Source organism: Calliopsis andreniformis, chromosome 2 (assembly GCF_051401765.1).
Source record: "Calliopsis andreniformis isolate RMS-2024a chromosome 2, iyCalAndr_principal, whole genome shotgun sequence".
NCBI classification, from domain to species: Eukaryota; Metazoa; Arthropoda; class Insecta; order Hymenoptera; family Andrenidae; genus Calliopsis; species Calliopsis andreniformis.
Genome location: NC_135063.1, coordinates 12,876,111 through 14,010,617, shown reverse-complemented (window position 1 = coordinate 14,010,617; position 1,134,507 = coordinate 12,876,111). Strand labels below are relative to the sequence as shown.

Genomic DNA, 1,134,507 nt, shown 5'->3' with positions numbered 1-1,134,507 from the left:
CTTCGCGTGCTCCTTTCTCACGCCCCCTAACGGTGCTTGCGAAATTTTGTTATCCAAAATCTATTTTCGTCTCTCACCTTTTTGCTTACAGGTGAAAGTAGAGATCTAAATAGTAGAAAAGCGATAAAAAAATTAAATCGAGACTCGTACATAATTTCCATCACTCCTGATGATAAATCGAAGGAGAACGCTTCAGTTTCTGTTCTGTTTCGTGCGACAGCGTGGAGGGGGATGAGATGAAGTCGTTACGAAAACATCCCCCGAAACGGCTGTCGCTTTGATTCACCGTTTCCTGCGGCTCGACGACCGATTTCGTTGTATTTTCGTCCGCGCTCTTCCACCGTTTCGCCGCCCCCTCCGTCGCACTTTTCCTCTCGACCCCCCGATATCTGCGGGCCTGTCTTACTTTCTTACGACTCCGTGTCGTTTCTCTCCCTTTTTTCTCAGCCCTGGCTTCCACTCTTCGAACGACGTCCACGCGCCCGAGAAAAAACATTTCGGATGTCGCAGAGTGTAAAGTCGGGTACACAGTCGAACGAGCGCGACACGAGATACATATTTCACCGTTGCTCGATGCATTAGGGATTTGCTGGAGTCGTGGAACATTTGTAACATGGCGCAGACACGTTCATTTTTGCTCGAGGGAGAGCTTCTCGCGTTCTCGTTTCTTTTGAGTGGAAGATGGAAGAGGAAATACATGTAGCTGACTTTGATAGGGGTTGTTGAGTCAATTAGTAGGGGCAGTGGGTGGAGATATATTCTAGTAGGCTTTTAGAAAACGTAAAATACAATTATTTTAGTGAAAGTTTGTCTGTCTTACGAATGCCATGCTATATACGCGCTTATTCTACTGTAATTATGAATGAAGTAGAAACAGACACTCATGGTTCAGGCACGAGCAACTTCTAGCGCACTAAGTCAGGCTCAAGAAGTTGCAAATTCACCGTCCATTCTGGAATAGTGTTCGTGTCGACACAGCACCGCCCAGGTGTGTACCCGCCCTAAGTTGCACGTGCGTCGCCGCGCGCTGATTTATGCATCGAATGGAGGTGAGAGCACGTAGGTTTAACGAGTGCTACTATGACCTAGTTACGCTCCGCGCTTGCATGTGTCTTGCTGATGTATCAAACTTCCTTTGAGAATTTGGCATTACGTAGAAAGAAGCCAGAAAAATTTATTTAAGATTATTATATTTATCTTGGGTTGTCGCTGAATAAAATTAAAGATTGCATCAATTGTTTGCATTAATATTGAGGTAAAGAGCAATCACGATAGAAGCAGGCACACGCTAATTATTTTTCTATTGTCAATTAGAGTCCCTCTGTAACACTACCTCATTTCTTCGAGGTGTAGTCGCGCGAAGAGGTAAGAAGGGAAAAAGCAGGGACAGAAGGAAAATAAATCCCCAGGAGAGCGGAGTGGCTCTCCTCGCGCCTTTATCTCTCGTCATCACTTTCTCCTCGGCGCGTGATTTACGCTGGTCTTGTCTTCCTTAATTAGGTTAAGGCTGTCTCGGTCCAGCCTCGCGATCGAGAAAGAGAGCCCTCCACTTCCGATCCAGCCGCGAAATTCGCTCGGACAAACGCTTGTTAAACATTAATCGAGACGCTTGCTGGTATTGTACCTCGTATTATACGATTTATACCTTAAGCGTACGTCACGCTTTCGGGGAACCACTTTTTCGACTAAATTTATCGCATATTTACATCGTTCCTTCTTCACGGTGTTGTCGTAACAATGTTGTTCTCTCCTGGAACATGTTCGTGGACTGCCTTCGTACAGGGCGTCTCAAAAAGGGCATTGTGGTCGTGAGAGCTCTCTCTGTGCTCCAAAACATGGGAAATGTTCTAAAAGACACGGGTCAGTTTCCATGTAGACTTCAGTATATTCAGATGCACAGTAGAAATTTGATAATTGCAGATATTCTAGTTCTATTTTCTTTATAAATTCAACCTTTAGAATAGGAAATATCAGTGTCACCATTTTTGAGACGTCCTGTAGAATATCTTGAAGATTTCAAAAGATTCGCGCAAGCAACTCAACAATGTCGTGAAAAGTAGTAAATCTTTCAGCGATCTCCTCTCAGAGCATTTTTCTCACAGCGTCCACAGTGGCCAATAAAAAATATAGCAGGAGGATTGGCAACGTTTTAAGTAGTAACCGCCTTCTACGTCGCGGTTGGTCGGCCATTGCGTAGTTGCAGCCAGCGAAGGCCGTTCTAGGTCGTTCGGTAGTTGCCATTAGGCAATGCCTCTCGCGCTGGTTACCTTACGCAGCTAATTCGACGCGACTTTTGTCCTTGTCGGGATTGAGAACGCGTTGGTTTTCTCGAATCGCCGCAAAACTGCTTAGAAGCTTCTTATCTGGAGGCGTTTTATTGACAGCGCGTTTGAAAAGAAAAATGAGCGATACTGTACCATGGCATCGGCAAGAAAACTGGTTACTTTTTCAGCCAGAGGTTATAAAAGCTAATTGATAATTTTCAATAGAAACCATCGTTCTCTGTCCAACGAAATGCTGCTTAAAAACTCCCTCGTTCTAAGTCCCCCAATCACGTGCCAAATATTTCACCCTACCAGCCGAGGGTGGAGCCTCGATTTTGCCAGACAATTTACTACAACGACACGTGGTATTTTTAGCGCCATACTGAAATCCTGGTCACGTGTTACAGGAGAAACCTCCACCTCGTCGCTGCTCCGAGGCAGGGATTGTTTTGGATAGCCGCGGACCACGGCGACGTTCACGAGGAAAACTTGGGAATTTATGAACTTGTAAGGTACGTTCCTGCACAGCCAGCCGACTCTCGGCAAAATGTACTTTCGTTACTTTCTCGTCGGTCTCTTTTTCCCTGCCCCCTTCACCCCGCCTACGACGCCTCGTTTATTTGTTAGCCGTGCGATAAAACTCCAGCTCGCGTCCCCCCTCATCGTTCCCCTTCGAACCGTCTTCCCGTTCCGAAGAAATAATGCTGGAAAAAGCCAGAGCCGCGACATACACCCCCGCCTTTTTAACGATCGCACTTAACCGTACGCGTTTCCGCGCTGACACACGATGTCCGCAGGATTTGCGATCGCGACAGTCGGCTGACGATGTTCGGTATAAATACCGAATAACCTTTAGCAGCCGGTACGCTCTTACGGGTTCATCAACAGGAAATGCCCCGCGTGCTCCCGATGAAACTTTGAAGTTCCGCAAAGTACCGCCATAAATTGTCCACCGTTACTTACGACTTCTTTTCCCGCGGACTTTTGCGCCGCAATAGCGGTAATAATAATAACTCATTTGAACTGAGCTAGTAGTCGAGGTTTTTAGACGCTGAGACATTAGACGTTAAGTACCCTTGTGTTACGTAGCCTTTGGAGTCCTAGGGAAGGAAGACTATGAATCACAAAGATAGCGGGAGATTTAAAATTAGGGATCTTCTAATGGCTGGCTGTTCCATGAGATTGAGTTGACAATTGTAGGCTGTAGGAATAATCTTGAACCAGGTTCTACAGGTCGTTTCAAAATAAAAGTTTTTATCGCGTCACGAGAAGCCTTAGTTTTCGTTTACGTCTCGGTTACGTAACTCCATTTGACGCAGAAGGTCGACGATGGGTCAGACGCGACGGGGTGCTCGGTTTTTCTTTCTCGCAGAGCAATGGCGCCTGATTTCCGCGACTCCTAGATGAGCGAGGATCAGCACGGTCTATGGTCAAACTATAAAGGCCATCTGTTCGCTTTTAGAGTCTCCTTTATGCCGCACGGTGACGTCACACCGCGCTGAGATAAACGTAGATGAACGCCCACTCGTCGGATATCGTGCCACCTTGTTCTCCTCTTTCTCGCGTTCGTCGTCTTCCTCGTCGACCCAGTCGCGCGTTCTCCACCTTGTTCTCTATATAGGCGTCGAATTCCTCACCCTCCTCTCGCCCTCTGCCATCCCCCGACCGCATTGAGTGACGCGTCCGCATTATACTAGCGGACTTTAACGATCGTTCGACTATTCGTCGGAGATCCTTCTTTGAGGAAAGGGTTTCGGGTGACTGGAAACGCTTTTGGCAACAGCGACACAAGGATGGGCATCATTGTCATCTGTAAATCAATTGAACTTTCGTTTACTCGAGCTTTCAGAAACGGGTCTGCATTTCTTTCTGCCCCGAAAGCTCTGCTTTGTATCGACTTTTCACTCATCTTTGTCGGCGACACTTTGGAGGATGTGGGTCCCATTCTATTTTGCGAGTCTAGTGACTCATGGGAGACACTTGGTTCTTAAAGGATGTCAATGATAAGTGGATGCTATCGTATACTCTGTGACCACTTGAGGGTAGCTTTGAAGTCCTTCGAGTTTAAAAAAGAAATTATTGTTCACTTTCAATTGTTCCAAGCACTATCCACTTCATTATAAAAAAAAAAGGAAATAAAATTGGAGCTTATCGCGCTAATCCAGTGACAAAAGTCGTCGCGTTATCGAGAGCGCCGCGTGACGGCACTCGGCCGAGGCAGGGCTGGTCGCACGTTGGCCCGCAGCCAGGCGTCCCGACGCTTGCCGAGAGGGTGGACCGAGTCCGGCCGAAGACGGCGTCCCGGCGTCGAGCGTCCGTCAGTGCGTGTGCGACATGGCTGCGAGGCGCTACGGCGACCTAGACGCCCTCCACTTCGCGATGTGAACACACCCGCAGAGCGTCCTCGAACCGAGATCGCTGAACGATCCTCAACGTAGCCCAAAGGTTCCCGCGGTTCTGTGCTCTCGCGTCCGAAACGAGTAATCACGAGCGGGTCGTCGCGTCAACGACCTTCAAAGGTACCTCGAAGAACGTGCCACTAAGGACTCTAGTCGATCGTCGCTGGGGGTTGCTTTGACACGTTTCTAAACCGAATAATCGAACTTGCTTCTGCGAATTCTGTTTACACTTTGACGTGGATTTGAAGAAAATTCACTTTTTGGAGATTACTCTTCGACTTAGTCCACTGTGACGTGGCTGACACGGAAGTCGTTTGAGGGAGAGTAGGATGATCAGTGGTACATCGCAAGGCATTTGGTCAGTGAAAGAAGGTTGAGTTTGTGTGAACTGTTGAGGGACTTTAGAAGCTAGGCTCCAGGTTTCTTAGCTTTGGGACGATGGAACAAATTGTTCAGGATTGTTGAGTTCCACTTGGAGCACATGGAATAAAAGAAACTTTAGAATAGAGAATACGAAAGACTGTTGCATTGGACTGACAGTGATGCTGGATACTGCTTCGTGCCGCTACTGAAGCATTCACTGGAAAAAATGTAGAAAACGTGGAGAACAATATGCCAAGCAATATGGCGAGATAGACGCAGGGAATCGAATACCCATTGCGTCGCCAGAGAAGGATCTTAGACGATCTTGTCTCGTAGAAACGAAGCTAAACGTACCATTCCTACGGCGAGACAGAGTTGCATTCCTTCTAAAGAAGCTGTCAGGGAACCGAGGGAGGTGGTTCCTTTCGACAAATTGTACATAAACGCTCACTGATCGTGGACCACAAGTATACCTACGGACTTAGCAAATAGAATAAGTTTCATTGAACAGAAACTGTACAAACGCACCCTCTCCTGAAACAAACACTACACAGACTCTAGTGGAAATAAAAAGTGCAAACAGTGCAAGGTTTTCGTCAAGTACCTACCTCTCCAAGCGCAAGGACATTCAGAGGTGACCTTTAGGGAACGTACGTACCCTCAAAGTCGTTGCACCCTAAGCTGCCATCGATGCGACCCGGTCGTGGTCTTCATGGTATCGCACAGAGAAACTGGCGAATCGAATGGCACGTCTCCTGCGAGATAAACATGTCAGTGGAGGGATCCCTTGTGTGTTGGCGGATCGCTGGTGATCGACGTTATCCAGGATTCTCGTTGATCCCTGGACCGCGCCAATGATCAGACTGAACAGTGCGTGTAATCCGCTAGGCCGCGTGTCAAGATCGTTTCGGCTGTCGTAGCTTGACAACCGACTGGACAAGTTATGTCGGGCCAGTGACGCGGCCAGGCAGAAGTTTGGGGGAGAGGCCGATGTGTCTGTCGACGAAACGGTGGCTTCTACTCCGCCCGTGCGAAGGGGACGAAGAAGAGGAGGAGGAAGGGGGTCGTGGTTGAAGGGGAGCGCGTGCATACCGTCGTCGTCGTCGTCGTTGTTTGCACGCGTGCAGCTCCCTGCGGTGTGCACGTGCGTCGTTGCGTACGTGCGTGCCCGTGTCTTTCTGTGTGTACATGTGTGTATAGTGCAGGAACCGACGATGGAATATCGGTGAGGTCACGAGGTCACCGCAGAATGCCTGAGCCCAGGGCGAAGCGCTGTAAACACTGTGACGGTACGGGCACACCGCTTGCCTGCGTGTGTGTTTGCGCTCGACTGCACAGGAGAACTCTTGTCTAGCTCTAACCTGCTGACTAACCACGATTAATAAAATTTCTTGCTGTCCCTGTTTTTATTGTGTTGTCTTAACTTCATTAACCTTCACCCTTGCCAAGTGACTGGAGCAAGGAGGTTTGATTGATGCGTGTGTCCTGTATGATTTGTTGCGAAGTACTGGGGGGATGGTTCTTGCATGGTCTTGAGTTGTTTTTGTTGGGAGGATCACCTTCGCCCATAGGATGGAGGAGTTTAGGGGAAGGGAGAGAAGTGCAACTTCCGAGGGAAATATCGATGTTAATGAGGTCCGAGTAGGAGGCCATTTTATCTGTGGGTCATTTATTCCGCGGCTACGGCCGGACACTTGGACCAGGCTTGAGGCAGACCAAGGCGAGTGCGCACAGCGCATTCCAATCGGATGGCAACCACGTCCAACTACCTTCCCCGCTGCCTCACCCTCGTCCCGCCTTCCTTCTTTCGCCTCTCGCGCTCCACACCGACAGTATTTTTATCCCCGGTTATTCACCCTCTTATCTGCGAATAGAGGCGCCCCTTATCCACCTGGATTCATGCCTTCTTTCCGTCTCGACTGTCCGCTGCTCTCTCTTCCGTTCGGCAACCACGCGTTTACCAATCGACTTGTTGACGCTGGTCGACGATTACACTTTTAATTCCCTTTAAAACCCTTAAGAATTGATGAATACGACACCTATTCATCCACATTTACCACTGATATTCTTCACTATTACTTGCTTCCTTAATGGCTAGAATTTTTACTCTATTTATTTACCCCATTGTACCATGAAATAAAGAAATAACGAGTTCTGCCGAAGTGTTTTTCTGCGAAAGAAAGAGAAGTTCCATAGGGAATATTCGCGAGATCAAGTTTAGTGTCAAGATTAGTCAGCGTGGACCAGTTTATTTGAATTTCCATCCCCGATCGATCGCCTATGCAAACAGTGAAAACATTCCAGGATGGTAACGATCACTTCGGGTATTGGCCTACATTTATCCCCGGGCGATCTTATTCGCCCAGTCGTTTCGCAGGCGTATCTCTTTTTGTTTTTCGAAACGTCGAACCCGGGGTTCGGCCAGATGGCTGCGATTAAAAAAAGGATTTACTCTTTCTCTGCTATGGGCGTCTTACGTTTCCGTTCTCCCGTTTGCATCAGGCATTCTTAAACAGAATTTATAAATACAGAGCTGGACTTTTTACGTTCTTTGTTATAGCGAATTGCTAGGTCTACGTATTGTCTGGAACCTTGGAAGAACAAGTTCTAGATTTAAATGATACTCTGGGTTATTTGCTACGTCTAGATGTACGATTGTCTACTGACTTATGTATGAGTGCCTACTGATAGTGTTTCTGTATAAACTTCTGCAAGACTAATTACACGTATCCAGCGTCCACCAAGTCCTGGTGATAAAGGAGATCTAGTAGAAAAGGACCCCGAAACGCATCGTGGACAGACAGTCAGACGGTGATGTATGGTGTTGAGACGGGTCGATGATTACGAGGAATCTGTTCCCTCGTTCTTCGAGGAGCACGTCGTTAACGAACGTCCGCCCCTTTTAATTACTTTGTTCATTAATCAGCAAGGTGGCCTCGGCGCTAGGGGTTACTGCCCTTACGAGGGAAGCAAACACTCTGTCATGAGTTAATTAACCGGCTCGTCTGGGACTTTGTCGAACAGGTCGAGTCAACTTTGAACCCTTCCTGTGTGCCAGCTTATTTTTCCTTTGGCGTCTGTAGACAGACCGTGTCTTTTATCTCAAGTATAGCGTTCTAGTTGACGTCTCAGTTATTATCTGGTATTTGAAAATTGTTAAGGTAGAAGTTAGATCAGTTACTCACGAGTTACGTAATATTCGTAAGAGTTTTTTCAGAGTACAATGACCAAACCGAGCGAGGGTGATGCTTACGCATCGAATTCTTGGTGGATGTATCAACGCTTAATAATACAAAGTCGTCTCGGATTTAAGAAAGCGCGAGGGCACCAACGTCGCGATCATTCGATTTAATGCAACATATATTACGGATTTCTAAAATACAGGAAACTAAAAAATGTCATCACCAGATGGTCGAGGCTTGATCGTGACGGGCGGGGGGAACGCTCGAAAAATATCGTCCATTCCGAACCTTTTCTTTTTTACGAGATCACGCGCGTGTTCTTCAAAGAGGAACGTTTACCGAGAGACAGTGAAATATCGTTTTCTGCCTGTACGCCGTAGATTCTCTTTATTTCCGCGCCTTTCTATTCCTGCTGTTACGTAAGATTCCGAATTATTTCTGGCTTTATTTCTTTTTCCTCTTTCACTTCTTTTCGCCGTTTCACGATACTCCTCAAGGCCACGATCGTTATAAGATCGCGGGCTATGTGGGCGATGACAATCGTACGATCGTGAAAGGTGCCCGAACAACTCGGACCACCTATAAATTTCACTCTAAAATTGTTCTCTTTTGATGTGTACTATTCCTTTGATTTTTTTATTTATTTATTAGTATGTATTCTGTAATTTTCCCTTCGTGATTGTAAGACATTGGTAAGTTCAGTTCAAGGGATCAGGATTAACTCGCCACTTACGATCCTTCAATGGAGCCTCGAAACATGAACCAAAGTAGTGTTAATTAATTTCTCAGAGACACTTTTCTATTCTTCTCTTCCCTATCCAGACAGAAGCTCAGAAGGAATCTATTCCCAATCACATTTTCAATCCTCGTACAACATTAATATTAACATAAATTCGTAGACTAGCAAATGGCTCATAAACCTGGAGTCCAGCAGCTGTCGATGAGGAACAGTCTAAATTTAAGCCTGATCACTTCGATAAGCTACATAATCTGTCCAACAATACGAGTACCACCCCAAGCCTCGCACCTCTGGAATCGCTATCAAAGAGGCGGCTGTACCATAAAAAATCCTCGATGAAACACAACTTCTCGACATTTCCTCGAATCCGTACGTCCTGCGGCGCGACCTTCAAAGGACCAGCCAGGCGAGAATTTGGCAGCTCGCGGTTCTCGAGACGCCTAGTTTGATTATTTATCAGGACGGTATGCGAGATGCGTGGGCAGCCCTATCCCCCGTGTTCCCGCTCGTTTTCGCTGGCTGGCCGGTTTCCAACGCGGCGACACCCTCACACCTACGGATTCCTTTAGCACAGCGATCGTGTACGTGCGTGGACGCCGGCGTTCTACAAGCACTACTCTCTCGCGAGGCCCTCTTACGTCTGCACCTCGTCGTGTACGCGTTACGTCGTCGTGATTACGTGCGAGCCTCGCGCCTCTGGCTTTTGCACGTTTCCTCCTTTCCACCTGACAGAATGGCCATCGTGCTTTTGTTCTTCCCTGGAACTGATGCGCCAGTTTATTATTCGAGGATATTGAATCAGTAGAATCACGATTTTATGCTATATCGGTGTAGGGGGCAGAGGAATATTTAGCTGTTGGAATTCGATGTGATCCACTTTTGGATCCAGCCTTGGGAAATTCCATCCATAGGAAATTCTAGGAATTTTTATAAAGATTGAATATCTGGAAGGTTTGCCTCACCTTATCTCTGTGACAGTTTTCTTGTCGATTAGGGAGGCTGTATTCTAGTGGTCAGTCTGAGTAAACCGCAGACGGTGACTAATAGTTAGTCGAAATACGCGAATGATTAAGCCGAGACTAGAATAAGGCGCGTTCTTTAATCTACAAGGGGTCAACGCTTGACGACAGATCGGTATTCTTGGACCCGAATATTACGTCGAAGAACTAAAATCGTCAAACAGGAAAATGCAGGACGTATTAATAGTTTTCTCGTAAAAATAGAATTGTGATGCATTGCGCGCGCGCGCGCACGTTGCTGCAAACGGAATCGTAAAACCACACTCTTTTCTAGAACTCATCAGTCTTTCAATTACTCCGCGGAAGTACGGAATTCAATTACTCCTCTTCTACGCCTTTTTTGTTTTCCCAGGGAGACTATAACCTCGTCAGGATGTAAATTCGTTAATAGCGAAGAAGAAGGATGTGTATTCTACAGACTATGGGACTAGATGGACGAGAAAAAGATGGTGAACGATGTACGAGACTTCTATTTCCGACGACGCGATTAGGCTTATTTATGGGTGGCGCCGGAAGGAAGGAAAATCGACAGAAGTGTCTTTTCCTGCTTTCGAAAAACGTAGGGCATGCCAAATTCAAGATTCTGATTCAATCACCTCTTTACTCTTCCGGTACAGTAAGTGCAGGCTGTTGCAAAAAGCCTCGATGAAAAGTTCCTCAATCTCTCGATGTTGCAGAGAAGAAGGACCCAGATCGTGAACAATCCAGCTATAAATTTATTCGTGTTCAATCAAACGATCTCCACGACAAAGATCAAGGGCAGAAAGAGATCGAGGGGAAAGAGAGTTGTTGACGATCAAGACAGGTGCTGGTTGCCGCATGGTCGCGCGACGATGGTCACCTTTATCGGACGAGATCGAAGATAATCTCGCCATCTTTCCCCCCCCGTGGTTTTTTTCTCCTGTACCCCTCACCCTTTGGCGCGCATACGAGGCGACCGATCTCCTGTTGCTCTTGGCACCGGTGCGCATGGTTTACGCGGCAACAGCTGTGCTCGCACGCACTTTGCTCGCGCAAAACATCGCTAATGGACCGACAACCTCAGCCGAGTCTGCCTCGCTTACGCGTAAATATAGTGAACTGACCGATTCTCTTCCTCCCTTTCTTTCCCTGACTCTGTCTTTCCCTTTCTGGGACTCTGGCTAGCTCGATTTTCTGCAGAGGACGATACCTCTGCCTGGGTGAAATTTTGTAAGGAATATTGGAGTTGTTGGAGCTGTTTCGTCAGAAATAATGATTCTGATGCAGAGATGCTGAGTTGGATTGATTTCAAATAGAGATTTTTATTTCTTTTATACTGTCTGTATTACCGTCTGGAGTGAAAGGGTAGGTCATAGCATGTATCACGCACGCCAGTGGACTAGAGGTGGCCTCTGATACCGATAGACGCAGTGGCGTGTGTATATGCAGGCGAGATGTGTGCTGAAGCTAAACATTCCGCGGTGCATTCACCCTGGCATTGCTGTAAAAATAAACGGATCGCCAACGGTGTGTATCCACCTCGTCCCCGAGGTCTCCGTTTCATTTACGATACCACTGAACCGAACCCTGCGTTGCATCTCTTCCTTGATCTCCCTCCTACGCCAGAGACCTTGCACCTGGCCCCATCACGAGATAAAAGTGGATCACGATCGAAAGAATTTGGGAAGACTCGCTGGGGGTCTTGGCCACAACCTTTGTTCACTTCGTTTCGAAGGAGACTAGAGGAACTTAAGATGGGCTTCATTCTATTTATCTAGTATCACTCTAGGGTTTTTCATGATATACCTCAGGTCGAAACTGATTTCCCAACTCCAAGTAGTCAGTGGGCATTAATCGTTTTGTTGGTATGTAAATGTTTTACGCAACAGAACGGCGTACTTCTGATCCACATGGTTAGTATCTCGTAACGTCGAGCATTAAGAGAGCATGTAGAACCGCTTTTTCCTTTTTTTATGGTTCCCTGACCTTGATGTTCGGCTGCAAACAAGCTTAGGACGTCCCGGAACGGGCCTTGCTGTCACTCGTAAAAGTGATTTAAAAGTGCAGCGTAAACGATGCTGAATAGTGGATGATGTAAACGCAGGCTGCTAGTATAGAACTGGACCATCGTGCCTGACCAGACTCCAAGATCTCTTGACCGATGGAAGGACAAAGTGATATTCCAAAATGTTCCTCAAACTCGTATATCTGCTACTATTTAGACATTCTTGAATATTTTGGACAAACAGTGCCTTCAATAGGACATCTACTCTTTTAATGAAAAACGCTTAACCTTTTCCCTTTTCGATCGCGAATTAGTTACGTCTCTTGACCTTCCTCGATGTCTCGCGATCGGGTAATTCTCTCACGAAACGACAGTATGTCGCGGAGGAAAGAATATGCAGCTGAGACGTGCCAAGTGAGTCAGTGAGTTGGATGGTTCACGAAATTAGATCGCGCGGATGTTGCTGCATCGCTGTAACCGGCATTGATTCATCGGGTCCATCGTTTGCGAGCAGATGTTGCTGATATACAATGAACCGTGTACTTCGGCCGAACGACGTAGACTAAATTCTGGAAAAATTTCTATAGCTTCGAATTTAAGAATTGCCTCACGCCAGACGTTTTTCTTTTAGATTTAGAAGCATTAAGAGAATGTCTCGTAAAGATAAATCAGGGGATTACAGTAGTCTTCCAGATTTAAAATATAATATTTTGTCTCTAGGAAAGCTGTTCTATTGATATCATCGCTTCTATGAAAAAAACGTTCTCAATGAAGTCTCTTAAACCCACCCCATCCGCTACAGCAATACTTTCTATTTATTTCTATCCGCTGTTCAGCTCTGCCATTTAATCGTCCGACTCCCTACATCTGTCTTCCTAATCCTAACTTCGAAACAACAGCCCAGCGCCTCCTCCGTAGAGCAAAAAGCTCGAACAGCCAGTTTATTCTAAGGCTTTGTACTCGGTTCTCGTGACGAATTTCCCCGTGCTCGAGGATGACCGTAATTCATGCGTCGACGGAATATCAGGTGGCACCGTGACGCGCTTAAGTAACAGGGATTTAGAGTACGCGGCTGAAACAAGGGAGTACCAGATGAAAAACGATGATCGGACAAGATATGACGACGCCTGGCATGGACTTGGCGTCGGGTCTAGGAAGCGAGTCTCTTCCACCGTTGTAGCCCTTAATGAGCCCAACACGAGACTAGTCCAACCTCTTTAACTCTGTTTCTTCTGTCAACCGCTTCTGTCTGCTTCGCGGTCCCGCTGTCTTCTTCGTCCTCTTCTTCTCCTTCATCTGCTTCTCTGCCTCTCCACCCTCATCCACGTCGGGAGCATGACCTGGATGGCACCCAAACGAAATACCATCATCCTGTTTGTTTCCTTTTTCGCGCGCCATTTTGGAGAACCGTTCGTCGCGTTGCTCCAGTTCGCCCAGCCACTGTGCAGCGCGCGTAAACAGCTCTCCGCTTGTCACCAGGGATTAATGAACGACCGTTGCTGGCATTTCCTAAATTTGGCGGATTCGTTGCTCCCTTCTAGGCCCTTTTCGTCCTGTTAACACTTGCGTCAAGGTAGGGTCAGTGTTTGCATTCAAATATTTGAATATTTGAAAATTTTAATATTTGAATATTTGAAAATTTGAAAATTTGAAAATTTGAAAATTTGAAAATTTGAAAATTTGAAAATTTAGAAATTTATGACAGTTTAAAAGGCTTTTAAAATATATTCAATGATGGTCCAAGACGACACAGAATAGCGTTTATTCAGACAGAGATGTCATAGAGAAGACATAAGAGCTAGTCTCACGTGTTAAAACATTAATCTTCCCGAAGTTCATAATCAAAATCAAAGAATAGACGAAATGGTCTGCAAACAGAAGGTCTGACAACCAAACTTGTTGATTCTGGCCCGTTCTCGATATTTGCCAACCCTCTATACATCTGAAACAGAAGCAAACCGTGGAGTGGCGGGTCGAAGGATCGATAACGGTGCTGGTGCACCGGGAAACGCTTCAATGCCAATGTTAAACCGGCATTCTTGAGTGCAGGGACGAAATTAACCCGAGCCTCGCGAGCTACGCGAACGCGTGAACGCACCCCGCGTCGTCGAACCTTGCCAAAAGCGTTTCCATTATCTGCTTCCTGTCGCACCTTTATGAATGCCCATCGCTACTGACCAATTGGCTGTCTTTCGCTCCCGACCTAGCCCCCTCACGTCTCGAGCTCGTTTCTGGCCAATTTCGTCGTTAAATATACGCTTATTTATTTTTAAATGATGAATGTCGAAGCGTGTCGCCGCATCCGAGAGTATTTGTAGGCTGTTTGTCAGGGGTATTGCATTAATGGAGGGAACAAATGGAACGCTATTCGAGGAAAGTTGTACACTCGGTGTTGTTACGACACTGCTTCTGATTGCCTCGTAAAACCATTTACTGTTCTTCGTCAAGTAACTCTTTTAAACTGTTTTACAAAATAAAGTTTTGATCCCACCCAGCTCATATAACTGCCCATTCAATATGTAAAAGAATTAGCTCCCCGAGATTTCACGTAGCAGTTACAGAACACTCGAGATTCTACTTTACATTTCCATTCCCCTTGACAGACTCCGTGGATCTAAATTTCTATCGCGATGGTTGGTGGTATTCGAGATGAAGCGTTAATTTGCCTGCTGACTATGCTGAACTATGCGGTTGTTAGAACAACAGCTTAACGTCGTTCCCCGTTCGTTCGTCCGCCAGTGTCGCGCGGAAACAAGTGAGTTTATCGAGTCATAACTGTTGCGCGTCGCCTGAGAAAATTGGAAGCTGCGCGGCCGCGAGGATATTATCGCTGCGATGACAGCCGTTCTACGATTCGTATCCGCCAGGGTACTCGCTTTAATGACTCCATAACTCTGCGCATCAGATCGTGGAACGACCGCGCTTGGATTATTGCACGTTCTCAACGTATTTGTTCATATCCTATTTCACCGTTACTCTTTGCAGTTGAACATTCAAACAACCTGATCTAAATTTAAATCAAGTTTTAATTCCTGAAACACGAATAAACTGTATAGACTCCGTAGGAGGTTATTCAGGAAGCTTTTATCGCCATGTGGAGGTTAAGGTGGAACTCCAAATGGGTGAGGTGCCCTCGTTGAGGAAATGATTTGAAGATTGATTGGCCAAGGAACGTGAGTGCCACGAACTACAAATACCAGCAGCCGTACCGACATGGAACAAATCGGAATTGGCTATTTTTGCACATCAGAAGCGTGGATTGTCGCGTCGTGAAGTGGCCGATGCTGATATTTGCGTAGCGCCGCTAACTGGTTCGCCGGATTTATCCGCAACCTTGAGAATAACGGGCGTGATTTGTCCCGGTCGTAATACGTGCTTGATTCCGTTAAAAGTCTTGCGTGTCTTGGGAGTTGGCTCCCGACAACATTGTTGCTGTAAATTGCCCGATTTCGCAAAGCCCCACCGAGTGAACTGGCTCCGTTCGCGAGGCCTCGTTAACTCGTCCACCGCGTGCGTTCCAAAAGCGTGAAAAAGGAAACGGTTCTCCGCTCCGATCGATTTCTCTTATCTCTTTCGAATATCGAAGGACAGCTGCTTTGATTAACTGGAACTAAAGGACGTGGAATAGTGCAGAGGATCTTGGTAGATTTATTTTACAGTTCATTTTAAACATACTGCTCGAGTTTCAATTGGACAACAATTTCACTTAATTATTAGCTCAGCAGTAAATCGCTCTCAATTGAGTAGCAGCTCCAGAACTCGTCAATTCTTATCCCAGGCTGGCTCCAATTCAGCAAACAGTTCCTATGCCTTTTTTCCTTTAATACTGTACATATATTTAATAATTACTCTACTACAAGTACCTAGGTCTACTCTTGCATCAATTCTCAAAGAGTAACACTCACAGACGAGTCACAACAGATTACAACGTTGTAGAAAATAGGAAATTCGCAATTTGTTTCGACAACCTGAGCAGCCACGATTATAAAGAGGAAAACCTTAACATTGGCGCGAATTTATAATACTTGTTCAGTCATAAACGTCAACCAGCACGTCATTCCCGCTCGAAATATGTCCGACGCGTCAGACGTGGTTCTTCCAATAGCTCCACCTTCCGCTACCATCGGCTCGCGATACGAGGTTTGCCTCGAAACAACGAGCGGTTAAGCGATTGAGAATCTTCGTCGATAAGCAAGGTTGTTAGTGTCGCAATTCGGGGGCGTCCTCGCGCGCGGTCCAGCTGGGAGCCACCTACGAGCGATGCGTCGTGGTTGAGATCCCATGAAAAATGGCAAATTGTTTCGGAGCCAGTAATTCGGACGCGACCGCTGGTGATTAATGCACGCTCGCTTATTCAATTTCACGCACCAGACAGCGGATTATTAATCAACGAGGAATGTAAACTGTGGCGGTGGGTGCATAGGTACGAGACCCTGCTCGCGGAGGAGCCTTTGTTGAGCTACTAAAATTACGAACGGCGACAGCTTAATGCCCAGAATTTGTCAGAATCCCGCCGTGTACTGGCGGTTTAATCAGATGGCTTACACTTACGTCAGGAGGGTAACAGTTTTTGCTGGCGCCTTTATTACTAGGCATTGTGCATCCAGCGGCGATTCATCTCAATATGTCCGCAGTAGTCGCTGAGGCTTCAGCTTCAGTGAAATTTCCATGAATTTCAGTCGAGATTAGTTTATTGTGACTATAACAGTAACTCCTTACTGTCACTTTTAGATCTTGCATATTTTTCATTTAACGAAATATAGTATATTTTACGACCTGAGTATTTTATCTTCTCCTTGAGTGAGCGGAGAAAACAGTAGAAATTGGCAAGAGTAAAAAGTTGAAGTTCGGTTCCGTAAATGTTAAAGACACAGTTTATTGTAGAATAGAATGAATCGAAGCTGGTGCTCGAGGCTAACTTGGCAGTGGCGATAAACAGCAGAGTGCATTTACGGTTCCCTCAGACGTCACGGAGCAGTTTCGAGTAATCGCGGGAGGAGCGCGACCGTTCGACATTTCACCCACGCGGCGCCATTTATCGAATGTGCCAGAATGGATTTTTGCGCGAAAATGCCGCAAACGATATTGTAATCGAGCAGCTGCCTAGCTCGAAAACTCCACCAGGATATTTCCGACGCGATTTCCTCGCCTACGAGCGCTGCCACTGCGCGACCGTGTAGGCTGAAAGTCCGCGGTCTTCTGCTAACGAAGCGCTCCCATGTTCAAGAGCGACATTTCAAACGCGCCCACTGATCTTCGGAAAATGCATTCGAACTTGTGCAATGTTGCGATTCGGAGAAGCCAAGATTCGAACACCGTTCTGCTCGTTTCATTCAGCTGTGACTTAACTCGACCTGATTTATCGCTGTCAGATTTATCTCTCGAGTTTTTTCGTTCGGGGTTCACCGACTGGGAGACATTCTTCAAGGATTCTACGATCGAAAGAAAATCAGGTGACTCAGTCTACTAAAAATCCCCCACTATCGTGACTATAATCGCATTCGTGATGACCCAATAAATTCCAGCGAAATGTGCCAGTAGTTCAAACAGATGAATTCTTCCGCAATCGTCGTTCGTAGAACTCCAAGTTCGTGGCTGAGCAGCAGATTGCAGCTCAGCCCTCTAGCCTCAGTTAACTTCTAAAACCGTCCTCTACTAAAACATAACTCATCGGTAGAACATTGATGAAATAAACGGGCCCCTTCATTGCCTCGGGCTTTATTGTTGCAGAACGTGTGCGCGTTCGCTGACGCGACATAAATTCGCGGATTTATCCAGCGGTTTACAAAGTGACGGTCATTTCCGAGTTTTAGTTGGTTTCAGCCGGAGCGGGAGATCGCGGGGCGAGGAAGAGCTCGAAATTTTCTACGACTATGAAGATTCATGGGCCACGAGCCCGAGATGTTCGCGTTCGAGGGCTCGGCTAGACTGGCCCGTCCTTGCATTACGGATATTTCCGTCCGAAGTATTAGACGGTATAAAGGCAGAACGTGTCTCCCCTCTGCCATTCCCGGCATGGCCAGACGTTGGCAAACGCTATGTAAAGCGCTCGGGCGAACCTTTCTGCCCCTTTTTTGCCTTTAAACGACCACGGGTACCGCCTCGCTTTCGTCACCCGTCGCATATGCCTGCGTTCGAGCGCCAAATCGACCTTCGCTCATATGGCAACCTTTCTTCGCGCTTTCTCGCGACGACGGGAGGCTGTGGGGGACCGAAGAATGGGCGGTGAACTTTGACTCGTTGACAGTGGGTAGAAGGTCCTGTGATCAGCGGTAACTGTTCAGTTTTTATTCTTATACATTTCTGGCGCGATGGAAATCGCTTTAGAGGTACTGCTCTAGTTACTTACGCAGTAGGGACGCCTAGAAATATGCGCTGATTGAAAGCAGTAATATAGAACGACATTGAAATACCAAATCTATATTAAGCTTATCTTCCACGCGAATAACAAGTTGTTTATATTACTCGTCAAACGTTGATACAATCTGTGCCTGGAGGCCTTCAAGATACATTAAGCCTCGGATTCTGATTATCCTCGGGTCCTAAGTTTAAATAACTGGGAGCGATTCAGCGAGTTTCCAGTCCATCAGACTCTCGTGAAATTGGTATCCTTCGAATTTCGTAGCGATTTATAAAATCGCGTCGCTCCTAACGCGCGCGCGATATCGATTCTTTCCCGCCGTGTTGGCCACATTTTCTTGGTAGCATCGATGCCGATGGCTGATAAGGAAATCAATTGGTGCAGCCGGCCAGTGCACTTGTCTCGGCTACCTCGACATCGTCGTTATCGAGGCTAGAATTATTTACGACTCCATTTCGCTGCAGAGGAATTCTGTTAGCGTTCGATATCGTCGTGGCTTGGACGTCGATAGTAGCCTACCGCGCGATCATACGGCGATCGTTTTGTCGAATGCCTTCGTGGAAGGTGCGAACCGAACGGTGCCCGATCCTAAACCTGTTTCAGCTCGCGGTTAAGACGTTAAAGGTCCGTTTCTTGCCGCGAACATATTCGAACATGCTCGTGAAGCCTATAATGTCCGCCTATATTTACTCGACTTTGTACATAGAATGAACTAGCTAGCATTTAACGAGAACAGGCGTCGACTTTGACCACTATTTTCTTCTCTGCTACTGCTTCATTTCTTCTCGAATATTTGTGTCTAACTTTCCTGTATATTAGAGGCCCCCGAGTCCTCCAAGCGTCTCTTAAGCTACCTTTTTCTCGATTTTTTAGCTTTTAGAGTTTCTCAGCTTTCACCCCGCATGCTCTTCTGTACCTCTTCTGTTCTACCTTGTCCAGAAATAATACTTCCCCGATTCGTTTCGAATTTCTTCACGAGCTGGTCCCACGTTTATCGGGAACTTCATGTCACTCGACCATCGACGTGAGCCTTTGTCTCCCCGTCGATTCAAGGTAAAAGGAACGATTGATCGATCTCTGAGCGAACACCCGTCGCCACGGTGTTCCTCAAGAATTCAGCACACTTTCGTTCCGGGGGACACGGCACCCATAAAATTAACGATCGCGTTCATCGATACACCTGACGTTTACAATTGCACTTTTTCGACCGATCGACCGGTGTAAAGCGGCCCAACAGCGATAAAGCGCATTATCGAGCGTCGTCGAGGGAACATCGGGCAGAACGAGCTGGAAACCGAGCGAGAAAGCGTGTTCGAGCGAAGGAAAGGGCCGTCGGGTGCTACGGAGGCGCCGTAATGGCTTCTTTCGACGTTTCTTCTGCTCCGCGAGTCATTTTCGCCTGGGACGTAACCGGCCGTGAATTTTAACGAATCGATACTGCAGCGTTTATCGCAATTACCGTGAGGCATTCTTTCGAAAGGCTGGAGGGATGTGTGTTTTTGGGAAATTAATATTTACTCTGACGAGCGTTTTTGTCGATTATAAGCCACTCGGTGCTGCTGGGTATCCCGGTTACTGCCTTAAGTTCGGTTCACACGACGTCTAGAGATCTCTGATATCTGGTGACCTCGAAATTTAATTAGCTAAAGAAATATTGCAGTATATAATAGAAGATCACGTGAATTAAATCCTCATTTTACTAAAAAAAAATTGCTCATATAGTGGAACGAATTGGAGTACACAGCTTGCATAATATATGGTAAGCAAAATTAATAATCTCGAATACAGAATTAATTTCACTCAGCTCCTTAATCGATTGAATTAATGTTGTGAGCAAGGCCTTACTTTTGCCGAAAGGGCTGGGAGAAAAAAGAATCGGGGAAAGATCGCTCTTTAAATATTTAAATGTAACATGTATAAGAAGAGGCGGTGCCCCGTAATCAGTGCAAGCCCTCGAGACAGACGGCTTTTTGGCGGAAGGTGTAAACGGCTTTGCTGGCTGCTTAAACTCGTTCCAGATCGATGTGCAAACGACTCGAGCAGCGGCCAGTTAAGACATTATCTTGACGGGGCCTTGCAAAAAAGTCGCCGTTACGAAACGTATCGCCACGCGGGGCCTCGTCGCTCGTCTCTCGCGTGTTTCGTCGACGACCGCCGCGCGGCTTTCTTATCGTGTACTCTTGGCGAATTCAATTTTGCGCCCGTAATTTAAGCCCCGAGTCGGTTGTTGCCGAAATTGACAGCCTGCAGGGAGGCGTGATCTACCTTGCTCTTTATCTTCTCTTATTTCTTGATGTCACCTCGCTGTCTTTCCTCTTTCTCTCGCGTATCTTGCCCCGAGACAGTCTGCTTTTTCTCCCGCGTTTATCTCTTGCCTGGCTATTCTTGACAGCGTTAAATCGACCGCGGGACCGACCTTAGGCGCCTCTGAATGCTATCTTGAAAAGCGTCTCGACTGGATTAGTCAAAACATTAAATTGTTTCGTATTTGAAGAGAAAAAGAAAAGGGGACAATGTTACAAGCAGCGACAGGGTTTAAAAAGAATTCCTACAGCGTTTGACAAATAGTACCTGAGCTATCTTTGGAATGTCTCTCATTTCTCTAAGTAGATCTGTTGCAACTGCATCCTCTATCTCTTCTTACGTACAAGAATAAGCTATTACGCAAGGGCACCCAAAAAGCAAAAGAAATAAAATTTGCAGCTTTGACGTCAGCGGCAGTCTGGTCAGTGAAAGCCACCAGAAAGAGGCGTAAATTCAGCCGAAACATCCGCGAGACAAAACGAAGTCGCTTTCACTGCATTCCAAATTACCTAATCGATTCTTCTCTCGAATGTAACATTGACTTTGAACTATCCATCGTCATCCCCAATCGAGACAGCTTTTCGATTATCATTCCCCTCTTATTCGTCAGCCTACCAACGTTGCACCGTCGAATTATTTCCACTGATGTCACGAGAGAAAAGAAGACAACGGGAAAGGGGAGCAAATTGTAGATGTTTCTTCGAGCGAGAGAAGCTTTTGAAATAGATCGAACAAATCGAATGTCCCATTCTATATATACGCGAGCACGATGTCGGTCGGCATAAATTCGTGACTTTATGTTTTCGAACGTGACGCTGGCGCATCCCGTGTTTCCCGCCATTCTCGAGTGCAAGGAAAAACAAGGCGAGTAGCTTTACGAACACGTCCAAGTTTACGTAAGAAGAAACCGCCGAGAGTTTCTGTCGCGGACTCCTCGCCTGCTTCCGGGGTGCATCCTCGACTTCTGCTCACAGAAAAACCGTTTGGGCTGTCATTGAAACGTCAGTCGATCGGCTGCGCGATGATCTACTCGATCCTTTGATCCCTCGATCCTAGGGAAAGTCGACGTATACGAAGCGGCGCAAAAAGATCACCTGTGTGCGATCGATGGCGATTCTGGTCGCTTGCTGTCGTGGAAACGTCGCGTGGTTTTATTTGAAATTTCACATGATACGCTTCTAACGATGCAGTTACATTCTCTAGATGTGCAGACACAGACCCTTTTATTTCTCATTTGACATGCCACAAAGTAGCAGAAGGTAGATCCACGCATACATGGCTCCGCTATTTGTGATTCTGAATCTGTGTATATAGGATGACTGATCAATCTTTTCTAAAACGGAGCTGTCTACAGGGCACATTAACTTTCACGACTGCAGAACTTCTGTAAATCATAGACGCTGATTTTCTTTCTGAAAACAAAGGGAAGTGGTAGGAGGCTATAACCTTTCGTTTCCTGGTTACGTAATCACGGTTGCAATGCGTGATGCTGGTAAGGATTATTGTGGGCAAAGCGACTGCTAAATATACACGAACGACGAACCAAGAAGCAGGCGCGGTGGGTACGTCAGTAAAACGCGAAATAGATATTAAAACTAGAAACCAGACATCGAATGATGTATTACCGAGAGGGTCGAAGTGCCAACCGACCTCATCCGCCCTCTTGTCGGCTGGCACCACTCCACATTTTCGAGAATGACTCACGATAAGCAGGTCGGGTATTCGACTAGTCTGTCCCACTGTCTGTCAATGCTTGTTATACACGCGCTGCGATCTTTTTCCTCCCCGCGGAAAATTCGCGAGTGAATGGTCAAGGAGATGCTCTACCTCACCACCGAGCATCTTGCTAAATCCGATTGCACCCTGTCGCTGATACTGCTTTCAAATTCCATCGAGATTCTAGACAAGATTAGGATTTGGTGCATTGAAACGATGATGAATGGAAGATGGTGAATGGAAGATGGTGCATTGGAAAGACGGTGAATGGAAGATGGTGAAATTTCTAGAAGACATTGAAATAGTAGTGGCCAAGAATTTCACACCAGACACCATTTTTCAAACTTATTTTACCACGCGAACACCAACTTACACTGCATAACAGTTATCATTAATCCCTCCTTCGAATGATCCTCAACCTCTTCGCACCACAGTTATAATTGGTTCCAGTAATCTCTGAACAGATCATTGATCATACAATAAAGATGTCGGCCAGGGGTTCGTTAAACGCCTTCCCTTGCGAGTCTTTTTTCGCGAGGGTTCGCGGAGACATCGGAGAGGGAGTTTCCTCGAAGCCGTAACTTGTGTCGCGGCCCGCAAATCGGAGAATAAAGAAATCGTCGAATCGGAACTCTTCCATTTCTTTCGCGGCACCTGTCTTCCATAATTCCTCGGGGGCGATTCCGAGCTCCGGTTGCCCTGTTGCTCCCTATTAATCACAGCCCTCCCCCTTGCCCCTGTCGTGGCGGTAATTTCGCGTAATCACCGACAGACAGACAGTAAAGCACACTAACGAGAGAGAGCCTTGCTAGGCCGAACGAAAGACTGTTGGGAGAGTTATTGCACCAGAAACAGCCACCCCCTCTCTGCATCGCGAATAACCTCAGCTCGCGTGGGTGTGAAATTCCCCCCTGTCAGCTCTCGCGACACATTTTAGCAACGCTGCTCGTTCTACTGCGTTGTTTGCCGTATAAAAATCCTGGATCCCAGCTGACGACGGAAAATGAGGGAGCGTGTCGAGAGAGCGGGTTGCGAACATATCGCGACAAAATGTCGACGGTTGAAAATGCGCCACGATTAAATTGGGCGCGGGATTAAATGTGGAGTGTCGATGAGACTTCCTGCATCACTCATGGGAACTTGAGACCCCCAGGAATTCTGTTAATGAAAGAATATGGTAGTGGAATATTATTGTCGCGGAAGAATGAAAGAAAAGTTCAAGGAAAAGGGAATTTTCATGCGTTTAGTTTGAGGTAGAATTATGTAGGTCACAGTAGAAGTACAAAAATATTAATTATATTCACCTGGCGGTATAAATTCCAGAGGTTTCACCAGAAGATGCTCGTTAAGGAGCAAGCAAGCGCGTTATTTCTCGCCCAGCCACGTGGTAGGGGGAAATGATTGTGTCAGCGGGTCGACGTGCTTGGTCGCGCGATATAAAAATATATAAAGTGCAGATGTAAAGATCGCGGGTGTACTGGTTCGCGAACTGAAATGTTTGCGCGAGTTCCTGCTTGCCTTTTTCCCCCTCACCCTCATTTTCCTTTTTCATCGCAGCAGACACGCGCGAGCGTAATCCTCGAACACGCGCGAATTCCTACGGGGCCGACGCATCCGCCCGCGAAGATGAGATCACGTTTCAGGATCACTCGTGATATCCTTGGCTGCGCTTCAAACTTTAACAAAGGCTCCGAATGGAATCGCAGGGTCCATGCATACCAAATTGATAGGTACTAGGAATCACTTTGCTCTGAACCTATCATCCTGACACTTTAATTCTCCCCTGCTATTCCACAGGGAAAAGAATTGCCACACAGACCTTGCAGAAGTTTCTCAAGTAGATTTAGACAGGGTAGACTTTTGCAAAATTAACAAAGGTAGCTTGACTATTGTAAGAGCAGTCAAGTCGACTCTGACTGATTCTATAAAACTCAAGCTTGTTAGATTGCCTCAATAAATTCTACCTCATCATTTTGCCGTGCAAATGGCTCCAGCTGAAAGTGTCCTCGGGAACACCTGAGGTTTCCGAAATATCAAGGCATTCGAGGCATTTCCCGAGCAATCGACTCGAGCTCGTGGTCCAGATGGATTCTGCAGGGAAGGGAAAGGGGAGACGGTCATTCCTCCTTGCCGAGGCGAAACGGTATCATTAGTTATCGCGACTCGAACCGGAAAACAGAGGCAGAAAGTTCGGGAATCCTTCCAAGCTCTCCACTCGGCAGCATCGGTAATTCAGATTAGGTCTGACCGCGTTGCTGACCGGCCAGCCGTTGCTAGATAGACGCCTGCCTCCCGGGGGGATGCTGAAGAGGGAAACTGTGCGCACCACGGTGGCGGGAAGGGACAGGGAGGAGGGGTAGGGGCAAGACGTAAGAAGTCAAGACGCAAATAGAACTCCCAAGTTAGCCTAACGGGCTTGCCAGAGGCTAAGGATCGGGGAAAGGTGGAGAAAGGGGGAAGTTGGACCAAGCACATGCTTACCAACCGTCTCTTCGTTTGCTCATAGCTTTCATCCTCTTTCTCTGGACCCTCTCGACACCTTTTACGTCCGCCTCGTGCCCGTTTCCAACTCGTCTTCCGCCCGTTATCTCGCGACGCTTCGTTTCGCCGATAAAGCGAACGGATAGCCGCAGCTCGGCCGTTTAGAGGTGACACGTTCGTCATGGGACGTTTCGCTGAGGAACGACGGCTCCGTAAAGTGGAAGAACTCGTTCCGCGTCCTACCGTTCTGTTATCGTTCCAGCCTCCATTTATCTCGCGCTACTTGTTACGCCTATACGAGATTCATCAATTTTTCTAGCGTCACCGAGGCTGATGGGACCTGACTTTGTTTCGTGTTCTCGCTTGTCGTGAAATATTAGGACGATTGGGAGAAAGGAAGGCACGACTGTTATGATAGCGATTCTTTTTGGTATAGATGGGTTACATCGAAACCCTCTTTAGGGTTGATATTCACGCATGTTCATTCGTCTCGTATGAGTGGTAGGACTGAAAGATTGAACTGTTTATTAACATGCGTCTGCAGATTAAATTTTTTAAGTCCAGTAGAGGTTGTAGATATTAAATTAACAAACCAAGATCCATTAAGTGTCATTTACTTCGCGATGTATCAATATAGAAATCACTCGAGCAGGCCTGAGTCTGTCAAGCGGTAAGACGGATCGCGCGAATGTTAAAAAAGAAAATGAGCGAATCAGCACGTCGTCGCGTCGTGGAAGCACGGTTTCCTCTCGCCACTTTCCTTAATTCAATATTTGTTCTCGGTGCAGAGGGAGTCCACGTCCCCATGGGCTTCCGTTAGGGAGGATTCGGCAGCCCGACGACAGCTTTATGAAATCACCACCGCGAACTTTTTCTCGCCGACCCTCGACCCGCGGAAAAATTATAGGCGCGACGAAACTTTCGTTGCGTTCGCCAGAGATACGGATAATGAGAACAGTTGAACTGTAACAATCTCAGATTGTACAAGCTTCTGCATTGGTTATAGCATCTGTCTCCCTATTTTGTGTTTGTTGATGTTCTTGCACATCTAAACGAATATCTTTAGCACCTATCTTTATTCTGGGGGTATTTTTGCCGTTACCTTTAACATTTTCTTTGGAGCATTACTACTATGTTAGTCATGAAGGAAGCTTTCCAACTTCCTACGCTTTTGAAAGATCAGAGTACTATAACCTTGCATCTTGGCTTATTGATGAATGCTACCTGTCCATCAAACTTTCTCAAGTTTATTTGGAACAGAACAAATAATGGTAAATCAGTGAAAATTGCTCGGGTTATTATTAGCAAATAATAGAACAGTTTGCTGTGTAGTAGCTCGAGCTGCAATAGGATTAAGAATCGCTGATGTTGATCGTTCTGCAGAGAATATGCACCTACGCGGACCGTAGCTGCGTACCTGCCGACGTCGTTACGCATTGCGCAATTGCTCGTCCATGGGTGGATTAAAAATTGCTCTCGACCCAACCGTCCTCCGACGTCCTCCTCCCCCTGCTGCCCCCTTCCCCAGGAGATACGGGCTGCATGCGTAAAGCGACGGTTCGCGTAGGATTATTTACGCGGGATGATAACGAGCCTCGGTTAACGAGGTTCCGTATCGTGCGATCGAACGAGAAATTTCGTAGTAATTTACGCAACGAGTCGTGCTCGCATTATGCAAAGGATCTCGACCTGGTATCGGACAGCCGAGCTTCTTTTTCTCGTTCGAGAAAGTCCTTGGCAGCAGTCCTCGCGCGCTTTAAAACGTTCTCCCGCTGAAATTGTCAGCGAATAAATTTCGCAGATTATTCGAGCGGGTCGAACGCGGGTGGACGATGCTGAATTCCGGGTATAGGGAAAGGATGGAATAACCGTTTACTTTAATGAGCTTTTTGGTAGAATCTTCCTCGCGTGATGGAGTGTAATGAGAATGAGACTTGGAATGAATTGGATTTGTCAGGTATTCAAATATTTTCAAAGTTATATGGTCCTCGACTGAACTGAATAGGGCACACTGAAATATACATATTTATATAGAACAGATACTCCACGTTGCATCTTGTAGTTATCTTTTACATACCACGTATTGAAGTTTCTCAGTAGATGTGATGTCGTCTTGTTTGATGTAGAAGGAAAGGGGTGGGTAGCTAACCAGTGGTAGGACTAGTCATAGGTAAGGGTTAGACCTGAGGGAGAACAGGACATAGGTAAAGGATGACCAGTGATAGGGCTAGTCATGGGTAAGGGATGGACTATATGGAGAGCAGGTCATATGTAAAATATGATCAGTGGTAGGGCTGGTCATAGGTAAGGGATGACCTAGGGGAGAGCATAGATAAAGGATAACCAGAGGGAAGGGGGGAGGGAAGGAAGGTCCGCACCCATCGACCCCAGGGAAGCGACTGCCGAATTGAGCGGTCACGGGGGTATTTATACCAGTGACCCCGGAACAGAAATCGCGGGAACATTATCGATGACGGCAGTAGTAGGGGGAAACGCGGGGTTTTCGAAACATTAAATTCCCATAATTCGATGTTTCCAATAAAATAATGAATACAGCAGCAATTTACATAACACATATTGTTAACAACAAATTCAATTATCGCTTCCTATAAATTATTCACAATTATAATTGTTAATCAACGAGATATCAATTAATTTACTAAGTTTTGACTTTTGAATAATTCCCCAATTGGAAAATATTTTATTTTCGTGTCAGTGCTTAATAATTTCTTAAATTTTAATGCTAATTTTTTCTGTACAAATTCTTCTTCTAGATCCTAATTCTAAGATCGATAAATCGAAGTCCTCCTAGCGTTAAACGCTCTTACAAGCACTAAACGAAATAACAAGCAAATTTCTGTCGGCCAGTCTCGTTCTCGGGGACATTGGCAGCCGCTGCGTTATTATTTTAACGTGAACATTCTGGCGATCTTCACCAAGATAAATAACAATGCTTACGTAACCGGGCATGTAACGTTCGTGTTCCAAGGATACTTGCATACGTCCCGCCCCCGAAATTCCCGTACCCGCATGTTTTGTACTCGCTCGGTTCTCGAGCGATACAAACTTTCATCCATCGATTTTCATTGGCAAAGTCGCGTCCACTAAATCCCCGATTTTCTTTCTTCTGTTTCAGGTAAGAGAACGTCCAGCACCATTATTCTACTCTGATTCGATGAAGCACACTAATTGGTAAAGTAATAGTTTATTATTATTTCTCGCGAAAAACATTAAAGTCTGGAATGTATAAAGTCTCTTTGAGATTTAGAATCCACGCACGTCACTCCAATATGCAGATCATTTCAGAAACTAGATGGTACGTCGTCGAGGCAATCTCCAAAGTTTGTCCAATAGAGTTTCTCGTCTTCACTTTTGATTAGCTCGTTGAAAGTTCGCGTGCTCTGCAATATCCACGCTGACGACACCGATGGTGGCGTGGTGCATTAGAGAAAGGCGCATCCTTGGATGCGGTTGCCGGGCGCGGTGGAAAACCGCAAACCAGCCGAGGGAGGAATTTCTTGAAGATTGAGATGATCCTGCCGAAGATCCTTGAGCGTGGAATAGAGAAAAACCGCGACGATCCTATAATCGTTCCGCTAGGAATGTTGATTCAGCAATATTTCGCTGATGAACGCAGTGTCCCCCTAATTACGGAGGAAGAAAATAATTGAGAGCAATTGGAGAATATCTCTGGGGGTCGTTTTGACCTCTAACTCTTAGTTCACTTGCTGGATGGTTCGTTTCTTGCGTCCTACTTTGAGCTAATCGCTTTCTACATGTTGCTTCTTGATCAGTGCTCTATGAGATCCCTTGACGAACGAGGACAAACTTTCTTTATATTAAAAAAGACAGGCAGATGGACGTGCACCTGAATAGCATCTCAACAGTAGAGAAACTTGTTCACTTTTATTTGAATAAATGTTCCAAATCATTCTCCATTATGTCTCAACCATCTATTACCACAAAAATAATTTTATCACCCAAGATGGAATCCCCTATGCCGCCATAAGTATCGCGTTCATCTCTCAGAGTCGGACAGGCGCGTTAAGAATCGTTTTTAGTTTTCCTGTCACGCGACTCGTCTCGCGGAGAGGGTTCTCGAGAGACTTCCTAGACGAGGGCCACTCCAGCAGCTATTAACCAGTACCTAGCGCTCCTAAACTCGAGTGACACTTTCTATTTTCGGTTGTGTGCACCGGGTTAGCTGACGAACCACCACGAACGACTTTTTATTGGAGCGTAGGCACGTGTACGGAAGAGCTTTCGCGTCTAGCCTCGTAAAAGTGTCTTCCACGAGGACAGACACGGGGATGAAGGGTGGCAGACGTGTCTTTCCTCCTACGGACGTGGTTGGAAGGGAATCCGCCGACCCAATTCCTTCGCGATCGTCAACAACGCCGTCGAACCAGCTCTATTTCCGATCCAAGCTATTTTTGGACGAAAAAACACATTTATTTTCGATCGAATGCACTTTCGATACTCATTGTTGTTCAGGAGAGCACACGACCAGTGATCTATGCAAGAGAGCTGGCGAAAAACGGGGCAATATTCGTATAAGTGAATCCATATGCATGTACAAAATTTATTAACACATGTATTGCGTCATTATTTTGTTTGAGATTTATGGTACTGTGTGCAAGAGAGGTTTTCGCAGAGTGATCCAAGGAAAGTGATTTTTGACGGATCTGCATCTAGTGCTGGCACAAATCTCTTCCCTTCCTTTCTATTCACGTTTCTGTCGGCTGTTATGCAACCAATCCCCAAACGGGGTTTGCACTACCAAACATCCGAGGCATGTTGCGGCTCGTACATTCCTAACACCCGGTATGGCGTCTGGCTTTTAGGCTCGCGACTCGCAAGCCCGTACCCGCGCGAATACGCTTCGCCGAAATTCGAACGGAATACTCCCGCGATCGTCCCAATTGTTCGCCTAAAATTACACTCTCTTTCTATAATTAAATCGCTCTGTGTACCTACTAGAAAGGTCTTCTTATCTGTTTAACGTGCCTTCTGCTTGGGATCCCTAGACTCTTAGCGTCTGATCACGAAATTGTCTATCGGTTTCACAGGGGCACGTCTTCTGAAAGACGTATAAATACGTCGAGATGTCCCTGGACATCGTTTAATCACGCACGGTTGGTTGTTGGCAGAACTGAGCTTATTAAGCCCAGGCCGAGCCACGCCTGAACGTTACGGATCAAACTCGGGAACACGGTTTAATAAGGATGGTATTAATACACAGCCCATTTTCTGGCGCGAAATACCATTCTGATGCCTCTGACGCGGCCCTCGGCCACGATGACTGTATCACAGGCTTCTCGGTCATTTGTGTCACCTCTCGAAAAATCTTATGAATGAAATTTGAAAGAGAATTCTCCTCAGAAAAATGAGGTCAGCCATTTTCATTCAGCTACATCTTCTAAGCATGAAAAAGGGGCAACGAAACTCTCCTCTTTAATAATTAATAACATCGAGGCTGTAAAAAGTCCTAGAGCATTGTTCTCCAAGTGTCTCGAGCAGATTGCAAGAACCTGACTACTTACATCGGGCGGAACTCCCACCGAAAAAAAAGGGATCGCCCGAAGCATGGCGTGGTGGCAGCAATTCGATTCTAATTTCGCCTCTTAAGCTTTCGACGCGTTCACGCCCGCGCAATCAACTCTTCCCCCGTGGCAAATAAGTAAAAACGAAGTTCTTCCATGTCGAAGAAGATGAAAGAGAAAGAACAGCGAGGGAGCTGGAGGATGGAGAAGGATAAAGAGGGGTCGTTTAATTCTCGATGAGGAAAGCGGGGCTGAGGGCGGTGTATTACGAGGCTTGCTTGAAATAATGAGCCGCGAGGAGTCAGCGAATTTTCGAGAGAGCTCAATCAGCCGGCATAATGCCGCTACATGCACGCCATTAGCTCGACGCTGGAATATTAATTACTCGGCCGGGTAGCGCGCCCTTATCTCGTCATTTCGTCGGCCATTATCTTTCTCCTGTTAGACGCGATTGACATAATTATTAAAGGGATATGACGCGGCTGACCCGCTGATTGAATTTCGATCACTTTTTCACCGTGTAATAACCTGTAGCGAGGAAAGGAGTGGCTGGTCAATTTTTTCTTTTTTTTTCTTTTTTTCATTAAATTGCACAGGAATTGAATTTTGAATTAAAAAGACAGCGGACTGAATATCCAACGATTTTTACGAGTCGTGTCTTTTACAGTAAGGCTGAAACGAGTGTTCGACTCGTGTTGGTACAACTTTGAGAAAAATGTGGCCCCACGCAGTACCGGTTTTCGGGAGGCTCATAACGCGCGCACTTTTGCTCCACTTCTCCTTCGTTCTCGGGGACGAACGACCAGCCGATGGTGTATCGCCGCGATAATTATAACGGGAGGTCGTTTATTTCGGTTATTTACTTTGGGCTTACACGACCGACTCTTGTCGTTACCTCCCACGATTTTGTTTACTCCCCGAAACCATTGTTGGGATTATATCGGTGACAAACGAGCCCAGCCGCCTCTAGCCGTGTCCTCGTATTTATTCTGTGATTCGAAGAAGTTAAAATTACGTTTAGCGCGCTTTTAGCATTCCTGTACGTGCTCTTTGAAGATTAGTCAGCGAGGAGAATGCTACCATAGATCGTGGGCGACAGTAAAATAAAAATTAAGCAATTATTATTACTCTCATCAACCACCCCTGTCCAAAATTGACTTCCAAACACACCATACAAAATTACACTCCCCAATATCCTCCTTTTCAAGGTTCTCTAAAGGTAACCAATAAAAACATTTCGAAGTTCACCATAACCCCTACCCCAATTCCCCACCACTCTGTATATATACACTCGCCCCAGGGTGTCCAAGGACTCAGTGACCCCGCGGGACAGGGTGACGTTCCCTGACTCGGTCGTCAAACATTTCCGCGCGTCCTTTCATCGCGTCGATCTCACGGGACGAGCGTGGATAAATAAACGATACGAGGCTCTGGCCAGCGTGTCCGCGGCTTCCTTTCGATCGATCTGCGTGGGGCAGGATCGGTCAAAGCCGCAGCGAGCAGAAGACGAGGCGAGTTTACATCGCGGCCAGGCAGAAAGGCAGCCGAACAAGAGGGACAGAGTTTGCCTCGGATACAACAATGCGCTTAATGAACCCCGCCCGGCTTATTACCAGCGTATCTCACGGTCCGATGCTCGTCTCTTTCTTATTCATTGTTCGATCCCCGACGCGATCGCGAACCCCACCCCGCCTCTGGTCGCTCGGCCACCAAACTTCCTTAGGCTGATTCAGCCGCGCTCATAATAATCGCTAACGAGCGCACCGTAGCTCGTCCCTCTCCTCGCCTCCTGTGCTTTCGGCAAATTCGCCGGCGAATATCGACGACTTTCGTCAATCCTGCGGCCACTACCAGCTTGTGTTGCAAGGAGATGGGAATTACAGGTACGGTTGCTTTTCGATTTTTTGGGGTCACTGTATTTTTGTGGTGTTGGGATAGTGTTGTATGGTGTAGGTAGTTGTTTAGTTTGAAATTTCAAGTGATGGGTTAAGCGACGGGGCATTGACCTGATATCAGGGTCCATCGACGAAAAGCAGACATTGCAAGGTGTTTCTTGAATCGCTGGATTAATGGACCCGAATTTCACGGCAGTGTGAGACACTGTCGTTTATAATTAATCTCGCAGTAAATTTCGCGGAATCGCCACAGGAAATTAAATTACTGAGATCGACACGGCGAGTGGGCTACGGAGTCCGTAAAACGTCGAAATTTGAGTTAGCAACTCGTCGGTTGATTGGACTCGCTCCTTGAAGCCGCACGTGCAACGACACCGTTCAGTATACTTAAATCATAATTAAAGAATTTATTATCGAGAGTGTCTGGATCGATCGTTAATCGACGTTTCGTGCGTGCAACGGTAAAATCTCTCAATTAACCAGCATCGACTCTTATCGACCTCGGAACGAGTTCCTTCGCGCGAGGTGTTCCCTTCTTGTTCGCGTTTGCGCTAAACTGTGCGAATTTTCATCGACAAAATTTCTCAAACTGAATTCCTACCTCCTCGATTAAACTACTCTCGCTCCACCTGAATTAAGATAAATCATATCATACAGAGTGATTTAAAAATTCCCCATTGACAAAGTATTAGAGAAGAGACTAAATCTTCTAAACTCTAAACGAACCAGCGTTACCTAGTATCATCACCTATGATGCAGACGTCTCTTTTGCTTTCTCCTCGCGGAAGTCTACCTCGAAAGCGGAAGCAGGAAGAAAGCTCGAGCAAAGATCGCGGCGCGAGGAGGGCAGACGCGCATATCGAACTGTGTCAACTAGCCAGAGACTTTCGCCAAGCGAAGTTGAGGCGGATACGTTTTATTTCGTCATGGATGAGGATCGATTCGAGGGCTGGGGACTCACAGAATCGCGCGCGCGCGCGCGGCCTAGTGCCAAGAAACCGAGATCGCCAGGCTGCAGCATGTAGTTATTTTACTTATGCGATCGCGGCCCTCTCGCTCGCTCGCCCAAGAGGATTCCGGCTTGAACTCGCCGACAGATGCGAGACGGTGTCTGTCGGCCCCGTCGCGCTCCTCTCGATCAGCATTTTAACGGCCGAATTATTGAAATAAACCGCGCTCGCCGCGCCGTTTATCGCGCCTATTTGTAGCAGGAAGTCCGATCAGCTGGCCCCGAATATTTTCGTCAGCCCCTCGACTTCGGTCTGTCACGTTTTTTCTCCTCCCCGTGAACCTGTCTTGGATCGCTGATTGGTGCCGTTCGATCGAGATCCTGCGCACGTTTTGCAAGGTACCCCGATAAATTCGTCTTTTCACTTACATCGTTTCGTTCACGTGTATTGTAGGGAGCAGTACAGGTAATAGAAGATAGATAACAAAGATGGAGAGAAAATCTGACGAGCTTCATCGTGTTCTATTTCTCTTCTAAGTAGAATAGGAATTTTCATACACAGACAGGACTGATAATTTTCTGTTTGTACTCCTGTCGCTTCCTTCACGTGCCTTAGAGAGAGCACCACAAACAGTAGTAAAGAGAATAATAAAGATACAACGATAATTTGATCAATTTCGGGTCCCGTTCCTCTCCTAAGTAGAATAGGAACTATCATGTGCAGACAGCGGCCGAGTTAGCCCCCAGGATTGCCTGGAACGAGGCAAATCTCGGCTCCTCTTTGACTCCCGGCGCGCGTACGCGGAACTCCTCGTTCTCCTAGCAAAACGAGCATGTATCAGACAGGAGGATATGCTGTGAAGTTACGGCTGGGCTAGAAGAATAATCGTAAAACGCTCCGTGGCCGCGCGAACGCGCATTCGTTTTGTGCCTGAGGAGAAACACGCGTGCATCGGTCAGGGCCGGTGCACTTGGCAGAAAATTCAATTCTGAGCTGCTTTACGTGCACGCTACTCTAGATTGCCTTCCACGTGCAGCCACTCCTCCCCTCCAGCCCCTTGTTACTTTCTAATACGAATTTTTCCGTCGTCGAAGACACACCCTCTCTTAATTAACATTTCTATTCCTTTTGTAGCCCTTCCCTTCTATCAGTAATATAATTTGATATTACACGTGGCAGACAGCATTAAATTAGTCTCAGTACCAACACCATAAACACTCGCCTTCCAGTTTCAAACACAAGCCCCTAATATTATGCCAGCAATATCCATCGAGTGCTACTGCCATTGGCGACACGCGATCGTCGCGAGACAGGTCCATACACCAGTAACGGTAGAGTCCCATCGTGGCCCCAGCGATTTCACCCACGAGCTCCACGCGATCGAGGCCGCCTCTACAAATTTGCACGGCGTAGAAACGAGAGGATAAAGAAGACACGGAGGCTGGTCTCGTTGCGAGATAAAGTCGGTCGAGGCGGCCCTGACGCGGCTCCGTTTCACTCGGCCGCATTACGCATGCAGCTTACGCGTTATTATGCACGGTGCGGGCTAATAAAGTTTTTTCTCCGAGCACACGGGCCGCTGGTGCGCTCTCGTAACGCTAACATGAACGTTAACGTTCGCGGTGCACAGGTACGCCCCCTTTTCGTCAGCGCGCGCCAATTTTTCCCGAGCAAGCCTTCGCGTGGGCTCGTTTATTCTCCATCATATCCCCTTATTATTCCCGCGCGCGTTCGCGTTTTTCGTCGGACCTTGGCGGGCACTTTTAGAAACGAGTTTCTTCGGGATCCGGTACTGCGCGCGTTCCCGAGCCTTGACCAGGCGAAAAACCGATCGTTACGCGGGCGAAACTCGCGTCAAGTGCTCGCGAAGGGACACCGAGGATGGGTGATTACGTATGCGAACGCTGGTTTGCATATTTGGGAAATTGTGCAAGCTAGTTTATTGGTCGTTGAGGGTGGGGTTCAATCGAGGTGGTTGCAATTGAAGTGGCGAAATGAGGCTTTGTGTTCGGGTCCTGACAAGCGTCTGAATTTATCTTTCGCGAGATAAGGTTTTGTTGCTTTAGGACTGGGAATTTTAAGCGTCTTCTGTTGCTTTCCTATTTTGTCCCTGTCTTAGCGCATTTTTGCATCCATCGTTCTTCAATTTCGCAAGCAGAGAATTCTCAAGTCTACTGTTTATCAATGCGTTTGCTTCTCAAAGCAACATATTCATCGCTGAAACGCGTATCCATCAGCATCGAGGTGTTTAGAACATTTGTCATGATTCATCCAAAGAGCTCGCAGCAGAATTCTACACGCGCATCTGTTCGTCGACGACGGACGAGCACGAGTCGTCGACGATGTTTACTTCGCCTTGCTCCACCTGCGCCGTCATAGATCTTCCCAAGCGGTGTCAATTTTCCATCCAATCGAGCCACCACATACTTTCATTTATCACCTGTCCTTTTCTTTCAATCGAGTTAATCAGGACCTACTGTCAGTCAGACCTGGAACGAAAGCTGTAACCAATTAAACCTATGCATTTCCGATTAATCAAATTAGCGATGCGTTTGTGGCATATTTTTTGGTCCACCACGCCATCGCGATTCAGGTGATTGGACGGTGCCCGTTGCGTCATCGGCTTCGATTCAGCCCTGCAAGGCGTTTTATGCGAAAAGTCTGAGGGCACAATGGTGTTCGACTGGTTTAAAGGCTCCCTGGCCGAAGGATGCTATTTTTTTTTTTCTCTCGTTCGACCGCCTCCGTCTCAGGCACAATGGAGCAATTATAACGAGCAGACGAATACCGGGTAAACGAGGCGTAGTAATGAATTCGGTGTAGTAGCAATAAAAGCGCTCGATGGCCTCTCCGTGAACCATCGGTCCAGGCTCCGCTGTTGCATAAATCTGCCGCCCCTGTCGTCGTAAACGCGAAATAATTCTACGTTAACCGAGATTCCGTAGCCTCGTCTCCACGATGGGCTGTTTACGCGTCCAGCAGCGTCGATCCCGACTCCCCGACAGCGGAACGAGAGCAATGGGGCTCGTTTCACGGTTTGATGGGGTTTATTAAGAGCCAGAAACGGGATCACAGAGATAAATGCGGATTGTTTGCTTGGTCGTTGCTGTTCCTCTGTCGGGAAGCTTCTGGACACCGTGACTATAAAGTTGATTGTTGGGCGCATTAGCTTCGTTCGAATTTAGCATTGGAAATGGAAACAGTCTCCTTATCCTATTTAATTTAATGGATCGATGGAAGAGATATAGTGATCAGATTTTTAATCCTTTCTTCGTGTGTGGAAAGGAGTGAATTAGAAGTATTGAAATTAATGGAGTCTGAGAAGCGTATTAATGATTATTTAGCTTTTTTAGCGAGCCTCCAGCTGTTACCAACTTTTGTGTCACAAATGACTAAGTATCTTCTACATATGAGAGCTTCCGATAACTCTTTCAAAGAACCATTAAATCCGATGCTTCTTGGCGATGATGTATGGTATTACGAACACGTATGTGATAGAAAAACGGTCATTTAATATTACGCATCGCGTGTCTCGAAACTTGCAGCGCCGGGAATACTTTCATTAAAATCACCAGCGATTCGAGGGAAAAGAAAAGGAAACGACGCGCGCGAAACGAGTTTTCATCGCTTCCTCGTTATAAATAGGGTAATTTAGAACGTGAAAAACCGCGCATTCTTTCGACATTTTCTCATCGCGTTTTATTGCACCGTTTAAGAGTTAAAGGCGTACGTGCTTGCAAAACGAACGCAGCGAAACGATTCGTTCACGTTCGTTTAATTTATGCGGGAATCATTCGCGTGATCGCTGAAAGGCGTTTCCTTCCCGAGTGGTTTTTCTTCTTCCTGACGCTAACTTTCTAAACAGTCGGGAAAACAATGGTGCCTGCTTAGAGAGTACGTGTTTAGAACGAAATAAAAGAGTACTTAAACTGTTTATTAACTTACAAAGTAATACTCTTACCGTAATTTACAATTACGATCGTTTAAGTGTCATTTACGAGTCTCACTTCGCCAGTTCTTTAGAGCCACGCACGGTTGCCTGCATTTATTAATACTATTTGAATGATTTGCGCGAAGCAGAAGCTCTGCGCACCAGATGTTCCCAGCTCGCCACGCAGACACAGAAATCGTAATCCATCATGCTAGCTCGAGCTGACTCTGTTTCATTAATTTTGGGCAGACAGTAGGTGACGACTGGCCTGGTCAGTTAATTAAATTTTTCGATGCTTCCAACGCTTGCAAGATTCAATCATCCTCCCTACTTATCTCTTCTAAATTTGTCTATTTTTAGTAAACGATCAGACCCCAAATACTATTGCAGAATACTTTTCCTCCCGCGATAACGATTGCTATCTCGCGATATCTTCATAAAGGAAAGTGGTCAGAACGATCCACAGATCGGCGTTATGATTCACGGCGGCGGTAAATCAGCAGTCGCGATCTCAGCTCGATCACTGGCCGCAGATAACGCAGCCGCCGTCGGTGGATGCGATTTCACGCGCGAGTTCGGTACACCTCACGCGGAATCCCGCGCGGAATGCTGCTTTTCTTTTTGTCGGCGCGAGAGCGCGCGCGAGCCTCGCCCAGAAACGGGCCCAGTTTACGGGGCCAGGTCTATTTCGCGAACAGGCCGCGGATAAATGCCGATTTGTAACGCGCGATAACCCTTTTTTGATTTCGCGGGAAGCCTGATTGAACACCGGTTCCCGAGGTATTTGAGAAACGAGCTTGCGGGCAAAAAGGGAACGCTCGAGCGTCGCGCTGACTGGTTCCGCGCCTTCGCGATCTGCCTCTGTCGGCCTCTAGCTGTTCGTTTGTTTCTAGGCTTGAATGGCGACGGGTTTGCATAATGGAAAAGTGCCGACGATATTTCTACTCTGCACACTCGCCAGGATTAATGTGTTGAATGAAATTGCTACCTTTGCGAGTGTCTGCATCCATTTCTTTTCGATTTATCTCGAGCTCTTGTCTAAATTTATCGATAGTTTTGCAAGCTCTCTGTATTGATCGTTTTTCAGGTATGCAGTTTCTTCTGTATTGCGCTCTGAACTTTGGAAGTGGTCTCGCCAGGAATACTAAATTGAACAACTTTTTATTAGTTCTGTTAGCCTAAGGGGTTGTCTCGATAATCAATCCTGTGACACCTGGTATCTGGGACCTGAAAGGAATGCAGACTCTATTGGCCAGGATGCAAGATGCGTTATCTCGTGTCGTGTATAGGAATGATTAATAACGATTTGTTGTGGGGAAGCATATTCTGTAGACAGTAGTCGAAATGTGTCTCCTTTAAACTTCGTATCTCTTGAATCACAGTCTACTTGTTCTCAATACTACGTGATTTCGAAACACTAGACACCTGAACTATTTAACCTCATCTCGAGTTCTATCTTTAAACGAATTTCCTCTCAGTTTGATATTCAACGCTGCAGTTCAGGGATGAAACTCATTTGCATCTAGCTCTGGGATTCCAAGTAAATTGAAATCAGTGAAATACATATTTCATGGCTTTCCAAAACCCTGCAAACTTGCACTTGGCATTACGAATTCCACGGGGAAAAGTGCATTAACCGCTAGAATATTTAATTAACGTGTGATATGCTATTGCGGTCTTCAGCTGCGTTCGATGGACGCGCACGTGTATGGTCGAAGCTCGTTGCGTGGGCGTAGTGCCGTAACATCAGGCTGCACGTGACGGTGTTAGAGAGACAGGAGGTCGAAGCTCGCGCAGTAACCGGTGGAAACGGCATTAACTCCGAGAGGTCGTTTCCCATGGCCCCTTCAGCAGCTACGTGCTACCGCGAGGCTGCAACTCCCAGTTAATTCGTAGCGCAATTACGTGCCACCAGGGAAATCCAGAGCGTGCTAAGTTGCCACTTGCAGCGGTACCTTCGCGAATGCCTCTGGTCGAGGGACTCTGACGCTTTGCGAAAAAGTTCGTTCGTTGAGGAGTTAAACACACCACGACATCCCAGGGAATGTGGATTGTTTCGGTGTGTTGAGTTATCCGAGTCACTCTGTTGCCTGTATTTTGTAATAGATCGAGAATTCAGTGTGCAGTGCGTTGTACATCTTGAAATTCTTCGTCCTCGATAGATATGATTGCCTGTCTGACCACATATTGGTCAATTCTACTTCGGCTCTTCCCCCTGCGCTGAACAAAGTTTCTATCAACGAAACATCAATTTCGCTGATCACAAACTAACAATCTAATTGCTACTGTACTATAATCGACTTCCGCCATTCACATTCCTCAAACTATCAACGCGTCTGAGTTCATCGGCGAGGCACCATCAAAAGAACCATTTAATCGTCCCGTGATTGCACCGCTGGCGTAAATCACGCTTAACTCATTTTCGATCGCGTTTTTTGCCCATTTCGATGCGCCTCGATTAAGTCGAGTTTATGGCGCTAGTCCGTCGGCGCGCGCCGTTATGCAAATGCAAAGTAAAGGATGCGCGGCTAATGCGCCGCAGAGAGAATGCCAGTTGCCTCTTATCGAGAAACGCATAAAATTACGTAATTGGTAATCATTACGTCGATGTTTATAAACGCGGCGATTCGGCAAATTACATATTCCGCGTGAAGCTTCCGTGTGTCGCGCTCGAACCTGCCAATCACTTTAATGAAATGTCACGCGCGAGCGTAATTATGGTCCAGGGGACGATTCTTATCGGACCTGGCAATTTTTCGTAAACACCCGCGGTCTTTTTTACGCTTCCTCGTTAATCAGTCGGTACGTGTTCGATCGGCGGACAATCGACGGCATCGATGCGATCGCTGAATCGATTACCAGCCAGGGCATGCCTCGACAAGCCATCGAGACACTTTGGCCTGTCGAGTATACGGTGCAATTTTCTCCAGTGAAGGTCCTGTTTACGAGGAATCAAGATGGTCTTTTAAACAAGAATATTTCGTCCTCTTTTCTTCGACACTACTAATAGAGATAATTATAGAGTGCCTGAAATGGGTCACGGATGACTCAGCCACCATTCACAGCAATTTCACAAATATCTTCATTAGATCTTCCTCGGTTTACCTTCTCGCTAGGATGCCTCAGAGCATCCAGGGGATCCGTGTCTTCCGCTGAACAGGTTCGAACTCGAGCAACCTGTACTCCAGATAAGAGTACCTGCTTCACAGCAGGGTTGGACATTAAGCAAAATCTCTAAGGGAAAAGCGGCGCGAGCTGTTCTCCCGTAAATAACGTTCGATCGTCGGATCGTTCATCAAATCGACGGCCTCCGCGGCGGATTCATGAAACGTGGAAACCTGAAAAACCAGAAACGGACTAGCTCCCGAGCAGAGGCTGGCTGGACGAACGTCCTGGCCCCATTAATTGAACGTTCCTCTCGTTCCTGGAACAGACTGCTCGTTAATTTGCGCGAGATAAACACCTGGGGATCCGCGGAAGTGTTCGTCGTCGGATACGTGTTTACAGAAGCACGGTCACGAAGAATGGGGTGTGTTAATGATAGCTACGTGGGCTGCCTTTGCGATGCAGAGACCTCCTCGATTTTCACTGCGATTATTTCACACGCTGCTTCTCTTTAGAATATTATTCCTTATTTATTCACCACATTTCTCGACCTACGTGTTTTATGGTGCGTTCAAGGGAGAAGACACACTCAACCATCACCACCTATCGTCAGCCACAGACCAAATTTCAAATATAGAAATTACAGGTTCAGTATAGATAGTAAGTGTATCTAAGAAATAGTAATATTACTTGCAAATTATCTATTAGGAGTTATTTCTTAGATATAATTACTGTATTGAATCTGTGATTTCTGCATTTGGAATCTGGTTAGTGGCTGACGATCGGTGATAAGATTTTAGCAGAGGAATCAAGTAGACTCAATCTTTTTCGCGCCCTAATTTAACTAAAAGATCTTCCAAGTGTCAAGAGGTCTAGAAACCTCCTCGTGGTAACCAAGGAAGCGTCAGCCCATCGAATCGTGTTTACTTTGTAAACTTGTCTGCCGACAGTCCAGGGTCTCGTGATTGGCGACGGGCCGACTGTATCGATCCGTTCCGCGGAATCGATTGTTCGCGGATTTTCTTGCCTCGACGCGGTACGAGGAAACGATCAGAAGAGGCCACGGTATCCGTGGCACAGCTTTTTTCCACGCTTTCCAATTGCCTGTTCGAAGAAATTATCCCAGCTGGAAATGGGTCAAAGCCGTGTGACCATGCAGTTTTGCAGCAATGCGACTTCCTCCGATCCTGCTCATTATTGTTTCATCTCGCGTGTTCCTACATAAAATGGGAGCTGTTTTTGCTGGAAACGTCGTTACTCATAAAATCGATCAGATCGTAAGATCGACCAGCCAGTGGAATCGTTCGCCATGGGCTCGGGGAGGTTTCGCTGACAGAGAAACGGCTGGAGAAAGAATTGTGTCGTTCAGGCCGATTTAGAGTGGGAGATTCCTCGATCCCTGTCGCAAGAAGCGGAAGAATTGAGGTGGGATGGATTTATTGTGTCGACTGCTGCGATATTTAATAGCCTGATCGCTGAGTTATGGAGGGGAGGTTCGGAGAGATGAGGATTGATGGATGTGACGGGAGTGCTGTTTGTGGTGATTGGATATTTGTAGCATAGCAGTTTCTTTCTGCTCTCTTTTTATCTGAATCTTGAAATAGAATTCCTCTATCGAATATAGAACTCGATCCTCGTTGCACTCCCACGTTTGTCGTCCTGCTTCGTAAATCTCCTAGAGGGACAACACTCTGATGCTATTTTCTCCTCGTTTTTCTTATTTCTCTCTAATTCTTTACGAAATGTCCTCTTAAAAGCGCCATTATCCCCAACCTGGCGCAAAATACTCTCAGTAATCCCGCGTACCGAGAAAATCACAGCATCAGGCGTTCCCAGCCATGCGTTATCGTATCGCGTAACAGCAATTATGTCGGTCGGTTTGTTGAAACACAGTTAGCATAGTTTGGCTGCCAGACAGGAATCGGCAACAATCGCGTGAAAGCGCGAACATTGCTTTTTATTATCGTCAAACGATATTGCAAGGCGCGTAGAGAGTATTGTGCGTGCACGGGACCAGAGGAGCTATTAAAATACCAGGTTAATATCGCGAAGACCGGTAACCGGTACTGGTACCGCTACTGGCAGTGATCTGCGTACAGCAAGGTGTGCCGCGATATCACTCCCCCACCCTTGCCCTCTTGGATCACGAAATCGTCGTAAGAATCGTAGGCTTGTAATAGCCTCGCTGAATACCAGTTACGTAACTGTGCAGCAAATGTGAACTGTCTAGGGAGAATTGGATGAGAAAGATCTGGTCTGAAAAAGGAAATTTTCCACTTTTTCTAGATACCCCAAGCATTGTCCATTCATACATACTTGATTATCTATATGTATTTGGTATTTAATATTTAGTTAACAGTCCATTACTATGAAATGTGATTCTTTGAACGCAGGAGCTCAGCAGAGATCGAATATATTTCTCCAATTCGCAAACGTCGAGACGCTTTCACGAAACAGTTTGGCCTTGCTATCAGTTCTTACGTAATCTCGTAAACAGGATAACACACCGGGAAGACATGGCGATCATTGACAGGAACCCGATAACGTTCGCAGGCATCTCGTAATCGACGAAATTACACGGTCATCGAGCGTGGGCGTCCAGCTAGTGGTCTCCAAACAAACCGTACACGCCACCTATGGCGAATCCTCGTGGTTATTTTTTCAAACGATCCGCGATCCCGCAAAATATCGGGGCGTATCAACGCCTGGCAAGTGTCAACAGCTTCTGGTGGATGACGTTATCCTCTTATCTCCGCGATCGACGTCGATTGTTTTCGCAACGAGCTACTTTGTTCCATTGGCCTAGCCAGAATGAATTGAAATCCATTTCCTGCCTTTCAGTCGTGACTACATGGGGCAGGTTTGCGTGGGAGGTACAGTTGGATGCTAGACTTCGAAGAATTCGTTCACATTATCATTTATCATGAGAACAATATGACTGGATTTATCCTTTCTGGTTCTTACCATAATGTTTGCTGTACTACTCTTGAGTTAAACCTAGTCAATCTGTTCCAGTGCGTTTAATTTCGTTGGAAATGCGAGGATTGCTTTAAATGAAGTTGTTCAGCAGCCGGCAGTAAGAGACGCTCGAGTTTCTTTCAATGTTCGTTGGCTTATTAACGACCGCGCTCGCGACTTGTAAGCGACGACGTCTTAACGAGCTTACGACTGAAATCGCCGATATTTAACACCTCGTTCGATTTAACGTGCAGACGCGCGGAAACGATCTTATCGATCCTGTGGAAACGCCGGCTCGACTGTGACGGTTTCTGGTTCGTCGATTAAAGAAACATCGGAATTAATTTGGTCCTGTTGCCGCGTGACGACGCGCGCCAGCCAGATCGTAGATAAACGCGCGCCGATCCTTGAAGTCCAACACTCATGATGTATCGCTATGTATCGCTAACGTTGACTACCCTTCGCTGTTTTCTCGTTTATGCGCGAAGTTGCTTCTTTGATGGCTGCTGAGTGGGAAGTGAAGTGCTTGACTAGATTGCTTAGATTAATCGATGTTATATTTATTGCACTTGTAATGCACCAATTTGTGCCACGTGAAGATAAATAGTTTCGTGCTGGAAACTTTTTCTATGTTCTCTGAATACAGCATTTATTACTGTAATGTTTCTAGTGAGATTGTAGATTCCTTGACTGGTACCATTAACAGTTTCGTTGCGGATAAGTGTGACAGATGCATCAGAAGTGTAGTATCGGAATAATATAGTACTGGTGGCTAAACTCAGGCATGACGGGAGCTATATTTTGCTTATTAACAATATTCGAAAACCACATCCTCTGTTAGAACAGTATTTTATATCATTCATTTTAAGCCGAAAGATTGCCGATTTTTGAGTTGCTGTAACTTTGTAAAAAAAAATCGTATGGTAGCGAGCCTGGTCTCATCTTAAAGGGCAGAGCCTCTATTTTATTATTCATGAATTGAATTTGCTGAGAAAAATTTTCATACTCACCTGTGATTGGCGAAGGAGAAGGTTGTTTTTCTGAAAATATCTTGAAAATTCAATGGACTCTCCGGAGTTGGAAGAATTTTTTTCGAAACTTATTGTGTGGTAGATTTCAAGTATGAAGCCTCCTCTGTCCAATGAGACTTTGCTGAGTGTCCTGCGATTTTTTTTGACCGAGTTATCGCAGTTTGAGTGAAAAGTGGCACTTTGGCCAAAAAATGACGAGATGATCCAGAGGTTCAAAAAATTGCCAATATTTGAGCTTCTGCCATTTTGCGAAAAAAAATCGTATGGCAGTCAGCTTGGTCTCATTTTAAAGTGCAAAGCCTCTACTTTCTTATCCCTGAATTGAATTTTGTCAGAAAAATTTTTGTAGTCGGCTGCTGGCTGAGAAGCAAAAGGTTGTTTTTCGTAAAATATTTTCCGAATTTAATGGACTCTCCAGAAGGGAATAAATTTTTTCTGCGACTCATTCTACAGTAAATTTCAAGTCTGAAGCCTCCCCTTTCGAATGAGACCTTAACGAGTGCTCTGCGATTTTTTTTCGCCGAGTTATCGCGTTTTGAATGAAAAGTGACACTTTGGTATCAGAATAGCGCAATGATCCAGAAATAGAAAACCTAGTCTATCTTTGAGCTGCTGTAACTTTGCGAAAAAAAATCGTACAGCAGTCAGCCTGGTCTCATTTTAAAGGCTAATGTCTCTACTTTATCGCCCCTGAATTAAATTTTCTGAGAAAAATTTTCGTACTTTCCTATAGGCCGAAAAAGAGAAGGTTGTTTTTCCCCCTAAAAATTTTCGTAGAAAAATTCCAAAAACCTAGAAACCAGGGTAGGCATATAAAATATAACAAAATCTAATACCTCAAAAGATACATAATTCATTATTCATCAGCACAGTACAAGGCAGCTGAAATTTGCAACTTTTCCTTCAAGCAGCTTGTCGAAGATAATTGCTGGGGGCATAAATTAACCGAGGCGCGAAGGATCGCTCGATGCCCGTGTTCCACTGGCGAAATTGCCCGAGGCCGTGCTGTAATAACCCGCGAGGGTTATATTTTAATTTTTGATGCCTCCTTTAAATTATTGTCCGGCAATTAAAAATCCCGTGTCGCTTGGCGACACAGGGCGACGGTGTTGGCCGATCCAGGCGAGCCTCGCCGCGACTTTGTGTATATTCAAATTCCAGCTCGGCCCAAGACACGGCAGGTGGTAGGGGGACCCTTTTAATTTCCCGCCACACCTTCCCGTGGGTCCCCGCGATCCGGATCTCCCGTGTGAGCTTGCGAAATCGAAAATCACCGTCGGTGCCTGTCGCCTGGCTGCTCGATCGAACACTCCAGGCCAAGGGCCTCCTCTTCTCTTTTAATAACTATACTTTGCGATTCGTTAAGCTGCTTCGTTACAGTGCGCGTTTAAAAGAGCCATCCCCGGCTCGAAGGAGATGGAGAGCACGCTAACGAACGAAGGAACAAGGAGAATCGACGTGGATCGAAAAGGGCCGAGTGGAAGATCGTTCGTAACGGCGCGGAAGCTAGTTATCTCTCCCGAAATATTCCCGCGGGCCTGTGGGAAGACGACCGATCGATCGGCCACGCTCTCGCGCGATTCATCGATCGACCGATCCGGCAATTTCGACCAGCTCCATTCACCCCTCCTCGCTGTCGCCCAGCTAGCGGCGTTGCGAGCGACAAACGCGATTTACGATCATATCCCCGGTTAATTATAGCGATTGCCGATTCGTTACGACCCTTCGAGGTTCTGAAGCCTTTGGAACCAAGCCACGTTGGAGACAAACGCCTTCTTGGGCGGCGTGATGAGTCTTTTCCTCTCGTAGGTGCACGAAGGAGAACCAGATGAGCTATGTGGAAGCGAAATTGAGATTCAGCCAATTTTCATATTCTCCTGGAGGATACCAAGAGGTCATGAGTTCAGTGTCCTCGATCAGTGCGATCTTCGAAGCACTTATCCTACAAGGAAAATTTCCTCGTCTACGAAAGTTAAATTGACCTACATGCGATCAGTTAGCAAGAAGAAATCACCCGCTCAAGCCCCATCCATAGACGATATCGTCTCTCGCTCAGTCGCTCCTCTCGTTCTCTCCTCCTCCCTAAATTAACGATCACGTCTGAATCGAGGGGAGGCTCTGGCTGGCCCCGTACGTGTATATTTATTCCCGTGTAGGGCGATCGTCGCTCATTGGCTCCAAGCCCCGTCGATATCGGCATCGGTGTGTGCCACGGTTGCCACGGGTGTCCAGTATACTTCTTTCTCGCGCACAATAAGATATTTATCGTCCGCGTGGATGGAAGTCGAGGCCGTGGCCCGAGTCCCCCGAAGTCACCATTGTATCTACCACGAGTGATGTATGGCCGTGGAATTGGTAGGAATTGAAACTTGTTACCGCCACGAGGAGGAGATACCGGCGAGATTTAAGCCCTGTCCTTATGCCGCCGCCGTCCAGATAACAGACCCCTTTCGCGGCCCTGCAATTGCTGCACCGGGAGCACCGGCCGCGCCGATTCTACCTTCGCCGCTCGTTTCAGCTGTTTCGTCGCGAAAACTCCAACAGTTCCGCCAGCTAGCCCCCTCTTCTGAGCCTCACCTTCCAGGAAGTCTCTTCTGAGCGGATGGCTCTTTGCAAACGTCATTAGCCTGCTGCTGGAGACTCAATTCGGTGGATCTGAAGCAGGGTTTCTCAATGGGGGTGACTTCGTCGCGTAGAGGTCCTGGCGTCGAATTTTCGGGGAGGTGGGAAGTAGAGACAGATGAGAAGAAAATGAGAGTAGGAGAAAGAGAAAGAGAGATGGGGGTCATGAGACGAGAGAGGTTGAAGAACCTAGGTCCAGCGTGAAACTTTGAGCTACTCAACTATGGAGAAAAGTAGGATCTATTAAAATTATTTTATTATTCGTGCCTTATGAGAAGTCCTTTGGAAAGCATTGCCTCTAATGCTTTCCAAGGTTTCCATGCTGGATAGTACTCTAGTGACAAACTATCTCCAGCACCCTCGAAAGCAGAGTACCCCTTTCAAACCAATTATCAGGCCCCCGAAGTGAGCATCAGTTTATCGCAGCCCCTCCAAAAACCTTCAGCTCGCAAAAACACTCGAACAAGCGGCTGCTTAGGGTTGGCGAATAACCTGAAGGGGCCCAGATCACCGCCACCGATCTGCATTCGAGGTGAATCCGTTCTCGAGCGTTATGTCCATGTAGAACTGCTCGGGACGAGGTAAAAACGTTCCAGGCGGAAGTGGCGAGCGATTATCGTCGAATCGATAGGCCGCGTGCGCAGGGGTAGCGATATCGCGGCGGCAGGATAGATCGGGCCTGGCAAAAGTCGCCGATAAAAGGGGAAACGTGACCGGTTGACAGGGATAATTGCAACGTAAGCTGGTTGATCCCTATCCAAAATCGTTTCTCTCTCCGCGGCGGAAATAAAGTCCCGATTGTGGTGCACGGCGAGCGGAGGGTGGAAAGGGAATCCTGACAATTTATTAAGACGATCAGCCAGCGATAAGACCGCCCCATTCAATGGGCCACGGAGATCCTGCTCGATTTTTTCTTTTCGTCCACTTCGATTCCAAGGATTCGATAACGATCCCCGCCCTCTCTCTTTCTCTTCGTCGCTCTCTGTTGCTCTTCCTCCTCGGCTGGCCCGAATCGTTCGCGGCAGTAAGGTCGAATCGAAGGAAATTTGTACGACCGGTCGTCGTTATAGATTCGGAGCGAGATCCTTCTCCCCTCCAGGCCTCTCTATCGCTCGGCTTTTTTCCTTTCGTCGTCCTTCGATGACTCAGGAACGCGGTTCTCGGATAAAGATGACCATTTCTTATCGAAGATCTGGATCACCAAGGGGAAATTAAGATCGTAATTCGTCGCGAGTTTCGGTGGAGTAACAGGTTAATAAAAACGTGTTAAGATTTAAGATCTTGGAAGGCTGTTCGTAGAACTCAGTGAAAACGAAGGTCTCAAGAAGACTAGGCTTGATCTTCCCGAAAGACAGAGAGAGTGGGCGTAACAGGTTCATAAAAATTCACTTCGCTAATCCGATTAAAGACCTCGAAATTCGATTTGAAAAAGAACCGAATCACCTGGGTAGTGAATCCAAGGGGAAAAAGATATCCATAAGAAATCGACCCAATTTCACCTCCTGTCGCTTCGCTTTATCATCGTGCCGCTATCGAGCCATCCCATTTCACTTCGCACGCACAGTCTTCCCCGACTAGTAACAGTATATTAACATTAAGTTCATCTGTAAATTATTCATATAAACGCGCAAATTATTCTTCCCCGCGGGCAGCACAGGAGCAGGGGAAATTAATTTCAGCACGCAAGGGGTTAATTACCCCTGAGTTAAGCTCACTGCTTGGCAGCGATACGTTTACCAGCACTCACACCATGCCCCTTATTAATTGCGCGCGGTAATGCCGCCCTGTATCTCTCTTATTTGTTTACTCGCTGAATAATTAGCCTTGTCGCTGGTCGGTAGCATTGGATGGCTGCGGGGTCGGCTGCGAGGCGGCTTAAAAGGACGGCTAATGTGATCGCGCGTAGGCAGGAGGCGTGGGTTTGGTTCGCGAAGCGAGTCGAGGCGAGTCGAGGCGAGTCGAGGCGAGTCGAGGCGCCAGAACAACCCCCGAGGCGGCGGCTACCGCGATTCACCCATCGGCCTCCGAGGCGGTCCGCTTAATTAGTAATAATTAGTAATTACGCGGCATTGGTCGCCGGGTGATCGGTGAGAGCAATTATCGCCGCTAGGCCACCGAACTAATCGACCGTGTTCTCTTTCTCTCCCTCTCATTCTGCCTCGCCTTCTCTGCCCCACTCCCTCGTCGCGAGCACCGTTTCAGCTACTGACTAATTAATTAGAACCCTTTGGTCGGCAATTAGCAGGGCGCGATTAGTCATCGCTGCGATCAATTTGTCAGGGGCTGGGTTAAAACCTTCCTAGGCATTTTTAGCGATGCCTGCGCATTTCTCGATCGGAGAATGTGTCACTGTTCTTTACTGCAAATGCCTACGTGACAAAAGTCTCGTCGAGGTCTTGTGACCCCGATTCCATGTCTTCTAAATATTTAGCGTATCGAATTTCTTGGAGAACGAAATTTAATCGTATGAAACAGCGAAGAGGAGCTTAGTTTAAAGAAGCAATCATCTTCAGTCTACATTATTCTGTTAACAACTCGATAATTTTTAGGTAGAAGGAAATTGTACGAGGCTAAGTTTTGCACAGGTTTCTGGCAAAGAGCGGCAGAGAATTTTGTATCATCTTCGTTTCGAGATTTATCAGAAGTTTTCTAAGGACGAGAAAGTAAGCTATTCTCGTCCTGAAATTTACATTTGCTCGGACGATTGTAAATAGGTGGAATTTATTTCGCGATCCCGAAATCGACCGTGGAATATAATATAGACACGGTCGGATATCTTCGGCGTGGGTGGTGACATTTGTCACGGTTTAAGTGTCCCGACGCGCGATAGGTGCGTTATTGTCGATCTCGCGTCGGACCCGGGAACTTTTAAGGCTCGTAAAACGACGATAAAAAAGACTTCACGGTGATATTTTACTATTTTACTAGACGCCAGTTGTCGGATGGAATCTCCACGTGGCGGATCGAAAGATCCTGCGGGAATACGGACTTATCGTGGAAACTTATCGCACTGAGTTCTTCAAAATTCACATCTTGAAGATCTCGAGAACAAAAAGCAATGAATTGAATATCTGTCTTAAGCAAATCCTAAAGCACTCCAAGATTTCTTAACTTTTTAGTGCTTCTTAGTTTTTATCAAACCAGTCCACAAATATTTTCTTCGTCATTTACAATTCCTTAATCTCAGAAATGTAAAACAGTTACGCTTCATTGACAATCACCTGAGCCGATCGTGATCCACTTGAATATATATTGTTCCACTTCTCAGAATATATCTCCATGGAGAAATAACAGCGATCACGCGACGATTGCGTCGAGAATTGCACGTGGCAATATAACGTAACATCTGCGAAACCAAAATAGCTGAAAAATGATTTCCTTGCGTCCATTCCTCCGTCAAGACGATGGACGTTTGTCTCTAACAGGGAATCGATAAATTACCTACCTCGCTTCTCTTTTATCCGCTCAGTTGGCGTCATCCTTAAAAAAAGAAGAGCGAGAGAAAAATCCGAGGCGTCGTAACGTGAAATAATCCTGAAATTAAAGTACCTCACACTTGTTAACGCGCTTTGCATCGCCGTGAATATCATTACGGATTAATGCGTATCCGTTGAAACCCTGCAGAATTACGATAGAGGTGTCCGTGAGAGTTTGTCGAGATCCGATCTCGATCCTATCTCGATCTTATCTCGATCCACGGTGTCCTTCTCGAACCGAGCTCGCTTTCGGCACTTCGAATCGCAGGGAACCCTCGCTTTCTCTCTGTTTCGCGAGCCGCGGAGAGTGTTAATAACGTGCAAATTTTTTCGGAGCCTCGACAGGACAAATTGGCAGTCGATGGACGCTGGTCTGATCTCGATTAATCAAAACTCGATCGGCTCGTCGTTCATTATTGCTCTTAATTCACCGCCAGGAGGGGCCACCGATAGAAATCCCGTTTAATTCACCACTCGATCAATGTATCGACACTTGAGGACGCATTTTACATACAAAGTTTTTCTTGGTAGGAAAAGATATGCTAGTCAGCAGTCTAGTTACCAATAGCTTCAAATGAAAATGAAGAATTCTAAAGATACAATGGCAGGTGTGATACCTAAGGCAACCAGTTCGAAATTTAATACCGATTTACTACTTCTGCAAGGGTCTACTAAGATTTTCATAGTTACAATTACAAGGAGAACACGGTTGCGCAAACGGCGGCGTCTCGGACGAGCAACCGTGTGCGATGTAATCTACCCCCGCTGGTACATCGATACAGGAGCGTACAACAGCGATGTTATCTCCCGCTGTTGCTACTTTATGGATCCATAGAGACACGTGGTAATAACGCGGTACCTAACCGAGCCTATTAACACATTTGTTCTGCGCGTTATCAGATTTCTCCCTGGCAACTACGAATGCACCGTGGCCGAGAGGACGATGCACAGGGGAGAGGGGACGAGAATAAAAGGGAAAAGAGAGAAGGCACGGTTCGTGGGTGGAAGAGATGCCGCTTGGACAACGATGGATCTCGATCTACGATGCTGGAAAGACGATCCTTCGTTTACGAGCGAATCGCGGAGATAATTCTCCTTCCTCGCGGCGAGATACTCGGAGGAATCATTGCTTGAATTTCTGGACGTTTAACGTATCGTTGACGTTTAAACGGCATAAAATAGAATCTTTATTAAGATATGAATAGAAGGTGTTGCTTGCTCGACACCTCCACTGAAGCCTCGAGTCCTCACGGCGAAAAGCATTTCACTGCCTCGGATGAACCTTTGCAGACCTGTGTAAATTATTGCACACAAAGTACTCGAGGCTGAAATTTTGATATTTCCCGACCATTGAGTATAAGCAAAGATTAGCGAAAAATTATGCAAAGTTCGTCGTCTCAGTTTTAGATGCACCCATAGTCTCATTTGCTTCGTATCAATTATTCATGTCACGAAAGTGAAAGTACGCTCAATATTGCGAACTTGCAAGCCATATTCATTCAGAAAGAAGCCTTCCCACGTTCCTCATTCTCGGTACTTCACATACTTCGTTTCTGCCAGAGTGTTCCTAAAGAGTTCAATAAATATTCAACAGCTTCTTCAGGTAGAAATTCCTCGTCAGTCGTACGTCTCGTCTTGCCTGGTTAATTGAACGCACCGCTCGGAACAATTACGGAGGAGATTTCATCTGCGCGTACGTCTTCGCTTTTACGCGCGTAAACGCGTCTCGCGAGCGGATGCCCGCCTCCTGGACGATCACGCTTATTTACAAGCTTCGGGTCCCTGGCTTATCCGCTCGGATCATCTCGTACCTAAACGACTCCTCTCGAAGTTTGCCTGTAAACGTCCGTACCTGCAACTCAATTATCCTTCGAGGACCCCCTTTCCTCGTTATCCGCATTGTTCTACACTCGAACCGCTCGCGCGGAGTAATTTTACGTCTAGCCGCGCGGAGATACTGGCTGATTTACGCAGACTCGACTCCCCCAGCAAATAATTGAGCCTGGTACGCATCTGCTGCCGCTACCTTCGGTTCCTGTTTTCGCTGGATCAACGGTATAGGGTGATTAGGGTGATTAGCTTCCTCGCCGAGGCTGGGGATTATGTAATCAGCGAGTTAACACTATGCTGATCTTCGTGATATAAGTTGCCGTGTTTAGAATAGGAATTTGATCTGATAGCAAAGTTGAATATTAGTCTAGACAAGGGTTTCTCAATGGAGGCGATGTGAACTCTGTAGGTACTGACGTCGAACCTTTGGGGCGACATGAACAGTGAACAGGCAATGTGGTCAAATATTATGTGATTCTCTTATTCTCCTATTCTATGACGTCATTGGGAAATGTTTAGTCTCAGGATCTGACAAGACTGCACGTGAAGAAAAGGAAGTAGAGGATAAGATAAAATAAGAGGTGGGAGGCTACAGAGGTGACCGATGTTCGGAAGAGTCACAAACCAGAGAAGGTTGAGAAACCCTGATCTAGATGTGAGAGTGGGTTTGTGACCTAGGATTCAGGCAGTGTAAGATATTAAGAGAGGAATTAAATTCCACTTGAATGATCCAGGGACAATTAGCATTGGGTTCCATGTACCGATCCGCAATTAAAGCTACCGCAAGCTGATTGGTCTGAACGAGTTACTTCTCCCTTTCACAGCAGACGAAAATCGTCCAGTTCAGCTGGGACACGCGACGAAGCCGTTGCGAAAGAGCGTCATAAATCACGCCGCTCCACTCGTTGCTAATATCCTTAATGCGGGGCTTTAGAAGATCGGGGGAAACAGGTAGTCATTACCTGCGAAGAAAATACACGTTCATTTTATAATACGTCGAGCAAGAGAAAAACGATGCTCCCCCTCGATCGAAATTTCTGCGTGGAAGGGGCGTCGTCGATTAATCGAGGAGAGGGACGTGGTCGTGTAAAATCCAGCGACGAAAAGCCATCGGCGGAGGCATATCACGGTTTTCGAAAGTCCCGCGCGGCTGGCCTTCGCGCAACTCGTAAACAGCAATCGATAAAGCCGGTAGCTAATTGCACGCAAGTTACATCAGCTTTATATCTCGAATTAAACTAATAACCGGCGAAAGCGGCCTCGCCAAAAATGGCGCGAAAATGAAAGCGTGCCGACAAAAGAGCAGTGGATTTCGGGCCCGCTGACTCGCCACTCGACCGACCGCCGTTTACATCGCGTTGGAAAAAGAGCAGACCATGGGCAAGTTGGAAAAAGCGCGCCCTCGATAGATCAGAGATAAATCTTACGTGCATGGATTTGTTCAAGATCTGTGGCGATTGAAAATCGATTCGATTTTCGCGAGGAACTATTTCTTACAGATCAAAAAAATTTCATTTTCAATTTGAGATAAAGTCTGCCACGCGGAGCAGTCTTTACAAGTACCAGAATGCCCAGCACTTTATTTATTTAATTATTCACTGGTGATAAAGCCTTGATGCATTTTTAGAACAGGCATAATTCATCGTATGAAACAACATAGGATTGTAAAAGTTTGAAAAGGCTATATCACGTTCCTTCTTCCTGTTCCCCAAGAGATCTAAGGGGTAAAGGGTTCCCAGAAAATTCGAGGATCGTTTAACCCAGGGTTCTCACGTTTCCTGTGAGATTTCGAGGCAAACTTTCCCTCGCGTAGAACGCACTCGTATCTGGTGACGCGCGGGGGTGGGATGGGAGACGATGGCTTAAAACTTGATAAAAGACGATGCAACGGAGCCGTGAAATCGAACGTAGACTATCGTCCGCGCGTAATCGTTATTCACGCGTTGTTTATCTACGTCAAAGCGGACGTTTATTTCCATGAGACCGGGATCCCGCGATTTCCTAGCGCTTAACGGCTATTTCGCTTCTCGAGGGTTGCATAACGCGGCCAGCAAGCGCCGTCTATCGCGAAATAATGCTGCGGATGATCGTTATCGACCAGCTTGACCGATTCGTTTCGACAACCTACGAAGGAGCGGTGATTACGCTTGGAACACACCTAACCAGCTCGCTGCTTGATTTGTTGCGCCTCGGATTACACGAGACAGGCTTTTGACTTCTATTTCCCTTTCCCGTTATTTTTATGAGCGTATTAAGAGAGGAAGATGATGTGGGATAATGATGGAATGGATACGACTTGATGGCAGACTGGAAGAGTTACCCATACAGAGGCTTCCAAAGCATGTGATCGTAAGGGTGAATGGGTGGGACGAGAGCAGTGAAAAACGAACTTGCTTCTTAATTAGTCGTAGCTCAATTATTTACTGAATATTTCAATCCCTCGCCGCCAAAGTGGCAAGTGTCAGCCACCGTCAGGTGACCCAATTTTTTCAAGAATACACTTAAGATTATTCAAGATCGTCTGAAGCATCAACGCGCCGCCGAAGGAGGCAGTCTCGCGCTCTCGCCTCGTAAAAAAGGCAATTTGGCCGGGCAGCAGGGACAAAGTGTAAAGCGAGACTCATTCAGCGACAAATTTCCCTCTCTTATTTGCATACGCAATTTGCAAACTTGCTCGAGCGGAGAAGAAAGCGGCCCTAACGTTCCTCTCCTTCGTTTTTCTCTTCATCGGTTGTTATCGGTTTACCCCGCATTAATCTGTCCAGGGTACCGGAAGCGAGGGCTCGATTATCTGTATTACCGTTATTAAGAGGCGGTTATTAATGAAACGCCGGCACGATCGGAACCAGCTGACGTAATGGCGGGCTTTCAAGATAATCGCGCCGCGGCGTGTCGCGGCGTGTCGCGGCGTGTCGCGGCGTGTCGCGGCTTCGGCCCTGCTCTAAGCGTCCTGTCGCGGGGGGAGACGATGGCGAAGGTGTCGCCGCTGGAATGCAGTATTACCATATCCAAACCTGACGTAACTTTCGTTGGCCAGTGACCTAGAGACGATCCTTTCGCGTGCAACCGCGTCTCATTTACCGACAACACTCCCTCCCTCCACTTCGCCACCGCGCCGAGCCGTTCTCCCCTTCAGCCTGCGAGCAGCCGCCGTCATTTACACCTCGCGCGATCGTCCTGCTCCGAACCGGATCATTCACGGACCCGTCTGCCGATTTTTTGCCCCCGACGCGTTATGCCACGGAGAAATTTATGCGCACTCGGTCTTTCTCGATTACTGCGCAGCGGAGAGGGAAGCTGTGAGAAAGACTCGCGGGTTAGGTGATGGGAACTCTTCAGTGGTAGCAATTTGAGGAAATTCGATTTTTTGGTAACAGTTTTTCGAATCCTGTATCAATTTTTCCACTTGGGATACACTGTTTTTTATAGACGATAGAAATTGGGAGGGAGAGAATAGGAATAAGGATGTTCGCTATTGTTCTCAATGACAACAAGGCTTGCCTCCGTCCTCGATGGTTTCAGTCGATCAACAATTGCGAGGTTTTATTCGTTCGTTACGCGACTCGTTTATTATGCTGATGCGTGTCGTAAAGCGGTAATGAAAGCATACATATAATAACCTGTGGCCGTTGGCTACGCTACGCCAGAGTAAATCCTTGCCTCATCGAATTGCAGACCTTGTTGTCACTAATAATATCAGCCCGCAGCCTATCGCAACGTGGACGTTGCTTTTTATCCAGCTCGCTAACGAAACAGCTGGTTAGGTGACGTCACTCAACTCCTACGTAAACAGGAAAGTAGCGGTGGATTCGAGCACACGCGCGAGAACTCGCTAAAGCTGTCTAATTCTAAAGCGTGCAAATGTGGAGCAGAGGAACGTGGTTTCGTTTCAATTGACTAGGATTTCAAATTAGGCGAGATCTCTGGTTGAAAATTAGTATGAAGTCGATTCATACTAGTAATGATAAGTGTTCTTGAGTATAGTAGATTTGTAACTTTCTAGCTAGCTAATAGAACCGCTATGGTACTTGTTCCTCGCCGTCACTATCGCCCTCGGGCAGCCGCGTAAGAATTAACATTCGTTTGTTGTTAGGGAACATGAGTGTTTGTCAGGCATCTTGGCAGCGAAACGAGTGTTTGCGCTGCGTCGAGTGCGCTGGTTAATGCACATCCACCTAGCAGCTTCGAGTAATTCTCGTGCCTCTCGAACACGTCCTCTTCCGATTCCCTCTGCTTCGCGGATAACGTTGTAACGTTTAAGCGGCGACGCTGATTTATGAGGGAATCGACGATACTCCATGTTACGCGCTCGCATCTCGTGATATCTTTTTCTCAGATCGCGATCGGAGGAATGCTCAGAGCCGTCATTACAGAAATGATTCTGGCGTGGTCGATCATTTTCTCGTGAGCCTGGAAGCCTTACTGACGCGACGACAAATCTGTAATGGATTCTACAATAGGTACCTTCGATTAAAATTCAAATAGTTAATTTTGTCTTATCTTTGTAATGGTAGAAATATACCGTGGCTCGTAAATATCGAATCGAGGGTACCATTCTGGTATATCGGGTTCGGTCGCGCGTGCCATTTCTTCCAGGCGACCCTTTCTTCCCTCAAATAATAATTCGCGAGATCCTAATCGCTGCCCACTCGACGCGCCACCGCCTCGGGCTTCCTCTTCGTCTTCTTTATCATCTCATTGTTGTACCTTATCCACGACCATCTTGGGCGTTCGGAGGGCCCCTGGGTGAAGACGATCGAAAACACTGGCCGCGAGATAAATCCTCGATTGACTCTCGAATTATGAAACAAGTGTAATCTCTCTACGAGATCTCTGGAACCTCGACGATAGAGATCTCGATCCATGGAGATTACCATCTGCCCGTAAAGATGATCGTCAACGAGTACCTTACAGAGTACGAGTACTTTGATTTCATCATTCATATAATCAGTGTAATCTCTCTGTAATCTCTAGAAGGATTAATCCACTGTTACTGTTAGCTCTCAACCTATTCTCCAACTCCACTTTCAAAAGTCTGATTTTTGAAGCCAATACAACGCGCCAGTAATCCCTCTGAAGCTCAATTGATCAAGCTTCCAGAGACCCTTCTATCCTGACCGTCTATCACCCAGCAGAGGATCGTGTGCAGTCGATCTGAAAGATCTCAGGACGCTGGCAGGGTTCGCGGGTCGCGTCGGTGGTGGTGGCGGAAGGGCAAAAAGGAACTCGAAGAAACTTCCTCCCTTTCGCGCGTTCCGCTCACAAAGGCATCAGAGGAGCGATCAGATAGAGCGCCTCGGCCTCGCGGCCGGACTACAAAGTGATATCCGACGCAGATATTGTGTGTGCACACGGTGTTCGCCCGATTACGTAACCCCGCGGCAACCCAGCGGGCTGATTCATCGCAGGACCGACGCTCCTGCATCACCGACCAGCTCTGACCAACTTCCCCGCCGAAGTCCTACTCTGCTTGATCGGCCACACGTAATTCGTGCCCCTCGATACCCATTACCACACTGACTCTCACCCTAGCCATGCTGAATGAAAAACTGCAACACTGCGAAAATCCAATTTGCACTTGATAGAAAGAATACGTAGCATTATGTGTCTCCGTCTATCCAGAGCGAAACTGAACTCTTTTAACATGAGACACTTTTAGGGACAGCTGACGCTGTGCAAAGTATGTTTGGAGAAATTTAGAAATTTTAGAATTTTTGTCAGACTGTGTTCTCTTTATGACCACACTTTTTATACTCTGCTTTAATCAAAGTATTAAGCCGCACGGACTCAGAATATTTGAAAGTCGTATAGAAGCTTACGCACATGTGGTGAACACTATTTTCGTAGTGGTTGCTCAAACGAATCGCGTCATCTCTCATGCAGAATGTGGCCCCGTGCGCGAGAGAACATCGTCGTAAGTCAACGTTCCGCATCGGGAACATTTGAATAATAACTTCTGTACGACACGCTCGCGGCCACGGAGGGCGATATTTTATCGAGATCGTAAATCGATACCGCGGAGTTGCGGTAGCGTCGCGACACGTGGGCATCTTGTACGTTATAACGACCCCCGTTGTCGTCTGTCATCTTTCCTGGCCACCGTTCCATTGAGGCGCGTGCACCTCGGCCCACGGTTCCTCGTTTCGCTTCTCTTTCGATTCTTTGTCCCCTGCGTCGTTATGCGACGAAATGTAGTCGTTTCTGACAGTGTATCATGTAATATCCCCCCTATGTTATTGGACGTCTGTATTATAGAAGGGAAACTGAAAGTAACACGTAATGATAGTTGATGCTTGATGATGTACACCATATATGTGTGGAAAAGTAGACAAATTTAGAATAAGATGTAGGGGACGCACAAATTTCAGTCACTTCTGTTGTTGCGTTGCTTGGAAGAGCGTGAAAACAAATGGCATAAAGGGTACGATTGGAGTTGGACCTTTCATCCCCACCTTGCTTACCTACCTGCCCCACATGTTTTGCGTACTCTGGAAGGGCGTCATTATCATAAGGTCGAACTTGACTTTGGGCGCCTTAGTTTTATTTTGACCGCGGCGCGCTTGACACTGCTCTGAGTTTACGTTGCGCGAGTGCTATCCTGTGGGATCCTGTATCGGAATCGGAGTGAATAGTGTTTCAGCTGTGAAATGGTGCTTGTTTAATACCCTACAGCTTCAGATCATAATGAGGTAAAGTAGTTTTCACTTTCTCTTACACTCGCGATTTGTAGTCGTTAATTTATTTAATAACAGGGGTTGTGAAATAATTCCAAGAAGTACTGACCATTAAGTTCTTCCAAATGGAGTCAGTTATTGAAATGAATTATTTTCTGTCGAATATTCCAACCATCCCGCGGCAAGGAAATATTGCGCGTATTCTCTTTAAATATTCTCTCGTGTACCATACATTTCCGCCTCTTCTCCGCGAGTGACTCAAACGTACTCTGAAAACAATTTCCACCCTCCTTCCCCTCGACCCTCCTCTTTCCACCCGGGACCAGTCATCGCGATTCCAACGATCCTCGCGAGCTGCACGCAAGAGATTTCACTCTTCAATCATCGCGTAGATCGCCTAGAGAGAAGCGCCGCGCGTGGGAGTGAAAAAGTCGAAGCAAGCGAGCGGACGCCTCGCGCCCGAGCACTCTCTCGTCCAGTTCGGCCTCCCTCGAATCTCGAAGCTCGAACCGCGATCTTATCTCAGCCACGTACATATATACGTATGCATGTGCGTACGAGCCGAGGGTACACGCGATATCTCGATTCTGCGCCTCATCTGCATGCCGCGGTAATAATTCGGCTCCGATGCATTTTATATACCAGTCCTCCTCGCGCTTAACAGAAAATCAGGCCAGAGACGGATCGTTTCCTCCTCGTCCCTCTGTCTGGCATCACCTTCGATCTTCCTTTCTTTTTCTTCGTTTCAGCGAGCTGACGAATCAGCGCGTATTCAATTACTCCGACAAAATCAGTCGGGCACCGCGCTGGCGCTCGCTCATTTTAATTCGTATCGCTGATCTGGCGCGTTAATAATGAAAAGCTGCTCCTCGCAGGCTGACGTCCAGAGGGAATTAGCTTGCTTGGAATCCTGACGATCCTTATTACATTTCGATGGTAACTCCTATATAATCAACACTTGACCACCACGTTGGTCACATGTGACCGCAGATTGTTTTGTCTATGACGCGACGGTGGTCATCAGTGACCGCAGTGCCTGATTATTAAAAGACTTTCGTGGCGCTCTGAGTAAGAGATGTGAATTTGACATGGCGTGAATTTTTTACAATAGCAGTGTACTCTAGTATCCTCATCAGGTGAAATTCTTAGTGTTGGAGTCTTCGATAAAAAGTTCCTCGGACAAAACCGTGTCGTGCGTTTCGGAAGCAGTGTCGTAAAGCTAGTAACAGGGGAAATAAAAGGGGAAGAAAGAGAAAGCGGCAGTCGTAATGAATAACCGAGGCCTGAGAAGAGAATACGCTGCTGGTCGGGCCAAACGCTTGGTCATCCATCAAACGCCATGGTTTCTTTTAATACCCCGGCGTTAATGATCCTCGTATATTTGAAGAGGGGAAGAAAGAGCACTCTGAAACATAACTGTCCGAGATGGTGTACCGATGTGGCGCCTACTTGTCATCAACGGTCGCGAAAAGGTCAGGGACTTTTGGTGGCGTAGGTGCAGAGACTGAAGGAGTGCAGGATTAATTATTTCTTGGGACATTGACATTCACATGGGATTTGCGATATTTTGTGGGAAATAGAAGTCTCTTCGAGTTTGATTATTTTTGTATAGAGAGAAATGTTTGGTTAATATCGTGAGAGTTATATAAAAGTCGAATAGGTGCATCTAATATTAGTTATGGGCGCAATTATAGAACTTATTAGAAACTTTCTCGTAGTCGTCGATTTTCACGTTGATTTATTAGCACTGCGAATAAATTCAATTTTCAGCGAATAAACGTATCAGCGCGTGGGAAATTCGCGTAATTTTCCCCATGTAAATACGTCGACTGGTCGTTCGAGACGCGCGACTTAATGTTTCAGCGTGTGGGAGAGCGATTCCCGAAGCTCAAAGCTCTCACACTTTCGCTCTGACTTTCTGTCTTTCGCCTTCAATCGACGCTCATGTTGCTGGCCATAAAACGACCGAGACTTACGTAAATCGTGGTAAAATGTGCACTGCTCGTTTTTCCTTGTAAAACCGTTGCTCAATCTGCTATCGAGGTTCAGATTCCACTAAAACCCATAACATATTTTTACTCCCTTTGGTGACAAATAAAAATAGAATAAACCTCTTGAAAAACATCGATCAAGCAATAATCTTCCCATAAATTAAACAGTGTAACCATCGTATCAAAGTCAAACCTACAAATATCTTGCGCCACAGACTGCAGTTAGACGATTAGGAATAGCGGTAAGAGGGAAGTTTGTGATAGTCAATATTAACGAAGCATTCAGACTCGAAAGAAGGAACTCTGAGATGACTTGCTTGGAAAAAACTCGATCCTCGATCCTCTCTTAACGAGATATGCGTTCCCCCCTGTCGTCCGTTTCCTGTAACCCGCTCGGCGTGAATCCTCGCGGCGGTTTCCACGCGTGGGCGAGCGGAAGAGGCTTTCCCAGCTGTTTCTTCATTGCGCTTTTACGATCAGCCGCCGCCGAGAGGCTGGTAATTGCGAGCGGATCGGCTGCGCCCCGCCGCTTCGAAAGGACTCTGTAAATGAGCCGCGAGAGGGATAATGAGAGACGCGGAGCGACGGGGAACGGAGTGAGCGTGAGTTATCGATCCTATGCACGTGGGCGCGTTCATTGATAATCCGTTGGCTGACGGCTAAAGCGTAACTAAAACGCAGCCTCGCGTAGCGGCCTGCCGACATTACAGATCCGACGCGGATTATAGCTGCTCCTGTGATAACGCGTATTCATGCCTTCCCGTCCACACTGGCGCTAACGAATTATTTTTATTGCTCGAACTAGTTGAACATAAAGTGGATTCCAAATTAACATGTAACCACGTTGCTACTAGATGAACTGATAAGGTCTGAGGATGTTCTGCGTGTCATGGAAAGCCTGAAATATTCATAGTATAATACTTATACCTCTGTTTTATAATGACTAGTGAAATCTATATTGTAGCTTGTAACCAACTACACTCGCTCAGAATAAAAACGCGTAAGAGTATTCCAGACACCGTCATTCAAGGTTCTATCGATAAAGCGTTGGCTGAGGTATTTACCCAAACAAATACCTATTCCACTACCACTGTTTTCTCGCCCAGTATTTCCTCGACAGTAAAATCTGCCGATGACGAATGGACAAGGGAACGCGGGTGCACTGGAAGTGCAACGAATCCCGCGAGCGCCGTTCACTTTCGCTCCGCCGTGATTTGCATTCGTGAAATCTATTTTCTGGAGGCGTGCAGGAATTAAACGACCTTGCGCGCCACCGTAGGGAGCGCAGATCGCGAGGGAAACGGGAGGGTGAGAGAGGGGCTGTCGATCTCGGGCGCGTGGGCGCGTTCATTGATAGCCCGGTAGCCGATGCGTAACTGAGCGCAGCCAAGCGGCACACGACCCTGCCTGCCTTCGCTCTGCCTACCGTCCAAACACTCGCCAACGTGAAACCCGCTGCTTGAATTCCTCCTCTCTCACCGGGTCGCCTTGATTCGATATCCGGCCTCGCGATTAATGGCATCTGGCTAGCACAACGCCGACGATTGTTCCGACTCTAGCGATGCTTTGCCTCGATAAGGCCACCAGAAGAATATCTGAGGTTGGAGATCGTTGATAGGATCGGGGAAGATTGAAGGAGGAGGGATTGGTTAGAGGTGGATGCAGAGCATAGTCTTCTTGATGGACGGTCACTCAGAAAGTTTACTACTTTGATAGGGATTGGAGATTGAGAGAAGTTACCCTTGAAAACTGGAAAGAAGAGATTGTAATTAGGTTGAAGTAGATGTCCCCCTTCGTGGACAGACATCGTTGAGTTGAGCTTGAAGTAGATGTCCCCTATCATGGCCAGACAGAGCCGAGTTTAGGTTAAAGTAGATATTGCTGTTCATGGACAGACATGCTTTAGTTTAGGTTTAAGTAGTATTACTGTTCATGGAGAGACAGATACAATCAGATAGTGTGCTAGCAACGAGCTAGCTTAAATCCTACTCGATATATTAACTCCTTATCTGATATTCTTCTTCCCAGATTCCCACAAAATTCCACCTCCAGATTTATTTCTAGCCTCTATGGCTACAAGGGGTCTACAGTGTTTCCACCTAGAGCTTCCATAGAACGTAGCAGCGACGCGTGCGTGATCGGCGTGCCTGATTTCGTATTTTAAACGGTCTTAAGTAGCCAGATAAGAGGAACTGGTTCGTAAATCGCGGACGAGCTTCGACCCGAGATAATGCTTATTAATCTACATTAACGCGAGCAGCGGCCGACATTGTCGAGCCGCAGCGCCGACGCTAAAGCAATGTAACATTTTACGCGTTCCCGAGCACGAAGATGAGGGGTTAAGTGGCGAGATAAGGGGAATACCATTGCGAGGTGTTCTCGGTCGGCCCTCAGCCGAAGATAATGCCTGTAAATTAAGTCTTAATTCCGCGTACACGCGCATCGAGCGCCGAGTAAATAGCACATTAAATATAGCTGCATTATCCATTAACAGAAACGGAGATAGGGGTCTGTCTGGGAAATAAATATCCCGAGGTTTTAAAACTTTCTTCTCTTTTTATATACTCCTCCCTTGTCACTTTTATTTACGATCTCCATGGATATTTTTCTTCCTTAACTTCTCCCTTATCCTCAAGAGAGAGCCGCAAGTGTGCTACGATTTACTTACAGCAATTTTCCATGCTCTGTTTCTCCAATAACACGTGATTATAACAAGTTGTTCTGGAGGAAATATTTGATAAATTTACATAGTGTTGGTGACCTGCTCCTAAAACTTGCCTTTGGTGTCGTAAATTTTGAAAGTTCCAGCATTCTACATTTCCACTAGTTGCAAGAATAGTATGTTTGTGATGGGAAATAAAATAGAGTAAAATTGATAAGAAAAAAGGATTAAAGGGGAACAGGGTGGGGCGTGGACAGACGTAGAAGGGAAGGAAAAAGGGAGAAGCAAGGCGAGACGAAGGATGACGGAGACAGAAGGGAGCCGAGGACAGGTGGTTTGCATACGCGTGCTCCGCGCGACGTGCTCGGACGCGCGCGGGCTGAATTTTAATTTTCACTCGGTCAGCATGATTAAGGGGGGCCGCGGGTTGCGTTTTATCCGCGATCGTTCCGTTTTCGTGCATCCTCGGGCCTCTTTGAGATACGTACCTGGAATCGCGTGTACGCGCAATAAGCCGCGAAACGAGGCCCGTTATGAGCACGCGACTTCGCCACGGGCCCCCTCGTCAGAATACCAAAGAACCGGAAAGGTCGACCCTCGGGCCACGCTTGCTTTGTGTGCTCACTCATTTTCGACGAACCTCCTTGCCATGTCTGCAGACAGTGAATGATATAAAGAAGATTCGCTAATTCGACGCGAGACCTTTGAATGCAAATCACTCCTCTTCTCAAATTTCTTTTCTCCTTTATCCTCTTCGACTTATACAGTAGAAGGTTCTCGCAAGGGTCCAGCCTGCAGGACTAAAAATAGTAAAGTAGTAATGCGTCGTTTCGAAACAGCGATAATTCATTCCGCATATTTCTTCCGCGCCGCTGCGCAGTGAAGTCAGCTCCGTACCCCACTTCGTTTCGTATAAATTGATTATCCTCGTGGGAGACGGAGGGGTGGGCACCGCTTTGTAGTCGACTTTCCCTGGACTTGTTCTCTGGAGGTTAAGTCCTACGCGAGACGAGCGTTCGTTGAAGAGAAAGGAGGGAGGAGGATCGAGGAGCGAGTCGAGTCGAAAGGATTAAGGGAAGCTCGGGAGGCGATCTTGAAAAAATAATTACGAAAGCACGCGGCCCCCGAGGGAGAGACACGAGGATTAATCTGACAGCAGTATCTCGGGAGGCCCGACCAAGGGAAATTAATTTCGCTGGAGCAATTAAGATGTCTGATCTGCTGGCTCGTCTGTCGCGATCGATCGGACGCGTTTCAGGGAAAAGCTGAGTATGTGCCCTGTTGCTTCGCTGGGACTCGAGATTCAATCTCGAGAGTTTGTGGCTTGGGAGATGCCACTGCGGTGTACCTCCATTACTGCCAACAAATTGTGGATCCAGATTCCTCTAGTGTCAGCCACGTTATGGGTCCTTCGGACTGAATTCAATTTCCATTTGACCTCCATTAGAAAACTAAGAATTTCTATTCCGATAAGGACCTGTTGCAAGAATTCTCGTAAGATCCTAAGTCAATAGCTCAGCTCCTCTTAACACAGCCTCTTGCCACAGTAGACACAAGTGTCCCATCGCGGTACAAGACAAACAGAGGTACCCGTGCGACGAGCATAGACGATCGTTGCGAAAATGATCCATTAACAGCCTGTGGTCGTTGCAGCGTGTCGAAACGCGTGCATCTCTCCGCGAGGAATCCTCAGAAAGTTAACGCATCGAAGCCTTTCGCAGCTTCCTATCTTTCTTTTTTCACCGTCACCAGTCGCTCATAAAAAGCGATCGTCGATCGGTGCCTTTCGAATTATAATTAGCCAGCGGCGTGCATGAATGAAACGACACGCTTCACTCCGCTCCGCTGGCTTGCGCAATGCCGCCGGTTGCTACAAATGATTTACCGCCGAGTTCGCGTCGGAGATCGCGAGGAGATTATCGCGGCGTTCTACCAGGGCTTAATGGCCGAGGACAAGAGCGTTTTGCCGCGATTTTTAACGCCAATTATTGCGATTGTTCTTCATTCTCGAGCGTTTCTCGTAGCCACTTGCTGTCCACCATGGAACTTGAAGAACAAGTGTATGGTACGTGTAGGCGTTGAGAAATGAATCGCTTAACTCGATCAATTTATTATTTGCTTCAACAGTAGATTATAGTGCATACACCCACGATTCTAATTACCGAAAACTACTTACTCAAAAGGGATTCATAAATATTAAGCAGAAGCATTTGGCTAGCAACCGTGTGCGTGGCAAGTTAATTGCATAAGTTTCGTCACGGAGATCGAAGTCGCGCCGTTGTCGGCGAAAGCGTCGATTCTCGATTGCAATAAAGACTTCCATGGCTGGCTTGCTCGTAATCGCGATTTCCATAATGAACTGTTTCGTAGCGCGCGCCGATAGCGTAATGGAAAGCTGGCCGAGGCCGTGGACCGCGCAAAGGTCCACGAGGGGGTGAGCGAAAAGCGCCGACAGACAGCCTCGTGAATCATTTAGTGTCGGGAACAATGGCTTCATTACGTAGTAAGAGTCCTTCTGGTTTTATGTACTACTATACGAACAGCCATCGATGAATGGCTGTTAATTGCGTGTGTACAGGAGGGTCTTGGAAGTAGTTTATGAAGTTGGATCGAGGATGGACTTCCTTCGAGTCTAAGTAATAGAGCTTCTGGATATCGTAGAATGCTTTGATCGCGTCCAAGTGTCAGGCATGTAAATAAGCAAAGCGAGCTGATGGCAAAGGGAAAATTCAAGACCTCTCGGTCCACGTTTCGCCGGCTCGTTAGTTCGAATTAATTACGAACCATTCCACTAACGACTGCCGTTTTCAACGCCTCTTTTTCTCGCGTCGTTCGCCTGGTCTCCCCTTATCCCAGCCCGCTCGTATTCGCTTCTTTTTCCCTCTCGCGTCGTCTACGTTGACAGCAGAGACTCTCGTGGCGAGGCAGTGTTGTTGGCCTCGATTTGTCAATCCACCCGACAAATCCTAAGTAGGAACACACCGAGTGTCGGCTGCGTCAGATCGAAGGGACGCTGGTTGACCAACGTTTCGCCTAACTCTCGCGTTCCATGATCTCTGCGACCGCTATAAAAACATTCTACGCGCTGGAATTGATGCATGGGTGGCTTCTAGGTCGGCTCGTATTAACACTTTGGCCACTAGCTGCCGAAATCATTCCTGTTCTCAGTTTTAGTAAGTAGGTGTAAATTGGGTAGATTTACGTATTTTATATAATATCGAATTGCTGTGTTGTTCGTGTCCTCCGTACTTAAAACGCTCACAAAGAGCTGTACTAAAGATTAATTAAGAGAGCAGGAAACCTGTAAAACTATATTACTTTTTTACGGACGAAATCTCGTCATCCTCGACGTCTGACATCCCCTCTTTTTAATTTTGCAATTTTAGCGATTTTAGCGTCTCCCCAGAGTGCACATATCGCGATAGAAGGCAATAAAGCCAGCTCCGTTCGCGCGCCTAACAGTCGCAGGAAAAAGAAGATCAATCGCTGGAAGGTGAGCCCGAAGGTTACGCCTTTCGTTTTTCGCCATAGCGGGACAGACGGTGTTGGCTATTTAAGGTGGAAAATTCACTTGGATAGTTGCTATGTGCGTCGTGGCGAGATACTAGATCCGTGGATCGAGGCGTGCGTACGCCGCCATGCAACTGTGCGTTGCGCAACCACCTCGAGCTTCAAAGATCGTAACAGTTACATTTAACGATGGCTGGGGGAGCTACTCGTTATATCGGACGCGAACAGACCCCGATCTCCAGGGCTGATTAATTATTATCATCTTTTTACACGCGTACTACATACGCGTTACACGCCAGCCTCGTTCCACCATGGAATTTTTCACTCTTCTCGCCTGTATTCCAATCCACGTCTGTTCTCTCGACGATCTGTAGCTCCTATCTTCATTCCGAAACGCTCCCAATTCACCACTAAGGTATTTTAATTACGGAAAAATTGTTGCTCTTCTTGGAAGCTGTGCTTGAAGGTAGCAAGAATGTTTAGGGTGACCTGGAAATTGTCCCACAAATTCTGAGTCGCTAGCAGGTTCTCCAAAAAGAACCTCACGGGTCTAGGAGGCGATGTAAATTACCGTGAACTTTGTAGACACGTTAAGAGCACTTTACAGCGAAAGCCAGCGTGTCGAGCAACTCGGCTGGAAATAGTATGGGGCGCATTAGAGACCTCCTGGCACTGTTCAACCAGCTCTTCGATTTCGCGAGCCACGTACACCCTGTCTAATAAATATAATTACCATGGTTGCGTAAGCACCAGCAGATCCAGGTATTTACACCTATTTCTTGCTCGACTGAGCCTTAGGCTGTGCTTTATGACCTAATCCCGACTGGCTAGCGAACCAACCGTAAACAATCGCGCATTTCTGTCGCCTGAGAGGAATCTTGTCCTTCGAATTATCCGTGGGAAACAGTAATTTTCATGTGCCAAGGATAGCCACGCAGGGTCACAGGATATTTTCGTTGATGCTTCCATTCAGGCTTCGTGTTTCTCACGCGACACCTGAGACAGTGGAATAATCTGTGGAATATTTCTCATTCGATTATGTCACGAGATCCAGTCAAGTCTTTCAGCGCTGCTCAGTGAAATAAGTGTACCTTCAATCTCGGAGTTAATCATGAAAAATGGTCCAGAAAAGAGTGGACCCAGGGTCCACTTAACAAACTCAATCTCGCTAAAGATCGATCGCAGGTTTTCAGGCTTCGGTGACAGTCGTCGAAAGAAAGGAACTCGAGGAGCGATCTTTCTTCTCCCGCGACTCGTCGTCGTGACGTGTCTTTTGTCTGGACTTCTTTCTTTCGCGAGGAAATCATTTGTACCCGGGGGTCGATCGAGACCGAACAGCGAGTTAAAACGGTGGAACACGGAGGAAGAAAGGGGATAGGTACGTCGCCCTTACAAAGGCTGGACAGCAATGTTGCCGTGAGCAGAGGACAGCCATTTCGTTTGTGACGGGCGGATCAGCCTGTTTTTCTAACGTAATTGAATTTCGCCTTGCGAGCCGCGCCGTTCCCCTTGTAATTGACCCCCGTGTGCCTCTCTCCGTTCGCCGTTCCGCGATGTAACCGGGCTTACGTGCAGGCATCGGCCGCCAAGAAAAACTTGCTCGTCGAACTTTCCTCCAAAACTTTACTTTTAAGCCTCGACGCGGCGTGGTTCCGCCCGAGCCGTGCAAGAAATCTCGCTCGAGGGGATCGCTATCTGGGAGGTCTAAATACATTTCAAAAGAAAAAGAGATGGAAAAACGTACCCTCGAATCCTACCAACTTTGGTATTACATTGTATCTTCGAGAAATAGCTGTAGCTTCGATCCTCAGGGAACCTGAAAATTCCTATTCGTTTTCAAGAGGGATCTAAGATCCAAGTAATCGCGTTTCTGGATCTGAAGACTCTCGCGGCGAGAGGAAAGGAGGGAGAAGGATTAATTCTGATGAACCACGAACTGCGGGTAGAAGAAGCAACCGTCGATGGGTCGAAATTTTTACATTGTGCAGCAGGTTCGAGTCTTTGATGTAACGCGGCCGTATCATAAAGTGATTCGCATTCTGCAAGTGTGAGATCAGATAAGATACCGATCCGGTAGGGGAGGCCCCTGGGGCTGCCTTTTTTCCATCGTATCGGCATCGCGAACCCTGTAATCTCGTGCAGATGATGAAGGTTACCTGTGCTCGTCCGCGTCCTTCTCCCTTTCTCCCATCCCAGGTTCCGCGGAGTGCACGATGATTGTTTGCAGAAAGAATACGCGGCTTAAGTAGGTGCTACGTTACGTTCCGCGGTCCAACGTCCACCGTAATGCCCGTGTCGAATCCGATTTATTGGCAAGCGTACTCGAAATATCGGCAACGTTTTTATCCAGCCGATTTATGGGCCGGCGATCCGTGGGCATCGATAACTGCCAGCGATTACGCGCGACGCGAGCGGTTTTGCGCACGATTCTGTCTCGCTCTCGCGGGATTTCGAGAGTGGTAGCTGTGACGAACGTGGAACGATGGGAGGTGGTATAGGAGATTCCTCTATCTCCTGGTTATTTACCTATGAAACTAAAATTGATTCTGACTTCCGCTTGCCGATGCAAAATATCGATTCAGCCAGCATTCGAATGCATTTCAGTGAAATTGCTGCATGCTTGCAATATTGTGCTGAGTAATTCTGAGGTGTTATTAGAGGGGAAATATGTATGGATTTTTGATCAATCTTGTTCTACCAGATGCTTCCTCATTTTCGTGTCTACTGTTTTTTGTTCTGGCGATGCCATAAACTGATCATTTAATCGATGTTTTTCTTTTGTTGCAGGTAAGTCTGACACTTTCATCCGCACCTACTTAGCCGCCAGATCTCGGGAAGCAGTAAGTGATTCACGCGATGCAGTACGTGTCATTGCGCGCGTAGTTTTCGAGAAACGGCGCCCTTGTTTTCTATTGAAGGAACCTTGGTCGATCTCGTTTGACTCCAGCTGACTTCGTGACGCAACTTCTACCATGTCTTGACAATTATTACGCGTGACTCTTGGTCCACTCCACGTGGTATCTTGCATATTTGTCACGAGCTCTTGCGTGGAGACCCATTGGCATTCCTGAGATGCTCGACGCTTCAGATTAGAGTCTGTAAAAAGGTGAACGCGACGCAGATTCAGAACTGGAGACTCAAGATTTTTTAAGTTAGTAGGATTAGCAGATCACTGAATATTGAAAATGAATTTTTTTAAGCCATGCTCGAGAGCCTCCAGCGGGAATCTCGTTGGGAATCTCGTTGGGAATATTTAGGTCAAAACGGGTCTTGTAACGCAGGCATACTTAATTACGCGGTTTAAAGGGCCTGGCCATTTTTTAACGCCCCTCGTAAACCTGTCCCCCAGTCCTCATCCCCGCGGTTGCATAATGCCCTCGACCCTCCACATTTATTCTCGCTTATCCTCGCGGACGTTCCTCTTTCCAGCTGAGTAGCCAACACTGATTGCGATTTATAATATCCACCGCTGCCACTGGTAACCCACTGTCAAACCGATCGGTTTCGGTTTGTGCCCTATCTTTCACCCTCTATCTTTCGATCAAATTTCGCCTGCATTTGATTCATACGACTGGGTCAACAAAATATATTTACGCTCTGAAAATCGCGAAAAATCTCAGAATAGGTATCACAAGTTTAAATTCTATTCTATTTCTATATGAAAGTGCAAATAATAGAGTAACAAAATGAGGGAGGGAATACAGAGACCAACGAAAAGGCAATCGCGAAACCAGGAAAAAAATATAGACTGCATAGAGAACAGAGGATAAGGAACAGCGTAACGAGGGAGGAGAATGTGTGGGGAGAAAAAGAGAGCGACGGAGTGCGGTCGCAGGGGACGAAGAGGTGGGGGAGGGGAATAAATTAAAGAACGGGTTCTCCCTCACCGCGGGACCTCATTACGTCCAACTTCATTTGTTTCCATTTTAATCGGGCCCTGTCCGACGGCGGCGGACCAGAATCCAGTACCAGAAACCGGGACCGCAACAGATGCCTTGTGCCACCGCCGAATGCTACAGCCGGATTCTCCTTGCGGATGAACGAGGATACCCCTGGGTGCTGTGATGTATAGTGGGTGGAAGAAACACAGTGGCATACTTGGGATACACCCAAATATTTCTAGAACACATTGACCCCATTACATCCAAATCCTTAGTATTTTCCACTCGATGCAACATATTTTGGACTTTTCAGGATTTTTCTCTTGACTAAAAGTCATAGAAGAGGCTCTCTTTTGGTCTTCCAAGGATACTAAAAAATAATATTCCAAGAAAAGTGGACAAGGTTTCCAGTTCATATCCTAAGTATCTCTGTACTAGTTCCCTAGATTTTCCACCCACTATTTTCTTTCCTGAGAGCTTACGAGGCATCGAGCCTTAAAGTTTGTAAGAAATTTCCCCAAAGAATATCGTTTTTATGATCTTGGAGCACCTCAGGGGTCATTTCGCGGATGATCGAGCGAGCAAGGTCCCAAAATGACCCTTAACAGTGTCGGTAAAGTTTTCCTGCGTGGCACAAGACACGGGAACACGGGTGGAGAGCAGAAGCAAGGGGGAATCGAGGCGGAACGACGGGCTAACGAGTCACGGAGAAGCAGAATAGAGGTGAAAGGGGAGGAGGAGGAGGTGGAGGCAAGACAATGGGGCAGAGAGGCAAACGTGGAAGCCGCCTTTATTACAGAGCAGGGCCACGATGGACAGTCAAACGGACACCTCCTGCCTCTCCTTTATCTGCCCGTTTCGTTTTATTACCATGGTGAAATCGCGAGCCAAATTAAAGCGAGGTTCGCGGATTTTCGGCCCCGTAAATCGCGAGCGCGCTTAATTAGACCGCGGTCCAGGTTCTGCCACTTTCGCAATGGACCTGATCGAGTTGCAAGCTGCGATCACTGTGCAAGTATTCTTTAATCTCGAAAGCTGAGAGATCATTAAAAAATAAGAGGAAGAAAACGACTGATGCTAAAAAATATTGCAGAAGAAAATAGTAGATATCGATCAACTCTCCAAAGGCTGAGAAAATGGCAGCAAAGTGAACGAATTCAAGGAACAAGTGCTTATCATAAGCTGTCTCAACAAAGGGTAACCAGAGCCAACGCAGATGCTCGTTTTTCCGTCTAAGCCTCCTCGGTTCCAATTACCCGCGTCTGGTTCGGTAAACAAGCGAGAAGTGCACTTAATTCGACGCACGTACAGCCTCTCCGTGGCGATTTCCAGGTACAAGCGTCGCGCAATCGAGCGGAGGCGCACTTTCGTCGCGCGGAATTAATCGCTGATTAAGGGCAGGCAAGGTCATTCGCCGGATGATTCAGCCGTGAGTAAGGTATCCTCTGAACGCTCAGACGGCCTGGGACACGCGAAGACATACGAGCTGGGAAAGAAAAACGGGACCGAATTTATCTTGTTGATCGATCGCGCATTCGAGCCGTGGATCGCGAGGGCTGGACCCTCGACGCTTATCGGGACCATCTTTCCTTTTGTATTCGAGAATTCCCCTCGCGACAAATTTTTGCGCGATCGCTGATTGAGCCCCTGGGCATAGGGCAGACTTTAAAAATATCGCAATATTTCTTTCTGCTCGAGGGATGGATAGCTGTTTCGTGGAAGAAGATGTTTTGAGGGATTACGATCTTGGTTGACCAGAATATCTGAAAAGAAACGGGGAGTATCGGAATACAGTTACCCCTTTCCATGACTCCCTTAATCCAGCCAATACCTCGACCACCGAAATTCACTGCCGCATCCTCGCGTTCCACACCAACTGCCGATAAATCCCCTGTCATTCTGAGGGTCCCTAGAGGGTAGAGGTAGAGTGTTTTCGGAATCGCGACGAATGGTCCGTAAATATCGCGCATTTTATTGCAGCCAAGGGTCGGGAGGGGCCAAGGGAAGATGTCTCTCGCGGGTCCAGAGATACTGATATCGTAAAAAGGCAGAGGCATCCTTGAAGGCCGTCGCTCGTGCGAATTCGTGGCGTCTCGCGGTATTTTATCGAACGCGCGGCGCGGCTCGCGACAGGCGGTAAAATCAAGTGCTCCAGTTTTATAGCTGTCGGATACACCGAGCGAACACGTGTTTACGCTCGCGTTACTCGCTCCACGGTCTGCTGGCCACGTGACCGTGGCCCGCGATAAATCTCGCGGGCCCTGCAACCCTTTCGACTTTTCGCACGATAACGTCGTAACACGATTCGGGATTCCTCTCGCTGGCTCGACACGCGTTCTCGCGCGATACGCCTCGAGCCTCCTCTTGCCTGCATCCTCTATGGATTACTACACCTTAGAGATTCCGATGGCTCTTCCTCGTCATTACGTGTGCTCGAATATATAGCTGGCACGCTTTATGAAACTGTTATCGAAGCGACGCGAGGATTCCTCGTATTCCTCCGCGTTATCTCTGCCCATCCTTCGTCCTCGAGGGAGGATAAATCATTACTCGAGACTGGGAATTAGTATCGAAGATAGTCGACCGTTGGATCGGTTTTCTGGATGGTGTTCGATTTCACTCGAATGTCTCCTCTGAGTTAAGACCATTTTTCAGAGATACGAGCAAGATCTCGGTACGAGATCGTTTACCTGTCTTGAGATTAATTTACAGTGCAGGTAGTTAATCATAGCGCAGTTCAAGGAAAATCTATTTAGCGTTCGGTTGACTAACAGTGCAACAATCGTTCCGAAATATGTATTCCCAGAACTCATGCTCGGCTCGCCGACACGCGCGTTGCGTAAGCGTGCACCAAGACGGATCGCATTAAGGAAACTCGCGCGATCCTCGAATCTCACGGTTGTCGGTGTATTCCGGTGCAGTTGGGAAATTAGCTGGAAAAACGGAAAGGCTCGTGCTCGATGACAAAACTTTCTTAGAAACTGCTTTCGCGCTCGCTGGTTCTCTCGGTCGCTTGCGCGAACACCTGCTGCCGTTTCGAGCGAAACAACCTCGCTCGCGGGTCGATTCGACCAGAGGCTTTTTCTCTCTCGACGGTCGTGGACTGGAAACAATGTCCGATGGGACCGTAACAAGGCCCGTCCATAACGTGACGAAGTTTGATAAGTCGATCAAACGGTGGACGCTCGATTGGAAAAACTGGTCGATCGATTGACAATGTTGTTTCTCGAAAAGGACGTGTTTGGAATCACCGAGACTCCGTCCCAGCGGGAAGTTCGGCTATTTCTAGCGCTTGGAATAAAATGAAAATGGTCATCCTGGTCAGCACTCCGAGGCTGGCCAAGATCGATTTTCTAAACTTTTTATAAATCGTTATGACTCGATCAACAGATTTAAATAGTTGAATCAAACCTGGAACTGGTCAAACGCATTCCCAAGTGCAGGCTGACGCAATAAATGTTATTTCTGAGTTCCGTGTACCGTTTATGGGCTCTCAGTCACTGAAATATGACTACATTTAAGCATCGGTAGCCGCTCGAGCCAGAGATCGAAGCTGCAAAAGAGGGAAGGGCCGAGAAAGAGGATCGAAAGCGTATTCGGACGGAGAAGTGTTTGGTGTACCACGTCATCAACTAGTTTTACACGAGCGGGCCCGATTTTTTCCACGGCGCCTTTCCTCCTCCGCGGATCTCGATCCTCGCCCACGACTGCTAATCGCCAGCTCTAGAGGCCTCTCCGATCCTATCCGATCCGGTGGACTACGTCATACAGGTGAATGCGTCGGCGTGCAGTCAACAACTGTGGCCGCGGTTTGCCGCCTTATAAACAGGTATCCTTGCGTCGAGCCACCGCGGGAAAATATTGCTCTCTAACGGGTGATCGGCGAATAATGTGACTTAGAAATCACTTGTTTCATAGGATGAAACGTGAGAGGTGAAAGGGATGTAATTTCCATGTAAAATTTCCAGATTTTCAAAATTTCAAATATTCAAATTTTCAAATTTTCAAATTTTTAAATATTCAAATATTCGAATTTTCAAATATTCAAATATTCGAATTTTGAAATATTGAAATATTGAATATTAAATGTATTTCTCCTGGCCACAGAGCATTCCCAAAGCCTGCTTTCATAAATCGCGGACATCCGTTAGAGACGGATTGCGGAGGCAGCGCGGAGGCAGCTATCCGCGTCGCGTGGGTCGAGCTAGATGTTGCCCGCGCCCTTCCCAGCCTCGGAAGAATCGAGTCGCGATCCCTCTGGGGAGGTGCCACGCGATCGACAGTTCTTAACTGCCGTTCTTCGGTCCGTCGGAAAGAGAGAGAGCCGCCTGCTCGAGTGTCGCGACTTAGCGCGCGTCCGTCGCGTTTCTCGCGCGGTCTACCTGTCGACGCGCTGCCATTTTTCTCGCGATTTTTCCCCGCGAAAATCACCGCGACCCGGGGGCGTTCTGACCGAGCGATCACCAGAGGGAAGGAGAACCAGGGGAGAGAGAAGAATACGAGGTGGTTCGCGAAGGAGCATCCAATCGAAGGATCGGAGCACGGGACCTGGAGGGGATCGTCGGCTACCTACACCCAACCTACTACCGATCGATTCAAGGTGACAAGGTACCCTACCCGATAGCCACCGTGAACGCACCTTTCGATCATCGATAGGTCGACTGCTTTTTTCCTTGCTTTACTGTGCTTGTCTAACTCTTTGTCTATGTCTGTGGGTTCGACCTGTCTTCTGATCTTCATTTTGTCGATTATTTGATTTTATTAAAGAGACAGAGAATATTAATTCGAGGGTTCGGAGAGAGGATATATTAAGCTACCTAATTTTTGCATCTCTCGATACAATCTCCATCGTCGATCTTCGATTTCCTGTTAGTCGTGCAACTGGATCGACCGCCTGCCCACGAGTCGTCTCAAGGTCTTAGAATCTTTCCTCCGCAGTTTGTCTCTCGTCCCTAATCAATTCATGATTTCTCACCGCCACTCCCCATCTTAATTCTTCTCTTAGTCTGTCTTTGTCGTTCCAGTCACGTTCCTAAGACAGAACCCCTTTCGCCAGGGTTAGGTGCCCGAAACTTGTTCTTTTCGCGATTAATCGATGCAAGGTGGATTTAGGATCGAAAGGGAGACGGTTTGCTGGAACACGTTTCAAGCAGAACGGAGTTACGCGGTCGGCGTGAATAAGTTTGGGTCTGGGGGCCACGTGGCCGCGGTCGCTAATGATTTAACGAGCGAGTGGCACGCGATGGGCGTGGATTCCGGCAGGAGATTTGGAAATTGAGATGTAACCCGCCAGCAGCCTCGCACGAACGCTCTATCTTCCGCGGAATCTCGCTTAATGAGTATCTTGATTGATTCTCGATCCTGGGATAACGCCTAACTCGTTCCCTCATGCGATCTTTGTCCTAAAGGGACTCTAAATGCGATCCAGCACGGAAACCTCAAGCAGCTGGCATTCCTTCGCGACCAGATATAAAAAAAGAGATTCTACAAGCTCTTCCACTGTTTCTATATCAATATCTACGCGATAGAGATTAATTAAACTGCTTACTGGAGCATATCCTCAACTCTCAACCTTCAGAACTGAATAGATCCATCGACACCCAACGCTAACACCCTGGGGTACGAATTACCCAACGAACGATACTAATCACAGCTCATTAGCAATTCCCCGCCAGTTAAACGGGCCCCATTGAATAACTGCAAGAAATTCCAAGGCAATTTGAGCAATTTCTGCCTTTCCTCGCGGTCACGGTTCGTTCCCGTCTCTCTCGCAGCGGAAATCGTTTCCGCGGGCCGCGTCGGGCAAAAACCGATTCTGGTCCCATTCATTTCTTTGACGAATGATCCCGAAACGTTCGCGCTGCCTAGCGTGGAGGGGCTGGGGAGGAAGGAAGGGGGCAGTTACGAATTCAATTACGATTTGCTGAATTACCCGTGCAAATGAGAGGAGGTCGCCTTTGGTTGGCAATTTTATGGCGCGCCGCGTTTCGTTCGCCACGTTCTTAATTAATTTCGCCCGAGATTTACGATCCCATTCGTTACGTTCAATTGCACCGTATCAATATTCATGCGGCTCCGAATAGGAGAACCCGAAACGATCGCCGATCGATAACGCGCCGAGCGAAAAGCGTGTGGCAGGTCTCTCGGCTCGAGCGTCGTGAATCGCCACGCGGATACGAGCGCGTTACGCGAGCCCGCCAGATTAATCTCGGCGCCGCTGAATGTGTCCTTTAAGGGGACGAGAGCCTGCGTAGCGGGAAATCGACGGAGTCGGCTTAACGAGTCGATTAGAATTCGATTTCAGCGAAGAATTTCATATGAGCCGCTTAGCGACGTATGGTTTAGGAATCAAGCGGAATTCCACTGGCCAGCGGTAGCCGCTTCCGTCTCGTTTCATCGGCTACTGTTGCCTTCTACGAGCCAGGCGGCATTCGAGGAATCGATATCAATTAGCATCGCCTGTTGGACCGTGAAAATCTGATGGAGAACTTTGGTAACCTGGCACATACTATTACTTTGGAAACCTTGTTACTTTTATGTGGGAGGGTGTAGTTGTAAAGAAGTATAAAGATTTGGAAGGCTGTGTACGAGTAGCATGAAAATTCAATGGTTTAGCGATTCTCCGCGCGCGCTAGTTGCCCGATAAATTTGCAAGGAACAAATTTTCTTGACGACCCTACCATATCCACTGAACTTGCTCGGTTACACGAGCAGGTTGCCTAATCGAGGAACGTCTAACGGGTGTCTAAATAATTCTCGCATAAACGCGTCGTCGTGGGCCGCGCAATAAATTTGCACACAAAGTGCTCTTTGTGTTCCGCGCCCGGGACCCCTTTCCCTTTTGCACCTTTCCGCGTCGCAGCTAGCCTCGCGCTTCTTCCTTCTAGTTGCTAGCGACCTTTTAGCTGTCACGAATTTTATTCTCCTGCCCCTGTGACAACCAGCTACCGTTCTACGCATTCTCGTTGTCTTTCAAGGGGTTCACGAAGCGCTGCTCAGTCTATGACTTCTGGAACCTCAGAGAAATGAAGTATTTGCAATTTTCTGCAGCTGTGTATCTACTAGGACCTAGGTGCTAGTGAGTGTCTAGAATTCCCATAAATTCTTCCCTGCATTTTATTAAATAGAGTCTTGTTCTTCTTGTCATGTCCAAATCGTGATCCTATCTGACCCAGAAGCAGATCCTCAGCCTCAACTGCAGCAATCTTCCATCTCCCTGCCGATCACCGTGCGTGGCGTACAGAGGCTCAGCGATCGCGAATATCGATCGTGAATCAATCGATGGTACAGCGAGATCTGCAGGAACGACAAATTCGCGGACGGGCCATTAATACCGTCGGTGAATTCGATTATTCGATCGCGAGGTACTAGCGGGTCGGCTGTCACAGGGGCAGGCTGCGCGCGAAACGATTCCTGGCGGCGGACAGTCGCTGTCAGGCGTCGGCCGTGGCCGAAAGTTTCATTTGCATCGTCCGAATTTTAATGGGGCTCGACATATTGTACCTTCGTTGGTAATTCCTGTCGGATTTAAGGGGAGCCCCGTCGCGGAACGAGAAGGTCCATTGGATAGCTCCACCACAGCATCGGTCTACCATGAGATAAAGTCAATCTTCCTGGCACCGTGGCCGCTCTTCCCGAACGATACGTCTGATCTGATCTCGAAATAAGGCGAAATCGAGGCCCGCCTTCTTTATCCGCTCGCGCATTCGCTCCTCGCCTGGGTCCTTTTTCAAATGGTAGATTCTTTAATCTTTCCTGGCCACTGGCCTATTTGGGATGACGAGGTTTCTGGTATTCTCTGATCTCTGTTAACCTTGGAATTGTGTCTGACGCTAAGATATAGTAACACTAGAAATCCATCGAAGCCTCTTTCCGTTCGGTGCATGAGCACGCATTTGAGAGTCATCTCGAGGTGGAGCAACCGAGAGCCACGTTGCTGGACCATCGGACCGGTTGCATCAGCACCGCCGAGGGAATCTATTAATCATCATTACCCAGGGTACCCGGGGAGCCGTTTAAAACTAAATCCCGCCGCCATAATTTCGCGCTTTTGCCCGTGGCCCGTGGGCTTCGACGTGTTCAAATACAAGATTCGACAAGAGTCGGCTGGCGTGTTACCTCCGCCGCGCGGCCTCCGATATATATCGAACGTGTCGTAAATTCGCCGAAGTAACGAGGAGACTGTCGAAAGTGACTCGAAATAAACGGCAGGATCTTTCCCCTTTTCTCTCTCCCTCTCTCGCTTCACTGGTTCCCCTCCATTTCCTCTGGAGAGCCTTGCTCTTTCCGTTCCGCTGCCTCGAGCGTTCCCGCACGACGCGAGCCCGCGCTGCGTCGTAAATCAAAAAGCCGCGACTCTCCCGAAAACTCTGGCCCGTAAAACGAGAGGAAAAAGAGCGAAGAGGTGGTCGAGGGATGAGAGGGGTGGAGGGGGAGGAGCGCGAATCCGGAGACGGAAGTGACGGTGCCGCGGGATAAATCATGGACGGTGTAAATTAAACCGAGCTGCCGCCTTCGCAACCCTTCCTCTCCCTCTTTCGCTCGCTCTCTCGTCCTGCTTCTTTTTACCGTGACTTATCGAGCCCAGCCGGCTTCTCGGAAGCGTCCGTCGCGATAAATAAAGCCGGCCCCGCGGACAAATTGTATCGGGTAATAAAGCAAAGAAGCTTGGAACACAGTGCTACAAGTTGGAGAAACGCCGCCACCGTTGTGCTGAGCACGGGATTACCGCAGGGAAATAACGAGCCAAGGTGATTCAATTAGCTGATGAAGCGGTGAGGGTGGGAGTGGAAGATGAAGGGGATAGAGGAAATTCAAGGAGCTTCGCGATTTTGAGACCAGTTTCTGTGTATGTAATACCTTCACTAAAAACGAAGGATTTTTTCGTTAGTTGAGGGAGATCAGAGATAGTTGATTAATACCCTGATGATGATGTTCTTATATACGACAGTGAAGCAAATGAATGTCTAGCTCGTAATGATAGTGTACTATTTAAAGGAGATTACTTAGCTTACCCCATTAGTCAACTAGCCTCATCCCCTAGCTTCTTTCTTACCCTCTCCCCTACATATTTCAACATATAAACATTTCCACTGTTATGCATCGATAATTTGGTCCATGACCAGAGTCAAACCAGCTCCTCCCAGAATCTTGAACCGTTCGACGTGCACCAAATTCACATTACCATCAATTTCACGCGCAGCACGATTTCAGGATCCCGTAAGATCATGTTAACGGGACACTATAGCATACTCGGACCCAAAGATTCGAAATTCCAGTGGCCTCCACGGCCCACTCATCGAGATCGATCGGTCCACGATGATCGATCCCGCTGACGTCGCATAACGACCACGATTTCGCATGAATAGGGAAAAGTTGGTTCGCCATGGCCGACGGGGAATGGGAGCGCGATCTTCCCACGCGGCCAGATGCGTCTCTGCATCGCGGCGTGTTGCACCGCGATGAACACAAGCAACGATCCTTGTACAACTGTGACGCGAGTCCCTTAGTTCCCTGTCCGTTCGTTCGGTTTGTCCTCCTTGCCCCGAGTGGTCGAGATCGTACGAGCCAACTCGTCGTTGTTCTCCTCGCGCGTCGCTTTTTGTTCGATCTCCTTGTCGGGCGAGCCACCGTCGAACGACGGATGGACAGTTTGTGATTGAAATTTGCTGGCTCCGCTTCTGATTGGAATCGAGATTTTCTATCCACTAGGCTGCGAGTCGATGCTAGATCGCTGTTCGATTGTTTTTAGTACGCTGCCATGGGAGAGCTCGAACGTTCAGTGTTACTCTATTTTTAGCGGTAATTATGAGGGAAACTAGTTTCTTGGACTCTGGTTCACTGGAAATCTTTTTTAGAGAAAACTAAGGCTGTCTTCAAAGTTCACTGACACAAACTAAGAAATATCTATTTAATCTCCTCGCCAGGACAGATTTCAGAGACCTAGAAGCCCCTAGGATTCCTCGAATATTCAAGAAGACTATCTGCGGAGGTGTGCCTCTCGAGGATCTCGGAGCAGCCTCGCGAGGCAGAGCCTCCTGCCTTCACCTATTAATCAGCATCTCGATTTTTCCAAAGGCTGGGCCTACAAATGCCAGTCGGTGTATGCCTGTCGATACAAAGGACAGCGATCGCGCAAACAGTCGAAGGAACATACACGAAGATCAAAGCGTAGTCGCGCATCTGCATTCCGTCGGGATAAGGTCGATTCTGGCGCGTCTCGGCGCAGCGTGGCGGTGCGCGTACGCAGGTGTCTCTAATTGGTTATTTATAAGCGGATCCTTAACCCGTCGCTGATTTACTGCGTTTAGCGTTGCGCCGCGCACGCGATAGGTTTTGCGCGAGCCAATTACAATCGACCGATGGCACGTAATCTTAGTCATCGGTCAGCTGGACGAGCTCTCAGACGATCGAGGGATCGAGCACACGCTGCCGTGAGGAGAAACGCGGCGTCCTCGTCGACAAGGTCGCGCCTGGGATTTTGAAACACGCCTCTTGCACGGCCCGCTCCTCTTCACCCTCTGCTTCGGGGACCTCTCGCCTGGGTAGAGCAGTTGCAAATTTCGGGAGACTTCGATGCGTGGTTGATCAGCTGTTCTTGCTATCCAGATCCAGAGTAGCTTCTCAATAGTAATTATTTCTCCGAAATTTGACGTTGCATGAAAGTTTCTTCCCAAGGGAATCGCTGAAATATTTCTAGCTTAATAGTATCGCGATACGACCGATTCATCCATTTTCTGTCCACTTCCCAGCAACATTATCATCGTCGACGTTAGTCATCGGCTAATGAATATTTGACCCCGCGGCCACGTCGATAAATCTCGCGGTCGAGGCACGATTCACGCGCGACAGTATGATCAGCAGCAGCGTGTCACCGCGCAGTCCTTTTATTAAATCAACATCGAGCGCCGACTTTCGACACACGAGTCCGCTGGAGAGATCCCGAGAAAAATATGTATTCATAAATCAAGCTCGCGACGCCTTCCGTGTCACCGTTCGGCCAGACGGAAAAGATCGATGATCGAACGGACAAGCGAGGCATCCTAGAAAGTCCACGACATCCTGACCGAGAATCGTTACCCGTGCTTTATGTTCGATTTCGACGCGGCGACCGACGTGCTCGCAAGAAATCGGCTGATTTAATGGAAACGCATTCCCACGCACACGCGTGTCCTCTCTGTCCTCTCTGTCCTCTCCTCCCTTCCACAGCTCGCCCGTTTTCTCGCCCCCTTTCTCGATCCACCGTATACACAATGCGCGGTTTTTTTACTCGACCTACGATCCGCGCCGTGATAATTATCGTGCCTATGAGAAAACGCATTTTTCTCAGCAACGATCGGCTGCAAAGCGTTTTCAAGACCGGGACTTATTCAAATCAAGCGTTATCCGCGAGAGAATACCACGTATATGGCGATACAGTGTGCTCGGTGTTTCCAGTGTAAACAGTTTCTAAACGGTGATCGGTGTAGGCTGCTGCTAGGAACACGTCAATGGAGGCTCTTAAATGATTAGGCTTTCATTAAGGGCTGCTTATTGTCGAGTCGTTTTTATTATGGTTTAGAAATAGTACAAGGGCTTGCCCAAGAGCTGGTCCAAAATCTAATCCAAGGACTAGCCCAACTTTATGATTCAAAAATACACTGAATTATAGGTCTACTCTCTACTTCAGTGGTCGTAGGTCAGAGCAGGTGGCAATAGGCGCACTCAACCGGCTCGTTTGTTATCCTGGACGTTGTTCTGCATCATTTACCGCCGACAACTGGCTCGATTACTGTCCGAAGGATCGCTGACTTCAAGGTGGGTCTGTCCACAGACTGCAGTCATTCCCGCGTTCCCTGCGACGATGCTTTGACGTTCGAGGAATTCTCATGTTCTCGTGGCCGCGTGAATGCTCCTCGTACCATCACCGTGGCTTCAGTTCGCGGATATTTCTGTCTCCAATTGGAGGTGATGTAAGAAGAATCGTCAGAATTCGATGCCACAGAACGATGAACCTGGATCGATCGAAAGAAACTCTTCCTGCAGGATTTATGATTTCCTCCATCACACAAAACGACTCCTTTATCGTTCTCAGGCTTATTAGGCTTCGTCTCAATCGCCAAACTAACAGGACATAATCATGAGAACAGGTCTCAATCACTGACTATATTATTTGATTGTGGGTTCGGGTTAACGCATCTTTAATTGTTACTGCAGTCATGCGTTGCACGCATGTACTTATTTGAAGCTTTTCATGGGCGAATTATTTTGATGAGCGAGGAAGAATGGATGGGTGTGTGACTGTTTTGTATCACTTATCGTCTCCTATCGCCCTCAAAGAATCCCATCTTCATACCCCCTTCTAAAATATCGAGCAGCGTGGGATCGCGACGGAGCGTCTGCTTATCCATCGCGGAATAAATTGCGAGCAGCTGAAGGAAGCAATAGTCCTCCTGGAGTCTCTCGAATTGCGCCTCGAGGATCTCTCGCGCGGTTTCCAGAGCCGTCGGGCACAGGCCAGCACAAGAGAGCCGCTGATCAATAGCTATTGGTCGGCGGGGAGCCGTCGTGTCGCCGGCGCGGTGGCGATGTCGTCAATTTTTTTATTACGGAACCCGGACACGCACGCAGCCCAGCCACGCACACGCACGCACACCCCGAGCCATCTCGAAGAGCAGAGACCGCTTCGAGCGGCTCGAGCAACCACCGACGGTCTCGCTTGCATTAGATTTCACGGGGTCGCGAGGGGACGATCCTTCCTGGCCTTTAATTGGTCCTCGGCATGTCGATGCTGAAGCAATTGCCGCGGTATTTTAGCTTCGCCGTTCTTTTCTTTGGACTATTGCTTCGCGACGTGATGACTCCGCGCTAGCTTCACTTTCTTTGGCGAGGGGTGCGTGGTTCTGTGGGTAATTGGGTTGGTAGCAAGAACAATATTCCATTGCTCTGAGATTTTTACTAAAATCTGTTGGATTTTAAATCAGGGAATATCCCTGAAAATTCTGATCCTCTTAGTTTTATCGAATCAAGTAATTTAGATGGAATTTCGAGAAGGTAGTACATTCTCCAAGGAAGACGAATCGTTATCAGGTCCCCGTCATATCCAGCGAGTAGTAGCGAGCACGCTCCACGTGTTCTCCTCATCACCGGCATCTTTCTGTTCCGGCCAGCTCACCTTTTAACGAGCGGGCGTATACCTGTGGAGATACGCCGAGCCCCCGTCTCTTCCTCGCCTCTTTCTTCGGGGAACAATAGGCCCCGGCAGGGGAGTTAATCTACATACGCAAATTCCAACGATAGATCTTGAGAGCGGCGAGAGAGAAGGCGGACCGCGTATTGCCCGGACGTACACGCGTACGTCTTCAACAATGGGCTACCCCTCCGTGGCCTGAGCATCCCTGAAGGAAGGACAATAAGCCCCGGTTGATAGTTATTGTGGCTAGTCGAGCTCGCGTCTCTCCCACCGCGAAAGACAGAAGGACTCCCCGGGAATAAAAGTCGAGGAGGACGCCCCAAAGGGAGCCTGAGTACGCGTTACTGTTTCAGAAAATAATTGCTTCGATGTACGTGCAATTTAACCGGGGTTTTAACTAGCTAACCATAGGGAGAATGATTCCCCTTAAACGTAATGCTCGCACGCCGATATTTATTGCCCCTCGCGGGTAGCGCCTGCTGGAGCGTAAAACGAAAGCGAGGGTAGTGGCCTGAGGAAGTACAGGGTGCTCAGAATATCCTTCCATAGCGTCGTGGTGCACGAAAACAGAAAGGAGTCTCCTTCCCTCATCAGAGGCCTGTTCTCCAGGTGTCCATGACCGACGTAACACTTCTCAGGCCTGTCCCGCTACCGAAAGCTCCCAGTCCCACAGGTGGTTCTACGACTCGTTCCCAGAGCAGCGGCAGATGTTGGCATACGTTGGCGGAAGATGGATTTTTTGCTCCGCGGGTCTGGCGCGAGGCGTAACGGAAGCGGAGGAGCGGGTCGCGCTCGCGGCTTTCCCGTCTCGGCGAAGATGGCACGACGACCTTTGAGGTCGATGCACCTCAGTCGGCTCGGCGTCAAAACAAGACCGACCGATAGGACGTGTCGGGTTCTCTGCCGGGAAAGGTTCCCACCGTCTAGTCACCCCGCGACTCTTTCCCTCCGCTCCACGCCAGCTTTTCTCCGCTCGTCGCGTCTCGCTCGATCCCGCGGCGGTGCCACGGAACGCTCGCGATTCTCGGAAGCTCGCGAAGGCGCAGCGCTGTCTGGCCGAGCCGGGACTGCTCGTCTGCGGCCGGGCACAAATACCTATAAAGCTGGCGCAACGGGTGGAATGAGAACCAGCGCGAGGAAGAAGAAGCAGAGGAGGAGGAGGAATACGAATCAGAGGGAAAGAAGAAAGGAGGAGGACGGTGCAGTAGCTGAAGCAGCAGGGACGAACGAGTAAAACCAGGCTGGCTACCTTGCCTGGCAGAAATGCCTACGGTATAAAAGCCACGGTCGGAGAGAGAGAGAGAAAGAGAGAGAGAGGCAGAGGGAGAGTGAGAGAGGAGCCGCTTCTAAGTAGCTACGTGATCAGCGATAATAACGCGACTTGGAAACGTGGAAGATCGTTCCTCTTCGCATCCCCCTTTTTCTATCGGCGACGCGTACAGGCTATATTGTCGGTCGTTTGGGTTACTGCCGCTGATCCTGCCGCTCTGCCGCCTTCGGTTTAGGTGACTATCCTAGCTGGCTGCAGCCTCTTGCTTTTCTCTCTCCGAGCTTCCCGGAAACCGGGGAGGTAACGGCCACCTGTTCTTCTTCTTCGACGTCGATCCCCTCGCGAGCCACGATTCGTTTACAATATCGTACCACGGCTCGACCGATGCACCTTGTCTCAGAGTCTATGACTTCTTGCCGACTAACCCCTCGGGGACGTTCACAGTCTTCGGGGACTCGGGGGAGAGCGAGCACCTGCTCTTTGCGATATAGCTCGTGAGATAAGCAATTAGTAGCAGAATCCTCTGATAAGCCGTGGTAACCGTTATCACCGTGAAGATTTAGAACCTGGTCTTCCCTGGGATCTGATCTTGAGCAAACGATGAAAAACAGTAATCTATGTAGAGTGAATCTATTGCTTCCTAGGGAAAATGAATAGGAAGACACTTCGTTAGCGTTTGACTGCACCGTGTTACAAGAACCAGCGAGGTCAGCAAAGTTAGACCAGTCACGCTCAGCCGTCGATCCTAACAATGCCTTCTTCGATGGATTCTAATTCTAATTGCCCAGGAAAACAACGACTTCCAAACCGAATTCAGGTAGAAACCTGCCAGAGAATGTGCAGAGATCTGTGGAGGAGCTGACGAGTGGAGTATGCGCTGCGTTGGTGGATCGATAGCTGCGGGTCAGAAGGTTACGACTCGAGTTCACTGGCACGCGAGGCCGTGCAACGACAATGCTGGTGCATAGTCGTGAAAGGAGCATCCCTTTGGATGACTCGTACGCCTGAATTATTTACGACAGATTTATTCGCGTCATTCGTTTTCGTCGCTCGTCTTTAATAGACGCGCACCTGCGCGCATCCCCACCAGCTAATGTTCCGTTTTGAAGCAGTGACAGATGAATTATTCCCAGATCGGGTTAGGCAATTTTTCTTGGCTACCGCCGTTAATGATAACGACGCGAGCACGGACGCTTTTAATATTACCGCGGACAGCGGGCACGGATGAGAGATACGGGATCGCATATTAATTCGGACGCGACTCCCTAGAGTTGAAACGCTTTTAGACAAATCTGTCCCTCTCTCGGCTTCTCCTGGCCGCCTTAATGGACCAACTCGGAGCCTTCACTAATCTCTCAACAGGGGTCCATGGCTTCGATGCGCAGCAATCGCGTGCAGGTTCACCAATGCCTGCTCCCCTTTCTGGACCAACTTCGATCTTTCGTGAGTTCTGATTTAACAGAATTCTAGAATTTACAGGAATTTTCCTCTAACGAGATTAGACCAAATCTAATGAACCTTCCCTCCAGAATCACAAATCTACTTGACCCTGTATCTTCAACCGCATCGTGCTTCAGTTCCTCTTTACACGCTGTCCATTTCCGGGACACAAAAGTGATTTACGAGAGCCACAAATCACCCAGGGGATCCCACCCCCGCAGACCACTCGCAAGGCACACTCAACGGGTCCGAAAAGATTCCGCGTAAGAAAGCGTTTAATTAAGACGCGAGGTGACACAGCGTGCTACAGTTACGAATCGTACATTTGTTGCGAATACATGGGAAGATAAAAGGTTTCGGGGAAGCAAATTAGCGTGACGTTCGGTCCAATTATTGCACGCTTTGAGGAAGTACGAAACGAACCATAGTGACATCAGTTCCCGCGCAACCGCCGCCTTTCTATTCTCGTCCCATTCGTTTCGGTGCGCGGCCACGGGATGAGGAATGAGGCCAATTAAGCAGTATATCATTAGCGACGACGCGACTGCGACAAAGTTCGTTTTCCTGTGGAGTAAATCATCTGCGGCTTCTGGCCGAACTGCCCAGCTAAAATCGCCCTGGACTAGTCGCTTTAAGGTTGTCCCTATGAAGCAGCTCTAAGTACCTCCGAGAGCGAACCTATGGATGATAACACAGAGTCTTCTATATCTATTCTTCAAGGTGTTTGTGACTTCTGTGACACTCTCCAGGTCCTGAATTTGCTAATTCTTAACTGTACTCGCGAGGGATTTTAGAAAGATCAACCTCTCTGAAGTTATGGAGTCCAATCCTGACAGCTCCTCATCAAAATTGGTAGATTCGATTTAAGTATAGGAAGAGGAAAGACTTTTTCATGGAAATATTAGTGAATTTGAAAGATAGGCTCAGGTCGAGCAGCTTCCTCGAGGCAAGGCGAGCAGCGGCAACATTCCCCGCGCGCAGGAACCAGTCCCAGCAGGAATCCAGGTCCTGCTGGACCAACGACGAGTGATATCGTCTCGCTGGCCGGTATTTCCAGCTATATCCAAACGGTTAGGTGTATCCGATACACACAATAGGGGCGGCGATCGTTTGTATCGGGGCCTGACCGGTCCCGGGAATATCTAACCGCGCGTGTTGCCGATTTAAACCGCGATTTTGCTCGTTGGCCGCGCGGTCGCGTCCGAGCGGAGTCCCGGGATTCCAGGGGCATCCATCAGGCCTCGTCAAACCAGCCGACGCATCAGTGGATCGGCATTCATTGGCCACGGGCAGAAGAGAAAGGACAGGCCGAGAGAGGACGTTGGGGAGAAAAGGGGCGAACAGGAGCGAACACCGCGCGGTCCTTCTCGTCTCCTGAGCAAAACCTCTCTCGGCTTCGGCTCTGACCGCGTTGCGTTTACCTACACACGCCTCCGTGGTGCAACCAGCGGCTCCCGCTCGACAAGAACTGCTCGGTAAAAATATACACCGCCGCAATCAGCTGACAGATCAGCCGACTCGGTAAATATTCTCGACGAGTTGCCGCGCCTTGTCAAAACCGACGACATTTTCGAGCTTGCGGCCTAGGGGTCTGATCCTCTGCTTAGAATTCCCCCAGGGTGGGTTCGTATTGAAAACTGAGTCTTCTGTGGGGCCTGATTTTCGCTTGACTTCAGAATACTTGAAAATTGGTTACAAATCAAAATCCCTCCTCTGAAGTATCTTCATTTTGGACAAAACTCCAGTTAGGTACACGAAGGCCTGTCTTTAACGCTAAGATCAGAGTCGCGTAGACCTCTGAGATCTCCAGTGGATCAATTATCCTGTTCCCCTTGCGTCAGCAGGTCGCCTAGGTCCCAGCAACAGCGTGACATTTGAAAACCGACATTGGAGCACCGCGTCCCAGATCGCAGGTCCGTTTCGTAAGGGCAGTTTCACTGGAGACTCGACGAGCGATCGCTGGTTGATCAGGGAACGGATACGCGGCATTAGGGCGCCTTGATGCGATGATAATGGGTCTGCTTCGCTGGGAGCGGTTCGGATCTACGATGACAGGTAGATCCGCTAATCGTTTGATGGGTCTGTGTCGCCATTACCTGGGGGACCGTCTGTCACCCTCGTTTGCCACGGCGTCGCTGACGAAACCACCTATGATAGCCGTAATCGCTCCTAACTGCTTGATGGCCGGTAAATGGATGATAATTGTGGTCGAGTGGAGTGGCTCGGACGGAGACAACCTTACAGGTGCTTCGTCATTCGACCGCGTCACTCACGAGGCTCTACTTCTGCCCTGGATGCCTCGGGGGAAGAGAGAGATCGGATGAGGAAGCGGAAGAAGGATCGCGTGGCTGCTTTCACACGGTGTGATTCTCCTTCGTGGCGCCTGTTGGTCCTCCCAAGGAGCCATCGTTCAACAATTGTATATCCTGCACTGCTACCATACGTATATCGTCAATTAGACTAATTATGCGCAGTCAGTCCAGTTGCAAATTCTACTATTTTGCTATGAGCATTTATGTTGCATTTATAATAGCAGTAGAGTTGCAGTAGGAATGTAACAGTAGATGATACAACGCACAAAAGTCGCGGAGCCATTCAAGAAGCTCATGAATTAGGATTCTCAGATAGCAACCAGCCAAAGCTAGAAATTGTCTGCATTTAAAGCTGATGTAGTACCAAAGATCTCTGCCCAAATTAAAAGTGTCCATTCCTTATCGTACCAGGACCGTAATCCCGATCGCGAGGCTCGAACGCCACGGCGAGGATTTTACAATAGCCTCGGAGTGGAAGGATCCTCCGATACCGTCGAGGCAAGGCTGCCGTGATTTGCTATCTGCACGTGCAACGGAGAATCATCTTTTTCTGACAGCGCGTAGCTGCCTGCCAGTCTACTGCGAGCGCAGCGACTCCGACGCTCCCGAGGACTAGAGGGAGAAGGAGGAGGCAAGGAGGCAAGGAGGAAAAGAAAGAGGGACGGGACACGGTGGAGGCACAAAGCGTCATATCGAGGAGGAGCTGGTCCAGACGGCATAGCACTGCTGGTTAGTTGTCTCTCGAGGCACGTCGCGGTCGGCCCTACCAGGAATCGGTTGGACTGCCTCGATGACTCGTTCCTCGTCCTCGTACCGATACACGAGGTGGCTCCTGGCCTCGGTTGCCCTCGCCGCCACCAGGTCTCCAGGGAGCCAATGTCGTTAGTTTTGACATGCCGTCTCCTTCTCTCTTGCCCCCTGCCTGCTATCTTCTCTCCTCCCTCGCGTTCTGCTCGGCTCCTACCCGCCAGAGGTACTCTCGTCCTCCGCTCCGCCGGCTCCACTTGCGCCTCGACTTCGCGAAAAATCGCCAGAGGATTCCAAGCGGTCTTCTTGCGCAACGCGTTATACAATCGAATGTTTGATGACAGATACGGGACGGCTGAGCGCATAATGCCACGCGTGTGCAAGATAACTTGCAGCGTCATCGGCGACGCGGGAACAACTGCCCCCGATGTCGTTGCACTTTCTGCTGCAGCGTCTTCACTATGCCTTGCCCCAGAACGAGAAGACTTTATTGGTATAAAGGTGAGGTCTGTGATCATTATTTCACGCCATTAGCACATTAGAAGGCATGACAGGGGATGAAATGTTCAGGTGATACCAATCCTGTGACACTCAATCTCTAGATGAAAGTGTGTGTCTATTATCAGTTAGTAGGACAGTCCAGTTGTTCTCTATCCTAAAACTAAGGAATGCTATGCAAGCCTCGATGTCCCCAATATCCAACATCTAACCCTCATCGCTGAAGTCTCTTGAAGAATTCCTCCGATCGAGAAGTCATTCTGAAAGTCACTTCCGCGTACGACACCCGTTAGATGGGATCTGGACGTGTATCGGTCGTCGATCCTCGCTGTCTCCCAGATCGTAAATTCAGAGGGGGTACGGCGGAAGGGGCGCCGGTCGGGCAGCAGCAAGCAGTAAAGGGGAGTAGGTCTTTTTCTGCGAGCCGTAGCTCGCGCATAACGACGAACAACGACGAACAACGACGAACAACGACGAACAACGACCGCTGGGCCGCCTCTGTTCTATCGAGTTTCCCTTGCAAATCGATGCCTAAACTCCAGCCCCCGTTCCTCTGCTCGCCTCTAGCCGTGGTTGCGCGCTCCTGCGTCCACGGCTCCTCGAGAGTATCGCGTGTCCCGAGGATCCTCATGTTTTACCAGGACGTTCGTTATGCCGCTGCCTGTGGCTTCGTTCGCGTCACGGCTCGATACTTTACGGTCCCTCGAACGGTCGTCCTGCCATTTGACGTGTCCCCCGCCTCGTGCACCCCGTGGACGCTTTTTTCCAGCCGGCGAGACCGGCGCTTTCGTCGCGTTCTCGATTTACTGCGCGACTCGCGGCCAGCCAGAAGAAACGGGAATGCGGGAAGAATACGCGGACCGAGGATGCCGATTGATTGATTCGTTTCTGGATGGTCGTGGGAGACCCTGCTGAACTCGGGGACGAGGCACCGTGAGCTTTGACGGGATCGTTGCGACTGGATTGCGTGCGAGGGATTTTTAGTGGATCAAGAGACTTCTAGTGGATTCGACCAGGTCCTGTTGTATGCTGCCCGTTAGTGAAAGGAAATATTATAATGGGAGAAAGTCTTGGATGCCAAGAATAATTTATTCATCTATTTATGGAGCAGTGCAAGAGTTAACTCATTAATTCAATAAAGTTGTGCAGAGTCAATTCAGGAACAGACAGCCAAAGCGTGTTCCGCAGGCAACCTGCTAAATCACCTAACAATACTCATAATTTCGACCAATTTCCATTGAACGCTCATAACAGTTCAGAGTCACTTAACTGTGACACAGGTCCCCTGGATAAAATCTCTTTCAATACGAACGAGTTTCACTTACCGTACACCTTATCACTGGGATTTATACCAGTAGACCACGGTCCGTCTGATTTAGTGGCCCCATTGACCGCGCTACTGACTATAACGTTTAAAACTCCGATGTATAGATATCAGCCGAGTAACAAGGTGGCTGAGTTATTGACCAAAATACCAGAAACGCTATCGTTTAATGGATCTAGCGAACTGGACTTTCCATTAGATACCAGCACCTCCGCAGCCGCCATCGAGATAGCGTCTGAGTCTCAGGAATTATGAAAACGTATGAAACCCTGTTGGGAACTATAAAAGACCTAGAGGCAAGGTGATAAACTGTTGCCAAAAGTATTACCATAGACTCCAGTTATCTCTTCGTGTTATTAGAAATTGAAAACCTACCTCGACCACCATAACCCTATATCACATCTGCCAAATCAGCAAACTCGCCTGAACCTAACAGTTCGCAAGGAAGAGCCAGCAAAAAGCAGAGCCAGGGGTGAAGTAGTCGATCGATTTTGTCGCGTGACGAACGAGATCGTGTTGGCACACATTCCATCGGGACTCGTGATCCAGCGGATCTGCTCTGGCGGCTCACGGTGGCAGAGATCGTTATCGGTCCGCGGATCGTCGCAGAAGCCCGGAAGACGAGGGCCTCGGTGCACGGTGGGAAGGTCGAGCGAAACGAGTTCCCCGTATCGACGCTGCCTCGCAAGCGCAGCGTATTTTCGAGGCGTTCCTGCCGGCGGCTGCTCACAGCCGCTACGAGGATCGCTTACGAATCGCTGGTTCCAAGCGATTCCAGCTCTCGAACAGGCGGAGGCGATCGAGGAACAGTGTACCAGCGGGGAACTCGTTTGTTGGTTTTTACTCGGCTGCCACGGCGAACGATCACCGTGGTCGCCTCGATGAGCTCGTCCCTCGCCAATCATCGATTTTTGTAATTTTCCGTGTCGGTTTGCCCCGCTGTCGCGCTGCTGCTCTTTCCTCTCGCGCTGATACTCTCACGAGGGAACGCACGAGCGAGCAGCCAGTCACGCCACGTGAGCCGCCTATTATACGCTAATTAAAGGGGACGCTTCTTGCGGAGGTCTGAGCACAGTGTTCTCCAGGCTCTCCTACGCGACTACTCAATCGCCTATCGATCACCTTTCCGCGGCGCGCGTTGCTTATGCTTCTGTGATTTTCCTCAATCATCGACGACCTTTGGTAGCCTCTTGCACGTCACGTAGGTGTCGCAGCGAAATGCTGCCGTGGTGAAAAGGTAATCACATAGTGCAGGGTCCTTGGGTGCTAATCAAATTTATGTTCGCGGGTACTTGAGGAAGTTGAGAAAGCGAAGTTTCGGAGCGCCTTGGACTGAATTTTCCTCGATGCAGCTGGAATAAGCGGTTCATTCAGTGCTCCAACTTCCATTGAATGAGGTCGCTGGCGAATCTCAGGAACACTTGGAACTTTTTAATGAACGAGAAGCTCTCCGATACACCTTTGCAATCAGCTACAAAGTAACCATGCTAACGACTTCCGGTGGAGATAACCGCAGGATTTCTGACACATCCAAACGATGGCAATTAGATATCAGAAGTGTGAGCGCCAATTATGCAAATCGTAATTGAAGCAGTGTAACGCAGTATTTTTGTAATCTATGAGACAGAACCAGATCTGCGGCTGACTGATCCCAAAATTGAAAACCCATTAAATGAGGCAACATTTCCCCTCGTTTCCCAGGTTAATCGAACCAATCTCGCTAACTCTCGCGTCCCGAATCGTCGCTGGAAGTGGGTCCCACGTGTTACGAAACACTTTCCACATCCATCTGGTGTGATGGTCGGCGCGAGTGACGATATCAGCTCGTTATGTTAATTATAAACCCGATGTAACTTCGATATTCGCGTCTGATCGGCAAGAAAACGGCCGCGTTACACGGATTTTACGTCCAATAAATTATGCAAATCGCGGCCGAGAAATTGGAAATTCGAGCGTGCAAATTCGATTCGCGATGGAAACTCGCCGGGGCCTTTGCGCAGCGCTCGCTCGGCCGACGCTCACGGGAATATCCTCTAATTACACGAGGGTCCGGGTGTAATGGGTCGAGCCGCGAATTCCGATTTTTATTCGACGGGAGTGCGCTTGATCTTCCGGCTGTCCCCCGAAGCGGACCGAGGATCCCTCGCGATCCCTCGCGATCCCTCGGGGCGACGGTTAATTACAATTGGCAAGCGTAGTACTCGGTCACTCTGGCAATTAGTCATGCTCGACAATGGCATTACGGGGCGGCGGAGGATGATCGATAGCGGTTCCATCGGCGCTCGTGCATCGGCCCACTAGTAGATTGCTCCTCCACGTCGTAATAATCCTTCGTTCCGCGAGAAGGAACCGTGATTAATATTATCGCGTATTCCTGTTGCTCTTGCCGCGCCCTTCGAGAACAACCTCCATTATCCTGCGCCATGTTACTTTCAATTTCTCTGGCTGGATTTCTGGCACCGCCAGGCGAGGATCTATGAAAATATAGCCGACGTCTCTAAGACGGAAGGCTCGTACTGTTGCATATTTTGTTAAATGATCTGCATCGTCTATTTAATAACCAGCAGAGGAGATAAAGTGCTCGGCGGAGGAGCGTAGAGCGCGGAGCGTGGTAAACACGACGATAAAACCGTAGCCCGAACGAGCATTCGGCGATCATTTAGGTCAGCCAGCTCGTGATGCCGCGCAGCCACAGAGGCTGAGAAAGAAAGTACCTGGTCGACGGGATCGCGAACCCGGTGGACCGGCTCTGTTCAAGCTGCCTTGCGCGCGAGCGCGCGAGCGCGCAGCCTTGTAAGCCACAGTTTTATATCCTGGCCAGGCGTAATAAAGCCCCACGCCGAGCGTTTTCGGCTTCTGTACGCAAGAAGAGGACCTGATCCTGCCGCCCTTTTATGACCCACCTCGATTTTCTTCGCTCGTTATCGATCACGCGATCCACTGCGGATATGGAAAATCTGAAGAAAAATTTACAGCATTAATTAGGTAAGAGAATTTATTTTCTGAGCTTCTTGGAAACATCTGAAAAGCATTAACCCAAGTGCAAGAGGTCAAGAATTCTGGCTCCAAGGTCGCTTCGCGAACTTTCCCCAGAAACCATGCAACCAGATCGCGATGTCAGGTTACATTCTCGTCGAAAATGAATCGATTGTCCTCGAGGGACTTTCTTAGGATACTAAGAGAAATTTGAAGAAGAGTTGGGTCAGTGTAAAGAGAATGAGAAATGGGTCGTGTCGTCCTGACGAACGAGTCGCTATCACGAAGTGTCTTCGAGGCACCTTGGACGGGTCCTCGGTTGCGCGATAGGTGGGTCAGCCTCGGCCAGTGTTCTTCGTCTCCTCGGTGAGTCATTCCTGGGCCCCGCGGCATTGCGGCCTGGCGCCAGTATTACGCAACACGGGCAGCGGCACCCTCGAACGCGCGAGCGCACGATCCAGCGATCTGGAGATTCTGCCCACAAGTGGTCCTCGTTCTACTCTATTTTTCTTCTGCTCGAGAGATTAACTATTTCCCCATTTCCGAGCACAGATATTTTCGTGTCTCATTTTTTCAAACTTCTGAACCCATCTAGCAAAAGAGAAAACCTGAACTCACTTAAAATTCGAGGTAAAGGTGAACGAAAGAAGGAATTTCGTATCCATTTCTCCCTATATTTAGCGTCAGAATAGTTTGCTCGCGCGATCGCGCGAATTGAGGTACTTTTAGGCGTAAAGGATCGCCGTCTCGGCGGAGCCAAGGAAGATGGTGATTTGCAGATTGCCGGAACAAACGCTGCCCTGGTAATGGATGGTGGGATTACAACCGTTGTTTGGCTTCTCTCGGAAGATCGATACCTATCGATGCATAATTCCACGGTTGAATGGTATTGTGCCTGGAATCGTAATCATCGCAGGAATCGCGGCCCTCGTATTTTTTCCTGTCGCCCCGCAACGAGCCAGCAAATTCTCGGTTTCGCAACGCGATCGTCGGCCGATCCAGTCAAGGTTTCCGTCTTCTCGATACCAGGGGACTTTTACTCGGACCCTCCAACCTTATCGTTCTCTCAGCGCGATAAGAAGTGTCCTTTGGCTCGCTAATTTTGTCTCGGAGCGTAATCGCCTTGCAATTTTCGCGTTTTCGTGAAACCTTGCGGTTCGGCGAGCGATAGCAAGAGGGAACGTAAATCTCCACGAAGGACGGATAAAGTTGATCAAGCCTGGGACGCCTTAATCGGCTCAGGGAACTGTCCCAGCTTCGAGGGAGAGCTGGAATTAATTCGAATGCCGATAAATGTTACGATCCAGCGCTTTACGATCGAACTCCCCCGACGTTCTGATAATATTCTCGGGAATAAATCTCTGTTCTTGGAGTTTAAAGGCGTGCTGCACACGTGCAAGGGCCAGCGGGAGATCCAGCTCTCACGCCTCCGCTCGGGCCCGTGAGATTTCGAGAGCCACGCGAACGTATCGATAAGACAGAATGAGAGAGGTCTTTGTTGAATCGTAGGATAGATTTATGAAGCGTCTGTGTTTTAAAACAGGTTTCTCTTTCTGTTCCAGGTAAGACAGCTTCTACTTTGAGCGATTTGGTCATCTGGTTCTTGGGCCGTGGTACATGTGAGTCATGGACAATTCATTTTTCGGAGATTTAGTAGGGGTCTACATTGTAAATTCGAGAGAGACTCTGTGTTTCCTCGGATGAGATTTGGGACACCTTGATCCACTTTGCATTTCCGCTTGTGCACCTGAATTCTCATTAATCGTGTTTCATACACTCGCGTAAGCATCAGATTAAGAGCATCAATACATAAAGAGTCAGGCGATCTAATAGCCTTCGAAAGAGTAGCGCTCGTAGAAAGGAAGAAAAGGGAACAGGACATGTTCCCAGCCGTTTATCAGTATTTCGAGACTTGGACCTGATCGCGACCACCCAAGGGCTCGACACTTCCTGGTGGTAATCGGCAGGCTACATATGCGCCTCACGTTTCCCGAAGCATCGCCATTCATCGCCGCGTAAATACGTACATTTGGGACTGGCCGTTTCGAGGCGAACGCGTAAGTGTTCCGCGGAGGTAAAAGGAAATAACTAAATTGGCCACGGAGTCCGACTGTAATCACCACACCGTAATTCTGACTGTCACGAAATAATGTCCACTTGTAACTATATTCCTCCTCTTCGAAATTTGTCGCCCAGCATCTGCGATCCATTGCAATTAATTCGTGACAGAGTTACGAGAGAGAAATTGATGACAGTCTTTTCCATGAAAATCCTCAACAAAAGTCCCGATTGCCCAATTAATTTGCATGGGCAAAAAATAACACTTGACCCAGAGTCTGACTGGATAATTTTTACTTAAATTTTGGCGAAATGTGTAATTTCCAGGGCGACTGATCACAGTGATTTCCGTCGATCAGCTGACAAAGATATCATCCGCGATCGCTGCCTACCGTCCAGCCCCACTTGCACCATAATTTGAATAAAACATATTCCTGGTCTCGTTTACGATCTCGTAGCCCGCGGCCCCTCTCCGGCAGCTGATTAATTCGCACTTGATTCGCTGCACGCCAGTTTATCGGTAAACGCGTCAATTTACAACGTCGTTCCGCGCGCACGACTCACTCTTTGGGCCAAGGAGCATTGCTGACCACCCAGGCAACTTCCCCAGGATTCTTTGGCTACCCGCCGATATTCGCCTCGTGTACAACCCGACGAAATTGTTATTAACGTTGTAAATAAGCACCGAGACGCGTAAAATGTGAGTAGCTTCGCGCTGTCCCTCGTTCGCATAAGTAAATAGTCGAAGTTGGGTTAACGGTGGAAGTCACCGTTCACTTTACGATCGCCAGCGTGCCTGGGCCTTGGAAGACGAAGGTAGATGGTCTACTGTCTTCAGATTTATTCTTCGTCGCGCTGCTGGTGGTAGATTCTTAATTAAAACCAAGCGTCAGAGAACTTTGTTACTTCGTCGTTCGCCAGACGAGTCTGACCACCTGCAGCAGTTATCTCCTGCTGCTCATTCCCAAAAATCAGGAAACATGAGACCTCCAGCGAGCTCTCCTTACGACAATTTATCGGTTCTCCATTCACTAACGAATAAGAGGAAGCCAAGCTGCTGGTACAGCGCGGCTTCCTCAGCCGCGATAACGCGTGTCGAGCATATCGCCGGGAGCCTAGGCGTCCCAAAGAATAATCTTTATCAGCGGGCGGCTTTATACGCCCTCGACCCTGAGAACAACCGTGAGATAAACTAATGACGAATCCGTGCAATGTCGCGTAAAAGTGCGCGAGAATCGGCTTCTCTCGGAGACTCCCTTGATACGATAAACGAATGATACATTGCTCGGTGCCTTGGATTTCCAGGGACTCGATCGTTCTGTCGTTGATCTCGGTAGGAGCAGACATCAGTTCTAAAGATAATATCCTCCATTTTAGGTAAAATAATCAATTATAAATATTCTATATCTGACTGAAAATTGAACTTCTTAGCTTGTACTTTTTCAAAAATCAAGCTCACTGAACTGGAGCAATGAGTAGAAGAGGCCTTGCATCCAACGATTCGAGTCCTCTTCGGTCAAAGGCGTCAGAGGGCCGGTTCGACCACGAGCAGCAAAAGGAAGAATAGGGTCCAGGCCCCAGGGTGGCGATCAGGGACTATAGGTGCTTGGAGATGCTCATAAATCTTGTCCTAACGCTCGGTTTATTACTTGTAATCAAGCAACCATGAATTCTGCTGAAATCACCTACGTTATAGTCAGCAACGCGCCTTCTACTTATCCTCCCTTATGCTTGCGTCCACCCCTGCCCGGCTAAGAGGTCGCTACCGACCTGATTTTATTTCTCTCCCCATTTTTGCACCTCAAAATACCTCGTCCTTACTGGGGCAGTAATTCTTCCCCCCCAGGGCCGTTCGAGATTGAGATAACGAGTTCTTGACGATTGATTAAGTTTGTCGGGAATGGCTCCCGTGAAATAGGAGCATTATTACTCGAAAAATACGATCTGTTATTTCCCTCGGTCGTTTTCATCGTCTTACGGCTTTCACCAGCTGAAAATTAATCGATTGATTAAATCATTTTTAGTAGTCCTGAGATGACAGTTAATTTAGGGAGTGAGTCCTAGGAAAAGAAGGTTCGTAAAATTTGTGAGAATGAAAATGACATTTACTGTAAAACTATTTCAGTGAAGGACATCTTCCCTCCATTCGCAAAAAGAAGAGTGGAACTCAGAGCATTAATAGCGATTAGCGTTCCTCGAGCTGCCTCCGATCTCTATCTCCGTTCCAGTTCGATCAGTCTTGCGTAACACCGGGTATTTAATATTCCACCTTCCAATAAATAACGCCCGTTAACCAGAGCCGAGGATGTTCGATCGGGGACGGCCAGTCCAGCTCGTTTATTCGTCTAATCGACGTTGCCTTCGATCGCGAGCCTCTGTCCTGTGAACGTTCCTGCCTTACCCGGTCATTATCGACACTTTAGCGTCGTAACTGCTTCGGAATGACGCTCAACCCGCCGGCAATGATTCTGCCTATTCATTAGGAGGAATGGTTTTTTAGTGAAACTTGGATCAGAGAGTTCTCTGAACGAGTGAACCTTGTCCACGTTCTAATTACATGGAATGTTGAAAGAAGGCGGGGAAAAAGTGTTATATAAACATGGGTGTAAAAAGTAGCTTATTAAATGGTCGTGATGAAAGTGGGAATCAAGGAGGCAGTAAATTCGATGATTTGCTATAATCGTGTGCGGTGATTGGCAAAGTGTCGCGCGATAAGGATCTGTGGATGGGTCGAAGCTAGACATTGAGAGTGTGCTCCATACGTGAATGGTCTGACTTTGAAAGTTCATTCCACTTATGAATCTCTGGAAGGAGATGATGCCATTGTTTTCGTGGTTCATCTGTGAGTAGAATAGTTAAACAATTAAGAAGAAATATTTAGACTGACCTTCCGAACTCTTGCTGCTCTCAAAGTAGAATCGACCTTCATAGTCAGACCACCCGAGAGGCCAACCATCGATGCCTACACCGTCTCTATTATCGTGCCACCAGAACAGTTCACTCTTCTCACAACTGTTTTGAAATTTCAATCCACTGGAAAGTTGAGAAGAAAAAGGTTGAGCTCCACCGTCTCCTAATTCAATTCCCCTCGCAGCTTTCTTTCGTCCTCTTCAACCGTAACCATATCTTCCAGGATAATTGCCCACGTCCCTCGTTAAGGCCTGTTAAATATTACGCAGCCGCCCTCGCTACGAATTCCAGCGGGGTGAACGACGGCCAACCAGGATATAAACAATGTCCCTTCCCCGCGGTTTTTATCGTCGTCCGCTGGTTTCCTGGCGATTCGAAGCCGAGTAACGGGAGCACCTCCCGCGGAGTTTTGGAAATCGCCGCTGCTCCAGTCGAGTTTTTTCCCCGTGGACCGTCGATGGGGCCCGCTGAGCTTCGATGGTCATTACCTTTACGATCAATCACACCGCTCATTATCTTTAAGAGCAGCGTTACGCCGCGGCCGTTACTCGTTACAGAGGATCGGTTGCGCGGCAACCGAAGCGTCTCGCGCTGCTCCATAACACGCGGGGCCATTTCTTCGTTGCTTTGTAATTGCGACCGTGTTGTCTACGATCACCATCGCAAATCGTTGTCTAAATTCTAAAACCTGTTCAGTATTGAGATAAATACCCCTAAAAGACAAATTTTAAAACACACAGTAGTCTCAGCTTTTGAAGAAATTCTTATTTTATTCAGAGTACTGTGAAATGAGTTCTTCCCTTATTACGCAGAATATTTTTAATTAAATGAGTGTCCACGGTGTAGGGGGCTTGTCTAATCGACGAGACGCTTCACATGTCACTCGCAATTAAGCGTGGATATTGAGGGAAAGATACGAGTCGGCGAGCGTCAGCAGAATCAGTTGGTGGAACCGCGGTTGCATGTATAAATCACCGAAAACGCGCGTGCACGGATCGCTTTCAGCCGCGATAGGTCGACAATTAGTACCTGTCCGTGATCAATTAATAACATCACCGAGCGGGTCGCCGCACAGTCCTCTGTCCTCTTTGGCACTCGACGAGCTGTCGCTCATCGGATCCACCAATTAATCCTCGGATACCCTTGAGCAATTAATCACGCGGCTGGCTATATTGGCTTGGAAATTTGTCTATCCATCGATCGGGCGAGGCAACTTCTCGTTATTACGATTCGAAGATTGGCTCGCGATTAAAGGGGAAAGGAGGTGATTTGTGCTGATTCTTCTTGTCTAGATCCCTGGCTCAGTCAGTATCTTAAGAGACTTAAATTACGTGATTGCAACATGTTCTTGTTTTTTACAGGACGCGCCTTTTTCTTCTTCCTTGAAAATCTGTGTTAGAAATAATTGGTGGTTGCCACGGGGCTCCATTCAGTCGTATATTTCTCTCGATGATAATTCATTTTACTTGACACTTGAGTAGTCATATGAATAGGTACTTTTCATGATAATTGCTAGTAATTTTCTCGAAATATCAGCTGGGTGGTCACCTCCGTGGAATTTTCTGAATATTCCACCGAGGTAAATGGAAATAGATTGAAGTTCCTGAATTTGTCGTAAAGTCAGAGATACGAAGGTATGATTAACCTTCGTTATTTTATTGGTATACGCAGAACGCAGAACACCTCGCAAAAGGAACGAGTCATCATTCCTTCACGTGGTAAGAACCGATTTGTATTGCGGAACGATTTCGATCGCTCCCGCTAGCTCTGGGCATCGATTCAACCACGCACTGCTTGCGAATATATATTTATTTGCTCGTATAAATTGTATATTCACTGTGCTGAGGCAATATTCCCCATGATTTGATTACCATTCTTTCGCAAGTTAGCATTTATTAAAAGCTTTCTACTCTTCGAAATAACTCTCCACAATTATTCAATATATTTCCTCCTAAACACTCACGGTATCACCTTTCCTTAAAAAAGCATCAGAGTTCATCTGCAACTGTCCAGGTCCCAACACTCGAGACTCCTTCCTAAGTATCAATCTTGTCGCATCTCCCTCACTTTCCTTCGCAATTACAATACTATCGTCAGTGGACATCTGATCGAAGGGAAAAGCCGTGTCGGGGTAATTGAAAGGAGTGGATATTGTCTGTCGGCAGCGAGGAGAAGGCGAAAGGGAAATACAATCGCGGATGGATCGAGGCGAGGCACGGTACCGCGGCACGTGATGACCAGCGAGTCACGAGCTGGCATTTCCGCAGCGGTTCCGCAGACGTGACGCGTTCTCTTCCACCTTCTTACGTGCCTCGCCGCGCATCGGCCTCCGTCCTCCTCCGTCCCTCGCTGTTTTTCGTCGTCCCTCCTCGTCGGTCGCGAACCTGGGCCCACGTGATATTCGGCATTGGAAATGCGCCGCGCGATACGCTCTCTGCAGGCGACTCACGCTCCATCGGCGACGATTTATAAACGTTAATGGGTTAATATCGCCGGTTCCTGGCGGATCCCATCCACCGAACGTCCGATCACGTAGGCCCCGTCGGACAGAGGCCCAGCCCTGCCGCGAAAAAAGGTGCAGATTGATGAGCGCACAGACGAATAATCTATGGCTTCATATTCATCCGAGGCCGTCCAACCTCGACCTCTTCGTCCTCCCTCGAGATCGACCGATTGTTCGCTTACCCTCCCACAGCAAAACACGAATTCTTAGGTGGCCACCATGTATAAAAGATCACGGGCTTCGTTACGCTGCGAGTCTTCTCTCTTCTATACTGAAGAGAAGCTTCACTTGCTCTGATTTAATTGAAATAATGAGAATAAGGCGTGTGGTCAGGAAAGCACTCCTTCAAATCATAACTAACAGAATTATTGGAAGGAACTATTTAACAAAATCACAGAGAGTTTCTATCGAAAATCATTATTCGTCTCTCGTTCAAGGCTGTCTGATTGCCCTTTTCGTTAGCATGCACTCTTTTCCCCCACTCTCGCTCTGTATTTAGAAAAACTCTGGACCCATTTCACTCACCACACCCTCTATTAGTGAAACAGTCCAAGACTCTCAAACTCCACCGAAGAATCTCTTACAAAAGGTAACTTAAAACTGGGTATAAAGTATAACGAGTCTATATCGAATCTCGTTCTTATAGATTCTGAAAAGTGCTTAGTCTCACTGTCGGCGGTCTGACGAGCCAGCAGTAGGAGATCTACGATCAAGATAGTCGGAGGCAGGAATCCCATCGTCCGTCGTCAGGTTGTCTAGGAAAAAGCTCGAGCGCGAAAAACCCGTGGGAAAGTATCTGGCGCGTAATCCGGATGACCCGGTGCTCGCGCTCTTCGGCTCGCGCTCGTCTCGCGAGAAAGAACGACGGGAATCGCGTCCGGTGGTCGAGAGCTCGAAGACAGGAATCTCGATACTTTCGTCGAGCTGCGCGTACCTACGCGCCTCGACAAGCCGCGATCGATACGATCGAGGACGCAGGTCGTGCCTCGTATCCGCGACTCCACTCGACTCGATTGATGGATCCGCTCGAACCTTCCACATTTTAACCCTTTGTGATCCGAGAATCCTGCTTTCCAGAAGCCTTCTCTTTAATGCTTCGTTTACATTGAGCAACTTTCGATCAGGCAGCCGAGTTGTTTAATCTGAAATTGACCAGACATGCCCCTGTAAATCTCAGTTCAACATATAAACGTAGCGTAAGTGAATTATTCTGACTTCGTCCTGATGCACATTGTAGAATATAAAATTGTGATTTACTTTTTAGATTTGTCGGATAATCTCTAGAGCTTGGAATTCCACTTGCCTTCTCTAACAGGATCGATTCCCATAGGTTTCGCGCGAGGAACTGCGGCTGGGAAAACGATCTCAGAAGTTAACCCACTTCGTCCCGACATTTTGTTGGCCGAAGAACGTCTCTGATTGCGGTTGCGCGACCGGTTAGTGAGAGATTACCGTTGGAGCCCCCGTTCGACCGTCGACCAACGGGGGTAGAGGGTCTGATCGCGAACGAAAAACCATGGAACGTGACCCGTTCGAATTTTACGACCGTCATATTTATGGCATGCGAGCGGGGGCTGCGCGCGCCAGACCGAAAAACCCACCACCATGGAATTAATAACCTTCGGTGACGAAATTCGTTTTGTTGCGAGATTCCTGTGCTCGTCTTCGATTAACTTCGGTGCCCCCTTAGTTTTATTGGTTGATTAACTCCGATGGGCGGCCCCCAGGACACAGTGTATTCACGCTGCCGCTTCTTCTGCCCTCCCCGTTGTCTCTGCGCCCTGCGACAGGAATTTGATCGTCGCCGATGAAGAAGAAGACACCGCGTGCTTGACTTATGGCGCACTGAAGTTTTTGAAGACAAAATTTTTGTGGCCTCGAAGTTTTTGGTTATTCATGGAGACGTTCAGGACACAGGATGCAGGAATTAGCATTCTGTTCGCTTGGTCGAGTCTGTCATATAGAGTTCTTCATAATTAATAATAATTTACTTCTTGTACAAGCTTTTGAAGTCGTGTAAAAATGACGAAAAAAGGCGAAAGTTAGAGGCGCGATCGACACTCGCCTCTGTCGTCGCGATTTGCCACAAAGGAGCGAACGCGAGAGGCGGACAGAGAGAGAAAGGGGAGCTACAGTGGAGCGAACGTGCACGCACCGATCGACAGATCGGAGATAAACGCTCGATCCGACAGGAACATCTCCTCGTTTGCGCCGATCACGTCGGACAAACGCGACTGAGAGAGCGTAATACGCAACCGCGCGAGCCCCTTCGGTTGCGTGTAATCCTTCGGTGCTGGATACGCTAACGACCACATTAGCGATGCAACGGGTGTCGCGTTTATACGAACCTCGTAAAATTTCGTCCTCAAGAGCTGCCCAAGCTCATTTCATTTTCCCTTTAAAGCGACTCCAATTGGAACTCCTTATACTGGTAGCCTGTAAGTAGCCTGGATCTCGACGTGGATCTGTGAATTTAGATTATTCTGCATAGTACCAAAGAATAGTCAAGAGTTTCGTCCTATTTCATATAGTATTGAAATACTTGGAAGCGTTTCGATCCACGCGTCAGGTTCGATTAACTCGGTTGGGAAAGGATTGGCGAAAGATTGCCCATTTAACGTCCTTACTGTCGAATCAAATGCCATCCCCCACGAGTCAGCAATGATCATTGCTCTCCAAGCGTCGAAGTCTCCTGTGGAAGGCAGCTGCGAGGGGGAACGAGTCGACTGATCGATCGGTCCGTGTAGTTACAACACGCGACTACGCAGCCCTGATCCTTAACTTGTTAGCCGCGATTGCCGACCTGTGATTAAGGTAACGGTAGTCATCAATTCGGCCACGTGATCGTTAACCTGTCAGTTGACGACCGACATTTAAGAGGTGGCCGCCGTGAAATCGGCCGACGTAATTTGCCACCGTGTGTGACGGCCCCTCGACGCGAAAACGACCTCCGAAGCGTTTAATTCGACATTTTCCTTGATCGATCCCGTCGATTTCGATCGCGGGTAAATACCTCTGGCGCGCGTACTTTCAGACGGTGGCATCGTTATTTAAGCGGAATTAAAATAACCCGCTCCCGGTTATCCTACTCGCTTATCCGCAAAGTAGAATCTTCCGTGCCCGCGAGATAGTGCTATCGCTGCCCCTAACGAGCCGCTAACGAGACTTGACTTCTCCTCGGTTGGTCCCTCTTCTCCTGTGATATCTCCTTTAGGTTCTTTTTCGCTTCCATCGCAATAGTCAATAGGAATCTGCGAAAAAGTAGTAACCACTGAATTTTCCCTCGGTAAAAAACCAAATCTCGTTTATTCCTTGACTGAAACAATACCATCGCGCGCAAAATCGTTTCTCAACGCTTAGTTGCTCTGGAAACCCAATTACGGGTAACAAGACTCGTCGTTAATATTCAATTAATCACCGACTGGGCGTTACGCGTTCTCCCGATGATTATCGGCCTGGACAAGAGCGAGCACAGCGTTCGAAGCATCGTTCTTTTCTCTCCTTTCGTCCGTGATCGATCCACTTGCGCTGATTCGTGATTCTTATCGTGAGCAGTGCCATGCCCTCGCCCCTCGTCCGCGAGAATGTCACCCGTTCACGCTCGCATAATCGTGGAATCCGCGGACGCCGTCAATTCTCGTCGAGTTTTGCAACTCGACTCGCCTCTGACTCCCTTTCTGCGTCGTTTTCCCGCCGATGGTTGTTTATTTTCATCGATAACTTCATCGAGAGACGCGCCGATTCAGGGATACTCTTCTCGCGGTGATTTATGAACGAGATTCGCGGCGAGGTATTCGACGAGCGGAGGCCTCGCGTAATGGGACGACTGAAAGAATTCCAGGATCTTGTTTTTTCGAATTGCGCGGTTTAGAACGCTGCTAATGAGAAGCTTTTCGATCGTTGGCGTGGGACGAGCAGAGTAAGTGGCTTAATTAGTACTTGAGGAGAAATAATAGATAGGTATAACTTTATGACAGATGTAATCGGTGCACTGTCGTATTATTATGTGATCTTTCATTTTGCATTATTGGAAAATGTATCGTATTAAGGTGTATAAACTGATGATTTGCTTCTGAGTCGACTGATAGCGCAAGACGGGACTTGATCGATTATTCATCGATTGATCGACGAAGAATATCGGGTTCGCGACTCGGGGTCATTAATCATCAGTCACGATTAATAGCAGTTTGCGGAAGTAGGAAGGGTACAATGTCGCGAGCCTGATTAAGATATCGTATGCTTCATCTTCGACGGGTGAACAAGTTGCGCGAGGGGATTGCAATCGAAATCGATATACATAAGGAATATTCAATAATTTTAGCAGCTGCATTATGTAGAAGTTGACGTACCATTTTTCAAGTTACATGAAACTCGTACTTCGCTATAAATAATACGTAAAATAAATTTGGTCAGCTATATATCTCATAAAAAACGATTCGCTGAAAGTGAAGAACGACTCGATTGCATGGACCAGGACAACTCTGCTTCGGAGGACCCTATCCTGCAAGATCTATGTTCCTAAATTAACATCTAGATACGAGAACGATCGCGTGATCTTCTTGGCACACGGAGAACGCGTTTAGATGTCACCGTATAATAAGTGTATTTGCAACCGGCCAGAAAGTATGCGCTTGCAACAGATCTCTTCTCGTTGATTCAGTGACTCACTGGAACTTAGAATACGTACATAAATTTTAATAAAAAAGTACCTAGAAGTTCTTCTCTTAAAAGAAAAAAATCAGTGAATTCAAATTTTTTAAATTTGAAGATTTAAATATTTAAAGTTTTGAATTTTTAAATATTTGAAATTTTGAATTTTTGAATTTTTGAATATTTAAATTTTTAAATGGTTAAAATTTTGAATTTTTGAATATTTAAATTTTTAAATATTTGAAAATTTAAAACTTTAAACTATTGTCAGGCATGCCTGAATCAAGAACCTGTCAATTCGATTTATTCGAAACACTTGATCGTAGATTGGAACAAGAAAGAACAGTTGTCTTATGACAAATGTAATCTCCACAGTGACAGCTCAATCTACAGCTGTTCCTGTCTTCATGAAGGACTAGCAGTGCCCGAGTTTCTTCGAAGCGCCTTTTCAATCGCCTGTAATCTATATGGGTTATCCGGTGTTGAATTCATGGCACTTCAATTTGTCATATCTATCAGTGGACACTAATTTCTCGTTCCAGAATAAATGTCTTCATCGAATATGAGCGAGATTCGGTAGAAGGTGTGCCCCTGTATCGTTGGTATGGTTAGCGATCAGAGGTAGCGAGGAGCCCGCCTTCGCTTGTCACACAGGATGGGTTCACCGATGAAGATAACGAAGGTTAAGTCCGTAAGTGGTGACTGCTCCTACCGTGTGAACCAATTTAAGTCCACCAAGCTGCTACCGCTTATGATCGAGATCGAACAACTGGGAATTGATTCTAGACATTTATTTAGCTCTGCTTCACACGTAGACATCTCTTCTCCTCTTGTTCATTAAAAAAGTTTCACTCACAATGAAAAAGAATTCTATCTATTTCTCTAGTTAATATCAGATCCACGTCACGAAAGATTTTCTCTCGAAATTACCTTAACCTGGCAACTCTATCAGACTCTACTATGCAAACACGCCGAGACCCTCGTTTGCGGTTTCCTCTTCCCCTTTGCTCCAATTGCACTTCGCGTTTTCACACGTACCAGGCTTGCCTTACACTCTATGCTATTACACATTATCAAATTACCATCATTCACCCTCTTCCTTCGGACTTCCTATCGTCCTTAATTACTTTTCTGGACTTGCGTGCACGCTGGCAGAAGAGGCGCCCCCGAAAAAGCGGAGAAGAAGGAGGCTTAAAAGGGCCGTCAGTGGGGAAACGAGCTAATTATGCGTCGTACGAAGGAAGATTTATCGCGTTTGCGTTTTCCACGGTGCGTGTGGTTCACCTACGTGAATACGCCTGCCCCCTTTATCTCCTCCTCTCCCAGGAAGCGTAGGTGTACCCTGACGACTTAATATTACGACCACGAGAGATGGCCGCTTTCGTGGAAGCCGAGGTTCGCTGGTTGAACCTGTACCATCGGTGTCCTTACAAGAGAATACTAATTTTTTAAGACTAAGGTGAACCCATATCTCTGTCAAACTTCATTCAAGTATCCTTAAGAGGTTTAGGTAAATTCTAGAGAGACTGCAAAATAGCTGGCTTATTCATTTCCACTTTCCTATTCAATTTACAAATGCAATTTATCTGAACTACTTAGACCTCCAGCTTACATCCTCAGCTTACAGCTTTATTAATTCCTGAATGATCACTGATCGAATCTATCACTGACTCAAAGCCAAGAAATCGTAGTGCCTGCGAAAGACCAGACCTCACCCAAAAAGGGTGGATCCTCCTGGCGAATCTCGTGTTCAACTCTAGGAGAAAGCGCGTCGAAAAGAATCGGAGAGGTTGGCGTCGGTGCCAGTCGAGTACCTTAACCTCCGCGAAGCAATAACATCGAAGACGCGGCTCGAGATTCAGGAATATCGCGGCAAGATAAACAATCTCTCCCACGCCGAGATCGCCGATCAATGCTAATGAAGGACCAGCTCTCGAGCTGGTTTCTCTCTTGGCGAGCGCACAGTGGTTTCCTTCTCTCCTGGGCAGCGACTCGCGTGCGAGAGAGACTCGAGTCCAGGATGCTGGAGTTTTGACGGGGAACGTGGGCGTCAGGTAATAGCGAGACCCTTATTAATGGGCCTAGACAGACGTCTCTGTAACGCCCCGCGAAACTCCTGTATTTTATGGCTCGTGATTGGACACGGAAGCAGAGGCCCTCGAGTTTGATGGGAACTCGGAAGAACTTAATTTACTCAATTATTCTTCAGACTGTCCAATTTTAAACAGCAATTATCTCCGACTTCGCTCGCTCGATTTTATAACTTTGAATCTAATTCCACGCGTGAAGTTTCTCTCGTCTTCTCGCTTTCAAAGATCAAAGGCTCGAGGCCTCCGCCGTCCACCTCCACATTTTTTCCAATCAATTATTCCAGTCCCCTTCACATCCTGTGTTTGCACATCGTTTCGCGCCTGAGAGGCTCGAGAGTCGCGTGCCCATTCGTTCGAGACTTGCAAATTGACTGGCGCCGTGTTAGTCACGTTTAAACTAATCGATGAGCGACAGTCGATCCTCGGATTCCCGCGACCGTGAGAAATCGTCCGTAGACCCTCAGCTTCCCTGTCGTACATTCTGTAGATATTTTCCAGGGAATCGCTGGGATTCTCGAACCTCGAGTGCCATATTTTTCCCGCAGAACAGCATCCTAGCAATTCCGCGTAACGCGCAGCCTGATATTACGTTCTTGCCAGAAGGCGACCGTCGCCACTGCTGCGGGATGATACATTTCGTCCGCCACGTTATACCTACTTGCTTTAATACCAGCAGCAGCTTCTTCTGCAAAACTGGGGAATTCTGGATAAGATCGATAATAAGACGCTGAACATTTATCGCGAGTTTGGTATTTCGTTTTAGTCAAAGGTAGACAGATATCCTTGAGATATTGATATAAGAAGGGAGAATGTCGATCGAGTCCTTCTGAGAACTTGCCTCCAGAGTTTTACAGTACTTCTGAAATAAGGTATCTCAAGATTCCTCCCATTTTCCAGCCACAAAACGTGATACCCCTCTCCTCTGGCGGGGTATCGCAGATAAGATACAGAAGAGGCGAGCGTAGCATTTCCCATGTACATTTTAATATAATTTGAGTCGGAGCACGGCCAAGGGAATAATCGGGACAGGATAAGACGCATGCCTCCTCATTGTATTGTACCAGAGGAATCTGGCATGAGCCAGCGGGGCAGGGGGTCGGCAGGGGGCAGAAGAAGAAGGGCTCCTTTGTGAAAGCAGCCTCAGGAAATCAGGATTGATATAGGGCTGCGGTAGGTTCGCTCGTAACTTTGTCCCGCGGTACCCGTAGACGCGGCCTCCGATCCATTAATCACCCTCGGTACGAGGCCTGAACCCTGGGTGATTAGCAGGCGTGAACACTGGCTCACCACGGATATATACGCGATTGGTCGCCATTGTCGACCACCGTGGACGTTCGCCGCGGACGATTGAGACGTCCGTCTTCTTCGCCGACTCGAAAATCCTGAACACGGAATCGCGAGCCGCCTCTTCTTCTTTCACCCCACGTTTCTTACAGCGGAACTGTCACCATCGCCATCCTGTCGAGACCCTGCCAATCGATTTCCTTCTCCTGGGAATTCTTCTTTGAAGAGATTCGTCAGTTTCGACTGAGAGAAATCTGCTGTGCTACGTTTAGATTAGGCACCTTTGGATGAGCAACCGAGTTATTTAACCTGAAGTTGATTAAAGATGTCCAAATGTTGCTTAGTGTAAAGGTAGCATAAGTGGTCGCTGTGCAGTTTGGTGCAGAAGTGGTTCGAGATGTTTTGGAGTTAGAATCTTAGGGGATCATGTAGAGATTTTTGGCGGTCAGGAGAGTTACATTTTCGATAATTTATCTCGTGTTCGGTAGGTAGTAGAGACTCAGGTTCTCGGAATAAGCACCTAATTGTTGTACAATTTATCAGGACTGCCACCCATCAAGTGCTGCGGCGATTCGTGGGTGTAACTTACGACGCAATCAAGGTGGCTGTAAATTACGAGCACTAGAAGATTGACGGTGCGTCTTTGAATACCGAGCACCTTTCCAAAGACTTTCAGCGTAGCTTTTCCGTGACACTTTTACGGGCAATAAATAATTAGCGCACGTAATAAAATAAAGCCCCTTCTAGGTGATTCATTCCTCCTTGAGAATTTTCAGTATTCAATTTCACGTGAGATAATCCGTGAGAACAAGGTCTGCTCCGTAGTAACTTGGCCACAGGAATCGTCCAGCCTCTCATCTCCATGAGAACGCATCAAGTCAGTCATTCTCGAGCAAAGCCAGCACGGGAAGGCGGTAAATCAACGACAGCCGAACTGGATCCATAGAGCCGTGAATTCGGTAGTTAGAGGCCATTTTCCCATTGCTCGAGGGGCCTCGATAGCACGTTGGGAATGATAAACGGCGGGATAGCCGGCGAAGTAGTAAAAGACGTGTGCTCGTGGTGTGGCATCCAGTAATAATTTGCTACTGGGGCTCGCGTTGCCACGTCCTTTTCATTAAACTTCCGAAACGCCGCTAATACTCACAATTATTATCTCGTATTCCTGGCTGGAGATAATTGACCGGCGGAGTCGAGTTGGAGAAATGGAGCTGCTGGCCAGCAGCGGAGGAGAACGAAGAGGCGAAGGGGGTGAAGCAGAGCAAAAGAGGCCGAGGATGGTTAGAGGAGGAGAAGATACGCGGCAGGAACGCACGGACGGCGCCGTGGCGCGCGATGATGAAGAGCCCTACGACGATTCGCTAATAACCTGCTATCAGTGCCGTAAAACGCTTTTTGCTCCTCTCCTGGCAGCGATACGACGAGGATATTCGCACGATTTCCGCGCATTCCAGCCTGGTTGTGGCAATTACACGGAAAGCACGCGGGGAGAGCGTCGCGAGCGCGACCGAGCGGGGTTTTCGCGTAATCAGCAGCCGCGGCTGGCTGCCTGCGAAGAAGAACTCGCTGTCGATTCTCTAATGGCTCGCGACGGGGTAACCTCGACTGTTCTCACGGCCTCGAACAGTGCGGAGGGTTCCACCGACGACTTGTAAATTGCTTAGCGATATTTTCGTGTCAACTCGGTGGTAAGCGTTGAGGCTGAGATACTGGAATTAGGAGGGAGTGGCTTGGATACATGCTAGGCTAATTAGTTAAGTACTGGTTTGTCTTGTGGCGTTTAATGGGTCCTATGCTTTGACTCATTTGCAAAGGGATGGGAGAATAATTTGTCGAATTTGTTTGGTTAGTCTTACAAGTGATAAATTCATTTTTCAGTTTCTGAAGATCGTAAAATACTTAAGGATAACTGGTTCAGAACCTCGATGGTGACGTAAGAAGTAACAGCATCCTAACTCTTCCTCGGAAGCTTCCCATCGAATTCACCTATAAATCTTTGGAAGACAAGAAGAACCAAGTTTAAGCACCGTGCCATTCTGGAAGATAAGATTCAGGGGATCAATAAAGACCAAGATTGATTTCAATAGCGTCCCAGGATCGCGATAAGTCTTACACCTTCCAAGATTACTGGAATTGCTGAAGACTGATAATGTGAATTCAGCCTGGAGATAAGGATGAAAGAGTACGAACAGCTGTTCTGGAAAATGAAGATGCTTCCGATTCTCCAGACTGGCCGACAGTTTCGCCTGGATGAATAAACTGTTATGCGATTCGTTATCAAAGGAACGGCCACATTGGTCTTTCTGATTGTCGCAAGGGGAAATTATGTCGCATGGAAATCGGCGTAGTTAGCGGAAGGCAAAGTGGCCGCGGTCGAGGCTAGCAGCTTGTAATTGGAATCATTGATATCGAGATACTCGTTCCCATCAAGAATTATTCAAATTAAAATGCAAATTGGATTATCAGCTGCCGCCGGTTAATGCTTCCAGTAGTCCTCTGTGCTATGCTTGTGAGTCACTGTATATTATATGACCATTACCTTCGTGGCAATCGTTTTTATCGTTTGGCTTCACCAGGATCTGATTAAGAAATCGAAGCAGGAGAGGTAAAGGAGCTCGAATTTACACCTTGTTGTCTTCGCTGTGTAATAGTCATTGATCTCTGTATTACTGGATACCGTATGCGATTTCTGAGAGTAGAAAATCTCTCCGACTACTTGAGCCGTGCCATATTTTAACATAACGATGATTATTTTATGAGCAATATCGATTCTTTGCAAATTATGTTTGATTCGAGTAATCTCGCAATTTCAATCATTGCTTCCCCCTCTTTTGGTCGAGAGGGTATAAATATCCTTGAAGGACAAACAATTTCTCACTCGTTCCGGAGCCTCCGGAGGGTGCGGATCGTCCTGACGATCCTCTGGGGGACTTCTTGGACTGGCAAGGGCTACCCCCCTCTGGACTATCCACTGGACTACTCCATGGCCATCTTGGACCTAGGACTGGACCTTGGACTATCGAGTGCACCTTCTCGCGCAAGTAGAAAGTGGTTCACGGATGTCCCAGATATTTTTGAGAAACACCCGTTAGATGCGCGTCAGGCAGATGCACAACAGGGCCTATGGGGGTGGCGTGTGTGTGCTGTTGACCCGGCATGGACCGGTTCGGGTCACTCCTTTTTTCCCTGCTTCATCGAGGCCTTTTTTCATCCCCTCCCTACGGGCACAGTTGGGATATAGCCAGGTGTGACGTCACGCGAGGAGGCGTGATAGGTTATACATTCGTGTGTGCGTGTGGGGCCCACGCGTGGACCAGGTGTGTATCCGCGGGCATCTTCGATCCCTTTGAACACTTTCCCTCGATTTCGATTCTTCAGTACAGTTCCTTTACCTGAATATAAGGAGTTGGATTCATTTTTAACACGAATTCGATTTCTTAATTTATCAATCGAACTTAATATATAAAATTAATAATAGAGTAGGAAGTAAACAACATTGAGATGGTTTAGTTTCCTCTCTCAATAGTAATTTTGAACTGCATCCTAAGTTTCTTATCGAACAAGCTCGATTCGATGATTCAACAGAGACCGCCTTTCGCTCCTCGATCTCTCGAGGCTAATTAAATAGGATCGAGGCAAAACATCGATCCCCGCGGCCGATATGAAAGCGTCCGATGGCCAGGGAAGAAGTTCGTTAAATAATCGATATCGATGCGAATCCTGGAAGCGCGAGGAATGAAATTGCTAATGTTATATCCCCCGAGGAGTTCGGTCGTTTCACTGCCAGTGTTCGGGTAAGAACTGGCTAATTAATAATTCCAGCGTATCCATCGGTTTCGTCGTTAAAATCGAACGTGACAGTTCTTTCTGCGCCTGTTTCCGCGAAACCGAGGCCTCGTCTAGATACTCGAAACACGGGGATCGTGTCGCGAAAGAAAGGATATCCTCCTCTATTCGGTCGTCCCTTAGGGATAGAAGAAAGTTAGGAATGCACGGAGAACGAGCGTTTCGGTTTCCTGGAAACCAGACGAAAACGGACCCAACTCGGGAGACATCTTCGGGGACCAAAGTGTGATTCAGGGCAGTTGATTTAATTGAATTTTACCCTCTGGATCCTTGGATCTCTCCCTACCGATTAAAAGAAGGATTCGGTGAAGCATTTCAAGAGTCATTATAGAATTCTCAAAGTAGAATATGCTGTCTGACTACCACGGAATATTCTACTGAAAGTTTCTCCTCTCGACAAATTCCTTCTATCCAATCCACAGGATCACAGAGTCAACTAGAACCGACAATGTTTCCACGGTCGAAGGGAAGAAAGTGACAAGGGTACGGCCGGTAGCGCGCTATTAGCGATTCGCTGCGAGGTTGTTCGTCATCTCACGGTTGGCTAGTCGCGGTCAGGCGCGAGCCCGCTTCACCGACACGCGACCCACACGCGGCCCACTCTCTCTCCTTTTCCCTTCTTTTCCCAACGCCTAGCTCCGTCTCGTCCTTTTCTCGCCCCGTCCCTCCGCAGCCCCGTTTTTCCTCGCGCACACGCGCAGAGGCCGCGACACCGTCGCGGGGACAAGACGGAAATAAGATACGACACAGCTGATACGCCTTCGTCCGGCGATTACGCGCTAGGTGTACACCGTGGATCGGCGATGATGTCATTTCCAACTATAAACCGCCGCCAAGTGCAGGCCAGGCCCGCGCGCGTTTTATTGAGGATACCTGGAGGATGATAACGCCACGTCGATTATCGGTTTTCGGCCGATAAACCACTCGCTGCTTTTCTTTCCTTCGACCAGCCGAGAAAGTAACGCGTCGTGGGACGTGGACGCCCATTTTTCCCTCGCTGCTCGTATTTTTCCAGGGAGCCTTTATGCTCGAGGCCCGTTTACGCACTCGGCCAGCCTCGAGTGAATACGTGGGAATTATTTATTTCTACGGCGCAATAAATACTTATTTTGGCCGCGACAGAGTAATGGTGCGAATACGGATCCACCGGCGCGCGTTGGGTGTTCGCCTCGCGGAACATAAAACGCGAACGTTCCCACGTAATTGACTTTTATACTCGTCGACCAGGACGCAGAGGAGCGTCGTTATTCTACGTTGTATATTAGAAGCTGACACTCTGTATTGTAAAATAACTGGTTAGCCATCACGGAGGTACAAAGAGATTTTCGTCGGAGGCTGCGGACAGCACAGAGGGGAATAAATTGAGTGGCATTGGGAGTAGCTCCGAAAGAAACCACGCGAAGTGGGTATTGTCGTGCACGACAACACTCAGCCTGGTTGCAAGGCTTCAATTGAAAAAGAATAATAATAATCGGTAGCTCGAGGTATGTAGGCTTTCGTGAATAGGCTTTCTTTCGACAAAACGACATTCCTCCAGTGAAAAACCACCCACGAGTTTGCAACTTCTCATCCCGTGGCAGCCGAGCAAATATTCGATCGCACGCGATCGACCAGCGCGTCGATTTTTCCGACAGCCGATTATTAATATCCTGGAGGCAGCCGCGGATCAGCATTCCCAACGACATTTCTCACGAACCGATCCGCCCGAGTCAAAAATGCCCCGCTATCGGCCGATAAAACAAGGAATTCGAAGGAACGATGAAGTGAAGGGAGGTTTGTCCAGCCTGAGCGAGCTGCGCCCGCGACATCAATCATCCTGGCCGAGTCGGGCTCGACTTTCACCGGCTGTTACGACGACGTGCGCGTACCTGCACGAAAGCGCAACGCGAGCCATTCCATCGACATTTGCAGTTGCATCTCTCCGAGCCTCCATGAATTCTCTGCCCTTGGTGCCGCTAGATCCCCAGAGCTCGGTGTCAAGCTAAAGTCGGTGCAAGCTGAGGGGATTTTTCTGAGGCGGCTTCATGCCTGAATAACTCGGTTCTACGTTGTCAGAGGCAGGAATAAAAGGAAGCGAGACAGAATCCAAGAAATAAAGGAGATCGCAACGGGTTTATTATCGTAAATCTGTTGGAGGGATAATTATAGCTCGATTCTTTTGGATATTCAGGTTTCCCTTGGCGAAAGATTAAGAAATTAAGGTTTAACGAGAGTTTCGGTAAAATTGCAGAAGTTATAGATTCTCGAGGAGAGAGTAGCAGTGGAGTTACGATTTGCACGATGGAGAGGTATAAATATGGATGATCCTCCCGCGAAGAAACTCGTCGCGATAAATTGCGGATGCTCCGCAAGTCGATTTGCAGCCCCATTACTTCGGCCAAAGTTGCACGGAGGATTTATCGCCTGGAATCTTTCGGGACGGTGAAATCGGTGCTTCGTCTTCCAAAGTTCGATCGGCTTGCCTCTGTTTGCCAACAGATCGCAAAATCGATCGGAGGATTAAGCGAGTGAAAATAAAGAATCGATCTGCTGTCTCGGATCATCTTGTATCACCGTCGATTGTGAAGTCACTGAAACCAATTGCAATTTCGAATCTCTGAAAGCTGGGAACCTTGGAGTGTTTCGAGAAAGGAACACGTTTGGAGGAAGAACCGGTAATATATATTTTACACCAGAGCACTGTGGCTTACTTACTTACTCAGTATATAAGAAGGGATCTACTATTTATCTGTAGATAAAGTGGCTTAGCAGTTACAAGTCGAGCATAATGTGGGCTGTTGGCAAAGTATTAAATCGAAAGCAATGTTGATCTTCTGGCCAGTAGCGTCAAGCGACCGAGGATGATTCAATCGGAATCGATTCGCGTTCTTTCGTCGGCTTCACGACGTTCCGCCCACGGTGGATCGCGATCCACCTGGAAGAACGGGAGGCGAACAAAACGAGTCAATGATCCAACTGTACACTGGTAGGATCAACTGTTCGACGATGATTCAGGCAAATCGATCCGCAACGGACTCTCTTTCGTCAGCTACATAACGTTCCGCCCACGGACGATCCTCGCGATCCCATCGAACCGAAAAAAAATAGAAGCACAGTATGAGCAGAGGTGCACCGACATCGGTAGCGTCGATCGTTCCCTACATGCTTTTCTTTAATAACGATCCCTCGAACGGCATGTCGTCGATATGCCGAACAAGCTCCTCGATTCGATCGGGCCCAGTCGAATCTTGATTCCTGGGCGAAATGAGTATCGATAAGGCTGCAACGTGCTGCAGGGGTACACGTTTTGCATTCTGAGATAGCCGTACCAGTTACATTCCTCGGCCGCGCTTCCTGGGCAGAGGGGAAATCAGCTTGGAATGGTGTCACGCTTTTACTGACACAGTCTTCTTGCCGTGACAATGAGAATTTTTAACGACACTATTGCTACCGTATTAAAACACTCAAATCTCTAACCCAAGCAAGTAGAATCGCCCTGTTCATGTCAGACACCCTGTTCCCTTCAACTCTTCGAACCAGCAGAGCACCTCGGTACAGTCAACTCAGAGTTAAAATATAACACATGTAAGATTCTTACGAGAGTCTGTACCTACCCGACCCACCCGCGAACACGAGGAGTCAGCGTCCGCGCGGCAGCGTCTGGCAAAAAATAGGGCCCGTTGAAAAGTACCATTGATCCAGCGCCATATTTCTCTTGCTGGACTTTATTGAGGAAGCGAGGGGGGAGGGTGGGTAGAGGCGGGAAGTATTGAATTCATCGGTACGCATTGTCGACAAGATATACGAAGCTGAGGGTTACGGGTTAAGTGGAGCCTGTACCCACCGGTAAATAAGTCTCCCCGTTGCGCTGTAACCCGTGTAGATGTGTGTTGTCTCGGCCCTTTACGTGTCTGGAAAGTGCACGCTGCCGGCCAGCATAGGCCAGCCACGCTTTCACGGGGCAATTTATAATCGTACGGGTTCAATGGAACCCGTGTGGGACGGGCAGAGAACAAAGGGACACCCCGTTGGAAGCTAGGTGGTTATACCCGACGACCGAGGCACCACCTCCGCGCGGAGCTTGGTTAATCGATGATTAGCCGCCTGGGAGTCCCTTTGACTTCTCAGACTGACGTGTCTGACCGCTGCCAGGAGGCACTGATCCCCGGCTGTGTTAGGTATTGAAGCGGCAGGTCTGACTAGGAAGCCTCTTTCTACTTGAAATTCCAATGGGAGCGCTACTGCGAGCTCTGCCTAGGCCTAGTGGAAGTCTGTGTCTTTCTAAGCCTCGCTATCTTCGAGCTTCCTGAGTCCAACGCTGGAGAAATCATTCAGAATTCTCTTCCACTTTTGACCTTGCTCTTCATTGTAAAGGAAAGTAAGAAATAGAGGGAAGATTTCCTAACCCAGATCTATTTTTTTGGGAATAGTTTGTGCAAGATCAGTTCTACTAACTTTACTACAATTAAATCTGTACAATGTTAGTATGTTCATGAATCAGCATACTGATTTCATCAGGTCTGCTAATTTAATCAGACAATTTCCTGACAGGTATCTTGGTTTCTTGCACAAATTTTCTTCAAGAAAAATTGCAGATGCTCCTTCTGCATCTTGCTTTCCTCGAAGCTCTTCACCGACTAGGATAGAAGAAAGCGTTTCAAAAAAAGGGATTAAAGACGTCGAAGGTGCAGGGGCTCGTGAATCATCACGGATTACGTTCCACGAGAACACGGAAGTGAATTTATTACAGCCGTCGATCCCGTTGCATGCTTTGCTCTACGTTTGGACTGTTGGCTACGCCCACAGCGAGCAACGAGCTCAATAAAAGTTCGTTCATTAACGCCGCTGATTTTTGGACAAAGGATCGAACACGGTCGGGGCAAGGTTGCCTCGACAGCGGGTAGAGAAGGGCGTCTCCGTGCGTGGACATTGTTTGTACGTAAGGTTACAAGAACGAAGCACAAAGCGCCGGTTCCAGTTGACCTATGACCCTGCCTCTAATGAGCGGCAAAGCACGGCTATTGTGAACGTGCCTCTTTTACCGTGCCTCTCCTCTGCTCTCTCCTCTGCTCCCTTCTGCACCGAGGAGCTTCAATTATTTCGACGGTGGTTAGTGGATACTCTGTATGCATCCTGCATAACTAGTTGCATGGGAAACTGCAGCGAATGGGGAATATTGCGATTTCCCTAGAGTATGAAAGTTCTGACAGTGAATTGGAGAACAATAGAGAAGTTCGTGAAACTGAAACTTCGCAGTGTTGTCGGGTATAAATACCAATCGGCCTGAAGCGCAGATTACATAGAGTAGAAGCGTCGATCACTGCCAAGTAGAAGCATGCCAGGTAGAATCGCCCCGCATCCCTGAATAAACAATCAGCAGGAGTCCTCTATCCGCATAAACGCCAAGTTTCGCTCGGCACAAAGGCCGTTTATAATTAAATAAAACGGTCAATCAAGCCAGACCAAACAACACCATGCCGACGCCGCGGAACTTTGTTTCACCTACACGAAGGAGCGTGAAAATAACAGCGTATGCACTTAATGCAGCGTGCACCGAGCCGAGCGTGCGCTCACGCAGACGAGAGGAGGAAGAAGGACACCGTGGCGAGAGAAGGAGAGGGAGGAAACGCGTCGGTCTCAACTGGGTCGATCTCTCGATGCTCTATAATCCAGCAATGCCGCCGACAAATGGAGTGCTAAATAATCTCTCGACGAGAGCGGAAAAAGGAGCAAGAGAACGAGAAGGAGTCCCGGAGCAGAGCGTCGCTGGGGTAATAAGTCATCGAAGAGCAGCGTCGAAGACGATGCTGAGACACGTATCTCTCTGGCGAGATCCGGTTCCCCTCGGGGCAATTTCGGAAATTGCCACGATTAATTCTGGAAATTGCAAGCATTCCCTCTTATGAACCTCATCGACTGAGATTCGTGAATATCCTGACGGGCATTCGAGACGAGTCCACAAGTAGCCGAGTTTAAATGCCATGAAAACGGCTCTGAACTCAGCCTGCGGATGCTAGAAAAAATATTAAGATGCTACCCTTATGGAGGCACTTAATTAAATCCCAAGGGCAATTGAAAATGAAAAATGATCCCTCGAGATGGTATTACAGCTTGCATAATCGCGAGGGGCGGCTTTTCCACGAAAGACTGTCCGCCGCGGCGTCCTCGGCGAGCGTCCACGTCGATAGTAGGAAGAGTCAAAGGCTCGGCGGTTCTCCGAAAGGGCCGCGAACAACGGGAAAAAAGGAGAGAAGAAAGGGGGAAGAGAAATCCCGAGGCGAACCGTCGCCGTTCTTGTCGGCCAGCCAGACGGCAGCAAAGGGGAACACCCTGTACATGCCAACGACATTCCCGAAGTGCAGCGTGCAGTTTTTCGCGGCTACCAGCGCGGACCCTGACGAGAGAGTGACTCAGAGGCTCCGGTCGAACCGCAAGGGCGAACACGCACGTGCTCCACTGTGCCGGCGCATGCGTGAGCACGCACACGTGCCCCGAGACCTACCTGTCCACGTGTACGTTCCGCGAGTGTACAGGGTGTTTATCGCGAACCAGTCGCGAGACGTCGATTCTCTACGATGACCTTTCACGCAGCGAGGGTGGCCGACGAAGGGAATTCGAAAGAAAGAGGAAACTGTTCTCTAGCGATTTCGCCTTTGTCGCCTCTTCGTGGCGGCATGTTCCCTATAGAAATATAGCTTTGCTGAACCATAGAATCCCATAAAGTGGAACGGGATAGGTCCCCTCTATGTTCAGAGAAACTGTACAGGCAAAGACTTCTCTCGACGAGAATCCTTCAAAGCGAATTTAGATAAACCAGCAATGCTCTCGTAGCCTTTCTCCACCATAGAAATCTAAAATAAAATCTAAAATCCTCTGCTTCTCATAGACCACAGAAAAATCCCCAGAAATCCCTAGCCACGCGAAGGGCGTCCAGATGAAAACCGAGCCACCCAGTATAGGGCCCTGTCGGATGCGTGTGGACTTGTACACGTGTACACGTATACTCGCGGGCATGTTCCGCGGACGGCCGCGTCAGTGTGCAAGTGGATCGAAGATCGAAGGATCACGAGCGAGGAGAAGAAGAGTAGGACGTGGCGCAGAGGAGGCCCGAGAGGGACAAGGAGAAAGAGAGAAGCGCGAGATTTATTTGCCCGAATTTCGACGGGCAGTCGATGCCGTGGCCGCTTCCAAGGAATGCATTTCGCATTCGGGATCTTCCACGGAATATGTTCCGCCAGGGGGGCGTCCTGGGCCCCCGATCAGCGAAACCAGTCACCGAGGTTTGTTATTGTTTTCGTGGGTCCAGGGACCGTTCTTGCGACTCGCTGGCTTTCCGTAGGTCTTCTCGAAAGCTGAGCTCCCAGGGCTCGCTGGTTTTTCTGCTCGGGGAAACTAGTCCCAGGTTCCCGCGTGAAACCAGTAGTGGCAGCTTATTGGTATGATGTATAGGGCGTGATACGGAAGGCAATTAGTATCCAATGGTGTAGCCCCGAGCCGTGTATCTCTATATTATCGTAATTATGCCGGGAGGACTTTGGTGGAGGCTCGCGTGGAACCAGTCGGGGATATTACCGCCGTTTACGTTCTGTCATTAATATAGGTGCGTTTCATGTTCGTGCTGAGAGCAATTTCGACTTGCTGCTCGATTAATAAGGTAGCTCCTGTGCCTTTCCTCCTCGAAGCAGGAAATTCAGGGTGGGCGATGTCCTGAAGAGCCCACTCGATGTGGAGCCCGCAGTTCTGCCAAGAACTCTTAATAATCAGCGTCAGCTTCTGAGAATTGTCATGGAGGTTGAGTGAATAGAGGCCCCTCGCGTCCACTGTGAAAGGTGTCGTCTGATCAGAGAGCAGGCAGCCCACGACAAGGCTGCTGCAGCGTTATCCGATCGAGGCATCGCGGATCAGCCGTGATGTATCGTTTCCGATCGTCCCCCCCTCGAATCGGTGCTATTAGGGCGTTGGCATCGGCGACGGTTTTTATCCTCCGAACCGAGGGATTCTGAGGCGCTAGGCGGGACGTGCCCCGTAAACCACCGCGCTGTACAGCGTTTAACTAATGTGTCGGACCGGTTGGGATCGCATTGATCAGCCCCGAGAGGCTAGATTTATGTCGACGAATGATTCACGGCGTGATTTACAGCGGATTGTTCGGCGCGCGCATACTGATTGACCATTTATTCCGTTCTCCAGCACCGCGGCTCACTAATCACTTATTGGGTTAAGGTGAAATCTGCCCCGTCGCCCGTTCTCCCTTCCCTTTAGTCCTGCTTCGAGCTGACCCGTTTCTCTGACCCACCCTGAAGGCTGCAGGAAGCTCCCGCTGAGAGGACTTCAAGATATCCAAAGAAAAACCAAATCCGCATTTTCTGTTGCATAAAAGAGTCCATCGAAGAACATCGCATCCCCCAATCCCTGAATCATCACCCATCACCTTATAAATCGCCATCTCTCGACGGGGATCCTCATCAGGAAGAAAAGAGCACCCAGAAAATAGAGTTTTTCCTCGACTATTTAAGAGTCGCGAGCAAAGACTGCGACGAACCCGTGTCTTCTGTCGGGTAAGGAGTCCGAAAGTCCCGCGGGAGCCCTCTTCCTCCTTTTTCCGATCCGCCGTCTGCCTCCGGTTCTCGGTGGCTCGATCACGAAGGCAGGGCACGCGTCTCGACCGTAGAATGTCGTCGTAACGAGGTGTACCCACCCCCCAGCCCCCGTCCCCTCGCGCGGAGAGAGAGATTTCTCGTCCTTCGTCTGCTCCGTGTCCAGAGGTGATCCCTTCCAGCCAGGGACGAACGTTTAAATTAGGCAGGGAATCCCGCGGAATCCACGAAAGAAACGGGCGGCCAGCATTCCGCGAGGTTTTGATACGCCTTCGAGCTATTGGTCGTCGGGGTACCATTAGCCCTTATGCGGTGGGAATGACTACTCGAGGGCCCAACCGGTCAGCCTTCGCGCGGTGGGTCGTACGCTTGCACACTCTAAATCCTATATTTAATCGCGACGAATTCACCCCGTGATCGATGGGGTCGCCGATCCAGGAGGGCACGGATGCACTCGTGGACAGAAAAACCCTTTCCTTCTGTTGGTGGCTCTGGCCCGTTTAAGTGCCGCCTCTGCCTTTTTGCTCGGTGGTCGTTTGGAATACGAAACGTGGTGGGAGGGTATTATTTAGCGATTGTCGAGTTCCGATGAGAGGTTATTAAAGACTCGACTTCTGGTGTGTTGCAGAGTCTGGCCACAGGTTGGACAGCGGCTCCCCGTTCTGGAGGATTCAGCTCGATCAGGATCTTCTGGACACCATCAGCGCGATATACCCGGAGTGGTTTAAGGTAAGCTGCTTGTCCTTTCCCCGTGGCCCCCTCGTACCGATCGGAGGCCTTGCCAGCGTCCTTGAACGAATCCCGGATAACGAGGTGCACTCCTCGTGCAGGACTATACTAACAGCCGTGCCTCGACTTCCTCTTCGTCGAGCACTTCCGGCGGTCAGTTGAACAGTGAGGGCACCGTGGTTGCCGACTCCAGCACCGTCCTTGAGCATAAGGTCACCAAGGGTGATTCCAAGTCGAAGTCAAAGGCGAAGAAGGCGGACAGCCTCAAGGACAAGGAGAGGGACAGGAAGGAAGCCAGGCGCGAATCTAAGGACGAGAGGTGACTACCTTTTCGCCATTTTGCTAGCTTTCGGCTGATTCTGGTCAATGACTGACCCTTTCAAGCACTTTACATTGATCCATGTTGACTATTACCATATTAGCATATAATCTTCCTCGATAACACTAATAAACCTAACACTTCACCTAAACGTCCAAGGAATGTCTCCTTTTTATTAAACGCTCATATTTTCAACGATAAACGCGTCAAGACAAAAAGACAGGGGTTTCACAGCTAGGCTACGTTCCCCCGACCGATCAACCCATAATTTGGTATCGTAATCGGCCCGCGAGAATATAAACGCTCTTAACGACTAGCCTCTATCTCGCCTCGTGACGAGCGATCTCTTCTCGGTACATACTTTTGTGGTTACGAGCTACTAACTCAGTATTAAAATATTTAATCGCCCACTTGTAATTTTCTCTGAACTTTCCGCTTATCTTCCTCGCGATATTTTATTCGCCTCTCTCCCTCGAGTGACCCGGTTCAGAGAGAGAGGGCACAGAGGGTGCTGGTCGCCAAATAAATTGTCCGCCCTCGTTCGGACGAGAATATCATACCAGGATATTTAAGGTGCAGGAATGTCGCGAGATAAATCGTATCGATATTATATCGCGGGTTATCGCGCATCGTAACTCATCTCGCGAAATACGCGATGAACCAAGCGAGATACGACGAGCGTCTACTGAGGAACGCTGGCAACGCGAGTAGCACTTAATAAAGAACGCGATATCTCGGCGTGGCCACGGTAGTAACGGAGTTTCGAAATTACTGCCGAGTACCTGTTTCTTGATAAACTTTAATTGGATACTTTTGTCTCGTCGCGAAGGAGATTCCTTGCTGAAATTGTGTTATCGGTATAACGTAGTAAACTGGTATGAGCGTGGAGGATAAACGGGCGTGCTAATTATGGTAATAGTGATTAGTAATTGGGTAACTGGCGCCGTGTAATTGAACTGGATCTAAAGATTTGCTAATGATCTAGATTAGAGTCATTGCGTCAGTAATAAGACACTTGATATGAAAAATAGAAGAACAGCTATAATTTGCATCATGATCTCCCTTGTAAAATTAAAGTTCTTTTCCTCAGACCCCAGTACCTCATCTGCTTATCCTCGTAGAAGCTCCTACACCCTGAAGACAATTCATTCTTCACGCCTAATTAAAAGAAACATCTGCCTACCACGCATGAGGCACGCCTCGGCAATCAACGGGCCATAAACCTGAAGAATCCCATAAATCATATACCCCAACCGCAGAATATAAAGAAAGCTCGAGCAACCCTTGCGGTCTTCTGCAAAAACTCTCGCCCCTTCCTCCATGCACCATCCACCGAATGAAATCTCCTGTATCCCCAAAAGCAAATTGAAAAGAACCTTCATAACCATAACACTGCCGGGTTCGTTTCTTGCCTCGAGCAGAAGGGTCAGTCATGGACGAGCCGCGGGCCGAGGAGGAGAGGCGACCGTTTCCGACGCTTTCTGATGAAAACGTTCGCCATGGCTCGATCGAGTGTCGATTGATCCGTCATTCCTCGATCGTCGGCAAAAACGCGATTCGGGAGGAGGCCGATCCCAGGATCGATTGACACTCGTTTTGCCGTCGCATTCTCCTGGTCTCGCGGTCGGTCGGCCGATTCCGAGGGCGCTCGTCGGGACGTATGAAAGATTAATTCACCAAAACGCGGAACGTTTTGCTCGTTTCGGTCCTCGTATCGGACCCGCAGGGACGCTGGAAACGGTAAGAAAGGGACGAAGCCGTCGCCGCAGCAGGATAAAGCGGCGGACGTGGCAGGAAGGAAGACCGCGGGTGTTCCAGGATCAACGGGAGGAGCGGAGATGGCCGAGGGTAATCAGTCGCCGCCGAAGGCGGAGGTCGACGACTCGCCCCTTCAACACGCCATGGATCGCAACAAGGAATGTGAGTGCATTTACATTTTATTGCTCCCTTTTTGCCCGCCACCGCTGCCCTTGTCGTCCCGGCGCTTTACGACCCTCCGTCGCCGCGGCGGAGGACGCGCTGCGCGATCGACCCGTTCTTGCCGCCGATCCAACCACCGATTCCCGCGTGTTTTCGTCAACCCTCCGCGATTTTCGCTCGCACGATCGAGGCCCGTTTTTACCGCCACCTCGAGGCCGGATACTCGACGCGACGACAGTGTAACGATCGCGGAATACGGAGTATCGAGCAATTACCCGCCGATGTCGCGGCCTTTTGGTATTTGCGCGCACGGTGGCGCACTCGACGAGATGGCTCGATACGCCGCGGGAATTTTTAGCTGTCTGGCTTGCTGGACGTACGTGTCCCTGCGTTAACTGTGATACGTACTTTGTGTACTGCGCTTTTTATCTGAATCACTTTTCAGTGGTTCTTATATGAATGAGCATAGGTGTCTCGGAAAAGGAATACCGTAAAGGCGACTACTAGTAATTACTATTTAAATAGAATTTACTGTCAGAGCAGGACTTCTCTAAGATTCTTTAGTCGAGAAACCCTGACCTGAACTTACGTACCAACTCACCCCATTTTTACAGTGTTCTTTAAAATATCAAAGCCATAATAAGTGAAGAAGTAAAATATTCTCTTTTCTTCTTCCTCCCGCTCTAAAGAACTGATATCCTAGAGCGACGAAGGGGTTAATCCCGGTCACGGCCGCGAGTAAATATAAATCGAAGCTTCCCGTTGCATCGCGGGCACGTCCACGCCCCCGATCGATCGCGACATTGGCTTCCAGCGCGCGCGGAGAAGGAAGTGTCGGTCTTCGACGTCCGGAATAAACGATGAAAACGGCTAACGGTTCCACCTGCGACGACGATCGCTTCCGATCGGTGCCGCGGGCCTCGGTTATTATGCGAGACGCTTGCGAGCGTGTGCGTGAAACAGTGTTGCGTGCACCTCCGATGTTGCAGTTATTCATGCAGTTACAGGCCAGGCCGCCTGTAATCGGGAAGAAGCACGGCCCTTTTAACGTGCTCGGCTCTCGCCATTACGCGAGCGTCGGCCATGTAATCGCTCGCTCGTTACTCGTTCCCTTGGTCGATTCGGTACCCGCCGATTTCTTTTGCTCGCCGAACTGCCAAGCCACAGCTTTCTCTCCTCTCGTCACTTCCTGTTATTGGATGCCTCGACCAAATTGCGGATAGACTGCGCGATGAAGGTCGTTTAGAGCCTTTATGGACTTTATAAAAGACACAAGGTTGTAATTTCTGAGATCAGAAGTACAGAGGGTGTATGAATAATTTGAGAAAAATAGCTCGAGAATACATAGACCATTGTGGTAGCAGAAGCCCATGGCTCTTCCATCTGCAGAAGTTATATCGACCACCTCGGCGCGTAGTGGACGCAACATGGTACATCGGTCCCAGCAACACTACGGAACAACAATACAGCGCAGGCGGGCAATAACTCATCGCGGTCTCACGCAACGAGGGGCAACAAAATACAGCCAACCGAAAATTCGTTTCACCTTGTGGCAAAAGGGCCGCGGTTACTTTTTATCGGTTCCGTAGGACGTTATCCCCCGCAGCACGCGAGCGTCGCGCTGCTCTAAACTACCTCGGGAGCGATCGAACGTATAAATTCGTCGAGCGGCCGCGATACGTTGTCCCCCGCGGCTCCAGACGTTTTCGTCCATCGTCGAATTCGGAGTCGCGTAACCGCGGCCACGTCGACCCGCGGCCCTCGTTAAAGCTGCCCAGGACCACCGGCTGCAACCTTTAGAGGGGACATTTTGTCGCGTTTATTGCTCGTCTTTTTCTGCAATCACTTTTTGCCTAAGGGACTCGGGCCCGCTCACGCACACGAGGCCTTCTGCGACCTCCTTTGACCATCGAGGATCGATGCAGTGGCGTCGAAGTTGCTTTGAAGCGATTGACAGTGGAGGATGAAGGGCTCTCGCGTGGGGAATGGGATTTCGAGAGAGAAGGTAGCATATGGAGTTCGTGTGGGCGGCGCACGCGTAGCGTTGCACAAACTAGCTCGCGTGCATAATGGAGACAAAGTAGGAGAAATTAGACTTGCGAACGCGGCCTGCGCAGCTCTAATGAGACTGATTAATAAGCGTAATTGTAGGATCTTTATTATGGAAATGAAGTATAGAAAAGCTCGCGATGGGAGTGTAGAGTTCATTGCAGGCACTCTTGAAACGTCGAACAGGTTTGTGAAACCCATTCGTAAGAATGAATGAATGAGAGCTAGCGAAAAGCTACGCGTATCCTCTCTTCTATACATCTGTACCTCGGTGCTCTAGGCTCCTCGACTGTAAAAACCACATCTCTGATTTTCTGCTTCGAGTGGAGTACTGCACCATTAGAAAAAAGCAGATCTCGAATTAGACAGCTGCCAGAGAAAGACAGAACACATTTCTTTTTTACCGATTGAAGCCTCATCTGAGATAAACTCACATCTTTCGTGGCCTAGCACTTTTTTCCTCCAATCAACTGTACAATCGATGCAGAATCCTTCCATCGACCTAGCACGCTCCATCGGCCGGAACACGGCTGTGGTCGCAGCTGTTTCGAGAGGCCGCGAACTAGAATGCTTCGAACGCTCTCGGAGGTTCCCGCGTGCTTTTCCCTCGTGGAAATCCACTCGTGGGCCGACATCTCGCATTTCTGCCCCCGTAATCCTGACGTCACTGTCAGGGGACAAGTCGCGCTCGGTGGCTCGGACGACCACCTGTACGTGTGCGTGCACACACGCGGCCACGCGCGAGATTGCGCTCTCTTGAAGAGTAATAGTCGCGAAAGAGAGGGAATATTCGCGCGGACAGGTAGGTGCAGGCCGCGCGCGGCTGTGCTGGTATAAATATACGAGAGACAGGAGGCGTGCCTATTTATAACGGTGATATCATCGACGATTACCTACGCTTTCGCGTGGACAATCGTAAATTCTGCTGGAAGAAGGGTGCGGGCCGATTTGAGACTTTACCGAGTATCCCTCGCTCCTCTCTCTCCCCCTACAGCTCGCTCGGTCCTCTCGCGTTCGTCTTTCTCCTCGTCTAAGTTATCTCTTTCTTCCTCCGTCCATCGCCATTATCCGCATGCGAGTGGACGGCAGGTCGGGTGTGACTCAAAAGTTCGAGACGACTTCGACTCGGGGATCGCGAGTAATTTAAGGTCGATTCGAGCCTCGGTCGGCTTCGTGTGGGCACGGAATCCTTCGATAAAATTTACTCGACCGTTCTCGAACCTATCGGGTCCAGTGTTCCTCTACTCCTGGAGTCGCCATGATGCTGCAACTTCATCGAGGCACAAAAGCTTCAGTGATGGGCAAATATTATTTGTATCTTTTCAGAAGTCCGTTTCCATTGCATATAATACCTAGATCATTCATTTCTAAGACATGGAGAGATGCCTAGAGTAGATAAATGTAAAGAATTTTCATTTTGCTATTCTCTTCTTCTTCTTCACTTAGAATCGACAATGTAAAGAAGCGGCGCTCGGTCCAAGGGGGACAAGAAATTGCGAGGCCACGAGTATGGGCCTTCTTCTCCGCCCTCTTCCGCGTGATCCCATTAGCGCGACCTTTGCACGTGAGCCAGTAGACGGCACGTTCCGCGCATTCGCGCTTTTTCCCCTAAGCGCTAAAAGTCGCTCGATCCCAGCCCTGTTCGCGGTCCCCTCGGTATGTCCTTACCTGATTCGATTATGTGGCGAGACCCGCCTCGAAAAATCTCATTGGCGTCCAATTACAGTCGCGACGACACGAAAAGGAGCGTTTTTCTACGCGACTCGCCTCGCTATTAGACCAACAACGCGCCTGCCAGTGAAATTAATTAAATGAAAAGCAGGATCGTAACTTTCGGCTTTCTTAGCCGTAAAAGCGACCGATACCGGCTTTTACGACCTTGTTCCTGCGCGCACGCCCGCGGAGGACGTCCGCGAGACGGCCCTGAACGCAGCGTGGCAACTTCCAGCAGAGTTAACCCACTTTGCGACGCGTTCGAGCCCTTTGAAGCAGTTAGACTGACTGGAAGTACATGGGCACAGTATGCAGACCCTTTACACGTTCGAATATTCCCGCCAAGGAGTACACTTGTCAAAGAAAATGTCCAGGTGTTTTAGGGTACAACCTCGAAGCACGCTGAGTGACTCGGTAGGAGAGAGTGGAAGGTTTTGGAGGCAAGCAGGCTGAGTGTTTCGTTAGGAGAGCCGAGATACCTGGTTCTTTTAATCGGAGCCCGACCAATTAGTCGGCCATTACGAAATTCGTTTCCCTCCCGCCACGAGCCAGTGAAAATGTCGAGTTTCCTCGTGGAGAGCGGGCAGACAGGCAACCCGAGTCGGCAAAAACAGGCTCGGCTGTAGTTGTCGAGTTTTATAATGGAAAACGGGCCGGTCGCGTGGGACGTTTCATTAATGAAGATGTCTCATTAAGCGTTCGGCCGAGGTTATCGGCTCTCCTCTGGAAACGAGGCCTTCATGGACCGCGTCGCATAATTCCGACATAATTTTCCATTACGAAACGGCTGAGCTCCCTGCTCGCCGTCGTAATGAGCGTATTTTCGGGGAGTCGTTGCGCCTCTTGTACTCGCGGCCGATAATTACCTCCCTAACGACGTTACCTGGTTATTAAGCGACGACTGGTTCGCGGACGCGTGTGCTACGCGAAGAACGACCGTGCAGTACCGTGTTTCAAGCCTCCAACGATTCTACCCGACGTTTAAGGTAATTTTAGAATACCGACGACCACGATTCGTGTTTGTCTCGACTTGCAGGGGCGTCGGGAATTTTCGGAGCACGAGAGACGCTTGGTGCTCGCGAGAGTCGGTGGAATTTTGTTTTTTAGCGGGATGGGGCGCTGGAACGTGGCACGGGCTGTGGAATGTCGAAATTGTGGCATAATTTAGGACAGCATTAAGAGGAGTGCGACATTTTTGCGAAAATAGCTCGACGGAGCAGGGAAAGAGCGTTTCTGTACTCGCGTCGCTCTTATCCACTCGTTAAAGTCTCCACGACGCAAGTGATAAGCATAGACATAGGGCTTCCTCGACATTCACTCTTTTCTCAAACATTTCTACGCATTCGATGATTTATAATTCCCCTCGTAAAGTGCTTTGCGCATTTTTCTTTTAACCCAGAAGCACATTAAATTTTAACGAGTCCGATAACTTCCAAAGAGCATCTCTCTTAACTTATCGCGACTCGTTTCAAATATAGCAGAGTTTCTTCTGTATCGAACAGAATCGACTAAAAAATGCATCGATTTTTCTGTTGCAAGGATCATCGATCCTCTCTGTAAAGATCGCCAGAAATAGCAACATGCTGGCAGGGCGATAAGCTCTCGCGCAGCGCCGAGAGAGACTTCGCTCATAATCCCACACGTGTCGGGCATAAATTACGCGGCGATCGAATTCGCGGATCGAGAATAGTTCCGACAATCTCGTTTACGTTCTATCTAATTTATCGCGTGTCGCGCGCGTGTACTCTCGAATTAACTCGGAACGCAGCTCGGACGGTACGTAACGGCGCGAGCGAGCGAGCTCGCCTGCTTGCCAGATAACCAATCGCTGGGACTGGTCCACAATTCATACGATAGTGTGTAACCGTGGCAAAAATCTCGGCGGGGAAAGAAAAATCGCAGGGGGACACACGACGCCAGCGTTCCACGCGCTGCGCTACAGGGTGAACCAGCTTCAACGAGCGCTTTTTATTGTTCGCCGCTTCAAAGTTGCGTGGCGGACAGTCGTTTAGATTCAAACAGGAAAGAAGAGATTAAATCTCATTTAGTAATAGACCAGGATTTTTGTATACCCTGTGTCTTGCATACAGACACGTGTCATTAGGAACATATGTACATACTCAAGTAATACAGTTTATCTTTTTACTTATTCCCAATGAAATGAATTAATAAATTGTAAATTTCCTCCCAGGAGTCTATGAAGTCGTTCGAAACGCTAACGTTAAGTTCACCCAGTAGAGCAGTGACAGCACGTGTCCGCGTGGAGGCAGGAGCGCTGGAAGGCTGGAGCGCGCGCAATTTCGAGATATCGGGCGCGGGGCGCGATCGCTCGGCGCTTTCCATCGTTTCGTAACGTCGCGTTTTGATAATATTATATCGATTTTTCACGCCTGCCTCTCCTCGAGGGATCGATCTCCGGCGTCATACTTATAAATAAATCGCGCACGTTATCGTTGCATATTCATACACATCGACGTGGCCCCGGGTTCTCGTGGGCGAACCGGATCGAGATATGTCGAATCGGAGCCGCGGCTGAAAGTATCGCATTGAAATCGCGGCGCGTATGTACGCTCGCGCGCTTCGCCGGCGTAAAAATCCGCGGCACGGCGCGGCCGTGTGCGAGCGTGCTGCGGTGCATTCTCGTGAGCACGCGCGCGACCGAGCCGAGCGCGAAAAAAAAAGGGACGCACAGCTAGCGATGCTTACGTGCCCGACCCACGCACGTAACACGGTGTTTTATAATGGCCCGACGACGAGCCACGTGCCGATCCACCGACAATCGCGACCGGCTATTTTCTCTCCGACAACTTTCCTGCCCCCTTCCATCCTTTTCGACAGCGCTGCCATTCGCCGCTGCACGCGATTTACTCCAAGCGAATTTTCGAGGCTTCTATAATGTAGACTGTAGACCCTGATAAGAGGGAATATGCGAGGGTGAAATTGGGGTCAGCTTAAAATGACTGAATAGCTGCGTATGTAAAGTGAAAGATATTTGAGGGAGTAATAAAAGTACTTTCGAGGAGTTACAGAGATATTGATTTTCAAGAAAATGCTTAATATGGGAGTAAAGTGTGTCTGACTTGGGACGTATTCTACTGACATTACTGAGCTTGGCTCGGAGCCTATTCTACTGAAATCGCTGTGTCTGACTAGGAACTTATTCTACTGATTTCCCTGTGTCGGATGTATCACTTGCACGGTGGCAGTAGAATAAGTCCAAAGACAGACATATTTTATTCGCATTTTAGGCATTTTCTTGACCTAATTAATAACTTCAAAACGTAGCCAGAAACACAATTTCATCTATCCTCGTTTTCCTCTCATTTTGGCTTATAGAGTCACCCTTTAAAATTTCTGACACCTGTCGTCGAACAGCCTGTATATTCGAAAGTCTTCGATAGTCATTTATTACTATGATCGCGTTCGAACAACCAGCAGGAATTCGTGCATCAGAACGAGGCGGCGAATTGAAATTCAGTAGCCAGTGCGTTGGAAAACATTGACGAGAGGAAGGAAGTGACGATCGTTGGTATTCAAGGCTGTCCGACCGGGTCGTCGAGGGGCAGAGAGGAGGGGGATCGCAGGAGAGGGGAAAGGGGCGAGAGCGAGGGATCTGTGAGCCAAGGAACTCCGGTGACCGAGTGGCTAACGCTAACTGACGCTTAGGATCGTTTCTTGTTCGACGCCCACGCGCGGCGAATTAAACGGGACAGAGGATCTTCCTTCCGCGACTGTGCTCAGAGACGCCCAATTCGATACGAAATTGAACACTTTTACCTTTCAGGCGTCGTCTTTCCCCTCGACGAATGCCTCCTTACTATTCTATCAAGGCGAGGAATTTATCATAGGCTAGATTGGTTCTTGGACCCCGGTTGACGTGGCAAATGAAGCTATTAATCTCGCTAGAAATTCATTTCAACGAGGCTTCGGTTCGAGGACCGTATCAATGGCCACCTATTTCTCTTCCATCTGAGCCGCGATAAATCTTGTATACCACCTAGAATATCGTCACATCGTCGACTTCATAGAGGTCCCTGCTTGAGGAGCTGCTTGGCATTCTTGCTCCGATTTCAGGGTCCCATTTGTAGCCTCTGCAAGAGAATCTCTCTTGGCAGTATTTTAGCAGCATGTTCTTCATAGCTATCAAACTGGGAAGGCATTCTAATACTAAGGGCTTCATTTTCACTAGTGGTAGATCCACCCCGTCTCATCTTCAAAATCTCTCTGCTGCAAAGTCCTTCTCTCCATCTCTTCTGAAACCTCTGGCACTCGAGGCTCGCAACACCTGGTCTAGGTGAGCAGCGATAAATCACAAAGCGTTCCCGCTTGCAGAGACGCGAAAGAGGTCGCGGAGCAGACCCAGCGTGGCAATTTCCCGCGAGTGAGCGAGGCGTCGGCGATCGTCTGAGCGCTCTCACGGCTCGTTTCGTCATCGCGACGATAGGACGCGGAGGCAAAAAGGCCGAACGGACGGACGCAGGACAATTCCACGGCCCACGCGTCATTGTGGTCGCGGCAAATCGGTCGGCCACCTGGCCCGACATCCAAGCGAGTCGCGCGCTGCCTGGCCTTCTCTTCCTCGCCTTTTCCTCTCCCTGTCTCTCTCCCGCCGCTCTGAGACAGCCTTCCACCGACGTCGTCGTTATTAGACGTTATCGTAACTCCGAACACCTGACGACCGCTGGCCTGGCTACCTGGAAATATTGTCATTCCCATCGGCTGACCAGTAACGAGCCTCCTCTCCTTCTGGTGTCGCGCAGTCATTGCAAGGATCTCTTTTATGTTCTTATCTATCAGCATTCCTGCTTTGCTCGTTCTGTCTTGGATTCTTGAACGCCTGTGGTATTCTTCTAAAAATATTGAAATTTCGTTAGTAGAAAATATCACAGACTGAATACTCGTAATAGAATATTCGATAGTCAAGACCATTTTCTAATCTAAGAAGTTCCTGTTTCGAAGCACAAGCTAATGAATTACCGAAGCCACGTTATCTCGCCGACTAACATTACCCAGAAGCTTAATAATTGCTTATTTATACGGTTCTTCCTTTAATAGTCCACAACTCCGCGCGACTCAAGGACCCCAGACGCGTGTCGTTCGTCGATCCATAATCATGAATTCTCTTTTTCTGGATGAACAGCACACGGAAGTAAAGATCGTGTTCCAATTATGGGCAGAGTTCTCGGGAAAAAACAAAAGCTGTCGATATTCCGCTAACCACCTCGAGTTTCAATCTTTAGTCGACAATTATAGATCCTCCAGATAAAATCAGTTGCAGTGGCTTGCATCCTGGAATGCATACCATTCCTCCCCAGGTTCCAGATAATCTGACGACACTCGTTTCTGGATTGCCTGCTATTTAGTATCCCATCGACTTTGTCTGACCCCCAACCGTCCCAATCCCCTTCGGCCAGCAGAAACCGCGGCAGGTCCAGGAACGCGTTGGGCATGATCGGGTGGTCGAAGCAGGCGGGCCTCCCTCTCCCTGGGGGCCACAATTTCCCACATTAGTGGCGTAATGATGGCGGCCCGAGGCTCGTCCCCGAATCAGAACGTTGTTATTACCATTTCATTACCTCGCGGCGAAAAGGCGGCGAACGACGCGTAAATTACGCCGCGTGACATAAAGTACGCCCAATTTGCCTGGACGCGGACACACGCGCGGATTTTTCTCGTTGCTCCAGGGGGACTTTAATGGAGCGTCTTCCGCGCCGAACTCGTCGACGCATCGACGACGCCAGCGGGAGCCTCGTCGCGACAAAAAGCCACCGAAAGTAATTACCGTCCCTCTGTCTCTCGTATGTAATCGCGCTGGTAATTGCTCCCTGCGAACGGGTCCGTCGCTCGCAGCGTGCCAACGAACCGATCTCCCGACGATTTTCTTCCTCCCTTCTCGTCGCTCGTCGCCACTTTCACGAGTTCCGCGATCGAGGACCACGGGGCCGATGGGAGATCCTCGATTTCCCTCGAGCGCAATCTCGAGAACGCACGGATCATTGCGCAACGGAGGGGCCTTGATTGAGGCGAGATACAAATTGCTAATTGCCTAATTAGAGGCAGCGAGTCGGCACCAACGACCACCCGGTTATACGCCCTGCATGCCAGGTAGCCTTTCGACCACGATCGAGCAATTTTCGTTCGTTAATGCTGCCATTTCGTCTCGGGAATGCTTGCTTTTGCTCTGTCGAGGTATGCTCAGGTACGAATGATAAAATAACAAATGGTAATCGACGTTTAATGGTGATGAGAAACGGTGCTCTTCTTTGGAAAAAAACGCTGGTAGCATGAAGGGTATTTGGAGAGGCCTGTACATCGGCTCGGAGTGGTAGATTATTCGAGAGTTAGATAGAGAAGAAATAAGTAAACTTAATACGGTCCCCTGGTTTTATTATCGAGCTACAGAAGTCCTCATCAGCAACACCTGGAAACCGAGAACTATCCTCTCAATATGCGTATATTATCCATAATATCAGCCTTTAGTCTGCAGCTTAAACCGATCATGAATTATCATTAATTCCAATCGTTTAATTTCACGGTGCAGGATTCGGCTCGATTCATACTGTCAGAGAAGAGAGAATCCTCGTACGCGAAAGTCGCGTTAATTATGTCGAACGACTATAATCGCTGGTACGTGCCCGAAACGTCGTCGAGGTATGGTCATTTCGCGATCGTTGTCGGTTTTATTAAAACTGCTTGGCGCCGTTTTCGAGAGGAGTTCGGGGAAACTTTTCTCAACGAGACAAACAACTTCCTACGCGATGTAGCTCAGCCGTAATAGCCTGATCGCGTGTCGCAACGAGGCGATCGTTTCGCTGAAGAGGATTCGAGAGTGGATCTTTGGTAAAGTGATCCCGTCGATAACGCCTCTTCAATGATCTCTGTCAGTGACTCTATAGATCTCCTAGAAACGATTAGATAATTCTAAGTCATTTATAAGAAAGTTTTGTAAACTCTACACACGTTCTCCTAAGAAGAACTTACGCACCTCAAATTCTCTACGTTTCTATGCTTCTGTTTCACTAGATTTTCAGTCCTACTCGACCAGCGTGGCCAGCTTTTCGACTAACACGGGACAACAAAACCCCGTCGTTCCACCTTTCACTCTCGTCAGCGCAATTACAATTCCGGTGCCAGCAGTGATAGGTGTGCGCGACACCGGCGCAGATTGCATTGCTCCGCGCCGCAATCGCGTGTCCGCGGCCGAGATAATAACGAGCCAGGCGAGGAGGGGCGCCCCGAAGAAAAAAGTCCCCTCGAAATTTTCCCGACCGCGATCCGCTGCTTCGGGGACGTCAGGCCTCCTGCACGTGGGCCGGCAGCCAGCTTGGCAGCGCTGCGTGGGCTAAGACAATTCTCAGTTAATTAAGATAATCGCTTGTTTATGACGCCACGCTTCGGCTTTATCTGTCGCCACACGGTGAAATTTGTTCGCAATGAGAAAGCGACCGATGGTCGGCTTTCGGGAGCCTGCGTTTTCTTTCGCAACGTCGACTGTATTCATTCAATGCACGAAATGATAATCTCGTCGCGGGGAGGGAGCTGTGATGAAATTGGAAAATGGTCGTGGAGACACTGAGGGAGATCGAGAAGATTGTCTTGAGCATGTGGGAGGTGAACAGCAGGCTTGATTACTTTGCGAATTTCACTGACCTCCTCGTAAAAAAAAAGAAATTGAAAATAGTCAGAATTATTCCATCAGAAAGTATATTCGAGTGATCATCACAATTGTAACTTGGAAATCTCTAGTAGTGTTGTCCAAGTATCCAATTACAAGCATCAACGAAACGCCAAGAGACTCAAAGAGACTCAAACGGACTCCAAGAGGCTCCAAGATGAAGGGAAGCTGAGGGGTGAGGGAAGAGGAGCCGGTTCCCGGCGTGGGAGTGCTTCCCGAAAACCGGAAAGTTCGCGCGGAGAATTCTGGATTCGACGAGACCGCTGTCCTCCGAGAAAGAAGCGAAGTACCGTTTCTGTTTCGGTCAGTGGAAGGCTCTAGCGGCTTGTTGATCGCGAGTCGAAACGGGGACGAGCGGAGGAGGATGTTGTTTAGCCGAGGAAAGGTTTACGGTTCGTCAGCGTGTCCACGCGTGCACGGCGATGGGGCTCGGGTCGGCCTTGAAGAGGTGAGGCCCGCGTGTAGGTGTACGGGACGCGGAAGATGGAAAAGCCGCTCACCGATGCCGCGTGGGCGAAATGTATCAAGGCTGACTTAGGTGAAGCAGTTCTGTCGACACTTGTCGCCGATCCTGACGTTTAAATAGGCGAACCAGAGTGACAAACGACCGCGACGCCGACGAACGAACTTCAAAAGCGAGACGGCCATGCAGCCGTGTCCTTCCAGGCTGGCGCAGCGGTCCTGAGCCGCTGACACTGCCGCTACTAATTGTCTGCACGTGATCGGGAGACACTTAACGTGGAGGAAGCTTAGGTGAACCATCCGAGGGAATTCTCGATGCTAAACAAAAATCGATTCGAGAGGAAAATAGAATCTGCTACAACTTGTTAGTCATTGTGACTAAAATAAAAATCGTCAGAGCATGGTTGACAGAGAGGATTCGTAGAAGTGATCGAGAGAAGAACGCGAGGATGCCTCTTTCTTCGTAAGGCAGCAGGTATCCCCCTGTCTAATTGAGATAAATGAAGATCGTGTACAATTATCCAGGAACTGTCGCACGTCGTAAACAATCATTCCGGCAATTTCGGGCGTGGACGAGCGAGCGCAGGCGTTTAAGAAGAAACGAGCTACGAATCGGGGGCTCGTCAGCTCGTAAACCACGAACGACGACGGTTTTTACCCTACTAATGAAACATCATTGGACAAAATGTCCTTTAACTCGCGGACGCCTCGTAACTCCGCGCCTGGGCATCTTTAAAGGCTAACAATTTACGTCGGCGGATCGATTTCGTGCTTTAAGAATGATGGCTCGTGCCCGACACTTCGCTCGACCGGAATTGCAAAAGAGCATTCTTTCATCTTTCTTCCTCCACTCTTCTCCGCTCTCGGATCGGCTGCTGGCCAGAGACGCGGCGAGGGGGATGGAGACGACGCATAAAGGGGGGCAGCGTAATGACTGGACGGCGCAAAAATTTGCAATTAACTTGGGCCCAGGCACGGTGCCGATGTCGCGTCGGCGTAATTGGTTTTGCAGAAAACTTTTACGTGTTTTCACGGCATTTGCATAATGTGCGAGGTGAACACGGCCGATCGATCGGTTAATTTGAATACCGAACGCGCCGCCGCCGTTGCGATCGAGCCGCCGAACGCGCATGCGTCCGCGCCACCGAGCATGCGCGTTCGACACGACCGCCGCCGCGATCGGCGTCGTTGCCTTGTAATTGCCGTTACTTATTGCCCTCTGCCGACGCGACGACCTCGTAAACCAACTTCGCGCGTAGATCCTCCTAATTCGGAATCCCTCTCGCAGCTCTGTGAATCATTCGACCGACTTTTCCCCGGCTTTTCTTCTGACCGATGCACCTGTCGGTAGATGACCGATCTCAGAGGAAAATGGGACCATATACGTATAAGACTATAGGGGACATCGGAACTGCGGGCTGAAGCCAGGATGAAAGGATGAAGATGCATGGGAAGTATATAGCTCCATCTCTTTTATGTCTGCTTGAACATAATTTACATGAGGAAGTGTATAGATCTATCTTTTTTACATACCCTGAAGTGTTACGTGCATGCGTCAGAGAGGTGGCGAAAAAAGACAGAGAGATACACATCTGTACTTCGGTGCTGACTTCATGGGCCCCTCATTGAAAGTATACCCAATGCCCCATATAGTGTTATACATATATGAGTGGGACACGCCGTAAACGCCTCTCTGAACACTCTGAGCGCTGTTCTCTGAACAGACGTCGATACGTGGACCAGCGAGGCGGTCGAGGAAAGAAGCGCAGAGGGGGCACAGAGGCGAAATGGTAGTTGGTGGCCCAGAACGGTGAATATCGTGTTTCACGTCCGAAGTTCAGGACGTACCGCGGCACCGTGAGTTTCGTGAGAGGCCCTCGGGGGTTACCGGTACCGTGTCGGCATGTTTCGCAGTTTGGGACCAGGACCCAAAGGTCCGACTCGACAGGCACCGGCACAAAAACAGCGGGGGTCAGCGGGGTCAGCAGCGGGGCCCTGTGTTCCCCGGGGCCACTCTTGTCATGCGATATGTTGCTCGTACGTTATGATAGTGGCGTCAGTATACCAGCTTTCTGTTTTGTCACTGACAATGCTCGCGATGCCTTTGTGGCCACTTCGCGAAACCTTCCTTTTCTTTGGCCTGCTTTATCCCCCGCCCCCTCCATCGAGGTCCTAGCTGGATCTTATTCAACCAGGCGAAAAGGATAACTACACAAATGACTGTCCATATTAGAAATCGCTGGACGATTTGTATTTGTAATCAATACGATTGTGATTTCCTACCAGCCTAGCAAGGAGAACGTTCCTTTATGGTCAGACAGACACTGCTAGGGGCAGTCTTGTTAGATGTGGGACTAGATAAAAATTCTGCAAGGAATATGTGCTGAAGTATGGTCAACTGAATCTCCCGAGAGTCTCGATTGACTTCCGTTTCCAAAGGAGCTCATGTCTGTAGAGCTAAACCTAGAGAGAGGGGACACCGAAGAAGAATGCTGCATATCCATAAATTCTTACATTTCTACAAGAACCCTGCTGTGCTCAGGTACATTCGAACCAAGTGTTCTACTCAATCTACTGAATCAAGTTGTTCCTCGTGCCAAGAGGCTTCTAGACAACGCGTCTCGCGTGACAGGGAAGGTGGAAAACAGAGGAGGACGAAGGTTGATGTAACCCAAGAAACACTGGGACAAATTTATCTTTGTTCCGAACTTTCACGCTCTGACAGCCTCGAGTCTCTGGGTCTCCACGGAGCAGCCTGGACCTGACAAACCAGCGAAACCCAGACGATATTTTTCTTACTTTCTTTCTTCTCCGTTGTTCATATCCCCCCTCCACGCATCTTATTTTATCCCCGTGTACCAGATATATCCTAGTCGCGAGAGATCGAGGTGAGTCATGCGTCTTTAAAAGCGCGAGCTCGTTTCTTTTCGTTCCTCCTTCTTCCTTCCACGCTAAAGTCCCTCGCGTTTCGGGGGCGAACGGGCGTGAAAAATTACAGCGCTACCTCAAGAATCCGCAGGAAGAATCGACGACGCGGCAGCGAATCGCGAGAGAGGTCCCAAGCGCGCTGACCTTCGATTTATAATCCCTGTCCTCCCTGCTGGCCGATTCCATTTCTTTTCCCTGGCACGCGGCTGGATCGCTTTCGTAACTTTAAGGGACTCTTTATGGTGGGGTTTTAATTGTTGCGAGGAAAGTGGGAGCTTAGAAAAAACAATGAAGTAACGTTCTCTGTTATATTTCCCATCTGATCTCAAAATTATTTAGGGAAAGGTACAGAAAGAATAAGGGAACAGGAAGCGTCGCAGGGAGTATCGTAGCCATACACCTTCGGCATCCATATAAAGGGTATATACGATATTAACGACACCCTGTAGCAGCAAATAGAGGACGATTCGACGACGTGGCGGAACAATGGACGAACAGACAAAAAGATTCCCTCGAACCGCGTCGTAGCTACGACTTTATGAGGCGAGGTATGTACACGGGAACGGCAGTTTGCCCGCGCGATTATGTATCGTTTCTCGTATAATGCGATTTGACGCAGGTGGTCCCTTCCTCGTAACTCGTGGCCATTTTGAGCACAAGCGCGTGCGCGTTATATATTGGGCCCCGGTAGGACCCACCGGCGTAGGCGAAAAAGGATTCAGGCTGGGTCCCCTTTCCCTTTCTCCCTGCCTTTGTTACCCCGTCCACTTTCCCATTCGCTTTTTCTTCGTTGCGAAAACGGTCGACAGAGCTTGTAACCGAGCGTCTCTTAGCCAGGTGGAAAAACGGGGCGGTGAAAATAGTGCGGTCGTAATCGGTATTGTATAATCGGTATTGTATAGTCGAGGCTTTGTCGAGCGAAAGGAGGAGAGAAGTATCCTGGAGAAATCCTGCGCGCTGTGTCTCGAGATGCAAACGGTATGGCATCAAGATACTCTAGCAGTCGCGGAGCAAAAGGACAGCGAGGAGGAGGAAAAGTAATAGCGCTGGAGAGAGGAAGAAAAAGGAGGAGGAGCAGAAGCCAAGATCAAGGAACAGCGGGAAAGGACGAGGAAGGGAAGGAGCAGCGTCGCGGTGGAGGGGCGGAGGGGAGGAGGGAAAGGGCAGAGAGCGGACAGAGGGATAATAATAAAACGAGATATCTCGTACGTGGGCGGTCGTATTGTTAGCGCAACAAGGCATGCGCGGCGCTTCTGTGTCCCCGTGGTGCGCGCTCGTGCGCTGCGCCCTTAATAAAGGGAACGCGTGTGCGTGAGAGGCTCTCTCGCGCGCGGTCGCGTTCGCTTAATAAGAAGAGGCCACCGAATGGCAGTGTGAGTGGACAGGCGAAGAGAGAAGGAGAGACCGCGGCCTTATGTAAATCGGACGGGCCCATCTGCGCGAGGGAGCCTCTTGCGACGGCCACGAAGCGGGAACCAGCCGAGAGAACAGCCACGGGGGAGAGAGAGAAAGGGAGGAAGAGAAGTAGAAGCGAGCACGAGCTGCTGTCGGCTTCAAAAGCAGTGCCGCCACCGCCACCGCCGCGATAAACACGCATTTATTCCAGCCAGCGCTGTGTGCGCGCCCGACCGTAGGCGTGGGCGCATGCGCTCGAGCGGTAGCCCCCTGTAGCAATAGCGCATGCGCACGTGCTCTATGGGGACCGTGTTTCCCCTGCTTCGACTTCGACGCGGCAATTACTCATCAATTAATCCTCCTTTTCTCTATTCAAAATCGACCTCGGTCCAATTTATCAACCACACGATCTTCCGTTTTTTCGACCCACTGAGAGCAGCTACCTTTGCTTTAAAAGGGTCGAGGAAAAAAGTACCTCCGTTTGAGAGGCCGATACCCACAGCGAATTATATCACGACCGCAAACTCGCTTAACATGCGCAGTCTGAACGCGCGTTAAGGAACACGAGACACTAGGACCGCGTAACACGAGCGCTATCGCGACGTTACATTGTGTTTGCACGCATCCTAACCGCTGTAGAAACGCATGCCGATGATTCTTCCACAGTCGGCAGATAAACAGATAGGCGGATGGGTGTACACGTAGGTGCGCTCAGATAAGAGCCCGCCGAGACCTGGGATGAAAGTTAAAGCGGGTACTTGAACCGCCCCGAGGAACGGTACACGGTTTTGATTTCGATCGCTCGTATTTCGAGCAAATAGCCGATCCATACAGTAGCATGCTTCCTTCAGCGTGCAGTCTGCCTAGGGACTGCAATTTCCTCGAATGTAATGTAATCGGGAAAAAATGTGTGCATCCTGCATATTGCTTGCGCTGTTTAATGGGAATTTATTGTCCTCGGCTGATTCGCGCGACCACCTCTCCTCTTTCGCAGCCGCGATGCAAATCGAGGACAAGCAGGCTGTACTCGCCGCTGCGTGAAAGATGAATAGGTCAGTTTCCTTGAGCCGAAGTGTGACTAACGAAAAGCCCGCGGTGACTTCCTTCGACAGTAGGTGCAGTCATGGAGCCTTGACCCAAATCCAGGCACAGGAATTCCGTGAGAATTTGGCACTTATTCCACTATCTCCTTCTGAAATTCTTTCGGTGCATTGAATACCCCATTCAACCAAATCACAGCATTCTTTCAGATCATACGCCACGGAAGCTGCGCTCTCCAAGCGTTAATTTAAAGAATCGCCTTGAATCGAGCATGAAATTGCATATTATCGTTAAACGTGGAGAATTTCCAAATCGTTAAAATTGTCCGTATATTCAACGCAGCGGTTTCGGCGCTTCCTGTGTAGAGGATGTTGCGGTCGGCGTGGCAGAGTCGAAAGAGAGGCGCGTAATTGACATTGCCAGTTTATCGCGCGTCGTACGCAAGGACGGTGCTCCTATAAGGAAGTTAACAACAGAGATAGCATCGCGTCGGGTGAAAGTGCGGAGTTCTGCCGGATTTTTTCCAATATTATTTCGAGAGTGCCGCGATAAATCTTCCACCAGTCGCGAAGGTAACTTCCCTGGTACTGTAATTAAGTTCCGCTATACGCGCGCGTGTCGACCTCTTCCATTTCCCTCTTTCTCTCCTTCTCTTCTCCCTTCTCCTCTCCCTTCTCCTCTCCCTTCTCTTCTTTTCTTCTCTTATTATTAATACGATCCTCGTGGGACCCGGAGGACAGTTCAATTTTTCATAATAGATCGCCGACAATCGGCCGAGCCATCGAAACATCCAGCTGTAAATACGGCAAAAGCGGGGAAAACGCATAAGACACGTAAGGCGCATTAAGAGCGGCATTAATTTAAATTGCTTACCGCCCGCGCCCGCGTGCACCTTGTCCCCCACGAATATGCACTCTGTGTCGCAGCGCGCTTCTGAGTTCAGGAATAACCGTTTGTAATGCCCGACTTCGATATTCGATAGCTTTGAGTGGTCGAGAAGGAAGTGTTAAATCAGATATACAGGTTTTAGTTATGAACAGTGCTTAGAAATTCTTGGACCACCTGGCTGTAGACACATGCACTATTAATGGAACAGCTGATTTTTATGAAGATTGAATATAATGTGCCAGGAATATCTCAGATGACAGGAAATTTTTGTAATCAGAGTTGCCCAGGGATCATATTACTCATAGCTCGTTCATCTTAATGTCGGCTGTGTAGCGTGCGTAAAAATATGAAGTTTCATGTAAAGGAATTTCTATGACCTCGAGGTCTTCGTTGAGAAACACTCTCGAGGAAATATAACGTTGTTGCGTCTACGTGCAACTTTATCCTGACTTCCTCTACTCTCGAGAATCCTCTTTGAATCGTAATCCTCTAATGTTGACGAAGGCAGCATCGCTGACCACTCTGTTGGCGATTTCCCTCGATCCCTCCGAGAAACGAGGACAAAAGCTTCGACGAGGGTCGACTGCGTGTTCTCGGATTGGAGAGCGAGATAGGCAGGTTCGAGGAGTTCGACAGCGTATCGCGGGTAGCCGAGTCGATTGGCAGCTGGCCAATTGCTCCAATGCCAGCCGCGCGTTTCGGCGAGTTATCGCGATAGCGAAGAATTAATGCCGCGACTGGGCGACCCACGGTAAATAACCTCTTCGTTAACGTCCGCCGACGAGCGGAATGAACACGTTCCTTCTTCTTTCTCCTCCTTCTTCTTTCTCGTCGCTGGTCCGCGTAAAAAAATCCGAGGTATCCAGGGTGATCAATTAGATTTACGTTGACCAGCTGTCGCGAACGTCTTGCCGAGTGATCGCGAGACACTTATCAAGATAATTGCCGAATAACGAAGTGACTGAGGTACACGCGAGCTCTCGTCGATGCACGATAAAGGGGTAATTAACGAGCAATTAACGCGGAGCGCCGCGGGTCTCCTGAATAATTTCTCTGTCGGCCTTCAGGGAATTTTTAATCCTTGTCTTCCAGAAAAGCAAATTTGCTGAAGATTCCAGCGATGTTTCTTAACGTGCCAGGAGAAAGTATCGGAGAAGCTTGTGGAGGGCGGGAAATTGATTCAGCAGTTTATTTTAATCGCTTGAACAAGTATTTCTCCATAATTATCTGCTAATGATTGTGCAAGAAGCAGAGATTATCCTATTTTTATATCATGCGAAGTTTTCATCCATTATTGGAAAAGGATCGAAGCGTTTCTCCTTCCATCACAGGAAATAGTATTCCAAGCGCGTCTGGGATTGACTTATCCGATCTTAATGGGATCGAGTATGAAATGAAACGTCATATTCCGCATACCCGCGCCTAACGATCGGCGTAACTCTCGGAATGTCGACTTGGAGGCTTTATTTAATCGTCATCGAGATATCGATCGCGACGCTCCACTGGAATTCTCTCTATGGATGAAGAAATCCAACGTCCACTCCGAGAAAAGCCCGTTAAATGGATGGTAAATCGCGCGCTAATGCGTTTCGGAAGTGCGGACAGTGCCGGGAGCTTTGAGTTACGCTGCCACTTCATTTGCATCGAATAAATGAGCACCGACTGGCTGTAATTACTGGACCAGTCGCTAAACTTCTGCACGGGTTCTTGGAATTTGTGCACGCTTGTTCCCCTTGGTTGCAACATGTTCTTAATGGGGGAATTTTCAGAAACAGGATGTGAGTATTTTCACATTAAGGACGCATAATTAATATTCCACTTTACTGTTCAGTTCAATCCTCTAAACAGCGAACAACCTTCTAGTCCACTGTCTAACACAGCAAAGAGGTCAAAAAAGGAACCAAAGAGCATGCCTTGGGACCCCTGTAGTTACAATCCTAAATATCCTCTCCTAGGATCATCAGTTACTGCTTCAAGATGAGTCACGAAACAATGTCTCAAGAGTTTGCTTCAAATTAGCCAAGCGCAAGAGCAAATTTCCGGGGTTCTCTATCCCAGGGCAGCCTCCAGGTCGCAGCTGTTGGCCGCTGCTCGGCGCAGAAGTCGTCGAGACCGCGGAAGGAGGAGCAGGGGCATTAATAAGACGGCAAACGCGGACGGACTTAGAATAGTTCTCGGAATACTTGTTCGAGCGCAGTGGACCGCGTAATCCATCGGGGCCAGGTGGTGGAGGAGGGTGTGGAGGAGACTTTTTGGACTTGATCGGTGCAGTTTTCAGACAGGGCGACACTCAACCCAGAATTCGGTGTTGATTTAGACGAGCCACCGAATTATCGCAACCATTGTACCATGCGCGCTTTGATATTCTCGCGCGATGTTCTCACTCGTACGCGAGTCGAGATATTGCTTCTCGTAATTCAACGTTGTTTGTGCATCTACTGCTCTGAGAGTGTTTGTCTGTGTCACACTTCGCAGAGTTTCCACGCGCGAATTGTCTATTTTGTTGAAGGGGGGAGGTTCAGTTTGTAGAGAAAATTAATTCCAGGTAATGGTAATGTTTTTGGAAAATTATTCAGTGTCTTCATATTTCTCGTTTCATGGAGATGCTGTGTGGTTCTCTGAGTCACCAAGTACACTACATGCTTTTAGAAAATCTCTTTCGAAGATTTCCCTTAAGAATTCTTCGCCTCTCTTCTCCAGCCTTAGCATAGCTATCCCGCGAGCCTCGAGCAGTAAAAAGCGCGAGGCCGTATCGACGAACGTTTTTCTTTTTCTCCGTCCCGGAATCCCTGGCGTCTCGTTCGCTCCATTAAATTCGAAAAAATCGGCCTTTCAGCGTGGCCCAGTTCGCTCCTGGACCCTACCGCGCGAACGAGTCAGAATCAGCAGTTCAAAAGGGACCCGTGAAAAGAATTACTCAACTTTCGCCACGTGGTCGGTGCCTTTGACGCTTACTAATGAGAAGCCAGTGATTAAGGGCACGCAGGGGAAGTCGATCGCAATAAGGAGCCTGATGATACAATGGACAGATGGATAACAGTTTTTCATTGCTCCCACTTCTTAACATTCTTCAACGCAGCGATGCAAGAGGGATTTAAATATTTCAAAGATCATTCGATTGCATTAAAAAAAAGAAAAACTAAAAGAAGGAAGGCCCTTTCACTAGTCAACTAATACACGCAGTTTTCAAGAATTTCCTACGCTGGCACAAAGCCTCGTAATTTCCATTTTACTAGTCCTTCGAGTCACCACAGGTAAATACGCAGCAAAGCGTGAATTAGACGGTCCTTGGCGCGATCAATCGCGAGACAATACGCATACGCGATTCACGATATCTCGGAGGATGTTCGAGCGCGTTTGTACGCGCGAGCGTCGGCATGCGGGTAAGTACAGATTCGTGTTCGACCGTCAGCGTTGCGCAAGCAGCCGCGTTTCTCGCGATAGAGACGAGAAAGAAGAAAAAGAGCGAGATTAAAGATCGACTGGATGATCGGTGTTGATCCTTTTAATTACGATTTAGCGGCTGCTCGCATTTGCAACCTCTCCCCGTCTCGTTTTCCATCGAGCTAACGATGTAACTGAAGTAGCCGCCTGTGTTGTAGCACTTTGTAGCGATAATCGGGCTGAAAAAGGAGGACTTTTGACGGATGTAAGAGATCAGGAAGATAAAATGGCAAGACAGAGAGGAAGACGAAGAATGAGAGGAATGTGGCATTAGGGTTGCTGATGAACTCGTCAGCGAGGATGCTTCGTAATCTTTGCATTACGAAGCTCCTGCGCATCATTTCAATTTGAAACTCGTTTCGACGAAACCTGAGGGCTACTCAAAGATAGAATCAGGAAGCTTAATTCACGCTTACGAGCCATGGAAAGCAGAAGCTCTAGAATCGACACTCACTTTCGTCACCACGCAATTAAGCGAAGACTCTTGCTCTGCAGAGAGAGCCAAGAACCAAGGCCAACGGCGATAATTAGGAAGATCCGCGAGACGGAAACGGAATCGGTCGAGATCGCGGGGAAAAGAGAGATCGAAGGGAACGTCCGCGATCCGATCAGGGTCCCCGTGGAAGGGGTGGGGATCGCAAAAGGGAGAAAGAGAAAATCGGCTTTTGTAGCGGCGCGCAAACAAATCCGACGTGGACTCGGGCCGAGAACGAGTCTGCGAGGGAAAAGAAGGACGAGGAAGGAGCGAGCGAGAGGGTAGGATAGCGGAGACAAGGGGTAGCCGGTAACAAACGACTCGCAAATCCTTCCTGTCAATTTAATCTCGCCTCGAATCCCGGAGAAATGTTAATAAGGGCCTCGCTACCATTCCTTCCCTTTTTCCCTCCCCCCTCTCGTCCCCCTCTCTCGCGTCCACCCGTTTTCAGCCTCTCTTTCCCGTTTCGCGGACTACGCGTCGCGCATGCGCGAACGCGAGCGCGCGAGCGCGCGAGCCGGCAACGACACTTTATTTTCGCGCAAAGATACCGCCGCGGCGGCGACGACCACGTGGAAATTGTGTGCAAAGCGAGCTGCACCCGTCGTTCCACCTTCTCGATCCCCCCCCTGCCTCCCTTCGTTCTCCCTCTCGCTTCCTCCCCCGCCATCGCCCTCGACGTCCACCCCTCCCTCGCCCTCCAGCTCGTTCAGCGGTCCCTTTCGGCCTTCCACCCTCGTAATTTATCGCGGTTATGCCGGGACTCGCGGTGGAATCTGTACCAGCGGATAAAGGGACACAGGGAGGAAAAATACTCCCACTCTTGGCCTGGTGTACTCTCTCGCAATGCTATCGTCCCGATTCGATCACCCGCTCCGTGCGCAGCGGGTCTTAGCTATACGCGTCGCTGCTGGCGCAGGAAACGCGAGAACGGCGACGACCACGCGGCTGATGCGATGAAGAGATCGCGCCGCGAGATGCAAAGGAGCGCACCGCTCGCAACTGCGAAACGACCAGCCGCTCTCGACGATTTTCGGTCGCTGGGGAAGAAGCGTTCCTTGGACGAAGAAGAGGAGACAGTGGTAGGAGAGGCTGGGCGTGGTTGTGGTCCTTTCAGATGGGATTCGAGGGTTTTGGTGATGACGACGTGTAACAGGTTTCTGGGGAATTAGCGGATGCCGTGAATGCTGTTCAGAGTTCTTGAGGACTACTCTAGATCGTTCAAGCTCAGGTTCAAGAGTATTGAAGTCGAGTCGTTTAGGAGCGACTCGAAGATGCAAATTCGCAGCCATGAATTCCTCCAAAGTAGATTCCGCTTCTCCTTTTTCCTGGTTTCCTTAACGAGCGCGATTGAACGAGTTATAACTCATTCTAGGCGACTGGCTCATTTGGAAGTCGCGCGCATAGCTTGAAATTACACGTTACCGGGATTCTCCATCCCCTTTCCTAATCGGTTTGACAGGCGTTTAAATAGACCTCAGTTTAATTGGACGCCTGTGATGCAATTGCGACGCCTGGCGTCAGGCTTAACGACGTGTGCACACAGACACGTCAAGCAGGTATTAATTTCTTATTTGCCTCTCGAAGCGTGTAACAAATTCGACGTTCTAATGATTTCTAATAGTCCTGCGCCAGTGGCAATTAACATCTGTCGTCTTTTTCTCCTGACCATGTAGGCTTGCTGTTAATTCACTTAAGATGCAAAAGGAAATTCTGCTTATCTACAAATTCTCCTTGCGTTAAGGTGGAAGTGACTCGAAAGACCATCTAGAGCTGAGAGTCAGAAAAAAGGTACTTCTCAGAAGTCGATCGATTGAAATTGATTTATGCTCCATAGCTAAGCAATTAACAGGCAAATTACATGTGCGACAGACAGCAGCATAGCGCACCGATGATCGGTACACAGCAATCATGCACCACGAAAGCGAGCGTCGAAAGGAATTCAGGTCTCGAGAGTGGCAGCGTCGCTGGCAGCCAGTCTGCGAAGAGTCTGGAAGCCGGCTGATCTTCCTCCTCTCGTTGTCGTCGGTGTTTCGTCGTCGTTTGGCCAGCCGTATTTCGGCCAGCCACGACTCGCAAATCGCCTGCCAGAACAAATAAACCAATGACTACCGATCGTGCGTCGCGTGCAAAGATAAAATCACATTTCTATCGTGTCTCGTGTATGAAATGATTTATTGGATACGTCGTAATGTCACGTCAGATGGCTTCATTCTTAATTAATTTACTACCATGTCAAGTATTACCGTGCTGCCAACTTAGTTGATCCTGGCAAGTTGAATTTTATGTGGGAGTGAAAATCTTTGGGATTTATTCTTGATCACTTCTTTCCTTATGTGGATGTTTGGGTATTAAACAATTTTTTTTCTATCGTAGTTTTGAAAATTTCGTGTGCCAGACAATGTGAAATAAACCTTCTTCCATCAACAGCAAAGTGGATTAACTCGAAGAGCCGTGCACTTGCGTATACGCGAGCTTCTAGCGTGTAAACGCGCCATCGAGAGGATCTATTGTTAGCCTAGCCGAAGCGTAAAGCCAAACATTCTTTCATACCGTATGTGGGTCGCCATCTACGCGATTTACGCGCGATCCTCGCCTTCGCCAAGAAACGACAGATGCAATTTTCCTCTGCTTCCAGGAAAATCGCCCCTGATAGGCTCATTATTTCTTCCAATGCAGCATAAAACGTATGTAAATAAGCTCATTGCCAGAATCCCTGAAATCCACGAAGCCTCGTCGCAGAAAGCACGCTCCGTCAATTCGTGGCATCCGACAATCTTCATTCCCCGACGGATTCGATCGGTTTCGGTTCAATTTCCATAAATCACGCGAGTACCCTCGATAAATCTCGCGATCCCTCGAAGCCTCGTCTCCCGCAAATTGAAATCTCAATTTGTCCAGGCGTAATTTTCTCGAGGCGAGGTCGTAATTGGTCGTCGGAGCGGCGCCGATAACGCCGCGGTGCATTAAGCGGGGAGGGCCGAGGGAATCTGCGGAATTTATGAACTGTCCAGCAGCATTGTCGCGAGGAGTGTTCTTTTTCAATAATGAAGAGCTTCATAACGCGAGCAGCAGAGGCAGCGTGGGCATAATTGGGCCCGTGGCGCGTTACGCGGTCAGCTTTTTATGTCGTAACAACTCTTTGAAACGCGCTCGCGCAGCCGCGAGGGAGTGTTATAATATCGCGACGCGCGTGCAACACGGCCGAACTTTAATTGGCCAATAAAGAAAAAAGGAGGGAACGACACCGACACGGTTTATCGGAGGCTTCGTACGGCAGCTTTTATTGCACTACCGTTGCTCTCTCTCGAACGCCAAAATATATTGCCGATAAATACGGTTTTATCATCGGAGAATTTTAAGTGGTGCCGCGTACAGTCGGTCACAGACGGCACCCGTACACCGAGAGTACTGGAAGAGCCATGTGACTCGGGGCCTTATAATAATAATAATATAGCGTATGATTTTATTGCGTAAATATGTTTATCGCGTGTAGTCGATTACGGGAACTGATGTGATATAGTGTACATTTACTAGTTTTTTTGTGACATAGTTAGTGAATGAAGGTTACAAGTCCCTGCCCGCTTTATCAATGAGGTACGATCATTTCTTCTTCGCAGAAATCTAAATAATCTGTTTTTAGCTCTCAGCAATCAACAGTTATACCCAGTTAAGTACCCAGCTGTCTTATTAACATTCTCGCGGTTTAATTTGTACAATTCATGGTCAGCAAGGAGAATATATGTGTAGCCCATAATGTACAAATGAACCTCATTAAGAATTACATCAGAGAACGTGGAGTAAAATACGTTCCTCTTAATTCCTCGTAATCAATGCGGATAATTTAGACAATCGATACAGTAGACACGTCGATGTCGTCACTCGGTGCGTTTGGGCATTAAAAACCGAGATGGTTAACAAGCATCGATGAAATCGGTACACCCTGGCTCGAGACCTATAATGTCTCTCATCCGAAGCGCTAACAACGTCGATAAGTGCCGATTATCTCAGTTCGAGCTGTCTCCTAGCGATCATTTATATCGCTCGTAAACCGTGCTCGATCGTCGCCGCAGCGACTGGCGAAAATTGCGTCCAGTCACGGGGCAAAACCTCACGCGAAACATTCGTTAACATTCCCAACACGCGGTAATGATCGTCGAGTAAGAAGCGACACGACAGCATTCACCAGGCCAACCTCCGATCTCTCCTCCCTCCCGGTCCACTAACAGCGTTAGAAAATTAATAGAACGGCCACGGCCGAAGGAACGTGGAACGCTGAGCCCAGGGCGTCGGTGGATCGCTTTTCAACTTTGTCTTCCACTTCGGTTTCGTTATTTTTTTAATTACGCTTAATTCGCTCAGCCTGGACTTTTCAAGAGACCCGTAAGACAGTGGAAGGTGAACGTCTGGGATATTTCTGACGGTACGGAGCAATAATTCAGCGTACCGTTGGAAAACGAGGAGGGAAAAAGCGTTGCAGCGTCGCCGAGTGAACGTGTCCACCGATCCTGGACATTTCTCTTTTCGCCTTCGACCGTGCAATCTTTTAATCGACGTTCTCGCAGCGATTAGAGGGCAACTCGATTCACGATCGTTTCTCCGAACGCGTTGTCGGGGATCGTAAATCTCTTTTTCTATTTGGCCGCGAAATTAATGGTTATGGCAGATCAAAGTGATCGACACGTGGGCACAGTAGTAAATTCGTGTCGAAGAGGAATCGTGTTTCGGGGCCACCGAGCAGGGCCGTTTCTCACGGATCGACGACGAAATTTTCTCAACGAACACTTGACCGATTTTTCGGTGGCAGGTTTTCTCACAAGCGGCGGACTTGGATTTTTCCGTGCCGCGATAAGCGTGGATAGCTTCAAGTGGCCTGCAAACAGACCCGCTTCTACTGTACAGATGATCGGGGCTGTTCTACGCAGACGAGTGGAAGTATAAGAGACTCGTTAAATGCTTGTCGAAAAGCTATTAGCCTGCCCTACCATTCCTCTATATTTTTCAAGTGCCTTACTTCACATTCACACTGTGGCGAAAAGAACTTTACCCAGGACTTAAAAATTCTGCTTCAAAATGATTATACGTCTTCTAAATTGCAGCTCCCTCCAAGTACGTATAATTACAATTACTTTATAATTAGCATCATCCCTGACACATAAGATGTCACTAGACTTTCAACAACTCGGATTTAGCATTCGATTCGTGAAGGGATTAGCGTTCAGCCTGGGGCAGGGGAATCGGTCGGTATGTCGTCAGACATTAATCGGTGGCGTTGCATCGATCAGTCCCACGGTGCCTAGCCTGTAAAATAAGCGGATAAGGGGAGCGATACGACAATCGGAACGATTTGTCAACGAAAGGCTAAGTCCTATTTCCTTAATCCACCGCAGCGAAGAGTCTGGCTGTCAGTGATGTCGGTCGACGAGTCGACTTACGATTCCGCGAACCACGTTCCGATTCTTTACACATGTATTTCCCTTCTGAAACGTCAAAATACGCCTTTTTGTGGATCAGGCTGGTTCAGGCTTCTTCAGGCTTGGCCTCGACATTAGGAGAAATGATAAGAACAAAGTAAATCTTCGATGGGAGTGACGTATAATTTGTCAGTGTTTCCAAAATTAGCGAATAGAAATACGAAGGTGACTTCGATGCATCATGTTTTTAACAAAAGACGAGCGAAAATTGTGATATAAAAATGTCGGGCTTATTTTTCTCAGAATTTTAATGTCATCTGGGTTTCTCCTACACGAAATTCCGGTGCTGTTTTTTCACATTCTTGTAAGAGATATGTTTTGATTCTGTTCCATGACACGTTTAGAAACATTCATCTTTCGTGCCTGACAGAATGTCATTTTCAGCCAGACAGTCTTCCCTCGGACTTTCCCTGTTTCAAGAAGGAAGGCAATCGAAAAATCCTCTTAAATGTAGCAGATAGAAACAGTGTCAAATTTATTTTAAAAAACAGACTCGAGATATTTTTCCACGTTACGTAACACTCTCTGGCACAGTTCAAGACAGCCAAATTCATTCCCACGCGAACACTTCGCAAGATTGCAGTTTTCTCCGTATCACGCGACTGACACACCTCTCTTGGCTGGCTCTAATGACGCTAACTGCAATGAACGTCGATGTACAAACATTGTTGAACTGACACTCTGAAGTTTGAGATAATGTCAATGCTAATAAAGTCTTCAACTTCGACCCTGGCAAGATTTTCACACCTCCAGAAGCAACAGGTTGCTTTTTAAGCCTTTCCAGTGATCCAGTCATTTTCCACAGGAAGGGAATACTTAATTGCAATACCAAATACAAAACACAATCCCTGTAGGTCCTCTCCTAAACAAAATGTCGCGAGGTCAGAGGTCAGAGATCCTCAGAAGGCACTCAAGAGAATCACAAAGGTCTCCTCGTGCCTCAGATAAAAAATAAACGCTATTTAAGTCACCTCCCAAACAAAGTATCGTAAGATCAGGGTTCAGAAGCTCCGATGACGCCCTTCTGGTCGATGGGTGACCAGAACGTAGGCGAAGCCGGACGTAGTTTCGGCACCGTCGAAATCTGGCCGCGTAGGCGGTAGCGAGCAATTCCGAAATCGACTTTTCGATTTACAAAACACACTGGTGGGCGAGTTGGGCCTGATCGTCGACGAGCACGCCACGTCCGATCGCCAACACGCGTGTAACCGAGTCCCCCACCCCGGCGCCAACTTATCACGGACGAATCGGTCGCGTGGGCGACCGTTTCCGGTCAAACGATCTTGCCCGATCGTATCGCGAAGGATACGCGATGTTAGATTGAGGTGTTTCGACGCAATCTGTGGCTGAAGACTCGCTCCAGCGACGGCCACCTATTTTAGCAACACACGATAACCAACTTCTCCTTTTACTTATTCTACTTCAGTAATTCATCTCTAAAATAGTCCCTCTTCTTACGACTCGTGGTACGATTACTCTGAGAATTCGTAATACCGTCTATATCCTCAGGCCTATCGCATTTTCCTCTGGAACCTGTTCGCGCAGAGTCGCGAACGCAAAAAGGGTAGGCGAGGTATCTCGGTGCAGGTTCGACGCGGAGCATGACAGGTCTCGGGCTGTCTCGGATGCAAACGGAACAGATGATCGTTTAAGATTCCGTCGGCGTTTCGCGGAAGTCCGAACTTCCTCGAGGGCTGTTCGGGCCTGGCTTGTTCATCGGGTAATCCTATCACGCGCCGTGTTCTCTTCGCTTTCGTGTACTTTTTACAGCTCGTGTTCAACGCCGGATAATCGTTCCTCCGCGACACTCGGCCAGGGCACGTTCAACGAGCCCTGGATTTACGATTCCTCGTTTACGACACGCTTTTAAAGCGAGCCTCGCCGGGTGAAAGAGACGGAGCTTTCCTTCCGGTTAAAAAGTCACGCGACCGCGATGGACTATTTATACGACCATTAGCTTACGATCTTCTTCGTTCGACTTCTATAAATACTGGTTGCGATGCAGTAGTCCCGTTTCGTCATCTTCCCGGCCGACTCGTAAAGCCCGCGCGTCGCTAAAGCCTGGCTCTCGTCTCGACGTTGTCTCATTTATTCTAGAGGCAGAAGCTACGGCGTTACGACTGTCTAAGCGAGTACCTTTATAGCGTATATTGTTGCTGGCTTGGTGTTTTGTGTGACCAGGTTGGGGCCAAGTATTCTGTGAACTGAACTCTTCTTTGGAGAATTATTTTCTAGCCTAGGAGAATGTATTTTTTTATTTTGACTTAGAAAGGAGATATGACTCGGCCCAGTTCCCAAAATTGTCCTACGTTTTATAACGAAAAGATCTGTTGTACGTATAGTGAGAAACAGTATGGCTCGCCAAAGTGACATGGTACTGACAATTCGTTACAAATAATAGGCACAAATAGGCTTAAGAAGATGAACGAATCTCCGACGGTGGACGTTCCAAATGTGTCGTTTACTAGTTTAAAATATTCGACGCTTGAACGGTCAGAATTGTCACACCCCAGACGCATATATCGCGTTAGATCATTCTGAAAATAATACACGTGTTCTTGGTTTGTTTTCAAGGCACAGACTTGCAGCATTACTGCTTCTTACACTGTCTATAAAGAGAACAGACATTTCAATCTTAACTAGAATTTAAAAGCCATTTCCTGTCCAAGACGCTACACGTTCTCCAGTTCCTTCGCGTGGGGTGAATTAAAGGTCACATGGTTCGAAGATTAGACAAAAAATTCACGGTAGTAAAGCATCGATGGCACGACCACAGCTCGTTATCAATCGTGGCGCGGTAGAGCATACGAGCTGACTTGGGGCACGCGCCTGGCGGGGTCGTAGCCCGCCCCACCCCTATTCTTCGCGCTCCCCCCTCCGTGAAGAAAGAGAGAGAGACCTCGACAGAGAGAGAGAAGCCTATCCCCTCCACAGAGAACCGTGGAACGGGGCCCGCGGGCCTAGTCCTCCCACTCGACTGTGCCCTGTCTCCCCTCCACCCGCGCCGTCCCCCACCTCACGACCTCGCAGTCCTCGACGATTCCCCGCGACCCGCCTCTGCACTCTTTTGCACTCGGTGCACGAGATACTGTGGCAGTGGCTCTCTCCTCTTTTCTCCGTCTCCCTTCCTTCAATTTCACTGCTTTTTAAATCCCTCTTCCCTTTAATACCAAGATACTTCATTATGGCGGAGAGAGTGGGTGATTATATTCAGGATGTATATAAGATAAGGTGTCCCAATTAATTACGTATTAAATAAAAAGTTGTTGGATTTGGACAAGTGAGATATCAGAGTTAGTATACTAAGCTCGAATGGCTAGCAAAAAAGTAGACGACATCTTCAGTTACAAATCTCCCACCGCTGGATACAGGGTTTTAAAATATTGGTCAGGTTTCTATTCAGGCCCCAAAACGAGCCAGCCGAAGCCTCCCAAGAACTGCTAGCCGTGTCCCTCGTGTCACCCCCACGTTTCGCCACGCTACCGCGTTCACCCCCTGCTGCTGGTACGAGCTCTATCCTCGTTCCACCCACGAGACGTCTTTACAGAGGGATCGTTTGCATCCACGCGGCGGGCGTTTCGTCAGGTCCCCGTCGGTAATGCTCGGCGAAGGTTTTCGCGTTCCCCCTCCAGGTCGGCGCGCGAGTAAGCGGCCTCTCCCTCCGCCGTGGGCTCGGTGTCACGGGCCAGCGGTCGTAATGCGGCCCACACGCGCGCTCCACACTGCCGCGCAAATCGCATAAACACGCGCGCCGACGCATACACGCACGCGGTGGGGCAGAGGGACGCGTAAGCGACGAGAAGCGGTCCTACCTCCTGCAGGGGACCGTGTCACGTGGCCCCCAGGCCGTGTAGCAGCACGCAGCGCGCACGGGCTGTGCTCTCTTGTGAGCGGCGCACACAACACCAGTCAGAGACGAGCCGAGAGACCGGGCGCAGATCGCACTCTCTCTCCCAGGAACCGCGTGTGCTTTTTCTCCCTCCCTCTCTCCACCTCAACCCATTTCTCTCTCTCTCTCTCTCTCTCTCTCTCTCTCTCTCTCTCTCTTTCTTTCGCTCTCTCTCCCTGTGTCTCCCTGTCTCTGTGTCCCTTCTGTCCCTCTCCGTCCGTCCTCCTCTCGCTCCCCTTTTTTTCCCCGTTTTCTATCGCCGTTCGCGCCGCGACGCGAGACAGTCGAAGCGACAGCGCGGTCCGCTTCCCAACCACCCCCGCGGACGTTTTTCGCCGGCGCGCGCCAGATTCGGGGCCGCATCCTGAGCCACGTGCGCTCGCGCCCTCCGTGTTTCGGTGTGTATTTATAGTGCGGGCACGGCCACCCCGCGTCACGCGACGCTCTTGTGAGATCTGACAGAAGAAAGTTTTGGTGCGTGAGGGAGGATAGTAAGCGGGTCACCGAGGCACAAGTGTCGGTTCTGTTGTGCTCGCGTCGGCCCGCCGCCGGCCAAGTGTCCTGGAACGATTTGTCTACTGTGGAGTTGTGGATTGTGCGTCGATGGTGTGTGTCAACGTGGTGATCCTGCCGACGCTGTCGCCGCCACGTCCTCGGTGAACGAGGAACATGCTCCTGCTCGACCGCCGACGCTCCGGATGCTCTTCGCGGATGAAACTGAATGGTGTGCTTAGATTCTTCTTATCTCCGACGTCTGGTCCGCTCTTGGATGCTTCTGGACGAGTGTGCCTCTGCTGAAGGCTGTGACGTTGAGGCAATCGGCCTCTGGTTGTTCAGTTGACGGAGCAGTTCATGAGACTGTTCAGAGGTCTATTGTTTTGGATGGATTCCAAATTATGGAGACAGTGATAGTAGATGGGAGCTTGGAGATGGAGAGATTTGTGGTATGGGTCCACTTTGGTGACTTCAGGGTCTGTGCAGATTGTACAGTGTACTTGTTGGGAGAAGAGATTTTGATAATTGACAAGCGTCGGCCCTTGTGAAACACTGTTCGCTTAAAAGAAAGATCAGGCCTGTTGAAAAGCGTCTTTTTTATTGTGCTCGCGATGAAAACTTGGCATGACAGATGAATCGTGAAGAATTTTGTAACTTCGTAATTTTCTCAAAAGCGAAGTTTACACGTTCGTTAATGACTGTAGTGGTGTTTCCGGAAAGATTGATAGCCGTCAGTGTTTAGCAGTTCGAACACGACGATAAACTCGAGCCGCGGGGACAACAGGCACCGAGTGTCTGTACAGTGGGTAAACATTTTTACGATGTTGCCGTTGTTGAGCCTCGTCGGCAGTAAAAAACGCGTATTAAAGTCTCTGGACCCACGTAAAATCGTTAAAAAGCACGAGGGGTACGTGTCGAGCGTGTCCTGGTGTGTTCGAGCTGTCACGTATCGAAATTCGTGAGTCCCTCCTCCAAGGATCCTCTTCTGGATCCGTAGGCTGGCTAAAGTTGCGAAATATGTCACTACCCCTTCTGTAACACTATCATCCCCTTCTTTTTATTCGAAATTTCATGTCTAGACCTCATTAAATCGAGCTGCTGACAGTTCTAACCATACGAATAGTGGAGACATAACAGAGGATGCTGTCAGACACTTTTCTCTGGGCTTTAATCTTCTGTGTTATTTATAAATATTTCTTGGATCCACGTTGAAGCGTCGTGAATATTTTTCCCTTGAATTACAAGAATGTTTTTCCTTACGTGGGAGTTTGTTATGCAATGTTGAACTAAAGTCGTAAAATTCGCTTTCTTGAAATGTAAAATTACCTATATCGACGCGATGCCCCCAGCGAGTTCTCGCGCAAAAATTTACGACCCTACGTGACGGAGGATGGCACGATAAATAAGACAGGGGGGCAACGATGACGAGGACTGAGTGGCCACGAAGACGAAGACCGAACACGTGGCCCAGCTTCAGCTTAATGAAGCGATCCCTATCAGCCTGGCCAGAATCTGATAATTAAATCAGGCACCGGTCCCGCGGCGTCGGATATTAATTGAATCGCGATCGTATTCGATCTACCTCGTTTCGCAAACACGTTCAGCCGCGCGCTGACGACGGCTTATGACGTCGATGCTCGCCGTTAACTTTCTGATCGACAAGTAATCGATGAACCAGATCCCTTTCAGAAGCTTTTAAACCCTTTAGCCGAAATACCCCGAGAATTGGGCGTCCTCGCTCGTTTAATTGACCAGACCTCGTTAGCGGTGCACTTCCTGATGGAATCGAATACTTATTCCCTTATCTCCGAGTGCAGCTTCAAAATTTCAGTGATGAGGACAGAGTCCTTATCAGACTGCTTGCCGAAAGTTACTTATTATTACATTATCTGAGAATAAGTCAGTTGTACGAAAACGTCCCTCGTAAAATAAGAAAAGTTGTGGAGAATTATTTACTTTCCCAAAAGAGTCTTCTTGCGATTTTAAAGTACCGACAGTTTATTATCATTTGAGGCGATACATTTTGGTTAAGTCATAAAACTCATCGGCTCCACGATCCGAAAAGTCACGCCGCATATTAAGTTTTCGATTTTGCAACCTCGCTCCTCGCTTTATTGAGTCGTAAGGGCCAGCATTTCCCCCGAAAACGATCGTTCAGCGAGTTTCGTGAAACCGTGAATTCGTGATTGTCAGTTGTCCGACGATAAGATCGAGAACGTACGTCGCATAGGAATGGGTACGTGAAGGCTGATACAGCGGCGCGTATATCGGGGTATAATCGGTGCGAGTCGTTCGGAGCACTGGTCGAGCAACGTGTTCGGGCCCGCGAATAAATTCGTACGCGAGAGCCGTAGTGAAAGATCACGAGAAGATCGGCACGATCAGATAAGAATCGACGGTACTCGGGGGCTGATGGGCCCGTGACGACGAAAAGAGCGTTTGGAAATGCGTGTCGAGGCCGAGGCAGCCGCCAGGGAGCCTCGTGGGAGGGGCCCAGGCAATGCCTCTCAGGACCATCCGGTCCCCGCTGTCCGATTTCTCTTTCGCAACCCTCCTTTACTTTTTCTCGCGAAATCCGACTGTGACGCGCGTCTTTTATCAGCCCCGACCGCGAATAAAGCGTCACCTTCTAACTACCACCAATCTCTTGGTCCATTTCTCTTCTGTCTTCAATAGAAAACAATCTGAAGATAAGCTTCCTCTTCAAAAATCCCCAAGACTCGACCAGGTGATTTCTGAGTCTATGGAACGTATTTAAAAAACCATAAAAAAATTCACTTAACATTACTTCCGACTACCCACCGCGAAGGACAAGCCCCTAGACCACCATCGACTTGCCGATCGCGTTAATTTCGTAACCCGATAACTCATTAAGGTAACAAATTGCGCCATTAACCCAGCCACGGTTAATTAAGCAGGCGTCGTAAATGACAGAAAAGCGTCGCGGATTAATGGACGGCGTATCGAATGGCCACTGGCCGTCGGTTAATAACGACGTCCGCGGAGTAAGTAGGTTGAAAATCAGGTCGGGATCGATTCCCCCCGCGATCGAGAGCTGGACGCGACGGCAGCGCGTTAACGAACACGCCCCTGCCCCCGTTCTCGCCGCGACCAGTGATTGCCTGGATAATCGCGTACGGCACGCTCGATCACGGGGTGGAAATAATCCAGCGGAACCGATCGCGATTGCGTAAGCGCGCGATAACGCGATAATGCGGGCTAATAACAGCGTACAGCACGTATTACCGCGCTAAGTGATACTTAAGGGAACGCTAATGGGACCCTTCGCGGTCGGTGGATTGGGAGAAACTGGGAATCGGATTTCCGCTAAGTATACGTTGGGAAATTGCGCTGCGGAGAAGGCAGTGAGAACGGAGGAATAAAATGTCGGAGGATTGATGGGCAGGGTGGACGTGACGTGTGGGTACGGCAAGGTGATATTTTCGGTGGAGGAATTGGGTCGAGAATGTGAAATAAAGTCCGCTTGGAGGGACTCCGTTTTGAGAAAATTGCTTTTCGAAAGTGTCTCAACGTTGCAGGGTACTTCAGTTTGATTTTTTTCAATTTTTCATTTTTTTTTTTGATGATTTCCAAAATACGCGTGTCCTTTCTGGCTGCAAACTTTCGAAATTATTAACATAGAAATTGCACAAAGTCTAGTCTCGTTTCGTAGGCGTCAGACTTATTCTCAGTTAATCCCCAAATGAGCAAGCAATAATTTATAGAACAGGATTAAAAAAAGCGATGACTGTCAGGCACGCAAGACGATTAAACATCTTGCAACAACTTGCGAAATTTGTACAGTGTGTTCACTTAAAGATGACAAACAAATAATCTGCGCGTAAACGCGAAAATATGCGGTTTAGTGGGCGATCGGGATAATTAAAAATGTACATAATAATCAGACGAACAAGCGAGAAAATCGCGCGATTACGTGGGCGCTTATTTAGTGCGCATCGAGCCTCTCCAATGCCTGTGAGATATCAGGGGCTTAATAATTTTCGGTGTTAATTAAACGCGCCGTGCGTGGGTGCGTCGAGAATATTCGAATGTGTTTCATCAACTTTCACTGTCGCTGCCAACCGTCTCCTCGAGCGTCGAGTTTTAATGCTCCTCCAACGATGGTTATTAAGACGCGTTGACGAAAGGCAACATCCGGTGGCGATGCTCCTGCTGCTTCTTCTTCTTCGCCACGGTTGTCGATGCCACGTTTGCGCGTCGCGCGAGGCATCGCCTTTGCGGGCGTCGAAGTCTCTGGCTGAGACTGAGAGATTCGTTGAAATCACTGGCGAAACAAAGCGCTGGTTTCACTCCTTTTCGTTTCCATCTCTATACGTCGTTGCTTTACGAAACCCTGGCTCGTTTTGAGACTTTATATGCCCTTCTAAGATGCGAGGGAAACTGTAGTTTCATCACTAGGAATTCAGTCCTGTTTCCAAATTGGTGGCAGAAGCATGTGAGATGAGGCTAATTGTTGACAGTGGAGAAATTTTCTCTAATCAAGAGATCTCGATTTAATTTATAGTCTGCAATTGTGAGGGTCCTCAGGAATTAATAAGCTACTCATAAAATTGAAATACGCTAATGGCAAGCGTGGGCTCGTTCCAGAACGCGCGATAACGCATCAAGGTCCCTGCAGAAACGATCGCGAAGCTTTTCCATCCGGAGGCGAGGATTTTTTCGCCTTGCTTTCACTCGAGATGATTTTTCTGAATGGCCAGCCTTTGGTCATGCGCGCCTCTCACGTTTTCGAAAGTTCCACGAAGCGCGCTCGTCCGGCTGTTTCCCGACTCGTCGATAATTCACCGTAATTTCGAGGCGTGCATCGGCGAACGCCGCCCACGCGTCCAAAAGCGAAGAAACGAAAGGTCGTAGAGAAGAGAGGAAAAAAGTGGCGGTGAATAAGAAATACACGACAGAAAAAAACAGAGAGGAGTCCCCGCGACGCTGCTACCCCGAGCTCTATTAATTTGAGACGATTAGGCGGACCGATTCTTGCCGCTAATTGCCCGCGGGCCTGCGAGGCCAGAGATCGAAGATTAATTAAATTGAATTAAGCTTAATTAGCCGTGATCACTCGGTCTGTGATACCAGAGTCGAGAATCTGCTACTGGGGAGGCTGAGGAAAGCAGACGAGACGAAATATTCGATGACTCGAAGCCACATCCAGCTACTAGTTGCTCCTCACTCTTTTCACAATCTTTTTCTATTGATTTTCTTTAGGTTTTCGCTATTTCAAACAGTGTTTTCTTCGTAACCAATACACCTTAGCATTGCATTTCTGCAGCGCCAGGGTGGGGTTCACTCAATAGCGTAATACTATTATTACTCATCCCCGCGGACATCTATACGCAAATCAGTCGCGCGAAGTCGTCACCTCGCGATCGATCAGTCAGCAATTACCCCCTGGATCGTTCAGTCAGAGGATAGACGGCGGACGCGACGGTCGCGTTAGCGAGATAAAGGTGAAATCAATTGCCAGGCGTACGAACCGAAGAGAAAACGCGCATGAAATTCAAACGGAACCACCGCGCAATTAAGGGGGACCCGAGTGAAAGTGTTATATCACAACGGGCGATTGTTTAAATGTTGACGATTAATTAAGTGGACCCAGTGCTCAAAAATGTAACTGTGTGCGCGCGGCCTTCGTAAGAGTGTCGCTGAACAAGCTCCAGCAGAGGCCTAACGACCAGAGGAGTCCAAGAGCGGAACTCGATCGAGTACTGCGAATTCCAAAAGGAATCAAGTACGAAATAGTTGCAGTACTCGACAGCCGAACGTCGATCGTCCTGGAAACACATTTTCCACCGAGACGATCGATCCAGAATCGGTAAAAAATCGTGGACTTACAGGGACCGCCGATCCTTGGAGCATCGATCAACGCGACGAGCTGTGGAGCAAGAGAAGCCAGTTTTCGACGACGACATCGTTACCGTGACAAAACGATTTCATCTAGTCAGTGCCCGTGGAGAACAAGATCAGTTGTGATAATCAGCAGGGTGCGAAAATTCCTCCAACTTGATTTCAGGGGAGGTTCGCGGTGCTTCCGCGACAGTGTTAAACTCGAAGAATCGCGGACGCAGAATATGCTCGCGATGATCAGAACTTCACGGTGAAAGAACCTGTGGCGATATATTACGAGTGTTTAAATACAGTACTGAGATTATTTATTAATCGAATTGTGAACCATGGTTACCTTGGACACCGAGCAGAAGCCCGAGAGGCAGCACTGCGGGCGTCGCATGTGCGCCATTTGCAGACGCATCAAACGCGATAAAGGTAACACTCAATTCATTTATTTTTCCCCTTTATAGGCCTAAGAATGAAGTGAGTAGAATCACTGAAGGGTATTACTCCTCCCAGAACAGGCGAGTACATTTTTCAAATCGAATAAAACCAGCAGAACTAATTGTTATGCTGTAATTATTTTCTCATACATGCTGGCCAGAGTTCTTGAAGAAGCCAGCAGGCAAAGACGTGAGAGAGTCATGTGTTTCCGGAACTCTCGAACCATTCATCGCCTCGTACAAGTTCGACGTTCCGCGAAGGGTAGCAACTGGCTTTCGCGAGGAATGTCTACGTGGCATCGTTAAAGCAGGCTAATTATTTTTCCCTGACACGGTTGTAGCAGCATGAAGGGGCAACATAGGTAGCAAAAGAATTAAACGCGTGACAGAACGTTTTCATTCCCCCTTTTCCGCCGTGCGCGTTTTCGCGTAGAAACCCACCTGTTGGTGGCTGCGATAATTGCTCGCGATAGATGCATTCCATGAAACACGCTCGTCGACGAGAGCCTCGCGCGGGAAACGAAGAAAAATCAGCGCAACACTTAATTATCTGACAGGGTGTCGACAAAAAGTCGCGGGAGCGTTGTGCTCCACGTCGCTACGATTTAATCTCTTTTCAAAGTGAAGAAAATTTAATAAAATTAGAGAAAGAGGAATGGTGATGAGAATAGACTACAGAACTAATAAAAAACTAGCGATTCTATTCCTAACAAAAAATGATTAACATTTCTTCGACCTCCCAGAATTATCTCAAATCACCCCACCCAGCAAAGGGTGTTCAGAAGTCCATAGATCCCCCTGTCTGCGATAAACCTGAGCCCTGAATTCCCCTAGACGTGGAACTCCATAGGCCCCACCGCATAGTGAGTTCAACCGAGAGATGTTATCGACCTCGCTGATCACTGTAATTACGGAAATGCCTCTAAACGTTTCAAGCTACTCGCGATGACTGGCGAAGTCGTAACGCAGAAGCTGTTGACCGTAATTAGCGTATTTTCGCCCAGCCATGTCGGGAATGAGGAACGAGGAGAAAGGGTGGGCCAAGCTGTGGGTCTGTCGGGTTACGCGTTTAAAGAGTTACGAATGTACAGCAGGCCCGAATCGAAACTGGTTCGTCCTGGTTCCCCGTGGCTGGACCCATCCTCGTTGTTCCATGCAAATCGCTCGTTAGTCGAAACACCTGAAATTCCTGTGTGGGACGCGTACATTGTCTTCGAGCCGCGCTCCATGGATTATTCATCCCCGCGGCTCTCTGCTCGCGTCGGCCTGACAGGGCTGACTTGAGCGACGAGGCGAGGACAGGGAACAGGATTTCTCCTCTCATCGGCTAGGACTCTCGCTTAATGATCGTACCTTTAGCGTTTAGGGGCCTGGCGCGATTCTGCAAGGGTACGGTTTCGTTCGATGCGTTTATTGGATGCACCTGACGGCCGATTTCGCGAGATAATGCAATCGAACGACTCCCCAGCGGAATTGAAACGCGACCTTCGACGTAACATTAGACTCGTTAGCGTCGTAAATCGAGGGACACCCACGCGGGATATTCAAATGCGCCGTTTTCATGCGGTTTCGGATTGATCGAGCGTGATGCAACTTGTCGCGTACTGTGTTTACGCCTTCGGTGCCCGCTGTTCACTCCGATGATGACAATAATGATCGCGATAGGAATAACAGCTTTATTGCACCACGCGAAAATTACATGGTTGAGGTGGCGCGCGGCTGAGCTTCGCTGCTAGGACTCACTCCGCTGAGACAGTGTAAATCAAGTGGACGTGGTATAAAGGAGAGAAGAACACGTTGAATAATAGAATAATAATAGAATAGAGTGGTGTTTAATTCGAGTGATTTATGGCGAACATCGCGGCTCGAGGAAATCATTCAGAGGCCCCAGGGTCTGCATTCTTCGGAGAGGACCTTTCACAAACAACTAGCATCAAAATATGAATGGCCGACGATTTCATTCAGCCGACGCAAATTCCACGAAGCAGTGTTGTCACACGGTCGGATCGGTAGCTTCGATTTCAACAGCAACGATGCTCGTAGGTTGCCAGGGCCCACGCGTGCCCTTCGTTCATTCACGAACGCAGACTCTACGCCTATCGCAATCGTCGCGCGCCAGTCCAGGAAGACCTGGGACAGCTTCCTCTGTCGGCTGGATGAAAACACCGAGGCTCGTTTACATAAGGCGTATCGCGCGACGATCTCGAGCTATTAGAGCCCAGACGAGAAGGGCGCTCGAAATTTCGAATAAATTAGAATAGCAAACACGTCCCTTGAGGACAGCGAAGGGTGGTTTCGCAATCGCATAATCACGGTGAATGGGCCCCGCGGTTTCATTCATCCGCGACTGCTCCGCAGCCGAGGGCACGCTTCACGGGCAACCTTGCACTATGCCTAGGCAGTTATGGCAGGCGTGACTAGGCTGGAGGTCCCGATTATGATAAAACGCGTGGGCGAGCCCACGCTCGCCCTTCGCTCGTTCATTCATAAATTCAACTCTCACCGCGTGCCGCGAGAGCGCGACCGAGCTGAGAGAAAGCCGAGCGAGCGAGAGAGAAGGATCGGATCGCGTACACGACACGCGCGCGTCTTTCGTTGACTCGCGCGTTACGCCTTCCCGTCGCGATCGATCCTCGCCACCTTTCCACGCCTGACACCATGGGGAACGCTTCTGGATGCTTTCCAATAAGAGGATTCGTTTTGAGGAGAACTCACCGAGATTGAAATGCATTAGAATTATCTTGTTTTTACTCGTCTAGCTCATAAAATGTTTAATGCCGGCGTTTGAATGCACAAGTGCGGCACATAAATATTATCATTACCACTATCGAAGCGTTTACCAGCTCGACACCTTGAGCATGATATTACTCTGTGAAACACCTGTACAACCAGACTGTCAAGCAAAGTTAAGAAAACATCGCTCCAAAAGGGGTAATTTACTGCTTCCATAATCGAGAAGCTCGCTGTTTGCAGCTATTCGTTTATACCTGCTTGATAATGAGGTCTGATTAAATTCTGATCAGAATCGCTCGCTAATAAACATTATCCTATCATCGCGTAACCGGAGCAGCATGATTTAACAACTACTTCGGATTATGCCTTCGCTGTTGGTCTATTACCGACACTCCTCGCCGCTGTTCGTCTTCTGATCTTCTATCAGTATTATGGAGTCTATTATTACGAATTCCCTCGTCGACGCAAGCGGCACAGGCGCGCGCTTGCGGTAACACATCGTGGAGAGCAGCGAGTGGTATCACCTCAAGCTTCTCGCAAAGCCGCCGGCAGGTTTCCAAAGCGGTCGCGGAATCGGCGGATGATTATGCGGACCGGTCTATTTCTAGAAGCACCGAGTCGACGGACATACTAATTATTTTTTATCGACTCGTTACCACTCGTCTTTGGCAACGCAGCGACGACGGGGGCGAGGAGCCGGGGGAGGGAGGATAATAGAAGGGGTAAAGGACGTAGAGGAGGCAGGAGAGAGAGAAAGAGGCCAGGGAACAGTGGACTCACGACATCCACGACATACCACAATCGAAAAGGAAGGGAAAAAATCCACGATAATTCAGCCTATAAGACTAGGACTACGAATCTTCAAAAATTTTAATATACTAGATACAAGGAGGCGAATAACAATCAAATTCTCCTGAATCTTAAACCGCACATACCTCACCGCCCTAGGGCTGGACATCCTCGCAGTAGAATCATCCCGAATTACCCAGACCCCCGAGGACCCCTCTTCCAAATCGTATCGAGTCCCGTCGAGACACGTCGAATCCAGATCCCGTCGCCGCGACTCGTCAGGGAAAAGGGAAAGACATTGAAGGGGGAGGGGTGGGGCTAGAGGGGGGAAAGACGCGAAGAAAAGAGGCGGCTGGGGGCGTAGGGGGTAGGAGACAGGAGGGTGGGGGGGGCTAGAAAGAGAGAGGGCAGAGAGAAACAATTGACATTCTACGCGCACGTTCGATCGACTGGAGAACGAAGGGGGGGCGAGGAGGAAGGTTCTGCTCCGTGGAAGGGATTCTGGGCGAGGGGTGAGGCGGGACGGGGGGAGGGTAGATGCACGGTGGCATGCACCTGTGCATTGCCGCCATATACGACTCGAAGTTATGGCGTTTTTCTCAACGCGCCACGGCCGGGGATGTGTGCCCGTACGTACACGATCGTATCTTAACCGGCGAAACCAACTCCATTTCTGGAGGGCCGCGGCCGCAAACTACGTCTGTTGGCTCGCGACTCCGGGCTACGCCGTGAGGTAAATTAATTGTCCGCGAAGGTGTACGGAGCGCTCGGCCGCGGTGGCTCGATGGGCGAGGGACGGGGCGGCGGTCGAAGGGGGATGGGGCAGAGAGGTGGGGCTCGAGAGAAAAAGGGTAACGCGGGTAGGAACGACGGAGGTCTGCCTTCTTTATGTTTATTAGACACGCTGGCCTGTCGATCAGCGCCGTTTTTCTGCGACACGAACGCGCAACACCGTGGCAGGGTGTCGATCTATCCTGCCCACCCGATCGCGAGCCACCGTCCAGGGTGAACGGTAGCGCGCTGCCTTCACGTACGCGAGATCCTGCTAATTGCCTTATTTATTGGCCGAGAGTAGCGCTGGAATGAATGCCAGAGAGAGAATCCTCGGGCGTATGGTGATGGAGCCTCTGCTGGGAACAATGGGGCAGTAATGTATGATAGACTCGCGCGATCGAAGGTTGATGGCTATCTGTGCATGTCTGAGCCTACGTGTTTAGGATTCTGCTTTCGGTGTTTTAGCTGAGGGGGTAATCGAGCGACGTGGAATTGTGGAGATGGGAATCGTTGGTCTAGGATTTCGAGGGAACCTGGGGTTTCATAAAACGATGATGGCCTATGAGATGCGAGCTTGTTAGAAGCGGTCACGTGGCGCGAGCACAGATGCCACGTGTCCCATCGAGGGAAGATCGGTCGCGTCATCGGCGACGGAGCTCGCGCGCCTACCTGGCGTGTGCCTCTTCCCGACGCAGCTCGCGCTTGTGGGTGTAACCAGTTTCCGTGGGCTTAGCTGTCAAACCCACGTGGGCCGCCCACGCTGGCCAGATATATTACCGCGCCGCGAGAGAAAGAAGACGCCGTGTTTCGAGGACGAGGCGAGACGGGCGAAGGAGGGGAGCGCGGCAGGCGAGAGAAATCGTTTCTCCGCGCGTGTGTCGCAAGGGAAACGGAACGAGCTCGATAAAGCGACGTAATTAACCGTCCTGATGCTCTCGATGCTTGCTGCGTGTGGAAGGATCGCGGCCAGGTTTATCGATCCTGGCTCTTCAAGGCGTTCCATAGACAGTAGGTGTCTTATACAAGGATCCTCGTGAAAATGTATTTTCATTTCCAACTTTTCAATTCTGAGAAGCTCGTTCTTGGGATTGCAACAAAGTGATGGACACGGAACCAAGTGATGAAGAAGAAACGATTACGCAATGGCTGGAGAAAGGCGAAAGGTGGAACTGTTGGTGCAGGAAAAGAGCAACAATTTACTGCAACGCGGCTTGGAGCAACGGGACACAATATATATAAATTATGTATTCGAAGACGAACGAAAATGCAGGAGGGCGGAGAGAAGAAGGAGAGAGCGAGAGCAGGAAAGTGAGGAGAGACGCTTCTGAAGCGAAACAAACTCGCGCGGCTTACGACACAGGAAACAGTTTCACCTGGAGGGATATGAGCCAGCATCCACGTTGCTCTCCGCAGGGAGGTAGAACGAGTTAAGTAGGCACGTGGGTGTACGCGCTGCATACAAAGGCGCTTTTATGAATCGTGTTTTCCCTACCACGGTGGAAGCCTCTCTCGTATAATTAGGGGAACCGCTCTCCTCGAGTTTGACGTAACAGCAAAATATATAAATTCGTGGCTTCTCCTGTTTCTTTACGGCGATGATTCAGACGTGCAGTCGTCGCAGGGTCCACCAGCGTCTTTGACAACTGAAATCGCGCTGAAGTAAACAAGATTGTCCCCATTTCAACGAGGGGCTGATTCACTCATTTATGAAGAACGATGGAACTGTAATTCCCATTTTTCTTCTCTCGGGGAGAGTAAAGACAGAGTTTCTCCTTCAACTCTGAAAGTAATTCCTGGAACCAGTCAAATTGATAAAGAAAAACAACTGGCAGCTGTTGCGCCATCGATGCTATCTATATCACCAGGTACAAACTGTCGATTTCAATTGCCCAGAAATGAAGATTCATTTACGTCCCATCAGAATTCCGAACCACTTAATATCCTCGAACACTATAATTCGCTGGACAGATGGCCAGCAAGGTAAATACGTATACTATGTAAAACGGTGGAGACACAACGAATGGTTCGGTCTGGAGCAACAAACGAGCTCGATTAACAGCAACGATTCGGCGATTATCAAAAAATCGAAGGCGGAAGCAAGGCTGGCGAGCTATAATCGGCTAATTGCCCGAGTGAAAACGGCTGGCCATGCTCTGACTGGCCACCATTTGTTCGCGTCTCGCTAACGTATAGGTACACACGAGGCTTTCCGTCGATTCGTTTCGCGTGGCTCGTCGATTAATATGCGTTCGGGCCAACTTTCGCCCGTGAGGAGCGAGATGGAGGGTAATGGCAGGTGCGCGGCGCGTAAAAACGTTGATTTACCGACACGATAGTCGAAACGACAATAATGTTTTGAAACAATGCCAATGAGAGCCGGACCGAGAGACGTCGAGGGCAGCTTACACGTGTAGTAATTACCATAACACAAGTAACCAGAGTTAGGCCTCACAACCGGCGATTATTCCGCTTCGTTTAGGCGATGCAATGCTCTTCCACTTGGTTATTGGCTGAATGATACTTGTAATTATGCTGGGATTGCGAGTGACGCAAAGTCAATGGTGCAATGCCTTGGGTCTGAGAAATACGTAGTTTGGAAATTGGAATCTAGAAATAAAAATGAATTGTCGAAAATTGAAAATTTGAAAATTTGAAAATTTGAATATTTGAAAATTTGAATATTTGAATATTTGAATATTTAAAAATTTGAAAAGTTGGATATTTGAAATTCTGAAAATTAATAATTGCCCATTACTATTAATTTTCCTATTATTGAGCAATCAAGTAAAATAGACAGTGGCCACCATTTCAATAAAATAGTTAATAGCCATCGTAACATCGAAATGTGGTGTTCCTAGGGTTGTGTATTCTTAGAGCAGTCATTCAGTTGGACTGTTCTATCTCTACGGGGGATCTCCTATGGTTTACTCACACATTTGGTCTATTAAAAAAATATTGTGATCATAGGTCATAAATAAACTCATCTCCTGCGTATACCCGCGTCTTTATCTTTGGCCCCACGTCGATCACTTTATGATACATTCAAAAGCATGCTACATTCAATGCATCTGCATATAAATCCACTAAAAAAAGCTTTCCCCGAACAAAACGTTTTAACCTACTTCGACTAGAATTTCACCTTTCATCCTGCTCGATGAAGTAGCAATAAACCCTGAAAGAAACGACTACAAAGCAGCCAATTACCAGCAATCATTTGTAAACAAACGCATAAACGTCAGGTCAGCATCAGACGAGCTCACGGGCGAGGCGAGGATCTGAAAAAAGCCGCGGCTTAATCCGTTGTTTCTCGCCGGGGCAATTAAGACTGTCAAATGATCCCGATGGGGGAGGGTGGCGCGCCATTTTCGAGGGTCCGCGCCGTTAAGAGTCATCGCCGTGGCGTTTGCCGCTCGTAAATTCTCCCCGAAATTCTGAAATATCACGATCCACCGTGCGTGGAGCTTTTTTATTTCGTCTCGCCCCTCTTTCTCCGTTAACTGGCTTCGTTTTTTTCCTCGGAGCGCGTGGGTTCGCTCGTGTCGCGAGCTTTTTCCTCGTCCACGCGAGCGAACAAGCGGGGGAACGAGCACCGTCAGCCTCTCCAGTATTTTTAATCCCTCGCTGGTTTCTTTCCGCTCCTCCTACGACCCACAGGACGTTGCACCACACGCGTGCGTGCACGCACGGATCGGCCGCGGTGGCTGCACGCCGCGCAGAGATACGCGCGCGCGTGTCCCTCGCCCTGCCCCCTGTCCCTTGCCCCTGCCCCTCGAAACGGGGTTAACAACACCGAAATCTATTTATTTACTGGGATAAATCACTAGGAGCTTTACGAGTGAGCGTACATTACGCAAATCGTAGCGTTATATCAATCGGCGGGTGTCCTCCTTCTCTTTCGCTCCCTCATCCCCTCCTAAAAGCCTCCTCTGGACCACTCGTTGCTTTCCACTCCACTGCTGCCACACGGAATCTTCTTCTTCTTCTTCTTTCTACCCTCTTTCGCTCTGCTTTTGTATCTTCTCGGCTGACGAAGTTGGAACATAGGTAATTGCTCGATATTTTCAGAGGGAGGAACATGGCTCCTCACGAGTCAAAGTATAGTTAAGTGATTTCTGGAAAGTACAATATTATAACTCGAATTTGATCACGCATGCATCAAACGCTACTTAGGTAAAGCGTCGAACCGAAGACTCCAAGATAAGCTTCCAGGAACTCCCAACTAAATCAGAAAAAAAGACCCAAGCAGCGAAACTCCCCTGTGGTTCCTCGCTCCGTTTGCGTAAACGTCCTCCACTTACCATTCGACCTGGGAACCGGGGTGGAACGTCGTCGGGAAAAAAGCCTAGCGGAACGGTACGACTTTCCCGACGCGCAGGGGAGCACGCTGAACGCTGCGGTGGCCGAGCAACCGAGCAGAAGGAGAAGCGTTGCGAAAGACAAGTGCGTGCATCGATTAGAAGGCGTAGCCAGTAGGCGGAGCGTGCTAACACTGCGTCGAAACTCGTACCACGCTAATTTACACAAAGGTGTATACAAGAATGCTCCAACTCTGTTACACAAGTAACTCGCGCAACAACATGTACCTGGAAGTTTGGACACGGCTCCTAGGATTCTTTTTCTGCTCCAAATTACTTAAATCTCGTGGTGGCCTTATTGTGAAACTTTCTGTACAGAATTCTGTAGTCTTCAGTCATTTCCTTAAGAATATGATTAATTGTTACTGCTTTCTTCTGTTATCTAAAGCCCTGAACCCCGCGATAAGGAAACGCCAGGGATTCCCCAGAGGACTAATGCTTTCGACAGTGAACATTTGTCCTTGTGGAGGCTGAGCAGTGACCGTGTGTTTTTCAAAGAGCCCGTGATAAGATTCTGCTTTGACAGAGGGTGATTTATCATTCAGCTATTTTCTGAGCCTGATTGTTTATACAGAGGATACGTTTTCTTGATAACCTGGATAGTGAAGAATGATTCTCGGGGTTTGGGATGATAATCATCTGATACTCAAGAGTTATTTATTACAGCTAATTCTCCCCCTTAGAAACAATTCTTCAGAAAAACAACCGGATGACCGAATGGAATGAATATCGATTCCCAGAGAGGGTCACTCGCTTTGACGCAAGTGCAGGCAGTCGTCCAACCAGCTGCGCACGCGACAGACTGTGAACAATGGCGGGAAATGCGCCTCTAAAAAATTCAGCTGGCTGGTGATAAATTCGCGACGAGCTGCTATGAATTCTAAGTAGCCTACCCATGACGTGGGACCATCTATGTCATCGATTTTCGATGGAAAGGCTGGAGACGACTGAGGAACCTTTTCACTGAACATTTCATCCCAGAAGAGTAGCCACAAATTTTTAGATAGATAGCTATTAAATGAAACTGCTAAACCTTGGTGTCGGTGTTCCCCGATATTGAAACGCTCCAATATTTATTTTACGCGTTACTGATTACCACCTATTAGGAAGATATGTTGCCATGGCTGGGGCAAGCACGATTAATCGCAGCTTAGAAAAACAAGGGATGTTCGGGCTGCTTTGAAAGCATTCACCTGTTCTGACACGCGTCCAGGATTCCATTCGGGTCAGAAACGAGCCCGATTATTTTCTAAACAAACGCCGCTCGTTCTTATTCCCATTTTTCATTGCCGCATAAATCATATTACGTCCGCGATGGACGGAGAGGGAAGCAGCTAGGAGAGTAGTCAATTTTCTCGAGCCTCGAGTACGCGTCTCGTTCCAGGAGCTCGTAACTCGCTGATGACTCTTCAGAGACGGCGCACGTGCGTCGACATCATTCTGTTTTTCTTTTTCGTTTTTTTATTTCTATGGGGCTCATGGAATTTGTCGATTAAAGCAAATGCTCTCGTTAGTGTCTGTGTCTTTTTTATGAACCACTTGCTTTTGTTTCTTCATTAAATATTGCAGACACTGTTGCGTTGTAAATGAGCGAATCCCCTCGGAGAAAAATATTTCTTCCTCAAGCTGAATTTTGAAACCTCAGAATTGTTCTAGCACTCTACAAAAACATTGGAGTTATTTTTCCGTGACACAGTGTGGCAATAAGTCACTGAAGCTCGCGTGCTTCGTGAGTTCTTCGTGGGGGTTATTTTCGTTTTGCAATTTGGCCGAGTTATGGTTGATTTTGACGAATGTCTCTCGACATAGTGCGCAATTTTTCGAATTTATTTTCTCGAAAAGAAGGTCGAAATCTCCCTGCTTCCTCTTTATTTTCTGTTGAAGTCACCTTTAACGACTGCTCGGATTGTCTTCGCTGACTTATTTATAGCTAAAAAATAATTCCAGGAAAAAACGGTACGAGATCTGACCGATCGTAGAGAAACGCGTCCTGCTGTCTCACGATGATGAATTAGATCGCTAGGATGTGGAACGTCGCTGGCACGACCTTTACGTGGGTATTCGCGGGTCGCCATCAGCTCCTTTGAATAAGAAATGATTCTATTTTGGCAATGCTCTTATTCCTCTGGCATTCCAAGCTCCACAGTTTTCAAGCGCTTTCCTAGAATGCGACAAGATTACAAAATTCAATATCCAGTGCATCGTTGAATGGAGGAAATTGTAAAGAATCAGTGTGAAAGTTTCGAGGGAAATGAAAAATCAAAGATGCGAGGAGGCATCCTGGAACAAACGAGGTCTATTTCGCGACGAGCAGCCGCGCGAATAACCAGAAGCGGCGGAGAAGGAAGAGCCGCGAAGCGTGAAACGACGGAAAGCGTTAAATAGAAGAAACTATGAGGACGCTAGGGACAAGACTTCTCCCGCTATCTCCGGGGCCTAGAGGCTTTATTTATACCCAAAGCTGCCGTATTATTGGATCACCCCCGCGATTCTGGCCGACTTAAGTGTGTCTAGTGCCGCTCGCGTGCTCCTCTTTTCTGTTACCGCGGCTGTTCGACTTCCGTCACGCTGTCCAGGAAATGCCTGGCCTCTTTCGATCCTTCACTGTGCTCCGAAGAAATATTGAGCCATCCATACTCTCTCTAAGTTTAGTATTTCTCACTTTGAAGCGACGATTCAAAACTTGAACTCACTTTTTCTTCATCTACTGTAAAATATATTGCGACTCGATAAAATGTACGAAGCTAGTAGAAGGAAATTACGCTTAAGGAAATATTCAGAAATTTGTCACTCGCTTGGAGTACAAATGACAAGAATAGCAAATCTCACGGTCGACTTCCGTGCGTGAAATATTCCTCCTCGACAGTTTAAGAATCTGCTGGAGGAGATGAACGGATGCAAGGGAATGCGTTCTCCGCGTTCCGTTTCCGTCACGGCATTCCGTGTCGTTTCGATGACCCGTAAAACTGTCGCTGGTCGAGCCGCTTTTTCACGGTTCCCGCGAAAACCATCGCGGACCGATTTGTAAGATTAATCGTCGGGTCGGGGTCGTGGAGGGGGCTGAAAATTGGGGTCAAAACGGGAGCGAAGCGGGCGTAAAAGCGGCCATTTCACGAACCACGATATTTATGGGATCGCCAACGAAATCCGGCCTCTTCCGGAACTCCTTAACACTTTAACGCCGCGCTTAGGATTCCAAGCTGTTTGATTTATTCGCCGCTGTCCCCGTCGTAAAACAGGCGTGTAAGGACCGAGAGGAAGATCGTAAAACGAACGACAACTTCGTGGACTGTCCTCCCCCGAGGACCACAGAGTACTGGCCTCTTTGAGAAAGCGTCTTAGAGAAGGGTCACGTGTTTGTGTATTTAATAACGCTGGACTGCTGTTGAATGCTAGATTTAATTAGGGTCTGTATATTTTATATCCAAAGCTATTCAGATTTTAGTAGTCTAGATTTCTGTGGGTTTTGTACGGGAACTGTAACATACATGAACACACTTTCGCTAGAATTATTGTGATTCTATAGGTATAATTAACGATATAAAAATGTAATAGTTTCTCAATTGAGATTCCTTTAATAAACGCAGGTGGAAGGCATCCCCTTTCACTTTTATTCCAAAGAATTCTATAGACTTCTGTAGTTTGTGTAATCTCGCAAAAGAAGAGAATTAATTTCCCGTGGCAGAAGGTTTGACTCCGATCGACAGCTGTGTCAGCGTTCTCTTCGACTCTCGCGCGCGTAATTGCTCTTAACCGCTCTAATTTACGTCTGGTAATGACGCGCTTAATGATTGTAATCTTTTCCCTTCCCTCTGCTGTCTTGTACGACTTATTTGGACGTTGTCGTTTCAACTCTCTGCGACTCTCATGGACGATTTTGAGGTTTTCAATTTCTGAAGCGGTGATTGTCGATCATTTCTCGCGGAAATTATCTAATCAACGTCGTCGATGTAGATGGCAAACGAATAATGTTATCGGAATGTTAATCAGTCGCTGGAATATCGCAATCCACCTTCGAAGATCTTTGGAGCAGAGACTTCAAACTTGAGTCTCAGAAACTGGAGGAAAATAACTTGATTCCAGTTATTCTCAAAATATGTAAATATACTTAATATAAGTTACATTCAGATTGCTTTGTGTTTAATAAAAAATAATAAGAAGTAATAGCATTGGTGTCGTATTCGTTTCTCAAAGAATACTAGTACCTAGTCGAACCAGTGCGATAGGATCAGCAGCTCCCTAGGTGATTCGAGCGGATAGCCCAACGCGAACGCTAAATACACATCCAGGAGTTTATTTACAACGTCCGGCGGAACGATCGCCATCGACGCAGCCAGGGGGATTCACTTGGCAGGAATGCACCGCGCGAATTTGCATTCTATGCGTTGCGTAAATGCTTATGGAGTGTAACTCCCCGTAACTCGGCCCATCCTCGAACCCCCGTGAACCGTGCAATTAACACGACCAGGTGTCGTCCGCTGCCACTCGCGGCATTCTTGCCGTGATGCTCTGGCCGAACCAGAGATGCCTCTGTCAAGAAATTCATTTAAATCTCTTGAAATCTGTGGCTACTCGAGGCAGCAACCCTACGGAGTGATAAAGTGGCACCCCAGGGGCCAGCCTTTGGAAGTCTATTAGCGCCACGCCGAATGAAACGAAAGGAGGGCGTTTTTATTAGGGAAATAAGCGTGAAAAGAGTGGTGGCAGCTGGTCACGCGTAGCGCCACTGGCCAGCCATTCTTCCTCGCGGCGAACAACGACGAGGTCTCCCAGAAATGCGAAACATCGCAGGAATCCGCGTGCCACCCTGACGCGCGGCCACGAGCCACCGACTCAAGAGCTGTCGACCCACCGGGTACATGGGACAGCTATGCACGTGCACCGTGACACCGAGGAGAGCTGTCCTGCCGTTTCGTCCAGTGCACTGAATGTCCACCTCCGCTTCGTCCGTCTGCTCGTTAACGTCCGTCTTCTCGGTGGCATTGCGTATCCTCTGCTTTCTGACTTCCCCTGACCTCCCGTGGTATATCATCGATCTCTGGTTGGAGCTTCAGGGCACAGTGTCAGAGAGGCTGTATGCTCTTAGATGTGGATCTAACCAATTTGTGTTGGTATTTTTGGTCTCTGCTTCTGATTTCATTTTATTTCAAAGAAATTATGCGACAGCTCTGTCAAGATCTTTGACAGCTCTGGTTGATTCTCTCTGAGAGCATCAGGTTCGCTAGGGATCGCTTCGCATTTTTGGCAGATGTCTATCCTCCCGTTCTTGCTCCTCTTGTTCTACGTAAGTTAATTAAGAGGTGGGCAAAAATATGCGGCCCTCTGGCTTTCTCATCGCGCACCTACGGAGTCGAGATGAAACGCGATACCGAATTAGAAACAACTGTGTCCATATAACGATACAAGAAATGTTGGCTCAGTATTTGGCGCTGTGTATTTTGGCACTTGCGTCTAGTAGCCATTTTGGTCGATACCATTTGTCTTCTGTGGACCATGATACTTTCGGGTCCCCGTCCCAGTTCCTCCTCTCGTGTACATCTTTTTTCCTCTGTCTCTCTTCTACCAATCGGGCCAATTATTTATAATAACCCTCGTCTCACGGCGCCCAAAGCTTCGAGCGCAACAATAATTTTCAGACCTCTGAATTTCCTCTTTCATTATGCCCTTCTCGACTAAAATTAAATGCACTCACGGGCAACTCGGTTTTATTTATAATATGCAGGCGAATATCTTCACCGAGAGAAGAAACGAAGATCTGCAAATGTACATGGTTCGAGGCTAATTGAATTTCACTTTCTGAAATTTATATCTTTCCTTGTAGCCACTCAGGCCTCCTCTCTTCGCGAAGGAGAGCATTCCTAGACTGCCATGGATGACTGCCCCATAAACACGCAGCTCTTCGAGCGAATAGCGACAATAGAATTCGCCCGAAATTCGTCGTCCCAGGATCGACCGAGTCTCCCCGATGGAGAGAAGAGGAAACGAGACGCTCCAGCGAATTTCTCGGCCACCAAGAGAAATATGCAATCGCGCGCATAGTTACGCGCGTGCCGCGCGTGATTGTCAGGATCGATAGCGAGGATACGATCAAGAATGCTCGTTAGCCGATAGGATTATCGCGATTCGAGCGGTTATTCCTCGATGCATTTTTCCCTCGGATGCTACACGTTGTTCGTTGCACCGTAATTACCAGCATTCCGCGACCATAAATTCGTGCACGCCGCGTGGATGCTGCTGGCGATTGGTTAATAAGTGGCTCCACGATTTTGTGGTCTCATGGGTCGAGGTAATATTTATTACAAACTTTTCAGAAGTGTGCTTTTGATATACAGGGAGATTCAAATTGCTTGATAATAAAAGAAAGACTCTAAAATTCCTGGTATAAGTACAGGGTAACCAGTTTATCTGGAAACTTAACTCTGTGTTGGCAGCATTTATCGTAATTGCACTTAGAATTGTAAGTGCTGGCAACATTCATTAGAAGGTTTCCAGATAAACTGATCACCCTGTATAGATACACAGTCTACCACCCCCTGCCTAACAGAGTCTCGCACTCAGAAGGCAAACAACGATTCCCCGCGTATTTCGTCCTAGCGCTTCTGAAAGGAAAAAGCGAAGGAGAGGCCGTAAACGGTCGATTATTCCAGCAAGTACATCGAAGTCACATTCGCTCTCGATCGACGAAAAAACTGGCTGCGAAGGGATCCCTGGACAGTAGGAGCATCGGCAGCAGCGAGAGCCCAAGTCGCGGCCAATAAACCGAAAGGGGTGGACATTTTTCTCCGGGACACGGCTGCTTTGAATTCAGATTGCGCGGCCAATGCGGCCCCGCGGTTTTGTTCCCTCTTACGCCGGCAATTTATGCAATCTGCCCCGCGCGTCCTCCGCGTATTTATAACCAGTGGCCCTTTGTGTGTTAATTTGTACCCGGAGGCCCGCGATCCGCTGGACGCGGGGGCCTCCTCGTGCTCCTCGGCGACCTCTGATCTGAACCCCGCTCCTCCGCGAATCACGATTCCTTGGGCCTTAATTAGGGATCCCAGTAAAACTGGAACACGCCCTGGATTCGTGAAAATCCTGCATTTGACGTGCTGATCATTAGACTGCAGTTTCTGGACAGAATATTAGGAAAACGGAACCTAGTTTCAGCAGTTTAGCGCAGTTTTTATATAGAAAATTAGGAAATGGAACCTAGTTAAATTAAAACTTGTTTCGTTCTTCAAATATTATACAATATATCTTTCGATAATTCCTACATTTTCCTACATTCGGTACATGAATTCTATCCCCAAAATTGCCTAAAAATCAGAAGTCTAGTGCTCATCGACTGTGAAATATTTCCACGCAGAACATTTGAGGACTACTCAACTCAAAAACAGGCCTACTCAAACAGAAGATTATTTGCTGATTACCCAAACATCTCGAATATTCAAAAGCTTCCGCAAACACTCGTCCCCGCTTCCCACGCCACTCGAGGGTCCAGGAACGCGACACGTACCAAGTGAAATTTCCAGCTACCTGTCCGGCGGCCGTGAAATACAGGTAGCAGCAAAAGAAGAAACGAGGTAGCGTCGACAATACGGTACGCAAATCCCGTTACAGCTGGTATTTGTCCCGACTCGTCCGGCCGCGGCTATCGCGCAACAAGAATTCACTTGTATCAGGGAGGATGATAAAACGGAGTCGGGCGTAATTTATGTGGTCCCGCGTGGCGTGGCACTCTTTAATTATCGGGCCCAAAATTGCCGTCGCGCAGAAGGAGCAGGAGGGACGACTAGCGCGTGCGGTGGTCCAATTAACGAGGGAAAGAAGGGATGCCCTCGCTCGCAAGGTCCACGTTTCTTTTTCTCTACTCCCTCGCCCCGCGTCTCCCCTGTCCGTGCCTTTTTTTCGCTCGCTTTTCCACGTCCCTCCCCCTGGCCTGGACCCCCAGACTCGCGCCATATGGAACAGCTTATTCGGCATGCGGAAAGAAAATACCGAGGGGCTAGCGAGAAAGTCCTCTCCGGGTGGGGCCACCCGATCGACTTTGATCGTCGCCTCGTGGCGATTTTTATAGAACACCGAGTGAGATTCCGCGGCTGTCGACGGCCCCCCTCCGCGGAAATCGTCCTGGGGTGTGGAGCGACTCGCTTCTCCGAAAGTGCAACGAACCGGTTCGAAAGGCTTGCTTTCGAGGCGTTCGAGGCCGTCCCCCGATCCGTAGACCTATTTTCTATATTTGAAGCTACCAGCGGAATAGAGACATTAGACGAGATCGAATGGGATGGCTTTGGCTTGGTACTGCGATGCAAATGGGAGGCCTTCCCTTCGTGTGGTCTCTGCGGAGATAATGAATGGTGACTGGGACAATGATGCGTAGTGTTTAGAAAGAAGGCGGAATATTTGTTTAATATGCGAGAAACCTACTTAATGGAGGTGGGAGGGGCGACCACGCACGGTGGCGCAAGCAGTGAACGAATCACTCAACGATGATTAGGTGATGAGATTTACTCGAGTGAAGAAATTTATGTATGCTATATAATACTTTGCGAAGGTTTCTGTTCTAGATTTTTGTTACCGAATATCAGTTTAAAGATGAAATTATAAGGGGTGTATTGCTTTTTCTGTTGCAGCGTTGAAGGTGAAGCTTATGCTGAGGCGACCCATCAATCAGCTGGTTGCGCAAGGCATCATGCCACGTAAGTATCCTTATCTCCCTATTTCTGTAATACTGCATCCCGAAGAATTTTCGAATATTCACAGCCCTGAGATCCGTTTACTCAAAGCTTAACGAATAACAAGAGCCATTCAGAATTAGAAAGTCGACTCCACTCATAGACTGTTTTTTCGACCACCATTATGGCCTACACATCCAGGTGACTTTATCGCTCTCATCGCCTAGACAAAAACTAGTTATCGCACCAGCAAGAATTTTGATGAGATGCAAAGCTTAATAGAAGATATCAAAAAGTGTCTTCCTACGAACGTTCCAGCGGTTCCTCCACTCCTCAACGAAATGACGACACGTTGGTCATAAAGATCTCGAGTTTCGAAACAGGGGCGCGACGAGCTCGTTAAACGGCGCCCGACGTAAATTCAATTAAGTCTCCCTTTGTAAAACCACCGTCTACGATGGTGTTTAGAGAGTGTCTTGTAATAAGACCTGACAAAAACAGGCCGATGTGAGTTCTGTGCTATCGGTCGTACAGAGTGAAGTCAAAGGGAACGATCCTTGCTGAAGTCATAACAGTTGCATCCAATTTACTCGCTAGAATTATTGAAAGGGTCACGTTAGATGCGTCTTCGTTGGCCAGTTGCTGGTTTTTTCCACGCTGGCGGTCGATTAATCCACTTATGACTTGATGAGCTCGCGATTAACTGCGCAGAAGGAGTCTACTTCCTAAAGTACCCTAAATTGTGCTGGTGACGATCAAGGTTAATTGCCCGACAATAGAGGGCTACTTTTTTCAATGGAAGACTGGTGGTTTTCTATCTTCTGAATTTCCCGACGAAATCACAGTGGCAGCTAGAAAATCAGAGAGCCTCGATTCTCGAGCAGCGCAGAAACAGAGGAACGGTGAACGTAGCCGGTATCGCGTAGGAAATTCTAAAATTAACCCAGTGATTCGATTCAATTAGGCTCCCTTTCCAACATCCGCGGAGTGGCTCGCGCGGCTTTTGTCTCACCCACGCGCGTTCGTTAGCGAAACCGCCGGTGTATCGATTGTGTTGCTGGTGCGTGTGTCTCGAATCGAGCCAGCTGCGACCCAATTGTCTAGTTTTCCATCGAGACGCGCATAAATCTCCCACTAGAAGTCTTCTGGTACACACGCTCCAGCCGGCGAACGATCATAAAAACAAATGATGCCTATATCCAGCTTGGAAATTGCCGATTTCGTGCGATCGACTTCGCGAACTTGTTTGCGTTCGATTTTATCGTATCCATCTCGATATTCCAGTTTCTCGGGCTCGGAACCATTACAGTCTCCGCGAAAATAAAATTCCCTCGGTTTCGGTGAAAGCGAGCTCGGCCAAACAAATGAGTTTAGACTCGAAGGGAATTTTCCCCATACGAGGAATATCACGAGCAACGCTCGTACACCAAAAAAGTGTTAACGGTACCATATGTGACACGATGAAACGTGCCAATCTCCCCGCACTCGATCACTGAAATCACAGCTCCCAAAAGATCGCGTTTCCACTCGAACCAGCCGTCTGGAATATCGAGGCTCATTACTCGCCCTGGAACGTCATTCCTTCTCCGCGACTCGGCCAATCAAACAGGAGAGACCAGTTAATCTTTCGATCGCAATGACAGCGTGCATAAAAAACACTCGTATTTTACGGCAACTCGTTGCATTCCAATTGTCTCGGGGAGTCGACGATGTGCATCGCTCGGGTGGACGAGATAGAGGCGAGCCTGGACTGTCCTCTAAATCATTCGCAATTGGACGAAGCAGAAGGAGCAGGGCGATCCCAGCGCTCGCGATTTCGGATTTACGAGCTATCGAATCCCGCTGGTTGTCCCTACGCGGAACCGCGGGGATCGTCGTCAGCTCGGAGCAGTAAACGTCGTGGCTCGTTGGAATACGATCAAGTTTTCGCGAATGGACCGACCCGGCTCGCGACGATTCACAAGCGGCGATTGACAAGCCGCAGGGAAAAGAACGACTGACTATTTATACGGAGGACATCGGGCGGCTTGTTACGCGACCGATTTAGACCGCTTTATCCTCATAGTGTCTCTTTGTGTACGCGGCTCGGCTGCTTCTTTGCCGATATTCACGCGGAATCCGCGTGGGCGCGTCGCATTGTATAATAAGGCGGCGACAAGCACGGAAAACTTCGGTTATGCAATCTCTTCCGACAGTGAAACAGGGAACCAGCTGCTGGCTGTTCAATTTACCGTTGTTTGATGTACCGAGAAACTTTTGGGTGAAGTTCCTTTTCCATCGAAGCACGTGAACAGGACCATCTGCAGTGCATTTCGATCACTGGTGCATCTGGATGGAGATCGGAAATTAGGAACTTCGTGGTAAATTTTAGTAATGGAATTCTAGTCTGAGCTTCTTCTTTGTGAAGGGGAGTGAAAAGGGTCTAAGGGGAGAGTTTTTAGAAAGATTGGTCCTTTCTTTCTCTTGCATATACAAAAAGGAAGGAGACGGTTCGTTAAAATTCGGCGCGAGCTTTCTACGCGAAATTAATCGCGCGCCGTAAACAGATTTACAGCGTCATTGCGAGGTTCCTCGAAAAAACCATTACGCGATATCCCCGCGTCCGGGAAGCTGTAAATGAATGAATCTCCTGGGATGAAAGCATAAACGCGGGGGAGCGCGCCTGGCATTTCTATCAGGGCTGCGTACCGTGTTGCTTGCGAGATAATGGAGCATAACTTTACAGTTGCGTGCTCAGCTTACGTTAGGGAAATGGTCGCGAGAATGTTTGCTCCATTTCCTATCTCGCTTTTGAGCCGCTGACGTTTACGGACTGACACCCCATTAGAGCAGTTTATAGAGCAGTTTATAGAGCACTCTTTTTCCATTGTAATTCTGCTCGTCCATAGTCGTGTAAATTAATATTTCTCGCAATGTCGACCTCTTATCGCGAGAAGGGAACGTAAGTGAAAATGTAACAAACATGTCCCGCTGTATGGTAACCTCCTCGTAAAGTGGAGGAAGACGTGTCTCAGTGGAACGCGTTACGTGGTAGCACCATAAACCCGCTCGAAATTAAAGCACGCAGGAATTTATTGGCGACGTCGGGGTTTCCACATTTCCGTTGCCACGTCGCTGTGCCGTAGGTGGTGGCGAGCCTTTTATTCCGTGTAATGAAGCCTGCCGCCGTCTGCGCGGCACGTACGGAAATAGTGGCGCGCGTACACAGAACGCTTCGGGGATCATTTATCCGGGGACTTAATGGCACCGTGGAATGCGAGAGGAGACTGTTTGACGTTCAGGCCAAAATGGCGCCGCGCGGGGGAGACCTTTGAGGGCCATCATCCCGGAAATTGATGCGTGCAGCATGCGCCAGCGGACGCCCTAAAAGCTTCTGAAGCGTTTTTCTCTTTCGCTTGGCCGTTCTTTTATTAGATGTCGCGCCCTTTGCCGTTTTTAACGATACTGTTATTGACGCGCGGAAAAAACTTCGCTGAAATAATGTGCATTCTGCCGCGCGCGATTTAAATAGCGCGCCTTCTTCGCGAAGAATTTCCTCTTTCTTAAAGACGTCAGCGAGCAGTCGAAGTTAAACTTCCGGATAACGTTGCCTGCTAGAATAACAAATCTATGGGATCAGAAACAAATTCCATTGTATCACCCAAATATCGAATATTTGCGATACATGGCGCCTGGAAGGACAGGAATATTCCATTTCTGATCTACACCATCATTCCATCACGTCAATGATATATTTAAACCATTCGCGTGAAATGGAGTCGCTTCGGATTCTAGACCATGAATCACAGCTCCTGATTTAGAAATTAACGAGTCTACGATTATTCCAGCTTTGAAGACACCGCCGGCGTTCCATGAGCAACGCAAGCAACTGGAGCGAGCGAAGACTGGGGATCTGCTGAAAGCGAAGATCCAGCAGAGACCGGGCAGGGAGGAGCTGGTCAGGCAGCACATCCTCGAGGATGTGGGTCACGTGGACCCAAGCTTGGCCGAGAGGCAGCGTATGCTGAAGAAGGCCAGGCTGGCCGACCAGCTTAACGATCAGCTCAGTCATCGACCTGGACCGCTCGAGCTTATCCAGAAGAATATTCTCCACACGGAGGAGCCCATTGAGAGGGCGGTCAAAGGTGAGTCCATGCATCAGCCGCCCCCGTGATTGATAGACGTCTGTAGGAACGCTGTTCACACCTTTCAAGCAGGGTGATACAAGCTGTAATAAAACAGCCTTCCTCCACTAGATATATTCGTAAACACTGACTCGAGTACAATGCATTTCTTATTCTAAGCAATTGCGAGCATATTTTACGCTACTTCTACTTTGAAGTTTGAGATTCTCTTCGCACCGATGCAACAGATCTCTGAAATTTTGTTATTGCTTCATTCCAGAGGGCCACATTCCCTTCAAGGCCACCTGCGAGGGCCAGGTAACAAAGCCCCAGCACCCAGACCACTACATCACCTTCGAAGATGACTCGCAGAGTTCCGAAGGTGCGCCCTCGCCGCAGTTGGAGTCCAGATCGGACGTTCTGGAGACAGCGGCAGCCTCCGCGGGGATCGTTACCGTTTCTCTTAGTATTCCAACGACTGGCGGTGCCGTGGTCGTCTCGTCCACGTCGCCAGTTTTCCAGCAAGCCTCGAGCGAGTCGACGATACAGACGTTCGCCGAGCTGTGCAACACAGTAGTTGGCTCGCAGCAGCAGCCGCAACAGCAGTCCCAGCAGCAAGTCCAGCATAGTCAGCAGCATGCGTCCACCCAGGTGAGCCTCTCGTAAATCCAGATTTCCTGATTTATCGACTCGCTGAAAGTGTCCCATCGAAAAAACTGGGATAATCGAAAGCAATAACGCGGGAACGCGAATACGCGGATGATACGAGGGGAAAAAGCTCGCGAATTCGAGGCAAAAATAGATTTACGTCGGACATTGTACTGGCCCATAAATTGGCGGGGATGTGGGCTGATTAATCGAGAGTCCTGCGGTGAAAAAAGCAACGATCTCTGTTAACAGGCGAGTCAGACGAACGGTCCGTCGACGACCCTCCTTCCACTGGCGCCGGCGCCGAGTCCGATGTCCTTGGGCTCGACGACGTCCAGCCTGAGCCCCCTTTCCAATATCTCGATAGCGTCGCCCCCGGCACCACCGCCAGCCGCCATCACCCCGAGGCCCCAGCCGAGCCCGATAGCCGCGTCCACGTGTCAGAGGAGCGACGCGCCTGGCAAGGATAAGAACAGGAAGAAGTCCAAGACCAAGAGCCAGCCTAAGACGCGTACCATCAAGTTCCACGAGTACAAGGTGAGTACTGCGCTTGTGCTACCATTTGCGTGGGAGTTGGCTTCAATTTAGTGTAGACTGTAGAGTATAGAACATTGCATTACGGCTCTGAAGATCTAGGAATTCTTGCCTACTTCGTAGTGCTTGTAGAGTGTCACATTAGAAACAGGATCGAGGTAGAAACTCTGCCAGTAGTCTTGTTGATGAAGGAATCTTATTACTCTTTTTATTAATTGTGAATATACATTTTTCAAATATTCTTTTCGCGAGTTCTGAAGTCTGTACCACTGTACCGCGACAGATAAATTCCGATTGAATAAGAGTCAAGCTTACCACTTTCACTCTTGATTCCGTTAGTACAGAGTGTTTCAGTGAAACCGGTCGAAACGCCTATAAATGTATAATAATTACTTCTTACATGCTAATATTTTTAAGTTTAACTCTAAAAAGAAGCATTTCCCTGACACGCGATCTCGTAAACTTTCTCCTCGTTTCGACAGTGGTATCTCATTTACATCAACGACCAGTCTCCCTGAGACACCCTGTACCCCACACGGTTTTTACATCCTCGGCCAGTAATTATGTTACCATCGGTATGCGCCAGAATACGTCGAGATATAAAAATGCGCGTTACGTTTTACGACAGCCATCGCGTAAAGAACTCTCGTTGGGAATAAAAATCGGGACGGCGTCGATACGGCCGTGACGCAAGGTAATTATCGTGCGCCGTCTGCTAGCGAGTTACAAAGTTTCAAAAACGGAGGTCGGGCTTTCGCAAGAGTCAAAGAAACACGAGAAAAAAAGGGGGATGGGTATAAAAAACGTACGCTAAATCAAATGAAAAGGGGGAGAGGAAACGGAGTTGGAGGGAACGGGAGCAGGGACAAAGAGGAAACAAGAGCAACGGGCAGGGTCTGAGGGGAAAAAAGGGACAAAGGGGAGAGAAGAAAGCGGCCGAGAAGGGCTGAAGAAAAAACGAAGGAACCGAGGGGGATAAGGCCGCGCGGGTGAAAGAGGAAGCAGCAGAGGAGGCGAAGTAAAAAGCAAGAGCAAAATAAGAACGGGCACGGCTGGTAAATCTCGGCTCCCGTAGCCCGCGAATCCTCTCCCTCTCTCTGTCTCTCTATCGAACGGAGGGAGACGCTCCAAAGATCGTATCGGGTGATTAACTCTCGCGATCTCCCGAAGGGCCCGGGGCCCACCTCGTTAGCTCTGAGTAATTCGAGCGCTAATTGCATCTAAGAGCGAGAAAGCCAGGCAGCGTCGGAGAAGCGGATCCAAGAGGGTCCAGAAGGGCCCAGAGGAGGCCAAGGTGGGAGGAGGGGCGGCGAGGCCCGCGATAGGTGCCAGGCCCTGGGCCACGCTCCCGAAACATTCGGGATATGGCGTGGCTGGCGTGAAAGCGAGCCGGGAATGGGCGTGCAAATGAGGGCGCAGAAAACATCTTGATGTATCATTTATCACCGCTGCCCTCGCCCTCTCTCACCTCGTCTGCCCGCTAACTCGATTTTCGCGTCAGTTTTTTCACCTACCCCCTGGCCATGTTACTGCATAGCGTGCTCCGAATTTTTCTTCTTCGAAGAATGACCGAAACTCTCGGTATAATTATTGTAAATCACGTTCTTCCTTACTGACGCTGCATTGGAGGAACGATTCAGTAGGAAACACATTTTTCATAGGAGAAATGGAATTTGTCGATAAAGAGTAGATACTTTGACTAATCAGAGTAGGATCGATGAACCTCTAATTTTGGAACGCTCTGTATACATGGTGTTTGCGTCTAAACGCTGTCAAGAAAGAGTTTAACATATGGAACAATCGCGTTGATCTGCAAGCAGAGGAAGCCAAGCCCCCTCGCTCGTTACCAGCGATGAACATTGACTAATGTCCGACGATAATTGTTGCCAGGGCCCGCCAAACGCGCAGAAGACATCGGTGTCGTCCTCGACATCCGGTGTCGGGTCAGCACCGCCTGGCGAGACCAGCTACGAGCTGCTCCTTCAGCAGCAGCAGCTCTTCCTCCAATGGCAGCTCGAGTGGCAGCACAAGGTACGTTCACTTCGATTCGAGCGATTACCGCGAGGAAAGTGACCGTTAGGCAAATAGACATGTTATATCAGGACAAGTTGCCCTAGTTATTAGCGAATCTTTTGCCGGATGTGACTCGTTAGCGCGTTACTTTCTCCCGATATTTGCATAGCGATTATGTTATTGCGTGTATATTCGCGATTGAAGAGTTCGTGTCAGGAGAGCATGATCAGGGATGCAACAGGCTTATTTTATGTCACTAATGTACTTGGAAGAAGCTTACGAAGTGTGTAAGAGGTGTTAACTTGGACATTGTTGCGCAGTATCCTCAAATCATCCTACCAGCGGCGCAGAAGCCCTTGTCCCTCAACAGCAGTGGTGCCAGTGATGCTGGAAGCGTTAGTGGAAGCAGCGCAAATGCGCCAAGTCCTGCGCCCTCGAATTCCTCGAGTAATCCCTCGGAGCAGCCTCCATTGAGGCCCCTTGGCAAACTGGAGGAGATGAAAGGTAATTTTCAAACACGAAGTAGGATAAATTATTAAATTGCTGTAAGTTTGTTAAGGTAGCGTAGAGTTGGTGTTGAGAATAGAGCCTATAAATTAGGTGTGACCCAAATAAATATCCTTTTAGTAAGCGATCTCAAAGTGGAGCTGAAACGTCGAAACTTGCCAGTGTCTGGCTCCAAGCCGCAGCTGATCGAGAGATTAAAACCGTTCACGGAGTTATCGAGCAATAACTCGACGTCCAGCTCGAATGGGCCACATGTGACGCATATGGGTCACATATTGATGGACACCCCGGGGCCGGTGACGTCTGACGAATCTAGCTCTCATGCCAAGAGCCCCGGTTCGGCTGTCAAAGACGAGCCCAACAGCCCACGAACTGACTCTCCACATGGCAGTGAACACGACGATCCGTCGAGCCCTCCAGGTACTTCTATTTGCACGCTTACTTAGCTAAATGAGATTTCATACATGCTGACTCTGAAGTAATAGCTTCCAAGCGAAACTCTGAAACAGAAGTTTGCAAAGCACAACACACGTCGGTGTTTTCACGATGTAGTCCGTGTTTCAGGAGACGACATTATTAAAGAGCAGAGAAAGCGGATAGAGGAGTTGCAGCGTGAATTGTACAAGTCCCAGCAGCAGCTCCAACAAATTCGCCAAACTCAGCCAACTACTGTGCACGCTGAGAAACTGGTGCTCCAGCAGCATATACAGAACAAGATGCAGCAACAGCAGTTGGCGCTGCATCTGCAACAGCTGCAGCACCTGCAGCAGCAACAGCAACAACAGCAGCAGCAGCAGCAGCAGCAGCAGCAGCAACAACAACAACAGCAGAGCCAACAACAAAGCCAGCAACAACAATTCCAGCAGTTGAACGCGAAAGCTAGCCTCGCTGCGTTCTTGCAGGCTCAGCCAAACAACGCTACTGCCATTCTCGATTCCTCCACACTAACTGCGATCAATAATAAGAAAAATCAGGCAAAGAACAGTGCTACTGTGCAAATACCCACTGCTATCGTCCTGAACTTGGCCAAACCCGCAAAGCTAAATGGCTCGTTGCTTGGTGCCCTAGTGGCGCAGGCCCAGGCTCAGCAGCAACAACAGCAGCAGCAACAGACTGCTGTGTCTGAGGATGGCAAGCCGCCGCCACCTCAATATGACGAAGCTGCGAAGCTACTTAAAGTGAGAACACTCTTTTATTCTTTCTCCATGTATTTCTACTCTAATTATTACCGCTATACAATTAATTCTTCATGCCCAGGTCAAGATCGAGCCAGTCCAGAAGAGTCACATCAAGAGCCAAGTCGTGGACGACGTGCTGGAGATCTTGATCAAGAATGGCGAGCTACCTCCAAGCGCTGCGCAGGATCCAGCGACCCCGACGACTCCAAACAGACAGCTCCAGCAGAATCTGGTGTTCACGGCCCCAGCGGATAGTCAGACGCACTCCCTGGTCTTCACCGCCGCTAGTCCGATCAGCCCGATCAGCCCGATTGCGATGGAGGTCTCCCAAAGCGATTGTGTGAGTTCTCCGGCACCAGCGCCGCCACCACCGCCCCCGTTGCCTCTGGCGACGTTCTCCATTCAATTGCCGACCGCGTTACAACAATTACAGCAGCAGCAGCAGGAGGAGATCTCGTCGTTCGACACGGATCTGCTCACCTCCGAGGCAGAACTGGACACGGCGATGCTGCTCAGCCCACAGTCAGCCCAGCAGACGTCGCCTGACCCTCAACCTCCGCAGGAAGTGACGTCCTCGGATAACGCGAACTTAGATCTTAAGGTGAGTATAATGAAGCTCAAATCGTATCAGGATATTTAGTATAATTATACACTCTATTCTTTGTCATTCTAGGAACTTGAACTAGACCTAGAGACCCTAGACACCATGGACTTCAGCCAACTGGAGTGCGATCTAGGCGTAAAGATGGAAGCACAACAGGAGCTGATGGACATCGGGGACATGCCCATGGACATGGACGACCCAGACTGGTTGGACTCTCTGATGTCACAATCCCCGCCAACCGCTTCCACGACGATGACCAATCACCAGCCAGCGCCACCCACGAGTCTATCATCTGGAACGGACATCTACGACCCGCTGCTCGCCAGCAGTCAGGACCCGTTCGATCTTTTCAACATGGAGGACACTGACTTCAAGATGTCCTCTGACCTTTCCCTGGCTTGGGACAAAGTCGACTTCGCAACCTAGCCCGGGATTCCCGCTCGGTGCTCGGCATTGTGTACTTAACTACCATCGACGGGAAACGAAGGACCTTGCGATAAGCGAGACGACTCGGAAGAGCTGGGTAGAAGAAGAAGAGAAAGTGCTACGTGCGAATCGGAGTCTGTGACTGTTTGGTGCATTTCGAACGAACCGTTTCGCAGTGGACACTTGGATCGCGCGACTCTTCCCGTGTGGACGCTGAACGTGTACTTACTTTAAACGCAGAGCTTACGCTTCTCGGACGAATCGAGCGAAGGGCTTTCGTACGACTTAGGGGTATAGGTAGCTGTACAATTCTCACGAACGAGACTTTCCTAGGTGAGTAATTGAAACCATGTCGTAAGACGGGCGCACAATGCATGAACAGGTTCTGCAGCGAGCAGGACAGAGTTAGCCACACTCACTGGAGCGGTCGTTTCTAATGGGGTTTAAGTAGAATATAATTGTCGCGAGTGCGCGTACACTTCGGTCTTCCTCGGTCAGTACATTAACCAATGCACGGGAGCGTCACTTTTTCGTTTTTAACGAGGTTGATCGCGTCATCGCGAGAATCGTTTCGAAGTGCACAACGTATACTCGAAACCTGGAAGGACGATATGTTTCGCGATCGATCCCTTATTCAGAAAGAATGAACGATAGAAAAAAAGGTGCTGCGAGGACGGGCCGAACAGAGCAGCGCCGTCCCGCGACCGGAAACAACGACAGATATGTCTTCAAAATTCTCCAAAGAATTTCCTTACGAGCGTTTCTAGCTAGTTTTTACTATCCAGTCTACAGTCGTGTGTTGCTTGAGTTTTAATAACTGCGAATAGCGTGTGTGTTCAACAGGAAAAACGGGAAAGCTGCGTGTATCTGTTTTTCGAGTATGCTCTCCCTTCCACTTTCCCTGCCCACCCCTTCTGACCCTTTTAAAACGAGAAAATGGAACCACATCGAACAATCGTAACGCGCTATGAGAAATTTAAGGCAACGTGGAGCTGCATACGTATCTTTACATGTATACGTATAGGTGCATATACATATGGATATATGTACTATAGAATACACGCTGCATTCGAAAGCCAGGGTGCGTTTACAGAAGCGAGAGAACGTTTCTTTGGAAAAAGAAAAGGAAATGGAAAATGGAAAACGAGAATAACCGAATTCGTCGGCTTTCCCACACAGCTAGTGTACTTTTCTAAGCAAGAGCATGTGATGTTAGAGGATACATACTACGTACTTTTTAATGTCAGTAATCGCATAGAGATTTTGGAATGGGTGCGGACAAGTGGTCTACCAGTGTTAGGGTATCGTGCGGTTCTCCTGTTTCTTTTTAGTTTCCCTATCTGTGAGTTTCATTTTTCGTTGTTTTGTGACATTCCATGTTTCTTCAAACTCGCACGAGCAAGAGATCGAAGCTACGCGTACCGCGAACCGCGGCTTTTTGCACAGAGTGTAACGAAAATGGTAATCACAAATTAATAGCGGACCTCTGCTTTAGAATTGATATTAATCGACGAGATTCAAACTGTTACTTTTCCTTTTTCTAAAAGATAATATTTAACTTTCTCAAGTTGTTTTTAATGAATCTCTGCTGATAGAACTTCTTTACACTCTGTACATTCCTCAAAGCAAATTGGAAAGATTCGTCTCAGAATTTTCTCTCAAAGTGTCTCTTTCTTAGCGTGAGCTAATATGTTTAAATTGTATCGTATGTAATGTGACTACCCCTGAAATTTATGAAGAGTTAGCATGTCGAAATCGTAAGAGGAACTGATGTGCCAAACGTGAATAGGATTGTCAGTATTCCTAATGTTCCCTTCAATTATATTTATAATTATTGACTGCCAAGTATCTTAAGCAAGTGCTTTCGGGAGAATTTGGACCATTTCCAAGAAGAATTCCTACCTTGTTGTCACACTAATCGTACCAAATGCATTGGTACAATAAGAAATTTTTGATAAATCTGGAACGCCTCCAATTTTTCTGAGACATTCTTCGCAGAACCAAGTAGCTTCGTACGTAACGATAAAGGATCGCACTGCCCAAGTCGGTAATAAGGAGAAAAAGTTGCGAATGCATATTGTATTACCGAGCGTGGATATGTGAAAATGTATCTGAGTGCATGGAAACGGTACCAACGTACGTGATCAGTGATGGTGCTAATTAAAACCCCTAGCTAGAGCTATCAATTATCTTCAGTATCGCCGCGATCGAATCATGAAACATCCTTGCATCGTCAAGTCCCACAGACCTAAATTAATTCATGTCACATCGATAACAGTATCATCTTTATGCAGCCATGCATATTTCTCTTCCTTCGCAAACGAATCACAGCAATTTCGCAGTGAAGACTTAACGATGCAAGGAGTACTTTCGCGATTCGTATAGATTAGGCGTGATCCCTTGCTTTCTATCGAAAGTGGCGCTTTGGCAAGCGAAACCGTACCATCGTTCACCCCATATCGCACAACGAACAAGCAGCAAAAGTATGCAACATTCCAAACGTTCACGCGCAACAGAGAAACGTCTCGTGGACCTTAAAACAGTATGTTCCTCGCTAGAAACAGACCAAACGTGCCCCCAATTTCCGATAATACTCCTGCCAAACGATACTAACTATATCTCTTCGCTACGGCTCGCTTTCGGAAAAGATCGATTCCGAGTGATCATGTTTGAACGCCCCGCGTATTTTGTTAGACCATGTAAGTAGATAGGACTAACGTATTTTCTTTTAAATTGATTGAAATTAGCGCACTGCTTTCGCGCCTTTCAGCATCCCGCCATTTTCCCTTCGGAATCCGTGCATTTAAATCGAAACCGATTCCCTTCGATTCGATCTTCAAAGTCGCTTCGTAACCACGCTACTAACTCTGCATTTACGTCCCTTAATCGCGCGATTAAGTTAAGCGCGACGCTTTCGCGGAAAGAAATAAAGGAGGGAATATTGTGCGTGATCGGGGTGATGAAGAATCGTGCCAAAACTCCCCTTGCCACCGCGTGTCGCTTCGTCATACGAAACGTACCATCCGTTGCCATGACAATAAGAGTTTTTAGCATGTTGTAAAATATCATTGTATCATACCTGAGCTGGAGTCGAGAGTGTCGTCGATGCGTCGTTGATGAGAGGATCTCCTTGTCTCCTAAGGGCGCTGCTATTCAGAAACTCAGGAGAACTAGGTCAGGAGTTCGTTCGTGCTAAATATGAACAAGTGTGGATCTACCATCGAACGACACATCGGCGCACGATCCCTCAATTTCTTCTTTTCTTTCTCTTTCTTTATTAACTCGTATCGCAGCAGATATCGTTGCTTGTCATTGCAAACCTGCAATTATTTCACTTTCTTCGTATCATGAAATCTATCGATGATTGATTGATCGATTTGTCAGGCTGTGCGAATCTGGTAGTCTGTCGTGAGACGCGTGAAAGTGTCTTCTGTTTGTATAATCGAATGTGTGTGAGAGTGTGTCGGAGGGTTGCGCGATGATGTTATGGAGAGCAGCGTAAAAGAAAGAAGCGGTTAGATGAAATTTTACATCGAGACGCGTCTTGTCGTCCGTGTATAGAGTTTTGCGAGATATATACCGTGTATAATAAATATTCTACGTGCGTTCGCACCGAAAACGACAAAAAAAAATGAAGAACGTTACGCGACAAATGCGCACGCGCGTATACAACACACACATATACACACCCCCATACAATCACACGAACATATTTTGTATGAGCATGCGATAAAAAAAGAAAAGGTATAAGTTTTGTTAAGTATCTATGAATTTATTGTAATGATATGTACGTTTAAGTAACGATCACGTAATTATTGCTAGAGAGAGTGTTATTTATTTTTATTTGTTGCAAATTTATCGATTGCCTTCCATTTGAGTAAATAAATAAATCTAAAGTTATTCGCTAAGCTGTGCGTTTTTCTTCCCTTCCAAATAACCATTCCTACCATACTACACTACACTTTATAATACACTACACATTATATATTATACACTTCACATTAGGGATAAAAAGTATGTAAAGATCTTAGGTAATATATTCCAATAAACAGGAACTATTCAAAATTGTTTATCCTATATCCCTCGTCGATTGCCATACGGAAGAATTCCCTCGTAAATTTAAACTTTCGATTAATCGAAACGTGCCTTCGATGGCTACCTGCGCAGGCGCATAGGTACGTGACACAAACGGTAGAAATGTCAACTGATTGACATTCTTTAGTTGCGTTAGTTTAAAATTTCGTAAAATTAATAAGTAAAAATATAATGAAAGCTGTAGAAAATGTGTAACATTAATCAGTTCACTGTAGTGCAATTTTGTGTATACGTTGACCGATCCAGCTACACTTGTAGAAGCTTTACAACTATCAATACTCATCGAGCGAACATAACCTCAGATATGTGTATACAATAATCTGGATTAGCATAAAATTTCTAGGACTTCAAGTAAGTACCTTCGATTATTAATTCAGCTTATTCTGTATCCTCCGCTAAAGAGGGAAATATAATATCCAAAATCAATGCTGGAAGAATATGAAATTCTGCGCGTTTAGTAGTTTAGTGTTTGCCTATAGTGTTGCATTGTTCTATTTATAACATAAAAGGATTGCCAAAACTTCCTTCCACTACATAAGTTATTTATGATAACAGAAATTATTACTTTGTAATCTTGCAAAGCAAAACTCACAATGAAACGCAAACCAAAATTCCCATCAAATGATGCAACAGCTCCGAAAAAGCATCATTGGGCAACAGGTTTGCTTGTTTCTATGGAGGACCCTGAACTTAGGGTAAAAGAAGATGATAAAGTAGTTGTAATCAAAGATAAATATCCCAAAGCCCAGTTTCATTACTTAGTTCTACCAAAAGCAAATATTCCCTCTCTGTGGCACGTTAAGAAAGAAGATGAGAGTTTGCTACTTCACATGGCAAAAGTTGCAGAAGATCTAACTAAAGAACACAAAGATTCTGAATTTCTGTAAGTACCTGTATTTTATTTATAATACCTTATAGGTCAACCAATATGTTGATATATGAACTTATGCCATACATCTTTAGTATCGGGTATCATGCAGTACCTAGTATGCAAAGGTTACACCTACACGTGATAAGTACAGACTTCAATAGTCCATGTCTGAAAACTAAGTATCACTGGAACTCATTCACTACTCCCTTTTTCTTACACTCAACAGGTAAATCTACATTAAAAATAATCCTGAAATGATCAAGGTCAAACCTTGATGTTTTATCATTTACAGATATCTGCAACCAATTACGTGAAAGAGGTGAACTGAAAAAACTGAAGTCCGAGGATAGCGCCGAGTATTTGAACACTACTTTGAAGTGTCACAAATGTTCCGCCACTCCGAAAAATATGCCTGACTTGAAGAGGCACTTGCTGGTACACCTGTCTGATCGACGAAGTTCCAATACCTCTGATTAATCCAGCGATGACAATGACCGTGATATAATTTGTTTGAAATAATAATTTATTTAAATGGTTAGCTGTGGTTTTCTATTCTGTGATCCCTTATATTGTAATAAATATTAGTGCAACAGAGATTTTAGCATTAATAGAAGAATAGATTTACGATGTAAAAAAACATTTTAGAACACTCAGTGATTTTACGATGTATCTAGATAATGTATAATAAGATAGTAGATTAAATGAAAACACGTTTCTTTACATACTTACCATCATTTATTCCAACTACCACTCGCATTGTTTAAAGTTCGCAAAAATAGAACAATGTTCATTTTTTAAGACAGGAAGGGTTTTGATTAATTGATAACATAATGTACGATATTTCGGAAAATTTACTATAAATAAATTTACTGTTAATAGATCTTGTCGCCTATAATATCAATTACGTGCTAACTATTTACAAGAGTCTTCTTATCCAGTGTGAAGTATTTTAGTGTGGTACAAGTGAGCGGCTGTGTAAGTGGTGTGTGGTGTGTAAGTGTACTTTTAGTCTGTATACATTTAGTAATACTGCAATTAATAGTTGAACCGTCCTTATCACGTCGCAACGGTAGGCAATCGAATAATCGCAAGGCCTTTGCTGTTATTGCTTGCGTAAGTTGCGCTGGTGCATCACGAACGTTTTACTGTTTTCTTTCATATTCCACGTATATCCTCGCATTTTAAGTATTCGCACATCAATCTCGCGCGAGCGTATAAATTAAATTAGCTATCCCCGTTTCGCCTTCGCGCGAAACGATATAAACAGCATATATCGTTCCTCTTTCAACAAATACGGCTAGAGATTTTAAGTTTTCCCGGCTAGAGTAAGTGGATCTATGGTACAAAAGGAAGTGGGGCGCCGTCTCTCTCTCCCCGAGAGCCAAGAATCTCGATATAGACCAGTCTGCAAAAACGACGGAGACACCTATGTAATACGATAAAAGCGACCACCTTGCTCCGGTCGAGGAGAGAGCGAGCGCCCAGGAAAACGCGTTTCCACCTGAAAGTTTGCAACGCCTACATAAAACGTAGAACCTGCAAAGTTCACGACAGTGGAGACGCGGCAGGGACGCGCGCCGTGGTCACAAACCCGATACGATTAACAAGTCCAGGGTGGTCTGATCACGGCGACACGCCAAGCGAGACGCGCTCTTTCTGCGAGAGTCGAGAGGCACAACACCACGATTCGTCGACAGGAGCGAGGAACTTTGTTGATCGGACTTTGCCGCGAGCGATCGAGGCGCCGTGTGTCTCTAACACCAAAAAAAAAATCACGGACTGCCTCTGAAATTTTGTAAACGCTTGCCGACGTGCGCCCCCCTTCGACAGAAAGATCGCGTTCGCTTCTTCTTTCTTTACCTAACGCACATCGTCGAGACGCTACTCGCCGTGAAACATCGACGAGGAGGACGGACAAGGGAAGGGAGAGCAGGGAGTAAACGGCAACAACTATCGGAGCATCCCTCCCCGCGATCGATTCTCACTATAGTTGAAGGAGGAAGGAACCGGAAGAGGAAGCGCGACGGATGGACTCCCGTCGTGCCCGCGCGCCCCGCTTTCGCCCGCAAGCACCGTACGTGGCACGCCAAAAGCGGTCATTTTGGAAAACCACTGGGCGCAAGGACAATGCCGACCCGCGAACGAGCCACCATTATTTCGAGCATACTCGCGCGACGGCGCGGGCACGACGATCACCCGCCCCGCCCCCGCTGTCGGAGCTTCCCCCGAAATACCCTGTTTAAGTCGCCTAAGTATCGCGGGGAGGGTCGTGCAGGACGCTTTCATACATATATACACGGAGCAGGATGTGTCACGACTGACGACGCGCGCGCGCGACGAAGTTGTGGGCCATCGGTAACGCATCAACAAATTTAAACCTAATCGCGTGTGTCTCTTCCGGCCTAATCCTATGAAAACGAATCGTTTCCTCTTTTATACACAATTTTCCTAACTATTATTCACAGTTCATAAATATTTCTCTATATCTGTATACACATATATGCTGTATATATATACTTTTTTATATATATAATATATTGTTGCGAGCACCCGGTACACAGCCACGGCCAACTGGTGCTCGCGAGAAGAAGAATCGAAAATCGAAAGAGATCGATTAGAATGACAGCTGTCAAGCTGTCAGTTGAGACCGCGATCGCGAGTGAACTGGTTGTACGCGAAACTATCGGCCAACTAACTGTATACTCAAGTGTAAATAAAGTGTATTATAAAGTAAAAAAAAAACCCTAAGTTGTATTCATTATTGATACAATCGTTATAATGGCTGCGCAGATGGATAAGACGTTCTATTCGACAGTGTACTGTTGGCGCGAGTCCGATCGTCAGGTTGTCAAAGCTAACTTTTTTAGCGTCGCTAGTATGAATGAAAAGTTTCTATATAATATAGATACTAATGTTACTGAAGTGGGAGATGATTTATCCCGCGGTTTCAATTTTATTGGAGCAGGAGAATTCGCAATATTAACCGAAACGCGATTAAAAATAGACGTCAATGCCTTTTTTGAAGGCAAACTGAAGGCTTTCGCTCTTAAGAGACCAGAGACTGTCGTGCGTATGAATGTAGTCAACGCCAAAGATGGAGACAAAGACATTAGACTATGCAGCGTCCTTACTTTCGATGAGAGCGCAAAGGTTGTGAACTTTGGAGGGCAAGAGTATGACGTCAAGCCGAGGCTGCAGAAGCCCAAGAAAACTAGTAAAACCGATGTGAAAGTTAAGAGTAAAGAACAATCAGCGGAAAAGCGTAATGACTGGAAGAGCGCGAGCAAGTCGATGAAAGCAAAAATCAAACCAGAGTCGGTATCTCAGGCCGTCAAACAGAACGGTCCAAAGGCAGCGACGAGCAGCGAGCCCGTTGCCAACCCTAGCTTAGAGGAGTTAAATTTCAAAGCCAAAGGAGTAGATTCGAATAATGACAAAAGTGATTCGGGCGAGGATGAAGCGATTTCTAAACTATCCGATTTGATGGCGTCAAGCAAAATTGTAGAAACTCCCAGTAGTGAAGCGAATAGTGATGATGACGTCCTCCACATAGTAAATAAAGTGTATTATAAAATAAAATGCCCCGTGGAGTTCCTCGAGCGGCGGTGGGCCGTCGCCGGCAGACCTACCGTCGCAACAATACATATAGAATATGTATAGGTAATATACAGGTATCATACAGAGTTCAGGCCACAACTAGGTCGCACGCGCGCGCCAGCGTTTTGAATAGCGTCTCGACGAGTGAACGATGAACACGGCAGTATTATTTACAGAATGCCTAGAGTATTAACGCCTAAAGTGACAAATAGTAAATATATAGTGTAGAACGAGTGCGCGCCAGACACGTACGCGTAAACACGCGACGTACGCGTACGCGGCGTGCGCGCACCTTTAGGACGCAACAAATAGCGCTGTAATAGTAATGTAATAGTAAATATATAGTAATAGCAATAGTAGTACTAGTAATAATAATCGCAGTGGTGGTAGCGGTAATGGTACCTAAGTCTACGCTTTAACTCCTACGTCAACGACGCGCGCATGTGTACGTGTGTATTGTGTTCTGTGTATGTGTGCGTGTGTGTGCATGAATCTTAACGTCGGCAACGACAATAAATAAATAACGCGAAACGAAGTCGTAATAAAATGAAAGAGAGGACGAAAAAAAAATATGTAGAACAAAATAATCGCTTAAATAACGTCGACAGTTACGAGAGAGAAAAAAAAATACTTATATCGGTAATAGTTGAAAAAACGATAACGTTGAACGATATAACCGCGGCATAACGTTGCTAAATACTAGAAGAAAAAAAAGTAGAGAAATAATATGAATAATTAACGATAATAGTTTAAACGTGATGAAACGTTTCTGTGTGTAAGTGTCCATGTTTCTGTGGTCGAATCTAATCGGGGCTACTACTTCCCTTAAAGCTATCCTTTTTAAACGGTTCTCTAATCATCTATCTACTTAATCAATAGGGTCACGTTCAAGTGTGTCAAGTCTTTCACGAGAGAACTTTCGGTTCCCCTGCAATCTCCACCGCTTCTCACTATGTACAACGAACGTTTTTGTTACACCTTCTTCCTTCTATTCCGTTCAAAGGACTACCCATTGAACTCTTACTCGCGACAGAGGTACGCAACACGCTCGTCCTCCTAGTTCCCGACTACATAATGCAACACAACACACCATTGTTCGATCGAGTGTCCGCGAGGGCCAGATCGAGGACGACAAAGAAGAAACACGCGGATACTAAGAAGAAAACGACGAACAAGAGAAAAACGCCGCGGGTCGGACAACGATATTTTGTACTTACGACGTATTTATATATAATATACGTATATAGAACACTATACAATTAGTTAGAGACGTTTTACGAAGCCTGCTCTTCAGGAAATCGCGCTACTATTTACAACGTACGAAGGAGGAAAAGGGGCAACGAACAACGAGAAGAATACTGTATACGGTGAAGAGAGCGAAGAGGTTCCGACGGGATCGTGGCGCTGAGATCCCGAGAACCCCTTCTTCCAGGCAACGTAAACGGTTCATTAAAGCTGCGAAGCGACACGTTGTCCCCCCACTGTGTCTTTCGTTTTTTGGTTGACTTTGACTATACGATAAATTGACGCCTAGATTCGCGAGACCGACAAGAGTCTCTCTAACAACTCGTCTGCGACTTTCTATAGAATTTTGGCTATATTTGGAACGAATTCGCTACACGCTGTTGGACACGATCGTGATCGACGCTCGCCGAGCTGTTCGAGCTCTAGGATCCCTTCCTCGTCAGCATCGCCCTTCCGCCGCGGTTCCGAAGCGAATAAAGTTACTACTTTGAAATTTTGACCATGTTGTCCGGGATTACGTATCACGAATTGCGAGCGGAGAAATTCGTGGGCGAGGCGACTCCGTTTTTCCTTTCTCCTGTAACGAGGAAAGAGGTGTGTGGTCGGCCAGGCGACCTCGATCACGAACGTTACGTCAGACAGCGCGAGCACGCGCTTCCCTCAATGCACACGCAATAGCTAAAAACCTTGGTTAAAAATTTTCGCTATTATCCGTGTGCATGTGTGTCTGTACGTGCGTGTGTGTTTTGCGTGCTAGAAACGACGTGCAGCCTCTCTTTTCGAGGTCTCTCGAGGACGATAATAAATATGCTATATTAAAAACGTAACCGTGGCGTGAAAAATAGTAAACTGCACGATGATTTCGATACGCCTCTGCCTATAACCCGTCCGTGATTCGTCAGAGGGACACGTAACAATATGCTCTCAAATTTGTATCTAGAAAATTTTCACCTAAACTGTACAACAACGCCCCGAACGCGCTAGAACACTAAGCTTATACCCTAGAAAACGTATCATTCCTAAAGACGAGTCACGTTATATTATTATACGCTAGCAAACCGTATTTTTCTTTACTTTAATCGCCTCCTCTGGCCACGAACCAATATGGTAATTTCGGTGTGTGATCGTGCGCCTCGCGGACAGATTCCCTAGACAGTCATCGGACGAATCTCCATTCTTTTCTTCCGTGTTGCAAGTATCTAATATTCAGTCTTCTTTTTGTTTAAGCGGTGGTGTCCTGAAGGCCGTAGTAGTGGACTCGCATGTTCTCGATCGCTCTACACCACTTCAATGCGAATCCCTCAGGATCTTCGAGATAGTAAGTTCTTTTTGGCTGTAACCAGACAAGAAAACAAGTTAGCGAAGAGGTAGGTACTGCTCCTCTGCTATCGCCGAGAGAGACACATAATTGGTTCAGGTCAAGGCCTGTTTGTCGCTATCTCCGCGTGACTTATTTTGAATTGCGGTAAACATCGCCGAGCCATTTCGACATGGTACTACTTAGACTAATCGATAGCTTCGAATAAACATTCCCGAACAAACAATCCATTTTCATCGTAAATGTTAGTCGATGCAATATTTCTCATCTCTCGAATAAAAGTATCGCGAAAGGTATTCGGGAGCATATTCCAAAACGCTCGAATGCTCGTCAAAGACCACTCACCGTGTGTACGAAGAAGATCTTGAAGCTCTTCGGCTCGACCCTAAGCTCTGGGCTCCATGGAATCTCGCCCTTGAGCACCATGTTGACAGGGTCGACATAGTAGAGGTGTGGTCCAGTGGTGAGCAGGAGCATCCTCCGCTTGGCGAAGTGGCCTTTCCTCTTGTTCACGAATCCCTGCTTCAGTATCAGGTTCCCCTTGACGAATGGGTCCCACTGGTTGGTCGCGCGCTGCTTCTCCAGCCGTCTCTTGACCTCGTCGGGCATCAGGTCAGCGATGTTCTCCTCGTCGACGTACGTCGTCCGCCTCTTTTGCTGCTTCTTCTCGTCGACCGGGCTGGTCGTCTGCGCGGCGGTTTTCTGCGCGGAGGCGTCCTCGTCTTCGTCGTCCTCGTTCGTGACGATGCTCAGGCCGAGCAGCCTGGTCAGCTGTTTGTCGTCGAGACCAGGCTCGAGGTGGTCTGGTACCCTGTACTGGGACCTCAGTTCCTCATGCTCCGACGTGCCAGGCAGGTAGGGGTAGATCGGTGGTGGTGTCTGCTCGTGAAGGGTCTCGAAGTCGACACCCTCGAAGAATGGGTGCGCTCTGATACTGGGGTAACCGGCGCCATGCTCGTCCTGGGCGCCCAGTCTCTCCGTCGGCTCGAGCACGAGCAGCTGACTGACCAAGGACTTGGCCAGCTCGCAGAACCCGTCGGGTATCTCGTAGTCGAGCTTCAGGATCTTCTGGAAAATCATGTACTCGCTTCGGGAACGGAATGGCGGCAGGCCAGCGACCATCTGGTAGACTATGCAGCCGAGGGCCCAGAGGTCCGAGGCTCTGCTCGCCGTCTTGTCGGTTAGGAGTTCAGGTGACACGTATTGGGCGGTACCGACGAACGAGACTCTGCGGTCTCTTCGGTACTGCTGCTGCTGCTGTTGTTGCTGCTGCTGCTGATCGTCCGTCCGTGTCTCCGTGTTCGGGTCCTTCAGGATTTTCGCACTGCCGAAGTCGGTGATGAGCACGTGCATCTTCTCGTCCAGCAGGATGTTCTCTGGCTTCAGATCGCGATGGATGATGCCGAGGCCGTGGAGGTACTCGAGACCGCGCAGGATCTCCGCTGAGTAGAATTTCGTGCACTCGATGTCGAACGAGCCGACCTTGTTGATGTAAGGCAGGAGCTCACCGTTCTTCGCGTACGAAAGGACGAAGTAGAGCCTCTCCACGTCCTGGAACGTGCAGAACAGGCGTACGAACGAGTGCTTCGCGCCCGCGAGCATGTTCAGCACCTCCTTCTCGCGCTTCACGTACTCGGTCTTCTTCTCCTTGATGATGTGACGCTTGTCGCACACCTTGATCGCGTACTCCTTGCTGGTGTGGATGTCCATGGCGAGGTAAACCTGGAATCAGAAAGGAATAACGTTAAACTACGGGTCTCCTTAGAACCTGATGACCGGAGGAACTTGGCCATCGAGGGATTAAAACTTCTATCCACCCCCGAGGAAGACACGACCAAACAACCAGCTTCTAAACCTAATCTAGAGTAGAGGCCTAGCGTCAGATCGATACGCCTAGCTAAGGGTCAGGGGAGGGAAAAAGTTTCAGGGCCTAATAACTTACCTCCCAGCAACTTCCCCAACGAGGGAAGAAAAAGTTTCAGAATCGCTAAAGGATTAAGGTCAGCCCTATCCTGCCCATGATCCCTTCCGTTTCCACCGTGTTAATTTCGAGCTTCCCAATGATTTAATCGAGTTAATGGGATAATACACTTACGGTGGAGAAGCTTCCCTCGCCGATCACCTTGCCAAAGATGAAATCCTTGGGAGAGCGCTTGTGCGTCGGTGGGTTCATGGGGGTAAGAGTCGGGTTCACGGTCGGCGAAACCCGTGGCGCCAGGGTGTTGGTCGGCGCAACCACACCATTGGTCACGTCGTTCGTTGGTGGAGACATTTTAGACACCGGCCCCTCCACCGTTACTGCCGGCTGTGGCGAAACGGTAAGCGCCTGATTCGCCACACGCTGCAACAAAAAAAACGAGAAGCGTTTAATTCACAAGTTGCTGAATAATTTTCCCTTTTCGTATATACAAAAAAAAGTGTCCTACGAATGAATTAGAAAACAGTCGATTAATCGTAGGACAAAGAGAGAGGCACTAATTCGCGCGCGTCCGGACGTTTAACTCCTCTCATCCGCCAACGATCGTCCGGATATCAGGCGCCGGAAGTGACGTCATCTGAGGCCGATACGCGGCCATGTCGTGCAGGTCAGGATGACCTGCAGTCCTCGGTCATTCGACCGCCGAGCGATTTCGTTCGAAACTGAACGAGTCAACGAAACGCGCGTTTTTATATCCCATGCAAGCGGAGACAAACCCTGCTGCACAATGGAAAACACGTTACAAAGAAGTAAACACTCTGGACAGCTACAAAGGAAACAGAATCAGCATTCCACGAAGATCTAGATCGACGAAAAACAGGAGGAACCTCCCTGTGCAAACACGGGAATCGCAGACAGCTTATGAATGGTCAGCGCAACGTAAGAAGATAACACTGAACAAAGGAATTAGAAGATTCTGTCCTCGGGAGCCGAAAAAGAAACGGTTCCTGGAATTTGGGCCCGAACAAATATTTGCCGCCGAGGCTTCCCGCTGACACGGACCTTCGAGGACGGCAAACAATTGACCCCTGATTTGTAATTGGAAATTGTTTTTCCTTCGTTGGGAACGCAAAGAATTTTCCGTTTCTACGATTTTCCTTCAGTGGGAGAAACTTCCACGCGAAGAGTCTTCGCACAGCAGCCTTGTAGGCATGTCGCAACAGATGTCGTCTCTCTACCTGCGAGGACAATGGGTCAACGAATCTCAGGTACCCCATTGCACTCGTTCCTGCGGTCATCAATGAAACCTGCAGGGTGCGACGCAAGCGAGAGAAGGATGCGGCAGGCTGCACGCACGCAAGCGTGCTCCTTGTGCGGCGATCGCTCCGTTTCCGGCCCCGGAAAGACGATCGCGACCCTTTCGCCTGCTGCTTCCTTCCTCCCATTACCATTGTGTACTTCCGCCGAGAGAAAGAGAGAGAGAAAGAGAGAGTGGAGGGGGACAGAGGCGAGTTATGTACAGTGGCCCTCGTACAAAAGAAAGGAACGAGTTCCCGTCCTCGATCCGTGGAATCCGGATGATCCTCCGCCGAAATACGCTCTTTCTCTGGCGCAGTCTTTCCTCCCCATCGCTCGGGAACGGTCGAAGACCGTTTCGAGCCAGCCTGCTCGCCCTTGAACTCTCCAAACAGACTTTAAACGACGTTTCGTCGAGGAAACACGCGTTTTCGGTTAATGGGAGCACTGGTAGGGGAGCTGTCGCTACCGAAAACCAACAAAAGAGAAGAGGCCGATGGCACAAGGTGGATTCGCGACAGGGAACTGGGCTACGATAAATAACGTCGGGAGATGGAAGCGATAAATACGCAAAGGGCCAATTTCGTGCCGCACGGACGCTGCCGACGTTGATCATCGATCACGTTTCGGGAACGAAAGGGAAACGGTGACAGCAGGAGTCTTGGAGACGACGAGGCTTGTAGAAGTTAGGGGTGTGGGAGTCCTAAGAAATCTAGTACCCAGGCAGTCTTGGGCGATAAGAAAGTTTGTAGTCACGACATGGCCTTGAACTCTGTGGGAAAAATTGCTTCACTCTGACATTGCGTGAGACAGTGGCTAGTCTCTGGAGCAGGAGTCTAGTCGATTTCGATGAATCGAGGGAAAAAGTGCAAGCGAGCAGAGGGGGAACTGGATGAAGACACGACGCAGCAGACGAGCTGGGGGGGATGGAGGGACTTATATTTAGAACGATGAAAACGCAAGTCGGCAAGGCCCTTTCTTTCACCCTCTTTATCTGCCTTTCCACGTTCTTCTTCCCAGGCCGGTTACGAGGCGGGCCCCACGGCGTCAACCATCCGTGTCAGGCCGTCGACCTCGTCGAGCATTTGCCCGAGAGCCACCCAGCGGCCCTACTACTCCTGGCTGCTGCTGTTGCTTGGCTGGCTTTCGCTTTGCCCCGCTGCTTTATTTATTTGCTTATCTATTCCTTGGTCCCCTGACTCTCGGCTCCCTCCGTCCCTCTCTCTCTCGAGAGAGAGAGAGATAACCACCGACGAAGACCGCAGGACAGAGACCAGAGCGTTGATCGCTAGATATCAACGACAAGTCTCGGTCGGGGCAAAGGGGACACGGGATAATCGATATACCCGACTAACGTCCCACCAGACGACCTCACAATTTGCTTAGATCGAAGATAGAAGGGGGCGAGGCACTTGAAATCGCCACCTCGATTTGCATCGATATTATTCTGAAGGAAAAATGTGTCAGCCCAATATTGTGCTCTTCCGAGAACAGAGATAAAGAACAGGGGGATACTTTTCAAGCTTTTTCCAAGCTTCACTATGTAGACTCTAGTTTGAAGTGTCTAATATCTTGCACACCACTCGGCAGTGTCACAGAAGGCTTGCGTTTAAAATAACCCGCCCGCCCGACGCCGCAGTCCCCAGAGACAATTCGCAAGGCTGGCTTTCTCTGACGTTCAAATTGAAACGACCCTGCGACACTTTCGCGCCCCGTCGAGGCCGCGATGAATTCGTCGCGAAACCGCGAGCGGAAATGCAACGACCGCGAGAAGGCGACAAGGAGAACGCCCCCCGTGGTATCTCGAGCGAATTTGGCCGGAAGCAGAGGCTCGCAACGGTCATTCAATCTTCCGAGAGGGGAAAAAAAAGGAAACGAATAGCTTCGAGCCGCGCGTCCGTTAAACTCTCGCCTCTTTCTCGCTCCCACCCATGCGCAAGATTCTACGTTTCTTTTCTTCTCCCGCGATGACTGAATCACCCTGTACATACACAATCCAGCGGCATTCCAACGGACATTCTAATTTTAGCCTTGCTCGTCTCGTCTCCTTCTCTCGCGCCGTACGCGTGCGTCCCTCTCCGCCTCTCTCGGCTCGCGAGCTTGTGTTCATCGGTGCAGGCAAGCCGGTGCTGCCCTCTGCCGATGGTACGCGACACTTTCTTTCCCTCCTCTTCCTTCGCGGTACGCGCCACGCGAGGCCAGGAAGACGAGGACCACGGGGACCCAGGGGACGGGACAGAGACGGGGAGCTATGATCGTACGCTCCCCTCCTCTAGCCAGTCGCATCGGGCTTTTTGCCGACTACCAGAAGGGACTACGCCTATTGGCGCAGGCGGCCAGCACTTTTGCCCGTGAATGAGATGTTTTGCATTCGCAGACGCTGAGAAACGTGTCGCGCTCGAGCCTGTGCGCGCGCCCCTACGGGCTAAATTGGAACGCGCCACGGTGAGCTGCTGCCCGCTCCCAGAGAGACTAATAAAAGGGCTCGCGAGGACGGCGTCGATTTTCTTCGGGGATCGATACGCGACCCGCGACACCGACAATTTCTACCTCTTATGTCGCCCTCGTGCACATCCGACGCGCCTTGCTCGCTGCAAGTCGGATCTCAAAGCAGGGGTATTAGTTACGTACACTATTCTAAGAGTTTAGTGTCACTAGAGCTACGTCATTCCAAAACGAGGCAGAGGGTGAACCAGGAGACAGTACTCTATCGCTGTCTCTTCGAGTGTCTGCCAGAGTACACACTCGCACCCATGAAAAATTCTCAGCATGAATTTGTCTGGCATAATAGGGACTTGTCTGGTCACGATAGTTCAGGCTGCATATTGAATGCACTCGTTTGGAGATGGGTTGGATGAATGTGGTTGGAAGAAGGCAACAGTCGTACTCAAATATTGTATTCCGACTGTGTAACAGCCCTGGCTGCATCTAGCGAGGGCTGAGAGAGAATCTAAATGAGGATGCGAGACAATAACGTTTCTAATGTTTTCATGTATTTCCGTTACTGTCGCCGCTGGTCACGGGCCTGAGATGAGGATACGGTAGCGTGCAACGGGGTGCAAATAAATATTCTATGTATACTGCATATATAGGTGACTACTACTATAGTGCATCGATTAGAAGCTATTTACAAGTCGCAATAAAGATTAGTGTTACTACAGATTGCATAAACTTACGGAAAAACAGCAAGCGAGAAATTGTAAACAGAGTCAATGGGGCATTCGCTTATTGTGCTATGTGGACACGCAAAATTACGAAACATTGCTCCCGCCTCGAGACGGTCTCATCACCCGATCTCGCGGAGTTATCGAGTTCCATCAATAAATTCGAACGTTCCCATTGCAACCAGGGATGAAATGCATTCAGAAGGAACACACACGTAGCCCGAAGTCCAGAGTCATTAACCGACCGATGAAGTCGTCGAGTACGGTCGCCTAAGCCTTTTTTTCCTATCCTTCGAGTGTTGCCGAGATAAGCGAGCGTATCTCGAGACAAAGATCGAACTACGCCGCGGCCAAGGCAGCCGCAGAACTGTTTGCTTTCACATCGTATCGTATAAACAAGCGGTCGATCCAAACATGTTTTTTCGGTCGCGGCCGTCGATAGCCGTTATAACGATGCTTTCCCTCTCCCTCTCTCGTTCTCTTTCTCTCGCGCTCGACAGTCTCGAGTGGAACGAAATTTTGCGATCATTCGAGGTTCACGTGTACCGCGCGCGCGAGTGCTTCGACCTCACACGGTCGATTCGCTCTTCTCGTTGCTTTCCACGGTTCCCCGTCAATTTGCTCGCCTTGCCGAAACCAGGGAGCGTCAATACGCGTTATTATCCTGTCGTAACACTGTTTAGTCGATAAGTAACCTTTCGACGCGCCCTTAGACTCCTGCAATATTGCACGATAAGAGCTTCGGTTGACTTTGTTTTCGAATGCATTCACTGAGAAGATGAAACATGTTTCAGCACTGTAAGCTTGTTTACGTGGAACTAGAGATTCCTCCAACGTTTTTTTGGGACGTGTGGAGTACCACACTTGACAGGCGGCAATATTTGAATTTTTAAACGAGTTTTTTCCTCATTACAAGTAACAAATATCTTCAGTCTACCTTTTGCACTGATAGAAGAAGTTTCCTTTTCAAGGGTCGTCATAAACATCGAATAGCGTCGGATTGCCTAGCAGTTTCGGAACCGAAAGCTTCGAGGAAATATATTTAAATTCGAGAGTAAATTATTCATGCTAGTAACACTGTCCTGATCTGTTTCTGTCTCTTTTTCGGCGCACCGAGTGTATTTACCGTCTTTCGTCGGGGACATCGCCCGAAGAATCTATTATCATTCAATTATTTTGGACTCGAGAATATCTTCCGAAGCTGTCTCTACTTATTCACGAAACGACTGTTTTCGAAAACCGCGAAAACTTCACTGAAAGATAGATTTCTAAACATTTCCCGCCAAAGTGAAAATATTGGCAACAGAATTGCAACGACTCGAGCTGCAGCTCGGGAGGAACATAACAAAACAAACATCGATCCCAGCGAAGTCGCGCCTTTTTCGTACAATGTTACCAGAGTTACCACACGCTTCCTCCGTCCTTCGACTGTTTCACGATTCGTGGGAACGCCGCTCGGGAGGATTCTCAGATCGTTGACGGATTTTCTTACGCGAACGAAGAGTACTAGATTTGGCGCGCAACCGAGGAGTGAACGTTGTTCCGTTGTCAGGACGACGAGTTTCCCTACGCGTCGCGTCGGTTCCCGCGAACGGGAACAAGCCGCCCCTGAAATTTCCCTCCGTCCTTTTCGCGGGAACGAGCACTCGAGTCCCTATTATCGCGGCAAGCTGCGCGGTGTCACACACTCGGCGGATCGCACCTTTTCCCGAACTGCTTCTCTATTCTGTTAGACCCGAGCCTAGAGCTATCTCACGGCACGATGGGAGAAGTCGACATAGGGTGTGCTTTCTTTTTCCTCTTACCTTGAATAATTTCTTAAGCCTCCGGTAGCCGCGATGTAATCGCGACACGTACTGCTTGTTGGAATCCAGTTTGAATGATTAAAGCCACAGTTGCGGAAACGAAATCGAAGAACCAAAGTGACGAAAAACCAAAGAACTTTATTAATGTTTTTTTTTTTGCTTTGTTTTCGAAGGGTTTTTGCTTGCTTTTCCGTTAGTAAACTTTCGAGAAACCGGGTATGTGTCGCGGCGTCCGTTCGTTGTCACGGTTACGTTGCGAATTTCCGACAACGTCTCGATTATGTTTCTTTCGGATCAGTCTCGGGTACATATATACACGTACAATATATATATGCATATACGCGGGAACCGAAGAACGAAAAACACGTTCGTGGCCGTTGAGAGCCGTTCGCTTACTGAATTCTACGCCTGCCGTGTCCCGGCTGCTAACCCGCGCTTTCCCCCCACCATCGACCCACTCGTTGGCGGCAACCCTCCCCACCGTTTCGACGCGCCCCACCATCGGCCCGTTCCACCACCATCGCCCACGGAGACCCGCATCCGGGAACGGTGGTAGGGAGCTCGAGGGGTAGTCGACCCCCTCCAAGCGCGGCGTCGATGGTAATCTTACCGCAGATCGTGAAGCACGCTTACCCCTGCGGTCAAGTGCGAAAATTGCAATGAAAGCATCGAGACACCACCTCGAGTCTTTCTCTTCTTTTCTCTTCTTTTCTCTTCTTTTCTCTTCTTTTCTCTTCTCTCCTCGGTCCTATCGATACCACCGTTTTTCCTTTTTCCTTTGACGCTATGGCACAGAGGACAATGCCTGCGAGCGATATAGGCTTCCCTTTGCTCTGGATTCCACCGAGCACCTTCGGACGAGGGTTCAAGCCAGAATTTGTCAGATATTCATGCCTCTGCGGCGCGATACGACGCGCACGGCGCGAAAGCGATTCGAAGGAAAGCGTTACGGGCGTTCCAGTGAACGCGAGTTCTTAGAAAGCTCTGTTTTCCCTTTCGTATCGCGAGGCAAACATCTCGGAATTATTGACTCAGCGACGGTCGAAGAATTCGATCCTTCTCGCTAAAATCAGGATACTACATCGACAGTAAACATCGTGGATGCTTTGTCATCGTCGGCAAACGTCCAGAGCAACTTTACGGTGCGAATTTGACCGTCGCTGGAGATCGGGTGGGGGAGAGTGGGGTAACGGACAGTTGGTAAAATTGGTGGGGAAAGCCTGGGGAATCCCGTGCAGCACGCATGCGCGACGCTCTTGGTGGGGTTACTCAACCGACGGCGCCAGTATTCTCTTTCCCTCTCCCCTGCGCCGTACGTGGAACTGTTGGCTGGTCGTTGTGTGTTGCGTTGCCTTGGAAGGGAGGGCACGGATCACACGCGCGCACTGCCCCGTCTCTCTCTCTTGCTGTGTTTGTTTGTTTATAGTCGCGTTCTGGGAAATACCCGACGCGAGTAACGGACTCTCGCGCGCGCGGACGCCTGCATTCCCATTCTGGCGTTGCATCCGGTCGGTTCTCCGCAGCCTAGCCGACCAAGAACGCCTTCCACAGTCTTCTTCTTTGCCCTGCCACTTAGCGTCTCTCCACTTCCCGCGATCCATTCGAGAGCGCGCCCTTTTAAAGCCATCTTCGCGTTTATTCATCCCATTTCGGACGCGGAAGATCGACTTCGCGTGTTTTTGTCGCTAATTTGGACCCACGTGAGGTTTCCTTTCCAGTTTAACAGCCGACTCTGAGCTCGAATTTTGACCAAACAATTGGGTACCCAATCACGCTCCGACTTCACCAGAATCTCTTCCCCTAATTGACCCGATCGTTGCTGCACGCGTACATAGGGAACTGTTTTCTTCTATGGAGTGTTTTATGAGGATGCGTCTCTCGATTGTTTTCGCCTTTATCGATCGTATCTCTCGATTATTGGCCTATCTAGGATAGCGAATTTCGAGAACATTGAACAACTACCTAATCACGGTATGCTCGATCGTATCGAGTACATAGTGATCCGATAAAAACTTTATCGCTTCTCCCTCGAGAAGTAGTTCACGCGTAATCTCAAGAATGCAGTACATCAGAGACGCGTATCTGCAAATCGCAGGACAAACATTGTACAATGGAATTGTGTAACGGTGCTGCGTGGCGCCGTGCAGCGGAAGACGCATCGCAGAAATAAATAGAAAATCGACGTTGGTGTCCTGCTCCAAATGAAAGCGAAACCGACGACGTCATTGCGATCAACATCGACGACGTAACATGCTCGGCTGAAATAAGGGGGCGTTGAAGTATCCCACGCCTGGAAAATGTAACCCCAGACATCCATAGGAGAGGCCCCTTAGAAAAAAACACTCGAAGAGTGACTTGGACCAAAAATCGAGGTTTCCATGAAATACTTGGAGCCTCGAGGGTCATAAATTTCCTGCCCTGGGTACCTAGGCCGACTCCTCCTCAAAACAGGGGAATAGTTTTTTACAAGCTGGCCTTCTGTTCCCTCGAATCCAGGCCTAAATGATTCAAAAACCAGCGACCTGTGTGCCTTCATTTATCAATCTTCCTCTCTCAAATAAAAATTCCATTCCAATATATAAAAAAAAGGGAATAAAAACACCGATTACGTAGTGTAATACATATAGAGGTCGGTTAAAAGTTCTGGTTCCTCTTGGAATCCCGCGTCTCGTTCAGCCAGAAGTCGTGACGAATGTAGTCGAGTCCTGTTGACGACGGTCATCCGTTTCGCAAATCTCGCCCCATTTATTCCCACGTCCAAACATTACGTCGCCTGTGCACGCAAATGCGTGGTCGGGCAGCGTTCGACGACAGCACAGCTCGACCGTGCCGATTAATATCCGCGACTGGTCCATTTAACAATATTGTTGTTCAACGTTCGATCGTTGATATCTTGTTTACACGTCGAACGCGAGCGGTCTTACACACCGAACGACAAAGTCCAGCGTGCCGAGAGCGGTTTCGCAGTTGTTGACTCTTCCGCGAATCGGTGGCATTATCGTTTCTTTCAATGAATAATTGCCTAGTCGTTAAATATAGCTCTGGCGGCGGCTTCAGTTGTTTGTAGCTAGAAATATTTTTAACGAGGAGTCAGACGCGCCGATGAATTTGAAACTCTTCGGCTGGGGACCTGTTCGGGGATGTGACTGCAAAATTGGAGTACACGAGGAGTGGTGAAGAATATTCCACTCCTGTGGGAGAGCTTCACTTTGAAGTGGTGTTAGTGGATATTACGTACCCAAATTTTATGGAAGCGCGAAAAAAATTCCAAGATGAGAAGTGGAGCGATCGCGAGTAAACAAAAGGAAGGGGGGAAAACGGTCGTGGCGCAAGCTCCAGCTCGTGCCCCGAAGAATGACCTAAAAAACCCTTTATCCCCTCTGGGAGGTTTCCATTGGAGTATGTCGCGCAGTCATCGAACTTGGAGCGTGTTATTATCGTGATCGTTTGCCTCCAGCCAGCGCCTCGTCCCAGTGTAAACAATCGTCCGTCTCGGAGCGAGCGAACGAGTGGCTCTGCGTGCTCCGGCTCAGAGGCGAAGAAGCGAGCGCGAAGGCTCGTGCGACGACGCGTTCCCGCCGCTACATAATTAGTGCGCGAAAATAGATTTTTGCGAAACGAGCCGAGCTCCGCTCTGGTATGTCAATGAAAACAAATCCTTGTTCCCCTTTTTTCCCCTCTCCTGCTCCCTTTCTCTTTGCCGAGGCCTGGTAGCTCCGCTGAAGGCCGCCGAATACTGAAATATATTCAAGCCCGCGAGGAATAGTCGACTCATTGTTTGCTCGATCGAGAGTTCGCTAGGGAGTTTCGACCTGACCGCTCTAGGGAATTTGGAAATGCTAGAAAACTAATCACGTGTTCAGGATAACGGACGATGTCTGCATTTAAATGATTTCGGCTACGAATCCAAAGAGCTCGCTACCAAAAGCATAGCGTGCATAAGTGACAGGTTGACACTTCAATTAATGAAACTAGTCTAATATAATAGCATGCACGATGACGCGCGAGAGCATATGGCGACTAACGTCACGCCTCCATAATATTTAATTTTAGCTAATATACCCAGTTTATATTTATCATCGGCGACAAAGCAACCAGTGGCAACAAAAGCAATAAACGCGCGCATTTGTGCAAACACACAAGCGTAATTGGAAAAGTTGCGACACGTGCGGCCTTGTTTATGAAGCGTGGAAAATTTGCATCGATATCCGGGAAATCTGGAGGTCGCGAGGGAAAAAAATCTCCCCCACAATTTTTGCCGTTTCATAGGGGAAATAATCGCTTCATAACGCTCTGGTAACGTCAAGCCAGCAATATTTCCCGCAGGCGGCATCAAAGAGACCGATATTTGTACACTTTTCGCTGCAATTTTAAAATTGCCACTTGCGGTCGCCGTTATAAACGACGAATCCGGGTCGAAAGGCATTTTTTACGCCACCTACGTGCTGCCTAGGGAGCCTAATTTTTCTCGCTGGAGAAAGCGACTTTTCTGCGTGAAAAATTTGAATAAAACCGTCCTTTTTACGTTCCCTCTGCAGAATTAATGGTCACGGAATGCGGATCGCACACGGGTGGTGAATAGAAACGAGGCCTTGACTCGATTACCTCAGTGGAGAGTAACAGAGCAACTGAATGCGGAAGAACTCATATTTGGCACACCCGGTATATAAACCAGTGGGCATCTTGTGCCATGATTTCGCTGATGGTACCAGAAAACCGCTGGGAAATCGATCACGAGTGACTAATCGCCGAAGAACGGCTGTGGTTCTTGCGTCGCTCGTGCCTTTCAGAAAAAACATCAAAGCTAACTGTTGACGTGAAAAATTCGTTCGTTGTCCCTCCCACGCGTTGCAAATTTTCCTTCCCTTAATTTTTTGAACGTTGCTCTCTCCCTCAGCTGACAGCTCGCCTGTAGTTCTCGAGAAACTTCAATTCAAGAGAGCATTTTTCTCCCAAAACCAGTTCTACACGTTCCAAGATAGGAACAGAGTAGTAATGCACGTTTCTTTGTCTCCGAGTGGTCTCGATAGTGCGCATGCAGATCGAGCTGCTCGGTGATTAATCGTTTATTGAATGCGCGATTATTATGCAAGTCTTCGCGAAGAAATGATGCGTCGCGACTTTCCTGAGCGTAACACGGCCCAGATGGAAAACGAGCAGGGCGTACTTGTCGCGTCGTTATTCGATGCGCGCGTCATAACGATACGGTGAAACGATTGCGACGATAACCACCTCGCCTTTGTTGGATCGAAGGACAGGAAAACAGCCGGGTTGAGCTAAATAAATGATCCGACTAATTAATGAACGCGCCGTATGGACACCCCGCAAATAAGGGAGTGACCATGGAGACGCCTATGGGACGACGATTTCAATCGCTTCAGGCCCTAATGGGGAACGATTATTTATCATCGTGGCTGAAAGGAAATTTAGAATTAGTGTTCTAAATTTCTGTAAAGAAATTCTCGCTAAATTCTCCTCTATAAAAGCCATAGTCTCCCCAGAAGTGGTATCCCAAAAAGGAAGAAAGTTGCGAAGGATTAGGGGACTCTTACAATTAATAGCAAAGAAATACAAAGTATCGGTTGAGGATTCCAAAGAAAAGAGATACTGTATCGTTGCGATAAAAAAGTCACGAAAGAACGGTAAATAGCTATTATTAACAGTCGTTTGGGTAGTTGTTACGATCGCCACTATGCTCAAAATTATTCTAATTTCCATGAATCCGCCCTACTCGATGAGATGCAAATTCCCCTATTTATTTCTCGTCAGACTCGCTCTTAATAAGGCAGCACAATGTTGCACGCCGGTTTCTAGGCTCGAGCCTTGTAATTTCCCCTTTGATATCGAGGTTCAGAAGGCAACGACCAGTTCCCGGCGCTGGCAAATTTCAATATACTCGATACCCATTACCTATGAATGGCAGGACGCAATTAACACGTTTGCAGTTACAGTTTTTTTTATGTCTATTAAAAAGAACAGCAAGTAAGTAGGTATATCCTAGGCGCTATGCTCAAGAAATAATCAAGGACTACTATAATTACTACTCACTCACTCCTAGAGATAATGAAACAAATTATTACCGCTTTCATACACACTTTTTTATCCCCCAAAGGAAGGCTCCCTCAAGCTCACGATTTCCCACGAATCCTTCCTAACAAGAATTCACTAAGAACAATGCCACTTTCGATCCAATCCGAATAAAGAGAATGCTCTCATTAAAAACAACCTTATACAGCGTTCCCCTTGCCATAAGCTCGTTGCTCTTTCAATCACTCCGAAGCAAATGGGTTTTTCTTCCATCGAGAAACGCGTCATGCCAGCGGGAACCAACCTTTAGTCCTGGAACCGTGTCCGCGTTAATTCCTTTCTCGCCTGCCGATCGAAAACCTGTGTCCTTTTCAGCTTGTCGATCGCGATCTGTCGGCGCGAGAACAGCCCCGAGTTCGGCACGGATCGCGAGGCTCGTGGCGCGCGATCGCGTCTAAATCTGATCGGCGAATTCCAGGGCGATCGCCGATTGCAGGATCCGGCGCGTTACGTGACTAATTAGTCGGGAATTCGAGCGAAATCGACCGCGCACTCGACGGTGCGTTACGAAGTCGATCGGCTAGCGAGACGTTTTATCGATCGCATCGCGCGGGAGCAGGTCGAGGAAGGGGGAGGGAGACAGGGCGAGAAACGCGAAACGAAGTGGCGAGAAGAAAGAGAGGGCACGCGCGAGCCCCGCTTTGTATCTATTCGCCGACGAGCGATTACTCGTGGATAAATCGCCCCCGCCGATTAATATATAAATATTAATTTATAAGTCCGCCACGCTCCAAACGCGCTTTTAATTCCTCCGCTCGAAAATCGTGCCCACGGGTTAATTGGCGCCACTTATTGTCCCTGGGACGCGACCAACCCCCTCCAGCTCCACTGTTTTACGCTTCGAGCGTTTTCGCACGTGTCCATGGAAGAATTCACGTCAATGGCTGTTTTAATGTTTGACGTAGAGAATATTGCGAAATAAGTGGGAGTAGGTGATTAAAGCGCACGGGGCTGCGTAATGGTTCCTGTGTGGGATGAAACTGATGACTCGCTTGTTGGTTGGAACTTGCGATTCTACTTTGAGGCTTCAATGAAATTATATCTCTTCTATATCGCGGTATTAGTCTGTATTCTATGCACTTTCAAAGCGTTTCACTGTGATCTAACGTGAAATACATGTACAGCCGATTTTCCAAACGACTCTCACCTTTTGGGTAATTAAGCATTTTCTTAACACACTGAGAACCGACCCCATAATTTCACGAAAGTTTCATTCCATCGCTTTGACTGCCAGTCACGCGATAGTGCGGGATTCCAGCCAGCAATGCGATAACAATCTAATCCACTCTTTTCCCCAAAAAATACGCAACTTCTCTCGTGATGAACTTCCTCTCCATTTCTTCCATTCGATCTAAAGCAAGAAAAAGAAGCAACGCGCCAAGCTCAACAGCGCATTAGCCTCTGTGGTATGGTAATTTTCCAACTCCCCGCGAAAACCCACGGCGGCGGCGTCTCGTTTCGCTTCCTCTCGCATGAATGGAAAAAACAGGGGAGGGCAGGGGGATCGATCGAGGGCGAAACCGGACCGTGGACGCGCGGAAGAAATGCGATTAGAAAAAGAGAGCAGCAGGGAGGAACGTGGGAGAGAGTGCACAATGCGGATAAAGCTGGCGACGGGAAAGGCAGGAAAAAGAGGAGACCGTGTGTATGGACGTGCATGTATCGGCTCCAGTGACCGATAACGAGGGGCATGCCCGTCTGGCAATAAATAAAAAAGTATTTGTACCGTTTATCGACTGTTTACGACGGACGGCCTGGTCACTTACGGCAATATAGTAAATCGCGTAGGCTGCGTGAATCATTCCGGTCGGGGTGGGAAAGAGTCGGGGCCGATCTTCGAACCTTATTCACCGAGGCGACGCTTGGGTCGTGCTCGACGCGGCTCGACTGACGATTATGCCAGCGGAATTTCAGACATCACGCTGGTTAATTGATCCGGCGAGCTCGGGGCCCCAAACTTCGGCCACGCGATCGTCCGATAAGGTGCACGTGAACGACGCCAAGGGGCAACGACGGCGGCGCAGAAATATGTATGCGAACGTCTGCGAACCGTCTGACCGTGTTTCGATACCTAAGGCGAGCGTGTCCTTATCTGGGACGACGGGGAAGGAGGTTACCACGGCTCCGAGCGACCGATTACTCTTTATTTCATGCTGATAACGGGCCAGCCACGCAACAGACACGGGCTGGACAAAGTTTAATCGACCAGCTCGATCCTTCAGCGTTACTGACTTTACGAGGCTATGGATCTGTGAGTCTATGGATCTGTGATTTTATGGATCTATGAGTCTATGGGTCTATAAATCTCTCTAGAGCACGTCCGATTTCACCATTAACCAAGGCATCAACTCTATTCAAAGGCAAAAGAAGATCGTTAAATTCTTTGTATTTTTTTATTCAATTGACCTCCCACTTGCTAAAAAGAGCTATACAATTCTAAAATACTCCGATTAAGTTCAAGGAATATGATGTTTGAGTATCCTTGTCTTGCATTGCAATATCCTCAAGGAAAGTACCTATCGGTTAGTTTCTTAGAGTGAGGTATTTTGCTCCAAAAAGTCCCTGTTTGTAGAACGTGCGTGTATTTGATTGGCGAGGTGGTGAGATCAGTTTGTTAGCCTCCCTCATGCAACGGTCAACCCAGGTACAAACCTGATACTTAGGGTGGTTTGCACGGAAACCTCGCATGCTTCTTACAAGCAATCTCGCAAGTTGTAAACCCGTAAGTCGTGTGACAGATAAAGTGAGAAGACATTGTCATGTTATTCACTGAAGCGTCTTTGAAGCTGTAGAGGAACAATCTAATCCCTAAGTGAATTGCTCCAACGGTGGTCTAACAAAGTAGGGGTTCGAGGTGTCCTTCAATTTCAGATTGCCTCTGCAGGGTTAGGTGATAGTGACAGTGATAGCACAGAAGGTCTCGTTGGAGTGTACAAACATTTCCAGAATATCAGAATCAGAATTCCACAACGCTAGAACGGCTCCCTCGCTTGTGAACGATGGCCCGCGGAAAGAAAGAGAAGGACGATGCCTGATGTAGATTCGTTAATCTGGCATTTAGAAACGACCGACGAAAATACGCGGCTGTTTATCGGTCGACTAATCGCGCGTCGATTTACAGTGTTTATGAAACCCGTGCCGCCGTGAGAGGAAAGATACCAGCGATGTAAAGGCGCAGCGCGTTATGTTGTTCTTAATTAAGAAACAAACAATCTCGCGCGGCTGTGGCCGAGCGTGTGAGCGCTCGCGAGTAAACAGCCGTCTAGGGAAAAAATGTGCACGCGCGCAAAGTCCGCTTATAACAGCGTTCCAGCCTCGATATCGCCGGTACTCGATAGAAACGGTCGCGGTAAATAAGTTTACGAGCTAGGTGCCGTTGCACCGATTCATCATTGAATTAACGTGGCATTTTTACCTTCGAAGAAGTTACGCTTCCTCCTAGATTACTCTTCGGTGGTATACATATAGGTACGACCGCGAGCAGAGGCTTGTTTCCAGGAAAAGAGGAAGAAGAAACTTTGAAGAACTTCAGTCGGAAATAAATTCCCGCTGTTTGGTTTCTTATTTTAGCTACACCTGCAGCATTATCAAAAAACAGACAAAAATGCTTAGTCAACGTAGGTCCGTAAATCAACCTTGGAGATAATGCAAGGTAAATATAGGTGCTCGTTTTGTGTCGCACTTCTGTTTCAAGTTTCTATGGAATGTTTTTTACCTATCAGTTTTTCGTTTCAATGTTTCGGCTGTTTACAGTAGAGAATTCAGACGGTGCAAGAATTACCCTTATCTAGACTAGATAGGAGACAGATTAGTGGAATTAGGCGAAGAATTCGCGACTTATTTCTGTTATCACTAGCAACTGCGATATTCAACGATCCACAATATCGTCCAGATCTCGGCGAACAAACGAACCGGTGTTACTTGATGCTAATAATAGTGCTAGAGCGCGCGCCGATTATTTATGATACCGCTGCGCAATGGACCGAACGGCGCCATCACCTCTAGGGACTTTTGAAACTCGTGGGGGCGTGTTTGGTCTTTCGAATTAATGTCAGGGTCGCTGTGAGAATAGATCGTTGCAACTTTGTGCCTCAATAACTGCTGAAAATCCTAGGAAAACGGTACAATATTCCCTAGATCGAAAGAGCTGAAAATGGTCATGCCTAAGCAAAGAAAAGACCTCTAGAAGCGAAAAGCTCCGAAGCTTTTTTTTATCACAGCGATAAGGATTGTAATTAAGATCAAGGGGAGGAATTCTCGTCGATTTGTAACACGCAAATTCGGTCTAACCATTCGTGGTCCGAGGATTAAGGAGACGGTTGTAATCCACTGAAATTCGGTCGGCTCGCCGAAGCCATTGATCGATCACTGTGCACCTTAGTCGGACGTGGTTGGTTCTCGCTCAAGAACCAAGGCGTTCGCCAAAAATCACGCGCACGCGGAACTTTCGCGGTTCGGAGAACAAGAAACAAAGACAAGAAGAACGAAGAAGCGCGACGCACGCGCGACCAGACTGTCGCGCCTTCGACTGTCGGCCAGATTCGATCCTCGATTCGACCACCGCCCTCTGATCCTCGTTTCAATGGCACTTGTTCATTGTCGATCTGCCAACCGAATATTGGCAGTGTTATAGTGGGCCACCGAGCCTTGCGTGCTCGCGTGTCGCCAAACCTCTTTGCGCGCCACTTAATAATCGCGCCGACGATTAGCGGGACCAGATTAGGGGTAATTAGCTAATGAAGCTTGTATCTTCATACGTTTATCGCCCGCTGTGACCTCGTTAGTTCTCGAGAACTCGCGATTACGTGGAGCCCATCCAGTCACTTTTCGCAAACACTTTCCATTCAAGGAAGAGATTAAAGGGTGTCGTGTGTTAACGAGTTCCAGCGATTCGTGCTGCTCGGGTTTTGGGAACCGAGTGAAGTTCGGTACGCTCTTTCACTGGACGTGAAAGACTGAATGTGCTCGGACTTCTGATTAACGCGATGTCGCCAAGATATGCTGAATTCTGGGTCAATGATTAAGCCTTCGCCAACTTGGAAACCACGTTCTGTAACTTTTATTATCTACAGTTTAATTTTGCGTAAGAGTAACTGCAATCGACTTCACCCCAAGTTTTTAATCAGAGAAAAGGGGATGTTTGCCAAATATATAAAATGAATCCGAGGGGCAAATTCCGACCTCGTTTCTCGTTCGAGGATTTCAAGCATATTTGATGTTTGCACGTCCGACGAAATTCACGCGCGCCGTGCCGTGGCTAACGCATTGTGTCAATACAGAGACTTATTGTTCCAGAGGCGGAATCTTTGATCGATCGTGGGTGGCCGGTCGTTCGTTGAGACGACTTCCGGTACGTGGCACGGTGGACAGGTAGGAGGGTTCGTGGGCGAGTGTTGGTGCGCTTGCACACGGGTCTGACCTGATTTGTATTCGCTGACGTTCCGTCGTTTGCTAACTCGATGAAAACCCACATCTTCCGAGTTCGGCTGCTTCTATTGGCCACGCTTTGAATGCGAACGCAGCCGAATTGTCTTAGCGCGGGACAAAGGAACGTGTAATTTTCCCGGAGTTCCCTGCTCGCCTCGTGAAACGTCGCAAACAAAGTTCAGACTTTGCTCGTCGACGGAAGAGGGAAAAAGTGGGAACAGCTATCTCCTGAAGCACTCCATTAAATCGCAAATGGGTCTCTCATCGAATATAAACGTCGAGGATATTGATTTCCTTTTAATATTTCAACGAAATTTTTTTAATGAATAATGAAACTACTCCGCGTTACGTTCAGAGACTGCTCCACTTCATGTTTGAATTTCTCCCCAAAATTCACAAAATATATCGATGTTTTATTCCGAAGATATTTCGCGCCTCATCAACACTCGAGGCACTCGCGACACGAGACGTTGCCAAAACGCAAACACCTTTGGCGCAGCCTCGAATCGCGAAGTAATCCCCGCGATAAAAACAATATAAAATGTTTGTTTATCTGTCCGATGACGACAGCGGGATCCAACAACGGAGGGTTTAGATTCGCGTCCTGGGGCCGAGGAACAAAAATATTTTTCTTCTTTTCGCGGTCTGTTTTCCCTCGCGGGGCGACGCTGTCGCACGTGCAGCTACGTGGCTCGTGCGTCACTGGTTGCGCCGATAATGAGCCACCGAATCGGCCAAACGATACGATACTATTCGCGGCCTACGTCACAAAGATTAATACATGATCGAGCCACCTGCGGAACGCGGCTGATTAGTAATCGAGGCACGATCCTCGACTTGGTCGACACGTTCGAGGTGATCGAGCGTTATCGACCAACAAGCAATCGTGCTTGACTTCTTTTCGCTCCCCCCGCTGTTTATTGTCGTAAACAGTCCAAGTCGGAAGGCATCGCGTCGGTGGCTTTGGAAAAGTTTCGAGAGCTTGGAGTCAAAGGGTATCGACGGTGAAGCGATCGCAATCCCCAGGGTTGTTGCTTCTGGGTTAATGGCTAGAGAGTGATGACATTTTTTCGATGGGACCCAAATCTCTGAACCTGAGGGTCTAGGTTTAATCTATTCTTCTTTCTGTTTGTTGCTTTCCTGGTGGGTGAGAACTAACAGTATTTGAGAAGAACTGAACGCGTGTAGGTATTCTTCCATGGCAAGTAGCAACTGTAATCTTTGCTCTTGCAAATATTGCATCAGCCTTTAATCAATTATTATCAAATTTGATGTAAATTTGCTCTCTCATTGCTGACCCCTAAAATGTGTCAGGATTAAATACAGAAGGCACGATTGAGTAATCGTGTCAACTTTTTTACTGAATCTTTATTGAAACCTTGTGAAGGGTCACCGAACCCTAAACCAAAACAAAGAAGAGACTCCATTGTTCTCCACACTCTTGTTACCCACAACATTCACCTTTTGAAAAAGGTGACCTTTAGCGTCACGATGAACAGTGGAAATATTCTAATTACCCAAGACTCCAAAAGTTAAACCCAAGCTTCTCCTGCGAGGTCACGGAATTACCTCGAACTCGACTCTCGCGAGCCCAGTGTACACATCGCTGCTTGATAAAAGAAATGCTACTAGATGGTTTTATCTGGTTTATAGAATTCGGTTGTATTGGCGCGAGTCGCTATGCGATTCGACATGGATGCAGGGCTTAACCAATATGCACTAAATATGGCGAGAAATAACACTGGGTTGACCGCGAAATACACGTAATTGTCTTGAGCAACGTGAAAATGTTAATTAAAATCGAAGAAATTTACTCTTGGGCGACAACAAATCCCTGGTATAGAAATGTTATTGAAAGAAAACGTGTTCTCAACGCAATGTTAATAATGTTTTTCTTTTCTGCCACCAGACGTTGTGGCGTTTATGTCGAATCCCAATACGCCACTCGTAAAAACGGCCATAAAAGACAGCTAGAAATGAGGTCGCACGGCACGCAATGGTCGTAGCATAGATTAGTTAAAGGAAAAATAGGAACACGTGTTTACATTCACAGAAATCGCGTCATGCTCGTAGCACGACGTCGGTGCACGAGACATTGACTCTCGCAAAATTATTCACCCGCCCCCAACTAATCATCCCTTCGTCCCCCGATGCATCGAGATGCATTTCCACGAAGCTGTCTCCTCTCATCTCGCGCCAATATCAGTCAACACCGCGGCAAAAACCGCGATGTAACACACGCGCGCGATAACGACTAATTGGACGTACAAGCGACAAATTGGTGTTTACCGCCGCGACTATAATGACGTGCAATTACGATAATGCCACATAATTGCACATTTCAGATCGGTGTATGGCTGGAACAAGGAAGTCTCGCGCGCAAATTTCATCTTTGCTGAATTCAATGAAATTTCTATGGAGAACATTTTTTGGAATATTGCTAGGGGAGTAAGTGCTTCAGGCGATAAAGGTAGGTGGTACACGCTATATTTGTAAAAGAAAATGTTGACGCATCGCGTGTGCTAGTAAGGGCACGACGCCGCGCAATCATAGTGGCAATAATGATATTGGCTTTCCTATTCCGACGACTCAAGGTGAGTCGCAGATAATAACGCGCGACTGCACGACGGCGATTCGATTTAAACTTGAATTCGTTGGGCTCGCGATTTCCAGAGCCTTAACCTATCCCACGCGTTCCTGGACTGCCTGGTCACCGAGCTTTTAACTGTCCCACACGTACCTCAGTCTTCTTCGCGTGGCACAGGTTCGTCGCGATCCATGTCCTAAAGCGCTTAAAATGCCCTCGCGGCTGATACTTGCTACCGTTCGAAGTCATTGCAGGATAAAACACCAGTTAGTCAAAATCGGGCGAGGATTAAACGAGGTAAGCGATGAGACCTACGAACTCGATTAAAGGCACGCGTCAACTGACGCCTTTAACACTTCCTCTCTCGAAGGACGGGCGGTGTTTATTTGCCTACGAGTCCTGCGCGATTCCAGGCAAACAAATTGGGACGTATTTGTCAACAGGACGTCTCGACTCGCGGAATTTTGAATAGCACGTGAACAGAATTCGCGCGATAGATTGGCAGGGGGATAACAGCCCACCAGAACCTTCTATCTCTGGTAAAACGTAAACACGTCAATTATAAACATGAACTATGACACCGATCGGTCCAGAAGTGGAGGGTTCGAGAATCGAAATCTTGGAACCATAATTAGAATGCCAGGTCACAATCTAGGGTCCAGTTTGAAACATAGAACTCGATAATCAGCTTCTGATAGACGTAAAAAGTGACAAGATATCAAATTTACAAGCCAGCGATAGATTTCGTTACGATTTAAGTGGTTTCTGAATAACCCACTCGATTATAGGGTCAAGCTCAGTACCACTGGACTTAGGATAACGTTCCATTTGAATCCTTGGGAAGAATCCACGAGCTGAGTTCCAAACGCGACGTTAAACGTTCCCACCAGAGGAAAGGGTTCGTTTAACAGCAATAAACATGTTACACGCATCGCGCCGCGAATCGAACAATTTCGCGCTCTAAATTCGCTTCATCGAGCCACTTCCGGTCCCAGGAGTGACTTCACTCTCGCGAACCATCTCACGGAGGATCTCCTGAAGCAACAGGAAAGCTCGAGCCGAAACAGCCTCGGGATTTCGCTTCGCCGCGACTTCTAGGAAATCGTCGAGGCATCCAAGAAATATTTTCGCGTTTCAGCGGAGCGAGCCGAGGAGGACGCCACCGTTTGGCGAACAAAGGAGCATCGTAAAGCCGCAAGACGTAAATATTTTGTGGGATCGCGGGAGGCGACTGCGATTCGATTAAAGAGACGAGACGAAAGCGAGTTCAGTCTGTTCCCCTCGCGCTCTTATCTCCTGGCCTTAAACGAGCAGATCGACAGTCCTTGTTGTCGATCCTCCGCCAAGGCTCGCGTGGTTCCTTCGAAAAGTTTGCGAACGAAAACAAGATTAAGGTAAATGTCCCAATACTGAAATGCTTAAGATGTCAAATATCCCAGTAAGTAAACAACATAAAACTGTATATCCCGATATTTTGACTATGAGGTTCCAGAAACTGTGGATACCACTTTATGACACCAGTTTTTATTTTTAATTAGGCTACCTAATACATTAGAATTTAAGCCTAAAATTGGATAAAAGTAACGCTAGTGTTCAAGTATTTGGACGTGGTTAATTACTGAGATATTTACCTTACGCGAAAATATTGCAAACCACTGGGCGATCGCAGGTACGATTACGAGTGGCTAATGAAAAAACAATCCTCTCTGAGGGAAAGTATCGCTGACGTACGTACTTGAGGCCCGTAAGCCGATCTTCGATCTTATCTGTCCTCGATCCACGCGTTTCGAGGGAAGATTACGCGCGTGCCTATAATTGAACCACGCGATGACGTAACCGCGTTCCATGTCTTCTTTCGTCCCTCGCCGAGGATCTTGTATTATTTTCTATTTTCCGTGGCAGCGCGCGATGGATCGCTGTGACTTTCCCTTTACGTCATCCGCGTCATGTCTGTGTCAGAAATCTATCGTTACTTGCGGCTTGCTGAGGCTTCTCGATAGAAGAAGAGAAAAGTTGCAGAGTGTTTACTGATGTGCTTTATGAGAAATGGATAGGGTCCATATAGTGCAATATTACGTTTCTTTTATATCCTTCAGGCTTTAATTAATCTTCTGCTAAAGTGGTCGAGACATTATGGCTCGAAAAAAATTTAATAGTGAAGATGGTATCTTTTTTCGGGCTTTTCCTTATAGCTTCGTGGAAGGATGAAGCATTGGCAATTAAAAGCCTATAAAGTTGAGAGACATGGCTCACTTTCGAAGCTTCAAAGGCTGGTTTCACAAATGTCTTTTTCCTCGTGCAAAAGCACGGGACCCAGAGTAGATTATTCAGGAGAAAAGAACTGGAGTCATCAATAATTTGTTTGCGCCGAGTAATGTTAACGGACAATAATAAGATATTCCTGGAACGTCGGTTTCCACGTTAGCCCCGCGCTGTTTACTCTCACGCGTTGGATAAAGCGTCCTTCTCATGTTTGTCGGTTCATCTGTTATTTTCAGCCGCCTGAGATTGAAATAACAATTAGGATCGTACCTTTTTTGTCACTCGGTTGTTTACGCTACGAGTGCGATCGAATCACTCCACATTTCTGTTCCTGTCCATTCTTCTCCCTCCGTTTACTTCTTTCGCCCCTCTTTTCTTCGTTCCATGCATTTTAATAACGCCCACGGTCGCGGTCGGCGAAATTATGCGAGCGGAAATGTAAAAAAAGAAATGGGATTGCAACGTTCCCCCGAGTTCGGGTGCTTTCCGTACTGGCGCGAATTCAATCCGTTTTCTAACGTTATATTATGCCATAAAGACGGGGAGCGCATTATGCACACGCACACGACGCGCATGCAACCCGACCTAGGCGTAAAAGGATCGTAATGACAATCGTAAACAATGGCTCCTGGAAAGACTGTTAGCGAGAGTAGTGATCGAGTCGAGGGAAATTACGTTTCTGGAATGCTTTTGCAACTCCATCGGGCTGTCGCGAATCGGGACCGGATGGATCCGTCATTTACGACAAAGAACTTGGCGAATGGGATTTCGATCGAACGCGGTCGCATCGCTGCGTGTGACAATGCTGGAGAACCGTTCGTGTTCACCTTAGACATAGGTCTAGGTGGTCTATAGAGGTTCGAGTTCAGACCATTATGCATTGCTATTTGTATGTGTGTACGTAGTGAGCTGTGTTACCTACAATGTAGAATATTTCTATTACGATAGAGGAATTCTGAATTTTCATATATTCAAACCGTCAAATTTTCAAATTTTCAAATATTCAAATTTTCAAACCGTCAAATTTTCAAATATTCAAATTTTCAAATATTCAAATTTTCAAATATTTAAATATTCAAATATTTAAATATTCAAATATTCCAATTTTCAAATATTCAAATGTTCTTTAAGCACGCAGCAACCAAATAATTTGTATTTGGGTCTCCCCAAGATGATCAGGACTCGTCGAAGACCATTAAGGAGTTCCCGTATCAACGGCTACTTTCAAACCCATGCGACCCAGTTACCCAAATGTTACTAGATTTGCTCGATAGCCAAGCTGCAATGAAAGCCATAAGAAACGTCATCTCCTTACACCGAAAAACTTCACGTTTTATTGACGCGCTCGTGTCCATTAATTTCTCTGGGATGGCGTGAGACTTGACATCGAGCCCCGTATCGTTAACCCCTTGAAAAAAGAGTGGCAGAAAAAGTGAGTGAACGTCGCGACTTCTAAAAACATGCAGGTTTTCCAGTCTAGGGCAGATTAAGCGCGACAGAATTTAAACATACTGTCGAATCTCTGCACGTTTTTCGAAACGATAAAGCGGCTCCAGCTTTATCGGTAATCGTTATCAGCCCTCCCCGTCCCCATCTCCCGAGTATCATCCAAAAACGCTGCACGTTTTCGAACATTGTTCCCCAACGACTTGAAAGTAGGCTCGTTGCGGAAATCAGTTCGGTTCGATTTTTTTGCGCAAATAAACATGGGTTTGAAGAACTATTTACGTTTTGGGAATCTGAACGTCACTGACGATTGATAAAGATCGTTTCCGTGTGTCATTATGACTGTACAACTCTGACATAAAATTCTCTCAGGTTCGATTACGCTACTTAATTTATGACGACGTTGATAATCGTGCTGCATCGCTCATCTCTCCTGAGAGTGCGCGCAGACCGACGGACGTCGTCGCCAAATGTTTCCATTTCGTAATTGCGGCGACTCAGGCTGGAAGCCTGTCAAAAACTACTATCGGATTTCAACGTAACATTTTGCATTAACCTCCTTCGCAATGGATTTGGTGTACGTCTGAGCGAGGATCAGAACGCAGACGTTATCGCGTTAATCGCGGCACAGGTGAAACCTCGATGACTTCGACGATTTTCAACGTCAACCGTGCTCAAGTTTGACCTTTGACGAACGCCTTTCCCTTTCCGAGGTAAAACGCGAAAATATGGTATTTCAGAGTTGGCCTCCGTGCTGACAGTGCAAGTAGAATTGTGGAAAATCTGATAGAAACTCCAACAATTGTATCACGGCAACGAACACGTTAAAGACAAGAGAGCTTGCAAAAAGTAGGTCCATTCTGTCTTCAGCAGCTATTAAAGACATCAACCTACTATCTCGGCTTCAGCACCACCGTCTGCAGCAATTGAAGTAAAAATCAGCGTACAGTAAAACCGCTGAATCACCAGCAGCTTCAGAAGAAATCCAGATTCTTCGCAATATTTTACCAGAACGCACCGTCACGGTTAAAGGCCGATTCCTCTTCGCTGCTATCGTTCCTGGCCAGTCCGTGACCAAAGATTATTCGTTGCTTTGTGTAGCAACAATGTCGGATACAAGAAGAAGAAGGTGCCAAGGGATATCCACTGACACTCTCTGGGCGACTAATGCATTCGCCGCGGCGAACATCCATCATTTCTAGCTTTCTGCTACTTTTCCAAGTAATTAATCACAAGACCATTGTTTGGAGGGCAGTACCCCCTGCTAGACCTGATAACGCGTTATCGTAATCCAAGGGTGAGCCCGTCGAACGCGGCCGCGTATAAATACACGCTAGGGCCGATAGTATCGCGGAAGTTCTCGCGATCGATCGACCTCTCGTTCCTGGAACTTGTTCCCTCTATGGCGAGCACACCTCCCCCCTATAAATTTGTTTCGATGTGAAACAAGCGGTTCCCATTGCCTCGACTAAATGCCCCCTGGATAACGAACGCTTTAAACGCTCCCATCGCGAAACCTCCACGCGATAGGGAAATCTTTCGTGACGATCGAGTCCACTTGAATGATGATCTAGATCGCGCTTCTGCTATTTCGGCGATAGTAACATATGCGATACGGCTAGGGGATTATAATAATTCATCGTGAGATTAATTGAGGGCGCTCTATTTTCTTGTTATGAGCTCCCAGCTGTCTTTACTGCTTCTAGGAATCGCTCGAGTAAAGCTGTTACATCGGGTAGTTCATGTAAGCTTTAGCATCAACGTAGTTCTTGAAACAGTGATAGTATGCAATTGTTCGCTGGAAACGAGGGAAAAGAGAATGAGGAAATGAGGAATTGATTTTCGAAAAGAAATATTCATCGCACGTGATTCACGTGTGATGAACTTTCAACGATGCATTCAGCTCATTAGTGGAATTAACATGTGCATACGTTATATTCTATCGTTCATCGAACTAATCCTACGTCAGAGTTTCATTTTAGATTCGCTTCACCTTCTGTCAGCTATTTCGAATCGTAGATAGAGACGTGTCTTAGCCATCGGTATCCAAACACTCTTATCTCCCGAAATGCAGATAGAAGTCTGGCTAAAAATAGCCACCGCTCCCGAAATATCAATGCTCTATCTTCTGTTAAGGCTAGACGTACGAGCAACACCATCGATCCTAACCAAATTATCCCGAGATTATTCCCACAGAGAGAAGATGACCGAGCGGTGCATGAGGGTTCTATTAACAGCGTCGGGCCGACGAAAATTAATCTCGATGCACGAAAACGTCGGCGGGACGGCTATATTTAGGTCGTCAAATCGAAGCTGTTGGAAATAGAACAAAAGCGAAGGCGCTTCGTCATCCTCTAGCGATCGTGTGCAGCCGAGGCGTACTTCGACTCGTCTCTCGCTCGAAGCTTGACCGTTCGGAACAGATTCGCGTATCTCGACGTTACGTCGTTACGATCGAGTCTTTTTTCGGCGCTCGCACGCGCCGTCTTGTTACGTTCGCGATGGAAATAGCGCGCTTCGACGCTCTTTCTGCACTCGACGCGTCACTCGAGCCGATCGTGAAAATAGAGACTCGTTCACCAGGATGGTTTACGCGACGACGAATTCGTTTGAAATCGAACGCCCGATCGGCTGGCTAAGTGGACGCGAACGTTTGCCATACTAAACCAATTACGCGACCCAAACGAGCCGATTGTTCGCCGGAGCTTTCGAGGAGGCAGGGTGCAGCGTTGCAAGGGGGCTGTTGACACTGCTATAGATGGCTGTATCGAGTTTTTCCCGTGTGCCACTGTGCGATTGTTTCGATGATTTAAATATTCCACGAATGCAGTCCCGCCTTGTTATAAAGTCGTAGACGAGTTGCGAGCAATTACAACTTTCGAGCACTCTAGATCCTAGGCTTAGTAAAATCAGAATAGCAAAGACTTACAGTCAGTACACGATAACTTGATGATCATTGATCTGCTATACATACCTGTCTGCTAATAATTAACGAGAATTTATGCCTTACTCTGACGACTCTAGAAAAGTTATAAATTATGGGTCCGAGTGACATTACGTTTTCCTAGAAGAATGTCAGTGATTCCACTCGCCTGTATACCACAGAATTTACTATTCATCGCTGGAAGTACAAAGTTCGACTATAACACTGCGCCTTTGACGCAAAGACTAGAGAACAGTTCGAGTGTCATTAGACTCGGTTACGATTACGAGGATACACGTGTGCGCTTTCATTCGGAAATTAACAAAAAGCCAAGACACCGTGCAGGTGTATTACGCGCGCAGCTGTGTTCTCAGGTGGCTTCAGGTGCCCATCCGACGCGAGTAGGATCGAGTAAACTTTCCATGGCGCCTTTTCGTGCATCAAATGACTAGCCTAACTTTTCATATAGTTTTTCGTTAGGGTGACGTCGAGCCACGGAGCCCTTTAGACCTTTCACTTCATTTATTTCTTACGATTAAATGTCGTGATTTGACGATCTTAGAACTGAATCGAATAATGTGAACGACACTGCATCCCGAATGCACCTTGAAAATTACGCAATCGCCACGCGCGCGAATGTTGGACTTTAAAAAGCACGTGCACGCGCATGAATCAATGTCGAACAACAGCACAAGTGTACTTGCTACTTGACTCCTCTAGCTCGCTAATTTCCATAGAAAAAGCGATCGCTGTTGATCTCTTCCCGATTCGCTGGCACAGTTAGCGGCTGTATAATGGAATTTTCATAGAGCTCCATTACCCAAGGTTTACACTCTACCCACGTTAATCTAAATAAACACGTAGTAAGTCCAAGAATATCGCTCGACTCGAACGAAGTTATGACTGCAACCTTGATGAGATAATTGGGATTATCAATGGCGCTGTTTTCTTCTAATTTCGGTACCATGCAGCGGTTAAAAATATCGCTCGCGAAAACGCGTGCTCCGAGGGACATAAATCATCATTGAGTGACACTTGGAGTAGATAGCGACCTAATTCGTCTGTTTGGCGGGTGATTCGGAAAAAACAACGCGTTGTGCTGTTTCGCGCCTCCGCTGAACCTTGAGGAGATGTTTACCGCGTGGCAGCGCAACTAAACGTCGGGGTTATCGACTGCCATTACATAATCCACCATCCGAGTGTCGCGATTAAAAGTCTTCCTCGTGGAGCGTCGAGTTGGCGTGTATTTTTTTCCTTCGATCGCGGAACGATTGGCACGGTATCAGTATCTCCTACGTAATCGCCGATCGATCGTAGATACCGCATACACTGAAGTTCACGATGACGAGCGACGTCGTGTAGTATGCTGGCATCGAAAGAAACGCGATTGTTCGTTTAACAATCCCACTTTGTGGTCACAGCGATCCTTTCCTTTTCCCTCTATTCACGGGACATCGAGCACTATTCCAGTGTTGCAACGTGAACACTTTATCAATAGCCAAGGCGGCTTCATTCTGACGTAAGAAGTATCCAAGTTTCTTGTTAGCTCGCTAACCCTCGCCTCACTTTGCGCCGAGGTACGAAATCGAATCGAAGACACACAATGCGGGTACCCACAAGCGAGCCTCGACGAGCAGACGCAGCCGAGGCACCTAGTCATTAAACGCTCGCTATCATCGCGTAATCCCAACAATCACCATCTGGTTGGCCATCCGCAACACCGATCGCCGTTATTACCCTGCTCACTGTTGCGTTTAATGGAGTCCCATCGACGATCACCGCGAAAATAACTCTGCCGTCTAATAAAATTCGCGTCGCTGGCGGGACAGTTCGTGCCGTAGGTTTCGTTCGAGCGCGAAACAGCGCGATCGCGGGACGGTTAATCACCGCGGACAACCGCGGATCGATCGGTCCGAATAACCGAGTAACGCGCGGCTGTCACGGGACCGAAGTTCGCGAGCAGTGCAAGGGATGGCGGCGTTCACCATCGTTTCACGGGATACATGTCCCCGGTGACGTCACGCGGCGATGCGTCGTCGTCACGCGAAGAAACGACACGCGGTTGATTTATTCGACTACGTACATTAGCGGTCGGGACCAGTGCCAAGAACATGGGGAAGGTGGTCGTATCTTGGTGCTCTTCAGGGTCCCTGAACCGGCGCCTCGAACATCGCCTGGGGATCGATTAAACGTTCCCGCGAAACGAACGAGTTTCCACGAATAACGGGAAACGTCACGGTATCGCTAATATTTGCATGGAAATAGTGTCTTGGCGGAGCAGGCCGAGGGTAGGGAACCTGGGTTGTTGAACCGTGGAATGTTCGCCACGCTAACAGTTTCTGTGGCTGATCGAACACTGGATCCCTTCCCTAAACGTTCTCGGCCCTTCTAGACGAAACGCAATCGCGAGGAACTTATTCCTTCATGCTTTATGGTACTTTTATTTACAGCGCACCCCGTGTAATAAATCTTGGCTCTTTGTAAAGGCGACTGTAACCATGTACAAATTTTTTATGGTTTCCAAAAGGAAACACACTAATCATCTTCGGGGGTGGATTGATAGGAATGGTGAACGTCGCTGGGTATTCAGATAGTCGAAGTACCACACGATAAATTGTCGGGAATCGATGAAAGAGAACTTGAATTAAAGAGAAACTACAAATAAATAAAACTGGAGAATAGCCATTTCAGTTTGGCCAAGAATTTTCTTCGAAAGACAAAGTTTCACGTTTGTGATTCGACTAGCGGGTTTTATGGCTCGAAGAATCGGTCCATGGGCAAGCACACGTTAAAGTTTTCGTTGTTAACGACATGGTCGGTTGTTTTAGATCAGTTTGCATCAGTCTCTCTCATTGTTTCGTGCGTAACAGTTATATGGGAGAGTTGCGTCACCGCGAAGAAAAAGACACGCGTCATTCGTTCGCGGATCCACATTAGTAACTGGGCCAATTGCCAACGGTGAAAGAGATATATTTGCGTTTCTTCGCTATGTCATGCCAAGGAAACGCGAGCGGCTGGGGAAAAATGTCTGGAGGGGACAATAAAAGGGAATCAATTGTCCGTTTCGAAGTTGGCTCGATCCCCGCGAGCAAACGGACGGATCCCCTCGAAAAATCTACAAAAGACCCCGAAATTATTCGAAGGAATCGCTCGAAGATTTAATCCCCTCTAGGAGACGTCAATAACGCGACTCACCCGAATCAGCTTTCTGGTTGTCCTTAGAAGACGCGAAGTTACGCTGTTGGCAGGCTCTTTGCAGGACATCGTGCACCCAAGTGTGTTCACTCAGCTCGTATGTAAAAATCTTCGCGTGTATTTATTATTTGTCGCACAGATATCAATCTTCACTCTCACTTTATTTCACCACTGAGGCTCCTTCCTTCGAGAAGACTATAGCGCAATGAAGAGGGTCACTGGTATCGTAGATCGCTCTACGTCAGCCATTAGGGTCCACGCAGAATCCTAAAGCTGGCCCGTGCCCAACGTTCAGCTCAGAAAATTAAGAAAACTTCGCTCCCGTGACAAACTGCCAGCAGAAATTTGCCAAAAATCGTTTCCGCGGTCGTACGAAGGAGGAAACGAGACTGACGGAGCACGAGGTCTTGCGAATTAAATATACCTCCGTTATTTCGGCAAAAGGTCTCTACGTCATGGAGCTACGTCGTCACGGTCGGCCGTAAACGTCATTCGTCTCTGGCCTGTACCTTTTATCGGGGTCGTAATTCATCGGCGATTCGATACGCGGTCAGGAATTATTTTCCCTGGACGCGGGTTGCGCACATGTCGTTGGACAAGGTCTGTCGCAAAAGCAGCCTCGGAAAATGGAGCAGAAAATTTAATTACGATGGAAGGGGGATAATGCCTTTCCCCATAGACCGACGAAACTCCAAACCTGAAGTTTCCTAACGGTAGATACCAAAAAGCATATCTGTACCTTAGAGCTAAACTAACTCAAGTCCATTTTTTTCCAAATTAAGTTTTTTACAGGATCTTACTTACTTCTTCTTCATTTGATCAAAATAAGAAAACTAAGAAAACAGGACTTGATAATGAAAATACTTGAGGACCAACAAGGACCTCCGTGTACTGAAACAAAAGGCTGAAGGAACGATCGGAGTCAGCGCGTTCCAGTACCTCCTTCATGAAACAATGAAAGCGTCGGCTATTAAACCGAGGGACAGGAAGGAAATAAAGAAAGCGGCTCTATAAATGTTTACGAGCGTGCGATAGGAGAGGCTCGTGGGCGAGCGGTTGTCTCGGCCCGTTGCCGTCGACCGGTTCGAGCGCAATTTCTGACGACATCTCGCCCGTCACGACGTCCCCGTGACGAGCGCCGATACGTCAGCGTGCCTTGTCGCAGCCAAGCACCGAGATCCACCCGTGGAAATTATTATCGGCTCCTCGGACAGACGTCAGGTTTTCCCGTGGGCGGACGACGCCTCCGATTACATACGTGCTGCCAGCCGTGGAACCACTAATAGCCACGCACCAGCGTTCGTGTACTTTTCCACGGGCGACGTTCACGGTCCAGAGCCTCTGGAATGAATTCGGGTGGTGACGTCGATCGGTCTAGGGCTCGATCGGTGCCTGGCACCGAGATGAGTGGCAGCAGTCGTGATGGCTGGTGACTACGCTCGTGCTAGCGCTCGTTTCGCGCGTTTCTCAGCATCAACGGACCGAGGAGAACGCGGAAACCACGCGGGAAACAACGGCGTTTCGGTCGGCGCGCGCCAGACGCTGCTGGATGCTCGCGGAGTCGCGACAAACGCGTCACATGGCCGAGGCAGAGTGTACGTCCAACGGACGAGAACGGGGCGGGAGGGAGAAAGAGGGATGCGTGTTAACTGTGAGGACGGCACTTTAGCTGGCTCTTACGGGAACTCGGGATTTTGCTGAAATATTCGTTTGCAAAAGTTGCTAGACACTACCCGCGAAATATGGTTGACCACGGCTTCGGTCCAGGACGGAATTGGAGCAGGCGGTGGGTCCAATTTGCGATGATAAATATCGATAATGGTATTCAGGAACATTGCTGGCAATCAACACTGTTCATTTATCCTTTCTGTCTTCCTATAACTTGCTGTGCCCACAAGGGGATTGGCCTCAGAACACTGACCCATTCCTCAGAGAACTTCTGTTGTCCCTTCTGCTTCTTCCCCTTTCATACCTGCGTTTACCACCAAAGGGTGCACCTACTTCTGTCCTTTCTTCTCCCAGTGAAAGAGGAGAGGGGAGAGAGGAGAGAGGAGAGAGCCCTAAGGGTTCAGAAGGTAGGGTAGAAGGTAGAGGGAGTAGCGGTGGAGGGTAGGGTGAAACCGGAGGCACCCCTGAGGGCCTAGGCAAATCCTTCTTCCCCGAAGACAGGGAAGGATCTGAGGAATTGACGCTCGCGGACTACTATAAATACCCTTCCAAGGGTCTAATACCCCCACCAATTACTATTATTCCCGTAATTTCTACATTCAGCGGTTGTACCTTATTTCCCTCTACATATTACTGTATATAATGATCAATATCCATTAATCCTCACTACTAAACTAACACTATTACTTAAAAACAATTTCGCTTACTGTTTACTGCAAATTATTAACATCTATTGCTTTCCCAGGCTATAATTTAATATGTATCAAACACTACATCGAGTTGCCTATCCCTTACTCATTGACAGACATCTAGTCGCTCCTTTGGTCTCTCAGCAATCGTTCCGCCACTCAGCTGGCATCCACTTGACGACATTTAAACCCAATCGTACAGATAAGTCGCAGATGAATCAAGGGCTTATAGGGCTTTAATACTAGCGAGGAACGTATGCCATGCGTCTGTCGAATAACTGTATAGACTACTTATAGAGGAAGAATTTCAGTGTTGCTCTGACATCGTTATCGCTGGCATCGATTCGTTGATAGATGTCTAATCGCTAATTCGAGTCCTCGATTTCATCCAGGCCCCAATCACCATCGCTACGTTTGCTCGCGAGCATTCTCCGTCACACGAGCGTGAGCATCGGCAACAAAACAACAACTTAGTTTAATCAACATTCTGCATTATCCACGGCGGCACGTTTAATTCGGCCTGAAATTGCCGCGTTACACTGCAAAATCGATTCTTTTCGGGCGCAACAGAGTCGAGGATGGCCGACGGTGCTCAGGGCTCTTAATTAGCAATTTCGCAGCGAATTCAGCCGGGACCAAAGAACTGAGCCGCCATTAAAAAATCCATGCAACCGTTACGACGAATCATGTCACGTTGCAGTTTGCAACTTTGTGGCGGTGCAATTCAATTTTACGTTCCACGATCGAGTTTAAAGCGGAACAACAGGGGGATAGGGGTGACCCAACAAAATATTCGGTCGCGAAAGCTTGAAATGCATTCTGTTCGAGAAAGGGCTGCGTCGGACTTAACGCGCCGAGACGCCTTGTGTCACCGTACAGGAATGCAGACTGCGCTCCCACTGCACCACGAAACGACACTGCGCCGATCTTTCAGATAAATACTTCACCATTAAATATCTCAATGTATCGATAGTGCACTTTGCTAATTCACCACATAATTAGGTACAATCGTCATAGTAGGTACTTGATCACTCAGCAAGAAGAGTATTTAACTCATTTGCCCAGAATATCGAACTAGAATCGTGCACGACTTTTTAATTTAGTTTGAAAGTTAGGAACCCTCTGAAGCCCATCGTCAAGACATCCTAATAAGTTAATTTGTTTTTAAGTATTTATTGATTCACTCCCAGAGCCCAGCGTCTCAATATCGCAGAAAATTTCTGAACACATCCTATCTATAGTGGATAGAGAACACATGCCTCGCGAGTGTGTTAAGAGCCAATCGATGCTTTTGAAACTCATATGGCCCTCTCGGTATTTGAAAAAACTGCTCCCATCTCCTTCCTAAACGATGTCGAACGTCGTGGTCCGTCGCGAAGCTGGCATCGGCTGCCGAACAGCGTGAGTGTACCGAGCGCGGCCGCTATATTTACCTTCGGAAAAGTCGCTTTGCCAAGTCGAGTAAGGTGTCGCGAGTATAGTGGCCGGTGCACCAGGAGCGCCGGATAAATCCGGTTCCACGCGCCAGAAGACGACACTGCATAAACATAGATGAGACAAATGCCGAAAAGCGTTGCTCACACCGGCCGAATGACCGACATCGATCTCGTCCACGCGCCATCAAGCTTCTCCTGAGCCTTCGCTCTCTTGGAGCCTCTGGACGAACCGTGCCACTCGAAATGAGGCATGAACGCGTAACGAGGCACCTTAAAGCGCCTCTAGGTTCCACGTGTCGTCCTTGGTATTAACCTTCCTGGTGAAATCCTCATCGTGGGAAAGAGAAACGTCGCGGGAAAGCCCGTTTTCGCGGCACTTAAGGTCTACGACTTCGTAACACCTTTGGGGACAGGCACACCTCTCCTGCGGTATATCCTTCGTAGCAAGTACTGTTGAGGTCTCAGGAAATGTAAGATGCGAGTGAAGTTTCAAGTTCCATGGCTCTGCAGAGGGCGAACGTTCCAGCGGAATGTGTTGAGGGTATGGAGGAGAATCAGGAAACTTATTTTTGGAAACGATGGAGTGTCTGATTTTCTAGATGCAGAGGATTTTTTCTTCCTGGTTTGGTCCGTGTGAATGGGACTTAAAGTGTCCGCCATCCTGCCAGCCAGTGGGGGAAAAAGAGTAAAGATAGTATCACGGGTACATCTCTCGAGTTAGTCTCGCGGTGCTAAGAGAGTCAGGTCGGTTATTTCCGTCATCTCTCGCGGGGTTCACGACCTGCGGCCCGAACGCCGCGTCCTGACGTAACACGCCAGGTGAACCCGCGCGAGCTGGAGGAGCGGAAGCGCTCTTGGGCGGCAGAAGGCCACGGGTCCTGCGTCTGGCTGAAAATATTCCTGCCTCTGTTGAAAGGTCAGACGCGCGAATCTACTGAAAGATGATGCCCGCTGTCCCAGGAGTGTAACTCAGCCTCTTTTTATGGAGGACAGATCCATTTCACTTGCAAATTCCAGCGGATCGACAGCTTTTTCCGAACGTTTTTATAAAACTTCACGTAGATTCTTAATAAACAGTGATTTGGTCGCCAAATCTTCTGAAAAATAAACGGCGTTTCAACTGCTGTGTGCTGGAACCAAATTCGTAATTTAGTGTCTAATATAACCTAATGGTTTATCCCGTTGATATATAAATAAATAGACACATCGATGATTGTGGAATGTCTGTGACGTCGTTAGAAGATTATTCTTACAGGTCATGCAGCAGAGAAGAGTAACAAGAAATGTTCTTCGCGAAAGGAGAAAAACGAGGCGTAAGACCGCGAAGGAGAGTGGCAGATCGATGAACTCGCGGCGCTCGTGGCGAGGAGGAGCGCTAATCGCTGGAATACCGTTCGCAATTTCGAGAGCGACGAAATCGGTTTAAACAATGAGGACGCGGCCGCGGCCGTGAGCTGGGCCGCGCGCGCGCGATAATTAACTGAGAAACCGGGCGAAAGTCGGGAAAGCGCGTGGCGATCCATCTTGCATGTTCAACAGGTATCCAGATAAATTCCGACGCGGGGAATCGAGCACCCTCGAGGTATGTTTGCTCGCTCGCCGCGCTAACCCGGCCAGCAGGAAACACGTTCGGATGCCTGATGTGTCGTTACACGTTCTCCTGGTCCCGCCAGCCCGAGCGTTACGTATCGCGATTGTTATGCCACTTACATCGGGACGCGAATTCCATCGCCGCTAATATCCCTGCCTCCCTCCCCCGCCACGAACAAATTCCTGAGTAATAAGGATTATCTTGGCGAGCCGTAAATTGCAGCGAGTTGCATCGGACGTATTAATTACTCGAAGCTTTCGTGGACGTCCGGCGAGCCCACGCTTCGCTTCTCGCTGCCATTAGCGCCTTCGACCGAGTTATCGTGCACGGAAGCATACTCGTGCTTCCTTTTATTTTCCTTGGGTAATCGTTAATCCCCCGTTCCAGCTCGTCCAGATACTTTTTTAATTGGCAGGGATGATAATCGAGGAATTTTTAGCGGCGTCGTAACTGATGGGGCTGACGCGATATCGAGCATTTCGAGAAGCTAGCTCAATTGATCTGTCCATTCCCGCGATAGATTATGCTCCCCTCCTCATATAGGGGATAGTGCGGAAGCAGCGCCATAAAACTGACAGACATATTTTATATGGTCGACATCCAATAAAACACGCTCTTCCCGCATTTCTCTTTCAACTTTCCTCGCGGAGCATCTTATAGAGAATCTCCCCCCACAATTTCGCGGGCGTCTACGTTGTTTCGTGGAACACCGGGGTATCGATAAGACGCTGGCGACGCTACGTCCTCGACGTCGCAGCCCCGTAAGCACGTACGATATTACTTCTGCCACCGTCAGAGAGATAACAACGCGGTGACGTTTCCCTTCTTACCTATGCATCGACGAAAGAACAGCGGCCGCTGCGGCCGTCCCTGGGATCTCTGCTCCGCAAATTCCCTGGATTCCACAGTCCGCTGCGGGTGTGTCCTCGACAGGAATTCGAAGGTTCGCCGATACCCGAGACGCAAGTGGCAGCTAAGTGGTTAAATTAAAGCCGCCAATCTGTCGTCGAGACAGAAAGTGAAAATCGTCCTAGAGGATTTTTCTCCTGAGAACTAGTGGGGAAAAGTTCTCAGGTGACTCTGAAATTTCTTCTTGCCTGGTTAGTGGAATTGCAAAGCTCATAGACCTGATTCCTGTCTTCCTCTAGTACTCTATCTATTATATTCTCTCAGTGTTTTGGAATATTGTCCATATAGTTTCTTTCTGAAAACTCAGCAAATCTTGCACAGCCATCGTCCTCAGTTACAGCATCGAGCGTGTCCCGATTCGTCCACGGGATCCCTCATTGGCTGCATAGTCGCGAATCGTTAACGATCGCTTCGTATGGACTCTGAATGATTGACCGTGCGCATTTTATGGCATTCCTGTGTCGCGCAATTACCCGCGCAGAGAGAGTTAATTAACGTCCCGTATGGACTTGCTTCTTTGACTGGAGCTTTTCAGAAAAATTCTCTGGCTGTCGCGACGACGCAATTACCAGCGTCATTGTTGCTGGCGTCAACGATATCGACCGCGTTATTGTTATTGTTTCGAGTAGGAGCGCGCTCGAGGCCGCACGGACACGCTTCTGGGTTCCATTTCGCGATGATAATCGTTCAGACGTGTGTTTTGATAAAAAAGAGAGGGGATAAAAAGAGAGAAAGCCTCGAACACTTAGCCACGAGGATCGTCAGTTTAATGCTCCTTATCTTTCGTATTTTATAAAAGGCGGTCGGTTGTTCGAGTCTCGAAGGAAACAAGAAGACCACGATTCGGAGCAAGAAAACGAGGGCCTAGGAAATGGCGTTCCTCTCTTTTAACCGCTGATCCATTATGCCTAATTGCGCTTCGATTTCGCGATCCACGGAGTGATGCAACCTTAAACCGTAAAGTGCACGTGCGCTCGCGTGTAATTAGTGACGTAAAATGTGGCCAGATAGCTGCGCATACATCTGGGCCAGATAAGACAAGGTGTACAAGGTACAATCTCGAGACGCATAAATCAATTCTCACAGATAGCGATACTATTCCTCGTTGCGACCTGGAGCCACGCTTTTTCTGACATCCTTGGCCTATGTGCAATAGGAACGTGGACGATTTAGGGACGATATCCATACCTTATAGACTTTAAAGAGTCGTGCATTGTTTTTGATTGTAGAATTTTTGCTTTATCGTGAAACATGTCTTCTTAGAGAAAAGTTTGCGAAGTTCTTTGCGCTTCAGAGTTCAGTTTTAGTAAAAAAGTCCCGAGGCAGTAAGACATTTGTCGGGGCACGAGTGCGACAGGTGTCTGCGTCGCGCTCATTTGCGATAATTTATCGACGGCGTAAAAAGATCGTCACTCTATAACGCCGCAAAACCCATGGAACTCTGCGCTCAGGATACGAACAGTGTTATAAACACATTTGCCTGTTTTCTGCGGAATCGTACGTTTCAGAGTTACATCGAGGTTTTTTCAGGAAACCAGAGATGGAAATTATAGTAGTAAAATCTATGATTTTGTCTCCCTCGATACATGGATCAGGCGGTCTGACTAGGGCTTTCCCTTTCTACTGAACTTTTTCAGTGGAGGTGGTCCACGAGTAACTTCGACGCATGGAAAGTTTCTTTCTGATGATTTGCTATTTGAAACATACGAGGATATTAAGAAGCGTGTGACAAAAATTGGATAACGATTTCGAGGTGTTAGGTTCCACCCGATGTCAGCGAAATCATCACGCAAATGTCTCAGCTTTCCTGGGATATCACTAAAGCTAAATCGTGTTAGGAACGGTTAGTACTTAAACGGATGACTGCTTGTATGTATCGAATTCTGTCGACGAAAAATTTTTAGTCGGTGGACTTTGTCTCCAATGAAGACGCATGTTCTATTCCACACCCCAGACACCCACGCTTTCCTGAAACACTTCAATTACTTATATTCTTAAAACTCATCGCATTAAATGAGCTATCTGCAATATTCGCCTGTTTCTCCTCTATTTCCCTGATACCCACCAGCCAGTCGAGCTATCATGCCCATTCTCAGATTCCCGATGTTTCATCTCATTCGCTTAATATTTACTCCAAACCTCAAACCAATTAAATTACCCAGATTGATCCGCGCTTTTTTATCTTCTACTATCTCAATCTCTATCTCAGTCGATGAAATTATTCAGGCTATCCATGGATGGGACTCCATGAGTCCCCCATCGAGATATCACCGTCCCACGTGAACTGTCGAGTTTCCCAACCAAGAAAGACGCATTTTCCAGCCCTGTCCGCTCGCATAGGCGGCAAAGGTGTCCAGGGAACCGGTACGCAGCGACAGTTTGAGCCTGGTCAAGCCACATCCGGTATACGAGAGCGCATTTCTGTTGCAGCCTCGTCACAGATAAGCAACACCAAGAGTACACGCGGTCACGGCGGTTTCTCATACTTCGACAAATCAGCCTCTTTGCCATAGAAAACTCTTCTATTGAAACCTAACACGCTGGCAGACGGTCGTACACGATCCTGCCCCGCTCATCCTGGTTTTTCCTGTCCCACGATGAGCCTGCGCCGAGGAATCGCGCGTCTCCACGGTCGAGGTGACGTTAAACGTGGCAGAATGAAATGTTGCCATTTGACGCCACTCTTCCCCGCTGGTTTACCGCTTTTTATTACATATTCCCTTCTTCCTCTTCGCTTTGCTTTTCGATCCCCGCCTCGGCTTGGTCGGTGTACAGTTAGGCCGATAGCGCGCGTGCCGTTGCTCTTTTTATGGGGGCTCTCCCATTCGACAGGATGAACCTCGAGTGGGGTGAATTGCAAGGTGTTGCTTCGTGGAAGTCGCGGGGAGTATCAAGAAATCAATCCTTCTTGGTGTTGTTTTGGAAGAGTCGAGGACAATCTTTGTGGACAAAATTGTTCGATTAATATCATCATGGTGGTCATTGAATTTTTGGCTTCGTTTCACATGGAAACTCTTCACAGTAGTTTCCCAAGCGCAGTGTCGCTGCCAAGGTCTAATTCAGCGTGGAATTCGCCACCGAAGCCTTTAAGTCGCCTCTTTTCTTTTATTGAAACCTTACCTGCGGTATCGCGCGCGGCAAATATCTTGCCGCGAAAGAGATTCCGCTGGCTTCTTCTGGATTTGTCCCGTTCGATGATACGGTCGGGGTATATTACACGCGACACAGTCGATACCCTGCTCTTACGATATGTTTCTTTCCACGTTCGATCTTAGGAGCTCGCGTTCTCATCGAGATCTGCAGCTGTGCAAGTCATCCGGAATGAGGAATTAAACCAAGGACAACATTCTGAAGTGTTTCATATCTCGACGTTTACGATAATAATGGTTATCAACAATGTGTGGATAAAGCTAGTAACCCACATTTTAGGAGGAAAAACTGTAGATGATAGTAATACTTTGATACGATTTCTGGAATCGTGTCACCAATCTGTAGCCAAAGCTCTAAATATAGTATTCAGTGAGCAATGTTTATTCATCCCGACGTCTTCTGGCTTTCTCTATTGCGTATCGTGTTATAGAGCCAGCTCTCGATACGTCGAGCATTATGAGGATATATAGAAGACTTTTAACGACTATTACCAATACTGGTAGCAGAAGTATGCAATGATTCTGGTGCTTTCATGCGCCAGAGTACATATTCCCAATGAGTGTCTGGTGCTCGCTATCTGGAAACTGGTTTCGACCATGAATCCTCGTGAAACGATCCGTGAAAGATGACAGATTCTCGAACAGATTCGATGAAAGTCTTATCTCGAAGAAAGTCCTGTGGAACTCTAAGTTTTCCTTTTGAAAAATTTTCAGTATCACTGCACTTTTTCTCTTAATGGCAATTCCTCGACACATTAATTATCTCTCCGCAGTAATTTCGAAGATAAGTGTTTCTACCCAAGTTTCTACCTTCGTCAGAAGATTAAATAGAGCACATCAAGTGCCTCAAAATTCCTCATCCTCGTTCGCGTGCCCAGCGTCCTTGTCAATGATAACCAGGTCTGCGGTTTCGTGGTCGAAAATTTGCCATGGAAGTTTCCTGAAAGCATCCCTCGCTCCCAAACCACAGCCCCTTGAAACGGATTTATACTTTACCATCGATTGACGTTTACGCTCCTCGTTATTCACTCGATGACTGTTCGCGAGAAAATCTCCTTCAAGCTAGAGTACAGGTGGAAATCGAGCAAGAGAGGGGAAAGGGCAATCTGGAGGAAACGCGACGTCCATGGACTCACTCTGCGGCTGGTGGATCGTTGGCCTCGAATAACTGTCCGAGAATGCCGCAAAAGGCCCGCGGGGCATTGCGAGCAAGGTAGAACAGACGGGGCCCTGTTCACTGATAATTATTCCTTGCTTCGATTAAAGTCGCCCTTTTGGTTCAATCGACCCATCCAGAGGAATTGAAATAAAATCGTACACCACAAGAATCCCAGTTTGATTCCTCTTACCCTGACTAACTCTATTCATCGAGCGCTGTATCAAGCATCTTCTCCGAACTCCCACTTAAACAACCCCATCAAACTCGAGCAAGTATCAGCCTCGAATCCTAAGACCGTCAGTTCCCACAGCAAAACTTCAGCTGTCAATACCGCCCCAGTTCCTCCTGAATGCAATCGAGTCCCGAAGATCCGCTCTGGCGCGTCAAAAGTGTCGGCGGCGGTCCAGGGGAGACGCGAAAGCGATCGAGTGAAACTCGATTAGGGCTCGATAAGAGAACTGGCGAGGCAGCGCGCGGCGCAGCAGCTTCTATCGCTTCCGCGTTCCAGCAATTACAATATTGCATTGCACGAAGTGCCGCGGAGTAGCTGGGATCAGCGGAAAAGTAGAAACCGACGGGGGATCTTGTTACGTATATCGCGTGGCGTCGCACTGGATCCGCTGTTTTGCCTCGCGCAACCGAGGGGCCCTCGCGACCTCGTTTCCCTCGAAAAACGTTGAACCAAAGCGACGCGACGGTTGCGCTAGCCGACACGGCGCGCAATTAGCGCGAGCCGCTCGCGCTGGGCCGCGGGCACGCGGGTGCGCTTGCACCTGCCCGCCCGCCCGCTAATTGACACGAATAGCGAGGATTGTTCTTCGAGGACGGCGTTCCGAGGAGGGCTAAGGTTATCTGATGATAAACAGCTGCTATGTGGAACGCTCCTTCCATAATATGCCAAGGGGACATCAGCTTTTACTGGTTTTAGGAAGTGGGTAGCACTTGAACTAGAAGTAGACTGTGGTTGGAAAGATAATCGAAAGGTGAAATGAATATATTAGGAGTATTCTTGGCAAGTGGAGTGACAGAGGTATTGGAAGATGAAGGCTCCAGCTTACTATGAATCTACGATTTCTGTTCTAATTTTTAGTCCAACTGTACTGGAGTGGTAGCAATGAGATTTTAATAAATAGCCCTGCTAGTCATCCTAGGTATGAAACTATTAGAAGTAAAGACCTTCAATGTTGTCTCCGAGGCACCCAAGCTAATTGAATTCGTGAAAAGCATCCTCGGGAAGAAAGAGACGAGCAAAGATTGCGTTAGAAGTGGGACGGTCAGAGAAAACGGAGTGAGCTGGGAAGGTCTTAGGTCGGCAATGGCAGATCTTTCGTGGGAAAGGAACTGCGAGCGCCGATTCGATGGGACCATTTTGAAAGATAGTATTTGTGATCCCTGTACTGTAAAAGGGTCGTTATGGAGGTGGGGAGCCTATTCGGATGCTGCTCGCGCAGCAATACTCTGCTGAAGCAGCGATGTTTCGTTAGGAGACTCCCATACCTTGTTACAGCAGCCGATATTATTTTTCTGGTTCGCTTACACGCTCTTTTTCTCCTCACGTCCTCTGCAACAGAATATACCTTTGCATTCTGATACTTCCTTCTTCCTGGTGTCTCTTGATCCTATGATGCACTGGCAGATTGAATAGCGAGATTTCAAATAAAAGTCAGATTGGTTCTAATCCCCGGGGTGTGGTGAATTTGATATCTGAAGTTTACTATTTAAGAGCGTCTGATCCCCTCGTTTCCTCGAGGCGTGTCACTTGATGGGCAGCGTTTATTTCACGGTCACGAGGATCCTACGCACGCGGAGAATAGTTCGATCCCTCCTTCCATCGTACCTCAGCTTCGAAATGTCGTTTTCGCTGGGTACGCCGCGAGCCAGAAGTCACTCGACACCGTGCGCGTGGCGGACATTCGATCCGCCATATTGGATTCGCGCGACGCGATTCGTCCCCCGTTTCTTCCATTCGCGCTGTTCGACGCAGATAGAACACGTTCCACTTACAACAGGGGAATTCGAATATCCACGAGTAAGGCTTCCAAGATCGGATCTAATTGGAAGCATCGTGTCCCCTATCGTTCCCCGGAAGCGAATCGTTTCGTTGAAATCACCGCGACCAGTTGCACCCTGAATCGGGTAATCCGTTTGTAAGCCCCCTTCGACTTCTTGCACATGGATTTACGTCTGTCTGTGCTGTAGGCGACGTGCTGCTCCGTCAAGAATGTCACCATAGGCAGGAGTCGTACAAGCTTTTTCACGATAAATTAGAGGCAAAACTATTTTGTAATTACAAGTTTACATATTTTCCTTGATTGAGATTTGTGGATGGTTATCTGTAGTTTCTGCTTGTAATCACGCCCCGGTTCTATAGATTTCCCTGTCCTGATAACAGGGTATTTATCTGAAACTCAACACAGCAATGCCAGCAATTCTGCTTCTGTGTATACTTCAGCTCCTCGCCACTGAACTCTTCGATGACTCGACTTCCCGACTGCATCATAACTTCTCTGCCGAGTGACCATGAAGACTGCATTCTCGCACCATCTCTCCTTCTCCCAAGTTCTTACATACTTACATCCGCGTTACCATCATCTTCGAACAAAGAAAACAGGGCTCCCATATCCAACGTTCAATTTAGCAAAAATTCAAGGCCCGCCTAACTCTGACCACCCTTTATCGAATCACCCCTCAGTTCTCTGCACTCTGTCCTCAATTTAAAGTTTCATAGAAAGAGGGCAGGGGAGGGAAACGTCTGAAAAGAGAGCAAGAGGAGGGGAGAGGCGCAACTGCAGCGCGGTTGCGTATCTCGCGTGCACTTTCGTCATCGACGCGGTCCCACACGCGAGAGCCACGGTTTTGCTCGAAGCAAAAGCGAAGAAAACGTTTGGTATCCGGGGAATGCTGGCTAGCTAGGAGCGGCCGTTGCCTGCCAGGACACGCGAGGATCCTCTCGAACGAAGAGACCCATTCCTCCTCTGCTGAACAAGGACGGCACGCCTCGGCAGAAACGGATTCGACCTCTTCGCTGAAACAGCCTCGAAGATAAACAATCTTCGCGGTCCGAAGATCCCAGCCGAGATCTTCAACGAAGTACCGAGCCGAGTATGCGAGAAGTTCATCGGGTTTGCTCGGCTCACGGCTCGGCTGCATTCTTCGCCGCCTGAGTCAACGAAATTCCGAGTTATCCAGTTGGATCGGCCGAGTCGTCTTCGCCAAATGGGATTCCTTCTTCCATCGTAGGAAGAATAACGCCGCCAAGGCTGCACGGATCGACGCGACGCCACTTCGCGGTTACGAGCTGTGCTTCGCGCACTTCGAAATGAGAGCCCACCGCCAACTTATGACGGACTTCGCGGCGAAGGAGCGCTCGAAACTGGGGAGCGAAGTTTATGCAAATGTTGGTTTACTCACTCTTGCCTTTTGAGACAAGCGGAGGTATTCGCGGTCTTTCACGTGGGCTGACCGAACACCGAGGCGCGAGGAGTAATCGTGGGTTTCTGGAGATGAAATAAGGATTCTTCGAGTGGTCGACAGGTCGACAGATTAGGCGAGCGAATCGGTACTGAACAAACGTCTATTTTCGCTAGAGATGAATAGCCAGAGCCAATTTGCGCTGCAGCCTCGACGTAGCTGATGGTTCCCCAAGGGGAACGCTGTAAATCGTTCATTTGACCGAAGCTGCCAGTGCCAGGAACTACGCGAGCCTCGTCCAACGGTAAAGTCGACGCTATTTAATAACCAACGAAGCTAGCGAGCATCGATTCAGTAACGTTATTACCATCATTACCGATTAATGACTCAATTGGCGGAAACTATGTGTTTACTATGTTTCCGCGCGTCAATTTTAGAACTCTGGCTGTTGTTGGAGGAGTTTCGCTGGTTTTATAACCATAATTACCGATTGGCGACTCGAGTCTTTGAGCAGCGATCTCCCTGCGGCAGTTTGCTCAGAGGATGGGAAAAGAGTGTTGGTTTTCTTAGGAAGACCTCGATCCCTCGTTCGACTTCCTTATGCTTTTTCACGATTTTTCCATTTGCTTGAGAAACTTCTCTCAATTGTTCTGGGAAAATTGTTAATACTGCATTTCCTTATGAGAGATTGATGAAATATGCAATCAATAGAATCTTCATGCTAGGTTTCTCTAAAGAACGTCCGATTTCGTGACAGGATCACAGTCACCAGGCCACCCTTTCGGCGTTCACCAAAGAGAAAGCACCTATCCACGAGAGAAACTCGAGTATGCACACTCCAGACGTTCTCCAAGAAAATCTTCCGATCGTTCGTGGTGTTCAGTTAATAAGCGCTTTTACAGTCGTTTTATGTCGTATTATCAGAGTCTGTTCGGAAACTCGCGAGATAAATTTCATTCACTAATTCCAACTTGTCAATATTTATATTTCTTTATCGTCGATAACGCTAACTTATATAATTATTAATGAAGGAGCTCCATTTTTAGCGGGTTGATAGGAGGAATCAATTCGATCGGAAATGATAGCCAATAAAGATTAATGTGTCTGGATAATGAAATCCTATTTGGACGATGACCCAAATAAAGTTCTTACGAGTCGTTTCCAAATCTACGTCCATCGCATCGTCGCCCCTGACGTTTCTCGATGAAACGAAATAAAGACGCGTTAATGGGACCATTTTTCGACCGTATCACAATTTAAGTGCCCCTCATTCGAGCTGTCTGTAAGTATATCTCGCGATACGAGATTCGACTATGATCGATGGGAAGCTAGCGTGTAGGGAATGCAATAGCTTGCTGACATTTGAGTCTTTAATATTCGAATCCTCGAGTAATTAAGATTTTAAGTATAAACGACTGGTCTATCAAGATCAAAGAGAACATTTTTCATTTCCTTGCAATTCCACAGAACGTTCAAACTCTTGCCTAGTATTAACTGGAAGGTATTAAGATTAACTGGAGGCTAGGTTTAGTCAGAGGGCGCGTTCGCCAATCAATAGACTGATGGATAACGGTAATAACGCTGCTACTTCTGTTAAGCGAATTTCCCAGCGGTCTGATACAGACCTAACGTCCTCAAGGAACTTCGATGGATCTTGAAACGACCGTCCAGAGGTTATCCCCATCCGGTTATTGATGGACAGCTATGAATACAGGGGCTGACATTGACGGCGACATAACCGCCGCGTCACCGTAGTAAATCTTCCGCGAATATGCTTAAACCCGACTTATGACTGGCTATTCTGGCTTTTCATTACGATTCGTAATAGTTGTTCCAGGATTTTCCCTTCGTAGGTGTTCCCACTGAGAATCGCGACGAATACCTCTATCGAGCGATTATAAAACGCTCCTGGATCGATACATCGCTCCATAAAAGTCCTCCAGGGTGTCCAGCCGCAGTGGGGGCGATAGAACGATAGTCAAGGTTCGTCAAATCAAGGCTCGACTGGCAGACGACAGATAAGGCTCGACCATCGCCGCGAATCTGAAATTTCGCTCAGGTTCTCCGTTAAACGTGGACACGTTTTGCTCGAGAGCCGCTTGAAACGGATAAAAATGCATCCGCGTTGCAATCACCTTTCACACTGGTTCACCTTGTACGTCCAACGTAACGGAATATTATTAATCGATCATTCCTGGAATGCTCGGCGGCGAGTCGACGGCTAATCTTTGCCGATAAAGGCGCGTTAATTCTAATTCGTCCAAGCAATTCGTTGCATTCGCTCACTTTCACTTTCGAACTTTTCTGCGTGGACCGCACGCGGGCGTATTGTGGCACGACCTGGTTCGATCCATGAAAACGCTGCCAGATGGATTTAGAACAATTGGGGCGGAAGGAGCACTTGCCTGCAGCAGCAATCATCGAGATTCTCCTCGTAGGTATCGAAGAGCTCAGAAATTCATTTTCTACTTACCAGATGATTAAGAAGCTCTAAATCGAGAAACCCTTGGCGCCAATATTTGGCCCCCTTCGAAGATCGAAGCATCAGGCCCCATTGGAAGCTGAGACCCGCTGGGTCGCTTTCCGCGTTTCCATCGTTCGCGGCCGATGTGCTCGATGCCTTTCATCGTCGACGAAGTAAGAAATGTCTGGCCGAGGAGAGTGGGCGACGGAGAGGAGAGGAGACCAGGGATGGCGTGCGGGCAGGGAAGGAGAGAAAAAAGCCGAAGAGAGTGGCGAGCAGTCGGTCGACGCGGCCTTAGAAGGTCGCTAGCTCGGGCTAGCCTTCTTTAGCATCCTGCATCCACGTTTCCTCCGTCTCCCGTTCGTTTTGCTCGCCGTCTCCCCTCCTCTTCGTCGCTTTTTCACGGTGCAGCCTCGATCTCGCGACGCCTTGTATCCGTATCGCGGTGCATCGCATCGAGCAACCTGGCCGCGATGCGCGGCTGCCAGCGAAACGACCTCGACGCTCTCCGCTCTGAACCCGACTCCTGTCTCGTCTTCGTTCTCCTCCTCCTTCTTCGCCGTACCCCTGGTCCTATGCACGAGCCACGAGGCAGAAGATGCACCTGCGTCCAGAGGAATTCTATATCGCGAGCCACGCTCCGCGAGCTCCTTCGGCTCCCCTGTTCTGCGCTTCGATCGCTGGGGACGCTTGCATCGCTGATACCTCGGGACCAGGGAAACTGGATTTACATTTCTTCAGGCTTTGGAATTTGTATTTATGTGTGCAGTGAGAGAGGCAAAGGGTTCTAGATTGAAGAATGGAGTAAATTTAGTGGAGCCTCGAAATTGGTTCACAGATTAGGCTAATGATAGACTTCTTTCGAGGTTCTTCAAAACTCTTTCGTTATTTTTCATAACTTGATTCTAAAAAAGCGAGTCAAGACATGATTCAGAGCTTCTTGATTTCTTCTGACTTCCAAATGTTTCCCAGTTCGAATAATGTGCGAGGCGGTTCGAATCTCTGCGTAACTGAATTGCCTGACGACGTGACACACAAGGGAGCGAATATGCCTCACTATCTGCGGCTTTTCAGTCCCTCTATTCACACGTTATTGTCCGCGATCGCGAATGGACACGCTGGCTTGTGTTGAAAGAAGCTGGAAAGAGGATAAGGAGCCAGTAAATAAGAAACAGGATAAAAGGGGAGTACGTGGTGAAAAGGAAGAAAAACAGGTCGGTGAATACTAGAAGAAAAACGAAAGAGAGACCTGGGAGAAGAGGGGTGAATCGAGGGGAAGGAGATACGGTTCTGGGCCATCCCTCTAACGAGGGTGTCGAAACTATTTCTTGCTCTACTCTTTTTAAACTATCTGATATATTCTTCGTCATAGAGACTATTTTTCCTTATTCCTTCGTACCAAATCCACGTTGAGAAGAAAGCTTGAGAATTGAGGAATATTAAAATTTAGATTAACTTCAAGTTCAGACTCTCCAGAAAGGCAATAGCGCGTGAGAACTCGGAAGTTCCATGGATGATGAAAGGATACACGAGACGAGGCTTCTTTCTCGTGGACTTGCAGTTTTCACCCTCTTCCCCTGACAAACTGACGCGGATTGACACACCGGCTGCACGAATTCCGTGGAACCAGGTACGTGGATGTGTAGGAGGACGCAAGGCGCATTGTATCGCCTCCGATGGACCATGGAATAACCACCCCCACGAATATGATGGGCGTATCGTGATTCTCCCCTTTTTACCGGGCCAGACTGCAATCAGAAGCCGCTTTCACGAAAGATCGCAATCTTTCGGGGTTCCCATAGGATCTATAGAAGTTTCGAGGCAGACGAATCAGGGAACGGGACAATTTATGTGTCGTGTGCAGGCGTGGGGTGTCCTATTGCATGACGTGGATCGTTAATTTGCTATCTTGTCGATGTTGGAAAATCTTTCCTTCTTCACTCTGCGTACTTTTCAAGAATCCTATTCGCCCAATTATTACTTGTTCCCATTTTCATTCAGTGCTTCGTCATCAGTTCATTCTAATCCCGTCAACCCTTCTCTTGAGTACACATTATCCTTAGGTCTCAAAGAAACCCTTAATCATCACCAATAACATTCGAATCAACTCCATCCCTATTTCCTCCCTGACGAACGCCAAATTCCCTACCCCAAACTTTGCACGCGCTTTCGCCGAGGGATAATCCCCTGAATCGCGTCGTGTATATACAAGCTATGCGTCACCGGTTATTAACCAAGGAACAGGGATGACTTTCAGGAATGATTTCTCCCGATCGCTTCCAAGAGGATTTTCTCGGATCTAATCCGACCGAGCGAATTAAGTCGAGAGGGGGGTGGTTGACGTGCTTGCCTCAGCTCCTTCGTCCTAGGGACGCAACTGTGAGTCAGGTTGTGTTTGATCTGGACTCGTAATTAAAAGGGGCCGAATGGCCACAAGATTTATCGATATTCTCCGCAACATTTATGAGACCCACGGGGTGGAAGCAAAATTTTGACGATAGTAATTAAGGGACTTTCCTGTTAAGTCACTTCATTTCTCTCAAAACACTAGAACAGTCGTTTCTATTCTTGATAGGTAAGAAAAGGGAGAATTCTCCATAATTTGTCCCACAATTCATCGGTAATTGTAGGTGGGCTAGGAGTTCAGCACACGAGATCATCGTTCACTTTCTCCAGCAAATACTCAGTGCTGTCCAATTATCTAACGATCAATAGGAATCCGCGATCCGTATCGATCCGATAAGATCACTCACCCCTCTGCTCTCTGCCTCTTCTGCGTATCCGTGAATGTTCAGTCAGTAACGGTGGCCCCGCGCCTCGATATACATCCGATCCAGTTTCGTGGATCGTGCGAACCGTTCGCGATCGAGTTTCGCACAAATCGAGGGCCAACTTCACGCTCGATCACGGAACCACTGATGCTTCAAGCGTAGGTACTTATTTTTTGTCATTTCTGGTGTCGTGCAGTCTGTCTTTCGATTACGTTAATGAGTCGTTTTGCGAATTGGAAAGATTCCATTGCGTAAAGGAACAAACATGGAACAGAAGAGAAGGTAGTTTATTAAGAATAAAAATTTGAATATTTAAAATTTTGAAAATTTGAGTGCTCAAATATTTGCATATTCTTATTGTAATTCTCTGGACCTGAAAGCTTTGATCGACCCCCCTTAAACCGAGCCAGCCAAGCTGGTTCGCCACAGCGATCCTGAAGGAATTCTGAAGTCCGCGTTCCAGGTCGTAGACGCTGATAGATCAAAGTCTACCAGAGAAGATTTCACGACGATTTTTCGCCAGCTCGGACAGAAGAGTTATCGCGAACAATGTTTTCTCCAGCGGAGTATGCGCTGCGAGGAAAGATAGCTCGCGCGGAGGCGCGACTAGGAAACGGCCCTGTCGCGACGGCCCGCCGAGAGGAGCTTTCGTCGCGTGAGAGCTTCGTGAAAGTGACCGTTCACTTCGAGGGGACGAAAAGATCCCGAAGTTACAGAGGACGGTGCGTGTTCCTCATCTTTCTTGATGACCTCGGCCGCTACTTTCCACCGTGGCAATCTTTTCCTGCCACGAGCGATCGGCACCGAGAAAGCTTCGCGAGAAAGTCCGACCATTGGGGAGAGAGGACCGTCCTCGATCACTTGTCCAGGGAAACAGATCAAATCTCCTCTCAGAGCAGACGTTTACACCTATCCTTTGCGTTCCCTAGTCACTTATTCACAGGGCCACTTTTCTACATCGTCAAGTACCTACGCATTTTTCCAGAGATTGAAATTTGATTCTTCAGCCACAGATTCCGCTAAGGCGATGATAAGACTGGGATTAAAGGGAGGGCTCTCTTGAAAGTCGCCGAGAATCCACGGTGAAAGGAAGCTCTGAAGACGCGCCTGACACGTTCCCAGTCTACAGACCATCCAACAACTTCCTGCTTTTATTCCGTCCGCAATGATTACGTTTTCGTGTAGCTTCTTGCTCCCAGATAAGATACCCCACGAGGTGTGGGCGCGAATAAATCGATCACTCAGTTCGTTTCTCACTCTCTGGCATGCAGGGGAGAGCTGAGACCGCGCGAGGGCCAGGATTCTCGCGTCTTGTACCTGTTCCCTTAGCACCGAGGCGCTTCGTTCGTGGAACCAGGAACATCTCTCCAATCTATCCTGTCTCCTTTAAATTATTATATAACACTGCTCACAATTTCTCCACCCACCAGTCGCTAGCATGAAGTACCTTGCATAAACGAACGCAAGTCGACAGGAACAAAAGGCCGTGATCCGAGAGCAGAGACTGCTCGTAAGAGGACGTAGAAAGGATCCTGGACGGCCGACTTTCCCAGCGCGCTCGCCGATTGGGTTTTAACGCTTCGGGAGTGCTAAATGCGCCGTCGAACGTCGTGTATCGGCGATCCAGCGCGCGGAGCGCGGTTATCTGCCGCGTCGATCGCCGATTCCAGGTATCGCTGACCGTCGCGGCGATAAAGGGGCGCAGAGAGAGGAGACAAGGGAGCGGCAGTGGGCCTGGACGCGTTTCGCGGTCCAACAACCGGATAGAGGGACAGCCAATGCGTAGGATCTCGCCTCGTGATCGTATCTGCTCGGTATTTAGATCAACCAGCCTCCAGACTCGGTCCGCCGCCGCGGATGGTGTCAAAGACCGCTTCTTCCTCTTCCTCCATCGGAATCCAATCAGAGGGCACCGACGAAGGCGTTCGCGCTCATTCAACCGCCCTCCCCTCGCCGAGCCCCACGTCCACAATGCTCTAATGTCCCCCGCCTGACTTACGACCAGGTCTCGATTCGAGCCTGATAATAAACCGCCCACATTCGACGCGCTAAGTGCCTCTGATTCTGGTAGTCGAACGTGAAAGTTACGGGCCCCGATAGCGGCGGCCAGGATCGGCGCGACTCTGTCCGCCTGGTAGGCTCGCGGAGCCGAGCGCGACGGTTTTCATCAATTCGCAAGCGATTTTTCGCTGGACCCGCGAGCGTGCTGACGATAAACGCTCCAAGGAGATGTACGGGGACCGCTCGTGGAACGATAAATAAATTGACGATAAATAAATTGGTTACTCTCCGGGTGTCTCGGGCCCAGATAGCCCCAGCGAGAAAGTTACGACCGGTTCTCGCGGGCTGTTGCTCGGTTTACGGGCGAACCGCGTATCGCGAGCGGAGAGCTCCGCGGATAGGGTGAACGTCTAGGTGTTTCCGATGGGGGAACAACGAGATTGTCGGCCGATGATTTTTCAATGATTTTTCAGAACGTCTGGCCGCGCGCTGGGTATGGAAAAGTCCTATCGCTGCAACGGTAGAAATCGTTCTCGCCTGATTTACGATCGGAGAAGTGGCCTTCGCATCGATTAATTTCGATCTGGCTAGAATATTCGTCGGATCTTTAGACTTTCACGCGGCAGACTCATCGCGGTTGCTTTCCGATAGAGAGCTCGGTTCTGTCACCCGCGAACAAGTGTAACGGAGTCACTCTGCCCGATCAAATGGCCCGGTTGAAGGGACCACTGGGTTTGCTAAAGTCGCGAGGGTCAGCGTTCAGGGTTCATTCAGCGGATCAACGAGCTCTCGCGTCCGCTCGAATTCCCATTATCTCGAGGGGGTAAATAATCCGTTACGCTTCCACGCGGTCTCTTTTGTTTCGTCCACGGTAGGAGGCGAGCACCACGAAAACTGGTCGACCTGGTTCGCCAGTCAGTCGGCTAACTGCAGTGGGCGACTCGGCCATTGACCGTGCCTGGGCATTATTTAACTAATGAATCGGGCCACGGGCCACGACAGTCGCCCCTGCAGGCAGCTGACGTTGCTTAATGCTTTCACGATCGACAAGAAATCGCTCTCCTTCCGCCCCCGAGCCCCACACCCCCGACCACCGCCAGCTATTTTGGATTACCTATTATTTCCCTGGCGACTGCCTCCCCCTGTCTTCTCGACCTTTTCCACCCCATTCGTGGCATGCGCCCACGCGTGAAGGCGAATGGTAACTATTCAGTTGTTCTCGTCCTTGACCCATGATGGTTCATGGTTGCTGTAAAGTTGTCGTTTGGATTGAGTCAATTTTGGTAATAGATCTCTGGGTTGGAAGCCTAAATATTAAACTATGGACCTAGGGACCTAGGGGATACTGTTAAGGTAACTGGCTCAGTAGTTACCTTATAACCATATCGTGCTATCTGAACATAAAATAGTACCTACATTTAGCTAGTAAAACGAAATTCAAGTGTGGAAAGTACATTTTTAGATTGTCCACGTATTAAGACGTTTGATGTATCCAGGTATTGGAACATGTACGTATCTCACAACACTTGAATCGCGATGGCCAAAACCGTGCCACGAACACGTCGGGGAAATTCTTCAAGGTCCGCTAACTGTTTGCTCGAGAGGAATGCTCGACCCCAGGCTACGGTGTCGCGGTTCGATTGAATCGTTAGAAGCAGCGTATAACAATCGATAGAACATCGATGCAGCGTTCAAGGACCAGTAACTGTTTCTCGGCGGGCGGCGGGAATGGACGGTCACGCGCGCCATTCCGATGAAAATGCTGGGATCGTTAATTAATGGGTCGCTGGAATCCGACCCAGGGACTCCGACAGTCATTATTGCAACGATATAATTTATTTCGGTAACAGATGTTACTTTATCGCGGGGGCTCACGAGTGCTCGCGATGCATCATCTGGATGCACCTGTTTGAATCCGCTGACGCGAAACCGCGGGAGAAGAGCGAGTAGCCCTGGCAACCCTCTCGTATTCTTATCGCGAGACAGTGCGGGGGGCTCCAGACGTCGAAATGGAATTTTAATGAACATACCATCATTAAATCCCCGCATACTTGCGATCCTCCCTTCGCTTAGTCAGCTCGCGGAGATCTTACACTGGTGATGCAGCCCGAAACTTGTAAATTACTCGGTGACCCAGCGATTTTTGCCATCGATTCCTTCTTTGAGTCACCCTTGAGTCAGCCTGCTCGAAAATTAGTATTCTCCATAATTAAAGTCGAACTTCTCATTCCTCAAAGTCAAAAGGAACGAAAAGAAATAAATGAGCGAAAATAAGAAGTATCAGCTCTGACTCGCAACCACTGCAAACCATCGTTCTATATATTTCTACCCTAAGATTATAACTCGAAAATCAGGGGTACATCACATCCCACCCTCCAAAACCTCCCTGCAGTCCCCCAAGCACCCTCTGCTCCACTTGCACGTGTCTCGCGTCGCCATGAATGAAGCTCCCAGCCCGCTGCTCTAAAAATTCCATCGAATTAAGGTTGGCGCTGGGAATCCGCGTGTCTCGGCGACAAGTGGTCGTAAAACGCGATCGGGCGGCTGGTGCAAGCGAGTTGGCACTTTCCTCGTCGCGGAGTTCTCGGAACGTCGGGGACCAGGGTCCACGGGAGGGCAGGTTCGGCGTTCTATCGTATCGCGGTGCACGTGCAGGGTCGTTAGCACGCACACACGCGACCACGAGGAAGCCAGGGGTCCGAGGAGGGGGCCCAGAGCCTTGGCTCGGCGCGGGACGGTGAGGAGAGGCCCACGGAGGCGAGACAGGCCTTATACGAGCTCGGTGGCCGTCGGGGTTCCCTCTAATGTTTGATAGTTGTGTGTGGGCCGGCTCCGGCCGCCGCAGCGTGAGAGAGGAATGCGAGGATGCATAGCCGACTCGTGTTGCTGTTCTTTGGCGCAGCAGTGACGTCCACTTCGGACAATCGACAGCGTTCGAACGCCGTTCCAGAACCGGACCGACGCTCTCACAGCTCCTCCGCGGAGACAGATGCATGAATCATCCTGTCCGTTGACCCGACCCTCTCCTCCCCCCCTCGCCCCTGTCCGCGGATCAACAGGCTTCGATTGCATGTTTTATAAGGATTTGATAAGCGTCCTTTTGAGCGGCGGTTCACGCTTCTGATCGACTGGTCGACGAGTTCGTGGACCCCGCGAGGAACTCGGGACACTCACGAGCCGAGGAGGAGATTGGATGACTGTTGGTTACCGCGGCTCAACCTGTCCGATGACTGTCGATAGAGGCTCCCGAGCGTTCATTGAAAAGACACAGGATCGTCTAGGGCTCTGGGTTTTAAACCGAGGCACGCCTCTTCTTCCCCACGGGTGCCTCTGCGAGAGGTGGGGGATTTTCTTTCTAGAATAGCTCCCCCTGCCACTGTGTCGAACAGTTTTCCCTGGAAGTCGTGAAGAATTAGGGTCAATCAAGGCCAGGATGTGGGTGACGCGACAAATCACCGAGAAGGCATCGTTTCCAGCGATTTCTGTCGGATAATCGAGTACGACAGGGAGAGGGAATGTGGGTCGGGGTTTTCGGTCGGTGGCCGACATTTGCAAAGGGTGCGCCCGAGCATCGATCCGGCCGTTTAAGGGCAGTAGAGCAGCGGAGGGGGATGATTACTTCCTTACGATGTCGATGCTTGTTTCCCGATGACCGGTTAGCTTCCTTCCCATTCAGGTAATGACCGATGAAGTTGCTACCATTGCCAGTCGAATATCATTGCAACCCCAGGCAGGGATAAATTCAGCGCGAAATGAGGAAAGTGGGAGGGAAAGAAGTACTAATTCGACAGGAAATCAATAGAGAATATTAATGTGATAATCTAGATGACCAGAGAAGACTACTAATCGACTCACTTGAAGCTAAGAAACAATCACAGACTATTATAATAATAATTAGGTACTGATTACTTATACCTTATGTAAGGTTACATACTAGCTTCGTTTTTCTGGCACGGCAGAATTGATCGAATGGTCTCAATTCCCAGCAGCTCGCTTGGCCGATGCATCGTTTGGAATAGCCTCCATCGGCGGAAATCGAATAGATCCGCGGCGCCGCAATAAAGCGTACGTATTTAGTAATAATAGAATTGGCAACGGCACAATCAATTACATAAGGGAGCAGAAAAAGGTGGAAAGGCGGGCAAGGAAGGATTTATGGGCGTTGGAAGGCCGCACAAAGGTGTCATTTCGGTGTAGCAAAAAGGTGGCCGCCGATAAGGCAGCTTGACAGTGTCGAGTCGCGATTTTAAGCGGGAGGCCTCCACCGAGACTCCTCATCCCTCGGTCCATCCCTAGGATTTTACTTCACTGCTCTCTCACCGCTTCAAGCAGGGGCGCAATAATACATTCTGGATAAAAAGCGAGCCTCTTGGCAACGGGACTATCCGATATTTCTCGTTTGGACTCGAGCGTCTCGGATCCGCCTCCAACTAAACCGATTTCGCCTTGAGATATCTCAGAACCCACTAAGTAGATTGAACGCTGCCCCTTTTCGATCATTAGGACACGAAAGGTTGCTCCAATGGTCCTCCAAAGTATTTACCAACTCAAATCGAGTGACGACGTTCTTGCCAGGATTTCTAATTCCTTTACAGCCTGAGATATCCTCTTCTAAGTTCTCCAAAATGGCCACATGCGTTCTTAATATTTCCATATCCACCAGCTCACTCTTTATGAAACTCCCAGCTCAGAGATTGATCAGGTTTCCTTCATATTTCTCCGATCATCGTGCATCTTAATAGGCCCCCGTGAAATTATCCCAAAAAGTAGAAGCATCACGATCAGACCGAGGGGACAGTAGTATCTACCTGATCAGCGATTCAAGTAGAACCGCTTTCGACGGTCGAACAGTTGGCCATCGATGCTGGCTTATCCGATGGCTATTTTAAAGAAGCCTCCGGACGCGATTCTCACGCAGGTGCTACCTGGTAACAGCTGATTATTCATTGACCTTGCAGGGCCGGTGAGCCAGACTAATAGCCCGTTCGGTCATTAACAGCGTTATCGAAGCGGCCGACGATCGTCGAAGCCCATTTACACCAAATCTCAACCGATACGTGATCGTCAGCCAGATTAGGCCTCGAACCGCATACAAATTAACCCTGACGAGAGTTACATTCCCGAGCGATTCGTTTCGTTCCTCTGTGAAGACTTTTCAGGCTTGCTGGCCACCTCGCCTCGAGCTTCTGATGCGCTCGACGGTAAAAAGAATGAATTTATGTGAACAAATTACGCGGGACTATCTTTAGATAAAACCATGGGACAGTTTTCTTTAATCAAGAAAGCCCATGGAGAAGAGGAAACAAGAAACTCCATTTAAGAAACTAATACACTGTGATAGTCTTCTTGACTTTCTCTTAGTTTTCAAATAAAACACACCACTATATATTTTCTAATTCTACTTTCTTCTTTCATTAAAAATCGTGGAGGGTTAAGAGGAAGAAACGAAATTTAGTTGAAAAGAATAGAATACTCTGTGACTGTTTCTTAGGTAAGCTATCCTGTCATGAAAAGGGAGTTTTCTTGTGTCCATGACACAGGAATGAAAGAAAGCTGAAATAATTCAACTCCCCTGTAAAAGCCTTCACAATTTATCATCCCCCTCATTTTTAAATCAACAAAAAATAGGAAGAGAGCTCGCAAGCAGGGATTGCCATCCTTCAACAGCGAGTTTCGACAAAGCTCACGACCGATTATCGATTTCGAGCGTTGCCCGGTTTCGAAAGCCTCCGCTTCCTGCCGCGGTACCGCTGGCAGAAAATTATGGCCGATTCGATGGTGTGTCGCAACCGATCCGTTTCGCCGGCTATTAATATTAACGTAATCTTTCGTACTATAATTCTGTCCCCCGCGGCTATAAATACACCGTGAATGACCATAAAATTTCAGCCCGTGTCGCATCGTCCGGCTCGGAATCGCGTCTAAGATCACGCGGGCAATAAATCCCTGAATTCTAGCGGAGCCTCCGCGAATTCATCGCGACACCCGAACGTTGCCTGCGCGCCACGGCTCGCCACGGCTCGCCAGGCTACCTAATCCGTTTCGAACGAGCGCGATCGTCCGTTCACGGAACGGTGAATAAATTGTGCGAGTCAACCGGCTGATTACTGGCGCGATTCTCGGGGCTCCTTGGGTCGAAAGTCCTCGCACGATAAATCTCTGCACGCTGAATTCCACCCGTTAGTATCCTACCCTACCAGCGGGTTATTCGACGATCGAGACGGGGGTGAGCTCGGGCGGCCACTGTTCCCCACCCTAAAAAAGCTATCCAGAGTATTACGATGTGTCGCTAGCGCCTCGGTAAACAACGCTGTTAGTTCTTGAACGATGACACTTTGAAGTTTAACACGCCTTCGACCTGTCTATAGCAAGTTGCTAGTGCCGTTTTTATTGCCTCGACGTTTTGCTTCAGCGGGGAGATTGCACGTAACGATTCTATTTAGATATTTTTATCATTCCAAAGTTTTCGGTTTTTGTAGACCTTGCGGTATTAAAATTGATATATGGGACTTTTCAAGCAGTTATGGCGAAGATAGTGCTTTAGATGGTCTTTCTTTCGAATACAACTTGATACATTTTTCGGCTATGGTAATAGAGTAAGACTGTGATGGTTTTATTCAGGGAGGTACGAGACACAGGAGCTGCTCGAAAATAGCCAAGCCATCAAATGACACGTGATTGACCTCGGTCCTTGGCGAAAACCGTGATACCTCGATATTGATAAATCCCCTTAATGTACAATAAATTAAAGAAAGTAAGTGAAGCTGTGACACAATACAAGCAAGTAGTTATAAATAATACTTGACAATAGCAAAAGTAAAGAGCGTCTAAATATTCCATAAGAGATAAGAAAATCAATCGAACCTGAAAGACTATTGACATCTGTAATAATTCTATTAATGCAATTTAATTGATCATATAATGTGCGATGAAGCTCAGATGCAAAGAGGATATGGTTCCTTAAAGACGCGACTAATAACCTCTGTAGCCATTAGCACAGCTAACGAATCGCTCACCGAGATCAAGGCTGTCTTCCGAGGCAAGGTTAAGGCGCGCGATTCCTGCAGCGGTTGCATTTGCCAGCGTTCCGACACGTGGACGAAACCCAATGACGTCTCCTTCGAACGATAACAGCGGAGGTCGCAGAACGATTACCTTACCGACTTCGGTTTCAGTCGAGCAACTTACGCGCGCGTGTACGAGCCCAGTGGACAGCGACGAGACTAATTGCGGCGGTGAACGGCTGTTGGCCGCGCATCGATTACCATTTCGAACGAAGATTTATATGCAAAGCGTCGAGACAATGACAGGCCGACGGTTCTCGAAAAGTGTTCGCGGTTGTTTCGCGTCCGAGCGAAAATTTATGCTCGACGATTAGGGCGGCAGCGGTCGCACGCGCCGCGAGAAATTCCGCCAAGGCCGCGAGCCGAGCGTTTCGACAGGTGGTCGGCTCGTCAATGACTCCTGCTCGATTCGTCCCGGTGTTGTTGACATTTCTGGTATTTTTACACCTTCCCATGCCCCCTCTATTCGCAGCCCCCTTCATCTGTTGCTTCTTCACTCTCGCGCCCCTTATCTCAGTCGTATTTCTCCTATTTACGCGGTGAAACAAGTGCAACCGACGAGATAAAGTGTTTGCTGTTCAGCGATACAGTCAAACAAGGCAGACCGAACTCCGTTACGTAATCCTTATCCATATTTTATCGCCTCAGAGCAACCAGTTTTCTCTGTAAACAGCCAGGTTTACGAAGAATAGCGGTGACTGCTCTTTATTGCCTTTTCGATACACTTTTATCGTTATCCTTTACACGCGTTCCCTGCTGCGGTTTCCGCCGTCTGCTTTCGTAGTCGGGTATTGATGGCGATCGCTCGCGATCCGTCTTCGCGATTGCGAAGCTGGGAAGAAATCGAGGTGTGAATTAAGCTGTGAAGGCTAGATAACGATGAGCCTCCTTCAGAGGTAGAGACAGACATTCTTTTCAGAGACCAGGTTGTTACATGGGCACAATTAGCGAAACTTTCTCTGAAGAGAGAAACTAAACAAGAAACGCTTCCTAGACGAGTCGACACCTGTATTATGTACACACAACCTGGGAGTTCCCCAATTTCACTGTTTTTAATCAGAAGAGGGAAACCAACTTTTACCTTAAATTCAAATTTAAAGTTTCAATTTTCCAGCGCCTCTACTGCTACGTTTACATTAGGCAACCCTTGGTCGAGCAACCAAAATCGACCAGCCCAAAATCGATTAAAATTGTCCTCTCAACTCGGTCGAAATTAGGTTTATATAGACAATTTTGATTAACTTTTGACCAACTCAGTTGCCCGGACCAAAAGTTGCCTAAACGTAGCTAAACCGAACACAAGGGACCATAAGTCGCAAGATGCACTGAACCTTGACCATTCTCTTCCACGCGATTACGTGTATCAAAACACAAGCGTTTCATTCGTCCAGACGGATCTCTTATCTCGAGGACCTCACATTTCATCCGAGCGTTGGTCCCCCACGTCTCGAGAAGATTCCACGCGGCTCCCTCAGCCTCCCTCGGCGGATCGTCTGTTGTCAGAGAGGCAGGCACGCAGTGTGACGTTTCGTCTAGCCGCGACGGAATGTCCCGTCTTTATCGCGGGTGTTTGGTCCGCGCTGCTGACACCAGCGACCACGGAACACACGTGGAGATACACGGCGTGGTACGATCCGCGACGCTGGTAACAATATCCCCTGGCGGGAGATAAGCTGGGCCCCCCGTGCACGCGGGACGAATAAAGCGTGCGTGTGCCTGGTGACACGTGTTGCAGACGATAATACCGCGATTTCCTCTTGGAAAGGACCGATCGTCACGGGGAAACTCGGTGCCAGGCGATTTCATGGGCGTCGACTGTACGACGTCTGCTGTCTGATTAAACACTTTTGATTAGCGCTGGTTCCGAACGTCGATCACGCGTGAATACGTAATTGTCGATGAGAGATTTCGGAGGAATGTTTCAATGAATTAGGAGATATTCGATGCTTTAACTACTGTCAAGAGTTAAGTCTAGATTGAGTTGCTCTTTTAAGTAGAATAAGAGATATCATGCACAGACAAGGTTTCTATACGAAGCAGTAGACTAAGTCACATGTTTTCATAAATTGACTTAGTAGTAGAAGTAATAACTTATCACAAAGAAACTCTATATTTTAAATTCCCTATTTTTAAGACTTCTCAGAGTAGCGTGGTTAGTCTGTTGTTACTCACAAAGCTTCATATTGTAATTTCAGCCGCTGTAGTAGAAGTAGGTTCAAGCTGTTTCTCTCATGCTTTGTCAGAGCCTCTAATTTAAGTAATTTAGTTAGCCTCATGCATGTGTATCCTCGAAATCTCTCTAGCCAAGGCAAACAAGCAAGTCGTCCAAAAAATACCCGACTAAATATTAACATCGACGTTGATGAACCCTCGTGTATACGTAACGTTAACATTAATTGCAACTAAAAGTCCATTCGTTTGTATCATAAAAGTTTTTTCTAAACTGGCGCGCGTAAAATGTCAAGCTTAACGTCCCCGTCTCCAATTACCGTCAGTGTTTGCTCGATAGGCGGCCCAGCCTTCTCCGCGGTAATACAGATCGGAATTTCGATGCCGGTTCGGACGCTATTTTCGCATTGCCATTACACCGTTGCGCGTATATTTAGAATCTACGATGCTCGGCATTAACGCCGATACGCTGGCCGCGTATCCGAGATTTTTCCGATCGCGAGGAACGGCAGTAGAAGCGGCGGCAAAGGTCAGCCACGGAGAGACCAGCCGCGCTTCCATCCGAACGCGCATGAGAGTAAAACATCGCGAATAACTCGGACGACATTTCGCCGAGCGTTTATGGCGGACGACGAGGAAGCCTTTACGCCTCGAATCAGCGCGTAAAGTTGTAATTTATCGGGAGTTAGCGGCGGACAAGGCGAGGGAAACGAGTGTTTTGATCAGGGTTACCGCAGGAATTCCCTCCTCGAGTATAGTGGAGGAAATTGTGAGGTGGGGGGAGAAATAACAGGTGTCTTAATAGTATAGGTCTAGGCCCTAGACTCGAGCGAGACTAACGACACGATACTTTAGGGCACCTGTTATTTTTTCCCTCGCCTTCCAATTTCCCAGATTATACCAACGAGAGAATCCGTGGGGCGACCCTGGTTTCGATGCTCTCCAGTGTTCCAACTCTTTATCTTCTTCCTTTTCGGTGTCTAAATCACGGATAAAAATGATCGTGGATCCCCCAAGTCGCGAGGCTGGCGATTCGCGCGGGTGATCGGGTTCGAAATGTTTTCGTCCCAGGGACAGCGAGGTGGCTGGAGGAGCGATAGGTGGGCCCCGGGACCGAGGTAGCCCGAAGGATTAATGGGCGAGGATCAGCGTGCTCTAGGTGAAAGATGCTGCGTGTCTTCCTCGGAGGATCGCAGCGAGAGTTCGCGGGAAAAGAGAGGAGCGGAGAAGGAACGGCTTAAGGCCGATGGAACGGAAAACGAAGGGGGAAGGAGAGAGAAGGAGAGAGAAGGTGGTGGCGGAGGCGAAGAGGATGGTTGGAGTGGGCAAGACAGGAGAGCGAACGGAGGACATCGAACTGAAATGGCCTCTGGGAGCGCATTCCAGTATTCCACTCTCGCTACCTCAGGCCATCCTCTCCCTCCCTCTCCCCAGCAACCCCTATCCCTCTCCTTTCTTCTCCTCTCTCGATCCTCCTCCTTCCTCGGCGTCGTTGTCGACGTCGTCGTTATCCCTTTCTCTCTTTCCCCTTTTGTCCTTCGCGCTTCCCCGATTCTTTCATCCGAGTCGTCCTGCTCCCACCCCCTGCCCTTCTCGGCCTACCTCCTTCCTCGCGAGTCTCATCCCTCTCGCCGGTGCTCAGCATCCTCCTTTGGACTTAGAATCCTTTTATTACGCTCTCCGCATTCTTGAGTTTCCGCTCGGCCGCCAGCGCGACGGACTTTCCTCCGAGGCCCGACTACGCCGCGGATGAATCTATCTCGCGGACTCCTCGCCTCCTTCCCTCGCGACCGATCGATCCTCCGCTCCTCTCGATTATTCCCTTTCTCGATCTTGCTTCACGATTGTAACTTTGTTCGTTAAATAGCGAGACAACCTGGCGGACGATTATTCCTGTTTCACTTAACGTCGATTTAAGCTTCCATTGCTGCGATAACTAATTGGTGAGTGGAAGAAAATCAGGAAGGACTTTCTTTTGGACTTTTCAATCGCTTTTACTTGGAGCTCATCTGGCAAGGTGTGACAGGGACGAAGAGGAATTTATATGTGCAATGATGATCAGTTTTATTATCATCATTTCCATAGGTATTTATTGATTATTGAGTCTCAGTGTATTCTCTTGCCGAAATCTCTCACGTGTTACGCTGTGGAAGGATTAGAACAGGGAGATCTATAAATCTTGCAGGAAAATTAGCGCGACCGTGGTCAAGGCACCTCCAGCTTACGTAACAATTCTCGAATTCCATTCCGTTTATTAGTACGTCGGCGCTTACTTTATTACGAACCATTCGCGCACGCCATTTACATGCATATTTGCGGACAGAATCCTGGCACCTGTCCGCGGCACGGACTCCTTTTATTCCACCCTCGCCTCTCCCACCGCATTCCTCTGTTGCCGTTGGCCGTTGCAACAGGGATTTCCTTTGTCCCGATACGAGCACGAATTTCTTTCGACACACTTCGTTTAACGCGATCCTCCCTTTCGTCTTGGAATTTGCAATTCCCCGACCTTCGATTTTCGCGTGCACCCCCACGATATCTGCCGTCGAAACTTCGACATTCGTGGAATACATTACTGGGAGAATTCTCAGAATTCTTCCTCTATCTTAATTTTTATCTGCCTCTTTTTTTGGTTTTTGAATCATTCTGCCTTTAAAATTTGGATATTTTAGCGCTCAGAGAAATGATTAGATTTCTGGATCTGCTAAGATTTTACTGAATAGTATTTTAGTAAATTCATCGATTTAAGGGTGAACTGATTGCTCGAGATCTCGAGGAGAACCTCGAAAGGGTCTAGTAAATTTCGGAAGACCCTCTGGAGACTTCGCCAGAGAGCCAGGCGCACTTTTCAGGGTCATTGAATCCGATTCCGCGGGATGCGAGCATTGTTAGACGTCGGTTCACGTGCCAAGGTTGCCGGTAATTCAGCGTGCAAAGTCGATGCAATAAAAAAGAATTTACGTACGTCTTCTCGGGTTCGAGTGAGGTTCGTTCCCCAGCCGAGCATTTTCGTAACAGCGTTGCGTTCTATGGGTGAGCGCGCTTGGAAAAGTGGCGAATGACGGCAAGCAACAATGGCATATAATTCAAGAGGATCCCCTTCACCCTCTCCGAATAGAGAAACTCAACTCCGCGATTCTCTTTCCACCTCCTCCTTATTGGAAAATGAAATACCAAGAACACTGCGATAATTGCATCTAATGAATACCATAGCTCGACAGAGTGGAACGTGAGTTCTCAGAAGCATCTAAAGACTACAGATTATTACCTCACAAACCTCTGATTCTGGTAGGCAAGAAAACTCCCCTAACCGATTCTCCTTTGCACAATCGGGGGTTCCCCTTATCCAGAGTCAAGAATCTCAGCGTAACTTTGTGTCACAGTCGCCTCAGGAAATAAACGGCACCGAGTCCAGCCCTTGACGTCGTCCTCGTTAACGCGCAGCGATCCAAAGTCCAATTTGCGAGCGGCGCAAAGAAAACAGAACGGGCCTGCTCGCCGAGCGGCGCAGATAAGGTGGCGGCGAGGATCGCAGATAAGGAGGAGCCAAACGAGGGAACTTCTCGAGGACTTAATAGGGAAAAGCGGAAACATATTCGGGGAACGAAGGCTGTTCGATAATCGGCTGCGAGATGAAGAGGACAGCGACACGGGGGGGACACGTTTTCGCGGCCGAAAGGGGCAGCGCGTTTTATAGAACGCCTCGGTGCTCGCGGCGTTATTTCTGAAAGTACGACAGCGTTTCCAGGAATTCCACCGTTAGTTCGGCCATTACCATTCGCTACATGTCGGGAGCCACTACGCGCGGCCACATTTCACCGTGTTTACGGCACTTTTCGAGGAAACTGTTACCTCAAGCTGTCCTCGAGCGAGCAAATACACCCGGACTACCCGCGGCGGCGGCTCGCTTTCATTATCTGCTCGGCTCTCTTTACAGGATCGGGCAAAAAGGCCGGACCCTCGGCGATCCTCGTGACCGTCGGGTCCTTTCGTCCGCGTCGCGAAGGGGCGGCCTCGATCGAGTACGTGTTTCCAAAGGGAAAGGAAAAGCACGGTGAAAGGTACGAATTGGAGCTTGCTCACCCTTTCAGCGAAAGGAGACTCGAGTGCCGCGAGGACTGTTTGCTGTGCTCTACAGCGACGATGCTCGCCTTTGAGCTGTACACTGGGTGTCCCAAAATAATGGAATCGGATCAAATGCGGGAGGCTCTGGCGAGAAATTCGAAAGCTGCTTACCTCGGTTCTAGAGGAGCTTCTTTTTTCAAGTGTCAGTGGGTCTGCGGCTTCTCAGGCAATTGTCTTCTATGGTAGATTAGGAAGTAACTAATGCTTTCTATCACTGAGACACAATGCACTTCACGAAAATAAAAGGAGAGGTTCCTTCCCCTTTCGCTGCCGAAGGAAAACTGACCTCTCGAGGCTGGGTACATTTTCTGTAATACAGAGGGGATGGATAAACATTAGAGGGCAGGTCAACGTACCTGACCCCAATTTCGTTTGGAATACCTGTTTTTCTGACCGTCGCTATTATTATATTCTACCTGGGACATTTTCTCGATGACGAGGAGAAGGTGGGACAAGAGAGTGTGATAGTTTTACGACCTAAACGTGATTATCCTTTTACTTTAGCCATCGCATGAAAGATGAATGCTTTCAAAATCCTCTGGCAAGTGAATACATTAGAAAATTAAACGGTTCTTTGATGAATCTATCTACTCAAAATCAACACTCTAACAACCTTTCGTTAATTCTACGATATGTATTAATAAAATACCGATTTTTCTCTGACACCAAAGAGACCTAATCCGTCGACCGCTAAAGACACCTGGCAGATGAGTAATGCGAAGATTAAATGGTTTCCTGAAGGGCCTATTTATCAAAATCTACTTTCTATCCGAGTTTCTGAACCTACTAAAAATACCTATTGGTTAGATTACCAAAGAATCAAAGTCCACTACTTTGAACAAGACAAGCTCTCTTCAACATCGCAAAATTGCATTCCTCAATCCACTGGAAACATAAAAATCTACCGTCTGCAAGCAAAGTGGCCCGATCACAGGCTGTAGATTAACAGAAAATAATCTTCTTTACGGCGCTGCAGGTAGCTCGATAGCCTTGCTCGTTGAATATTCCGCGATGGTAAGTCGAGCGGCGGGAGATGAGGTTTAAACATAACGCGGCGGAGATCAGCGATGGAATGTGAACCTATTCTCGTTGATCAGTAGATGATCGGGGATGTCGTGACACCAGGCAACTCGGCGTAGCTGTGATCAGGTGCTCTCGACCGAGGAGGAAACGTTGGCGCTCCACTTTAATCCCGTCGGTTCACGAAGATGCAGATATGGGGGGCAATCCAGAGCTCGTTAAAAACTTCCCAGCTACGTCGTTTTCTCACGGTTCAACCGAGTGTCGTCCACGATCGCCCGAAAAGGGGAAAAATGAGCGCGCGGATTTGCGTATCTACACGGCAATTCTGACTGCTCGTTAAATTTCTCTTTCCCCCCTTATCCTCGTTTGTTCGCTATACGTCGCAATTAACCCTGACACGCGTCCCCGAATGAAAACTTCTGCGTTTCGTTTTTTCTTTCTAATAACCAGCACGTATCTAGGCACTCTGGGTGCACTGCTACCTTTTTCACCTCCTGCTTCGCTACCAAGGTTTTACTGTCATGCAGGAAGATCGAGGAGTTGTTCGAGGGAGGTCGTAAATTTCAATGGCGAAACGCCACGCGCCGCGAACAGGGGAGATTATTCGCGGTAAGTGAATTACGCAGGCTGATGTTATCTGTCGGTATAAATATCGAGCGATTTTATTGCCGTCAGCCGCGGTGCTTCGACAGTGCGCGTCGGCCAATTAGCGGGAGCGTTTCAGCGTTTAGCGTCGGCTAATCGTCGATAATAATTCATCGTTTATCGTCGATCAATTAGCGAGGGTGACGCGTGCTGGCTTTTCTTTCGCCTCGATTTCACGCGGATGTCCATCGCGATGGCGCAAGGACGCAGGGCTCGCTGTGTCACCGACGCAAATCCGATGCAAGTCGAAAGCACTTCCGTGTTCCCCTCGGCGGGACATTCGCCCCTGAACGCTTTGGCATTTTCCCCAAATCCTCGACTAAGCAGCTCCTTCGACATCCTTCGCCATCCTTCGCGTACTCGGAATTTCAATTCGTATAATCTTTAGTCCAGCTAGCCGAGCGCATGGCGTCTCGAAGCGTCAAAGACAAACGAAGGGTAGAGTTAGAATAATGTGCTCGGTGAATTCCAGGCGAAGTTTGATGGATGATCGCGCATTTGGCAAAGAAATTTGTCAGACAACTTGATCACAGGGCGTTTCACGCGGCTATTCATCACTGACCGCTGGCTATTTGTAGCAGTCGCGATTTTTACAGTCTCTGGTAATAATTACTGTACTGCGAGGTAGTGTTTGAAAAGCATTACAGACCTTCCCTTATCTGGCATCGCAGGTAAACTGAACCCGAACGCAAACTTTCGACCGAGCCATTTGAAACCCTCTGTACAAACTCATTTAAACGAAACGAGGCGTAGCGCATGGAATATTCGATGAGTCTGCGTTAAATAATCCTTAATTAATTTCATTAACAAAGCAAACAGTTGCTTCGAAACAATACGAAGTGCATCCCAACTTCATACATAATTAATAACAATGGCAAGTAACTTCAATTGCAGAGGCGAGTGTGCCTCGAAGTGAGTGTGCCGGTTCTGGAACAGGATCCCGCGGCGCGAAGTAAAAGGGAGGGAAACCTTGTAGAAAAAGCGGAAATGGTAGCATCCTCCGTTCGGAACGTTAATGAACGAATCCTGTAGAAGCTGGAGCGTCGAAGGAAACGGAAGAGTTCGGGTCGTTGCCGCGAAAAAGGCCCTGGACAGCGCGCGACGAGCCTGGCGAAAGAGCGCGAGGCGATCGCGCGCAATAAGGCCCCGCGTTTCGCGGCAGACACCGTGGCTAACGGATGTGCCGTTACGGGGCCGCATTCCACAGAGCCACGCATGCGCGACGCGACACATTCCATTGTCTTTTACGTTCCTCGCGGTCGTTTCTCTCCTCCTCGGTATTCTTAGCACGCTCGCCCGCCAACAACCGCCCCTGGCGCACCAGGCGCAGGGCACCGAGGGGCCCTGTCCCTCCACGTTCTTCGCCCTTTCCCCCTCCACTCTTCCTGCACGGTCCCAATCCCCCCTCCGTGTCCCTCCGCCGCTGGCGTTCCTCGTCCACTCGCCAGTTTTCAACCTTCCCTTTTCTTCCCTTTGCATTCCATGCTTCCTTCCTCTGTAACTTTGTACTCCTTATGTTCTTCATCTTCGTACCGATCTTCATCTTCTTCGTTTTTTCCCTCCATCGTCGTGCTTCGCTTCTCTTCCCTCGACTTCTCCTCTCGTACTTCTCCACTTCCCACCCCGCTTTATCAAGATCATCTGCCCATTGTTTGCGTCAACTTCGCGGCATTTTCGTAATGGTCGTTTTAATTTATGGCGCGGTACGCTTTTTTATTAATCCCCGACTTCGACTTCCCTTCACTTCACTTCACTTCACTTCACTTTCCCAGACGGTGCCGAACCCCGTCGGGGGGCCGAGCCTCGGCCCTCTTCCTCGACTTCGTCCCAGCCTTTTACCTTTCGTCGTAATCTCGCTCTACCTTCTCTGTCCCTACTCCTCTTAATATCTCGCGGCCCTGTCCGTTTCTCTTCACCGATTCTCATTTTATTCTCACGATTCGTTCCTACCAGCACTCGCCTCTCGCTCTTCATCTTCCGTTCGGCGATACACCGCCGATGCCACCCAGGCTCTGCCTCTCGATCCGCCAGGAAAAGAAACGAGTCTGAAACCCCGCTGGAATCGTTAATGCCTCACCCTCTGCCTCTCCCCCAGCTTCCCTAAATCCCCCCCCTTCGCTGCCCCGATCCCCCGTGAACTTTATGTTACCCAATTAACCGCCTAATTTTGCCAGCGGAATTGATGGTTCAATTAATATCTCGTTTCTGGGGACCACCGCGGAACGCAGCTCTAGCCGCGCGACACGCGCTTATTTCCTCGCTGCTTATATCCGACAGGTTCATTAAAACGTTTTATCGGATTACGCTGTTCCTCCACTGTGAATTTTATAGAGAACTATCCAGCGCAGTTTAGTAAAACGTGTGAAGATTATTCCAGGGGCGAATATCGACATTCCAGAATTTAATTTATTTATTTGACGTGACATAAATGCACGTCACAGCGTATAGAAATGATGGTAAAACGTTATACAGGCCGCTTCAAGTGTTCTACTCTTCTTTTTGTGTCTGAATACTTCTCGCTACTTCAGAATTCTGGAACCTCACGTACCAGAGTTCTATCGTCTTCTAAACACCTTCTAGTCAAATCTTCCCCAGCTTCCCAAGTTCCAGGTGTTACTTCGGTCTGCAATCGCGAAATTTTCCTCGAGACAGCGAGTCTGGCGCAGAATCCGCGCTCCGGGGAGTGGAAGAACCGAAGCGTTCCGCGATTCCAGACGCGGAATTCCGTTCGGGTTGGTTTACGATCTGCGCAACGGCGCGTACGCTCCTCGTGGCTCGTCCTCGCGATCACTCTACACAGCTACGAGATAAATGCTCGCTGCGCGCATTAGCGCCCGCGCAGGCGTGCCTGCTCGCTGGCATTCGTCGGTAATGTCCCGAGAAATTACGAGTAATGCGATATTCTATTAATTCGAAGGTTTTTCAGACAACCCTCCGTCTATTTTCGTTCCCAGGATGGCGGAAAAAACTCGTCTGAGGGTTCCCCCTTGCACGCTTTCAGGGAAGATTTCCTCCCTCGAGATCCGTCAAACGCAGGATTTTCTGGGTGTCTACCTTCTTGAATGGATAGACCGTCTATGGATAGAGGAGTTTCACGTGTCTTCTTTTTCCTCGCAACAGGAGTGGGAGATTCGAAAGAAGCATGCGAGTATAGAAATTGAAGGGGTAGCTTCAGGCATTTCTTAAGCACTCAAATATTCTAATTGACGTGACAGGCTTCGTCCAAGAGGCGGACAAAAAAGGGCAACGAGTTTCGTGTAAGCGATCGAGGTGGCGATTCAGACACCGACGCGGCCATCGAAGTCGCAAATCAAACGTGCCTTGAGAACGCGTCGAACATGATCAGCGACAAGCGACAAGCTGTTCCCACTATCGCCGCCATAAGAATATTCCTCTCCGCCAGTGTCGGAGGAGTCACACTGGTTTCGGCTGTTTCGTGTCCTTTTATGGCCATCAGCTGGCCAGACCGTCGCGCGAGGATTCTGGTGACCCCAGGCAGGCGCCTCGCGATCAACCCCGCGAGTTTCACCTCCGCATGACTCATCCTGCCTCTCGATTAGGGAAAGGATGCAGCGCGCCAATTACGCAACTGTCTCGCGCCACTATCGACGAAACTCTGCCGTGGGCTCAGGGAAGCTCATATTGCGAACAAATTACTATTATTACTGCGTCGTACTAAATATCTCCTCCATCGAAAGATAGCGGGGAACGAGCCGAGCGAAGGAAACGAAAAGAAATCGCAGACTTCCTTTACCTTAAAGAAAACAACAGTCGCCTCCTCGTCGAGCGCACATAAACACGCCCATGCGTTATACGTATTAATTCCTGCGGCAGGCTCGCCTCGGAGGCTGGTACGCGCGCGTAAAGGCCATTGTGCCACTCCAGGATTCCGACGTGAGTCACACTCGGTGCCCCCGGACCTGGACTGTCCGCGGCGAGCCGCGGCCGCTCGCCTAATCGAGATCAAGCTGACTCAGACAGCCAGCGAGCCTTTTCCGACCGCCTAATAAAGTGGGTTTAGGCCGAGCGCGTACGCGTCGGGGTCAGAGGATCCTTGTCAAGCGTCGACGGGAACGTGGCCGTAAAAGGGACAGCAACCTGTCAAAACCTCCAGGCACCCACGAATCTCCCAAGGCGATCGTGGGTGAAAAGATTCGCGCGGGGCTCCCTCGAGGCGCAGCGGCGCGGCGCGACGCAGCGCGGCGCTCTTTCACACGAATGTCTTGTGGGAAGAAGGATGGAAACAGGTCAATGTGATCAGCGTGGAAGGTCCTCGAAGACACTTGTTCTCAGCCGATCGATGGGGACGCGCAGATCGAGATATCAGTGAGAAACGCATTGTTCCACGGGGTCGCCGTGGAAAATTTCGCACGAGAGGCGCGCGTCACTGATTCAATGCGAGGAAGTGGATGAGGGTCAGGCTTGTTTGTCAGCAATGTCGTTGCTTCGGGCGGGATTCGAGAAAAGTGGGGGTACTTGGAAGAACTGTGGGAGAAAAGTATGAGGAAGTCTGGAAGCTTGGAAACCTGTGATCAGCTGGTCAGTTTTAAAGATCCAGAAAAATTGAAAACCTAAACCACTGAAATCAAGACCAGAAGCTTAAGAAACACTAAAAATTGAAGAGTCTTCACAGATTCTACTTTCTGTCTACTCTTAACCAACTCGAGTAGCAAATTAAAGCACAAAGGGTGAGAGATTCTCAACTAAAACTCCGCGCGACCGTACTTCGCAGTCCTCTTCACCAGTATCAGAGCCACGTCACTTGGAATCAATTTTCGCTCGCAATGACCCTCTCTACTCTTCCGTCTGGATGACGAATCCAGGAAGGTTTTCCCTGAAGACCTTTCCCTGAAGCAACCTCGATCGAGCGGCCAAGCGGATCGTGTAGAGTCCGCTTTCGAATTTCTTCTCGGTGAATTCTTCCGCGTCGCGAGTCTCGGATCAAACCGATTGAGTGGGCGCGGAATTCGCGCGAAAAACAAACATCGTTGGGAGGCGAGGGGGAATGGTCGGGGCATTTATTTTGCGCTGGCGCGCGTTCGCGTCGCGAACGGCGTGCTCCTTTCTAGAGAAACGACTGGCCCGAATTCCAGCGTTAAAACGGCCTTGCGGGACTCGCGGTAACTGCCTCGGCAAGGCTCCGCGGATTTCCGCAAACGTGGCCGTCGATGTTGCTGCGCAAATTTCGAGCTCGAACGACGGCCGCGAATGACTTCCCCCTTTCCTTTTATCGCCTCTGCACCGAATGGTTTCTCGATTCGCTGCTTTATCGATGTTTCCCTGGGATTAGAGAAATTTCATCGAAATACCTGGAATCGACTTTGCAGCGAGTTCTAGTTTTCCGATTAAGTTGTTGTCGAAGTACGAGTAATGCGATAATCGTGTTACTGGGTTTCCCTTTAGCGATGATCGCTGATAGAAGCTATCCCATAGGGCCTCTATCGATTTAATTAAGCTACTACTTTGTTATCAGCGCGAAACTTTCGGATTCATTAACAAATCACCCACCGAGGAGGCGCGATAACGTGTCGATGGTCTAAACAAAATCGTAGCTCCTCTGCGCGATTTCTAGATAATCTATGACGCCTCGATTCCCAGCCAAATTCCCCGTACCCTCGAGAGCCGAGCTCTTTATCGCGCCGCTCTCGAACGTCGATGGAGTTCCCGTATTTTATGGCGACGAGGAAAACTCTGCAGGGTGCTCGACGCTAATCTTCAAAAATGAAATGGAGGGAAAGGGGTAGAGGAGAAACGGAAAACAAATATTTCGATAAATCACGCCCTTCGTAATCGACGCGACACAGGGAACTGGATTCTCATGGAAATCCGTGGAGCAATGGATCGAGGGCCCCTCGATCCCCAGCGATCGAACCATTGGCAAATAGTCGCGCGCTTTTATAAAGGGAACAGAGAGCACGGTCTCACAGACACGGGCAAGATATTTATCTTGCCACGGGAGAAAGTGTACCACATACAGCCGCCGCGTGGCGGCGAATAGATTCCTGCAGTTTCATAACTTACTGACCGACATTCCGCGGAATTGCACCACTAATAACGGCTATGACATCACTGGCCTCTAATTGACTCCGTGGATTGGAAACGGCCGATTTCCACGACTGCTTGCCCCGATAATCGGGCCAACTGTTAACCCGATGCCTCGATCCTCGAGAAAAGAAAAGAAGCGCGGTCGCATCGTTTCTGCTCCTTTCGCTCTGATTTTCTTTCGATCCGTTTCGGTAAAGGGGAAGTGGAACGAGTAGCGAACGAACCTCTGCTGTTGTATTTTGGTGACTGTGGCCCAGATTCGGGGGAACCGAGGGTTGGGGCTGAGAAATGATTGTTAATGAATCCTGTACCGAATTAAGGTTGCTCGATGTATCAGAAGTTAAATATAGATATTCGAGCGAGTCGGTGCGTCAAAGACTTGTCAGCTATCAGCGAGGCCATCGGGCGTCATTAATCGTAGCAGAAACTAGTTATTTTTTTCCTAAACTACATATCTTCTCTGTTATAATATGCTCATGTTCGCAGCGGTAACGATGGAGCACCGTTAGATTTTCGAGAGCTGACGAGCAGTTCCTGGAGATTCGAATCTTGACAGGAAGGGCCAATTCGTGTATACTATTAACGCAAACCTAATAGCCTTTTTAGTGCCTCTGACCACTCCTGAACTAGGAGGGGAAAAAAACGGGTTGAGAAGGCTTTTAATGGGGCCTGGGTAATTGCTTTTCGACAATGGAGCGCGAGGCGAAACGCACGTGCGTGGAACAGAAGGCGAAACATTGTTTTGAAAGTCGAACCGCCGTGGCGGAATTCACTTTCGCCGCGTTGGTTCGCACGCTCGCCGCCCTCTTTTTGTCAATCGTTTCTCGATCTCGATCCCCTCCTGCCTACACGAATCTCGAACCAGGCATAGATTCGTCGAGACATTTCTTTAAGAGACGATAAATACTTAATAATCTTTTCTTCTTGAAGGGAAGAAAATATGAAGAATAGATATTAAATGACTTCTTCGCTGCATTTGGATAGAATCGAACTGGGGACAAGCTTCAAGTTGGGAAAGAAAATCGTGTGGGAAGTGGGAACTACTGATCCCAATTCCCCCTCAAAATATCATTTAAAGGTGTATACGAATGACAGCTAGATAATAAGAATTAGGTCGATTCTCGAATCAGAGCTGCTCTCAAAGTACCAGTTTTTCGTAATTACCTCAAGTAACTGTTTCGAAATAATAGCTCGTAATTAATCAGGAAGACGTCGACAGAGAATCAGGTGCCTACTGTGCAAAAAAGGAAGCACTCATTCACGATTCTTCCTTTAACCAATTTGTTCAAGAGCGGTTCATCGTATCATTCCTCCAGGGGACGATCGTGACCCATCCTTCGACGATTTTCAAAGGCGACACCGCCTCTCCTGGTAATAACTGGCTATCGGCCAATTAAGCAAATCGGAGCTTAATTTGCGGTCGCGAAAGGATGAGCCACGTCAATTCATCTTTTCCCGATTTAATCGCTGTTCGGTAATCATTTTAATTACGCCGATACGTTCGCTCGATTGGTTTTAATGAACTGTATGAATAGGACTCGACGGGCTTCATTAATATTTTTGCGTCCACTGGCTGGGAATAGAAAGCGAGCGTAATTGATCAGCCAGCTGCCACGTTTCTGCCTTGATACGGTATGCAATGATCGCGAATCGAACAAAAGCCTTCGGGTCTACGCTTGCAGTCACGTTGTGACTAGAGAGTGCACTTGGCGCAAGAGTTTCGATTTCCATTCACACCCTCGGTATCAGAGACACAGAAACGCTGAAAGCTAGATCTAGATAGATTAATCAGAACAGGTACATAAATTGAAGAAAAATGGAGCGACTCTAAGAGAAAGATTCAAGATGAAGGCTCACAGCTGTCTTCCGAGGCGCGATAAAAACGCAGCCTCGGAAGTCCCAGCAGCAGTTCCAGCACCGACGATAAAACATTATTAGCCAATATCGGCGAGAGTGGGCGATGTCTGAAGAAAGCTGTGTCCCTGTTACAGCAACCAGCCGTATCAGCCCCGAATCGCATAAATTCCGCGGAATTCGCCAGATTCTCGCGACGACGATCGATCTTTCGCGCGGCAACGTATGCGACAGGGTGTTCCGACCGGAAGCGAGCTCGCCCGGAAATTTCCGTCGGTGGTACCGATGTTTTTCCTCCCCTTCCCCTTTTCCCCAGTCAACGACAGTCAGATTTATTCCCTCTCGATCCTGTCGCCCTGTCGCGAGCGAGAGCGCGATAGAAGGAGAGAATTCCGCGGTGTTCCTCTCTCGACTCGGGGGTGGGGGGAAAGGGAAAAAAGCATTCAAGGGCGTCGTAAATAAGAGAGCCGAGAAAGGATCCCGAGGCGGGAGATTTCGTTATTATTTACGAGCCTGTCCGAGAGCATTAAATAACCTCCTCGTCATTTCGCCGCTCGAACCGAACCGACGATATTTACAGCCCGCCCTCTCGCGCGTAAAACCCCTGTCCTTCCGAATAATATGTATTTAGTGGCCGCAAATGCTGGCGTTTATCTCGCTGGATAATGAACGGTCTATCTGCTCGCGCTTTATTGACGCTTTGTCGGCGCCGTTTCCGCGCTTCGCGCGCCTCCTGCGTGGTAGGTGATCTATTAAACCAGGTGTACCTTCTTCAGGAACAGTAGCACCCTCACTCTTCCCAGGCCCAGACGCTTCTTTTCAAACGTTCCAGAGATGAATTTCCAGAATTTTATTTCGAAAGTTGAAGCATCTTTCCGCTGGCTCTAAGCAGCGACGCGAGATCGTGTTATTAATATTTTCAAAGGAGCCAGCGCGCCGCTTAATCCCATTGTGCTGTGGCTGTTGTTCCTCGCCGTGCTATTTTCAACCCCTTTTTTCGCTCCGCGCGCTCCTCCATTTTCCACTCCTCGTTTTTTTTCATGAATGATCCGCGCGAGCTTGCAGAGCTGAAAACTGGGACGGGCGAAACTGTGTCATGCACCGTGGCTAGCTGAATAGCGCGTGCTTCACGCTGGAATCCTGAATTCCGTCGCGAGCTTTCCACCCCCGCCCCTATCGAAAGGTATTAATGCTCGCCGCGACTGTTGACTCGTTTTTAGGCCGACGTAAACGTAACCTTAATTGCTGACCTGTGAACTCGACTGGTTCGGGCAAACTATCGTGTTTCCTTCCGATTGTGCAGAGTTGTGGAGCTGGGATTGAAACATCAAAGGCTTCGTGACATCGTTGCAATATTATTGCACAAATGTATGAGCTCTTTAGACACATGACGCTATAGTTTTTTACGACGCTCAATCAGTCGACGGTTTTTTCAAGAGCATAGTTAGACACGTGTCGCGAATATTTGAATTAATGTCAGTAGCCTAGACAATCAGTATCGCTGCCGAGAGTTTATTGCGCAAAGTTCACTGTTGGTCGTCGATTACCAAGATGGCGACGGAGGTGCTAATAAAGTGTCTCGTTTCGACGGCGATACCAGTAAAACATTGCGAAACGACCAGTTTTTGCCACCTGATCTACGGAGAATCGATGTTTTGCGCCCATTGTGTCTACTCCAGCTATAGCATGTACATCCATTAGCCCATGAACCGAGTCAACCGAGCTCAGCCTTGCCATTCGGTGGCAGGGACTCGCGACAGTGTCTGTCAAGCCAGAAGCTACAGTCTACTATTTTACGCAGTCTTCCCAGATGATCGTCCGACACTAGGGAAGAAGCAGAATCGACAATGAGGCACGTGGAACGCGTCGACGATGGAAACTGCAGGCAGCTTGATGTTTACCAGCCGGATGGCGCGTGTCGACGACCAAAAACAGCAAGACGCTCGCGCAGAGGGGAGGCCCGACGAAATTCCGTGCGTGTAAAAACGTCCCTCGCGAGACGGGGCACGAAGCCCCAGAGTGGTTCTAGAGCTCGTAAACAAGCGACTCGCGGCGCGTCGCAGCCAATGTAAGCGGGGGCTTACAATGTCAGCATCCCCTTAACGCGCCGCGTGCTTCTAACGCGTTTCTAAATCCGTCTTCGCGACTTCTTCGCTGCGCAAGCGATCTCACCGCAGCCGGAAGAGGGTATCCGCCCTCGCCGAGCGATTTGGATCTCGAGCGGGGCAAAGGTCGAGTTTTGAAAATAGAAGCACTTTGAGGGAGGATCGTCTATCGTGGAGGATCTTCCAAGTGTCAGAAGCTATTTCGTCTCCTTTCTCTCTGCGCCCAGTGTGAAGACACAAGCTGTTGAAGATAGGTACAGCAAGTATTCTAATGGAGGTATTAAGAGTTTGTGATTGAAATTATTAATAATAGATGCTGAAGAACCGGCGGCTGTTGGCGGCAGACAAAAACTGGTCGTTTCGCAATGTTTTATCGATATCGCCGTCGAAACGAGACACTTCATTAACACTCGGCCGCCATCTTAGTAATGGGCGGCCGACACTGAACTTTGCGCAATAAACTGTTAGCGGCGTTATTGATGACCGACCCCGACGACACTAATTAAAATATTCACAACGCGTGTTCAATTACGCTATGATTGGCATGCAGATTCGGTCGTTAAAGTCCTACAAAATTATCTTATCGGTAACAAACTGCAGGCAAAAAATATAATTTAGATTTCAATTATTTCACGCCAGGGAAGACTCAAGCAGGCGCCACATTCGAAACACGCTGTATATGTCTTCAGGAACTTGAAATTTCAGTATGTATTATTATTGATACATGCTGAGGTAAATGCTCCAATATCTGGATGTTTAAAATATACAGGGCGTTCGACAACTAATACCAGAAAATTTAGGAGGTGATTCTAGTTGTAAAAATAAAACAAAAATAAAAAATGACGGAATTGCGTTTGTTATTAAATGTCTAAGGTTCTCTTGGGACTTATTCAAGAATTAGAATAATTTCGCGCAAACGTTGAAGCAATCAAGAATCCCCATTAATCGGCGAGCGTCGCCTGAAAAAGAGGAACCCAAGGTTCGACGTTTGATTGAGAAAAATGTCGGTTCCTGCGCGGCAAGGCGATATTTATTGGGTTCGTTTGCAGGGTTCACGAGGGGCGTCCGCTTTCAGAAAACCGGCTCCCGCGAATGCAAGCGGCATTCCACGGTGCCGAGGCAACAAATCACTTAGATCGTCATTCCCGCGGATCCACGGCGACCGCGGATCACGATGAATCTCCGTGGGCCAGCCGCGAGGCCCCAGCGCGATCCTCGGGGCAGCGAGGGGGTTACACAAGCAGCAGCAGCGTCGCTCGCTGGCTCGTTCGCCAGAGCTCGTGGTCTACGTTTGTCGTTCGTTGCATAATACCGACGGCTATTTATGTAGATCGACGTACACGCGCGTTATATAAATAGAACGCCGCGTACTCGCGGCTCTTTTCTTTTTCGCGCTTACCAACCAGTCGATTGTCTGGTTCACTGGCTGGCTTACTCTCCTGCTTCTACTCGCGCGGAGATTGCTTTATAGCCTCGACGCTGGCCTACCTGTCGCTTTGGCTGCCGCGGACACAATGTGCTTATGCCTGCTGAGTGGTTCCTTTGAAACAATCGTTTCTTGGCACTGCCACGATCTTTTCCTAGGCTGCCAGAATATTGCGCCATTTGAAGACTGCCTTAGCATGGTGTCGGCTTAGACACTGTATCATGAAGGGGGGCTTGTTCTTTGATCTCTGTGGCCTGAACGTTGAATGCTAAGCTTGGATACAGGTCTTGTTCTAATGCCGATCTGGGTCAGGAGTTCGTGAATTTTTCAATTGATAGGATTTATAGTTTCTTATGGTTTGGGAGATGAGATTATCGTGAAAGAATTCTATGAAGAAAATGGCCTTCTCGGTGATGAGAAGCACTGCCTAGAAACGTCAACCTCCACCTAGTAACACGCATCAAGCACGCCTCAACTTATTCGTCAACGATTGAATCATCGAGAAATCATCGTATGACTCACTCGCCGCGTTATTCATTGTTTACGTCGTGCAGCCTACTTCCGCTGGCGTCCAGGAAACAAACAATTTTTAGATTGATGATTCTACGTTGGATTATCTTATCCCATGTCCCTCGTCGCCCAAACTTTCCTTTCACTTTGTGAAGATTTGGGGCGTCGCTACCGACAATAACATATGCTATCTCTCGTCTTCCTCGAAACAGTAACTTCTTTTGAAACACGAAATCGCTCCGAGAAATGTTTTGATTGACGCTGTGGACGCCACGTCACGCGAAACGTGGAAATTTGTATTTTGAGGACTTGCGTGAACGCTGAAGAACGAAAAAACAGGAAAACTAATTATATTCCACATGACAAAATCGCTACAAATACTTCTGAATTTTTGTAAGTTTCTCCTGGAATAAAAATCATAAAAAGTCGCAGACTAATTCGGCAGAATATTGCGCAAAGGAATTCGCGAGGTGGCTCGAGCAGAATTTCAAGCTGGACAAACGGACCGTTCATTAGCAACCGTCCGCCATATTGATAACGGAGGTGACACACAGTGACTCCCTTGAGATCCTGTCGCATCCGGTGTACTCTTCGAATCTAGGAAATCCGCGGAGATACGCCTCGAAAAAGACTTTGACAGCAGCCGTACTATTCGAGTAATGTTTGCTGAATAAACGTTTGATCGTTTGACCGATGCCATTGGCGTAAGCGACCGTTCACGAAATGTTGACTTTCGTCCTACAGCGACGAACACTCTTCCAGAGTAGGCGATGCCTGAATTAGTCAAATTTTTCAATTATCCTTTCAGTCACTCACTCTGCAAATATTCCGAATAATTTATACAGAAATGGTCGAATTCATTTCTACCGAGGAAAATAAATCATAGGAGGAAACTAAAAATGAGAATCCCCGTCGTTAAAAATAAACGTGAGTGAAAAAATAATACAGCAGGTTCACGCAAGTGTGTTATTACCTGGCCCGATTATCGCGCCCAGCGATACCAGTCTTCCGCTGGAAATAAAAACGTTGATCCCACGCCCTGGGGGCAACGTTTCCATGAATGAAACGCGACGAGCACGCAGTTTACACGATCGCGAATCTTTTATCAGGCCCAATGAACTCCGTTGAATGGCGACGACAACGACGCCTCGGCCTCGGCCGATAACACGGACGACGTTATCTCTCGACGCGCCTCGAAAGCCAGCTGGCTCGGATTTTACAATTTCCGGTCACCACTGTTCGACCACGTCGCTCAGAAACCGACTACTCCTTTTATTCCCTTGAAGGATCCTTGGCAAACTTAAGCAACGTGAGAAGATCTGATTACGGGGTATTCTAGTCTAGAAACTTAAAACAGTCGGTTTTCTTTTAATCTCATTTTCTGAAAGCATATGCCTTTGACGATATTTCTGTCAATGGAAATTACTGGATTCGCAAAATTAATGAAGCTAGAAATGGTTTCCATGAAATCTCACGTTCTAATTGTTCAATTGGCACCAAACTAGAAGAGAATCCTCAACACACCTGTGTTTAAAAATCTGATACAAAATCTGATACAAAAATCTGTTAGCGTGGATAAGGGACACTTGAAACCTATTTCAGGCTAGAATACCCCCTTAAATAACTGTTCTGAAGAACCTTGGCTCAGTCCCCAAAAATCGGTCACACAGTCGGAACTAAACAGCGGCTCAGGAAGTGTCTGACTCCATGCGGAAGCGTTCACTTTGGCGATGGGGACAGGCGATCTCTTCGGCACGGAAGTGTTCAGTTTGATGGGGGGAGAGAATTGGTTCCGCGCGGAAGCGTTCAGTTCGAAAGATTCATTGGATCCAACGATGCCGAGACAATCGCGAAACCAGCGGGATCAGCCTTTTCGATGCGAGAGCCAGCGGTTCCGTTTCAACTTCTTCCCGCGAACGAGGTTGCGCAATTGTGTCTCGGACACGTCAATTTTCCGATGACTCGCGACTATCCGCTGGGCTCAGACTTATTTTCTACGCGGCGTTACTCATGCCAGTGGGCGTCGAGGCACGCGCTCGCGCGACATCATCCTCGAGCATCCAGAGTAATCGCCTCTAATAACCGATCACGCGTCCTGCTCGCGTTCTACGACACGTGGAAGCGAAACTGGAGGCCGCGGTCTTGACCTAGACGAAAGGAGCACGCAAAAACCACGCAACAGTTATGTCCATCGATCTGCACCGTACCGCCATGAACGAGTACACAAATGTTACGTCGTTCTAAGGCTCCTCAAACTTAGTAAACATGCTGGACCTTTTAATTTCAACGTCTGTGTTGGTGGCTCTATCTAACACGAATCGCTTTTAGAAAGTATTCTTTGCTCTACTGGATTAGCTACGTTTCCGAGAACCGAGCTTCATGGGTTCGCTAAATCCACGACAGGATGTGTTACGTCATCGCAAGAAGTTTGCTCGTTCAATATTTACAACGTTGGGATCGTAGCCGGTTTATCGAGCTTTTTCCCGAATTCGAGGGCCGAGGTCGAACCTCTTTTTCCCGCGCTCTCTCGGAAGGCACTCTGACATTTCGTCTGAAGCTGATACGTCATTGCGCAAACAGACATCGGGCACCGTACCAAGTCGCGTGATTAAAGCCCCGCGAGTCAATGGATCGCCCCGAAATATAGATCCATTTAAGCGATCTACTGCTTCTAATGGGAGGAATGCGAAACTCCAGCTAGAGATGAGATTTGTGGTTGAACTTCCTCAATGGGACCTGGATTTTCGACTGCTCTGAGGTATCTGCATTATCGTACATTATATTTTTGCGAATTCTGACTTGATGGAGTATTCTGCACATGGCAGCAAAATTAAAGGATCGCTAATTTTGGACCGAAAAATTGTTGATCTTTGAGCTGCTGTAATTCTGTGAAAAAAAATCGCCTAGAGGTGAGCCTAGTCTCATTTGGAAGGGTAAAGTCTCTACTTTTACACTCTTGAATTGAACTGGTCTGAAAAAAATTTTCTGCTCCACGAAACACAGAGAGAGAAGGTGGTTTTTCCCTTGAATGTTTTCCAACTTCACACGACTCTCAGGAACTTGATGAATTTTTTTCGGGACTAATTTTGCAGTAAATTTCAAGTTTGAAGCCTCCCCTTTGCGATGAGACCATAAAAATTGACGTATGATTTTTTTTCGCCGAGATATCGCACTTTGAATGAAAAGTCTACTTTAGGTCCCACTTCATTCAAGTGTACCTTATGTACTCCTGCATTCAAAGTGTAATAACTCAGCGAAAAAAAATCGTAGATCGCTCACTAAGGTCTCGTTGCAAAGGGGATACTTCCAGCTTTAATTTCATCCCAAAAAGAATCGCGAAAAAAATTTATCAAGCTCGGTACAGATGTCTGAACTTGGAAGATATTCGAGGAGAAACCACCCTCTATTTCGTGCTCTGCAGCCGGCTACACAGGGGTATCCTGAAAAATTCAATTCAGGGGTGTGAAAGTAGAAGCTCTGCTCTTTAAAATAAGCTAATGCTTACCTCTCCACTATTTTTTGTTCACAAAGTTACAGCACTTCGAATATCGACAATTTTGTTTTTTATTTTGCTGTGAAGTGTAGGCGAGTAGAAGCAAATAATACAGAATTGAAAAGGTCGAAACACTTGTAACGATTGTTCCCTTAGCGAAAATAGTATCTAACCCAACGTGACCTAAATCCATTGAATTGTACCATTTTCCCAGTTCCCCATCCCTGCTCTACACTCATCCGAAACAAACTAACGCAACTCTGTTCCTGCTTCGAGCTCGCAACTGGGCAAAGCTTCGCGTGAATGAAACTTAGAATACGGTCACGAGGAGTTGGCTATTCCTGACGAAGGCATTAACTGCTTCCGAAAAGCACTCGTCAGATTCTAGGGCAACCTCTTAGCCATACATAAATAGGACTCCAGGGTCTATCAGGAATATTTATATACCAGCCGATACGTTATCGTTCGCTGAGAATTCTCTACCACATTTCTGCCCGATAGTCATCAATTTATTTGTAAACAATCGGTTCAGATATCGCGGAATTCTTAATCTTCATGACACGTGCTAAAGCAAAGAAAAGCGCCGTTCCTTGAGTGGACTTTGCGTTCTCTGTGCACGATCGATTACCTGGAATTCTCCGCCGAAAGAATCGCCCGTCAAAGGTGCGAACTCGTTTCGCACGTAGCGCACGTTCGAGTGCCCGCCAATCGTCGTCAACCAGATAAGCTTCCGGGAACAACGGGAGGACACCGATGGTACATGTATTTACCCTGGCCAGTCGATACGGTATTTTTTCCTGCTTTCCCCTCGGCGCGTCAATATTTTTAACCAGCCTTTATCAGCGCCTGGACTTTCACGCGAAATCAATGTTGTAGTACCGTCGTCGGCTTGGCTTAATCGTAAGTGTCGCGACTTTATTTAATTGCCCTATTTCGAAACCTAGAAATCGCAATTAACAGTAATCAGTATTTAAAACGCTGGGTGAATTACAGGTTTCGCTTCGAACCTAGCACGTGAGGAACGAAAGGAAACAAGTGGCGCTAAATATCAGCCAGTTTTCATCGTTCATTTTTTCTGGCTCATGAATATCCTTCGAGGACGTTGCGTAACGATCGTCCTGCTGAATCTGAAATGACTAGGCTCGTGTGTGCTACCTTGTAGAATCGACATTTTTTAGCCTTGTGGAGAAAAGAGAACGAGGAACTGTGAAAGCAAGTGTCAGTCTTTTCAGGTCCTACCACTCCTCTTAAATTAGGTCACTGACCATGACAATGAGGCTTCTTACACCTGGAATCCATGTCAAACCGACGATAAAACAGAGGGACTAGATAGATACCAGTTAAATTTCTCATCGGTCGTGTCACTTCGAAGTAACTTTTCCGCAAAAACGCGGGAAACGTCGAGGCGGGAGACGCGCAGAAGAACGCCAGGCAATAAAGCGATTTTGAACCGAGATTCTCAAGCGTGCATACTAAATCTCGTGTCGAAACGCTCGTAAATACCGCGCATCGTCGAATCTTCTGGATAAAAACGTGACGTCCACGCGTCCATAAAGTTCCAGGAAGCTCCTCCTTGCGAACATTCTTTCTCGATGCAATTCCTGGTATCGTTGACCGCGAAACGCCAAGATGCGCCATTTGCCTGGCTGCCAGCCTGTTACGTGCAACGGGCTCTGGGACGCCTGGCGCAACGGTTAAGACAATTAAATGGTTAAGGCTTGCGCGTTGTCACGCATAGCACCACGTGACGTGACCATCTCGTCCGTAAACTCTTATCGACGCTGACTTGCGAATACCTCGAACTGGACACGCCTGAATTTGGAACTCCCACCTTCACGTCAAGCTAACGTCTATGAATTACCTTTTCGTTTAGCGGGTTTCGCTCGATTCTCTCGCGGAGACGCTTCAGAAGGCGATCTTTAGCTCGCCATAGAGATAACGCTGGCGCTATTGCGGTAACTTTTATATCGCTGCGACGTATAAACAGCTCGTCGACGGAATTTTCGTTTTCCTCCTCGATTTTACAACGCTTTTTTCGTTCGATGCCCTTTTAGCCCCTCGAGAGCCCTGGGTAATAAAGTTCCTTGACGATTTTTTATCTCGTAGCGCGAGTTATGTTTCTTGAACCGAGTCGTAACTATCGTCCCGTCGATCTTCAGTCTCGAATACAATTTTTTCCCTTGTTCGGGGAAGAAATTGCTGGGAAGAAACGTCCGCGACTCCCTGGAAGTTTGGAGCGTGAATACGCGGAGATTCTATCGCGGCGAGAACACGCACAGATGCGTCCCGAGACCAAAACAAGGTTACATAACGCGGAGATGGTCTAGCGATTGATCTATTCTCGCGTATCAAGGATAGGTGACGATCCAACGCGTCGTTTATGAAAGGTGTATCGAAGATTCTTGTGGTAAACGTTCTTCAAAAATTTCATTCAAGATATCGATAAACTTTTTATAAACTCTACAAACACGCAATTCTTAAACAAAGTCCCATCATAAGTAGAAGACAAATAGATATAGTAGATTCAAGAAAATTGCGCAGTTTGCTCAGGAAGATTCGAAGAACGCAGCTAATATTGTTATCGTAGACAAATATATATCAAACATGACGAACCAATAGAATGTTGTCTAGTGTTAGCATCGGATAGTGCTAACTCCACTTTGTTCCCAGAAATCGGTCTAAAGCTCACAGTTGCCGCGCGCGGTAGGAAAAACAAATATTGGCCGTCGATAATCGATGCTGTTCAATCGTTTCGCGGAAGTGGCGAAACGGCTGGCTTCACTCGTCAGATTTGCCAGAAATCGGGAACAGCCGCGAGCCCGAACTTTCGACCTCTCGGTGGACGCGTCACGAGGAAGTTGCTCCCGTTATATTATTGTTGTCATTGTGATTTCCATCGGCCACGACACTTCTGGCTGCGTGCTCGCGTGCACGCCACGTGATCGTGACTCCTTTTCCGCGACGCTGCTCGACGTTCTACGCATCGTTCTGAGATCGAACGCGTGTCGCGTGCTTTCCTGTGAATTCTGTTTAGGGAAAACCGTGAACCATGGCTATGCAATTTCTCGACACTTTCACTTTGATTCGAAGAGAAAGTCGAGGGGAAAGAGGAAGAAAAAACTCAGTTTTGAGTCGCAGAGAGTTTCGATAAAATTTCTGTGGAATTTTTGGCCCAGAAGGCAAACATATTTACTCGGGGTTTGTTATTCCAGGCGATAGTACGAAGCAACAAATAAGAAAGTTCGCAATTATCTTGAAAGAATGCAGATACTAGCGATAAGGCTTGGATAACAGGATCATTTTAACGCAAATCACCCACAGTGATTTGTGTTCATTATACTTTCAATAATTAAAATTGTAAATACTCTTGCCGATAAGCGGCCGCAACACGGGAAAACTTTCCCAGCCTTGCTCGAACGTATCTCCACAAAAATCTTTCATCTACCGTTGCAGTCCGGTAACGCATATTTTGCACGCGAAGACAAAGTCCTTTCAAATGCAATGCCATATTGTTGCGGCACAATGGTAAAACTGCATTCACCGTTCTACGATACGGTATCTATCACGGTTGCGAACGGGTGCGAAAAATCTCGCGAGCGGGTCAAAGGTCAAGGCCCTCGACGTGTGTCTCGAAGGAAAAAACGACAATGCTTTGTGCAGAATCAAAGATCACTCGGTTGCGCGTTCCTTGTCCCAAATGCCATCGTTGTTACACGTCGTTGAGTTCCTCTCGAAATCGCCTGTCATTCAGAGGTGCAAACAACGTGCGCCACTCGACTGAAAGATACAAAGTTCGCCACGAAATCCCTCGCGTACAGCCGAGGAGCAATCGTTCGGGCAGCTTTTTTTCCAGCTTCGTTCCAGGGAACCATAGATAAACAGATCGATCGTCGCTGTAACAAGTCACACCGCGCACACGTGTCCGATGTGTTACATTGTTGCAACACTCGGTGGTTAGATTAGGCGTTTTTACGAGCGTCCAAGAGCGTGGGCTTTGATATCGCGCCGATTTGCTATCGAGCCACGCGGTATCATGTGCTAACAGTGACATGCAGTTATATTCGCGCAATTACGGTTTATCGAGCGACGAACGCGTGCTCGTTCTCGCCTATTGCGCGTCTACGCGTCGTTACGATAATAAAAGCGTCAAGTGTCAACCCGTACGTCCCATCCCTTTTTCACGGCGAGTCACGCGAAGCTCGTGTTACGTTTCAACCTTTACACAATCGCTTGAAACATCGTGATTTTCAGCTGCAACGCGGGATTAGTCCACTAGCCACGAGACAAATCGTGCGTTGGGTGATTTCGAACAGGCAGAGGGAAAGAATGTTTTTTGGGGCTGTAAAAGGCCAGCTACTAAAGACTTCAAATTCAAAATATTGATAAGCATACCTGTATTTTTTAAGTAAGGCAGGTAGCACCAATTTCGTAATACTAAGAATGTTGTAGAATATTTCTACTATAATCGAATGTTTTATGAAAAGCTTAGGGTCTTATTTGATGCCTATAATAGATTATTATTCATCAGAGGAATATGTCAACTTGGTCTAAGAAAATTCTGGGAGTTTACCTCTCAAACTAGGATTACTAGGATTCCTATCCCTATTAACATCGATCTATGTATTAATATCGGTAAGATTAATCGTGCCGTGTTTTACAAAAATGTTTACTAAAAACCTTGCTGTTCAGTCAACATAACAGTTAATTGGAATCGAAATATGAAGAACCCATAACAGTATTTATATAATATATTGTCGCATGGTATCTCGACGGCGGAACCTGATGTGAAACTTCGTACGTGTTGCGTCAGGAATGAAAGTAGACCCGCGAAATGTCATACTCCGGGTAACGAGCATTAACGGTAGTTGAGAAGCTGAGAGGACAGTTGCCGAGGAGGTCGAACCTCGCTTCCACCTCGCTTACCATCGCGAAGCGTGACTAATCCCCCGAGAACTTATTTCCATCCCATTTTCCCAAGCTGCCCCACTTTCGTTCCCTTCACCCTTGCATAAATTCGAAAGCGAGACAAATATTTGTAGCACACTTTGGAATTACTCACCTCACATTCCCCGTCCCATTCACCTTGGATGTCACTCGCCGTTTGGCACAAATACGCGACGCTGCTCGTGACGAAAACAAAACGCTGCGACAGAGGATGGAGATAATTTCCCTGTAATCCGTCTTCCGGTCGGCGTGCAGCGTTGTACAGCGTAATCGACGAGGAACGTCGGTCTGGGGAACTGAACGGAACGGAAGCCACCTTCCTGGGAAGTCACGTGCTCGACTGGTCCTACGGCCTCGCTTCGATACTTCTCACGATCCCACGGAAATCCTCTGCTCGCGGAACCGACAATGTCCGCAGGTCCTTGGAATGATCGCGATTACACAACGGGTCCTTCGGTTACCTTGACCCAGGTCACAGTGATCGAACGGTCCCCTGGTCCCCCTTGGTCCCCAATGGTCCTCGTTTCCGCGTTTCTGGATCGATCGCGCACGTGCGCTGCGCACCACCAGCGCACCTCGTGTGATTAGACGCTCGAGCGCGTTCACACGTCCTCTGACGCGATCGCTGCTCTTCGTTTACCACGTTACTTTTTCCTCTGGAAAGCGAATGTTAACGATGCTCTACTAAACTGACTGTGAACGCTCGGGGGGAGGGGTTCAGTTCGCGAGGGCTTCATGGAATTTCGATGCCTCTTTCGGGGGTATGCCTCAGGTCAGCGGAGGATAAGGGTGGGAATGGGGAGCCTGCAGTTGGTGGAAAACAAAGGTCGCGGTGGGTTTCTATGGAGTTCGAAGAAATTCGTACCGCGAGTCTGGAATACCAGGAATCTTGAAATAATCCACGCTGGTGGGAATGAACGAAAGCTGCTAGCCAGGGAACGCGTCAACTCGAGGATATAATACATCAGAGACGTAATCCGCGACGCTGGTAGAAAATCGTCCGTGAGAATAGAAATCTAACGAATATTCCCCCGCTATTGTGTCTGTGTGTCTGCACTGTGCTTCCTTAACGAGTCGTGAAAAACAAGTTCGGCGGCTCGACCTTTGTACAGCGCGCCTTTGAAGGTACGTACCCATCCATTCTCTTCATTTCCAATCAGTATTAATTATAAAACAGTATCAACGCAATTCAGGATTATGACACAAAGCCACAAAGCCTCGTTCCTCGACTAATATATTCAGGGAAGCGAATCACGTTCGAGGTAGAGATTGACAAAGAATTTTCTGTGTACACAACGTGCGCGACGGTATCCAGCGCGAGGCCAGTGGATTCCCCGTTGGCCGCGGTGGGAAACGGTGCCTCTAATCGCGAACGTGTCGCTATTCGCAGTCAGCTCGCGCGCCTTTGTCGCGCGCGTCGCCAGCATGACTTCATTCACGCCTATTCGAGGAAACGGGGAAGCACGCTGGAGAGAAGTTGACGAGCAAAGGAGAGGCGCGAGACGCGCATGCTTATGCCCCGTCGCCTCTATTTAGCGAACGGATTTATTTATAAAGCTGCAGCGCGTAGGAGGCTCGCCTATTTCCTCGCGACGCGTCGGCGTGAATAGAAACGCGAACAGCCGTCAATGTCGTGGATTCCGCTGGAAGTTTCTTCTCGATGACACACAGGCAGGAATAACAGCAGCCGATTTAAAAGCAGCGCGTTAATCGCTGCTCCACCTCCCCGCCCCGTAATTGCATCTCCCCTCGTTAATAATAGAACATCTTTCGCTGGCAAAGACTCGACGAGGCTCGCCGATGAATCATCGGGATTTTTGTTTACTGTTTACACCGCGAATTGTGCCCCTCGTCATGTTCGACGTTTCGCTGGCGACAGCCACGACGGCTGTACCCCCTTCGTACCCTCGGGGGATGATTGTTGCTGACGATACCCTGTCGCTCGTTACCGCGCAACCAGGAATCTGACCTTTCGCTAGCCCGCGCTAAGCAAACCCTCGCTGACGTCAGTCGTGCCATTCAATCCAAATTCGCAATTTTCCTCGTCCTACTGTCGATAATTTGCGCGACGATTAGGCGACGATCGTGCGACGCAGAACGAACAAAGAGGATAATCGAGGCTGGCTAGCCATCGCTAATTATTGACCGCGATTCTTTCTTGGATTCGTGAGCTGGTATTGTGCGCTATTCATCGATACGTTTTTATCAGGGACCATTGTGAGCGATCGTAAACACAGTTTCCATGTTTACCGCGGCGGCCTCGCGTCGCATGCCTGTGGCACCTGAGCGTAAAGGCGCGTGCACACGACGCAGAGAGCGCCGTGGGAGCCGCGAGCGCGACTGATTCGCATTCGTCGCGCGAACGGATCCTCCTGGTCGTCGAGCCAGATTTTATGGAACAGCGATAAAGCTCCCTTCGGTCGCGGAAATTAATGAAACGGAAGCTGGATTCCGTCGGGGAGGGCGGAAGGGGGTGGGAACGTCGTTTGTATGCCTCCTGGGACACTCTTTCCGAGGAGCGATTAAAAGGAAGGACGAGCTGGGGGGATTTACGATGTCGTTCGTCGTGCACGCAATACAGGAGCGTGGAAGTGGACGCGAGGTTACGATGAATTGAGTGAACCTGCGCGGCAGAACGAACGCTTGAATTAGTGGGTCGCTTTCTGTTGACGTTGCGAAGTTGCCTTTTGGGCATGGGCCAGCTGGGCCTTGGACGTGGGACCTAGGTTTTAATATTGTCACGGTGTGCAAGCTTGACGTCATGCGTGGACACGTTTAGAGAGTGACAGGCTAAGTGTGGGTTCTCACGTAAAAGTGATCAAAAGATTAGATACAAAAAAGTGGACTCATGTTAGTATACAGGGTGTCCACTTAAATAAGGCCACCTGCATATCTACTCTAATTGCGATGATGGAAAAAATATTTTATTTGAGACACTGAAAGAAACATTCCTTGCAGTATATTGGTCCGTCGGGTTAAATACTTTCTGTGTCATCACGATTAGAGAAAGAGATATTTAGATGGCTTTACTTAAGTGGATCACGCTATATTTCGATCAATCCATCAGACGCTATATGTTTCAATCACTTTTTATCCCTTCTCCATAAAAGTTACGCAACACATTACCATGACAAAGTGACACGAGAGCTGCTATTGAAAGTCTCGCGTGTGTTTATTTATTTCGTGGATCGCTGGATCACGCGATCGATCTTGAGCTGCTGGCGAGTGCGCTTAAGGGCAGTAGGTCATTCCCGAAATGATCAGACAGACGCTGTCCGCGTCTGCCGGACGCTGCTACTATTCCTGGCAGATTATACCAGCCGCTCGCGAATAAATTAACTTGGACGACACTAACAGCGGTAATTATCGCTCGCATGGAAAACATGATATTAATTTGACGAACCCTATCTTCTATTGCTCCTTGTGTACAATATCTGGCCGTGGTAGGAGAGCTTATTTAAAGACGATTGGACGAAGAGAATCGTTTACTTCGCTTTATAATAGTTTAGCGAAAGAGGGGTTTGTCGAGGGTAGATTCGGGTGGGAAGAATTACGACGTTATTTGGACGACGTGGAAGGCGATTTCTGAAGCGAATCGTCCACGGAACTTGGGTCGCGATATACCCCTACGAATTTGGCAATGCACCGCGTCTATTTTCGCGGATTTACTGTTTGAAATGGGTCGCTGGTGGCTGCTCCCCTCGGTGGAAGAGCAGATACTTTTCGCTTCTGTTGCCTCCTATTCGACCCGACCAGAAGCCAAGAAATTTCCATCGAGATCCGTTGTGGATGTACTTTCACCGACAAATTAAACAGCAATATCACTCTTTAAAAGCAAGGAGGATGATATTGAAGACGATGGGAAACCGTGGCAATAAAAAGGAAGATGCTTCTTTCTACGCATACATTACATTTTTCCTCTTCCTCTCAAGTTTCGTTATGAATTTCTGATATCTTTCCTTGGCGAGAGGAAAGAAAACTTCTGCTTCTCTTGTCGCGATAATCTTGTCATTAAAAATTCCTCTAAATTCTACGATCTAAACTATCACCTAAATGCAAGTCTATTAGAAGAGCCTGTTCGAGCAGTGGATTAGGCTTCTAGCCTCGTGACGCAATCAAAAACAGGGTCGTAATTCATAGAGGGCAATAATTACTATCCAAAATTATTTTCGTTCCCTGTTACCGTCGCGACTCCGTCTATAATCCAGCACTGCCAGTTTGGCAACGACCTCCGTCTATTTACGGATTACTAACATCGAGAACGGACGCGACTCGTTCCGGTCTCTCTCGAGTGGGTCGAGTGCAGTAGTCGCTCGTGGCGACCCGCTTCCAACGAGGAATGCGCTCACGCGTTCATGGATGAAATGAGTCACGCCGAAATTCGTGAATTCTGCGCTCCTCCGCCTGGCCGATCCGGCAAGGTGCTCCCGTTACGCGGAAGTAGACTGGAAAAATTCGCAGACCGAAATTAATTGATCGTACTCGCGAGAGACTTCCTTCCCCTATGCAAGCTGAAACATATAATCTCGGGAACGTAATTGCATTCGTTCGATAAATAAGAGGAAAGTTATGCCCCGGGATCAAAGAGCCTCAAACTACAGCGTGTACAGATTGCAAAACAAATACTCAAGGTTCCCTGCGAAGAACTTCCCATCCACAGCGTCGTGAGATCTGGGTAGGCTTTACTCGTGTTCCAGGAGAAGTCCCCTGCAAGGCCTTAAAAGCAACGCTATCCAGGGGACTTCTCATGGGACACGAATAGTACATAGCGCAAACAGCATCTAGCGCAACTTTGGTACGGACGGCCATTAAATCAGAAGCTATCGTCGATTAAAAAGTTTGCTCCTGGGTCCGACGTCAGGGATCTAGAAACCACTAAGTGTCCCGCGGAACAAAGCCGTCGTACGTGAGGCGGTTGCAAAGAGAGAAACTTTTCTGAATAAACGGCCACTTTGGTCCGCCCTAACGCGCTCTACGTGTCAAAATCCGGCATGGAGTTGAACCGTGGACTGAAACCTTCCAACGCGTCTCCGCGAGGCGCAAGGTAACCCGTGAACAATGACACGGTTCGGTTTATGTAATCCTTCCTCGCCAGCCTGCTGCGCAGTTCTTGCGCCCTCGCGATGGGGCCTTCGTGACGGCGCGAGATCGCGTTCTATTCGTTCGACCAGGCAGGAAAAATTAGAGAACGCGTTCGAGTGTGACCTATTTCGCCTATTTTATCGGACCGCGCTTATTCGGGTCGCCACGGTCGACCACTGTGATCGAGCCACTCGACGACCGAACGAGCCGCTTCCGGTATCGCGAATTCTTGAATAAACTACTTGTGAGCGAACCCTGTAGAAGTGATAGACTCCCTTTTTTTAATACTTTGCAAGTGCTGATTGAAAATAGATAGGTATATTAATATACGATCGATGGTAGATGTACCCATTTCAGTAAAACAGTAGGATTATCGGTCCTTGAGGCTTGTAACCAGGGCTGGGGTGAAACCAGCTGTTCACTGACGTCAGGAACTAGAGAGGGAACTTTTCGTCGAGAGAGAACGTATTAGCATCTATAAATCCTAATGGGAATTACATTTGACACGAGCTGGTATAAGGGAAGAAGTGTATTTCATGCATTTCCAATAACCAGAAAGTCTCGCAATTGCATCACTTGAATATTCCTTAAACTATTCGTTGCATGAAAGAACGTTTGAAACGAAAGTTGTTTGGTATCAAGAGAAACATACCCTCGACAGCAAACAACTTTCCTTCCAACCATTTTCTCACGCGACGTATACTTTCCGAGAAAATGTAGGCGATACAATGGCGAGACTCACCCTGTGTAGACGACACGACCCTTTGACGGGTTAAATAACCTACTCTCGTTTGAATAAAAAAAATGAGCAAATCGTTGGAGGGTTTTTTGGCGAGAGAGTGAATGGAGCAGGCAGCAAGAGAGGCGTGACAGTATCGAGGCGTACGTGACGGTGTCGAGCGGACGACCCTCGTCGCGTTCCGGTCTCGCGGCAGTGGGTCGAGTGCAGCGTTGGTCGCGACCCGATCCCCCGGATCTCCGATCCCCGATGCACGGATCCGCGAGGCCGCGAGCGCATGGCGCATAGGGACAGTGGGTCAAGTAGGTCGTTCCCGCAACGCTCAGACGGCCGACAGCCGCGCGCTCAGGTTACGTAACCCTCGGAGGGAGAAAGTCTCCCCTCCTGTCCCCGTCCCAGCGTCCTTCCAGCTCTCCCAGTCGAAGGCGGTCGCCACCTCTCTCTCTCCCCCTCTCTCTCCCCCTCTCCCTCAGCCTCGTCCCCTGTAGCTCCGTCGCTCTCCGCGAGATCCGCCGCCACTCGATTTGCCACCAACTGTTTACAAACAAATCCTCCTCCCACCTATGCCAGCGAGAGCCAGACACGAGCGTCAGCGCCGCCTGGATCCCCTGAATCGACGCGACCTGGCCGACGGACGTGAGAGGAGCTCATCCAGACTGCATTGCGCAAAATTGCAGCACCGGAAGCAGCCCGTGACTCGTCTCTGGCTTCTGGACCCGAAATTACCTCTGACCCCCTGCAACCTCCCCTGAATCTCTTTCTTCCTCCCCAGCGACTTCCTGCCCCCTCTTCTTCGAGCACTCTTGTTTCATTACCCCTTCCCTGCTCGACCTCCTCCCCTCTCGGCTTCCCTCTCGACAGCGTCCTCGCGGAGTTCCTTGGACGATTTTTCTTCCCGTCCAGGTATCCTTCGTTTCCTCTTTCTCGAAGCCTTCCCTCTCCTTCCGTCCTTCCCTCTTCTTCCTCCTCTCGGGCGCATCGCCGTCACGAGCGTTACGTTCGCAACCTGGAATCGACTGCGGAACTCCCGTCGTCGGTTGGCGGGGGAAGGAGAAAGGAGAGGATCGAGAACGGAGACGCGACGGGACTGGGCCGAGGAGAGAGAAACACACCGCTTACTTTGCTTTTTACAGTCGCGTTCCAGATTCCTCGGAATCCAGCGCGCTGGTAACTGTAGTTTAATTGTTGTTTAGGTCCCGGCCGAGCAGCGAACAAAGGAACACCAGAACGCGATCGGAACGACTACGACTTCCTGACAGCGGGGTTTCTTCGAAAATTCGACCCTTTGCTAGGCTTCTTTCTTGCCTCGTGCATCTGCAGCCTACGTGGCTAACCAAACGACCGACGTGTAATCGCTCGCAAGCAGGTTATCGTGTTTTCGCGGGGAACCAGGTCACCAGGTTCTCGTGCGACGCCGTTTGGCGTGACAATTAATCGGGATAAGATTCTGAGCGTGGAGGGACGGTAGCAGGTACAGGGAGGGTGGCAGTCGACGAGGCAGGATGCTTAGGCGCAATTTCATTTCAAAACAGCAAGTGGACCGTCACGACGACGTCCATTGGGTCGAGGTTTTCTCACGACCTCTTGTATTCTTCTTTACTAGGCTACGTAAACCTTCTGTACTATTGGTACGCATAAATCTCTCGCCTCTTAGACTTCAGAATCCAAGGATCTTTAAATCCAACACCGACAAATTTGACGCTGGTCTCGGTGCCTCTAAAGTTCAAGGCCTAGTGGTCCAAAGGCTATTATTTCACACGTCCGCGTTAACTCATTAAATCCCAGCGCCTTGAGAATCTATCAGGCTTACTCGATGAAAATATGCAGTTTTATTATTATTAAGTCGACGAACGTCCCTGAGGAGTTACGTAGCTGTCGATTACGTGGCAAGAGTGTATCCGTTTCGTCGAGGACCGACGATTCGGCGGAATCCGCGAAGAAAGTCTGAGAGGCGTCGGTTCGGGAGCCAGGCGATTCCGCATCGCGCGTTGGCCGACGTGAATTTCACAGAAAACATAAGGCTGCATATAGAAACGCAGACACAGTGGCCTAGACAAGTAGGTCGCGGCGCAGTTCTCGCGGCTCGGGCTCGCGTGCGCGAGACCGCGACGCTCGTGTCCGTGTGCGCAGCTAGGCGAGCGCGGACGCGGAGCGGAGCGTGTCGGTGCGCGTGTGACCGCGCTCACACATCGCCGCACGTGGACAGGTATACCTATGGTATTACATAAACTGGGTGCCTACCTCTCTGCGACGTACTTGTTACAGGCTGCTCCAAAATTGGAGCACGAATGCGCTTTCCGAGGTGCTGACTTCTGACCTCCGCGAACACGAAAATGAAATCTTGAGTTTGGTGTATTAAATCCAGGGTACTTAAGAAATAATAAATAGTATATATATATAAATGCTCTGCAGAGCAGATTCTTGATTACTCTGAAGGACTGTGCCTGTGAAAATTGAACCAAACATCGAGATCCCTAGAAGGAAATTTGAGTTCGTATATTGAAGTCCAATATGCAGTTCCTATATTCCTACATTTCTGTATGCAATAGGTTGTTGCAGATTCCAAGGTATTCTGTAATAGCTCCCAGCGCCAATAACATCACAATTACAGCCCCATCTTCGGGATTTAATTAATTGGCCTTGCAATCAATTTGAATGCTCCTCCGAGTACCTTCGTGGCGACATAAAAGGAATTGCGCAGAACGGTAATTAGCACTGGTACGACACAGTACGACATAGCTACTCGTCGGGGAATTCGACGAGCTGTGCTTCATTGCAAACTTTGAACGCGAGCCGCTGTTTACACGTGTCAATTGCTCTCTGCTGCTTTTCAGAGAATCGTTCGCGCCATTAGCGTGGCAATCGGATCCGCGAATTACGTCGATGCTAATGCGCGGCTAAGGACGCATAAACTCGCCTAGGGTCGTTTATGATCGATGGAATCTATTTTAGCTCAGAATTATTCTGCTCTTCCTGCCGTGATGACGTTCTCCGCTAATTATGCAGGCCAGCCAAGTAGCCAGTGAATCATCGCAAAGCGATTCATGGGAAATGGTATAAATTTGTTCTGAGGCTTCTGCCTTACATTCTCCTAACGATAGGATGGATAGAGGAAAGATTGTGATTGTCCTGTTGTCCTCTGGCTGCTTGTACGTGGACGAAAATCGATCCACCCCGTTGGTGGAGTAACGTTGAGAGAAACTAGGTTAAACCATCGCCCGGATAAACAAAGCCTTGAATAATTTTCGCCAGTCTAGTCGCGATCCTCGGCTAATTTTCCGCCGCGCGTGCAATTTCGCGACTCGCGTTGCATAATTCCACCGATACCGATACGTGGTTTTTCAGCGCGTGTCGGTTCCCTCGTATATTTTCGCCCTCGATTTTGCATTTCTACTTGCATATCTGCGCCCGCAGTTTGAATACGAAATAAACGAATCCGTTTCGCGCGACACGGTGGCATTTTCACGCGACGAGCTACGCCTTTTTTTCCACGGTTAACGTGCTAAGGTTAGAAGCTCGTAAACTTCGACGGTTTAAATGGCCATTAGACGTAATTGCTGGCCGAGTTTGACACGACAGAGGGGACAGGTGAAGCCTAGGGAATCCTGGCCAGTCACGGTATATTAATTCTTCAACATCGAAAGGTCGAGTTAGTCTCTTGTCTATCTCCAGCGTTTCAAAATCAGTGCTCGATTGATGTTATCATCGCGGAACGTGGATTTATCGATATCACGTATACGTGACGCGAGTCTATCGCGAGAAATCAGGACATGAGAAATATATGACGCGTGGTAAAGCTCCCTAGACTCCGACAGGCACAATCCATCTTGGAGGGCCCTCGTTCCGAGGCACGACTTTGATTTCCCTCGGATCGCGTCCCCGTTGGAAAAATTTATAGATCTGCTGTCGCCAAGGCATTCTTACGCGGCCAGAGAATAGATTAACGACGCGCGTTGGCACGGCTCGGCTCCCTTTGACACGCAGGAATGCCGGTGCCTCGGTGGCGCCAAAGCGATGCTCAATTAAATTTAATTAATACGAACGACCCCGCTGATTTCGCGATGACAAAGGCCCGCGGAAATTTTCCGCGCCCCTTTCCTTTCCCACGTCGCCTCACCGAGTAATTGCCCGTCTTTACGCAACCGAATCATTTCCGAGATCCTTTGAAAGCGCAGCCGAAGACCCTGGGTGAAACGCTACAGGGGGGGAATGCAGATTCGGTATTTGTTTGCGATCGAGTCGTGACTGCTGAGCCGTCGCATCGACAACGATCTCGTTCAATTTCCCTCCCACGCGCGAGAAAGAAACGCGCGCCAAAAATCCCCGCCGACTTTCTCTTGCCCAGTCGAGCGTGCACGCTCACAATGGAACGCTCGTTCCTAACCCTTGGAATATTAAAACCGCCTCGTGCAATCGGGCGGGAGCAGAGTCTAGACTCCGTGGCTAATTGTCGCTTTCTCAGGACTTCCTCACTCCGTAGGAATATTCTCTCGATATGAGCTCGCGTATGCACCATCCTGGAAGCCAGAGTTGCTACAGGAATCCCCCACCTTGGGTATACTAGGAAAGATTGAGAGACAAGGGAAAAAATAATGGGTGCCTGTTGGCTGATCTAAGCCCTAGATTCGAGTAACATCATAAGGATGCAATACTATAAGTCCCAACTATGGAGAAGAGTAGGGTTTAATAAAAATATGCTACTGCTACTTTGCACTAAAACAAGAGGCAGCTTTCAAAATTATCCAAAGATGAAGGAAACTTAGTTACACATTTTTTTGTAGTTACTTCCTTTCTCCATAGTCGAGCAGTATGGGACAGAGCTGTCCAAGCCAGAAGACACGTGCACTCGGTGGTTCTCCCCCTGTCATTCGCATAGTCATCGAGACCAATAGAGACACTACATGGTCTGTCACATATACTGTCATGTATAGGCTATCTTTATAGCATCGTGCATCTCCATAACGACATAAGTCCGCTGCGTGGGCAGTACTCATAAGAAAGGGAAGCATGGGCCTGAGGGGCCCATTATTCCTTCCCCCACTACACCCAAGGAGGGAATTCGTGTGGCAACTCTAAGAGCCAGAGGACCAAGTGGCCGTTGTTCGCGTCAGGGACCAGCACGAAGCCTTCGGTAGCATCGCGACGTCGTTGAAGAGTGTTCTCCAGGTGGAGGATCCGCGGGAGGAAAGACAATCTCAAAGAGGTCGTCAGAGGAGAGGGGGAGAGAGAGGAGAGGTCGCGGTAACAAAGAGGCGGGAGAACGGAGGAACCGAAGCGGTGTCTCGTCGGCTCCGCTCCGCTCGGCGCAAATTGTCCCCGCGTGTCGAAAGTTTACGGTGAATTATTGCGTCGCAATATCTAGACGGGGGGCGAGGGGAGGGTGGGAGGGCCTGGTTCGCCGACTATCTGGCCTACTTCCATGTTTTTGCCCGGCCGATTCGGAGCGGAGCGCGGACACGGCCGCCTCTCGTCAGCCTAGAGGTCGCGTTCGCGCTGGTCTCGCCCGCGTACCTACACGTAAATAACCGGGATTCCCGCGCCGACAGACAGGTACCACGTACGAACGGTTACGTATTGAAATGCGCGTTAGGCCTTAGCGAGGCGGCCGTTTTCTTGGCGGCGATCCCGCTCGATCCACGAATGCCGCGCACGGGTTAAAAATAGACGCTTGGGAAGCCGTTTTCCTCTTATCGAGCCTATTTTCTATTTTATCGGAGGCCCAGCACCGCGCGCCGACGCGGCGAGACACGAGGAGCCATGATTAGACTAGCGGAACTGGCGCTCTGTGCGTTTGCAATCCCCTAAGCTGAGTTTCTGTACCTGGGGTGGGATGCATTGGAGGTGGCTAAGTCTCTGCTGAAACATGATTGCGAGACTGGTCGACAGAAGTACCTATTTAGGTTACTGATTATCTCCACCTTTTGACATTTTTGAAGTTTTAGTGTCAAAGTACCTATTATTCGTGTCGCATGAGAAGTCCCCTGGAAAGCGTTCAGGTCACAGGTCACGGTGAATATCTCCGGTTTCTGAATTTTCTATAATTTTAGTGCCAGAGTACGTATTATTCGTGTCCCATGAGAGGTCCCCTGGAAATCCGTGTCTTTAATGCTTTTCAGTAGTTTTCTCGTGGACCACGAATAGAACCAGATAGATGCTTAAAATACCTAAATATTTTTGTCTCGTAGACTCGATCAATTTGGCGAATGAGTTGCTCGATTTACGTGCTTCTTACCGCGGCGTTGATCCGTGTCATGAAAATTGTACTGTGTTCACAGGAAGAACAGCGACAAGAAAAACCGCAGTAGGAAATGTTCCAAAGGAAACCCCCATGGAGTGGAATGCAACTGCGTAGCATCGCGTCTGGTGGAAAAGCACAGTTCGACCCGCTTTATTTTCCTGCGGAGGAAATGGAACAAAAGGTGACACGATCGAGCGGTGACAGGTCGTTTAACGGGCATCGCGAAGTTCCTTACTTTTTCAAGGGAATACGAAATTACGCGGCCATCGTATAATTCTCGGCCCCCGACGATCAAAGTGCAGCGGAGCGATCGCTCAAGAATGGCCCCAAGAACGGGACGAGATGACGTAACGTCGCGTACATGCGTCTTATTGCCGCGACCTGTTGTCTTTAATCGATTGTTTACCTTCGATCGACGTTTAACAAAGACTCATTAACAAAACTCCAATTCGATATTAAAAATCGGTACCGTCTCTACTGATCTTACGAAGCAGATAAATCGCCTTAAAATAATCGCTAAAACACACTAGATTCAATAAAAAACAATAATTCAGTAATTAGTTAGACAACAGGTAATTAGTCATTAAGAGACACGGAAATACTTGTAAGCCTGATTTTCCGCGGTACGACAGTCTCGCTACAAGCCTCGGGCATTTCTCAGAACTACACGGCTCGCCAGCGATTTTGCTGAGGCTGAGAGAAAAAAAGAGTGCGAGTCAGCAAGAAACGATCGACGCTGTCCACGCGACGAGCCGTCAGTCAATGGAAGAGGAAGTGCGCTTCTCCGTCTCGCTTATTCTTCCCTGCGTCTGTGCTCTGTCCCCCTCCGCGAGGCTCCGAAGACAGGACCTGTTTTTTTCTGCTGGCGCTGCACTTTACGCGAAGTAGAAAAACGCTGGGTCTGTTTCTTGGAATCGATACGTAGAGAGGGACAGCTGGGAAGGAAGAACGAGACGAAGGATCTCGCTTCGTCTGGCGCTTATGAATGATTGTTCTTTTTCTGAGTATCTCCTCTCTTAGACTTTCGCTTCTTCAGGTACTCTGACATATAGGTTCTTCTTCTTCCGTCTAACCACGTTTCAAAATCATTCAAAACACTGACTACGAACAGGAGGATTTGTAAGAAAGACATTTAAAGAAAGTTTATCAATGAGTTCGAGTGTCCTCGTATATAAAAATTTTCCTGAATTCTCTAGCCACGATCTTTGCATGGGAAACATCGAATATCGATGGTCCTCATTATCCTGGCGATAGGTAAAATATCCCATGCCGCTGATGCTCGCTATTCGGTAGTTGGAAAAGAATGCGAAACGTGGACAAGAATTTCTCATTTAAGGCGACGCCGCGGGCTAGTACAGTTGCACTGTATTGCGTAATATTGGTCAAATTGCGAGCGTTCCAGCGATGATTGCGGCGGGTGGCAGAAGTGTTGGACCCTCGATGAACGAAGCGAATACCCATCGACGTTCCGCCCTCTATATCGGTCGTTTTTTCCAGCCGTGTAGAACGACAGGTTGCATCCAGGAATCTTATCCGATGATCCGCGTAACGCTTGTTACGGCAATCGATAGTAATAACCGGACGGCTGTCTTATGAAATACGTTCACGTTCATCTAACCCGATAATTTATCGATAGTGGTGAGGAGTTGATCTCGATCGTTAATTGCCGCGATTTCAGCTCGGCCGAGAAGAGATACAGTATTAGATTTCCAGGTTACAGGATTGATTTCTAGGATAATTATAGAATCGCTCCGCCAGGTTCTTAATTAACTTCCAATGAAACGCTTTTCAACATAGCAAACACTTATTCCAACGCAGCCGCACGTTTGAACAGCGATAACCCTAGACTGAGGATACTGTGCAATAACTAATTTTAGCTGACGCATCTTCTTTTCATCTAATACCATATCGATGCTTACTACGGTTATTAATAGCCACGTCTGCATTGGAAATAAAGGGTTCTTTTGGATGCGAAGGAACGATGGCTACAAGCTTTAAAGACTGCTATGGCTCATTGAAGAGAAGGAAAAATCGCGAAGAAACGTACGGCTGGAGTTTTCGTGATCCTCGACGCTTGAATTTGTAAGTCAATGGGCCTTTGTGTGTTTACACACGTTGCAGGATGATTGATGCCTCGTGAGTTCAGGATGTCAACAGCTGCATAATAGATGACCTCGGAATGGATATGCCTTGTTATGGATTGTTTCGATTTACGTGTACAGTAATACCATAGTTCGAGTTTCATGTGAATTAGATCCACGCTTTAGCTCTGTCCTCGATTACGATCCAATAACTATCGTCAATCGACTTCCCTCTGAATCTGTTGACACTCGCGATATTTCTGAGAAGTCGCACTCATATCGAGGCTAGTGTACATACGAGAAAGGGTTAAAGACCATCGTCGTCGCGGTAAATATTTACGCAGCTCGCCCAGGCATGTCTCATCGACGATTTAATCGGTGTTTTCACCCCGGACGATTGATTTCCGCGGTGCAACGCCATCGAGAGATGCAAAACAGTCCTCCAACGAGAGGCGCGCACTGTAATCGCGCGATTACACGTTTCCCCCATCGCAGCAACGAAGAAAAAGAATCGATTCGGATGGCAGACGGGCTCGCGTAGTCGGCGGAAGAGATATAGCGCAGTCGTAAATTTGGCAGTCACGTGTTGGCACCTTTTAATGCCCCGTCACTCACACACGGTTTCAGACTTACTTATGTCATTACGACTGACAGCTGATTGGTAAAGAACGGCGTTAACGAACGTAGAATCGCGCTCGGATATCTGTGCCCAAAAATAAATGCACCGCGGACGCAGTGATAACACTGGCAATAAATACAGTGTGGCAGGTAACACGTTTAAGTTGACGAAATTATGCATGCGCATTGTTTAGAAAAACGCTAAATTATTCATTTCTGAAATGCAGTCCACGTTAGCGCGTTCAATGTCATGGCAGAACATTTGCCTCGAGTGTCAACATATTACAAATTTTCTGCCTTGATAACCAGCCGCCCACGTGCCACGGAATGGCACAGAACCGAATCAATTCGCTGTGGCCTCCAGCGAGGTCCACGCCTCATTCTTCTTCGAAACTGTGCACAGCTCTAAAACAAGTGCATGCTCGATTCTCCTATCTCGTTGCATCTCTGTGCCTCTGCCAGGGCCCAGTGAAACGCAGTTGTCAATCGTTCGCGCGCGGTAAGCTCGCTAGGCGGCTCGATACTCGGCGTTGCGCAACCTCGCGTACCCCCGATGCATCCTGATGCAACTGCATCGATTCCCAGCGGTCGTCGCGCCGCTATCGTCCGTTGCACGAGGGATTATCGTGAGCGGTGCGACGATATTGCATGGGATTGTTGTCGAAACGGAGCAGCAACGACGCGAATGTCAACAGCTACGCTGCTCCTCAGCGGAAAGAAACAACCAGCCGATCGGTCGAAGTTCACGCGGCCATCGATTCAGACGCGGAGTTCGTTTTTCAATGATACGACGGAGCAGTCTCGAAGTCTCGAAGTTCACCGAGCGATGCGCAGATCGATTCTTGTTTGCAGAGGATCCCAGAGCTGTTTACCAGCCCGTATTATGCGCCGAGCGTGTGTTCGTCGTCTTGGAGCGAGGGCACCTTGCGATTTCGCGATTTTATCGGCTGAGATAGTGGTACTAGACGCGGATCAATCAGTGGAATGTCTAATGCCCTGCTTCATTCATGATAGAAGCGAAACGCTGATGTTGGTAAACATGAGAATGGGTCAGAGCGTAGCGTAACGGGTCGGTGCCGCGCATTCCTCGTTAACTAGTCATAACTCTGTGCTCGTGTAGTATTTTTGCTGCTTTCCTGTTCTAAATTTAGATTCAGATTTCCTATTACGGAATTTAGAACCGATTTCTGCAATATATTTAGTTTCTGAATCAAGGGACAGCGGATTAATAGGAACTACAGTTTTTTCGACAACTGTGGTTGATGAATAATTCACAGAAAGAAACTGGGGGAACTGAGAAAGCTATAGAACGTGAACTTTCGCCACTGGTGACTTGACTTTGTTATGAATTTAATATAGTTAGAGACATAATGTTGAAGTTCAAGGTACCTTTAGTGTCACATCGTTACTACGCTTAATCGAATCAATATTACTTCAGTTTACTACTAGTTTTCGAGGCAGTGCTATTAAAACAGCCATAGTTTCTGCGACTTGAACCATCCAGGGTGTCGATCTCGGCGCAGCGCGCTGTTACACAAGCTCATGTAACGCGGGCCGATATCGTCGTTGTTATCAGCACGGTTCTCAAAGTCGGCTCGATAATCGTGTTGTCGTGGCTGCCACCGTGAATAGTCACGGCACACCTCGATAGGCGTCGCGCGTGAAATATGGGCGAAAGTATTATCCTCGGGCACAGATCGCGTAATAGTCTGCTCGCAGAGGCCCAATTTTGTCGCGTCCAAACCTACGCGAATTTCCTGTCTATAAATACCATACGTAAGAAATAAGGTAATAGTCCCAGTACCTGAATACTCGCGCCAATTTTGTTTTAAAATTGGAAATATAGTGTTATAAAATAGTAGAAGTATATTCAACTCCTGAAGAGCTATTCAAATGCCTTTTTAATACTTACCTAAAAAGGTTGTCCACTTCCTAGCACAATTGACACCTCAAGCATTCGGGTATTAGGACATTTACCTTGGTTTCCATGCAAGTAAAATTGTATTCGTCAAATATTTGACCATAGCGAGGAAGAATGGGAACCCCTACCTGCTGCCACAGCGAATATCTCACGCTCATTGAATAAACGCGCCAGCTCGTACATATCCGCTAATAATAAAGCGTACACGCATTCATTCCTCGCCGTCGAGCAGGTTGGCGAGTAATGGCGCAGACTTCTTGGAAGAAAGGCGCTTGCATCTTGCATCGGCGCCGACGTAAATAACTAACTCTAACGCATAGGAAATTCCATATGACTGGCTATTTATAGACGAGTGACATTGTAGGTATCCTGCACGCAGGTGCGGGTCACGTTGAAGTTACAAGGTCAAAGACAATCTTCTCGAGGCACAGGTAGATACTTTCTTCGATGATCTTCAGGCACTTCCAAGGAGATTGCAAATCCTTCTATTTGTAGCATCGATGTCGTTCACTGCTCCTTCCGAGAACTTCGAATCTTGGAGATTACAATCTCCTCGGCAGAGGTTCGTGCTACATTTTCGGAATCGAAAACGAAAGAAAAAAACTGTTCGGAAGGATGACCTTTTGAATAGCAAATGACTGCGCAAAAATAAACCGAGTAGCTAAAAATACAGAAAAGACTCGTTCGTTTTGCAATTCCAATCGCCTTTGGATCGGGGCAGGTGCGAAGATTTGGATGTAGAACGCAGAATAATTCCAGTGTCCATCGAGGTGGTCTTCTGCGCGGCGTACTTGGCTCGCGCAAACAATAACAATGTTACCTGGTAAATCCTAATTACGTAACGGTGTCACGTAACTGTTTTGCCTTGTCAGTCGGTATATACTTTCGAGGAGGACGTCGAGGGGCTTTCTTTCTACGTCGCCAGCTGGAAACGCGAACGAGTCGCCGAAGGAGCACCCTTCGATCGATCGAATCGCGTAATTACAATATCTCTCTGGCACGTGATACAGGATGGATCGGCATTGTCGCCTCGAACGATCGTTCAAATTACGCGTATCATCGTCCCGTGTAATTACCAGCGCGGCCATTAAATGATTACGTAAAATTCGAATTCGCGGCTGGCGCCAAGTGTACGCGGTATTATTTAAGCATTAATTACTAGCAAAACTCGACGGGAGTGCGTCGTTTGCCGTGTCGCGGTTATTACAGCAAATTGCGCTCGAGGAAGCAAAAAGTGGGAGCTGTTGGAGGGCGATCCATCGATGGTTTGCACGACGAAAACAAAATTGTCGGAGGATAATGACGAAACGCCGCAGAATGGAGATCCTTGAGCGATCAGGGAAACAATAAGCATCGAATTTTCCTGTGTCCCCGATTTCGTCATTCACAGTTGACAAACAGTACTCGGAAAACGATTTCTCTTTATGCCAGGCGTAAAAATTCCTCCTGATGAAAATATTGTTCATTCCGTATAATTCTGCGCCAGTTTCTTTCGTCGTCTCGCGTTACACAACCATCAAAATATTTTCCTGTCTGGGAGGGCTTACAATGTTCGTGTTTATTTGACGTGTTTCAATTTGCTTGCTCGCTACTTTCAAAATCGAATGCACAGTCCTGAGAAGGCTGCTCCATAAACTCAGGGGATTCAAAATAAAAAAAGTGGATATTGTAACACACTTTTTCTACCTCGACCAAAGATTGTTTATTTACTCAGCTGACTAGAGGCTAGTCGCGTGGACCATTCAATCGCTTTTCAATAACTTCACACGTTTTCTTCCCACGGTCGTCAGCAAAATCGCGAGTAGCTAGCGCTAGAGATATGCTTCGAGACTTGTATTTGCAGAAACGTGTACTTATATCTACTATTGTGTGCCTAAGTAGGTATTGTACAGCTGAATAAGACGAGGCAACGAAGACGGTTTTCGTTCATTCTTGATCTTCTTCCACCTTCTGTACCCACTTAATAATTGCATAAAGAAAAAGTACGATACGACACAGGCTACAAAAAATCTACAATATCACTGTTATCGTCAAAGGAATTCCAAGTGACCCTGGAGAGAGCAAGAAAGGTCACCTTGAAAGTTTCAAAACAATCCACCGCCAGTAAACAATGGAGAGGCGATTAACCTCGTAGCTCCTCTTAACTTCGTTCAAGGAATCAGTGCCGACTTGCTGGGACTTAGCAGAGAGTTATAAAAATGATTCCCGGAGTCACCTCGTTCATTACATTCCTTTTTTCACGCTTTATCAGTGGCAGCGCGACAAGACAGCTATAAATAGGCGGGCAACGTTACACGGGAAACCGAAAAAAGGTCGACGACTCGTTTCGACGTCTGCCGGTGTTCATTCATATTTATAGCCATGAATGAAAACTCTGTGGCGAGCAGTTTCAGCCGACAGGAAGGTCCGTCGACTCGCGCGTGCACTCGACCCTCCGACGACCGAATAAAAATATTGTTCGCGGCGGCCCGCTGGAAAACATTCCGTCGAATGCAGTTACTCAATTCCCCTGGTCTTCCTGCATCCGCAGAGAAAACACGAGCAAATTAGAGCTGTTAACAGTTACACAGGAAATAAAAATCGAAGTGCAGGATATTGCCCGCATGCCCATATTACTTTGAATTTTATTGCACTGGAAAATGGAAGACAGATAACCGAGGAAAGTAGGAAGCCGATGATCGGGAAACGGTAACTTTGCATCCATTAACGATAACCTAATATAAGAAGTACATGTATAAGCAGTACTGTGTACAAGTATTTGGATACTTTTATATTACTCACATACCTGAGATACAAGTAAGATTCTATAGTATAGTTTTGCCTACAGATCTCAGACGATTATATGAGGCTTACAAGTACTGATAAGAATAATATTTGCTACTCCCTGGAATATAAAACATATGGGAATGTTAGATGAGTATAGCGAGGTAGTATTTTACATTTCCAAAAATCATAGTATTTTTAAATAACTTTGTATGGTTGCGTTTGGTCAAAAACTTTTTAGCAGAGGTGGTACCTAACGCCTATCAGTTAGCATAAATTAGATAGTGTGTTTCATGCATTCCCAGTAATGTGAAAATGCACAAATACTTGTGTACAGTAGCGTATACGTCTACTACTACAAGTAGTCGAGATAAAAATCCAACAGAAGCAGAAAATTAGCGACTCAGCTGACCTCTTCAAGCCTGAATTCCTCTGAATAGTGGGTCCATCGAATACAAATGTGAGATCGTCGAAGGAAGGAGCCAGGGGGTAAGAAGAATCAAATAATTAAGACACTCTGAAAGAAACAAAGGCTTTCCTCGAGTGAAGCCAATTACCCAGACCACCGTGTTCGTCAATATTTCCCGAGGGGCACGTACACTCCTGGAGGAGTCCTGATGGCAGACACCACGCGCGGGACGTTCCCCGAAACAGGAAGCAGGATTTCACGAGGCGGTGGATCGCGTTTAATCAGCCTTCGACCAGTCGGCCCGAGACCACATCTTTTCCCTCACTTCCCGACTCTCTTTCCCGCAGCTAGCATCCCCGATTGACGTATTTCCGCAGCCTTCCTTTCCTCTCGGATGTGTACACCGTCGCGTCGAAAATAAGATTACCCGTGAGCGACGATCAATGCGGTCGAATACGTGACCGAGGTCGACGTGTTTTCGTCTCCGATACTAACATCCCTCCTGTACCATTCGTATCCTAGGAGAAGTCTCCTGGAAAGCATTGCCCCCAATGGATTCCAGGTGACATCTCGTGGGACAGGAATAATATGCTTAGAGAACACTGCGTGTGTCCGCGGCGTAGAAACCTCGTTAAAACAGTAAATAAGCAATTGCTGTTGCTTTTCTGCTAATAGAAACTCGGTTCAGGAGGAGCCTTTTTCCCTGACGCTTTTCTCGTCACGATTTTTTCCTCGTTTTTCGTCTGGACGCTTCGGCCAGCGGTGCTTCTCCTTCGTTTCCGCTCTTTGTCTGGGACAAAAGGTGGAATCGCGTCGAAGATCGGAAGCGGAATCGTTGGAGAGCGCCTCGCGAGGAGATAATGTTTCTTTGAAGGGAGACAATACTGTCTATGGAAGCTGCTCGTTGTTTAATTTTTCTTTTGATCGTTGCGACTGGGGACGCGAGACAGCTTCTTTGGGATTGAATGGATGCCTTTTTATACAGCAATTTTACTAGATATATTAATTAAATGGCTGCTCCAAAGGTAATTGAACGAAAAGGGTAGCTTTAATTCTCGAGGATCGCGGAATTTAATTGTGAAGGATTAATGGTACGCTAACACACTTCCCCAGTCATTGGAAGTCGTTCTTCGACGATCCTGTGGCTGGAATAAGAACTGTTGGCGGTGAAAAGCGGCGACGGATCACCGATACGGTTATCTAGCCCTTCCAGTTCGCAAATCCAGGGAAAAGCAGCGGCGTATGGCTCACTTCCGGCAGATAATGCACGCACCGCGGTGAAATAAGATCGATTGTTCGCACGCGAGACCATACGCGAGCGGAAGTCGCATTTCGAGTCGCCTTGGTCAACCGCCTGACCCGATGCGTGCCTCCGCGCCGCCTATCAGCCTCAGCTCGCGTGTTGCCCTCCGAAAATGTCCACCGTTTACCGCTGCCTGAAGCCTCGCCAAAGGTGGACAATAGAGCGACAGGATGGGAGATAAGTACACTCCTCCTTATCGTAATTTCCTTTAATCGCTCGGTACGTCTTGAAATTTTAATTGACCCACTTTAGGAGCAGATATGACTTTCGGTGTAAGGAAGAGTAGATTACTTCGATTAGGGGCAGAGATTTAATCGAAAGGGATATTATGAATCATTTGGGTTTCCTGTGGATTTGGGGGAAAGTAAAGAAATATGTGGAATAAATAAAATTAAAGAAAAAAGAGAATTGAGGATGATTCGAGAGATTTTCAAGGATTTAGAGAAATGTGAGAGCACGGTTTACTTCCTGAAGATAATGTACGCGCATAAGCGTCCAGGGAATCGGTGTCAACTGTTTTGCGCGTAATACTCGATGGAAACGAGCACGCGGCCGACTGAATGGCAGGTGGCGCGTGGTCAAGGCTCTCGTGCGCCGTTTGCACGCCCGCGTTCGCCAAGTTAATTAAACCTCCCCCTGGTAATGTGTAACGTTACATATAATCGACCCTGTATACAACGGTCGTCTACGATCTATCGAGTGGGCGACACGACTGGTTCAATTCAATTATTTGAGTACTGCGTCCTACGTTGTTGCACCGAGTGCCTCTTTCTTTAATCAATGTGCACAAATATTACAGAACTAGTAATTATTCCTACGTTCATCGGAGAATATGGCTAAATTGAGTTGCCTTTTAATCTCCTATGCATTATGCATGATCGTTAACCAACTTCAATTAAACGCTTCGTTATCAAAGGCAGGATATCTACCGAAAAAATAGTCTCTCCCACCTATAATGCTTTGACACTAATAAAGACGCTAATTTAAAAGCCTCTTCGAGGAATATTCTTCTAATATTTATGAAAAGTATGCATAGGATATCAACGAGACTCTCTACTCTGTTATTTCAACGTTCAAACAGCATCATTTAATTTGCTCGTTACTTTGCATAAATCGTGATATTGCATATCGATCGGTGAACACTGTTCTTATAGTCAGTCTGTTCTGGGGGAACGAAGTTATGTAATAATTATTACGTTCCAAAGACTCGTTGCAAATTCGACCCCAACTTAACAGAAACAAGACTAATTGTAAAAGAAAATAGAAAGAATTCCAAAGAATTTCCAAGTATATACGCTACCCATAAAGACTTCGAAACCACTTCATGAAATATTAAAAATTGGCAAGTGAAACTCCTGTCTAAACACTAGTATTACTTCATCTACGACTTCGCCTACGACTTAAAACTGTTAGAAGTTATTTTAGAACTACCATGCATGCTAAATAACCTTTCGTGTACAGAAGTTTGACGCAAATCCAAAGTCAAACAAGCATTACTTCGCAAAAATACCGCTCACCACCTGGAGTAACGATGAATGAAAACCGCGATCGCCACTGTCCATAAAACTCTAAAACCTCAAAAAATAATTAGGTATTCAAATCGTACAGATGGACATAGAGTACCAAGCGATTGCACTACGAAATAAGTCAGCAAGGACAGGCCTCGAAGCGGAAATTCTCTTACGAAACAGAATTTCTTGCGGTGGAACGCAAGAATGTTACGCGATTCGGCGCGATGCTGCGTAGTACGCTTCGAATCGGAAACATTCATTTCCGTAATGATGTAATCGCCTCGGTGAACGCATAACGTTTGCAATGAAATAAACATCGGCGTCTGCGGGCATGCCTGACAGTCGGCAAGATGCGGGCTCCAATTTTTTTTCCTCCTCGCTTCCGCCTTTTTGTCTGCGACCGAGATCGACCAGATTCCAGATAACGTAATGTCGCGTCCTTGTTATTCAACGACGATATTCAACATGTCGACATAATGGTAACATGCATTGTTTCCGATAGTTTGTCGCGTGGGACAGTTTGCAAACGTGCAGAGTCACTAAATGGTACCCTCTGACAATGGCAACTGAGTATATTTTTCGTAAAATTGTCTGTACACACGAAAGCAGTAAACTCCATAGGTTTTCACTGAAAGAGAAAAAGAAGAAGTTAGAACCTAGTTCCTAATTTTTAATTCTTCATCGAAGGAAACAGGAAGAATAAATATTCCCTGCGTGTTACTTCGTCTACAGAATATCCATACAGAGTCTGTGCTTAATCTCGAAGCAACAAAGACATTCTACCTCGCTATCTTTATCACGTAGAATCACTTGAAGTAGATCCTCGCGCTTTCCTGAAATCAGTAGCGCTAAATCCCTAGCTACAGTAGATCCCAACAGTAATCCTCTACCGTTGAGTCTTAACGAAAACAAATTTCGCAGCTACTTCCGGCCTCGGCTAACAGGAATCGTTCACTCACCATCGCGCGAAACATTCTTCTTCCTTTATCTGCACCCCTTCCTCGACAGGGTCTCGTTATCAGCCGAGTGGCACGATTTTCTCGGTCAATTTACGTTCGCAAGTTTTTGTTATCGACCATTCGCTACGCTCCACCCCATAAATTATCGTCCGCGGAAAAACAAGTGGATCGGGAAGGGGTTTCCCTTTCGTCTGGCGCGGAATTTCGTTAGAGGCTGGACAGGCTCTGATCCGAGGAGGGTCCCCCTCTGGGTCAGCAATAGTCTCTTGGTCGCGATGCCCCTCGGGGACACCAGGTCTCGTCCAGTCTCGGTAATTACACAGACGCCCCCTCCTTTTTGAAGTTGGCACGCCCGCAGAATAAGTTTACTGCCTGGAGAGTCAGCTCTGCCCGCCATCTCGACCTTCGTCACTGATTAACCCTCCTGAGATTAGCTTCCTGATGGAGCTGGAATTATTTTATCCTGGGTTACCGAGGCCGCGTCGACGCTTCCTCCATTATTCTTTGCCCCCACGCTCGGGGACCATCGCATCCGGCCGAAGGGAATTTTTGTTTACGCGTCTACCCTGATATTCTTCTCCCCTTTTCGCACTCCCTCGCTGCAATATTGATTCCATCACGTTCTTGCTTTTTTTTTCACGCTAGCGATGATGAGAGAACGCTATCGAGCGTGACATAGTGGCGGAGGATCCTTATTCTGGGGGATTTGAAAGAGATTAGGTGGTAATTAAGGATGAAATGGACCAGACTATTTATGTACTTATATTATGCGATGGATCGAGAGGAAAAAGTGTATCAACTCTAGCTGCTATCAAAATTACCATTCTCCATCTCGGCGGAGAATGATGAGGGGTTCGTCAGGGGATGAATAAAGATCAACAAGCTTATAGTTACGCAGATCGACTCGCGTTCCAGACAGCCACCTCCGAACTATCAGTTTTCCCTGCGTAAAATCCATCGGGACGTGCTAATATTGGCGGGCAGCGATTTTAATTTTCCGCTTAAGGGAATCGACGTTATCGAGTTTGTTCAAGGGGTGCAAGATTTCAGTCGGCACGCCTCGCTCTCCCCAGCCACTTTCCCTTCCCTCGCTTTCCCTCGTGCGAAAAGTCACCTCGCGGAAGCGTTCGCGTAATCAATCGTGTCTCACGATAACGTCTCGCTGAATGGCGAGGGGGAGAAGAGGGAGGTGGATCGAGGAAGCAATTATAATCGGTTCTCCTTGAAACTGGCGGCGGTCGATTAACATTTGCTTGCTCCAACACCGTGGATTCTTTTACAGCGCTCCTTTTACTTGGGAAACTCGCGTGGGACATGGCCTCCGCCGAAGCTGAATTTATTATAATTAGGGTTATTGGAAACTGGAGAGCACTCTTGCTGAGAAAACAGTGCTGCTGCTAATTGGGAAGCTCCATCGATTGGAAATCGATAACACTTGACTGAATTTGAGACACGAGACTGCGGGCAATGTTAAATTCTCTATGGCTCAGACTTATCGGGATGGCAAGAGGAATAGAAATAAACAGGCATTGAATAATAATTTATGGGTAAGGCAGAATGATTCGGCTTCCCCCAGGTGTGCGTCGGTGATAGTAAAGAGAGGATCGCGAAGCAAGGAAAGCGAGCTGAAATTCCTTCTGCTCGATGAAAACGGGTCGACCATCGAAAATTTACGTTATCCGGCATCGATGATACGCGGAAAGAGTGGATCGACCGAGCACGACAAACATCGGGGGCCATTTGCATAACTTAATAGCCCTCGTAAAACTCGACCGCAGCGGACGTCTCTACGATCTTCTCCAGGATTGTTATGCCCCTCAATTTCCTCCGATGAAAACTGATAGATGCTCCTCCGCCGCCGTCCCGCACACTTTTCACCGGAAAAAGATCCCCGCTACCAAACAGGAAGTCGTTCACAGTCATTCCAGCGATCATTGGTTGTCGACCGACTCGAAAGAGATTTCAGGGAGTACTGCTTCCGTGCTATTTTCCCAGCTTTATGGTGGAAGATGTTTTGGGAAATGAGAAGCTCGTGAATCGGAGGAGAAAGATTTGGGACTTGAGTAATCGAGAAAATGGATGCAGATTAACGAGAATGAGTGAATAGAGGAAAAGTAGATACTGACCGAGAATTTTTATTATCTCACATATTTCTTTTCTAAGGAAAGGTTACCGAACGGCGTAGAAACGGCTGTTAAATTTACGATAAACAACGAGAGCCAATTTCTGACGTTTACAAGCTCCACGAATTATGTGCAATGGCGTCATCGGAGTTTTTTCATGGGATGACGAGGCACGGTCGTTTCCACGAATGATTCCGCGACTGTCACGGTAAACAAATCCACCCAAGGCTTCACCAGTTAATAAGTCCATTTCACGAAGTACCATTTTCTTTTCTCCCAAAGTGTTTCCATTCCCTAACTCCATAAGCTCTTTTTCCTCGTAACGAAACATCGTATCGTTGAAAAGTTTCGCTAGAGATGTACCGTCTGCCCGACACAGGTCCCAGTTGATCGTGTATACGTAGGGAACGGGGCATTAGCATAATCCAATGACTCGAGGATACGTGATTCGTGATTTCCTTCGCGACTCTTCGATCGCGGAAACGATCGACATGCCGAGCGACATATTCGAGAAACGATGAATATTGAAAAATACAATATTGACAGCGTACACGAGCCGTTTAACTATTCAAACTTAGCCTCTTCTGCAGATCCCCATTCGATTTATTATTTAATAAACGCCATCAAGGTCTGCGGCGAAACAATCGCTAGGAGAAAAAAAACTGCTCTGCATTATTCATCGTCGACGAACTGCGTACAATTCAATTATACAAATCCTTTATTCTCTTCCCGAAACGTACGCTTAACACTTTGACTACCATAATATATTCAATAAAAATTGTACTAAGATGATGGCTTCTTCCGACAAGTATGCATATTTGAACGATATCGAGACAATATTAATAGCGCGAAGCTTTCATATTTGATACTTTGTTTCGTTATTTTTTAATGAATTGATTTTCTTAATGCTCTGTATACCTGTTTCGAAAAAAAGGTTCGTAAGAAAGCCATGGCGGTTTCGTAAGCTGTCGCCATATTGCGTCGTTCGTGGAGCGTCTTCGTCGAATTTTCGTATCCCCATTTCTATTTTCATCGCGAAGGTTGGAGAGGTCGAGATCAGCTTTCCGTCGCAGAAATCGAACGCGTTCTGCGCGCGACTCTATTAAAACGTTACACAATTGTCCTCGTGTCCCAGAACCGTTTGTTTACGTCGTATTTCAACCCCCAGATCGGAGTACGGTGTCTTCGGGCCAGGGATGATACGTTTTCCTTGGAAATCCACCGGGTCGATCGGTGCGCACAGCCAAGGTCGCCGCTCTCCTTCCGCTCATCGATCCTCGACGCATTAACGTCTATTTATAGCGGTAATAAGCAGAAATCTTTATGTAACGACGCTAACGGAACTTTCTGCACGGCGACTCGACCCACTTTCCGCTTCACGTTGCCAGCCTAGAGCCGATTTCGGCCGATTAATCGACACGCTCGCGGAATTCCACGCGTGCCCCGCGACTCTTGCATATCATTGCGTTGCAAAACACGAGCTGAAGGCTCGGAAGTGAAGCAACGACTTTCTTATATTATACTAGAAATAAAAATCAATTTTCCGCGGATAGTATTTCAATCTAGAACATCATCCCAGATAGCATATGACGTCTTGAAGGTATCTATTTTATGATGACGTTTTTTGCACATTTTAAGGCTTCACTGGATGTGTTCAAAGCTTTTTTGAGGCGCCCCTGTGTTGTATGGGATACAAGATCAGCAAAAAAGGAACACAAAAAAGTGAATCAATATCCCCAGAAGAAGTTGATATCGTTTACAGCTGCGTGGAAAAGTCTGTGACCCACATTCGACGTTATATTCGAAGCATAGAGGACGAAGAATATCGGGGATGGAATTTTCGAAGGAAAGAGCAACAAGTCAAGCCTGCCCAGCGAGTTCCTGAAGCGCGAAAAGGAGGAGGGGTGTTATGGTTTCTCTCTTGGTGCACTTACGTCACGTATCTTTGTTTGCACGTACCCCTTCGCCGCGCCTCGACGCCACTGGCCGTCAGAAAAGAAGACGAAGTAACGGAGGAAAAGGTAAACCAGACGATTTACACGAGTAAACGAACGCGTGCCGCCTGCATGTTGCAGATAAGTTACACTCGTAGTCGTTACCCGCCGCTTCGCTCAGCTCCGCCTCTTTCGCCGCTTCTTCGCGCCCTCTCCATCCCCCGACCACCCTCCGTGCACTCCACGCAAACCCCTTAATGCCTCGACTAAATTTACTTTGGAAGATTTGTTTCCAACGACTCCTTTGTCAACCTCGTCTCTTCAGAGGAAGCAGGTTTTTTCAGAAGGGTTGGATTCGGGTAACTGTATACATTAAATTAGACAGACTATAATCTACCACCGTAATTAAAAACATAACTTCATCTGTCACCTGAAAATCAAATCCCTCAAGAATTCAACTCACCCTTCCAGTCATGCAGTCCTAAAAATCCGCCGTTTTGGGCGGCTGAAAACAACAAAGCCTCGATCAGAGCGTCGAAGCCCTCTGCCAACGAGCAAACATTCAAACGGGGGTTAATAAAAGCCGATTTGCCTTTCTCCATGAGAACAGTCACATTGGCAGACCGTTTGAAAGCCAATCGGCCACAATCGACGCAGAGACGCCCCTAGCCTGGCTCCAACCCCGAAGCCACAGTTCAGCGTCGCTGGGAGGCCTGAGCCAGGAGAGTGTTCACGCGGACAAGCCTTTTCGGGCAATAGCAGCGAGCGTTGGATAGCTGGGGTCCCATTTTCGAGCTTTTCATCCCATTTTCAACCGTTTCGTCCCAGCCCCTGTTTGCCACAGAGCGTCGACGATCGGGGGTGCGAGGGCTGGTCGCGAAGGGGTTGAAACGCGAGGAACGATTATCGCGACGCGGTTACGCGCGGGTGAAACGAGAAGTCGCGAGTCTAGGTGTGCAAGGAGCGTGAAGGGAGTCAGTGCAACAAGTACGCAATTCAGGAAAGTTGCGCCGCGTTGATAAGGCAATTATTCGGTTGCGCCTCCTCGCGAGAACAATGCCTTTTGTAGGATGAGGCAACAACACGGGTTATGGAAGACGGTGTCGGCGTAGGAGGACTCTTTGTGAGAGACACACCTGTATCGAGGGCCTACTTCGATAGGAGGAACATTGCTCGTCGGAATAGACAGCATACGGGAAAGATTTTTCTTTCGTAATACTTGGAAATTCAATTTAGTTCTATTATGGTACTTGCTTCAGACAAGACTAGAGGGAGGCGTCTTGTACCCTGAAGCAACTTGTTGTACGCTGATCTAGTCTTTTGTTTACTGTGAAGTCCATGTTTGATAACGGGAAGAGAGTTAGGCGCCAATGACGCTTGGTTGCTGGAAGCTTGTAATTTTTAAATAAGGAATCCATAAATTTTCTTGGTTAATATAAGTTTTCTAACGGAAAATTTGAAAATTTGAATATTTGAATATTTGAATATTTGAAAATTTGAAAATTTGAAAATTTGAATATTTGAATATTTGAATATTTGAATATTTGAATATTTGAATATTTGAATATTTGAATATTTGAATATTTGAATATTTGAATATTTGAATATTTGAAAATTTGAAAATTATATCTCTCCCGATTCTAAAAAAATATTTCAACACCTATTTCCTAAGTTAACTTCCGCGTAGTTATGTCATGCTCAAGAATTTCTTCGCGGCTAGATAAAGCGGAAGGAAAAGAGAGAAGGGGGCAATCTTTAACTTCTCATAATTGCTAGCCTGGACCTCGAGTACAACGGGTTATCGATGGGTCTAACTTTCCACCACGCGCTCGTTATCATTAAGCGAGAAAACAAGAGGAAGTGTCACGATCTGACGAATATTTTAAAATAGCCCGTGTAATATGATATCACGCTTGAGAAACAACAAATTCAATTTTTCACATTCTACAAGATAAAAAGTAACAAACATTCTCAATCTTTTCAGACCTGTTGCACATCACAACGTACACTTTACTACTTCAATATCTGACTTAAAACATTAAAACAGTGACTGCTATCATGTATATGTACGCCTTCCCTCTATTTTGGCGTGTTTTCAATCAATTTATATATTTTGAGTTTATTCTTCTACTTTGACTGCATTCCCACTCTCGAGTAACCCCACAAAAAATGCCTCGACACCTCTGGAAAAGCTACGCGAGGGAACAAGATAAAATACAATAACCTGCTGGAGGTTTTAGAAGAGTCTAAGAACAGGGTGTCGACAGAAGACTGTTTCCCTATCCCTCCGCGAATCACTGGGAATCCGTCTTCGCCCCAGCACGTATGCTTATTTCACGGTCTTTCCAGCAGTCGCGTTTTTCAACATCGACGTTGGTCGTCGACGCAAATATGGACGCTCTCGGAGTCGGGCAAACGTGACCGTCAACGTGCTTTCGCCCCTTTGTCTACTTCACTCCTCTGACGCTCGTCTCGGAGAAAGAAATATTCTGGGATCTACTTACAATCATGGAATTGCATGCAACGTTATCGTTATCCGTGTCGGCGTCCTGAAACGAACAACAGAAAACAGGTGGTGAGTCAGGTGTTGCTTTAGGGTGCCTGGGAAGTCGTGTCTAAGCTAGACACACCATCCCATGTTGATTTATTTGCTCATTCAGGAATCGATATTCATTGGTAATTGGACGAAGGCTTAAAGTGGCTTGAGAAAAGTTTGAAAGAAAAGCTGCAGATTGGAGAGGGAGATATGAAAACGATCTGAAGTATGAGACAGTAGCAAAGCTGCCAAGCGAGCGAAACGCTGGTACTTTCTTCAAACGCGACCTGGACACCGATTTCTAAGTGTTCCACGGTGTTGTCTTTCGTAAGTCGTTTCTCTTATGCAAATAATTGCCCGAGAGGAACGGCCCCGTTGATGTGTCGGCGATCCGATTACAACGAAGTTAATTATTGCTTCGCTTTATCTGATCGCTGACCTGACCGATGGATTTATTCACCCTCTGCTGGAGAAAGCGTCCTCTTCGATTGTTGCGATTTGTCACCTATCGGATGAAACAAATGAGACTCCCTTTGGTGGAAATGAATAGCTCTAGGTACTTCTTTGAATATTAAATTAATTAAAAATACACCCACCTACCGAACTAAAAAGAGAAGCTATTTCAAATTTCAAGTTAATTCCTAAGTGCATCGTTTTTGATGAATATTAGCGAATAGCAAGAGTCAGGGCTCGAAGAGTCTAAAGTCACTCAGAACAAAGTCGTGGTAAATTGCATTAGCGTTAAGGCTGAGGAAACAACGCGAGGAGAACGAATTGGCCGCAGGGGTTAATAATGAGGCGCGAGAAAGCGGCGGTCGAAATAAAGAGCGGGGCCCACGGATCAGGATAATCGGATGAAGCCGTCTGAGGCCGCACGTTCGAGACGTGATGGATGAAAGGCGTTCCAGTTATGTGGATTCCGCTGCGCGGGATGATGAATGAACCACTGTGGCTTGAGGTGCTCGAATTTCAACGTGGAGTCACGAGCAAAGAAGCCTGGACCGCGTGATCCTCCGAGGCAACAGTCTTCGTGTTCGCGAGCAGTTACGCTGGATGGTCCATTCGTTCTATGCGCGCTTGACAGAGGCGATGATTCGTGACGGGCCTCGGGACACCTTCTGACGTGTGCCCCTGGGGAGCTCGCTGACCTCTGGGGTGCCATCCCGAATTCATCACAACACTCCACTTTAATCTCATCTAATTCCATCATTAATCGTAATCCTGTCACAATAATAATAACAACAGATTCCTTCCAATTTCCAGCCTAAGTTAAGTCCCACAAGGGAATATAGAAGCCTCCCGCAGGGTTGCCATAAGAATTCTCTCCTTGGCTATAGTGAGGGAACTTGGAAGGTGAGGATAGAAATAAAGAATATCTTCTCGATACAAGTCTAGTGCCTTAGAACCAAGCGAGACCCTGCTAACGTTAACATAACATTAACATAAACCCACTATTTCCTATATCCCAATTTCCCCCACTATACCCAAGGAACTCGCGTAGCGACCCTGGGCTCACGAAATCTCTGGCCTGAGGGGTAGCTCAAGAGCGACATTGTCACCTCGGTTTTTCTCATCCACGAAGAAAGACGATGGAAGAGACACGCTTGCGGGAGTTGGCTATCGATCACACGACACGTACCAGTCTAGACAGATTGACACGGTAACCTATCGGTTAGCCAATAATAGGGAAACCTTAGCGGGACTCGGCGACGTATCCCCGCAAGCCTGTACAACACCTCAGCTATGCTAAGTCCACCGAGTCGCCGATCTGTCAAGCCGACCCCGAATTTCCGGCAATAACCAGGGAAGCCTTAGCTGCTTCTTACCTCCCTTCGATGGGTCTGTTGAACGTCAGTGGCCAGAGGGGCCGTGGGGTCGTTCACTGTCGCGAAATATTTGACAGATCGGCCGAGGACCTTGAAACGTTCCTTCCGACGAAGGATCTCGCCGAAGGATCTCATCCAAGGATTTTACTGAAGGATTCGTCAGCGAAAATGGATTTAACGCGGACAAGTATATTGCTGGTTTCGTGATCGATGTGATAGGCCCTTTGTCATTCAAGCTGAGAATTTAATAACAAGTGGAAGACCAGGGGGCGAAAAATGGGACATGGAAATATGAAATTTTTAGGGGAGCCTGACACTGGAGAGTTTGAGTTTGAGATACTCTTGACTCGACAAAGGTTTCTAGTGGTACTGAATAGTATTAAGCCTAACGAAGCTCCAGCAGATAAAGTCGAAAAAGAATTTATCAGCTGGTCGTCCGGAATATTGAAAAATATTTAACCATCGAGATAACTTGAAATACCAACGGTGTACAACGCTATTCAAAGAGGACGACGCGTCGGAGGCGCAAATGCCTCGTTAAACATTTCCGACAGGGTCGATATCGGCCGTTTAGAGTGGCCAAATATTTTAAGCACACTCTCGAACGCAACCAGAATACCTAGAAACGGCTGTACACGCGTGTATATCGAAATCGATATCGGAATATTCTAAAAATAGTCGAAGAGAAACGGAGCGGCGACGTGAAAGCGCGGGCCTGTCGAGCCTCGAAAGTCCCCGAAATAGAAAACGATCGAGATCCGTTCCGTCGCGAAAACAAATCACGAAGGACGCACAGCCATAAGGAAAAAGACGAGAACCCGCTGGAGGAGGAAAAATATTCGTCGAGGGGCAATCGAAGTTCAATGAACGTGTTTTCTCGTCTCAGAAACGCTGGGAACCAGTCGATGGAACAAAGCGGCTGGCGTTCGCCGAAAAATAATTTCCAAGTGTGCCGCGGGGTCCTTGGCGGGGTCGTGAGCCCGCGAGGGTCGCCGAAACCGCGCATTGTTCCAGTCTGGATGACGTAATTCATAAATATTCTACGCCGATTGGCCTCTACTGGATCCTCCTGCTCGCCCCTCGGCCCCACCATCCCAGAGATTAAACCGGACGGTTCAAAGTTCTTGTCTCTCGTGTAAACACTTTAATGGAGGCCAGGCGCGGGCGTGCACCTGTTGCTCCAGCCGCGACCGAAAAATATTTCGAGCTCTCGAGCAGGATAGTCTGCCGCTGCTGCCCTTGTCCTACCGCCGTGGAAACTTTGCTTTTTGTGCCGCTCCTTGTTCGGGCCATTAATAAATTTCGTGTCCCGCAGCTACGGGTGTTCGTTCCGCGGGAAATTGCTGGACCAAGGTCCTCGGACTTTGTTACTTCGTTAGGTAGAAGAATCACTGCCGGAGCTAATACAAATGTGCTGGATGAGACTTTAATTCTGTTACAAAGTAGTTTCGACCTCGTCGAGGCAGGAAACTTAATTCTATCATTATGTCTTCAGCCGCAGATTCAATTCTGCGGAATTTAATTACATTCGAGAAAGCCCGCGCGAAAGGAATTTTTATCGATTTTCGTCGCCAGCGTATCGTAAATTTCTTCGTTATTAGGCTCGGATTCGCTCGGCGAGATCTTCGACGAGCACTTCGAATTATTTAAAGAACGATAAAAAAAAAAAGAGACATTCGTATTTTTAGCCATCGACGGGAGTGCAGATGAAACGCGGAGGCAATCGTGCAGTGGCTATTTATTATTGGACGCAATTACGCGTCAGTTTCTTGCTTGGACAATTGCAAAATAATTTACGGTGATTTTTGCTGGCTCGTCGACTCGTAAATTCCCAGCCGAGGGCCTTTTGTTGTGTGGAATCCGTGAGCCACCGCCGCTGGTTGACCCATTAACGCGGGACTTTTTGTTTCAACGACAATGCGGATTATGCAATAATAACCGCGCGTTTATCATCGGCATCTTGCTTATGAATAATTACGCGTTTCATTAGCCACAATGTGAGGGAGGTAATGGCGCGTCGTGGACCGGAAGTCGCGCGGTACCGTGCCGTCTCGCGGAAGTGCCGTCGTTTTTCTCTGCGAAATTAATCACGCAAATGACGAAAAAATAAGAAATAAAAATCAAAGGCTCGTTCCAAGAAGAATAAAAAGACGTTGCAAGAGAAGCTTTTCCGTTAAATTGAATAATTCATTTATTATTCTCGCAATAAACTTAACTATTAAAACGTTCGGCTGACGCCACTTGCCAGTCAAGTGATTCAATTAAGGATGATGTAACAAAACACGATAGTAGATAACCACCTCTAATTTCTGATATAAAATCAGAAAGACCCGATAAAACAGTCGATAAGTATTGGCATAAAAAAGAAACATGACGAACGCAATTCGTTTATGATTGTCGACAGGAAAAGCTCGTGGATATGGTCACGAAATCCCAACTAAATTCCTTCTGATAATTGCGTTGTAGCTGAAAGATACCTGCTGGCCTATCAGTGGCTCGATGGATCGATCACTTGCATGGGACAAGGAGAGAGCAATAGATATGGGGAACGAAGGGGGGGAGATTGAGGGAGATCTAACGATTGTTTCGAAACCATAAGTCATCCTGTATCGAAACCGGTTCCAGCTAATTCACTGACGATCAATGAATTCCGGGATACCGTAAATCGCAGCCAATGGACAAATCGTCCCCCTTCTGAACTTAAATCCCAGAGACTCAAGCTGCCTCTCCTCGCCCAGACTTTTTCCTGGACACAGATTAGCGGCGACCTTGCGTGATCTTTTATAAATGCTGATAGGAAAATTGAAAAAAGAAATCGAGGCATTAGAGCGCCAACGATCCCACCTCTTATCGTATTTGCACGCGGAAGAGTCTGAAGATAAAGCGTAAAACTTTTCTCAACTTATGCAGAAACTCTACGCCCCGAGGCATCCCACGAGGAACATCCTCGAGCCATGACGCGGCTCTTCACGAAACTTCATACATTTGCGAAGTAAACGTAATTAAAGAACACGTGTACACTGCGAGCGTAAATACACTTAACTTCTGAAGTCCAAGTTTCGTCTTCCGTACCGCTGTTCAAATTTAACGTCCCGCGATTTCCCCGAACGCCATCTTCCCTCGCGAGCCACGATCGTCCTCTAATTCTAATTGAGCGGTACTAAGCGCCGCGTGTATTAACACTCTAGCCAGCAATTAAGGAAAAATTGCCGCGAGAAATGAATATCGTCACGCTAGCGGCGTTCGGGTCGCCAGCGATAATGCATCGGCTAATAGAACAACAAAGGCCCGCTATCGGCGCGATCGTCACGGAAAGGTGACGTGTCGGGATTGACGCGATAAAATCTTTATTGTTCGCCGATCACCTGTACACTTTGCCCCCGAAACGCGACGCGCGAGATTAAAGTGTTTTGATCGTCGACGAGGTGGGCAAACACTCTTGCGCGTCGATCGATTGCTCGTGGCTTCGCCACGGTTTCCCTGTCCCTGCGTTTCGGTATTTTGTTTTGCCTCCTCCCCATTAGGTCTCACCCTAGTATCGATGACGTTCCATCGTAAATTCCGCTTATCATTACGTCGTTTATTGGACGGCGTTATCGGTGTAATTAGTGTTACGCTCTTCAAGCGTTTGTTTGAACGAGTTTATCGGTCACAGCTGTTGATCTCTATCGGACAAGGTGAAACCTGCTTTGTTTCTGCGCGTAAAATGCCTATCCAAGGTCGAGATTACTTGCTGTTGCGCAGAATAGGCGAATCTGTAAATGAGGAGGGAAGTTTGAAAACATTGCTGTGGTTCTTGGGGGAAGATCGAGAAATCTGAAGCCTTCTTTCGTGGAGACTCAAAGGTAGTCCACGTGTGTAGCTTGAGAGAAAAGCTAACATGACCCAATGACATTCGTGCTTAACTACCAAGGATATTGGAACATGGATACTTGAACTGTGGTACGAATATGCGAAGTTGGTTCAGGTAACGTTTATTCCTGAACAGTCATCCCTTTTTCTTGCACTGAAGAAGTTACCAGGAATAATTTCTCCGAGGCGTCGAGTCAGGTGACGTAGAAAATCCGCGGGAATCGATGCAGATTTATGCAAGCGCACAACCGATGAATGCAATTAATGGACACCCGACCCACGTGTCGTTCAACGATCGAAATAATTGTTCGTGTCGTTGTTCCCGCGTCAACTGCCCAAGGATGAGAGGTCTGTGACGCATCAGAGACCAGCGTCAATGGATTTTAATTATTTATTATGGTCACTGTATCGCTGCATCACCGTCTCGGTCGTCATGGAAAAATCCACGATGAAAACTCTCTCTGATCCGGTTTTTACTTCGCGGATTAAACTGTGTGACGCTAAGGCGAGTCCCTTGGCAGCCATAAACGACCAACAAGTTCGCAGATGTTAGTAGGTACACGTTTTAATATTATTGAGTGGTAAACACATCCTTGGCGCGGCGCTCAAAATGCCACACTGCTTTCTAAATATAGAGAAACCTGACGGATAGATTAGATCATTGATCGCCGAAGGATATTTTCAATTTGCATAATTTAGTTCAGGTATTTTCGCATCTCCCGTGCATACATCAGTGTGAATCGATGCGATTGCTCGAAAAGCAAGATGCCTACTGTGAAAGCTGGGAACATTCTCCAGAATATATTACAAGTTAATATTAATTTGCTGCCATTTTGTCGTTAAAAAAAACCTACAGCTATTTACGAATCGCCTTAATGAACTAATTGGAAACGAATTCCCCCATAATATATGCAAACGTATTCGCAGTCGAAGTTGGCCATACTTCCAGCGCGCGGCATTCCAGCGTAATGGAATTCAGAAATTCAGAACTGATTGGCATCTATTACATAACAGCTGGAATTCCGATGGAGTAGCGTTGAAAGTTGCTAACGATGCCGATATTAATGCAGATTATGAAAACTCGGTGTTTCTATTTTAAAAATCGTCGTACTTGAATCGTTTAAGCGAACGTTGCTCGCTGGAAAGACAAGCCCCTCGATGGTTCTCATTCATGGCTTTTTGGCAGATCGACGGGTCAATTGTTCACACGATCGAACTCGTTTCCTCTGAGTCATTCGTGGATTCGATTCAATTGCCCCTGGTTCAAGCTCGTCACACGTTAGCATGACGAAAAAGTTTCAGAAATAATTGTGCACCGGAAGTTTCCAGGAACCACAGTACATTCGCGGACCGACTCTCTTCCTCCTCGATTTTTCCACGATTTTTGCGGCACATCGATACCATTCACAACGAAAATTCGCGATAATTTGAATTAGACGAGTAGATGGATATCTGTTCACTCGGAATTCTAGTGATTGAATTTAATTTCTGCGAAGATCGATGAAGGAGCGTTGTCGAACGAGTCTTGTTATCGGCGATGAGGCAGCGATGGCAGTGGAATGTTGATGGATTCGCTTGTCAATCGAAATTCGTCACGGTGATATTTCTGATACCAGTACTCGATGCTGTTATTGTGAAATATTCTTAATATCGTAACATCCTTAATTAAAAGACAAAATTGAAGACACTTCGTGTCCCTGGCAACCAGCACCCTAATTTCCCAGAGAAAAATTTCCCACTTCTTCACGTTTCCCCATTTTTCATTCCCACTCATCCCACAGATTTTCAGGACTACCCAGTCATCGAAGCAGCTTCGTCCGCTATAAAATAATCCAGTAGGCGGTGTCGCGTAATTCTGGTTCTAAATGCCATGAAAAATAAGCTACGGCAAGGAAATTGTGCAAGCCCGCGGTTATGTAAATGGACGAGCGTTGGGATGGAAATATACGCGCCCTCCTTCGTTTGCACGCGTTCTCCTATCGCTCTGCCTCCGCGAGTGTCCCTCTCGTTTCCTGTTGCATCTGCGCCGCGTGGCTGTGCTTGCATTGTCCGCAGGAATGCGCACGGATCTAGCTTGAAGGGAGACACGGCAAGAGAGGGAAAAAGAGGGAGAGAGAGGTCACGGGGGCGTAGAAGCAATAACCGAGAGAGCCAGCTCGTAGACCGTAGAAGGCTGAAAGACTGTTGCGTGTAGGTGGCCATGCAGGAACACGTTGGCGACCGTTAAGGCAAGGACGTTGCTAACTGTCGCGATTTCATTACTGGATAGTTCACTGGGGACGTACATATACGTCCAACTCGTTGCTCCTATTTGGCGACTGACAAGGGGACCTCGCGACGATAAACGCCGCGCAATGATTTCAGCGAAAGGTCGTGGCTGGAGGGGGGCTTGAAAAGTGTAATAAGTGACCCAGGTTCGATTATCTCGGTGCAGCTTGGGGAAACTTTCTGGATTCTCTGTATCCCTTGTTTACTTCTCGCAATGGATATCCTCGGGACCTGTCTGTTGATTTTGGATTTGATGTGTTGTCTTGTTTCTTGATCCCATGTATGATGTATCCTACCCTCATTCAGGAGTGATGATACTGCATGTAACCGAGGGCACATCCTGTTCCAATCGAATGATACCGATATTTTCTGTTATTTCAGCCTGGAAATAGAGACTTCCTGCGATGCCTCACACTGTTCCGGCTTCGTAAGGGTGTTTCCTGTTACCTCGACTCCCCAGGGACGATATTCTCTGTTGTTCCAGTTCCATGCCGCGAGTATCCTCTGCTTCTTATGGGAATGATATTCTCTGACGATGGTATCGCACGGTGTTCCAGTTTAGAGCCAGTTTCTGTTGTTAAAATCGAATGACACTAATACCCTTCTTACGGCATAGTGGGCTTTGTTATCTAGCTTCGAAAACAGGCTTGTCCTGTAACATTCTCTACAGCCCTAATTTTATGCCAGGGATGTCTTTTGGTTTCCCAACTTCTTTCCAATAGTGGCCCTTATTACCACAACCCTGCAGTAAAAATATCTTATCTATTCTAAAGCCAATAATTGGAAAGATCCTGCTTTCCTGACGTCCCCTATTCTGACTCCCCTCTGACCCACGGATTTCGAGCAGGTTTCCAAAGAGGATCCAAGCAGCGCCGTTTCTGGCCACTCGTCATCGTTTCTGGAGCTCGTCCAGCGTTCGAAGGCCCAGCTGCGCGATTCGTAATGCATGCGTCGATACAGTCTGGGATCGTGTGGGTGAGTCGTGAAAAGCTGGGCCGGAGTTTCCATAACGATAAGTCGGATATCGCGTGACAGGTCGACGGCTGCGGCCGACATCCGGTTCCAAGTTCGTTCGGCGATCGGATCGTAGGGAATCCGATCGGGCGTCGCTGTCAGAATCCGATCGCATTTGCATACAATTGGGCGTTATCCGGCCGCGGGACGGCTAATTTCCATCTGCACCGTCGCGCTATCGTCCGCCTGGCGTGTTGATGACCGACACTCTCACGGAAACGACGCCTCGCCCACGTTTATATTAGACCGCGTGTCTGACGGGCCGACCTTATCGCCTCTGTGCTCTCTCTGCCCTCGGAGAAAGGCCAGAGAAGCGGTTCTCGCAAGGGTGATAAGTGATAACTGAGATTAGGAGGTGCAAGGTGAGAATCACACCCCAGAAATATCATGAGTCCTAAATTTGAATTTTATTTAACCCTCGTATGACGAATTCAGGATCGCTTGGACTCTGAATACTATTGGCTATAAATATGTAAGTTGAAGTAATAGGTTTGTTATTTTAGGTACACTGAGAGTAGCAAATTTGGGACCTGTCTAGCTGCAATTTTAATGAGACAGGAAACAATTTTCCATCACCAAACGATCTTACATTAACTATTCATATTATTTCGTTTGGACCCCTGATGTCACACGGGTCACGAGTCTCCTTAGGAGTGTCTTCTCGCATTTGCTTTCTCCATTGTGCACCGATGACCTCAACAGCATCGTCTTCCTGAAACTTTTATGAGGAAGACGCGAGAGACTAAGCTTGCTACGCTTTCAAATCCAACACTGTGCCCCTTCTCTTACTAGTACACGACAGCAATTATTGACCTCTAATTATCGACCATTGAAGACAATCATCAAGGTCATCAAGGTCATCAAGGTCGCCAGATCTTCGTGCGCCTTCTCTATGCTCGACGAGACTTTCAGATCGTGAGTCTCTTATTGTTTAATTATGAAACGAAGGCTGGTGAAACTTCTCAGTGTCTCGGTGTTTAATCGACGGTGAATAGCAACGATTAAGAGCGATTTCGTTTGAGTCGCGAGCGATTGGAGGCCGGTGAAATTCTTAACGAAACTGGAGTAGCGGAGCGTAAACACGCAGACGAGCCAGTGAAAGTAGAAATGCGCGATCCTATAGAAAGTGACATTACGCAGTTGCCGAACGCGGGAACGAATACACAAATTGTAAAAGCGACCGCGGTTTTCCCATTATATAAACAAAACACGAAACTCACGGGTGTCGGCCGCCTTATCGCTGGAACGTTTCGGTGCTCTCGGTTCGTGCACGTAGATAACGTATCGCTGCCTGGAGATACACGTTTTGTTCGCTGCCCTCTCGTGAAAACTTGTTTCCCTTATTTTTCATTCAATTTCAGAGGCGTGGCTTACTACATTTTCTACCTGTTTGAATATTTAATCACCTGATCTAGCAATGTATTAGATTAGCTTGGAATTAGACTAACACCAAATTAATAGGATATCAGTTAATTAATCGACTTCCTTATTTCACTATTGTAGGGAAGTCGTGCTTCAGAAGGGTCTCCTTCGGCAAATGAATACTGTAGGTACGCTATGCCTATCGAAAGTTAGAAGAATATACGATGGAACGAAATGGAATAATTCTTGCATACATAAATGAAGCGTAGATAGACCGCCGCGGCCTTCGAAACACTTTAGGTGAATTAATTAAAATTTTCCCGTGACTGATAATTCGAAACGTCACTGACGACATCGGAAGTTTTCAAAGGTGTTCGCTTCAATTACTACCAGAGACATGGTGGTAAAAAATTCATAAAAATTCAATTATAATATTCCACATATTTAATATCTAAGCTTGCCAATCGAGAATACATCTCAATATGCACCCTTCTTCCAGCTTTCCCATCCTCATTCTACTTCCTCATCGTTTCTCTTCCAAAATCACCCGCCTGGCGCTCATTTCTTTCATCTTCGCGAGTCGTTCGAGGCTTCTTCCTACTTCCACGCACCTAGGTCACGCGATTCTCCAATTTTTCCACCAATCATCTCCCTCTGCTCGACACGCAACCAGTGTAGGGTCGATCCAGGCGGGACATCTTTCCACGAAATTATTTCCACAGACAGTGGAAGGACGTGGACGCTGTCCCTGGAACTTGACCGAATTTGCCCTTTCGAGGAAGCGGCAGCAACCGTAGGAAATCCGATCCCAAAGGGCGATCGATGGGTCGGTCGGCTGGGCCACGAAAATTCCATCCAGGAATCGGGCGAACAAGGTTAGACCTCCGAGGGAGGAATCTCCACTAGCCGAGAAATCGGGTTTGCGTCGCGATACTGGATATGCATAGACCTTTCTCCCGATATGTCATTTCGTTTATCGCTTCCGTGGGTGCGAGAATTGTGTTTGCTGGCGAAGGGCGACGCGTTTAACGTCAATCTTCTTGACCACGTCGAAGGGGATGGTAACAGATGGCCTCGCCCTGCGGGTCCCTTTCGCCGACGCGCGAAATTCTGGTCCTCGTTTGTTTGACAGGTTCACTGCTCTTCAAACTGCAGGACTTTTTTTTATTTCTGCGTAGATTGTTGGTAAACATATACGAGATCTCTTGCAAGGGCAGAGGTCTTAGATAACAGGCCCAAATATTTATCACACGAGCAGGCGAAGTTCGTTCAGCTCTGGAATACCTTTTCTCTATTCCCCCGCGACCCACATCGCTGATAAGAATTGATAAAAAGAGTAGCGTGGGGTCTAGGCGAAGACCTTTTGATTATTTCTTCAGTTTTAAGAGGAACGATGCCTTCTTTCGAGGAGAATATTGGGTATTGGCTTGAATCTGGATTAATCTTTTATTTAAGAGATCTCAACTCCTGGAATATCTTGTATACTTGTAATGGCATACCAGTGGGTCGTGGAATGGTCGTAATAAGTCGGAAAACCGTTTTGCCGTGAAAGTTCCGCGCCTTATTTTCAGTCTTTAAATTGGAGAACACAAGACTTATCGAGTTTCTACCTGTTCGGACAGGTAAGGTCGTTTCGAGGCACATTAATCAATCTTGAATGTAATTCTCTGCGCGCACGTCGACGGAATTACTTAAAAGCTGTCGAGGACAGTTCGGTTTAACAATGCAACTGAGTGGTCTCTGAATTCAAAGAGGCGTACACAATTGAGACCAGTTTTTACCATTACATCTTCAGGGTATTAGTATGATAGTGTACTATTTAATTAAATAAATTTACGAGTACTCGAAATAGCGTCTGAGACTGTTATTCATTTTAGTTATATATTTATGTCTGTTTATTTAGAATCTAGGACATGGTTACCTGTATGCACGCAGCTGTAGGCCCGCAAAGTCCAGACAGCCAGACAAATGCTGACGTCGTATTTCTCTTATCAATACAATATGCGTGATCGAGGAAAATCGCTATCGAGGTATTAATATTTATTACTCCCCAGACTCATTAGCAGTGTTGATGGTGATTTGAATTCGAAGGTTCTTCGATGTCCGCCATTACCATTCGTGGTCACTGTCTTCTGCATATCACGGAGAATAAATGAAATAGAAATAAGCCTCGTCTATTTTGCCACAGGTTTCTTGTGTTTTCCTGTTTATTAAGATATCTCTTGAATGCTCTTTTTCAAAGTGACGTCTTTATTGAAACATATTCCGACGTAAAGTGGGAACGAGGAAAACAATAACATTTATTCTGATATACTCATATGGAACGGGAAATAACAAAACGTTCCAGGAAAAATTTCTGTCGCGACCAAACAGCGTCTACAGACACTCATTAAGCAATCAGGAAACAACAGTGCTTACAAATTTCCCAGAATACTCAGTCACTTTGGAAATATCTTGGGACTGAAATCGAAACTCCCAACAGTATGGAAACTTTAAAGACGTTCAATCGAGACCTCCTGAAACGTTTCCATATTCCTAGAGGTTCGCTCTTGACCAAGAAACTCATCGCCATTGGATTCCTCCACCGATTTCTGCCCGTTTCAAAGTCAAACGCAATGGATGTCCAGCGCCAACCGAAGACCATCTCGAGCAATTTTCCTGCAGACCTGCGTCTCGGGAAAGCCTTCCACGATGGCAATTACGGACGAGTTTATCGCGAAGCACGCTAAAGCGACGGCCAGACGCGGGGGATTTTCGCTCGCTCCCAACCCCTTCTCCTCGGGGCGGTTTCTCTTCAAAGGGGAACGCGTCGGGCTGGGAAAGGGTGAAAAAAGGAGGATAAGAAATGGACGTTTCCTTTGTTTACCAAAGAACGCTTTGTTCTTGCCAGAGGCGGGAGGAAAGCAGGGGTAGATGGTTGTATAACTTTTAGCACGTAAGCTTGCTCCCGATTGACGCGCTCGGGGTGAGCTCGAAAGCCACGATTCTTCGTGCGTTTCTAGTTGAGCAGTCTGAATGATTGCAGAGGAAATATTGCTGTGTGGACCAATTAGAAGGAAGAAAGAGATCTTTTAACTGTTTTATCAAAGGGAGGTTCGAAGAAAAATTCGCTATTTTTATCGATTTGATATAAAATGTCAGCTGGGCGAATTGTAGGAGGAAATGATTGGCTCAGGGGTTGAGCGTGACTGTATTTGAGGAAAACGAATCATTCAGGAATAACGACTAAGTTTTTCGACTCTACACGTTGAAGGCTGACTGAATTCGTGTCTCAGACCTAGGTAACCAACTGCTCCGACTTTTCAAGCTCGACAATCGTCGCCTGATTTGCGGTCGAGCCACGGGTTTTCTTACCCCCTGCAATTAAGTCGCGGCGAAATTGCCAGCTGTGGTGCCGGATTGTCGCACGAACACGGGAATAATGTGGGTCGGGTCGACTTTTAAGCTGAATTTCACTGGTGGTTTAAGGGATTTCACGAAACTTTCATGCTTTTTCGCTCGATACACACTCCTTCGATTCGTGACCACAGGGTAATTAAACCTTGGCGAACTAATTTGTTTGCTTCTAAACATTTAGAGCGTAAAGTGTGAATTACTTCAATCTCTTCTTAGCCCTCCGTGGGCACACTGAGTCCCTTTTGTCCGATTTTTCTGTGATCTTCCTCCAAATATTAATTTTTTTTAGTTAATCCTACAAGCATTTGTCTCAAGTAACGATGGTACATTAAAATAGAAACTCCCATAAGTATCCCAGAATTTTCTCACATTTTTTGAAAGTATAGAACAGTAAAAAAGTAGTCGCGAACAAACTGGCCCCATTGTGCCCACGAAAGCTACGAAAATCAAGCGTGTCCATAGAGAGTTAATTTAAGAAAGAAGAAGCAATTTGCCCACAGACGACCTGTGAAACGCCTCCAAGGAAAAAGAAGTTTCGCTTCCACACGTTCCCTTCTATATTACCATATTCATGGAACTCTGCGCATCCCCCATCGTCCCTCCGCATCGTCTTCGATTGCTTTCGATTTCAGGACAATTTTCGGCGCGGCGGAGGGTGCAGGGCAGCAGCAGTCACGAGCACCGTCGAGGCATTTCGGGAATTTTGCCAATTAAAATCGACGAACGAAGACGGGGATAGGGCGATCGGTGGCCCCAGGCCATCTCGACGTAAACGGGCACTTGGAGGAATGTTCTTGGACGCGGCAGTTTCGCTAATTGAAATCGATTACTCGGGTGCCCGGGGAGCATCGTTTTTCCGCGACGACGACGACGCCGAGGACGTTTCCCCCATGGCCAAGGAGGAAACCGCCTCACAATTACCGGGGCCACTCGCTCCGCTGCTCCCCGGATATTCCCATTTTCCGCGGAGAGTGCTCGCCTCTGTCGTACGTCCGATCCACGTCGACGGATCAACGTCTCCGCCACCATCCCTCTTCCTGTTCGTGTTTTTCCCCAGTCGCGAGACGCCTGCCGCGACCATCGCCGATCGGCCCACCCTCGATCCCCCTCGACGCCCTGCTTCGATTAAATTTCATGTAAATGGAGAGGGCTCGCTTCGTCGAGGGCTAATCTCGCGGAGGAAACTGGGACAGGCTGCAGAGATTTTTTCTGTTGAGGAGGAGGAGGAGGTAGTTGGAAGCTTAATGGATTATGCAGTTTCCTGGAGCATAATTGCTAACAATGATCAGTGGTTAATAGGGCCAGCTTGTTCGTGGGGGATGTCCTTTACGGAGAGCGCCTCTCTAATGGACTTTAACGAGAATTTAAGTGGGCTGCCCCCGCGTCATCCTCATGCAACATTCCACATTATCCGGGCAAATTGAGCAATTTGGACGCCACCTAATCGCATCCTATTCTAGCACCCTCTACTGAGAGACTGTACGAGAATTATCCTTATGATGGGAATTTGTCTCTTAAGTACTTTCTTGCGGAGACTTGGGTTAGAGTACCGTGGACATTGGGAATGTCGATGAAAATTAAGTAACGAGATTTAGCTGTTCGGTAATGCGTTCAGATGTGTATCAATGCTTGGATAGGTGCTACTAACTAAGCAAGATAACAGCATCGGTCGAACAATCGACAGAGAGGAGTCTCGTCGCCAGCAGGCTTCGCAGCGGCGGCAAACTGGGGTAACCAGAGGCAATTATGTGAAGATGGGTAGCGGGGTGGCATCCCCGAACCGTGTGCCGCTTTCTACCGCGATCTTAGCCCCACGGTGGGGCTTTGGGAGCGTGGTTGACGCTCGAGCCCCAAAGCAACTGGTGTCCAATGACGGGGCGAAAAGGCAAGGACCTCTTGAATGCACTTACATTCTGAACCTTACATATGCTCACCTTCTCGAGCAACCCATCGTCTCGGTAAGCTCTCTCTCCGCTTCTCCCGCTTCCTGTACACCGATAGCGAGCCAGCCCCCGTGTGCCTGACAAATAGACGAACGCACCAGTGTCCGTGCGCACGTACGAGCGTGACCGTGCACGAGTACGCGTGAACCAGGGATGGAGAAAGAGAGAAAGAGAGGGAGAGAGGAAGTGGTTAATCCGCACATGTGTGATGACAATCGTGAACCACCTGTTGAACCGCACCAATACCCCTCGTCACTCTACCAGGCGTCTGCTATAAAAGGAAGCCCCGAATTTCGATTAGACACGATCCTGTAGTTTGTTAAGCCACCTCGATCCTTGGCTCGGCCCCCTGCCACACTGAGATCAATTAATTCCTCGTTGGCGGGGACACATTGTTATTGTCTCACGATAGACCCTGGACTCGATCTGCCTGAACTTATGGCTATCTTGGGTCTATGCTTCGCTAGGTGCTGTTGAGAGCTCAGAAGCTGTCAGAAAGCAAGAGGCCTGCGCCGTTTGCTACGAGTGTTACAAGTACTCTTGCTCCAGAAGAAGTTCTCTTGAGATATGAATAATAGTAGTAACAGGTGTGAACAATTTTAATGTGTTTTTGCGCAGAGCCTATCAGATCAGCTGACAATTTTTGAGCTCCCAACAGTACAAGAGACAGTAGACCCTGATCTGTCTTAGAACACAGAACCATTAACAGTTTTGAGTATGGTATATCTGCTGGGATCCTCGACTCCCGATTCATATTTCTGATGGATATAAATTACTAGGTCGTTTAGAGAGCTCTAAGGAGGTTAAAGTCTTGAAGCTTGAACTTTCAGCACACATTACATCGTAAACTGTGATTAGGGAATAGTGAATGATTTACGCAGACTGCCTTAACCTCGACGGCTCGCGCCGCGGAGGGATTAAGAACGTGTTTTGTTTGAACGTCAGTGTAAACTACGAGTGAAATAGAGTGTAGACTTCGGAGTTACGACTTAATCCTCGAGCGAGATGGTACGTACGAAATTATATGCAGTCTGACAGGGAGTCCAGCAGAAGTAGCTCCAATAATTTCTGTACAATAAAGCGCTGGCTTTTAACTGAAGACCGTATTCGGAAACCAAAAAATTGAGACAGAACAGAGAAAATACGGTTCCCTCAATTAAAGAACAATGATTTATGCATGAAAGAGCGAATGGTTTCCTCTCGGGTGTTCCTTTTCGAGAACCAAGGAACACGATTCCACGGCAGTCACGTGCTGGTTCTGCGAGTGCGATTTCCCGACAGCCACGAAATCGCGATTAAAATGTCAAATTGGCCACGCATGCATATACATAAGACATAACAGGCTGGCTAAATTCACAGAGAATTGACGCACGTACACGGTTGAACAAACGTCACGGCGACAATAGTCGTGAGCCAGACAACAGGTCGTGGAAATTTTCGAAGAATCTCAGAGAACAGTATTCATTCCTTCTACAGAAGGGGAGCGATGAAATCTGATGCTCGAATACAGACGACTAACAGCAATGACTTTCATCTTCCAAACGACTTTATCTTCCAGTAGTAAGATAAGTGTTTGAAACGTTTCTAAAATACCTCTTTCGCTTCTATAATTGGTACACTGACCCATGTATCCATCATACCATATTCTGTTTACTCCCAAGCTACTCGCATTAAAGACATACAGATTCTTTGATATCTAGATTTCTCCAAGACTCTGCTCCAGAAGAAACCCCAAGCCACCTCGAAATTCCAAAAGCTCGTGTTTTCTCTGAAGTCTGCGCTGGCTGGGCCACGGAAAAATCACGCGGGAACCGGTTCGCATCGAGTAAAACCAGCTTATCGGCGCCGCTCGGTATCGCGGCGTATTATAATATCGTAGAGTGACAAGGGACAAAAACGATGCGCGACGGTGGTGTCCTCGCGTGTATCAACGGCCCTCGGTATCTGCGCGCATATGTTCCGCGTGTATGCACGCACAGGTTGCATCACGGCCGTAGCGAAGCACGTGCAACCGTTATCAGCGGCTTCCCACGGCGTGTACGCGCGCGATCCGTTATCGAGCGCGCGACGCGGACTGGCGCCTTTTATATCAGCAGAATGAAGCGGCACATTTTCGCGCGACGACCACCGCGGCTGACACTGCACGCGCTCGAGCACCGTTCCTTCTTATCGTCCACTGTTCTGCTGCTTCCAGCTTTCCATGCTCTTGAGTCTTGGTCAGATTAGTCAAGTTACTTCAATTCGAGTGCTTTGGGGCAATTTGATCAATACGAACATGTTATAATTAGTTGACTTGAAACATCCTTTGAAGCTTCAAGCGAAGTTGACGTTTTTCCAACTTTTCCTTGCCTTGAAATATAGATTGATTGATGTATGCTATGGTATATACTGTGCTATACGACGAACATGTAAACGTCAAGGAAGCTGTTAAGAGTGCATGTCTTGTTCCAAAAGTACATAAGCAAATGGCCATAATGGTTTTTATTATTTTTGCCTGACAGGTTGAATTCAAGTTACCTTTCAATTCGAGCCACTTGAATTGAAGTAAGTCGGCTAACCTGAACAAGGCTTTACGTCGACTAGTCGGAACCCTCGATAATAACACGCTCGCGAAGTCGAGGACTTAAAGGAAGATATGTAAATAATTTCCTTTTCGTGGAAACCTCGTTTGAAGTGTCTGCAATGTCCTCGTAACCTATGCCATGTTCAGGTTCCACCCTTTCCCGAGTGCTTGGCGTAGCAAGCGCCGCAGGGTTGAAAGGCCCCTGGTCGATCGCAGGTGAGGCAGAAATTGCCGGTTCGTTTAACTGCGAAGTAACACGTTGACGGCATAATAGAAACGAAATTGGTGAAAACGAGTTACACGACACCGCGAGGAGGGGCAGCCGTATGGAAGTTGCGGACACGCGAGCCGGAAGTTTCGGGGAAGCTCGAGCTTCCGTTTGGTGGGCGCAAATTACAGGTGCTCCGAGAGTCTCGCGACAGGCGCCAGGAAAATGAGGCTTTCGGGTGTTCGCTGCGTGGGAGGGACAGAATGGAATCTCTGTCGATGATAGAGCTCCACTATTGCGTTCTCTGTTCCGAGCCAAGGGGGAAATAAAAAGGGAAAAGAAATTCTTCGGAGTGACGCAGAGGAGCGATAATCCAGATAAAGCTAGCATTCGCGTCAGAGCGATATCGATCTCATTAATTCTACTGGTACTCGACAGAGCGTTATCGGCACGGCAGATTAAACGTGATGATCGGGACAAAACAGAAAGGCGCAGTATCAAAACAATCCACTGGCTCGAGAAAATTCAGCAGAGATGCAATCTGAGAGATGGGGCGGAAAAACGCGCGATTCAGGAGACTCTTCCGGCTGCTCCGCGAGCACAAGGGCGTGGAGAATTCGATCGACCAGTGCATCTCCCCTTCTCGAGTCGGTGCATCGCGGGAAACGAACCGCATTCCAGGAACTACCTCGCCATTCGATCACTTTGTATCGTGCCGCGCGGCCCCTTACAAGCTCACAACCTCCGCGCCAGTTCCTTACTGAAACACGATGTTACGATCAGGGTAATGGCGCGAAATTACTGTATCGCGCTGTAAATTACGCGGCTGCCTGAAATCTGGCAATCTCGGCTCGACTGGGAAGCTGAAACATCAGTTTCACCATCGATTCAGCCTTTCGAATACGGGACACGAAAGTGTTGAAACTTTCTTACCTCCCTTGGGAGCGGAAAAAAGAAGGAAACAGGGTTATTGAGTCAGATTTTTGGGAATTGCTGATTTCATTTTGAAAGGGTCTCGAAATTTTAGGTTCTAAATTTGAAATTTCAAATTTCAAATTTCAAATTCAAATTTCAAAGGAACACGAGAAGAGGCTCAAAGACATGCGTCTTCATTCATTGACCAGCGCAGCTCTATCGAAACGATAAATTCTCGAGGGACTCCCATTAAGTGCACCCCAAATATTACGACATCGGACGAAGTGTAAACACGGTCGATTCCAGCAGCGTCGAATTAAGAGTCTAGCCCATGACCAGCCAGCTGGGGATCATGGCGTTGGCATTCCTAAGGAACCGAGGTGCGTGTGTGTGCACAGGCTAGAGCGATAGAACGTGCGAGTGGCGTAATCAGTCCCTTAAGGGGGGCCCAAACGTGGCGAGTCAATATTGGAGCAGCCTCGTTCTGCAGCCCCACTCTATTCGGCTGCTCCATGTGTTTAATCAGACCGAGCGTGACTTAATCGTCGCAGGAAGACGCGAGCACACGTTTTCGTTTGTTTTTCGTTTGTTTTTCGTTTAAGCAACACGCGATGCGCTGCTTGACTTCAGATCTGGGTACTTCCGCTGGGGAATGACCAGCTCGTAAGGAATCGTTTATCTCCTCTGCGATATAATACTGTGACAGAGTTTTTTTTTATTAAAAATTTGGATTAATGGAGTGTATAGTATTGGTCATCCTCTAGGGAAGAATTTTTAGCAAGTTCCTCGTTTTATGGGGATTTACTAACAGTCGTAAAGTCCCACTTCAACTGCGTAGTAGTTGCATGCAAAGTTCACGGAAGAGCCAGCTCGTTGTCACTCGTATTTAATTCCCAGGGAAAATGTCCCGAGGTAGACTTAAAGTGGCGTAGATGCCTGGCGTTTGTTAAGCGCAGACGAAAGTGTGTGTCCTCTTTCTGGCGCGCGTCGCGGCGTGTTACGCAAATGAAGAGGAAAAAGAAGCAGAAATCCGCGATAACGAATGCGGCGTAACGCAACACACCCGGTAAATCTTAGCCGCGCGCAGATTATTCAAACTTTCCTTAATGGCCTCTCACGAAACGCCGCGACCTTAATCACCGCCATATAATTACGGGACCTCTGCTCGACGCGAACACCTTGCCATCTACGTGGGTACGTTTCAAAAAGCACTTTTACCCTTGTCTTCCGCGCCCCCTGCTCTCCTCGACCATCCCCTCGCCAGCTCTCCGCATCCCTCCTGCATTCGTTAACCGACGCGTTTACTCCCGAACTTTTCTCATTCGTTCTACTACCACAACCGTCTTGAGTGGCCAGAGAATCCTGATGCGGTTCGGTGTCATAGCAGCTTTGGACATTTTTAGAGATTTTGGAAAGTGGTTCAAGCGGTTACTTTTTTCAGATTTCTTTTTCTCAATATAGTGTGCATTTGATTTAAATTTCTTTCAACACTTCTGTATATGTACATATATTTCAGTGCACTTGCACTTGGGTCTGGAATTTTATTACACTTTTTGTTTATTTTTTTTTCAGCGATCGCGAATTGAGAAACTGTTGGGATTAAGTCGAAATCGAGGTCTTTTCATAAGATTTCGAAAGGCGAGACACTTTTGGTTTGTAGTGCCTGCGTAAAAGAGCACGAAAAGCTGAATCATCGAAGCCATCAGGGAATGCTTGATAAGGTGATATTCGTTGGCGGCGATGGAACTTTGCGTAACGGCAAACAATCGAATGTTTGCTGCAAATCGTCATCCACGTGCTTACGTACGTTTCGATTTGCGCTGAAGGCGTATAAAACGTGTTGTTTGTTTGTAGAAGCTCTCGAGAGATTAAGAGATCTCCGTCATCGGCGACGACTTTCAAGAATCCTCGAGCGTCATCGCGCAGAAACTATAAAAACTAAATCCTCTGGTATGTTGATTGAGAAATTCACTGTTTCTTTGAATTGCTGCTAAAAAACCTGTCGATTTTGAGTGCCTTTATAGATACTTTCTATCGAGGGAACGCGAAGCTATTTAATCTGAGGATTTTTCCAAGAAACTCGAAATCTCATATTTCGAGAAATCTAAACGGAGGAAAATTCCAGCCGATGAAAATTGTAATTGCGAGTACCTGCTTATCAGGTCGCGCATTTATCCGATAAAAATACATGGTCCGCTTTTGCTAGCCAACCGAAGCGATAACGAGCATTCCAGGTAGACGTGGCTGCCAGATTGCCTGTCAATCAACCTCGACGAAAATTCAACGCGATAATCGGTCACTTATCGTCAGACGTCCAATGAACTTCACCTTCGGAATGGTAACGTAAGCGTGCAAAGCAAGTTCCTATCCAGTTCGATCGAGGCTCGCAATTACGAGGAGCGCATCGTCGAGGACGTATCCGAGGGGATTTTAAATAACAAACAGTACACCAGCGAGTATTTCTGTTTTGCGTATCGCGCGCTAATGACGCCCTAATGACGCGCTAATGGCACCTCGACACGCCCACCACTCCTGCTTCTTGATAGCCTCTCTCTATCAACCCCATCGCGCTTTCCTTATTCCCCAGCTTTCTATTTCCCTGGGTAAATCAGTCGCTGACTAATAGAATATCGCTGTCATCCCTCTCCTGCACCCTCTTCCTTCCCTGCTTTCCACGATTGCCTCCTCGCCAGCCTTTGAACACAGTAATTATGCACTTTCTTTAATCGAAGCCTCTCTTGCTCCTGCCTTCTTTACGCTCTTCGACATTTTTCAAGTTGGACAGGCATTTTGTCTTTAAGAACGATGACGTTTTCCTTGTTAATCCCTCATTTTCTTGAGACCAGGATAAGGGTTTTCTTTAAAACAAGAGCTACTTTTTTGCTTGTCTTTGGTGTCTGCTTTTTAAAACTTTGCTCAGACTGCTTAAGTAACTACCCGGATGGCAAGTCTTCGTATCCTTTTTTGATACCCTGAATTCCTTTTTTCGAACCTGAGTCATCCTTCTTAGCAAAACTTCTTTTTCCTGAATAAATATGTGCTCCTATCTTAGCTTCTTCCTTCTTCGTTTCTCCAATCAGCTGGAAATAATAATTCGTACCGACGCTACAACCATTTCTCCCTGTCTACTCTACATCCTTTTTCTCCTGCATAGTTTCCTGACGTTCTACGATTAGCGTGACTACAGCGGAACTGTCATGGATTCGTAGGACAACGTAATTAGGGACACCGATGGATATAAATCTCTTGCCTCGCGTCCCCAACCCTCATTCGCGACAGATGCACGAGGCGAGGACAATTCCAACTTCCCGTGCTATCGATTCTTTTATTACAATTTGCCGTGGCGTGGACTGTCATCCTTGGATTATGTCTAGGCCACGTTTTCCTCCTCGTTAACTCGACGATCGTTGCTATAATTCTAGCCCTAGGTATTCCACCAGGGACATAAATCTGCCTCGCGAAACGGGGTCGAAATGATAGTTCACGAACAATATTAGAGACGTCTGGCATTATTTATTTACGCAGAGTATCGACATACAGGTAAACCTATGTCACTGAATCCATTAGATTTCCATACGTAGACTGTTGCAAAATTAACACCGCAGCTGGAGAAAGTAACAAGCATTAGTGATAAAATATGCAATAGCATAAACGAGATAAGCACGAAAATATTTTCTGTGCATCTCTGACTAACATTCCTTTGAATACTCGACAGACTGCAATTTGCTAAGTCCTGTACTCGTCGCATCTGGGATCCACGTATCAGTAAGATCGCATCTGTCGCGCTGATAAGATGCATCGGATGGCGGATTGATTCCCCTAGTGGATGATAGGGAGAGTTGGAAAAACGCTGCTTTACGACGTTTCCTCGGCTCTTGAATGAAACAGCGAACAGTCGGCGTCGCGACGCGCCTGCTGCCTTTCATCTTCCTCTCGTCATCAGCCATGGGCCGCGCTCTGCCGCAGCGCGATAAGCGCGCCCGATAACGACCAGAGAATACACTGACCGGATTTCTCGTCCCGTTGGAATTTCCGTCCCTTTGCCAGCGATCAGATCCGCGGATACGCGTGTTTCCTCTCGGGGAAAATTTACATTGTGTTCTTCCCGAGTTTATCTCACGTGCCACCGATAATTCTCGATGCAAATATCAGGCATGCCCTCGTAGAGACGGAGGTATTGTAGAAATATTATATTTGCTCGAGCAGAAATTTTCGAATACGTGCCCCCGAATTTTGATTTCGTTTTACCGCGGGGCAATCAAGGCTCGGGGTACTAAAATTTGTTGAATTTTATATTTCAATTTTGAGGTAAGAACGAGGGGAACCACGACGGCAGCTGAAGTGGTCCTGTTTATTGGCAGTAGTCTATCAAGCTTCCAAGTGTCACTTCGCAACTTTATATTACTTTCGTTATAAGGAGTATTAAGAACGCGAATGCTCAGTGAGGCAAGCGTTCGAATAAATTCCTGCAATGAAATATCTTCACTGACTTCACCGCCGTTTCACGGGAAACGATAATAAACGGCGCCAGCGGCTCGAGGCGCGAGTCCAGCGTGTAATCGTCTTCGTGGAAATCCGCGGGAGCGAATCAACGCTCGCCGACCGCAACTTAACGTCCTTCTATTGTTGCCAACTGAAATAATCCGTTTCCACAGTCTTTTAATAGCGATAAATGCATTGTGTCCTGGAATCCCGTCGAACGCCTGTAAATTACGTCGAGTTTTCTCGTTAAGCCTAGGATATACGCTCGAGCTTCGAGAAACCGTTCGACAGGCGATGCAAAACGCGTTACGAAACGATCGATATTATCGAAAGCGCGGTGCAAGGGGACGACGAAGCTTTCTCGAGAGCTGGTACCTGGAAACGTCGTCTATTATAATTTCAGATAGGTACGAAGGCTTTTGCAAAGCGGATCGCGCCTTTTTTCCTGCGCGCGTCGCGTTGCGTCACCGCCGCGTCACGATTCTCGATTTTGTTGTCGCTCGCTGTTGTGAAACTGTTCGGCTCGAAGTAAACTCTGCCTCTGACTCCATTAATCCTAAGATAAGCGGACGTTCTAGGTAAACAAATTAATTGTATTTCTATAGGAGGATTTTTTCTCCTATTATACGTATTATGTAATTGCGATTTGCACAGGTTATTCCATAATACGTGGTCATATTTTTCGCAGTGTAATCTTACGCTCTCAGCTGCGTAGAAGTAGGCAGCACGCCTGCGCGGCGGGCACAGTGTCCCGCGCAATACGATTCATGTTTAATTTATGCGCTCAGATATCCTGTTGGTCAGCAAGGAATAATATATATTGAATACTTATAGTATGAATAATATTTTCACTGGCCTTCCTTTGCAAGTTCCACCTCTACAATTACATGAATTTCACCTTTTTCTCAGATTGTCTTTGCTCGACATATTAATATTAATATTCCCAAGGCAGATGCGAGCGACGATAACAGGTGTCCTTTTCCCGCGTCACGTGAATGGGAGTGTTTCCCGAAGTTCGAGCACGTTGACGAGGAAAAACGACCATCTGCATATTCATGGTTTCGCCGAGGCGAGGAAAAAAGTCCAGCCGCTTTTGTGATTCCCAGAAAGCATTCAGCGTCCTGGTTTATCGTATCCTTCGCCGTTATCAGGAGTCCGCTCGCCGGATTGCTTCTTCTGTTCGAACGCATTATGCTCTTCCCGTCTGCTAACTGCGCTTGACACGGATGATTTCGAGGTAATTAACAGGCTCGTGAGAGTATGGAACAGAGGAGAGAAAAAGAGGAACGAGCGCCACGTTTAAAGCAAACGGTAAATGAAAATTTACGAGAAAGGAGAGGTAAATAGCACGCCACTCGGTGGGCTTTTTGCCTATAAATGAAGCAGCGGTTCTGTTTTATAAAATCATCTGTTCGATTGTTACTAGGCGAGGTGAAGGAGCTGATCGTATCCGAGCATAATTCGCAGGGTTCAACGTGTTACTTTGGGACTAATCTTCTATAGACTCATGAACCAGGAAAAGATATCAGGGATCTCCAAAATTAATAAGCATTCCAGCGGTTATGATTCTGCGAAGGAAATGCGGTTTCGTCAAATCCATTCTCCAGGATGTCGATTCCGGGGACATTCCCCATGTTGAGGTCTCTTGGAAAGTCCTTGGACTTGCGTGGATTGTTCCAGAACTCGCGATTATGAGACCACAATTTAAATCTCGCATTTCTGAGTTTTAAAACGATCGTTTTGTTACTACCATTTAAGAGAGAGTCGTTTAAAACGTAATTGAATACTTTCAGCCACTTTGAACTCGCCGTACATCTTGAATGCCGAGTGAAGGGATTGGGAAATCGAGTTATGTCCATATTCTTGCTCCTTTAATTAAGTATTACATTCTAGACGTTCATTTCTTCGAGTGAAATCAAATTCAATTATTCTACTCCTGTTCTCGGGCCACCATTCACTTCCAAGGGCGCGATAACACTTTCAGGAGGAACCTTGTGCTTCACAATTCGTTCGGGAGATAATTAAATTTTTTGTTTGGGCGTAGCTCCAAAAAAGAATCTATTGGAAAAGGTACGTCTTTAAATTTCCCATTTTCAAATTTTTTAAATATTTGAAATTTCAAATTTTCAAATTTTTAAATATTTGAAATTTCAAATTTTCAAATTTCTAAATATTTGAAATTTCAAATTTTCGAATTTTCTAATATTTGAAATTTCACATTTTCAGCAGGCTTCTGAAGCCTGATTTCTTGGTTTACCTCGGCGTGGGTCGTTGCATAATCATACTACGCACAGGAATCTCCGTGTTATTTCGAGCGCAAGCGAGACTTTAACGAGCGGTTAATTTGAAACGGCGGTTGGTTGCGAACGGGCCCGCGGACCCAGCCTCTAGATAGTTTCACGAGAGCAGGAAATGCGCGGTGCAGCCAGATTCCTCGCGTGCCATTCAAGGTCCCCCGCGAGCGGAGTCCTCGATACGTTGCCAGACAGGAAACGGTCTCTAGGCGTTCGTCTCTCTATATTTCCTTTTTATTCGATGGAACTAGTTCGTATCCGCGTCTCTGCATTCGCGAACGAGGTAAACGATCTTTCTGATGCTTTCAACTGAGCGTCTCCCTCTTCTCTGCTTCGTTCTCATGCAGAAGACTGAGATACAATACTCCTTTGATAAGAGATCACGTTTGTAGACCGTTTACGAAGAGCAAGATTTTAATCAAACTGTGCATAGTGTTCTGAATATTTGAAAATAACCGTCAGAGGCTTTCCTGATACCAAGGCCGATTGATTATCACCTCGGTCATTTTTTTCCCTGCACTGGCCTTAGAACAAAGTGCGATCGGTACCAGCGCGCTCAGCCGAGTGAATGGTAAATAGAAGAGAATGTTTATTACGGATTCGAGGGGGAACCGGCTCGACAACACCTGTTGAACAAAATTGTTCCGTTTTATCAGCCACCTTAAGAAGGGGAATGGTTAAGTGGCAGGACTCGCGTATCGTGTTGCTTTTTATCAGCGTCATTTAAAATAGCGCAAAAAGCCGAAGGCGTAACCGAGATTGTCGGAAACGCGTTGCTATGTGGGCACCTATCGATAGAATTCGTAAGTGAGCGGGAACTTGGAAAAATCTCGAGGCCATCAGTCTAATAATCACCTTTATCATACTGTACATCGACAGTTGCCATTTCCTTGGAAAGAAGGAAACAATATTGCCTCCATGACAGCCCGATTGCATTGATCCATGGAGCAGCAGCGCTTCCCTTCGTTAATACTGACAAGCGGATCGAGAAGTAATTGGAGGGAAGACAAACACATGGGTACTTTCATAGAAAATCATTATCAATACTCTGTCGCTAGAAGACACAAAAGAATATCCGACTCCGAGTCGATACCTTCGTCGATAATTGACAGCAGTGCCAGAGGGTGTCAGTCAGAGGCCAGGTATTGTGTCCTTGGTTTATACAGCTAGGATGATAATTCTGAAGGAACCTTTATAAAAGAGGAACCAACTCTGGCAACCGCGTCGGACACAATTCTCATTCAAATCTTCGCCCCAACCCAAGGAAGCTCACTTCTGAAAGAAGGCGATCCTTTGGGACGATCCTTCCCGCATAAAGGCCCTAACAGAAGCTCTAACGAGAGGGCATCCGTTATCGTCCGAGGGTGGAAACGAGAATTCGAGCCTAAAACAACAACTCATTTTCGGCCGATAATTTACAGCCCCGTTTCGGCGGAGGTCCGACAGCGTGGGGCACGTTCTGAATTTCGAAAGCGCGGCAGAGCTTCCTGGAAGGTCGCGCCATTAGCGGATCCCGTTGTGTCAATAGATTAGAAAAGGGCACCGCCTCGAGTCCTCTCGGCTGGCTGCTTTTCAAGCCATTTTCCTCGCCACCCCCGTCTTTCCAGGCTTTTCTCTCCTTCGTCCCATCTCCCCACCGCCACCCTCGTGTCTGCTTTTTCTCACAGTCTTCTCGTGCCAGGATTATCCTACCGGCATGTTTTTCCCCGGCTGCCACCCGGAATTCCCATTGTCCTTGCAGCGGGAAAGCGTTCTTGGAAGTGGAGAAGAAGGCGACGATCCTCGAGAACGGATCCTGAGGATTAACGGCGCCGCTGCTTGCATGATGTTAATCGCGCGGATCCACTTGCCTACCAGGGATCCTTCTTTCGGAAAATTAATATTGACGTACTGTTTAGCGAATGGAATCTGCGGACAGTTGATTATTCTTTTCTTTGGTTGAAGATAGAGGATTTGAAGTTCGACATAGAGCAGTGATTTCACTGGACATAGACACGTCATAGATCGACTATAATTCACAATATAATATATTTCGGTAACGTTTCTATTTGCGAATGTTGCTTGCAAGAGGGAAAATGGCGCGGGTCGGGAAAGAAAGGAACCTGTTAAGGCTGTTCATTCTTCGTTCAGCAACGGTGGACAGCTCTGTTCGTAGTACACGTTTCAGCACTTAATTATCGCTCATCGCTTAATTATTTTCCTTTCATCGTGGGCTCCGTGCCGCGTTAGGAATGATAATCAGCCGCGATTCCGACGCGGAAATTGCGGGAAGAAACAGGAAACGGCAGCCCTCCGCCTCCTCCTTACCTTCCAGTTGCAACGGCTTGCGCTTCGTACCGTTAGTCGTTGACAAGCCAATGCATCCTCGCCAGGAAGAAGGAAAACGGAAGAAGAAACAAGGCGGCTGAAAAAATAGGGGGGCCGAGGCGTGTGGGAGGCGAAGGTAACTGCTAATATCGTTCAGAAAATAATGCCACTTGTTTTATGTCACATCCTGTGAGCAGCGTTTACGATTTGATGATCAGCTGGAAGCTCGCGATGGGAATCATCGTAATTTGCAGTGGTTACGCTTCAGCGAGGAGTTTTCCGACATCCTGCTGCTCGAGCTTCTTCGACGATAGACGCGAAGAAAACGAAGAAATAATAGCGATGAGATTGGGTATCCCTCTACTCTATCATGACGCTAGACAAATATCTCATGTCAATTTCTGCCTATTTACTCCACAGAGACAGCATCGTAGATATTTGTCAGTCAGAGGGTGGTGGTAGTCTCCCGTCTGCGTCACTCCAGTCCCAGCCTCAATCGCAATTTAATCTATTATCAATTCTCCCTGCCCTCCACGTAAAATACTGAGATCCTATGGGAGAGCCGATAGCAATCGACCTCCTCGATCCAACAGCAAGGCAAACAAAATTTTCGCGAGAGGAGCTCGAAAGGGTCGTGGGGACCCTCTGGTCGTAGAGACCAACGTGACTCTTGCAGGTTCACGGCTAACGCCATTACTCGCCGACGAGGTTAAGTAGAATCGTTGTTTACACCGTCGAACAAAGGCTAAGCGGCGGCACGGTGGTTTACGCACGTAGACGGTTCCCCGAGACTGCCGAGGACCACCTTTCACGCGTACTTTGTCTGGGGAGCTGCCTCGAGATCCTTCTCGCCCGACAATCGATCGCTTTCTGAGAACGAATTTCGAGAGAACTCTATCGAACGAATCCAAGCATTGGACACTCGAACTTTCATCCCCCGAGACATTCCCCGAGCTGCAAAAAGTGAAGGAAGGCCAGTGGCAGGGCAGTGGCAGGCCACAGTGCTCGAAAAGCTCCCTCCTAGGCGGTCCGTGAGAAATTTACGAGTGGTTTATGCAGTCGTTTCAGGAAATATTGTTTCTTGCATCGGTGACACGCTCGACCGCCACGGAAAACGTGAAAAATTGCCCCGAAACTTCGCTCCTCATCCCCGACGACGAATCCTCGCCGCGTGGGACCAGCCTGGCGCTCGTCGTCGCGGAAAAAGTGGCGCACGAGCCAGCGGTGGTCTCTCTATAGGGCTCTGAAATTGTTCCGCCAGAGGGAATGAACGTTTTACCCGCTCGTGCGTGAACTGGCCCGCTCGAATCATTTGTCACGAAATGGACGCGTGCTCGAATTATCCTTTTCCTTCGGCCGCCGCGACGTGCCTCGCGAGGGACTTTGAATTCGGAATGGGACTCTGAGAGGAGGGATCCTTCTTCCCTCTGGAAACGACAGGCTAACCGGAGATTGAAAGAGGGGACACGCTGCTGTTGGCTTTGGGAAATCTCGATAACGCGACGTCTCGGCGTTTTCTGAGGGAAAGTCGATTTGTTGGGCACACTGGGGGAGGCCTCATATCTACTTGTGACAAGTAGATTATTTTCAGTATTTTCAGTGTGCCTACAATTTTCGAGATTCCTTTTCAGTTCCATGTCAGTTTCCTCGAGAAACTTACACCTATTAGCGCGCGACACAATTAATCCTGTAGGGGGAAATACAAATGCATTCACGTACAGGTATAGGTACAGAGGCATTCTTCTAAAATGGACCTTTAATCATAGCAAACATTTCCCTGGAATTTGATAGATACTAGCAAGGATTACCCTCGTACCATTTCCTCCTCCAAGCCCAGCGACAGGATCCAGAAGACACCCGACACAAAAGGTGTCGAACAGGGTGAATACTGTTTGAGGACGGACAATGGCGGGCAGAGGAGCAACGGGTGGAAGGGGAGGCAAAATGGCGCAAGTAATTCGAAGACGAAGTCCACGAACGCGGTAGCAATTATCGGGAATTAAACGTCCGCAGTTCCGTTCGACTTTGTGTCCTGGTCTCGGCTGTTTCCCCGGGAGCGGCGTCGACGAAGAAATTTTAATAAGACTCCTCGAGCTCGCTTAATAAGATCCCTGAGTTCTCGGAAGATCGTTAAAATGCCGCGAAGGAAACTTTTCACTGACGACCGGCTGGACGGCGATATTGATTAACATCGTCGGATTCCGGATGAAATCTTGCCGCGACGGCCGCCAATTATCGAAAATAGAAAACGTCTTGCGCGGATACGCGACCAGATACCTGCGCGTCAGGTTCCCTGTTACGTGAATCCCCTTAGAGCGTCTTATAGAAGAGGAGGAGGGCTTCAAGGAATATATCTAATATTCTTATTGAGAGTGGGATGCTTAACGCTGGAAATTATTTTAATGGACGACAGGAATAGCCTTGGTTTCGTGTTCTTTATACGGGAATTTTTCATAGAGGAAGGGATACCTCGAAGACTCTTATTCAGTGAAGTTTAGAAAAATGATTGGAGAGGTTCTAACACCTAATCATGACAGAGGAGGAAGTTTCTCACAGAATTCTCGCTGTCCTCTTAAATTGAACGATACGTTTTATCCTCTCACAAGTCATGCCTACCACCAACAAGTGTCCACTGATGTAGAAGATAAATCCTCCGAAACCTTGGTATTAAATATATACTTCTATAACCGTTATCCGTGTGCCCCTAGAATCATATATCACTTCAGTATTCGAAACCGAAGTTTCAATCTGAGTTTCACTTGAGAATCTCTCACTCATAAGCAGCTTACGATCAGATCTGTGCTGACACTTTCCTCCAGTCATCATCTACTATTCAACATTTGCATCAGCGTTCGATGCACCTATTCTCTCGCCAGATCCCATCCACGGGCCCCTGAAGGTGTCATCGAGAAAAGAATTAAGGATCCAGGAATTTCCACGCTCCCTTTAGCTCGTTTTGCGCAGATATTATGAGCCAGTAGACGCATAATCGGTCAGGTTCGTGCACGTGCAGCGTCGTTTGCATTTCAAGTCGGACCCCGATCCCTTTCCAGCGTGGAAAAACAACCGGTCACGGGAAGGAACGTGACCGTTTGTTTGCGCGACGCGAACTGAGACGCGGGCCGACGAGAAAAATGCAAATCGAGGGACGGCAGGGAAGGGAAGACGTAGGTTTTCCTTTCGTTTTTCATGGAAACAGCGTTTGGCAACTGCGTTCTCGCGATCCTCTCTTTTTCCTCTTCTCTTTTCTCCCTCTCCCCCCCTGTCTCCACCCCTTTCTTCCACGTTCCGACGAACCTCGATCCGATCTCCATTTTCCAGCATCACGCCGGCGTGTCCTTTCCAAGATCGTGAATTATGGACCGGCTATACGAAAAGCTGGTACATACACACCGGCGGACCTAACTAAATGGTAATCGACGACGATTTATCTTCGTGCTCGATCGCGCCAACCCCCGTCTCGCCGTCCCGAACCCCTGCACCGCCGTTTCCACGTCGCTGTTCGATCCGTGTAAGAGGCACCTGCCACTTGTTGAACCAGGGAAAAACTGGAAAGTCCCTGGCCCGCGGTGAAACGTCACTGTGGAGCCAGAGATGGGTAAACACTAATCGAAATCGCGCTGAGACGAGGATTTGCGATGCTGAGTTCTGAGGCTGAGCTTGCAACGTATACTTTTTGGAGTTTGGTATGACGAAGGTTTAACGGAGTCTTGATTTCCTTATTTTTTATTTTCGCTAATGATACAACAGCAGCTGTTGATTCTGATAAGAATTGGAGGCTAAAATTAATCACAGTAATCCAGGAAATTATTTTTGTCACAGTACAGGGTAAACAGATTCGATTCATGGTAAAAGCACGTACACAAAGAGGAGCTGCTGGAAAATTTGTTAGGGCTCTAAAAATAATCCCGCATAAATCACGAAACGGTACAATAACAGTTCCTGAGAACTCTTCATCACGGAAGATTTACGAGGAAGCAGGACAGACACCAACAGGTGTCTTGTGTAATCTATGCGTGGCTCCATTCGCGCGTTCCCACCGATTCCGCCCACGCAGTCTCTTTGAAGAGGCCTGCTCCCGCTCCTCATCGCTTGCGTTTCCGATTTGTCGAACAATAAGGGGCCAGTAGAGTATGGGACGCAAAAAATTGCCTCCTGAATCTTCAGCTACACACCTAAGCCTCTTCAGGTGGTCTCAAAAACCTTCGATGGAATACCAATCCATGTCAAACATCGTCGAATTTGATCCACACGAAGTCTAAACTGAAACATCACTGTAATTGTTCCTATATAATTACTAAAATTCCTGGAGCTGATTTACTCGCTAAAAGAAACGAGTCGATGCAGCGTCTGTTTCTCCGGAAAGCAAAGAATGCCGAAGAGCGAAGCTGGTGGGCGCAGTTTCGTCCGCGTTCACACGTTCTGCCCACGCAATCTCTCTCTCCCGGGGGCCCATATTCGCTTTCGATCATCCTTACGACGGAATTCCACGAAGTCCAAGCGCCTGAGAAACGCCGCGCGGAGAGACAGTCGGTAAAGGGAGAAAGAGGACCAGCAGCGAGAGAAAGCACGCACAGAGAGACGAAACGGGAAAGGGCGAGAGCGGGGCAGAGGGGGAGGAGGTAGGAAAGGTAGGGAAAAAGGGAAGAAAGAGAATTCCAGTTTGAAATCGGAGTGCAGACCAAAAGCGCCGCCGAGAGGAAGGGAGAGGGGCAGGTAGATTCATTCACAAGACCCCCACGGTTTTACGCCCCCCTGGCCCCACTACTGGCGGTCAGAATGGGAAGCGTTCGGGCTCCGTGGGCCCTTCCACCTGACCCGTTTATGGCCCACGCTTCAGCCCCCGTCCCCCTCCGCGACCTGATCGACCGCTGGCTCTCGCATTCCATTCGTCTCTTCGCGAAGGGACCACCAACCGACGCAGAGTCGAGGAACTGTCGGCCAGCTAGCACGTCGTTTCTTATCCGTCTGATGCAGCGGAGCGTAGACCAAACAAAGGAATTCGAGTGCCTAGCCGACGGGCCCACGAGTTTCACGACCATTCTCTCCCTCCCTGCCCCTTCGCCGTGTTTCTACTCTCTCCTCTCTGTTTACGTTCCTCTCCCTGCTTTCTCGATCGTTCCCTGCTCCCTTCCAACCGCCTTTCGGTAATGGAACGCGTTCCAACCGTGACTGGATTTTTCTGACATTCTTTCCTCTAACGAATCTGACGTGGGAATGTGGGCTGGCGCTGGTATTTCGGCCCGAACAGGTGCAATTGTTGCTCAATTTGCGACCTGCGCCCCCTCTGCTTTCCAAGGAGCGATGGAAAGCTTAAATATTATTTATTATGCCCGACGCCGATTCTCACACAGCCACGCGCGGCTCGCCAGGTCATTCGGAACCGTTAACAAATCTTTCCAAGAAGGAGCTGGCGAAACGGAGGACAATGGCGGGGGCCCCGAAGGTCTGGCTCGGGTTCGTTATTCGAGCAGGCAGACCGATTGAAAAGGAACTCCCGACTCTTCCCGAAAGATCATGCGATAGCGATATCCCTGGGCGGCTCGCAGGATGATTTAGGATCCTATTTTCGAGCTCCACAGATCGCGGGACCTGTTTACCGAACGTTAGAGGAAAGCTAGGGCTCGCGCTCCTCATTAAGCCAGCAAAGTGAACCGACACGGTCGCAGGGAAGCCTTCCTCCATTCAGCTCCTCGAGCCTCGAGTCTCGCCTCTTTTCTTCACCGTTTAATTTACAATTTGACGGCGGTCCAACACTGCGGCGACAAACGTCAGAGGGAACTTGGAAAGCGTACAAACAGGGGTGGTAAACAAACTGACTTGCGCAGGCGTTGCTGGGGAAAATTAGCTGTGTTTCGAGAAACCTGGCTATATAAAAGTTTCGCAGAAACCACATTTAAAGACTATACTACCTAAAAGTTCATACCTGCCACGCGAAAGGATTGGAGCTCGAAGTCCTCTGAAAGGGGAAAAACATCTAAGCCAGTTGATATGATTCAGCAGCAGACAGGAACCGCAAGGACCACGAATCTTTTCACTCATCTACGAAGTCCCTTTCGAAGCGGCTCGTAAAAAGGTCCAAAGGGAATGAAAGACATCGGGACGGTGTTGTGCGCGAAGTTTCGAAAAATCCGCGCGCCTTTGAAACTCTGGCAAAAAGAGAAAAGCACGCTTCACGCGCATCAACCTAATGGAACATCAAACCGAGGCCAGTTTTTCCCGCGAAGCGAGAAATTACATTCAACCGCAGCGCCGTCGAAGCCGTGGCCATTTTATGGCCGATGAGGTGGTATTAAACGCGGTACGTGCTCGAGGACACGCGCCCCGCCAAGTGAACAGCGATACGTGACCTAGGTTCACGCAGGGGGAGGGGGTCAGGCCCATTTCCAAGAGGACGCGTTACCGTTTCGTCCTGGCCGCGGGTCTACTTGCGCGCTGAAACGTGGCCGAGCCAATGGGCCAGCGTCTACGCGCGGGAGCACTTTCTTTACGGTCTTCTAAGCGCCGCGTCGAAGGGACCCTTTCAGAAATTTTGGCGCCGACGTCATGATTCACTGCCTCCACCACGAAGGCCTCGAATTACGAGCTAGACACCGAGCGGGCCCTCTGGCCAGTCATCCAGCTTTTTCAGAATGATCCCTGGACCCTGGCCCGCCTCTTTCTTCGCCAGAATTTTGGGTATTTTGACGCTGCTTCGAAGTGGGAACAAGATTCCACGAGATAGAGAGAACGAATGCAGTTTCAGCGTCGTTTCCACGATTCCATCGGCTGTTTCGAGGAACCCTCGTGGCTCGAACACGAAGAGCCGTGGCATTCAGCGGCCGAGGACGATCTCCCACGTTATTGGGAGAAAAATGCCTAGTCCCCTGGAGAGAGTCACGGCGGATGTTGCGACACGAATCGCGTCGGTACCACGAGAACGAAACGGGCTCTCGTGTTACAGGGTGGCAATGATGCCCGACAGACGTCGTTGTCATCCGAGCCAGAGGCGCGGGGGCGGCGGGGCCAGTCGAGGTAGGCGGAAAGCGCGGTCCCTGAGGTGCGGAGCGAACGCGACGGAGGCGAATTCAACCTCAAGCGTGACCACAGCCTTCTTGCAATCTTGTCTAGACAGAACACATGGTGTCTATGACTGCTCTTGCTCTTTCCTGCTGTCGTTGCACTGTCGTCGCTTCTTTGCTGACTCTCTGTGCCCCTTGCCGTCATTGATGGTCCAGGGGATTAGAGAGAAATCGCTGCCTCGACTTCTGACGAGAGACAGTCTTCGAGACAGACATTTGCTTCTACCGCCACGTGTGTTGTGTGTTATATGGTGACTCCTGTGAGTATGGGAGACTGAGGATGCTAGATTAATAAGAATAACTGGGATAGAAGAATCTTCTAAATTAGAATTTTGAATATAGGAAAGGTCGGTTTAGAATTAAGGGCCGTTTAGAAATTTCATGGATATGAGTTATTTAGATAGTAACTCTTTTTTATCTCCCAATTTATTGACCACGTTCCGGTAATACCCTGCCCCTTCGGTACCCAAATGTGTTTCATCATACAAATCCTTCAAGACGGTCATGCGCCTCGAGCAAAGGTTTATTCCGTCGAAAAAAATCCGCGAAGCGATTCAGGAACACGTGGCGAGCGAGCTACGCAGAAGGTACGGGAAAAAGTTGGTATACGGGTTATCGTTCCCGTTAGAACGACGCAGTAGATGAGTTACGTGACGCGAGTCATACGACCAGGCAAAATCGGGAATGCGTATTACACGCGCGTGGCCTACGTTCCACGTAAACAAGCGGAAGTTACGACTTTCCGTGTGGAATATGTAATAACACCTCGTACGCCAACGTGCCACGGTTTCGTGGAATTCTACAAAAGCTTCGAAATCTTTCTCGCAGAAGATTTTCTCCCGCACAAATGAAAATATTGCGGTGTTACTTTCATTCGAAAGTATTCCGAACTTTTCACCAGCAACGCCGAGTTTCATTTTCGAGCTCGAACTCCCTCGCAAATTCCCTCCGAATTTTTCACATTTTTCTCCAGAACCAGGTCCCGAGGATTCCCCCAAATCTGAGAGATTCCTGTACGAATTCCACCTTCAATTAGAGTCAACAAATCGCCAGGAAATCGATCCCCAAGTCATGATCGTAAAGTTCCTATAAATCCCTCCTCCGTCAAACTTCTCTAAAGATCTGGAAACCGAAATGCGCGAACTTCTTCTTCTTGTTCTCTTCTAAGGCAACCTGTCCCTGTCGCATTCGTGCAGCGTTTCAAATTCCTCGTTTTCGCGGTGGAACGTTTCCAAGCTGCCTCTGTAAACTTTTTAACTCGATCCCGCGAAGGTAAACGGCTATCGAGGATCGTGGGTGGGCGGCGGACGTTCGTCGATTCTGTTTTCCAGCGGATCCGCGAACTTTCGAAACTATCCGCGCAGATATCGCGCTGGCAAAACTCAATTTCTCGCGGCGCTATTAGAAAACCAGACGGTTATTAATGTACCGTAATTAGAAGCCGCTGGAAAGTTTTACTTTGTCCGTTGCTGTTAACCGCGTCCGCGTCGTTACGTCGACATAATTAAATTTTTCAGGCCACACGAACAGCAATTACACGAACGCGATTCCGCGGGAGCTTTAGGGTCTTCCTCCGCAGGGAGAATCGAAATTTTTTGGCAAAGCTAATGTTTAGTTGGGAAAACCTGCGTCCACAGGTCAGACAAGAGGTTCAAAAATTGGAAACAAATCTGTACCTCAGAGCCAGAGTAACTCGAGTCCTTTTTTGTTATTTTTCAGTAGTTTATACTACTAAATTTCCTTCAATTATAACGTAACTTAACTAAATTCCTCTTATTCTAATAAAATGAAGAGAAAGCAATAAGATCCTGTGAAATACTTAACTCTGGAAGAAATGGACTTCGATTAGTCTGGCTCTGCGGTACAGACCTATAAGCAGCGTTCTAGTTTCTAGAATTTTACCTTCTTCCCAAAAATGAAATTTCGACGTGGCCTGTTAGTGTTGCTTAGAGAGAACAGAAGGGTGATTCTTGGCGTCCAATTAAAAGTGATGAATCGTCCTCGTGGCTTTCGAAAGTTGAAGAATAAGAAAAGACGAAAATATGTCAGAGGGAAGATGGGGGAAGAAGGTGGTCGCGTCGATGGCTGACCTAACGCTGGGCTCATTAATCTTGCTCTGAACAGTGGGCAACAATGAACCGCGTGCATTATGATCGCGATCAACACGCGTTACTTTATAACAACGATCGCGGTGTTAATAAATCACGATTAAGTCTGTCGCGGAATGCCTCCACGTAGGTCACGTTACGTCCCGCGATGTATCTCGATGCTAATTAATATAGCAGCGTGGAAATGAGCGGCAATTACGCGTCCACGCTGCAAATTAAGTTTATTATCGAAGCGATGTTGAACGATCACCTATTTCCCGATGTTTCGATGGCTTCTCGATTCTGATTGCCCTCGCGTTTCCTTATTTCAAGGCAATGTATGGAGCCATTCGATTTCTCAGGTGCAAGTTGCTTCTGCGGAGAAAGTTATGCAGTTCAAGAATTTCATCAAGCTGGTATTCAACTGACCTATGACAGCCGATTCGTCAATTTTCGGTAAAGGTAGGATGAACCACAGAGGGAAGGAGAGATGGTGAGAGATTAGAGCCAGGTCTAGATTAAAGCCAGCTGAGCCACCTCAGTCACAGCGCCAAAGAAACCAAGCACTTGGTAACAATACCAAAGCGATGAAAGGAAGGGTCGAAGAGGGGACCAAGAGTATCGAGCGGTAAGAGGAATCGAAGGAAATTGTGGAGAAAGTTATCGTGATCTTCTTATTGAACGATATAGGATAATCTCCACATTAAATGTCAATTAATTTGATCCACGATACCCCTTTCAATCCAGTGAGATATGCAGATAGGTACTCATGCACGAGAAGTATTGGCCACGCTGAGAAACTAACGATGACCGGACGAGGCTGGGACAGGGTGGCAGGAAGGAAGGTCGAGGTGCCACGAATTAATTAAAGGCAGAATTTATCAGAAACGATATATGTACAGAGGCGAGCGTGACCCAGGGTGCAATTAATGTTCAGACTCCTTTACGAGCATGGTAAGTCACCAGTTGCAAATGTGTATACCTACCTAAGTGCAAGACTTGTGAAATGACGCGTAATTGCAATTAGGACGAATTAGTAAACTGTTATTGTACTTCCCCGAAGTGGATCCCTTTGATTTCCTCCAAAAATCAGATTCGTCTAAAAACTCACAAGCATGGGTAATTAAGTTCTACAGTATTACAAATTATAATCGATGCAATTCCTAAGATCATGAAAAGAATGATTGTCCATAATCCAGTGGAATGTCAGTTCGATCTGATTAAAACCGACAGCAAAGTGGCGGCTGTCGCCTCGAGCGCGTGACGCGACGAGGAATGCGACGCATGACGCTCGTCCTAAGGAATTCTAAACGTTTTGACGACACGACCGCGGCCTGCTTTCATTCGAACAGGTGTGAATCGCATAATATTTCTCTCCACGGGGACTCGACACTTGGTACGCTTAAATTACGTCCGATCGCCTTAGCTGTCTCCTGATCACGGCGCGGAATGTGCTCATAAGATTCGCGAAGCTGTTTGCAAGTAGAGTTCAATTTTATAAAGATAAAATATGCTTCCTCCCTTCTAGAAACAGAACTGAGCTCATTCCGAGTCTCTAGAATATGAAACAAGTCCTAATTCAACTGGTTCCCTAGGAGTATCGCCATACAAATCCCCTCCTTGAATATAATAAAAGAAACTGAGAGATGAGGGAAGGAATATCAGCTGTCCCTTTGGTATAGATCCAAGCCTTAGACACAAGCTACACTTTACCAACACAACAGGACACTCCTTATTTCTTCCTCCACCTCCTAATTTCCCTCGCTACCCTCAAAGAGGGAATTTCTGGCAACCTAGGGCCTCCCTAGGTACCCCAAATCTCCTAGACGACTCTAATCCCTAGATAGCATCGCTTCTGTGCTCCTCGCACAATTCAATCCCGAATCGCGATACCCGAGCCATTCTGCAGAGGCCAGCAGTTCCCCCAAAGCAGATACCTCAAAGCAGAATCGAGGCAGAGTTTCGCGGCGTTGCCCAATCAAATGTCAATTCGCTTGGGAAACTGGCGCGAGTTTTATTCCACGTTTCCAAGTATTACGGTCCCGAGATGTTAATCACGGGCCGGGATTCCGCACAGTTCACCGAGCGCGGCTTCATTAATAATTACCTGCGCGTAGATAGGATCGGGCAGCGCGCGAAACGGAAGAATCAGGCGCGAAACGGGCGTACGTACGGCCGTGATCCGGAGCCGATTACAATGCGCCTCGATTCTTACGTCAGTGTTCCCGGGCGAGCGAAACTGATCGCCTGACGTCGAGCGCGAAGGAATGCGAGGCAATCGCGAGCGTAGCACGATCGGAATTCTCGTGGAAGCTAGACGCACTGACCGAATCTATTGTTTGAATAGAAAGCACGGACCAAGCCCTGGAATCTATTAAAATACTCCGTCGGTTCGCTAACAGGATCACGCGTCGACGATCTCTTTGGCTTCTCGTGGCGATTGCTTTTGCGTGTCTGAGGCTCGATGCACACGAGCGATATTTTCACGCGCGATCTCGTTGCGATCATATGGCTATCTTCATTGCTTGTAATTGAGAAACAAAGAAAAATATATGATCGCAATCTGTGTTATATCTATGTTAATCTGTGTTCAAAATCGGCGATCATATTTGTTTCTCCGCTCTCCTGAAAAATAGTGAAAAAGAGAGTGGCTTATATTGGCGCTCAGTTACAGGAGTTTCGATGCGCTGAGATTTTCAATTTCATTTCTAACAGATTGGAGCTTGTTTCTGAGTATTAGTTATCTGTTTGCAAAGAGTCAGAATTTGTACCGACGTTCGCGACTTCAATTCCGATTGCAGATACCTCGGAGAAGCTCCAGGGAAGCCCACGAAACGGTGCTCAGAGGAATGTCAAGATTAATGGCCTCTTTGTCCCGGTCAGACCATCGCTGTCCCATCGTTCCCGCCGCAGAGCGCCGCGCGAGCCGTGAGAGACAAAAACAGAGAAAGAAAGACGAAATCCTTGGGTAAGTCCGGATAACGGTTTTCGCGCGGCTAAACCGACGTCGAATTACGAACTAACCGACGCTCGTTACTTGTATTAGCGTTAATTAACGGCCGCGGTCTAACATCTTCGCTTTCGCGCAAAAATGTCCATGCAACGCTGCGCTGGTTGGGAACTTTCAGTACGACACTATGTAGCTAATATACTGTGAATCGACACGGTTGTATTTGTGCGCTGGTCCATACACTCTAAATGAAAGTCGCTATTGCATTGTATTCCTTTGAAACGAGTAGATCTGATACTTTCTCTGACAATGAGCGCTAAGTGCTTGAGAAGGACCGAATTATTAAAAGAAAGCAGAGAAATGTATTTGAAATTGATGATCATATGCGGGCATCTTGTTGTTTTTTGGAATGCAACAGGGGAAAATGAGAGAAAGCGTGAACACTTGAGCGTCTAAATTAAATGTACGCGGGGCACTGTGCCTACTGCGCGAGCGTACTACGATTGCTGCGCGTCGTACAACTGCGCAGCTCGGAGGGAATATTGAGTAGAACCACTACAGCTTCGCTTCTGCTTTTTTCTAGTGCCTCTATATATCAAAATTAAACATAGGGCGCGTAACATTTGACTATAGCCTTCGATAATAGTTCCCACAGAATATATATCTATCACAGAAATAATAAAAAAAAGATATATTAAAATTAAAGACTGTTTCACGAAGTTTGTAATCATGCCAGTTCCACTACAGTCGTAAACAATGAAAACAGGGATCGTGGATACGTGTATGCGTTTAGTCTAAAGGCGTGTACTCGATTCACAGTCATTAGGTCCAGTAACCAATTCAGCAGCGTGAGAAAGCAATTGCGGGTCAGCGACGGTTTAGATTGAATGGGTGGGGCGTCGGACAACGGGACCATTTCGATACACTCGAATCTCGCGGCTGGGACGCCGTCGATTAACCTCTTAATTGCCGCATTAATTTATCGCCTATACGGCTTTGCTGCGGTCGGTTTGAGTAACGCGAAGCCCGACTGTAATCGAGCGTCGGGACGCTTAGATTGAAAGTTAAAACTGCTCTCCGTGACGGTCAATCCCTGGGATTCAGACCCACGAAACGTTACTCTGTTCTACTTTGCTCAAATTGTAGCCAGAATTTCTTCTCGCGTCCCATTAAACAAAGTCTGAAAATTCGAAAAGCAATTTCAAGACCATTATTTCTAGATTACCCTGTACAGTGACGTCAATATGAACGTGACAAGTCAAACAATTTTAATACAAGCAATCGCCTAAGCTCTGACCCTGAGTAAAGTACCCAAAGGCCTTCTGACAAGATTGCTCGTGTCCCCTTGACAAATTGCATCGTCAGAGCGCGACGAAATTCCGCCAGAAATGGGCATATTCGTAAAAAGCGTAAAGAAGAGCGCACAACGTGTGCAAGCTCGCGACGTCTCGAGGCTGTGGAAGGGAACCGGGCCAAGAGCGGCGTGTGACATCAATCTTTATCATAGCGTAGCCGTGGCGGTGCATCCAGCGCGTATGCAGCGATTGCATCACGTGCCGCAACGAAAAGCGCGTGGAAGGGAGAGAAGGAAAGCGGCGCGTCGCCTACTGACTTTTCGCTGGCGGATTTTCGCAACATCGCGAAACGCGACCAGCCCCTGCCCTCTAATCTCGCCGCTTCGTTTTAGAACTGTTCAGAGCCGCTGCTCGAACCGTGTCAAGGCGAACTTTTAATACTCGCTATCGGTGGCACCTTTTTTTTTCGCCTTTTTATATATACGGAACGCGGTGGTCGGTATCGATTGCTCGAAGGACAGGCAAGGCCGTGTACGCCGCGACGTTACGTGGCTGGTAAAATGGGATACTTCTGTCTCGCCAGCGACGATGAAAATCCACTTTGCGTAACAGTTTCGGTCGAGGATCGAAATTCAGGACGGAAATTGAGGCGAATATCTCTGGAATTCGCAAATGCTGTTTCTGACGTTTCGTGGCGTCTTCTCGATCACGGTTGTGTGTACCTAGACACTTGGAAATTATATTTATATTTATTGGAACCTCGAGTTCTAGAGATTTCATATTTTCTCAAGGGTAGGTAAGTGTAGCTAACACTAGATATTAGCTATACCTCATTTTCAAAGATACAGCTAATATCCAGCATTAAGTGCACTTGCCCTGCACGAGTGGATCTGTTTACAGAATTCACTCTACTCCGATTTCTAATTTCTCTCTACTGTGGCGCCAGTTTTTGCACAGCGGTGCAGATTGTACCACAGTTTCTTCCATCACGTAACGCGAGTTAACTCTCGCGGGCCACGATTGGCAGGCCGATCGTCCACAACGTTTAATTACGTTTTTGCGGGTTCAGGGATTTGTTGACAATCCTCGCGCGTAATGCCCACGCGCTGGCGATTTCCTGCCGCGATTGCGGAACGCCAGCGGGCTCGACTAATTGCTTCAGACTTCAGCGAGTCATTGTCTCTTTTTTTCCTCGATGCAAACGCGATATCGATATAGGTACTGGATGTTTCCTAATAATTGGCAAGCGTTGCGCCGATGGATTTATGACACGAAAACAAGGGAAAAGCGTTGCGCGTAGTGGACAGGGAAATATGGGCGATGATAGAGGAAGAGCGCAGACGAGGGCGGGGAGAAATTGGGGTAGGAGGGGGTCGATTAAGCAAAGAATTTCAGAAGTTGTTGCGCAAGGCTGCGGCAGCCCGTAAAAACTGGGCGCAATCGCAATAACTGGCGCCTGGTAATTGGCATGCCTATGCCGAGTTATGGCGCGGCAATAATTGTTTCTTCGAGTTTCGTAAGCAGCTCTGTCTTTTCCTTCTTCGCTCGCCTCCCCCTTCCCCCTTTGTCATCCACGGGGGGCGGCACGCCGCGAAACGACGTTCCACGGTAATTTGCGTTCCATTAAACTTTACGATTGCGCGCGACGACGTTTCGCCATGTTGCGAAGGAGCTTCGAGAAGATCCTGATGCTACAACGCAGTATGTTGGGTACACCGATTAATTCCAAGTGTTGATTCAGTTTAATGAATCTTGAAGTTCTACACAGCTCCTGTATTATCGAAGCTCTACTCCGTGAACGAAACAATTTATCGTTAGGCTTCTCTTCTAAATCAAGTTTTGTGGAAATTAAGGGAAATTTTCGAGTTTCCTGGACAGATTTGTACGAGACATTCTGTACATTCTTCGTAGAATGATTTTTCATACTTTCGTGAAATTTCAGATATCTTCCTGCACCTTCAGCGCTTAATGGCCATTCAGATATTCATTTTCCTTCGCTGACGAATGGAAAAATGTAAACAGCTGCGAGCTTTCCGAGCTCCAGGGGCGCAGCTGCACAGCTGCCTGGAAATTCATCGAATTCCCTTCCGATTGCGCTCTCTTATCGGGCCCGTCCCGGGATCTATCGTCGCAGTTATCGACCAGAGATAAGAACATTGTCCCCCTAAAAGCTGGAAAGCCGACTAGCTGCACTTTACCGATTCGTTCGCCCCATCGGTTCCGATTACTCCGTAAACGCCATGAAAAATTGTTCTGTTGATCGGATGGAACCGAAGTTCACTAAGTATCGATCTTATCGGCACGATTATCGGGCTGGCTCGAGGACTACGACTTCACTTTCTAGCGAGCAGTTCTCCCCGAATGGCTTCCAACATACGTTCCCCACAAAAATCGAGATTTTCCCTCGCAGATGTCAATGACGAGCTTTCACGTATCTGACACTCGATCTCTTCCTTTTTTTCTGTAAGTAGAAGAGTGAACGATTGAAGGATAAAAAAAGGAAAGATTTACTTTCCTCCGTGGGCCAGAAAAGCCTGCTGCAAATCAGTTGCCCTGCGAGCCCATCAGGAAGCGCTTTGAAATGCTTGTAGCGGCGTCGTTATTTATACCACCGAGCCACTTTAACCCCAAGGAAGATTGCAGGGCACAAAATCTTGCTCGCAGAGGCCGAGCGCGCGTGAATCTTATATTTTTACCCCGTATAGCGGAGCAGCGCCATAAAAATAGAGAGAAAAAGCCTTTCTCCCCGGCCATTCGTGCGGGATTAATGATTCCTTCCCTTTTTTTTTTTTTATAAATATAATCCTTCGACCGGGAGGGTAGAAGGATCATCTACATAAAAAGTGCGCGCCACCCTCTCGTCGGGGGAGGAAGATTCCCTTCCTCGATTAATCACACTCGAGTGGTTCCCGCGCCTCGATTGTCCCGTTTCGAGCGTCGAAGGATTATCGGCGCTAGTCAGCCTTCCCGCGTTTTTCGCCGCGATGTGACGTCCTTGAAAAGAAGAAAAAAGCCGAGGGGATGGAGAACGGGGAGAGAAAATGGAATGCAACGCTTTGGCTTGCGTAACCCAAATGTCCCTCCATCCGTTCGATCGGTCGATTATATTCGCCCCGATGGGCCGTGCGATAAACAGAGCCTCTGGTACACATAGGAGCGGAGCCCGAAGCGTTCCTCGGCCTGCACACGTGGCTAAGCTAATCAGCTTCACGCGCGTCTCATCGTCGTCTCTTCTGGGACACGCGCGGCCTGGCGGAAACTGCACGCGCCGCGAGCTGCGCGACGTGGGTGGCGCTCCTCCGAAGGGAAATGCGTTTCAGGGTGCTCGAGTGAAAGCACTTTGTGAGACGCAGTGGGGCCTGACTTTCAAATCGGGACGAGAAAAGTTCTGGATTATGTGTGGGTGTTCTGATTATGGAGCACGGAGGACTAATTTTTTGTTGTGCTTTGGATGAAAATTGTTTGGGTTTTGGAGTGAGTTGGTAGGTAGAGATTTGTGAGCATGAAGTGGACACAGTGTCTTGGTCTTTCGAGAACTTCTTCAGGGTGGTATTTGAAAAGCTTGGATATGGATCCCTTCGACCTCCCCTGATACACACTCGAGGTGTACGGAGCAAGTGCAAGGGTGAATTCATAAGAGGTATATTTTTAGCAGAAGGCTCATGGACCCCAATTACTCGAGATATCCATGGACTATTCATGAAATTGAAATAATTATTCCACAGCTGCTCGACGAGAGTCTCATCCGATACGATCTTCAATTTGACGGTAATTTTAATTTCGTCACAGGCCAGTTGGCTCGTTAATTACTAGAAGTCTGCACGTGCATCCCACCTGAGATGAGACACGTATCTATTCAGCGACAATGCATAGGAATTGCACAGTTTTCCCAAATACCCTCGTTCCTATTTGTTATTTACGCGAATTGTGAGAATGAAGGCGAAACAGGATCCCCTGCGTTCGATTCTGCAGGCTTGAGAGAAGAAGAAACTGAATCCTCTTTCACGCAGCAGCAGCTGCCGAATCAAGGTTTGCACCTGCCTTGCCAGCGACGCTTGTGCCTCGGATACGCAAGAATATCTGACAATGTTCATTGTTTATTGAACGTGCAACGAGGGCCACCAGATGCGAGGGGCTCTGAATGGATTGGGATGACCCGAGGATAAGGTATGATTTTCCTGTACAGGTAGACACACCCTGCCACAGAAAAAGAACTGTTTCTTATTCAATACCCACAGCACCTTGCCACGAAAATAGAATCCAAGCAGTCGATAATTTTGATTTAAAAACAGGGCTTAAAGAAACATTACTAAATTCATTATCTCTCATTCTCGAGAAGCGCAAATTAGCGAAGGATACAAAGTAAGCTCACCAATTATAATAACGATAATAATGAGAAGCAAAGTGTAGCCTGCTCCATCCAGTAGAACGACGCGCGTCCAATTTCCACGGGCCAAAAGCGTCGCGAGTCCGCGGCGTTTCGCTCGTCGGCTAATCGAGTAAACGTGGACGAAGGAACGCGAACGACGAGCGAAACGCGCGACGAGAGAATTGCTTTCGGAGGGAACGAGGACGACACTGTACGCAGACAACCGTGCCTTTTATGTTGTCCTGGGGTGGTGTCTCGCGTGTGAGCTCGGCTCAGCCAGAGAATCGCTCAACTCCTCCTGCTCCTTTTTCATTTTGAACGGCCGCCCGTGGATTAAGACCGAGCTCGAGCGCGCAATTAAGCGGAGACGGGCAGGTGGCGTATCCCTGGCCTCCTATCCGAGTCGTTGCCCCTCCACGAGGGTTGAGAGGAACCTGGGCCAGTTGCAGACCTGGGGGATGCCGAAGAGTTTGGAGAAATTCTAACAAGGCGATACAGCAGGAGCTGTAGGATCGCTAGTGCATAGTAAATTGAGTAATTTATATAAATTAGTCTACATAGAATAGTTGACCTTTGAATCCCTTCAAATGTAGATACATATTTTTCTACTTGAAGAATAATAATGTATAAAGCAGAGACAGCCAATAGTACCTGAAGCTATCAGGAGTTCTTCTACCCTATCACTGGTCCGCCCTCGTCAACATTCACGTGGAAAGTATCGAGTTAATCGCAGTGGAAACTGAGGCGAAGTGCCGCCAGTGGTGGTTGGTAATCGATGCGCAACTCATCGAGGGCTAATTGTCGAAGAGCAGGCTAGACAGGTGCGCGGATTGATCGATGGTGGATCTTGACGCTAACGAGAACGACGGTATGGATTTGGCCCGTATGGGCAAGGGCCAGCTGCGCTGATAATAGTCCGAGCCACGAATCGAGCAGATCTCCTTCGTCGAGGACCGCTAATTGCTCTGAGGTAATTACCAGCAGCCTACGAAACGGTGACAGTTTACAAGATAATTAAGTCCTCGTAGAAGTATAAAAGCAGCGATATCTCAATCTGACGACGGCAGGTGCGGCCTGGGGCACACGATGGCGCGATTATAGCGTTCCTCGAGTGTTTGACAACGAGAATTTTCGAGATCTGTTCTCCTGAAAAAAATGATGCAATTTGTTTCGAGAAATTTCCTGTAAACTCTGAGACTGCAGGCATACAGAAGTTCGACGTAAATACAGGGACTCGTGGCAGAATGGTTGAAAACATTACAAAGCCCTGTCGACTTGTCCACGCTGTAGTGTTATCTCGACAGAGTCAAAGAACCTGAGAAACCCCGAAAAATCAGCACGCGCACCTGTCTGTGGCACGATCCACGGGCAGCCGCGGTTGCACGAGGCCAGCCTCTTATGCAGGTAAACGCTGAGCGTCAGGATGCACAAAGGTTGGAAAGTGCCACCTGCCGAAAGTGGCCCGGTGCTCCGATCCGCTGCAGGAAGCCAGCAGGCGGTCGGTAAACCTGCACCTTTTCCTTTCTCCTTTCTCCTTTCGTCCTTCTTTCGCTTCATCCTGTTTGTTACCATCTAACTGTGACCACTCGTTGTGCTCGTATTTTTACCATTATTTCTTATGATTCGTGACCTCTGAATAGAGGGAACGCAGGAAAGGAAAATCTGAAGCTACGAAAATAATAGAAAAATGAGTAAAGTCCACGAATAAGAATCTGTCAAAATCTCTGGCTTTTTCTTGTAATCGCTGCTTTTAGGGCCACTAACATCTGTACCTATAGAGTTGACTCTCACTTCCTGTATAGGCAGTCGTTCCCCAGGCAGCAAAGAATTCTCGAGCAAGAAGCTTCTTCGCCACAGACCACTTTACAACTCTGTAACTGCAGCTCAACCTTCTGCTTTCCAAATTGGGCACAGCCGAGTCCCTCGAACCGCGGGTTAACGATTCCCCCGTGGTGTTCCTAGCGCACGCCTTGCACCTGTTCACCCGAGTCGAACCGATTGGCCCGCTGATACACTTTTTAGCGTCTGGTAATCGCGGCTCGCCTCGTGCCAGGGATCACCACCTGCCCCGATGGATTAAAACACCTCGGTGTCTACGTCGGGACCCGTGCAGATCGCGTTCGATTTGTCTTCGTTTCGCTTCTAATTACGAAGGTCGTGCCAGACGACAGGTGCTCCCGCGTCCAATCCCCGGGTTCTTTGACACGGCCAGAAAAACATCGGAGCCTCTAGCTGCGGACACCGCTGCGATTCGTGACGTCGAGGACTTCTACAGCTTTTTTACTCGTCCCGAGCGAACGGGACCAGGAGGGACAGAGAAGCCCTGCACCTGCCTAGCCCCCTCTACCTTTCGCCACTGCGGCCTGCAATCGAGCCAGTGATATTTTTCTAATGGCGATGGTCGAGGCTGGTCGCGTGCCTCAGCACCTGGCGCGTACGGGGACACCTTTGCGTCCCTCTTTGTGGAAATAAAATACCTGGAGTACTCGGAAGGGTCCCTTGTAAAGTGACACGAAGAGGAATGAAATTTTGTCGCGTGAACTTCTGGGGATGGTAACTTGGAACTGCAATGTACAGAGACATCTGTTACGGGAAATATCATGGAACTAAAATATACAAGGACACTTATAATGAAGAATATCCTCTATCGTGTAAAATTACCAACTTCATCTTTTCTCTCAGACCCTCCAAAAGAGACTACTTTATCATCGAAGAACTCTTTAAAGTGTGATCAAAAGTTGCACCGCGACAATGTTGGCAATAAACCAACAGTAGCTCCACAAGATCCATCGCCTTCGCCTTCGAGAAAATTGATTTATGGGAGATAATTGCACGATCTTGATGCCGATCCAGCGATAACGAGAAACATCTCGGATTTCGTGAATACCGTGAGACGCTCTTTAATCAAGAGGGAGTTAAACGTGGCTTGGTTCGCGCGAGAGACGAGCGAAGATCGATCGAACCGAGAGAATTCTGCTCCGAAGGAAAATTATAATTCACAGGGCGGCGGCGAGGAGACAAATGATCCGTCACGCGGCGGATGGCCGCGCTAAATAAAAATAATCGTGCTCGTCCCCGCGATGATAAATATTTATGAACGCCCTTGCGCCTTGCGAGAGAAATATCGCGCGTCGATCGGTCTGATCGATCGCGGTGACCGTATGCGCGTTCGCGCTTCGCTTTTCCTTTACGAGCAGCCTTTACGACCGATTCACTTCATCTAATGCATGCTCTGACTACAGTCACACTGTTACAACGAATATTTTATGAAGGACACTTCACCTACGATTATCAGACACGATAAAATGGACTATAAGACACTACGAGTGTTTGTAAGTGACTATAAGTGATGAAAACGTAATTTTGTTTCTTGTCAGCAGGCCATTAAAGAGACTTGCAATTTTTCTTTGGCGAAGTTTGCTGAAGTTTGCTGAAGTTTGCTGAAGTTTGCTTCGAGAACTGTATTTAGATTGATGTAGTGTCGTTAGTATTGAAGTAGAAAGTTCAGTGAACTAAAAGCTTCAAGGGTACCGAAGAATACCTTAAATTGGCGAATTATTTACCAGGCCGATGGCGTTCGAGGATCCTCTCGATAAGATATATTTAGCGCGCGTTAAAGTCTCCGCCCTAAACGCCGGCATCGAGAGCGATTTAGGTGGAGGCATCGATCTTCGAGGTCCGAAGATCACCATCCCCGTTCGAGCTTGAACGAGACGTTAATTCCTCGTTTGCGGAAGTTTATCAGGTGATCAGCAATAAACCCCGCTCTCTATCGCCTCGTATAGAGCCCTCTGTACACCATCTATCGTTCTCTCCATTTTGCGGCCGATGTTCGCTCAACCCTCCCGATGTCCCATTAATTTTTTACCAACGAACTGCAGGGGAAAGTGAATGCTCACGGTTCATTCGTTTTTATCGAGTGAAACTCCCGACCTGCAGCATCGTGCATCGAACACGTCGCAAAAAGATCCTTTTAGGCCCTAGGGTCAGAGGATAGACTTTCGTTTATGCAACGCACCGCTACCCATATGAAAACCTGAAAGCCAGAGGGTATGGAAACAATCCTCAGAGACACAACACTTCATCTCTAAAGCAGGGAGAAACTCGCGCGAAAATCACTCCCGCAGATCCTCTATCAGGTATCGGGATCTCGAAGCCTGGAACACGTGTAATTTCCCCAACAGATATAATGTCCATTAATAAAAGAGCGTGGTTTCGGGCGAGAAAGGAGCGATCCACGATCGCGGCGAGATCTATGCTCGCGCGGGATCCTCATTGGGAAGTCCCCGAGGGTCTAATCGACCAGGATCAGGGGTGGGGGGGTCGATCGACGCGTGGATCGCGGCACCCAACGAGCGGAATGCGTTTTCGCGCGGTAATAATCAATGTCCAGAGGATCCTGGTAATAAACGGGGCAAAGTGGATAATGCCAGGCTGCGGCGGTTAACCAGAGCCGCAATATGCAAGTTAGCGTCTCTGGTAAACGCGCTCGCAGAGGGCGGCGATATTAGAGGCAGCCTGGCCGAGGCGCTGGCCCCGTTTCAGATATTAAGGCGGCCCCCGGGTTTCGTGCATTCGCTAATAATTGTCTTCATTCGGGTGCCGGCTGCTCGCCGCGCGTCCAACCGCTTTGCTGCAGAATGCACGTAAATTCTTGGACCTGCGGCCCCTCTCACACGGTATTACCGCGGGAGCCTTTGGTTTGCAAGCAAGGCAGCCTTGGGCAACGCTCTGCACGGGCTGCTGCGTACGAGGGATTCCAAATGCATAATAATAAGAGCGGACCAACAGACGGACCATCTTCTCGAGTGTCTGGGATTTTACAGTAGTGGAAATACGAATATAGTCGACGACGAGGTATAGCGACTTTAGTAAGACAATAGGATTCGGTCGTTCACCCTACTATCAATTGGCGTTGCGATAATCATGGGGGGCTTTTATGGTACGTTTATATTAGACAACTTTTGGTTGGACAACTGAGCTGCTCGACTTGAAATGGATGAAAGTTGTTAGAAGTCTGAAGGCTGGCCTGCTGTTTTAACGCAATCGCTGTATGCCACAGTAGACTATGCACACCTTCAGTCGTTGAATACCAGAAAGTAATAGAATTTAGTTGAGACTGGACCACCCCAGAAACCTACTAATTCCCAAGGAACGCTTTCGAGCGAGACCTTTCCCCTGGCGCAATTGAAAAAGGAAGGAAACGTAGGTTACTCAAAGCGAGCGGCGAGCGACGTAACACTTTCGAAGCCCATCTCGCTAGATTGCACGTCGATCAACCTACAAAACGACCGCGGTCGCTCACCGAGCAGGACCGCTTTCACGGCGCTCGTCGCGGGCACAAAGAGGCATCCTCTCGGTCCCGATTCGATCGCCTCTCACCGCGACTCGCATTTCGAGCGAGTTCTCGGTAAAACGGCGGCACCTCGTCTTCCTGGTGGGAGGGAACGTCTGGAGGACACAGGGAACGAGATCTTTTCCTCTTGCCGTTACACTTTCACTTTCACCTCGCTGTCGGCAGCCTCCTTCGCTCCGTGTTTTCTCTATCTTACGTCTTCCTCCCACCTCCACCCCTTTCCCTTGCCTCCCCTCTCTCTCACTCTCTCACTCTCTCACTCTCTCTCTCCCCCTCTCTCCATCCATCTATCTCTTTGTCTCTCTCTTCCTATCTCCTTTCCCCCGCGCTCCCTGCGCCCCCCACCTGCCCTCGCACCTGTAAGATTCACCACGACGCAGTCTCTGCGGCGTCTAGCCTCGAGAAGCCAGGTATTATCTCTAGACTTTCACCGACCGGAAATGCCCTCCTTCTCTTCGCCGTTGTTTGTTGTTCGTCCGTCTTCGTTCTACCTGGCGAGACGCCTCGCTGCTCGGCCTTTATTCCATGTGAATCGGCCAGGGAAAAAGGAAAGCAGCGGCGATCGCGTCGACGGCTGTGCGCTGCAGCGCCGGTGAATGAATGAAAAGCCATGCGGAGAGATTTTTTCGAGAGAAACTGATTTTTCAGCGAGATCGCTCGACCATCCCCCTGGCGCATCCACGCCAAGTCTGGGGATGCTTTTGTTAAGGAGCAGTTTTTAATTCTTCACGCTGCGACGAGGAGAGAAAGCGGTTGCAGCTGCTCGTGTTCCTCAGTATCATGGTTTCGTGGAGGAAGTTTGATGTATTTAGAAAAATGAGTAGAGTGTTGCTCTCTGTGGAAAATTAAAAGCGGAGGAGCTTTTAATTGTGATCATTTTCTGTAGGCTAGGAGATGTAAAGTATTTTTAAGGGAAGCGTGTGATCGAAATGCAAGACCTGCCCAGAATAGGAGGCCTGTCCATCATTTAGGCACCATAATGTCCCCCGTGGACAATAAGAAACTGGTCAGAAGGAAAAGCAGGGGGTTATTTAATTGAATCGCAGCGAGGCGAATAATGCAGGGTCGAGGGGCCCAGGGCCACGCACTAAAATCGACAAGGTTTCCCGTGCGAAGGAAACCCGAGATACGTCTTCTTTCGGCGACAGCCCGATGGACACCTGTCGCAAACGGAAATTGCGACATCTTGCAAACGACTCGCGATGGCCGGGAAAGAGAGGCACGTTTATCGCGTGACTCGACTTATTTTCCACCGAGCTCCTTTCAGTGACCCCTCTTGGTTTTCTTCCCCCCTGGCAGCTTGGACCTTGGGAGTAGCCACAAAGTGCGTTTCCCGTCGGAACGTAGCTTTCCTCGCTGGAATTAGCCTCTCGTTGCGTCAGCGCTGTTGGCATCGACCACTTATTTTCTCTGGGACCATCTTCCTTCTCTTCGTCCAGCAGAATGGAGGACGAGACTCGCTCTCACCCTGAGGGAGGAAAGTTTTTGCGTCGCCACTTTGTCCCTTCATCGCTCCCGCTTTCTTGGTTAATTAGAAGTTCATTAATTAGGAGTTCCTGAATTGTTGCTGCTCTCAGGCAACTGCTAGTTTATAAACAATTACTGCAAACTGAGAGAGAGTGAATTTTATAAAGGGTGTACTGTACAGGATGTCGATAAATTGTAACGCTGTGTTCCAACTTTCAGAAACTTGTAGGGTTTGGAAATTCATGCTAGGCAGAGCCTTTTGTGCGATAAATAGCGACAATTTAATGAGACATCAGCGAACTTGTTGAAACGCGGAAAAAGTGAGAGAACGCGGGCCTATAAATTCCTGGGAGCACCTGCAAAACACGACTTCTGTCTCTGGCTCGTCCACGGTTAAGTATTATTAGCCGCAAGAAGTTAACAGTGCTCTCTGCGCCTTCTTCGCAGCACGCGATAGTCGGCTGAAGATAAGATCGCTGAATGACATCTTGCAAACGACTGCCTCGGTCAAAGGAACAGAGCGTCAGGATATACAGAGGTGGTCGCGTGACTCGAGCTATTTCCCTTTGGCCTCCTCGCTGGTGTCGATGATCCTCCTTCTTCATGGTGTTCTTCGAGGGTGTCCTATTCAGCTGCTCGTGCTGTATTCACGGGAAAAGCATTTTCAAAAGGACAATACTATTGTGGCCAGTATATTAATGCTGCCTTTGTCCTCTTGCAAACAGGGAAAAGTCCCTGAGTCAGTCAGACAAACACCTTGACATACGCTGTACACGAGGAATTTGTGAGTCCAGGTACCTAATATATTCCATAACAAACCACCACTCCCAGGCTCCCATCACTCCCCAAAATACACTGTCGCTTCAAAACAGACTTTCCCCGTAAAGATCGACGAAACAGCTTCCAGAGCAGACCACAAATCGCCTCTTCCAAAGCTAAGGAGGCCGAAACCGATCGATCAGGTGTCACGGCGATCGTGGCACGAGTCGCTGCTATTAACGTCAGCTCCGTCGGAGCGAGTAGCGCGACAGCCTGGCCCATTATCTCGTGTCAGGGTCAATAGATCCGAGGCGATCCGGAGGAGGTCGTGCATCTGGGCAGGTGGAGGGTCCTGCGCGTCGCGACTTTCGTCGAAGAAAGAACGGACAAAGGTCTGCAGCCGAATCAGGCCCCTGGAGGGGGCAAGGGCCCTGCAGGAGAATAATGTAGTCTCGGATCCTGGGCCGCTAGACTCAACATCTGTCGGCAGGTGGCTCGTCTCGGACATGCTCCGTGGCTTGGGCCCTTTGTGCATCCGCGTGCATCGACCTAGCCCAGTTGGCGCGCACGCAATGCACGTGACTCCGTGGCGAGTGCAGCCGCCACTCGACGCCGGCTGCTGCTCCTTGCTCTTTGCTCCTTGCTCCCGCCGCAACGATCCTCCTGTCGGCTGGTTCTTAACCCTCAGATCCCCGGATAAAAAGGACTGTCAGGGCCGCCACGCTGCTCCCCCGAGTGGGCCCAGGGTCCTTGGCCCCGTCGCGGGACCAAACCAGCGCTACCCGCCGCGACCAGTTCGCCCCCTTTTTTTTTTTTTTTTCAAATTCGTCGCGAGAACGGTTGGATCGCTGGTGAATTATCGGAGACGTTGCTTGGGGAGGCATGTTTATAGAGGGTAGATCTTGTATTCTAGAGACTCGGTAGTGAAAGCTGACTGGATTGGTAGGGAGATTATAGGGGTTCACTTGGGAATTCGACTGAATAAGAAGCTTCAGACTGGAGTGTCTTTTGTGGACGAGTTACTTGGGGAACATTTGCCACTCTGGGAGAGATGTAGATCGTGTCCTCATTGAGAAAAGCTAGTAGTTAATAACGTGTGATCTAATCTTGACTGTGTATAACGTGTCTGTCTATAACTTGCCACTTCTACTTGCCGTTCTACTTAATTCATAGATCTGTTCTTTTCCTCTGCATAATAATATGCAATCTACACTTGGCTGGGTATGAATTATCTGTCTATACTCGCCACTTCCACTTGCTGTTCTACTTAATTCAATGATTTATTCTTTCCCTCTGAATAATAATGCGCGACCTACACTTGACTATTTATTAACTGTCTGCCAATAACTGGTCACTTCTACTTATCCTTCTACTTCATTCAAAGACCTCAACTTTTCCTACCCTCCCATCATTCTCTATAATTTATTTGCACCTTTATCTCTTCACCTCATCCACTCCTAAAATCTCAGGTATTTCCCACGATATTTACCGCCCATCCAAATTTCTCTCGTGGCCGTACGTCAAGTCCCCCACGTAAGGGTAAGTACATCGTTCTCGCGGAGAGCACGATCGAAGGAGAGGAAACCGCGCGACAAAGTGTCTTTAAAGTCTCCCAGAAGATCCCGAGTGTAGGTCGTCGAATCGTCTCCCTCTCTCCCTCAGCCCCCCATTTTCCGAAATAAAACGCGGAAAAGTTTCCGCCGGAATCGCCTGTTAACTCCTTCGCGGCGTCGTCCAACTTTTACAAGGCGCGTAGCGTCGCTCGGCCGGGGAAATGCCCGTAAGAATGATATTATTGCTCATTTATGCGGAGCCGTTACGCTCGTGGTAAATATGTCAATAGCCGTGCCCGAGCATATTTCTCTTTTTGAACGACAATAATGGAATTTTTACGAGCGCGCGTTACTCGACCAGATACAGCGGAAAGGGGGCGGTCGAGATGGGAGGGGAAGAGCGCGAACGCACGTACGAATTGCCCATAAAGACACGCTCCTCTTAATGCGGCTTCTTATACGTTAGCGATTCGTTTTTAACTTCCGTCATTGAATGGATGGGAGCGCGCCGCGCAACGAGCACGCGTGAAGCTTTACGACCGTTGCGAAGATAATGCGTCATCCCAGAACGTTTTCTTTTCTCCCTGGCCAGGGCGGCCCTGTACTTCTCTGACAGCCACCTCGACTTCTTTCGACCTTCGCGAAACTGCTCAATACTCGTGAATTCGAGACGCTCCACAGGGCGCTGGCGACTCTTCGAAATTGCTTTGAAAACCCCTAGATGATGGACGGAATTGGTCAAAAAAGAGAGTCCATTTTGGATAATAAATCTGGGACAGGACTCCAACTGCAGCGAGATGAAAGTACGCAAGTGCAGGCTGCAGCAGAATCTCTCCATGAAAGAAACTCTCGTATTCTTCAAATTTAGGGAATGGAACGAGTCTCTGATTGACAGTATGCTAACGAATTCCCTTGTGTACATAATTTCCTCACAGAAACGACTCAATCCTCGAAGGTAGGGGCCTTCTTTGGCGAACCGTTGGAACGTGGACTGGCCGACCGTTGGCCCCTCAGAAGATAGACGCAGTTCGCTTCTAAGAAGCCCAGCATTGGTCCGTCTTAGTGGCATAAAAGAATCAAATAGAAGCCCCTCGTTCGTTAGCGAGCCCCAGGTCGGCCCTCTCCCGAAAAGGGCCCGCAATAGGATCCTCCTAGTCTTTGATAGACACGCCGAATCCGGCTCGTTAATTTTCTTTCAGCCCCGAAAGGAGCCGCCGTTATTTGTCTAGCTTCTTTCTCCGCGCGATGGCACAAGGGGCCAGGAGGGCCAAGGAAGAAAAGCAGAGAAAATAAACGCGTGGCCGTGTTCAGGAAAGCTTCGTCGCACCTGCCTGGCGCGTGGCCTGCGTTCGTGTGCGCGACCCTCGGACAACACTCTCTCCTCACCCCTCTGACCATCTCCTGCCAAACCACCGATGGTCGGTGTCCCTCGGAGAGTTCCCTTTTTACGCAGTTTCTCCAAGTTGAGCTTCAGATTTTAACGATTCTCCGCTGCAGCCTTTCACTTCTTCAGATCTCACACGGAATGCTCGATCGAACCGCGAGGCAATTAATTAGCGATGGCTGTGATTTCCTGGTCCCTCATCGCCTCATTGTAAATAGCAGCTCATTTCGCGTGATTCGAAGAGGATTTGAAGGTAGTTGATCGATAGGGGATTTTATACGAATATTGCCATTTGGGGTCTCTGTATCGATACGTTTTGTAACAAATCTTAAGCAATAGGTAATTGCATTTGTTTTTTGACTGTCCTCAAAAATAACAAAAATGGACTTGGATTAGTCTGTCTTTGAGGCACAGAACTGAGATCAATGCTGGAAGCACAGAGTCTCCATACGATCTCGCATTGTCTGACCTCTCCAGACGAAGATGAACGTCTCTGATCGATCCTCGGATCCCTTCCTTCGACCACGCTCTATTAATCCCGAGAGCGGACGGCCTTTCTCGGGTGCAGATTAGAAAGTGCTTCCGCGATCTCGAAATATTTTCTGGCCAGGTGAGCGGGGCGCTAATGCGACAGGGACGCTCACGGCGTCCTTGCCTCTCCTTGTTTCTTTTCCCTTGTTCTTCAGACCTCGTAAAGCGGCTGTTACTCTAAATCAAGCTGGAATTACCTCCTAGCATCTCTCCTCTTCCGACAAGCTCCCTTACAACTGCTTCTCCATCTTACTCACAGCGGCTCGCGCGAGAAAAACAACGAAGCGGCTGGCCATCGGAGGGGAAGATCCGCGAAAGTGCAGCGCGTCTGGGGAAAGGAAAGAGGTGGATCGAAATGACTCTTTCGCGGCAGCAGGTCCAACGAGGCGCAGCATCCAGAGGGGACGGCACGAGGCAGTCGCAAATTTCCTCTCCTCTGTCCCACGAGGACCGTTGCTCCGCGCGAAGAAGGGACCAGGGTCGAGAGAAAAAAGAGGGAGCGACACCGGGTGGCTGGCCTCGGGAGGAAGAGGACCGAGACAGGCGGGGGGAGGGCGAGGAAGAAGGTTAGGACGGCGGGGCAACATCTGCCGGGTGCAACAATCTTGAACACCTGCCGTCTGGTAGTCGCGTGCTCTCGCACCCCGAGGAACAGGGTGGAAGAATAAGACGGTCGGTCGGTGCCCCCGTAACTTACGGGAACGAGCAACGTCCGTCCAGGAAACGAGGGGGCCGAGGCGCGGGATACAATGGATCCACCAGGGGGATCGATTTTTCGCCGAATAGCAGCGCCTATTCGCTCAAAGAAACCGCGAATCTCTCGGTGCGCACATGTCTGGAGATCCAGACGCTACGCAATTTATGGGGACGGGGATGAATTCATCCATGGGAGCGCGGACAAATTGGGAAACGTTGCGATATGGTTCAGGGGAGACGGCAGATGGCTTCACGGTGCCCTTGGAGAAAAGGAACGAGACCAATCGAAAAAGGCCAATCGAGATTTTCGAGAATGAGGATAGAGAAGGTGGCCAAGGTAATTAGGTTTCTCTAAATTATCGAACCTGTTCGGCCTCCAGTCCCTCCAGCATCGCGAAGCTGGATACGACGCGTGGTAGACTCGTGCTTCGTAGACATCTTTTAATACTCATGTATGGGCGTGTCGCGGCAAGAATTCAGTCGTACCGTGGAAATCTATAAACTTCGCGAGTTTACTGCCCGCTGTAAATCCTCCGTGGAACATATTATGAGCCCGCGGTCGTAAATGTTCCGACCAGTTAATAGCATTTGCATGGCACTCGTATTACCGTCCCAATCAATTAACGTCTTAACCTTTGTATACACGATGTTAAGGAGCTCGTAGAGTTTATGCGCTTGGTTTTATTTTGCCCTAAACGAGCACTTCGCTAGCGATCGTTTTCGATGCAAATTCGTTCCTGCATGCTCCGCTGGATGGTTGCGAAAGGGACTTCAGGGCGTAGGAAATCATCGATAGTCGATTTCATTTCGTTGATATTACCTTGCCAGTCTCTCTTATGCTAATAACTCGACAACGCTGATCTCTGACCTCGAAATTCGCATGAGGAGCAACGATAACAATGCCTTCGACACGTAGTTCGTTCTAACCCAAGGAATATGTTCTCGTGCTGTTTACGTGCACGCACTGTTATGACGGATATCGAAGAGAAAGCGCGACGGAGCCAGACTGCTTCGACAGGTAACCGCGGGATGAAATTTATGGCTGAATTTTATATCCTGTGGGTCTGGGGTTCTTGTCAGCGTGCATGAAAAAAGGAACGAATTTGTGATTTTCCTTTCCATCGATTTCCTTACTTTCTTCTACGCGATAATTATATCCAATTCGTTTAGAGTTTAAATTCACAAGTGGCCAGGTGTATCCATAGTGTAGCTGGTAAACAGTGTAGTCTTGTTGCGATGTTGGTCACCTAGGGGAAGATCAAGAAGCGAGAAATAGCGTTAGAGAGCTGAACACCACCCGCCAAAGTTTTCTGTCCGCTTAACTCGATCTACAACTCGACTGAAACTGGACCAAGTGGAGAATCGATCGTTCCACTTTTCCGATAGCGGCGAACTGCGTAATAACTGCGGCGAGGCGTGTTTAGATAACGTGCTCTAGTCGCGGCAAAGGTTATTAGTCTATTACCGAGCGTCTTGGAAGCGTCGTTGCTGTCGGACACTCCAAGGCCGGGTAAAAGCGTTTTATTCGTCGATTAATCGGCCTGATTATCGAGAGGTCGTTGGGCACTCGTTCTTGACACGATTCGAACGTTTTGACCTGGATAAGTGTGCCAGCACCTCTCGAAGACTCTCTCCGCAGACAGAATCGTTTAAATATCAACCTTCTATCCCTAATAGAGCGGTTCAGAATGAGAGACTTGATTCTGAGAACCTGAAATCTTGAGACGTTAAAGTATCAGCATTCTGGAATTGAAGATTCCAAATTATTAAGGCTTCCAGATCCCAACAGTCATAATTTTCGATCTTTCCAGTTCTAAGATTCTATAATCGTTTAGTCTTCTCCAGACAATCGTCTCTTGAAACATAGACGATCTATCCAAGTGGTAATTGGGTCTGCTATGTCTCTCTGATATTGGACGTAATGCAGCCATTGCTAACGATGTCAAACGCTAGCTTTCGTTCGGTCTGTGTTTTCTATGCAAGCCGATGATAGCTAGAATCAGCGCAATAATCACAAGCCTTCGTCCTCGCTGACAGGGGCGGCATAAAATTAAAGCTCGCCGTTGTAAAAGCTGGTCTAGCTGAAAGGAACGTTGCTGATATGTATAGTGCCTCCCGATGGAACAATGGCAACAGGGAAATCGATATCGCATGTTCTTACACCGTTTCGACGGAGTTTCTTTCGCGTTAAACCACGGCCCGACGACACCGCAGACGCATCGAAATGCAGCGGCGCAACAGCATCGAAAGCGTGGGCGTTCCAGACGACGCTGAGTCGCGAACACTTTGCGTCGCGACGAAATCGGTAATTACGGTAGGTCGATAGGGTTCGTAAATGCGTCGTGACTCTCGAATCGAGTCGGCAGCTCCTCCTGATTCTTCGACAAACAATCTCGATCCGCGGGAATGCGCTCTTTGTTCCCTATTATATGAGAATATCGATTAATCGATTAAGCAACAATACGTGGAGGAACTGGAATATGAATAATTCAAGGGCTCGAGTAATTCCAGCTAGATCGTGAATGCGCCCCCTGCTCCTCTTGGTCTTTTATTCTCCCTCCTCTTCATTTATATTATTTTTCATGTTCTCTTTCGGATGGTCTCGTCAATTCCTAAAATACCACGCAACATTCTCTTCGACAGTGTTCTCCTTCTCGAAAGCTTCCCCCAATTAGCAACGTCTACGAGGAATTCCTCGCGACGCCTCCGTTATTAAAACGTCAACGCGTCTAGCATCTACCGAATCGTTTGGAATCGTTCCACGCCTCTTGAAATTTCTTTCACGACTCCCTCGTCTAGGACCAGCCGTTGTTTAGCATTCCAAAGAGCAGGACGGCCGAGAATCCATCCAAAGTGTTTCCCCAGCGGGAAGCCTTAATTCCCAGTCGACTTTGGGGACGTGTTCGCTCAGAATTGGTAGCGTCGCCGTCGACGAAACGGTCGACACCGTCGGTATGCGTCCACCAAGACTGTTCGCTGCTTCCTGCTCGTCCTGGGTTCATGTATTTTTAGAGGCATTATTCGGGCCAGGTAGCACCGATTTAGCCGACGGCGATGTATTATTGGTGGGCGCCGTCGACGACGCCGACGAGGGCCTGCATGTGAACGACGTTCACTCGTCGCGCTAATTTCACTCGTGTCGCACCCTCTTAATATTTCCGAGCCTGGAATTACGATACTGCGATCGTGACTCCCCCGTTTCTGTGTTCCACAATTCACCGAGGCAATCTCCTAAATTTTGGAAAGCCTGGAGAACACGATGTTCCCTCGATCCTCGGTACATCGGTTCAAGATTGCTTGAACCTCTACAGTGTCGCCACGTCTATGAACTCTCGCTTTGTTAATATTAAAAAAAAGAAGTAGTAGTACGCATGAGAATCGAGAAGTACTGTACTTGAACCGTAGCTCACAGTGCTCCACCTGCCATTCTTGTCCACTTGAACTCAGCGTACTACGTTCACTCCTCTTTTTCAATTTATAAAAACCGTAGTACTACGCCCATAACCTCCAGCCGTTTTAATTAAAAAAGCTCGCGGTACTGCGCCAAGGGCTCTGCAGACGAGCCCTCGAAAGAGCGTATTAGCGTGTCTGTCGCGAAAGCGGCGCGATTTTTCAAAGGAACGCGCGCGGTTGCCGGGCCGCGGCTTCACCGCACTCTGTTTACGCGCGTGTTCGGTATGTGTGTCATATCCTTGCACCACTCGCGGTGGAAAACTAGTTCAGTGAAACCTCGAGCGTGGCTGCGCCGCCGTAAATATCGTCGGAATCAAAGGCTGCGTTCGTTGCTTAATACCCCCTTTCGGGTTAAACGATTTCGCGTTGCGCGCCGGGCTTCTCGTGCCATTTCGCAAGAGAAAACAAATCGAGCGCGTGCCTCAGTCGTGTTGCTCGCATCTTTCCTTCGCCTTTGTGTCGGAGCTGCATGCACATGGGGAATCTTCGAAACCCGGAAGCGCGAGAGATTGGATGGTAAAAGGGACTTAAAGTGAAAGAAAAGAAGGCGAGTGTTCAATCCTCTATAGATACTGTTCCAGATGCAATCTTCTATTGTCGGATCGTGACGAACCGATTCTACTTGAATTCCTTTCCCCGATGAACACATTGGTATGTTAATAATTCATCGAAGTCTAGCAGATGTATGCCCCTCCTTCTGTAGATACTGTTCTAGTATCAATTTTTTGTGGTCTGACTATGGCGGTATGATTCTACTTAATATTTTTCAACTTACATCTTGGTATATTAAGGCTTGATGAAGGTTTATGAAGTGTATGTCTCCTTCTCTCTGTAGGTATTGCTCCAGCCTCAAGTTTCTATGGTCTGACCATGACAGTCCGAATCTACTTAACCTTGTGTACGGCGTATGCCTTGGTATATTAAGAGTTAATCAAGGACTAGAAAGTGTATGTCTTTTTCTCTGTAGATACTGTTCGAGCTGCGATGTTCTATTGTCTGATCATGAGGGTCTTATTCTACTTCGACTCTTATCAACTTACACTTTGGTATATTAAGGATTGATCGAAGTTTCAGAGGTACATATCCTCTCCTCTGTACATACTATTTCAGCTGCAATCTTCCATGGTCTGACAATGACTGGCTTCTCCTACTTTGACTCTATTTCGACGAAAATCTTCACATATCAAGGCCTGATCGACGTTTCATCGCATTTAGATTTAAGCAACGCACAGAGACGCTCCAAAAAGGATCGTAAGGGCCATTAGTCGAGGGACAGAAGAGGTCTCTTCGTTATCCGCGAGTCGTTGGTCGTTGGTTGTCGCGCAAGGACCAGTGGGAGCGTGCTTGAGGGTCCTCCGGGGTCGTTCGTTTCCGCGAGCACTTTCAGGTCGGCGTACAACGTCCGAAAATTAAGTTCCGGACCGCCTGTGGCCAGGCAGCGAGCACTAATGCAGTCTCGGCGCCGTCCTCCTCGTAAAAATAACGGTCGCGTCGTGGAAATCCGGCGACAAATTGAAAAATGATGCTCCCGTCGAGTCCCCTCGGGAGATTCGGGGCTTAGCGAGCAGCCAGCGACGCGTGTGGCTCGCGCGAGTCGCTGAACCTCGGCTTCAAATCAGGAAACATGACGCTGCTGGATTTCGTGCCTGTGTCGTGTCCATTGGTTCGTGTGTTCCTTTTAATCGTCTGCCCCTTGTTTTTCGAGCAGAGTCGAATGACTCGACCAGTCGAGCGTCTTCATTCATACATTGGTGAATCAATCGTGGGAGGATTGCGGCTTGTCCCTCACATCCAAGTAACAGGCACGAACGAAAACATTAGTCCACGAGCCTCCCCATATTTCGAGTTCCACGCAACAGTGGAAATTACGTCAGTAATTAGTTTAGAGTTCTCCAGGCCGAGAAGACAAACTCTCAAGCTGCTCGCGCTGTCTCGCGGGCTCGGGCCTTGTCATGGCGAGTCATTAAACAAACGTCGCCGCCTCGTTTAGGAACGAGAATCCTCTCGACGCCTTCTGTCGGCCCCCTCTTCGGCTCGTTCTGTTTAACGAGCATTTATTGTGGCGGTCGTGCGACGTCCAGCCGTTTCTATAAATACATGTCGCCGTCGGGAACGGTGGTTTCTGGCGGCACCATCATCGGTGACGTCGCGCGAGGAAACACGCGACTTCGCGAGGGAATGCTGAGAAAGGGACCTAGGCGACCGAGGCGAACCGTGGGACGTAAAACGGTCTGGAGCTGTGATAATTGCGCGGGAATTTCACGCCGAGCGGGCAAATACCTTGACATACCCTGGATATCTTGACAGAAGCAGAAAATTGTATTCCTTGGTGAAAGAGGAGCCTCTGTCCAAAAATGTCGAGCTCCAGAGGTCTCGACATTGCTCGCTAGTACCTGTTCAAAAATTACCATAGTGCCGGTCGACAGATAGCCTAGCCGAGATACATAATTCATGGGGACAGCAGGGAGCATCCCACCAGCGCAATAATCGTCAATCCTTTATTATGTTGAACACCCATATGCGGAAATCAGTCGGCTCGAATGGCCCTCTAATAATGCAACCATTAACTATTCTTAATTGCAGCCATGTCAAACAGGTGAATAATCAGTAACACGTTCCAACGCGAGCGTCAGTGGGAAATTCAGGGGGAGCCACTTTAATGCTACTGCTCTCATAAAACATGAATTAAAATTCTTTTCGATTGAAACATCTGCATAGCCAGGTGTCTCCTTTCCTTTTAGAAGAAAACTTTCCTCTGTCGTCTCAAGGAGCATAGTTCAGAACTTTGCTTGGTTTTATTATCTCTAAAAAATTCTCATCGCCAGAAGCCAACTGTTCCCTGATCAGCATTCAGGTGATTGTTGACTTGTACTCAGGTTTTCAGGCCACCCATGCAGCGTCAAAGCCAACTGAAAATTTCGACAAATTGAAGGAGAAGATTGAAATTAATTTACTTCACAGTTTGAAGGAGATAAGGGAGCTGGGCTCTTCCTATTGCCATTCCTTCTAATTACCTCGTCTCCATTCCTCTCAATATTTCATCCAGCCCCTTAACCCACCCCATCCCCCCATTGAAACGCAGCGAATTTACAGTTTTCTCCAATTCCTCCGGCGCTTAAATCACCTTTACGATCCCCCGTTAAATTGGAATACCTCGAGCCGATTGGAAAACTCTCGATAACCGCCGAATTACTTTTCCAGGGGAAGCTGTGTTTCTTAAGGTACAGGAGAGCAGCTCGCTGCTGCTGTAATTGGCCAACACCGCTGGATCGGGTGCATAAAAAGGACTCGTTTCACGCGATTGTCGCATCAGTCTGTGACGCAACCGAAAAGCTGACGGCGGCTGGCGAGCTGATCTCTTTCCACCGTGTCGAACGAGCGAGCTAGAAAGGTATTAACGACGTTTGCACGAACGGTTGAGTCATGCCCCCATCGTCGTGGATAAACCACTTTCTAAATGCATCGACGACGGCACCGTAAACGGCCTACAATAGCTCTATCGAGTCGCGATGGGAACTCGGGCGACGATTCGATTTCCAGCGGCAGAATTTTCAGCGTTCCATCGTGGACTGCTTTCTTCCATTTTGGTGGAGGTCCTGTTAGAGAAAAGTGTAATTTATAGATTCCCTGGACGAGCGCGGTTTGGATTAAGGCCACACTTATCTAGCTATTTCAAGCGTGCATTCGGTCTGTCTTTAATCTTGAACTACTCCAACTCCCGCGTAAAAGGAAAGCGGTTATGCGCTGCATGCGACGCGTAAGCGATCGTTAAAGAGAAACTTGCACTGGCTGATTCGTAAATAAGTTCGCAAATAACCGTGGTGTTTATGTTTTCAATTTAACACTGAATTTTCCCCATGCTTCAGTCGATATTTCAGACTGCCACCGAGACCCCGTCTCGCAGAAAATACGCGTATACTTTATGTCGGGAATCCAAGTGTATTGCAGTAATAAAATCCAGCGACATAACACAGAAACCTCTTGGTAAAATCGTCGTGGTAATTATTTATTCTCATTTTAAAAGCACTCCGCTACGAGTCGCGCAAAAATTCACAGCAAGCATTCCCTGTAGTTGCAAAACGATTCGGACCTAACATCGCCTGGATGCAGTTCAACCAGACTCGCTGCAGTCATTTCAATTCAGTATATAATACCCATGGAAACCTTTAGGATTACCATTCCCTCAGATTAATCTAATTGTGGCCCTGAATGAACAGCAGGGTTGCCATACGAATTCCCCTTTCCAGTATAGCAAAGAAAATTGTAGGTGAAGAAAGAAATAACGAGTGCCCTATTGGCACAGATCTACTACTTAAACCCAAGCAGGACTTTAATAACAGAATACGATAGAATACTCATTATTTCTTCCCCAATCTCTCAATTTCCTCCTCTATACGCAAGAAGGGAATTCGTATGGCAACCCTGACGAGCAGATACCCAATTCTCAATGGTAACCAAGCTTCTCTAAGGACTGCCCACAGATTCGTAAACACATGGCTATTGTAAATAGAGGATCGAATAAATTTCGCGCGTGACACCGCCCACGCAGGCGCGAGGCGCTCCGAAAAGTCGTCGCGCTCGCGTACTCGTGAACCGTACACAGAAGAACGATTGTACGCGCGCGGGCACGCACACACACGGGCTGCGTGAGTCACTCATTCATGCCTGGCCGAGCTGCCGACCGCAGGCGTCGCGCGATTGCGTAACGCGCGCGCGTGTACGTACGACAGCGCGAGCGAGGAGGAGGAGCGAGCCTGTTCCTTCTCTCGAGGCTGCCGCGGCGGCTTTAAATAACCAACCGCGAACGACGACTTTTAAATACCAGCTGAGCGAAACTCCATGAAAAATATCATTTGATGGGTGGTATGCCAGATGCGTGTGCAGGCCTCTGCGAGGCTGAGCATGTGTACGTGGTCCCACGTTTGCGCCTTCGTGCCGTGGGTCGGTGTAGTTGGAGGTGGGTGGATCGGAGAGCTCGTTATTGGCGAGTCTATGGGTCTAGGCATTTTTCAGGTTATCGAGGATCCTTTATTGGACCTCGTAAACAATGCCCCGTTTCGTTAGTGTAGTAGGACCTCGATTGCTTCAAGTACCGCGGGATTCAAATCTGAAGCATCCTTTTAATAGCCAGCCTTATTTTCCTCGGCAAATGATTATTACTTCACTGCTTAAGTCTTATTAAACTCTCACTGTTTATTAAAATCATTCTCGTTCTTTATTAAACTCTTATTAAACTCTTAACTCTTATTACTATTACTCGAAATACGCGCACCGTTGAATACCAGGAATTTTTAACATTCGAGGTTCGACTGATCAAGGTTTTATTGTATCACCAAGTGGTAATAGAGCTCTGTTATTATTCCCTCACGATCTCGCTTCCCTGTTACATGGAACCATAACGAATCAGGGAGAATTAAGATCGAATCGAGGAGGGTACGGAGAACCCGGGTGGCTCTCGAGATGAGTGGATTAAGGCGTCATCACGGCAGCCAATCGGCTGCGCTTTCATTCCCTTGCAATTTTATGCGAACGGTCCAGGACTAAGCATCGCCGGTGAACCAATAACGTGCAATCACGGCTGGTCGCCGATTATAACAGTAAAAGTGGCCGCACAGAAAGCTGGCTAAGCTCTCTGCACGCGATGAAACATGCGATCGTTCGAGAGCGACATTTATACGAGAGATCGTGGTGCCGTTTTATAATGTTCCCAGCGGTGATACAGATGTTATTCGGAGAGCCGTAATGCCGCGATAAATTGCCCCCGACTGGGGAACGTAAGGGGCCAGCGCGATTTCGAACGCGATGATTAATCGACTAAGTGATTAGACTTAACGTCGTTCGGTTGTTTCCTGGTGGAGAGGGCCGAGTAAACGGGATCGAGACACGGTCCAGACGAGGCTCACTTCGCGACTCTCGCTGCGCACATGGAGCACTTGCTTTTGGATTTTTATCCCCGCAATCTCAACCTCTGAGAACTATTGTAATTCGAGTATTTTCAGTGCCGCGATATCGTGAAGAATGCTCGCGATTTTCTTGAATTCAAGGTGCCGTGTAGAACAATCGATACCTTTATTTTAATACTTGGACGACCTGGAACGGCAGAGAGAATTGGTTCCCGTAGAAAGGAATAGAATTCCAGATGTAGAACGTAGAAGGAAATTGAATTTCAGATGTAATCTCGAGGAACACTAAAAGAAAAGTATAGACAGTAACACCAATGAATTGTGCTCGTTCCAAGCTATCTCTATAATCAATTACAAATTGTCTCTGACTAGGAATCGTTTCCCAATGCTCAAGTCTCGCTTTTTTGCTCGTCACTGTCCGCGCAAGTGGCACAAGCTGGCTCAGACGAGTGTCGAGGTGGAAAATAAACGGTGACGGCGTAAAACGCGAGCGAAATATGGAATGCGGCTGGGAGCAGCGACGAGTCGTGGAATAACGCGATGACAACGCAACTGTGACCTCGCACGAGCGTTCCCGCGTTTATTAGGTAAGAACGCGGTTATCTCGACCCTCTCGCGAAACCGAGCCGAGAGCCTTGGAGGACAGAAGCCATGAACGAGCGTCCAGACCGTTTCCCTGAGTCGGCCGCCTTTAATTGCTCCTAATTTACCAGTCGGATTCCATTGGATTTATTCTCGGCCCAGCGCGCTCCAAAAATAACCAGCCCGAACTGGCGCGCGCGATTGTTTCAATTTAGACTGGCTGACTTTTTCAGTGGCGTTGCCTTTTTGCTGCTCTTTGAGCCAGTTTGCTACGTGTCTTCGTCAATTTTCCTGCTTCTGAATTAAGCTACGAACACACTATTATCTCATTTAAAAACCAGATCCGTAGTTCACGACTAAATTATACATTAATATCCATTTTGATTATATTACACACGACCCTACTATAATTCATGACCTTTTCTCATAAGTTCTGTTCTCCATCTTACTGAAAACATGCCTTTCTATATCCCGTGAATATATTTGTACACTAATAGATCTTTTACCCGTATAATAAATAAATAAATAATTCCAGACCCCTGGAATAAATCTTTCTCAGACGACATCAATAAAGGTCTATTTAATAGAGTAAGCGAGATTCGAATTCCAGGCGGGAATCTCTGCGAATGGGTCGAGTCTCCGTAACCAGGGAACCGTGGACGGCTCGTAAATTTCTTAAACCCGATATCGGGCCCGTTATTTACCCAGCGATCCAGGTGTCGAAAGCAGGAGACCACTTGCCGCTATCGCGGAGCCAATTAATGCAGTTCGCCGCGGAGGAAAACCGTGGCCAATCGGTTGCTCTATCCCGACCTCGATCCGTCTCTCGTCGACGTTAAAATAACATCTGTTGCCGTCACCTATCCCCCCCGTCGATGACGACCCTCGTCCCCTTTCGATTTCGTTCGATTGCGCTCGAAGGGCGGACAGGTGCCCTGGATACGCGTCTCCGTCGCCCTTCGTCTGAATTTTCCCTCGGCTGCCTAACGAGCCGAGGCCACCGACTGACTTACAGGGGGCATGAAGTCGTTAGAATTAGGGGGCTGCCGAGGAAAATCGTTCCCAGATCCTTTGTGGTCTTCTGTCTGCGCAGAGGGTTGCTCTTTAGAGAGGGTCAGCCTTTTGCAGAAAACTGGGGAGACGCGGGCGCGTCGATCGGTTTTATTGCCATTCGATATTAGGAGTCCTCGATTGCTCGCTTGGTTGGTCATCGCTCAACTTTCTGGGTTTTCTACTGTGAGGCTAGCCTGACAGGGGAGGACGTAGTCGACGGGGGTTACGGAGACTGGAACGGATGTGACAAACTTTGGGACAGATTGGGGGTCTTTGGGTGGCTTAATTGAGAGTTAACTGTGGGTGAGATTGACTGGATAATTTTTTGGAAAGGAAGAATGGAAACAGTAGTTGCCTACATGTGTTTCGTTTTAGTTCTAGGAGAGAGAGAGGATCTGTTCAGGAAGTCTGGAAGAAATTCGTATGGAGCGAATGCTAATCAACGTTCCAGAGCACGGTTCACGGTGCATGTGACTTCGGTGAAAATCGATATGCAAGATAATATCAAGATAGGTTGAGTCTGTTCATTATCGTCCTCCTCTCCTACTAGTTGACCCACAAGTTATTTCCCAGTAACCCTAGACCAGTTCCGAGTTCGTTTAAGTAAATCGAGGGAATGGTTATAAAGGATTTTATGCCGACATTTCATTCGATCGAGGATTACGGTGAACAATAAACCACAAACGACAATAATTCTATTACCGATTCAATTTAAACGAAAACGAGTGAACCGGCTGTCGATTACGATGGGAAGAAAAACATAACATTAGTCTGGAAACAATTAGCAATCGATTTGGATTTATCAAAGTTCACTTTGTCGGTTGAAGCTCGCAATGATTGAATATTTTCGCGCGTGCTTTTGATACTAGAGGCCGACAGAGTTCAGTAACGATGTGATTAATGCGCGTTACGATTAATTATCAACTTTGTTGCAGTTTATTCGCCGCTGACAAGCGCACAGTTGCTCGAGTCGCCGTGTTATTGATCTTCATAGCTTGTGACCTCGCATCGAACTTCCTCGGTGCGCTTATCAGCCGTGATAAATATTAGCGGACAAGGTTGCATTGCCATCCATTTTTTCGCAGCTGCTTGCGACTCGGCTGCATCGCAGTTATCGAGCCTCTCGCCCTTGAACCTTTGATCTTTGTTTTCTTCGTAATAAATGTTCCTACTGATGACCTTTCACCTCCCTTTATAGAACAATTATTTTCTTCCTATTTCGTCGAGTGCTGCGAGGCATAATAAAAGGGAAATAAAATCGTGTTTCCTCTTATTTCATTAAATGATAATATTGAGTGGAAAAATTAAATAGTCTGACCCAATCAATAGTAAACTACTAAACGTTATCCTATTATCCACTTTTCTACAGAATATCTTCTTTTCCCCGAGGCGAAGGATCAGCGTTTCAAACCAAGAGGATTTTCACGTGTGCTCAATGCAGAGAGACGGATGAAAGAAAGTAAAACGAAAGCACTGAATGGAGTTGTAGCGTGCGTGGAATTCTGGCACGTGATGCAACCTCGATGCATGAATATTCACGTGAAAAAGAACAAAGACACTCCCCGTGAAGCAGAGAGAAAGTAGGCGCGGCCGTGCCCTCCAAAGGAAGTTGGACCAACGAAGATGAGCTTCCCGTAAATGAAGGTACTCCTGACACAATGGCGTCGAGTATACGCACACTTGGGCGAGGAAGTTGAAGAATAGAAAGCACGAGCATTCAAAGTCTCTCTGTGGCCTGAAAAAAAATCCCCCATTCTCCGCTGCGCTGGTTGCAACTGTTCACTTGAAACTTTTTTCCCTTCAAATTTATTAACCCTCGCCTAGCGCAGAAGCGTCATTTGCTGCTTCACCTAAGGGTAAAGAAATTAGCTCCCTTCACGCCCAAGGACTCGCAGTTCTCGAGGAATAAAGTTAATGTGAAAATACGAGATCTCGTAAAAGTTGACTTTGACAATGTCCCCCATGGTTAACGCAGTAAATTCATAAGCCTGAAGGGTAAAACGTCGGTGCAATTGTGTCCATAGGAACGTACGACATTGAAGAAGCAAGGCGAAGAAACAGAGGATTCTTTTTTTCTTTTTTTTCTGTGGAGGCGAATTTATTAGCGCGCTGTGGCACCCTTCTCGCCACCAGAATATCCTTGCGCTACCCTCTTCAACCTCCTGTCCGTTTGTGTATACGGGACGTCCGGATTAAAACATCGCGATTTTCATCCCCTCAAATAAAACTCCCGCACATGTGCCTCGCCACGTCTCTCTGTCAGCCGAAGGATATATTCAGCAGTCCTTTCCGGGACTTTCTTCTCGCAGTACGTTCCCATACATTCTTATTCCCCTAGCTGGCAGTGCGTGTGTCAGACCAAGTCTCATAAACCGTACTTGCGTCGTAAAATGTTCAGCATATTTGATTCAATAAACCACGCGCCTGGACAGAAATTTGTAGAATAATATTTTCGAACAATTCCAATCCAAACATGCAATATTTATAAACAAGCTCGCTTATGTAAACTTGATAACAGCAGAAACGATAACCGACTCCAGTGACAACTTCTAAAATAAAAACATTTACAATTATAATTCCGGAAATTCCTTTCTGCATTACATTGTAAACCAACGTCCTTCACGCTATCTAATAATTGTAAATAAGGATCGTACGTAAATGGAAATAAAGATGTGCATAGTAATTAGAAATGTATATCTAACAACTAATATGTTGACATTTTCACGCGAATTATTGCCTTTCTTAGTGCCTGAGGAAGAGCTCGTGGATTAGCATTCGTTACCATTAAGCCTTCATAGGGAAACTTCACACTACACCGCTGCTGATTATACACAAGTTTGTTAAAAGGCATCCCTTGTTCTTATAAGTTTACTACCAGCCCCGTTTAGGATTCAATAGCGAAAATAAAAAAAAAAAAGGCATCGTTCATCCCCCCATTCAATTCCTCTCGTTTCAAGGGTGAAAACACCCTTATAGTACAAGGAGGAAGTTGCTAAGATTCCTAGAGCTTTCCCGGGAAGACTGTTCGCAAATTATTCCGGCAGTTACGTCAGTGGCCGCGCGTGAAACAGGGCACAACTCGGGCGGCGAACAAGTCGGAAGCGCGTGGGCAATATCCGGCGCGGCCGAGCGTCGAGGAAAGTTGTCCACTACTTTAGTTACTTGAGTTACCATCTCACGGAACGCTTTAACTTCATGACTATGCAGCGAGAATATTAAATTAAGTGGCTTATAATGGAGTTTCGACTGCGGTAAAAAGTCCTCTGGGCCCTCCCCGCCTTTCGAACGGCGCATTTTATTAGCCGACTGCCACTTTCAGCGCGGCCACTTCCCTTCAAACGTTTTTCGAACGCCCAGCCGAGAGGGAACGCGAAACTTCGGCATTATCGCGCGACGCTCCGTCGCTTTTGTTATGTCACTATTATACTTTATGATAGGCGGACCAGTTTTAATACCTCGTGCGTAGAGTCTCCCAAGAATTGTAAATCTCCGACTTTAGCGAATTCGACGTTGTCGAATAGCGATTTCTCTGCTTTCGCGGCGTAATTCCAGCTGGGGCCTCCGCTCACCACCCACGAGCCACCTACCGTCGACTTAAATCATCGAAATCCCACTCTGTTTTCATGCTTCCATGCGATTTCACTATCTTAGACTGTATAGAATATTTCTAATATAGTGTCACGAAATTTATGAACCAGATACACAATGGAGGCTCCTTGCGACACCTTTAGTAGCCATTCAGCTGCGAAAAGGAAGCGAGACACTTTCGATCTTAAGAGTAAAAAATTAAACATGGGTTCCGCTAGCAAAACCCCCAGCAAATCTTCAGGTTATAGTAAGATACTAATCGTGTTCCATGAGAAGTCTACTCAAACGAATGCAAACACCTCTAACGTGTTTCAGGAGACTTCTCATGGGACACGAATATATGAGACATGTAGCTTTCGAGTATTTCTAATATTCTAATAGACAAAAATATATTCCTAAGCCAGGACTTGACCTCTCACGCAAGGTTTGGCGCCAGCTTACGAAGGATCCCTAATTGTAATCAGTGAAACGTCATCCATCCCCCGCACCACCTACGGTCCACCGCCAAGGACGCTGGGTTTCTCTCGTGGCCCACGAATGAGCAGGGATTCTGGTTCTCGTGTAGTGTCAACCGGAAACGCGAAAAAACGTGTGCTTCGGTACAAATAAGGCCGCGCGTACGTACACCTACACGCTCCCACACGCGCTCGCGCGAACACGCTTGTCCACGGAACACTGCACACAGACGTCGGCTTCCTCTCACGATCCGCGGATCCATGAATGGTCCGTGGGCTATCAATGAGCTTACGCGCTACCCACACACGCGCCAGCCCGCCTCGGTCACGTGTACGCGCGCGATGCAGTGGTCTCAGGCGAGTGAACGCTGCATCGATGTGAGCACAAAATACTATCTTCCTCTGTGTTTTATTTTCTCGAGGAAGAGGCTGTCTTGACAGGCAGGCAAAAGTAGATACCTTGCGTAATCAGCTAGGGCGTAAAATCTGCTTCACCCTCGGTTCGATTCTGTGGCTGAAATAATATTCAGCGATCACCACTTGGGTATTTTTGTGCTTGGTCTGTGGGGAACAATGTGTGGAGGGTTAATAAGGAGCTCCCAAATTGTGTCTTTCAAGCTGTTTCGTGGTGGCAGGAACCTTGTAGCTTTTCTTGGACACGGATTTACGTGTTCAGTCTCCTGCGCATAAGCCCCGATCTCTTTGAAATGCATCGACCAGAGGGTCAGCGAAAGCTTGACAATGAGCGTTTTCAAAAATAGCACAATGTGTACCATAAATATAAATCCCTGGTCTGAGCTGTATGGGGCGAAGTTGCTTTCGGATTTGCATTAAGTAGAAATGGAACGAGCACAATCGGGAGTGCGGAGTTGGTGTATCGCCTTCGAGGAGGCGTATTGAAATAGACAGATATTTTCGTCGATCGTGCGTTGCATCGTCGAGCTAGGAACGCCAAAGATGGAAATGACAGAAGTTGAACGTCTGTCGTTTCACCTCGATCCCAATAGAGATTATGTATCACCTTTACGTTTCCTCTCAGACGTAGATTAAAGTGAACCAGAATAACGTGTCATAGGATAGTAAATCCTGACAGACAACCACTCTGCAAAAGTGCATCAAAATTAAAGAATGAGTTCAATTGTCCCAAAACTGTAACGTGTTCATGATTCTGTATCTAAAGTTTGTTCAGTAATATCCCACGACAATTGGTAACGTTATCCAAGGATTCCTCCACAGCTCGCGTCATCTGGGGCACAGTGTAAAGCAGACGATCAGAGCGGAAGCAACACAAGATTCAGTCGTAAATTATCGAGAAGCATCGCGTCGATACAATCGTTCGATCCCCATATGGCGCAAGGCGGACCAGCGAGGGGTCAAACCCGCACTTGCTTTCCAATTTTCATGCAGTCTGCCTGCTCCTATCCCACTACGATCTGTCCCACAACGAAGGCTTCGAGGGCTCGTTCCCCAGGATTCGTCATCGGCGGAAAGCGAGAAAAATCGTCGGACAGGGGGAGAAAGGGAAAATCCAGGCGGAAAAAAGGAAATTACGGTGAAGATATCGGCGGCAGCTGTCGATGCGCGTGTCCCCAATATCGATCGAGCGTTTTGATGCGTAAGAAAGTTTGAAGGGAGATTGGGGAACTTTGGAGCACGTATTGAAGTACGACATGCTGGTCCAGGAAGTACTTCTTAACTCTTCGTCGCTGAACTGAGAAATATACTGCTTCAAAAAATTACAGCATAGACAAATTTTGAGCAGAAGTTGGCCAACTTTGACTGACGATAACTCTGCGAAAAATCATCGTAGGACAATGATCTTTTTTTTAAAATAAAGCCTGAAATGTTTCATTTAAGATAGTGCACCTCGATTTTAAGTTTAGTGCATAACTAATATTGTAAACCCTTAGATCTGAAGGTATGTTTGGCGTATTAAAAATTGCTAAGTTTGACGAAAGGCATGGACCTGTCAAAATTTTTTTCGGGAATATGGTTTGCAGGAGCACATAGCCTGAACCTTCCTCTTTATTTTACAAAAAAAATTAAGTCGCTTCGATTTTTTTTCGCGAAGTTACAGTACTTTGAAGTAAACCTTTCACTTGCACCCGATATGCTGCAAAAATGCAAGGGTTACTTTCAAATCCTGTAACTTTGCGAAAAAAAATCGTAGCGGCTCGATCTTTTTTTTATCTTAAAGGGGAAGGTTCAAGCTATATGCTCCTGTAAACCGTATCCCCGGAAAAAATTTTTGCAAGTCTATACATTCCGTCAAACTTTGCAATTTTTAAGACCGTAAACATACCCTCATATTTAAGAACTTACTGCAGTAGACGTGCATCAAACTTAAAACTAAAATACACTACCTTAAACTAAAGATTTCAGGCTTTCATTTAAAAAAAAGATCATAGTTCTACGACAATTTTTCGCCGAGTTATCGCCAGTCAAAGTTGACCAATTTTCCCTCAAAGCTTTTCCATGCCACAATTTCCTTTGCAATGTATTCTGCTCGTCCTCAAGATTTCTATGCTACAGTAGTAATTCTACTCCGACAAAACCCAATCCTCACGGCTACAGCAGCTGAAGCAATCCAAGCCACGTGCACGCACGTCAGTGCATCGTTCAAGCATCCCGAGAAGATCCATGACAAGTCGAAAGACGAAACGCGGAAAACAGCTGCGTAAACAGCGCCAACGAGGGGTAATATTCGAAGAGGGATCAGCTTCGCAGGATTTCGTCCCGAAGGAGTCCTACGCAAACAGCTGGCCTCGTTGACGAAAGGTGGACCGATCAGTAGGCCCGATAATGTCTGGCGGTTGAACGCCGTGCCACGGGGGCGGCTCGGCCGCCATTATCATCGTCTCTGGCCGCGGTGTCGGTGAATATGGCGGCAGGCCTCTGCCTGTCCACGAATGCACCCGGCCCCGGGTGCACAATGCATCGCGCCGGGGACAAGATGCCGACTTCGAGATAGGCAAATGTAAGGTGCCGGTGCAACGAACCAAGGGACGCCGCGGACGCCAATCGATTTTTGCGACAGAACTGCGTGGCCGAGCCGCGGAGAAATCGCGCGAGCACGGGAGACGCGCGCTCCACGACGGGTTTCGGCTCGTGCAATTAAAGCCAGCCGATTTTCGAAGCATTTCAGCGATGGGAGATAGCTGGGTTTGTCGGGGGAACAATTTAACGGGACTCGGTGGTACGAGCCTCTCGGTCTCTCTGAACTGCAGCTCGATCGGTTCGAGGATCGAGGAATACAGCGATGCTGGATTAAGGCGCCTTTTCGCCGCCGCGGAAATTTCGTTGCACGTTGTAGCAGAGGGACAATTGTTAGGTTTCAATTGTGGGGAAGAAGGAAGGACGCACACGCGGGGCACCTTGGGGCACGTTTGTAGCAAGTTAGCACTGAGGCTCGTTATGAGGTCGACGTGGTTTGTCGCGGGTCACTCGAGGATGCCAGTTCCAAGAATTGGTGGGGATGGGAATGGACCATAAAACGGGGAGAATCTCGAACTAATCCAGCACCACTGTTCTTTGAGAATGAGTTTCCGCGCGAAAGCTCGCGAGCCGCCGCGCGACGCGCAGCTCGCCGCGAGTGGGAGGTATAGAAAGAGAGAAACGGATCGCCGCGACAATGCCACCGGAAATTGACGTTTCCATTGCATAATGGCGGACTTCCGCTTCCTCGCGAGGAATTACTCCGTCCGGCTTGTCACTTTTATAATGGCCTTTAAAAACCGTGAATGGAGCCGCTGGACGCGAGTACGCGCGTTTGCTTGGACGTGGGCACGGGTATTCTGTGTCATGATGATGTTTCGTCGGTGGGAATCGATCACGTTGGCTATGGAGGATGATCGATCGTGGGCGATTGAGAGATCGATAGGTCCAGCGCTGGTGTGGTTGCTTCTGAGATACATTTTGACATAGTCATTTTTCGTGTATGAGGGATATGTCGATTCAATTACTAGTTATGATGGTTCTATCAGGTCTTTCTATTAGTATCTATAAATTCAGAGGTTCTATCTACTGTGTCCATATAGATCCTCTTTTCCTCCAGATGCAACCTCATCAGCTCTGAACAGTCCTCGACAGAGACATATGATTACTCTCAAAATTTATTTCTCTATATTTTAATTATTAAGCGTGTTTCTAAGGATCTTAAATAAACGTTTCGTCAAGGAAGCAAATTGGTCCATTTCCCTTGCGCGCATCTCGCAGGATTTGGCGCGCGAAATTTTCGCGTGTGCGCTCTATTCCTCATTATCCCCTCCAGGTGGCTGTGTACACGGCATTCTTAATGCATCCGGGTACCAGTACACGTGCGGCAATTACGTATCTACCGTTCGACCCGAACCGTCCACCGAACCGAGACGCTTCGTCCAGGACTTCCGCGTGGGCGATCGATTCACTCGGCCAGGCGTGGGAAACGTGCCGCGTTTTTCGAGGAAACTGTACCTCGAGTTACCAAAGGAAAGTGGCCCTGTTCTGACGAAACGTTGACGAAAAAATATTTGAGGAGACCTGCAGATGCAGGATGGCAAAAACATGCTTGAAGACTCTACTGCAAGAGCAACGTAGAAGCAATTAACACGTTTCTTGCCACTTGTACCGTTTTTGGTACACGTCTGAAGCTCCTCAGGTCACTGATGTCCGCTCACGCGGCATCGCGTGAGACACCTGTGTTCACTTAACGGCGAGCTGCATAGCTGGCAGTTTTCAGATGATGCATCAGGTTCATCTCGGCAGGGAACGTGGTAACAAACGAATTGCCAGTGATTTTTGCTACCTAAATCAGTGGAAAGAGTGTATTCTGTCTTGACAGAAGGACTGTCTGAGTCGAAAGGAACGCTTTCCCTTGAATTTCGCCTGAATTAAAATGTCAGTGTTCCGTGTCACAATCCTCGATGGCAGGGTCGTGAAAGTCGTACCCACGGCTTCTATCAGACGATCTAACAGATCCACTTGGTGTAGCATGCGGGCGAGAGGCGAGCAAACAGAAGTGACCCAGCGGCTTTGTCGCAGGCATGTAAAGGACCCACACAACGTCAATTATTTTTGGTAAGCCACCCATCTTCAGATAGGATCGGTTGGCGTAGGCCGTCGACCCCGATCCATCAGGGACGTTCAGGCGATCGGACAATGGGTGATTCACGCGGTGTACGCAACAGGAAGAATAGTTCACGCGAAAGCAGACACTCGAAACCTAGGAGTCTGTGACGTTTGGATAGAAGCTGGGGCGACGGTAGAATTGGTCGAGGTAAATGGCCGCGTGGAAGGCTAAATAAGAGCAGTTTAAGCGATTGGTTTCAGCCTGGAGCGGACTAAATTGACAGCAGAGAGTCAGGAGACAAGATTCCTTGCAGACTGGGTGGCGTGACGCTTTCCAGGGTATTACCGAGCCATTCAGGGGCCGTCGTGCCGCCTCAAGTGATACACAAAAGCAGCCGCCGCGACTCTACTCCAGAGTCGACTACCGGTCACTCATAATAAGGAAGTACTAACAATGCTAGCAACTTTTTTTTCGTCACCACTGGCCAGCGGTTCTCATCCAGCGCGAGCTGCTCTCAGCGCTGCTCTTATAACCGAGCTGCCCTGGTGAAATGGCTTGGAGAAAGCTGGCGGGGAGTTTTTACAGACTGAGGAGATCGCCAGCCACTGTGCGTAGGAAGACGGAACTATCGATGAATGGAACGAGTTCGTGGAACAATTAAGCCTCCGTGGTTAGGAGCGCTCGATACGGTTTCGGGGGAAAGGAGGCTGCAAGTGGCGTGGGAAGGATCGAGATGAATAACAGATAGATATAGACTTATTGGTCCAGATGCTAGCCTTGAAGCTACCTACAGCATGCGGGCACGGACCAGAATTGAATCCAGAAGACAAAAGTGGCGCAAGAAGTACACGCGGTCGTGTAACCAAGATAATTTCAACAGGATCGATGGACCCAGACACAGAACGATCCCATTACCAAAGTGCTTCACACGCTCCTTAATGCTGAGTAAATTAGATTACGCTCGACCGTGAACCTTGACATGCTAACCCTCTGCAAAACTCTCCTTCAAAAACCGATCATCGCCCACAAAAGCTTCCCCTCGCAGCAAAGATTCGCGCGATTTACCTCGCCCTTCACCTTCCAATCGGTCCCGCCGCTGAACCGCAGCGCCCATTTCTCTCCGTGTAAAGGAAATAAAACTCGATACATTGTGGCCCATTTCTGACTAATTTACCCGCAAGTACACGCGATGATTACTCTTAAACGAGCGTCTAACCGAGAAGTCGAGTCCCAGGGTCCAGGGGTCTCGAGTTTCGGCTGCAATTACTTACGACGAGCCCCCGTGCGATCCAAAACGACTGGTTGTGAATGGGGCTTTATGAGAACCGGCGTAGAGCGCCGTGTGTGGTGCGACGCATTCCACGGCCGCGTTCTCCGTCTTCTCTTTCTCCTTCCGCTCTTTTTCGCCGTTTTTCGCCCGGGACTCGGACCCACCAACGACCCGATCCCTTTTCCCGGGACGATCGAGAGGGACGAGCAGAGAGGGAGAAGAGGACAGACGGAGAGGGAGGGGGAGAGAAAGAGAGAGAGAGAGAAAGAGAGAGGAGAGGGGGCGAGAGGAGCCGAGGGCCTGGCCGTGTAGCCAGCAATTTCTTTTTTTCGACGGCGATTACTGGAACAGGCCGCTTCGCGCTGGACCCCACCGGGTTTGGGCAATGTTTCAATTAGGGATTCCAACGGCCACGGTTCAAGGGAGAGGGAGAGCGAAAGAGGGGAGACAGAGAGAGGGCTCGTTCCGTGAAGCAGGCCCTTAAGGATGCTGCCTTTAACCGTCCGCCGTGGACGGTTAACCGACGCGGGCTCGGATTTAAAACCGATTCCGCCGAGATTCCAGGCCCCTGGCACCGTTCGTTATACTTGAAAGCGCCTTTGCACTGGCCCCTGAGAATCTCTGGAATCCGTCTCCTCGGGGACCTTTGCATCCGTGGGTCCCGCGAGCCATCGCGTTTCTACGCGCTTCGAACTGCTTCTATTTTAATGGGTGAACGGTGATTAGTAATATTATGATTAGTGGTAATGTGCTGGAGCCGTTCCGTGGGAGGTAAAGGGAATTCTCCTGGGGAATTTATGAGGAATGTTCTACGAATATTCGATACTTTCAATGTGAATTAAATCGACTCGATATTAGGAGATTAATCAGTTGATTAAACTAACTGAAATCAAGTTCAATTGGTGAGATTAAATATCAATATTTGAATCTGTCTCCCTCTGTATGCAGTGTCACCAGCAAGGCCAGCCATACTGATAAATGTGTACCTGAGAGCCAACGCGACCCAAGTACTTCTTTTGTTAATCTTCAGGAAAGCTAAGAAATAAAAGCAATTACCCAGTTAAACAATGAGGTAATACAGTGTTTGAAGTAGTATATAGTATTAAAATTCCTTCACTTCGCCTATTAGTCCAACCTGTGCAAGGTTGCCAGCAAGATTATAATCATTATCGAATACTGAATTATAATCACTTCCACCCCCAACGATAGCACCTAGAAACACTGCAGTTTTAATCTGACTCAGAAAACAATATCAATCCCAATTTCGCGTTCTCGACATTTCAACCATCGCCACGAAATATCCCCCTGCACGTCTGTTCAGCCGTCGTCGACGGTGGCGCTTCTGTCGAGGGACGGAAGTATCGTCAAAGGGGCAATTTACGCGGCCATCGACGGCACGCCCCTTGTCCGCCGCGTCAAAGTTTTTCGTCTCCAAACAGCGATCGTGTAAACAGGGTTCTTGGCTTCGTTCTCGTGGCGTTTACCGTGGCCTCTGTAGTGTTTGCGCGGCTCGCAGAGGCCGATGCTGGTACACAAAGGTGTTGAGTAACCGATAGAGGCCACCGCGAGATCAAAGCTCGTTACGACGTGGCCCGGAATGCTGGCCGCGGAGGGAAGGGGGCTGGTACAAGTGGGCTCGAAGGGAGATTGCGCTGCAGGCCGAGGGAAACGCCGCGTATCTGGCTCGTCCAGTCCTGGGAAGGCTCGCCAGGCCCCGACGAGCGCAATCTTCGATCGTACATCGACGCCTCCGAGCTCTCGAGAGAGTCTTCGCATTGTTTCCGGTCTCGCGCCTGCCGCGAGATAATGTTCACGAACGACGAGGACCTATGTGCCTCCCTATGTGCCTGGGAGTAATGTTACCGAAGGGATAAAAGGTACAATGACCTGCGTAAATAGTCCAGAAGTGGGGCTGCATAGAGTGCATGCGGAGTTTAAGAGGGTTGGGACAGAGCTGTCCTGTTGGTGGAGGGTGATAGTGGTGGGATTAATTGAGATCGTCTTCTACAGGGGAAAAATGTCGCACAGATTTTGCAGAAGTCTCATAAGTAGATTTAAGGAGAGTAGATTTTTGTAGGATTTGTAGTGGACCTTTGTAAAATTGATAAAAGTAGCTTGCTGTTGTAACACTTTTGTGTGTTCTATAAGAGACTTTAATAACTTCAGCTTAACATTTTTTTCCTCGTAGTGTTTCTTAGGGTTATACTAGGTTGTAGAGGTTCAGGAGCAAGTAATTCTGAATATCAGAATCCCTGATCAGGGAATGTAGAACTTAGAACCTGTGCAGAGACGGACACGCTCATTTCCGTCGGATTACCGACACGATTCCCAGCAGTTTCCATTAACGCGTGGATTTTGCGCTGCTCTCGGCTCGGAGGGTTACCAGGGCGAAAAATCAAGGGGAAAAAGGCGAAAGACCATCCCCCAGGCGGCAGAGGTCCCTCTAGCGTGAAGACCAGTCGATTCAATTCAGATCAGAATCGCGGAACGTTGATACAAGAGGGTCAACGCGCTGCATCACGTCGAATGGGCCATTATTCTGAAGGGAATCGAGGGATCTTTCGGGCTTAGGGCCAGATGAACACCGATGCCACCGTGATCCCGGTCGAATCTGCGGCTACGCTTACGACGGTGATAAGGGAGCGGGAATCTTGGCTAAGACACGCTTCTCACCGCGCGAGGGGCTTGACGAGCCTCGAACACCCACCACTTCTGTTTCTCCAAGCCCACGTAGGTGGAAAAAGCTGACGGGCGGGTTAACTCGAAATCTTCCATCTTCGAACTTTCCTAATTAGGCAATCGCATCTTCCAAGAACATCTATTCCATTGCAAACACCCAGATCACCGAGAAGCACTCAACAAAGAAGCCCAGCGATTTTCACGCGAACCCTTGGAAGCATCTCCAAAGAAAGGGTCACGTGGAATCCTAAAAGTCACTTTGTACACAGCGACTCGTGGAAAATCTCTACCCACTCGCAGCACAATTCCCCTTTTCCCTTCCGTCTGTATCGCGAGGTCCACTGAATGGAGATGGTTCCTTCGATGCAGCCCGCTTCAAAAGCCCTGAGCCAGAGACGGAGCAGATGGACGAGGATAAGAGGCAGGTCTGCCTGGAGATATCCTCGATTCGAGACTACGGTATCTCGGTCGATCGGTGACCAGTCACGTTTCAATCCGACTAAAACACAGAAGGTGTCCTTCTCCTCGACTCTGACGCCTGCGACTGGGGCTAGGGAAATTCGACGAAATAATCCGGAAGCTTTCTTCCCCTGGCAATAGAAAACGTATTATCGGGCGGCTTATCGTGCTACGTACGAGCTGGGTAATCCATTGGTACGTCGGAAGACTTCCTTTCTGGAGCGAGATACAATGGACCACTTGGGGGATATTGAGACGAGGGACTCTGTAAGGTGCTTAACGTAATAACGGAGTATAAATTCGGTGTTCGCGATGCGATATCGATGGGAATCCGTGTCCCGAATTTTAATCTCGCGCGTATGACCGCTGAGTTTGTTCGGTTCTCCGCTGGATGCACATATTGCGTGCGGAAGATGGAGGGATTCCAGGAAATCGTAACCCTCAGTCAGTGTACTGGGGTTATAATGACCCTACTCAGGGTTGCCATACGAATTCCCTCTTTAGATATAGCGAGAGAAATTGGGGAGTGAGGGAAGAAGTAACAGATGCTCTATTGGTATAATAGAACATAGTAGACCTGTATAGTTAGTATAGATAGGACAGCTGTTATTTCTTCCTCCACCTTTCAATTTCCTCTACTTTTCCCAAGGAAGGAACTCGTATGACAACCCTGACCTTACTCATTCTATTCCCCATATAAATAATATCCTAACATAGATATGATATAATGACCTACTCGTGACATGCTCTTTTAATCTTCACGCAAACACAGCTACGCTAAATTTCCACTGTGCTTTTTAAAGCTCAACCCAAAGAAATGCAATCGCCAGTCGCCGAGCACTGCCACTATCATCCCCCTTCCTTCGCCGCAGGAAGCATTAATAAGAAAGGGAAAGATAAGACTGCAATCTCATTTCAGCAATGCAATATTCAAATCCACCTTCCCCCGGCCATGGCACACTTAAATCTACCGCGAACAAAGGCAGTCTACCCGTAGTGCTAAAAAGAAATACCCCCGCGGCTCCCTGCATCTACAGGTCACATCTACCCATAGAGCGTCTAATTATGCCAGAAAATATGGAGTCGACGAGCAGCACGGCGAGTAACATTTCAACCGGCACGTCTGGAGAAACGTGTGCCCGCTATCGTTTCCAGCTTATCGCGGCACAGTTCTTACAGTCGTGTTCTATTCACAAGCCCGAGGGAAACCCAGTGAAAGACAGACTTCAATTTCCACGTAACCGATAAGGCTTATCGGCCGCGAGTTATCAGCCACGGTTGACCTACTTAAAGATGCCCAATATTTTACATCAATAATAGCAACGAGGACGACTTCTCGCAATGCTGGTCGCTTTCATTCTGCAATACCTCTGTTTACTTTCGGGACGAAGGTAGACCGAGCTGGAAAATTCTGGATTTTAATTTTAATGGTTATTACCAGCGCGGCAGGTTGCAGCCGAGCCATATCAACGATAAGAACGAATTCGTGACGTTGGCGGTGGCTGGCGGAGCTGGGGCGTGTTTGAAACCGTATCTACGAAGGTTAATGCAACATTGTAGCCGCGACGTAGATAGTTTTCCTCGGGGAAAAGCATGCATGTTTGCTATTATTTTCGGCTTATCGCGGCGTGCTCGTTTTCCGCGTATACCGTCATCTCTCTGTTGTTTGACGTTCTAGATAAATATTATCTTCGCGCCACCGTTGCTTCCCGCTCGCAAGGAACCATCCCCCGAGACGGAACTTGCCCTGACGTTTTTCCAAACGGGGAAACGCTTGCAGAGTAGCGGGAACACTAATTTGGGGATTATCTTTGGACCTGAGGAGCAGAAGATTCATTCCTGTGTCTCTGGTCTTATACAATGCCCCCTCTAAAAATAACTAATTGAAACATTCGTAGAATAATTGTAGAAGTTGGCGTCTTACATGTCGAATTATTTGGAACAGAGATATATTGTTAGAGAAAAGTTATTTGTAGAAAAAGTGAGCTTTAAAGATTCCACAGCAAGCACAATTGTGCATTGAAAAATAATATAATTAAATGTACCAGAAAAACGCTTCGTTTATCGCAGAAAGATTTCTCGTTTCGCTGGAAGTCGAGGAGAGGATCGATTCCGCGAACCGCTGACTATTTCTGCGCCTGGTTTTTCCCCTCCTGATAAAGCAGTGCAGTCGAGGACTCCGACTTTCGCGTGACACCGATGCATGACTGACATAAAAGCGATCGTTCCATTTCCAAACGATTATGCAACGTTTGTTGTGCCGCAATCCGATCGCTGTTTATCTGTCTCTGAAGGAGGAGAGACTGCGGGTCCACGAACTTGCTCAGCCAGCGTCATTTTTCCTCGACGACACGCCATCGACCTTGGCTGCCATTGGGAAACTAAGCGCGTCCTATTGCTGCTCGACAAAAGGAAAACACCGTCTTCGTTTTCGCAACGACAAATATTTACTCGGTTTCTGAGGGCAGCGTAACGAAGAAACGGAGAAAAATCGTTATCGAGGCGAACGATTCCTCGTAAACAAGAAACGATGATGCAGAGCTCATTGAGAGGGCAGCAGAAATTAGACATCTCTAAATATTAACCAGAATACGTTCGATCGAATAAGGATTAGCGACTGGGGAGGAAAACAAAGAAGGAAATCTTTAATCAAAGTTTCACACGTTGCCCTGAGATGCACGTCGTCGGGAACACATGCGTCTGTGCACAATAATAACAATTAAACGCGTGCAAGCTCGTTACTGCGCGGCAAAGGAGATTAAACTAAATCTCGACTCCTCGGCTGCCAGAGGAGGCAATATCAACAGGCAACTTGCACCCAGCCCTCTGTTTCCTCTCTCTTCCACTCGTCCTCCCGTCCAATCAGCCCTCTCCTTCCCCCCAGCGCATGTCTGCTCGTTACCTAAGCACTAACAAATGGCTCTTCCTTCCTTTCGACCCGAGGCTGCTCCAGGTCGACAGCCGTGTTTGCACGCCGCGAACCGGCGACGCGTGTTCTTCGTTTACACGGCTCTAGTTCCTTGGGAACAATGACCATCCAGGAGCGCGGGAAAGAGCGCGACAGAACGGTCCCTCGCGTGAATATTTCGCGACGTACCTTTCCACGCATCGTTCTGGTGCACCAAGGTCAAGAACGGGTTCCCTTTTCAGATGGGTCGGGACCCTCGGCGTCCTTGATGTAAATGGAACTTCAAAGGGCAGAGGGTTACGTTGTCTCCGAGTGGTGACCTTAAACTTCACGCTGAGGAAAAGGAGCAAGGGAATAGTATATACTTAAGGGTATACTCTGAGAGGTTATTGTGCTATTTAACTTGGAAATAATCTTTAGATTATCAGTAAAAAATTCGCTGCTAGAAGTGTGTTCATATTCGACTAGTGACTAGATTATATTGGGTAGCTCTGTGAGTACTTTTCGTGATTCACCCGCTCGGCTTAGCAAGAAAACGAAAAGGACTTATGGGACAGTCTTATACATATGCATCGAGGTACTCTATTTATACCTCTACTTTACTACTCGGTCTTTTTCCTGTTTCTTCTCTTGTTTTTTTTTTTTTTTTTTTTTTTAAATGCAGGAGAAACAAGGAGCAAAAGGAAAAGCTCCACATCGCTGAAATATTCAAAATTGGAGCGCATCGATTGAAGTTCCCCTCGTTTAACCTTCCCGCTCAGGGAAATCGTGCGATTAATTTTTCAGCGTCAGCCGCGTCGACCGCGCGATTACTTAACGCGTCGACGGGAGCTCGTCGTCACGCGAGGAAAATGATTTTTCGTTTTGTCGCGAGATCGAACGCCGGTCGGGGCCCTCCCCAGCGTCGACGATCCATTATCGTCTGTCCGCTCGCGAACGCATATTTGTTTTGCCCGCTTATCTACAAGCCGCGCGACCTTTTCCGCTCTCGTTCTATCCTCGCGGCTAGAACGTACTTCCATCTCCGCGCAGATGGCAGGAAGGAAAAGCCTAGACCCCGAGCGTGAGATTCTGCGCGATAACCGAAATTGATTCGATTCGAGGTCGTTAAGGAGCGTAATTAGATGAAAAAGTTTTTCAATCTCATCGCTGGCCGAGGCAACCAGGCGAGATGATTATTCAGTGGTAATACGGAAGTTGCTTTATCTCAGTTGATCAAGGAAAATATTTTCTACGTCTTTGGCGGAGTTGGGAATCGGACCACGATGTAATGAGGCGTCAACAAGGAAAAGTATTCTTACGTGCTTCAAGCTTATCGTGTCCTAGACGATATACAGAGTGTTCGATTACAAGTGGCAGAAATTTTGGGAGGTGATTCTACATCTCGAAATAGGACGAACAGCAAGAATGTCGAAATTGCGTTTAAAGCTTCCTTTCAGAGTTATTAGAGACACAAGTAAAATGTGTCTGGCTTGGGACTTATTCTACTGATTCTAGTGCCCCTCACTTGGGACTTATTCTAATGACTTCTTTCGTGTCTGACTCGGGTCTTATTCTACTGAGTTCACTGCATCTGATTCGAGACTTATTTTACTGATTCATGTCTGTGTCTGATAGGGCTTATTCTACTGACTTATTTCGTGCCTGGTTCAAAGCTTATTCTATTGACTCTTGTCTGTATCTGACAAGACTCATTCTACTGACGTTGCTGTATCCGACTTGGGTTTTATTCTACTAAGTTTTAGTAATTTATTTGATCATTTTTATCATTCTGTATTTTCGTCTCATTTTAGCGTGTAGAAACGCCTCTTCGAATTTCTAACAGTTGCCTCGAAACACCCTGCATGCCATGTTCTAAGCAATTATAATACTACCGTGTAGTACGCAAGAATTAGACTAGAGCAGTAGAGGAAGCCGTGAGTGGAGGCGAAAGATGTCGAGTATAACGAACGACGAAGACGATGCACGGTCCTGGACTGACTAACGAGCCGGAAACCGGAAGCGGCGGGCAAGAATCGCGTAGGAATCGCGTTTAACGGACGGTCCCGAACTTGTCCAAGCGGTTCAACTTCCGTTCGGCCCGCGACGCGACTGACGCGAGACGCTCGACTTCGTCTTTTCCTTCCACCTCTCTGCCTCCTTCCTCGGCGCCATCTCGTTGGCTCCTTCTTCGCCACCGGAAACCGGAAGCCCGTGTATACGCATTCGCGATTACCGCCTCCGCGTGCACCGTGCTAAATTAATACTTTGCGCGCTTTCGTGCATCGAGATCGAGCGGCTGCCTTCCCTTCGATCAACAACCGTGCTGTTCCTCTTCCTTCCGATTCTACCAGCCAGCTTCTGGGGTAACTAACACCTTGACCATGGACTTTCACCCCAGCTGAGACTTCAGCTGAGTCGGGAAGCTTCAGGAGTTTATAATGAATCGTTTGTTTGTCTAGCGAGAGATGGAACTTGGGATTTGTTTCGATGATATATTTTCGTCACTAGGTTAGTTTGTATTTTCGGCTTTGGAAGATTCCAAAGTGGCTCTGGGTTAAAGATTTAGGGCAAAACAGAGGCGTTTCTCGCAATGCAGGTTAAATTCTGCTGTCCACTGTGACATTTTCATGCGTGTCAAGTTTGTTTACGGCCTTCGAGAATTGCGGTGTCGAGTGATTCCGCTGCACCTCGTTCACCTAGTTCCCGACGAGAATTACCTTGTGTCAAGGACGAAAAACACGATTTTCTATAATAAAACAGGCGAAAACAGAGCGGAGTATTTTTGGAGCCAAGAATCAGAATAATTTCACGTGATCTATGCCCCTCAGGACCGAAGAGGAACCCGATGTTTTTCCAAGGATAGATCTAAAAATAATTCTATTCTAATTTAAGAACCCTACTTTTATTTTCATACACTAAAGTAACGGGAGAATAGAAAACAGGACACGTTTTCGTTTATCGTGTCGTATTTCGAGTCCCCTGAACAATCTATACCCGTTTGAGATCGCAGAAGAAAACCATCGAGCCATCGAAAGTCCAATATCATTAACAAAAGACCAAGATACTAGATAACGAAATCTGGTAGACAGAATTCGACAACGAGCACAATGGAAACTCGCGGAACCGTTCGAGTCTCGATTGGCTGCTGTATCCATGTTCAAGACCGCCGATCGGGGTGAAAGGACCAAACAACGCGGGTAGGAAAATACAGAAACACTCGACACGATTGGAGGGAGGGTGGAGCGCAATCGAATTCAGTAGCTACTCATGAATCTGAATCGGTTCGATAGCTGCGTATCATTCCGCTGGAATCGAGCAGCACCGAGGAAGATTGGCGTTTGATGCAGTTGCGGAGCGCGACGCGAGCAACAACGAACCCTGTATCGAAATTTAAAAGCTTTCCGATCACGTACGAAAGCTTGGGAACCCGAGTACTTCGTAGAGGATCATCGAATCTGCGAAAGTCGTCACATTTGGACGAATGGGGAATCGAGGTAGCCTAGAAACCTCTGATATCCCTATTTCCCCCGCGATCTAGATACCTCTAGATCGAACATAAAAATAATATCCCCCGTTTCCTCGAGCATTAAGAAGAAGAAAGACACTCCAAATTACCTAAGACATCGGGCTCGCTTTTCCAGGCAAAGAGTAAGCATAGGTCGGGGGTTCCCTCAAGTGCAGCGGCTGACAATGTTATTATTCCACCTAGTTCCTTATCGAGTAGGTCATCTCGTCATTCTCCCTTTGGATGAGTTTATTCCATTCATGTCACTCTCTATTATGTCCCCTTCCCTCCCCTGTCCCCGTGGTCCCGCGCGCGGATCCGCTCCCCGTAGAGCGGCGCCATTACACACCGGGAATTTCAACGCTCTGTCTACTTCAATTTCCATTGAATCGAATTTCTTTCACGTACGAGGACGTCGTTTCTCGCCGATGACGCGATCGCGCGGCAGCGTACGGGACGTCTTACGCCGCGGGAAGTATTTGATCGTCCCCGCTGTGATTGCCTCGCCCCTTGCCCCGAGACCAGCCCCCCCTCGTCACCCCTTATGCGGCAGGCCCAGCGGAGAGCAGTCGGTGCACGTTCCACGGCGCGGAGAGTAAACTTGTTTGTCCGTCGAAAGGTGTGCCTCGTTGTTTCACTCGTTGGACCGGGGCCAAACGCGCGGGCGTCTCTGCGTCGATGATTAACCGGACGCGATCGTAAACAAGGTGGCAGCAACCCTTAACGATCAGGGGAATTTTGGGTCACACAGATCCTCGAGAGGTTCTGGAGTAGACGAGCTCTGCCTTTGATGGAATCGACGTACAATCGCTTCCTTTTACACCGAACCGAGCGGAAGTGACTCGGAACACGAGGGATCGATGGATGAAGAGGCGACGCTGACCCAGGTCGAGGTGCAGCAAAGTCAAAGGCAGGCTGAGACCCGATTCGCAGCGCCTTCGAGTTCCGTGAAGTTCGCTGCAATTCCCTCGCGAAACTTCCAAGAACGGCTGATCTACACCTTGACCCGGTTGCGGATGCATTTCAGCCGGACGCGAGCGTGCGTCATAGGCTTTAAACCGATTTGCACTTTCACGACGAGGTCGTTTCGCAACGGAGAGCTCGCGTTCTGGACCAAACAAACATCGATCGAGCCCGTGGAATGCGGGGGCCCTTGATCGACGTTTTTCTCCGCGGCCACGGGGCGAGGGGAAGGCATCGTCGGAACGGAATGCCGCTCACGAACCCGTTTACCCATAACGGCGAAGCTTTCGTGATTTTCGTGGGACTCGGGGAAACCGGCTCGAAAAATGTTAATGAAGAAGCGAGACCGAGGAAACTCGACGAGGGGTTGGTTTGCTTACTCTCGATGGACGGAGAAAGCTGAAACGAAAGGGGCAACGGTGAACGAGATTCGTGGAAGTTTCGCTCAGCCTCCGTGCTGTTAGAGCTCGTTCGTATTTAAGGGCTTTGGGATTGTAAATTGTGCCGTTACGATTGCACGGTGCAGTTGTAAATCGAGGGAAACAGTTTTCCTTCGTTTACTGAGTACCGATAGGATTAAAGGAAATTCCTGATGGTTAACGAGGGACTTGTTAAGTCGATAAGGAAAGTACTAGTACGTGGTGAAGGAATGTTAATAGATTGTAAAGGGATCGTTACACATTTTTTGGAAAGCCTAGACCAAGAATCTCGTCGAATAACGATAGCTGAAGTAGAAGAAGACCATGGTCAGACAGCTCATTCTACTGAATATTATTTTTTTTCCTAGAACATACTTTCTCAGCTGAAAAAGATTCCCAAACACGATCCAACGCCTTCTAGATCCCATTAACCGGCTGACTTATTTGACCACAAGTCGCGTTGACATTTTGTCGCATCACAATCAGCGCGGCTGACATTTGTCGCGTGTACCGACGACCTACGCGCGAGCAATCTCTAGCGGAGTTCCTCTATGTCTGGCGTTGAAATGGAAAGAGGGCCCCGTAGGTGTCTAGTTTCCACGTCAGGCGACGTAACCTCATTAATCTCCCTTTCCACCGCCCTACCTCCCTACTCCCTTCGCCTCACGCTCTCTCTCTCTTTCTCTCTCTCTTTCTCCCTCACCCGATTTCCTCCTCCTCCTCCTCCTGACGTGTCAGCCTGACAGAAGCGTAAAAGGCGCGATCGCGACAAAACTTACGACACGACACGGGCCAACACGGAATAGAAATAGTTCGACGACCGAGTAAAGCGATTTAAGCGCTATTCTCATCGCATTCCGCCTCTGTCTCGATCCGACGTTCCTTTCGTCGCGTTCAGAACGTCCCCGCGATTGTTTCGGAGCGGTGTGCTCCCATGGCGAACGCGCAGAACGCGTGTCTGCGCTTTGAACGTCCCTCTGAGGCGTTTGATCACTCGACGGCCAGGGAACGGGATATCCGGCTACCGTGCGCGCTGGAATTAAACGAGAAAATGAAACGGTAAAAGTCAACAACCCCTGTGCTGGGGATTCGAGGAAAGGATCTGGCTCGCTGAGAACCCTGGTATGCCTCTTGAATTGTTAAAGGCGCGTGGTTAATGAAGACTCGATATTTGAGCTGGGAAGATTCAAGAGGATTTTTCTTACTGATCTCTAACTAGAAAAGAATAAGTTTCGTTTTATAGAGCTTCTCAAGTATACTCTGGAAAATCTTTGTGGCATTTAGAGAATATTCTCCCTTGAATATTAGTTAGTATTTATAAAATCTAACCAATTTTGTGATCAAAACAAGAAAAAGAGTGCAGCTCTTCCATTAAAAAAGCATAAGTAAAGATGTCTGACACGAACAGTCTCATTCTACTTACACACAAAATAGCAGTTTTCTTTTTCTCTGAAGATTCAAGCTGATATCTGTATTTTTTTACAGACCTACAAAACTCTGCTAATATTCAGTTCTATTCCTTTTTTATTCAAGTAAATTTTATTCAAGCGAATAAAATAGCAGGACTAGTCAACTGTTTCCCTCCTAGACACAGAATTTCCAGTAGCCAGCCGACCAGTCTTCCCTTTCCGCTTCCAAACTGTTGTATCGGTCGCCGCCACGTGGTACCATTTTCACGGATGGTTCCCCTGAATTTGCATTTATCGCGTGTCGCCAGAGTCACGCACCGTTAATGTGTACACACTTGTCGGTGCACCCCGCCCCCGTCCTTCCTCTTTCGCCTGCCGCCTCGCCAAGGGTTCTCCACGCAATAAAAGCTCGGCATATTTATTGTAGGAGGATCGCGGGGGTGGCGGCATAAATCTGGCGAGACGGGGGGAAAAAGGAGCAGACGAAGGGAGGGGGTGGATGACGAGGAAACGGAGATACGCTGGTTCCTCGGGGGGCGAGAACGAGTCACCTATCTGCCGCGGAACACGCGAGCTCATTTATTTCCCGAGGAACGTCCCGAGTTCGAGAGGCGAACAAACTGCTGGAGAAAGTGAAGTCACTGGGGGGCGTTATCTTGTCCACCCTTCTGTTGGTCGATTATTATAAGATCATTTAACCAGGGACAGGTATAGTCGACGCAGACTTCCACCCCTGTTTAACAGCCTGCTCTGGAAGATCGAGCTCGGCGAAAAAAGCTTCGACGAAGTTATCTAACCAGAGCAAGGGGGTACGGCGGTCGAATCCTCTAACTCGATCACACGAGACCATGAATCAGCCGCGAGCCAGTCACCGGACGATCGAAATTAATTCCATTTCCAGGGGAGGCAGGGAGGCGAGAGGGTGTGATGGCGCCAGGGAACAGATAGAGAAGCCAGAAGCAGATAGCGTTTCAGTGCCAGGAGGTGCTAGGCAGAATAACGACTGTGTCTGCCTTTTCGCCAGTGCTCGTTCTCTCATCGCTGACCTCGCTGCCTCTCTCCTTCTCTCTCCTTCCCGCCCCCTTGCACGTTCCCTCTCGTTCGCGTCCAACCGAGTCGAACGATGCGTGGAGTCAAACCGAGTCGCGACACGAGCTAATGAATTGAGTGCTTGAGTGGCGTTCTAATGATGAAATCACGAGAAACATAACAACATCCTCCGTGGACCCTAAGTGACGACGATTTGCCTCGTGACTGGCTCCTTGGCTACCGCCTCGCGACTTCTCCTCGTGGTCTGCGCCACGTGATCTGATTCGTGGAACGAATTGTTTCTGGAGAACGATGGAGACCCTATGGTAGCTACATTGGCTTCTCGACAACTCGTACTGACACGAGGATAGAATTTTATTGCTAAGAGCTTTGGTGATCCAGAGGAAACGATTTGAAAGAATAGCGGTATATACCTTGTTATAGAATTTAGTTTATAAAATGCTGCTTGCAGAATTAAATTAGGGGATTGAGGAAAGCTTCACAGATCCCTTGGATTAATATGGGAGCAAAGGGGACCCGGGTGCGTTTGGCAGAAGAAACTTCCGCGTCCCTGCCGATCGTTTCCGTATTCCGAGCAGAAATGCAAGTTGTCTGGTGGTCGAAGTTTTGGCGGGTTTCGAGCCGCGAGTCGTTCAAAGAAATTCAAATCGAGTTAAAATTAGCAAGGCAAAGTTTGCCGAGGGGAAGTCCCTTCTGATCTTCGATAAATATTCCGTTCGTAATGTCGGTTTCTGTTCGGCGTTCGCCCGATGGCAATGGCAAACCGTGGGCGTTTCGACGCTAACCATACGAAGACATAAATTGCCTCCAATCGATAATCGAAAAAATCCTTCGATTAAGATTAATCGATGGACATTCCAATGACCTACTAACGGAACGAAACCAGTGTCGAACGAAACTCTATCCTGACTTTTACGATGCGAAGTGCCACTCTCGCGTCAACTGATAGCTAGATAAAGCGATAAAGGGTCGCGAAACGTCGAGCGTGTGCGTGATGGAAACCGCGTTACCAATGCTTTGATTATCACCCTTTGAACCGCGTCCATCAGCGTTGACTACAGTCTCGATTCAATCGCGAATCCACGTATCAAGTGGTACACACACGACATCACGTGTTTAGCAGTGGCACTGTGGGTCAAATAGGGTCAATATTTCGCTACCTAGACTCGCATTGTGATTACCACGAGATCCTATACTCAAGCTAGATCAATATAGGTATGTACATACCAAACTTTACATCCCTCAAGTCTCCCCTTCCCTTCCCCAAAAACCTCCCCTAACCCCTCTATATCGAAATTCCACTCGTTTGATAAGAACCCAGCGCACCAATGCCTCCCCCAAATACCAAACACGCAATCTCTGCATTACGCGATAACAGCCGCTAAAGGGACAGGGGTCATCGAGTGTGCGCGCAATGGCAGCGGCAGTTAGCGATGCTTCGATCAACCGCCCTTTGACCCACGTCCACAACGGGCATAGATCGAATTCGCTTGGATCGCGGTGACGTCAGGGCTCGCTTCAGGGCGCGCTTTCACGTGCACGCGGCTCACGACGCGTAGGGCGGTCGGGCACGCGTGCCTGGGCGCATTGCGCGCGTGATTCCCGGGGAAAACAGGCCTATTTATAGCAGTGTGCCGCACGTAGGAGTGCGCGGGGCTTCAATTAGCGAGAGTAACCGCAATTTGCTCTTAGTAGCCGAGGCCAGCGGCGGCTGGTTGCTCCGCGATACAGCCCCGATCACGGCCAATTTGTTGATGAATTTTCGTATAATGGCCCGCTGTTAATTACATAATGCCACGCGCTAGAAAAGTTTACGGTCGGAGAACCTCGAACCTGTTTTCATGGGCTACAGTTCACCGTTTAATTACCCACTCACGACTGGCAATAATGACGACTGAACCATGGGCACATTACAATGATTAAAATTGATTTTCGGAGGGGCCATTCGATGGCCCTCGATGCGCTTTTGATCGAGGTTACGGCCAGAGGGAGTACCGATGCCACTCTTGGGAGGGCAGTCACGAATGTCTAGTGAATTAGGGGAACACTGTTCTTTTCTGGGCGCAATTTTAATCGGTTCTTAGAGTCGTGGAGAGCGAAGATAATTATTTCTTAGCATGCTAGCAGTTGAGTCATGGAATTATTGAATTAGTATCTAGAAAGTCAATCTAATCCAAACGACGCAGATCCATGCCGAATCGAATGGACAGCGAAACAGTGTCGCACGCCAGTCGCCCCTGTCTATTAATATGCCAGAAACGCGTGCTATAAATTCTATTCTAACCCACCCCCAGCTAGGAGAGGCAAGGACAATCGATCGGTCGGTGCACGAAACGGAGAACACGTGTGCTCGTCGCGGCTCTTTCTGAAACATTTATCCTTCGTCCAGCAACGAACAAATTGGTCTCTCGTTTAATCCCGCCCCTTCTGACACGGTCACAGATTGGAATTTTAACTTTTATAGAGCATCGACACCCGACGAATAGGACCCAGCCGCTGGAAATTGCTGATAGAGATCCCGTCGAAACTTTAAAGACGATATGGCCAAAGCGAGCTAGAATTATAGCGAATTGAATAAAAATTTACAGTGAACGGGAGTTCTGCGACTTTGCGCTCTTTTAAGAGTCGAGGGAGCACAGTCAAGCAAAAAGAGACGCGAGACGAGCATAAGCTTGTACTCGGCATTAGGCGAGCTCTATTAAGAATTTTATTTTACGAGCCTGTTTTACGGGATAACAAAAATTACCGTATAAAATTGTTATTCCCAGGCTCGGGGATAAAGGCGGTCGGTGCACGAGATGGCTGGTTAGCTGGATCGCAAAGTGTTGCGACTGGGAGTAATGAGAAATTTGAGAGTTCATGGTGGAACCAGGCGCTTCAGATAATGGAAACACTGATTATGACGAGTTCTTGCGGAAGGGATTTTCGGTGACGTCGAAATCAATTTTATTGTCTAGCCTTGCTTGGGGCAGACAAGCGTGGCAGAGTCCCAATTGTCAGAGTTTCGAAAATATCTTAGCATTTCGTGGGCGCACAGTGGGAACCAATCTTCGGGTGATTCCTATATCAAGCACGAGCTTCTTGCTCCAAAGGAATCTCTAACTGTTTCTTCGATACTGTACCACATGAATTTTCTCTACAGTATGATTATTCCTCTGCGATCCATTTGCAGCGCTCAGAGGAACTCATAAAGGTTGCAACGCGTGTCCTCGATCTGAAAACTTCCGGGATGACAGACGACGGGTGCCGTTTCACGGTATTACCCTCTCGTCTGCCAGGAAACTTGTCTAGCGTCAAAGCATCATAGACGTGAATATTGTACAGGGTGATCTAAACATGCTGCAACCGAGGCACTTTCCACATCCAACTATTTTCTCTTAATGCACAGAATCTGAGCTTGTCTAATTCGTCGAAAGTTCTTCTTCTCAGTCTTACTTTCATAATTAGATTAATAGCTTATTCCAGGGCTAATTAAAGCATCGGTCTACTGTGAGAACAGGGTCTCACAACTAGGTAGATAAAATGCCACACTGTCGAGAAGGTTCTCTATTCTCGGTAAAATTGCACGAGAACCCTCACGACAGCCTCGCGTTAACACCTCAAAAGCAGGAATTTTAGTATCTCAACTGGACCATCGTATCTTCCTCCACTTCGCCAGACCCTGGACGGTGTTTTTCTACTGTTCACCCCTTGCAAGGTGTTAACGCTGACAAGGAGTGGGAAATTGTACTGTGCCATGAATTTTAGTACAGTAAGGAAAACTTCCATTCACAGCCATTTTGTACATGTTAGGGGACTGTTTTTTCTCTACGACACTGTGCGCCCGTTAACGCTCGCGTTTCCTGATTGCATCTCGTGGACAATGTCCATCCTGTTTCGCGGTACGCTTTGCCCCGTGCAAGGAGCTATTTCACAAATTTCATTATCTTGTTCGAAAAGTAAGGGAAGCTTCTACTTAGCGAGGATTCTTGGGGACCCCTTTAACACGATGATCACCACGTTTCCTTGGTCAGAAGTTCCATTAAGCATTCAGCGAAACGTGACAATCAAGATGATCAGGGTGGAGTCAGGGCACGAAGAAAAATAATTCCACAGATCTCTCCTGGTCGTTCTATTTCTGCTACAGTATTATTCAGGAGTCACAGAGTTCCCAACAAAGAAACTAAACCAACGATCTGTATCAGTTGACGTAATCTCGGCAAACGGTGTCTGCCAATGTACCAGTGCACTCAGCGAAGTCGTGAATGAAACACGAGGCGTTGTTTGCAAACAGTTTCCACTATTCAATATTGTAATTTCGTGGGAGTATTTGATCGCCGCGGGGGTGCAGTTTAAACGCCCCCTGCACGCCGTTCCGTACGTTTAAATTATTCTAAGCTATTTGTCGTAGCCAGGAGAAAGCTCGATACCCTTTCTCGTCGCGGCTCGCTATAATCTGGACGACTCGAATTACCATATTTTACGGCAACTTTCCCGCGTATTAGCATGCTTCATGACTAACGACGCCCCTGTTGTTCCGCGGAACGGAAGAGCAGCGTTTGTGCATTGCAAATCTCCCATTCTATTCGCGACAGATCTGGCCCTGCAGGCAACAAAGCGCGGTTCGCTCGGTAAAGAACGTTGCGAATCAAAATTCTCCGCTTCTTGCGCTAATAAAATGGTGGTCGCGACTGAGGAGATGAAACGAGGATAAAAATTAGTTCTTACCACGTTTCGAGGGTGTTCTTCTAGCACAGCTGGCCCGCCGCTGGCGTCAAACTTCTTGGATGGTGGTAGATCGCCAAGGAAAGCGATTACACGCGTGCACGGAGGCTCCGCTGTCTTGTTTCGTTCTAATAATGGCCATTAAACCGACATATCGCGCGGTTCGTCGGGACCTTTTCGCGCTGGCAATAATTGCGCGAGCAGCCCGCGAAATTAGATTACGACCGCGGCAGTGGTGCCAGCAGGAAATCACGGCGCGTTTAATGGCCGACGATGAAATGAAGAAAAGCACTCCGCGGGGACCAGGACCATTTTACGCGCATTACGCGCCCCTCCCCGCAACCTGTCCTGCATTATTATACATTATGACGCATTACGACGCGTTATGCTGCGGTTATGTCAACCGATGTCGCGAGTCTTTCCAGGGGAATTATGCACCTCGAGGCTCGATTCAGAAGAAACTGAACGAGACAGACGAGAGTATTATTTCTGGGGGTGATTTGAAAAAGGCACTGAAGAAACCTGAATAAATAGGACCTTTCCTTCACAAATGAAACTGAGAAGCAAGGTTTGCCTTCGAGCGTTGAAGTTCTACTCTCAAAAATGGGAGATTCGAAGTGAAACAAGATGAAGATGACTGTTTTCCATGTATTGAAACTTTATGTAAGTCTTTGTAAAAGATGTCTGTATATTTTTCTTCCATTTCAGTGCATATATGAGATCTTTATGAAAGAAAATTAGGTAGATCAGGAAAACTGCGAAGTAGATATTGAATCTACTTTATAAATGCTTAATGGACCAATTGCTCAAAGAAAGTTTTTTCTAGGCCTACATCATAAAGAAAATAAGTTAAGTCGTGCAAGCATCAACACAAAGTTAAGGCACACGAGAAAGACTAGTGCAGAGCAGCGCCGTGGGGCTTACCCATGCATGTATACAGGAAAAGGGGGACAAGATCAAGCATAGGAGAAGGGAAGTCGGTGCCTTCCCTCCGGAAACACCGTCTGAAGGCTGGCTATAGCTCAGACTTGCGTGCCTAACCTCGAGGAAGTGTCTCGAGGTGGACGCACTGCCCGTTTCCAGTTCCTCTCACCCCTGCGCATCGCTGAATACATCTTTGTCGATGCTACGTAATCGTTTTACGGCGTCTGACGTTATTTACAAGCTTCGCGAGGCCTCGCCTCGGCTTAATTAAACGAACTCTCCTTTGAAAGTAGCTCGGCCCGACCTCGATGGTGCTAATCGAGCAACGTTCCGCGTTTTTAAGACCCGCCTTCTTGTTCTCACGACTGGAACGAAACCCTGCTGGACTTTTGTTGATGAAAACATTTTACAGTGGAGTAAACAGCAAGTGCCACGAAAGGAGAGTAGAAGGTGGAGCGTCAGGAAGCAACCCCTGCTGTTACATTATTACGAACTTAACGAGTATTCAATGACGAATCTCGACGACTGCTCGTAGGTACAATATTAGATTGTCGAACAGATCACTTGATAATCCAGGGCAATCGATATAAACAGAAGCCTTACATGGCGAAGGGAATATCGTCACGGTGTTGTGGCCAGCGTGTCACGGGACTTCGTGGCTCACGGGCCCCGTCACGGTCTGCGCGAGGATCGTTATATTAATTTAGGGCTAGCGCTCATTATAACTTAACGATAGCACTCGTTATCTGTGCCTGATAATGACGCGCGTCGGCGGATTATTATTCGTCGATTATGTCGTGCAGCCTGCTCTCCTTCGCCTCGCTTACTCGAGACCCTAACCTGCTCAATTACAGACCTTCGACAAAACGGTCGAAAAAAATACAGAACATTTTGGAAGAACATTAAAGAAGCTCGATGGTCCCAAAGGATTTGGTATCTATTGAGAGAGACTCGCCACTCGATGAAGCCCCGCAATAGCCACAGTTTCGACCAGCGTTTCAAGAAGAATACAGAAGAACCTAACCCAATCCTAAAAATCAAGGTAGGTACAAAGAGATTCCAAAGTCCCGAGGAGCAAACGCTAGAGCCACGGTGCACGATAAAAAGAAAGAAGAAGAAAAGTCTCGCAGAGGGACGAAAGACAACTGTGCCCAGCAGAACGACAGCGGCTGGTCTATTATTTGAAAGTAGACCGAGAGAGGCGAAGGTCTCCGAGGGAAGTTACCGAATACGACTCGCTTCAGAGATTATCACGTCCTCTCTCACCTTTTCCTCTCACCGTTCCGCTCCTTCCCCGTCCCGTTTCCGCCTCGGCTCATCCTGCATTCTACGAGGATTAAGGCTGACGGCATTCCCGGGTTTAATAAGTGTCGCTCGAATGACGTGAATTAGTCCAATATGTCTGAAGCTCCCGGTAGCAACAATTCAGGCCTGCTGCATCGCGTAATTAAAATTACTCCGTGCGTCATACTTTACGTCAGGCCCGACGCCGGTTCCGCCGGAAGGGGCGAGCCGAGGGGCGAGGGGAGGCGAGGGGAGGCGAGGGCTGGCGAGCGTCGCGTCGTCCTTGCAGTAATTGAAGGCCTCGAGGGGTGGTAAGAACCGTCGTCGAGCTCCGTTTCCGTCGGAGGACGCCCGAAATCGGCCGAGATGCAACCCCTCCAAGGACGATAACTCCCTTCGATGTCTATCTTCGCGACTGCATCGAGTTTCGCCGTAAGGTAAATGTCCCAGTAGCAGGCTAACGCTAATTCTATTCAATTTTAAGCTTAAATTCTTGTGTATCTAATGAAAAAAATATACCTAGAGAACGAGAAAAAGGGGATCATAAAATAGAATATTTAGTTACTGGAATGCAATTGAAATAGATGTTCAGACATGCATTTTTAGGTTCTTTAGTTACTAGGATCTTAAGCGTCTGGATATTTCGACATTTACCTTATTACCCTGCGCTTTATACTTCCTTTAAGTGGCCAGCCATGAGTAAAGAAGAGAAAATTGCATAAAGAATAACCTTATTTAAATTTGAAATCACCGTGCATGTCCTAACAAAATTTTTCATTCAATTAAAGTTTGAAGCTCCTTTAAAACTAGTATAACATGCTTTACCCCAAAGATATATCAATTATCGTCAGCGCAGGAAATCTCTTTTAGGAGCTGTCTGTCCATCATTCCCACGGTATGACATGCCTAAACAGCCTTCATCCCCTTTCCTGAGCTACGCCCGCCATCGCGGAAATACCTGACCACGATCGCGAGCACCAGCCCCTGTCGTCTCGGTTCCTTGGCAAGCCTCCACCCCCGCAACTCTGCGGAGAGCTCGGCGCTCTCGGGGTTTGGCCCAGTTTCGATGCGCTTGTAATTGCATTCGCTGGTCGAGCCCTCGCCCATCGAGATCGAGCACAGTCGGATATTCAATATAAATCGGACAGACGACGATATTGCGGAAGAGGAAAGGACGTGGGTGTCGGAACGACGGGGGTGGCGTGCATTCTCGCGAGCAGCGGATGCACTGCAATTTCGACGTGTCAACGATGGAAAAGTGGGTCGCTGAGGATACTCTTAAAGGGCCCACGTTCTGCGATAGGGTGTACCATAAATTTCAGTGATAATTCTGGATCCCTGAGCCAAAATGTATCGAGTCACACAGAAGACAAGTGGACTTAATATACTCTGACTCTGAGGTCCAGAAATGCATGAATACCTAAGTGACACGAAGTGTAGGGTGAGCGGAGAGTGAGAAATGATTCCTCAGGAAGATTAGTATAACCAATAACTGGTACCTATCTTTATCTTCCCTAGTAATGAAGCCTTCTTTAAATAAATCAGGATAGAAATTGCCAGAAAGTTGATCGTCTCCTACCTTTACCGGTGAGCCCTCAGTCGTCTCGCATTCCTCCAGCTGAAACAGAAAGAAAGGAGAGGATATCAGATTAATTGCTCGTTTTTTCCTTTCGTAGGTAGAGATACGCGTTAAATTTAGCGACACGCGCCGAAATATCGCGGTCCGTATCCGGTTACGAAAACTTTCCGCCACGCGATGCGCTGCTCGCGATCAGCAGTTTTTATTTTGGAACCGCGAAAAGAATCATCGAGTGGGCGATCGACCTCCGCGAGACGAGCGAGTCGCCTGACGATAGATTGAATGTCGAGGACGGGGATGCGTGCGTCTTTCCGCGCAGAACTGCGACGAAACGTGAGCCCCCTGCACCGAATAACCTCTGGATCAAAGGACGTCTCTGCCAGTTAATCGAATTACGAGTACCTTTGATGCCTTGGGGATCAGAAACATGGCTGCATGTTTGCTTGAATTGATACGTTTTTCAGGTCTACATGAGAAACTATTCCTGAAGAAATAGGGAACTTTGTTCCAAGGAAAGAAACTCAAATAAAAATACTAAAAAGGAAAAGAAAATGCCTGGATATATAATCACTCTTTTTTAAGATAAACTCTGTGCCTGAGAACCAACCTGACACAAATCCTTTTTTATTATTTCTCAGGGCAGCAGAAAATGAAATGAGATTGCCCATTTCTTAACATAGTATTTGAAGTAGCTTATACCATTAAATCTGTTTCACTTATAACATAACTTCTAATAAAATAAAGAGAAAGCAGCAGGATGCTGTATAAAACTAAATTTTCGAAAAAGTGTGCTTGAATTAGCCTGGCTCTCAGATTCAGAACTGTTTCATTTGATCCCAAAAAAGAGGAGGCAGAGTAGCAAAGAAAAGGCAGAAGGAACGGAGAGAAAAGTGATCACAGCGTAATATTTCCCGACGAAAGAATTTGATGAGCGTGAATTCCCGTCAAGGCGGTCACGTGCAAGCGCCGTAAAGAATTCTTTCTTGCACGGTCTCGGATCCAGCCGGCGTCTCCTCACTCAGGCCGCGACGGTTGTTCGCTCGTTCGGCGCCAGCGTGCAACGGCCCTGGCCATTGGCGCGTGGCGGTGCTAATGAACTTCAGGCTCACGTTTTCCGCAAAGCACGTGGCACTTTTGCATACACCGGACCTCGTGGACGGGGGGTCCTTGCCTTGGAGTTCCTTGACTCCGTAGGAAATGCGACACCTTCGCGATTCTTCGCTCCACCATGTCAACACGCTTGGCTGTGGCTCGAAATTAGCCTAAATTCAATACTCGAAAGGGAAACTAACGAGAGAGAAGCCGCGTGTATTGGTAACTCGAGGTTCATAAGTGGTACAGAAGTAGAAGGGTACTCTACTCAACGAGACCAAGTGGCCATGACGAGGGCAAGGTCGAAAACTCAGATCGCAGACAAGCGCAAGGTGAATTTCGCGCGAAGGGTGCATTCACGATCGACGGATCTCCCTTTTTTATCTTAATGAAAACACAGACATCCGCGAACGAAAGAGGCACAGAGTCGAAGCAGCAACGCCCAGCGTTGGAACGTTAATTTCGATCGGTATCTCTGGGCAGCGCTTTTATTACAATTTAGATGTAAATGCTCGGCCTGAAGGAGCCCCAACTGCGTCAGATTCGTCGGTTATTATTAATCGTCGGTTCCGCGTCGCTTTGCCGAGGCAGATTGTTCCGGCTGTTGCTCCCAGACCGTTGAATAGTTGATGCGAAATTTTCGAGTTAAGGACAGCCGTAACGATATCGTTAATTAAATTCCGTGTAACAGCGAGTCCTTGACGATGTTGCCCCGATGCGCTCCCTGTCGTTAAATACCAAATTACCTGTAAATGGGTAATCCGCACGACAGGAGAGCCGAGGTTCCAGGTGAACGTGAAATCGCTTTAAATTGAAGGATCTTCGGGGCAATATCTGCTGTACATTATCTTGGAGTATATCCAGCAACTCAGTATCGAGACCGAGTATCGACTCCACTTCGCGGGAAGATTTCTCTCGCGACAATAAGTAAAACTTCTCAAATATCTGGACAATCATCTCCACCATTCTCTCATATCCTCTGCTGGTCCTGCCAAATTCGCGAAATGAAATGCTCCCGAACAGGGGCATGGAAATTTCATGGGGTTTCGGGGGAAAACCGTCGAGCAGCATGCTGAGCTTTAAGACGACTCGAGCAATCCAAACAACCTATCCACGGGGAGTAGCAGCGAGGGGAAACACGATAGTAATGGAATTATCTTTGGCCAGTAGTTCTCCGGTTGCAACCACGAGGCCAAGTTTATGGCAGCGGCGCAGATTCCCGTGCAGCACGTGGCTGGATGCTAATGAACTGTGCCGTGAGTCACGTTCGAGACGCAGAAGAGCACGAAGAAAGGACACGACCGCGCACGCGGACAATCTTCAGATTCGAACCGACGATTTCGCAAATCGAGGACATTTCGGTGCGCTCGCATTTTCTCTCGAGACCACGCGTGCCCCCATTTCTTCCCCCTCTCTATCTCTCTCTCTAGCCTCGATTCCATTTTTCCACTGATTCGGCGTAATATCAACCGACCTCTGGATGTCGTCCACGTTCAACGATTGCACGCGCGCGGTCAGCACGATGACGTTGGGGAGGGTTTCACAATGTTACGAAATCTGCGACTGATTCATCGATTTATAATAGAAACTACGAGTTCAATAATAATGACGCAAAAGGGAGTTATCCACTGAACCACGTTGAAAGAAAACACGATCGAAGGGATAGCCTGAGGATGTCACCGTGTCTTTTTACCTTCTTTTCGTCAGCGCGAGGAATAACGGGAGAAAGGGGAGAAACGACAGAGGACGAGAGCACGAACACACGTGGGAACGCGTACAGAATGAAAAATAATCACTCGATCGACTCGAATTAAAGAGAATACCGCAGCCGAACATCGATCTCACTTTGGTTACCACCCGTGGTCAGCCAACGGTAATTAATCAGCGCGCGCGCGGTGCACACCGGTAATTAGAGGTACCGATCGACGGGCAATTAATACGCCTCTTAACCGCGATCGTCGATCGATCATCGAAATGTTATTCCCCATAGCCACTGAGGGTATGGAGCGAGGGAAGAATGCTGAGGATGTAACGGTATCGGATTAGCGTGAGTCCAGCGAGTGTACTTTCTCTAAGGAGCTGCGAATCGAGTGCTTCCGATCTAGATGAGTGAATGGGTGAAGCCATTCGACAGTGAGTTGAAAAAAAAAATCATGGGCTGCGTGTGCCTGAGCACAGAATAATAAAAAAGATGGAACATTCATATCTGGACCTTAGAACCAGAGAATATCGAGTTCACTTGTTTTCCATGTGAGTTAGTACACTCTGGCTCTGAGGTTCAGATATCAACCCTTGTTGGTCGTTTGAAGAAACTTGAGGCTAGATATCTTCCACGCAGGGATATTAAATCAAAGCAAGCCCTAAGAGCAGATTTTCTCGCCACAGTAATCTCCTTCAGGAGCTGAAATCATTGCACCCTAGCACCTGGCGTTTCCCAGGCAACCTCTAGTCACGTATCGTCGCAGCATCCTCGTGAAATAATTAATTTCAATCTTAGAATGGCCCGTCGGGACGAGTAGAAGCTCTTAACTCGACTTCTCGCCAAGTTTAGTCGCCACTTCCGGGACGAACGGTCGGCAGACAGGGAACGAGAGACAAAGGAAAAAGTTCCTTGGCTCGACCAGCGATTTCCGGGATGCTTCCGTCCTTCCCCCCACCCCAACCACCCTCGACGCCCTTCGTCCTCCCTCTCGTTCGTTTTCGGTGGAAATTCGATGGACGTTCGCGAAATTATAGGGAACGAGAGGTCCGTAATTGTCGGAGGGCGATGTCGCGACGCGGCAGCGCTAAGTGAATACTTAACGCGGTCGCTTTTACTGCGATTAATTCGGGCAAACTCATTTTTCGAGTTCCAAGGGTGGGAGTTTACGACAGTTAACGAACGACCGCCCCTACCCCGCCGCCCTTCACCTTTTTCAGCTGTAACTTTTAATGGCGCCAGGCTGATTCCATCGACGCTGCATTCCGGAAGTCCAGGGCAACGATTGCCACATCGACCTTCGACCCCTCCGCTTTTCAGCGCTGCGAGGAGCGTCGAGGAATTCGACGCTGGGCGGAAGGGCCGAAGAAAAGCGCGGGAAAAGAATGCATCGGTCGCAGATCGGCGGAGCCGCGCTTCCGCTTCGGGAATTAAACGCTTCCTTCGGAACGCGCGACAAAAATATCTCCGTGGTCTGTGGGGCCACGCGACGGTATCATCCCGATAATTCCTCGAGCGACAGGGCGGGCAATAAATTTCTTCGCCACAAAAGACCATTGTACCGCGTATTTTCAGGTCTTTCAGGTGATCCTGCGAGAGTCGAAGGGAATCGACGTGGGGTTTCAGTTGGGTGTATTTTTTTTCTTTCTTTTTTTTTAAATAGCGGACGTCAGGCTCCTGGACCGCGAGAGGAAGTCGTCGAAACGTCTTTATCATTCCTTCTTCCCTTATCTCCGCGCCTCCCCGTATCTCGTTTCATCCTCTCGCCTGTCGCTGTTCCCCTCGATTCCTCTCGGCGAGCGTGCACCTCTCGCGTCCTCTCGTTCTGGCGCGTGCATAACGCGTCCAGCGCGAATTCTTTCGGACTCGAGTTCAAAAACCTCGAGGCGCGCGTGCGGCTTCTTCGGGAACGGCCGTGAACTACCAATTAAGGAGGGAGAGATGGAACGTTACCGCGGTCTCGTTACGCCAATTTCCGTGCAATAAGTCCGCTGGAGCGCGGCCTGGACTCAGAATGTATGGAAATGGGTGCATTCTCAGAAGGTACCACGTGTGATGCGTTTTTTCTTCGGATTTTGATAATAAAGTAACGATATACTGTTGCTGGAAAGTAGCAATCTTAAGAAGCATCACACTGCATCGTTAGCGGATGTCTTAGCAATTTTAATTTCATCCTAGACAGAAAAAGGAGAAAATAGGGGCTACAATGTGCCTCCTTCACCCTTCGTTTCCTCTGATTCCAATTCAGATGCTGCTACTTGATACACAGTTACGACTCATAGTTGTTAAGAATTTATTTCAAGTTCTGCTTCCTCAATCCACATAGTTACAGAAGAAAAGATAATTTCCTGATCAATCTAAGTTGCTTTTTTAAGAAAAAATTAAGTAAGCATCTGTGCGCCAGAAGCTACATATTATTCCTTGATTTTTAAAGTATGCTGTTAAGCTTCAACTTCCTTCCAAGCTTAAACACAGAAATACTAGGCTCAAAATTAAAATCCTCCCTTTATAATGAAAAGCATGCTTCAAGATTGAAATCATCTCACTAATAATCGGTCTCTAATTTAGAGACAAATGTATCCACCGATCGCGAGGATCCTTTCGCGTCAAAATTGATTCTCTCCTCCTCGGTGAAGTCGCAGGAGGATCGTGTCGAATAAATCACAGGCGTGAGGTTCAATAAATAGGATTCTCTAATTTACTCCGCGGAGTGGCCAGGTCAGAGGGGAGCGTGAAAAATTACGCCGCCATTTGGCGAGGTCGCTTTCAAGGGATATTAAAAGAAACACGCTCGGATCATCCGGATTTATCAATCACGTCTAAATCTGGCGTGGCTCCGTGGCCCGTAGTAAGATATTCCATTTCGAAGGCTGCCCTGATAAAATATAACCACCTGATTCCGTTGCCCCGATCCGTTATCTCTCGGTTATTCCTGCACCGACGTGTCACGTATTTCTATCCGAGCGAAATGTCAATCGGGCTATTCCATTGAAGGGGACTGGTCCAAGCTTGTCGCTGCTACGCGCATCAATCGACAGACACCGAAATAAAACCGTAAAAATGCCCCCCGCAGACTCCGAGTCGCGATTGATTGATGCATTGAATTATTTATCGGCCTTTTCGCCGTCTACAATCTGTTTTTTATCGGGAAATATTCTTGGGGAATCGATAACACTGATAGAACCGCTTTTAATTAAATTTCAAGGTACGGTGAAGTGTTGACGCTGGAGAGTCAGCTTCGATTTCTTTCCTGAAAGGTTGTGATTTTGACGTGAGTAATTAGCTGGCCTATTCTCAACAAAAATAGTTCACAATCCCAGGAACATGAAGATAATTAAAGCACAAGTTACAGTGAAGCATTATTCCAACGATATTTTGTACCGAAAGCTTGTCTGACCACGGACGATCCAATTCCCCTTGTTATCTCCAGCCGTATCTAGCCTTACCTACCTTATGCAAACAAAATTATATTTTTCTACCCTCAATGTCAGACATTCTGCTTAGTCAAAACTAAAATTCAGCTTCACTTTTCCCGACACTCTGAATTTCTTTCATTATCTCCCCCGTCAGTCAAGAGAAACGAATTACCTCCTTATTAGAGCTATAATTCATTCAAGCCCCTCTGGACTGTTTTTTTTTTGCCTGGTGCTCGAACATGGGAAACACCAAATTAATTTGCGAATTAATTCGTAGTTGGCAGTCCAGGAAACAGGCGACGTCCGACAGAGGGCCAGAAAGATTTATTGGATCATTAGGTGGAGCGGCTAGGTGTTAATCGCGTATCTACGTCGGGAGTTTCGCGATTCTTCTTAGGCGGCTGCAGCGTTTCTGCGCTGGTAACGGTAAACGTACAATTAGAAAAGACCGCGAGCCGTTCCAGCGAAGATTTATGAATTACTTGATTGCTCGTTCCTCACCGTGGCACGTGCGAGCGATTACCCCTCAAATGGCTTGTAAATAATCAATTTTCTCGAGCGTCGTTCCTTTAAACCCCGTTACTCTTTAAGCGCGCACACAGCCAGGGTGAGTGAACCTCCTCTCGTGCTCCCTTTCGTTTCATAATTCCAAGTCACACTGTATGTACAGGTCGAGCAATTAATCCGGAACAGTAATTGGCTACGACAAAGGCTCGCCGCTAATACGTTCCTTCCAGGAACGGTAAATAAAGCGTCGAACAGAATAGTTTGGCGTATCGTGCTCGCTGGATTCCTCGACGGCGACGCGGAGATTGGACGAGGGAAAAGAAGGGAAAAAGGCGGACGAGAAAAGAGTCGCAGACACAGGGGAGCAGAGGCTCAAAAGCACGTGTACGGTATCGTAAGGGAAACGTCGTTCTATTGGAAACATATCTCCAGACGTCGTGACCGTATCTCGGGGACGCTGATAAGAAACTGAGCCCCGAGCGGAGAAAATAGGTGTGTTTAATTGGAAATTGAAGAATGGCGGGGTTGGCAATGATCAGGGTGGGAAAAAACAGGGGACTCGACTGGTTACTGGCTCTTCGTAAACTACTGATTTCTGAAATAAAAATTCTACTTATAAAAAAGTTACTTTAGTCCTGATTTTTTATCTTAATTCTTACTTACACTTTTCCCACTTTTAACGTCTCTAAAACTTCTAACACGAATAGTTTTTGCTTGAAACAAAAATGGAGTATTAGAGAAGAGGAATTTCTTTCCCCCTCTGCGAGACTAGTTGGAGAGAAAATAAATCCTCTGATATAAAAACTAGATATTGGTGAAAAGATGCTACGGGACAGGGTACTGATAGGGGGGAAAGAGGGCGCGTAAGACGATAAGTAACGTTTAAAAGTCGGGAAGGGAGATTTATTCGGAGCATCGACGTCGTCTCCGACGAGCAGAAAATCCACTTCTGCCCGTGCACACGAAATCCCTGTATCGTTGGGAATCATCTCGACGAATATATGTGTGTCCCGCCGTAAGCCCTCGCACGGTGTACGGAACGCTGACGGAAATAAGAAGCAGACGCAAGTAGAAAATAAAGGAGGAACTCGGAGAAAGAAGAACCTGCGAATATATACCCCTCGAATACAAGGACATGTTTGAAAGCAATCGAACGTTTCCTCGATGTCTCGAGGAATGGCACGTCAAAGGAATAACCTGCCCGAGGAAGGAGTGGACTCGCGATTAATACCGACGGAATAAATAAAAATGAAAGCTCTCGTAGCTCGAAGGAGTGGGCCTATTTCAAGGAATCCACTGATCTTTCTACTTCTCCCATGCCATTGAAAGCACACTCCCTTCTTACCTACGTCATATTAAATACATACCCGATCAAATCAAGCGAAACGATAAATCAGTCTCACTAATGCTGCAATCTCTGCATCGTCCCCAAAAAGAGGGGAGGATCTCCACTTATGTCAATCCCTAGTAAGGTGTAAACATCAATCCTCGGGGTTGTCCGATCTCCGCAGGCCACGTCTTCGGGACTGCTCGAACCCCGAGCATGTAAGATCGCCGACAGGAGACACGAATTAGACGCAAGTGGGAAACGAAGAAAATAAAGGAAGAAGTCGAAAGAGAATGGGGAGGGAAGGGAGGGCGGGGATTAGACGAAGGCAGTGGATGCACCCACACAAAGAGGGTCGGTCCATTCGAAAGCAGTCTGCGAACGTGTCTCCAGACCCAGGGTGGACGTATCTCGAGGAGCTGGGCCGAAGGGTGGCCACCACCGAGAGGAAGAAAGGGGTCGTAGAGATGAGGGTCGAGGAGGGAATGATAGACTCGCTTCTCGAAGCAGTTACCGATACGATGGCCGATGCGCCGAGGCCAGGGGGGCGACAGGTTTTTTTTTCTCCATTTTTATCGGAAGAAAAGAGTGGTTCCAGGCTGTAATGGAGTCCAGGCACGTATCCGTCGTGCACACGCCAGCAGAGCCCGCGGCTTTTCCAGCCAGTCACCCTCTGACTACCCCCTGCGTCCCTTGGTCTTTCGAACCCCCCCGCAGGTTGACAGATCCGACGTTAGATCCTTTTAGATCGAAGCCTTCCCAGCTGCCCACACGTGGGCCAGGGCTCACGTATGCGTCGCCCGCGAGACGGAAGATGCACAGTGTCGATTCGATTATTCTACTTCGAGACGCCAGGTGATTGCGTTTCGAGCTCGAGATCTGCTGGAGAAAACAGGCTTGAAAATCTAGGCAACTTCTCTTGGAGACTAACACAGAGATTTGTGATAATATTTCTAAGATGGGCTTGCAACGTCTTGTCGCTGATGGAGTTTGATAAATGGGAAAGTTTCATGCTATGAACTACCAAGAATCATACGAGTCGCTTGCTTGTCTTGATCAACTCTGCTTTAATTAATTAATGCCATTCCTCGAGCTTGGATTATTACTCTTGCGAGAACTTTGCTTGAAGGAACGCAAAAAAGATCGAAACACGCTTCCGTCCGTTAATTAGACGACATTACTTTTATACTAAGCAAGTTACAATGTAAAAGGCAACAAAAATTCTGATGTTTAAAGCAATTACGTTGCTTCTTGAAGCGACTCGTGAACTGAAGAAAATCTTTAAGCCAAATCGAGAACTCTTTATTCGCTTCATGTTGCAATTACCGGATGGTATTAGCATCGCCTACTACCAAATAAGATTGTAGAACACACCTCTTTAGGAAGCGAATTGAACAATTTACTACTTTGATAGTAACCATTCTCTGCGTACACTTTGATAGCCAAAATGAGGCCGTTGCTCCACCACCAAGCAAACGTGTCAATGAACGTTAAGTGACTTATAGTGTTCTGAAGTGGTACAGACCAAAAGGTCATTTCTCCCAATTCCTTGCTACCATTGCAACATTCTTAATACCAATCGCAGGAATACTCAATTGCCTCTTCGTTATCCCATAACTCTCTTAATTTTCCCAACAAATTCTAATAGCCAACAATCACTGAATCCTCCTCGCCAACTTAAAATCACATTGCAGCTATCAAAAACCATATCAACGAAACTCGATCGACCCTCGTTTGCAAAAGAAGCAATCACAATGGATCTAGGTCTATCCCATCCTTTTCGTCGATGCTACAAGAGCGGTTTGTAGGTCGTTAAAAAGGCAATCCCCAAGTCCTGAAACGGCACACTGGCCCTAAGCTCGCGGGGGAGGGAGTCGTGCGAGGAGAGTACATAATGGTGCGTTAACTCGGCACCAGGGGTAGATGGATCGGTGGTACGCGTCGCAACTTTAATTTTTTCCTCGACAGTCAGGGACGGTTCCCTTCGTGCCACCCTCTCCTTTCGCTCCGCCTGTACCCCTTTTCAACCCCCTTCTCTCTCGAGTCCTGCTCGTTGAACAGAAGGGGTGAAGTTCAGGGGGCGGAGGAAAAAAAAACAGAGAGAAGAGTGGACTGTAAGTTTTTAAAACGCAAGGTCGGTGATGCCTGGTTGCACCAGCAAGAAGGTGGAGGAAGCGAAGCAGCAAGGAAGCAGAAGAAGAAGAAACAGGGTTCGGCTGGTGGAACGGCACGAGACGAACGACCGAGCCAGAACGGCGTCGGGAGGGTGAGGACGATACGTGCGCGACATCGTGAAGCTCGTTATAATGCTCTTCGAGCTCACTTCATTTCTTATTGCCGGGAACGCCGGCGCGGGACTGCGGACCTTGACGAACGGGGCTGCAGAGCAAGCACCAGAACCTAATGGTCGTCGGCGAAAATTGGACGACGATGGCTGTTCACTCTCGGGATACTCCTCGGAAGGGTGGATCACGATAGGGGGACGAGGAGAACGTGGTCCGTGCCTCTAAGACGATTCGGTGATTAAAGTAACGAAGAAACGATAGCCTTCCACGTCGACGATCCTCCCTGACGTTCTTCGATCAGATCACGGAAATAATATTCCACGGTAGTTTGGATCCTCTTGCCACTGACTTTGTGCCCCGATCGCGTTGTTATCTCGGAGAAATGTAATTCTCCGGCTTTGCTGGATGTAATCGAAGGGTAAAGGAGGGTGAACCCTGGCTTCTGCTTCGGCGAACGTTGGATTAATTCAACAGTCTAGGAACTCGAATTATCCTTCGCTTAATATCGCGAGTTCAACTATTTCATCGAAACTTCAACAGTTTTTTCGAAAGAAGTAGACGACATTCCCGAATGCTCCCTTTTGAAGGGATCGCAAAAATGCCTGAAGAATCTGCACCGGCAGTTTTCGAAAGCTGAATCAAAGGCAGGAAAGACAGACGGAGAAGCCGAAGTACCATCAGCGGTGTTTTACAGGCGCAGAAAAACGAACCGAAAAGGGATGCCGAAGTGAAGTTCGAAGCATTATAGCGCGCCTAATTAAAATTCCTCGAGTCGGGCGAAATAATTTGGCATAATGCAACGGCGAAGTCGGCGGGAAGAGAAGAAGAAAGAAGTTAAAAAGAGTTGGACCGGACGGGGTCGTTAGTCGGTGCATTCCGCAGGTTTATAGGTAAAGGGACTCGGTCGCGTTTGGCCTTGAAACGAATGGGGAGGAGGTAGATCTTCTCGTTTAGCCGGTGAATGAAACGGCCCTTTGACTAAACACCGCCATCGATATTAGGGATCTTCCGTCCCTAACCTCCTGTTAACCCTTTTGTGCTTCTTCTCCGCGTCGGCCCGCTTCTAGCCCCGTCTCGCTATTCCCGCTACGCAGTTCGCACGCACGGCTTTCTTCTTATCCTCTCCTCTCTTTCCGCTTATTATTCGTCCCTTTTTTTTTCTGCCCCTCACCTTCGCTCACCCAGAGCTTTCTCACACGGTTCGTGCACGCGTACTCAGAACACGAACTCATTCAAAAGGGAGCTGCGCTCGGGCAAGCGTTTCATCATCAACGGGGTCGTCGTGCTTCATGAATCACACAGTCGATCGCTTTAATTACTCCGATATTAAATTACACCGTCATACTTGACAGTAGAACGGAAATTTTTAATTTATCGACCCGATGGTCCTCGCGGCACGCCGCTGTCGCTTGTTTACATGATAACAAGTGTCGTTAATTAAGGGACGGCTTAATGAAGACCTCGCGACGGGAAACAAAGTCTCGACTGAGGCCCGTTTCCATTCGGACCGATCCAGACCGCGCGGGAAGTCGTAGCTTCGGGAAGTAGACCTGTTCTACCCACAATCCCCCATAACTTCACGCGATGTAGAACTTCGAGGACTTCTCGGCTTTCATCGTTATTTATGAAAATGACTTTACAGATCTCCCAGCCACGCTGATTGCAAAAGAGACAAAGAAGTTGAAGAACTCGACTGCCTTTGAAAATAGCAGGGGTTTCAGGAATGATGAGCGCTACAGTCGGAGCAAAATATGGGGATCACTTGAGTTCAATTGGTTCTACTGTCACGAGTCTGACTATTGCTTGCTCGTCCTACTCACTGTGTCAGAGAACTGGGAAATACGATCTGCACCACTCAAGTGTTAGGCAAAGACAAAGATAGTTTCTGGGAATTTCGTAGGGCCAATGAATCTTGTTCTAACCCTAATAATATTGACGTCTAGAAGGGCGCAGTAATGATGTTTGGGTGTCTAAACCACCACTCGTCCCACAGGCAACCCTAATTTCCCTCATCCGTCTTCCTCGATCCTCCGTCCCCTTCGACTCCTATTTTATAAAAAAAAATATACTCGTAGCACGCAGCTTGTCCCTTTGTCCATCAATCATAGTCAGTCAATAGATCCATTAACGAGAATTCTTAGTGACGGGGAAGTCTTTATGGCCGACGCAATTAAGGACACTTTTGGGTAACTGCGTGAGTGTGTCCCTGTACCACTACTATCAGTATTCTATAGAACACGTCTGTCATCAGAAAAACCTAACAAACTTGAAACCAATCTGCGACTAGCTGAGTTTCGAAGAGTTCAATAGATGAAAGGAGGTAACACCTTTCATAATCAGCCCAGCATGGCAGGTACAGAAACAGTAAAAAAGGATTTTTCAAATCGCTGGATCCTCGGATTCCCGCGTCGGCCCACGCCCACGTAAATTTTCAACCGTTACACCTGCGGCTGTCTGCGTGCAGGCAAAGGGATACGCACACGCGATCGAGTCCAAGGTCCTCGATGAACGCCCTACGCGCGGTCGAAAGCTTGTTGCCCTCTTGGACGGTGGTGGGGCAAAGCCCCAGGGGAAGGGACACGCTGTGGAAAAGAGGCGAGGGGCAAGAAGGGTGGCGGCAGTTACGATAACGTGGTGGGGGTTGGCGAGGAATGGTACGCAGATGCGCGCGCAGCGTGGCGGGAAACAATGAGGGCCAACAACCGCCGAGACGAATCTCCTTGGCGGGAAGCTGCAAGCTGGTACTCAACCTTCGTTTCGCGAGCAGCCTATGAATACATTAAACGATACAATGACGATCATCGAAAGGGAAAAATGAAATGTAAATACCGAAGGGTTGATGGAGCTCCTGAACGGATCGCTCTAAAGCGATGGTACGATGAGACTCGACACCTTTCGCGACGCCTGAAACTGTCTGATAATCAAATCTTCTTTAGAGAGACTTCAAAACGATTGAAATCTCTGTTAAATGAGCTATCTTCTGGTCTCTTGCATAAACGTCACAATTTTCGAGGAAGATACTACAGACACCGTGGGATTTAAAGAAATATGTCAGCAGCTCGCAACAGGCGGCGCTGCGAACGACAGTTTCGTAATAATCTCGTATTCGTCGGAGCTCCAGGACGCGTTCCTTTGTGTTTCATAACCCATTACTTGATGGGAGCGGTGGTGGGTAGAATTTCGGGTAAAAAAACAGCGGCGGTATATCGCGTGTTCGACGGGGCGACGAAAAAACGGCATTCCGCGAAGAACGATAAAGCCAGTCGGCTGGGCCAGGCCGAGCGTGTTGGTAAACCGGCAAGAATGTAGTTGCCATTCACTGACTGTACATTGGCACGAAACAGAGCAGACGGTCGGTCCCCGGTGCTCGACGGATCAGGATAAACCCCGAACGATCCGTGCACCGCGAGCCCGCCTGGTCTAGACGCGTTTTTTCACCGGCCAGGCCGAGGGCAAACAAAGACTCGGAAAAGTTTGATCGTTCCTGGTTCGCTTTCAAGCTAATCCGACTCGACGTCCTCCTTCAGGCTCGTGCCGTGTTCCGTCGTCGTTCATCTTTCGCGCCTTTGTTCGAAATTCTGTTTCCCCCGTGCCGCGCCCCAAAGGCTGTTTTTCTCGGCGAGCTGGGTGCTACCGCTGATGCCCTTACAAATCAGTAGAACGTGGTCGTGTGTGGTCGGCCCTTTGAAATCTACGGCTCTTTGACTCGAATCGAGTGATCTAGGGACAGGCAGGGACATTCGTAACACTTTGGGACACATTTTCGCAGACTCGGTCTATTTCTAGACACATGGAGGAGACAACATCGGAGAGTGCTTTGCACTTGGCAGTCGGGGGACGACTTACGTGACCGCGGTAGACGCACTATAAGCATTTCGACAGTTCCACAGGATTGCAATACGTGAAATACATCGAGTAAAATTGTGGACTGTAGTTGTGATTACAAACCTTGTCTCAACAGATTATACAAGGATTACAAATACTGATGAGAGTAATATTTGATAGTAGTATAAATAAAAGAGTGTAGGAATTTCATGAATTTTCAACAACGTGGAAGGGTCTAAATACTTCTGCACGATAGCGTACACAGAGAAGGGTGCTAATGTTGTTCTTCTCTATTCACCATGTACTTTTGAGTCGCAGAGTATCGTGGGAAGAGAGTAGGCTTCTCAATTTTCCTGCACAAGCTATTTACCGACTCCGCGAAGCTAAGAACAGGTGACTTGCATCAGTCCCTCTCGACTCAGACACCATCCACTGTTATTGTCCGATTCAATGGTTGTTAGAGCAACGCCAGGACCCTGGGTAGCCTCCCCACCCATGGTCACCGAGGTTGCCATCAGTCCTCCGTCGATTATCGCGCTTAGCTGTCGCTAGAACGAAACGAGAACGACCTTTGGCATCGGTGTCGCAGCGTTGGCACGAGGTCATCCGGGCCGGTAGTTTTCCAGGTTAACCCGTAGGAATCCAGGAGCGGCGCGGCCCCTCGGAGGTATTTGAACCCGGAGCGTCGTCCCTCCGTCCGCCGTCTGTAATGGCCCCCTCCCCCTGCCGCCCTGTTCCCCTTCCTCGGCCCCAGCACGCAGACAGAAACCGCTCGAAAGGGGAGGCAGCGGCGGGGAATCGAGGGCTCCGTGTATCGCGAACTTCGCCCCTCCACGTCGTCGGACTTTCGATGTAGATGAAGTCCGTGCAGATTCCAGGCCAAGGGAAGGGGGTAGAAGTACAAAGCACGAACCTGGGACCCTCTGTCTCTCTCGCTCACGATGCTAGGTCGCTCAAAAATGCACGGAGGGAAACGAGCTTTCGAGATTGCTGCCCGCGACCCCGACGCCGAAGCACGACGTCCAAAGATTATTAAGATTACGCCACGGCGAAGTCGACTTCGGCGTTATCGCGAGAGGGGCTCCCTTGTTTTTCGTGACTCGAAAATTGATCGGTCGTTTAATGCATACAATATTATGGAAATTCTTCCCCTCCCTCCTCCCCGCCACGGTTCCACCGCACGAGCTGCCCCGACGGCTTTTGATGGCGCCGAACGAATCCTGCTGCCTCCTTTATCGACGCAGGAATACTCCAGCTCGCCGAAAAAAGGAAAGCAGGCGAGGGAATGTTTCGGAACTGGACGATCAAAATTGCTCTCTATTTTGCACGGCAGAGGCGAAGCACAATGGAGGCTGGCTTCCTTCGTGGAGCGAACGAAGCGAGATGTTTGGCGAGGATGCATTCCACATGGAAGATCGAGTAGACTGTAGAAGAGGCACCGTTAGGATGCTTCTATTTAGCTACAGTGTCTGCGCATGGTTAATCGAATCTACTGAGGAGGCATTACCTCAGCTTCTATTCTCGCGAAATCTGAGGGAAGCAGGAGAATGGTAAAAATTCCTCGGCAGCAGGAGGCAGCAGGAGCCAGCAGAGGCTCGCTGGCCCATGGAAAGCCCGCGCGAGTAATTTTCCCCGCTTGTGATTTCGGAGGCATCAGCCGACTGTACGATATACCCGGCACAGAAGCGTCTTATTATGGGCAGGAGGAAGAGGGAACGAGAGGGCAGACGAGGGCAGGGGCTCTCGGTAGACGGCGAACTCGTTTCGAATCCGACGGCACACGGCCCGTCTCCGTCCCTTCTGGCTCGGCCGTTCTACGGCGTCGCAGACGAGGAGGCTCGAGTACATTGTACCAGGTCGGAGGGAACGGAAGAAGGGAAGTCACGCGGTCAGGCACGCCGGTTAGACGCCCCCTCAGCCCCTTGCCATCTCGTCCATTTAGTACTCTCGCTCCCTCGTCGTTCCTCACTCTCCGTCTCTCCCTTACGTCTCATTCTGCCTCTCGCCCCCGCCTCTCTCCCTCCCTCATCTTCCATCTTACGCTTCCCTTGCCTCGCCGCCGTCGCTCCCCTCCTCCCACATCTCCGCCAACCCCCTCCCGGCCGCCCTCCTTTCCCGCTCTTTTTCTCATTCATCGTCCTTCTTTCCACGTCGTATCTCCTTCCTTCCACCTCCGCCCACCCTCTCGGCGGCGTCTCACGTTTCCCCGGGCCGCCGTGGGCGGGCGTGCTCGAGCCGACAACTTGGCGGGAAATCGGACACGTGGTTCTTGCCAGCGTCTATTCTCGAACAAAGGACTCTCACCCGCGGCGTAGTAGTACTACTACGCTGTCCCACGCTGCCGAAGGCCGAGCGATTCGCGCCTCGAGGCTCCATGAGGGACCACGACCTCCAGCCGGGGCGGAACCGCGCGGATAACGGTCGTCCCGAGCCGAGAGACGCGGCTAGCCGACACCGCGGCAACCAGCCACGCTTGTCCCAGCTCTATCTCGCACTGTTCGCGGTTATCGATCCGACGGGATGACGGATACCAGCGCGATTCGAGGCGTGGTACGATGGTTTTACTATGAATCACCGCGGGATTCGCCGATAATCTCGGGGAAACTTCGAGACTGGTTTAATGGTTCGTAGTTTGAGGTAGGGCCTAGTTGGGCTTGGATCGGTTATTGGATTAATTCATAGGTTCGAGTTACTGTCTTCGGCTAAGGGACTTTCTTGTTTTACATGGGACAACGCGACGCTGCTGTTAGTCCTGCGTTATCGATAAGGGTTGCGAGTCACTTGTGGTTTCACTTTGTCAAAAGACAAATTCGTCAGGCTTAGTCGTAGTTATGGACTCTGGTCATCCTCTCCCCATCATACTTAATAGTTTATACAACAGCGTATCCTTAGATATTCTTAGACATTAGAAAAGGCTACTACACTCTAACTCTCAGATCAAAATCAGGCTCATCCAAACCACAGTTTCGTACTCCAGCTAATAACCAGTGTTACCGAAATATATTACATTGTACAGTGTAATCAATCTATTTCCATTCTCACCCGAGAATCCACCACTTCTGCCAACCCTGCGCATCTACTGCATCAGAGATTCGACTATGACCCCAGGATCCAAAATCTGAGTTAAGATTCCAGAGCACCTCGAGCCCTCCCTGGCTCCCACCGCGGCCACTTTAGAGTTCACAGAAGCACCCAGCAAATCGACGAAAAAGGGACATCGCGTGGCCGTTCTCCCACCGGCGAAGATCAAAAAGAGGGTCCGAGGGCGAAGATTAAGAGTCGTGGCAAAACGTCGAAGAGGGTTCCGTCGTTCCTCCGTTCCGTCGGTCGCGGCGTTTTCAACGGAAATTCAATTAAGGTATAAATAGCAGCCGCGGGTAGGATAGGGAGCAGCTAGCCATTAAAATGGCCGGCGCTCGGGCAATAAGAAGGCATATCTGGCGCTTTGTCTGGCCTCGATCGCCGGCTCTCTCGCGCATATCCGTCCGTGCGAGCTGCACGCCCGCCACCGAGTGTTGCATTACGTTCCCGTAGGTTCCAGACCTACCGCAATTCCGAACCTTTGGTCTGGACTCGTCCGCCGAGCCGGCGGTCACACGTCGGTCATTCACACGCGCGCCGCTCGTCGCCGCGCCGCGCCGTTCGGCTGTTACGGATGGAACACGACAGACCAGCCACCACCCGTGCACACGATCCCCGAGATCGTGGGATTAGCGGGCTTTTAGTGCCATCGATTGCCCCGATTCGCCATACCCCGACGATGGACGCCGCCGCGCCGTTAACACCTCGCGGTTCTGCGTCTGACTCGACTGCAACGTTTTGCTTTCGATCCATTCGTGCCGCATTCGCGGGCACAGGGAATTCTCCCTAGGAGCAGGAAGATAAATGTCCTAGTAGTTGACCGTGTGGCGGTACTTAAACAGTGGCGTTAGTTTTATTCAGATTTAGGATTAAATTCGAATGTATTGGGTACACGTAATTGAGAGTAGAAACTAGTGTGATAAAATAGTAGCTTCTGTTTTTGAATAGCGACGACAGAGGAGGGTTTAGGTGCCATTCCAACTATTAAGCTAGTGTTTTGTTGTACACAGTAGTTTAGGAAATATTGTGTTTTTAGAAAGTATCCCAAAACCGATGGAAAAGTTAGCCTGCAATAGGGAATAAAAGTTCCACTGCTGGGGAAGCTAATATCGACGATGAAATTATGCCGCTAATGAACGCGTCAGTTTATTTAGTCCAGTGTCAGATTACAGGCTGGGGAATCCGATGAATGTCGATATCGATTAACTTTGCGGAGAGAAAAGAACTGGTGGAACTCTGATTAACCAGGGAAATATTATGATACAGAGAGAGGCATGTCCAAGACGATATCTTTGCGAATAGCTGCAGCAAAAATGAATTATCACAAATATTATACTCTGCATAAAATAAGCAATCAAGACAGGCTTCTTTCAAGCCACCATTTACCTAAACCAATTTTTCCAAAGACCAAAATTCACCGAAATCCTCCGACTTGCGTGCTCCATTATAATGGAGTCTGTGGGGAACGCAATTTTAGCGTCGCCACGCGTTAGTCGATCGGCCTAGCAAATTTTGTGAAAAAAAGCGAGCGGAAGAGGCGACTCCCCATACTAAGGAGTCGCTGGCGTGCCTAGAGCGTCTTGTTTCCCTGCTTCCACGAAAGAATTCCGATGACGGAGCGTCTCGATTACCGCGCACTGGCGTTGATCTAATCCAAAAGAGGCCTTGAACTCTGAGCTCGATGATCGCGCTCGTATAATGCGTTCGACGGATGCACGAGGTATCGGTTCTTGGAAAGGCCCTCGAAAACGGCGTCTCCTCGATGGTGGGCGTGCCCGTGGCTGCGTTTCGAAGGTCGAAGCCTTTACGTGGAAGAGGACCTCTCCTCGAACCGTCGACCCTGACACCGGCGGACTAGGTCAAGCCGGAACGCGTGCTCTGCACGAAAATGGGTGACGTGTTCTTATGAAGGCAAATATTATGAACGTGTACATGTATGTGTCATCCACTGGAAAAATACTCTTCATGACTATGCTTAATCACAGTAGCCCTGATAAAACGTGTCATATGCACACTCTATTACGAAGGATTGCGAACGAAATCGTTACATGAAGATACTTATGTAAGACATCAGTATGGATGGGGACCTGAGCAATAATCTCCCACGCTCCCCATCCTCCAACCATCCACCCCCAAAAAGAAGTGTATAATTACAGCCATTCCCAGCGTTTGTACAAGGTGTCAATGCAAAAGGAGCGAATAAATGAACGCGAACCGGACGAAGAAGAAGTCCTGGAAGCCGATACACGCAGGAAGCTGGATGGCCGTGGGTCCCAGGAGGGGGACAGGGAGGAGGCCACACGAGCCAGGTTCCTCTCCTCTCGAAAAACCGGATTCTGGTTTCACGATCCTCGTCACCTGCGACCTTCTGTCACCGTCAGGCCAACGACACTGCACCGGTTCAAAGGAAGTCTGGTGCCACTTTAGCGACCCGCGGCTTTTACCGAGAAGGCTCAGGGTCAGAGGCCAGACAGGGCCGCCAATACGCATGCGAAACAACCCGAACGACAACGAAACACAGGATGAGGACACGCACACGGCCACCGATGGGATACGTGTGCATCGACCAGCCTCGGAACAAAAACACCAGCCAGGAGGCTACTGCGTCTCGATTTTCACTTGAATAGCGCGGGCGAGGCGAGCGACCGCGCGCGCATGTTTTGTTCTCCGGTCCCACCGAAACGTATTTTCCCTCGGTGTTCGTGCGTTCTATGAATTAATCGAGTCGCCGTGGTAATGAATACGAGGCGATCCGTATAGCGTTGTTTAAGCCCGCTGATAAAGTATGCGAGAGTTATTTGCTCCGCTCCTTTTTCGTCTTTCCCGCCACTTTCTCACACCCCCTCAGCCCTTCACATTTTAATGCGGCGTTAATAACTCGCTGCCCTGACATCGATTATTTCCACGATGCCAAGGCAGAGTAGACTTCTCTAGTGGAAATTTGGTTACCATTGGGAGAGAGATAAATTGAATAGAAATTAATATTCTCATCTTCGTAGTAGACTCGATCTACTTACATCGCTATTCATTCGTTTTGTAAACGTCGTTCCCCTGCTTCGAGGTCTACGAGCAAGAAAAAACAGAGTACGAGCGATTGACGCGAGAGCAAAGGCCCGATAAAATCCAAGGGGACACGTAAGTGGCCTAGTTACGGCCCTGAACGACAACTACGAATACGAATGAGTACGTTGGCCCGGTGGCACAGGGAGCAACGCGTTCTCGATCGCCAATGGGAAAGATTTTCGGCGCATAAAAGGGGCTCCGTCATGTCTCTTCCACGGCCTGCAGGAGGGGGCTTTATTGCGATTTAGGGCGCGCGGGAACTCGACCGGTCACAATGGATCCGCGAATGTCTGTCTGGCCTTGCGACCGAGAGTTCAACGAAACCGAGAAGCCCTCGGTCAGATGGCTTATTCATGCCGAGGGAAACGTTGCGCTAAAGAATTTTCCGCTAAACTGGTTTGATGCCTCGTCTCCCATTTGCGTCGAAGACAACTGTGCCCTGATCTGAGAACACCCTACTGGTACAGACACCTGCGATCGTGTTTTCGTTGGAGACGCAATTCAATGTCGTTTAATGGACCTGTCAGTCAAGTCACCGTGGGATGGCTGAACGAAGATTTTACGATATTTTTTCGGCAATCTGGAATACTGATACTGGATTTGATTTGAGTAGGAGGATAGGTTGAGTTTCAGAGGAGAAAGAAATTTGGAAAGAAAGCAGCAAAAAGCGAAAGATTATAGTGCAGCGGAGAGGTGCATTCCTGCACGATCTTCATTTGAACTTCTTGCGTAATAACGTGACGCTGGAGGAATCCGAAAGAGAAGTCTCATAGGACAAGGGGGACACCAAGATTTGCATGAAAATAATAAATGTTCTTCTTCTTGTATTATTCAACGGGAAAGGAGAAAAAAGATTTTAATTCCATGTGCACAGGTAGGACCCGTGACTTGAAAAACAGCCGAGCTTGAAAAAGAGAATGAAAGATTAAAAAGAATTTTTGCGATGGAGCCTGGGGACGACGAATCCAATTGTTAAACCAAGGGAGGGCTTTGATAATACTTTCGAAAAAATTCTGATTATGAGAACTAAGTCACTACTAAAAGAAACCAGGTCCGCTTTTTTGGAGCGTCCAAATTGAAATACTTAAGAGACATCCTCTACTACTGCAAGTATTTGAGTCCCTGGCCAAACCTATTCTACAGGCGAATCAAGGAGAATTCATCAGAATTCCATCAGACCCATACTAATCTACTCCCAAATAGCAAACTCATCGATGACCCCAACACATTCAGAGTCCTACAAGCCACATAAAGCCAGGATAAGTTACAATTCTAAATACGTCCTCCTGATACGTACTCCAATCGCCAAGTGGCAAGGGCAGGAAACAATAGCTATTCCAGAAGCGACAGGTTCTCGATGCGTCACGTGTACAGGCTCCACTGCGACGCAGTCGAGTAATAAATAGAGCGAAATCGAAGGTTTCGGCTCGTCATAGGCCGTCGCTATTTATTTCCGTGGTCGGCGCTGCGTGGCGAGCCAGCGGGGCAGAGACCTTCGAGGAACACGCGTCTGGTCCGCTCCGACCGTCCTTCTCTGTGTTGCAACGGCGAAAGAGCGGCGCTGTTTGCCGCTAGAAATAGATAGCCTAGTTAGGTAGTGTACGTTCCCGCTCCTATTCTCGGTGCAGGCCAACTCTTTCTCCCCCCGGCTGGGCCCCAGCTTCGCTCGGTTTACCTGAGCGCCTCCTCGCGCCTCCTGCCTCTCGTTGTCTGCGTCTCTGGCGTAACTGCTACCACTCGCGCCACACCGCGATTGCCTCACTTCGTTCGCGGTGGTTTGTTCCATTATACGCGGCGCTACGCTGTTCTAATTTCCTCTTGATGCCTGGTTTGCGTTGAATAGCAATCGAGCCGGGGAAACTCGAGGAAAATTCATGCCTGCACGCGCCGAGCCGCCTTCATTCATTCTTTTGTTGTTCACAGCATCGCCCTGCCCGCTACTATCTTCCATTCCGTTCCGTTCGAGTAAGCCGCAGCGGAACCGACACGTCTTGGGTATTATGAACTTCTGAACCATACCTCTGATTCCTGGGTAGAAGATAGAAGAACAAATTGGATGTATTCGATAGACGGCTGTGTTCTTGGTAAGCGAGATACTGCTGTTCTAATTTAGAATCTGTTCGGGTTGATCTGGAGTACGAGGAATTCGGTGTGAAGACTCGTAGTGTTTTAATCTAGTTTATTTAGAATTGGTAACTTCTGTTAGCAGATTCATTTCTATGGCAATTTCTGTTCTATTTCCAGCGGCAGTGACACCAGGTCTCTTCTCTTGGGAGCTGGTGCTGGAAGGGACACGTACTTGATAATATTTTCTACGTGACCATGGTAATTACGCCTGGTGAAACGAGAGAGGCTGCTTTCCAGGAAAGTCCGCCGATAGGGAGCACGGTCCTTTATTTCACCGAGGAACCCCCTCGCTTCATGAACGACCACGCTTCTTCTTCTTTATTTCCATAGAACGAGGACCTTGGTCACCGGACAAGAAGAAACGGGTATTCCCCGCCTTTCTTTGCCTCCCTTCTTCTCGTGGCCCGCTCTCGGATTCCACTAGTAGCGCCAGACCAATAAATATCCTTAATTTCGGACGATGCGAAGCGTATTCTCGGAATTCGTGACCGAGGCCCCCGGTTCGGTCGGACAAAGAACGCAATCTGCGGGCCCGTGGCTTCTACCACGGAAAAAAAGAGGACGCCTCATGGTCACGGGCCTAGGCGGTCGAATCCGAAAACGAGAGTCGTTGTACTTACGATCGACCCAGGGACACGTGGCACCCGCGTGAAGACCCTCCGCCTTTTGCCTGCCATTGACTCGCCAGAATACAATAATATAGTGGAGAGGCACGAATAGGAGGGAATACTTTCCACGAAATATTTCGTCGCTTCCGAATCCCTCGCCAAAGAACCAATTTCTGAGAAAAGTCTTAACACAGAGATCCTTTGTGCAAGACTTACGCCTGTTTTCCGAAGCGAGGTCCAAAGACGGGAGCAGCAGGAAATTGATTTAATCAATTAAGTTGTTCGTCGGTGACGTGGGACCAGACACCTTTGAGGTGTAACGCGCGTCTGATGGTGTGTCGCCAAAGAGACACTCGTCGACAGAGAGCGTTTCCTAAAAGGCGCCTAAATATACCTAAGGAGCGTGTCAAAGGAGGAGAACGCGAACATATATCGTCAGCGAAGAAGAGGAAGGAATCAAAGTGGGAAAGCCATCTAACTAAGTGGTAGGCATGGATATGCCGTCGGGACAGTTCATTTGACGCGTGGACAAAAGGCACCATCAGGAACGGCCCTACTATTGACGAGTATTGTGATTCTAGAGCGCATCTTGATCCTTCCCATTCTTTCTTTCGCTCACCGCTGACGAGCGTGAAATCGACGGCCGCCTCTTCTCATCTGCGATCTAGTCTGATGACTGAACTGGCGCACGTGAGATTGCCAATATCGCCATTTGAAATCAAGACATTCTTAATAACAGAGTTATTCATTTTCTGCATTTTATCGAGTGCACTTTCTTCGCCTCATTCCTTCACCTCTCTCTCAGGAAAGGATTTCTGTTTAGGTATTCCAAGCAAATTGATGATGCACGAGTGGTATCTTAGACATAACCGTTCTGTTTGGCTGGACCAGTAACGATTGGCATCGAGACGAAGTGGCGATACGACGTCTAGGGATTGCAATTTTTGCGTCTTAAGGACGCTGCGAACTTCGAAGACGCTTCAAGATTCATCGAGAAGCCAGTGACGAGGCGAAAAGAAAAATGGAAGAGCCGGTCGACGGAGGGGAGCAAGCTTCTAGGGAAATATGCACGAACTTCGCAGTCTTCCTTGTAGCACGGGGAGTTACGGCGGTGGTGAGAGGAGAAAGGAAGGGGTTCCAGCCCTTGGTAGTCAGACGCAGGCGTCTGCCGTTCCCAAAGGCTGATGCGTAGTAATGGGAGCGATGGCCTCGCAAGCACGACCTCAAGGGCAACCTTATTCGCCAGCAAAAGGATATTTTATTCATCTTGACTTATCTAACGCATCTATACACACAGAAATATATTATATCGAAATTGACTATACTATCTTCCTCCAATTACTCCTTATTTTGAATATGAAATACTAGTCGAAACCTACACTTTTTAGATCCCTTCCTCTGAACCATCCTCTTGTCCATCCTTCCTTTCTTTCTTCTCCCACTTACGCTTTAACTTGTCTTGTATTCAGTCGCGACAATTGGTACGCGCCTGCTGAATTTTGAAGCCTCCCCCTGTCCGTTAACAAAGATAAAGAAAGCGCAAGACAAAGAATTCCACTTCAGCTCCGACCGATTCCCGAAGACGTATTATTCTTCAAAGCTTTCGCGTCGGTCGCTGAAGGGGAAGGGGACAGGGCCTGGGGGGAAGTTTTCAGTGCAAGCAGAGAACGATTTCCATTTCGTTTAACAGCTCCTGTGCTTCCAGGACCAACCGTGGTTTTTCATTCCGTCGCGGATCCTGAAAGGCTGGCCCTAGTCTGCTTTCACCTCTCTGTTTATTTACTCGACGTGCCGATAAATAAATGAAGAAGGCCAGTGGTATAATGAGCTTTCAGGAAGAAGCTTTTTTGAAGAGAATCTTTCCCAACTTTCACCGTAAACATAGTAGCAGCGAATTCTGTGGGGAATCGCTAATGATACTGTGCGATAAACTCAAGCCTGAACTCGTTAGGTAGATCTAAGTAAATTTACATGGGAACCAATTAGGAACACCTAGGTGAAAACGGTTTAGGTGTATCTGAGTAGCCACAAACAAGAACTATGTAGAACACAATAGTCCACCTATTAAGCGGTAGTCACAGCATCCTGTGCAGATCAAGGATAAAGCTAAGAGTCTACACAGACTTAGGTCAAAGCTAATTATCTACCTGGACCCGTATCACGACTAGCGATCTCGGTAGACCTAGATGAAGGACTAACTTTCTAAGCAGACGTATGTAGATCAGACCCAGCCGTGCAGATCTACTTAGCCCAGAGTTAATTACCAGACCCCACTGTACGTCAAAGACCGAACCGAAGCATGGGGATTGAATGACAACATCCGTCATCTGACGAACACGCGATTGCTCGGCGTAAGACGGGAAAAGACACACTCGTTGAAGCCAGTATGTAAATCACAACGTTAAGGATCACGGAAGAGCGACCAAAGGGCAAGAGAATGGGGTTGTGTAATAGGGGCCTAAACCGATTTGTACGAGGCCAGGGGTCGAAGCGTGAAAAGGTCCTAAATCAGAGTTTATACTGGCTCTCTGTAGGTTTTCTGAATTTATGGCTGTAAGAGCTTGCGGTCACAGGGGATCCGCTGGGCAACAGGTATAATCTACCATGTTTATCTCGGCCCTAAGTTTCCTCGTTCTTTCTCCCGATATCGCGCCGGCTGCGCGCCTAAATTAATCTCTCCGTGCGACTGGCCGACGAAACTGTGGGAATTGCCGCCCCTCGGCTGCCTCGCGAGCTCCGCGCTTTCACGTCTGGCTACGTACACCCAGAATCTACTGTGCCGTGTTTGCTGCTTCCACAGCTTCCACTTGCTCGACTCTGTAATTATTTACACCCAACGAAACCTATCACTCGATCATAGCGAGGACTAGCGACCTCCAAACACCGCTCTCTCCAGTTTTTGCAATCAATTACCGAGTACGCGTTCGGTTTCCGTGTCTCGGTGGGGACTCGTTCGCGTCCCACGCAGCAGACGCGAGTGGAAAGCGGGTAATTAGATAGTACGATTATTGTACCTGGGTACACGGAGAAATTCATCTTCGCTCGATCGCGCGTGAACAGACACAGCGACGGAGGCCATGGCCAAAGCCGATTTTCTCTCACGTAGCTGGGAATTAGAGTTGAGAGTCAGACGATTGCCGCGGCGCTAATGCCATCAGTGACGGAGTTCGGGTGATTAACTCGGCGGAATCTGGGGATCAGAGGGTGTCTCGTTACTCGCGCGAAAACGGAGTAACAACTCGCGCTCGTCGTCTCGGTCCACCCGCGACACAGTACTGTGTTCGGGAGATTATATCGGGAGAGACGTCTTTGGTCGCGCGGAGATCGCTTTTAGCCGCGGAAGTTTCGCAGGAGTGCGTGGTAAAGCGATTGTTCAGCTTCGATTGAGCAACGATACTATTGCTGAAAGATATTAAATGTCCTATTATCTTATATGAGCTTAGAGCAGACTACATATAGAACTCATTTTTAGAGTAATTATTGTGCACAGGACACGAGATACTTCTGCTTGAAATATACGTATGAACGTTTTAGTTGCATCGTCCTGAATCTTTTTAAGTGGAAACCCATTCCCTCGGTAAAATAAACGCATACAAGATATCAAACGAGAAATACAGTTGGAATAGAAGCAAAGGACAAAAGGGAAAGCATTGAGAAAGCGGGACACGACAGCAGTAACAAATGAAATAAGAATTTCCATGGGACTGTATAATTTGTTTTCCAGAATTACTGTACGACGCAAGAGAAAAACAAACGCTCTTGACTTCTCTTGCTTATCCTGGAATTGGATATTAAAAAATGAAAGGGTAGAGGGGGATCGGTTATTGTGTAACCAAGAACATTCATAAGTCAAATGTCCTTTGTCCCCGCCTTTGTCTCGCAAGACAGGATGCATAATGAAAGACATAATACCGCGTCGAAGGGTTTCGAACTTTGTGAACAAAAGATACCAGGCTTTTCAACGTTTTCATTTATGCAACATCAAATTATTTGGAAGTCAATTATTTATGAATCACGAGGAAAATTGCAATTCGGAACCGAGGAATAATTCAGCAATAACACAGAAAGGGAGACAGAAATTGAAAATCTAAAGTAACCTTAAGAATCAGATTCAGCTGAAAGAATGTTCACGGATACATGAATAAAAGTCACCCAAGATGAATGGTATCAAAGCCTACAGAACCACAGAAGCACAATGCTCCGCACAATCCTAAGAAAACTGCCATTAAACGACGTTAAAGAGATCAACGGAGTCCTAACTCCACTCTATTTGAAAACACCCTTCATTCAGCTTGCCCTGTACTTGAAAGGGGTAGAAAAATCCCACGGAAATTTCCCATTCTTTCCCCCATTTTTAATCTTCTTAGCCGTATCAGCGGTGTAACAGGGGGCGGCTGAAGTAGGCCCATCCGGAAGGTGGTGGTTTTCGGGAGGGCAGAGGAAAAGGTTGCGGAAAGGGGTGGAGGGGATGAGTTCGTCGAGAGGCATTTATAAAGCGCGAGCGACAAACGTTGCAATTAAAACAAAGCCCACGGCATTTGAACAGCTCCCCGCCACGATTCCGACCACTGGCAACCCCCACGGGACCAGCGCCATCCCTTCGCCGACTACGAGGGTGGTTTACGCGCGGAGAGAGAACGATACGAACGGACGGGTGAACAGAGACGCAGTGGACGGGGAAGGAAAAAAAATGGCAACTTTTTTTCGGGGGTAACGACGATTATTCCGAGTCGCGTTGGGACGCGGTAAACTCAGCCGCGAGGGTGACAACCCCAACGAAGCGTGAACGACCGCTTTCTTCCTTTATCGCCCTTGCCAATCGAGTAATTAGTCGACGAGCGTGAAACGTCGAGAAGTCGCGAACTGATGGTAGAGACACCTCTGCATTTGTTAACGTGTCTTCTGCGAGGGATGATCCTACCAATAATACCCCTGGGGACAGGTTTCTTCAAGATAAAAAGAATTGATTAATAAATGGAAACGTTCGAACTGAAACTGAAGAGAAGCATTCCCTCAAAATTACATCGAAATTTATCGAGCCCCATCTATTAATTGCAATATTAATCTGGATAAATTACTTGATATTCCGATGAATAATTTAAACGTATGTTCATATTTTACTAAAATCTGTCAGCTTTCGTGTAAATGAATAACCTGGAACCCTATATTCATAGCAATTATTAATAAATTTAATAATACATTATAAATCACGCATATATTAATGAGTGAAATATTCTCGGTATAAATTATTAACGATTCCAATCCAATACTTTCATGTAAACCGATTCATTATTGACACCGAAAACCTCAATCCCCCGAAATGAAAAGGGTCAGCGTACACTATACCTACGATCCATATCCCCCAATCATAATCTCCCAGTGCGTGTAGGCATTCGACGCACACTCTCCGCCGATAATACAAACGCGTACACGTACGCAGCTCAAAGGATTAATTGATAGATTTCTTCGAGCACAGAAAAAGGAGCAAGAAGCATCGCGACGCGGATACGATACGCCGCCGTGACAAAAAGAGGCTTCTGAAGCTGGCAGAAAGGCTCTTTCACGAACCGCCGCCGTTTCCTGTGCACCACTGAGGGCCGAAGAATGGTCCCCGGTCGGCCATTCAAAAATTTTCACACTCTCGCCCCACCCTCTCCCTCGCGCGTTTCATTCAGACGCAACCAGCGAAAAGGTTAACGCCTCACAAAGAGGCGTCGGGTGTGAAGTGAAACCGCGAACGGAAACCCGCCACGAGACCAGGGAGAAAAATAACATTTATTACCGTTCGTTAGGCAAGGACAATGCCGGTGGAAGAGAGGCGCGCGCGCGCGAAACGTCTTTCAGAAGCGTTGATCGTTAACGAGGTGGCTCGCTCGCGCGACTATGCGCGAGTTACAGTCGAATTCAGGCGAGCTTACAGTCCTATTCTCCCTGTAACTGTTATTAATCACTCCCAGACGATCCTTAGTTCGCGCCATGGGCTCGGGAGCCATCAATTAAAACGCTCGTTGCTTTGACTATTAAACGAAACTACCTTATATCCCTCCACGAAGGGGTGGTGGGGAGGATTCGAAGGGGTGTTGCACAGTTTCTGGTAAAAATTGACTCATCGAGCGACGAAACGCGAGATAGAAGGGGGGATGGAACTGGATGGGGTGTCGCGCGACGTTGACCACCCCGAGCCACCCTCTTAGTCATCCACCGGTGAAATTAAACCGACGCGATTAATTACCTTCCACGAAACGAGCAGCCTGACCGTTCGCGATTTAGAGCCGCAATATCGTACGGAGACAACGACAAACATTATCCAGTCAGGGTGTACGTATATCGAGGGCACAATCAGCGTAATGAAATTATTATGTCGGCCACGAACGAGCCCCGGGAACAGGACAAAACCACTGAACGCTTTGTAATAATAGCGTTCTTGATGGGACACTGGTGATTGCGCCCGCGTCACAGGTCGTCTATTTGCTGATCGCGAATGGAAGAAAGCGTGCACGTTGCCGCCGACACGCGACAATTTTCCGCTTACTGCAATTGTTTGGCGTTCAATAATTATAATAATACAGGTTACGAGGATGGAGGGAGGACTGGCCCCTCCCCTGATCCCTGTCTCCAGTAATTTAATCGTTATTTATCCCTCGCAGCGAAACTATGCAGGAAGTTCCGCGTTCATCCATATGAACCGTCCATAGAAATCACTCCAGCCCCTACGAGATATCGCTACCCCGAACTTAGCCATCTTCGAAACTCGTCGTAGTTCCATGCAAGTTCCTCAAAATCTCATGCCTTCGAGCGAACGCGAACACTCGCTCCCCGAACTCCGTAATGAAGCAAGTCAGTAGTCAGTCAGTCAGCCAGAGTAGATTAATACGAATTCCAGGCATGTTAGAAGCACGCATCGTCTGACTTTCCTCGGGAAGCTCTGGCACGGAACGGGACAGAAGTCCGATCAAGTTAGCGCCGCGGAGTTAATTTCAGGTTAAATTACCTTTGTGCGACTGCCTCACCCTCCTCGACCACCCCGAACAACACCTTCCCCGAGCCAGGGAGCCCACCCTCGTGCATGCACGTACGCAGGGTCGTTAGTATTACCATTTCCATTGTGTTCTAAAATGGACGAAATAAATGAGCTTCGTTTCCCTGAATCAGTTCGCTTTATCTACGGTTTTCGGGTGTTTGCTCTTTCGATTTTAAACGGAGGTCAAGCTGGAGGTCTCGTGTGTTCGATGCGAGTTTGACTGGTTGCTTCTCCGACAGTGAAGCCAGGGAACAGGGGATGGGGAATCGATAGGGCGCGATACACCTCAGAAAACGACCACCGTCATCTTAACGTTCGCTGAGCGGGATTTATGAACGGCAGCGCACGATTTACGCACGCCCCCGCGTTTAGAACAGGTAAATTATAACCAGGCCACAAAGAGAGAGCGGGAGAACGAAGAGACGAGGCCTGTCAAGGTTCCACGGGAGGGTGGTTGCGCGCGGATGAAACTGCGGGGAGCGTTAATCCGGTTGCTTTATTGCTAAGAGAATCCCTCCGGAGCGCCACCTCGCTGCCTTAATGTTTCCCCTTCTAGGGGAACGCATCACGGCCGCAGAGGGGGCGGGGGTTAAGTTCGTTTCCGCATAGTTCGACGACCGAGCGAGTCCAGGGCCGACGGGCTCCCTCAGGAACGGCCACCCCTCGGACCCGTGGACCGACGCATACGGGGTGGCGCGGAAACAAGTGGACAGACTGTGGAAAGTTATTCCAGCCGTTGCGGGAGATGGAAAAGGATCGTATCGTCTACAGGGTGTTCCATAATTCCTGGTCAAGTGTCTGAGGTGATAGACGTGGGAAATGAAGCAATGTAAAGTTAGAATAAAATAGTTTGATAAGAGTCGGTGAATACTACAGACGAGTTGCCTGCACGAACTCGATTTACTTCGTTTTTTCGCGAAGACACTCTAGTCGTTCTGAACCCAAAACTCAATCTTTGTCCCTGGTATTGGGACCTTAGTTTTCCTGAGGGAAAGTGTGACGCAACGGAGAGAAAAGCCAGAGGCCTGCAACTTTTATTGCGTGGCCTGCTCAAAGGTTTGAAGATCGAGTCGATGTTGCCACCAGACTCTGTTCTCTCTGCACACCTCAAAGGCGTCGCCACATTTCAATACATATCAATTATTGAAGCACGTCTACTCATTCGTAACTGAGTCAGTGAACCAATGAATTTTTTTTTACGTTCACACTTGCATCACACATCTCATTCCATGAGATTACACCGAAACATGTGACTCTTTATTCTAGGTATGTACACATTTGAACGTATCACTGATATAAGACCTCTTTTTCATTTTCTCAAAGTTCTGAAGATAAAAAGATTTTATCCCCATTCGAGCACTTGTTTCTGGAACACCCTGTACGAGAATATAGATTCAACCCTCAAGCTATGGACGACCAGGTTCAGCTTATTACAGCGCTGGCATTATTACCGTGCCAGGGCGCATTTCTCGAATGGAAATTCCGCGAATCGTCGAGGACACGGTCTGGCCGACGACGATTTGGATATCAGTCCGAGCTGCCTACGATCGGATCGCTCCTGGACCGCAATGTACAGGGACACGTCCTAGGGACGTCGATGTCCGCGAGTTCTTGGAACGCTTGGGGTGAAACCTTTAATCGATAGCCTTCGATCTTCGAGTGTTTGCGTTCGGGTCGTGACAAATGATGTCGATTAAAACTTGATATTAGAATTCGTGGAAATTTGTCGACGTTGTTTCATTTCTATCTAATATTGTGAAATTATTGGAGAGATAATTATTCCATATAGACCTTATTTATTACACCACGATTTTTAACATTCCTTGGATGTTCTTTTTTGTTTGTGTATAAAGGAAGAAATTCCAGATTATCTCCCATAATACAATGAATTAACGGGACGCTCCGGGTTATTACCTGTTTTTTTTCTTTTAATATTCTATTGTGTTTTCTCCGCGGAGACGCATCAACCCGTGAAAAAACTCTTGGGAAAAGAATCTTATTTAGAGAGAAGGATTGATGGTGGATAGTATTCTACTTTCCCTCCATTCTCCGCAAGCTTTTTCTGGTATCCTGGAAGATACGTACAAGGCGAGATAATACCTCTGCTCGCTTCAGCTTTTTTGTTCTTTCCAAGTACATGAAAACATGTACCCTGCGAAAATTGTATGAAGTCGAGGAAGACTTCCACCAGACAAGGTATTTTCTTTTACAATTACAGTTAACTTCAGGACCATCGGAAAATACACTAACATCACGAGGTGAAAACATTTACTTTGGAATCTACTGTGTGAAGTATGGTGGAGTCTGTCTCAAGAACCCCCATGGCAGTAACAGAGACTTCAGTGGTCAGGGTCTGGCCACCAATGTCTATTCAATTCACCAAAAAATTAATTCCATAATTTCCCGACTAGATAACAGCCACATCACGAAGTGATTAAAGCAACTGGACCATAACTCTACAACGAAGACCATGTAGGGGGCGTAATGAACCAACAGTTTCCTCCCCTTTTCCATCTGGACGATGGTCATCGCGAAAATTCAGGTCCAAAGCGAACGTCACGCGATGGACAGCGGGATAATGATTTTGGAAACTCGTTGCATTTTGCTTACAGCTCGTTACGGTTCAGTACATTTTCGTGTTGTTCCACGGATAGACACGGGTTCCTGGGCAAGTTCCGATTCGCCCCACCCCCTAAGCACCATCTGTCGTCGTCCTAATTAGGCAGCTTATCGTGTCCCTGCAAATTACCGCCGCCCTACGAGGCGTTTCCACTCCACAGACGTGAAAAACAAGCAGGCCAACCGGCGACCACGTAAATTCTGTGAAAAGTAACCAGGAATCGCTTCAGTCGGAAAATTTGATGACGTTCCCATCCTGCTATCCCCGCGAATTTTGGGATGAACTACGCGCTTGGTGGACACTTCGCGACAGCTGTGCTTTATTCAGTACGAAATACTATTGCAATACTGCTAAACGTACGAAATTTTTTACATTTATACTTCGGAAAAATTGCGAGAAACGTATTCCTCATTTGTCAGATTAATTTTTGCTCTAGCATTATTTAGAGACACAATCCAATCTTCACAACGTTTCACAAAACTCATGAATATTCGAGACTTTTAATTTATTGTTAGTATAATCTTTCATACGTGTGATTTATTTTTTTTCAACGCCCCCTCGTACATACGCGAGCCTCAATTAATCACAAATTCCGCTCTCGAAAATATTTGCAAGCTTACAATTAAAAGCCCCGTTCCAATTATCATATAAGCGGCATTGCGGATCACAGGGGGATGAAAGGGGTGGGCCGTTTAATCCAGAAACGCGACGCCAGCACCGGAAACGGGGACAAGCAGCAACGACGCGCAAACGACCCAGGCAGTTTTAGTCGGTAATATTTTTTTATAAGACTTAATGCACACACGCGGTCTCTCGCGGGAGGCTTACGCGCGGGGATCAGTTTTATTCCTCGCGACGACACGCGCGCGCATCTCTGCTTATGAATATACATTACTTTTCAGTAACATTTTTGCAGCAACATTAACGCACCTTCGGGCGCCCACGCACCGTCCTGCTAATTTTTTCTCATCTCGTAATTAGGAAACGAATACCTCGACCCCCGAACGCCCACCCTTCAGTGGGGCGCGTGAATTATGAGAGGGTTGAATTTTAAACAGAACAGAAAGAGAGACAGCAGCGCGTGGGCGTGACAAAAACGAAAAATTAGTAGATGTAGGATAAGGTGATTCTATGGAAAACACGTTTCAGGGGATTAGGTCTCGTCGGAGGCTAGACACGTCGAACACCGAGCTAGGAATTACGTTTAGATCGAAGACTCTCAAAGAGTAACGACGAGCTCGTCACTGATAGTATTGGCTCCCTAGATAGGTTCGCGTATCCTGTCGATTTTATGTCAACGTGTCGCAAACATTATGACGTGTGTCAGCGAAACAGTAGTAGCCGATATCGGTCGTCTCTGCTCGCGCAGACCTTCGAGGAAACGTCGACGAGAAATCGACGCGAGAATTCGTCGGACGAGTTGGAGATTATTGATATTCGCCAGAGAATGGTTAATATGAAGATGAAATAACTGAACAAGTACAGAGACTGTGTTTCGAATGTTTAATTTCGATTAAAACGCAACGCTAAGAAATATCAGAAGCATCAGATACTAAAAGAAACATAATAAAGTCGCTCCTTCTAATCATCTCGAATTTCAAGATACCCACTTCATCGTCCCAAGTGTAAACGTACCTCGCAGCTCGAGAAAAGCGAGATTAGTATGTTAATAAGACAATGGAAGTCAGGTAGGACGGTCTCAGCGCAACGAAGTCACGATTACAGTCGCACCTTGCCTCCTACGCCCCCAAGGCAAGGGTTACCACCCTCGTTCGTGCTTGAATACAGTAGGAACGAATTCGAAGAATTGCTCGGCGTTCCCCAGGGGCGACGTGAGTTCCAAACTTTTCTTTACTTAATTTTTATCGAAGCGAACGTGCACGCGCGCAGGTGAAGGGGGTGGCAGGCTTCGCTGCAAGTCTATGGCGTTCCATTGTTCCACTCTCAGTCGAGAATTAGGAGAAGTGGAAGACAGAAGAAAGCCACTTTCGAATACAGGAACAGATCTCTCGATACAGAGCGCAAATGGTCCGTTGCCGTATCTAAAATCGTTTCCCCTTCATATTATAACAAATACGATTCAGTGTAATAAAATTCCAAGTAGACGATGTACGAGGCAATCGCGAGGATCGACCGCGGGATATACTGTTTCTCGTTTCACCTCGTTTCCCGCGAACCCGACTTCTATCTCGCGTAAGAGCGCCGTAACGTGTTCCACCGAATCAGCGAATTCGCTGGAAAAACTCGTTCGCGAGTAGATAAGGTGGCGATTCGACGAGGAGGTGAGGGCGACCTGTGTCGGCACGCGTGTAATAAAGACGAATGGAAAGCGGTAAGAGACGCGGACGGTTGAGAACCCCTGTAATTAAACACCGACAAATCCAAAGCGGCGGCCCATTAAAATATCCCCCTAACGAGGACAGGGACCACCCTATAGCCACCCTGTCTGGCGCAACAATGACTCACACGCACCCCCGTGACTTTTGCGTACCTACCGATCGCCGATCGCTACATGTCTACCTTCTGAACCCCTATCAGAGGACATTGACGTGAATTCATCGAAAATCGGAGGTACTTGATAACAAATTCATCCAAGTATACCTGAATATCTATAAGAACACTTAGATATAAGTACACTTGAATACACCTAACTACTTCAGTATACTTAAATGGTCATCCATTGTCATGGCGAAGAGTTTCAATGATTAATGTAAATACTTCTTTCCTCGACTCTGAGGCAGCACTGTGCAACCGAAACTCGCGCCACACCTCGTGGGAAAGGTTTGCGTCGTTAGACACGACGGATCAGGAAGAATGACTGGCATAGATAGGAAGCGAAGGAGAAGGAGGGTGCGAGGGGAGGAGGGCTGGAGACGGCGGCGGACAAAAAGGGCATCTCGCAGGACGAAGCGAGACGGGTGGAAGGCGCACGCTTTTGTGCGTGTGCCACGCAACGAAACGAAATAACGCACGGCGCAACGTAAACGCACGCCACTCCACCCTCCTCCGCGCGCTTCCCCTCCGCGGAAGGAGCGAGGAGGGGTGAGAGCCGTACGGGAGCAGAGCCGCGCAGGAGAGCAAGGAGAAAGGAGAGAGCGAGAGCAAGGAGAGAGGGGCACTTTACCACCCCATAAAAAGGGGGGTGTGAGTGTTGTGTCTGGAGCTGGACCCACCCTTGGGTGAACGCCCTGGAACCCCAGCGCGCAGACGATTTTCATCTCGCTCCCTCTCGCGCTCCCTCTCGCGCTCCCTCGCTCTCTGCTCCCTTCGTCCCTTGCCCTTGCTCACCCCTCCTCCCAACCCTCGACCCTCCTCGCCACCCCTGCCCTTCCCTTTCTCGTATTCTAGCTGTCTCTGTCCTGGCCACGGTTCTCAGCCCTCCTCGCTGCTCCTGGAGCAGACTCCACAAGGTGTCTACCCTCCTGGACCTAAATGGAACGCCGCCACGACGGGGTGTGTAGGCCCGTTTCTACGGGGATTTTCTATTCCCACAGGCACGTCTGCGATGTGGCTTAGAGAACCTCTGCCTTCCTCTGCCTTCCTCTGCCTTCCTCTGCCACCTGTCCCTCCCTCCCACCGCCCCGCTGCTCGCCCTTTGTTCCTGCCTCGGTGCAATACGTTTAGATTTATTCGCACTCTCTTTCCCTCCGTGGAGCCAATGGCCTCTGTTAGGGCCGTCGCGCCACCGACGACCTTAAGAGGGCAAATGGACAGGAAAGGACCGCGAGGAACGCGTAAAAACTCCGAACCTGAGAGACTCGCGAGAGCTCGGGGTTCGCCGAATCACACGCGGGATTAATTTACTTTTCCATCTATATTCATGCCTCTTTTCAACCCCTCCCCCGACCTCTCGGCTTCACGAGTACGCGTGTTCTCTCGTGAATTCGGACGATCTCTGGCAAGAAGCTAGGATACGTGTCCTCCATGTTGAATGCGCGCCTTGTTTTCCTCGACTGGTCGGGGAAACATGCGTCGTAACGATATTTCGCGGGAAAGTTCGCTCGGAACCGGTTCAAGTCACCGTCCTTTGTCGACGACGTTAAACACGGTCTTGAGCATCCTTTTGCACTCATAAAATGCACGAAGTACACCAGCAGGGGTATGAACTTGTTTTTCTGGCTAGCTTTTTATCCGAGCAGGTACGTCTGCCCCGAAACCAGGCCCTTTTGTATATCCTCGCCCTGTTCCAGTCGACCTTCATCCCTAGTGCGCTTCAATCTATTTGCGATTTCGAATCTGCAACGCATTCGAGGATTGCATTCGCCGAGGATTAAAATTTAGTTTATGGATCCATCCCTTTTACGATCAAATTTTTGTCGATTCTTCCATACTTGACTTCTCAACTTACCTCGAATTCCAATCAGAGTCCATCCTAAGAAGGAAAGCGATCCCTCTCGCAGAAAATTCCTCTTACGATGCAGATAATCTATAAGTATCGCGAGACACGAGCAGAGAGTAGCGAGAAAGAGTTCGAAGAAGGGGTGAGCAGCGAAGGAAAGTTTCGAACACGTCGAAGTGTCCTTCCGTGTTGCAGAAACCAGATCTGGAAAGAGTTTCCCGTGGTGGAAACGGGAGGAAGATGCGAACGGGAGGTGTGTAACGTAAGAACCTGTAACAGTGATCCAAGGAAAAGTCTCAAGAACCGCTAATTAACGGCGGACACGGGCAACGACCAGGGTAAATCCACGCGGCGGAACAAAGTTTTCCTTTGCACTCTCTCTTCCCTTGTCCCTCGTCGCGTTTCGTGGTAAACGACGCGCGATTTATGAAAACGCTGCTAATAACCTAAACGCGAAGTAACGTGAACCGCTGGGCCAACTTTCACAGCCAGGGCACGCGTAAGCCGAACGAATAACCGGCATAAATATCGCGGAATTCCAAGCGACCCCTCGCTGAACCCTTCGATTTATTGTCTCACCTTGTCCACTCGCTTTTACCGCTGGTTTTAATCGTTATCCTCTAGCAAATTAATAAATCTAGCCAGCGCGAACTGTTTACACGCGCGGAAAGAAAGGAATGCACAACTTTTTGGATGACCTATCCTTCAACAAATTGCGCGATTTTTGTCGCTGGTTTCCAATCTTAACACATTCAAATTTTCAAATTTTCAAATATTCAAATATTCAAATATTCAAATTTTCAAATATTAAAATTTTCAAATTTTCAAATTTTTGAATATTCAAACTCCTGAATTTTCAATTTTTCATCATCTATGCACTTAATATTACTTTCAAAGAAGTCTTGAAGAAGGCACTATTCTATGACTATCAAACTATAAAACACTTATTCTACAAGGAGTCCTGAAGGTTAGCTTATGTCTATTACATTACAGAAATGCGTCAGACGACTCTGTCCGTTTTAACAGCATTAGAGCAATACAGGGGAATGTACGCGCAGTATGACGAGAGGTCAGGAATCGGGTACACCTAGGACACAATATAGAACATGAAAGGGCAGACAGATAGATAGTCGAGGAGGGGTTGACAGAAAGGGTCCACGGGCAGTCACCCCTGCCTGCAACAATGTGTGTAAACGGAAAGCGACCGCGTAGCCGCGCAAACGACGGCTTCGAGTATCGATTGCGCTGTAATGAAATAAAGAACAAATCGAATTGTAGAAAATACGACGTTAACCTGCTGACGTCCTGAATCCAGCATAACCGTCGATCAGATTCGAGCGAGTCTATCAATTCGACGAAATTCGAGAAGGTGGCTGAAGGTCGTCCAAAATCAACAATTTCTCTTTATCGCGCCAGTTGGAGCGAAACGAATGAAGAAACTTTTATCGTTTCTATTTAAACTTCTTGTATCAGGAGAATGTTCGGAGAAGAAATTTCAGAAGAGACAGATGTTTCGTCGTCCTGCCAGCGCGAGATTTCGCGCCAAGTGAAATACGTCGATTTTTGTCAGACACATCGGACGCTGGAGCCCGAAGGATAAGTAATAGGAACGCGTTAGTCTTGGCACGAAATTAAAATTCAACCATCCGAGCGGTCCTCCTTCTTCGTTCTTAATCCCAAGTGAATAAGCGTCAAACGGGGAGAAAAGTGCGCTTTATCTTCCTTCCCGCCTCGCCTCTGCTCTCTTCTATCAGTTACAAAGTAACCCGAAGCACAGGTGCGTCGCGGGCATCGGTAACAAATCGCTAGATTAGCCTGCCGGGCGAGACTGGTTTTCCGCGTGCATCTAAGCCGAACGAAGCATCGCCATAAGTCGATTTAATAATTCAAACACGCTGTTAAGAGGGTGCATAGCACAAGCCGCGTTAAAGCGAAAGGTCAACGATACGTTGTGGACACATGGCGTAAACTATCGATTTTATGGTGAATTGCTCCGCGGCCACAGTACCCGAACCCCATCGCGTAAAAATTGCATTTTACGCGACCACTGTTCTAACTTCCTCGAATCGGGGCATAAACTGCACGCTAAGTAGCTTATTTGATAAGAACAACGCGTGGAATAACCTCAATACGACGATAAAGAAAACCTTTAAGACAGATGCGCGTATGCGCGATTAAATTACACTTGTAATACAATTAACTTTATTCAAAAGATAACACTTAACCCAGACTCCTATTCGAAACACAAAACCAACGCGACAGCTAGAGATCTGTTCTCTAGTACACCCAGGACACTTCTGGCGTTCCTTCCTGCCACTCAACAAGCAGTCCTCTCGTAAAACAACACGTGTTGATTATTCCCTGAACGTTGCAAGGAAAAAGAGAAAATTTCCCTCGCAACGCTCAGGACGACGTATTGCTACGCTAGATCTTCAGGTCTACATCTGGCTCACATTATCAGTATCGCCAGCGAAAACGACACTCAACTAAAACTCGCTCGAGTCCACTTGAAAGTCCACGAGGGATTCGTCTGAATTTTGATTTTTGCTGAATTAGAGACGAGCCCCTGGAACGCTGCAATTTAGAGCGGCGAGCAGGAAATTCTCCAGAGGGGTAGAGCGAAACTCCCGCCGCTGGACGAGACAGATAGTCGGTGGAAAGGGTTTTCGGCGTGGCGCATCGACGAAGAACGGGAGAGTAAGCGATACCGGCTGCGAGCGTAGGGCATAGAACCCGCCAGGCTTTTGCACCCCTCTGCTCTCCCCCTTCCGTCGCCCCTCGTCCAGCTCTTTACTGTTTGTAAACACAGGCCGTGCTACTTTCCAATGCGGCTCCTTTTCACTGCACACAGGCTGCGTGCGCGATGCGTACGGATATGATGCACGTATGCACGCGCGGGGCGTGTCAGGAAATGCATGTGACGCGACGGCTGGAAACAACGGGGACCGCTTTTCGCGTGAAAATTGAAATTCGAGGAATGGATCGATATACCGACGAGCTAAGCTTCCACCCACGCGCATCGACGAAACGAGCTTTCGTTATTATTCCTTTTCGTTTCTGAGTAATGAATTCTTCTTATTAAGAGGTTGAATTAGTCTCAGACGCTTCTGCGTGGATTCTGCGTTTATCGATTCCAATCTCTGGCTTCTTTTTCTAATCGCAGGGGAGACAGGAAAGGGGATAATTAACAGGTTCCAACATTGGAGCTAACAGAGCTGCAAGCCTTGATAAAGATACTGTTTCAAGACCCAGCAGTAGTGAGTCTTCTAATTTATACCTTCCTTAATGGGAACAAGTCATCGCGATTCGAGGCAAAAACGTCAACCGCGTTTCTGTTCCTCTGTTCGTTCTTACTGCAGAGCATCAAGATAGCGACTACGCATCGGAAAAACGTTAAGGCAATTAAGCACAGCTTCATCGTGACAATTAATTCAGAGGGACGATTGTAATTTCGCGTTGGCAAATAATATCTGTAATGTTTGATACGCACACACGGCGGATATTTTCACAGCGGGATCAAACACGACGCAGCGGATACGTTCGCTAGTTGTCGTCGGGGTTATTCATTTTTCATGCTCCATCCCGCGTCATCGTATGCCAGCTACGTCCAAAGAATTCAATTATTCTCTGTAACGAGGAAAAAGTCTACTTTCTCGCTGGAATAACGACGAGGTGTGCGAAGAAAGGGAAATCAGAGAGCAATCTCTAATCGATGCTTCCGACAACATACTCCATCGCTTTACTCTCCATAATAAATTCATTGGCTGACTATGGACAGGCTGTACTCACTGCGCCCACTTGTCAACGATGCGCCCAGAAACTGAACGTATATTTGCCCTTAACTCGCCTTGAACTTTACGACGAACCGCGCCTCGAACCCCGCCCCAGAGCAATCAAAAGGTTCGACGACGGCGGCGTTGAGGCGGACGCGTTGTCACACCGCCATCGATTCGAAAATTTCCATTGTGCTATCGGTCGGAAAAGTCGAGCCAACGCGTCACTATGAATTAATGAGCTAATCTTGTCTGTACTTGGCTCGCTCGCGAGGGAACATTACACTCGTATCTCGTAGCAACGAACGAGCGTGAACCAAGTTCGCTGCGCGGATGACGCTCGAGCCGCGGATACGTTCAACTTGTTATGTATACAACAGCAGGCGACTCATGAGGGAAACAGATTGCCCAGAGGCGTGAATATTTTTCGCAATTTTTCGGATCAATATTAGAGATATGTTTTGATATCTTTTTTTGGCTATTCAGGTGAAAATGTGTGTACTGGCCAGAGCTGGTAAAGTTGGAATTTTCTAATACTAAATTTTAGTTATATATTTAAAAAATGAAACGAAAAGAAGCGGCGAAACTGTAAAAGTAAAAAAAGGATTCCCTGTTGCAATTTTTTCGTGTAGCTGCTTTGCTGTGTTTCATTTTTGAAAGATATAGCTAATATCTAGTATTAGGTACGCTTACCCTATATCAATTCAATTAATAGTTACGACCACTTCAGCCAATAACACGCTACGTCTGAAAGTGCATATGAATCAGACAGCCCTATCTACTGTAACCATATAGAGCTGCATTTTTTTCAAGTGCAACCTTACCAGCCCCCTACAATAGATAAACTGTGACTAACTCTAGGGTTAGGATCTGCATTTACAGTGGCCATATTTACAGCCACTGGTCTCCTTTAAAAAACCTCCCATCTCTTCATTCTAATAACACAGACATAACAAGCAGGATATTATTCAAATAAGGCTAGATAGAGCCCAAGGTTTCCAATTAAAATCGAATCCCCGAAGATCAACGTCCCCAGCGAAGAAAGCCACAGGGAGGAGCAAGAAGGAACCTCACGGAACCCCCAGCGATCCGTCGGTGTTACATCGCATCCCGGCCGCGTCGAAAATCTCCCGCAAATAAGCTCGAACAGTCGCGGCGCTCGCGTTATCAGCTCGGATTACAAAACACTCCGAGGATATCGAGAAACTCGCAGGCTCGGCTGGATCCTCGCGAGTAAGCTCCCCGTCTGCGCTCGGCCGTCTCCGTTTTCTTTCCATTCCCAGCGGGGCGAGAGCGCGCGCGCGCGCGCGTCTTTGATCTCTATTCCACAGGATTTCCATCGGATCGAATAGCGGGGATCCGCGAAAGTTCGTCGGATCCGGCTGACTCGGCGTGATTCGAGCTTGAGGCATCGGCCTCTATCGAACCGCGAGGGGGTGACGCGAAGGGGTGACGCCAGGGGCGGCAGGCGAGGGGCTGGCGAGGGGCAGGCGAGGGGTAGGCGACGTCGGGGCAGAGAGGAGAGCCGAGAGTGGAAGCGGGAGAGGAAAAACGGGAAGAGGACGCGAGGCGACGCGAGGGGGCTCTCGGCGGGGGAGGAACAGCGCGCGCGGATACGGACGGAAACGGAACGGCTGGTGAACGAGGCGGAGAGGCTCTCGCGCGGCGGAGAGGAACGGCGAGACCCTTGGACCGAGAGAGAATTACGCGTAAACGGAGGAACCGAGAAAGAGAGAGAGGGGAGCGGCAGAGAGGCACGCGGGCGAACGAGGAGAAGAAAGAAACCGAGCCACGGGCATAAATGGAAGAAGAGCCCGTTGAAGCGAGGGAAGGAGATTGAGGCTGGCGCGCGGCTGGAGGAATAGGGATGGAGAGACGGAGGGAAAGCCGCGAACCGAGGCGAGAAGGACGGAGGCAGCGAGAGGTAACGAGGGAGGGGAGCAGACGGAGCGAGACGAAGGACGAGGGAGAGAGAACGGCCGCGAGCAGAGAGAGAGAAGCTCCGGGGGATCAATGGACGCAACCCCGCGGGGCGCTACACTCTCTCGGATACTACGTAGTATCTCGCCGCTGCGTAGTAATACTATGCCCGCGCCTACGTACTACGCCCGCCACTATCGCGCCCGCCACGCTTCCCCTTCGGCTCTCCCCTTAGCGAGACCTCAACGACTCCCCTGTCGCCCCTCCCGCGGGCCCCCTACCCGACAGGATCCCCTCCACGAGGCGTCTGCTCGCCCCTACGACCGGACCTGTCGCCCCTCCACGAGCACGAGGGCTAACGGCCTCCCGCGCTAACTTCGATCCGCCAATCGCGCCGCTACGCCGGTTGCCGCGCGCGGGAAAACTCTGCTGCACGCATACACGCACCCGAGACATCTCGTAAGATACGGGAGACGCGAACTCCGCGTGTGTATACAGGGTGTGTCCGATGCACGCTGGGAAATGCTGCCTGCGTGGGAAAACCGGGATGACGCTTGCGGGGAGCCTCTTTCGGAGGCTACGACCCCAGGATTTTTCGATTTTCAACCTGGGTTTTTTAAAACGTTTTCATTTCTAGTGAGATTCTAATTTTTTAGCACAAGATGTCTGTCTGAAGAGGAGAAAAGGGGGTTGGTTTTTGTTGGGGGTGGAAATCGTGAAGATCTGATGCATAGATGCACTTGAGGCTGCAAGTGCATAGATTAAGCTTAGCAGAGCTCGATTGTTACTAATGATAGTATATGTTAAGGACGTCTGATGGTAGTAGGGTGTCTTTTATTACCCTCAATGAAATCTCTGAATAGACGTTACTGTGCATTTGAAAGATACTGGTATTCGTGCACGAAGAATATCGCACAAGAACGAAATTGTTTTTGCAGGACAGCGGCTGTTTAGGGAGCTCCTCATCGCAGAGTATATCGCAGCAAAGGAGAGCGATCGTGAATCGCGGCGACCCGTTCCGCGGGAAGAGCTAAGCAGGGCGTGGTTCGCATAATTTTCCAACGCGTTTCCTATTTACTCGCGTTCCCCTACTTGTTTGCAGTTCTCCGTATTTCCGACCGTTGTCTAACCGTTAATAATCGAACGGAACGTCGGTGGCGCAGCCTATTAACGATAATTAAAATACGAAAAACACACGTTACATCCGCAAACAGAAATCATAATATTGCCTTTGGCCGGAAGTCCTTCAGTGTTATAATTCATTTATCGATTTGACAAAAGCACAAACGCAAATGAAATTTAATCAGCCCGCAATGTAAACAGTATCAAGTCGCTGCGTACAATGCAGCCTGTGCAGATTGCAAAAATTTATTACCGCTTTTGGCACAGTATATCGAGTCGTACTACTTGCGAATAAATTGAACCTGCGAAATTTGCCTAGATAATGAATACTCGTGGAACGGTCGTCAGAGAAAAATATCTAAACGTGTCGAAGTGGAGAGGAAAAGAACAACGATTGCTATCGCGAGACTTGTGTGCCCACTCTAATTTCCTACAACTTGGACAGAGATCGATACCGCTAATTAACGCGAATAATTTACCATGTTCCCGTGTTAGACGGTAATGTATGAATTTCGCGCAAGCTTGCCAGTTATCTCGATTACTGGTAAGTACTTGAGAAGCGTTATGGGGATGTATATAGGCTTCCATAGATACATAACGGTGCACATTGGTAGTTTCGAGCCCAAGACAAATGATACGTTCCTCGAGCGTGCTCGTGTAACAGGTCGTTAATCGGATTATCGTATTACCGCCGCTGCCGACATTCTTTTCGTGAAATGTAATTTCATCGATCGAGTCGCGCGTTTAATAATAACTTCTGTTTTATCGGAAAGATTATCCTCCCAGGGGGCGGTGGATTTTTGCGACATATTACTCTGATGGTGACATCGGTAACGCGAGCACTGGATAATTTGTTTTTCTTGGAACGTATCACGGCCTGGAGACAGAATCAAGCATTATAAAGAGTGTGTGCAGTGTACCGAGCATCGAATATTATCTGATGTGATTTTGCACGCCCTGTACGCGCCAGAATTTTATCCAAAATGTTTGACAGATCAAGAGGTCGAGTTAAAAGATTTAACGGCTCCAAAATTTGAAAATTCAAAAATTGAACGGTCAAGATATTTAAAAATTCAAAAATTTAACGGTTAAACAATTTGAAATTCAAAAATTTGAAAATTCAAAAATTCGAAAATTCAAAAATTTGAAAATTCAAAATTTCAAAACATTAACGGCCCAAAAATACAAAAATTTAACGGTTTAAAAATTCAGAAATTTATCCCCACGAATAAAATACAACCGACAGTACATTACTTGACTATTTGAATAAATGAATTCGACGCACAGTGCATCCCCATCGCTTTCTGCCGGCAGAGGTCAGTAAAAGCCAGTGCGGCGCATCTTTTCCCGCCTTTCGCCCATCCGAACCACGCCTAGAGTGCAGTCTTGCACTTGTGGATCGAACACGCGAAAATGCATGCATTTTTTCCATCTCGAAACGAAAACGCGCAACCATAGACGGAGGGTGGTGAAGTAGTAAAGAAAAACATAAAAAGCGCGGGGCAGATGGCGTATAATGACATTTTCAGTGCGGTTCGCGCTTTTGTCGGCACGCACGCACAGAGCAAAAGAAAGAACGCGAGGGAGAAGAAATCGAGGGAGGTGCACATAGAGAAAGAGGGAGAGAGAGTCGAGTGCTCCAGGTTTTATGTCCTTCGGCTCTTAATTCCGTAAAGCGACACCCCCTCTTCCTCCTGGCATCCTTTCCCCTCTGACTTTCAGTTGCTTCCTCTTTGTCCACTCTTCACCCCTCGATCGTCTTCCCCTACCGTTCACCTTCGCTTCGCAAAGTTTTTTTTTTTTTAAACGTCTACGCCCACGCGAGCTCCAGTTAAATCTTTGGGAGTTTCTCCTCGGGCGACAAGGGTCTCGATAAGAGGGCGTAATTAGTCGAAACCGTATATCTACGCTTCTCTCGTTATGCAAAATGGTCAGGAAGAGCAACTCGAACTCTTTTTCCTTTTCCTCTTCCTAGGCGCTATCAGTTCTTTATATCTGACATTAAGTCTGTGAAAAAGTTTAAACGATCTTGGAAAGGCTGACTAAATTGCGTTACTTTTCCTCTCTAATTTTTTGTTATATGGAAAATTGGAGAGCAGTACCCTTGGGTACTACAGAAAATTTGTATTCCTAATTTTTTGTTCTACGTGCAAGAGTTTGCAAGCGAGTAGCTTGCGCAGCGAATCTACTATGTTTCAAAGGCTGTGTAAATGCTAATAATTACAAGCGCGGTTCCTTTCACGGACGGTGAACAGGTGGAGAGATAAACTGGAGCAGAGAAAGAAAAGAACACACGCACGGTGAATATGCTGCCGCTAAATGGCGAACGAAACGGAACGCTTCGAGATAAGCACGTAAATCCTACAGAGCTTCCTTTTCTCGCTCCAGTCGAAATCTTGCATGATCTAGTGACTTATGCTCGCTCATGCTCGAGCACAACCCCATGGGAGGAATCACACTTTATCTCTCGATACGCTCTTCGCAGAATTTTACTTTGTGAGCTATCTCAGGCACACAGGATATTCCAGAAATAATATTTTAAAGTAGTATTTCGCTAACAAGCTACGTTTGCAACCCAATGCGAACGAAAATATTATCTCCATCTAAGCCACATTCCCCCTTTTTAAATGGACAGTCTGTCTCGTAAGTCCAATAAAAATATGCTGGACCATGACCCACGAGTCACGCCAGCGCATGACTCAAGTGCAACAGCGCAAAAAAAAGAAAACGCACCTCGAAAGAATTCTCGGGTCTCGTTGCATTTCGCAAAGCAGACGGGCCCCGAAACGAGAGGTTTATTGCTGCAACCCCTCCGACGTTCCTCGACCCCTAATTCCGGAAAGCGTGGCCATCCACTTTCTGTCGGTCTCATTCTTCTCCGCGTCCGCGACTCCTTCGCGAACCGTTTTTGCGGGCTGGCTCCTTCTTCAGGGTCGAACAAGCTACGACCTCGGCGTAGAAATTAACGAAGCGACGATAATTAAGGAACGAAAGTTTATGTCCGCCGCGCGTCCCACGAAATTTTATTACGCGGATAGAGCGGAGCGAGCGGAACGAAATAAAGCCGGACGTTCCATCCTCTGGCTGAGTTTTTCCATTCGTTTTCGGCTTCTCTTGGCACCGAGAACCTTGCATAGTCCACGAACAGGAGAATATAAGGAGAAAAAGGTCGCGGGCTGGGGGAGCCGAGTCTTCGCGAAATAAAACGTTTATCTTTTATTCAAGGAAACTTACGATCGCGGGTCTTCCCTTCCTCAGACTTCTGTATCGCGACAGCGCGGTTATAAAGTCGACGGAAGATGCTTTTCGAATGAGTGTTTCAGGTCGCCTCTTGTACCAGACATTTTACTAGCCAATCGGTTTTTAGGACTATCTGTTATTGTTTCTCGATAGTAAAACAGAATGATCTGTTCTCTTAACAAATAATATGGAACTATCCTGCGGTGGGAGGATTCAGATGCTCTCCCCTCGATGCAGATCGCGCGAAAGACAAGGGGAATACGCAAGGCGATAACGAACGATCCTAGACGGCTCAAAAGGCCTCGTAATCGTCCCAGACGCCGCAGGTCCGACCAAATTGTGGGCAATCGCGATCGAAATCCAGCGGGGAGCCGTCCAATCGGCCTGTGGATCGGGAAGCTTTTATCCAACATCGATTTCCTGCGAAAAGGCAATCAGGAACAAATCCTCGTCCCCTCGTAACCCCACCCACCCCCCAGGCCCCGTCCCAGATCCTCTTCAGCGGCATTTACCCTCTCAACAAGCACTTATCGAAACCAAACGCGAGCCACTTCCGGCCGAGTGACTGTGTCTCGAGCATCGATGAAATTTCTTTGACGGTCTCTCTTATCTGCGGTTCCTTTCTAGTCGGATTCCTCCCCCGTTCGCTGTGGAAAGCCTCGCCGGGGGTTCAACGCCGCAGATATATCAGCCTCGCCAACCACTTCGTGCTCGTTTTAATTAATTTCGTTACGGATGAAAAGCAAGGTGGGGAGGACACTTCCATCGTGAAGCTGAGCGGAGAAGGGTTACCGAGGGACCATCTGTGATAATCGAGATTCGATTCAGGAGATTCTTGTATCGGAACGCAGAACGATGGTTCAGGGAATTCTAAAGTATGTCATTTATTTATTTTTTATTTATACGGGCTGAGAAATCCTCTAGTAGCTATGAGAATAACGTAGACTTGATGGTTTAGTATTTTACATAAAATTCGTCTAATTATTCAGTTAATGCTGCTTTGTTGGCCATAGTGAGTTCGATGAAATTCGTGCTTGGGAAGGCAAGGCTGTCTTAGAGATGAACGAGGAACATAGAAATTAAAATAAGATAGAACTTTGGGAGCATTAATAACAGCATTCAGTATCTCATGTGCAATTTATGTAAAACAAGGTTTAATTACACCATTGTCGCGTGGCCAGCAATAATTAGATACACGGACCCATTTCCCTTATTCACATTTCATCCCCCTGAAATTTGAGATTGCGTGGCATTTGCGTGGAGAACGTTTACACCCATAAACTATAAAATTTGATGTGCATAAATTTCATTTCCATGCTGTTAAAATTCTCAGATAAAACGAGCAGGTCGAATGGGCGATCGGTGTTATGATAATGAGTAGCTTCTTTACCGAAGCCATTTCTTCGGCGCTCCTGAGAAGAGCAGAGGTTCTGAGCACTCCAACCCCTGTTATATATCCACCACCTTCTGTTTGTCAGCGTGATAGGTCCTCCGCGTGGTCTCGAGCTCACAAGAGCCTCCTCGTTTGGGGGAACGAAAACGATTCGGATGGCGAAGAATTCGAAGGCGATCTCCATCCAGCGTTCACAGACGCATCGATTAAAAGGGGAGACAGGGTCAGGGCGCTGCTCGCGCGTCGCTTCTCCTCAGGATCGTGAGAAAATGGTGTTCGAGGATGAGACGGAACCACGAAGAGAAGTGGAGCGACGACGAGCGAGGAAGAAAAGGCACAAATTGTCTAGAGATAGGAATCAGGTCGACCTCTTAGAAAATAAGTGAGAGAAGGGCGGACTCGGGGGGCGAGGGAAACGATGGGGGGTGGGTCGAGGGGGTTTCGGGCGAGACCTCGACTTCCTCTATTACCAATTCATGCCCCTCCACGGGGCTGTCGATATATTCAAACCTCGCCGAGAAAAGGCCAGTCATTGTGTCGGCCTCTTTGTCGTCCTCTTGCCTTTCCTACTCCTCTCGTTATCCTCTCCCTCGAGTTCCTCGCCCCCTGCCACCCATCGCCGCCGTTGCGTCTCTTCCTTTACACCGCCTCGGCTCCTTGGTCTCGTTTCTCTTCCGTGGAAATGGGGGGGGGGGGTGAGCCGCATACCTTTGTCAATAGGAGGCCGAGTCAGGAGTGGAGGACGAGGAGAGAAGAAGCTCGCTGGACGAGGAGGAAAAGGTGGAAAAAGGAGATGGGGTGGAAGCGAAAGTCAGAATGAACGAGGACTTTGTTATGAGGTCTTTGAATACCAACGCAGCGACGGGCGCGAGGGGGAGGTGTCGAAGGGAGATCGAGCGAGGCGAAATAAGGGAGGAGAAGCGAGACGAGGAGGAATAGAAGCGAAGAGACGAGACGAAGGAGCCACGCGGAGATGACGAGAGGTTCAATGGATCCGAGGGGGTGAGGAGTTCCCGACTCGGAAGGAATTAGCGATCGGACCGTCCCATCGACGATTCGTTTCCTGCCACGCGAGAATCTTGGAATTTCCAACCCTCCTTTCCCGACCCCTGCTCCCAGGGAAACTCATGAACAGGTCATTAGCCGAGCGCGACGGAGTACGTTCGCGAACTTGTTTATTCCCCGCTTCCCCCTTCCCAACCTGTTCTCCATGGAATCGTTTTGCCTCGTCAAATTTCGTTCATTATACGCGAGAACAGCCGTCCTGCTTAAAGGCAGATTCTCCACCGACCTCCCCAATTAAACAATTTTACACAACGTGGAATTAGATTCCATTCCCCTTTGCGTCAGCCAACATGGATTAGCCGAGGGTCTGCGGCCAGAATGCAAAACAAATTCACCAACAGCGCAGTGCTTAGATAATCATCCATCTAAACATACCCATTACAGTTTAACTTCGGTGATACAACAGGAATCAGCGCTTTCTGCCTGGCAATAGCCCTTGGCAATTCGGTTTTGCCAGCCCCGCTGACTCGTCCCACGCATAATTCGATAAAAGCGAGAGACTTGCGTGAATAATTTCGTGCAGAGAGTAAATCGTCCAACGAAAATGTGGCTCGGTTAGGTCGAGGAAAACCATCTGCCGCGAGTTTGCCAGCGCGTTTCTCGAATCTCTGACAAAGCCTGAGAGCAGTCGAGGGCAGACGGCAACAAAGGATTACTCCCGCCGCCTCGGCGGTTCAGATTCGAACTTATTAACCGTCACGCCGCGACAGCCGCGGGAAATTTATCTAGAGCAGGGAACAACAATTGGGATGCCGCGATTGCACGTGTCCTCGTCGAATGGAAACCCGCCAGGCGCTCTCCTAGCCCCGTCTGTCTCGTTCGCGAATTCCGTCGGCAATATTCCCTGCTCGTCGCGGGAAGACGCGGATGATCCAGCCGTGTGAAATCATCGTCTGGCCTCTCGAAACGCGTGGCACGCCTGACAAAAGGAAACACAGGGAGGCGAGAGGCCACGGAGTGAATCAGTGGCTGTAGACGCGTCGGGTCATGAACTCGACGCAATGCAGCCAGCCGAACGCGCCCGCGACTCCGCTCGAGCGAGCGTTTTTTTCCTCGAACGCGTCGACGGCGGCGGATACGGAGCCGTCGGTGAAAAAGAGGAACGGCCGAACGGTCCGGAAGGAGGCGGCAGAGAGCAGGCCGAGGAATGTCCGAGGGACGTTCCATTCTGCGAATTCCGTGGCCCCCGCCACGCTCGAGGGGGAGCCTTCTTTCTTCGCGCTACGAATATTTCGAGTCGACTGTCTGCTGCTGATAGCTGGGTAACTAAGGTAAATGTCCTAATACCTACGTGCTTAAGATGTCAGATGTGCTAGTAAGTAAGCAAACTAAAACTATATGTCCTGATATTGTAATGATGAGGTTCCAGAAACTGAGGATATTATTTTATGATACTAGTTTTTATTTTTAACTAGAATACCTAATGTATTAGAATTGAGGCCTAAATGAAATAAAATTAACGCTAGTGTTTAAGTACTGGGACATTTACCATTTAAATGATTATACATTTAAGCGAGTTGGGTAGATATTCACAGACGACTGAATAAATAACGGAATATCTATGAAGGTACAGGTAGACAATTAGATAAGTATTCAGTGAGCTAGTCGAATGAGTAGTTAGATATATAAACAGTTCGATTATTGAGTAGCGGTAAAACAGGGAAAGAACTCTAGCTACTGGTTGAAGCAGTAATCTCAGTTTCCAGACTACGTCCCCGGAATCGTCAATTACGTCACGGAATAAATCTACCCTAACTGCCTTTACTGCTTATGCTCGAAGCAGCTCGCGCAAACGCCCCGTGACCAGTGGGGGAAAAAAGGGGGAGAATTACGGGCTCGCTAATTAAATCTCTCCTCGACAAGACAAAAGTCTAGGCGAGCCTGTTCCTTGGCCGCGGTTCCCTTGAGGGACGAGTCGAAAAAGCGAGCCTCGACATAAGGACGCGCTTGGGTGAACGAGATACAAGAGTGAAAAAGGGGATGGCTGGAGAGGGTGGTGGGAGCCTGGCTGAGTGGGTGGACGATGGCGGAGGGAATTTATCGTCAAAGAATTCGCAGTCATAACACGGGATTTAAGTCGCGAGTGACGCGAGTCGACGGGAGCCGCGGAACGACGCCGAGCGTCTAAAGTTAGACCCTAACTGGTCCCGACGCCGAGGCATCTCGACGAGGAAACCCTCCCGCCTGGCCGTCTTCCGCGGCTGAGGACCCAGGAGGCCAGCAACAACAACAAACCCGACTGGCAGGTTTTAATCGAGGCAATTCATCTCGCCGTGTCGACTAATTAAGTGGAATACGTGGCCATAACGTAAGCAAATGTTGCCGCTACAACTGGACGGCTGCTTGATCGATCGCGCCTAATGCACAACATTCCTTCCGACGCGGAACAAGGGACTTCTCGAGGCGGACGGTGATTATTCGAACAGTTTCGTCATGCGTTACACAGGGGAGACCCATCATCCTCTTTGTTAGATTAAGAGGGAAATTTTGTTGGAGCCTAGAATAGGGAGGGGAATAATTAGCCTCAATTCTCGGGTCGATGAATCAGTCGAGAACTTTTTTAGAGGATTGTAGAATAGACCTACTTGTTAACAATTTCGTTGCAAGATTTCTATGGCTTAATGTATAAACATTGTATTCTATGTTCATTTTTTACTATAAAATATTAAATGTTTGTGCATAGAAAAATTTTGGGCAAAAATTGACTAACTTTGACTGACGATAATTCCGCGAAAAATCATCGTAGAATCATGATCTTTTTTGTAAATTGCAGCTTGAAGTCTTGACTGTAAGATACTATGCCTTAATTTTAGATTTAGTGTAACTTTATTACTGTAGCGCCTTAAATCTGAAAACATGTTTATCGTATGGAAAATTTCTAAGTTTGATGAAATGCACAGACCTGGAAAAATTTTTTTCGAAGATGCCCTTTGCTGGAGCATAATGCTGGAATCTTCCCCTTTAATCTAAAAAAAAGATCAAGTCGCTGCGATTTTTTTTCGCAAAGTTACATCACTTTAAAGTAACTCTTGCATTTTAGCCATATACCAGTACTATCCTTTCTGCTGTAAAAATACAAGGGTTACTTTAAAGTGATGTAACTTTGCGAAAAAAAATCGCAGCGACTTGATCTTTTTTTTAGATTAAAGGGGGAGGTTCCAGCTGTATGATCCTGCAAATGGCATCCTCGAAAAAAATTTTTTCAGGTCTGTGCATTTCGTCAAACTTAGGAATTTTTAATACGATAAACATGCCTTCAGATTTAAGGCGCTATAATAGTAGAGGTGCGCTAAATCTAAAATTAAGGCATAATATCTTACAGTCAAGACTTCAAGCTGTAATTTAAAAAAAAGATCATGATCCTACGATGATTTTTCGCGGAATTGTCGTCAGTCAAAGTTAGTCAATTTTTGCCCAAAATTTTTCTACGCCACAATTTTTTTCAGTAGTATACATGACGATAAAGCAGTGAAGACTAAAACAACTGCACTCATAATGACACAGAAAGGGTGCATAATTTTAATTGCATATAAAGAACCCCAGTATGAAAATTCTGAATTCTAAATAATCCCTGCTTGAGAAGCTCGCATACAAAGCAAAGTATCCATCGACTAATCGACGATAACCATAATATACCCCGTTCGCAAAGAATCATTAGCAATGAACGGAACAAATGGCACAAAAGGAGGAGAAACGATTTCCAGGAGAGGAGTAAACGCTTCGTGGGAGCCGCGTACAATGTTGACAATTAATGGCCCTTATCTGCACTTCTACCCCTCTACATGACAATTTAGGGCGATTAATCGCGAACAGGGCGCAACACTGCTGTCGACGCGTGGAGATCGCGAGCCAACGATTGTCTGTCCTGTCGACTTGATATCAATCTACGACTTTCCAGCTTCGACTACGCGCGGCCCTCGATGAATGCGCTTTCCACCCACCGCTCGTAAACATCTGCCCCCGGTGCATTAGAGACTCGTGAAAAATTTAGAGGATCCCTCGGGTCGTGCCGCCAACGTATCCCTGGTCGACGGTCTGCGTCGTATTCGTGAAATTTTCGTACAGTCAGTCATAAGACCGTAAACCATCAATATCAATCATTTATATCGCGATACGCAGAGACTTATGGTTTCTCCTATCTTTAACCTCGTGTGCTCGCCCTGGAATAATATCGCTTTCCAATGAGGAAATTCATGAAACGCACCTTCTCCCTCCCATCGATACGCTCGCGAGGCGTCTCTCTGTTTCTTCCATTTTTTTTTTATTTTACAAGCGACGCACCATGAATAGGATGGACGTGACTCGTGTCGAAGATATACGGGAAGAAGCTTCGATAATACTTCTTTCCAAGGGTTCGACTGAAGCGGAAGTGGCACGCCTGGATCGTACGTTCGATTAATGAGAACGTTAATGCGACTATTTTTAAGTCCTCGACCTCGTGACTCTTTTGAGAAAAGTCACGGCGAGCTAATTGGACTTAAGCTGAAGTCCTACATCTAAATTTAAGCCATCGAAAATATATTGTGAGAGAAAATCAATGTACGTAGATCTGGAGAAAATGGAAGGAGCTCCAATATCTCAGAGGAGTTCGTAAATAAATGATACAAGTCGAGTACCCGAAGCCATTGTGGTCAGAAATAGCAACACCAGAAAAACATCTGTCGATCACTGAACTACAGAGATGCACTTTTCGAAGAGTAAGTAGCTATGCTTGGATATCTGACACGTTCAGGATGGTTGGATGTAGACTTGCACCGAATTCACGCTGCATTAGTAAAGGTGCACGAGAAGTGCAAGAAGTCCAAGAATAAAAGAATAAAAATACACCTATCAATTTGCAAGCACTGTACACGAAAAAGTAGGAAAGATAGTGATCTAATCAAACACCTTGTTTCCCTAACGAACCCCCATTTCCCTCCATCAAACGAAACCAAAGAGCAGGACCGAAGCACAATGATTTGCCGAGCTAATAGGAAGGATAACCACGCAGGCTCCAATTCGGCGAACATAAATTCATCGCTGAGAAGCGCGAATGAATCACGCGAGCCAGCGTGAAGACGAAATCGTAGCACGCGACGACGGAGGCCTCGTCTCGCGAGCGTGGGAATCCGTATCGGGCTTTTTCATCCTCCCAGAAGGAGAATTAGATTCGACCGTGGCCAGCTCGAGAGGGCAGACCCCATAATTGAAACGCTCCGACCGTGTTAATTCGTTCCTTCTTATTCAGCCCTTTAGAATCCCCGCCCAGCGGAGACGAAACCCTTCTCGACGTGTTACCGTGAATTAAAGGAGCTTCCACCAGCTCCTTCGGGCACGGGATGCAAAGGGGACCCTGCAAATCCATTATTTGGCCTAAGTGAGTTATCATTGCCATCCGTCGACTGAGCTCTACCAACCCAGCGACGGAAAGTCGTAGCGTGGGATTCGTCACGTGCCGACAGGACTGGTAATTCCCTGATCTTCGTCTTTTCCTCCCGCGCCATTTCGCTGCCACCCTCGCGACCCTGGACAGTGCACTTCCACTGCAAGTAATTTACAGTTTATCGAAGCACTGCAAGTGGAGGCGCAGTCCGAGGAAATTATCGGTATTAAAGGAGATTGAATTCAAAGATCCTGGACGCTGAATCATTTGAGCACACTTAGCATCCACTTTCGGAGTCACGAGGCACGACCTAATGAGGCCAAGAATAGACCCAGGGAATCTCCATATTTTTGTGGCGTCCTTCCCAGAACAAATCTGTGTCGTTCGTGATAAGTTGTTTCGAGCTGCGGCACCGTTTTCCGTGTTATCGGATCTGGAGCACGTCAAGCCTTGGTCTAAGCTAGCAGTCGGCTCGGTCCTTAGAGCGCATTAATCGCCAAGTCGAAACGGAATTCTTCATGCATATTGTATAAGCGAGTCGAACACATTTTTGCCCCGCGACCTGCCGATCGAACATTTTTACATAACTCCGCATCGCAAATGGACCAGTCGCCGATCCGAAGATGTATGCCCGTTCCGAAGGGAATGATTTACAGCTGGTGTCAGTTTTGGTAGACGAGGCGGAACCCTCCATAAAAATTGCGCGCAACAGGTTGCCCGTATGTACCTGCCCTCTATGGACATACGTGCACGTGTACCTACACACCCAGGGATCCTCTGCACATGCAAAGAATCTAGAGTGTTCGCCGCGAAATATGTACTTCGCGGAGCGTAATGTTTACATAACTGCGAGGATACTATCGCTCTGCTAGATGATTTAATTCCTACGGAGTTTCATCAGTGCTCCCTTTGATTAATTCGACGAACGCCGAGTGGGGAACGCTCAGTGGAGATCGCGGGGATAAATAACTGGTTTCGTTAAGAGAGCTGTGATATGTATTAAGCAAATGATGTTTAAGGATTTTCCAGGGATTTTCAGCTGGTATTACTACTGATTATATGTTCATATTATCCCTTTAGAAGCTTGACTAAAATTCAATTAAAAATCATTTGTATTTGGAATTATTTTGCAATACAGTGACACAAAATCAGAATAGTGCTGGGGTTATGAAAGACCCCAGTGTGCCATTCCAGGACCAATCGAAATTAAAATCTAATAAGAAGCCTGATTTGAACCAACTTATATTCCAGCTCATACCTCGTTGAATGTGACTCGACGTTCTAAAATAGCCACGATAACTACTTTTTAATATTCGTCGATATCGCAGGGAATGACGTCACATGCCCAAAGACGTTCGAGGCGGACACAAACTCGAACGGTTGTTCGCGTTCAGCAACGTAATAACGTTGAGAGCGAGCTCATTCATGACAAGCTTGCGTTCATTCACGACGTGCGTGCATTCATTCAGAAATGAATGACACACATAGTCCAAGCGGATATCAACTTCCTCGTGGCGTCATAGGAAAGATAAAATTAATCGCGGGAACGGAGAAAAATCGTAGAGGCGCCGCGTGACGCCGTGACCCTGGTGAGATCGGCGCGATTACGTATTTTCCGGCTGCATGTTGCGAGGACTATTACTATTCATTGAAAGCAAACAAATTTAATACAGTATTTTCGGGCTCCCTGTCAGCGAAGGTTGCAACGATTCCTCTTAAGTTCACTTCCAAGATTATCTCAAAATGACCACACAATAATACCTACATACCTACACTTCAATTTCATCGCGGTAAGACTGCAGTCAACCTCGAACCACGCGCAAAATATATCCAGCATAATTTGGAAAGATGGAAAGGAAAATAGAAATATTTCTACCACATCTGTGCCTCCCCCAAACAAGATGGATGCAGGAGAATCGAGCGCTAAGAAAGTCCAGAATTCTATCAGATTCGTCGCGCTCGAGGATCGCGCATTCTCGTTCCTCTCGATCGGGCTCGACTGGCAGAATGTGGTTCAAGGGTTACGACTCGATCCCCCGCAAGGGCACTCGTGAATGAGATTACGACAGCGAGATTTCTGGGCCGCTGGCATCGCTCGAGGTGGAGACGCGTCGGATACGAGGGGTGCAAGAATGTCACGTGGCGAGCATTCTGCTCGTCCGTCCGTGCACTTCGTCGTCGACTTCAGTCATAAAGCGTTCCCTGCTCCAGGAACCTCGGCCCTGCCCCCCCTTTTTCTCACACTTTTTCCTCCCAGCGACCTTCGACTCCTCCGCCTCTCGCCAGCTCCTTCGCGGCCCCTCGGCCTTTCCAACCCTGGACACGCTCTTGCTCTTCGACGCACGAACACAAAGCAAGGTGGGACGCGTGGTCCTTCGAATACACCCTTCGACCCTGTCTAGATTGAATCGAGGGTGCCAGAGGCGAAGAACGTGAATCGCATGTCTGATAAAAAAGAAAGAGGAAGGAAGGAAAAACGGGCACCTCGTGTGCCTTTGTTCCTCTCTGTCTTTCGTCCCCTTGGACTCTGCCACGGTCGCTCCCTTCCGCCGCGAACTTCGACTTACGCGACCCTGCGTCGGCGAATCGAACGACACAGCAGTTACCACCATCCCCAGCCGAGGGTCTTTGGTCCCTTCTCGACTGGACACTCGACGAAACGCGTCTGAAGAGCTTCTGTGGACTCCTTCGACAACTACTCTCGGACCTGGCAGTCTTGTCTATTGTAGGAGGAATTAGTTGACTTGAAATTTCCTTAAGACTCTCTAATAACTGATTTTTGCTACTTGAAGCTATCGAGATTGGAAAAGTTGCAAATTTCAAAGCTTGATTGTTTGAATATTTGAAAAATTGACAGTTAAAAAATTTGAAAATTCGAAAATTTGAAACCTTGACTATTTGAATATTTGAAAATTTGAAAATTCAAAAATTTGAAAGTTTGACTGTTTGAATATTTGAAAATTTGATCGTTAAAAAATTTGAAACCTTAACTGTTTGAATATTTAAAATTTTGATCGTTAGAAAATTTGAAAATTTGAAACCTTGACTATTTAAATATTTGAAAATTTGGTCGTTAAAAAATCGTTCAACTTAATAATTTAACCGTTCGAGAATTTAAAAATTGAATCTCACCGAAGTGTAAACAACTGCATACCCCGACGCAAGAATTTACGAAGTCTCCCGAATTAAACACGATCTACATTCCCATAGGCGATTACTCCCTCCTTTCTTCTACCTCTATTTCCAGTAGATGCAGTCTCCCACAGTCTGGCTATTCGAAGACCGTACAAAAGTAGAATTGCGTCTGAGCCACGAAGCCTTCCACTTATCAGGCTGCTATTCCCGATCTCGTTTCTATTATTTCGATCGCAGCCAAGGGAACCGATAGGTTTACGTTATCATGGCGAGCACAGTATGCTCTTAGAGCATGCGATGCCTCTATATTACCATCTAGCTTGAGGCTCGACTCGAAATGGAAATTAAAATCGATCCCGTCTCGCTGCAGAATGAAGGAGGGGCTCTGATACAAGAATCCCCGACGCTCGGTATCTTTTGCCGCGCTTTTCCGCGTTCCCGAGAGCACCACGTCGATCGGAAACGACTAATAAGCGTCCGATAGAATCGTTCCACTTGGAGCAATTAGATACAGGAGGAACGCAGGCTCCACGTTTCAAAGTCGAGCATTAGGAAAACGAGGGGCGATCGATCGAGAAATTGCCAGTGCTTAATGAAGAATTGATTACGCCAAGTGGCTGTTCTGGCTTTCCACTCGCGTGAAAACTTTCACGATGCAAATAAGGGGCTGGCTGATTCTCCACTTTGTCATCTTTTCCTGTAGCTTAACTTGCCCTCCTACACTCTTACTACATACACGATTCAGGAAGATACTTGTGTCTCTAGTTAAGCACTTCTTTATCGATTTCTGTCTCCTTAAGGAGCTCGATTGTTTAAACAGTAGAAATTGAAATGAGAGTAAAAGTTGAAAAGTTAGAATGAATTTGGACTCTGTAGTTCACCAGACACTTGGTATAAAAGTTTTACTATCTGAATATAAACTTTCTACAAACCCGATCTCAAAGTTGAAATCGACTCAGGATCATTCTATTACAATTTCAAGGTCCATCTCTGAGTCATTTCAATATCGTAAAGGTCACTTTAAGGTCGCGATCGCGGTAGGAACAATCAGGGGAATTAAAGAAGAGAAAGGGAGGAAAATAGAGAAAGTTGAGGAAGTTGAGCAAGAGTCGAAACGGTCGAAAACGATCGTTACTCGATCCTCGAACACTTGGCGGACCACCGAACCATCGGAGACACTTTCATCGACGAAGTTTCGAGACGAACGCGCAGCGGAAAAAAGCGACGACCATCCGGTCGCGCGAATTCTTTTTCATTAAGACCAGATGCACGCCAGCCGCACTGGCAATTTCATTCACAAGTAACCGTTTACGACTCGCCTCTCCCTCGCGTCGCTTTTTCTTCCTCCACTCCACCCCCGACCCCTTGAAACTTCGACAAAGTCAAGTTCACGCAGTTTGCAGTAGTAAAAACCGAGCTCGCGGAGGACCGCCGGATGTCCTCTGCAATAAACTGCTCGCAGAGGTCGCCCGCGAAACCGACAGGAAATTCAGATCATTGAACTTCAATGTCTCGATTTCCATTAATGAATTGAAGACACTGAACCGAAGAATTTCGCCACGATGAGTCACTTGTTTGTAACGCACCAATATTTAGACTCGTGTAAAATTCTTAGATATACAGACAGTGTAATAGTTAATTGGTGGGTAAAGTACACAATGTCTGTAAACGGTTCACAAACTTTTTATCACTTTTCCTCAATTTTTCTTAGAACACTAAGAACAGTATGAGAACAGAACGCGAACAGACAATTTCTAGAAAATTGAATGTCCTTACTGTTCGCGAACTCTGGTGCATTAAGCATTAAGCATCAGATTAAAAAGTGTAAAAGGATGAGAAAAAGTATACCGATTCACAAATATTATAGTAGTAAACTATTCTTCCTTCCTCTTCGGGAAATGAAAAATGTTAACGATTCTTCTTCGCCAAGCGGAAGGTGCAAGGGCTAACATTACGATATCAAGTTGCAGAAAGTGGCATTGTGTTACAAAGTTTGCTACCTCGTTCCCTCGACTTACGAATGCTGCAAATTTTTCTGCAACCGCGTATCTGTAACCCCCGGGAACTATCCTTGACACAGGGAAGAAGAAACGCCACCCAAGTCGCGAGGGGAAAAGAAAAACGAGCAAGATTGTGTCTGCGGAAGGCCGACGTATTCTCCTTTAACGCCATCAACGTTCGTTTCACGACCGTGGGATGGAAGGAAAGAAAGCGTATAGGACGTGTGAATATGAATGACGTTGTAATACTCGCGTTCGTGAGAAATGCATCGTACGCACGCACTTCCTGCGAGTGAATGAGCTGACGCAACGCGTGCTAGATTCCACTAACTCGCTCGCGTGTTCCCCGAACGAACTGTTTCATTTCCCTCCGGAATTATCCCGTAATTCGTGCTTTCATACTTTTCCTCTCCCCTGGAACTCGGAATTTTATGGTCAGTGTAAATATAGCGTGTCGCAGGGTTGATTAAAGTTGTTAGAAAATTGCCCAAGTAATGATATTTTAAGTGGAATCTGTAACAAGCTTAGAGACTTCAACGCAATTGAAATTTTTTTTTCCGCGAAAGCGGCCACGTTTCCCTCTACGCGCGAGAAAAAAAACAAGGCATTAGGTGTCTCGCAAAAATGGGAAAACTGCGAAACGATACGGATCACGTGGCGTGCATTCGAATTTGATCGAACAGAAGGCTGTCGCAAAAACAGAGTATCTGTTCTAGCTGAAAACTGCGCGAACTAACCGTGTCTATACCCCTGACCCTCGTGTGAACCACGTCATATTCTATACAGCGTTACACGGCGTCAACCCTCGACATATTTTCACAATTTATGCCCGTCTCGATACACCACGAATTTTCGGAACAGCTTAAACCTGTGAAGTACTAAATGATATCAACTGCGCGTCCCGAAAATACGGTGAGCCACAAACACTCGTTTCACGCGACAATTTCATGCTCGGTCAGCCAATATTTCTACTGCGCATCGATTTTCAAGCGGGGGGAAGAAAAACAGTCATTGAACATTCGGAAATTTTAGAGCATTCGGACCTTACCCCGACTGGCTGGGCACGGAAACGGTTAACGCGGGCTCCCCAGCGCGCGTATTTCGCCAAGCGGATCGCGGGCAAAAGCGTACGAGCGCGTGATTCGCGAGGCTGCCCCCTTTGACAATCGCACCGGAATCAATCGTAAATTGTTTTCTCCCGGCTATACATTCGCGGGGGAAACGCGTATCTGACGCGACAGAAATTAATTTTACGGAAACCTCGCTGTCCCCGAAAACTGTTTCGCGGATCAGCTTCGCTATACGCTTTCTAGAAATTCTAGAAAAAAAGAGCTACGATTTTAGCGAGAGACGAACGAGAACCAAAAATGAGTTGCATATATCTAAAAAAAAAAAAAATTGCGACATAAAATTCAAGTATCTAGTCTATAGCACACCCCTTTTTGTTGTAAAAATAAAATCTGCGAAAGATGAGTTAGAATATTCGATGAAAATAAGATCCACTGTTAGTTGTGCATGGCAGTCGTCCTCAAAGGCGAGTAGTCCTTCTGCAAGTGATTCTTCCTTCCCACCTTATCTCCCCCTCTTCCTGCTTATGCATATATGTATGTATATTATGTGCCATGCATATATGCATGATTCCTGCACATACACGGTAGCATGCATGGCCACATAGCACGTGCGTATATCCTCGATCTCCGTGGACGACGCTGGCTTACAAATTGCCAAACTTCTTCGAAAAGGAGAGAGAGAGAAGTCACCCTCGAGAAGGATCGAGAGGGGCAGCGTCGACGGGACGAGGAAGCCGAAGAAAAGGAAAAGGAAGAGGCACTTGTTGTGCCGATCGAACATCCTGCGAATACGTCAGAACACGTTCAGCGAATTTCCCTTCTGAGATGTAGAATGTAACACGTGGGCGTCATCCAAGGGGCGATGCTCGAGACAGGGAGGAAGAAACAAGACAATTCTTGCGTCGTGTTTGGAGAATATTGCGTGAAGGTCAGCAGATCTCGTCTGCGGTTACAGTGGATGCATGTTGCGACGAACTGATGTTCTGACGAATATGTCTCGATTATTTATCGTATGAGCGAGACAAGTTCAGATATATTCGTGAGAAAACGCATCCTAACAGCAGCCTTAGGAGTAGACTAATTTTCTCTGTTTACTGATTCTTTCGAATAGCTCATTGAAACTTGAATCTGTGGCAAATTGGATGCTAGTGGAAAGCAACACGATAGGCCAGCGATTCATTTTATCGAACACCACAGGCTGACCGTGTCCAAGTTATTTTATTAATGTCGAATCGTATATCGAAAACGCTGGCTCGATACAGACCTCCGCAATAACCATCCATTCAATTTGCGTGCGATCGCGGAAATGGATTCAAGGCGACACTTTATTAAATCAATCGCAACAGCCATAGACAGAGGGGAGCTAATTACGAAAATATTTGATCTCTAGCGAAGATCGTATCCAATGCATACTCCAGGTTCCCCGATGAATGATTCGTCCTACCCAATTTCGCTGATTTTGGAATTGCAATATTTTGAAACGTTATCTGTGGATAATTTGTCCATAAATAACAGCTTATTAAAAAGATTTCCTCATTTTGTGCGAGTATTATTATTAAATATTCGCGATGAACTGTATCACTTCGGTCAATAGAGAGCAGCTCCCCTGTGATAAGCTAACTCTATTTCCTCGGTTAGCAGGTTAAATGGACCCAGGACAAGAAATACAATTTTCACTTCCGACTGGAAGGCAAACGAAATTCCCCTTTTCATTCGCCCCAAATGTTTGCAATGAAGGTCCCTCCTCCCGAAGCTCCCTGCACGTACCAAAAATGGGATAAAAAAGAAACAAGCGGACAACGCGGCGAGATAATTAGATTCGTCGAATCTGACAGGGAAAGTGATCGAAAACGTGCGAGACGTCGGCGGGTCCCGGTCACGGAAATAAAAATTCCTGCGAAAATGCTCCCACGAGGGAACGGCGGCCACGTATGGGCAGAAATATAATTAAAAAGTGGCGGGCCGATATCGTAACGGGAGTCGAATAAAACCGCGTAATGGATTTTTTCCATTTACTTGGTCCCTCCCTCGAACTTTCCACTGAAATGCCATGAATTTTCACACGCAGCCACCGAAAATGGAGGGGTTCTCGTATATGGCACACGTAAGTGCACGTGTACGCAACGCGAAGAGGCGAGGAAACGACTTCGGGCCGTTTCGCCACCTCGCTCGAGGGTAGACACGCGACAATTTCGAGTTATGGACTCCACCGACTCTAGGACTTTTACCCCTCGTTCTACTTTACGACTTTATCCGATGTTGCAGCGATACCCTTCCCTTTTCTTATTGATGCTTCGCGGACTGATGAGGTTTTGCCTGACTCTGTACACTGAACTTGAGTGCACTTGAACAAACTTTCTGGGGAAGACTGAAGTAGAGGCGGAAGATTAAATGTGATAGAGATGATGGGGGGACTCTATGAAACTAGTATCCAGGACGCTAATAAAGGCGTATATTAACGATAGGCAAAGTGTGGCGCGTGAAAAAAAGAACCTTCTCTTTCTCGACGTACAAGTGAGTACGACAATTTTTCTGAGAAAATTCAGTTCAGGGATGATAAAGTAGAAGCTTTTCCCTTTAAAATGAGACCAGGCTCATTGCTATGCGATTTTTTTTCGCAAAGTTACAGTAGCTCAAAGATCGACTATTTTTTCGACCCCTGGATCATTGCGCTATTCTGGTGGCGAAGTCCCACTTTTTACTTAAACTGCCGTAACTCAGCGAAAAAAAATCGTAGATCACTCAGCAAGGTCTCTTTCGAAAGTGGAGGCTTCAGGCTTGTAATCTACTACAAAATAAGTCTCCAAAAAAATTTATTTAGTTCTAGAAAACTGACTGAATTTGGGAAAAATTTCAAGAAAAACAACCTTCTCTTTTTCGACGCATAAATGAGTACGAAAATTTTTCTGAGAAAATTCAATTCAGGGATGATAAAGTAGAAGCTTTTCCCTTTAAAATGAGACCAGGCTCACTTCCATGCGATTTTTTTTCGCAAAGTTACAGTAGCTCAAAGATCGACTATTTTTTCGACCCCTGGATTATTGCGCTATTCTGTTGGCGAAGTCCCACTTTTTACTCAAACTGCCGTAACTCAGCGAAAAAAAATCGTAGATCACTCAGCAAGGTCTCGTTCGAAAGGGGAGGTTTCAGGCTTGTAATATACTGCAAAATAAGTCTCCAAAAAAATTTATTTAGTTCTAGAAAACTGACTGAATTTGGGAAAAATTTCAAGAAAAACAACCTTCTCTTTTTCGACGCATAAATGAGTACGAAAATTTTTCTGAGAAAATTCAATTCAGGGATGATAAAGTAGAAGCTTTTCCCTTTAAAATGAGACCAGGCTCATTTCCATACGATTTTTTTTCACAAAGTTACAGTAGCTCAAATATTGGCAATTTTTTGGATCTCTAGATCATCGCGTCATTCTGATCCCACACTGACATTTTTCATTCAGAGCGCGATAACTCGGCGAAAAAAAAATCGTATCTCATTCGCTAAGGTCTCGTTGAAAAGGAAAGGCTTCAAGCTTGAAATTTCCTGCAAAGTAAGTCCCCCAAAAAATTTATCCAGTTCTTGAGAGTAGCTAGAAGTTGAGGTTTGTCACAAACATTTTCCAACACCCAGCAACAGGGGACAACAGGATGTCCCTCGTTCTCCTTTCAGTAGAGACATAACAAGAAGAAGCATTGCCTTGAATGGGAAACATTTACTCATCGAGGGACGAGCTAATGTCGCAATAAAGCTCGGGCAGAGCAGCACGTTTGGAAGAAGGATTACGAAAGTGACGATAGAGCTCTGTCCAAGTCGTTACCTTAAGAGCGAGGGCAACGCGATAACGCGAGGGTAGACAGAGGCGTTTACGGGTATTTTTTCCACGTGTCCCCGCGATCCGTCGCAGCCGCGGAGTTAATGGAAATGCCGTGAGAATGGCAACGCATACTAAGCGAGCCTCTGCCCTCCCTTGGCATCGGCTTTCCTTCCGACTTTTCCTCGCGTCCCTCCGCGCTCCCACCACGATGCCCTTCTCATAACTTCGTTCGTCGCGAACCCATAAATTTGCCGCGACAACGCATAAATCAGACGTGCGTGCCCGAGCGAGCGAGCGCACGCAGGCGGGCTCAGGTACGCGACTGGAAGCGATCAGCATTCCAGCCGCGAGCAGACCTTCGATACACCAGCGGAGCAGAGTAAACACGATCAACGGTACAACAGGAACGCTTCTTCTTTGCCTTCCTCGTCGTCCTCCCTTCTTTTTCTTCCCTACCCCCGCCGTCGCCTTTTTCTTCGGCAGGACGAGCCAAGAGGAGCCGATATCCTGTTAGCGGCGTTCGACGTTCGATGAAGCCTCCGCCGAGTCTATTTATCACCGGCGACGAAATTACGCGCGAAAAGGCGGCAGAGGGACAGAGAGGGCGAGATAGAAGGAGAGGGACAGAGGGGTGGAGCGTAAAAGCGTGAAATATAGAAATCGAGTTGTCGAGAGCACGTTCGTTACGATCCCATCAGGGGGAATCTATTAACGAGAAAACCCCGAGAGCGAAGTGGCCGCGCAAAATTTTGCATTACTCTCTACAACGCGTTCGCTCGTTTCAATTAATTTGCGTGAAAGCGACTTTCGACCCTCCAACGTCCTGCCATCGCTTCAAACGCTCGTGACGCTGCGACAAACGATCCTTTTGCCGGTTATTATCGAGAAAGTAGTCGAATTTTGAACCAGCCATCCCCCTCGCGCCCAATTTGCCAAACTTTTGGCCGAGGGGCAGGGTGGTCCATCGGCTCGTGCATCGCTGCGTCTATGGGCCAATCCTGGAACAGCCTGCTCCGTCTATCCGACGATGGCTGCCACTCGAAGAAGAAGCTCGAAATGATCGATGACCAGCCGATATTGGTAGCGACATATGGAGTAGCGTATCCGCCAGCTTGCTCCCATTACAGGCGACGCCGCAACCTTTTTCCAACGCGCTGGAGATGTCACGCCTTCGATGTCACTCCGGCAAATTTCTGCTTAACGACCCGAGCGTACAGCCTGTTCGCAAAGTTTTCTTTTACGCGAGGAATCGGCAGCCATCGGCTTTAGGTGCATGCCGCCGTGTACAATTGCAGACGCATTATGTAAACACCCTGTAGACACAGGACGAGTTTCTTTCGCACGCAGCGACTTTTTGCGAGGACTTTCGACGCATCAATCAGAGGCTGACGGGCCTCGCGAGCTCGGAAACGGGATGTAAAACGAGTCGAAGAACGGAAAAAGGGAGCCAGGAGGTGTGCGATATTTTACCATCCCCTGGTATCCCGTCGGGGAAATCATCTGTTAGGGTGAAACGAGGTTTACTGCTATCGAGAATTATTTCATTTCAAAAGAACATTAAGTACCAGTTGAAATTATTTTGTAACTAGTAAGCATACACGTGCCTACACAAAAGCTGCTTATCTCCTCAACTTGTGTTCCTTGGTTAATCCATTTTCATCTAGAAACATCCCGTGTCACAGGACATAACATTCATGTTCCATGAGAAGTCCCCTGGAAAGCATTGTCCCTAACGTTTTCGAAGAGACTTCTCATGGGACATATATAATACCCACGTCCTATTAATATCTTTCTAGAAGGTACCTTTTTCCTGTAACTCCAGCATATCGCGTGAGAAAAAGATGTAGGTCGCAAGTCCTCGAAGGAAAAGGGGTCGAAAGTTGATGGTGCAAGCCAAGTGCAGGGGGCAAGCGGGGGAGTATCTAGAAGGGCGCGATGGCGCTTAATTCAACGAAGTGAAATCGAGGGACGCAATTTTCCTGGGATTAAGATCGAAGGACGGCAGGATCCAGGCTCGCGATCGGCTTCATTAGACGGCGAGATTAAATAAATCGTGCATGGAGCGTCGAAATGAAAAACGTCGGAATTATCTGGCTCCCCTTCTGCTTGGAATCTCGCTGCTTTATAAGTCTGAACGTGCATCGAGGATAAACGAAGTCTGCAGCCTGACGGCCGAGGAAACTCGTTAACCCGTCAGGATATTCATCAACCTTTGATCAGTTGCGTGATCGCCTTCGCTCGACTCCATGACCTCGATAGGTCGAGGCCAAGCGAACTCGATTTATTATCCACACGTCGGTCAGTTGTAATTACTACATTTTTCTTAGAGATCGATTAGTTCATGGTCGTCCAGTTGCGTCTTCATCGATGACAGAGACAAAGCTTCCTAATCCGAAATATCCGACCCTAGGGCCTAACCCCTATCCCACCTCTATCAACATCAGTCAAATGACCCATCAGATCCAAGATCCTCGACTCGCCAATATAAGACAGTGCCCAGGATGGGATAAACGTCGAAGAACGATGCTGGGGCTGTTTATCCTCGGATGAATTCGACAGGCCGGGGCGATGTTTGTTCAGGCCTTGAACAAAGACAAAGAGGCGGGGAGGGACAGTGTTCGACGAACAAACACGTCCAGAATCAAATGAGCGTCGAGACTGGTCGAAACGAAAAGCGTGCTCACGATGCGGGATCGTTCTCGACTTTGCGAATAGGAGCGAACCCTTCCGTCTATCAATCCTCGATAGCCCAGTGGACTCGAGGGCACTCGAGTGTCCGACAGGGAGAGGAACGTAAGGGTTCGCGTCTCGCGGCACGTCGAATTCTTCAGTCGTTAGGCGCAGAGACTGTAATTGACGTGGTCGAATAATGGACTGCTGCTAATGGGCACAAAGGACGAGGCGACTGGACACGCTGACGGGGGATGAAAAGCCTGGGGAGGGCGAGGGGAGGTCGGGGCAAGGGTGAGCAAGGGTGGCGAAGCGGTCAGAGCGAAGCTCCTTGCGATCCAACGGAGACAGAGCGTTTTTATCCCGTTTCCAAACCCCTCCTATCTGATCAGGAATGCCTCTCACGACTCGAGTGATTTATTCCCTCCATTTCTGGGGATTATTTTATATATAGATCCCCGCACCCACTCTGGACGCTGCTCCATCGCGTCGCGTCGCATCAGCACCGCGTCTACCCTCTATCATCCTGCACCATCTCTGCCACCCCCGCTGTTCCGAGGCTGCTTCCGGCGTCGCGAGCCTTTTGGAAAATACAAGGCTTTTCGAATTCCTGACTCGGCACCTCTCTCCCTTATAACATGGGGAGGAAGGTTATTTCTTAAATTCCTATAGGGGAGGGGAAAGGCGCTCTGAAGGATCTCTGATCGGGTTCCTTAGTTGAAAGATAGATTTATGACATTCTATTCGAGCGTTTCCTCAGATCATGACGGAACCAATGACTCAATTATGGTGTGAGACTTTTAATCTGTGGCGACACATATGAATCGCGTGTTAGAAAAAAAACCTGGATTATTTAGCAACGCTGAGAGAGCCTTCAGACCCTTAACAGGCCAGGCAACAGACTTGCAGTGACTGCATGACTGCAAGCGTCACACTTACACCGAAGAACAAAGGGGTTTTCGGTGTGCCCTTGAGAAGATACCTCGTCGTCGAAAAGGCAGAGGCCATCGAGCATTCTGCACGAGCGAACGATTCCAGCTAATGCACGAGCTACTAGCATATATACACGTATTATCAATAAAATATATTTCTAGTTACTTATTTTCCTTTTGTACATCACCTCAAGTCTCTGCTAAATTGCCCAATGGAAAATCAGTAGTAAGTGAATATGGATTTCTGGCCAGTAACCTGGCGAGTAGCTTCCAAAGAATCGTTTCGTCTAATGGAGGGAATCGTGGGGGAATCGGAGCAGAGCGCCAAAAGTTTTTTCCAGCGGGAATCTCTTGGATCACGCGTGCAGCGCGAATCCGGTGTCGACTTTCCGCGGAATGCTGCGAATGCCACGGCACCGCCATAAGTTTCGAGATTTCAGAGATACCGGCCGGCGCTCCACTAAATCACCGACGATCATTCACGAGATTTCGGCGGATAAGAAGCGTGGAACGTATTTCCTCTGCCAACTTCATCTCACCCTCGCCTTTCCGCGAACCTTCTTTTTCCGCTAGTTTCCGCGCTCGAGCGATGACGCAGTCTGTTCGACGCGGAGGAACATACACGGAATTCTCGAGAAGGGCTTCGATATGGCTGGAGAAGCGATATACACCTCTACTTAGATGTATTGGACTGTTACTGAATTAATCCCCCAGTGAAAAAGATGATTGTCAGTGCCAGTAGTTAAGAGTTAACGATAGGGTTGCAGAATTGTGTCTGACTTGAGACTTATTCTACTGCTGACGTGCACTATCGAGCGAGGCACAGCGAAGACACTAGAATAAGTCGCGAGTCAGACGCAGCAGAGCCAGTAGAATAGGTTACTAGTCAGACATATTTCACGTATAGTCTAGATTTTTTTTTTCAGCAATTATTAACGTGGAAATGAAGACTTAATTTTCCTTTCATTCTGGCATATAGAATCACTTGTCAAAATGTATGACACCTATTATCGAACCCCCTGCACAGAAACTACTTTGTAAATGTCAACTATTCGTTACTTTCGCGATACAAGGTGGCCTACAACGCGATCGCGACGCGTGTTCGCACTTGTCAACGCAATAATTCGCGGGTCGACGGTTTTCCTCGATGTATGAGCAGTTTTCCCTGGATGTACGAGCTGCAGCTACGGTGACACCGCGTTCCAGCGAAATTTAAGTGACGCGACCCCACGATTACTCAGTCGCGCGTTATAGTTTCACGAAGATTGATTTACGCGTCGCCATATTTCACCGAGCATCGGTGCGCGCGCGTGCACGGTAATTTTGAAAAAGCTTATTCGCGTCCAGCTCGCTGAGATGCCACGACGTACCGTTTTCCGAGCGATAACGCTTTTCCTTCGTGTCCATCGACCTTTTTACTCCAACAGATTTATGACCCTCGAGAAGAAAGTGGGTGAACGGTAATGAGATGCAGCCTCCACGGAATCGAACGCCGCAATAACTGTGCATAATTTGAAGTAAAGACCTCCCTTGGGATTGTTAAAAAATGAGAATACTGAAATATGAATAACTATTAATTTCAAGTTGGAATAAATAGACTATCAAATAGAGACAATTTCAAGCCTCCTCTCGACAGCTAAAGCTCGACTGATATACCCAGGGGTTCGCTTCGATATTACAGAAATTCAACCAGGAACATTATAATCAAACACGGGAGAAAAAAAGACCTCGAGAAACCCTGGAAAAACTCAATCCAATAATAAATTGTTCCCATCCACTACTTCCCCATGAAGCCTATTTTCTGTTCGACGAATATCTCTCGATATTCAAATATTTGTAACGCTTACAGCTCGTCGTTGCAACGGTTTATTTGTCGACGCGTATTTTTCCAAAACGCTCGCGTGTGAAAATCCATAAATATCGTCCAGCGGACAGGCTCGCTGGAAGCGTTTCGTTGCCTTACGCAAAACCATCGAGAGCAGGCCGAAAGCGAGGGGATAGGGGAGGGAAAAATCCGAAAGTTTCGCAGTTTCGTTTCCATCGATACGGGATTAACCCCGCGATATTTCGCTGTAACAGGCCGCGCTTGTTCGCCGTCGGCCATTACACGGCCATTTTCGTTGCCATTCGCGACGGCCCCTTTTAATTCGTCAACGAGCAATAACAAATATTTATCGTCCGGTGCATTATTCCGCGGCGGTGGGGGTAAATAATATGCCAGAGGGGGCGAAAAGGAGCCCGGGCCAACCCTCCGCGACGCCATTACCGCGGCCAAAGCACCGGAATTATCGGTGTATCGGTGCCGCGGGGCCAGCAGCACCGCTTCCGTCGCGAGTGCTCGACCGAAGAAGAGAGGGAATCGCAACAAATCACCCGATATCTTGGAAGCCACGCGCCCACGGAGAGAGAAAGACGCTGGGCAGAGGGGAGGTTGAGAGAGAGCGGGGAGGAGCCTCGAGCACCCCTTCGCCGTGGAAGACGCAAGAACTTTTCTTATTTACGAGCGAGCTTATTTCCTCGGGCTACTGCATATGGATATCGACGGGAGAGACGCCGCGCCACGCGGATGCGAGAAACGGCCGAGCGCACCGTGTGGAACTTTAATGGTACCTTTTCCAGGGGCCCTCTTTCCGCCTCGATGCCCGATTTCCTTTACTTCTACCCTTCGAGGGACACCCTCCGAGACCGCGAGCCGCTCACCTCGGAGCTCGGCTTATCCGTGGATGCGAGCTTCGCGATGGGAGGTCGCTGCTTTTTTAGATAGTGAGGTGAATGTCCCAGTACCTGGACGCTTAAAGCTGCCTCTGCAATAGGGAACAGTTCGGGAACAGTGTTCTTGGACGATGTCTACACACAGTTCCTAAACTTTTTATCGCTCTTATTTCTCCGCTAACATTAAGAACAGTACGTTTGACAATTTCTATGAAATTTAATTTTTATACTACTTGCATACTGGGACATTTATTTTTTTTTTTTTTTGAGTTATAATTAATACGCATTCGAATAAAGTGAAGAAAATTTCAAGAGTGTAAAATATTTTCTGTTTTTCGGTCACTACATTTCCTTCCAGCGGAATTTTCTATAATCTGCGTATAATATTAATCCATAGCAGCGAAGGATTAAACATATCAGAAATCAACGAGGATCCCAATATTCCTTAGCTAGTCTTCCTAGTGATTAAGGTGACGTCCTTTCATGCAACACAAAAGGCTTGTTAGATAACGAGGAACTGTGTCACGGTCTTAACACCTTGACACGTTCGAAATGACACCCCTCCTGCTCATCCTCGGAATGAGGAAGAGGTTTAATGGCGCGTTCCCGGAAGAGAAGACACTTCGAGGGAGTGAATTTTGCGCTGATGAACGAGGCTGCTCTGACGTGTACTTGTCAGAGGACTGGATGAATCTTGAAGCTAATTCATCAACGAGGGGAATGAAATATAACTAGTCGAAAATTTCGTACATATAGTTTTTACCGATTGACAACACGGGAACGAGAATTGGAAAGCTTTCAATTTGGTCGGAGTACGTAGAAATTTTAGTGAAATTAGATCGACGAGCATACACACGAGATACCTTTCTATACCTAATTGCAATAAAAGTCATTAATTTGATTAACTTCCCAGAAAGGACGCAGTTCATTTTTCAGTTAACCGATTGCTGGTCGTACAATATTTAAACAACCGAGATCACAGAGTTAGTCACGTAACTGGGACGAGGTTTCGATAACTCTGCAAATATTGATTTTAACAAAAGTTATTTCGGATTAATATTGCGTATAGTTCAAAGGGCAGCTTTCAGAGTTCGAGTTACCGTCATTTGAGAAAATCGTTTCTCCACACAAACACACTAACAGTTGATTAACTTCCAATCCCAATATTACCCTCCATTATCCCCCCGAATTTGCATGCGTCGCGGACGGAGTAGCAGAAGCGTTCCCTCGAAAATTCTTCATCCACAATTTGCGGCGGTCTGGAGGAATTTAAGCGGCGCGTTGCTCACTGCTTAAGACACCGTTAAACCACCTTGCAGTACACTTATTTTTACGAGTATAAGACTTCCCTCATAGCCATGAAAACTTCGCGCTCTGTTCGTCCGAAAGTCGTACAATAAAGTTAAGCTTCGTGCTTTAGGGCTGTTTCCACGGGCGCAGCACGAGCCCCGCGAACACGCCGACAGGAATTGTGTTTAAGAAAATTACCCCAGCCGCTCGGGAGAAAGATGGAACGGCGGTCCCTTTGCCTCTGCCACGCTGCCCAGACAGCGGATCCTTTTTGCGCGGAACGAAACGAGAAGAACCAGACGGCTCGAACTTACGCGACGACTGTTGCTGAAATTGAATCCCCGTCGTTAATTCGACAAACACGGGCAATTCGACGTCGAAGGCGCCTCGAAACCCGAGAACCGGGAATCCCGTGAAGTTCGAGTGTCTGAGCGAGATCGTTCAGGAGAGAAGAACCGCAGAAAGAGAAAAGGTAACCGAGAACCCTCGATTACGATGGATCTTCCAATCGCGGAGGTTACATACGAGATGTGCAGCAAATACGTGGGATAGACCCTTCTGACGACCCTCCATTCCCAGCTATACCGGTTTCTCTTATACTACGCGAAGTCACGGGATCGCGAAGCACAGGTATTGATTTTTCGGAACGAGCTTCGGTCCAATCTTCACCGCTGAACATGTTACCGAGAGAAAGGACTAAGTTATGGGCAGTGAAAATATTTCCAGTTAAAGTGCTGGAGACGGTGAATGTAAGGTTCCTTGATAAGAATGATATTATTCACGGAGTGTAATTTCACGGCGATAAGATGAGGAAATGTTTTTCAACAACAGCGAACCTTCGTGAGAAGATACGAGGTTCGGTGAGAATCACTTGCTTTGGAGTACATTTCATATCTTTGCGAAAGAATATTATTGTAATACGGCAGATTTCTTTGCGGTGAAATATCGTTGATTTCATCCTAATGGAACGCGATTATCTTCTTTCTTCGCGAAGGAATATCCGTATTCGTTCCTTTAGGAATATATGTTGCTATTACCGATTCTTTCGCAAACATTCGATTTCTCTGAGTGGAATATTACTGTTTTCAATATCTTCGCGAAGATATGCTGTTATTATGAATTTTTTTCGTTTTTAGGCGCCACTAAATTCTCCGTTTCGCAGATACCTCGTTATCGACGAATTCCTCTCAAAAGAATAATCTTATCGTCAGATACGAACTTCGCTGAAGATCCACGCTGAGGAAGCGTGCAAATTCAGAGAAAAAGTGAATTTACCCCGCAGAAAGGAATCGTATCACAGACAACGTACTGTCTACTCTATCACAGCAGCGTGTCACAGACTCTCTTCGGGTTCAATCGTGAACGATCGCGTCTTGATCTCCCGACAAGGTCCAGGAATTCGTTTCAGGGCTGGTGACGGACAAGATTCGTTTGAATTCTAGCAGAAATCCCCAATCGTTCTTTCAGACGAAAAGGACAGACCTGCGGTCCCTTCGCCAAGATTGGATGCAGGATTTGTCGGTGAAATCAAAAGACATTGCTAGACGCGACAGTGGAATCCGAAAGAAGGGCGAAAAATAGGGGCGTCGGTCGAGGGCACGGAAATTCGCGATCTGTATAATAAGCGAGACCCTTCTCCGACTATTTTCAGCCAAAGAGAATTCGAGAAAAAGCTCTTCAGCCCAAATTTCCAAATAGAAAAAATGTACAATGCTTCTGTACTCACTCTTTCCTTCTGCGATGGATCCTCCTCAATCTGAAACAAACAAACCAGAAGCAATTATTATTTTTTCAACTTTTTCCGAAGTCAATATAAGGTCAGATTAAAGGTCAGTGATGAGCCAAGTCACACTCAGAATACTATTGAAGAATTATCATTTTCTTTTTTTTAAATCAAAACAACACTTTTTTTCACGAAGACGAAAATAATGACAACATAAACACGTTAATCTTGAGTGATTTATACCAAGCTAATTGAATATTTATTATATTTTTATTTACCTACTACACTTTGCTCTAATACTATCTCTTGCATAAATAAACCCGCGCAATTATCGCAAATATTTTGGAAGTGGTTCGCGATTACGAGTCCAAAAATACGCGGTATCCGAGTAGACATTATCAGAATCCACGTGCTATTTTTGCACTGCGCAATTTATATTTAACCACTATCTCACACGCAATCCGCGTTTGTAAACATCCTCGAAATGGACCATCGAGAACGTTTTCGATAGATAAAAAGCGGTGACCGGTCAGGCGATTAACCGCTGTCAAGATAAGAGTTCATTGCGATCCAATTACCTCTGACTCTCAATAGGGGGTAATTAATCGCGCGCCGACTAATGCTTCAATCGCGAGTGTCGACCTAAGCAACAATTGTTAAATCAAGGAACCGAGATCACTGGTGGCATACATGTCCGAAAGTTCATCCTCGTGATGTTTACAGTAAGAGTTATCGAGTTGATTTCGCGTCACGCGACTGACGAATGAGAGATACGAAATTTCCATCGTTCCTCGCGACAGGGTTAATTCTTCCATTCGATAATCGTGCTATATATTACATTTCTTTGTTTTGTTTATACAACTTATGAAATGCTGAAGATTTACTTTCGTAGAGGTCACCAAATAAGGTTTACATAATTCTTCACGATGAGACTTAAATAATTCTAGAATTCTTTGATCTGGAATACTAAGATTGCCATTCCTGATACTTCAACCACGGAACACTCATACTTCGGTTACCATATGGTTGCGGCTGTCGACCACTTCCGCGAGGTCTGAGTTACGCGCCATATCGTCGAGTATCCTATGGAAAATTAAAAAAAAAGAACGAAGAAAGTGGGAAATCGATAATAAATAACCGTGGAGACACGCGTGACTTCACGTTCGATATATTGCAACAAATCACGGGCCACACGGAAATTAAACTCGTATCGGTAAATCGGAGGCGATCCAGACGCGTCGTTGATATTGAAATAAATGTCTCTTAACTCCCCTCCTTCCCATATCGTTGTTCCTCGTTCTGCTGTGCATTAAGGATGTCCGTATAGGCGAACTGCAAGGGTCGTAGAGCAAAACGACAAGGGATAAAGGAAAGAAAACAAGACATAGGGAAGAAGAGCATTGAAAGAATATTTGCTTGGAAGTTTTGTAGCAAATAAAAAAAGAGTATTCTGTGAGAGAGGAGTTAAGTATCAATGAACGCCATAAAAAATTAATTACCTCCCAGGAGTAAATAAAGCAATATAAATAAGCCACCCTGGGCACAGAGATCCTTCGCCCAATAGGGGTGAAAATAAGTATATTAATATGCTGGGCGGATGCTGGCGACACCTCGTCGACACCGATGCTTTTTAATTTCACAGCCGTATTGTTTTCTTTTTCCCTCATTCAGACACCCTTAAGTATGTTTACATGCACTACTTAACCCATTGTCCTCCGTTGACGCGTTTAAAGGGTTCCAACAAGGGAAGAAAACTGTCGAGGACAGCGGGGAAGGTTCGGAGCCTTCCTGACGCGTCCACGAGTCCAACATGAATATTAATGACATTCTTGCGCCCTTTAAAAAGCAAATTTCAGAATAACAATACCCTGTCTTCGACTCTCCTCATCTGAGGACGTTAGACAAACTTGCAGGTGAACATTAACTTTGACGACATCATTTTCTAATTTCCCCCTAAGGAAAGAGGGTGGACGATAAGATTATACTCATATTACAGCTGTTTCAACCACGCTAACTGACGTCCCTCTATCCTCCCCTTCCCAGTCACCCTTCTCGAAGAGAGACAGTAGGTTCCACATGGTCAGGGAACGAAGAAACTAACGACCAGACGTAATGAGCCGTCTAAAAGTACGCCTCCTCTGCAGGCCTGAGGCGTACACGATCAAACATTAACGACAAACGCGTGACCGATAGAAAAACGAATGCTTTCTAATACGGCACACGCCGTCAGCCTCTCTATCTCCGCTCGGAGACACCTAAGTACATTTACATGACCTGGCTAACCCCATTACCATCCACTGACGTGTCCAGAGGGATGCAAAGGCAATAAAGAGGCGCGAGAGTGAGAGACAAAGAGAGAGAGAGAAAGAGAGGTCGAGGGAGGCTGGCGGCAGGGCAGCCAGCCAGAGCGAGAGAACCGTGGGAAGGGGTGAGGATCGGTGTGGGGTGTAAAAGCGGCTTCCTCGACGTGTAAGGTACGAGTGTAAGGCTCTTAAATGGTTATTGGATTGAGACCCTGCTCGAACGAGCGGGAACTTACTTGGCGATATCCTGTCGTGGTGGCGGCGCGTTCATGGTCGAGGGAAGCACGAGGGCGGCGAGGAGGGGGTGGCGGAACCGAGGAGGGTTGAAAAGAAGAAGACGAGCGAGAGAACGAAGGACGTGATGGCGAAGAAAGGCGGAGGGGAAAGGAGCGAACTGGCCTCACCAGCGGCGAGGGGCGACGAGGGGGCGAAGGAACAGCTCGCATCACAGGCCATACACGTACCGTGTAAATAGAGATAGCGGAAGAAAGGGATGCGAGGGGTGGCAGAGGGAGCGAGGGGCGAAGGCGGGTGACGAGGACAAGGGAGCACCGCACGCTGATGCGGATATTCGTATGCTCGAGGTGCGCCGACCACCGCAGTAGTCTCGCTGCCGTCTCCCGTCAGCCGACCAAGTTTTCTTAACACTTTATTGCGGCCCATTGTAGCCTCGCGCGGCGGTCCAGCACAAGTGCCATGTGAAACATTTAGTCGCAGGCGGAAACACTTAATTTCGCCGAGACTCTGACTACTATCCCTCGCCCCCTCCGCCCAGCTTCTTTCAATATTCTTACGGCGTTGCTTCGCACGCGGGACACGCCGATGCCGTAACTATCGCTCTGCTTCATTAACGGAACCAACCCTGCCCTTCGTCGGCCATTAATTATGCAGTCGGCGTAGCTACCAGGTGAAATGCGAATAGCTTCGCAGCTGACTAGGCTGTTTTAAACTTCGAATTATTTCCGTGGACGTGGGAAATATTGGGGAAGTACTAGAGGTATTTTTCAGTAGACGAATTTTGACAAAGATACGGGGTGATCGACGACAGGTGTCAGGAAGTTTTAGAAGGTGATTGTACATGTTAAAATAAGGGGGAAAATAAAGATAAATGAAATTGTGTTTCAAGCTTCGTTTTAAGATAACCACTAGAATGTGCGTATGATGTGTCTGACTTGGGACTTATTCTACTGACTCCCTTGTGCCTGATCTAGCTAACAGTCGCCATCAGTAGAGTAAGTCTAAAGTCAGACACAGTAAAGTCAGTAGAATAAGCCCCGAGTGAGACACACAAAACTCAGTAAAATAGGTCACAAGACAGACACAGCAAAGTCAGTAGAATAATCAGCGAGTCAGACACCTTTCACGCGAATTCTAAACATTTTTCCAACACGTAATAATTTACTTTAATTTCTACGCTGTTGTGGAACACTCTCTACATTACGTAACTTAAGTCATAGTGTCTAGAAGAATAAGTTTTCAACTAAGCAGCAGGTGAGCCAAGAAAAATTCTACAATGTTTTCAAGCTGTTAACGCTGTCTGGAGGTTTCCTGTGCGAGGATGGAATATGTTGCCTCGCACGGATTTTCTATTTGCTCGCGGGTGGGCACAATTTCAAGGATACTGAACATTGCTATGATAAACCGCCCCTTTGTCACGGGACTGTCGCGATTTCAATGGTGTCACGACGGAAATGCTCAGTTTTTTTCAGCAATGAACATACGAGGGTGTCTGGCAAGCGGTGTCGCCAAATTGTCGGCCGCTTTGGGATGAACAATTGCAGACGCAGGGAATCGCGATCTTAACTGGCAGGTGATTCGCTTCGTTTAAAACACGAGTCCCTCAGAATACTATTATACAGCAGATTACAAATCAGTAAACACCAAAAAATCGTGGGTGTACGAGACGCGTAATAAAAGCAAATGGCAAACTATTCAGCGACTCATGACTGATGAGGCAAATTAAATCCCCCAGCCCTTGGATTTCTCCCCATGCATGGACCCAAAACAAAATGTGGGAAGGGTCGAATCCAAAGGGGGCGAAGGGATATTAAAAATTCTAAGATAATTCCTGTAGATTCTGGCTGCACGCTCTCAATAAGACCGCGCACGTGAATTGCATCGCTAGCTGAGGTCGGAAGTCGAAGCGGGCCGACGAAGAAGAGTTTTACGATGATCGTTAGCCACTTCCCCTCCACCACTCCGCCCACCTCTGCTCGCTCACCACCCGCGCAACTTCGATCGGTGTACATATAATAGCAGCAACGTAAACAGCAACAACCTCCCGTGGCAAACTGTTACCGATATTACCCCCGCCACTTAGTTACCAATTTACTTGGTCCGACAGGGGCGAAACACAGAGGTCGAGGGGCGAAAGGGGCGGCAGGTTGTGCGGCAACGATGGCTGGCAGTAGTTGGAAGGCAGTTTCCGCGATTCACGCGCGTTTACATGTAAATCCGAATGTAAACCGAGGTCATAGCCAGTTATTGCGCCGACAGTGGTGCTCGAGGCTGAGCCACAATGTCGCCATTACAACAGCGTTTTTAACGAGCCCTCTCTCCGTTTTCGTGCGCGAGCACGCGCCTGATAACGACGGAAATTAACCTGCCCCCCTTGCGCGCCTCCGTCCCACGACGGGACCCACTTCGCCGATTGAATCCGAATCGCGTCCCACCAGCTGTTTAATGGCGCGAGCGATTCGGCGAAAGTTTAAGTGAAATTTAAGTGGACGATCCGCGAACATTTTCGGGGGACTCGATCCGATAAGGGGAGGGAGAATTAAGGTCCTCGGGGATACAAAATCCAGGGGATGAGCAGAGTACACCACTTTTTCTCTCCTAAATTTCAAACTTACGAAAAAAAAGAAAAAAAGAAAGGAAGAAAGAAACGACCGAAAAAGGTAACTTGGCATTGAAACGTAGGAAAAAAAAGGAATCAAGTGGCAAAGGTTTAACTCTTCCCCTTCTTCCACGATATGGTAATAGAAATGGGAACGTGAATGGTGGACTGCGTGCTTCACCCTGCCTCCCTAAACGCACCGAGCCCTCAAACCCAGGAGATAAGAATAAAATAACAGTCTGAATGTTCCAAAAGATCCTGCCTCAGCATCTACTCTCTCCTATGGCATTTAGGAGCGCAGCGTGTACAGATAACGAGCTAACTGGCGGGCGAACGCGACTCAGACTGGCGGGTTATGTACACGAGGGCCCTCCTCACCCCATCTTTCCCTGTTTTTCGAAAGTTGCTAGTGAAAGACGCGTCTGGCTCATCGAATCCATGCCTGGTTTCTATGAGACCCGCGCATAGAGGGGCTAGAGCGATCGCTGGCAGACTTTTGCGCGGGAAAGTTGCAATCAGCTTCGCGCGAGGAGTCCGCGCGGGCTCGCCAATTAATTCGAGTGGCGTGGCGCAATTAATTTGTTTCGGGCTGCGGATGCCGCTCGTAAAACGCGCAGATAAAATTAATGAAACGGGGATAGGTGGAGTCTGGCTCGACGCTGCGGTCGCCGAGGGGAAGCCAAAGCGTGGAGAAACGAGCGAGGAGAGAAGCGTGCTAGGGGTGGAGGTAGAGGGACGGAGGGGTGACAAGAGAATTGTAACGACGAAAAAGGGGTTGAGGGAGCTGGTGCACGGACAGGAAGAAACCCGACGACTGGGAATTATATCAGAAATAATATTCCGCGGGGTGCTTCGATGAGATAAACCGGTCTGAAGGACGGTCGCGAGGGTGGTCCGAGGGGGTGGAAAACGGGGGATGTTTTTCAGCAACGACGAGATTTAAGCGGCCCCCTTTGTGCTCGTTTCGAGACACTTTGTCAGCGATAACGTTTTCAAAGATGAGCGCGGAAAATATGGGGACAGAGGTACACGAATATTTGTCACTTCAGAGGGCGCACAATTTCGCGGTGCCGCCCTGACTCTCGGGGGCGAAGCCTGCGACGACTACTTGTTCCACGAATAAAAGCCGCGTTTACGTTCCCGAGGATTCTCGTAAATGGAATTTTTATATTCTGCCGAGGGGCGTCTAGATTCCCTCGCTGGGGAGACGAGCGATTTAATTGCGGCCTCGTTTTTTGATCACCGACTCTCCTCTTCTAACTTCGAGACTCGGCCTTTTTCGACTCGAGCTTCTGAGAATTTTATGGTACCGCTTCATACAGGCTGCAGTAGCAGCTTTTCGTTCGACAAAGGGGACTTCAATGTTCACCAACAATACGTGTTCACTTTAAAGTAAAACTCTATCTGTCTCGATAGTACTCTCGGATACTGTATTAACTATCTATCACTGAAATGAGAATAACTAAATAAACCGAGAAATACTGTCCCAGATAGATTCACTATCCAAGAGTACTCTCGAGAGCAGCCATAGTTTTACTCTTAAGTGAACACGTACCCTAACCTTCAGACAAACAAGAAATATTCCAAAGTCTTCCTCTGTGAAAACCACAACCCCGAGACTCCATCATCCCTCTCCCCAAAAACGCTTCAAGTGTACCGTTAACCGATCCACTCGTCGCTCAAAAATCGCAGCAAGAAAGAGGAGGGTTCGAATTAATTGCGACGGCCACTCGAGGGTGGGACAATTAATTCGTCCTTACGCGACACACTGTGAACCGATAAGAACGAATCCTCGCCGTCAAAGGCACGAGTCGGGGCGCGACGGAAGCGGAGGGAAAACGTCGCTCGAAACCCTTTCCCAGAGCGGAGTGCGCACTCGATTCCGATTGCTTTATCGTTGGGTACGCGAAACATGATAAAATCGCTGCGGCCGCGGCGGCGCGAGGGAAAGGGAGCACGAGTGTCCTTCTGGGGTAGCGAGTTTAAGGGAGGAACCGCGTAGGAGGAAAGTCGATGGAATATCGCTTTTGTTTTTCGATGACAAGCGGCAATGAGGCACAGGAAGCCAGAGAGTGGGGGTTAGGCCAAAGGGGGTGAGAGGCTGGGAGGCGCGTTTATTTTGATGCCGCGGCCCGAGAAGCGCCGCCTGTAAACGATCCAATTAAATTTCGCGCTCTTGCAATCCGAATGGGCCGACTTCCATTGCATAAATAAATTTATAAGGCTTTATCCGTGGATCTCATTTCCTTTGTCTCTTGCACAATTCGGCATCTCCCTTGGCCTCGCGCGGGAGAAACAGAGAGGACCTCCGCAATTTATTTATCTCTCCAGCGTCTTCTCGCGAGGGAGGGAGGAGGAAAAGGGCCTCTTCGAGTTTCTTCCATCCTACGAATGGCTCAAGGGTTACGCTCGAGGACTGTTTCGCGAGAGAAATATATGTTGCTGGGATGACAACGCGGAAAGTATCAAAAGCTCGGTGATTTATGAATAAAGCATTTATGCGAGCTGTCTCCGGTAATGGAGGAGTTGGAAACCCGAGGAAAGGGTTAAAGACGGGGATTGGTATCGGGGAGTTTTCGCGGAGCTCCACAGCAATGGAAACGTGGGAGTGAGTCCTACAATGCGGATGTGACGTGATTATCCCTCGTACATTGTGTCCTTGCCCTAGTGAATCATCAGCGACCCAAGAAACTAAGAGAACTCCTCTCTTTACTCTACCTCATCCAATCAAGTCTTGTCATTTTTTTTTTCGAAAGCAGGAAATTCAAATGCAACAAGAGTCTACGAGAAGAACTGTAAAACCAGATGTATCGAGGACAGAAAGTCAAGAAGGGAAACTGATTTCGTGGCTTTTCGAAATTCCATGCACGTAGGGCGTAAAAATTAATTAAATAATAGGTTGTCCAATGTCGATAGTGGGAACGAAAGAAGGCGAGCTTATTAGAATTCATCGCAACTTTTTATGTCGCTGCTATAAGTTACGGTTCACCCCCAAGGGGAGACAGTATTATTCGAGGCTTCGAATATTTCTGGCATCAACCCCTGCGAACGCCTTAGCCCAAACAGTTCAATAAAATGTTTTACAACTATGACGTGCCGCGCTTCGAAGGATCGCGCAAGCGGAAAATTAAATTCGATAAAAAAGATCGAACGTGCTCTATAATGCACACGATTTCCCTCGATCATTTCCCTCGCGAAAGTCTGGCTAAAATATGATACTAAATCATACGAAGAATAATTATTATCAAATAATTTATAACTAAAATTGCGCTCCATATTTTTACTTTCCCTTTGCAGCAAACTACTACTAATTTCTCACAAACACCCTGTACATAGTTCACCCCCACCTATCGATATAATCGCGTTAGGCGCGTGCCCGTTAATGAGCTACGCGATACCATTATTTCCATCCGCATTTACAGGTATTATAAATTTACGAGCGTACACTAATGCTGTGCGTACACACGTGTACACAGGCGAGTAAACGTATCGGCGTGGCCCTTCGCAAAATTTACACTAGTCGCGGGGCTATCATATCGTCAAAGGACGCAGTAAAACATAGCGGCACGCGTGGCCCACACTATGCCCCCGACACAATTTAATAGGCAAATTAGTAACCGAGCTAGCGTTGTCCCGTTCAGCGTATAATTTACCCCCCTGTCGATCGATTGTATCAAGGAATTTAATCATGTCCGTCAATAGAATGTTTATTTGTCTCGACAGGCCGCACATCGGTTACATTAAATGCTCACTTTGATCGAGGCTCGACCGCGGCTCGTGATGTTCATCGATTCCTCGAACGAGCGAAAATAAAGTGACAATTGGAAAGTGTTTGCAAAGTATGTACAGAGTGTTCCAATAATGGAAAGCTGATTTTAGATACCTTCAGATCGGTGGAATTCAAGTGCGAAATTTTGTCACTGAATCCTGGGACACTCGGTATAAATTTCTTCTGTATACACTCTAAGGAAAGTATCCACTGATATTTTCCTACGTCGAGGACGCAATAATTGGAAAATTCAATTTTCTTTTATTCGCCTTTGACCTCAAACAATGGTTTCCCATTGTGTTTGCTAAAGCATTCGACAATTTTTCGTACTTGATTTTTCATCCACGTTTAAAGCCCAAGTGCAAAATACTCTCAATATTGTTCTACTAATATCGAAAAATATGAAAATAAAATTGAAAATTTCGATAGAGTATTGTCGCAATTCAGCTTGATTGACTTTCCAGCCAGGGAAAAGAATCGACGCTTTCTGCTCGCAAACTTGTCCAAAATAATGCGCATCGACGCGTATCAGTATACAGCTGTGCTCGTCCGAGTGATAAACGAGCGAGTCGAAATTGAAACCACTAATGAATATTAATGAAATCCATGGTACCCCCTTTTTTCGACTGCCCATCGATCGGGCACATACATTACGCGTGAATCCTGATCGATGCATAAACCTGCCTGTGAACAATCCACGGAATTACATGTTGCGTTGTCCGACCGAATCTCAGGACTCCAGGGGACAAGCGTCAAATATATTTCACAAATAATCGCGTGGAATGGGGCCGAGGATGGCTCCGCCAATAATTGAAGACCTGCAGTCACCTTTCGAGCCATGAGATTAAATTTCATGCGAATCGATTGTAAGATCCTCAAACTGCTCCCTTTTCTTATCCTTTCTTTCCATAAAACACCCTGTCTACCTATCAAACATACAATCCCACCCATCCCCTATCACGCTCCCTTCAATTCACAGTACTTCTGAATCACCCTATCTATCCATCTATAAAAGTGCCCCATGCTCCCCCACGAAACGAAGAAAGTAGTCCCAAGAAAGTAGAAGCAGACAAAGCTGGGCAGACAGGAAGCGGTCGTAGCGGAGCGATTCCTCGCGAAAACGAAAGTTTCCGTGTCGACTAGACAGCGGGCTTTAAGAACCGTCTAACCCGGCAGGAACGCCTAGAGAAAATTGAATCGGGTCCCGGGACAGTTATTTATGCAAAACACCTGGCTCTTTAGGCGATATACCACCGCAAGGCAGCGGACCTGTATCCCGCAGGGTGCTCGTTACCAGCCGCGATGGAAAAAATATGTGCGCGCGTGGGTGTGCACAGGGCCTGTGCGTGTGTGTACACGGCTAAACGGCCAGCGGCTGTTATTTTTTCGCTGAACCACCGCCGACTGAAACTCCGCGCCGCGTGCGCGTTCGTCATGCAAATTTCATTTGAACACCTTAAGTGCCTCCGCCTCTCGCGGCCCCGGGGAAAAACACGCCAACGATACCGCGCCGACAGACACGACGACTTCGGAACTCGAAGAGGGATTATAACACGCCCGACAAACTATTTACGAGGCCTTGCGAGAAGAATTACCGACCGAGTAATCCCGTTTTCTTCGCCATCTTCTTCGCCGACGCCTCCAGAACGTGACCCACGAAGCCTCGGGACGCTTCCGGTTGCTGGGCGAAAATTTTAGGGGCTCTTGGAAGCACAGCAGGTGGGGAGTCATTGGTTTGGATACAGATTTTTTATATTCACAAGTAAATTAATTTTTTGATTTTTAGAGTAAAATTGTGAGTTAATGAGTCTGCAATTTTTACTTGCGCAGCTTGGATAGTATTCTATGTTCAGATTACTCCTTTGATGAAAGGTGGTTATAGCAGTCACTGTATGGATATTTATTTACAATCATTGCAGCAAGCTGCCCTTGACCTATTCTTATATCAAAGGTTATGTAACCCAGCACATTCTCTCGCAATTCATACAAACATACACACAACGAATCCAGAGGTGCACACGTACACCCTTTGAACGGGAAAATAAATTTATTCGTGTCATAAAGGCAGATTGCATCTACACGTAGTCAGGCGAGGATCGCTAAGCAGGCTAAAAAAGGGGTAGCAGGCTGCATTTGCATATCAGTTGTTCCTCGACCCATGGATTTCACCGAGAGGAGCTCATAAAACCCACACGAGTCTAAACAATTCAAGATCTATTTATGTCTCTTATATTTTTAGCTTCGCCCTTATTCGCGAACTGTTATCCCCATTAAAACACTCTTTCACTCTTAGAACCAAGAAGTCTACCTTCAAAAAAGTACCTACATAGGCATATCTTACCAAGAATAAAACAGAATTATTTTTCCTAAGTCTCCATAGATGCATTGATACATCCCAACCAGCCCTTCCCTTCAAAAACCTCTCCCCCAGTCTTCATCCACCCTCGCGACGATTGAAAACCTCTCCATGGAATGAAAAAGCACCCCACGCAAAAAAGAAAATGATTTTTGACGTCCCGAGTGCGGGGTAGCGACGGTGGCGTAAAAATCATCGTACGAAGGACACTTTTTGCGAAACCGCTGCCTTCCGAATCGTTTTGAACGGCTGTGTACGCGGGCAGCGTGCGCGCGTTCGCTCGTGTGTGTGGGTCGACGATTCAGACCGAGCCTATCCCACTAACGTGGGTTGGTAGGTGGATCCTGGTGGATCAATAGCCTCTGTCTGGCCTCACCCTCTGCTGCCAGCCTCAGTGCCCTCATTCGCCGACAACTCAACTCCAAACTCACCCCTCTCCGCCCTCTGGCTGCTCTCAGTTTCTTTCTCTCTTTCACCCTCCTCCCTCCCCCGCGGCTTTTCTCTCCTCCGCTGCTTCTCTCGTCCCCTCCCCCTCGCGACCCCCTTCTCAGCGGTCCGGTTCCCTTTCCTCCGTCGGTCTGCCGAGCACTCCAAAGCACCCACACGCGCGCACCCCTCCCGCCGAACCCCTCGGTCGCGTACGCGAGGGCGGCGGGGTTGGCGGGGCGGGCGAGCACACGCGCGCAGCGGGTCGCGCGTCAAGTACGAGCGGACGTATGGTTCGGGGCTCCTGCGAGAGTAAGCCGACTGGCGGGCGAGGCAGGGAGCTGACCCATTTTTTACCGTTTCACCTGTTTTATCTTCCCACCCCTTTTTACGCCAGAGCCCTACTTTGTTAATGCCTCGAGCGGCCCGCTAGACGACGCCAGACGGCCTCTCCGATCTGAGAGTAATGACCGTCGCGCGCTCGCGCGTTTTTCATACGCTCAGCGCGCGCGAGTACGCGACGCGTACCCACCGACGACCGAGCACTCGGCCTCGATTCACCTAGATGAAAGCGAGCGGACGACCGAGCCCTCCGCGTCCCCGAGTTTCATTAATATTCTTTATCATCCAGTCACTTCCGGATTCGACGTTCCCTCGGCACGAGACCGAGGGGGAGAGAGACTTCGATTTTTCCTTCCCAGTTCCCGCCTCCCCCTTCACTTCCCGCGCGAGATCTGCTGCCTCGATGGAACCGCGGCGATGACAGCATGGGAACACGTTTCTATCCGCGCTGTGGTTTTTAGGCGCGACGAGAGCGTGGAATTCGTTCGGTGGAAGGAAGCGAGATCGCGGACGCAGTAGAGGGGAGTAGGATTAACGATACGCGGACGAGCTTTACTACTGAGGGAGTCTGACTATGAGCTTAGGTTTACTACTTTTTTTATATTTCTAGTAGTTTCTGGGAAATTTAGATTAATTTCCCTTCTCCTGTTTTTATGGTGCGCTTAAACCAAGCGAACGAATGCTTGTTCGTACCCTGCTTCAGTAAAATTCAAGTGACACGAGCATTCTTTTATTCAACTGTCGATTTTAAGGCCCCTACAGACGAACGCGAATTTTCCTCAACGGCTGCGAATTCGCTGCGAACTGAGGCACCAGACGTACGAGTTGACGTTGGCGTGAAGAGGATGCCACGAAAAATTCGCCGCGACGTTGGTCTGTGAAGGCCTTTATCCATTCATAATTGAATTTTGCTGAAGGTGGGAGAAGAACTATCAGTCGTTCCCTTCATCTAAATGCACCATTATGTGAACATGATTTTAGAGCTAGATGCACCGATCGACCTTCCTAATTTCCTATTCATGGCCACGAAGAGAGCCTTCTTCTTGCCTCTAAACTGGAACGTATGCACAGGCTGGAAAACAAACACGGGACAAATTGAGCCAGTTGGAAACAACTCGAGGCTTCGGCTTTTCCATCTGCTTTGCACCCCGAAAGCTGGACCAGTCCTCGGCAATAAGACGTGTGGTATAATTAACCACAAAACGAGGCGAGGTCGGTAGCGACCGTATAACTGCTTGATTATAACCTTATCCGACGGTCCCGCGTATCACGCCGCGATCACGTACAGCTACGTGAGCAATTTTTGCAGCTAAATACGGGGAGCAGTGAACGGACTGCTCGTCTCCTCGCTCTAAACCCCCTCGATCGACGAGAACCACCCCGACGGACACGAGATATATCGCGACTCGTAAAATTTTTAGTAGAGACGAACTCGGAACTCGTGTTCCAAAGTGTGCAAAAGAATGGCGGAGGTAGAGAGAGCTACGTGATGCAGAAATTCGAGAATTTCGCAGTGTTTTACGGGAGGGTGGTATTCGATAGTTTTTAACTCTAGCAGAACCATTGGCGAGTCTTTTTAGATTCAGGAATTAAAAATTTTGTCACTCAGTTCCTTTCTAGTAAATATTTTTAATGTAAGATGTCGAAAAAATCGTGTGCTTCAGAATATTGCAACGTATATCAGAGTTAATTATTGAGAAATTAAAAAGTAAGGAAGTATTTTTAAGTAAATATTAACATAGAGAGGATAGGATCTAAAAAGACTCTTTTTAACGATGGCCCTGCGAGTGTTAAATGATTGCTTGTAGATTTATGCCTAAATCTCTATTAGCAGTACTCCTGACTGAGATATAACGATCCCAAATGAATATGTGCAGTGACAAGGGAATGGGAAAATAAATTGAAAGGAGTTGATAGCAGAAGGGCTAACTTCCACCTTGGAAGCTTCTATCGTGGCGCTGCAACGACGATCCTATCGTAAAACTCAGTGTCGCGGTAATAACTATGGTAATAACTGGGCACAATAACGTGTAGATATTCCAGAAGGAACGCACGTCGCTCTGAGCGAAAGCAGAGGGAGGAAACACGAGCAGAAGCGTCGCCTGCAACGTCCCCATTTTCGCCTTTTCCTCGCTCGCCTTCTCACCTCGCTGCTTTCACGATCGCTCGGTCCATCGACGCCGTGAAAACACTTGGCGAATCTAGGGAAACCTCAAAACGCGCGCGAATGGCGAGTGGTTACTGTGATTGAGTCGTTCCAAGAATATGTACCGTTTACCTTCTGCCCTTACCGTTTTGCTCGAATTTTTGCTCCAACTATCTTCAGGATTTATTTAAGAAAAGAAGTTTTTCATTTATTCTTATTTTATACCTCTACTAAAAGTAGAGAAACTACACTACCCTGGTCCCTAACAGACAAGACGATACTTCTCTCTAATTCAGCCCAGCTGGCACCTTTTTGCACGCTTTTGCTCGAATTCTTCCTAGAACCATCTTCAAGATTTATTCGAGAAAAAATTCTTTTTAATTTATTCCCGCTTCACACCTCTGCTAAAAATGAAAAACATGAGAACTAGTCTACCCCAGTCCCCAGCAAACAAGACGACAGTTCTCTCTGATTCAGCTCAGCTGGCACATCGATAGGACAGGAACAAGGTTCCCCAGCTAAATGCAAGGGACAAAGGTGCAAAATTAACGGACGAAACAGGGTAGAGCTCGTTAATCTCAATTCTCCGTGGCAAAGATATAAATCAAGAGGAGCGACTGGTAATTCGTTACGTTCGCGCTACCTTTTTCTGCTCGTGTTTTGCACAACTCTACAGAATATCGAGGCTACGTAGCTGCGAGTGAGGGAGGAACAGAGAGAGGAGAAAAAACGCGGGAGAAATAATGAATGGCTGTGAAATGCGCGGCTAATATTCGGTTTCACCTGGCCCAGAGAGAGCCGGAAATGGGCAGTCCGTGTAACCGATGCCCCGAGTTTAATCATCTTCGAAACATTGTTGCGAATTTTAATTTAATGCCTTCAACCGTGACTGACCCGCGTGCCTTTTCATATTCCCGTCGTCCTACGCCTCCTTCGTCCGCGACCAGCCCGCGTATTATGCAAATTACAAGCCACGCGTATCAGCGCGTGCGACTTTATATGGAAACAAACGAGTGGCTTGCGCGATTTCGTTTGGATAAAAGCGAATCCGTCTTGACTCGGACGTGATTTACGCTTCCGAAATCTGCCAGCAGCCAAGATCTCGCGAGCTTGAGCAATAGTGCAGTCACCAGATGTGGATTAAACGAAGGGTTCTGGTCTCCAGAAGCCAGGTGTTTCCAAATTTTAAGTGATATTAAGGGACTTTTTTCTAGAGAAATATTCCTATGTGAAAATGGATGAAAGTTTGAAGAATTTGGTATAGCAGAGAATGTCAAAATTTTTAACCGAGGAAACTAATTCCAGCACCACTAAATCCTCCTCACTTGGATTCCCTTGAGTTATTCAAGCTTGAGGTGGGTCTATACTGTATGTTATATAAGAAAGTTATATAAGTTTTTAGAGAACAAAAAAGAGACAACTTGATTATGTAATATGTAATGTAGACTCACCCTTGTACATACGTCTCTTACTACTTACTATCTCTTATTCTTCTAAGTCATACATATGTCTCTATCTGTTCTCTAAACATTTATATAATTTTGATATACAACATGTAGTATGGACCCACCTTTAGCAACCTCAATTTCTCTCGTAAATTCCAGATCGAGGGCGTTCTCCCACGTCATGAAGACCTGGTTAACAGAAACGTCGAGGCCACTTGGCGATTTTTTCGAGGTTTCCAAGGGGTAGCCAGCGCATTGTAATAAATTCCTGGACTGGACACAATAAGCGTCCCTGTTGGCCGTGTATCGCGTTTCTCGAGCTGTCCCCGCATCCGTCACGCGATTCCAACCCCCGAAGAGGGCATTTACAAGAGAAAAAGCTTCGCAAAGCATATTCGTGGGCATCCCTCGGGATGTTCCTTTACACCTTCATCGACCATTCAGCTGGAATCTCGAAACTCCGTCCATCGATCACTCCCTGCTCTCGGCCGTTTCCCTCGGATTTCACCATTCCCCTCTGGGCCAAGTTTCCGAGGGAAACCGCGAGATTAAACGTAACTTTATAAACCGATTCGCTGCACCTGCTAAACACGATACCGTCGCGGAATTTTCTTTGCGAGGGAATCTCGTACCGTCGCGGATCTCTGGCGAAACTCGGCGCGAAATGCAACAACTGCGATGCGCTTCGAGGTCGCTGGCGGAAGTTAAACGAGCGAGACGAAGAACCACTGTGCGTCGTGCCGCGCTAGGGTGGAGGGTGCACCGTGACAAGGCGGCAATTCAGATTTTCTGTATGCGACCACGGGCCAACAACTTCATAAATCTCGTGCTAGGACCCAACCGTGCCGACATAATGACCTAAACGATGACGGTGGATATTCTCTTCCCTTCGGGGCGGTAATGCTTTAAATTAGATTCATTCCTGCTTTGATAATCCAAAAGGATGAGGCTGTCTTTTTTGTGAGAGAACTAACGGTCAAAAATATGAAATTCGAAATTTTAGGAACGGTTTATTGAGAGATTGTTTATTAGAATGTCCTAGGTTTGGTCAGGGGTGACTATTCCAAGTGATCAGACATCCTCGTTGTAATTCATTGCACGAGATCTGGGCGGTTCTTTTGAAAACTCGAAGGCGAATTATATTTCCTGGAGGAACAGAGACGTTCAGGGCGAGAGGAAAGGGCATGGAGGAAGGGTGGACGCGGAGGAATGCGTAATCCAGGTCAACTCGGTAATAGAGTGGAACTTACGCGAAGTTTAAGGGCGCTGCTAGCGACGAGGCAATGTTACGAAATTGGGCTGTTCCACAGGTAGTAAAATGTTGATTGGAATCCAGCCGATCGTTTCTCTCTTGGTCTCGCCAACCCTTCCGCCCTTTTTCTGATCCGTTACAACCGACCTCCACTAACCCCCTCAACACAGCTACCTGCATCGTCTGCTGGGCTTGTTGCATTGCTTTTCCAATGCATAACAAGTGTACATGCGCTGTATTTATCTATGCAGCGTGTAATACGCAATGCTGCAGCAGCTGAATAAGATAATCGTGGACCCCCTGACCCTCGACTATCCTAGAACCACGATGCCTCCTCGTCTGATTTCTCGCTTCCAGGATGCAATTTGCAGTATCATGCTGTGGACCCTTATTTCTGTCATGACACTGCAAATTGCACACCTGGAATCTCCGTGGATGTAATTAAAACCAGACTGCGTGGGTCATTTTGCTTAGAGATTTTGAGCCTTCCCCTTTTTTTAGGGTGTAGGTACTGTTTGAAGGTATTTTAATTGAATAGAGTGGTGTTAAGATGTTAGAAGTTCAGTGAATGTTATGTCACAGCGATGGCCCAGCAGAAAAAATTTGGGAAAAAACCATCCTCTCTTTCTCAGAGTGTAGGCAAGCAGGAAAATTTTTCTTAGAAAATTCAACCCAGGGATAGTAAAGTAGAGGCATTGTCCTTTAAAATGAGACCAGGCTGATTGCGGTACGATTTTTTTTCACAAAGTTACAGCAGCTCAAAGATTGACTACTTTTTCGACCCCTGGATCATCACGCTATCCTGATGGCAAAGGCCCACATTTCACTCAAACTACCATAACTCAGCGAAAAAAAATCGTAGACCATTCAGCAAGGTCTCACTCGAAAGGGGAGGCCTCAAGCTTGTAATCTACTGCAAAATAAGACACCAAAAAAATTTATCCAGTTCCGGAGAACTGATTGAATTTGGAATACATTTGACGGAAAACCACCCTCTCTTTCTCGGCCTGCAGGCGAGTATACAAATTTTTCTGAGAAAATCTAATTCAAGGATGATAAAGTAGAGGCTTTTCCCTTTAAAATGAAACCAGGCTCACTCCAGTGCGATTTTTTTTCGCAAAGTTACAGCAGCTCAAAGATCGGTCATTTCTTCGACCCTTGGACGATGGCGCTATTCTGGTGTCAGAGCACCACTTTTTACTCAAACTGCGATAACTCAGCGAAAAAAAATCGTAGATCACTCAGCAAGGTCTCTTTCGAAAGGGGAGGCTTCAGGCTTGTAATATGCTCTAAAATAAGTCCCCAAAAAAATGTATCCAGTTCCGGAGAACTGATTGAATTTGAAAGACATTCGACAGAAAACCACCCTCTCTTTCTCGGCTCGCAGGTGACTACAAAAATTTTTCTGTGAAAATTCAACTCAGGGACGATAAAGTAGAGCCTTTACCCTTTAAAACGAGACCAGGCTCACTTCAGTGCGATTTTTTTTCGCAAAGTTACAGCATCTCAAAAATCGGTCATTTTTTCGACCCTTGGACGATGGCGCTATTCTGGTGTCAGAGCACTACTTTTCACTCAAACTGCTATAACTCAGCGAAAAAAAATCGTAGATCACTCAGCAAGGTCTTTTTCGAAAGGGGAGGCTTCAAGCTTGTAATCTACTGCAAAATAAGTCACCAAAAAAATTTATCCAGTTCCAGACCGCCGATTGAATTTGGAAAACATTCGGTGAAAAACCACCCTCCCTTTCTCGGCTTGCAGCCGACTACGAAAATTTTTCTGACAAAATTCAACTCAGGGATCATAAAGTAGAGGCTTTGCCTTTTAAAATGAGACTAGACTGACTCACGTGCGATTTTTTTTCACAATGTTACAGCAGCTCAAAGATTGACTATTTTTTCAACCACTAGATCATTGCGCAATTCTGATGCCGCGGTCACACATTCAGTTCAGAATGCGATAAATCAGCGAAAAAGAATCGCAGATCAATCTCTAAGGGGTCTCGTTCGCAAGGGAAGGCTTCGCCTGGCTACCTAAATGGTCAATATCGACGAATATCCAAGGCGCATCGGTAGGCAGGCCAGCGCAGTACACGTGCAATTTTTTCGCGACGAGGGCGCGCATCCTCGTGGGAGTCGCAAGGTCCGAACCTTGTTTCGCCCCATACCAGAACAAGGTTACGTGATAGCAGACCACCCCCCTAATGCGCATTGTTACTCGCCATTATCTACAAACCCACTTCTGTATGTGAACGCGCAACATCTATGGCAAAAATGTCTTGCAACCCCCTCACCCCCTCAAATAACGCGAATGCACCTAGATCCCTTCGAAACCATAAATCCTTGATCCCACAAGCGAAAGAATAATCCTCCACTAGTTTAACTAAGCTTGATGCTGTAATAAACACAAGCATATAATTCTATGAAGTCCTCTTATCACCCATAGAACAAAAACGTTTACAGAATCAACCCTTTACACAGAGCACAGTACAATTCTAATCAATGTCCCATCCAAAGATTAACAATAAATGATTCGTGTTGGGCAGCCAGGGAGGCAGGACGTCCACCTGAGGATGTCATGCGGAGGTAAAGGCATGGAGAGAATTCGCAGTCGCCACGGGAGATTCTACGGGGTCCATGGCCCTTGTTACGAGCCCTGTTTACGGGCCGTACGTGCTCGTCGACCCTCGACGGAAAACCAATAGGTTCGCGCCATACAACACGCATACAACCAGCTGTTTACTATTTCAGCGACACGGCATAAAAGGGGTCGTAGGTGATGTCACCGTGCGCAAGGTAAGTCGGCCCCCTCACGGCCTGGGGTTATATATTTTTTATTGTTAATTTACGGTGATTTATGTCGGACACGTCTCCATAACGTGCCTTTACTGCATTCCTACTTCTTTCCCGTGCACGCCGAGGCTTGACCTGAACTATAAAAGATCAACACTCGCTGCGACCACCCTGTAGGCAGCCTGTAAACATCTCGCTGCGTCGAGAATCGAAACCAAGCGATTTTCTCCCATTCGCGTTTTGCCTCCCCCTGGACGCCAGATCACACGTCTTCCTCCCTTTGGAGATCAAAGCCTCAAAGAAATATCTAAATGAATATTCTGTACACCTAGATGTACATTTCTATATCTATATTACGTCTACGTAGAAATGTAGGAGGCTTAAATAATCTCGTACACCTTGTGAATTTATAGTAACCAATTTTATAAGAAAAATTTGCGACTGAAGTCGAGAGATCACGAAATACTGTGAACACTCGACCGACCTAATACTGCGCTGTGACCGCCTCTAGTTTCAGAGTTGCAACAGCATGAAATACACCCCTGCTACTTTCTTCAAGCAACTCTTATTTTGTGGAGACCGTCCCTCCGTCAAGAAGCTTCCAACCCTATATTTCCGCGGTTAGTCCTCGAAGAAAATCCGGGAAATCCAATCGGCGACGTCGGGAAGCTGGTTTTATGCGTCGTCGAGGAACTTGGATACGGGGGGAACGAAAGGGGTCGGTTGTTTTGGCGAGGGGACCAAGGGGGAGGGAAAACAGTAGGCAGGTTTACGAGCAGTCGGTGGTCATGAGCGTAACTCTAAGCGTTCTGTACGTTTCTTACGGTACGCGTAAAGTCTGTCGGCCGACGACACTCCAAAGTACGACTTTAATCCACTAACAGCAATGGTCGCAGTTCGTTTGCGTTTTCTTGATTTACTGCATCGAGGATAAGAGTGTGCGTGTCTGCACGTGTGTGTGTATGGGTGGGTGTCTGAAGAGGGTGGCGGAAGAACTACGCCATGGGCACATTGGACGAAGAGGCAAAGCGGAAGTTAAAACTCACGTTTCTAATTTTACAAAACTTCTTAGGGAAATATTTTTGAAGACAAATTTCTCCAATTTTAAGACACTCTTATAATGCTACTTTAATACAGTATAAATTCGTCTCAAAAATTGAAGAAACAATATAAAAGTCGAGTTTCAAGATTAACTGCAGATACTAGCTGGCAGGAGTGATCGAGAACGAAACTACTGAAACTCTAATAATAGAACCTCGACCATTACTCGTGGGGAGTACCATTACTTAATACTTTTCGAACTCAATTCCCATCATTCATAGCGTTTCCCAAATTTCCTACATTTTTATCCCCCAACTGGTCAACTTTTCCTCTTCCTGGTCCGAAAGCTACAGAAGTGCCATCAATTTGCTCCGCTTTGAAGTGGCATTTAACGACGGAGACCCGTTATCGCGATTCTCTGCGGAATCGGCCATCACACGCGTCGAGAATGTCCATGTCCGGAAGGGATAGCGTCCGACGAGGTTGCAGGAAGTTACGTGGATATTAAATAAGGATCCATCATAACGATCGGACGTCCATCCCCCCGTGGAATCGCCCTCTGCGCCGTTTATGTACTAGGAAAGCTATCCTTAAACCCGGGAACAGATGGAACGGACAGATCGACTATATTTGATCGAGGGAATGGCTCGACGATCGTCCACCGTCCCTGAACACCGCTACTTGCGAACTGTTAACTTTGATCTTCAATTAAGGAGCCATTTACGAGCCCGTGGATGCTGGCGATAACGAATTTTACCAACTCAATATGGAATCCATTATGCACTGGAAATTTTAGTTTCAGATTGCCCCAGCGGTTTCGGAGATAGAGATACAGTTGGAATTTAAGGGGGAGGGAAAATCGTGATTATTTTCCCTTGAAAATGAGAGCTTAGAAAGTGAATGAAAATACTGACTTTCTGATGTCTATGAGCTTACTCATTGAAAATTAGATATTAAATAAATACGGGGTGTCTCATTTGAAATTTCAGAGGCGATTATCTCCTGAGTTGTAGCTCGATTTAAAAAATATTTCAAATAAATTTACTCTTCTTATGATGGTCACAAATCTGCTGTAGATGGACTTTAATGTAGATAAGGTTTTAAGAGATCGCTGAGATTCTGTGCGAAACTTCAAATGGGACACCCTGCTTCACTCTTCTAACACTTGTCTGTCGATAACCTCTCAATTTAGTAATCAACTAACTCGTATCTTCCGCTCTCCTTCAAGCCATCACACGACACGTGCGGCTAAGAATTGCTCAACAAACTGCAGCACCCGTGGAGGATGAACAGAAGAGCCTCCTCGTGGCTGAAGGAAGATAGAAACTTTCCCGTCACGCGTATAACAGAAAAAAAAGGGCGAAATCGTCGAAACAAGCGAAAGCTCTCGATGAATCTCGCGCGAAACTTTCCAACTGCGGCAACTTTTATTTCCTTCGACGGTTTCGCGGAAGAAATGAAGCCGCGATCGATGGACCAGCGTGCGTGAAGGAGAAATGGAAGGGAGCGGCGGGAGAACTAAAGAGGGTGCTAAATTCGCTTGGCAAAAAAGATGGACGAGTTGAAACAGCCTCGGGGGTGAATCAGAACGAAAGCCTCGGGCATTCCAACTATCTGCTCGCGAGCTCCACCATTTTTTATCATCGCCGATAGAGCCCGCCAACGGGACTCGCCCCGTTCCATTTCATTCTCCACTTTTTCTAAGTTTTCTCGTTATTCTGTCGATATACGATCCCACTTTTTCGAACGACACGTCGAACCGCGTTATTTCTCCGAGGCGTCGAGTTCCTACGAAATCTGGCTAGCCTGCCAACGTGTTCACAAACAGAATTTATTCGGATAACCAAAATATTTAGCAAAAGATTAGAAAATATTAGAGGCGATATAGGACATGATGAATTTTTTCAAGAAAATTCTCGCTCATTTCTCAGTGACATTCATCGCAGTTAATTGCAAGAGGACTCGAATCTATTAAATGTTGGTACACTCCTCAGGCTATGACGCTTTTAGACCGTCCTCGATGAGAACAATTAGCGAAAGACGAGAATATCGTCGAGGAAAGAACTGGATCAATCCAGACGATATTCTCGCGGCACTCGTCGCGATAATAGCTTGGACTCAGCCCCGTAATTCGGTCAATTAACCAACGTGGTGTAACGCTGAGCTACTGTGACGAAGAGTGTATTCTAAAATTAGAAATTCCCTCGTCTATCTTGCATGATCTCACGAATATTCCACAGCGCAAAAACCACGGTTCCTTTATCCTATCAGATCCTCCCTCGAGCTATAAAGTATTCCTCTAAATACCACGACACCCACTCGCTCGCAAAGAAACCACGTTCCTACGAACGATCTCTTTCCTCGAGACGCAAATAATACGGAATTTGAAATTCTCCCTCAGGTTCCCGCTTTCCTAAAAGGTCAGCACTGACAGCTTCAGACGCAACCTCCGTACGAGCTCATGCAATTCCTCCTTCGCAGAATTAGTTCGTCCTACGCGGGAAGAACGAGACAAATTCCTGCGGGAGGAACTTCTGCCTCGATAAGTGGCTGGTGAGCGTGGATAAACGGGCGCGGGGGCGCGCAAAGGTGACGACCTTCCGCAATCGCGTGGGCATTGAGCTGCACCGAGGTGTTCCGCAACGCGAAATGCATCGCAAGGACGTTCCACTGACGCGTGGGTGCAACTTTTTCTGCTCGATTGCCCTTTCCAACCCTTCCCCGCTACGGTGATATTCACTAAACGCGTTAAATTGGAGAACTTTCGACGCCGCCACCAGACGTTTTAATTGGAAATTGTTTCCGTGCTTTTCACGGATAATTATGGTTTATGAAACGCCGTGAATCGCGTGCTCGCCTTCCGACGGACTTTTACGGCCCACCCTCGCTTCCTGTCCACACGAGAACGACGTCCAACAAATTGTAATTATTTTTCAGGAAGCCCCCCTCTATACATGCAATTTTACGAGCGAATTCCTTCAACCTTTATACATTATATTTTTTCTACATTTTTATTTACTGGTTTAATAGCCCTTTTTACAACATATTAAGTACATACAAGGTTCATAGAGTACTGAGTAGGAGTTTATGATGTTGTTACACAATTTTAAGCACCTAGTGAGGTCCTGATTTTATCAGTGTGAAACAAGCGTGTTATACAGATCTCTAGAAGGAATACTGAATTTGATAAATTCGAGAATAGTTGGATATTGAATGATTTAGAATTTTGAAAAAGAAGTAGCCAGTCTCGTTTTTTAATTTTTTCGTCTGTGGAGGGAATTCGAGTATTTGAGAAAATGATAAATACTGTGAATCTTCTGGTATGAGCCTGAGCTGCTAGATCTGAACGAAATTCGAGCAGAGCTCCACAAAATGATCGAGTCACCCCCTCGTTACAACTCTCCACTGCTTTTCAATCTGTTATACAGTTTCCTTGCGTTCGCTAAATAATCTCATACAGACGAAAGCAATCGCGCACCCCGCCGAGCAGCTTCTAAATTCAGGCCAGACCCGATTTACAAATCTTCGGTCCTATTTACGGATGGCTCGCAATAATTCTGCGTATCGCAGGAACTGGGGGGGCGTATCAGGAACAGAGAGAGAAAGGGGAGCGACGGGACTTGTCGCAAAAGTTTACGAGCCAAGCGAATCCTTGGAGTAATATAGAAGCAGTTTCAGCTTTGAAACCCCATAGCTGTAATTTTCCGTGGCTTACTGCTACTTTGATGTAACTAAAGCACCGTCGACCGCCTACAGTGAGATTAAGGTTCGCGTTCAGAGCTGGAGCGGCGCGAGCGTGCGCGCCGTTGCAGTCTAAACAGGCGGCGCAACGCCAAAGCTGCTGGAATCCAGAATTTTGTATCTAAACTACCTAATACGTCTGAGACGACAGGAATTCTTGGGTGGAATTACTTGGAGGTAATCCTGTGAAGGAAAAAGGAGCATTCGAATGCAAGAGAGAGATAGAAACTGAGTGAAGCCTCGAATACTTTTCTAATTACTAATTCTGTAGTTTTCAATAGACTAGAATTGAATCACTACATCAAGTAGGTATCTAAATATCACAATACCTGAATGCTTAAGATATCAAATGTCCTAGTAAGTAAACTACCTAAAACTGTATGTCTCGATACTTTAATTATGAGATTCCAGAAACTGAGGATGCTATTTTATGACTCTAGTTCTTATTTTTAATTAGGTACCTATACCTAATACATTAGAATTTAAGTCCAAAATTGAATATAACTAAGGTTAGCTTTTAGGTAACGTGGAGACATGATTCACTACTGTCAATGAGACATTTACATTTACCTATAACTCCGAGTAAAACAGTCAGTGACTGATTGAACATCGATTAATCCAGATTTGACTGTAATTCCATAAAGGTATCATACGAGTCGCCGCCCACGTAGATCCAAGAATCCTGTTTCACATCGAACATCCTCGTTCCCTACGAAATCGTATCTCCCGCGAAGTCATTACATCCGCGTGTTAAATTTAACGGCAGCCAGAACGGGTTAAGAGGAACGTGGAGAAATTTATCGAGGCGAGGGTCCGCTCGATTCGAAGATAAAGTTGAGATAATGTAACGGAACTAAATATCCTCGACTTTTATTATTCAATCACCCCCTGCCTCCCTTGAAAGACGTACGCTTTCGGAGTGACATGGATTCAGGAGTCCTTCGTTCGAACGACTCTGCAAGAAGTATCGATACTCGAGCGACACTCGAAAATTCGAGGCACATCCTGCCACGGCGTGTCCCTACAACTTCCTCGGCACACTGAACTTTGAACTTCCGACCTGTAACACAACGGATCGCTCCCGATGACCCGTGAACTTTCGGCTTCCCTCCCTCCACTGCCCCTCGACAGACTCATCGTCGTTTCCAGCTGTGTTTTCAATTATCGGACAGATTCGTTCCTCCCTTCGGCCACCCTTCCTCGTTACACATGCGAGACACAAGTATCCTGCGCCATTGTCCAGCCGTAATTTACACGCACCCCTGGAATCCCTTGCCCCTGACGAACCCGTTCTGACCCTGATTTTTCCCGAGTAATATTTTCCTCCACTTCTCCTAAGCTCCGCTAACGCGATAATCGAACGCCATTTGTCAGATTTGAGTTATTCCCATCCGTAAACGTTCGACAGATAGGGGGTGAGATTTATTAGAAGCGAATTTGTTAGGAAATGGAATTGATATCCAGGTCTGGGGTACGTCGAGGAAGAAGTATGAGAATATTACTTCTCCTTTTTTTTTTAGAAACTTGGAGGTGCTTGGGAGTGTCAGAAGACACGAAATAGCAGTTTTAATCGAGAACTTCGACTAGGGTAATGTCTCACCAGCCGACCGTGTCCCGATACCTGGACACTAACGCTAACTTCAGGCTTAAATTTTAATGAAAACCCAGTACTGCTAATAAAGAAGAAAGAATATTATCATAAAACAGTATATTCAGTTACTCAGTGTCTATATTTCGTTGTCTATTTACTGGGACATTTGATATCACAAGAGTCCATGTACCGAGACATTTACTCCACTAGAGTCTAAAGAAAGGAAGACAATTTCCCATATACCGACTGGATACAATATGTTCTCCCCTATAAATCGCTATAAATCCCTTTTCTACGAAACGAGAGTTCCAAGAAGGGGATTGTATTTCATACTTTCGACGCAGTTCACGAGGAAGACTGCCACGTAAACGCATGGCCACGGAAACGGCAAGGATTTAAATCCCCCTAAGAGATAATACCGAATTCTCTTGGCAAGGTGTCGAATTGGCCGCATCTAATCCGATACGATAATAATGCGCCGCATTATTTCCATGTCGCGACGTGGAGGCCGCAGAGAAAGGGAAAGAGGGCCTGTGGAAAGCACGCGATGACCCAGACACGATGGCGACTCGGCCAAGCCCCCTTTGCACCCCGCCAAGTCGACCTGCACCGAACCCCAAGCGGAGATGCACACAGCTGCATGCACGGTGCATACAAGCCGCGCCTCTACACGTTACGCTTATGCGCCTCTTGTTCTCGGAATCGTAATAACCGGAAGCGCGCGTGATCATTCCTGTCGGCGCAGAAAATCGTTACGAATCATCGTCCCCCTAACCCCATCGCTGCAGAATATTTATAATCGCCTAGGCGGAGATTGTTATTGGAGACGTGCGAGTCACGCTGATTGCAAGCTTCTCGTAGATGCACGTCGATTGTTCTCGTTTCCTCTAAGGACATTTAACCGCGAATGAAATACGATAAAGCGTGCAGGTAAGTGGTACTCGTGTAGAAATTGAGATTTTATGAATTGATAACCAAATTAAGGCTATGAAATTTCGTTCCGTTGAAATAATTTTCATTTTCAGAGAAACATGAATGGCATCGCGAATTCGAGTTAAATGTATATAAATGTGAGCAAGCATATGGATTCTTAAACATTCAAAAAATTGAGAAGTACTTCACCATTTCGCAGACTGGGGCCTCGTTACCAGGATGAAGTAGCGATTCAGTCTTCAAGGGTTTAACTTTCAACACACACTATTCGTACGTGAACTAATATACGCGAGAAGCATGAGCAGATCCGGGTTAATATTAAATATTCCGATAAATCACCGACGTTTGAATATTTTTACGCGTCCCGAGAATGTGTCACGTACCAAAGCTACAAGCTCTTCTTTCGCGATATTAAACGTATTTATAATACATATCGCGTTAAGATAAATAATAAACGAGTTTTTAAAATTCACGAAAATAAAAGAGTAAAAGATTCATTAATAATATTGCACAAGAACACACTTGCACTGATATGTGAGTAAATAACAAAATTTAAAGGCGATAATTGCAAAAATAAAATAAAAATTTTCTTCTTTAAATACTCGTTTGTAATTAAAAATATTGAATTGTTAAATAAATTAAGCAAAACGTATTACACTTCACTGTCACATCACTCGACTTCTACTTCGACTACAGAGCCAACATAAAACAAATCGCGATCGCGATCACCCTTCAAAGGTGTTTACACGTCCGCTGTCGAATTGCTACTGACAGCTAAGATTTAGGTATGACTTTTCGAAGGACATTCCCACTCTCTCGAAAGTGAAATGTTTACAAAAAATTTAGGGCAGATAATTGAGCGAGGTAGAAGGCTCGATCATTGTTCGCGCACAATGTTTTGATCCCTTATCAGACGAAGGCCTCGAAAATACCTTAAGCTTCACTCTAGCAAAAAATACACTTACATTTCAGATACTAATAAACTCTTTTAAAACTGCACATATCAGAAATTCAATTGCTGGAATTATTACCTGCTTATATCATGGAAAATTTCAGAGCACTTTCTATTCAATTCAATGTCTGCGTAAAATTTTGATTTTAATAATTTAGTAGAATGAAACTTGTGGTTATCAACAAAGATCGTAAAGCAAAGATTTACGCAGTGAAAAGGCAATTTGCTTCGACTTGTCACATCATTTTGGAACGCCCAATACAGTCGGGGAGCAGTTCCAAAGCACCGACATTACAGAGCAATCGAATTATCTTAAATGTATCGAATCATTGATGCCCACCATCCAGTAAATTTCTTCGAAAGTATCGTCCCTTTTCCGAGCGAAACGACTTCATAACTCGCCACATATCGGCCGAAACTTCGGTGATAAACCGTAGTAAATTATTCTAAGAGGAATGTACACAAGTGAAATCTTCTTCGCTCGTTTGCTGTAGAATTCATGAATGTAACAGTGGATATGATCCAAGGAACAAGATACACAACAGAAATATATAAGTATGTAAAATTATTCAAATACTCAGATTTCTAGTTTTTTATATTAATTAAAGTTATCTATACTATATCACTTACAATTGAAGGTATTACACGATTGATACTCTCAAAAATTTTCCATTATCTTCCCTCCAGCCCTCAGCTCCACATATCTCCCCCCTCAATAAAACTGTCATATCTCCCCCTAGAACATAAGATCCTCCCCCGATTATCAGATTTTCCCCGAAATTCGCGCACACAATCTCAATAGTTGGCCAGCGTCACAGCCCCAGCGGTATCCCGAAATCCTTTCGATTCGATTTGCATACACCGCGTATTAAAGCTTCCGAATTGCACCGGTTTGAATATTTTCGTGGGCCAACGTACGCTCGCCAGGCATTATCTCGGCAATTAATCGAGACAACGACAAGCCCAGAAAATTGGCAAACGACGCTGGTCCAAGGGGTGGCCCAGGGAGATCGCAGGAAGGAACAAACGAATCGTATCGTCGTTTCGAGGGAGGCCTTCCCTTCGAAACGCGCGGCCCTCTCAGTTCTTCGATGACTTCGAAGATTCGTATCTACCGTGGATGCGATGGAAACTCACCTAACTTGAACCATTAACAGGGCATAGAGCGAAATCGTTATGGACAAGTTCTCGAAGGAGCCACAACGCGTTATCCGCAACGGATGTCCGTGCCTCGTTGTCGTCATTTCACTCTCAAACCCTGCCCCCTCTTTTCCCTCCACCAAGAAGAAGCTTCCACTCCGTCGTGGAACCGACCCAGTGACATCCATGAAAGTGCAGCCTTGGCACGCGCTCTCCGCTTAAAATTGTTCTGGCAACGCTCGACCTCCCCTTTTTTTCCACCCCGATTCAGCTACCGATCGCGGGGGATACCCGAAAACTTACTACTTTTATTACATCCTGCCGCAGGAAATCTACAGGGCTGCAGGAAATTTACGGGAGAGTGTCTTTCCACTCGACCCAGCGAATGGGACTTCGTTGTTAACCAAGGATGTATTATTTCCTACAGTGTGAACGATACGAGTACGTCTCTACACTCTAATCCTACTTTTTTATGTATCAGCTTTAGATAGTAAGCATAACACTACGTTATAATATTGCTTAAGAAAATTTTACTGTAAGGTAAATGTCAAGGCTTAAGATGTTAAATGTTCCAGGAAATGAAGAAACTAAAACTACCTGTCCCGATAGTTCAATTAACTATTTTATGACACTAGTTTTTATTTTTAATTAGGTATATCTAATACATTGTAATTGATGCTTAAAGTAGAATAAAATTAACGTTTTGTTATTAATACCATGGCATGGTCAACTACTGCAACATTTATAGGTATTTTTCAAGACTTGAAACAGTTCAGAGTTATCGATCCAGCTCGAAGAAAATTGTACAGTTCCACTCGGGGGACATGGTTCCCTTCCTAGGACTGTAATTCTGCAGTAACGAGAGAAGTGGTTGTTGTTAGGTAGCATTACCTACTACCTCATCCCCGCCGCGAAAATGATATTCATCGCTGGTGAAATCGTACTCTTGAAATTCAAATGAGCCGTTCGTTCTATTCGTTGGTGCAATTCTACCTCCGTACCGATTATCGTAAATCAAAGTTCCCCTGAAAATTACGTCAGGAATACGAAAACACAGTGGTAAGACCGGCTGCAGTGTCGCGTCATCCCCCTAGCTATCCAAAAGGGAAGCCCCAAGACCCGCGATACTCGTAATTGGACGACGACACAGCCAGGGACGAGTCTCGATTTAATATAATTTGGGCCGGTCGAAGTTGCCCTAATTTCTGGAACGTTTATGCAAATCCAAAGGAAGCGACGGGACCAACGTTTCTTAATCCAACGCCGCCGTCTTTGCGCCCCTTCAGCCGATGCTCCGATTTTTTCTCGAGACAGAAGGGATTTCGAAGCTTACGAGATTATCGTCACTAGGATCGCAGGATGGTATTTGTAAAAGGAAGCAGACGAATATAACGTTTTATACCAGAAATATATCAGAAATATATATACCTGAGGTCGTTCTGACGAATTTTGCAAGCAGAAAAGTCATCTGCCTACATCGACACTCGTAACTAAAGCGGAAATGCAATCATCGTGGAAGGTTGGGGACGATAAAACACCGTATCTTCGGAAATGAAAGCATCCGTGGCTACCGCGTACGGATCTCGATCGCAGAAGGGTTCGAAGCACCCCCCGCCGTCGTGTGTCAATTTAGTAGACAGTTTCGACTCGTAAACACGAGATCTCGAGGTCATAACTATATACCAACCCCGGCGGTTAGCTGCGTGTCACGTTGCAATAAAATTCTAACAATATCAGGACATCGATTTCTCGTGTCACGACACGGCGGAGATGAAAACGCGCCTCTTTTACGAGCCAAATCCGCCAGGATTACTGTGTATGTGGAAACAGGAGGCTGCAAGAAGGAGAAGGAACTTGCACCTTGTATACACATTTTACTTAAGCGTAATTCAAGACTGACTTTATGGCCTCTTCCAAATACATATCATAACGATAGCCAAACTGGGTTTAACAAGCTGCCTACGGCTCATGCAGATGTCTACTGAGATTGCTGGGTTTTGGAAATACTCCTAAGTAGGAAAAATTTCCGGAGAAAAAACCACCCTCCCTTTCTCGGCATGCAGGTGAGTACAAAAATTTTTCTGAGAAAATTCAACTCAGGGACGATAAAGTAGAGCCTTTACCCTTTCAAATGAGACCAGGCTCACTCCCATGCGATTTTTTTTCGCAAAATGCCAGCAGTTCAAAAATCGACAATTTTTTCGACCCTTGGAGGATGGCGCTATTCTGATGTCAGAGTACCACTTTTCATTCAAACTGCTATAACTCAGCGAAAAAAAATCGTAGATCACTCAGCAAGGTCTCTTTCGAAAAGGGAGGCTTCAGGCTTGCAATCTACTTCAAAATAAGTCCCCAAAAAAATTTATCTAGTTCCGGACCGCCTGACGGAATTTGGAAAACATTCAGTGAAAAACCACCCTCCCTTTCTGGGCCTGCAGGCCAATATACAAATTTTTCTGAAAAAATTCAACTCAGGGATGATAAAGTAGAGGCTTTGCCCTGTAAAATGAGACCAGGCTCACTCCCATAAGATTTTTTTTATCAAAGTTACAACAACTCAAAAATCAACTATTTTGTCGGTCTCCAGCTTTTTGATCTCCGATTAATGCTTTCGCCTTAAAATCCCTTGTAGACTAAGTCACGTCAAAAATTTATAAATAACTGCCTTAAAGAAAGTGACAAGGCTCTCTCCATCAAATATGTGAGCGAGAACTGGGTCAAACGTGGCGACAGTCGCACAATATCCCCCTTTTCCGAGACTGTTCCTCAGGATAGAAAAGCTCTCACGAAAATATTCTCGCAGGTTCTCGGATTTTTATATCCCACAGCGATTATGGCCCGAACGTTGAGACTCCAGATCGTTCGTGTTTGCGCGCGATAAGGGGTAACGAACCGTGGTCGTTTCATGAGGTCCTTACGCTCCAAGTGGAACAACGCCGTTATGGAATTCGTGGAACGCGGTCAAACGGACGAGTTATCGTAAATCCTGAGCTAACGTCGCGTCGATGCTGTGGAATACAGTTTGCAGAGGTTATTGAACTGTTCAAGGGAAATGAAAGTGATTTTTCTTTTGAAGGAAACAGCGTACTGTGCCGACAGTTGGTTGAATGGTCCTCAAGCCCTAGAAGATTGTTTCAAATACGATCCTGAAAGGTTACAAACAGCTTCTCTAATTTCATGACGACTACTTCGATCCTCAAATTTCCCCATCTATTGCTTAATTTCCTTGTCCTCTGGAGGACCAAGGATACACTCTCTCTAAACGACTTAGTCTCTCTAAACGGTCAGAACGCAAGTAACAGACTAATCCTTCAGAAGGAGGGCGGTCGGTGAAGGGCACTATGTGTTTTTAGGAGCGGGCGCCAGGTGTGGAAACGAGTGAACAGGGTAAGAACCGCAACGGTTTCGTCGCTCGTAAGGTGGTTGCACTAAGGGCTGCACAGGGAGGTGGGGGGGTCTGTTTGACGAGAAATTGCGTGACTGGCCCATTCGTCTCCGGCTTATCCTCCGCCACGTGGCCCCCTTTCACCTTTCTTATCTGCCCGTGCACGCACTTTATTCGATATCGTGGGGAACCTCGAATCCGTCACTTTCGAGCGAACGCAGAACCCCTCTCGTACCCGAGAAACCTCGGCGAAAAAAAGGTCGAAGGAAAAGAGCAGCCCTTCTCTCCGTGACCCAACAGCATCGAAGGAAATTGGAAAAAATGAAATATGGACTTTTAGATCGCTGCGAATACTAATGTGATTTCGTATATGTGGCAGGGTAAATATCGTGAGTTTTTATTTTTATGAAGGTAGAGTGTTTGTATACAGTGGGAGCAACAAGGTGATAAGGTGGAAAACAGAGAAGTTGAATATGTAATTGGGGCATGAAAGGCCACCGTCGGAATTGGAACAGGAAAATGAGGCGTGGAAGGACGACTTCGGAAACATTAGGATTGGCCCGTGGTTCGAAAGGAAATCAAATTTGCTTATGAATGGCAATGATTAGGACTAATGCCCGCTGATTTGGACCGAGGCATTGTCGTGCTCCCTCGAACGTGGCATTGTGTTCGAACGACAGAAAGATCCTCCCTCGATCGAAAGGCTACTGAAAAATGCATTAGCGACGGAAGAGGATCGAGCAGAAAAGAATTCAAATTTGTGGTAAATACAGTCCTCGCTTTGTGACAGCAAAGCACAAAGTACTTCTAAAGCAGTGTATTTTACTTGAAAATCGAAAATTATTAGAGTGTGACAAAGTATCGCTAAGAACCTAAGTGATTCTATTTTAAACGAGGCTATTTTTAGTGGATACAAGTTTTAAACCATCTCCACTATATTCATTTTCTTTTATAGGCTTTCTATGAAGTGTTCTGCTGAACTGTCACGCGCAGAATCGATCATAGGGGACCCGAACACTTCGGAAGGGTGCATCAGCTGAACTTTTTTTAGAGGCCACGTGCACGCTCACTCGCTATATAGATGATTTATTTGAATGGGCAAATTTGCGACCAATGGAAACGCAGGGAGCCGCGAGGGACGGAGTTAAATCCAAAATTATGATTCCAAATGCGGTGGCGCACGACGAACTCTTTGAAGAAAGCGCAAGATACAAATAAGCGGACAGATTATGCAGCCACGTGTGCCACGTGCTTCCAACCCCCTCCCCAATCGTCCAACTTCGATCTGCGACCGATAAATTTCGTCTAGTCCACCAACTCTCGCCGACAAAGTACATGTAATTTGCATACCTCCTTAAATCAAAGACATTGAGTTATAAATACTCGAGGGTATGGTCGAATTATTCGAGACTTCGCCAATCTCCAAAATCTTGAAATCCGAGTAACAAACGTCTCATTGATTAAGACTACGACTTAACTTCCCCTCTCTTGGCGCCAAAACCGATCCAGTATTAAGAACCCCTGCAATTTTTACATTCATCCAATCGGTGCTCCTGTTCCATTATCTATCGTTCCTCTCGCGAATTAACACGCTCGGTCATTGTACGAGCTCCGCTTGTGTCGGTAAATCTATAACGATGAGACGAGCCCGAAGGGTAATCAGTCCTAGAGCACAATAGCTGGCCACCCCTCAGCCTTCCTTCCTTTCCCTTCTAGCTGCAACCCGCATTTCATTTTCCTTTCTTCCGCCGGGAAGTATTATCATTACCCGAACCAGTATCATTTTTCGCCACTCACGATATCACTGCCCTCTAGTATTTCCCTTCCTTTCCCTTCATCGGCTCCCTTCAAACGATCCAGAAGGGAACTCTCCACCGATCCTAATAATGTCCGAGTTAACTAGCCGACCATGAGATAATTTATGGAAATATGCTCCTAATTGACACTGAGATACATATCGCACATGGAGGTATTGCAAAAGTGACGCAACTCAGAAAAGTACGTTTGTAGTACTTGCATTAAATAACTTTCATGTTATTATTTAAATAATATATAATTTACACTTGTAGAGTCCTTTGAATAAATTCTATAATTTCAATCTTTAACTAAGAATTTTTGAGTTGCGTCACTTCTGAAGTGTATACATGTACGATATGTCCCTTGACTTTATTATCCTATGATTCTCAAGCAATGCAAGGGGTACCTAAGTTCAGTTTTCGATTCAGAATTGGCTGTTAAATTTTCCTATGAGAGCTGAAGAACGCTCCTCCCTTTAACAGCTAATATTTGATCAGTTGGAACTATTCTGCGTGTAGAAGCAGGGGTCATGGCGTTCAGCAACCGAGTCACCCATTTCTGAGCCCCCGAAGAAACCATTCGATCGTCGCTCTCGATTACCGTCGTTACCGTCAAATTACTGGACTCGAGAGCAACGAAAACCTCCCTTGACTGCGAAGCCACGGGGAAAATGTGGGACGAGGCGGGGAAGGCGCCGAGACATCGTAACGGGATCTCGTTAAAACTGTCCTCTAACCTTCGACCTTTCACACGCTTTCGAGAGTCACTCGAAGGCCAGACGAAGAGCAGAAAAACTGGGACACTCACGGGGAGGCATTAGGGAAAGTTCACGGCTCGTCCTGCGGCGATTAATCGAACTTTTATTGCCGAAGGCGTGGCAATAACCCCAGGTCAATCATGGAAAGCAGATTTTATGCCCAGTTACGAGGACGTTTGGCGACAGTGTATGGCCAAGTCTGTTGAGGTAAACACCAGCTCGGAGTGCGCGTGTAAGGTCGTTCTCGATTTAGGAGACCCTAAAAATCCCAATTTGGAGTTTACGAACGAATCTGCCGGTGGACATGGATCACTATTCACGGTGACGAACTGTGATGCTTCTGCCAATATCTGGAGAAGAATGACCACCTTAGTGCTAGAGCATACTTGTGCTAGAGCATGGATACAATTGAAAGGTAATTCAGATCGTTACTTAATTTTTTAGCCTCGCATATTTCTTCAACATTTTTCTATAACTCTCTATCCACATACATCGACAACTAATGCAATTTAATAGCCAAGAAAATTTGTGCCTATTCTCTCCGAACGATCGTCTCGAGTGGCGTCATGACGCCGCTGATCTCTCTCTTAAATCTATGCTCAGCGAGCAGTTAACCGGGTTAGAGGCGTCGGTTACGATTACCAGAACTAATTTCGTTCCCTACACGCCACGAGGCCATACAATTCCCCGCAATTTTCGGTCCCCCGAACCACGTTAAAACGTTTCATTCTTTTTTCCTCCGCCAGCCCAGCTTCCCCACATCCCTCCCTCTCCCGCGTCCCAGCGGCGTGACACTCGAGCTGTAATAACGAAGTCTACCTTCCCCGTGAAAATTGCGGAATGCAAGTAGCTGGGTCCATTCACGGACTCGTATTGCGGCAGAATAGACGGCAAACACCTCGAAACTACCCACGCTGCCGTGGCGAAGACCAACCCCTGCCATCTCCCTTCGCCTCCCCGTCGCCCCCTCCCACGCCCACCTACTCACTCGCCCCCTGAACAGGGCGACGAGCGGGGGTGGCGTAGTACTCGAGGAGGAGAAGCGTGTATCGACCACTGACGTCATCCATCCCCACTAAACTACGTCACGTATACGTTCCTCTGGCGGGGGTGAAGGGAAAAGGGGGGACGCGGTGGCAGTGGAAAAAGGGGAAGGGGTGTCGGCGGCGGCTAAGAAGAGTGGGAGGGGGAGGGTTGTGTCGCAGTGCCGTAGTGACTTTGTGGCGCGTGGGAGGGCTCCTAAAACCGACCCCCTCTGTCCAATAACGACAGACAAACCCCGTCGCTTACCCAGCTGATTTTATTATCGGGTTTACCGAGCCACGGCTTACCGTAAATTCGATTATTCGTGTGATTCGCGGGCTATCAATTTTTGCCTAAGTTTTACGAGGCGACAAAAGCGCTGCCCGCTACGAGGCTACCCGCGCTCCCATGCAGACCAGCACAGTTTTCCACCCTCCTGTCACGGTGCTCTGCACGATGCACGCGGAAACATTTTCGAGGGCTCTAATCACGGACGAACGATCTCCCTCGACCAACGAATTTTTTAGGCGTTTCTGGGATCCATCCCTCCACTCTCCCTGAAACAGCCAACGAACTGGAGCCCGCCCTTCCGATCGAGCTTCCACGCTTTTTAGGCGGAACGCGCGCTCCACTGCTGTGGCGGGAAACACTGTTTACGCGCGAGATTTGCTGAAGGCGCGCCCTTCCATGAGGCATGGTAAGAGATTTTTTGGAACGTGAATGTTTCTTAAAGTGGATCTAGTAAACATTTTTATGGGGTAGGGTTAATAGTTTTTAGTGGGTTATGGGATGTTTTCTGAGATTTTTTGCAAGTTTTATATTTTATTTGAATTTAGTTGGATAAATAAAAGAAGGACGACTTAAATGAATACTTTTCATTGATTTATATTGTTGCAATTAAAGTGCGTACGCAGTACTGTGGTATATATTAAACAAGCAGATGCGTGACATAAAGCAGCGAAATGGAATATTAAATTTTATATACATTGTGGTGCACTGTATCTATATAATATTCAAATTTCGACGATTCATGAGAAATATCTGTTTGCTGTACGCATAGGAGAGTATACTGTATTCACTTTACCGCATTCACAGTGTAACAATTCAAAATCAAATTGAAAATATCTGAAATTTCACTTCATGTTTTGAAACAAGTACGTACACACCAACACGTGTGAAGTTCCTAAATTTTACAAAAAAATATTCCTCCTCATAAAATATGCTCTCCTAGTCATCTCTAATCTCAAACCATTTATCTCGTTCCTAATCTCTTATCACGTCGTTATCAACTTTTCAAGTTACAAGTTTCTCGAGACCACTAGAAAACATTAAAGTTCATCACCAGAGTTATGATCCTAATGAGCAATTATCCCTCGAATCTAAGTTCGCGCGTAAACTTGCTCCCAAGGATAGAGCTTCCACCTCGCGGAATACTACACGCGCCAAAACAATAACCTCGAAGCGAACTACAAATTCTCATCTCGACGCAACCCCTAACTCCCATCTCAATTTTCCCACAATTCCAAAAGGACGAATAGCCATCGAGGCAGAAATTGAAACAGTTACGAGTCGATTGGGTAAAGTGAGGCAGCGCGCGGGGCCTGTTCGCGCCAAAATTTCACAGCCCTGAACCCGAGGGAGCCTGAGTGCAAAGGTATTGATTCGTTTCACCCCCACTCGCAACAAGCCGCCCCCTACCGTCCGTTCATCGTCGTAGTCGGCGTCGTCGTCGCCGTAGTCGTCGTCGTTGTCGTGCTAGCTTCTCGTAGCCTCCCTCCTCGCCTTCCCAGCCCCTTCGTTGCCCTTTCCCGCCCTTTCTGGAACGTCGACAGGGACGAAGGAGAAGCGACGGGGGCGAAAGGGAACGGAGGACGCGAAGAAAGAGAGGGGGCGTGGGGTGGAGGTCGCGCGGGGATGAGCGCGGGAAAATTCGCTCTCCATTTTTCTCGTAGAGACAGCAACGCTGCCGTGGACCCTGCTGCAGGCCCTGGAAAGGGCCAAGCCCTTTCTGTTTTTCTCTGCTACGTTTGTTTTGCTCGTTACCCATCCGCCACAGGTCGATGTTTACGTGGAAATAATGAAGATTTTCTTCGACTAATCTCGAGATAAACTTGAATCTCGCTGAGGGGCGGAGGATCTTTTAGAAGGGGTAGATCTTGAACTAGAATGTATATTAACACCCAAACTGTTGGATATACGCAATTGCGCATGGTTAATAGTATTGGATCTTGATATTTGATTTTGGAGGCTGTATTGACTGTGCTGGGGTGGTACAAGGGATTGCTCATTAGGTCCTTGACCCTTAGCCTCTGGTACTAGAACTGCTATAGCGAGGAATATAACTGTATATTATGACTGTTTATGACATACTGATTTGTAACTTTAAGAGTGCTTATCGTACTTCCTACACGATGTTTATAAAAAATAGAAAAAAAGTTGAATGAGTGGTAATCGAGCAATGCAGAAAAAAATTCCGTGGTTAGTAGAAAAAGGAAGAATTAAGTGGCGTGTATGAATCTTGCTGTCCTCTTGTCGTGTAAATCTTTACAATCGCGAGGGAATCGTCCTCGCCCTCGACGAAGAGTCTGCTCCTTCAAGGGCGACCAATAGAGGCGGGCTAAAGTAAGAGTAAATTAATCCAACCATTCTGCAGAAAGAATCGCGCGAAGCAGTCCGCGAACGACATTGTAAATTTTCGCTCGATTGTTCGTTAACCCCTCTCCACCTGTTCCCCATACCACTCGAACTTTTATTTCCCTCGAAGAGCGTGGCGCTACATTTTCAAGCCACCTTCTACCGAGGTTGATTAAACAAAGCTGGCGAGAGGACGAGCTAATTACCAGCTACGGGACAATTACTAATTACCTTAAAATATCTGCCCTTCTTTAGTACCTTCACTGTTAGGTATTAATTTTTCTTCCAAACAGAACAAACACCTACAATCTACAGTGGTAATAACACTCAACATGAGTAAATATACCAAAATGGTTGAACAATTTTCTTCTTAATTTCTATGTTTATTTAGAAGATTAGAGACAACAGACCACTTCTAGAATTCTGTATTTCAGGAAACACCCTCAGACACAGGCACCTCGATTCCACACGCCATATGCTAGACCCTGTCACAGTTTCCTTCCGTTCAGAGATAATTAAGAGTAGCAGAGAAAAAGGCCGCGAGTGATTCGACTCGCGTCGGTTCCTTGCAGACACGTGGGCCGACGTGACACGTGTCGTGATCCGTGACGCCCCATTTCCGCCTGATTTCCCTCGTCTCTGGCTTATCCATTTATCCAGCTCCGTAATTACCCGCGATTTAAGCGTTCTCAAGTCACGCGACACTCTGCGTGCATCTGGCTGCGTATACGCGCGCCCCGCGGCTGCAACGACGCCAGGCGACGCGACGCCCACGAATCGCTGGGAGATAAGCGGACATTTTCATTCACGCGAGCTTATTAGGTTACCTGTACCGTGTCGCTTCTAATTATCGATTGTGTCGATTCGCTTTCGTTTCGAGTTAGCCGCGACGCGGCAGCAAAACCGACTGCTGAGATTATTGTTTCACGCATCAAGAAGTATGTTCGCTAAACATTTGCAAGGGTTTGCTTATTAACAAAAAGAGGATTAATATGTTAAAGACTAGACAGTAATAATAAGTATAGTATTATATAAGACTGTCTAATGCTGTAGAATGTAAAAAAAAATAGCTTCTTCCACGCGAATATTAATCCTTCTGATGGACAGACATTCTGATATCTCTACACTGTTCAGAATCAAGGTCAAACTGTCGTTATCAACCCTTTAACGCAAGTAACGATGAAAAATGGATGGAAGGGGCTCCCACAAAGTCGGTGGAAAGGAAAAAGAGTGTCACGTTGAGCGTTCCTTACGTGTAACAGTATTTATTACCCGATGGTATGTGGTGGTATTGAAAATATTGCGATACATATAAGAGAATGTAAATTTATGAGCAAGCAAATGCACCATTATCGGCAAATGACACGCTGCAACGCACAGCATGTCATAAAGATGAGGAATGAACAGAACGCGGCCGACCCTTTCGAGCTGATTTTCATGGAAACGAGCCTTTTCATCGACGATCACCGCGTTCTTAATCAGAGATTTACCAAGCGAATTACGAGGCTCACGAACGTCACGTCACATTGCGAATGCTTCTTGTTACCGTTCCATTTTCCATTGCTAATTCCTTCTGTTTACACGGATTACGTGTCTGACACGGAACCATTCCACGTTGCGGTAATTAGAAAAGCTTCAATTTCCATGCAGTCCCAGAGCGAAACACTAAAACGAAAGTTTGTTGCCCCTAAAAAGGATACATTCTGGAAGCATAGAATCCTAAAATCCCCATATAAATCCCGAAAAGTAGCTGAACATAGTGGCAAATACATGGTTGCCTAAAACTCTATACATGTATTTAGATTTTATCCTTGAATTCTGTTCAAAAAACGCCACGAACGCCAACCCAATTCCCATTATAGCATGAGTGAAATTAATGGTACGAACGAGAAAAATCTCGCAACATAATGGCACATTTTTCTCGCCATCGAGGTGGTGGATTCCAGTTTGAAAATGTTTCTGGACACAAAAGGGTCGTGATCGCCAGACGTTCCACGGTCGCAACAATGTGACACTAGTCACCGTGACATTGCGACGCTGCATTATTCAAAAGTGCATAAAGCCCGTCGCGGATACTCGGCCCTGGAACGTCCTGTACCGCGATGCGCTTTACAACGCGTCACAGCTATTATTTATCGCGTTACATTACCGCCACGCCGTATTTCCGGTACATTATTAATCGTCCTGCAGCATCGTTCCCCCATTCTGGGACCAGGCCACCAGCTGGTGGGGGAAATCGTGAGGGTGTGAAGAATCGCATAAACGGTCCGATAATTTTTCAGCTTAGAGGCTGTTTGCGCTTTAATATCCAGGAAATGGGGGCGAGGAAGAGTTACGGCGCGAGTAAAAACGCGATATCCGTGGGAAATTTACTCGGAAACTATCGTTCTCGTCACCTCTGCTACCCTGTTTGCCTTTGTTGCAGGATTTTGGCGGGGACTAGGAATTTCAGGGATGATCTGTCTTCAGATTTGTGGAATCTGGTTGCACGATTATGCATACATAATTGATTTCAACAGTTAGAGGTGATTGGGAGCATCTGGGATTGCTGCTAGGATCTGTTCAGGGTCTGTGAGCTAAGGGTACTACGTTTGTGAAGATAGAGATTAGGAGGACTGAGCTTGATAGTGGTGTCCTGGTTAGTGGACTCGTTGCGTGGGTGTCATCTCATATCCTGAGAACATAAGGTGGAATCTTTTAGATGTTAGATCCTTCTTCGTTTGATAGCTACTTAAACTCTCATCATAACTGCAAACTGTTTATCCCCTTGCCATAAATTGACGAGTCTGAGTGGTACACTTTTTACAATATCTTCGCTCAATAGGAGCTCTGTGGTTGACAATTTGGGTTAGTTTCAAATCAGCAACGAAGGTGATAGCATTTCGAAATAAAATTGTACGTGAAGGGGTTAAACTAATTCATCAGAATGTCCATCAGATGACTCATTTGACCACTCTTTCAGGGCAAGTTGTCCCTCGGTCATACCCTTCCATCGATTTCGCGATAAGTTGGTGGAAAAACGATACCTGAAATCGCGGGCCTCTGGGGTTCCATTGTTACGGTTACTGTTATGCTTTCGGAAGATCCATCCAGCCAGGATGAAGTACCATCTCGCTCCAAGCCGCCACTTTCGCACGAGTCATCGAGAATATTTCGTCCAAGGGACGCGCGCATTCACCCACCTCGCTCACCCTGGCTTCCCTCTAGCCCTCGCTGTTCCTCGAGTTTCGTCATTTGATTTCGAGGGTGCGCGAAGATCGTGTTTACCCTCTTTATGCACTTAGAGTCTCATCAACCTCTTCAGAGTACCCGAGTTCCTCGTTTCTTCTTCAAACGGCTTTGGTAAATTTCAGACGGCGCAGATGAGAGAGAGGAAATATGTATTTTCGGGGCTACAGACGTCGATCGTCTTGTTATCGTTTGCGCTTTCTCGCCCGCTTGATCTCTCGGCTCTCGAGGTTCTCGGGGCTGCGATTCCAGCGGATAGAGCGCAGTTGAATTCACTCGTGGCGAAGTAATGGGTAACTTGTTTGTTCAAGGGTAATACGACAGATGGCGGATTTCAGAGACAGTTTTTCGAGAGCTCGGCTTACGGAACTGTTCATTTCTGAAATGACTCGCGAGAGGGAATTTGTATTACACTCCTTTCCAAATAAGGAAAGTTCGTTTTATTCCCCTCCATTGCTCGAAGCTATTAATCGGCGAACTGGAGCAGCGCTGCATCGCCGCGCGAGACGACAACTCGATCCCCCGTAAAAACAGAAGTTTCGCCCGAATCCGTGCTGACGAAAAGATTGGATCGCGCGAGAAACGGGAAACGCGGTACCCTAAAATGTTTTTGAGCCGTGTCTGACGAACGGCTGGGGTCGCTGTTCGGGAGCAAGTTCGCGGCAGTGTCTATTCTATTCACGTACGGGGGAAGCTACAAACCAATCGAATCAAAATGCGAAACGTATACAACGGAGTAAAGCACGAGCGAAAATGAGACGGCGGTGGTGGGTGGGAGCAGTCGAGCGGGACGCGAGGGTATATGGCATCGTCGATTCGATGAGATCGTTAAAATTAACGAGCGTATTCCAGGCTCCTCGAAAGTGTCGCGAGCTTCTATTTTTCTCGCGCCCGTCGACCGACCATTTGCACCCGCGCGACGCTGGGGAAACGCGTTTCCGAAACTATGCGTCACGCTGAGTGCCGCGCCAAGTGGAAAGTGTGAAAGTGGCATCCGCGCTCTTATTACCACATTACGGAGAAAAAAATGGGGAATATCGTCGAATTGGAAATTATCTATCCCCAGAAGTATATGCTTCGAGACGCGTGGACGCGTCAGTTCTTCAATTTCTCATTTCAGAGACCTTACAAAGGGGTGAGAGTAAGAAAAAAAAAAGAGAAACAAGAAAAAGAGAATCTTTCTTCACATCAGGTTCAAAATAGCCTACATCAGTTCTTGGATTTCTCCCTCGAAAGACTTCACAAAGAATTAAAAAGGAATGAGAATGTAGTTTAATAGATGGTTCAAAATAGAGCAGCTATAAACACTAATTTATTACCACGAAGTGCCATAAGTAAGAGGCGTCATCAGCGTAACACAGCAGCAACCTTTTCAGTCATCGCGAGCACGAGGCGTGTAGCAGCGATACGTGCCGATTTACTGGTCGCAATAATCGTTAAAAGATGTTTACAGCAAACGTGTGCTTGGCTGTTACGCGACTGCATGCACGTCGGCGGCGCACGATATCAATGAAAGCATCCGTCGAGGATAACGATAATGCGACGCTGGCACACTGTGCCCATGGGGCCGATCTCGACGGCCTTTCGGGCGGACACGACTGATTTTTATCAGCGGCCGCGTTACACCGTCAATTTCTTATAATACTTATCGACTGCAAGAGGGTAGGAAGATGAAGGGGGCGGATGCGTGCTCTGGAAAAGCTAACGACCCGTGCTGGAGACCGAACGAGCGGGAAACACGACGCTATCTGAACCCCCGACGCGAATTAGGCTCCCTCGAAAATGATATCCACATATGGGTGTCTAGGCGCCTGTCATACCGCGGTGACGAATGCGACCGCATTGGGAAAAGGGCAGTTAAGAGGCTTTCTAACCCAAATGGCCCCGATATTTGGCCTTTTCAATACTTTCTCCATTGGAGAGACGTCTTTCGTTAGGGTGCCGAGAGTCTAATGGACCATTTCTTTGAAAATCACCGAACAGAGTGTGGATACTCCCACAGGAGTTGGTTTAGGTATCATTGAACCAGCGGTATTTGATCAAATTGAGGCTATGGAATTTTGGAACTGTAAGTCAGAATTTTGGAGACCAGGGGGTGTAACTTGAGGTATGAAGGTTTCAAGGTCAATTTCATTCCACCATATAGAAGCTCGTGGAGTCATACCGCCCCTAAGAAGAGCTCAACAACGCGGCGCGCGCTTTAAGACTACAAAAGAATAATAAAGCGAGAACGCATGTTCCGCGAAAAATGATGATACGAAATGTGCCTCTGAGATCGTCGTACGCCTGTAACCTTGAATGACCTTGCGTGACGGGTCATTGAACTCGACTTAAAAGCAGCTGCCAGCCCGCCAAGGGGAAAAATATAATACTCCACATAAAGGAACACGGAGTTATCACCTCGTGATCTTCTTAATGCTTCCGGCTATAAAACAACTCTCTCCTCCGCGAGTATCTCAACAAAGTGAACATTTTTCACGGAAATGCTTCATCGCGCCTCCTCAACCCTAGAATCACCCTACATACAGGCGCTTCAATACATACCTACATCGTATTCATTCAGGGAATGGAGCTGCCACGGTAATAACTTCCCACCAAAACGTCCGTGATCTCGTACACTCGAAGCAAACCCCAACAACGTTCATTAAACTTTCAACATTCGAAACCCATCAACAGTCCAAACAAGTCTAGACGTTCTTTCCTCCACCTGCGCGTTATTTGGACCAGATTCACGGTGCAGACGAGATCACGTGCTTCTTATCAACAAAACAAGGGGTCCACCGAGCACGAGACAACATGGAGAGAAAACAGAATCAGAAACTTATAGAAGTGATTCTACATGCGAAAATAAGACGAAAATGAAGGATAACAAAATTGCGTTTGAAGCTTGGTTTTCCAGTTATTAATTATTAAAGATGAGATATGTCTGACTTGGGAACTTATTCTACTGCCAGCGTGTACTAGCCAGGTCAGACACAGCGCCAGACGAACCAATCAGTAGAATAAGACAAGACAGACACATTTCATACGCATTGTAGGCGCCTCTTCAGCAATTAATAACTTGGAAACGAATCTTCAAGCGTAATGCCTACCATGTAGAATCACCCTCTCAAATTTCTGACGCCTACCACCGAGAATCCTGCATAAAAATTCGAATGTCTTCAGGGCTGAAGTGTAAAACCTCCCAGAGGCAATTTAGCGCGAAACGGCCGACGATATTTGCCTCTGAGGCTAAAAGCATTCCGTGGGGGTGGGATCGCGACAGTGGATGTAGGTTAAAATCTGTTGATATACGTCCTACACGTGGCCTGCCTTTGCCCGAGCCACGTAAGCTCGGCTTCCTGTTCTTTTTCGACCTCGGTCCCTCGCGCCTGAAACGATCACAGCCGAATGGTGGGGTTAATGTGCGTACACGCCGCGGGATGTCTACCAATTTCCGGGTTCGACTAATGCACTTATCAGACTCGGCTGAGAAAGGATCGGTGGAGAAAGCTCAGGCACGAAGGGAACAATAATTGAGAGAGAAGACCTCGCCGATAGAATCGACGATGCACAGAGGGCCTCGAGGAGTGGAAGGGCTCATAAGGGCGTGGAAATTAATGAAAGGGAAACGAGCCGAGCGAAAAATTATCTTTAGCTGGTGAGAGGCGTGACCGAGATGAAGGTATGTTAATTTCTTTAATTAGACCCCGATGGTACGCCAATTACCCTTCACAAGGGTGTTGCTCAGCCGAAATTTGATTTTTGTTTAATTCTGAGGGGAGGTGATTTTAACAATTGGAAGGAGGATGTTGTAAGAAACACTAATAAATTGTGCTTGATAAATGGTAATTGCGTGAATTCTATATTTGCTACCTGTATTTAGAGAATTTTTCCAGTTTCTAGAATCACCTCGTATATAATAATTCATATTTAATGCTCACCACCCAAGAAACTAACAACCTTACCACTCGTATTTCTCTGTAGTATCTTAAGTACCTTCGAAAAGAATAATGCATTAAAAATGAGACTATTAAAACGCCCGCGATCTCTCTGTCCTCGCTGTCTTCATCTCGAATTATGCATCAGCGGTATTCATCACGATGCTAATCGCGTTCAAACACGCGACGCAACGTTTAGTGTAAGCGGTTCAAATATTAAACGCGACTAGTCAAGCTAAAAAATAAAGTTTCCGCTTTAATAATTCAGAGCTGATTCAGCAACATCTCCAGATCCAAAATCTCTAATTCTCGATTCGTTTATTACCACGCCTACATCTTGGAGAAACGTCTGCTCCGTGGTACCACGTGAAACAAAAAACTAATTTTATTCGATGCTTATGATCGTGCCATCCCCATCCTTGGCGATCGTTCCTTCAATTATGCACCGCCTAATTTCACTCCCTCTGGCGGCTGTCCTCCGCGGAGCCCTCGATACAATTTCACCGCGGGCCCATAATGTCGTAACTTTCTCTCCGTGGCTTTCTCTCGCCGGCAGAAAAGGAGCAATTAAGCTTCTTAATCAGGAATGGACGTGGTCTACGCCCTGTCGTTCGGCCGCTCGCTGCGCCTTCCCTAATTCAATAAAGAACAGCCTCGTACGGATTACCAAACGAATCGATGAACCGACGAAATCTTGTCGTCGTAATTGGAAAGTATCCAGTGGCGATGACACCCCTAAACACGTTCGCCCACCCCCACTGCGAGTCCATCTTGAAAAGGGGTTCACGAGAAGAAACGCTCGGCTGGATCCCTCCCTCCAACTACCGAGGAAACTTTCGGACGACCTTGATTGCGCCTTTACCCTCGTAAAACAAATCTTATAATCCCTACGTTTGCCGTACGAGAATCGCGATCTAATCACTCCACGAGACGACAGTGAAAATCTTCGCACAGCGCACGACGTAGTACATGCTTGTCACTTTAAGAGGGGTTCGGGGTACGATAGTGATGGATGGCTACGATAAACTGGATTTTAACAATGGGACTACTAAAGCCATCAAAATGAGTAACACGATTCTTTTACGAGTCTGAGACCTTTCGCGAGTAATGTTAATGAAAAGTGGTGGCGGTGGGTTCAAGGGACAAGGTCGGACAGACGAAGAAATTGAGAGGAGAATTAAAGACACGAAGTACCATCCGAAAGTCCACTAGGGCACCACTCCCGATATTACGACAGGAATTTTAGGGTTCGAGCAGTGCCCGCTGATCGCGTTCAGGCGCGATCAAATTATTCCAAGCGGCTTGACGTTTCGACGGGGACGACAGTGGTAGTACGTGTTTATTCGGTAAATCAGGGATGAGCGCCGAAAATAAACGTCGCCGGCAAAAACAGCGGCGCGCGGATTCGTGAAATTGAGTTACCACCGACTCGTTATTCTCGCGAGACTCGAAATAAAGTGGCTCGGCCCATCCGCAAGGATTGAGTTACCGTCCACTTAATTGACCGCCGCAGAAGCGGCAGGAGGACGCTGATTGACAGCGAGATGCAGCTGTCATCGCGGCCCTGGCCGCAGAGGAAGGGCGATCGTGTACGATTTAATTGCTCTTTAGCAGTCGGAGTCTCCCAATATGCTTTCGCGGCCAGGGGACCCAGGCCAGAACGCTTCCGATGGAGCACGCAGCTGACGAGGCGTGAGTCTCTTTTGGGACACTGTAATCAGACTGCAACCACGGAGAAACAACAGAGGAACAGCTTACATATTATTGAATATCCGAGTGAGAAGCTTCCTAGACCGATTATACATTTCACGCAACCCTAAGGTCTCTAACCCTCGAAGCCTGCACTCTCCTAGCTCCCTGACTCATCAGTCCTGACTCATATGCTAAAAAATGATTCCTCGGACCTGGCTGCCGTCTATCACCCTCAATTATATTAAAAATACCACTGCTGACCCTCGTGGCTCCCTATTCCTTAATAAAAAGTGTTGGCGGGACCAGCAGGGAACATAATCCAGATATTCTCGTTTCCTTCTCGCGAGAGTCAGGCTGACTTTTCGACGTTGGCGAAAAGAAAAATGAAAATAGTTGTGGTTCGCGAGGATGATGTGATTTCGAGTGTGCCAAGGGGAAAAGTGGGCCACCGTGTGCGCTCGAGACGGCACACGTGCCGTGGCTATTTATACGGTAGACGGTCGCGGAGAGGAAAAGAGTGGTCGACGACTAGGACGCGTACAGGAAGAGATAGAGGAGTAGAAACACGGGCGCGATAGGGCGGAGGGGAAGAGGGGGGAGGTGAGAAGCGGTGCAACCCCGATGGAACCAGAATTAGAATGATTCACGGGATTATTTGGGTTTATGTAATCCGAGAAATTCGGCGCGGCTGACGATGACGGTGACACGGCGCCAAGACGCGTCGTTGAATCGGCTGACTTATTGATTCCCCGTGCAGAGGATGTTCACGGTGTCACGTTGCATTCTCGATGCTCGAAACTGGATTTCCCGATTGTCTGGAATTGGCTGACTGGCGGACCAGGGTCGTCGACACAGCGTATTGCCGATTCTGGGTACTGTTTGTCTATAAGCACTTGCCACTTATGAGAACGATGTTCCACAGTAAATCGATATTAATATTTTTATCAAAAAATTTGGTCAGTATTTCCAATACTGAGTATTTCCATAGCGAATATTAAGTCTTTGAAAGAAAAACGTGAAGATACTAAAAGATTGGGTGCTCCTGAAGTTATCTTCCGCAGTAGATTATGCATGTATGTGGTCAGACACGTACATTAGGCCTGTTGTAGCAAGGCAAGCTTTCTAATCTGAACTCTCTTGTCTCTATTTCACTCTCAAGCCACTGATAAATATAATTTAACATGTATTTAATACTTCATAGTTGTTAGCGACCCATTTACCACTTTATATTTCTCTGGACAGGAAATCCTGAATTCAATTTCCATCTTTTTCAGAGAGATCATGAATGACGATATTGCGAAATGTTTGAGCGACATTTCCCCCGAACGTATAGAAAGTGAGTCCTATTTACTAGGAACAATGTATCCCTGACGTCTCTTATCAGATCTATCACTGCTATAAAGCATCCAGCGTGAATGGATTCCCGGGTCATGTTTCAACGAGTGTCCCACAGCAATGCAACTACGAGAGTTCGCTATTGTGCTACTATTAATAATTTTTAACGTCAACTCTGTGACGCCTCTGATGCAGGAAAGTTTATCGAAGCTTCTGGGATCTCTGGGTGCCATTAAACAGTATTTTATATTTCATTTCTACTACAATTAATCCACGTACTGTAATTGATCAAATTCAGAGACTTCTATGTTACAGTGTGAGGATCCCTGAATTACTGAACCAACTCTGCAATGAATCGCAAGGATCGGACTCGGTTCTTCAAGATGCTTGCTATGGGTGCTTCTTCAAGGCTACCAATCAACTCCTTGGATACCCCTTGTTGGTCTCCATGTCAAACTGCGCAGACGTTTACCTTAATAATACTGATTATGGACACTGCCAACAATACCTAAGCGTAAGTCCAATATTTAATTCTACAAAAACTTATTTCATTGTACAAAAATGCTGTATTTCTCTCGTACAGAACAGCACTAGCATGACAAATACGAAGGTGAACCCAACGACAATATACTGCACGTTCCTAGAGTGCATTCGCCAAGTGAACAAAGACACCCTGGTAAGCAGTTTAATCGTTTTCACGCGGTATGTCAGAACGTTTCTTCTCTCTCGCCTAGCGGTGGTTATTTAACCAACAATTCCGGGTGTTTCGGTGAATTTAATGCCTTCGAGAATTTACCGTGGCTATATAAATCGTGTACATAAGAGCAACTGCAAATATTGAACAGGAAGCGCGGCGAGTGAGACCTAGAGGGGCAAGAGGGTCGAAAAAAACGTCGAGGAGGGCTTTCCTTTTGTACTTAAAATTATATAAACAGATAGCGAGGAGCGTTTGCATAATAAAGGAACAAAATTCAGAATCAAACACCGTCAGACCTGGAGCGGAACCCATTGATCCAAGACGACAACCGATTCGACCAAAGCAGCAATAAATATGCCACTTAGGGATTACTCTGCTGTATATACAGATTTGTACAGAAATACTCTCTATATTGTACAATAGTTCGGAAGAAATGGAAGACGAAGCCAGTAAGTCCTTCGAGTCTGTTCCCATCCTTGCCCACATATGCACGCTGCACTTGTACAATAAGATGCACTATTGCTTTTCGATGCATTCCATGGAAACTTCATCACTGCATTTGTAGCAAAACCGGATAGATTTATTGCACCCAGGAAGTTGGAGTTGTAAAAAGTGCATTAACTTTGCAACCAATAGCTTTATTCCATTTTTATGTTCAATTTTGCAACCTAGGGACATTCCACTAACTAATGCCAATCAATTCCCTCAGCTCAGGGAATGCGTGGGCGAAGCCATACGAATGTTCCCCAGTTTCAACACCACGGACGTCCAACTGGCACAATTATTCGTCAACACCACTGCCTGTGTGCTTGCAAAAACTCGCTGCGCCCTAATGAATCCAATAACAGGGGAATTTCAAGAAGACGACCTTGCCAGCAAGTTCCACATACCCACGATCAACTCTCTTCTGGTCAACACCGACTACAACATCAATATTGTCCATGTGCCATTTCATTATGGCACCATCGACATTTGCGCGAAATACAGAAATTATGAGCAAGCTGCCTGGCCAAGTGTTACATGTTGAAGGAAAAAATTAGTCAACGTCCCAAATAAATAAGAGAAGCATACGAAGGGGTTACTCGACGACCCTTCGTACCTTCTAACTGGGGTAGTACTGCGTCCTTTCTGAAGTGGATCTACTGTAACTCTCGCCCCCATACTCCTCGCCCAAACGTCAGGAAAGACCCAAGACTTTTTTCACGAAGTACTCCCTCTTTTCCCTTCGTCTTCTCGCTTAGTTTAGCACCCTAGGCTTAAGGAAAATGTAAATAAAAATTCAACAACTATAATTGCGAATTTGCACGGTCCTTACATAGAAAGGAAGACGTGAAGATGTTTTCCTATGAAGATGCTTCAAAGATAGATCAAAACATGATCGCGAGTTGAAATGTTTTTTCGCGCGAGCTTTCAACGCGAGGACACAGTCAGTGTTAAATATATGCGTTCTCATTAAACAGATGCTTTGAACGATGATTCACGGCAACGTTACAGCACAGCCTGCGCTCAGATGGCTGGTGTCAGTCTTAGTCACTGTTACGCTATCTTTCCATGTCATCGCGGGCCTGCGTAATCGTTATTAAGTTAACTCGTAAAATGGAAATTGCATTGAGCTGGATTGTGATTATTATACCCGCTTGTCTCCGATGGAAAGGATTCTTCTTCTAACTTTGAAAGCAATTTTTACTTCAAGAACTGGTAGGCACAAGGAAAAGGCAAAAATTGCCACAGATAAGGAAGAATTGTTCTACTTATAATGCAATATCTAATTATCATGAAGCCAATAAGAGAAAAGAAATACTTCTGAGTGTGTTTGTCCCACCAAACCCATCCTCCACGCGACAGTTCCAAGCCCACGAGCTTGGATATATGAAAAGATGATAGGATATTGAAAAATCCAGACTATCAGCGTCGACTCAAAGCAAGGAACCATGAAGCACAAACGAAAAGACTGGCTGTCGGCTTGTTTGCCTAGGTGGCGAACCGCTCCGATTAATTCCATAGATAGAAAGGTAGGACAGCAAGTATGAGGACGAGGAATCGGGAGATCGATTTCACGACATCGCCCCGCGCTCGTCCACTTATGAAACGACATGGAACAAGAGGATGGAGGGAGGAGGAATGGAGGAAAGAAGCGACGAAGATGAAGGGAAGGATCGCTCCATTGCGCACCAGCAACGCTCCACTTAGCGTCTTCCTCGAAATAATTTGAAATATGCAAATACCATCGGCGCACGTGCCCATGTGTGCGCGTGGGCTCGTGTTTGCGCGCGGGCGTGCATCCTGGGGTAGGGGGTGAGGTCGCTGGGGCAAGAGAGGGGGAAGACAACGTATATTCCAGTAGCTTACGGTTCAGTTCTCTTGGAGCCAATCTAACTTAACATGCAGATGCAGTACTTGGAATCGTGGAGGAGAGAGAGAGAGAAAGAAGAAGAGGAGAGTTAGTCTCTGAGTTATTCGCGACGATAGTACCTTTTTCCTATGATCATCCACCGTTACCATTGTCGATTCGAGGGGACCTTCAAGACGAGACGTGATTTTAATGAACAAACCCTTCTAGCAACCCCCCGCGAGACGCTGGCCAGTAAAAATTACGGGAACGAATTCGCCATGGGAAAAGTCAAAGTAAACATCGTTACCAGAGGAACAAACGAAATTGACCGATGTTTCATAAATTCGAGAGCTAGAGGCTGAATTCACCGAGGCGTATCCTTGATTAAATTTACAAGACCATGAAATTGCACCGTCATAAGTAACAGAATCTGATCTTGTAAAGGTAGGGGCTAACTACCCTTCTTGGATCCAGTAACGCGCTCGATACACCCTAGAATGAACCATCCACCTTCGAATTTCTTATTTTTTCATCGCTGAATTTTTAACATCACTGTGCAACATTCACACCGAGAAGAAACATACACGAAGGTTTGATGAAACTAGAGGGAACTAGATTCGCAAAAACTGAGAATAAGAATATGGATAATAAATTCGTTTCAGGCGTTCTCCAGCTGGCAAATTTCATCGACCGTTTAACGACTCACCTTTGGCCTCCGTTTCGCTTCCGGGCTCTTTAAAACGAGAACACAGCCGATAAACAACGTGGATCGGTTTACAGAAGGCGTCGCGACGTGAGTCATGCGGGTCGCGATCGGCACGCGTTGCGCAAGGATGCTTCATCGCGAGTTGCGGAGGCGTCGCGTAAAGCGTGCCGCGGCCTGATACGGGGACGAAAACAAAAACAGGAGAGGAGTCAGCGTACGGACACGTCATCGAGGCGCGGCGTGACACACGCGTGAAACGGGGAAAGAGGCTGCATGCCACCTCGAGATTCCATCTGCTTCCAGAAGCTTCTACCGAGAACACCATTTCCGAGAACAAGTAGAAAGCTTGAAGGAAGTGTTGAAATAAAAGGACGATTCCCTTTTCGTTGATGTTTCATTGGGGTAAGAATTTATAATTCTTAATGTTACGTACAGGGTGATTCAATATTTGTATAAGTATCGTGGATATATGTGAAGGTATCAGTACTTTTGCCAACTATTCTGAACCAATTTGAAAGGGAAAAAAATCATAGCAGGTTCGACGAACCAATATAGCGGAAAATACCAAAAATAAACGAAGGAATGCGATCGTGCATGCCCATTGTGGCGTACAGGGAACACGCAACGTGGCCACATAGTACCGCAACAATGTGCAGAGTGATAAAAACAACATACCGACACGGTATTCTGCGTCCACATATTTTTGCAATTCACTCGACAGTTTCTCCTAAAGTTTGCTCTATAACCACATGGAACTCTACAGAGGCAATTTCCCTATCCTACATTCACGTTTCATGTTTTGTTTTTCCTGGATTAATTAACACGCTTGACTCATCCCCCAGAGCAACTAATTGTGCTCGCCGTTCCGGAAGTAATCGATTCTTCGCTTCGTACGATTATGGTAGTCGAAAAAGGATATTTAGGAGAAAATGAGGAAATACTAGGGAAGTTACTAATAGTATTGACATCATATAGACTAAGGCTCAAAGTGTTTCCAGATTTCACAGAAAAAGAGTGTCTATGACTGGCTGGTTTTAGAGGAGCATAGTTGACCGTAGAACTAACTGTCCAATGGAATGATGTCAGCCTGGAAGAGGCGATTCCTCGACCAGGCTATTCTGAGCGTGATGACACTAGCGGAATGCTGGTGCGCGTTACAACAGCAAACAGAGAGAGCGTTGCTGACCGAGGAACGTGCATCCATATCGGCTGCTTTCGCGAGCAAACGATGATCCATCAACGATCACACGTGCCCCTCACGCAACCACCTCGTGGGCAACGATCAACCTTTACCTTTACCCTTGCTTGCCCCGATTCTGCGCCACGCGACTCTACGCGGCCACGCGCGCTTTCGTTGCGCGTGCTTCACCTTCGACACGCGCCACCCTTTCGACCCTCCCCCACCCATCGAACCTCCAGGAACTCAACTCCTCTACAGTTTTCGTTTAACTTCGATATTTGATTTCTCGTGGCCGTAGAGCCATGAAGGTTATTCCATCGTCAACTAGAATTCCCCTTGGATTAGTGAAACACGTTCAATCCGAATAAATGTGGCAATAAAGTATACGTATTGCTGAATTTAGATGAATTTTGATATTTGCAAGAGTAGCAGAAGCATGCCTAGAGAATATTTTATTTGATTTAAAAAATTCCTGTTTGAATAGTAACAGTAGTATACTTCGTAGTTCAATGTTAGCCTTCTAACAATTTAACTCACCCTCGACTGAACAAATGAACAGCTCTAATCAAGATTGATAACTGGCAATATTCTGCTTATTACGCAAGGGACTGAGAAGCAGTCCCGTCAGAATGAGAATACACCGTCAATTCGATGATCTCATCGTGAACTGATTTTCGTGGCGCGGTGCGCATAAGAGAGTAGACGCGATGTTGTTCGGCGAAATGGCGGGACAAAAAGTCGGCCACGGACAAATAGAGAGGCAGACGTCTCGAGTAATGATTTCATTGGACTTTGCGCTGCGGCGATGTAAATATTATCCAGCAGACACCGGTTACAGGCCGGCGCGATCAGCGGGGAAAATATTTGCACGCTCGATAGGCGGGCTTAATCGAGACGCGATGGCTAAACAGCGAATAATATCGATTTTAGTCGGCATCCACGAAATTGGGCTTTGTCGTATAAAGTGGAAAATAACGACGATCGTCAACGCCGAAGTTCGCGCAATAAAATCGAACGCCTCGCTTCCATTGGCCCACGGACTTTTTTTCTGCGTTCGTAAACTTGAATGCTTATAGCGAAGGTACACTTTTATTTCTTATTATTTTTTTCATGGAGATTACTTCGTGATCGTCTTCTGCTTTTCACAAATAGTGGATGTATTAGAGGAGTTTAGTACAATAAACCTTTTCAAACGCGATACCTGTGATGAACTAAGTCCAAAGAGAAGGTATTCTCAGTTTCACAACCCTATAAGTAATATAGGGTTATAAAAAATGGAATTTGGAAAGAATGAGGATTCAATGAATTCCTTATAATATTGTCTTATTATTTAGTAGTCCATATACGATGAATAAATAGATATATGTATAACAATACTCAAAGTTGCGAAATGCGCGAATTCGGAAAGGGTGCTGCCATCTGTGGGCAAATAAGCAGAGTAGGAGCACGCGGACTCTGCTGGAAAGTAATTGTGAGTGAAGACAGAACTCAAATTTTGAAGATAATTCAAGCAATAATAAATTATAATCTCAAATCAACATGATCATCATAAATAATCGTTTATCGTTAGTAATTCGATACTTGATATCGCAATTTAAATTCTGAGAGGGAAACACAAATTTTAAGACTCTCATAAATTTGTGGAATTTATCAAAAAACAGCTGGTAAAGATGTTAGTCGACCCAGTGAAATGTTTCCACCGTTCTTAAGATCGAAATACGAGGTAAGATATTTCTGAACTGTGAGAACAAGATTCTTACTAACAACTCTTATGAATCCTCTTTCTGTCTACTTGATCCAGATACTTTAACAGTGATTCATCGATTATACAGAATCTCAGATATATTATACATTCTGACGATTATTTATGACCTCGTGAGTCCCAAAAATTACATTACACAACAGTCCCAAAATGGTAATACTGATTAACAATTTCCATGAATTTCAAAAGCGAAATAAAAGGGTTACTGTTCGACCCCAAAGTGATAGATCACTAACCATCCCTTTATAGCCACTTTATCATTGAGATTAAAAGTCGCGTTGGCACGTGCTACAATGAAGAAGTGTTTATTCATTTTTTCACCGTGTCCTCAGCGCCACGTAAATTATTTCCCCTAATTATTCCCATAGTAGCCGATTGGTCGTTACCCTCAAAATTAATTGGCGGACCAATTGATCTGAATTAAGGCGCTGCCCAGTAGATTCAAATTAAGATCAATATCTCGGCACGCGAATTGGAATATGACCGCGAGCCATGCTCGTAACCATAAATTTCTACTGTCCAAACAATGGGAAGTCGCTCGTAATTTTGTCGGAACACGGCGTCGATGATGAAACGCGTTGCCCTCCATCCATCCAGCCTTCTCCATAGCTTTCCACACCCAAAAACCCCCTGGGATAGGCCAACACGATTACATCAATTCTAAAGGATGTTCTTGCCCCGACCACGAAGATACGCTCGTGTTCTGTTTGACTTTCCCATTATTTTCGATTTTGCTTAACTTCGGATGCGTTTCATCGTCCGAACGTGCTCAAAACTAAAACAACGTGGACGAAGAACAATCATAGACGTAGGAAAAAGGTTTGGAAATTTTCCTAAGGTTCATGATTCAATAATAGGTCGAATGGGTAAGAACTACCCTTTGGCTTACTGGCACGATGCACTTTACGGAAATGGAAGCATTTAGTTGCAATCTCGAAGGCTTTACTCTGCAAGACCTGACGTGAAGTTCTCAAGATCTAAAATCGATATCCAGCGATCCCGTGTTCCTTCTACAGAAAAACAAGGGGAATCCCTTGGACAACCATGAAACTTAATGCCACGCGTCGTGACAAGGGGCAAACGGTATCGGTAAAAACGGATGCAGGGTGAAATCAATAATGGAAACGAACTGCTTTTGTAAAATAACGAGGCCCGTGTACACTCTGTTTCATGCAGACCTCTTGTCGTAATTAACGTTTCTCACCGTGCGTTACGCCGTTACGACTGGTGAACGGGCGGCAGATTAAAAAGTAACGATTGTTGAAAATGGCGTAGTAAAAGTAGAGAAGAGAATGAACGGGAGAGGGAAGAAAGGGAGACTGTGGAACAATCGTAATAGAGGGAAATCACGAATGTCGGGGCACGAATGTACGCGCTGGGACAACGATATACGAGGTGTCTCGTTAACATTATTGGTATACACGTACTTACACCAATAATCGTTACTGAACTGCAGCTGCACAATTGCAGCCATTCGACGGAACGCACGACGGTACATGATCCTATCTCGCTACGAGATTGAAACGGTTCTCCGACATGCTGGAGCGAAACGGACGTGTTAGATCAACAAGATCCTACGAAAACAAACTGTACAGACGAATAAACTAATTACGACAGCCTCGTCTTACGGGCTCATTATTTTCTCCTATTACAGGAAACGTCACTCTCAGTAGCGGTAAATGTCGATGATGTTTCGATACCGTTTCGAACGAAGAATTAGAAATTAGGAAACGTTCTGCTCAGGAAACAACGTAACGATTTTAGAATGAAGTTAGGTCAGATTGTAATTACATACATACATAAAAAACCATCCTATCGATAGGAAGTATATTGCAGATTGTCCCTATTTGATTACGACCAACAAAACCAGAAAAATTACTACAATACTCTTTGAAGAATACTCGTATCTGATACGCGCCAGGAACGATGTAATAAGCGTCAACTGTGTACAAAATTAAACACTTCGCTCAAATGCATTCCTGTTCCAGGCTTTTCCTGGTCATTTCATTCGACGATAAAAGCATTCTAACCTAGTTACGTAGCTGTCAGGATCGCCAAGCCCGTTTCCGCGTTTATTCCGAAGCTACATACGATTGTATGTCTACCAAATAAACCTTTCCAAAACAGGAATAAACAAGGGCTAATACAAGAGGTAGTAAGTCTTACCAAAATTTCAAAGTTGCATATTTCTCTATAGCTCATTAATTAACAATTGTTAATGTCAATAATTTGCACATGTCACTGTGGATTTCTGTGGACTACCCCCTGAACTGATCCAAGATGATCATCTAATCTACCTCTTGATCTAGCCCTTGTGCACGAGCCACGTGTAATAGAAACACACATTAAATGTTAAGTCTATCCTATACTTTATCGATAGTTAGATTTAATTGCCGATTTAGAAATAATGAAGAACTGCTTAGACCAAACATTAAGAAATTCAACCTGGCATAGATATTGGTAATGTTCATCTGTACTTTGGAGGGAAGTTCTTCTCGTGGAATATTAGCGAAAATCAAACAGAAAAATGCAATGCAGAAGCAGTACTTCTTGGAGTCATACAAATCTCAATTTAGTTAGTACTGTCAATCATTAATGTAACGTGAATATAGAGTACAAACTATTGTTTAATGCATCCTGCATAAGTAACCTAATGCAATCGCAAGACACATACGTAATAGTAAACAAAGCTGTGTGACCGAGAGAACGAACCTTAAGGTTACGTCACAATCACTAGTGACGTCACCGACAACAGAAACAGGTGACAACCACTATCGGGCAGTGACGTCAAATGGGAACGGGCAACGAACCGCCGTTCTGCGTTTGCGCGTTGCACACCATATCGGACGTGAACTGCACGTCCTCTTCGCGAGTAGTTCTTTCGGAAACTTCTACCGATCGTTTAAGGCTAGAAATTTCCGAAATATTGCTGGCCAACGGGTCTGAGTATCGCTCAACCACCGCTGCCTACGCTAGCTGAAGCCCTATATGTGCGCATGGATATTCCTTGGTAACCTATCGAGTGTCAAGAGGGTCCCGAATACTTTGCTGTAGACAATTTAATAGACAGTGACAACACTTACGAGTGCCGCTGGACTGTCTGTCATTCTTTCTAGGATCCTCTTGTCCCGTACAGAAATCTCACTAGCGATTAAACGCGCGATAAAGGGAACACGTACTCACGACACCGTACTCGAAATCTCGGAAACTGTCTCGGCCATCATGGATGGCACAGCCGAGCCGTGTCGATCGTCGACTCCGCTGCGCCGCAACCGTGCGTGTCGCCATCTTGCATCGAACATCGAGACTTCATCGTCGAGGGAGATCTACGACAAAATATCGAAACCAAATTGTACGGGCCTTTTTTCGAAATATGTATATTAGTGTATAGGAGTGTACAGAATAAACTGGGCAACTTAAACAGTTTTATGTCTCATGTTCTGAAATATCGACTTCGTGAAAGACAGTAATCTTCGAGTGCCCTCTGCGATTTTCGAGCGATGGGTGTAGACAACACGTAGGATTTTCGTCACTGACGATGATAATGCCAGTAAGCGAGAAAATATTCCTACCATACCACCCATTATACAAGATGTTCCAGTAAACTACATCTTATTCATCTCTATAATTCCAAGTATTCAGTGAAAATGCTGATTAAATTCTGTGGAATAAAAATTTGTATGTAAAAAGTACTAAAATAGTACACTTATTCCCAAATCTATCCTTTCTGAAATAGTCAGTTATGTCAAGTTGTTCACTGGCCAGAGTTGACCAAAGGTAATTCAGGATAGTCCAAAGAGTTCCTCCAGAATACCGCCAGGACTATCCGCGCGCTCCGGAAACTCCGAAGTGAGTGACCATAAGAGCAGGAATCAATTACTGAATTGCGAGATAAATCGAACGAAAAATAATGTATGAAAAGTAAATAATTTCTACATTTATTAACTAACACTTGCAAATATCAATAATTTACACAAGCGCACCCTGTGTGTGATTGTTACTAATAATATGTGTACCAGAAATTGTTGCTGAGATGATTATTTTACGAAAAATATCGATTTTTCGCAAAATATTGTTCGTTAGATCAATTTCGAAATTATAATCAACTGAACAATGTCTCTGATTGATTCCCCTTCTTCCTCGAGACAGTATAAATATCGCTGCAGGAGCACGAGTGTCTCAGTCGCCGCGAATTTTCCCGCGGGTGCGGACCTCCCTGAGGATCCCGGAGGGCACCTGGGCCCTGGACCTCGGACCTCCCTGGACCCCTGGACACCACTGACCAGTGGGTAGCTGGCCGATGACCAGTGGTCATCTTGGCTGACCGGTGAGTTTTTGCACAAATTTAAAGTTTTTTTTTCTGTTGGCCCTATTTTGCATATACCCCCCACTTTTTGCGCTTTTTTGCGCTCTTTTGCGCTTTTTTACGCGCTTTTGTGCTATTTGCACCCTTCGTGCACCTTACGTGCACCTTACGTGCACCTTACGTGCACCTTACGTGCACCTTACGTGCACCTTACGTGCACCTTACGTGCACCTTACGTGCACCTTACGTGCACCTTACGTGCACCCTCGTGCACCCTCGTGTACCCTCGCGCAACCTTCGTGCACCCTCGTGTACCCTCGCGCGCTTATTTGCGCTCATGTGTGCTCATGTGCGCTCATTTGCGCTCATGTGTGCTCATGTGCGCCCTTTTGTGCTTTTTTGTGCTCTTTATTAATCAACTGAAGATATCAGAAGAAGATCAAACCAATTAATATTTTACACTTTTACATTTGTTTTCTATTCTTGTCTTTGATTTGATATCGTATCTCCTGAGGGATGACATTAACATTTTTAATTTTTAGTTTTACAGAGTTTATGTAACCATGAATGAAAGTTTTGAAACAGGTAAATGCTCAAACTTTTCGAAGGTTGTGGATCGTTCTGTCGATCTTCTATATTTTGTAGAAAGCTCTTCAAATTCCATAGCTGATTCTAATTTCTCACTTCACAGGTTTTAGATAAACATCGAATGAAGATATTAAAAGTAGGTAATTACAATTAATATTTCTAAACAGAAATGCCAAACTTGTTTAGTTTTATTCTCTTTTGAAGAATGTCCTCTCTTGATTCAGGGTTTGGATTGTTCTCTCAATCCTTTCTTGTTTCTGTGATTTCTATGCGGGTCTCCAGCACAGCAACCTCCTCGTGATGAGACCCGAGCCGGTTCTGTCCGGTCCAATGGCTGTGCCATCGTTGGGGTATATATAGTCCTTCATTCTCTTAATCGTCTATGCTCTTTCGTTCTTGGGGAGACATCCCCAATCGTTACTATACTACTCTCCATACTCTTCCTTCGCTGGTTCTCTCCTTATTATCAACTTGAAGATTGAAGAACGAAGATATCGCATCCGCCGAGGGATTCATCGCTTCTAGCTAATAAGTGTCTAATTCTAAGAATTAGTTTAAGGCCATAGTTGTAAGTTTCCATTGTAAAGCATTGTAACACTGCCAAGTTGTCATTTCTTAACTTTCTTTGCTCGGTTACTTCCTCCTCACCTTCTGTGAGGAGGTCATCTGCTTCTCTTAATAGAAGCAAACGTCCAACTGTGGAATCGGCGGTCGATGGAGCTTGTTCTTCTTCCCTTGGGGGTTTGTACTAGCGAGAGACGATGTGGACACCGAATGGTGTGTGGTATGACACACTTGCAGGTGGAAACCCCACAGTTCAGTCAGGCAACTGACTGGGCTGTGAGGTGCCAGTCGCCTTCTCCTAGTACCCGTCTTCAAGGTGGAAGGACTCGCACCACCGACTGTCTATTTCATGGTTGCCCTACGCGGTAGACTTTAACTATTCCCAATCTCTACTCCATGATTATTTGGCACATCTCTACTATAAGAACTAAGCTAAAGACATGGATGGAACCTAGCTTCCATTCATGTTTTTGGCTTGTTAATTTAAGAGTTTTGTAAAGGGAGATCGATGGAACTTTGTTTCCATCTATCTCCCTGCGGGTCTCCTGCACAGCAACCTCCTCGTGGTGAGACCTGGGTCGGTTCTATCCGAGCGAATGGCTGTGCATTCTGTTTAGATGTAAGAATAGATATGGAAGCTTTGTTTATTATCTCGTGAATTCATTTGTTGGTTTATGAACTCTCTTTTATTCTTGAGCACTCATAGTGTTTTATAGTGTTGGACTCGCATTTTATGCGACGTACTTTTAAATATTCGATACTTACCTCTATCGAAGAACATGCTTCACATTTTAACTTCGCATCCACTGATGTTATTTTTCCACGTTCCTACATGCACCGCTATAATTTTCTGAAAGACAGATTGGATTTTATTATTATTCATTCCAATTAATCATCATTCAATTAATATTTACCGGATAAAAATTGAAACAACGCTTCCTTTGCACTTCATGTTGGAAGAAGTGACTCGTAACTGAAAGATGCGCAATAAAATGCGCAAGAAATACTTATAGCGCTAATTTTAAAAAATATCCCTTGGCTAGATGGAGCCACCTACTTGAAAGCTGTTTTGAATTTATAATGCCACCACAGAGGGCGCAATAAAACTGACTTTTTATAATGGCGGCACTTCTTGATCAGTCACTGTCACTAGTGTAGCAAGTTGTAGCATAAAGTAATCAACACACGTGTGTTTAATAAGGATTTGTGTACAAATTTTGTTTTTAAAATCGTGTAATACTTAACTAGCAAAGTAATCATGGCGGAATTTGTAGAGAAACGATGCGAAGATATGATTCCTGAATTAGAACAGATGGAAAGAATCAAACTATTTGATAAAAATGAAATACGGTAAATACCAGAGGTTATTTTTTACGAAAATTAATAGTTTTTTGCTGAAATATGTTATCGATATCTATTTACATCTTTGCATAGTGGAATCGCAAAAAAGCTTAAGGAGTACGAATATAAAATTCAACGACACACAAAAACCAAAGAAGATTATCTACGATATATACAGTACTTAATGGATCTGCTTAAATTGATTAAACAACGTAGAGATGTATGTTATTACATATTTTCTGACCCCTTGATCTATATTACCTAGTAAATAATAATTGTCAGTCAATTACTGTAATTATAATCTTTTTTAGAAATTTGGCATCACCCAAAAGAAGTCTGATATTGATCACATCATAACAAATAAAATGAATTATTTGTATAAAGATGCAATATTTAAATTTCAAGATGATATTCGTTTTTGGATTGCCTACATAAAATTTTGTAAACATGTTGTAAGTATATATCTAAAAATTTATATAACATTTCATACATCTATGAATAAAAATGTTACAGCATTTTCAAACCAGTGTTAGTCACATGTTAGGTAGAATGTTACAAGTACACCAAGATAAACCTAAGTGTTGGCATATTGCTGCCCGTTGGGAACTAGAGGAAAACAAAAATAAGCATACTGCACGTCAGTTTCTTCTTAGAGGTTTGCATATACATCCAACTTCCCAGTTATTATTTACTGATGCTTTCAAGTGAGTAAAATTATATGTGTCTGCTAGTTTCTTAATATCTCTGCCCATTTTTTCAATAATCAAGTTTATGTATAATTTAGATTAGAATTAGATGATGCATCCTCCAATGAAAAAAAGAATGAAAGTAATAATGATTCTGGAACACCAATGGCCACTGATGGTGAAATGAATATTGAATTAAAGAGAGCTTGTATCATATATCAGCAAGCAGCAAAACGTATTAAAGACATTAAATTTATTATAGAGTTACTGAATATTGCAAAGGAATACAAAAACACAGAAGAATTACAGAATAAAATTGTTAGGTATGTAAAGTATGAGAACATACTTTGAATACATATCTAATTGTGAATTTTTATTATAGTGACATAATACAGGAGTATACACATGAGCCACTAATGTGGGATACAATGGCAAGACGAGAATTAGAAGGACTTACTCAACCTTCTCTCAGTGACCCTTCAGTGGAAACTGGTAGTCCAGAACAAATTTCATTAAGAGATCGTATAACATCTTGTAATAAAGTATATCAAACAGCACTTAAAAAAATTAAAACAGAAGAAATGTGGTCATTGTACATAGAATGTTTAATAGAAATAAATCAGAAATCAGGATCATTACCAAATTTTAAGAGGAAATTACTAAAAACTGCATTGGCACAAGCACATCAAGCAAAAAAATTAAAGGAAAAATATTATTTACAGTGGGTTGGTAATATTTTTTACAAGTATCCTTCCTATTATTTAAATAATATAGAAAATAAAATAAATGTGTTATAGATTAACATATTAAATGTTGAAAAAAAGGATGAAAGTAGTGAAAAAAAGTTGAAAGAGGTCTTATGTATGGCAACTGAAGCTGTACCAAATAGTGTAAGTCTTTGGCATGCTAGATTGAAATACCTGTTAGTTTTGGGACAAGAAGAAGAGGCTGAAATTGTTTTTTCAAAGGTATGAAAGAAGACATTGAAGATTATTTTTAATTGTGTGTTCCTCTAACACTCTACTTTGTAGGTAACACAAATCCTTGGTGAAAAATCATTACCTCTATGGAAAATGAGAATATTACATGTACAAGCAAAAAGTCCTGAGAAAACAGAGGAAGTATTTCAAGCAGCATTACAAGGACATCCAAATGTTGGTCAGCAAATAAGACCTACTTACATTGAGTGGCTGGTTCTAACAAAAGGTATGCAATTATAAATTATAAATATACATTTTGTAGTATTTAAATTAAATCTTACTTTTATTGTAGGTATCCAAGCGGCACGAAAAAGTTACGACAGTTTCTGTTTGCAACCACCCTTCTCTCTTGATCTGCATAAAAAAATGATGGAACTAGAGCTTATACAACCTGAAATATCATTAAAAAATATAAGAAGATGCCATGAAATGGCGGCGTTACAATTTGGCAAAAATAATACAACTGTCTGGATAGATCATATCATATTTGAAATGAAACATGGTGATCCGAAAAAAGTTGGAGATATACATAGAAGAGCAGTGAAAACTTTAGAAGCTGGATTAACAGATTCTTTTATTTCACAGTATTCTTTAATTAAAGCAAATCCAGATTCCCTAAATACAGATACATAAGTATACATCGATATGAAGATGTGTAAAGATAAAGACATAATCAATGTGCTATAATAAATCCACGTTTCATGTGTACTTCATGTGACTAGCATTTCCTACAGGGCAATATATTCGAATGAACCCATTTTATAATGATGACTCGAGTGGTATTTCTTTCTCCATTCGTGTAAGAACGATGTTTCTATCCGTTTCGTTGGGTAATCGCGTTCTATCGCCTGTTTTTAATGTCGCTCTCATGTCCAAACACATTATATCTGTTGCTAAAGAATGTTGTTTGTCATCTAAATTTGTATCAATTTGCAAAAGTAAACTTTCCAGATTATTATACGCTTCCCTAAAAAGTACAAATATTACAAAAAAAAAAGAGTTAATCTGTAATCAGCAATATATCTGAGAGATATACCTATCGTAAAATATTTGTACATACTTTGAATTTTTTATAACTTTTATCAAATCTTTTTCAGTTTGTCGTAAGTTTAGAACTTCGTCTTTGAGACCTAAATGAACTTCATCAAGACAGAGTTCGATTCCAGAACGGTACATACGATTCTCTAATCGTGTTTCTGCACATTTTATTGAATCAGTTTTATGTAAAAGCGCATCTTCCAATCGTACTATTTCTTTCTCTAAAATTTCCATTTCTTTTTGAACCTGTAAATTATAATTTATATTATAATGTATATTAAAGTACATCAACTTCAGCGTAAACGTTATAATTACTTTTAGCTTTTGCCATTCTAATTCATTACGAGCTTTTTGCGTTTGATAGATTCTTTTCCGTAAACTAAAATCTGTAACGTCTTGTTGAGCCTTAATATCATTTCTAGCTCGTTCTCGCATTACATTTAGAGCTTCACGAAAATTGTATACATCGCTTAATTCATTATCAGCTAGAGTTTTGGTTTGATTGCAATGCTCTAGCCACGCTTCGTACGATACTGCGCTGCAATAGCAAAACGGATATCTTATACGATTTCTACAATTTTATATACTTGTTATTACCCTTTTGGTGTCCTTAACGCATTCGGTTTATAACTGATATTTGCACATGTACGATCTAAACTAAGATTTTCTTGATCTATTCTAATGGTTTCATCTTTATCTTCTACCTCTAATTCCACTTGAAATCTGACTTCTTCCAAACGATTTAATTTTTCCCATGAAGCTTGTACCCTGTATAAAACAATATATAATAAAAGTGCTTGGATATCTTCTCATATTAATGTCAGTACCTTTCTGTCAATAATTGTTTGACATTTTCAATTACACAAAGCTCTGTTTTCAATTCTGTGTCTGCTTCATCATAAGTAAGCTCTGTTCCTCTACGACAATCTCTCATTGATATACATTGTGCTGTTAGTTGCAAAGGAGAATTTAATATTTCCATTTCTCTCTCTGTGTCTGTTTTTTCAGCCTTTAAAAGATGTATCTCTTCTTCTAATTTATCTAACAGTGTTTTAAGTAATTCTCTCCATCGTGACAATTCTGTTACCCTAAATATGTAAAATAAATGTACATTTTCCTTTGAAGATAATACAAAGTGTTTACTACCTATCAGCAAGACGAGCATTGTTCATATATGTGTCCCAGATGGTTTTTACCATTGTTTCTGAACAAACAATTTTCCCTGAATTTCTCATGTCAAATGCTTCTGCACTTCTTGCATCTGCACCTTGTTGAAGTTCCCATTGTCTAGCATACCAATCTGCTAAACCTATTACACAAAATATGTATAAATTTGATACTTACAATGTTTTTAATAAATGTATTACAGTCATAATTATTTTAAGTAAAAAATTATATTTTTTAAAATGAAAATGTAGCAACGATACTACGCTTACCTATATGAGGTAAAGGTTTTTCGTATGTAGTTACGGATTTATTGCTAGCCATAATTTAAAAAATTCAGGTATTAGCGGTCTATAAAACCCTAAGAAGAAAGTAATTTGACAGTAACTAGTAGAATCTAACGATTTAGTATCGGTTGCCAAAGTAACAAGATGTGATACTGTAAGTTAGGTATATTGATTTAATAACATTTTATTGCATCTTATTATTTCAAAATATACGGACAAATATCTTCGGTCTTATATTTTGAAAAATATTTCATAGAAAATAGCATTTCAATGCAACAAAAGAAAAAATATGTATCTGCGTCATATCTTTCGACAAAAAAGCGGCGTAATTTCTTCATACTATAGACGTAGATTTAGAAGTTTTAATTATAACGTCATAAATAATAGTTTATCAGTTTCTAAATCGATAGGACAACAATTAACAAAGTAGCATTTATGATATTCGTAAGGAAGAAATGCATATTGAAATACTTTAAATTTACGAAAAATACGAAAAATCAATTTTGTGCAGCTGCAACTCCTGGAATGCATTGGATCATGTACATATCTACAAAAAAAATGTTCCGGCATCACAACACAGATATCTATGTGCATATGTCGTACGCACACATATGTGCATATTTGAATCAGCTTCGTAAAGTTTCTTCTTGTGGGGAAATGCATATGCAACATAAATTTTGTAGTAATTTTATTTTTAAAAAAAACGTCCTAAAAAATACATGCTATTGGATACTTAATCATTATCATATAATATCAAATTATAAAAATCTTTGATAAAAACGAATTGCATATTACAGAGTCCCCTACAAGATCGCAGAGACAAACCGGAAAAATACCGATTTTAAATTTATTTCAAATATTATGTTTAAACTGTTTAAACGATTATTTAGTAGTAAATAATTTTAAGAATTATTTCTATTATAAAAAAGTGACTATTATTAAAGGTATTTCTATTATAATATTTAAATTTCAGTAGTAAAATGACCGTTATTTTCGTATGATGCATTCGACTCCATGCTGCTGCCTTGAAACCTACAGTTGCGCAGGGAGTTTAGCTACTATCGCGCCAAGTTGTACTTCTGACTGATTCAGAGGAACGCGGGAGAGATTCCGATTAGTTTGTTTGATCTGGTCAAGCGACGATTGATATTTCCATTTTTTCTAACCGAATTCGGGAAAGGAATTACATTTTTGGTATTGGCTAGAATAGCATGCGAAGATTGAGCATGAAGAATAAACGTAGGAAGTCCGAAATGAGTGAAAACGGTTCGGAGGAAAATGGCGTCACAATTTCGGCGACCGATGTGAATAACGACAAAATGAAGAAAGGCAAGGAAAACGAGAACGAAGAGACGCCGCGCAAAGGGACGCCGAGGAAGCGGTCATTACGTGGTCGTTCTAGCTTGAAAGAAACGTCTGAAGATTCGACAGGAAACTCGGAAGTTGAAGAAGAAAATAAAAATATGGTAAAGGGTGGAGCGGGTAAACGGCTTAAAAAGGAAGATCAGAAAGCGTCTTCTTCCATAAAGGACAAGGAAAATGAAGAATACGAGGTGCGTTCTCACATTGCATTTGATTTTATTTAACGGTCTATTTTGTTTACGTTTTACGCGAACGCGTCATGGGGTGACGCTTTATACAACCGGACATGATAAAAATAGTGATGCTTAGCGTCCCTCAGAATGCCGGCTAATACCGCTTTTCAAATATTGCATAGTAAATGAATGAGACTTCGTGTTTGGTAGATTTTAATTAAAAAATTACATTTAACTTGAATTGAATGTTAAAAAAAAATTGGAATTATGTTGCAAAGATGATTAAATAATGAATACCGAATTAGGAAAAATTAATGATATTATTTCGATTAAATAAATGTTTTTTTATTTTAAATAACATTTTTGCGTACTGCATTATAATAAAACATTGCAATATAACTTTTATTACACAGGTCCAGAAAATAGTTGGACAACGTACCATTAAAGGGAGACGCCAATTTTTAGTGAGATGGAAGGGCTACGATGAAGATTCTGACACATGGGAACATGAAAAGGATCTAAATTGCCCACAGCTAATTGAAGACTTTTTAGCTGAAGATGCAGAAAATGAAGAAGACAAATCTAAAAAGCCCGAAAATTCTCCGAAGCCAAAAAATGCTAAATCTCCAAAAGTGATTAAAAAACCTAAAAAGATTAAAAGCACTCCCAAAAAGCAAACTGCAGGTGGTATGTATTTTTTATATGATATTCTGCCAAAGGTATTGGCTTTATCTTTAAAAATATTTTAAATAATTATAGACGAAGAGATGGAAGCAGAAGATGAACAAGATGACAAGGATGACCAGAAAGAGTTTGAAGTGGAGAAAATTATAGAAGTACATTTTAAAAAAAATAAGACACGAGAATTTTTAATTCGCTGGAAAGGATTTACATCAGCTGATGACACATGGGAACCAGAGGAAAACTTGAATTGTCCAGAACTCATTGAAAAGTTCATGCAAAAGGTAGAAAAGGCTAAGACTACAGATGCTCGTGAGCTCAGAGCAAATCGTCCACATACAAAAAGGTACACACTAACTACACATGAACAAGGAAGAAGATTGTCCCGTAGAAATATGGACAAACAAAGGTGATTTTTCTTTGACATATAAATGTTTGTAATTTTTTAGGTGGTGAATTTAATGTATACTTTCTGTTCTTGTAGAGCTACATACCACGAGTGTGACGAATAAATATAAATATTAACACATAAAACGTATACATATTTATAGTGTTATAAAAGATTGACACTTTGTCAAACTATAGAACATAAGTGACTCGTTCGGTAAGGATTTCTTAAAATGAGAAAAGCATTAGTATTTCTTATACGCATTATTGGAATTATTACCCTTTCTTAAGACATTTACGTAAACGTATTAAAATATGTTTCATTTTATTGTATTTCTAAATATTTCGTGATCTATATTAAATTTTATTAAGATTGAGAAAATATATCAAGCAACAAAAATACTTACTTCAATTATAGAACAAACTGTTATAAATTACTGACCATTATCTGACATATTGTTATTTTATAAATGTAGATGTTTGTGACACGTACTAGTAGTTTTGTATTTTCCATAAAATAAATAATACATGCAAAGTTGCAGAACATGATCCAAAATAATATCTTTTGACTGAACTGTGTGTATTAGAGATTTAGGTAGGTTTTAAGGTATTTCACGTGTCTGATGTGTTACTTTGGCTTGTTTGAAAAAAGATCCGTTATTCAATCATTACATTATAACTAGATGAAGATCTGTAAAGTAATTTATAAGTCAGAAAATTTTAATAAAAAGTCGTCTTGCTGTAGTGCTTGTGTGAATGATTATATATGGTAAAATTGTATTGTACTAATTGTAATTCGCATAAGATACCAATTTTATTGAATTTAGTATACTGGTATAGAACTAGTAAACAATTATGTTTGTAAATCCTTAATACTATTATCGATGCATCTCTGAGGAAAACAAAACAGTCAAAGATAATAACATTTTCAAATGTTTTTTTTCTACCATGTGCACATTTTTGTTTATAAATAATAAACCGAGCTTGTTCAAAGTATCATATTTAAAAAAAAATACTAAACTTGAATTGTGATGTTATTTTTTACTCTAAATGGTACAAAAACAAACATGTCTGCTGTTATATGTGTAACTGTAAATTAAAAATCGATCGCCGTAAAGATATCATTAATATTATAGAATTTGAATTTTGGACAAAACTTGTAAATTTTTAAACAATATTAAGATACCGTTTAAAATCTCATATGTGAAAGGTAGGTGTAACTTACTTTGTGTAAGGTGTATAGAAACATTAGTGTGCAAGACAATCTGTATAGTGTACATCTTTTAACTGAAAAAGAATTCATGTAACAAAATAATACATTACATAAACTTGTATTAAACATTTCCTTACCAAATTCAAAGTTTACGAAAATATGCGTATGTATCTTGCAGGATGGTAAAATGCACAATGTCCTGTCTTGTTAAGAGTACTAAGTCATGTACTTTTTAATCAATTACATAAGTTTTATACCATTTTATTATATTCTGTATTATAAAAAACTCATAAAAATAACAACAAAAATATAGGTAAGTAGTGACAGTAAATAGGAAGAGAGATGATTTAATAAACATTAATTAGTATGTGATTAAAGTATGGAACTCAAATGGCCACGGATGGAAATATCCAACAACAGCGAAAAATACCATGATGTTGATCAAACTAAAAATGTCTCTACCTATTTTTGGAAAATAATCTTCATATTATTCATCATATTAATTCTGATAATCCTTTTTATATCCTGTTACTGTTGTATATATGAAAAGATCGTTTCTACTTGCAAAAGGTTTAACATTGTTTCGCTTAAACCATATAACATATATGTATTTTTATCATACTTCCGCATTCAGTTATCAGTGCAATGCTAAAATTACATTAACAAAGGTATCTTATCCGGAGAAATAAGGATAATCATAATGGCGACAGTTTTCCTACAATGAAAGAAAATGAAGAAAAATATTTTCGCTTGAAGCCACGATTTTTACGGACTGATTCGTCTAATACAAAGGTAAACTGTGAAAATAAGTGCCATGAATTAAAGGTACTCTTACAAACATCAATTGTAATTATTTAATTTTATACATATCTCTAAGTCATTATATTCTTGATTAGGAAAAAGAAAAGTTACTTCCTCCCAGTAAAAATAAGATAATATCCAATGATAATGCGGATTTAACAAAACGATTAATTTCAAAAATGTCACTCTCATCTTTTTCATCAACTAAGATTAAGAATAAAGATATAAAAAATCAAATATCAGACAAGGTACAACTTCATTCTTAATACTTGTGTTTAGATATGTATCTGCATTTTTCTGGTTTTTTTTTTAGAACAAGCAAGATATCTGTTTTTCAGATACAGATTTGAAATTTTTAGTAACATCAACAGCTTCTAACAAGTCTAATGTAACAGAACATGACAAAAACACAGTAATACGTAAATGGAATTCGGGAAATCTCAATGATTACTACAATGAACGAAAGAAAACCAGTTCCAAATTAATAGAACTTAAGCTTGAAAATACGGATTCATTCAGTGATATTACGCAAAAATATACAATTGCTACTTCTAAATCAAATTATTCACATTCTATCTTTATATCTAAAAATTTGGCTTGTGATTCAAAAAATCTCTCAGATTTCGGTTTCAACAAATTGAACATTTTACCGAACGCGTACTTAACAAAATTGCAAAGGTGATTTGATTAATAGTATACACACTTTTATTTAGTTCACATCATAAATTTAAATATTTTTATAGATCAGCTAATTCTTGTGAAAGTTCCATAATATCAAATGCAGCATCCTGTACGAATAAGATAGGAACCGACTATTCAGGATATGAAAAGATTATAACTCCGACGAATAATATTAAAAAAACTATATCAGAGATAGTATTAAATGAATATGACATAAAATCTAAAAAAATGAAATCAACAATGGATGTACAATTGAACTATTTTAGAGATAATTCGCGAAGTCTACAGAATCAACTGAAAGATAGGAGAGATGATTCTTGTAGGAAATCTAGATCAGATGAAAATGTTGTTAATAAGAGTACATCTCCTATAAGAATTGATAATATGCCTGATGATTCTTATACTCAGAATGACTCTACTTTAACACCTAAGAAGTTAACTTGTAGCAGTAAAGACGTTTATGAACCATTGAATCATGATTCGGATACTAGTGAAACTTATGATAAACTAGGGATATTATTTTCAAAATATATAAAACACCAAGCTCGACCATGTCAAAGAAAATATTGTCCTTTGTCACGTCATCTCAAACGAAGACGACATAGTGTACGAAAATGTCAAACAAGGCTATATTACCATCCATATTTGAACGAATATTCGTATGATCAAAGGCTAACAAGCAGTGGAAATGTTTGGACAGATACACATGATGGATTCTGTAGAAATTTTGTGGCAGCAAGACAATCTTGTGAAGAAAATAAATAGGAATAAGAAAAAGACTTACAACCCTTTAACTTTCTTTTCTAGTGCTTACTTCTTTGTATATTGGTGGTATAGTAAATGCATTAACAAATATATGTTTAAAAAATTATTTTATTTGACTAATTACATACGTTCGCTTCTTTTCACTTCTTTTACTTGAAGACCTACAAAAAATAATTGATACTTTAATAAATGAAAAAAAATGTTTTTTAAAATATAAACCATTGTACATGAAGTTAAAAATAATAACTATTTATGTATCAATATATTCAATTAGAATGTAGTAGTACCTGGAGGTAAAGACTGCTTTAATTTCTCTGCCTTTTCTTTGTCTGTAATCACCAGAGTGTATAAAAATCTTGAGCATCGAACTTTGAATTTGACATTATCAGCGTTCTTCTTGATCTTCACGGCTAAATAATTGTTATGAAAATACAGAAATTAGTAAACTATTAACGATTATAAATGATGAATTACTGTAAACACTTACATTTGGCATCCTTCCTCCTAGCCTTCAAAAGGAAGTCCTTGATTTCTTTGATTTCTCGTGGCTAAAAATATAAAATATTTCTAAAGTAATTCATAAATTTGTCACTATTGCATAGATTCAGTATCATACTAAGGTTATGTTTTGCCATTTTGTGTTATTATGTTTACCATATAATTTATCGTGTATGTTACTATTATTATATAATTAACAAGTAGAATTGTACTTTCTCAAACTATACATTATTGTAACTTAATAAACACACTACATATTGTAATACTCACCATTATGAGTTGTGGACAGTTAAAGTTCGATGCAACTAGAACCACCTAGAACATACGAGATGACCAATAAGCCAATTATACTTTTACAAACTTTCGTATATAAAATATAATATATATCTTTTTATTGTATATACAATCAATATGCAATCTCAAAAAGGAAGGATTTCTCATGAAAATACGGATTCTAAAGAATCATCTAAAAAAGTAACACATACCCCATCAAGTTATTACCGGAAAAAGACTGTTGTCGTCCTGCAAAGACTATCAAATCAGCAACCAAGTTTAACCAATAATCGATTTTACGCGATTAATGGTACAATTACGTAAATGTTATTGATCTAAAATAATTGAGTAATTTATCAATGAAGAATTAATTTCAGTATGGTAATATAATCAAATTATTCTAATCCATTTTGTGATATTTATGACACACATTTTTCAAACTTCCTGCAAACATTTTCATAGCACTGCATGGTACTATGGCAAACAAAAACTATTTTGACAATAATTTTTTAAAAAATGATAACATATTTTTTATCATGTACTCAAATCTTAAATATATTTATACTATTTTTTGTAGTAGTTCTATATACTGGTTCAGTATTTTTTTATTTTCAAAAAGAGTAAGTATAATTTCTCATTATAAACGTTTTAAAGGAACATGACGAAGCTTCATGAATATGAATATAAGTTGCATACAGTTATTTATCTATACTTCTCAAAATAATTACAATTGAAAGTATGTGAATACATTTATCAATTTTGTCGTTCTTTTATCGTAACATGACAGTAATTATTCTGTCATTCCTTAAAAATGCTAAAATCCTTCGAATTAATAAATCAGAAAGGAACAACTTTTTAAAGTTGGCGCTGACTGAATTGATAATCAGTTGTCATTCGTGTGTGTGAGTGCATGTGTATATACACATGAGCTTCACAGTCAGTTTTTTCGGATCGCGATCACGAGCTCAGTGTACGTTGCGAGCACTTAAGGATACCAATATGCTCATAATCGTTGGATTAACGTTCTTATCTTCCGTGTGAACGGAATTTTTAATTTACTAGTTATATAAGTAATTGATCTCGCAGACAAACGAATTTGTAAACCTGTTAAAAATGGATAGCCCGTTGCCGCATATTATGGAAAGCGCGGATTGTGATGGTACAGGAAAACCGAAAGACAGGTTAGTCAGTCTTCTCGATCAAATCGAAGTGCACGTAGAACAATTAAGAAAAGATGCTTGGAGACTCGAAGAAGAAAGAGATACTCTTCTAACCACCTTAGACACTTTAAGAAACAACGAAATCGTGAGTGCATTAGAAGAAAGTAAGTGTTTACTTACATGATATTAAGAATGCTTATTCAGTATTAATTTATCTAGAATCATCTTTCAGTTTCTTTGCATTATTCTAGAAAGTTCTTTTATTTTATTATACAATTTACATAATAATTTTTTTTTCCTTTATAATGACTATAATTTGAGTAATTAGAGCTTGCTACAGAAAATGTAATCTATCTATCATGAATGTGTTTTAAAACTATACTATGTTATTTGAAATAGCTGACAGAGATGATGTATTGAGGTATGCAGAAAGATTATCTACACGATGTTTAACAGTTGATGTCTTAGTCAAAATTCAGCGTGATCATATACAACAGGAAGCATTGCACCAGGTATTTATCGTTTATATTTGTAATTACTAGAAGATAACTAACTGTGTACTTCATTATTTTTATTTAATTATTCTTTTTTTTTAGTCTAGTAACTATTGAGAAATATTTGTAATAGTAGGATATTTCTTTAGTTAATACGGTTAGTAGAAAAATATTGATTTTAGGTAAATGGTTTGATAGATGGATTAGTTATCGGTCTCCGTGATGATCCATCTGGAACTAGGCAACGTTGTGCATCTTTTATGAATGCATGTACTTCCCAAGGTATGGGACACTCTGATAAAAACTTTGAAACTGCTATCCTTGGATGTACTATGGATGACCAAAAACGGATAAAGAAGAGGCTGCAGGGACTGTTGGATTATATTGATAAGATGCATACGATTCAATTACTGTGAAGATATACTTGAAATAATCTATTTTAAAAGAAAGCAGATAAGGTACTCTTTGAGTGATTAATTTGTTTTATTTCAAATGAGAATTTGAAAAAAAAAATAAAAGCTAATTGAAGCAGGTGCTTGATGATAATTCAGTGGTAATGTTTCTATGGTAAATGTAGAAAATGTACTGCTTATGTTACATAAGTATAATACCTTTTCAACATATACTATAAGCCTCAATGCTTTGCCATTGAACAAGTGAGCTTTTATGCACTTTATATTTGTATCTGAGCATCAAAAATAGTAGGAAGTGGTTATATAATTATTATAATAAATTATAAATCTTCTTATATTTTTTAATAAAATTTTTAGTTGACACAAATACGAAATAAAGTATTACATTTTTAGTTAAAGAAACTGTGTTACAAATATGGTAAACCTTTCTAAAAGGTTTACTTTTGAAACTAAATAAAATTATTAAAACATATGTATCAAAAGCATTAGAGTTTTTCATTAGATAATTAATCATTTGATATTTATTCAGAGAAGTATTTGTTCATTAGTAAAAATATATTAAATTTAAATTTTGTGTGTATACCATAGACATGTGACTGCTGGTTAGTCATTCTGATACAATGTAATTTACAATTTGATAGAGCTTCCTACTATTAAAACACCATTAAAAAATGTTTAAAAAATGCTGAATAGAAACCCTAATTATATTGAGAATATGACTTTGATCTTTCTCGTCCATTAATAGCTTATGTCATACATACCTACTTACTTTAGAAATGTAGATGAAATTATTGTATTCAGTGCAAACTTGACCATTTAATGTGTATTACGTTATGGATAAAAATTCTATGCACAGCCTAGCATAGTTTTAAAGAATCGTTTAGTTTACTTAAAAGATTAATTATTTTTTTATTTTATACTATGAACATAGTCTCTTTATATCCTTGTTTGTGATACAATATTGCCAATCATGGACTTTACCGCCAGGCTATTTTAAATCATACAATCTTTATTCACTTTCCTTTTCCTAAATAAAATTACAATATTCTTCATATTTAGAGTTAGATTAAGTTAGAAGGCTAGCTTCAATGTACAGAATACAATAAAAATATTTGCCTAAGAACTTAATTTTTTCTATCTAATGTTTACTTTTTTATTAGTTAATGAAACGAGATACAATTTGTCAAAATTTCCAAGATATATTTTTGTATACTTCAATATTTAGTGAGGTGTCAATAAATATGAACTGTCTAAAAATTGCAACATTTTATTTTTATTTTTGTTGTTGTTGTTATTATTTATGAAACAAAGTATTTTTTTCTTTAACATATTTTTAGTTTCCTTATAAGCTACAGTATTTGGTTAGCCATTATATTGATATCTGTTTATACATAAATTAATACGTAAAATTAATACCTTTTTAAACATTCTTTTCAACTGGATTAAAATATTAGAAAAAAATATATATTACTTACACTGATCATTTCTTACAATCTTATTGACTTAATATAAAAAAAGAATGCTATATTCCCCGTCTTCAACGTTTGTCTTGGCCACGTATGAATAATATATTTACAAAATATAAAAGACGTTTTAGCTTTTTAACGCGATTGCAGGAAAGTATATGGTCAAAAAATGGAATACATATTTTTTATATTAAACGATTTACGCAATTACATGCTCTTAATCGAAATGGTGAACCTTATACATATTTACACGTGCATTTATCATAGCAATGTTAAAGATAATAATCATAATAAAATTTATTATAAATTGACATGTAAAAACTTATGGAAATTTTTTCAATATAAAACATTTCTATTCCAACTATTTGTATTACTTTGTACTTTTAGTAAACGTTCTCAAAATTTTCATTATTTTTCATTTAATTAAAGCAAAGAGAAACAGAGTATGTAACGGCAGTTCCTTCATGATCATTTATCAAGTTAAGCACATCTCATAAATTTGCCGATTATGTACCAATTTAGTTTAAAGATGGAATACACGATACATTCATCTCTTTTTCATGATCTTAATGCACCATTAGACTGCGTATATGTAATTATCATGCATCATTAAACGAAGTATATTGGGTGGAAGGAACACACTTAAGCAGAATTACACTTTTTATAGTTCCGAGATACTGTTACTGGTACTATTTTCATCGAAGTGTCTTTAACTATTATACTTCATTCACTGTAAATTATATCTAAACGATAAACTTTCTCCTATTTTATCGATCGATTAATACGAAAAAAACATTCGACATTTCTTCCACCTAGCGTACACTATCGAAGCTACCTAACAAAAACTATTTGCATCTTCATAAATACGAATATCAGTCTGTACACGATTAAAAGAGCATTAGTTACAAACTTTCCACATACTTGTCCACGCAAACACTAAAGTAATCTGCAAGCATTCTTTACGAAATTTCGTTTTTTGTGATTCTTCGCCTTGGTACCTGGCCGTAACACTATGGTACCATTCCCTGTGCTCCGACCGCACGTGGAACCATTTGGACTAAATGCACCTGTAAAATATATATATTAAATATACACCTATTTTCTTAAGACCGCGATAGAGGCAGTCACAATAAAAGACGGAGAGGTAATCGTTTTTCCCTAATTTATAGTATAATAATTTACACTCCATTTCATTTACGCGCAATGCGTTACTACGTTAGATGTTTATGTTTTTGCATTACCTTACATGCGTTAATCTATGTACCCTATCTGTACATGCTGTAAGCAATTAGACCGTTGTTTGTGTAATTTATGCTAATGAATAAAATAAAAAAAATTAAACATCCCTCTATTTTTTTTCCTTTGTTGTAGCCCTAGGAGTAACTTTAGATCTAGCTTTTAGACTAGCCTCTGGCAAGCTTGATCAAAAATCCTATAAAGTAATAGCATCGATGAAGTACTCTCGTCGGTTCTAACAGATCTATAGATCCTTCCATCCCTTCACGAACCGCGAACGTGATGACGATGTATTTAAGGACGAAGTAGTAAGACTAAATCAGTCTGCGCGCGTATACGAGCATGCGTATCCGGTATGGTTAATACATTATGCATCCTTCCAAAGCATTTCCAAGAAAGCGCACCGTTTTCTTCACGCAATCGCTACGAGCTGAGCGACTGGTCAGCGTCGATGGGATCGACGTGTGAACTTACTGCGCCTTATTGTTCTTATTCGTTTGAGCCCACGTTGTACCAACTCATGCAAATCTATTTAATCATCTATTTCCTCTATGGCGCATACAGAAAGGAGCGAAAGAATTTTGAGGAAATCGAACCACTGCTGTTTCCTTCAATATTTTTAACTGCCTGAGCACTAATAAGAATATTACAGAGGTGTTCATTAACTGTACACCTCTGTATTCTTCCGCTTCTCCGTCTCATTAATAAATAAGCAACAATAGCAAGTCAGTTCCTTTGTCAGAGGGAAGACATTGTATACTCACTGATTACGGAGGGCGATCTAGGCCCCGTGGAGTATAATCTTAGGTCATCCTGATAATCGTCGTCGCAACGTCGCATCTCGTGGAGACATCGCGACGCCAGGTGCCGGAAGACGCCCATGACACCGACGTCTTCTTTCACGGACGTTCGCAGCAGCTTGCAGCCTAGCGCGCGGCCGAGCCTCTCGGCCTCGTCCCTGAAACAATGCTGTGCTCGAGATTACTCGAAATTGCGCACGCTAATTAAGCGAAAAAAGGAGCCCTGCTCGGCTGTAACGCTTACGGATCAATGACGCACTGATCAACCAGGTCCATCTTGTTCTGCACGAGAACCGTGGGAATCTCACCGCATTCGTTCTCCACCTGCAACACCGAAACGAACGGATGTGTCTCTCTTATCTCTAAGTAAGCGCAGAAAAGGGGATTTGAAGGTTTCTAATTAGACTCGACAAATTTCTTGAGCTGACTGTTCCGTTCATACTGTTAGGATTCCTGAGAGGCCAGCTCTGGCAAAATTTGATTATTTATCGCTATCAGAGAATACGAGCCTGTGATACTTTTTCTCGCCCATTTGTACTTGTCCGAGCTACACCTTTCTCGACAGTTTCTCTACGAAACGAAGAGAAAAAGCTAACGCGCAGGTTTCTACGAAAGGAATTCGAGAGTGCCCGATGATTCCGAGTATCTCGTCAGAATCAGCCACAGTTATGCTTTGTTCTTGCTGCGCTTATTGCATACGCTGCTACAAATACTTCCAGCTGTACATCATTGCTTATCATGAACGTATATCGACTTGGAACAAGAAGGTTTAACTTCTGCTGGATCCTCTTCCCACTGCAGAACGCGATGGGTACCGTGACACAATTAACTTTTGATTATATTGCTGTCATTCGAGTACTATAGGGTACTTTAGCCGATGAGTAAGTGTGGTACATTAAAGGTCGTTAAGGGACACCGTATAAAAGTACGACACCGCGAGAGTACTTTTAAGGTATCAACCGTAGGTAGGTACTCGCTCAGAACAATTGCGTACGCTCTCTGCTACGGACTCGTTTTACACGACAGTGGAGGAAAACCGGCTAGGGACTCAGCTTTTCCTTACCTACTCGATGTCCAAAAGATTTCGCGCGAGCATATTGGAATAAATCTACGTCATTTTTTCAAATTTTTGTCGCAGGATAGTTTCAATTAATTTTTTGGATGTACTATGTACTTCCAAACAGAATAATTTTATATACAGTATGATATAATAAAAACAGCACTAGATACAGTAGAACCTTGAATAACCGAGGCTCAATTATCCATCATTTTTTTGATTCACTATCATCTACTGAAAAGTCGATTAAATGAAGGTCCTACTGTACTTTTAATCAACGTCACACTTAGTAGGTTCTGCAATTTTGAAAATCGATATTTAATAAAGCTATTCCCAAATAGCACATGACATATTGAAGATGTCTATTTTATGTCCCTTTTCAATGACGTCTTTTGGACATTTTCAAGACTCTACTGAATGTCTTTGGCATATCTCTGTACTGTATGGATTGCAGCTGAAGTTTCATTCCAGCATGTATGTATGTACTTTGCAGATGAAACGAGAGAGGCTTTTCGTTTCGTAAGATGATCTAGGCCGCGTCCGCTACCTGTGGAAACGTTTGAGCCGCGTGGCGGCTGAAAATCAGCCCCGACTTTAATGGCACCTTCACTTTCACATTCCACCATCCGTCGTGACTACCTACGGAAACGTGCTTGCAAACCGTGCGCGCAAGTTCACCGTGTATATCTCTCGTGCGACAACGAGTCCTACCTTCAGCTTCCACGAAGGAATGGCGTCGAAGGAATCCCTGTCAGTGGCTGAATAAGCGAGAACGCAAGCATGGGCGCCACGATAATAAGCTGCGGTGATTGCGTCGAATTCCTCCTGGCCCGCGGTATCCCACAGCATCAGTCTCACGTCCTCGCCGTCGACCCTGCGCAACCACACAAATATGTACCATTTGTGAAACGCCTATGAATCAGAAGTCTTTTTTATTGTGTTTCGATAGAACCTTGGTGATTGCGAGAAACGGAGTCGAAGAAATATAGGGTAAGAGAGCAAAGAAAATACAGCATCTAAATGGGGGCAAATTGAAGGACCTTCGTCTGTGGACAGCACTGCGGTAGATTATGTTGCACGGTGCTAGTCGTGAAAGAAAACACTTGCGTTTTTAAATCACCTTAATTATCGGCATTCGAATGTTAAGTATATTATAATCCACGCGATCACGGAGGTCGTGCACGAACTCTTGGTCGTATATTCTTCGGCGACAGTATGCGTGTGTATTAAATACATAAAATTGGAGGAAAGATTGTCGTGACTGAGGTCATCGATTGGCGCCATTGTGGTTAAAACACCTGATGAATATAATATACATAAATTTGCAATGTTCCCTTTTTTCCTGTGATTCTTGAAGAGGATTTTGCAAATGCTCTTCTAATAAAATTAATTCCAGTATTCCAAATCTAACGGATAAGAATTGGTAGAGAAAAACGAGAAAACTCGGCCGCGTCTCTGAAGGAATCTGTAACACGCTACGCGATGAACCATTATACCTGTTCCGTTAGCCGATTTAGAAAAATTTATTCAATATCCATTTACTACTCGGGAGGTGTACAGTTACTATGTTTTCGTTAACATCGTCGTAAATCAATGATTTACATTTCAATGGCGATAGTAAACACTTCAAAGATTCTTACTGAATTTAAGTGGCGATGCTATAAGTGAAATATTTTACCGCCTATGGAGAAAGTATTGCCACGCCATAGACGCATATATTTGCTATGTGCACTATGCAGAAGAAACAGAGAACCATCAGTAAACTAATAGAGAACTCAAACAGTGTTAATCCTTTTACTATTTTAACACTGACAAGAGTACTTTTATATCGAATTAGACTTTCCACGTACTTTATTCTTTATGAATACTTAACGATTCATCGATGACAGTAAAAGAAGTGATGCTATCACAAACGTGACGCTATTTTGTCAGACGAACAATCCTATTGAAACTTTTCTCACTAAACGACGATTTAACAGTTCTGTAAACAGGTATCTATTTTCGTCCTGCATGGCAAAAGAGATGCAAAAAAGTGGCTTCCCTCTTTCTTAAAAAGGCGACCACGAGAGTGCTGCGGGGCAAAAGTGCATCAGGAAGTATCCCACGATAGGCTCATGTGTCGAGACGAATAAAGACGCGCATTTCCCAGGGACCCAGAAACGTGCACTTATTCCTGAAAAAAGGTTCAGCTGGGAGGCGCATCCATATGCAAATAGTTCACGCGCTTGGCGCGACCAACGGAATTTCATTGGCTCCCTTCAACGAGGGATCATAAAAGAGTGGAAATTTCAAATTTATGGAAATTTGAAATGTGCGCAAAGTCACAGAATGCACATAATATTCAAAAATATACAAAATCTGAAAAATAGATTCGATGGAATGATTCGTTTTGCAACCAAAGGCAGAGTTGAAAGTCATTTGAAGAAGATTGAATGAACGTTCCCTGATTCTCCCAGAAAATGGCAGGACTCACGACTGGGACGTCTTCCGCAGAACGTAATTAACTTGGTAAACCAAGTATGTACACGAGGAACGTACGCCTATTATGCATTCTTCTATAACACACTCTTTAATTATCGACCGACACTGGCCTCGCCTTCCTACACTTTCAGCACCGTGAAAATGATCCTTCATCCCGGATATTAATATTCCCACAATTTGTGAATATTGATGGGATCAGGCGTATGGTAAACTTGATTAAATTCTCTGTGAATATGTTAAAACACGGAAATATTATCGATAGATGCACAGACCTATGTACCAGGGTCGACATCAGTGTTTAAATAAAATCTTTTTCAAAAGTTAATCCACTCACTCAATCTCTCGTTCCAAAAAATCGACGCCGATGGTTTTCTTGTAATCTCTCGTGTAAGTGCCCTTGCAAAACCTTTGAATCATCGAGGACTTCCCCACGGCACCGTTACCCACTATCACCACCTGTAAAAAATAAACATTTCTGTAATCTTTTTAGGACTCTTGTTCAAAGTAACATCACGTGTTTATTGGTACTTGTTAAGAATAGTTTCGAATTTAACGGGGATAGCGTGATCACGTGCACGATCATCCTGAAAGTGGACTTTCTAAAAATCATAGATCGAGACGAACAAGAAAAAGCCATAAAATCTGCAGTTAGTTTTTCGCTAGACTGTGATTATAAGGTGTCCGTCGACTAAAAGCGGTTAGCTGTTCGTTCAGCTGTAGAATCATCAGGCATGATCGGCTACATTTGACCAACTATGCTAGGATCGATCGGTATTCGCAAGCAGCGGAGTAAGTAGACTAGTAAATTGAAAATTATGGTAATATGTCTCAGTCGATCTATAGTAGAAACGAAGTAGAGTAGCTCGAGGCCACTGTGAACTCGGCCCTCCCATCAGGTCCCCTGGTTACCCTCACGTCACTTTCTTTTTATGTTAACAGCAATCTGTACTCACAGGTGTGAGTTGCTTAACAACAAAACTAGTCTATCTTTAACAAAATAAAGAAATTGTGTTCTAGGTCATAGGTAATTACAGGAATAATAACGTTGCAAGAAATCAAGGGTCAGGAACTGCTGACCGAAATTACCAGACTATCTTGCGGTCCGAGTGGACTACCACGAATAGAATATTCGAACCTTGTTGCCCTCACAGGTAATCGATAAGAGTGCACTGAATTACAGAGAAACATTGATTTTCCATGCGGTATGCTGTAAAACCGCAGATTCGAAATTTGACAACAGCTTCTAAAGATTCTTCTTACTAAACTGTGTACAAATCCCCACATTTTATATCACATTTAATGAAAATCTTCATTAAACGATTTGGTAATATTGTTCGCTACTCTCTATGCGGTCGATATATCATCATTGCATGTCAGGTACTTTCAGAATTAGCGGTGTCGTTTGATTATTAACGCCAGGAGACCATTGAACAGTTATAATTTACAACGATAATACTTATGATAAGTAAAATTGTCACGCGAGGATAATTCGACCTCCTTCCAGTGATTAATATCGCTGTCAAGAGTAATACTTTCGGGGTGAAAATAGATAAGGCCATCCACGAAGTCAAGCACCTCGTTTACCTATTAACACGGATGACGAGAGGATGATTATTGATAGGATGTCTTTCTGCCATTCTCCCTTCTCTTCCCTCAGGCAAAGACATCAATTTTGATCATGAAGAAGACGTAAACCACAAAAGACGCGACACGGGAGAAGCAGTCGAGCCGCGTGTGAATGCCTTTCATGATTTCAGGTTGATTAACAGTTTTTCATGTACAGTTACTGCCTGGTCGTGATTTCAGGGGAAGAGAAAAAGGAAGCGATTAATTACGAATATGCTTCTGCTGATATGGTGTCGTGTTTTTACTCGCTTGATTAAGAATCCAATTTTATTAGATATTGGGAAATACACCATTCAGCGCGAAGTTGTAAGAATTCGATAAAATTCTTAGAACGAGACTCTTATTTTTTTTCGCGTATGTAAATATTCTAGAATTAATGCTTCATCCATTTTCAGTGTTATGGATTCTGTTGCGTGTTAACCCTTAATTAGTCATGGACACTTGTATACATTTTTTTGTTGCATTTGATTACGTGTATTTGCGTGAATTTGAATGATATCTAATAATACTTCAAATATTTGAATATTAAATTTAAATAGTTGAGTAAAAAATCATTAGAAGCCCACGAGCAATTAAGGGTTAGATGTGGTAAAAATCTTTTCATTCTTGACCTTTGGGTCACACGTCTCACAGTATGTAATTTCGGCAAATTCGAGATAACGGTGCGTCCAAAGCAAGATGTGGGTTAAGTCGATAAGGGCCACACATCCACGTGAAACCGGTCCTCAGAAATCGAGCTTCTGTAGGAAGTTATATTTAGGAAGCCAGCGCCCTAATGACTGTATCGTACTATGTCCAGAAACAGGTGAATTCTACAAAGAAAGATTTTATAGAGATGTCTACAGAGAGCGGTACATGGAATCAGATAAAATTAGAGATGCTAAAAAAGAGGGTAAGTGAAAGATTAAAATTACACGAAGGACAGTGACAGAGGATAAAAAAAAAACATTTCACGGTCAACCTCAACATCCTGCGTTACCCTCCTGAACGATGGGTGAAAAACGTTTTGACCTTCAACTTCTCGACACATCTGCTTTGAAGGTCGTTTAGTTACGTGTACCTGACCTTGAATAACCTTGGTCCTTGACGTGAGCTTGTACAATAACCAGCGACAGGTCACTGAACTGGATTGAAAAGTGACTGCCACCTTACTGAGCAAGGAACATAATGTTTCACTCTTTTTTCACGTTAGCATGTCTCTTGAACTAATAAGAAAGAAAGAAACAAGAAAGGCAGATTCATGGAAGAATGTTCTTGCGTGTTCCAACTAATTTCGAATATTCAGCAAAAGGTCTTCATTAACGTTTCTCTTCCTTAAGCGCGATTAATTGCCCTGACAAAATCTGTACAAATATATACCATTATATATCATTCTCAACGACTTTAGTAAATATCAGCTTAACGATCGAGAATTTACCTCAGAAACATTTTAGAGTAGGATGGTGTACGAAACGATTCGTTCCTCACACATCTTCAAGTATCCGTCTTAATGGCTAGATCATCACACACTTAGAATTTCCGATGACTGAAGTCACCGTTAAAATTTCCTTTCCTCTCGAATAAAAAATATTACCGTATGTCATGACATTCCAGACGATTGAATACCGCATATCGTCAACAAAACTCATATTTCGAGTCTCTCGAAAAAGGTTCATCAACAGTAACGGTAGAAGTGTGAACGTCAGTTAAAGAAAACGTAAATACTAGCCGTCAGGTAATAATCACGGTTTTCGCGCCACCACATTCCTAAGTTCTGCAGTAGAACCTCGGTTAACCGGACTTCAATGATCTACTATGCAATCTGCGTTCTACTGTACTTCTTTTCATTTCTTCGGCAAAGGTAATTTTAAACATTCAAATTTTTGAAATTTGTTTTTACTTTCAAATTGTTCCAATTATTATAAGCATAGCCCATAATATGTAACGATTTTTTTCGTTTAATATCGAAGAAATATCAAAGCAAAAATCGTACAATTAACTCGAAGAGCAGGAGTTCCCTTGCATCCTACTTCTCTGCAATGAAAATAAGATGTAACGATGCTCGAGCACACGCACTGCTTGTTTTCCAAGTGTGGACAATAAGAACAATAAAAGTAATACATGCTCTTACACGAGCACATGAAAATGTCAGGGTGTACCGTTATTGCAATCGAAAGATAAGCTGCAGTCATTGGAGCAGGACCATGTAATATCGCACGCGTGTCATGTGCGCATATCATATGCATTTTGATGCATTAAATATCCTTTCGTAAAAATGTATCACTGTTTATTGTCTACCTAGGTAATATCATTCTTACTGTGTGAAAAGTTCGTGGCGATAAAGAAGTAAAATGTACACTGATTTCAGAGATTACAATAGGTATTGTTCATTATCTTCGTATGGTGTTTCTATCTATTCGTTCCCTTTCGTTTGGAGCAGGAAAAGAAACTAGAGACAGAAGTTTCATATTCCTAACCTATAGCTCATTTCAGCCGGCTTCAGTCGCGTCTATCGTAACATAGAGATCTGTCACTGCGCATACGCATTTCCGAAATTTGATTTGAAACTTCGACTCGGTTAAAAGCGTTCGGTTTCTTCGAGGCGATCGGCATTTCGCATTCTTGAAAGCGTCTATTAACACTAGCGTGTATTTTCATCTCCCTGGGTACGGATGGAAAGCATTGTTTCAAAAATAAGTGGTTACTCTGCAAAAACAAGCAATGTACTTGAATTTTTACCGAAGAAACATTAGTGTCCAACTGCTTTTCGAATCACCTCTTTGTTGATTAAAAAGTATTATTTCCCACGCGTACGGAGAAGATATCGAGCATATTTCTCGCAATAATATCCAGATGGAAATGAAAATTAGAGTTTTGATCACCTTGAGTGATATCTCGAGTTCTTCCTCCCGCATCCTGACCGTAACGTGATTAGCATAATATCCAGCTACGATATATCCCGCGATGTCTGCCGCTGATCCTCTCGTGTGAAAATTTTATCCTTTGCAACGATCACCTTTCACGATATTTCGGATCGATCACCTCACATCGTAGCCGAACCATTGCTGCGGATTTCGACTGAAACTCACGCACTTTTCTTTTATGCACACGATATATCGTAAAGCACTTGGTTGGAACAGAACGACATGCACACCGGACACGCGAGTACGCGCCACTAGCCGACTGAACACCTGTAGAAGACACCTGCCGCGACTAACCGTTTGGTAATTTCCTCTAGTGACTTTTCAGGTTTCCATCGAGAATAATTGCCAACCACCGTAAGAATAGTTAAAACCGCGAAAATACGATATTAAAGATAAGTGATTAATAGACGAGAAAATAGATGAAAGTATATTTATATTAAACTTTCCATTATAATTTACTTTCTGTACTTAAAGCAAATGTAATAACGTAGTTAAATCGCACTGAAAATAAAAAATGCATTTAAGATAATACGGTAATATATGTATATTTAGACATAGAAAGTGATAAAAAAACGTAGTTTACAAGAAAAGATACATATTCTAAAAATGTTTAGGAAATTAAGGAGAAGCAGTAAGGAATGTAAGTAATTACAAAGAAAGGAAATTAAAATTACTCTCTGTAATCTTTGATAAAAGATATATGTATACATGTATGTATATATGCATACATATTCATACACATTTGGATGTATATATAAGTATAATTACATGATTTAATAGCGTTTAGATAAATACTGTATATATGTATGCATACATATAAAATTATGTTGTATGTAATAGTTACTGCATTATACGCACATACAAAAAGAACTTCGACAGCAAAACTATTTCATCAACATTGTTCACGTTTCTTTCTCATTTGTCACTTATACACCGCTATATGCTTTGTTTCCTTTTTATTCAGTAAAAACTGACAATCAAGAAATTATTGGGCTTGTTATATAAAAATCGTATATACGTTTTATGCGTAGATGAAACTTATATATAAGACAGTAATTCATTATGTCCAAATAAAACTGTACAGAATATAAATGTGTATGCTTATATAAAAAATTTATTTTTGTACAAAATCGCTTGACATATCCTACATAAATGTTCTGTTATTTTTTTTCTGACACTCTAGTATATACTATGTATAAGTTCTCGAAACAATAACAAGGTAAAATACTATCAATTAATTATCAGATGACCACAAAGGTAAATAATTGTTTTATATTCAATTTTAAAGAAAATACTGGTTCTCGTTTAAAGGGTTAATATATAATATTTTGTTATGATAATTAAATTTGTACCCCCTGTTTGTAGCGTAACAATAGTAAGAATGTGCATGAAGTAACTTTATAAAAAGCAATGCATTTACATTGTCTTGATCTGAGCACAGTAATAATGTATTCCTTACGTACACAGTTTTTTGGCAGTATATATGTATTGTTTTTATGTTTCGACGAAAAAAGTACTTCAATGTACTTAATTTTATGACAGTATTTGCAATGAAGTCGTGGTCTCTGACTAGACAAATTTTTTTTATATTCATAAAAGCACACGCATTTGTATAGAAAGCAAGCTAGATAATACCAAACATTAAATATACATTTTACAAAGTTTTAATATCTTTATAAACGAGATAGGCCTTTTTTACATATGATGAAAAAAGTACACGTCGTATAGATATAATGAAAGTTGTTTAAAAAACTAAATAAATATTAGATACAAATCTTTTTGTAAATGTAAATAAGATAAAACATGTATAATGTTTGTTTTATTTACTGTAAAACCTTCTATAAACATCAAGAAACTACAGACTATTAATATGCTTCCATGTACTATTGCATATTTTTATATCGTTTAACTGTGAAACTGTAGCCTTCCGAAATATAAAATATTAATAAAAGACAAAAAAAGATCAAAATGATAAAGGAATTATAGCAATATTTCTAATGTACACATACATAAAAATGAAAATTTAAAAGTTTTTAAATGAAAAATTCAATTACCATGAAAACATGATCAAATGCAAGATTAATATTAATTAATATTAATTTTAGAGTTCTAAAATTATAATATACTGTATATAATTAAAGCAGAAGTTTGGGCATTAATACTTTACATGCTTTTAATAATATTAACATTAATACCCTTACGTACTTTCTTACGTTATCTTACACATTTACTACTTTTGTTATGAACAGTTAAGAACGATTTTCAGATTGGATACATTGCTTCTCTTTAGCGTGTGTTCTTTTTTTTAAGAATGAGAGTTAACGCATTAAGGGAGAATATAAATCAAACATAAAATGATAAGGATACAAAAATTTGGTCCTAGTTAAGAAGATTTAAAACGAATCCGTAAAACTTGATTGTACTTTCAATACTTGACAACCAAACAAGAGAGAAAAAAAACAAATTAAGTGGAATAGGGAATGATGAGTCAAGATGAATGGTAATTCATCTTATTGTATGTATATATATATATATATATTAAATTCTAATGAACCATCCTTTTCAAAAGGTGGGAAGTTTTTTCAAAATAATTGTGCACTACTAAGTTCCTTACCTATATCAAATATTTATATTTTTGACAATGACTGTATTATCACGTCAATATTTGTAAATAACAAGTTTCTATTTTTAAGATGTTAACTCCCATAATACCATGAACTCCCTTTTCGATTTCTTATATAATCAAAACATAATTGTTTAAAATAAAATTTAAGCTATTTTACTGCCTTCAAACATTATCAAAGTATTCATTTTCAGTCCTATATAATTACGTCTGAATTGACAAACTTGTTCTATAATATCGTGGCAGCCAAAATATGTAATGAAAGCAAGAATCGGAATCATGTCGTTAAAAAAATAAATGATATTATGCACTTTTCGTAAAAAGAAGACTATTTTTTAGTGTAAAGTGTACTCTGAAATATCACAAATATTTATGTTCTGAATAAATTTGTTAGTTGCAATAATTTGCATTTTCCTCGTTGTATATTCATACAGAATATCTATCATCTTGTCAGTATTATAACAAAGCATATTACAACAGAAAAGATAGTATTTTAGTACTTTAATATGCAGATGCTTCCTTATATTCAGAGCCTTCCATAGTAAAGAAGTCTTCAAGTTTCCACTGAAGTGTTTCAAAAGTTGGCCTTTTCATTGGATCCTTATTCCAGCACTCTAACATAATATCATACAATGCAGTTGGGCAACCAGGTGGGCATGGCATTCTGTATCCGTGCTCTACTTGATGTAGAACTTCAGCATTTGTCATACCTATGGAAGATAATATGAAATTATTTCTAACATTCTAGAGATAAAAAATATTACACAGATTTTATATAGTGTTTGCTTACCCGGATAAGGTATTCTACCATAAGTAACCAATTCTGTAAGAAGAATACCAAATGACCATACATCAGATTTAATACTGAATTTACTATAGTTTGCAGCTTCAGGGGCAGTCCATTTAATAGGAAATCGGGCTCCTATCCGAGCTTCGTATTCATCTTCTTTAATCAACCTAGCTAAACCAAAATCTGCAATCTTCACAACATTTAATTCTGCTACCAAAACATTACGGGCAGCTAAATCTCTGTGAATATAATTCTGTGATTCGAGGTACGCCATACCCGCTGCAATTTGTGCAGCCATGTCAATTAATCGTTGTAGATTTAATGTTTTTCCTTTTCCTACAGATAAAATAGTTATAATAGTACATACAGGACTACTTAATACATCAAATATGTGTATGAGATTTTCTGATATTACCTTGTAAGTATTCTAATAAACTACCATTCCTCATGAGTTCTGTAATAATATAAATAGGTTCCTCCAAAGTACAGACGGCGTATAATTGAATTAATTTTGCATGACGAAGTTTCTTCATAATTTGTGCTTCTGCCAAGAAATCTTTAGGATCCATGGTGCCTGGCTTCAGTGTTTTTATAGCTACCGCAGTAGTGTTGTTCCATGATCCTTCCCATACTTCACCAAATTGGCCTTGGCCTAATTTTCTTACAAATTTGAGAGACGAGCGGTCGATCTCCCATTGATCCCTTGTGCGATGACTGAGTCCCTCAGTTACAGGTTTCTCAACCTATCAACAAAATCAAGCACAGGGTAGTAAATGATTGCTGAATTATCTAAATTTTTTCAACAGATATGTTGCTATGGAATTAATAGCAAATGCTCCTTTACAGTGTATACACTAACAAGTAAAGTGTATAAACTGAAGTGTATATTAATAAAAGTTCTAAAGTTTCATTAAAAAATGGTGGAGCATTAATATTACTTTTTATTAATACAAACCTAATTGGAAGCCCATTAATGATGTTGCTTAGGCTGCATAATTGTTTGTTAAGTGTTTAAGATTCTCATTATACAAAGTAACAGACAACAAGTTGCTTAAAGTAAAGTGACTAATCTAATAATATAATAAAAAATAAAATAAAAGATACAGTGGCTATTATGCAAGATGCAAGTGATAAACAGCAAACCTTAACTTATTTAATTCCATGCCCTCTGAGACATTCATGTGATTTTTATAAATGGAACTATTTTTAATTCAAAAATGTAATAATTATTATGTATGAAGTATAACTGTGAATTTATTATTTTTTCTAGTAGATGAATTTTTATTTCTTATTAGTAACAATACTTTTAGAAAAACTTTTAAACCAGAATCTAAAATTATTATATATAATATCAGGAACTTAGTAATTGAACACTTATGTACAGTCCAAGATAAATTTATATATTAACGGTTGTTTGATTGTGTAGTATACACATTATCAACAGAAATATAGCACCACATTTCAACTAGGTCTCTTAACATAAAATGCTCTCAATGCCTTATAGTTGTTATATTCAAAAAAAGATCAAAGTATAAAAAACTCTTGGAGTAAAAAGTAAAAAAAAATTATTTAAAAAGAGCCTCAGTCACTGAGAGCATTAAATAATACTTATAATTTAACAATACAAATATCATTTCAATTTTTACATGTAGTACCAAAGTTTTTGTGCAATAGCTTGTTAAAAATTTTTCAGAAAATATATAAACTTCATTAGGTAGGAAGAAACTCTGTTTTAAAATGTTGTAATGTACATACAAACACGAAAACGAATTCTAAAATGCATATCTGAAATAACTAATCTATTAATTTATGTTTCATATACAAGATGTCTCAAGTAAAAAATATGTTATTTGCTATAAATAATACAATATATATATATATATTCTTTCCCTATATTTTGCATCTTTATGCTTTGTATAATCAGTACTGCAAGACACAATAAGTAGCTTGACATAAAATTTAAAAACGTATAATTGAGAAATCCTGTATATTAAACAGATTTCAAGCACACAAATATTAGTAATAAAATAACGTTATCAGTCACTAGAGTTCATAGAAAACAATTTTTATGGTATTACATTTTTGGATGAATGACTTTTTATACACATCAAAAAAGCATGTTGCCATATACAAATTTTGATTTTCCCTTAAATGTGTGCTTTCAACCTATTTCTTCTAAGTAGAAACTATTGAAGTTGACACGATTATTTTAAATTATAAAAAGAGGTGAATTTTCTAAATGAAGAATGATAATGCGTATAATGTCTCTGAAACATGATTCCATACAGGACAGGCTTGTGCTGTATGTACAGGCCGAAGATGTAATGGAAAGCGTTCATGTTAAAAAGAAAATTAATACATTATGTTATATTGGGACATTCAATTTACCAAGAAAATCCAGCGGGAAGGAGGGTAAGCAATAACAGAGAAACAAACACATTCTATTCAGAGATCAAACTTTGCAATGTTTGTCATATTAAAAGCTGTTATCAAACCTCAAGTCTTTTTTAAGAAATAGAACAATAATGTAACAAAAATATAATTTTTTATATCATTTTCCATTCAATTCAATAATGCATGTTCTTTTTAACAAAGCCAATAAAAAATTTAATAAATAATGATTCTCTACATATATATAAATTTAAAAAAATGTATACTGCATTTTTTCTTCTTTATTAATCATATGTCTCCTGTTATTGATAAAAAATATAATGTATAGGATAATTATAAAATTCATCCTACACTTTAAAATGTGGCATTGTCCAATATGTTATTCTTAATTATATTTCTTAAAGAAAATATTGATTGTTACAATTATTAAGTACACTTTGTGATATTTTTTAAAAGCAAAGTCCAACTGGAGTTTAGACAGTGCTATGAATATGTAATGTATATAATGTTTAAGTGTTACAATAAGAGTTAAATACAATTGTTTACCCTGTTCCATTTATTATATATACAAAATTAATTATACTGTATACCTGTGATCAAGAAAAATCAATAAACATCATGCACCCATGTTCTTACTTTCACTTTTAGCTTTATATTATATTTAGCTTGCATTCAGTATCAAGGGGTTTCTATGAAGCTGCTAAATACTGGAATACAATTTCTACAAAAACCATAAAACTTATTGAGAGAGCTAAAGAAGCCCCTTGATGAAAATGTTTAATAAAAATATTGAGTAATAATTAAGCAATACATCATATTCTTTAGTACAATAATGATATATCATTAAAAACCACTTTTATACATGCAGCAAGCTGTCTAAACTCCATTTATATGACATAGGATCATTAGAAATAATGATTTAATTAAGAACTTTGTCTTACCTGTACACAGGGTTTACAAAGATTTACACACAGCCCATCAGCATCTTTACTGTAATGTTCAACAAGATCCTGTAGATTCCTGAATGTGGTTCTTCTAGCAATGAAGAAACCACCTTCATCCAATTGCCTAATACGATAGTGCTTAACTGTGTCACCATCTCGTACTATGAGAAATTGAAAACACAGTAATTAGTATAATTTATACATGATTCATACATAAATGTGTAAGTTCTACAATTATTTATTAGCTTACCTGAAAGAGAATAATCATTATGTCGACTTTCAGAATCTCTGATTAAAAATGCACCATGATCATTTTCAGGCAATAATAACTTCTTTTCAGCTTCAATTCGTTTAATTTTTCTAAAGTACCATCTAAAATGACAATAATAATAACATGAACAATCATGTTGATAAACTATAAATTGTTTTTAAGTAAATAAAACTACTTGATCTTCAATTAATCAACAAGTGTAATAAATATAAAAAAAAATAGTCTAGAATGTTGCTAAAAGAATCTGAACATGTTGATATATTGTTTTTTTTATCATACTTTTATTAATATGTTTATCATTACACCGGAAGAAGCAGAAGGAAAATATTACTTATCGAAACTGATAGCCAGAGGTGCTCAACCAACTTAATAAAACTAAAGAGTCAATATAAGTACTGTTAGTGAAAGCAAGGTCATATCAACTAGTTGACTGTATGTAAAGAAGTTTATGCAGTGCAAATGTAAAAAAAGATAAACATAAGGATACCTAAAATCATTCAGTTTTTTAAATAATTACATCATAATAGGAATGTTATCCTGTCAATGAGTTGTGCATACAGCAGCACAAAATATTTTCCAACTGAATATGTAACTGTAAACTTTGATGTGTCTAGCATTCTTAATAAGAACATATCAGATCTATATAGTCACTCAATAAATTGTCACTGATTATATCTACTTTACAGAGCTCTGCCTCTTTATTACTTTGAGATAGATACTTTGAAATTAAAGAAACACAATATATAACTTACGGTTCTGCTTCAATAGATTTTAATTTTGCAACATAATTGCTGGGAATATATCCTTCTTGTCGAGTTCTTTTACTTCTAGCTAGCCACCAATCTCCTTGAGTATCATTTAGAATCTCTAGATGTTCACCTTTTCTAAAGCTTAAATCTTCATCTGTACGTGCATCATAATCATAAAGTGCAACAAAAATTTTTGCAGTTGGCACATCTGCATCTGGAATTTGTGGCATAGGCCTAATAGGATCTGGAGGTGGTGTTGGCACTGGACTAGCTTGAGAAGCAACTGCTTCTATGTTAGGATTGCCTATTCTATCAGGCTTTTCTTTTTCAGTGTCCGTTGGACTGCTGAAACAATTACCCATTTTTTATACGTAGTTTCAAATGCGTACAATGGGCAAATTCACTGTCACTGTATCGTAAAACATAGAAATTCTTTTTCTAATGATTTCTCCAATACTTTCACGTTTGATCCCTTTGCATGGACATCAAAGTATAGTAATGTAAATATAAAATTTTCATAATGCACATGTCTCGATGCGATTTTTAATACAGTTTCAAAAATTTTGTCGCGCGTTGATAAATTCGTTTGAAATCGAATGGCGATCACTAAAACGCACTTTGGTCTCAAAAATGTCTTAAATAGAAGTCACTACAAAAAGTGTCGAAAGTCATAGGTGTCCTTAAAATGCGGTACAACACTCATAAAATCGATGACTTTCTTCTCGAAGCTTCTTCTCCTCTTCCTAAGAAACTTGCTAGTCTTCCGTCGACATCTGACATAATAAAAGGTAAACACTTGCTGTTAATCAGAAATTTCTCTAAAAAAACGTGAATAACGAACGTGAATGTTCAATCGAGCAGCTGCTCGTGGCGTTGACACTTTCCATCGCCTCGATATACATAACTACCCGTGATAGAAAAACAGAGGTATGCTCGACTAGTGTTCGCATTTTCAATCTCGCGTTAATCCAAACTTGATGTTATAATATGGCCTTTTATCTCGGGTTAAGTTGCAAAAGATCACCAAATCTCTTAATAGTAGCATTTATTACTAATCAATATTTAGCATTCCCTACAATAATACTTAACTATAGTTACGAATCGTGTTAACATTCTACGATCCTTCAAAGTTCAACTATTTTAGGTATTATCGTCAATGGAATTCACTTTCATGTGTATTATTAAAGCAAATCAAGTATAAAAGTTAAAAAATAGGGGTAAACTTCATTTATAGTAACACTACACAAGCAAAGATGTGTAACTAAAAAAAGTGAATTATATATCATTTGATTTTTCAACTCGAAGAGTTGGAATTTTTTCTCGGGTCAATGACAAATCGTTTCGACCAAATAATACTAATTGAAACATTTCCGCTATTATAACCTGCTTGGATTATTTCTGCTCGATTGCATTATGTGAACACACATAGAAGAATGCCCTGTTTTGTTATCCAGCAATGAATGAACGTGTAGCGTGGGAACGCTTCTATCGAAACAATTTCTTTGGAACTAGAAAATATGGAAGAGATACAAAATCGAGATGTTTAAGGGCGAAAGAAGCACAATATCAAATTCAGATGAAGTCTGAAAGACCTCCACTCCCATTACTCCTCTCTTCGCTGACACGACGATGGATAAGCATCGATCAAATGATAACACACTGGAGAAATATATCTCCTAAAAATTTGAAAAGAAGACGAATGAAAATAAAGGGAAAACAAGTTCTATATGGATAGCAGAGCCCGCTCGATTTGAACTTGTCCCTTGGACCGGTCCATCGTACTATTTAGGGGCAACGTAAACTATCTTACATTGGAAGATCATTTTCCTTTTTTCAATCGTCAGTTTTACAGCACTGGTGTCGTGTAATAGCACGGATATCGGAAAGCACAGGAACGAACAGCTAGAAAAGACGTGGACAACGTAATGGAAAGTAGTAACGTTGTCGCCATTGCATTAAAGTCGGATCCGTCAAAATTCTGATTTTCACATGCGCGATGTCGAGAACCGTGTAACGTAAAACGTACGGCGAACTTTCACGTTTAAAGCACAATCGCAGGACGAACGTACTCCGTATTTGATTTTAAAGCACCTTTACGATCGTTGTATTTACTTTGGCGAGGAAATATGAAAGACGAACAGACTTTTCACGAGAAACCGACGGAGAGGTGAAAACACCCATGGTGAAGGTAGTCAACGGAATGTAGCTTTCGGACAAGTTCGGCTACGAGCACGAACTCAACCGAACCTTACTATCCCGACCAGAGGTGCAAATCGTTTGTATTCTTACGCTAATCTTATCGCATTTGGTATAACGTGTAATAGGACCCCGATTAATCGGCTTAAATCCAAATTCCACAGTACCTATATAAACCCAATTTTCTAGATTTCTATTCATTAAACTGTCTTTAAATCGTAGAGTTCTACTCTCAATCGTATTGTATTCTTATCGTTGATTCACCTAATAGTCGACAAATTGAAACAATATAGATAATAAGGATAGAGTTCTGTTGTTAGAGATTCTACACGTATACAAAGATATTTCACAGTAATTTCACTAATCAATTTAAACAGTATAAATGTTTAATGCATCGAAACTTTCTCTAGATGCATTTGGGTATATGATTAGTGTATACAGAAATCAAAATTTCAACGTATGGAGAAAATGGCTAATAAATGGTCAATAAGTAAACGAAAAATTCTTCCAAAAGGACACGGCTCACACCCGAAAACTTTAACAGTAGTTATGTACGATATTGGACCGTGAAAGCCTTAAATCACTAATTATCGTTTAACTTAAACTGCAGTATTCGAGGAAGATCATTATACGAACGTTTTACTAAAACGAAATTTTTAATGACATATCAATTGCATTTCCTTGTACATTTATTTCAAAAATATACTCAAATACCTTTTATTAGAAAATGAAATGAAACGTCGAAAGCTTTTTTCTCGAAATGTCTTAGACTGCATTCTTCCAAAATGTTTAAATTATACATCCGTGTGACATTAATCACTCTGCGAACAGTATACGTCGTTTAATAAATTGCAACGATATCCGTATCCCGCGATATCTACGATTGCACTGCGTACCTGTTTCAAATTATTTGCTTCACAGTTCGTCGTACAGATATACGATGTATTATATGCATGTATGAGTATATAAAGCTCATTTATTACATTATCAGATTTTCTCGTTTTATCCAATTATGCTTTTGTATACGTGTACGTCAACATTTATTTAAATAGTGAAAAAATGAAAATGTTGTCAATCGTATGAAGTATATGTGAATCAATTTTTTATTGAGTTTTTTTATAATATAATAACGTATTTGATTAAATAAGTATACTATTTGCGCAGTGTTCTATAAATTAGGACCAGCCTAAAAATAATTAATGTCAAACTATCACATTGTTATGACCGTGATATTCGATCACGATTGCTAATTTTACTTATTTTTTTACAACGTTTGTATAATAGCTATAACAATATTTTTATGTTACATCATTTCATACATCATGTTACTTTTGAAGTATTTTGAAGATTTACATTTTACATAAAGAAAAATTCAAGTATTATTTAATAATATAACGAGATATTAGAATGCAATCTTGTTGAAATTAAGCCCAAACTCGTAGAGTTGAATCCCAGCTTCCAGTTGAGAGAGCAGTTCCATCTGGAGAAACTCGTAAACAAGATACTCGATTTTCATGTCCATACAAAAATGCAACTCGCTGACACTTCAGAGTATCCCATATATTTACAGTGTAATCGTTATAACCGGCAAAAAGTATACGTCCGCTAACACTTAAGTCTACAGCATTTGCCCCAAATATTATACTTTCTTTTGCATAAACAGCTATTTCTCTATCTGCACGCAAATCGAATAAGCGACAAGTTGCATCGTCGGAACCTGTTGCTACTGCATCACCACCAGGATGAAATTTGACCTGAAGTGCAAGTAATATGTATATTATTTTTCTCGTAATGACATTAGTTTACCTGAGTGATGTAATGTATTTCAATGGGCCATAAATGTAAAGAACTTTTACATACAGAGTTTACATCAGATTGATGTCCTTCAAAGCTTTGAACACATTGACCAGTACGCATATCCCAGATTAAAACCATTTTATCACAACTACCAGAAACAAATGTGTTACCAGTTTCACTAGGTGATAAATCAATGGACATAACATCACTGGAATGGCCTTGAAAACTTTGTAACAGTTGACCACTTTCTACATCCCATAAAGCACAAGTGCTGTCTCCACTGCCTGTTAAAATTTGTTGATCACTATTAGGAAATACACAACAGGACATGTAAGATGTATGTGTAGCAACAGTTTTTTTTCGAGTTGATACATCATCTTCTTGACTCAAAGGATATACAGTGACTTTATTATCCAATCCTCTGTAAAGGAGACATAACATGTAACATATAATAATAATCAATTGAATTATGATTTTTTGTTTATTTTTGATACCCGCAAGCAACAAGAGTACCACTTGGAGCATAAGCACAAGCCATCACCCAAATGGTTGGCATAGTAAGGGCATGTTCTTTATTTGTTGTGAAAGCATCCCATATTATCATTTTTCCATCCTAGAATAACCTTTATGTAAAGAAATATTTTGAAAATTTATATAGAAAAGTTCAAGTTTATTCTGACCTGTGAAGAAGAAACTATGTGGCGTTTGTCAGGTGACCAATCTGAACACAGAACTTTTGCTTGGTGACCTTTTAAGATACGACGTGGTTTCACATTGATACAAGTGATTGCTTCTAATCTATCTGCCACAGTAGCAACTGGAATAACAATAGTGATAATATATTAATTTAAACACTAAAATATGACAAAAGGATATAGTTTGTTAAAACTTGTGACAATTACGGGTAATATCATTCAATTTCTGTCGTTCATCTTCTAAACGTATTTTCAAACTTTCAGCTTCTTTTGTTAGTTTTTCTATATGTTCAGACTCAGTGACAGCATCCATATTTGTATGTTAAAGATACCAGATATGTTAACAAAAATTATGTAGTTCCTTTATAGGGAATGCCATTTGTAAATACACTCTGTCATAAAGTAGCCTTTGTTTATCTAAAATATCCTTTTTAAATCAAAATAATTGCACTTATTCTTAACTACTAATTGTAAACAACAAATTACCAGTTCCATCTCCTCCCTTTTTCAGGAGAAAAACGCGATCGAAGTATAATTGTTAATATAATAATGAACGTTTTTATACATGGACAGACTTTTTATATTATTCTCACTTATATTTTTCAAATTATTCATTTGTTTTTACTCAAAATAAGTATCAATATTCCTTTAAAACACTGTTAACAGCAATAATCAATACGATACGACAATAACAAACTTTAGCGCCGGTGCAATAACGCTTGGATGTCCCATGCCCCATCCTACTTAACCTGAATATTTAACAATTCACAACATCGTTCAATGTTCATACAGAGGCATTGATTCATATTTTGCGTAATAAAATTCAAAACTTACAAGAACCATGATCAAACAAAAAATCAAATCATTATCAAAGTAATATCCTGCTTTCACAATATTGATTCTCATGTTCGAACAACACTATATAGGTCAAGTAAAAAGTTATGGTTTATTCTCATTAATAGGTTTGAAATATATTGAAATATATCATAAAAATAATTTGCTTATAAAATTTAAATCAGGAGATAAATTATTACATAGAAATTCATAAATATAAGTATGTATAGTACTTGAAGTTTGTATTCCATGTATTTTGCAATTACTTTAAACAGCAAAACTATATATTAAATAATTTCACGTCTTACATTGATTCATAAAAAAAAAAGACAGAAAAACATACGTGTAATATACGTTAATTTGCAATTACATCTGTAAACAAATTTATGCTTCTGCTACAAGAAACAAAGGATACTCGATAATGTTAAGCTTCACTTCAATAACATTCGTAATAGGTGTTATGTAGTTGTGTATTTATGAGTAAAAACTACATGTTCCCAGTATAATTTCAATATTATTATACACATAATCGTGCAATTGTTGTACAATATGCACTTTGAATCTAAGTTTGCCGCCAGTTTTTTATAGTGGCATTGTGTTACTGCATATAACCTCGTACCCAAAATCTACAACACTCAAATTTATATATTTATACCATTGTTTAACCGAATATACCTACCAAAAAAACTTAATTATAAATATAAATAGTATTAAGCGTTTCGTATGGTACAGTGTATACAAAATAAATGCATTTTATAAACTAGTGCATGTATCTGGATTCGAGGTTACGGCGCAGGTCGACGAATATCGACTTCCTGCCGGTGTGGATGTCAGAGTGGGGTTGTATGGGACGTTCTTCTGCTCGTCCCTGTCTTTGACCGTTTTACTTTTCTGAATTCGTGGTCCGACTGACGGGCTTTCGACACATCAAAATGGGCCTTCTATCCATACGTTTGGCTTCCTCGTTAGCGAGACAGCTGCCGAATGCTACCATTCAGGTAATTTTCATTTTAAACAATTTTTCTCTGATTTATTTGCCCGTGAAAATATGAACGAACCATGCCGACATTTTCCACCTTGCGACAACCGTAAGGATTTACTCAACAGTTTTTTAACGTTTACTTTACATAAATTTAAATCACTTTTCTTGATTTATAATACTTTCGGTATAGATTTAACGGTAATTAAAGTATTTACTCTGTCAGAAACATTCTTCTAGTACAGTATTACATAAACAGAAGAGTAGCAAGTTATGTAATAAGTATTTAGGTGATACTGTTCTCATGGTATAATAACAATAGGATCATTTAATTTTGCTTTACAGGTTAAATGGCCTGTTGTTAGTGTAGCTTCTTGCAAATATCATGTATCATGCAGTCGGCGCTCTGCAGAAATCTCTTCCATTTTGGAAGATCGTATACTTGGTGCAGCCCCAAAGGTAACATGATTACTTTTGTCAATAATTTACATTAAATATAATATGTATATACATATAATTTGTGTATTTTTATGTTGTATAATAATCTTCAATTTTTATTGATTTTATAACAAATGATAGACCAATCTCGAGGAAACTGGCAGAGTACTGAGTATTGGTGATGGTATTGCCCGTGTTTATGGTCTCAAGAACATTCAAGCAGATGAGATGGTAGAATTTAGTTCAGGGCTAAAGGGTATGGCTTTGAATTTGGAACCTGACAATGTAGGTGTTGTCGTGTTTGGTAATGATAGACACATTAAGGAAGGTGATATTGTTAAACGTACTGGAGCTATTGTTGATGTCCCTGTTGGTGAAGAATTACTAGGGCGTGTCGTAGATGCATTAGGTAATCCTATTGATGGTAAAGGACCACTCAACAGCAAATTGAGATTCCGTATTGGTACTAAGGCACCTGGTATCATCCCTAGGTATTTATTATTCAAAGTTGAATATTAATTTTTGTGAGAAAAATTTTAATTATACAATTTTTTTTGCATAGAGTGTCTGTCAGGGAACCCATGCAGACTGGAATTAAAGCTGTAGACTCTTTAGTACCTATTGGTCGTGGTCAACGTGAATTGATTATTGGAGACAGACAGACTGGAAAAACTGCTCTTGCTATTGACACAATTATTAATCAGAAACGATTCAATAGTGCTGGAGATGAAAAGAAGAAACTGTACTGTATTTATGTTGCCGTCGGTCAAAAGAGATCCACTGTCGCGCAGATTGTAAAACGTTTGACAGACAGTGGTGCTATTAACTACACCATCATTGTGTCTGCAACTGCTTCTGATGCAGCACCTCTTCAGTACCTGGCTCCATACTCTGGTTGTGCCATGGGAGAATACTTTAGGTATTTCCAGTATTTAAGTATAAGAAAATAATAAATCTTAATAGATAATATATTATTACAGAATATTTTTTACAGGGATAATGGAAAGCATGCCTTAATTATTTACGATGACTTATCGAAACAGGCCGTCGCTTATCGACAAATGTCTTTGTTGCTAAGACGACCACCAGGTCGTGAGGCCTACCCTGGTGATGTATTCTATCTTCACTCTCGTCTTCTTGAGAGAGCAGCTAAAATGAACGAAAGTTTGGGAGGTGGTTCTCTTACTGCCTTACCTGTTATCGAAACTCAGGCTGGTGATGTGTCCGCCTATATTCCCACAAACGTCATTTCTATCACTGATGGTCAGATCTTCTTAGAAACGGAGTTGTTTTACAAAGGTATTCGTCCCGCAATTAATGTAGGATTATCAGTATCCCGTGTAGGATCCGCTGCTCAGACAAAGGCCATGAAGCAGGTAATATACTAATATCATCTCTCCACTTGCAAAGCGAAATTATTGAGTAACTAAGTAAATGTCTACATCTTTTATATCATAGGTCGCTGGTTCCATGAAGCTGGAATTGGCCCAGTACCGTGAGGTAGCAGCTTTTGCACAGTTCGGTTCTGATTTGGATGCTGCGACTCAACAACTGTTAAACCGTGGAGTGAGATTAACAGAACTTTTGAAACAGGGACAATATGGTAAAATTGATACATCTTAATCCACAAAAAATTGATAAAACAAAAATATAGTAACTATTTTGCTGTTGTACTTTAGTACCCATGGCCATTGAAGAACAAGTAGCTGTTATCTACTGCGGTGTCCGTGGATACCTTGACAAGATGGAACCCCAAAAAATCACTGCCTTTGAGAAAGAATTCCTTGCACACATCAGGTATTTGATTAAAAATAGTTCTTGTATATACATTTACTTATGCTATATAACTGCGTTTTAATCTTCCAGATCTACCCAACGAGATCTTCTGGACACCATCGCTAAAGAGAATACTATTAGCGAGTCTTCTGATGCGAAACTCAAGAAAGTCGTTACGGACTTCCTTGCATCCTTCTCGGGTTAAAAATATCAGTATATATAAATGAATATTTCTCTGCTATGCAAGAGACGTGTACAAATGATATTCATTATTGTAAAAACTTCTAATGTATATCATTTGCACATTATAAATATCATTAAAAGAATTCCACATTCGAACGCTAAACACGATAGTCCTATAAAAAAAGCTTATACACATTACACATTTTGGTTATTCCGTACAGTTGCTTCTCCTGAAAAAAAATTCATCATAGCAGAAGTGGGAGGAGTATCTAAAAGAAATGAGTAATAAAGTTCTAGAATTTTTTTAAATATGTGTTCTTTATTTTCCTTGATGTAAAACTGTTTTTAAAACTTCTTAAACATTATTAATTACAACTTTATTCAACTTCCCGTTTTCAAGTATTACTGACTTCAATACTTTCGTAATCTTTCCCGTACCGATTGTAGATTTATTTTCGCGTATAGTAAAATTTTGACCTGGTAAAACTGGCATATTGCATCTTAAAGTTAATCTAGTTGTTGCAAACTCTCCTGGCATCAACATTTTCATTTCTGGTGGTAATAGTAAGTCGAAGCGACAGAAAATGGTCCAAGTTGAGCAATAAATCATTGTAGAATATCCAGATGGCTATAAAATAAAGTACAAAGTGAATAAAATAAATGTGATTTTATTACATAAAAGGTATAAATACCTTTATCGGTGTCTGACGGCCGCCTTCATCTTTACTCATCAAATATAATTGTGCTTCAAAATGATTGCTAAGATTCAAACTGTTTCTTTGGCTTATTATCATCCCTCTACGTACACAATGCATTTTAATTCCTCTTAATAAAACACCAATATTCTGACCAGCACAGGCTTCCGGTACACTTTTCTGAAAAATCTATTACAAATGAATAATTTACTATTTTACATTTACATTAATATTTTACATACATTTCAATACTAAATAGAGAAATAATTCTAGTTTTACCTGTATATCTGAAATGCTAGTCTTCAGTTTTTCATCAAAACCTAATAAATCTGCTTCTGTACCTTTTTTTATTACACCTCGTTTTAACGTCCCTACAACAACTGTACCTCTTCCTGGTACTGTGAAAACATTATCGATAGGTAATACAAATGGAGAAGTATAATCTCTTTCTGGAACTGGTATGTAATCATCTAAAGCATCTAATAACAATTTTATAGAAGGAGTTCCAAACTTTGATGTATCTCCATTCAAAGCAAGTAAAGCTGAACCAAGAATCACAGGAGTCTTTTCACTGTCAAATCCATATGTAGACAATAATTCTCTAACTTCTATCTCAACTAATTCACTTATTTCTTCATCTGCTAAATCAGCCTACAAGTTATAAGTTTATAATAAAATAAATTTGCATGATTTAAACATGATGTACATTTTTACAGTGAATATCAACCTTATTAATATATACAACAACATGACTAATACCAATTTGTTTAATAAGTAATAGATGTTCTTTAGTTTGAGGCATAGGACCATCATCAGCTGCAACCACTAAAATTGCACCATCCATTTGTGACGCTCCACTGATCATGTTCTTTATAAAATCAGAATGCCCTGGACAATCTGTATGCGCATAATGTCTTTTGCTAGTGCTGTATCCTACATGAGCAATATTTATAGTAATGCCTCGTTGTTTTTCTTCTGGTGCTTTGTCAATTTCTTTGTATGATACATATTTGCAACTTTTATTTAATTCTGATAAATATTTTGTTATAGCAGATGTTAACGTGGTTTTGCCATGATCCACATGTCCTATTGTTCCAACATTACATGTTTCTTTTTTTGTTGAATCTATTCCATTATAACAATACCGTATATTTTGATTGTATTTTAATACATTGCCATTTTTTGATGATAGTTGCAAAGAATAATATTTTCGACATAGATTCTTGATAACATTTTTAGACTGTATGAGTCCGTTATAAGGAATTTTCATATTAACGTTTTTGCATTAAAAATTATCACTCAATTTAAATACAAAGGTATACGCTCGTGTAGCTCAACTGCTTGTCACTTTAAAATAAGATTATAGCGCTACGAGTGGTAGGAATTGAAATTAAATAACGGAACATGTGTCATTGATGAAGTACTATTGAGTGCATTTGTGTTCGTATGTATGCTCCCATTCAATTAATGTTCTATGCTACGTTATCAGTATCTGATGAGTGATTCGCACTCCGATTTTCTTTTCTTTTTTTATAAATGGTAGCATTCAATTATTGAAACTTGTCAAGAAATAAGCTTTACCTTAATAAAGAAATATGACTTCTATCAGTGAAGTTAATTCGTTGCCAAAAACGAAAAAGCCATCGGGTAAGTTTAGTATAAAACAAATAAAAAACATTATGTGTTTAAACTGCATAAGAAGTTTAATCTGAATTTAGGGAATAACAATTTTTAAACCTGTATTAAATTATTATATTTTTTAATTACATAATATTTTATATTTTTTATTGAATGATAATTAATAGTTGGTAAATGTTTAGTTTATAGTTCTCCTTTAATCTAAAGAAAAAGCTTTAATGTAATAAATAATGTTTAATTGAACAGATAGTGCATTCAAGCAGCAACGTTTACCTGCTTGGCAACCCATACTTACGGCTGGGACTGTGTTACCAACATTTTTTGTAATAGGAATCGCTTTTATACCAGTAGGAATTGGATTACTTTATTTCTCTGATCAAGTCAAAGAATATATTATAGACTATACAGATTGCAATTCTACAAACTATCTTCGTACAGGAGTGCCTTTAAAATGTGCAGATATTATAGCAGAAACAAGCAACCTAAATCCACCTTGTAAATGTGAAATACATTTTAAATTACCTGTTGATTTTAATGGAAAAATCTTCATGTACTATGGTTTAACAAATTTTTATCAAAATCATAGACGATATGTAAAATCACGTGATGATAATCAGTTGCTAGGTAAACTAAGTAATGTTGTCTCTGGTGACTGTGAACCATTTGCTTTTGAAGGAGAGAGGCCTATTGTACCATGTGGGGCTATTGCTAATTCATTATTTAGCGATGAATTTAAATTATATTCTAAAAGTCACAATGATTGGGTGCCATTATTAAAAACTGGTATAGCTTGGCCATCAGATAAAAATATAAAATTCAGAAATCCAGATGGTAATTTAACAGAGGTGTTTAATAATGACACGTATGCAAAGCCAAAGAATTGGAATAAATATATTTTTGAGTTAGATCCAGAAAATAATAGTAATAATGGTCTTCAAAATGAAGATTTAATTGTATGGATGAGAACTGCTGCTTTACCTACTTTCAGAAAGCTTTACCGTAGAGTGAACCATACAGAAGATGGTTTCACTGAAGGATTATTAGCAGGAAACTATACACTTCACATTAATTATTGTAAGTAAAATTTATTTTGATATAACTTTAAGGTCTATGACGTTTAGATATGAAAGACAATTGAGTTAAGCAATTTTTTCTTTCACTAGCATATCCTGTATCAGCTTTTGATGGCAGGAAAAGAATGATTCTGAGTACAACTTCTCTCCTTGGTGGAAAAAATCCTTTTCTTGGTATTGCTTACATAGTTGTAGGATGTATTTGTTTGTTATTAGGCATTACATTATTAATAATACACATCAAATGCTCTAAAAGGTAAATATTTATTGTTTTCATATAATTAGACTTTTCTGTTTCATTTTTCACTAAATGGCGTTATGCTTTGGAGAGGCTATTAATCAGAAGAATTAAAGAATTGTAGTAGTAATAAAAGCCATAAGGTTTTAACAAAAATTTTATAGTAAAAACAAAGAAATGAATGGGGTTTTAATATTATTTGTATTTATTATCTTATTACAATTTGAGTCAGAAGAACATAAGATTTTGATGACAAAAAGATTGAGATTGTTTTAGAAATACTGAAGATAGTTTTAAATTTACATTATTTTCATAACTGTTACAATCATAAAATCATATGTTTTAAATTCAAAATTAACAGTAAACTATATTATATAATGTATGTTATCCAGCAAACTAATGTAAAGATGACTGCAACAAAGTATGCTTAGGGCACCATAATTGTTCTTGTAAGTGTTTGTGATATTGTGTTATGCCTAATCTGTAAGAATGTTTAGTGACAAGGACTGTTCCATCTGTAATATGATTTTATAAATATTCTCTTTACTAACCATTTCTTGTAGATTTGATGTAAATGTTTCTTATGTTTCATTAACACTTTATAAAGATTAGTACATGTCAAAGTGTATGCATGTTTGTTTATTATTTTTCTATTGTTTGAAACTAGAATGCATAGCTTTTGCTGCAAAATTCATTTTTTGCTTTATAAGTTTGCTTTATATTGCACACATATTGCACGCCATAATTTGTAACTTCATTTTTGTAAAAAACACTTCTGCACAAAATTTAGTTAATGTAATAATGAATGGAACTGTGTATTAGCACAATCCTGGTGTATTTCAGAATATTATTTTAGTCCATGCCTTATACATCACATGTATATACCTATAAATATTAGGATATCTATAGGATGTCTATAAAGATGAATGATGATGAACATGGCATGTGTAATAAATTGAAAAGCAAAATGTAGAAAAGTGGTCACAAAGTGACAAATATTTTTTTTTTACTATTACATTTGTTAATATAAAATGGATTTATTTTTTGTTCATTTTATGGCAACCAGCTTGCTACTTATTAATTGTTTAATAATATAGTAGTATGATATGATTATATTTTCTAACTCATATGATTATATCTTTTTATAGCGTCACAGAAATGATCAATGTAACTCCACACACACCATACCAGGAATAACTTACACAAGTTGTTACAAAATTTGAAGAGCATTATGGACATTCTGCATTTAATTTGTAAGTGTTGGTATGTAAATGTATAAACACGTTTTTTAGTGGAAGAACGACGGGGAAAACAAATTTGTTGATTTAGCTTTAAAAACAACGTGAACAGTTTTAAAAATAAGACAAAAATCTAATTTTTCCTATCAAATCAAATTCTATCACTTTTGTATTAACGCATCATTCGTAATTGAAATATAATTTTTAGTTTTACAGTATTATATCCTGTTTATTATATAAATGTTTGTTTAAATTATTGATACATTCTTTACATTTGTAGTATACAGTTTTGTTACACAATAGTAATGTAGATAGGTAAATGTAAAAATTAATTTTTTCTTGATCAAAATATATATAGGGAAACACTTCAATATTTTGTTGTATAATTATGTACACAATATACATAGAACATTAATATATACATTAGTTATGTCATACATGATTATGTTTATATAATAGGGACGTAATTAACAGTAATGAATTTTTAATTATCAATATAATATTGTAAATTACGTATTACAGTTGTAATTAATTGTACAAACTCTTTAATTTTACTCTAGTCACAAATGTATAAATGTATAAATAAAAGAATTATATTGATTAATGTACCTGTACAACCCATGTAATATTTTGTGAATTAAACCTTTGAAACATATTTCTTTAATAAAAAATTGTGTTCCTGATACCAATCATGAATCAATACGAATTATCTTTTACTTATTGGAATAATATTATTATTTGGAATAGTCATAATGCGATATTTATCAAATGGTTTTGTAAGGAATTTGGTATAGAATATAAAAAAGTTCAAGTCCATAATTATAAATTTTTTTATAAGAAACATTTTGAATAAAAGTACGTCAAGCAAACGTAATTATAAACTCTGAAGTATAGACTTATTTTAGTACGCACCTTATGCAGTCAACTGTTCGTCATTGAAAAGACTGCTTTATATCATCATATGTTTTCAGTTGCACACTACCACGAGTTGGGCACTTGTGAGCTATTCAAAGCAGTGCCGACTCATTGCCGAAAAGCTCTTTACCAAAACATCTCTTTACCTATTCTAAACAAGATCTTTTAGAATTTTCTTGGTCAACTGGCAACGTACTATTGATTTTTTTATCCCTCAACATGATTATAACCCTGAAAAACCTGCAGCAGCAAACATTTACAGTGGAAATTGATCCATCGCAAACGGTAGGTGAATATAGTGCACCGTATAATCTACGATTTTGCAAAGTACAATGTACTCTAATAATATTTATTTGTAGGTAAAGGATCTAAAGCAAAAGATCGAAACACAAAAGGGTTTTCCCGCTGAGCACCAAAAATTAATATACGCTGGTAAGTAATGCAGTTTGCATAACCTCATTTTCATTCAATTACAGATTTTTCAATGTTTCTCTAAACATTTGACTTAATCAGTTCCTTGCACGTTTACTTCAGTAAGTATTGCTTACAAAAGCTTAGTTACCGAAATTATGTTAACGTTGCCTTTATTTTCCTTTTTTATAAATGTTGTTTTTGTTCAACGATAACTTGTAGATTATAATTATATAACTTTTACAGGAAAAATATTGACAGATGACCACCCACTTACAGAATATAACATAGATGAAAAAAAATTCATAGTTGTTATGGTAACAAAGCTTAAGTCTGGTACTAGTTCGGGTACAACTGAAGAAGATCATGCGGATGGAGAAAATAAAGAAGAAAGTAGCACTACCAGGTATTAAATTATAGCTAAAACAATTTTTATACTTTTATTACATAGGTATTACATTTAATATTCCTGGGGAAGAATAATATCATTTTTTTAGCAGTATTGAAACAACACTAGTAGTAAATTTGGCATTATTATGATTAGTTACTTGTATTTTATTTTTGCCACAGCTCAGTGACACCAGCTGCTGCAAATCCTACTGTTCAGGATGCACCTCAACCTCCTAGCAATGTACAAGAACAATCTGAAGCAACTGCTACTGCTACTGGAAATGTTGGAGGTCAAGCTGAAAGTGCCTTGCTAGTGGGAGAAGATTACAATACTATGGTAAACAACATTATGGATATGGGGTAAATATACGTTTAATAAGATATATTGCTATTATCTGAGTATCTTATTTTTATTAATTTGTATCTGCTATTCTAATGTATTGCAGTTACGAACGTGAGCAAGTTGAGCAAGCGTTAAGAGCGAGTTTCAATAACCCTGATAGAGCCGTTGAATATTTGTTAATGGGTATACCAGCTCAGCTCTTCGAAGATCCACCAGAAGACCCACCTGAAACGCAAGAACAAGTTCAAGATCAAGGTCAACATCCATTAGCCTTCTTACGAATGCAACCTCAGTTTCAGCAAATGCGTCAAGTTATACAACAGAATCCACAATTATTGAATGCTGTACTTCAGCAAATTGGACAAACTAATCCAGCATTGTTGCAGCTTATTTCTCAGAACCAAGAGGCATTTGTACGCATGCTGAACGAGCCCGGTTAGTGTTTGGGAATTACTCAAATAAAAGATTGTCATTGCGTCGTTTGCACGTATAAATATTTCACATTATTTTTATTATTTAGTGGAATCAACTGGAGGCACAGGAGGTACAAGAACCGCACCTATATCTGCATCGAACATTTCATCTGCAGCTGCTCCTGGAGGTTTAACTGGAGGAGCTGGAACAGGAGCAGGAGCAGGAGCAGGAGCAGGATCAGTTATAGGATCTGGTGTAATTCAGGTAACACCACAAGATAAAGAAGCTATTGAAAGGCTGAAAGCACTAGGGTTTCCAGAGCATTTAGTTGTACAAGCATATTTTGCTTGTGAAAAAAATGAAAACCTTGCTGCTAACTTTTTGTTGTCACAAAGTCTTGATGACTGAAGCAACGCACTTATTAATTTCACAGTAAGGAGTTAAAGGACTGAAATAGGGTGGGTAATTACACAGGCGCCACTTTCAACTGATCATCTTTACTTTGTATATAAGTATACACACATATTTATATTATTTTACTAACTCTCTGTTTGGATGTTGACATATTTAGTGAATTGAAAAAAAAGTTACGAAACTATATACCAGAGTGCTTCACATATCAAATTTAGCATTTTTCAAAGGTATTGCAATCCATCCCTGCAGTCCAAAAATTATTTCGCAGCAAAAGTTATCTTTCTGTTTTTTCCTAAATATATGGAGCAGTGTAATTACATTTTTATGTAAGAAAGCCTGCTTGTTTAATAAATTAATATACAAAAATATAAATACCTTATTGTATTTATATGTTAAGCTGTTATCATTTGATATACATACAGATTTCTGCACACAGAAGTAATATGTGTACGCAAAATGTATGTATATACATGACAAGTATACTTTGTACATTTAATAGGCTTTCTAATATAAAAATTATGTAAGTGCATCCGTATATGTATGATTGCATATGTATATATGTGTGTACTTGCGTATAACTTGCGCCTATGTATGTATGTATAAAAAAAAGTCTTGTATTTTTTAAACAAAAGCGAAGGAGATAGTTATTCATTAATAAAACACTATAAATCATTTCATTTATTACAGACTAATAAAATATAAAAAGTTATTGAATGATCAAAGAAATAAAATTAAGTAACATATATATATATGTATGTTTGTATGTATATATATGTAATTGTTTTAAATTTGTTTTGACCTTAATATCAAACCACTTTTTTTGTCATATGGAAAGAGCTCGTATAATTTATAAATAGTTAATAAGACGTAATCGTACACAAAATATCTTAAATAGATAAACTTGAGATGACTTGTAAGAAATATAAATCTATACAAAAAATTTGTAATTAACTTTCATATTAAAGAAAAAGCAATGAGATTAATAATATTATGAAAATTAATTCGATATATTGTAGCCTTAACATAGTAATATGTAACTATAACTAGAAATCATTTGAATTTTTAAAACACTAGTACCAATATTAAGATCTTATTAGAAATATGACACACAATGTAAAACAAACAATACGAACAGATTGCATATTTAATAAATAAAAATGGTAAGAGTCTAGGCACAAATAAATATATTAGTCTTCGTATTTTTTGGTACACCTAACTTGAAAGCATTGTACCTTTCAACCTCGAATTCGTAGTAAAGAAGAAGGCTTCTCTTTTTAAGTATTTCTGAGCGTGTGCGATGTATCTATTATAATAATTATATAATTCATTATACAATAATATTAAGCAATGAAAATTGTTCATTTATTGTTAAAGAAACATTTTAAAAGTCATTCAAATTTCAACTTTTACAACCTAAGCTCAATAAGCTCAACTGCTATATCGACATTATCGACTTAAAAATTCAAGAATGTTTTCTACGCCCTCTAGCCATAAAAACGGCCAGTTGAAGAACTATTCACTGAAATCGCAGATAGATAAAGAAATTCTGTTGTTAGTAAGTACGATAATTTGTTGCTAATAAGGATATACATATATGTATATATCCATTACATATTACCCTCTATCTCAATCATGATTTTACGCTTATATAAATTTAACCTTAAAAATGAAAATATCTATATCGTTGTTGTGTACATTACGTATAGGGTTTTTGAGTCTATTATTTTTAGAATGTTGAAATAACGGTCAATGACAATTTCTTTTTTATTGTTGCTGCATGTGTGAGAGATCACATGACTTTTGACGTTACAACGCAGAGATATAACAAACACATATCGTCGTTTCGAACATGGCCGCGGTGGAGTGCGAATCGAAAGATAGCAGCTCAGCGGACTTGTCGAAAACGCCGGTATTTTCCGATGAAACTGTTAAAACGATTGAAGAACATGAAACTTCAGGAATACCGCTACAATCATCGTGGACATTCTGGCTGGACAAGTAAGAAAGGATATTCATTTTATGCTATATAGTATTTCGAACGAAACGCATCGTATCGTTGCATATCAAGTCTCTTTTTTTGTTTTGCGCTTTTATAAAACGTCATAGTTTTATGCGCACATAATTTTTGTTCCCCAGTAACATCATTTTATTATAAATCGAGAGACTTTATAGATTTGAAAAAACAATTTGTTAATGTCAAACGTGAATATTAATTTATTTTTATTCGTACCAACGATAATAACGCCAGTAAAATGAAATTCAAATTTTTTAATTTTATCCTGCATTTTCATAAAATATGTATTTTTTATCTGATTTAGATATAAAAATTTGGATTTGCAGAAATGTAGTAGCTGAAATGTTTATCATTTATGTTTGCATATACAGCTAAGTTTAATCGTTAAACTAATTCCAGTTGATTTCAGTAATATTTTCTAGTATTATTTGGTCATACTATACATTGATACAATAGAGAGCCATCATAAGAAACCTGAATCATTCTTTGCTCATAGTGTGTATACAAAGTTCTAAAGAGTTGGTAAAATTGACAGAGCTGTTTCTGGTACAACTGTTGAAGAATATAAAGAAAATTTAACGAAGATTTATACTGTGAACACTGTACAGAGTTTTTGGGCAGTCTTTAACAATATACCAAATGCTAGTGCTATGCAAGTAAGCATGCATGTTTTATAAAGCTTTCAATTATGAATGTATCAATATCATATATACTAATATCTCATTTTAATTGCAGGTTAGATATAGTTACCATTTGATGAGAGATGAAAGATATCCATTGTGGGAAGAACCTGTTAATCAGCATGGTGGAACTTGGAGGCTGAAGTGTCATAAAAATGATACAGTAAGTACCATAATTTTTATAATTATTTTAAAGTTATTACTAACATATTTGGTATTTGTAGGAAAAAATTTGGAAAGAAATGGTGCTTGCAGCAATTGGAGAACAGTTTGTTGAATGTGTGGCAGAGGGTGATGAGGTCTGTGGAGTGACTGTGTCTATCAGAGATAGAGAGGATCTTATTCAAGTAATATTTAAAAGACCTTACGAAATTGTCAACTTTCAAAACACAGAATAAATTGTTTATAAAGTTTCCCACTTTCTCTTTCAGATATGGAATGCAAATGCTGCCTTAGCAACAAAAGCTACTGTCTTACAAAAAATTCGTTCTCTGTTACCAAATGTAAACTTTACAGAATTTTATAAACGTAAGTCCAGTGAAATTATTTAAATTTGTAACGTTTTGTAATTTGTGCATGAATTAATTTTTGAATTAAAATTGTTTCTATTTCATAGCCCACCAATCACATCACGCCTACGGACGTCGTTGAAAATGCTTGTTAATATTTCCAGAATATTAATTAGCCCATATACACAAGCATATTAAAAATGACAATTGACTTTTTAATATGGTTATACAAAAAGTTTTAATGACAAAAATGTTTACTTTGTTAATGATAAACTGTTTAATTGTTGATGTCATACAATTGTAAATTGTCAAATATATTTTTATATTTACAATATATACTTGGTTATTTATTTATATCTATAATGTTACAAGATCTTAAAGTAAACGAGCGTATAACCGTTGAATATTAAGTAATGAAAATTTTCCATCAAATGAAATTTCTTTTACTTTATTTGAATTTACTAAAGGTTTCACTATATTGTTGATATCGTCGAATAAAGTGTTGGAATGTCCATAGAATTTTAAAGTAGCCTTATGGTCCATAATAAATTCCTTCAGACGCATGGCATACATTGGAGATGTCTGGCGTCTGGCGCCTCTCGCTTATCTTCCAATGAGTGCTAACTATTTATTCTATCCGTTTCCGAAAACGTTCGCCAATGACATACGAAGGCAACATTTTGAAAAATTCGATGTATTATTCGAAGCAATGTGAAGTATGCAGAAAGAAATGTAATTAATATTCATAACATCACAATTATATAGATTTATACTTCTACCATTCTAAAGTAATAATACGCATAATTCTATGTCAGATATAAACGTAATATCATAGAAAAAAAAATTGAAACATGAAAATATTTGATGCTTCTTGTATTCCGCAACAATGTAAAAAAAAAAAAAAACAGAATACGAATACGAAGAACTTTTTTTTTCACACACTTTCGAAAGCAGACATTTGAATTCCTAATCGTACATCCATAAACCGATTCGTTGCCCGACTAAACGGCGCCGACTTAACGTTTTACGACTATTCAATATTCTCCAAATTGACGTCAACCAATAAATATTCCCAAAAATCAAGACACATATTCGTATTGTGACTTCATTAAACTAGTTTTAAATTGCATTTAAATTATATCCCACATAGAGATGCCTCATCCGTTACGTCACTATTTACGTCCGCCAAAAAAATGGGCGAATCGATCACACGCCTCCGTATTCTCCATCAAAAATTCTTACTTAAAATTTTATGGATAAATTGTGTAATAGATTCTTTCCTTTTCGTGAAATTTTTGTCTTAATTGTTAAAAATTTGAATAAGAATCGTTAATAGTTATAGAAGTGTGCAGTGAAAATATGTGTTCCTATAAATCATAATCAATTATAGACGCATAATCAAAGTTGTTACAAATACACGAGTAAATAATGTGAGTACATATTATTTTAATTACTCTCGATCAATTTTAGTTTGAAGTATAAACAGGAAGAAATGATAGAGATAATTTGAAAGCGATTAAATTCAGTTGATTTAATAGGTTGTCAGATGTCTTGAAAATTTACATAAAAAACTAATTTCTCATACTGTAAGAAAGGTTAGATTATTCACAGGTTAGAGATATGTCGAATTCTAATCCAGAAGACTAAACCTTTATCACACGGAAATAAATTAATGGTGTTACATGATGATTACATTTAACTGTAATTTATAATGTGATATCCTACGGTAACCTTCATACATCAGACAAGGAATTCTTGCAAAAAATATAATTGTCCATTTTTTAATAAACTATCATACTAATATCCCAAAAATTTTTTTACTTTACTTCTCGCAAATGAAATAACTCATTAATCTATGGCAACATTGTTCTGTAGGCGGTATTTTTGCAATTCTAAAAAAAATCTTTATGTTGGCCGCAAAAAAATTTATGCAAAACTATGGCGCCAACTACATCGACTATATTATCGAAAGTCGTTATTTATTTACATATCTCTGCTTAGCGTCAGTATTGATTACCATTCTGCAACAATTGCATGCGTCTGTTTTTCATTTTACGTTTCATTTCGCGTTATTACAATTTTTGGGAATTTTGATGATCTTTTTAAAAAAGTATCTCGAAAACAGGGAATACTGTTTAGCATATAATTATGTAAATGAATTTCAAGGAACACGAGAGATCCGACGAACAACGTCGATGAATGTACCCAAATTATTTTCTTCCGGTTTCCCCATAATCGAATACGTCATTGCAAGGAATCTCCTTATAATATTAACTCATATGTTAATAATTTAATTTTTTATACAAAATTTCATACTAAGAGGAGGTTGGAATTTCGTTGTACGATCTTTTATTCAGATTCAGCTGCATCAGTGTGCATATATAAATAGTTTTGGTTTAACGTGAAAATATGTGCGTTTGAACCCAACATCGTCCACTGTAACTCTTTCGTCAGGGAAGCACTAAACATCCGGCAACCATTACGTCAACCGGAACGGATTCCACACCTTTCGATCTTGGATGACCATCCGATAGTTACGATGAAAAGAGGAAGCGGTTTCCATTCCCTTTTTTGGTGCAGCATCGTGTTCATTTCCGGTTCGTAATTAACCCCCTGCGATTCATTAACAGCATGCACCTTAGATTTTTGTTCGACTTTACCAAATGAATAATAGCTATGACTATGAACTGTATCTCCCATCTTTTTTTAGTACGTTCGGCGATTAATCGCTTCATTGAGCGAAACGCACTTTTATTCGAGTAATTTAACATTTAAATGGAAATCAAAAAGACAAGTGCGTTTCACTGTTCTTACATAATAGCGTTCTGTAAAATATATACCCTAAGTAGAGGTTACTTCGATGCACAAGAATCGGATCGAACGCGATTAATCGATTTGCCAAGTAGAGCGTCACACTCTGTCGATGAGTTTACGATTTTTTTAAGGACGTTCGATTTTAATACGGTGAAATAGTTGAGAAATTTGAGAACCCCTGGTGAATCTATTCTCGTAGAATCCGAGTGACATAATAGAGGCAGATGACTGCATGCTGGTTGTTAAATGCTGTTAAATGTGCAATGAGTCTACGAGATAATCGAGATTGGTTGGAATAAAAAATGGGTATTTTGTATGATAGTATCGTTAAGAAAAAACAACACGCATTACCAACATAATGGATATCGATTTTAATTAACATTCACTTTGCGTGCGTCTTCGGACGCACATTACGCATTCGCAAGCGGTCATTGTAATGTAGAAGCAATCATTCTTTACACTCCATAAATACCATACATCATAGATAGAAAATAGATTTGTAATTCTGCAATCATCGATTACGTGTATCTAAATCGTGAAACAGTAGTATTCCTATATTAACATATGCACATGAAAGAAAACTTCGTAAGAATTGCACTTTCTTTCACGAATGAGTAACTAAATCATTCGGTAGCTTACAACATTTCTCATTGAATATTAATTTATAGCTCGATCAATGACCTGCGTCACTAAAATCCTTGAAAAGCCCATTTTTTATATAAAAACAAACGATAAATATTGACGTTAGTGGCGAAACAGGTCAAAATAAACATTATGAGAAATTTACGTATGTAGATATAGAAAAAAAATAATGTCACAATGTTGTTTCAATTCTCACTTTTTATACTATAATATTTGTTTATGTATATCAGTCATCTGTGTAAATCAAACATTAAAAGTATCTGTTACGTGTACAATTGCACTATTTAAAAAAAAATCTAAAAGGTCGTGGAACGCCAAAGAATGCGATTCTAATGATCTAACCTAAACCAGCGATGAGAACCGGATGAGCAAGATCAAGTTGTTTCGAAGGGGGATCTTAAGTCATTCCAACTTTTCATGAATGTACCGTTGTAAACTAGTTTGCAATTAAATGTCTCCAGATCTTGTTCTCCGTAGAATGACACTTTAAAATTCTTATGCAATTCGAATAATTCGATCATAATAAAAAATTTACGCGGATGAAATTGTATCTTTTTTTAGGGTCATTATACATAGAAAACCTTACATGTACACGTATGGCTCTGTATTTTGAAAGTTTGCCGGGTGATTAAACGAAAGCCAAGATTAGGAAAACATTTTTCATCGAATGGAAGTTTCTATTAGCCTATTGACGTCCCAAAAAGACGTAAACAGTGGAAACAGTGGACTCTGCTCCTAAAAGTAGGAGTGGGGAGCCCAACGCTGCGTAGACGTCACTGGCATATGGAACATATAACCAGGCCACGAAGGAGACGAAGCCAGTTTACGAAGATCCGACACCGTGAGTGATTCGTTTCGTCGATTCGTTTGCTTCGAATACACGTGAACCTAATTCAGTAGCGTGTCTCTTGTACTCGATCGATTAACAAATACTTAGCAAGAATTCTTTCGTGAAATACGAATTACGCATTCGTTCAGAAAACTACAGTTTCCATTGAACATCTTTGTTTTTTGGGTATCGAACATTCTATGCAGAGAACATTTGTGCGATAAAGTAACACGTATAGACTATTCGAACGTTGCAAAGTGGACCCTTGATATCTTTGGGAAGCAGTGAAACGGCAGAGATGAGGAATCTCAGAATTTTTGTGCTCTTCGTCGCTATCTCGATGCTGGGATGCCATAATGTATGTGTCATTGGTTCTGCGATACCCATGTGGGAATTTCTTTCGCGGGATGAAAAAGTAAGTTACTTTTATAGATCATACGTTTAACCTGATATCATTTATTATTGAAGGTTTATGTTTTTTCTCGCGCTAACGAAGCTGATTATTTAGAGATCATATACGAGATCATTTCCTTTATCTACGCTTTAGGCAACTTTTTCAGTACTATTTTTCTAGACTAATATAGACGCAAATTATTATAAGTAACTGAATTATAGGATATAGTTTACACTATTATCGAAATGACAAACGTTATATCGAGAAATTATGGTAGCGTTCTTCGTAAAATATATTCTGTATAAGAAATATGCGTACGTGACAGAAAAACCAGACTTTCACCGAACACAGTCAAATGCATTCGCTGAAAATTTTCTCCTCGTGCACTTGTGCAGTCTGATCGAGTGCAGTTGCGCGAACGCGCATCGGACGTTGACTTTTCTCATGACATTGCATCGTTTTTATATTCTGTTTCTTGCTCTTTCTTTTAAATCGTTCAGCATACAATCGAAATTCTTGCATTAACAAATACTCACAATGCGTGTATATTGTTTTAGGAATGCTCTTGTGGAATTCAGAAATTTTAATTCAAATAAATGCTCTGCTTTTATTTCTAAGCGGAATTCGACTTTTATTTTCCATAAGAAGGAAAAAGAATGTGAAATTCAGTTCATTGCTTTAAGCGGAGTGTGAATAACGTTCGTGAAACGTGCGCAAGTAAAAGCGATTACACAGTTGAAGTTCAAGATCACTCTTTTATTTACGGTTGGATTAAACTTTCAGATCGTTCATTCTTTTCCACTGCATTAAGTTTAACGGGATCAGTACTATGGTAACGGAAAAAATAAAAGTTAATAAATTCACAGACACAAAACAGTAAGCAAATTTTTGTCTCTAATTTATGTTCCTCCAATCTCTTGAATTTTCAAAGAAATTAAAATTTCAAAAAAGCTCGATCAGACAATCTTAATTTGTAATTTTGTAACTTCTCCGACGATTACAACACGCGTTCCCATGAGAAACATTTGTCAATGAGATGCTACTGTTACGTAAGCGGTTTGTCAACGTTTGAGCAAACAGGGCAGCGCGTTCGGATTTTTATCATTCGGAAACCCTTCATCCGGCGTCGTGTGTATATTATACAGTCGATTTCGAGAGAGGTGGAGAGCTGTATTACAGAAATGTCATTAGAAATTCTAAGGTCGAATATTCGCGTAATCGCGTGCTACCGTAGATGGAGCCAAAAATGTTTGGACATCGGTTGTTGCGTTTGACGTGGGAACACGAACGGGGGCATGTTTTGTTTGGAGAGATAGAATTTATCCATGACGAAAAGGCGAAAAAAGGCGTGTATCGCAATCGGGCCGATACGTGATGTACGATGGGCTGCGACGCGCATATATATCTGTTTGTTTTAACTGTTGTGTCCGATATCCCGTGCGTTACACATTGTCGAGTTTCACCGGACGCGCACAGAATGCATTTGTCCTCGCGCAGAATAGAAATCAACTTTCGCGATGATCAATACTTTACGCAGAATAAAGTAGCGGAAAAAATATTCGGAATTACTTGTTTATGCTGAAATTAGAAAACACGAGCCCATAAAATAAATGAAACATGTTTATGTTTTAGATGAGTTATCTTTTCAAAGTGTTCAGCCAACAAGTGGCCAAGTTCTGCGCAGACTCCTCCATGCCAGACTGCAACAAGAACTTGCTGGTTTCCGGTTTGCAGAATCTGGCTGGCATGGATGATAATGTTCTCGATAAATTGGATCCGTATCAACGAGACGCGAAAGAAATAAGTAATTATTATTATTTATTTTTGTCATCCATGAGATTTCATTTCTTCTTACTGAAGTCTTTTTTATTTTTGTTATAGTTTGGCGTGCCATGGTGAAGAATGGATATTCGACTAGATTTGGTCACGAACCAGATGATGACTATTATACAGCCGAGTCTGATTCGTTAAGTATGTATTTAAACCTTGTTTAATTGAAATTAAAAAGCAAAGAAACATTGTAGAAACTACTATAGGCATTTTAGTCTTCTAAAAATTTTAGAATAGCTGTTTTTAATTATAACAGAAGTTACAAATCGAAGGATCGGAGGAACTTGTATGTGTCTGAGACCTACGTCTCGTAAGTCACATTTCTGTATGTGTAGCATGTGCCATAGTTCAGTATTCAAGGGCACAGATTCAATATTTGAACGAAAACAAATGGTGTTGCGAGAAAGTTTTAGGTATCGCATCTCAATCACGCGTGCTCCACTAGAAAGTTTTTTTCCCGTCTGAACGAGATCTCATTTGATAGCAAAACGCTCGTTTTCAATTCGTTCAATCTTCTTTACTGCACTTTCACCAGATCCTTTGAAGCGGTAGTAGACTATTCGGGAAGGTCTCTTGCTTGTGCAAGATGAAAATAGTTGGACGTAATTGTCCAACAGGTCAATGTTTTCCGAGGCTTTCTCGAGTTAAGCATCCTGTATCCGAACCGTGAATGCTGAAGACGTTGAAAGGAGGTCAATTTCCTCTCGGGGAGGCTTTCTCTCTGAACGTATTGCATCGATAACTTCGCGTGCACACTTTAAATGACCGTGAGGAGTTTCAAGATCAGTGTCAGAAAATAGAGTAACATACAGGGTGCTCTATTGGGAACCGGTTCATTTAAATGTAATAGAGGGAAAACATTTCGATTACATTCCTGCACGTCAGTATGGAATCTTTGCGAAGAATAGTTATCTGACAACGAAGTGGCGGAAGTAGGAAGTATCGAAGCGGACTGACATGAAAAAATATTAGACATCAAATTATCATAACGTGGAGGTCACGTCTGATTGAAGATGACTTTTATGCCAATTCACGTAGCGCGAATGCGTTTAAGAGAAGTTGATCGTGTTAACAATATTTACGATTGATAGAATCATGGCCTATCATGATTATCAGTGTAAATATCTTTTAATCAGCATTGAAAATATTCGAAGTCTCGATAATTTTGGTGTTTCTCTGAATTATAATTTCAAATTATGCTTAATTGTACAATTATATCGTCCTTTATTATGGATTACCATATTCGCTGTTATATATAAAAATTCTCATGAATATAAATCATATGTTCGTCATTTGAATGTAGAAAATATTCAGAGAAAAACCACTTCCTCCTTTTCGACCCACAGTCGAGAAAAAAAAGCATCTTTGGAAAAGTTCAATTCGGGGATGAAAAAGTAGAAATTTTTCTCTTCAAAATGAGCCTAGGCTCATTGCTGTACGATTTTTTTTCGCAAAATTACAGCAGCTCAAATATCGACAATTTTTCGACCTTCCTTTCTAGGCCATCATCTATTATATACATATATACTAACCACAGACATATTTCTCATTACAGTGACCAGCGACAGCGAAACGAATGGCCTAAGTGAAGAAACAGTCTCGTCCCATGACTACGTCCGCCCATCTACAGAGCACACAGGCCCTTATCTAATCGGACCAATGGTGATTCGCGTGTATCCTGATGGTAGACCGGTTCCAGAAGATTCCACTCATCCTTTGCCCCGTGACGAGGACGTAGAAGAGTTCCGACATTCGCGTGTGCCCTCGATTAAGGAAATCGAGGCGGATAGAAACTCATTCTACGAAAAAAGATCAAAGGGGAACTCATTCTCTGAGACCAAGAACCGCCGACGAATTCACGAAGAACCTATACGTCTCCAGAACAACCACCCACCATTCGAGAGACGATTACTTCAAGAGGTGGTCGCGAAGCGCAGGATACGTTACTATTGAGGAAGAAATAGGATTCATCTTTAACGAATACTGAAGATACCGTTTCGTCCTCAGACGACTGTGACGTAATTTGAAGCTGGAATTGTCAGGAATGTTTAGGGAAAGCGTTTTCATAGTGAGACATGTTCTGAGAGGATTGGTATAGCTGAGGGAAAATTGGGTAGTCCTGAATTCTTGTGAAATTGGTCTTTCATGATGCCTACAGAAGTATGAATTATCTAGTAGGTGACCGTTTGATCATTACAGATATTAAACGAAACGATTCTTGATATGGACTTAAGACAGGAACACATTTTACGATTTTTCTTCTAAAGAATTTGTTCGTTCTAATTTCTCTGTTAAAGAAGTAGATGAAAGAATGAACGGAGGGTGATATTTTTTAAAATTGTCATTGTAATAATCGTTTAATACTTTACTAAAAAGTAGTCTCTGAAAGTTAGTGATGATTAGTCTGAAAAAAAGACTGCTTTTACGAATAATACTCATACGTTTCACGAGCGTTAACTGGAAGCCTTGTTAGTTTCTGAGAGCATTTAACATAAACGGCGATACATAGTACGTGACGATTGGTCGGCAATTAAATTTTGTATTTATAGTATTCATTTCGATCGATGGCGCGCAGTAGAATCTTAAAGAAGTTTCTCAATGCATAAATATGTTTACTTACATTCGCGAATGATCGCCGACCATGAATGTTATCGATCACATGTTCTCATTCACTCGTTATTTATTTCATCATTTGCACGATTGTTATTTATCGTTGCGTCGTTCCCACTTACAATTTCGTCTGTAATTAGCTTTAGCTCCAATAATCATGATTCAAACATCTTGTTATAAGAGATGTTCCAAAGTCACAATTGCATTATTGAATTACTTTTTTTTATGTTATGCGCTTCCTATGGCGTAAGGGAACTTACCTCGCTGAAAATTTGTTTTCGTGTTGAATACAAAAATCATTCTTACATAAGCGTTATATCATTGTAACTTATTGTGATCAAGTTAATATTATAATTTTACGCGCACACACTCTTACATTTTAAACTTCCCATTAGTCACAGTTTAACAATTGTGATACAACACAATTGCGTATGCGCATAGTGCACGTGATATTTTTAAATAACTTATTAGGATTTATTAGCTCTAAACGTCAATATATTTGTACATACATTTAAATAACTTAGACTTTTGTAAAATACTATGCTGGATTAATACTAAAATGAAACAAAAGAAAATATAATATTTTTTGTAGAAATATATAAAAGTTATTTCGATTATTGTTACTACTTTATACTTCAATTAAACTAAAAAGCTATTCGTGGAAAAATAGTGACTGTTCGTTCAGTAGAAAGTATCTTGTTCCTTTTGCCTTCAAAATTATTCCCGCCGTTTTTTTTATACCTCTTACATTGAATTGAAAATAGCGCTTTAGATGTCGCCAGTTGGTTAGTCGGACGTCGATCTCACACCGTTACGGTCGATGCTTCAGCTAAATAAGGCAAGGGCGGAACAAGTATTTCGGTGGAGTGTGTGGGGGGCGGCAGAAAAGGATACGAAGGAGGCATTGAACTGGTTTCTCATTGTTGAGTTTTTTTCAAGTATTATTTAAAAGAGATAAACGGAATAAAAATGTCCTATGAAACGAGTAAGTGATACGTAAATACTTAGACGATTTTTAGTGTCTCACCGGCGTTTTATTATTTTGAGTGAATATCGAATCTTTGCAATTTTCCGATCACTTATCGCAAGCCGAATCATAATACTTCAAATGTATCAGTGATTCACGTACTTGATATCATGATGCATTGCAAGCGAAATGTTGGCGAATTTGTTCCATATTTTACCACGTATGCAAAATATGCCGGGGCTGGATAAATGATTGCTATGCAGACTTTTTTTATTTCGTTGTGCAGCTTTTTTGTACCTCGCTGTGAACAATTTATATATCCTTAAATATATCGTTTATCTCTCAATGAATACGCACTTAGTACTTAAATATAATCGTGATTATTGGAGTATTAGTTTAATTCTTGAGTTATATAGTACACCTTCTTTTCTATTATTTAGTTGATTTAAAAGTAAAATTTCTATGAAACATCACAATTGGATAATTGTAATTTTAAACCTAGATATAGTTTCTACTCTCAAAATAATTTGAAATATTACTCATTGGATGTATGCCAATTTATTGAGGAAATATATTTTGGCTCCTGTGGAAACATCTACCTTTTACATCATTTTGTGTTACTAAAAGTGAATTCTTAGTTGTATTAAAAATGTAAAGTGTATGTAAAATTTTGTTCTTTAATATTCATTCTATACTTTCAGAATACATATTTGCTACATTACCCAGAACACAAAGAGGACAACCCCTTGTATTAGGTGGTGATCCAAAGGGGAAGAACTTCCTATATACCAATGGTAATAGTGTGATCATTAGAAACATTGAGGTAACTATTATAATAATGTCCTGTGTGAATGTTAATATAAAATAGTAAAGTATATTAATGGTCCTTAATTATTTACAATTTTTAGAATCCTGCTATAGCAGATATTTATACAGAACATTCTTGTGCAGTTAATGTTGCAAAGTATTCTCCAAGTGGATTTTATATAGCATCGGGTGGTATGCAAAAAATGGAATAAAAAATATATATTGAATTATAATTGAAAAATAACATATGTAATTTTATATTATAGATCAATCAGGCAAAGTTCGTATTTGGGATACTGTTAACAAGGAACATATTATGAAAAATGAATTCCATCCTATTGGAGGACCAATTAAAGATATAGCATGGTCACCTGACAATCAGCGTATGGTGGTAGTTGGAGAAGGAAGGGAGAGGTAAATAAACCTTATTTTTTCAATGTAGTTTCAATTGTAGTAATGATACTAATTTTAACTTTAGATTTGGTCATGTATTCATGGCTGAAACCGGTACATCTGTAGGCGAAATTTCTGGTCAGAGTAAACCCATTAACTCGTGCGACTTCAGACCCGCAAGACCGTTTCGGCTGATCACGGGTAGTGAAGACAATACTATTGCCGTTTTCGAAGGTCCACCATTTAAATTTAAGTATGTGTTTCATGTTTATAAATATTCTATACTTTATACCTATGGCCATGGCCACATAATAATCGTTACCATTTCTGTAGAATGACAAAGCAAGAGCACGCGAAGTTCGTTCAAGCAGTACGTTACTCGCCCAGTGGCAATTTATTTGCATCTGCAGGGTTCGATGGGAAAGTATTTATTTACGACGGTACAACTTCCGATTTGGTTGGAGAAGTGGGATCACCCGCGCATCAAGGCGGAGTTTATGGAGTAAGAGAGTCAAATATTCTTCAACTCTGAGGTCAAAAGATCCATTTGTTTGTACTGAAAGTTGTATTCAGTTTTAATTAGCATTTCGATTTTGTAGGTGGCTTGGAAACCAGATGGGTCACAATTGTTAACTTGCTCTGGTGATAAAACATGTAAACTATGGGATGTGGAAACTCGCTCGTTAGTTAGTGAATTCAATATGGGAACAACAGTTGATGATCAACAGGTATGATATTCTTCAATTGTATTCGCAGATAAATACAGATAGAAATATTACAAAAATTTGATTTTTTTTTCAGGTCAGTTGTCTATGGCAAGGGAACTATTTGCTGTCCGTGTCCCTAAGTGGATTTATTAATTACCTCGATGTTGACAATCCTGACAAGCCACTGAGAATTATAAAGGTAATAAAATTCGAGTGTAGAGTAAAAATATTTTATTACAGAATAAATCAAGTTGTTCGTGTTTTAGGGTCATAATAAACCAATAACAGTATTAACATTGAGTCCTGATAGAAGTACAATTTATACTGGATCTCACGATGGATATATTACCAACTGGAACGCGAAAACAGGAGAGAATGATCGTGTTCAAGGACATGGTCATGGCAATCAAATTAATGGAATGAAAGCAGCTAAGAATATACTTTACACTGCTGGTATTGATGATACTTTACGCACAATTGATATCGCTACAAACGCATACACGGATACCTCTGTCAAACTTGACTCCCAACCGCGAGGATTAGATATTTATAATGATATGGTGGTTATTGCGACTGTTCGACAGGCGAGTATAGCTAATAATTCAATCTGAATTGAATAAATACTTTTAATTAACGATAATTTTGATTTCAGATCACCGTTATTCAAGATGGTCGGAAAGTATCAAGTATATCTATCGATTATGAACCTTCTTGTGTGTCAATTAATCAGGAAAACGGTCACGTGGCTATAGGATCTACATCAGACAATACAGTACGTTTATTAGATCTATTTACAGTAAGTATTATAAAAACATGACAATAATTTTGAATGAAAATTTCAGCTGCGCATCTATACGTTGTCAGGAACTAACTTATCTCCAAACGTTGAATTGGAACATCTAGGTCCAGTTACAGACGCTTCTTATAGCCCTGACAATAAGTATTTAGTGGCTTGCGATGTAAACAGAAAAGTGATTCTTTATGTTGTTCCAGAATATAAGGTAACAAGGATCGCAAAATTTTTCAAAGTTATATTCAAAGATCATATTACTTATATAATAATTAGCCAGTATAACTTTAGCTGCTTTTCGATTAAATTTTGGATATCTAATAATTAATTTAATGCAGAGTTCAACTACTGCTATTATTACCAAATTTATGTCTCACCGCTTTTAATGCAAGTAGTGCAATTAATGTTTATTGCCAGCAAAACATATGTGTTAATGTAGTACGTGTATGTCTTTTATACAAATTTGTATTTTTGCTCCTCCTAAATGCTTATGGGATTTTTAGAGGGTGAGTAGAGCTTCTGCTTGAAACTTATTGCTGTCTGCAAGAACTACATGTAATTTTAAGAAATATTATTTAGATAAAATATAATTCTACAGCTTGCACACAATCGGGAATGGGGTTTCCACAACGCTAGGGTAAATTCAGTGGCATGGTCTCCCAATTCAGACATGGTTGCAAGTGGTAGCCTTGACACAACGATTATTATTTGGAGTGTAACCAGTCCGGCGAAACACACCATCATTAAAAGTAAGAATATTCAAGTACATTAACAAAATGTTTCATTTCAACTTAAATATTTGTTTGCAGATGCTCATCCTCAAAGCCAAATAACACGTTTAGTTTGGCTTGATGAGGAGACATTAATTTCAGTCGGTCAGGACTGCAACACTAAGATATGGCGCATAGAAAAGATATAATTAATTCTTTGAGATATTTTTTTCTCTTCATTTAAGAGCTTATCTTTGGATGCATTTTATTTATTTTGTAGTCAATGAATATTGTATATTATTTTTAATACGATTTTCGGAGAAACGTTAATGAGATTGTACTGTGATCTTTTACATCCGGTATTACTGATAAAACAATCAAAATAACTAAATTTTACCAAGAATTTATTAGAATAACTTTTTATATTTTTCTGCGGTGTCAATTACAAATAACGTTTCTACATACTGTAATTATTTTCTAAATATTTACAATATAATGCAAGAGTCATGCTGTTTTCTGATTTCCAATTTTTACTGGGTGATTGTATAAAGAATGAACTGTGAAAAAAATCAAGACGAAAAACAATTTATTGTCTACTCTGTCTTTATTAAAACAGCGTAACGATAACAAGAAAACAGTAACAATTCGAACACTAAGGGTTTTAAGGAACATGATCACACTTTTAAGTTATTTGTACATTTAAAAACAACATAATCAAGATGTTACTAAATCTTGCCTTATTCTTAATCAGTCTAGTACTGAATATTCCTTAGAAAGATGAGGTACATGAGTTAACATATAGAATCTCCTAAATTTTTTCGTGTTTAATAAAATACTCAACCTTTTTATTTAACAGTAATATTTAAATCTTCTCTAGAAACATAGGTAAAGCATGATATAAATCGGGGAAGTCTTTATGTTGCTTTTTCTTTCATTTCACTTAACACTATAATAGACTTTTTCCAACTAAATTGCGTCGACATGAGTGAAATGTAATTATACAGAGTGTACTACTTGGACAAAGGAAGCATTTTAATATAACTTTATAATAAAAGTCAAAATACTTTTCTTAACTACAAATTTGATATTTAAAGAAAAAAAATATCCTAATAATAAATAACGAAAGTCAAAAAAATTATCTTTAACTTTTTATCCGCAATTCTGTTTCCTTAATAAAATATTTAATTCCAAATCGAATAACACAACATTCACTTTTTACATGGAAAGGTATCCTAAAACAAGGGCTTGATACAAATCAAAATATCTAATAAAAGAATAACGTCTATGGCTTTGGTGCACTGTACCGTGAACGTTTTTGTGGTGAGGCCACTGGATGTCTGTAAGATACATGTTTTCTAAGCGCGTCCCGTGACCTCGATACATGTGAACAGGCAGTACAGCTATATGAACTATTACTATGAGTCTCCATGTGTACCCGCAAATTATATTGATTACTTAATTGTTTTCCACAGATAAGGCAAGTGACACTAGATTTATTATAATTTTGGGACGTTCTACCGCTCATGGAACTTGTGAGAAACTTGAAGTTTGCATCCCAAACGGGTGGTGGTTTCGTGTCCTCTACTGGAGTAATTTGATCTTCTAAAACCGTTGTACTTTCATCCATAGCACTATCCGAATACCCTTGCTCGCTATACTTGTTAGACGAAGTAGTATTAATGGAAGGAATACTGATTTTCTCTCGCTGGTTTAACTTCGCATTAATAGAATAATAGGGTTTGGTTTTCACACAGTACGGTATACTTTCTTGATCATTAAATGATTCTTCCGTATTTTCTGTTGCTTCCGTCGCTAGAACTGTTTCTAAAGACTCCCCACTCGTAACGCCGTCTTTGCTTTCTTTTTTTATTGGTGCTTCAGTTAAAGTTTTTTCCTGTAATTGCGTTGGTGGAGGTGGAACATACATACCATTGTCGTGTCTTGAATTTTTCTGTAAGAAAAGAACAAGAAGCAAGTTATACTTATGAAAGTTTGGAACATTACACTAGCGTTTGCTTTTACTTTCTCGTGATTGAAGTCTCTTTTTCAATAGATTCTGAAAAATAACATTTTCTGTTCTACCTAGCCTCTGTTATAACTGGTCATCTTTATATTGGAAACTCCAGTAAGTTCTAAAAGTATTAAGTATTTTATAATACCATCAATATATAAATATTTATATACCATGAAGTTTGAACTAATTTTTTTTTAATTTTTTAAACACATTTTTTACAAGTTCATGGTCTTACTCTATCATATTTTAGAATATACAGATTTTCATGCATTGCCTTTCCTTTCTCTTTCATTAAAAATTAAAACGTTAAATATTTCTGTCAATTCTAAACGTATATGTAGCCACTCTTTGGACTAAAATATTAAGCATTGTCATAAATGCAATGTATATATTGTATTTAAAAAAAAATCTCCATAATTCTAAAAGTGCCTACTGAAAGTTTAGTCATATAGAAATGTTTTGAAAAAGCTATGCTTTTAGATATACCTGTAAACTCATTCTATGGGGAAAGGTTCCATGGGATGCATCCACTTGCATTTAGTTGCAACACACACAACGACCTTGATCTCGTGGATATCGTTTATATTCATTATCGTTCCTTCGATGCACGCATGAACATAATATGTGTAGTAGGTAATTCCTTCGTGAGGTACTTCTTGAGGAACGACAGTGAATGTATTTAAGTGACCTGAACAAAACAACACGATCATAGGGTAATATAAAGATTAAGAAAGGATAAAGCGAATATGCAATTTGCTTTAAATATTACTTTCATACAATTCTGTATAAAGGAAGTGGTATTTTATACTTATTATTAGAGTAAAACTTCTCATACATTCAGTTATTCGATGTATTACATGCAAAAAATGAAGAAACATACAAAGTAATGGTATAATATATCTCTAGCTGAAAGGTAACAGATTTTGATATTTGATTTAATGAAGTTTGAAGCTACATTATGAAAACTGATAATAAATATATATCTATAATGCATTAATTAGGATAAAGATTACATTGATTATTAAATGAAAAAAATGTTAAATGATTGCACTCATCAAATAAGAACTGCAATGTAACATTGAAATTTGAAAAGTTACATTTAATTAATATAGTGCATTAATACTATCATGACTGTTGTAAATTATATGGTGATAGTGTCATTTTACTAATATAGAAATGTGTCTTTGTATTGTTGGACAACAGGTTACACAAGGAAATAACAATTATCAGTAAGGAACTGCTAATATTTGTATAAACATTGAAAAAAATACATGCTTTGTTACTTATATTTTTTACAATTCACACTGAGGCAAGCTTCTTGGGATGAGGAATAATAATTTATCAAATAATGCTAATCACCTATCACTATTATATAATAAACAATAATATTTCATAATCAATATAAAAAAAATTAAATTATCTTTAATTTCAAATCAAGATAAATGATTAGAGTTTACTTAAGTATGCATCATACAATTCTGAACTGTGCAAAAAGTTAATCATATGTTCTTTGCACTTAAAATGCAATCATGCTTTTGATGTGCAAAGCATTGAGATGAGAGGTTTGGTAGAACAGTTGTAGAAGAAACACAGATAAAAAGTATGATATTTCAAGAAGATAAATATGCATTCAAAAAAACATTAAAATGTAGGGAATCCAATAACTTGATGAACTATTATGTAAACTTACCACTTTTAAACTGATTTGTGTGACTGCTGCTTAATATGTTTATTATATTAATGAAAACAAAAATTATTTCCTTACCCCGGCAATGTCTGCCAATCCACGAATATGCAAAGTGTCTGCCATAGCCAAAAGTGCAGGCAACTGTTCTTGATAAATATTTACTTCTCCATTATACATAAATGTGACTAGCGCGCATAAGTTTGCATATTCCATCCCTGGTAATACAATTACAGGATGTTGCAAAGAACTTAAATCCTAAAAATTTATTTACATTGATGTAATACAATAGTTGTGTAACATTTTTATTTAATAACAGCCTTAATAGCTGAAGAAATCATGTGATGTGTACCTTGAATAATTCTTTGAAATAATAACTACATGCAGAAAGTATAATTTTATGAGCATGTATGTGTCTACCGCCTGCACTCAGTGTGACATCTGTTAAATAACCACCATCTAATAATTTAGGTAAAGAGCTCAGTAGGGTGTTTTGGAAATTGTGCCACCGTAAACAAAATTGTTGGCCTTCCATCCTTTTTTTTTTACTGCAGATAAAAAAATATGACTTTTAAAACTGAATTCATTCAAATGCCATTGTTATGACTCATCCAATTTTTATTAGTCAATTATTTATTCATCTTTATAGTACATATAAATAAAAAATTGTTAAGATAGTGAAGAAATATCAAAGACAATTACGCAAATAAACTATTGACCAAACAAAAAATACGACTGATCTGTTACGAGACAACAATCACACGAAGTAAATCTGAAAATATCACTCTTTCACGCGCTTTAACAATATTCTGCTAAAAAAATCAAATTACATTACGGTCAAATGAACTCCGAACAAACACTGCACAGAGTTAACAAGGTTATGTGTCCAAGGGACTCCTGATAAAATAGGAAAAAATTTCGTTGCGCCTGATTCGATCTATTTACGCCAGACGCAAGGGTAGTTGGGTTACGGCTGCTAGAGCACTCCGAGAGATAGACAATACTATTTATTTAATCAGGCTGCAGGTTCCAGCCAAGTCTATTATTGTACTTTCAGGTATGGCTGGAGGAAAGGACAGACATTAGCTCACGGATTTATGAGAATAAACATTTCCTCCTTTGCTGAGAATTCTCGTGGAATTCACTAAAACCGCGGAATATAATTATGATTCTGCATCTCGCTTACCCTTGCTTTCCCTAATTTTGTTCGATAAAATCAAGAAAGGTATTCTTTATAAGACACTTCACTTCCATCTGGCAAACTTCGCCATAATTACCAGTATAACGTAGAAAAAGTGTAGCAGTGTGTGTGAGACGTATGACAGTACTTTCAAGATTTCTCACTAGAGAGCCATGAGTAGTAATTCATTCTCGCAAGTGCACACTTAAATCATATAAAAATCATTCAAATTAATTAATAGATTTTACATTGAATATTCGTATGCAGGAGAATCTGCTTCAATTATCTACTTAATATGTTACAGCTTTATTTGTTCATTTGTTCAGAATTATATTTAACTTCCTCTTTAGCAGATTGTAAAACAGAAAGTAAAATATCATTTTAAATCAGTTGTAACTATTTCTTTTTAAGCACCAATTGTAAATGTGTGTGCAATCGTGGATGAATACAGTTTTCATAATAAAATGAAACAGTCATGAGAGGGTGCTGAGATTTGTATTTGCTATAATTTATCAGCCTACGCTAATCTATAGACGACTGTACACCATGGTAATTCGGTAACCCGCCGAATAAGCAGTGTCTATCAATGTCTATCGTACTTTAATCATGTATAATCAAATATAGTGATGAAACATCATCTGCGTTCCGCCACGTAAATATCTAAACAAAATGTTGTTTTTAAATGATCAATCGTTTCGTACGTAGAAAATGTCTGACGTATACGTATGGAAACGAATATGGCTTTATTTACTATTTACAATTTTCTGCATATTCCCGCTGGTTGACAGTGGCAATATAAAACAGTTGACGTTTTGCGAGCAGAAATCTTCGCGCAGGTAATTAGTCACCTTTGTATGCACTTTAATATGTCACAACTGTTTACTTTCATTTTTTTGACTGCTAACTGTGCCAGTTATACTGAACTAATGTTAGGATTACTTATACTTAATTAAGTGGTTCATAGTATAATTATTATACTATATACGTACAAAATTTCATAGTATGGAATATTTACAAATAGTTCTACAAAAGAATTAGAAAAAAGAGTTTTTAAAATAAATGATTTTTTTGATATGTTATATTAAATACTTATACATATGTTTAGCAGTGCTATTTTATCTTTTTTCAGCTTACTATTTGTGAGCACGTTGGATGGAAAGATATCAGCTTTGGATGCTAATAATCTTGGAAACAAGCAATGGACATTAGATTTTAATGAGGGTCCTATGCTGTCATCAAGTATTCACCGTAGAGAAGTATATGAATATATTGTGTATCTTTAATTACTTGTTCTACTTGTTAGTATTGTTTTTATCTTAGATATTGTTTGTAGCTTAATAATAATGGACAATGGGTTCGGTTGATTCCATCTTTGAATGGTGGATTGTACAAGTTTGATGGGGAAAATCTAGAAGCAGTGCCAGTATCTGCATCAGAATTATTACATTCATCTTTTCGTTATTCTGATGATTTAGTATTCTCTGGTGGCAGAGAAGTAAAATCATATGGTAAATATTTCTATATATATGTACAACAACTAAATAATAAGAACAGAATACCTAAAACTATGTTTTTTCCTTAACAGGTGTATCTAGTGTAACAGGAAAGATATTATATGAGTGTGGAATCAATGGTTGTACTAATAATACTGTAGGAGAAGGATATATTGATCAAGAAGTACTTATTATTCAGAGATATCAACAAACAGTAAGAGCAGTTGAACCTCGTACTGGTATAGAAAGGTAATTTATAATTATGTGTAATATAATAGCAAAAACAGTACTGTGTTATGTAAGAAAAATTTGTATTTGAATAGATGGAACTTCAGTGTTGGACAGCATGATTTGATATTGGTCCCTCAATCTGATTGTCGAAACAAATTTGCATCTCATGTTGCAGATATTGATATTAAAGTTGTTATACCTGATGGTTTAATTTGGGCTGTAAATAGAAATAATCCTAAAGACAAGTTATGGCAATACAAGGTCAGTTTCCATTTAATCCAATAATAAAACATATTTTTGAGATATGTACTAATTATATAATTTTGTACTTTGGTAGTTTGATTCTCCAATTGTTACTATATGGCGTGAAGATACAAATATAAGAAGCAGTGGACATAATAGTTTAAAGGAAGTTAATTTATTTGATAGCTCACAGTGGTCCTGGGGTGCAGAATTTTCATTCAGTCCAGGTCTTTATTTAGGTATGCATGACAGGCAATTATATGTGCAAGAAAATGCAGCACTTCATAAATCATTGGAAGTATTACCAAAATATACTCAACATAAAAAATATCCATGGCAACCTTATCCTGCTATTGGTAGGAAAGTTTACTTTTTATAAAAAATGAAGATAAGAGTATTTATATTTTTTCTACTGTGAAATTACGATAAAATATAACACGTTTTAGGTAATGCAATTATTCAAACTCTTCCAAGTCCAGTGAAGAATAATAACAATAATGATCCTTCACTTAAAATAAATGATGCACAAAGTACTACTGCATTATCAGTTTTATATAACTCAGAATATGTAAATGGTATAAAAACTTTGTACACATTAGCAACAAGTGACTTATACATTAGCAGTAATGTAAAAACAATTTGTTTCTGATGATTTGAAATAATTTTTTTTTTGTACAGGAAATGGATTTTACCTATATTCAAAAGATCAAATACAATTAGATAATGGGAAACAATGTAATCATACTAATTCAAATTCAACACTGTTAGCAGAACAAAAATCATTTACATCAAATAGCACTCTTGAAGAGGATGATACACCTGTTCAAGTTATAATTGTTTCACTGTGGTATTGGTGGTATGTACAATTAAGAATAGAAGCATGAAGTACTATTAATAGAAATTTGTGTTTTAATAGGAAGGAAGTTTTAATAATTTCAATTACGACTGCGATTCTACTTAACTTCATGTTAACACAACGATTACTAAATGCTACTACGGTTGCTAAAGACGCAGTACTTCCGGTAAAGTATTAGAAATCGTTTTAGCGTCAGTTTTTGTAAACAGTATCTAAACATTATTTGTTTTTTCAGCCTCTGATAGTAGAGAGACATATAGAAACAAACAAAAGTGATTTTCAAGTGAGAAATGATAAAGAAAATGTTGATAATTTTAAGTCGCGTTATCTCACAGACTTTGAGCCAGTGGATTGTTTAGGAAAAGGAGGATATGGTGTTGTCTTTGAAGCAAAAAACAAAATAGATGATTGCAACTATGCTATTAAAAGAATAGCTTTACCAAACAGGTATATTAAACATTTGTATACATTTAGGTATTCTCGTTTCAAGATTTATTACTGATTACTTTGCCTGATTTATAGTCAATACTCAAGAGAGCGTGTAATGCGAGAAGTGAAGGCTTTAGCTAAATTAGATCATCAGAATATTGTGAGATATTTTAATGCATGGCTAGAATGTCCACCTGCTGGGTGGCAAGAGAAACACGATCCACAATGGATAAACAAATTAACGTTGCCAAGTGCAGGATTTACATCGGATATAATTCCGAGCGAGACAAAATTGAATAATTCTGTTTGCATTAGTGTCTCTCAGACTGATCAATCATCAGTGGAGAGCGCTTGTGAAGCTTACAATGCATTGAATCGTCGAGATTCAGATGGGGACTCATTTATTATCTTCGAAAAATCTCATTCTGAGAATGCAAACGAAAATGTAATTGATATTAGCAATTGCAGTACAGAAAGTTCCAACTTATCATGTTCAAATGGTGAAAACGACAAGATACCTGAAGTTACTGATTCTATGGGGACTGAAAGTATCGTATTTGAAGACACAAGTAGTAAACATTCAGAGAATGAAAATAAAAGGAAACGACAAAAATCGTTTTCATTAGATTTAAATAACAAGTCGAATGTGCGTAAATCTCCAAAAATGTTCCTTTATATACAAATGCAATTGTGCCAAAGGTTGAGTCTCAGGGAATGGCTAAAAAATCAATCAGCGCGTGATTATCGTCGTGTGTTGATTATATTTCATCAAATAGTTGAAGCTGTAGAATATGTTCATTTGCAAGGACTTATACATCGTGATTTAAAAGTAAGTATGCTAAATAATAATACAATTTTATATTGTAGAAGGTAAAACTTTTTATATCCTATACTTCATGGTTTTTAGCCATCGAATATATTTTTTTCCTTCGATGACAAAATAAAAGTTGGGGATTTCGGTCTTGTAACTGCAATGACTGAGGAGTATAGTGAAGCCCATACTCCACCTTCAAAAAGTGAAGGCATTACCCTAAAGAATAGTTTACATACCGCGTATGTTGGTACTCACCTGTACATGTCTCCGGAACAAATGAATGGACAAGGCTATAATTACAAAGTCGATATTTATTCCTTGGGTATAATTTTATTTGAACTTCTTACTCCATTTACTACTGAGATGGAAAGGATAGCTGCTCTTATAAATTTAAGGAAATCAGTATTTCCTAAAGATTTTGATGTCGCTCATCCAGCGGAGGTAATAAAATAACAGCGTGAATGTATTCTCTTAAAAATTAATCAGATTAATTATATCTTGTTTCTTTTCAGTATAATTTATTGAGAATGATGTTAGATGAAAATCCTAGTAACAGACCTACAACATTAGGAATCAAGGCTAGACCACCATTATTAAATTATGAAATCGCCAATGGTCTTTGTATGGATGAAGATGTAAAGTGGCATTTTGAACTTCCTCAATTAACAAGGCATTCCTCTGTAACTAGTAGTAGTAGTGGTGAATCTTGGGAAAACATTAATTCAATAATCATGTCATGACAGGTGTAAGTATCGTTTGATACATTGAAATACATTTTATTTATTCCATTCATTTATTTGTTTTATGCTGTATAAACATACAGTAATCATGTTGTAATGTTAGCAAATTTTATCAATATTATATTAATCAAAGTAGTTGCTCAATATATTTTATTACAAAACAACATTTACTCAAATATTTTCAAAATTATCCAAAGTAATGGCTACAAGAGAATGACGAGTACATAGAATATTTTGTTTCACAATAAATTTTTATGACGTAGAATTTTATGTTATGCTGAGTGAGTTATTGTAAATGTAAATATAAGCTGCCATCATTGTGGATCGATATTTATATAAATATATTTTTTCAAATTTTAATTTGTACTGTCTTAGATATTTTTCTACTAAAACCATATTATTTCATATAATAGTGTAGGAAGCACTAATGTTAGCATCTTAAATATATTGTTGAAAATGATCGCATTCATTGTTATAATTTAAAATTATTGTAAGTCTATTTTCTAAGAAAAATAAAGAATCATAAGTATTTTACTGAGACCATTAATAATACGTTCATTTTTATGATTTATTTGTAACATATAAAATTAAATCCTCTTAACATATTTAATACTGACATTCACTAGAAATATTTAGATTGATATTTAAGATAATATCTAACAATAGCCATTAGCTGTTAGCTATTAATTATGTTCCGTAATTTTTGCTACAATTTCATCTGCAGCTTGTTGGCTACCAAGTAAAGTTATACCATCCTTGGATAGAATAAAATTTATAATATATGTAGAATTAAAATCATTCAGTGGTGGCAGTTTAAAAAGACTATGTCTAGAAAACAGTTACATGAATTAATCTAATAATAAATTATTTTTAATTCCATAAAATAATTCATATTTATAGCATACCCATTTTGAAGCTGTTGTAATATTTCAAACAAACACCAAAATATCAGAAATATGAAACAACTAATTATAGCTCCACAAATGAAACGCCATTCTTTCCAATATATATTTTCAACTTCTATAAATAACAACTTGACTATATTTATAGAATGCAGTGAAATAGATAGAACATTATTACCTTTGTTTCTGTCTATTACAGTAACCCCAAAAGATAAGAGGATTCGATTTGAATCTTTAAACGAATTGTTGCTATAATGGTGAATATGACATGAATAAAAATTTTCAATCGCTTCACGAGTTGTATAACTTGCAATACTAATAGTACTAACACGGCCATCATCTTTTAAATTGAAGAAGTCATTACTTAACAAAGAATAAGTAAAATTATTAAAAGCACAAGTATTGCCAAACGGAGCATACACAGATAGTTACATTATTCCATAAGATTGCAGCAACTTATCCATCAATAACCACGTTACATACGTTTTTTTATAGAACGAATGAACTTTTTTTTCATGGAGACTTTTATCGTAAAAACACGACAATTTAAGCTCTTGACCTAATAATAATGATACTTCCTCATAGTAATCTACAGTCATAACAAATTATATTTCAGAAATTTTTCAAGTATATTCTTGATAATGTATTAGTAATTATTACCAGATAAACTAATAGTACGGCTTGAAAAACGTTTATTTGTTGTTTCTAAAACTGGTAGTGACAGAAGATCTATTTGATTTCCATCTATACTGAGATATCCAAGAGTAAAACTCATTTGTGACAACTCTTCACATTTTGGACATATCTTTTTCTATCACAAAAAATTTGATTATAAAGCATAGATTTATAAAACAGTTTTGATATATAATTTACCCTCATTTCATCGTGTATAGCTCCTATAAATATGTTGCTCGCAGATGTAACCATTTTTTCAGACATTAAAGCCACATGTTTCTTGTCATTTCCATTAACTTGCATATACAAATTTTTACCATTTTGAGCTAGTACTACCTCAAACCATTCTCCTATTAAAATGTGTTCTGTACTTTCAGTAGCAATATGTGCTGCTTCTTGATGAAATTTCAATTTTATTCTTCCCTGTTCCATTTGCAGTAAGATATATTTGTTTGAGAAATAATCTGGGATAACTGCTATAATACCATTTATATCTTCTGTTTTTATTGAAATTATGATCTAAATTATAATAGAATCACAATTCTATTAATTATGGGTGTACTATTAATATCATTGAATTTTTGGAACAAAAGTATCCTTACTTGCCAGGATTGCATATTTTTGGGACATGGTGCAGCAATTGATTCTGTTATGTCTATATGAATGAAACCTTCTTCGTCATCTCCCATGAAGTATTGCACATTATTACTACTAATGGGAGCATTTACATGCTTTTTATTGTATTTTCCCTACAGAATACCATATTTTAGGAATATTCGTTCATTTAAGATCAGGTATCCTTGTGAAACAAAAACTATAAAAATTACCTTCAATACATGAAGTTGAAAGGATACAAAATTAATAGCTATTTGTTGAATTTGACCTTGAAATCCTTCTCCAACTTTCATTGTATGATCCAAATTATATGATACTGGAGTGCATGAAAAAGTAGCAATTTTGTGAGGACCATCATTAACACGTAATACAGCATGTGTTCCACATATTGTGACCGATAATATATGCCACTGACCAATCTAAAAAGTAATTCGTTTGAAGTAGGAAATTTTAGAATCTAAAAATTTTCATTAGTTTACTTCCAACTTATCCTCGTGAACTAAACCCAATATACAACCAGATACTTGAGATAAAAGTGTTATTTTTCCGTTTTGTAAAGACAATTTTACAAAATCACACATCGATCCTTTGCAATCGTTCTCAAATCGATAAATGAGCACTCCAAATGGTGCCAGTGGTAGAAATCTTAAATACATATGAAGTAAGCGTGAAGGTTTTTCACTTGTAGTATAAAGAAGACTACTTTTTTCGGTAAAATGCGCTACTTCGTGTGTTTTAACTTTTAAATAAAGTCATATTAAAATTATAGTAATACTGACATTTGTGTTCATTTCAAACATACCTACACATGGTCTGGTAAAACACTGACGAATTTCAGAAGCAGAACCAAAACAAGATAAACCATCTCCACTTGGGGAAGGATTTGTACACATTCGATTTCTTAACTGTGTTCCTATTCCACAACTTGTGGAACATGGTGACCAAACTGTCCAGGAGGACCATATTCCATTTACTAATGGAATATGACATACATCAGATTTCTTTTAAGAATGATGTACTATTATTTTAGACAAAATGATGTTCTTACTGGAACAATTATTAATAGTGCAACCTCTTATATCTTTAGTTACACCTTTACACGAACTATCCTGTGTATTTTGTGTTTCTAAACATGATCGTTTTCTTGTTTGAATACCATTGCCACATTCTGTGCTACATGTGTTCCACTCACTCCACTTGCTCCAAGTTCCCTCTGTTAAAATTCATATTTATAAAATAGTACACAATATACATGTGTGTAAAGCATATTCCATTTACTTGAATGCTTTTTGCAATTGCCTCCAATGCAGCTTTTTGTTTCAAAAGCTGAATCATTGCATGATAATTTAGAACTTGAAGGTGCTGGACTATTGCAAATTCGTGTACGGTATTTTTGGCCTCTACCACAAAGAGCAGTACATGATGACCAAGGGCCCCAAGTACTCCAACCTCCAGAAACTATGAAAACATACTTTCTATTGCAGTTACAAGAAATATGTAATTTTATTTATATTTGTTTACCTGGGCATCCAACATTATGTTTAACACAGTTCATTGCATTCCAATAATGCATCTTTATGAAAGATAAAGCTATTATTATTATTCAATCTATAATATTTTAATAATACATTAAAAATTTATTGTTTTATTTCCTACTGCATTGTTTCCAAGGATTTTCTCCACAATAGAAAATGTACAGTCAACAGAAAAACACAGTTCGATCAGAGCAGGTAGTTTCTCATGAACTTGTTTTACTATTTTCAATTCTTCTTTACGTATAGGATGATTGTAAACATTGCTCTCATAATCATTCATTGTGCATCCTAAATGAGAAATGATTTGAATTAATCATGCAAACTTTTTTTTTTAATTCATACCAACAATCTGACAGGATTCGACTTGATAACTAGGACCAATACACGGAGCACCATTACTTGAAGGTAATGGATTATTACAAGTACGATGCCTGATTCTTTTGCCTATTAATCCACATTTCCCAGAGCAAGGTCCCCATGGAGTCCAAGAAGTCCAACCACCATCGATAGAACATGAACTGTCATTTCTCAATCCAAGTTCACAGTAAAAATTTAACATAGTATTAGACACGTCGCCTATAAGTGACAAAAATTAAAAACTTGTCGAATTATTAAAATAAATCTTTTTACCAGCAGAAGCAAAAGAAATCAATAGAATGAGAAGTGTTAAAAGATGCATCTTATCAGTTATAAAATAGCAGAAAGCGCGTCCATTTGAATTCAAATGAATGCAATTTCATCTGTAAGATAACTTCCAGCCAATGAGAGTTGCTAATTTTACGCATGCGTAAAAATGGACGTGATAGAATAACTTGAAATTTACCTGTATGGCGCGAGCGGCACAAACCTCGTGAAACGGATTTGTGTCACCGATAGTGTAGAAATAGTTATAAGAAATTGATGTAAGTATTTCTCAATTGAAACTTAAGTACCTCAGTTTCTGGAGTGTAATTATACATCCGAATTTGATTACATTATTGTATTACTGTTCATATTATTTAGTATGCATTCATATAAACAAGTCTAACCTTTACTCACAATATTTTCATGAAGAAATTACAAACTACAAATGTATTTAATGAGTTATTATAAGTGAAAATGGAGGGATTATTGTATATTTTTATTAGTTAATAATTATCGTGTAATAATTTAACTTGAATATTTATAGAAATTATAGTTTATATCAGTAATTTATTTGTTTTAATATTTATTTATTTCTGTGTAGCATAAACATGACTCTCACAGAGATGGAACCACTTAAAATACATTTAGGTGCCTTGGAAATGGCAGGCAAAGTAGTCGATGCACATATTACAGCAGATAGTAACTTTCCTTCTCTGATTAACCTTATGCGTTATAATGTTCAAGGTAACTAATTGTTGTTATGTCTGTTTTAAATATATTACAATGACAATGTTGGAATATAAATCTCTGGAAATAATATGCATATAATTTTATAGGTGGACCAACTGTTAGTGGTCTTGATGATCATGACTATCCTAATTTAAATGGAATGTCAATGTGTTTTCCAAACATAAACCAAATGAAGTTGCACAGTAAAATTTCTTTGCCATCAGAAGTAATGGAACACTTCCACCGTATCCTTTTGAATACTCAATAGTTTTTTCTTTTTTTATAGTAAATACAGATCCTTAACATTTGTTTAGACATGCAATGTCACTGTATGATGGGCCTTTTTACAGAAATTTCAAAAGCTTGGCTTACAATTGACAGCGATATATATGTCTGGTCATATGAGAATGAGTAAATATTTTTAAAAATTTTTGGTAACAAGTTTTTATTAAATATTAAACATCTATTTATTACAATAAGACTGTATTTTTAGGTCAGATGTTGCATATTTTGATGGATTAAATGAGACTATTATAAGTGTAGGTTTGGTAAAACCCAAACCTGGAGTATTTCAATCTTACGTAAAATATTTACTAATTCTCACAACTACAGTAGAAATAACCATCCTTGGCGTAACTTTAACAGAAACTTGTGAAGGTACTGTTTCATTGTGAATATCAAATTATACCTTTTTGAAACTTTTATTTACTTTTTTTATTTTTTATTTAGGGATGTCACCAGAAATGCAGCTGGTTCCTGAACCAATCTTCACAGTTACAACAGATGGCATTGGCATTACAACAATAGCAAATACCAATAGTGGTAGAATTTTCCTTGGTGGTAGGAATGGTTCCCTTTATGAAATATATTACCAGGTAAAATTAGACAAATATCAAGACTAAAACAATTAAAAAACAAGAAATAACCAATACTCAAACGCATTTATATTTATTATGTAGGCAGAAAGTAGTTGGTTTGGAAAACGTTGCAAAAAAATAAACCATTCGGAAGGCCCATTGTCATTTCTAGTACCATCATTTGTCACTATAGCTTTGTCCGAGGAAGAAGCAATAATACAGATTTCTGTAGATGATTCACGTAATATTTTATATACCCTCGGCGATAAGGGAACAATTACAGTTTGGGATATTGATAACGATGATGCATCTAAAGTCGCATCTTTGTCACAAGCATCTTTGGTGCAAAATGCTGTTCATGTTGTTAAGTACGTACAAATACACAAATATTACGCAAAATTATGTAACGCAGAATCGTTGTTAAACAAAAACTTTAATTGCCATATTTTAGAACTCTCGATAGTAACAACTTCCGACCATTGGTGAGCATATCTGCTATCATAGAATCTGAATCAGTCCATTTGAACTTAGTTGTAGTTGCAGCTACTGGAACACGTTTCTACTTCAGTTGTACGTCACTTGCTAATCCAGTAACAAGACCTCAAGGTCTCCAGTTAATACATGTTAGGTTACCACCAGGATATGCTGCTAATGCTACTGTAATGCGGCCAAGAAAAGTGCAGATGGCACATTATAGAAAAGGTACGTACATAATAAAATCTTTTTATTAAATAATAAATATCAAATAATGCTGACCATGTAATATTTTGATTCTAGGAACATTAGTTCTAGTTTGTGGTGGGGACACCGAAACTGCTTTATGTTTAAGTAATGATGCATATCCATTTACAAACTATTTAGCTGAAACTCAAAGTCCTTTATCCCTTGATAGTCCTGTATGGGCGATGGCAGAAATTCTTGTAGAACCGGCAATACGAATTGAAAAACAGAGCAGTTCCCAAGGGGAGCCTCCGCTTCTTGTAAGGCAACATATGGAAGCTCCGCGAAAGTTCATATTTTTAACGTCACAGGTATAAATTCCCTGAAAATTCTTTAATTCGCAACGTATTCATTTATTAATCATGTACTTCTTTAATCATAGGGTGCCATAATTTATGTACAAGTTCGTCCAATGGACATTTTAAAACAACTACTTTTGGAACAACGTGGACCCGATACTGAAGCAGTACGCGCTTATTTTCAATCACAGTCTTTAGAACAAGCGTGTGCAACATGCCTCATCTTAGCCACACATGAAAGTAAACAAAACGCTGAGGTAAAAGTAAAAATATAATCTTATTTGGTAGTAATTTTTGCATCATATAATGTGTTGTTATAATGTATAGCTGGCAGAATGGGCAACAAGAGCGTTCTTTTTGTATGGTAGTCAACGAACGTCAAACGTTGGTACTGGAATTGATGCACACAATAGTTTTGCTAATATAAATACAGGTACTGTAGTACTTATTATATGAGTTTCATAACGAAACGTAGAACTCATTATGAACTCTACAGGAGATATACGTACATCGACGCCAAGAATCTCGAACTATGACATGAGATTTCAAGGATTTCGACCATATGCTCCAGTGGGGCTTAATGCAGACATTCCTCTACAGCAGTTCTCAGCGAAGCACAATGGTCTATATTTATACGTAGGAAGAATACTTCGACCCATATGGAATATGCGGTGTATTAAACAAGAAACTGTAAATAATAAAACTCAGGTATATTAATGGGAGATAATATCATGCAATAATGTTACATGAAAAATATTTTCATTGCTGCTTCAATTTATGAACATATGTAAAATTTCAGATCTCCAGCACAATTTCGGCCAAACAAGTTAGTTGGATTCTAGAACTTCTACAATCATTAAGATCATTTCTCAATAAGAATACACATATAACTAAACAGTATGTATATATTTATGCAGCTTATATCACTTGAATTAGATCACTTTTATTTATTACCTTTTAGGCATAGCACTACCAGAAATATATCAGAAGGATTTGAAACAACTGTATCCAGTCATTTCCAAGAACCAATAGTTGAAGAAAGGAATTCCTTAGCTGCCTTAAAAATTTTTATTACTCATGCCTGTGAAGTTTTAGAATTGTGGAATATTTTATGTGAAAATCATTTAAGTAACATTGTGAATTGTCTGTCGAAGGTAAGTGTACTTTATTTAGATTAACATTAAAATTGTTTGCATCGGGTATTAATAATTTTAAATTACTATTTTTTGGAATTTTATTTATAGGATCAAATCAATCAATTTTCTACTGCTACGTTTAGAGACTTAATCTTAATTGGTCATGAAATTTCATCATTACTGATAATTCATCTTATAGATAGGTGAGTTGTCTAAATATAATTATAATATTAGGGCTTATTAAATTTTCTTATTAATCCATAGCTATCTCGGAGATAATGCATCCGTGGACGTAGTTAGTCAGAGATTGCGTAAAGTATGTCCGAATTTGTATAGAAGCGAAGATGCTGTTTGTTCTAAGGTATGTAAAAAATGAAGTATCTCAAACTATAAAAAATTAATGCTGTTGCGATTCTTTCAGGCTAATGAAATAATTTTAAAAGCAAAAAGTTGTACAAATCCAGACGAAAAAGAATGTTACTTACAGTCTGCCTTAAAGGTAAACAGTAATAATAATCTTCATGTACTGTAATATTATTATTTATTTATTTGTGCTTCTGTTCGCAGCTGTGTAAAGAGGTTGCTCCTAGACTTAACTTAAGCGCAGTGTGCCAACAATTTATCGCGTGTCAATTTTACTCTGGTGTACTCGAATTGTGCCTCTGCTGTGCGGAAAGAGTAGATCCTAACAATGTTGCATTACATTATTACAAAAATAATGAACCGATGGAAGATCAAGAAGGACGATTTGCCTATATGAAAAGGTATTGATCAACAAAATGAAATTCATGCAATACACATTAAAAATTGCTGAATACATTTATCTCATATCTTTCCATATTTAGGATGGAAATATATAAAGAGTTTATCAACTTGCTGGATCATCTTTATAATCAAAGTATGTCCAATCCATTAACACCCACTATACCCAGTAAACCGGGACCTCCAGCTCAAAATACTTCGATGCCAGTTGCTCCAGCGAAGGAAATAGTAAAATCTTTATTTTATTAAATTGTGTTCTATTTTATTCTGTGTATTTAGCTTACCAATATTTATGTGTTTCAGTTACACGAAATTATAAACGATGCGCTGCACTCACCCTGTGAAACCCTACATGCTTCAGTGTACGCTTGGATGATAGAACGAGGACTTCATGGAGAGCTCATTGCTTTAGCAGCACCATCTTTGGAATTTTATCTCACACGCGTCAATGCACCGGATTTGTTATGGCAGTTTTACGAAAGAAATAAAAATCATGCTGCCGCTGCTAAAATCTTGGATTCTTTGGCAACTAAAGAGTACGTATGCATAAAAATATGTTGTCTTTGTGATTACAAATTTAGCACTGGTAAAAAATTATATTTAATAAATTGTTACGCAGGTCGAATATACCATTATCAAAAAGAGTTGAACATTTAGCTAGAGCGGTAGTTTGTATGCGAAGCGATCAAGCTGGCTATGCTCCATACCTTGGAATTTTCTTACGTGAATTAGAAGATAAAGTTGAAGTGGCTAGGATACAGCAACAGGTACTGGTTTATAAATGTTGTAAGCAACGTTTAAGTAAAGTACGAATTGCTTTTACAGATATTGGATACGATTTGTAATCAACGTTTGAGCGATCGACTTAGAGAAGACGCATTTAGGGCATTGAATACTTCGTTACTTGATATTACCAAGGTGTGTCTGAGTATCCAATATATGATTTAATTTGTTAGATATATATATATATATATATATGAAACGTATATAAATTTGTGATAATAATTACAGTTATATGAAAGATATGCGGACCCGCTGCAACTATGGGAATGCAAGTTAGCTATAATTCACTGTTCTGGTCATCAAGATGCAATGTTAATACAAGAAATTTGGACTAATATTATTAACAACGGTATTTATTTTTTCTGATTCTTGAAGTATCTGGCAAAAAGCAAAAATCTAGTTAAACGATTGTTTGTTTTGTAGAATTAAAAGATGCTTCGACTGCAGAAGACAAAATGGCCATTTTAATGAGTAAAATTATATCCCTTGGACAGGAATATTCTGGGTCACCACACTGTTTTCCAGTTGGTAATATTAATTTTCATATAATTATTAATTTCACTAACATTTATCAGCTAAGCAAAGGAACGTTAAACACAAATACGAATATTTTTCAGATTTCCTAATAAAACAATTAGAAATAAAAGCATGTAAATTAAATGTGTCAAATGATAGAATCATATCTGGTTTTCTACAATTGGGAGTTCAGATGGAGGATCTCTTAGATATTTACAAGTGAATATGACATTTATAATAAAAAACAAGTTCATCTTTTCTTTTTATTTAACAATTGTATTTATTTTTATAGAATGATTGGTAAAGATACTCGAACCTGGTTGAACGAAGGAAATGAATTTCATCTTATACAATCGACAGCGAATTTGGTGAATTATTTTATATCGCATTCCAATGTCACTAATAACTTTATCAGGTAAATTCATTATTAAAAGGAGTATCGGTTACGCACAACAAATTATATTAAATAATTTGTTGCTTTATTACAGACGAAAAATAATCACCAAATGTCAGGATGTAATTTCAAAATGTTTAACAACTTTATACAACAAACCTCATGGGCAGAAACTAATAGCCGAACTTAGATCGATTCAGAGTGTCCTAAATCGTATGTAAAAATGAAAAACGCCGTAACTATTTAAACGGTGGAATAATATTTTAAATAATTTTATAAACTACAAAAATATTTTGAAGTACGACAAGACAGGTCTCATTTTATAAAAGGATTTTGCCAAAAAATTATGTGAAAATGTACATACAAAAACTGCAATCGTTCACATGTTTTCTATAAATATTATACAATATTATACAATGCTCTTTCTTTTGATAATAAAAATAACAAGATTGAGTTAATGATGTAATCGATGACGTTCATTACCTACATTACTTTATAATGATAATAAATAAATTATACATATATTACAACTAGATACTTTTTCGTTTAAACAGTTTATATCTTAAGCTCTTTCTGTATATTAACTTTAATCAAATCATTCAGAAAAAAATTTGACTAATATATTGACAATTCAAATGCGCATAAATACGCAGAGAATGCTAGAATTATACTGCGCATTAATAGAATACGCACGATAAAACAAACAATATTTCCTGTTAATTAATTTAGAATTTAAGTAAGAGAAATTCTCAAAATATATGGTAACAAATATTATACATCGACAGGAGGTTCAGGCGAAAAGGTTTCAAAAATTCGATTATAAGTTCTAGCATCATTCGAAAAGGTATTCCAACGTATGACATTTTTGTTGGTCCTGAAAAGGACCGTTTTGTTTTGGAGCGAAATTGCTTTCGCTTACTTAGAGCTGGTATATTTAGTAACTGCCTTAGTGCCCTCACTGACTGCGTGCTTGGCTAATTCACCAGGCAGCAGAAGTCTCACTGCAGTTTGGATTTCGCGAGACGTGATGGTCGAACGTTTGTTGTAATGAGCTAGTCTTGAAGCCTCTGCAGCGATACGCTCGAAAACATCATTGACAAAGCTGTTCATGATGCTCATCGCTTTGCTGGATATGCCGGTATCGGGATGCACTTGCTTCAGGACCTTGTAGATGTAAATAGCGTAGCTTTCCTTCCTCTTCCTCTTCTTCTTCTTATCAGCCTTACTGATATTTTTCTGAGCCTTTCCGGCTTTCTTCACAGCTTTACCACTGACTTTTGGCGGCATGATGACGCTTCAGGAGTATTTCGAAATCGAAACTTGAATGGAACTCTTGCTCGAACGAACGATCAGAGAATGAAATCGTCGATTAAGAGGCCCTCTTTATATAACGAAACGGAGCGGCTGCAGCGAACCAATGGGAGCTCAGAGTGACACCCCTCTGGGTTTCCTGCTACGTGATTGGCGCGCTGGTACTACCGTTACCTCTGAACAATAAAATTGATTTCATCGGATGTGGCTGAACGTGCTTGACTCCTGAATGCTTTCACGCATCAAAATGTATGAGCAACTTTTTACAGTGATATATTTTTATTTCAGATTTTTCAATTTTTCTTTGTAATTCTTTTTTTGATATTTTTATTGTAAGAACTGTTCTTTGTTAGACGAGGCCAGGTGTTATACCTCTCCCCCTGAAATGTGAAGCAGATGTCGCCCAACTACATACAGCAGTACATGAGCACCACATATGTAAATGTACAGGATAGACAAAACGAACCGAACGATCCAAAGTTGCACGATTGTGCCATCTTATTATGAAAACTATTTTGAAATTATGATTGATTAAGCTTTCTTTTTAATAACAAAATATAATTTCATTTAACTTGAAGACAGGAAGCTTTTTTCAGTTTAAAATGTTCGGTTCATTTTTGTCCATCCTGTACAACGTTTCAACGAGTAAACAATAAATGAACTTGAAGCATATACTGATTTGTAAACGTTCAATGACTTGTACGTAATATAAATTCGAGAATTTGTATGCCCTTCGTCAGTTTCTAGTTTTAAGAGCATGATATGATATCGGTAGAATAGTCCTAGTCTAAAAGTATGTCTTCGAAAATGAGCAAAAACACGAAAAATACTCCAGTTTCAGTTGAACGTGCAAAATTGAGAAAGAAGAAACGAATAGAAAGTTTTCGGGTATATATTTACAAAGTATTCAAAAAAATATATCCTGATGCGGAAATATCTAATAACGCGATCAATGTGATGAACAATATGATGAACAATTTATTCGAACGTATCATTACTGAAGTAATGCAATTGCTGACTTATAATAAAAAGAAGACAATGTCGTCGCGTGATATAGAGGCTGCTGTGAAATTGTTGTTACCTAGTGAACTGGCAAATCATGCAACAAACGAAGCCACCAGAGCCATCCAACGTTACAACTTTTCCAAACTGAAGGAAAAACAGGAACATCAAAAATAATATACTGCTCAATTAAATTATTTATTTATTTATTTGGAAACCTAGTTAAGAAAGTAGTACTAAGAATTTAATTAAATACATTCAGAGCCTAAGGATTTTATTAAATACAAACGTAGAATAATTGGTGCTATATAAAAATTCATTAAAAAAATATATTCAACAGTATAATGAAATATAATTAAATAATTTCAACAAAAAGTGAAGCATCTAAAGTTACTTCAGCCGTGTGAACATGATATCGTGGAATGCAGGTAGTTGTTGCTCCGCACCAATCAGAATGGAGCTCGTCGTTGATTGGACGGACGAAAGTGCTTCAGTAGGGCATAAATACGTAGATTTCAAGTTTTGCGTTATTGTGTCATTCGATTTCGTCGCAGCAACACGTTCTACTAGTGAAGATGTCTGGCCGTGGCAAAGGAGGAAAAGCGAAGGGAAAGGCGAAGTCTCGCTCGAACAGAGCAGGATTACAGTTTCCTGTCGGACGTATTCACCGACTACTTAGAAAAGGAAATTACGCAGAACGAGTTGGTGCTGGAGCTCCAGTGTACTTGGCTGCTGTAATGGAGTACTTGGCCGCTGAAGTTTTGGAATTGGCGGGAAACGCAGCACGAGACAACAAGAAGACCAGAATTATTCCTCGACATTTACAACTTGCGATCAGGAATGACGAAGAATTGAACAAGCTTCTGGCAGGCGTCACCATCGCTCAAGGAGGTGTCCTACCCAACATTCAAGCTGTACTCTTACCCAAGAAGACCGAGAAAAAGGCTTAGAACTTTCGTCACAACTACCAACAAAATGGCCCTTTTCAGGGCCACAAAATTTTTAACAACGAGGAAACATTTCTGGTTTTTTACTATACTTTTAGCTTAAATCTTTTGAATATATAATTAATGTAATATTTGATGGAGGTTAGCTTCAGATTGAGTCGAACAGAACGCGTTTATTTTTCCCTGGTAAAGGTAAGTTTTCTTCGAAAATACGATATCATTAAAATTTATTTAAAAAACTAGATCGCTCTAAGATTAATAAAATTTAAAAAAATACTTTACCTTATTGCAAATCGAAGTTCAATTTTCAGCACTTGGTAATTTAAAATTAATCCTAGATAAAAATACACTAGACACAAATTCACACACGTTCCATTATTACAATTTACACATTTTCACTTTCACGAATTATATGCTTTGTTTACAATCACAACCCAAGCTAGGTTTTGCTTCAAGTTCAGGCTGAACTTCCGGATTTTTTGTTCGACCAAAATAATACAGATAACCCGAAAATTACCTTACTTTGTCCCCCACCTGAGAAAATGTGCAATAAACGGTAGGTATACCCACGAGAGGAGAATATTTCAATCAGTTGTGTAAAAGATTTAGAAGAGAACGGCACGAAAATTCACATCTGGTTTTCTGGATATCACTTCTACCCACTTCTATCTCAGCCATGCAACAATTGAGGGCCGACAATGAGAGTAAGAAAGATAGATATACAACAGAGCATAGAAAATCTGTATTTTCCGATCGCATTTCAAAATACATTTTATGAGAATGGCAGTTTATTTTATTTTGCAAATAGTGAATGAAATTTCTGTTAATATTTAAGAATATTTGAATCAATCGAAAAAGTTATACATAGACAATATTTAAAAAAAGATATCTTACTAATTTTTATTTAAAAAGGGAATAATGTGAGAAATTACATTCGCGTAAAAAATGTATTCTTGCAAAAAGTACTTTACAAACGCTATCCAACTGTTATTTACTACTAATTGTATATTCAGCTTAAAAATATAGATTTCATTATTGTAAATGTGCAACGAAGGTTCTCATTCTTAAAATAAATTCAAGTACGAATATAGAAAAATGAAGTATGCAGAATTACACAATTATTGTGGGAGAATGCGTATCAAGATTAAATAAATATTATTTCAGAATACGCAATAAAGCAAATAATGTTAATTATTCAAAGTTAAAATTGCAAATTAAATGGAGACAAAAATAAGGCAATCATCTTAAACTGTTTATTTCGAAATTATAAATCAATCTGTTGGCGACACTGTTTCTCGAAAGAGAATGGAAACATCCGAATCCGGCTTGAAGTACTTGTGCTAGTGTATGTAGACGACAGTTTTGCTAAGTGACTGTTGCGAAGAATGGATTTTCTTTGTAATATGAAACGGAGAAAAGTAGTTAATCCTTAACCATGCAATGTCTGTAATTATACGGTTCATTTCGTAGTGGTAAGATCAAGATCAATTATTACGGGTACTACTAAATTCGAATGTATATAACCTTTCTTCTTGTCAGTATGTAGTGAGTTAACTTTAGAAGTCGAATTGCATCTCTCGTTTCCATACACACCTAAAAGATAATATATTTATATAAATTTTACATTATAATAGGTACCTATCCTGTAATTAATTTTCTTTTACATTAGAAATTACAGTAATATTTTAAATTAGATTTTATCAATGATATTTCAATGCTATTCTTGATGTATATATTTTATAAGCATAATTAGAAACTGGCCTTAGTATTTGAATTGCTTGACATGTAAAAAGAGAAAGTTTGGTTTTATTGGTAGTATCATTTGTTTTTATTATAGATAATAGGATAACATAAATAGAATCTTATTAACAAGACGGCATGCTTGTAAGAGTCTGGTTGAGAATTCTCACGGGGGATGAATGAGGAAGAACTGTTGAAACGGTCTGCTGCAGAGCGAGATAGAATATTTAGCTGCTATGACCGTGGTAGAGAAAATGGAGCAAAGATTAATCCATGGGAAGATCCAACTTATGAAGTGTACCATACCACGGATAGATATGGATTCATACAGTAATTATCGATCATTTTTATATTATTATTATTGTTAGTAGTTTATATTGTTACATTAACATTTGGAACTTCAGTGATAAACGGTTGCCACAAAAGCCTGACCCGAATGAAATTAAAACACACCGTGTGGAAATAGAAAGATTGAAAAAATGGGAAAAAATGACAAAACAATGGGATAGTTCCTCAACTAAAGAAAAATTACGGCGTAGAGTATATAAAGGAATTCCTAATAGATTTCGGGGTCAAGTTTGGGCACTGCTTTTGGGTATAAAAAACTTAAAAAAGGAACAGGCTGGTAAATATGAAGAAATGTTACAACTTGCACGTCAATGGTCTACTGAAATAAGACAGATTGATGCAGATGTGGCTAGACAATATAGAGATCATATCAATTATAGGTATATAACTCTAGTTAGAAATAAATCATACATTTGGAACATATATAAAGTAAATTTCATATATCTCAAGTACTAAATATCTGTTTATTTTTACCAGAGAAAGGTATAGCATAAAACAACGATCAATGTTTTACGTTTTGGCTGCCTACAGTATGTACAATATGGAAGTAGGTTATTGTCAAGGGATGTCTGTATTAGCTGGATTACTTTTGCTGTACATGGATGAGGAAGATGCATTTTGGGGTCTTTCTGTATTACTTGCTGATAAGAAGTATACCATGCATGGTAAATATTTAGTATAATTTATAAGAGAAGAGAAAAAAAGAAAAAATTCTGCCTCATAATTAAGGAAATGTCTTTTTTAGGTTTTTATGTTGATGGATTTCCAAAGCTAAATCGTTTTATAGAACACCATGATAAAATTATGAATAAATTTTTACCGAAATTAAAACGGAAACTCGACAAATGCGGCTGCGATTCTATTCTCTATGCATTAAAATGGTTTTTTGTTGTTTTCCAAGAAAGAGTAAGATATTATCCATTTATTTGTATTTTCTTCTTCTAAGTCTACATCTTAGAATTAAAAAATAGCACTAAATATATATCTAAATGTAATTATTTATTTATGACAGACACCTGTTAGTCTTGGTCTTCGAATTTGGGATATATTTTTATTAGATGGTGATCGTATTTTGCCTGCTATGGCATATACGATCATGAAAATGCATAAACGTTTTCTTATGCCAATGGAAAGTCTAGATGAATTCTGTAATTATTTACAAATTAAATTGGAGAAAGATTTCTGTTTTGATGATGATACTGTAATAAGTACTATGGAACGTAGTATGGAAGAATTAAAACGTGCTAAACTGGATTATCCTGGGGCACCCTTACCAAGTGAGCTACCACGAATTCCGTTTGGCACATTCAAAGAGCCAACATTTGCAAGCAAAGTAATTTATACTTGTTATCATCATTGTCGTTATACTATCGAAAATGAAAAAAATAGTTATGGCAATTGAAATTAATTCGTTAATTTCATGTTTAGGTCGGGAGACGTAGCGAAGAATTTAGTGAAGCACAACATGTAATGCGTGAATCCATAACACAACGTAGGGACATAGTGGTTGCTGAGGATGGTAGAGAAAGTACAACACCAGTTGAACCAACTGGTTGTGGTCTTGGCGGTGAGTTACGATATAGTGAAAACATAATAAATGGTAACATAAATGTTTCCTTTGCACATTGTGACCAAGAAAGTATTATCATGGACATGAAGAAAGATAAAGACAAAGATTCAAAAGCTAATATAGGGGTTGTATACAATACTAGGTTGTAAGATATTCTTAAAGATAAGACTCTGATAGTAAAACTTGTGCACAATATTGCTCAATTATTAACATAAAAATTCGAAGAAATACTCAATGACAGAGATTTTTAGCTATTACAATTGTTATTATAATCATAGATTAATTCTTCTATTTCTGTCGAAACATGTTTGTTTCAGTTCCTTATTATAGTGTAATAAAAATTAAATATATGTGCAGGAAGCAAATTCTCATTTGATCCAAGTCTTGATGATGGGGCCTCTCCCAATGGCTCGCGCCGGTCATTGGCAGATACATCTGTTACCTCAACAGCCGACCTTTCGGTATTTAGTTCGGCTACACGGTCTCAAGCGTTAGACAATAGTCTCGATACTCAAAGTAATGTTTCTAATGCTAGTTCTGGTAGTGGTGGTTTGCCCACGCCGAGAGCAACACCTCATCAACCAAGTCCAGATGTTGTACGAATTTATGTACCGTATACTTCACCTATGTCTGGATCGTACAAAGACGATCTTCCACGTACACTCCCGCGATCATTAGAAACGAACAGGATCCGCATACGAGTTGATCCTGATCAAACACCAATAGTAGAGAATCTTAAACCATTTGCATTAGAAAGCCCAGAAGTTGAATTAGATTTAAAATAATCTATTCATTTAATAAACCTATGATTCGTGCACAGGAAATGATTCATGACATTACAACTAGTATTAAACGCAGGTTTAGATGGAAATCTAAATCTGTATTGTAATATACACAGGAAAATAGTAATTACGATAGGAATGATGATGAACATTGTTCAATTAATATGGAAACCTATATGATTGCCCTCTCCTTGAAGTAGGAATTGTGAAAACAAGGTAAACATAATGTATTATGATATTTCTCGTTCCAATACAAATCAGTGTATGGTATGTGTACTAGCCGTGAATAATCATTACACTTCATATTCAAAGAAAATTATTAGGACATATATTTGTTATGGCCTAATTTATTGTTTATAGTGAAAATATACAGACGTTGTAAACATATGCAATACAAAAATATAATTTTCGATCTATTATTTCTAAGTAACGATCAACGAGATCTTTAATGATGCAATTGTGTCCACATTTCTTGTCGAGTAATTCTAAAAGTAACTGCATAATATTTATCATATATCAGATTATACTATATAAAGAAGTTGCACTATAAAAAACAGTAAGATGATGGAACTTTATGCAGAATACGAAACGAATTATCTACTAAAAATAATTATAATATTTAGTGAAATGTCTTAGACGTCGAAATTTCGAACTATTATATGAATATTAATACGCATATAAGGCATTACAACAGCATTATACTAGGAATTAAACTCTAAGGATAATGTATAGATAATTTCTGCAGAGTATGTTTTTAAATTTCTCTTTCTGATGAACATATAAGATATTTTGGAATATACTAAAAATTGGCTGTTACACATATACACAAACATGAGTCAATTTTTCATAGTGAATATGATATGAAAAATAATATTTTTGTTACAATATTATAAGCATATAAAATTTTTTGAATAGTCATTATTATATTTTCAGTATTGTATACATTTCTCTGGAAATTTCTATAACTATTATATATGTTAGTAAAACAGTACACATAAAGTTCCATACTCTAGAAATATTTAGTAAGTAAATACTTTTGCATTATAAATATCTTACGTAAAAGTATGAAATAGAACAAAATTATCTCAGAACATTTTTTCTTTAAATGTTTATGTATAGGTAGAAATCAAAATAGTATTACTTTGGAAGTTAATTTTATTCAAATCTCGAAATTACCTCTAAAGGAATTCTCATATATCATCAGTGAATTATCAATTACTCTGTGAAAATAATCAATAGATGATTAATTAATTACTTATTTTGGGAACAATTATGAGTTGGTGACAGCGTAATATGACTTTGATAACAGGCTAAAAATTTTAGTTAATAGATTACCATAAGATAACGATTGTATCCTCCAAAAAAGTTACATTCTGTAAGTATATTAAGTACTATACTGCCACAGTACTGTTTGTACTTTATTTATTTTAAGTTTCGTTTCTTTTATAAGAATCAATGACAGATATACTATTGTATATACATAGTATTTAAAAATAGGAATCTTTCATTATATAATATTGGAAAGACTCTCCTACATAAAAAAAGTTTGCAAGGTATTTATCAGAAATTTAGCCATAGAATGTGAATATTGAACATTCTCCAAACATGTTGCATATTTATTGTTTAAATGTACAAAAATATGCTTTAGATAGATGTAATCCCGATTGAAATATGCTTCTTCATTCATTGGTTCTATGAAACATTCCTAAACGTACAGTATTCTTCAATGTATATAGGGTACCAAACTTGTGGCTATAATCGTGATAACGCAAACTTGACAGCAATCACTTGTTATATCTAATAGCATAAGATAATATTTGTTAAATAAATATTAAATGTTAATGGTTTGAATCTCTATCGCATTGTAAAGAAGATCAAACACATGATATATGATTCTAAGATAATCCATTCCTGTATCATAAAATAAAATTATCAGGAACTTGAAATTAAATAGAACGTTAATGTTAGGAACAACACATTGAAGAACATGGAATTGTATAGCTGTGAGATAATCTCACATATTGAATGAACTTGTGAATTTACTTTAAAAAATTACATTCCTTTGCTTTACATGAACAGCTTTATATATAGATGTAAAAGTAAGTTATAGATTTTTGCCAATATAAACGCCACAAATGCTATTACATTTTTAACAAATTGATATCAATGCGAAGTACAATGTTAATAGATTTCATATACTGCGATATTTTACATTATATTTCGTTATGTTTACAAAGATTTTATATTATGCATCATTTTACCTAAAAAGCATTAAATTCATTTCTTAATATTTGTTTTATATTCCCCTATAATAGTATTCATGTGTAAATGAATAACTAACGAATTGATTATATTTAAAATAACGGCTAAAGGAATGAAATAAAATTGTAGAGAACTTTGAGTATCTTGTAATACAGAATTTACTAAAAACTACTTAGTGAAGTATAGGATATATCGTGTTTATTAATTCAAGATTTACAAGTGATAATTTGTTTTAGATCAGAATATAGAGATAGTAATTTCATACTGCTATTAACAATAATTTGTAATACATTTATTAAGCAACGAATGAAGTAGCATACATTCATAGCTATTTAGTACAAGATTTTTTCATTTAAATGGACTTTCTTGAACTAAAAAAAATATGCAATAAAAATACGACTTTGTTTTGTTCATTATTCACATTCATCTTGTTGCACTCTATGATGAAGTTCAAACGTAATACCTGATGAAACATCTGTGTAACAATTAACATTGTAGTTCAAGTGGATATTTTTTTTATACGAAAATCAAGAAAAATGCGTTATAATATAAATATATATATATATATATATATATACATACTTCTATGTATTATTTGTAGAATATTTAGAAAAACAAGTACAGCCTAATACTGCAATACTCGTGTAATTTCTTGATGCCTGATAAACTATATTGTAAATTGATTGAACCATCGAAATAATAAATGATAAAAAATATAAATTAAATATTTATTTCCTTTGTAAAGTTGACTTTTTATTGTCTAATATTAATTTTATTTTTACATAAACTATACTTTACAAATGTTATTTTAATTCAAGTTTAAATGAGCGTTGTTTTATAAATATGGAAATTAATTTTAAGTTTAAATTTTAAAAATTACAGAAAAATGATCACAGGCATATTTAATTATCAGTTACCAATATTACAAAAAGGTTTAAACATTATGTAATTTTATTCTACGTAAAATTTGGATAATTTAAGGAAGAATAGAGATTTGACAAAGAGTTTATACATTGTGTACATGATAATCATTTATATTTTTAAAAAATATAACTTTATTGCATTATACACTATGCATTCAATCGTTTGAGTATGATTTTCCACTTTCCTTTCAATTTCAAACAACAATTTAAATATAAATAGTAGATTATTGAAATAATAAAATACAAGTAATACTTCTATATACATTAAATGCATATGCATTCAATGTAATCTTATTTTATACTCTATAACAAATTCTGTAGTTATTCTCCAGTAGAAAATTTTTGTACAAGTTACAATGTAAAATGCATTTTTCAATGGAATACATTATGAAACAAAAATCTTTTCATTCCTATGTTCTAATAATCACAATGAATTTTTAAGAAATCATATAAATGCAATTCTATAGCATATTAGTAAATTTAAAAGACAAAAAGAATAAAGCACTGAATTGATTTTACTGTTGGTCTTTCAAATACAAGTTACTGCAATATCATTACTGTATTTTACTTTGTAGATGAAAATTATCTTTGTTTAATGGTATTGCTTTTCCATTTATTATTACTTGTGGTCCAGTATAATAACGCCATAAAAGACTATTTCCTCTTTTTAATTGATTTGTAGCTGAAAGATGAGACCAGCAATCCAACCAACTATTATAAATTGGCATTTGTGGAGGAAGACCAGCTACTAATCTAAAACCATAAAATTTACATTATTTTTTCATATTTTTTCAAACATCTTATTTGTATTATAAATACAAGTTAACTTACCCACAATTATTAACTGCCATGCAGTGTGAAACCACCAAAAATGGGTATGTAATTGTTGCTACTATAAACTATAAAATTACCAACATTATAGTTATTAAAATATCATATATATATATATATATATATATATATCATATTTAACCAATTAATTGACTTACATTAATGATGGATGTAAAATATGGTTTGAATTCAAGATCAGTTATAACATATTTATCAATAACATAAGTAGAAGAGCTGACTAGTATTATTACAGCAGCATTTCCAATAAGTCGAGGTGCTAATCCTGCATAATATCCCTGAATTCCATTCTCTTTGTAAACTTCCACAAAAGATCTGAATAATCCACTGTTAATAGATAAAAGAAAGGGAATAGCTATAAACATAATGCATTCACAATTAGTAGTATAATATTTATATTCCAAATCACATGATAATGTACTTGTATTTTGTTTCTCCTCCAACAAATTGTGCCATCATCCTTAATGCAATAACATCTAGTGGATGGCTAACTATAATTGCAATCATTTTGCTAATTAAATCTCGTACAAATTCATATATACTTTTTTTAATTCTTGAACTAAAAAGAAATGATATTTATTCTTGGTTCTATAAGTTTTAAGCTACTACACTGAATACATACATACACTCACCTCTCTTTCGAAGGATATTCATTAACTTCCTTATTTGACTTATCGCTAAATTTGATACACTTAGAGGTTTTTTTAAATGCTACTGTGCTTACAGTAAAAGCACACAATTTTGGTATAAGTCCACGATAGCAACCAGAAAATCCATCTACACTTTTTATGTATTTAACTGAAAATTGATAAAGTAACAAAAATGTTTAAAATTATAATGCACTACATACTAAATACTCCTGTAACAAATGGAATCTATAAAAAAAAAAGTAAGTAAACTTCTTACAGATTTAGAATTTCTAAGTAAGGATAGATTATTATACAGGATTGATTTCATAAAGAAAATAACATACCATACTGAAAAACGTTAGGCAAGGCTAAAGCCGGTTGTCTAAATAAAGTAGTTGTCGGTCGTGGTGGAATCGGTTCGTATCCGATCTATTATATTATAAATAAAAATGATAAGGTTCCGATGAATGTTCATTTTCCAGGTGATTTATCAACTGTATATATTTTACCTGTATCAAAACTTTCGCGTATTCGATTGGATGCGAAATACCGTTTATGAACATGGGAAACGCGATTTCATGGAACTCGTCTTTAATTATTTGTAACATGTTTAATTAAAATTTTCTTTCTCGAGTACTATTTTCTTCAGCGTTATCGCTTATTCAATGATTTTGATTAATCAATATCGATCAAGTTCCAATTGTTAACTAAAGCTTATACAATCCTTCTGCAAACAGAATACACATCTACCTGTACTTTTTACAATTGCAGAAATTGAATGATCTCAAATACATGTATGTCATATATACATACCAGGCAGTGAACCTAAGTAAAATAGGTCTTATATTTGTCATTTCGGTAGATACGAAACTCGAGTATTGAAATGGAAACAGATGAATATAACGAAATAGATACAATGAAAGATAATGCAGCGACCAATCCGTGAACTCATATTATTTTTTCCATTTTAACAAATTATAACTTCTTTTAGAGTCTCAAAAAAATGTATAATATTATAAATACGATTGTAATTTGCTAACTCAAAGGAGAATGCAATTTTAATGAAATTTGAAGTTTTAATTTCGCACTGTTTCGAGCGCTCTCTGTTGCAGAGATTCGGAAAATCATTTTTCTAGATTGTTTTCGTCAAGAGCACTGGCGAAGTAAAAAAGTGTGTGTACGTGAAGAATATCGTGCTGAGCTCATCTTACTATTTGTGATTCATCTGTTCTCGCTTCGATGGCAGAACTATGTGCGAAGTAACCGAGTAGTTAATGTGATGTTTTGTGAGGGCAATAACGAGGTGAGTTCTGGATTATCTGTAATTTTAATAAACAATTGTTCGGTTCGATATTTTTCCTTGTGGCAAAAGCAAATACTTTTTTCGATTTCGGAATGTAAAGCAGACGTACGATGGACATGAGTTGCAACGACAGTAATTAAAACAAAATTCGATATAATTGCGTGATTGAAACAACGTTACGCATTAAATGTTTTCCACAGATTTTTAGGTTTGGCAAAAATTTGATTATTCATAAAAGGAAAATCAAAGAAAAACAATAATCATCGTATGTAAAACAGTTGATGAGCAAACGTAACTGTTTCGAACAGGTTTATATCTATAAAGAAATATTTTGCAATAAAAACGAAGTTTCCTTTTCATTTGTTACGTTTAAACCTTTTAAATGTTCAAATTCGGTGTAGCTATTTGTGAAATGTAATTTCGTTTGCTTTACGAAATTTATTACGAGATACTTTCCATAATCGTAATAACGCAATTTACGTTTCTTGAAGCTAGATAAACGTAACAGTGTTGGATAAACGTAAATCAAAGTTTGATGAAGTGTATATTCAATTTTTGAACAATTCGTGAGATTTCTGTGATTATCAATAGGAAATGTAATATTGCACAGAATTATGAAATGGGGAAATTGATGTAACTTCCTTATTTGACCATGTTTTAGAATGCCAATACAGGCACCACAGTGGACTGAATTTCTTTCTTGTCCAGTTTGCTGTCATGATTTTGATGTGGCCATACGTGGCCCAATATCATTAGGATGTGGACATACTATATGTCGTACGTGCCTTGCAAATTTACATCGTAAACAATGCCCATTTGATCAGGTATGTAACTATTACCTCTTTTTTTCAGTAATTTCTGTATTTATAACAACTTTTTAGAAATTATAGTAGTTAATAATGACTCACATGTCTAAATATATGTATAATTTCTAATGACCTACATAAAATTTAAGCTAGTTTGGACTTATATCACAAGCACATGTACTTTTATTTATTCTTTTTAGTTCATAGATCTTTAGGTAACATTTATAGAAAAAGATAATGAAAATTATTAGTTGATTATATTGATTAATTAAATTTTATATTTTTCAGAGTATTATTAATACAGAAATAGAAAGATTACCTATAAATGAAGCTTTGCTACAATTAGTGGGGAATCCTGTTCCCACAAATGTCACAACAGCCTATCAAAAATTACTTCCACCTGAGGATCATGCTAATTATTTGGTTGCTAAACGTTGTATTGAGGAACTTGCTTTATATCTCAAACCATGTCAGACAAATCCTACTTTACCCACAGGTAACACTGACTAATAATTATTACAACATTTTAATATTATGGAATGTGAGACTGATTTAATAAATGTAACAGGTATGGGACTTGTTTCTCGACCAATGCAAAGAAAATTAGTAACTCTTGTGGGTTGTCAATTGGTTGAACCTGAAGGAAGGGCACGTGCAGTCAGAGCAGCTAGAAGCTTAGGAGAAAGATCAGTTACAGAATTAATACTTCAACATCAAAACCCACAACAACTTAGTGCTAATCTATGGGCTGCTGTTCGTGCTCGTGGTTGTCAGTTCCTTGGGCCAGGTATATAATAATAAAATAATTTATTAAAATATAGTTATTTATAGAATTAGAATTTTTAAGATATTTTTTTATCTTTGTATAACCAGCAATGCAAGAAGAAGTACTCAAACTTGTTTTATTAGCATTGGAAGATGGATCAGCTCTGTCTAGAAAAGTGTTGGTCATGTTTGTAGTTCAACGTTTAGAATCACATTTTCCTCAAGCATCTAAGACGAGTATAGGCCACGTTGTACAATTACTGTACAGAGCAAGCTGTTTCAAGGTAATATATAATTTGATAGGTGTAATAATTATCTCTCATAAGAAAATTTAAATAGTTCTTAATCATAATATTTAATTAGGTATCTAAACGGGAAGGAGACTCATCTCTTATGCAATTGAAAGAAGAATTTAGAACATATGAAGCCTTAAGAAGAGAACATGATGCTCAGATAGTGCAAATTGCAACTGAAGCTGGCTTAAGAATAGCACCCGATCAGTGGTCTGCATTGTTATATGGAGATACTAGCCACAAATCTCATATGCAAAGTATCATAGACAAACTTCAAACTCCACAATCTTTTGCTCAAAGTGTGCAAGAATTGGTCATTGCTCTTCAACGTACTCCCGATCCTGGACAATTAAGCAGTCTGCGGCCACAGTTAGAATTATTAGCTGCAATAGATCCCAGCCCTGGTAAACTATGTTACATATGATTTCTATTTAAATGGAATTTTTGAAACTGTCATTAGATTTAAATCTTTCCATTACAGAAACGGAACCTCCTACATTAGCAGAATGTCGTGCAGCATTAGAAGCTGTTAGGACTGTAGTTGCAGCGTTAGTAGAGTTCATTCAACAGCATGGTAATCGCAAAACACAAGACGGTACTCATAGTGTAGGCCCAGGTCAATCAAAGTATAAAGTGAGCATGTGTCGAGATCTTGCTCTTAGAGGATCTTGTCCTAGATCTACTAGTTGTACGTTTGCCCATAGCGATATGGAACTAGATAAGTAAGTTCACACAAATGTATTTAAAAACGAAAGAATGATCGTAAAATGATGTGCTAAACTGCAAATCTTCATTTAGGTACAGATCAAAAAACCGGAAATTAAGTATCAGATCAAATATACCTCTAACTACCAATACGGATACAAAAACGGACAAAACAGTGACTGGATTAAATAATAAAACGTTCAAACAGAGTGAAGATTTATCTTATCATTCCATAAAGTCACACGATAATACACATAGAGAAAGTAAGTATATCTATAAAGGAAATTGCAGATGAAACTGATTGAGATAATTACCTTAATTGTCATGATTATAATCAATACACTGTTTCTAGATTTCAATTCCATAAATAAAGTTAATCCAATGCAACATCATACTCCAGCAAACGAAAACAACTTTGTTGGATCATTGACAAATTATATGTTACCATCTCCGCAAGGAATTTCGCCTATGGTACCAACTAAAAATATGGATATGTATTGTTCTCACTATATAATGCCTAATGCACCTGTCGATTATACTTCACCTAATCTCAGTATGTGGGACTCGTTCCAAGTTTCGTCAAATGTAACAAATGGGATTACTAATGCTAAGAAGGTAATATATCAATATATTTTTTATATTCGGTAATAAATGGTATAATTACATATATGTATGTACTAAATACCCTTATATATTATAGCAGCGGACAGTTGCTAAAACATTAGCAATGTTGTTGCAACGCAGAATGGAAATTTTAAATCAACTCGAAACTATAGTCAACAAACAAGTGCCGCAGATAAAAACGGTACGATTTATTAAAATACTTACTAGAATCATTATAAACATTTTTACATGTTTTAATTATTGTTGTTTGATTTGCAGAATTATGATGTGCAAGGAGAAACGTTGTCATCAAATTTTTCAATATGGGCAAACACGACCAATAATTCCATGGTTTCTTCGTCGAATGTTAATTGCAATAACAATTTTCGATGCACAGATCCAATTCTGTTTGATGATGAATTTGTCCCATTTGATGCATCATCTAGCAGTAAATATGGACCAATTTCCAAATTATCCAAAAACTTAATGAGGTAATCATTTCTTTTATTCTATTTTAAACGAATGATGAATATGTTAACTATAATTTAATGTATATATAACACTAATTGAGACAATCATTTCTCTAGATCTAGTAATGGCATACAATCAAGTAATTTTTATGGAGAAGGAGGTGTAACCCCTACGATTTCCGCCTATAGATCCATGCCGACAGCAAATTCTATCACATCTTGGTATTATGGTAATCAACGTAAGTATAATGCAATGCAAATAAGAAAATTACAAATGAAATAAAACTATAAAAGAAAATGCTTTTCTTTTTTACAGCTTACACTCCTATTGGCGCAAACGCAGGAGTACAATCTGTTAATAACCCTGGTTTTGGAGATAATTATATTACTTTCGGTCGTAATATATCGGAATCGTTAACACCCACGCAACTCTCACGACCAGAGTGCATGTCTAAAGAGTAAATTCACTTTTTAGTGTATATTAATCTGCTCTTAATTATTCGCAGTACCTAACAATAACATAATTCTTTCAGCTTAATTCTTGAATCACAGAAAGTAAAACAGCAGTTAAAACATCTGGAGAAAAAGATCAATGATTTGAAGGTATTCAAAAGTTCCAATTTCTTACACCCCAGAAAATATGATATTTATACAATAATAATAAATTAAAAATTTGTTTCAGCTTGCTACCCAAGGGGCAACTTTCACAGAAGGCGAAAGACTAGCACAGGAGTTACAAATGATCGAAGCTGGTATTAGGGAAAAAGAAAAAGATGTTCGAAACTGGAGTCCATATGGTACAGTACCTTGGATTCAATCCTCAAACAATTTGCTGAGCACTCAAAATCTGAACCAAGACTACAAACCTGTGGAGGTAAGTGATATTGTTACAGTTTCGAGAAAATAGTCAAGAAATATATTTTAGTATGAAATCTAATTATTTCACAAATTGTTATACTTCGACTGGGTCTTCAGGAAGATACTTATGAGGCTGGTATCGCAAACGATATGCGGGAATTAGAATTGCGGTGGGAATTTGAACTGCAGGAACAAGAAAAGCATTGGTCAAGCGAAGAAGACAATTCTAAAAAATAATAGTAAGATACTCTTACTACAACGTTTACTTCTTAGATCTGACCATTATTTGTTCAATGAAAGAACATGTTTTTTGACATGTAAAAGTAATTTTTTGTGCGAACTTCCATGCGTCAGCATGTTTCAACTTTGCAACAGAACGACTGAAAGTAAATACAATTTCTACTATTTACGTAAAGAAAATTTAACGCTCTTCTAAGCAGAATCAAAAAGAAGAAACCATTTCTGGATGATATTTCAAGCACCATTGATAGGTAGAAAAATATATCATCTCCTCTTTTTCAATGTCATAGAAATTTTCATGTTGGTATAGTATACTGTAAAGTAGATCCACTACTTTCCCATGTACTATGCCTTTATAAGTCTTCTAGTATATAATATTTGTTCTTCGTGAAAGTGTATTTTTCTTAAAATTATCATCAACGCGTAAAAAAAAGCTAGTTGTAAATATGTGATATTTTGCAAACATCTGTTAAACATGTCAGACAAATTCTTCGTGATAATAACTTAAATTTAGTTATGCAGGAAGTCGCATCGTTTTAATTTTGACTAGCTGCACTAGGAGTTTATTATAGAAATCAATGTATTCTAAGAAGTGAGAGTCAGCTGCCGCATTGGAATTTAAATTTATAGAACCGGTGAAGGAGTCGATCAGTTTTCCATTATGCGCACCATAATGGGGATATGCGTTAACGAACAGAGTGGACAGACAGAAGAGCAGATTTGTTAAAATTTAACAGAAATTAATGTCAGTGTTTTATAAACATGACAGGATGTAGTATATTTTGTTTATATGTTTGCACAATGAAGCAAAGGATATTATATTAACTGATACATTCGGAAAGAATGCTATTCAACCTGCAACAAGGTTACATGATAAAAAATAAGTATATGTAATAGGTGTTGTGCATACACAAAAATTAACATATTCTGTTAAAGTTGCGCGTAATTAAGATATATATTACTCCTTATTAAGATTTATATATATATATATATATATATATATATATATATATATATATATATATCTTAATTATATATGTATATGACAATTGAGTTTTAGCTTATAAAACAAAATTCTTAAGGACATGTAGCTTTTCTACCGCATTTCGTTTCACGATTCCTGTTTTCGTGGCAAAACTATGTTTCCATTCAATTTTATTTCCGAATTTAGATATAGATATCTTGCACAAAGTTATTTGTGGTTAAAATTTTATTCCGAATTCGTCTCTCTTCAACAAACTATCAATGATCATTTTTCAAATCAAAACTAGTGACACAAGATCGGTATAGAAATTAAGATTATGAATACAGAAGTGAAGAGGTTTATTGTTCTTATGCACTGTGATTTCTTTTTGTAATTTCAGTAAATAAATTTCTTTCTTAGGTAAATAATTACGACTATAGAGTCTCCAGTTTTGTATTTCAAAATATTGTATACTTTGGAAAGATTCGAAACGCATAAAGCGAGGAAAATTTCATAGTGCATATAAAATTTTCCTTTGTTTTGACAGTACATAGTAAAAAATTAAATTATAAATTCCATTTGTGCCTGGTAAAAGAAGTAATACTATTGCATTTTATTTGCTATCGGTAATTGACTCGTTTAAGTCAGTGGTTTTTAAACTGTTATTTTTTATTTAAATGTCGAAGCTCTTCACTTATTTATTTCTGAAGAGGAAATATTTATTAAGTTTTTATAATTGTGTACATTATACAATTTTCATATATTTTGGGAAACCTTAAAAAATGATGTCTATAAACTCAGTAATTATTTCTTTTTTTCTTTATGCATACAACTGATACATAAATGCAAAAAAGAAACGAGAAGTTTTTGAGTCACTGGCTTGAAAGTGTTTTTTACTGGAGAGTGAAAGAAATGATATGAACAGACTGTTATGCGAGCTGCAGCTCTCACGTTTGTAAAGATGTTCGATTTACGGACTTAAGAGAAACTGAAACAGTCACATTGGCTTCCTCTTAACTATCACTTTACTTTCTTATCGTGAACACGATTTAATTTATATTACCATTATTGGCATACTGTTTTATTTTCATAGCATAAAAAACAGTGGAAACTAACGTTCCTTCGGACGAAATTGTCATGAAATATTTACTTGATTCGATCGGTAAGAAGTTAATATTCTTAATTATTTACTGCATTTGATATAAATATCTGTTTATTTGACGCTCTTGTTCCTTTATAAAAGATTATCTGAAATTCGTTTAATTTTAATTACGTATTTCACAAATGTGATAACATCATTTCGTCTAACCGAATACGTTAATCAAGTTGCAACGTCTTTATAGTATAGTGATTTATGCATTGCAATAGCTTTTTGGTTCTTCTATTTTTTATGAAATAATATATAGCATAAATATTGATAATTCCAGTTTTAGTGGAAATGACATTATATTATAGACTTTTACGAAATGTAGATCAAAGAAAGTTGATCTTTCTATCTTTCTCATTAAAAGGAAAATATTGTTTTACCTTGCTACACAGAACTAGATATGTTCATGTAGAGTATTTCTTTCGATCTAAAATGTGCCTTTTAAATCATACAGCAGCATAAAATTTAAGCAAAACATTTTCACAGTAGCACTTATATATTTATTTCAGTATTTCCAAGTTCTGCAATATGAGGTACATTACTCTAAAAAAATAGAAAGAAATGTAATCTCAGAACATAACTAGTTTCTTATGAAAATTGTAAACAATGGTGCAATTTTATTTGTTTTATTATTTACCAACACAACCTTTGTTCATTTGTAGTGGAATACTATGATATATAAAATTAAATACACGAGCAGAGATGTTAAGAAAAACTAGTTCATCCAATTCCAGTATTTGGATTTATATTTCTTAATTTGAAGTACAGTTGTGTTATTTTCTATTGTGAAAAGTGATAGAAAATTGTTATATATTGATAAATTGATTCGTAATATTTATGCAAGAAAACATTTCCATTACAGATTTGAAGGCACATAACATGTGAACACTAAATTATTTGTTCCATATTGGAGATGACATCAGTGTTAGCTATGTCTAGATTCAAAAATATATTTATGTATTTTGAGAAATATGTTAGAAAGTTTATTTATTTTGTTACTGGTTTCACAGATAAAAAGATAAAGACTTTAAAATTTGTGTAGTACAAATTTTCTATTGCAATTAAGAGAATTTTATTTGCAATCACTATACACTTGTCATAAGATTGTACTTCTACATTACAAACATAATTGGCCATGGTACTGAAGAAAATGTGTGACAATATTGCAGAAAGGGGCCATTATTTGATTTCGCATTTCTTGAATAACGATAAATAATACACAAACAAACATTAACTATCTTTTAAATTAAGAGTTTGAATGTTTCTTTGTACCGTAGTCACATAATTGCAAATTAAACTCTGACAGTTTTATAAGTTTGGAAACTACCATATATACATGCCATAATATATTCAAATCTTTGGAATAAGAATTACATTACGCATACTGTTTCCTGTATACTTTCTACTTTAAATACGTTAAAGGGCATTTTATTCTGAGCACAAGATTTAATACGAATGTTTAAACGTTCCTTTCTGTAAATACATACAGTCTTCACAGTTTATTCAGATACAAAGTGCGTAACATTTACAAAATCATTCATTTCATGAACCTTTGGTTTGATTTATTCTTTACGTTTTATGTAATTCCTTTACACAGACGATAAAAAAGCCTTGTACACCTTGAAAATACTTCCGTCGTCTAAGGGAATTATGACCAACAATCTTTCTAGTGATCCGTTTATGAGATGTTGCCCTACAACATTTTTGTTTTTTGTTCGTAGTACGACTCGTTGATAAATGTAGAGTAAAAGCGAAGAGGGCTGTGTACACTGGGAAGTAATAAGCGCAACAAATACTGTTTGTGCAGCTTCGGATTAATTGCATGTTAAACATGTCACTATGTGTATAATAATACACGCGTACCTATGTTAATGGTATCAAGCCACATACAATCTATATTAACGTTCTTTGTTTGAACATACAAAACGATAATAATTATATACATATCGGTATATAATGCATATAGTCACCGAGCACTTGGCACTTAACAGTACGAATGGTACTTCTGTGACACTTATGTTAAATTAATTCTCGATTGTAAGATTTTTGTTATTATTAGTCGTAAACATAACGGGTAATGCACGTATGTGCAAGCAAAATTTTCGTGATCTGGAGTTACTAAATCTGTTTCTCAAAAAGAATCAAGATCGCACAATTCGGTTCTTTTATTAAAATTAAAGTAGATTAATTCACGCCTAGATATTGTCATACGTTCGCGTTGTCCGTTATGTTTAGTGTAATTGTTAGTCTGGCATTTTTAATGTATTTTTCTAAAATAAATAAATATGGAAAAGCCGCATTGTAATGTAAACATGTGGTATGTCCACAATAAAAGTTATTATCCCGTCTTGATTTATCAATGAAATGCATACAACTGGATAAACTACGACAAATTGGTAACCTGTTTTATATTCAATTATAACTATAAACCTAATCAACGTGAACATTCGACACGCTTTGTATAGAAAATACTTTAAGAAAAGGAATGGTATGTTCCATTAACTTTTCTTTTTTCATTACTTGCGAACTTAAGATAAAGAAATTTAAGATACGAATTGACAATAGAAAAAAGTTTAATTGGAAACAACGCTATCAGAATATACAATTCTTTAAACATTTTGTATTGTTTATAAAAACATAAAAGTTTAATGTATTTTCTAACGAATGTACTGTAAGTGAAAGTGTAATATATTTATCTATTCAACATAGAGGGAAATTCATTTCTTCCCATTCATTCCAGCGCTCAAATGAGTATTAAATTTCATGCCTGATATTTAGGAAACACCCTGGAATAATCGCGCCTTTTCATTACTTCAATTATCGACCGAGGTTACGAAACATAAATACTTCTCGACTTCGCCGTAAGATGTCGCAATTAAATCAAATTTCGCAGGGGGCAGGTATATGTGCAGCGGCGCCGGGCTTAGTTGTGCGAAGCGTATTCCAGTCATAAACGTGGAGAAACGTACTACAGTTCCATGTCGTATGGTGAATACACGGTCGATTCGAGTGGATTCAATGCGACAAAGAAGGGTGTGGAAGTTCGGGCTCCTCTTTTCCATGGCCGTGGTAAATTGTCGTAGTACAAAGAATAGTAAGGACAGCCACTGAAAAGGAACGACGTGACAGGTGCACAGTATTAACGTTTCCTTATTATTAAAAAGCGTGAGAATTATCGACTCGATGTCCTCCGTTATGCGAGCCACGTGTATAGTGCAGCTATGATTCCTTTCCTAGGAGTGTGTAACGATCGAAACGTTTCGTGTAGTGAGGATACAAAAAGTCAGCAAGTGGTTTGCAGGATGCGTTATTTTGGAAAGTGAAAAGTAGGAAATTGTAAGAAGTGGGGAGAAAGAAACTCGCTTGAATGCACGGGAAAGGTATTGTTCGATATTTTGCGGTATAGGAAGTGACAGAACCATGCCCGGTAATCGAGGAAATGCGGCGCATGGCGTAATGCCACCGCATTATCTACACGAGTTGCCGGCAGAAGATGAGAAGAGGCTCGAGGAGTTATTTCAGAAGCTAGACCGTGACGGAAAGGGGAAAATCGACGTGAAGAATTTGTCGGAGGCTCTCCGCAAAGTCGGTGTGGATAAATCCTACGCAGAGGTCAGCGTGATTCTCAAATTTATTCTGGTTTACGTAAAAATGTTACGGATCGAGTCGCATAATGCAGATGCTCGACTTCTCAAATTTAGTCGAGTAAATGACAAAACTGTACCGCACACTTTGCGTTATTTCTTTCTGTGATTTATTTCCATAGTTCGAAGTTTCGATACTTTACATTATGAAAACGATTTAGTTGGGAAATATAGTAGATATTCGCTATGCAGTCTTGAACTCTGTGAACTCTATGAAATCTGCCGCTGCAGTTACTTAATGATTTAATGTAGAATACGTACTTTCGTTCAAATCTATTTCATTCAATTTCGAGACTTGTATAACTTCTTCTTATTCTGGAATTGTAGCTTATTAAAATCTAGATATTTTATGAGAATGCCTTAGAATCTCGGCCTTCATATAAAAAGATTATTAATTTCAAATATTAGAGAATTGTATAATCGTAAAAACGTTGGCTGCCGCTGTCCTCAAACTAGCGCTGCATATATCGATTACGTTTGTCGGTTAATACAATTTATACGATTTCGTCAAGGTTAACGCAGTAGTATGCATTGTTCCACCGCTTTTTACAATATTGTAATGAAGAAGTGCATTGCAATACACGTTATACTTTTTTAAGCATTCGTTAACAAATATTTTATGTTAATACTATCATCAATAATTTCCATAATAATTTAAAAAATTTGCATATTTTTATATAACATAGAATATTTTCATTTTTCTTACGCGACCTATTTTTTCTCTAAATGTATCAAAAAATTCTACTCTGTTATACTTGGTTCCAACGTTTTTTCAAGTTTCCAGTTACGATGTCACACACGAATTTTTCTGTTTTAGCAATTCTTGGCCAGATCGGATAGCACCAAAAGTGGTGATATTACTCTCGCGGAATTCATACATTATGTTCGGGAGCACGAGAAAAATTTGCGCTTACAATTCTCCCACCTTGACAAGAACAAGGATGGTGAGTATATAGCGCGAAGAGCTGGCATATTTGACAAAATGCTCGAAAATTATTACACATAAAAAACATATTTAACAGATGTTTTTTGTTACAGGGAAAATCGATTTGGACGAGCTAATAAAAGCGTTTGAGGAGCTAGGAATAACATTGAGTCACGACGAGGGGACAAAATTGTTACAGCGGTAAGTTTGAATTATCGATGTTCTCCCACAGGAACGCCCTCGAAATTTGATTTGTATATTAACTTTTAGGGTGGACAAAGATGGTAGTTTCACCATAAGCTTTAATGAATGGCGAGATTTTCTGCTTTATGCCCCAAGCTCTGATCTCTTAGGCATTATCCAATACTGGCATCACACGAGCGTAAGTGTGTCAATATTATTATAATTGTAGAATAATTATATTTTCGAATTAACGAGGCGCATGTAGAACAGTGAAAGAAATCCATATACACTCGACTAAATCAATTTTTTATTATTTAGCCAGGCGTGTATCAGTTTTTTAATCTTTCGAACTAGTAACGGAGAATTAATCATCGTTACACGTGTTCATTTCAAAATGGGGTAAACGTTCTGTTATACGTTTACTTCTCATTACTTGAACACAAACGTAGCAGCGCAAATGGATCTGATCGTGAGCTGTCTGCCTGTTATACGTATAGCTGTAGAACTCGTGGGTGTAGTTTCCGTGTGTACGAGTGACGATAGAGCCGATTCGAGGCTCCCATTCGTCGACTGAGAGGGCTCGACCGGAGGTGTGACGTGTGGCTGTCATTTGAAATGACCTTGATAGTCTTCCAGCTGTTCTCAACACCTTTCCCCGCCGTATTCGTTCCCCTCTAGTCCATCGACTCGATTTAACACGCATGCGTAGAATCCGATGCCACAGAGTTTCTCCGAGCATGCGTGATTAAATTTTTCTATAATTTGCATATCTATATATATTCAAGGAAGGAAGGATTACGAATTGAGTAACACATGCAATGTGCAATCTTTTTTTTTTATTATTTCCGACTGTGAACAGATTATATTAGTAGCTTTGTTGATAAGTCAAAGGAAAATTATTGAAATTGTTGTTATGAAAGGTAAACAACATTGTTTGCAAAATAATCTTGCATAAATCGTGTTTGTTCAGGCTGTCCCATATGAACTCTGATAATAGAAAGAATTATATTTATGATGTTTACACGATCGTGCATTGTGTACAAAAAAAAGAAATTAATAATGATTTAAATGCGTATGTTTAATTGGGAATCAATGTATATATATATATAAGTACATGAAATATACTAAAGGATCATGAATGGAGAGTACAGTAGATAATTCAGCACTCTGATTAGCAGTTAGTAATTTCTTCAACATACATACTATTTTGATAGTTTCCTCAAATGCGCTACTTTTTCAAGATCTTGAAGTTTGAACTTAATCGCAAACGGCGGGATTTCTCAGGGTGGCGAAATATCTCGCAACGTTTCGTCAGCCGTGTCGCGCTAGACTGTGTGAGGTCATCGTCTGCCGAGTACGGAACGTGATAGTGCTGTACCATCTATCTTTGTACCCTAGCCCTACGAGCATGACCACACGAAAATTGGACGAGTAGAAAATTATACATTTTTTCTTGTGACATCTATTTCGACATATTTAAAAAACTCAATTTCGTATCGTATCTTTGGTAGCTAAAAAATCAGAGTTCTAGTACCTAAGTAAAAGAATTACATTTCAGACTTGTTACTAATAACAAAAAAATACTATGTTTCTGAACGAAGCACGTGTAGTTCTTCTACAGTTGCAGATTTAGATAAAAAGTAAAACATTTGTATAGTTGATTTAGTATTTTCCTCAGCTCTGACGCATTCCATTATACAGTATTTTCGTAATACAACTTACTACGTCTAGAACAGTTTCAATCTGTGCACGCATCGTATGAGTAATGCATGCAGTTGATGTCATTAAATCAGTTGCGTATAACTTTTATCTTTATTTGTTCCATTTTCCCGCACAGTCACATTTCCTAGACTTTGAAAAATCTGATAAAACCATTCTTTACTTTGCGAGAAGTGCAAGGACAACTGAGATTGATGAGCTTCGTCTGCTATGGTATTCAGTTTTCTTTCCGGAATAGGTAGTCGACTTTCACATGAAAAGAGGTCACGTGGTCATGTGTTCTTTAACCTTATTACGCTTCTTGTATCCGACCCAGTTGTGTTTATTTGTTTCTCTACATAAAAAAAATAGTTACTAGTATCTGCATCCCTTTTATAGTTCCTTAACATAGCGCCAAAAGTTCATTGCCAATAACAAAAACTGCGCACAAAATATTCGAGAGCGCTATAGTAGGGTTAAAACGCGCCTTTGCATACGTTCTTATTTTTTAGCACTGGTAAATAAAGAACTTAAATAAGATTTTGATTTCAGTTGGTATGTGGCCATCTAGAGAAAGAATGGATTAAAACGGAGATTGTAAGATTTGTTAAATATCGATCAAATAGCTGGGTCGATAAACAGAGTTACCGACAGTGTGAATTGATCGTTTAATTGAGTATGAAAACCTAAAGCCAACAGGTAATTCTCTTTGCAAGCATACGTTCTATACGCAAAGCTCAACACAGACTATAGACTTCCCAAGAAGATATGGTGGGGGGCTTCTCCGGATAGGCGAATGATATCTTCGTTCAGTTCCCTCTATCGTTTTTTCGCGCTCTTCAGTCTTGAGATCGGACTCCGAGCTCTCAGATCGGTGGCGCGTGGCGAGGCTCGTTTTCTTGACTTCCCGTGGTATGCTCAACAATTTTCATCTGCCTCGCGAATTCCATGCTCGTTGTTCCTACTCGCATCCTCGGATGTGTGCTCGAGTCGAAGGATAATATACGGTCGCGCGGTTTCGGTTCCTCTTAAACTTTCTGTATTCCCTTATTCCCCAGAACAAGAAAGAAGTCCCGGAGCGATTGTTCGAAAGGAATGTACACGTTAAAAGAACCGGGAATACTAAAGCACGAGGGCATTCCGTCTACCTGTCAAGTTTGCGAGGAATTCCTTCAAGGTTATCATGAACTTCTGCAACGGGTGAGTGTCTCTGTGCAGTAGCAGTGTAGCTATCTATGGTCACTCAAAGGGGTAACGAGTTCGAACGTGGCTAAGAATTTCTACGCGGATTTAACCTATCCTGCACTCTCAAATATAGTTTCTGAGCAAACAAAGGGGACTCTAGGTAGTTCAATGTTTAACATTTACCACCGTTCCATCAGGAAATTAACACTCGTAACAGATAAGATTAACTGTAGAATATATTGAAAGATTAGTAACAGTAGCCAGAAACTTTAAGTGGTAACGTAGGTTTCGGTAAGGGATTGTCGTGTTGAGGTTATGGTAGGATTTCGTAAAAAATATCACGTGGCGGATCGAAAGAGAAAGCAAAAGTTCAGGAGTTTCGATCTTGCACTTTCTTCGTCCCTATCTTTTCAGCTTAATTGTTGCGAAATTTTTATCAAATGTGAATAATTAAATGTATTTGTGGAAATACCAAATAACTGCTCAGATCTCGAATATGTATTTATTAATGAATTCAATGGAATTATTTCGTGAAGCTAAATGCTACTGAAGAATTCCATTACACAGGAAGTAAAAAAATTATTGCTAAGTCGGTATTGATAAACCGGCAGAAAGTGACAGCTGCTAAAGCTAACACGTGTTGAGAAAACCGTTGCGAAATTTTTCACGTGAATGTTTCAAGGATTGGTTTTTAAGTGGCACGAGGCTGTACGTTCGTTTGTAGAGTACTTTCAACATGTATTTTTTGGGTGTCGTATCAGATTTGTCACATAAGATTGGTAGAAATGTAGTGTCAAGGGGCAGAATTAATGTTATTTGACCAAAGCGATGATTCATTACGAATGTAAAACCTTTTCCTCCTCTGGTTCGTTCCAGATTGTTCTGGATGAGCGTCCCTGTGACAGTACCTACAACTTCACTTGAGAATATATATCAGTACTGTATCATTACATTATATTGAGCATTTAACATTGAATTCTTGTAATAAACGGGCGAAAAAGCATCGGTTTAAGTTAGAAGCGTTAGAGGTCTTATAAACGTTTCGAGGATAGTTTACTCTGATTTATCGACAGTAGATAATTGACGGTAAAGAAGGGAAGATAACCAAATGAGCTTGCATCAAGGGATCTAGACTTGATCTAAATAACTGTTGTAAACATTTTTCATAGAGAATACCAAACTCGTAGATTACAGTTTTTAGAATACGTTAGTTCGAAACCTAATTTAAATATCTTTCATAGATGTATATATTTTTTCTATTCTAAATTACTGATTACTAATTCATTATTCCGAATTTGTAAATTTGACATTTTAAAGTCTGTCAACCTTCCTGATAAGTTTGAAGTAATTTTATTCACGTTTGTACACTTTTAATTACTTATATGCAAAATATGCGCATATGTACTTACGATAAAGTTGAAAAGAATTGATATTTCAATTTAAAAAAATTCCAACGCAACACTTGTGCTTCAAATTACGCATTAAACTCTTTAGTTGGAATCAACTATGACGTTCGCATACGTTTCTTTATTATCAAATTAATGACATTATGTCAGAAGGCGCTTAAGCACGAATATCATGTTATGTCAATAGAATTGCATAATACTAGTGCATACGTAAGTTGAAGCGCAGAGATGACTGTTACGGGGAATGTATTATTCGGAGATTAACTATTTAATCTACTTTCTCTTAAAGTTTTCTTTGCAAGGTATCTCGAAAAATACTGTAACAGACATGTTATGATTCCAATTCTTTATGTAATTAAATAAAAACTATTACAAGGTTTGTGAAAATATTGAATAAAACAAAAATTAGGTTATTAAGGCATGCATGTATGCACTATACTTTAAAGTATGGCATTGTAGACGGTGCTCGGATGATTGTTATCTGATACTTAGCTCACGATATCGATTTCCTTGTAATTTCTAGCAGTCGTTATTTCCGTTTATACTTCTCGACTAGTAACGTATTGTTTGAATGATTAAAATTACTCTGTACCAATTGTATCGTGACTTTGCTGTATTATAATCAGATAATAGAAAAAAAAGAAATGTAGTAATCGATCTTTAAACTGATATTTATTTAATTTAGAAAGAAAACTTCCAAGTTTACTTTTGAACAAAAAAATTACGGTTATAAAATGGCGGGAATTTTAAATACCATAACACAATGTTTCCATACGTAATTATTTCAGTATATAAAAGGTTTAATTCTTAATTATTTATAATTGTAAGATGAAAAGTTTACGCTATGAAATCCTCGCTAAAAATATCAGTAAAAATCCATAGCGGGAAGGGAAATAGAAGTTCGCATGTCAACTTGACATTTTTTGACATCACGTGTCGAACCTATTGACAATACTGCTACTTTTACGCAAAAAGATACTGAATTGCAGTCACTATCTATAAGCGTAAACCTTTCACAAGGATTTCTTTTGTTCCCTTGTCGGATAGGATCGAAATTTATTGTACCGACAGTTAGTCTTCTGACTGAGTTTTAAGAGAAATATTAGTTGAATCGAAACAGAGATTGGGCGAGACACCAAGCAGATTGTTGGCTTGTAGCCCAACGTGACTACAAAAAGCTGCCTACTTCTTCGCTCTTTTCAGTCTCCCGCCGAATTTATTCGACAGTAATTGTAACTTATGTCGGAGCTTTGTTTTTCCATTAGACAACGATGGACAGTGTGGACATCGACTTCGATTTCCTTTTAATGTTTCGTAAAGTTAAGTATCCATGTTTGATATCATTTTTGCTTCTTCAATGGCTCGTGTCTCCTAGGCCTAGGCAACGCATTCGTTCCAAGAATATGTCCGACTGATAACGTTACAATTAATACACTTGATTTTTATTCCTTGCTTTAATTAAAAAATAGGCCCTCTTACATCTCGCTTCGAATATATCTTGAAGCTTACGTTCTTTTTGAAAAATTTTAAGCCGTTTCAAAACGTAATAAACAATAGCAGTACTTTGATCTTCCAAATTCCACTGTATGATGCAATTAGGATTATTGAAAATTATCTGCCTACATCAGCTGTCTGGCTAAAAATATCGAGTGTAATTCTTTGATTGATGCAGACTTTCCATCCTTTTTGACTTTTTTTGCTCAACTTCGATAAGTATCGCTTGTGTAATCAATCGAAGATGTACAAGGTCGAAATCTAATTCAGTGAAACCTAACAGTACTGAAGCTTCTTCGAACTTACATCGTTCAATTTTTTCTGGATTGTAGACCCAGCAAAATTGGGAAAAGAAAGCTGATTAATCTCTGTGACTCGGTTACTTTCGTTTAAAAATTTTTCTCAAGGTGAACAACTTTGCATTCCCTGTGATACAATCACCTGAGTTGCTCTCGATCCCAATTATAGTATTCATCGGCGGTAATAAATCCCGGAAATAAATGCTTGAATTATTTTTACGTCGTGTGCGTATCTAGTACACAGTGTCAATGACTGTGATTGCACCTTCGGGTCAGGAAGTTTATTAAACTAATTGAATTGTATCTCGTATCTAATGTTTAGAAAATGTTCATTGATTCTTCCTGCTCTTCTCTACCTTTAACCCGAGAGATTTCTAACGATATTTGTTATAAAATTATCGCAACGCTGATAATATTTAGTCATAATTGTGATAAACGCAATTGTTCTCCGACAACAGGTTTGATCATTAACAGGTCTACGAAACTGCTATCTTCGGTTCGTATTTCAATATTTGATTTCACAATTGCGCGCGAAGCGAGAAAAGTATCATTCGAAATTTCGTCTTTAGAAATCTTACGAACGTTAATTTGCATAACTTTCACTTATCGATCGGACTGGTATTCAATTTCAGTACCAAACTGTTCCCTGCATACCATGCTTGATTAACTGGGATAACAGTTTTTATTAAAATGACCAATCGTAGATTGTCTGTTCTCCTGAATAAGGGCACATGTCCACCTGACAGCTTTTTTTTATAATACTTACTCTTTTCCGAGAGTATTTCCATGCTCTCCAATTGTGTGGCAACATTTACACTCTTTCACGATAGTTGCGTCAAGTGGCATGTGCTCCGAGAGAATTGAGTTCTGACCGTTTATCAAGAAATCATTACTGCGTAGAAAAAAATGTGGTGTATAATGTGTACGAGTGAGATAAAACACTTGAAAATCAGACATCGCGTGCTAAGCTGTTTGTACGAAAGATTTGGATAGCACAGTTGATCGGAGTTTAAGAATTATCGTCTGTAACACGTGGTACATTCACTGCTGAATCAAGTAAACCGTGACTGGCGATGATGATTTTAGCGTGACTGAAGATAACCAGTTAGTGCTGGCTCTTAACTCATAGGCAGATAAGCCACTTGAGAGATGTATACATTACGAATGTCACTTTAATTTTTCCCCTTTACTGCCATGTCAAACAAGCACGTTTTCGGTGGAGATTCTTCCTGAAACAATATTATAATAAGGATGTGGTACTATCATATGTGTATAACACACGAATAGGTCTCTCGATACTGTCGTTTCAAAGGCGTGAAGAAAAGCTGTATCACGCGTAGGCTAGTTGTTAAAAATCACAGACCATGGCTAGGAGCAGGTTAATCGCTAAGGAATTAATCATGTACAATTTAATGAACATGAACCCATTCTCTTGTGTCACGGTTTGTCTCAGTATGCAGAGCAGCGGATCTTTTTCGGTGCGGATATGATTTATCACATGATACGATATTAAATAATCCCTGAGGTAGTCGTATTGGTTATATAATTTTCTTTCTTTTTCCAGTATATGGACATTGGAGAGGACATTGGGGTCCCCGAAGATTTCACGACTAGTGAAATGGTGTCTGGAATGTGGTGGCGGCATTTGGTATCCGGTGGAGTAGCAGGTGCTGTCTCGCGGACTTGTACCGCGCCTTTAGACCGAATCAAAGTCTATCTACAGGTGGGTGTACGATATAAGTGCATGCGTACGTAATAGTTTTTAGTATTGTATTGGCATGAACTATTGAAATGTTAAAATGAAAATCAATTGACTTTAGCTCTGTTTGCTTTACGAAGAAGAAACATAATTTCAGGTGCATGGAACGCGGCACTGCAAAATCATGAGTTGCTTCAGGTACATGCTCCGCGAGGGAGGATCGACTAGCTTCTGGAGAGGAAACGGTATAAACGTACTTAAAATTGGACCGGAAAGTGCTCTGAAATTCATGGCCTACGAGCAAATCAAAAGGGCGATCAAAGGAGACGATGTTCGGGAACTTGGACTGTACGAACGATTAATGGCAGGGTCTTTAGCTGGTGGGATCAGTCAATCGGCTATATATCCTCTTGAGGTACGAAAAGGAAAGAAATATTATGTATGCATGTTGTATTACTTACTATTCAATATTAACATTGCAAATGATAAAATGTTTCAGGTGCTCAAAACGAGGTTCGCGCTTAGAAAAACGGGAGAATTTTCGGGTTTGATCGATGCAACAAAGAAGATATACAAACAAGGAGGGCTGAAGTCATTTTACAAAGGTTATATTCCTAATTTGATGGGGATACTCCCATATGCTGGAATTGATCTGGCTGTATATGAAGTAAGTGTTTCAAAGTATTACAGTTATTAGAATTCGTATGGTATTCTTCACCTTGGAAGCTGATTTTTGCTTTTTTTTTTAATTGCAGACTTTAAAAAATAGGTATTTACGAACACATGACAAGAATGAACAACCGCCATTCTGGATATTACTATTGTGTGGAACAGCTTCTAGTACAGCTGGCCAAGTGTGTTCATATCCTTTAGCACTAGTCAGAACACGATTGCAAGCTGATATATCATCAGATAAATCTCCTAACACTATGATTGGTGTTTTCAACGATATTATTAAGAAGGAAGGCGTCCGTGGTTTATATAGAGGTTTAACTCCAAATTTCCTAAAGGTACAGACAAGATTATGCATAGATTTGATGGTTTAAAATATGTTGTACTTGACAATTCATTAATTGTATGTTTTTTCTTTTTAGGTGATTCCAGCTGTATCGATTAGTTACATAGTATATGAGAATTTTAGGGGATTATTAGGTGTCAATATGACGTGATGAATATTTATATTAGGCGCTATTAATTTAACTAAATTATTCTTTAACTACATCTTAAGATATGTACAAGCCAGCCAATCGGCTAGTATAATAACGAATCGGGCATGTTGTGCTCTTTGTTGAATGTAATGCTGCTTATTTATTGTTAACTCGAAGCTTCCTCGATTATTTAAATATGTACCATTGTGTTTTTCGAATTTATCACACTTTCAGCATACACTATTTAATATATGTTTATGAAATATTTCGAGTAAGAGGCTAACTGTAATAAAATGGCCAGCATAGGGAATTTTGAATTAACTGTTAATGACTTTATACCATACACTTTGTGTGTATATGTTCGATAAGTCGTGTGGATACAGTTTAGTTACATGCTCACTGTGGTATGATTTACCTTCATATCTTTCTTCCATGAAGTAAAACGAACGTATAGATTTTTAATTTCAAAGTAGAAACGATAGTACAAAGATCTTTGGGAAAAAGAAGTATTATGATAAATAATTTCATTTCAATTTTGTTATGGCTAAACAAGATGGAGAAACACATTTGGTCACTGTAATTATTAGGAGAAAATTCGCATCATACAATTTGCAAAGTGTTCTGAAAACGAATGAAAAATATTTACGAAATGTAATTTTATCAAAACATAAACAAATGTATTTCTTAACAAATACACTAGGACAATGTTATAAATTATGAGAATAGGGGGGATCGGGTTATATTGATACTGTGATATGTATGGTTATAAGATAAATTGGGAACGTGATTCAATGCATGACATATATCCTCTGATAAATCAAAATTTTGTTCATTTTTATTGTAAGTACTTTCCATATATGTGATAATGGTAATAATAATAACAGTAATAATAATAATGATAACAATAGAGCCTCCATTGTTCAAATGTTATGCTATGAGTTACATTAAAAATCACACGTTTCGCTAATTTTTTTTATAGTCCGTATCTTGAAACTTTCTCCACGAATTGGAGTCTTATACCCTTGATACATTTACTTTATGTACATTTGTTCCAATGTAATTCATTCCCTAGTTAATGAATTTTGCGAACAAATTGCGTATATTGTGTATACTATATAAATGTGTATAACTTCGCTTTATAAAATTGCATCGAGAGATAATGTTATATCCGTGTTCTCCTCTTTCTTCAAAGACAACAGATAACTGCGAAAATAATTATAAATGACAAGTGATGATGATAAAATAACAATAATTTTATAGTGCACTTTGAATGAACGTGAACTATTGTCCGCAGCGTACATTCTTAAAATTAAATTAAATTTTAAGATAAATTGTGATAAGTGATAAATGATACATTCTCAAAATTAAATTAAATTAAATTGAATTTTAAGGATGTATCATTTATCACTTTTTACATAGAAAGAATGAAATATAGCGAAGCAGTTAAAAATAAAATTGAAGAACCCATTTTTTGGGTAAGAATAGCATTTACAGTTTAGATACATTGTACAGGAAAATATCGTAAATGAACAAATGTTTGGATTATTTTTAAGTTTTAGAACTGTCAATGTTTTCAGCAACAAGTTTTGTAAATAATTCTTATGAATTAGAAAAAACTGTAAAAGACTATTTTAGTATGTCATGTGATATTGAACTATTTCGTGGCATTCTATAATTATTGAAGTGAAATAGTGAAACTGACGAATAATTATAAAAAAAAGATATAACGATGTGAATCGGTGAAATTTTTTAGTTCTTTTTATGGCTCGGTATTCATGTACACGTAAGACTTTTGTAAAAAATAAACATAATTTATAAATTATTGTAAAAGAAATTTGGTTCCTATGTAGTTAAACACTGGTTAAACAAATATTTGACTGGCAACAAGTATTTACATGTTAAGTACACGTCACAAACGATATTCCTGCCTCAAACTATGTACGTATAAATAATATTAATTCTATTTAAGAATATACGCAACCATGTGCATCATGTAAAAATAGTCACTCTTTGCTCGATATCTATTTACCTTATCTATATTCATCAGTTTTGTGTAAGTTACCAAAGAATACCTTTCATCATCTGCCAAACAAATATATAATTATTATATTATTCTTGAGAACAACTAATTCTGTATACAAATGATGATTACGATATTTATTCTTACAAATAAAATAATCGTGTAGAAATTTTATGTCTTGCTCATTCATTTTCCCCATCCTAACTAGAAATACCTCCTTTATCGTTATGTTCTCCTCATACCAAGTTCCTTTTATGCACACAAATTTGTATTTCCCACAAAAATTGGGAATACCTCCTTCAATATTATGTTCTCCTGATACTAAATTTCACTGTTACGCAAATTTCTATTTCCCGCCAAAATGTAGAATACCTCCTCCAATACCAAGTTCTCCTGATACTAAGTTTCATGTTTGCGCAACTTTTTAAACCCCCCGCCAAAAGTGAGAATACCTCTTGCAATATTATGTTCTCCTAATACTAAACCTCGCGTTTGCGTACAAGTTTTAAATTTCCCGCCAAAACTGGGGATACCTCCTTCAATATTATGTTCTCCTGTTACTAAGCCTTACTTTTGCGCACAAATTTTAAATTTCCCGCCAAAACTGGGGATACCTCCTTCAATATTATGTTCTCCTGTTACTAAGCCTTACTTTTGCGCACACATTTTAAATTTCCCGCCAAAACTAGGAATACCTCCTTCAGCATTATGTTCTCCTGTTACTAAGTTTCATTTTTGTGCACAAATTTATATTTCCTGCCAAAATTTAGAATACCAGAATTTCAGAGCCATCTACTAGTATATCTATGAACTAAAATTCGTCAGACCTAGTGGGCTTTCTATCAACTGAACTTGTGAACTATTATCCGAGAAAGACTTTGTGGTGCCATCTAGTAGACACACATATGCGTCGTCTGTAATAACATCATAGGCGTCGTCTCTAAGAAATTGTTAAGTGCAAAAGCGTCATCTTCGTATGAATTTCCAATAAAAGAAACATTTAGACCGAATTTCAACTATGTATTTATTTCCTTTTTTACTCTCCTATATCTCTCATTTTTTTCTCGATACATTAAAACTGATATAATTTATGCAGATGTATTCCAATTTCCGAATCTTGTAAATGAAACGCTATTATTTGACATATTTTTTAGACCATTGAATGTATACATTTATCGTTACATTGTTTGCTGAATAATAATGAAATAAATAAGTACGAATTACGCCTTCTTCGTAAATATGTAAGCAAAAAATGTACACATATAAAAAAGGGCGAGTAATGTCTTAACCTCAAACATTATTAACATTTAATGATAAAAATGTAGCCTTAGATATCTCGAAAGTTCAGTTTATGATGATGTAATAGTTTATCATGACCGGAAGGGATCGTAAGGAAATTCTAGTTTACATGTACAGTTATTCTTTAAAGCTTTTGAGGTAATCTAACAAACCATGTGCAATTATTTAGGTTTCTCTATTGCTTTCGCAGAATGACAACTATTTGTTTGCGCATTTGACACACAAAAAGTTATAGTTTCGATACTTGTTGCTGTGAATGTAATAGATGGCAAATATAAACGACCTGAAAGCGATATGGAGGAAAGCAGATGCAGTGACCTTTGACGTCGACTCTACCGTCATAAGAGAAGAAGGAATCGATGAACTAGCAAAATTTTGTGGAAAGGGAGATGAGGTCACTGCATTGTAAGATTCGTTTTCTTTTGTTTTTTATTAAATTAAGAATTTTAAGTGTTCTCAAATTGCAATTGTTCTAATTTTTCTTACATGAAAGTAATTGTAAATACTTTTAGAACGAAGCAGGCAATGCAAGGATGTGTAACATTTCAACAATCTTTGACGGAAAGATTGAATATCATAAACCCATCTATCACACAAGTTAAGCAACTCCTGTTGTTGCACCCATCTAATCTTTCATCTGGAATTGAGTAGGAAATTATTCTGATCGATAAAGAATTATTGCAACCTGATTTTCATTGTTTTCTCTAAAATTTCTTACCAAAATTTCAGAGCTCTGATAAAGGCCCTACACTCTCGCCAAAAGAAAGTGTTTCTAATATCCGGTGGCTTTCGTTGTTTAATAGAACCAGTTGCCATATCCCTTGACATTCCATTAGAAAATGTATTTTCAAACAGACTTAAATTCTATTTCACTGGTTATTATCCATTTGTACCTGATTTCTATTAATTTAATTTGTTATAACTAAATATTTTATGAACATATTTATAGGAGAATATGCAGGATTTGATGAAAAACAGCTCACTGCAAAAAGCGGTGGAAAAGCAAAAGTAATTCAGCATTTGAAGAAAGAAAAAGGATTTGAAACTATAGTTCATGTTGGAGATGGTGCAACTGATTTAGAAACCATTTCAGTAGCAGAACTATTTATAGGTATAACTTGATTATATTGTATTCTAACAAATTGTACATAAAGAAATATATTTATTTATATTTATGTAACATTATTTTTGTTACAGGATATGGAGGGAATATTGTCAGAGACAGTGTCAAATTGGGTGCTCCTTGGTTTGTTACCAATTTTGAGGAGCTTATAAATGCATTATAATTATAATTGACATAGAATTTATGAAATTCTAGCAATGATTAGTGAATGTTTTTAAACAATTTTATAATGCATATTTTTTTAAATATTCCATAATATATTAAACTTTCAAGTTATTACATTGTCTTATAATTTATTTCACTCATAATCCAAGTAAACACAAGAAACTTTAAGAGTGTTTATTTACATAGATTCCTATAGAACATACGTAACTCTATACAAAATGCAATGTCAAAAGGTCTTCTAAACATGACATTAATTGTAGGATAAAACTGACATTTCTACATATCTATAAAGAGAATTTTTGTACACATACACATACATACGGGTTATATGCAACCTGTGTTCTATAAAACAAAATTTGAGCCGAAAGTCACAGCGCATTTGGTTGGCCACAAATTACGCTCTCTGGCTTCGATACTTGAAACCGTGAGGATTACCGAACTCGGAAAATATGCTTTAAATGTTATTATTCACCACGCGGTTTCACTTTTGAATAGTTAATGAGTAACTATTTTTTGCCTTTCCTGTTTTTTCTTATGCATCCATTCTTGTATTCTACGTTGCAATTCACTATCAGGTTTGACCATATCCATAGTGAGAAAAGATCTATTGAATGGATCTGTTTGATCACTCAATAAATGCCTAAAATGTACGAAGGAGTAACACAACACAGCTGAATGTGTTTCTTTAACCACAAAATGACTGTTAATAATTATGAAGAATATTTACCTTGCAATAGTTTGACGATCAATAGTTATTTTAGAAGATGGTAAAATAACAGGATCTGTCATTAAAGTAGACATAATAGGATCAAGAAACTCATCGGGAGCATCGAGTAAAATTTCGTCCTCTTCTTTCTTGTGACTTGCAGCCGCTTCTACACTTTCTACGAATGAAAACAACTCCCTCCAGATATTATCTGCTCCAATACGAACTGAAAAGTCAGTTAAACTATCTTAATGTATGGCTCTAACAATATTACTAGTATTAATCATGTAGAAAAGCTTACCGAGGACGAGGAAAGTGTCCGTAAATAGTTCAGGACTATATGACCGACCGTCTTGGGAGACAGCGAGCACAAAGGATTCCATTTGACCGAGATTAATGTAGATTTGACATATATTCACTACTAAATTTGCTGGATTGAATGCATATTCTTTTTTATCGTTGACCTAAAGTCGAGTTAACTTATCAAAAGGCTTTGTAAAACTAAATCTATTTCAAAACCACTTAATTGTATGTACTTTATACCTTTAGATTTTTTTTATTTGGTCCAACTAACTGAAGTAGTAAATAATTAAGCATTGAAGCAATACGATCCACCATTGTTGGATGACAAAAGATAGTTTTTATCTCTGTAGTTAACGTTTTTAACATATCTATAGTCTTTCCGCCCAAAATATTATCAAATCGAGCTATCATACCAAGCCGTAGAAGGTAACCATTTTGTTGGTCACGTTCATGTTGCGATAATTTCTTCCATTCGTCACTTTCTCTTCAGATTACATAATACATACATTAAAACGTTTTATTGTACTTATGTAACTCTTATTAAATATGTTAATTAAATACCTTGTTTGAAGTAGTTGCCTTAACTGAGCCATATTTGAAAGAGCTTCGTCTAATAAAAAGATAGCATCATTCATTAAAAGATTTATAAAACGCAAAAATAGTGGTGGCTGAGCTGCTTCCATGTTAGCCTCTGCTTCTGCAGCTAGAGAACTATAAGATAAATGTTTAAGCCATTAAGTATTCAGTTGTATTATGACTGTTTATATCGTCTAACGTTTTACTTACATAAAATTATTACGATGTTCGGGAAGTTTCCATAAATATTTCATGACAACGTACATAGGACGTCGGTAATTAAACTTTTGTTCAAACTGTACACTTTCCCCAGTCATTTCAATGCTTACAAATACTTTAAGTAAATTGGCGACTATCTAAATTATGAAACAGAACTTTATAAAAGGTGAAAAATATTTAAGAAATTCAATAACAATTACATACATGTTGCCTATGCGGATGTGTAATAAATAATTGTTCTCTGTGGAATGTTTCTAAATTTGATATTATGGGGTTCATGGTTTCATCAGCTGTAGGTAAAAGAGCTTCTAAACCCTCTGCCAATCGGGCACGCAAGTGGGGATTATATAATCGTTTTTGAGACTCCATCAGCACTATGATCTGACACAACATGCGCAATCATTTTACCAAATTTTCATTCAACTTCAATTTTGTTATGCGTATTTTTAGCGTACCTCTGTTAACACTGGTACTAAAAACGACGAGCCTTGTTCTTCGAAAACATTTGGATTTAGACGACGTAAAAAGCATATAAATCTAATAGTGTTCTCCACAACAAACTCAGGAATGCATCTAAAAAATAGTGTTTCGTTAAACGTGAAAATTAACAACATAATTAAAAAGTACAATTTTTAAATAATACCTTAGAGTATCTGGAACAGTTTCTGGAAAAGGAAATGTCACTGGTTTCTGTTTCTTTGGAGCATAATCATTCTCTTCTTCATCAACTTTTACATCATTTAAATATATCTGTACTAACCAAAATGCTGATGTCGCGTGAAACCTTGCTAGTAATTTTAACATCTCTGGAGCTAAAAGACTCGCTCTTAAGGATAAATAGCTAAAATTTAAAAAACAAATATTTCAGGACAATGATATATGATCTAATTATTTAGTAAAAGATGTATTGCATAACAAATATTTCTATTCTGTTTTTAAAATCAACAAGCATATACTTAGTCATTTCATCCTCCATGAACAGAGTCATTACTTCTACTACTTCCGAGCTTTCACCACTTTGCGCATCCTGATGTGCTCTTTGCATTCTTGCAAAGTTTTGACTAGTTCTAAAATTTTAATAATTGTTTTGTTACAAACACTAATTTATGTAATGTACAGCGAAACCATTATGCCAAAAAGTATAAACCTTAAAAGCTTGTCTAACACTACTCTGTAGCCAAGATCCAAAGCTCTATGTGTTAAGAAAAAACATTCCGTGGTGAATCCAAATGATTTTGCGACTGGACGAACATCATTGTCTGATGTTGGTATTAAACATGTCTCTGAAGACATTCCTTTCAAATGTATGACATGATTCGAATCTTCATTTTCATTTACCTGAAAAATAGAAAATTATTGTATTTCTTAAAATTGAAGGAATAAACTTGATTACTATATTTTTTTAAAATGCACTTACTTCTGCAGCACAATAAGTCGGATCTATTCTAAGCGCTTTTGCTTCACTATTTTCACTGCAAAATGGTTGACAAAGATGCAATAACACATTTCCCAGGTTTAACATAAAACCATCAGAAACACACGATGCTCTGATGAAACTGACATCATTCTGGGTGTTCCATATTTTTCCTCTACTTGCATTTAGATGAAGACAATTGCCTATCCACTCTAGCGTCAAATGACGAACATCCGATGAGCATTTTAACAATAAATGAAAAACTTTATGCAGTGAATCACTCAATGCATCCAGAGCAGTCCAAATGTTGCCCTCAATAATAGTATTGGACTACAGTGACAAATATAAGTGTTAATCTATATGTACTAGTCAGTGTACGATCAATATTCTGGCAATATTATTTTGTCAGACTGCTTACCTGTTCTAATGGTTTCTCAAAAAAATAATATGGTTCTTCTAATGTTTTTGGTAAACAGCTTAAACTAAGAATTGCCCCTAATAATGTATCTGCAAAGGCTCTACCCTCATTATTCTTAGGAGTACTATATTGGATTAACAATTTGGCTAAAGGTTCTATTGAAGCAAACAAAGTCAATATGGTAAACCAATATTGACGAAAAAAGAGAAGGTTGCTTTGTGCTGCTTGTACATGAATTACATAAAGAATAGGGGTAAAAGATGCAGCAATTACATCATCAGCATTTTCTTCATTTTTCGCTTGCAATTCATTCACAATACCATTAGTAAAAGATACTAGTTCTGGCTTTAGTCTACCCTCTTCCATACATAATGTAATAAATTGATTGTGAATCTGAAGAAAATGTACTTAATATATTTTCCTAGCGTTGCAACCCTTAAATGTTGCACCATATATGCCTGCATGTACATACATACCTCTTGTCCTTCGAATAAGTCAGGTTCTTGTAATGCAACACCTGCATTTTGCAATATAATTTGTTGCATTTTATTGACAATATCACTGAGTTCTAATTTCTTCTGATGTACTTGTAATCGACGATAACACTCAAACAAATAAAATATTGCTTGTTTTTCTAGTGTATGCGAATCACACTGTACTGGTTTGGAATCGCTGACAAGTGTCAATTTAGACTCAAGGTCAGGAAGCATTAATCGTTCGAAAACTGCTTGTTCCATTGAGTCAACATCAATTAATACCAGTTTACGATTTTGGTGTTCGTTTGTCACCGTAACCTGTAATGTTATCCCAAATATGTCACCGAGAAGACGATTAACCTCACTGTCAGTTTTGCGATTCTCGGAATCTTCAAAGTCTGTGGATCCTTGAATATCGGGAACGCTTTTATCTTCAAGTTCAGTAATGTAATTGACTTTATCATTATTATTAATAAGAATTTGATTTTGGGATGAGAATGACACGGCATCGTCGATAGTTGAGAACAATCCTGCAAAAGGATTGTTCTTTACGTTGTCACACATAGCTCTCCTGCTAAAAGACGATGACAGCTCGTATCAATATACAAATTATCTGAAAATAAATCGTCGACGATTATTTTTCAAACTGAAAGATAGTATGAAAAAAAAACAAATTTTTATGGTTACTCTATATTACTCTGTCTCATTCCATTCACGGACCTTGTATACAAAGTATGTGAAGTATACTACCTCAGCAAGCATAAACAGACTGATCATCTTATAGAAACCGTGTATGTATCAGGCCACCGCTATCATATTTAGTTTCAATTCCCACCACTAATAGCGCTGCAATCTCGTTCTGTTCTCAATCGATAAACGAACAAATTTAATAAAAATGTATATTAGATGAAAAATCTGCTTTATATTTTGTCTATGGTACAGACAATTTATACGTCCGCGCATTATTTTCATCATTGATATCAAAATTATACTTTTCGCTCTTATCAAAAATGGTTAACCTTAGAATAGGATATTTTTAAATATGCTAGAAGGATATTTGGCACTGAAGTTGAATAAAAACCGAGATATATTTGAATCAAATATGCTTAAAAAATGTTGCACATTAATATCAATGTTTTCAATCTAAGGAATAGCACAGGTAATAACAAATTTATTTGCGCGATAGGAGGTTGTAGGAAAAGGTCTTCAGGTATGCAATAAAAACAAGTAAAAATGCTGGAAAATTGTAGTAAACTTATTCACATACACATACTTAGATTTTTTGTGTTGAAAGGGGCAAATGTGAATGTAAGAATGAGGCGAAATTGTGATAACTCGATTAAGATTAAAGATGAAAGAGAGAAAGGACAAAAGAAGTCTTTGGTTCCAGACCCGCTAGTTAGACTCATCAAGAAATGTCTATTTAACAGGTCCCACAATATTCTAATTATATCAAAAGATACACTAATTAACTATCAAGCAATAACTATCGAGAATTTACAATTTAAAACCCTTCCAGCGTTTGGTGGAGTCGCTAGAACATCGAGAGAGGTGCTGCGCTCTACTTACCGATTGCAATCTCTTATCAGAATCGATAAACGGTACACCAGATGAGCACAAGGGTAGTTGGTCCAAGGAAGGCACCTACCTTGGTAGTAGAGATATCTAGCCTGTGGGTGGCGGTGTTCAAGCGCGCTGTACCGCGGCGATCAAAAAATTCGGAGAGCAGTTGGTCTCGAACCGTCACGGGTCGTCACAACCCGCCTCGATAAGTCTAAACTTGTAAACGATCGTAATGAAATTGTCTGTTATCTCCAAGATTTCGGCCCGAATAGCCATGAAATGAAAATAAGCGAAAACACAAGAAACGGAGTGTTGTCTACGGGCGCGTAAAACTGATAGTCCGCTGATGGGAAGCTCGCGATGCAGCTTTGTACCATGGCTATTCATTTTATAATTTCGTTGCTTGTAATCCACTGTGCTGTTCTGGCATGGGCTCAAGAGCCAGATGAAATAGAAAACCAGAACTCCTTCTGTGGACCGTTTCCTCCTATCGTCTTGGAACCAAATAAGATGACTAGATTCCCAAATGGAACTTTAGTACACAATAAATTGATGTACCCAGTTGGGACTTACCAAGTCTTCGGGAATGAAACCCTCGGCTGCATGTGTAAGCTACGAGCTTGTCTGAGAAAATGCTGCCGACGAAACGAGATCCTAGGAGCAGGTGATCGACCAAATTGCACTCGTTTATCTGACGGTATATCTGGACATGATTTGGTTCTCAAGAGCAGCCAACTCGCCCCAGAGATCCAAAGGTACACACACATAGGTGAGCTGTTCATGGTGGTGGAGAACATGAGATGTTTAGAGAATTCGTCCAAGTACATGCTTGAACCAGAACAGTACGCCGAAGATGCGTTCGAGCTTCAGAAAAACGGCACACTTAAAACCTCTACAAGTATGTTCCATGCTTGGGGTTACTGTTTCGACTGGAAGGAGTCTTTCAAGAAGATAGGCGTTCTGGTGTGCGTGTCTGCGGACCGTTCTGCGTCTAGCGAGGACCCAGAAAAGCATCAAGAATCTTACAAGATCGGTATCATAATCTCGATCCCATTCTTCCTCGTCACATTTCTGGTGTACGCGATCATTCCGGAGCTGAGGAACCTGTATGGAAAAACCTTAATGTGTTACGTTGCCTGTCTTATCCTTGCCTACACCTTCCTCATATTGGCCAAGCTGTTCTACTTTGCGTTCAGCTTTTGTTCTGCAATAGGTAAGCTTCACATTTATAATTTTTGCTTCTTGTTTCTCTTTGTAATCTCCTCTTATTCTTTCTGTCTTTTGAAATTGTTGACTTTCCCGCGCTAGGAAGATTGATACAAGGATAATGGAATAAGATAGGTGACTACAAGTTTGCCATGCTACGTTGAAGTTTCAGGCAAACGAAGTACTTCACCATTATTAAACATAATTTCTCAAATAACGTGGTATTTACGGTATCTATAATCATGGAAATGTTTATAGGTCATAGCATAAATTGGAAGGAGGAGATACCGGTTTTATACGATAAATGGATGACAGGAATAGTTTGGAATGCTTATAATCAGTGTTGTGTCGTTCGGCTATGCAAGAGAATAACTACTTGTTCCGTCGCTTCATCGCATGGTTCACAGTCGAATATTTCTTCTCGTTCTTAACGCCACCCGTCGTGTAACGGTTTCGCTTCTTATCAATATATTGTCGTTCATTCAATCACAAGTATTTGGTGTGTGTAGTAGTTGATGAATGGTTTCGTTTCTTCTCCTTCGAGCGGAGATTCATCGATGATTGTTGACTGAAAGCAGCGTTGGAAAAATACACAGAAAGTAACGATTTGAAGAGGAAGGAAAATCATTATCCATGCAAACATGTGTCATTTCTTTCTTACTACGTTGGTAAAGTACGATGGAGTAGTGTGAATCAGAAAATTGCGATTCTCCTGTAACGTGAATTGTGTTCGACATCTACATCAGAATGATGTAAAATGTTTAGTCGCTGTATTATAGTACAAGATTCATGTCGCAGAATACTGTGAAAATCTTGCTGAAAATTGATACAAATATGTTAGTTGCAAGAACATGATAATTACTCGTTCAAACATTACATCCTTCTGAGTTTGCTGTTAGTTTTGTGTTTTAAATGTGTTCGAAAAGTTTTCTTCCCGACAAAATAGTTTTGAAGTTGAGATTTTTATTTAGCGTGGGAATCTCCTAATCATATTCGTCAATTACGTGTTTCTAATGCCTGCAGGCATTCAAGTCGAAGCTTGTGTTAGCCGTTTAAACTTCTATACGCGTCCTAATGCTCAAAGGTAATCGGTTACTTATCTACAGTAATATATTTCTGCCAGGAAAGTCATTCCACATCGATTTATTCGGTTCGAAGCTAAAATAATGCAAAATACCTTGTGACAAAGTAACGTGCTTATCATTTTCCTTTAAAACACCGATTAGACTTACTCTGCGTCGTGTCAACGTGTGTAGAAGTCGATTGGAACTCCAATCTCCGTGAAAATTGAAATCGAAGCATAAATACTTTTCTAATTACGTCTTCACTATCTCTCTAAAAGATTGTTAACATATATCTTTTGTTCCCTCGCTTTCTTCACAGTACAAGCAGAGAAAGAGAAATGGATCACGCAACGACCATATATCGCAGACAACATTGTTATTTTTCTAAAATTGCTGCTTAAAGTCGGCGAAACAGAGGAGAGGGAAAAAGAAATATAGAGACACGGCAAACGTGTGGAAGAATCATACACAAATTAATTACTAGATGAAGATAAACGAAAAAGAATAGAAGGGCGTATTCAGCTATATTAAGTGTTCAGTCGTGTTTCCGTGCGGTAGTGATAATGCTTGCGGTCACGATAGATCCGGACAACTCGCGATAAATGCAGTTCGTTCACGGGAACGCACCTACCAAGATGTTCGGCGTTGTTTGGTGTCGACAAACGGTCTTCACGATTTGGCTGTTATCGGCTTTATCCATATTCGCGATAAATATCCATTCGTCTTCGCCTCCATCGAACGATTACACAGAAGATGACAGCTTTTCTAAAAATTTCTTCAGCGATGAAGTAGAAAATGAAATCCCGACGCCTATCCACCTGTGTTGCCCGCACGGGATGGGGATGTTGAACAGTGAATCACGCAAATGCTTTAAGACGAACAACACCTTTCGACTTCCGCCTCTTTATCATTCAAAGAGTCACAAGTTGTTGACAAAACGTCCTATTCCTGATCAAGTCAAAATTATTAATTTCAACTGGAGCGAGGAAGATTATTGCGAGAAGAGAGGTCAATACGAGCTTTCACCAAGTACGACACCCGAGGATGCATTCATACTTCTCACGAATGGCTCTATTTACCTATACAATCTGATCCAGCTGGTCAATGAGAAATACTGTTTTAGCATCAACAAGAATGGCTCGTATATTGTGCGTGTCTGTTTTCCTCCAGAGGAAGACGTAGAGGATCAATCACGGTACGCCATTCCTGTTGGGATGATAGTGTCAGTACCCTTCCTCTTTGTTACATTTCTCGTCTATTCGGTGATACCTGATCTGAAGAATATGCATGGACATACACTTCGTGGATACGTCGGTTCTCTGATGATCGCATATATAGTACTCGCATCTGTACAGATTACACCACCGGACAATATTTCTGATGGCCTCTGCATTGCATTGGGTACCCTTTTTTTAGTCAACACTCGTCAGTATTTAATAAAATCAAACATCAACTTGTCTACGTTTTTCTTTCACAGAATATCTTTGAAGATATAATATTAACGCTGTGGACAAAATGTGAACACGTTATGCTAATATATACTTTCTCTGTTACAGCTATAATCATCTATTTCTCATTCCTGGCGAGCTTCTTCTGGTTAAATGTTATGTGCTTCGATATTTGGTGGACGTTTGGGTAAGCGAATATTCTTTTTTCTTTCACCTACACTGCTTAATCTTTGACGTTTCGTTCTCGGTATGAACGCTTTGAAAATGCCATTATTGTTATCCTACACGAACAAGGGAAATTTGAGAATTGACAAACACCGAGGAAAATTGATCACGATATAACGCGAATTAATATCCGGTTCGTGACGGCACGTGTATACTTCGCAAACATTCTTAAATTAATTTCGATCGGTCTACTGAACGAACGACTCTCTTCGAGTACCATTACTTTGACGCGTAAACGCGATCATAATGTCTCCACTCGTCTCCTCTCTTCTACGATTTGGGGTGAGGCGACGAGTGACACAAGGATCTGCCTTTAATTCATTTCCATTAAGAGACACTCACGTGGATCGATGAGAGTTATTGCCTACGTCTCGACGTAATTTCGATTCTGTTGAGGGACTTCGGAATAATAAGGGCAGACAGGGCAGATGGACGTCATTCAATCCTTCGAGTACTATGACGCATAAATACGTTTAACTACGCTGAATAGCGTCAAAGGAAAATAGCCTCATAAAAATATTCAGGACGAACCTGCTCTCAAGATTGAACGCAACGAGTTTTTACCTCGACAGACTGTTGTAAAAGTTCGAGATCTACTTATGTATCTATAGAACGCCAGGTGTACAGCAAACAAATCGTGACGTATCGTCTAAACAAATCTCGAATGCCGAGAATTGGTCTCTCCCAGAGCTGACGCCAACCCCGACGTCGATATTATCCACCTATATTGAGAGAGCTGCAAAAAGAATCGTGGAGAAACATTGTGAGACGAAAACAAAATCTTTTGTTCGGAAGTAGTTGCATATTGGAATTATCTACTTACAAGAATTTCAGTTTGCTACTTATCGATTGTTTTACCGAATATTTCATTATTCATTAACTCAGGCTTTTTTGTTTACACATGTATACTGCAACGTTCCCGATTTCTCGGTATTTTTATATAGTTCGTCAAGATCGCGTGAGAATGTTACACGAGAATAATGATGTGTCCACGACGCATGATATCCTATACTCGAGTTAATAAGATGTTATCGTCCCAACCGTGCCTGCGACTCGCCAAGCCCATTTTTTCATATAAATAAGTAGATAAATGACTGAGCGAGTGCCACATGAGCGAGGGTGTGACCATGTCCCCTGTCCCTCATTGAGATAGTTGGCTCGCAAAAAGCAAAAAAAAGTGAGAGCACCAATAGAAGTTAAATGACGACAGAATTGCACAAAAAAGTTTAATATTTCCCTTGATTCTGTTAGACTAAATAAAATTCTTGCTATTCCAAGTCGCGTTGCGTTTATGATTCACAAACGCCGAGACAAAACGTTGAAGTGGCTTCGCAGAAAACGCGTCTCTCGCCTAAAATGTTCTACAGCGTTACAACATTCCACTTGGTTTTTGTGATTTGGTATGTACGCACCGGAAATGCGATGCGTCATCTAAAACCACAGTTGCCTTGGGAGTTGGTCCGTGTAACGTGAATAGAATCTAGGAAGAGCGAAAGCTGAGAAAATGCGACCCTCTGATGAGTTTCCTTTCTTTTAATGGAATGATCATTTTCAGAGGCTTCAGATCGCTGCAGGGCAGCGTGAAACAAAGAGAACGCAAAAAATTTCTAATATACTCGATCTATGCTTGGGGTTGCGCGTCTCTCCTTACTGGAGTGTGTATGATCATGGATTTTCTTCCCCAAATTCCGAATTCCTTTATTCGACCCGGATTTGGAAATCGAAGCTGTTGGATTACCAGTAATTTTTGTATATACAAATGCATTTGCAACTTAAACCAAAAGATGAAGCATTAACACTTTACTTGTAACGTAATTACAGCGCGAATGGCAACCGCTATATATTTTTACGCACCTATGGGAGTTACTGTCATCTGCAACATATGTCTTTTCATCTCAACGGCTATTAAAATCATGCAACATAAAAAGGACACGGCCCATCATCTCAAAGGCGTAGATAGTAAGCGCCATGACGACAACAAACAATGGTTAATTCCTTTTGACTCGTTATTAATAATTAATTACTTCCATCTCCTGTATTCTTCATAACTAACACTAAACTCTGAAGATTACACAGAAAATATGTCGAAAATATTTCGTTAATATCGTGGAATTAATTATCTTTGATTAAAATGCGACGAGATCGGCACTCTTACTATACGCTTATGATGGCTAAACTATTTTTGGACCTTCTCATACTACGGATAAAACCGACACTTTCCCATGCTTTGATTTGTTTTCGTAATGACGGGTTCTTCTAAAGTAGCAAATACATCCGCAGTGAACAGTTACCCGTATGGTCGCACGTTTCGTTTTTCGGACAACTTGCGATTAGTCTGTATCATATAAAAACACGTTTCCTTTATACTGAACATATGTACGATACAGAAACCCACAAAATTAGAAAATATGTGCAGCATAATTACTTACTTAATATCTATGAGTTTTGAATTCGATGTATTTTCTTTATGTAATCTCAGTTTTTTTCTAAATCAAACGTACTTCTTGAATAAAGTTGGCATAGACTTTTAACTTCTCGTTAAGTTGGGATTTTTGAAGAACGATCGGGAAATTAATTGCTTGCAATTAGCAGTGTAGAATGATTTCAATTTCTCATCTTGTTTACCTTCCCCCACTCTACACACATTACTAGACATATGAAAACTAATTAGTATCATCTTACACTTCTGATATATTATGAAAATTATATATAGATATTCATTACGCAGGTTCAACTTGTATTTGAAGTTATTCATCGTAATGGGCATCAACTGGTCAATGGAGATAATATCATTTCTATTCCACGATTCACCACCGTACATTTGGTATTTTACTGATTTGGCGAATACCTTGCAAGGAGTAATCATCTTCCTCATTTTCGTTTGGAAAGATAAAATCAAACAACTTCTTCTGAAGAGGCTTGGCTGTCAAGGGCGCAATTTTCTCTCGAGGAATTCGACTCGTAGCGCTTACCACAGTTCAGCTTCTCGTACCTGTACAACGTCTGCGGCACCGCTACAAGAAAAAATCAACCCTTACACGAGTGAAACTCTTCGTACCGTTAAACCAGTTGTCGACCATGATTCTACTTAATGCGTCCTCTGTCCAATTAATGTACGGATCTGCTTTGTGGATTTTTCTCTCCCAAAATATTGCCGCATGATTCAGGCGCTCATGAAAATCCTCTGGTCATCAAAATGAAATAATTACAACATTAATAACATAAATTTGCGTTTACGTTTACGTGGGGATTATTTATACGAACATCAACGCGACAAAATGAGCCGGAAAGGAACGCAGTTACTATCTAGTCAACGATCATTTACATCTATTTAAATGACTTAAGTTAAACTTTGCGTTCACTATTCGAAAAGACGGTGTAAAAATAGCACTTCTAGGGCATTCTGAAAAGGAGTGTATGAATTGATATTTGACATTTAAATACAAGCACAAACTGATATGATATTTGAGATGTAGTTACAAATATTAGAACATTTTGAATTCATCATATTTAACATGATACATTCAGTACTTAAGAAGCTTTTATAACACACTCTATTATGCTTTTTCCATGTGAATATCTAAATATTATGCTTTTTCCATGTGAACATCTAAATATTATGCATTCAAATCGATGTTTTGAACAGCTTATGGAGCTGTATTTTACGCTTTAGAAATAATTCAAGCGTGTCAGCGTATATTTTAGTGTATCTTATTAGCTTTACAAGGTCAAGTGCGTGAAACTTTTGTACACTTTTCTTATACACATATATACATAATGTTGACGTATATAAATTATGTACTTTTATTCTAAAACGATATTAAAGTATAGTACAAACATTAAATGACTTACGTTTAAAGTAATACTCCTGAACTCCTTACTTAAATCCTTAAATCTATGCATTTATACTAACAAAACTCATCGATCGTCGATATAACTATCACGAAATATCAATAAAAATGTCGTCGAGTTTACTGTATTGTAAAGAATCTTGATTAGTGACCGCACAAATATTCTAAGAAAATTGTTCGTCTATCTGTTTAGTGTATGTACAAGTAGAAATATTTCATTTGAAATTAAAAATTAGTTTCCTGTAATGAAACCGACCTGATTGGTTTCTTCTCTTAAGCAAACACATCTTCACGATCGGCTCCTACGCCGTCACCATCCTCCAAACTCGAGAAATTTAAAAAGTGAGCAGGCCTATGAATCTCGTGATAGAATTCCTTTGGATTTGCCAGCTGCAGTTCGTATTTCATATTCGGATCGTGTCTGACACCTACAACAAAAAAAAAACAACAATGATATTCAATTTTTTAATAAAATAAGAGCCAGTTAGAACGAATAAATATTAGATGAAGAATCTTACCCATGAAATTATAATTCCAAGATCCTTGACTTGGAACCATGAAGAAGCCAAGGAACCGATCAGACAACAGCATCTGTACTTTTTCGTAATGACTTGGTAGATAACCCTTAGGATTGTTTCCTTTGTCAGTATTTTGTTTGCCCCATTCGAAGCCACTGAAAAACGAAGAAATATTATTCAGTAAAATATTAATTTGTTTAGCAATGGAATTCTAAGTGTGTGCAAATGATGTTTCAATAAATAAAAAATACAAACCTGGGTGTAAGTTTGTATGCTGTAAGAGAACATGATCCTGGAGTAAAACTGCAAGTAATAACTATGGTTTTTTCTCCATCCCAGATCGGATTTTCCGCCATTATTCGGGCGTGTGTAGATATATCCTATATTATAAAAAATAGATTAGGAATAAGCTAAAGTAAAAAATAGATGTAATAACTAAATAATATCGATAAAAACTTATGTACCTGTGGGGATAACTGCGGCAACTCATTAGGCTGAGTGTGAATCCAACCAAGAGGTTCCATTTCTTTGAGATACTGGTGATTTGGAAGTGCATTAGGTAAGTGAACAGTTTGGTGAGTTCCCCATTGAGGAGCCATAACTATACATCTGATTTCTTTCACTTGGGGATTATCTGGTGGACTGATACCATACAGGTATCCTGCAATCTGTGCTCGTAAATCTGAGATAGTGACAAATTTTTTCAGCACATTCTTCGGCAAAATGTAAGTGTAACCAGTCTCTTTAATGTCATCAGACGATACGTAAATATGATTGGTCCTGAGATGCAAGTTCGTAGCTGAGATTGCTCGAACTCTCCATTCAGTTTTCGAGCTAAACGTCTGCGTTTCGTAATTGGATGTAGTCGCCGTAATAATTTCATCACCGTGTTTGTTCACCGTTCTAGTAGTAGTTGCAGTAAGCTGTGATTGCTCTTTCGTTTGCTTTTCGATCTCAGCGATTTGTTGACGTTGAGCGGATGGAGCGCTGATCTCCATACCCAAAATGATATCTCGAATTTCAGATTGAGTCAATGATGCGACGTTTACGTTATTCTTCTTCCCATAGTCTGCCAATATAAGGTCTTTTAACTGAACTTCTACTTTGATCCATTCGTCATCTGTTAAAGAGGGCCATATGTGATGCGGTTCTGTTATAGTTGTCTTGTCAGGCTTCAGAACGACTTTTGTCCTTTCAGTGTTAACATGCAATGCACGAAGGATAAGAATCAAACGCGAGAATGCTGTGTATGATGAGATGGTCTTCAACCAATCGTCATACAAGTTGAACAACACCATCTGAGGTTCTGTCGCCTTCAAGATTAAATCTCCAAACTTCTCAACTTTCAAGCATGCTTGGAATGGTAACTGAAGTTCGGATCCCTTGATCACAATGTTAGGAAAATCGAGTAAATGCACTTCCAAAGGATCCAACATTCCCTTTCTGGTTACAATAATTTGCTTCGGCTGTTCTTCAACTGGTAGGGAACGAATAAGTGCAGCTACTTCTTCAGCAGTCTTCCACTTAGCCAACTGACCCAGACGTTTCTGGCCAGCCCAAACCGAAGTATGGATGATTTTTAAGAATAGCTGACCAGTTCGAGGATTAAAGATAAAGATTGCTCCATTTATAGGTTTTGTTGTCAAATTACCCTCAAACGTTTTATGGATGGTAACACGATAAACGTTGGTATCATCGACAAACCAAATGATTTGATTTGAGAAAAGTTCTCCATAATTTTGTGAAGACAAGTACGGTTCCGTAGGTTCTGACGAGTACAGTTGTAATGCTTTCCTAATACGTTCTCGTAACACATACAAAGCTGGATTAGCTTTCATTATTTTTGCCATAGCTTGCTGTATAAGCGGCTTACACCCAGGGAACCAGTTTCCATATGCACTGTGTAAATTATAAGCCAAATCAATGGCGATTAGTAATCCTGTGGGTGATGGATAAATGGACATGTTATCTGTTGTATAATCCAAGAATTTAGCTCTTGCATATCTTTCGATATCGTGAGAATCGTAGTCTCCCCATCTAAGCTGCACATCTATCCAATATTTTTGTGTGGTAGTATTGTCCATAAGATCTTTTGAGTCAGCAAGCAGAGACGGCCTAGAGACGTTCCACTTGTACGCAGAGAAAAGTAAGATATCAGCACACGAAGAATTCATTTTATACGATTTCCTAGGATGTATAGTTTCTTTTTGAACAGTTTCGATTTCCAGTGCATCCAGTTCTTGATCAAAAACTTGACAAAGATCCATTACGATGGATTCGTGTACTTTTTGCCACAAGTGAGCACGGAAAATTTGAATCAGAGATATCTTCAAAGTTGGAATTTTACCATGCATAAATATTCCAGTCAGATCCAGCTGTACTTGGAATCCGACGTACACGTTTGCTCTGTTAATAGTTGGCGACCACCATAAAGTGAATCGACGATTTGGAATTTGATTCAAACCTGATCTCTGAGCATTAGTTAATTTCTTATACTTCATAGACTCTTCGAAACCAGACGCTTTCTCCCAGAAAAGACCTTCCCAGGTTGGGAAATACGTTCCCTTAAAGAGCGTGTGCTCCAAAATACCTTCTACACCGCCAAGAGCCTGAATCATGTCTGTTCTATAATTGTTCAAGTTCCATAATTTACCATCGTGACGTTGATGAGTCCACCAAAATGGATTTTGTTTCAATACCTGGTACTGCTTAAATTCTGTACGTATCCTCCAACCCTTATCGTAAGCAAGAGTGTGTCTGTCTTTCTGAAACAGTGTATTTATTCTAGGAATACCACGATCCCAACTGTCTTCAAGATCTTCCAGAGTAAGCCTACGATTCTGTGCGTTGGCTTCTTGACGTTTTAGAGCATATTCTGCCCATACTCGCTGTGAATCAATGAACTCTGACTCCCAGGGTTGAATATACCGATACAAGTTTGGAATCAGTTGATCCTCGTCGTGGCTCATACCTGAACGGAAATGAGTGATACCAACGTCAGTCTGCTTCGACCACCTCAAATCTGACTGAGGTATGAGCACATGTCCCATGGAAAGCATTCCAAGACCTCCCAATTCTTTCGGCGTGTAAAACACTACTGGTGGAAATCGAGAAGGCATTTTCGAGTTGAGTCCAATCTTGATACGAGTTTGAATCTTATTCTCACACTTGACCAATAAGTCCAGAAGCTCTTGAGTGTTTACCACAGCCTCACGGAAGTACGTCATTAATCCAATCAACGCTGTGTTCCATTTATTAACAATTTTCGTGAAAGTTGTGGAACCAGAAGCCATCAGAATTTGCCTGACTCTATTATGGAACCGTTGCAAACTTTCGTCATCCACTCTTAAGAAACACTGGGCTGTCCTCTCCTTTGTGATCTCGTTTTGTAAGTTCCACACGCCGTCTCTATGCGTGAACTCCTCGTGTGTAGTTCTGCATTTTGGCAAAATCCTACATTCGAACCCGCTCATATTAAACAATAAGTTCGGGTTATCTTTACTGTATACGCTGACGAAACTGTTTTCCCATTGTATCGTAGTAGTGGAACGAGGCAGTCGATTTTTGATGTCCCAGAACACGGCACGGCCCAAGTTAACATCATGCTTCATCAGCCGCATGCGAGCATCTCGAGGCCAGCACTTTTTGTTGTTATAACCCACGATATTCTCGTTATTAGGATCAGGATGCTCTGTTAAGTACCTCTGAATCAGGTCCCTCGCTTCATCCGCAGAGAATCGCAGGAATAAATGTATTCTGTCAACGTATCTGCAATACAATCTAATAGGATGAGCTGTTTCGGACGCGACATCTTGAAATGTTAGAAAATCGTTGGGCATTTGAGGCGGGCCAGCCATTTCGCTTGCTCTTTGCAGGCCGAGGACTAACAAGTCTAGAACGAGGCCATAATACTGAGCTATGAATGATGCGAACTGTAAACCTCTGATTATACCATAACTGTTAGTATGATTCATGTCCTTGTAGTTTATCACCACGTTATTCTTTGCTGTCATATAATCGGCTATGTTATGATCAACAATCAATCGAAGAAGTCTGTTCAACAACGTCAAATCTATTTTTTCGTACAGCTTCTCGAACTTCGATTCCAATAGTACGTTGCACTCTCCCTCACTGACATCCCAGACGTCTTGTAAATTATTGATACCTTGACACCACTTGTAAACCAGCAAAGGTGGTGGTTCTGTGTCCGAAGGTTTCACCCATGGCGGGAATAATCTTCGTTTATCCGCTTCATACCAAAGATACTGATCCAAGTAAGCATCTGTTATCTTCTCCAGTGGTTCAACGTCGTAAACGGGAATCAGATGGCTATAGAGATCCATGAATTCGATTCCCACCTCTTTGAAAGCTCTCTGTGTGAGGAGGTGACGCTTTATTCTGGAGAGTGCCTCGTGTGGATTATCGTATGCCTGTTCAATTAAACCAAGTTCCTCGCGTTGACTTTGATTCAGTCTTGATTTGACGCTGTACGCCTCTTTTAAACGTTCCAAAGCCAATATCAACAGTTTAGTATCGTGTTTGTATGACAGTGGAGGGAAAGGTATGGGTGCAAATCTTCTAGACTCCAACCAGTGCACAGTCGTGGTGTATATAGCTACAGCTTCCTCTGGAGAAATGTATGGACCGTCCTTCAAATAGTTATGCTGTCGCTCCTGTTCAGCTTTTAGATACAATCTTGTCAGACGTCCAAGATTCTTCTTACAAACGGTCTTGTCGACAGTTGCTCCACGTCTGATACGCTCTCGATTATAATGGGCGGTGTTTGTCCACCAATCGGCCTTCATCTTCACGTAACGAAGGATCATGTTTTCGATTGGAATCGGTAAGCCAGGTACTTTCCAAGGAATGTTTGCCTTCCAGCATCTCCATGCTTCGCTCAAATGCTGCAGTATCGTACGAGCTTTATTTTGCTTAATTCCCTCTGGCATCATGTCTACAATATCGTGCATCACAGACGCTCTTAATTCAAGATCGAAATGCGATTCTACTCGCTGCTTGGTCACCGTTTTCGCGACACCCTTGGAATGTCTGCCCTCGAATTGCCTAGACAGTAGGTTTCCCAACCACCTTTCCAGCAGTGGAGTGATTCCTCTCATAAAGAAGAGCCAAACCCGCCATCCAGGTGCCCAGAATCCGCAACCAGGACCTTTGCCCACGGGGCCAGTGTTGAAACGATAGTAAATCAAGTGTTTCAAGTCCTTGCACATTCTGATCTGTCTCATCAACTTGTATTTATATCGATACATGCCAGTCAATTGACCAACGTGTGCGAAAATATACTGTAAACCATCCGCCAATTGGAACGCGTCTACGTTATTCAGTCGGTATTGCACGTGAGAATCGATGATTAACTTTGTTAAACGAAGTATCTCACGACACAAATGGAATGCATTTCCGAACCGAGATTTCTTTCTTTCCTTGGTCGTCAGTGTCTTTACTGGTTTCAGGTTGAAATTGTAATCCAAGTGAAGATAGTTCAAGTTCTTTCTATGAATAAGTAAGTTTAACATATTGTATCCTTGTCTGCATACTTGTAAACCAGCTTCGACCCAGTCTATTGTAGTGGTCTGGAAGAACTTGGTGGATTTAAACGACCGGAATAGGTATCGTTTCTTCTGTGGTTTTGGAGGTCGATGCTTTAACGCATTCAAAACGAAGTACTTCAATAACTTTTGATAACTAACTCGAACTTTAACAGGTTGTCCTGGTGGACAGTGCTCCCTGTACCAGGATTTTACCAAGGGAATATCGATGGCCCTTCTAGTTCGTCCAGAACGGGTATTAAATGGTCTGGGTGCCCATAGAAGTGCTATACCATTTGCCGTATTATCGGTGTATAAAGGAGTTTCTTGTAGGAACGGTTGCACTTCTTCTGGCAATACAAAATCTTCGTCATCTTCAATTTGTGGCTCCATAGTCTGAAATATATATAATAATTCTAAATGTTAAATATCTGTAATATTCTTTACATATAAATCTTAATAATGTATACTTTACCTTCAAGGAATTCCTATGTGAGATGGGATTAATCAAGGGATCGAAGTAAAATGCGGGTAAGTCAGGGTCTTCAGTTTTTATGTATACCACATTCGGTGCATGGTACCTAGGATGTAAAGATTCATTGGTGAATAATGTTTTGCTGTACAATTACATGTTTTATGTTACTAAAGTAATATATTTATGTTTAAATAAATGTAGGTGATTTCAGCAGTCGCCTTCTATACTTCACGAAGGATACGAATAACGGTCACCACTTGTTTTTCTTTTTGCTCTACCACACTGCTAGTAAGACTTTAATATATTACAAATCAACTATTTAGTCTCAAAACTTGTGTGGATGGTATTAAAAGTTGTGACGAAGAAGTGAAATATAAACTTACCATGATAAATGCACAAAGTGGGGCATATTATTGTACAAATATGGAAACGCAATCCTATACTCTGTTCTTATAGGCTGCCTAATAATAATTTTATTTATGTCGTTGAACTCATTCCAATCTTCGTCGGCTGCGTTTGAATCTTTCACCAATGGTTCAAATTTTGGTCCACCAGGAATAGCCATATTCAATGCTTTAGCAGTGAAGAATGATTTCGGATCGAAAAGATAAAAGAAGTTTTGATCTACCAAGTCTGTTAACAACTGGTTTGCTAAGCGATACAAAGTCGCCATTTGTGGTAGAGTCAAATTCCACCTTCGGTAAGTGGATCCATTTACGTGTCTGAAATATCATTTGCAAGTTAGAAAAAGGAACGTCCTCAACAATTTAGCTTTTAACATAGCAATATAATTCAGACTAGCGTTTTGTCCAGCTAATAGCAACTCTTCTAGTCGTCTCGGACAACACTGAAAAGTTACTACAGCTGTCAACTCACATACTAGTTGACTTCAGGACCCCTACGCGATTCATCATTAAGATATATTAAATATATAATCATAATAAAATATTAAAGACAAAACAATATGCTTACTTTGTACCAACAAGCGGTTTGTGTTCATAAAACCAAGACGCTACAGATTCATCTTCTTCGGAGTCAAGTTCAATCTGAATAGCTTCCAAAGGTTCTACGTCTAAAACGTTATCCGCATAATCCAATGGCGGCTCTTCATCGTCAAACGGTGGAAATCTCATTCTTTTAAAATGTCTTCGATCTCTCTTTTCTCGTCGCATCATAATCCACATTGTGCTGTAGATGAAAAAAATGCAAAATATGTAGTAACTAAACATATCACAGCTACGTTTATCATTCATTAGAGCTTTAACTATTATCTTACCCCCATTGTGCTATATATACTGGCTCTATAACCCATGGAATTTCATTTACAAATGTGATTGCACCTGTGATGTGATACAAAACCTTCACATCTCGAATTTGTTCCCAAGGCATAGGCATGTTTTCTAAAAGTTTCATAACTGCATGAGGCATGTATTTTAGTGCTCTGTAAAAAAATAAATAAAATAATATTACTTAATATTGATTTTTTTTTTTAGCTGATAATATCTTATTCTATGTTTACTTACCCTAAATAAACACGTTTATCATGTCTGTATTTGCGACTGCTCATATCTCCATGATCTCTAATGATTTTTCTTATATGTTCTGGAGGCATATCTTCCTTCTGAGCATCCACAAAACCAAATTTTCTCTTTTCTGCAAATCTCTTTGATTGTAGTTGTTGCCATTTTTGAGCTGTAATGTTAGCAAAAATTTAAATTAATATTAAGAATTAATGTTAAATATTTTGCAAGCAATCATGCTTTAATACCTTTTTCTTGAAGTTTATCCTCTGATAATACTTCAGGCTGCTTGGGCATTTGTGGTAATGGTGAACCCGCAATTGCTTGCATATGTGCATGATGTGCAGCCTGTGCATGCGCCGCTGCTTGAGCATGAGCTTGAGCTGCAGCTAATTGGGCATGTGCCTGTTGCTGGGCCATCATGGTGGCCCATGGGTTAGGCCCCAGCAAATATGGTGGAATAGACATTGTGATATCTAAATTCTGAAAAAGTAAAAAAAATATAGTCTCTTATGCTCCAAACAATATCTATGATATACGTAATTACATAAAAAATATCGAATACACGAATTTTAGTTTAATAAGCTCTATATGAACTTTTAATTAGGAACCAAAACATTCATATTACTTTACAACTGAATTTCAACGAATATTTTAACCAGTAAATCGGCAGCTTAACGTAAACGAATCGGATCACAAACGCATTTCGCCGCGTCGCGTAATATATGAAACTACGAACGAAATTTTTGGACAAGTATACTTTATTTCACGGTCGCGATAAGCTTGGCCTTTTTTTATAACACAATATTTTGAAATAATATCAATAACTTACCTCAATTGTACGAGAAACTTATTAAACATAACCATTGCCCATTAACGCATCGTAACTACGTTTATCAAAGACGTGGGTATCAAATGGTATCAAAGCAACGCTACATCGTCCTAGATGGCTCTGCTTACACTGGCATTAACTATCAAGAACGTAGAAATCTTTCTGCATAAGTCGATACATATGGTTTCGTATCGATTGGTAGATGTCGCTTTGTAGGAGCGCCAAATATGAATTTGTGCAACAGACAAGGCATGCAATTTGAGTGAAACGCAATAGAGGAAGAAATTTGATACGTGGACAGATGCACATTTTTAATCTGTCGAATTAGTATGGTTATAAGATTGAGTAAATTGCTCCAATTCTTGATAATAAACTCAGCACTGAATTGAAATTTTTAGGTAACTACCAGGAACTACACAGCAGATTGGAATCACACGAGTATATAGTTTAAATAATTATGCTGTCTTAAATTCTTACCTTATCTTCCAGTCGATTATTAAGAGGCAAATAGCTATTAAGAGAGTTATAGAAATAAGCTTACTTTTGGAGCAAAACTCGTAGTATTTGAACTGCGCGATCGACATGATAACGTGTAGTTTTCGCTCCCAACTTCAGATAGAACGAAACCTTTGAAAAGTTTCTATGTATCTGTCGTATGTATATTTCGTGCTAGATTAGAATTGTATTGGCACTGATCTGTAGGTACTCTGTGCTGTAGGCAACGTGAATCAAGTTTTATTTCTTTTCTTCAAAAATTCTTACGTTTCTTTCTGATTATTCTCTAAAGAAAGTATAAATCCTCTATATGATATTGAATATAAGTACAGTCATAATTCGCAGTTTACGAACAAGTAAACAGTTCACTCAATCCATTACAAAATAAGTGTGGACACGCAAATAAAAAGAAGTAACGTTCCATCACGTTTATATACATATCCGTAGCTGCTTGCGTTACTTAAATACATTGCGATCAATTAAAATTATCAACGATAAAAACTCTTAAATGTGATTTTATTACAAGAAGAATGGCCGGAGTATTCGATATAGAATTGCACGAAGGAGATTCCGCGAATCAAGACGAGTCAGACGATGATATTCTTGAAAGCAGAGAAGTTCGTATATTAACTTTACCCAGCTTTTTATGGATTTCTTATTGATGATGCTAGAATATTCATTTGTTCCCCATTTTTTAGGATGAATATAATCATGCCACAACCTTGAATACTATGTTAGAGTAAGTATCATAATTTTGAAGGTCTTTGACAGTCACAACTAAGTCAAGTGCTGTATATGAAATAATACCCTTGTAAACACATCCTGAGGTCCTTTTCCTCTTTACTATAGAGAAAAATGGAAACAGGAATATCAACATTGTTACAGATCAGACAATTTGGAAAGGGTTCAATTATCGGAGCAAAATGTAAATCCAGGTCAAGAAAAAGCTGGACCTCAAGATTTTGAATTATGTAAGATTCTTGGAGAAGGTGGATATGGAAAAGTTTTTCAAGTAAAAAAAGTTACTGGAAAAGATAAGGGCAGCATTTTTGCTATGAAGGTAAATATTATTACATATATGTATATAAGAGTACTTATTAGTCCTTTTTTTTTGTAGGTATTAAGAAAAGCTTCTATCATACGAAATCAGAAGGATACAGCTCACACAAAAGCAGAGAGGAATATTTTGGAAGCTGTAAAAGTAAGTAATACTTGTTGAATGTAATAATAATTCATCCATTTGCTTTATCTTTTTTACAGCATCCATTCATTGTAAATTTAATGTATGCTTTTCAAACTGGTGGAAAATTATATTTAATTTTGGAGTATCTTTGTGGAGGAGAACTTTTCACGTACTTGGATAGAGAAGGCATTTTCTTAGAAGATACTGCTTGGTGAGTTATTATTTTTACATAATATGTAGCAATTACAAAATAAATTTCGTACACCAATATTTTCCTTATCTACTTTGTCCCACAGTTTCTATCTATCTGAAATTATACTTGCATTGCAACATCTTCATAATCAGGGTATAATATACAGAGATTTGAAACCAGAAAATATTTTGTTAGATGGTGAAGGTCACGTAAAATTAACTGATTTTGGTTTATGCAAAGAACACATACAAGAAGGTACAGTTACACACACATTTTGTGGAACTATAGAGTACATGTGAGTACTACTCTTAACTTCTAAATCTATCAAATAGTGTTGCTCAAGTAGTGTAATAAATATTAAACACTTAAGCTTTGAATTAATTTTTAACAATAAAAATAAGTTGTAATTCAAAATAATTAGCTTCAGAATATGTACACCGTGATTCTTACTGTCGCTAACGTGCTTAGGGCGCCAGAAATCTTGACGAGAAGTGGACATGGTAAGGCTGTTGACTGGTGGAGCTTAGGTGCTTTAATGTTTGACATGCTTACTGGGATGGTATGCAATTTCATAAATAGCAAAGTATTGTTTAAACCAAATAAGATTACTAGCACGTTTTTCCTTGTTTACAGCCACCATTTACAGGCGACGACAGAAGGAAAACAATTGAAAAAATTTTAAGGGGAAAGCTAAATCTTCCACAGTATTTAACACCAGATGCAAGAGATTTGATACGAAAATTATTAAAGGTAATATTCATCGTAATATTTACTGTTTGCTAGAGTTACCCAATTATCGAATGTTTTTGGCATAATAATTATAGAGACAAGTATCACAAAGATTAGGATCTGGGCCTGAGGATGCTGAACAAATTATGAATCATAACTTTTTTAAACATATTAATTGGCACGACGTAATTTCGCGAAAACTAGAACCTCCTTTCAAACCGTCATTAGTAAGTAACATCAATTTAATGTAAAATTAATGTTAATATTATAACAGTAAAAGGACAAATTTTGAAATATTTTTAGAAAAGTGCAGATGACACATCTCAATTTGATGAACAGTTTACGGCAACAGTGCCGGTCGATTCTCCGGTTGAAAGCACTTTAAGTGAATCTGCTAATATGATTTTTCAAGTACGCGTCAAATATAATAAGCGTTCTTAGTTCCTCAGTTTATAAAAGTAACATAACTAAGAGTAATTGTGTACAGGGTTTTACGTACGTAGCACCAAGTGTCCTGGAAGAAATGTATACGCAACCAAGAGTTGTAAATGCGCGAAGCCCTCGCAAAGGTCTTCTGGGTACAGGATTCAGCGGCAGTCTCCACAGCTTATCGCCAAGATCACCCGATGCTCATCTTCGTGCACCTTCTCAGTTCCACCAACACAGGTATTCTCAGTCACGATGTTTCTGTATTAACCCTCGGATAGCGGACTGTTTGAGACTGCTGCTCTGTCACAAATGATCCGGCGCTCGCTAGTCGAGGGTTAAAATCACTTGTGACTGTAAAAGGTCATAAAAGATATTACAGGTATTGTTTACATTTTGTCTCCATTTCTAGGCATCATGCAATGGGCTCAAACAATGTAGAGGACACAGAAATGACAGACATAGGTCAATTATCGAATCGTTTATAGTAATTTACGCGCGTCCCCATGTGCAAAAACGTTGGACTTTGATCTTGAACCATAAAAACAGCTTGCAACATTATTTTCTTCTAGTTCAACAGTTACACTTAGAAAAATTAATGTAATTTACTTAGCATCAACATTAGCGACATTCAATATTTAGCCACAATCAATTGCGTATGCTAAGAGTCACGCTTACAAAGCAGTGGTGCTACTCGCGTACAATCTTTACGTCAGGCCTGTGACTGCCCCAGTATGACCAACGACTGTTTATGGTGCGAAGGAGAAAAATTATACATAGATATATATATATATATATGTTTTTGTTATGTAAATATATGTAGATTTTTGATAAAACGTGCATTCGCTTGAAAAAGGACGCTGCCCCTTAAAAGGTCTAAGAGATATTTTTGACGATGTACTATCCCAACGTTGCAACGAGGTATTCAATTTTTTAGAATATATAACTCATCAACTAATACGAGTGCCAGTGTACAAAATTAAGCCAACGAAACTGGTCGATCGGAGTGTACTTGAAGATTATCCCGAAAACGATGAATACATTGTACTTTTCAGTTGTTCTTTTCCTTTAGAATTTCAAGAAAAAAATTACAAAAATAATCTAACATTCCGAAATTTGTCAGATACTTATTACGATTGCGTAAAGCTTCTATAGAAAATCATGATAATTACGACTTAAGTACCTAAATCTAAACATCTGGTTCTCCCATTATAAAGTTTAAATTCTTGTAAAGTAATGAATTCCTGTTACATGCAAACAGACACTAGTAACAGAAACTGCATTGTACTATACTGTAGTAGAATCGGAGAGGTATCACACTTAATTGTTTGTTATTGAAGAGCATTAACCGTATGTAACATTTGGAATAGCGTTAATTATTAGAAGAAAAACTTTAGTCAGACCATGTTTATATAGCTTCAATATGCTTCTTATTAACCAGTCCGATTCTACTCTAGAATTGAATCAACGTGAAAGTGACAATTATGTGCAACAGGTTCAAACTGCCCAAGTGTTCATAGTTAGCAGCTGGATAGTATTAACTTTTACATAGAAAATGTACACACATACATGCACGTGTGTAAAAGTCTTGTTAATAGTTCTAATTATGTTGTACAAGTAAAATATTGAGAGTGAGAAATAGACACTTTGTAAGATACGTACATATATATGTATATCATATAAATAATACACATTGAAATTTTTCGAGGATAGAAAAATATTTCGTTGCTTCTTTAGATACGAAATAGAGTGAAATTTCACTTCTATTAGATTCATCTATAATGAAATTGCAATTTAAAGAAACGAGTGCCGTAAATCTAAAAACTTATCTCTGTCTCAGTCATTACAATTGAAATAATACATGATTAAGATAATGTTTATGCAAAGTATTTTCTTCAAACAAATCGTTTTTATATAATATATCTATAGAGAAAAAAATACTACTACAAAATATGCACGGTTTTTGATGATTCGTAATTATTTTTGTTGTAAGTTTGAGATACATTATATATATATATATATATACGTGTGTGTATATATATATATAGATTCATAGCATTAAGATCATTGTTCACATTACACTTTTCACTGCACTTACATGAAAAGTATGTCCCTTATATACTTTACTATACTATAATTCTGTAATAATATGAAACACATATACACAAGTATATGTATACATATGTACATATTTAATTTAATTTTATTGTATTCCTTAAAAGTATAACAAAAAATAATTAATCTTACGATCGTTTCATCCTCTTTCTGTCTTGCCTTTCACTATCCCGATCATTATATTCTGAGCTTCTCCTTTTTCTAGGAACACCGGCATCTCTATGTTTGCCTTTTTTCATATCTCTACGATGCGATTTTTTATGTTTTTGTTCCTTTTTGTATTTCAATTCATTCTTTCTTCGGTTATTTGATTTACTTTTTGCTTTTTTGTGATGCCGACTCGAACGATCATCATGTGAGACACTATCTGATTTTCCTTTCTTCTTTTGTTTATTTTTAGACTCTTTGGATGTATGACCATTAGAGATTTTATTTGTACTACTACCGCTATTACTACTGCTGCTGGAACTGCTGTCACTGCTGCTACTTTTAGAAGCAGTCGTAGTGTTGCTGCTACTGCTACTATTACTAACACTGCTGTCACTGCTGCTGCTACTTGACACGCTACTATCGCTGTCCGTATTCGTATCAGGTTCCCTGCGTTTCATTTTTCGTTTTTTCAATTTCTTTTTTTCAGCTTTTTTTGACCTTTTTTCAAGTAGCTCTAATTTCCTGAAATTGATGTAATTCAATTTAATTTAGATTGTTCCATATGATAAGTTACTATTTGAAATATATATAAGATGAATTATTTACCTTAATAATTTCTTTTTTTCCTTTTTGGATAAAGTTTTCAAGAATGCCATTTCTGATTGCTCTTCATCCTCAGAAACCATCAGATGTTCATGCTCAGGAACCCGTAAATGTTGTTGAGCATTGAGGGCAGATCTACAAATGAAAGAGAATATGTCAGAAAATAGACAGAAACTTTTATAGTAAAACACAAAGTAGACTTACTTTTTAAGTGCTAATCCATCTTCTCTCATTTGCTGAACTAACATTAAAGCATCTGGAGCAGATGGAGTTTGTGAATTATTTGCCATTACAACACTCATTGCTTGACTGTACAGTGGACACTCTTTATCAGTATTTATATGTCCCCATTTGTGACATTTGATACAACGTACATTCCGTACTTGAATACCAAATGGCTGGTCTCTAATTTCGCTATCTCCTTTGCAATAACTCTCTCTTGGAGCATTATACTTGCGTTGCCATTCAAATTTATACTCTGGTTCATTGTCCTCTTTCTCTCTTTCCTTTTTTGCTCCTGGTGGTGGTTCATACATAAAGTTTACACTAAGCTTATCCTTACTTTCTTTGCTCAGTAAAGCTCTGCAATAAATAAAAAATAAAATTTTAGTAAAAAGGGATCAAAGAAAATGCTGAGACTCTTTGGGAGAAAAAAATATGTAACGTACTTATTATTATGAAGATCTTGTTCCTTTTCATATTGGACGCGTAATTCCTCCTGTTTTTTCTTATAAGCTTCAGCTTGCTGTTCAGCCATCCATACCTATCGAAAAAATAATCATTAAATAAATTGTCATATGAATCATAGATAACCTAAAAAGGTACATGAAAGAAAAACTTACTCGTTTTAAGTTATCCCGAGATGCTGGATGGAAAAACTTTTTGCACATATAATTATTAAATCCTTTCCCCATTTTGAATTACGCAGATTTGACGAGTTCAAGTAATATTTCCGTGTGATTGACACTTTGCAAAAGTACGTCAGACTTTACGCGATGTTTACGCCTCCATTACACTTTTTCTACTGTCAAGGAAGGTTGGTACGATACGATTGTGAGAATTTTACGTCAAGTGTGTAATTCCTGGAATATGTAAACATAAAGTTGCTAGAATTGTTGAAAAAGAAAGAAAATAAAGCAGGAAGAGGAGATACAGTGTATGGAAAAAAATTATTTCAATAATATATAATAAATTTGAAAAAAATCATAAATCTTGACTGTATATCACGTGAAAGACATTGATCACTGTCAGTCATTTTCACGAGTGAGGTTAACCTAACTTGAGACAAGATAAGCGAAACGAAATTAGAAAATATTAATATAGGAAGAAATTTCAGCTTGTCTCTTTACGACAGAACGCCAAGTTATTGAGGGAATAGGAACATTGTGCGAAATTAAACTAGCATAAATCAACTAGCATAGTTTAACGTTGTTTCGCAACAGTCCATTCGAAACTACAATTTCAAATGCAATGAAAATAAACGAGAAAAATATGGTTGCATTCGCAACTTCGGCAACGCCGGTAGATCGTGAAGGTTGGTTGAATAAACGTGGTGAACTGAACCGAGGATATCAAAGAAGATGGTTCGTTCTTAAAGGAAATATATTGTTTTACTTTGATCGTCGTGGCGATAAAGAACCTGTAGGTCTGATAGTTCTTGAAGGTTGCACTATTGAATTGGCAGAGGATGAAGAACAGTTCGGCTTTCAAATTGTATTTCATGGTCCAAATAATAGAAATTATGCCCTTGCTGCAGAATCTCAGGTAAACTGATCACTGCAATGTTTCACAGTGCAACAATATAATTCAGTTAGAATCATTGCGAATACATATACTTTCACTTTCAGGAATCCATGGAGCAGTGGATGAAAGCTTTGGCATGTGCAAGTTATGATTACATGAAATTAATGGTGGCAGAACTGCAAAGGCAATTGGATGCAGCAGAAGAAGAAACTACTGTAGTTGTGCCCCCTTCAGAGTCTCCAAAAGCTCCTCCACGACAAAGACATAATCCTTTCAATAGACCAGAATCTCACCATCGTTCACAGAGTGTCAGATCTGCCCCTGGTAGAACAGAAAATGTTCCAAGAACAAGAATAACATTTCGCGAATTGCACACTATGTATGGTAGAAAAATTTTGGCAGACTTGAATGAATGGAGGCATGCGAAAAAGAATGCTGAGGCTCCTTTGATTAGTCTTTAACAACACATTGCATATAAATTGTAAATATTTAAATAGAAAATATGATCTCATACTTATTAAACATTATTAGAATTATCATTTATTTTTGTAACAGCAGAATTTGCAATCAAAATGATGAAAAAACTACTTTCAATTATTATGAAAACTTCTCTAAAGTAATATGATACCTTAAAGGCAAAATGCATTTGCCCCTTAAATAGAGTTACATTTTATCTGAAAATTAGTTATGCTCTGATGCATATGTACTCACCATAAGGATAAAGTAGACGGAGGATGAACATTTGTATTTAGGCACTATAAGTTCATATTGGTGAGATGGAATTGACTGTAAAAGCACACCTATAGAGTTCAATATTATTCAAGATTAAACTTTATTGTACAATAAGTATAAATAGAAGGAGAAAACAAAAACGACAGACAGTTTAGGTACGATCTTCGAAATACTATTAAGACATCGACCCGATAGAGATACAAGTGTTAAAATAATTTTATCTATTAACGAATTACATCTTGTCTAGCGTACATAAATAATTGTATTGTGTTTTATTAAAACACATTTCACAGGCAAAATCGAAAAGTATTTTCCTTATGATACTTCTAGTCTATTCTCATTTAATCTAACCCACCCATTTATGTCCAATCGCCCCCCCCCCCCCCCCCCCCCCCCCCCCCCGGTCTTTTTCAGTAGACATAGTGAACATTGATATCTCCTTGCAAATTATTTATTAAAGCGCGTTTGTGTCAGTTTACTTAAATTTAAATACACCTTTTTTTCTCGCATCACCTGGTAGATGTCTAGCACCTAGCAAAAGTCGAGCTTTATCTTCTTCCTGTGGTGCTGATTCTTCTTGTGGTCCTCTCGGCTTGATTTGTAATTTCTGCTTAATAGCTTGACTCAATATTACACGTCTAGAATCGCTTTTCATAGCCAAAAGAAGATCAAGCCACGTCCATGTAACATTGTGATATTCCAATGTAGGTATTACCAGCGCAAAATCACGGACATCTTCCAAATTCTTTTCTTTATTCCCCTGTAAGAAAAAACAAATGATTCAGAAAGTGCATTCACAAAAACGTAACTGTTTAGTTAAGAATTACCTTGTAAGATACACGAACGGGTACTTCTGGTATTTTAATATATATGAAGAGTTTATTTTTATCCGCTCTTTCTTTCATTTTTTCTACATCGTCTCTTCTCTCGATTGGTACGTAAAATGAGGAGTCTCGCTGCGGTGCTGGTGGTTCTTCTATTCCTTCTGGATCTCTCTCGGGGAAACAAAACTTGAGCATGGTGTTAAAAAATTTCTTGGTCAAACCTGTATATAAATATGTCAAACATTCAGGAAAATCATATTTAATATATTATGTTACCATAGATTTAGAAAAAATGGTTAACTTACCTATCGTTAAAGGAACCACATTTATCTCAAAATGTTCTTTTACGGATATCCCTGCAACCGGTGCTTTTTCTCTGCAAAATACTCGAAGAGCTCTCTGCCTGTCGACAGGCATATTACTCTGCAATTCTGTAGGCGTTAACACTTCCGTATACACTTGATTCGGTAATAAGTTGGTCATTCTAACATATCCCAATTCGAGAAGGTGCTCCACTGAATCGTCGGTTTTGCTAGTTTTCGTATAAAGGAAATTGGTCAATATAAGGTCAGCAATACCTAACTGACCGTCTGCATCTGTTAGCCTCCATTGAGCATGTTTGAAACAAATCTCAGCGACTCTCGCGACCGCTGCTGGCTTATCTTTCAAAGTAGTAGAAGCTGTAGCAGGAGCAGTGGTTTCTTTATAACAGCTCAACATCACATCGAGTTCTTCTGCCCTTGCACTGAGGTGTTCCTTGCACTCAAACACCCTCGCTTCTAATCGTTCCATTTCGGTCAGCAATTCGGGACTAGATTCTTCTGCAAGCGCCTTCTGTACTAAATACGTTTCACGTTCTAATCTTCTTAGTTTCGCCACCAATCCACGTACAGTATTTTGCAACTGCTGGATTGGTCGTTTCTGATCCTCGACCGAATGCAATTGCAACTGGAATCTCATTCTCTGTAGTCGTTCTGACGCTTCTTTCCTCCTAGGTTCTACGTACAGCAGCAAATTGTTCACGATGTCCAAGATCATGGCATACTGCAACGAATTCGTGCAGACATCCAAATCGTGGTGCATTAAGGTGAATGCATCAGCAGCTGAAAGGTCCTTCCTTTCCCACGGACTAACTTCTTCTCTCGGCGGTGGAGGAACTTGATGGATCGATCCAACGTCCAACGCCTGCCCGTAACCGACGTAGAAGAACTCACATTTACATCTCGAGACGATTCGTTGCAGTTGATGTTGAGGTCCTCCGCCACCACCGACCGTCTCACTCACCACACCGCCGACACTCTGCCCAGAACCTACCAGCGCTGGTACATCCGGTAAACCAGCTATCACGGTCGAATCTTTCTCCTTCCAGTTAATTCAGATTTTTTGTTACTTTGTTTTCTAACTATATCAATGTTCAGTAGAAGAGATAACAAAATCATAAATTTGACAATTAATCAAGATGAAAGGTTTGAAAGCTAATTGGTACAATACTTGAAACAATTGAAGTGACAGTTACGACTTTGCTATATTTCTTCTACTAATCTTATGAACTTATTCTTATGATCAATTCAGTCAACTCACTTGTATGTTGTCCAATGTCAGCCACATTATATTATCATCGATATTATCATCGATATTTGCACTAACAGTGGCATAATATTGCATACACTCCAAAGAACCGACCCATGTTGTTTTAGATACCAGTGTTCTCTCCTTCCATACTGGCTGATGAATCCTCTGTAATATCTCAGCCTTTGCTGCAGACATAATTACATAGCCTCGTGTCTCAATGCCTTTCAGTAATACTTGACTGTTTACCAATGCAACTAGAAGATAAATACGAAATTCAGCATTATAAAATACATATAAAACATGTTGCATACATGCGTATGTATGTATCGTCATACTTAGCCAATTTTTATGTAAAACATCATCTTGGTGGCACGCTGCTAGTCCACGCAGCTGCTGGCCTCTAGTTTGTACAGATAAATCATCACTAAACGCGACTGGCTTGTTAGCGGCTTCAGCTATCAGTCTCTGCAGCATTCCAACAGCTTCGCCTTGCTGTGGCTTAGCCGTGGTCGACGAATTCATTTGTGTCGGCGTATTTTGAGCCTCCACAGATCTCGTTCGATTTTTGTGTGGTGTCAAAGAACTTTCCCTGTGGAAGCCTTTCAGCGCCGCTGTCGACAAATTCTTCTTCAGCTGTTGAGTCTTTATGAAAGAATCAAAGAGAGCGAATGCTACGTCTCGGTTGGTTTTCGTCCAAGCTCCTTTCAAATCATGTACGACCAATCTGTGAGTAGGGGTGTCACCTCCACTTAAACCTGTCACCATTGCCTCCCTGCCATAGCTCACACGAGCTACACTCAAGCAATAACACTTCTCAACAGGTTGTCTCAGAGAAGTACTTTCCTTGTCTTCTTGAAGAGCACTCTTCAACCAGATCTCCGCGTCACTCAACTCACAGTTCATATAAACCACTGACCACTCCGCTCTTGGCCGATGTATCAGACCATCGTCAATCGGATGCAACGCCAAATTATGCTCGGAGCTGCAGGCTACCCTTCCTCCAGTTACTTCAAACCCTCGTTGCATGGCGAATGACATCCAATAACTGACATGAAACCGATGGAAAGCTAGCGTTAATCTAACCTTCCTATAATGTCGACTAAGTTGTTTCTTTCTAGGCCTGATATTCTTGAAGAGAGGCCCTTTTCTCGTTGGCCTTGTTGCACCCGACAGGATGAATTTCAAGTTCTCAAACCATCTCAAAGTACTTCCGTAAAGCAGTGCAGTTGGTGCGCTTGCTAGGGCTGGCGATCCAGTCGGTTTTGTCTCCAATGACAGACTTACATTTAAGTTCTGCGAACGAAACGCTCTAAATGAATCATGTTCTTGATTACTCGAATATTCTGGCAGTCTATCTGGAGCGCAAGGTATCGCGGTGTGATGATCCCTCGGATCGCCCAAGCAAACCCATGCTAGCTTAATGCTTAAACGAACATTCGGCAAATGTAGTAACCTACAATCGTCGTACTTGCTTGCTGTACGAACGTAAACGTCTAAGTCGCCCTTTACAATGATTCTTCCTTGCGTCCAATCAAGCTCTAACCCTGTCCAAGTTAGTTCCATCTCTTCTGTAGTGTTGTATGGGTCCAGTGAACCGTGTAACAAAACCGTCAGCTGTTTGACACAAAGCGTTAGCCTGCCATGAAGCGCTAGTCGCATTTTGTCCCAAAATGGTAACGGTGGACTTGGGTCTCTTGATGGATGGATGATTTTCTCGAAGCTAAGGTTACATTGCGCTATCACTGGCTCCCAACATGGACCGAATGCGTACCTGAATTTATCAATGTCCCAATTTAGGTCGTGATAATACTTTAATGACGTCATTCCTCTTTCGACGACAATATCTTCCCAAGGAGAACCGATTTCAATCCTTACAGTACGTCTGGCTCTTGGAGGCGCCAGAGCTTCTGCACCAGCTAGTCTACCCCATACGCTCAAATTCTCCACCAAAAGCAATGGCTGTGGGAAATCGCGTAACTGTAACTTCCATTCAGCGCATTTTAGACTGATCCCTCTGACCCATAGCGCACTAAACTCGAGGCCATCCTCAGGCCAAGGTGTTTCTGCGTCCATTTCTCGAAGAGCCCTCGTCGCGTTCTCTGTCCCGTTAATCGATGGATCAGCCAAAGCTAGTATCTCGATGTCCAGCATAGTCCACGCAAATAAACGTGTCCTCGCTGGTCCAGCACGTTGCATTTGTTTCCATCTTTGAACGTATATCTCGGCGTTCTTTTTATTTAAGCTGGCGTACAATTCCTCAACTTTTCCTTGAGGTAATAACAAGTGAGTTCGGCAAAGTTCCTGTACTTTCGCATCGAGCATCGCTTGTCGTTTCAAGCTTTCTTTATATTCGTCCTCCAACAATTCGTAGTTGTCTCGTAAGCGTACTTCGAAAGGATCATCACTCACTTCAAAGACCCATTCCTTGATCTGTAATTGCGTAAAAATGAATTCGTGTGAATTAGTGTCACTTATGTCTATATGTATGTAGATATATTTACCTTTATGATTAAATCACACGGCAAACATATTTCTTTTCCCTTATTCGAAGACGAATGAACTTCCTTTAACCACTTTCTTATACTGAATAGTTCGTTTTGTATGGCGTCTGTAAATTGATGTTCGTACGGGAAGCAAGCCTTTACTGACTCAATGTTGAGCGCCCATGTTTCGTTCCAGTCCAAAATAAAACCTTCGTTGCTCTGCCTTTCTACACGCACTTCTTTATTGTCTGGTACTTTGACTAATTCGAAACCTTCTAATGCAACTATATCGGCCAAGTCTAAAGTAGCACGAACGTAATTCAGTCGCCATTCACCCTGTGACCATCGCAACTCATCCGACGAGAGCTCCAAAAAGTGTTTTGGAGAGATGTCTATAGATAAACTGATACCACCAGTAGCTAGTATATCCAATGTTCGTTTCGCCTTTTTATTTTTTCCATCTTGAACACCGATCGATGATGTATCTCGATTTATAATGGACCTAAAATCTGCAGACTCTAGCCAGAGTTGCAAAAGTCGAAGATGTAAATTTGGACTCCAAGCTAAATTGGTACCATCCAGGCTAATATTGATCATTTCAGAAGTGACCGCCCCTTTACATTTTCTTATAGCTAAGAATGGATGAACCAATGCTTGTGCGTGTTGACAGATAATCGGTTCGTTCTTATTGAGAGTTATCGCGCTTACACCTTCAGCTACAGCTACCAATCGTTTTGCATTATGTTCCAAGCTTGCAATATCCAAACGTGTCATAACCGATAAATTATTTTCCGCAATAAAGAATAGATTGCAGTTTGTAATTTTAAGATTAAGTTGAACGACACTCTCTGGATCTCTGACTTGTCTTGTTGTCTCTGTTCTTTTATATTTTCGACAACATTTGTACGCTTCTTCAAGAAATCTGGCAAGTTCTAAACTCCATTCAGTTACGAGAGCATCGATTGCGATACCTATAGCATTTGTACGAGTTGTAGCTAATAATACTCCGATAGATAATGGTGTTCCCCATCGATGGGATGTCTCTGACGTGACGGTGTTTGAACCGTTTAAGGTACAGTACAAAGATTCTATGACCAACTCAGTATTCCAACCGTCGAAAGAATCTGTTGAATGAAATAATTATTAGTCTATGATTATATCGAAAGACTCGATACGTTACGTACCTGTAAGTGTGTTCAGAGAAAATTTCATGTGCGCCACTCCACACGAAACTTCATCAACATCTACTAGCTTGATACTTAGAGAGGAGTCGTAAAGTTCAGTGTTCACCCTCACATCTAACCACGGTAACTTATTTTTTAATGCTACTCTATCAACGGGTCTTGAAATTTCTTGATCGGTATTGCATAGTATTGTCTCCCAGTCTTTATGGTCATAAATAATTGAAAGACTATTAATTTGTGTTGCAACTTGCAAAATGTCCTGTTCTACCTATATAAGGAATAACATGTAAATGGTTGCAATATTTTAACTGATACAGTATTGAACAAACGTGATACCTTAGAACTGATTATCAACGATCGCAGCGTTAAAACGGGGAGCTTACTGCGAACTAACAGTCCATCCAAATTTAAAGTAAGGTTTAATAGTGGTCCATATGGTTGGAATTTTGTGTTAATTTGAAGGCCCTTCATCGTGCCTTCCAATCCAAGAGCTATGCCATCTTCTCTACCCGTTATTATGGAAGAATTGCCTACTTTCAATGTAAAATCCTAGAGATATTTACATTTTTAGCTCGTACATAATGATGGTAAATAATCAATAATTTTCCTTAATCACTGGTTTGGATACCTTTGGTATAAGTGGCGATAATCGAGCCAGAAGGTCATCGGAAGAAGGGGTAGTCGCATCGGTACAGGAAGATGCCGCGGTTAACGAACTTCTGTCTTTGAAGAAGCTGACGAGACCTGCTCCTCCGGAACCCTCTGTCTGCGTTATTCCGATGTACAATTTCTATAAATTAGATCCTGCTTGATTCCAATTTATTCCCATTTCAAAGGACAGCTGTTCAGGATCGTCCATTAAGTGCGCTAAACACAAATAGCTACCGTTCAAAGCATTGAGCAACATTCTTGGATTGCATAATATCAAATTACTCTATGGCCCTTGAACTTTATTCTTTGAAAAACGAGTAACTACGTATACATGACATGCATATGCCACACCAATTTGCTCACCTCTACAGAAAGTTCTCCAAGCGCTTTCAAAGTAGCTTCTGCAGTTCCTGCAAAGGATATTTGAGCCAAGCATGCATCTGAGGCATGACGTAATAATTTCATTGCTCCTCCCACAACAGCTGCAGATGCAAGAAGGGTACGAGCACCATGAACAACACTGCCATCCAAATTGAGACTCTCTGCACTCCCATTAGCCAGCCAACCATTACCCAAAATCAAGAGGCTCAAATTTTCTACATGCACAGCCATGAACTGAAAAGTTTTAAATATTTTTGTTAATGTTATGTAATTGTAATTCCATTTACACCTAAAATTATTCTGTGTAATTAATGCACAAATATACCTGTACAAATGTTATGATTATTGGTGGGATCTTCTTGTTCTGGAAGTCCATGGGCTTCGTAGGTTTCTTTGTTGTGCAAATTGGCTTAACAGGAACATCTTTATTAATCCTAACATCCTTCATTATCACTGCTAGAAGTTTTGCTACGTCACTGCTAAAGAGACTGCTCCTTATACTAATTTCCTCAACTTGCTGCAAAAGTTTTTCGTTTATTTAAGAGATTTTTAACACAACTAACATTAATGTTTCTAAATAGTGAAAGTCTGAAATGACTTACCAACGTGAAACCATTTTTCGAAACATTTACATCTCGAAGTATAAAATATGGCAGGGAAATGTGCCCAACGCGTAAATAAATTTTGTATCGTCTCTTCACCAGCCATGCCAGCAGCCTTGGTATTATCCTGTTAAATATATGACATATTAAATAAGACTGTACCGGTTTCAAAAACTGTAATTTTGTTCAATCGTTAACCTTACCAAGTGAAAGTGCAATAAAGAACGAAACAAATCGCACAAAGGGCAAGTAAACCAGTCATTTTTACGAATCACATATCGTAACAGGAGTACAAGTATATTTGCGCCATAACATCAAAATAGGCTATCAAAAATCGGAGGACCGAATTATAAATAACTACACATCAAAACGACCACAATAACGATCGACAGCTGATAAATCGCAAACTGTATAATTTTTTTCATCGAACACATCGACACATCGATTCTTACATCTTCGATACTATCGTACAAAACGAGAACCGTCGACCACGTTCGTCGATGATCAGCCACAGCACGCGAATCAATTTTTATCGCTCAAAAAACGAACTCGATTTTTTATAACAATCATAGAACGTTAAACGCATTTTAAATTGTCATATTACTAGAAACAAATGTTATGATAATTGTGCTGATAGTGTACAGAAATTAATTAAAGCTTTACGGTTAACCTATCAGACGTGGAGCGAACGAAGAGAAGAATAAGGTTAGTTCATGTATTTTAACTGTAAGAAATAATAATAAATAAATGGCTAAAAAAAATAGTAGAAAAAAGAGGCATTAGTTTCCTATGAAACATTGTAAACGATACATTGAAAATTTACTCTGTTAATAACACTATTAATACGATCATATGGAAAACATAACATACGCGAATAAAACTGCAATAAACAGCGTATAATGTATACGATAATGTACATTTCTTGAAATTAAACATGTTACGCCTAATTGTACTCAATGTACTTTAATACATTGAAAGTATTTCATTGATAATATTCAACTTTTCATTAATTTTTCAACAACAACGAAAAAGAGAATCGCGTATTCAAAGATGTTCCAAAGAAAAAATCGAAACTTCTCGTGCTCTTTAAAGTTCGATCGCTATACGCAGCAATAAACAGAAAAGTAAAGAAGGGTTGCACGTGGCTAAGAGCTACGAAAACTATAGCACATACAGAGTCACCCCACTGGGGGTGGTTCTCGAGGCAAAAAAGCGGCTCCGTAATAGCGCAAAATCGACGCTCGAAAGAAAGCGATTAAATTCGCGACAGCAGTCGCAGACAACTCGATGCGTATTTTCAGAACAGTTTACGATATCGTGACCACGTTGCCATGCGAGTATCGATTCGTCGGCGGTCTGGCTATCAAGTCGCGAGTCGCATTCCGTCGAAGGGGACGCGCACACGATGACCGAGTTTCCCCGAGGATTCTCGAGGACCATAACTGTTCGCGATGCAACTTTCGAGCAGTGACTCCGTCGACTTCGCGAACAGACAAGATCGAAATTGGAAGACGCGGGGGTAACGTGCTGTTTCGAGTGGACGTAGATGTGACGCGATGGGAAAAACGAAGCGAAAAAGAATAAAAACGAAGAGGGGTAGGGAAATATCGATAAGCAAGAGGTGATAGGCGGCGGCGAGCCGGTGGAAAACGGATGCGAGGAAAAACGAGGAAGAGCAAGCCGAAGGGTGGAGGAGCACTCGTGATGCGAAACGAAGCGACTGGCGGGATCTTATCAAGATGGTGCTCGGCTCAAAACGCGTTCGTAACACCGGAACGCAGGAAATTTAGGCGGATGCACGGACTGCAGCTTCCGTGGCATCCCCAACAAGTGATCGGCTGGATCGTTATCTTGGTTATTGCGGTGAACACGTTCGCAGTGTTGACTCCCCTACTACAACCGGCGAATCTGCGCTCGGTGCTCTCAATTTCAATCGCCACGATCTTTGCTGCGCACCTGTGCTCTCACCTTACTGTACTTCTGCTGGATCCAGCAGATCCAAGGGTCAGGAGTCAGCCGGCAAATAAGGTTCTTCCCGAATTCGATCGGGCAAAGCACGCGCGTGTTATCGAGAACGGTCGATGTCATCTCTGCAACATAACCACCGATAGCAAGAGGACCAAGCACTGCTCCATCTGCAACAAATGCATCGTTAAGTTCGATCATCACTGCAAGTGGCTGAATAATTGTATCGGGGGTAGAAACTACACGGCCTTCCTCGTTTGCCTTATTTCCGCGATCCTGGCGAGTCTCTTCGTAGCTGGCTTGTCTGCGACGGAGCTACTGTTCTCGCTGTTCCCTGAGAGAGTGGACGATCATCGAGGACTGAACGCGACCATGGAAAACGCAACCACTGCGTCTCCAGCTCTCTCGGTCGTCCCCGTTCCTGACACTGCCTCCATGATTCTCATCACGGCGATTGGAATCTTGTCAGCCATCGCGGCGATACTTCTAATCCACCTGTGCTTTTTTCATGGTTACATCGCTTGCCTGGGATTGACCACGTACGAGTACGTGAGAATCAAGCGAGAAAGGAACGCAGTTGCTGCAGCCGTCGCCGCAGCTGCCGCCGCTACTGCCACAGCCGCAGCCGCGGCCGCAGTCGCTGCCACTGCTACTGCCAATTCTAACGCCAACTTTGCCGCAGACTCTGCGGAGAATGTGACGACTGAGAGCGGGACCAACGCGAGCAGCGAGGCTAGCGTTCGACAAAGTGGATACCGAGTGGCTTCGTTCTTCGAAAGTAAGGACTGCCGCTCGAACCGAGAGAGGAGGACTGCAGAAATAGGGTTGGAGCAAACTGTGACAACGAGTACTCTGTGTAACAGGAATAGTGAAAGAAAAAACTTTCGACTTTGCTTTTCCTATGAGCTTGAATCCAGTGGTAATGCGATTGAAGCTTCCATAGAGTCCTCGTCGAGGGTGCTGACAAATCACGAGCGATCCACGAACCAGGATTCGACCAGTGGTATTGGCTCCTCGACGCCTTCGCCAGTTTCTTGCTGCTTCGCCAACTCGATAGCTGGTTGCTGTCGTTCGAGTCCTAAGGATGGAGCAAAGAAGCGATCAAGTAGCAACGAGATAGAGCCAGTGCATACGTCGAGGAACTCTTGCGATACTGTTGAGAGGATAGGAAAGTTTCTGCGAACGTACTTGAGGAGAAACGGACGGCGTCGTTCTTCTAATACAGACGTAGCTCGCGCGTCGAGGAACAAGGTAGTCCCTAGTGTCGATACTAGTCGCGTGGAAGTCAAGATGGACTTGGAAGATGGTGTTACCACTCCTGACTCTAGCCCTGCGTCTTCTCCTGAGAATTTCATAGTTTCTGGGCCCCCACGGCCGCCTATCAAACTTCCTTCACTGCGTTCGTTGACTGATTCTACTTCGATCGATTACCTTCACAGTCCACAGACTAATCAGTCGCTAAACTCCATGGGATTGTCAACAATAAAGAGACCCGCGAGCCACGTGCGTCCCCGACGGACTTCCTCTTTTCGAAAGAGGCCAAGACTGAAAGCGAACTCACGGGTAACACAGTCTATACAACTGTCCCCTATCTTGGAGTCAGAGCTGTCGAAACCAGCATCTCCACGAACACCACGATCTCCTATTTCCCTTCGGTCTCCTTGTTCTCCGTGCTCCCCTCGATCGCCACGTTTTCTACGCTCTTCGACTGCTTCGCCGCGATTTGATAAGTTTGTTCCACCACCTTCGTCGGGACTATGAGCTGCAGTGTGTAGATCAATTATATTAATTGCGTCTTTGGAGTCTTCTGCGCGGTGAAGAACTCGAATTTGGTTAAAACTTATTGCTTATAGTCGCAAACGTTAGAAGTTCGACGTGAAAGAGCAGTGCTCGCGTAGAGTTCACTTTTGTGGTAAGTCTCGGCGGAAGATACGAATCTAAATCTTTTCAAATTGTAATCTCTCTTGTTATAGCTTACATACAGTTGAAAATGTATCCATTATACCAGAGCTTGTATATTTACCACCACTAATTTTCCCACAGATGACGTCGATGTCAGAGAAACCGTTCAAACAAGCTGTCTCGGAAACCACAACAGCTACCACTTCTGTCACTGCCAATGCTACGAACACTACGGTAACTCAGGAGGCGAATATCTGGGAAAACGTTCTAGGTTCTCCAAGATATGTAGTTGCACCGATGGTCGATGCCAGTGAATTGGCCTGGAGGCTACTCAGTCGGCGACACGGTGCCCACCTTTGTTATACACCGATGCTTCACTCTTCAGTCTTCTGTAGAGACCCTAAGTATCGTCAAGAGGCTCTCGCTAGTTCCGCCGAAGATCGACCACTGATTGTTCAGGTATACTACATTCTCCCACTCTCCACTCTTACCCTTAATTGTTTTAATTCATGTCTCCTTTTCTCTGTGCTCGTAAATGACCTGTCACGACAGAGAGCACTTGTGGGGTTGTAAACCTAATACTCCTTTCACAGACATGGTACTTTGATGATAAAGTATTACTGTAACCATTACAGTTTTGCGGCAACGATCCAAATACGTTGTTGGAAGCGGCGCTTTTGGCAGAACCGTACTGCGATGCGGTGGACATAAACTTAGGTTGTCCTCAAGCAATCGCGAAACGTGGTCGATATGGTGCCTTCCTCCAGGATGACTGGGATTTGCTTCGACAAATTGGTATTTATAGATAAAGGAATTTGCAATCTTCATAATCGCGACATTCGTTTCATATCCCTATTTTTTAAATAAATATTCTAGTAAGTACGTTGAGCAAAGGACTTCAAGTACCCGTCACTTGCAAGTTACGAGTGTTCCCTGAGATCAACAAAACCGTAGAGTACGCTCGAATGCTCGAGAGTGCTGGAGCACGATTACTTACCGTTCATGGACGAACGCGGGAGCAGAAAGGTCCCTTAACCGGTGTTGCATCTTGGGACCACATCAAAGCTGTAAGGTACTAATAAAAGTTTCCACAAATTTCGCGATCGATGGACAATGTGGATAAGTTGTTGTCAATTACCTAAGTGCTTTTTCTTATTTCCTACGCTAGGCAGGCCGTAGCGATACCAGTATTCGCTAACGGTAACATACAATGTCTTCAAGACGCTGAGAGGTGTATAGAAGAAACTGGGGTGAACGGTGTAATGTCGGCAGAGGGTAATCTTTACAACCCCTACATATTTGAGGCACGTTACCCACCCAGTTGGGAGCCAGCACTCGAATATTTAGAGTTAGTGGAGCGTTATCCAGCTCCAGCCTCCTACATTCGCGGTCATCTCTTCAAATTATTCCAACACACGTACGTATATGTACTTCTCTGTCAATGATTCTGCTATTCCTACATATGTTATTCAAACTTATCAAATTATGCGTTCAGCGTTCTTTTAACTAGAGAGTAGACTTTGTTTAGCAGAGAATAAAGAAGAGAGGGAAAACTTGGCCAGAAACTCCACTATGGAATCTTTCAAAAGTGTAGTGTACGCTTTGAAGGATCGGTATCTGCCTTATCACGAAGGACGCCGGACATGGCAGGAAGAGATAACCGGTCTGTATACATTGCACAATTACATCATTGATTCGATGGATCGATCGTCGTTATCCTGCTGTCTCAGCTCTTCCTATCTTTGTATCTTCTCCTTACAGTCCTTTTACCTTTGTGAAATATTACGTTTTACTCTATAAGTGTTTTCATCTTCGTTCCAGATTATAACTTGAAGTTACCACCATGGCTGTGCCAATCATACGTGCGTAGTCCTCCGGAAGAACACATGCAAAAGTTGGAAGCGGAGAAACTTGAAGCGGTGAGTTTTCGATACGACTGTTCTGTTTGCTGTCGTACATCGCTATTTCTAGAACGCCATCCAAGCTGATGTTCGCGCTATCTCGCAGAATGATAAAGCAGTGAAGAGGAAATCTCTAGATGAAGAGGGGAACGAAATATCGCGGAAACGGCTGAAAAAACTCCGACGAATAGCACGCCGTCCTAACAGGCCAGCCATTGTCGTGAAAAGAGGGTCTGACTTGTGCCACGACTGTCCAAATCCAGTGGTTTGTATCAATTCTGATATCCATAATCCACCATTCATAGGTAAACGAAAGTTTCTAATTTAATCATTGTGTAACTGTTCATAGAGCCTCAAGTGCGTTCACAAACTGTGCCGACAATGCTGTAGGAACAAGTGTTTCACGGAAAATCTAGATTGCGTTGGACATAGAAACTTAACAAAAACTAGGAGGCAAATGGCGATAGACTTCGCTGCTCAGCGAAAAACCGTTGATGATACGACATGACATTGTATGATGTTTAAATTTTAAATAAGATTTGAATAATAAACATGTGCATACCTATGTCCACGTGTACGTTTATCGATTTCACAGTAGTATGTAGTTTGTATTAGCACGATGATAAATAGCGCTTGTCAACTGCATGCATTACTGTATTCCTATTCAGTGAAATTTTTGCTTCCTAACGAGCCCATTGTAAACAATTATTTTGTAACTGTATTGTTTTTGTAACTCTCAATGACTGTTACATTATTTACACGTTATATTATTTTACAAAATACTTTGTCGGTAGCATCTTACAGACTTGTATTTGCGTGTAAATTGAAACGGTAACATACCGTATCGATTTGTACTATCGCAATTAACTATGGATTTAAAAAAACCGTTGTCATTAAACAGCCGAGGATGTCGTTGCGGTTAATTTTGTTAGGACTGTGAAGACGTTGCTCCGCTCTTTGTCATGAATTACAGCGTCCTTCTGGTTCTTCTCATTAAACCAGCATTTCTTATTTACAAGCATAAGAGCCATGAGTATCGGTAATTGAATTAATGAAAAGTGAAAGAGTTTCCGCGAACTTCCACTGTCTGAATGTTTGTGAAACCTCCAGGCTAAAAAAAAGTAAATAGTTACATTATGTTCTTTTTATACTTTTGTGTTAGTCATCTATTTCTTGCAACCTACCTAGATAAAGAAAATACGCGTTTAGCGGTGTTGACATGATAGCGAACCACCAATTGGTTACATCCAAAACAGGTGCTATGTAGCAAAGGCCCATTAGACCAGCAGTATAACGTAACGCCGTTTTACGACAAAGTTGTGGATTCGTAACTGCCATCATTCTGTAACCAGCACGCGAATAATCTGGCCTTAGATTCCATGATAAAGCGTTAAAATGTGGAAACTGCCATGCATACAAAAGGCAAGGCATAATCCAAGCACCTGGAGATGTGATATCGCCAACGCAAGCTGCCCAGCCCATTAGTGGTGGTATGGCTCCAACTAAAAAATATTATTACCATCTAAAACTCAAGCATACTTTTGCAAGAGAATGTACAAAAGGAAAAACAGTAATACACGTACCAATAGAGCCTACCCAAGTATTTAAAATACTAATACGTTTCATAGGTGTATAAATAAGAGTGTAAAGAAGTAAATTAGTTGCACCTAGAGCAGCTGTTAACCCATTAACTTCGCTATATAGTAACGATAACCCACCGATTCCAGATACTGCTGCAAAAATTATAGCATGTGCTGGCCTAACCAGAAAAATGTTATTTAGTATTACTGTTGAAGTTCTACAAATAAAAAAAATATTATACATACGTCAAATATCCTCTGACCAAAACCCTGTTTTTGGTTCTAGACATTTGTGCATCAAAGGGAACTTCAAAAAACTGATTGATAGCATTTGCTGTTGCAGAAAGTAACCCAGTTCCAATACAACTTGCAATAAATGTAGAAATATCAAATGGTCCTGGAGCTATTGTATATCCAGCCATGGTTGTTACAACTACCAATGCTATAAATAATCATAATTTTCAATTCTTTACCATCAAATGCATTAATTAAAAGACTAAAATTTCAGAGACACACCAGACTTGCTTACACGTTAATCTTATTTTGGAGAGCATGAGACAATATTTTTTTAAATTGCCAGAGTCTAATTCCATGGGTCTCCATTCTGGCTCAGTAATTACATGTGTTTTTTTTATAATATCATCTGTTTTTTCTTGATGCGCAGTGGTGCTTTGACTATCATGAACTACTGTTATATTTGGTGACACTGTTGTACCCTGTACATCTTTCACAGCCACAATACGGCGGTGTCTTTGTGAAGGTGCTATTTTCCTTGCATGTGATACGGTTTTTGTGGAATACTGTAACAAATTCCAATTAAAAAAGAAACATTACAACTTGCAAAGAATTCAAAAGGTAGGTAATGAATGGTTACTTTACATACCGTCGCAACGGACAGTTTCAACGTCGAGAACAGGCATGGTACGTTCCGTGAAACTCTGATTGAAGAAAAAGCAAATACCATGATAAAAACAACGTCGTTTAATTAAAGACTTGTTTTGCCCATCCTAGAAGTAGCATATGAGCACTTTACCGGTCAAACTTCAACGAATCAGAATTCTCTCATCATTGGTTAGACAGAATTTTATAGCTCATGGTTTTTTTAAAATAAAATGTCCAACTTACATCTTGACGAATGTTTGTTTTCCTAATTTAAGTTAATGTTATGTAATAATAACCTCGTAAAAATACGCATCGCGCTAAAACCTTAAAACTTTTCATTAGACCATTGGGTCGACGTTCGACTACTTGCCACTTGCCTTCCCTGGACCCTCGTTGTCAATTGCAGACAAAACCAATGACAGAAAAAGCGAAGAAGAGAAAATGTAAAATATTATGTGATTGGTTCAACAGCACAGTTCGTTTCCAGTTAAATTTGCCATCAATTTGACCAATGGAATTCGTCATCGTAGTAGGCATTTTCAGAAGCAACATTCCCATCTATGACATGATAAATTCCGTGGCGCAGCCTCAACTGTACAAGCACATTCCCATCTGTGATAAAAAATTATTTCGTGGCGTAACAATTTGATAAGCGCGCGAGAGAAAAAAAGATGAAGGAAAATTTGTGTACACGTTGACGACAGAGATATACATACATAGTCAAATAATAGCGTGCATTACGTAAAAATCGTTTATGACTTCGTTTAATCTCGTGCACCAAAGAAGTTGACAGTGAACGACAATTATCTACAAGCAGGAAGAAAGGACATAGAAGAAAAGATGATAAGGTTATGCTCGTGTACGTTCCTCTACGCTTGACGTTGCTTTCTTTCTAACGCGAATAACAGCGTGATCGGAAAAAGAACAAGTTTCGGAATATCGCTCGAGAGCGAAGAATCATAGTGAATTTACGTTACGAGAGAAAAAACTCAGCAATCGGTATGCCAGTGAATCAGCAAAATGTGATATTCGCAAGGGTCGGTTCCGCCCTGTTCTATGGGTTCTCGTCGTTTATGATCACGGTCGTAAATAAGACAGTGTTGACATCGTTCGAATTTCCATCGTTCCAAATGCTCGGCGTAGGACAGATGTTGTCTACCATTATCCTGCTGTTCGTCGCTAAGGAAATGCGCTACGTCGATTTTCCTAACCTAGAGGCGGGAACGTTTGCGAAGATATGGCCATTACCGATCATCTACATCGGTAACATGATCTTCGGGTTAGGTGGTACTAAACAGCTCAGTTTGCCGATGTTCACAGCGCTCAGACGATTCAGTATTCTGATGACAATGATCGCCGAGTATTATATCCTTGGTACAAAGGCGCGCGTCTCTGTTCAGCTGAGCGTCTATACGATGATACTCGGTGCAGTGGTGGCGGCATTGAATGATCTTGCATTCAATTTGGAGGGCTATCTCTTTATCCTATTAAATGACTTTTTCACCGCCGCCAATGGCGTCTACATGAAGAAGAAGCTGGAGTCGAAGGAGCTGGGCAAATATGGACTGATGTACTATAATTCCTTATTCATGGTTGTCCCAGCGGTCGCGATTGCCTGCTGGACGGGAGACGCGCGCTCTATCCTCGATTTTCCTCATTGGGACAACATCTTCTTCGTGCTGCAGTTTGGTCTCTCATGCGTCATGGGTTTTGTGCTCACTTACAGTATGATTCTGTGCACGCTTCATAACTCTGCACTGACCACCACTATAATCGGCTGTTTGAAAAACATATGCGTCACGTACCTCGGGATGATTATCGGTGGCGATTATATATTCACGTGGCTCAATTTTATAGGACTGAATCTAAGCGTGATCGGTAGTTTGGTTTACACTTGGGTCACCTTCCGCAGAAAGGAGCCCGCTGATCCCAAGTACTCTCCGCTTTCTCAGGATCCAGCAATAAAAATCCAGGCCGTGTGATGCTGCCGCGAATTTCAGTTTCGATCACGATCGTACTTCCACGAAGCTCGCCTGTTCCCTCACGGTCGCAAGACTCTAGTTCTCTATCTGAACTCTGAATCTCACACGTCTTGCACCTTACGTCTTACGCTTATGCCCGTTGTCTTCGACGCATCGTTTGCGCCGTTCCCTTTCGCTCGTTTAACGTTCGAACATTGCACTGGTATCAAAGTTGCGGATGGGAACGAAAAGGGATGAAAGTGATGAGAGAAAGGCGCAATAAACAAATCCAACGAGTATTATACCAAAGTGAAAACGGACAGAACGCGCTGTGCCATAGCGTACGTAAAGAGTAAACTTGTACATACACACGTATTTTTATCGCGATGGCGTCGCGTCGCCGTCGATATCTGTACATAAATGTTTTATCGAAATAAATTTTATTTATGGAGAAAAAAGAAGCGATCGATCGTTATTCTCCTGGATCGGTTTCAGGCAGCTCGGTTCGAAGCTTTTCCAGCGGCGCAGCGTTTTCGCAAGAGTACGCGACGCTTCGCGTCTCTCTGTCGCCGATTCAACGTGCTATCTTAACAGCGGGTGCAGCTGCAATATCGTTAACCAATCCACATCGTGGCGATATGATCGCGTGCCTGGGTGAAACGACTGGCGCTAATGCTCTTTCCTACTGTCATCAGCAAATGCTCGCTACCGCCGAGGGACGTCGAATCCTTGACGAAAAACCACGAATTTTCTCTTCGACAGTCGACCTTGACGCGCTGAAGTGTTTGCCCGAGGGCACTGTGGGCAGGACTTATCGCGAATTCTTGGATGTAAATGTAAGCTCTATAGTTCCTGCTTTTTGGTTTTCATGTCTGCGCTCTACTCGAATCCTGCTTCTTCATTCAGCGATTACATCCGTTTGAAACACAACTTATTACATAATCTCAAGCTGTATCGTCGACGTAAATTCCTCATTAACTTATCATTGATAAAGTCACCTGTTCAAATATGTATTATGCAGAGTAGCGTGTCATTTTGTATTTCCAAAGCGAGAATGAAATCTCGCCATTCACGTGTATTTGTAGAGTTCTGTCGTCTTTAGTTTCTTATCTATTCCGGATAAATTAGGCTTCTGTTTATCTGAGGAAACGATATTCTTCCTATTTTCGGTAGTCTAGTGGAAACTAAATCAGTTAAAATTCTTGAACATGCTATGTAATATATAACAGTCTTGATTTCAAGTTAAATTTATATTATGAGCGTTAAAGTTATCCTGAAACTTGTACGCTGTAATGTATTGTGTCTGCAAGTTCCATTTGAAGTAGGCGCTTCTTTGTTTGCAGAATGTGAGTCCCGATTCTAGACCCCCGGTCAGATTCGTGGAAGATACAGAATTGGCGTACGTAATGCAACGATATCGAGAGACGCATGACATTTATCACGCGGTACTTCTGATGCCAACCACGATGCTCGGTGAGGTGACCGTCAAGTGGATAGAAGCATTGCAATTACGTTTGCCAATGTGTTTGAGTGGTGCGATATTCGGAGCGTATCGATTACGCCCAAGGTAAATAGAACAGAGAATATATTTTTCGATTAGACTGCATCGCAGTTGGGTCTCTTTTGCTCGGGCTTTTAGGCAAAGGAAATTGTACCTTCAACACCATCTTCCATGGGCCATCAAGACGGGGAAGAGCGCGAAATTCCTATTGGGAATTTACTTCGAAGAACGTTGGGAACAGCCACTCAGTGATTTTCATCGTGAAATGAACATTGTTCCTTTAACAAGTTAAAATGATTAGAATGTTTTCAATTTGTTTTCTCATGGTATTCACCTGCTCGCCGTACTTACAATTAGTGAAACAGTAACTTCCTACATGTTATAACAATGTTTATTCATCGTAACGTTGGAAATATGAAGAATATAATTTTTAATAGGATACGTATGCGATTCGTATTACAAATTTCGATTAACTACACAACCGTAAATGGAAAAAATTATTCGATGGAAATGAACGCGCGATACCAACGCGATACCATGATACGCGGTCGATTATCCGATCCTATGAGAACAAGAGTATAGGTTTACAATGGTACGAGGGTACAAGACGCACTGTCTTACGTACAATTGCAAAGGATAATCAGGTTTTGATATATGTATCGCGTGGTTTCTGAAACAACGTTTGCGAAATTGATTGTCTTGTTTCATTTGTAGTGACGCGCGTAAATTTATAGGATATACTTGTCGATTATGACACGTATCGTTGAAGAAATGCAATATGCGAAAGTGAATGCATTTCTTCCTTCTTATCTTATCGTTCATCTCCCTGTGAGATCTTCAAGATCGTTTATTTTCGATTAAAACGAACGCTTAGTTAAGAAATGGCGTAGAAAACCTCGATTCGATCATGAAGTCGAGAATAACGATCCGTGTTTGGATTTGCGCTCTTTTGTCGCGTTGTTCCAAAACGGATTTACACCTTACGTTTATCTTACATGATATCGTATATCGTACATCATAGCGAGCAACAGCATCATTGAACATGAAAGGAAAATCTGAGGTATGAAATATTAAAATCGTGCAGTCGCGATGTTAGCCCTTTTTCCTTCATCGAAAGACGAAATAAAGTGGAGACTCGTTAATTGTACACCAGATATTTTCTTCGTTTTTGTTTTATTTCAATAATTATATTTTTAACGAGTTTTTATTTTCATTCGTTGTTTTTTGGCGTGAGCTAAACTCAGGTGTCTTCCAATAAGTACCTGAGTTATGCTGAATGCACATCGCTGGTGCCGATCCGTGTGCAATTAACAAGTCTCTACTGAAAACTGTTTACGCACTCGTAACATCGCATTTAGACCACAAGACGAGAATACTGTCTTTTATAAAAATTTTGCGTTCCTCGACGCCAATAAACCTATTCCTTGATATATATTTTCTTACATGCGTATAGATCGATTCGAGTAAACCTAGTTGAGCATTACGAGTTAATGGCCAGAGCATCCTGAAACGACACGTCGACTGGCATACAGTCGTTTCGCGAAAGAGAATCGAAGTCCCTTGATAGAAAGGACAGGGAAAGAGTGAAGCAACTCTGTTCCATTGATGATGCCACATAGTGAAAGATTAGAGGAGAGTAAAAGAAAATGATAAATCTACGTACAGGATGCTTCTTGGCTGATTGTAACCGATTTGGTCCGTGCTACTCGACCGACTGTCTCAAACGTTCAATCGAGGGCTAGTCTCTCGAGGTAAATGTAGATTTCCTCGAAAGTCGGCCTGTCCTCGATTCGTTTACTCCAGCACTTGTTCATAAGGCGATAGAGATCGTCCGAGCAATGGCTGGGCTGCGAAAGAACTCGAGGCTGGTTTTTTTCCTCGTTACCACCAATTCCATTAGCTAAACATGCTTCACTCGCGTACCAACGACCACAGTTTTCTAGGACTTGTTCCGCAGTTAAATTCGAATATGGTATTTCGTTGCAATGCATAAAAATTTCCCAAATTGTCACGGCAAACGACCAAACATCGGCGGGACAGCCACGTTTGCTCTGAAGTTATAAAAAACAATATTAGTTGCAGGAGTATTGTGTTAAATTAACGAAGTTGAACTTACCAACAAAACTGCTTCCCACGCCATCCAACGAAGTGGGATTTTTCCATTATTTCCATCGATATAGTAATGGTGATCGTATTTAGTACAATACATGGCATGATCAGATACCTTTATGGTCAGATTTTTGTCAACAATGCAGTTCCTAGAATCAAGTTGTTTGAATGAAAGATTGGTTCAATGAATATTTTTGTTGAATTTGTTTTTGATTCCTTACCTAGTCGCCAAATCACAATGCGGTATGTTTAGAGATTCGAGGTATTTCATGCCAGATGCAATTTGTATGACAAAATTCAAGAGACTGTCATGGCTAGGAAGAAACATAAAATGTAACATATTTCTTGCGCTGGCGAGTGAAAGATTTGTCACATACTATTTTCAAGTTTTACCTGAAGGTATCCTCAGACCTATCGTGATTCTCGAAGAAGTTAGGAAGATCTCCAAATTGCCCATACTCGAACACTGCTCCAAACGGTTCTTCTTCCACCAATGCAATCACCTTTGCTATGTTTGGATCTCGAATTGTTGCCAGAACGCGCATATCTTTTGTAAAATCTAGCCTGTAAGTATCATTGGATGGTTATTCTGTATGATAACGGTGTTTGAATGTGATTTGTACCTCAAAGAGTCTACGACACCTCGCCAAAGAGACCTAACGATCACGATTTGTCGGTTTTGGGTTGATCCTATTTCGGGATCTGCAATTCCCTTCGCTTCGCACAAGTGGACCTATGCATACCGAATTATATTTATAGTTTTATTCAATCCATTGGGATAACAAGCTCGATTTATTCTTACCAAGCCAAAATTTCCTTCTCCAAGTTTATCCAGGATCCTTAATCTGTGCCTGGAAATACGCTGCACTTGGTACGAATCAAGAGTGCGTGGTAGACGTGCACTTTTGTCGCGAATATGCAATGGTGTAAACGAGCTCAGCGATGTTGACGTTTCTCGCCTCTTAATCTAGAACCGTACATGCTTCTTTTTAGTTTCATTCAACAAATAAATAGTTTTTTTCATCTTACCGTCAAGATATCAGTAGCTGCGTAATATCCTTCGTGTACTTTCTGATTCGTCTTCGCCGTCTGAACGTGGTGAGTCTTTTTGGAGGTATATGCCGCAACTGGCACCGTGAATTCTACAGTTTTGTCTTTTGCAAAGTTTGATTTGTGATAATCTGTAGGATTCGCGAATGGATATAGATAAGAGATGGAACAGAAGTTAGTAAAAAATACAATACAGGTAAAATGCAAATGAAACTTACCAGCACACGATCCGACTGAACGCGCAGATGTATTTGTCTCTGTTACAACTAAATTTTGTTCAGCAAATGGCTTGTCAGTCGTTTCGTAAACGATGGAAGAACGATGATCTGAGTGGACGGTAGCTCGGGAATTTGCTCTAGGTCGTTCAGACTGTTCAGGCAGGTTATTGCTAGTGGCAATAGTAATAGGCTTACGAACGAGAGACAGGCCGTTAGCGATGGAGTTCGATATCTTCGCGTCTTTTGGTGTGATCGCAATTCCAGGAGTGGATGAGTCGCAGAGTAGAGCAGTGTGCTTTTGCAGTAAAGCTACCTTATTGCGGCCCCTTTGTTTTATCAGAAAGATCGTGCAAGTTAAACAGAGGGCCGCCACGGTCAGCAAACCACTGATGAGACCGACGTAAGTTTGAGAAGTTCCAACAGGAAATGCATCAGGCGTTGAATCGTTTTCACGTATTCCATATATTTCTGTTACATTGAAACCAATCCCATCGAAACTGATCGATTTTGATCGTGATTCGTTTTGATTTCGCTCCGGTCGAAACGATCGATCGATTAAGCCATCAGAATCGGTTGAATGATTTTTTATACCTGCAACTGTTATTTCAAATATAATTATTTTGTAATCTATTCCTTAGGCTTCAATGAAATAACTATTCTTACCTGTATGGAAGCTAATCTCACTGAGAAGTAACCATTTGCTGGCTAAGCTTAATTCCAGCTTCACGAATTTTCCAATTTTCGATTGTAACGCGATTGATGCTGATACAATGCCGTCAGTGGTTAAGCTTCCGCTATCACTCGGGGTTTCTAGTATATCAGCATCAGACTGGTAGTCTTCACCATCATTGGAAAACCAAACTCGCAATGACGAGAACATCTGTGCAGATAAAATTAATTAATTACACTTCGTAGCAAAATTAAAGGATCACTAGTTTTAGACCGAAAAATTGCCGATATTTGAGCTACTGTGTAGTACCTCGATTTTCAATTCTGACAAACGAGCGACATGGATGGTACAGTTCTCAAATTCTCGTAATTCTTGAAACTCGAAAATCAGTTGGACGGAATCGCGATCAGTCCAGCCTACCCAATTAGTGCCATTAGTCGAAGAAGATAGAATTTCTGAAATATCGCCTAAAATCCCATCTGTTAATTGTCCAAGCCCATTGGTAAGGAGAGAGTTACGTTCGATTCCATCGTACGATAAGTCTTCGACGTTACGCCCTCCAGGACCTGGATACGATCCTTTGGGTGCAGTGTATCTTGCAACATATTCTATTCACCATTAATTAGTAAGCTTAGGTTACAATTGTCATCAAATTTCAAGTTTTAATTTACTTACGATCCCAAACGCATCCATATATTTCTACTCGCATGCAGACTGTTCGAGGATGTTGACTGTACGGAACAAAGCGCACTCTACTAGCAACAAACGGCAAATCTAGCTTCTGCTTCTCCACCAGGTAAGTATTACTATTTCCTCGCAGTACCTGAAACAAATAAGTCCAATCAATGTTGGTGAAATTCGGGGGTATGCTTCGTACCGTTCTGCGGCCAACATTCACCGGAGACGTTTCGCTTTGCCTCTCGATAGCTCAAAACAATCCTTTTGGAAATAACATCGAGAATAGCAAATGCAAACGACTCCTGGTCGATTTACCGACGACACGAACTCTGTCACCCTTTAAATTTTTGTACTGATGCCACTTGGTGTCACGCCAGTATTCAAGGAAGAAGGCCTCCGCATACTCTTGTCCTTGACCGTTGCCGAACCGTCCTTGAGTTTCAGTCCACGCGATTAAATGATTCTTTGTCAAGTCGATTTCCAGGTATTCTCGTATCGCGCTGCTAATCTGTGCTTTTGGACACCATGCTCCACCATTCTTTTCTTGTCGTATCCTGTAATGCATTCGAGAAAGATGGGATCATTGATAGATTACTGTCTTCTCTGCGAGCGCCTGGTTGCCTATCGCCAGGCGTAAGGGAGACAGGAGCTAGTTGACTCCTCTACGATTATTCTAATTTGAATTTTTTACGAATGTACCTTGCATTTTGAGGGCCCACAGATTTTGTCTCGTAGCTCGAGGAAGCAGTAATCGCGTCATCCGGAATCTTTCCCTCCTCCATCCCCAACGGTAGAATGCACTGACCTAAAATGATAAGTACCACGATAAATGGAACCTGCCACCGTATGCCTGCTCTTTCTCCCCTTTCACTTTTACCCCATCAACCCTTCCCTCGCTTCCGGCGTTCTACCCCTCTTCAAGCCAATCTCCCGTCAAATCTCATTTTCTTTAACTTCAAGACTCTCAGTTTCCCCGTATAAGAAACAAACGTGATTTGCCCCTCACCGAAGACGTTCCTGGTGAAATCCTCCGCGGATAGGGAAACCGTGGCGTGGAGTACTACCAAAGAGACGATTGTTACCGTGCAGCACATTTTTATGTCTAATCCTGACATTCGTCCCCACCCGTTTACAGTTCATGATAGCTTGAATAGTTTGGTACCATCGCTTAATCAGCTGAAACTGCAAAGATTATCCAGTGCATTAATACTTCAGTCTTCAATTTGCTCCCAATTTCGACGGTACAAATACACATACTACTTCTTCCTATTTTCTCTGCATCAAATGTACTTGTACATTGCATTATACTCGGCGAGAAAATTCTCACGGGAGCTTGATTTAAACCGATATGCAACAGCTACAGCTTCGTTGAACTCGAAACGGGATTAAGCGAATAGAAAAGAAAATCGAAGATTCAGACTGCAAAATCCTATGAAGCAAGAATCTTTTTTAAATCACCGAGAGTTTGTTACAATATTCTATTTTATAAATATTAGCTAAAATGTGAGCTAAAAAATGATCTGCGAAAAATAGACACTTGACAAGGGAAAAGTCGAAAGCGGTCCTTTGTCTAGTGATTCTGAATATGATCCTCGTCCACTTCGCAGTTGGGTCGGATGATAATTAGATTCGCCGATGGAAAATGAAGACAAAGAGGGTTAGGGAATGCGCACGGGGCTGGGGTTTGCTGCTGTGCGTGCAACAAGTAAAGTACGATCAATACGAGCGAGCCATAGGAAGGAAGAGACCGACCATGCCCGTCAGGTCCCGCGATATCCCTGTCCATTCCCATCAGCCACTATGTTACATTGTTCGCGAATGTGAAGACTAATTAGATGTCCTATACAAAGACCATTAGTATTTGCATTAAAGATACGATCAAAAGCTATGGTTTGTCACGCAATCCTTTTCTGTACGGACATACACGCATATGCGTGACTTGAGCAATCTCTCATTCTTAAAAAGTGCTACCAGATTGTTCAATTGAAATGAATTAGCGTGATAGCTATAAATGACATTAACTATGACAATTCGATAAATAAATCTAGTTTTATGACGACTGTTCCACACGGGCATGATGATTCTCACCCTCTTAATACATCAAATTATTCTTATTTCGAACTCTTTTTATTCCTCTTCTAAGTTTTTAGCTTCCTTACATAAATAGCTAATATTAATATTTCTAGCATATCTTTGCTATTTGTCATCTGGGTTTCAGCTACTTCGTTCGCCCATTTCAGCTCGAGTTTAGACCCGTTTCACGAAACAATACGCACGCGTAAACGCTGATCCTCTCGAAACAAAAGATTAATTATTAGTGATATCCTACAGCCTCCGTATATGGAGATCCTCGCCCGAGAATAATTGCAAATCGTTAGAAACAACTATAATTAAAAGGGATGTATTAGACAAAGTTATCAAGGTAGAGATATTTTTGTCAAAATTGGTCGAGTTCAAGATTTCGTAAAACTCTGAAAAAAAATAGTTTTTCAAACGCCCAATTAAATCTCTCAGAATCTATTAATCCATTTGACATTTCAAATCAATTTTATCAATTAAATATCATTCACGCCCATACGAATAATGCAATGATATTTGACCCGAAAAGCTTCGGATGGTTTGCGATTGACAATAATGGTATCATCGTGCATCAAATGTGTGAAGCAAAGTAGGAGCAAACATCTTACCTTTTAAGATCGACGCCTTTGATTTTGAACCGATATCTCGGAAACGTAGAGTTTCCAAATAGGAGGAAGTTTCATCATGGTTTAAACTAATCAAATTAAGGCGTACCGAGTCCCTGTGATTCCATTTTTTCTTCTTTCGTCGATCACTCTATTTTTCCATGAAATTTGTAACGAAACACAAATTCGCGAAGAATTTCCAAAGATCAACGTACAACGAGGCTTCACCTTTCGATATTTTCCTGTCGTTTATCGGTTTTTAATATTCGCGTTCGCGGTCCGAACAGCTTGAGCCTCGAGACGTAGCTCGACGCGAGCTGCTGCGGTACGGAGGGCAGCATCCACGATATTGCTCCGTGGTGAGCCTGTTCGTTGATAGGAACTCGCCTGGAAAGGGTGGGAGTAGCGGAGAGGGTGGGAGCCACAGGGGAAGGTCACCCTCCAGACACGTCCGCCAACCAGTGACGACACCTGCAAAGACGGTAACCATGTTTCCGTTACTATAGCGTCAGCATCAATGCTCGTTTCAGTATTGGTGGTTGCGGCACCAGCGACGGTAGCAACGACGATCAGAGGACCACTGTCGACAGAGACCACAGTTTGATACCGGTAATCGTAACGATCATACATGTTTTCGACCGCAAAATCGCAAGGAATAATCATCAATATTCGATAGGAAATTCTTAATAATTTTTCTCATTCTGCTTATCAGTGTTACAATTGTGATGAGAAAATATTGCACATTTTTGCGACACAGTATTACTGTCACAGCAAAGCTGAATTTTAAGAAACTATATATTAGAATAAGTTACCCATCTCTTTCAAGCAACGTATGTTATTCTGTGTCGAGAGAAACGACTCTCCAGCACGTCCAATGCCACGTAATCACATTGCGGCTCGCCTTCACACTGTAGTCCTATAAGTTTGAGATCTCTAACATTGACACTGCGATAAAAGGGTATCTTGAACAATAGGTAGTAACTGCTTTCGCGTGACACGTAAATTTCCTTGCGTGTAATGGGCTACGCTGCAACTCCCATCCTCTTCGTGGATTACCTTTGTCAAGGTCAGATCAAGAGATGGTTCTTTACTCATCATTAATGCTTCTATTAACTGTTGACAAGAAAACGCAATAAAGCAATTTTACGAAAATAGATTCTAAGCGATCGGGTAAACAGTTTCATCGATTACCAACTTTTTCTTTCAGCACTTGACCACTAGTCAATGAGAAAATAGCAACATCTCGAGCTACTCGCTGCAAATCCACTTCCATTCCAATTAAAATAACAATCGTGGTGTTTCTAGATTCGGCGAAATTTCGGATAGTCTTTAGTATGTCGTCCCGTAACTCAAGAAAATTCTGAAAAGCATTTGGTCCAATTTGTCGATGTAATAAGTGGATTAGCTTACTAATATTTTTACCTTGACCAACATAGGCAACCCTACGATTGGCACTCCACCAGTGACTTTCAAGTCTTTGATCAGAAGATCATCAGGAGTTAAGTGGCTTATGTCAGTTTTTGCTTTGATGATCTCGTTGAACGCCTTGTTTCTATCAAGATCTAATTTGCCAACTTTCTCGAGAGTTTCTACGATTTCAACATCGATGGGAGTAGCACGATCGGCTTCTTTTGAGAAATTAGAGGTGTCGATCAGAATTGGACCTATCGCAAAATAAACATAATTAAACGATGTACTTCTAAAACAATGTTCGTCTAGAACTGACAAAGATCAGACTTAAATTTTGACCGTGAAGAATTAAAGTTATATCTCAATTGTTACTCTGTACTTATTAATACCATAAGCAGAATACAACTTGCCTCGTAAAAGATTGGACAGTCGAGTGTCAATTACTTCCGGATGTTTGCCAAACAAACTTCGCGCCACTAAAGTGGCGCAGCTGCCTACGATTTCTAGGTGAACCTCTTTACCGGGCCAAGGCCATCGTGGGTCTCGTGGTCGATGATCGATAACTCGAACCACATTATCCTTTAGAAAAATATCCTCGTCTGGGAGGCTGTGATGATCAACCAATACGACTTCCATATCGATTCCTTTATCTTTCAAGGCTATTAAGTCTATCTGATCCCTATAGTCAGACCATGAGTCATACGTCTTTTTATTGCGAATTAGACTCAATCCCACGAAACTCACCGAAACGTTAAAAGATTCGAGGGAATATCATGACGTTTCAAAAAGTATACGACTTCCGTTTTCACACGGTACTCCCTTTCCGGTATGTTCATCAGTGGAACTACTGCTAAACCTGTTTCATTGTTTTTTATGCCATCCAGATACTCGCAGAATCCTTGAATCAGCGCGGATACAGCAGAATCTAAATCGCAAGTCATATTACCCAGAACGATGCGAACTTTTTTGTAGTCAGACAGGTTTGACTAAAATAACACTCGAAATTAGGAAACGTTTCTTGTAATTTTCATTTATATTTCTCTAATTATTTGAATCTTAAATTGGCAATGAATTCTAAATTGAACTGGAGCGAAATTCAAAATGAATGAAACTGTTCTGTAGTACTTTCTTCAAACAAAAGATGGCAGCTCTATGCTTGGATACTACTGACACCTATCGGCCAATTATCTATTCGTTTGTTATCAAGTTATCAGTGGTTATCAATCTTTCATTCTATATCTACATCTGTCATGTTTTCTTAACAATATAATGGTTAAAGTCAAAATGAGCGAAAGATATTTGTCAGAACATATATACGGTACGTACATACACCCTACGCTTTATAATCAATCACCAATATTCTGATATGCCTGGTTATAATCCCTACAACGAATGACATTAGAAAGGACATAAAATGAAATTTACCAAAGCAGCTTTCGATGCCAAAAGAAACGAATCCATGACTCTGCGTTTTAACACAAAATTCCTTCGATATTAGTCGACCCTCTTAGATCATTTGCTCTTCAACACTACATGCACAGGTGAAATAACCTGTCAAGGTAAACACGTCAGTTTCAAAGCAAAGTACACGAATAAATCGCTGTTAACTCATAGAAATTGACAAGATGAATTAATAGCTCGCTAGCTTCAAAACGAACGAAATAAACCCCTCGAAATCATTTCGAATCGTGCTCCCTCATTACTCACGTCACAAACGAAATCCAAACACGCGCCAAGAATGCAACTGATTCATGGATTCGACGTCCATTAATCTCGCACATGCCAGTCGGCCGGCGTTACTCGGAAGTCCTCGGGGTCAGACGAAGCTGCTCGAGCCTGTTCGACGATACTCGAAGGGAGCCGATCGCGAACGATCGGTGTGACAGTAATGTCCGTGACTGCTAGTTTCACTGTTCTCCCTTGGGTTCGGTGTCCTTCCTCGCGCGATGTAAAAGCACGACTGTACTCTTCACCACGTTCGGTCGATCGTTATTTCGATCCAGCACACTCCACTCGTCTTCCGATAGAGTCGTGCATGCGAGTGTCACAGCAAGCATGTGCTTTCGTTCGAACTTTCACGCACCCGACCGCCCACGTACCTCGCGAAGCAGGGCTTCGATTTTGTCTTAGATCTAACAGTAGTCGCCGAGATAAGAAACCTTTCCTCGGGGAACGCGACATGTGTTCGACGAGACTGATTACCGCGGGGAAAGGGAGCTCTTCGATACTGATTTCCGTGACGATGACGAAGGATTCATTGACGAAGGTTCGTTAGGTTCTACCCTGAAAATCCATTCGCGACGTTAATCGTCTTAATACTCTAACGATACGGTGCTCGTTTCCAACGACATAAGAACCCTTTAGTTTTGACATTAACTATAGTCTAGTAATTGAAATCGAGTGCCTGGAATGAACCGTGTATCAGCATGCACCGATTGGTTCGAGGGACAGAATCAGCTTGGAGGTGTCGGTAAAAGTGATATCGAGTGAAAAGAGGAAATGCAGGCGGCAGTGGGTGGGGAAGGGAAGGAGATGAAAGAGGTAGAATCGCAAAGCGCAAGGCGCGTAGGAAGTGATAGGTTAGAGATGTGCTGAGGAGCGCGTTCGGTGGAATCAGTGAGAGCTGTAGTGAGCAGTGACGGTTAATCTCGCGTTCGATTGTCAATCGAGAGAGCTGAATATCATGAGATCATCTACTTGTTGGCAGACAAGGACAAAGTAACGTGGGTGTAACCGAGCGACCAAGACGACCGTCTCCCCAAGATGCGATTCAATAAGCAAGAGCTACTGACCCTGGCTACGCAACCGTCGCAGAAATTCGAGAAGGAGGGTATATTGTACGTACGCGAGCGACAAGAAGGCTTCTTTCGCAGGAATGAGAGTGAGTGATCCAATCCTTGGCAAATACGAAAACCTCGCGATCTACTCGCGCGAACTGGTCGTCCATTTGAATAAAACTGATCAATCGATCCAACGTACATGTATTTTGCCGCTCAGGCCGACGCATGTTTCTTCTCCCTCATCTACATTGTACATGTTTTGATCCTTGAAAATAAACTCACGTGACACACGCAAATTCTTCGTTTTCTGTTTAATGTAGAGCCCATCATCTATTCCGAAAGCACACGAGCCCCTACGTTCTGCCACAGACAAGGTGCAGAGTAGATCTATTACCTAATGTGATTCTTTGACATATACCCATCTATGTTATCTGTCTAGAATCATAGATGACCTGTAACGTTCTTAGTGGTCACGATTGAAACTAGATTCGATGGTAAGAACATTAAAAACGAAAGTTTGAGATTGGTACTTTAGTTCAGGAATTCTCGTTAGGGGATAGATCTATCTTATACCTATTTCGTTTCGCGTTCATTGCTTTAAACACAAATGCTGTATCCCTTTTAATACTCCATCATATACGTTTGAATAATATTCAGAATTTGTACTCAGAAGCGAAACATAAACCCATTCAGATTTTGTCGCGTCGTCTACGAAGAATTTGTTGAGCTCGCGTTTACGATGTATAGGGTGTCGAAGCTATGAAACATCCCGAATCGACTACTAACTTCCTCCAAGCGAGTTTCTTAGAAAGATTCAGATAACGTCGAACACGCGATACGGAAATAAGGGTGCAACCCGCTGCATGTACACACGACTTGTATCATATGAAATAATTTCTTGCAATCAATTAATGTATCGTCGTCGTCATCTCATCTTTTTGAACGACGTTTCCTTGGTTACTTGGGATGAAAAGCGATCGCTGATCTGAAGACTGTTCATCGAAGCGAGGACAAACTGGTTTACCAAAGCATTCTGCATAGAATGTTACCTCGAGTTTCGTCAGAGTAGTTTCGTAGTTTATGTTAGCCGCTGTTGTCTGGACTGCTGAAGTATGAATTCGGGATGTCGCATAGTTGCAAGAACACTATACACGACCTACTGCCAATAGCCTGGACTTGTCGTAGCTTGTATTTTTCCTTTTTTTTTTTTTTTTAAATAGAATCGTCGAATGTATTTCTCTGTTTTTCTTTGAAATATAGTTTTGATACATCCCTATAGCGCGCATCGAGCATGCCTCCGAAAATCGTGACGACCAGCCGAGCCTCCTAGTCTCTCTGTTATCTTTCCTCATTGTGCATTCCCATTTCCACGACACTTGCCACTTGTCACTCCGTTTTGTCCCGTTCGAGTCGGACGTGTGCATTACTTTATTTCTTTTGTGTCTGCACTACCGTTTGAAAACAGTGGATACTGTGAACGACGAAGAAAAATATACCCTAAATAGACGAAAAACGATAGACTCCCTGAGAGCCACGTCCGACTGCGTCCACAGTTCGGGACAAACTAAAAGCTACCTGTAGCTACGTATCATTTGCAGGTACAGGTAAAAAATCTAACAACAAATGTCAAAAGGGAAAAACTCATAAGACACTGCGAGACCTCAGTTGCGTTACAGCCAGTACGAGTAAAGGTATATTCGAAGTTTTTGTTTCTTTTTGTCCCGAAATTGTCTCCCGCTGTCATACCTCAACATCTGTCACAATTATCACGCTTTGTCGTCGCAAATGGGACCGAGCTGCTGGCTCTTATCTCCGACTGACCGTCCTCTGGAGAAACCACTACGTTAAATAAACGCTTAGTGCTTTCCAATTTTCAATTACACATTCCACACGCCTGTTTCCACCTTAGTCCTACTGATCACTAGATCCAGGATCCATAGATTATAAATAAGAGGATTGGTTTAGTAGAAGTAGATAGGCTTGACGAAGTTGAGCGCTTTCGTGCATGAGTAGATGTACAGTTTATCGTTATAGGCTCGTTACGGTCACTATAATTTTCCCATTTTTTACCATTTTACCTTCACTGTAAACTCGTCGGTGAATAGTGAGCCTGTATCGAGTATACACTGTATTTGAACAATAGGGCATGTCTGTCGTCTTGCCAAAAAATATAATTGCATGACTAGCATTATTGTCCCGCATGATAAAGTCTATTTGCCGCACGTGTTATCTAAATTACCGCGACGAAACTGCATGACGTTTCATTCCCTTGACAAGGAACGAATAAAAGATTGTTCTGACGTTTTTTACTGCTGTGAATAGAACGCTTTACTCTAAGTTTTAAGAAAGATCGAGATGTCCGTCCCATCGTGAAACTTCTAACGCTTCGCGTTCTCTTCCAGTTTCATTCTAACCCTCTAACAACTGGTACGTATAGACGGATGCGTATTCTCGCCGCCCCAAATTCCACCCTGTATCTCTGCGATGAAAACAGTCCACAATCCTTCCCTGCGTTCTTCCGTGAGCTTTCTAGAAGGCTTTCGGAATCACGATCGCGTTCAGAAAGTAACGCGCGAACGTTATTCTCGTCTGTTGGACAGTAAGTTTGGAGAGATGGTGCAGATTACGAGGGAACCTATTGTTTTATTTCAAATCACGGGAGCAATGGTCGGAACCCCTAGGAGTAATAATACTCGAACAATGCTTCGTTCGAGTGGAACAACCGAGCAACCAGGTTCCTTACGGATTCAGCATAGGTAAGGTTCCTCCAGGAACCTCCTCTGGAGGCTATCGATCATTGATCTCCTTAATTGACTGTTCCCGATTTTAGTATTCGACGGAGGCTTGATCCAAGCGCTGGGTGCGAACTCGGCCGAAGAGAGGGACAGTTGGTTGCAGGCTCTTCAGTTGGCTAGCTACGACTGTATGCGAAGCCAGTTACTTGCTTTGCGACAACGAATAGAGGCGTTCAGTGGACATAAGCACGATACAGATATTCAGATGTTGCGGCTACAGAGAGGAATTTCTACAGGTTCGAGTATTTCTGTACTCAAGATTACTGCTATATTGCTATATTTATTCATTTACTGTTATATTTTGTAGTTTATACTCACAATGATATTCCATACCATTTCAGATCCTGCCGAAATACCAATGTGTGAGATATCACTGGCTTGTGACAATCTCCTCTGCGACGGGCACGGTCGACCACCAAATCCGGTCTTAGAGATAGACGTTCAGCCTAAAGGCTCCAAAACGTGGATCAAGTACGCGCGAACAGAAGTAGTGGAAGTAAGTCACTGTTCCATAGCTTTCATAGTTTCTATTAAGCACAGGATACAAGCATTATTGTACCTTCATTTTTACGCAGCGGAGCAGCAATCCTGGCTTCTTAACAACCGTGAGCTTTCGTGCCAGTGACGGCTTATCCACGGACACAAAAGTGAGGATAACTGCGTACGATGTCAGGGAACGTGTCAGTCAAACAGCAACACCGATAGGGAATGCGATGGTGACTTTGAGCACGGTTCAAGACACTCCCAGGTAATTCTAGCGACTCTCGTTTCCGATCTGCGCTCGTTCGCTACTCGTTTCGAGGTTTGTCTAGCCATCGCGCCTCTGACTAGCGATCCAACTGTTCCAGGTTGAGGATACCTTTGAAATCGGCGAAAACGACCACTGTTGGCTTTCTGACGATCAATGTGTGGAACCTAGAGGCGGAAGATAAGGGGAATAGTACTGAGAGTACACCGTCGAAGGAGCCTCCATCGGGAACAAATCAACAGGTACAGATGGAGATACTATCTTCCTACGCATTACTGTTTAGTTATATTCTTTTGTAGAACAATATTCTCTGTTTACCTTTTCGTTCCAGATAGCTTCACACAGACGCTCGCAATCGTTACCACCTCGATTAGGAACGAAAATGAAGTTACCACATCAGGGTCAATTGAAGCTTCTGTTCGCCAATCCGTATATACAGACATATAGGTACTGTTCGATAAGACAAAGTGAAACCACTTAAACTTAACATCACCTCTGTAATATTGCTGCTTCAGGTTTCACTCAGGTTTAGGCGGAGACATCTGCGTTCACGAAATCATGGCTGAAAGTAAACTTTGCTTTCAATTTCCGCAACATTTACTGTAAGCAAACTTGTCAACTTTTTTATTACAACTTTAAATTTATACCAGAGGTTTTTAAAAGAATTTTTCTCTTAGGGCCATTTGGATTCAAGAAGAAAAAGAACTATTACAAGAAGTGGCTGGTATGGGTGAACTTCGAGAACCTTGGCATACTAAACAGGTGGATTTGCTTGATCGTCATCTTCACCTTTTGCATCTTTATTCGCAGGCTAAAGAGAATTTGGCTGCATTTAAAGGTAAAGATTCTTCCCTTCTTTCTCTTCTTGTTGGCTTCCTTTTCTTTCTCACTCTCTCTCTTTCCCTCTTTCTTTCTTTCTTACCTTCCTTAGGGAGCTATTTCAAACGGTCCTCGCGCAAAAACGATAGGACACTCGAGTTCGCGCCGCTCAACTTACACCTCCAACGAATGTGGGTTCACAACGATACGCTGAATAAATGCGGCTTCTACGACTTTATAACTGTTGGAGCATTTACTGCACATTCGCATAAAAGTAAAAATGGCGGTCTTATTAGGTAATTATTCATAAAACCGAATTGATAGGCCAAACTCGTGATTACCATCTTTTACTGAAGATGAAAATGTTTCAGGCTAGTGCAGGCTCTGAAAGAGTCACCGACGCGTGGCAGTCAGTTGTACCAAGGAACATCGAAAATAACAATGGCGCACGATGCCATACAGGCGATCAAGCAACTCCGACGGGACGTGGTCGAAGCCATGCGCGCATTGATGAAACTCGCCAAAGAAAAACAGACTAGCGGAATGTTACCAATTTGCGAGGATATGATAACAAAAACAAGGATTCTGCTCAGTCTCTGGGATCCAGGTTTGGTCGAGGAAGCTTTAACATTTCTTGAGGAATATAAGGTGGCTAAAGTTCAAGACGATACGAACGATGACACTCTCAACTTGGACTTTAAGGCGAATCAGTCCTTGTCTCCGTTCAAACGGATTACACAGCAATTGAACTTCGATCTAAAAAGTCCCGATTTCGATGATTTTGTCACGCCTGATACTCCAGAATGCGTGAAAGATCTGTGGACAAGGGAGAATGAGAAAAACAGTTATGCTATGTTCTCCTCGAAAAATGAACGAGCCCGTGTTAATGCGAAAAACGTTAGTTCTACTGTCAGTGAGGATGCGAATGAGGAAAATTTTGTCATTTTTCCTGCAGCTGAAAACGATGGCAAGGACATGCAAATTACAACAAATGATAACTTTGTCGATAACATACCTAACATCTGCAACAATAAAAACAATGACAGTGGTGACAACGTGGATGTTAATAATGAGACCGATAATGATACTGCAAAAGAACGTAACATCGCCATCGAAACTGAGGATAGCGAAGAAAGGGAGGAAGTTAAAAGTGACATCGATCCATGTAAACGATTTTTGGACACTCAGAAAATGTGCAATTCACCTTCGGCCAATTACTATAAACCCACAGATGAACCTGAGCCTTGGGATTTAACGCAGCTGAATATTGAGGCAAGCGTGATGTGCTTGGTATCGAAGGTAAAATTCCTCTGTGGAAGATGTAGTAGTCCAGCTGTGCGTCTACGGAACAGGAACACTGTAGGAAGATCGCATAGTTTAAAAGGCCGATTTCCAAACGATCGTAACAAAAATGTTCAAGTGGTAACAATTCAGCCAAAAAACGATGTTAAAACTGAGGAATCGAGTAAGCTACTCGAAGGTGTAGAAAATCGTGTAGGTTCGCGACAGCATGCAACTTCGAGTTCGAGTTCAAGCCCTAATCCGTGCTCAGGAACAGAGAAAACAACACCAGCATTGTCTAAAGCCAAAGAAGGTAAAAAATTAAGATATAATAATTGAGTTAGCGGTGAGTGGTGTAACACTTACCGATTATTTTTTTCAAAGTGTGTCAAGCAGTCGATTCCATGACGAGGGTGATCAAAAGCAATTCAGGACAGAGAAACAAATTCACTGAGGGTCTAGATTTTGCTTCAATCGTCGACTGGACAAGTGAACTCAGGCCAAGTATGAAAAAGTTGCGGCAAGCTATGGATGGCTTATTAAAGACCGCCAGATTGACGCACTCAGTGTTTAGGGTGCAGGAAGATGCGAAAATGGCCCAGCGTGCTTGTAACGTTAGATACAGGCGAGATGTCTGTTTTAGTCAAGCAGTGAGTTTCTTTATGGAGATCATCAGCACTATCATACATAGTTCACTGCAATTCTCACATATGTTTTTTCAGTTAACCAGCTTGGTGTCTGGTATAATGGCAAAACTGTGGTGCCAGAGACCGGATCCTATGTTTTTGTTAATTCTGACTACGCTTGGACCTCTGGTCTCATTCGAAGGACTTCTCAGTTATTATGGAGACGAGATTGACATGTGGGGAGACATGGCAGTGGCTGTAGAAGATATGCACACCGTCACCTTTACTTTGACTAGATGCGGCATACAGCCAAGGTGAGAACCAGAATTAAAAATAATACTAAGTGAGCTTAATTTTTTTATGGACTCATATTCTGTTCAGACTCGAAGGAAACAATAATGGCCCATTTCAACTGCCTCTACCAAGAGTTCTCGGCTCTCGTGCTGCTTTGACAGTCATGCTTCCTGTGCCAGACGCGATTTATTCTCTGCTACCACTGGTTCCTTCTTCAAGGCAGACCATCTCCTTTAACGTCACCCCCGTCTTCTTTAATGTCGGTATCAACGAGATGGCCTCCCTCGCGGAAAGCCTTGGTACCACGAAACCACAACAGAAGAGCAACATGGATAATTTTGATAGACTGAATGAATATTATTTGCGGTTTAAGAAGCTTAATCTACCCATGGAGACAACCTCCACTCGACGTAAGCAGCACATTTGTCCTCCTTTATACATAGACGTATGTAAGTTACTACTGTTTTTGTATTCATTTTAGTCGGCACGAGATCGCCACTTGGCCAAACATTGACGGAGCTGATGGTCACCCTAAAAGCTACTGTTCAAGCCAAAGTAAACAAGAACGTGGAAATTCTGCAATTGTCCTCCCAGATCTGTCGACGAATGCGCGGTTTGAGGTTTACCAGCTGCAAAAGCGCGAAGGATCGTACTGGCATGTCCATCACCTTGGAACAAGTAAATATATTGTCTGCTGAATATCACTTGGCCGAACACGAATTCACCAGGGCTCTCGATTGTATGCGAAGGTTGGTTTCTATTCCGAGTAACGTTAGAATATTGCAATATTGTCCCATACTGGTAGGATCATAGTACTTTCTTCATTCTAGCGAGGGATGCCGAAGAGAGAACACCTGGAAAAATATTGGAATAAGGAAATACGCATTTAATAGCTTACAAATTTTGACGTTCCCAAAGCTCTATCGTCCACCAACAGGAACTTATGGATCGGCACAAACTTAAGCGACAAGGGTACACTTTCAGTTGATCAATCGATACAAAACAAAATGAATTTTGTAATGAAGATAGACTAGGACCAACACACATTATTCCAGCTGTTGGCAGTCAGAGAAGACCTATAAGTAAGTGTAGTACATGATACTAAGCTTGGTGACTTTAAACGGTGTTTATCCAACGTGAAGTGGATGTGTTTCGAGAACTCACGAAGTTACACTTTCACGTTCTTTACCTTCATCGAACTTGCGTTGAATCGTTACAGGATTTTCTAAATTCGATTCGTTGCGAGGTAAAAGAGTGCCATTTAGTATTTAATCTATATCACGCAGTGGCGTGACTTTAAAGAAAATAATATAGGAAGTCATGTTGGATTCGAAAGATAAAAAGTGTATTTTTATTATTTCTGTACATAAGATTTTACTCGTATACTCTGTATGTATAAGATACGAATCAACAACCCGGTAGAAATTTTATTAAAACACGTTGTGCCAATGGTTCTGGTGGCCGTCTGTTTCAAGTGCTGCATGACAGCGATTATTGCGTTCTACCACGTAGAATGCACTAATCAGTCATAGTACTGTTGCAGCTTCTCGCGAGATTTTCGAAACGAGTGCATCGAACGTTTTTTATGGACCATGATGCATACAGTAGGCAGAAAAGAGAATTAATGTTGCGTTTCTCACGAAAACGAAAAGAGTTGCGCTCTGTAAAGGAAGTTAGTCTACAGTCTCTTCCAGAGGATAACGCTATGTTTGTAATTTGTAACTAAAGAGCGAAACAGTCAAATCGAATGAATTGATATTATCTTTGTGTTGAAAATCTCATGGAAATACCTTAAAGAATGGTCTAGTTACGTGTTAATAGTTTTCTCCTATTATGAATCCACCTAAGGATATGTCTGAGTGATTAAGATTGAATTGCCAAATATGTCCACTATTATATTTTTGTAACATATCCAGCAAATTGCCTTTTAAGTCACTTATGTGATTTAAACTCTGGAACACTTCCAAACACATGCAAGTTTAGTTTTATTATAGCATGATTTTTGAGACTATTCTTAAAGGTATTCCTGTAATGTACCGCAATCGCAATATTGATATTTGTGGTACATCGTCTATCGCGCACAAAAATCTAATTGTGCGTTCATTTCTTTAGAAGCATAGAATTTTAGCTCTTGTCAGGGAACAAGCTGTTTTCAATAAATTATTGACCTTACACTAAACGAATTCTTTTCCATTCTTACCCTTCAATAACTGAGTTCCAAATCATTCATTCTTTCCAAGAAATTCCCAAAAATCCTGTACTATTTTTTCCGCGCGTGTGGGCAACGATTATTGACCTGTTCCACGAAGGATCCGATCAAGAGAAGCACTCCATTTGGGGGAGTGTCTAAGAAAACCGACACAAGCGTTGAAAAGGGAAGTGAACACAATCGCGGGAGAAGAACCATGACGAAGGAATTGTAAGTAGTATTTCGAAGTATAGATAGCGGAAAAGAATGGGGGAGCTGAAGGAGGGTCGAGCAGGCGGATGGTAGCTGTGTTGGTATCGGGGGCGCAGCTTGCAGGCACGGGACAATGCACAGCCACGGAGCTGGCCGTTAGCGGGCACACCTGCTCATTCCCTGGCCCAACCATACCCCCAACTTTTTACGGAAAGGACGAGGACGATATAAAAGTGGTGGGGCGACTTTCAGTGTGGCCAGTGAGCTTTCAGTATTGGAGCGTCGCGTACGCGCCGCGCCGAATTTCGAGCAAATACGAAACCATCGCAGAATCCACGATAAAAGTAAGGGAAGAAGGTGTATCGACAGATCACCAGCTTTCCTACCGCGATAACGAGACGCTATCAGGGTGATTTTAATTCAAACATGACGCAAGAGGGAACGTGGTTGCTATTGCTATCCTGGATAACTTTAGTCGCCGCTGTCGCGCGAAACGAAACACCCGCGAGTGAAGATGTCTCCGACGCGATAAGATCGATAAGGGAACAAGTAAACGCGCTCGTGGATCATCGACAGCAGGATTACAACACCCTCGAGGAGAGTCTGAAGCGCGCGATCGAGAAGAACACAGAGCTGTTTGTGTTGAAAAACGAAGTGAAGCAACTCAGGTAAAGTGCATGTCCCATTTGCATTATGAACGAACTGCTTTGGGACATAGCTGTTTCACGGTTGATCTTTCCATTCAGAAAGGAGGTGGACTCCCTTCGCGGTGGAAATGGGAACGGGAACGAGGCGAAGAATGAAAGACTACGAGTGAGATGGTTGGGAAGCGCTGTGACCGAACTTCAAGGAGAGGTTGCAGAAGTGCTGAGGACGAGGAACGCGAGCGAGGAGCTCGCGGAGAGGTCCAGGATGAGAGGCGAGCTCACCCTGTTGAAGGGGGACGTTGCCGCTGTTGGAAGGGGCGTTCGAAATCTTGGCGGCAGAATCGCGAAGATCGAAGCCGTCCTCGGCACGATTCGCGTGGATATCGCGGCGGTCAAAGAACGCTTCAGCCTGCTCTCTCGCACCTGCGCCGACATCGCCAGTCAGGTAACATCTTCCTTCTCTTTCTCCCTCTCTCTTCTCTCCTTTTCATTCCTCTTTCAAGCTGCACGCCACTTTCTCCATGCTTGTACATTCTTATTTCCCCGCCATTCTCCTTATCCTCTTTCTGTCCACCTGCTCGAGGTCCAATCGATCGCCCATCTGCCTTTTGCGGTCCTTTCATTCCCTCTACATTCTCTCTGTTTCGCTCTTTTCATCGCAATTCCAGATAAAGGGGTTTAGAAACGATGGTCGAAGACAATGTTTAGAAAATGAGCTGAAACCTTCTCTCCCTGATTTATCACTTCTTCATATTCCATTTTTAATCGTATCAATTGGCTAGAGGTATACCTATGCACGTATGGAAGAACAGTTTGTAATTCATTTTCAGCTCAGATGACAAAGACCTATCGTAGACACGCTGAAGATCATGTTACATCTTTTTAGTTAGAGTACTATAGTCAGTTGGTGTTCCTAAATACCTGTGCTTCTTTTTTGGGATTGTCTGTATACATAAACGCATACATATGTATACATATGTAATAACTGATGTGGAAGGTAACAGCAAGGAATGCTCTAAACGGCGAGCAGCGGGACCGTGACGCGACAGCTGCAGCTGCCGCGTTCGATCGGACCCACGGCCGTGACCAGCTGGCACTCGTTCCTACGATCATTCGTTTCGAAGCGTTTCTTCCTTTTTTATTTTTTCTCTTCTGAAATTCTTCAGGCGACGAGAAGTTTTTAATGCCTTCAGAAGTCCTGAGGTATAATTTTTCTTTCAAAATGCTTGTTTCAGTTAAGCGCAGTACAGATCGAGGTGAAATCCCTTCGATGCGAGTCGTCCGTCAATTCAGAAAATTCCATGAGTGGACGAAGGGAGAAGGCAGAAAGTGAGACTGGGGCAACATCTGTCGGATCGTCGATAGCAGAAGAGAATCATAAGAGCGTTGACCACGTGTCAAGGATCGGTAGGCGTCACCTGACAAGGAGGCACGGTTATTCGAGGCGTGGCGAAGAGTACCGAATTCGCATGGAAGATCGTTTGAAGAACCTGGAGCACAAAATGTCCCTGATGGCGCAGAGACGAGCGTCCCTGGAGAAACGGATCGCCTATGAGAACGAAGAGTGGCCAACGAATCTAAATAAGAGAGTCAAAAGTGTTGAGAAAGTCCAGGCTGAATTATCTCGACAGATCCTGAACGTGACTGAAACTGTTACCTGGACGAGGAAGATGGGCGAATCACTGGGTTCACGACTAGTCGACTCATTACGAGCTCTCGAGGAGGCTGTCGAGGCAAACAACTCGTCGACGAATCAAGAATTAGCGCGACTTGGAGTGAACGCTGCCAGAAAAGCGGCTGAACTCTCGCTAACTAGGGAAGAATTGAACAATCTGCGTCGAACAGTTCAAGCTTTAAGTGTCAGCGCGTCGAAGCTTCAAGAGAGAAGCGACAAACAACAAGAGGCAATCGATAGACTAAACAATAGCAACAACAACGCTACCACTGGCGACTTATCTCGATTCCCTGCGACAGTCACTTCGAAAGCATCTATGAGCTTACTAGAACTGGAGGACCGATACCATTTGATCGCAGACAGGCTACCAGGAAATTGCGAGCAACAACCTACAGACGGATCCAGAGATGGACTAAGGCTCTTAGAGGCAGGCCAACGAGTGCCCATGTTAGTCTACTGTCGCGACGGGTGGATCGTAGTGGCGCGTCGTATCGACGGCACTTTCGATTTCGATCGCAGCTGGAACGATTACGCTGTCGGTTTCGGTTCTCCAGTCAGTGAATATTGGATTGGCAATGAAATGCTGCATAAACTTACTCGCGACAACTGCACCCGACTCAGGATAGATCTGTTGGATATCTACGGGGAACGATGGCGCGCCGAATACGATTGGTTCACGGTTGGTTCTGAAGAAACTGGCTACAGGCTGCACGTGGACGGTTACACTGGAAATGCGACAGACGCGTTCTCTTATCAGAATGGGATGGCTTTCAGCGCGAAAGATCGTGACATGGATGCTAGTACTACTCACTGCGCTGCGAACTATCACGGTGGATGGTGGTTTAGCCGGTGTCAGCACGCGAATCTCAATGGCAAATACTCGTTGGGACTGACTTGGTTTAGATCTGACACCAACCAATGGATGTCGATCGCTTCATCGGAAATATCCTTACGTAGGAACTCAGATTGTAGCCGATCGCGGTAGCGTTTTCAGGAGAAAAATCCGCTTTCACGATGCCAAAGACTTAACATTGCATTATGCAACATAAGCCCGTATATACACGTGTATAATACAGTATATTAACATACATATATGAATGTAATTGCCAGCACTTGTCGAAGCGAATTGTGAACTGCAGTCTTATAACCAGAGGACTCTTGCGGAACGACAATGTTATCTCAATTGTTGAGAGTCTATTTCTAGATCTATTCCTATGTATTCTAAAGCGATTGAGCGGCGTTTCAACTTTATTACGCTTCGTCATTCAGTTTGCTTGGAGAAACACTTGACCAGAGACTACAATGAAATAAAAAGAAACGTATCTGTATTTTCCTTGGATCTGCATTTTTCTTTAATTCTCCCTCACGTTTTAAAGAACAAAATTGTAAATATTTTCACACCAAACAATTAGGGCTCAGTGTGATCTACTCTTGCATCTCTTCTTGTGAGTGAACAGACTGCCAGAGTTTCCATACGCGGAACCACAAACCTCGCAAACGTATGGCTTCTCACCTGTGTGCGTGAAGATGTGCTCTTTGAGATACTTCGATCGGCGAAAAGCTTTGCCGCAAGTCTCGCAACGAAAGTTTGCTTTGCCAGAGTGCAATCTTAAGTGATATCTGAGACCATTTGCAGAGACAAATGCAGCATTGCAAAACTGACAGATGAAGCGTTTATCACCACTGTGAATCTGTTCATGCCGCCTCGCGTAGCTTGGAATGACGAATCCTTTTCCACAGTACCGACACAAATGAGGCTTCTTGCCGGTATGCGATTTCAAATGGCGTGCTAGACCAGATTTAGAGACAAATGTTTTGCTGCAGATATCGCATAGGTATTGCTTCCTCGCTTCGTCGAGTGTGTCTGACTGCTCTTGATGGTCGACTACAGAAACCCCTTCGAATCTGGTAAGATTAAGATCGCGATCAACGCAATCGTTGAGCCTACGCGCTGTATCTTCCTTCCCTTTTACTTTAAACTTTGATTTTGTTTTGCCAAATGAGATACTACGTTCGTGACGATGATCTTCAACTGATCTTTCATCCTGTCCTTTCTCGTTTCCTTCGTCTTCGTCAGAAGAAATTCTCGAGTTGCTTCGATCTCTATTGATGATCTTTGCTTTAGAAGTATTATTCCTTGTTAAGTACTTTTTTTTAGTTCTTTTAGTTCTTTTTACTCTTCTTATTTTCTGTTTCGTTTTAATTTTGGAGACTTTTGTTGGAGAGTTAGGCTCAATTTTCTTGGGAGACGATTCATTGACTTTATTACTTTGATCTTCTTCTATGACATCGATCGATGCATTTGTTAGTAGATCGTATGTTTCATTTGTTTGAACGCTGTTATCCTGTAAAGATATGAGCGTTCCAAGTACAACTTACTTACTCACTCAATTGTCGTACTCAGATACTCACCCGCAAAGTTTTATAATTTAACGAAAGCCACTGGCGAAATACATCCGAATAACTCAAACCGTATTGCAGACGAAGTCTGCGTTCCGATTCCCTACATCGTTCACGAAATTCGTACATAGCGATCACATTTTTCTTACACTCATCACAGATCACATTTGGTAGCCCATCGTCTTCGAACAACTAGATTCCCAATAATGCATCACATCAAAAATGTATTGATACCACATTCAGAAGTATGTATATTGAGTAAATGAAAAAATAAGACAAGTACGATAACTTGAATAGAGATACGAAACTCACCGTGATGGGGCAAGAATCTAAGATACAGGCACGCAAATGTTTCGATACTTCGCTATTGTTAAATATCGGAGTCAAAGAAACTCTGATCTCAAGACATAACCTACAAACGTCACTACTAATCGTATCACTTTCTTTGTGCGACTGAGGACGTCTCATGGTACTCATAGTACTGAGCGTGTTTATACCGAGATATTTATAGAACTGTTCACTACCGAGTATCTTTGCTCACTGATGGAACTGTGTACAAAAATTTTAAAAGTACATAGGCTTCTTTACTACCCATTCCTAGTCACATACCCCCACGTGTTCTTTTACCTGTCTGTACTAGAAATCTGTTCTTGTGTCGGAGTGCTTAGTCACAGTTTAAGCAGAGACTAGATCTTTCACTTTATGGAGTTTAGTGTCACGTAGTCTGTAATACCGACATCGAAAAACAGAATTCGTTCTTTGGCGCCCTCTATGTCACAGGTAATGTTGACCCACGGTAACTGAGACATTTGGCGTTCCGAAGGGGTACTTATACTCCTGTGGTAAGTGGGGAACCAATGAAACTTCAAAGAGTGTAATAAAATCATTCATTAATTTATTAGTAATGTTATTCTATTACTATTGACCATTCAGTTGCTTTAAAGGAAGACTAATCTGCAAAATAATATGAAACGAAAAAACCTGTATCTTGGACATACATTTTTCTTTAATCTTCCCTTAATATTTTAATAAATAAATCGACTTCCCCTTTCGTGGATATTTCAATTCAAGCCTAAGCAATCAAGCTTCAATGCGATCTACTTTTGCACCTTTTCTTATGAGCAAAAAGACTGCCAGAATTCCCATATGCAGAATCACAATTCTCACATGCGAATGGCTTCTGGCCTGTATGTGTGTAAATATGCTCTCTCAAATACTTAGCCAACTGAAAGGCTTTGCCACAAGTTTCACAACGGTACTTTGCTTCACCAATATGAGATCTTATATGATTCCTGAGACCATTCTCTGCAACAAATGCAGCATTGCAGTATTGACAGACAAAGCGTTTTTCACTACTGTGTATTTGCTCGTGTCTCCTTGCGTAACTTGGAATGAGGAATGCTTTGCCACAGTACCGACAGAGGTGAGGCTTGTTGCCAGCATGTGTTTTCAAGTGAAGCGCTAGACCAGATTTCGAGATGAATGTCTTACTACACATATCGCATAGATATTTTTCCCTTTTTTTGACACCCTGTGAATTCTTCTCTGAATCCTCATAGTCGGCAATAAAAACCTCTTCAAATTTAGGGAAAACAAGATTGTGATCAACACAATTGGTCAATCTATTCCTTACATCTAGCGTTCCTTCTTCTGGACACTCAGTTTTTATCTCAGAGATTGAGATACTATGTTCATCAACATGGAATTCCATTGCCTTTTGATCTTCTTCTTCTTTCACATTTCCTTCATTTTCATCAGAAGCAATTCTCAAGTTGCTTCGATCTCTATTCGCGGTATTAGTTTTAGTTGTTTTATTTCTTGTTAAGTAATTCTTCCTATTTCTCTTAACTTGTTTTCCTTCTGTCATATTTTGTTGCTCAAGAATTCTAGAGATTTCTGAGGGGTAGCTATTCTTAGCTAGCTTGTCAGACGTTTCTTTAATTTCGTTCTCTTGGTCTTCTTTTACGTTTTCAATCAATGCATCTGTCAATCGATCATTCATTTGATTATTTGTTTCAGTACTGCTGTCCTGCAAAGACATGAGCATTCCAAGTATTTACCTGTGTCAGTTGTGTTAGTCACTTACTTACCTCTAGAAATTTATAGTTTAACGAAAGCCATTGGCGAAATACATCCGAATAACTCAAACCGTATTGCAGACGAAGTCTGCGTTCTGATTCCCTACATCGTTCACGAAATTCGTACATAGTGATCACATTTTTCTCACACTCATTACAGATCACATTTGGCAGGCGATTATCTTCGAACAACTAAACAAATAATCACGTTCAAGAAGTATTGAGAGCGTGATAAGAAATGTGCTGAGTGAGAGGGGAGAAGGAAGGACCACAAAATCTGTGACGATTTGAGCAGAGACAAGAAGCTTTGATTTGAACTGAGTCAAGAAACTCACCGAAACAGGGCAGCAATCCAAGATATAGGCACGCAAACGTTTCGATGTTTCAGTATCCGTAAATATTGGTGTGCAGGAAGCTTTGATGCCAAGACATAACCTACATGCGTCACTACTAATAACACTACTTTCGATGTTTGACTGTGAAAATTCCATAGTACTCATAATACTGTGATGTCTATATACAAAGGTACTTATGGAATTTTCGCGCCTGTATGTTTTTTCTTTCTGATGGAATTGAGTAATAAGAGCAAATTCGTTTACTGTCTTCTTCTGTGGTCATATACTGTCATATACCCTCACGCCCTCACATGTCTTTACTTGCCTTTACCCTCGCCTGCCGTCATACTGTGGCATTAAAACCAAATTTTTACATCGGTAAGGTAGTCAACCTAGGTCGTGAAAATTCGTAAAATAAGTTTGCTCTTCTACCTTGACTATGCTGTCAAAAGAATTTAATATGATATATCTAGTTTTATACCTTGTCTGTGATATTGTATAAAAATTGATTAATTTCCATTGGCTTTACTAATAAGTAGATTTTGTTCAGACAATACAGCCATTTTTTATAACGCGAGTCTAGTGCAGTTGTCAGATACATTCTCTGACATTTTAATTTTTCTTACTATATAACTTGCATCATTTCCTAGTACTCTAACTTCTCGCGATAATTAATATGTAATAAATAACGTATCTGAACAAAATAACTTGTAATAGTGTTAACTTGAAGCTTAATTGTTATTTCAATTAGGTGAGGAAAAAAATTTCTTTGAATTCTAAAATTTTCGTAAACAAAGTAGAAGAAATGCAGGGATATTGAACTGTTTAGCTATGAATTACTCTTCTTCTTCACTTACAAAATAAATCCTTAGTTTAACCACCACAATCTTTAATTTTTGATAGAAGTCAGAATTTGACAATGGGCAACGCTGGAAGTAATCAACCAGTTAACCATCATCATGGTGGTAGCACAGGCAGAGAACACCGTCATACCAAAGAACATCCTCCGCCATCACCAGGAAAAGAAGGCCAAGCTTTTGTTTTTGACAAAAAACCTAGTCAGAAATTGGTTCTCCAATCATCTGAAGAAGAACCTTATTATGCTAGAGTATGTGTAATAGTACGTTGAATGAGTTATTAAGAAATGTACATGTTCAGAAATTCTTTATACTTTCTGTTAGTAGACCAACAATCAGCAGGATGGAGAGGATTTTGGTTCTCAACGACCACGTTCTAACACTGTGTCAGAAGGAACAAAAGTAACAGATAACAAAGTATTACCAACAGTCTTTAAATGGGAAGGAGGTGGTAAACAGGTTTATATCAGTGGAACTTTTACTGGATGGAAGACATTGCCAATGGTTAAAAGTCATGGTGATTTTGTAACAATCATTGATTTACCAGAAGGAGACTATCAATATAAGTTTTTTGTTGATGGTGAATGGAGACATGATCCAGATATAGTAAGAAAATAAGTTATTGATCTTAATGATATAAGCTTCAAAGAAAACCTTTTTATCTCTCAAATAATTTTTTGTAGAAAATTGTTGACAATGGTATGGGTTCTAAGAATAATTTAGTGTCTGTAAAAAAATCTGATTTTGAAGTGTTTCAAGCACTTGAGAAGGACAGTGAAAGTATTTCTAGTAGTGCTCAAACAGACTATGGCCAAGAAATTCCTCCTCACAGACCTTGGGAAAAAGTAGCTGGACCACCAATCTTACCACCACATTTACTACAAGTTATTCTAAATAAAGACACTCCTGTGTCTGTAAGTATATAAAACATACACCTTTATGAAAATTTGTACATTTTACAAAATTAACAAATACTTTAATTCTAGTGTGAACCAACACTTCTACCAGAACCAAATCATGTTATGTTAAATCATCTATATGCTTTAAGTATCAAGGATAGCGTCATGGTTTTATCTGCTACACATCGCTATCGTAAAAAATATGTTACAACCTTACTGTACAAGCCGATTTAAGCCTATAAATCATGAATTATGAAGTTGTTGTCAAACATTAGTTGCATCAAACACATACATGTTTTGTAGGTAAAGTAAAATACTAATATTTGAAAAAAAATCAGAGAAATCTTTACAAAGTGACAGAGTATGAAACAGTTTGTTGAAATGTAAAATATTGTAATTATTATTTATTAAAGTCGTGTATTTTACATTAAATAAGTTCCATATAATAAAAATAATTTTTATTATATAAAAAAATTGATTTTATTTGGAGTTGAAAGGGTTAGATTTAGGTACAATGGGTTTTATGGACTCGATACGACGGTTCTTTATTATATCTTTAGAAAGGAATACACGAAATATACACTTATATCGATACGATCCAAGAATGATCTAACGATTCGAAAAAGAAGTTTGGTCGCATCTTGTCTATACGCCAAATACATCATGGAAAATAATTCCATTTGTTCGATACTGAACACATACATACTCCTGACAGAAAATTTGTTGAACGATATTCGTCATTGACGACTTGTCTACGCGGACACCAGCACATAGTAACATTAACATATTGACAGTGATCACGATCATAACACTGACGACAACCCATAATCATAATTGACCATAAACGGACAATTATACACGTATATTGTACGCGCAATCGACAGGCGATACATAGAAATGGTCTTCGAAGGACCAGAATGTTTTCCGAATCTAAACGATTTACAATACCAAGAATTCAACCCTTCTATCTACTACTCTATAAATAAATAAAACTTCAAATGAATATGAAACAAGTCGTCGAAAACGAAAATTTCAGATTGCAGAAAGGTCTATAAAGAATATAAAGACATGCAGTTGAGAGGACGGTTCAGCAGAAAGAGAATACAGTAATTCTTGGTTTTGTGCACATTCAGTTCACTTCCTCGAAGCTACTTAATTAGAAGTTTCATACTGATGCATGCAAATTATAAGAACAAATCGAAAGGAAACATGTGTAGCGACTATTTGACGCGTAATCGAGACAGCCAGGCGCGAGTATTATTTAATGCATATTCTGTTAGCTAAAGAGACAGTTTGAAAGGTTGAAATATCGAACGATACGAGCAGGAACTTGGATCGACAGTCCATTTGGAATTGAATTTTTACAATAGCCCGCGAATTCCAATGATTGTCTGTGATAATACACGATTGTCCACGATTGTCCATGATTGTCCATGATTGTCCATGATTGTCCAAGATTGTCCGCGGTTCGATAACGCGATTCGTTTATCTACGATCGCTATCGCAGGAAACGTAAAGTCGTTTCGCCCGAACCTTAAGGACACTTAACTTCGTAGGGTCGCGTGCTTCTCTAGTTACGCCCACACCGATTGTCTATTTTTTATTAGAACTATTCGAATAATTCAATGTTCGAATCGTAACTCTGAGAAATGTAGATTACAAGAAATCGTCAAATTTGGTTAATTGAAAAATTTTGAGTAAATATTGACTAACTTTGATTGACGATAACTCCCTGAAAAATCATCGTAAGATCACGATCTTTTTTTTAGATTAAAGTCAGAAGTCTTTGCTTTAAGATACTATATCTTTATTTTTAGTTTAATTCACCTGTACCACTGTAACTCCTTAAATTTGAAGGCATAATTGTCTTATTGGAAATCACAAAGTTTGACAGCATGCACGGAATCGTAAAAATTTTTTTCAGGGATACCGTTTGCAGTAGCATAAAATTGAAACCTTCCCCTTTAATTTAAAAAAAAGATCAAGTCGCTGCGATTTTTTTTCGCAAAGTTACAGCACTTCAAAGTAACCCTTGCATTTTTACAGCACAGCAAGCAGTGGCAGTATATGACAGAAATGCATGGTCTACTTCAAAGTGCTGTAACTTTGCGAAAAAAAATCGTAGTGACTTGATCTTTTTTTTAAATTAAAGGGGAAGGTTTCAACTTTATGCCACTGTAAACGGTATTCCTGAAAAAAATTCTTGTATGTCTGTACATCCCGTCAAATTTTGCAGTTTCTGATATAGCAAACATGTCTTCAAATTTAAAGGGTTACAATAGTAAGACTGCACTAAACTTAAAATCGGGTTATAGTACCTTAAAGCAAAGACTTCAGGCTTTAATTCTAAAAAAAGATTGCGATCGTAAGTGAATTTTTCGCTGAGTTATCATCAGCTAAAGGTGACCAATTTTTGCTAAAAATTTTTCTGTTCCATAATTTCCTTGAGCAGTGTACAATGTTAAAATATTTGAATAGTAGATTCCATAAGTATTCGAACAAAGAAAAATTCGACATATAGTCGCACTTTTACCCTTCACTCTTCAATACTTTAAATTTACGCACGCTTCCCCCTTCCTTTGCCATTCATCACCCTTCTAAGAACCCCTTATTTTACATACACACGCACACACACGCATACGTAGACGCATCTGTACATTTCGTACTTCGCAAACATGTACATACATGCATACGTAGAAGCGTATGCACGTATATTAATATCAAATCTATATACGTATATCTTTATCGGATTTGAGAAAATTTAAAACACGACGAAGAAGCGCAAATGCCGCTAAAATTTAGGTACCTAAGCTAACGTGCGTACGATCACGCACATTTGATATGTATGCGTGCACCTAAATGCACCCAAGAGACGCGAGACCCCGCGCCTTTGTACGACCAACTTGTATTCCACGCGGAAGTTTCATGCTTCTATTGTTCGCCTAATCGATACTCTCTTCCTCTTCTTACGTTTGCGCATTCCAGGCCACAGCCCGAGGCAGCATAATCAAATAAGATTGCCTTTCGAGATATCATAACTCATTCAGCTAGAATCGGTAGCTAAAATTGCCATTATTGGTCTCTGACTATTCACTTCCTCTGCTTTTATACAGAATACACAGGTGGTCGTGCAACTGCGTTACCTCGAAACTCTGTCTTGTGCCCACGAGAAACAATTGACGTAGGATCGTGAGGTCACAAATTTCCTAACGTAGATTTCCGATCGATAAAAAGGAGAAAAAAATGAAGAGACATTTGGCCTTGCCGGATAGATCGAAAGAAAGTACCGATTGTACTAGTTTTAGACTTCTCTATGATAAATGGTAAGCGGTAAGTAGCTCCCTCCTTTTTATACTTCAAAAAATAGTCCTTTCTTCCGAGGGTCCGAGGTAGTACACCTCTTTATGAGTATTTGCAAACAGCTAGACACTGAGAAAACACGGGACATACGGTTACTTTCAGTATGTATGCATGCAAACGCGAGGCGTTTGTGATTTGCCCAACTAACGTCGGATCAAATACCGCGGGACAGTGACGCGAGTCACGATCGAGATTAGGCCACTTTCAAAGGTTTCAAAACGTTCAATATCCTAAACGAAGATCCAAATTTAGGCGCTGAGCTTAATCTAGTGACAGAGTGTATCCGTGTATACGACGAAATACGTATGTATACTTATAGCAATGTATTGATGCCAATCAAAGAATCGGCCTACGATATTATACCTAAGAATTCATGATTTATCTTCGCTTGCTTGTCATTCCTTTGGTCATGCGAATCAGCCTGTGGCTCGGACCAAGGCCTTTACACGTCTTCGTAGGGAGCTTCGACGACAAGCGATCACGGTACAATGGTCTCACTATTTGTTGAAGAATTGGTACTGCAACGAAGAAACAGCAATTATACTTTCTTCGATGTTACCTTGGGAATTAATCAAGCTACCATCGTACGATCGACCAATCCGAACTCCTCTGATGTTCCTTTTCATTTCATAAAACTCTGGCTTAGCATGTAGTCGATTGGTCGATTCGACAAATTATCAAGTACTACGTGCGTATGGCAGAGATAGTCGCGAAGCACAGAAGTGCACGTGTAGGTACGAAGGTCGACGAAAACAAAGTATGGAGTTTGGCAGCTAGAAATACGAGATAGAGGATGTGAAGCTGGGAGGAGGTTGAGGATGTGAAGCAGAATAAGCAGGAACCGTTCTATGTCTACGCAACAGCGATCTCATCCAAGCGATTTTCACGTTCGCAACCAATAATCGTTCAGTTTAATCGTAGAGGAAATTGTGCCAGTGATAGACGAGAGAAAGACAGGTCGCAGATAGGAAGCAAAGGAACGAAGGGTGTCTTCGTAAAGAGGGAAATCAAGCGATGCGGTAACGACTAGCGCTACTGGTTCACGGAGTCGCGAGAATTATGTGTCAAGAAGAAAGAACGTGAGAATCGGTCACGATGGATAAGCTAGTGAGTATCCTTACACTGTAACGAAGGGTCAGTGGGAAGGCTGTCCCGGTAGCTGGAGTAGTAATGGAGAAAGTGTTGGTGGTTGTGGTGATGGTCCATTGAGGTTGAGGCAGATGGGGGGTAGTTGTCTTACCATGCTGGAGCCAACCTGCTGCAGCAATCCGGCTCCCTGTTGGGAGGACGTTGATGAAATCGACGGACGCTTCGAGCCTCGTAAGCTGTTGTTCATGCTCGAGCTAACCAAGTATGGCACGCTGCTGCTGGTAATCGGCATTCCTCCACCCTAAAATAACCAACAGGTTATTAATTTCCTTCGACTAATTTCTTTCATATTTTCTCTTTTTATTTGTGTTTCTAAATATCTGGTAGATTCTACTGGAAGATGTTATACCGTGGGTGGTGATGAATTGATGCTCGATCCGCGACGATCTTGCGGGCCTGTACTCGAGTGGCGTCGAATTGGATAGGGTGTCACACCTGGAGAACTTGCGCACGATGGTGCCAAGTGCATCTTCGATACCATCAAGGTATTGTCTGATAATCGTCTAGTGGTGAACGTGCTGGCTACTCTTAGGAAGTTATTGTCGTTATTTGAAGAGCTGAACCACCCGAACATAGCTAATGGAAATTGCATGGGGATTAATATGGCTTCCTAGGAAATTATTCATAATTAAATTATTTATGCAATTGCTCACCCGCCACGGAGTTCTTCCTTGCCACGTTGTCAGCTGAGGCTGTCATAGATATTGAACCTGCAGTCACACATACGATGACAGATAAGAATTAGTATGAACTTATTTCCTTGTATATTTATAAGGTAAATTGTGAGTAATACTACCAATGCTATTTTTCCTAGCCATATCCTCGGCAGAAGAAGTTTTGCGCTGCTCAATGCGCAAATTTGGTATATTGAACGGCGGCACGTGCATATTGTCTGTACTATATTGATGTCGTGAACTCCTATACCTCTCGGGGCTCGATTGAGACAAGTTGTCTAACGTTAACTGGTTCTTCTGATTCCTATGAATAAAAAAGTGAGACAATAGTCAAAATTGGAATACTTTTGATCTAAAATATGTAGTAAAAAGTTCACCTCTCAATGAAGTGGAGCCCATCTTGCAATAGTTTAAGCAGCAGTTCGAATTGATCAAGATTCAGTGCAGGGTTGACTGTCTGAGGTAATAGGGAAGGCATCACTCGAGTCGCCATCCAATTCACCGTAAGCCCATATTTTTTATCAGTGAGCATCAGCCTGTAAATGTCTATCAGAAACGAATAGCAACCCCATACCGATACGATCGATTAGTAAAAGACAAACTGGAGACTAATATTTAGGATACAATATATGTTCGTACTTACTTACAACACGAATGACCACCTCTGGTTCGTGAAGCTTCACGTTAAACAATAGCGGTAGAATACAGTCCGTAATCTTTTGCTTCTCCAAGCGACTTAATATACAGGTGATCACTTTTACGAGGGTTCGAGGATCCACAGAGTTCTTCTCAGACGCTTGTAACAATTTTGGTAAGATGATATTTCGAATTGCCTCGTCATCGATAATCTCATTTATATTCGATACTGCCACAAATGCTGCTGTCTATAGACCAAAAGTAACAATTTCTATGAGCTTCTTTGCAATTTTTGTGCTGATTTTTCATATCAGTTTTTTTCGTACACGCACCTGTTCTTCAGGAGATGTATTCTCAAAAGTTGAGTACAACATCGGAAGCACTTCTGTTTTGACGTATTCTCGGGGCGTCTTATCGATGATCAAGTGCAGATTTTCTAAAAGTGTAACTGTTCCATCTCTCGATTTGTGACTCGCGAAGAACATTCTATAAGTGACGCAAGTCCATTAATTAGAGAATAAGGAGATGTGTAATGTATTGTATTCATTGTTCTACTTACCTTAATGTAGGAAATATGATCTGGTTGTACTCCTCTGGCGTACTATCTTGTACGATATAAAGCACAGGCTGTAATACAGCTGATTGAAAGTCTTCATTTTCCAATTCTGTTTGCAGATATGTCCAGACATGCTGGTACCGTAGTTTCTGCAGAAGTGCATTCATTTAATAACGTCATTCACAAGTCATTACTCGCTTAGTGTTATATTCTTAATTAAATTTTGAGAATTACCCGTGGTATGTAAGGTAATGCTCCTTTCAGTGTCGTTGTATAAAAATGCTTCTTTTGCACAAAATCTTTCATCTTGCTGACGTCCAGAAACTGTAGCGCATGTACAGGTGGATCTCTAAAAAATGATATAAATCCTATTATTACCTATCTAATATTTAATGCATATTAGAAAATCCATTACATACTGGAAATACTTGATCACCGATAAAATCTGAGCTGTTGGCCTCTTGTCTGGATCTTCATCTAAGAGGCGAGACACCACTTCGCGCAGCGGGAGCGGTATCAAAGGTAACATCACGGCAACTTGTTGATCGAGCTACAATTCAATAGAATTGGAAATATTTCTTGGTGCATTTTTGTGAAACGTGTACACATAGTGTCCACTTACATTCTTCACTTGCTTAAGATACTCCGAGCTACTGTGGTTCGCTTGTATCAATGGTCGTCCATGATTGAAAATTGCGCATATGGTCATACCGAAACTGTACATGTCGCTGTAGAATCCTCCAAGATTTCTTAGTTGCACTTCTGGATCTGCAATCGTAAATTCTATGTATATGCTCTACTTTCATGGTAGGTACCATGAATGGTGAAAATCTTGAATGTCATTACCTATGTAATCCAAATTTGGTTGTGTCATCTTTGGCACACATTTAGACCACGGTTGCAACGCCACTGGTACCTCGTCGACCTTTTCTACGAGCGAAAAATAGCAGAAGTTTTATATCGGATCGATGGAGATGAGATTGTGGGAGGAACTAGTAAACAATAGGACGATATAGTGATACTCGAAAGACTCACCGATAAATTCGAGGCCAGACAACTTCCAAGTTCCCCTTTTCGTGATTATAATACTCGCAGGACAAATATTTCTGTGAAGAACTTTGAGGGTTCCATGAAGATACATTAGAGCTTCCGTGATCTGAAGTCAAGAAATTAGAGAAGGATAATAAAGAAACAAGTAAAGATTGCTAACTATCATTAAACTAATGAGCGTATATCTCACCTGCAGCAGCCCATATTTGATCTCTATATCAAGCAGTTCGTACTCTTTTGTGAAAACAGTGCGGTGGCCTGTCGCCGAGGACGTTTGTTTCGTTGTGTTGGTCGACATTTGACCGGGACTGTTCGCCTCTTGTTCCTTGTAGGCCAGAACGTTCGCAAGGCTAGCCAGCACGGGCTCTGAAACAAATGCCAGGCTCTGCGAGCACTCTGCAATTTTATACGCCTGCAAATGGAAAGGGAAGGTCTGAACTGTTCCTCAATAACACTGATGAGTGGAAATGAGGTTGTCAATCTTACCTGCAGTATCTTCGGATGAGGAAATTGTTCCATGTGTTGTGCCCCATTTCGTAATATTTCCGTCACGGTCTCCTTCCGTTTCGGTCTATAGACTTTATCGACCGATCTCTTATCGAAGAGGAATATCGAAACTTCCTAGATACAATCCAGTTAATTTCCCATGAAAATACGAACGATGAAATGGCAGGAAAAGTTTTATTCTATGTCGTAAAATTGATAAGGTGAAGGCTGACGTTATTATCTATCGCTATTATCTTACTTTTCTGTCCGTCTTCGTGTAGCCGTCGTATATACGCCAGGCGTGCTCAGGTCCTGCTGTAGCTGACTGCTTACCCACATCGTACAAGTTTTGAAGGGGATGCGGCAGGAGAATGTTCGGCGCCGAGCCAGTGTTTTTCGACTTGGCGAACATGACGCGGCACGCGATTCCTCGTTAATCTTCAATATTCATCGGATTAGTTTCCTTTCCTTTCCTCCTACCGTAGCTAGCCTTCTCTTATCGATTGATCGTCGCGCATACACCTGCCGTACGATCAAATTCGCTCTCACGATCAATGTTTCTCGGAAGACTTTGACGAAAAACGCTACGGAGACTCAAACGAAGTAGAAATGGTCGATCGATTTTCGACCAACACTCTCGACTCTTCCTTCAAACTTTAAACCTTTTCCTCGATCCCCTTTCAGGACCCTACTTTCTCTTCTTCTCCTTATAGAGCTCCTTATCGATTTTATTCGTATCTCCGTGCCGTATGGCATCGTATACGTATACACAACGAACAGATACTCAATGAAAGGGACACAAATCGAGTGATCGTTTGAGGTGAACAGTTTGAAAAGATGAGTCATTAAACACAACGATTGTTAAAAGTTTTTTTTAATGTTTGTCAGAGTACACGACGTTTCGGAAATTAAACTTACTTTGGTCTTCTTTGTAAGAAAGTTGAAATAAGAAATAAGAGTGATCTTGTGGGTGTGTGAAAATGCCTTATTCTCAGTATTGAACTCTTTCGAGGCACAAAATTTCGGTGTTTTTGAAGTATGCACGATTTACGTTATTATCACGTCACAGAGTAATCCACACAAGGCGTAATCCATCCACTTGGTTTCGAGTAAGTCGCGCGCAAGTAGTAGATATCATGATAAGTCCGACCCTCCACGAAAAGGTATCTAACGTTTCGCTCTCGTGCGCACGTTCACACCCCCGACATTTTGTCCTTTGGGATACGGGAAATTACTTGACTGCTTTAACTTGGTCAGAGAATGGACGAAACTCGTCGAACCTTTCGAAAAATGGCGAAACAGTTGAGGTTCTGTGTATTCGAGGACTATACGCTCACTAAGGTCGCAACATCGATGGAAAGGCTATCAAATGAATAGGTGATACGTATTCTAACATTGAATCAAAGCGAATAGATCGTTCAACAAGTTGACAGCTCATTTGTTCTTTCTGCTCTTCGAGTAGTCACTTCAAGAATTTCAAATTTCAATGTCTAAGCTTATTAAAAAAACAGCTATAACTGAGCAAAAAGATAAGGATTACAACAACCATCGGGAGAACTCAATCGATTCAAATCTAATCTAAGTTACAAGCAACAGAATGTGAATAGCTAATACGTTTCTTGATTGAAAGAACAAACAAGAGCAAACATAGGGTGGATTGACGAAGAAAGTGAGATTCGAAGAAATGAATAGGGTAGGGAGGAGAGACAATAGAGAAAGAATAGCGAAGAATGAAGAGGACGAAGCAACACGGCTTAAACTCGAGAATAGCTCACCTGTTGCCGTGAACGGGAATCGTGTACCTCGCATAGAAGCACTATAAGCAAGAAGAAACCGAAAGAAGAGTAATATGCGCGATGCGCTGTGGCTCGGAGCACGCGCGCCGCTTAGGAACGCGCGAGCTGTCCAAAGAAACAGTCGGCCACGATTGACGCGCGATTAACACCAGAGCACCGATACAAATTGCGACACACTCCTCTCGACGGACCTTTCCTCCTCTCCTTCCTTCCCTTCACCTCTCTCCGCTCCTCTTCGCTGCCCTTCGATCTGTTGCTTCGAGCCGAATCCTTGTTCCCTCCTTTCCGATTATCTCCTTCTCCTTTCCTTCTAAACACGCGTCTATTCCTTCGCCACCCTCTTCGAATCCACCCTCTCGTCCTTTCCTTCGCGATCGTAATTAAACTGGCAGCGTTCGTCGTCGTTATCCTTCGCTCCTGTCGCGACGTTTCCAGTACTGACGCTGTGGAGGGCAACACCGACGTCGTTTTCGACAGCCCTTTTGCCCACGGCGATGACGTTCGCGTTGTCGTCGACGTAGGAGTTAATGTTATCGTCATTCGATGAGAGAGCGAGAAACTTGCAAGGAAGCGACGAAGAGACGCATGCGCGCCCTCCGATCCCTGGCTATGGCTTTGGCTACGACCTAGGCTCCAGCCCCAGCTCCAGTTCCGGCTTCAGCCAGGCTGGAAGGTTCTGCCTGAAAATTCTAGGTCTAGGCTGCAGGTGACCGTGGCTTCAAGTCACGGCTTGGGGAATATGAGACTGGGGTTAGGGGATGATGGTGCGGATCTGTGGGAGATAGGGCGGTAGAGGGTTCATTTTACAGATTACATCTATGGTATGAGAAGATTCGCGTACAACAGAGAGAGGGAGGGAGGGGAGAGTAAAATGGGATAGATTCGAAGCTTGCGAAGCAGCAGTTTTTTTCGTAAATTATTCTTCGTTCGATTATACTATTATTACGATATTTCAATCTCTGGTTCCTTTGAGAAGAAACTGTATTGTTATAAAATATGTGAACATTATTGTGTAACGATAGGATATAATAAAATTGTTTATTAATGTATAGATTTGCGAGTTAAAGGTTTAGATCATTTATGTACGTGTTCTAGAATATATTCTTTATTTATTGCAAAAAAGGTATGAGACAAATTTGAGTAAAGCATGGATAGAGGGATGGTATAGACATCTAGTGGCGACCCCTAAAATACAAAAATTGCAAGATCGATTATTTATTAATTTGCGGGTAGCCCATCGATGTAGAATCTTTGTAGGAATTCTACACAACGTTATACAACGATAAACGTTCATGGAAATTGTTTATTTATTGTAAAAATAGCATTCGAAAAATGTAGTCAAAAACAGTATTATTAACTTGACCATAAGCATTTTTATTAAAAATATGACACGATTAAACATTGCGAGAAGTATAAAACCTTACTGAATAAGGAAATTATTTCTTTATAGATGTCTCGTTAACTAACAAATAGGAGTGTTAATAATTAGCACGAAGTCACTGTCTAGGATTATTATTAACAATATGTGTACCAGAAATTGTTGCTGGGATAATTATGTCATGGAAAATATCAATTTTTCGCAAAATATTGTTCATTAGATCAATCTCGAAGAACTTTTCTGATTGGTACCCCTTCTTCCCCGAGACAGTATAAATACCCCCGCAGGAGCACGAGTGTCTCAGTCGCCGCGGGTCCTCCGGCGGGTGCGGACCTCCCTGGGGATCCTGGGAGGACCCCTGGGCCTTGGACCACCATGGGCCTTGGAGCCCTGGACACCTCTGACCAGTGGGCAGTTGGCCGATGACCAGTGGTCATCTTGAACAACATATGAGTTTTTGCTCAAATTTTTAATTTATTTCTGCTGTTGCCCTTCTTTTATGTTTCCCCCCTGTGGTATGTACCTTGCCCCATAACGAACCCTAATATTACGTTTCCTCTCCTTATTACTATTCTACTCCTATACTTGTTTTTCATTCATTTCTTTGCTTACTAGTTACAAGTTCAGATTTTAAGATTTTTGTAAAGGAAGATTGGTGAAGTTTTATTTGCATCTATCTCTGCGGGTCTCTCACACAGCAACCTTTTTGTGGTGAGACCTGGGTAACCGGTTTTGTCCGGGCTAATGGCTGTGCATTTTGTCTAGGTTCTTGGATGTATTAATAACCTACGTTCGTATTAGTAACCTACGTTCGTATTAGTACGGACGTATTAGTAACCTACGTTCTTGGATGTATTAATATTATCGTTATTATATTATTTATTCATTTAGTCATTCCCATAAAATAATTTTAGTTTCAATTAATATGTAAAGCATATTCAAACTTCGCGCCATTTTAATCAGTAGAATCTAAGGAGATGTTGGACAGACTATGGACAGACAGATCGTGAAGGTCCTTTATGGAAAAAGTGGGGAGTATTAGCATTCCATATTTCTATAATTAAAGACTGTAACTATTTGAGACTATACTCTATTGTTTAATGACGATACATTTTAAGATGCTCACAGCAATAGAAATTCAGCATCAAAAGTATACTCCTATTAACTTATTGTATTCATTCTACTTTTTATATTCATTCCTGTTAATGCTATTTTAAGCCTTTAAAATTTAAAAGAAGGAAACAATTCATGATCATATGATTTGAAATCAACATTTCGTACTTAGCCTATGCGCGCCATCTTTCCCCCTCTTCCTCTTTTTCATTCTTTTTTAAACGTCACACTGTCATTATAATTATAACTTCACATTATTATAACTTACTCGACGAGAAATTATTATGCCCAATGTCGTAATAACAGATGACATGCATATGCATTTTTGTTCACTTTCCTCTCTTGCCTCCTCCCCACGAAGTTCTTACGCGCTCTCTTCGGCCTGTCATCTTCCGTTTCAGCTGTCATAGTCACTGCACTAACGCCATCAACATAAGACTGTGTATCGTGTATCAACCCTTGGACATTTTCCTTGTTTGCTTTTAGGCACGGTAAATAGAATTCACTTGTTCCCTGCATGGGTGGCATTAATTCTCGGACTATGGCTATTGAAGATAATCAAGGGTTTTCTGCTATCTTGCAATATATGATACGCAGGTTGGTCAAACGTTATTTCTTGAGTGAAAGCTTTAACATTATTGTGGATTTTTCCTCTGACTCCATCTGTATACGTTAATAGAAAGAGTAAACAAGAAAAGAATAAGGTGACAGTGAAATAAACACAGAGATAGAGAAAAAGAGAGCTAGGGAATTAGAATGAAATAAATTCTAACCTCTTTACATAATTCATTCTTATTGTATGGTCCAATATGTATACAATGATTAAATTTTCAAGATGCATTCATTAATAGAATTTTTGCCTCGCCGTCACTTATTCATTTCAGACCAACTCTGTCTAGGTTTCCCTGGTTTATTTTATATCTTTCAAGCTCGAAATTCCTAACCTAGTTTCAAGTATTTTTATGTTGTATTATCGGAAAAATCGTCAGTAACATTTATCATTTTTTCATTGTAGTGGCCAATTGAACTTCATAACGTCAGATCAAGATGACTCGGATGAAGAGTACGCTGCGAATTCGCAGTCGTTGAGAATTACGTTTATGCCAAATACATCCAAACTTGATGTTTGTTTCATATACATATTCGTCATATACGATATAAAATACATGTAGCATTATTTCTCTCATTTATTTATAAATTGTGCAATTAATTGTGAACATTGTTTTAGAAAAGTGAAATAAGTCTTGCCACAAAGCAGGCATGTGGGTATATAGAGGACAGTGATAAGCGTAACTTGTCTGTGATGTCTATGATTCAGAGAAGATCCCTAGGTCGCAGTTTCACTACAGGAGAAAGGTGTAGAATATGTAGTAATTTTTTGCCAAATAAAATGCATCAGGTTGCTAAATATAATACCAAAGCATTTTGTGGTTCTTACTCCAAAGATGGAAGATTTTTCTTAACTGCAAGCCAAGGTTGCAAGCCAGTTGTTTTATGATCACACAGACATTTTGAATCCATAATCTTCTTATAACATACCATCTCTACAGATAGATTCTTACGGCTTTATCGAACACACGATGGGGATTTTGTGGAATTCAAAACAATTCCTGCTAGGGATGTAGGATGGAGTATATTAGATACTGCATTTAGTCCTGATGGCAACTATATTGTTTATTCAAGTTGGTCTGAATGTTGTAAGTATAGGTCTCTGCTGGAAAAAGTTCATCAGTCAAGTGTTAGTATTATTGAAGGGCCCTTCTGTTTCAGTGTATCTCTGCCCTGTCTATGGAGATTCGACTTCACAAGAATCATTATCGTTATGTCCGGAACACAGAAGGTTTTGCGTATTTTCTCTCGCATTTTCTAGCGATGGAAGAGAAATTTTGGGTGGCGCGAACGATGGTAATCTTTATGTTTATGATAGAGAATGTCATCAACGCGCTCTTAGGGTTCGTATTCAAATACATATTCTTTAATTTAGAATATTTCCTAACACCTGCAGCTTAATGATTTATAGATTGGTGGTCACGACAACGACGTAAACGCAGTTGCTTTTGCCGATAATTCTGCACAGATTTTGTACAGCGCTGGTGACGATGGTCTTTGTAAGGTACTATCTTTGATACGTTTGTGTTCTTTCTCTCATTTTCGAACATTCTCTTTTACCTTTTATCCTTCTACTCTCTTTCAACTTTTGATTACTCAGGTTTGGGACAGGAGAACGTTGAACGAAGCTAATCCAAGTCCGGTTGGAATGTTAGCTGGTCACATGAATGGTATAACGTACATTGATCCACGAGGCGACGGTCGATATCTCATCACCAACAGCAAAGATCAAACTATCAAACTATGGGACGTACGTGCATTTTCCGATCGCAATGGCGTAATGAATACATGTAAGGCTGTTGCACATCAAAACTGGGATTACCGGTGGCAACGTGTACCTAAGAAACGTAAGTTATCTGTGTGATTTAAGCAGTATTTGAAAGTCATTACTTTCTTTTCCATCGCAGTGCGCAGAACAAGAAATATGTTGGAGGGTGATACCAGTGTTATGACTTACCGCGGACATTCTGTCCTTCAAACGTTAATACGATGCCATTTTTCGCCTTCTTCCATTACTGGTCAGAGGTACATATACACAGGATGTGCCGCAGGACGAGTTATAAGTAGGTTATCTCAACCGTATTTTCCAATTGTGATCTTAGTGAAATATAGATACATAAATATGTTTTTTATTCACTTTTAGTATATGATGTCTTAACGGGTAGGATAGTTAGTACTTTAGTGGGTCACAAAGGTTGCGTACGAGACGTCAGCTGGCATCCACACCACCAAGAAATTCTTTCCACGTCTGTGAGTATTACTCATATCTTGAAATATGACTGATTTTTGTTTGATTCGTATACATCAAATTGTTACTTGTTTTAGTGGGATGGTGCAATTATTAGTTGGCGATATGCAGGGAAGACTGCCCTTGATAATTCTGATTCGGACGAAGAAAGTGATACAGAATCATCTCCGCGTACTCTAAGACGAAGTCAACGAATAGCTGCTCAAAGAGCGAAACACGCTGTTTCTTTTTTTTCCCTTTAGGATTAAGTCGAAAGAAAGTGCGATATCTTTTTTGTATAATAAGTCATTTAAATGCGGAGAGGACACGTACATATATATATATCGAATCATTGTGCCTCGTAATTCTCTTTAATGTGATATTTGGACGATTACGAAGGTACATTACTACGATCTTCCTCTTTTTCTCTCACTTTTCCACTATAAAAAAATCGAGTACAGTTACTGACTAAGTTTAAGCTTGAATTTTTTACATTGATTTGAAAAAAATAGTTTTGCAAATCACATAAAAATAATTTTATCCGTTAGTATCTATCGTTACCTTAATTATCCACTTGGAATCAATGTCAATGCAAACAGAGGATTAGGTGGAGAGTAGAAGAGGACAGAATAGGAATTGGATCTACGATTTTTACACTACAGTTACGTTTCAACCATTTAAAGGAGTGAAAAGGGTCGTACCATCTCTCAAAAAATGTCCAGATATGTATACATATGTGTGTGTAGACATATGTATATCTGTATATACATTTGTGTATATATAAGTATATGTATAAATATATTTATATGTATTTATATATATACGCGCACGCGCGCGCCAACACACAATTTACATGTACTAATAAATTGTTAGAAGATAAAGAATATGACTTTTCTTCCGTATAAAATTATTTTGAGTCCCAATAGTATTAATAAATTACTAAACAATAAGTTGCTCTCCAATTTCTATTCAATATATGATAATGCAATGGAGGAAGGTTTCGTGGGAATCCATAGGAAATAGACAAGCTTCGGTTTTTGTCCATTTATAGTCAACGAATACACGTACTTGGAAGCCAGATTAATGGCTGAGTATGTACTCTGCATGTACAGGGCTTCTTTCACGTTTGTATCTCAATATATAATACGTAATTGCATTTGACCATGCTTGGCATTGGAGTTATCTATATTTTTCCTTCCTGGTTTTACTCCTACTATAGCATAGGAAAAGTATCGAGGAAAATTAACACAATTGTAACAGATTCAAAAACAGGTAGCAAATACCGATGACGATGTAGTATATACCTGTATAGACATCGATGGACTGAGCAACCATAAGTACGTTTCCTTCAACGGAAGACACCAAAAGTAGAAGCATGATTGCGGGTAACGTAATTGTGTATCTGCATTTATACAGCCCTATAAAGCACGTAAGAAGCACAGATTATAATCCTTGATCGCAGTACGTAAACAGGCCGACATAATCCTCGGAGGCACCGAGATTACCTTCAATTTTTTAAATCATACGATTCTAATTGTAAGATAGAATAAAACCACATCGCAGTTCCGCGAAAACACATTTTTGTCGTGCGGTAAATTATAAATTCAACCCTCTAAATATGTCTACGTATTATGAAAGACCTTGTACAAGGTTCACTCGTGAAAGCGCTTAGATCTTGTCACTGTAAAATTATACTTTCATGTAATTCGATACAGTGAATTTTATATATTTCATGTTGTAGGAGTTCCATTACTTCCTCGGTATCAAAATCGCCTTTTTTTTGGCTCGTACTTTCTACTGAACACTGCCAAAGGCAATAGAAATCGGTTGCAGATTATACTTATCACCTTAGTATAATATCATATAGGCGACGAAGATATTTGCAAATTACACAAAGTCGTAAAGTCAACATGGTACGTTATCTAAAAATTGACAAGCCAGCTTCGCTACAGAGACGTCGTCAAATCTTATATCATCGCTTATCATTTTTTACCTGAGAAATTTCTCCTCAGTTCAAATTCTGAAATTTAATGTTCAACTCACGAATGGTACCAATGGTATCTACAATTCTGTACTAGATGCATTCCTCGAACGTTGGCTAATTCTTCTCCTCTGGAGGTGACTCGACTCAACTCGACTGGGTTACTCGTGTTGTACAACTCTACTAATCGATGTAAGTCGATAAAAGGTAGATTAGACTTACGGTCTTCGCTGTAGAGTCTCCAATCGTGAACCGTCAGTCGCGCGGTGTTCATCGCTGTTAGAACTAACGTTTCTCCTTCTGTACCCGCGAATCGTTGTACTTTATAAAAGTTGCTTCTTCGGAGCGCACGTACCCTTCGGCTGTAAGAACAAGAACCCAGTGATAAAGCTCAAGCCAAGGGTAGGAAGAAGCGCAGGTATATTCGCTGGAAGCGAGCCGCGCGGTCTGCATCCTCTGGTTCTTTTCGATTTCCGCTGTGGTTTTAAACCCGCGCGCCTATCTCCAACCGGTCTAACGTTGTAACAAGTTGCTCTTACGCTGGTACATTACGTGTTTCTTAGACTGAATTAGGTAATCGAGATTCTTTCGTTCGTAATTGTTTTTTCCCTTCTATCCCCTTTGCTCTGTTTTTCCTCGCTCCTTTTTCTCTTGATTCTTTTCCCTTTTCGTTAGCCCTTCACGCACTTGCTTTGTCTGCAAAGTGGAACGAGTTCGTTATTAACATAGCATCGACAAACGCGTGCAATAATTTAATCGCTTCGAACTGCACGCAATCCGACGTATTCGATAATCGAACGAGGACAATTCTTACGTTCACCGGTTTAGATATGTGCTAATACGCGCGGATAGATAAGCAAGCAAATAGAAGTAAAAGTTCGCTACGTTTAAAACGTATCGAGATGCGTTAAGAGACAACGGTAAAGTGAGACAATGGGAGTGGTAGCAAAGATAACTCCGCTAAGAAGGTGGAATAAAATAATACCAGTATCATAATCAGTACGATAATCAATAAATTGTTTAAAACAGACAACGCTCAGCCGAAAGATGACTGCAGCGGAGAACTCTTCCGAAAGCATACCTGAGGCAAAGGATATCGGCAGGAGGAACGCGATTCCAATTATTCATGTTAGAGGAACTCATTATGACATCGGGTTTGATATTGTAAGGATTCCATTATTTATTTGTGTTACTCATGAGTGTCGAATATCGATAAGGTTTCTTATTCGTAAGAAATCTAAAGTGCAATAGGAGAACAGGTAGAAGAAGCTAATTAAGAGATGGAGTTTCTAGTTACATAAATCACTAACGAGGCAGTTGTAATAATTGCAAATTATGCAATGCGTTCTGAATGGACATTGATTTTTAAGTATCTTTTTTCCTGAACATTGTTACATGTTACGTGTAGTTAATGTTAAAAGATAAAAAGTTGCGAGTAGATCCAAAACGAGATAAAAGTTTCGAGTTCATATTATTTCCATTGATATTTGAAATAGAATCGATTATAAGGTATTAAACGTTTAATAAAAAAGAAAAAAGAAAAAGATACGACACAGGTAATACGCTTTACAATAACACAAACATTGATTGTCCTCGCACCTCTGTTTCCAGGAGATTGAACAAGTTGCGCAATGCTAGTTACATAATACACGTACTCAGAATGTGGTGCGCTATTCAATAAAAATAATACATGTAGTTTTTATGGCAGTTCATTTGCTGCATCTGTTAAATTAAGAAAATAAGAGATTCGCAATTGTAATGGATTCGCGTAGCGTCTGATTCGATCGAATGGAAGACGATTATGACGAAACTCGCTCACTGAGTCGAGAAATTAATTTTTTTTTCTTCTAACATTAGGGTCGTACGTTCTCTGGACTGATCCAAAACTTTGTGAAGACGTATAATCCTTTGAATGAGACTTATCTACCGATGTATGAGACCGAAGCGGGTAAAAAGGTTTACGAAGAAACCCTTGCCTGTGTAGAGAAGCAGTTTCCCGGATATCTAAGGGAAATCCAAGGAACAGCTGAAGGCGCAAACGTTCCTTTTCATAAGGTACGATTCTCGAATTCTTCTATTCTTACTCTAGTTCATTAGCTTACACATTTGCCTAACGCATTAAGATGTTCTCATTTATACTTATCTCTGAATCTTGGAATGTAGTTGGCATAAAAATTCGAAATTAGAGCAAACAAACAAGTTTCTATACACATATCGCCTACACCGTATCGTATTCGTCTTTGAATCTCTGTTAAATGAAAGTCATATTTAAGTAAACTAAGAAATGTGGGAATGCCATGAAAAATCACATATTTGTTTTTGCAGCTGTTCCTCATGCATCTAGATGACATTGTGCCAAACGTAGTGAAGGGAGAGCCCCAAGGGAACGAGTTGCCAGTCGGTTGTTCAACTATTCTATGCAATCAGCCAGGACAGGTGCGTAATTAGTCTGAATTAATTACTCCTTCTGTAATTTACTCAGATATATTAATGATATTTAGATTATTCGAATATATTGCATGCTAATAAAATGTGCATCTATTAGTATATAAAGTGGTAAATGAAAATTCCTAACAGGAAATTTTGGGGCACAATGAAGACGCGCTCAGCGAAACTTTGAATCATTGGTACTTGGTATCGGCTCACGTGGTTGAACCAGGTTGCAAAGAAGAAAAATTCACATCTTTGAGTTATGCTGGATTCCTTCCTGGATACACAATGGGTTATAATCACCACGGTCTCGTTTACAGCATCAATACATTAAGTGCTTACAGTCTGAGATGCGGTAAAACGCGTAAGTTTTTCTTTAATTTATGCTCGCCGAATAATGAGTGAAGTAACGATTAGCTTGTAAAGCAAGTTTTTAATCAGTAATATTATTCAGCTAGGTACTTTTTAACTCGAGCGTTGTTGGCTGTAGAAAATTATGTGGAAGCTCAACAGGTTTTAAGAAATGACGGCTGCGGTGCAGCCGAAGGCTTTTCAGTGAATATGACCTTTTTAATGCAAGAAGGAGATCGAATGTTTCACAATGTGGAGATCGGTCCATGTGAGATCGATGGCACGCAATCGCAGATGAGCACATTGACCATTAGCCCTGGAGAAAATACCTTCCACTGTAACAAGTGGGTAAACGAACAAGTGCATTTGGTAAAAATACAGCTAAACTCCTTGATCTGAAAATAACAAGCATTTTTTTCAGGTACCTTCGATTGAAAATACCAGAAACTGGAGGCCTCATCATAGATAGCAGTATAAGGAGACTGGAAACAATTTGTAAGCATCCTCCTCCAAAATCACGTGAAGATGTTATAAATATCTTAAGCGATCAAACGGATGACACGTATAGAGTTTATCAGGAAATTAACAAGGACGATCCTGTGAAAACTATTGCTACGGGTACGTTTTGTTTTTTATCATGATTGATACGGATTAATAGAAGATTAATTGAATTATCCTTATTTTATTAGGTATCTTTGATTGCATCGAAAGAACCTGGTCTATTTACACAGATAAACCAAGTCTTAACAACCCGATTTTAATAATACCTTTACAGTTACGCAATAGCCAATCAGACACGTCTGTTAATGAACAGTCATAAACAGAGAGATATCCTTCTCTTGAAACTAAATAGGCTTTATGAACTTCTTTGACTTGTTTCACAGGCACTATACATAAACAGAATTGTTTCAACTGTGTTGCTACATATATCACATTCACGAACTCTTTAAATGATTAGTCATCATTTATCTTTAGACTATAGTGCAATTAAAAAGATGACTTGGAGTATTCTAGAGAAAAAACACATGATTTATTTTGTTCATTTCTTCCTTCCTCTTTTTTATCACAAATACTACATGATTTACCAGTAGCTAAATAATTTTAAAAATACTGAATACATAATTACAATTTGATATAGTAAAAAAATGATTGGCAATTAAATAAAAGATACAAAAATTGATTACACTGTACTGAATAGATTGAAATTTTAGATTCCATTTTTGAGCAATCTATTTCAACGACAATAGGTGGGTACCACAACTTTTGGTCGTTTTTTCGACTCCATTTCCAAAAAGAATTCCTTTATATCTTCCTCTCGTACGACCTTTTTATTTTCAGCGAACTTCTGTAGGTACTGTTTCAACCGTTCCTTCATATTATTGTACTCTGTAAAACATGTGCCAAAATAAAAATAGAATGAGTAAATAAATTGATCAAAGTAGAACAATTTTTTTAACAATATTGTTTGATGTTTTACCTTCAATAGCTGTCAGTTGTTCAACGCGACCCAAAGAAGCAAGAGCCTTCATTCCTTTTTCATACTGTGATTCTTGACTGTTGATTTTACCTGCTTCTTCGTAGGCATGTACACTATCCGTTGGATCCAGAAGAAATGAAATATTTTTTTCTTGATAAAGCTGTGAAAGGATTAATTTCAATTAATTTTTCATGAGTGAAAAAGACACAATAAGAAAGAATCTAAATAAAAAATAATGGTCTACCTTTTTGCATGTCTCACAAGTACAAAGAGCAGCTCTCCAACCTTCTGACCAGAAACAACTTCCTTTTGACAGAACCTTAGAGTCTTTCAGTGGCATTCTGCACCCTTCAGGTTGGTTTTCAACATCAACTGATTCTGTTTCCTTTTCTCCAGAAGAAGCTTCTTTTGATACAGATGCTGAAATAGAATGAGTAACAAATTATCAGAGATGTTGAACAATTGTATTCTGAATGATACAACAATTATAACAGAAAGCTACCAGCATATTTGCTTGCATAATTCCAAAGGAAGTCATTCTTCTTCATACATCCAGAGCAGATCATCTCATCATAAGCTTCATCAGTTGGGACTCCTTTCTCACACTCAAGATGCTACAAAAATTATTCATCTAATTAGATGAGAAAGATTTAATAGATTATATGTATATTTACCCTAGAATGATACCAATCCTCGCAAATTACACATTGTAGCATTTCATCATTTACTGTATCTTCTGGATCTGGATATGGTCTTTCACAAATGCAATAAACTCCATCAAAATTATGATTGTACTGGTTTTCAGCATTTACAGGATCCTTTGACTGCCAAGAAAGAATATAATTATAATAATGTCACAAACTCCATAACGAGTAAGGAAATGATGTAAGGCTTACTGCATCTAAATTACACTTTTTATCTCCAAATTTAGAATTACCACAGTCACATCTAAAATGTCTTTTAGTGTAAAGTTCTACAAGCTCATGACCTTCATGGCAATGAAAACTGCAAGCAAGACAAACAGCAGCTCGTACAGCTTGTGGACAACATGTTTTACATGCATAAAGTGCTTGTCGTGTATACCCCTAAAAAGACCAAAGAAACAATTTAGGTACATCTTTCATGCTTTAATAAAGTCTTACTTGAATAAGGTTAATGTTCGTTGCAAAACCTTGCTGTATGTGCAATTCTTGTCATCCGACGCGCCTAGAACTGCATAGGCGTCTTCTTCTAACTGATTTTCTTCTCGGAGTACATCTAACATCGTAACGGAAGTCTCCTCTTCGGGAATTTCTTCGGTTTTCTCGGTTTTTTCGGACATTTCCTCGGTAATACAACTATCAGACCAAACAAATTTGAACCTATCTCACCGCGCGGAATTGCATTTATGTCCAATCGTGTGTGGAATATCTAGAACTGAGATCGTCTAACGCTTTCTCTTCCCATTTTTATTATTATTTCTGTTCCGATAAAATAGAATCGTATCAATTTCTAATTAAATTATCGATTAATACTGTAGAAATATCCAAAAAAATTTTAAACGGTCGATAACGGTCACGAACCAAATACTAAACCACCCGCTTCGCTTGTTCACCTATGTGCCTTCTGCTTTGTGTAATTCAGCGCGTGTAACTACCACACACTCATTTAATATGATAGGTATACGTATGTATTCGTCAATCCTTTATTGTGTATGTGTGCATTTTAATGCTGCTAGTAACAAGTGTCGACAGATGGCAGGCACAGTCACTGGTGTTGTTTCTTAGACCTTAGTATGCCTTAACCTGTTTAAATCAAGAGTTTCGTGACTTATTTGAAGGTAAATAGTGATTTTTCGATTAAACGATTATTTAAGTTTATTTTACTCTTGTTCTACGAGTTCCCCTCGATCTCAAATAATGGAAGAAGTAACCAAATGTAGATACATCGATTGCCTTGAAGCTCGGGAAAAAGAGCAAATACTTCACGAACTTCCCGTTTGCGATACGGGTCTCTGCGTGAGATGGTTGATCAACAGTGGTCACGTGGATCTAATTGGAAAAGATTTGGACGCTTTACGATCCATGAAATTTTTTATATGTAACAATCATTTTACAGAAGACTGCTACCTTAGCAAAGGCACTCTGAAAGAGAACGCGGTTCCCTCTCCACATTGGAGCACTGTTTCAAGAACATTAAAAACTTCAAAGGCGCGCCTGGTAAATACTCTATGATTCCTTCATTCTTCCTTATTTATTTTTGCATTAATTCTACTATACTCAGTGATTAAAGTACTTAACAATATCCTACATTTAAATGCATGTTCAAATTAATAATCCAGTTGCAAAATTTGTACTTTATCAACATAAAAGGGTCAAATAGTTGCATCATTGTATTCTTTTTTAAGCTTCAGAAAGTTCAGTTGAATGGTAAAGAGAACTCCATGGAAGAAGCACCAGTGAATCAATCTTCCGAACAAAATGGCCCATCTGAATTTGAAGTAGATCAGTGGTGTAGGACATGCGCTACAAAGAAACATAATCTTGTAAGTATGACAACCAAGGGAAAGGGCACAGAGATGAGCCTTCTGTCAAAACTGAAACTTTTGATAGAAATTGACGACGAGGATGCATTACCAACAAAGATGTGCAATGAGTGTGTCGACAAGTTGGAGCAGTCTTTCAAGTTTTTTCAGCAGATTTACGTAGCAGATAATACACTGCGTCATGTATTTCCAAATGCACGGTTAAATAGCATGCCCAGGAAGCCTCTTTATTCACTGAGTGAACATATGAGGCGGGAACAAAAGGAAAGAGAGAAGGAGAAGGAGAAAGAGGAAGAGCAACAGGATCAAACTCCAAAAATCACCCGTGGCGGTATCTTTCGACGAGGTCGGGGTAGACCACGAAGTCGAGGATATGGCGGGAGAGGTAGATCGAGGGGAAGACCGCCAAGTTATAGCACGATGGCGTTACGAAGTCTTAGTCTAAATGATAATAGAATTGTAAGCCCTACTTTTAGTCCTAAAAATGATGTTAGGACACCCGTAATTACGAAAGATGAACCTGAAAGCAAGGAAGTACTGGTGCTCGAAGAAGATGGCCAAAGTAGCACAGTGTTTTCATTACTTACGGATACATGTCGTAGTGATGAAGAGCTCGATTGGTCAGACGTCCTGAAAGTAATGAATCGTGAAGGATATCGATGTTCCAAGGAAGATGAGGAAAGACTTGAACCAAGTGTGGAAAAGAAGGAGCAGGCAGAGCAAGCAGTGGAGGCGAAGAACACGGAGAAGGTAGAAACTGTTGAGAAAAAGGAGGAAACAGAGCCACGACCAGAAGCGGAAATGGAAATGGAGGTCGAAGCTAAAACGGAGGCAGAGCCTCGTAGCGATGAGAAGGCATCTTTGGAAAACGATATTCGACGAATACGGTGCGAATTTTGTGACAAGGCATTCAAGTTTAGGCGTCAATTACAAGCACATTTATTAGCCGATCACTCTCAGTTTTCTGGATACATGTGTACGGACTGTTTGGCGTGTTATGAGAGCGAATCCTTACTTTCGAAACATCGGGCTCTGCGCCACGGAGAGCGAAGATATCGCTGTGAACATTGTCAAGAAGAATTTCTAGAAAAGAGAGTGTTGAGAGAACACGTAAACGAATGTCGACCGCACAATACTGTAGATTATCCGTGCAGTTCTTGCACAGAAGTGTTCACTTCTGAACAACATCTATTAGAGCACATGAAACATCACCCTGAAAGCCCAGTCGCTGAATCGTTTCAATTGAATTTAAGTGATTCAAAAAATGCTGATGAATTAGCTTCATTCTCGGAGGCTAATCAATTGGTACCAGAAGAGTCTACCACTGTACCTACACCTTCAGAAGCGAATGTAACTTTAGAGTCAAGTACAAACGAAGACGGTAATGTAACGTGTTCAAATAGTACAAGCGAGGCTAATACGGAGCAAAAACAGAGCAATGAAGAAGCTATTTGTCCAGATTGTAATGAAAAAATGAGCGATGCGATAGAATTAAGTATTCATCGTATGCGTCGTCATACAGTGAAGAGGAAAGATGCGACGTGCCTTCTTTGCGACAACAGAACTTTTTCTTCGGCAGAAGAATACGAACAGCATGTGTTAGATCATTGTAAACGATTAAGAGTATCGCCGTGATGAACTTTAATATATGTATTGCGTTACATCATAAAAGTGATTTCTTTCGATTCGTCATTGTTTGTTTGAATCTACTCCTACAGCGGCCGGGGAAAATTAGGTAGAAATATCAAAGATTGTTTAGGATAATGTTTTTAGAGTATTGATTACAACCAGCGCGTCGTGTATATTTGCGTTACGCTGACTTTTCAGAATTTCTTATTGCACAATATAAAAAATAAAACAGTTTTCTCAATTTATCTATGTTGTATATAATTTATCTATTTATCCCATCGAGATATACTTTGTGTTTATTTATAATTTACAAAATCACATTCCATCCTAATTCTATCAGCAGCTTTATTTTAGATAATTACTTTTAGAGTCAGTTTGAATAAAAGTCTTAACAATTCTACACTTAATTAGGTCTGCATAAAGTTTCGATTAAACTTTAAAGTGATTTTAAACAGTTAATTTATACGTACACGTGATTGCTACTGCGCATGCACGCAGTCATGCCATTATTTCTGCGCATGCACATAGTTGCGTTATTGCTACTGCTCATGCGCAAAATCACGTGGTTGTTACTGCGCATGGATGTTCTAACAGTTTCTCGCGCTTGTTCGGACGTGAATATCGTTAGTCAGTCGCGTTGCATTTTTGAGAAAAAACGTTTAATTTCTTATTATTTAACTCAATTTCGATTCTTATAGCTTCAGTGCGTAGTTTCTCGCGATTTTCTATAAAACTGTGTACGTTGTGCGATGGAAGGGACTCTAAAACATGGAAATACGATACTAGGTATGACCGTAGCATTTTTTGCTTTGAAAATTTCTCACATGTATTCTTTTTTTTTTTGAAGTTAAACAGTGATACATTAAATATTATACGATATACAATGTTGTTATACACAATTTTGTATAAATAGAGAAAATTTTTACATTCTAGCTTTGTATTATACGTATAATCAGCTTAGATAGTGACGTAGTGTTCCGTGCCGCGAGAATTTCTCACACTTATTTTATTATTACGTCTTTTTGTATACCGAATATAACTATTATCGTTTAATGCAGTTTTATACGGTAGCATATAACAATATCGATTTTCTGACATTTAATTTCGCCTGGAATAAGACGTAAATCTGTGACGTTTCAACTTTCTAAATTCGCACTTTTTCGCTCTGAAAATTTGTCATATTTATTCTTACGTTTTACTACTATTTGTGGGTTCTGGATATCGTATTATTATTGAAATGTTTAAAAAAAAGTTTTTATATGTTATAGGTTATTTATTGGAATCGAAGTGTATGTACAAGCGGAGTCAAGGAAAGTGAGTTCCTGTGTTAGTGAGTTTGGGCGTCAGAACATGAAGAATAAGGTAAGTGCATGTTATTTTGAAATTTTTTATTTGGAATTTTCAATGATATTTAAAAATGAGGTTTTGAAGTTTAATGTTCAAATATTTGAAACTTGATCATTTGTTTTTCGTTCATTTTGAAAACTGATAATTCTACAAGTCTGTAGAAATTAACTATTAATTATTTCTAAGAGTGTGTAAAAAACATAGATCTTTAGCCTATATACACATATACTAGTAGCACAAACGAGGTGTAAAGAAAATACGTCGTTTGTGGTAACAGTATATTAACTTAGCTTTTCCCCGAGAGATTATTAGAGACAATTTTTTTTTAGTCTTCTGTTTTATCATACTAAACAAGTTGCCTTTATAAGATTTTTTTACCATGCGAGAAAAAACTTATAGATGTCACTGGTAGTCGATTGTATTGATACTGGACAATGCATCGAAGTGCCATCTATCGAAGTCATACGGCTATTATTTAAACGAACCGACGATAGATGGCGCTTCACTACCGCAAAAGGTAAACCATTGCAACCTTCACTGAATATTTGCATTCGAACAAGACCATAATTATTTGCAGTGAGTGTGTGCACGGTTAAACTTGTACCACGTTTTCAAATTAAGTCACATGTTTCGAAAAATGAAACAGGTTTCATAGACAATCTTTTATTTTCTACAAAGGTGTGCTGTTTAAAGTTTGCGTAAGAAATACTTTTGCTATAAGTGAAGCATTGATTGTGAATCTACTAAATTGAATATTACCACACTCGTTGCTACGTAATTCCATTGATTAAACGTCCTTGTTAATTATCTTCTCTGAATATTAATTTCGGGCTTGCGAATAATCGGTCAAATTTTCCTCGTCCATCTTCGTTTCATTTTGATACGGATTTAAATTCCACGGAAGGGGATTAATCGTGGGCAGGGGATGGAGTAAGGTGTCGTCGGTATGTGCTTCAAGTTATTTTTATTAATCACCATCATTATCGTGTGTTACGATGTCGTCGTCATTTAGAAAAAACGCATGGGACCATACAAAATAACAATGCGCTTAGATTTTTCGTGGTAACCGAGCAACGTTTCGAGGTCGCGTTTCGATTTTCATCTCGCTCGTTTCCGTCGCTGATCAGTCGAAGGACCGCATCATCGACGGAGCCGTGAATCGTCGACAAACTACGGAACAGTAACGTTATCACATAACAAGACATTTTATTCAGTGTCGTCGGTTGTCTAGCTTCCCCTCTTACGTATGATTCTTCCCTTCTCTAGCTGAAACGCGATTACATTCGCCGTTACTAACGCGCATTCAACCGTTACGCTTATACGACCGTATCCTGCCACCTCGAAATAAGTGATTTTCCTCGTATTTAGTGATTGTTAATAATTATCACAGAAAGTTCGTAAAACAATGACCTTGACGCTCTTTAAATGCACGCATGTTTGTTCGGTGTGTGACGTTTGTTTGTCTCTTCGTATGCACGCGAGTGTGTAGGTGTTTGTCGTGTTGTCTGACGGCGTGTGGCACGTGTTGTGTACCGAGAAGCGTCCTTTTTATCCTCTACTTCTCTTTTAGTACAGGCTGCTTCTCGTTTTATCGTGTGAAAGAGAGTATACACAGTACGCGTGTTAGACGGAAAAGAGTTTTGTCACGTTGTCGTAAGTAGAGTAACAATAGATTAGCGTTTAGTATTATAATTAGCGGTAATAGTAGCGATACAATTAGCGATACGAGTACAACGGTACGCATTAGAGTAGCCTCTTTAAATTTGCAGCATTTAAAAATATTTAGTTACGCTATAATAGTAGAATAGTTTCTTTTAACTTTACGCGTAAAGAGGTTCCTTCATTTTAAGATCGTCGGTGCGCTGAACGAGTGAGAGGAAAAGAGAGGGAGACAGAGAGAGAGAGAGAGAGAGAGAGAGAGAGAGAGAGAGAGAGAGAGAGAGCGAGAAAGAAGGAGAGATAGAGATTGGAAAGATGCTTAATTAAAGTAGTCTCGTCGAAGAATATTAAGGTTCGGATTTTCGTACTTCTCTTAGAACCCTTACGTCTTGAAAATTGTTTTTCCTTGGTTTTAATATAATCGTCGTAGAAAGTCTACAAAACCATTTGTCTCAGACAACGATATAATCTCACGAATGAACACAAAACTCGTCAATTGTCCGGAACGCTTGTCCATTCAGACGAGAAGCAATAATAAGCGGCGAGTTAAAAATTAAAAGGAAAAGAGATTGCATCAACGTCGTAAAATCGGAGATCGAGATATTAAAATTTCGATGCAGATGGTGTGCTCGGATCCATCACAGCTTCATGACTTGTGCATTCTCTTATTACTCTTTTACGAGAAGCGCTTGTTTTATCGGCTAAGAATTAAGTTTCAAATGGGAAACGTAAATCGAAATATTTACGCGAAGTAAAATCGGTTCATTTCGACCGAAAAAGCGCGTTTATGTTTATTCACCGCGCCTTGGAAAGAGAAATTTCGTTTTTTCGCAGTCGATACGCGCAATCGACTTCAGATTCCTTTCTTTCTCATCTCGATCTCTCCTCGATTTATCAGTAATCGAATATCTATGAGAGCGACTCCTCGGCGCTGAAAACACGCGGGAAATAGATAGTACTCGATAGAATGCAAAAATTCGGAACTGTCGGCCTCTGGGGCGTATCAGTGACTTTTCCCTTTCCCCTTTCTTTATCTCTTCTTTCTTTTCTTCTTGCCTCTCTGTTACCACGCGTTTCACGCAGCACTGCCGCCCTTCTTTCCCGTCTTGTACCACTGACAATTTTTCGAAGAGAGGAGACTCTATTTCGACGAAGTTCCACTACGAGAATTTTACATGGAAAGCATCTAGAAATTTCATTAAGCGAAAATCGATTTCTTACCGTTATTATCCTTCTTGAAAATGTAAAAATCACTTAAGACGATCTTTAAGTAGGTGACTCGCTTGTATATTAACAAGTAAATTTAACACGGTTTGCTTTAATTAAGACTGATTTCTGCTATCCGTCCAACTTGGGACAGGCTGTCTGTCAAAGTATTTTTTCAACGTTTTTTATTTCTTTGTGGAGGTATTCAGTAATCGACTGCTATTAGAATTATTAGAGGTTGAACGTATCTTTCCGGCCTAATCTTATCGACGATTGCCCGAAGTTGGTTAAACGAATAGCGAGAATCAATCCTTAATCGTTTCCAACAGTATTTCCAGTGCTTGCGCCTTATCTGCCGATTCTACGGCGAGATTTCAAAGGAAATCGATGATTCTTAACCTCGGCACAGCCGTCTCCTTTTGGTAGTTGACGAATATTTACTCTTTCGAACACATTTCAGTGATACACTTAAAGTTACGCAACGTGAAAATCCAGTGCCCGAGTAAAATGCAATTTTCCGTCTCAGAAGTAGTGTATACTAAAAATACTTCATAAAAAGGATACTTATCGAAACGATTACAAAATTTATGTTTTATCTTTGGATTGTTTTTTTCCCCTAACTAAAAGTAAATTGAATCACGTCGGAGATACGACAATGATAAGGAGGTTAAAAATCGCCGATACGTTGGCTGAAGCGACCAACGACGGTCTTCTGGCCTTCTGTCAACGACAAAATCCTTTCTATCGAAACGAATAAGCGACTAGAGGTGTGCCCCTTGCGGGCGAACTTAAATCGTCTAGTTGAATGAAATATAGTACTACTGATAATTCGACTAGATATAATAAGCCAGACGTTCTGGAGAGATCAATCGATGAGAGACCGTCGTAGTTTCGCGTTCGACCAGACCAACTTTCGGTTCTTATATTATATCGTATCATCCTGATTCCATCCGATATGAACTCTTCGAAGTCGCTGCTCTGCAAGAGGACGACTCGTCCATCGCCAGCTTCATCGGCTCTTATCGTTCTCTATTTCCTTGCTCTCGAAATCAGTGTTATCAACAACAATAACAAAGTTATTCGATTATTGCTAGTGTTCAGGTGAAGTTGTAGGCTGCGCTCGAACCGTGTTCGACGCGCCCCCAGCTATTTTCTTCTCTTCTCGCGTCCGTCGAAGCAGACGCAGTTTATCTGTTCGACCTTCTCCAAGGGCATCTTAGAAATTCAGACTTTTCGCTTCGACCACGGGGGTTCATTTGTGCCGTTATCGTTTGCGTATCGTTCGAGATCTTTGCTCGAGAGATTGTCGCGCATCACGCATACGGGTACGTTACCTTGTCGCAGACACGATTCTAAGTCTATGCGTTTCGATACAAATGTAACTTGTTATTGTACTAGGAGGTATTCGTCTTGGTTAAAATGTTGAAGGTTCCACGAATCACACGAAAAAGAACGATATAGGATTTTTGTAACAGCCGGAGCCTGTTTTAACTCTATCTAATATTACTTACGATTTTCATTTATCTCCTTCTTTTTACTAAAATTTGTAAGATAGACGAATAGTCTACGATCTAACGCGACCATTCGGTTGCACGAACGACGAAGGAAGTTCATTTTTTTCAAACACTTCACAGAAAACGTATTCAAATATGCGAGAGAATTTTATTAAGAGAATATTGGTTTCCGTGTTTCGATTTTCTATACCCTGCCCCAGAAACGGTATAAACGGAAATAAAACGAAGACAGAGGGAGACATAAAAGGCAAAGTGTGATGGGAGGAATATTGACAGGTTTCAGACTCACGTTATGTGTCAGATTCTTCAAGATTTTATGCGCGTAACGCGATATTAAGCGCGCAGGATGTCCTCTGTGTGCAACAAGTGATAAGAACAGCTCCTAAGAGTTAACAGACACTTTCTATCTGTCACGCGTTTTGCCTCTACGATCGATCAACCTTAAGCATCTCTTAGAAGCAGCAGCAATGTTGGAAAATATAATCCACGATATCAGAGTGGATTTGTGGCAAAGACGAAAGAAAAGGTCCATCGCTGACCAGAGGAATTCGAAAAGTCGTTGATCTCCTGAAAACTCTCCTTGCAATTTTCTCGATCGACGTTTGATGGAGCATTGGATCAGGTTGAACAGCTCTTAGACCGTCTTATTCCTTGGCCACAGTGCTTGCACGCCAGGGATACCCAAACCACCTCGTTCTAACTTATATCGAATAGATTCGTAACGATAAGCGTGTTCACTGTGGATTTACCCTCGATAGCTATACCATTTTCCCAGTCGAATTTTCTCTAAGTATTTTTCTCCCAGGACACATGGTGAATTTTAAGCGCTCTCAAACTTCTGTCGAATATTCTATCCCAAAAACCAATCGTTCGGTGAGTAACATCGCACAGTTATTACCATCCAGAATTCCTTGAGTCAGCTAATACAGTTAGAACGCAGCGTAAGGAAGGAATCCTCTCTTTCCGCTGTAGAGTGAAAGAAAAATGTTCGCGTTCTAATTGCGCTGCAGACAATAATTTCCAATTTAGTTGCCTCGGAGGAAGAAAGTTGCTCTGGAGGTCTTTATCATTGAGAGATTTTCGGTAGATTTTCCCTGGCGAGCTACGATCGCGCTCAGAATAAAGCAACAGAGCTACTCGAACGTGTTTCGCTTGACGACGAGGGCTTCGAAATCTCCACGAAAAGAAGGGAAATAGGCCAGGCTGTAACGACTACCGCGATCGTCGATTTTCCCGGTTCAGTCGCGCTTTTCCTTGCTACAACCGCTTACCATCGATTTACTCGACCGTTTCCCTACCGCTGCATGTCGTTGTGCTGGAATTTCTCTAAACCATCGACGCGGAAACGGCATCACGGTCGCGTCACTGGCGCGGAAACCGAGTCTCTCGTTGATTTACCTTCTAATCCCGTGAGAATTAGAGCGATCCCTAATCTTCCATCCGTTTTTTCTCGCTCACTGAACACTCTAGCGACTATTTCCGATTAATTAACTGCAAGTCCCTGCGTGCTCCATCAAAGCAGAGTATTCTTTTAAATGGAACACAGGAGCACCAAGGACGCAACTTTTCAAAGATATAATATCCAGCCGGGTGAATGTGTATTTCTAATAGAAAGGTATCGAGAATACGTCAAATGAATAACAGTCGAATAGGGATAAGGCATGCATTTAGATTGAACGAATGGAGGAGGGAGGGGATAGAGGAGAAGAAAGATAACATCGAACCCATCCGAGCTAGTATTTGCGATCGAGATATTCGTGAATCTTCGCGAAGTTTCGATACGAAGATGCTGAGGAAGGAAAAACAGTGGGAAGTTTGCCAATATCGAGAGACTTTTCGATGAACGTCACGCAGAGAAAGCAAAGCACAGGGGATGCCATGAAGACCGCGCGTGCCCTATTCACGCGGATCAGAGTTTGGTTGTTAAATATTTGATGAAGCTGATAGGTAACTCCGATGAGGAACGATCACATTGGCTGAAAATAGAACGTGTACAGAGTAACGCTATGCCAATTTTTTAGACGAACTAATTTATAAATCAACGTGCATGAAATTACGAATTTACGAAGACTCGTCTGAAAATTTCGATCTCATTGATAAAAAGTTGGATTATAGAAAACGAATGTCATTGCAGAATTCAACCTTCCCTATTCTCGAAATTCAGTGTAACGCTTACTCGAGCGGAACGTAATTGAAATTATTATCCATGTCAGAAGGATACCTGCTCGTTGGAGTAACATTACGCAGTCGGCTGATCGCGCAGCTGATTCGAATAATTTCCCAGATGTGGAAGTGGTAGCGGTACGAAACTGTACGAAGTCACTGTTGCACGAAACGACGCAAGTTTTGGTCGCGAGAGGTAATACCCTGAATCGAGAAATTCGGTTGGTCGGGTTAGAAGAAGAGAAGAAGCGTGCAAGTAGTCTGGGAAATTACGCGTGAAAGAAATTCGGTTCGATCTGTGTTCCCAGTGTCCTTTCATTCCCGAACTTTACCAAGCGACCTTAATCTCGAGGGTACACAGAGGGGCACACTGGCTTAATCGCCCATCATTTTCTGCCAGCCATATATAATATAGAGCCGTGGACGTAATCCTCCGAAAAAGTGTGGACGATCGATCGGTTGGATATTTGGAGAAGGCGACGGGGGCGAGATTTCTCGAAAAAGAGCGAGCAGCGTTGCCAGCGTAGCCAGCGTAAATCACGGGAGCTATGAGATAGAGAGGAAAGTTTTGGGTGGTCTAGACCAAGCGGCACGGCGAACGTGAGAGTCCACTGAGCATTTACCCTTTCTGGGAAGTTCCGCGCGAAGAAACTGGCACGTTTTCGACGGCTGTTAGTTAGGCAAACTGCGAACCCGTGATCGATCGCGGCCCTGCGCCCCATACAAAGGATAACTTTCGTCAACTAGACCAGAGCTACAAGTTACAAGGAAGAAGCTCGAACTTTGCAACCTTCGTACTGATTTTCTAATGGGCCGAGGTATTTTGTAATAGGATAAAAGAAGACTAAGAGCAGCCTAATGTATCGTTTAAGAACAATTCTACGGACATTTATATCTACATCTCTGCCACGGTGAAATTGAACAAACGTAGCGTAAGATTGAAACGAGAAGGTCAGGGTTGCTCGTGTTTATGCAAATTCGATGCCAGAAATAAACTCGTTTTCTTAAAGAAATTTGCTTGCAGCCACCTACATCGTAGACTGGAATCGTTCATTATTTCATTCCGATTCTGCGCGGCGCTGTAGGGTAGAATTCCAGAGAAAATGTGTCCACAGAAATAGATTGCGGTTGACGAAACGGTCGGGCATAAAATGTAACTATTTTTGATCCGAATGATTTATTCTTAATTGAACGATAGTCTCTTTAACGTCGCTCGGGTACATTTCTGCGCGACAATTTATAGACGGGAGAAAGAAGAGAATGGTGGAAGGGTGCGGAAGAATTTATAGCTGAGAACCGGAAGAAAATAGCTCTGTTAACCGTGTTACAAATTAAGAAGACGGAAAAGAATGCTACAAATTTGATCGTAGAAGAAAAGAAGCCGAGGGATTGCTCGACCTGCGCTTTAGAGACAGAGACAAAGGAAGGAGACTAAGTTCGACAAAAGAAACGAAGCTTTAGTTCCAAAGCTGGAATTAGGAGGAGCGAAGGAGTATGAAAAAATGCGCTGCAAATGGCGGGCACATATTTTCGTTTCGTTGACACTGCAGACATCCGCCCAGGGAATTATTTCTAGGGCGCAGGAACGCAAAATTGATTGCTATTCCTGGAGATGTAGCACATAATAAATAGCCATCGTCCTGTTTAATTAACCCCTCTGGGGTAAGTGCGTTTCATTGTCGACTAAATGACGAACACGCGAAATTCTTTTGAACTGAAGCTCAGAGCGGATTTTGCAGAAAAGGGGCTCGTCCTGACACACTTTCTGCCAATTAAATGGCTCCAAGCATTATCTACAATACAGCTTCATGTGTTATCTGTGACATCATAGTCAGAATTAAGATCCTTTGATCTTGTCATAAGCGACTCATGCCTTTAGGAAATTAAACCCTATTATGAAGTAATAGTGACGTACGAACATAGAACATTATCTATACGAAGGTAGCTAATGACACACCTGCAATAAATAGAAAACGAAAAGAACGCAGCTGGTTGGTGAAGTTGATACTTTATAGAATGTGGAACGGAATACAACATAGAAGACTAAATAGTGGAACAAGGCTGGAAAGCGATACGAGCTCCGAAGCGGGAAGCACGTTAACGAGCCACGGAGGCGCGTGCTGCGACTGCGAATATTTCGTTACTTTTCAATTAACAAGGATTGCAAATTGATTGGCCCAGCTATGATATCAAATTTCTTCTACAATTTTTTGCTCCATAATCGATTTCCGTGGGATTACTTCTGAAATGGCTGATTCATATTTCGGGCTTGAACAGCTGAAATCGAAGTCAGTCGAAGCTCGACTACAAGCATCTCGAATGATGATTTTGGTGTCCAGAACGAGCACCTGGTTTCGTTTTTCCACCAGGACCGTGTCATACCTCGTCTATGCTCTTTCGTCGCGAGAGCTGCTCGCAGAAAAACGCGCCAGTTTGCCGCTTATTCCCGAGCGAAATGAAACTGCTACGATCCAGCTCCACGTCGTGCGCGATTGCTTTTTTCGATGGTTTTTCTATTCTCGTGAGGCTGTCGCGCAATCTGCACGTCCGCCCTGTTCATTTAAACCGATTTGATTAACACTTCGCTGGCTACTTTGGTAGCCCAGTCTGGCAGATAGAAAGTATGCCTGAAGGAGAATGGAACGAGGAAAATTTTGGGACGATAGAGTGACAGTGGATTCGACTAAGAAATAAAAAGGAGAATAGTTTTTGCTCTCGTCTTAGCAGCGCCCATGACTCCAGATATGAATGTTTAACGAGACGAAGCTTGGCTAAAGTGTCAGTCTATCGACTGATTCCTTGAGAAGGCAGCGAGCCTCGGGACTCTAAATACGTAATATTGCCGAGAAAAACGTAATATCGTTGGTAGCGGGTTCGGCTCTGAAAAATTCATCCTGTCTGTGTCGGCTGAGGACGTGTCCGTGGAAACGGCATCCTACGCCGTTCGGTTCTTCCTTCGTCGAGGATATTATGCGATTCCAGCGCGCGATTTGGCTCTTCTTTTCTCTCCCTTCTCGTCGCTGCGCAGTCTCGGGTCTTGGGAAACTTTCATCGCGCAAATGGAAATGAAATTCTCCTCCGTCTCGTGGAAGTGGAAGGAAATATGGGAATTCGAAGAAAGAAGGGGAGGAAATGGGAAAAGCAGTGGCACGTTTTGGAGCACGCTAGCGACAGGAGCCGCGACGCTGGAACGCAAGGGGTGAAAGGTCGAAAAATGTAACCTCGTGTCGTGTTTTATGCGGTTAGAGGAGGAAAAGGACAGAGCCGAGGGTCGCGGCTCTCATTCTTTACGGCTTTACGCATACCCTCCCCTTTTCTTCTCGAATCTATCGCACTCCGCTCCTCTTTACGCTTTGAGTCTTCCTTCCGCTAACTCTGTCCTCCAGAGATTCGTGTATTCGGCCCTGCATAGTCAGCCGCGACTTGAAACGGCTCGTCCGACCGCCAGGCCTTTTCCACTTCCTTTTACTTTAATCGTTTCCAGCTCTCTTTCGTCGCTCTCCTCGCTTCCTTCTCTTTTACCCTCGCTATAGAGCGATTATGATCACACTTGCGACACGTGGCGAGTTCCGAGTCGACCAGCTTTTAATTACATCGAATCGATTTCGATGGAAACACTGATAACGTTTGATCGATTGCTCTTTTGATTATAACGTCTGATTGATAGAATTGATAAAGGAACCCTATGATTGTTCTAGATATAATAAAGGTGTAAATTGAACCGCCCTTTTGCCTTAATACAAATGCTAATTCGTGTAAATGAAATAGAGGGGGTTGGAACTGCTGTTAGAGTCAGCAGTTTATGGTATACGAACATGAAACTTTCGTCTGCTTACAATATTTCAACATCCGTTTTTACCGCACACTTTTCAGATGCCAAGCATCGCGAGTTTAAATTTAATAAAACCGACTCGGGCCAACAATATACAGAGTTCCTTTATTAAACCCGCGGCTGCATCTTTCCTCAAGGATTCTTGAAATTATAGATCTCTCCTTAAATCGAACTTCTTAAGGACACAATTTCCATAATCTCGTTTCTTCATCTCGTCGTTCGTACAAAGGAACGGCTGGCATAGAGAAAATGGGGACGAATACGAAGAAGTATATAGAAAATTGTCAACTACGTAACTACTTAAGACTTAACGCTTCTACCGATACCATCGCGCGATTTTTCCAAGAATCGCGCTAAGAGGAGAGAACTGGATGCTGTATAGATCAAGTGGAAAGAGAATTCGTCGAGGGGAAAAATTGTAGAAAGAGAGAGATAGAGAGAGAGAGAGAGAGAGAATAGCGTCGCGAGGATTCGTATGTAAAGTACCTACGTATGCGTGTACTGCGGGTTGTGCTGGATCGTTCCACGAAACGGGTATCTGTCTTGTCATCGGCACCCGTTCTTCCCATTGGCTTGAGCGATTGACTTCTCTTTATCCCGTTCGACGACTGGACTGAGGCGACGAGACGACCGCCCTGTTTCGAGCGGTCGAGGAGTTGTCCAGCGTCGAAGGTATCTGGCGTTACTCGCCCAGCGATAACGCTTGCACGATCCTCGGGTCAGCCTTGCTACCCTCTCGGAACTCCTCGAGGGTCAGCTTGTCGTCGTGGTTTTTGTCCATCTGATCGAAGATCTTGTCCACCCTTTTCTGCGGCGTGTTCTCGTCCTCCGACTCGAGCTGCTGGCCCTGCAACATCGCGTGCCCAGTTTTTTAACTGCTTCTCCTTTTTATCGAAACCAGAGGCAACGATACCACATCGATGCCCCGTATTTAAGGTAAAACGTTCCCATTTCAGTGAAATTGCGATAACTTTGCGAGACCAAGGATTTCGAATAGTATATGCGCAATTCGCGCAGACTTGTATCGAGGCCACTGCATAAACCGCAAGAGATAGGACGTGGAGACGTTGAAACTAACAGTTTGTACGATTTTTTCGTGCCGGTAGCTTTTAGATAAAAGGCTCGAAAGGACTCGCGAATTCAGGCCGCTTGAAATCACTCGACGTCTTTCCCTCGCGTCGAGCTATCGCTGCGCAGCGTAAAGCTTTCAACCGCGAATGCAACGTTTATCGGCGGTTTAACGTGTCTGAAACCGCGGTTAATTATCGCGGTGATTTCGAGGCCTGATATTTACGAGGCTGAGCACGAAAGGAGTTCCAGTTGCGTGGCGAATAACGAACGTATCGCGATTTTCCATCTTATTCTATTCACGCGGAATTCAAGGCGAGCTTGAGAACTTCTTCTAAACGAACCACAATACTCTACTCTTACAATCAGCTTTTCTCCTTGGTACGAGCTGCGACTGAAGCCTTGTTCAGATTAGTCAAGTTACTGGAGTTCAAGCAGCTTGAATGCAAGCTGCTTGACTTTATTTTACTTGACTTGAAACATCCCTTTAAGTCTCTTCTTAGTCTAGGCACGTTCAGACCAATCAAGTTAATTGAATTGAAGTCACTTGAATCCAAGTGACTTGGAGTCAAGACAACTCGATTAATCTGAACGAGACTTAAGGCTTCTATAATTCTACCCGTACATAATCCCCCTTTTCGCTTCATTTTTCATCCACGATACGTTTCTATAATAACCCACGTATTATACATTCTGCGAGGAAAAGCGTATATCTTAGATCTCGCGTTCAAGTAAAGCCCAAGAAAGTGTTTACGTTAAATGTACGCGTAGCAACGTCATAAAGGTAAACGTGGCTTTTGTAGAGTTTCCGTAGGTCGTGTCCTATCTTGTTTGAAGCAGAAATTATGCCACGATATTGTAACGGAGGCCAAGAGAAATCGCGGGATAAAAATTCTCGTTGGTTTGTTGCGTTCTGGTTTCGATGCAGCCTTTACCTCGCCGCGATCCTTTTAACGAATACCTGCATAAATTACGCGAAGAGTCTGGACGTAATTTTTCGTTAAAGTGTACAGTTTGCCAAGCAGACAATATCGTTCCCGCACCGCCTTCATTTCTCCACAGAGTCGTTCGCTTTCAACTAATATCCCGCGCGTCCAAGTTCATGACCTACTTCATGCGAATTTAATTCCAACCACGTGCATTATGCGAAACCGGGTTTCCTTTTACTTATGCTCGTTATTTTTACTCGCCTCTGAACCTTGCCCCGACGATTCGTCAAAGAAATATCAGATGTTACATTATTTTCACTTGCGCCCCCACGCCTCCTCCGAAGGCCGAACTGCGGAAATTGCGCGTTACCATGGCTCGTTTGTTCCTAGAATTTTCTTTCCGCGGAGATGGACCGAATTGATTAATGAAGTTGCAGTGTAAATCTTGGGGAAAGTAGTTTTTCCTAACTGCGCCAGTTTCGCCGTGGCAAATGAATTATTTATGGCGCCGAAAGTTTGGCAAAAGCGTTCAGCAACGAAACTCGAGGCGTTTATCATTATCGTGGCACGTGTGGCGGAAAGCTTTCGTGCCGCTCGTAAAACCGTGCAATGGACTGCGCTGCGGCGCGAATTCGTTAAAAATTAACGCGGCGAGCGTGGTCATTTTTTTTCGAAGCACGCCCACGAGGGTCGGGAACAGCGTGAATTTGAAGATAGCATCACACTAAAAAGACAATAATGTGTCTATAAACTTGATACCGTTGATGAGAGCAGTAACGCAATACGAAGTGTAGAGTATACATTAGGCTCCTCGAAAGTAAAATTCCACGACTAAAACGACTCGAATTCGTTTATTGTCTATTCATGCGAAGGAAAAGTCTTGAAAGAGCAATCTAAAATTTAGTCTTTTTCTCGCGTCAGCGTTTTGCCATGAGAACCTACGAATGGTTCCTTTTTGTCAGTGGCCAAATTCTATCGTGACAGAAGCCATGCTTCGTAATATGCTTGACCCGAATAATTCTGTCATTTCTTGCCCTCGGCTCTCTATTCGTTTGCTCGCTCGCTCTCCTTGGGTAATTGACTTGTAAACTCCTCTCGATTCTCTCGTCGTCTCCCTTATTCGATTTGGTCGCCTCTCGTCGCACTCGAACCGAGCGACTCCCTGTCCTTTTCCAGATCGGAGTCAAGGATGAGATAATGACGGCTCCTTAGAGCGACCGAACGCGATTTATTTTTCAGAGATCCACGAGTCACGAGCCTTTAGTTGTGAGTTTAAACGTTCCCGATAAAAGGATGTTTCACCGTGGTCTAGAGCTATCGAACGGAAGCTACAAAAGATAAGTTTCGTCGAGGCGATTCGGTAAAGGTACCGTAACATTTTCCTGTTATCCATTTTAAGTTTAGTCGCGTTTGTCTTGACGATTACAAGCTGCCTCGACGTCGACGTTTTCACGCTCGATTAAATGGGGGGGAACGAATTCTCGCAAACTACTCGGCGAACGAAGAAGCTGCTTCTCTTGGCGGTGCAAACCGGAGAAGACTGAAGTTCTGCCGAGAGCTTGGGAACCATTTACTCACCACCATCTCGTATATCGCGTCCACGATACGGTACATTTCCTCCCTTGTGATGAAACCGTCGTTGTCCACGTCGTATAGCCGAAATGCCCCTGAAAATAAAAAGCCACGGATTCTGCAACTGCTGTTCTCGTGAAACGCACAATACGCTGCTTCGTTTGTCTCGTTTCGAGAAAGTAGCGATATTCTTGTTTCACGAGAAGTCTCCTGGAAAGCATTGCCCCTGACGCTTTCTAAGAGCCTTCTCCTGGGACACGAATATAGGTACAGTAAACTTTCGAAAATGCTTATCGATACTTTGCTCGTTAAGTTCTCGATCGTATCGTACGTGGCTACTTGTCTCTGCTCCACGAGCAATCGCATAAAAATAAGGTATACTTACAATGAAGTTTCTCGTCCAAGTTACCACGCGACGTCACCGAAAGCGCCCTTATGAACTCCTCGAATTCTATCGTGCCATCCTGCAAGACGACAGTCGACCTAGCTTATATTCTCGTCGAGAATGCAACTACGCGTGCATTTAAAGCCGTGCACCGAATCGATTCACCGTGGATGAAATTAAAAAACACGCAGACGTCGAGGAAATTGACCTCAAAACGGACGGCATTAAAGGTGGATGCGCCGTGATAATAAAATCGTCGTTTTATTTTTGAACTACGATACGAAAGAGCTTGGAACTTTTTTATCACGCGGAGGACGCTTTTATTTCCTTTTGATGGACATTCTTCCCGTTTCAGAGCTACAAAATGTAACTGTGGAACGTATGGGAATGCGCTTTTTATTACGATCGTCTTCAGACGAGAAAATTGATATGATTACTTAGCATAAATTTTTAATCTCGTCCATGTAATGTCTCGAAAAAGGGCGAAACAATATTTTTCGCCCAATTTTAATATTGGTGCTATTCATTTGAATTCTTTCCCGCTGGGCTTTGTAGGAAGTATTGCGTGACGAACAGACGAGCACGCCTACTTCACGAAAATACTGGACAATGGCGTATCGGGAATGAGGATCGATCGATTTCGGTGAAACTAATTGAGTCGTAAATAGATCGCTAGGTCTAAAGTCAAAGGTCTGTTACGAGAGCTCTTGATCTACTCGGATTACTCGAACGCTTTGAAGGTCGCGTTTTCGGACTTTTGCTTCCACTTTTTCTATCCAATGAACTTAATCTGCGCTCAGTTCGGGTTATTCTGGTCATACGAAAATGTTGCATGGTCTTTTAAACGTGTTATTGGACTTACGCAATTCTCATCGAACACCCTAAAAACCAGCGTGGCGAATTTCGATGGATCACCTTGCGGAAAGAACTGCTTGTAGATCTTTATGAAGCCCTGAAATTACGCGACAGCCATGCTTATCAACCCAGTCGTTTACGTTAACAGATTGTTGTCTAAATAATTCTTCGACTGAAATCAGGTCATACCTGTTCCGTCAGCAGGCCGTCTGGGCAGTCTCTCAGAAATCCTTTGTGCCTAAATGAATAATTGTTCATCGTTATCGAATGTAATTTACCTTAATAGCTCTTATTTAGTGGAATCTAACTCACCATTGTCGAATCTCCTTCTCAGTAACTGAAACAAAAATGAGGGTAAATGCTGTTAATCAGGCGCAGGCTCGATCGAAGGTTGGAGACTGGCAGGAGTAGGAGAGGAAATGTCGAGAGGAAGCGAAGGGGAAAGAAAAGTGATGGAGGATATTCCAGCAGTGTTCGGCATGACCTCAAAATGGGGTGAAATTTTGCTCGGTGCATTTGCCCGTAAATTCGGAACTAGGCCGTTTTCTCAGAAAATTTTGGCTATCAGCGCTCGTGCAGATATTTTTGTCAATTGAACCCTTCCGATCGAATCTTTTAAAGTCACGGAAATTGGTGATTCAATTTCCTGTGGCCACGTCCTACCTTTAGAGCAGGCACCTAATTCTTAGCTTTCTTCGACTTCTCATATGTAACTGTGTCATCTATTTCAATTATTTTGCAGCTAGTTTTGGAAATAATTGACAAAAATGAAGAAATTAGGTTATTTAACGTTCCTTTTGCGCTCGATCGATTTTTTGAACGCTGTCGAGGGAGTCATCGACGTTCTATGGTGGTGACGTTCGCAAATACTGGAAAAATACAACGTTTGACGCGAACGAGCGAGCTGGCTTTGCATTCTCTTCGCTTTCGACAGGCTCGAAAAGTCACCGCAATGCAGACCATCGTTTCATCGATGAATTGAATTTATCCGAAACTAGCGACAGAGAAATCACTAGGGACGATCGATGGCAGTGTTCGTTAGTCATAGAACTATCCCATGAACAACAGAACTACCGCCGTGCTATCGTGGACACACGCAACTCGCCGATCGGCGAACGCGATATCCTTCATTGCGATTCCATCGAAAATGAACGATGCACCGACCGACAAGGTTGAGCAGACATGTGACCCGCTTCTTTCGTTTATAGGTCGTCGAAAAAATAACCCCGCTCCAGATTCGGCTGAATCGAGTGGCCATTTCTACGCGCACAATAACGCGACAGCTTTTCTCGACGAAGCTCGTGTTTACGCGATGACTCTTCTCTACAGAATCTGAGTCACCGAAGGGTCCAACCAACGCGATTACTAGAGAGAACGATGGTTAAACCTGATTCACATTTTATCGTAGAAGAATAACACAAGGGAATACGTCTGGGGTGTTTATAAAAAATTTCACTCGCAAAGAAAGTTTGCACGGCGCGTCGCATGAAAGTGGTTTCTTTAGTAACCATCTCCTTTTGACAAATCGCGCATACATAATCTTTCTGGCTCGCCACTTTGGCCACGCTCGACTTTTATAACCCCCCGATAAATTTGCGCATGGTTTTCAAGCGAACACGCAGTTACTGGGACGTGACCGCCCTGTTTTCTGAACAGCTCTTGGGGGAAAAGAGACACTCGGCGTGTTCGGATACGTTTTCGTTCCTTCCTCGCCGAGTCGTGTCGCAATTCCAACGCTCGGTGAAAAGAATCCAGAGGAGAATTATTCTTCGAACGCGTCCTCGATTTTATTTCGTTTCCATCTTTTGTATTTCAGAATTCAGAGGATCTCGGGGCATTTTATCCCCGACCGCCTTTCACCACGAATCCATCGTATCTAGGCTGAGAAACGTCTATTTATTCCCACGCGCTCGAGAGAAATTCGACTCCAGATCAGAAACATGCTCCGTGGCCCTCTATTCTTGGCTTTTTCCACGTTGTGGAACAATTTGTGGCCACAATCTACCCGAAAGGTGGAACGAGAACGAGAAGCGCTCGTGGATGCCCGTTTTACAATAGATCCACGCTGTTTCTCGGATGTGTACGTTATGATAACGTCGCGACACCAGTTAGAATATACAATTTACTTGAAACGACCCCTCCGTGAATATCTCGTCGCCAACAAAAGCGTTCAGGATAGTCTGTCGTTGCATTTGCATGAAATTTGCCAGGTTATAGCTCGTGGTCGCGGTCGCCGCGGGCACGCTCAACTATTTCGTTTGAATTACGGTGAATCGCGAAACGGATTGGAAAATTACGCTTATCACGCTGCTTCTTCGAGATGAGATCGTCGTTGCGGTAATGATAATAACTCTCCCCTAATCAGGCGTCGTTCCCCTCGTCTCCTGCGAGAGTAAGCTACCATTCGGCTCATCTTGATCGTGGAAACTTCAAGTCTCACTTTTCACCGAGGGAATTCCAGCTGAGAACTTGTGTCCTGGCGAGGTACCCAAAGGAGTAAAAACTTGGGTAGACGTTTCGATAATGTCACTTGTCGATTGTGAAAAGTTGGAGTCATTTCGAAGGACTCTGAATGGTGTGATCTATCATTGCGACGACTGGCTGCGTAAAGTGAAACGTTAAGGCAGACTGGTGTCTCTTGACTGACCACTTGCTGGCTGTGAGAGAGTCGTTGGATCGTCTGGATTCATGGGAATTGGAGTGGAGCTTTCCTAGATAGGTCCTTCGATATTCGTATAACTCATGGTTAGCCGCGTACCTGAATCGAATCAATAGCCGCACTTCGATCAGCAATTTTCGAACGCGTTCAACTTCCCGTGAGAAACACGACTGCGGCGGGGCTAACCGATGCTGAGTTTCAGCGCGTGTTTGTACCTTTACTCCACTGGCCACGGCCAATGGAATTGCTTCGAGACGATAAAGGAAATATATCGTGCACGTATTTTTGGAAAATCACATTTTGCGAGATAAATGGGGAGCCATTGAAATCCTCGTCGAATTGCAAGCTGGCGATAAGAGTAGAGGTTTCGAAGTGGAGTAGAGTCAGAAACGAAGAAACGTCAAATGTATTTCGAATCGAGAGGAAAAGGTTAGGGCAAAGGGACAATACTGAGTCTCTGCTCTTTGAAATTCTCTTGCTTTTGTTTCGAAAACTTGCTGACCTAGGGACATCTCGAGCTTCTGTCCATTTTGCAGGGCTTCTTATCCTCAAAGGCCCCGACTAAATACAAGGTTGTCTTCAAAGCAGTACTTTGATGTTACCGACGAGGATGACGCCGCTTAGGACATTTGCTCTCTAAAGGCCCAAACAGTGTCTGCACATTGCCTCGTGGCAAGAAAGACTCCAGCAGAGCGTAATCAGCCGTGTCAACAGCCACGGGGGATTCTTTGGAGGCTTATCGATCGTCTCTTCGAAACATATGACATACACTGATCACGAGATGACGGCTACATGACTCAACTGAGAACTAAAGTCTTTGGATAACGCCACGAAATGTTCCTGAACCTTTGTAATCGAGTTGCTATGAAATTAAAAAAGTATGCTTTGGACTTTTGAAGAAGATTTACGACTTTAATGTTGGATATAAAATATTAAGACACTTTATTCCTGCTACGTACTAGTTACACATACGAAGGTCAACCGAATTGTTAATAAAACGTTTTAACAGACCTTAAAATAGCTTTCCAACACATGGAAGTGGTAAAGGCTCTAGTTTAAAGGTCATTTAAGTTTTTAATAGCGTCATTCTAAGTGCTGGCAGAATAACGCATAATGAAACAACGGGAAAGTAGATTATACGCTACATAAATCATGCTGTAATATAACCGCAAGGCGAGATAGGTGAAAGAAGCACTCTGAGATGCAATTTCATTCGATGGATTAATAGCGTTTCCCTCTTATATCACAATAGACGTCCTTCAGAATTCAGAAGCATTCTAAAAACTAATCGAAATTGTATTCAATGCCAAGGACCACGAAACGAGGAAGACTCGCTGGTGGAAGATGGAACGATGGCAATCGTCGACGAGGAGGACATAAGCTGTGAACGATACAGGGGCGATATTGCGAGGTGACGATAATTTCAGCCACGTGGCTGCTACTTTATTGGCTAGTGTACAATACGCCAGTAAAACGTCTATGGAAGCCAGCGAATAATTCATATTTCCACGTATACGAGCCAACTATGTATTGACGTCGGTTGACTTTGGGCTAGTCACATTTATTCGTTAAACGTTTATTCGATTCGAGATAGTACGTAGCACTTTCAGAAGCGTGGCACTGCTCTTGGAGATTGCTCTCTTGCATTCATACAGATTTTACATATTCTGGTTTACAAGAAAACTCAGTGACATTCATTTAAATGTTACAACGCGACAAGACGACGTGTTTACTTTGTAAAAGATATTCTTAGAGGAACGAGAAAAGTCATCTAAAATCTGAAGAATAAAATGGAGAGAATCCCAAGACACGGTATGTAGCTTGGATCTCAGAATCATACAGCCAAGAGGGATTTCTCACTCAACTGAAGAAAGGAGTATTACGTGCTTTTAAGTTCACGAAGGTTCAGCCTACCTTCGCACATATCTCAGTAGTACGAGATGTAAAGTTGTAAAGGCTTGGCTGTAAAAGTCGAAGTAGCAAGTACATTGAGATGGATGTGGGTAAAATGTTTACCGTTTTCACTGGCAGGCTGGCTATATTTTCTGCTAATTCCCTTGTTTTCTGTGTTTTCATCGACGCTATTATTTTGGTTGTCTGCTTTATCTTCAGTGTGTTCACTATTTCCACTGTGTTTCTTATCGACCCTATCTAGTTTGGTCATTTTTGTTATCTTCATTGTAGTCGACTTTCTTTATTTCTCTGGACAGTGTCCTTACGTTTAGGTAATGTTCTTCCGAATCTCTAGGATCCTCGTTTCCACTGGATACTGCTGTCGACAAAGAGACTTTGTCGCGTGAAATTCAACAGATTTATCGCACGATTTCAAGTTCCAGGTTTCTTTGCTCCGTCTTTCGATTCCCTGAAATGGACCGATAGGAGAACCTTTCTGCTTTCCTATATAAACGACTTTTGTATGTAAATTCTTGGGAGGAAACGATATCGATTTAATTGAAACTGTGGACTCTCATTGTCGAGTGAAAGAAAGGTAGCGTAAAGGCTTTTAATTGGATTTCCATCGATTCGTTCAGAGTCTGCCTTCATAACACCTTGTACAAATCCTCTTCTTTAATAAGCTTCTGTGTTCCTATCTTTCTACGTTGCTTTTCACTGCGTGCAGGGTTTGCCATTTTAAAGAGAATCTTTCTGATAGGAAGTAATATCGTATTAACATAATAGTTGCTGTCACTCGAAGCATTTAGCTTACAGTGAAAAGACCTGTCAAATATTTAGGTAATTCGATTCTGCATACTTTTCTCTCTTGACATTTTTCTCGATCAAGCTCGTATCGAGATCTCTCATTGGATTTAGCTTCATTATTTCGAGGGGTCGTCTTTAATTTGGTACACACGGACGCATTGGGTTTCGATCCCTTTTTAATGGTGCAACGTCACGCCGCAATGGCGCCCTTTAATGTCCGCGCAGAATCTACTAATGACATTGCAATGCATCGATCAAATTTAGGCAATATTTGAAATTTCACCGAAACCAGCAACGCGAGTTTATGTCACATCGGTTAGTGCAGGTGCAAATGTCAGCAGGCGAGACGTAGCTAAAATATATGAAATAAAACAGGAGAAGGAAGGCAAAATGTCTGAGCTCTGGTATGGTCTTGAATTGACTTGACCCGATCAGATTATCGAACGATCATTCAGATATCAAATGACCTTTACCTCAAACGTCTATCATCGCGTCCGTAACTTACAGGAAACTGTTTTATTCGGTTAACGTTAAGTGACTCATCCTGTATAACTTCCTGCCAAGGCTTGGGTCATCGAATACAGGGCCAATGTCTGATCGAACTCTCCGCTAATCGAAGTGCGGTAGTTGACATGTTTATGGGTTAATGGATACTTCAGACCAGCCTGTCGTAGCACAGACTAAGTAAAAGACGATAGGAAATTAGAAATAATGATGTCAGCATGAACAGCAGATTTCTATTAATTGTCTTCTGCAAGACTGCAAGTTCGTAAATATGTAGTTCATAAAAGAGTAGCATTACACGTTTATAGACAGACGTTTGTAACCACGATCCCAGCGCTAATAAGTGAAAAGTGGTTCTTTCTCAAATTTCCCAGGGTAAATGTTTACTCAGGCTATCACGTCTGGGGAGACTGACAGCGTCTTCTGCTTAGAAGCTTGCCAGATGTTCGAGCATACGGTGCACTGTCGAAAACATGTAACGTAGAACGAAGTCACAAAGCATCACGGTCCGTCTAATTAGTAATGCAAGCTCGCGTCGGTCGTTTTACGGAGGCACGCTTTAACGAACAATTTTCGCAGCGGTCGAGGAAAGTTTCGTGTTGACCGCAGAACTCCGGGATCCATCCTAGTCTGGCCAGCACGCCTAACATCTCATGGCGAAGCTCTTCTACCTCGTAATTGGTTCCAGGCCAAAAAGGCTTAATTGCTCTTCGCCCGCTTACCCCCCTCCTCTTACCTTCCCGTATAGTCTGCACCATACAGAGCCACTCACCCTTCGTCGAACCTTTCATTTATACCATATATTTCTTCTATTTTATTTCCTCGATTTCCTTGCTCTACTCTTTCCCTCAACCGCGTTCGAGACGTTTTCAGGAACTGCAGGTTTTCCTTTCTTAAGTCTTCGTGAACAGTGCTTTATCTAGCGTAAAGGAAATACTGGCCTGAGCCTTTGATTCGGTGTAGTTTGAGATGGAAGTATTTTCGAATATTTAAAATTTTTGAATGTTTGAATCTTTGAATTTTTGAATTTTCAAATTTTCAAATTTTTGAATTTTTGAATTTTCAAATCTTTGAATTTTCAAATTTTTTGAATTTTCAAATATTTGAATTTTTGAATTTTCAAATCTTTGAACTTTTAAATCTTAATTTTCAACTTTCCCAACTTTCAAAATTTGAGGATTCGCAAATGGACGGAAGAAACATAATTAACTGATTCGTAGTTCCATAAGATTGAGTGATAGTCATGCCAATAGCTTAATATTTGACAGAAAATAGACTGTTTGAATAGGCTTCCATGATTAACGAAAACTCGAGGCAACTCTCTGGAACGAGCTCTCCATTTTATGCGACGAACCTTTCATTCGTCTCATTATTTTCATTTGCCTGTCTTTCAATCTGGTCCGTGGTATTCCCTGTTGGATACCGTCTCTCGTTTTTCGTTCGCAAGAAACGAGCTTGGAAACGTCTCGTTTGGCGGAGCGGAGGCCGTAGCGCGAGAAGTACCGGCCTCTTCTAATCCCCAGCTCAACGAAGCTCGTAAGGGATGAAGAAGAAAGGCTGCTAGGGTTCGTGGAGCAGCCGAGAGAGATGCTACCTAAGGTCGCTACGATCGTTTCGGATATTCACTGATATTGCTGTCGAAGGTGTTATCCTGACGATAACGCAGTTCCTGCTGGCTTTCTAGTGTCTGGAAATAATATTCAGGAAATAACGAGGTCGTTGAAAACGTCAAGATACCGAATCGATGCTCGAATAGGATCGTTAATTTGTCGTCAGTGACAGTTCGCTGCTCGATGAAAAATGTAGTGGAAGCAAATTGAAACAGACTTTGCTTGTTGCAATGTCGTCCTTGAATTTATTTATAAATCTACCACTAGCTTAGTTTCTCGCTTCAATCACGTTGAGTGGAAAGTTCGTGCGCCATAAAGGGTAGCATAAGTACCTCCCCGAAACGAGTACGTGGTAATTTAGGAAATGGAAATTCGGCCGAATGTCAGAGTCAGTGACGATCACCTTGAAGCGTTCGATGATCATCTAGCATTTGCAAAACCCTTGCAAAAAGGTCTGGACCGCGCATTAATTGAAATAGCTTTAAGAAACGGTCTTATCTCTCTGGTGTTGAAATGGGAAAACTTTTACAAGATTCGACTCAGAACAGCGTCAGTGGCTCCAACTTTTGCCTTTGCTTTCTAAAGAGGATGCTGGAAACGTTTCTGGGTTCCTCCTCTCACGAAAAGTAACTCTTTAATTTATCTCTAAACTCGTATGGTTCTCCTTCCGTTAAACACTGAAACTTTCTTGAAAAAATCAACTCCCTAGCGTAACTTCGAGCAAAAAAAGGAATCAACGTTTTTTTAAAACTGGGTTTTACGATACACTGATACCGCAAGGTTGGACGAAAGTCTAGTATTGACGATGTCAGAATTCACAATGCACTTGAACAGCGGCGCATAGAATTTCGATGGACTCTGCGAACCTGCATCGCAGCTTGAAATACGCGAATGAAGAGTATAATGGAAAACTGATAAGGGATTGTCACGGTAGAAGAGAGAAGAGTGTTCAAACAGCAGCAAAAGTACAACAATGCGCTAAGCTGCAGCTGGTGTGCAGCGAACAGCGAGGAGAAGGAAGAGGAAACGCAACGAGCTTCTCGAGAGGAATGTATAATCGCGAGGAACGCGCGAACACGTATTCCTCGGCAGGATGAGTGACGTGTCTCGCGCGTATACGAAGAGATATAGGCGCGGCGCGCACACAACAGCTTCTTCGTCTCTTTCATCGCAACGCGAGCAATGCAAACGCGTCATCAGGGAGAGAAGCGTATCGTGGAGATGCAGCACGAGTTTGCACCGACGTTGACTCGCGATACGGGTCTCCACGAGACGTCATTTCCCTCCAATGTTGTTCTTTTCCCGCGATAAAGCAAGAGGAGACGAGAACCGATTGTTTTTGCCCGTCTGCCGATCGACGAAGACAAGTAGGTGAACGTTCGACAAGAATTTAGGTCGAGTTGAAAACTGTCACGGTGCTTGTATGTAAAGTTTTCCACGAAAGAAACGACAGCTCGATTGGAACTTACGAGCGAAAGAAGTTATGGGAAGCGCAAAAGCGATATCTCTGCCACTTCACCTATGTTCCACCGAAAACTAATACTTTATGATACTGCTGCTACTGTTATCGAAAACATTTTTTCCCTGGAGAATATATCAGCAGCGTTTCCAAACAAATAGATTTCACGGAAAAAAATCAAATGCAATTCCTGTTCGTAGCATTCGTTTTATATTGTTACATTTTGCGAGATTTTATGCAATATTCTTATACAGTGGCTCCCGTGACTGGAATTACGGCCGCAATGTACTTCCCGAACGATTCGCAATTTTCCGCAATCCAGTTTTAACCAAAACTCGAGCGTTCCGCGGCGACTGGCTTAACAGCACAGCGCTGTTTGGGGAAATTTAATTTCCAGCTAAGCGTTAAATCGGGTAAGCTCTCGTTCTCACTCCTCCGTCCACGTTGGATCGCAGATCGACCGTTGGATGGTTCGCATTACCGAGAGATTGATGATTTATAGTGCACTCGCTGAAAGAATGGATCGATACGAGAACCTGATGCCTTCGTAAATCTACCCCGACGATCTCTGAGATATCCAATCCATCTCGACACCAGTCACTCCTTCAACCTTGATTTTCACTTCAGTCTCACAGTAAAACGAATTCTGCTCGAGCTCCTGCGCGTCACCGAAATCTGTCAATCCAGTTGTAACGTTCTACATGGATTGTGTAATTGAATTTCAGCTGGTGATTGATATAGTAGTCGTTCATGACATTATTATCAGGTTAACTGATCGATTGCGGATCTAGGAGTGGTGAGGATGTGGCGGTAAGGTTGGGGGCTGGCAGAGGGGGGAAATTAGTGAGGGCGAGCAGCTGGCAGACGCGAGAGAATTTCATCGTGGAAGATTTAAAGGTCTCGCGCGGTATCGCGCTCCACGAAACGCATTTTAATGACTCCCGGCGATTCGGTGGCGTTGTTTGGGAGCGAATAGCGGGGAATCCCAGACAGCTGCACGCTCGGGGAAATATGGTTACAGTCGGCAAAAGTTACGCAGCGATGCTCGAACACGTACGCGGAAATTGGAAAATGCAATTGGAACGGTGCACCGCGACGTTAATAAACGCGAATTACATTAAGCGACGCCAGAGCCGCCTCGTGTTTGTCATACTTTCTCTTCGTATATCACTCCTGCAGGCAAAAAAGTGAGCCAGTCTAATGATCAAGTTCGCTTACTTCTCGTTTATCTACATGGTATCTCGGAGCTGATGGTACAAGTGGTAAGTAGGGGGGTCCATATGAAGAAATAAGTCGAAAATATAGAGTAAACTTTTTTGATATCGTGCTTCGTGCAAAGTGGTTGGTTTTTCTGAGTCAAGAAGAATGAGACAGTGTCGTTTCTGTTGCTAAAGCATCAATTATAGCGTTCTTGCCTTCCTTCCGTCACAGTTATCGCTGCTGAAAATTGTATCTCACTCGTAAAATCATTTAGATTTATTAATCCGCGCTGTGGGAGCCGTAACTCGCCTAGTGATTAACGTACTCAGATAACAGAGTTATTCCAAACTTTCGTCCGAGTAATTACTCGATGCAACCGCTATTACCCGCGAAGTAAAATACCGAGAGGACTTATTATTACACTTAGTAGTGTTAGGATACCAGTCTTCGCTGTAATAACAGACAATCATAATTTTGCCGAAACTTTGACGAAACGGCATTGCAAATTCGCAGCGTATTCAGAACGCAACTTTTGTGCAACTTGCAGCTCTATCAAGGCACAGAATTACAAAGTTAGAACTCGAGAAGTAATTAGGTGATAGCTCGCGTGTCCTGGAACAATCGCCCTAAGTAAAAACACGCGAACGTGAAAGTAATAAACACGTGGGTTGTGCAATCACTTTCGAAAGCGTGTCCAAATCCCGATGCTGGCTGCTGGGAGCAGTAACTAGCTGTTCGAAATCAATACGAAGCATTGATACGATCCATGGGCAAGCCATAGTTTATCAGTGATGTTCGACAGTTAATAATTACTGCATCAGGTGCGCAGTAACGCGTTCTACCATGTACCTACAGCGCGCCATGGTATCATTGATAACGTCGGCATTTCGTTGATAATTCAATTATCTCCATTTTCTGCGGCCCGATACACAAATGGGAAAATGGATTCGCCCGTGTGTTGGTAGATCCGAGCCAATGTCAAATTTCTCCGCCTCCAATTAACGGTGTATCATTCCTGTACGCGATGCTGAATTCGTAATAGAATAAATTGGTCGATAAATGATCGAGCATGCGAGCATTCGTCCCAGCTCGATGCAACTCGCTGTCGTGCCTATTCGAACCTCGATAAATCGCCGATCCGTTGACATGCACACGCTCGAGACGATTCCCAAGCATCGTATTTCCCATGAATTTGTAGCTCGCGAGGCCAGCGACGAGGTTGTAGGTACCAGCTACACATCGCAGGAGAACCACGTAACCGCATGTCACGGAACGATTCCTTGTACTCGATCGAGCGTAATCTAGATCGTGGATGCGCCAGTACGACAGTATTACAGTATTACGTCCTCGTAACTGAATAGTCTCGAACAGAGGAATTGATTCGTACCGATAGTTCATTCCGAAACTCATTCGACTCTCATCCATCAGAGGGGATCCTTAAAGGTACTTAAGTTTACGAACGATTCACTTGGCGATGAGTGCCCCATTTCTATTGTCCATTACATAAAACGATATTAACGATTATACGTGTCTTTCCATCCTGGAGAATCACTTGTCACAGACTCTCAAGTGCCGAGCCACGTTATCGATACGCTCACGGTTCGCTCACGCTCAATTCTCTGAGCTTCACTGTTCTGACACACGGTTGTACCGAGATTGGAGCGTTAGCTATAATATGAATATCCACATTTAAAAATAAGGAAGTATAGTGAAATAATATTTGATCGAATCGAGAGCAGGTAACTCACGATAGTTTTACTATCTATACTCAACTGGACACGTATCCTTAGTCTCGCATAATTCTCCAACGAAAAAGTGCAGCAAAGGAAATTGGAAGATGGACAGAGGCAATGAGAATAAACGAAGGACGTGCCACGGTCGTTTACGACGCGCCATGGGGAGTGGGCGAGCAAAGCAGTGCTCCGCTTCGAAGGGTAAACTTCCGGTTAACAGGAATTAGCATTCCCTGGCGTAATTTCCGTGGTCGTAACTGCATTACGGCTGCCAAGGCGGTGAGGATGCAGCCTCCAGGTCGCGGTGGATGCGTTCGAACGATAAACCGGATGCATTTGCTCGCTGGCACGTGACACCAAGCTTCGACTGTGGGGAATTTATGAAGCGGTCCAATTCTCGCCACCGTTGCAGCTTCGCGAGGAAGTCATGCTGTACGCGTCTACCGCGAAGAATAAATCACGTTCTCGTCAGAGATCTTTCGCGACATTATTCCAACCCACTCGCTTTACCGTGGCTTTACGCTCATTCTTGCGAAACTTTACGATCCTGGCAACCGTCTGCTTGCCGATCGTCAGGGCGGAACTCGGCAAATGCATCAGCTGGTGTTTTCACCTCCTCGCCCCGGGGTCTCCCTTTCGACGACGTGACCGAAATGCCTTCGGCTGGGAAGTTCTTCTATAGTCTGCTGCTGCCCTCCAGGACAGTGAATTATGACCCAAAGCGACGCTTTCAGCAGGGACGAAAATTTTCATTGGAGAATGAGAGGAAAAACGGTTTCGAGGGGGCGAAATTCGAGTGGACTCCTCGAATCGAAGCAGAATTTCACTGGGAATCTATTGGACGATGAGTCAGCTCTGCAGGCTCTACGAGATTTCCCTCGCCAAGGAATTTATTTCGCTCGATATTTCAGCGTCTCCGCTCCTGGCTTTTCCAGAGGAAATTAAAGCGAGAGGCTGGCCTGCTCGGTCGGATCGAAAGGTCGTTATCGGATCGAGAAGCTGGAAAGGGCTCGATCGTCGAAAATGCCGAAAGCACGATTACTCGAGTCAATTAAAGCCTATTAACCGAAGCGCGCTCCGGTAAGTCGATCGAAGGCGCAATCTATCGAAGCGAGTCCACCCAACAGCCATATTTCGTGTTCGATTCGATCGGCCAACTTGTCTGCTACTCGTTTCGCGCAACAGATATTTGATTTACTTCGGACTAATTGCCACCTTCCTCTGAACTGATATACGAAGCATCGAAGGGAGGAAGTCTGGGCGTCGTTGAATTTCCGGGTTACCCTTCCACGGGCATGTTGTCACGCGAACTTCGCCTCGACCCCAATCACAATAAGGTTGCTTTGTTTCACCCTCTCGATCTTTCCTGCGCGATAGAACGTGTTAAATATCCCCTCGTTTACACTCCACCCACGTTTCATTTTTCTTTTAATTAGTAGGTACTCTAGAATTTACTAAAACTTCATTTTTCTAACTTCCTTAAGATCTTATATTTGCCTATGTGTTTACAATTTTAAAAGTTACTCGAGTATTTAGCACAATTAGCGGTCTTCATTTATCGTGCACCGAGGCGACACGGTTGCCAGCGTTTTAATTTATGGGTAAAGCGAGAATATCTCAGATTGAACACAGGGTAAGCTACATTACAAAGCAAGGGCCGAGCGTGCGAAGCCACGAAATTCATATTTCATTCACGCAATAGCCGTCGAGTTAATTTATCATTTTGTCAAATGGCGCGTACCGAATTTTCACCGAGTACCGTGGAATAAGCTCTGGGAATTGGTGGTGTTGGCATCAGGAATGGCGAGTATTGGCCGTGATCGAACGAGAGCTCGATATTCGTCGGCAGATCGATCGAGAGAAGCTAACCATGATTGTCGGGTTAAGGTGGTACTTGCCCGTCGAACGAGGCACGCGCAGCGCGTACACAGATATCGGCTCCATCGTTCGGCTAGAGTCGCGTGTTTCTCATTATCGCGATTTCCATAAATTTTAGACGAGCTACTAGGCTATTCCCGTCACCGCCGTGCACACACCAGTCGTTACACTACTTTCGTTTGCTCGGTCGCTGCTTTGCAATCGCTGTATCTTGAATAATCGTTCGAGCACTCCCCGACAAGTGGATATGTCTCGTAATATTTGCACAGTGGTTGGATTTTATCACATTCCATTTGTCTGCCTCTTTTTACAACCTTTTTTACCAGCGTTGTGTCTATAAATTTTACGATATATCATTTATACATATAAACGTTGGTACAGCGCAGGCTGAGTTGATATAGTTTTTCGAAACTTCTATGTTGCAATTGATTGAATGTTATTGGGCCAATATTTGGTCGGTGCGTTTCGTAGAGGCAATATAAATAACGGGTCAGAGGAATTCAGTGGATTTACGCGATACTGTGCCTCCATTAAACCTAAAGTACCGAGGAGGAAGAGAAAGAGTGCTATAAAAGCTCGGCGAGGAAGAAGAAGGGTGGCCCTCGAGGGTAATTCGTTGAAAGAACAAGATAATCTTATCGGCCCGTCCCTTGCGCGATTCCTCAGACTGGATGTACATATACATAGGTAGATTTTATGCCATGAAATCCGTCCGTTCTGGAGGAGGAAGATTTTTCCGACTGACCTGTCCGCGCTACCGCACCCAGCGTTACGAATACTTTCCGGTCCAGATATTCAAGCAACTCGTTCCAAGATCTGCCAGCCAATAATAATTCCTTCGTACGTGGAGAATTTTCCTCTGCGTCAAACCGTAATCCCTCTACCTCCAGTGCTCCTTTTATTCGCCGTTGTTTACATCCCTTTCGATCCTCTCGATCGCGTTTCCCCTTCGCTGCTTTCCTTTTATCTGAAGCGAGTTCTCCCGAATGAGAGCGGTGACGTGTGTGGCGAGGCTGAGATAATCTTAAAAGAGCCATTTTCCAGGGGCGAGAATTGCCACTCTGTTTTAAATACTTTGGAAATCCAGATTCAGGCGTGAAGGCTAAAGAGAACTGTGATAACATTTTTTTTCGAGGCCTCAAGTAATATTTAATAATATTTGGTTCTTTGATTTTCGAGATAGTTGTTACTGAGGCACAAGACATATTTCAGAGTGTTCAGTGGATAATCAAGGAGTTTAATTGAGTTGGTAAATCGAATGAACGAGAAGTGACAAATTTGCTTTGGCAATGGCTTCTTATTGATGAGGTGTAACGAAGATGACCCACTTCGTCACGACGTCGTGGTTCATTTCTGTGTCTCAATATGGTGGTGGATTTAATTGGAGCCTCGATACGCGAATCGTTAAGCAGGAATGTTAATGAACGCTTGAGAAATCCACGAAGGTCCAATCATCGCTTCTAATTTTACAGTCGACGATAGCAGAAAGAGTATGCAAATTATATACCCCGATTTGAGAATAATGTCGTAATGAAGGAGACGAACAGAATTTCGCGTGCTGCTTCGTGAAATTAGAAGCCATTCTGCCAGGAAGTTATAGGGGAGATAACGCTGGTGTCACGTAAAATTTAATGCGTGATTAGAGCTCGAATACTGACGATATGGTTAAACAGACTGCTGAAATCCAATGAAATGTTTCTTCCGTAATCTCTCACATTATGCTTCCCGTGTCTGTCGCTGCAATTGGCAAACCAGATACGAGTATTAATCGATCGTGTATCTAGGCTTACAGTTTTCAAAATAAAGGCCTTTCTATTTGTTTCTTCTTCTGCAAATGGCTTAAACGTTTTCTGACATGAAATAAAAAGAAAAAGTAGCTAATGTACAGGTCGGTAGGTCGACGTCGAGTAACACGCGTGCATCGTAGACATTTATGAGCCGACTGCAACACCCTGGAGCATTCTTATTACGCGAAACAATGCCTCTTATTATCCACCTTCGCAACTCGTACTCGCTATGTTGCCTCTATTTAATGCTTACCCGAAACACTGGCATTTTCTCTCGTAGCAGTAATAGCGCTTGGGCCGTCGTGACGTTAAAAGTTGGTACAGTTAACAAAGGGAACATTGTCGTTGAAAGAATTGTCCTTTTCCGTCTTAGTTCACCCTGCAACGACATTATTCGCAATGTCCTTATCCCGCAGGGAGCTGGAGAATGAAGAGAAGAAAAATTGCACCAGTGAGGATCTATCCTTGGGAAGTGTAGCAGTGTCGTTGGGAGTTGAGACACGCGGATATAATTTTGTGAAAGTGCTTCCTTTCGGAAATACGCTGTTCCTTTCACGGTGATGCTGTAAAATCGATACCATTGGCCCAGAAAAATCAGCTACAGGATAATTTCACCTTTCGTTCAAGCCCTACTAATAGTGTGCCTTAATAAGTAGGAAGAACGTTAAGTACAAGGTGAATTTTGAAATTCAATTTTCTCGATGACTAAGAGTCGCGTGAAAAATTTTATTCTGCATTCTCGATTCGACCAAGTCGCGTTTGGTAAAAATAGCAGCACCACGAGGGAACTGTTGCGGAATTGCTTTCACGACATGAAAATGTGCAGGTCTGAGGCCTGGCTAAATCGTTTTCCAAGAGCTGGCGAGGGAAAATGAGTGGATAAAAACGTCAGTGGTTTCGACGTAATGGTTGGCGAGATCAGAGGCTTTCTCGTTCCTTTAGTAACATTAACGACTTGCGTGATTAATACCGTGTTATCGTCGGTGGTTTATTAGTTTATCCTATGTAGATCTTCGCATGGGATTACGTTACCCTGAGTTTCTTTTCTCGCGTTTATCTGACGTAACCTGATTCGCGAGCCTTTCCGCAATAAACTTGCTTTCTTAAACGTAGAACTTGTCGGTGTTTCCTCAACGACGTCATTATTACCACGAACAGCTTCGTATCAGTTTTTTTACATTCTTCTATCAGCGACTTTGCATAATAAGTATTCCCTACAAAATGGAGTCTTAAACCAGTCGCAGTTTCGAGCATTGTTTCATCACAATTCCGGCGCGGATCATCATTCCTTTTTTAGGAAGGAGAAGATTGAAGCTCATTATTCGAAGCTACGTCGCGAGTTGCGCTCATTTTGAATATAAACGGTTTTACGATGCTGTTGGGTATAAAACTAAAGCGCGCTGCGAGAAGCGCATCTTCAACGCGTATTATTAAGAGAAATATTATTATTTCCTTCGTAGATCCCCGATGTGAACAAGAACACCTGCAATTAACGTAATTCTTCGAGTCTAACTGTAATCCCCTGCACAGTATTTTCTTTCTTTGTAATCGACATTCTAAGCCAAGTACTTGGAGTTTAATACCTCATCGTGGCAGGGCAATTAACGAGAGTGTACAATGATGAGTGCATCTTATTTGTTAGAGGGTTCAATACATCGTACAGAACAAGATTCTCTGTACACTCTATTCTGTGGACACAGTTGTTATCTACTCGTTTCTCTTAGACTTCAGACGTTCCGTCGCTGTTTTTATCAGCTCGATTTTTCTGCTCGTTCGTCTCGTTCCTTCGGTCGTAGGTGAACGACACCATTGACTGAATTAACGACGTTATCACGCATAATATTTCATCGTCAGAAAATAGCAGGGCACGTTCGAAGCCAGCTCGAGTAATTCCGATGTTCGACTGACACGAAGCAAGATAAGCACGAACGCTTTTATCAGCCCTAATTTTTTCCCTGCTTCGTTCCTTTAAGCAAGTCTACACACAATACGCAGTGACTTATTTAATACAAAATATTCTCGATACTTCTTCTATTCGTCGTGTTTTATATAATTCAGCAAGTCGAATTCGTCAGTAGGAAGTAAAAAGAGACACAGTTGGACAGTTCACGTCTAGCTGCTTTCTCCAGGATTTCTGGCGCGTCGTAACAAAAACATTCTATTTCGGTGTCGCGACGCGAGCGGCGTCGAGGCTCGATTTCGCTTATTATTAATACGGCTCGGCTCGTCGGACATACATAGGAGGAATCGTCCCTTCTATTGATGAAACGTCGCGCGGGGCAGGTGGAACGATCGATTCTGATACCTTTCCACGCTTCGACCAGACAGCCGTCCATGCACGAGCTCTCTGCCATTTTATGCGCATACCTTTTCGATCGTGCCCCCGCGGCACCCCCTTCTTTCTATTCCGATCCTATCTCAAGCGTTTCTGAGGTTTGTCTCGATCGTTCGGCCCGATATTTCTGTCGGAAGCGTCAGGAATACGAAACGAGCGGGACAAGTTTGTCGAGAGGATTGCGGGAAGAATGTTTTCATACGGGATTGATCCGCGGGAATGCGATTCCAGAGGCTTTATGCGTTGTTGTCTGCCCTGAAATGCGCGCTGCTCATGACTCGTGGCTTTCCCCGCGAGTCAAACCTTTTTCCAGACGAGGAAAAGTCCATCGAGTCAGGATTACGCGCTCTGTTGACAGTTCGAACGAGATTTCCGAGAGAATTCTGGGCTGAAAGCAGATTGCTCGCTCCAGCTGTCACTTGGCGTAATTAAAGTGGACGCTTTAGTCCGGGACGAGGGAACCTTGGTTTCAAACGCGCGAAAGTCTGCGTTCGAAATTTAAATCCTTTCTGTATCCCTGATCAATTTTAATAAATCTGTCAGGGAGCCTGTATTCCATGAATTTTCTCCCTCGCTGACTCCATTTACTTTTATCGAGGCTTACGCTGCGGTGAACATTGAGCGTATAAATAAATACTCAATCTCTTCTCGGTATGGAAAGAAAAAAGAACCCATAGCCAGTTCGTTCAAAAGACAGTTTGTTTAAAAGGCGAGTAATTGCCAAGACATACTTTCCAGTAGAGTATTCAGACTATGTAATTTCCCAGGTTCTTGGAAGCGACGGCATAGACTGCAGTAGAACAAGTCAACCATCTGCGCGACTCGAGGCTCCGTTAACATTTACAGTAATTCAGAGCTTCCACGATGAACAAATGCCCACGGATTTATGGATTGACCTAAACCTTGTCGGTGTACAGCTTCTGTCGTTAGCATCGTCGATCAATTTATTAGTTGGCGAACTGCAATAAATTAATGGCGATCACCATAATCTTCCTAAAAGCAGGGATTCGCGACACATTGATTGGTCCTCAACAGTATGTCCCCTCGCTCGTTACGCTCACAGCGGCTCGTAAATTCAAGCTGCGACGTTTTAAGCGGCCCATCGAATTTGTCGAAGTTGCGCGTCGCGAACGTTCAGCGGAGTCGTTAGCATTCGGTTCATTTGACATGGACTGCCGAGTCGTTGAGCCGCTCTCGAGTTCTCGGGCGTTCGGCGTGCAGAAGTTTCGCGCTGCGGTGAATCCCGTCGCGGCTCGCGCTTTAAAAACATTTCCGCCCTATTTCCTGCGGTCGGGGATTGCAGAATTCATACGAGTCGGTCGTGTCAGCCGTCGGGACGTCACATTTCCTCCTGGGTCGCGGGAAACGCGCCTCGGTGAAATTTCGTTTCCTCATTGCGCTGCTTTTCCTATTAACCGCCGCCGCCGACGCGCAGCGATCCCCCCTGCCCTGGCTTCCACTCGCCTCCATTCCTGACTGCATGGTAATTGTTTCAGCTCGACGACTGGGAAGTTCCCTTTCCTCTGCCCTGCTCGATCGTCGAGGCTTCAGTAAATGCTGTCCCAGATTGTCAACTTTTTCTCATTGTCAAAGCGGAAATACTGTTTAGAAGAATTGAAGTAATAACGAATTGTATTACCATTTCATTGATTCTGCCTTCTGTGTAGTTGAAGTAAATTCGGAGTCCTGTCTTTGCTGCCGAGATACCTAGATCTTCTAGATGCAAAGGAACTACGCTTAATTTAAGACGAGACTAATCCATGGATTTCTCTCGAGCAACTGTTCGATAATCTTGCATTGTCCTATATAAAATCTGTACTCGAGAGCCAACGTGACTTAAGTTCTTTTTTGTTAGTTTTCAGGAGACTCGAGAGACAAATGCGATTACCCATTTCTTTAGATAGTATTTAAAGTAGTTCATACTATTAATTTTCTCTCACGTAACTTAACTGAATTCCTATTGCTCTAGTTAAAATGAAGAAAAAGTAATAAGATCCTGCAAGAAACTTAATTTAAATAAAAAATGGGCTAAGATTAGCCTGGCTCTGAGGTACAGCATTACTCTTGCAGTCTGTGTAGAGTAATTCCGAATAGCAGCAGAATATTTCACAAGCTTATGCTTACAATGGATGAAATCATTCCAAACACTGACGTTTTAATGGAATGGGAACAATGTAACGAGTAACAGGGGGTCTTAAGGATTTAGCGGGGGAAAGGTCGTGAGCTGTGTTACACAGTAGAAGTGGTCGCAACTGTCAGACTAGAAACAAAACATGTCACCAGAAGGCGAGGATACTTACAGTACGTGTCAGTGGTGAGTCGGTCGATAGTATCCTGCTTCAGCTTGCTATTTTTCTTGCCCATGTTTCTCTGGAGAAATTTCTTTTCTTCGCTAGAATCAATTTTTCCACCTTATCGCTCGTCCCTGCTCGTGTCTCTTTCCTGGCTTAAAACAGTCTCATCGTTTGCCCCGCATCTTTCTTATTCCCTTTGAATTCGACCTCTGAACTCTGCTACTTTCGACTCTACTCGTATGAAATGCTCAGTGGACGTTTGATTCCAGCGAGCGTTTACCTTTACAAGAAGCAGACACGGGAAGTGTTTTTAAGGTCTCAGGGATTCGAAGGCGAACAAGCGAATTCGGCTCGTGAAGTCTAGCTAAGCTCTACTCCAGTCGAGTCCTGTTCCAAAGGCTTTGGCTTCCTTCGCTGACTCGAATGGTCTCTGCGGAGACCAGTCTTCGACTTTCTCTCAAGGTTAGGACGAGATCCTTGGCTCTGCTCTGCAACTTTCCTCTCGGGTAACTTGTTCCTATTCTTCGACGAAGCCTCGAAAGATTTCTTTCGTAGTCTGCGAAATTTGTTCTGCAAAGAGCTCCTCGCTTTGAGAGCGTCTTCGATGTGAATTCTTGCGTCTCGTATCGCTTCGCCTCGAGATCTCACGTATCAGCCCACCCTCGATACGCGTCTGGAAAAGTTGGTTTCGGTTTCTTGCAGACAGCTGTTCGAATCGATTCAGCCATGCGCTGCGCAATTATTGTAACGCAGTTCTTGTCCCGCTGTTTGGAACCGCGAACCACGAGGGATTCCTTCTTCAAGAACGAATTTGTAACGAACCCTAGACTATGCTAATTTACTTATCTGCACGAGGCTGGCTGAGTGACTCGTAAAGAGGTTGAAGGCCTGCCATGAATTTCTAGCATGTAAAATATCTATGATTCTCTTTTCATTACACCCTTAGAGGGGTAGTAAACGTCATCGGGCTAATGAGTCCAAAATTCATTTAATAGGAGCTGCAGGTACTGAGTACATTACGTCTCTGTGAATGAAGGTAGAAACGTCAGGGTATTTCAGAGGTAGCCTCGTATTGCGTCTAGTCGTCTTTTCGAGCTAAAGGATTGCCACGTCAATGGAACGTTAACATTAAAAGCGGGAACGTGATAAATCTGTTCTTTCAGCTCGGCGAATATTACAGTTCTTTGATCATATTAAAGGTGAAAGTAACTCGGCAAAAGAAGTTTAAGCTTCTGTATGAAATTCGTTATTAGATAGACGCTACCTCCGAGAGCAAGAGATTACACGCGATTGAATAAAATGTAGTAAAATTAATACGAGCGATTACAGCGATAACAAACAATAGGTAATAAAAGCGGGTAAATTCTGGGGAATGATCAATACGGTAGATATGGTTTCTCGAAGCACATGAAGTGAGAAACGTTGCTTCGAATTTCATTTAACGCGCGGATGGATTACCCCTGCCTTCGACGCGAATGGAAACTAAATCCCGAAAGTCGGATGGCCAGACTGTAGCGCACCTCGGTGGAAAACGACCGTAAAAAAGCAAAAGAACATTTGTCGTTGATAAATGACCCGTGAAAGAGAAACGGTGGCGTAGGAGGGAAGGAATTAAAGCAAAAGCCAATTGTTCCAAACTTCGACACAATTGACGATTAAACTGCAAAGAAAAGCGATATGAATGCAATTTTACGCAACGGAGCGAAACTAGAGGTACAATCCGCTGAAAAATAGCGTGTCATACGGTTGTCAACCACTAGGATTTATTTCCACATATCTTCGCAGGTGATTTTCATAAATTCTCGCGCTAAAACTCTATTCGACATTCACGGTCCTCGCGCTATTAACGAAAAGTGCGAAATTTGTAGCGTTCGCACGTAACGATTACCACTTAGATGTTCTAACGTTAGTTCCTCGTTATTACACTAACCTCCCTGGTAATAATTGCTCCGTTACTCGTTGCATTATTCACGAATGCTTTCTCAAAGGATAACGAGCTACGAAATTGCGTAAGATACAACCCCTATGTAATCTCCGTTTTCAGCGTTCTGTTTTACGTCCTTCTAGGTAGAAAAATTTGACCAGATTAACAATGGGATGAAATCAGAACGTAGATTTCTTCTTCCCAAATATGTTTTTTCCTATTGATTAACAATTCAGAACGATGTAGGTCCAAATAGCGTTCGAGTTGAAATCGCTCTGAAATTCTCATGGAAATGAAGCACTAATGTCATGCTATTTTATGTAGGTATGTACAGCAAGTTCGTGTTCCATCGTATCGGAACAATTACGCGACTCCAATTCGATATAGCCTCGGGTATCAGTTGTTGGAGCAGGAGGGGAATTGTAGGAGCCTCTGGCGAGTTTCGTAAGAACACAGTGAGAGTATAGAAGAGGAGCGATTTACTAGCAGGCGGGGTTTGACTTTACCCCTGACCTCGGGTCACACCAATAAATCCTTGGAACAACGCGCTTCTTTTCCTGGTGGCATCGCGGCGCCTCGACGACATCTATCACTCTACCAGCCATTCAATGTCCTCGTTTAATGTTGAATCTATCACATCAATCTGATTAAAAAATGCTCGGCCAATTTGAGAGTAAAAGGTTGATAGTAAACACCAGCCAGACTGGATTGAATTACTTCATTGTACTAACGAATCATTTCGTCCACATAACTGAAAGTAAACTCTCAAGCGTTCGATCATGCGGGAGAAATAAATGAAATTTTCTCCTTTGGGGACTGTAATTACTTCAACAAGTCCGTCAACCTGGAAACTGGAATGCAACGTTTCACAAATGAAACCAATACCGCCGAGAACTCCTTTCCAAAGCATCGAAAATTCCACACAGGGCGAAAGCTCGTTGTTTGACGAAGGCAGAAACGAACGATCCAAAATTACTTCGTTGGTTCGTGAAAAAGAAATGTCTACTTTCGGTTGTAGCTAGAGAAGTTCCGTGAGCGATCAAATGCTTCCAAGCTGCGTCTTATGTATGCATGCGGCCCATTCATAAAGCGAACCAGGTGCATATCGACGTGGACTCGATCGAACTCACGGTTAAACCGTGCACCTCGACGCCACTTCCTCTGTTCCAGAGTCACTTGCCAGAAAAATTACAGACAATGGCAGCTCGCCACTGTTGGCGTCTTCGATTAGACGATATTTGAAAGAGTATCAGCGAAGAGTCGAACGTGACTTGACATCGACGTAGGCTATTCATCGTCGACACCGTTATCCTGGGCTTACTTTTGGTCCAGCCGAGAAGGCTTTCAAGAAACCATTTATCATGAGTATAACTTCCGCTGAAGAATCTAAGGTTCCGTGAAGGTATTGAGTACTTCGAGGCTCGCGTTTTTTCTCGTTCAGTAGGAAGATAATGCGCTAAGTTTGAGAAGGAAAATTCCAATCTCAAGAATTTGAGTATTTTGGTGACGTTAGTCTGAGATTTCAGCTGAATATTGAAAGGAATTCTTTAGGCTAAGAATACCTGAGGGCCCATGAAAATGTGTGATAAATTGATCGGATAATTCGTGCAGGAAATGGCTTGCATATGTACCTACTATCAACAATGAATAAATTGTTGTATTTATCGATCACGAGTTCGCTTTCATGCAAACGTGAAAGGGAGCCAGTTTTCAATAGGAATAGAAATTGAACGCCTACTGAACCATAATCCTAAAAAAAGAAATCCACAGCTTTTTGACTCTACAAGTTCTCGAAGTCAATCGTGGAAGCTAATAAATGTGCTAATTGGTGAAATATTCATCGAACGCGTGAAAAAACGATGACTCGCTTCTCTGGGATATCAAGTTCGACATCTCGTTCAACCTAAAACGAGGTCAGTACACGGAGTGTTCTCGCTGAATATAAGATTAGATTTCTGTCTAGAGGCAAAAAGGTGGTTCGAAGAACTCGAAATTGTAGCCCACAGCTAAAACACACCACCATTTCGGGCGATCAAAGAGACAAAGGATCGCGTTGAAGATTAAATTCCTTAAACGTCGGCGAATTTGGACCAAAAGGCACCGATTCGACGTAAACAATTGTAAGTAGAATAACACGCTTATAGTACGGCAGTGCAGCTTTGGCATTATCGGATTATTGGATATTCCAGCCTGTTGGCTGCGTGCTCTTGGCACGTCTCATTGACACTAATTATGTGACTCGTAGGCTTATGTACCTATAGCTTATATTTTGTCAGCGTCCTTTGATACTGCTACAAAGCCCAAGAGAGTATAAAAAGGAAGAACAGACTGGCGACAGGGAAAGCTTCAAACGAAAAGTTTACATGGGAGCTGCGTTCACGTTTCTATCGAGTCCCCTCTATCAGAAGTGTCTTACTTTCAAGACTGTTCTTTCTATAGAAAGTTTAGGCGAAATACCACAGAAGCAGGTTCATCGTTCGAAATAAAGTTACGCAGGCGGCAGCGTATTTCACTGAAGATACGATGCATCCTCGCTCTCAGGCCTGGGTGACGCGATAAGACGAAAAATGTGGAAATTCTATCGCTAACGGCGAATGGAGCAGCTCCTCGCGAAAAGGGAAATAAACGTCTGAAGAAATTTGTTTCGCTCGATCGCACGGGGATGAAGCATCGCTGGTTGGAACGGAACCCCTGCTGCGCATAGTTGCATTAAAGATACCGTTTCCGCTGGAACGCGTGGAATTCAGGCGGACAGTTCGCCGAGGGTATTATTTATCGCGCGAAATGTCGCGTTATGTGTGGGCATTACTTGCGCTCGAGGTAGCGAAATTGAATTTTATCGCGCACACTCGGAGATCCTGCAATAATTTCGAGCTCTCGAGGGTCGTGCGTACGTCGACGGAAGCAGGGGCTCGACGACGCGTCGCGACGCGCCAAACGAATGGAATTTTGAACGATTACACACGCGTCTGTGCATGGCTCGTCTGTCCTTCGACGTCTGTCGACGTACGGTCGCGAACCACTTGCGTAGCGCGTAACACGAGTCCAGGGAATCGGTATCTTGTCTGGTTCGAGTCATCCTGCGGGAAGTTAGCTGCGGTAGGCGGACGATTTTCGCAGTAAGCACGAGAGGGAGGAAAAAAACAGAGGGCAGGGGTCGAAGAAGGGTTCGTCAGAGGCGAAAGAAGGGGCCTGCGGTCGCGGTTTGGCCGCAGGCCGATGGAGGCGTTGCAGAGATTTCGGTCGGTGCACCGATGGGTCCGTTCCATTAGGATGTCTAGCCTCGTGCAGCGAATCGCGAGGGATCGATCGTCCCTCGGTTGATCGTAGGCAGTCAGAGGTTCGAGCAGGCGGATTTTTCCTCGTGGTTCAGCAGAGGCTCGTGCACGTTCGCGAGACGCGAGCCAGGCTTCCAAGCAGCGGCTTTTCATTCATGAATCCTCACCGTTGTCGAGAAACGATCCCTGACAAAACGCGAACCAGTGACGTCATAGCGTCGCGGCGCCTGGCGTCAGACTGGCTCGACGATGGCATTACGTGCCAGTGCGTTGCTACTGATCCGCGCACGCGCTACCCACCGCTCCAGCCGGAGAATTCTCGATCGTTTTCTCTCTCTTTACTCTCGATTTCTCGTTCCCCTCTCTCTCTCTCCATCTCTCTGACTGTCCCATCTACCCTCTCTCGCTTCTCTCTACCCTCACCAGTGGCACCCCCGTACTGCACACCCTGTGCCTTGCGCGTCCTCTCTTCCTATCCCAGATATCACCCTGCTCTTTGCTTTCGCTCCTCTAGCCGCGACCCTCTATCAAGACACCTATCCATCGGTTTTTCCCATAATTGCATACTTGAAGCGTTCAGAACGAGGTGATTTTAATCATTCATTTCTTCAGTTTAGGGTGGGCTTCGGTAGATAAGAACGTGCAAGATAGAAATTAGTACTTGAACTTACGAGAAAACTGGTTTATTAAATAGAATTAATCCAGATTTGATTCTTCATTCCAATTTCGCGTTCTGCCTCACTTTACTGGTCTTGAAGGTTGTTGCATCCTTTCGTGGCTTATATCGATGCTTCTTCTGTTGCGCCCTCGCATCTTTTCATGTTTACGCTTCTTCTCGCAGAGTCACGTTCGCCCAGTAATAAATACCGTCGTCCATCTTTCTTCCCGTCCGCCCTATTTCTCTCACTGCCACCAGATAAACATATGTACGTTTCCGTGTTTTCCAAAGAATGAATACCGTCCCGATGAAATTACGAACCGTGCCAAGAACAAAAAGCACGGCTTGAATTAATAGAAGCAGGGACCGAGAGAAATCCTCCTTGTCGGGATGAAAAATCGTCTGGGACGCGTTTGAATCTTTCGCCATCAGACACTTCCCATTCTCTCGACTTTTCTCCTTCTATCATCGAGTGACCGTTCCCCCCTCGCGGGACTGATTTCGAAACTGTTGTCTCGGTCGATTCCTTTGCCCTCTGGTTGCCCCACATCGTGAACTCTAATTTAATTTTATGCCCGCTGCTGTTATTCTCGCCGCTATCACTTGGGGTAGCGAAGCGTAGCCATAATGGTTAATAAATCAACAGGAAACGCCCTGGTTTTTCTCCCTTCTTATTTACACGTAAGTTAAACGCTAGACGGTTTCCCTCCACTGGCGTCGAATTGTCACCGTCATTTTGTAAATGACTCGCGCTCCTCGTCCTTTCATAAAACCGAATCACCCTCTGGCTTTAAACTCGCGACTCTCCATTATCGAATGAAACGGAATGGGACTTGAAGCGAGTCGGTACCTTCCTCGTTTATCGCAGTAATCGAATAGTTGTTGCTATCATTGGCTCGATTCTTTCTTCCATTAATGCTGACCACGTTATCCAATTTATCGTACTCAGGGGCGAGTTGAAGGGGGATGGAAATAGCAGTATGACACAGGCGCCGCTATCAAAAGTTTCTCGCGTACTAGGGACACTGTTATTTGTACACAAATTTCCCCCAAGTTCAAGTCGATCCCGGGCCCTGATTTATGATTGCACCCGTCGCGCAATAAATACGATCTGTCCAATGACATCAAACGAATGATTTATTCGTCTGCCGCACTGCCTTCGAAGCCGAGATCCTGGCCCAGTTCGTTTTTCGTGCGCCATTCTCAATGGATTTTCGCTGTTCGTCGCTGGGATTCTGATGAGAGTGAATTTGCTCGCATTGAAGTGGGAACAGTCGTTTCATCACGATTGAGGAAGCGGCGATTCACGGAAATTGAAGCGGCCGTAATTTATTTGGGATACCTATTGTATAAAATTAAACATGGTAATAGTAAGCTAATGAAGTGTGTGCTTAATTGCAATGGTAATTTAAACTGCATTAGGCGTTTCTTCAATTAATTGCAGTAAAACGGTTCTACGAGAAACCAGTAGTATAAGTCAATACTGTGTCAGACTCCAGTTCTTCAGGTTTTGACGGAATCCTGAAACATCTGAAATGGTAATCATTACTTTTTTTACTCTCCCTCGATTCTTCGTATTTTCCCCTCTAATAGCACCAGGAGGTATAGAATCATTTCGACCTCCAGGTCTTCAACGACCCTACGTAAATTAAGGTTGCTAGGGCAACTGACAATAAACAATATTCCCGACAGCATACGCGAGTACGCATATTCTGAGATCATTAATAGTAACAGGTGATTGCATGTTAGCTTAATGCTCGTACGTTCGAAACGTACCGATTATTTGCCTACGTAGTTCCGCACCCTTAGACTCCCGATGTTTTTCTAGGAAATCGGTTCCCCTGTTTACGTACTACCGCGTATGAGTCACGTGTATTTTCGAAACGCGCAAAATCCCTTGCGTGGACTGGTCGTCGTCCAACCACAAGCCGCAAAACCTCCAATGCTCTACTAATCTGTGTGAATTATCCGGCGTAAAAATGGGGCATAAACATTTGAAGATAATACCGCTGTCTGGACGATTAACTGAAAAATACGTCCAAAGACGGTGACCTGGGATCACTTTTCTCGAACCGCAGCGGAATTATATTTCAGCACGCTGGTATATTCAAAATTATCGGATTACTTTTGCCAGGATGAGAGCTCTCACGGAAACTTGATACCCCTAGTTTATCTCGTCGCGAATTTCCGAAGTTCGTCACGCTGCGCGTGGTTGAAGTGGATTCCGGTAGTGAAACTGGGAACGATTTGATTTAGCCTCGTGCTCTTTTATCGGCGCCCTCACGGAGTGCAGACCATCTTGAAAGTAATAAGAAAAGTGCTTGATACCGAATAAACGTGCGGAAAAGGCAGAAACAAGGTCAGGCGGGCGCAAACAGGGAAGCGAAGTCAGCAGTCTGGCAATGGCCCCGATAGGATGCCGACAACTTTCCCCCGAAAACAGGTCTCCTCGATGCGCCGCTAATAAAAGTACTCGATAGAACGAGTAATGCAGAGAGGGCGACGAAATTAGTAGCCACTTGACTGATGATAGCTCTAGACGTCGTATAGAGAAAAGAATGTTAAGCTGAAGTTATGGAAGCCTCTTGCAGAATTTACGATAGTACTCTAAAGACACGAATACATCAGAGTTCGCGAAGTGATCGCGAACAATAAGGTCATTCAATTTTCTAGAAATTGTTTGCTCGCGTATCTGTTCACATAGTGTTTTTAGTGCTCTTGGAAAAATCGAGTAAAGGTGGTAAAAAGTTTGTGAACTGTTTGTAGACATTGTTTGCGAACAGTATTCGTGCATTGTTCGTTGGTGTATATGCAGCTGAATGGAACTGAGCTTAATGGAACGAGTAAGAGTTGACTTTGCAGATTTAACAAAGCTGGTCTTAATGTAGCCAAGCTACCTTTGTTAATTTTATAAAAGCCCATAACAGATCCTACAAAAACCTAGCATGCTTAAATCTCCTTGAGACTTAGGATACTCTTGCAAGATATGTATGACCATTTTCTGTCATGTAGTGAAACACATTAGTTTCTGGCAAGGGATCTCCTTTGGTAGATTCAACCAGTGGAAAACTGACGAAATATCGTCGCGCGACAGGAATTCCGGGGCGCACGCATAAATTAACTATTATCCTGAGATAAAGTCATCGCGAGGTCCTCGTTAGAAGTTCCTCCACGGGATCTACTTTACAACATTCTCCACCGTGTGAGCGATTTAATACTTTGTCTCATAAACAGACACTTAAGACGAAACGAGGTAATTTCTGGAGTCGTCTGGACGAAGGGAGAACGATAAGGGTAGCTGCTTTGATCGAGGATGCTTTGCTATACTTCTTGATTTACAATCTCAGTGTGGAGAGATAAAGCACTGTTTATTTAGAATCTAAATAGTGAAAATTGATTTCAACGTCGAGGGGAGTGGTTAACTTAACTTCGAGGGACGAGTCGCAAAGTAATTATTTAACGTGACTTCTAATTACATATTGACACTGAAACAGAGGTATGTAGCTCTAAAGCGAGTCGATTCGCAGACGAGCAGGGATGATCGAGGAAGGCTACGCCTTTCGTCGACATATTTAAGCTTGTATCTCACAGTTACACTGCAGTCATACGTTCTTCTCGAGCACGGATGAAGAGTCCTCGAAGCGCTCTGTAAACGACGTTGGCCTCGCAGCAAACAGCCAGCTGTAGCGAGTTTTCAACGATGCGTCGGATGGAAATCCTGAGAATAGCGCGAATCACTGTTGAGTAACGAGGTAATACTTCTTTCCCTCTTAATCCCACTCGGCTCTTCAACAGTTGACGAACGAAATTGGGTTGGAACAGCGTCGCTACTAGAAAGATGTATCGTCGTGAAAGTTTGACAGCGCTTCAAGTTGGGGTAACAAGCTTGGGATGCAATTATCGAATAACACTTGCAAAATATAGTAGCGAAGTTTCAGAACGTTTCTTCTAGCAGATCAGCGGCGAAACAGCGGACGCAGGCATTGGTTATCTCTCGTGTCTGTCGGTGGAAGATAAGCTCGAGGAGTTACGCCACTTTTGAACGTCGATAAAGTGACGGTAAGCAGCATTGTGCTGGTTCACTGACGCTCTGAGTAAACCCCTAAATTTCTCTTGCAATCATTTAACGCCGTAACGTGGCGTTAACGTTAAGGAATAACAAACCCATTGCTTAAAGCTGTACATTAAACAGTTTAGAAGGCTGTGAAATAAATTTTCTAAAGGAGTATTTGTTCGAGACCATTACGTTAACAAGTATCACTGTTTAAAATGTAACCAGCTTCCCACTAACGTTTCCAACGACCGATATATCAAAGAAAAGACATTTATGCTATGAATCGAGAAATATGCGCACGACATTTCGATAATCAGATTTCGGTGAAAATATTGCGCTGAATCAATTCGTTCTCATTCCCCCGCGGGAATACATGTCCCATGAACCACAATTTCAGTGGTTTAATGTTCAAAAATTGGCGGTCGGTAAAGCTAGATCGACTCGATTCACGCTGTTCACTAATGCCGTGATCGTTGGACGTGAGGCGACAAAGGGGAAGAATAATGACATCTTAAGAAAGAATTCAGGAGGAGCAATCGTCGCTAAGAGGAGCGAGAGACAGTGCAAGTATTCATCCAGGCCCGGGGTGGTTTCCTCGCGACCGACGGCGAAGCCACCCTGTATCGACCCAGCACCGCTCACCCAAACAGCAACCCCCACCATAGATGACCCTGTCTACTTGCAGTCCATGCCACGCAGCCTAAAAATTCCCCCACGATGCACCGTCTCTTATGCCCCTTCCTTTCTGCCGCCTAAACTTCGCAGCCTGACATGTCCCCGACTCGAGAACTTGAATGAAAAAGCTGAACTTCTTGAAGACGTATCGCGAAACTTTTATCGCTGGGAGCGAACCGATGTTCACGGGCTGCAGCATCGACCGATCCAAGCATGACTTTGGGTCGGCTTCGCCCGTCTCAGATGTTGACTGCGCGTGAGAGGGGTGATTTTAGGGAAGGATCAACAGAACGTATGTTGAGTGCACTAAGTGTGGGGTAAGGTAGAGACGAAAGGCAGCGCCGCCTGGGGAATTGGCGTTAGTTCAGTGAATACCGCCATCTAGGGACTCATTTATATCACCCGAAAACTCAATTACAGACAGACCGAGCAATCCCGAAATTCCTGAAACGTATCCTCAAATATGGAGTGAGGAGTGGGTGGCTCGTTTGAGTTCCCATTGGTAATAAATATCAATTACAGTTTTTTCTAACTGTTTAGGTTTTTTACATTAATTATAGGATTTTTCGTAACATATCACTTTCGTTTCGTCAATCGTAGATCTGTACTACTTGTTTTTTCCCGAAACGATTCTAAATCCCTTGAATGACCTTTCTCGCATGAGATTAGAATCGCAAGTAAAGTCTCGTGAATATGCTGGATGTTTGCTTGAAAAGTGTAACGGTAAATAAAAAGAGGGTGACTCGCGAAAGGGTACGCGAAAGGAGTACGTCGTAAACAGGATGCGACGTTTACATTTAGCTCGAAATAACTCTTTATCGCACCAAGGACGTATCTTTCACATTTTTAGGGTAAAAAGCACACCCTCGTTGCCGAAAATAGGGTAGCAAAATAGGTGGTCGTTGGACGATCAACGCGCGCAGAGTGAAATTTCGTGAAATAATGAATTCAAGCTGCAGAATGGGGCATTCGCTAATAGAACTTAAATAAATGTATTAGAATAGAGAATCTCATGTTCAATTAATCTTAAAGCGAGCAGCTATTAATCTTTTGCGATATGAAATATTTCTTGACACGCTGAGGACATACAGAGAAGCAGCGTTTATCTCCCTTCTTAATCTTCGTTCTTCCTCAATGAAGCAGAAGGTACCTATGGATTGTTTTCCTCGGCAACTGTATGATTATAATGAGACGACTCTAATATACATTGTTTTCGTCAGAAATTCATTACAATTTTTTTTCATAAATTCGTTAAGATTTACAATTCTTTAAGGAAGTAACGCAAGAGAAGTTTAACGGACGTTGCATTTATTATGAATCGAAATAAAAAAAATGGAATGTAATCTTTACATTTAGGGACCTTTCACGAACACTTTATTAAGTTCGCTCCCCTGTATTACGGATATATTTTGTACACGAACGAGAGTAGCTCAACGCGCAGCTGGACGTAAGCGTCTCTTTGCCTCCCACACGTCATACATGTCTGCGCAGAATGAACAAACCACGGTTACGATAATTACGAGAATCGACCTCGTTTCTGGAATTTCCCGTGCACTGGGCTTGCTTTGATTACCAGCCATATTATGTACAAAAAGCAAAATAATCTTTCACGACTCACAGTCGGATTACCATCCAACGTTGATAAGGGTTACGTGTGTCGCTTGTCGTTAATTATCAGCTTTTCCAATAATTAACGTCGTTTCTTATCCTCATTTACATATTCAAATTGAAACAGTTCGTGAGGTCTCCAACACGTGTCCTATCTCTCCATTAATTTAACGTTCGTATCAGTTTCCTCCTGTTCTCCGTACATTAATCAGAAAACCGGATGTTGCAGTGGTCTTAAAAGTAAGAGAATTGGAGAAAAATGTCGAACAAAGTAAAGGAAATATAGAAAAAAAGAGGAAACACTCTCTCTGAATTCCTATAGCTGCACGTTTCAGTTTCAGATTCAATAAAACCCGTTCGCTTTGCGGCGCGTAGAAAAAGTAAAGCAAAGCTCGTCGGGATTTCGTTCGGAATAAAGAGAAAGCACGATAGATATGGTAATTTCAATTTCTCCAACTCCTTGCCCGACGAAGCTCGCAAAGACGCTGAAAGTATGCTCGCCGCGAAACACTGGCTCGCCAACTATTTAATTGAAATCAGCGTTGTAATTTCGCGAGCAACGACGGGTAGCCTCTACGCTTTTGCTAACCTTCGCATTGATATTCCTCAGAGTGTCTTGTGGTAGATAACACGGCCTGCAAACTATTCGAGATTGCATGTTTGCAACACCAAGTTGCATTCTGAAAATCAATGAATTTCTCTGATAGATTCACTGTCGAACCTTTCTAATCTTCCAATCGTTCCAACTCTTCTCTTTGCACTATAGTGTTGCCATATTTTATTTCGAATGTGGTCGTCTCTATACTCAATCGCCTGGCTCTGTATCATATGTGAATCGTTCGCTAAACGACGGTCGATACTCAGAACGCGCCAATGTTTGTCAATGTATAGGAACGTTGTGGGCCTAGCATCCTGTTCGATATTGCAATACGATACGACGAGCTCGTTAAAACGTGTCCGGAGGAAACGCTCAAATTTAGCGAGCAGAGTGTTCGCGTTTAAGTTTCGCGGTCGCTAGCTTGACCTGGATTTCGCTCGTCGATTAAAAGCGCCGTCAATGTCGCGAGCGGCACGACGCAATCGTACACTCAATCTCTATGGAATTGTAGTAGGACGTTCGAGTCTGTATGAATAACAGGGAGAAAGAAAAAGACGGACGAGGACCGAGAAAGAACTCAGCTGCGCAGAGGCAAATACAAATGGACCCTTTAGATCGATGCGCTACGAAACGTCGCGCTGTTTAAGCGAAGTTCCCCATCGAAACTCGTTACTTTTAGTGGAAGGTCTAGCATTTTCGGTGGAACCAAATTCGATGGATTTGTATTTCTGACATTGGATCAATGTAAGATTTCATCTGCGACGAGAGACTTTTCCACTGTCCCCAATGAATTACATGGTAACAAAAGCGAGAATATAAAAATTCACGTTTCTCGAATGCGTCTAGAGATCTCAGAGATAGCATTTGCTAAACATTTCGCTGCCCAGATCGCTTTGGTAAAGTCGAGGGAAGCTGTTATAGTACATTTGGACCAAGCGAATGAATGCTCGTTCTTCTTCTACCTTCAGCAGAATTCAACTCTTGTGGATGAATAAAATCGACAACTGAATGAAAGAGTGCTCTTGTCACTTGAATTCCTCTGAAGTGGGGGAAGAATGAGTGGGGGGAGATTCGTTCGCTTGGTTTGAACGCGCCATTAGAACTTCACGAACTGTGACATCACTTCTGCGTATCGAGACGATGCCAGTAGACGCGCATGAAGAGACATAGGAGCTAGTGAAAAGAACGAGCTAAACGCTGGCACGCGCTAAATGTCCAGGTGTCGCAACAGCGGTCGTAGGCGGAGTGGTGGTTGTGGTGGTAGTCGGCCTTGCAACGGGAGAGCGCTTCATTGGTAAACCCCTTCCATCCTGGCTGCTGTGTCCCCAGGGCCACTGCAAAGTGCGGATCAAGGTGTTTCGGAAGTCCTCGGAAAAGAGGCAGTAGATGTAGAAGGTGATCGAGTAATTGATCACTTCCAGCAGATTGGCCAGGGCACGAAACACCTGAAATTGGAATTGAATAATTACAACGAGCATGGCAGAGACTTCAGAAGCAAACTTGTGTCGTATTCGTGATAATTCCTCCCGCGATCAGACTTCGAGCGTCACGGAACGTTTAAGGCACGAGACACGCTAACCCCGAGGAAGTTATCTATTTGTTACAGACAGTTCTAATTGCACGCAAGGCGCGAAACGAGCGCAGATAGGGGAAATCACCTGATAAGGGTAGTGGCTGAGATTACTCTCCCTCAAGGTGACATTGAGGATCACCATGGGACTGACGCAAACGAGGAACAAAATGCTGGTGCTGCCTAGAAGAAGAACGAGCCTTCGTTCTTCGGCGAACGTCCTCGGGTCTTCGTCGCTGCTCACGGTTCTGGATAGCGTCATCCGTCTTCTACGCTCGCAGGATCTTTTGTAGACTATCATTATGCGGAGATTGAAGCCAGCGAGTAGAATCGTTGGCGCCACTTTGAAAATGATCTCCAGCATTACCTTGTACACCTGTGGGGAACGTATTGGTGAGCGAATTCGAGGGAAGAGTAATTTGAGTAGAAGGAGCGAGACAGTTCTACTTACTTGATAGAACAAGGAGTCGAGGAACGACTGGTTCTCCCTTTTCTGATAAATGATAGGGCCGCCAGGTGCGAGGAGGCAGGTCGTAATTTCTCCCCGGAACACACTCGGCAGATAAACCAGAAACGTTGCGAGGGGGATGAGGATGACCGTTAGATGCGGAGGACCGCAGAGCGGACGAGTGTGTTGACCGGGGTGGCAGACACTAACGTAACGTTCCACCGTTAATGCCAGCAGCATCATTACGCCAACCCCTAGACAGACCATCGATCTTTTATGCCCTCGTAAAAGAAGCGTCAGGCTGTTTCGCTTAATATCAATGCGTAACTGAAATGCGTTTACCCTTGAACTGTACCCGAAGTTCGATGAAACTCGTTACAAACTGAAACGAAGCCGAAGGAGCGATTAAAAGAAAAAGTCCATCAGGAGGTGAGCAAACGGAATGCAAAGGAAACGATATGACGTAGATAGTTATTTTAGCGAGGAATTAAGTCCACAAGTAGAACGCGTGGCGATAAAGCAGTTTGTACCTAGGCAACCGTTCCCCAGGAACAGCTCGAGATGAGCATGGTAAAAGGCTTGGCTCCAGTTACTCCATCGCCCTGTTTCTTTGTGGATAAGTACCCTCAGAGCGAAAGGGATACAGAAGAAAATTGCGAGGAGCGCTGCTGCTGAGTATCCTGCAACAAAGGGCCAACCAAGTTAACAAACCTGCGAAACAGGAATCGCGATTGGTCGTCGATAAGAAGTGTCTTATCTTTTACCGACTGTATAGAGATCTGAGTTACTCGTGTTCGGTTATCAGTCGAGTTATCATTCGTTCAACAACGAAGGGATCCAGAATTCAACCCTTTAAATTCAACCCTTTTCTTTGCGCTACTGATATTATCACGATTATTTTTTTCTTGCTAATTGCAGTAGACGTATCGTATCAATATGCATCGCAAAGCATAAAATTCTCCCTTAATGGAACAACGAAGAGCTTCGCGTTGACGATAACCCATACATAATTCGGGAAGTTGATCAGTGTTGCGAGAACTAGAGGCCATTGTCCTTCGAAGGGCTACTTTACGCGCCACGTCGAGTTACTCATAAAACTTTTATCTCGAACTCGTTTTGCGATCCCCATTAAGATGGAATTACGCGTTACGTTTAAATTACGATGACCGACCGACCGTCGTCGGCCATTCTTATCCGAGGTGAGCCCTTTATTACCTTCACCCGTTTCAATTGGCACTAGCTTCTCCCCCTTATTGGATCAATCTTTATACTTTCCTAACGAGAGGTACTTGAAAAGGATCCGAACACTCTGTGTTCCAGTTTGTCCATAACGACAGAGTATTCTCGACTCTTCTCGTGGGTGTATCCATCTTGGTAATATCCTGCAACATTCTTTATTATCCTTCTCTTTATTTACTTTCTCTATGTAAGATAACATGATTTAGTTTAAATTAATTTAGAATTTAACTGAGAAAATATCTAGATTTGTGTGTTTAATTGTCATAGCTTCTGACGTTTATACGATCTCGAATCTCTCTACCCTCTCTCTTTTTTTCAATTCACTGACGATCGTGACGCACGCGACAGGAGTAGTAAAATAACGATTGAAAAGTGTGCAGTAGAGAAGCAGACACTTTTCCCTGTTCATTCCGAGGACGTAAGATTCTTTGAAGGATTCCCGATGGTTCCTGGAACTCTGCTCTCGTATTCCACTGTATTCGATTCGTAGAAGCGTATGTAGCGTTGAAATATCCAGCCTGGTACAGTATTCCAGTGCTTCCATCAAAATACATCCGTATTCGTCGTTTCCCTGTGCCTTCGTTCACAGGAACTGATGATGCAAGTTAATATATGCGCGTCAATAACTCGAAACGATAAATTACCTGAGCTGAACAATGCAGCGAGCGTTTTAAGAACTTTTGCAAAGCAGCGTTCGATCGAAGCTACGATTGTCGCGCTCCCGACTGAATAATGCGCTCGTAAGCGAGGATGTCGCGGGGAAGACGTCGCACCTCGTTGTCCCTAATGAGCGACAGGGCGAGGAAAAGGAATATTAGTCTCGAATGCGTCTAGAAAGTTGCACTCTCGAACAATTTGATTCCTCGCGACGACATCCAGGCAAATCGACCTCGACTTGGCGTCTGTCTGCGAGACTGCAGAGCGGTTTCGCGATGCCGATCACGCGCGTAGTCGTCTCTGTCGACTATGCCGCGGCAACTGGGTAGAACAAAAGCGCGAGATGGAACAAATCGCGCGGCATTCGAACTTTCAGTTGTTTGTCGCCTCGCTCTTTTCGAATACCAAACATCGCGACCCCAGTGGCCTCGCGAAATGCTGCGTCGTTTCAGCGAATCCGTGACAGTATTTTCCTGCTCTTTGTAAGTTCATTTCGCCTTTGCTATACTTTACCTCTTTATCTCGCTCCCACGCGAGCCTTCGTTAATTGAAATTTCATTGAAATACGTTCCATTTAAATTTCTGCGTATTTATGCGTATTATAAAGCGAGTTATTCACGTTTCAGCATTGCCACGCGTGCGTTCTTACACCTCGAAAGCATTACCCCGCGTTTGGAAGTGCTGTTCGTCTGCGAGAAGTTGATGGCAGAGGGGTCAGAAGCACCACCATGTGTTTCACTTTCTCGACACGATCTGTTGTCAATCTTCGTCACATCTTTCAGCCAATATGGACAATATGTGTGACAGCACATTCTCTTGAAGTAGAGGAGGGATCCACGCACCAATCAGACCCGCATTCCTTCGCCTAGCCAACTTCTCGCAGGCCAACAGTACATACCCAGCCGAGAGAAAAAGATTGCAGGAGTGAAAGCGCGTTAGAGCCTCGAGCGAGCCGCGGCTTCCACGCGACACGCTTTAAAAGTGTGTTCATCTCGTGAAGGTATTAATTTGCGCGTGTCTTCACCGCGTACCCCCGGGGAAATAACGTCTCAACGTCGTCGTGCATATTAGGAGGAATCTCTGGCATTCAGCGAAATCGTCGTCAGACGATAAGAGGGCCGACAACGCCGAGAGCCTTCCCGACGATACGCTGCTCCTGTGTCGCCCGAGCTATTTGCCTTAGAAGAAACAGTTGCGGAACGACGAGACGCGTCTGCGAGTAAAACAGCTTCACAGAGTCGTTTCGCGTAACGAGAGATCATCTAATTGCAAAAGAACGGGATTCCCAAGCTTTTCGGTCGATGCAAATTAACCATCCTTTCCTGGATTTGCATGAAGCTGCTGTTACACGTTGCTGGAGAGTCTATTAAGTCGAAACACGTGGAATGTCTTCCCCTCGAACTTTAGAAGCAACTGACTAATCCTAAACTTCCCCAACGTTGCTTGAAATAGTTTCCCTATTATCATCTGAAGTAGAGAACCGACTCGTAAATAAGTAACCTTTTCTTTTTAATGACCAATCAGACGTGGAACTTCTTTTTACGATCGTTTACTGTTTATAGAAATAGGAAAACAGGTTCTGCAGAGTCAGGCAGCTGAAAATGGAGTGGCAGCTTCATCCAGTTCTACCTTACAAATTCGTCCAGGTGTATGCGGCATGGGAAGGTGTTCCGAAGTAGGAGGATCGCGAAACCGTGAAGAGGGTTGCGAAAAAGCTGACGAAAAAGAAAGGAAACGGAGAACGTTAGTTTGGACGTTTCTCGTTATCTTAAGATACCAAGAATGAAGCTTAAGATCGGGGCCACTGAATCTGCTTAGCCGTCGAGGGAAACGCCAAGTCGTCTCTGCTGCTCCTGCTTTCGCGTCTGTTCCCTTCTCGTCGTTTACTTCTACCCCCTTCTCTGTCTCCCGTCCTCATTCCCCCGGACCTCATGCAAATTCCGCGTAACGCCCTAAATGAACACCCATTGCATCCGCTTAAAACGGTGTAGACCTTTTCCTCGATTCCAGCCACGTTTTTCTCGACACACTCGCTTCCCCAGACTTCCGCGCCAGCGAAAAGGACAAAAAGATTTCTTCGCCCCTTCCGTCACGTCGATACCCTTCGTACGCATGAGGATTTAAGCCGAGGCGTATAACAATATCCTCGGACCAGCTACGTGATACAGTTCGCAAGTAAGGTATATTCCAGTTGGCTTTCTGCTTCCTTTCAACCGGTGGAAGTTGTAAACCGAGAGAAAATAAACACGGTAACTTAATAAGCGAAAAGCAGGAGGCGTGTTCCGTCATTCGTTCTCGAAACTTTCCAAGTTTCGATCCCGAGGAAATTCATGAGGGGTCTCGCGGTGGTTGCGGCTTGCAAGTTGCATCGAAAAACCGAGCACCTGTTTGTCGTATGCCATAAATTAAAGCGCCTCCCCGAAGATCGCTCGATGAACTTCGTCCTCTCGAGGACCTCAGACGCTGTCCATTTCCCTGATGAAGTTTGCCTCGACGATCGAGTCGGTCGGTTCGAAAGAAAACTCGCTGAAAATCTGCGGTTACGTGCCGTTTTGGTATCACGTCCTTTTGGAATGGCCCATAGAGGTTGCACGTTGATAGGGAGCGAGATTAGTCGGGGGCGCGGAACACAAGCAGACAGGAGGAAAACGGGAGACGCCGCGAAGCAAATAGCAGGGGGTTCCATAAAATTTCTCGATGCGGTCTTATCGGCTTTGCCCTCGAGGCTTTCTGGTTCTGCGTCCGCGTGGAATCGTTCCCCTTCCCTCGATAGACGGCTCGTTCTCACGCTGAATCTCACGCTCGATCCTTATTAGCGAGACTGCTCTTTTTTCGCGCGCTCTCGGCTCTATCGCGCACGCACCGCTCCTCCAACGATATGCCCGTCGACGTTCCTTTTTCCCCTGCGAATCCGAGAGGAAAAGCCGCTCACAAAGGTGCAGAGGGAAAGAAATAAACTAGAAAATTTCGCTGTGAGAAGGGAGCTCAGTACCACGTGGAATTGCTAGTATCACCTTTATTTTCATCCTACAATTTTCTACTTCTTCGGTATAAGCTGAAGCTCAGTTGCTGCTCCTTCTATCCTTTTCCAAATGACGCTCGCGTGAAAGCAGCGGGAGTAACTTTCGTGAAGAATTTCCTGTGGACCAAATAATGTGATGAGAAGATTCTCCCCAGGGTCACCTTTTTCAAGGTCTTAATCGAACGTGAAAATTCCTTCCCCGACCGTGTTCATCTTTCATGACACTGCTTCCTGGAAAAGGGTCGCGACCCCGAGATTTCCTTCGTCGAAAATTCACTACCGGGTCTCGATCGATTTTCTATCAATTGGGAAAATACTGGGAAGCGATTCTGAAGAGGAATCGAAAGCTTAATTGTTATTTAAGAATGGAGTAATGTTAAGATACTCTATGCTGCTCGTGAATATTTATTGGAAACGTAGTCTTCTTTAATTTTTGAAAATATTAGTCATTGTGTGGCTTTTTACCTGCGATTTACGAAAGAATTTCGCGATTAAATGCGTTGGACGTGGTTTAAACCAGTTAGAGTTTACGCAAACACGATTTAGAGTTATCCTAGGTTAAGCTAGACGAAGCTGTCTTCAGGCACCGTAACTCAGTGCTAAGCTTGCCAGAATCACCAGGTCCTAGCCAGAGTCGAGCAACTCGAGTTTCCGCTGCGTAATATTTTATTTCGATGCTGCAATCTCGCCACTAGGTAAACCCACAGTTTTTCGACGCCCATAGTGTTCGTCAAATTCGTACTCAGTTACCACGATTCACAGACGATTTCTCAAGCATTTCGTTAATCCCTGAACCAGAGATCAGAGGGCAAGTCTCTTTGTGCCTACTGGGACTAGTTCGTAATCTCCTCTTTTCTCCCTAGTTGTCTGGAAAAATCCAGGAAAGAAAAAACACTCTGAGGCAACTTGAGAAACGAAAGGCAGTGCCAACATCTTCTCCCTAGTCTGCTTTTCCTCCTGTGGATTTTAGTTTCCATTTAGCAGAGCTTTAGAGTTTAAGGTATTCACGAGGTATCTCTGGGGAAATAAAAGCAGTACGTGTCTTTAGCAATTTTTTTCGGTAAGGTTGTATTTCGAAGGAAAAATATTGAGTATCTGGGAGGCATCCTTATTCAGTAGTTTGGAGTAATAACACTTAATGCACCGACAGGCGGAAAGTGGCAACGTGTTCGTTAATATTCATCAAGTTCGAGGCAACGCAAATGAAGATATTAACGTTCGGAGAGATGAAAGATCATTGTGCCGTCTTTGTAGGGAGCTCCGTGAGAAAGCGCGTAGACTCTTAAAAGGTAATAACCAACCGAGTAACGAGCAGATACCGAGTAAGAAAGTTTACCGATGAAACGAACAATTTTTTGCTTGGATCGAGCGCAGTTGATTTTCAGGAAGAACGTAATGGGATTCCAAGCAATTAAATAGAGTTCGTGGAATAGTCGAGAAGTACCCTCTAAACATCCTACACATCTCACTTTTTCTAGACTAGGAAACTGTGGTATTTCTGGTCACTGTGAAGTCCTCAAAATTTGTTGAGCTTCATCAAGAGGCCTTTTAAAACATTTATATTACATAATATCATAGTACCTATAATAAGCTTCGTGATCGACTTTAGTCTCAAGTCTACCTACTTGTTGCATTTGACATGAGTCACAAAAATTCTTTCCAGTAGTACTGAGAACTTAATCTATAAAATGAAACTGTGGAAACTATGTCTGGGAGGAGGAAGAAAGGAACGTTTTATCTCTGCTGCGGTTAAATCTCAACTTGACCCTAGCTACACAATTACTTTCGTCTTTACGCTTTCACTAATATAGTATTCGCGCAGAAAGTTGCGCGTTTGCAGCAACCTGGGTAGAGCGAAAAGAAAGAACGCTAGATAGCTACATTTACTCGCTGGAGGATAATTCTAATAAGAACGCAATTAGAAAAACTCAATATTTTTTCTATAATATGGCCCAAAAATGATGAAAGTAGAAGTCACTCGAGCATGAATAAAAAATGATTCTTATCTAAAGAACATAATAGATTACTGGCGGGCGCAATTCCTATTCGTTCGACACTCGTGTTTCTCTCTGTACCATGGGTGCGCGATCCTCGTTCGAATATATCGTTTCGAGCGACAGCAGGTGTTCGTACAAAATACAAAGGGACCGACTCGCGTTTGTCAGGCAAGTTAACAAAAACGAATCTCAGATTCGATTAATCGCGATTACTACAGATATAACACAGACAACTCATTTGCTTCTTCTGGTCCACCAGAATAGACTGAAACAGAAAGGCGAATAATTTTGAAAGTCCTGTCCGTCTTCACACGTTTCCCCAGCGAGTGTCTCCATGCCTGCGGCTCGCATTTGAAATGGATAATGATTCGTTGAACTCGCGACACGTATCGCCATGAGGGTAGAATATGTCGCTGATATGTATATGAGTCTGTTTTACATATGTATGCGTGATGTTGGACCGTGCCTAGGTTTCGTCGTTTCCGAGCACGTCTCAAATTGCATTTCCTTACGCACAAATTCTTTCGCCCCAATATCCCGGGATTCGCAATATTTCCACGCTCAAAGGCACGTCCTTTTAGCTCGACCTCATCTTCGGCCTCCACTTCGCCGCCGCTGCTGCTGTACATCTTGCATATCGATAGACTTGTAGGGGGCGAGCGAGCGGAGAGCGCGCGGCGAGCCTCCCCTCTATTTGCTGCCTCGTTCTCGCCTGCGAACGTCCTCAGATTCGATCTGTCCGCCACCCCAGCGTACCCTTCCCTTTTTTTTTTTTTATTTCCGTGCACTTCGTTTAACGCGTTCATGAATTCTCCCCTCGGAATCTGAAATCTTTTCCCGAGCGTCGGGAGAAAAGGGATTTCCGACGGTACGAAGCGTAAAATTCTCATTACGAGCGCCGTCGACTTTGGAGACGAGCGAGAATCGTCGATTGCTCTACGCCTTTGACCACCCTCGTCTTGGTTGTGTACCCTCCCGAACGGATCGAATCAGTGGCAGGATCAATTACAAGAGTGACGACGTGTTCTGAGCCGTAAATACCCGCTATCATCGTAAAATATCTACAAAGGACGCCGACGTCTATGAGCCAGGATCTCGCTGCGCCTCGAACAGAATTTCAAATCGGGTTTAATTTCTGCGCTTCCTTGGACACGAGGGGGCTGGGCTGCTCCGTCACAGATACAGTCGCTGGATCTGAACTAGTCAAGTTACGTGTTCGCTCGAGGTAGTGGACGAAGAACTCAGGGCAACTGTTTTATTGGATACAGGTACGCCAGAGGAGCAGTCTCGACAAGTTGCAATTTCTGGGGTTTCCCGTGCTCCTTTTTTTACGATTCTTCTTCTAATACCTTTGATCATGAGGAAAACACGATCGTCTTTATCGCGCGATTACACAGAGCTCTTCGGTGGATGCTGGGATCAAGCGGTGGGATTCGAGTTGCCAATTTGAAGTCTCCAAGAAAGCGATTAAAACGTGGGGCTTTATGGGTATCGCAGCTCGGAGGATCGAGTGTCGTTCGAAGGGAAAAAAGAACGGATGAACGATTGACGACAGGTGGGCAAGAAAACGAAAAAGTTGAGTGAAACAGAATGAGGTGGTAGGGTGGCAAGGGGAGGTGAAATATGAAAAATGAATGAGGGAAGGAAAAATGATAAAGCATGGGAGAATAGGGGGTAAAGGTTTAGAGGGGGAAGAGGGGAAGCAAGGCGAAAGGTAATCGCTCGTTAACCATAATTTATAAGCGTACCTCGGACACTGAAGGCACGGTAATATAAGAAGGAATGAAATAAAGAAAAAGCTGACCAGGGAAGAAGGAAAGCGAAGATAACGAAGCAGGCTTCTTGCGCGCGCAAATAACACAAAGGCGATAAATGAAATCGAGGACTTTGTTATCCACCGCTTCTTTACCACCGTTCGTGAATTTCTTCATTTTTCTCCCCGACGCCTCTGGTCTCGCCAGCTCCCTCGAAGAGGCCGTCAAAAACGCGCGGATCGAACGTCCCGGGGAAAGCAAATAGAACGGAAATTTCACGCGATTTTTCGCGCCCGGAAGCACCGAAGGATCGCTTCCTGTGGATATCGATGTCGTAGGTACTCGATTGGCAGCACTCTTCGAGCGTGACTTTCCTGATTTTCGAGCAATGACGAGACGCTGCAAAACTTTGCTGGCTGAATATCGCAACGAATAATCTTGAGGGACAAGCAGTCGCGTGTGACTTCGCCTGTAATCTTCTGATATAAGTAGGATTATTTTCCTGATCTAATTCTAAAATTGAATACTCTGGTACCCAGATCACAGGGATTGTGTTTAGCATACAGAACATATGATAACGTTAGGCACAAGCTTATTCTCTACAGAGAGAATTAGAGGATCTTCAGGGTAGCAGAGTAACAGGAACAAGGAAAATGCCGAAATTGAGTTGTCGACTAATTTCCCCCTAATGTACTGGCGACGTCTGACCGGAAATGAACGTGGCTGAGGAAGCTGGCCGAGCTCCGCAGAAGCTCTCCAATGATCAGTCCAGAGGAGTTCGAAACTAATCGGTGATCGACGAACTGGACGTTTTTCTTCGAATGTTTTCTCGAAAATCGATTAGAATTTTCTTATTTCTATTCATTAACGAGCTGCCCGTCAAATTCTCTCGGAATAGCTGTATTCTCGACAGACATCGGCGAAAGTTTAGACGCTGGAAGAACTGGAATTATAACGCGGACTTGTATCGTTAGCTACTGGTTAAGCCGGTAATGAATTCAACCGAGAACTGTAACGACGAAAACTCTATCTAACAGATAAGTCCGTGAATGTGCGAGCCGCAAAATAAAACTTTAGCCGAGAATCTAGTTTAAAACTTACTCGAACGTGGCCGTGTCGCGATTACTTTGGCCTCGTGTCAAAATGGCGAATGAATCCTCTCATTTGGCAGGGATTTCATACGTCTGTGGCGCTAAAAGATTATTTAGAATTGCGATTATCGAGTGAACTTCGTTGGTTAACTTCGTAGGAGGAGGAACGAACGTTTTACAGGTTGACGTTAAGTTTGCGAAGTAATTAAACTTCTTTGCTACTTCTTTGCTAACCCTGATTCTTAGTTCCATAGATAGGAACATAATTTTGTAATTATTTTCCCTTGACTGTTCTTGACAATCGATCCCATTGGAATGCATCCAACCACGAGTGCCTCATGAAAAGTGCATTCTACAATGCTGGTATACAGGGCGTTTTGAAATGCACTTCAACCGTGCCTTTCCTTCCAATATTACGTAAACAGAGAATAATTTTATCTGAAAGCATCGCGCGCTACTTCGCTAACGATTCTACTTCTGTCTTCCCGCATCTCGTTTCATCCCCTTCCGAAACTTTCCCCCCACTGACGATAATTACACCTAGTTTGCATACTATTTCTTACGATCGAGCCATCGCCGCGAAACGTGTCTCAATTTGCCTGTGCGAACGAACGATGGTGCATACCTACCTCTCATGTAAATGTACGCGGTTCCCCGCATATTGCGTCTGGTGAGGACGACCAAGTTCAGGACGTTTCCGATGATTCCCAAGCAACAGATGGCAGGCAGGATAATGCCATAGCTGATTCTTCTCAGAGTCGGCGTGCGAGGATCCTCCAAGAGTTCTAGATCTTCTGGCAAAAGACATATTCGCGTGTCTGTTGCGTTCGTCCCCTCGATCATCTTCCCCCACCTCTCTGTTTCTCTTTCTTCCTCACGTTTACACCTGCTCCAATTTCGGATCAAATCGTCCATCTCACCTCACGGACCGCGAACTCATGCTCTGACGCGCGAAACACGACCGCCGCGCATTCTACATCTTAAGTTGCGTATCGAGCTACTGTTTCCGCCACTGTTTTACGACTCGAACATCTGTCCTCGTTTCTTTCTCTCATCGTTTCTTCGGAACGATACTGACGCTGGCTCAAAGAAATAGAAGGCTGGAGATTAGGGGAAAAATGGCTGCTGATGCAACAGGTGAGGGGATTGTAGCGCGTTCATTGCAACGGCGTGACGGTGTAAAAATTTTGAGAAATGGTTAGGCATCCGTGGAGGCTTCAGGGTTTTGGCGATGGTAGTTCTTCTCTGTTCATTTAGTAGCTATCGTCTCCCATGGACCAGCGAATTCTGCCACGTTTACCTAAAAACAAACAATTTTGAGATATAAGAATTACTATTTTCGACTATTAAAAGACGCTAGAATTTTCCGTGAGGCTTGATAGTCTCGCAGAAATTCATTGAAAGTTTCCCAAGAGACTTAAACCTTTCGTTCGCGAGGTCGAAGGAAAATTGTGCCCCTTTGTTCCCCAAGTGTCGTTACCATTACATAAACACAGTAACCTGCTTCGAATTCCAATGTCTGGAAAAGTTACTCTCTGCGAAAATAGTCAACGCTGCGCCAAATTTACTTTCCTGGACAGATTCCTCTCGTCCAAAATCTGATTCTAGTCTATTCTTTATCGATTTGAGGACAGATTGCTGACCGCACGGAATCTCTTTGTCAGGATTCCACTGTTGGATTTCTTAGTGGAAAACATCGTAGAACGATTATACTTTACAATATGACATATTTCAGTAATGATTTTATTTACGACATCGATTACAACTAAATATTAAGCTAGTCGATGTGACGACACGTAAGTGCAACAGAACACGACTGTGATATGGACGAATCTGAGATTGATCTGAGAGTTAGAGTGAAGTACAGTGCAGTATAATATCTAAGAATGTTTAAAGATACGCTCTTGTATAGATCATCGAATGTGATGAGGAGAGGATGACCAGAGCGTTTAGATAACTCTAAGTAAGCCAGACGAATTTATCCTTTGACACAGAAAGCAAAACCAGAAGTGTTTCTCTAGCAGTGCTTATCATTGACGCAAGGCCAACAGAAGGTCGTTCATCCACCGCCGCGTTGCGGCATAAAGATCACAGCGAATATGGCAAGGGTGACGATGGCAGTGGCACTGTTGGCGAGGCGTGGCTTGGCTCGCCAAAAGCGGGAGAAGTAGTGGCGGACACCAGATGGAAACGGATGTAATTCACGTTTCACTGTAATAACAAAGTTTTCTGTAAGAAAAACCACAGCAAATGGCATATCTCGATTCAAGGGTCCTATACACTTGCGGGAAAGTTAAAAGCGGAGCGAGAGCCAGGAGCTGTTCGAAGGCGAACTCCCGCGCGCAATTAACCCCGTATCGGTTCAAGGATGACAGATCGAGGAAATATCGTAGGAGGACGCTTGCTGCCATTACGGGACCGATACGTTCCCTTTGACCTCGCCAAACATTCCTATGTTAAACTTCGATAAATTAAGATTCTGCCCGGTCGCATTTACTCAGATCTCGATACGCCCGACTGCAGGGCGTCTCGGGAGTAACGTGCCGTTCCGGCGATTGCATCGGAACGTTGTCACGGTTCAAAGTAAAACTTCGCTTCTTCTCTTCCCAGCGCTGAAAGCGCAACGACGCACGTAGAATATTTTCAAAATACTTGAAATATTCCTCGGATGTTGTCACAATAACCAGAGCATTTCGACACGAATTCCGCATACGTCGAACACGCGGTCGACTATGCTTGTCATCGTGCCTTAAGCGTTTTCTCAAGATATTTTCGAAACGTTTACAAGCCCGACATCGAATTTCCCCCGGCAGCGTAGCCATCGTGTGAAATCCGATTTCGGGCAAGTATTTCGCGGTGGATATTGTCGCGGTCGGATAACTTAAAGGGATAAAATATGGAAAACAAGCAAGCCAAGGGAACCTGCTTCTTTCAGCGGATTCCATAAGAATTTCCATGCCGAGGGGAAACCCTCCCCTTTTTTACGCCGCTACAAACACCTGCTACTTTCAGTTTTCAGTACACTTTCGACCTTCGTTAACGCAATACGGCGAGTCTAATGGAATTAATCGCACCTTCGACGTTCGAAATTTATTCTCCACCATCGACACCCAGAAACTTTCAACCTCCCGAAGGTTTCATTCTTTTTTTATCGATATTTTGCCCACGTTGTACGCTATTATATTCACTAGGATCTTTTACTAGCGTATACAATATTAAAGCCTCCTGAATAGAAAGTTTCTGCTTGGTGAATAAAGTTGCGAGAAGACTGTCCATATATCGCGGTGAAGCAAAGTTTTTAACAAAGCGAGCAGAGAGGTTGAAAGGAGAAATGATGGAGTACGGAAGAGCGAGGATGGGCCATAATCGTGGCATTACACACGCGTCGCAGAGAAACAGGACTGTTTGGCTCGTGAGGAACGGCAATAGAGCTATTGAATCTTCGATAGGAGGAAAAGTTTTCGTTAGCCATGTGAATTGGTATCCGTGAACAACCGATTGACCGTGGATACACGATCGACGCGCGACCGAGAGCATTTATCTACTTCGAAAAGATTGCAAGCTGCCTCCAACTAGGGCTCCAAGGGATCATAAACGGAACCGTAAAGTCTGCTTGTCGTCGGAATGGGGCGTTTGGTCCTCGAAGGAGACCGACTTTGGACCCATTTAGAACATTCTATCCAGACGAAGGCTCCCCTCGTTTGCTCCTACGAGCTATCGGTCCTCTGCGATTTCGGACCTCATCAGCGTGACCACATCTACGAAATAAATTCTTCCTGCAGCTTCAGCTGTTCCTCATGGCTGCGAAATCGACTGGTTAATGAACATCTCTTCGTCCTATAGGATGTACGTGGGTTACGATATTAAAATGCTCTTATGTGTTACTATATTAAAAATATAATAGGTAAAAAACTAAGTGGTTAAGACTTGTACAGGGTGATCAGTTTACCTGGATCCCCTAATGAGTGTTGGCAGCACTTACAATGTTAAGAACAATTACAATAAATGCTGCCAACACTCGGAGAATTTCCAGATAAACTGATCACCTTGTATATAGAATACAGAACTTGCTAGACGATAGTGTAACCTGTGAACTCTCTTGGCAGAGAATCCTCTCGTAGAATACGCGTTGATCTTTTCCTGAACGTTACAAGGAAAAAGAGAAACTTTCCCTTGCAACGCTCAGAACAACGACACGTTGCCACGCAGGATCTTGCACTCTACGCCTACATCTGATTGATCAAAATCATTAGCGAAAACGATCCTCAACTGAAACTTGTTCCAGTCCACTACAGCCCTGAGAAAAATACAAAATCTGATGGTAACTCGAGGTGGTTAAAACCGATCGATTAAACCGATCTAGATCTCCTTAAATGAGTTATGGCGAATCGATCAAACGCTCGAGGATGATGAAGGCGAGACGTCGAAGGAGCCAGCAACGCGGAAAATCGACACGCGGTGCAAAAGTCGAGGAAGAAAGTTTGCAGTTTGCCTAGTTCCACGTGCACGACTTGCGCGTATAGCCGGTTTAACCGATTCTCGCGAGTTTACCGCCACGAATCCAGCCGCTGTGTTTAGTCAACAGCTGCGACTCGGTGCTCGATGTAAAAAGAGAAACCTCCACTGGCGCATTATGCATTCACATTCTTTTCGTCGCTTCCTCCGTGTATCTATCTACACGAAAATATATACCTGCCAACTGGAGTCCGTGGAGGCAGGATATACGATCGCACGGTTACCGAGAAATCTACGCTCCTATTTATTCCGTATCGAAGGGAATATTTCACCGTTGAAAGTTTGCCGGAGAAAAGGATTCCCGAGGAGAGTGCGCTTCCATTGGCAGAAACGAAGGGACACCACACGTAGCCTTCCCTGTTTTCGCTTTACAGATAATTAATTGAAACTTGTGCCAGCAGCGAGAGAAATTAAATAATACCGAGGAACAAATAAGAAATATGACGCCGATATAAGTGGCTTTCTTTCCGGTGTGTGGATCGATCGCGAGGTGCAGCAGCTCGTCTAACCAGACGATACACCATCGACGGATCGCGTTCGTATGGATTAGACTGGATCTCCTGGCAGCGCGTAATTAGCTCGATTGTCGAGACGCGCGCGCCAGTCATCGTGCCACGAGATACGTTGCAATTATATCGCTTCTTTTTTCGAGCCCACAATAACTGTAAATTGTCGCAAGAAATAAGTTAGATCGTCGGATTACCAACGACGGATTATTCGGTTGAGGGACTCTGATACGCGGTTGCTTTACCTTCGTTACGTATTCTGGCTCGGAAACGTAGCGTAGGAATATCGTAACGGGGACTCGTTCATAATCCCTGCCGCGTGCTGCGCGCATAATTCTTTCATACGTCAGAAATTCACTCTCGTCGCGGTCGTTCCCGCCAGATACGGTGGAAAGGAGGGAGGTTTAAAACTCGACGAAATGTCTTGGAGAAATGAGACAGTATTTCTTGAGGCACGCGTCAGGCTTTATCGGATCGTCGCTGATCCTGGAGCAGCATGATCCGCGATAGCGAGAGGAATTTCTTCCAGGACGATCCAATGATATTTTTTTCGTCTCTAGAGCCCGCGACGCATGATTTGCCGCGCTCGATGCCACGACACCCATCACAGCCATCAGCAACGCTCTGAATTCATCGCTCTCTAAATTGCCTTGATCGTTGGACGTTCGATCGAGCTCTGAGATCAGTCTCGATGGAATTTCTCGACGTTCGAAGTCGATCGGGAGGGGTCGCGTTTGTGAAAATTGAAGCGTTTTTTTTTTTGGATCGAATCTGGGTATTTTTAGAAACGCTTTCGCTGTTGATTCCGTGGTCTGTACATTCTGTGAGGTTTTGATAACGTCGTAAAATGAATGTAGTCACTGTTTATGTTGTATTCTAGAGCACCCATAAGTTCATGTGAGGGTTAATCCGAGAAAAGCGGAAGACAGAGCAGGAGTAGAAGGAAGAGGGCTACTCGTAAATTCGAAATAAAGAAGTGGAGAGGTTTAGTAGGGATTGCTAGAATACGTAAAAGAGGGGAAGCTTCGATTTTAATATAATTTTTGTGTAACAAGCATTGACACTTTATAGGAAACAGGAGATTTAGATACTATTCTAGAATTCTAGTTCACTTCATTATGAATTTCTTACATTTTCTATGGCTTATAACACGAAAGCAATTCACGAAAATAGGCATTCATTCCTACACCCCTTTGTTATCAAAAGATAGCAATCGTTTTAGCTCTTAGCCAGCGACGTTAACTTTTGGTAATGTCCCTGTACAACGCAAACGATGTCCTTCGGATAGTGCAACCCTATTTGTATCTGTACAATGTCTAATTAACTTCAAAGCGGAAGAAAGTTTTTTTCATGAACTATTGAAGATACGAAAACGATCGTTAAAAGCGACCACTCGGGATTAGCACACAGACATTCGACAAAACGCATCGACTGTAACACCAGAGAATTTCCTTCATCGTTGGAGCTGGTTAGAAGAAAATTAACGGAACTGGCTGCTGGACCGTTCTCATTTTCTATCGAGTCTCCAACGAGGAAGCCAACGTGAGTCGAAAATCTGCTACGACTACCACAGAGAGATATCGTTTGAAACGGCTTTGAATTTGCTCTGAAATTCTCCCTTACGAAATGGACTGACTTGAAAAAGACACAGTTGTCTAGAGTCGTTTTCCAACAGCTATTAGACTCAATAATGTTTAACCAATTGGATATCAAGGAAACAGTGAAACTGAATCGAATTTATGTGTAACGAAGAAAAATTTGAAAAAACAGCGTTTCGATTGGCGGTGTTTCAATGACACCATGTTGGCCAAGTTGGTCCCTGCGTCCATCTATCCCTGCATGACCATAAATATTAGCGTTATGTCGTTGGCGTTGGAACATGTACATCGTGTATTCACCGAGTGGGAGCAGCAACTAGCGATTCGATTCGACTCGACTCGATTATTCGGCTCACGTCGCGCGCGCAACATTTTTAATTTAAGTTGGACGGGAACCCGCACTGCTTTTTCTCGGATATGCGGCTCGTGAATAGATTTCAAATGGGATCGAAATGCATCGGTGATAACGGCGCCGCTGGATTACGTTGTTTCGCTTCTGCGGAGGAACGTCATCGATAACAGGGACATTAAAGAGGAACGTCATCGATAACAGGGACATTAAAGTCGAAATCCTATATCTGGCATCGTGATTTACTTAACGAAATCGGCGAACCTCTTTCTCTCAAAGGGTCAAGGGGAGAACTGTCCATGAGATTGAGCGGGTTGGAAAGGAATCCTATCCCAGGGACGCAAAGGCGACCCGCGGTCTTTGAATTACAGAAAAACTGACGACGCGTCGAGTTAACGTAACTTTCTTCATGAATTTATTCACTGAATTTCTTATTCCGTTGATAGAGTGATGAAATGTTAAAAAGGGGCAACAAATGCTACCCTTACTGTACATGCTACTTATTAAAAGGGACAACAGTAAAATAAATAAAATAATAAGGCATTTGAAACTACATAGTTACTGAATAATTTGTGGAAGTAAAAGGGCGCACCAGTTGAAGCAGTTTCACTGCCTAAATACTCCTTCCAGATGGAACGACGATTATTCTTCGCCAAAGTTCAGAACAGTGGCGTGATCTTAAGTTGCTCGGTTGTTCCATAAATTATGTCATATCGCGATAACAAAACCTGCGTATTTGTGTAAGAAACTCTTTGCAGGTTCCTGCGATAAGGAAGTTAGTATTTTTAATCTTATATTGGTAAACAAATGCGCACGTGACCAGTTACTTGCGTGCTCGCTTGTCGAGCTGCACAGAATTATGTCACTCAATGAAAAGAGACAATCAACAATTAAACTGATTGTACGTAAGCGTGTTGAACACCTCAGTTCCCCAGATTTCATAATGATATCGAGACGTTTGATGTTTCCTGCAAGATTGAACTGGGAATACGTTGCCGATACCGTATAAAATTGAACCCAGCTAACTAATGTATTCATACTTGAACAACTGCCTCCCATCGGAAGCACATTCGATGCTCGTGCCGCGATCGACATCCATGCCCGCGAATAAGGACGGATAAAGCGATAACGAGGCGTTTTAACGGGTTACGTCAACGCCAAATAGCATTGCTCGTCGCTTGATTCAAATTTGATCCGCTGTTAATGTTCCCATCGCCAAGGAAATCCCTTACACAAGCTCCATAACAAACAGGTGACTTTTATTATGTAAAAGTGCTTCGATCAAATTTGCAACGCCATCGCGACGGTGAAAATTGCTGGATACGCGAGAACTAATTCATTTAACGTGCACAACACGAGCCCAAACAATCCGATACATGCAACAGATGGTAACGAATGGTTGATGATTCATTCGTAACGCGATAAACGTACCTTTGAAACGACTCCTCCACTTGAACCATACGCTTTTGTATCGCGCGAACGTGATAAGAAACGCGAAGGAATAAAGGGTCGCCCGTTTCGATTTCGCGCCCGTTTCGAGTCGCGAAGTGGCGACGCGAGCGGAAGACGTTTTCGAGAAGCGCGTCGCGACGCTGACTGGAGACTTTCGCGGCGAGTTCGGTGGGCACGTCGACCGGACGTTGGGACGTCGGGACGCCGGGACGCATGCTCCAGGATACGTCGTGCAACGGAATGGAAACGTGTTTGATGGAATCTAAGGGAGGAGGGCAGTAATTGAGAGACACTCGGAAACGTATCCTGTGCGAGTCGAAGGTTGCTTAACGACGGGGAAGAATGCGCACGAATGCGCTTCTAATTCAGTTTCTCCGTCTTCTGTCTTCGTAGTCCCTTTCGTTGAAATGTCCGTGACTAAAACGTATCTCCTAGTCTTTTGTCGATCGATGAGGCATATCAGATCTATGGAATTTTGAGCATACTTATGTTAAACTCAATTTTGAAGATTATTCTCATTTGAAAGATTATGAAAACCTTGATTGGCGAGCGTGGGAAGTGTAAAGTAAAAATTCTTCGTAGGAAGATTCATTTTCGAGGAAATCGATTTGGGAAATTTGTTGGTACTACGTTTCCAGCGGGAAGAGCGATAATAATCGGCGGGAAGGTGATAATAATCGGCATAGATGCACGAACGATGGAGGATCGGTTAACGACAAGCAAGAATGCGAACGACTTCGTTTAAATGCAGTTTGCGGTTCCTAGAAAGTACAGATCGTTGGAGCCCCCATTGAACCTTCCCGATTCCAACCCACAGGACGCCTGTGTCAAGCAATTTATTATCCACACCCCTGTGGGGTAGGTTACGATCCAATGCCATCCTGTTAATGCGAGGCTAAGTCCTCTCGGAGTCGGGGTAGAAGCAAGTAGTAGAACATGTACGCGATATTCGAGCCGAACCAAAAGCTCTCTTAAGACGTTAACTTTCTTAGGGTGTTAACTGTCGATTTCAGTTAACAAAAATATGGAAAAAGTACAGAGAGATCTAGACGCTAGAAATTTAGCAAATAAGTAATTTTCGAGTGCACCTGAAAAATTGTTAAATTTGAATATTTAAATATTCGAAAATATCTGAAAAAATGAGTTGAAAAAAATGTGGAAATATCGATTACCTCCAACTGTAAAGTTTTCGTTCGATAGTCGAGAAAATGGTTAGACGTGAGCTGTCTGACGTATGATTGAGATTTATCACTGATAGTTATCTTCGTGAATCCACATAGCCGTGAAAGAGTAATTCAAACAGTGTTTTATGTTGTACGAAGTTAAGCTTAAGAAACGATAGGATACTGTCTATGAAAGGTACATATTATCAGTCGAGACAAATGTATTGCTCCTGATGGATACAACATTTTAATCGTACAGGCTCATCATATGCGTTTAGCTGCGAGAAGCAGTTACATGAACAGCGTGGCGCATAATATACTATCGAATACTGACACACGCGTAGACCCACGCGAATACGAGCCATGAAACACTGCAGTTGACACTTAGACGCTAATTTCAATGGGTGATCCATTTACTGCCAATACTGGATGCGACTGAAGTCGTGTGGAACTACAAAAGGGGCGATTCCTCGCGCGGACACGAATCAGAATTTGTGCTTCTATTATTCTACATTTTTATGGTAAAAAAATATAGGCAGCTCGTTTCGTTTTGTTAGACAGTCATGCAGCAAAGATCGCTAAAATATTGCTCACGTATCTGTGACTCTCAACAGTTTAACACCTTAACACCTTAACACATTAGTTAACACAAAAGTGTTGAGAGTGTTAAAGGTGTTAAAAGGTGGTCACCACTCTGGAAGGTAAAGGAATGAATGGGGAAAATACAGTACAGAGCATTAGCGGTCATTCAACGAGTTCTCTGAAATTTATAGATTCACACAATGTCAAGAGAAATACCTTGCTTGCTTATAAATAGTTGATGATCAACGACTGAAACCACGACAGTGAATCCAAAGTAAACGTTGGGACTAGGAAGTGATTAGGAAGTGAAACAAGAATTTTCATAAAAATATTCGCTTTATTTCAACTTGATTTTCTCGTGTCCCTTTTATTACATAGAACGAAGTATTAATAGTAACAGACACAACAATAAGTAGTAATAATAATGGTAATAACCATAGGATGGTATTACATAACGAGACACGTTAAACGCTTCAAAACTTGTTATCCTCATTTACTCATGACACCATAATAATTACCCCTACGTAAAAGGTTACGGAGTGATGTATAAAAATGGATCATGATACACTCATTTCGGTGCATCGAATATCACAAAATTACTAAAGCGCCACGCGGAACGGGCTCTTCGCTTCTAGAAAACTAAGCATGTCGTGGAAAAAAGAAACGAATGGAAATGTCTTCCGGTTTCACTAAATGCCTAAGAAAAACCAGCTACAGCGAGATGCGTATCAAAACAGGATTTTCTTCTTGATCTCTTGCGCTGAGGTTTAACTCTAAACGTACAAACACATAATATCTCGTTTTAAAAACACTGAACTCTTTAAATCGTTCCCTATGTTAGTTTTCTTCAATATCTATGACAACTTTCTACCAATAATTATAGATTACAAGTGGATCTCAAAGTTCGCGTTTAATTACATTAAGGTAAGACGCTTGTGATGCGACGTAATGCGATTTAGGGTGCGACGGAAGGTAAATGGAATAATGCACGACTAAGAATAGATGAGGAAATAAAAATTTGGTATGAAGCGATAAGAATGTAAGGTCGTACGATACGAATAAATATCTACGAATGAAGGATGACCTAGAAATATTTAACGCAGCTTTAAGATAAAAGGGAACACAATATATGACCGTTTAATAAGTAAAATATCGGCTTTTCTGTTTTTCCGTATCGTAATACAAAACCGATTTAGAAGTAAGGTAGTAATATCGACGCTAGTCCTTAACTACATATAAGTTCCCATCTTTGTTCAACCGGTTTTAAATATTCTTTGTATTAAATATTGTTCTGGACACTCATACTGTTTCCAAATATCACAAGACAGAAAAACGAGTCATTCGCTTTCGTCCATACTGAAATCGATCTATTACAAATAATTTTTATTCCGTTCAGTCGTATTCGTGAGAAGGTTCTGTCTTATTAACTAAGCAGTCCCTCTCTTCTTGAGTGGATGGAACATTCGAAATGGGCCTCAAAACCTTTGGAACTTTGTTGATCTTGCTGAGACCCTCGGTGATACCACTACCTCCGGAGACACTGGAAAAAAGACTGAGGTCGTCACGTTAGAACTGAATAAAGTATCCTACTATTAAAAAACAGTTACAGCAAATAAAAGAAGAGAGGAATGATAGAATGGATGAAAGGAAAAATTGTAGTAGAAGGTGAATACTTACACAACGTCTACTTCGTCATCCTCGTCAGCTTGATTTGTCTCGTCGTTTGTTAAAGTGAAATATGGATTCGCGGAGGCTGGTCGGAACTTGTATCCAGTAAGGACGAAAAAGACGTACGTGGCCATCTCTCGGAACATTTCATCCAGCCATTCATATTGGAAAGGTACAGTGATCTGAACACCAGAAACGTAACAATTTAATTGTTTTCGAACACACACGAAAATTTGTCAAAATTGAAAATTTGAATATTTGAATATTTGAAAATTTAAATATTTGAATATTTGAATATTTGAAAATTTGAATATTTGAATATTTGAAAATTTGAATATTTGAATATTTAAAAATTTGAATATTTGAATATTTAAAAATTTGAATATTTGAAAGTTCGTTTCATATATCATACCTTGAGTAAGTACACTATAATTCTTGTGAAGTAAATGTAACAAACTATCATGATATAGAAATGCCTAAAAAGCTTGAGCTTCCGTAAATTCACAGCTGCCTTGCCGTCTATATGTGCAGCTTCCTGTAGGTGCCTGATACTCCAAACTACTGGAAATAGAATGGCACCGCAGCAGAGCAAATCCACGAGTATAAAGACATCTCGCCAAGTCTTATGTTCAATGTCTCCTTCTTCGCTTTCCTCGATTATTATTTCTGCCACGTTTGCTAGTACCTGCCAGATATCGGAATGTTAGAAAGTCTTTATCCTACACGAGCACAATGTGTTGTATTCTCATATACCATTCGATACTAACTTGCAATGGTATCACGATCATAAAGAGCTTCTTATCTTTATCGGCTAAAATGTGTTTAATAAACGTCCAGCCTGTGCCAACGAGAACTATGGTAATGAAAAGCACAGCTCCTTTCAGTAAATGAGTTATGTAATACAGTATCGCCCATGCAGCCACGTGTTCTCCTTTCGTTTGAATAAAGTGATAATTAATCCCATGGAAAAGTAAAGATAAAGATTTCAGATATACCAAGACTGCCATCAGATAGTGGATTTTGAAAACGGGATGCCTGAAAAAAGAAAGTAGGCGTTAAGAAAGCCACTTTAATATATTCGTATATTAGTTAGATTTTGGCGAGATATGTACTTACTTGCTCTTTTTAAGAATGAATACCCAGAAACAGCCTGACAGAAAGAATAAAAGTGCCATCATAAAATAGAGAGCTGGCAAAGGCATTTCACCCGCGCTGAGAAAATTTCCGCTATTGATCTCCGATATTTGTATCTATAGATTATATGCCAGTGAGTACACGATTTTTAAGCATCTTTTGCAAACAGAAATTCTTAACAAAATTATGTATTACCGTGAAATCTAACGCAACTGGAGTATCATAGTAATAGTTTGGACAGTTGTGGAAGTAAAGATTGTAAAGACCTTCTTCTTCTTCGCTGGCGACATACATAGTAAAACTTGTACTGTAATATTTTTCGTCTTTCACAGTTTGTACTGTCATTGGTAGCTTCAAACGTGAGCAGACACTGCTCTCAGATCGTAACTCGAATTCATCCTCGTCGGCGGACCTTTTGACATCTACGAATATCGTTCTTTATCAAGTAATATTCAATTTTAATAATTAGGCGTGAGAAAAATCCATATAAAATGAACTTTCGCTATCAATAATCTCGCTGAAAAATCATTGGCATAAAATGTACTACTGTGGAAGACAGTTACCTAACCGGACCCTCAAAAATACTTGAGTTTCGAGTTATTTATAAGATTGAGGACGAGTCACGTTAATTATAGCGTCTCTCATCTCGGTGGTCTTCGATCACCGATGTCGCTTCAAGTCCACATTCCGTGAGATATCGATCACATTCGTATTTAGTTCTATGGACTGAGCATAAAGCTCGCCGATGCAGTTCGTATTGCAATAAACAGATTCTTCAGTTTAAACAATATAGTGCAATCATCGTCGACTATACATAACAACTCAGAAACACTAGTTTATAATCTCAATAAAATTTTTCGATTTTTAGTAAAAAAAAAAGGACAACGTTTAATCAATTGTACATCGAAACTGTTTTGTCTTTCGAGAGTTAATCGGAGTTGATTTTGTTTGGATTTTGCTAGTTCATAATGTTGCTCATTGTTCGAATGTCATCGTGAGGCAATCAATTACAAGCATCAAATGTCACACGATATGTACGTACAGCTACGCACACAGTCACCTAAATGACGTCTTTAAATCGGCAGAGTTCACAGTGTCGATTAATGCCAGAAAGGGTTTAATCGGTTCAAGGCGAGTTTCGTTTTGTGATCCAATTTAAAAGTTCTCTCAGACTTATGATCGATATCGATATCGCTGTGACGGGGAAAGCACTTGCGATAACCGTAGGCTCGGCCACGATTGATTACCACGAACACAAGAACGCGACGTATAAGAGAATGTACGCAAACGCTAGAATTTTTTGCGGACGAAGCATATTATTAAGATTGCATCTTAAGGTCGCGATCGATCGCAGCCAGTGCCAACTTTTCACTTTCCACCTGTTAGCCTACGTTACGGTCGAACCACGTCTCCAACATTAGTAACGGGCCACGTTAAAAATAACTCGCGGATGCAGCAGTTTCTATTTTTAATTCGCTTTCTGAATCAATGCTGACATTCGTTACGATATTCCGCGCCAGTTCCTGCATTCTGGTACGAGCGCAGGTATCGCGATTCAAGTCAATAACCGCCCGTTTTCGAAGCCGATAAGGAAGTACGTCATTTCCAATCGGAGACCTCCAATAAACGGAGATCGTTTATCCGTTCGATGGATTTACATTCGCCCATGAAACGATTAGCAGTAACGCTGGCAAAGTAAAGCTCAAAATGATCTATCTCGTATTTGCAATTAGCAGCCTTTGGGCTCCCTTTTGCTGGCAAATTCGCTGAGAACTAAGACGACGCTAATTATCCTGACACTCAGCAAAATTGCGGAAACCTCGGCGCGCTGCGACATAACGCCGTTACTCATTCCACGCGGTCTATCGCGCGGTAGTTTCCTGTCTTTGGACAGTGGCCAAAATTAAGAACACGACCAGCGTATTAAACTCCCCTTCTATCGTAAATATCACACATTTTTTTATGGCAAGCGATATTCTCCTTCCCCAAATATAGTACCTCTTAAACGAAAAAAGCCAGCTAGAACTCTCATCTCGAATCTGTACATCGACGCCGCGCGAGGGTCAACGTTCCTGCACGCAACTACAAACGCGGATCCCGTAACTCAAGTTCAATTCTGTAACTTGTCTATGTACGTATAATACATAGTTGCACATTGCTGGAGGAAAGAATACAGGCGACAGGAAATATCGGGGACTCACCATGCGAGGTGTATCGTTTTCTTCGTGGAAACAGAACTGTATCGCTGAATCTAGCTGGGTACGAGTCTCGTTTTGCTCGAAAAACCAGCAGCATGCTGGAATCTTTGTAGATATGAGCGGTGCGTACATTCTGGCTGCAGTTCACTTTCAACCTGAAACACGTATGGGCGTTCGTGTGGTTGGGCCTGGATCGAGCGGTGGTCGCGATCGGAATCGATACTTACAAAGCGTTCTTCAAGTCCATCGTGAAATATATGACCGCGTTGTCGTCCCTCTGCTCGAGATCGGACTTGGGGCTCGAGATATCTTGGAGTACACATCTCCCTAGGTGACTATCTAAATACGGATTCATCGCATCGCTTAGCGTTCGATCCAAACTGAACCCAAACTGAACCGTAAAAAATACAAAGCACACATTACACAGATAAGAGAGACGGGTCAGCGATCTTTCGATAAACCTTGAAACTAACAAAAACGAGTCCTTTTAAGCGACTTTCTACCGTCGCGACGCGGTGAATAAAACGTTCATCGTTTCTCTGAGATCGTAGATGTCTGATATCCGAAGGTAATGAAGAAACGATTCTGTGCTATTCGAAAAGCAATTTAACAACGGATGCAATATACTACGCTCACGAAGTAGGTATAGCAGGCAAATGAAATAAGAGCGACAGGAAATGATTCCTTTGTTTTGACAAACGTGACGGCGCCGCAGGAAATAATTCAATATACATCACCGATCAGGAAAGTAATCGTTCTTAAAAAACGGTTCGAAATATCCGCGAAATTACGACGCAAACGTGCGTTGAGGTCGAGACAGAGGATAACGCGTGCTGATTATACGCTTTCCACTTGTAGTCGCCGCGACGAATCACTTCCTTCCGGATCGGTCCGTGTATTTTGGAGCAGCCTGTACGCGGAACGCGTTCATGCTCGAAAATACGCATTGGAGAATGGTTTCGAGTAGGTTCATAGCGGCGATTCAGCAGCGTGAATGACAGAAAATGGAAACAGGTGTCCGTGAATGGACGACGCGTAGGATCCGCGGGAGCGTTCACGCTACGGTGATATACAACTCACCACGGCATTCTCGTCGAAAGGCTCGGCCTTGAAATTGGTCAGATTTACGTCGAGAATACCACCCTTGTAGAAGCCGAAGGTGCTAAGAGCGATGTGACGCCTTGTGTCTTTCTGTAACAGGGAACATTCATAAACGTGAGCGTGCTCGAGGGATCTCGTAACCTATGACTAAGCGACCAGGAAGCGAGAGTTCCCTCGATAACTACGCGTCTAACCTATATGTCGTTCCTCTTATGACGCGAATTCTCAGATACCTTTTGCACTTTGTACAGTTTTCACGCGTAATTCGAGGCAACGTGATTTACAGAATGGGGGTTAATTAAATGGTGCAATAGCGTATGTTCACTTGGAAAATTCGTTTACATTTTTTATTGGCATAGAATGGAGTAACGTAACGGGACATTGATAACGTCAGAATGTATTTTTGTAAACTGAACTGACATAACGGGGGGATTACAGTAAAGTAACTGGTAAATATACATGCATTATTGCATGAGATTAAACAAACTAACCCGTATGTCGAGTTTGTGAATTCTAGCAGTGGCCAGCATTAGTATCGACATAGTCCAAAGACATCTTATCGGTAGTTGTTTCGATTGCATTTTTATTGCTTTGCACTGGACAAATGTCACATCACGATTACACTAAATTAACACGGATCTAACTTATCCAATGTTCGCTCGTCGATACACGAGCAGAAACTGAGCTTGAACTATGGGAATTCGGACTGTGACTGACGGAACGAATGAAACGAAATACCCGCTCTTTTTAAAGGCTTCTTAGTAATTGCTGTTCCTTTATCGTGAAAACCTTGAAAAGATAATTAAGAAAACCACACGAAATTGAACTATAATTGCAGCTCTCGATATTAATCCAAGTATTACTACTTCAGACTATTTGAAACAAGTATAGTTGAAACTAATTATCGATGTTTTGCAATATTGCATCACATTTTTATTATCTCACGCATTTCTTTTACTCTTTTCTGATATTTCCGCATCTTTGATTCTGGTAAACGTTTCCATCGGTATACAACTGAAATAGGAAACCAGCTTATATAATAAAAATGCGAATGAAACGTTAAGGAAACTAACTTTTTTCTCTTTTTTGAGATACATGGTTTAAATTTCAACGCTGACTTCAGTTTCTACTGTTGACTGAAATTTAATGCTAGCGTCAGCTGTAGTTTGAAAGATTTTCGTATTTCGAAAGCTTAAAATTACATATTTTTTTAATAATTAATGTAAAGTACGATTGAACTCAATTTAAAAGCCAACCAAGTTTAAAATCTTGTAGAGGAGGTTAGGTTTTATTCACCGGTTATCGACACAAAAGCGGTGTTGAATTTTATGTTGTTATGGAAAAACATTTTGCATCATTAAAATTATTAGATTCAGACAATGATCGGACGTTAACTAGAGCTCATAGTCATCTTGATTTGCCATCAGCTGCTCAAATTTACGGGCACCAAACTCATTATTATGAGAATCCGTTTGGTTTGGTTAGACAGTACAGTTGTGAACAAATTTTTAATGATATAACAAAAACCAGGTAAAGATTTCATATCTGAACAAATTTATAATTGTAAAATAATGATGCGATTCTTAATAATTAAAATCATATTATGATTTTAGACAAGTGAAAATATCAGAAGTGATACAAAGTGGTTATAGAGAATCTAGAAACGAATGGCATACTATACTACCTCATTCTGAAGTTTCTACCTCCTCTAATTGGCAATTTGGCAAAAGTAGCAATTTAATACAGCCACAAAAGCTTGAAGTAAAAGAACCAGTGGTTAGCGTCGAATATATGGAAGTGGAAAATTTAAGTAATGTAAAAGAATCTGAAGTTTCATCAAATTGTCAAATATTAAATTCAAATATATCAAATTCTCAGCCACAGTTACTTAGTGCTGATTTAGGACAATCTGAGAAAAAAGGTTTTGAAAATGTAGAGACTGAAACAAAAGCAAAAAATACAAGTACATATAATGATATAAAAAAGAAATTAAGGCCTCTTGTATCAAAGAGTAAAACTCCAGTAAAAAAGAAGATAAACATGTGTTGCTGGAACTTAATATGCTTATGCTTACTTCCAATTGTAGTGGCAATAATTTCATTAGTTTTAAATCCAGTCACCTATAACATATGCTCGCGTACAAACCTTTTTTCAAATGCCACGCACGAGATACAGCAGAAAATATATGGACAACAAAATGCAGTTTATGACCTCACTTATGCGTTAAATAGAGATATTCACCTTGTAAAAGTTATATGCCTTATAGGAGGAACAGGTGTTGGGAAATCCTATACCATGGAAATTATAAGAAAAAATGTACCATTTCCAGACAAAATTTTTGTGCATAATTCAATTTTGGAAAATCAGATAGATACAAAAACATTAAGTTCATTTGGTTCTTACAATTTATTAGTTTTAGAAAATTTAAAAATGAAAGATCTAGGTTTTCTTGTCGATGTAGTAGATGTATTGAAGAATAACAACGATAAGTGTATTACAGTGTTTGCGATTTTTAATGTAGAAGAGACAGACAGTAATTTGATACGTGAAGTAGATTTAATACAAAGTAAAAACACAATTCTTAATACTCTCGGTACAGGAATTGACATATCAGTTATTTCTTACCAACCTTTGAACGAGCAAGCACTAGAGATGTGTATAATGGAAGCAGCAGAATTGAGTAATTTAAAACTCACTGAAAATCAGGTGAACACAATTAAAGAAAGTCTATTAACTTCTGGCAGTGGTTGCAAAGGTGCTTATGCTAAAGTACAAGTTATTGGTAGAGAATCAATTTGGTTCTAAAAATAATTATTTCACTGCTCTTATTGACAATGTATGTTCCTTTTCCACAAAGTATGAAAAAATTGAGTTGATTGAAATAATTTTCAAATGCTCAAAACAGACTGATATATTGTATTTACTACTTGTTACTTTTTTAATTCTACACTGAAAAATGTGATGGTGTGATAAGAAGAATAAACTTCTATTTTTGTATGTAAGCAACATTTGTATTACTAAAAAATTCGAAGAATAATAAATATACCAAGTATTGCAAATATTGTATCAATTTCATTCAGGTGACCGTATTTCTTGCCAAAAATTTCTCACATATGTAATTTCTCCACCCCTTGTTGGAACATTCTTTACGGACACAAGTGCATTTCACTTTCCGATTCCAAATGCTTTAGCTATTGCGAATCAAAACGTAGCAGGAAAACGCTACCAATGCGAATGTTATGTGCGTATGAACTTATGTCAGTACGATCACTATCAATATATATATGTAGAACCGTTTCCTGGTCATTCTTAGGATAATACTTCCTATTTGTTCTTCGCTATCCATTTACCATAGTATCATGTTAGCGACTTCTGTTCTATAATGAGACCTGATGAATTACTTTGTCGTTTAAATTGACTTCGCCTTATAATGCTAAGCGTTTATACGTTGTCCCAGAAATTACCACAAAATTATATCCAACAGAAAAGAAATTTCTTAATTGCTTGTTACGTGGAATCGGTGACATAACGCAAACACAGTTACGTATAACACACTATTTAGACTTTAAAAATTTACGTACGATTACCTTGTGTACATGTTCGATTTTGTTTTCGTTTGTTACGTATCGATATCGCAGCATTTGCATTATCAGTGTCAATGTCGTATATGAAATCATAGTTACTCGTTTATTTGATTTTAGTTATAAATTGAAACTAATTTTTATTGGATATTAAATATACTTAGTAATATACTTTCAAATTTCGAATATTTGATATTTCGTATCATGTATATTTGAAAATTTGAATATTTGAAAGTTTGAATATTTGAATATTTGAATATTTGAAAATTTGAAAATTTGAAAATTTAAAAATTTGAAAGTTTGAAATTTAAAAATTTGAAAGTTTGAAATTTAAAAATTTGAAAGTTTGAAAATTGGAATATTTGAGTACTTGATCATAAACGAAACTTCAGTAACATGTAAGTCCCTCAAAGGGTTCTTGGACTGTAACAGAACAGGAGGTGGAGCTAGAAGAAAGGTGCGACTGGAAATTATAAAAGAGCGTTCGACAGTCAAGAGGAGACAGTCTCCTCCAAGTGTTCACCTGCACGACTACCATTCGGGTATGTAAATTTAAAAAATTTTACAAAGTCGTCGTTTACGGTGTTCTATAAGAAACTTGTTTCGAACTTTGATGTACGTTGCGTTTATTCAAATTGAGGTATCAAAGATAAAAAGGTATGCAATCTTTAAAAAAGAGACAGACATACATCAGGTGTTATCATTGTGTTTTTATAAAACAATAATTTTATTAGTAAGTTCATGAAAGTTTTAATTTTGGAGTAAGTGATAAAATATTACGATGTTTACTTAAGAATTGCAAATATTAAAAAACTTCGTACAATTTTTTAAACATTTCACCTTTATATTTTATATTTTCATTCACTTCACTTTCATTTTTCGTGGATTATCATCGAAAGTGATTGAGGTATCAACATAATGGTATTAAAGTACCTTTTTTTTCTACTACCCAATGATTTTTCATCGTAAAACTATTTGTCAAAAAAGCTACTTTAGCCACGACCTTTAATCAAGTTCAATTGGATGGATGCTACAAGAATTTTAAAGATGAACAGTATTTACATATGTAGCGACCTTGTCATTTAAGGTCGGGAATTCTCGAGGTGAACATAGGATTGCGTTTCTATTACACGTGCCTATCTATTGTTCTTTAAAATATCGAATAATTCTAGAGGTTTATACAGAATATAAATCAAATAAATTCTAAAAAACAAATCCATAACAGCCGACAACTATATCTGCGTCACCGACTTAATAAAATGTACAATACGTGCAAAGCATACGATATTCGTAAAAAAATATTTTTCGAGTATTAATTATTATTATCATTTTCAATAACTACACAAATTATAAAAAACATGTTTGTACTGTATACAAATTTCTAAAACGATCGACTCATTTGCTAAATTCATAATTTAAAAAATAAATTTTGGATAAGATTCGATTAACCCAGTTGACGTAACGTTCTTGGGTAAGAAAAATCACTGTCTATAAGTGAACTGCAATTTGTGCAAAAAAACACGTACCAGGAGTAATAACTAGATAAATGGCACTTTCTACGCGGAAGATATTTACGCGGTTTACTTTCCCAGTTGCTCGGTTACCCGATTAGTGTTACGTTCATTGACGTTAAACACGTGAGATCTTTTTCTGCTGAAGCACGAGGCATTGTTGCAAAAACTGCAGTGATTATAGTAATAGAAGAGACACTAAATTACAGTGTCAAGAATTGAACATGCTGACAGCGTTACATGATCTGTAACTATAATTACCGATCGCCACTTTTGAAGCATCGAAGATTTATCACACACATTTTTCAAAATTATAATCTCACATGCAATGCATATGCATCGACGGTGATCGGATGGTGAAGTTGATGACCTCGCATCACAAGGTTTCGTGTGCCTCGAACTTAACGCCAGACTGAGTTACTTCCTCTTCTTTCTTTTTTATCAATCAGCCTTGGTATTTATTTATTCTAAAATATTGTTCGGCTACCTCTCTGTCATTCCACGCGAGAAATATAGCCAATACATTATTTAGGAAAAAACTTTACGAAACCTCATCGATCGGCATTAGTAGATCGCACAGAATCGGTGAACAAAGATGGGCGCGCAACCTGAGTCGATTGCATAATCGGAGAAAGTTGTTGCGAAACGACTCACTCTTACGGCATGTGGTGGTATCACGGAACACGTAATACTCCACAGCATTCGTACCCGGCTGATCATTATATCATAAAGCAACGGAATTGTTATGTCACGAAACTACCAATGGCTCGATAATACCTATGAAATTACGAAACGTTGCAACTGCTCGTTACACGAGAGAAAGAAAGTACCTCGAGTGTATTTCCTCCAATCGCTGTTACTTTCATTGACTGAGAAGCGCTGGGAAATTATGTCAGTGGCTCGTCAGAGAATGCAGCTGCTGGCTAGGAGGACAAAGAAATGAATTTGACCTCCTTTCGCCGAAAGTGACAAGGACAAGCATTCCCTTCAGCCTTGTGCAGCTGAACCTCGATTATTCGAAGATCCTCTGATTACCTGGATGGTATCACTGAGTACAGGAGAACGTTCTTCTATTCTATTTATTGTAGTAGAGATAACGATGATCATTCTTAATCAACGTCTACTATAACTGTTTAGAATTCTAACCGTTTGACAACTCCATAGATTCCCAAAGTTTGAGTTTGTCTGTCGCTCATATCCCGACGAATCGAAATTGACGAGAATGGGAGCGATCGAGTGGGTAACGGAGGCAGACGACTATGAATGCCCCCTTTCTAAAGAGACTCAGCAACTGGCCAAGGAGGAACTCAGGGAAGACAAAAATACACGGGACCAAGCCCTCGAACAGATACGTAATTGGATCAAATTGAATCCGCGTATTCAAAACTGCCGTCTTGGTGAGAGGATGACGTTTATTTTTAACAATCTTTCACAATATTTCACGCTACGAAATCTGTGAATCTTGTCTGACACATGCGTCACATGTTCTAATTAAACCCTCGTTTATTAGATTCACAATTTATACTAAGATTTTTGCGATGCAAAAAGTTCAACGTGCCAATGGCGGAAGAGGCCATCGAGAGGTACTTGCTTCTCCGGCAAGTGTACCACCCAGCTTTCAATCACTTAGACGTCACGGAAACTACCATGGAAGAACTGCTATCTTTGGGGTAAGATTCGATCAAGCAGTTGCGAGTGTCCTGACTGCACTACAATTTGCATTAATCGTTTTACTCTAGATATCTGTTTGCCGTGCCCGGGCGTGACGCGAAAGGCCGCCGTGTCATTATCGCTAGACCAGGTAAACGTTTGCTCGCTTTGTCAGTCGTCTACACTCCACAGACTTAATCACAGCTTTCGTCAAATTCTGGAAACAGGCGGGCAAGATTATTTATACTTTCACACGGTGTTTTCGTCGCTAACGATTCCATCGACAAGTTGATTTTGCGAAACGACCGTCATTTCCAAGGCATTTAAATGACGACAATTTTTTACGGCCTACTCCCAGGATCAGTGGGTTTTTTAAGAAAATATTGATACATGGTTACGACATGCAATTATAATAAAGCAATGGAAATGACTGTCATATGTATGCTTGCGTGCTGCAATATACATATTTATAAATATTCATTCTGTCTGTCACGCGGATAACGCGTATCTAGGTGTATTCGACCCTCACAAATACACGAACGCCGACATGTGTAGAATTCACGCGATCACTTACGAGACTCTGATGGAGGATGAGGAAAGTCAAGTGCGGGGTTTCGTTCACTTCGCCGACGGCGCCGGCGTTAGTTTCCCCCATCTGACGCTTTTCACTCCGAGGGAGGCTGTTCGCATCGTCAAAAACGGCGAGGTATGGCCCAGCCCCTTCCTTTCCCCTCTCGAGCAGATTTTCGCGAATGATTAGCTTAGGAGATAACGAAATCGCCTCTTTCCTAATCGGATATTGGTTCATGCTTTCGATTCAAGGACAGGCGTGGCCAGCACTGTGTGGGACAGTGTTTCGTAACACTTCCTAAAACACGGAATCTGTGACCGGTTTCTTAGACCCTGTCCTTCCTTCGAACGTTAGACAATATTCAAATAGCGAATGTCAGTCTCATTTTTTAACGTGGCTATACTGATGTCTAGCGTAATGGATATGTAAACATTTTGCGAGATGCTTCGTGGAAATTCGAAATTTGCATGTGTACCAACGTTAAACAAATGAGTACAAAGTTTTGTTGTCTTGAATGTATAGTGCACAACGCGAGGTGATTGTTGTTTAATAGAAGCTTAAGAGAGAAACGTTTACGTACTGTTTTAACGATGATGATTTTAGCGAACTATTCCAATGCGACACAAAGAAGTTCACGCTATTAATGTTCATCCTTCCGTGAAGTTCGCTCTTGATTTCGGCTTGTCGCTGATCTCTGAAAAAATTAGAAAACGCGTGAAAATTTACACCAGTCTTGAAGATGGCATTAACCAAAAAATGGACACGAGCTTGCTGCCAAAGGAGTACGGTGGCACGATGCCTATGAAAGAAATGATCGGTAAGTTGCGCGTTCGGAGAATGGAGAAATAATTAGCAAGAACTGTTCGCGTTTCAATCGAATGGCTTCAGAAGGAACGCAATTCGGCTATTTGTACGTGTAACAAAAAATGAACTGTTTGCGTAGAACTCTGGAAAAAAGAGCTGCTGGAAATGAGGCCAACGTTGTTGAGTCACGATAAGATGAGAGTGTGCTTGGAGCAGTACTCGGAAAAAGCCCGAGAAGGCGCAGTGTCGGCTTTGAAACAGGGTTTTGGATGCTCGGATATTAACTCCAGCGACTCCACTATGTATGGTATCACTGGCTCCTTCAGGAAGCTTGAGGTGGACTGATGGATTGTCGATTGACTTGATAAGACATATATAACTGTATTCGTTTTGTCGGAGAGGCAGAACTATTATTATTATTCTTATGGTAAATCATTCACCAAGAACAATAACTCTAAAGGTTCGATCTCTGTTAGCACAATTGCTCTCTGTGTTCAATGAATTGTTTCATTCAGTAGAACGGTTCTTATAGATAGCTTAGAGACAGTATATGCGTTATGGATATATAAGTAAAGAATTAATAATTCAATTAGACTTCTAGGTAAATGCTTTAAATTACAATCATGCTTGATAATTGTAAGTTACATGTCATTTCACATTGGCTCTCGATCTGTTGTAAATATATAAGAGACTCATGATGAAAATAAACACATATTTTTTTTTATATCCATTTCATCCCTTGTGTGTGCGAATGTAATTACACATTTAGGAAACAACCCAGCTGCTGATGATTTGTCGGACCTTTTTCCTGGCCTGTGTAAGGTCTGGACTATCCGTGTCAAGATCGTTTTGTAAATCTCTACAGTGTGATGATCCTGAAAGAATGTACCGATCAATTAATGAACTTCCCAGTATACCTACTGCGTTTTGAGTGAACAAATTTCATTTAATTACCTTTGATAAATATGGCTGGCGAAGATTCATTCAGGTCTTCGAGAATCGAGAGAGCGTGCCATGGATCAATGTTTCCATTGGTGAAAATTACATTTCGTAAATCTGGCCGTAAGCCTCCGTACATTAAATTCGTTCTTTCGACTCGCGTATTCAAAAAGTCACCGTCATAACTGAAATGGGGAGGTATATTTTATGAAAAGTGATAAAATCACAACCAAATCTCTAAAGTGTAGTACGTACTAATCGCCGTACAAATCCATGCAGAGTTCGGTAAAGAAACTCAATGGAAACAGCGTTCCAAAAATGGATTTTGTTGAGTTGCTTGTCTGATAATAACCGTACTCCGTGCAGGTCTGATAGAACCATAATCTGGCTGAAACGATAAAATCGTAAAATCAATCATGACACGATGTTATCAAAATAGAGTTTTTTCATTTAGTTAATTAAAACGTACTAATATCTTTTTCCTCATTCAAAGCTCCGTTACTGTAAGTCTTGATAAATTTCTCGTAATTGTTATCTAAACACATGTCTCCTCTTGATACAAAAGCAGCCAATCTTTGGAGAGGACTACCCAAATAGGAGGCAGTCATATCTTCGCAACAGGCTGCAATTTGTGTTTTACCATTTTGTACTTTATCGTACTGAACGATACCAGCAAATGCCTAATGAAAAGAAATAAGCAAGTATTGTTTCCTAATTAGAATAATGCAAAGCAAAGATAGTAAAGTGTACCTCTGCTAATGTATTCATAAGAAACCCAACGTCACTAGGGGACTTCACATTTGGCACATTGCATAAGCTGAAATTTTTTGCATAAATAATATAAAAAGCATCATATGACTTTATGAGTTAAAATAATAGAAAAAAAATTACTTAAAATAACGTTTCAATTTTTTTGGTCCGTCTGGAGTAGCCAGCAATTCTTCGACCGCCTGGAACGCGGCTTTGATACTATCAACACATTTTTCGCTGTATTCGCCAATTGATTGGGTTACAACTTCGTAGTACTCTAAAAACGGAAACGGTTTTTGTAAGTAGGCAGCGAAAGCGTAGTAAATTCGTACAAGGCTTCGTGTCTTACCGTGAAAGTCAGCTTTCGCAAAAACTGGAGCGCTACTAGCCAATGCACCCTACACAAACATCATTGACATTGATTTCGGAAAACAATATTAATTTATCAAAGAAATAAAAAAAAAAAGACCTGAACAAGATGAGGGTATTTAAGTCTAAGCCAAGTTACTACGTTTCCAGCATAAGAACCACCAAAAACAATAACTTTACTGTTCTGAAGTCTTTCCTCTTTCTTTTTAGCTTCAATGAAGTTTGCTAAATCAGCCAGTGCTTGATCCACGCTTAAGTACTGCAAGTTTTCTGAAGTAATGTCCCTTAAAGTGTTCCGAGAATGTGAAATTCGGATACGAATGTGCCAAATGGTACAGTGTTTTATGAATTTAATTAAAATCTTTTAATATAGTCTGATCTCTTACTCGGTTGGTCTACTTTTGCCGTAATATCGATGTTCAGTGTAATACATCATTGCATTATGGTCAACTGCGAGTTCATACATCAGACCACCCTGCAAGTAACCTTTCGAGATGCTCCATTCACCCCCGATCATTATAAAAATTGGACCACCTTCTTTGAAGTGCTCATCGTTTTCGAGGTATCGCTGCCAGGATAATTAAGCAAAAGTGTAGGCATTTGATTTTTCATTGTTTAAGAACAATTTATATTTAAGGCATACCATTAACCAAGTACGGTTGTCTTGAGCGTTGAAGTTGTCAAGGGGTTGTACTATCCAGTCTTCTTTTATGTCTTCGGACCTGAATCTATTCGAAGTCTCTGGATCTTCCAAGCCACGAAAACGTAGTCTATGGAGATTAACACCACTCCCAACGTGACAGGTCAACGATACCATGAGCAGGAAACTTAGAAACATCATGTTGAATGTTCTTATTCAGTATCGTGTAGCTTCTAAACCGATTGGAGACACACTGATTCACGAATTTGTCTCGAAGTTTGTTTTAAAAGGAGTCACCCAGATATCGAACAGATTTCTTTACCTTTAAAAATGAAATTACATAAGCTTATCTGATAAGACAACTCAAAAGCTAATCTAGAGTTAATCTGAATACATATAATTCCTAATCATATAGAAAAGTATACAATTCAGTAGACGTATTTGATAGTGAGTATAGAATCTATTGATTGATCGAATTTGCGATACGTGCTTTTATTGACATGTGCGGAAGATATGTATTTTTAGGCTTGCAGCTTTTTTTACAAGTAATACTTTTATGGTTTATCTTCAAGCATACATACTACATACTGAGGGGAAACAGAACACATTCAAATATAAAACGTTTTATTGATAAAGATATTTCAGTATGAACATGATTGATAATCATTATGATAAAGTGTGACTTTCATGAGCCTCGACTTTTGCTTCGTTTTCAGAATCTGTCGTAGCCCATCCATCCTCATCGGATCTTTTTGTATGAGTCTTCCACAAAGTCTCAGCCATTTCGTTCCTCTCTTCTTCGGCCGTGTTAGACGAATCAGAATCAGAGGAGTCTGTACTTTCAGAGCTCACTTGCTCCGAAATTTCCTTGTCCCATTTCGTCTTTACTTGTGCCCTTTTAGCATCGACCATTTCTTTGGTATTTATCGTTTCAGGACTTCTACTTCGCTTCCTCTTCGAAGAGTCCTCCGAATGTTCACGACTTCTCGACTTAAGCTCCTTTTCCTTCTTCGAATATTTGGTTGAATGCCTACGAGATTTCGAACCATAACTCCTATCATCGCTCCTCAAGCGTTTTCTACGAGAATGCCTTGGCGATGGCGTCTTCTCGTAGTCACTGTCCTCTTTCCTCCTTCTATGATGTCTCTTCGAATGCTTCCTTGAGGAATCGCGGCCATTCGAAACATTATCGTCTTCCATCTTCTCGTCGAAGTGTCTTCTGGAACTTGATCGATGACGCTTGGACATCTCATCGTTATCGTTATTCTTATCAGATTGCTCGTGCCGCTTGTCCCGCGTGGATTTGTATCGATAATTTCTCCTATCGGAATGACGATGACGTTTTTCTATATTCCTTGATTGGTACTCCACTTCAGGTTCTGGAGATTCAGACCATCTCCAATTTTTATCGTCCTCCGCGTCGCTGCCATCCTCCCACTTTGAACTACTCCTAGAAATACAAATACCATTGCAAATGAGAAGACAAATATAATTGATATTAGACTAGGTATTCATTGTTAGCTACACGTACCTGTGTTCAGATTTTCTACTGCTCGTAGCATCCTGAGAAGACGAAACTGACTGCTTTGCCCATCTAGGCGGGCTCTTAATATCGTATTCGCCATGAGGATTTTTAAAAGTATGCAGAAAGTTGCACGCCCTTCCTTTCGGGCATTTAGTCATGCCGCAAACAGCACTTCTCCATGACTTCAGGTTGGCAAACTCGCAATTGAGCTGTCGACCAGCGTACCAACGTCCTTTCAGCTTCCTCAATGCCCTGGCTGCTTCTCTTTCTGTGTAGTACTCAACATATAGGTTCCCTCTCAAATGTATCTCGCTATTGCAACAGTATTTAAGAGTCTTTATTCTTCCAAATGTTTCAAGCTCTGGAACGACGTCTTTGTAAAATTCACGAAAATGTTGCCGAGTCTCTGAAGTCTCGAACTCAAGCGCCACGTCTGTGTCATACTCTGCAGAGTTCTTCTCTAGCGAGAAGTGGGTATAAAAACCAGGTACTAATATCACCTTACTTAAGCATACTCTTCGATGGTTTCTCGAGCAAGTGTCGCCATATCTGGAATAGAAATATATTTTTCAATTTTTTATGAGTTCAACTGTACTTTGTAGTAAAAAAAATCGTACAGTATACGTATGTTATATTAGAGATTACCTGCAGGCGCCCGTTTTCGTGAAAAAAGGGCAAAGTTCTTTTCCAGGCTGACTATCGATCACTTCACGTAGAGCTTCCGGCGTTTTAATACCATTATCGATGTAATCATCGATCTCTTTCAAAAATTGCTCCCGCTTTTTAATCTCCTCTTCCCTCTTACGTTTCTCTTCTTCCTGTTTTTTACGAATCGCTTCCTGTTTCGCTTCGAACTCTTGTCGAATCTTCTCCTCTTGTTCGAACTGTAACTGTCGAGCTTTCTGTTTTCGCTCCTGAAGAATAAGCCATTCTTTCTGGGCTCTTACCTAGAGGATTTCAGCAAAGTTAGTTAAACAATTGCTATCTTTCAGTAGACAAGTCTTAGCTTATTTGTAGATCTTACCGAAACCACATAATAACTAGCTGGTTTTGGTATCCACATATTCGTATTATTTTCATGGTTATGGTGAAGATTAAACTGATTTTATAACTAATCGAATTTATACTATCGATGAAAACAAAAAAACATGCGACAGATTTCAATAGTCATTATCTTTAAAGTGAGACTACATCTTTGTGTTATACCGATTTTTAAAAAAAAACATTTTTAAATATTACCAACACAATAGGTATGCAATTTATTTTACAAATAACAAATGGTATTTAAATGTACCTCTTCTTCTAGCCAAAGTCTCTCTCGTTCGTCGTGTTCTTCCTTCTCTTTTCGTTCTTTTTCCTTCTCCTCTGCCTCGCGCTCTTCGACCCATTTTAAATAGTCCGCGCTTTTTTCAAGTGCTGCCCTCAGTTGTTCCTCATCCGCTTCCCGCTCAGCAGCGGCTTTGCGTCGCAGGCGTCTTCGACGTTCCTTTTTCGCTATTCGTCGCCATTCTTTATGGTTTGGCTTCGTCGTGCAGCACCTTTCCATCGTCACGCATTTTCCGCGGAAATAACGTTTGTGTTGTCTTCGATAATATCGTGAATTGACCGAGATTCTTAAGAGGCTGCTCGCTACGCGTCTGACAATCGATTCCGACGGAGCATTGCAGACGACACGTGCACGCCGCCATGTTACTTTTCAACCAAGCTTCCGATCGAGATTGTCCCCAAAATGTTGATCACAGTAATATTGAGAAATCCTTTTCAACAAATTGTATTCATCGTTGATACGTTACTTTAACTGTGTGCAAAGCTAACAGGCGAAGAAATTTCGACTATATGTGGGGAATTAAGAAAGAAACGTAACTTTTTTCTAAGGTGCCGTTTTCGGGGAGATTGCTCGAATATATTCCATTGTGTGATTTATTTTTAATGTTTTAATTCAGCTGTTCTAGAAAAACTATACTTTGTTCTTATTTGAGGCGAAACAAGTTTGAATACAAGGAATCAAACATCATAGGGAATAGTTGTGTCTAGGGACTTTTGCTCCAAAGTCATGGTCATGTTTACTCTTAAAAATGGAACTGTTTGGTGATGGTTGTTAAGGTCAAGTTCAGTTAAATGCATTGACCTACATACACTACAATCTTATTACGCGAGACCTGCTATCGTATTTTGACTTATAAAGATATGCATATAAAATATGTAATTCAATTGAATGAATAAAATGAGTACTGAGAAAAGGATTCTAAAGGTCTAGTTGATTATGTTCCTCACTAAAAATTATCTTTAATAATTTATGCATAAACTGCGCATCGTGCCAAGACTCGAATAACTTGTTAAATGCAATATTCAAATGGTACAATCCTAAAATACATATGACCCAAGGAGTATATAGATAAATAATAGGATTAATAAAAGGACTCCAAAACTGTTGAATAGCAAACTCTCGATCACATTACCTCATCATCAATCCTAGTCATGATCATTTTCATTAAGTAACCAATCGAAGAAACAACGAAAGACCATAAACTCGAACTCAAACAAAAATCAATTTCATCCATTTGATGCGTACGTAGGATTTAGTAGCGATGCCACCGTAGGTACGCTCCTGCGAAGGTACCGTTACACCTGACAGAGCGTTGAACCACAAATGGTATGAATCGCCGTGGCGGAACCTGCTTCAACATTTCCCGAAACACCGCTGACAAGTATAGTTGAGCCAACGATACGCATCCAAGTGAAAAAGTAAGAAGAAAATAATCGAATAAAGACTTATTGTCAGAGCGATCGACGCCCAAGACAATGCCGACAACAAAAGGGGACGTGTGCTAATTACCAATTGCAGCTTATGCCGCGTGCAACGATATTTGTACAATTGTGTGACTCAAATACAAAAGTGCTACACAATTTCTCACACGTGCAAGTACGCCTTATCGCTCTACTAACGCAGTCAACAAAACGGAGTGGAACGAGCCTCCACAGTTAGAATCGTCTTGTCAAAATGAGGGGCATGTGAGTTAACGTGGAACCAGAGTACAATGGAGACAAAAATGAAACTGACAAATGGGTACGCCGAGGAAACGGGCAATACCTCGGCGAAGGGTCAAAAGTCGACGTTTTGGGCTTACGTGTTGTGGCTGTTCGGAGGACTAGTCGGCGCGCACCACGTGTACCTCGAAAGAGACGCCCAGGCTTTCGTGTACTTTAGCACCTTTGGTGGATATGTAGGTCTCGGATGGCTTCGAGACATTTATAGGATTCCTTCGTACGTGGCTGACGCGAACGAGGATCCTCGTTTTATCGACGACTTTAAACAGAAAGTTCGAACCAACGCTAAGGTACATTGAAGCTAATTGACTAAGCAGTACGCGGATAAATTGCTACTTAGAAAGATTAATACATTCGTTACTAGCTGACGAAACATAGCGACACGTATAGTCAGATCGTGTAATTAGGAACTCAGCGTAATATATTCGTATTCCACGTTCCAGCCACCGTTTTCGTCAGTGAGATTCGCTGCCGAAACTGGAGTCGCCTATTTGTGGGCCGAACTGTATCGCAATGCCATCCCTTCAGACGAAGTCTTTGGGATTAATTTTCGGCATTTACTAATTCTAACGCCTGTCGTCATCGCCTTAGGTAAGAAGTTGCAAATTCATGTCAATTATGCAAGCACCGCGTGCTTTTTATTTTCCTCGCACTTATCTTGTCTATTATGAACGACACACTTACCGAGCCAATAACAATTGGTTGATAAGGCTCTAAAAGAACGCCACGCGAAATAAGTAACATTACAAGCACAAGTTTTGTTTTAAAAATATTTGCAAACAACCTCGCCTCTATCTTTTTCTCGTTGGGCTTTATTTTTTATGTTTGCTCAAATATAATTAGGCGTCTGGGTCGTTGGAAACATAGGCAGAGAAGAGGGATCCATATGGATCGCTCTCTGCGCAGCGTACTTGTTTTATCCGACGCTGTCCTACATCGGGGACGACAGCATGTGGATATTCCTGATGGTCATAGCGTCCAGCTTAAGTTTCGATACGTTTAGCAAACAATGGAGACTGAAACGAAGAAAGAAAAGAAGCCTCTTTCGAAGGTCTTTGTGCCTCGGTCTGGCTGTTGTTATCTATCTCTCTTTAATAGGGAGTTTTCTATACTTCAATGCTGTGATCACCGATAGCGAGGGGGAAGAGATCAAACTGTCTGAAGCTATCCAGCATTTCTTGACGTCCCCTATATGGCTCGATCTTAAGGTTACTTAATTTGTATAAAGAATAGTTGATTAAAAAATATTTCAATATTCTAAATGGGCTTACCTCGCTTTAGGCAAGTCTTGAGGGAACCTGGAACCAAGCGGTTCATCAAGGCTTCTGGGCGACATGGGCGCAACTGATAGACCTCACCGATCCTCGGGGCGAAATAAACGCATATAAAGTGAGTTCTGCGATTTATTGCTCGTACATTCCAGAGCTGAGTTATCGATCATTTTGTCGTAGGTTTTGGGTCTCTCTCAAACCGCCACGCAAACGGAAATAACGTCTCGCTGGAGAACTCTGTCGAGGGACAACCACCCTGATAAGATAAAGGGAAGCGAGGCAGAGAGACGACAGGCTCAGGAGAAGTTCATGGAGATACAGCAGGCGTATGAGATTCTGTCAAAGGCAAAGAATCGTAGACAGCGACGCAACAGAAAATCCGAGTGATTTACGTCTCGTTTCAATCATTTTACATGCACTGAAGTTGTAAATATTGCTGTAGCTTCCAGCATCGTTGCAAACCAATGAAACAACAGCGCGGCATCGATGATTTGGGTGTTCGATAAATCAATCACTCATACACAGACGTGTTTCACTATGAAAATAATCTGACTCTAGCATACGTTCATCGCAGGGGTATATTTTGCTTACGCGAAACGATCCTATCCATCGATTTCACACTACCTCGTTGCATATCTTGTTTTAGCAGTATACACTGTCGTTCTACACACTGCCAATACGCGAAAATTGGCATTATGCTTGTGAGTATGCACAAATGTTTATGTATGTAAATTTGTTTTGTGTAAATATAGAAACAGGACGAAACAGCACGAGGATAGAACGTCGGATTTCCATTTCACAATACTGCTGCACGCGGATCTCTCTGATATCGTCCAATTCTGACCTGCCTTAACGAGGGCCATTGTTTCTACTTGGACTAATGAAACTACTTGATCGTAATATCAAACGAAAACATTTTTGCGAAAATAATTCAAGTGAGATTGGGAATTTTATTACCAAGACATTTATTTGAAAGTTCCTTTGACAAATAAGCGTGATCACGTAGTTATAAAATATTCCTCAACAGCTGTGAGTTTAAAAATCTCGGAAGAAATCGTCTCACTTAAAATTGACGGGCTAAGTTGTTGGAAAAGTTTGAAGTAAAACTATTTCGTCGACTTCTCCGCGCAACTGGTGAATTATCGCAACCGTGGTCGGTTCTTTGGTATTCTTAACTTTTAAGAAGTGCCTTGATTTCTATCTTCTGATGCAGTTCATAAAAATTGTAAACCAAGAGGAAGTTAGATCACTTTTACGTCTCAAACCACACCATTTACAAACAGAGATCCAGGCAATCGATAGGAACTGTAATAAAGGGGTACTTGATTCTGTAGCTACGTTTTCCCGAGATCATTTGGCCGATTAATTATTCTATTTGTTTTTCTTCTTCGATCGCGACGTCTTCACTGTCGTGTTTTCGATCTTCTCCGTGAAATTTGTCCCATATTTGTCTTTCGTCTGTTCTAAGAAATCTTGTGGCGATACCAAAGTTACCCTGAAGGATTTCGAATTGTAATAACATGGTACACATTACAATCATTGAAATTGTATACAATTAGAGTGATTACCTTAATTGTGGAACACTCAGAGGACGCAGAAGACTCTTGACTACAGGAGGGACTTCACTGGACTTCGGTAACGCTGGGCTGCTAGCGCAAAGGGCGGCGCTAGTTAGCTGCGACACTAAGGAGAAATTTCGATCTGGCCCAGACGTTGTACGAAACACTTTCCTTATTTTTGATTTTAATCCTGAAGACGGAGGCGACAGGGGAGTTGTGGGAATAGGTACCACCTGCGTGAAACAGTCCTTGTTATTTTTTCCACAGACTTATTTCTCCTTTTTTAAATCTCTCCTTTACCTTTCCTTGCAGTACTTTTGCCGCTAGTTCTGGTTCACTGCCCCATCGACACGACGTCGACCTCTCCAGAAGTCGATGTCTAGCAAACCTCTCTATCACTTCGGCACAGACATACCTTCCACAAAATCTGGCCCACTGTTCCGCTCTCAATCCTCTCCCGTGATCCCTCAATGTTGGATTCGCGCCTGAAATCAAACAAATATCGTTAATTGACCATTAGCTCCTTCTATACTGCCAAACTATGAAGAAAAACAGTACCTACTAAAAATATTTTACTGCTATTTTTCGCTAGAACAAGGCGATAAATTTTCAAAGTTATACGAAAATGCAAAAAACTCAATTTCACATTTTTCTGTAGTTACTGCCTTTTCTCCATAATTTCCACAACTAGGCATTAGACAGTATAGCATGCTGTGACAGCTTTCTTAAAATCTGACGCTCACCAGCGAATAATAAAATTTTCGCGCACTTGGTCCTTCCTTGGAGGGCGGCCTTCATCAGTGGTGTAAATCCCGAGGAGTTCCTAGCGTCCACCTCGATGTCTGGGCACCTTTGAAGTAGGATGTTCAGACACTCCGCTTGACCTGAATCGAACGCAGACAGGGGAAGGTGCATCAGGGTGAAACGAACTGAGCCAGTGTCCTTCGAGGACTCGAGCGTATTTCAAGCAGCGTAACGCGCCGTGCTGTGTTTTGGCTTGAAACGTTCTCGGGCGCACGTCACCGCAAACCACGCGAGTTTCAAGTACTCAAGTACGCTGGTTATTTCTGGCAGCAGTGACGCGATGGAATCCTCGGGCATCGCGCGTGTAAAATTTGACTTCGCGCCTATATCGTATGGCCAATATCATTTTCTAGGAGCGCGAGAGCCTCGGTGTTTACAGAGATCTATGCTTCCCACGTGGCTGCATTCTTTCAATCATACGCGCGCGCGATACGAATGCAAAGCAGGGTCGAGAGTAATTATCCTTGGAACTCGCGCAACTCGAACGCAACAGAATTTTATTTTCGTTGCTGGACGCCTCGCTCCTCGAACAGACTCTTTTACAAATATTTATTGACCAGACCGTTCCTGAGTTATCGAGCGAACCGTGTACAGTTCCAAGTGGCGCGAGAGTGGTGTTTGCGAGCGTGAGACGCTTCCCCATCTTCTTTTTTAAGCATAATGTGATCGCTTACCCGCTTGTGCGGCAAAGTGTAGAGGCGTGTTGCCCTCGTTGTCGGGAATATTCGGGTCCACCCCATCGAACGACAGAGTTAGCTCCAACATCGCTGGGGCACCGTTTCCAGCCATGTAGCTTACAGCGGTCTGGTATTGCAAACAAACGATCCGAATGTTGTCTTATTCAAAAGTTCGGTTGAAAAGTACGTCGATTATATAATAATAAACTGCCTCTTCTACGAAACTGTAACGTATTTAAATTTAAACCTCTGCGTTAAGTCACGGTTGTCAAACCTTCTGATACTTTTCACTCCTTCCCTCCTATATCTACCGACGCGTTTGCTCAGCACTTTTCCTCAATCGTGTTACGTGGTTACGCGTCGCGAGCGAGGTGGCAGGGTTTAGAAATCGTTCGAAAAGGCGTCACGAGAATTGTTCCTGGAACGAAGCGTACAAATTTAGACGCGAACGTTGAAAAGACTCGGTGAAGTACCGTGAAGAGACCGCCTCGCATTCTTCGCTTTGGAAGGATGCACAATAGCCTATGCGTTAAGGGTCAATTTATTAAGTGGTTACTGACGTTCGTGCGATCGCTCGAACGTTGTTGCATTACGTATGTAGCTGTAGCAAACACGGCTTGAATTTACGCTTGCCTCCGCCTCGAGGACGACACTCGCCTCTTGTCGAAGCGGAGGAAACGATTAGGATTCAATTGTCGTTCACGTATTGAAGACGCTCCTCGAGAGAAGGGGGCGCAAACGATAGGGTCAGTACCGAGCATGAGAAGTCTAATAAGGTAGTTAAAGCAGGAATGCTTGGTGAAATGAAGCGAGAGCGGTGGATCTCGAGAGATATTTATGCATCTTCTGTCATATAAACCTCTGTTTTCTGTTGGCACAAAAGAAAACGGGGTGTTCCTGTTCGTCGACTTTTGGACCTAATTTTAGCTCGAAACGCTGAAGTTGTCTTCGCCGCTGTAAACAACAGCGTAATGAAATTAAGGGTTTACATTAATGCTCGATTCGATCGATTCCCATCTATTTAGCATTTCTTTTCGCTGTCATGAGCTGGCTGTAGTCTAGATTCGACCTGTCGAGCAACGATTTTGTTTCAATTATAACACGATTCTGCCGCATATGGAATGCGGTCAACTGGAGAAATTCTACACACGGAACCTTATTGCGGCAATAAGTTGAAACGCGTGCAACACGGCCAGCCTTGACAATATTAAAATACGTACTCCACTGCGGTCGAGAATTTATTTGAAAGGGCAATACATATGCATCAGAGCCTCCGAATTCACGCGACCAAGTGCTGCGTTATCTATCTAGGAAAGCATACACGAATCCTCGAATATTCCTGGTGCTTTTCCACGAATCGATCGCGAGATGAACCCCTCACAGAGGGTCCTAACAATTAAGAAGTCTGTTGTCGATCGCTTCACCAATTCACAAGCTTATTCATTCACCTATCGCTCTGTATATCGGCGAGTGACTATTTTCGAACACAGGGGAAATATTCTTTCAACAGACGCAGATATAAGCAATCGGTTGCATTGACGTCATTACACATTATTCCAGGTACAAACATCTTTTATCTTGGGATATGGGTTTTTCTTAGATCTACAATTACACGTAACAGAAGCGTCGAGGCCATTAGGTTTCGAAGATACTAAAGTTAGACGAGCGAAAGCAACTCACCCTGCCGCTGCTATCAGTCATATTGACGTCGATGTCTCCAAACCCAAACTTCCGCACCTGGATCGCGATTTCGCTGAGGGCCGAGTCGTCGGCATCCCTGGCAGCCCTCAGAAGGGCCGATCGGCCCTCGGAGGGTGTATCCCAAGACGGCGGCACTTTCGCGACGATCGCGTTCTCGCGCACGCTGCGATCTGCGAACACGAAACGTGGCGCTTAAATCATCGTTTAAATCATTTTTGCGAGCGGTTTATTTCGCAAGTGGCGGAAATAGAAGAAACAATAAATAGGTTGACCAGTTAGCGTTACGTCAGGCGCATTAGCCCGCGACAACCGAGACGAGCGTATTTTACTTCTGCGATGGAAAAAGGGAAAACTGCAGCCATTGTTTTCGCTGACGACTCGAGAATTAAAGTTGGACGAAGACTATTTTTAACGCTGCTGCAGTGTGCTCACGTGCGAGAACCGATCGAGATTTCGTTCATTTGATACGCTTCATTCGTTTAATATATCGCGATTTCTAACCTGTATTGTTCTCCAAATTCGACTGGCTAGCACACTTGTGCATCGAGAGCCATTCGTATCTATAGAACGTCCCCTTGAAGGATTTCCAAAGAAAACAGTGACGTTAAGGATGCGCTAATCGTAGAGGCGCGAGGAAGAGGCGACGAGGAACTATTCTTTCAAAATCGATAGCCGCGCTGGAGAATGAGGATACGATAACAAGCGCACAGGGCGCAATCCACTTTGCAATTTCTCGCTGCCTGACAGCAATCGTGGAAACGTTGATTCGATTGGAGGGAAAAAAGGATCGTGTACCTTGCAGAACCCCCTTGCAGTAGACCTTGACCTCGTGAACAGCGATGTTCCTGTAGGGCGCGCGTTTCTCCTCGAAGCTCGTGTCCGAGCTGAAGGACACCGATTTCTTCACGCGACTGCTTTTCTTCTTCCGCTCTATCGGCAGCGTCTGGACGCTAGGCGATCGTAGAAGGTGGTTGTTCTCGCTGTCGTCGTCCGAAACCGAGAAGTAATCCTTCAGAATAGAGTACCTGGACGAGGCTCCAACTCCCGCAAGATACGCATCCGCGTAATCTTTCCCTAGCTTTGAGGAAGTATCGGTGGATCTTCGTTCTGTTATTTTGCACGCGGAGTGGGTGAGATTCGCCAAGAAAGAGGAAGACTTTTTCAGAATACCCTCCTCAGGCGGCCTGCGTCCTGGCTTCTCGTACGCTGGGAGGTCTGTATGGAAAAGGTGGTCGTACAGATCTTGGAAAGGTGTCCTAAATAGATCTAAGCAAGGTAGACTTTTGTAGGATTTGTAAATGTTTCTGGGTCTTTATAAAATTAAAGGTAGCTTGACTACAGTAACAGCATGCTTATTGAACCTACAAAAGTCGTCTCTTACTGATTCTGTTAAACTCAAGCCTGTTAAATTTCGAATACACCAGAGTTCGCGGGCTGTTCACGAACAGTATGAAAATGAAATTTCCTAGAAATCGTCTACTCGCGTATCTGTTCGCTTACTGTTTTTGGTATTCGCGGAAAAATCGAATAAGGATGATGAAAGGTTTGTGAAAAGTGTTCACAAAGTGTTTGCTGGTGTAGACCCAGCATTAGAGTACTTTTGCAAGTTCTACAAGAGACTTCAATACCATCAGCTTAACATTCTCTTCCCCGTGAAGGGGTGCCATCTCCTTCGTAAAGTTTTTCGCTATATTTGGTCGCTGTCATATTTGAAGCGCAACATCGATGAGTCTAACGGTCTCGAGCGCGATAAATAGACGAGGCTAAATACGTGCAGTCGATTATTTCGAGCGAGCAATACTCGATAGGGCATAAGCTTCAGGAATTGCGTTTCAAACAGCGACGTCAGGCTCCGTTTGAGAAATTGCAGGAAGAAGAGAGGGTTACTGAGAGGAGGTTCGATTGTAGATACCTTCTGTTAGATTGACTGGGACCGAAAACGACTTGTGGATGGCGCGTTGAACTTTCTTGATGCCCTTCGATTCTGCGCCGTCCTTTGGGAGCTGTTTGCCCGAGAGCTTTTCTTCGAGAAAGTTGTCCCGATATTTGGCGCGAGTGCTCGCATCGACGATCGGCTTGGTCTTCTTGTTAACGATGCACGGCGCCGGCGTCTCTCTCGGCGCGTAGTTATTTCGAGCGAGCTCGCCCCTAGAGGCGATGATACTGTACTTGTTCACGGTGCAGGTATTGCCCTTTACCAACGAATTGCACTTTACTCGCGACGCCTGGAGACCATTTATCTGCCAGCTGTCTTCCACGATTCGTCGAGCTCTCTGCTTAAACCACCCACACACGTATTAACGACCACTTGCCTGAAATCTTTAAACTCTTCAAACACAATCTCCCGACTACTTTCTCGATTGGTTACTAAAGAACGCTGCACGAACTTGAGCAGGCGGGCTGGAAGGTATAACGAGAAAGAGGAAGAAACGAGTGGCAATATCGATAAATCGATAAGCCGACAGACGTGGGACGACACAGAATGTTTATTTACCTTTGGATTTAATCTTGTCTCGGAGCTACGTCGGCGAAAGTACGTGGCGTCAAGTCGCGAAATTACGTTATCAGGTGGCTTGAACGTTGAAAGGTGGTATGCTCGACAAGGCGAGAGATCCAAATGCGAGTGAAATGCAAACGAGACGAAATAGTTCAGACACTTACTAAACGGCCGTCTGGTTTCTCGCGGGACAGGCTTTCGCAGAAATTCAGGCGAAAGCGAGTTGGGCCCGCGTGCCGAAAGTCGATCGTTCCCGCGGAAACACTCGGAAATCACTGAGGCGTCGGTGTCGCGGATCACGGGGCAGCGAGTGTCAGCGTACGGAGTAGGAGAAGTTCCTTGAAAACCGAGTCGTGCCTTCCGGATCGCCTCGCAAGACGTGCACGCGAGTTCTACCGCATCCGTTTCAACTAAACGCTATTTATATGTCGGTTAAGTCCTCGCGTTGCTCGGTCGGTGGCTCGTCTGCGCGTCTACGCGCGTTATTAAAGTAAGTATGAGAGCAATACGCGCGCACCTTCCTCCACGCGCGCACGATCACGTCTCGACGACTTCTTATTTAGCCTTTTTTCCTCCAGCAGCCCGCCCAGTGGGTTCGCTGCATTTTCCTCCAGCGTGCAGTAAGCCTCGGTTCTTCGATCATCAGATCTTGCTCGTATTCATAAAAAGGCCAGTGGCCAGTGTCGCGTAGAAAGCAGTGCTTCCTGTCAGAGCACCGAAGTCAAACTGCGCTGAACACGGTTGCTGCTCGACTGAGAATTACCATCCGTGTGACATTGACCAACCAGAGGTTTTAGCCTATTTAATACTCCGCTGTGACTGAGTAAACGAAAGCTGTGACCAGTGAACCGAGGCTTATTGTACCTTTGACACTGGCCGAGTCCCTGGCATTCAAACGCGACACGATTGGATGAAAGTTGGATAAATCGAGCGACTCTTGCAGCTGTATCGTAGGCGGACGTTTTAGAGACTGTCGCGGCGAATGGACATTTAAGGAAACAATCGCGAAATCGTTTCGTGGGTGACGTAGACCGATTTTATAAAGATATGAATGCATATTTTCAAATTGGAGGAAGATTCACTTACCTGACGACTGCTGCGTTGCCTGGCAGACAGAAGTGTAGAGTCTCCAACGTCGTATTTAATTTCACTGGGTAAGGAAGTCCTCTTGGGAAGAATCTCGTTAGTCGTCGACAATTTATTCCCTCGACTCCTCCCCATTGTCGATCCAGACGCCATCGAGCCCCGTAAAATCCAGAAAACGAAACGATTTCACACCGATTGGTCAAGTTCTGCTCGATGCAACATGTTGCACATAGCTGTAGCAGTTATTTGCATCTCTTGATGCACCGTCGAGGAATCTAAACGAAACCGAATCTCTCTGCAAGACTGTCTCGAATCGAGCGGTTTAAACGTTAATGCGCCAGTTATCTTTGGATGAGAATTTGTATCGCAGCTCGAGCCATTAGCTGATACGCTAGGTTCATTTTGTGGGTTTCCACTATCGGGATTCACGGTTCCCAGCTTCGATAGGTATTCTCGTATCGAGTGACGAGCGAGGATAGAACGAACTTTACGCTACCGCGTACACCAGTCATTTCGTCGGGTCCGCGCGTTTATTTTGGCGGTGTTACATTTGTCCTAGAGCCTTGTCGTCCTCGTCTTTGGCGCCAAGCCAATATTTTGAATTCTCTTATGCACGAGAATCTATCGATTTTACCATGTTTCAGAAGTTGCACGACTCCAGCTGTCTATCGATCTTTCAAAATCGCTAGCGGTTTTAGTTGTCAGCGATCCCGAGTTTACTAGTTGACATAATCGTAAACTACATATTATTTACTGTATAGTATATAACGAGTCGAGTGTGTTATGTCTTCGAGCGATGATAAATCATTAGAAAAAATTTAAAAAAATGAGGGTATGGTAGTAACGAATAGTGTACAGATACGTTTGGTTGATTAATATTTCCTACCGATTTTTCTTATGCGACGTGACTACGTCAAATGTAAAGTCTAGCAGCGATAGTTGCACATTAATTACCTAAAATAAAAAACGCCGGCGTCGATATTACTATTCTCGACGTAACTGAGTCTCCTTGAAACATAGACAAGATCATTGATTATTTCTGAGAAAGTAGTTCTCATCACTCGAGTTTCATCATTGGCGAGACTTTGAATCTTTTTTTTTTTACTGCAAAGTGATTGATAACCGTCTGCTTTACACTGTTTACGATTCGTAAAACGATGTCGAGGAAACTTTTTTACCAAGAAACGCGAGTACTACACGACGAAGAAGCTCCACTTTATTAACTTTTACTTAGGCGTGTTTTCTGCCGGTGATTGAGTGCATTTCGCGAAAAGCTGATATTTGAAATACATGTTTCGTCGAACCTTGCGCAATAAAGCTATTTCACGATCCATTTCGATCGAACTCCCTTTGAATACATGAGTAAAACATTGATTAAATACTCGTCAAGTGGCAAAAGTCTCTTTGCAAATCATTTCAAGTTCACGATTAATTTCAGCTGCTCGAGGAGTGAAACAGAATTTTTCAAATATCTCTGAAGAGAAAACGAAGCAGAAAATGCTTCGACGCGTCTTTGAACCTTCACAAAACTCCAATATAAATTCTGTGAACGACAGGCTGTCTGCTGCTATCGCGTTACACAGAAGAGTGACTTCTGTAAAGCTATTAAGGCGCCTGTTATGAGACACGTTTTCCAAATACAACGTGCGATTAATGAAAATTCATAAGAGAAGCTGACGAATCGACGAAGGCTATAATGTCAATAGCATACACGCGAGTTCATTCGGAATAATAGTCGTGTCTCGTCATTAATCACGTGCGATACCGTGTCATTGACATATTTCGACGGTGATAACCTCGGTAATGAACACCTTCGGAGGTCATAGTGTTCCTTGTGTTTCGATTTCGAGTGCTACGTAAGAAAGATATTCTTCTCTAGCCTGGGATTCGAATTAATTTTAAATAAAATCGATGTCAGACTGTCGGGACACGTAAATTCGTCGCTTATCATGCTCTTGATTCGTTAGTGGACATTAATCAGTAACGAGGCGCTGAAAAATATATACCGTTTGCTAAATATATGCACTTCGATCGCTCCTTGGTGAAAGAGCAAAGAATCCCGCGATGGTATTATCTAAAAGTAAGAATAAAAAGCAGAGGTGTCATAAAAAATTTCGTTTCAAAAAATCATGTACCTGCTTCCTCCTTATTCGTCAAAAAATGGCACGATTAAAACACAGATATTTCACTCTAAAACCAAAGCCTATCGGTTCTAAATTACACTATTTTTAAAAATGACACGACACACTGGGGCATATTTTTTTTAGCAAAATTCACTGGATCCAGATCGATAACGCGTCTGCAACATCCAGCTGCGCGTAAAAAACGAGTCGGTGATGAGCATCCAAAACATGGTCGATTTCGTGCAGCAACTTTTCAAACTGATCCGTTCGCGTAAGGGTTGATTGGCTACTGGGCCAAAGTTTAATTCGCACCCTTGCTCTGAAAGTATCACGAGGGTCGCACGCTCCTCTCTCCGCGCAGCCGCGGATTTAAGCCAGGTGTTACTTCTCGATACCTGGTCAATGGAAAATCAAGGGACAGCTTGTCGAGCATCCACGATTATTTCCATCGAATTCCTTTCTCCCCTCGAAATGAAACACAATTCCAGTGGTTCGTCAGTCGTGAAAAATCACAGCTGCGATAAGAAATGTCGCGCTAGGTGTCGGAGTGTAATTCAGGTGTGTCCGTCTCTTTGGATCTATTTTAGTGCGGTTACACGCGGTCACCCGATGCGTCGCACGCACGTGCTCAGAAGCTTCGGTGATTCAAGATCAATTAGAAAACTTAAGCCTGCTAAAAATAGTTCTCGAAATGTTTCGTGTTACCAATTTCTTAGCCACGTTTAAAGAGCGACGCACGCTATACACGTGAACGATCTGTAAACAATTGAAAGACTAGGGCTCATCAACGTGATCCACTTTCTGTTATAATCGCGTAGAGTGAAAATTGTATTGACTCTGGAGCTCTTGTAGCATCGATTTTTAGGTTTCGCGTGAATTTCACTCGAACACTTTTAACACTGTAAAAGATATTACTCCCAAGAGTATCGTATGAAAGAGATTGCTATGGTACGTTACACTTTAATAACGTGCTACAGATACCTTGAAGACGCATCGAATTTGAAGCGCCAACTCAGAACTTGGGAATTCAGTGTTCGCTAGTGTTAACCGTGGAAGGTGAGCAAGGGTAGGATGGGTTTCGTGCCTTTCTTTGACAGTTAATTATCCCGTTCATGCAACGTGATGTGCAGATATGCTTCCTCGATTTTAGACTATCCATTTTGTTTATACGCTTCTGCATGATGAAATGAGTACTACGTCAAGAGCCAGGATAGAACATTGAACATGAACGTCTTCGTTATCACCTGAGCTTGGCGTCGATACGAGCATTGACACAATTTCAGTGGTTCTATGTCAGGAGAACAGCTGCAAGCCTCGTTACTTCAAGGCCGAACTTGGACTAACGTTTCCTCCACACGAAACACCTCAAGTAGCGTTCCCAGACCACGGAACTCTTTGAAAGCTAGCCTCTATAGGAAATGAGCTAATTTCCTCTACGCGATAAAGACGTTCGAAGCTATTCTTCCCAAGAATTTCACGAGCATTCGTCGAATATTGAGGGGAAAAAAAAGATAAGGCGCAGTTGAAAGTGTAATGCTATATTTCGATAACATATAGAGTTTACATCGAGGATGAACTATTCAATGCAACGCCGGCACGATAGCGCGCATAAATCTTCCTCGCGCTGGCAGCCGTTTAATCATGAAAAAAATAGCAGTATCGTGGCAATGCTGATCAAGTGGAAAATATAATAGTCGTGAGGTGACTCTCACTGTGTTCTAAGTACGATATTTATTTGGCAACAATCAACAACAATTGGGATCAAAAATCATGCACGGTAGTAGGGCTCGCGTCTCAACACTCTGGATACCTCGAAACCGAATTCGATCGTATCCAACAGGATAACACCATTTATAATCATTGATCCCAAAATTACGCGAGAGCTTTAACGCGATTCGCCAGCCTTTCCTAATATCCCTTTAAACTTCGTCACTCGCGAATACTTGGGACTCGTACTAAAATACGCGATTGGAACACTTGCTCCGTCAGACGTCACGAAAACTTCCGTCGATCGCAATTTTCGTGGCAGTAGATTCTAAGATCGCGTACTGAACGCACAGTAGATTAGGAAACGGACCGATCCGAGACAGAAAATATTCAATGCAGTCCGAGTTGAGCGAGATAGTTCCGCAAGCTCTCGCCGTATCAAACACGCGAATCTACGGGTACAAAGGCGTCGGTATTACTCGGGAGTATTAGTTGACTCGAAATGCCGTAGAAGAGTAGACGAGAAAATACGCTTTTTACTAAAAAATTCGACTGAGGAGACTCGAAGGAAAAGCATCGCCGATCGAAGAGTTCCAGCCGCGCTGACAGGGCAGCGTTGTCGTAGAGATCCCCGTCGCTTCTTTGCAATCCTCTTGTAGAAAGGAAACTTATTGAACCCAGGAGGCAGGTACCCAGAGCGGCTCTGACTCTACTCGATGCACAGCGTTCACCAGCTGCTCGAACGCCATTGAGAGGTCAGCGTTCACAATTACCTCGTCGAACAGATGAGAATACAAGAATTCTATCCTGGCTGCGCTGTGCAAGATCTCCTGAAACTCCTCGTCCTGTAAAAAAGTCAATTAAGCTTACACTGTTCTACTAGCAACATGAAACACTTTTCCGAAGAGAAATCCAGGATATTCACCGTGAAACCTCGCGAGTTGCTTTCGTCAAACGTAGATCTTGCTCTGGCGTCGTTCCTCGTCTCTTTCAGTATCTCGAACCTCGGTGGTTTTATGTATATCACGTACGGTTTCGTCTGGGGTGTTCGAAGCATCTTGAGGGCCTGATAGTGTGGGTTCAACAGGCACACGTATCCAGCGTTTATCAGCGAGCTCACGCTCTCGGAGCTGGTACCATACAAGTTACCCTTGTACTCGCCGTATTCGATAAACTTTCCAGCGTCGATCTCCTCTTCCATTTTCTCGCGGCTCACGAAGTGGTACTCTTTGCTGTTTATTTCGCCCGGCCTCGGTGGTCTCGAAGTATCTGAAGAAAAGGAACGGTTGAAATTGAGATTAGTGATGGAGCTGAAAGGAATCTAGAGGTAAGCTAGTTTGAGGAGAAAGAAGGGTGGTCTGCTAGGTGAAAGGACGAGTAGACTCACAAGGCACGGGCGTCTTGTACTTATCGGGATCGGTGGCCATTAGCCGCCTCTTCAGCTCGTTCCTGCCGACTCCCGGTGGCCCGATCAGAACCACCGGCCGGTACAGGCCAGGTCTCGGATAGAGCTTGGCGACCTCTTCGTAGGTCGGTATTTCTTCCCGGTCGAAATCGTCGTTCTCTGTAGCGTCATACATGATTTTTTTAGTTTTTACGCCCTGCAAGTTGCACTTTGTAGGCGAGGCGTGCAAAGAGGTACTGGGACGGGGGCACAATGCGGGCAAAGGCACTGGAACAGAACACAAGCCTAACCGACGGTTAGGTCGTCAGGCCATCAGCCGTTAAGAACACCAGTCGGGAGCGGCGCGCGAGATCTTTAGCGAATCGAGACTCTTCGTCGTTAGCAGTCTTTCTCTTTTGTTAGCGTTATTGGCAGAGTTGGTTAGTTTCATTAAATGCACACTTCTTGCATGCCACTAGACACCCAGATAGCACGCGAGGTCTTGAGGACGTCTGTTTAATTTACGTCCTTAGGATGTCTTAAAGATACTCTACATAGATGTCTACTTTTTTTCTGAACATTTTATAAACGTAATTTGGATGTTTCTAAGACGTTTTATGAATATCTTTTAAGATGTTCTCGAGACATACTGATTTGTAACTTCGAAGCTTGAAAAGACATCTCGGATATTTTTAGGATTTTACTGGATGTCTTTAAGACGTCTCTGTGCTATCTGGATATGAGACTATGAGAAATCGCAACGATGAGAAATCATGAAACGACAATAAAACAGCTGTAGCGCTGCACATCGGTATTCCCCAAACATTCTTTAAGGACTTCCTATTCCGTTATAATGAATGAAAATGAACATGTACTAGATGCAGTATTGCCAGATGCTGGGACAAAATGTCTTCCTCTGGCATCATAGGGTAGACGAGTGGGGGAACTGTACGATATTTGTCTGCAGTGTCTGCGATACCCCCACCGTTCTCCTCTACGACGTCACTGAAAGACATTTTGTCCCGTTATCTGGCAATACTAATCAGATGACCCACTGAGTTAGCATGTTTGGAAAATGCCAACAGAAGCGTCCTATTTAATACCATTCTCAGCGCAAACCGCACAACTTACTTATATTATCATCATCGATCTTTTCCTTTTGCTGTCTCTCGAGAATAATCCGTCTCTCCTGAAGAGCTCTGCTGGGGATCAAGCCAGCTCTCATGTTTCTATCACCCTCGCGTCTAGCTTGCCACCTGTTCCAAAACGAAGGTGATTGGAACGTTATACATATTGCGTGTATGAACAAAAGCTTAAGGAGTGGGGTGTCCTACCAATAAGCGTCATCCTGACTGACGATGTGGAGGACCTCACCATTGGAAAAATCTAGTCCAGCCTCCTTGCAAGGTATGTACGGATCTTCGGAAGCTTTGTACGAAAAGTGTGCTCTCACTCGCACCTATCGCGTGACAATATTTTTCTTACACTGTTCTTCAAGTCTCGTCCATCTAGAGACGTTCATGAATTTTTGAAAAATCTTTCACTATTTTCGAGTCCACCAATTCACGATTTAATTTACCAAATTCAGGAAGGTCTCCATTAGGGCGAGAGTACACGATCAGTTTGCTACTATTAGGTACTAGAAACATACCTTGCTCTCCCGAATACCCCCCTTGCTGTCGGCAGGAACTATCTTAAACGTTATGGTACCTTCCGAATTTTGCTGAAAGACATGACATAGTTTTGGTGATTGTCCATTTCTATCAGAGTTGTAATAGGAGGGTGAAGTTTCTGGTAGCAAGAGAAAGTGTATGTTGAATCGATAAGCGGATGATTAATTGGTGAAACGGGAACTAGGACCTACCAGTATCTTAAGAACACAGTTCGGAGTCTTTCCTTCGACGCTGATGCCGTTGACCTCGCAAACCTCGTCTCCGACGTGAATGAGGCCGGATCTATCGGCCGCGCCGCCGTGCATTATTCGCGCTATCACGATCTTGCCAGTGACCTCGCACGTTTTTATGGTCGCCCCCTATTGTCAACGTGTAAACTAATGTTTTCATTGCGTTGCGAGGTGCGCGTGTTAGGTAGGGCCTTCATTTTTCTTTAAAAAAAATATATGAAAAGAAAGAGAATCGATCGCGGCGGCGTTAGACACACACAGGCGCGATCGAGATCGATGTCGTCTCGCGCAAGCTGCACTCGTCGATCTTATGCGCGAACACATACGTAATTCATTGAATCGATCGAAGTGTTCGAGTACAAGTCACTCTTTCGGTTGAAATTTCTCGAGATAAACGACTGTCCCCGGGGGGATCGAACGTGTCGCTGCTAATGGCAAGCGTCACGAGGCAATCTCCAATGCGTCGCGTTACCTCGAGAGATTTTCAGACGTTCACACGAGGACATGCGGGACAATAACATAGGATACAATTGTTACGATGGAGAAACAGTTTTATTTACAAGCAAAAATCACAAACAGAAAACACGAAACAATGGAGATATAAAAATGGACGCAAACAGGTGTAAAAGTAAAGACGTAAAGCGAAATAAATAAATTAGTGTGAGAAGAAAGAAACAACGTTCTATGTACAGTTCGCTCGGTCCACACTCTCGTTTCATTCAGGGGGTGAGCTCGCAAAGTGAACACAACGAACAGAAATCTATTCAACGACTAGAGCGCTTGAACTAAAGAAGTGGCAAAGAAAAATAACGCCAGAAAAATCGTAACTGTTGTTCGCTAATGGGCATTAAACGTTCACAGGCCTGTATATGTTTCGGCTTGAAGATGACTTACCACGATCGGTTCAACGCCGGCACCACACTTCGAAGCAAGTTTGACGATGAAAGAAACACGTGATTACTCAAGAAGTGTTTTGAATACCGCTTGCCGCGATACTCGAGGATTACGTATTTCGTAGCTACGATACTAGGTCGGTACAAAGGATTAATCAGTCCCATGCAAGTCGACGTAATTACGACAAAAATTGTTACGCTATCGTCCGTTACTTTTCTATTCTCATCGATCTTTTGATCGTAGGCATCGATTCGTACTACGTCATCGAAGCTCTCCCTTTATCGTGTTAATTGAGGGAAAAACCTTAAAAACACTCTCTAAGTACCGAACGTGCGGCCTATCTGACGTACCAAGGGCTCGTTCGACTTCACAAGCTGCACGATCTTCACCGTTTCCTCGTCTTCGTCCACTTCTAGGGGAATCTCTGGCAATCGGGGATAATAGTCCTTCTGGGCGACAGCATCGTGCGCGCACAGAAGACCCTGCAACATACACGCATCCACGAGACTCAATTATTTGATAATTGATTCCTGGGCTCTGACGATCGATTAACCGAGGAACGAAGTTATTTTGATACCTCGTACTCCTTTCTATAATGGTTTTTGTGCAAAGGTAAAAATAGAGTGCAACATTGCATTACCTGTATGTGCGGCTTTTGGAGTAGGTGAAACAGTTCCTTGCAGTCCTTTGAGACGTGAGTTCTGGTTGCTAACAGATCCAGTACTTCGATATCGATGTCCATGGAGTTGGAGAGCACCGGGAAAAATTTATCGTCCTTGACATTGTTCACGATTTTATTGTGAACGTTCACTAAGGCGTTCAATTCCTTCGACTGCAACAACTCGCTGAGAAAGCCGAATTCCTCCTCCGTGCAGCTCGGTATTTCGTTCTTATTCTCCTGAAGAGAATTTAGGAGTTTGGATAATGCTGAAAAACAAACGACAGCGATCGTTACGATAAAAATAACGTTCAAACGGTTCCTCCATTTTTCGGCCCGACGTTTTGTTATCGAAACGAGTTCTGGCGCTGTCGGGCACAGGTCGGAAACACAGAAAGTTCACGACACATTTACCTTCTGATCGATAAATTAATTTCCTGCGAGCCAACTACTTCTCGAACGAACCTCTGCATGTTAGAAAAGGCAATATCAATTACAACTCTCTTTATGCATGCACGTTAATCAAGAAATCCTTTCTTCTTCTCGAGAAGCTACCCACGTAGCTACAAACGTTTCTACTTCTCTTGCAACTTCGTTTTAGAAACATCATAGATTCGACTTTCATCGAGGATCCTCGTAGGAAGTAAAAATAGACTCCAAGCATCGTCCTGCTGCACTTTTCAGCTATCGATGCACCGTGCAGAAGTCGAGCCGGCAAAAGTTGGCGCAGTCTGTTGAATCTACTGGCGAGGCACTATTTTGAAATCGGTGACGTACCGCTGGTGCCGCATCGATAGCCCAAAGGCGAGAGAACGAAAACAAACGACGCGTAGCAAGGTAGAGGCGGCTTTTCTCTCTAGCCAGATCAGAGCTACTCACCAGGGTCCCAATTCACGTTCTCCATGACGAGCGCCGCTGTCATAATTTCATTCGATCAGGCTGGAGACGATGTTCCGTGTTGCTGGAGAGAAAAGCGACGGAGCAGAGGTTTGAACAGCGGCGTGATGCTCGATCGTGACGAAACAGAGAAAATTCAGGTCAGTCGCGATGCTTATTTCGAGCGGATTGCTGCGCAGCGCCGCGAATAACCCGGTAAAATAGTTTCTTGTTTCGCGTCCGCGACTGGAGTATCGTTATCATAGCGAGAATAATCCGTTACGTAAGCCACTGTCACTCGACACGGGGTAGAATGACGAGCGCCGCTATATTGGCCAGCTCTCTCCCATCACCGGGGATCTTCTCTTTTTCAGTCCACCGAACACTCCGCGACGCCGAGCATCCCCTAAGCGACTCACGCCACCACCCCTACAGGCTCGATAATCCCCCAGTCACCGAGCCACGAGATTTATTCGGGATTCGCGATTCTCCAAGGGTTTTCGATCATTTTTCGACCAGAACGCGACACAGCGCGTTACTCACGGAGGCCATCTTTAAAGGCGCTACTGATTCCACCGCTGCCGTCGCCACCTTTTTCCTCTCCCCTTCCAGACCCATCGCTCCACCATCCCCCATTCCTAGCCACTCTGTTCTGTCGATACGTTGCCTGTACTCGTTTATTCCGTCCCCTTCTATTTCAATTTTCCCTCCACTTGCATCCCCGTTTCTTGCGTCTCTTTTTACTTCACTGAAACCACCCTTTATCTCTAGATTAATAGATCTGTATATAGAATGTATTTTTAAAATTGTTTGTCACGAGAAAGCATGGATAAATATGATTTTAATTGATTTATACAGTATTTCTTTTTAAGAATGTTCCTCTGTTCCCCTGTCTCGATCAGAGTGCGCCTAAACACGATTTCAAATTGCGCGCGCCGAGTTCTGCTTCGCATAGTCAGCGTCGCCCGAGCGCGGCAGCACTGTCGGCTGTGTATACATGCACGAAACGTCTCGCCGCTGGGCTCGGAATATTTTGTGAATTCTGTGTTGTTTTTCCTTGTGAAATATTTCTCGGAGAACGTTACAAGAAGTCTGTAATCCCCCCTTTGTTCAGTTTTGGTAAGATCGTCGACTTCTTTTTACTTTCCCCGTGCAACGGTGCTCAAAATTTGACATGGCGTTGACACACAGACTTCTGTCGAGATTTCGACGAAAACACGCGACTGCTTTCGATCGCTCGGCCTCTGTTTTCCTCGGGTATCTCGCGTGCTAATTTCCAACGATATTTTATCCACGCCTGAGCGTCCTCCCCGTCTCTGTCCTCTCGAGAGAAACCGCGTTCGCCGATGTTGTTGCACGTCTCTCTCGTGCCCACGATCCACAAGTGGTTGTGCAGCGCGAGAGACCTGCAAACTCGATCTTTCCAAATTTGACGACGACCAATCTCTCCTTGATCTCGTCGCGACAAATAGGAATTTGTGGCCGATCGGTGACTCGTTTCGCGTCTTCGCCGCTGAATCGTACGTGTCGGGAGAAAACGTGTCAGTTATCGTTTTCAAAGTGTTCACGATTATTACCCTATTCGTTTCGTGTGAAAAGTCAGAAGAGTTGCAGTAGGGAGGAAAGCGTGTTCAAGTTCGTTTACGCGCCAATTTATTGCAACTTGTTTGGACTACGTGCAACTCGTGTTCAGTTACATGTGTATTTATGTGCTAGCACGTTTGTAAATTAAAACAAGTACGTTTATCGTTAAAAATAACTTTATCTTTCGACGCGTCGTGTGTATTGTACAGACAATCGATAGATATATTTTTTGGCAATAAAAGCAATGATATCCTGAAATGGACGTGTCATGTTTATTGCAAAGTGTTTACTGTTCCGTTCGTAGTATATTTCAGATGCACTTTTTCGTTTGTTACAGTTATTCCTGTATCCCCACGATTATTTTTCACCCACCCCTTTGGTAAGTTTGTTGATTTTACGTTTTCATTATTATCCATGTTATTCTCTCTTGTTTTTCATTCGTATTATTTTTCTAATACGTCGGCTTATCGATACACGAGAACGAGCACATGCATGGGAGGACCAGGCTGCCTGCATTGTCGGTTGCAGCTAACGATGCGGCTGAATTTTCTGCCAACAGGTGGCGGTAGTAGTATCGCGTGAGTGCATTCTAAACGATGCAATTCAGATGCATCTTTCAGGATTCTGTGCAATAAGAGCAATGAAACCAAAGGTGGATTTAATCATTTCATAAAATGGGAAAAGGGGAAAGATCTATTAATGGTAGTTGAAATATGGAGAAAAAAATTATGTAGTCGAACTCGTGTATTGGTAATCGATCGCATTACCCGCTGAAAGCATAGAGTATACAATGTATGATCAAAGTAACAAATATTATCGCTGCTGAAGTTTTTAACGTCGTTAGTTGGAACAGTGTTTAATTCGGTAACTTGACGTTAAAAGCGCTATAATTAAAATTGCTAGGATGTTTGGAGCCTCTCTCATGCAAGGATTGTCTAATGTCCAGAAAAAAATGTGTCGAAACAATCAGACTTTCAAATTGAAATTTGAAATCGATTTGAAAATTTGAAAAAATTGATTCAAACCATTTAATCACCCTCTCATTACGATCACGAATGTACAAATTTTTAACTCACACCGTTTAGAATATTCTTCGGTCTTCCTCTTCGCTTAATTCTCACCAAGTCATCGTTAGCTTTGAATTCCGAAAGTTAACGCCGAGCTCTTCTGATCAAGTACTGCAAAGTTTGAAGTTAGAAACTGTGATGTCCGTGGGGAGTAGCCTACATACACGTGGAAACTTCACTGTGTGACAAAACTAAGAGCAAAGAAGTATTTACAAGCACAGTCTCGCAAAGTCGTTGTTTTATTTAAGCAAAAAAGGACAGTACACTGACTTCATAGTAAACGCTTGCCTACAGTCTCTAGCATCGGTAAGATTTCCGAACACCGCAAATGGAAAGTGGTGTCATCCAGCGTCGCTTGACGACCGTGTTTCACGAAACAGAAAAACACGCAGGGATGAGGGCGCGGGTGACAAAAAGGGGTAGGGTGCAGTAGGTGTGCCAGTCGAGGGGCGCGCGAGATGTCAGGAAAGTGTTTTACTAGCCTTAATTTCGTGTGCTTTCGCAGCCAATATGTCGAGCAGTAAATTTCAAACTTTTCGCCGGGCTTCGCGTTTCGGCGTTGCGCGTTCCAGCGATCCGCGGGTTTTAACGATCTCGTCCATCCTCGCTCCGCGTCCTCCGCGTCCTCAAGGATCGCCCGTCGGATATGAATTTCGTAAACAGGCTGAGCTGGCCGCCGCGTGCGCGCGATTTATTTTTCTAAATCGGTCCCCCCTCGTGGCTGGCGCGCCACGCGCCTCCTCCGACGTCGACGTTCTTCCATTTTCCTTTACAAACGTCGTAAACGGTGAACTTGGCGTTATCTCGGCGACTCGGGCGCGAGGAGCGCTCGTGGCTGTAACGCTCGTGGCTGTAACGCTCGTCTGGCAATACGGCGCGCGGCGAACGCAAACAACGCGTGACGATTAAATATTCGAGGAACGGCGTATAAAAATTTACGATGTCCAGAGACGGGGGCACGCGCGACTATCGAGGGCGAGCGTGAGTCAAAGAGGTACAGGGAGACGAGGAAGCGGGGGCCACGGGGCCTGGGGGCGGGGAGGGACGAATCGATGGGAGAAACGTAAACGGTGAAGGACTAATAGAAAAAAAATAGTAATTTAGTTGGTAAAACATAAAGCCACGTCGATGGCCGGAGAAGGAAGGCAAACACATTAAACATTTAGAGGGCATAATAACCCGTGGCATACGTAATACGGCTGGCGCCCTTTTCACCGATGGCTATGAATAATGTACATACGCCAAGGTATGACGTAGGCTCGCTGTGCTGTGTGTATTTCACGGTGGGGTAGATCGACCAGACTATTTCCAATAACTGCCGCGTAACGTTATCGCGAAATGGCTCGCGAGACCCCGAGAACCCTTTTGTGCCCTCCCCCCCCGTCACCGTCGTCTTTCTTCTGCCCACGGTTTCCCGATCGCGCTTTCTTCGCTTTCTTCGCTTTCTTCGCTTTCGATTTCAACCGAATCCATCCCCTCTTCCTCCCTCTCTATCTCTCTCTTCCTTCTCGCGAATCCACACCCTCGCGATCGTAAATCGAATCGGCCTTCTTTTTCGATACTCGACACGCCGCCCCTCTTCTCGTCCCTATTCATTTCAAATGGGGAACATTAAAATTTACGATTGCTCTAATTGCGCGCTCCAGGGGGTTACTGCAGCTCTAACGTTGCAACTACACGGATGGGACGGTAAAAGTTTTACGAGCAGAAAATACACGAAGCGGTATCGTGGATACCGTATCCCGTAGGAAAGAAGCGCGTGCTCGTAGAATTACCGAGAGCAGAAAAATCGCTGGAACTCGAAACGAAGAGTCGTTTATCGTCGCGGCGATGCAGCGACGCTCCCAGCGGTCCTCTGGCCCTCGACGCTCGGTCCCAGCGGCAGCGGGGCGCGGAAAAATCGGTCGAATTTCGTGGCGTGCCGAGCCGCGGGATCCTCGATCGGCGCGCGCTCGCCTCGGGAACGCGGAATTTCTGGGAAACGATGAAAGAAACGTTTATTCTCGGCGCGACGCAACGAGTCGTGCGCGGAATATAACACGGCGAAGACGGCGCGCGTTGTTTTCGTCGGCGTACAATACGAGCGGGATTCCAGCGACTTTAAACAAATGCGCTGCCGCGTATATTATTCAAAATCGCCGCGGGGCTGAGAATGTTGACAGAAACGCCAATAGCGCGGCTCGCGAAAACAGGCCGCGGCGGAGATTATGGGAGGAACTCGCGGCGACTCTCGGCTGTTGTTTCGATCACCTTCGCGCGATCGCTGAATCTTTCGTGCACGTTCGATGAGTCGCAGCGAGGCTTGCGTCGTGCCTGCCAGGGCGTTTACACTGTTCTAACGCAATCGATTCTTTTCAAGGGTAACTGGGTACATAGGTAAATGGACTGTATACGACTGGTAAGTTGGCGTTGGGATGTCATTGTTGGATGCACAGGGATATTAACTGACTAATATGTTAAATATTATATTTTTATTCATTTCGACTTCCTCATTGTGAGACGGTTAACTCAAGCCTGCTCTTTTCTCGAGAAAAATGTGCAAGGCACACTGAAGAGGGTGGGTAGTGGTGGAGCCCCTCGTCGAACTCTTAGCTTAATTTATGACCCTTTAAACCTTTGATGGGAAAGCAACGAAATGTAGAAAGTAACCGACTCTTGGTTAAGAAGTGCTGGGTTTCCAACAGCACGTTGTTTCTCCTACTACCACCGATTATATATACTTGATTCGGCTAAATAACGAAAGTTCATGTGAGTAGACTTTACGTTTGTGGTCGAGTAGGTTGACTTATTTTGCTAGAATGAATTAAACGAGCGTTTGTACTACTATTCTTGTCCCACGAGAAGTCCCCTGGAAAGCACGAGAGGCAGTGAATTTCATGCGACTTCTCGTGGGTCACGAATATACCGGGCATATTCCAGAATTGCGTCGAGTTGCATAAAAATCGGACGGACAGCGTATCGGTGTCTTTCGGCGTGGCATGACGCAACGTATCGAAACGACGCGGTGGAGGATCTGTCGGGCAACGTCGATCGCGGGACGACAGCCCTGGGGCTCGCGACGACGAGCGAGGCAGGTGGGCAGACGTCACGGTATCGCTGACGGGTTTCGACCGAGCGAAAAACCGGCAGGACACGCGTTCGCTGTCCGATAAATCTACTAGAGGTGTCTAGGGCGCGAGGGGAGGGCAGAGGGGCGGGGAGGAACGGGTTCGCGCAACGAATATCGCCATAAAGGCCAGCTGAAAAGTCAATCAAGCGGGCCGAATTACGTCGAAAAGCGTAGCGCGAGCGGGGCGAGTGCGGCAGCCACCGATATTCAACAAAATGAAAGCTATCAGAGGTGACAATCCGCGGACGACAAATCAGCGTGTATATTTAATGCCCGTGGTGCCACCCTCGCCCCCGGATAACCTCCCGACGCTCGAGGTGGAACGCGTTCGCACCCTCTCCCGCCCCTCCGTCCTCCTCGCTCTCTCTATTCCGCTCTAGTTCGTCCACTCGAATCCTCCTCGTGTCTGCGTTCATTTCGGCTTCTTCGTCCTCTCTTTCTGTCAGCTGCTCACTCCAGTCTCTCTTCGACGTTCGATGCTCGTTTCGTTGTCCTCTCTAGCGCGCACTATGCGACGAGTCGTCGCCCTCGGACGTGTCGCTATGCTAGGGACGTAACGCGGAATCATCTCTGCTTCTGGTGATCTCCTTATGCCCTGCTCGGGGAAGGCTTCACCTGCTGGAATTGTATTGTCTATTTATTTATTAGTTGTACGAGTAAAATAGTTATTAGTGTGCAAATATATTTGAAGGATAAAGAAGACATTTCTTCAGTGGAGAGCAGAGTTTATGAGAAAAAGAAATGAATTATAGTACGTGTATTATATATGTAACTTGTTCCTTTGCTCTCGTTTTTTTGTAGCGAGCTACCACCCGCTGAGTTCTAAAATCCAGCGCAATCAGCGCTGTTATTATTGTATTAATATTTATGCTTCCTCGTTTTATTTCTCGCTCTCCCTTGTATACATCAATCGAAAATGTGTGCACATCTATCGCCCACAGTGCTACACCTTGTCGGCCACCTGTCGCGATTGCCCTGTCCTTCCATAGTGTCGAGTCCTTCCGACCCGCGAACAGGACTGTTCGCGATTGTACAGGGACTCGACGTCCTTGAGTTTTCGTATCTGCCGTGCCACACGCAAATGATTTCGCGATCGAGCGAAAGTTGAGAAATCGCCGAGTAAATATTTTATATAATATATTCGTTAGCCTTGCTCGTAGACGACCTACTTACGTAGTATGTAAATGTATGCGCGATAGATTCGATTGTATGTAAATGGTAATAGGAACTGTGGTGTTTTGCGCAACATAAGAGCGTTAACACGCTCCTCGACGGTTGTCTTTGAGCGAAGACGATTATCGACTGATTTATGTTAAAACCGGACACGTGCTGGTTTTCGACTGGCCACGCGCCTCTGTCGTTCGATCATATTTCGCGTGCTCTTCGTGCTCCGCCGCTATCCGATACGCGTGAGCATCTTTCGGGACCGAGCCGTCTGGTCCTGCGGTTTTCACGACTCAACGAGCCCAAAGTGAATGGTAAACCGAGGTTTACGGACGATTACGCGTCCCACGATCCATCCAGTCGGTCGAATCAATCATGGACCCGTGCTTTTCACCAGTTTTTCCTTCGCTGCAATGGAAAATTGTTTCGAGTTCGAAATCGGCGCCTGGAGGATCGCCTCGGCGATTATTCGAGTATCTTGTTTCCTTCGTTTGAACATTCTGTCGGTCAGTGGATCGAGGATGGACTCGGTAATCGGCCTCTTAACCGAGTAATCGCGTCTTCCTCTCATCCCCCAGGGTTCCAACCACCCATGGTCTCGCTCCCCGCGGAGATTCATCCTCGAGGGTATTGCCAGAAAGGCTGGACCGCGTGGCGATAGTCGCGAACACCAACTGCTTTCTCCGTGACGAGCAGCCGTTGCTCTTGTCGCCTGGAACCACGTTATCTCGACGCCGCTCGTATTTTCTCGTCGAGCGTTTTATGATTATTATCATTGTTATTGGCGACGTGCAAAAAGGTGTAAAAGGCTTGCGCAAAACGGGAGAGTGTTTTGCAGGAAAGCAAACGCGATTGCTGTAGGCACGGATTATATAATCGACGCATTCTCTCGGTAGATTTATGCGCTCCAGACGCGTTCTGGTGTCTAGTTAAATAAAAAACTTCGGGGAACAGTCTTTGAGAATTTTTGATGCGTTTGATAAGCATCGAATGCTCTCTGGTTCGCGTACCTCGCGAACAATGCTGGCCGAGCATTCGGGCATTTGTGTATTTAAATTTCTATTTAGATCTCTGAGCGGTAACGAAGGAAGACAAGGCTTTTCCTCGATGATGGTACAGGGCTAGCAGCAGCGATGGATCGTTGCTTTTGTAGTTGAACGATGGTGTCCCGTGGAGCAAAAATTGCTGCCTAATGCGAATTGTAGGTTAGATTTCTCCGGGCGGTGACGAGGCTCTTTCGTCGATCGAAATTTCATTTCCGATCGGCCGAATTGGCCGCCCAGGGTTCCTACCCCATTCAGCGCGCGCTCTCTGTTCCTTTCAAATTAGATTGTACCCGGTATTAGAAAGATAACCGTGGATTTATTTGGTGAGTAATAAACGCAAGTACTCGAGGGTCGTCCCCTAGCTCGTCAAAATCACCGAGACTATCTTTCGTATAAAAGCCTGAACTCTGAACCTCGTCCATACGACACACACAGCGGAAATGATGCGTAGAAAAAGCACGGAGAAAAAGTTCGAGATCGAAAATACCTGCTGCAAAAAGATTGATGGTATTAGGGAGAAGGAAAGAGGAAGGCACTGTTTCGATGCTCCCGTAGTCGAAGCCAAGACTCGGGTCTTCGAGACGAGGAAGGGAGGAGAAGGGAGGAAAAGACTGGTCCATTCCTTGAGCGGATGATTTTCGTGATTTCATGATTCGCGATATCGAGGGAGATGGTTGGTAACGAGCCGATCGTGACTCGCCGCTTTCGTACGGTAGCTTATTCGCGAGCTGTTGTGCTAGTGAAGAACCGCACGGCAACAGCAGCACGAGTACGAGTACGCTGGCAGCGGGCTGCTGGAGTATATTCGATCAGAGGAAGAGCAGAGGAACTGCCACTTATCCGTTGATTCGCCTCTAAATCGGTCGAACCGAAGATAGAGCCATAGCGGTTTCGCTGCTATCCACGTAGATCCGAGGGAACTCTACCAACGACTACTTACCGACCCGCTCTCTTCGTTTCTCTTTCTTCCGCCTCCTCTCCTCCTCGTTTGTTCGTCCACCGAACGCGATGCTCCCCTCTGTCCTCTTTTCTCTCTGTTTACACACTGCAAAGCAAACCCAAGAGGCTTGCTCGGGCAGCGATGCCTACGATCGATCGATTCCCGAGCCTCGCGGAGGATGGAAAGAACCGACGGCTGACCGCTGCTTCGCTTAGGGACGACGATTCCTCGCATAATCTCTTCTCTCGCAGTCGAGTGGTGCCTTCGGAGGGCCGACCAACGCCCGCAACAATCCAGTCGATCCCTGTTCGGGAGAGCCATTCTCTCTCGTCCCTCGATAGCATTTCCGCGAATAGAACTAGAACGAAGAAAGAAACGATTGTTTCTTCTAGATCGGCCGAGTTGATGATACGTTGTTCGAGAAGGCTTCGGTAGGGAGAGCAGGAAATCGGATCGCATGTCTGCCTCGAATCTTTCCGCCATCTTGCGAGAATTCTTTCCACGGTAGCGAGCGACGAGCGGCGAAAACCGAGCTCTGCGATTACATTCCCTTATAAATATGCAAATATGGCGGCACGATGCACGTAGGGAGAAGAAACAGAAGAGGAGGAGGAGGAGGAGGAGGAGGAGGAGGAGGAGGAGGAGGAGGAGAAAGAGGAGGGGGCGGCGGTGGGTTCGCGGGTCTCCGACGAAGGCTTCGTCCGGAACGCGAGGGGGGCCAGGACGCAAAAATAGAGAGTATCGCGGTAATAATTATTGATTAGGTATTCGTGACCGACTCGCCGTTGCCAGAGCCGCACGGTGCATAGAACGAACTAAGTACATGTACCGCGATCTCTCCCCTCCCATTTGTTTCTTTGCGCAACATTGAGTAAGCGAGGCAACGAGCTCGGCTCCAATTCCCACTCGTCGAAAGACGAAGACGCCTCGGCAGTCGTTCTACTCCGTGACGTATTTGCCGAAATAGAGGAGGCCCCGATCAGAACCCTCTTCGGCCAGATTTTTGCATTATCATCTTTAAACGGTGCTTAAAGGGGTGATGGGTAGAAAGGGCACGCCCCTAGCGTCGTTGTTGCCCGCGCGCCGTCTCCGTAATTTCGGTAATTCTGGGTTTTCGAGATGCGTCCGCTCGTATTCAGGCTACCAGTCTTTGCTCAGACCATTTTATTGCTCGTACCTCTGGATCTCGGTTTTGTGTCGGTGGATGAAGGGCACGATGCGAGAGCCGTGCCTCGACAGTCAGCCGAGACGTCGACGCGAACTTTGGTCTGGGTCGAATCGAATTTCGGTGAGAAACGGGTTGTCGTACATGCGTCGATAGCACGTACAATGGCATTTGAACACCCTGTAGAGAAACGCGACGGCGCGGGCAGGAAGGTACAATGTGCACGCGGCATTATCATTCACCCTGCCCATTATCCATCCACCGACACCATCGACGAACCAACCCCTATCCGCCAGTGGTCCCTGCTATCCCCTTTCGCATTCGACGAGATGGAAATTTAGCGGAATCATTCGCGATTTACGACGGGGCAAACGCGAGCGGTGGCAGCCCACCCTTTACCCCCTCGGTACTTACCTCGGTTTATACGCGAGAAAGATGAACAACGTTATCTCTCGCTCCGCTTTCTCTGCCTCGACAATGATACCACCCCCGACATCATAGTTTATTTGCCGAGTATACTCCCGCTCTCTATATCTTCGAGCTTCTCCGACGATAATTATCACGATAATCCAGGACTAACCGAACAAACGGAACGAGTCTGCTTTCTGCCGCGGCCCGCGCTCGCCTCCGCGTTCTCCGTTTACGCGGGGAATAATTGCGCGACGATACGTAATAATTACGCGACGATTTACAAGGCATCGCCCGGTTCGCGGCGCACGCGACACGCCGTTCGACGAGAAAAAAAAGAATTGCCCGAAATCGTTTCCCCGCTAATTCGTAAATAACTCGCGACGTTAAATCTACCGGATCGATTTGTCGAAACGGTCGATCGAACGATTTATCGCTCGAAATTTAACCCGCCGAGCGCGCGGAAAATATCATTTGCGCGCTAAAGAATCGAGTCGATAATTGAACCGATAAAAAACGGCGTAACGGCAGGGGTTAACGCATTGCGTTAACACACGGCTCCCGTCTTTTCAAAAACATTGTCCGATCGCCATTGCCTCACTGCTATTACCTTACGCTCAGTATTGCCATATGTCAGGATAAAATCTCTTCCAGTGGTGACATGGGATATGTGTGTAAGGTATGTATACATCTGTGCCTGAGAGCCTGGCTGACCTAAGTCCATTTCTTTCGAAATTATTTTATCAGAGTAATAGGATTTTATAGATTCCTAGAGTAACACGAATAGTTAAGGTACATTATAAGCGAGGAAAATTGAATAGTATAAGCGTCCACGTATTAGGACATTTACCTTACAGCTTGGAAAACATAACGTTCCGGCGCCTGGCAGCCCGCGAAATAACGTTAGGGCTAACGTTTTCAAAATAATTGTCGCGAATGTTCGTAACGATCCTCGCCACTGAGCAGGCTGAAACGTTCAGCGAGTAATTAAAGTGGCGGAATTTGTCCGAGGCGGGCGTGCAGCGGTGGCAAAAGACTAAACGCTTGCAAACGCGTATCGAAGTAAACAAACGCCTCGCGCGGAACTTTGACTTTCCTCTTCTCCTCGTGCTTCTGCCGCTAATGAGAAAACAATTGTCGTTCCGTCTGCCCTCCCTCCGTGGTTCGCGCGAGCCAGACGCAGAAAGGAAAAACGTAAATTAACGTAACGCGAGGAAACCTAACGCGCGACGCTGTGGAAAGTGCGTGCGACCACTGCCGCCCGAGCTCCCGCGCTTTGCATATTCCGCGGAACGCAAACGCGCGCCGATAGGTCGTGCCTCGCCGCCTGTTAAATTTCATTTATTCGGTTATTTGTGTACAACTTTATATTTCCCATTAGCGCGGCAAACTGACCTAATTCTGGGGCCGACGCTCGAGGATCGCGTGGGCAGAGCCATGCACAACCCGCCAGGGAGTACGCAACTCCATGGAACAGGGAACGGAAGAAGGCGAGAAGGGAAGAACCCGCGTGCACGGTTCAATTACTCCTCGCGACAACTACTTCGACCAGCGGGAATTGGCCTGGCAAATCCTTCAAATAATCCCTCTTTTCCTCGGATTTAAACGCTGAGCCACCCTGGTGCGATAGAATATTAACCCCCTCAGACGTGGTGCGCTTCATAATCTACGCTGCTTTACTGTTTCAATATCTAACTTAGTATATCAAAACTGTGACTACAGTCTTTCCTTTATTTTTCTCGCTTCTGAGAAATCAAGTCTGAAAGGGATAATGCATCATAAACGCAGGAAGTATCAGAGAAACATTATTCCACCCTGAGTGGAGTAAAGAGAAAGAAATAGGATAATAAAGGTAGCCAGCTGCGTGGAGTTTCTTTTCGAGAAGCCTCGAGGCGTGCGTGTGTAGTAGCACGCGTGCAACGTAGGTGTACGTGCGCGCGTGGTCTGCACAAAGTGCAAGGTAATTAGTTTACGTCGTGCGAATCGTGTAAACTTCGCTACGCATCGATTAAATGCCGCTGTTGGTGGCGTTGTCGCAGCCACGGCATATCGTTAGAGCAGATTTACCTCGATCGACCCTGCCGTCACGTTTCGCCTTTGCGCGCCGATAGAAATTGGCAGGTCAAGCGACGCGACGCCCGAAACCGCCTCTTGAAAGGCCACCGCTTTGCTCTGTCGACGCCTCCACCTCCCTGCACGTGCCAGGCGCCTTAGCCTCGGTTAGAAACTCTTACCTACTTGTTTTGGAGGGAACAGTTTCTCTAGCCAGCACCTCGTAACAATAATCCAGTCGTTGGATTCGCGAAATCAGGGGACAACTCGATCATCTCGCGTAGGCACGCGATTTTTCCCATTCGACACGTTCCAGCACGTGACTTTCGTTCCCTCCTTCCAGCATGAAATCGACTTCAAAGAACGTCCGATGGCGGAAAGTCCATCATTTTTCAGCCCTCGTGGAAGATAAAGACCGACGCGTGTACGGATGAATATAGACGCGTACACGTGTAAAAGGGTGCGAACGAGCGAGCAAGCAGGAATAGGCGGGGCTGCAGATGCGTACTCGTGTGCATGCCTCGCTTTCTAATCAGCATAGTAGTTCTGGGAATCCCTCTGCCTATAATCGATCAACCGGGTTATAAATTTTTCCGGCGAAACATCCTGAACCTTTTTCTCTCTCCTGCCTCTCCCATCCTCCCCGATCGATCTGCCTCGTTCACGTTGCTTTCTAATCGGCGTTATCGATATATATTCCGCGAGGGAGATTAGTTCTGCTGGAAAACGCAGGATCCACGCGGTTCGCGGACCCTTTAATCGTTTCCTCGCGATCAAGGACGTAGATGGAACTCCTGTTTCCGCTTGGAATTGACAGAAGCTTCCTGAGTCGTCGAGATGCAAAACTCTGCAGCGTGCATTACTAGGGTTGCCGCACGAGTTCCTTCTAAGGGTATACTAGTTGAAATTGGGTGGTGAGGGGAGAAATAACAAGTGTTTTATCTGTATAGGTCTAGGCCTTAGAATGGAACAGGATTTCAGGGGTCGAAATAGGGACTTGGGGAAAGAAATAACAGGTATTTTATTAGCACAAGTCTAGGCCCTAGAACCGAGCAAGGTTCCAACGTGACAATACGACAAGACATCCCTTATTTCTCCCCTCACCTCTGAATAACCCTCGCTACACCCAAAGAGGGAATTCCTGCGGCAACCCTTGTGCATAACCATTCTGTAACCGTGAAATCTGCATCTAACTGGCGGCACGCGAGGAAAAAATTGACGCGCAAAAGGCCAGCGAGCCAGCCGAGGCTCGCGGTTCGTTTAATTAAATCCTGCCGAGGCAAGGTTTGAAGGGGCTAGTGTGCCCGCAGTCACGACGTCGCGTATAATTCACCGCAAACGCACGTTCTGTTCGAGCAGGCTGGCCAGAGAGGAGCGATAACGCTGGTATCGGCTGACACTTCTCGCTGCGGAGCGTGCGAGCGAGTTTCGACGCCGATTGAGGCGGCGATGGCGATGGCGATGGCCAGGATCGCACACAGCTCGGCTCCGCTCCGCGCCAGGCTCGTTTTCCGCTCTTAGTTATAACCCCGTGACGTTCCCATGGCATAAACAAAGCGCAACCGCCAATTCCGACGATGAAATATTATAAGTAATAACATATACCTATAGGGAGAGCGGGCTACGTGTTCTTGGCCACGGCCTCTCGCGGGACTCGAACAGAACGAGATAATAACACGGCACTAAACTATACGCTCGATACGCCGTACCTACATATAATTGTATAATTATTATTAATGATATCGGGTCCCTTACCAGCTTAAACGAGGCAACGTATCCATGGTACTGATCGAACTTGTGCTCACTTGCTCGCGTCTTACTCTGCTCTGCGGCCCGCCCTCTTTCTTTTTATATCGTCTATCTTTCCAGTTGCATTCTTCATAGAGTTGAAGTTGCATTACTGCTTTTAATTCGCAGTACTCCACAGTAGGCATCGCTTAATTTTTCAAATTTTTCCTCTTCTGGACCTACAAGGAGCATCTTCGTGACCCTGAGTCAGGGTTGCGTGATTTTTCGCGATCGGTATGGTCTGGATAAGCTTCCAAGCTGTATTATAGGTCGTTCTCGCTGACGATACGTTGCATCGACGCACCGACCAACTAATCACGTAATTTCTTCCGTTATTTATTGCCATCGCTCCCCCTGAGACCCTTCAGAGACCTTGACCCGCGCGTGGGTCACAGTAGGGCGACGATGAAGGGGAGCCCTGGGGCACCGCGACTGTTCTCTCAATTAGGACAATGATAAAAGAAGGGTGTCGTAGTCTTTGTACACGGAGAGTCTTCAGACAAAAGGGGACTGCAGAATCCAGATAGGAATGCGGTGAAAACCGCGGAAGGTAGGAAAGTAGCGAGTCGAACAGGCGTCGCGCGAAAGAGGGACACGTGAGTCAGCGCGACGATTAACGACGCCTTCGGAATAAAGAGATCGTCGACCGAAAGCTCGTGAACAGCGGTCGCGCGACCAGTTTGCGTCCGACGCGGGGATTAATTTTCAAGCGTAATAGCAAACATTATCGTAACCTGTCGCGCTGCCGCTCGAAAAAAGAAGAGCAACATCAGAGGAGGAAAAAAGAAGCGAGGAACAAGCCGGCGAGTTAGCAGCCGCGGAAAGGGAGGCGGTAGAGGAGAAGAGTGAAGAGAAAAAAGCGTGGAGGCCGAGGCGAAGACGAAGACGAAGAGGGAAAAGCAGGAGAGGAGCGTGCGCGTGGAATATTAAGGAGCGATTAACATAAGGGGACAGAAGCGTGCGTGTCTTCGCGATCGTGACGACGTTATCGATTGTCGTCGAGTTCTAGGTTCAGGCACGTATCGCATACACGCACTCGCGAACCGACAATGAGGAGGACGAGGTTAAAGACACGCGCTCGGCGACGAGTCGGCCTTACGGGAAGAAGGGGGACCCCTGGCAGCTCGAACAAAAGGAGAATCGCGCGTGGAAAAGAATGGGAGAAAGGACGACAGACGAAAGAAGAGGAGACGCTCGGGGGACCACGGAGAGAACTCCGTGCGCGCCCGCCCGCTCGCGGTATTGTCAACCGCGAGGCCATACACCGACGGCGCACCGCGTTACTGCTAACCATAACTGTACCTGCATTCCGATCTTCTGAATAACTCGGGAATAATGTGACTGAAAAAAGGATGCCCCTTCGCCAGTTTCTCCGCGAGCGAGCTTCGATCACGGTTTCGTCGACGTTAAACGTCGATATTTCTCCTCTCCTCGATGTTACCAGGTGTATCAGAATCTTTCATTGGATAGCCCTTACCCTATACAGTAAATCCTTATGTACTCGTCAGATTTTGTTCATCGGTTATCAGGGTTGCCGGATAAATTCCCTTTTTCTCGTTTCTGAGAAGTGGAGAAGGTAGTACGGTGGGTTGCTTGGTGGTACGTAGTATTATGGTAATGCTTTTCAGGGCACTTCTTGTAGGACACGAATAGTACGTACTATCTTCTCCCACTCCTCTGAAATGGGAAAAAGGAAAGTCCTCTGGCAACCCTGTTATCTGTACAGTGCTATCTTCACCACTTGATGGGATCCTCCTCGCAAGTAGGCAAGGGTAGCTGGTAATATGAAGAAATCATGCAAGAACCCTGAGCTCGACAAGCTCAAGAAGCTCGACTCGAAACGAGGCGCTACTCTCTTACACTATGTACGATTCTGTTGAAACCTGGTCCCAACAAGTGAACACATAAGAACAACTCACTGCACCCAAGGAAACTCAGAATCTATAACTGGGCATTTGTTGCGCCTGAGATGATAACCAAGATCCATCGATTCCAGCCGCAGATTGCGCTACATCGCGCTGCATTACGCGCAGTCGGTCTCTGATCAGAAAGGACCCGGTATTCGCGTGAATAGAGAAGGGAGGAAGAAGAGGGAGAGGGATAAGGAAGAGGCGGGGGCACGCGCGCGATCAGGAGCATAAGCGTTTTATTCATCGGTTTGTTTTGGTGCGATCGAAAGAAGAAGGGCGTTCGGTATATTAGAGAGCAGCGAAGGCACGGGAACGGAATGGACGGGACCACCAGGCAGGGTGCTCGAGGCATCATTAAGGCGGATTTTCCGGCACGCAGTCGCCTGATTGCCTCACGTACGACGGTTACGCGCGATCATTCGGTTCAATGATAATCCCTTGGGTAGCCTAGCGTGGCACGTCTGTCGGAGTGACGCGCGGGACGCAGCAGCGGGACGCAGAAGCGGGATGCACCAAGGAAACGGACAGAGCAGACGGATGCGGACTGAGGGAACTCGGGATCTCCGCTACGATCATACGCAATTACATGCTGAATCTTTAATGGAACGTTTCGAGCCTGGAATTACTCGAACGCCCCGTGGAAAGCTATCGCCACGTAATCCAACTGCGGCTCGCTCGGGGAGCACAAGGGTCCTGCGTTTTCTCCATGTCCAAGCCTCTCCACTTTCCAGGCTCGATCCTCTTGCCTCGATATCCTGCCGTCTTCGCCTCTCCAGGATTCCCTGGCGAGATTCGTCCTAGGTGCTCTCTCGACTCGACCGCCCCGAGGCATAAAGAACGATCTCTAATTCGGCACATATGAAATCATCGAAATCGCGCATCTTCTTTGTACTAAAATACATCGCGGAGACACAGCGTGGGAGGAGGGTTGGACAGGGGACAGAGAGAGCCCGAAGCGAAGGTAAAATGACTTTCCAAAATTCGAAATTCCGGGACGAGAGCCGAGCGATAAAGCGGCCCGTTTCCAGCGGGCACTTAGATACCACAATTTGTTAGATGGCCGCCCTGGGCGAGCCATCCACTCGACTAACCTTTGCTTTGTGTCTCTGCCGGCCAGGACAGCAAGAGAATTCGATTTAACTACCACGTGTCCAGAGACGCTCCGTGTGCGTGAGCGGTCTTGCCGCGACATGCTGCGATTCTATAGGGTGCGCGAGAATTCGAAAGCTCTTTCCTCCTATTCGCTGACAGCCTCGGATTTCGACAGAACTGGATGCATTACTCATCCCGACGTCAATCGCAATAATGGAAAAACAAGGGGCGTCCAATGGTGGCGCTCGCGAAAAACTGCAGCATTGTCGGAGTGACGAAACGAGAAACACGTAGGAAAGAGAGAGCGAACTTAGTGTAGGAAGCGATATTTTCAACTACGACTAAGGTAAATGTTTTAGCTGTTGACCAGGTCCCAATACCTGAACACTAGCGTTCATTTTATGCAGTTTTAGGCTTCAATTCTAATATATTATGTAATCTAATTAGAAATAAGAAGTAGGGTCATAAAATAGTATCCACAGTTTCTGAAACCTCATAGTTAAAATATTAGGATGTACAGCATTAGGTTGTTCATTTTCTGAGACTATTGATATCTCAAGCGTTAGGTACTGGGACATTTACCTTCCAAGTTCGTCGAAAGGGCCACCCGTTACGCGGTTTTAGCGTAGCGTTTTCGGACAAAGGAGCAGCATGCACGTGCGCCGCGACCCTCGCTCTCTATTCGCCATGGAAATACGATGTAATTGAATGCAAGACTTTTGACGTTGGCGTTCGATGTCTTTGCGATGTTGGTGCAAGTCCAAGCGCACTTCTTCCCTCGCCTGTCCCATGGAGAGTTCCCAAAGGGTCTTGGAACATCGAAATTGCGTTAACTCGCAACGAGTCGGTACCGAGCGCGAGCTGGATCGCAGCAGCTGGATCAGAGAGGTCCGAGGGATCGAGTGGTCCGTCTCTGAGGAGAAGACTGATCGAAGGGGGAAAGGTTGGGGTCGGGAGGCGCGACCGAAGCCGCGCTCGAATTTATAAAATATCATTAATCTTCGAGCGTTCGGACTGGCAGGGAAGCGGGGCCCGCTCGGAACGTGTGTTTATGCCATCTCGCGGCTCCGTTTAGACGTGATTTATCGTAAGAAATTATCGGAATGCTAGAAATACCATATCATTATCGTGCATCTCGCATCGTTGGCGCGTACACGGAGAATTTACAGCTAGGAGAAGAACGATATCCGCTAGGATCGGGGCTCGTGCACGAGGGGTGAACGTCAGGAACGCGTGCTTTTTGCCTACGTACCGAATTCCACCTCCGTAAAAATACGGTCACCGTTCTTTTTTTCCCGCGGTCCGAGCACCCCCACCCTCGCTCCTTCCTTCCATTCGAACCATTTACCGTGAAAAGAACGTCCAGCGGACCGATTAATTCCGGGGGCGGTTAAACGTTGAATCGCGCCGTTTTTCCTGTTGAAAAAGCCCGTATCGCGGTGTAAAATTAACAGTCGCCGCGATATTTCTAAAGGTATCGCCACGAAATTTTCACGGAAACGGCCCGTGAAAGGCGCGACCTCGCGATCTAGCGATTCGCGGAATAGGAGCGCGTTCCGTTGATTTATTACGCGCGTAACGACGGGTCGGAAAGGGCGAAAAGTTAATTTGCAATGTTAATGGCGGAGTTTTTGTTTCGACAAAGTGGAGGGCCAGTCGGCCAGAGATTTAATGAAACGATGTTGCGCTAGGAGAAGCGAGAGCGGGCTCTGCTCAGCGATAGGCTACAATGCTTCGCTGTTGTCGCAATTGTCTCGTTACAAGTAACAATACACCTCGGCTAACCTAGAATTCCCTGCTGGTGTCTATTGAAACCTGCATTCGCGAATCGAGCCGCAATCGCGGGAACATGCAAATGTTCTCCCGGCACGGTTGTGAAATTCCTTCGATCGCAATTAAGGTTATCCATACTGTTGTCGAGCGATACCGATATCCTCGGATCGAGTAAACGTTCGAGGGAAGTCAGCCGCGAGTTTGTTCTCGCGAACGAATACCGATCGATGGCGATAGACGATCGTCTTCGCGACTGGATCCACTTCGCGCCTATTTCTCCTTAAAGCTGGGTCTACACTGCATGTTATACAACTTTTAGAAACAGAAAAGGGAGATATTATATGTACATATGTCTCTTTTCTGTTCCCTAACTAGTTATGTGACTTTGTCATGTAACACGCAATGTAGACCCAGCTTAAGTGGTTCCATTTTGAACTGTGATCATCTCTACAGAATTCTTGACTTTTTCGATAATTTCACAGACTCTAAAAAATTCTACAACAACCGTGATACGTTACTCAACTTAGCTATGCACCTATCGTTACTCATTCTTGTATTATTCTTTTTCTGCTATACTTACTCACGTCTTCTCTTCCTTTTTTTGTGACGAGGGGTTCTCCAGTCCATTTAACGAACAATTGTAATCATTATTATAACTTCGCCTCCACTTTCTCCTTGGCCGTGTGCCCTTCGCGATCTATCCGTCTTCCTCAGCTCCCCCAGTTCTCTGGGTCACCTGTCCTGTACGTGTCCTGCATCCTGGAATATCTCCATTTGCTCCACGCCACAGCCAAAGGATTGATCCCGATCGAAGCGAGTCAAGCGAAATCTGGGCAGCTTTCGTAGAATCTATAGTTTGGTTCGTGGGACAGTCGAAAGTGGTTTACGTGGAATTCGTGATCCCTGGCACGAACGAAGCCTGGCTCTCGCTCCTTGTCCGGCAGTCGCTCGAGCTCCGTCTTTTCCGCGAGTAACGTCGTGCGCGCGTATCGATTCGTGGCCGCAGGTAAGAGACCGATGATTATATCGATCGAGTCTTAGGTCTTTGAAGGAGGAACCGAGCGGGGCGTAGAGGAAAGGATGAGGCGATAGGGAGTGAAAAGAAGGGGGGCGCGAGAAAGAGAGAGGACCAGGGGGATAATTTCGATATTCGGTGATTCGGTACCCGGTAGCATGATCGGCATAACGCTTATACACAAGGCCTGGATGGTGATTGCCTCTGGGCACTGATATTACCTACCCCCGTGATCAGCGCCTACATCGAAAATCGCTGCGCGCCACAGAGAAAGAGCGCGTTTTATTCGAAGAGTCGACGTCGACATTTTTTGCGTCTAGCCGGTAGTAAATGCAGGGTGCGTGCCCTTACGCGGGGAACGAGCGAGGGGGGAAAGGGGATAGAGTCGAGGAGACTCGGAGCTACCTATCGTCCGCTCAAGAAATTCGGAACCTTGAAAAAAGGGGCGAAAACGTTCGAAATTGCACGGTTTGAATGCAAATCTCTCACCCCTCTCGCGGTCGGCCCCGTTCTCGGGCCGCGCGTCCTTGCGACCCGTGTCTGGGCTTTCGCTCCTTCGAACGTTCCCTCGTTCGGCCGTTTCGATACCTCGGGGCAAGGGAGCCTCTGTGGCGGTCGGGTAGAGACAGGCGGTAGCGTTTCTGTCCGCGGAGGATCTCGTATATCTTCTCGGTAGCTCTCCTCGCTAGGGGGATGTAACACAGTCATTATAGTTTTTGCCACGGCAACGATGCTCCGCCGACCTCGGCTCGGCTACGCGCGCGCGACCTTGGAAAGATTTCGATTTAAACGGGGTTGCCCGATACGCCACGTATAAATTCCGTGACGCGGAGGTGCACAGCCGCTTATGCGGTTAAATACGAACGAATACGTGCGCGGATCGAGGTGTACGCGTGCCACCATCCACCTGTACGTGTAAATATGTATAGGTATAAATATATATTCGTTCAGTGGAGGCACGGAGGGTAGGTAATGCAACAAGTGGCGGTTTTCACGGGTTTTCCCAGGGATGAAACGGAACGGGCCGGCGGTGGATGGAGTCCCACGCCACTTCCACTTCCACTTGCACGGCAAAACCGCCAACACCGCTTCCACCCCCCCCCTCTGCACCCGCGCCGCCCCTTAACGGCCGCAAAGCTCCTGTCTGGAATTTAAGGGTAGAAGCCCTTACGGCGCCTCGTCTCGCCTCGTCTCGCCTCGTCTCGCCTCGTCCCTCCTCCGCTCGCGTCCCGAATTGAGATAGGTCGTGGCACGATCGAGCCTCTCGACCTTGCGATTAGGGGATCACCGAGCACCACCGTGAAAAAAGGGAAGAGATCTCTGGAATAAAGAGAAAGAGACGGTAAAGAGAGGAAGTGGCTCGACCAACTGGATTTTAAAGGGGTTGTCTAGAATCTACTAGCGTCCCGCGAAAAGTTATCGTCGCTGATTTACAATCGCCGCGGCTTGGTGGAATCGAACAGCCGATGGTTAGCGAACTGCATTAGCCAACTTTTGGTCGAGCATCCAAGTTGATCAAAACTGTCCTTTCAACTTGGTCGAGATTGAGTTTACACGGACAACTTTGGTCGACTCAGATGCCTGACCGAACGTTGCCTAATGTAAACGTAGCTTCAGCGAGTCGCTCTGGTCTGAAGAACCACCTGGCAAAAAAGGTCTAGGCGAGGCTCGCGATTGCCTCGGAGCAAGTTGATTCCTCGACGAGAGGCTGGCATCGTTTCCACGACCGTCGAGTCCGTTTCGTTTCTCAACCTTTTTTATTTAATGCTAATTCCAAGAATCTGGAGGAGCTACGGGTGATTCGGCGGGCAAGCAGTTACAGTTCGCCTCGCGCAGCTCTCCGTGGCAGTACGTATTTCCGAGTTTGATGCAGCGCCGGTGGAAACCATTATTTGAAATCGGCCGACGCGATTGGCCGGCACGAAGGCACGGAGAGCGGTTCGCATGATTAAGATCATCCAATGATTCCTTCTCTATAATGATAGGCTCTGACATGCCTGCTCCTGCTCTCTGGGTGGTGGGGCAGCTCGCGGGCGGAAGGGGGAGGCATTACGCGAGATTACTAAAAAGAACCTTATGCTAATGAAAATGCCTCGCGTCCTCTTCCCCCTGATTGCTGCTGCTCGCAAATCCTGAGACGTCGCCGTCTCGCTGGTTTCACCATTTTTTCGTCCGAGGCCTCGTCGATTCTCCTACGAAATGACAACCTTCCACAAATCACGTTTCGCCTTTTCATCGAGAAAAGCTGATACGTACTCTGCGTTATTTCGCTCGAAATTTGTCTAAGAGTATACATAGTCTGAAAACTCCAATTTCCAATTTGTAAACATTGTTCCATTTTTTCAAGCTTCTCCAGCGACAATCGTAAAACGTCATTCGTGTCTATATTTTTATATGCAAATCTGCGTTCAATTAATCCACCCGCTTGCCTCTCTCCGTCTGTTCAAGGGAAAAAATGTTGCGTCCAGTAATCACGAAAAATCATCTTTCAGTGGTCGATGCGTGGGAGATTACGGGGATTATCCATTCGCGCGGACATACAGAGGTAATAGGGCTAAAGAACGAAAAGACAGGCAGACTCGATGCACGATGAGTTCGAACAAATGCTTCTTCTTATTATTTTCATTATGCTGCTATAATGAAACATTAACAGTGAAGCGGCTAGGAACCGGCTGCGGGTAGGGAAGGGACGGGAGGGAGAAAGGGAAGAAGGGAACGACCGATGATGCAGATGGAGTTGGACGGATTGAAAAAACCATTTAGCAACTGGCCATTATAATAATACGAGATTCGTTTATCTCATCTTCGTGCAGTCGTGCTCGGATGAATTAGTATTCCCCGAGATCTCCCAGGAGTCTCTGCCTTCGAATCTACCTTTAAGATTCGAATCGATCTTACACGTAATTTAATTCTCGTCCAAGTTTTCCTCCGCCTCTGAACGCTGAATCTCGCTCTGCTTTTCCTGAGGAACAGCTACAAGAATAAAAGAAAAATTGCCTCCAGCCAGGGATTCACCAAGAAATGTAAAGTCATAGGATTGGAAGCGTTAACTCGTGGGGTGGCGAACGTGGATACAAAACTCCGTGTAGTATATATCGTCCCCTGTCACCGTGCAGATCGAGCAGGCTCCCGTACGTAAGTTGTTCTTGCGCTGGAAAGCATGATCACGGAAGTATCGTGCTGCTGTCGCGGACTGTACTCAAATGCAGCAGGATGGATACCTCCGCATTACAATATGAACTTGGATCGCTTCGGTCACGTTCGCTCGATGTGTGTGTGGTCCACCTCTGCTCTCGTCCTTCCCTTTCGCCTTTTTTCTCCCTCAACCGTTCCCCTCCTGCGTCGTTTCCTCTTCTGCCGGTGGTATCTTCCCTCGGTTGACCCTTTCCCCCCTCTCGACCCGTCCCAGTTGGTCTCGGTGCGCCGCAAAAAGACGGAAACTCATTACCCATACGAGATTTCACGGCCGAAGAATTCGCGTAGCGGTTTCGAGGGACGCGGAGAAAGCTCGCTGATTAAGACCTTTCCGCGAAGGAATCGAAAGAAGCTCACGAAGTGACGCGATCTACATTCGCGTTCCCCTCGGTCGCGGCGTGGATCGCGGCTGGATCGTGGCGGCCCAGCCACTCGTCGCGACAGCCATGAATTTTCGCTCGCGTACCTTGGAATTTACGTAAGACGGACCAGATTGCACCGTGACATTACCGCAAGGCGGTCAGGATGCGTCGCTGTAACGAACCGAGCGTTCAAGGATGTTTACCTTTAATATTATAGAATCGGAGTGGACGGTAGCACGCGAGCTTGATCACGGTTTGTTGGCCGTTTTCAATACGCGCCTATCGGAAACTGCGTAATTTTCAACGCAATTGTCGGTCGAGCGAGCACGACCGAACCGTGCTGCCTTTTCTAATCGCAGGCCAGCCGCTGGCACGAGCTGCCCCAGCCCGGCTTGCGCGCATCAGGCGATTACATCGGTCGTGTTTCTTCGCTGAATTCCCATCGAACTTCTTTTTCAATTTATAAACATACGGCAAAGAATATTTTTAACGTTCGACCCAGTTTTCAAATAGATTATTGATCTAGAAATTCCATGACGAGCGAGCGAGTATTATAAATTATGAAATCCACGAAGAGGTCGCAACCCGATGGGAAAACGATACTGCTGAGCAACATCCGTTCTTTCTCGATTTCGTATCGATTTAGTTCGTTCGGTATTTATTGTTGTTAGCTCGTCGACTGCGCTACTCGGAGGAGACAACTTTCCGACGTGTCGCTAATAGCTGTGGCGCGGCTATCCACACCGATCATCGTCGCGACGCCGCTTTTTCGGGGATCTCGACCAGATAAACAACACCGAGAACTCGCCGCTTTTTTTTTTCTCGTTCCCTTTGCCCTCACGCTCTACTCCGAAAATCGAAACTTAATCGGGATTTACGACGGCGAACCGGAGACACATCGCGAACGGTAGGAAAAATGTAATCGCGTAACGACGGTTTGTCCCGGCTGACGCCTCGTGATTGGCGACCCTCCGCTATTTTCGCGCACGTCACTGCTTCCCGTTTCGTCCAGTGGTCAGTGTCGCCGTGACGTGCAGTCGTCGGTCAGCGACGTCGACCAGCTCGTACCTCTAATCCATCGTTTCTTGACTCTTAGGGTAAATGTCCCAGGACTGCTGGGGGCTCAGAAGTTGTCAATGAATCTGATTGGCGTCGCAAAGAAATAGATAAAGATGGCACATGCAGATTTCCCTTATTGGCCAAATTGGTTGTACCTATTATTACTACTTGCAGCGAACCGAGCACTCCTCTTGCCCCTTCGCCGTCTCACTGACAAGTTCTGAGCTCTCAACCGGACTTGGACGACTGAGATGTGAAGTATCTCAGCAAGGGGACAGCAGAAAAGTGTATGTCCTAGCATTTGAGATACTTCTCATTGTTGGTAACTGAACATACTATTTTATGATGATATTCTTTGGTCTTTTTTATTATTGTGGTAGGAGAGACAAAGGCTAGGTGACTATTGTAGATGTTGTTCTTAGGCTATGGTTATAGTGGATGTGTTTTCTGACGAACTGATCATTCTCTCTGAACTATTTATTCTATGAGGGAGATAAGTTCAAACTTATTCGCTCGAACATCAGTTCATCTTAACATGCATCCACTAGAACCACTGCCTTCTTTATAACACTGACACAAACGAATGTCTAGCTTACCATGAAGGTCTTGTTAGAAATCAGCATACTGTAGCATTGAGAATAAAAAATCTGAAAACATCCTTACTCAACTTACCCCATTAATCAGTTAAATAGCCAGCTCTGGTCTTCCCTAGTGGTATTTTATTAGAATTTAAGCTTAAAGTTAGCGTTAATGTCCAGGTATCGGGACATGCTGTGTTACTGAGGCATTTACCTCAACTCCTCTCTCGTGTATCTTTCGACAGCGTCTCGTTGTCGATAACGAGGTCGATGGAGCCCCAGAGAGGCTCAAGGAGCAAGACAGAACAAATGGCGGGCTGGCTCGTAAATAGAGGAGCGTGTAAAAATATGGCGGGGCACTGGATGGATTAAAACACGCGTGCTGGGTTACGCCGGGGTGGTCCGACCCCCGTTGCGAGTAATGTCGATGAATTATACCCATAAGTCTGTGCCAATGTGCGTGACGTGTCCTGCGGGGAGAGTCAGCGAGCCAGCGGTGATGTCGATTCGTCCAATCAGGCCACGTCCCGTAAATGGAAATTCAAAAGTTCCTCGTCGTATCGGAAACGCGGCGATGTCGAATCTCGCGCGGATTTTGCATTCGAATCGCTCCGTTCGCCCGAAATTTACATCCGAAATGATATTTCGAAGATGGACAGTCCCGATGCCACCGATATCCCTTGACGGTCGCGCGTCCGTAAAACAGCCTTCCAGAATTTCATACCCTGTACGGTGCAATCGAGCCTCGCAATCGCGACCTGTCCAGATAGGACTGACAGAGCTCGAAGCAAACAGAGCTCGCGGCAGGGTGGCTCTGTCGTGGCTCTCGAGAACGAAAGAGCTGCAGCGGCAAGTGTTTTCTGGCGAAACGCGCGGTTGCAGGAGCGGGGACGAGGGCGCGATACCCTTTGGTCGGTGAAATTTTGTAGCGCGAGAAGTGTCGTCGAGGGGTTGGAAGAAAGGCCGAATTCGAGGGTGCACGCACCCGGTAACCCAGTCCCGTGACCCACCGCTGAAAACGCCGAAACCCTCTCGTGTTTGCGATTGATTCGGCCGACTACCCCTCGGTTTTTCATCCCTCGGTCCTTGGGGCGCGCCGCTTCGAAAGGGGAGTGCAAACTCTCGAATATTATTGCGGTGTAGCGTGCGGAGAAACGGCTCGATGAAGTTATAAAAGGCTTCGCGATCGGTCCAAGAATTTCGACGAGTGGCTCGTCGATTTTACCTCGCTTCAGCCGCGAATCGGGCCTTATATTCATCGCTCGCCTTTATAAGCTGCTCGCTCGCTCGAGTGGCAGGGATTAACGCCACGGAATCGCCTCCTCTCCCTGGACTCGAAACAGTAGCCTCCGCGGGTTAGCTAGTCGAGAAATTGGTTCTAGTATAAGGGCGTCGTCGACTCGTCGACGAGGACAGCAGGTCGGACACGAGGACGGACAGAAGTGATTAGCGTTGATTATCACGAACACAATGAAGACACTTGGAACTCATTGCCCTTTACGATTTCCCACATGCAGAAACAATCGATGCAATGACGTGTGCGCGGACTGGCTTCGTTTATCAGATTAGAGACCGAGCGGGAATAATTCGTCGGATCTTTGTCCCTAATCACAATTGATACACCAACAACGCGGCAGAATGGAGGCGGTACACCCGGTATACATACATTTTACCATTCGCCGCGTGACACGTCGGGCCCTGTTGTTTATCGCTCAAATAGCCGCCTATAGGCGTGATCCCACACGGTGGCTAGTATATTTAGGCTTTCGTTAGGTGTGTGCATATAATATAAACATTCGATGCGCGTTATACGAGCACACCCACCGTTCGATTCTCTGCGCACACATCGACGCTACGTAAATAACCGTGAACCTCGGCGCCGCTAGATAGAAGCTCGCTCGCGAGCGCGCGGTTGTTCTCGCGAGCGCACGATACTCGCGTGTGCCAGCTCGCCTACACCGATATCGATGGACGACCGACCGAAATCGATGGCCGCTTTATTACGACGAACGATGTATAAGCGGTATTCCAACGTTGAATCCTATTATTATACCGGACAATTATAATAATTATTTGCCTTTCTCGTCGTAACAATTAATACCGCCCGAACCGAACGCGATATCGCGCGCGTTTGTGTCCAGACAGCATACACCTATTATACCTATCGCTCTCTACTCCCGTCTATGCGACACACAGCCACCTGCAGCTGTATATGCGCTCAGCCCATCGCGTTTGCTCTTTTAGCTACGAATAGACGCGGTTACGTACTCGTGCGCGCGTGTGCGACTACGTGCGCGTAGTCGTGGCTAGTCCATGCGCGTATTAGCTTGATTTAGACACGTTTCTATTTCCCCGCGTCCCTGTCTGCGTCTACACGAACAATCGCGCGCACGCGACGATAATGAACATGTATTGGTGGAAATACTTTCGTGCCCGTGCGCGCGACCGTGTACAGTGGCGAACGCTAATCAACTGACGCAGGATCTGCATCGCGCTCGGTCGTTTGTTTAGATGGAGTTCCAATATTATCGACAGTATTAATTAATATTACCGAGCCATCGGTAATTAGCATAAATCGAGGGAGCATCGTAACAAATTTCCGGACGGCGGGAAAAAAGTCATCGCGGCAATTAGGATTTCAATTAGATTTCAGCGATGCCGCTGCGCCGCGACGATTTACGCTGACAAATTTGCCAGCGGCCGTCTGGAAGGGCCGAATTTTAGAGACACGCGTGTACTAAACGGCTCGTTTATTTACCGCTATTTACGAAGTAAATTTGACCGGTGTCGGTATTAAATTATACCTTGTAATTTCACCGATCAACTCGTTAACTAAATATATGCGCGGGAATTAACCGAAATACTTTTAGCTGGCCTTCGAGTGAACCGAAAAAGGCGAGTAAAATTGTTCGTAGAGGCATCGACACCCTTGATCTGGTGATCGTGGAGTAGTTCGAATCGGCGAGCGTGTTCGAAGCGACCGAGGAAATATATCGACGCGATATTAGCGACGATAAGCCAGGAAGAAACGTTCGCCGCTGGTATACGAGCTAAGTGGCGGCGAGTTTAATAGTAAAACGGGAAGGGGAGGGCGGAAGTAAGAGGCAGACTGGCTCGACTGGAAGGGGTAGCAGCGCTGAAGCGGGCGTGTAAATAATTTCTGATATAATACGGTTAAAAATTACCAAGTTTAAAATTAAATAATTCATTTTAATACTGGCTGGCGGCTGGCCGGGGGTGGAGACTGCCGCCGTGGAGACGGCGAAGCCTAGAGGCGAAGGCAGAGGAAGGGGGATGAGGGGCAGGAGCGTAGCTACTCGTAGGGGGTTGACGGGGCCCACGCCCGGGAGGCATCTATAAATTTCTAAACTTAATAAATACCTAATGGCCAGACCTGCTTTGTAGCATAGCGCTCTGTAGATTTAACTTTACTGTAAAGGTAGCGGACTCTTTCACCTCTACGGCTCGCCCAACCCCTCTCCATCCTCTCCCGCGCTCTGCTCGACTCTCGGTCCATTTCTTCTTCTCTTCGTCGCTTCCCCGTCCCCTTTCCCCGTTTCCTCGCTCGATCTCTCTAGATCTCATGAAATTCTCACGAACGAAATTTCGGTCGTGCGTGTCCCTCCCCCTCTTGTCTGCTCTTCCTCGATCAGTCGCTCATGTAAGGGGCGCAGAAAGAATGCCAGCACCCTCGGATGAATTTCGCGCTCGCGGAGAGGCTCGACAACCCTATCGTTTAACTTGCCCCGCGACAAGCAGTCGCGGGAGCGAAAAAGTCTGTTGCTGGTGCTCGACAAACGAGTAACTACTCTGTTATGCTTCCGTCTTGCCTAAAGAAGCGAAAATGCACGAGGCACGCTAAGGCTTTCTTTCCAGCGGTGGAGCATGTGTCTCGGGCGAACGACGACGGAAGGAGAGGGTCAATTAAAATCAGGTGAACGCGAATGGAAAAAGAGAAGAAATATTAGTTGGTATTATCGCATCAACCGCGGCACGGTCGAATTCCTGGAAAAAGAATGCAACCACCGTGGCATGCATTACGATACTACACGGTACACGCCGCTGGACTTCTATTGTTGCGCCGAGTAATATAAACAATTGGCTCTGTCCATCTCCTGGCTTCCGGCCGTCACTCGGAAACCCCGACATTTTTATGGATCGCGGCACCGTGCCCACCCGCTTGCCTACCTGCCTCTGCCTCCCTCTTTCCTTGCCCTGCCTCGCTGCCTTGCTGCCTGCCTGACTGCCTGCTCGCCTACCGCGAGTTTCTCCTTCCGAGAGACCTCCGCGAGCCTGAATATTAATGCGATTCTCAGTTTACATATTCCCCTCCACCCACACGGTGTATTCGTATCCGAACCGCACGACAAAATCCTTCGAGATTTCCAACTTCTCGATCCGCTTCCTCCGTTAACCGAATGTCTTTATTTATTATTCAACGACGCTCAAAAACCTTCGAGAACTAATTAGTTGCGGGGATCCGCGATCGTTTCGAACCGTTTTGCTGCGCGTTCTTTCCCGGAGAATTTGTCGGGAGAACGGTTGTTAATCTTGTTTTATGAATCGTCGAGATTTCCTGATACGCGCGCAACTGTAGCCGAGGTCTTCGATGAATGCAGCGCGAGAGTTGGGTACTTATTCCAGAGGAATTTGTTGCGAACCGGTAACTGGCTTATGAATTATAAGAAATCTTGACGCAGACAAAAAGCGCGAGGCACGTAGAAGCAAACAAGGTTGCAAAGACTTGTTGCTAATATCGGATACCATGCATATTTATCTATCCTTCAGTGTCCTTTATTTCTATAGGATGTAATACAATTAATTTAGCATTGGCTGCGTTAGCGTCAACCTTATAAATATACAAACTTATCCAATATCTCTTCCCTGATCATAATCTATGAATAATAATCGTTGCAATTTATTACTGTCGTGAATGTATACAAAAAAATCACCGATCTAACTCTGTGCACACGTGAAGCCCATGCACGTGAACGTGTTGCGCGATGAAAAATACTGTTCTCGGTGCATTCTACATTTTTTCCACAATTCTACATCAGACGAGTCGCAAGACAGTGGTTCAGCCAGGTTAAGAAATACGTGGCGTCGTAGACAGAAGCGGAGAGTTTACTAGGGTCAGCCAATTTTTGGCAGCAGGTGCGTCTAATTTCCACAGACCAGTTTCAGACGAATTACAGCAAAAATTACACAGTGCATTCAGCGCGCACAGACCTAAACACTACTCCCCAGCAGACTTCTTTGCCAGTAGGTACGCAGCGATATCTTTCCACAGAGGGGAAATTAATTTACCCTCGATCGAGGCAGCAAGCAGCAAGTCTCGCTGGTCGGACTTGTTATCTATTTTCTATGATTGTTGGTCGGTCGTGCGTCTCCGAGTCAATCACGAAGTATACATGAACCTCGCGCATTGCCGTGAAACAGGCTGCGGCATACATTAATCACTGATGCTAATGGTATCATAGCCAGCATAGCTGTTTCGTACTTGCGCGCACCCTCCAACACACGCAAATCCCCTGCACGAAGGGACGAAGAGAGGAGCCGAGAGAAAAGAGGGACAGGACGACCCGTATAAAACCCGCGTACATGCCTGCCCCAGCCCTGCTCTCCTATCTTGACTCCACTTTCCTTCGCGCACACGCTCATCTCCGCATGCATCATCGACGCTGCACGATGTAACAGACGCAACGCAAAATGCCAGCGAATCGAACGTTGCGTTTTCATTATCTCCAATCGCGATTCGGATTCCCCTCGAAATCGAATCTTTTTTACTCCCTTCGCCATCATTATCTTAGCACATCTTCTCCTTTGCGCTCTCCATGGGTTCGCTCGAACGAATTCGACAGATCAGAGCACGCTTGGTAACAACCCTGGGCATAGGTAGGCGATGGAATCTCGTTCCTTTTCGTCCACTCCTCGCCGCGTTCGTTCCCCCAGGGGAGAAAAGAAAGATCAGTCAGGCTCCCTCGAACGTTCTCCTAACGAGCAGCGGCGTTGTTTTCCGCGGAGTGTCAAATTTCGCGAGCGTGGGGTTTCGAGACGAATGTCGGTCGTGCATAGGAGCGACGCGAGGTACGAGAGCGTGTATGAGAAAATACGAGGATGCATGGGAGAGAGATTGAAAGGGGGGCCGTGGGTGGTGGGAGGGAAAAGAGAACGGACAAGAGAAAGTCAGAGGGGCGCAATGGCCGCTCTCTCGAGGGGTGGAACATTCCGCGTTTCGAGGAGGCACAGAGGCAGAGGTAGATGCGGAGGTGGATGCAGAGGCGGTGGTGGCAGCGTCGGCCGTAGAGGAGAAGGAGGAGGCACACGGGGGGTGTGGGGGGTGTGGGTGACGGGGGTGGGGTGGAAGGGTAGAAGGTAGGAGGATGTAGGAGGTTGTACGAGGAGATAGAGATGGAGGTGGAGGCGAACGAAGAGAAGGGACGAGGTTCGTCCTATCAATCACGGTATTATTATCGAGTCCGTGATTAGCAAGGCATGCTAACGATATCTCTGGCCGGAGGCAGAGGGCAACGCTAGGCCGTTGTGCTCTCTCGCGTATGCACGTGTATGTACGCATCGTTCGGCGAGTCGCTCCGCTGGATGGATGTGCGTGGACCGTACGTATTTGCCCTGGTACGTGTATCGGCGAGGCTGGACTCTGTGTTGTGTGCGGATCGGTGTTGGCCGCAATGCAACTGGAGTGGCCACGATGCGATTCCAGAGTAGTACCAGAGTGTACCGTGTATACGGTGCTGCTGATGGTACCCGGCGTTGGTGGTGGTGATTTCAACGACGATGTTAGAGAAGGTCGATGAAGGGGACGAAGGAAGGAAGGGGAGGGAGGAAACGCGAACCAGAGAGAAAGGGAGGAAGATAGGTAGCAAGGTAGACAGGCCCGGGTAGCATGGGGGAAGGCAAATGGAGAACGAGGAGAGGAGGCAGCGACAACGCCGACTACTGTTACTACTGCCTCGCTGTCTAGTCACTGCTGCCTACTAACTACACTCCACGCCGTTGCTGCTCCTGCCGCTGTTGCTGCCCACCTCTTACCCGCTCCATGCTTTTCTCGATGACGACGTTGCTGTCCTGCCACTTCCACTGCCCTCCGTTGCTATCTACCGCGGCTACTCTCTCTCTCCCAGCATATCGGCCAGAGAACAGAGATACATCTGGAGAGCTAGATCCTAGGCGGGCTACTTCGACGTCTATGCATCGATTCGATCGGCTACGACCCCTTCGCCGCAAAAGCCGTCGCGTTCAATCGAGAAGACTCTCTCTTTTTCGGTTCTCGAAAGAGTTCGAAAGAGTTCGAAAGCGCGCTTATTATAGCGCGCCATGGAGTGACACTTGCCTCAGCCCAGGTAAATTGAATCGTCGGCTGTTCTAGCAGGTAGAGAGCAGGATTTGCCGCGGTCGGGTCTGGCGGCGAGATCGATGATCAAAATGAGGTGCGAAGTCTCTCATCGATGGGTGTAATGATCGTTCCTGGACGAATCCGTGGGGTCGGTTGGTCGGTCGGTCGGCCAGGTCGGTCCTATCTCTGGCGTGCGGCCGATATTCGGGTTATACGGATCGCTCGCAATGCGATTCGCGGCTAAACGCGTTACGGGGAACGTAATTTAGTCCCGGTTGCATAGTCCGTCGTGCACCGTGTTCGCGCGCGTCCGTGTGCAAGCTGGCCAATGTGTTTTTCGCTATACGTACACGCGCGACACGGATCCTCTCGCTCGGTCGTTCGTCCCTTTCCCTCCCCCGTTCGTCTCTCGTCGCGCTCTCTCCACGTTCGTCGATTCGCCTCTGTGCTGGTAATATTCGCGATACAGGGAGTCACCGGCGGCGAATTCACGAGGGATGGAGGAACGCGAGGGAGGCGCGGAGCGCGCCGCCGCTGCGGAGGGTGACGCACAGCCGGCAGGTAATGATATTTCGCGCCCATTATGAAATATTCGAAATGATTTGCCGGGATTGTGCATTTTGATTTGACGTACATCCGCGTAACAGGGACCTCTCGCGTGTGTACGCGATATCGCGTTAGCTCGACGATCGCTCGATCGTTCTCTGTCCTATTCCGCGCCCTGTTCGATGCTTCGCTGTTCCACCGCTCGTCCGCGACCCTCCTCTTTCTTTCCTCCTCGCCTCTTTGCTACGTGCAGCCCGAGAGACGAGTTCAAACCGAGACTCCGCGATGGGGAGCGGACAAATCCTCTCAGAAGCTTGCGATAGTTTGGCACGGAGCGATGTTTCGAACGGTCAGTGAAATCCGATGAAACACGAGTCCCTGGGGCGCCGTTAATGCCGTATCTGATGCGCAATAACAAAGCAATAAATATTTAATAAAGTACTAAAACGTATAATAATAATGTAATTACGCGATGACGTCCAACGTCGTAATGATACCAATTTAACCCGTAATTCAGCGTGGAAGCGATATCATTCTCGTTTCCCTTCGCGGTCGGGAAACCGCTCGTTCGCGATTGATGTCTTGCCACGTTGGAATGCACAGTAACAGCGTTCTCAGGGCTCGCAGGTCTTTAAAGACAAGCTTGTCTCTTAAGGACCCTGTACACGATGAGACTCGCTCCGAGGTATGTCTCGTCTCTAGCGATGGGACCAGACCGCTTCGAACCATGTTGACTCTTTCATTCGATCTTCGACGAGGCAACAAAATTTCAGACAATTCCAAGTAGTCTCAAAACCATCGCTTGCCTCGAGACACATTGTGAGGTAAGTCTCATCGTGTAAAGGATACTTCACTCGTGCCTTTCGAAAGGCTCAATAACGATTTCTATCGGTGGATGTTTCTCAAGCATCTGCAAATACTTGGAAAGGAGAACTGGAAGAGAATCCTATCAGGTTTGCCTCGCTGTGACGGAATCGCGGAGAGGTCGCGATCCACAGGAGCGGGAGGGACGATAATCGGAATTAGAGGTCGGGGAAGAGCGAAAGGGCAGAGAAAGACCGACGGCACGGGATAGATCGGGGGTAGTTGGTTTAAATTCTCTTCTGCTACCGCAAACATGCATAATGCAGCCAGGCAGCGCGTGTAAACGCGTAAACGCCGGGCGGTGCCAACCACTAAATACAAAAATCCCCAACCACCTGTGAAGCACGCCACACTGTCCGGTGTTGGCGTGTGTGCGCGCGTGCCTCCGCGTTTCGGTGTTTTTGTCGTCGGTGCGCGTGTGCCTCGCGTTTCCGCGTGTCTATCCGACGCCGTTATAGGCACGAGAAGCCACACGGACGCGGCCCGCCGGTGTGTACGTTTCCAAGTTAATTACAGCATAATTGCGGTCGACATTTTGTTGTTCGCCGTTTGTCGTAGTTGTCGACCGGCCCGCCGAGCCCGCAGATCGCTTTCGGATTTTATCGCTCGAAAATTCTTGCGATGTCACGCGCGCTTATTAGCATTGTCCGTCGAGCGCGCGAGTTTCGACTCGTTGCCCCGAATTACCCTCGTTCGGCGAATTATTCGCGCCACGCGAAACCTCCCGCGGTCGCGTTCTTTTCGCCCGCGCCTCTGTCACGCGGGATAACGATATTGTTCGAAACGCCAGACGGAAGCGATAGGAGCCGATGTCGAAGGAGGGGGGCATCAGAAGAGTAAAACGAAGGGAGAGCGGAAAGAGCGGAGAAAGGCTAGGGTGAAAGCGTACGCGAGAAGATAATAGGAGAAAGGGCGAGAAGGGGGTGGCGAAGGAAGACGGGAGGGGGAGGAAGTTGGTCGAGAGAAAGACGAGCAGAGATGGAAACGAGGAGGTGTAGATGGGCACAAAAGCACGAGATATTCAACCCTATCGGATCGTATATATCTGGTGCACCCTCCCACCCCATAAATTGATGCCAATGTACCTACGTGGCCCCGGCACGTTATACGTCTGAATATTACGCACACTCGGCCCTATGGACATCAGGGGTGGCAAGAGGTGGCAAGAGGTGGCAAGAGGTGGGACTAGGGGTGGCAGGGCGAGGCAGGGAGGCAGGAGGGATAGCTGGAAGGGTGGCCGAAGCGGCGAGGAACGGTAAGAGGGGCGTAGGCAGCCGCATACCTACACGAGTCGCACACCATACCTCGGTTATACCGTATAGAACACAATTAAGTAAATGAGCACGGGTTGCGCGCGCTATAGATACCCTCTATTATGTGTATTGATCTCTAGCACGGGCTCCAGTTACACGTAATACGTGTTTTGTCATTTGCGCGTTCGTACGTACCTGCCGATCCTCTCTGCGTACCAGGGAGCGTGTGCAAGTGCGTGGAATAGATATCCTCGCGGAGAAAGAGAGTAGCGGAGGGATCGGATGAAATCGCGGGGAACCAGCTGGAACCGGAGGGACAGGAAGCCACGCCGACCCGTTATCGTCTACCGCCGTGCGCCAACCTATACATCGCCACCGACTCTCCGCGTTTTCCAACAAATTTTCCTAATGAAACACCCGCAAGTAGGTCGACGTCGGCTCACGAATCTACTTACGTCCTTTCACGAACCAATTTTCAGACTTTCGCGCGGCGATCGCTTCTCTCGAATCCCCGATCAGCGCTGCTGGCTCGCCGTGTGATTCGAGAAGACAGCTCGGTACCTGGGTACCCATGCTTGGTAGACAATCTGTAATGGCAGTCGTTATCGCGTCTACTGAGATACGAGGAAAGAGTTTCGCTAGGCTCGAACGGATGTTCGTCACACACGTGACCATGCTGCGTTCCTTTTCCCATCGATAAGAACGAACACGCTCGTCGCTTATTCCATCGTTTACCCAACGAAACTGGAACGCCTACAGGAACACAATAGCTCCAGGAAACGCTGAATTTAATATTATAGTTTTCGAGCGTATGAGCGATAAGCGACAACCGTGGCTAGGCCAGTGTGTTTCCTCCGCTGTGCCGTACCTATAACCACGCCGATAAAGTCTGCTAGTTAATAGTTATTTTCCGCTACCAGTTACACCTCCATATTCATGACTCGTCGAAAGAAATTTGCCTGCCTCCTATTTCATCACGTGAAACGTCTTTACCTGGCCAATCTCTTCCATCAAGTATGAGGCACTAAGTGCAAAATTGGACGAAGTCATACTTTTTCCCAAGTTGAGTTAGTAACATTAATTTACTACAAACCCTGTACATTAGATCACCTATCTTTTCGATTCTTCGAAGTAGTGAGATCATTAGTGCTCTCGACACCTCATATGTACAGTGGCTCCAGGTTAGTTGGCCGTCGCCATCCCCACCATTTCTTGAAAGTGACTTCTCTGGACGAGACTCTTTACTCACTATATTAGCTTGTATAGTATATCGACATCTTCCTCGCACTCATTCTGAAAAGAACCAGTCGAAGGAAGAACATACTCCAGAATTCCTAAAAGTAGACCCCCCGAGACAGTTAAGTCAGATCTCGTCCCGAACCATGGCCAGCTAATTCGAAACCACTGTAATTAAGTATATTCTACTCCGAAATCTGTCTTCGTTCCTCCAACTAGCGCGGAGGTATAGCTCGCGTAGGTATGTAGGAAGGCGCAGTTATCGCAATCCGTCAACAGGAAACGGAAAGATAGTTATCTAGCGTATAGGTAAAAAGACCGAGGGGATCGAGAGGGGTGCGCAGGTAGACGGCATAGTTATTTATTTTCCGGAGGCTGATTATAATATTACGCAAGTCGTCGGTGTACTCGGTCTCGTAATACGGACGCAAATGCGACCGACATTTTCCTGTAGCGAGGCGACTCGGCAAATCTTCGCCTGGGAACTATATTTTATTCATACGCCCGTCCAGCTGCAGAAGAGGCGCGCGACGTGCAGGTATCAGCCGCGTCCCATCGCGCCCCAGCCGAAATCGTTTAACAGAATAACGATACATTTACAATTTAAGCGTTCGCCTGCGAATTCGTGGCGGAATCACGGCGAATGCAAGGAGACGGAACGCGAGAAACGGAGTCAGCGTGACGAGGAGGGCGGGAGAGGCAGGCAGGAGGGAAAGAGAAAGAGTATCCGCGTTACCACGTTGCCAGACACGTGAGAATTAAAAGGCATTACGCGTTCTAAGATTCGTCGCGAACCTCGTTCGTAATCGCCTCGGCAATACGCCAGAGGTTTTCGATCGTTCCTGGCGTCGAGGATATCGATCTTCGGCGAAACAAGTACAAGCGCGGAGCGATTGCGATCTACCGATAGAAACAACGCCGGTTGCGAATGCATTTTTCGCTCGATAACGAGACCGCGTATCGCTTCTCGTGAAGGGAACGGTGGAACTGGAGCGACACGGGGAAGGAGAAGAATCGGTACGGGGCGTCAGAAATATCCCACAGCGGGATCTAGCGTTTATGGAAATTTTCTTTGCCAGTATTCGAGGCGATTCCATGGCAAAAAGGCGGCGCGATAATAACGGAAACACAGCCTCGTAAAAGGATCTTAATTTATGCGTTCGACGGAGTAGCGGTTACGTCGATAGGAGTTACTCGCGTTCGTGTTGAGTACGCCTGTATTATATGTATATCGTGAGAATGTCGCGGGCCGATTTTCTTAATAACGGAAGTCCAATGTCTCGATAGAGATCTTATTCGATTTAAGCCTCGCGCTGCACGGCAATACTGCAATTCCACCGATAAAGATATTATTTCCCCAGCTACCGTCGATTTCTCTCTAATGACGGAAGCTCGACGTCACGAGGAGATCTTATTTAATTCGTGCGTCTCATGTAACGCCGCTTACAAACGATGAAGACATTATAGTCGACAGTTGTACAGAAGCTGGCTGAGAGTGGTATCGCAGACCGATTTCCTCTCTGCACGCGGGACAGACGTACTCGCGTACGTACACGCTATCGTGTACGGGATGCGCTTACGTAACCCGCTGCAAAGACACGTGCATCGGACACGGACGAGTCTCTTCTCCTCGCCGCCCGCTCCTGCGCTCTTTCGCATAACGATATATTATTTATATAAGCAGAACCGTCCCGGCAGATCGTCCTACTCTTGCAAATTGCCAGGAATATAGATCTCTAACGCGAATAGCGGCTATCATCCGAATCGCTCGGCTTGAAATTTCCTCAAACCCAGGCCAGCTCGCTTCCAATAGCAAAACTGTTCTTTATTACGCTCGAAAATTCCCTGGAGACTTCAGTACCCTGCCGATTCGCGTCGTTACCAATTCAGCGGCCTAAGTAGTCTGTCTACTGCACGCTCTACTTAAAGAAGGAAGCAGGGGAGCGAGGGCAGAGCCTGTGCTTTCCCTCGAAAAGAGCAAAGCTTTTCGATGGCACGAATCGAGAGGGGGACGCTCGGCTCGGTTGGCTCGCGAGGCTGGTCGCCGTGTCCGGGAGCGCATACTCGCTCGAGCGGCTCGCAAGCACGTTCCCCTTGTGTGCGAGAGCTGTCCCTGCCGGAAGTGCGCGGCCTCGCGCGCCGTAACGTTATTTTCTGATTTCCCATTCATGGTCTACCGTTTAGTTTCGATTTGCCGCTTCGTTACGACGCCCAGAGATTTACACGGTCAGATAGGATTGTTGCAGGATCCCCCTTCCGCTCCTGGCGTCCTTTCCTTCGCGCCACCGCCGCCACCGCCGCCGCCGCCCACTCTACGCTACCGCGCGCCTCACTTTTGCGTTTTATATAACCGTCTTTCGTCACTGCGTGCGATCTCCCTCGGTATCTTGCCTCGCGATCGCCTTCCTCCCCACGCCGCGCGGACGATCTTTCCTGTCGGATGATTTGCATTTCAAATACGCCGGCGGAGTCGAAGCGACCAGGCGCGAGCGGCGTTCTCGCCACCTGAGACAATGGGTTTGAGCTGGCCGAGCCAGCAGCGACGCGACGATCCACAGGCCGCTCGTACCATGACCCTCGACCCTCCTCGAATCTTTACCCTAGGGTCGCGCCGTTGCGGCCGCGGGAGCGCGGAACGTAGAGGGGGAGAATTTTGCGGGGATACGAGGGGATATGCGGGCTCAGGATCGTGGTGTCCGTGGATCCGAGTGGCCGTGGGCGCGCGATGGTGGTGGCGCGTCGTGAAATGGAAATTTTTATCGAGAGTCTCGTAGTGGAAAAGCTGGCCGAGGAGTAGGTGGAGCGCGCTCGTGGAAGGTGCAGAGAGGGAGAGATATAGGGTATATACGTATATACGTGCGCGAAGGGTGGAAGGAGCGAGTGAAGTGGGAAGAGCGGGAGGAGCTGAGCGAAGAAAAAAGGAGAAAAACGTGGAGAGCGTGGTACAGCGTGCCCAGCGAGTAATAAGTTAGTAATAATATTTTCACAATATCTCTCCTGGATTGGATGTTATTTCATTATATTTTATTGCCTCTTACTATTACTCTTGCCGGCGCGCAACCCCCGCACCCTCGACTTCCCCCTGGCATCCTACGTCGACCAACACTACCGCAACTACCGTTACCACCACCGTCGCTCGGTTGCGTCCCAGTCGCTCTGTTTTATTATCTCGAGCCTCTCCGCGCCGGGGGAATTCACTCGCGGAACTCATTATTGAGGGGTTTATTCTGCTGTAACCATTGCTACCCGTACCCCTTGTTTCTTCCCTCTACCTCCTCCCTCCCGTCTTTCGCTCTCCTTTCTCCGCTTCGGTTTGTCTTTCGATTCCAAAACCTCTCGGAACGATCGCCCTTTTCCTCCTCTCCTTTAACCTCCTCTTTATCCCTGCCGGAAGACCGAAGTCTTCGCGCGAATCCTTCGCACCCTGACAGCCCTCGCTGACCTAACAAATCTATTCCGATAACAAACGAAGGGAACAGGCCAGGAGAAGGAACAAAAACTGTAAAAATCTTTTAAAAGCATCGTTATCCAGTCGATAAATTGTACATACTTTCGTTACTGTCATCTAAATTGCGCGAGTTAGCACACCGAATGGAAGTCAAAGATGAAATTCGCGTCCATGAATATGGACCAACTCCTTCCGCGTGTCGTAAGGTCGTTTCCCATGAACGACCGCCGTAAAAGGCGTTATTGAATTCGTATCAGCCACGCTTCAACTCGATTCCGCCTTTTTTTATTTCTCGCAGAACTTTATTAATTTGACTCCTTCATAGCTTAAGAAGTCCAAATTAGAAAAATAATTCCTGTCGTTTTACTCAATATCATCGCGCTGTCTTTCTCATTCTCTGTCAGCAATAGGCACTGTACATGTCCCATGAGAAGCTATTAGGGACAGTGCTTTCCAGGGGACTTCTCGCGAGACACGATTAGTACTTACTTGCTATACTCTAATGATAATTGCATTGGCGAATGGACGACGCGAGGGCAGCCTCATTAACCAATCGAATTTTGTAGCAGGACAGCCAGGACCAGCCCTGTTGCACGCGGACTCGGAGGACAGCAATGTACCCCGCATGGAGAAGACACGAGCTCTACTATCAGCGGTATCGACGTCGCCCGAGGACACGCGCGCCTAATCTATAGGTAAGTCGTCCAGGCGTTCTTATGCGACAATGTCCACTGAAACCTCTCGCCTCGGTCCCCCCTCAAACGAGAAATTCACCGTCGCGGAATCGGAATCCAAGTGGCGAGGTTAAGCGTGGAAACCGCTGAACGCGGCTCGCGTTCTCTTGTTCGTAGACCGACGGTCATTACACGCAACCCCGAGAACAGAAATAGCGAGTGTTGTCACCGAGAAATTGCAGCGAACGGTCGTAAAAGTATTACATCAGAGTCTTCTAATGCCTGCGCTGCTGTGCTCATATTATATGCATTATCGCCGCGGCATCGCACTAGGTAACGCAATTCCGATTTGTCGCAATCGCGAGCTGTCGCAACGACTGAATCGAACGCGTCAATTGTTCGCCGATATCTGTATCCTTCTCTTGGAGCAGAGAGTGAAGTATGGACGTGCAGCATCTTGGAATTTTAGGTACGAACCTGGGGTTGTAGTAGAATTGAAGTTTTGCTGTCATTGGTTACAAGGATTTACGTTTTCGCGGGTTTAGTGAGCCAATCGATTACGATGACGTCATTATCGCGACTCGTTATATATACCATGCTGAGACCACGAGCTCCTCAGATCCTTCTCTGGCTTCGGCGGGGACGGATCTCCTTGGGGACCCTGGAATCCTTTGGGTGAGGATCCCTGGGGTCACTCAGTGGATTGGGGTATGTCCTGTTGACCCTTTCTACCCCCAACAAGGGGGACATCCCTGACCTTCTCTCCTCTCTCTTCTAGTCTCTCTATTCACTCTTCTCCCTCTCTTCTCTCTTCTCTCTTGTCTCTTGTCTCTACCCACTACTCTCTTCTCTTTTTTCTGTTGTCTTTATTGACTACTTTCTACTCTCTTTCCTCTTTCGAGAACATTTCACGCCATGCTTTTGTTCCTGCGTGCCTGAACATGGAGCCAGTGTAATAGGCGAACGAGGCTGTCGAGGCTCAGCGACGGAATAAACTGGGCTTCGCAGGAGAAACGGCCAGACCGTATTAATATAAACTTGCCATGACTAATACAACAATTTATCCAGCCGCGGGCATTTAAATGGTTATGACCCGCGGTTCGTCCATTTGTCCGGCCGTCCAGCCGAGCGGAGCGATGATTTTGTCGCGCGTTAACTAGCGCGCGTTTAATTCGGCCCGCCGCTTTCGCGAATTAACTCTCTCGCCCACATTCCTCCTCGCTTTCCTTTGATTATCGACGTTCCTCTCTTTTTCTCGCTCCGTCTCTCGCTCCACCCTCGCCCCCGTCCCTATCCCTCTCCCGAGCCCGTGCCCGCTCCCTTTTCGTTCCATTCAACAACCCAGTTTAATCTAATTTAATCTAGTTTAACTTTGCCCGATCTAATTCAATCTAATTCTCGTCTCTCCATTTTTCTCCGACACGCGGAACGACCTCTGACGTCTTCGAAAAAATTCATTCGGCCACGCTGGACGAAGCTGTAACGGCGAAAACTAGTTTTAAAGCTTTGTCGAACGTTCTCCGTCGAATGAAAGTTACATTGCTCTACGCAAACGCATCGACACCGAAATTGTATTTCTCCGCGGAACAAAGGTCTTTTTTCCTCTGAAAAGAGGGACAAGTTGTAATAATAAGGGGTTTTTAATTAAATTTTTGCGCCAGTCAGTTACGAATAGGTTCGCTCGTTAACGGGGCGCCGGAAATTCGCGGGAAAATTCGAGAAACTTCACTCTCGACGTGGCGCGGTTCCGTGAAAACCTGCGTGTATCGTGTTCTTTCGGTTACGTTTGCCCAGTCGACCCGCGCTGCAATCGCATCTCCCCTTTCCTGTTTGACGTTCTATAAGATATATTCGCGCCGATCGTTTCGACAGTCGTACACGCGCGCTTTCTCCCCCATCCTCTGTTTATTTCCGTCTCGCTCGTGCCACGGCCCCCATACGTTTAATTGTTATATTTATAAAAGGGGAGGACCGGCTGGCATACTCGGCGATTCGTCGAAGGGATACTCGTCTCTCCGACGTGCCACGTTTTTTAGGCCGAGAGACCCTCGCTTTTGCGAATCGATATTAACCCGAAACGGACGTTATTCGATTTCCTCGCGCGTGATGCGTTGGACGAAGGCAGCCCATCTGCAAGACCAATGATACGCGCGAATAGGATTTCCCTGATCAAAACTGCAAATGCGATCACGTATGCACACGAGTAAAGTATCTTAATCGACAGTCGCGGAGGGATCGATCGAAAAGGAGGAAGCCATCTAGAACGATCCAATGACCAGGTGGGCTGGTCGAGGAGCAGGATCGGGCTCGGGGAGGAGGGTGGGACGAATATTGGACAACTAATTACCTAATCACTCATTATCTGGCACAGGCCCGCTAGGTCGGTGTTATATACGTAGCTAGAGGTTGCTAGGTCGTAGAATAGGTTGCCCAGAGGGCCATTGTGATACGCGAAGCAGAATCATGCAAGATCGTATATTATCGATGGGAGAAGGGATCGAGGACGGCGGACCCTCGACCCTTACCACCCCTTCACCCTGCTGCTCCTATCGATACTGTTGGCCAGGTCCACCAGCGTTTGTCATTCGACCGCGAAGAACGCGTTAACGATCAACTTTCTGATCCATTTCTTGTTGCTCCCCCATTTAGAAGCGCAAACGTCGCCAAGGAAGATATAGTACATGTGGGACAGCCTAACAGCCATTATTAAGATGCGAAGCTTGGTGTAAAGTGACATAACGTTCGAAGATTTATCAATATAATACACGCTGCTGTCTACCAAAATGCGCGATTCCTCGGATCTATTCTCGCCAGTCAAATTGAGTATGTAAACGATCGTTCCAAAATACAGGCGTACTTCAGAAATAGGTAAACGCTCCATTCGAGTCGCTCCCTCCCTATTTTAATCTCGTCGACCAAATACGAGAGTATGACGAGCCTCGATCGAGCTTTCGATGTCTCTCGAGCTTTTAATTTTGTAGCAACCTGCGAATCGCATTTCTCTTGCCGCCGCCTCGATTCGGAATTCGTTTATTTTGCGTCTCTATTGGTAGTAGTTATATTCTCCAAATGAATTCAATTACTAAAAAGATTGAAAATCGATTTCTCTTTGATCGTAATCACGATACAAATTTGGAATAGTAACCTAAGTATGCGAACACATTACTGTCACGTCGGGTGAGCTCACGCTACATACTATACCAAATTTGTTTCATATTGTAGTAAAATAAGTCTAAAACAAGGAAAAACCTTGGTTCACGCTATGGATTTGCCATAGGGTGTAACGTGAGTTCACGTGACGTGACAGTAATGTGTGTACCCTAAAGGTGTGAATACACAAAAGTTCGCAAACTGTTCGCTGTTCACTAAAGAGTCTACGCTACTGACGAACACAGTTCGCGAGCTGTTCGCCAACAGCAGTGTGGACTCGGCATAAAAAGGATAAAAGATTCGCTAACTCGCTGGTGTAGACCCACCTTAACTAATCATAATCAGAATAGCGCTGTAGTAACATGCTCGTTGAATAGAAATCCTCGATGCTATTTAGACCAACATCAAACTCCTGTTCGGCATACCGAAGCTCGAGCCTCGTATCCGATGGTCATGCTCTGTCGAAGTCATGGCTGCTTCTCACCGATACAGCCTCATAATCCTGTTAAGTGTCACGTGGTCCGACTAAATATCAATCATGGTTTCCGTTTCAGGCCTGCGAACCTGCATCTCCGCGAATGTTTACATTGTTCCCTTCGCCAGCTGTGCGATTCAAGAGTAGAACTGAACTACCCGCGCTGTGTAGAATGATCTAGATTATCTAGGAAGTCGACGTTCCTCTTTTTATGCGTTTCTAATGGTCTGGCCGCCGCCGTCGTATCGATCGTTTCGAGTCTAACGCCTGAGACTTATCGTTGAGTAATTGTAGCTATAAGTGTGGGGTAGGCCGACGAAACGGCGAGCAGACGAAAAGCAAACACCGTGCGGCTCGAGAAGGGTACGATTTAAGGTCCCGAGCAGAACAAAGGCCCTATTTAGGCAGTTACCTCTCGACCGTCGCGAACGGCGGATCCCTCTCGTATTTTTCGACGTATTAATTCACGCAGTCGGTTAACTTGTTTTCGGCGACGAGAGCGAACGGAGGCTGCATTCTGTCTGGCGTAGTAGAATGGGTGCCGCGCAACGCTCGCTGCGACAAAATTATACATTGAAAGAAACACGGGGGAGAAGAGGGGACGAAAGTGGCGGAAAGAAGACTAAGCGCGAATAGAATAGACGGTCGACCGATCGGAAATAAGTGGTACGATCGGGCTTTCGAGCTTTCTAGTAGCGCGTTTCACCCCGACACGGGGATGACAGCCACTGAATAATAAAAGGAGCCACGTCGAGGTTAGATATTCTTACGATCACCGAGAACCCTTCCCTTCCGGCGATACACAGCTAAATCATCAATAATTCAGCATTCGGCTCGAGCATTTTCCCCGTTTCCGATTGCATACAACTATATGGCGCGTACACCAAACAGTGCGTTGTCGATCAAACTCCGATCGCTACTCTTCCTTGCAGTTTCAATCGGCTGATTATCCTCTTCGCTCGAAAACGCTCGTAGTTTCTACTCGATTCTTCAAAAGTATCTCTGATCGATTCTGAGATTTCGAAACGCTAGATCTTAGTTGTGTTCGAAGACCCTGAAACGTGTGCTGTGGTAAGGTTGACATAGTAGTAATTTTTCGTGTATAGAGGATACGTGGATTCAATTAGTAGTTATGACCACATTGGCCATGAATGTACTACGTACGAAAATGCATGTGGTATTAGGCGGTTCCATATATGTATAAGACTGTATGGGACATTGGGTATACGTAGCTCCAGTGAGAGGCCAGTGAATATTTCTATCTCTTTTCGTTACATAAAAAAGATGGAGCTATATACCCTACCATCTATAAGTATTTAGGCACTCAGATAGTATTAGAAACGCATGAGATGTTTCCAAATTGAATACAATCCTGTACAGTATCAGCTTCGCGAGGTCACGAAGCAGCGAGCAGGTATTAAATTTGGGAAATGGTAAAATTGTCGACCGAGTCCCTAGCCCGGGTCCTAGGTCTCGGGAGGAGCGGGTTAACGAGATCGACAGACATTTTAAAAGGACAGAGCACCGCTGCCGAGTGGTGCCCCCCTTCAATTATTCAGGCGCAATTAACACGTCAATAGGTCCGTTGCACCTGGCTGCCGGGGCCGTCTTCTGCCAAATATGTACGTACGTTCGTGAAATGGCACGGGCAACCGACTTCTGTTCCTTTCTCTTATCTCGCTTCCTTCTCTCGGCCCGCCTTCTTTTCCTTCTTACCCTTTCTCGAGTGCTCCGAGCTGCAAGGCTTTTCTACCACCCCTTTCCACTGTTTTGCGCGATTATCATATAGCGCCCCTGCCGCTTATTCCGTCGCTGCACTTCGAACAAAGTAAATAGCAGCCGAGATCTACTGGTCCATAAGTTGGATAGGGAGTGGCTGGAGGATTTTCGAAAAAAGGTGGCGAGAAGAAAAGTCCATCGATCGTACGAAATTGCACTTGCGTCGATAAGTTCGCCGTGGTGCCGTCTAGGTATATTCGCGTATCTAACAAACATGGTCGTGTATGTATAGTATCGGTACAGGTATACATACAGAGAATGGCGCAGAAGGGAACACGGAGAGAGGAGGGACGGGGGATGAAATGCGGGGTCGCAAGTCGGTATTGTCGTCGGTTACAAATCAAATACCCGATATCATTGTTTGGTACAAGCCAAGCACCCGACCGCCCACCCACTCCCCTTTTATGCCACCCCTTTCTGCAACGTTAACCTCGCGCGCAACCTGCACGCCCTGCTGCCGCGACTACGACTAATAAATGCTGCCAGAACGTTCCCTCTCGCTTAGGCCCAAGTAGAACTACTACCAACTCCGACCATTGAATCGAACTTTGTTCCTACGACGTCGTTCGTTCTTCTTTCTCCCAGCGCTTAAATAAGATTCAGGCAGAATCTTTCAATCTCGTTCTCTTCGAGTAAGCGTAGATCACGTCGAGAGATAAGCGCGTGGAAGTATTTTATCTCTAAAAGGAGGCCAGTTTGCCTAGGTAAGGATGATTCACAGTTCACTGGAAGTACGAGCTGTCTCGTATGCTCAGCATTTGTCAAGGTGTTTCAGCGTTGCCATTAATTCGACGCCGTTATTACGTCCACAGGATACGTGTCTTCGTGTACGTGGAGCTGGGCAAAAAAATCGTCGAGAGGAGAAAGAAATGATCGCGGAGGAGTCTCGTCGAAACTGTAGGGGCACACACAAAGCCATTTATAGCAGATCGACGAAGTGGTATTACACTCTGTAGAGAACGAACTGTACTTTCCGGATATTTCGAAGCCGAGAGAAAGTGGACGTTCGAGGAGTGCCCGCGTCGATGCAACGAACGAACCGAAAAGGATTAGCGACGTCGCGATCAGTCGTGCTTTTAATCATAGATTCGAGCGAGGGTAATTAATCAAGGGGTTAATTACAAGTTAGTCGACGAGTCTATTCCTACATCGGCGGAGACTCGAAATATTCAGGCGCGGGGTGGCCTTCCTAGTCGTGGCGCGCGAGCAAAGGGCAAGGGGAGAGGCGCGAACAGAGATAGACCGTAAGGGGTAGGAGGCAGAGAGAGGGATGTAGGCGCGAGGGAAACGGCGGGGCAGAAGCAGCAGGGTGAGAGGGGGGAGACGAGGCTCGACTAGGCACCGTAGGGGTAGGCGATTAATGATTCAGGGGCAGAATTTCGCGATGCTGAAATATTAAGCATATAACTCTCTCCCTCTTGTCCGCTCTTCTTCTCCGTCTGTCCCTTTTCTCTTCCCTGTTCTTCCAGCCCTCCCCCTCCCACCCATTCGGCGGACCCTCTTCCATCTTTCTCCTCGTTATCCCCCTCATATTTCTCTCTCCGTTCTTCTCTCATTTCTTCCCCGTCACCGTGCACCCCCTCGCGTTTCGCTCCTCTTTCTTCCTCCCTCGCCCACCGGCCGATGTATACGCACGGTCCTTTCACGCTGCACGCGCGTACACACGTATACTCGCACGCACCAATGCTCGTTCGCTCAGTTCGCTCGCTCGCGCGCTTAGCCACACGGCAGCAGCATCATCAATATTTCCCTTTGCTCATTGTTCTTGTACAATACGTACAAGGCTGCTGCCGTCTCTGTAATTCCAGGGGGAGCGGACAGAGCCAGACCAGATAACGATTACCCTGGAAATGGCTAATTTCGAACCTCCCCTTCGACGCGGGACGCGTCACGCCTCGACATCAGAACTCTCAAGACGTTCCCTCGTCGCCTTCGGTTTCCTCGCTGCTCGCTGATAGACCTCGCTGTGTATGTAGCGTAGAGCTGGTTGGTTGGCAGTTGGGATGGCAGCTGAACTCAGCTTTCTTCACGATACAGGCACCGATTGGTAGAGGATACCTGATTCTGATGAGGTATCCTGATTCTGTTCAGGCATATTCGTTACCCAACTTACCAGTCGTATACAGTACAGTGTTCCATTGACAAGATAAGTCTTGGCAACATACAGATCTATTGATTTCGAGGCTCATCTTATGGAACACAGTACCTACGTCAAGTCTGCATTCCAAAGTTTGACCTAATCGTTGATTTAGGTTGTCGTTTGATAACAATACGAGTACCTTTATATTCATTCTTCTCGACAAGTTACTACGCTCGTACCGCAGCCTCTCGCCTAACGTGCTGAATTATCCGTGGGACTCCAAAGAAAAGGGAGAAGCGAGAAAGCTGAGAGAGTATCGCGAAGTAAAAGCGCAGAAATCCCAACACCGATGCTTTACAGGTTTATTTCGTTGCGCGGTACACTCTGGGCTGGCCGTTTCCCTCCATTTTTCTCCTCTCGTATTTTTTCATAACCGAGTCCCGAGAGCGCGCGCTGCCGTCGCAAAAGTACTGTCAGCTGCTTGGGAGCACGCGCCAGGCCTCGTCCCCTGAATCAACGACTTCTGGACAGCTCTCGATCTTATCCTTCGAAGGGCAATTTCCGCGCGTCGCTTCTGGCCGCGCGGGAAGAGGAGGGCGGAGGAGCGGCGTTCGTTTCCTCGCGGCGCGGCGTTCATCTCGCCAGCCGAGTCGAAATTTTTCCATTTCGCCAGGGCGCAGGGCGTTAGTATACTGTTTGCAGTTAAACAATATTACGTAGTAAAATTTATGGCCGTGGTCCCCTTCCTGGTCTGAGGCTGGAGTCGGCCTCGCATCCCTGCGCCCACACCCTTACAATGCGCTCGCTCTCTCGGCCTACACGGCTGGAAGTATCAACGATATGAGAAATACGAGCGTTATAGCCCCTGCCACCCCTGCGTTACTGGCTGCTGCGATGATCCACGGCTTAACGGACCATACCCCTTGCCCAACTCGCAACCTCCGATCTTCTCATTTTCCTGGAAACGCGAGAGATCGCGAGGACCCTGCGAGTAGGTATCGTTTCTAGTGATTTTTCAATCGTGTGGGGTCTGACATTGGGGGGGTTCATTTTTCCTTCATCTTGTCCCCTTAGAATGGACAACCAGAGAGCAGAATCATCGAAATGTTTCATCGAATAGGTCAACGTTCCTACCAAACGAGACATTTTTCTACGAAGCACAGGATTCAGTCAATGAACGTGGCTTCGGTCTCGAAGTCTCGTAGTATTTCTTGGAAGTGCGCGAAGTCCGCAGGTGGCCCGGTCTCGGTTCTGCTGACGTCGAAGAAAAAACCTGTCCACCAGCAAAAAACAGTCGATGCTGTTTGCGTACCGAACCGCGAACCGAGAAATAGAAAAAACATGTTATTTTTTTCTCTCCCTTTGCTTTCGGCCTGCGTAAACCGGTTTTTTACTATGTATTTAGGCAGTCTCCCATGAACTTGGAACAAGAGCTTGTTCATCTTTTCGTAAACGTGTCGGTAGGTACTTCAGAGGAGAAAGATGGTAGTAGGAAAATCAAGAGGATACAAAATTTCAAAGTATCTCATCTACGTCGCCCAAGATCCAAAGAGTTGCGTGTTCATTCTTCCTCGGTTGAATGAATGGATCTATTTAGAGTGAACTGTAGGAAGCCTCGTGTAGTCGAAGCAAGGCCGAGGCTAGGCTTTTCCGTACCGCGAATCGGGCAAAGGAAAGCGAAGCGTCAAGGTCGAAATCGCGGACGCGTTTCGGGGACGCCGGAACCGATGCTAGCATCGCATCGCGGTAGAATAACTCACATTCGCACTTTTATCGCGACGCAATCTCGCGTCCCGTTTACGCCTCACAGCGTCACCCGTAAAAACTGAGCAATATTCCTTCCTCGGAAATCCCGGGAGCCTCGTTATTCGGATACAAGTTCAACGACTCGTTCGTCGTTTCCATTGCCACGCTCGATTCTTGCTTTTACGCTCTTAATATCGCGCCTATTCTTTTTTCGACGATTCCCGACACGTTTCTGGAGACGTTCGACGTCTTCGGGAGCACATTTTGTTCGAACAGATTTTTCGAAATGCTGTAGAAGACTGATACAAATGGGAGAGTAGAACGTTGAAATTTACAGTACTGCTCAGAAGTATTCGAACAGTGTCAGATGTTGAGAATAATACAAGTTTCTTTGCAATAACATTTATTTCGAATTTCTATTACATCTTAATATTAAGTGTGTAATAATAACAGTAAGGGAAGTTTTCCTAGCGCTGAATGCCACCTAATATCGAATATTGACTGTATCTTTAAAAAATGAAAGGCGACAATGCGATCAAACTGCAGAAATAAGGAAGGGACTTCTCTCTATCACTTTTGCTGTTTAGCGTATTTGTCGCTTTTCATTTTCTAGACATGTTATAGTCAGTGCCTACTGTTCTCGCTGTTCGCGGTAATCTGACAAGTTCTGTTCTGCGAAAGTGTCTAGTTAATTGTGAAGAAAACAAGGATCGATCCACTCGAAGACAGGAGAGCAAATTCTGAGGCGATCGAGATGCTGGGCTCGGGCAAGGAGGAGGGAGGAGATGCGCTAGTCCCAAAATTCGCGTTAATAGCCATTTAGTAGTGTCTGCCAGAGTCGGAGGGACAGACGCGAACCGTCTCTTTGTACCCTTAATTTCATTAGGACGGCCATCTCTCCTTTCTACCGGCGAGCCGTAACTCCGTTATCGGGAAGCACGACTCCCTAAATACGATCGTTAATATTCTTGCTTGTCTCGAGAAAACGGCAGGCTGCGAAGCGTCGTTGTCGTTAAATAATCGTTTCCCCTTGGCAATCCAATTAGGCCGTCATAAAGCGCGGCCAACGAGGAGCCGACCGTCCCGATATTCTTTAATTCGTCTCAAGTTTCCCGCGAGAACGCGAGCTCGTCCTCGATTTCTGTCCGCGTTCTCGAATCCCTGCCTCGATCCTGCGAACAAGAAGCTGCCCCGAGTCAAAAGTCGCCGCCGCCACTTCGTTGAACTCTCTTCTAGCGTCAACGTGCAGCTACCGAAGAGATCGTTTCTTTTCGTAACTGATTCGAGGACTGGTCGATCTTAAGGAGATTCAGATCGAACGAACGCTCCTGAGGAGCTGGTGAAGGTAGTGGACTTGAGAAATTAGTCTGGATGTTAGGCATTGTCTTCAGTATTCTGTTTTTGAAATCTGAAGAAGGTAGATTTTTAGAGTAGATATCTAGAAAATGACGCAGAACTTCGATATGTGGGTACTTAACTTCGGTAGCAAGAAGATCTCTGACGCAGATCTATGCAACTCGCTAGTATCTGCTACGATAAAATAGCAACAAAGGCCTCTTTCACTCGACTGCTGCAGCTTGAGTCTTCCTAAACTCTTTGGAAAGTAGTTTCCTCATGGGGTGCAAACAAGAGCTACATGTTACAAGCTACAGACCAGCTCTCGTGAATACCATGCCATCACCCTGGGTCAAGCAAGTGATCTTGACGCATGGTACTTCGATATACACTTGCACCCATAAAACGTGATCTCTAGCCCCTCGAACCACGATTTGCATTTTCCTCGCAAAAAATGTCTCGAGGAGGTCGAACGAACGCTGCATCCCCCTGCGATCGGAGGGTGTCTCGACCCAGGTCTCTCCTCAGCAGAAGAGGCTGCCCCGAAGGAAAACTGGTCGCAAGAGTCGGCGTCGATGTCAACGTCGCGATGTACGGTGACGCGTAGAGCGACAGAGAGCTCGGGAGAGGCACGTCGGTCGGGCTAGGAAGGAAAGGGAAAGGTAAAGGGAGAGAGGAGAGGCCGCGGCGCGAGAGAAGGACACGGGAGAGAACCGCGAGAGAGCGGGCACTCTTGCTGGCGACCACCACCACGTCGGCGGGTTCGGCGCGGCTTCGGCGCGGCTTCGGCGCGGCTTCGGCGCGGCACCGCGCTGGCGGCGGCCGACCTCCTCTCGCCGTCGTGATCGGTGGATCGGAGTTTCGGGAGGCCGATCGGCGGGCCTCCTCTCCGATCTGCCGCGGCAGAAATTCTCTTCTTCTCGGTGAAGGAAGCGAGAGGCCGATCGCGAGAGGGAGAAAGAAGGAGAGGCGGTATGAGGCGGTCTCCGGGGGCGGCGCCTGTCGGCGCGTCCGATCGGAAGGTGAGCCTCCCGATTGGCCGATGCGACGGCGGTGCGAGGGGAACGCGAGGACGCGCGAGCTACCTACGTTTCCGCCACCCGCGCCCGTTCTCTTTGCGCGCTCCTCTCCCTCTCGCTTCCTCCTCCTCGCCCTCTCCCTCGCGCCGCCGCCGCTCGCTGCGTCTCCCTCCGTCTCGCTGCGTCTCCCTGCGGCTGCCTCGCTCGCGCAGCGCCCCCTCGTCCTCTCTCGGGCGTCCTCGGCACCGCCGCAAACACACGGTACGTCGGCGGCCGACCGCCTCACGGCTCTCTCCAACTGCCGCTCGAGCGAACCGTCGCCGCTCCGCGCCGCGACGAGCCTTTCAGTTGCGACGCGCTCGTCACGGGGTGCAGATCGTGCGTCGTTGCTCGCCCCATCGGTTCGTTGAACGCGCGCCGCGTACTCACGCGTCACTCGACCCTGCACGCACCTTTCTTTCTCTCTCTCTCTCTCTCTCTCACACGTGTATATATATATATATATACGCACACACTCTCTCTCTCCCTCCCCCACTCTCTGTCTTTCTCACTCTCCCGGTTTCCCGCCGCCACGAGACACGCGGTGCGGCTCGCTCGCTGGTGCTGGTGCTGTTTGGTGCTGGTGCTCTTTGGTGTCGACTGGTGATTACGTACACGGTCCCACGGCGGCCTGCCTGCGACACGTACCTCGGGGGAGGATAGTAGACACACGGACACGGTGCGAGAGAGAGACACGCGGGATCAGTTTCTCGGTGGCGCGCGCGGGAACGGTCGCGGGCCATTTTTGAAAGTCGCGCGCCTGAGCGCGGGCGCAGGCCAGGGGCGGTCGGGATCTCTGGTCGATTCGCGAGCTTTCGACGGGAAGAACGATGCCATCGGGAGGCGCGCGAGACGAGTGACGGTAAGAGGGACGAAGGACTGGCCGAGTGTGTGTTGTCTCGCGATCGTTGAGACTATCCGTGATCGAAGGGACGAGGCGAGAGGAGGGAGGACAGTGGTTCGTGGAAAAAGGATGCGCGACGTTGTCGGGACGAGGATATTCGAGGGGGCGCACGTCTGACGGGATCGACGCGCGCGTTGCCACGAGGAATGAGCGCGTGGTCCGCGGCGTATTCCCAGCTTAGCCGCGTGGCTCTGTGTACCTGTGTGTTCCAGATGCGGCCTGACTGTTGATTCGCCCCCGTCACCGAACCGAGGACGCATCGACGGGCCGACGTAAGTCGCGCGGACATTCCGTCGATAGAAACGGAGCGCAGAGAAGCGGAAACGGAGGAGCAAGGCGTAAAGGAGCAGGCCGCCGCAGAGCAGGAGGAGAAGGAGGCGGTGGTGGCGGAGAACGAGAAGAAGGTGGAGGAGGAGGAGGAGGAGGTGGAGGAGGTGGAGGACAGCGACGAGGAGGAAGAGGAGAAGAGCGGAAACGGAAGAGGAAACGACCGAGACGCGACATCTCCCGAAATCATGACGCAATCAAGCGGCGCTGGGTCCCCCCAGCAGTTCTGTCTAAGGTGGAACAACTATCAAACCAATCTGACGAACGTGTTCGATCAGCTGCTCCAGAGCGAGAGCTTCGTCGACGTGACCCTCGCCTGCGACGGGCACAGCGTCAAGGCCCACAAAATGGTCCTCTCCGCCTGCAGCCCGTATTTCCAGGCCCTGTTCTTCGACAATCCCTGCCAGCATCCGATTGTCATCATGAAGGACATCAAGTGGCCCGAGTTGAAGGCCGCCGTCGAGTTCATGTACAAGGGCGAGATAAACGTGTCGCAGGAGCAGATCGGCCCGCTGCTCAAGGTCGCGGAGAGCCTCAAGATCCGCGGCCTGGCGGACGTGAACAGCGAGCAGGAGCTGACCTCTAGGCCGAGCCTCGAGGAGGCGGCGAACGCCGCCGCGGCGATGCACAGGAAGAAGCGCCGCCGAATATCTGGAGAGAGATCGCCGCCAGGCAGCAGCCCCGATCGAGTTCCATCTGGAAGCCTCCCCGACGACCAGGACCACAACTCGGCTGGTGCAGGCGTGATCGTGCCCGACATCCACAGCATGCTGCCCAGCAGCTCCACTCCAAGATCCCTCGGATCCCCAGGCACGCCCAACGTCTCCGTCACGCCGCAGATCAACCTGCAGGAACTTCCGGTATCGCTACCTCTGCCACCACCCCCGCCGCCGCCCCCTCAGGGACAGCAGAGCTCGCACGCCATAGCCGCACACCATGTGCCTGGCCACGTGACATCCGGTCCCCACGCCTCCGTCAACCACCTGACCAGTCACGGCCAGCAGCTCACCGTGCAGCAGCAGCAGCAGCAGCAGCAGCAGCAACAGCAGCAACAGCAACAACAGCAACAGCAGCAGCATCACCAGCAAGGGGCCACTGGCCAACCGAACCCTGGGGACGACCTCGAGATCAAGCCAGGCATCGCCGAGATGATTCGCGAGGAGGAAAGGGTGAGTGATCTTTTCCTTTTCACCTCTTCGAGTACGATCCAGCGGTCGTTGGTCGACCCGAATACCTCACGAATCGATCAACTGTGGGGGGGAAAAAAACGCAGATATAACGGGCGCTAGCGGTCGAGTGTAAACACCGCGGCAAAAAACCGCTTGTCAACGGTGACGTAAACACACGCGGAAGGAGCGTCTGCGGAGGAAGGACGGTCGGGTTCGTCCAATGAAATTGGCGAATAAACACTGCTCGTCATTCGAGCGAGGAAAAAAACCGGTAGCCGACCTGTGCTCTCGGATTCGCTGACCATCTAGCGCTGCTTTGAATTTACGGTTAGAGAAGCTTCGCAGGAAATTCTATGCCTATCGTGGCCTAACGATCGCAACCTGTCGTTGGTAAAATTCGCTGGAAATACACGCTATGGCGTGTAGATATAGGTATACCTACTCCTATTTCTATACAAAGGGAGAACCGCGCGAGAGAAGAGAAAGTTTGTCGCGAGAAAAGGCGTCGCGGTTCTAATTGGCGCATCAGTTTTCGACCATACTCGCGAGGAATCGTAGGCCACGGTCGCGTCGGTAGGTTTCCAATAACGAGGGGGTGAATGTTTTTACGCTAAACGTCGTGCAGCCAGAAGACCGAGCGCCGCGGACCGTACCTTTGGCGGAGAGGTCCAATTACCAGGCGATCGGCTTCGACGGTGTGCACTAATTGAGAGTATCAATGAACGTCAATGAGCATAGTCAATATTTGGACGCGAAGCATCCGACCGTTTTGTAACGTTCTTTTTGTTAAAACGAATGACAAATATTGACTACGCGCTCGTTCGCGCATACGTGACACACGCCGGGTATCGACTGTTCTCGTTAATTACATCGGGACGACGGTGTCTCCTGCATTATTTATCGTCCGCCACCGGCGCAAGTTATTAAACGAACAGCTAGTAACCGCGCTTCGTTTCGCAACTCTCTCGTCTGTCCTTCGTCGGGTCGAGGGCTCGTTCGAAGTGGATCGAGGATCGCGCGCGCACGTTTTAGGTAGCACGTCGACGTTTAGCTAGATCGTTCGAGCATTAGGAATATCGATGACGAGGGAAAGAGAGAGAGATGGCATGGAGGTAGTATTGCCAGTCGATCTTCGTTTTATGGGAACGTTCGTTAGACGACAAGGTTTCCTGCCCGCGGTCTCGATCGATGCCCGCTGACGACCAGCGTGTTTCGCCTGTCTATCTCTCGTCTGTAGAGAAGCATGAAAACGTTTCCTTTGAGCTCGATAGGTATGTACTACTATTTTTCAACGCGACTGCTGAAAAACTGTTTCGTAAAAAACTCGTTCGCATTCGCTAACGTAAATCGCGCACGATTACCGTCGATTGAATTCGTTCGCCTCGAAAGGATCGAGATCGATCCGGGCTGCTCGTCCATGGAAATCGGCGAGCGTCGAGGTATCGTCGTTCCTTGGTCAATTTAGAAAATTGAAGCGAGTCTCGGTGGTCGGAGGCCGAGTATTATTTTTCTATCGTGGGTATATATCGGTCTGATGACGCAATCCGGTATGTATAATGGGTATAACATTCCGTGGAATTCCATTATGTTAACGCAACCACGTTCCAATTCTCCGGGCATGCTTGCTCCTATCGTAATACAGCAGTATATCGCAACTATTCCGCGGCAGCGGCGTACGAGGCCTTTCCGATTAAAATGCCTAATTGATGCGGGCAAACGTAACAGAGGAGCCACGTACGGTCTGGCATTTCGAGCATCGTGCATCGGCCACCGCGAAAATTCGAGGGGTCATCCGTGGATCGTGGAAAATTACAGCCGACCTGTGGTCAACACCTTTCGCGTCTCAAGTCCGCGTCCAAGTCGCGAGAAATACTCCGAGAACCGCGTCGCTCGAGGATGGATTATTAAAGACTCAGCCGCGGCAAAGGATCCTCTCAACCGCGAGTGAAGGATTTCCTTCGGATTAAGAGCTTTCATAAAACTGGAATTTAAATATAAATTGTCTTTCGCTTTCGATCGCTCGAACGAGAAGCAGCAGGCTTCTGGTAAACACAGCGGTCCTTGAAATCGCTGAAGGACTCGTTTCGAGAGACACCGATACGGTTTTCGGAAGCGTTCGCGATGGACGCGGGAGGTCGGTAAAAATGTACACAATGTACAACGCGAGAAGCAGCAAAGCGCGATCACGCGGTTGGTAGAGCTTGAAAGGGCGGCTCGAAAAAAATTTAATCTTCCCTCGTATTATCCTTTTTGGCAATAACGGCTTTACCTCGTGGGTCCTCCTACTCCTCGCTTCCCCGTCTCTCTCTCTTCACGCTATCGGCTCTCGTCCCTGCGAGCCTCTCTATCCCTCTCTATCCCTCTCTTTCTCTTTCTCTCTCTCTCCCCACCGTAACGCGTGGCCAGTGATTCGAGAGAGTCAACCGGCTCCTGTCGCGTCGAGAGACGGACGGATGGTTTGCGAACGGAGAACGAGGGAAGGCGAAGAGGGAAAGAGAGAGGGAAAAAAGTCGCAAAACGGTAAATCGTGAATCGTAGTAACCAGGCGAGGGCCATTCATCCTGATACACAACGGATGCGACTACATATTTCCTTCGTTCCGTTTAAATTAGTGTTTTTGCAGCACGGTCTTGATTGTGTTTTCGCGCGGCCCTCGGCTCGCCTCCGCTCGCCTCCGCTCGCTCAGACCTCTACGCAACCGTCCTCTCGCCTGCACGCACGCGTATCGATTCCGAATTGATGAACGCGTAACGGGCCACCTAAGCGATATATCAGGAGCGTCATTTCGACGGGCAGAGCTCGTCGCGATACGAGCCGCGGCAAAATTGAAAAGTTTGATGTATTAAAATGTGTGACGGGCGGACCCTTCCTTTCGGGGCGCAGAGGCAGAAAGCCTCGCGCCGTCTACGAGCGTGCTCGCGCGAGTCGATTACGCCGCCTGTCGAACGGTGATTGAGAGCTTTCGTCTATCGCGACTCCGATCTTAAGTTGGCCCTTTCGCTGTGCCATCGTCCCTTTGCCAGCCAGCGCCGCCTGATAATGCGAGCTTCCCACGATCCCCCCTCGTTTTCTGAAGTACTGACCTTCCTTCGGATGCAATTTTAAGACTGTTCTGCGTAGAATTATCGGAGCAGAAGAGTCCTGTTTCCTATTCGTTACTGAGGTATACTGTTTTCGAGGGGGATGGTTAAGCAAGGGTGCTCAGGCATTAGGTAAATGAATAAAATAATAAGTCTCGTTTGAAACTGTGCAGCTAATTCCTTGTTCTCTTTACTCTATAACTTTGAGTTTGACTCTCCCTACGTATCGGTCGCGATTAAGGGCACTCACCCTCGCGCACGCAGAAATGCATACACTGACATCCGTCATTCTGCCTCTATCGCGTAGGTATACATTCCTCGAATTCTTCTTTCCTATGCATTTCAGTCACGCACATTCTATAACTGAATATCGTATTACGAGTGCGTTTGAATGAACCATGAGCCATTGTCGAACTATCACTTTTGTGTATTTTGTAGAAGAATAACTCGTAGCCCGAGAATCTGATCATACGTTCGCTTAAATATTAGATGTCTCATATGCTTCCTGTTGCCCAGTTCCCCTGTATTTCAATTCTCCTGTTCACCTCGTCACGCACGACCCTGTGGACTTCCTCTGCGGCGGGGGCGCGAGGGAACCGACCCTCAGGACATCTCTTAGGTCCATTGACTGCAAATTGTCTGAGTACAGTGCATCGATCGCTATCCACTACAACCGAGTAAGCCGTTAGACGCGCGTGGTCGATAAAGCGTCTTGCGACAAAGTGGTCACAAAGGGTCTTCGTTGTTTAGCAGAAAATAGGAGACGACAGATTTAGAAGCTTCCGGGAGATCCTGAAACCAAATAAGAATCCAGATATTTCTACCCCGAGGCGTACCCGCAAGAAGGAGGGAGGGAATAAAAAGGAGATATAGACAGAGTGGTAGTTGCACCGCTTATTACCTACGTCCTACGTCAAGCAACGTTCTCAAGACTCTACCTCGCGTTTCTACAAAGTAGAAATTTTCTTATACGGTCCAGTTCTCTTTGCAGCGGTGTTTTTCTTGTTTTCGCGCGGGTGCGATACGCACGCAACGAAGTTGTACGCACGCGATCCGCGTAAGCCTCGCGACGTGCACGTAAAGGCGGGGATACGGAGGGTACACGTAGGTATATAGCTTCCGGCGATGGCGGGCCGAGTTGGTTTTTGCCGAGAGTCAAGGCAGCCGCGCGTCTCCACGGTCTAAGCCGCAAGGACGGAACAGGAAGAAATTGCTGGCTACCCGTGCGCGTCCACCGATTATAATTTCAAAATTCTCTCCGTGTGTCCCAAAGCGAAAACAATCACTAAGGAAACCCTCTTTTCTAGCTGTAGAATCCCATCGTACGTTCTATGGTCGCAGTAACTGTATAAATCGACTACTTACGAACTCTAATCGCTTTAAGCGACGCTGTAGACTTCATTAGTAGCTGTGGTAGTTCATTAGAATGGGTGTACCTAACACTAGACGGTATTTAATATTGAACGTTGGCTATAGCTTTGAAAAATGAAACGCAATAAAGTGGCCATGCTGCAGAGGTAAAGAAGGGATTCCCTGCTATTATTTTCGCAGTTTCATTTTTTAAAGATATAGCTAATGTCCAGTATTAGGTACACTTACCCTATATGCATTTAAAAATTCAGTCTTATATGCGGTACGTCACGATTAATGCTTGTCACGTAGCTCAAGTCACTTGGATCTCTGCCACTTTATTAGTCACATTGCGCTTGTATTACTTGCCATTATATTTATTTGTTACCCTATTTTTTTCTTTTTCCTTACCTGTTTCCTCTGTTTGGTCATTACTGTAATTTAAATTGTATAAAACGTTGGCCACGTTGAAATGAATAAATAAATAATTTCGTCGTGTGTGGAAGGAAGGAGAGGATGATGGGCTCTCTGGACTCGGATTCGGAGTCGAAGATTCCGCAGGCAACCGGCTCTTCGGTTCGGTGTGTTACGTAGCTGTCCTTCGCGGAGACTATTTTATAATAAGGGACGGCTTAGCCACCGTAATTGTATGTATTTTAAATATTTCGAAAATTGCCTTCCTAGGAAACTGTTCGCATAATGGCAATACTTGGAATATAATCCCGGGGTAACCGGACCACATAGGAGCCCGAGCGCTTAGCTCTGACCATCTTTTTCTTTTCTGTGGTCCCTCCTTCGCGCTCCCTCTGCCCCTTTTCGCGTTTCTCTCTCGCCCCTTCCGTCTCTTAATCTCCTCTCTCGGTTAAGCGTCTTCCCTGCTTTCGTTTCGTGACACCGCTAATGTCGTTATTCGCTTTGCAGAGCGGCAATCTCTGATCTCCGCTGTTTTCGCGACGCTTTGACGCGCGGACCGCAGCTTTTTCCCACCTTCGCCGACTTCTTACGAATTTTCTTTCGCCTCGCTCCTCGACGTTTCGTTGTCTCTACGCTGCTCTCTTTCTCGGTAATCTCTTCCCTCGCAGCTCGTTCCCGGTCGTTTTGTTCCAAGGTTGCCGCGAGACGAACGCGTACTTCGCGGAAAACCGTTTATATTCTCGGCCCTTCCACCAGCCCTCTGCCAAGCGGTTGTTGAAATTTCTGAGAGAACTTGTATCGAGTTTCCTCGCAAACGCCACCGACTCTTCGCGTTTCACTCGAACGCATTGAAAGCAAAAAATCGAGATCTCACGCCTGGATCAGTTTCGTGCTTCAGCCTGTAATTTCAAGAGTCGAGGGGAAATCTAGGCAATGACTGGCAGACACGCGTTAGATAATTCGTAAACAATTTCAGCATAAACGAGATACCTGCGTTTGTTTGTACAAGGAGATAAGAGGAGATAGTATTTGGCCAGCGACTCGACACGCGTTGCAGGGACGATTTCCAGAGTCGTCAAAGCGCAAAAATAGTCATAGCGATTGGATATTTCGGTAAACGAGCGATCTGCCCGCTGCACCGAGCAGGGAGGAAACCTGCTCGTTCTTAAAAGATGTACGCGCGAGGAGAGACAAGGTCCGCGAAACGATCGTGAAAGATTCAACCGAACGACAGTGGAAGGACACTTGTTCGCGATTCCTGGCCACAAACTTGCCTTCGAAATTCCCGCAAGGAGTTGTTCGTAATAATGTAACGAGCCGAAGCATGGGTCCAAGTCGAGCAGACGTCTGCTTCTTATCGTTCCACTATTTTGTAATACCATACTTGAGGAAACCTGACTCTTCCATTCTGTCGTTAATTTTTCATGGGTCAGTCGCGACCAGGGTTGCCGCACGAATTCCCTCCTTGGGTATTGAGAGATATTCAAAAGTGGGAGAAGAAATAAGCGGTGTCGTATTGCATATTGTGTTGCTAAAATCCTGCTCGAATCTAGGCTCTAGATCTGTACCAATAGACGCTCGTTATGATCTTCAATAATCGAAAAATCATACAGAAAAATTCTTCTAAACATTGTCACAATTTCCTAGATAATTTTCCAATGATTGTAAAACACCAAGCCATGCTGCAAGTCCTCTCCTGCAGCCTCAATGAAATCTCGCGTTCAGAATTTTCAAACTGTCGCGCTCTCGAGTGTTCTCGCCTCGCGTCTTCGGCTCGCAGGACTCGTGACGCATTTTCGAACCAGTGAATCGACTCGGAGAGCAGTTCGAGGACTCGTGGGCTCGGGATGCACGAGTTACACCGTCGATTGCGACTGCACGCTGAACTCGAGGGCAGAGATGAAGCACGGGGACTGGCTGCAGAGGGTGAAGAGCCGTGAGCAGAGGGGAAGGGCAGCGGCGAGGGTTTCCATTTTGAAAATGCGGCGCGGGATGGATCTCCGTCCGCGATGTACGGCGGGCTGTCGGTCCGACGAGACCGCGGTAAATCAGAAATTATCTTGCGTCGCGTCCGAGTTGCGCGCTGCCTTTTCCCATCGAAACGCGCATAAATACAGGGGGCCAGAGCGAGAGCGACGCGTCCCGCGCATCGCGCATCGCGTAGGACGCCAAGCACACCGCGTGCCATACACCATGCACCGAACACCCTGCCGCCAAGCCACCGCACCACTCCAGCCACCATACATCCTATGGTATACGCGATACACGATGCACGATATACGCGGTGCACACGGTGCACCTGCAGCGACTCGTCGGCTGCTGCAGAGCGAGCAAGAGCGACAGAGAGCGAGGGAGAGCGAGCGAGAGCGAGCGAGAGCGTACGCAACTAGCGCGCGCGTACGCAGATCTCCGCTCAGGCTCGCAGATATATTAATACGTAGACTGTACGTCGCGGTACGCGTGACTTGATGGACGGATGACCGGGCCATTCCGCAGATTGCTTCGCTCCCGATTCCGACCGGAAGGAGATTTATAACCTCTCGTCGTTATCTGCCGCCCCACGCTGCGCGAACGACACTCCCGCTGCTCCTCGTTTCGCTCGATCATAGATCGATCGTCGTCTTTCCGATCCCCTCGTTCTATTATTTTTTTTTTTTTTTTCCCCCCGCCACCCCTTGATGCACGCAGAACAACCGAACTGTTTTCAACCCTCCCCCGCTTTCAGAGCTCGGAGCTTTTAACCGGTCCTGTCCGATTGAAATTGCTCGCGAATCGAGACAAACGACGCGACTCACGGAAGAACCGACGCCGACGGTTCGTTCGACGGGGTCCTTCGATCCGAGCCACGAAAAACGCCAGGCCTCTCCCTTTTTTTCGGCTGATTCGCGCGTCCCCTGAAACGCCACACGGCCGCCGCGATAAATTAGATTTAATGACTGTCGCAAAAAAGCGCGATATGAAAGTCGAACGCGCGGGACGAACCGATAGAATTAAATTCTAGGATATTCGATTACATTCTCCCTTCATCCCTCTCCTCCTACGCCGCTTCTGTTCCTCCTGTTCGGTTCGTTCTCCTGTGCAGCCAATAAAATCCTCGCTGTTCGTTGCTGCGCATATCCGAGTTTTCGCTACCGTTGACATCGAATCGAAATAAAAAAGGGAAGAAAAAAGGTGGGAAAAAAAAAGAGAATCCTCGAGCGCGTATAAAAGGCACCGCGCGACCTATAGAAATAAGACGCGCTGCGATGATGCCCGTTTAATTCTGACGCGAAAGGCGAGGGACGTTTCGTCGAGCTCCCCCAGCCCTCGCCCCAACCGCCGCCGACACCGCGAATCGTATGCCGCTTGTTTTACGTTTCAATGCCTCGAACCGTGAATCGCTTTCCCGCGTTTAAATCCGCTTCCTCGAATTTTCACCGTCAATCCTCGCAGATGGAACGCAACTTCTCCGCGTCCACAGAATTCTCCACGCGCTGAGAAATTTAAAAACATTTTCCTGTGTTCCTGCGGTTATACTCGCGCCTCGAGTCTCGCAGGGGATAAGTTTACCTGAACCTGATGTCACCTGATGTCACCTGAGTTTCTAGTTTCATTTCATCAACGCATATTTTTATTCCTTTAGACGCGACAGTCTCGTTAGTTTACATAACGCAAAAAAATGATTTACAAAGTAAGACGATTAATTACTGTATATTCATAACATGCAGAACGAGTACGTGTTCTTCAGGTGGCTTTTTAGAAAAGTAATCGCGTGAATCGACGAGCGAATTCGCGTAGCTGCGAGTACTGACGAGTTTATTGGATCCTTTTTCAAGTAAGCGTCTCGTTTCGTACGATGCAAACTATCGGCCTGTTTGGTGTTCGATCAAATTTCTCAGACGCTTCTCACAGAAGCGAAAAAAGTGACTCGTTCCTCGAAGCTCGATCGAACGTTCTCCCGTGACCCGATCAAAGAGTTTCGAGGAAGGAGCTCGACACGCTTACGCGCGTATATTTGTACATATTACATATGGTTCGAGCTGGCTGAGTCATGCGCTCAAATTTGTTTGTCGGAACGGCGCGCCGGTTAATGCCGAGCGTTACTATTAGGCGGTAGAATATAATTTCATTCGTGTCGATGATTCACGTCGCGATACTTCTAGCGAATATGATTCATTCGATCCGATTTAAACGAGCACCGCTCCGTTTCGATCGATTTTCAAACATCGCCAATCATCGAGGCGATATTGTCCGCCAGTGGGAAGTTGCAACGTCGCTGGAGAGGAACCATGAACGTATCGATGCCGCCTGTATTCTTCCCTCCTCGCTTCCAGGCGACGCTAATTGTTTCTCCGCGACGAAAGAAACAGAAAAATAGATCTGAAAAAATAGATCGCTTCTTGGTAAGAGGATTAGCGGTTAAAATGAATCGATTTCGAAAGACGGCCAAATAATAGTATTCGGATATTAAAAGGAAACATTTAGCGCTAGGAACAAGTTGGCTCGCGGAAGCGAGATTAGTTGGGCTGGTAGGAAACACCGGATCGAGATAAAGGCAAATCGGTCTCGAGAAAGCCATTGTCTCGCGCCTCGTTTCATATTCCTATCCGCCCGTTAAAAATTCTATGTTCCATTGTACCGTCGAGATTGCGTCTCAGAGGAGAAAACGCGTGCGTCTACCACCGCACCTGTCTTGCCTCTTTCTGCTTCTCTCTTCCTCCGATCGGCTGAAGCTAATAGTCTCTGAAAGTAGCAAACAGTGTAAACCTGTGGAACACATCGCGCTGGTTACTATTCCCAAGTTCTGCAAGTAGTAAGAGAAGTTCATCTGGAAAAAAAGGGTTATTAATACGCGCGGTGTATATAAGAGCTGAGACACAAGAGGCTTTGAAAGCATTAAGAGCACCGCGGAAGAAATTTAAGCACCAGCTGTACTCACTGGCTGCCGTGGCAATTCTAGTAATACAGTCTTGAGCACCTATATTTGTCCTATTAAGATTAATACTAAATAGATCCATATTACGCTAAGTTTTAGCTGCTACTTTAAATTCGATTAGCCGAAGAATTTGTGAGCAGTCAATTAACTGATTTGGGATCCTACAAATAAATAAAAGATCTGCAATTCTCCTCTGCTTAAGCGAAACTGAGAATAGTGTCATAATTATGAGAGAATATTGGTACAGATCTTTTCAGTCTGTATGAATCATATCTTAAAAAGTTTCCGCTGGACGCTATCAAGCGTAGCTGTAAGGCCTCGTTGAAATGAGCTCCAAATTCGCCAACGTTTGATACTAGCTTCCTTGTGGCGCTAGGAAGACTTCTGGCTCTGCTTCCTCGCAGAAATGGCGAAAAGCTGATCGCGGGCACGAAACGTAGCAAAGTATAAGCGAAACAACGCAACGTTACGTCCGTCGTATCAGGCAGAACGGGAGAGATGGCGGCCCATTGTCTGGACTACAAATTAATCTGGCGATCGATACTCGCAATGTCTTGCCCCGGCTATACACAGTGTGGTGACTCGCGGAAACAAAGTCGATGGAGGAATGGCCACGCGGCGATAGTCGGGAGCGTAGAAAGTCTCTCGTCTCGCGGCGAGCTTCCTTCGAACTCTTGCTCGTTCGATCGACGGGCGATTAAGACTTCAGCCGCTGGGAAACTGTGTCGCGGCAGCCCTTGAGGACTTCTCCTTCAAGGCCCGCGAAATTGATCGCTCATCCTTTGAACCTGTCCCTCAAGGGCGCTCGAGCCCCCGCGACTGTTCCACGAAACAGCTCGGGGGAAGAGGGAGCGCGTCGGACGACAAAGTCAATTTCGCGGTCTTTCGGAGACAGGGGCCGCGAGACGAGGGAAAGAAGCTCTGCTCGGACTTCCAGCAGCCGGTAACGCGATAGAATATTCAACTAGAAAATAAAAAAAGAGTTGCTGGGACGATGGAGGGTATTGCATTAACCAAGATTGCTGACGATAAAATGAAAATAATGCGGTATGACGTGCGCGCGGCGGCGGCGGAGGAGGAGGCGTAGGGGGTGCAGGGGACGAAGAGGGGTATGTAGGATAAGCAAGGGCAGAAGGAACGAGAGGGATCGAGGGAGGAGGATGAGAGAGAGGGTGCAGCAGAGTGGAGTTGAGTCGAGGGCGCGAGGGGGTGAAAAACGGATAAAGATAAAGTACGGAGCAAAGTAGGTTCGCGGGCGAGTTACTCGGCGGGGTAGCAGGGCAGTTGGGGAAGAAAGAGGCGAAGGGAAGGGTGCGAAGGGTGGTAGGAAGGAAGACGGTGGAAAGGAGTCAGAAGAGGAACCGACTGGCACGCTGTTACAGCGGGGCAAGGAAGGAGTGAAGGATGAGACACGGGGGTGGGCAGGGTAGGCGGCGGTGGAGGGAGCGTCTCGACACGGAAGCTGTGGGTGCGAAAGAGGGTGGGAAAGGGGCGGAGAGGCGCCAGGAGTCGCTCGTAATTGCGTTAAAACTTGTTCCGCGCAAAAACATTCCTCGAAACGCGTTTCCTCTGGTCACGACCTCGTCGGATTCGCGGCGCGTTAAGCGAGCGTTATCGCTAGACCGTTCTTACCGTACATACACCAGCGATCCCTTTTTCCACGGCACGGAAGCTGCGCGTATGCTCGCTCGCAGAGATTCCCGTTCGATGGAAAGCCCACTCGCGTCGGCTTACGTCACGCGCCAGCTAGGCGTCGAATCTTTATTAGATGGACGTAACGCGACCAGCGAAATGGCCAGTCGTTCTCTCCTTGTTGCCTCCTCGCTGTCTCGGGTGATAGAGGACCCGAAGTGGCTACAGTCTAAGGTAAATGTCCTAGTAGCCAGTCGCGTCTCGGTACTTGGACACTGACGCTAATTCTGCTTAATTTCAAGCTTAAATTCTAATCTACTTAATAAAGAACAATATCTACGAGACAGATACAAGCATCGTAGAATATTCTAGACAGGTACTGGAATGCAGTTTAGATATCGGGATATGCATTTTTAGATTGTCTAGTTACTGGGATATACGCTACTGTGTATAAATATTTAACCCTTCCACATTATTGGAGTATATAAAATACACCAAGAAAAATTCTATGCTATAGTTTTGGCTATGAACTTCATCTTAGACGATCATCTATACAAGATTTTTAAATACTGATGAGAGTAACGTATAAATAAAAAATGTAGGTAATTCATGAATCTCTAATGACGTGAAAGTGTTCAAATACTTAAGCACAGCAGGGTGTATCTTAAGCATCCAAGACCTGGAACATTTATCTTAAGACGAATTTAGACATTTCACTTCGAATCAATTGCAGATGAAAACAGTTGTCACACTTGTCACTCTGAATCAATCACCCCCGATGGTCGGCCAAAATGAAACGTTTAAATTCGCCTTTACACTGTAATCTATCGAACGATACGAGAAGGAATCGGGAGGCGCGTGAAAGCGATTGGACGCGACGTCAATCTCGTCTCGAAGAAGCCGCGAAGGATGAAAGTTTCGCCCTCGAGGCGGAAACTTGAAAGGATCGTTCACCCCTTTTTTCACGGGCCGCCTGCCACGTAGAGGGGACTAGCGGCGGAAACGAAAGTAGAAGTGCAGGAAGACCGAGAGCAAGGGCAAGAAAAAGGGGAGGAGAGGAGGTTAATATATTCGGTCGCCAAGCGTGAAGTGTCGCAGCGGCGTTGACGCGCCTTTACCACGTAGCACGTAAAACGTGCTGGTACACGTGTAAAGCCCACGTACGCGACTTACACGGTCGCGTGGCACGCGAGCTCACCCACAACAGGGAACACGCTCGCGATTTCCTCGGGACGTCGCCACCTTCGCGCTGCTCACCGATTCGAAACTTCTTCCAGCCTCTCTTCGAGCGATAAGGAAACCCCTCGACTCGCGGATCCAGTCGAATTTTTCGCGATTGGTCAGCCGACGAAGCGCGCATACGTTATCCCGACGCAACGACCGACACGGGAACGTAAAATTTTAATATCGGGGACGCGCGAACCCCGACGGCGGAAAATTAACGAGATTTCGCGATCGCGAAATACGCGTTGCGTGTCGTCGAGTTACGAATGCGAGGCGAGAGGGAAGGGATAGGGTGAGGGGGCGCGAGGGAAGAAGGGAGGGAGGGCAGGGGACGGTGTAATTTAGAAGCTTAATATCGCTGGCATGATTTCCGAGCGGGTGATCGATAATCGCGCTCATCTTTTGTCTCGCGGCCGTAGCCAACAGCCTCGAGGAACGCGGCCGAATTCCTCGTTGGCTGGTAAATCGTCCGCTCGTGGGAACCGAACGGAATGGGTTCGAGCGGCGCGGCGGCGAACGAACGCCCACGCGAATTCGGTCCACGAACGGCGCACCGCCGGCTGCACGACGGGTGGCCAATCGGTGAAAAAAACCGGGACTAAAAACAGAGGGCCTCGTACACAGGGGTGGTTCCATAATCCTGCGCCCTGCAACGCGGGGGTGGGGTAAATGCGCGGGTGCGACAGCGCGAATTCCTGCCGCCCCACTCTCGATGCACCTGCACGTGCATCGCATCGCTTGCACACACGACTCATTCACCGTCTCCTCCATCCCCCCCACCTCCACAACCTCCTACACACCTACCACCCGATCTACCCCACCCCCTGATACCCCCTCCCACTTGCCGAACGCCTCCCCCACTTCGCTTTCTAATCCTTCGTCTTCTCCCTCTTCACTCTTTTTCGACTTGGCCGCCCTTTCTCCGGCTCTTTCCATCGAGCATGCACGATCGGTGACCCGCAAATCCGCGCGCTCGAGATCCTCCACGCTGCTCGAACCTCCTGACACCGACGATTCGACCCGATGGGGCCGAGAACAAGTGGCTCCCGCGGTTATTCAGATTTCTCGATCCCCTGTCTACCGTGTCTTCGCAACACGCTTTCTCTCCTCACCCTCGAGAACATCGAAAACTCGATCTAGATACAGTGCCTTCGCGTTAGTTGCCCATGCTTCGGGACCAGATCTGGCCAACTGTCGCGGGAGGTCTGCTTCTAGGAATTCTCGAGGGTTTTCTTCCTCCGAGTCGTTCGTCTCAGAATGGGTAAACAGGTAGAGTAATAAAAAATGAATGCATGTGAGATACCTATGTACGACGTAACCAGTAAAGGATTTCCTTCAGGTCACGCTCATTTACTTTCAATTCGTCCCGCTGAAGCCACTTAGCGGTCACTTCCAAGAAGTGACGAGGATAGCGACAGCCAACTCTCCCTGTGTAATTTCAGTCACCTAACCCATAGCCCCTGGAATTATCCCCGTTTAAACATTCCTCGAAAGTCAAAAGAGAACTCTTAAACGCGCCTCCATCGTCCCTATTCGAAACAAGAAAGCAAGAGAAACGAAGGGGTGTGCACGCTCGCCCTGCTTTTTTCCCTCGACTGGTTGGTTTCCTCGCAAACACCGGTTGATCGGATTCCGAGTCTCGGCTGTGCGAGGAGAGCGTCGGTGGGGTAGGAAGACGTCGCGTCGCGGCGACGAGAGAGGTTCGTGGGTCGAGCGGACGGGGATGGAGGAGGGAGGGGCGAGTTAAGAAAGTTCGATTCCGTTAATTTGTAACGGCAATGGCCACGGATAGTCGAGCAATCGACGGCGGGCACGAGTTGGAGGGAAATCCGAAATTCCTGGCACGAACGGGCGATCCTCGCTGCATTAACGTTTCATCGGGCTCGGTACATACGGTAGGGTGGCACATCGATCGTTACGAAGTTCGGACTCGAGTCGAGCGTCGAAGAGCGCGTTGCCAGAGGAAGAGAAAGGGAAAGAGAGCGGCGCTCCGCGACCGTGGCAGAGGGACAGGCCGAGACTGGGACAGAGAGAGATCGAGCGAGCGAAGAAAGACGGAACGCCGGCGGGGGTGGCCAGAACGGAAGGGGCGAGGGGGAGAGAGGGAAGAGAGAAGGGTGAAGGGGGAGGAGGGAAGGCTGGCGTGAGCCGACAGAGACGCACCGGGCGGAAGGAGGAGGCAATGAAAGACACCGAGAGAAAGAAAGACGCGCGTAGCGGGACGAGAGGAGAGTAAGTTGACTTTGCATTATTTAAACGGCGTCCTAGCACCGTAACACGTGTTCTTTTGAAGTCTCGCCCCCTTCAAATATTCAGGCTGACGTCACCGCCCGTCATATTCTTCGCTCGTGGAAACCCTGGAAAGCATATACGCCTGGAATACGCCGCCTTCTTTCTTTCTGCCTTTCGTCTCTCTTTCGCCTTGTCTATCTCGTCGACCCTGTCGTCGACTCTCTTTGACCACCTTCGTTCGTTTCTCGCGCTCGAGTCGAACCCTGCCTTTCGTCCTTTCGATCGTCCACCCTTTCGTCGCCTTCGTCTAGACTTCGAGACCTCGTCCTCGAATTTCCCTCACCCTCGCGCTTGCCTCTTCCACCTGTGCACGTCTACCGTTTTCCTTACCGCGGACAAATTTACGTATTCGGGCACGCCGAGATTCTCGATCCACCGTCCAGGGACTTCTACCCTTTGTACCGCTTCTGCTACCACTTCTGTAATCCTCGTTTGAAAATTTACATGCAATCGTATTAGTTTCCCCCCCGTTGCTGAACGATCGGCAAATCGCCGATCGAATTCTTGAGTATCGTTCGTGGAAGATTCGCGGACAAGGCGAATCCGCCATTGTTCGCTGGTTACGACGATATACACCTGCTCTCGGTTAGCGTTTCTCGGAGCTGCCGACGCATTCCGGAAAAAATTAATGCGCCACGGAAATAAATATTATTATCGTAGCCAGGCACGAACAATAAAAACGATATTGTTTCGCTGGTCGGATTATCGCGAACCGGCGAAAGCGTTTTATGCGCGCTTTTATGCTCCGTTATTTTTTTTTTTCCTTCGCTCGAACGACCGTTCCTGGAATTCGGCCGCCAAGAAGATCGTTGCCGTGCCCTGTGTAAAAGCAGTTTAGCTCGTGACGCGTCTCAAGCCCACCGAAACGTTACTTTTCTTCTAAACTCTCGCGCCGAGAAATACATCGGCATCCTCTGCTTCTCGTCCTCGAAACTTTCACGAGTCCGTCGTGACGGTAATCTTGGACAGTTGCTAGAGCAGACAAAAAGCCTGCACAGTATTACCTCGATACGAGTCCTGCAACTTAGGGGACGGGGCGAAACTCTACCGCGAGCTGGATACTATTCGGCTCGCTTTTGTTCTTCCTCGCGGTGGCTGTGGCAGCCTGAGCAGGTAATACTGTAGTCTACTTCGCTCTATCTTTTGCGCGCGTGTGCTCTGTTTCTCTGTACAATAGCTCGCGAAAGGTTCGACCTATAGCATGCCAAAGACAGCCGATTATTTGTTTACGCAGCTGGCTGGAGGCTAGTCGCGTGTAGTCTTTCACCTGTTTTTTGCTGGTTCCCACGTTTATTCTCACGGTCATCAGCTAAAACGCGAGAAGCTACCGCCTGCTCGCAGTTCCGAGAAACGCTTTGAGGCTTCATCTTATTTGGAGAACTTTTCAATGCCTTATCTCGCAATTTTTTCTCGCTACGCTATCTAGAGATAGCTTGAATAAATCTATTAGGGGAAACATACATAAATTTCTCGTTAAACATTACAATACACTATTGTATTGCATTGCAGTGCAGTATAAACTGCACTGTACACTACAGTATATACTGTAGTATATACTACTGTGCATAGTGTGTGGTTTACAGTGTACTGTGTAGTAATCAGGAATGATCAAGGAAGGTCAAAGCTAATAAACAGTCTGGGTGTTCATAGTGGTAGCGTCTGCCCCGAGATAATTCAAAAAGAATCCAAAGAAGGTCGAGGGAAAGTCTAAGAAAAGTTCCGGGAGTCTGCAAAGTCCCGCAGACGTGGCGTAAAATAGTGTAATGGAGCATACTCTATAGTATAAAATAGTGAAGAAGAGCGTAGCGTGTACTATAGCAAGAATACAATGATTTCAGTCCATACTAGCTCAAGCATGTACCTACATATCATACCTATTTGCTATACGTAATACGCGCGTCAACGCGGGGGAAGGAAAACACAGAAGAAGAATGGTGGTAGCCTTTGCTAGCCTGCTTTAACGAATCTTCGCAGCATCGGCCGATCGTGATGCGATGGAAGAAAACGATACGATAGAAGCAGCTTGTCGCGTGAACGCATTCCAGTCACGATTTCCCGATTGACGCGTAGTTTGCCACGGAGAGGCGGCAAAGTTTCTTTGAGCGCTTGGTGCTCCTTTTCCGCTTCTGGGCGTTGCTCGACGACTACGACTTCCACGAGAAAGACGCGACGACGAGATGACAGCGGAGAAATATCGATCCACAGTGCTTGCAATCGCTCGTTCGTAGATTGTTTACGTGAGGCGAGCCACGAATTCTCACGACAAATAATAGATACCTAATGCTCGTCGATTATCCCTGGTTTTAATTAAACTGTAAACGTTTCAGCGATCTCAGTCCTTAGGTCAGAACGAGTCTGCCACCTATATTGTTTGAAGATCACAGGGGAAGAACTCGATAAGCCTATTTTTGTCGATTTTCTGTTGTTTATGTTATCTGGTAGTTAAAGGGTTGTGCATTCGTATGCCAGAGTTGAAAAGATGAAAATCTTAACCAGTACCAAGATATAACCACTTTCAGAATGAGCTTACAGAAAAATAACTTGACGAGTCAAAATATGAACTATTAAATAGTTCGTCGCAATCTTATCTGTCTCAAATTTTGAAATTACCCCCCTATAAAATTTATAAAATGTGATTTATCAAATTCTTCCTCTGAGGTCTTCACTTCTCACTCTTCTATTCGTTTGAATGGATCTCTTAGCTGGTGGGCTTCCTTTCAAGCAGGGAAATTGTTTAAACCTGCGACTATGCAAACGCGTCTTGATTTTTAGTGCTTCCGATTGATGGCTGGCGCGCGTAAAAGGATCCAAGCTCCTTGGTCCGCACCCTCGAGAACCGCCTGGCAGACTTACGTCATGCCCGCACGGAACGCGCTCTTTATTATATAACACTCGAGAACCTTCAACGAACGTCTGAATAGGCCATTCAGCGTGTTTCTAAGGGACCGTTAAGTTATTCCGCGGATATAATTGACGCCGAAGTTCGCGTGGGACTTGTGCTGCTCGCGGTCTCGCAGTAAACTGCTTGAAAAACATCGAGTTCCGCGTTTATTTCGCGCGTTTGTCCTCTTGTACTCTCCGTCGCGGCTTTCTTCCTCGATTTCCCTCGGCTCTGGCTGGCCCTCGGCCCGCTCCTCTCGCTCCTTTCTTCGGCGGCCGCGTGAACAGCGAAAGCCATAGGGCAGCGCGGAGCGAAACAGTGTAGAGAAAGGAGGACGAAAGGTCGCGAGTCGGTTGGTTGGTTCGCGGACACAACGGTGAAAACCTCGCGAAGGTCTCGAGAGTCGAACCGAAAAGAGGCAGCTGGGCGATGCTAAAGCGTAATTGAAACTTTGTTCCGCTCGCGACAATGCACTGGAAGTTGTTGCCGCGAGCGATACCACGAGGGCTCTCCCGTCTTGTTCTTGGATCGCTTCACGTCCGGCCGACCGTTTTAATCGAAGAGGACCGAGCAACTCGCGCCCCTGCGATTATCGTTTCCTCTACTTTTCCCCCGCTTTTTCTCCCGCTTTTCACCTTCGTTTTCAAACTCTCCTTGCGCCATTCGAGCTTTCAGCTGGCTCAGCTACTTAAGCCTCTTTTCGCCGCTCGCGAAAGGGACATTCTTCGCGTTTCTTTCGTAGCGACAGATGAAATTATAATGGAAATTAGGCATTGACCATTTAGGTAATTAATTTTCTCTCAAAGACCTTCCTATATAGGCCCCCTTGAAGATCGCTGATTGCAAGTAGGTCGGTTGCAGCCTGCTCCGCAACGATCTTTGCTTCCTCGAAAGCTGGCACGTGTCTTCAGCATTTAATCGAGAGACGAGACAGCCACGAGCAGGCTCGTTCTTCAGTCATCGTTTCAGAACGGTGTTCTCTAAAAATTCCGATCGTAGTCACGTGGTGGGTCGCGTCACGCGGAGGCTGAATCAGCGGTTTTCGATTCGAAGTTCGAATCGGCAGTCGTCTCGGGGCCTCTTCGTGACTCACGGCAGCCAGAAAATGCCGCGAAATCGAGCGATGACGAGGCAAACGACCCGCGTGCAATGACACCTCTGACGCTCTTCCAGTAGAAAAATCCGCCGTCTCGTTGGAATAAGACTGGAGAAAGAGGCTCGAACTCGGTCGCGAGCGTCGTGCCAGGGGCTCGGGGACTGAGATACGAGCGTTATCGTCGTCGCAGCGCGAACGTGGACGCGAGCGCGACCACTCGCGCACCACTACACGCGCCTACTTGTGCAAACGCAACGACGCGACGTGTCATCTCGAGACGAGGGGCAGAGCAAGAGAAGGAAGCGAGGAAGGGACCGAGGGAACGAGAAAGAGAGGGAGAGAGCAAAGTGGCGCTCTTGAGAAGCGCCTGTCCGCTGTAAAGAATGCAGGGACCTCTTCGTTTGCTTAGCTCGCTACAAACGGTCCGTACAGCACTTTCAGGAAGAACGCCAGGCCACCAGTGCTCGCTGCACTCCTGCCCGTCGCGATGCTCGAAAACGCGGTCTTTCGCTTCTTTCGCTTCTTCCGCTTCTTCCGCGAATCTCCACTCGGATCGAATTATTACATTCGCGATACGAGGGAGCCAATTCGCGGGTTACCACGCTGCTCCATTTTTTTTTCGAGCATCTAGCATGCCACCAGGTGGTTCCTAGGAACGTCGCGATCGAAGCTGCATACGTGCAGAGTTCGTTCAGAAGACGAGATATTTTTCGCCGCAAATATTTTCAGCTGAATATAGAAACGGTGGATATCAAATCGAAATTTGAAATCTGAAAATTCACGTCCTCTGTAAGACGGATGGAAACAAGTTTTAATACGCGACAGGTCTGCTGTCCGACGAACGTTGGCTTGACGATTATGAAGTATTTTTTGCTTTCAATTCTCGGGGAAAAATGAGGCAGTGGATGAATCCGTGAATTAATCAGTCGAAAAGGGAAATTAGAAGATTAATGTTTGATTTTTTATTGGCTCGACACTGGATTAAAAAAGTTGATTGCTTATTTTCGGCTTGTTTTTATATACGGAAGGTATATAATGATTAACGATCAAATATCGGAAAATTTGAAATATTAAAAAAACCGTATTTTATATGCACCAGCTTAATAGAATGCGAAATGAACGACAACGGAAATACACGAGTGCATACGCGGCTTTCGTTATTGGTTACGCTTACGTACCAGTCTATTATAATGTACTTGGTAATGCGCAATTCTGCGACCTTTGCTATTCTTTGTCGTTTACTTATAGATCCAGCTGCACTACTATTTCAATTTCAATTTCAATTTTGGAGACTCCCAAGGAAAAACATGCGCGTGCATCTTCCCTTTGGAATAACCGCAATCGTAATTTTGTGGATGGAAAGGTGATTCCATTGGCGTTGGACACATTGGGTCCGTGAACTTTTTATCGAACGTCCAGACGTTTATTTGCTACACGAAAATACGTTTGATTAGAAGAAATTGAATTTGAGCGTCGGGACGAACTCTGGGAGACTGTATTCGAGCGATTTGATGAAATTTCGCGTATCAAAATATCAATTATCCGTCTTTTTTGCTTCGAAAACAAACTCGTTAACAATAATGAAATATCGCGCAGGAGCGCGAGACACATTGGTCAGTCCTGCCGATAACCGCGCGTATTTCTTTTCCTATTTTTTTTTTGTCTCTTCGACAATCCACTCCTCTTATGCACGTCTATGACGTAAATTGCCGCGATCTAATAACGCTGAAAAATTCGTGACAGCTGACGCTGCGGGACAGAACGTCGAACTTTCGCTTTACGCCGTATCGACTTTACGCAGCATTTCAATATCCCGTGTCTCGATTAATCGTTGCGATTCGTCACCTCTTTTATACCGAGCCGAATTTATTATAAACATGACCCCTGCTTCAGATTCCACTTTCGTCGTGCGAATGGAAATTCGTCAGCGAACAATGCACCCGACGATTCCGCAACTCGGCGAAATCAAACTTAGGACTGGAGCGAGTGTAATTAATGCGCGATGATGCAGCAAATAAGTCTTTTATTTAACATGCACACGCAGACAATCTACTTCTCTAGGAGCATTTTATACTCCTCCACGTGAATTAATATTTCTTCTTCGATTCACTCTGGTGAAACAGCAAGGTTCAGGCTGATCCTCAAAAGGACACGACGCCTTTTACCGAATTGCCATTGAGCATTCTATTCTACCTATTACGTTCACGCGCTGTGCAGAGCTGGTAAGGTTGCACCTAAGATACATTTTCACATAGTAGTAATTTTCTGTCTTCCTATATGAGTGGCTAATTTGGTCAATAATACACTACATCTGAAAGTGTCTATGCAATCAGGCGATTCTATCTACTGTAATCACATGGATCCACATTTTTCCCAGATGCAAACTTACCAGTTCCAGACAGGACAAAACGACCAAAGCCCTTGGCTATTGTGGTATCACTTTTTTCCCCTGCAGCGTAACCCTTTAAATCCTCAAGAGATAGTCGCGTTATTTATCTTCGATCTCATTAGGTGTTCTAAAATCGCCTCGTCGTCGACTCTTAAAAGAAGATCGGGCGCTGGCGATTCTCCGCCGTAAACTGACGCAGCTCCATTTATAGGCGGGCACGGATTTTATGTCTGAAGCCGCGCGCGCCGTATTGTAATATGCACTCGAACGACTTTGCACTCGAATTACGAGGTGGGGAGGAAATTATCTCGGTGTGCGTTTAATGGATTAAATGGAACGAGTTGTGGGTAATGCTAGAAATGATCGACGCTCTCGGTGTTCAGCGGAGGGGGGCTGATCGAACGACTCTCCCCCTTCCTCGCCCCACGATTTCGTGCTCAAAGACGATTCCCCCAAGCGCTGAACGATCCGTCGATGCTTTCCTTCTTCGAGCAAAGCCAAACTCTAGGCAAACGCGAGCGTAGTCGTTGGAAAAAAGCGAGAGTTGTAGCTGTCGGCGAGCGATTAGACAAGTCGCAATTTGCGCGCAGCTGCTGCCTCTGCAGCGGCCCGCGAACGACGTAACGACCGCGCGATTGCGACTTATTAAATAGGTTAAAGTTGCAAATACGATAACGATAGTAATTAAAATCGTACGCGGTAGCTAGCGGAGCATCTGCTAGTCCCTAGGCTCGCGCACTGATGGGCCGCCGCATGTCGTTCGTCTACCCTGGTTCCTGGTGACCCCGTTTCCTTCTGCCATCAGAGGAGAGACTTGGATGCACCTATAGAGACAGAGGGAGAGAGAGAGAGAGAGAGAGAGGGAAAGGTTAAGGGCAGATACACAGTACGCTACGCGTACGTGTCTATGTGCTTGAGAGGAGCGAGAAGGCGGTAATGAAATTCATTACCATAGTGGGGATGGTCGTCGTTGTCGACGTCGTCTTGGTAGTCGTTGCTGTCGTTATTATTACCGTAATACGCATATAATGCCGCATAATACGAGTAGTCGTGACGCGACGTGGGTCGTCTAACATTGGCGTTGCACAAACTCGCGTCTCTGCGCGATTATAAATCCTATTACGATCGTATGGTCGTAGTCTGTGCGGATAAAGGCGCGTTGCCGCGCCACGTGTCGGGACCGAACCATCAGAACCAACTGCTTTTCTTCAATCCACCGTTGAACCTTGAAAGTACGCCCGAGAGACTTGATTTGCAATCGTTCCCTAGCACTGGCATCGATCAATCCGCAAATGTCATCCATGCATTCGTCTTACGCGTACTTGCACGCAACGTGGCTGAGGCCCCAGGCTCAGCATCTCGAATCTTTCATTAGCGGCGTTAGGTTCGCGTGTCAGGGGACCATTTCGAACATTGTTTTATAAAGGAGTTAATAATTGCGAAGTCCTCCAGTGCAGAGGGGACCGAGCAGAGAAAGAGGTGAACAGCGGAGGGCTTGGAGGGAGACAAAAATGCTGCGCTCTTTGTCCATGCACTGCCCTCGGAGAACAATCTCTGTTACGTTACAAGTCCGAGAGTACACCTGTATTGTCCGGTTCGCGAATCGAGCGAGAAGGGATGAGAAGGGAAAGGGTAGGAAGGGGTGAGAGGCAAGGGGTAGCAGAACGATTAAGGTCCGTGGAAACGTTAAGCTCGCATTATGTAATTTAAATGCGTTCAATTTGGCGTAATTAATAAAAATTGAGTTTTACGCGAGCGGGCATACCTATCGATTATTCCGGTTTATATAATCGGCGATTGTATTTCATCGAGACCGATACTCGATGATAATAAAAACGATGCGCGTCGGTTCAGGGCCGTACGAAGGGTAATATCTGCAGGATGGCCCCATCACGACAACTTATGATTCTCTAATTGAACCGGTCCATTCAGTCGTCGCATACAGAATAGAGCCCACATCCTAGACCGTGCCGTCGCCATTCTAATGGCAAATTGCATCAATATTATATGCAGATTTCACTGCGCCGCTTTATACGCAGATAAGTACCTACCGCTATCTCGCTGCCCGACTGGTTCACTCGCCAGGTCCTATAGACCGATCTTTTGTGATCGCTAACGCCATTCGCTCGTCATCGACCATCCAGTTCCTCAGGTACATACAATACCGCTCGTAATATTCGATTTCACAAGTTTCGAGAATTGCAGATTTACTGCTAGCAACCGATGTTTATTGCTTAAGCTAACCAGTAGTTATTCCTACGAGTACAATTACTGTGATTATTATATACTTAAGTTTAAGATATGATAGGAATACGAAATACATGTGAACAATATACATCAGTTACTACAGTAACTCGGTTTCCATATAACGCGGTATGGAAAGTGACCAGAGTCTAAACGAACCGAGGGATTTCAAGAGTTTCGATCTTGTCTCCTGAAGTGACTCACACGAGACTTACCTCTAGGCATGTCTCGCGATTAGTGATGGGACCAGATCCCTTCGACTCATTTTGACTCTGATTCGATTTTCCAAAATGCATAGAACTTCGAAATAATCCAAAGTGGTCTCTAATCCATCACCTGCCTCCATGCAAGTCCCTTCGATTAGGGACTTAGCTACGATAGCTGTGGGGAATAGCTGGAATACTCAAGACTTTTACGCCTTCCCTGAAAGGGCAAAGGACGAGTGGTCGCCCAAACGGTTGGAACTACTGCTTGTATGCTTCTCGAGGTACTTCCTACCGTCGCGGATAACATAACCTAGATTCGCGGCAATAAGCCACATCCTACCGCGCACGCACAGCCCGCACGGCTCGGCACACGCGCGAGGTTCGCGAGCTACGCACACACGGAACCGCGCTGGCATATAAAGTGGAAATAATAAGGCGCAGAGTAAATTCGACCCACTTAACGCTACTTAGCGCTTACGCTGAATACGTTATGTTTTGCACAATATTGTGTCGTCGAGGGATCGCGCCGCGCGACTTGCTGCCTCTTCGTTCAGGAGACCTGAATCCCTCGCTGATGCCGCGGCAGTGTCTTCTCCATTCGCGACGCTATCGAGGCGATCTTCGTACTTTTTAAAGAGCATCCAGCTCAGACCTGGAATTGCCCCTAGCGAGAATTGAATTCCAGTGAAACTGTAGCCCAGCACGCGTGAGACTTGATGTCAAAGCATCGGCGCTCACGCTGCCACGTAATATTTCCGTTTACGACGGCGATTCTTGCAGTTACGACGCGTTCTGTTATAGCTATTCTCGCGCGTTTATTGTATTCCTTGGAGTCGACTCTCCGCCGCGCCTTCGTCGAACGAAAGCGAACCCAGCCACCAGAATCGATGATCGAAGAGCGAATGGAGACGAATTAGTGGGCACTCGAGGAGCGGACGACGCGATTGGTGGTAGACCATGATATAAGAAAAATGTTATCGATCATCGAGGTTTATTTATTCAGTGACCGCTGTGCCTATAGCCAGGCAGCAAGCTGCGATTAAATGGAGAATAAGATCGCGAACGAAAATCGTGGAACGGCACGAGCACGTTCGAGAGCCGTGCCCCTTCCAGTTCTCTCTAAAATTAGGAGTACAATGCCGCGTGTAATTTATCTGGCGCTGAAAGAAGCGCGTCATTCTGGTTATAAAAGAGACAATAAAGAGTATTAAAAGCTGAGAGGCAACAATGCAGATTGCGAAGGCTGCAATAATACGGTAACCTTCGTAACTGTGTGCTGGGCGAGCGCGCGATGCTAGACGTTCGTAAAACTTGAGCATAATGCACGCGTTATTCGTAATAGTATCAATTTTATTATGCAATAGGACTGATACATTTTCGTCGTAGAGAATAAAAGAGACGGGCGGGAGGAGAAAGATGGTCTTGTCGATGGGGTGGAAGAGGCAAATCACGGAAAGGGGTTGGGATGTACCTTTCGTTCATGTTCCACGAGAAATCCTCTGGAAAACATTAGAAGCAACGCTTTCTAGGGGACTTCTCCTATTCAGAGGATAGGAATAGTACCTATCGATGCGAAGGGTTGGGTTCTCCAGTCGAGATCCTAGTAGCAAGGTAAAAGACCCAGTAGCCAATTATGTCTCAGTATCGCTATTAGATATTAGACACTGTCCCTACTTTTATTTAACTTCAAGCTTAAATTCTGATGTACCTAATAAAAAGCCAAAGAAATAGTATCATAAAGCACTAGGTATACTCAATTACTGGAATGCAATTGATGTTTCAGGACGTGTACATTCACATGTTCAGGTTGTCCACTTATTGGATCATGAGAGTATTGGGTCATTCATCTCGCTCATGAATGGCTCGTGTCCCGTTTGCCTTCGGATTCGAGGAGCAAAAGTGCATTAACCGAGACGGTGCAGGTTCGACGGCTGTCCGAATGATTCTTCCTGGCAACCACGTCTCATTTTCTCCTGGCCGACGTGTCGTCCGCGGTCTCGTCGCTCCGTTCTCACCGCTGCATTCACAGCTTCCCTCTTGCTCCTCGCGCACTTGCCCCTCGCTCCTCGCCTCGAACCGACCCGACCCGTCCCGTCCCGTCCTCGGCGCTCTCTGCATTCCGCGCTCCTCCCGCCGTCTCGTCGCCGCCACCGCCGCGTCCCGCGTTATATAATAAATTATTTCATAAATTAAGAGCTATTAACGCGTAATTATCCTTCGCATGTGCGTGTTTTTCCATGACTGCGGTTATAGACCGCGTTGCGCGGACTACGCGCGCGCCACTCTACGGTAAAATGAATAATACGCTGGTAGGGTGGTCACTTGGGGGTGCACACGAGCAGCCCGACCACCCTCCGGAACATCCGTCACCGTGATTCATCCTGAACAGATAAATTCAGCTTTATCGCGAGCCCAGCGAAACGACATGTTTTAGGAAGCCACTTCCGCGTCGCCTCCTTTCCTCCTCGCGATCCTGCGCACCCTCTTTCTCTCTCTCTCTCTCTCTGCACCCCTACGCCACGCTTCTGGCGAGCCTTCGTTCGCGAGTTTCGGGGGGATATCGCCGATTTCTCGCTCGTATCTCACGCGCGTAAAAACAATAGAAGAGACCGCGAGCGATAGGCGATTAAAAAGAAAAGCAAATGACGATAACGCGAGGCGCGAGTGTGCGATAACGATGGAAATATGTTTACACAATGACATACTTCGAACGACGATATTGCGCGAGGCGAGCGAGGCTAGTCAGTGTAAGTCTCTCTCTACAGTGTGATTCACCCATATTCAATGAGCTGGATCCCTTGAAAACTACTCCAGCGCGACGCAGCTGTAGCGCTAGAGAGTTGAGGAACATTTTTTCCCAACCGTATCTACGTCGTGACCGATGTATCGTTACACTTTCGGAATAACAGAATTTAAAAACAAGTTCCGTATTATTTGTCCCGTGAAATCAGCGCCAGGGGGGCTGAAATAGGTGCGCGAAAGTTGACCGAGTGGTCTCGTTATTTGCATTCGAATATCCTGCAGCTACAATGTTGTTTCTTTAACGTTTCGAAAGTGAATCATCCTGTATAACTGAGGCATGCAGATCGCGACAGCGCTTATCCATTTGCAAAGTGGCCTGTCGTTCTGACATGCGCGAACCGACGAAAATAAAAGAACCGCGATTGGTCGGATGCTGTGTTGCCCGTTATTACGATTGTTATTGTTATTGTTATTTAAATAATCGAAGTGGTTGCGCAATGACCGCGGTCAGGGCGATAACCAAAGCGACTTATCTGACGAAGAAATTACATCGTTCACTCCCAGATAGCACACGACGTCTTGAAGACGTCTAATTTAGTCCGTTTTATGCCTGAACCTCGTACAGACGTAATCTAGACGTCTTATAAATGTCTTTTAAGACGTCCCAAAGACACACTGCTGTGTAACCTAGACGATGTGTAATCTAGGCAAGACATACTAATATATTATATAACATCGAACATCTCAGAGACACTTTTTGAACATTTTAGGACTTCAAACTGGATCTCTTTAAGACGTTTCTAAGACCTCTCTATGCTATACATTCTTCTCAGCAGTCGATCAATCGCTTGTTCGATACCCAGTCGCGCGAGGTACTCGCCCGAAACGGAAATCGACGATTTGGTTTGACGGTAGCCCCGCGGTCGTCGCGAACAAGCCAACTGACAGTCGATCAACGAGAAACGCGTATTTAGATGCCATTTACGAGGCGGACTTGCGTCACGCGATTTCGCCCGACGACTTTGTTGTTTTAATTTTCGCTCTGTTTATCGTTCCCCCTCGTGTATTTACCCGCGATGCGAGCGCCGCGATGACTGCGGTCGCATCATTTTGTAAATATTGTTTCGCGCGTTAAAACGCGCACGCCGCTGCCACTCTGCGCCTCCGTCCTCTCCTCTCTCTCCTCCCCTCTCGCCTGCTGTGTTGCTCATCCCAGCAGTTTTTCCGGATGAAAATTAGTCGAGTGCCGAATGATCGACGGAGGATCATTGGCTGGGGAGCGAGGCGCACGGTCAACCGGTCGTCCGATAATTATTAAATCGTCCAACGAACCGTTCCGAATACGTACGCGGAATAAATCAACGGTCGCTCGTTTCGAGCAAGATAAGCTGGGTTTCTGACAAAAATAACAACTGTCGAAGGATGCAGCTCGAAATGACCGCGCGCTCAATTTTTTTTTTATTCGTCGCTGCGTTTACTGTTTCAAATAGGACGCGAAAAAGAGAGGATTCGAATGTATCGCGAGGGGAGAGACATGGTAACTCCTGTAGAGCAGCAGGATATCGGTCCTTCACGCTTCTAATGGTGCGTTTGAACCGAGAGAGCGAGCACTCGTTCTTTCTCCACTTCAGCAATGTTCAAGTAATACGAGCAGTCTTTCATTCGGTTGTTCATTTTATTCGTTCATTATAATTGAATTTTGCTTGCTTGCTGCCGCTTTTGCCGCTTTTGCCGCTTCTGTGGCTCGAAATTGACACAGGAATCAGGGAACGGTATGGTGGTCCGTTCCTGGGTCTTCGGCTGGTTATTGCAACGCTAATTGTTAGAAGTGTGAAGGACCGATAACCTGCTGCTTCACTGGAATCGCTATATCTCGCCGTCGACTGTATCTAGTTCTCTTCTCTTTGGAAGGTTTTAAAGTTGAGCGCAAATAAGTCTCTCTGACGATGTCGACACTATTCCCCTTCCATTTTTTTACGCAAAGTTAATACGGAGAAACGTTGGGGCGTTTGCTTAATACAATTAAACACGTTATTACGCGGTCGTTTTTTTGTGTAACAAGTATCGTTCCTGTTCGCGTTTCGCATGGGAACGCGTATGTATTTTTTCGACCAGGTACGCTCTTCACGCTAACTGAACCGTATTATCGTTCGCTTGCACGCGAGAGACAACATCGAGTAATTAAGCTAGCTTGTAACAAGTTTGTCATTGAGTGGGCGAACGTTAAACGTTACACGAGCACCGCAAACGGCGGCATCTGGATATTAATTTCGAGTTCTGATTTGGGATTTCTCTGCAGCGTCGAATTGGCATTGCTAGAGAGAGGCACCGATGGTAGAGGAGCACGATTCACGGGGCGTGCACGAAGACGTTGCATAGTGCATGCGCGCTTGTGCTCGTACGCGTAATTCATTGTAATTAACTTGGCGGCATAACGGTCATTTAATGGAGAGAAATTCAGCTTTGCTCGCGGCCGTCTTTCCCGCGGACGTCATCGGCGACCTCTTTAGCGCTTTTTGCCGTCCCACCTAAACAGACGCATGCTCTGCCTTGTGTCTTCGACTCGCCCGAGGTTTGCCAGGATAATTAGCCCTTTCCCTGCGGACAATAGGGTCATTGTGTCACGATTTTTTGATAAAGCTCTCGCGCGAACGCGACGTCAGGCCGCGCATCGGTACGTCGAGTCGTCTCGGTTGGTACGCACGCGCTCATTACGCGACGAGCTTCGTGCTGCATACAAGATCAAAGCGAGATTATTCTTGAGGATTCTGTGAGGAGCGTTCCTAAAACGGCCAGGAAACTGGGGAAAGTGGCGAGCAAAAGTACGAAAACCTTTCGAATCGATGAACGCTCGGTTCCTTATCTCTGCAGCTGGATACAGACGGAACGACTTCTCGAATCTGTAAACTACGGAACAAAAACCGGATCGAGCGAGCGTTTCGAGCGTAACTTGTTGGAATATCGCACACGCATTCCGCGGGGCGGTGTTACACGACTGGTTCGAGCTGTGCGCGCGGCACAGCGGGTTCCTATTAACCGCGCGCTGCTCGAACACGAGCGAGGGGAAAGAAAGAGATTCGCGTGGCGACAGGGCGCGATAATTCAGAGATCGACTCGCTGATCCGTCGTAAATCAACCACTGGCCAATTAAATGCGACATAATTTCGCGTTGAAGGTTTTTAGCGTTGCGTGGAGCGGCCCCTCGCGCTCCACTGAGCGCCTATTAAATGGTGAAACCCGTGTGCTCTTGTTCCTCTGGGCTTCTCCCTTTCTCCCGTGGCTCCTCTCGGTCTTTCCGCGGTATCTGCCCGCCACGCTCGATCCGGCCACTCCCGCGACGGAAGCGGTAGCGACCTTTGTCGCCCGTAACGAGTTGTAAACCGATGCCCTGGCTGGCCTCCGCTTTCTCGCGCTCTCCGATAATCGGGTATCGCGCGCGCGACCCACCGACCGAGCCTCCGATTCCTCCTCGAGTGCCGAGCAAGGCCGCGGGAGCTGCGAACCAGCGGCGATTTTCGTTCTTTCCAGACCCAGCGCCGCGGTCGTTCACCCAAATTTATCTGACCGCCGAGGTTAACCCTTTCGATACGCGAAACAGTCGAGGCGAAGCGGGACGTGTTCCAGTAGCGCTAACCCTCAAACGGTACACTGCTTTTTTTCGACTGAACACATGGCACCCTGAGTCTCTCGAGCTGAACGTGATTTTCACGTGTTTTCAATGCGTAGAAAATTCTGGAAGAATTCACTGAAATATTCTCAAGTGTATAGGTTGGGGTTATACGATTCAAATAAAATTAGGAAACATCTTTATTTGCGACTATTTTACAATAAGGTAACAGGTATTAGTATTTTCCTGAGTTTCTTTTTCTTATAGAAGTCACTTGTCCGCTTACCTATCATTCGTTCCCATGAGAAGTCCCCTGGAATCCCTTAGAGGCAATGCTTTCCGGGAGACTTCTCGTGGTACAAGAATAGTACAGGGTACGGTTGATAAGTTGGTACTTAAGACGACACCTAATTCCACCTTTCTCACCGCCACAATCACCGAGTAATAGATATACGAGCACTTCGGCCAAACAACGACAGTTCACGCGGCCCAGCTCCGCGTAATTGTCTCCTTGTGACAATTTCTCGTCGTATTTCACTCCGATTGAGTAGCTGAGCATTTCTCCCATCTGGCAACTTACCATACGCACACAGTCGACAGGAAGCAGTCGCGAGAGGTGTCCCGCGAGGTTCGACTGTCTCGCGCCGCGTGTCCCGCGCGAGACAGGTCGCAGGCCGAAGCTTTGGGTTAAGGCGATAAATCGATCGGGCCAGCTGACGGATGGTCAAGTGGAGCAGATCTCGTTCCTTTGGTCGGGTTTCGTAGGTCGATAGGGGGAAACGCGGGCGCGGCATGAAAGAGAAGCTCGGCTGCGGCACAGAGTGGGAAAGAAAAGTGTACAAAGAAGACGCGGTGAGATAGAGGCTCGCGAGGCGAAGCCTGGCGCGGCTCGGTGAGGCGAGGTCGCGACGAGCGCAGCACGCCGGGTGAGCGGAGGAGCGGGCGAGCGAGCGAGCGAGCGACGAGCACACACAGGGAGAACGAGGCGCGTTCATTATGATTCGTGTATTTATATAAGGTCTAAAAATATACGCGCGCTGTGCCGCCGGGCCCCACCCGGTATTTCATCTGAGAATAATATTTTAATGTACATACGTCCCCTCTTTCTCCTTCCTTTGCTCTCTTTCTCTGCTCTCCCCCCTCGCCCCGAACTTACACACCAGCCGCCACCACCGGCACACGCGTCCTCTCTTTTGCTTTCTTTGCCCCTCGCGCCCTCTCTCCCGCTCGCTCCTCTCGACTTCTTTCTACGACCGTCTCTCTTTCGTGATAATCCCGCTGCCCTTACCGTCTCTGCCTCTTTCTCTCTCCGTCCTCCCCCTTTTTGCCTCTCCCTCTTTCCCCCCCTCTTTCCTCCCTCTTTTCCCCCCATCCTCCTCCCTCGCTCTGTCTCAGACATCCCTTCGTTTCCATCTTCGTCTCTCGCTCCTCGCCACAGACGCTCCTCGTCCCTGTACGCGTCGCTTTGTGCTCGCCGCGTTTTTTGATGTTTTCTCCGCGAGCGCGCGTTTACGCTGGAATTGTACACCTACACGTTTCCGGGTGGCTGCGTGTGCGTGCGCCCGTGCTCGCCTACCTCACGGATTCCCTCGTACAGGGGCCGAAGGGTGCAGGGAATCTTCGGGGTTACGCGTTCAGAGACTTTCGCGCTTCTCTTGTCGCCAGATCGAGACCTCTGGTCCAGCAAAACTCGCGATCGGGCGTCCCAATATGGAACGTATCGTTCGTGACCTGGGAGAAGTCCTGTGGGAAGTATCAGAAGCACTGCTTTTCAAGGGACTTCTCGTGGTACACGAGTAGCACACGAGGACCATTGTTCGAAGCTTACGAGATAGTCGCTGAAACCAATAAGATCTGCATTATCTCTGGTAAGCATCTCCCGAGCTCTGAACAGTAGACACTCTCGATTATCATTGAAAGTGTCTGTGCAATGCAGTAATTGCGCGTTTAACGCGTTCAAAGTGTTTGCATTGGAATGGCTAAATAAACGATATTCTATGAAAGAAAAATCATTGTATGCACGGGCGCATATTCCGGCTGGATCGCGCATTTGTCAGAGCGTTTTTCCCAAAGGGCCGAAAATACAAGCTCGGCGAGCGACAAAACCTCGAATTGGTAGCTATTATTTTTCGCTCGTGCCGATCGATCTATTTTTCAACGTCGTTAACGTCGATGACGTCGCCCCGCGCATTCCAGCGACCGTTTCGGTGACCATAACGCAGCTCGAACGCGCGCCCCTACGAGGTTGCACAAGCTTTAGGGGTCCGTCCATGGACTGCACGCCCTCCTCAGGGAATATCGAAAGCTGGCGGCACCGACTCCTCGTAATCGATGCCCGCGCCGTCGCCGACAATCGAGATCGATGATCGTCGGGAGCGGCGAGGAACGACGGATCGGCGCAGCTGGGGAACTGAGAAACGGCGAGATTACCGCGATAAATTTCGACGTAATCGCAAACGGCGAGATAATAAGATACAAACGTATACGCGACCCAGTAACGGAGCCAGCTAGCTACCGCGTGAGCCGAGGAGAAACTCGTCGAAACAAGATCCATCGTATTTCAATTGTAAAGATCCGACCAGTTCCACCCGTAAGTTTTTCTCGGGCCAATATCCGGGAAAGCATCGGTGCTCCAACACCTATACGATCGCCTGCGAGTATTTACTCGCACATGGGAACGTTCACCGTTACGACAAGCCCCTGCAGAAGAAGAAATGTTTCGGTTGAAATTATTAAAGGTTCACCGATACGCGTATATCTGCACTGTACAAGTATACAATCTCTCTTCGATGCGTTATTGCGCCGAAGAGGGCAGGAGGGGGGACTGTAATTGCGTTTATGGCGCGGTGTATTTCATAAGATTCACGAAATTGAAGCGACCACGTGCATAATTGAAATCGCTGCTTTATTTCCCTACCGAGCCGCGTAGTCACGTCTTTGAGAAAAGCTAGAAGATTTGCACGGGCGAGTACGTGCGAGCGGTATTGTACGAGTGGATGGAGCCTTTCACTCGTACTCGTCTAAACTATATTTATCTATTCTTTTGCCTCGGCTTCCGCCCCGTGGCTGCCGCGACTATACCAAACGCGGCTGTATCTCGCTTTCCGATCGTACCTCGCGAGAATTTACATTCTTCCTGAATTACGAACCAGAGCTCATGGTCGATGATACGGCGCAGAGAGAGAGAATACGTTCGACCCGATTAGGCCGCGCCACGCGCCCGATTTCGTAGATAACGCTCCGCGGTACGGTGTCTCGCATCTGGAACGCGCACGCCTTCGTGAAATTTTTCGCGTTGCTGCGCCTGCGAACGCTACTTTCACGAGCGTTCCCAGCGTCGGCTCGCCGGGGGACACGGTTTTCCGTTTTCTACGTCGCGATCGCGATCACCGGGCGCATCCCGTTTCGGCCTCATAACGCGATCCGCGAGCGGCGATCGGGAATGAATTAAAACGCTCGATGCGAGGGAGCGATACGAAGGTACAAGCGGCGATGTCGAGGCACGTCGTGTACGCGCTCGCCGCCGCGCTCGCCGCCGCGCTCGGTACGTGGGTGCACGCGTGTGCACGCGTGTGCGTCGAAGCTTGGGTTACGAATGTACCGGTGCACGGTGCACGGTGCTCGGTACACGGCGCATAATATATTGCCTGGTACCGCCGGTAATCTATAGGGTTTTAATAAATCTTATTCTTCGTATGAAATACGATAATAATAATTTATAACGTAAACTATAAGCTCACTGTAAACCGCATGGCCGCGCTCCCACCCCTTCCCGCTGTCCCCGTCTCCCCCGATTTCCTTCCCTCTTCCTTCGCTCTTCCTTCGCGAGCCACCGCGTTTCTTTCGTCGTTTGTTCCTCTTCGTCTTGCGAGCGACGACGCGCCGCGGCTACGCTTCGAATCAACCGTTCCAACTAACTACCTACGCGGTCTTGCGTTCGCGGCCTTCTTTACTCTCCTTCTCCAGATATCTCTCTCTCTCCCTCTCTCTCTCCCTCTCTCACTCTCTCTCTCTCTCGCGTCTCCCCTCACGCTCCTCCCTCTCCGTGGTCGCTCCCGCGCTCTCCCGATCTCTCGTACGCTATACAGCATATACGAGCGTACGTCTTTAAATAAACTTTTATTTATACGACCAGTCGCCGAGATGAATTTGCGCGATTCCTATCGTACACGGCCGGATATGCACGATGGATTCGAGTCGCTTTCGTTCCCACCAAATGTATTCTCCGAAGTCATTGACCGTCGGACGAGCGTACCGCGGAGCCGCGGAGCCGCGCGGCAGCGGTCGCCTCGCCTCGAATCGGGTGGTTCGTGAAAAACGAACGCGTCGCTGGAAAAAGGCTAGCGTTTCGCGGCGAGCACGCCCCCGCCGAAGCGCGAACAATCCCCTGAAATTTTCACGAGGCGAGATGGCGGGGAAGAAAAAGGAAGGTCGACGCGCAGCGGCCAGCCGCTTCGATTAAAAAGGAAGAGGGAAGCGAGGAGCGTCCCGCGCGACAACCGATCGACGATAGATCGCCGCGGGTACAAGCACGTGCGTGCACGGACGCAGTGGGCTGCCTCGATGGTATTTTGACCTTCCTGCGTCGTAGGATAGTTTTAAAATATTTCTGCGCTAGGAGCACAGGATGCACGAGCTTGCAGGTTCCTTTCGCTTCTAAAAAGGCGCGATTCCATTGAGGTAACGTGAAGGACTTACGCGTTCCTGAAAAACTATTATAGAAAACAGCTCAGCCTGAGCTTTCACCAGGCGATTCTTGAACTAATATTAAACTTACAAAAATATTGTGATATGCTACAAGTCGCTTATATACAGGGTGATCAGGTTAACTGTAAACCCTCTACATATGTTGCCAGCATTTGCAATGCTAAGAATATTCGAAAGGTTTCCAGATCAACGCGTCACCCTGTAATACGTCTATTGTGCTATCACCGAGTGATATCTATCGCCTCCTCTACATTCTACTTGTCTTCGAAAACACCACACGCTCCCAGCATTTTGTCTTCCAAATAAGGTAAGGGGCCCTAAGTATTGACACAGACTCAGCAGAAGATCGTCCCCGAGCCTCCAGAACCGAGGAACCGCAAGCTCCGCGCTGACGTAAACTTCTTTTCTCTGTGTGCTCTCGAAATTCGTTCGGCAAAGTCGGGAACGAGTCGTAGACGCAATTAAGGAGGGCAGGAGGGGGAAGGTGAATAAAGGGTAGTTGGACGACTGGCTCGGCTCACGGCGCGCTCGCTTTCGGATTTAACATAGGCGCATACGGCGTGCAGATTATACATAATATATTATTCGCGCATATAATATGTAGAAGCGGAGAAGCGTGGAGCGCATATGTACTCGTACGCGAGGCTGGCGCGGCCGCATGCCCGAGTGTGAGCGCGCGTGTGTACGCACGCGGCCGTGTGCACGCACACAGGCCGAGCCACACAAAGGCGAGTAGTCATAAATTTCAATAAAACACTCGGTGTGCGTAGAGAGCGCGGCGGAGGAGCGACGCTGGGTGTGGGACGGCAGGGGGAGGAGAAGGAGAGAGAGAACGAGGGGGAAGGAGAGAGTAGGTTCGACACGACTCATATACGTTCATTACGAATGCATACGAGCACGTTAGATTGTACGTTAGTGCCTTGTAATAAAATATTGTAATGGTGGCCTACTTCTGCACCACACTGTAGTCGCCGTATAATATCTCCCGCGGCATTCTTACTACGGCGTTATTTATTCTGCGCTCTGCACAATGGCGGCGGCGACGGTGGCGTCGGCCTCCGTTCTCATCTACGGGGTGTGCTCGTGGAAAATCATCTGCTCGCCGACGATCGACGGGGAAACGATCGATCGATCGGTCTGCCCCCGTTCCGCGGACGTGATCGCGATTCATCCATTATCCCGTGTCAGATAAACCGCGCGATCGGTTTCAAAAATTACGCGAACCGGCAGTTTACCTGGGGTCGACGCGACTGAAAAAAAAAAACAAAAAAACAACGCTCTCCCCCTCGCGATTAAGCGAAGACACGGAGAAACAAACGCGATCACGGTCGGTCAAGATAACGAGCCTGGATGATCGAGATTTATTGCTCGCTCGAGCGATACGCCGAGGCTCGAGGACTGGCCGATTTTTCACGACCGATAACTGTCGGATAGTCATCTCTGCCGCTTCGAGGCTCCGAAGAGAAATCAAAACTTTATCCTGCCACGGGATTCGAAAAGCAGTCGAGGACGCCGCCTAGAATCGCCCTCGTCTCTGGAGCTGGTGCCGCGACAGAGGATTCTGTAAAAAGTAACGTTGTCAAACGCGTTATTTGTGTTCTCGAGACTGAATGTATTTATCGATTGCCGTGGACTTGACCCGATTCGCGATTTAAGATAGACTCGGGTATCAGTTTTACGATGGTTTTATCGCTGGTCTAAAACCGCGCTGCACACGCTCGCTCAAAACGGAGCTGTTGCGTACACTTCCTCTGGTATTTCGGTCCTTTCGGGGGCCACGGTTCGCAAAAGTGGAACAATTGTTACAGCGCGGCATCGCAAATCAAACTTCCGAGACGATAAAGTCAGACGGACGCGGCCCACATTCCGCGTTCCGCCAAAAGCGACCGACTAAAATGCTGCAGGACTCTGTGGGAATTGAAAAATTGAATCTCTCCGCGCATCGCGGACCGCACATCCTGCGAGCGAGCGTTTACGAGCGAGTCGAGGTCTGTAGCCTGATTTTCGCGAGGCAAAGCTCTCGCGACGAAGGAATCCTCTATTGTTAACGGCAGCGAGGTTGCAATGAAAAATCAGGCCATAATTACAGGGTAAATAAGAGCTGCGTAGAGCCGAGGCGTTGCGAGTCGTTCCGAGTCGTTCCGAGTCAAGGATAGCACCTACTTTCGGGACACTGCGTAGAGGATCGAGTAGGTGTTCTACGTACGCAGTATGGCGGACATTTTATTTGTATATCATTATGTATCAGCCTCGTCGCGCCCTCCCTTTGCCGCTGCTTCTCCTTCCTCCTCGTTTCTTTTTTGCTCGCTCGCGCACGCATATTCTGCCCCATCCTTCCTTGCGCAGTTTCGACGTCTGCGTTTACTTTATTCGAATTTAAACCGCTCCCCGTCTCCGGTTTCCACTTTGGGTCGCGACAATACGCTACGTTCCCTCTGGCGTACGCAATCTTGCTCGCGCGGAGGATCGCCCAGCGTTCTCCTCGCGCGCTTTAACGTTCTCTACGCTAACCAAGGGAAAAAGCCACAAACTTATGTGTATATAATACATATCTGTATCTCAGAGCCAGACTAACCCAAGTCTATTTTTCTTATTTTTCAATATTTCAAGTAGTTTATATTATTCAATTTCCTTCAGTTATAACGTAGCTTCACTGAATTCCTATTATTTCAGTCCGTGGCTAAAGAACCCAGACTTCTATATACAGGGTGATCAGTTTAAGTGGAAACCCTCTGATGACGAGTGATGAAAGTGTAATACTTTTCTTAAATCCTACACGTTAATAAGTGAACTTGAAAGAAACAAATAATTCCTCAGTTCATCTATAAAACTTCTATTATTATATAAACAATATATTCTTTTATACTTTCTCTATTTTTTATATGAAAATATGGACAAGTACTTCATACAAGTACCATAATACAGAACTCTGTGTATATAATACATCCTATCTATGTATAGATGTCTATATACTTGCTCCTTTTCGCCGCCCGTGCATCAGTTCACTAGACACTTTCTGGGTACATTCGTCTTGCAGCTGTACATAAGGAGTCAGCAGTCTGGCGTATTATACAGCGATCTATGGAGAAAAAACACGCGAATGACTTTTCATTTTGCACGGCGAACGCTCGTTTTCGCCTCGAATCGGAAAACAGAGCCGCGGCGTGCGCGGCGTGCGCGGCGATTCCGAATGGCCGACTTTCTGGAGCGGAACGGTGAAATCGCGTCCTTGCCTTAACCGTGGCAGTGGCGCGCAGGGGGTTAATTCCCGCGTCCGCGGGATTTCAAAACTCGCGCTCCGATCCACGCTTCACGATCATCGATACCCGCTCGTTTTACGCCCGAGCTCGGCCGTGTGGCGTTACGCAATATAATATCTGTAGGAATATTTTTCCCCGAGGCACGATATACCTATTTCTACGACGGCGTTACGAAAACGTTTGATTTACCGCGAGTGAAATGTAAAAAGTTTCCTAATCCAACAGCCAGGGACAGAAGGTACTTGGATTCCTTTCCGATTATTCTTTACATTAGTAGCTGGTGTAGCGGTCTTGCCACGGGGAAGAGTTATACGACGAAATCTATTATATTCCTCATCGACCGTGATCCGTAATTATGGAACGTACTCGGATCTTCACCCTAACGAGTTTCGTAACTCGTCGATCAATCGAAAGTATTCTGGAAATAACGATGCCTCGTGGAATAATTTATAAAGCATAAAGTAGGCGAGCGATAAAATGCCTTCCAGGACCACAGCTGGATAAGTCGTGGCTGTCGGGGCAAGCGGGACGCGTTCGACGCGCGTGTATCGCGCGTGTATCGCATGTGTAGGTACACGCGATCGGCAACTTTTATTAACGCGTTACGGTGCGGGCTGTTTTCAAATTCCGCGTAAATAGAAATTCGTGGCGACATTAAAATGCAAATTTCCCCGGGAATTACCCGATCAATTATGAAGCCCGAAAAAGAACGGAGCGCGCGCGTCTCCATAAAATAGGAGGCCCGTTATGAAATGTATAAAAATTTTAATGAAAATCAATATCGCTTTGAACGCGCGACGAAACTGGCCAGGAACGCGTAAAAACACGCGATCCATGCGTAATGCGTTAACGGACGATGAAGCCTGGCTTAATCCGCTGGGACGGAATTTATTTTGCTTTAATATATAAAATGCGCGAAACTTCTCCGCTTCTCCCCATGTACCGCTCGCTCTCGAAGACTGCTGATACTCAAGCTTCGCGGTATTTCGCTCAAGTGGCTTCTCATGGCACCGCGCTGTCCTCGTCCATGAATCGATGCTGGCAATCGCTACCACATTCGACAACCTTCGATTCCTTCGTCGATTTCTTTCGAACGGTAAACGCTTTCGACGATCGTAACTCATCTTTCCGCATAGTTTAGAAAGGGGAACTCTCGTGGATCCTTCGAGTTAGTTCCTCGTCGAATTGTCGCGCGATTTCGTGGATTCGATGAAACGGTGGCATCACGACCGGTTCTTGCTTGGGAAACGATTCGTGTCTCGGTAATTGGTTGCTGATTGCAGCCCAGGTAAAATAAAAGCAGCATTGCAGTTGACGCGAGAGATTGCAACTGTCGACCGCAACTTTTTTGTCGTACGTCTGATTGGCCGCGGTTGCTTGGTTAGCATAAGTTTAGTATGATCGAACGTAAAGAAGGGTGAATTGTGGGGATTGTCAAATTGTCATACAATCTTGCATGATCATCGTCACTTGAAGCGCCTCTTCATGAGGGCCTCCTACTGCTCTTGACGTCAACACTCTACATATTGGATGGGTCATATATTTTTTCCATGGGTGATCGGGTCACTGAGACCTCGAAATAAGAACCTCTCGGGTGGGAAGATAAGAGAGTGAACACGATCCAGAAAGTTAGGGGTGTCAGATTATAACACAGCAGAGTGTCCTCTACAGCGAGATATCAAGGCGATCAGTCTTACTCTATGTTCATCAACCTTCTCAGTTGCATATGAATAAGTTTACCCTACAATAACCTTTATCGCGAGATTAAGCCAGGCTCCTCGACTCGCAAAGACTTAGAAAAAGTTTGACGCAGGCTCGAAAGTCTGAAAAGTCTCGAGCGAAGGTTCGACAAGGGTCGCGGCACGTTCTGAAGCGAGGGACTCGTCGGCGACAGAAAGGGAAGTGACACGAGGGTGCGAAAGGTGGCGGCGAAGGGGTTGCAAAGGCGCGGAGAGAAAATCGGCAGGTAGAGGGTGCGGCAGAGGAGCGAGCGAGCAGAGACCTAGACAAGCGGGGGAGGAAGGAGGGCCGCGAAGCATCGTGAAAGAAATTCGCGGCGAAAAGCGTACGCGCTGGCACGCTTTAGCAGTAATTTCGTATTAAGGCCGGCGTGACGTGTGCCTGGTCGGAAAGGCCGAGGGAGTATTTGCGAGGGCAATGCACTCTGGAATGCACGAGTCGGCCAGCCGCCGCTACGACGTAATATTATATATTTTATCGCTTTATTTGTTCTAACTTCTCCTCGTAGCCCCGTCTCGTCCCCCGCCTCTGGGCTCTCCTCTGGGCTCTCCTCTGGGCTCTCCTCGCCGCTCCGCGCCTCTCGGGCCGCCTTGACTCTCCGCGGCTCGCTCTCTCGCCCTCTCGCCGTTTCGATCGCACCGCGTTTCTTTCATCTGCCTCCGTCTTCCTCCCTCTTCCCTTCTCTCTTCCATCTTCGCCTCGTCTGGCCGCTGCTCTCCTCTTTTCTTCTCTTCCCGTCGGCTCTCACCTCGCCTCGCTTTGCCCCGAAGAGCGTCAACACCGCTCGAGCGCGTTACCGACACTTGCCCCGACTCGAGCGACTACTTCTTTTTTTTCATCGTTGGTTCGTCAAAAAATTGCGCGCTCGCGAGCGATTTCGACGCGGGCCAAGGTATCGTCAGCTTGTTATTGACCAGACGGTACCGCGATAACGCGCGATATTTTTATAGACCCACGGGGTTACGTACAATAATAAATACCGTGACGCCAGATTAAATAATAAATCTCTGAGCCAGATAGCGCGCTGCAGCGACCTACGAATCTAGCCCGTCGTCGACACGTGCCCGCCCACGACTTTCTTTTCTCCTTGTTTCACCTGCGCGATTCTGGGAATCTGCGTTGGCAGTGACTGCAATTGCTGCATCGAGCTTCTTGAACCCTTACTATGAAGTAGAAAGATTCTTCTAATACTCTCTCCTTCTTTTCAAAACACAAATTCTATATTCTAGATCTAAATGAAGACCACCACTCTGGTTTCCTGAAAGTATACCATAAATAGTTCTGCCCATACTCGCTGCTTTAAAACCACAGATTTATCCTAGAAAGAGGATTCTTCCTCGAAAAAGTTCCTCAAGCCATCGTCGGCACCGCGTTAATGGATGGCCGCTGAAGAAGGGAGAATCGCAGAGTCGAAGGGGGACGCGCTGGCAAGCAAACGAATGCGTCATTATGCTTTTTAATGCCTCTTCCGCGAGCGATCGGACCGACTGGGAATTTTTTCGCCCGCGACTGTCCGGCACCGCGCCGACTGGGAACCATCATCACGGTCGGGGAAAATTGGAAACAACGGTTTGGTAAGCCGAAAAATCGTGCCGAATGGTGGAGGCACGCACGCGAGCTCACACACGCTCGCCTACCCCTAGCCTTGCGCGGGCGAATGCTAAAAAGCCGAAGCTGAATAAATAAACAGTTTTTAATTGCGGCCCGCTGCTGCCGGGTAAAAACAATAATTATTGGCTTGCCGTACGAACATACCCGCGTGTTGCGTCCCCGATGCGACTCGACTCGGCTCCACGTTCGTTCACCCTCTTCCGCGCGTCCAAAGAGACCTCCAGCGAGCGTTCCACGAGTGCCGCGCTCCGCCGATCCTTCCTCGCTAATTACCCGCGAACTCGAGAACGCTCTCCGAGCAACTCGAAATCGCTTACCGAATCAGCCCTGGCTATTGTGCGCGGCTCACCCGCCGTTTCCCGCCCTGACCAGCCCAAGAAGCGACTGATTGTTCACTCGATGGCAGTAGGTGCGACACAAGAGAATTTCGGGTCTTCGAGTCTCTCGCCTCTCTCGACTTTCGGCGAGTCGATGGGGAACAAACGCGCTACCGACTGTCTGCCTCTGGGCTGCCCCTAATGCGCCTGGCGAACGTTGCAAAAGAAAAACCATTTTACGAATAATACTGACATTACAGGCCATTACGGACCGACAGATACCTAAAGGGGCTACGTTAATGTTACGTACCGAGCCATTCGAAACTTTGGGCAAGGATTAAGCAATTTCCACGAAACGACGCGTCATTCCGAGACTCTCCTTTTTCCTCTTCCGTCTTCTTTTCTCCATTTGGGTCTGCTCTTCGATCGACTCCCTTTTATGCTTTCGTATTTTCATTCGAGCGAGTCTCATTCATCTTTCTTCGGATTTTTTTCAGTTCCCTTTAGACTTCTTCTCAACTTCGAATTTGAATACTCCTTGGAAGGGTGGCTTGATAGTCGGTAATTCCGTCCGGTTCGAAACAAGAAGAATAATTGTTTGTGAATTCGATGCTAGCCATCGATCGAACGTTTTAGGCGATTCCAGCTACTTTCGAGTTCCATTTGTACCGTAGTTCGTGTCGGTTCTCGCAGGTCGAGGGAACTCGTTCCACGAACAAGAAAGTAAATGATTTATCTCTCCTCGTTCCTTTTTTTTCCCTCCTTCCTGGAGGGCTTTCCTTCTTTCTCCCGCGGCTGTTGCGGTATTTGGTACAACGGCCCTCTCTTCTAGCGAGCCCCGTAATAACCGGCGCCGAACACAGACGAGCACAGCTATAAATATCGTATAGTAAACACGAGAGCAGATAAGAGAGAGCGTGAAAACTTCGGGTATAATAAAATACAGATAAGTCCGTGAACAAATAGCCCTGACCGTAGAATTTTACGGGGAAAAGGAGAGAGGAATGCGGCGAGAGAAGAAGCGTTCGGCGTGGGAGGGCGGGGAAGGGAGACGGAGCGAAGAGCGGGGAGGCAGAAAGAGGAATAATCGTGAAAATTACTTACGAGCCAACTTCTTCTAGCCGCGGAGAAGAAAGCATCGCGGAGGAGATTGCGCGAGCCTTTCTCTCCTGCTTTTTAATTATTCCTCGCCTCTGTAAATTGTTCCCTTTCCGGGAACAAGATATTTGGAGGAAAACACGCCTTGGCAAAGGGGGGCAGAGGCGCGGGCGGAGGGCAAAAAGGTCGCGGCGGGGGAGGCGAGGAGAGCCTCGAAGTCGATTGAACGCGGTGCCGATCGTCTCGCGACCGTGCTCTTTCCCCACGGTTCGTCGAAAGAAATTCCGGAACGACTCCGGAACGCGAGGAGAAAGGAAGTGGGGTAGAACGGTAGGCGGGGGCGGAAAGGGGAGGAGGAAGACCGGTGGAGAGCAGAACAGAGAGCTGCGATTAACGCCGACGTTTTCTTGCGCTCGCTCGACCAGACCGATGTTTGTTCTGGGAAATGCAATCACGCTGTCATATAAAATATAACGTGCTTCCTTTTCCCCCGACCCCGCTTCTCCCCTCCTCGACCCTCCTTCTCCCTCGCTCTCCCTCGCTCTCCCTCGCTCTCCCTCGCTCTCTCTTCGGTTTCTTACTTCGCTCGTCGACGCGCCTCTCGATTTCCACGCTGCTCAAGGAACACTGGCATTAGGCCTCGTCGCGTTTCGTACATTATGCGAAAAGTACATAGTAGTCGTTTTGTATTTTCTGACTGCTTCCATTTCCAGGAACTCTGTCAATGCGTGTATCCCTTTTCTTACGCGCGACTCCTTCGGTATTCGTTTTCTTTTCTTTCCCTTTTCGTTCCCTTTTCGTCAGTGTGCGTGGTCGCTGACTCGATTGGCAGCTTCTGTCACAGTGGCCTACGCCTTGCTTCGTTGCCCCTTGTTTCGACCGGAACACCCTGCGACGGATGCACCTGTCCCAACTTGCTCCCGCTTGGCCCCCGCTTAGTGGGTCATCCCGCTTCTTTTTGCGAACCTCTTGGACTTGGAACGAGCGGTTCAGGTGCCCGAAAGAAGTGGCCACTGTACAGAGCAGGTAAAGTTGCGTTTCAAAGAAACGTGGATCTGTATGGCTACAGTAGATAGGACCGTCTGATACCATATGCACTATCGGGCGTAGCGTATGGCTGATCGAAGTGGTCTGACTACTAACTGAATCGATGTATCCCCTATACAGGGTGACCTACTTGAAGTTTCACGCATAATCATCTACGCTATAGCTGATTTAAAAAAATGTTTTAAATAAAGCTTATCTTGTTTTGGGTAAGCGTGAGTAGGAGACATCTTGATGGTCACAAATGTTCTCTAGATTAACGTCACACTGAAAACATTGTTTGAAAGGAGCTTTAGTTTACGAGAGAATTGCATGGGAAACTTGAAATGGGTCGTCCTGTATAGAAAAAATTAGATACTATTGTATCAAGACGTATCTTGGGTGCAACTTTAGCTACGCCACACAATAGGCGGCAGACGAAGTCGCGATTAACGGCACGGGGAGGTCAGGGGGAGGTCAGGGGGTTGGGTTGTCCGCGAAATTCGGTTAGCGCGATAATCTCGGCGAATTGGCACGCGGAAAACCGAGAACGTCCGTGCCGGGAAACGATAAAAATCGGGGCTCGCGTGAGAACGAGCGGTTGGTTTTTCCACGCGCCTCGCGCCTCGTTCGAAGTTTTGCTCCCTTGAAATTTTTAACGCGTCCCGTTCCCCCACGTGGAGGGCTCCGTGCGCGGCTCACAGGCTGGTATAACGCCAGGGCGCAGCGAGCACGGTGGCAACGCCGCCGGTTGTCTTTGACTGCCAGATAACGCATGGTCCCTTGAAACGTGCCTCGTCGTGAAACGGAGGAAGGGAGGGAGCGATTCAAACGTTACTTATATACATTTACGCGGCGGTAGCATGTGCGCGCGGACACGAGCGTCTGTTTCGCGAGGAGGAGAGAGCTCGCGGCGAAGTAGGAAGAAAGGAAGAGAGCAGGGCAGGGCGGTGGGGCTCTGACCGAAGAGAAACATATTTCTTTATTATTACTCCCACCAAGCTTATTTTTCTTACCCACCGACTTGGATTCCAGATGGTTGGCTCGCCTCCTTTCCCTTCCTCCCTTTTTCTCTCTCCCTCCTCCTCCTTCTCTGCCCCTCTCCCCTCCACTCTCCCTCTTAATCTCCTTGTCTTCTTAGACAAGAAAAACTTAACCCCGAACTCGTCGTTCTCTTCTTGCACGCGCACTGCCGGGAGAGATCCCTCCGGTGCTGGCCAACGAAGAGGAACGAAGGAGACAGAGACGGCGAGACGAAGTTCGAGCGCGAGTAGAGGAAAGAGACGAATAGACGGCGGGTGGTATTCTCCTGCAGGCGATACACGGTAAATAATGCATCGCGAGAAAAAGAGGCACGCCGCCGCGTCGCGCCGCGTCGCACCTCGCCCAGGGGAAAGCTGCTTCGCAACGATTTTGAGGATTGCGAGCGCGACAACGAGCACATCGACCAGTTTCGCCCGTCGATGAGCACGGTTCGTTCAGTTCAACCGAGGCACTAGCCATAATCTCTAGATAAAGCTGAATTCTAGATAAAGAGAGCGCGATGAACACTGACGCACGACAAGGAGTCTCTGGCACGCGTACTGTATACGAGTTGCCAGCTGGGATGGCATTTAAAGCTGTGGGTACAGTGGATATGCTTTCCGATGAACTTACATTCTGATTACTGTGTCTGAGCTTGCGATCGTACGATGAATAGTTTGGACACAGTCGTCGGAGTACGTGTCAGTTCGTCAGAAAACGCACCAATGTAACCATAGCCTGAAGCCTAATTTATACTATATCAATTGTAATTGCGTATTTGTGATTTTTGCTAGTATCCATATTTGGTCGATATCTCGGTTACACAAGTGGCCCTTGACACGTTGAGTGTCACTCGACTGCCGATCCCGCGATAGTGCGGGATTCCACCGCTGCTACACGTCCCACTGGCACTTAGGCACCTAACAGAGAATATCTAATCAGCGTGTAATGTGATAACTCCACCTTTGTCGCCGCTCAGTTCCACCAAACAGCGAAAGTTCATGTAGCTCGACTCTATGACTGACCCAGTAGCCTGATATAATCTACTAAAATCAATTGGGGCCAACGTATAGGAACGATATTTTGCTGCACGATCTCGCTATTTCTTTATCTTCCTAGTTACGAAGAATGCAGATAGATATAATACGATCGCAACGAGATGGTGCGTCAAAATATCCTTCCTGTGTGTTGGCCCTTAGACAAGGATTTCTTTCGTCTACCATCTAACCAGCCCTACAGTGCTCGCCATGTACTCTGTGCCCCTGAGCACCAATGCGTGCCCTCGCGGTCCAGAATTCCCTGCATCGTATCCTCTCGTCAACGTCGTCACAAGCGTTCCTCAGTTTCCCTTCGACTCGGGTGGATAGAGCCGTCGAGATCGGCGAAGGCGCGGCGTCACGCAATCGCCGCTCGAATTCCAGGGAATCCCTGTCCTTTTTCTCCAGCGCTGCTGGCCGTGGGGAAGACCGCGAGGACGCTCGGCGAATCGCGGCATCCCAGGCTCGCAGCTCGCGGTAACGAGACAGAGCCGCTGAGATTCCGCTTTCTCTCGGCGTTCCCGCGCGGATGCCAGACGAGGCCCGCGCGGGAACTTTCCTCGCGGACTGTACTGGCGTCGGGCTGCCGCTCTGTAGCTGTTATTATTTGTATATTATAATTTAGATACAATTATATCGGCCTCCTCGCCGCAGCCCGCCTCACCCCGCCGCGCCACCGATACCATCGTGCCCCTCTCCTCTCCCCTCGGCCTTTCCTGTGTCTCTCTTACGGTCAATCTGCGCTCGTCCGTCCTTCTCTGTCCAGAGGCCCCGCTGTGGAGGCCGAAAGAGGGAGGAAGAAGGCGAGATTCGATACGCGCCTATGCGTGCGTGGAAAAGAAACGGAGGAGAGAGGGCGAGCGCCCATGACTCGGCCGAAAGAGACAGCGGGACAGAGCGAGGGAGGGGCAGGGGAGGTAGAACGCGAGGGGGCGTGCGGGGGAGGGAAGAGAAAAGGGACAGAAAGGTATAATAAAGTCTGGAGGAGAGCGAGGGGAGTAGAATTGCGTTGCGTAGTGGTAGAGAGTTTGAAACGAAGGTGTTCGTAGACGGCGTTGCCAGCGAGGTAGGGAACGGCCGTGGTGCCGGGAGGTGGCGAGGGGAACAGGTGAAGAAGGTGGTGGCGCAGGTGGGGGTGGTGACGAAGGTGGAGGCAGCCGGTGGTGCGAGGGAGACCGAGACAGCAATAAAATATATTACCGGAGAAAAATGATGGCACTGCGAGACAAAGAGAGCCGATGGCATTAGCCGCGGCCGCCTCGAGGAATTCCACCGGCGTTATTTCGTTGCGTTACCTGCATCCTGAGTTACCTACCTGCGTTCACCTGAAAATGCACCTTCCAGAGTCGAACGATACTTCACCAGCTATGCGCTCTCATCTCTCCTCCCACTTCGCACAGAGCTTTCGCGTTCGCGTCATATTTTCGCCTCGCGTTTTTCTTCCTCGCGACACCCCCTCGAACCCCTTCGCTGCTCTGCGATTCTTTCTCGATACGGGGCAACCTTTATCCCCAGAAACGCGAGAGTCTCTCCTCGCGGGGAAGAAAATCTTTGCATTCCTTTTCCACCGCGCCCTCCAGCCGAATCTCGGTTTCAGATCTGGACGCGGCTTATCGGCGTGAAAGGAAGCAGCGTTTCGTAGAAAAAGACGCGGTGGAACGAGCGGATGGTAGGGAGGAAGAGGAGGAACGGGGAATAGAGAGGGACAGAGTCGCGGCAGGCTGCGAGCATGGGGCAGGAAGGCGAGGGGGGGCACAAGAATTGGGTGGGGACGGATGGGGGACGGATGGGGAACGGAGGGAAGGGGCGAGGGCGTTTTGTAATTTCTATAATTTAAACTCCGCGGCAGCTGGCGTGGCTCGTAATTACTCTAACCCGGAGGAACGCGTGAGCCTGCGTGTTTACTTTTAATTCCTTCTGCTAGTGCCGCGCGGCCGTAGTCGCTGCACCCATTCCTCGATTCAACGCGATATCAAATGAAACTTTGCTCCCCTAGACGTGCCTCAGCGACGATCGACCGTGCAAGGAAAAAGACTTGTACGAAAACTTTCCGAACTTTCTTCCCGTTCCCTGGCCGCCCGTCGCGCGCCGAGAATTCTGAGAAATCTACGCGCGTATACATTCTCTTATTCTCGCTCGGTTCACGAGACTTGGTATTACTCGTGTCTCGTGAGAAGTCCTCTGGAAAGCCTTGCCTCGAATACGTTCCAGAGGACTTCTCACAGGACTCGTGACCTATCTCTCTCACGATCACCGTCCTTTCTGTTTCGCGGCTGCATCGAGGGCCTCCAGAGGGTAAACGTCGCGTCAGATCGCGGCACAATCGAGCAGGTCGCTGGAATAATTCGGGACCAGGCTATCGATGGCAATTCGCGAATTCAATTTCTCGGCCAGCCGCGTGGCGATTGCGCGAGACGCGTTATCGCCTCGTTCCTCGCCGTAAATGACGCGGACATTGTGTACAGAGACCGACAACGTATTCTTCCCCTTGTCTCGTTTTCTTCCATCCGACATACTCGGTCTTCCGCCCGCGCTCGCGGAGCGCTTCGACTTTTTCCTGTGTTCCTCTTCTTTTCTTCACCCCCCCTCCTCGCCATTGGTCTCTCCTCGTCTCGTCTCGCCTCGCCTCGCCTCGTTTCGTTTCGTTTCTCCGACTCGTTGAAAAATCGTCCGTCGTAAACGGGAACAGCGGTTTTATTGTTCCACTGCAGACAATGCCCGGGAATATTATAAAAACTTTCCGACGGAATATATTAATGTTAACTCATCGCTTTACCGTTAGGCAAACTTTTCGGTCGAACAAGCTTCTGCGTCTTTGTGTCTGTCCCTGTTCCCGTCTTCCTTCGACTCGCGCAGCCCATCCCTCGCTCTTCCTCTCTCCTCGCTTTCTCCCCGTACCTCTGCTCGCCTCTGCTCTCCCCCCTCGCCAACCCTGCTCCCCTTCTTGCTCGTTCCATTTCGCGACTTTAAATCACCTCGTCGCGACGCGCGCCTCTCGCAACATTGCTGTCGATCGCGACGCGATTCAGAAAGCTGAGGGATCAGAGGATTCTTCGAGGAGAGAAGTTGGTGGATAGAGTGGCTCAGTTGCGCTCGATTTCGCTTTTAATTCTTTTCATCGTCTTTGGGATTGTTCTCTGGGACGATTTCTACTTGGAAGTATTGGCTTTTGCTTTTTCTTATGGGAGCGAGAATCAAGGTCTAAAGTAGGTATACAGTAGAAGGTACGATATTTGTCGGTTCTGGGCCATTTTCGATGGCGTTGTCGCAACTTCGAGACGACCGCGATCGATGTACGTAAGTAAAGGGAAGAGAGGATCGCCTGGCTCGAAATTTACGTACGCGTAGGGGCGTAGAGAAGAGAAAGACGCCCTGGTAATTATTCCAGCCAGGCGGAACCACCCGAGTGATCCATCGGCTCGAATTTAGGTCGTTTTGGAGCACTTTGCGCTCGAGGAGCGGAACGACGCGGCGGTGGCCGACCGACGATAAACTTTAATGTATTCGAAATTATTAAAATATATTCCCGGCTGCGTGGCGTAGATATTTTAACGAGCCTGGTTGTGCCCGGCGCGGCGCAGCGTCTCTCGCGGCCGTGATACCAACCGAACAAATTATACTTATAACGACTTATTTAAATTTATATCGCGCGTAAATCTATCTTCCGTACGCTCCGTATTTACGCGAACGATCGCGAACGAGCTCGGTGCGGCTCGAAATTTACGAGATTCTTCGAGCCCTCCTGCACTCGCAGTTAATAGTAATCTGGGGCTACCGAACTCGCGTCGCGCCCTCTTAAACAAACTGTTCGCTCCTGCGCCGATATTGCTGGACGTCTGACCGTGATGCGAGCTGTGATCGATGAGTCGAATTACGTGCACAAATATTTTGAATAGCAGGCAAACGAAAGATGCTTACACCCCAGGCGCGTGTTCCTAGTCAGTCTCCCGATTACTAATTCTGCTTATCTAAATGGGGATTATTGACTCTTCGAGCGGTCTGAATCCTATTAGATTCTGTCGATGTTTCACGAGCGCTAGAGATGATAATAATCTTAATAATAATAGAGAATATTTGTTTACGGAGTATGGGAGCTTTCTTATAGCATACAGTAATAAATCTAACAAGAATACCTATAATATTAGTGAGGTACATATTTTCCGAATGAAAGTCAGTTTTACACGTAGCATTGATACGACTTTATATAATTAACGTTAGGGTATTGGGACGTAGTCGACTACTAGGACATTTACCTCAGGCAGTTCAGATCCTCAGCGAAGACGCGACCTGCTCTCCCATCGAAGCGAACCGACGGCGGGGGGGAGCCGCGGGGAAAGGGGAAAACCGCGTCCAACGTCCTCCTCGTTGTAGGTATTCCACGATCGAGCGATGATTTAGGTAGGTAATTATATTCGGTACCGCGAAGTGGGATTGCTCGCGCGGCAAACAATTAATTGCGAACGAATAGGAAGGGGCTCGGCCCCGCGGAATATTACCGCGCTTATTTTTCATCCGGCCTCTCCGGGCGCGCATTTCGCGCCTGTTTTTAATATTACACCGCGGTCGCGAATGTTTTAGCCCCCGACCCGCCCCTTCGGGAAGCGGGGGTATCGCGTCCGTAACGAATTTACGATATTAATTTGGCGTACCGCCTTGGCGATTTATTATCTACGCGACCGTCGGAGAGAAGGAGAGGAAAAAAAGTGCGCAACGGCGAGAGGATGGCTCCGATTTCGCTGGAAAAAGGGCTGGTTGCGTTTCGGCGCGGGTGGCGGACGGGGGGAGGCGAAGGGGGGCGAAGGGTGGCGAAGGGGGATGGGAAGAGGAGGGGGAGTGTGGGTGAGCACCGTGGAGGCGGAGTAGAGGGCGCGAGAAGAGGGTTAGCCCTCGAGGGATGCGCGACAATTCGCGGCCGTGCACGCGCGCGCCTCGACGCACGAAAATATGTACACGCAGTATATCTATACGCGAGCACGGCGATAAAACGATAATTCTATAATTTATTCCCATAGTGTGCGTGTACGTGCGAACGAGGCTCGGGCGCGCGCGAGCGCGCCTATATGGGCCGCGCAGTTGGCGTTAATATATCATCGGACGCATCTGCCCCCAACGACGCGTTTCAATATGTTCTACGAGTGTATAACCGTTTCTATAGAAATATTCCCGCGTATCGCGCGCACACCGACTCGCCTCGTGCAACTGGATATAAATACGCGGCCTGCCTCAGGCTGCGAGCACTCGGCTCTCGACTCCTCCGAGCGCGGAACGCAACACGACGCCGCGGACGAAGCGTCGGGGATGGCTACGACGCCCTCTTTGGGATTGGACGACAGTGGTTGCACTCCTCGTGGTGTATAGGATAATAGAAACCGTGGTTTTTGTAATTAAGTATTGCTGCGAGCTCTAGGTGCATGGTCGTTGCCTGCTGGAGGATACGAAGACCGCCGCTGTCGTTTAGCATCGAGGAACGAACTTATTTCCGAATCTGATTTGCTTCTGTTTGATCGATCGACGAGAATATAGAGGCTTATCGCTTTTGATGCGACTATTTGTAGGATCATTCGTTCAATCAAGCGACTTTTCAGGTGAATCACTGCCGAGCGATTAAATCGTTAGACTCGATTGCTGACATTTCGCTCGTGGTCACCCGAAGCCATTCCCCTCGCGACTAACCGCGGCAGTTTTTGGTCGAGTTTCTAGATCGATGGGAATCGAGTGGTCGCGATCGGCGTACCTTTCCAGCAGCGAGAAGAACGGTCCACTTCGACCTTCGTTGTCTGACCTCTCTCTTTCTTCCCCTGGCTCGTCTCGCGCGCCTGGTAGTCGCAATTTTGTATCGACCATTAGCATCGCGGCCAGGGTGTGCAGCTTGATGGAAATTTATGACAACCACTTGATTGGGTTCAACGTTCCCCGTATTTCATTCTCTCGAAGCGCTTCCCTCTACTTGTTCTGCCCCTGTCCGAGGTTTTAAAGCCTTAACGATCTCGACGACGATTAAAACGCGTACCTACGCGGCTCTGCCAGCAACTTTCTAGTCATTTTCCTGCAGCTTACATTCCTGCGTGGCAAAAAAACTCGATCGAGTAATTACAAGCAGAGATGCTTCATAGTCCCGCGGTTTCGGGGCCTTTCTTCGAGCGCGTTGGAATAAATTACCCGCGGCCTTTACCCCCTCATTACGAATTCGAGCGTTCGGGACAAAAGAAGCAAGCTTTCCTCGAGCGACGAATAAATCCAGCTCGTTCGATTGGAATAACTTAATCCATTTTTTTTTTTTCGCGGCCGCGTTCGTACGTTCGCGGGAGCACCGCGCTTTCGTTTATTCAGAAAATATTGCGTACAGGCAACTCGAACGAGGAGAAGGCTAGGCAACGACCCTCCAACCTCGTAGCCGGGCGTAAAACACGGAAATAATGGTATAACGAGAACGTTGGTCGGAAAGGAGGGACGAGGGCGCGTAGAAACGCGGGAAAGGAATAATAGAAGCGTCGAAATTGCCCTCGAAGACTCGGCGCTCGCGTTCGTGGTCGTGGCGCGCTGATTTACGCAATCCCGAACACCCGCGACGGGAGAAGAACGCGCGCACGTGCACGCATCACCGAACTTTTTTACAATTATTATTTTTTCGCCTTTATTTCGCGCCCCCGTATTACCGATCGTAAATTTTTTTCCACCGCTCGGCTGGAAATTGGCCGACACTCGACGAGCGTCCTCTTCGACGCGAAAGCTCGTCGCTTTCGCGAAAGACGACGACTAGATCGCGAACCCTATCCCCTCCCCGTCGCCACGTCCCTCTCCGGCCGCTAATGGAAACGTCGTTATGGTATTGGGTCGGATTAGCCGATCGAACGATTAATTCTCCGACGATTTCATTCAATTAAACTCTCTTTACCGGACGTCGGAATTAAACGACGTTAAATTATCACCGGGCGCGTCCTTAGAATCGCCTCGAGATTACATCGTCTCGCGGATTAACGACGTTTCTCGGAGGCGCTGGAAAAAAAGGAGGAAACCTGGCCGTTTCTTCGACAGCTTCGCGCAGGAGATCCAGAGGCGACGATTGCACAGTGGGGCCAAACGCGAATCTAGCTAATAGTAATTCATAATTTGGTCACTTTCTATCGCTTAAGTTTTACGTGGTTTACGTTCCTAAATCCCCATGGATCTCGAAATGAAATATCATTTACCTATGGAATTTATTTAAATAGATTAAAATGTACACTGATGTTTGTAATCGTTACCGACTTCAGTGATAGTACTGAGCGATTGAAGTTTCACGTTTCAGTAAGTGATGATGTTAACTATCGAACTGTGTTGTTTCTTATGGATGTTGCATAGAAATTTTAAAGAGCGAACCTCAGGTTTCCACAACCTAAAATCCAATTTCCACAAAAATAAAAATTTCGAAAATGAGATATAATTGAAGTAACCATAAGAAGTTGTAGAAATTGTTTTCGCAATTGAAACTTCCTTCTACTCGAGAATGGAAGTTTTCCCTTTACAACAACCCTAAAAAGGTTAATACAACAAGGCACATTTAGCGAATAGGGTTTTCTATTTGCTAGATTCGCGTTGGGCTCCGCTGTTGTGCGATGGTTCCCACGTTTGCTTAAGGGAAGGGTCGTCGACGTTCTATCCTGGCGCGTTCGGAATCGCCGCGCGAGGGTCGATGGGAAAGGGGTGGTCAGTTGGTCACTGCTGGAGAGCCTACTACACGGAATGTTCCTGGAATCGAAATGAAAACGTGGCCGAGCAAGCATCCATAAAAACCCTTTCGCCCGCGGCAATTAGCAATAAAGTTTTCATCGTTTAATAAAGGTCGGTACAAATAAATGGGACGATAAAAAATCGACATACAATACGCGAGGCTACGAGTCCGCCCCCTCCCTTCCCTCCAGCATCGCCCCCTAGAACGCGACAGACATATAATTCTCGAATGTACGTGCGGAGACTGTATCCCGTGAATGCGCAACCGTACCGCCAGATTTTCCGTGTCCGTTTTATTGTGCCCGCTCGGCTTTACGAGATCGACGTTTTATTTCGTTTATCGTATATAAAAAAAGAATACACATAGGTATATCACTGGCTATGGTCTTCGTTTCCCGCGGTGCTCGATGGATTCGATTCCTCTCACCTAGAGCAAAATCGATACGACGTAATCTTCTTGCCTGGAGGATTACGGGACACTGTCACGCGCCTCCTTTTTCGAGCGCGGTGTGGATTTGTGTACAGTGTACGCGATTTGCCAGGCGAGAAAAAGAAGAGTATTGAATGCAATTCGACAGCGGCTCTAATTAACCAGTTATCGTAATTGTAGACGTAGGTCATGATGGAGTTTGGCGATGGATACTCGCGAAGGATGAAGATCAACTTGTTTGATTCGAACAATTGTATATTACACAAAAAGGTGAGAAATAAAAATTGTATATATATACATAAAGAAAAAGAAAAAAGTCAATAGAGAACGCATTGTATCAAATAAAAAAAAAGAGAGAAGAAAGAGTTAAAGGTGAATCACGAACAGCTGTAAGGGCTGAGCGCCTGGGAGACTCAAGAGTCTTACTAAAAAAGTCTGCAAAGACAGAAAAACGATTAGCTTACAAGAAGGCGGCTGAAACTATTAAGTTACGCTCAAATACCAGTTACGTTACATACCTATCTATCTTTATCGCTGTTTCTCGAACCACTGTCACGAGAGCAGCGACTCTCCCCTATATTGCTCCTTTCAGACATGTCATTCCACCGATTCCCTTCTCCGAGAATCTAACGTACGTTGCTCACGGGATGACGTTTCCTATCAAGGCAGCCACACAAGGGTAACGAAATCATCGGAAAGAAAAGGGAAGCTGTCGAACGGTATAACGAGACAGGTCGAAAGGGAGGGAAAAGTCGCGGGTGGGGCGGTAAGGAGGGATGGTGGAAGAGGGAATATTGCACCCGAGGCGAGGCGCGAGAGCGCGTGCGTCCGTGCGTGCATCCGCGGCCGCGGCCGAGAATCAGAGGAGCGAAGCGAGGAAGCGTGAATGGAAGAGCCGCGGGGCACACCGGGAGTGAAAGCCGGAAAAATATGTCATCGTTTCATCGACAGTCATCACAAAGAACCGAACGAACGGACGAATGAACGGGACGGATCGGGCGAGCCGAGCGAGCGAGCGACCGAGCGAGCGACCGAGCGAGCGACCGAGCGAGCGCAGGGACGAGCCACGGAGCGCGTATCGCGCGCGTCCGCGTGTGCGTGCTCCCCCTCCCCCTCCCTAGGCTTCTTGCAGCGCGCGGCACCCTCTCCTGCCCTCTTTTTTCCCTCCTCCTGGCTCCTCCACCTCCGTCTCCGGTTTCCAGCGCTATCCAGCTCCGCAGAGCTCTCCTCGATGCAGTCATTGTGCGCTGCTCATCCCGGTGTATTGTCATTCGGAACAATGATTTCATAAAAATACACGCGAGCATGCCTGGTCGGCTGACTGGCTGGCTGCGTGCGTGCGTGCGCGCGTACACTGCCGCTGGCAGAGAAGGAGCCCGGGAGAAAGAGGAGGGGGAGCAAGAATGCCGATCGAGGAGCGGACGATTTACGAGGAAAATATTCGCTCCGCTCTGGAGACAGAACGCAGGGAGAGAGAGGAGGGCGCAGGAGGGGAGCACGCGAGAGGATAATACGAAAGAAAAAGGGCACGGGGTAGGGGGAGGCGGAGGGTGCAGCTACCGAGCGCGCTGGGATGCTCTCGAGGTACCTGCCCTCGTCGGGGGAGTCGAGTTTAGAAGCAACAGAGTCAAGGGAAAGCAAGCTCGCTAATCGGCGGGGAAGCATTTAAACCGCGTATCGAGCTCTTCGTCCACGATCTGTTATCGAGTTCCTGTTCCGCGCGGAACGTGAGAGCAAGTCGTTAGAGTCGACGCGAGGCGAAAAACCGAGATGGTTCGTTGCCGCGTCGATTATTCGACCGTTTCAACCGAAATCGCGGACGTCGTTTTTAACGGTACACCCGCTCCCCCTTTTTTCGCCTCTTCCGTCGATATGCCCTTTTTGCTTGGCGAACGAGTCGGCCGCGAAAAAGTAGAGAACGTCGATCGGCGCCGATAGCTCGATACCGTGGATATCGGGATATCGAGTATCCGATATAGAGAAATTCTTCGGTCTATCGCGGTACCGCGAAAAGTTCGGCTTGACACAGGGGCGGAAGGTTAAGGGTGTGAGTAAAAGGGACGTGGCTAGGGGCGTTTTTCGGGCTTCGTGACGCCGTATGCAACAGGTTATAGTTTTTGGCACACAGCGCCGCTTCGCCCTTTCCCATTCCCTCCCTCTGTCTCTCCTGCTGCGCTTTCTCGCCCACCCTCCTCCTCCACTCTCTCTCTTTCTCTCGCCACTCATTCGATCCTGTCCTCTTCGGCCGCTCTCTTTTTCCGCATTATTCCGTTCACGAAATTTCCTTCACACGACTCGCGCGTACCGTCTCGCCGTCCCTCGCGGGAGATCGCGCGAAAAACCGATACATTCTTGCTGTCCCGTGAACGCTGTTGACTCTGTTACTTCTGTCGCTTTTGTTGCCTCTGCTGCTTCTGCTACTACCTCTGTTGCGATTTCGATCGCCTGAGACGTGAGAAATGAAACACTGTCAACGAGGATATTGGTAGATAGATGTTGAATATTTTTGCGCTCGAAGGTGGGTCGAGGAGCTGTAGTAGTTGACGGTCCATGGAGACCTGGGGAGGAATTGGACTAGACGATCAGGGGTTGGTAGGCAGGTATCGAAAGCGGCCTTTTCGCGGGGTCTTGGCACCGTGTCCGCGCGAGAACGGTGACGGGGGGCCGCAGAGGGGTCGGGGGACAGAGGGAGGATCGACGAACCTCGGATAGAACTGGAATTTTCGTTTGTCCCCTTTTCCGCCCTTGCATTCGCTTCTTTTTTTTCCGTCGAGCGAGCGAGCCCTCGCGGCACTGCGCCGCGTCGAAAAAAAAGCCCGATTTTTTCCTCGCTACACTTCTGTGTTATTTGCTTTATGGAACGCCTGTTACAGATAAATATAATAGGCATTCATCGCCGCGTATTGTCCCCAACGAAGCGCCGTGCGCGCCGGAGCTTTTACATTTTTTCCACCCCCCTACCTACCCATTTTTTTGTCTCACCGCCGCTACCACCACCGCTGGCAGCGTCGCATCAGCGCCGCACTGCTAGCATCGCACCGCCACCGCCACCGCCGCCACCATTGCGGGACCCACACACGCGGTGCACGCGAGCTCTCATTTTTATTATTCGCGTTTTTTGGAATTTTTCCAGTGGCGCCCAGCATTGTTTCACGGTTTGTCATTGTTATACGCCTACATCCTGCCAAGCGAGAGAGAGGCGAGGGCTCTAGAACCGGGATCCACCGAGCCCTACAACGCCACCTCCCTCCTCCGCCATCTCCGCCTATCTCCTTCCCCGCGAACCCCCTCCGTCCCTTGCGCCCCAGTCTTCCTCCCAGTGATCCTACCCCTGAGCTAACCCATACGGCACCACCCCCCGCCCGCGGGAGGGATGGGGCTCCCGGATGCGCTCCTCTGTGTTCCTTCTGCTCTCGCGGATCGCGACCGCGATGACGATGATGACGAGCGTTGGCAGCGCGGCTAGGCGGCGGCTAGGCGGCGGCGGCTAGGCGGCGGCGGCTCCACCACGATCGCGAGGATGCGGATGAGCAGGCGGATGACGATGACGGACGGGGGAGAGGGACAGGGAGCCGAGGGTGCCAGCCCCTGCCATCCGCAGCTAACGGGGGCCTCTGATGACTGTCGAATGACTTCGGGCGTTATTGATTCCGGGATGGTTCCGCGGGAAACGATCCTTCCGACTGCCATGCCGGTTTCTCTATCGTCGTCCTGCGTCTCGGCTCGTCTGCGCCGCGCCGTTCAATCGTTCTTTCGTTTAACGATCGGAGGGTGGAGTGTATTTTTTTTCCTCCTTTTTTTTTTCGAAATCACCAGCTTCGAAACGTCGAAAGCTGTCAAAGGGCTCGGTCGGGTAGCGGGGGTGGATGGGACGCGGTCGATAATCCGAGGAACGAGGACGAAATCGAAAACAAATGCTCGCGGTCCGACGATGAGATCGGTCGTTAAAATCGTCGGTGAGGAACGGCCAATTAAAGTGACGATTCCGCGGCGAAAGCGAGGCAGCGCGGTATCTACGGCCGATAGCCGATTCGATGGCGGGCAGGGCACGATCGCTCGGCTATGATAAATACGATTCGTGCATCGGCGCGATCGTAGAGGGCCGAAACGATAGCGCGACCCTCGCTCAATCGCCCCACGAAATACGCGTGGTCCGCGATAAACGCACGCCCCACGACCCTCTGCATCCCGCTGCTCGCCGCCTGCCATTAAGTATGCCCGTTGCGTTTATCATTTCGGCTTTACGTTTACGCCACCCTTTACGTTTACGGTTACGGTTACGATTTCACCGTGGACTCGCGTGTCCCGCTTTCTGCCTCTCTTCCCCTGCGTTCGGCCCTTCAAATTTCACCCTTCCGTCCGTTCTGCCGCGAATCGTCGTCCCTGGTCCACGAATCGATCGGCGATTCACGATCGCGCGGAATTTGTATTGCACGGTGCTTTTTGTTGCGGCTGGATCGGTCATGGGTCGTGTTCCAGAGCTTCCCTCGCTGGCGATTATTAGTCGAGGGGAAGGTTGCGGAAGGTAAATGACCCAGGAGCTGACCGTGTCTCGATACCTGGATGCTGCATGGAATTTTATTTAACTTTAACTTTAGATTCTAATGTACTCGATAAAGAATAATGAGAATAGCGTCTGTCATAAAATAATATATTTATTTACTAGAATGGAATGCACATGTGGAGACATGTATGTTCAGGTTGTCCAGTTACTGGATCATGTCATATTTCATGCATTCAAGTATTGGGTGACCTGTGTTGCCATATACCGGGAAAAAATATCTTTCAGTGATATCGTAAAGTAGAAACCTAGGGGTACTGCATAGTACTTGACTGTATTGCTTGAGATTCCCCCTCTGTTTTCCTCTCTCTTTTCCAACGACCGCCCACAGAACTCGAACAGACGATCGAGACTGATTTTCCCCCTCTGTTTTCCATTCTTCTCGCCCTGTTCTATAATTCGGATCCACTAGCGCTGGGAAACGTGGCCTCTTATTCGAATCGAGAGGTCCAAAGCAGCGAATGCTTCCCTCTTTGCAGAGACGGCTCGAGAGAGCGGATAAACGGTCGAACAGACTCGATCGAATTCTGGCTGAAGGATCAGCCGAGGGAGAGGTCGCGGCGATCCCGCGGCTGGACAAGCAACGTCCCCGCTAACTACCTTTCACTTCCTTCCGGTGCGCGATGCGCCAGCCAACATCGGCGCGGTTTTCGTTCCAATTTCGAGCCGTTCCTCTATGATTCCTCGATTGCAAGTAACGCCGTAGGGAGCGTGAAGAGGTTTGAACAGCCAAGTCGGAGGGAGAGAAAGAACGAGGGAGAGAGAATTGACCTCGCATTATCGGCCGGCCGATATTTGCACTCCACTCGTAGTCGCGCGGGCGGCAACGCATCGCCGTACGTACGCGCGCGCTCTCCTCGCTTTTTTTTGCCCTTCCTAGCAAACGTACGCGCTTTTCTCCTCTCGAGCCTCGTTCTTCCGTCTCTCCTCCCATCTTCCGCCTCGGCGTCTGTCCCGCGGATACGAGCCTTCTCCTATCCCGCTGCAACAGCTCTATTTACTCTCGAACCAGTCCTGCAGCTTTTTCCCAGAACGCCCCGCTGCAGCTCGCGATTTCCTGCTACATATTCCGCCGATTGTTAGGAGCAGGGGCAAAAATCGCTGGAAAGGAGTCTCGGCGCGGGGCGCCGCGGCGAGAGGGGTCGTAGGCGAAGATGCATCCGCGATAGCGACGCGCAGCAGCTGCTCGCCGCGGCCACTGCCACGGCCACTGGTATCGCGACTAGCACCGACTTCGCTTTTGCTTCCCGCTGCCTGTCCTTCGCTATCGAACGACCGTATCTCTGGCCCGCGCGCGTGACCTTCTTCTCCTGTCTGGATAGCGCGAAACGTTTCTACTGCCAAGCTGCTTTGACCCCTCGGCTACGCCGCGACTTTTAATTTACCGCGCTGCCCCGCCGGCGAGTATTCGAAGATCCAACCGATACGATGCAGCTGCTATGTACGTACGTTGCCGCGACGCTGCAACGAATTATGCTTTTCAGAGATTCGCCTCGCTGGGCTCGCCGAGCGAGGAGGAAGCGTTATCTGGTTTCGCTATGAGTGATATCTCTCCTTTTCACTAATCTCTACATAACAAATGCTGGATAGGGCATGGACCCTACCAGGACTGGTCGTCCTAAGGTTATTCCTCAATTGAAAGTTGAAAGGTAGCTATAATACTTAGAAATAGAAACTTGTGGTTATCTTTACTGCGAAATTAAAATTGACTAAAATTCCTTTTGAAAAAAATTTACGTAAATAGTACATATAGTACAGGATACAGCGAATATAAGCAAACACAAAATTCACTGCCATATCCATAGCTTGACCCACGTCTTCATATCGACTTGGACACGAATCCTCAATTTCGGGTATCTCACCAGCGTCGAAACGAGTCTACCAAGCAGCTAGTACAACCCCATCCAGTACAACACACAGATCAGTGCACCATCCCCTTCCAGATTCTCTCGCATCAGCGTTCCTCTGCAGTGTCTCAACTGTTTCGAGATATCCCGCCTCGGTGTTGGTTCAACAACGACCCCGTCGCGTGTCTGAGACTTCCGATGATCAAAAGAATAGGCGGAATCGGTGGTCCAAAGGTCGCGTCCCTTTGGATCCGCGACGCGTGGCCTGTTATCGCGAGCGGATACGGATCGAACGCGAATGGAACAAACGCTCGCGTGCTGGCGGATCGAGAAAAGGTAGCGATGGGTGGGGTAGATAACGAGGAGAAGAGAGAAGGATACTCGAGGTGTTTGTCCGTGTTGGTTGGGTGCGTGCTCGTCTGTGCGGGGCCGATGCGGCGCGGCGGCTCACGGGTTATTCAAATGAACGGTAAAAATCATCCATAACCGGGGAGGATAGAAGGCACCTACCCCGCTGGTATTGGTTATATTTAAATGGGTTTAATGCCCCAGCCGTACCCTCGACCAGCCGGCAACCGTCCTGCGTCTGTCCTGTGCTCGCTCCCTCGGCCGCGATCTCTTCCCATCCTCCGTCGCCACCTACGTCCCACCTCCTCCACCCTTTCTCCGCGGTTCGACCTGCACCTCGCCCGCCGCGGCTCGAGGGTTAAAGTACGCCGTCGATAAAAAGCAAGTGTGCCGGCGCAGAGGAGGGCGCGAGAGGGGGATGAAGGAGGCGAAGGAGGCGGGGGAGGGCGAGGGGGCGAGGGGGCGAGGACTGGAGAGGGACGGGAGGGGGACGAAGGGACAGACAGAGGTGTGCGCGGTCGCGCGGAAAAGAGAGGGCCGAAACGGGAAAGGGGTAAGAGAATGGCGAGGGGGGACAAAGGGGAGACGACGGGGGGCCGAGTGGCGGCGGGAAACGGGGGGTAGAGGAAGGGCTCGAGGGAAGTCGGTGTCATTTTCATTCTTCCGCTTTTCTCTTCCTCTTCTCCAGCACCTTTTTTTTCTTCCACGCCGGGCTGTACTCTCAACAATTAGGTATATCTCGGGCCACCCTCGACATTGTTTTCGCGGCATCTCGAGTGAGCTTTTCGCTCGAGATTCTTTCCGCGCGGCGACGAGCTCGCGTCCCTATCCGTCTCCTCTTTCTCCCCCTTTTTGGCGCTCGCGCTCCCGCGCGACGTTCTCCAAAGCGGCGCCGGAGGATCGCGAATCGTCGGCACTTCTGTTGTCCCTTCAGACCTGTGCGTGTGTCTGTCTTTTTTCCCCTCGAATCGAGAGCTCGTGGTCAACAGCTACTGTACGTGTGCCATGAGAAGTACCATGGAAAGCATTAGGAGCAATGCTTCCCAGAAGACTTTTCGTGGGACACGAATAGAGTAGGACAGAATCTGGCCAACTGGTGGCCAGATCTACAGTCTATAGGCCTACACCATAAATCTTGTCTAAGTAGAAAATGAACAGAAAGATACAATGACACATATCAAACACTGATACCTAATAACTTACCTCAGATTAGCTAGCTCCTATGCAAGAAAGAAATACATAGCAGCCAGAATCATTTAAGCTTAGCGTACACACAATGTACGTCTCCTGAGAAGTCCTCTGAGAAGCATTACCCCTACCGTTTTCCAAGAGACTTCTCATGGCAAACGAATACTCCTTTCGCCGCGACGGTCCTGATCAAGTATCGCGCGTATCTCGAGGTCGACCAAGTGGCTCGCGACTCCGAGTCCAACCTGGAGCAGCGGGCGAAAGGGTGTGAGGGAGGCAAATATTTTTTCATCGAGGCTGTAGGCTGCGCGGCAAGCGCATCAATACTCCGATCTGCGCGCTAATCCGGCGTCTGCAAAACGGTATCGGATTTTTGTGCCGTTTTGCGGCTCTGGCAAAAAAGGCGGAAAACCCGGGGCTCGCAAAAAACCGAGAGATACGCGAGGAGACGCGGGCGCGAGGGACCTGGCGCAGGGGTGGAGGGTCGGATGGAGATGAGCGAAAAGCCGCGATCGGACGCGGCAACAAAAATTGCGTGTCGTTGTCGGGCGACAATAATTGAAACGGCGCGTAACACCGTCCGAATCCTCGAAACCCATTTTATATTTTAATCGCGCGTCGATAGGCTCGACCCCCGCCTCGGCTCGACATCTCCGTCAGTCCCCTCGGTGGACCGATTTTTATTCAAATCCTGGCACCGCTCGTCAACTTGTTCCTTGTCGCGTTCCAGCCGCGCAACGACTCGGTTTTCTATTCGTCCTCGCACGAGCCGCGATCTTAGCTCGCACGAGTACCTCGAGGTCGGTTATAAATAATAGTTGGCGCCGAGGATCAGTTCATAAATTATGGCGCATTTGACGCCAGTTTTTCGTCGATCGAAGGACGCTGCCGATGAATAGCATCGGAATCGATTCGTGTGATTTTTATTTCCAACCTACTCGACAGAGGTGTACGATACCGTGGAATGGGCGATGACATTTCGTTGCTGTCTTCCTAGTCTTCCTTCTCTTCCTAGACTTGTAACGACTCTTAAATAGGTTTGATGAATCGTTAGGAGAGCGACAGGTATCTCTGTTTAAACGGTGGATTAACGGTTAAACGTGGAGCGACAGGTGTTGATGTAATTCATACATATTCGTCGTCGTCTTTGGCGTCGATCAAACGCCTGTTCGATGCTCCTCGAGCATTTCCCAATCGTCGCGCGTAAAAGGTAAGAAAAATAATTTCAAAGTACGCGAAGAAAAACTCGCGCTGGATTGCGGAATCTATGCCTGGAGGGCCGATGAAAACGATTCCAACGAGCGATGGTTGCACGCTAGTTGAGAAATCGATTTCTACGCGTAATACATAATTGCGTTAATACATATTTACGTCTGTTCACGTTTCACCGTAATATATTATTTCTGCGCAATATTATACGCACACACGCGGCCCTCGAGGTCGAGCGCGCGCGTTCCCGGCCGCGTAGGCGCTAGCACGAGACTGTTGCAGGCGATTTCGTCGCTCGTTAGCGCAAATCGATAATCGTTTAATCGATCGATCTTTTCTGTTTTCTGTTACAGGTGAGTACACGCGCCATAGCACAATGGGACCCGAGGTTCAGCCAGGTGTTAGCATGTTTGCGCGTGAGTAAATCATTTCGTTGACCCTTTTTGGGCTTTGTCCCGCGGCCTGGCGAATCAACGAGCCCGATTAAGCGGTTCACGGTAGATCGTTGATCGACAGAAGCCGGAAAGCGTCGAGATCTTTTATCGGCGGCGGTAATCGGCGCTCCGTGAACTTGCAGGAAGGAGCGTGCGAGTCACGGATTAGGAAGAGTCGTAATCGTAAAGATTTAACCGCGAAAAGACCAACGAGCAGGAGGAGAAAGGGCGACTGGCACGAACCTCGTTATTCACGATTTTTAATATGCCGAGAATCGTATCCTGCCCGCCTATCCGCTCGTCCATCCGTTTCGCTCAGGTATGAATAAACATTAAATTCCTCTTTACTCCTTTTAATAACTTTTTATACTTCATATTTTATTAATGCGAGACATTCCGATCGGGCCCGCTACGGCGGTGAGTTGCGCAACGTGATTTGCGTTTCAATAACGCGTACGTACTTGCTGCTCCAGCCTTTTCTTCTTTCTTCCCTCCGTCCCTCCTACCCTTCCTTCCCACTCAATCTCGCCCTGCCTTTTTCTTTTATTCTCATCGCTAACTTTGTAGCTGTATCAATCTCTGTTCTACTAGGGTAAACTTGGGTCACAGTTTGCGATAGGGGTTACTCCGTCATATTTTTTCAATCGTTTCTAAGACAGAAACCATGCATCTAATTTAATAGAAAAAAAGAGGAACAGACAGAGTTAAGGATCTAGTTTATATTGCTCTTTCGTTCAATTAAATTGAATGCATGGATTACGTTTTAGAAATGATTCAAGAAATATCACGGAATAATCCTAGATCCTTCTTCTTCACTGGCATTCAGTAATTAAGGGATATTTGTCGTGAATCAATCAGTCGAATCGACGTCATCATCTGTTTCTCTCAGAAGAGTATAAATACAGCCCCAAGATCGTCAAATCGTTAGATCTCTTTCTGGCTTCGTTGAAGAAGGGTCTCCCGAAGCTTCCCTCCCTCGAGTGAATATTCCAGGGGTGCTAACTTAAGGGATGGAGAATTTTCCTGCCCCTTGACCTCTGTCCAGGCGTCTAGCTTCGAAAGGAAAAACAGGGAAGAGAAGAGGGGCAAGGGGATCGCGAAAGAGGAGGTGGAAGTGCACGTGCAGGGAAGAGGGCAGAAGCGGGGTAACTGTATTGGCCCTGCACGGTGGCTGGATTTTAATCGAAGCGCAACGTATAAAGTTGCTGAAAATCAGATTATCCCTGCTCGTCCTGTTCCTCGTCCTCCTCCACTTGGCATCGTTCCCCTCTCCCTCGTCTCGATCTCCGCTTTTCGCTCGACCACGACTGCGAACCATTTTTTATTCCCGAGTTTTTTATCTCGCGAATTTTTATCGATTCCTGCAAATCAAACGTTCTGCCTAGGTATCGTCGAGCCGCTCCCGTGGCCTCTCCGATCGGCTTCGAGCGTTCAAACTAACGAGGAATCACGCGATCGTTCGCCAGGCTTTCTACCCGGTTATTTTATAAATATGTCAGCCATTGCGTGGAATTTCTACTTTTCTCTTCCGCCAGCGTTCTGGATGACTATTTCAGAAGACTTACCGCCGATTGTCGTTAGAAAAAATACGGACGCAAGTTCTGTCGCGCGAAAGCGTACCACTCCCCGCAGTATTCCTGTTAGACGACGAGCTAATGGAATGTCGCGTCGTCGTCGACCTTCGGAGCTGGTCGCGTGGACGTCGCCTCGCGTCACAGAGATGAGAGTGAGAATTATGAGAGTTGCCAACCGCTCGACGGATCCTCGAGGGAGGAAAAATGGAGAACTCATCGAAACGAGCGCGCCGTGGTCCTCTGGTTCTTCACGAGCCGAAACAGTCGTGATTCTCCCGAGGTATTTCCGGCTACCGATGTTTAATGCATCGCGAGTCGTTTGGGCGTCGAAGCGATCTTGCTCGTATTGCTAGCTAGACGGAATTAACAGCGTGTCAATAATGTACCGCGCTAATGACTCCATTTGTAATCACGTTTACCCATTTAACATCGCGTTTTCTACCGTCCCCCCTTTTTCCATTATTCCACCTTCTTCGAAAATTCTCCTGCAACATGAATAGACACCTGCGACGCTTCTACCGTCTCAACTCCGATCAATGTATGCAGCTGCCTGCAGCTGCTACATGAAAATAATTTCGTCAAGCTCTGAGCGACGTGCTGTACTTGCTTTAAGAATTCTATGAAGAAATTCTTCCCAATTCTCAAATTTTTAACACTCGGACTAGCCAGCTCGTCGAAGTGACGAGTATCATTGTTCCTTATTAACAGTTTATTCTTTAGAAACTTTCATTTTTTCTCAGGTAATACTGAATACGGCTATGGTTACAGTGAATCGTTCTCTGACGAATCTGACGACTGTTCCTAAACTCTGTACCTTAGAGCCAGAGCAAACCAAGTCCCTTTTTGTTACTCTTCAGGAGAGCCAAAAGACAAATGCAACTCACTCGGAACGTAACTTAACTAAATTCCTATTATTTCTATTATTCCTGTAAAACACTTAATCTTGAAAAAAAAAAATGGATTTGAGTTACTCCAAGCTACAGAACTATTCATCGTGCGAGCGAGAAGTTCAGACACATTCGTCAGAACATTCTGTAGCCGCAAGCTAATACAAGAAAACATCTGAATAAACGTTATTTCTGTAAATTACATGCTTTTTCACATACTCGTAATTGTAGCACATCGTTAAAAATAAGCATAGACTAATCATGGTAGTTCTAGCGTTAACCTTCCTTCGGACATGAATGATACCTAAAGACAGCAGAGGTAGCTCCAGTTCCGGTTCTCGATCGCGTTCGACTAGTTTTCGTCGGTCCAGCGGAAAGCCGTACTCGCGGGCAATTACTCCCACGTTGAAAGTCCTCGAGGCAATAATATCGCGCGAGGAGGCGAGGGGAGCGAGGAGAAGTTCGCACTGGAACGTTATAGTATTATTTTTAATAACGGCCGCGGAGAAGTGGGGACCCGTTTGCCATTACGTTACGCGGTAAATAATAAACGTTTATAAGGCCTTGGAAGTTATTATACAATATATACGTTCGTATACGCCCGATGCCATTACGGGTATCGTATATTATTAATGCAGCGGTTCTCAACCGACCTACCATCCTACTACCTCGCCTTTCCATTCGATCCTTCGGCCGTGTTTCTCCAAACAGTTTCCCTTCGTTCACCCACATTTTCACCTCTTTTTTAATCCTTCCTTCGTAATACATCCATTCAGTTTTTCTCGCCATTCTTCCGTGTTCACGATCGACGTCCAGTTAGAACTGAAGGCTTCGCCTTCGACAGCGTTCAACGTAGCCCAGAGGAAGGGTACCACGCAACGTTTGCTCGTATGCATATCGACTGGCGAAATTCGAGTTGCACTCAGACAATTACTATAATCAGCGTTGCCGACTTAGAACGGAAAATATCCGTCAAGGTGACTCGGGCGTGAAACGACACTCGCTGCCGACTAGGCTCGCCTCCGATGTAATTATATCATGCTGTAGCATAATTTCGCTGGAGAATAATGAAACGTTCCGAAATAATAGCAAGCTGAAACCGTGGTCAATTCTGTCGAGCTTGACCTTTCTTTGGTGGGACTCTTTTTCGGTTGTTCCTGTTCTGTTTTTGGGTTCCTCAAAGCCGCGAAATCTACGTAACTCGAGTCGACAGAGGGACGATGCGATCCTGGGTGTGCTCTGGCGAGAGGTCGAGGAGGAAGCGCGGCGATACGAAGCGAAGCTTTGCTCGAGAAGAAGCTCGTTAGGCGAACAATAAGTTTCGGTGGAAGTCAGGGCAAGCTAATTGCGCAGTTATTTCGTTTAAGATAAGACCGGTGCTTCATGGCCGCTCTCTCGCTAGAAGATTAGGCGAATTAAATACATTATTTTACGTGCAGCATCGTGCCCGAGACGATAGCGCAACTTAAGTTTCGTATCAATATTTATTGTAAACGATAAGATTAAAAGGAATTTGTTAACGCGCGGCTCGTATTTATATTGTTACGTCACGCGGCAGCTCGAGCCGACCGTACGGCGAGACATGCTTCTCCGTATCGAATAAAACATAGGGGTTCTCATTCGCGTTTCTATGCGCGATCGACCAGATCGAGCTTCATTGACGTTTGTTTCTATCGTAGAAATCGCCTGCCCACTCGAGGCCTCGAGTCTCTCGATCCACTCGATTCTCTGAATCGGGAATGGACAGACTCACTTGATCACGAGAGCAGACAAACATCGTGGCGTGGTGGAGATAAATGATCGATAGACCCCGTCGATCAGGGTTGCCACACGAATTCCCGCCTTTGACATAGTGGGGGTAATTGGGAGGTGGGAGAAGAAATAACAAGTGTCCTATTGGGATTCGATATACACGTCATGACGTCTGGTGGCAAAAAAGAAGATTATTAACACTGTATTGGCAACACGTCTTCCTTCAAGAAGATTTCTATGCGATGGATTTGCTTGGGAGTAAATTTCTTCGATTTTAATTAACGCTTTCACCTTACTCAAGACAATTACGTGTATTTCGCAGGCAATTGGTGTAAGTCTAGGCCCTAGATTTTAGCGAGACCTTAGCAACACAATACAATAGAACATTCTCTATTTCTCCCCGTACTGTAGAGTACAGAGCTAATAAGGTTGCATCTGGAAAAAATGTGAGTCCATGTAGTCATAGTAGATAAAATCGCCTGATCTCACAGGCACTTTCAGACTAATCATAACTACTAACTGAATCGACGTATCCTCTACATACAGAAAATCACTACTATACCAAAATGTGTTTCCGGTGCAACCTTACCAGCTTTGTACAGAAGGTGAGAGAAGAAATAATAGATGTCCTATTGTGTTGTGTTGCTACAGTGTTGCTCAGATCTAGGACCTAGACTTACACTAATTGGGATCATCAGCTCTGCACAGTATATACTGTTGGGGGCTCAGAAGTTGTCAAAATCTGATTGACTCCGTAGAAAAACACATATTTATTGACCGAAATGGTCACACCTACTACTTGCAGTAGTAGTGAGTACTCTTGTCCCTGTGACGTCTCCCAGACAACTCCTGAGCTCCCAACAGTACCTACCAATCCCTCACTACATCCAAAGAGGGAACTCATTCGGCGACTCAGCCGCCGCTTGCGCACCACCATGAACGAATTCGCGAACCTGAAGGCCCCCATGCTGGAATTCGTATTCCAGCGAGCCGAAAGTGGGAGAAGTTCATTTCTCTCGAGTTCGTTGTCGCAAAGATAAAAATACCGCGCGAGAAAATGGCCGTCCGTGGCCGCGACAACCATAAAACGTCGAACCGCCGCGACATTATTAATAAACGCGTAGTGTTCATTGTGCGGTAACTGCGGCCGAGTCGCGGTGACGCGGCGTGTAGGCCTCGGCGAGGGCGGCGAGGAAGGAAAGAGGAAGCGAGAGCCGTTTGCCCCGATTGGCCAGTGGCGGGACAGCGTCGTCGTAGAGTATCTCGGGTGTCGGTCAATTCGATTCTAATTAAAGATCGCCTTGTCAACGCGATCGAACCTGGCGCCCTAACGAGGATAATTTTCCGGGAAAGTAAGGAGGAGAAAGGAGCAGGAAGATCGGTCCCAGCGCTGTCGCTTTTTCATCGTCGAGGAACTTCATCCGCTGGATTAAAAAGAATCTCGGGCCGGCAATAACGAGGCGCTTATCGATCGATAATAATTTAATGATAGTTATTCTCGGGCGGGCTGTTATTTCTCCCGAGGCGCGCCCCGGGTAAAATATTTTTGTTTCGTTCTGGTCGCCGGCTGGAAAGTCGATTCGTCACGACCTCCGCGTAGAAAATATGCTACTTCATTCTCGTCGGAGAAACAGAGGGCCGAGGGAGCTGGCGCTCGCGTGTTCACGTCACGCACACACCGCTGGCCCCCCGTACGGTTGTACGGCGACCGCGAAACAGAGACAAATACTCGAACGGGGGAAGAGAGAGGCGGCGGATGGGCTGGGGTGGCTGAGGGACGGAGACAACGAGGGACACCTACGTCTTCGGTTACGCTCGTAGCGCTCCGCGTTTCCCCTGTGTGAGTACACGCGCGGGTACTTATATATAGAATTAAATATACGATACATTATTCATTTTAAGTTCTTTCTCCTTGCTTGTCCGCGGAGATCGTATGTATTACGCGCACACAGGCTTCGAACTCTGTCTCCCTCTTCGTGCCTCTCCGCTCGCGTTCTCCAGCCTCGTCTCTCGCGAGCCCGCTCACGGACGCGCGCGCGGGCACACCTACCGCCCCGGCTCTTCCATGCACGCGCTTAGACGCGTACCGTCGAAACTTACGAGCGCACAGTTATAACTTTTTATTTTAAAGATGGCAGCGTCTCATTTGCAATTCTATGCAGGACGTCGATACGCCTGATTTATCGTCGCTATACTTATACCAGGGACCCCGCGCGCGCTTCTGCCACAATTTATTGAGAGAATACGGACAACCGTCGATACGTCTCTGCGATCGCGCTCCTACGATCCCCGCTCTTTCCATGCCTCTGCTTCCGTCTTCTCGCCACCGCGACATCCATTCACGCGTCACGCCGAGGAATTACAGCGTGAGGTCGTTGCGCCGTCACACGAAATTGAGATACGCAGACTCTTCTGACCGTATGGTAATAACGTCGTAACGCGACGATAAAGATGATTGCACGCAGCGTCGACGCTCTAATGATTTCGCGCCTCGGAACACATCCGAGCACGTGCTATGGCTTACTCGCGGCGAGTCGGCGGGCAAATATCCCATGAAAGGTGATATTCAAGGGAAATTGCTGACACTTTTGTGTGGTTGTTGCACGAAGATGGTAGGTATAGTGGCTCTAGGAAGTATAGGGACTTTGTAGGAACTACGGGGGTTCAAGTTGCTCAGATCTCTGATAATGAGAGTTTTGGTGGTGGGTCAAGCTCCTAGGTATGGTACTAGTTCTTTGGAACCCTAGAGTAAGGCTCTAAAGGAGAGCTCAGGAGACTTGAAGGGGCTAAGAAAGTACATATGTAAATGTGGTTAAATAAGATACAGCCCTGAACTAAGTAGCAGAGAACACGTTTGATGACTTGCACGACGTGAGTGGGTCTCTTCTAACAATAAGTCGCTGCGTTTTAGAAAAGCACAGTAGTGGCCAGACTCTGACGTCATAAGAGCCATGTTTCGGGAATCAGAAATACTTGAAATTCAGATCCTTAATTGGAACAGTATTTTATGCATATTAGTATTAATTATCAAAATTGAAGGATCAGTAATTTGGGCCGAAAAATTGTCGATCTTTGAGCTGCTGTAACTTTGTGAAAAAAAATCCTAGGGTAATGAGCCTGGTCTCATTTTAAAGGGTAAAGCCTCTACTTTTTTATCCCTCTATTGAATTTTCTGAAAAAAATTTTTGTAGTCAGCTGCAGGCTGAGAAAGAGAAGGTTGTTTTTTTCAAAATATTTTCGCGAATTCCAAGGACTCTCCAAAACGACACAAATTTTTTCTGCGACTTATTCTACAGTAGATTTCAAGTTTGAAGCCTCCCCTGTCCAACGAGACCTGAAAAATTGATCTACGATTTTTTTTCGCTGAGTTATGGCACTTTAAGTGAAAAGTGTGACTGTAGCATCAGAATACCAGAAGGATCCAAAGGTCGAAAAATTGATTGATCTTTGAGCTGCTGTAACTTTGTCAAAAAAAATCATATGACAGTGAGCCTAGGCTCATTCTAAAGAGCAAAGCCTGTACTTTCTCACCCATGTATCGAATTTTCTCAAAGACGCCTTTCTCCTCGCCTACGAAGCGTGAAAGTGAAAGTGGTTCCTTCCCTGAAAATATGCCTAAGACGATTTCCAAAATGTAGGAAAAGCCTCGCTTTAGCAATACGCTGCACAACAAGGTGCAATTGAATCGTTACGAGGTTCAATGGTACAATGCACATTGTCCTATAAGGGACGCTGAGACAGCAATTCTGCTCAATATTTGTAATTTCATGGTCAGTGTATCGGATCCACGAGGGCATGCGAAGTTTCCAAGTGTTTGAGGATCGAAGCGAAACGGGCGTGTCGAAAGATGTATTTAGCTTGAAAATAAGTTCGCGCTTGATCGATGTCCACGGATCGACCCGTGCGCTAACTCACGACAGAAGTAGATCGTAAAAAAGTCGGCAATAAAAATGGTAATGCAGCGAGTAATACGCGCATAATTCCCAGCCATTATCCACGCGCGTCTTCCTTTATTATCTTCTTTATATCCGATACAGGACGGATCGTAAAGATCGCGATAATAAAAAGTATTATTTTGTGCCTTATACTCCGGCGATAGGCGAGGCAGCGGGGCCCTGGCCCTCCTCGACAACGGAAAGTCAATGTCATTACACGGTCGTCGACTTAACGAACGCGTTTTAATCGCGCGGCACCGTCGCTGGATAAAAAGTTTCATTTTCAATGAGATACTGTGGTGGACCTTCACCATTTTTACTAAAATCTGTGAGTCGGAGACATGGTTCGATGATAAACAGATGTGGGAAGTTTCGTGAAAGTTTTGCGCAGCGACACGGCGGGTGGTCATCCTGTGCGTTTCAAGGAAGGTTTTCTCTTCCTTGAAATGTTTTAGGAAAATGCCACACGTGTGCGTTAGAGGATCTTCCCAAAAACGGTTGCGAGAGCAGAATCGTCTGAACCGTCCAAGCGGTCGTTTCGCTTGCAGCGCGTCACGATTGTACGCACTCGAGTTTACTTTACTCATTCAGTGTGTTCGTTTTTATTTTCTTTCCTGTAGACTAAGTGTTGCGTTTTTAATAAACTTTTATTTACTTGTTCACGAGCACAATTTATGACCTACCCACGCTAATCCCCAAATTGGTGACCCCGACGTGATCGGTAATAAACGGGGTATCGTGGGCTGTGTTTCTCTTGTGACATTTGTGATTTGTGTAATAAATCATCATGGAAAATCAACCAGTCAAAGTGTTTTCTGGTGAGGATTCCGCTAACGTACAGGATTCCGCGAGTGTGGCTGCCACTGCCCCGATTAAAATCCCCAAGTTTTGGCCACAAAAGGTTGCCCTGTGGTTTCGGCAAGTAGAAGCCCAATTTGTTATCGGTCGTATTACTAGAGACGAGACAAAGTTTGGTTACGTTGTCGCCCAGTTGGATGGGAAGTATGCCGAAGAGGTCGAAGACATTATCTGCAACCCTCCGGACATTAATAAATACGAGACGATTAAAAAAGAACTCATCAAACGTTTATCGGATTCGGACACCACTCGAGTTCGAAAGCTGTTGGAAACGGAAGAGATCGGGGATCGTACGCCAACGCAGTTTTGGCGGCATTTACGAGAGCTGGCAGGCTCGGCGGTTAGTGACGATTTTTTGACCGAAATTTGGAAGAACCGCCTTCCAGTAAAAACGCAGTTAGTGCTCGCGGCGACGTCAGATAAGGACGGTACGAAATTAGCAGAAATAGCAGACCGAGTTCATGAAATACCGGTCGAAAAAGGAAGAATTGCTTCGGTTTCTCATGCCTCGGAAATTGATTTGTTGAGAGAAGAGTTGAAGCAGATGCGTTTACAGTTAAATGCAATGTCGAATGGTGCACGTAAGCGATGGCGATCACCCAGACATGGACAGTTTAGGAGTCGGTCTTCGAGCAGAGACCCTTCGCAACGTACCGGGGATAAACGTGAACTGTGTTGGTACCACTACAAGTTCGCGGAGAAGGCTGCGAAGTGTATTCCTCCCTGCAAATGGGCAGGTAAGCACTCGGAAAACAAATAGGACCGTCGATTGTAAACGCGGCTGATTCCGACGGTCCCCATACCCGCCGCATTTTTGTTACGGACCGACGCACTAAAATTAAATTCTTAGTGGACACTGGTGCGGATTTGTGTGTTTTTCCGCGGACGCGTGTGAAAGGACGTCCGGATAAGTGCGAATTTGAGCTCTACGCAGCAAATGGCACCCGCATTGCGACTTATGGCACCGTCATTATGAATTTGAACTTGTCGTTGCGTCGCGAGTTTGTGTGGCGTTTTATTGTCGCTGATGTGGAGAAGCCTATCATTGGCATGGACTTTTTGGCCTACTACAATTTAATTGTGCATCCGAGGAATAAGTGCCTGTTTGATGCAACAACTAGTTTGTTTGTGGTAGGACGTCGCGTTACGAACAATGTGACTTCGATTAAGACAATTAGCGATTCGGGATATCATCGGCTGCTCGCCGAGTACCCCGATCTCACCAGGCCACCCGTGTTTCGTAAGGAAATGGTAAAACACGAGGTCGTGCACCATATCCTGACCACGCCCGGCCCACCGGTTCATCATAAACCCCGACGCCTTGCTCCGGATAGATATCAGGTAGCCAAGGCCGAGTTTGATTTGATGCTTCAACAAGGGATCATTCGGCCTTCTAAAAGTCCATGGGCCACGCCGCTACACATGGTGACGAAGAAGGATGGCAAATCCATGCGACCATGTGGAGACTATCGAGCGCTCAACGACCGTACCATACCCGACAGGTATACACCCCCTCATATCGAAGATTTCGCTCAGAAATTAGCTGGTAAGAATGTTTTTTCCAAAATTGACCTTGTACGTGCGTATAATCAGATCCCTGTGGCACCTCGGGATTGCGAAAAAACCGCTATAACTACTCCGTTCGGGTTATTCGAATTCGTTTTTATGCCGTTCGGATTGCGAAATGCCGCGCAAACGTGTCAACGTTTCGTGGATAGTGTAATTCGTGGTTTAGATTTTGTATATGCGTACATTGATGATTTTCTTATAGCCTCGGAGAATGAAATCGAGCATAGGAAACATCTTAGACAACTTTTCGATCGTTTAAGTCAATTTGGAATTGTCATAAACCCGGCGAAATGTATTTTTGGGGTCAGCGAAATCGAATTTTTGGGTTATACAGTTAATCAGGACGGAGTTAAACCGTTGGCGGAGCGCGTGGAAGCTATTAGAAATTTTGTCAAACCCGCGACAGTAAAACTTTTAAGAAGATTTTTAGGCATGGTAAATTTTTATCGTCGTTTTGTGCCTGGCGCCGCGAATTTACTAAGACCCTTAAATGATTTATTGAAAGGTTCAAAAAAGGGCAATGTACCAGTGCTCTGGACTGAGACGGCGGAAGAGGCTTTTGTAAAAGTTAAAGAAGCCCTTGCAAGTGCTACAATACTTGCGCATCCCGTTTCAGGTGCACCCATTAGTATTACTGTTGACGCGTCTGATTATGCAGTTGGTGCCGTTTTGCAACAACTGGTTAAAGGTGTTTGGCAACCGTTAGCTTTCTATACAAAAGCCCTTTCTGCTACCCAGCGTAAATATAGCGCTTATGATCGCGAGTTGTTAGCGATTTATATGGCCGTTAAAAGATTTCGTCATTCAGTGGAAGGACGTGATTTTGTGATATATACAGATCACAAACCACTTATTTTTGCCTTCAAACAAAAACTTGAGAAATGTTCTCCACGTCAGTTTAGGTATTTAGACTATATAGGTCAATTTTCTACTGACATTAGACACATTAAAGGTACTGAAAATAATGTGGCAGATGTATTATCGCGAATCGAGTCTATTTCTTCACCCCCAGATTACAAAACGATTGAACAGGTACAAGAGGTGGATGAGGAGCTTAAAGAAATTTTAGCTTCCAATTCAAGTGCACTTTGTTTGAAAAAGGTTCATTTTCCTGATTTCGAGGTGTCTTTGTTTTGTGATGTGTCGAACGACACAGTTAGGCCTTTTGTACCTGAGTCATTACGGCGTGCGGTTTTCAGTTCCCTGCACGGACTGTCCCATCCAGGGGTTCGTGCTACGCAAAGGTTGGTAACCAGCCGTTTTGTATGGCCGTCAATAAATAGGGACTGTCGCGATTGGACGCGGCACTGTATTCCTTGTCAGCGATCAAAAGTTACGAGGCACGTGGCAACCCCTATTGTCAATTTTCAAAATTCGGGTAGATTCGAGCATGTTCATGTCGATATTGTAGGACCTCTACCGATGTCTCAAGGTTGCAAGTACTGCGTAACAATGGTCGATCGTTTCACGCGTTGGCCAGAAGTCATTCCGATCGCGGAAATCGACGCGGAAACGGTGGCAAAAGCGTTTGTAAGTGTGTGGGTGGCACGTTTTGGTGTACCTTTAAAAATTACCACTGATCAAGGACGTCAGTTCGAATCACATTTATTTAAAGAGTTGCTACGGTTAATTGGGTCATGTCATCTACGTACTACAGCGTATCATCCGCAAGCTAATGGGTTGGTAGAACGGTTCCATCGTCAGTTAAAAGCTGCAATAAAATGCCACGCGACTGAGGACTGGGTACAAATACTACCTATTGTGTTGCTTGGTATTCGGTCAGCCCTTAAGGAGGATTTAAAGGCGACAGCCGCAGAGTTGGTTTATGGTGCAGGTATTCGTTTACCGGGCGAGTTCTTCGTGTCAAGCAGGGTTGAGGGAACTTCCGATTTTGTGAATCGGCTAAGGAATTTTATGAAACATCTTAAGTCCTCACCTGTTACACGACACGGTTCTCGTAAAACTTTTGTCTTCAAAGATCTGGCTACCTCACCATATGTATTTCTGCGACATGACGCTGTGAAGAGTCCATTACAACCGCCTTATGACGGGCCATATAAAGTCGTACAACGTAGCAATAAAAGTTTCACGTTAATAATTAACGACAAAGAGGTTAAAGTTTCGATTGACAGGCTAAAACCTGCTTTTCTTCTGACTGACGATGGTAATCACCAACCAGTTAGTAGCAGACAAACAGCTCCGGAAGATAATCCAAAAAATTTATCTACTGACGAACAAATTAGACAGTCTGATCAGAATGCTGTGCCACCCACAGAAAATCTTGGCAAAACGCGATCTGGTAGACGCGTTCGATTTCCCGATCGGCTGCAAGCTGGTTTTTGAACTATGTAAATATTTTATTGTTCGCTAGTGTATATTAGTATTGTGTGTTTATCAGATTCTACTATATTTCATATTATTGATATACCTTTTTCTTTTGTATTCACGTTACATTTAATTCTAGCGTAGAAGTTAGCATAAGTTTTGCTTTAATAATTTTTGTGTGTAATATAGTTATAAGACATTCTTTGTTCTTTTGTTGCGTTATCACTGGTAAGGGGGTAATGTGGTGGACCTTCACCATTTTTACTAAAATCTGTGAGTCGGAGACATGGTTCGATGATAAACAGATGTGGGAAGTTTCGTGAAAGTTTTGCGCAGCGACACGGCGGGTGGTCATCCTGTGCGTTTCAAGGAAGGTTTTCTCTTCCTTGAAATGTTTTAGGAAAATGCCACACGTGTGCGTTAGAGGATCTTCCCAAAAACGGTTGCGAGAGCAGAATCGTCTGAACCGTCCAAGCGGTCGTTTCGCTTGCAGCGCGTCACGATTGTACGCACTCGAGTTTACTTTACTCATTCAGTGTGTTCGTTTTTATTTTCTTTCCTGTAGACTAAGTGTTGCGTTTTTAATAAACTTTTATTTACTTGTTCACGAGCACAATTTATGACCTACCCACGCTAATCCCCAAAATACTAATTACGTTTGGTAGGGCAGGGGAGAATTAAGCAACGAGGAACGAGTCTAGCGACGACTTCCTCGAGTTTGTCAGCGGCAAAGTTTCCTTCCCGCTCAGTCGGGGCGGGGATGGTGGACGCGCGTTAAAGAGAAAGAGAGAACAGAAGAGGAAAAATGGAGATGATCGGAAATTGGGCGAAATAGCGGACAGAACGAGCATCCAAAAGTCCGTAACCCGTCCCGTTCGGCGCGAGCACGGCCCATTGTTCGACTTATCGGCCTCCACCACGTGCTTTACATAATGGTAGTGTCGAAAATGTGGTTTAACGATATCTAAACACGAGTACTCGGCCGTTTTAACTGGAAACGCGACGCGGCTGGTAGGGGTTGCGTATGCGGCGGAGAGAGAAGACCGAGTGCTCGTTGTTTTCCGCTGGCGAAATCCCCTTCGCTAGGGAACATTCTGAACTGGATAGGTTCCTCTCTTTCCCACCACGAATGGTTCCCTCTGTCCCCCTTTGTTACACGGCCGCGTGGTCGGTATGGAAAAGAGAGAGGAGACGGGAACGAGAATAAAGGGGGATGGGAGAGCGTTTGCTGTGATGCGCTGCGAGAAGCAGATATCGGTTTACATCCGAACAATTACTGCCCTTTACCGCCCCAAAACGTTATGCTAATTGGTTCGGTAACCTCCGAGCAGAGAGAAAGACCTCGCGACGGTTTTCCTTGGTTTTTCGCTAGCCTAGAGAGGATCCAGCGCGAAGGAGGTCTGGTCCCTTGCAGCCTCTAGCGCATATTTTACTGCAAATTGTGCGGATACTATCCGTCGCGTTTAGATGCTATATACATAATATAACCAGCGATAAGACACGGAATATTTTGTAATTGCTGGTTCCGTTTCACGCGTCGACGGTCGGTTGAAATTGGCTGAGCGGTTCCATTTACGTGTCATTAATGCGGCGGGCAACAATAATATCGGTACACGTGCATAAACATTCGTATAATAATTATTCTATTTAACACCGCGCGTCGGGTTGCACGCCGCCTCGTATTTTTACGGCAAGTCGAATGACGCGATCGTAAAGGCGGCGATGGCTCATCGTTGCGGCAATGGTCCCGGATAGTTGCGTTTATGAGTCATTAAATTACTACATTGAACGAAATATATAAATATTCATACGACCGTAGCATCGCCACGCCGCGCGCGCGCCTCGTCCCTCGCGAATGGACAGACAAAAGGAACTCCCTGACAGGCACGCTCGCATTTTTCAGGCCATTTCGGATTGTAAAAGCCCGCGATACGTACGATAAATAGGGACAATTAGCCGCGTGCAAACATTCGTCAGGCGATTATCGCGTAAGCGCGGCCGATGCGTTCTGCGCGTAATTGAACTTGAAGACCGGGTACAGGTATTATCGTAGGTCGTAAGCAACTTACGTGTAATTACATTAACCGAGGCCCAGGCGTAACGTAATGTTCGCGTAACTAGGCATGATCTAGTATCGTGTAGAGCGACACAACTTAGGCAGAATTATCGTTTCGTCGAGATCTTCTCGGTGCTGAGTTTTTATGTAAGATGCGCCCAGGCATGCAAAATCTCGTCAAACGGTGCGATGCAGCGCTAGGAAGTGCTCGAGGCATCATGCGTAACGTATCTGAAAGGTAAAATAGAGGAACGCGATTAATGTCCAATATGCAGTGGTTCCGCGTTAGTTGGCTATGGTTCGGGACCAGATCTACTTCTAGGAACTCTCGAGTGTTCTCTTTCTCCGAGTCTTAGAATGGATAAATAGGTAGAGTGAGATATCGATTTATGGTCGAGATTGTCGATTTATCGAATACAACATTTATTTATGTATTTTTTATTTTATTGACGGCTAGAAGCCCCTAGTATAATGAATACTTCCATAAACGCCTCACAAGATGGCAGAAATCTAAAGAGATTTTGTCTTAAGAGAGCGTACGACGAAAAGAAACCTAGAGAATCGCAAAATTTGTTAACATATATCAATAATGAGTAAAGTGTTTCCATCAGGTAGGTCACGCTGAAGACACTTGGCGAAATCGCTTCCAAGAAGTAGTGGGGATATCGACGGCCAATTATCTCGGTGAAATTTCGGTCAACTAACCCGGAACCACTGTAACACGTATGCAACGTGCATAGTTTTTACCAGATCGATAGAGACACATTATGGTGTGATCTACGAGTTTAGACTGAGCTCAACTTTCATCGAAGCAATTATTCGTCGGGGACAAGGAAATCGCTCGTTCGAGACGTTAATAGCTACAATTATCATATTCGATGAAATATCGTCGATGGGCGCGCATGTATATACGGCTGTACGAATTGTGGGGACAAAACTAGTTTGTCTCCTGGAACGTGTGCACCGTCCTGGCCGAGCAATTTACGAATCGGAAATTGCCGAAAATAGGCAAACCGTTCGCGATCGTCGCTGTTTTCCGCCGTTCAATTCGCTCTTTAAAGGCTTCAATATTCTCGGCTTACAATTAGAATCTTCTCGCTCGTCGATTCACGAAAACTGCTATTAGCTGCCAATCAGCAACAAAGTTCATCGCGACGTTAGGATACACATGTAACCTCGAGCAATAGCGTTACAAGTAATTTTCTCACTCAATTATTGTGGTGCATCGAACGAGTGTCGATCACGATATAAATTGCGAACGAAGAGGGAAAAGGAGGGAAACGCAGTGAGGAGCAACGATAGAAAAAAGAACGTAACTATTCGGGCAATCGTAAATCTTGTTAGCCGTGTCGGAGGACTTCGAAACGTTTCGTAATTGATCAGTCGAGCAGCGTAGGTACTAGCCGCATATCTAAATTACATTCGTTCATCGATCCAATCAGCCAATCACCTTAGTTTTATGTCTATGAAAATATTTCATCCCTTGGCTCGTGGATCCCACTTACAGAAATCGATGGATGGATTTCTGCTCGCGTGCAGAACACAAACAGAGAAGTTATGAAAATTCTATGCTCAGCTTTCCGAATCCCTCTCTCTCCTCCGCGCGTAAGTGCAACTGGAGCTGGCGTACTCGCGAGTTGTGTTTGCTTTGCGAATAATCGATGAGCGGACTGTCGTAAGATAACGTCCAGGTTGATGTAATTCGCCCCGATAGTTGGGGCAATCGACTCTTTGGCCAGCCACCAGCTCGCGATAAATCTCAATTAAGGAAAGGTAACGCGGCGCGTCGATCGACCGCGTTTAATTATTCTTTTTGATCCAGCTTCTCGTGCTCTCCGCCCTTTCGTACCGTTCCGTCGACGGCGAGGCTTCAGGGATTTTTTCCTCGGCATTTTCAATTCCGACGGACGTCCCGACACACCGAGCAAGTGGTCCTGGACACTCAAAAAATAAACCGACTCGTTTGCCTCTGCCGAAACGCGTATTTTCCGCGGTAGCGCGCCGCGAGGACGTCGGGAGCGCATTTAGCCGACGGCCAGCGTACCTCAAGAGCAGAAAGATCGACGGCTGAGCTTCTCGATGATCGGCGGAACAAAAATTTCCATGTCGAACGGGTCTTCCGGGCTGACAGACCCCCTTCGAAGAATCACTGGCCTGTCGATCTCGCGAATTCAATCGTCGAGTTTGGCTGGAGCAGACAGTCTTGGTTCCGGAGCTGACGTGAAACCACGAGAGGTCGATTTTTTCAAGCAACGATCAAGCCTTTCGATTAAGTTCGCAGAGGGGTAGAAGTAGAGCCTCGAGGGAACGCGAGGGGGGGCAGAATCGGCGATCTAGAAATGTCTGGCGAACTCGGGAAATCGGCGATCGTACGTTTTCCTCTGTTCCACGCTACCCGCGCGGAATAATAATAACAATAGTAATAATGATAAAAATAATAATAATATAAATAATAGTAATAGCGGCGGCAATAATAACGGCAATAATAACGCTCGTAATAATAGCAATAATAATAACAATAACAGTAATAACGACAGAACGTTATTGCGCGTAATAATTTTCAACGGCGTAATCGTTAAGAAAGGACGTCCCAGGGTAACTGTGCCTATAATCGTTATCGTTACGGTTTACGCCGCTATGTTCCCTACATTCTTTCTTCCTCGCCTCGATTCTCCCTATCTTCTCATCTTCCCCAGCCTATCCCGCCCGCATGCTCTTCGCCTCGCCTTTCCTCCTGTTTCTCTCCGCGTGCGCCTACCGATCCCGACGTGCGCGCTCTCAATGCTTTTTGCATCCATTTTACGCCTCGATTCGGCTTCCCAGATAAAAGTTACTCGTCCCGTTGTACAAATTAACTTTATCGATTAAAGGGTGGCTCGTTAAACGGCGACAAGATGAGTGAGTGACGCGTAGCCCAGAGTAATCGAGTTTGCGTTGACCACGCTGCGTAGGAGCGTTCTATGGTTCTCCGACTCCTTTGCCGCTAGTTCTTTTTTTCCTTTTTTTTTTTTTTTCCGTCGAACAGTATTTTTTATTCGACTACGTACCTATCGTGGCGCTTCGACCTACCCAGATCCTACGATAGGAGGTCCCCCTATCCTCGGTACGCCGTCATAAAAGGTAATAAATACTTTTGAAATTTGATATCGAGACGCGAAATCCATCTCCCTGTATTTGAAAAGTTGGAAAGTCGAGTCGAGGTTGGCTAGAGATTGGAGGCTGAGCCGTGTCGTTCTCTCTTGCCGCGATCCTCCCGCTGCTCAGAGGCATCGGGGGTGTAAAAAGTTGAACGAGGCGACGCCGACGGTTCTTTCGGTAGTCGAGCTCGAAGGAGGCTCGCGTTCGTCGGCGATAAAGCATGAGGCTTCTGGGGGACGGAGGGAGGGGGAGGAACGGACGAACGGTATTGGTGGCACACGTACTCGAAAGAGAGCATTAGTTTCAACGATTATTAGAGTTAGTTCTAGCCGAATGAGTTTCATAAATGCCCTGGGAAAACTCCGAGCGCATACTTGTATTTATACGAGCAGCTAGACGGAGATGGGATAGGAGCGTGGGCGAGGCGAGGACGGAGGGGGGGCAGGGGGTGAAAGGAGGGAAGGAGAGAAAGAGGACGACGGCATTCGCGGAGCCGAAGTATCCGTCGTTCCGCTCGGTCCCCAGGGGTTGGGCGCGCGCGCTCTCTTTCCTCCCTGTCCCTCCTTCCTTTCCGTACTCTCCGCTCGGCCTCCTATTATTATTATTTTTTATCACAATATTTGCTTTTCCCACATTCTGTTTTATGTTAATGGTCGCTGCCTGCCTCCCTCCACCCGCCCCGTCCTCGCTCCTTTTTCTCGCTGGTTCCCGCTTCGTATGCATGGCCTCGGGGAACTTTTAGCATTTTGTCTCGAATTTAAAAAGTTTTTCCGCCGCTCTCGTTCCACCTCTCTCTTTCTCTCTCTCTGCCCCCGTCTCCACGCTTCCTCGCTATCTCCGTCTCTCTTCGTCTATCCATCTCGGCCACGATCCTCGCCTCCCCTCAGCTCGGCTCTCTAGACTCTCTACCTTCTCGTCACCTTCGTCCCTCCGCCCTCCTCTTCCCGCTCCTCTTCCCGCTCCTCTTCCCGCTCCTCTTCCTTCCTTCCGTTCCTCCTGCACCGTCATTGCGCGCATCTCCTAGTCGATTCTTCTTCGTAATCGCGAACCAATGATGCGAGCGTGGAAGATCTACCCTGATCATCGTCCTTGTAATATGTATTTAATGCTATAGGTACGTGCCCCATGGGAAGTCCTTTAGAAAGCATTGCCTCTAGCGCGTTCCAGGGGACTTCTCATGGTACGCGGTTGATACAGGGTGATCAGTTTAACTGGAATTAAGTGAGGGCTCGCGAGGCTTACTGTGAGCAGAGGTTCTTTTCTTGTTTTAGACCTATCTTCTATACATAATATGTAACATGATTACACGTGATGTGACAGCAACGTGTTCGCACCCTAACTGATTACAAATGATGAACCTGTGTCAAGACAATACTATAATATCTATCTACATTATATCCCATCGACCAGGGAGAGCTAACAGTTCGAGATTACTAGAAGAAGCAGAGCGAGAAGAAGTAAGAAACAGGGAAAAGTTTCGTAAAACTGATTCGACGTCGAATCGATCTGTTCCACGGCGTTTTCGCGATTCGCAACTGGAGAAACGGCGGCTAAGGAAGGGGGATGCCTACGCGAAGTCGGGCATGTATCGAAGTAAGGAGGAGGCGGGAGCGTACTTCCAGCCCGAAATCCATAAGTTAAGAATTTGTCGCGGAGTGGAAAACTTTCGAATAATATAGCGTTCGGTTGCCGCATCCGAGCTTCGCTACCAAGTTTCGTAATATATTACACGTTTCCCTGGCTAGTCGCAGCCTTAACGGGCCGCGCAGGCCGGCTACAAATTGAAATTTTTACGTTCGAAACTCGGTCGTCGCGCTTCCCACGCTGAATCGCGGCATTACGTTCCCTCCTGCTAGGAAACAGCTCGTTTGGACCAGTTCGATTCCTCCTGGCCGACGCGTTTGTTTCAATTTCATTTTATTACCAGTCGCGGCCGTGACTTATGTCCCCTGCCTCAGTATCCCCCCCGCGTTCGATCTCGCCTCGGAACATCCCTTTCTAGCCGAGGTAAAAGGAAAACGTTCGAAATTGCCGGCAGAGGTTGCCGCGAGCAAACTTCCGTCGATTTCTTCGGACAAGGGTGAGAGGAGCAAAAGTTTCTCTCGCACGCTCGGCTCCCCGACGCGGAATTATTTCGTTGCCGTGGATTCCCTTCGAGCGAGCGGAGGCAGAAACGGTCGCTTTATCGGCTCGAAATCGATCGATTCGCGCATCGGAGTCTCGCGCAAAATATGAAAAAAAAAAGGAGGAAAAAAATGGGGAGAGAGGTAGTAGAATAGAATTCCTCGTATCCCCGCCGCTCCATAACTTTTGACGAGTTTCAGCGAGTCGAAACCGTGGCGAGATGTGGATATAATTTTATCCAGTTTTTTATTGCGGACATGTTGAACTGGTAAGGGCTTCGATAGCGGCAGCTGAATCGGAAATATTGCCCATAAATATCGGAGATACCCACCCAGCCACGTGTAACTTCACGCACGTGCAGTCTCCCGCGTACGTACGCGCGAGAATCGGCCTAGTGTGCCTCCGCGGGCTCGCATACGCGCGCAACGACTACACACGCGTCGCTCCCTCTCCTCCCCCGACCTATCCGGCGCGTACCTGCAGATAGCCGATTCGTATCGTCAATCCTGGCTACCCTATACCCTCCACGGTATAGGCCCTACGCCGCGTCCCGTATCTATTCCGCGACGGCTCTATCGCGAAATGGATTTTTTTTTCAAAACCGTGAAAGCCACCCACCCCGTCGCTCCCTCCTCCTCTGCCCGCGGCGAGCCTCATCTCGCGCTCCCAGACCGCGGTTACGCTGGAAAAAATGTTTCGAATTCCTCGAATCGTCGCGATTAGTTTCCGTCTCGATTGTTTGATCGAATCGACCGAACCTCGGGGACGCTATCGTTTGCTGGGATTCGTGGATCATGCCACGTCCCAGTCGCTCTTCCAGAAATGCGTAGAATGATGGGTACCAGGGCTGGCTTGCACTGGCTACACTTATACTGCACGTAATAATGTGAATACTTCGAAGTCGACCTGCAGCCTGTCGCGCACAGTGTCATTAAAAAGGCAACACTCGTAACGTGAACTCGTATCCATATTAAAGAACAGCTTAAATAATATCTAATCGAACCGAGAACAGAGAATAAGCAAACCATGAAAGTATCGATAGTGCGTGCCTCGACCCTAATGCGCCAGGATGTCCTGCACCGTTTCCCATCCAGCTAAGCAAACGTTTTCCTCCTAACGATTCGAAAGTTAACACGAAATTTGCCGAGAAGAGTCCGCGCGGAGCGTAACGAAGCGCGGCGTCATCGCGGATACGCGTGGTTCGAAGCGAGCGAAACGAGTCTCGGCACGGTCGAAGCGCGACAAAAGGCGAAGTGGCTCTTTCATTGGCCGCGGTAGAAAGCGCGAAATGAAAAAAAAAAAAGCGTCGAGAACGAAGTGGCTGGATCGGGGAGGGCGAGCGCGGATACGCTCTCCCGGTGGAGGGAGATAGGAATAAAGGAGGCTTCGCATTATTTTAAACGCGGACCTCCGACTCTCTGCCTCCGTCCTTTTCTTCAGCCCCTTTCCCTCTGACCGTCTCTCTCCTCCCGCTGCCGCCGCGCTGGCGGTTTTCGGCCGGGAGAATTCCCGGATAGGCGCACCAGAACAAATCGTCGAGGACGCCGCGGCAAAAAGAGCCGGAGAAAATTCGCGGCAGCGCGGAGATAGACAGGCCCGGAACGGGGAAAATGCTTCCCGCTTTCGAGATGCTTTTCAGCGGCACCGCCGTTGTCCCTGAGGCGCGACGACGATCGCTCGAATGCCGATTGACCGCTTGCCTTTTCTCTACACTCTCCCTGTGCCGTCGAAACGTGCCAGATTTTCGCGCGCGGTTTCTGTTTCTCTACTGCTTCTCGCGCTTGATAGTCAGGCTAGGGGATCGTTAATTATCGACCAACTGAATTAGGTTGTAGAGGGTGATTCTCTAGCTTGGAGACTCAAAGACAGTGCCGCCAGAAAGCATCGTAGCGAAAAGACTGTGTTTGTGTACAGGGTGTTTCTAAACATGTGGGACAATTTCGGAGGATAGATTCTAGACACGAAGATGATAAAAATAGAGGGCGGTATCGCCATATTCTAGGGCAGTGTCTTAACATGATGTCATAGAGTAGGAAAATAGGGGAACCCTAAGCAATGCAGTCAAATACCATGTGACACTCCCGCTCTTCTAGTCTATGACCTCACTGGAAGACCCATGTTGTATTGTCATGTTGAATTGTCCCGTCATATGGCAATACTGCATGAGCATTTGAATTCGTATGTTGGTCAGGGATTGAAGAACGAACTGCGATCAGCACACACTCGCAATGCGTATTTCGTGGTTGAACGATTCGAGGAACAAGGAAGTACGCGGTGTAAAATTCATACAAAGTGGGGAGCAAGTGTAGCAGTTGTGGTCACGAGAGCGCGTGAACGCGCAATTGCGATCGAATGGGTAGCATACCTTCGAGACGAATAAAAGGAATCGTTGGCCATAGAGAATCGATGGAAACGATTCTAATGTTCTTTGCTTCCGACGATACACAGATTCGAAGAGCGCGGATTTCTCGTCGATAAACTTGCATCAACGAGCCGTGCTTCCCCTGACGATGGGGTCGAACAGCGCCGATTAAAAGAGAGTACGCGTTTTGATGCTTCTCATATCGCGTCGTCCAGTTCGCGAGATTGTTATGGTATTCGATGACTGTAAACTCCTCGATACAAATGTTACTTTATCGCCAATATGTCCTCTATCGCTGACATTTTAAGCCACCCACAATGGGGAGACTAACGTAGGAACATTTTTCTAGTCCAGAAAAATGATACCCCACTAGAAGAGATTCAGCTTAAAAAATTCTCAATTATAATACGTCAGATGCTTAACGTTTGGAGAAGTTTTTGGACCAATGATTCGAAACGCGTTTGCTATCCCACCGACGCTTCGCTTCCTCCTCTTGGATGCTAAGTACGCCCTCGGATATGAACGTGATTAATTACCACCAAATAGGAGCCGACGTAGATTGATATATCGAACGTTCTTGCAGCTTTCCCGTCGATTTACGGTCGCATCTATGGGTTATGACAATGGAGACAGAAGGGCCGAGGGAAGGGGTGGCTGTGTGCGGTTGTCGGCGATGCGCCGAGCTGTCGATATACCGAGGAGGGAAAGGAGATGGATAGATCGGCGGATAGGTAGATGTACGCGTGCATAGATGGAGGAAATTGAGAAAGGAAAGAGGATCGAACCACCGAGGGTGTCATCGAAGAATGCTCGTCGGGGAAGAAAAGACAGGAGTAGAAAGATAAATGTGTCGAGGTGGTATTGCGAATCATCGTTGCGGACTTGCCCGTCTTTTTAAAATTCCATTCGCGGGAAAATCGACTTTTCGACCACTCTGCCACGCAAACTCAAACACGTCAGAAAATCATAACAATTCTTCCCTCTAGCTTCTACCCACGCTCCCCGATCGACTTCTCTCACCAAGGGAACAAAAGGGCCCCAGCGCGAGCACTCATCTTGAAATTCCTGGTCGTAGTTGAAGTAATAATCAGTCAATTAATTACCGTACATATAATCATCACGGAAGGCGCGACGAAGCACGGGCAGGGGTTCGCGATTGAGCTGTCGCTCGATCGGCAACGCCAGCCACCATCCGTGTCTCGTTCGGTTTCGGCTTCGATTAGGAATTATTCAGGAAATTAATTGTGCGTGAAGTCTGGCAACGCAACCCTCTCCTATCTTGCCCTGTGTCTCCGTTCCCTCCAGCTCGCCCTTTTCCCTCTCCCCCTTCCCCTTCCACCCCGCGTCGCGATTTCTCCCAGTCCGTGCCCATTCTTTCCTCGGCTCCTCTTTCCCTCGATACGAGACAGCCTCTCTCTTTCCGCTTCTCTCTCGATCCGAGTCGAGTCACCCTACCGCGTACCACTTCCGTGGTCTCCCATTCTCCGCAACCACCCACACACGCGCCACAGCTCGCTCTCCCTCTCTCCTCCCCCCGCAGCGCGGACCAGGGTCGAGGCGTACCCGTCAGAAGTGGCACTCTTTTTTTCAATATCGTGCTCCTCGAGCCCCGTGCGTCTCGAGGCTCGGAAAATATGACGCATCGAATATAAAAAAATATACAACGCACGCTCCATTATTATTCCCCTGAAGCCATCTCCCCGCGCGGTTTACCTAATTCTTTCTTTCCCCTTTCCTCGTCCGACCACCACCCGCCTCTCTTATCTCTTCCTCCTGCTTCTCTTTTCTTTCCTCGCGGGTTAACGCGGAGCTTGCGTTAGGCAGCTTTTGGTCGGGCAGTTGGGGCGATCTATCTATCGAACGTGAAAAGTGTATCGCTTTTATACGGACAACTTCGATCAATTTGAGGATGATCAACGAAAAGTTGCCTAATATAGGGTGATCCGCGCAGCAGAACCCTTAACATTGACCAAAGATTTTTGTCCGAGAATTCTAATCAGCTAATGGGTATCGATGCATTTCGGTAAGCAATACCGAGTTTGCATTCTGTTGTATCTTCGAAGGGCCGAGTCTTCGTTGAGTACAGAGGATGAGCGAGGCTGAGGCTGAGGAAGAGAGATATAGGAGAGATACAGAGAGTGATATAGGGGTCTGCAGAGAACAAATTGTACCTGTATGCGGGCGAATCGGTACCGCGCTCTACTAATAATTGTACTCATCTATTTATATTAATTATCGGCGATTAGCAATACCAATTAATCGCATTACTGTAGAAGCCCGTTCGGTCGCGCGTGCGCGCACCATTGCGAGGCCTCGGACGAGCGAACGTCGTTGCATCGTCGAATAGAACGGCATAGTTGCTGCTGGTTTAGCTGTTGCTGTCTATTGCCTGGTTGTCGGAGTTGCCGGTGTTGCCGTTGCTGGGAAGAGGGCGGCAGCACGGAAGGCAACTCTCTGCATCAGGGGTGGGATCGCGCTACCGCGACACCAGCGACGAGTCCCTCTGCCTCGTGAGTAATTTACTGTTATTGGTCGAATTATGCCACGGTCGAATGCATATTTATGCGGTTAATTATAATTTATGATAAAGCACTGTCGTGAACGACGATCGGCAGTTTAACATGAAACGACGAGGCTCCCTGTTGAGGCGAGCCTCCGCGGGAAACCAAGCGAGCACATCGAATACCCTCCTACCAGCAGTTAAATCGCCTAAAGAGGAAAAAGTTCCTCTATAAATTCAATACTAATATTACAATATTCTAATATTAACCCCTTTACCTCTATTCACGAGCCTGACTCGTGCACTTGGGTTGTAGCTTCGCTGCCGATCACGCACTGTCGCGTGATGCATCTATGTAAACTTAATGGAAGCTCTGTGGTCGGCAGTTTAGAGTACTCTATCCTTTCAGCTCGGCAACAAAGGTGACAACACTACGAAAGAAAATCGTAGGTGAAGGGGTTAATTATTCCCAAGACAAAAACGCCAGCACATCTTTCAGTGTTACTCATCAATTAGAGTTACAGTAATTGCCAAGCGCTCTCACTCGAGAATCACTCCGACATCGCGTGAACTTTTGCACGCCCCACGAGCGAGCGAAACAGTAGCGTGGCAACTGGCGCGCGACTGTCGAAGAATTGGCGCAGGGGAGGCAGCGTCAAGTTCCGTGTAACGCGTAAAATATACGATAAATCCATACTCGTGTCCGCGGTGTCGCGTGTTCTCGCAATAGAGAAGAGCCAGGAGCAGCGCGAGGGTACCGTACGTAGGAGACGCGTGAGCGAGAGAAGCTGGCGCGGGGGTGAGAGAGGGGTACAAAAAGCAACTGCTCGGGTTGCCGCATAATGGGGTTTTCATATTTTCACCCGTGAATGGCATCGCGCATCGCTGAGTCGCCTAAATGGGGGAAGGCACGTTTCGCGTAGAATGCTGTTGCAGCTGCATCCGCGCATACATCGGCGAAATCGACAGCGGCGGCGCCGGGGCGCTACGACGACGATGACGACGACGACGGCGACGACGACGACGGTGAAGGATGACGGTGTCGGCGACGTCGCGATAGTCGACGCACGGCGGGAGTCTACTCTTGTAGAAGTGGAGGTGCGCGGGCGCGTCGTTCCACCGAATCGACCGCAGAACCCGGAATTAATAACTCGCACGCGAACCCGCGGATCCTCTTCACCGGGCTTTCACCAAACGCTGGTTTTTTGTATTTTAATCGCCTCCGTTTCCGCAAGATTCGCCGCGAGAGAGAGACGCCTTTTTTATCGCGTCGCTCGAATTTCCCGCCTTTTCACGCTCGTTTTTATATTATCGCCCGTAATTATGCGGCCGACGGAGCACCGTCAGTGGGGAAATTAACGTCCACAGAATGGGATAAAGATTCATTGTGGGATCCGAGGTACGCGACGCGTCGTCGCGTTCGCCAGCCGAGCGACCGCTTGTACTTCCCGTTTCAACGACGCGCCGCGATGCTTCGATGAATTTTCTTCGGGTTTTACGCGCGTCCCGCTATGAAATTTCCTCCGCGACGGGATAACGAGCGGCGTCGCGAAAATTCGGGATAAGAGCTGCTGTTCCGAATGCTACCCGTCGGGAGCTCGATTCGGGCGAGCCCGCGATCAAACGACGCCCTGAAATCGGGGGAATTCGAGTCAGGTGATCTATTCTTCCTCGAAACGTGGAAAAACTAGCGCGAAATTGGGAAGTAGAGGGGGATATCGGCGATTTTCGGCAGAATTTCGAGACCCTGTTGTTCGTTTGTCGAAACGTATTGTTCTCAGCGCGTGGCTGAAGGTAGACCAAGGGATAGGCCAGGCACACATTGAGACGCAGATGCAGCGAAGGGCAGCGCAGATTTTTGTTTGCATTATGCTAGTCTTTCTTCGAATTATGCACACTGTCTTTGATTAGTCTGTGTCTGAATATGTAGTGGAGCTTAAGGTGAAATTTTCTGTAGATACGTGTTTGACGTGGCTAGCCTATGCGTCCGAACGCACACGACGACTTTCAATATACATACGATCTACTCTCTACTGCATTTATTTTTTCACTGGCTCCACAATGCGTGCATTAGAGGCAGACGTAAGCTGCAGCTTCAAAAGCGTATAGGAAATCTTATCAGCGATACAGGTAGCAGACCAAGTTTTGAGCCTCGCTAAACTATCGGTGAACAAGGGGGTTGCTTGTGGAACTCGGCAAAGCGAGTCTATAAGCTAGGAACCTTATGGCCTTTCCTTAATATCGGCGCAAGAGGCTGGCAAGTGCAGGCGATAAATCGTGCGTCGTACGAGACTACTTACGCGAGTGGATGCTTCTCCCGCGAGCGGTTCACTCGTCTTCCTCCTTCCTGCTCACCTTCCCTACGTCCAGGGTTGCCGCACGAATTCCCCCCTTACAGGCCACAGACCACACGTTTTCTTGCAGAATATTCCACTTCCTAATGCAAATCAGTTAATAGTCATTTCGAACGATATAACGCAACTAATTTAACAGAAAATCGCTAATCAACGACACTTATTGCACCTCAACCTCCACTCACCTTTAACCGAAGCTAAAGAAATCGGCCATAGGAGACGTTATTCTTTCCCCCACTGCACCCAAGGAGAGAATTCTTCCAGCAACCCTACCTACGTCCTCCACAGGACCATCCACCCACCCTTGTCGCCGTCCTCCCTCTCGTCTCTCGCGGCGAGCTTAACTCTCCCTATCGGTAAGCGCAATCTAATACGATTTGCATTTATATTAAAATATTAATATAACGCCTGGCGGTGGTGGCTGGCGAAGAATGCAGCCTCGAGCCTCGGAGGAATCTTGTTTAAATGGAAACCGAGTGTGGTATCGTTTCCGCGACGCTCGAGGATCCGTTTCGGTGGCGATCGCGGGGCCGTGAAATCCGCTCGGCGGGTATTCGGAGCGAGGCAAGTCGGGCAGAAAAGGGAAAGGCGTCGGACGTAGGACGGAAGCCGCGTGAAAAAGAGCGTACACGCGGTCGTATATCGTGCCGCGCGGACATTAATTCCGAAAGGTAGGTGAGCCGCGGCGTACGTACGTTCAGCTAATGTCACTTTGATTCTAGGTTGGGGCAGCACCGCTAAAGGGGCTTCGGCATGCCTGGCTCGTAGTCAGCTTCTCGACCGAGCTCGAGCCTCTCCATACATATTCATAAATAAGATACTCGCTTTTTCCCTCCCCTCTTCGCTCCCCTCCTCGCGCCCCTCCTCGACCTCGGCATCCCCTCGTGGCCGTCACCTTTCTCGCTTCTTCTCTCGTATCTAACGCCAGCCCCTTCGGCTCGGCAGTTTCTCTTCTTTCCCTCCTCGAACGATCGCTCGGCCACGGGGAAAAAAGAACAACCGCTCCGTCCATAGAGCGAGACAGAGAGGCATTTGCATGGAATCTCTCTGTTCCAGGGTCCCTTTGCCGCGTGCCATCGGCCCGCGGAATTAAGACGCCGCCGAGGAGCGCGCGTCTCGTTCCTCCGATAACACGCGCCACTTGCTTTTTATCCTCGCCCCCTTCCTCTTCTTTTTGCGCTCAAGCGAGAAATACCGGAATCACGGAAACGGCGTCTCTCTTCGCGGCGCACGATTTATCGACTCCGCTCGCGGACGTGGGTAGGTGCGCGTCGCCTGCCGACCGGAAGAACGTTCGGCGGAATTCGTCGAACGATCTCGAGGATCGATAGCGCCGCTTCCTTTACAACGTCAGGCAAAAACGACGATTAAGAGGATCGTTCCATAGGCTGGACTCGCGCGGAGGGGGGCCGCGGGCCACCGAGCGTCGCGATGCATCGATAATTTAGTAGCTCGCGGAAGGAGAACGCGATCGGATCGAGGATCGTCGATTCGTGGGCGAGAGGGGAGGAAGAGGCGGCGGGGCTGGACTGTTCAGACCGATACGGTTTTCTATTTCCCACGGAGCCGACCTTCGCGGTTCCTTTTACGTGTTCGCCCGCATCAGATAAGAGCAGCCCATTAATCTCGTTAATTATTAGACAAATTAACATTCCTAATTATCGTTCTCGCGTCTATTCCCCGGCGCTCGATGTTTATTGCCCACAATCGTTGGTACCTCGTTAGTCTGTTCGGACAGACGAAGTAATAATAATTATCGGGCCGTCCCGCTTTTTCGCCCGCTGCCACGGAACATGAAACGTGAGCGGTTATTACCGTGCGCGTTAGTTGTTAAGTGAATGTCGAAATTAACGCTACAGCGATATTAAACTTATCTCTCGTCGCTGCTTATTTGATCTTAATTCTGGCCGAGGAATCAAGATCGTCTGACCAGGGAGGGGGGGAGGAGGCAGATGTCGAAGGCGGGTAAAGTCGACTCGCGATGGGAGGAGGCTCAGGAAGTCGGAAATCGTAGCGAAACGTGTGGCGACGTGGCGCATTAATGCGTCGCGGTTGCCTGGCCCGTAGGCCTATGGGGTAGGTCGCGGAAGAGATAAATTTTCCAAAGACTTCTCATCCATTTCAATGGGACGATCGCGCCCCCGCGTCAGAGGCCCCGGCTACGTTCTTCTTTGTGATGCTAACGACCAGCGTTACCCGCAAATATGCAATGACCTCGCATACATTCTACTTAATTGCATTTTCGTATTCGCCGCGGTGCCAAGCAGCCCCGCGCGCCGTGCCACGACGCGACGCCACCCCTTGGCTGGTTTCGTCGCCAGTGAGGAGCCTGTTATCGCGTTGTCATATGCAAAAGTCCCGCGACGAATTCGCGCACGAACACACGCCCTATTTAGTCGGGACGAGTAGGTGCGAACGCGCACCGCAACCGCGAAATCGGAAATTCAAAGCCATCGCGACGTTACGCGACGCCTCTAACCCTAACGACGTCGACAGTGTTTTCATTCTCGCGTCGTGATTTGAGTATCTCTCGCTTGTTTGCCTAAGCGACACGCAAATCTTGGATCCTCGTTAAGGGAGGAGTTAGTTACATCGGTGGTCGATTACTTTGGCATATTCGAGGGGCCTCGGTTTTCTAGATGGTTGGAGAAGAATAGTCCTGTCATTTGTTACCCTTTCACATTTTCAACGAGTCTGATCCATGCACTTGTTAAGGCGAAATAAACTGGGATACAATTACTGGAAACGGGAGAGAGCAATATTCTCTCTTTTCCTATAGCATTGAATAAAAAAGGATGGAAAGTTTCCGCCACCTGTTTCCAGCTTTTCTGTCACAGTCTATACGCAACCACTTCGCTGCCCATCACGCGCTAACGCGTGATGAGGTTTTCCAACGAGAAACCGACCACGCACTATCGCGTGATGGACCTACGTTCAGTCAACAGAAGCTGCACAGGCGGCAGTTTAAGATACTCTATCGTTTCAGATCGGCAGCGAAGGTGAAAACATTACGAAAGAAAATTATAGACAAGGGGGTAACATCACAGTGATTTCGAAAAGCAGCGAACGACGTACCGTTTAGGATGGCTCGCGCAATGTGCAATTGCAAGTGCAAACTTGGGAGACTGAAATTGAAGTGGAACGAGCAAACGACTGGCGTCAGAGAGCGCGAATCTCCGCGTCCGTGCAGCGGTCGAAGCTCGGTAATACCGTTTCGTCTGGGGTGGTCGAGAAGCGGGCAAAGTGGGCTGATAAAGCCACCACAAAAGGTCGAGGAGGAAAAGTGTTTCAAAGGCGGAGCGCGTCAAGTATGAATCCTGAAAGGATACGAGTTTCATTTCCCGATTTCTCGAGGAAAGGTCGCGTTATTTCCGGGTGTCGCGGAAACCGAACTTTAATTCCTGACTGGCGGCTGTGGCAGGGGAAAACGGTGGTAACGCATTCGTCGGTCGCGTTCGCCAGCGGTTCCGCGCCTCTCCCCGAGATCTATCTCCCGCCTCCTCCTTGCCTCTCCTCGCTGAGCCTCGCTCCGCCGTCGCCATCGCTCTTCTTCGCACCCTTCCACCGCGACTAATTGACGCGGGGTTGGAAAATCAAGATGGCCGTCCTATTACACTTTCAATCTCGTGTCCCCCTGTACCCGGGAGGCAACATCCCCCCAAAAATAAATATATTTCGCTCGAACGCACCGTTCCGTTTCTTCCGCCATTTCGGCCGAATCTATGGTCCCTCTGATTCAGTACAGGATGCTCGTTCCTGGGAGGAAAGAAGAACTCTCTCCTTTTCAGATTTATTTGCCGCGAATGTGGCTATCTACTCTAGGGATAGAGACATCTCGAGGAGAACGTTTCTTCCGTCGCGAAGCCACGCGCGAATTTCTGCTTTTTCCATCTCCTCGCGGCACGTCGTTAACCCCTTGCGCGCTTGCAATTCTCTGTCAGGGTGGCGAGAGAGTAGAAAAACAGGGATTCGTTATTCCTCGACGAACCAATCGACCAAAGCGCGACCGTCTCCGCTGGAAGATATTACAAAGTCATGGCATGTCATTGAAAATTCCATTTTACGAAATTTGTTTAGAGCGCGGCGTAAAAAATAAAATCAGCCACGGCTCGAAACAGCTCTCGCGCTCTTCCCTACGTTTTCCCCTGGCGTTTCCTCTTTCCCCGGTTTTTCTTCTTTTCTGTTCCAAGAGGACTGCAAACGGTTCGCGTCGGGAGGAGAGGCGGAGGATAAAGAGCGGCGAATCGAGTTCTGCAGTTTTATTTGCAGCCGTAATAAAGAAATCTCGTTAGCTTCGGGAAGCACGCTCGCTCATGATCGTAGAATGGATAAACCGTGGCACGGGGGTGGACCGATTAGGCGAGCGCCGGGGGAAGGAGCACAGGAACGCGAGAAACGAGAACGCGTCGGGACGGAGAGGCATCGGCAGGGATTTGACAATTTCTCGCCAATGACGAGCGGAGACGAGAAATTGCCGCGGAATCCGTTCTTGCTCCCTCCGGCAGTCACTTATTTCCTATTTACCACCCTTCGTCTCGTCTTCGTAGGCCCTGCGATGTCGAACCACCCCTTCTTGCGCGCAGTTCACCCCTCGATGGCCTAACCTTTGTCGTGGTTCCACCAAAATGGCGGTTTCAGCATGGCTACGCCGTTTTCCCCGCAATCGATTCGCGATCGATGCGTAATCGCGACTGCGGGAGGTCATCTCGAGATAGAGAACGACTATATTAGTCTTTGCCCACTTCTAGGTTTCTCGAATTATTTTTAGTCTGCCATGAAAAACCGTGGAAGTCTCGAGTCGCGCGGGCGACGAGGCAAGGTGAGGAGGTGCAAGATCGTTGCATCATCCAAGGAACAATATATCTTGTGCTTTCATTGACCTTTCCATCTTGCTGTGTCGAGGTTTCGTAGAAGAGTTCCGTACCTCTGTTTTCCCTCGCGCCCCCGATTTCTTTTTCCGTATCCGCCTGCTCGCAAAGGCGCAGCGCCACTCATTGTGGCGTTAATCTTTTTATCGTTTAACCGGTCTGCGTCCAGCCCCATCCCTCCTCCGCTTCCCTCGTTTCTGCTTTTCTTTTCTCCTTCTGCCGTTCACCCTCTGAACACCCGCTAATATTATATTACCTCGTTTCTTCGTCGGTCTTTATAATTTTTCATCCGTTCGACTTGCTCGACCAGCCCCCTCCCTCCACTTTGCCTTTTTCTCCTTCTTGGACTCTTTTGTCGGTCTCGGTTCTTCGCTCAGGGCCGAGCTTCTCTGACCTCTTCTTCCCGACGATGTCCTCTCGCCACTGCCCCCCGATCCTCCCACCGACACGTTCAATCCTCAACCCGTGAGTTTTCTCAATCAGGCCGTTACCGCGGAGTAATTCGTGGCGCTAACCTCGTTATAGCACTGGTCGGGCACAGCTTTCGAACCACCATGGTTCGTGTTTGGGATTCAAGGCTTTAATTCATCTGTGGCGAAATCTCTCTGGAGACACTGCTTTCGCTCAAATATTCGTCTTGCCAATTATGCATTGTGTGAACCAGTTGAAAGAGGATGTAGGTGGGTACTGTACAGGGTGATCAATTTATCTGGAAACCCTCTGAGTATCGGCAGCATTTATTCTACAGGGTGATCTTCTCGTTTGGAGACTTAAAGGCAGTGCCACTCCAGAAACATCGCAGCAAGAAAGCACATAAGAGCACTGTGAGCCTCTTACGTCACAATAAAGTCCCTCTGCGATGTTTCCACGGCGGCACTGTTTTAAGTCCCCTAGCAGGAGGAGATGCTGTTAGCATCGTAAGTATTGCCAATGTCCATTAGACGGTTTCCAGTTAAACTGATCAGCCTGTATATGACCGATAAGTTGGCAGACAGAAGAAATACTTGTCTACTTAATCCCAGTGAAATAAGTCAGTCTTACTCAGCCACGAAGGAATAAGGCCAGACCACATGAACTTTCGTTATTTGGCCAAGTCGGTATCTACTAATCGGTGCTCGTAACAGTGACAAAGGTGGACTGAAGTAGCATTCCATCAGCCAATTTACCAGCCCCATACAGTACACATCGCAGTTAGAATAAAATTACCCTCACAGTTCTCCTCGATTTCACTGATTCTCCTATTACCTCTCGACTGTCGGACAGCCATAACATTCGTAGGTAAGTAACGCACTCGAACGATCGAAATTTTACAATAGTAGGAAGCGATACTTTAATAGCGACGTTTTCCCGCGAAAGTGTTCCCGCTGACAGAAAAAGGTTGCGCAATAAACTCGACTCGCTTTAGAGAAATTGCATCGCGTTTCAGTTAATGTTACGTATTAGCTGGATCGGCCTATGCAACCGAATAATTGCGGCTTCATCTCGACGAAGGGGAACAGAGGGGGGATGAAAATCAAGAGAAATCGTTTTAAACGACGCGGTCGAGGCGGTCGACGGCTAGGCGAGCCTTCTTCGCGGGACGACGGATAATGGAATTCAGGGAACGTTGCGTACAGCGACGCATTACGAAATTACGAGTTAAGCATCGTCGAACGACTGATCGGGGCGAGACGAGCGACGAGAGAAAGGGGACAAACAGGATCGGGGGGAGGATTGGAAGGGGGGGGACAAATTGGGATGAAGGCGGGGAGGAAGAAGCGCGCGAGATAGGGAGTGCAGGAGCATCCGGCTTGTCCCCCGACTCTCCAATATTCTTCTCGGTCGCGGCGATTGGAGATCGAATTGTCCGTTAATTGAAATGATTAATTGTCTCACCTCTGGCGGGCCCGGTCGAACGGTTCGCGCTCCCTGATTGCTTATTTACAAATAGGAAATTCGAAAATGTGCAGAATCGCGCGGTGATGTCCTGTCGCGCGGCAGAGCGGAACGCTGGCGTCGATGAGGACGCTCTTGACGCGAGGGAGAGGGCGAAGGGTCGCTGCTCGTCCTGTTTCCCGTGTGCCCGCGTGGGCGAGGCAGAGACGGAGACGAACGAAAGAGACGAGTCGACGATCGCGCGCCGCTGCGCGAGACATGGCCACGGACACGCGAGGGGCGGTGGGGCGCGTGGAAAGGGGTGGCGGTAACTCGGATACTCGCTCGCTCACCGAGTTTCCACCGGCGGAGGATGACGGTGGTAGGGGCCACGAGGTGGAGGCCATACGAGGGCCGCAATATCGTAGGATATTACGAATTTGCTATTTTCCGCGGCGACCGAATTGAAACTGGGATTGTTAATTACTCGGTGATTATCGCAGGCAGAATCGAAGTCGCGCCGAAATTGCAGAAATCGAAATTACTTTTACGTGCCTCCTTCTTCCCCTCGCACGCCCTCGCCCTACCCTCGTCGCCCCCCGAAACTCTTTCTCCGTTGTGCAATTCCGCGCCTTGTCTTGGCTCACCTCTGACCTTTCACGATGCTCGTTTGTTCCTGCAATGGGACGAACTTGGGAGTAGATTCAGGAATATTCGTTGTATACGTTTTCCAGCGGGAATCTAGCGAAATGACAGGAGAGAGAGAACCCTTGAGACCTGCGAGGGATTAGCCTCACTACCTGGAAAAATAGGCGATCTGAAGTACTGGGTCTCTCTATAATAAATTAATGCTAGGAACTCAATTTCGGAAAAAATGTAACTTGGTCCACTTTTGCGTTCAATGCCTCGAGTGGACCTTTACCCTAGGCACTCGCGACGATCTTGTCAGTCTAATTAAAAATCCATCACTCACTGAATAATCCTTCCATTCTTATCTAATGAATAAGAAGACAGTTGATATATAAAATTCTATTAAGTCCCTTCAATCAGTGATCAGTCAGACCGACAAAATTGCCAGTCCTGTGCGGCCCTACTTAATCAGCTGTTTCTTCGCCGAGCGGGATCTAATCGAAACCCGATCGTCCTTCAACAGTAGTCCTCCTCCCGCGATGCGACTGCCTCTCGAGGAGGAACGGTCTCGCAGGGAAGGGTGAACGCGACAGAGAAGGAAGAGGAGTGGTTCTCTCGGTCAACGGCAGCGGGTAAATTGAAATTCGTAGATGCAGTGCGGCTCGCTCGACCAATTGGAATGCAGAATCATACCGGAAATGCCGAGTAATGCACCAATCAGAATCTGGGAATAGTTAGAGGCCCGGATGATTAGGAATGCGCGCAATAACCTCTGATTAATGTGATCGGTGTATGGTATATGCCGTGTAGCGTGGCAGGACGGCGTCGGTGGCGTCGGCGGCGTCGGCGGCTCGTTGCTCCATCCTTTGGCTTTGATACCGCTTACGCGAATACACCCCCGTTGCTTTCCCACCCCTCCTCTCTCTATCACTCTCTCTTGCTCAGTCCCTCGGCTGTGTCCGTCTTTCACGTGTACGAACAGACACAGACACGCGCCCCTTCTCCGTCGCACGTCCAGCATGACTGCTCTCGTCTTTCTCTGCCGCGCCACCCCTCCCCTCCCCCTTCCCCTGCCACCGACGATTCTGGTTGCGTCCTCGTCGAACGAGGCGGCCACCCTCGGTAGCTCGCTCCAACGAGCGTACGATTACACGCGCCTTACGCTCGTCTACGTATACGTTCACGCAGATTCCACGCACACTCGCTCACCCTCCTCCCTATGTACCTAGCGGAGAACCGTACGAGAGAACGTACGCGCCTATTCCTACGTATTGCTATGTACGCGCGTATAATATATCTCCGTCCACGAACGGTACAGTTTGTGCAAGAGCTTGCCATCGGCCGGTCGCAAACGAGAGAACCCGTGCCGCTGTCGGTCGACGGGGGTAGGGGGCGTAAGGGAAACGGTGCGCGCGAGTGCTTCACTCGCCTGGGTTGGGGGGGTATGCATTTACATAAATACATAACGCGGGTGCATACAATGTTAGTGCTATGCTGTCAATTCTACCCTTGCAGCGAGGCAATTCTGAGTTATGCCAGAATGCCATGCCCTGTGACGGGCCTCCCTCCTAGTATGCGACTGCACCCTTCGCGCGCTCCTACCCGTATGTTTGTGCCTACCCTACACACTTTCCCTCCGCGTCGCCCCGCTCCGCCCTGCCGCCGCCGTCGTTTCCACTGCCCTTAGCCTCACCCTCGCCCCCTGTCGTCCCCTGTCGCCCCCTGTCCCCTCTCGCCAGCCTTCGGCCATGTCCCCGCCCCGGCTCCGTCTTCGTGATTGCAGCATTCATCTTGCATCTTTCAAGCTTCTTGGTCGATCTGCGAGATCGAGAACTGAATTCGACTCGCGCCAGTTTTTCTGCTGCTCCCTCTCGAGTAGTGGGATACGCGAGAAGTCCTCTGAAATCCATTGCGTGTAATGCTTTCCAGGGGACTTCTGAAACGAGAATAGTACGTACAATCTTCCTCTTGAGTTGACTGCAGGTTCGAGGCTCCTCGAAATTCGTCACGAATGTAATTCACCGTTGACGATGAATCCAGAACGAAATATCCCCATCGGATCGAGGTTCGAGGATGATCGTCTTTTGTTTAAAAGCAAAAGGACAGGGGATGATTAAGCAAAGATCAGTTTTTGCGCGAACCCATTAAACGTATTAGCTCTGGCGCTTGCATAGAGAATAATCTTGCAAAGAAAACGTCTTTGTCCCGGCTGGGCTTGTTTTTTCGCGAATGGGACAAGCTGGGATCTCGGCGTGACCGGTTGCGAGGCGCGCCGGCGCGAAATTAAAACTACTAAATCTCTTTCGGCGAGCGTTATAAAGCGATATCCCCCTCCCTGGCTGTATTTTCAGCCACGAGGATATCGAAGGCAGCTCGCGGAACGCAGAAACTTTGCAAACAAACGGCCGTGACAAACGCGGCTTTCATCCTGTCGACGAGCTCGCTAACCAGACGTTTCTTTTTTTTTCTGTTTCAGGTGAGTACGCCTCCTGTCCGATGATCCGGAAGAACACTCGTCTCGAGAGATCGTGAACTGTAGCGCGTGGATTCGCGCGATTGGGTACGTTATTCTTCCCCGTGTCACGGGGCGAACATCGATATATAAGCCAGAACGATTAATAACAGGGCTGCAGAGATTTCTCGGTCGCTTGACGGCAAAGTCGATGAGAAATTTTAAGTCCTTTCATTTTTAAGCACCATTCAATTCTGTATCCGTGCTCCTGAACTATTCACGACGAATGTGCGAATTCGCGACAGAAAATCCTAAAATATATTATATTTGTCACGACCGCGACATCGGTCAGAGGTCGCGAACAACTTTTTGCGATATTAACCTCCTTTCTATAGCGTCCCGGTTTCGGTCACTCCATTACAGACAGATTCTTCATCTTCTCACATGATACTCTAATTTATATTTCTCGCAAGGACAGACAGCAACTCGCTAACTAGCGAGTGATTCACTAGCTGAAGAACTCTAAAAAGGGTAGGGGGTCTAACAGGGCTCTAGAGAATTCCTAAGTACCTTCGATACAGGCCAGATGTCCCCTTATGCGAACAGGATAAGAAGCATTATTTACTGAACGAGCCGATAGGTATTACAAAGTTCCTTGCTCTGTATTGCGCAATTTTTCTTCTGCGTTCAACGATTTCTGGCGACGCACGACCAACACACTGCACAGTAGAAGCAGTCACACTATGTATGTACGCCCGCCGTCGTTCATCTCCGAGGAGACGCGGCGTCGTTGGACAGACGCGGAACGACCGCTTTCACCCACACTGTCGCCCGTATATCCACGCTTATGCGTGCAGGGACGCATGTCTGGGGAAACAAATATAAAACATAAAATATATATTAATGCTTGGCCGTTTCTTCGCGAACGACGTGCCCGACGAGAAGGCGAGATCGAGCCAAAGTCCAGGAAAGAAAAATATCGTATGAATCATTTATCAGTCTGGCTGGATCTGAACCTACGCGCATCGTTCATTGGTATGGGTTGCATCGTCGCCTGGCTTACCCTTCCGCGAGCTCTTTTCTTTCGAGATGAACCTCGGATAAGCTAAAGATTTGCTCTTTATTCAATAACTATTCCATCTGTCATCTTCTTCTTGCGAAATTACAAGTTCTCGGAGATCTAACAGAAGCACGATTTTCCATCGATCGATTCCGCTGACTTTGGAACGAATGAGACAAGAAGTTTCCTCGATTTATTTTGCATTCGAAGCATCGCTGTAACGCATAATATGCAAAGTTCCGGGGGTTGAGGGTCGAAGGGTGGGGGAGAAATCGATAAAGATTTCGGCGCTTCATTTTTTACGACTTCGGGTCTTCTCGCGACTGAAATACTGTCAAGAACAGCGCGGCAGGGAAGTCGAAATATTCTTCAAATAGAAGTTTCATCGTGAATTTAAGAAGCGGCTTTCACGTTGCTATTGATCGCGCGACTACGGGCGAAATTCGAAATTGCTGTCGGTAATGTTCTCGCAAGCAAGACGCTGAACGCGAGGCAAGGCAGCCGTTAAATTAAGTGTCGCTTATTATAATTGCGACTTTAGAGAAATTATTCCGGCGCGCGCAACAATTCGGTTCTCTTTTCATTGTTTCTTCCCTCCTGGCGTTTCGCCTTTCATACTTTTACGACGGCTCTCGAGCAATAAAACGCCGCTTCTCTCGCTTCCAACAGAATCGGCTCGTCCTTTCAACTTTTTTACGCTCTCGAAAAAAATAAAGCCACGCGCGTAAGAAGCGATACTGCCGGCAACGGTTACGCGCGAGCGCGGAATGAAACGCAGTCGTTATCGCGAGACTTGTCTTTGAATTTTTATCGAACCCCCAGTTTCGCCAACTATTTCTAAAAGGAATATTAACATTTCTTGGAGCCCCGACTTTGTGGCGTAGTGTTTACTCGCCCCTCTGAATCTATTATCTTTATACATATATAAACAGGGTGCATGACCAACGTCGTGTTTTGAACGCTTTGTGTTGCGTCGCCTAAGGGCACGTACATACTATTTCTATCGTAAATTAATGCGATAGAGCGGCGTTGAAATTGAGTTAGGTTCGCAAAACACCTGCTGCGGTCTATAAACTATAGCAGAAATTGAATGTAACGTGCATGGGCACTGGAGGCCCGGACGTAAGGGACATATTTTTACACGCACGTTTTCACCCCTACCGCGATTCGGCGAGCTGCGTACTTTTCACATCCATCTAATTAGCTGACGTCAAAGCGCATTCGTACATGACTTTGTATAGGCAGAAGGAAATCTGGCGAGGCAACATTCGTAGAAAAACGTGTAATTATAATTCTTCATGTCCCGCAGCACTCTGCCTCTGGAGTATGGATAAAAAGATGATACAATATTGATATATAGTATACAGGGTATGCAAGAAGAGACAGACCATCTAAATGCTTCCTCTGTTTTTAATAACACGAGATTTGTAAGAACTAAGAAAAAGAGATCCTACAGGAAAGATTGTTCTTCTATGAGTATTCTTCTTCAAAACCATTCAAATTGTGATATAGACGATCATTAAATCATATTAAATCATATATATCATTAAAAGCAGCGGACATATTTAAGTGGTCAGCTTCAGCATGGATACTCTGTAGTTTTAGAACCTATGTATATTTTCCAAGGAGCTACATTCTAATTCTGTTTATTCGATGCTTAATTTAAGTTTAATACAACAATACTATACTTCTAAAAGAATGTTCAAAAATTGGATGCTTTAAGTATCACAATTGCAGTAATTTTGTTCACAAAATGTGGAAGGAACTAGGAGTAAATGTGAGGCCCGAGCTAAGTGCCTCGTTTACCTGGTGCTAAAGGCACTACTGTCCCGAAGGATACAGGTAACAGAAGAGTGGAGAACGATTGTGTCTCGTCAGCTAGACGAATAAAAAAAAGAACGAAAAAGAAAAAAATGGTGAACGATAGTTCTGAGGAATAATATCCGCGTATTTACTCGCATCAGAAGAAGAGAGCGCGTCGTCGAATCCCGGATACGGAATCGAAACATCCCGGCACCGGTAGCGACGCTTTATTGCGATTTTTATATTTCATTCCGTCGGGGTCCGGCCCGATCAAAAGCACTCTGCAGTATGCATGGGGACTCCGATCTACGTTTGGTAGTTGCTGCTGGCCAGGTAGAGCTGCGCCGCCAGAGACCAGAGGAAAAAGCGAACAGCAGGATTTTCGTCGAGAGAGAAACGTCAGCTGAGCTCCAGTTTGACGAAGACAGTGGCCGCGCGGGAGGGCGCGGGAGGGCGCGGGAGGGCGCGTGGAGGCAGGTAGGGCGTGGGCAGAGGGTGCAGGAGGGACGGGAGGAAACACCAATTTTTCACCCTCGAATAAAATTATTATCGACGAATGAGTAAGTGGGTTGCAGGTTATCGGATAGGAGGCTCGTTGCTGGCGTCGCGACGGCACGGTAGAGCGAGGGAGTCAGCCTCGCGATGGATGGCGTTTGGAAAAGCTCTCGTGCCGGCGGACGAGAAAGAAAGAGGGGACACGTGGCTCGCGCGAGTCGAGGGAGAAAGACCGCGACCGACTCATTTTTAATATTTAAAATTTAATTTACAAAATGCCACTAGCTGCCCTCTTCCGCGTCCGAGGCTCTCTCGCGCGCGCACCTGAACGCAATCGTTCCAGTTTCACCTACTCGTCGCTCCTCGCTCGTCCCTCGGTTTTTCACGCTCCCGTATCTCGACGCCCGTCGGCGGTCTTCCCTTTCGTCCCTTGTCCTCCGTTTCCTCGCGTCGCGGCTGGGAAATCTGTGAAAAATCGAATCGAGATTCGCTCGGCGGTGGGTTTCGAGTTACGGTCACGCAATTACTGGGGCAAGGGCGAAAACTGGGGGCGCGGCAGCTGGTTTACGAGAGCACAACGCGTAGAGAGCACAGTCGCCTCGGGCGCCCCTCGCCTCGAACGCGTCCCCTCTCCTCGAAGAGCGGTCGCAGAGCGATTATTTGCGCGCCACGCTCGGTGTCATTGTTATCCTCGTTGTCGTCGTTGTCCCGCTCGTTATTACCATCTCGCGCTATGACAATTCCACTTTTATCGATCGTTCCGGCCGGACGACGCAGCGCGTCTCTATCTTCTTCCTTCGCCTCTCATCCTTTACTTCGCTCTCGCCCTCCGTCGTTCTGTTTACGGTGCTCGTCGCGGGGGAGATAGCAGGCGCCTCGACGAAACTTAAGCGGTCGTGTACCTTAGGTATACGCGGCGGCTTCGCGTGTACCTACATAATACGATGTAAGTTACGACGCGCCATGTAACTTTGGCACTTTGGACAATAGCAGCGTCTCTCGCCCCCTTCCCTCACGCGCCCTCCCACAATCTTCTTCTCTCCTTCCCCCTTCCTCCGTCTCTGTCTGCCTTCGCCCCGACGCCTCTTGCCATCCTGCCGCCTGTGTACACTCTTTGCCGAGAGCCGCGCCAGCGACTACTAAATACTCGACAGCGCGACGGAGCGCGACACATCGCGCGGCCAGGAGACCTGACCTAGCCCAAGGGTTCGCGTAACGCCTGCACCGCGTGCCACGTTAGCCGTATAATGGGTATCGCCGCGTGAACCGATAACAGTGGGTGGCCTGTCTCGTCTTCTCTTTCAGGGCCAGTGGCTCGACGGGCCCGAAAGGCTTGCTCTCGGATCTGAATAGGGTAGATAGGCCTCAAGTCTCGTTCTTCATTTTTACATATTTCTGAAATAAATGTCTGCAAATAGTTAAGCAGAAAATTGGAATCCCAATTTTTGTAAAGCTGTGGAGTTTGCTGTAGCCCGAGGATTGAAAAGAAGTAGGAAATAATTTGGTATAGTATCCCTCACGCCTTGTCTAGCCTAGGGCCTCAGGTAAAGTCGTAATCTGGTCTTGCTAGCTCTTCAAAGCATTCGACGAATTTCTATTACATATCCTTTCACAATAGCTTTGCGAGTTTCCAAAATACACATGTACCTAGAAAACTAGATTATCGTGACAGCGTGAAAGTAGGAGGAATTCATTCGTCGAAAATCAGCTCTCGAGGACTTTTCGCTGCAGCCAGGTGAACAAACGACATTGTTAAGAGTCGATCGTGGAATCGATGCCGCGTCATTGGAACATGATATCGGAGGCATGGACGAATGGCAGGCGGCGAATAGCGTGCGACGAGTAGAGAGTGGCACGCAGGTAATTTGAACGTGACGACGCGACGGTGGTGGTGGCGGTGGTCAGAGGTTAGTTGTGAATCGCGGTGAGTCAGTCGCGTCAGGAGCACGCGGAGGCAGGTGGATGGAAAAGGGGGGTGGCTGGCGGAGGGACGCGGCTCTGCCTCGCCTCAAACGAGCGACGTATCTCTAATCCAACGGGCATAGAACTGACCGGTGCTATTTAGCCTGCATTGTATCGGATAAAGCGAGTACCGTGTAGCACCACCATAGTAACACCATGCCCTCTGTCGATCTCTCCGCTGGACTTCTCTCTAACCCTGTTCGATCCTTCTCTCCGCCGTCCGACTCTCTCCCTCTCCCTGCCTCCCCCCAGCCACCCCTTCGGCACCCTCCTTTCGCCGTTGTCTCGTTTCGTTCGCCGCGGTCATCTCGCTTCCTCCTGCCTTCTCGAATACCCTTGTGCCGCCGCGTCCCTCGCTCGTTCTCGTTCTCTCGGTCGTTCTCTCTGTTCTCTTCGTCCTCCCTCACCCCCGTAGAATCAATTGCGGTCGCCATGACTACCGTAATGGAGATCCAGGACCAGGAGGGTGCCTTTTCCACGGGAGGTTGACCAAAGCGTATCCCGTAATGCCTACACGTCAGGACGAAATCAAAGACCAGGATCGGACGCATCATCCACCGCCTCGGTTCCTGCGCGAGAGACCTCTCTGCTCTCGACCCCCTCGTGTTCGGTCACTCGTCGGGCTCGATCGCGCGGAACGATCGCGCGGAACGATCGCGCGGAACGATCGCGCGGAACGATCGCCCGTTTTTCACGGCCACCGAGAAGCGACTGAAAATAAACGAGCCCAGTCGGTAGTTCGATAGGGAGGCGGGACGTGTCGACAGAGCATGGAAAAGAAGCACAATCGATGACACGTTCGGTCTCGAAGACGCGCTGCCCTCGAGAGCCGAGTGTAGGTCGGTGGGCCGCTGGGGCAACCGGATGTTATCGTCGATGCTTCGAACGGCGACTCCACCAGGGTGGAACGCGATGGAATATTCGATGTATTATATTTTAGCAAGTGGCTCGTCAGCCACGATTATTGGTTACTAGTCCCTGTGCGTGTTAACCCACGAAGGCCCAAAGTTGCATAAACGCAATATTGCATAAACATGAAGCAGCAGAATTGAATAATGTTTGAACCTTAACTCATTACCTGCTGAACGATGAAACTTGCTTCGAGACATCTCTCGCGACTAGGGATAGAACTAGACCACTTCGACTCTGGCTCTCATCCAACCTTCGAAGAGGGAAAGAGATTCGAAACAACTCCAAGTGGTCTCAAACCCATCACTTCCCTCTAGACATGTCGCAAGGTGAGTCTCATCGTGCAGAGTGTACTTCAGCCGCTCATGATACATAACGCGTGGGCAACAAAAGGCGTGGTGGAATCACGCAATCGGAACGCTCGGTAGCGCTATCAACTCTTTTCTCTGAAATCAAATTCAACTCGACCCTCTGCCACCGCCGATCTCTTGTCGTGCACGCTTCCTTCTCTCTCGATTCCTTGGCACCCCGGTTCCCACCGTCTCTGTCCACGCGGCGTATCTTCGTTCGTCGGTTCGCTCGTTCGTTCATTTGTTCGTCAGTTCGTCCATTCGACCGACCGGTCTAGATGTAATTACATAATGGTTTTACGTGCACCCTCCTCTTCGCCGCGTTCTCCCCCACCTCGAGAATTCGCCTTTCTCTCTGTTGCTTCGCCCTCCCCCTTACAACCGTGGCTTTCTACACCCTCTCGTACGCGTGGGCGCGCGCGGTCGCGCATGCACCCAGACAGGGAAGCGGGCAAACAGCCAGCTAAACGGACGGACAGCGAGCCAGCTAGGTCTGGTGGGAAAGGCTTGCATGAACGCACGGCTCGCGCACGCACGTACTCGCGCGCGGTCGCGCGCGCTCGCGTATCCACTCACTTAGGCAACACGCACCGACCCTTCTTCTCTCCCTCCTCGATGCAACGGCAGGAATACGTAGCTCGCGGTTTATCAATATTGCACGGTTGCTTACACGAGGGAGGAAACAACAGAGGAAAAGGAAAAAAAGAGCGTTCTCGTTAAAAAACCTGTCATTATTCTCCTAGCCTCTTGGCGATGGTGCTCGTTGATCGGAAAAGTCGTTCATCCCCTTGGTGCGTGGTTAATGCGGGATGAAGGAGAAATCGGGGTAACGTCTGCACGCGGCAGAGCCGCTGCTTTCTTCTCTCTTATCAAGTGACTGAAAAATTCACGATCGTTTTTCTGCTCGAGTAGGAAATTCGCTGTTTCCTCGAGCGGAGGCTAACGTTCGAGGCTTATTCCGCGGCGGCTGCCGCGAGAGCTCGTCGATCGGTTAGCGCGACGTCACGTACGCGCGCGCGAGCTTGCGAGCGAACGTCAGAGATCCTCGTGGTCGCGGCTACATAATTTAAGAAGCGAGACGCGTCACTCGTTCTGGCGGAGAGCGAGGACCGACGGGCGGATGCGCGAGCAGGGGAGGGAAAGCCCTTCCTCCTGGCCTGGCGAAAGGGTTAAAACATAGGGGGCCGATGAAAAATTCAGGGGGATTTCAGTGGCTGAAAAACATTGTTTAGCCCCCTGGTACCGCGGTCCGAGTAACCGGTTCATCTATTATTTCCGCGACACCGAGTAGACGCGCCAGCCTGGCCTCCTCTCTCTTTTTTCCCTTCTTCCTCTTTGCAACTTTGATCGCGCGCCCCTCGCCCTGCCGCCTTTTCACTCGAATCGCGACGACGATTCTCCGCCGCTGGACTTCCGTCGAAATCGTGTCCTGCACGCTCTTGACCTCCCAGCTTTTTCGAATCTTCAATGAGGGAATAAGAATTGAGTCGTCAGAGGAACAGAAACGAGAACAGGGGAAATTGGAGTACGCTTCGTTTGATGTACTCTCCCACCTCCACTTGGAGGCCGAACGAATCGAAAGTTTCCAGCCCGCGCGCGAGTAAATACATGCCGCACGGAATTTATCGCTGGCCGAAATTCCAGCAGCCGATATACCAGCTGATTTATTCGCACCTTGCCGTGCTACGTGAAAACTTGGAGGTTTGCTTCTCGCGAGTACCCTCCAGTCGCTGGTACGCTCTCACGAGCATACCAGACTCGCTGTTATCGTACAGATTATCTCGAAACTAAGTCCTCGCGTTTGCTCTAAAAACGAGCTCTCGGCTTCTTCCACGTGTCTCGGATATCTCGTTCTATTTCTCACATTTGCTGTACGAGTTTACCACAGTCTTCCATATTTCTCTCGAAGTCGCGAACTTTAGATTATTTTTGAATCTGCATTGATTTTCGTTTCAATAAGAACTAACCAAAGAGGCGTAGCAATTCTAAGGCAGACTCCACTGCATTTAACTTCGTCCTTGAAAGAACCGCGATCGAATGCATTAGATGGGGTGAAAAGAAGGCGCGGCTCTCGTTTCCTAAGACGACTCTTAAATCCTTCGGGGCAGGTGGAAGCGCTATTTATTCTTCGAGCGAAGCTTCTAAAATTAGGCGAAAGCAGGAGCTAGAATCGATAGCGGCACCTAGTGGTAGCAAGGGTGGCGGTGGTGGCAGCGGTGGTGGTGGTGTTGTTGTCGGCGATGGTGGTCGTGGGGGTGTATCGTGGCGCGATACAGAGAAGGTCGGAGAGTAAGCAACAATGGCAGCCAACCACCCTGCCGCCCAACTAAATTAATCTAAGTAATTCATGTCGAAGTTTGTTCCGCCGCCTGCTAGGTATACATGCGTATGCGTGTCTGTTCCATGTGTGCACGCGCGTTTTCGTGTATGCGAGGAACGCGCGTACGCGTGCCTGTCACCGCTACACTCACACCTGCCACCACTACACCCACCTGCCTACCTAAATATCTACGTTTCGCGATTCCTTTCCGCCTTCTCGCGCCACCCTGCCTCCCTCTCGCATCGATTCCACAATCTTCTGCCCTTTTCCCCTTTCACCCCTTTCTTCCGTACGCTGTGCTTTCTGCAATTGTTCCATTATGTGACGCGACTCGAACGAAACTGACCACTTTATACTTTTTCATAATTGCGCATTACCTGCCGCGTTAAGGATCGCTCGATTATTCTTACAATTCAACCGGTGAATTATTACTGCGAATATTTGCTACTGTTTGCAACACCGAGATCGCTGAGAAATCGTGATGTTAATGGTAGAAGAAAAGTTCCCTTAGTACCATACTAATACCTATGATTAAAAAATGGAACACCACAGAATGAAGAAACTGCAAAAGTAAAGAGCACTTTTGCAGTTTGGATACTTCGTCGAATTTCATTTTTTAAAGTTATAAGTATCCAGGTAATGTACAATCTTAGGTGTTATCTAACACCACGGGAACTTTCCCTAGCTAAAAAGATTCTTTACACGATGGAAGAAGAAACCGTATTCTCACGTTAGATAGTTCTCGAATAACTGAAATAATTTGCCGCGTGTTAGCTAGCTAAATAGCTCTAGCGAAATTTCATCGTTTACCGATGAGGAAGTGGTGGCTCGATTCTGCAGCGATGAAACCCGTTCACAAGCTCCTCGAGAATCCTTTGGGAGAGTAAATATCGACCACGAAGTTTCTCGGAAACTCGACCTTGAATGTCTTCGCGCGTTTCTAGCATCCAGAATGCCGGCGTGCCGTGAACTCGCCGAATCACAGCAGACCATCCATGGAACTTGTCTCGTTACCGACCGATAGCGACCACTTTCCCTCCTCGTCCCTCCCATTGCCCCTTCCTTTTTGGGATTCCTCTAGAATAGCCACCTGTCGCGTGAAATAAAACTCCCTGAGAGGATACCAGGATGCGGTATTTTCGGAATTTTGCTTGCACCCCTGTGATCGATCGGCAAACTTTCAGGACTTCAAACTTGCAACCACTGTACTCCTAAGGAACTTTTCTAATTATCAGAGTGTAGCAAAGGGGTAATCTCCTTCACGAAATCGCTCTAGTTACGCGGAGAAAGTGACGTCCGGGCGATCGTGCACTTTGCGCTCGAACGAATCGATTACCACGGCAAATCGGAACAGGAGTTGGCATTAACTCGTTCACAACAGGGATTGGTGGCTCGATCCAACAGCCGAAAATACGATGGAAGGGAGATCGTGCCCAATGACACGCCGCGCTCACGAAATTTTGCGTGCCACAGCCTCTGGTAATTCGAGCACCGTTAATTGTAATCGCTGATCCGCGGGGGCGCTTCCTGCGGCGGGGGTGACTTCCCTGATTTACGAGGACGAAATGACGGAACTGATTTAGAAAATGGTCGATTCGTATCTTGAAGACGGGTGGTGGTCGTTGCCTCGCGTATAAATAACGTCGTTCCTCTCCGACGGTAACCTCGGCTATGTGTGATCAAGTGATTCTCACGAAGGCGCGAGACTCTAAGCTGATAATCACGCGACATTTTTGCGACGCCACTTCTCGTTCGCACCGCATAGAATCGTTCGTTGCTCAACACTCTGACGTCTTTTATTCGCACCGACGAGAAAGATGTCTATCTCTAGGGATTCGTGACCGTTTCAAAAGTCATAACCAATGTACCCACGTAGTCGACAAAATGGAATCTATTTCCTGTTTGTAGATTTGTATCTACAGTAAGTGTATAAAATATACAAGTATATAAACTGAGTGAAATTTGTCTAGCTCTCTAACGTTACTGCAGAGCATTGGGCTTCTAATAACGCGATTTCAAAGTTAGAGGTTTTAACAGCAGACGATAGAAAGTTTTAGAAAATCTGATTGCCCCGAGTGGAACTGCGGAAAATTTGAATTGGACACAGTAGGGGAGGATAGAGAAACAGTAAAGTAAGTGGAGCGTTGAATTTTTCAGTGGCAGGTCATCGTCCCGACGTATCCGTTACGTTCTTCTTAAGCAAACGCGAGAGTCCGTGTTAAAATGTGGCTGCAATAAGTACGCATTACGTGTTACGCGCGTGTCAGCCGCACCCATCGAGCTGAGCTCGTGTTTTACAAACGAAAGAAAAATGGCGCTGAAGGAAATAGATATTAGCTAACGGGTCTAACTGCCCTCCCACGGTTATGGATATACATATATACCTGTAAAACGATTCTCGAGAGCCTCCGCCCGCTTTAGGGTGCGGCGATTCCAACCCAAGCTCTTTTCTTATGCCACCTCACCCTCTTTTAATTCTCGCTCCCTCTCCGTCCCGCCTTCGCCCCTTTGCGGTTGCTCCCTTTCTCCCTCGCGGTCCTCCCCGTTGCCCAATTCACACGGAATCTCTCAAAGCTTTCGTTCGTTCTCGATTCACCGTCGAACTCTCACCCCATCGTCGAAACAACCTCGTCGCGTGACCGCTGAATCTCTCGCGACAACGTGTCCTCGTGTCCTAACAGTCCCTCGAAAAAACGACCGTGTCTCGAAATTGAAAGCAAATTGCCCGCGAACCGAGAGTACCTTTGAACACACCCTTTTGACCACGTTCCTGCGCTACAGTAGAGGCCAACGTTGGCTTGTAATTTAGAAAGAACATCCATATAGAGTGGTGCTGGCGTATCAGTCCGAAATTCTTCCGGATTTAAGGTAAATGTCCTAGTACCTGGGCGCTTAAGATGTCAAATGTCCCAGTAGCTGGACCTTTTTAGCTATTTTTCTACACTTCCAGATACTTGAAATGCACCTCAGTAACTGAATATACTATTTTATCGTACTATTTTTTATTCTTTTATTAGGTATATGACAATTCAAGCTCAAAATGAAATAAAATTAGAGTTTGTGTTCAGGTACTGGGACACTTATCATACTGTCCGTTTCTGTCCCTAAGTGACACATGACAAACCAAGTAGCTTATAACGAGCCTCAATGACCTCGCTACACCCTGTCGGGTATCCGTGTCTCACTTACACTCAGTATTTCTCACTCTATCTTCACACCCGCTCCGATGAAAGCAAGCCCAAGAAAAGAACATTCGAGTATTCCTAGAACCAGGACCACCCTTCGTAATGGTCCAGATATTTCTGGTTTCCTCTTTCACCCTCGAGGTTCCAAGATTCACAGAACTGACGGCTAGTGATTCAGTGGAGAATAAGAGCGACAGGAGCAGATCCTGCGTTCAGAGGTCAGAGGGTTGGAACAACAGAGCGCGTCAAAAATTTGTCGCGGAAACGAGGGAGTCGTGCGTCACGTTTAACGAGCGGACGCGTCGCGAAACCGCGAAACCAGGATCTAGTCCCCTCTAGACACCTTTAAAGTTCCTCGCGCGGCGTGATAACGGGGCAGGAAAAAAAACGAGCAAAGAAACTCTGCAGAAGCAGAGGCGAGCTTTTACTACTTTGGCGGAGAGTGACACCGCGCGTCGGATGAATGGATGGCGCGAAGGCCGCGAAAATGCCTGTAACACGGAGGATCCGAGGGCTATCGGACGAGGGGGCATGTTTTTTTCCAGGGGACCGACGTCGTTCGTTCCCTGGGGGAGGAGTGGTCGTAAGCAGCTCGTCGACAACCGGATTTCGACGGTGTCACCGACGACTCGGGGTGAGTTATTTTTTTCGTCGCCTCATCGTAGGCAACGCGATGGCAGAAAAGTAGGAAATCCTGTCGAAAAGATTAGAACACGGCCGCGCCCGTGTCCAAGTAATACCAGTCGGGTAATATCTCACCATTAGGCATAATCATCCCCTTACACATCCGACGAGCACATCCACCGGAGTCAGCCCGGCCCCCTAATGCCTTATAATTTATAACTCACCCCCTATCTACGCCGCCTCGTCTACGCCCATCCCACCGCACACAGCTTGGTCGCCTCCTCTTCTCCTCCATCCTCGCCTTTGCTCACCCACCGCAGTCTCCCGCTCCTGGAAAATATATCAGCGTTAGAGTTAGACGAGGCCGACGGCAAGCAAGAAAGTAAGCTACGAAACTACTTGGAATTTATAAATACGACCGACTAATATCGCGCCTTTATCATCCCGTCGGCTTCTCGGCCTTCTTCTCAGGGGTAGGCGGCAAACTACCGCCTCGAAGGTGGCGACGAAAAGGCTAGAGGAATAGGGAACTGGAAGAGTGAAAGAACCTACAACGTGACAGTCTCAGGTAGTCAGGGTTGTGCCACGAATTCCTTTCTCGAGTATAGCGAAGGAAATTTCGAGGTAGAATTTTTCTACGAGAAAAAATCCTTTGATGCTACAGTGCAGACGAAGACTTAATAAACCAGGAATAATACAATGAAATCTTCGAACCTACAAATGTTCGCAAAGTACTCCGCTGCCAACATCTCGTTCAGTTCTAGGCCCTAGACCTACCCCAATGCAACCCTTATTATTTTTCCCCCGCTACACCCAAGAAGGGAATTCACGCGGCAACCCTGGGCGCAGTTTCATTTCACAGGATCGTCTTGCAAAAGAGCTTGGCGATCCGTCGGTGAAATCGAGGCGAAGCCACAGTCCCGAGGAGTCGGCCGTGCAATTATTCGCCAGGGTACATACGCGAGCTCGCAGTCTCCGCTATATTGCGGCGGCATTTCGAGGGCGGAAAAGCGCGAACGAGAGGAGAAGGGCCAGGAGGAGGCGGCGACTGGGCGAGATCAGCATTTTAAAATAGAGCTATTTTTAATTATGTCGGCGATCCGCCGGTGATCCGCCATAGAGAAGAGCAAAGAGGAACGAGAGGGAGGGGTGGGGAAGAGCGTCTCTGCCGCGAAGCTGGATCGCGATCGCGTCCTCGTATTCGCGCGTTTATCCACCTACGGCACGACATATTAAAAATCCGACCGCGCTCGCGCGTGCACCGCTGCGACGGCGAGGGACGCGACGGGGGAGAGGGAGAGTGGAGGGGGAGAGGTACTCTGACGGGTACACGGATCCCCGATCTTTTTCGCAAACACGGAATTATATGTAAGCCCTAAGACATAGACAAAGGGGGCTCTGGCGGTATCCAAGAGCACGGACGATACATGCCTACGTTCGATAGGCGCGCGTGTGCGAGCGGACGCGTGCGCGCGAGCGAGCGGGAGCGAGCGCGAGACCGTGTCAACCGTACATCCTGAGCCCCTTTGCCCCTCGAAACGCTAAGCTTCCGAGCGGTACATAGGCCTTAAGCCGCATCGTCGCCGATCCCCTGGCCCCTTTTAACCACCCGTCCCTTAGCGCGGCTCCTCTCCTCTGCCGCCCTGCCGCCCTCGGCCCACCCCTCGACCCCTCCTGCCCAGACCACGCTCCTGCTGGTACGCGATACATCGCGACACCAGCTATCCGCCGGGCACTGCTCTTACCGCCTTAATGCATTCGGCAAACATTCGCCAGAGCGTTGCGAACGGGTCTTTATTTACACTACGGATTCTTTCCGTCGTGTAGAGGGCCGAGGCGAGTGTGCGTTCTACTCTTCGTACGTCTCTGCGTCACGCGTGGTCTTCTTCCTCCTTCGTCTACCATCGGTTTTCGCTTCACTCCCCCCCCCCCCCCTCCCCCTCCCCCCCCCCCCCCCCCCCCCCCTTTCTTCTGCCATTCTCGAGGCTGCCTCTCAGAGTACATACAATTCGCGTCCTACGGCGGAAGAACCAATGTCGCTTTTCCCAGACGATCCGACAGAGTATACGATTTTTCATTTCACGAACAACGCTAGCTGAGGAGCCTTTGCTGAGGAGCCTTTGCTGAGGAATGGGCTGCGATGGTGTTCTGTGGAGATAGTTGATTCGCTAGAGATTCCTAAGTAACACCTTGAAGTTCAACCTTAGATGGCTAGGGTGAGGGTTAGGTATCCTAGGTAACTAGGGTTAGGAGAGATTCTAAAATTTTTAAAGGCAGTTACTAGCAAGCAGACGTGCGAGGTACATGTACTATTCGTGTCCCATGAGAAGTCTCTTGGAGTGCTTTACCCTGAACGCGTTTCAAGGGACTTCCCACGGGACGCGAATAGTAGCTCTATGAAATAAACCCTGCACAAGTTAACAAAATCGGTATTCTGTTCGTTCATTAACTCGTGGATTCCTACTTGGTGCGTGATCCACCGCATAACAACGTTGCTTCGCACCCCAGTTCTATGTCCTTTTGTTGATTTTAGGTGAAAATCTCATCGAGTTCGATTGATGGACGCGAGGGGGGTGCAGCGTTAACATCTGTTCAAGCAGCCGCGGAAAATGTCGAGAAAGAAGCCGCGTAAATGAATTCCGAGAAATCCCGGATCGTATTCTCGCCATCGAAAGTTTAATCGAGGGTAAATACTCCGATGAGCTTCCCCCTTGAGTTATTATTACCCGACGCGACGGGAATACCGTGGTCTGTTAGAAAATAACCCAGCAATCGGTTAGATTCGCTTCGAGGAGATTCGTTCCGCGCATTTCGCGGCACGTGAATCCCTTCTCCGTGGATCGCCCCCTCAATCTCGCTCCGCGACCTGCCCGCTATCCACTTATCGAATGGAAAAGAATCGAGCTCGCCGCTGCCTCTGCGCGTAGAAGCCTCTGCCGCCTTTTTACGCTTTTTATTTCTATCGGAGGGAAAATGTAATTATCAGCCTGATCCATTTTTTCCAACCGACGCCCGATATTTGATTACCTTTTATCGTGAAATTCGTGCGATTAAATCTTTGCTTGGAAATGGTTAATAAGTGGGATTCGTATTATTTTTCTAAGAGATCCGAGTAATCTCGGCGGAAAGGAAGCACCGAACGTTCAATCGAATCTCTCGTGACGCGGTTCGCGCACAGGGAACAGCCGCGTTTGTTTCTTCGATTACGTCGTGACCGTCTTATCGATCGGGAACACGAGCGCCTTTTAAATATTGTCGCCTATCGAGGTAAGTTCCGCCGTGCATTAAGTAACAATTAGGACGTACCATTCTGTCACTGATCGACCCCAACGCGGATGATATTAAGATAAATGTCCCAGTAGCCAAAAAAATTACTATTACGAATGAAAGACGAAGAATATTATCATAAAATCGTATGCTTGGTTTCTGGGACACAATTCAAATACTGGGATATGCATTTTTCAGTTGTGACATTTTAAGCGTCCAGGTATTGGGACATTTACTTTAAGGACTCATAAAGAAGAGATAGAGAAGAAAGCAGATGATTTATCCCCGACGATTTTTACGTATAAGATTTCCTATTCGATCTCTGCTGATCTGCTCGTTCGCGCCATATCATGGAAAGAGAGCGAGGGAAATGTGGAAGGAGAGGGAGCAGGTTTGGAGCGGCGAATCCGATGCGGTGCGGCAAATTTGACGTATTGCGTGCGCGTCAAATTGACGTACGTCAACGTGCCCACCTCAGCCCTCCCACCGAATACGTTTTGTTCTAATACAGTTCGCGTTGTTATAGCGGCATCAAACTCGTACCGTTCAGGCATTATCTCTCTATCGTTCGTAGAAATCACGGGAAAAGGTGTCGTGACGTATCTTATAAGCGAAACGCGAAATTATAAACGAACTGGTAATTTAAGTGCATCGCGTTTGCCGAGAGTGAGCGATCGACCCGTTTCTTTCCGACGATACGTAGCTTGTAAACGATCATCGACTGACAGAAATATTTCAGTTTGCTCTTTTACGTCCGTAATTGGTAACCACGAATTTATAATGGGCGAGATTGTATCGACCTGCCGATTGGCGGTTCGAAGTATTTGTATTCGTATTACAAACGATCCCCTAAAAAATTCATCGCTGAAATAATTAAAATCCCCTCTTTTTCTCCCGTCGATTGAATTTTTGCGCGATTCCACCCGCACGAATGTACACAATATCGCGGTAAATTAATTCGTTCCGAATAAAAAAAGGAACGATAAAAGTTTCGTGGCAATGCGGCTGGAATTAAATGTGGAAAATTACATTTAAATTAATTGTTTCCACGGCAATCATTCATAGTCTCCATCTGCTTTCTGTTGAATATTTATTGCGGCTTCGGAAGACAACGAACAGATCCGCGATACACATCCTCTGTTCTTTGCGCCATTTATTTTGACTACTCATATCCCAATACCTTTCATTCTTCAAGGAATTCTTTGTTTCTTCTCAAGTAATTAATTCCCAGCTCAAATTGCAGACAAATTGGTCATTTTATATTGTACTAGGTGTTCCTGAACAATACGTATAAATTTAACTCGTTGAAGGAAATAAGAAAGTCTCGCGAGGGAACATTCCCACTAGGCGGTCAGGAACTGCTGATGCTGTTAGCCTTAATTAATGACGAAATACGTGAAACGTTACTAACTGCTGATGGATCCACGTATGGCGAGAAAAAAAGAGACAAAGATTTCTTATCATCCTTTTATTGTTCCTTAGATTCGCTAATATATCCGAAGATCTCACGAAAGAACATTTCCGTTTCGAATTAATCAAGAAAAACTGTTAATCTCCAACTATCGACACAGAGTCTGACTCCACATGACACCTACATTATTACTCTCATTTAAATATGAAAAACTCTGTAATGAAATTGGTAATATATGTTATAGGTACCTCGTTTCCACATTCCAATTACAGTCGTATTAACGTTAGAAATATTTATCATACCCTAAAGTTGAGAGTCCATAGTTGAGGCTAAAACACTCAAAATTCGAGGCTCGTAGAATATCTTACTATACACAAGGGTTACCATACAAATTCCCTCCTTAGAAAAAGTCAGAGAAACTGGAAACTGGAGGAAGAAATAACAACTGTCTTATCTAGAATCTAGGGCCTAAACCTACACAAACACTATACCCAAGAAAGGAATTCATACGGCAACCCTGCACACAAGACAGGTCAGCAGGCGTTTCTGCAGAGAAGCTAGAAGCTGCGATGCGTTACAAGTTCGCGATGCATGCGTAGCGAATCGCAATTCGCGATCACGCTTCTCGCGGCGTGGATGGGTTCGTGGAAGCAGAAGCGCGTCGGTAGACGAGCGAATCTATCGCACGAAGAGAACAGAGGGACGAGGAGAGCAGAGAGGCTATAGGAGAGGAGAGAGAGAGAGACAGGGCGAGGTTGATAGGAGAGGGAGAGAGTGCATTCCGCTCGGCTGGTCGGCTGGTCGGCTGGCCGACCGGCTAGGGATAACGCGATGCAATGGAAATCAAGCGCAACCCCTTACCGCGGATTGGTATATACGAACCATCGGCCGATGGAAGCCATTATCTTGATATGCTGGCCGAGCATCGAATCGCTCTCCTCGTTCCGTAGCCGTATAATTAAAGTTGGCCAGCGATGAGAGCTAGCGAATGCGCGCCACTGCGTGCAGGGGAGACGCTGCTGAATCGCCTGCCCTGTGCGACACTCTTCCCCGCCGATGTTGCCTTTTTTCCCTGGACACGCGCGCGAATCGGAAGTAAACGGAAGGGCGTTCGATCGACCGACCCCCTTTTTCCCTTCCTTCCGCCGTTTCGACTCGTTTCGGGCAGTTTCGTGGTCAGTGGCCCGCGCGCATCGCTTCCCTCGCGCGAGAAGAGAGAGCCTCGTGCCCGACCTCTCGGCCCCCGATGCCTCCGTGGCGCGCGAGGAGGAAAGGAAAGGGTGTCGTCTAATAGCGGCAAATTACGGCTCCTTACTTCTTCCGCGGACAGGGAAGAGGGTAAGCGAGGCGGTAGTGCTGCCGCTCACGGCGGGTAACTCTCTCGTTTTTATTTCCTCCGTTTCGTCCGCGTTTTATTTTTAAGTATTCCGCTCAAGAAAAACAGCCATTAGCGAGAGTTTTCGCTTTTCGCGCAAAACTTTTACTTCGTCCCGTAAATTCTCCCTTTCTTCCTCCCTGGCGAGGCTGCCGCGCGAGAATGCGAGGGAAGAAAGATGGGGGGGAGGAGGAGGAGAAGGTGGAGGAGGAGGAGGAGCGGGAGGAAGCGAACCCTGGGCCAAGGGGGAGGAAGAGAAAGGAAAAGGCGGAGACGCGAGGGCGCGAGCAGGCGAGGAGGCTGCGAGCCCGTGGGATGGGGCGAAAAACTCGAGCGAAACTCCAACTTTCGTCCGCATTTTTCATCGTCTATAAATTCTTATTTATATGCGACGCCATGTTTCCTTTCGATTAGAGCACGCTCGAGCCTGCCAGCGGAGTTTCCCAAGATATCGAGGCGAATTTGTCAATGTATTTTGCGGCGCGCGATCGCGAGCCGGCCGCTCGAAACGAGCGCGCGCCGAGATTGCCAAACTTGCGAATATTTTGCCACTGTAAAATTAATGCGTCCCCTTGCGCCTGCACCCTCGCCCCGCGTTTACGTAAGTGCGCGCTCGATTGCTCTGTTTCCCTCGATCTCTCTTTTCCTCCCCTTTACTCCCTCTCCACAGTCCCTTCCCTCTTCCGCCTCTCTCGTCTCTGCTGCGGACGAGAGCGAATAGATAGGCGCATTTACGCCGACGAGCGAGGCTTACGTTCTCGTACCAGTGTATTTACGTAGAATTCGATAGTACGCTCGATGCGAGGCATCCCCGCACCGACGCTGGAAGAGAGAGGGCTATCGAATAGGTCATTAATCAAACCACACCCTCGCGAATAGGTACGGTATACCGGGCGTCTTTCGTGGAAATCGCTTCCTACGCCACTTTCAGACAACCTGATTCTTCGCGCAACCCTTTTCGAGAACTCGCTCTAGTTCGATTCGTGGCGTGGATTTATCCCTTTGTATTTTCCTTGCGAATTTCTTTCCTTAACCTTGGAGAGAAAAAATGGTTACACGGGTCTTGAAAGAGTCTTTTAAGTAGATTTAAAGCAGGATGGTATTCTGTAGGATATATCGTAGAGCTTTGGAAAAGTAACAAATGTAGCTTGACTACAGTAAGACCAATTCTGTGAAATCTGTAAAGTTGACTATTACTGAGTCTCTGAAACTCAGTATATACCTATTTTTGTAAATTCTATAAGAGACTTTAATAACTTCAGCTTAACAATTCTCTCCGTGTGGTCTTATGGATTGGAAAGAAAAGTTCATTCTTCCGTAGTAAATGAAATAGCTCTCTCCTCACTTTAGTATAATAAGTTTGAGGCTCCAGAAGGGTTGCAGCCTCTCTTAACCATGCCACTGAAGTGAAGGGGGTGTGAAATAGTATTCTCCTCGAGGATCGGGAAATCCCGCCACTTAAAAGGAAAGATAGAGCCATCAAAGGCCACGGAAGGAGCTCAACTAAAGCATTAACATCGTCACAGCCGACTAGGACTAGCTATTCCCAACTGCGTACTCTCTATGAAGCATGGCTAGTAGAAGAGTTAGACGTGGCATCGTTCTTAACATCGACGAATTTTGCTTCGCAGAGGATGCTGAAGAAAGATATCGTCGTATCCGCGATCGCGACCCCTCCGAACTGTATGTAGCGCGGTAACCGAATGACGGTGGGGTGATGCACTCGGCGGCGGGAAGGGATGGGATAAGCTAAAAAGAAGTCCCGCGACTCCGATTGCGCTGCAGGGTTCGCGCGAGGGGTGGCTTTCGAATTAGCGTATTTGAAACTTGGTATACACCGCTCGATGGCGTGGCACAGTTGCCAAGTGACGTATTATAATATTTCATCCCCGTCCTGCGCGGTTACGCACACAAGCCGACCGGCAAAGTGTGTACGATCGCACGAGCGTTCGCCCGCTCGCTGAATCGCGCGCGCGCGCTCGCCCACGGATAGGCTGCCCCACCCCTTCGCGCGTGTTATACGGTACACATCGTACCGACTGCGTTTTATGTCTCTGTCCGACCTACGCAGACAGTAAGCACGCGTACGTACGAGTAATATCGTTAATTTGTATGTGTTTGAGTTCCAAGGGGGAGCAGAACCACCCTAATATATTCACGTGCGCGAATAGGATGTACAGTCGGTGCAAAATGCATCCGCCACCGTCGCCGTCGCCGTCGCCATCGCCGTCCTCCTCCAACCTCACCCTTGTCCTCGCTCTTCCCTCTTCCCTCCACCCCTCTCCGCCCCTTTGCCCTCGCCGCTGCCGAGTCGAGCTCGTTGCAGGAGAAATTTTGATGTATCCTCGAATAATATCGCGTCACTCGTCTCCTCGACGCTCGCGTTTGCTGGAGGCATCGCCATTCCACGCGAATGCTTCGCGGTTTCTTCGTTCCGATCCGCGAGGAAGCGCGGCGTCGTCCCACGCGATGACCGAGGCTTTTACAAACTAGGCTGTGTTATCTTTCGCCAGCATCGCACGATGAAACGCTGCAGTCTTGATCGATAGCGAAGGAACTGTAGCGAACGAACCATACGCGGCAATTTTCGCCAACTTTTCTCGCCTTGCGTTTTTTCCCACCGAGGGAGTTGCTGCTTCCCACATGCTACGCGCGTTTCGAAAGTTACTGCCTTCCAGCCTGGATTCGTTTTTCCTCGCGCCCATCAGCTAGTTCCCTTCCGTGTTACCGAATCGTTGCATTCCAATGGAAAAGTACACTACTGTGCATAAGTATTTGGACACTTTTGTATTATAGAAAGAGTATAAAATACAGTTGAACTAAAATTCTCTAGGATAGGTTGCAGATCTTATCTCAGACGAGTATATAAGACTTACAAATATTGATGGGAATAACATTTGGTATCAGTTAATATAAATAAGAAGGTATATTTCATGCATTTTCAATAACGTGAAAGTGTCCAAATACTTATGCACTGTAGTGTATCTCTAGGCGTTCACCCTTTCGAGACTCGGAAGAATCCTCCGACGTGAAGAGGAGAAACGCTGAAGCAGAGGGGTAGAGGTCGATCGAGAAATTCCTCGAAGGGTAGGACACGCTTCATCGAGGGTGTTGAATGATGAATAAGAGGCGGTCGAGGGTGGCAGAAAATGGGCAGTATATGAAGTGGATAACAGAGACGATGATTATAGCAAATCAAGCCTATTTAAGGGAATATAAAAGAAGCTAGTTGGAACATAGTTCCTCGCTCAAAGGGAAAAGTGTTTGCAATGTATATATCATCTTCGTTTGAAGACCTCGTGACTCTTTAAGGCGAATTTAGACTTTTCACTTTGGCTGATCATCGCTGATGATTCCTCCACAGTGATAATGAAAAACGAAAGCTAGCGTATTTACACCAGTTCAGTGGTCGATTTTACTTCATTCCTATTCAATATGTCAACGAGTGGAATATTGAGTGTCAGAATTGAATGAATACCTTCATCCCCTATAGAAGACTATCGCAAAATATAAGAAACATTAAGTTTCCATTTATCACTACAGCTTCGCCATGAATGAATCATCCATTTGTTCCATCAAAAGTAAACCAAGGCTCTACTTTCTTCCCTATACCAATACTCACGTTAAATAAAATACCGATGAAAACAACCCTTCCACTTCCCCACTGTAAACGAACCATCCCCGACGATGGCCCATAGTAAAAACTAAATTCGCCTACGAAGTTAATCATTCGATCGGCGACGCACTGTAATTACACTTAATTCGCAGCGTGACAGGAGCGGATAGTGGGTTAAGAGGGAAGGAATTAGGGGTGGCTCGCGAAAGAGGCGATTCCTGGCAATCGTGGACGTAGCGGCGGAAGGTGGCGTTAGAGAATAGCCGAGGAGGAGCGCGAGGAGGGTTGTAGTGGGTGGTAGGGTCGACTGGTAGAACGCGGGGGATGAGAGAAGTCGGAGGGTCGGGGTGGTACCAAACACTGCTCGCTAGCTCGCGTACTATTGTGTATACTATTGTTCTGGTTGGCTAATATCCAAGATGGCCGCCGAGTTATACTCCGCTCGGCGGTGTGCGTGTCCTCTCGGCGTGTACGCGCGTGTTGGTGGAGGAGCGAGCGGCGCGGCGCGTCGGGGGCGCGGACGGAGGTATGCGCGCCGGAGCGCTCAAGTAACGCATAGGCATACGCGCGCGTATTTGTGTACGGGGAATTCAGTGTACCGAGCAATGCACAGAGCGATGCATATATACGCGTGAGATAATAGCCATTGGCGGAGCCTTAGTCTCCTCGAGGTATATCGATCTGGCGTCGTTGCCGAACACCGAAGACTTCCTGTTGCGGCGGCTAGCGCTGCTAGGACGTCGCTGACGCACCACCCTTCGGCCTCTCGCGTTCTCGCTCTCTCGCCCCCGAGTCCCGCCGTTATCGTTACCGTTACCGTTCACCTTCTCGTTCCTGGTCCCGTGCCTCTTCCCATTCCCGTTACCGTTATCGTTACCATTACCATTCCTCTCATCTACGCTGCGCGAAGGACACCAGCGAGCGCGGCCCAAAAGAAACGAAATCGAAATTAACCACCCTCTGGTAGGCTCGTTGCCGATGCCGCGCTCTCTCCGCGAAGCAGTTAAGAAATCACGGCCTGGCAAATTGAAAGGCGTTTCGAAAGGGCGGCCTAAGCCAGGCCTGGCACAGAAGGGGCATTCAGACTTTTCACTTTGGGTGACCATCGCGAAATAAGTCATCCATGGTGAAAACGCTAAAAAGCAGATAAATGGAAAACAATTTTTCGTGAGAGCCAGCGAATGAATGAGCCTGAACAGTAATAGACAGATACGACTAGTATCTAATAAAGGAAATACTGTTTAAAAAAGAAACACTTTCCACTGTGGATGAATCATCCGTGATGATAACCCAAAGTGAGAAGCCTAAATTCGCCTTAACTTCTTTCAGCTGTGAGCCACATGCTCCCACCGTCAATTCCTCTTTCCCCACTACTTGGGTTACCTAACCATTATTACTATTCCACAAGCGATGATGTAAGTGTGAGTGATGTCTGATGTCAGGGGGGATGAGCTAAGGAACAAGCAAGTAGGGGAAAGAACCACATGTGGCTCGGGAGCTGCCAGTTAACCAGGCCCGTGCTAAGCGAAACAATCATCCCCGAAATTTTCCCCCGAGATCGGTGGAAAGGTCAAGAGACTCGTCTCCGTTCCACCACTCGAGAGTCCCGTTTTCGCGGAAGAAGCGATTACGGCGCAGACGCCCAGTTGCTCGTCGATGTAAATTATTATCCAAGTTTTTCATCGCCGCTGCCTCCTTCGTCGCCTGAATAAAACTCGAGCCCTCGTTCTCGTCCTTTTTCTTCGCCCGCTTCTCGCGCCGCTTTTCACCCTCTTTTTCGTCGCTTTCCTCTGTCTCCTCACCCTTCTCGCCCCCACCCCCTCACGCACACTCTATTCGCACGGCTGCGTAGACGCCGGCATAAAATGTAGATTAATATAAATATTCATAAACACCATAAAGTTTATGTCTCGGTAGCGGCAGCGGCAGCGGCAGCGAGCGAGGGTGAGGAACGAGCGGCGCGTTTCGCTCGTCGTAAAACCACCCCAACTACCTTCTCGCTCGCTCGCCTCTCGCCCCTTCAGCCCCGTCCCCCCTCAGCCCTGCCGCCGTGAAAAGATCCGCGGAAAAATAGGTGGTTGAAAGAAACGGACGAGGACGGGAAAGGAAACTGCGACGCAGTTCCGACTTCGTTCCTTTAACCTACGAAGAAGCCGCCACTTCCGCGAGAATGAGGCAAGACTCGCCCCTTTTACGCAGCCAGTTTCTTTCGCGAACAATATCCGTGACCACAGGCTTCTCGCGTGGAAAAGTAGTCGAGAAAATTCATTTTTCTATTACAAATTTACCGCGTCTCAATTTCTCGTCACTTCGAAATCCATTTGCAAGCCAAGTTTTCGGGGGTAGAATATTTCTCAAAGGGTAGGTTTGCAGATTCTAAGCGATGTGGTTCTTCGCCACGAATCCACGTCTCTGCCCGGCTGCTGCTCACAGAGCAATTAATTATACAAAGGAGCTTGGAGTGTGGAAGCGACTCATAGTCTGGGAAAAATTGCTACATCGGTAATAATACCCCTCCGGTAGAAAGACGGGGCTGAAATGATATGTCTCGTTGGAGAATCGAAAAAATAAGAGTATCCACGGCTCCAAGCAAAATTCACGTTGCTTCCACGCGTAGAATCCGCTCCGAATATTATACGCAAGACACTCGAGCGTCACGAGGCTCTTGTTTGCAACGAACAGCCATTTGCGTTCCAGTGGGTGAATGACTGCCTCGATGCTCGCGACGACGAACTTCAGGCTTCGTTTTGGGGCCGACCTCTCCTCGCGGATAATGTGTCGGGACTTTTCGAAAAGTCGAGTTCGAAACGCGAGACGCAGGGACGGGGCGGTCGGCAGGCGAGGAGGGAAGAGAGGGAAAAGAAGGAAAAAGCGAAGGAAGGAGGGTGGGGAGCGCCGTTTGCGATTCAGCTTTGAGCAGCGTTGCATGGTCGCGACACGCGTGCCCTTATAATTAATGAATTAATGGTCGACTAACGCGATCCTCGACGGAAGCGTGGCATTTTTAATTTTACGACCACGCGACCTAGGCAGCCGGCGCTTTGCCTCGGCTGGCGTGTTGTGATTTTTATCGGGCAATTAACGCGACCGTACACGTGTTGCGCCAACGTTTACGCCTCGTTGACCGGTCGTCGACAATTAAAACGAACTCGAAGAAGCAGGATTATCGCCCGCGCGCGTGCCACCGCAACGAACAAGGAAACTGTTCGCTGCTTTTAAATTTTACGTCGAATCGAAGTCGATGCATCTCTGGGGCGCTGAGAAAGTCTACGTAGCTTGGCTGATCGCAATCGGGAAGGAGAATCCTCGAGAAAAATCGCGATAAAGGCTCTCCAGAAAGAGGCAGGCGCTGTGTGCGCGCCTGCTGTGCAACAAACGTTAATTATTCCCAAACGCTTTGCCAGCGCGTGCTGTTCCAGCCGTGTTTTTGCGGTTTTCTGTTCCGACGGTAAGTCTCGAATAACATAGCGGAAAAGGAAGTACTTGAAAAAACAGTTACATGTATGCCCAGCGAAATCCGCGAACTTCTGCTTTACTGCGTCTCGGATAACAGGCTTGCTAGGAAGGGATCTTTTCACGAATTTGTCGCGATCCGCGAAAGGGAAGGCAGAGGGGAGCGAAAGCGGGTTCAACGTATCGCGATCCGCATCGATACTAAACCGAAACGGTCGCGATAATCCTCCGATTCGCGCGGTATACGCGTATCATCGTTCCACAGCTACGTGTCACTGGCATTATCTAATTCGATGCGTAAATTCGACGCTCGATACGGTATTGTCGATGCGTTATCGACTACACCCCACACTCGTTTCTTTTCCTTCTGTTGCGCCAAGTAGAGTCTATAGAAAATTCTGTTGCTCAAAGTCAGGGCTTCTGTAATTAAGGGCATAGGTGCAATGAGGACGTGAAGTTATTTCAAGCCCCTTTTTGCAGACACCTGTTTTGTACATTCTACATTTACAAGAGTATTCATTCAATTCAATATTTTTGAAGTTGAAGAGAAAAAGAACATTTTGGAATATAGCTTGACTTCCTCAATTACCTTTGCACTCATGTTGCAGATAAGATCTAAATTATGATACAATTCTCATTTGCTTTCCCTCTGATTCTATAGCTCGTTCAGGATACATATTCTTAAAGGTAGTAAACTTCCGATGAAACAGAACTGAATCGAACTATGTAAGTCTTGAACAAAGTAATAGGACTTAACCCAAACGAAAGGTTAAGGGGACGAGTCGTGCATTATTGAGCGAAACATTTTCAAGTAACATGAAAATCATAGAATCCAATGCCAAGTGAAACATTAAAGAATATGATTGAATCCGTGGCCGACAGATGTAGGTCAGTCCCTGTACAGTAAGAAGTGGGACGATAAAGTACTATTTATTAAATTTCCAGTTTAAATATATCACGTTAACGCCGCGTTCGCGTCATCATCTCGGTTGCATTGCGTTTAATTATAGAACCGTGATCGAAAATTTTAGGACACTCGCCGTAGCTTCTAACGTAAGACGAAATTTTTACTTTTGAAATTAACTTATTCTTAGCGATTTGAAGACCATCTAATCGAATCGGCACAGTGGCGATAAAGTTCGAAACGATACTGCATCGATACGCGTAAGAAGCAAAACAATAGAGGGGCGTTTCGATTCAGGCAAACTGTTGCATTAGCATCTTCGCGGGAACGTGCGAATAGAGTAAAACCGCAACCATCGACCGCTATTTTCGTCGATTATCAGCGCACGTGGCACAGCTTTGGAGGTGTTTGGCCGTGCAATCGCGAGCGGGAAGGCGGAAGGAGCGAGGCTGGAGAACGAGAAGGGAGAAGAGGCAGGTAGACAGATGAATAGAGAACGAGAGGAGAGCGTGGAACAGAAGAGAGAGTTAATCGTCGCGGGGACACATCCGCAGGAAAATCGCAATTCCGTGGAACGTCGGGCGTCGGTTTCGACGGTCGAGGGCCAACAAGAGCGGGAGCGAATCGAGCTGACGTCGCGTCGAAAGGGTGGAACCTGGCACGTGCTAAACTTTCCTCGCGTTTACCGAGAAATTAAAACGCTCACGCCAACCCCCTTTTGTTCCAACATTACCGAGGCTGTTTTCGGGGGACCGAGCGCGACGGGTATGCCGATCAAACGAGATCCTCGACCTTCGACAAACAACTCGTCTAGAGTGTGAGAGTATTCTTCGTTAGAAAATTGTACAAGTGAACTTCAGATATACAATAGAATATCTGTGCAATTCCCTCGTAGAACTCTCTAGGCCAGGTCCCCTCTAATCCACCGAGACGATAGTTTTCTCTTTGACTCTTCGTTAACCTAAACATCTGATGCCAAAATTGATCAAATCTAGACGAGAACTTTACAGTAACCATGATCACCCTGTAGTTCTTTGGAACCTTAGACTAAACCTGTTCAAACGAGGACTTGAAGCCTCGTAGAGGCTAAGACAGTAAACGTGGTCAAATAAGATAACCCCTGAACCCAGGACATACTAAAGAACACATTTGGCGATTTTCACGTAAGTCGCTATATTTCGAAAAGTCCCTGTACCATTCGCCTTCGAAAGCAATCCACAACTGATGCAGGGAACCACCATGTTCGGCGATTTCACGCGAAAGCTCGCAGCAACAAATCTTCGCATCAGGCGCGATCAGCGACGACCGAAAAGGACCAGAGTGACGGTACGCGGAAGAGCAACGAGGAGAGAGCGTGAAAGAGAAGCGTACAGAGAGAGATAAAGGTACAGAGAAGAGAGAGGCGCGCGAGGGCAACGAGGCCGCATAATCCGGCCGCAAAATCCGGAAGCGTTTAACATAATTAGGTATCGGGTGTCGAGTATCGAGTGTCGGGGGTGCCGAGAGAGAGAGAAAGAGAAGCTGTGCCAATGGAGGGTGAAAGAGAGGCTGTGTGAGAATCGAAGGGAGGGGGTGAAACGGTGGGTAGGACGGGCGATGGTGGGCGCGCAGGGGTGGCGAGATACAGAAGGCCGCGCGGGGGCGACACGCTTCGCATGACGCGAAAGAGAGACGACAGAAAGGCGAGAGACGAAAATCGAGGTGGAGAAAGAGGCATGCACTCGCGTTTATACCGGACAGCGTCGAAGCTCGCGGCTGCGGAGGGTGAATAGGGGAGGGAACGAGCGAGCGTATACGGTGTGACGATACGCGCGGCTGGTGGGTAGGTTAATCGTTAGCACGTTGTCGCGGTAAAACAGTTTGGCGTTTCAGCCCGCTCCCGAGGTCCCCGTCGCTGGCCAGAGCCGCAGCTTCCGCTTTATGTGCCGTCGTATGTACAGCTGGCACGATAGCGCGGCCCTCGTTAATTCGCCGTTAACGCCGCATCGAGCCTGCTTTTCCCTCAAATCAACCAAACCGATGCGTCCCTTCCTCCTCGTTATCCCCACGCTCGCTCGAACGATTTCTTGCGCGTCGGTCTTTGCGGCCGAGCAAACACGATCGCGGATGAACTTTTTACCGGAGATCTCGAGCGATCGCTCGGAAAGAAACTTCCGTAAACAGGTCCAAGTACCGACTCGGTTCTTGCCTAGTCTGTCGTGACACTCGTCGATCGTATTTTTCCCCCTTTTTTTCTTCTTCTTATGGCTAATTCGCCGCAAATAACGACCAATTACGGACAGCTCGCTCGCTAGTCATCGGAATCGCCGCGCCACGCAACGTCGCGTCGCGTCGCGCTGGTTCGCCGCGACCGATGGAAATAAATAAAATGCGACCACCGTGGGGGAAAAAACGGTCCTGGGAATAGCGCGACGCTCGGTTTTTCGCGCGAGAGGCGCGAATAAAATAAAAGAGTATATCGGCCGATTATAATCCGACCCGTCCTACCGTGCTAGCGATCGCGAACGATGAGCTACAATTCTGCCGACTAAAAAGCAACCGAGTCTCGGATGGGATCGATCGGGACGGGGGAAAAAGAAAAGCGCGTGGAAAAGATGTTAAATACCACTTCTCGCTGATAGGCGTGGAAAGATGTCGACACAGTATAGGGTTACGAGACGTTGACTCGTTATCTGCAAACTGAAATAGCTGAGAGAAAAAGGGAATCGTCCACTGGCATCGAGGAGAAAAAGCTACGTGTACCAATTTTGACGTATAGAAGTCTTCTAGCCAATATAACAAAATCTGTGTTAAATTCTATGTTAAATTCATCTTTAACAAAAAAGGACTCGAGTTCCTTTGGCTCTGAGATGCAGAAATAGCGTGCTTCTCAGCGAACACTGTTCGATCAGGAAGCTGTACATCGAAGTGTCTGTTCCCGAGTTCGCAGTCTACACCTGGTCGAAAGCAGTTCGCAAGCTGTTCACGAGCTTCAATCTAGTCACGCTGCTGTTTTCGTTCGTAAACTGCTTGCTCACTGTTCGGGAACAGTTCTATGCTGTGTGGACCCAGCATAACATGTAAATTACACCGAACAGACGAAGCGAACAAGTCTCGAGGGTTAAAGAGTGGCGGTGGCAATTAGCATACCCCTAAGCTTCTACCCAGCCGTTTTCCCGTTTCCTCCGCGGTCATGTGGGCCTGGCGAAACGCGGGAATTGAAAAGACGGTCGAGGATAGACAATGGGGTGGTATCGAAGGAGCGTCGTTAGGGATTTCGCGTAGGTGGAAACACGTCTGAATACCCGGAACAGTGCGGTGGGTTGAGTGTTGCGGGTCTGGATCGCGCGCGCCTCCTTTTCGGGCTGCGGTCTGCTTCGAAGCGGGCGAGAAGTCACGGGACAAAACCTGGCATCGACGCATTGTTTCGTTGTTTTCAATGGCGCGTGCACAATGCGGGCCGATGCGCGGATGGCAAAGTTGCATCTATCGGACGTGCGCGTATTCGTTCCCCGGTTGATACGTACGCTGCACGCTCGTTCACTCGCTCGTTCGCTCGCTCGTTCATCGGCCGTTCGGCTTGTTTTCGTATCGTCTATTCTCGAAGGTTTGCCCTCCCTTTCGACGTCTCCACCCACCGCGCACCCCCTTACGTTCCGCCCCCGTTTTCTCCTTTCACCCCCGCAGCCTCTTTCCTGTTTCCTCTTCCTCTGTATCCTTTGCCTTTTCGTTTTATGAAACGCGAGAGAACGAAGGGGTAGCGTTCCTCTTGCAACGCACAGAAACCTACCAATAGATACAGCGGTTCCATTACAAGCTGTTAATGAGACAGCTCTGTTACACGCGCCCTCCCCATCCGCCATCGTCCGACATTGTCGGATCGATGTGTATCGGCCTATTGTCTCCCGTGGATAATAATATCTGGGTAACGACTGAGCAACCGAAAGGAAGCCTCCGCTTTCAAGCTCCTACCTTGCCTAAGATGCGCTTGCAAATGCATCTGACCGTTTTCCGAACTAATTCTACTTTCTGTTTGGGAAAAGATAAGAAGAGACAGACAGTATGCGAGAGATAGGATGTTAAATATTCGACGAAGAATCGGCCATTCGGCACGCGATCGATATCGATCGAATCGTTTCGAAAATGCTTAAGTATCTATGGTATCAGCTTGCTTGGTATCGAGTTACTCGGAAATACTATCGTTATCGACACGATATGTCTGTTCTTTTGCGATATTAGGTGTACAGATACGGGAGACACTGGATTCTTCCTTTGTTAGGGATTGCCTCGTCCAAAAGATCCAGTCAGCACTGTATATGGGTGGTAAGGTAGCAATTGAGATGGCACTTAACTCTAACTGTCCCACTGCTACAAGCATCACTTGACAAATATACCCGATTCGGCCAAACATCGAAAGCTCGTCTGACTCTATGATTATGGCCAAGCAGGCTGACTTATTCTGCTAAAGCCTATTAGATAAACATTTCTTTCGTCTGCTAACTTAGCAGCCATATACGGTACGTCAGAGATGTGAAAAAGGTTGCGACATTTGCGTTAGAAGCGAGGCGATTAGCACACCTGAGCCGCGACGTTGTTCAAGAGCGGCTACGCGTTCGTGCGTGTCCACCGGAATTGCTTTGCATACCATTTCGCGCAATCGCGAGATCTTAATATCTCCTGTAATTTAGAGCGACGTTCCACCCCTCGACGCCTCCGTTTGCATTATTCCGTGTCCCTAGACGCGCTACCAGACCCCTATATCCCCATCCCGCTCCGATTTCACCCAGTCGTTTCGCTCGAATCATTTACTCGACACACGTGCCCATTTTTCATCGTTCCTCCAACCTCTACGAATCTTATTTTCATCCTGCCACTCCTTCTGGTATCGCAGCCTTCGCTTTCGCGATCAGTCTTTCTTCCAAATTGTTGACGCGACAAGGATAATTATAGTGCCTCTCCAAAATACAGGGTGTCCCAGAACTGGTGGTGCAAGTGGAAAAGGGGTGACTCAAGGTAAAAGTATAAGTGGAACATGTAGAGTAAGTTCTGTTGATATTCTTTGTGAAAATTGAGTTTCGATTGAGTATGCTCTTAGTGACATCATAGAGTAGAAGATATTCTAAACTTCAGGATTCCAAAGAACTAGTATCATTCCTGAGCCTCTTTAGAAGCTTGACCTGCCACTGACAAAGGCGTGAAGAACGAAGTCACTATTTTGTCGACAGACACTACATACACCACCCAGCGAGTTTTATTTCGCGATAGTCTTCAGGATGAAATATACCAAAAACGTGGCTCTCCGCGTGAAACGAAACGTCGGGGCAAGTGGAAAAAGGGGTCATAACGTTTCTTAGTCCGCTAAGAAGACACGCAGGTGGAGCGTGCAGGTGAAGGCTCGAGGAAACGTAGAATCAAGGAAGAGCGTGTCGCGGAAAACGACGATATCCTCTTTAGCTTTAACCGCGTAAGCGTCGAGTGTTGGGTTCTCTTAACCCGCTTCGGGTTCATACGACAAGAGAGGGGAAACGCGAAGACAGAGGCAGACGGTCGTTGGGGCGGAGGGAAGGAGGAGAGTCGGTAGTTGGCGTATTCGAAGCAACGAAGCGGCCGTCTGTATTTTTATATAAAATACCCCGCGCGAGTCTCTTCCCTTTCCTTCCCTTGGCTCTTCTCTCGCACCACCGCCGCCGCCAGCAACAGTACCGCCGCAGCCGCAACCACCCCACAACACCCGTTCCTCTCGCTGCTGCGCCCGGTGCATTCAGGCATTTACATCAAGAGACTGCGCGACGATGATAATTAGTATATAAGAGGATGGTTGAAACGCGGAACCCCTAGACCACGCTGTACTGACTTCTGTAGACCACTAGAGGGAGGTTTACCCTGTCCTGTCCCTCTGCCGCTATCCGTCGCGCAGCCACGAGAATAAAAAGACGCGTAGGCACGTACGTACGCACACTTAAACGTATCGCGGCCCTGTGTGCATCCTCCGTTTTCCGTGCATCGCTTTCTCCCTCCTCCCCTCTCCCTCCACCCCTCTCGTCCTACCCTCGCCCCTTTTTTTCGTAAACCAAACATTCTTCCCGTCGCGACCGTACTTTTCACAGACCTCCTGCGAATTTCCCTACGCTCGAATATATGAGCTCCACGCGACTCGAGTATCGTAATTATTATTAATTAAGACTAACGGGAGCAGCTCAGACCCGACCCCGCGGATTTCCGGGCGACCACTCCGATTCATCGGTAATTAGCGGGCTTTTCTTGGCACTCGCGTTCGACAGGGGCGAACAGAAAAGACACGAACGCGTATAGAACGTCCTGCTACGTGTCCGACGGAGTTTCGCAGCGCGACCATCCGATCGTTTTGAATCGCAAATGCGTATCCACTATGGGCCAATTTCGCTCTGTTATCGAGCTCAGTTCTGTTTAGTTCTATTGCTGATAAATGCTGGCTAATGATCGGAACATAGGATAGAGGGGTGGAGGAGGGGGGATGGAATAGAGCGTACGGACTTTGCATCGGCTGCAAATCATGGGAGAAAAATTAATAAAAAATCGAGAGCGTTTGCATATAACTGAGGTAAATATTCGAATACTTGGACATTTAAGACTTCGAGTGCCTCAGTAAGTGAACCACTGTGAAATACACACAGGTACCTCAGCACTTGAATTCTATCTCGGTAACTAAACATACCTACTATATTACGATAATACCCTGCGTTTTTTACTAGCAATACTAGTTACTTTACGATCAGTTATTGAGACATTATCCTTAACGTATGTATCCATGCCGTTGTTTGAAGTAGATGTCGCGGGAGAAGTAGAACGTCCACTGCGATTGTTCAGACGACGGGGGAAAGAGAGGAAAGGAACAAGGGAGACTGAAGTCGAAGGATTGGTAGACGATCGGGCAAGTCGGCCCACTGGCTTCCAGCTTTCCTCCTCGCCCAGGGAGACTAACGGGAAAATAATACCCCGTTGATTGGCAATTTAGCCTGAGATTGCAACGGCAAGAAACTCGTCGGGACGAGCGAAAGAACGAGTCTACAGGCGGAAAGCGGGAGAAAAGAAGGGGCAAACGTCGACGGCGTAACGCCGACCGAGGAAACGGAGATCGAAACCGTTTCCTGGCTATCACCGTTCTACCACCCGATCCTCCCGTTTTTAAATACTGGACCCTTCCTTTGAATTTACTTCACTCGATTAGGGAGTATTTTAATTCGACTTTATTGCTCTAATAATCTAGAGAGTGGTCGAGGTCGAAAGAAGGAGGCACAAACCCCTCGAAAACGCGTTACACTGACAACGAGAGGACACAGTGAAATAGAAATCACCTTGGACGAACTTTTACTTGGCGAATCATCGTCGAAAATTAGTCGACACGATAATACTCGATCTCTCTTTATGAGTCGTGGAAGGCGGAGTGCAAAGGTGAATGGCAAGAGTGAATTTGCCTATCTGAGACAGCGGGAGGACCAGGGGATCTCCCGAATTGGCTCGTTTATTAGAGTCCCGGTTCCATTTGTTCCTTGTCGCGCGACAGCGCTCGAAAATTTCGGGGCTAATTCACGCGCTTTAATCGCTCGGCTCATTTGACGCGGCGCATGAAAAACGGCTGCCGATAAATTTTGACAGTATTCTGTCCATTGCATTGCAATAATACCGGACCATATATTAGGGTGGTCGCGGGACGATGTCCATCGCGGGCGAGGGTGTCCGAGGGGTGGTGGTAGAAGGGTGGGTCGGGAGGAGGGGAGGGGGCAAGCCCAGTCAAGGGGGTGGGCCGTGGGCTTTCGTATAGTTTGCCGGTAACATATTACGAATTAATACCAACTGCTCCGGTGAAATATTACTGCAAAATACTGACCGTTATTTGCGCTCGCGAGCGCGGGAACGCGCGTGCTGCTTGTAGGCGTACGCGCGCCCTCGTCACCGCCGACGAATCGCCCTAGCGTACGCGTGTTTTTTGTCAGACGCGTCCATACCCTACGAAAATATGTCCCATCGGGGTGAAAGACGCCAGGGCTCGACACGCTTTGCACAGGGAAGACTTTTCGAGATTCTACTACCACCTCGTTCCTCATCGCGACTAAACTCGATTTGTACGGATGAAAGCTGAAACTGCGTCACGAGCAACGTAACTATCTAGTTTCAGAAAGAAACTTTGCCTAGGACGCATAAGAACTTGTACACATAAACGTTGCTCCTCCTTCTCCCGCATTACCGCGGGGAACAAAGCACGCCTTTTACCTACTATACCATAGATTCTGCTGCATTTGTAAAAGGAACCTTTATTTCGCGCAGCGTGCGCATTCTGCGCGATAAAGGAGTCTCGTAAATGTCGAGATAATAGAAAGAAGAAGGTAGGAGCAGGACGAAGAAGCGACACGAGTCTTCTATTGAGCGGAGGGAGTACAGAGGTACACGAGATTGTCGTAAACGTTTCGTCTCGATTCCGTTAGGCAGTCGCGACCGTTTGTCCCTTAACAATGGCGCTGGTACTCTGAACAGTGTTCGGCGGTTGCACGGCGCGAGCATAAATCCACGAAAAATTCGTGGAGGCTACTCCAATTAAGAACGTATCCCTCGCGGTGCGGGTCTTTTCTCTGCTCGACGCAGTCGGCCTCCTCGAGATCAAATTCTACCGAGCACCTACGGATACGCTAATGACTTTCGATGCGCGCTTAATTGGCGCGGGAAACGAAAAAAGGAGGAGAGGGAAATAAGGAACGAGGGGTGGAAGTACGGGCCGAAGCGAGAATCGCTTAGGCTTAAGCTTAATCAATCCGCTCGTTACGGGACGCCCGCCAGCTCGGCCGCCCGCCTGCTCGATTGAATAACTAACGATTTTCACGCGAGTCTCGTTAAAAATGCTTTTACCCTGATCACCGTGGCCTTTTTTCTGCCCAGCCGACACCGCGACCCTTCGCGTCACCCCTGCCTATGACTTGCGTTCGTCTCGGCGATCGAGAACCGTACCCCTTCGAGCATTGCTTGCTCGATCGACTCGCCTCGTCCGACGTGGATTAATGTTTCCATGCTAGTGGCCTTTCGACTTCTTCGTTGTTTGGACCTTGGGAGGTGGTAGCTGGTGGTATTGTCATATGTTGGGGCAAAATGTCTTCCAGTGACGTTGTAGAAGAGTGGAGGTGCCAGAGAGTATTCGACTACATCGTATCGCTTAACTTGCTCAGAGTGAGTGAGTGACTCGGTATTGCCAGATGTCAGGACAGAATGTCTTATTCTATGGCGTCACTGGAAGACATTTTGTCCCAGCATCTGGTGATACTGGTCCTTGGAAATAATGTAGATATTATTGGTTTCGAAGAAGAAACACATGAAGACATACATGCATTCGCTTATGGGGAATTTCCTAGCTGTGCAGTTCAGACTAAAACTATGGCGAGTTGCTCTGGATAGTGTGTTCACTATCTGACACTGCACGCATCTTTGATGCGTCTCTGACGTTACAACGCCTCTTCTACAAGTCTTTTTCTGCGAAGCTAATTAGATCCACTGACCACTTGTGAGCTCCCAACAGTACCTCAGCGACACTTGCTTACTGACAGGACTTGGAGAACGCGCCGATACAGTTTGCCTAAACATTTTTCGAACAGCCGTCGAAGTAAGGAGGACAGAAGCCGAATATCGCGAGTATCAGCGTCCCGAAGGAAAAGTTTCGAGCTCGTGGCACTTTTCGAGTGCCCCCTCGTTCTCTTGACCAGCCAAATAGCCGACGCTGTTCGTCCCTTCTCGTTCAAGCGTTAAGGGGTGGCAGAGGTGTGGGTGACGACGCAGTAACGCCGAGAGCGAACCGCGATACGTTATTCCCGGCCGCTTTATAAAGCGGTTGCATTTTCAATTTTCGCGAACAAAAGTTAATTTATTTACGAAATTTATATTGCAAATCCTTTGGACCGTGGGAGGGGGTAGGACGCGGAAAGGGGACGAAGCGCGTCGGTATTTGAGTAATTAAAGAGGTCGGAATAAAAATTTCGGTGTACTTAAACCCGCAAATGAATCAGCGATGCATAAATATAAATTACACAGTCCGCGAAATACCGTTCGGCTATCGCCGTGGCGCGATATAATTTTAAATTTAATTAAAAATAATGAAGCCCATTGTATTCGTAAAACCCACGTCAAATGATATACCGCCGTAAGTGTATTATACGCGTAAACCCATAAATTTCCGAAGACAATTTTCCAAGCTTCTTTGGGCTATTATCGATCGGCCGAGCGTCCAGTTGGGAAAAAAGGAGGAAGATGTAAAAATTGAGAGAGCGGAGAAGCGAGAGAGAGAGGTGAGCGGAAACGACGAACCTGGCAGAAGGCGAGGCGTCTCCAAACACGCGGATTCAGAGAAAGGGGGGAGAGTCAAAGCCTTAAAGAAGGGTCGCTTAATCGGCCGATTAACAGGGGCGACTCTCGCTTTCGAAGAGTGCCGGTTGTCGGCATAGCGCCGGTAATTATTGCTAAACAAACTCATTAAACCCGAACGATCTGGTTCGGATGAAGCGGCGACCACGCGTGAAACTTTGATCATCCCGCGAATCGAACGTAGGATCAGCGATCCCTGGATCGAGTAAACGCCGGGGCTGACGTTAAATTACCGCATCGGTAAGCGTGTCACACGCCAATTAAACGACCGCTATTTTCTGCGCCACGATTGATAATCGCGATTAAAAGCCGAAGGGCCGGTGACACGTGTGAAACCATCGGCTCGCGCAAAAGTGTAATTATATTTTTTTCCTATGCGACAGCTCGAAATCGAACGAAAATATCACTTTTCTTTTTACGAAGGAGCAGCGTCACCGCGATGACAGCGTTTATGGAATCACCTATCTATCTTCGTAAATATATTTAAGCGGCTGGTCCGAAATTCGGTGAACGACAGCAAGATTAAAGGGGAAGAGGAGGCGAAACTTGGGAAGTACTATATACAGGGTGATCAGTTTATCTGAAAACCTTCACCATCTCAACACCTATTAAAGCCTTTCCAGTTAAACTGATCATCCTGAATATAGTATCCAGATTGAAACAGATCACGTAAATATCTCCTTTGTTTTTAATAATACGAAAATCTACAAAACTAAAAGTATGATCCTATATTTCTTCTTCGAAACTTTTCAAATTGTACCATTTTTGTATCATTAAAAACAGGAGGGATATTTAGGTGGCCTGCTTCAGCCTAGACACCCCGTGTATAAAGAGAGAGGAAGAGATCGGTGGTATTCTTTGAACCCGATGGTCAGGCACGGAGGGAAAGAGAAAGAATGGATCGAATCGGTCAGAAAAAGGAAGGAGGAACGAGAACCGTAGCTGGTCATGAATTCGCAGGTGATTTATTCCGGTTACACCTGATTTCGAGCCGCGCCGCGCCGCGAATATCATCCGTCGGCCTGCCTACCGTCGGTCGCTTCGATTAAGCGAAATTATTAACGCGGCGCTCGATAAACTAATTTTCATTTCTGATATTTTAGCCAATTATGAAATGTAATTATTTTCGCACCAGCCGTCGTTTTAATATCGCGCCACGGTATTGGTGTCACCGACGACCGCTGAGTTCGCGTGGTTGCGTCGCTAAATGTGGAATGACAATTTGCGAGGGCTTGCACAGGTACGTAGTACCTACAATTTTTCGCTACTCGAGACGCAAAGCTCCGATCGAATCGGATTGGATTAGACTTCCAAATATACTTGTCGAATATAATTACTCGGATAACAGCGGGGCGAACGCGAGAAATTCTCTAAGCGAAAATTGAAGCCGCTTATATGGCAGCATGCGATGCTATATTTGACAATTGAAATTAAGAACATTACCTTAGGATGTGTTTGATTAAATGGCGTGCCTGTATGTCCTCGCGTCGGAGCCTCTTCCAAAGCACAATGCACAGAATTTGTTACACAGAAACACGGAAAACGTGAAACACAGAAATCGCGGAAATGAAATTGATTGAAAGACGAATAATTAAAGGCTTGATTTATGAAATAGCAAACAAAAACTGGGAGACGATCGTGACACGTCTAAACAACGCAGTGACTATTAAAGCGCGATCGCGCATGCGTAGTAGCAGTCACGTGACTCGGTGCGTGCGCAGTAATAATCACGTGATCTGGTGCGTGCGCATTAACAGTCACGTGACTACGGTTCAAATATTTAAATTTTTGAAATAAATGTAATTTGTTTTAAAACAGATACATTTAATTGTAGCAATCACAGAAAATAAATTTTACTTTTATATCAGCTACAAAATTGTATGTAGGCCTACTTTCTCGTGCATCCCATTAAAATCACTTTGAAATTTGAACTATTCTACAGACATACTGATTGATGTTGCATAATACAAATTGACGGTATTCGAAAGATTGGAAGTTGAAAAGGGGAGGTGAAGCATCGACGATGCTAACTGGAGATTCATGAATATAATAGGGTTCAATTGACCGTACTGTCTCTCTTTCCCTTTTCCGTATCCGCTGTGCCTTTTTTTATTTCGAAAATCATATCGAAACCCCATACGTTTCGGGACTTTTACAGGCACCAGACGTTTGCAATGGTAATTCGCGGGAACGCGGAAAAAACTACGAGCAGCGCGAGGGGTGGCGTAGTGGGCGGGCGACGAGGGAGGGAGCAGCCATCGATCACGAGTCTGTTTACCGATTTTTCCACAGGCGCCATGTGGATATTTGTAATTACAGAACCGAAGCTGCCACGGCCAGTTTTTATTCGAGATTCGAACGACGATTTTTAATTTCGGGTAATGAAGCGCCACTGGTCCCGCCGCTGTTGATATTCGTTATTAATTTTTAATCGCCGGTTCCGTTCGGTCCAGATGTTGAATATTGTCTCGCGGTGAAAATTCGCGAAAAAAAGCCGCTATTTTTCCTGCGTGCGCGGGTGCACGCAGACATCTCCATACACTCGTTCCCGTACGTTTCACACTTGAATGTTCGTCACGATCCACGTACGAATTTCCGCGATTCTTTTCGACCTCGACCAGGACGCGAGCATTTTTCTCGATACTAGATTACACAGAGTAGCTGTGGCAACGGAGTCCAGCAATTTGTCGGCGTATCAAAACGAAATCAAGCCCGCAAGATAAACGTTTCACCGTCAGGTCCATGCATATTAATTTTAAGCCACGAAAAAGCCAGCTTTCGCGGTCCCTCTCGCGTGTATACGCGTCCTCCCTTTTCCTCCGCGCGACGATAGCTCCGTCTAAAACGCAAAACAAACCGAATCGTTGCACGATCGGCAAACTCGAAACAATTATTTTTCGATCGGCGGAGTTGGCGCGTAAAAACCAGCGCGCAATTACGAATTAATGCACCCGCGCGGTCGCAAAAAAAAATAGAGACAGCCGGTGATCAGCGACGGAACAGCTCGCCCGGTTCCGATTGGAATTTAAAAAAAACATTATTCTTTGGAATTAGCGACGGACTGGCAGCGTGTTTCCCATCGGTATCGCGAGAACGAATTCCCGTCCATACCACCGTCACGACCGTCATTGCTGAAGCGAGCCGCGACCAAATTAAAAGCTTATTAAATCGAAACGCGGTTCAAAGAAATACAGACATTACAGGAATCAGCCCACGATCGCGGGCTGTAATAATAAAAATGACCTCAGCTCCTATTGCACGCATTCATGTAATGCGTAACTACCTGTGGTATGTTAAACAAAACAAGCTGTTTGCACTCGCAATGAAAGAGTGCTTTCGAACGCTGTTCCTGCCTTTTTTGTCTCCGAATGCACTTCGGAAGCAATGCAATTTCCTCGAGAGTTGTGGAAACTCTCCCTTCGTGAATACTGGATTAACCAATAAGTAATAACATGCTACGAATTACCTTTTGTGAATTACTGCTGCGCGATAAGTGACAATTGAATTTTCAACTTAACGTACTTTTTATGCTGCAGTTACATCTGTAATTATAAAACAAAACGACCTATGTTACATTTTCAAGTGATTCGAGTTAAGGCTTGAATTGAGATCTAGAATAAATAATTTACGTTTTCAGTAAGAAAAAAGGACATTAAAGAAATTGTTCACCTGAAAATGCGAGTTCAGAAAGACACAAGTACCAAGTCCATAAGACAGTATACCGGAGTAGAAAACTTCAAACATCAATACCTTAAAAAACAGAACTATGCGACAGATCGTTTCACCTCACAGCCGCAGATATTTGAAAGCAAATCCACCCAAGGCTCCAAGTTGAAACCAAACACGCTCCGTGGAATCGCACGTAGCTACCGCCTTCCCCTCGACGAACTGTCGATGAGGCGTTAAGGGGTTAAGGATGGTTCCTTCAAAAGAGAAAAGCGTTCGAATCGATTCGCGCGAGCCCGCTGCGAGTCGTCGGCGTGTAGACGAGGAGACAGGCAGACCGCTGGAAGCAAAGAGGTTGCGCGCAGGGTCGCTTTAAAGCGACTCCCTTATTGCCTCCTCGGCTGAATGACTCGCGGTGGCGGTGACTTTTTCCGGTGCATGCAAAAAATAAGAGAGCGTTTTTGCTCGAGAGCGGACAATAGAACGGAGGTCATCGGTGAGAAACGCAGAGAGGATGATACCGTGGGCTCCCTGCGGGGGTGGGCGAAGCGCGGCTCGGCCGACGGAGGAAGAAGACAGGAAGAGGCGTGGAGAGAACGAAGCTGCGCCACGGGGCAGAGGGTGTCGAGGGGGCGAACCGGGAAGAGGGTTGGAAAGGAGGTGGCGGGTGGCAGAGAGGGGACGGGGAATCTCGGCTTCAAGTATTTCGCTCTTTGATGTGCGACCTGCCCCAAACTCGGCAGTCCGTGCCACCCTTGCCAAGTGGCTCGGCCGGCTTCAAAGAAAGTGCCTTGGGACCACCCGCCACCCCCTCTACTCCTACGCCTTCCTACAAAACCCTACCGGTATTCCGTATTATACCGCCACAGCCAGCTAACTTTCTTTCCAGAGAGACTCTCCTCTCTTTTCGGCTTTCCGACGTTTGCTCGGAAAGAAGGAACGCACCGAGGGATAAAAAGCCGCGGGAACTTCTCGGTCAAGAGAGCCCAGAGTATTTCCCTAAATTATTTTCGGATCAGGCTTCGATCTCGCGATAAAATACTTTCGAACTACGAGGACACCTGTCCTTTACAACAGCTCGATATTTCAACAGGCCTGCATACATCCAGCGATTCTACCGAGGCTTTGATCCGCCGCGATAAGTCTATGAATTAGAAATCTTACGAATTAAAACTGCAAATGTTCATTAATATTCGGGGAGGAACAACCGACAAATCAGTCGATTAAATCTGTTAGAGATGAAACCGATGCTTCGTGCACAGTTCATGCATATTTTTTCATGGCTGACCGAGTCATTGGGTCCTCCATCTAAAAAGCCAGGTTAAATAATATAAGGAAGAAGACACGACTAAGGAAGTTGGGGATGTCAGAACGCACAGGCGGATTACTGAGTAACGAGTCGTCAAGGCGATCAGACCTATCGTGTATTCGTTAACTTTTCAAGTCAAATATAAATTTATTCCTACATTATCAAGATCCGCTTTGTAAGCTAAGCAACGTTCTCTTCGGTGTTCGTGACTGCTTTCATTTGCTCGTAATAAGCTCTCGTGATGAGCTCCGCGGCGGCGATGGCGGGGACAGAAACGGGGGCCACGCGGGGGAAAAGAAGCGGCAGGATAGGAAACAGAAAAAGAGGAAGATGTTGCCTAAAAATGCGCGCAATTATCCGTGGAGCTAGGCAACTGGGCTTTCAACGACAACCAGGTCGCTCAATATTATTCGTGGTTCGACCTCTTCGCCCAGGGACAACTGATTTTGCTTCAATAACATTATATCTATTAGCAGCCACTCAATACTATTAATAATTAATCACCAGCTAATATTCCGAGTTCGACTGCCGTGTATTTCGCCCGCTTTCCCTCTGCCCTCTGTGCTTCCGACCTTCACCCTCCGCCACCCCTTCGCCGCCTCTCATGGCTAGCTCTATCCTCCACCCTCTCTTTTCCGCGCTCTACAACCCCCTTCCATTTCGATCTGGGATGATCTAGGGTCACCGGATGAGTCGAATACCTCGAAAATATCTATTCTCCCGACAAAGCGTAATAATATGACTCTAGTGTTATCTGTTACGTTGGCCAGTAGTGAAAGATAATGCGCAAACAAATCATCGATGATGTATTTAAATGGCAAATTAATTGAATTACAATTCATTGGTGATAATATGTCGACGATAATCGGTGTGTCTTTTATTACATAAGTACGTTGCGATATTTTGGCGTCGAGATTCGAGTAGCGGAATTCCAGATCGTTATGTCAGGGAAAGTCCATCGGCGACGCGATCGTCGACAAATGACAGCGTGAGGTTTGAAATCGAAAATGGTGCACAGAGTAGAGGATAGCTCAGGACAGAGAGGAACAAGCGAGCAACGAGAGAGAAGCGCAAGCTCCATATACATTCACGGGGAAAACACCTGTGGCTCCGCTCGTTAGATTCGTGCGACTTTTCCAAAGATAGTAAGAGGCTCTTCCTATCTTCTTCCCTCTCGGTTTCTCTGCTCATTCGACCCCCAACCTCTGACCTCGGTCTCCAACAAGCTACCTGTTCGACTCGTCGCGACGTCGTCTACTTTCCCGACGGCGTCGTAAATTCCTTCGTCCTCGAAAATAGTTCCTTCGAATTCTATAACAGACTCTTACCCAGCAAGAATAGAGAGATCCTTTCTCCGACGAGCGATCACGGGCTCCTTCGACCTCTCAGTGTCTCTATTTTCAGATGAGCTGTCTCCGTAATTTCGAGGCCCCGGCCCGAACTAACACGTTGGAATAAGCGGCAGCATATTTTACACTCTTATTACGTTCTACCCCCGGTGAAATGTTCAACTAAATTTGCATAATGCACTACGAAGAAGACAATGAGGAAAAGGTATAACGAACCCATGTTCGGAACGAAACGTAATTAAATATTTAAGGCTGTCTAAAATCAGCCAATTATGGATACGTACGAGTCGTTAGTCTGCTAGAGAAAATCTGCTTTCGTGTAGGATCTCAAATGCAATTAACTTTGAAATAATTGGACGAGAAAAACAATATCTAGTAATTCGGTAGAAGTGATATGAAATTGGAACTTTGAATAATTTGATTTGATAGAGTTTTCGTGGATAGTAATAAAGTAAGTGTATTTTCAAATTTTTGAATTTTCAAATATTCAAATTTTCAAATTTTTGAATTTTCAAATATTCAAATTTTTAAATTTTCAAATTTTTGAATTTTCAAATATTCAAATTTTCGAATTTTCAAATATTCAAATATTCAGATATTCATATATTCAAATTGTTGAACTCTATTTATTGTCGCTGCACTTCGCTCCTCTGTAGACCATATTTTTCCTCTCGTTCTATCGATTCCTAAACTCTAAAGTAGAGTAGTCTGCCTCTACACAGACAATTTCACTCGTGGTATCAAGAAATAACGACACATCGTTCCATGGCATTTTCACTGACCTTCACGACGCAGTATAGCCGCAGATTTTCGGGCGAAGATGGAAAGGAGAGACAGTGGTACGAGATTGCGGATCGGGTACGAGGTTGGGGGCTTCTCGGTTAGTTTAGGGGACATTTAACGCAGGTTAACGTAGGTTAACGGTGCGAGGGGGCGGTCGATGGCAGAAACGTAGCCGGTGGCTAGTCCAGGATAGTATTTAGGCACGGTCCTAGGCTGGTTCGCGGAGATACCGGCCGCTAATGCGCCGGAATAGATTAATACCGACCAATAGGAACGTCGATCGAACGGCCTGAAGCACATTACTCAATTATTTACGCTTCATTAAGTATATATCGAATGGCGGCGAGTGTAGGGCGCGCGCGAGGTTCACCGACACGCCGGGGACGAGGCAGGAAGAGAGTCGCAGAGGGTGGACGTACGAAGCCCGGGTACACATCCTATCGCAGCGCGCCGCTTACCTACGCGTACGCGTTTCCCAGAGCGTGTGCCCAAACCCAGGAACACGGGCACTAGCACGGCCACACCGTGTTCCACGTCCAACTCCGTTTCCACGCACCGATGAATACACACGTACGCATCTCCCTCTGCCTCGCCCTCCCCCGCCCCCTCTCGCCACGTCGTTGCAGAATACGCGTGTACACGCGGCATATACCACCACTTCTACATAATGTATGAGACTGTGTGTGTTGGTAGGTAAGCGACCACCCCTAGCTCACCGAGCTCTAACTTAATTATTCGAGAAATTCAGCGATCCATTCCTGTACCCTCCGAGCTGCCACCCTCTGCCCTCTGCTCTCCGTCCTACCCCGCAGCCTCGCAGCCTGGTTCAGTCGCCCGCCGCCTCGGACCCTCCTGCGATCCCTTCGAGAATCGGCCGAACTCGTCGACGGGTCCGCCGAATCGAAATCGATCTCGTCGCGTTTCATTCCTATTTCTACTGGCTGATCCTCTCGCTAGTAAGAGGACTCTGACGCACCCCGTGGCACCTACCCCAAAACCATTATTCAGGAAACATATTCCTAAACTTCGTGCTATATTCTAGTAGACATATTGTCGCTATAATCACCAGAACAAGAAACGCGACAGTACCTTATCCAATCCAATAAAACAATAGACGTCGCGATTAGTCTCAATCGTCACGCTTGAACAGAAAGATCTTCCACGCAAACCCAGCGAGAGGATCGCCTCGTAGAATGGTTCGACGCGGGAAAACGCGACAGAGGGCAGTGGAACGGGTCTCAGTGTCCGCCTCGTCGACTGCACGGTCGTCTCCGCTCGCGAGGCCGTCGTAATAGCCCGAGGTCGCGCGCATTGTTCGCCGCCTCGCACGACCGCCGATATTCAAATGAGCCACGGGGTCCGCGCGGAAAAGGCGGCCCGAGGGGAGCAGCGTGGAGGGGCACGTATACGCGCGCGTGTATCGGTATACCGGAACAGATAGATCGTCGGTCCCGATACCGTCCTGAGACTTTAATTATCATCGCGTACCGGACTATTTATATGGCAGGAAGCGCTTAAATAATATTTCTTCTCGAGCAGCGAGGAACCGCGGCCTGTGTCTCGTGGGGAAGGGGGCTCGAGCGGGGCGCAGAGACGGGGAGAAGGAACACGCGCGTCGTTTCGAGATGGGAACGGGATATTGCGAACGCTCCGGCTCGCTACCGAAGCCTCTGATCCGACCGACCGATAGGGACGCACCGTGCACGGCTACGGGCCGCCCGCCACGGTGGGCGGAATCGACTTTTATCGGCCGGAAGTCAAAAACAATAAGCGCGAAAAACGGCTCCAAGTGGCCCGCGATACGGCCGAGAGGAAGAACAAGCGAGAACGTACGATTTATAAGGCCAGAACTTCGATCTCGGAGGCGTGCCAGCGTGACGCAACGTCCTTCCGGTAGGCTCGACGCTTTGACAGGACTTTTCAACAGCCTCCTCGAATCGCAACCTTCATCTTTTTCCTGCCTCCTTCCTCTGCTTCGACAGGGGCCAGGTCGCCTGAGGCAGACGGTACTCAGTACTGGATAGTAGTCAAAATTCCACCCTGGATTGGACCCGATTGAACGCAGCTCTGGTGTCCACAAAGTAAATATCCCAATATTTAAACGCTTAAGATGCCAAATGTCCCAGTAGGTAAACACCCTAAAACTATGAGGTCCCAGAAACTGAGGGCACTATTTTCTGACACTACTGTTCATTTGAAGTGACGTTGCCTAATACGTTAGAATCGAAGCCTTCAATTGAATAAAGTTAACGTTAGTGTTTAGCTATTAGGACACGGTCAACTATTGGGACATTCATTTACCTTACTCGAGCATCGAATCCCAGCTTCGATCCCGGAACGGATCGATCGTCGAGTAATTAGCGCGCACGGCCGAAGGTGCCCGCGGACATTATCGTGGCTCAGAAACGAGCCTCGACACCTATTAAAGGCGGAGCACGTCACGGTAATAGCCACAACACCATTAGCGCGAGAGTAGACCAAGCGAAAAGAGAGCGGAACGACGCAGAGCGACGGCGGGGCGGCGAGGGAAGAGCGAAGATCGTGCAAGGGAATCGGAGACGAACGGGGCTGGCTGGCCGAAGGAAAAGGTAAAGCGTGGCTGGTTTGCACAGGTTGCCGAAGAATGCCTCGTATAATCTCGCGCGGAAAACGATTCGGTAGTCGAATTAAGCCGATAAATTGATTCGACCCCTCGGGTCGTGTTCTCGCATCGTAATTACGCGGATTAAGCTCGGCTGTGTGAGAGCTGGCGAGCGAGCGCGAGCGCGCCCGTTCCTCCCTCCCTTCGCGTGTTTTCTAGCGGAAAAATTCCGCCGCGTTTAGACTTTGGAAAGTAATTGGGACAGCCATCGGCTCCGATCTCGACATTTCTATTCCCTCACCGAGATTAAATCTATTCTCCTAAACGAGCCGTTACGAACCGTATCGGGACTCGGCTCGCAGTTTCGCGTGTGAAATCGTAAAGTCGAGGAAGAGGCTCGTTAACGGATGATCAACATCCGCGGTTGAAGTAATTGCGCGAGATAAAGTTATCGGCTGCTAATCGCGCGTACGTGTTACGCCGATCGCGGGACGGTCGTTAAAAAGCGTGTTCTTGTCGTATTTTGCCAGCGAGTTTTTACGGCTTGTTCCGCGACACGCTTGTTGAGCCCTTATCGGGGACCAAGGGGAAAAAAATAGAAACCTAACACGCTAAGCGTTAAGGCGCGCTTTTGCTTTCGATTCACCGTCGCGTTCTTTCCCTTCCCAACGGGGAACAATTTTTCCTCTACAGTCACACGAAACGATTCAGTCCTACGATCTCATTCTGCAACTTTCGAAGAATTCGAACTAAGACATGCACTTACAGTGGCTGCGTTTTCTGACGAACGATGTCTGAACTTATCTCGTTCATACGATAGATAGTTCGGACAGATTCGTCAGAACGCCCATCCAGTGTAATCGCAAGCTAAGGAATTACAGAGATTCTTGAAAAGCTGTAGCCTGCGTTAAAAGTTCGAGTCGAAGTAAGTTCGCTGGACAAGCCAGTCACAGTTGAACGAGTACTTCCCGAGCGTACGTGCTCGCGAGCAGGCAGCAAAGCGTTAAATTTATACCTGACGGATGCAGCAGAGATGCGCGTTTGAATTGCGGCCGGACATCGTCGTTATTCAATTTTCGCGCGAATCTCGACGACTCGTTGTCCCGATGGCTCGAGCGAGAAAGGACCGCGCTCAGGAACGGGGGGGAGAAAACGCGAAACGAAAGCAACGCTTTACTGGTACTTTGACGCGGAGCTATCGTTAACCGATAAACAGAGAGGGAGCGTATAGAAGCGTGCACGGTCGTAGAAACGAAAGTAATATGCACGTAGGTACGCGCGATCCGACAGCTAGGTAGCAGGCGTACGCGTCGCTTATGATTCAGACGCGCTATACATAGAAGTCCGCTCTACCCCTCGACCGTTTGCTATATTCGATCGTAAAGTGCATTGCCTTCCCTTCTGCCTGCCAGCCTACCCACCTTGCTGCCAGCCGGCCTTTTCGCTGGACAATCTCGGGACAGTTCGCTTTGTAAATCGCCGCCGCGCCGCGCCGTGACTTGGCTACCTAGACACAGGTTCACCGCCTCTATTGTTCTTCAAACTTTCTCCTTTTCTTCCTTACTCGTTCCCACCTTCGAGCACCCTTCGCAGCTAGACGATTCTAGGGCTACCGGAATTTACACCCATGTCGTAAGATACAATGACTACGAAGATGTTGCAATGGAAGCAATTAGCGACAGTGGTGCGGAAGGTGAGCGTTGAATCGTTGCCAGACAAGTGTCCCGCTCGCGTTTCACTTGCTACGCGTTAAGATCGTTTTTTTTTAGAGAGATTCTGTGGAAATAGGAGACTACTAAAGATTCTAAGAAAATTCAGGGGGAAAATAGTTATACTGCTTTTACAGATTTTGTAAGTCTTGTAAGTAAACAGAGGGGGGACTTCTGTAGGATTTGTTATAGATCTTTGTAAAATTAATAAAGGTAGGCTGACTACAGTGAGAGCAGCGTTGTTAAATGTACAAGGCCGACTCTTACTGTTCTTCTATAATATATTCTGTTACACTGAGATCTGTTAGAGTAGGTATCTGCGTTTGTAAATTCTACAAGAGATTTCAGTAACTTCAAGTTAACATTATTCTTCGTGTGCCTACGGCTTATTCAGAATAACCCTCACGGTGTTGAATATTTTAATTAGAGCATCGATTCCTTCGCACGACCTAGCTACTACCCGCCAGATATCTCTAAATCTCCAAAAAGGTATTTCTCTTTAAGTGGTCCAATGTCAAGGCTCTTTAAATATCAATGCTCGCAACGAAAACTTGTTTAATTTTCATAGAATCGATAATTAAAAGGTTTACACAGCCAGCGTGAAAGTCTAGGTTCAATGACCGTGACACAGAATATTCTACGTTTCCACCTAAGAAGACCATGGTCTTAATAAATTCAAACAACTTCAAGGATTCAAAAGACAAAACCAAGCAACAATATCTCCTAGAACGGAAGCATGACATGGTAGCTTATATACTTGGCCCCGATTATTAATTCAACGATTGATGTAATTTGCATCGTTGCTCGACAACTATTAACGTTTCACGATACTCTAGACATGCAATATTTATAAGACAGTTGAACCTTAAAGAATTTACAATGTTTTAACACTTAGGTAATTTCGGGCACGGAAAGTTTCGAGGTAAAGCTGTCCGTTTCTCGTCGACGCCTCGAACCGACACGGATGGTCGTGCAGGGCTCGATGGATAGGTTGAGGCAAAGGCGATAGACGGTTCAAAGTTCAACTACTGTACGTCCACGTACACCTTTCTTTCACAGTCAGGATTTGAACATCGTTTCGAAGACTACTGCAAGTAAACAGCCGTTTCCAGCAAGGCGAGGGAAATTACTGGCGCACGCATGCAACCTCCGCGCAGCTACAAGAAAGAATACGCTTGTATTTTCCTTGCAGCCGTGGCTGGGAGATCGCGGACGATATTTCATTCGATATTGCACTCCCGGCATTATTTCTCTATTTCAGTAGCCGGCGTGTTTCCCGTTCCCTTCAGCCCCCGTCTCACCCTCCGCCTCCGCCATCTCCGCTGCGCCGCCGTCGCCGGAAAATAAATTGTTTAATTTATATTAAAAATAAATAGAACCACGGAGAGCGAGAGCGCGGTTCCAGCGGCGCTGCAGGCCGCGGACGGCCCGAGAAATATTACTTTTAATATTAGCATTCGTTCTCCCTTTCCCTCTCCACCCCTCGGCGCCCACCCCTCGACCGTTCCGCCGCTCTGGCTGCCTCCGTGTCACCTCCACTCCATGCCTGTTCCCCCCTGCTTGCCCATCCCCCGACACACCGCCGACAGCCTTCGTCATCCCCTCTCGACAACCCTTACCGCTACTCTTTTCCCTCTTCCTTTCGCCCGTCGCTTGTCCAGCCGCGCTTCTCCTACCCCTTTTCCCATCCTTTCGGAAGCGGCCAGCTACTCCCCTTAACGCGAGCTTCTGCCGCTCGGCCGTGAGTTACGCACGCGAAAATCTGCCGACGGGGGCAGCGTAAACGGTGAAAAATTTATCGCGGAAAAGGCCGCCCAGTACGCTTCGAACATCGATCTGTCGTTCGTCGCGAACATCCGGCGCGACCGGAGGCGATCCTTCAAGCGCCTTCCAGATCGAGGCGGATGCGAGATCGAGTTGTAATAGCCGCGACTGAAAGGGTGCTATTATGCTTCTGTCGGGGCGAATCTGATCGGGCCAACCGACCGAAGCGAACCAATTCCTTCTGTGAACTAGTCGGGGCTTACACGGGGTGGAATATGTATACGTTTTAATACTTTTAGGGGAGTAGGGGACCCTAGATGGGGTACAAAATGTCTCGTAAGATAGTGATTGCTCTGCTTCTATGTTTGCAGTAGTAATACTTTAAGGTTAACACATTCGAGGCCGATGACCTACCCATTGAGTCAAAGGATAGCTCTCTTTATTATCCAAGGACGCAATATGTGAGACATTTTTGCGCTGAAAAGATTGCTGCTGGCCACTGTGGACAGGCTTGCTAGGATACTCTGGTCTCGAACGTGTTAACAAGAATTTCCTGCTCGTCAGTTATAAATAAACAAACATATCCTTAAGTGGTTGTAAGATTCGAAAGGCTGCGATAGAGCGGCGAATGGGTCGAGGCGACAAACGCATGCGCCCGAAGACGGAAAGATCAGCCGGCAATTTTCGTGCAGTTTTGAAGGGCAGTGTGGCCGAGCGTCTGCGTCGGGACCACGTCGCTATTCCGTCTGGCCACGAATGCGCGGTTTAGCGCAGAGTTGCGAAAGCCGCGTATCAAGCGGACAGTAAAATGTAGGTTGCTTCGCGAAATTCCCGGCGTCGTCCAGTCGGCGGTGCACTGCAAAATAGTCGTCGAGGCGGCCGAGGAGGACGATGCTCCCCTCGCTCGGCCTCGACTCGTTCTCCTCGCTCTCCTCGCTCGCCCCTCGGGCCTTCCCTCTCGCTCTCCGCTCCGAAAGCCTCTGCTCCAGCTGCCTCCGCGCTCCAAGCCAGCCACCCCCGCCAGCCCGCACCCGCGCACCCTCTATATAATGTACAGAGCGCGAGCGAGATGAATGGCAAGACGGCGACGAATATTTCATGAGACGCATTAATATTGCAACGTCTCATCTCACGGATGTATCGAGGTAACATAATGCTCCGCTATAGATAGCTCCTTATTAAACCACGACGCCGCCGCGTTGAGCAACCTTCCGACTATACTGCTCGCTGCAAAATCCCGCCTTTCCGCCGCGCTCTCGCTGAATCCCTCTCTCTCTCTGTACTCTGTGCTCGTAGCGCTGCGCGACTTCGCGCGGCTCCGCGCGACGGACCGCTCGCAATCGGCGAACGGTCAGAGGAAGAGGGAAAAGGCGACGTTTCGTTCCCTGTTTCTCCCTTAAAAAACGTGTCTCCTTTTGAGCGCAGTGTAACGAAGAAATTGGAGAGACGGGTAAATATTGAGCGGTAAATATTGGATGTTTCGTATATTTTATTCAGCTGTTTCCTACCCCCTGGAAGATGGCGAATCGTGGCGCGTTAATAGAGCACGGGTCCATTTAGATCGAGAACAGGTAAAATCGTATATCGAGGATAATCTTTCGAGATACGATTTTCATGGATTGCGTGGACCTTTATCGATGATACGGAACGATCGCGATTCATCGAGGCGTTGCGTCGGGGCTGATCCGTTCACTCTGACGGATTATCGGCGCGGGTATGAGCATCGCGTGGACAACCAGCGTCCAAACTATTATTTCGAGTCCCTACTGGGCGAACTTTGCCATTAGCGCGTCCACCGTGTCCCACGTTAAAACCCAGCAGTGTAATGTATTACCTGGGAAAATAGATTATTGGAAACGTTATCAAAGTTATAAACATTCCTTGCCGTTAACCTCACGATTTACCAACGCAGAACCATCGAGGCCGAGGGCCTCGCTATTAATAGCCTCCTTTCTTTCTCCCTTCGTTGCTCTCTTTATTCCCTCCGCCCCCTTTAGTATTCTCCTCGCAGATACTCGCCGCGAACACCGACGAGATATAGACTCGCTCGTGATAGATGCCACGGCTGTCTTACCTTTCTTGCAGGGTGCAAAATATATGGAGGATCATCCATCAGCCGTCTCTGTGAAACTGCGAAAAAGAACGATTCCGCTGCCGTCGATGCCGATACTGCCGCGTGCATCGTATTTCTACGCTCTTTTTAACGCGGTCGAATTAATTTGAATATTGCCCTGCGAGCGGAACTAAAATCAAGCCAGTGAGCTTTCGAAAGCTTCGCCGCAAGTTCTTTTACTCTGTCTTGACGATCGTCGACGTTGGCAAATCAGATGTCCGATTTGAAATCGTAGGACGAGCGGAGTTTAATAGAATCGACGCAGAAATAAATCAAGAAGAGCGATAGAAGAAGCAGTGGAAGAAGGAGGAGAGGGAAGGGTTCGGCGGGGAACGGGGTAACAGAAACGCGATATAAAGTGCAATCAAACATCGATCGCGCGATACAGGGAGGTCTTTCCTCGTGGTAGGCACCTACGTGCGTATCGAATGCATACCATGGGGTTGCATCGCGCATGCATGCGAGGCCCTGTGTTTGTGTTTCGAGGGGAAACGTTACCACCCCCAGCAGGCAACCAAGGAATCGATAGCCCGCGTAACCGAGGCACAGGCACGTACGAATAATGCTCGAGCCTATCCTCTAACCGCTAAGTCGATCGAAACCGTTTCGCTTGTCCGAATCCAGCCTGTCTCCTCCACCCGCTCCCTGAGCTAACCTATCCATCTACCTGAGCGAAGACAACCCTTTACAAGCTTCTTCCCTGGTTTTGTCTTCGAACGTTAGGCGATTCTAATTGGGGTCATCGGTGCGACGAGAAAGGCGTTTGCTCGAGGACAGAGTTGCGCAGGTAACTCTTCCCTCGCGCAATCGAAGACCCATGTCACAGGTAGATGTCCCAATATCTAAGTACTTAGGATGTTAAATACCCTAAAACTGAATGCTCTAGTAACTGAAATTATGAGGTCCCAGAAACTGAGGATACTATTTTATGACACTACTCTTTATTTTTAACTAGGTATACTTAATACATTACAATTTAAGCCCAAAGGTGCGTCCACACAACATGTTATATAACAAAGTTATATAACTTTATCATATAACATGTATTTAATTTTGTTATATAACACGTGCTACAGACGCACCTTAAAATAGAATAAAATTAACGTCAGTGTTTAGGTATCAGGACCTGGTCAACTACCTTATTGTACCTGATTTAAATCGATAGAACAGAAAAAATGATTAGAGACAGTTTCTAGAAATGCTAGTCCATGTAAAGGACCCACTTTCATAAACGATACTTCGAGCAGACAGTAGGATTGCGTGACGGCACACATCGAAAATGTCGACAGCGATAACGCATGTAGCAAAGGTCGCTTGTAAAGAGCTAATACGCCTTTGTCGATGCAGGAAAAGCTCAATGGTTGTCGACTGACCGAGCAAGCGATTCGATTTGTGCGGTTAGAGGCAAATTCGCCGAACGAGCTCTGGGACAGGTCTCGGTACTCCGACGGATCAGTCCGCGCGAGAAACGCGTTCTTTTTTCGAGCGGATGCCATCGAGTGCTCTTCTGAGAACGATCGGGAACGTCGACGAAGCGGGATAAACGGATCGCGCTTCAATAGCGTGCCAGTGATGCGGCACCGATTAGTATCACCGAGGAACGACAACGCGATCGAGAAAAATCCTCGTCCCCCCGTTTCGCTCCCCAAGGGTTCGAGAGTTAATCGCGTTATTTCCGATGACTTCGCGCGACCTAGAGGAAAAAGCGACGAGAGACGTCGGCGGCCACCGACACGCAGCGTTGCCCTTTATATCTCTCTTCTGCATCGCTCGTGTTCCGCAATTTCTCTCGACACGCGCCACCCGATTTCTTGCTCCTTTTTTCCTTTACGGACTAATTCGCTTCTTCGTTAACAGGTAATACAAATTCTGCGATATGTATTTTCTCGGTCTCTTCCCACGCTCGCACCTTCCGACTCTACTTTCTCGCAACGCTTTCTCGATGATCCTTTTTGCTTTCTCGAAACTGAACGAATAGCGGGGTTGGCGTACGAATTCTCTTCTTGGGTATAGTGGGGGACATTGGAAGTTGAGGGAAGAAATAAAGTTGTATTGCTGAAATCTTGTATAGATTTGGGACCTATACCTGCACCAATGGGACACCTGTTATTTCTTTCACTGTATCGTAGGAAGAAATTCGTGCGACAATCCTGATGCATATCTAGAGATGATATGAAACTTGCTGTCCAGTGACGTTACGAAGTAGAAAGGGAACTTTTCGAATGGGGTGGGAATTTTTAATAATCACTGATTGATGGGACAATTCCCACCTCATTCAGAAAGTTCCCTTTTTACCTCGTGACGTCACCAGACACCCAGGTTTCATACCATCCCTGCATAGGGCTACCCTATACACATCTGAAAGTCTTTTAGAAAACTATCCTGAGGGCTACCCTATACACACATAGGAGTCTCTCAGGGTACTATCCCAAGGGCTATCCTATACACACACAGAAGTCCCTCAGAAAACTAAAGGCTCTTCAATGAAGCGATAGTCTAGTCTATCGCTAATAAACTTACGACATAAATGTATTCACGTTCTTTCCGTCGCGACAGCTGCATGGCAAACAACGCCATCGATGGAAACTTTCTGTTGATACTAGGGTTTATTAGTCTTGGAATATTTTACCTTGTCCACTGGACAAGTTAATATCCTTGATCCTTGTCGCGTTACGATATTATAGATTCATGATTCCGAGGAGTTGCGTTTTAGAAACTATGCAGCGAATATTCTCGTTTTTCCATTTCTGTCAGTTTCCCTTGGAAATGGCCGAGGAAAAATTGATCGCGAAGGATCACGACGGTACTGATCGCTCAGTCAGAAGAGAATTCGAAAGAAGGCGCGTAATTACGCTGGCTTATAGAATTGGCGTCGATCGTGCGCAGGACGGTAAAATACATATGACTCGGTCGAGCTCGGGGTACGTTGCAAGGGAGCATAGAACATTCATAAAGATGGAATTGCGTTGCCTCCGCGGCGACTTTTGTTCTCAACTCTTTAATCACGACGGTGCCCGTTTCGCTAAAAAATATATATATTACTGGAGGGCAACGTTCTCGTCCGGCGATGAATTTAGAAGTCCACTCCTCGCACCTGCTACCTTTTCCTCCATCCCTTACCCCTCACCCTCTTCGATCTCCCACGAAACTGTCACAGACATATCTACCCCACCGAAATGAAAAATAAATGCTGGATCTCGCGAATTCTACCATTCTCACTGCAACCAAATCATTTTCGTCCTTTTCCAAAAACTTTAAAAAGAGAAAATCGTTCGCAGAAGTTTCGTAAAAATAACACTTAGAAAAACGCAGAATCGAGATGTAGGAAGCATTTCTCTCGACAGTTCTTAAAAAGATGGTGCTTAAAGTCTGTGATTCGAGATTGCTGCGGGACTAGATGAGGTCTGATAAAACGATCGTCTCGATGGAGGGCGACGTTCGACGACAAGACAGCGACGAGGAACGAGAACGACCGTAGACGGAAGTTGGCTCGAGAACAAGGTTAGAACAATTCGGACGGAGTCGAGGAACGAATTAGTTTTTGTCGGATTAATCGGCCGAATTAATCCAATCGAATCGCATCGGAATCGATTTGGATTCAATCGAGTCGGCAGGCCGCATTAAATTAAATCGCTCGAACGATATTGCCGGGACGTCGTGCTTTTAATCGGCTCGAATTAGAATCGAGCACGTTAATTGCCCGCGAATACGCGAACCGGAACCAGAGCTTCCGGGCGTCGCGATCTTGCGCGTTTTTTCAAGGCTCTTCGACTGCTCGACGTTGATTTATGGTTTCTTCGGTATTACCAAGTGGTTTACGAGAAAGGCTATATTTTAACGAGGCCTCGCAGCATCACGTCGAAACGAGGCATACCAATTCCCAACCTTTTTACTGCGATTCATTTGCGCGCGAATAGAACGAAATATACATACGTTTGGCGGCGGTGACAATGGGGGCTGGCGCGTCGCCACTGTGGACGACGCGAAACAGAAGCTCGTATCACGGTTAACTCGGGAAAGCTGTTTCGATCGGTTTTGAAATGGATACGATAACCTATGTCCTTGTGATGCGATTATGGGACATATTCGTGGAATCGAGATTAAAACTTTCATGAACAACAAAATCCCTGGGTATCTCCGAGATATTTGGCGGGATGAAAAGTTTATCAGATTCTTGACACGTAGTCATTATATCGGGATTTAATTAGATAAGTATATGCAGCGGTTCCGTGGAAATAGACCTCGCGTAAAAATAAAAGTAATCGAGTTCAGTCAGAATGATTAACCTAGGCATTATTTTTCGGAGCACGATGCATAATTCAGCCGCAGAAGGGCCGAATCTGACTAATCAGTTGCTAGCGAGCAGCTAAGGGGAAATGCCGCCATGTAGACTGAAGAATCGTAATTTATAAAACAGACGTCTGTGCGATGTTGTCGCGTAAATAAAAAAACACTTTTCGTCTGTGACCCGGTCGGTAATGAAGAATTACTCGATCTAGTCGAAAAAAATCGACAAAAAAGGTACGTAGACCGAAGTGAGCGAGGCATTTGCAGTGCCGGAACAGGAACACCCTTTTCCCTGCTACCATTATTTTATTCACTGGAGCGATTTATTTTCTTACGTTGTTCTACAATTCTCCCGCGAATAATGCAACGCGTAAGTACAGCAGATATGCATACGATTACTCATGGGGGAAAAAAAGAAATGAGCGCATACAATCGTGAATAGAAAACACCGAAAAGTAGGTACGCAGATAAAACACCGAACAATGGTTACGAAACGCGAGAGATTAGCCAGTAATAAATCGGTCCGAAAAGAGGAGTTTCGTCGTAGCGGGATCTCGCGTAGAAAACGTGAAAGCTCTTTATTCGAAGGAATGGTTTCTCGTCGGTCGGACCGATTCGAATCGTATTAAACGGTTATGACACGGCTCGGCAGGATCGGTCGGGAATCACGGCTAGCCTCGAAATAGCAGCGAACGTTATTGTTGAGTTTAGTGAAACCTGGGTTTAAATATCTACCGGATGTTTGGCGTGTATATCACTTCGTAAATTTAAAGTTTACGGTCGTTCGCGCCGCCGCGCCGCGCCGCGCTCCCTCCTCCCCTTCCCCCTTCGTCCCACCTCGTCCACCTTCTTCTCCATCTACTCGAGCAACCAGCCCCTGTCTCTCCGTGCCTCTCTTTCCTTCGTCCTTTCTTCGCTTTCTCCTTCCCTCGCCACTCGTCCCCCTCCCACCCCCAGCTTCGGAACTCTCCTTGCACGGAATCGAGCGTATTATTTTTTCCTTCTCGCCTTTGTTTTCTTTGCGTTACAAACGTAACCTTCCATTGTGCCTTCGATTCTCTCTCTTATTTATCTTAATTACCGCTGAGCTCCGCACACCGTCTACAATTCTCCGATTTTCTCCTTGTTCCGCGCCCGATCTCCGTCCCCCTGGCGGCCCTTTTCTTTCGACCAGTCCCGTGATCCCCTCTCGGCTTCCGCTTTAAAAAGAACGTTCTGCTTTTTGAGCATCTTTCGGAGCATGATCGTCGACGAGTCACGCTCCTCGTCGGCTCTCTCGTGTTACCGGAGCACAGCCCTCTTCGCATCGACTCGTTTCGTTTCTTTTCTTTCCTTCCCGCGACTTTGTTCCGTCTGTTTGCACTCCTTGCCCAGTGTATTTTTATAGCACACACTTAGTTTACGAGTGCCCTTCCTTTCTTGCTCGTTCCTCGCCGTGCCGACCTTCCTGGCAATTTCGGAGCTTCGATTCGAGGCTCGACCGAATACAGAAGTTCGTCTTTGCGTTGGGATTCGTTGGTGTCGGGGATGGTATTGTCGCGACGATTTGGATGTGCGTGGAGGAAGCTTTGGGCTAGGTGGCAGCGTCGGGTTGGCTTTCAGGCTGTGGTTTTTCTGTGCGCTGTCAGGCTCACTCTCGGGAAAACAAGGGTCCCAAAACCGAGGACAAAGAATTGGTTAGGCAGGACACTGAGAAGTGTTCTCTTGAGAAGATGTCTCGGGTCGTGCTCGTGAATGGAATGAGTCTGTTTATTCTAACGATATCCACTTTATTCCCCCACGTACAGAACCTCAGTATGCTGTTCTTGTTGTCCAGTGACGTCATAAGGAAGAAAAGGGACTTTTCGAAAATGCTCCGAATTCCACGATCAACCAGTGATTGCTAGAAATCCTCACTCCATTTAAAAAGCTCCCTCTCTACCTCGTGACGTGACTGCATAGAAGGAACAGCAGGTTTCATACCATCCCTGGTTGCTGCCCTCTGTTTGTTCGCGTGCCACGCACCCCAGGGCTTCTATAAAGTAAATTTTTCAAATTGTCGAGGAATCACCGAGAGTTCCCTTAATCCCCGCTAGCCTGTAACCCGAACAGCAGGGCAGCGCAGCTTTCGTGGCTCGTAAACTGTCGTTTAGGTCTGGACCTAGCATGGATTTCGGGAACACCCGTTGTGCAGGATTTCAGAGCGACTGGCCTCGCCACAGCAAATCTTGTACTGTACAAACCCTGGTATATCTATGCGGAAGGTACACGACTCTAATACATAGTTCAGTACTCTATCTACATACGCGCGAGCTAACATCGTGCTAACTCTGTTCTCTGACCAGCTCGACCCGCCTTGTCCTCTCTCCAGATCCCCTCGCCTTCGCTCTTCGCCACTCTGCTCTGCTCTACATCGCGTCACCCTTTCCATCGTCGCCTGTACACGTTTCTATCCCTATTCCTAGCGGCGCGACGTCGAACACACCCCGATCGGACGCTCGCCTCCTCTACGCGTGCACGAGACCGTGTGCGTGCGCGTCGCGGCCACCGACGTTGCTTGCGGCTTAGTGTGGCTCCGGCACATTATTCAACGGATAATCCATTCCTTATGTATTAAAGCCTGAGAACGATCTATTGCCTCGATAGATCACCGACAGCGCGCATGCTCGCGCGAAATTTCCCTTACTCATCTTTCAGCGTTTCTCCTCCTGTCTGAGATCGCGCCGTTTTACGGCTCGGTAAACAAAGAGACACCTTTCGGAATTGATGACGACTTCCGTTTCTGTCTTCAATCAGAGTTGCCAGATGTCGGGATAAAATGTCTCAGTGATGTTATAGAGAAAAAGAGATCGCAAGCAATACATGGAATACTATGCAGTACAGTATTTATTCGCTAAATGCTCGGAACTTGGGACTGGTCGCGAGCTTATAGCTGACAGGGATATGGAACTTGAATCTCATTTAGTCTGTCTACGTAGAGGACAGTGAAAGACAAAGTGAAAGACGAAGAGGAAGTGAGAGTCCAAGTGGAACCGATCCCAGTGATTGGAATAACGTCGAGCATTTAGCAAATATACAGGGTGATCAGTTTAACTGGCTAACACTCATTAGAGGGTTTCCAGTTAAACTGATCACCCTGTATACTATACCTCCACTTGTCTCCTCTGTAACCTCCCTCGAAGACACTTTGTCCCCTCATCTTGCAACATCGTGTTAAACTATCTTTCGCCCATTCCTCGATCCCTGAATCGCATGTCGATTCACGCTCTCCCGATCGAGAGGCCACTCAACTTCGCTGAAATAATATACAGAGAAAACGTATTTATACCAGCTGGATTGGAGCAGCCGCTATGTTCGCCACGCGGGGAGCTGAAAACGCCGGAAGTAGCGGGACCAAAAGAAAGAAACGAGCCTGCTGCGATTCAAACGCAAATATACCATGGCCCGATGTCGTTCCTCTTTTCCAAACGGTTTTATGGACAGTAGACCGAGCTGTACGCTCCTCCGTTCAGAATCGCGAAGATAGAAGCGGCGAGGAAAGGGGAGCCCGTCGAGTGGTCGAAAAAGTGACAGCGGCATCGATTGTAAAAGCGATACGATCCGAAGAATCCGTCAATTCCAGCGATTCCATCGTCAGTTTCTGTTCGAGGGGAGAAAAAAAGCGTGGCTTTGGATCGCTCTGTCGAGTAAGTCGAATCGCGAACGAAACCAGATACGTGGAGTTAAACGCTTTAGAGAAAGTTCACGTTAAATTCGAGCGAACGGGACGGAATGGGACGGGACACGGGATGGGATGGAGCAGGATGGGACGGGACGGTCCGCGTTTCGCTGGAAGCCAGCATATTTCGTCGCGTCCACGCGACTATTCGAGAGGAGGATTTATCTGGACGGTCGTTTCCATCGAGCGCACCGCACGTGACTACCTGTAGAGTCCCGCTCGAAATAAAACGCAACGACGAAAAAACAGTGACCGGCGAAGAGCGCAAGAGACTCGTGAAAACGAGTCAAGCGACGGAACAGAAAGGGAGAGAGGAATGTTTGCTCGTCGAGCGACATACACAAATCGTTCGCGAATAAACCCGCTCGCTAAAAACCCTGCCTTCCAATCGAACGAGACAATTCGTTGCGCGATAATGACGAGTCAATGCGTCAACTGGCCTTTTACAGGGAAACAAATAGATAGATAGGGCTATCTACTCGATCTGATTACCTCTGGGAACTGTCGACCATTTCACCTTTTTTGTCTCGAACTCTATCGTTCTAATTCTAGTGAATCTATTTTTTCAAATGTAACACAAACTGGGTGTGCAATTAATTACCTCGATGACAAATTTTTTGAAGCTTGTGTCGAAGAAAGAATCGCTTGTATTCATGTCTCTACGTCTAATGGTAGGGATCAGAAGCGCGTGAGGGAAATGAGAGACAGAGAGGGAAACGCAAGCACGGCAATTAGTAGACTATTGGTGAAATAGTTAAAGCGCGATATCGGCGAATAAAATATCGGCGCGTGCGTGCACGTGGAGGAGGAGAAGAGGCTCGGGTGTCCTGGCATACACGCGCGTGGCTGCAGTGTGCGCGCAGATTCGAGGACCGCGTGTTTTTGTGCGAATCACTCTTCACGTTCCTACAACAATTAACGCGCGTGCTCCAAATCTCTCTCCTTCTTTTCCACTTTGCTCCCTGCCTCTGTCCTCGCCCCAGGTGCATCCCATTGCCCGTCCACGCTGTCACATGCTGCCTGGATAGATCTGTCTTGGGAACAGATCCATTCCATTAGATCCAAACCATTTCATCCGTCCTTGGATCTTCGTGGCTTCTTCTTAATAGACATTCCTTTGCTCTTCGTTCCTTTCTGTCATTTCTATCTCCGATAAATTTGATCTTCAGTTGTTCTTCCAAGCGACGGAGCAGTCATGTTCAACCATCATTGATCGTCAATCACCGACCAAATATCAAACATAGAAATTACAGGTTTAATACAGCAATTATATCGAAGAAACAATAAGTTCTGGTGTGAGTTATTTCTTAAATATAATTGCTCTATTGAACCTGTAATTTCTATATTTGATATTCGGTTGGTTGCTGACAATCGATGGCGATGGTTAAGCGTGACTGCTACCTACAGAGGCAGATGTAGCAAAGGAAGATAAAAGCGGAAACACCCATGGAAAAGATAGACAGTGGCTGAACCCTGAGCCTCGAGCCTATCCAGGCGGTTTCTTCGTAAACTCCTGTTCGCCGTCGACTTTCGTTCCCTTTCGTTCCCCCGCTCCCGATGCTGCCTTTTCCGGTGTTCCTCCGACGAGGCTCCCTCTTCCGACGTTAATTTAGACGAATTTCATTAGAACAAACGAACTTTGCTAATCCACGCTAATCTGATTAGAAATTTGCCGTGGCGCGGTGCATTCTGCCGCGTGAAACTCCAGCCGGTCGACGCGAGCCTCGACGACGTCGACGGCGTCGCTAGGTCGTCTGTGACATCGGTGAAGGAGGGAACGAGCCTGCTCGCCAACTACTCTTCGTCCTTGTCCTCGTCCTCGTCCTCGTCCTCGTCCTCGTCCTCGTCCTCCTTCTCCTCCCCTCACTTAAATCCCCGTGCATACATTCGCGCCACTCTCCTCTCTCTCTCTCTCTCTGTCTCCCCTTCTTTCGCTGTCGGTTCCTCTCTTTCATTTACCCTCCTCTCCTCCCTGCCTCCCGCCACCTTCCGACGCCTACTCGTTTCTCCCACGCCTATATATACTTGCCCGACAAATATTTGCAGGAATTAGCAACGATAGACGACTACCTCGTAAATTCTGCTCGCTGGAAGGTTCACGGGATTTTCCGCGAGGATGCCCGAGGAAACCATGAATTCGAAGCCCTTCTTAATTAGGCCAGCCGTCGTTCATCCGCGCCTACCCCTCACTTTTGTTTATCGCTGGCCCTCCCGAATTTCGGTCGCTCGTCTCCCGTTATTCGCGTCCGTCTTCCCTGCGACGTCCCATTCGTTTCTAGAGAGTCAGTGAAAAATAACAGTCATCTCGCGGAGATTACGTTGCGAACATTCGTACCATTTCCTGTGCAACTATCGACCAAAGTTTCGGCAAAGTTTCAGGGCGGTTTTTCGTTTGCTCGCCGGGGAAACGACAAGATTCGGAAACCGCTACTTAGTAGACACGGAGGAAGTTTCACGGGTCCATTTGTTACCGCCACGAGACCATTTGTAACGTTTAAAGGTCCAAACTACTTCGAAAAATGGCTTCCCTTCGAAGTTCTGGCGCGAGTACAATACAAAACACGAAAGTTAATCTTCCTGGTCGTCCAAATATTATTGTAAGCTGCTGCGGATGCGGGCAAACAAACGCGAAACCATTTTGAAGTATCATAAAATCCAACGGTTATTATTTTCGAAATTTATCAAACATATCAGTATCACCTTTCCTCTCTTTCTCACGTCTCTGAACACGATTCTCTTAATCGTTTTATGAGTAGATCTATATGTCCTTCGAAATCGAACGATTTCCACGGGAGAAAAATCGAAAGAACACGGGAAACAATTTTCTCGTTAATACAGTGGTCGAGCGGCGGGAGCTTCGCGTGCGCCGCGACGTGCATTCTTCTAAGCGTACGCCACGACAGACAAGCAAACGAGACAATGAAAAATGCACGCACGACAGGATGCGGTGCGCGCGTGCAATGAACTTGTACCAGCGACAAACTCGATTTCCCTGTCGTCTGCGACTCGGTGCATCGATGCGCCCCGCTTTGGCCTGCGGTTTCCTCGAGAAACCCTCTTACCCCTGCTGTCAAATTTCCTTCCTCTTCAACTTATTCATGACACGAACGAATGTCAAGGTTGAAGCATCAATCGATTTTACCAAACTTCTATCGGTTAATTTTTTAGGACGATTCTGTCAATGGACTCTTTGATCTTTAGATGTACCAGGTGAGGATACTGGATATAGTTATAGTACTGTCCAACTATAGAGAAAGGCAGTAGGTACAGAAAAATGTGAAGCTGACCATTTTGTGTCTTGTTTTAGTATAAAATAGGAGTAAAATATTTGCAGTAGATTGTGTTTTTCTCCATAGTTGGACAGACTAGATATCTAGGAAAACCATATATGGTTCACGAGTCACGCTTTGGTCATCGTTGAGACCTATCCTATCAGCAGAGTCATCTCGTAGAGAAAACCTCAGTTCTCTTCTACAAATACCATATTAAGTACCTACAATAATACAACTAGTTAATTCCATATTAAAACGCAACAAAGGTTACATTCAACTAATACGTCTGCCGGTTGTTTACCAGTCCCGACCCTCTTGCCAGCGACTCGAGTCACGCATACGACTCCCCTATGAATAAATTAGGCATTGTCATCTCGAAAGAACGTAGGGCAATTGCGAGGTTCGTCTTTTTATTCAAGGCCCTGAATCGTTACGGAGCCACACCTTCGATTACTGTCACAAGTATTACCACGTTGAATGCTCCATCTAGACGCATTCTTTCGCGATACCGCCTCGCAGACGACAAATCTGAACTCTTAATAGAATCTGTTCTATTGCCCGCGCCCTTTGTTCTTCAATTCGTTCTTCTCGAGTTCTATTCACCGTCTCGAGACCTCGCCATATAAGACGCTGCCTCTTGATGGACCTTGTACTGCATCAATGCTGCTCACACTCGCGCGCCTACTGCGCTTGGAAATCTGTATTTTCATAAGCGTAGGGAACTGGCGCGCAACTGGGGATGCATAAAACTACGCGAAACTCCTGTCCTCCGTTGGAAAGAGAGTTTCGAGAGAAAGGGATGATCAGGGAAAGAGGCGGGGCGAAACTTTATTTAAACCGCGGCGCCAACTCTCGGCCAGCCTCCTCGCGGATATTCTCTGCCCGTGGCGGGATCCTAGGGAACGAGGCGAATAGAGAAACGAAAAAGCGAAGGGGGCTTTCCAGTTTGATAGAGGATCGAGAAGCGAGACCCTTCGGCTCTTAAAAATTAATTTGAAAAGTCAGCCGAGTGGGTGGGTCCCGGAAACGATTCGGGATATGAGAAGTCTCGGGTAGGCCGCGTATCGTATTGCGGAAATCGCGGACGCGGGCCGCGTCAGAACGCGAACGAAAACTTTTCAAATGAGCCAACTTTGCGTGTGTCTTGCGCTTTCGATGCATCTCGCAACCCCTTTTCAGAGACTCGGAAAGCCTCGTATATTAGCAAAGTTGTCGAACAGAGACGCGAGCCTCAGCGTTCTCCGGAGAACCGTGCCGCTCCCTCGGCCGCGCGTCTTCCACGCCACTCGTTGTACTTTTTTTGCCTCCCCCAGCTTCGAATTTAACCCTTCCTCGTTCGCCTCGCGCGGTCTTCGAGCGGCTCGCTCGAGTGCCGGTCATATAGACAGTCGGTGGCCATTCAGACGCACTCGCCTCTGCTTATCTCCCGATTAGCCGATCTCTCTTGATCAGGGTTGCCATACGAAGTCCCTCTTTCGATACAATGGGGGAAACTGGAAGGCAGGGATGGAAATAGCGGATGTTCTACTAGGACTTATGGATCTAGGCCCTAGACTCGAGTGAGACCATAGCAATGCAATACAATAGGACACGATCTTTTTACGATCTTTTCAGCGGTTCTTTGAATTATTTTAAGACATCTTGCATCTTAGCTCTTCGTGTACTGTATCAGATAGTCTGTTTTTTGTATATCTACAGAGTGATTAGTTTATCTGGAAACCCTCATAGTGTTGGCAGCTTTTATTCTAAATATTGTTAGCACTGTAAGTGCTGGCAACACTCATTAGAGGGTTCCCAGGTAACTGATCACTCTGTATTTAGATGTAAAAGGGCTTGTAAAACTCGTTAATGAAGTATTATTATTACTTCTTTTACCTTCCAATAACCTCGACCATATCCTACGAGTGAATTCGTACGACAGCCCTATTCCAAGTAGAAGTTCTCCTCGATCAGTCCCAAGCACACTTAAGGGGAATCTTGTCAACTTTAACAGAGCAACCGCTAGTAGGAGTAACGCGTAATTTCTAATATAAATTCGCGGGAGGGAGCATTTCGGTGACGCGCAAGTTACATAATTGAAAAATGGCTTTCGGAAAGCGAACAAAGACTACTCTGAGAAATAAAGCGTAATTAGTCGCGAACGGGAACCCACTATCCGCAGCGTAACGACGCTCAACCGCAATCTCTAAAAGCGTTCCTTTTGTTCTGTTTCAGGCCAAGTTGTTGGAGTCATCCCACGCTTGGCTCGGAGCCTCCACGTCGAGTATAGCAGGTAAGTTCATCGACGATCTCTAACCTCTCGCTAACGACTGTTCCTTGCCGCGGTAGCGCATTTCAGGATAATTTACGCGCCCGTGTCTGGGCATCGAGTGGACAGGACTAAAGAGTCGAAACGGTTGCGTTTTCGAATCGTCCCGCCGTACGGTCGTCTCGACGATCGGTAGCTCGTGGAGGGCATCTCGTGCACGATTTATTCGAGAAGAAAAGAGAGGACGTGGCGAGCAATGGTGAGACGAGGCCAGGTCTTTGGCGGGAGTCAGAGGCGAGGGTCGCAGTGGACCACGGCAGAGGAAACGGAACGGAGGATGGTGAAGAGTCGAAGGAAGGAAGACGGTGTCGAGCGAGTAGAGAGTAGGAGCAGAGTGATAAGGGTGACAGAAGGGCCGCGTCGTTATTCAGACAACAATAAAGCGCAGGAATGCGCGTTGCTTTAATATAGAAAGCAATTTAGATAGACAACCAAGTGGTCGGCGGTTTAATGGCACCGATAACGCGCTCGCGATTCGCGTCGCTCCAGCGGCTCGACTCGCCTGCAAACTCCCACTCGTATTCTTCGCGTTTTATCACGCAACGGCGTAGTAAAATATTCTCTCCCGTTGTAGCCACATCCCGCGAGCCTTTACATACACTTCCACTTAAACAAACGCCATCGTTTTCGCCCTATGTTCCGCTCCTTTTACTCGCATCAACGCTGCCTTCGCGACGCATCAAAAATGTTTATTCGACGATCACCACCTACCGCTCTGCCTGCGGCTTTATCGTCTCACCAGCTTGCCGCGGGCCCTCTTCACGATCATTTCCATACGATGCCTCTATCGAGATCCACGTCGAAATAGCCGCGAGATTTTTTTAGAAAGGAATCTAGGGGTCGACGAGAGAAAGAACAGAGCAAAGAGACGATATAAGGGTAGCAGATATTCCAGCAGGGTTTGGGCTGCATACGGGGTTCAGAGTGGGTGGATATTTCGGATCTGGTGTTGGGAAAAATCTGTAGCAGACTGTGTCGTGTCTGTCGATCAGCTACCTTCAAGATCGCTCGATCTGGGTTAGGTGCAGCCAGGGTATCACGAAAAAAAAAGTCGAAATCCCTGACTATTTTCTAGCTGACTATACGACCCTGCTGAAGCTGAAGGCGCCCACGTGGACGCGACACGACCTTCAGGAAGCGATCGAGGCTGTGGTTACCCAGAAGATGCGCTTCACCCAGGCGTCCACCAAATACGGAATACCGAAAGGCACTTTGTACGACAACATCCTAGGAAAGACGAAGAGAATGATGGTCCTCGAGGAGGCGGGGCTGAACTCGAGCGAAGAAACGGCCGTGCTGGAGTTTTGCTGCGACATCAGCGTCAGTCCGTATAATCGCCGCACCAAAAAGTCCCTAAACGCGATCCTGAACTTCGTCGAGAAGCTCAGGCGAAAACGCGATCCTAACTTTGTCTTTAACGGTCTCTCGGGTTTCCGTTGGTGGTGGGCATTCTGTAAAAAACACTCTATAGTCTCCCTTTACTTTAACGACGAGAACGAGAACGACCAATAGTCGATTTATCGATCGCTTTCGAACCGATTCGCTTCGTCCTCCGCTTTAGCCCGCGAAATTCGAAACGATTCGAATAGATCGCACGGAGACAGGAGCTGATTAACACGAAGTCCCTAGGAATATGGAGATTAAATATTAAATATCGTATTCCACTTTTTCCCTCACATTCCATGCGCATTCCAGGTTCGCGAGGAACAAACATTTTCCGCGACTCGTTCGCGATATCTGCGCGCTGACTCATTATAGCGGGACTAAGAACGTCAATTATATTAGCACTAATTGTATCGATAATAACGTTTGTAGTACTAGCAATAATAATATATTCGGTTATCGCGGTCAACGATTATACCAGCGACAAGACTAGTGCCTTCACATCGTGTCTTCCATTCCAGACGATTTAGTGTAAATTCTGCGACCCTACAGTCAGCGATTCGACTCTCGCGATGAGATAGGTGTAGGACATACGAACCTGTACGATTGTCAGGTTTTATTCTAATTTAGAGAATCTCAGAATCTCTGTCAATTTCATAACTTTGAGAAATAATTGAAAAATTGTAAATAATTGTTGAAAATACCCTTACTCCTGCTGAGAGTCGACTTGCTAGTCGCCTCGATTGTGGGTGGCATTTTTAAAATGAATTGTACAGTCTAGGTTCTATATGCGAAACACGCTTAGTTCATTTTCGTGAACGTATAGATTGGAACTTCTCGCATGTTCTTAATCTACGAGACGTACAAGAACGAATTCAGGAGTTCAAGAGATTTTTACAAACGTGTCGAGTTTCATAACTACCTATTACTCGATTTTACACTCGTTTGCAACACCTGATTTCGTTCTTCCCAGATATTAAATAATTCTCCTATATTTTTTCTAAAAATTTGTCAAACTCGCGGATCATTTCCGCGATTAGCGAATTAAAGACGCTCCCAATCGCAAAGCCGCTCGAAGTGACCCTCAACTTCGCCTGTAACCTTGATTCCTCTGCAGATTTTCACAAGAATACTCGAGCAGCGCTGCGATTGAATCGCATCGTCACGATCGGGCAACAGTCTCCTCAAGACTGCAACTTCGAACCCATCACGCGCTTCTCGGCGACTGACCAAAGGGTAGAATCTTGTTGCCCAGTCCTCGAGATACACTTTATCGTTAATAAAACCTTCATTTCATCATACCGAATCATAGCGCTACCTCGCCGAAATGAATCGTTCTATTTCGTTTCGTTTGTACATTTCACAGCTTCGGCTGTTAGGTGCAGATACGTTTTACAATGTCGAGGCGCCTTTGCGCGGCGTCGACAGAACTCGATGGATCCTTTGAAAACGAAGACGAACGAGCCGCGGTCTCCAGCGTGCGCGAATGTGCGCGGCCGCACGCGCTCGCTCGCGCGCGCGTCTTTCCAATTAATTGTATTAATCGTCAAATTGGAGGATGCTCAATTAAACTCAATAAGTTAACTATTAAATAATCGTTGCGAATTGAGGCCAGCCGTCCGTGACGTAGCCAGTATCCGAGCCGTATTGGGCGCGCGCTCGCGCTCCTACTCGCGTTCACGATCGCGCGTGTGCGCGCGCCCTGAGACGGTTGGCAGCAAGTCCTCGGTTATCGGTTTAACGTTAAGCAAAATATTTTCCATTAACGAACGAGCTTGTTCCGTTACGAACTTCTTTTCTCCTACACTCATTCACACACTCTCTCTCTCTCTCTCACTTTTATTCTACAGCGATTGTATGGCAACGATAATACAATCGATACGTTACAACGAACATACACGAGGCTCAGTCTTTATTTTTCGTCCCGTCCCGATCCCCGCCGCAATTTGCCTTTCAATAGTTTGTTCGCAGGTACGTTTCGCCCAAGCAACTGCAAAGGAACCTAACCACGTGATTCTCGCACCTCCGCTCCACTTACCCACGTCTGGTTATTTATGTTATTTACGCCATTTGCTTATATCGTTCGGCCAAATACGATTCGTCGCGAGGATTCGATCTTTTCATATTTATTTCTTTCTTCTGCGGACATTTGTACGATCTGTGCGCGTATGGATAGATAATCGTAGAAGGGTTAATGGAAGAAACGGAAAATTGAAAAGATCGAACATCTGCAGTTGAAACGCTTATCGATTTTTACTCGCGTCTACCTCGATCGAAGATAAAGGCATCTACTAACGTTATATTTTTTCTGTTTTCTCTTTTCCACGGGGGGCGTAAACTAGCAGACAGCTACCAATATCAACTGCAGTCCATGTGGCAGAAATGCTGGAACACCAATCAGAGCTTGGTGCACAACCTGCGCTTCCGGGAACGCGGTCCCCTCAAGTCTTGGAGACCAGAGACCATGGCGGAGGCAATCTTCAGTGTCCTCAAGGAGGGACTGTCCTTGAGCCAAGCCGCGAGGTAATTTCAATTTTCACTTTTCAATTCATCTTCGTACGCAGTATGTACCCCCTCTCGCGTATCTTTAACCCTTTGATAGTTTATCTCGAGTGAGACTCGAGCACAGCAACAAGTACCGATCTGTTTATTTGGTACTTCCTTAACGACTTATTTATTAAATATAATGAAGGCATCGAACCTGCCATTTCTACGTTAGAAATTAGTGATCAGTAGCACTCGATCGGTAATAATGGTCGAGCCTGACCCTCTCTAAATCATCCACCGAAAGTCGCTCGGATGAATCATTTTTACATGTAGGCAATCGTCGATGCTCCGTCACTCAAACTCAACTAAACTAAATTTCGTGGATTCATTGAATAAGGAACCGCGTCGCGTCGCTATTTAACCAGTCGAATCGTCTGGATTATCGTCTGCGTCAGACGTTTCCCTAGCTCAAGGATCGCGCTGAGAAGAATTTCATTATTAGGATATTTGTGGCGCGACAGGATAAGTTAGTCTAAGAAGGTTCATCGGACTATTCTAACAGAACGCTGAATTTTCAACTAATCCGTCTGCAAGCTCGATCGAAACATGTTGTAAATTATAAGAGCCGTGTCGTTTGCGTTTTACAACGATCGAGTCAACCTGCAGTTTACATTCCCCGTCTTCTGCGAACATTTCAATTATTATTTTCCAACGAGCTACTTAGTGATCGATGTAAGAGGACTGATTCAACTCAGGCATCGCGGTTTACTCGGCAGTAGGCTGCGCGAGTCGAATGGAAGTGGGTCAGACCAGGGGGAAAACAATCGGCCGTTGGACTCGGCGAGTGGTCGACTTAAGAACTTTTACAGTCCGCTCGTAAAACGTACGCATATCGCGGGACGCATAATAACGCGTTGTCGTTAAAGGGTCTCCGCCTTTGTGCGAGCGCCGGGACACGGGGAACGTTTCGCGGAACAAGGCCGATAATCTTTACGAGGATTGATCGATGGTTACAGGCGACTGGAGGATCGAGAAGCCCTTAAGAAATCCCTGGTGCTTTTCTGTTGCAGGAAATACGACATCCCGTACCCGACGTTTGTCTTATACGCTAACCGAGTACACAACATGCTGGGTCCTAGTGCCGACGGCGGGGCCGGTGAGTGTTAGTTGCCCATTTTCACTGTACCTACGCGACACGGCCGTTTCTCAACACATCATGGATCAAAAGCGCCAATTCGGAAGGACATTTCATCTGTTTCAATGTATTCTGAACGAATCGCATCTCGAAGGGCGTTAATAAACAACTGATTTCAGAGTTCGTCGACAGTTTCGTCGATAGATGAACCTTCGAAGGCTAGACCAATATTGCTAGATGTGGAGACAGTGTCTTCCAGTGATATCATTGAGTAGAAACGTGGAGGTACCGCAAGCAATGTACTCGAATACTGTGTGGCACCCTCACTTTTATACTCTATGATATTACTAAAAGACACTCTGTCCCTGTATTTAGCAATACTGAGCTAGGTCCTTGCGTTCTGGGTCCCCATTTTCTTCTCTGTCTAAGGTAAATGTCCCAATACCCAAACGCTTGAGGTATCGAATATCCCAGTAAGTAAACCACCTAAAACTATATGTCCCGATACTTCAATTATATGATCCCAGAAACTAGATTTTTTTTAATTATATATACGTAATACCTTAGACTTCAAATCTAAAATTGAATAAAACTAAAGCTAGTGTTCAAGTAGGGACAGGGGTCAACTACGGAGACATTTACCTTACTTCTCGCTCTGCCTTCCCTTTCTTTCGTTCAGAGCAGAGGTTACGAATCAAGCAGATAGGAGGTTCACGCTACGACGTGTAACTAATCGTAAATAGAGTTAATAAAGAGGGAACGCGAGGGCGTAGAGTCGGGAGCATTAGCCGCGGTCGTAAAAGCCACGTCGCGACTCGGGAGCGATTTTTCCGGGGCAAGGCATCGAGAAACGGCCGTCAGCCGCGAATACTCTGTTAGACCAGGGAAATCCTGAAAATACAACCGCCGTGCGTTCTCGCTATTCAGATCTTCGCCCGAAAGGAAGAGGTAGACCGCAGAGGATTCTGCTCGGAGTCTGGCCAGACGAACACATTCGCGGGGTAATTCGAGCCGTGGTGTTCCGCGACGGTCACTCTCCGCACATAGTGAAGGAAGAACCGACCTCCATGTACCCGAGTTTGGCAAATTACGCCGCTTGTAATGGACCGGAAGGCGCGGTCAGCCCTGGAGCTGCAGCCGCAGCCGCGGTTGCAGCAGTCGCTCAAGGTACGTTTTCCCTAATCTTCGACAACACTTTTCCACCTTTCATTGGACATCCTTGTATTTACAGTGAAACGCCGATTAATCGAACTTTCGATATTCGAAATCTCCCTTATTTAGGGTTCTTATACTGAGTGTAATAACCACAACAGCACAGTGGAACTTATGTAGTACAGTAGACATCGATTAGTATTTGAAGATATTGAAACTATATTTCTTCTCCCCCGACAAACAATGCATTTTTCTCTAATAATCTCAGTACAATTGTTTAGACCTCAATAATGCAGTACGAAGAGGTACACTTGTTAACCCTTTCCCTTCTGAATTCTTATAAATCACACAGAAGTATGTACAAATAATTTCAACATAATTTGCGTCACAAGTGTAGCTCACCATTGCAAAGCAGAGAATTAAATAATTCAAACTCGACTTTATTTAACATTAGATATTCAAACACTCACCAGAATAGTCGCTCATCCCATGCATTTCCTATTCTTAAGCATTCACTCCGTGCAAATATGCAAACACTAGTCGTCGCAACACGTTACAACACATGCAGCCATCCCTCGACATCTTCTTACTGCAGAATCTACTCACGCACACTCTTCGAGAACACTGTCCCAGACATATAACTTTCACTCGTGTCCACGTGGAATCCAGGTCGGAGGTTAAATTAATACTGATTTGGGAAAACACGTGCTACGGGGTTTCTCCCTCCATTACGTTTTTGAGGTAGTGGGGTGCACAGAGGTGGTGACACGAGTAGGCCAATGAGGGTTCTTCAGGTGGTGGCAGAAGCCCCATCCAAACCTATAGCAAAAAATATCTGATATGAAGTAGTTGTAAAATACGGGATCGTCGCTGATGTCTTTCATTAAAAAACCGGTTCTTCCCCTTCTTAACTTGCAAAGGACTTCACTTTAGTGTCATCTTCCGATTTTGATGAAACCTGGTACACGAGTAGAGTATCGAAAAATATTGGACACATATTTCTTTTAGCTGCTGATATTCATGTTTAAAGGGTGAATATCACCCCCAAGGTAAGAGTGGAAAATACAATAGCATCAAAAATATAACAGCAGCTAAAAAAATACCTACGTGTCTAATATTTTCCGATGTAGGTACTATTCGAGTACCAAGTTTCATAAAAATCAGAAGATGACACCAAAGTGTTATCCCTTCTCAAACCCATTAAAAGTCTAGATTTCCAAGTATTTACAACACCGCAATTACTGTCGTAAAATACTCTTTAAACCTTTAAAACGTGCTAATTGGAAGAACCAGATACCACCTCGCTTCGACTTCACATTCAGTCCCAACTTTCTACTTCCTCATTCCTGCAGAAATGAACGACAAAGTCCTCACTCTAACATCGAACCTTGGTAACGCAGGTCTGCGACACCAGATGTGCAGCATGGTAGCCGCAGCACATTCGCAGCAGCACGACATGATGGCGACGAACCTCTCGACGAACCTGTCGACCAGCCTGTCGTCGAACCTGCAGGCGGCGATGCAGGCCAGCCAGCACCATCACCACAACAACAACAGCGGCGCAGCCGTAATCGGTAGCAACAATGGCAGCGGAGTCGTCGGCGGCGGTAACAACGGGAACTCTCCACTGAACCTGGGCTTGGCTAGCCCAGGATCAGGTGGCCCGCCTGAAAGCCCGATGGAGAGTCCCCTGGCGAGTCCCCTCGGCCCGCTGATGGATCCAGGACACATACCTAGCAGCGTGGAAGTCGGAATAGGCGTCAGCGGAATGACCTACAAGCCAGCGCGGAGCTTCGTCAGCCCGCGGCCAGAGAATCTCTTCCAGGAGGACATCGCCGACCTCGTCAAGAGCTCCCACGGACTCAAGGACAAGGACAAGATCCCCGTCAAGCTGGAGCCGCTGACGGACTCCCGTTGCGAATAGTAAGCCGCGCAGAATCGAGGGGGAAAGGGCTAATTTGAAAGAAGCTCGGTTCCCGCCGCGATCATCGCAGGCTCTCTTCGCCGAATCGAATCTCCGAGAAGCCAGCGCTCGCGATACGGATCGGGCCATCTGATTATCTCGAATCTAGTACATCATGGGCCTCGTCCGATCGCGACCGAGCCGTGACGCTAGACAAGTCGATTCGTTACCCCTTGGACTCGAACGATCCGCGACGATTCGTCCAGCGGTCACGCGAGACAGTATACCTAGACACCGACCTCGGGCGAGGTCGAGAGTTACAATCAAAACGAACGCGGGAAGGATGAATGGGAAGAAGGATGGGCAGGAGCGCTGTTATCGACGTTCGATCCTCGAGTCTCGAGCGTCGATCGCGATCGCTGCCGCGTGGGATGTTTCTATCTTAGGGAAGCGTCCTCGTCGCGAGTCAGCCAAGGAATTCTCGCGCGAGTCTAGCTCCGCGAGGAAGGCGAACGCCACGCGCGATTACACTCGAGATTTATATATCCACGCATATATGATAACCGTACGTATAATGCCTAATGTATAGTAATTGGCAAGCGATCGAGCGCCGCGGCGGAGGTCGCCGCGGCTCGTCGACTCGAAGAATGCAGTTTTCGATTCAGGCGCGAATCGTCGGTGATCGTGGTTCCGTGGTGGCGTTCGGGAACCGCGATGGAGAGGAGAGATCGCGGAGAATAGACTGAATAAATTGGTGGTCGTTCTTGAACGAGTGGCGCGCGCGCCAGGGAACCGCGAGCAGGTCGACGAGCGCGAAGATGTACAAAATTTGCTTACGACTGTCTGCCGAACGAGAAGACGACTAAATCTCTATAGAACGGAAGATGTAATAGGAGGAAAAAAAAGAAAAAAAAAAAAAGAACACGATTGTTCGGCTCGAGCGAACATGTTAGGACGCGAAAACGAGAGAACAAAACCGATTGCTGTACTTTATTAAGTGTAATGATTGCCTTCCTGCCATATTTGGGGTATGCCAAGTATAAAAATTATAAGGTTTAGAAATTAGGGAAATGAAAACTGAATGGCGACATGACCGCGAAATTCACTGAATTTGGAACAGGCGAAAGTGTCGACAGACGTGCGCGAGAGAGCAGTTTGCGTCCGTTGTCTGTGAGTGTGAGTACGAGTCGAGCTGTGAGGAGTGATTTTAAGAGAGAACGAAAGGGTGGGCGTGAGGTGGACGTGTGAATGCTGTTTTTCGGGGAAATCGTGCTATTTTTCAAAATTTTACATATTGTGCGTACGACTTTTCGCGAAGGGACCCTCGATCCTCGACAATCGAAGAACGACGTGCGCCGAGTAGTCGTCGAGTCGACCCGTTTCCTTGGGCGTTCAAACAGATTCGATCGCAGCTCGAAAAACGAGAGACAGGAAATTCGATTTTCTGGACGACGACCGTCTACTCCCTCGATCGTTCTTGCCACGAACCGCCGTTCAGAGATTTCGTGCGACGTCCACGAGCGAGTTCGTTTCGGACTTACTGATTAGCCAAGCTAGGAGCAGAAAGAGGGGAAGACATAGAGAAAGTGAGATGGAGAGAATGTGGGAGTATGTGCCAGTGCGAATGGGATAGAAAGAAGGTAGAGAAAGAGAGCGAAGAAGGGAGCGCGTGTGAAAAAGAACTGAACTTTCTAAAAGCAAAAATGAAACAGATTTTTTAAAGTTGGCACACTGGTTCGAGTGACTCTTTGTAAGTATTAAAAAGTACACAAAAAAAAGTAAATACAAAATTCGAAGTGGCCTTCCGTAAAAAAAAAAAAAATAACAAAAGACCATCGCTTTTCGCTTTTGCTGGGAAAAAAAAAAATATGGAGAGCATAGATTTTCCGTCGCGGTAATCCGTTGTCTAGGCAATTTTTCGGGAAAACCCGTTGTTCTCGCGCCACTCCCCTACACGAAAGCTTTAAAAAGAAAAAGGACGGTTTTGTAGAAGTTTCGAGGAGGATCGAGATTAGCGAAATTATATTATCGGCGATTAGAAAAATTGAATCCTGGAGAGCTCTGAAACGCGTTATTCTTGATACGAAAGATTTTTTGCGCGGAACGAGAATGTTTTGGGCGTTTATGGTCGGCGACAAGGAAAAGGTTTTGTTTTCCGCGACAATTGGAACGATTCGCGGCGAGCGAAGAATTTGGGAAGAAAAGGGGTGGAAGGGAAGAGGCTAGGAAGCACGACAGAACGCGATTTAAAAAGATTTTATTACGATTTAGGCTTAATGTGTTCAACGAGAAGGTAAATTTGAACGAAACCGACGGCAGAGTGAGGGTGGAAAAAAATTCGTGAGCTGAAGCGAGGGGATGGGTATAGAAAAAAAAAAAGAGAAAAAAAGATACGAGTTCGAAGAACCGCGAACGAAATTGCGAGAAAGAATTAGCAAGGCGGCGAGAAGGGTTTAGGGAAAGAGTGTGCGAGAGAAAAAGATGGGGCATGTGAACAGGCGAGAATGTGGAAGAGATTAAAATTAATATTGTATAAAAAAAAAAGTAGTAAGTGCCTTCCAAAGAAAAAAATTTAACGTGTCCCGTAGACCGTGACCACTTGTACATGATGAAAAGTCGTTCAAAATTTCGCGTCACCGAGTGAATTGTTTGTGACTAAAAAAAAAAAAAGAGTAGCGAACAAAAACTAATGAAAAAGAGGAGAGAGAATAAAAAACAGAGAAAAGAATACGGAAACGTAGGATACAAAGAATTATTTGTGGGGACGTTGCGTAAAATATAGAAAGACGTTTCTTCTTAAATAGTACGTATTCTCTTCGTCTCGTCTCGAAGTCTTAGCGACGCTGCGCGATTTCTACGAGGACTAAAAGAGCACGGTTATAGTCGAGGATAGAATCAAAGGAGGAACATGAATATTTTCCGAAAACTTTTTGGCCTTCCATTCGTTTGTTCGAACGACGCAGGGAATTCTGTTCGATCGATTACGCAATGTGTCTACGAATCTTTTGTGTGCGTGTAGAGCGAATGTACAGAATCTACAAGCCACCCGACAAAATTTCTGTTTTGGATCAACCCACCACCGGTAATACCCTGAATGGCATATTCTCGTAAACGTTTCTTTTCGATTCGCTTGTACGAGAGAGCGGGGATGGACAGTGAGGAACTACAGAGACAGAAAGAAAGAAAGATAGGGGAATGCGTATAGCATGACTTAACAGAGAGAACGGATATTTCGAGGAACTTTCGTTTACGCATTTTGATATATCTGTGAACAGATGAGAGGATAAAACAAAGATACTTATATTACATACATAAGGTGTAAGTGAACAAGAAAAAAAAAGCATCTAATACGCTATTATTGATATAGAACACAAAGTAAAGTAAATATATATATGAGACAAAAATATATATATACATAAATTGATATATTGACGCTATAATAAGGTTACTGCTGGATGCGTTTTCATTTGAAAGGAGGGGGCGATGACACGCAATTTTCCGTTCAAACGTCGTCGAGGACGAAACAAAAGTTCACGGGGGAGAGAGATTAAGTTTAGAGAAAAGTGTATAAGGACCTTAGGAGTCGAAGACAAAGTAGCTGTTAGAATTTTTATCGAGGCATCGCAAAGACGGACGGGCGTGACACGCTAGTATACTACTTTCGAGAAAGAGAGAGGAACATAGCCATTTGTCCCAGCGGTATCTGCGTTTCGCTCGCCTATCGATCGGTCCCTCAGCTTTTCCGTCCTCTCGATCCATCTCGGCGCTACCATCTTTCGCGATTCCGCTCGTCGAGCCAGCCACCAAGACGGATCGCGAGAACAAGTGGAAAGTCGCAAGGGAGGTTCGAAACTTTCTCGAACTACCTTCTCTTGCGAGCCGCGCGAAACCGAACGAGAAACGTAAAAGGGTTTTCCCCGCGAGCGAGACGCGTTCAGCCGCGAGGCGACAACATTCAACTGCAGCTATACCGACACGCGTCGGTATTCTGTTCGCCATAATGCTCGAGAAACGATCGTTACGTACATTCTAAACCAATCAACTGTTTTCTAATCGATCGAAATAAGTACATGCCTGTCGTGGTTACTTACGGCGTGAAAATAAAACGTGTCGAATTTTTCAAGAATCATGGCGTCCGTGTACCAACGCGAGTCGTTGCGCGAAACAATTTGTAACATTCGTTCTATTTGAAGAGTCCGTGAAGCAGGATCTGACATGTATCACGCACGCGCCGAACTCTTTCCTTTACTTTCGCCTTAGCTTCGAGGTGTAACATCGTATTATAATTAACGGTCGAACCGACGTACA

At 45.1% G+C, this 1,134,507-nt stretch overlaps 67 protein-coding genes and 3 long non-coding RNA genes across 126 annotated transcripts; 37 read left to right on the top strand and 33 right to left on the bottom strand.

The window, feature by feature from the left end:
• Positions 1-6,107: 6,107 nt before the first annotated feature.
• On the top strand, positions 6,108-191,159 carry LOC143185668 (uncharacterized). Of its 4 annotated transcripts, none has more exons than XM_076388881.1 (15): positions 6,108-6,315; positions 123,137-123,237; positions 123,339-123,556; positions 125,283-125,476; positions 180,958-181,023; positions 184,827-185,123; positions 185,383-185,753; positions 186,003-186,287; positions 188,175-188,315; positions 188,618-188,801; positions 188,925-189,224; positions 189,357-189,982; positions 190,062-190,322; positions 190,419-190,583; positions 190,656-191,159. In XM_076388881.1, the coding sequence occupies exons 1-15, from the start codon at positions 6,276-6,278 to the stop codon at positions 191,010-191,012; spliced, it is 3,606 nt and encodes a 1,201-aa protein (XP_076244996.1). In that variant the 5' UTR covers positions 6,108-6,275; the 3' UTR covers positions 191,013-191,159. The 4 variants fall into 4 exon arrangements, with proteins under 4 accessions (XP_076244996.1, XP_076244987.1, XP_076244980.1 ...); XM_076388872.1 differs by having other exon boundaries at positions 190,416-190,583; XM_076388865.1 differs by having other exon boundaries at positions 189,369-189,982; positions 190,062-190,583.
• On the top strand, positions 146,709-147,345 carry LOC143187248 (uncharacterized). The gene is made up of 3 exons (XM_076391342.1): positions 146,709-146,747; positions 146,794-147,010; positions 147,230-147,345. The coding sequence occupies exons 1-3, from the start codon at positions 146,709-146,711 to the stop codon at positions 147,343-147,345; spliced, it is 372 nt and encodes a 123-aa protein (XP_076247457.1).
• Positions 191,160-195,216: 4,057 nt separating the features above from the next.
• Positions 195,217-196,698, top strand: Aptx (aprataxin). 2 transcript variants are annotated; one of them, XM_076385197.1, is made up of 4 exons: positions 195,217-195,458; positions 195,690-195,990; positions 196,071-196,204; positions 196,271-196,698. In XM_076385197.1, the coding sequence occupies exons 2-4, from the start codon at positions 195,701-195,703 to the stop codon at positions 196,453-196,455; spliced, it is 609 nt and encodes a 202-aa protein (XP_076241312.1). In that variant the 5' UTR covers positions 195,217-195,458; positions 195,690-195,700; the 3' UTR covers positions 196,456-196,698. The 2 variants fall into 2 exon arrangements, with proteins under 2 accessions (XP_076241312.1, XP_076241304.1); XM_076385189.1 differs by having other exon boundaries at positions 195,663-195,990.
• Positions 196,699-201,428: 4,730 nt separating this feature from the next.
• Positions 201,429-220,751, bottom strand: Pdk1 (Phosphoinositide-dependent kinase 1). 5 transcript variants are annotated; one of them, XM_076385156.1, is made up of 4 exons: positions 220,699-220,751; positions 204,234-204,479; positions 202,484-203,860; positions 201,429-202,153 (listed from the first exon to the last, which is right to left on the bottom strand). In XM_076385156.1, exons 1-4 carry the CDS (start codon positions 220,699-220,701, stop codon positions 202,043-202,045), a joined length of 1,737 nt encoding a protein of 578 aa, XP_076241271.1. In that variant the 5' UTR covers positions 220,702-220,751; the 3' UTR covers positions 201,429-202,042. The 5 variants fall into 5 exon arrangements, with proteins under 5 accessions (XP_076241271.1, XP_076241255.1, XP_076241261.1 ...); XM_076385140.1 differs by lacking the exon at positions 220,699-220,751 and adding an exon at positions 217,556-217,603; XM_076385146.1 differs by lacking the exon at positions 220,699-220,751 and adding an exon at positions 210,955-211,029.
• Positions 220,752-545,451: 324,700 nt separating this feature from the next.
• Positions 545,452-547,142, top strand: LOC143188174 (uncharacterized). Its single transcript, XM_076392260.1, has 4 exons — positions 545,452-545,570; positions 545,647-545,845; positions 545,915-546,007; positions 546,738-547,142. Exons 1-4 carry the CDS (start codon positions 545,452-545,454, stop codon positions 547,053-547,055), a joined length of 729 nt encoding a protein of 242 aa, XP_076248375.1. The 3' UTR covers positions 547,056-547,142.
• An 11,487-nt stretch (positions 547,143-558,629) lies between these two features.
• Positions 558,630-561,181, top strand: LOC143188156 (U3 small nucleolar RNA-associated protein 6 homolog). Its single transcript, XM_076392238.1, has 9 exons — positions 558,630-558,816; positions 558,901-559,027; positions 559,119-559,259; positions 559,321-559,511; positions 559,592-559,816; positions 559,876-560,218; positions 560,291-560,461; positions 560,525-560,699; positions 560,766-561,181. The coding sequence occupies exons 1-9, from the start codon at positions 558,725-558,727 to the stop codon at positions 561,104-561,106; spliced, it is 1,806 nt and encodes a 601-aa protein (XP_076248353.1). The 5' UTR covers positions 558,630-558,724; the 3' UTR covers positions 561,107-561,181.
• Positions 561,182-561,232: 51 nt separating this feature from the next.
• On the bottom strand, positions 561,233-563,067 carry LOC143188157 (tektin-B1). The gene is made up of 7 exons (XM_076392239.1): positions 562,948-563,067; positions 562,658-562,820; positions 562,339-562,599; positions 562,109-562,279; positions 561,827-562,049; positions 561,534-561,757; positions 561,233-561,440 (listed from the first exon to the last, which is right to left on the bottom strand). The coding sequence occupies exons 1-7, from the start codon at positions 562,997-562,999 to the stop codon at positions 561,233-561,235; spliced, it is 1,302 nt and encodes a 433-aa protein (XP_076248354.1). The 5' UTR covers positions 563,000-563,067.
• A 946-nt stretch (positions 563,068-564,013) lies between these two features.
• Positions 564,014-566,309, top strand: LOC143188205 (uncharacterized). Of its 2 annotated transcripts, none has more exons than XM_076392332.1 (4): positions 564,014-564,515; positions 564,911-565,184; positions 565,257-565,524; positions 565,628-566,309. In XM_076392332.1, the coding sequence occupies exons 1-4, from the start codon at positions 564,174-564,176 to the stop codon at positions 565,632-565,634; spliced, it is 891 nt and encodes a 296-aa protein (XP_076248447.1). In that variant the 5' UTR covers positions 564,014-564,173; the 3' UTR covers positions 565,635-566,309. The 2 variants fall into 2 exon arrangements, with proteins under 2 accessions (XP_076248447.1, XP_076248446.1); XM_076392331.1 differs by having other exon boundaries at positions 565,257-565,587; positions 565,663-566,309.
• A 2,806-nt stretch (positions 566,310-569,115) lies between these two features.
• On the bottom strand, positions 569,116-570,051 carry Rpl38 (ribosomal protein L38). The gene is made up of 5 exons (XM_076388629.1): positions 570,009-570,051; positions 569,794-569,838; positions 569,513-569,573; positions 569,313-569,435; positions 569,116-569,186 (listed from the first exon to the last, which is right to left on the bottom strand). The coding sequence occupies exons 2-5, from the start codon at positions 569,794-569,796 to the stop codon at positions 569,146-569,148; spliced, it is 228 nt and encodes a 75-aa protein (XP_076244744.1). The 5' UTR covers positions 569,797-569,838; positions 570,009-570,051; the 3' UTR covers positions 569,116-569,145.
• Positions 570,052-570,754: 703 nt separating this feature from the next.
• On the top strand, positions 570,755-571,996 carry LOC143186594 (BAG family molecular chaperone regulator 2). The gene is made up of 3 exons (XM_076390278.1): positions 570,755-571,120; positions 571,356-571,468; positions 571,633-571,996. Exons 1-3 carry the CDS (start codon positions 570,910-570,912, stop codon positions 571,864-571,866), a joined length of 558 nt encoding a protein of 185 aa, XP_076246393.1. The 5' UTR covers positions 570,755-570,909; the 3' UTR covers positions 571,867-571,996.
• A 2,269-nt stretch (positions 571,997-574,265) lies between these two features.
• On the bottom strand, positions 574,266-583,488 carry Rab23 (RAS oncogene family member Rab23). The gene is made up of 6 exons (XM_076390284.1): positions 583,391-583,488; positions 579,238-579,359; positions 577,134-577,296; positions 575,610-575,689; positions 575,330-575,523; positions 574,266-574,396 (listed from the first exon to the last, which is right to left on the bottom strand). Exons 1-6 carry the CDS (start codon positions 583,421-583,423, stop codon positions 574,266-574,268), a joined length of 723 nt encoding a protein of 240 aa, XP_076246399.1. The 5' UTR covers positions 583,424-583,488.
• A 551-nt stretch (positions 583,489-584,039) lies between these two features.
• Src42a (Tyrosine-protein kinase Src42A) lies at positions 584,040-594,334 on the bottom strand. Of its 5 annotated transcripts, none has more exons than XM_076392662.1 (7): positions 594,111-594,334; positions 591,204-591,542; positions 590,431-590,552; positions 590,178-590,341; positions 587,261-587,588; positions 586,846-587,181; positions 584,040-586,765 (listed from the first exon to the last, which is right to left on the bottom strand). In XM_076392662.1, exons 1-7 carry the CDS (start codon positions 594,170-594,172, stop codon positions 586,557-586,559), a joined length of 1,560 nt encoding a protein of 519 aa, XP_076248777.1. In that variant the 5' UTR covers positions 594,173-594,334; the 3' UTR covers positions 584,040-586,556. The 5 variants fall into 5 exon arrangements, with proteins under 5 accessions (XP_076248777.1, XP_076248778.1, XP_076248779.1 ...); XM_076392663.1 differs by having other exon boundaries at positions 587,261-587,582; XM_076392664.1 differs by lacking the exon at positions 594,111-594,334 and adding an exon at positions 593,011-593,387 and having other exon boundaries at positions 591,204-591,973.
• A 140-nt stretch (positions 594,335-594,474) lies between these two features.
• Positions 594,475-596,765, bottom strand: Gbeta5 (guanine nucleotide-binding protein subunit beta-5). Of its 3 annotated transcripts, none has more exons than XM_076392672.1 (6): positions 596,375-596,765; positions 596,096-596,249; positions 595,874-596,010; positions 595,688-595,806; positions 595,257-595,614; positions 594,475-595,150 (listed from the first exon to the last, which is right to left on the bottom strand). In XM_076392672.1, exons 2-6 carry the CDS (start codon positions 596,199-596,201, stop codon positions 594,821-594,823), a joined length of 1,050 nt encoding a protein of 349 aa, XP_076248787.1. In that variant the 5' UTR covers positions 596,202-596,249; positions 596,375-596,765; the 3' UTR covers positions 594,475-594,820. The 3 variants fall into 3 exon arrangements, with proteins under 3 accessions (XP_076248787.1, XP_076248785.1, XP_076248786.1); XM_076392670.1 differs by having other exon boundaries at positions 596,096-596,305; positions 596,375-596,764; XM_076392671.1 differs by having other exon boundaries at positions 596,096-596,280; positions 596,375-596,764.
• Positions 596,766-597,556: 791 nt separating this feature from the next.
• Positions 597,557-600,407, top strand: Blw (ATP synthase subunit alpha blw, mitochondrial). Its single transcript, XM_076392661.1, has 8 exons — positions 597,557-597,720; positions 598,047-598,160; positions 598,281-598,630; positions 598,702-599,058; positions 599,134-599,515; positions 599,598-599,742; positions 599,819-599,936; positions 600,006-600,407. The coding sequence occupies exons 1-8, from the start codon at positions 597,655-597,657 to the stop codon at positions 600,118-600,120; spliced, it is 1,647 nt and encodes a 548-aa protein (XP_076248776.1). The 5' UTR covers positions 597,557-597,654; the 3' UTR covers positions 600,121-600,407.
• Positions 600,408-600,453: 46 nt separating this feature from the next.
• Positions 600,454-602,111, bottom strand: LOC143188426 (elongation factor Tu-like). Of its 2 annotated transcripts, none has more exons than XM_076392668.1 (4): positions 601,521-602,111; positions 601,073-601,444; positions 600,791-600,973; positions 600,454-600,726 (listed from the first exon to the last, which is right to left on the bottom strand). In XM_076392668.1, the coding sequence occupies exons 1-4, from the start codon at positions 602,061-602,063 to the stop codon at positions 600,454-600,456; spliced, it is 1,371 nt and encodes a 456-aa protein (XP_076248783.1). In that variant the 5' UTR covers positions 602,064-602,111. The 2 variants fall into 2 exon arrangements, with proteins under 2 accessions (XP_076248783.1, XP_076248782.1); XM_076392667.1 differs by having other exon boundaries at positions 600,791-600,982; positions 601,521-602,109.
• Positions 602,112-602,229: 118 nt separating this feature from the next.
• On the top strand, positions 602,230-605,198 carry Cdc50 (cell cycle control protein 50A). Of its 2 annotated transcripts, XM_076387726.1 has the most exons (5): positions 602,230-602,440; positions 602,678-603,505; positions 603,595-603,760; positions 604,135-604,191; positions 604,891-605,198. In XM_076387726.1, the coding sequence occupies exons 1-4, from the start codon at positions 602,389-602,391 to the stop codon at positions 604,145-604,147; spliced, it is 1,059 nt and encodes a 352-aa protein (XP_076243841.1). In that variant the 5' UTR covers positions 602,230-602,388; the 3' UTR covers positions 604,148-604,191; positions 604,891-605,198. The 2 variants fall into 2 exon arrangements, with proteins under 2 accessions (XP_076243841.1, XP_076243834.1); XM_076387719.1 differs by lacking the exon at positions 604,135-604,191.
• Positions 605,199-605,975: 777 nt separating this feature from the next.
• Positions 605,976-609,617, top strand: Rad23 (UV excision repair protein Rad23). 2 transcript variants are annotated; one of them, XM_076392060.1, is made up of 7 exons: positions 605,976-606,180; positions 606,255-606,327; positions 606,553-606,712; positions 606,877-607,056; positions 607,143-607,474; positions 607,560-607,717; positions 607,887-609,617. In XM_076392060.1, exons 1-7 carry the CDS (start codon positions 606,115-606,117, stop codon positions 607,887-607,889), a joined length of 972 nt encoding a protein of 323 aa, XP_076248175.1. In that variant the 5' UTR covers positions 605,976-606,114; the 3' UTR covers positions 607,890-609,617. The 2 variants fall into 2 exon arrangements, with proteins under 2 accessions (XP_076248175.1, XP_076248174.1); XM_076392059.1 differs by having other exon boundaries at positions 607,560-609,603.
• An 83-nt stretch (positions 609,618-609,700) lies between these two features.
• Positions 609,701-611,406, top strand: LOC143188034 (eukaryotic translation initiation factor 4E type 3-A). The gene is made up of 6 exons (XM_076392061.1): positions 609,701-609,865; positions 610,417-610,537; positions 610,617-610,724; positions 610,786-610,908; positions 610,993-611,089; positions 611,178-611,406. The coding sequence occupies exons 1-6, from the start codon at positions 609,717-609,719 to the stop codon at positions 611,210-611,212; spliced, it is 633 nt and encodes a 210-aa protein (XP_076248176.1). The 5' UTR covers positions 609,701-609,716; the 3' UTR covers positions 611,213-611,406.
• A 1,035-nt stretch (positions 611,407-612,441) lies between these two features.
• Reg-5 (Rhythmically expressed gene 5) lies at positions 612,442-620,828 on the top strand. 2 transcript variants are annotated; one of them, XM_076386433.1, is made up of 5 exons: positions 612,442-612,500; positions 615,088-615,770; positions 617,382-617,553; positions 617,631-617,720; positions 619,135-620,828. In XM_076386433.1, exons 2-5 carry the CDS (start codon positions 615,654-615,656, stop codon positions 619,530-619,532), a joined length of 777 nt encoding a protein of 258 aa, XP_076242548.1. In that variant the 5' UTR covers positions 612,442-612,500; positions 615,088-615,653; the 3' UTR covers positions 619,533-620,828. The 2 variants fall into 2 exon arrangements, with proteins under 2 accessions (XP_076242548.1, XP_076242539.1); XM_076386424.1 differs by lacking the exon at positions 612,442-612,500 and adding an exon at positions 613,541-613,667.
• Positions 620,829-620,991: 163 nt separating this feature from the next.
• Flr (actin-interacting protein 1 flr) lies at positions 620,992-625,066 on the top strand. Its single transcript, XM_076386376.1, has 13 exons — positions 620,992-621,174; positions 621,858-621,979; positions 622,065-622,155; positions 622,230-622,377; positions 622,442-622,609; positions 622,690-622,858; positions 622,956-623,084; positions 623,158-623,262; positions 623,330-623,647; positions 623,716-623,835; positions 623,906-624,064; positions 624,452-624,602; positions 624,663-625,066. Exons 1-13 carry the CDS (start codon positions 621,159-621,161, stop codon positions 624,770-624,772), a joined length of 1,806 nt encoding a protein of 601 aa, XP_076242491.1. The 5' UTR covers positions 620,992-621,158; the 3' UTR covers positions 624,773-625,066.
• A 498-nt stretch (positions 625,067-625,564) lies between these two features.
• Positions 625,565-629,529, bottom strand: LOC143184306 (uncharacterized). Of its 3 annotated transcripts, XM_076386397.1 has the most exons (5): positions 629,448-629,520; positions 629,092-629,324; positions 628,614-628,809; positions 628,343-628,519; positions 625,565-626,514 (listed from the first exon to the last, which is right to left on the bottom strand). In XM_076386397.1, exons 3-5 carry the CDS (start codon positions 628,794-628,796, stop codon positions 625,846-625,848), a joined length of 1,029 nt encoding a protein of 342 aa, XP_076242512.1. In that variant the 5' UTR covers positions 628,797-628,809; positions 629,092-629,324; positions 629,448-629,520; the 3' UTR covers positions 625,565-625,845. The 3 variants fall into 3 exon arrangements, with proteins under 3 accessions (XP_076242512.1, XP_076242523.1, XP_076242501.1); XM_076386408.1 differs by lacking the exon at positions 629,092-629,324 and having other exon boundaries at positions 629,448-629,529; XM_076386386.1 differs by having other exon boundaries at positions 629,092-629,494.
• A 424-nt stretch (positions 629,530-629,953) lies between these two features.
• On the top strand, positions 629,954-634,697 carry LOC143188409 (eukaryotic translation initiation factor 2-alpha kinase). Of its 3 annotated transcripts, none has more exons than XM_076392627.1 (13): positions 629,954-630,277; positions 630,571-630,697; positions 630,775-630,949; positions 631,027-631,183; positions 631,258-631,426; positions 631,503-631,764; positions 631,855-631,983; positions 632,087-632,264; positions 632,325-632,430; positions 632,500-632,711; positions 632,787-633,522; positions 633,601-633,948; positions 634,020-634,697. In XM_076392627.1, exons 1-13 carry the CDS (start codon positions 630,150-630,152, stop codon positions 634,245-634,247), a joined length of 2,955 nt encoding a protein of 984 aa, XP_076248742.1. In that variant the 5' UTR covers positions 629,954-630,149; the 3' UTR covers positions 634,248-634,697. The 3 variants fall into 3 exon arrangements, with proteins under 3 accessions (XP_076248742.1, XP_076248743.1, XP_076248744.1); XM_076392628.1 differs by having other exon boundaries at positions 631,503-631,647; positions 634,020-634,696; XM_076392629.1 differs by lacking the exon at positions 631,855-631,983 and having other exon boundaries at positions 629,955-630,277; positions 631,503-631,647; positions 634,020-634,692.
• Positions 634,698-634,858: 161 nt separating this feature from the next.
• On the bottom strand, positions 634,859-638,653 carry LOC143188377 (uncharacterized). The gene is made up of 17 exons (XM_076392587.1): positions 638,605-638,653; positions 638,317-638,550; positions 638,195-638,262; positions 638,096-638,116; positions 637,961-638,012; positions 637,718-637,897; positions 637,488-637,652; positions 637,242-637,412; positions 636,919-637,178; positions 636,652-636,858; positions 636,427-636,573; positions 636,023-636,343; positions 635,810-635,960; positions 635,582-635,738; positions 635,328-635,512; positions 635,153-635,267; positions 634,859-635,075 (listed from the first exon to the last, which is right to left on the bottom strand). The coding sequence occupies exons 1-17, from the start codon at positions 638,651-638,653 to the stop codon at positions 634,931-634,933; spliced, it is 2,628 nt and encodes an 875-aa protein (XP_076248702.1). The 3' UTR covers positions 634,859-634,930.
• A 139-nt stretch (positions 638,654-638,792) lies between these two features.
• Positions 638,793-645,247, top strand: Nup154 (nuclear pore complex protein Nup154). The gene is made up of 27 exons (XM_076392626.1): positions 638,793-638,876; positions 639,200-639,342; positions 639,435-639,572; positions 639,642-639,738; positions 639,821-639,984; positions 640,057-640,202; positions 640,287-640,552; positions 640,636-640,886; positions 640,962-641,215; positions 641,287-641,460; positions 641,531-641,636; positions 641,700-641,911; positions 642,003-642,100; positions 642,165-642,357; positions 642,448-642,542; positions 642,604-642,700; positions 642,761-642,838; positions 642,907-643,103; positions 643,185-643,329; positions 643,405-643,637; positions 643,721-643,868; positions 643,927-644,019; positions 644,113-644,233; positions 644,308-644,412; positions 644,502-644,619; positions 644,693-644,815; positions 644,889-645,247. The coding sequence occupies exons 2-27, from the start codon at positions 639,207-639,209 to the stop codon at positions 645,013-645,015; spliced, it is 3,915 nt and encodes a 1,304-aa protein (XP_076248741.1). The 5' UTR covers positions 638,793-638,876; positions 639,200-639,206; the 3' UTR covers positions 645,016-645,247.
• A 117-nt stretch (positions 645,248-645,364) lies between these two features.
• LOC143188412 (histone H2B) lies at positions 645,365-648,474 on the bottom strand. Of its 2 annotated transcripts, none has more exons than XM_076392635.1 (2): positions 648,337-648,474; positions 645,365-646,485 (listed from the first exon to the last, which is right to left on the bottom strand). In XM_076392635.1, the coding sequence occupies exon 2, from the start codon at positions 646,079-646,081 to the stop codon at positions 645,710-645,712; it is 372 nt and encodes a 123-aa protein (XP_076248750.1). In that variant the 5' UTR covers positions 646,082-646,485; positions 648,337-648,474; the 3' UTR covers positions 645,365-645,709. The 2 variants fall into 2 exon arrangements, with proteins under 2 accessions (XP_076248750.1, XP_076248751.1); XM_076392636.1 differs by having other exon boundaries at positions 645,365-646,281; positions 648,337-648,419.
• LOC143188411 (histone H2A) lies at positions 647,539-648,340 on the top strand. Its single transcript, XM_076392634.1, has one exon. It carries the CDS (start codon positions 647,683-647,685, stop codon positions 648,055-648,057), a length of 375 nt encoding a protein of 124 aa, XP_076248749.1. The 5' UTR covers positions 647,539-647,682; the 3' UTR covers positions 648,058-648,340.
• Positions 648,475-648,688: 214 nt separating the features above from the next.
• On the top strand, positions 648,689-652,881 carry Rn-tre (Related to the N terminus of tre oncogene). Of its 3 annotated transcripts, none has more exons than XM_076392633.1 (8): positions 648,689-648,758; positions 649,892-650,124; positions 650,199-650,522; positions 650,620-650,807; positions 650,888-651,048; positions 651,155-651,475; positions 651,571-651,709; positions 652,070-652,881. In XM_076392633.1, exons 2-8 carry the CDS (start codon positions 649,970-649,972, stop codon positions 652,495-652,497), a joined length of 1,716 nt encoding a protein of 571 aa, XP_076248748.1. In that variant the 5' UTR covers positions 648,689-648,758; positions 649,892-649,969; the 3' UTR covers positions 652,498-652,881. The 3 variants fall into 3 exon arrangements, with proteins under 3 accessions (XP_076248748.1, XP_076248746.1, XP_076248747.1); XM_076392631.1 differs by having other exon boundaries at positions 648,739-649,526; XM_076392632.1 differs by having other exon boundaries at positions 648,739-649,688.
• A 2,729-nt stretch (positions 652,882-655,610) lies between these two features.
• LOC143186160 (mitochondrial carrier homolog 2) lies at positions 655,611-657,922 on the bottom strand. Of its 2 annotated transcripts, XM_076389642.1 has the most exons (7): positions 657,667-657,922; positions 657,502-657,586; positions 657,161-657,326; positions 656,950-657,087; positions 656,669-656,855; positions 656,511-656,578; positions 655,611-656,432 (listed from the first exon to the last, which is right to left on the bottom strand). In XM_076389642.1, exons 1-7 carry the CDS (start codon positions 657,763-657,765, stop codon positions 656,234-656,236), a joined length of 942 nt encoding a protein of 313 aa, XP_076245757.1. In that variant the 5' UTR covers positions 657,766-657,922; the 3' UTR covers positions 655,611-656,233. The 2 variants fall into 2 exon arrangements, with proteins under 2 accessions (XP_076245757.1, XP_076245767.1); XM_076389652.1 differs by lacking the exon at positions 656,950-657,087.
• A 421-nt stretch (positions 657,923-658,343) lies between these two features.
• Positions 658,344-664,169, top strand: Roq (RING finger and CCCH-type zinc finger domain-containing protein roquin). Its single transcript, XM_076392295.1, has 16 exons — positions 658,344-658,460; positions 659,122-659,284; positions 659,555-659,762; positions 659,835-660,053; positions 660,140-660,315; positions 660,395-660,728; positions 660,806-661,046; positions 661,123-661,292; positions 661,382-661,644; positions 661,730-661,834; positions 661,912-662,123; positions 662,220-662,341; positions 662,419-662,560; positions 662,636-662,705; positions 662,785-662,976; positions 663,078-664,169. Exons 2-16 carry the CDS (start codon positions 659,123-659,125, stop codon positions 663,195-663,197), a joined length of 2,736 nt encoding a protein of 911 aa, XP_076248410.1. The 5' UTR covers positions 658,344-658,460; position 659,122; the 3' UTR covers positions 663,198-664,169.
• Positions 664,170-668,291: 4,122 nt separating this feature from the next.
• Scamc (Short Calcium-binding Mitochondrial Carrier) lies at positions 668,292-679,959 on the top strand. Of its 3 annotated transcripts, XM_076389557.1 has the most exons (9): positions 668,292-668,923; positions 669,773-669,899; positions 669,994-670,081; positions 670,151-670,262; positions 677,710-677,868; positions 678,002-678,259; positions 678,344-678,511; positions 678,600-678,854; positions 678,939-679,959. In XM_076389557.1, exons 1-9 carry the CDS (start codon positions 668,732-668,734, stop codon positions 679,011-679,013), a joined length of 1,434 nt encoding a protein of 477 aa, XP_076245672.1. In that variant the 5' UTR covers positions 668,292-668,731; the 3' UTR covers positions 679,014-679,959. The 3 variants fall into 3 exon arrangements, with proteins under 3 accessions (XP_076245672.1, XP_076245681.1, XP_076245689.1); XM_076389574.1 differs by lacking the exons at positions 668,292-668,923; positions 669,773-669,899; positions 669,994-670,081; positions 670,151-670,262 and adding exons at positions 672,613-672,673; positions 672,820-672,961; XM_076389566.1 differs by lacking the exons at positions 668,292-668,923; positions 669,773-669,899; positions 669,994-670,081; positions 670,151-670,262 and adding an exon at positions 672,596-672,961.
• A 2,185-nt stretch (positions 679,960-682,144) lies between these two features.
• Aay (phosphoserine phosphatase) lies at positions 682,145-683,713 on the top strand. Of its 2 annotated transcripts, none has more exons than XM_076389618.1 (6): positions 682,145-682,253; positions 682,577-682,716; positions 682,824-682,958; positions 683,041-683,186; positions 683,261-683,422; positions 683,509-683,713. In XM_076389618.1, exons 2-6 carry the CDS (start codon positions 682,577-682,579, stop codon positions 683,595-683,597), a joined length of 672 nt encoding a protein of 223 aa, XP_076245733.1. In that variant the 5' UTR covers positions 682,145-682,253; the 3' UTR covers positions 683,598-683,713. The 2 variants fall into 2 exon arrangements, with proteins under 2 accessions (XP_076245733.1, XP_076245724.1); XM_076389609.1 differs by lacking the exon at positions 682,145-682,253 and adding an exon at positions 682,411-682,449.
• Ube4a (Ubiquitination factor E4A) lies at positions 683,671-688,673 on the bottom strand. Its single transcript, XM_076389546.1, has 15 exons — positions 688,432-688,673; positions 687,712-688,324; positions 687,236-687,628; positions 686,821-687,147; positions 686,551-686,741; positions 686,360-686,470; positions 686,047-686,244; positions 685,859-685,976; positions 685,608-685,784; positions 685,395-685,540; positions 685,170-685,319; positions 684,849-685,092; positions 684,607-684,769; positions 684,327-684,531; positions 683,671-684,239 (listed from the first exon to the last, which is right to left on the bottom strand). Exons 2-15 carry the CDS (start codon positions 688,273-688,275, stop codon positions 684,095-684,097), a joined length of 3,132 nt encoding a protein of 1,043 aa, XP_076245661.1. The 5' UTR covers positions 688,276-688,324; positions 688,432-688,673; the 3' UTR covers positions 683,671-684,094.
• Positions 688,674-689,870: 1,197 nt separating this feature from the next.
• Positions 689,871-696,309, top strand: LOC143186132 (G-protein coupled receptor Mth2). 2 transcript variants are annotated; one of them, XM_076389587.1, is made up of 5 exons: positions 689,871-690,487; positions 693,101-693,179; positions 694,773-694,957; positions 695,039-695,204; positions 695,946-696,309. In XM_076389587.1, the coding sequence occupies exons 1-5, from the start codon at positions 689,878-689,880 to the stop codon at positions 696,307-696,309; spliced, it is 1,404 nt and encodes a 467-aa protein (XP_076245702.1). In that variant the 5' UTR covers positions 689,871-689,877. The 2 variants fall into 2 exon arrangements, with proteins under 2 accessions (XP_076245702.1, XP_076245711.1); XM_076389596.1 differs by lacking the exon at positions 689,871-690,487 and adding an exon at positions 692,327-692,945.
• A 349-nt stretch (positions 696,310-696,658) lies between these two features.
• On the bottom strand, positions 696,659-706,081 carry Prp8 (pre-mRNA processing factor 8). Its single transcript, XM_076389531.1, has 11 exons — positions 705,957-706,081; positions 705,373-705,607; positions 705,128-705,296; positions 704,881-705,045; positions 704,577-704,792; positions 703,988-704,326; positions 703,605-703,710; positions 698,051-703,525; positions 697,842-697,966; positions 697,587-697,741; positions 696,659-697,496 (listed from the first exon to the last, which is right to left on the bottom strand). The coding sequence occupies exons 2-11, from the start codon at positions 705,590-705,592 to the stop codon at positions 697,342-697,344; spliced, it is 7,125 nt and encodes a 2,374-aa protein (XP_076245646.1). The 5' UTR covers positions 705,593-705,607; positions 705,957-706,081; the 3' UTR covers positions 696,659-697,341.
• Positions 706,082-706,659: 578 nt separating this feature from the next.
• LOC143188196 (ribosomal protein S6 kinase beta-1) lies at positions 706,660-709,817 on the top strand. 3 transcript variants are annotated; one of them, XM_076392312.1, is made up of 12 exons: positions 706,660-707,068; positions 707,150-707,190; positions 707,337-707,511; positions 707,569-707,652; positions 707,712-707,845; positions 707,931-708,122; positions 708,296-708,386; positions 708,461-708,577; positions 708,652-708,783; positions 708,860-708,967; positions 709,044-709,222; positions 709,395-709,817. In XM_076392312.1, the coding sequence occupies exons 1-12, from the start codon at positions 706,982-706,984 to the stop codon at positions 709,468-709,470; spliced, it is 1,416 nt and encodes a 471-aa protein (XP_076248427.1). In that variant the 5' UTR covers positions 706,660-706,981; the 3' UTR covers positions 709,471-709,817. The 3 variants fall into 3 exon arrangements, with proteins under 3 accessions (XP_076248427.1, XP_076248428.1, XP_076248429.1); XM_076392313.1 differs by lacking the exon at positions 708,860-708,967; XM_076392314.1 differs by lacking the exons at positions 708,652-708,783; positions 708,860-708,967.
• Positions 709,041-712,876, bottom strand: LOC143188198 (corepressor interacting with RBPJ 1). Its single transcript, XM_076392317.1, has 6 exons — positions 712,693-712,876; positions 712,519-712,613; positions 712,055-712,432; positions 711,854-711,985; positions 711,230-711,769; positions 709,041-709,336 (listed from the first exon to the last, which is right to left on the bottom strand). The coding sequence occupies exons 1-6, from the start codon at positions 712,762-712,764 to the stop codon at positions 709,327-709,329; spliced, it is 1,227 nt and encodes a 408-aa protein (XP_076248432.1). The 5' UTR covers positions 712,765-712,876; the 3' UTR covers positions 709,041-709,326.
• A 35-nt stretch (positions 712,877-712,911) lies between these two features.
• LOC143188199 (sesquipedalian-1) lies at positions 712,912-714,648 on the top strand. Of its 2 annotated transcripts, XM_076392319.1 has the most exons (3): positions 712,912-713,384; positions 713,487-713,614; positions 713,698-714,648. In XM_076392319.1, the coding sequence occupies exons 1-3, from the start codon at positions 713,321-713,323 to the stop codon at positions 714,052-714,054; spliced, it is 549 nt and encodes a 182-aa protein (XP_076248434.1). In that variant the 5' UTR covers positions 712,912-713,320; the 3' UTR covers positions 714,055-714,648. The 2 variants fall into 2 exon arrangements, with proteins under 2 accessions (XP_076248434.1, XP_076248433.1); XM_076392318.1 differs by having other exon boundaries at positions 712,912-713,614.
• Positions 714,649-714,762: 114 nt separating this feature from the next.
• On the bottom strand, positions 714,763-722,338 carry Hob (bridge-like lipid transfer protein family member hobbit). Its single transcript, XM_076392310.1, has 13 exons — positions 722,226-722,338; positions 722,023-722,149; positions 721,746-721,937; positions 721,403-721,654; positions 721,017-721,178; positions 720,725-720,937; positions 720,389-720,656; positions 719,223-720,328; positions 717,057-719,151; positions 716,731-716,975; positions 715,455-716,511; positions 715,153-715,370; positions 714,763-715,085 (listed from the first exon to the last, which is right to left on the bottom strand). The coding sequence occupies exons 1-13, from the start codon at positions 722,282-722,284 to the stop codon at positions 714,801-714,803; spliced, it is 6,279 nt and encodes a 2,092-aa protein (XP_076248425.1). The 5' UTR covers positions 722,285-722,338; the 3' UTR covers positions 714,763-714,800.
• Positions 722,339-723,540: 1,202 nt separating this feature from the next.
• Dus1 (Dihydrouridine synthase 1) lies at positions 723,541-728,355 on the top strand. The gene is made up of 9 exons (XM_076392321.1): positions 723,541-724,746; positions 726,049-726,348; positions 726,525-726,684; positions 726,766-726,961; positions 727,058-727,306; positions 727,407-727,552; positions 727,711-727,808; positions 727,897-728,055; positions 728,140-728,355. Exons 1-9 carry the CDS (start codon positions 723,676-723,678, stop codon positions 728,296-728,298), a joined length of 2,538 nt encoding a protein of 845 aa, XP_076248436.1. The 5' UTR covers positions 723,541-723,675; the 3' UTR covers positions 728,299-728,355.
• Positions 728,350-730,628, bottom strand: Cox10 (Cytochrome c oxidase assembly factor 10). Of its 2 annotated transcripts, XM_076392315.1 has the most exons (7): positions 730,496-730,628; positions 730,254-730,377; positions 729,900-730,170; positions 729,617-729,812; positions 729,374-729,549; positions 728,975-729,292; positions 728,350-728,901 (listed from the first exon to the last, which is right to left on the bottom strand). In XM_076392315.1, the coding sequence occupies exons 2-7, from the start codon at positions 730,332-730,334 to the stop codon at positions 728,684-728,686; spliced, it is 1,260 nt and encodes a 419-aa protein (XP_076248430.1). In that variant the 5' UTR covers positions 730,335-730,377; positions 730,496-730,628; the 3' UTR covers positions 728,350-728,683. The 2 variants fall into 2 exon arrangements, with proteins under 2 accessions (XP_076248430.1, XP_076248431.1); XM_076392316.1 differs by lacking the exon at positions 730,496-730,628 and having other exon boundaries at positions 730,254-730,482.
• A 278-nt stretch (positions 730,629-730,906) lies between these two features.
• On the top strand, positions 730,907-735,766 carry LOC143188376 (UDP-sugar transporter sqv-7). Its single transcript, XM_076392586.1, has 6 exons — positions 730,907-732,228; positions 732,307-732,436; positions 732,524-732,585; positions 732,666-733,049; positions 733,557-733,780; positions 733,853-735,766. Exons 1-6 carry the CDS (start codon positions 731,254-731,256, stop codon positions 734,004-734,006), a joined length of 1,929 nt encoding a protein of 642 aa, XP_076248701.1. The 5' UTR covers positions 730,907-731,253; the 3' UTR covers positions 734,007-735,766.
• On the bottom strand, positions 735,442-741,259 carry LOC143188070 (discoidin domain-containing receptor 2-like). Its single transcript, XM_076392120.1, has 15 exons — positions 741,127-741,259; positions 739,446-739,621; positions 739,139-739,244; positions 738,768-738,993; positions 738,437-738,584; positions 738,071-738,369; positions 737,755-737,971; positions 737,092-737,688; positions 736,853-737,004; positions 736,626-736,790; positions 736,447-736,556; positions 736,217-736,387; positions 736,045-736,137; positions 735,831-735,972; positions 735,442-735,765 (listed from the first exon to the last, which is right to left on the bottom strand). Exons 2-15 carry the CDS (start codon positions 739,552-739,554, stop codon positions 735,442-735,444), a joined length of 2,859 nt encoding a protein of 952 aa, XP_076248235.1. The 5' UTR covers positions 739,555-739,621; positions 741,127-741,259.
• Positions 741,260-741,369: 110 nt separating this feature from the next.
• Positions 741,370-742,042, bottom strand: LOC143188074 (uncharacterized). The gene is made up of 2 exons (XR_013003467.1): positions 741,936-742,042; positions 741,370-741,594 (listed from the first exon to the last, which is right to left on the bottom strand). It is a non-coding gene; the product is annotated as an uncharacterized LOC143188074 (long non-coding RNA).
• On the bottom strand, positions 741,698-745,694 carry LOC143188072 (exopolyphosphatase PRUNE1-like). Of its 5 annotated transcripts, none has more exons than XM_076392126.1 (7): positions 745,596-745,634; positions 743,959-744,084; positions 743,278-743,519; positions 742,944-743,212; positions 742,546-742,787; positions 742,319-742,483; positions 741,699-742,236 (listed from the first exon to the last, which is right to left on the bottom strand). In XM_076392126.1, the coding sequence occupies exons 2-7, from the start codon at positions 743,992-743,994 to the stop codon at positions 742,057-742,059; spliced, it is 1,134 nt and encodes a 377-aa protein (XP_076248241.1). In that variant the 5' UTR covers positions 743,995-744,084; positions 745,596-745,634; the 3' UTR covers positions 741,699-742,056. The 5 variants fall into 5 exon arrangements, with proteins under 5 accessions (XP_076248238.1, XP_076248241.1, XP_076248240.1 ...); XM_076392125.1 differs by lacking the exon at positions 745,596-745,634 and adding an exon at positions 745,513-745,537; XM_076392124.1 differs by lacking the exon at positions 745,596-745,634 and adding an exon at positions 744,241-744,516 and having other exon boundaries at positions 741,700-742,236.
• On the top strand, positions 744,420-745,375 carry LOC143188073 (uncharacterized). The gene is made up of 2 exons (XM_076392128.1): positions 744,420-744,799; positions 745,241-745,375. Exons 1-2 carry the CDS (start codon positions 744,422-744,424, stop codon positions 745,253-745,255), a joined length of 393 nt encoding a protein of 130 aa, XP_076248243.1. The 5' UTR covers positions 744,420-744,421; the 3' UTR covers positions 745,256-745,375.
• On the top strand, positions 745,282-754,055 carry LOC143188069 (inositol polyphosphate-4-phosphatase type I A). 3 transcript variants are annotated; one of them, XM_076392117.1, is made up of 17 exons: positions 745,282-745,414; positions 746,912-747,004; positions 747,914-748,069; positions 748,144-748,344; positions 748,450-748,604; positions 748,684-748,856; positions 748,957-749,098; positions 749,188-749,303; positions 749,372-749,458; positions 749,534-749,694; positions 749,788-749,971; positions 750,047-751,269; positions 751,341-751,606; positions 751,679-751,896; positions 751,964-752,286; positions 752,358-752,625; positions 752,707-754,055. In XM_076392117.1, the coding sequence occupies exons 1-17, from the start codon at positions 745,297-745,299 to the stop codon at positions 752,837-752,839; spliced, it is 4,017 nt and encodes a 1,338-aa protein (XP_076248232.1). In that variant the 5' UTR covers positions 745,282-745,296; the 3' UTR covers positions 752,840-754,055. The 3 variants fall into 3 exon arrangements, with proteins under 3 accessions (XP_076248232.1, XP_076248233.1, XP_076248234.1); XM_076392119.1 differs by lacking the exon at positions 746,912-747,004 and adding an exon at positions 747,716-747,740 and having other exon boundaries at positions 745,384-745,414; XM_076392118.1 differs by lacking the exon at positions 746,912-747,004 and having other exon boundaries at positions 745,297-745,414.
• Positions 754,056-755,077: 1,022 nt separating this feature from the next.
• Positions 755,078-757,584, top strand: LOC143188071 (protein scabrous). Its single transcript, XM_076392121.1, has 2 exons — positions 755,078-755,369; positions 756,160-757,584. The coding sequence occupies exons 1-2, from the start codon at positions 755,190-755,192 to the stop codon at positions 757,582-757,584; spliced, it is 1,605 nt and encodes a 534-aa protein (XP_076248236.1). The 5' UTR covers positions 755,078-755,189.
• Positions 757,585-757,923: 339 nt separating this feature from the next.
• LOC143188375 (uncharacterized) lies at positions 757,924-761,665 on the bottom strand. The gene is made up of 10 exons (XM_076392585.1): positions 761,413-761,665; positions 761,090-761,269; positions 760,101-761,028; positions 759,981-760,015; positions 759,733-759,862; positions 759,627-759,662; positions 759,591-759,596; positions 759,312-759,535; positions 759,012-759,191; positions 757,924-758,944 (listed from the first exon to the last, which is right to left on the bottom strand). Exons 1-10 carry the CDS (start codon positions 761,575-761,577, stop codon positions 758,015-758,017), a joined length of 2,814 nt encoding a protein of 937 aa, XP_076248700.1. The 5' UTR covers positions 761,578-761,665; the 3' UTR covers positions 757,924-758,014.
• Positions 761,666-761,834: 169 nt separating this feature from the next.
• On the top strand, positions 761,835-763,615 carry LOC143185409 (5'-AMP-activated protein kinase subunit beta-2-like). The gene is made up of 5 exons (XM_076388385.1): positions 761,835-762,163; positions 762,316-762,520; positions 762,597-762,875; positions 762,953-763,183; positions 763,256-763,615. The coding sequence occupies exons 2-5, from the start codon at positions 762,332-762,334 to the stop codon at positions 763,400-763,402; spliced, it is 846 nt and encodes a 281-aa protein (XP_076244500.1). The 5' UTR covers positions 761,835-762,163; positions 762,316-762,331; the 3' UTR covers positions 763,403-763,615.
• Positions 763,616-766,886: 3,271 nt separating this feature from the next.
• Positions 766,887-771,611, bottom strand: Bma (SCY1-like protein bma). 2 transcript variants are annotated; one of them, XM_076392200.1, is made up of 17 exons: positions 771,339-771,611; positions 771,080-771,214; positions 770,784-771,005; positions 770,579-770,699; positions 770,390-770,473; positions 770,166-770,311; positions 769,963-770,093; positions 769,778-769,892; positions 769,547-769,692; positions 769,320-769,473; positions 768,995-769,235; positions 768,729-768,897; positions 768,474-768,655; positions 768,331-768,387; positions 768,027-768,253; positions 767,769-767,918; positions 766,887-767,046 (listed from the first exon to the last, which is right to left on the bottom strand). In XM_076392200.1, the coding sequence occupies exons 1-17, from the start codon at positions 771,489-771,491 to the stop codon at positions 767,026-767,028; spliced, it is 2,454 nt and encodes an 817-aa protein (XP_076248315.1). In that variant the 5' UTR covers positions 771,492-771,611; the 3' UTR covers positions 766,887-767,025. The 2 variants fall into 2 exon arrangements, with proteins under 2 accessions (XP_076248315.1, XP_076248314.1); XM_076392199.1 differs by having other exon boundaries at positions 766,912-767,046; positions 767,650-767,918.
• A 4,153-nt stretch (positions 771,612-775,764) lies between these two features.
• Positions 775,765-779,086, top strand: LOC143184025 (DDB1- and CUL4-associated factor 11). Of its 2 annotated transcripts, XM_076385954.1 has the most exons (10): positions 775,765-775,963; positions 776,382-776,490; positions 776,595-776,841; positions 776,917-777,063; positions 777,137-777,318; positions 777,387-777,479; positions 777,576-777,822; positions 777,883-778,038; positions 778,119-778,225; positions 778,301-779,086. In XM_076385954.1, the coding sequence occupies exons 1-10, from the start codon at positions 775,884-775,886 to the stop codon at positions 778,463-778,465; spliced, it is 1,533 nt and encodes a 510-aa protein (XP_076242069.1). In that variant the 5' UTR covers positions 775,765-775,883; the 3' UTR covers positions 778,466-779,086. The 2 variants fall into 2 exon arrangements, with proteins under 2 accessions (XP_076242069.1, XP_076242078.1); XM_076385963.1 differs by lacking the exon at positions 776,382-776,490 and having other exon boundaries at positions 775,817-775,963.
• A 117-nt stretch (positions 779,087-779,203) lies between these two features.
• Positions 779,204-780,490, bottom strand: LOC143184054 (uncharacterized). Its single transcript, XR_013002712.1, has 3 exons — positions 780,406-780,490; positions 779,507-779,620; positions 779,204-779,415 (listed from the first exon to the last, which is right to left on the bottom strand). It is a non-coding gene; the product is annotated as an uncharacterized LOC143184054 (long non-coding RNA).
• On the top strand, positions 780,463-784,411 carry Tan (C45 family peptidase tan). Of its 2 annotated transcripts, none has more exons than XM_076385975.1 (8): positions 780,463-780,601; positions 781,213-781,347; positions 782,041-782,238; positions 782,509-782,619; positions 782,761-782,977; positions 783,068-783,308; positions 783,386-783,582; positions 783,654-784,411. In XM_076385975.1, the coding sequence occupies exons 2-8, from the start codon at positions 781,231-781,233 to the stop codon at positions 783,782-783,784; spliced, it is 1,212 nt and encodes a 403-aa protein (XP_076242090.1). In that variant the 5' UTR covers positions 780,463-780,601; positions 781,213-781,230; the 3' UTR covers positions 783,785-784,411. The 2 variants fall into 2 exon arrangements, with proteins under 2 accessions (XP_076242090.1, XP_076242097.1); XM_076385982.1 differs by lacking the exon at positions 780,463-780,601 and adding an exon at positions 780,617-780,756.
• LOC143184050 (putative E3 ubiquitin-protein ligase UBR7) lies at positions 784,199-786,143 on the bottom strand. The gene is made up of 7 exons (XM_076385996.1): positions 785,613-786,143; positions 785,338-785,526; positions 785,116-785,265; positions 784,944-785,055; positions 784,686-784,861; positions 784,442-784,601; positions 784,199-784,350 (listed from the first exon to the last, which is right to left on the bottom strand). The coding sequence occupies exons 1-7, from the start codon at positions 785,760-785,762 to the stop codon at positions 784,199-784,201; spliced, it is 1,089 nt and encodes a 362-aa protein (XP_076242111.1). The 5' UTR covers positions 785,763-786,143.
• A 136-nt stretch (positions 786,144-786,279) lies between these two features.
• Positions 786,280-788,839, top strand: LOC143184016 (uncharacterized). Its single transcript, XM_076385942.1, has 2 exons — positions 786,280-786,639; positions 786,828-788,839. Exons 1-2 carry the CDS (start codon positions 786,340-786,342, stop codon positions 788,598-788,600), a joined length of 2,073 nt encoding a protein of 690 aa, XP_076242057.1. The 5' UTR covers positions 786,280-786,339; the 3' UTR covers positions 788,601-788,839.
• A 12,141-nt stretch (positions 788,840-800,980) lies between these two features.
• LOC143184348 (frequenin-2) lies at positions 800,981-825,743 on the bottom strand. Its single transcript, XM_076386504.1, has 7 exons — positions 825,290-825,743; positions 805,437-805,461; positions 805,314-805,362; positions 805,132-805,221; positions 804,270-804,348; positions 803,891-803,979; positions 800,981-801,162 (listed from the first exon to the last, which is right to left on the bottom strand). Exons 1-7 carry the CDS (start codon positions 825,351-825,353, stop codon positions 800,998-801,000), a joined length of 561 nt encoding a protein of 186 aa, XP_076242619.1. The 5' UTR covers positions 825,354-825,743; the 3' UTR covers positions 800,981-800,997.
• Positions 825,744-825,764: 21 nt separating this feature from the next.
• LOC143188374 (uncharacterized) lies at positions 825,765-830,878 on the bottom strand. Its single transcript, XM_076392584.1, has 3 exons — positions 830,786-830,878; positions 830,653-830,712; positions 825,765-825,956 (listed from the first exon to the last, which is right to left on the bottom strand). Exons 1-3 carry the CDS (start codon positions 830,876-830,878, stop codon positions 825,801-825,803), a joined length of 309 nt encoding a protein of 102 aa, XP_076248699.1. The 3' UTR covers positions 825,765-825,800.
• Positions 830,879-839,268: 8,390 nt separating this feature from the next.
• LOC143188049 (putative G-protein coupled receptor B0563.6) lies at positions 839,269-850,771 on the bottom strand. Its single transcript, XM_076392083.1, has 5 exons — positions 850,486-850,771; positions 840,627-840,776; positions 840,100-840,350; positions 839,737-840,024; positions 839,269-839,523 (listed from the first exon to the last, which is right to left on the bottom strand). Exons 1-5 carry the CDS (start codon positions 850,769-850,771, stop codon positions 839,269-839,271), a joined length of 1,230 nt encoding a protein of 409 aa, XP_076248198.1.
• A 9,567-nt stretch (positions 850,772-860,338) lies between these two features.
• LOC143184549 (protein GPR107) lies at positions 860,339-866,781 on the bottom strand. Of its 3 annotated transcripts, none has more exons than XM_076386870.1 (10): positions 866,614-866,781; positions 866,102-866,212; positions 865,249-865,412; positions 865,025-865,176; positions 863,019-863,245; positions 862,806-862,939; positions 862,457-862,724; positions 862,102-862,374; positions 861,699-861,871; positions 860,339-861,573 (listed from the first exon to the last, which is right to left on the bottom strand). In XM_076386870.1, exons 1-10 carry the CDS (start codon positions 866,701-866,703, stop codon positions 861,414-861,416), a joined length of 1,752 nt encoding a protein of 583 aa, XP_076242985.1. In that variant the 5' UTR covers positions 866,704-866,781; the 3' UTR covers positions 860,339-861,413. The 3 variants fall into 3 exon arrangements, with proteins under 3 accessions (XP_076242985.1, XP_076242993.1, XP_076242999.1); XM_076386878.1 differs by having other exon boundaries at positions 860,339-861,561; XM_076386884.1 differs by lacking the exon at positions 866,614-866,781 and having other exon boundaries at positions 865,249-865,360; positions 866,102-866,126.
• Positions 866,782-867,456: 675 nt separating this feature from the next.
• On the top strand, positions 867,457-869,227 carry LOC143184566 (uncharacterized). Its single transcript, XM_076386897.1, has 2 exons — positions 867,457-867,652; positions 867,736-869,227. Exons 1-2 carry the CDS (start codon positions 867,459-867,461, stop codon positions 868,925-868,927), a joined length of 1,386 nt encoding a protein of 461 aa, XP_076243012.1. The 5' UTR covers positions 867,457-867,458; the 3' UTR covers positions 868,928-869,227.
• A 995-nt stretch (positions 869,228-870,222) lies between these two features.
• LOC143184582 (clavesin-2) lies at positions 870,223-874,955 on the top strand. Of its 2 annotated transcripts, none has more exons than XM_076386927.1 (7): positions 870,223-870,245; positions 872,379-872,611; positions 872,725-872,884; positions 872,954-873,015; positions 873,377-873,570; positions 874,039-874,252; positions 874,379-874,955. In XM_076386927.1, the coding sequence occupies exons 2-7, from the start codon at positions 872,437-872,439 to the stop codon at positions 874,582-874,584; spliced, it is 1,011 nt and encodes a 336-aa protein (XP_076243042.1). In that variant the 5' UTR covers positions 870,223-870,245; positions 872,379-872,436; the 3' UTR covers positions 874,585-874,955. The 2 variants fall into 2 exon arrangements, with proteins under 2 accessions (XP_076243042.1, XP_076243036.1); XM_076386921.1 differs by having other exon boundaries at positions 870,227-870,360.
• On the bottom strand, positions 873,581-874,097 carry LOC143184595 (uncharacterized). Its single transcript, XR_013002787.1, has 2 exons — positions 874,016-874,097; positions 873,581-873,746 (listed from the first exon to the last, which is right to left on the bottom strand). It is a non-coding gene; the product is annotated as an uncharacterized LOC143184595 (long non-coding RNA).
• LOC143184572 (putative serine protease K12H4.7) lies at positions 874,888-877,138 on the bottom strand. The gene is made up of 10 exons (XM_076386910.1): positions 876,941-877,138; positions 876,684-876,865; positions 876,398-876,581; positions 876,278-876,326; positions 876,070-876,205; positions 875,929-875,995; positions 875,648-875,858; positions 875,434-875,566; positions 875,194-875,363; positions 874,888-875,114 (listed from the first exon to the last, which is right to left on the bottom strand). Exons 1-10 carry the CDS (start codon positions 877,136-877,138, stop codon positions 875,005-875,007), a joined length of 1,440 nt encoding a protein of 479 aa, XP_076243025.1. The 3' UTR covers positions 874,888-875,004.
• A 317-nt stretch (positions 877,139-877,455) lies between these two features.
• LOC143184538 (uncharacterized) lies at positions 877,456-880,141 on the bottom strand. Its single transcript, XM_076386859.1, has 4 exons — positions 879,757-880,141; positions 879,108-879,409; positions 878,469-879,011; positions 877,456-878,387 (listed from the first exon to the last, which is right to left on the bottom strand). Exons 1-4 carry the CDS (start codon positions 880,006-880,008, stop codon positions 877,604-877,606), a joined length of 1,881 nt encoding a protein of 626 aa, XP_076242974.1. The 5' UTR covers positions 880,009-880,141; the 3' UTR covers positions 877,456-877,603.
• A 1,124-nt stretch (positions 880,142-881,265) lies between these two features.
• On the top strand, positions 881,266-883,551 carry Wus (TM2 and DnaJ domain-containing protein wurst). The gene is made up of 5 exons (XM_076392755.1): positions 881,266-881,800; positions 881,954-882,101; positions 882,354-882,718; positions 882,792-882,899; positions 882,962-883,551. The coding sequence occupies exons 1-5, from the start codon at positions 881,501-881,503 to the stop codon at positions 883,166-883,168; spliced, it is 1,128 nt and encodes a 375-aa protein (XP_076248870.1). The 5' UTR covers positions 881,266-881,500; the 3' UTR covers positions 883,169-883,551.
• A 178-nt stretch (positions 883,552-883,729) lies between these two features.
• Positions 883,730-893,130, bottom strand: LOC143188468 (uncharacterized). 2 transcript variants are annotated; one of them, XM_076392749.1, is made up of 10 exons: positions 893,112-893,130; positions 891,106-891,380; positions 889,435-889,795; positions 888,318-888,737; positions 887,502-887,692; positions 885,819-885,948; positions 885,084-885,224; positions 884,641-884,825; positions 884,350-884,573; positions 883,730-884,276 (listed from the first exon to the last, which is right to left on the bottom strand). In XM_076392749.1, the coding sequence occupies exons 2-10, from the start codon at positions 891,256-891,258 to the stop codon at positions 884,153-884,155; spliced, it is 1,929 nt and encodes a 642-aa protein (XP_076248864.1). In that variant the 5' UTR covers positions 891,259-891,380; positions 893,112-893,130; the 3' UTR covers positions 883,730-884,152. The 2 variants fall into 2 exon arrangements, with proteins under 2 accessions (XP_076248864.1, XP_076248863.1); XM_076392748.1 differs by lacking the exon at positions 893,112-893,130 and having other exon boundaries at positions 891,106-891,824.
• Positions 889,760-891,076, bottom strand: LOC143187219 (uncharacterized). Its single transcript, XM_076391315.1, has 5 exons — positions 891,052-891,076; positions 890,783-890,989; positions 890,529-890,671; positions 890,017-890,436; positions 889,760-889,922 (listed from the first exon to the last, which is right to left on the bottom strand). Exons 1-5 carry the CDS (start codon positions 891,074-891,076, stop codon positions 889,890-889,892), a joined length of 828 nt encoding a protein of 275 aa, XP_076247430.1. The 3' UTR covers positions 889,760-889,889.
• Positions 893,131-895,467: 2,337 nt separating the features above from the next.
• Metro (membrane palmitoylated protein 7-like protein metro) lies at positions 895,468-900,795 on the bottom strand. 4 transcript variants are annotated; one of them, XM_076392750.1, is made up of 11 exons: positions 900,654-900,795; positions 899,757-900,043; positions 899,467-899,598; positions 899,117-899,143; positions 898,184-898,351; positions 897,971-898,042; positions 897,654-897,778; positions 897,451-897,575; positions 896,323-896,625; positions 895,861-896,204; positions 895,468-895,780 (listed from the first exon to the last, which is right to left on the bottom strand). In XM_076392750.1, the coding sequence occupies exons 1-11, from the start codon at positions 900,694-900,696 to the stop codon at positions 895,604-895,606; spliced, it is 1,803 nt and encodes a 600-aa protein (XP_076248865.1). In that variant the 5' UTR covers positions 900,697-900,795; the 3' UTR covers positions 895,468-895,603. The 4 variants fall into 4 exon arrangements, with proteins under 4 accessions (XP_076248865.1, XP_076248866.1, XP_076248867.1 ...); XM_076392752.1 differs by having other exon boundaries at positions 895,470-895,780; positions 896,323-896,499; XM_076392751.1 differs by lacking the exon at positions 899,117-899,143 and having other exon boundaries at positions 895,469-895,780.
• On the top strand, positions 900,677-954,208 carry LOC143188471 (uncharacterized). Its single transcript, XM_076392756.1, has 4 exons — positions 900,677-900,811; positions 902,572-902,613; positions 941,225-941,353; positions 954,072-954,208. The coding sequence occupies exons 1-3, from the start codon at positions 900,677-900,679 to the stop codon at positions 941,351-941,353; spliced, it is 306 nt and encodes a 101-aa protein (XP_076248871.1). The 3' UTR covers positions 954,072-954,208.
• A 108-nt stretch (positions 954,209-954,316) lies between these two features.
• LOC143188245 (protein bric-a-brac 1) lies at positions 954,317-1,130,220 on the top strand. Of its 6 annotated transcripts, none has more exons than XM_076392400.1 (6): positions 954,317-955,355; positions 1,122,046-1,122,103; positions 1,125,868-1,126,045; positions 1,127,080-1,127,165; positions 1,128,072-1,128,311; positions 1,129,697-1,130,220. In XM_076392400.1, the coding sequence occupies exons 1-6, from the start codon at positions 954,375-954,377 to the stop codon at positions 1,130,218-1,130,220; spliced, it is 2,067 nt and encodes a 688-aa protein (XP_076248515.1). In that variant the 5' UTR covers positions 954,317-954,374. The 6 variants fall into 6 exon arrangements, with proteins under 6 accessions (XP_076248515.1, XP_076248512.1, XP_076248513.1 ...); XM_076392397.1 differs by having other exon boundaries at positions 1,127,080-1,127,171; XM_076392398.1 differs by having other exon boundaries at positions 1,125,865-1,126,045.
• The last annotated feature ends 4,287 nt before the right edge of the window (positions 1,130,221-1,134,507 follow it).

What these genes read in the sequence shown, in the direction of transcription:
- LOC143184566 (XM_076386897.1), top strand. Translation starts at nt 867,459, where the DNA reads ATGGAAAAACATTTTGCATCATTAAAATTATTAGATTCAGACAATGAT. An exon ending in AATGATATAACAAAAACCAG is followed by an intron (nt 867,653 to 867,735) that starts GTAAAGATTTCA and finishes TTATGATTTTAG; the next exon opens with ACAAGTGAAAATATCAGAAG.
- LOC143184582 (XM_076386921.1), top strand. Translation starts at nt 870,317, where the DNA reads ATGTACGTTGCGTTTATTCAAATTGAGGTATCAAAGATAAAAAG. An exon ending in GAGGTATCAAAGATAAAAAG is followed by an intron (nt 870,361 to 872,378) that starts GTATGCAATCTT and finishes ACAACTCCATAG; the next exon opens with ATTCCCAAAGTTTGAGTTTG. An exon ending in GAAGAACTGCTATCTTTGGG is followed by an intron (nt 872,885 to 872,953) that starts GTAAGATTCGAT and finishes GTTTTACTCTAG; the next exon opens with ATATCTGTTTGCCGTGCCCG.
- Gbeta5 (XM_076392672.1), bottom strand. Translation starts at nt 596,201, where the DNA reads ATGGATGCTGTCACTGAGTCTGAACATATAGAAAAACTAACAAAAGAA. An exon ending in ACATAGTTTCTTCTTCACAG is followed by an intron (nt 595,807 to 595,873) that starts GTCAGAATAAAC and finishes AGGTTATTCTAG; the next exon opens with GATGGAAAAATGATAATATG. An exon ending in ATCAATCTGATGTAAACTCT is followed by an intron (nt 595,151 to 595,256) that starts GTATGTAAAAGT and finishes CTTGCACTTCAG; the next exon opens with GTCAAATTTCATCCTGGTGG.
- LOC143184306 (XM_076386408.1), bottom strand. Translation starts at nt 628,796, where the DNA reads ATGGAAGGCCAACAATTTTGTTTACGGTGGCACAATTTCCAAAACACC. An exon ending in ATTTCAAAGAATTATTCAAG is followed by an intron (nt 628,520 to 628,613) that starts GTACACATCACA and finishes ATAAATTTTTAG; the next exon opens with GATTTAAGTTCTTTGCAACA. An exon ending in GATTGGCAGACATTGCCGGG is followed by an intron (nt 626,515 to 628,342) that starts GTAAGGAAATAA and finishes CTTTTCTTACAG; the next exon opens with AAAAATTCAAGACACGACAA.
- LOC143184050 (XM_076385996.1), bottom strand. Translation starts at nt 785,762, where the DNA reads ATGTCCGAAAAAACCGAGAAAACCGAAGAAATTCCCGAAGAGGAGACT. An exon ending in AAAAGTGTAATTTAGATGCA is followed by an intron (nt 785,266 to 785,337) that starts GTAAGCCTTACA and finishes CTTTCTTGGCAG; the next exon opens with TCAAAGGATCCTGTAAATGC. An exon ending in CTTGTGAGACATGCAAAAAG is followed by an intron (nt 784,602 to 784,685) that starts GTAGACCATTAT and finishes ATCCTTTCACAG; the next exon opens with CTTTATCAAGAAAAAAATAT.
- Rab23 (XM_076390284.1), bottom strand. Translation starts at nt 583,423, where the DNA reads ATGCGGGAGGAAGAACTCGAGATATCACTCAAG. An exon ending in TTCCTTCGTGGAAGCTGAAG is followed by an intron (nt 575,690 to 577,133) that starts GTAGGACTCGTT and finishes TCGGTGTTGCAG; the next exon opens with GTGGAGAACGAATGCGGTGA. An exon ending in GATCAGTGCGTCATTGATCC is followed by an intron (nt 575,524 to 575,609) that starts GTAAGCGTTACA and finishes GCATTGTTTCAG; the next exon opens with GGACGAGGCCGAGAGGCTCG.
- LOC143188073 (XM_076392128.1), top strand. Translation starts at nt 744,422, where the DNA reads ATGTCCGTGACTGCTAGTTTCACTGTTCTCCCTTGGGTTCGGTGTCCT.
- Rn-tre (XM_076392633.1), top strand. Translation starts at nt 649,970, where the DNA reads ATGAATGAGGAAGAACTGTTGAAACGGTCTGCTGCAGAGCGAGATAGA. An exon ending in AGAGATCATATCAATTATAG is followed by an intron (nt 650,523 to 650,619) that starts GTATATAACTCT and finishes TATTTTTACCAG; the next exon opens with AGAAAGGTATAGCATAAAAC. An exon ending in AGCCAACATTTGCAAGCAAA is followed by an intron (nt 651,476 to 651,570) that starts GTAATTTATACT and finishes TTTCATGTTTAG; the next exon opens with GTCGGGAGACGTAGCGAAGA.
- LOC143188070 (XM_076392120.1), bottom strand. Translation starts at nt 739,554, where the DNA reads ATGTCAGGATTAGACATAAAAATGTGCTGCACGGTAACAATCGTCTCT. An exon ending in GGTGTCGTAGACTCTTTGAG is followed by an intron (nt 736,388 to 736,446) that starts GTACAAATCACA and finishes TGATACTTACAG; the next exon opens with GCTAGATTTTACAAAAGATA. An exon ending in CATTGTGATTTGGCGACTAG is followed by an intron (nt 735,973 to 736,044) that starts GTAAGGAATCAA and finishes ACTTGATTCTAG; the next exon opens with GAACTGCATTGTTGACAAAA.
- LOC143188196 (XM_076392312.1), top strand. Translation starts at nt 706,982, where the DNA reads ATGGCCGGAGTATTCGATATAGAATTGCACGAAGGAGATTCCGCGAAT. An exon ending in TTGACATGCTTACTGGGATG is followed by an intron (nt 708,387 to 708,460) that starts GTATGCAATTTC and finishes CCTTGTTTACAG; the next exon opens with CCACCATTTACAGGCGACGA. An exon ending in CTCCTTTCAAACCGTCATTA is followed by an intron (nt 708,784 to 708,859) that starts GTAAGTAACATC and finishes AAATATTTTTAG; the next exon opens with AAAAGTGCAGATGACACATC.
- LOC143184572 (XM_076386910.1), bottom strand. Translation starts at nt 877,138, where the DNA reads ATGATGTTTCTAAGTTTCCTGCTCATGGTATCGTTGACCTGTCACGTT. An exon ending in TGCGAAAGCTGACTTTCACG is followed by an intron (nt 876,206 to 876,277) that starts GTAAGACACGAA and finishes TTCCGTTTTTAG; the next exon opens with AGTACTACGAAGTTGTAACC. An exon ending in GCCAGCCATATTTATCAAAG is followed by an intron (nt 875,115 to 875,193) that starts GTAATTAAATGA and finishes ACATTCTTTCAG; the next exon opens with GATCATCACACTGTAGAGAT.
- LOC143186132 (XM_076389587.1), top strand. Translation starts at nt 689,878, where the DNA reads ATGTGTAAGCTACGAGCTTGTCTGAGAAAATGCTGCCGACGAAACGAG. An exon ending in GATATTTGGTGGACGTTTGG is followed by an intron (nt 693,180 to 694,772) that starts GTAAGCGAATAT and finishes GATCATTTTCAG; the next exon opens with AGGCTTCAGATCGCTGCAGG. An exon ending in TCGAAGCTGTTGGATTACCA is followed by an intron (nt 694,958 to 695,038) that starts GTAATTTTTGTA and finishes ACGTAATTACAG; the next exon opens with CGCGAATGGCAACCGCTATA.
- LOC143184025 (XM_076385954.1), top strand. Translation starts at nt 775,884, where the DNA reads ATGGGTGGCATTAATTCTCGGACTATGGCTATTGAAGATAATCAAGGG. An exon ending in TTCAAGTTGGTCTGAATGTT is followed by an intron (nt 777,064 to 777,136) that starts GTAAGTATAGGT and finishes CTTCTGTTTCAG; the next exon opens with TGTATCTCTGCCCTGTCTAT. An exon ending in AAGAAATTCTTTCCACGTCT is followed by an intron (nt 778,226 to 778,300) that starts GTGAGTATTACT and finishes TACTTGTTTTAG; the next exon opens with TGGGATGGTGCAATTATTAG.
- LOC143188412 (XM_076392635.1), bottom strand. Translation starts at nt 646,081, where the DNA reads ATGCCGCCAAAAGTCAGTGGTAAAGCTGTGAAGAAAGCCGGAAAGGCT.
- LOC143188374 (XM_076392584.1), bottom strand. Translation starts at nt 830,878, where the DNA reads ATGGGACAGTCAGAGAGATGGAGAGAGAGAGAGGGGAACGAGAAATCG. An exon ending in AGAATTCTCCGGCTGGAGCG is followed by an intron (nt 830,713 to 830,785) that starts GTGGGTAGCGCG and finishes GTCTGACGCCAG; the next exon opens with GCGCCGCGACGCTATGACGT. An exon ending in GGGATCGTTTCTCGACAACG is followed by an intron (nt 825,957 to 830,652) that starts GTGAGGATTCAT and finishes CAACTTTTCCAG; the next exon opens with ACGCGTATCGAGGGTGGGCT.
- Src42a (XM_076392662.1), bottom strand. Translation starts at nt 594,172, where the DNA reads ATGCAGTCTAAGACATTTCGAGAAAAAAGCTTTCGACGTTTCATTTCA. An exon ending in ATTTCATTTTCTAATAAAAG is followed by an intron (nt 591,543 to 594,110) that starts GTATTTGAGTAT and finishes TTGTTTCAGCAG; the next exon opens with TCCAACGGACACTGAAAAAG. An exon ending in TGGTAGAATACCTTATCCGG is followed by an intron (nt 586,766 to 586,845) that starts GTAAGCAAACAC and finishes TATCTTCCATAG; the next exon opens with GTATGACAAATGCTGAAGTT.
- Pdk1 (XM_076385140.1), bottom strand. Translation starts at nt 217,603, where the DNA reads ATGGGGTCGGTTCTCAGTGTGTTAAGAAAATGCTTAATTACCCAAAAG. An exon ending in AATGCTTAATTACCCAAAAG is followed by an intron (nt 204,480 to 217,555) that starts GTGAGAGTCGTT and finishes TTTTTGTTGCAG; the next exon opens with CGTGTGGCGAATCAGGCGCT. An exon ending in AGATCTTCTTCGTACACACG is followed by an intron (nt 202,154 to 202,483) that starts GTGAGTGGTCTT and finishes GTCTGGTTACAG; the next exon opens with CCAAAAAGAACTTACTATCT.
- LOC143188468 (XM_076392749.1), bottom strand. Translation starts at nt 891,258, where the DNA reads ATGGCGTCTGGATCGACAATGGGGAGGAGTCGAGGGAATAAATTGTCG. An exon ending in CTGCAAGGGGGTTCTGCAAG is followed by an intron (nt 887,693 to 888,317) that starts GTACACGATCCT and finishes TCGTGTTCGCAG; the next exon opens with ATCGCAGCGTGCGCGAGAAC. An exon ending in GAAAATTTTATTATTCGCTG is followed by an intron (nt 884,826 to 885,083) that starts GTGAGCGTCAGA and finishes GTTTGATTTCAG; the next exon opens with GCGCGAATCCAACATTGAGG.
- LOC143186160 (XM_076389642.1), bottom strand. Translation starts at nt 657,765, where the DNA reads ATGTTACAAATAATTAAAGACGAGTTCCATGAAATCGCGTTTCCCATG. An exon ending in GCCTAACGTTTTTCAGTATG is followed by an intron (nt 657,327 to 657,501) that starts GTATGTTATTTT and finishes ATCAATTTTCAG; the next exon opens with TTAAATACATAAAAAGTGTA. An exon ending in ATTTTACATCCATCATTAAT is followed by an intron (nt 656,579 to 656,668) that starts GTAAGTCAATTA and finishes GTAATTTTATAG; the next exon opens with TTTATAGTAGCAACAATTAC.
- Bma (XM_076392199.1), bottom strand. Translation starts at nt 771,491, where the DNA reads ATGTTCGCCAAGTCGAAAAACACTGGCTCGGCGCCGAACATTCTCCTG. An exon ending in TCAAATATGGGCTGCTGCAG is followed by an intron (nt 770,700 to 770,783) that starts GTGAGATATACG and finishes TCTTGACTTCAG; the next exon opens with ATCACGGAAGCTCTAATGTA. An exon ending in ATCATATTTCCTACATTAAG is followed by an intron (nt 769,474 to 769,546) that starts GTAAGTAGAACA and finishes CGTCACTTATAG; the next exon opens with AATGTTCTTCGCGAGTCACA.
- LOC143188156 (XM_076392238.1), top strand. Translation starts at nt 558,725, where the DNA reads ATGGCGGAATTTGTAGAGAAACGATGCGAAGATATGATTCCTGAATTA. An exon ending in TGATTAAACAACGTAGAGAT is followed by an intron (nt 559,028 to 559,118) that starts GTATGTTATTAC and finishes AATCTTTTTTAG; the next exon opens with AAATTTGGCATCACCCAAAA. An exon ending in CTGAAATTGTTTTTTCAAAG is followed by an intron (nt 560,462 to 560,524) that starts GTATGAAAGAAG and finishes TCTACTTTGTAG; the next exon opens with GTAACACAAATCCTTGGTGA.
- LOC143185409 (XM_076388385.1), top strand. Translation starts at nt 762,332, where the DNA reads ATGGGCAACGCTGGAAGTAATCAACCAGTTAACCATCATCATGGTGGT. An exon ending in AAGAACCTTATTATGCTAGA is followed by an intron (nt 762,521 to 762,596) that starts GTATGTGTAATA and finishes TTCTGTTAGTAG; the next exon opens with ACCAACAATCAGCAGGATGG. An exon ending in GGAGACATGATCCAGATATA is followed by an intron (nt 762,876 to 762,952) that starts GTAAGAAAATAA and finishes AATTTTTTGTAG; the next exon opens with AAAATTGTTGACAATGGTAT.
- LOC143188376 (XM_076392586.1), top strand. Translation starts at nt 731,254, where the DNA reads ATGCCAGTGAATCAGCAAAATGTGATATTCGCAAGGGTCGGTTCCGCC. An exon ending in GCGAATTCTTGGATGTAAAT is followed by an intron (nt 733,050 to 733,556) that starts GTAAGCTCTATA and finishes CTTTGTTTGCAG; the next exon opens with AATGTGAGTCCCGATTCTAG. An exon ending in GCGTATCGATTACGCCCAAG is followed by an intron (nt 733,781 to 733,852) that starts GTAAATAGAACA and finishes TCGGGCTTTTAG; the next exon opens with GCAAAGGAAATTGTACCTTC.
- Scamc (XM_076389557.1), top strand. Translation starts at nt 668,732, where the DNA reads ATGCCCGGTAATCGAGGAAATGCGGCGCATGGCGTAATGCCACCGCAT. An exon ending in CCTTGACAAGAACAAGGATG is followed by an intron (nt 669,900 to 669,993) that starts GTGAGTATATAG and finishes TTTTTGTTACAG; the next exon opens with GGAAAATCGATTTGGACGAG. An exon ending in AATACTGGCATCACACGAGC is followed by an intron (nt 670,263 to 677,709) that starts GTAAGTGTGTCA and finishes TTCTTTTTCCAG; the next exon opens with TATATGGACATTGGAGAGGA.
- Dus1 (XM_076392321.1), top strand. Translation starts at nt 723,676, where the DNA reads ATGCGAGGAAAAACGAGGAAGAGCAAGCCGAAGGGTGGAGGAGCACTC. An exon ending in TTCGACAAAGTGGATACCGA is followed by an intron (nt 724,747 to 726,048) that starts GTGGCTTCGTTC and finishes TCGATGTCAGAG; the next exon opens with AAACCGTTCAAACAAGCTGT. An exon ending in TTCAAATTATTCCAACACAC is followed by an intron (nt 727,307 to 727,406) that starts GTACGTATATGT and finishes ACTAGAGAGTAG; the next exon opens with ACTTTGTTTAGCAGAGAATA.
- LOC143188426 (XM_076392667.1), bottom strand. Translation starts at nt 602,063, where the DNA reads ATGAAAATTCCTTATAACGGACTCATACAGTCTAAAAATGTTATCAAG. An exon ending in TTGTTGTATATATTAATAAG is followed by an intron (nt 601,445 to 601,520) that starts GTTGATATTCAC and finishes TATAACTTGTAG; the next exon opens with GCTGATTTAGCAGATGAAGA. An exon ending in GCCGTCAGACACCGATAAAG is followed by an intron (nt 600,727 to 600,790) that starts GTATTTATACCT and finishes TTTATTTTATAG; the next exon opens with CCATCTGGATATTCTACAAT.
- LOC143184016 (XM_076385942.1), top strand. Translation starts at nt 786,340, where the DNA reads ATGGAAGAAGTAACCAAATGTAGATACATCGATTGCCTTGAAGCTCGG. An exon ending in AAACTTCAAAGGCGCGCCTG is followed by an intron (nt 786,640 to 786,827) that starts GTAAATACTCTA and finishes TTCTTTTTTAAG; the next exon opens with CTTCAGAAAGTTCAGTTGAA.
- Aptx (XM_076385197.1), top strand. Translation starts at nt 195,701, where the DNA reads ATGAAACGCAAACCAAAATTCCCATCAAATGATGCAACAGCTCCGAAA. An exon ending in CACAAAGATTCTGAATTTCT is followed by an intron (nt 195,991 to 196,070) that starts GTAAGTACCTGT and finishes ATACATCTTTAG; the next exon opens with TATCGGGTATCATGCAGTAC. An exon ending in CTTTTTCTTACACTCAACAG is followed by an intron (nt 196,205 to 196,270) that starts GTAAATCTACAT and finishes TATCATTTACAG; the next exon opens with ATATCTGCAACCAATTACGT.
- Ube4a (XM_076389546.1), bottom strand. Translation starts at nt 688,275, where the DNA reads ATGTGTGACAACGTAAAGAACAATCCTTTTGCAGGATTGTTCTCAACT. An exon ending in ATGGAGGATGAAATGACTAA is followed by an intron (nt 686,245 to 686,359) that starts GTATATGCTTGT and finishes TTTAAATTTTAG; the next exon opens with CTATTTATCCTTAAGAGCGA. An exon ending in GAACATCGTAATAATTTTAT is followed by an intron (nt 685,320 to 685,394) that starts GTAAGTAAAACG and finishes TTTATCTTATAG; the next exon opens with TTCTCTAGCTGCAGAAGCAG.
- Roq (XM_076392295.1), top strand. Translation starts at nt 659,123, where the DNA reads ATGCCAATACAGGCACCACAGTGGACTGAATTTCTTTCTTGTCCAGTT. An exon ending in AACAATGCCCATTTGATCAG is followed by an intron (nt 659,285 to 659,554) that starts GTATGTAACTAT and finishes TATATTTTTCAG; the next exon opens with AGTATTATTAATACAGAAAT. An exon ending in TTGTCAGTTCCTTGGGCCAG is followed by an intron (nt 660,054 to 660,139) that starts GTATATAATAAT and finishes TTGTATAACCAG; the next exon opens with CAATGCAAGAAGAAGTACTC.
- Metro (XM_076392750.1), bottom strand. Translation starts at nt 900,696, where the DNA reads ATGACAGCGGCGCTCGTCATGGAGAACGTGAATTGGGACCCTG. An exon ending in CCGGCGTTGAACCGATCGTG is followed by an intron (nt 898,352 to 899,116) that starts GTAAGTCATCTT and finishes CGTTGACAATAG; the next exon opens with GGGGCGACCATAAAAACGTG. An exon ending in GCAACTCGCGAGGTTTCACG is followed by an intron (nt 895,781 to 895,860) that starts GTGAATATCCTG and finishes ACTTTTTTACAG; the next exon opens with GACGAGGAGTTTCAGGAGAT.
- LOC143188034 (XM_076392061.1), top strand. Translation starts at nt 609,717, where the DNA reads ATGGCCGCGGTGGAGTGCGAATCGAAAGATAGCAGCTCAGCGGACTTG. An exon ending in AGTGTCATAAAAATGATACA is followed by an intron (nt 610,725 to 610,785) that starts GTAAGTACCATA and finishes TGGTATTTGTAG; the next exon opens with GAAAAAATTTGGAAAGAAAT. An exon ending in ATAGAGAGGATCTTATTCAA is followed by an intron (nt 610,909 to 610,992) that starts GTAATATTTAAA and finishes TTTCTCTTTCAG; the next exon opens with ATATGGAATGCAAATGCTGC.
- LOC143188205 (XM_076392331.1), top strand. Translation starts at nt 564,174, where the DNA reads ATGCGAAGATTGAGCATGAAGAATAAACGTAGGAAGTCCGAAATGAGT. An exon ending in AGGAAAATGAAGAATACGAG is followed by an intron (nt 564,516 to 564,910) that starts GTGCGTTCTCAC and finishes TTTATTACACAG; the next exon opens with GTCCAGAAAATAGTTGGACA. An exon ending in CAAAAAGCAAACTGCAGGTG is followed by an intron (nt 565,185 to 565,256) that starts GTATGTATTTTT and finishes AAATAATTATAG; the next exon opens with ACGAAGAGATGGAAGCAGAA.
- LOC143184538 (XM_076386859.1), bottom strand. Translation starts at nt 880,008, where the DNA reads ATGGAAAGGTGCTGCACGACGAAGCCAAACCATAAAGAATGGCGACGA. An exon ending in GACTTTGGCTAGAAGAAGAG is followed by an intron (nt 879,410 to 879,756) that starts GTACATTTAAAT and finishes GAAATCCTCTAG; the next exon opens with GTAAGAGCCCAGAAAGAATG. An exon ending in ACGAAAACGGGCGCCTGCAG is followed by an intron (nt 879,012 to 879,107) that starts GTAATCTCTAAT and finishes TTTCTATTCCAG; the next exon opens with ATATGGCGACACTTGCTCGA.
- LOC143185668 (XM_076388857.1), top strand. Translation starts at nt 6,276, where the DNA reads ATGCCTGAGCCCAGGGCGAAGCGCTGTAAACACTGTGACG. An exon ending in CATGGATCGCAACAAGGAAT is followed by an intron (nt 125,477 to 180,957) that starts GTGAGTGCATTT and finishes TTTCTGTTGCAG; the next exon opens with CGTTGAAGGTGAAGCTTATG. An exon ending in TGCGCAAGGCATCATGCCAC is followed by an intron (nt 181,024 to 184,826) that starts GTAAGTATCCTT and finishes CGATTATTCCAG; the next exon opens with CTTTGAAGACACCGCCGGCG.
- Blw (XM_076392661.1), top strand. Translation starts at nt 597,655, where the DNA reads ATGGGCCTTCTATCCATACGTTTGGCTTCCTCGTTAGCGAGACAGCTG. An exon ending in GCCATGGGAGAATACTTTAG is followed by an intron (nt 599,059 to 599,133) that starts GTATTTCCAGTA and finishes TATTTTTTACAG; the next exon opens with GGATAATGGAAAGCATGCCT. An exon ending in AGACAAAGGCCATGAAGCAG is followed by an intron (nt 599,516 to 599,597) that starts GTAATATACTAA and finishes TTTATATCATAG; the next exon opens with GTCGCTGGTTCCATGAAGCT.
- Rpl38 (XM_076388629.1), bottom strand. An exon ending in TAGGAGGAAGGATGCCAAAT is followed by an intron (nt 569,436 to 569,512) that starts GTAAGTGTTTAC and finishes ACAATTATTTAG; the next exon opens with CCGTGAAGATCAAGAAGAAC. An exon ending in AAAGCAGTCTTTACCTCCAG is followed by an intron (nt 569,187 to 569,312) that starts GTACTACTACAT and finishes TATTTTTTGTAG; the next exon opens with GTCTTCAAGTAAAAGAAGTG.
- Aay (XM_076389618.1), top strand. Translation starts at nt 682,577, where the DNA reads ATGGCAAATATAAACGACCTGAAAGCGATATGGAGGAAAGCAGATGCA. An exon ending in ACTTAAATTCTATTTCACTG is followed by an intron (nt 683,187 to 683,260) that starts GTTATTATCCAT and finishes ACATATTTATAG; the next exon opens with GAGAATATGCAGGATTTGAT. An exon ending in AGTAGCAGAACTATTTATAG is followed by an intron (nt 683,423 to 683,508) that starts GTATAACTTGAT and finishes TTTTTGTTACAG; the next exon opens with GATATGGAGGGAATATTGTC.
- LOC143188411 (XM_076392634.1), top strand. Translation starts at nt 647,683, where the DNA reads ATGTCTGGCCGTGGCAAAGGAGGAAAAGCGAAGGGAAAGGCGAAGTCT.
- LOC143184348 (XM_076386504.1), bottom strand. Translation starts at nt 825,353, where the DNA reads ATGGGCAAGAAAAATAGCAAGCTGAAGCAGGATACTATCGACCGACTC. An exon ending in GAGAAGGAGATTCGACAATG is followed by an intron (nt 805,363 to 805,436) that starts GTGAGTTAGATT and finishes TTATTCATTTAG; the next exon opens with GCACAAAGGATTTCTGAGAG. An exon ending in CTTGGACGAGAAACTTCATT is followed by an intron (nt 803,980 to 804,269) that starts GTAAGTATACCT and finishes TTTTATTTTCAG; the next exon opens with GGGCATTTCGGCTATACGAC.
- LOC143188198 (XM_076392317.1), bottom strand. Translation starts at nt 712,764, where the DNA reads ATGGGGAAAGGATTTAATAATTATATGTGCAAAAAGTTTTTCCATCCA. An exon ending in CTCGGGATAACTTAAAACGA is followed by an intron (nt 712,614 to 712,692) that starts GTAAGTTTTTCT and finishes TTTTTTCGATAG; the next exon opens with GTATGGATGGCTGAACAGCA. An exon ending in CAAGATCTTCATAATAATAA is followed by an intron (nt 712,433 to 712,518) that starts GTACGTTACATA and finishes TATTTATTGCAG; the next exon opens with AGCTTTACTGAGCAAAGAAA.
- LOC143188471 (XM_076392756.1), top strand. Translation starts at nt 900,677, where the DNA reads ATGACGAGCGCCGCTGTCATAATTTCATTCGATCAGGCTGGAGACGAT. An exon ending in ACGAAACAGAGAAAATTCAG is followed by an intron (nt 900,812 to 902,571) that starts GTCAGTCGCGAT and finishes CGTTTGTTACAG; the next exon opens with TTATTCCTGTATCCCCACGA. An exon ending in ATTTTTCACCCACCCCTTTG is followed by an intron (nt 902,614 to 941,224) that starts GTAAGTTTGTTG and finishes CGAATTTTGTAG; the next exon opens with CAGGACAGCCAGGACCAGCC.
- LOC143188375 (XM_076392585.1), bottom strand. Translation starts at nt 761,577, where the DNA reads ATGAGTACTATGGAATTTTCACAGTCAAACATCGAAAGTAGTGTTATT. An exon ending in TAGATTCTTGCCCCATCACG is followed by an intron (nt 759,192 to 759,311) that starts GTGAGTTTCGTA and finishes TTGGGAATCTAG; the next exon opens with TTGTTCGAAGACGATGGGCT. An exon ending in TAAATTATAAAACTTTGCGG is followed by an intron (nt 758,945 to 759,011) that starts GTGAGTATCTGA and finishes ATATCTTTACAG; the next exon opens with GATAACAGCGTTCAAACAAA.
- LOC143188199 (XM_076392318.1), top strand. Translation starts at nt 713,321, where the DNA reads ATGAAAATAAACGAGAAAAATATGGTTGCATTCGCAACTTCGGCAACG. An exon ending in CCCTTGCTGCAGAATCTCAG is followed by an intron (nt 713,615 to 713,697) that starts GTAAACTGATCA and finishes TTTCACTTTCAG; the next exon opens with GAATCCATGGAGCAGTGGAT.
- Hob (XM_076392310.1), bottom strand. Translation starts at nt 722,284, where the DNA reads ATGACTGGTTTACTTGCCCTTTGTGCGATTTGTTTCGTTCTTTATTGC. An exon ending in CTTTATTGCACTTTCACTTG is followed by an intron (nt 722,150 to 722,225) that starts GTAAGGTTAACG and finishes TATATTTAACAG; the next exon opens with GATAATACCAAGGCTGCTGG. An exon ending in TGTGGTTCCTTTAACGATAG is followed by an intron (nt 715,371 to 715,454) that starts GTAAGTTAACCA and finishes ATTTATATACAG; the next exon opens with GTTTGACCAAGAAATTTTTT.
- Cox10 (XM_076392315.1), bottom strand. Translation starts at nt 730,334, where the DNA reads ATGGTATTTGCTTTTTCTTCAATCAGAGTTTCACGGAACGTACCATGC. An exon ending in CTCCAAAATAAGATTAACGT is followed by an intron (nt 729,813 to 729,899) that starts GTAAGCAAGTCT and finishes GATTATTTATAG; the next exon opens with CATTGGTAGTTGTAACAACC. An exon ending in TACTTGGGTAGGCTCTATTG is followed by an intron (nt 729,293 to 729,373) that starts GTACGTGTATTA and finishes AATATTTTTTAG; the next exon opens with TTGGAGCCATACCACCACTA.
- LOC143188245 (XM_076392396.1), top strand. Translation starts at nt 954,375, where the DNA reads ATGACGCAATCAAGCGGCGCTGGGTCCCCCCAGCAGTTCTGTCTAAGG. An exon ending in TGATTCGCGAGGAGGAAAGG is followed by an intron (nt 955,356 to 1,122,045) that starts GTGAGTGATCTT and finishes GTTCTGTTTCAG; the next exon opens with GCCAAGTTGTTGGAGTCATC. An exon ending in CTCCACGTCGAGTATAGCAG is followed by an intron (nt 1,122,104 to 1,125,864) that starts GTAAGTTCATCG and finishes GGCGTAAACTAG; the next exon opens with CAGACAGCTACCAATATCAA.
- Tan (XM_076385975.1), top strand. Translation starts at nt 781,231, where the DNA reads ATGACTGCAGCGGAGAACTCTTCCGAAAGCATACCTGAGGCAAAGGAT. An exon ending in TCTGAGATGCGGTAAAACGC is followed by an intron (nt 782,978 to 783,067) that starts GTAAGTTTTTCT and finishes AATATTATTCAG; the next exon opens with CTAGGTACTTTTTAACTCGA. An exon ending in AATACCTTCCACTGTAACAA is followed by an intron (nt 783,309 to 783,385) that starts GTGGGTAAACGA and finishes CATTTTTTTCAG; the next exon opens with GTACCTTCGATTGAAAATAC.
- LOC143188072 (XM_076392123.1), bottom strand. Translation starts at nt 745,569, where the DNA reads ATGTACAATGTAGATGAGGGAGAAGAAACATGCGTCGGCCTGAGCGGC. An exon ending in GCCTGAGCGGCAAAATACAT is followed by an intron (nt 743,520 to 745,512) that starts GTACGTTGGATC and finishes GTGTTATTTTAG; the next exon opens with TCAAACCTGTCTGACTACAA. An exon ending in GGTTGCCTATGTTGGTCAAG is followed by an intron (nt 742,484 to 742,545) that starts GTAAAAATATTA and finishes AATGCTTTTCAG; the next exon opens with AATTTTCTTGAGTTACGGGA.
- LOC143188409 (XM_076392627.1), top strand. Translation starts at nt 630,150, where the DNA reads ATGTCTGACGTATACGTATGGAAACGAATATGGCTTTATTTACTATTT. An exon ending in GTTTCACTGTGGTATTGGTG is followed by an intron (nt 632,265 to 632,324) that starts GTATGTACAATT and finishes GTGTTTTAATAG; the next exon opens with GAAGGAAGTTTTAATAATTT. An exon ending in TTATACATCGTGATTTAAAA is followed by an intron (nt 633,523 to 633,600) that starts GTAAGTATGCTA and finishes CATGGTTTTTAG; the next exon opens with CCATCGAATATATTTTTTTC.
- Rad23 (XM_076392059.1), top strand. Translation starts at nt 606,115, where the DNA reads ATGATTATAACCCTGAAAAACCTGCAGCAGCAAACATTTACAGTGGAA. An exon ending in CCAAAAATTAATATACGCTG is followed by an intron (nt 606,328 to 606,552) that starts GTAAGTAATGCA and finishes TAACTTTTACAG; the next exon opens with GAAAAATATTGACAGATGAC. An exon ending in AACAACATTATGGATATGGG is followed by an intron (nt 607,057 to 607,142) that starts GTAAATATACGT and finishes AATGTATTGCAG; the next exon opens with TTACGAACGTGAGCAAGTTG.
- LOC143184549 (XM_076386870.1), bottom strand. Translation starts at nt 866,703, where the DNA reads ATGCAATCGAAACAACTACCGATAAGATGTCTTTGGACTATGTCGATA. An exon ending in CTTTCGACGAGAATGCCGTG is followed by an intron (nt 865,413 to 866,101) that starts GTGAGTTGTATA and finishes TTTACGGTTCAG; the next exon opens with TTTGGGTTCAGTTTGGATCG. An exon ending in GATGACGAAGTAGACGTTGT is followed by an intron (nt 861,574 to 861,698) that starts GTAAGTATTCAC and finishes TGACGACCTCAG; the next exon opens with TCTTTTTTCCAGTGTCTCCG.
- LOC143187248 (XM_076391342.1), top strand. Translation starts at nt 146,709, where the DNA reads ATGCAAGAGGGATTTAAATATTTCAAAGATCATTCGATT. An exon ending in ATTTCAAAGATCATTCGATT is followed by an intron (nt 146,748 to 146,793) that starts GCATTAAAAAAA and finishes CCCTTTCACTAG; the next exon opens with TCAACTAATACACGCAGTTT. An exon ending in GCGCGAGCGTCGGCATGCGG is followed by an intron (nt 147,011 to 147,229) that starts GTAAGTACAGAT and finishes CCTGTGTTGTAG; the next exon opens with CACTTTGTAGCGATAATCGG.
- Reg-5 (XM_076386433.1), top strand. Translation starts at nt 615,654, where the DNA reads ATGAGGAATCTCAGAATTTTTGTGCTCTTCGTCGCTATCTCGATGCTG. An exon ending in ACGAGACGCGAAAGAAATAA is followed by an intron (nt 617,554 to 617,630) that starts GTAATTATTATT and finishes TTTTTGTTATAG; the next exon opens with TTTGGCGTGCCATGGTGAAG. An exon ending in AGCCGAGTCTGATTCGTTAA is followed by an intron (nt 617,721 to 619,134) that starts GTATGTATTTAA and finishes TTCTCATTACAG; the next exon opens with TGACCAGCGACAGCGAAACG.
- LOC143188174 (XM_076392260.1), top strand. Translation starts at nt 545,452, where the DNA reads ATGCAACTACGAGAGTTCGCTATTGTGCTACTATTAATAATTTTTAAC. An exon ending in ACTGCCAACAATACCTAAGC is followed by an intron (nt 545,846 to 545,914) that starts GTAAGTCCAATA and finishes TCTCTCGTACAG; the next exon opens with AACAGCACTAGCATGACAAA. An exon ending in AAGTGAACAAAGACACCCTG is followed by an intron (nt 546,008 to 546,737) that starts GTAAGCAGTTTA and finishes CAATTCCCTCAG; the next exon opens with CTCAGGGAATGCGTGGGCGA.
- Prp8 (XM_076389531.1), bottom strand. Translation starts at nt 705,592, where the DNA reads ATGTCTATTCCACCATATTTGCTGGGGCCTAACCCATGGGCCACCATG. An exon ending in GGATAAACTTCAAGAAAAAG is followed by an intron (nt 705,297 to 705,372) that starts GTATTAAAGCAT and finishes CTAACATTACAG; the next exon opens with CTCAAAAATGGCAACAACTA. An exon ending in TGCCGCAGTTATCCCCACAG is followed by an intron (nt 697,967 to 698,050) that starts GTACATAAGTTT and finishes TTTATAATATAG; the next exon opens with GATATATCTACACACGCCCG.
- Flr (XM_076386376.1), top strand. An exon ending in TGATCATTAGAAACATTGAG is followed by an intron (nt 621,980 to 622,064) that starts GTAACTATTATA and finishes TACAATTTTTAG; the next exon opens with AATCCTGCTATAGCAGATAT. An exon ending in GAAACACACCATCATTAAAA is followed by an intron (nt 624,603 to 624,662) that starts GTAAGAATATTC and finishes ATTTGTTTGCAG; the next exon opens with ATGCTCATCCTCAAAGCCAA.
- LOC143187219 (XM_076391315.1), bottom strand. Translation starts at nt 891,076, where the DNA reads ATGCATTCATATCTTTATAAAATCG. An exon ending in TTCATATCTTTATAAAATCG is followed by an intron (nt 890,990 to 891,051) that starts GTCTACGTCACC and finishes TCGCCGCGACAG; the next exon opens with TCTCTAAAACGTCCGCCTAC. An exon ending in TGGTCAATGTCACACGGATG is followed by an intron (nt 890,672 to 890,782) that starts GTAATTCTCAGT and finishes TATGAATACGAG; the next exon opens with CAAGATCTGATGATCGAAGA.
- Wus (XM_076392755.1), top strand. Translation starts at nt 881,501, where the DNA reads ATGGAGACAAAAATGAAACTGACAAATGGGTACGCCGAGGAAACGGGC. An exon ending in CTATATGGCTCGATCTTAAG is followed by an intron (nt 882,719 to 882,791) that starts GTTACTTAATTT and finishes ACCTCGCTTTAG; the next exon opens with GCAAGTCTTGAGGGAACCTG. An exon ending in GCGAAATAAACGCATATAAA is followed by an intron (nt 882,900 to 882,961) that starts GTGAGTTCTGCG and finishes ATTTTGTCGTAG; the next exon opens with GTTTTGGGTCTCTCTCAAAC.
- LOC143186594 (XM_076390278.1), top strand. Translation starts at nt 570,910, where the DNA reads ATGGATAGCCCGTTGCCGCATATTATGGAAAGCGCGGATTGTGATGGT. An exon ending in CGTGAGTGCATTAGAAGAAA is followed by an intron (nt 571,121 to 571,355) that starts GTAAGTGTTTAC and finishes TATTTGAAATAG; the next exon opens with CTGACAGAGATGATGTATTG. An exon ending in AACAGGAAGCATTGCACCAG is followed by an intron (nt 571,469 to 571,632) that starts GTATTTATCGTT and finishes TATTGATTTTAG; the next exon opens with GTAAATGGTTTGATAGATGG.
- LOC143188071 (XM_076392121.1), top strand. Translation starts at nt 755,190, where the DNA reads ATGAGAGGCGAGCTCACCCTGTTGAAGGGGGACGTTGCCGCTGTTGGA. An exon ending in GCGCCGACATCGCCAGTCAG is followed by an intron (nt 755,370 to 756,159) that starts GTAACATCTTCC and finishes TGCTTGTTTCAG; the next exon opens with TTAAGCGCAGTACAGATCGA.
- LOC143188069 (XM_076392117.1), top strand. Translation starts at nt 745,297, where the DNA reads ATGCGATTCAATAAGCAAGAGCTACTGACCCTGGCTACGCAACCGTCG. An exon ending in TACAGCCAGTACGAGTAAAG is followed by an intron (nt 747,005 to 747,913) that starts GTATATTCGAAG and finishes TCTGTTGGACAG; the next exon opens with TAAGTTTGGAGAGATGGTGC. An exon ending in ATGTCTGTTTTAGTCAAGCA is followed by an intron (nt 751,607 to 751,678) that starts GTGAGTTTCTTT and finishes ATGTTTTTTCAG; the next exon opens with TTAACCAGCTTGGTGTCTGG.
- Cdc50 (XM_076387719.1), top strand. Translation starts at nt 602,389, where the DNA reads ATGACTTCTATCAGTGAAGTTAATTCGTTGCCAAAAACGAAAAAGCCA. An exon ending in AAAAACGAAAAAGCCATCGG is followed by an intron (nt 602,441 to 602,677) that starts GTAAGTTTAGTA and finishes TTAATTGAACAG; the next exon opens with ATAGTGCATTCAAGCAGCAA. An exon ending in CACATCAAATGCTCTAAAAG is followed by an intron (nt 603,761 to 604,890) that starts GTAAATATTTAT and finishes ATCTTTTTATAG; the next exon opens with CGTCACAGAAATGATCAATG.
- LOC143188049 (XM_076392083.1), bottom strand. Translation starts at nt 850,771, where the DNA reads ATGGACGATTTGATCCGAAATTGGAGCAGGTGTAAACGTGAGGAAGAA. An exon ending in CGCGTACATTTACATGAGAG is followed by an intron (nt 840,777 to 850,485) that starts GTAGGTATGCAC and finishes CCTTTGTTGCAG; the next exon opens with GATACTCAGCAGCAGCGCTC. An exon ending in TCAGCCACTACCCTTATCAG is followed by an intron (nt 839,524 to 839,736) that starts GTGATTTCCCCT and finishes TTCCAATTTCAG; the next exon opens with GTGTTTCGTGCCCTGGCCAA.
- LOC143188157 (XM_076392239.1), bottom strand. Translation starts at nt 562,999, where the DNA reads ATGGCTAGCAATAAATCCGTAACTACATACGAAAAACCTTTACCTCAT. An exon ending in AAAACCTTTACCTCATATAG is followed by an intron (nt 562,821 to 562,947) that starts GTAAGCGTAGTA and finishes TTTGTGTAATAG; the next exon opens with GTTTAGCAGATTGGTATGCT. An exon ending in GCGTTAAGGACACCAAAAGG is followed by an intron (nt 562,050 to 562,108) that starts GTAATAACAAGT and finishes TTGCTATTGCAG; the next exon opens with CGCAGTATCGTACGAAGCGT.
- Nup154 (XM_076392626.1), top strand. Translation starts at nt 639,207, where the DNA reads ATGACTCTCACAGAGATGGAACCACTTAAAATACATTTAGGTGCCTTG. An exon ending in GTCTGGTCATATGAGAATGA is followed by an intron (nt 639,739 to 639,820) that starts GTAAATATTTTT and finishes CTGTATTTTTAG; the next exon opens with GTCAGATGTTGCATATTTTG. An exon ending in TTGTGAATTGTCTGTCGAAG is followed by an intron (nt 642,358 to 642,447) that starts GTAAGTGTACTT and finishes TTTTATTTATAG; the next exon opens with GATCAAATCAATCAATTTTC.
- LOC143188377 (XM_076392587.1), bottom strand. Translation starts at nt 638,653, where the DNA reads ATGCATCTTTTAACACTTCTCATTCTATTGATTTCTTTTGCTTCTGCT. An exon ending in TTCAACTTCATGTATTGAAG is followed by an intron (nt 636,574 to 636,651) that starts GTAATTTTTATA and finishes GGTATTCTGTAG; the next exon opens with GGAAAATACAATAAAAAGCA. An exon ending in AAAATATGCAATCCTGGCAA is followed by an intron (nt 636,344 to 636,426) that starts GTAAGGATACTT and finishes ATTATAATTTAG; the next exon opens with ATCATAATTTCAATAAAAAC.